Genomic DNA, 1,018,392 nt, shown 5'->3' with positions numbered 1-1,018,392 from the left:
AGTAGTCATATAGGAGGATCAAAGGTTATAAAGAACTCTCCTCAATCAAGTTGCATTCAATCACTGAAATATTTTAGTCACCTGGATGTTCGTATGGCCCATTACACGTGACGTCTCACGTCATGTGGTTGGCTGACATCAAGACGCCAGGTGGGAGGTGCCACACATGCATCATCTGCACACATCACATGGGAAGAAAATCAGAGCGAACAAGCGCTCTATGGTGCTTTCCATATAGGGCATCTCTCATATATATCTCTTTGGCATGTTATGCCACCTCTCATTTATACATAATTATACATATACATGATCTCATAGTATTTCCTATAAATAACAATATACAAAAAATATATAAAATAATGAAACCCACTGATATAGTACAGTACAATGTATGCATCACAATAAGTTATATTTTATAAAGCAATGCATGATCAAATATATACATATTCATTCCCTACATCAGTCAATATTAACATATATACAAACAACATCTCATATAAAATCACACAATCCATGATTATAAAAGAACTTCACAATACATGATTGTACATAATGTGAATAAAAAAAAAGGTGCACAAAAATACATTTCATAGTAAGATATAATACAGCAATTGTTCATGCAAGGAGCATATTTCATTGAAAAAGTATTAAAAAAATATGTGCATATATAATACAGAAGGAGACTGGGAATAATACCCTCCGTAATAGATGAATGAGGGCAATGTAAGTGCGATGAATGTGACGTTGCTCTAATAATGATGTGGTATGTGAGATGAATGAATAAAGTGATGTGTATGAAAATATGTGATAAGAAAGGACAACAAAAGAACTAATGTAATACTAATCGGAACTAACAAAAGTGATGATAATAATAATGAATCAAGAGCTGAGTAACAACTTCTAAAAATGATACTAAATGTGTAGTGAATGGTATCAAGCAAGGAGAAGTGGAGGGGGATAAAAGGGGGGGGGGGGGTGGAGACTGCCATATGTTATAGAGTCCCATTTGTGATCATCAGGTTATTATTTTCAGTGTAGTGTACCACTGGGATGGTGTTTTTTTTTCCTGCTGCTACTTCTTTGTAAAATAATGTCTTTTATGTATGTAATCATGTAATTTAATAAAGTATATACATTTTTTGCATCTGTACCTTTTGGCGTCACTTATTGTAGGTCGTTATGTTCTGTGGTAGCCTGATTGCAGATTCTCTACATTCAATATACGAGAGCCCTGCAAGGTGTGAGACTTGACAATGTATATAAACCTTTCGGAAATGTGCAGGGAGTGCATGGGAACTGTAATTTTGATGTAGAAATGGGAGTTATGTGACGCAAATCCTTTAGGCCGTGTTAGATCATTCCTTTCTCACTAAACTAGTTACTACAGTGGCATGAGTGACATAAAAACACATAAAACAACACTTTTTTTTTATTTTTTTAAACTGATGCTTTCAGAAGAATTTGTGCTTTATGTATTTATCTGCTCCCTATCTAACCTTTCTAATTCGCATCTCCCCCTATCTGACCACAACCTACTCACCTTCTCTTCATTGGTCTCTTCTGCTGCTCCCCCGGTCCACACACTAGCACCCCCTGATGGACAAAATAGGACTCCTTTACCTTAGTGTCCCTGTAAATGATCTCGGTAGTAAGCTTGGATTAAGTCTGTACTGGTACCAGGAGTGTGAAAGAGAATGACAAACATGTGCCTTGTTCAAATTCGCTCTGTTTAATTGCAGGGGAGCAACAGTTGATATAGGAGGGGTTGAACTTTCTTTACATCCAATCATATGTTAGCATTTGTTTAACCTATAGCATGAACACAAATGAGCTCTGCATTAACATAATAGATGACTCATAGTAACAACATTTGACCAATCAGGTATGGACACATAGGCTACCATGCATCAGAGCTATGAAGACCCTCTATGGTGAAACTGTTCAAACTTTAGGAATGTTTGGGTCACTTGAAACCGCTCAGGAAGTTTCTCACAAGATATGTGTCACCGAGGTTCCTGGCTTCGGTGAAGTAGGAGCCGGTAGTGTATATGTCCTCAGCAGTTGCTGATGGACACTTTGATAGCATAGCTGTGAAAAGCTAATCCGGGCCGACTCTTACTGGGAGCAGCCAAAGTGCAGGGGGGGTTGGCTGTTCCCCATGGTCCAATCCGGGTTTTGACTGGCTTACAAAAAGCCAGCAGGGTCAGTGGTGGAGCTCTGTGTAGCTGTGTGTTTTTCTTTAAGTGTCAGCTGAAGTAAGCTAATCACTACCGCCTGTTGAATTGTGGTGTGCCAACAATAAAAGACATTTATTACTTTGATTTCCACCACAAAAAGGCTACTGTGTATTTATCTGAAGGCTACCATTTGGGAAATCCCTACACACCTCGCACACCACAAAATCAGAAAAATCAACAGACAACCCTGACACACCAGCCCTGGCCACTGTTACCCCCCTCACACACACAACAAAACCCGAAAAATCAACAGACAACCCTGGCACACCAACCTGATCAAAAAACTCAAACAAGCTTCGAGGGCTGCTGAGCGGCGATGGAAGAAATCCCATTCTAAAGATCAATTCACCACATACAAGCAATCCCTCCTCATCAGTGATGGCCAGTTCGCATTGTTCGCCCGCGAAGACATGCGGGCTGCCATCTTTTCTCACAAGTCCGGCGAGGCACAGGTAAGCCCTTACCTGTGCCTGTGCTGCAAGCCGATCCGAAACAAATGCTGTCAGCGAGAGCAGGCAGTTCCGAGAACAGCCCGATGAAGGCCCCCGGCGGCTGTTCTCAGGACTGCCTGCTCCCGGTGACCGCATTAGATTTCAGACCGGCTCACGGCACAGGTAAGGGCTTACCTGTGCCTTGCCGGACTTGTGAGAATAGATGGCAGGCCGCATGTGCTAGCGGGCGAACAATGCAAACTGGCCCTCCCTACTCCTAATATTCAAATCCTAACTCGCTGATGCAAAACAGGCCTACTTCTCTTTTCATATATCTTGCCTGGCCCACAGCCCTAAACAACTTTTCAATACTTTTAACTCCCTTCTTCAACCCCCAGCCTGTCGTCTCTGCTGAGGACTATGCCGCATACTTTAAACAATAGATAGTCAATATCAGAGAATGCTTCAGTACACAGTCTCCACAGACCCTCTACACAACTGCTTGGTCCTCTTCTCCCAAAACCCACTTCTCCACCATTACAGAAGAAAAACTCTCCACTCTACTCTCCAGATCACGTCTTACCACGTGTGCACTTGACCCAATCCCATCCTACCTCATCCCTAACCTCACCACAGTCTTTATCTCAGCCCTAACTCATCTCTTCAACCTCTCACTAACCTCTAAAACAATGGTAGAAATGGCTGCAGCTCTCACCTCTGACTTTAATCCGCGACGCACAGAAAAAAGGCCAGAACTGGGCCTAATAGAATATCCAATAGAAAGAGAGAATTCAGCTTCTTGTGGAGTAAAAAATAGTTCTTTATTGGCTCATCGTATAAAATCCACCAAAATCACAGGAAAGAGGTGTACAGTAACATGTTTCAGGCTACAGAATCCAGCCCTTCATCAAGACATGATGAAGGGCTGGATTCTGTAGCCCGAAACATGTTACTGTGCAACTTTTTCCTGTGATTTTGGTGGATTTTATTACGATGAGCCAATAAAGAACTATTTTTTACTTCACAAGAAGCTGGATTCTCTCTTTCTATCACTAACCTCTGGTGTCTTCCCCTCTGCTTCTAAACATGCTACCATTACACCCATCCTCAAAAAGCCTCCATTTGACCCATCATCGTTGTCTAGTTATTGCCCCATATCACTTCTTCTGTATGCCTCAAAGCTACTTGAACAACATGTCTATTCTGAACTGTCCTCTAACCTCTCCTCCTGCTCCCTCTTTGACCGGTGTAAGGGATCGCCTCTTATTTGGGGGTCGTTCTCACAATGATCTTTATAACCACTGGGTTTCAGGTGCAAACAGTGCAATTTATTTTACACTCTTCATACACAACATGGCATAAAACAAAAGTCTGGGCTCTACCTAAACATAATAAATATCGTATCCCTAACTCGGCTATATGATAGTGTTCCCACATGGAACCAGGTGCGGCTTACCCCAGACATACAGTCCACCAGTACTCAGGCTGTAACAAATGCAGTACCTTAGGAGGGGGTTGTGGTCTAGCAGTCCTCCTGACTCTGACCTTTCAATGCTTGTTCCTGGGTGTCGCTGAGTACCCCCAAAGTCCAGGCTACTGCATAGCCTCGTGGCCCCTCAGCCTTGCCTAGCTGAGACCATACTGACAGATCCTCACCAGGCCTCTGTCTGCACACTCTCCAGAGTGAGACACACCAAGGATCCAGTAGCAGTATTAAATAGGATCCCTGGACATGAGCATGCCCTAAGTCCTGAACTGGAACCTGGGGAAACAACACCTCAATGTTCACGTTGCCACATATCCCCCCCCCCCCCCTCAGTTCAAACCTGTGGGGGTGAACAAATGTTCCAACTGGATGCTCGTGACAGGGCATCCGCATTTTCTTGCCATCGCCTGGCTCAACCTTCCCCCTGGAAGATGTGGTCAGTGTCAGAGGCTTACCTTTATTTTGCCAGACCCATGCCATCAGTGCTTGGTTTGTTACCCACACTGACATCTTGCCCAAGAGATATTCTCTACAATGTTCCCATGTCCATGTGACAGGCCAACCACGCTTCTTATGACTCGCCTCTTTTTGTCTCTTTATTTTAACAGCAGATCGTATATTTCTTTTTCCTTTACTCTTAGGCTGGGTTCAGACCTGAGCATACTGAACGTACACTCTGTATGCGCGACTGTACGGGCGTTTGCAATCGCGCATGCAGAGACAAGCGAACGGCCATTGTCGCGCGTTCCCGCTGAAGTCTATGTACGGGAACGCGCGACAATACGCCCCAAAGAAGCTCCTGTACTTCTTGGGGCGTTGGGCGTTTTACAGCGAGATCGAACGCGCTGTAAAACGCTCAGGTGAGAACCATTCCCATAGGGAATCATTGGTTAGAATTTCGATCTCTGCTTCTGGAACTCCCTTCAAAATATATTTTTATGCAAACGACAGACTCTCTGTTTGACTTCACTAGCTCTTGCAGACGCTTAGGCCTTATCTTCTTGTCTTTGCGAAGCTCCGTCAGCAGAGCTGGCTTGCCCCAGCTCGCTTCTTTTTCAGCAGTGGTTTTCTCAGATGGTGCCTCAGTTTCAGGGTCTCCTGCCTCTTCATTGGCTCTCCACACTTCGGCTTTACCCTTCCTCTCTGGATCATCCAAGGATTTCTCCCACTTCAAGAGCTCGGCCTTAGCTTCCTTTGCCTCTGTCTCTTTGGCGTCCTCCTTTACTTTATTAGCCTTCTCACCATTCAGGGACATGGCATCATATCCTTGCTTATTTAATTCCTCCTCCCCTTTCGCATCAAAGTTGGAGGCACTGGGGTCTTCAGCATACTCCTTGTCTTCTGACGTTTTCTCCAGAGGCTCACCCAGGACACTGGTCTCCTTTTGGGGAGGAGTCAGGAGAGACAGCCCATCGTAATAGCCCGGATCTGCATACTGGTCGTCCATCTCCTCATATTTCTTCCCCAGCAGACTGCTGGCTACTTGGAAGGCCTTGTAGGCGGAGAGGACATCTTTTGCGACCTGGTCCTGGTTACACACTGTCATAAGACTCTTGGCCTCTGCATCCACATAAGCCCCATCAACTGGTTCAGCCGATACCTTTTCCACCTTCTCTGCCTTGGCCAGCACCCTGGCATCACCATCTCCAGACCCACTCTTACCAGGCTCTGACTTCTTGGCACCTTCTTGGGATCTTCCTCTTCCGGTTTCTCATTTTCTTCCACCTACTGTGCAGCAGCACTCTTAGGCTTCTCCACCTCCATAGATGGCATCTTTTGAGCTCAGGAGAGCTTCCATCTCTGCTCTGAGTTGCTTGCTCAGCCTCTCTAATTCATTTTGCAACTCAAGCACTTCTTCAAGGGCTCTAGCCAAGGAGAGGGCCTTGGATTCTTTCTCCCGAGCATCAGCCTCCACTCGGTCACATTCTTCGGCATATCGAGACGATATGTATTTCTCTTCAACCAAGAGCTGATCAAACTTCTTTTGTTTCTTCTCCAATCTAGATACAGTTCGTCTCTGGTGGTCCAGGTCCACCATCCGAACACATAACTCTTGATCAAGTTGAGCCATCCTGGCTTCCAACTGTCTTTTCTCCTCCAAGAGAGCAGATTTTTCTGAGGCGCTGTTTAGACCCTCATCAGCCAGCTCATCTCTTTCCTGCTCTGCATGAAGTCTGGATCGCTTAGAAGCTGCAAGTTCCTCTTGAAGTTGGAGAATTTCTGCTTCTATTAGTGACTCTAGTGCCTTCAGTTCATTCATCTCTTTCTGTGACTCCTCTGGAGATCCCTGCAGTTGCTCTGCGAGAACCGCTAGCCCCATCTCTAGTGTATCTAGGGACTGTGCAGAGCGAGCAAAAACATCTTCAAGTTTGTAGCTGTACTGTCCTGTCAGGTCATCTACAACTGTCTGGATATTAGCTTCAGACACTAGGCTGTCACCCAACTGAACTCTCGTCTCGTCAGATATAACTGTCACCTGGTCGCTACTAGTAACCACTTTAGTTTTGCTGAGTCTTGACATGGTAGCCTCACTCTCGGAGTTGCTAACTGTCACGGCACATAGGCCACTTATACTGCTTGTGTCATTATTAACCCTGGCCTCTAGGGGCATCCATGAGTCAATCCCCACCTTGGACATTTTATTAATCATAGAAACCTGTGGAGACTGCACATCCACCTCTGGTACGTGTGGTACACCCTCTAGCCCTGCCACATTGTCTACAATGAGGTCTCCTAGCGGTGTTTCTTCAACATTTATCAACACTTTTATATCAGACACATGTTTACCAACAGGGTTAGCTTTTTCCCCAATCACAGCCTGCAAAGGAAAAGGCATGTCATTATTATCACATATTTCACATGACATCACATTTCCATTATGCATTTCGTCAAACATGGTACCATCACTTTGCACCTTATCTGCACCCTTGTTCTCAATGTGCAGCTCCCTTACATTATCATTTAAAGGGACAGGTACAGGTTCTGCAGGAGTTTTGTCACTCTCTGCAGAAATGTCTCCATTACTTAAAACCTCCAAGCATAAGGGGAAATTACGGCCCACCATTTCCTCATGTATGAGCGTATTTGTAACATCAGATTCACAAGTCCCAGTTCTCACTGGAGACTCTCCCTCAGTGAGAACCACCTGAGAATCCGTATTATTCACATAATTGTCCCGAACATGTCACACTCTATCAGTCTCTGGGGCGGCCATCATGTTACCTCTTACCTGGGCTAGCATGGGATCTCTGACTTTCACCACCCCAAATCTAGCTTTGATCACAGGCTCTTTGGGCGACCCAGAAACCTTCTCCCCTGCAGGTTTCCGCGCTCCACCATTTGGCAGCCATTTTGACAGGTCAGTTTCTTTTACTGTGCCCTTTAAATCCCTGCACACCTTGCACCTCAGAAAAAAAAAGTCCAGATTAACCAGCAGTTTTCCAGCAGCACCTGCTCCAGCTCCAGCAAACAAGCAGGCTTCCGGCCCTTTAAACCACTGCACAGCAACACGGCAATTCCTTGGCAACATTCAGCAGCACCTGCTCTTTTCCGTCAGGTCGTTGCCCCTAGCAACCTGCTGTTGTCATTGCCCGCATGCTCCACCAATTGTAAGGGATCGCCTCTTATTCGGGGGTCATTCTCACAATGATCTTCATAACCACTGGGTTTCAGGTCCAAACAGTGCAATTTATTTTACACTCTTCATACACAACGTGGCATAAAACAAAAGCCTGCCCCTCTGGGCTCTACCTAAACATAATAAACATTGTATCCCTAACTCTGCTATACGATAGCGTTCCCACATGGAACCAGGTGCAGCTTACCCCAGACATACAGTCCACCAGCCCTCAGGCTGTAACAAATGCAGTACCTTAGGAGGGGGTTGTGGTCTAGCAGTCCTCCTGACTCTGACCTTTCAATGCTTGTTCCCGGGTGTCGCTGAGTCCCCCAAAGTCCAGGCTATTGCATAGCCTTGTGGCCCCTCAGCCTTTCCTAGCTGAGACCACACTGACAGAGCCTCACCAGGCCTCTGTCTGCACACTCTCCAGAGTGAGACACACCCAAGATCCAGTAGAAGTATTAAATAGGATCCCTGGTCATGAGCATGCCCTAAGTCCCGGACTGGAACCTGGGGAAACAACACTTCAATGTTAACCTTGCCACACCGGCTACAATCTGGCTTCTGACCCCACCACTCAACTGAGACTGCCCTTACCAAAGTCACCAATGACCTACTAACAGCCAAAACCAAAAAACATTACTCTGTCCTCCTTCTCCTTGACCTGTCCTCTGCCTTTGACACTGACCACAACCTTCTGTTGCAAACTCTCTCATCTCTTGGCTTCACTGACCTGGCCCTCTTCTGGATCACATCATACCTCACAGACCGGACGTTTAGCGTCTCCCACTCTCACACCACCTCCTCGTCTCATTCCCTCTCTGTTGGTGACCCGCAAGGCTCTGTCCTATGACCCCTGCTTTTCTGTATTTACACTTTTGGCCTGGGACATCTCATAGAGTCCCATGGCTTTCAGTATCACTCTGACGACACACAAAGCTACCTTTCTGGTCCAGACATATCATCCTTCTCCTCTCGCTTTCTAAAACTTAACATGGATGAAACAGAATTCCTCATCTTTCCCCCATCTTGCTCAACCCCCCCAACAGACCTATCTATCACGATCAATGGCTGCACACTCTCCCCGGTCAACCAAGTATGCTGCCTTGGAGTGACTTTGGATTCTGCCCTCTCCTTCCGACCGCACATCCAAGCCCTTTCCACCACCTGCCGCCTCCAACTCAAAAACATCTCCCGCATCCGCGCTTTCCTTAACTTTGAATTGGCGAAAATGCCTGTACATGCCCTCATCATCTCCCGCCTAGATTTCTGCAAAATTATCCTCTGTGGCCTTCCAGCTAGCACTCTCGCACCCCTCCAATCTATCCTCAATACTGCTGCCCGACTAATCCACCTCTCACCCTGTTACTCCTCTGCCAATCCCTTCACTGGCTCCCCATTGCCCAGCGAATTCAGTTTAAAATACTAACAAATACATATAAGGCCGTCCACAACCTGTCCCCTCCCTACATCTCTGAGCTACGTTCCCAATATACCCCCAGACGCAATCTCCGATCCTCACAAGGCCTCCTTCTCTCATCACCTCTTCCCACAATCGCTTCCAAGATTTCTCAGTTGCATCCCCCACACTCTGGAACTCGCTACCCCAACATAGACTCTCGCCTCCAGTGGAATCCTTCAAAAGAAACCTAGAAACCCACCTCTTCAGACAAGCCTACAACCAGTGACCCTGCTACCTCTATACCGCCATGACCAGCTTAACCCTCACCTACTATGTCCTTCCCCCATACCATGTAGATTGTAAGCCCTCACAGGCATGGCCCTCTCTCCTTCTCTACTAGTTTGTAACTCATCTTATTTATGCTTAGTGCAATTGTCTGTATTATGTATACCCCTTTTCATATGTACAGCGCTATGGAATGAATGGCGCTTTAATAATAAATAATAATAATCATGTGGACACATCCTTACTGACCGAGTGCTGATAGGACTGAAACCTGTCAGTCAAAAGTATTTACAGATTCTCCTCCAATGAATCAGCGCTACAGCTTTGTTCTGTATCTATGCACACAGCTTGGTTCTGTTACTCAATGAATGCACGCATCCTTGTCCACAAAACGGACAATAATAGGACGTTCTATTTTTTTGCATGGTCGAGGAACGGACTTACGAATAATCTTTTGCAACCCCATTGAGATTAATGGGTCTGCATCCGATCTGCAAAAAAATACGGCTCTGATGCAGACCAAAACTCTACGCCCGTTTGCATGAGCCCTTACAGAGCCAGATTTGGATGAATTTGTGTATGAACAACTTTATGCTCCAGTCACATCCTGGGCTTTAAAGGTCATCTTCAGCAGATTTGTACCTATGCAACGGGCTTACCTGTTGCATGTTCAATTGGCAGCTGAAGGCATCTGTTTTATAGGTACAAATCTTTCCTTTAACAATTCTGCTGTAATGTGACATCTTATACTCTAGTCACATACAAAGCTCTAATAAAAAATTAGCGTTGTAAGCAAATCTAGCCTCTCTACCAGATCACTACAGAAGGCAGATCTGGTAGAAAGGATAGATCTGAGTCTGAGAATGAGAAAGCTGTGCCATTTTTCACCTGTGTTATAAATGACTGATTCACATACCTCTTTATGAGTCTTCTCCAATAGTATGTAATGGAGGAATAGTGGGCACTGGACAGCACTGAAGAGGTTAGCGGAGGGTCACAGGTCCTAGTTGGCAGGGGTGCACCTAGCCTTTGTCCTGCCTGATGTGAAAACTGAAATGGCACCCCCCTGGCCCTTTGCCAAATTCTCAATCCAACTTCTGCTCCCCCCCAGTCCTGCTGTTAGATAAATATTTGCAAAACATTACATACAGCACTATATACCTCATGCATCGGTATAAAGGTTGTCTTTCCTAATCTTCTCCATTCGGAACAGACTGCCATGACAATTTCTGTCAGATGCAGAGTGCAGAGTTTAACACCCAGACATCTCAGGTTCATCACTTTTCTATCATATTCCCTCTCCAGGTGCCCCAACATTGTTATCCTGCTGCCACCCCAGTACTGTGCTTGCTATGCTCCCCAATAGTGCCATACAGATAGTCCCCCCATACTAATAGTGCTCTCATAGTGCTCTCAAACTGCAATGATAATGCATCCCAATAGTGCCCCCATTAGTAGGAGTGCCCTCCATATTGTGCCCAATAATAACCTCTAGTAGTAAAAATGCCCCACAGTGCTCCCAGCAGTAATAAAACCCCTCTATAAGGTACCCCTATAAAAACCACAATAGTAATAAGACCCCCTATAGTGTCTCCAGTAGTTATAATGTCACTAGTATTTATAAAGCTCCCCTGCAGTGCCTCCTGTAGGTATGATGACTGCTTGCCCCCGAATGCACCCTGTATTATCATGCCCCACCTGTAGTGCTCCAGCCTGTATTATAATGCCCCAATAGTGTCCCCCATAGTTCTCTGTATTATAATGCCCTTATAGTGCTGTCCTGTATTATAATGCCCTCCCATAGTGCCACCAGTATTATAACGTCTCCTGTAGTGCCCCCTGTATTATATTGCTCCCTTTAGTGCTGTAGTGCTTCCTACTCAAAGCGCACCCAGTAATGCAGACGTATACAAAAATAAAACTCACCTGACTCCTTTTCTATCTGCCCGTGGCCTGAGTTCCATCAACATTTTATCTTATGTTCTTCTGATCCGGCTGAAAAACGGATCAGAATGGCTAAAATAGATGCAAAATAAGCGTGACATCCGCTCCGTGAATGACAGCCAAGACCCGATGCGAACTGCAGAAGCACGGAGCATTAACATCATTGATAATGCTCCGTGCCTCTCTGTGACCTCTTTACTACGAAATCGCAATGACAACTTTATCTCACTGTGATTTCATAGTAAAGAGATCACAGAGAGGCACGGAGCATCATCAATCATGTTAATGCTCCGTGCCTCTGCAGTCTGCATCGGGTCTTGGCTGTCATTCACGGAGCGGATGTCGCGCACGGCATCCGCTCGTGTGAAACAGCCCAAACTGATGTACAGTTTTTTTTTTTTTACAGGATCCTTTTGTTTACGGGATCCATTCTTTTCTGCTTTTCTGCTCAGGCAGCCACCATGACATTACTGCCACTTCCTGGATCAGGTAGTGCAATCACATGATCACAATTGTACGTGCTCCCTGAGACTCAGCACTAGAAGCTCACGGGTCTTTCAGTCTTGACATACACACAGTTTTACACCAGGCAGCCATTTTTCTTCATTGTTATACGCAACTGTTAAGGCCGAACTGGAACGAAAGATGTCTTTTTTCGGCCTTATAAAATATGTTACTATGAGCTGTGGTGCTGTGGAAATCACTGTTAAGGTGGTGGTGTGCCGTGGAGGTCACTGTCAAGGTTGACACCTTTCCCAACAAAAAATACAGTACAAATTATGCCGCACCCCAAAAGTAAGTGTGCATGGCTTAATACGGGGTGTTATTTGAGACTAATGATTTCATCATATTGAGTTTAAAAATAAAAATAAAATTCTCCTGTTTTTTTCACCTTGATTTTGGACTATTATCAGAAGTATCTGGACTCCATATCTGCAGGACTACTTATGTATTACTGTACATAATGGTCCAAAATCAGGGTGACAGATTCCCCTTGAAGGGATTTAATATTGATTACCTATGCTCAGGATAGATCATCAATATCAGATCAGTAGGGGCCCAACTCTCTGCACCCTTGCCAATCAGCTGTATGAAGAGGTATCCGTGTCTGTGTGAGTGCTGCTCCCTCTTCAAAATTTCCTGCGTCTTATTTCCTTTGAAGCGGCAGTGCAGTGTAATTTACAATATATTCACTTGAACATGAAGGAGCCATCCCATAAAATGAATGAGGATAGAGCAGCAGTAATTACACCTGCTCATCGCTGCAGTTCTGATGGTGAGCAGGTAAACTATGAAGAGAAGCTTGCACTTGTACGAGCAATGCAGTCTCTTCAAACAGCTGATCAGCGCGGGTGCTGGAAATCAGCCCCCCACCAATCTGATATTGATGACCTATTCTGAGGATAGGTCTTCAATATAAAAAAAAAGTGGATAACCCCTTTAATGGCAAGAGCACCACCAAGAATAGGGGATAACTTTTGAAATTGTGGGGCTCAATCTGTCAGACCCCCACAAATCAGTTAAACGGGGTCCTGGTCGAGCATTCTCCCTGCCATTCCATCAGAATGGGGAAATGGGACCCTCATTCTGAGCATTGGTGGGGGTTGGACCACTACAGATGAGTTAGTTATCCCCTATCTCTTGAGAAATTTGTGTATGTGTGTATAAATATATATATATATATATATATATATATATATATATATATATATATACAGTGGGATGCGAAAGTTTGGGCAACCTTGTTAATCGTCATGATTTTCCTGTATAAATCGTTGGTTGTTACGATAGAAAATGTCAGTTAAATATATCATATAGGAGACACACACAGTGATATTTGAGAAGTGAAATGAAGTTTATTGGATTTACATAAAGTGTGCTATAATTGTTTAACCAAAATTAGGGCTCTTTCATACTTGCGTTCTTTTCTTCCGGCATAGAGTTCCGTCGTCGGGGCTCTATGCCGGAAGAATCCTGATCAGTTTTATCCCCATGCATTCTGCATGGAGAGAAATCCGTTCAGGATGCATCAGGATGTCTTCAGTTCCGGATCGGAACGTTTTTTGGCCAGAGAAAATACCGCAGCATGCTGCGCTTTTTGCTCCGGCCAAAAATCCTGAATACTTGCTGCAAGGCCGGATCCGGAATTAATGCCCATTGAAAGGCATTTATCCGGATCCGGCCTTAAGCTAAACGTCGTTTTGGCGTATTGCCGGATCCGACGTTTAGCTTTTTCTGAATGGTTACCATGGCTGCCGGGACGCTAAAGTCCTGGCAGTCATGGTAAAGTGTAGTGGGGAGTGGGGGAGCAGTATACTTACCGTCCGTGCGGCTCCTGGGGCGCTTCAGAGTGATGTCAGGGCGCCCCACTCGCATGGATGACGTGATCGCATGGCACGTCATCCATGAACATAGGGCGCTCTGACGTCATTCTGGAGCGCCCTGGGAGCCGCACGGACTGTAAGTATACTGCTCCCCCGCCCCCCCACTACTACTATGGCAACCAGCGTCCTGGCTGCCATAGTCACACTGAACGCATTTTGAAGACGGATCCGCCTTCAAATGCTTTCAGTTCACTTGCGTTTTTCCGGATCCGGCGTGTAATTCCGGCAAGTGGAGTACACGTCGGATCCGGACAACGCAAGTGTGAAAGAGGCCTTAGGCAGGTGCATAAATTTGGGCATCGCAAAAAAGAAATGAAATCAATATTTAGTAGATCCTCCTTTTGCAGAAATTACAGCCTCTAAACGCTTCCTGTAGGTTCCAATGAGAGTCTGGATTCTGCTTGAAGGTATTTTGGACCATTCCTCTTTACAAAACATCTTTAGTTCATTCAGGTTTGATGGCTTCTGAGCATGGACAGCTCTCTTTAAGTCACACCACAGATTTTCAATTATATTCAGGTCTGGGAACTGAGATGGCCATTCCAGAACGTTGTACTTGTTCCTCTGCATTAATGCCTTAGTGGATTTGAGCAGTGTTTAGGGTCGTTGTCTTGTTGAAAGATCCAGCCCTGGCGCAGCTTCAGCTTTGTCACTGATTCCTGGACACTGGTCTCCAGAATCTGCTGATACTGAGTGGAATCCATGCGTCCCTCAACTTTGACAAGATTCCCAGTCCCTGCCCTGGCCACACAGCCCTCACAGCATGATGGAACCACCACCATATTTTACTGTAGGTAGCAGGTGTTTTTCTTGGAATGCTGTGTTCTTTTTCCTCCATGCATAACGCCCCTTGTTATGGCGAAATAACTAAATTTTAGTTTCATCAGTCCACAGCACCTTATTCCAAAATGAAGCTGGCTTGTCCAAATGTGCTTTAGCCCAGCTCAAGCGGCACTTTTTGTGCTGTGGGCAGAGAAAAGGCCTCCACTGCATCACTCTCGCATACAGCATCTCCTTGTGTAAAGTGCGCCGAATGGTTGAACGATGCACAGTGACTCCATCTGCAGCAAGATGATGTTGTAGGTCTTTGGTGCTGGTCTGTGGGTTGACTCTGACTGTTCTCACCATTCGTCGCTTCTGTCCATCCGAGATTTTTCTTGGTCTGCCACTTCGAGCCTTAACTTGAACTGAGCCTGTGGTCTTCCATTTCCTCAATATGTTCCTAACTGTGGAAACAGACAGCTGAAATCTCTGAGACAGCTTTCTGTATCCTTCCCCTAAACCATGATGGTGAACAATCTTTGTCTTCAGGTCATTTAAGAGTTGTTTTGAGACCCCCATGTTACCAAGCCAATTTGAGTTCCAATAATTAGTTCTAAAGGTTTTGGAATAAAAAAAAGACAACAGTGCCCAAATTTATGCACCTGTCTAATTTTGTTTAAACAATTATAGCACACTTTCTGTAAATCCAATAAACTTCATTTCACTTCTCAAATATCACTGTGTGTGTCTCCTATATGATATATTTAACTGACATTTTTTATCGTAACAACCAACGATTTATACAGGAAAATCATGACGATTAACAAGGTTGCCCAAACTTTTGCATCCCACTGTGTATATGTGTGTATATATATATATATATATATATATATATATATATATATTATTTTATTTTTTTGGTCGCGCATAAAGAACAGAATGACAGACGTCGGGACAGACAGAAACTCATTGTGTACCTCCAATATATATATATATATATATATATATAGATCCAGAAAAACGAGCGGCACTCCGTTAAAGAGGACCTTTCATCAGTTTAGCCCTAGTCTAATTATGATCCTATCTTATAGGGCCATGGCACTTTATTTATTTTTTTCCAAAGACCCCCTCGTTCGTCCGCTGTCCGTTGATTTCGGCGCCTTATATTATAATGAGCCGACTCGGTTATACTAGGTGGAAACTCGCAGTTTCGCTGGGGGCGGTTCTCTTCTCCCTGGTTGTGAGCGCATCCAATCACAGTGCACCACTCTTAGTCTGGGAGAATGAGCTCCTCCCCCAAGGGAGAAGAGTACCACCCCCAGCGAAACTTCGAGTCTCCACCTAGTATAACCGAGTCGGCTCATTATAATATAAAGCTCCGAAATCAACGGGGCCAATAGCGAACAAACGGGGGGGTCTTTGGAAACAAAAAAGTGGCATGGCATCAATGGGGGCCGCCCTATAAGGTAAGACCATAATTAGACTAGGGCTAAACTGATGAAAGGTCTTCTTAAACAGAAATAACTGCACAGCTGAGCCGCAAATATATTTTTTCTTTTTACGCTAAAACACCCCACAAAAGCCTTTACTACAGATATCTACACCACTTAGCGGCAAATGTATTTTTTCTTTTTGCGCTAATACACTTCACAAAAGGCTTAACAAGAAATAACTGCACCGCGGAGCGGCAAATGTATTTTTTCTTTTTGCGCTAATACACTTCACAAAAGGCTTATAAGAAATAACTGCGCCGCTGAGCAGCAAATAAATTTTTTCTTTTTACGGAAATACACGTGACAAACAGCTTTAGAAGAAATAACTGCACCTCTGAGCGGCAAATATATTTTTTCTTTTTACGCAAATACAGGTCACAAAAGGCTTTACAAGAAATAACTGCACCGCTGAATGGTAAATGTATTTTTTCTTTTTGTGCTAAAACACCCCTCAAAAGCTTTTAAAACAGATTACTGCACAGCAGAGCGGCAAATATATTTTTTTCTTTTTGCGCTAATACACGCCGCAAAAGGCTTAACAAGAAATAACTGCACTGCTGAGCAGCAAATGTATTTTTTCTTTTTACGCTAATATACCGTACGTCAAAAAGGCTTTAACCCCTTAGGGACTGGGCTCATTTTCACCTTAAGGATCAGGCCATTTTTTTTGCAAATCTGACCAGTGTCACTTTATGTGGTGATAACTTTAAAATGCTTTGACTTATCCCGGCCATTCTGAGAATGTTTTTTCGTCACATATTGTACTTCACGAAACTGGTAAAATGAAGTAAAAAAAATCATTTTTTTTTTATTAAAAAAATACCAAATTTACCAAAAATTTGTAAAAATGAGCAAATTTCCAAATTTTAATTTCTCTACTTTTATTATAGATAGTAATACCTCCATATGTCTACTTCATGTTTGGATCATTTTGAGAATTACATTTTATTTTTTGGGGACGTTACAAGGCTTAGAAGTTTAGAAGCAAATCTTTAAATTTTTCAGACATTTTCAAAAACCCACTTTTTAAGGACCAGTTCAGGTCTGAAGTCACTTTGTGAGGCTTACATAATAGAAACCACACAAAAATGACCCCATTCTAGAAACTACACCCCTCAAGGTATTCAAAACTGAGTTTACAAATGTTGTTAACCCTTTAGGTGTTCCAGAGTTATTGGCAAATGGAGATGAAATTTAAGAATTTAAATTTTTGGGCTAATTTTCCATTTTAATCAATTTTTTCCAGTAACAAAGCAAGGGTTAACAGCCAAACAAAACTTAATATTTATTGCCCCGATTCTTTAGTTTGCAGAAACACCCTGTTGAGGAAAGGTTGAGACGTATGCATATATATCCATGCATGCCTGCAAACACGTGCGGGCATGTATGGTATATATGTGCATACATTAACCACAGCATCATGGGACGATGTGCGCAGATGTGCCCAGCATCTGCGCACGTCTGCCCATGGTGATCCCCAGTTGGTGGCCCCTGTGGGAAATATGGCTGTGGCCCCTTATAACATATTTGTGGTCGTGGCAACCAGGGGAGCGTCCCTGCCCTACCTAACTACCCTGTCCCTCAGCGGTTAGAGTTGTGCCGCAACCGCGCCGTAGTGGGGACGCCTGAAAGAGGGCATCCCTTCTGGGGGTAGTAAACAGGAAGGGAGGGTGGGTGGGGAACGCTGAACAACGTACACGGTGGGAGGGGCGCAAGCCGTTGAAGTAGGCCGGCCAGCCCCTCCCACAAATCCAGGCCAATGAATCGGCCTTTCACTTGTGGTCGTGGCAACCAGGGGAGCGTCCCTGCCCTACCTAACTACCCTGTCCCTCAGCGGTTAGAGTTGTGCCGCAACCGCGCCGTAGTGGGGACGCCTGAAAGAGGGCAAAAAGACACACTGGTTAGCAGGAATAATTTATTACAATAACTCACAAAACCAAACTTTGAAAAGCCATAGACATCTCAGTACTGGGATGAGGTACATATCGGCTAAAACACGCGGAGCGCCAACGCCCTAACTTCTGGATGACATGTGCTGGTACCTGATGCTTAGAGGCCGCGGACGCGGCACCTATACGAAATGAGTGTCCTGAGATTGTGGCTGGATCGCCGCCCAGACTGGCCACTAAGGAGCGGACATGGGACACGAATTGATGCGTAGTGAGTGGCATCACTCCGAACGGCAGTAAAGGACTATCCGGCCCGCGCCCAGATAACGCTGACTGCAACTGACGGAGGACTGCAACGGGGCACCACTGATGAGCCGTGGGGAAGAAAGACACCGGAACTGGGGGACCTGTCTGAGAAGTTTTGGACGTCCTGAGTAGTAGCACGAAACCCTCAGAGCCCTGAACCAGCTGGCTAACCGTGAGAAACCTGTCACTACCAGGAGGACAGGTGAACTCCCCTGGTCTTAAGAAGCCATAGAAGGCTAAATAAATAGCAGACTTGAGCACCAGGCTAGGCAAGGCCCCGAAAGGGCTCCTATCCAGGACGTCGGACAAGTTGCGGAAAAGGAGCCCGGTGACAGCTTGTCTGCGCACTTGGCCTCCAGATCCGCATCTGCCCAGACCCCTCAGTGCAGCTTTGACGGCATGTATGGAGAAAACCGAAGCTCGTTCGGGATGACTGACCGAAAGGAAATGCTGCACCCCCGATAAGTATGTCTTGACTGTGGTATGGGATAGCCTAAGCTCTGCGTGACAGTAGCCAATGAAAGAAAGGATGTATTCCACGAAACTGGACTCCCCCTGAGGACACTCCTGCTGAAACCTACAAAACACCCTCCACCCGGTGTTATAAGCCCTGGTCGTGTTTGCCGACAGGGACTTGGCTATTAAGGCGTGGGCCGTCTCTAGGTGTCTGGTCACATTAGTACTAATGACTCGTGGGGAGGGATGGCAGCACCCACGACATCTGCCTCTGGCATGACCTGAAAGAAAAGGGAGAAATTAGCCCTAGATAAGGCGTCAGCAGCCACGTTTTGTGAGCCTGGTACATGCGTGCTACAGACACGGAAATGATAATGAAGGGAGAGTTGCACTAAACGTCTCAAGAGACACATGACATGCAAGGATTTAGACAACCCACTATTCAAAACGTCAACCAGCGCGGCGTTATCAGTAACAAACAAGACAGAGCGGTTGACCCAGCTACTGCCCCACACATGGGCGGCTACCACAATGGGGTACAGTTCGAACAGCGCTGAGGTATGTAGGAACCCTGGAATCTGTCTGACCTCAGTCGGCCATTCGTCTGCGACCCAGTGGGTGCCAAAAATAGCAGAAAACCCTGAACTAGCAGCCGCATCAGAAAACACTACCGGGGATTGGCTGGTCAACTCAGGGATAAACAAAGACACCCCATTCCATTGGCAGAGAAAGTGGTCCCACATGTGAAGGTCTGCCAAGGCCTGACTGTCCAGACGCACTGGGCTGTCCTGTTCCGGAGCCGTGGCGAGAAGCACCAGTAACCGGGAGATGAAAGACCTGCCCTGCGGAATAATGCGCATGGCAAAATTCAGCATGCCCAGTAGTGACTGTAAGTCCGCCTTGGTGACCACCGTCGTGACTGAGAACCTGTGGATGACTTCCCTAACCCTAGCCAACTTGTCTGACGGCAACCTGGCTAACATGCCCTGCGAGTCAAGCTCAATGCCCAGGAAGGTAATGACTGTGGACGGGCCTTCGACTTTCTTGGGGGAGACTGGTACACCTAGCTGAGAGAAACACCTAAGTAACTTTCCCAAGCCTAGGGGAGCTGCCCCTGGCCTTTCAATCAGCAGGAAGTCATCGAGATAATGAATGACGAACTCGCATCGGACTTTATGTTCTAATATCCAATGAAGGGCCTGAGCCAGCTGATCAAAGAGCCAGGGGCTGCTCTTGGAACCGAAGGTGAGCTTGGTGGAGAAATAATATTGGTCTTTCCACTTAATGCCGTGCCACTGCCAGAGCGCTGGCATAATGGGTAGTAACTTAAAGGCGTCCGAAATATCAGCCTTGGACAACATAGCACCGGGCCCTAACTGCAAGATAATGGCGATGGCCTGATCGATGGAGGAATACCTCATGCCCACTTCCTCGGAAGGGATGAGGGAGTTAAGACTAGGGACGTGGGAACCATGTGGGGCTGATAGGTCAATGATGAGTCTCTCCTTCTTACTGAATTTACCCGTGACTACCCCCACAGGACTGACTCTCCATCGCTGAAAGGGGGGCACCTTGAAAGGACCAATCAAGAAGCCCTTAACCAGCTCGGACTCGATTAATTTGTCAACGGACTCGGGGTACCTGTCGGCAGACTGGAGATTCCTGCACTCATACGTGAACTCAGGTGTGGTGATCAACCCCGTATGAAAGCCCTTGCAGAATCCAGCAACTAGAAACTGCACGAACCCTGGATTATGATGTCCCTGTAAAAGCTCTAATAAACAATCGGTGTTGACCACGCTCATGTAGGCTTTAACTGACTTTAATGAGCACGCAGATCTGGGGTGGGCCCTAAAGCAATTGGTACAGATATGAAGAAGACGGCATTGACCAAAATTACAAGACCCAAAATTAAAATTATTACAAATCTGGGACCTACCCAACTGCACGATGGGCCGGCCTAACTTGTCGACTGAGCTGGGAGGCCTGAACACATCGAGAGGCCCAGCCGACGAGCCGGAAGGGAAAGACTGAGCACTGCTGGCTGATTTGTGGCACCACTCGGTAGAGTGGAAGATGGACTGACAGGCCGAACAGGAGGGAGCTTTAAGACCTGCGAAATGCCGGCAAAATAATTCAGTATCCAGGTTGGACCAATCAGTGACATAACCAAACTGAGTAAAAGCCGCTGCTGCTTTGGCCGAAAAGGAACAATGGTAGTCATAAAACGAAACCCCTCCATACTTATGACCCAACTCCGTCACACGAAAAAGGTAAAGATCAAGCTCCTCCCTCCTATCCGGCCTAGCCGAACATACAACATCTCTGAAAAGGCTAAAAGCCATTACAAATTCGGGAATGGTTAACTTGCGGTTAAGCCTGTGGTCGCGGCCTCGCAGTACCACCGAGACTTCCCCGCAAGCAATAACCTTGTTCTCGGAGATATCCCTGGAAGCTATCAGTAAAGATGCAAGGTTAACATCCCTACCCTCCAGGATGTCTTTCCTGACGTTGGTCGGGACAAAATGAGAGGGCGCCACACTGGGAACAGCCAGGGCAGTACGGGTTTCCCCTAGGGCAGAGGTAGTGGCTACCGGAACCTCAGGGGGGGGAGCAGGAACGACCGAGTCGCGAGACTCCACTGACTCCAACCTCGCTTGTAAGGAAGTTACAGCTGCCGTAAGGCCGTTCAGCATGACGTGTAGCTGCTCAAGCGATGTTTGCACCGTGGACATGGGGAGTACGTCTTGACTGGAGGCCACAGAGTTCTTCCATAACCGATATAATTCCGCCTTCCTGGCGGCAGCCGGGAAGGGGACGCCCTTCTTAGTTAGTTCCGACATGAGTCTAGGGATAGTCCAAGCTCTCAGAGACGGTAAACTGCCCCCTTCAGACACTCCTGCCACATTCTCATCCACGGACGCCTCGACAATGTCCGATGCGTGCGACATCACAGCTGTGGAAAACAGTAGCGTAAGTGACCAGCGACACTGGATGACCGCCAGCACCAGAGACCAGCCCGGCCGTGTATCAAGGAGACCCGCCCCCGTGAGCTCCGCACAATAACACCAGAAGGACCGTGAGGAAGTGGACCGTAACCGACACCCGTAAGTACCGTGCAGAGAAAACATGATATACTTACCGGCTTGGAAACTACAGAAAGACCACCGAGGGGAGTTAGAAAATAATGAAACCTGAACGTGAGACAGAGCATGAGACACAACCCTGCTAGAATGGCCTCTACACCCCCTACCCCCGTCTGTACCCCTACTACCTTACCGACAGGCCACAACCTCAGGACGTAAGTTAGACCGACTAAGACCTAGAAACAAAACGATAAGCATCAACTCTGGATGCGCATGCAAAGCAGAACAACCAAGCGAAAAGTAAGACATGAAGACGTGGTAGTGAACCTAGAGAGCAGCCAGTAGGAGGAGGCCAGCCGACGGCTAACGCCCGTACCCCCTGGCCGACCTTGATGTAATCACGGATCCCTGCCTGTCTAAGCGGCACGGCGGCCCGTGCCAGACTTTAAGGCGAGTGAGGGGCGGGACCACCGTGCCACCCACGCCCCCCCCACGATGACCACGTGGGGAACGCGAAACTCCCAGGCATCGAGGGACGGCGCGGGGGAACACTCTCTGCCCGGTGGCCTCCACCCCACACGAACGCCATTCGTGAGCCACGTGGGGAGCACGCGCTACTCCCTGATAGAGAGCCCGGTGCGGGGGGGGGCCCTTCGATCTCCATGGCCGACCCACCCGCCGGCCGGGCGCATCTATCACGTGGGGAGCAGCGCTGCACCCTGGCATGGACCGGTAAGGGGGGTGGCCCGGCAAACGTGGGCCCCGCCCCCACCGGTCAGTGAAATGTTGTCACGTGGGGGGCCGCACCGCTCCCTGGCAGAGCGCCCAGTGCGGGGGAGCCCCCCAAGCCTGAGGGACTGACCCTCCGCCGGCTGGGCACCCTACCACGTGGGGACATGGTGCAAACCCCCTGACATAGCCGGGCAGGGGGAGGCACCAACATCAAGCCCCGCCCCCCGCCGGGAAATAGCGTGCCACGAGGGGGGCAGCACTGCACCCAGGCAGAGCGCCCAGAGCGGGGGACCCCCATAGCCTAAGGGGCTGGCCCTCCGCCGGCTGGGCGCCCTACCACGTGGGGACCCAGCGCAACCCCCAGACACAAGCCGAGCGGGGGGAGGCCCGAACATTCTGACTCCGCCCCCCGCCGGACGAACTAGCTTGTCACGTGGGAGGCCGCCCTGCTCCCAGCAGAACACACAGTGCGGGGGAGCCCCCCTCCCTCTGCCTGAGGGGCTGACCCGCCGCCGGCTGTGTGCACTGCAGTGAGGGGAGCCGGCGCGGCCTCCTGACATGTAGCCGGAGCGGAGAGCTCCCCGGCGTGCGCCGCCCCCCGCTGCCAGCAAACTGACCGGCACCACGAGGGGGGAAAAGGAGGACCGCTGTACCAACGGCCGTGCACAGTCCGGAGCACGGAGTCCCCACTCACCAAGGGGACGACCGTGCCTACCGGACCCAAACGATGCTTACCGTCGCCTTGCAGGATCGTGCCAGGTACGTGCTCGAACGCTGAACAACGTACACGGTGGGAGGGGCGCAAGCCGTTGAAGTAGGCCGGCCAGCCCCTCCCACAAATCCAGGCCAATGAATCGGCCTTTCACATATATATATATCTATAATGCCCCTTAGAATATATATTATCAGGAGGACATATATATGTATCTGCCCCTTCTTTGATATATATGGGCCCCTTTATATGGCCAATAGGGATATATATTTCCTGTATGGCCGTGTATATATTGGCCCTGTATGGCCAGTGGGGACATTTGTATGTCCCCTGTATGTGCATGTGGCCAGTTATGTCCCCCAGCCATGGAGCCCCCCCCCCCCCGCCTCCTCCTGTATACCTGCGGGTGTTAAAACATGCCCAGCAGGGCTCCCCACCTTCTGTCTAGGGACTGTTTATGACATGGGTGTGTGTGTTTGTGGTGCCATGGTGTCTTTGGCTGTACAGATTGTGAGCCTCAGGGGGCCAGCCAGTTGTCTGCTGCAATCTGAGTGCATGCATTCTGTCACACGCACACGATGATGTAATTTCCCTACACCTTGGATGGGGCAAGGGGGGGGATGAGAGTGACTTATATATCAGTCCAAGACAAAGGAACAGGTCTCTTGCAACCAGACTAGAATCACAGACACATGGGGACTGCTGCCTGAAGGATGAGAGGCCCATATGCCCCTGGAGATGGCTGAGTATACGCTGGCATGGCATTGTACCTCCCTTGCAGTGCCAACCATATTCACCCCCCTTATTTCCCTACCACTATCCCACCAACGATTCTGCCCCTTGTTACCCCTGATTAACCCTACTGTTTAACCTCTTCCCTGCCAGTACCCCAGTTCCCCTGCTGGTCTCATACCCCTGAGTGTTTAACCCCTTCACTGCCAGGACCCTGGTGGCCCTGATTCTGTGCCCCTGATGTCCCTAATCCATTAACCCCTTCCCTGCCAGAACCCCAGCTCTCCTGGTATTAACCTCAGCACTCACTGGCAAATAACCCTTGCAGTGCTGAATCTATAGTGTCTGTGGCCTGCACTCGCCCCTGCAGCGCCACTAGTAACCCCTTGTACCCCGTAGGGACAGTGCAGACGGGTGGGTTATTGTTAATATTACTGGTATGTGTGTATTGTATAGTTAGTTTGTGGGTGGAATTTGGGAACGTGTAGTGTAGTTGAGTACTGTATATTTAGTGCTGTGTATTGTTAGTGTATTGCGTGCTTAGTGTATTTAATAAATACTGTTATATTTGTACCCTTTGTGTAGCGTGTACTTGTTAGCGGTAGCGAGTTAGTAAGGCGCTTGCAGCTAGTGTAGCGATCAGTGTAAAGCATAGCGAAAGTATTGTTATTTATTATATAAAGGCATAAATAGGCGGAGTCATCACTAGACGATTCCTCATATTTAGGAATATTAATTATCGATATTCGCATAAATATTGGTGATTAATATTCCCCCTTTACACACCCCATATGTGGCCGTAAACTACTGTACGGGCACACGGTAGGGCGTAGAGGGAATGGTGCGCCGTGTGGTTTTTGGAAGGCAGATTTTGCTGGACTGGTTTATTTACACCATGTCCCATTTGAAGCCCCCGTGATGCACCCCAAGAGTAGAAACTCCATAAAAGTGACCCCATTTTGGAAACTACGGGATAAGGTGGCAGTTTTTTGGGGACTATTTTTAGGGTCCATATGATTTGTGATTGCTCTATATTATATTTTTGTGAGGCAAGGTTACCAAAAATACAAATTCAGAAATGTAATCTCCATTTGCCATAAACTGTTGAGGAACACCTAAAGGGTTAATAAAGTTTGTAAAATCAGTTTTGTACACCTTGAGGGGTTTAGTTTCTTAGATGGGGTCACTTTTATGGAGTTTCTACTCTAGGGGTGCATCAGGGGTTCTTCAAATGGGACATGGTGCCCAAAAAAAAGGCCATCAAAATCTGCCTTCCAGAAACCATACAGCGCTCCTTTCCTTCTGCGCCCTGCCGTTTAGTCATACAGCAGTTTATGACCACATATGGAGTGTTTCTGTAAACTGCAGAATCAGGGTAATAAATATTGCATTTTGGTTGGCTGTTAACCCTTGCTTTGTTACTGGAAAAAATTGATCAAAATGGAAAATTAGCCAAAATATGTGATGTAAGTTGACCAAAAAATACTTTTTTTGCACTTTTTTTTTTTACCTTGTTCATCTGAGGTCATGGGGTATTTTTATAGACTAGACTAGTTTTTAGCCGATTAAAGGGGCAGGGCGCTGTGGAGGTCACTCTTAAAGAGGTGTTCACTGTTAAGGGGTCAGGGGCCACTATTAAAGGAGAAACTGCTGTGGAGGTCACTGTTAAGGCAGCAGGGTACTGTGAGGTCACTGTTAAGGGAGCGGGTACTGTGGTGGTCACTGTTAAGGGAGTGGGTGTTGTGAAACTCACTGTTAAAGGGCGGGCTGCTGTGAAGGTCAAAGTTAAAGGGATGGGCTGCTGTGGAGGTAACATAGTAACATAGTACATAAGGCCAAAAAAAGACATTTGTCCATCCAGTTCGGCCTGTTATCCTGCAAGTTGATCCAGAGGAAGGCAAAAAAAAAACTGTGAGGTAGAAGCCAATTTTCCCCACTGTAGGGGAATAATTTTAAAGGTCACATTTTAAAGTGGCGGGGCATTGTGGGGGGGGGGTCACTGTTAAGGGGTTGGGTACGGTGGAGTTGACCGTTAAAGGGGTGGGGTGCTGTAGGGGTCACTATTATGGGGGATACTAACGGCACACACACAAACATTAAATGAAATAGATTAAATATACCTGTGCGAAGCCTGGTCCTTTTGCTAGTTAAAGGGAACCTGTCATGTGGATATTTGATTATAATCTAACTAATTATGGACAATCAATAACTACTAAAAAGTACCTTAGAGGTATTCACTTACTGGTGTGACAGATGGTTACCTCATAATATACACGCAAAGATGCCACATGTCGCATGCTAGTGAGCTTATTTGAGTCCAGCGTTTATTTAATTAACAGCTATTGTCACTCCCCTGCCTACCTGCTGCTGATTCATATGGAAAATTACTGTCAATCAGCAGCAGGTAGGCGGGGAGAGTAAGGAGCTCATAAATATTCATGACTCATCATTATCAGCTGGAGCTTTTCAATACAAGATGTTGGCAGATTGACTGGCTCAAATAAAGAAAGTGACCCAGCATTTTGCTAAGAGAATCAGTTGCTTATTTATGTTGCCCTTATATAGGACACCATAAAACTGGTGACAGGTTCCCTTTAAGTAATATTAGGTAAAGAGAGGTTTTGGATATCTATAGCTAGATCACCTATATTTATAAAGTACACAGAAGGTTGGAGTGGTGATCTTAATTAAAACGGAACTTGTAATTGATACAAATAGAAAAAAGTCCCTAAATTTAACACATATTATCAATCTCGTGTACAATGACACATTCAAATATTGGTACACGGCAGCACCTGAAGTGTAACCGGTTGTCCCACCGTAACACAGGTGTCTTCCGGTCTTTGCAGATGTTCAGTAGATGTTGATCTTGTTGAGAATTTTTTTGGGGGCAGGAACCAGATGGGAGTGATGGTGGGCTCTAAGTCCCTGTATCACCCTAGGATAGAGGTGCTAACGTGACCCTGATTTCCTAACAATGGAGCACCCGTCCTGAAAAGAAAGACCCCATCTGGAACCTTGCACTTATGCTACTTGGCCCTGTTGTGCCCTAGTGCAGCTGATTCCTACATGCATGTTTCATGTAACAATCATCAGGGCATAAATCACATAGAGTATTAATCTAGATCAGTCGTGCCCAACCATTTTTCGTCTGAGGGTCGCACTAGACATTGGTATAAATTTTGCGGGCCAGAACCAGGTAGCTTTGCCAGAAAGGGAAGGAATGCAAATTAGCGCTTAACAAGCTTTGCCTCCAATGCCACAAGATTTAAGGCAGCTATTCTATAAGTCAATATTCAGCTCTTAAAATAAGTCTTGAGACATGACTTGGATATTAAATAAGCCAGCACCTCATCTGCAAACAGTTGTTTCGGGGCGATTTCCCCTCATCAGTGCAGAGCAGAGAGTACTGGCTTAACTGGGTAGGAGGCCTGTGTTCCCCCCTTGCTCGGACACAGGCCTCCTACCCAGTTAAGCCAGTACTCTCTGCTCTGCACTGATGAGGGGAAATCGCCCCCGAAACAACTCTCCTTAGGGACAGAGCACCTTAATCAGTGTGAGGCAGTCAATATTAGAGGCATTAGAGGCAAAGCTTGTTAAGAGCTCATTTGCATTTCTTCCCTCCCAGAATTCCAGAGGAGCATGTATGGCCTATAAGTCTTCTCACACTGATTAAGGTGCTGTCTCCCTAAGGAGAGTTAGTTCCCCCCTTGCTTTGCCAGAACGAAATGCAAACACTGTGAGGGGGGCACATGTGCGCATTACTAACCGCCTCCGGACCGCCTAACGCAGACTGGCGCATATACGCTTCAAAGGAAAGGACCGGCACTTCGCTGATGTAGATCACAATGTAGATTTATACATTGTCACATATTCAAATGGCATAGTGACGCGTTTCAGCACAGATGTGCTTTCATCAGACTGCATATACGCGTCATCTCGCGAGACGCGAGATGACGCGCTTAGCCGGGCCCGCGCAATGCGCAATGCGGGCCGGCGTTTCGCCAAGGGGGGGTCACGTCATCAGCTTGCCAGCCAATGATCGCGGCTAGCAAGCTGATGATTTAAAAAAAAAAAACAATCAAGTGCCAGATAACAGATCATATTAGTAAATATGATCTGTTATATGGCTGCCCTGCTCCTCTGCTGGTCCTTTTGGTCGGTTGGATCCAGCAGAGGAGCAGGCTTCACAGTGAGTAGCACCAACACCACACTTTAGCCCCAGATCACCCCCTGCACCCCAATTAACCCTTTGATCACCCCTTTGATTGCCCCTGTCAATCACTAGTGAAAGGAAAAAAGTGATCAGTGTAAACTGTCACTTTTTTTTTTTCACTGGTATTGACTGTTAGCCCACCGCACCGCAGTCACTGATTCGCTGATGTTAAGGAAATTATCCAGCTTTTCTGAAAGTGGATATAAAATTATAAGATGTTTTTCATTTTCTCTGTATATGTGATATAATGTGGTGACATTTAAAAAAAAGAACAAGCATAAGCTAAAACAGTGTTTTCCAACCAGTGTGCCTCCAGCTGTTGCAAAACTACAACTCCCAGCATGCCCGGACAGTCTTTGGTTGTGCGGGCATGCTGGGAGTTGTAGTTTTGCAACAGCTGGAGGCACACTGGTTGGGAAACACTGAGCTAAAAAACCTATAGAAGTGAAATGTGTGTGTTAAGAAAAGATAACATTTGTACTACTACTGGGACATTTTGCCTCTCTTGCTTAAAATTCTAAATCCATTAGTTAACACATTTTTGTAAAAGTGAAACTTGAAAAAAAACTAACCAATCAATAGATGGATTCAAAAGCCATTATTGAAATGTCTGTAAACCAATCATGTTTTACTTTGAGGGGTTACACCCTGTGAACTGTGTATAAATAAAGGGTGCAGGACACTTTCACTTTAGGGTCCTGACAAGGTTTGAACTATACTCAGACTTCTGTCATTTTCCTCCGTCGACGTCATTCACCTGAACACAAGGCAATGATCATCACGTGGCTGACCCTTGGCCTGCCGCAATATTTTCTGGTGGAGAATGCGGGCACCACAACAACGCTCCTAGCTGCAGATCGCGACACGGAGACCAGGACCCAGGAAGACCGCGGTAAGTAACCCATTGTGTTACTACCTATCTCCTGAGCTCTGCTCGCTGTTCTGCAGTGTGGTGTGTGAACGTGGTGCCTGTACCGTGTTCTGGTGAATGTATTATTTCCCCTATTTGTGCTAAACTGTTTTTAGGCGTATGAATGCACGAATGTGTGAGTGGCTGAGATAAGCTGAATCTTGGAGGGGTCTGGCCCTGCTCCTCCTGAGCCAAGCTGAAAGTCTAGAGCTCGCTCACTGGCTTGTCCGGTCCCTGACTCTGGAGGCCTCTGGTTCTGGTGGAGAAAGGGTTGACAGACCTATACTGGAGGAGGCTGTGAGAAGTGGCAGTGTATAAAGCTGTCCAGTAAGTTTGGATAGGGGCCCTGCAGTTCCTTGTTGGTACCTGAAAAGGCACCTGAGGTCAGGGGTTGTTTCAATGTTATGTCATACTGTGTGGTTTCACATGTACTGAGTGCCTGCTGATATTGTGTGAGGAAGAATTACTGCATTGCTGCCAATTCCTGTGCTGTACAGTGTATACATGCGTGGGTATTATGATTCCAGTTTGGATTGGGTGGTTGCAGTTATAATCATTTGGATTGCAGTATTTGTTTGCTTCCTGTGCCATAGAAAGAACGTAGAGGGGTTTAAGGGGTTTCCAGCGAGTAACCCCAGAGAGGACGTGTGAATTACTCTGTGTGAGGGCAAGACTATATTGTAGTATTGCCAGACCAGTGGATCAGTGCTGCCTCGGAAGTGTGCCCACAGCACCACTGGTAGTAGGAAAATTGGTGCCGCCTCGGAAGTGTGTCCACGGCACCACTAGTAGTGCCGCCTCGGAAGTGTGTCCACGGCACTACTGAAAGTGCTGCCTCGGAAGTGTGTCCACAGCACTGTTGTAATTCACCAGGTGTGAGTACCTGGATAGTGAATTACAAGGAGCCACCCACGGGATGGGGGCTACACAGAGTAAGCGTTCCTCTGAGAAGGGAGCAGAGAAATGGGTCTCTGCAATTGATATTATGCAATGCGCTAAGGGCACTAAAGCAACCAAAGACTGTAGACAAATGCTAAAGAAATTAGGAGCAGGTGTGAATGGAACATTGGATGAACCAGTATGGCAGAAATTCCTTACTAATTTTAAGGGGTGGTTGGAAGACCATAACAAATATGACCAGGCCACAATGTGGTATGATGTAGCCCAGGAAATGACTTTGACTGCCCATAAGGCAAAAGACACTGACAAAGGGACTATGTATAAAATATGGGATGAAATTAAATTGCCAACAAAAGAATTAAACATCCCTTCTGAAGTACGGTGTATTATCCCCCATAAACCACAAAAATCTCTCCCTCCCACAGCACCACCTCCATATAAAATCCCGGAGGGGTGGACTTGTCCTAATTGTGGACAACAGAACCCAGACACAAGAGTGAGATGCTCAGCCTGTGGGAGGCCCAAGCCACACTCTCGTGTGGGCTTATACCCATTAGTCAATAAAACCCTCCCCACAGTAAAAGCTGTGCAACTGGAAACACGTGATTATGAGGTTTATAGGCCATGGACTCCTAGTTGCTGGCTATGTGTAACACTTTGCCAGACCCCTGTACTGTCCCCAGTACTTTCATGGCCCTTAAATCCTGGGTAAAAGAGCAACAGGACAATCAGACTGACACTTTTATGATGCAAACACAAGACGCTAAGCAGACTGTAGCTGACTATGCCACAGCTTTAGAACAGCTCTGGCTTGACTATGGGTATGAGACAGGAGACAGTAAGGACATGAGACTACTAAAACATACTAAAACATACATTCATGTCTGGATTAAAAGCACCCATACAGGATGCTGTGAAGAAGGCTCACCCTGATTGGCGGACCTGCCAGTTCCCTGACCTAGTGGCCATAGCAAAGGGAGCTGAGCTAGACTTACAAAATAAAAAAAAGCCAATAATGGCTAACCAACCCTTTTAAACCTAAGGGCAGGTTTCAGGAAAGAATACCAGGTGGGGATCAGTCTCCACGTAACTGGGACCAAGTAACATGCTGGAATTGTGGGAAAAAAGGGCATTACTCAGTCAAATGTCCCCGGAGAGGTCAGGCTACTGCCCGGACCTCTCAATGAAGTGACGGCAATCCTGTGAGTTCCCTCAACGTTAACTACCCCCTTGACGCAATCCCAGGTCCACAACTAATCATCACATCCACATGTGAGGACACGGGGAATTCAATTGACTTTTTGGTAGACACAGGAGCAGCCCATACCCTAATACAAGAAAAATATGTGCCTGAAGAGCTTATCTCCTCAGATTACATCTACTGTCAAGGGGTTGAGGGAACCTCAGATAGTCCATACAATTTGCTGGGGACTGACGTACTCAGTGCCATGAGGGCATCTGTGTCTTTCTCTTCAGGAAAACCCCAAATTCTCAGAATACACCCCCAGATTGGCTGTCTGAAGTGCCATCACATTTGTGGGCAACTTCCAAGACAGATGTGGGCAGACTACCAGTAACTCCGGTGGTTGTGCTGTAACTGTTATAAATACACCACAAGTGCCCAATCCACACACGCTGTTAAACCAAGTGCCCATAGATGCCACATCTTTTTCTGTCATTGATCTTGCAAATGCTTTCTTCTCTGTTCCTTTAGATGAAGAATGCTGGCCCTATTTTGCTTTCACTTTTCGTCACAAGCAGTATGCATGGGTCGTTTTTCCACAAGGGGCTGCCAATTCCCCTGATATTTTCTCCACTGCTTTACACTCTGTGTTGCAGTCCTGGCAGCCGGCCCATCCGGACACTGTTCTTTTACAATATATTGACGATCTGTTGCTTTGTTGCCGCAGCTCTGAACAGTGTAAAGAAGAATCTTTATCTTTGCTTATTTTCCTTGCTGAAAATGGTTGTAAAGCCTCCAAGGAGAAGCTGCAACTTTGTAAATCTACTGTGATTTTCCTAGGTCACTGTATTTCTCCAGGTACCAAACACCTCACAACTGAGAGGGTTACTGCTATACAGCAGCACCCCCTGCCAAGTACTCCAAGGGCTCTGCGTGCCTTTATTGGACTTGTCAGTTACTGTCGCCCCTGGATTAAGGATTGCTCTCAGATGATGCAGCCACTATATGACTGCCTCAAAGGAGAGACCTTTGAACTCACACCAAGAGCTGTGAGTGCATTTCATACATTAAAACTCACTCTCACCACGACACCAGCATTGGGCATCCCCAATTACAAACAAACTTTCACGTTGTATTGTCATGAGCAAGGGGGATTTGCCTCAGGTGTACTGACGCAGAAACATGGGGATCGTATGCGGCCCATAGCATACTATTCTACCAGTTTGGATTGTATTGCCAGAGCACTACCCACATGTTTCAGAGCTGTCGCTGCTGCCTCTGAATTGGTGCTAAAGACGGAAGACTTGGTACTACAACACCCTCTTACCTTACAAGCACCACATTCAGTTGCTGAATTACTACACTCCACCAAACTGAAACATTTGTCTCAAGCCAGGATCACAAAATATGAGATGACACTCCTCAGTCCCCACATTACCTTACAGTGATGTACTGTTCTAAATCCAGCTACTTTGATGCCAGTGGATTTAGAAGAGATGGGGGGAGTGGGAGTAGTAGACATGTCTGATCCAGTTGCAAATCATAACTGTCATGAATTGATGATTGCAGAAACAAAAGGGTTACCAAATGTTACTGAAACACCATTAACTAATCCTGATGCTGAGTATTTTGTAGATGGCTCCAGATGGTGGAATGACAAACAAGGACACTTTGTCACCGGGTATGCGGTAATCCAGGATGGTAAAGTAATCATACAAAAACCACTCCCATCTTGTGCGTCTGCACAGGAGGCGGAGTTGAAGACACTCACTGACGCATGTACAATGGGTAAGGGACTGAAAATAAATTGTTACACTGATTCCAGGTATGCTTTCGGGGTAGCACATGATTTTGGTGTTATCTGGAAAACTAGGGGATTTCTGACTTCATTGGGCAAACCAATTAAGAATTCAGAAGCAGTACAGAGCTTCATAGAGGCCCTAGAGCTGCCCACAGAGGTAGCCATTGTTAAAGTGCCAGCCCATGTGAAGCAAGATGATCCGCTAGCTGTGGGAAATGCTCAAGCAGACCAAGCAGCCAAACAAGCAGCCGGTCTGCCGCTCCTGACATTGTTTTTTCCAACTATGCCAGATTTGTCGCTCTTGCAGGAATTACAGGCCCAGATAACGCCTCAAGACAAAAAGGTATGGATGGAGGCGGGGGCTACGAAGACAGGAGAGCTCTGGCAGGTAAATGGCAGAACATGTTTGCCTCGGAGTTTGTATCCGATGATGGCCAATTTAGCACATGGCCCTACTCATTTGTCGAAAGGAGCTATGAGCGCACTAGTGTTAGAACATTGGTTTGCACCTGGAATTCAGACCCTCTTTGAAAAGTTTTTTCAGGGTTGTCTTACATGTGCCAGACATAACCATGGGAGGTTTGTAAAGACCCCCAAGAAACACACTCCCAAACCCTTGTACCCGTTTCAAAGAGTGCAGGTGGATTACATACAGCTACCCAAGGTGAGCACATATCAGTATGTCCTTGTAGCCATTGATGTATTCTCAGGCTGGCCAGAAGCTTGGCCAGTAACTACGGCTACAGCCAAAAATACTGCTAAGAAAATATTGTCAGAGGTAGTCTGCAGATATGGGATTCCAGAGGTGATGGAGTCAGACAGAGGTACCCACTTCACTGGGGAGATAATGGGACACATACTGAAGACCCTAGGGATCACACAAGCTCTACACTCTCAACAGTATGGCGTCACTATAGTGGTGGTCCAAGATGGAATTACTCATGTTGTACGGTTACTGCTTTATTGCTTTATGTTCTGTATTAAGTAGCTCTAGGACCTAAGTAGAAGTTTGGATGGAGACGCATCTTTTGCAGGAAGGAAGTGTCCATTCCAGGTTTCCCATCACCAAAGTGTCCATAACGTTGACTAGAGGAGGATGGAGGTGGACTTTCAAGTCGGTTCCAGGCCTACTCACCATATTGGTCAAGGGATATGCCATGATTGACAGCACTGTCCAACCAAGGGACAGCAACGCCCAAGATGATGTTCATCTTCCTGATTCTACAACAGAGGACAACAGCTACACAGAAACTTTTAGGCTTACTGCTGATGCTCCTAGCAGGTATAGCTGACCTACCAACTCCTAGAGATTCTAACATAGGAGCAGAAGAAGGTGTATCCAGAACTATGGACAATGATGCATGGAACAACAATGCTGCAACTACATCCACTTAGTGTGTTTGTGTCGTATGTGGTTTTAATAAAATGTATGTAAGGGGCGGAGCTTGCCGATGGCGGAGTGAGCAGCACACTGCCTGAGCTCCCGTGCACCGCCGGCATTTACAGCCTCATATAGCAACCAGAAGCCCGCAGATCTTTCATGGGTCGCAGGAGGGGCACAGCTGGCACCCCTGCACCCGCATCGCGAGAATCGGGGGACATTACAAGGTTCCTCTACCCGGCAAGCCAGCCGGAAACTCTGAGCTCCGGCGCCACTACCTCCAAGATGGCGGAGCAGGCGCGGGAATCGAGCGCCTCCACTCCTCTGACTAGAGGGAAAACCGCGGCCCTCATCGCCAGGAATCAAGGGGATCATGTCTCCGGAGGACCTCCGGTCTCCTATGCAGCAGCAGCGGCAGCGGTGAGTCCCACCTTGGGGTTCGCTCCTCCATCGCCAGCCTCCAGAGATTCAGAGGCCTACTCGGGCCCACAGCTCTCCCACCGCAGCTCCCCTGCTCTGTCGGCTGCCTCTAGCAGATCGCCCGCTACCCTCCCCCATGAGGATGACTGGGACTGGAAGCTTCACTTGAAATCCCTTCCCACTACCGCTGAGGTAGATGCTTTACTCAGCAGGATGGAAGCGTCCCACAAACAAGATATGGCGGCCTTGCACCAGGATATCAGGCATGTGGGGCAGAGGGTGGAGGAGGTGGAGAACACCCAGGAGCAGATCTTTAATACCCTGGATTGCCATCGCGCAGTCATTAATGAGCACGCTGCCCAAATGCAGGACATTCTGACTCATATGGATGATATCGAAAACCGCAATAGGCGAAACAACCTCCGTATAAGGGGGGTCCCTGAATCTGTGGAGGATCTGCCTACCTGGGCGCAAAGCCATTTTGCTGCACTATTAAAAATTGATCCGGACACGATCATTGAGATAGATCGGATACACCGAGCGCTGGGCCCCAAATCAATGGACCTGAAACGTCCCAGGGACATTATCTGCCGCATTCACTTTTACAAGGAGAAGGAGTCCATCCTCAAAGCTGCCAGGGCTGCAGCTGGCCCTGACATGGGCCCGAATACCATCCAGATCCTACCGGACCTAGCACGCCGCACCTTACAACTTAGGAAGGCCCTGAAACCGCTTTTATCCGCACTCAGGGACAACGAGATCCTATATAGATGGGGGTACCCTTTTCAGCTCTCAGCCAGGAGAAATGGGAAATCTGCTACGTTCAAATCTATTGAAGACCTCCCTGGATTTCTGGCTACGCTAGACCTTCCTGTGGTGGAGCTGCCTGACTGGCCCAGACCCCTCATGGTACCGCCCGTCAGTGATCGTGAAGGATGGCAAGAGGCGAATCCGAAACCGCAGAGGGTCCCTAGACGCCATTCCAGACCGCTTGTTTGAACCTGATCAGCTTTCGCGGGACTTCATATATTACTCTGATACGCTAGTTCAGTGTACAGTATTCATGTTATATTGTTTTACGCTATATGTTGTATATTTTTATTATTCTTACTTACATGCCGGGGGTCAGTGGGGCTGCTGCCTTGCCCTTGACCTCTCCTCCCCCCGTTAGGGGTTTCGACACTTGGTGTCGAGCGTGGCTATAGTCACTTGCTAGCCTGCCTTGGAGCCGTAGTTTTTGGCTCTCTCTTTTAGGAGGTTTTTATTTTTTATTTTTTTATTTTCCTTTTTCTTTGTCGTTCTAACTTCGTGTTGCTTGTGAGTCCGTGTCTCCTTCCTTTTGTTTGGTTCCCTGTGTTTCCTCCCCTTCTTAATCCTATCCAGTTCTCTCTCAGAGGTTGGTGAGATGTCCCCTCTCTCTTTTTGTACGTATAATGCCAGGGGCTTGAATAAGCCAGAAAAACGTAGTCAGATTCTATACCGCTTTCATCGGAAGCGGGTCATGGTTATTATGTTTCAGGAGACCCACTTTAAGCTTGCCTCGGTTCCCAGATGTGAACGTGGGTACTACACAACGTGGTTTCATAGTCCTAACCCCGTCAAAAAAGCAGGTGGTGTTTCGATTGCCTTCCACAAATCTTTTCGGCCTACGATCTTGTCTACGGACATTGATAGTAGGGGGCGCTATGTATTCCTCAAGCTGTCTGATGGTCCACGCGTGTACACAGTTGCTAATGTCTATTTTCCCAACCAGGGGCAGATCCCGTATGGCTCTAAGATTCTCAGGAAATTAGCTCGCTTTGTGGATGGCTCCTCTATCATCCTGGGTGGTGATCTGAACATGGTGATGGACCCGGATCTGGATTCTTCGTCTGGTAAGTCTGCTATCTCTCCGGCATCCCTGCGTTCCTTTAGGGACGTCCTGTCCTCCCTCCGTCTTGTAGATCTTTGGAGGGTACTGCATCCGGGAGTCAGGGATTTCAGTTTCCATTCTTTGGCCCATAATAGTTATGCCAGACTAGACCACTTATTTATTTCACAGTCTTTCCTAGAGGCGGATCCACTCAGCTCAATAGACGGCTTCCTTTGGTCTGATCACGCGCCTGTGTATGGTCTGCTAAGGTTTCAGCAGACGCCCTCCCGGCCTTTTACATGGAGGTTGAACGATAATCTTCTTAACGACCTGGTGTGCATGTCAGACGTTCGGAAGGCCATCTCTGAGTTTGTAGTTAACCACCAGACAGATTCCTCCTCCCCGCCGATTAAATGGAAAGCCCTTAAGTGCGTGCTCAGGGGGATCTTCATATCCCATGGCGCTAGACTCAAAAGGGAAAAATCCGCAAAACTCGCCTCCCTACTTTCACAACTCGACAGGAAAGAGACCTCAAATAAATTAACCCCCTCGGATCAGTTGAAAGCGGATATCTCGCTTCTTCGCCAGCAAATAATTCAAATTCTAGACCAAAGATCCTTATGTCTACGTGATAAGGTCAAATTTGGATTTTTTGAGTACGGCGATAAAAGTGGGAAGTGGCTTGCTAGAGCCCTGCATCCTAGATTACCCCAGACCCAGATTCCCTCAATTAACACTTCTAACAAGGGAATTGTCTATGCTCCGTCCGAAATCACATCGGAATTCCGCACCTATTATAGCTCTCTGTATGACCTGAACACAGGGAGGGACCCCACGTCGGTTTCCTTTACACAAGATACTAGAGATTATCTCGACCAATTCGGCCCTGAACGGATCCCTAACGTAGAATCTCTGGCGCTGGAAGATGACTTTTCAGCCCCAGAAATTGCGGGAGTTATAAGAGAACTCAAAAATGGGAAAAGCCCAGGCCCGGATGGCTTTACCCCACGCTTTTATAAGCTTCTTTTGGAGGAGCTTTCTCCCTTATTGCTTGAATCCTTTAATTCCATAGCAGCAGGAATCCCCTTCCCTCCTCAAACTTTGCAGGCCCACATAACGGTTATACCGAAACCTGATAAAGACCCCTCTTATTGCTCCAATTATAGGCCTATTTCCCTTTTGAACGTGGACCTCAAAGTGTACGCTAAGTTGCTAGCCTTGCGGTTACGCCCCCTCATCCCGAAGTGTATCCATCAGGAACAGGTGGGTTTTGTCCCGGGCAGGGAAGCACGCGATAGTACCTTGAAGACCTTGGGCATCATAGCTAGGGCTAAGAATACTAGGTCTCCTCTGTGTTTGCTTTCAGTGGACGCAGAGAAGGCCTTCGACAGGGTCAATTGGGGCTTCTTAGCCTTGACTCTGGAGCGTATAGGACTCGGCGCTAAAATGATCGAGCGCATATTAGCTCTCTATTCTTCTCCCTCGGCCCAGGTAAGGGCCAATGGCCTCTTGTCCGCGCCTTTCGCTATTAAGAATGGTACACGCCAGGGTTGCCCCTTATCCCCCTTCCTATACATCCTGACCATGGAATCCTTAGCTAATGCATTGCGCGGTAATCAAGCTATAAAGGGGGTTAGAGTTGGGACTAGGGAGCATAAACTGTCCCTTTTTGCCGATGACCTGCTTCTCTACCTGTCGGACCCCAGGATAGCCCTTCCTTCGGTCTTGAGGGAATTTGAGAGGTTTGGGAGACTTAGTAACTTTAAAGTTAATATCCAGAAATCAGAAATCTTGAATATCTCGTTGTCACACAGGGAAATTTCCCATGTAAGAGAAGGCTTCTCGTTTAAAGTAGCTTCTGACTCGATTCGTCATTTAGGCATTAACCTCCCTGCAAACCCTAATCTCCTCTTTCAACTAAACTACAAACCTTTATTTAGGAAAGTAGAGGTTTCTCTCCAGAAATGGTCCCCTTTGCAGATTTCTTGGTTTGGTAGAATTAATGCCCTAAAAATGGACATCTTACCCAAATTCCTCTACCTGTTTCAGACTGCCCCGTGTATTATACCAAATAGTTTCTTTGCTCAGCTGCGGTCATTGGCCTCTAGGTTTATTTGGAATGGCACTAAGGCCAGGGTGAGTTACAAAGTCTTGTCCAGGGCTAAGAGTGTGGGGGGAGCTGGCTTACCCGACTTCCAGGCATATTTTAGAGCCTCCATCTCTAACTGTGTTCTGGACCTTGTTTACAACCGATCTCTGAAACTGTGGGTGGACATAGAACACACCCTTGAACCTCATATGGTACCTGGGATATTTTGGCTCCCTACAGCAACACAAAATAGCCTTATACATACTCTTTGCTCTCCCCTACTTCAAACTCTGACTAAGCTATGGAGTAGATTTGCATCCAAAATCAAGTTAATTTCAGCGCGGGCCCTTTGACGCACATTGGAGCTCACCCTGGCCTCCCCTCACAGATCAGGAACCTTCCATCCTTCCGTACGGTCCCCCCTCCCCGGATCCTAATTAGGGACATCTTTAACGGCTCGGGGCTCGTACCTCTTGAAGAGTTATCACACATTTTCCTAAATTCCCCGGGGCGCTGGTTCCACTATTTCCAACTTCGTAGTTTCTTGGGCTCTCTGGCTCCCGGATCGCAGTTATCTGCCCCTCTGACAAATTTTGAAAAGCTTTGTGTTGCCAATTCAGGCCCAGATCACGGTATCTCTTTGATCTATGGCCTGTTGGGTGCCGGAGGAGATGGGGACTCATCACTCGTTGAACAGATGAGAAGTGTTGGGTTTGCTTCTGGTTGGGAGAGTGAATTGACGTTCTCCCTGTCCTCTGAGCAATGGAATCGCTCCCTCTTATTTACGCATAAATCATCCAGGTCTTGTCGCTTGCAGGAGTTGAATTATAAGATCCTCTCTCGTTGGTATAGGACTCCGGTTAAGTTGCATCATTTCTATCCATTGGTTCCCAACACCTGTTGGCGGTGCCATTCAGAGGTTGGTTCCATGCTACACATCTGGTGGGACTGCCCTGGGGTCGCTCCTTTGTGGCAAGACGTTTTTGCTCTGTATAATGCGCTTTACCGGTCTACTATATCTCCTTCCCCTTTGATTGCCTTGCTCTCTGTATTTCCGGGTAGGATCAAACATGTCAAGATGGGAGTACTTAAAACATTTGTCCTTTCTATGAGGCAGATCATACCACGTCAGTGGAGATCTTCAGACAGTCTGCAGAGGATTACATGGATACGGGCCCTAGATGCCTTATTCAGGATGGAGGAAATGGAAGCTGAGACCTTTAATCGAGTCCACACGTTTACACTAACCTGGGAACCCTGGAAACAGTTTAGGAGCTCTTCTCGTTTTCAATCCTGGTTGGACACAGGTGACTGTACCTGGTCTGCTTGATATGCTGTCATGTTCTTCCCCCCCCCCCCCACACTCCACCCCCCCCCCTTTTCTTGTCTTTTGTGTCGTCGTGTTTGTTCTTGTCTGTTCCCCTGTCTCTATTAAGTTAATGATTTAGTCTGTTCCGACTGAGGGTTTCATGTTAGTAGCCCTTTGTTTAGCCTGCCATCAATGAATAGCTCAGGATGTGTCCTTAGTTTATATAGCCTTACTTTCTGACAGTATATGTTACCTGGTATTGTTGGAATCTCTCCTTTGGCATTTATTTGATGGCAATTGTCTTCTCGGGTCCTCATCGCTGTGACCCAGAGAACTATGGGGGTCTCTGATTCCGTCTATGCACCCTATTATATTTTTATTTTCTTTTATTTTATTGTTTTTAGTTTTGTATGGTCTTGGAATTGGAATTGGAGATATATTTCTCATACAAGGTCTTGGTTGCTATGTATGATTGTTGTGTTATTTTTCTATTTAATAAAAATAGATTCAACAATAATAAAATGTATGTATGCTTAATCAAATGACAACTACTAGATAGGCTGGAATCGACGCTTGCATCGCATGGTCTATGCAGCTTATCTGTATACTCTGTGAAGTACGGGCTGTCTAAGGGGTCATTTGTTTGTTCAGGCAGGTTAGTAGTTAGCAAGACATACATGATACAATGAAGCCTTCAGAAGGAAAAACGTCTACCGCGTGAACAGAAAATTGAAAAAAAAGGAGGGAAATGTTAAGGAAATTATCCAGCTTTTCTGAAAGTGGATATAAAATTATAAGATGTTTTTCATTTTCTCTGTATATGTGATATAATGTGGTAACATTTAAAAAAAAGAACAAGCATAAGCTAAAAAACCTATAGAAGTGAACTGTGTGTGTTAAGATAAGATAACATTTGTACTACTACTGGGACATTTTGCCTCTCTTGCTTAAAATTCTAAATCCATTAGTTAACACATTTTTGTAAAAGTGAAACTTGAAAAATAACTAACCAATCAATAGATGGATTCAAAAGCCATTATTGAAATGTCTGTAAACCAATCATGTTTTACTTTGAGGGGTTACACCCTGTAAACTGTGTATAAATAAAGGGTGCAGGACACTTTCACTTTAGGGTCCTGACAAATGACTTCTGTCATTTTCCTCCGTCGACGTCATTCACCTGAACACGAGGCAATGATCATCACGTGGCTGACCCTTGGCCTGCCGCAACACTGATTAGCGTATCGCTAATCAGCATTTGTACTTTTATAGTATCTGGAAGTGATCAAAACTGATCACGGTCAGATCTATAATAGTATTAGTGTCACTTTAGTTCGCCCTCCACCCGAAACGCAGTGTTTGCCCGATCAGGCCTGATCGGTCGCTCACACGTGCGTTCGCCCACACCCGCCCCACCGCAGTGACAAAAAAATATTTTTTTTTGATCACTGCACATTCACTTTACACGCGCTGCGGCGATAAAAAAATTTGTTTTGATATTTTTTATCAACCGCTGCGGCCTCCGGTACTTCGCTAGCCTCCCATTTGTAAGGCAGGCTTGCTTTTTTTTCTTAGGTAGTCTCAGGGAATACCCCTAAATTTAGTTGCCCAAATGTCAAACAGGGGGTATTCTTCTGAAGAGGCCTACAGGCCTGAATGGGTACCCTCATCTGACGAATCTAGCGGGTCAGAATATGAACCTGTAGAAAGCAGTGGATCTCTGACCCAAAGTTCGGACGAGGAGACTGAGGTCCCTGATAGCACCAGGCGTACCCGGCCCCGTGTTGCTAGACCACAGGTTGCGCAGGATCCGCTTCAAGGGCAGCAGACTGGGGCTGGCGCTGTCGGATTACGTGGTGAGGCATACACCAGCAGCGCAGCCCTCCCTGGACCTAGTACCAGCACTGCCGTACAACCTGGTGAAGTGGCGAGCACCAGAAGGGCAGTTGAAGCTGGTACGGTGGCACGAGCAGTAGTTACCCCGTCGCAGCCACCGCAAAGACGGGCCCGTAGACCCCCTAGAATCCCTGAGATGCTGGCGAACCCTGATTGGCAGTCCCCAACTTCAGCCGCACCTGTAGTTCCCCCTTTCACCGCCCAGTCTGGAGTTCGGGTTGAGACAGCTCAGATCAGTTCGGCCCTGGGATTTTTTGAGCTGTTCTTGACTGCGGAGCTCTTAAACATAGTCGTGGCCAAAACAAACAGGTATGCCACACAATTTATAACCGCCAACCTGGGAAGCTATTATGCCCAGCCTTTCCGGCGGATACCAGTCCAAGTTTCCGAAATTAAAATTTTTCTGGGCCTAACTAAAAAGCATGAATTGCGGTCATATTGGTCCACGAACCCAATTCATCACATGCCCATGTTCTCTGCTGCTATGTCCAGGGCACGTTTTGGGGCCATCCTGCGTTTCCTGCACTTTAGCGACAACACCGCCTCCCGTCCCAGAGGCCACCCAGCTTTTGACCGGCTTCACAAAATTCGGCCCCTCATAGACAATTTCAACCAGAAATTTGCAGATTTGTATACCCCAGAGCAAAACATCTGCGTAGACAAGTCCCTAATACATTTTACCGGGCGCCTTGGCTTTAAACAATACATCTCAAGCAAGCGCGCCCGGTATGGGGTCAAATTGTACAAGCGCTGTGAAAGGGCCACAGGCTATACCCACAAATTTCGGATCTATGAGGGAAAAGATCAGACCCTGGAGCCGGTTGGTTGCCCTGACTACCTGGGGAGCAGTGGGAAGACAGTCTGGGATTTGGTGTCACCCTTATTCGGCAAGGGGTACCATCTTTATGTGGACAATTTCTACACAAGTGTGGCCCTCTTTAGGCCTTTGTTTCTAGAACCGTCTTGCAAGGGGGGAGAGGGCTGCATTGTGTAATGAAGAACCGCTTGCGGTGAAATGGAGAGACAAGCGTGACGTTTACATGCTCTCCTCCATTCACGCAGACACGACAATACAAATTGAGCGAGCAACCTGTGTCATTGAAAAGCCCCTCTCAGTCCACGACTATAACCTTCACATGGGAGGGGTGGACTTCAATGACCAGATGTTGTCTCCGTATTTAGTTTCACGCAGAACCAGACGCTGGTATAAGAAGGTGTCTGTATATTTGATTCAATTGGCTCTGTATAATAGTTTTGTTCTCTACAGTAAGGCTGGGAGAACTGGATCCTTCCTCAAATTTCAGGAAGAGATCATTGAGAACCTCCTGTACCCAGGAGGTTCCGTGGCCCCATCCACCAGTGTAGTTAGCCGTCTACACGAGCAACATTTCCCCAATGTCGTTGCCGGTACCTCAACCCAACCTTCACCCCGAAAAAGATGTCGTGTCTGTAGCAGGAGTGGAATAAGGCGTGACACCCGCTATTTCTGTCCTGACTGTCCTGACCACCCTGCCCTATGCTTAGGGGAGTGTTTCTGGAAATACCACACACAGGTACACCTAGCATAGGGATCACATCTCACCAGGACAGGCACACAGGGCTATTAGGGCCCATTCACATACAGTTGCTGCAAACATCTCCTTTCACCTGGGACAAAGTGCATAACGCATTTGCGCTTTGCACATTGACCCATGGGGAAGGAGAGGTTTGTTCTATAAAGGTAAAAAAAAAACAAAAAAAAAAAAAACACCAGTAAGCAAAAAGGTTAATGTTTAGTTAAAAAAGTTCAAGTTTATATGTTCTGTTCCAAAGTTAATAAAATTATTGTGTTGCGGCCTGGTTTTTTCTTTTTTACCTTCCATGTGGACCAACCGATCGACTAGCTGCAGCACTGATGTGCATTCTGACAGAAGCATTGCGCTGCTGTCAGATTACACGCAAGTCGGTGTATGCGGTGCTGCAAGACGAGATTTCTCCTCTGCAGTAAAAGATACGTTTGCCAAGGCATACGAGCTGAGGAGGAGGCGGTGTTCCTATGCTTTGGCAAACACTTTGTATATAGAAAAAAAATAATAAAAAATCCCGGCAATGATTTATTCATCCACATCGATTGATGTGAATGGAGAAATCTGGTTTGCCGGGGCATACGAGCTAAGTGGGTATGGATGTTGGGCGGAGCTCCTATGTCCTGGCAGACGCCTTTCCCCTCTTTTTTTTTTTTTTGCCAGAGATTTTTTCATCCACATTGATCGATGCGAATGAAGAAATCAGTGCCGTTCATTTTTTTCTTTCAGCCCAGAGGCTGAACGGAAAAAAAAAATCTCATTACCTGTATGCTCAATATAAGGAGAATAGCAGAAACTCCTAATGCTGGCCATACATGTAATGATTGCGGAGACCCTCAAATGCCAGGGCAGTACAAACACCCCACAACTGACCCCATTTTGGAAAGAAGACACCCCAAGGTATTCGCTGAGGGGCATATTGAGTCCATGAAAAATTTCAATTTTTGTTCCAAGTTAGCGGAAAGTGATACTTTGGGAGAAAAAACAAAAAAATTATCAATTTCCGCTAACTTATGCCAAAAAAAAAATATTTCTATGAACTCGCCAGGCCCCTCATTGAATACCTTGGGGTGTCTTCTTTCCAAAGTGGGGTCACATGTGGGGTGTTTATACTGCCCTGGCTTTTTAGGGGCCCTAAAGCGTGAGAAGAAGTCTGGGATCCAAATGTCTAAAAATGCCCTCCTAAAAGGAATTTGGGCACCTTTGCGCATCTAGGCTGCAAAAAAGTGTCACACATGTGGTATAGCCGTACTCAGGAGAAGTTGGGGAATGTGTTTTGGGGGTGCCATGCTGGGTGAGATAAATATCTTGGTCAAATGCCAACTTTGTATAAAAAAATGGGAAAAGTTGTCTTTTGCCAAGATATTTCTCTCACCCAGCATGGGTATATGTAAAATGACACCCCAAAACACATTCCCCAACTTCTCCTGAGTACGGCGATACCAGATGTGTGACACTTTATTGCAGCCTAGGTGGGCAAAGGGGCACACATTCCAAAGAGCACCTTTCGGATTTTGCAGGCCATTTTTTACACATTTTGATTGCAAACTACTTCTCACACATATCGGCCCCTAAATTGCCAGGGCAGTATAACTATGCCACAAGTGACCCCATTTTGGAAAGAAGACACCTCAAGGTATTCGGTGAGGGGCATGGCAAGTTCCTAGAATTTTTTATTTTTTGTCGCAAGTTAGTGGAAACATGAGACTTTGTAAGGAAAAAAAAATAAAAAATCATCATTTTCCGCTAACTTGTGACAAAAAATAAAAAATTCTAGGAACTTGCCATGCCCCTCACGGAATACCTTGGGGTGTCTTCTTTCCAAAATGGGGTCACTTGTGTCGTAGTTATACTGCCCTGGCAATTTAGGGGCCCAAATGTGTGAGAAGTACTTTGCAATCAAAATGTGTAAAAAATGGCCTGCGAAATCCGAAAGTCGCACTTTGGAATATGTGCCCCTTTGCCCACCTTGGCTGCAAAAAAGTGTCACACATGTGGTATCGCCGTACTGAGGAGAAGTTGGGGAATGTGTTTTGGGGTGTTGTTTTACATATACCCATGCTGGGTGAGATAAATATCTTGGTCAAATGCCAACTTTGTATAAAAAAATTGGAACAGTTGTCTTTTGCCAAGATATTTCTCTCACCCAGCATGGGTACATAAGTCTTGTCATGTAAAAGGACACCCCAAAACACATTCTCCAACTTCTCCTGAGTACGGCGAAGATGTGTGACACTTTTTTGCAGCCTAGGTGGGCAAAGGGACCCACATTCCAAAGTGCACCTTTCGGATTTCACCGGTAATTTTTTACACATTTTGATTGCAAACTACTTCTCACACATATGGGCCCCTAAATTGCCAGGGCAGTATAACTACGCCACAAGTGACCCCATTTTGGAAAGAAGACACCCCAAGGTATTTTGTGATGGGCATAGTGAGTTCATGGAAGTTTTTATTTTTTGTCACAAGTTAGTGGAATATGAGACTTTGTAAGAAAAAAAATAAAAAGAAAAAAAATCATCATTTTCCGCTAACTTGTGACAAAAAATAAAAAGTTCTAAACTCACTATGCCCATCAGCGAATACCTTAGGGTGTCTACTTTCCGAAATGGGGTCATATGTGGGGGTTTTCTACTGTCTGGGCATTGTAGAACCTCAGGAAACATGACAGGTGCTCAGAAAGTCAGAGATGCTTCAAAAAGCGGAAATTCACATTTTTGTACCATAGTTTGTAAACGCTATAACTTTTACCCAAACATTTTTTATTTTTTGCCCAAACATCAAAGACATGAAGAACAATAAATTTAGCGAAAAATGTATATATGGATGTCGTTTTTTTGCAAATTTTTTTCAAAAAAAACGTTAAATTTTGATTAATAGCAAAAAATGAAAAAATGTCAGCAGCAATGAAATACCACCAAATGAAAGCTCTATTAGTGAGAAGAAAAGGAGGTAAAATTCATTTGGGTGGTAAGTTGCATGACCGCGCAATAAACGGTGAAAGTAGTGTAGTGCAGAAGTGTAAAAAGTGGCCTGGTCATTAAGGGGGTTTCAGCTAGCGGGGTTGAAGTGGCTAAAATAGATAATATGTAGGCCCTCAGATTCTGTTGAAAGACCACACAAAAAGTCTTGTATGCAGCAAACGGAAACGGGACGGATCCCATCATAGTCGGTGGAGCATGTTCAGCTTCTTCCCTGTGGGGTTACAGAAGAAGGGTGGAGCAGGGTCACTAGTGGGGTGACAGGAGTAGGGGGAGCAGAGTCACTAGTGGGGTGACAGGAGGAGGAGGGAGCAGGGTCACTAGTGAGGTGACAGGAGGAGGAGGGAGCAGGGTCACTAGTGAGGTGACAGGAGGAGGGGGGAGCAGGGTCACTAGTGGGGTGACAGGAGGAGGGGGAAGCAGGGTCACTAATGAGGTGACAGGAGGAGGGTGAAGCATCATCACTAGTGGGGTGACAGGAGGAGAGAGAATCATGGTCACTAGTGGGGTGACAGCAGGAGGAGGGAGCAGGGTCACTATTGAGGTGACAGGAGGAGGGGGGAGCAGGGTCACTAGCGGGGTGACAGGAGGAGGGGGGTGTTGCACATATGATGAAAGTATGGTCAATAATTCCAATGTGCGAAGGGAGCGGGCTGGGTGAAGACATGGTGAAGAAGTGATTTTATTAAACATGTCCTGGAATGAACAAACACATAACCTTTAGTATGGAGATACAGGAAATGTAGCAGTAAATCCTGTCCTCCCATATTAATACACATCTCTATATTCAATAATACATTCTCAATAACAGGTATAACTTTCATATAAGAGATATTAAACCCTTTACATGAGAGTTGCTCTCGGATTCTTTAATCTGCGTCACAGTAAACCAATAGTGCAGTATAATATCATAGAGTGACATCAGCTTCTATAGTAATCATTGTCACTACATATTAGTACCATGTGAAACCTCATTGTACTTCACTAGCACTGGTGCATATTTTATATATTCTCACACTGCATCACCAGCATCCTTAGCTGATTATAGGAATGTGATTTACATCATTTTAGCCTATTTATGGCTCTGAATTTGTGTTCCCTTACCTGGAATGAACAAACACATAACCTTTAGTATGGAGATACAGGAAATGTAGCAGTAAATCCTGTCCTCCCATAAACCAAGATCTGCGTTATTCAGTTCCCCTTTGCTGTTTGTAGCTCTGCTATTCAAGCTTTCGCTCTGCTGCCATCTACTGGTGGTTAATAGCAATGTCATGAATTTAATAAAATACAGTCAGACTTGTGGATTGTTGAAGCTAGAAATTATATAGATATTATTTTATTCTTATGGGGTGCCATACACTCTCCCCCACAAAATTTGATGTCGTCCTCGACAAACACAGACTTTAGTATGAGAATCATAATTATTTTGCTCATCTTCCACAATCATGGGGAGCCAAGGTTAAATAGTAATAGATTTACTTGAGGAACTGTCCTCCTTGCGTCATCTACTCCCGGTTATGTCAGTTTCCCACCCGGCCCACAGCGCTATGAAGCCTGGGGGAATATTGTTGCCTTTAGCTAACTAGTACAAACCCCTTTAACACAGATTTGTGCATGTTATTGTGAAGATAAGAATTTATATAAAACTAGGGGACACCTTATTTTTAACATAGAAACATAGAATGTGTCGGCAGATAAGAACCATTTGGCCCATCTAGTCTGCCCAATTTACTGAATACTATGCATAGCCCCTGGCCTTATCTTATACAAAGGATGGCCTTATGCCTATCCAATGCATGCTTAAACTCCTTCACTGTATTTGCAGGTACCACTTCTCCAGGAAGGCTATTCCATGCATTCACTACTCTCTCAGTAAAGTAATACTTCCTGATATTACTTTTAAACCTTTGCCCCTCTAATTGAAAACTATGTCCTCTTGTAGCAGTTTTTCTTCTTTTAAATATTCTCTCCATTTACCTTGTTGATTCCCTTTATGTATTTAAAAGTTTCTATCATATCCCCTCTGTCTCGTCTTTCTTCCAAGCTATACATGTGGATGAGATGATTTTATCTCATCCACTGTGCTTGAGCCATCATCCATTGCTCTTGCACTCTGAAAGTGCTGCAAATGAATTATGGAGAGCCACAGACTGTGGGAGATGCCTTCTATCCACAACTCTCAGTCTACCAGAATATACAGTAACCCATCTTCAATTTCTAGGGGGCCTCTGTGGCAGTGGAATTGCAATGTTCTCAGCCTGAGTTTGTTTAGTGGTTAATTAAAAAATCTCATATTTCAAAAAGGTAATTTCCTGCTGCATTATGGAGAGCTGTCTACAGATCAGACAGTATCCAAACCTCTGAAGAGTGGAACCTGAAATAAAAGCACAACAATTCCTACACAGAACCAGGTCTGTCACTGTAAAAAGGGGAAAGATTTTAAACAAACAAATCTTACTTGTTTAGATTGTATCCACCTCCAGCTTACCTCCTGAGTATCTCCTGAATATCTCCAATGCTCTTGTAGATCAGCTCTTCGTAAAGCAGTCTTGGAAAAGCAGGAAAATGTTGTCCTTTTTCTTTTCTTTTTTTTTTTACTTTACTTTGTTTGAAGGTTATACTACTTGGAGTGTCTGCAGTAAGAGTACAAGAAAGTTCCTTTTGTTAACCACAAAACATAACATTTAACATTTTCAACAAAAGAAGATAATAATAAACCATAGCATTGAAGACATGGATACGGTTACCAATTTTTAGAGTCCTCAGCAAAAAGGTCTGGGCTTAGATACCAGTTAGGGTAAACTTCTGGGGTATAAACACAGTCTATAACCTTTACTGTTACATTCCTGGCAACACTACTGGGTTGACCCAAAGTGTCATAAGTCTGGACTTTTGGCTGTCTCCTGGTTCTGCTGGGTTGTATCTGGCGTAGCGGTAAGGTATCTGAAGCATCCTCAAACTCGCCTTCATCGCTGTCAACTGTCTGTTGGGTTTTCTGGTGAAGCGTTTTCTTCTTCTGTGTCTCCTAATGGACATGTAATGTGTTCAGGCGGAATCACAGGCTCATTCTCTGCAGTTTCCATTGTAGCTTCCTCTGTACTTCTCTCATTTGTTTCCAACTGGCAAGGATGGAACTCTGCTGCTTCAGGATTCAGTTCTATATCTTACCTTGTGTGATCTCTCTGAGTTACAGGGATGAATGATCTCCATTGCTCTTGTTCAAGATCTGATTCCTCTTCTAATATTTCTTCAGATATCTGTGTCGCTGGTTGATAAGTCTTTGAAACTTGGTCTCGTCTTTTAGTGCTTGGTCTGTTAGGTATCTGCTGACCTTGGTCAACGGGTAAGTAATCACAAGGCAATAACAAATTACGGTGCAGGATTCTTGTTCGGCCCTTTGCAGTTTCTGGCTTGACTTCATACACTGGGCTATCTTCAGAATTTTTCCTCAGGACAACATGTGCAGTGTCTTCCCAGAACAATCCTGGTTTTCCTGGTCCTCCTCTTTCAGAAAGGTTTCTTACTAGGACTCTACTGCCAGGTGAAAGTTCTACTCCATGATTTTTTCTGTCATAGTGCTCTTTCCCTCTTTGTGCAGCCTTGGGTAGCTACCTTTGAAGCAACCTGATAGGCTTCAGTCATCCTCTCTGTCCATGTTTTTACATACTCATAGTGAGTCTTATATTTTTCTGTTACTGGGCTGTCAAACATACTGTCTATTGGTAGTCTTGGAGATCTCCCAAACAGTAGGAAAAATGGAGAGTACCCCGTCACTTCACTTTTGGTGCAGTTGTATGCATGTATTACCTGGGCAAGTGAGTTCTTCCAGTCTTTGTTGGAATCTGGTTACAGGATCCGAAGCATAGACAACAGAGTTCGGTTGAATCTTTCGCATTGGCCGTTTCCTTCCGGATGATATGGAGTTGTATGAGAATTCTGAATGTGGCAATGTTTCCCTAATGCCAAGAATAACTGATTTTCAAATTCTTTTCCCATGTCATGGGGAATTCTGGTAGGAAATCCTAATTTCAAGACAAAATCATTGAATATCTTATCGGCAACAGTCTTTGCTGACTTGTTTTTGGTTGCATAGGCCTGAGCAAACCTGGTGAAGTGGTCTATTACTACTAGTATGTACTCATAGCCTCCTTTGCATGTTTCCAGATAGAGGAAATTGATGGAGACCATCTCAAAGGGATAAGTGGTGACAATATTGTTCAATGGGGCTCTGGTAGGCTTATTAGGGCGTTTATCTTTCAGGCAGGTGCACTGATGGTTAATGTATTGCTCAGTGTCTCTCTGCATATTACGGCCAAAAGAACCTTTCTCTGATCAAGTTTACAGTTCTTTCCACTCCTAAGTGACCCATTTCTTCATGCAATTCTCTCAACACCAGTGAATGATACAGCTTGGGTAACACTAGTTGAGAACCTGAGGGTGTTTTCCGTCTCAAAATTCCATCCTCGTCAAGGTACAATTTGGTCCACTGTTTCATTAGTATAAAGAGATCAAGCTGCTCACCTTGTCGATCTTGTTTTGATGGGAACCTGTTTTGGTTTTTGTACTTCCACACTGGACCATTCACTGGGTCTTCCTTTTGTGCTGTCCTTATGGTCTCTTTAGGTATTTGAGCTTCCTTCTTCTGGGTACCATCTATTGTTGACGTTGTACCCGCGATGGTTATTGGACACTGCCAAGGCATTTCTTCTTTCTGTTGCACTTCAAGTGCTTGGGTTATGCAATTGATGACTTTGGGGTCGACTTCTTGTGAACATTGCTGCATGTATTGTTTAAGACTTAGTGGCATACGAGAGAGTACATCTGCATCTGCATTTCTCTTTCCTGGACGATACATGATAGTGAAATTGAAGTCAGCGAGTTCTGCAACCCATCGATGGCCTGTTGCATTAAGTTTGGCATTAGTTAGGACATAGGTTAGTGGATTGTTGTCAGTATACCCTACAAAGGATGGACAGTAGTATAGGTATCCTTGGAACCTTTTAGTTTTCAGACTATAGACTGATGAGAAGGTAGTTGACATTTTAGTTTTGGTGATGGCTTCTTCCTCGTCTCAGATTGTTGAGCTGGCACTGACGTTATGGTGGGTGTTTTATCCGCTGATAGTAAGTCATACAGGGGCTTTGCAATCCTGGAAAAGTTTTGGATGTAAGGACGATAGTAGGAAATTAATCCTAATAACTTCCTGAGTTCTCCAAAAGTCTTTAGCTGGTTGTTCCTCAAGGCCAGCACAGATGCAATGTCTGCTGGATCCATTGAATGGCCATCTTTGGACACGATTCATTGCAGCCTCTGTGGGGAATATGTCCCCTTATGTGTCCCCTTATCTACAATGCCCCCTTTAATAAATGTGTCCCCCTTTTGTCCCCCCCCCCCTTTAATATGCCCAAGCATTCACACTGATGAAATCTGGTTGATTGCATCAGAATGACCGGACAAAGGACTACAAAGAATCAGAGTCCTTTGTTTTAATTATCTCCACCGCTTTCCAACAGAAAGAAGGGAGAAACCTCTCTATCCCGCTGCCTGGAATGCAAATCGCTACAGGCGGGAGATCAAAGGCTTCTCCCGCCTGGCAGCACGTGGCGCTACCCCGCCGAGCGCGCGCAGGGATGCGTGGGCTGGCACGGTGACGTCATATCACCACAGCGCGCCCCCTGCACTCGGAGAGCAGAACCGAGCCGCCGCCCAATGAGAATCATCTCTAGGACGACAAGCATCCTGAGAATCATACCCCTGGAGGGCTGAGTATTTAACCCCACTATCCCATCAACGATTAACCCTTAGTTGCTCATATTCCCCTGCCTCAACCCATTATCCCACCAACTCTATTAACCCCTACCTGCCCATATTACCCACTATCCCACCAACACTATTAACCCCTACCTGCCCATATTCCCCTACCATTATCCCACCAATGCTCAAGTTACCCCTACCTGCCCACATTCATATTATTCCTATCTGCCCATATTACCACCACCCCCAACTATTAAGCCCTGACCTCCCTCCCCATTATCCCTGCATTTATCCAACCATGTACCCCTGCGCCCTGCCCTGCTGTACCCCTGCAGCAGCCTTCAGCCCGGGGTATCTGTGGCCGGCATTAACCCTTCCAAATTCCAGTAAGCCCTGCCAACCCACAGTCCCCTGATTAACCCCTCTATTGCCACTGCAGCAGTACAATAACCCCTTCACTGCTGCAGGTGTGTGTTTCTTATTTTCCCCTATACTAAGGGTGGGCTGCTCTTGTATGTGTGTATGTTAGTTAAAGTTTGTGGGTGGAGTTTGGGATTGTGTAGCGTAGTTAGTACTGTATTTTTAGTGCTATACTGTTAGTGTATTGTATGTGTCACTATTTAGTGTACCTTAGGTAGCAATAAATATTGTGTGTTATTTGTACCTACTGTGTAGTGTGTTTTATTAGTGGTTCAGTAAGGCGCATGCAGCTAGTTTGGCGATTAGTGAAAGGCAACGTAATAGTGATTAGGGTTGAGCAACCCGAACTGTTCGTACCGAACTTTAGGATTTTTTGGGACCCGAACATTTCAGTAAAAGTTCGGGTTCGGTGTTCGGCGCTTTCTTGGCGCTTTTTGAAAGGCTGCAGAGCAGCCAAACAACAAGCGATTAACTGTCTGGCCTTAGAAGCCATCAAAGCCATGCCTACTAATGGCATGGCTGTGATTGGCCAGAGCAGCATGTGACCCAGGCTCTATATAAGCTTGAGTCACGTAGCGCTGCACGTCACTCTGCTGTTACAAGTGTAGAGAGAGGATGCTGCAGGACATGTGATTTCAGGGAGAGAATAGGAGAGAATCTAACTGAGCGATCTACAGAGAAATAGTTGTATGGGTGCAGGGCACAATCGTTTAACCTGCCCTGAGCCCATTGACCTAAAAAAAAAAAACGTTTATAATTCTGTTAGCTAGGTGGGCGGCTGCGGCCATTTTATGCAAGCTCAGTGCACCAGCACTGCATCTGAGCTTTTGGGACATTGCAAATCACAATTTTTTGGGCAAACTACAACATCTGGTTTATTCGGTGTGCAATTTAAGGTAGAAATACACCCATCATTTTCTGGGGTTTTAAAAACACACTTTTTTTGTCAAAAAACACTATTTTCAGGCCTTGCAGCATCAGCACGTGTGAAATTACAGGCTTATATACTGCTGTCAAATTCAGTTGTTAAACAAACACTCGTTTGGCCCAAAAAATTTAGTTGGCAGCCTTTGATGCAGATGTCATTGTGAGATACACCCTTAATACATTTGGGTTAGATTCAGAGATTTGAAATACCGCCATTTGGTGCACCAATATTGAATTCAGGCCTACACTGGTTCAGGCTCTGTGAGATACACCCTCTAAATACAGTGGTTTGATTCAGGCATTTGAAATACAGCCATTTGAAATACAACCATTTTGGGCAAAGAATATTTAATTCAGGCCTACACTGATTCAGGCTGTGTGAGATACACCCTCTACATACAGGGATTTAATTAAGGCATTTGAAATACAGCCATTTGGTGAACCAATATTGAATTCAGGCCTACACTGGATAAGACTGTGTGAGATACACCCTCTACATACAGGGGTTTGATTCAGCCATTTGAAATACAGCCATTTAAAATACTGCCATTTTGGGCAAAGAGCAGTGTAATTCAGGCCTACACTGGTTCAGACCATGTGAGATACACCCTCTACATACAGGGGTTTCATTCAGGCATTTGAAATATAGCCATTTCAAATACAGCCATTTTGTGCAAAGAAATATTTAATTTAGGCCAACACTGATTCAGGTCATGTGAGATACACCCTCTACATACAGGGGTTTGATTCGGGCATTTGAAATATAGCCATTTGAAATACAGCAATTTTGGGGAAATAAATATTTAAATCAGGCCTACACTGGTTCAGGTCCTGTGAGATACACCCTCTACATACAGGGGTTTGATTCAGGCATTTGAAATACAGACATTTGAAATACAGCCATTTTGGGCAAAGAAATATATTTAATTCAGGCCTACACTGATTCAGACTGTGTGAGATACACCCTCTACATACAAGGGTTTGATTCAGGCATTTAAAATACAGCCATTTGGTGCACTAATATTGAATTCAGGCCTACACTGGTTCAGGCCGTGTGAGATACACCCTCTACATACAGGGGTTTGATTCAGGCATTTGAAATACAGCAATTTGAAATACTGCCATTTTGGGCAAAGAAATATTTAATTTAGGCCTACACTGGTTCAGACTGTGTGAGATACACCCTCTACATACAGGGGTTTGATTCAGGCATTTTAAATACAGCCATTTGATTTACAGCCATTTTGGGCAAAGAAATATTTTATTTAAGCCTACACTGTTTCAGGCCCTGTGAGATACACCCTCTACATACAGGGGTTTAATTCAGGCATTTGAAATACAGCCATTTGAAATACAGACATTTTGGGCAAAGAAATATTTTATTTAGGCCTGCACTGGTTCAGACTGTGTGAGATACACCCTCTACATTCAGGGGTTTGATTCAGGCATTTGAAATACAGCCATTTGAAATACAGCCATTTTGGGCAAAGAAATATTTTATTTAGGCCTGCACTGGTTCAGACTGTGTGAGATACACCCTCTACATTCAGGGGTTTGATTCAGGCATTTTTTAATACAGCTATTTGAAATACAGCCATTTTGGCCAAAGACATATTTAATTCAGGCCTACACTGGTTCAGGTCCTGTGAGATACACCCTTTACATACAGGGGTTTGATTCAGGCATTTGAAATACAGCAATTTGAAATACAGCCATTTTGGGCAAAGAAATGAGTATTGTGTGCACGCAGTCTTACCCTTCGGGCCTTGATGCGCTTAGCTGACTAATTCAATAGGGAGGGAAAAAAAGAAGGCATGACACTTTGCAATGGGCCACAAAGGCCTAGAGAATAAGGCACCTATTCCAGAGACCAATTTCCTAGCACTTATCAAATGGAGAGTCAAGAAAAAGGGGAGGAAGGTAGGGGGATCTCAAGGTTCAAAGAGTTCGGACGAGATATAAAGAATGTGAAGAAAACAATTTAATAAACGTGGGGAAAAAGTATCTTTAAGGCCGAATGCACACGGCCGTTTTTCACGGCCGTGAGCAGTCTGTGGAACCGCGGCCTGGATTCCTGCTGAGAGCAGGAGCGCACGGCCTCATTGGTTGCTATGAGTACCTTAGACCTCGCCCACAATGATGACTATCTAGGAAGGCCGATGTGGCCAATTCCAGCAGGTCATCATCAAATCCTGTTTTTAAATCTGGGGGGTGGTAGACAATAAAGATAGAGAAGGCCTCTTCTGGCATTTGATAGCTAGGGTTCAAAAGTTTTAAGAATTGGGCCATTCTTAAGGGCTGACATCATTAGATGCTCACGAAAGACCATTGCAACACCTCCCCCTCTAGTGGCCCTGTCTATGTGGAGAATTTTGTACAAAGGGGGGACCAATTCATCCAACATAGGATCCACCCCCTCCGAAAACCACGTTTCAGTTGGACACAAATAATCTAGATTATTTGATAAAATCAAATCATAAATGTTGGCTGCATTCTTAACCACAGAACGGCAGTTTAGAAGTGCCCCTTTCAGCAAATGCTGGTTCTGAGTTGGAATCGGCCCCGAAGGTGTACTCGTTTTCGGGAAGCCTTTCCTTCTAATTAATTGCCTATGGGTTTTTGGCAAGATGGCGGATTTCCACAAATGATGTGTGGTCAATTTCCTCGTTGTTTTTGCGGGCAATAGTGACAATGTGGGCCCATTCAGAGCAATTAGCTCATTACGTGTGTACATCATCATATCGGTAACCATCCAAAAAAATCAGTTATTGGAGTAAAATTACTGTAAAAGTCATAATAAAAATTAAAACTACAAGACATTAAAATGTCAATTGTGTTACCCAAGTTCTAAAATCAAACCAGGTGAGCGTTTCCCAATAATGGAGGAGTCTTGGTGACGGCCAAGGGCGCACCGGCAATGTCAGTTAATCTAATAATCTGTCCGCGCCCGGACAGGCTTGCCTTTGGCGCGCCGATGGCGCAGTGGGGCCGGGTTAATAAGGGTACCTAACAAGGCCACACCCACAGTGTCTCTGTTGGGGCTCCGCCCAGAGTGGTGTTCTTGGGATTCCTGGGAGATAGGCTCTAGCAGTAGGAAGTCTCTTATCTTTGAGGTAGGTGATGGAAGTTCAATCTAGATAAAGTGCTCGTGCTTCTAAGTTGGTGCAAGGTGCAAACAGATTTGGGATCCGGGATCAACTACCCTCTTACCTGCTTGGGGGAGTCAATTAGCCGCACTAGATCAGGGCCTGTGAGATACACCCTCTACATACAGGAGTTTAATTCAGGCATTTGAAATACAGCCGTTTTGGGCAAAGAAATATTTAAATCTGGCCTACACTGGTTCAGACCGTGTGAGATACACCCTCTACATACAGGGGTTTGATTCAGGCATTTGAAATACAGCCATTTTGGGCAAATAAATATTTAATTCAGGCTTACACTGATTCAGGCCGTGTAAGATACACCCTCTACATACAGGGGTTTGATTCATGCATTTGAAATGCAGCCATTTAAAATACAGTCATTTTGGGCAAGGAAATATTTAATTCAGACCTACACTGGTTCAGGCCCTGTGAAATACACCCTCTACATACAGGGGTTTGATTCAGGCATTTGAAATACAGCCATTTTGGGCAAATAAATATTTAATTTAGGCCTACACTGGTTTAGGCCGTGTGAGATACACCCTCTACATATGGGGGGTTGATACAGGCATTTGAAATACAGCCATTTTAGTCAAATAAATATTTAATTCAGGCCTACACTGGTTCACACCGTTTGAGATACACCCTCTACATACAGGGGTTTGATACAGTCATTTGAAATGCAGCCATTTTAGTCAAGTAAATATTTATTTCAGGCCTACAATGGTTCATTCTGTGTTAGATACACCCTCTACATACAGGGGTTTGATTCAGGCATTTGAAATTCAGCCATTTTGGGCAAAGAAATATTTTATTCAAGCCTACACTGGTTCAGGCCCTGTGAGATACACCATCTACATACAGGGGTTTGATTCAGGCATTTGAAATACAGTCTTGTTGGGGAAAGAAATATTTAATTCAGGCCTACACTGGTTCAGACTGTGTGAGATACACCCTCTACATACAGGCAGTGTAGGCCTGAATAAAATATTTCTTTGCCCAAAATGACTGTATTTCAAATGGCTGTTTTTCAAATGCCTGAATCAAACCCCTGTATGTAGAGGGTGTATCTCACACGGTCTGAACCAGTGTAGGCCTGATTTAAATATTTTTTTGCCCAAAATGGCTGTATTTCAAATGCCTGAATCAAACCCTTGTATGTAGATGGTGTACCTCACAGGTCCTGAACCAGTGTAGGCCCGAATTAAATATTTCTTTGCCCAAAATGGCTGAATTTCAAATAGCTGTATTTCAAATGCCTGAATCAAACCCCTGTATGTAGAGGTTGTATCTCACACGTTCTGAACCAGTGTAGGCCTGAATTAAATATTTCTTTGCCCAACAAGGCTGTATTTCAAATGCCTGAATCAAACTCCTGTATGTAAGAGGGTGTATCTCACATGGTCTGAACCAGTGTATGCCTGAATTAAATATTTCTTTGCTCAAAATGGCTGCATTTCAAATAGCTGTATTTCAAATGCCTGAATAAAACCCCTGTATGTAGAGGTTGTATCTCACACGTTCTGAACCAGTGTAGGCCTGAATTAAATATTTCTTTGCCCAACAAGGCTGTATTTCTAATGGCTGTATTTTGAATGCCTGAATCAACCCCTGTATGTAGAGGGTGTATCTCACACGGCCTGAACCAGTGTAGGCCTGAATTCAATTTTTTGTGCACCAAATGGCTGTATTTCGAATGGCTATATTTTAAATTCCATCTACATACAGGAGTTTGATTCAGGCATTTGAAATACAGCCATTTGAAATACAGCCTTTTTGGACAAATAAATATTTAATTCAGGCCAACACTGATTCAGTCCATGTCAGATATACCCTCTCCATAAAGGGGTTTTATTCAGACATTTGAAATATAGCCAGTTAAAATGCAGCCATTTTGGTCAAATAAATATTTAATTCAGGCCTACACTGGATCAGGCCAGGTGAGATACACCCTCTACATACAGGGGTTTGATTTTAGGCATTTGAAATACAGCCATTTGAAATACAGCCTTGTTGGGCAAAGAAATATTTTATTTAGGCCTACAATGGTTCAGACCGTTTGAGATACACCCTCTACATACAGGGGTTTGATTCAGGCATTTGAAATACAGCCATTCAACATACATCAATTTTGGACAAAGAAATAGTTAATTCAGGCCTACACTGGTTCAGGCCCTGTGAGATACACCCTCTACATATAGGAGTTTGATTCAGGCATTTGAAATACAGCTATTTTTGGCAAATACATATTTAATTCAGGCCTACACTGGTTCAGGTCCTTTGAGATACAACCTCTACATACAGGGGTTTTGTTCAGGCATTTGAAATACAACCATTTTGGGCAAAGAAATATTTAATTCAGGCCTACACTGATTCAGGCCATGTGATATACACCATCTACATACAGGGGTTTGATTCAGGCATTTGAAATATAGACATTGGAAATACTGCCATTTTGGGCAAATACATATTTTGATTCAGGCATTTGAAATACAGCCATTTGAAATGCAGCCCTGTACACTGATTCAGGCCATGTGATATACACAATCTACATACAGGGGTTTGATTCAGGCATTTGAAATATAGGCATTTGAAATACAGCCATTTTGGGCAAATAAATATTTAATTCAGGCCTACACTGATTCAGGCCGTGTGAGATACACCCTCTACATGCAGGTGTTTGATACAGGCATTTGAAATACAGCCATTTGAAATACAGCCATTTTGGTCAAAAAAATATTTAATTCAGGCCTACACTGGTTCAGACCCTGTGAGATACACCCTCTACATAGAGTGGTTTGATTCAGACATTTGAAATATAGCCAGTTAAAATGCAGCCATTTTGGTCAAATAAATATTTAATTCAGGCCTACACTGGATCAGGCCCTGTGAGATACACCCTCTACATACAGGGGTTTGATTTTAGGCATTTGAAATACAGCCATTTGAAATACAGCCTTGTTGGGCAAAGAAATATTTTATTTAGGCCTACAATGGTTCAGACCGTTTGAGATACACCCTCTACATACAGGGGTTTGATTCAGGCATTTGAAATACAGCCATTTAACATACAGCAATTTTGGACAAAGAAATAGTTGATTCAGGCCTACACTGGTTCAGGCCCTGTGAGATACACCCTCTACATATAGGAGTTTGATTCAGGCATTTGAAATACAGCTATTTTTGGCAAATACATATTTAATTCAGGCCTACACTGGTTCAGGTCCTTTGAGATACAACCTCTACATACAGGGTTTTTTTTCAGGCATTTGAAATACAACCATTTTGGGCAAAGAAATATTTAATTCAGGCCTACACTGATTCAGGCCATGTGATATACACCATCTACATACAGGGGTTTGATTCAGGCATTTGAAATATAGACATTGGAAATACTGCCATTTTGGGCAAATACATATTTTGATTCAGGCATTTGAAATGCAGCCATTTGAAATGCAGCCCTGTACACTGATTCAGGCCATGTGATATACACCATCTACATACAGGGGTTTGATTCAGGCATTTGAAATATAGGCATTTGAAATACAGCCTTTTTGGACAAATAAATATTTAATTCAGGCCTACACTGATTCAGGCCGTGTGAGATACACCCTCTACATGCAGGGGTTTGATACAGGCATTTGAAATACAGCCATTTGAAATACAGCCATTTTGGTCAAAAAAATATTTAATTCAGGCCTACACTGGTTCAGACCCTGTGAGATACACCCTCTACATACAGTGGTTTGATTCAGGCATTTGAAATACAGCCATTTTAGGCAAAGAAATATTTAATTCAGGCCTACACTGATTCAGGCCATGTGAGATACACCCGCTACATACAGGGGTTTGATTCAGGCATTTGAAATATAGCCATTTGAAATACTGCCATTTTGGGCAAAGAAATATTTAATTCAGGCCTATACTGATTCAGACCGTGTGAGATACACCCTCTACATGCAGGGGTTTGATACAGGCATTTGAAATACAGCCATTTGAAATACAGCCATTTTGGTCAAAATAATATTTAATTCAGGCCTACACTGGTTCAGACCCTGTGAGATACACCCTCTACATACAGTGGTTTGATTCAGGCATTTGAAATACAGCCATTTTCGGCAAATAAATATTTAATTCAGGCCTACACTGATTCAGGCCATGTGAGTAGAAAGAGGGGATATGTTTCGTCAAAGTGACAGGTACCACGCCCCTTTTTACATGCCCCCTTTTATATCTCTTGATATAAATTTGATATCGCTTGGTATTAGATTTTTATCCTTGGATTTATATAGTTTGATACTGGCTTATATTGGCACTTCTCAGATGTCTGCTAAACTGCTGATTCAGCAGACCTGTCACAGTCTTTATTTGTGTAATCAATACTTTTCTAATGCATGGGTCACGACCGCTTGCAAAGCACATTTTCATGAACACAAATGTTTGTAAAAACAACTTTGCTGAAATCAAGTTTCAGTAGACCTGTCACAGTCTTTATTTGTGTAATCAATACTTTTCTAATGCACAAATCACAGTCTTTATTTGTGTAATCAATACTTTTCTAATGCACGGGTCACGACCGCTTGCAAAGCACATTTTCATGAACAGAAATGTTTGTAAAAACAACATTGCTGAAATCAAGTTTCAGCAGACCTGACACAGTCTTTATTTGTGTAATCAATACTTTTCTAATGCACGGGTCACGACCGCTTGCAAAGCACATTTTCATAAATACAAATTTTTGTAAGACGACATTGCTGAAATCAAGATTGATATAATTTTTATACAACTTATAAGTTACATTTTAAATAAATGCGAAAGACACTGATAAGTCCTTTTTATAGCAACCGATAAGCTATTGATATAAAATTGGAGCGGCTCTACAAGGACAGGACCCCTGTCAGGTGCCTCAAAAACACATTATATCATTTTATACAGCTTATAAGTTACATTTAAATAAATGCAAAAGACACTGATAAGTCCTTTTTATAGCAACCGATAAGTTATTGATATAAAATTAAGATGAATTCATAAAAGGCCTATAATAAAACATATAAATTCTTATAAAACATAATTTAACTAGTATAATTTAATTAGATATTATAAATAATATTTTTGTAATTTTATTACATTGATATAAAGGCTAAACACTTTGATATCTCTTTATATCATTTTATACAACTTGATCATTTTTTTTGTTTTTTTGTGTGCAACTAATCAATATGCTAATCGCTACCACCTGACATGTTTTACAACACGGACCGCCTATATAAACAGGGTCCAGTCTCTGCATGGCTATCACAGAGAGACTCGGGCACATAGACGCAGAGACCAACAAGTCATAATACATTTAAAAGGTAAGAACTATTGGCACTTGTGCTTTTAAAGCTTTCACTATCTTGAATATGCATTATGTTATCTGTCGCTATGTAACGTTGCTTATTTATATTCGTAATGCTTTACTAACTGGCTTTTTTCTTTTATCACATACAAATGAGATTATATTTTAACTAGCAATATCTTTCACTATTTATTGAATATGTCTTATGTTATCTGAATCTATGTAACGTCTATCTATCTATCCATTTTATCTATGTGTACATGCCGCCAAATACCCCAACTATCTAAATTCTAGCAATCTATCGATCTATACATCTATACAGCTATCTATCTATGTATCTATCTCTTCTGGCTAGCAGCCTATCTAGCTATCTATACATCTATCCATCTATCTATGTATCTATCTATTCTGTCCGTCTATCTATGTGTCTATCTATTCTATCTGTCTAGCTATATAGCTATCTATCTAGCTAGCCACCCATCTAATACATATCTGTCTATCTATCTATCTAGCTTTCCAGATATCTGTTAGCTATCTACCTATCTATCTAACGAACCATTTACTTATCTATGTATACATATAGCCAACTACCCCCAACTATCTAAAATCTATCTATCTATCTATCGAACTATCTAGCTTTACATCTCTCTGTTAGCTAGATACCTAGCTATCTATCTATGTATACATACAGCCAAATACCACAACTACAATTTATCTATCGTACGTGTCAGCTATATAGTTATAATTTAACTAACAACATACATTTCGTTTAGATGGAATCGTACCAAGATTTGTGGGGGGATGACAACATGCCTGATGCGCAGCTGCTTATGGCGGTCGATTATTACTATGAGTCGTACATTAGCGGTGGTGGTGCGCAATTGTTTTCAGACGATTCGCCCAGTATGGGGCTAGTTCATACGTATATTTCAAACGAACCCGATTACAATCCGACATCACCTTGCCTACCCGGTAAGTATAATCAGCTTATGCTTTTATTACATATGTAGTTTTAGAGCTCGCTATATTTCATGTACATTTATTACAGACACCCAAATCCGCGACATTTTAGGAATTGCGACCAGAGACGTTGATACTGAAAATACAGTACATTCAAACATTGAAGTTACTAGCAACAACAATTCTGACGAACTAAAGGAGAACAATCCGTCGCGAGTTATCGATCTCACAACCCCAGGGCGCCCTGAAATGAAACAGACGACCAGACTAGCCAGAACACGTAAGGCTCGATCGACTTCTTTGATGTTGGCTGTTTTAAACATTATCTATATTCCTAATACACTTTTTTAAAACACAGCGCTGGAAAGAAAAGTGTATACAATTGATGACATCGCGACACTCTCCCAGGCGGCCCTACAAAAGCCTAGCAAGCGGGGCAAAGAGCGTAAGGATCAAAATGCATTGCGGCTGTAATATATTTGAAACAATCGATATAAGTCTAATACTTTTTTAAATGCAGCGTTGAAAAGAAAAATGGCCACGACCGGCGGCTCCAAAACGGTATCAAAGAAAGCTAACACAAAGGGTAAGGATCCAGCTACAGCGGCGCAAAAAACAATGTCTATAACTTTTAAGCGGTTATAAAACAATGATGTTTAATCAAACCTTGTAATTTAAAGTTTTTCAGCTGCCAGGTAGTAGCGCACGGACCAACAGAACTGTTTCATTCCCCGAACCACCAGAGGCGATCACCAACGCCCGCCTGTTGGGTAGTAGCGCACGTACCAACAGAACTGCTTCATTCCCCAAAATACCAGAGGCGATCACTAACGCCCGCGACAGTTGGCTTGCGGAAAATACCGCAATGTCGGTTATCCGTTGTCCTGATGCCCGTAAGTTAATATTACACGGGGTGCTCTGTTGTAATTAGCGCCGCTTGATGTTCTTAATACATACAGCTGGCTGAGTGTCTTTAAATTTTTAATAAAAGTCATAATGACATATATAGTTATCAATCTATCTATCTATATACCCATTTATCTAGCTATGTAGCTATACATCCAAATAACACAACTATATAAATTCTAGGATTTTTTCGATATTTTTATAATAGCACTTTAATTATAGCGCTTTAAAATTCTTAATACTATATCTTAATGTTTGTCTTTAATTTTCAGCCAAAAGAAAACAAAACAACAAAGCCCGAATCGCTAAATAGAGCCAACGCTCGACCACTAAACAGCATCAGGAGCAGTTTTTGCCGATAGCGGCAGTTCTAACCACGCCGCTGCCGGGTCTACAGAGTGGTGAGCCAACTAGCGTAATAAATGATATTACAGCTTTATGCGACATAACACCAGCACCCAATACACAGGATGTAGTACCTTGTAAAAAGCGCATCACATTTGATACGCCAGACACATGCAGCAACGTACAACAGATAAGCGAACCCCAACAGCGAGACGCACCTCTTGTCCATTCCTGTTATTGTCGGGGTGGAAAGAGGTACGACGCGTTGAGGGATATCGCGAAATGTAATGACAAAATGGCACGCGTGGCGTAGCATTTAAAATGTTGCGTTAAAGACTCTACGTCTCTAGCGTTTAACAGTCCCAACAAAAATACTGAGGGACAAATACACGCTACGCGTGACAAATGCATACGACTGATTACGCATCTTGACGCTCTTGAAAAAGAGCTGCTACGCCGAGACTGACTAGTGATGACTGGTGGAGGTGGACGCCCTTTTAAAAGCACAAAAACAACTGTAAGTGCTTGGGGTAGAAAGTTAAAAAAAGGCTATAAAAATCTGTTTTTCAGTTAAACGTTCTAAAAGAGCTAGAGAAAAAAGGCGTAGCCGGCGTAACAATGGGCCGCCGGCGCGTCCGAACAAAATAGTTAGCAAAAAAAGGCAGGAGTGTCGTAACAAGACTGGTGCGTCGGCTCGTCTGAATGCTGGACAAACACATCAGCAACCGCAGGCCGCGCAAGCGGAGCACAGTTGGCCAAACAGCGCGCCCACTAATAGACCTTCTAACACACAATCAAAGCGCCGTCATTCAGGCGACGGGCCATATAACACGGCTATTACAGACGACGCCCCTGAAACACAAAATGTTAGATCCGTCTATCTAGAACGTGTATATCAGCAACAGCGTGACTTAGCGAATTTTAACAGTACCATGTACACGGAACACTTCAGATTCGCTAACCTCGAAGCCATTCGTTCGTTTGTTGACGCTCTTGATGCAATACACCCTGCTATACAGACATTGCTAGATAGGATTTTACGGGACGCCGAGCCGGGTGATTTCATACAATTGTGTTTAGACGGCGGCGAAACGTTTGATTTTATTTTTTTCTAATAGGTATTCTAGAGATGGATTTAGCGGCGAAACATTTTTGAACAATATCGCTAACGCTTTACAGAGTAACGCGGAGTGCATAGCCGGTAACACACTTAAACTAGTTGTCATCATTGTCAGGTGCCGCCGTGGTGGGGCCCGAAGACGTTTGGGCGGTGTCGCGTATAGTCGTATTATTGATCGTAAAAAACAACATTTATACGATTTCAATAATTACGATAATAACGTCTGTCTGGCCGCTAGTGTTTACGCTATTTTGGAGGGTGCTGCTTTGGGCGATGTCGCTTTGTTAGAGAAAGCTCGACAACTGCATAGAGACTTACAAATACCTGAGGGGTATTTGGTGTCTTTTACTGACGTTGCTGAATTTGAAAAAAAAATTTACATCACAATTAAAATTTTGTACCACAATAGGGGTCAGTGGCGTTATTATCACACAGCCCGCACCGCTAAAGAAAAGACCGTCTATATATTGCACCATGAAAAGCATTATTATGGCATAAAAAATCTAAAAGCCTTTATCGGCTTCGATTATTTTTGCGATGTTTGTTGCACTGTATACAGACATAAATACTGACACGGGTGCATGCAGTTTTGTAAAGCGTGCCAGAGCCCGAATTGTGCGGAGCAGTCTAATAATACACGTTGCCCGATATGTAGGACATACTGCTGTTCAGCTGCATGTTTTGAAACACATAGAAACCTGTCACTTAGTGATAAAGCTCTTTGTAAGAAAAAAACTTTTTGCGGATTTTGTTACAAATATATAGACAACGGCGATGAGCACAAATGTAACGGTTTAAAATGCACCATCTGCGACGGACAGGTTGACAAATTTGACGACCATGTTTGTTACATGCAGCCATACACCCCCAAAAAAATGACTGACAAGTACATCTTTTACGATTTTGAATGCATGCAAGAAACAGGCTTGCATATACCCAATTTCATTTACGCAACCACGCTATACGGACCCGACTCCTGGAGGTTTAGCGGAAAAACCTGTACGTTTGACTTTGTGCGATTTTTTGCCGACGGTAAGTTTTCGGGTTACACAATCATAGCTCACAATGCAGGCCGCTACGACGCTTATTTTGTTTTACAGGCGTTGATTAATGAAAAATTTAAAATTGATATTATAAATCAAGGCGGTCGGTTAATGTGCGTTACCCTGAAGGACTTAGGTTCATAGACTCTCTGAATTTCATGCCTATGAAACTCAGCAAGATGCCCGAGACTATGGGTTTTTCAGGCGCCAAGGGGCACTTCCCGCATTTTTTCAACACGGCCGAAAATCAAAACTACATAGGCGCCCTACCGGCCGCTATGTATTATGGTGTCGAATACATGATGCCCGGTGATAAAAAAGAATTCACAGATTGGTATGAGAAACATAAAAATGATACCTTTTCAAAAAGAGTTAAAAGCTTACTGTAAGCAGGATGTTGAGGTTTTGAGAAGGGCTTGTGAGTGTTACAGGGACACGATTATGGCCATGACGGAACAAAAAGTGTTGCAATTAGGGATGAGCGAACTCGAACTGTATAGTTCGGGTTCGTACCGAATTTTGGGGTGTCCGTGACACGGACCCGAACCCGGACATTTTCGTAAAAGTCCGGGTTCGGGTTCGGTGTTCGTCGCTTTCTTCGCGCTTTTGTGACGCTTTCTTGGCGCTTTTTGAAAGGCTGCAAAGCAGCCAATCAACAAGCGTCATACTACTTGCCCCAAGAGGCCATCACAGCCATGCCTACTATTGGCATGGCTGTGATTGGCCAGAGCACCATGTGACCCAGCCTCTATTTAAGCTGGAGTCACATAGCGCCGCCCGTCACTCTGCTCTGATTAGCGTAGGGAGAGGTTGCGGCTGCGACAGTAGGGCGAGATTAGGCAGATTAACTCCTCCAAAGGACTTGATTAACTGATCGATCTGCAGCTGTGGATCATTGAGCTGCTGATCCTCAATTGCTCACTGTTTTTAGGCTGCACAGACCGTTTGTCAGTCTCATTTTTCTGGGGTGATCGGCGGCCATTTTGTGTCTTGTGGTGCGCCAGCACAAGCTGCGACCAAGTGCATTTAACCCTCAATGGTGTGGTTGTTTTTTGGCTAAAGCCTACATCAGGGTGAAGCTGTCACACCAAGTGCATTTATCCAGCAATAGTCTGTTCATTTTTTGGCCATATACAAAATCAGGGGCAAGCTGCGCCTGTCACCAAGTGCATTTAACCCTCAATGGTGTGGTTGTTTTTTGGCTAAAGCCTACATCAGGGTGAAGCTGTGACACCAAGTGCATTTAACCAGCAATAGTCTGTTCATTTTTTGGCCATATACAAAATCAGGGGCAAGCTGCGCCTGTCACCAAGTGCATTTAACCCTCAATGGTGTGGTTGTTTTTTGGCTAAAGCCTACATCAGGGTGAAGCTGTCACACCAAGTGCATTTAACCAGCAATAGTCTGTTCATTTTTTGGCCATATACAAAATCAGGGGCAAGCTGCGCCTGTCACCAAGTGCATTTAACCCTCAATGGTGTGGTTGTTTTTTGGCTAAAGCCTACATCAGGGTGAAGCTGTCACACCAAGTGCATTTAACCAGCAATAGTCTGTTTATTTTTTGGCCATATCCCAGTCTAATTCTGTCACTAAATCCATACCGGTCACCCAGCGCCTAAATACTAGGCCTCAAATTTATATCCAGCTAAATCTGTCCCTAGTGCTGTAGCTGGGCGAGTTATTTAGTGTCCGTTCAAGCACATTTCTTGTTCTGGGTTGAAATACAATTCCCAATTTAGCAATTTCATAATTTAGTGGTTCCTGCTATATCAGAGCTATTTGAAATCTATCCCAAAAAGGGTATATAATATTGAAGGTGCACATTGGGTCATTCAGAATAACTTCACACACACCCGCTACTGTGTATTTCCAAGTCTAATTCTGTCACTAAACCCATACCTGTCACCCAGCGCCTAAATACTAGGCCTCAAATTTAAATCCCTCTAAATCTCTCGTTACCCACCGCTGTACTGTTGTTGCTGGGCAAGATATTTAGTGTCCGTCAAAGCACATTTTTTGTTCTGGGTTGAAGTACAATTCCCAATTTAGCAATTTCATAATTTAGTGGTTTCTGCTATATCAGAGCTATTTGAAATCTATCCCTAAAAGGGTATATAATATTGAAGGTGCACATAGGGTCATTCAGAATAACTTCACACACACGCTTCTGTGCATTTCCAAGTCTAATTCTGTCACTAAATCCATACCGGTGACCCAGCGCCTAAATACTAGGCCTCAAATTTAAATCCCTCTAAATCTCTCGTTACCCACCGCTGTACTGTTGTTGCTGGGCAAGATATTTAGTGTCCGTCAAAGCACATTTTTTGTTCTGGGTTGAAGTACAATTCCCAATTTAGCAATTTCATAATTTAGTGGTTTCTGCTATATCAGAGCTATTTGAAATCTATCCCTAAAAGGGTATATAATATTGAAGGTGCACATAGGGTCATTCAGAATAACTTCACACACACGCTTCTGTGCATTTCCAAGTCTAATTCTGTCACTAAATCCATACCGGTGACCCAGCGCCTAAATACTAGGCCTCAAATTTAAATCCCTCTAAATCTCTCGTTACCCACCGCTGTACTGTTGTTGCTGGGCAAGATATTTAGTGTCCGTCAAAGCACATTTTTTGTTCTGGGTTGAAGTACAATTCCCAATTTAGCAATTTCATAATTTAGTGGTTTCTGCTATATCAGAGCTATTTGAAATCTATCCCTAAAAGGGTATATAATATTGAAGGTGCACATAGGGTCATTCAGAATAACTTCACACACACGCTTCTGTGCATTTCCAAGTCTAATTCTGTCACTAAATCCATACCGGTGACCCAGCGCCTAAATACTAGGCCTCAAATTTAAATCCCTCTAAATCTCTCGTTACCCACCGCTGTACTGTTGTTGCTGGGCAAGATATTTAGTGTCCGTCAAAGCACATTTTTTGTTCTGGGTTGAAGTACAATTCCCAATTTAGCAATTTCATAATTTAGTGGTTTCTGCTATATCAGAGCTATTTGAAATCTATCCCTAAAAGGGTATATAATATTGAAGGTGCACATAGGGTCATTCAGAATAACTTCACACACACGCTTCTGTGCATTTCCAAGTCTAATTCTGTCACTAAATCCATACCGGTGACCCAGCGCCTAAATACTAGGCCTCAAATTTAAATCCCTCTAAATCTCTCGTTACCCACCGCTGTACTGTTGTTGCTGGGCAAGATATTTAGTGTCCGTCAAAGCACATTTTTTGTTCTGGGTTGAAGTACAATTCCCAATTTAGCAATTTCATAATTTAGTGGTTTCTGCTATATCAGAGCTATTTGAAATCTATCCCTAAAAGGGTATATAATATTGAAGGTGCACATAGGGTCATTCAGAATAACTTCACACACACGCTTCTGTGCATTTCCAAGTCTAATTCTGTCACTAAATCCATACCGGTGACCCAGCGCCTAAATACTAGGCCTCAAATTTAAATCCCTCTAAATCTCTCGTTACCCACCGCTGTACTGTTGTTGCTGGGCAAGATATTTAGTGTCCGTCAAAGCACATTTTTTGTTCTGGGTTGAAGTACAATTCCCAATTTAGCAATTTCATAATTTAGTGGTTTCTGCTATATCAGAGCTATTTGAAATCTATCCCTAAAAGGGTATATAATATTGAAGGTGCACATTGGGTCATTCAGAATAACTTCACACACACCCGCTACTGTGTATTTCCAAGTCTAATTCTGTCACTAAACCCATACCTGTCACCCAGCGCCTAAATACTAGGCCTCAAATTTAAATCCCTCTAAATCTCTCGTTACCCACCGCTGTACTGTTGTTGCTGGGCAAGATATTTAGTGTCCGTCAAAGCACATTTTTTGTTCTGGGTTGAAGTACAATTCCCAATTTAGCAATTTCATAATTTAGTGGTTTCTGCTATATCAGAGCTATTTGAAATCTATCCCTAAAAGGGTATATAATATTGAAGGTGCACATAGGGTCATTCAGAATAACTTCACACACACGCTTCTGTGCATTTCCAAGTCTAATTCTGTCACTAAATCCATACCGGTGACCCAGCGCCTAAATACTAGGCCTCAAATTTAAATCCCTCTAAATCTCTCGTTACCCACCGCTGTACTGTTGTTGCTGGGCAAGATATTTAGTGTCCGTCAAAGCACATTTTTTGTTCTGGGTTGAAGTACAATTCCCAATTTAGCAATTTCATAATTTAGTGGTTTCTGCTATATCAGAGCTATTTGAAATCTATCCCTAAAAGGGTATATAATATTGAAGGTGCACATAGGGTCATTCAGAATAACTTCACACACACGCTTCTGTGCATTTCCAAGTCTAATTCTGTCACTAAATCCATACCGGTGACCCAGCGCCTAAATACTAGGCCTCAAATTTAAATCCCTCTAAATCTCTCGTTACCCACCGCTGTACTGTTGTTGCTGGGCAAGATATTTAGTGTCCGTCAAAGCACATTTTTTGTTCTGGGTTGAAGTACAATTCCCAATTTAGCAATTTCATAATTTAGTGGTTTCTGCTATATCAGAGCTATTTGAAATCTATCCCTAAAAGGGTATATAATATTGAAGGTGCACATTGGGTCATTCAGAATAACTTCACACACACCCGCTACTGTGTATTTCCAAGTCTAATTCTGTCACTAAACCCATACCTGTCACCCAGCGCCTAAATACTAGGCCTCAAATTTAAATCCCTCTAAATCTCTCGTTACCCACCGCTGTACTGTTGTTGCTGGGCAAGATATTTAGTGTCCGTCAAAGCACATTTTTTGTTCTGGGTTGAAGTACAATTCCCAATTTAGCAATTTCATAATTTAGTGGTTTCTGCTATATCAGAGCTATTTGAAATCTATCCCTAAAAGGGTATATAATATTGAAGGTGCACATAGGGTCATTCAGAATAACTTCACACACACGCTTCTGTGCATTTCCAAGTCTAATTCTGTCACTAAATCCATACCGGTCACCCAGCGCCTAAATACTAGGCCTCAAATTTATATCCCGCTGAATTTGAATACAATACATTGGGCCAAATAATATATTTGTTGTTGTGGTGAACCATAACAATGAGAAAAACATCTAGTAAGGGACGCGGACGTGGACATGGTCGTGGTGGTGTTAGTGGACCCTCTGGTGCTGGGAGAGGACGTGGCCGTTCTGCCACATCCACACGTCCTAGTGTACCAACTACCTCAGGTCCCAGTAGCCGCCAGAATTTACAGCGATATATGGTGGGGCCCAATGCCGTTCTAAGGATGGTAAGGCCTGAGCAGGTACAGGCATTAGTCAATTGGGTGGCCGACAGTGGATCCAGCACGTTCACATTATCTCCCACCCAGTCTTCTGCAGAAAGCGCACAGATGGCGCCTGAAAACCAACCCCATCAGTCTGTCACATCACCCCCATGCATACCAGGGAAACTGTCTCAGCCTCAAGTTATGCAGCAGTCTCTTATGCTGTTTGAAGACTCCGCTGGCAGGGTTTCCCAAGGGCATCCACCTAGCCCTTCCCCAGCGGTGAAAGACATAGAATGCACTGACGCACAACCACTTATGTTTCCTGATGATGAGGACATGGGAATACCACCTCAGCATGTCTCTGATGATGACGAAACACAGGTGCCAACTGCTGCGTCTTTCTGCAGTGTGCAGACTGAACAGGAGGTCAGGGATCAAGACTGGGTGGAAGACGATGCAGGGGACGATGAGGTCCTAGACCCCACATGGAATGAAGGTCGTGCCACTGACTTTCACAGTTCGGAGGAAGAGGCAGTGGTGAGACCGAGCCAACAGCGTAGCAAAAGAGGGAGCAGTGGGCAAAAGCAGAACACCCGCCGCCAAGAGACTCCGCCTGCTACTGACCGCCGCCATCTGGGACCGAGCACCCCAAAGGCAGCTTCAAGGAGTTCCCTGGCATGGCACTTCTTCAAACAATGTGCTGACGACAAGACCCGAGTGGTTTGCACGCTGTGCCATCAGAGCCTGAAGCGAGGCATTAACGTTCTGAACCTGAGCACAACCTGCATGACCAGGCACCTGCATGCAAAGCATGAACTGCAGTGGAGTAAACACCTTAAAACCAAGGAAGTCACTCAGGCTCCCCCTGCTACCTCTTCTGCTGCTGCCGCCTCGGCCTATTCTGCTGCTGCCGCCTCGGCCTCTTCCTCCGCCTCTGGAGGAACGTTGGCACCTGCCGCCCAGCAAACAGGGGATGTACCACCAACACCACCACCACCACCTCCGTCACCAAGCGTCTCAACCATGTCACACGCCAGCGTTCAGCTCTCCATCTCACAAACATTTGATAGAAAGCGTAAATTCCCACCTAGCCACCCTCGATCCCTGGCCCTGAATGCCAGCATTTCTAAACTACTGGCCTATGAAATGCTGTCATTTAGGCTGGTGGACACAGACAGCTTCAAACAGCTCATGTCGCTTGCTGTCCCACAGTATGTTGTTCCCAGCCGGCACTACTTCTCCAAGAGAGCCGTGCCTTCCCTGCACAACCAAGTATCCGATAAAATCAAGTGTGCACTGCGCAACGCCATCTGTGGCAAGGTCCACCTAACCACAGATACGTGGACCAGTAAGCACGGCCAGGGACGCTATATCTCCCTAACTGCACACTGGGTAAATGTAGTGGCAGCTGGGCCCCAGGCGGAGAGCTGTTTGGCGCACGTCCTTCCGCCGCCAAGGATCGCAGGGCAACATTCTTTGCCTCCTGTTGCCACCTCCTCCTTCTCGGCTTCCTCCTCCTCTTCTTCCACCTGCTCATCCAGTCAGCCACACACCTTCACCACCAACTTCAGCACAGCCCGGGGTAAACGTCAGCAGGCCATTCTGAAACTCATATGTTTGGGGGACAGGCCCCACACCGCACAGGAGTTGTGGCGGGGTATAGAACAACAGACCGACGAGTGGTTGCTGCCGGTGAGCCTCAAGCCCGGCCTGGTGGTGTGTGATAATGGGCGAAATCTCGTTGCAGCTCTGGGACTAGCCAATTTGACGCACATCCCTTGCTTGGCGCATGTGCTGAATTTGGTGGTGCAGAAGTTCATTCACAACTACCCCGACATGTCAGAGCTGCTGCATAAAGTGCGGGCCGTCTGTTCGCGCTTCCGGCGTTCACATCCTGCCGCTGCTCGCCTGTCTGCGCTACAGCGTAACTTCGGCCTTCCCGCTCACCGCCTCATATGCGACGTGCCCACCAGGTGGAACTCCACCTTGCACATGCTGGACAGACTGTGCGAGCAGCAGCAGGCCATAGTGGAGTTTCAGCTGCAGCACGCACGGGTCAGTCGCACTACAGAACAGCACCACTTCACCACCAATGACTGGGCCTCCATGCGAGACCTGTGTGCCCTGTTGCGCTGTTTCGAGTACTCCACCAACATGGCCAGTGGCGATGACACCGTTATCAGCGTTACAATACCACTTCTATGTCTCCTTGAGAAAACACTTAGGGCGATGATGGAACAGGAGGTGGCCCAGGAGGAGGAGGAGGAGGATGAGGAAGAGGGGTCATTTTTAGCACTTTCAGGCCAGTCTCTTCGAAGTGACTCAGAGGGAGGTTTTTTGCAACAGCAGAGGCCAGGTACAAATGTGGCCAGCCAGGGCCCACTACTGGAGGACGAGGAGGACGAGGATGAGGAGGAGGTGGAGGAGGATGAGGATGAAGCATGGTCACAGCGGGGTGGCACCCAACGCAGCTCGGGTCCATCACTGGTGCGTGGCTGGGGGGAAAGGCAGGACGATGACGATACGCCTCCCACAGAGGACAGCTTGTCCTTACCCCTGGGCAGCCTGGCACACATGAGCGACTACATGCTGCAGTGCCTGCGCAACGACAGCAGAGTTGCCCACATTTTAACCTGTGCGGACTACTGGGTTGCCACCCTGCTGGATCCACGCTACAAAGACAATGTGCCCACCTTACTTCCTGCACTGGAGCGTGATAGGAAGATGCGCGAGTACAAGCGCACGTTGGTAGACGCGCTACTGAGAGCATTCCCAAATGTCACAGGGGAACAAGTGGAAGCCCAAGGCCAAGGCAGAGGAGGAGCAAGAGGTCGCCAAGGCAGCTGTGTCACGGCCAGCTCCTCTGAGGGCAGGGTTAGCATGGCAGAGATGTGGAAAACTTTTGTCAACACGCCACAGCTAACTGCACCACCACCTGATACGCAACGTGTTAGCAGGAGGCAACATTTCACTAACATGGTGGAACAGTACGTGTGCACACCCCTCCACGTACTGACTGATGGTTCGGCCCCATTCAACTTCTGGGTCTCTAAATTGTCCACGTGGCCAGAGCTAGCCTTTTATGCCTTGGAGGTGCTGGCCTGCCCGGCAGCCAGCGTTTTGTCTGAACGTGTATTCAGCACGGCAGGGGGCGTCATTACAGACAAACGCAGCCGCCTGTCTACAGCCAATGTGGACAAGCTGACGTTCATAAAAATGAACCAGGCATGGATCCCACAGGACCTGTCCGTCCCTTGTCCAGATTAGACATTAACTACCTCCCCATAACCATATATTATTGGACTCCAGGGCACTTCCTCATTCAATCCTATTTTTATTTTCATTTTACCATTATATTGCGATGCTACCCAAAGTTGAATGAACCTCTCCTCTGCCTGTGTGCTAGGCCTAAATATATGCCAATGGACTGTTGCAGTGGTGGCTGACATGAAGCCTGATTCTCTGCTATGACATGCAGACTAATTCTCTGCTGACATGAAGCCAGATTGTCTGTTACGGGACCTCTCTCCTCTGCCTGGGTGCTGGGCCTAAATTTATGACAATGGACTGTTGCAGTGGTGGCTGACGTGAAGCCTGATTCTCTGCTATGACATGCAGACTGATTCTCTGCTGACATGAAGCCAGATCCTCTGTTACGGGACCTCTCTCCTCTGCCTGGGTGCTGGGCCTAAATTTATGACAATGGACTGTTGCAGTGGTGGCTGACGTGAAGCCTGATTCTCTGCTATGACATGCAGACTGATTCTCTGCTGACATGAAGCCAGATCCTCTGTTACGGGACCTCTCTCCTCTGCCTGGGTGCTGGGCCTGAATATATGCCAATGGACTGTTGCAGTGGTGGGTGACGTGAAGCCTCATTCTCTGCTATGACATGCAGACTAATTCTCTGCTGACATGAAGCCAGATTGTCTGTTACGGGACCTTTCTCCTCTGCCTGGGTTCTGGGCCTAAATTTATGAAAATTGACTCTTACAGTGGTGGGTGACGTGAAGCCTGATTCTCTGCTATGATATGAAGACTGATTCTCTGCTGACATGAAGCCAGATTGTCTGTTACGGGACCTTTCTCCTCTGCCTGGGTTCTGGGCCTAAATTTATGAAAATTGACTCTTACAGTGGTGGGTGACGTGAAGCCTGATTCTCTGCTATGATATGAAGACTGATTCTCTGCTGACATGAAGCCAGATTGTCTGTTACGGGACCTTTCTCCTCTGCCTGGGTTCTGGGCCTAAATTTATGAAAATTGACTCTTACAGTGGTGGGTGACGTGAAGCCTGATTCTCTGCTATGATATGAAGACTGATTCTCTGCTGACATGAAGCCAGATTGTCTGTTACGGGACCTTTCTCCTCTGCCTGGGTTCTGGGCCTAAATTTATGAAAATTGACTCTTACAGTGGTGGGTGACGTGAAGCCTGATTCTCTGCTATGATATGAAGACTGATTCTCTGCTGACATGAAGCCAGATTGTCTGTTACGGGACCTTTCTCCTCTGCCTGGGTTCTGGGCCTAAATTTATGAAAATTGACTCTTACAGTGGTGGGTGACGTGAAGCCTGATTCTCTGCTATGATATGAAGACTGATTCTCTGCTGACATGAAGCCAGATTGTCTGTTACGGGACCTTTCTCCTCTGCCTGGGTTCTGGGCCTAAATTTATGAAAATTGACTCTTACAGTGGTGGGTGACGTGAAGCCTGATTCTCTGCTATGATATGAAGACTGATTCTCTGCTGACATGAAGCCAGATTGTCTGTTACGGGACCTTTCGCCTCTGCCTGGGTTCTGGGCCTAAATTTATGAAAATTGACTCTTACAGTGGTGGGTGACGTGAAGCCTGATTCTCTGCTATGATATGAAGACTGATTCTCTGCTGACATGAAGCCAGATTGTCTGTTACGGGACCTTTCTCCTCTGCCTGGGTTCTGGGCCTAAATTTATGAAAATTGACTCTTACAGTGGTGGGTGACGTGAAGCCTGATTCTCTGCTATGATATGAAGACTGATTCTCTGCTGACATGAAGCCAGATTGTCTGTTACGGGACCTTTCTCCTCTGCCTGGGTTCTGGGCCTAAATTTATGAAAATTGACTCTTACAGTGGTGGGTGACGTGAAGCCTGATTCTCTGCTATGATATGAAGACTGATTCTCTGCTGACATGAAGACAGATTCTCTGTTACGGGACCTCTCTCCTCTGCCTGTGTGTGTGCTGGGCCTAAATATATGCCAATGGACTGTTGCAGTGGTGGCTGACGTGAAGCCTCATTCTCTGCTATGACATGCAGACTAATTCTCTGCTGACATGAAGACAGATTCTCTGTTACGGGACCTCTCTCCTCTGCCTGTGTGTGTGCTGGGCCTAAATATATGCCAATGGACTGTTGCAGTGGTGGCTGACGTGAAGCCTCATTCTCTGCTATGACATGCAGACTAATTCTCTGCTGACATGAAGCCAGATTGTCTGTTACGGGACCTCTCTCCTCTGCCTGTGTGTGTGCTGGGCCTAAATATATGCCAATGGACTGTTGCAGTGGTGGCTGACGTGAAGCCTCATTCTCTGCTATGACATGCAGACTAATTCTCTGCTGACATGAAGACAGATTCTCTGTTACGGGACCTCCCTCCTCTGCCTGGGTGCTGGGCCTAAATATATGCCAATGGACTGTTGCAGTGGTGGCTGACGTGAAGCCTCATTCTCTGCTATGACATGCAGACTAATTCTCTGCTGACATGAAGACAGATTCTCTGTTACGGGACCTCTCTCCTCTGCCTGGGTGCCGGGGCCTAAATATCTGAGAATGGACTGTTCCAGTGGTGGGTGACGGGAAGCCAGATTCTCTGCTATGGAACCTCTCTCCAATTGATTTTGGTTAATTTTTATTTATTTAATTTTTATTTTAATTCATTTCCCTATCCACATTTGTTTGCAGGGGATTTACCTACATGTTGCTGCCTTTTGCAGCCCTCTAGCTCTTTCCTGGGCTGTTTTACAGCCTTTTTAGTGCCGAAAAGTTCGGGTCCCCATTGACTTCAATGGGGTTCGGGTTCGGGACGAAGTTCGGATCGGGTTCGGATCCCGAACCCGAACATTTCCGGGATGTTCGGCCGAACTTCTCGAACCCGAACATCCAGGTGTTCGCTCAACTCTAGTTGCAATACATTAAAAGTGAAAACAAATACAGAACGGTCAGCTTATCACATTGGCATACAGAACTCCAGCTTATCACATTGGCATCCGTGTGCATGGCCATGTATCGGTTTAAATTTCTACCCAAAAATACCATAGCGATTGTCCCTGTAGATAATTACCACAAGACCCAGAAACGCTTTTCAACACCCGCTATACATTGGCTCATGTACCTTGAACATGCTGAAGGCATTTCTATAGAACACGCGTTAAAGGGCGGTGAAAAAAAGGTTGGTAAATATTTTTTGGACGGGTATGCTTTTGTTAACGGTAAACACACCACTTTTGAATTTCAGGACTGTTTTTATCATGGGTGTCCTGTGTGTTATAACGAGCAGGACAGCAACGAGCTTACTAAATCTACTAAATCGTCCTACGGGCAGCTATACCAATCTTACCTAGTCAGGAAAAGTCGACTACAGCGACAAGGCTTTACGGTCCGCGTCCTGTGGGAACACGAGTGGCGGGAAATGATTGCAAACGATTCGGGGGTCAAAGACTTTCTGATTAAAATGAAATTCCCAGCTCCTTTGGATCCTCGTGACGCGCTTTACGGCGGGCGAACTAACGCCATTAAACTTTACCACAAGATGCAGGCCGATGAAACATTGCATTATTACGATTTCACCAGTCTGTACCCTTTTGTTAATAAAACTAAGACATACCCTGTACGGCACCAAAATGATCATTTTGGATACATCAAAAAATACTTTGGCATTGCGCGAGTTAAAGTGTACCCGCCAAGAGACTTATTTTTTCCGGTCCTCCCTGTAAAGCTAAATAAAAAACTAATGTTTCCGCTATGTTACACATGTGCCTTGAGCTGTCAGAAAGACATTTGCACCCACACAGACGATGAGCGGTCCCTAATCATACATGGTGCACCATAGAGCTAGTTTTAGCTGTTGAAAAAGGTTACAGGATTGCCGAGATCTACGAGATCTGGCATTTTCCGAATACAACAGACAATTTGTTTGCCCCGTACATCAAATTACACCTCAGAGATAAACAGGAGGCTTCCGGTTCTCCCAGTTGGTGTAAAACGGATTCTGAAAAAAACGCTTACATAGCGGCATTTAAAAAAAAAAGAAGATGTCTGCTTGCGCTCTGATAAGATAGCTGTAAACCCCGCAAAAAGACAAATTTCAAAACTGTTCCTAAACTCTTTGTGGGGTAAGTTTGGCCAGCGTTCTAACTTGTCACGTACCAGCATAGTCACGGACCCTGACAAGCTTTTCAAATTAGCTTTTGTGCCGTACTACGACCTCTCCGAGGTTAATTTCATCGATGACGATACGGCCGTAGTCAATTGGCGCTATGTAAAAGAGCGCTACACCCACAACAAAAACACAAACATTTTTATAGCCTGTTTTACAACCGCCTATGCCAGACTCGAATTATACACGCTCCTAGACAGGCTACAGGAACGTTGCCTTTATCATGACACAGACTCCGTAATATTCGTGAGTCAGGGGTCTGAATGGACACCACCCTTGGGTGATTTTCTCGGTGAACTAACTAGTGAAATACCCAACGATGCCCACATTACCGAGTTTGTGTCCGCAGGCCCAAAGACTTACGGCTACAAACTTAACAACGGCAAAACCGTATTGAAGGTTAAGGGTATAACACTCAATGTCGCTAACACACTGCTTGTTAATTTTGACAGTTTAAAAGACCTTGTGTTGGATTACTCACACAACAGCGACCCCGAGACGCAGAAAACAATAGGCATCGAGCAAGACGGCATTTTCAGAAATAGGAAGCGCTTGACCATAGAGACAAGACCGTTACGTAAAACGCAAAAGTGCGTCTACACAAAGAGGCAGCTGACGGTTGACTTTACAACGCTGCCTTTTGGCTATTAAACATGACTGCACAATTTCAACACCCTTTTTCGTGTATTCTAGCAGGACCCTCAAATTCCGGAAAGAGTTTTTTTGTTAAAAATGTATTAACCCCTTAAGGACATAGGACGTACCGGTACGCCCTATTTCCCGAGTCCTTAAGGACCAAGGACGTACCGGTACGTCTTGACTTTAAAATCGGCATTCCGGCGCCGCAGGGGTTAATTTGAACAGGATGCCGGCTGAAATCATTCAGCCGGCATCCTGTTAAAACGCCAGGGGGGGTCATGTGACCCCCCCGTGTCGGCAATCGCAGCAAACCGCAGGTCAATTCAGACCTGCGGTTTGCTGCGCTATTTGCAGTTTCTGATCCCCGCGGTCCCTGACCGCGGGGATCAGAAACTTTAGAGTGTCTAAAATCAATATAGTACACCCCCCCTGCACCCCTGCATGATTTGATGGCAGCGGGTGGTGCAGGGGGGGTGTTGCAGGCGGTGGGGGCGTTGCGGGAGGCGGGCGGTGCGGCAGGCGGGATCGCGATCCACCGCCCGCCTCCCATTGAATAATCGTTGGTGTACAGTGGGTATACCAGGGTGCCAGCACATTGCTGGCACCCTGGTATAAACGGCTGACATCGTTGATGCGATGTCAGCCGTTTAACCCTTTCCATACAGCGGTCCGTACGGACCGCTGTATGGAAAAGGTTAACAGTAAAAGGGAGCTCCCTCCCTCTCCGATCGGGGGATGCTGTGCCTTTGCAGCCCCCCGATGGAGAGGGAGAGAGCCCCCAGACAGCCCCCCCAGAGCCCCGTCCTTACCCTTCCCCGTCTGCGCAGTTCTGACCACAACTGAGCAGACGGGGAAGGTTCCCATGACAACAGGACGCCTGCTCAGGCGTCCTGCTGTCCATGGTGCTGAACAGATCTATGCTGAAAGCATAGATCTGTTCAGTGTAAGTAAAATACAGTACAGATACCTATATAGGTTCTGTACTGTATTTTACAGACATCAGACCCACTGGATCTTCAAGAACCAAGTGGGTCTGGGTCAAAAAAAAAAAAAAAAAAAGTGAAAAAAGTTAAGATAAAAAAAAAACATTTATCACTGAATAAAAATTAAAAAAAATAAAAATAAACTACACATATTAGGTATCGCCGCGTCCGTAACGACCTGATCTATAAAACGGTCATGTTACTTTCCCCGCACAGTGAACGCCATAAAAATAAAAAAAATAAAAACTATGAGAAAATTGAAATTTTGCCCACCTTACTTCCCAAAAAAGGTAATAAAAGTGATCAAAAAAGTCGCATGTACGCCAAAATAGTACCAATCAAACCGTCATCTCATCCCGCAAAAAATTAGACCCTACTCAAGATAATCGCCCAAAAACCGAAAAAACTATGGCTCTTAGACTATGGAAACACTAAAACATCATTTTTTTTGTTTCAAAAATAAAATCATTGTGTAAAACCTACATAAATAAAAATAAAGTATACATATTAGGTATTGCCGCGTCCGTATCGACCGGCTCTATATAAATATCACATGACCTAACCCCTCAGGTGACCACCATAAAAAATTAAAATAATAAATTGTGCAAAAAAAGCAATTTTTTTGCCATCTTACGTCACAAAAAGTGTAATAGCAAGCGATCAAAAAGTCATATGCACCCCAAAATAGTGCCAATCAAACTGTCATCTCATCCCGCAAAAAATGACACCCTACTCAAGATAATCGCCCAAAAACTGAAAAAACTATGGCTCTCAGACTATGGAGACACTAAACAATTTTTTGGTTTTAAAAATGAAGTTATTGTATAAAACTTACATAAATAAAAAAAATTGTATACATATTAGGTATTGCTGCGTCCGTGACAACCTGCTCTATAAAATTACCACGTGATCTAACCTGTCAGATGAATGTTGTAAATAACAAAAAAAAACGTGCCAAAAAAGCTATTTCTTGTTACCTTGCCGCACAAAAAGTGTAATATAGAGCAACCAAAAATCATATCTACCCTGAACTAGTACCAACAATACTGCCACCCTATTCCGTACTTTCTAAAATGGGGTCACTTTTTTGGAGTTTCTACTCTAGGGGTGCATCAGGGGGGCTTCAAATAGGACATGGTGTCAAAAAAACCAGTCCAGCAAACTCTGCCTTCCAAAAACCGTATGGCATTCCTTTCCTTCTGCTCCCTGCCGTGTGCCCGTACAGCGGTCTACAACCACATATGAGGTGTTTCTGTAAACTACAGAATCAGGGCCATAAATAATGAGTTTTGTTTGGCTGTTAACCCTTGCTTTGTAACTGGAAAAAAATATTAAAATGGAAAATCTGCCAAAAAAGTGAAATTTTGAAATTGTATCTCTATTTTCCATTAAATCTTGTGCAACACCTAAAGGGTTAACAAAGTTTGTAAAATCAGTTTGAATACCTTGAGGGGTGTAGTTTCTTAGATGGGGTAACTTTTATGGAGTTTCTACTCTAGGGGTGCATCAGGGGGCTTCAAATGGGACATGGTGTCAAAAAACCAGTCCAGCAAAATCTGCCTTCCAAAAACCGTATGGCATTCCTTTCCTTCTGCGCCCTGCCGTGTGCCCGTACAGCGGTCTACAGCCACATATGAGGTGTTTCTGTAAACTACAGAATCAGGGCCATAAATAATGAGTTTTGTTTGGCTGTTAACCCTTGCTTTGTAACTGGAAAAAAAATATTAAAATTGAAAATCTGCCAAAAAAGTGAAATTTTGAAATTGTATCTCTATTTTCCATTAAATCTTGTGCAACACCTAAAGGGTTAACAAAGTTTGTAAAATCAGTTTTGAATACCTTGAGGGGTGTAGTTTCTTAGATGGGGTAACTTTTATGGAGTTTCTACTCTAGGGGTGCATCAGGGGGCTTCAAATGGGACATGGTGTCAAAAAAACTGTCCAGCAAAATCTGGCTTCCAAAAACCATACAGCATACCTTTCACTCTACGCCCCGCTGTGTGGCCGTACAGTAGTTTACGGCCACATATGGGGTGTTTCTGTAAACGGCAGAGTCAGGGCAATAAAGATACAGTCTTGTTTGGCTGTTAACCCTTGCTTTGTTAGTGGAAAAAATGGGTTAAAATTGAAAATTAGGCAAAAAAATGAAATTCTCAAATTTCATCCCCATTTGCCAATAACTCTTGTGCAACACCTAAAGGGTTAACGAAGTTTGTAAAATCAGTTTTGAATACCTTGAGGGGTGTAGTTTCTTAGATGGGGTCACTTTTATGGAGTTTCTACTCTAGGGGTGCATCAGGGGGCTTCAAATGGGACATGGTGTCAAAAAAACTGTCCAGCAAAATCTGGCTTCCAAAAACCATCCGGCGCACCTTTCACTCTACGCCCCGCTGTGTGGCCGTACAGTAGTTTACGGCCACATATCGGGTGTTTCTGTAAACGGCAGAGTCAGGGCAATAAAGATACAGTCTTGTTTGGCTGTTAACCCTTGCTTTGTTAGTGGAAAAAATGGGTTAAAATTGAAAATTAGGCAAAAAAATGAAATTCTCAAATTTCATCCCCATTTGCCAATAACTCTTGTGCAACACCTAAAGGGTTAACAGAGTTTGTAAAATCAGTTTTGAATACCTTGAGGGGTGAAGTTTATGGAATGGGGTCATTTTTGGGCGGTTTCTATTATGTAAGCCTTGCAAAGTGACTTCAGAGCTGTAGTGGTCCCTAAAAATTGGGTTTTTGTAAATTTCTGAAAAATTTCAAGATTTGCTTCTAAACTTCTAAGCCTTGTAACATCCCCAAAAAATAAAATATCATTCCCAAAATAATTCAAATATGAAGTAGACATATGGGGAATGTTAAGTCATCACAATTTTTGGGGGTATTACTATGTATTACAGAAGTAGAGAAACTGAAACTTTGAAATTTGCTAATTTTTCCAAATTTTTGGTAAATTAGGTATTTTATTATGCCAAAAAATTAATTTTTTTGACTTTATTTTACCAGTGTCATGAAGTACAATATGTGACGAAAAAACAATCTCAGAATGGCCTGTATAAGTAAAAGCGTTTTAAAGTTATCAGCACTTAAAGTGACACTGGTCAGATTTGCAAAAAATGGCCTGGTCCTTAAGGTGAAAATGAGCCTGGTCCTTAAGGGGTTAATGCACAAGGATACGTTAATGTCGCACAAACCTGATAATGTCATTTGGTTTTACGCCTGTTGGCAGAAATTGTATGATGAACTAACCCGTTTGTTTACAAATATCAGGTTTATCGAGGGGGTCCCGCAAAATTTTACAGACGCGGATCTATTTCCAACAGACAAGGTAAATTTGGCGGTTGTTGATGATCTTATGGAGGCGGCTTGTGAAAATCTTGAAATACAAAACGCATTCACCAAATACGTACACCACAGAAATTTGAGCATTATGTATCTCGTTCAAAACGTTTTTTGTCAGGGTAAGAAAAGCCGAACCATAAATTTAAACACTAAATACATGGTCCTTTTTAAGAACCCGCGTGATAAATTACAGGTTATTACGTTGGCTCGGCAGATGTACCCCGGTAAAACACGTTTCTTTTTAGAAGCTTTTGAAGATGCTACACACAAGCCTTACGGCTATTTACTTGTAGATTTAAGATCTGACACGCCTGAGGACCTGCGACTCAGAACCGGTCTGTTCCCTCCAGATCTGCCGGTAGCTTATGTGTGCAAACAGAAGCTCTAAAAGGAGGTAGCTCACATCTTTACGGTTATTTTTGTTAGATGCGCTAGTGCTGTAAGGATGTCGAACAGGATCCGGCGTAATCGGGACCTTTTAAAAGCATTAGTCAAAACAAAACTGAAGGCCCGAAAATCAATATTACGTAACGCCAGTAATGATTTGATATCGGCTATTGGCGAGACAGCTCTCAACATTCTTAAAGGAAAGATCCCCCTTAAAGAGCGCCCCAAAAATTTATTGAAAAAATGGCGTAGGGCTATAAAGAAATTAAGCGATAAAAAGTACTCTATTAAAGGAAAGAAACGCATTGTGAGCCAGAGTGGCGGTTTTATAGGAGCTTTGCTCGGCTTTGCTATACCTTTAATCACTAGCCTGATAGCTAATACCGCCGGTGGTTCATAATGCAGCATGCAGAGAAAATGTTCCTGGTTTCCAAAAATGAAATGGCCAGGCTTAAAAATACCTCCGTAGATGCAACAGATATACGCCAAACAGCCATACGGCGCTTAGATGCTGAGATTAGTGAAATACTACACAGAAATGACCTTTCAGATGATGAAAAAATTAAGAGCTACACAGTCGTGTTACAGAGGTACTTAATGCTCAACAAACAGGCCGGTAAAGAAATCCCTGGTATAACCCTGATTACACAGCTGCAAACCGATCAACAACAATTGTCAAATGCAGCCTCAAGCAGCACAGATACTAACGAGATACTTGACAGTATTAACACATGTTATAGAAAAAATGCTGAACTATTGTTAAGTAAACTGTACCGCTCTGGTAATAAGCCGTGCTGGAACGCTATGGGTGAGTTCATTTACAAAGAACAAACTGTACCCGGATCCAACATTATTGACCTGATTCGAACAGCTACCCAGAGTCACGGCGTGCCTAATATTAAACCTCACGGTTGGGACTATTTTATGGAGACTATCGCACAGCTGAACGCCCCGTCAACGGTTATTGGTAACACAAGAACAAGAGAACTTTTCGATAATTTGAAAAAGCGGTCGCTGAGTGAGCCCTTTGACGTGGCTCGAAGCCCTTTTACACCCCCGGGGTTATTAAGCTCATCTACTGCATCGCCGCGTGGATCATTACTACCTAAAAAGAGGCCACCTCCCTTGTTGCAAGCTGCTTGGTTAACGTTGTAAATTTTCTTACTTTGGCGATTGTATATAAATTTTGTTTGTATTAAACACCTTATAATACTTTTATTTGTTTTACATACATTTTTACTGCTCCTGTATATAAAATGTATTTGTGTGTAATGTCTTATAATGTTTATTTACTATACATAAACTGTTTAAAATAAAAATGTATTCTGTTTTTTCTTTTTACAATAAATATAATAGCTTGATTATTTAAAATTGTATAAACAGTTAGGACGTGTTGTTGAGTAGACGCTGTTTAAAACACAGCTAAAATGCCTGCAAAAAGCAAAATACAGTGGAGGAAATAATTATTTGACCCCTCACTGATTTTGTAAGTTTGTCCAATGACAAAGAAATGAAAAGTCTCAGAACAGTATCATTTCAATGGTAGGTTTATTGTAACAGTGGCAGATAGCACATCAAAAGGAAAATCGAAAAAATAACTTTAAATAAAAGATAGCAACTGATTTGCATTTCATTGAGTGAAATAAGTATTTGAACCCCTACCAACCATTAAGAGTTCTGGCTCCCACAGAGTGGTTAGACACTTCTACTCAATTAGTCACCCTCATTAAGGACACCTGTCTTAACTAGTCACCTGTATAAAAGACACCTGTCCACAGAATCAATCAGACCAAAGAGCTGTCCAAGGATGTCAGAGACAAAATTGTAGACCTGCACAAGGCTGGAATGGGCTACAAAACCATTAGCAAGAAGCTGGGAGAGAAGGTGACAACTGTTGGTGCGATTGTTCGAAAATGGAAGGAGCACAAAATGACCATCAATCGACCTCGCTCTGGGGCTCCACGCAAGATCTCACCTCGTGGGGTGTCAATGGTTCTGAGAAAGGTGAAAAAGCATCCTAGAACTACACGGGAGGAGTTAGTTAATGACCTCAAATTAGCAGGGACCACAGTCACCAAGAAAACCATTGGAAACACATTACACCGCAATGGATTAAAATCCTGCAGGGCTCGCAAGGTCCCCCTGCTCAGGAAGGCACATGTGCAGGCCCGTCTGAAGTTTGCCAATGAACACCTGAATGATTCAGAGAGTGACTGGGAGAAGGTGCTGTGGTCTGATGAGACCAAAATAGAGCTCTTTGGCATTAACTCAACTCGCTGTGTTTGGAGGAAGAAAAATGCTGCCTATGACCCCCAAAACACCGTCCCCACCGTCAAGCATGGGGGTGGAAACATTTTGCTTTGGGGGTGTTTTTCTGCTAAGGGCACAGGACAACTTATTCGCATAAACGGGAAAATGGACGGAGCCATGTATCGTGAAATCCTGAGCGACAACCTCCTTCCCTCTGCCAGGAAACTGAAAATGGGTCGTGGATGGGTGTTCCAGCACGACAATGACCCAAAACATACAGCAAAGGCAACAAAGGAGTGGCTCAAGAAGAAGCACATTAAGGTCATGGAGTGGCCTAGTCAGTCTCCGGACCTTAATCCAATCGAAAACCTATGGAGGGAGCTCAAGCTCAGAGTTGCACAGAGACAGCCTCGAAACCTTAGGGATTTAGAGATGATCTGCAAAGAGGAGTGGACCAACATTCCTCCTAAAATGTGCGCAAACTTGGTCATCAATTACAAGAAACGTTTGACCTCTGTGCTTGCAAACAAGGGTTTTTCCACCAAGTATTAAGTCTTTTTTTGTTAGAGGGTTCAAATACTTATTTCACTCAATGAAATGCAAATCAGTTGCTATCTTTTATTTAAAGTTATTTTTTCGATTTTCCTTTTGATGTGCTATCTGCCACTGTTACAATAAACCTACCATTGAAATGATACTGTTCTGAGACTTTTCATTTCTTTGTCATTGGACAAACTTACAAAATCAGTGAGGGGTCAAATAATTATTTCCTCCACTGTATTGCGAAAACAGTACTACACGCCAAAAGCTCAATGACAGGCAGATCTTGTGTCGATGATGGATTTTTCTAAAGAAAATAATGGTGTAAAATACCTGCTGACGGTCGTTGATATTCTATCTAAATATGCCTGGGTGTCGGGCCTTTCAAATAAGTCCGGGGCGACAGTGGCTACCGCTTTTGAGCAGATATTTAAGTTAAGCTGCCGAACCCCCCAAAAGCTACAGACTGATCGGGGCCGTGAGTTTATAAACAAACCTATGAGGCATCTTTGTGAAACCTATAAAATACATCATTTTTTAACTACAAACGCTGTTAAGGCATCGTTGGTCGAGCGTATTAATAGAACGCTGAAAACTAAAATGTGGCGCTATCTTAGAGAACAAAACACGTACAGGTACATCGACAAGTTGCAAGACTTGGTGTATAGTTATAACCACACATACCACAGAACTATAAGGCGTAGCCCCGTCGATGTGACAAAAGAGAACTCTTTAACCGTTTGGAAAAATATCTACAGGTGTTACGATACTATTAAAAAAAACGGTATTAAAAATAGGTGATCACGTCAGAATTGTTCGTTATAAGGGTGTTTTTACAAAGAGGTATGAACAAACCTATACGGACGAGATATTTAAAATTCACACTGTAAACACTAGGGGCCTCAGACCCCTTTATAAGTTAAATGACCTGTCCGATGAGTTCATTGAAGGCTCATTCTACCCGGAAGAAGTCCAAAAAGTAACTCTCGACAAGCTACGAGTTTACAGGATAGAAAAAATACTGAAAAAGAAGAAAGTTTGGGGCAAAACGTTGTGTTTTGTAAAGTGGATAGGTTACCCTGACAAGTTTAACTCTTGGGAGCCTGAAAAACAGTTGATGCGTCTGTAAACTATGGAGGACGGATCGTTTTTTATCACGCTGCCCTGCAACGCCTCCGCCAAACTTTATCCCGAAAACAGCATCGCCGATTACACCACTAAGTTAGCAAAAGTGGTGCATCTTCGCGGCCCTTACGAAGTGGCTTTAGTGGAGATTCAGTATCCACATACGTGGGAAACCTTTGGCCCCGGAGATGGTGTATTCTACACAGCGCATCGTGACGAGCCGTTCAGCGAGCTTTTTGTTAAATCGGGTTATTACTCCAATATGCACGATCTCATCAAAGCCATTAATAGCAAACTTGAATCTATAAAAATACCTCCCGATCAACTGCGCCTAAGATACGACGATATTGACAGAACTGTTTATGTACTGAACTCACAAGCATACAGGTTCATGCCTTGTGTGAAGTTGGGGAATATTTTGGGGCCGACGGGTTATTCGAAAACTCCGTCGCTCAAGAATGCCGACACCGAGCACATCACTCTCCGCTACAAAGGCCCAGGCTTACCTGTTTTAGAACATCATGCTGGTGGTATAAAGGGGGTTGCGCTAGTTGCATCAAAAGAGAAAAAAATGTATTCCAATATTAAAGCCGGTTTTTATACATTGTTTGTATGTACCGATATCGTCCAACATCAACTTGTTGGTGATAGTTACGTCCAACTTTTAAGAACTGTCGAGTAAGGCGGTAAAAATGGTGATATAGTCACGCAAAAGTATCACCGTCCGGACTATATACCTGTTTGTAAACATCATTTTGACACGGTTACAATATCGATAATGACGGATCAGGCTAAACCTGTTAAATTCAAATACGGTAAGACTATTGTGCGATTACACTTTAGACCGCTGGCGGTGACGACGCACTAAAATGTTGTCCCAGAGAGTGTACGGTGACCCGGATGCCTATACGCATTATTCCATAACGCAAGCCGGTCATGGCTTGGACGGCTTTCACGGTACTGAATTCATGCATGGTTCTGGACTCGCCGGGTTGTTTCGGGGTCTGTTCCGCCGTGTCGTTCCCCTATTTAAGAAAGGTGTGGAGCTTGCAAAACCGCATGTGAAAACAGCCGCCCGTAACATCGCTAAAGACGTTGTCACTACGGCTTCGACCGCCTTTATGGATCGTGTAAATAGGTCGGCGCAGAACCAGGAGGGCTCTGGTGTCGTTCAAATACGTAAAGAAACGCGTAAAAGAAAACGTGAACAAGCTGCCATTGTCTTACCATCTTTTATGAATAAAGTAGCACAACCTAAGAGACGTCGCCGCCAGAAAACAAGAAGTCGCTCACCGAGTGACATCTTCTAGTCAGACGCTATGGCTTTCGTGCATGACGCCTCCGCCGAGTACGCCAAATCAGAGTTGGATATCTTTCAAATACCACCTACCCAAACAAGCATTGAAAAATCGCTTTATGTAGAGGTGCAGCCAATCGCCGCAATCACTGACAATGCCCCTTTGGAATTCTACATCACGGGCAGCGGTGAATATTATTACGACCTTAATAACACATTGTTACACGTCGTTTGCAAAATCGTTAGTCCTGATAACACCCCCATACCGGAAGGATCCCGCGTTGCAATTAACTACCCTATAGCGAGTCTTTTTAATCAACTGGATATAACGCTCGGCGACACGTTGATTTCAAGAAGCGACAACCTTTATACGTATAGAGCATACGCTCTAGAGTCCCTAATAAATTATAATTCACAAACTTTAGCGACCCAATTTACAGCCGGTTTATTCTATAAAGACACAGCGGGACATCATGATGATCGGGTTCTCGACGGGCATAATGACGGCTTCAGCAAGAGAGCAAAGTATTCAGCCCGCTCTAGGAGTGTTGAATTAATGGGCCCCATTTACGCCGATATATTTAATCAACCGAAGTTAATACTGAACGGTTTAGATCTAAAGATAAAATTGACAAGAAACAAAGACACTTTCTGCCTTATGTTGGCCGAGGCGGCACATTTTAAAGTACAGATACAGCACGCTTCCCTGTTTGTCAAAAGAGTACAAGTATCGCCCACTGTAAGAATCGGTCACAGTCGCGCTCTGTTAACCGCTAATGCAAAGTACTCGATCGATCGGGCGTCGCTTAAAGTGTATAGCGTACCCGCCGGTACTCGCATATGTAACCACGAGAATCTTTTCCTCGGCAACCTACCAAAAACAGTAATACTAGCGTTTGTCGATAACGAATCATTTTCCGGGAGTTACCAAAGAAACCCTTTGTGCTTCAACCACTATAATGTGAATTATGCAGCCTTATATTTGGATGGTCAACAGATACCGGCAAAACCTTTTCAACCTAACTTCCAAAACGAGTCAGCTGTTCGTGAATATATGTCACTAGTACATATTTTGGGGAAACACAAGGCCAACAACGTTTTATCCGTCGATCGACACGAGTTTTTGAACGGTTACACTTTGTTCACTTTTGATTTATCGCCGGATCAGGAGCCCGGCGGTCATTTCTCTCTAGTAAAAACTGGCAATCTGCGAGCTGAAATTAGATTTACCGAGCCGATTGCGAACACAATTAATATGATTGTATATTCAGTTCATGAAAATATTATTGAAATAAATAATCGTCGGGAGGTATTATATGATTTTCAATAGACATGAATAATTATGAAATTGCATGTGTTATTAAAGCTGATATTAACGCCAGGCGCATATTTAAAGGTGTATTCCCGTGTGATTTATTACCAGGGGGGTAAGATCATCGACAGGCCCGCGGCCTACATTGTAAATACGGATAATTTGTATCAGCGGGGGAAGCATTGGATTTTAATTATATTATACTCGAATGATATATCAATTTTTTTTGATAGTTATGGTTTATCCCCCGCAAATGAAATATTTCCGGGCGAGTTTATGCAGTTTTTATATAAAAATTCTAAGACTATAAGGTACCAAAACAGACAAATACAAGACGCCGTTAGTACGGTCTGCGGCCATTACTGTATCTATATCTTGCAATGCCTCGCTAAAGGGAGCTCTTTTGAAAATGTGTTAAAAATGTTCACTAACGATTTTAGAAAAAATTACCGTATTGTGCGATCATTTGTAACAAAACGCATGAAACGGTTATGTATACGATGCTGTAATTACAGTCAAACGTGTCTGTCCCTACGGGAATGTTGTAAATAAGGAAAATGAATAAAGCTTTTTAACCAAATTATATTTGTCATCGTTTGATTTTTAATACTATTATATTAAAATATCATGCATTATACATTTTAATATCAAACACTATAAATTTTAATAGTGAGCCCTATAAATTTTAATAGCGAGACCTATAAATTTTAATAGCTAGACCTATAAATTTTAATATTTTAATATCAAACACTGTAAATAATAGCGAGCCCTATAAATTTTAATAGCGAGCCCTATAAATTTTAATAGCGAGACCTATAAATTTTCATAGCTAGAACTATAAATTTTTATATTTTAATATCAAACACTATAAATAATAGCGAGCCCTATAAATTTTAATAGCGAGACCTATAAATTTTAATAGCGAGACCTATAAATTTTAATAGCAAACACTATAAATTTTAATAGCGACACCTATAAATTTTAATAGCGAGCCCTATAAATTTTAATAGCTAGACCTATATTTATATCAAACAATATCAAACTATAAACTTTATATCAAACACTATAAATTTTATATCAAATTTATATCAAGCGCTATAAAAGGGGGCGTGTAAAAAGGGGCGTGGTACCTGTTACTTTGACGAAACATATCCCCTCTTTCTACTCATGTGAGATACACCCTCTACATACAGGGGTTTGATTCAGGCATTTGAAATATAGCCATTTGAAATACTGCCATTTTGGGCAAAGAAATATTTAATTCAGGCCTACACTGATTCAGACCGTGTGAGATACATCCTCTACATACAGGGGTTTGATTCAGAAATTTGAAATACAGCCATTTTGGGCAAAGAAATATTTAATTCAGGCCTACATTGGTTCCCGCCCTGTCAGATACACCCTCTACATACAGGGGTTTGATTCAGGAATTTGAAATACAGCCAGTTGAAATACAGCCATTTTGGGCAAATAAATATTTCATTCAGGCCTAAACTGCTTCAGTCCATGTGAGATACACCATCTACATACAGGAGTTTGATTCAGGCATTTGAAATACAGTCATTTTGGGCAAAGACATATTTAATTCATGCCTACACTGGTTCAGACTGTGTGAGATACACCCTCTACAGACAGGGGTTTGATTCAGGCATTTAAAATACAGCCATTTGAAATACAGCCTTGTTGGGCAAAGAAATATTTAATTCAAGCCTATACTGGTTCAGACTGTGTGAGATACACCCTCTACCTACAGTGGTTTGTTCAGCCATTTGAAATACAGCCATTTTGGTCAAATAAATATTTAATTCAGGCCTACACTGGTTTAGGTCCTGTGAGATACATCCTCTACATGCAGGGGTTTGATTCAGGCATTTGAAATACAGCCATTTACATAGCAACATAGTAACATAGTACATGAGGCCGAAAAAAGACATTTGTCCATCCAGTTCGGCCTGTCATCCTGCAAGTTGATCCAGAGGAAGGCAAAAAATAACTGTGAGGTAGAAGCCAATTTTCCCCACTTTAGGGGAATAAAAATTCCTTCCCGACTCCAATCAGGCAATCAGAATAAATCCCTGGATCAACGATCTCTCTCTAGTAGCTATATCCTGTAATATTATTACACTCCAGAAATACATCCAGGCCCCTCTTCAATTCCTTTATTGTACTCACCATCACCAACTCCTCAGGCAGAAAGTTCCAAAGTCTCACTGCTCTTACCGTAAAGAATCCTCTTCTATGTTTGTGTACAAACCTTCTTTCCTCCAGACGCAGAGGATGTCCCCTCGTCACAGTCACAGTCCTGGGAATGAATAGATGATGGGATAGATCTCTGTACTGTCCACATATTTATACATATTAATTAGATCTCCTCTCAGTTGTCTTTTTTCTAAAGTGAATAACCCTAATTTTGATAATCTTTCAGGGTACTGTAGTTGCCCCATTCCAGTTATTACTTTAGTTGCCCTCCTCTGGACCCTCTCCAGCTCTGCTATGTCTGCTTTGTTCACTGGAGCCCAGAACTGTACACAGTACTCCATGTGTGGTCTGACTAGCGATTTGTAAAGTGGTAGGACTATGTTCTCATCTCGGGCATCTATGCCCCTTTTGATGCAACCCATTATCTTATTGGCCTTGGCAGCAGCTGCCTGACACTGTATTTTGCAGCTTAGTTTGCTGTTTATTAAAAATCCTAGATCCTTTTCGATGTCAGTGTTACCGAGTGTTTTACCATTTAATAAGTACGGGTGACTTGTATTATTCCTTCCCATATGCATAACTTTACATTTGTCAGTGTTAAACCTCATCTGCCACTTATCTGCCCAAGCCTCCAATCTATCCAGAACGCTCTGTAGTAGTATACTGTCCTCTTCAGTGTTAATTACTTTACACAGTTTAGTGTCATCTGCGAAAATTGATATTTTACTATGCAAGCCTTCTACAAGATCATTAATAAATATATTGAAGAGAATAGGGCCCAATACTGACCCCTGAGGTACCTCACTAGTGACAGTGACCCAATCTGAGTATGTACCATTAATAATCACTCTCTGTTTTCTATCATTGAGCCAGTTACTTACCCACTTACAGACGTTTTCTCCCAGTCCGAGCATTCTCATTTTATATACTAACCTTTTATGTGGTACAGTGTCAAATGCTTTGGAGAAGTGATACATCGCCGCTGTCAAGTCTAGAACTTACCTCCTCATAGAAACTGATTAAATTAGTTTGACATGACCGATCCCTCACGAAGCCATGCTGATATGGCGTTATTTGCTTATTTCCGTTAAGATGCTCTAACATAGCATCTCTCAGAAAACCTTCAAACAGTTTACCCACAACAGATGTTAAACTTACCGGCCTATAGTTTCCAGGCTCTGTTTTTGGACCCTTTTTGAATATTGGCACCACATTTGCCCTGCGCCAATCCTGTGGGACTGAATTTGAACCAAAATTGAATTTAGGCCTACACTGGTTCAGGCCGTGTGAGATACACCCTCTATGTAGAGGGTGTCTCTCACACGGCCTGAAGCAGTGTAGGCCTAAATTCAATTTTGGGGTTTGATTCAGGCATTTGAAATACAGCCATTTTGGTCAAATAAATATTTAATTCAGGCCTACACTGGTTCAGGTCCTGTGAGAGATACACCCTCTACATTCAGGGTTTTGATTCAGGCATTTGAAATACAGCTATTTGAAATACTGCCATTTTAGGAAAAGAAATATTTAATTCAGGCCTACACTGAATCAGGCCATGTGAGATACACCCTCTACATACATGGGTTTGATTCAGGCTGTTGAGGGAAGTGTTATATTTAAATACATATGTGTATATACCCTGACATATATGCATATGTATTTGTCCTTTTCTATGGGCCCGTCCAGGTGGTATGTATGTATGTCCCCTTGGCAGCACTTTATTGTGTATAGTATGTGGGTGGGGTTATTAGTCATATATATTTATGGATGTGCCCCAAGCATCCATGAATATATATACAGGTATGACTCCCACCATAAGATCGGTCTATATATAAATGTGTATGGATGCGCCCCAAGCATCTATACACATATAGTATACAGATAAGATGCCCCCTGTCCGGATGCCCCCCCCCCCCCCTCCTGCATCCCTGCAGGAGATGAGAAAGTCACCAGATGGCTGGACAATTATGTTCAGCCTCTGGTGACCTCAAAAGGCACAGGATCAATAGAGATCCAATGCCTTTTGGTGTTAACTATTCCCAGCTGCTGGGGATAGTTAACATAACAGAGAGAGGGAAACAAAAGGCCGTGTGAGATACACCTTCTACATACAGGAGTTTGATTTAGGCATTTGAAATACAGTCTTGTTGGGCAAAGAAATATTTAATTCAGGCCTACACTGGTTCAGACTGTGTGAGATACACCCTCTACATACAGGCAGTGTAGGCCTTAATTAAATATTTATTTGCCCAAAATGGCTGTATTTCAAATGGCTGTATTTCAAATGGCTGAATAAAACCCCTGTATGTACAGAGTGTTTCTCACACGGTGTGAAACAGTGTAGGCCTCAACTAAATATTTATTTGACTGAAATGGCTGTATTTCAAATGCCTGAATCAAACCCCTGTATGTAGAGGGTGTATCTCATACGGTCTGAACCAGTGTAGGCCTCAACTAAATATTTCTTTGCACAAAATGGCTGTATTTCAAATGGCTGCATTTCAAATGCCTGAATCAAACCCCTGTATGTAGAGGGTGTATCTCAGGGCCTGAACCAGTTTAGGCCTGAATGAAATATTTCTTTGCCCAAAATGGCTGTATTTCAAATGCCTGAATACAACCCCTGTATGTAGAGGGTGTATCTCAAAGGACCTGAACCAGTGTAGGCTTGAATTAAATATTTATTTCCCCAAAATAGAAGTATTTCAAATGGCTGTAATTTAAATGCTTGAATGAAACCTCTGTACGTAGAGGGTGTATCTCACACGGGGTGAAATAGTGTAGGCCTGAATTAAATATTTATTTGACTAAAATGGTTGTATTTCAAATGACTGTTTTAAACCCCTGTATGTAGAGGGTGTATCTCACATGGCCCAAAACAGTTTAGGCTTGAATTCAATATATCTTTGCCCAAAATGGCTGTATTTCAAATGCCTGACTCAAACCCCTGTATGTAGAGGGTGTATCTCACACGGTGTGAACCAGTGTAGGCCTGAATTAAATATTTTTTGACTAAAATGGCTGTATCTCAAATGCCTGTATCAATCCCCTGTATGTAAAGGGTGTATCTCACACGGCCTGAACCAGTGTAGGCCTAAATTATATATGTTTTTTGCTTAAAATGGCTGTATTTCAAATGGCTTTATTTCAAATGCCTGAATCAAATCCCTGCATGTAGAGGGTGTATCTCACACGGTGTGAACCAGTGTAGGCCTGAATTAAATATTTATTTGACTGAAATGGCTGTATCTCAAATGCCTGAATCAATCCCCTGTATGTAGAGGTTGTATCCCACACGTTCTGAACCAGTGTAGGCCTGAATTAAACATTTCTTTGCCAAAAATGGCAGTATTTCAAATGGCTGTATTTCAAATGCCTGAATCAAACCACTGTATGTAGAGGGTGTATGTCACATGGCCTGAACCAGTTTAGGCCTAAATTCATTTTTTTGTGCACCAAATGGCTGTATTTCAAATGGCTGTATTTCAAATGCCTAAATCAAACCCCTGTATGTAGAGGGTGTATCTCACACGGTGGGAACCAGTGTAGGCCTAAATTAAATATTTCTGTGCCCAAAATGACTGTATTTCAAATGGCTTTATTTAAAATGCCTGAATCAAACCCCTGCATGTAGAGGGTGTATCTCACATGGTCTGAACCAGTGTAGGCCTGATTTAAATATTTCTTTGTCCAAAATGGCTGTATTTTAAATGCCTGATTCAAACCCCTGTATGTAGAGGTTGTATCTCACACGTTCTGAACCAGTGTAGGCCTGAATTAAATATTTATTTGCCCAACAAGGCTGTATTTCAAATGCCTGAATCAAACCCCTGTATGTAAGAGGGTGTATCTCACACATTCTGAACCAGTGTAGGCCTGAATTAAATATTTCTTTGCTCAAAATGGCTGTATTTCAAATAGCTGTATTTCAAATGCCTGAATAAAACCCCTGTATGTAGAGGTTGTATCTCACACGTTCTGAACCAGTGTAGGCCTGAATTAAATATTTCTTTGCCCAACAAGGCTGTATTTCTAATGGCTGTATTTTGAATGCCTGAATCAAACCCCTTTATGTAGAGGGTGTATCTCACACGGCCTAAACCAGTGTAGGCCTGAATTCAATTTTTGGTGCACCAAATGGCTGTATTTCGAATGGCTATATTTCAAATGCCTGAATCAAACTCCATCTACATAGAGGAGTTTGATTCAGGCATTTGAAATACAGCCTTTTTGGACAAAGAAATATTTAATTCAGGCCAACACTGATTCAGTCCATGTCAGATATACCCTCTCCATAAAGGGGTTTTATTCAGACATTTTAAATACAGCCAGTTGAAATGCAGCCATTTTGGTCAAAGAAATATTTAATTCAGGCCTACACTGGTTCAGGTTGTTTGAAATACACCCTGTACATACAGGGGTTTGATTCAGGCATTTGAAATACAGCCATTTCAAATGCAGCCTTGTAATGCAAATAAATATTTAATTTAGGCCTACACTGGTTCAGGTCGTGTGAAATGCACCCTCTACATACAGGGGTTTGATTCAGGCATTTGAAATGCAGCCATTTGAAATGCAGCCCTGTAAGGCAAAGAAATATTTAAATCAGGCCTACACTGGTTCAGTCTGTGTGAGATACACCCTCTACATACAGGGGTTTGATTCAGGCATTTGAAATACAGCTATTTGAAATACAGCCATTTTGGGCAAATAAATATTTAATTCAGGCCTACACTGATTCAGGCCGTGTGAGACACACCCTCTACATGCAGGGGTTTCAGACAAAGTGTAAGTAAAATACAGTACTGTACAATATATATTGTACTGTACTGTATTATACAGACATCAGACCCACTGGATCTTCAAGAACCAAGTGGGTCTGGGTAAAAAAAAAAGTGAAAAAAAGTAAAAAAAAAAAAAAACACATTTATCACTGAATAAAAAAGAAAAAAAAATAATTCCCTACACATGTTTGGTATCGCCGCGTCCGTAATGACCTGATCTATAAAACGGTCATGTTACTTTCCCCGCACGGTGAACGCCATAAAAAAAAAAAAAAAAACTATTAGGAAATTGAAATTTTGCCCACCTTACTTCCCAAAAAAGGTAATAAAAGTGATCAAAAAAGTCGCATGTACGCCAAAATAGTACCAATCAAACAGTCATCTCATCCCGCAAAAATCATACCCTACCCAAAATAATTGCCAAAAAACTGAAAAAACTATGGCTCTCAGACTATGGAAACACTAAAACATGATTTTTTTTGTTTCAAAAATAAAATCATTGTGTAAAACTTAAATAAATAAAACAAAGTATACATATTAGGTATCGCCGCGTCCGTATCGACCGGCTCTATAAAAATATGACATGACCTCAGGTGACCACCGTAAAAAAATAAAAATAAAAATGGTGTAAAAAAAGCCATTTTGTCATCTTACGTCGCAATAAAGTATAATAGCAAGCAATTAAAAAGTCATGTGCACCCCAAAATAGTGCCAATCAAGCCGTCATCTCATCCCGCAAAAAATGAGACCCTACTTAAAATAATCTCCCAAAAACTGAAAAAACTATGGTTCTTAGACTATGGAGACACTAAAACATTTTTTTTGTTTTAAAAATGAAATCATTGTGTAAAACTTACATAAATAAAAAAAATTGTATACATATTAGGTATCGCCGCGTCCGTGACAACCTGCTCTATAAAATTACCACATGATCTAACTTGTCAGATGAATGTTGTAAATAACAAAAAAAAAACGTGCCAAAAAATCTATTTCTTGTTACCTTGCCACACAAAAAAGTGTAATATAGAGCAACCAAAAATCATATGTACCCTAAACTAGTACCAACAAAACTGCCACCCTATCCCCTAGTTTCTAAAATGGGGTCTCTTTTTTGGAGTTTCTACTCTAGGGGTGCATCAGGGGGGCTTCAAATGGGACTTGGTGTAAAAAAAAATACAGTCCAGCAAAATCTGCCTTCCAAAAACCGTATGGCATTCCTTTCCTTCTGTGCCCTGCCGTGTGCCCGTACAGCAGTTTATGACCACATATGGGGTGTTTCTGTAAACTACAGAATCAGCACCATAAATAATGAGTTTTGTTTGGCTGTTAACCCTTGCTTTGTAATTGGAAAATAAATATTAAAATGGAAAATCTTCCAAAAAAGTGAAATTTTGAAATTGTATCTCTATTTTCCATTAAATCTTGTGCAACACCTAAAGGGTTAACAAAGTTTGTAAAATCAGTTTTGAATACCTTGAGGGGTGTAGTTTCTTAGATGGGGTAACTTTTATGGAGTTTCTACTCTAGGGGTGCATCAGGGGGGCTTCAAATGGGACATGGTGTCAAAAAACCAGTCCAGCAAAATCTGACTTCCAAAAACCATACGGCGCACCTCTCACTCTACGCCCCGCTGTGTGGCCGTACAGCAGTTTACGGCCACATATGGGGTGTTTCTGTAAACTACAGAATCCGGGCCATAAATAATTAGTTTTGTTTGGCTGTTAACCCTTGCTTTGTAACTGGAAAAAAAATATTAAAATTATTAAAATTGAAAATCTGCCAAAAAAGTGAAATTTTGAAATTGTATCTCTATTTTCCATTAAATCTTGTGCAACATCTAAAGGGTTAACAAAGTTTCTAAAATCAGTTTTGAATACCTTGAGGGGTGTACTTTCTTAGATGGGGTCACTTTTATGGAGTTTCTACTCTAGGGGTGCATCAGGGGGCTTCAAATGGGACATGGTGTCAAAAAAACAGTCCAGCAAAATCTGCCTTCCAAAAACCATACGGCGCACCTTTCACTCTACGCCCCGCTGTGTGGCCGTACAGTAGTTTACGGCCACATATGGGGTGTTTCTGTAAACGGCAGAGTCAGGGCAATAAAGATACAGTCTTGTTTGGCTGTTAACCCTTGCTTTGTTAGTGGAAAAAATGGGTTAAAATGGAAAATTAGGCAAAAAATTAAATTCTCAAATTTCATCCCCATTTGCCAATAACTCTTGTGCAACACCTAAAGGGTTAACAAAGTTAGTAAAATCAGTTTTGAATACCTTGAGGGGTGTAGTTTATAGAATGGGGTCATTTTTGGGCGGTTTCTATTATGTAAGCCTCGCAAAGTGACTTCAGAGCTGTAGTGGTCCCTAAAAATTGGGTTTTTGTAAATTTCAGAAAAATTTCAAGATTTGCTTCTAAATTTCTAAGCCTTGTAACATCCCCAAAAAATAAAATATAATTCCCAAAATGCTACAAACATGAAGTAGACATATGGGGAATGTAAAGTCATCACAATTTTTGGGGGTATTACTATGTATTACAGAAGTAGAGAAACTGAAACTTTGAAATTTGCAAATTTTTCTACATTTTTGGTAAATATGGTATTTTTTTATGCAAAAAAATTCACTTTTTTGACCCAATTTTAGCAGTGTCATGAAGTACAATATGTGACGAAAAAACAATCTCAGAACAGCCTGGGTAAGTCAAAGCGTTTTAAAGTTATCAGCACTTAAAGTGACACTGGTCAGATTTGCAAAAAATGGCCAAGTCCTTAATGTGAAATAGGGCTGAGTCCTTAAGGGGTTAACATTGGCGAGCCAGGCCCACTGCTAAGACTTTGTATCTGTGTTTGGTTCTGGGGAGAAAAATCGCTTCCGCTGTGAACTTATCAGGTGGGAGGGACGCGGTCAGTGGATTCTGAGCGTCCATAGCCTGAACTTTCGGACAGGTATAGCGGTTTTCTCAATCAGAACTAGACACAGAGCAATCTCTACAGCAGAGAATGTAAAATCTTTTCTGAATTTTGTGTATTAATATTTTCTGATTCCCTTACGCGTCCACTGAACTGGAGAGAAGTCATCTCCTACACCACTGAAGAGAGAACCATCGTCATTGAAGCCGAACAGAAGTCGTCTGGCTGGTCGGTAGAAGGCTTTCCGAATATTGAAGGACCTCCTCCACGCAGCAACACTACAACCAACAACGACACCAATGAAGATGGCCTCTCGTCAAAAAGTGAGTATGAACTTCGCCACACTGCAACACCTCAGCAAACATAGCACATGCAACCCCATCATCCCCACCACGTACAAATCCACTGAGCTGCTATGGTCCACTTTATTGGACCAGGCATACGCTCATGATAAACTCTGCATTAGGCCTCATGCACACGACAGTTTTTTTTCTCGGGCCGCAAAACGTGGTTCCGTTGTTCCGTGATCCGTGGCCGTTTTTTCCTTCTGTTGTGCTTCCGTGTGTCCGTGTTCCCGTTTTTTTTGCGGCCCGTCAGAAATCTAGGAATGGTTAAAAAAATGTCATTTTAATATCTCCACCCAGGATACTGCTATAAATCAAGGGCACCTGAGTATGGATTTGTGGCCATTTTTTCTGTAGTCTTTCCAGAGTACAGAGGTTATTTTGGCTGCTCTCTTTGCTGTATCACCATGTCTGATTCTGAGGACGAGGTCGTGCTGCATTGGCTGGTTTCTCGGCGTTGGGGACAGCGCACTCCTTTGATGAATGAGGAACCGAGTAGAAGGCGACGATTTTGGGTCCATCCGATTGTTTCACAACGGCACCGGAAAGGACACTTCCATACGCTATACCAAGATCTTCGCCGCCATCCGGAGAAGTTATTTTCCTTCTGTCGGATGTCAGTGGGTACCTTTGACCGATTGCTGTCGTCTCTACGTACTGTCCTTACCTTTATGGACACCAATATGAGGCGCAGCATTACTCCTGAGGAAAGGCTCATCGTCACGTTGAGGTAAGCAGTATAGTACTTGTTAAGTTTCCACAGAAATGTGCAGTGCTTGTGTTAGGAGTAACATGTGCTCCAAAATGGCTGCTGTGAGACATGTGCTACTGTTTGCTGAAGTAGCATTTCTTTGCCCTTTTTTTTTATTTGGGGGGAGTTTAATGGTTTGTTTCTTTACACATTAATCCCTGTCACATGACCTAACATTTTTGAGTATTTTTTACCATTTGGATAAAGTTCAAAACTTGTGTTCAGCTATCGTCCTCCAGACACTCCAAAAATACACTGCACTCGCCAGGCGTTTGCTAAAAATGGTGTTTAATACACTCAGTCCGCCGTGATTCAGCAGCTGTAACCTTCCTTTCTGAGTTATTAATCTGTCAACAATTTTCATCCAATACTGTCGAGTGCCGTGGTTTTTGATAGTGTCTGAATGAAATTGGTCCCTCTGTCAGGATCTCTCTCTGCGTGCACCACCTTGGTCAAAGTCGATGTACCGGTCTGGACCCTATTTGGGATGATTGTGCTGCTGGCAACCCACGAGATTTCCAGCTATCGTCCTCATCATGCATAATGTTCACATAATTGTGCACTTGCACAGCATTTACTGCATTAAAAAGGGTCTAAACATAGTTGTTGTCACTTAGTTGTGGTAGTACTGCCCACACACAGGGCCTTGAGTGCCGACTATGGCACCCGTCCCATAGGTTCCCCACCACTAGACATATGGTGTTTTCAATCGTGTACTGTATACAGCATTATACTAGAATCCTGAATCTGTTCTTACATGCGATTTGTTGCTGACTGTTTTTTTTTTATATCCTTTTTCCTACAGATTCCTTGCCACTGGGAACTCTTTTGCATCCCTGCATTTTGAGTTTCTTTTAGGGACCTCAACAATCTCGAGAATTGTACGACACACTTGCCATGTCATCTGGCAGCAACTCCGAGAGACGGTGATGCCACAGCCCAAGGTGGACGATTGGCTTCGGATCGCTGAGGGCTTCCAAAATTCGGCGCAGTTACCAAACTGCATCGGGGCAATGGATGGCAAGCACATCCGTGTGAAGAAGCCGCCACACTCAGGGAGCCGTTTCTTCAATTATAAACAGTTTTTCTCGGTAGTGCTGATGGCTGTTGCTGACAGTCATTACCGGTTTATAATGGTAGATATCGGGTCCTATGGAAGCACCGCGGATGCTCGCATCTTTAGTGCTTCTAGAATGGGTGAGCGGCTTCGTGCCAACCAGCTTGCCCTGCCCGAGTCCAGAAGACTGCCCGGATATGCAGGTCCGCCGGCTCCGTTTGTCATCGTGGCGGATGAAGGGTTTGCATTGACTCCACATGTTATGCGGCCCTTCCCAAAGCGTGGTTTGGATGTCAGGAGGCGTATCTTTAACTACCGGTTGACTCGTGCCCGTCGGTATGTGGAGTGCGCTTTCGGGATACTCTCTAGCAAGTGGAGGGTGTTTCTGTCATCCATACAGATGGATCCGGAGAATGCTACCCTGGTGATTCAAGCTTGTGTTGTTCTACACAACTTCACCAGGATTCACGAGGCTTCCTCTTCTCTTGACATGGAAGATCTTCCTACGTCATCAGATTTGGGTTTGGAAAGGACCCTGCATAGACGACCTGGGACTGCAGGCATTGCAGTTCGGGAACTCTTTGCAGACTACTTTATCAGCCCAGAGGGGTCTTTGCCGTGGCAGAGGGACGCTATTCGTGGCAGGTTTTGAAATCTTCTGGGCTCTTTAGTTTTTTTTATTTTCTAGCTAAATTACTAAAAATGATTGTGTTAGTTGAGTGTAGGGACTCGCAAGATAATGAGGACCCTTGACGTGGGCTTGCGGGCTGAGATTTTTTGGACATCACATATTTAAACATACATCTAACTAAATATTAATGATGTTTCTGTCTAAATGGAAATTTTCACAAACATCTTGATATTTTGCTTGTATGGTCCAAAAAGTTTTCTAATACCTCATCTGCACAGGAACCCTAAATAAAGATCTTGATCGTCCAAATAAAGTGTGGCTTTCTGAGATACAGTGTGTGTAGCTTTTGTTTTAGAATGCATTTTTAAATGTACATGTTGTGTGTAGTGTGCAAATAAAACAATAGTCAATTTTTTGGGACCCAAACCCTACTTTAGTCAAAATAAGGGGTCACCCAAAACACTGGCAATGAAAATAATCTAACAACACACAAATAACATAAAAATAAAGTGCTTAATATGAATCAACCCTCCCAAATTATAAATCAAGAAGGTCCCGCGTGAATGAGCCCGGTGCAAATGTGGACCGTGGCCTAACCTGGGCCTGTGTTGGGGCACCAGTTGGTAAACGGGGCTGGTAAAGGGGCTGGCCCCCAGGATGAATAGGCCCCTGAGGTGGAAGGTACTGGGGGGGGGGCATAAGAAGGGCCTTGGGTGGGTTGGGGAGGGAATGAATATGGCGCAGGATTTGGCTGCTGGCCTGCATTTTCAATGTTGAGTTTCAACGCATTTAATGGCCCAATGAGGTCTCCATGGTTGGGGCAAATGAACATTTTATCACCATGTTCAAGCAAGCCATGCAGTCTGGCTGCTCATTCGCAGGGACCTGCTGCAGTAGCGGCCCGAGTCCCCTCAACATTTTCTCCTCCTTGCCATCACTCCTCCTCTGGGCCAGAAAATCAATGACTCGGGCATCAATTGCTTCCCTGACTCTCTGGCCCAGAGGAAGAGGGAGGGACTTGGCGGCGCCGTCTTGGCTGGGGCTGGACATGACGAGGTGGACTAGCCAGTGGGAGGGGGTCCTGGCCCTGTGCCGAGTCCTCAGGGTCCTCAATTGGCGTCGCAGCGGGACTTGTGGCGGGGGAGAAGACCGCAGGGGTTTCACTCCCGGCTGTGTCGGATTCCTCCGAGGCTTCCAGACTGTCCACAGTACTGTAATTGAAAGAAACAGAAATACAAATATTAACATTTGCTTACATCTTTAAAAAAGTACATCATTTAACTTTGGCGGAAACAGCCATGTGTATCCAAAATATATATACGGAGTGTCAGCAAACATCTGATATTTGATATTACACAATGCATAACATCTTTGATGTGAATAGAGAGAACCATATTTATAATACATTTTAAATGTTACAAAGTGTGGAAAAGCGATCATGAAACTGAGATGGGAAAACATTGTGGGCCGTTTGGAGCTGTCCAGCCTCAGAAGAGGATTAGTCATTCAAGGACCAACCCCACTGCTGAGAATCAGGCCATCTCGTCTGTATGTGCCCCAATACCACCATCCAAACATACAAGATGTAATGTTAACCCAGTCCAACATCATTTAAATAGTCAAAACATGTACCAGGCAACACTTGAGCATGGTGGGAGTATTACTTAAAATGCGGCTGGTGAAGCGTAGTTGCAACATCCTTCGAAACCATTAACATAGGATTTGTTTTTTCAATCTTAGATGTTCAAAGTAAAGAATCCATGTCATGGTTTGTGCCAATCAAAGTTACCAATATCAATGACCAGTCAAATTCCTTTTGTTTGGCTAACAATTTACCAAACATTTAATTATTTGGTTTGGGGTAGAGCACACATTTCCCGCAGCCAATTGGATTTTACTAAAAATACCAGTATTCAGGGCTCCCGAAAAATAGGGAGGGATTAGTCATCTTTCTCAATAATCATACCTATCCATAGGATATGTATAAAAGAATATATTGGTGTGTGACCAACAAACGACAAACACAATTATCAACTGTATGAGGGGATAATGCGTGCAGTGCGCCCATGTCATCTCCCTTCTCTATTCCTGGTCACATTGCAAACATATTTGTTCCTGGACCATAAATAAATTGCTTCAACAGGTACAAACCAGAGAGGAGAGGCGCAATCTGCGCACTGCACGTGTCGTCTAATCATACAGATCTGCAGCGGTGGTGCCTGGTGTGACTCACCCACAGAAATGATGGAGACCACCAACACTAGGCTTGTACAAACTGATGCCCGCCAGCTGATGCACAACTACAACTCCAAGCAGGACTGGTTAGCTTACATCCATTCTTGCATGCTGGGAGTTTTAATTTGAAAAGAGCGTGATGGAGTCAGTTATGACATGGCTGACCAACTGAAAGGATAGGTCTTCTACAGTACAACCCAACTCAACCCATTACTTTCTTGGAAGCTTTTGCTTACCCAGATGCAATTGTACATTTACAACAATATTTAATTTTTTAAGTATCATTAAAATAACTTACGGCCTCAAATCCATAACTGGCCTTAAAAATTAAAGCTGTGGGGTATATATGTAAGGCCGTTTGCGCGATGGGCCCTCACCGCTCCGGCCTTTGCTGGTGACCTCCCTCCGGAACTGGTCCCGGCAGCTTGCCCATCTGGTCTTAGTTTGTTTTACTATTAAGAAATGACATATAAGTCACACTTTTAGAAACAACAATAATAAATAGTATAATACATTCAAATTGTTCAAGGAGGCAAAAAACACCTCAAAGACAAAGGAAAAAGCACCAACATCACCAAATTGAACAGATTCACCAACACATGGTACAGTCATGCTGGGGTGTGGATACTAATGAAGAGGTTAATGATGGAGGAGACGAGTCGTGCAAGCCATTTGAACTAAAATTCATAACAATATGTGAAGGTGACAACTGTAAGATGCTCAATTACAAGGACACGTCTCACCCATAAAAAAGTACACAGACATGTGATTACACATGAGTACTGTATGCTGTAGCAAAGGGAGGGACAGCCATATAAAGTTAGAAAAGGCATGGTCTGGGATTTATTAGACGTCTCATTTACAAACCATGTACAGGCCTTTATGCCAAATGATGGTGTTCCAAAAAAATAACATTATTGTGACCTCAGGGAGTTTAAAACTACATCATTTTGCCACACAGTAGACAAGGACAGCAGAACTACATTGCTATCACTTACCTAAATCTGCTCGGCCTCGGCTATCTGCTTTGGCCCATTCTGTACTCCTCATGCTGCGGGCCACTTGCTCCCATGCAGCATCTTTCCGCCCTCGGTCCAAATAGGAATTGGCTCTGGTATCCCAGAGCTCGGGCCTCTCCTGGACCAGGGTTATGAGTTTCTCCACATTCCACCGTGGCATGGTTGTTCTATGGAATCTAAAATGTCTGCCTCACCACACAGAAGCTGTTAGGCACAGGTGGCTAGAAATTAGCATAACCAGTGACCTAATACTTCCTGTATCTTTTTTTTTACAATTTATTGGCTCTAGATTTGGCAGACAGTTTTGGCCATGGCAAAATTATTAAATAAAACGGGCGCGGATGACAATCGGGTGTGCAACCGCATATTTTCACGGTCCCATTGACTTGAATGGGGCCGCGATCCGTTAGCCGTGAAAAAAATAGGACAGGTTATATTTTTTTCACGGCCTCGAAACACGGGTCACGGGCGCGGTGTAAAAACGGTGCACAAGCCGAGTTTTCAACGGCCCCATTGAAAGTCAATGGAGCCGCGGAAAAAAAATGTCTAACGGCACAACGGCCACGGGTGCACACAACGGTCGTGTGCATGAGGCCTTAATCGTAGTGTGTTCAAAAACACAAAAAACGGCTCCAAATGTTAGCTAAATTGGTTCACACCTTTGAGGATATCATTTGGAAGCCAGAACATCTTGAAACACTTAACAGCACAACAAAGGCAGAGGAAGTTTCCAACACGGCAAACTTTCACTGCAATTGTTGTGTTGAGAACATTAAACAGTTACACACATTAGGTATGAGGTAACTGGGATGACGCAACCCATGAATGGACAGTTTTATGACAAGGAGGAACGTCTCTCCATACTCATGAGACTGGCAACGGGCCATTGGGACGTCACTCCAGATATCCTGTCCAAGTTTAAACCCACTATACATGACGAACCTCTGTCTATGTGTAGACGGCTTGAAGCAATGTACAGAAGGGTTACAAAGGATCACGGTATCGGAATTCCACAGGCTATGATACGTATGTTTGTGGAAAAATTCCCATACCTGGACACTGCAATCCGGTTGAGTGCAGCTAGGGAGCCATCCCTCATGGATGCTGCTATGATTATTGAACAGTGCAGACAGGATACACTGCTCAATAAGAAATCTGTCAAAGTGACGGAGCGTGTGCCTGTACACGATACATCTCAAGATGAACAGGTACAGCACACAAAGGTTAATTCAGCTGTTCGCCCCACTGCCCCGCCATTGGAAAGGACAGGAGGCATTCGATGCTTCCTGTGTTTACAATACGGGCACATAGAGAGGAATTGTCCGCAATGGCCACGTAATAACTGGACAAATCCTGAGAGAACGGGCAATAATAACGGTTTCAAGATGAAACCTAATTATGCCAAATCAGTGGGGGAATATGTTGCTAAAAATCTGGGACATTCACAGGTCCAGACACCAAAATGTGTGGCTGTTGTGAATGTTCCAGCGTGGTTGGTAAGGGGTGTGGAATCCCCAGAATCAAGAACCCACAAATGACAGTATGTACCTCACAGGTACCTACTGGGAGTCTGGTGGAAATTGATTGAAGATCAGGGATCCCTAAAGATCTGGCGCCAGTATGTCCCATCATACTGGATTCTTCAGGGAGACCCCACATAAAGCCCAAAATAAAAAATCAGGACTCTGAAATCATGCTTGACACTGGTGCAGAAATTTCCATTACCAATGTCAAACATGATTTACATCCCAACAGCCCTCAGTGTGTGGTGATCGGATTTGAAGGCCCACAGAATAGAAGAAGTAATTGTCCAGATTACCAGTTACATGACCCTTAGGATCCCCATGTGGTATTACCCCGGTTCTGACAACATTATTGGAACCGACGTAATGACACAAAATGGGTGGATCCTAGATCTGGCAAATAGTATTGTATGGAAGGGTCCCAGACAATCCAAGGTGTTTGTCATCCAACGCCAGTTTCTGGGACCACCATTGCCAACAGTAGATAACTCTACTGAAATACTCGAACACAAATGGCCTGAGATCTCGCATAATCCAGACCTTGAGCCTATTGTGTATGAGTACCCCGATCTGTGGGCCCAGGGAAAAAACAATTGTGGCAGACTGATTGGAGTTCAGGTGGACATACAAGGCCCCGACCCTCCACCTCAACAACAATACCGCTTTCCGCCAGAAGCCACCCATTCAATTTTGGACACCGTCCAGGGATTGAAAACTAGGGGGGTGGTCATAGCGTGCAATTCTAAATGCAACAATGCCCTCTGGCCAGTAAAGAAAAAGGGCACCAGTGCATGGAGGCTCACCATAGACCTCCGGGTCCTTAACAAATACACTCCAATGTCCGCTCCAGTGGTGGCACAGACTCCCAACATCATGGCCAGAATAAGCGGCAAAAGTCGCATATTCTCGACCATAGATGTTGCCAATGGGTTCTTTTCAATTGAACTCACTGTAAAATACGGTACAAATTTGCCTTTACAGTAGGGGACAAACAGTACATGTTCGGTGTACTCCCCCAGGGGTTCCACAGTAGTCCCACGTATTTTCACCAGGCATTGGCGGCCGTTCTAAGTGTATTTTCACGGCCAGGATGCCTTCTGCAATACGTACACACAGAAACCATAGAAGAACACTTGGTTCTGTTAAAAGAGCTATTGGGACTCCTGACCAAAGGAATCGTGGCAGCCAGAGTGGAAACCATGGTAAAGTTACCTAGGCCAGGCACTCTACAGGATTTGAGAAAATTCCTGGGAGTTGCTAATTTCATGAGGGAGTTCATAGAGGATTTTGCTGCCAAAGCGAAACCCCTCTATGAACTCCTCAGAGGAGAAGACCCATCAATCAAAGGTTGGTCTGATGCACAGGAAGTTGGTCTGATGCACACTTTTCTACTCTATTGGCCACTCCCCATCCTAAAGGGGAAATAGCCATACAGGCGCATGCAGGGACGGAGTCTATCTCAGCGGTCCTCCTACAGCAGATAGGGTATGACACTATACCTCTCCAGGTTACTTTCGCCCGTTGAACGAGGGTTCGATGAGTGTGCCAAACAACTGGCAGCCATACACTATGCTGTCAAAACCACCGAGCATATTGAAGGCATTAGGCCCCTCACTTTGCAGACTTCACACTCTCCATTGGCCCTCCTGCTCCGTGATACACTCCCTGGAGTCTCCCAACAGAGATTCGGGAGGTGGATTATGGATCTCAGTGTCCGTAGTCTGCAGGTGAACCACAAAGCCAAGTATGTTCTGTTCCAGTTAATGAACCTAACTGGAACCGAACATGACTGTGGCCAACCAGCGCATATCAACGTGCCACAAATTTTCAGGACCGATAAACATCCAGAAGACAGAATCATCTTTGTTGATGGCTCTCGATTTTACATGGATGGGACCTATGTCACAGGTTTTGCTGTGCTGGATGAGACCACAGGTACCCAGAGTCTTGTCAAGTTACCAGGTCACATGTCGGCACAGCGGGCAGAACTGGAGGCGGTCAAGGAAGCCTTGATTCTTCAACCCCCAGGGAAACAAACTATATATAGCAACAGTTCATATGTAGTTCGTTCCCTCACCCTGCACCTGGACATGTGGAAAAGACAAGGATTTGTGGACAGCCAAAACAAACCTCTGGCTCATTTGTCGGTCCTGAAAGAACTTTGGGAATGGGGCATGGCACACACAGCAGAAGCAGCCATCATAAAAATCCCTGCGCATCAGAAAGGGGACAAGCCTTTGATGCTAGGTAACAACAAGGCGGATGAATTGGCCAAACTAGTGGCAGTGTCTGGGATCCTTCGGGAAACAGGCACTGAGCCGTTACCAGCCTAGCAGATTGCAGTTCGTACCAACCTGAATAAACGCCCGGTGTCATTTGAGGAGGAACAAGCCAAAGATCCTCTTCTAATGACACCCCTCACATCTCCACAGCATCCCTGGTCAATACATCAAGGGATCCTGTGTTATGATACCGGTACACAGCAACTTCCTCTTCCTGTGGTTCCACAGCATCTGCAAGAAGAGCTAACCAGATTGAACCACCAACTGTTTGGACACCTTGGCCGGGATAAACTCTTGTCTCACTGGTCGGGAATGTCCAACACAGTAGAGGAAGCTTGTGGCACTGGTGGTAAGCATGATTATGGCAGGCTAAACCTCTTCGGGGGAGGGCCTGGGAGTTAATAATGATATGGCTAACATTGATAAACCCGGAATTTTAATGGTGGAAAGTTTGGAGGGCAAAATCCTGAAACCATATGAGAACTTTTCCTTTACACCAGGACAGTGGTATCTATATGGTTTCCAGAGTGAGAGTTTTGCCCAAGGTGTAATTCAACATTATACCGCTGTGGAGAATGTGTCTGCCATACAACATGATTTACATGCCCTCTACCTCAAGGAATTCAGACTTTTTCGGGACTCTGACCCTACTCCTATGAAATCTTTAAGATGGGTGTCTAGGGACCCTCACTTGCATCTTTTTTTTTTTTTCATATCTCTTTATTTCCATCATCTCAACAGAATAGAAAAAATGTCAACATCAACAAGAAAAAGTTACATTTTTAGTCTATCAAAAACATACTCATTTTTTCTATACATAAACAAATATCTTCAATCCCCATTTACCCACCCACCTACCACCCTTATGGGGAGGGAGAGGCGGATGTGTGATAAACCCAAAAAAAAAAAAAAAAAAATCCTCAATCTATTCAGCCCTAAAGTAACTACTTCTTCCATATTTCATCGACACTTTTTACTTTTCTACTATGGCCCTCCATCACTCGTTCTTCTTTAATCAGGTTATCCACTGCTTTTCTCCACTGTCCCACTGTTGGAGGGTCCGCCCCTACCCATTTCTTAAGTATATGGAGTCTAGCTTGAAATAGCACTTTACTCAAGACCATTCGTGTATCTCTATTTAGCCTCAAATGTTCGGTTGCCCCCAAAATACAAGTCACGGGATCTTCTGATATTTGAACCTTCAAAATTAGGTATACAGTATCTGTTATTTCTGTCCAATATCTGAACAGTCTTGGACATCTCCAAAAACAATGTATTAAATCAGCATTCTCTCCCCCACATTTTGTACAATTATCCGAAACTCTAAGACCCATTCTTTTCAATATCCGTGGGGATCGATGCAGCCTATGAACTACGAAAAATTGTGAGATCTTATGTGAGCCCCTATTAGAAACTCCAGAATAGTTTTTTAACGCATCGTTCCATTTTTCTTCCGTAAAGAATTGGAGTTCATTTTCCCATTTTTTTCTGGCAAGTATTGTAACCCGTTTCTTTTTTCCCTCCATCAATATCCTATATCTTTTAGCCGTTGTTCCTCCTCTTTCACCCACGTTGGTAAAATTGTGCAATGTATCAGATCTTTCCATCTTATATTTATCCTCTTGCATAACTGTCCGCAATGCATTCCTAAGCTGGAAATATTTATATATATCCTTTTGCAGTATACCAAACTCTCTAACCATTGTATTGAAGTCTTTCAGTTTACCCTGTTCAAATATCTGGTTTAAGTATTTCATCCCATTTTTTTCCCAGTCTATATACTTCTTGCAGTTCCTTAAGATTAATATTTTTCCAAATAGGTGTATAGTGCAAAAACCCTTTAATCTCTAATTTTTTTTAATTTCCACCCATATGTATTCCAGTAAGTTTAAGACTCTATTTCCGATATTATTTCTCCCCAGTGTACCTGATTCCAGCACCATTCCAGTAATTCCATTCTTCTTTCCACCCCAGTCTATTTACTACCTGCCTACCCACTAAACCTTTTAAACTACCTTTTATATGACCATATTGTGTAAGTAAATAATAAAAAAACAGTTCGGAACCACTAATACACCTTCTCTCACTGGGAGCTGGAGTATCTCTCTCTTTATTCTGGGAATCGTACCTTTCCAAAGAAAATCTCCCATTAAGCTATCGAATAGTATAAAAGTACCCTGCGGCAGCCTGACTGGGGCATTTTAAAGGACATAAAGTATTTTAGGGAGGAAAACCATTTTTATTAAATTTACACGACCCTGTATTGACATTTGTAGTCTTTGCCAAATATGTATTTTGGCCCTAAGTTCTTGTAAAAGGGGGAGTACATTTAATTTGTCATATTCTTCTATATTTCCAGAAATTTGTATCCCTAAATATTAAAAATGTTGTCTTGTTTTCCAAGCACCTGCACCTTTAAACCCCCCTGTGGTTGTGCATCTCCCAACATCAACATATGTGATTTCCCCCAATTGATATTTAGTCCAGAAAAAGTCCAGAAAAAAAAAAAAAACTTATCTATTATGTCTATAACTCTGTTGAACTGATCCCCAATATTGTGCATAAATAACAAAATGTCATCCGCATACATTAGCAATTTTTCCTCCCCACCCTCATAGTGAAAACCTTTAATCTCCCATCATTTCTTATTATGCATGCCAAAGGTTCAATCGCAAAAGCGAATAATAGTGGAGAGAGAGGGCATCCCTGCCTAGTGCCCCAGTATAGGGCAAGGGGCAGGCACAAGCTCCCGTCCACCATCACTCTAGCCCTAGGATTATGATATATTAACTGTATCCACCTTATAAATCCCTCCCCTATACCGACCCTTTTTAGTGCTATCCATAAATATTCCCATTCAATACAGTCAAATCTCTTTTGGGCGTCCAATGAAAGTACCGCTTTCTCCCCCACTTCTGATCTATTGGCTTCAATATTTAGAAACAGCCTTCTTATATTTGAATATATCGTTCTACCAGGTATAAAGCCTGTTTGATCTTCATTTATTACACCTTTAACCACCTTTGATAAGGTGCAAAACTTTTGCCAAAATTTTAACATCCGTGTTTAAAAGAGATATTGGCCTGTATGATCCAGGGTGTAAAGGGGGACTATTAATCACCAATATTATGCGAATATCGGGTTATCAGCACAGCAGGGGTTACTTAGGGGTATGAAAGGGGTAAGGGGGTAAGGGGTTAAGGCGTTTGTGGGATAGTGGGGGGGGGGGTGTTACGGGGGTGATACTTATGGATTTCTCGTTCGTCCAGGGATCCGCTCGTTCGTCCAGGGGGGTCTGGTCCGGTAGGGCTTCTATTCCAGAGCGCAGGACGCGCTCTCCTGGGTCCGGTCGGGGGTCCTTCAGGAGGGGGCGGCAAGGCACTTCTGTTGAGCGCCGATCCCGCTCTCCTCCTAAGGTGGGGGCCCTGACCCTTCCTACTGAGTGCCGGGGCCGCCGGATATTTAACCCCGGCGGCCCGCACTCCCGAGCCGCACCGCCCCCTTCATCCACGTGGGCCGGTGCAGTGATATGACGTCACTGCGCCGGCCAGCACATCGGGGACGCGCTGCAGGCAGGAGACTCCTTTTGATCTCCCGCCTGCAGCACCTAGCATTCCGGACAGTGCAATAGTAATCGCACTGTCGGAACCCTTGTCCGGTCATTCTGATGCAATTAGCCAGATTGCATTGGTGTGAATGCTTGGGACACATTCACACCGATAGGAGGGGGGGGGGAATATATATGATATACATGCATGGAGCATGCTTGGGGCACATCCATACACATGTATACATTAATATTACATAGACATATATCTAAAGGGGGCACAAGCCCCTACATTATAAGGGGCACAGGCACGGCCCCTACATTATAAGGGGCACAGGCACGGCCCCTACATTATAAGGGGGCACGGCTTCCAGGGGGCACACATTTCCCACAGGGGCCACCATGAGCACCTGTGCACATCATCCCATGGTGCGTTGGTTAAAGTATGCATATATACCATACATGCCCACACGTGTTTGCAGGCATGCATGGATATATATGCATACATCTCAACCCTTCCTCAACACAGGGTCTAATTGTTCTTTACCCTTTTTTGGGATTAGTGTAATAATTACCTCTTTCATAGAATCTGGTAGATCCCCTATTTTTTTAGCCTCATCCAATGTTATTTTTAATTCGGGTACTAACACCTGGGAGAACGTTTTATATATTTAAAAAGGAAGCCCATCGCATCCTGGTGCTTTTTCAGATTTTACCTATTTCCGCCATCGATATTTCTTTTTCTAAAACTTCTTTTTGGGCCTGGGATATCTCTCTGAGGGGAATCTGGTCTAGGTATAGATCTAATTCTTGTTTTGAGTAGTGTACCTTGGACTTATAAAACTCCTGGAAATATTCCAGGAACACTTCTTTAATTCCTTCAGGTGTATTGATTATTTTGCCTGTTTTATCTTTAATCACCCCTATCCAAGATTTCCCTCTTTGATTTCTTACTATACTTGCCAAGATTTTACCAACTTTTTCCTGTTCTTCCTCCCATATTTTCTTATTATGTTCAGTAGGGTGTCTTATGCATGTTATTCCTGCTTCTTGAACTTTTTTTTTGAGTACAGTGCCCCTTTTCCTTGTGGTTTTTTCCAGTAATTCACTTTTTTAAAAAGCAATCCTCTTAAGTATGCTTTAGCAGTGTCCCAAATGATTAACCTACTCGCGGAATGATTATTCTCCTTAAAAAAAAACCCCAGCGGCAGCAGTGTTCGTATTTACCCCTTGTTGTTCCCCGTAGGGATAGTATATTGACAGGATTGGGTGGGCGGCTGGTAAAGTGTATGTATGTGTATTATTGTAATTGAAGTTAGATTTTGGGGAGGAATTGGGACCGTGTTAGCGTAGTTAGTATCGTATTAGTGTGTTTATAAAAGTGTGTGTACTTATATTACTGTGTGCTGCTATAAATATATATATCTATTCCCTTGATATAGATATATATAGTTATAATAAAATGTATTATACTGTGACGTATAGTGTGTGAATAAATACCTTTTATTTAAGCACCGTGAGTAGTCTTTTGTAGTAGTAAGGCGCCGCAGGTAGTACAGTGTAGAGTAAGGAAATCAGTAGTGATTTGTTGCTAATTTAGGCATAAATAGGCGAAGTCATCACTAGTCGATTCCCGCCTATTTATGAATATTATTGCATAAATACCAATAATTAATAGCCCCTTTAACACAGCCATTTGAAATACTGCCATTTTGGCCAAAGAAATATTTAATTCAGTCCTACACTGGTTCAGACCCTGTGAGATACACCCTCTACATACAGGGGTTTGATTCAGGAATTTGAAATACACCCATTTGAAATAGTGCCATTTTGGGCAAAGAAATTCTTAATTCAGGCCTACACTGACTCAGGCCATGTGAGATGCAACCTCTGCATACAAGAGTTTGATTCAGGCATTTGAAATATAGCCATTTGAAATATAGCAATTTTGGTCAAAGAAATATTTAATTCAGGCCTACACTGGTTCAGGTCCTTTGAGATACACCCTCTACATACAGCAGTTTGATTCAGGCATTTAAATTACAGCCATTTTGGGCAAATAAATATTTAATTCAGGCCGACACTGGTTCAGACCGTGTGAGATACACCCTCTACATACAGGGGTTTGATTCAGGCATTTGAAATACAGCCATTTTGGTCAAATAAATATTTAATTCAGGCCTACACTGGTGAGATACACCCTCTACATACAGGGGTTTAATTCAGTGTGGGGATGTGCTCGTGGTAGGCTACGGTAGCGGCGGCAGTATTGAGGCAATCATAGACAGTCTTTGTGATACACTGTGACTTTATTCACACCAACGGCATAACAGGCAATGTGCAGACCACACAGGTGCATATCCACATAGTGCATAGAACAAAAGTCCTTCCATAGAAAATAAACAGCAGGTTTGAGTCACCTTGTTTTGGACAGACCACAGCAGTTCTGCAGGCTTCTAGGCTATCTGCCTTTGTCTCCCTCAGGCCAGAGCCCCTTCGGCTTGTAGCACCACAGGTCCCAGGGCTATCCTTCAATGTGTGCTGCGCCCAGACTCTCCTTTATCAGCACTCACTCGGTCTGTGGAAATCTCCAGCTCAGCAAGACACACCCCACCCCCATCATCAGCAGGCTGGGTTCTTAAAGGCCCAGCTCCACCAAAAACCTGGGCTGGCCGTGGGGAACAGGCACCCCCCCCACTCTTTACCTGTTCCCAGTAAGAACCGGCCCAGACACGCTGCGCCAGCAGCATTCGCCGCTGTAACCGCAATGATCCGGTTCTTACTCCACCGAGGCCAGGACCTCTGGTGGCACGTATCGTCCGTCCATTATTATTCCGGGGACTCTCCTACATCAGGCATTTGAAATACAGCCATTTCAAATGCAGCCTTGTAGGGAAAATAAATATTTAATTCAGGCCTACACTGGTTCAGACAGTTATTTAATTCAGGCCTACACTGATTCAGGCCATGTGAGACACACCCTCTACATGCAGGGGTTTGATACAGGCATTTGAAATACAGCCATTTGAAATACAGCCATTTTGGGCAAATAAATATTTAATTCAGGCCTACACTGGTTCAGACCCTGTGAGATACAACCTCTACATACAGGGGTTTGATTCAGGCATTTGAAATATAGCCATTTGAAATGCAGCCATTTTGGACAAAGAAATATTAAATTTAGGCCTACACTGGTTCAGGTCGTGTGAAATACACCCTCTACATACAGGGGTTTTATTCAGGCATTTGAAATACAGCCATTTGAAATGCAGCCTTGTAAGGCAAAGAAATATTTAATTCAGGCCTACACTGGTTCAGACCCTGTGAGATACACCCTCTACATACAGTGGTTTGATTCAGGCATTTGAAATACAGCCATTTTAGGCAAATAAATATTTAATTCAGGCCTACACTGATTCAGGCCATGTGAGATACACCCTCTACATACATGGGTTTGATTCAGGCATTTGAAATATAGCCATTTGAAATGCTGCCATTTTGGGCAAATATTTAATTCAGGCCTACACTGATTCAGGCCGTGTGAGATACACCCTCTACATGCAGGAGTTTGATTCAGGTATTTGAAATACAGCCATTTTGGTCAAAGAAATATTTAATTCAGGCCTACACTGGTTCAGACCCTACATACAGGGGTTTAATTCAGGCATTTGAAATACAGCCATTTTGGGCAAATAAATATTTAATTCAGGCCTAAACTGGTTCAGGCCATGTGAGTTACACCCTCTACATGCAGGGGTTTTATTCAGGCATTTGAAATACAGGCATTTTGGTCAAATAAATATTTAATTCAGGCCTACAATGGTTCAGACCCTGTGAGATACACCCTCTACATACAGGGGTTTGATTCATGCATTTGAAATACAGCCATTTGGTGCACCAAAATTGAATACAGGCCTACACTGGTTCAGGTCGTGTGAGATACACCCTTTACATACAGGGGTTTGAGCCATTTATGAGTTGCGCTGGTGACACTATGCGCTTGCAGGGCCTGAAACACACATGCGTGCAGGCATCTGACTGCTATTATTTCACTGTCAAAATAGTTGTTTTTTTTTAAATGTAATCTACTGTGATGACACCAGATATGAGTTGCGCTGGTAACTGAAGGGTTCTATTACAATCCAAAATCTATTTCTTATATAAGCTTATATTCCATCACTATATATACATTAGTACATCACGCACACAGGAACACATAGGGGACAAAGAGTTCTTGGAAAACTAATAGTAAGTGGTTTTACTCACATATAGCCTTGGACTCTAATAAAAGATAAGATAACTGAAATGTGTAGCTGGCTAAGACATGTGTTACTGGTTAACTTAAACATCATGTCATTAGATTAGGACTATATATGTCTTACAAGATCAATAAAAATGCAGAGTGACTTTGAACACCAGAAGTCACAGTGGTTTGATTCAGGCTCTCTCTGGTGCTAGATAAGAATCAAATCAAGCTGAATACTGAAGTCTTGTACCAGGGGTACAATTAAGAGGGAAAGAAAAGAATGTTCCTTACAACTTGGGGGCTCGTCCGGGATCGAGAAGGTCATCCTTGGGTCTGGTGAGAAGAGACACCGATTTTTGTCCTCTGGCCAATCCGAGGGTACTGACCACGTCTCGATTCAAGTAAGTACATAAGGGACCCTTAGATAGACTTCGGGTGAAGTACTGTGTCAGGGATACAGTAAGCAAAACTCAGGGAGTTTTGCCTTAGGACTCAGGAAAGTCCAGTAACATGGAAAGCGCACTTCAGAGGGCTCAGGGAGCCCCGTAAAAATCAGTTTTGGGAACAGAAAGGACTCAGGGAGGTCCAGTAACAAGGAAAGTGCACTTCAGAGGGCTCAGGGAGTCCCGTAAAAAATCTGTTCAGGGAACAGAAGGTTTTACAGCTTGATTTGATCCTTAAGAAGATAATTGTAGAAGTTTTTTTATGATAAGTTGTTTTGTCTAACACAGTTATATAAGGGGAAGTGACAGGCTGGGTCGTAAGTGTACAGCTCTTGTCCCAAGATTAACATTCTGTTTTGTTTTTGCTATTACTGTTTTGAATTCTTTTTGTAAGAAAATAAGTTTTGATAATGGGTAGTGAAAAATCTAAGACAGAATACCCTAAACCAGAACCAGGAGAAACATGTAAACAATATGTTGCCCGAGTCAGTCCTACAAAGTTTTACTCATTAACCCATGGGTAGATAATTTGGCAGGGTGGACAGAGGCAATAGAAGCGGTAGACCCCTTTCCCAGGGAAGGAGACAATAGCATATATCACATGGACATGGTCAAGGGTCTATGCTTAGGCGACACTGCCGCCTGGCCGTATTTTGAACCTGACCCTTCATGGGATATGGAATTATGCAGAATAAGTGATGTTATAGGTGTAACAATCCAGCTTTTAACAACAATTATTATATATGTGCAAACACTAACTAAGACCACTTGGCATATAAGATGATTTGGGTTTAACAAAATTACTGTATGATTATAACATGTATATTGTCTTCTTATAAGAGTTGATTAATCACAGACTGAAGACCAGAAGACATTGGAAAAAGCAGCACAAACAGTGACAGACAATTAACAATTCTGGGTGTGGTGTGGTTATCTGTTTCCAGGAAAGCTGTGTTTGTCTGTGCTGAAAGTTTTGAAATGAAACAAAGAAATTGTGTGAATAGGTTGGAATAGATGATTCAGTGGAATGTGAATGGGTATGGATTTGAGTTGTAGAGGAGTTGAAAATGTATGAAGACTAAGATGTTTTTAGCAGAGCTGTGTATGTAATTCCGTTTTTATGTATAAGGGCGAGGGTGTGAGCTGTTTGTGAAAATGAGTACATGAAAATGTGAATGTGTATGGAGTACGATATTTGTTTTCATATAAAATGCGCATTGAGAATTTTATTTTATTTTTCTTGGAAGTTTTGGGTTTTTATTGGTGCCAACAGCATTGATCAAGCTGTACATTTTTTTTTTATTGAAGTCAATGAAAAGTTTTTATGGGTCCTTTGTGTGTTCATGTCTGTATTGTCCGATCTGTTTGTTTCAATGTTTGGAGTTATGTGTTACATGTTAAGTGTTGTGCTTAACATCAGTGCTCTGTTCTCATGGGCAGCTGGGACACTAATGACAGACAGAAGGAGGACCACAGCATCCGACTAAAAGGGGTGGGCATGAGATGACTAAGAGTGGGAGGAAAGAGAATCTGAGCCTTCTATGTGGATTAATGGGGTTTTGACAAAACCTTTCAAAACTGACTCACTACCACTCGAGACCATGGACAGGGAATACGTCACAGATTATGTATTTAGAATTATACTAGATTGCCCAGTCAGCCTGTTAGGGAGAGATTTGTTCATTAAGCTTGATTGCAGGTATCAGCAAAGAATCAGGGCATAAGAGTACACTCAGGTCTCATTACAATATCTACACCGGGGCCACTGACTCTTGCAAACATACAGGACAACCCAGAACTTAATAACATTAACCCTGCATTATGGTCTTCAAATGAATATGACACAGGGTTCATAGATTGCACACTTTACACAGCTACTGTGAAACCAGGCGTCATCTCAGTATATCAGAAACAATACCCGCTGTCAAAAGAGAAACTTGATGGACTTAGGCAATGATAGAAGAATTCCTACAAAAGGGAATCCTGGAAGAGGTGATTTCACCCTACCGCACGCCCGTGAATCCAGTGACAAAGGCAGATGGTACTACCCGCTTTGTACAGGATTTAAGGGCCATCAACAACATCATTGTGCCTTATAGCCCCTGTTGTACCTGGTGTCACTCAATTATTATCTGCCATTCCAGCAGACGCTGTTTGGTTCAGTGTGATAGATCTGAAAAATTCATTATTTTCTATCCCAGTTGATAAGGCAACCAGACTACTTTTTGCTTTTTCCTTTGACAGACGTCAACTGACCTGGTGCAGAATGCCCCAGGAATATGCTGATTCACCTGTAGTGTACAGCATAGTCCTCCAAGCCACGTTAAAACCATGGTACACCCCCCCCCCCCAGGTTCTGTGCTGTTGCAATATGTCTATGTTTTGTTACCGTGTAGCATGTCAGCGGAGGCCAGCATTCAGGATGGTTTATCACTGTTATAATGATTGTCAGGATGTGGTCACAAAGTGACACTTAAGAAAATAAAATGGTGTAAAATGCAGGTTGAATACTTGGGCTTTGTCCTCACAAAAGGTGAAAGGAGAATCACCAAGAAAGAAATGTTGTCTTTCCTTGGTATGATAAACTACTGTAGACAATGGATTCCTGTTTGCTCCTTTTATGACAATGTTTTGAGGCAAGCCACTCTGGATAAAAATCCAGATTTGATTAAATGGTCTTTTGAAATGTACAATGCATTTGATTATCTGAAATGTTTACTCATGTCGAGTCCAGGGCTGGACCTCCCTGACTATAATATGCCCTTCCACATGTTTGCACGCCAAAATTGTAAAACCATGGCGGGTGTACTGACACAAGAAAACTGAGGCAAGTCGCGTTTTTGTGTATTTTTCTCAAAGGTAATGCCCACCCCTGTTCAAGGGATGCCTGTGTTCTCTTGCAGCCTGTGCTATGATGGTAGAATTGGCTACTCTTTTCACAATGTGACATTACACCATTTTGCACACCACTCGTAATGTTGTGGGCCTACTCAAGGACATCCACACTCAACACAGCAGGCAGCTGAGCTCATTGCACTCACTAGGGCATGTATTCTATATACTGATAGACCTGTCACCATTTATACTGAGAGTAGGTACACACATGGGGTAGTGTGGGACCATAGTATAATTTGGCAGAGGAGAGGATTCACGGCAGCAGATGGTAAGGATCATGTCTCACAGGGCAATGCGCTGGCAGATAGGGTGGCGAAATGAGTGACCAAATGCAACCCCACAGGTTTGTGTAACCATTGGGAGATGCCATGTCTGGCACCTCCAACCCCTGAGATGTTGCAAATGCTTACTGATCTTCAGTGGTATGCCACTGAACAGGAACAGTAAGACTGGTGTTATCCAGTATAGATTAGTCTGCGAAGAGGGGAAACTATGCATTCCCCAACACAGTGCTTCCATTTTAATAGCACATTTCTACGGAGTAGGACATAAACAGCTTTGAGATACTCATGGGGAGGCCTTTCTCCACCCCCTGGGCCCAATGATAGTGCAGGGAGGAGACCTTGATTTAATAAAGGAAGACTCTGTCACCAAATTGATACAGGTACTTAACAAAACTGAGGAAAAAGTTGCTTGTAAGTCTTCTCTCTTCCACAGGAACCCACCCACCCATACAGGGTGGGGGATGAGGTGGTGGTCGAAACACTAAAGAAAGGAAGAGCTCAAGGTGATTTCGTATATGGCCCACCTACTACCGTGGTTGCAGTAACCATAACAGCTGTGCTGACTGAACAATCTCCAATTTGGATCCACGCCACCCTAGTGAAGCTTGTGAGAGAAAGAGAGGAGGCAGAAAACGGAGGCAGACAGCCTTGGCCATGAAGAAGGACAAGAAGTACTAACGGAAGCAGACAGCCCTGACCTCCAACGAGGTCTAGAGGTACTAACGGAGGTAGACAGCCTTGACGTCGAAGAAGATACAGAAGGGGTACTAACGGAGGCAGACAACCTTGACCCCCAACGAGATGACGCAGTTGGGAAATTCCTTGAGATGGCTGAGAAGCAGTGCCTTAATAATTGCAATTTTGTGTCTCCTGCTTACTGTCCCACGGCTGTGGAACAGACAGACATACCTGAAAGGAGAATGCAGAGGGGAAGACAATCTGTGGAAGACAAAGGAGAACTTATGGCTGTACTTGGCCAAAACTCTGAACTTAACTGATTTCTGTCTCCAAACCACTTTATCTGCATCTAACATTTTGGAGACATGTTTGGTAGCAGTCCCCACCACAGTAGATGTATGGACAGGGCTCCTACGTTCCTAATGGAATGACACAGATTTGCAGGATCATGATGTTAAATATGGATATGTAAATCCTTATCATGCTTGTTATGACTGTCCTACATATGAGACTCTGCAAAGTAATATGATAGAAATAATCACAGGTCTTGTTACAGCAGCAGAAATATGTTATAATTTCACCTGTGATGAGACACTATTGCCTCCCTGCATACAAGCAAAAAAAAAATGCAGAACAAGTCTAAGCCAAATATTTGCAACAGAAATATAAGTAGCTGTGAAAAGATAGTATCAGGAAAGAATATGCAATGTAACATTACAAAAACAGTACCATCCCTAGACAAACATGTACCTCTACCAACAGGATGGGTATTGGCCTGTGGAAATACTAGTTACACATACATACCGGCCAATATTACAGAGGGACCCTGTACAATAGCTAGGTTGACATTAGCAATGATGCCACTAGTCCCAGCAATGTAGACGCGACACACGAGAGACACTTCCCTACAGCTACCAGAAAATTGTGACTATAATGTGAATCTCCTCTCTAGATCAGAATACATGGGTTTAGGGATGTCTTTGATAGGGGTACCAGGGTTGGCCATATATAACCACAGGACAATATCAAAACTTGCCTGTTTTATGGTAAAACAGATTAATGTCACTAGTGCAATTCTGCAAGATATGCTGCTGGATATACAATCATAAAAAAAGCTATCTTGCAGAATAGGGCAACTATTGACTATTTATTGCTTCATCATGGTATAGGATGCTCAGCGTTCGCAGGGATGTGTTGTTTCAATTTATCAGATCACTCCCGTGGAATAAAAGATAAAATAGGCCAACTAGAAGAGATGATCAAACATATAAAACAAGATGTTGACCAAGGATGGTGGGACTGGCTTTTTAGCTCGATACCTGACTTTGGTCAAATAAAGTATGTTTTAGGAGTGGCACTCCCCGTGGTCGCTGCAATAGTGTGTCTCTGCTGTTGTTTACAGTGTGTGCCCTCCCTTCTTGCCGTATGTCAAAATGTGGCCGAAAGAGGGATACACTCAACATTTCTCTATACTCCGGTAGAGGTAGAAGAGGCAAACACAACCTCAACAAAGCCTGAGGATTATACTCCTGAAGGGTATATGGAATACCTAAAGGCTTACAAGCAAACAAGAAAGGAACAAAAAAAAAAAAAAAAAAACATTATATAGAAATATGTAGATGGTTTTTAAGAGAGGATTGAAGGGTTCTATCAGCTTATATTCCATCATTATCTATACATTAGTACATCACACACACAGGAACACATAGGGGGCAAAGAGTTCTTGGAAAACTATTACTAAGTGGTTTTGCTCACATATAGCCTTGGACTCTAATAAAAGATAAGATAACTGAAATGTGTAGCTGGCTAAGGGCTCTTTCACACTTGCGTTCTTTTCTTCCGGCATAGAGTTCCGTCGTCGGTGCTCTATGCCGGAAGAATCCTGGTCAGTTTTATCCTAATGCATTATGAATGGAGTGAAATCCATTCAGGATACATCAGGATGTCTTCAGTTCCGGAACGGAACGTTTTTTGGCTGGAGAAAATACCGCAGCATGCTGCGCTTTTTGCTCCGGCCAAAAATCCTGAAGACTTGCCACAAGGCCGGATCCAGAATTAATGCCCATTGAAAGGCATTGATCCGGATCCGGCCTTAAGCTAAACGTCGTTTCGGCGCATTGCCGGATCCGACGTTTAGCTTTTTCTGAATGGTTACCATGGCTGCCGGGACGCTAAAGTCCTGGCAGCCATGGTAAAGTGTAGTGGGGAGCATTATACTTACCGTCCGTGCGGCTCCCGGGGCGCTCCAGAGTGACGTCAGGGCGCCCCAAGCGCATGGATCACGTGATCGCATGGCACGTCATCCATGCGCATGGGGCACTCTGACGTCATTCTGGAGCGCCCCGGGAGCCGCACGGACTGTAAGTATACCGCTCCCCGCTCCTACTATGGCAACCAGGACTTTAATAGCGTCCTGGCTGCCATAGTAACACTGAACGCATTTTGAAGACGGATCCGTCTTCAAATGCTTTCAGTACACTTGGGTTTTTCCGGATCCGGCGTGCAATTCCGGCAAGTGGAGTACACGCCGGATCCGGACAACGCAAGTGTGAAAGAGGCCTAAGACGTGTGTTACTGGTTAACTTAAACATCATGTCATTAGATTAGGACTATATATGTCTCACAAGATCAATAAAAACGCAGAGTGACTTTGAACACCAGAAGTGTGTCTTGTACCAGTGGTACAATTAAGAGGGAAAGAAAAGAATATTCCTTACAGTGACACTATGTGCTTGCAGGGCCTGAAACACACATGCGTGCAGGCAACTGACTGCTATTATTTCACAGTCAAAATATTTTTTTTATTCTATGTAATCTACTGTGACGACACCAGATATGAGTTGCACTGGTGACACTATGCGCTTGCAGGGCCTGAAACACACACGCGTGCAGGCAACTGACTGCTATTATTTCACAGTCAAAATTGTTTTCTTTTTTTCTTAATGTAATCTACTGTGATGACTCCAGATATGATTTGCGCTGGTGACACTATGCGCTTGCAGGGCCTGAAACACACACGCGTGCATGCAACTGACTGCTATTATTTCACAGTCAAATTTTTTATTTATTTTTATGTAATCTACTGTGATGACACCAGATATGAGTTGCGCTGGTGACACTATGCGCTTGCAGGGCCTTAAACACACACGCGTGTAGGCAACTGACTGCTATTATATTACAGTCAAAAAAGTTGTGTTTTTAAAATGCAAGCTACTGTGACACCAGATATGAGTGGTGGCACTGGGCAAGTGGGCACAGTATACGCTTGTGAGCCTGACACACGCTGGCAATTTTTTCCTGCAATTAGATTACACAGGAAAAAAAAAAAAAGCAGACTGATGTTCTAGCCCTAAAAAGGGCTTTTTGGGGTGCTGCCCTTACAGCAGAGATCAGATGTGTCTTTCAGGACTGTAGTGGACACTGAATACACTAGCCTAGCTATCGATTTCCCTATTAAATCAGCAGCAGCTACACCGTCCCTCCTCTCACCAAGAATGCAGCTTCCGAATGAATCTAAAATGCATGCTGTCCAGGAGGTGGGAGGGTCTGGGAGGAAGGATCTGCTGCTGATTGGCTGGAATGTGTCTGCTGACTGTGAGGTACAGGGTCAAAGTTTATTCAATGATGATGGATAGGGGACGGACCGAGTCAATTAGATGTCACAAAACTCTTGATATACCGTATTTTTCGCCCTATAAGACGCACCGGCCCATTAGACGCAACTAGGTTTTTGGGGAGGAAAATAAGAAAAAAAATATTTTTAACTAAAAGGTGTGCTGTGTGTTTGGTGGGTTTGGAACTAATGGTGGTCTGTGGATGGCACTATTACTGGGGATCTGTGGATGACTGACACTGTTATGGGGGGGGATCTGTGGATGACGGACACTGTTATGGGGGCATCTGTGGCTGGCACTGTTACAGTGGGAGATCTGTGGCTGGCACTGTTACAGGGGGGATCTGTGGCTGGCACTGTTACAGGGGGGGATCTGTGGCTGGCACTGTTACAGGGGGGATCTGTGGCTGGCACTGTTACGGGGGGATCTGTGGATGGCACTGTTACAGGGGGGATCTGTGGATGGCACTGTTACAGGGGGGATCTGTGGATTGCACTGTTACAGGGGGGATCTGTGGATGGCACTGTTATGGGCTGGAGGGATCTGTGGGTGGCACTGTTATATATGTGCCACCCACAGACCCCCCAGCCCATAACAGTGCCATCCACAGACCCCCCCAGCCCATAACAGTGCCATCCACAGACCCCCCAGCCCATAACTGTGCCATCCACAGATCGCCCCCCCCCCGCGCCGCCGCCAGTATACAAATATAAGATGTTATATTCAATTAATGGTTATTAAACATGCCCTCTCAGTCCTATTACTACCTTACATCCTAATCGCTTCTGTAGAATTCAGGCACGCCGGCCAGGCGCGTCTCTCACTGACGTCATTTGCCTGCGCCGCCTGCTTCATTCATAAAGTAGGCGGCGCAGGCACGTGACAAGGGTTACGCTGCCGTCCGTCTGGCCTGCCTGAATTCTACAGAAACGATTAGGATGTAAGGTAGTAATAGGACTGAGGGGGCATGTTTAATAACCATTAATTGAATATGAAATCTTATTTTAGTATACCGGAGCGGCGGGGCGGGGCTATACTACACTGACTGCACCGCCCCGCCGCTATTGCCAGCCCCCAGATCCTCCTCCCAGTCCCTCCCCGAGTCCCCACTCGCTCCTACATCGCAGCTTGCGATGTAAAACTGCAAGCATTCGCCCCATAAGACGCAAGGGCATTTCTCCCCATTTTGGGGGAAGAAAAAGTGCGTCTTATGGGGCAAAAAATACGGTAACTATTGGTATAGCTATACATCAAAGGTTTTGATCACTAGGGGTCTGAGTGCTGATGTCTACAATAGGAATACCCCTTGAAATATTCCTAAGAATGTAGAGTTCAATAAATAAAATGTTGGGTAATGACTGGAGAACCCTAAATTTATAAGTGATCAATGTTGATAAAAAACCAAATTATTAAGTAAGGCACGTGGAATATATATATATAGAGCTGCTACACTCCTCTTTTTCTATATATATATATATATATATATATATATATATATGTGTGTGTGAAACTCGAAAAATTTCAATATTGTGCAAAAGTCCATTTATTTCAGTAATGCAAATTAAAAGGAATTGCATTAATGCAGCTTAAAATTTGAATTTTGTGAAAAGGTTAAAAATTCTAGGCTTAAAGTGTCACACTCTAGTCAGCTAATTAATCCATACCCCCCTGAAAATTGAGACTTTGGGGTTTCATAAGCTGTAAGCCATAATCATCCAAATTATAACAAATAAAGGCTTGAAATATCTTGCTTTGCATGTAATGAGTCTATCTCATATGTTAGTTTCATCTTTCAAGTTGCATTACTGAAATAAATGAACTTGACTATGACTATATAAGTGCATATCTTATTTATATCACATAATAAAACCATCGTACAGCATCATTTAGCATCATTGATCCACACTGAATATTTATGCTAAATGATGCTGTACGATGGTTTTATTATGTGATATAAATAAAGGCACTTATATGCACTTATATAGTCATGTGACAGTATAATGTTGGATGGTCACGTGACTTAATTGTCTACACTGGATTTCACTAATTGCACTGATTTTGTAATGAGTTGTGGGTATATAGAACCTACATTTTAGCATTGTTGTAGCTTGACAAAGGCCTCAGTGAGAAGGCCGAAACATTGCTGGGAATAAAGTTTGGGGTCGTCACCCTATCACCCATAACTGGAAGTGCTGCCTCTTCATTTGGTGAATATATATATATATATATATATATATATATATGGTGAATTTCTGCTAACTAGGTTAAAAGTAATTAACTTTTTTAAACTTATTTAACCTTTTAACTTTTGCATGTAGTATCCAAATTTAAAACAAAAGTTAAATTTTATAAAAGCACAGAAACCTAGTTGCACATTTATGAAGTATATAAGAATTTTAAAAATATTCATTTTGGACTGAGCTCACATAATAAATGTTTTAATTTTTAAAGACTAAAAAAATGCTTCTTTGCTGTAACTCATACACATGTAAAACGTCAAGATAAAACACACATATTGACTTGTGTATATTATGATCAGGTTGTCTAGCAGAGATTGAGCAGGTCACTAACATTTAAACAAAACTTTGAAACTATGTATGAGTTTAGGGGGATCAGTAGGTTTCCTGGTCAGTCCACAATCTCTACTTGTATCTCTAATTCTTTTATTTTACGCACTCATATGACATATTCTGCAGAGCTTTACAGACATTAGCATAAAGCTGTCCCCAATGTGGCTCACAATCAAAGTCCAATATCAGTATGCCTTGGAGTGTGGGAGGAAACCAGAGTACCCGGAGGAAACCCACACAAACACGGGGAGAACATACAAACTCCATGCAGATGTTGTCCTTGGTCGGATTTAAACCTAGGACCTCAGTGCTGCAAGGCACCAATGTTAACCACTGAACCACCATGCTGGCCCTGTCTGAAACACAGTTAATTTTCTGATCACCTGATTATTCTCTCTTCCACTAATTCCAATACTGTTGGTTGATCACCGTAAAAGAGAGATAATAAACATATCTAAGACTGCCAGGAAAATTATAAAAGCTGGGCATTTAATTTACTAGTCACAAGAAGACTTAAAAAAGGATTTTTATAAAAACCATGCCTGACTGCAAAGCCCGATCCAAGGTTTTATCCTCCTCACCGACCCTTTGGCTTCTGTAGCATACTCCGCACATGTCCATTATAGAGGCAAAATTCTCCCCCCAAAAAACACAAAAAAAAAAATTCATTTTGAACCATTCAGGGGTTGCATTGTACATATATGGTGCAAGCCGGAGTTAAAGATGGTACTCCCCTCAGGAGCTGAGTGGGTATCATAGACGACATGTGCCTGCTGTTTTAGACAGCAGACACCCTGATGCAGAGTCCATGCTGTGGTCAATTGTGACCACGGCTTCTGCACTGCTGGGGATGGAACTGCTCCCTTGTGCCAAGTCAAAGGAAGCTGTTTGGCTACTATAGTGTCCTTGGCCCTTCTGAAGACTCTGAGGCCTGCCATAGTGAAGGTCTTATGGACCTCTACGTTTGGCAGGGCTCGATAGGAACATTGTGAAACTTCCATAGGGGGGAGAATTTTGCCTCTATAATGGACATGTGCGGAGTATGCTACAGAAGCCAAAGGGTCGGTGAGGAGGATAAAACCTTGGATCGGGCTTTGCAGTCAGATGTTAAATATTAGCATCACTGCATCCCAAAACACCAAAACTATTACAGTATACAAATATTTATCCCATATGCTGATACCAATAAAAACAACAGATTGTCCAAAGGCTCCATTCTATAATATATATAAATAAATGTAAAAATGGGCAGCCCTCCATAAGGTAAAAATGCAAAAAAATACTTTATTTACCCAAAAAGGACATGCAATGTTTCGGCTCTATACAGGAGCCTTCCTCAAGCAGCTTGAGGAAGGCTCCTGTATAGAGCCGAAACATCGCATGTCCTTTTTGGGTAAATAAAGTATTTTTTTGTATTTTTACCTTCTGGAGTGCTGCCCATTTTTACATTTAGATATATATATATATATTATAGAATGGAGCCTTTGGACAATTTGTTGATTTTTTTGGTATCAGCATATGGGATAAATATTTGTATACTGTAATAGTTCTGGTGTTTTGGGATGCAGTGATGCTAATATTTAACATTGCAGCCTATGGAAATTTCACAATGTTCCTATCGAACCCTACCAAACGTAGAGGTCCATAAGACCTTCACTATGGCAGGCCTCAGAGTCTTCAGAAGGGCCAAGGACACTAGTGCTGCCCATTTTTACATTTTTTTTAATCTATTTGGATTGGCTTATATCCATATTGGGCCAGCTGCACCCTTTTGTCTACATCAGGGACGGTGCTGCCACTTTGTTTTTGTTTGTATATATATATATATATATATATATATATATATATATATATACATACATATACCTAATAGCTTGAAAAGCTATTAAGACCCTGTTTCTGACCAATTTACTAAAACATAACTTTTATTAGATATCAAAGATTAAATAAAAATCACAATGCCTTTTAGTGGTTTTATTTCATTAGTTGCAGTAGTAATAAAAGGGTCTAGATGGCATCACTGCTAGTTAAAGCTACTTTCACACCTGCGCTAGGTGTGGATCCGTCTAGTATCTGCACAGACGGATCCGACTGCCCCCCCCCCTCCCTCCCCGGTATCAAAAGCATTGGTGGCCAGTGCGGCCAGACGAATCTGGTAAGTGACAGGTCTGTTCGAAGAGACGCACAGACCTGCCACTTACCAGTAGGAGCGCCTGCCGGCCACAGACAGCGCATGTAAGTATGAGCTAAGTAACCATGGCAGCCAGGACTGCAGTAGCGTCCTGGCTGCCATGGTAACCAATCGGAGCCCCAGCAATTAAACTGGGAAATGCCGCTCCGCTGCCACCAATGATGGGGGGGAGGGGGGTTGTTAGCCTGTGGCCACTGCCACCAATGCTTTTAATACTGGGGAGGGGGGGCCGCACTGGCCCCAATCAGAGGGCTGAGATCCGCACAATTAACACCTCAGGTGCAGCACCTGAGGGGTTATTTGTGCGGATCACAGTCCCGTTTAAGAGAACGGGTGCTGCCAGGCAGCAGGGGGCAGTTATGTACACAGTTCTTAGTATATTCTAACTTGAAGCATCCCCATCACTATGGGAACGCCTCTGTGTTAGAATATACTGTTGGATCTGAGTTTTCGCGATCTAAGTCAAATCCGATGGTATATTTTATAAAGGCGTTCCCATGGTGATGGGACGCTTCAAGTTAAAATATACCATCGGATTGGAGAAAACTCTGATCCGATGGTATATTAATACAGACATCCCAACCTGTAAAAACTCATTTCAGGGAGGTGCACTTCTCATTTTAGGGAGGTTTACTTTTTTTTCTTTCACAAACTTTTTATTACATTTTCCAAACATGACATTATATAATGTTTGACCAAAAAGAAACAATATCAGTAACATCTCAAGGTGTAGATTACACCGCACCAGGTCTGGTCATGTGTTATAACAATCTACAAAATCCAGTTACGAAACAGGAAAAAACAGCTTTTCTAATGTTTTTTGCAAACTTTCATTGTACTGTGTAGTAGCTTGTTTGGCAGATTTCAGCATTTTGCTGGAAGTCTCAACTGCGTAGCAGTCTGTGTCAATAAATTTGCTAATTTTGCAAGACATCAGATTTACAAGAGTTTTGTGAGACAGCTGACTTCTGAATTCCGTCTTAATGTGACACACAATGCTGAATGCCCTTTCCACATCACAATTACAATTTGGCAGCAGCAAAAGCAACTTCATCAGCTGGCAGAGCTCTTTAAACCTCAACTGCCCTGTGCTCACAGAATTTACTTTGGACAGCTTCGCCCAGAATTCATCTACTGGCAGTGGTAAACTTTTGTAGTTTGGCACCAGTCCCTCAAGATTTGTTGAGATATAAACCAAGACTTCCAAGTGGAGCTGTGTCTGGCATCTGCCTTGATCACATTTGGAAATCTCTGCCAAAATCAAAATTTGCTCTGGTTTCACCTCATCTTGGTTTTCCATATTAACCACTGACAGATTATTCAAGACTTGGGGCCAGATTTATCATGACTCTGACTGCTGACAGCTCACTCCACTTTCACATATGGCTAAAGTCAGTTTTAGCCAAGTCAGATTTATGATCGGCCACCACAATAAATGTGGTTTGACGGTAGCAGTTTATCCATCAGTAAGCAGCTTTACATAAGTCGCACATCTTTACGAAAAAGTTGCAAGTTTTTATAAAAAAGTTGCATGTTCTATTAAAAAGTCTCATAAGATAAGCATGGTCCTCACTGGAGTGAAATTGCAACTTTTTTTGCGACTTAAATCTTTCTAGAGATTCATTTACATAAGAAAACACACCCACTTTCAGAAAACTGGCGAGCATAGTGCAGAGTCGCAAATTTGTGCGCAGTTTTAGTGTTTGGGACTTTTTCACTCCATTATTCTGACCTGAGCTAATGATAAATCTGGCCCTTGGTCTCCCATTGGGAACTTCTCCAAGATTTTTTTTAATGGTCCTGACATAAAATGCTCTGACATCTTTAAAGAACTGCTTTGTCTTGTAAGGGGGCATCTCTTGTCCTTCCTCACTTAGAAACTGCATCCTGGCCAGGTACCCAACAAATAGCTCTTCATCTGGAAGGTAAATTTCAGTGTTGCTTACATCTATTTCCCGAATGTTGTTTTCTCTCAATACCTTCTACTTAATAAATCTGCTTGCCATGTCATGCAGGAGCTCTTGTACGCTCTGATTCAACTTGAAGAGGATAGGTGCCTTATTTTGAAATATCAAAATGAATTTGTCAAAGCACGGTGTGACATTATGTAAAAAGCATGCATATAGTTTAATTTGGGGATCTTTCAGCCTTTTCAGAATATTAGATGACTTCAGAGCCTCACTTTTTTATTCAAAATATGATAGAAAAGCTGGCCATTGGTGGAGCAGATGGTCCAAACCTTTTCCTAAAGAAAGCCAGCGTGTACTCTCTGAAAACTGTTTTAGGTCTTCTCTTCTCTTAGAACTTTTCTCAAAGTAGTAATAGATGTCAATGAGCAGTTCTTCAGGTGACATTGAAAGCTCCTTACCGCAGTTTTGGCACAAATGTTGATCAGGTGACTTGGACAGCCAACACTGTAAATATGAGGGGCCTGTGCTTTCACTCTTGACAATACAAAGTTGTTTTTGCCAATCATAACATTGCAGTTATCACTGCTAAATCCTACACAATTAGACCATTCAAGGCCTTTGTCATGCATGGTGATGCAATGGAGTTGAATATATTTGCAGCTGTGGCATCATTGCATGTCTACAAATCCAACTGTTACCTTATCCTGTGTTTCATTGTAGTACATGAAACACACATGTAGTACATGTAGTAAAATGGCACATTCCTTCTCACACATGATATCATTGCTTTCGTCAACCAAGATACTATATGGTCTTTTTTCTATCCTAATGAACTTGTACAGTTCCTCTGAACATTCAGGTTCCAGTGCCATGTTCACGATAGCTGCTGTCTTTGTTGATGAACAGGTATAGTTTTTTGCTATTTCTGAAACAGGAAACATTTTCCTGAATAGCTTGCCTGTGTGCTTACACACCTGCAATGGCAGGTTATGCTCAACAACGAAAGATGTAAAGTATACCTCAGCTCTAGTGACCTTCTCTGTCAGACTTTGGTTTTCTGCTGAAAAGAACTGTGAAATACTTGAGCAGCCTTCCCTGTGCTTAGCCTTCCCAATATGCTAAAGTCCCTAAAATAAATAAAAGCATAAGGTGTACCCTTTTTATATTGTGTTATGTAATGGACTTTTTGGGGGTATTGAATTTTGTTGCAGTTTCACGGACGCACACAATTTTTAACCTGTGCATGTTGGGTATCTATTTACTCATTATAACCTCATCTTTTATATCTTGTAAAAACAATTGGTATTTTATTGTGCGTTGGGCACTACATTTTTCAAAATTGTTTTGGGTTTGATAATACGTTGCGCTAATATCGTGCAACATACAAATTTGCAACTGCCACTATGTTATTCTAAAGGGTCTTGGCTTTCAGAAAATATACAATGTTTTGGGGTTTGAACTAATTTTCAGGCCTTAAATGGATTATAACATGGGTGCAAAAAAGGAAAAAAAGTCTGACCAAGGACTCTTTTTCCCTTTTTGCCTAAAGGGTTAACTGTAAAGTGTCACACATAATTAAAGTACTTACCTCAACATGTCTCTTACAGTCATTTAACCCACCATGGGAAATTGAAAAATCACTGCTGCAAACAGTGCAGAGAGCTACACTTTCATTATTTTTTACCCCTATTAGATAAGGGTACACTTTAGTGTAGTCAGGGGTGAAGTGCGTTTTGTACTTATTTTTTTTACTTGCAGATTCTGCCATGGTGCTGAGCTGAGCTCTCTCACTGCTGTGATCGTCACTGTGTCACTCTGACTCACGACACACTCTCTTTTGGCAAACAGACAGTGACTGAGTCTTAAGTGCCGCCTCCCTCCCCCTCCTCCCTCCCCCTCTTCCCTCTTTGAGATCATCCCGCGTGTGCGCACAGGCTCAGATGCGCCGTTGCGGACTGCATCGGCTTCTTCTTGCACCGCACAGTGCGCACGTGCCGAGACTCTGCTATGGGTGCCGGAAAGGTTTACTGCGAGTAAATCTTTCCGGGACCTATTGTCTCACTTGCGGGCGTCAGGGAGCCGCTATCTAATAGCGGGAGACTCCCTGAACGTCCGGGAGACTTGAGATCCCTGTTAATAGGGACTCCTGACTCTACAGGCGGACACCAGAGCGGAATGGAGGCGGAACGGAGCCAAACTGATGCACTCTGAATGGATCCGCATCCATTCAGAATGCATTGGGGCTAAACTGATCTGTATGGGGCCGCTTGTGATCCTTGAAACGGATCTCACAGGCGGACCCTGAAACGCCAGTGTGAAAGTAGCCTAACTGGTGTAACCCATGATCAGTATTCATGCTAGGTGTATTAATTTATACACCATTATTGATATTGATGGTGGAATTTTACCTTCCCAAGTCAGAGAGTAATGTCTTTGCCTATAGTTGTTTCTCACAGTGTCATATTAGAGGACAAAGAATCATATACATTGTATTAAGGTAACCCAACATAATAGAGCTGTAATCAGTTACGTCACAGAAAGTTTGGTAAATACTGGCTATTTTCTATGATGAGCCAGGTCATCAGGTAACACTGTGCAGATATATTAATGTGCTCATTCTACTCAGCTGGACTGTAGAAGATTATTGTAGTACATAAATTGTAAGTCTTTCCAACTTTGTGATCCAGTGAGAGCATTAGTCTTCTTTTATACAAAAGCTAAAGTCAAAGGCAGTTTTTACGATCCATTATTGTAGTTAGTGCCATACATAAGACCCTATATTTATAGCATATTGTGCTTATTTTTATTTTACCCTGCCTTGGCTGTTAGAAGCGATGTGCATGCAGTGCACAACCACCAGCCATCTTTACAACTGATTGGATTGATAATTAAAAGATCTCCCACAACACGTTTCGCCGTAAACAGGCATCATCAGGGGTAAGGAGCCTAGCAAGCAGATTTCCTTGTTTTTTTATTTTATATACCTGTTCGGGATTTACCTAAATACACCTTATCCAATCAAAAAGGCCGCTTGTTAATGTTTGAGAGCTACTTACGGGACACCAGCACAGGCACCAGGACATGGCTTGCATGAGAGTGTAACTGAATAAAAACAACCAATGTATAAGGCTATATGCACACGACCGTATGTGCTTTACGATCCGCAAATAAAACAGATGAAGTTATGTATGGCATCCTTTTTTTGGCAGATCCGTTTTTTTGCGGATCCATTGTAATAATGCCTATCCTTGTCCGCAAACTAGAAAAAATAGGACATGCACAATTTTTTGGGCGGAGCAACGGAACAAACATACTGATGCGGACAGCACATGGTGTGCGTTTTTTTGCGGACCCATTGAAATGAATGGGTCTGCATCCTATCCGCAAAAGAAAATGATCATACACGGAAGCAAAATACGGTCGTGTGCATGAGGCCTAATATGAATGAAATAAAATAAACGTATTATATATTGTGGTAATGTTTATTTTTTATTTTATCTATTGATTTATGTCATGATAAATGTATATGATATGAAGTTATAAATAATTATGATCAGTTGTGGTAACATTTATTATTTTATTATTTATAAAAAAATATACGGTAAATAAATTTTACATGACATGGGTATTGCTTATTAGTAGAATGAAACCAAGCAATACTGAGCAGTAGAGGACAGTCTCTGCTATCAGTCTTTTGGACAAGATAACAATGTTTGTCATTCTTAATTCATAATGAATATCATTCATAATTATATTAATTCTTCTTACTCGACTTAGTTGTATTTGTATATTGGAATACCAGCAGATAATGGATATTTTATTTCATTTTACTTTAATTAATTTGCTCTTTGGCCTATCTATACTGTAGGTAAGTGCTTATTTATATCTAGGGCTAATGATGACTACAAAATTTACAGTAAGATATTTAATGATAAATGCTGAAAACAAGACATCCTTGTTAAGGCCTGTTGGGCTAATTGTAATAACCTTCTGTCCAAATTTCCCCCTCTTGGTACATTTATCTATGCCACAAAAACATAAAATGTTACTGTCATATTTATAGACATATTTAAGGCTACTTTCACACTAGTGTTTTTTGCAGATCAGTCATGGATCTGCAAAAACGCTTCCGTTACAATAATACAACCGCATGCATCCGTCATGAACGGATCCGATTGTATTATGTCTTATATAGCCAAGACGGATACGTCATGAACTCCATTGAAAGTCAATGGGGGGTGGATCCGTTTTCTATTGTGTCAGAGAAAACGGATCCGTCCCCATTGACTTACATTGTGTGCTAGGACGGATCCGTCTCACTCCACATCCCAGGACCGACAGAAAAACCCTGCAGGCAGTGTTTTGGTGTCCGCCTCCAGAGCGCAATGGAGATCGAACAAAGACAAACTGATGCATTCTGAGGGGATCCTTTTCCATTCAGAATGCATTAGGGCAAAACTGATCCGTTTTGGACAGCTTGTGAGAGCCCATGACGGATCTCACAAACCAAAAGCCAAAATGCAAGTGGGAAAATAGCCTAACCTGTCTCACCAGGAAGGTTTCTTTATGTGTCTGTATGGCACTCATATGTCCCAAGATCCATCACCGGAACTCCTGTATCGTCTTCCCAACATACAGTTTGGGACATGGACAAGATGCTATATATACAATATCCTGGGTGCTCCAGACTCCTAACAGACCAACTCAAGAGAGATTTGTGCTTTCCTCATCCTGAGGCAATGTAGGGGCTCAATTGACATCAGTGTCGGGGACCCCAATAGACAACAGCACTGCAATTGCCCCCCTTTATTAGGGAAAGCAGTGATACAACTGAGGAGGAAATCTGGACAGAAGGCGGAGGCCTTCTGTATTTATGCTGTATTTATCGACCTAATACAATGAGCCCAACAGGCCTGCCTTAATGAGGTTTTCAACATTTATCTAACCAGCAAGTATCCTCCTTAAAGGGAAGCTGTCATGATGATATGTCATTTTTAGTTCTGCTCATTACCTTATGACTAAAATCTAGACCCCAATGAAACCTTCTTTTTTTTTCTGTGTCTTGGTTTTTGTGTTATTAGGGTTCTGCAACTGTGACTTTGAGGAAGCAATATGAAAATTAGCATATGCCGAGAACCAGATATAAATCTGGTTCTCGGCATATGCTAATTTTCATATTGCTTCCTCAAAGTTACAGTTGCCGAACCCTAATCTAGCCTCCTGAGCCATGATTGTTGCTTCCTACGAGTGGCCACATCATCCTCCTGCGTCTCCACACTTCAGGCAATATGTGAGAGAGATGTGGTGATGCAGAAGGATAGCGCGTGCTCAGCAGGGATGCTTCGTGCACCAGCGTCCCAGTCTTATAGGATACCATGTTTGCTCTTTCACCTTCCATACCTTATGCTGACAGGCAATTCACTCTCAAACATTATGAAGCGGCCTTTTTGTTTGGATAAGGTGTGTGTAGGTAAACACCCTACAGTTATAAAAAGCCTGAAAACAAGGCAATCTGCTTGCTAGGCTCCTTACCTCTGATGACACTGGTTTCATGGTGAAACATGTTAGGGGAGGTCTTTTGTTAGTGTTTTTTTTTGTTGTTGTTGTAAAGATGGCTGGAAATTGTGCATTGCAGACACAGTGCTTCTAAACAGCCAGGACAGGGTAAGACCTTATGCACATCACATCACACAGCTATTTTTAGCACAAATGAAAGTCTATGGGGCTATCCACATGGTTGTTCTTTTAGCGGCCAATGAATAGTGTCTATCCAAAAATAGGACATGTCCTAATTCTGGCCATTTTCATGGCCAGGTGGGCACCATTAAAATCAGTGAGACCGTTTTTAATGGCAGTTTAGACAGGAGTGCATCTGTCTAACTCCCAGTATAACGGGTTTAACAATATGGCCATTTAGGGGTTAAAAAAACCCTCACCTCATCCACTTACTTGCGCTGCAGCAGTCTCTTCTCTCGTCATTGACCTGCCGAAGGATCTACGATGTGCGTAATGATGTAACCACATGGGAACACGCGGTGCCGTCATCACACACATCGCAGGTCCTTCGGCAGATCCTGTTCAATGAAGAGAGAAGAGACTGTTGTAGCTCGATCAACTGGATGAGGTGAGATCTTGGGGGGGGGGTTGTCAAAAAATAGCTGGGGGCCACTATGGGGACATTATTTACACCATGGGGGAAATTATTTAAGCTGGGGGCCTATATTAGGGGCATTATTAAAGCTTAGGGCAGTAAAAAAAAGAAATAGCTACACTATAGGGGACCTTATTTTAGCTGGCGGCATTATTAACCACCTCCGGACCGCCTAACGCAGATGTGCGGTCCGGAGGTGGCAGCCCTGCGCAGAGTCACGCATATACGCGTCATCTCGCGAGGGTCGGGATTTCCTGTGAACGCGCGCACACAGGCGCGCGCGCTCACAGGAACGGAAGGTAAGCGAGTGGATCTCCAGCCTGCCAGCGGCGATCGCTCGCTGGCAGGCTGGAGATCCGAATTTTTTAACCCCTAACAGGTATATTAGACGCTGTTTTCATAACAGCGTCTAATATACCTCCTACCTGGTCCTCTGGTGGTCCCTTTTGTTAGGATCGACCACCAGAGGACTCAGGTAGGTCAGTACAGTCCCACCAAACACCACACTACACTACACTACACCCCCCCCCGTCACTTATTAACCCCTTATAAACCCCTGATCACCCCATATAAACTCCCTGATCACCCCCCTGTCATTGATCACCGCCCTGTCATTGATCACCCCCCTGTCAGGCTCCGTTCAGACGTCCGCATGATTTTTACGGATCCGATCCATGTATCCATGGATCATTAAAAATCATGCGGACGTCTGAATGGAGCCTTACAGGGGGGTGATCAATGACAGGCGGGTGATCACCCATATACACTCCCTGATCACACCCCTGTCATTGATCACCGCCCTGTCAGGCTCCATTCAGACGTCCGCATGATTTTTACGGATCCGATCCATGTATTCATGGATCCGTAAAAATCAGGCGGACGTCTGAATGGAGCCTTACAGGGGGGTGATCAATGACAGGCGGGTGATCACCCATATACACTCCCTGATCACCCCCTGTCATTGATCACCCCCCTGTCATTGATCACCCCCCTGTCAGGCTCCATTCAGACGTCCGCATGATTTTTACGGATCCGATCCATGTATCCATAGATCCGTAAAAATCATGCAGACGTCTGAATGGAGCCTTACAGGGGGGGTGATCAGTGACAGGGGGGTGATCACCCTGATTACCCTGATCACCCCCTGTCATTGATAACCCCCCTGTAAGGCTCCATTCAGACGTCCGCATGCGTTCTGTGGATCCGATCCATTTATCCATGGATCCGTAAAAAATCATGCGGATGTCTGAATGGAGCCTTACAGGGGGGGTGATCAGTGACAGGGGGGTGATCACCCTAATTACCCTGATCACCCCCTGTCATTGATAACCCCCCTGTAAGGCTCCATTCAGACGTCCGCATGCGTTCTGTGGATCCGATCCATGTATCCATGGATCCGTAAAAAATCATGCGGATGTCTGAATGGAGCCTTACAGGGGGGGTGATCAGTGACAGGGGGGTGATCACCCTGATTACCCTGATCACCCCCTGTCATTGATAACCCCCCTGTAAGGCTCCATTCAGACGTCCGCATGCGTTCTGTGGATCCGATCCATGTATCCATGGATCCGTAAAAAATCATGCGGATGTCTGAATGGAGCCTTACAGGGGGGGTGATCAGTGACAGGGGGGTGATCACCCTGATTACCCTGATCACCCCCTGTCATTGATAACCCCCCTGTAAGGCTCCATTCAGACGTCCGCATGCGTTCTGTGGATCCGATCCATGTATCCATGGATCCGTAAAAAATCATGCGGATGTCTGAATGGAGCCTTACAGGGGGGGTGATCAGTGACAGGGGGGTGATCACCCTGATTACCCTGATCACCCCCTGTCATTGATAACCCCCCTGTAAGGCTCCATTCAGACGTCCGCATGCGTTCTGTGGATCCGATCCATGTATCCATGGATCCGTAAAAAATCATGCGGATGTCTGAATGGAGCCTTACAGGGGGGGTGATCAGTGACAGGGGGGTGATCACCCTGATTACCCTGATCACCCCCTGTCATTGATAACCCCCCTGTAAGGCTCCATTCAGACGTCCGCATGCGTTCTGTGGATCCGATCCATGTATCCATGGATCCGTAAAAAATCATGCGGATGTCTGAATGGAGCCTTACAGGGGGGGTGATCAGTGACAGGGGGGTGATCACCCTGATTACCCTGATCACCCCCTGTCATTGATAACCCCCCTGTAAGGCTCCATTCAGACGTCCGCATGCGTTCTGTGGATCCGATCCATGTATCCATGGATCCGTAAAAAATCATGCGGACGTCTGAATGGAGCCTTACAGGGGGGGTGATCAGTGACAGGGGGGTGATCACCCTGATTACCCTGATCACCCCCTGTCATTGATAACCCCCCTGTAAGGCTCCATTCAGACGTACGCATGCGTTCTGTGGATCCGATCCATGTATCCATGGATCCGTAAAAATCATGCGGACGTCTGAATGGAGCCTTACAGGGGGGGTGATCAATGACAGGGGGGTGATCAGGGAGTCTATATGGGTGATCACCCCCCTGTCATTGATCACTCCCCTGTCATTGATCACCCCCCTGTCATTGATCACTCCCCCCCTGGTAAGGCTCCATTCAGCCATTTTTTTTGGCACAAGTTAGCGGACATTTTTTGTTTGTTTTTGTTTTTTCTTACAAAGTCTCATATTCCACTAACTTGTGTCAAAAAATAAAATCTCACATGGACGCACCATACCCCTCACGGAATCCAAATGCGTAAAATTTTTTAGACATTTATATTCCAGACTTCTTCTCACGCTTTAGGGCCCCTAAAAAGCCAGGGCAGTATAAATACCCCACATGTGACCCCATTTCGGAAAGAAGACACCCCAAGGTATTCCGTGAGGGGCATATTGAGTCCATGAAAGATTGAAATTTTTGTCCTAAGTTAGCGGAAAGTAAGACTTTGTGAGAAAAAAAAAAAAATAAATCAATATCCGCTAACTTATGCAAAAAAATAAAAAATTTTAGGAACTCGCCATGCCCCTCATTGAATACCTCGGGGTGTCTTCTTTCCAAAGTGGGGTCACATGTGGGGTATTTATACTGCCCTGGCTTTTTAGGGGCCCGAAAGTGTGAGAAGAAGTCTGGGATCCAAATGTCTAAAAATGCCCTCCTAAAAGGAATTTGGGGCCCTTTGCGCATCTAGGCTGCAAAAAAGTGTCACACATGTGGTATCGCCGTACTCAGGAGAAGTTGGGGAATGTGTTTTGGGGTGTCTTTCTACATATACCCATGCTGGGTGAGAGAAATATCTTGGTCAAATGCCAACTTTGTATAAAAAAATGGGAAAAGTTGTCTTTTGCCAAGATATTTCTCTCACCCAGCATGGGTATAAAATGACCCCCCAAAACACATTGCCCAACTTCTCCTGAGTACGGCGATACCAGATGTGTGACACTTTTTTGCAGCCAAGGTGGGCAAAGGGGCACCTTTCGGATTTCGCAGGCCATTTTTTACACATTTTGATTTCAAGGTACTTCTTACACATTTGGGCCCCTAAATTGCCAGGGCAGTATAACTACGCCACAAGTGACCCCATTTTGGAAAGAAGACACCCCAAGGTATTCCGTGGGGGGCACGGCGAGTTCCTAGAATTTTTTATTTTTTGTCACAATTTAGCGGAAAATGATGATTTTTCTTTTTTTTTCTTTTTTCCTTACAAAGTCTCATATTCCACTAACTTGCGACAAAAAATAAAAAATTCTAGGAACTCGCCATGCCCCTCACGGAATACCTTGGGGTGTCTTCTTTCCAAAATGGGGTCACTTGTGGCGTAGTTATACTGCCCTGGCAATTTAGGGGCCCAAATGTGTGAGAAGAACTTTGCAATCAAAATGTGTAAAAAATGCCCTGCAAAATCCGAAAGGTGCACTTTGGAATATGTGCCCCTTTGCCCACCTTGGCAGCAAAAAAGTGTGACACATCTGGTATCGCCGTACTCAGGAGAAGTTGGGCAATGTGTTTTGGGGTGTCATTTTACATATACCCATGCTGGGTGAGAAAAATATCTTGGTCAAATGCCAACTTTGTATAAAAAAATTGGAAAAGTTGTCTTTTGCCAAGATATTTCTCTCACCCAGCATGGGTATATGTAAAATGACAGCCCAAAACACATTCCCCAACTTCTCCTGAGTACGGCGATACCAGATGTGTCACACTTTTTTGATGCCAAGGTGGGCAAAGGGGCACATATTCCAAAGTGCACCTTTCGGATTTCACCGGTCATTTTTTACAGATTTTGATTGCAAAGTACTTCTCACACATTTGGGCCCCTAAATTGCCAGGGCAGTATAACTACGCCACAAGTGACCCCATTTTGGAAAGAAGACACCCCAAGGTATTCCGTGAGGGGCATGGCGAGTTCCTAGAATTTTTTATTTTTTGTCGCAAGTTAGTGGAATATGAGACTTTGTAAGGAAAAAAGAGAAAGAAAAAAAATCATCATTTTCCGCTAACTTGTGACAAAAAATAAAAAATTCTAGGAACTCGCAGTGCCCCTCACGGAATACCTTAGGGTGTCTTCTTTCCAAAATGGGGTCACTTGTGGCGTAGTTATACTGCCCTGGCAATTTAGGGGCCCAAATGTGTGAGAAGAACTTTGCAATCAAAATGTGTAAAAAATGCCCTGCAAAATCCGAAAGGTGCACTTTGGAATATGTGCCCCTTTGCCCACCTTGGCAGCAAAAAAGTGTGACACATCTGGTATCGCCGTACTCAGGAAAAGTTGGGGAATGTGTTTTGGGGTGTCATTTTACATATACCCATGCTGGGTGAGAAAAATATCTTGGTCAAATGCCAACTTTGTATAAAAAAAATGGAAAAAGTTATCTTTTGCCAAGATATTTCTCTCACCCAGCATAGGGTATATGTAAAATGACACCCCAAAACACATTCCCCAACTTCTCCTGAGTACGGCGATACCAGATGTGTGACACTTTTTTGCTGCCAAGGTGGGCAAAGGGGCACATATTCCAAAGTGCACCTTTCGTATTTCACCGGTCATTTCTTACACATTTTGATTGCAAAGTTCTTCTCACACATTTGGGCCCCTAAATTGCCAGGGCAGTATAACTACGCCACAAGTGACCCCATTTTGGAAAGAAGACACCCCAAGGTATTCTGTGAGGGGCATGGTGAGTTCCTAGAATTTTTTATTTTTTGTCGCAAGTTAGTGGAATATGAGACTTTGTAAGAAAAAAAAAAAAAAGAAAAAAACATCATCATTTTCCGCTAACTTGTGACAAAAAATAAAAAGTTCTATGAACTCACTATGCCCATCAGCGAATACCTTAGGGTGTCTACTTTCCGAAATGGGGTCATTTGTGGGGGTTTTCTACTGTTTGGGCATTGTAGAACCTCAGGAAACATGACAGGTGCTCAGAAAATCAGAGCCGTTTCAAAAAGCGGAAATTCACATTTTTGTACCATAGTTTGTAAATGCTATAACTTTTACCCAAACCATTTTTTTTTTTGCCCAAACATTTTTTTTTTATCAAAGACATGTAGAACTATAAATTTAGCGAAAAATTTATATATGGATGTCGTTTTTTTTGCAAAATTTCACAGCTGAAAGTGAAAAATGTCATTTTTTTGCAAAAAAATTGTTACATTTTGATTAATAACAAAAAAAATTAAAATGTCAGCAGCAAAAAATTACCACCAAATGAAAGCTCTATTAGTGAGAAGAAAAGGAGGTAAAATTCATTTGGGTGGTAAGTTGCATGACCGAGCGATAAACGGTGAAAGGAGTGTAGTGCCGAAGTGTAAAAAGTGGCCTGGTCATGAAGGGGGTTTCACCTAGCGGGGCTGAAGTGGTTAAAGCTGGGGGCTGTAAAAAGAAAGTAGCTACACTATGAGGGACATTATTTTAGCTGGAGGCCTAAGTGGGGCCTAAGCATTGTTAAAGCTGGGGGCAATATATAAAGATTAGCTACACCGTGGGGGACATTATGGGCAACATGGGGGTCATGCAAAATGGCCACACGAGCAGAAAATGGATGCACACAGTGATGCAAAATAGTAATGTAGCCTAAAATTGAGATAAGCCAAATATGCTATCAATATAGGGTTTTATGTACTGCACTGAGACAATGGATTGCAGGAATTTATGACAATATTAGTGATGAGCGGATGTTCAGGTTCGACGGGTTCGGCTGAACTTTGTTTCAAAGTTCGGTTTGGGTCCCGAACTTGACCGCAAACAGTGGCATCGCCAGGGGGGGGCCAGAGGGGGCCACGGCCCCCCCAACATCATGCTGGGCCCCCCCATGTGCCCCCCCAACTAAAATGCGCTCCCCCCCCACCCCCGTCCCTGCTGCCAGCAGCATTCACTTGACTGATCCGAGTTCAGCTCAGCTCAGTCACAGTCTCTCTCTCACCTCACGCTGCTGGCAGCAGGGACGCAGGGAGCCGAAGCCTGAGGGAGGGACGGGGAGGAGCGTAATATGATCTCAGAGTGGAGGCTGCTTCTGCCAGCCCCACCCCTCCCCGCCCACCAACCAATCACCGACCAGAGCTGAGGGGGCAAGGCAAGCACAGCACACCAGTAGCTCTCTGAATCGAGTCGTCTGAGTCACACAAGTAAGTGCAGGGAGTCTAAGAATAGAAAGGAATCGAATGAGTCACAAGTTAAAAGAATCTAAAGATCCGACTTAGTTTGTGACTCATTCGATTCATTGAGTTAGGCCTCTTTCACACTTGCGTTGTCCGGATCCGGCGTGTACTCCACTTGCCGGAATTACACGCCGGATCCGGAAAAACGCAAGTGAACTGAAAGCATTTGAAGACGGATCCGTCTTCAAAATGCTTTCAGTGTTACTATGGCACCCAGGACGCTATTAAAGTCCTGGGTGCCATAGTAGTAGTGGGGAGCGGGGGAGCAGCATACTTACCATCCTCGCGGCTCCCGGGGCGCTCCAGAATGACGTCAGAGCGCCCCATGCGCATGGATCATGTGATCCATGCGATCACGTCATCCATGCGCCTGGGGCACCCTGACGTCACTCTGGAGCGCCCCGGGAGCCGCACGGATGGTAAGTATGCTGCTCCCCGCTCCCCCACTACAGTTTACCATGGCTGCCAGGACTTTAGCGTCCCGGCAGCCATGGTAACCATTGAGAAAAAGCTAAACGTCGCATCCGGCAATGCGCCGAAACGACGTTTAGCTTAAGGCCGGATCCGGATCAATGCCTTTCAATGGGCATTCATTCCGGATCCGGCCTTGCGGCAAGTGTTCCGGATTTTTGGCCGGAGCAAAAAGCGCAGCATGCTGCGCTATTTGCTGCGGCCAAAAAACGTTCCGTTCCGGAACTGAAGACATCCTGATGCATCCTGAAGGACGGACTGTCCATTCAGAATGCATTAGGAAAATCCTGATCAGTATTCTTCCGGCATAGAGCCCCGACGACGGAACTCTATGCCGGAAGACTATAACGCAGGTGTGAAAGGGCCCTTAGGCTACTTTCACACTAGCGTTCGTCGGTCCGCTCGTGAGCTCCGTTAGAAGGGGCTCACGAGCGGACCCGAACGCAGCCGTCCAGCCCTGATGCAGTCTGAATGGAGCGGATCCGCTCAGACTGCATCAGTCTGGCGGCGTTCAGCCTCCGCTCCGCTCGCCTCCGAACGGACAGGCGGACAGCTGAACGCTGCTTGCAGCGTTCGGGTGTCCGCCTGGCCGTGCGGAGGCGTGCGGATCCGTTCAGACTTACAATGTAAGTCAATGGGAACGGATCCGCTTGAAGAGGTCACCATATTGCTCAATCTTCAAGCGGATCCGTCCCCCATTGACTTTACATTGAAAGTCTGAACGGATCCGCGCAGGCTACTTGCGCACTTGCGAATTTTTTTAAAGTTATTAATGCAGACGGATCCGTACTGAACGGAGCCTCCGTCTGCATTAATATGAGCGGATCCGTTCAGAACGGATCCGCCCGAACACTAGTGTGAAAGTAGCCTAAAGGCTACTTTCACACTTGCGCTTGATCGGATCCGTTCTGAACGGATCCGATCATATTAATGCAGACGGAGGCTCCGTTCAGTACGGATCCGTCTGCATTAATAACTTAGAAAAAATTCGCAAGTGCGCAAGTAGCCTGCGCGGATCCGTTCAGACTTTCAATGTAAAGTCAATGGGGGACGGATCCGCTTGAAGATTGAGCCATATGGTGACCTCTTCAAGCGGATCCGTTCCCATTGACTTACATTGTAAGTCTGAACGGATCCGCACGGCCAGGCGGACAGCTGAGCGCTGCAAGCAGCGTTCAGCTGTCCGCCTGTCCGTGCGGAGGCGAGCGGAGCGGAGGCTGAACGCCGCCAGACTGATGCAGTCTGAGCGGATCCGCTCCATTCAGACTGCATCAGGGCTGGACGGTGGCGTTTGGGTCCGCTCGTGAGCCCCTTCTAACGGAACTCACGAGCGGACCGACGAACGCTAGTGTGAAAGTAGCCTTACACTGAGGCTGAGGCTGCTTTTGTTGCAGCAGTGATAAGATTAAGGGACAGGAGAAGTGACAGATGACACAAGAGTTTAGATTACAGGTTGAATTAAATTAACCGTTTAGAATCAAATTGGCTTCTCAGGAGATATATATGTTAAAGGCATCTCATTCAGTAGCTATATAACTAAGGGCCCTTTCACACTTGCGTTGTCCGGATCCGGCGTGTACTCCACTTGCCGGAGGTACACGCCGGATCCGGAAAAACGCAAGTGTACTGAAAGCATTTGAAGACGGATCCGTCTTCAAAATGCTTTCAGTGTTACTATGGCAGCCAGGACGCTATTAAAGTCCCGGTTGCCATAGTAGTAGTGAGGAGCGGGGGAGCTGCATGCTGCGGTATTTTCTCCAGCCAAAAAACGTTCCGTTCCGGAACGGAAGACATCCTGATGCATCCTGAACGGATTTCACTCCATTCAGAATGCATTAGGATAAAACTGATCAGGATTCTTCCGGCATAGAGCCCCGACGACGGAACTCTATGCCGGATCCGGACAACGCAAGTGTGAAAGGGGCCTAAGGGTGGGTTCACATCACCTTTATGGATTGTACTGTCAGTGTCAGACTGTTGTCACTGTGGGTAACAATGCACAACAGACAACAATTCACATTGCACACCACAGTGACAGCTTCTGACTCCTGTCTGACTCCTGACTCCTCCTGTCCGGCGTCAGCCTCAGCTTCCCTTTACTATAATAAATCACTCAATACTATTAATCAGAGTTCAGAGAGAGCTGAAGAAGACGAGCCGACTGCACTGAGTCAGCAGCGCAGCAAGTAGTGAGTGAATCGAATGTATCAAGCATCTGCGCATGCGCACCGGCACCTAGAGTCTTCGGTTCACTTGCGAGTCAGCTCAGCAGTCAGTGACTCACCAAGTGAACCGAAGATCCGATTCATGAATCGGTTCATTTGAATGAGCTGATTCAAATGAACCGATTCACCTAAAAGATCCGAACTTCCCATCACTAAGCGGTGGTGCAGGGGAGGGAGAGGCGTGTCCCTTCCCCTTGCTCTGATAGGCTGCAGGCACTAGACCGGCAGCCTATCAGAGGCCGGCGCAGGCGCGCGATGACGTCATCGCGCCGCCTGAGCCATACAGCGTGGGACACAGGCCAGAAGAGGCCTGCATCGCATCGCTGACACTGAGGTAAGTATAATTTTTTTTTTTTTTTTTTACAATAGTGATACTTGGGGGGGGGGGGACTTACCTAATAATGGCACATGATGGGGGGGCTTACTTAATGATGGCACATTGGGGGGGACTTACTTAATGATGGCACATTGGGGGGGACTTACTTAATAATGGCACATGAAGGGGGGGTACTTACTTAATACTGGCACATGATGGGGGGGCTTAATACTGGCACATGATGGGGGGGACCTAATACTGGCACATGATGGGGGGACCTAATACTGGCACATGATGGGGGGACCTAATACTGGCACATGATGGGGGGCTTATTACTGGCACATGATGGGGGGCTTATTACTGGCACGTAATGTGGGTCTTATTACTGGTACGTGGAGTCATCTACGGGGGCACTAAGAAGGGGTAATTTATACTTGCAAAATTATGGGGGACATTGAGGGCATCTACTGGGGCATTTTATACTGGTACATTATGGGGGCACTAGGAGGAAGGGGGAGAGGAGCACTATGGGGCATTTACTGGGGGCACTATATAGGGGTATTTTATACTGGCACATTATGGGGGACATTAGCTCAACTAGGGGCATAAGGGGGTATTTTTTGCATTGTCACATTATAAGGAGAATTATTACTACCGGGGGGCATTATGGTGGGCTTTATTACTCCCACATGGTATGACCCCTAGTAGCAGCAGCAGCCTCTCCCTGCTCTGCTATTCCTCTGCCTCTTCTCCAAATCCTTATTATGAAATCTTTCTCATTAGGATAAAACACATCAGCTCCGCCGAGCCCCCGGCCAAAGTGTGGAAGTGGCGTCCGAGACCCCCAAGGGCCAAGCCAAGTAACTGTAAGTCTTCATGTCAAATATGTTTGTTATACACATATAGCCTACACTGTGCCCCACAATATACAGTATACCGCCACGCTGTGCCCCACAATATATAGTATACCGGTACACTGTGCAGTCTGTTCTATAAGCACCCTTGTTCTGTGGCGGTGGACAGAAAATAATCTGGAAGTGCCCCTCCCGAGACCAGGCTCTGATCCGCCACTGGTCTGGACCGCTCACAGGAGTGTACATTTCTTCTAAACTGTAATCCGTATCCTCTGACCTGCAGAAATCAGCACTCGCTCGATAAGAACTAACAGGCAGTACCTGTAGGCTGTAGCCTGGCCCTGTTTCCGAAGCTAGCCGAGTGGTGTAAGGTTAAGGTACTAGTAGAGATGAGCGGCCGCTTAATCCTGATTTAAAGTTAAAGTTACTGCAGGATATGGATTACGGTTTAGAAATGTCAAATGTGCACTCCTGTGAGTGGCGGGGAGGGGGATCTGTGGATGACACTGTTATAGGGAGGGGGATCTGTGGATGACACTGTCATGGGGTGGATCTGTGGATGACACATATAGCATAAGATGCTATACATTACACGGTATGTGGCATCCACAGATCCCCCCCATAGCAGTGTCATCCACAGACAGCTGGACTTTTCTTCCCTGTTGCGGTTTTAGGTATTGGGTAAAGTATCGCAGCATTTCTAAGTGTACTTGTGTAAATGTATTGTTGTTATAGCTGCCCCCCCTACTTTTGTCCTGGCCCCCAGTGTGCCCCCCCAAAATTTGAAAGCTAGAGACGCCACTGACCGCAAACACCAAACCCCATTTAAGTCAATGGGGACCCAAACTTTGGGGCTGTGAAATGTCTGTAAAAAAAGTCAGAGAAAGAGCTAGAGGACTACAAAAGGAACCAGCATGATGGCAAGAGCAGTACAATTGCACTGCAAACAAATGTGGATAGGGAAATAACTTAAAATAACATAAGAGACATGAAAATAAAAAAATTATAATCTTGAACCAGGAGGTAGAGGTCAAATTGGAGTAGGACGTTGAGAAGGCTGTGGACGTGGCAGTGTAGGTGGAAGAGGTAGAGAAGGAAGCCAACACTGTTTGAGTATTTTTATTATTTGTTAATTATGTGTGTGACCTATAGCCATTTTTTGGGGTGCGGCCGGTAAACTTCTCTACTTCGCCAATATGACAAATAATAATCTTGAGCTAGGAGGTGGTGTAGTTTGAAGAGGCGGAGGAGGAAGCCAATAATGTTTCTATTTTTTATTATGTGTCTGTCAATTCTGTCCAAGTGGAGTAGGAAGTTGAGGAGGCTGTGGACATGATTTAAGAAGCAGAGGAGGCAGCCAGCACTGTTTTTGTGTATTTGTTTTTTATTTGTCTGTTAATTCTGTGTGTGACCTATAGCCATTTATTGGGGTGCGTCCAGTATACTTCTCTTCCAAAATAACAGATAATAATCTTGAGCCAGTAGGTGGAGGTCCGAGTGGAGGAGAAGGTGAACATGGCAGTGTAGGTGGAAGAAGTGTATTGAGGTAGCCAACATTTTTTTTTTTTATTATTATTATTTTTTGCATATTGTTTTGGGGGTTTATTTCCATAAACCCCCAAAACAATATGCAAAAAATAGTAATAATAAAAAAAAATTGAGAAATAGCAAAGAGACATTGAGAAATAGCAAAGAGAACACACAAAATGCACTGGAGTATAACAATGGCTGAGTGAGGCCAGTATACTTCTATACTCTGCCAATATAAGACATAATAAACTTGAGCCAGATGGTGGAGGTCCGAATGGAGGAGGAGGCGGATGTGATGGCGGACATGTATAACCCTCCCTTCTCAGGTGCTGGCAGTGCCCCAGCTGCATTGGCAACTTCCTCCTCCTCATGCTTGCACTGAGGCCCTGCTGTCAGATGGGTAGCACGTCTACCAGCACGTCTACACCTCCCACCAAGGACACCTTCCGATCGCGCTCCAGTGACGAAAATATGGATGGCACGTTATAGCAGGGTGGCGACACAGTAATCAGCACTGGTAACAATTAGGGCAACTCAGCGGTCGTCGCTTATGTGTGCCAGGGTGCCCTAAAGAAAGGACAAGCCGTCCTTGGTGGGAGGTGTATTGTCTGTGTCCTCTGTATCCCCCGGCCACACTCTAGTGATGCCTGTGAGCTGATTTGGGTGCCACCCTGCTGTGAACCCAGATCCTCATCATCATAATCATCCTCCTGGCTGGACAGTTGTGTACCTGGCCACTGTTGGTGCAGGAACCCACCTTCTGAGCCACCTGTTGACGACTGGCCTGATAACCGTGGGAATGATCTCTGTTGCTCCTCTTGTTACGTTGTTTTGAGTACTCCACCAACATGGCCAGCGCCGATGACGCTGTCCTCAATGTTACTATCCAACTTCTATGCCTCCTTGAAAATACTCTTTGGACAATTATAAATCAGTATGTGGCACAGGTACAGTGTTCATTTTAGGACATGGTCAGATATCATAGTCAAGTATCAAAATAATGCCAATGTGACACCTGACCCTGACACCTGACCCCGACACCTGACTCTGATACCTGACCCTGACACCTGACTCTGACACCTGACACCTGACTCTGATATCTGAGTTTGACTTATGCTCTTCATAGGTCAGGGTCAAAGTGAGAAAGAGTTATAGATAAACTATGTATTTGTATGCTAAATCACACAACCAAAGTATGTCTATTGCTGAGCTGATAACTCTTTGCCAGGCAAGCTGGTAGCTCAGTGGTACTGCTGTTGCCCCATGTCCAGGCTTTCTGAGTTCAAAGCCCCTTTCAGCCTCCCAAAATTGTTTACATTTTATTATGCGCTAGATAAGAGGCAAATTTAAATGATGTGTGACGCTGATATCTGACGTCCTTCGCTTGTCAGTATCACAAAACATTTTAGCTTTACTGTGGTTTTGTATTCTACATAACATAGATGAACAAAAGTCACAAGTTCATATAAGGTAAGCTGGTAGCTCAGTGGTAATGCTGTTGCCCCATGTCCACGCTTTCTGAGTTCAAAACCCCTCTCAGTGGTAAGACACTTGCTTTGCATGTAGTGTTCATGGGTTAAAAACTTTAAATAAAATTTATATTTTATATTTTATTGAGCTCTAGATCAGAGACAAATTCAAGTGCTGTGTGATGTAAGTAGTCCTTTTTTATTTTTATTAAGAGTACATGGGCAGCACTATAGTAAAGGGGGCCCTGTATACAGAGCTGTCTCCTGGATTTTACATATCTACTGTATATATGTGTATTATACATACTGTGTGCTACAGCTTCACCACACTGAGATTTGCTCAGAAAGCTGATATACATATTACTGCTTTATCCACGGACACAATATATGGTCATACAGATGGCAGTACTATGTGATAGCTTCTACCGTAAGTATAGAAAAACCATGTGGTAATGTCATAGCTTGGAGGTTACATTAATGGCTTTCCTTGTTGAAGTCCCCAGAAGGACATATGTTTTTTTTCTTTAATAGCATATACTATAATAAATAATATGTCATTAACCCATAGGATACCAGCGCTGTACATGTATGTTGCTGGAAACACGGTCACAAATCCCAGCGCCATACAGGTACAGCGCTCTGATCGGGCGGCCACAGGAGCTACTCCCTCCCGATTAGCTGCAGGGGTCCGGCAGGCACTAATAGTTGGACCCCTGCTGTATGCACCGACATCGGTGAAAACCCTGATGCCGGCTCATTAGCCCTTGCACTGCAACGGTCAGCGTTGACGGCTGCATGTGCGGTATCCTCGTGGTGCTGTGGTCAGCCTGCTGTCTAGCTCTGTCAGTCAATGGGGGGGGGGGGGGAGGTGTGTGTGTGCAGAGCACAGGGTGTTATAGAGCAGTGTTTCCCAACCAGCGTGCCTCCAACTGTTGCAAAACTACAACTCCCAGCATGCCCGGACAGCCTTTGGCTGTGCAGGCATGCTGGGAGTTGTAGTTTTGCAACAGTTGGAGGCACGCTGGTTGCAGTATTTCCAGGTTATTCAAGTCTCCGGTGACCCGGAATAGGAGGGTGATCAGTGGTGTAATATACACCACCAATTACCCTCCGTAGATCCTGTGAGGTGGCGGTGACGGAGGATGAGGGTGAGGATCACCTGTGATTGGTTGGAGGGACTGACCTGGAGATAAAATCCTGGAGCTCCACTCTCCCCACCCACAGACTTCTTTGTGAGTAAGGAGAGAGGAGCCCTGTGTAGGTCTATCTGCATCCCACACGATCCTCCGCCATCCGTAGCCCCTGAGACCCCATAAAGTGCCATCTGGCATATAAACATTTAGGGAGAGCTTTTGGTTAGGTAGGGGTAGTGAAAAAAAAATAGTTAATTTTTGTGTGCAGCACCCGGATCTGACGGTGTCTGGGGTCCACAGCAACTTGTGTGACCCCCGTCCCCCCAGGGGTGCTGCAGCTTGCCCCCCCACCCACATATTTTGGGGCGCAAGTGCATTTTTTTCTTTTTGTAGGTGCGCTGACTGTGGCCGGCACTCTTAGCTGTAAAAGAGCGTCTGGCCACTGTCAGCGCATCGCCCACCCCACCAATGATCAGCTTGGTACCGCTGATCAGCGAGTTTTTGGGTTGTGAGCAATTTTTCGGGGATTCTGTTAGGTTAGGGTGGGTTAGGGTAGGGTATACATAAAAACACACCGCCCCCCCCCCACACTAAATAAAGTTTTACACACACGCACTACCCTTTAGCGTTCTAAGATAGCCCGCCGGATGTTCTCGGCCGAGAAGGCGTACGCCCAGCTGCTCTCCGACTCTGAGAGCCCCAGTGAGGACGAGGATGACCCCACTTTCCTGTTGTCATCCTCGTTCTCCTCATCATCTAGTGATGATGATGAGCCCCAAGGCGGCGGAGACACCGCCAGGCGGAGCCAGGGACCCCCCGTGCCAGGAACCCTGTGGGCCACACTAGTATGAGCAGCCCTGGGGCTCGTACTAGTTTACCGGCCCACCAGGCAAGTTCACCTGAGCCCTCTACCGGTGAACTTGGCTGGAGTACCCCAGAGGATTTTGAGCCCTTGATTCCTGACTTTGTTGGCCAACCAGGAATCCAGATTCGCACAGTGGGCTTCACTAAATATGACATTTTTAGGTTTTTTTCAGTGAACAATTTGTGAATCTGATGGTGGAGCAAACAAACTTGTCCTTACTCCTGAGAAATTGGGCTACAAATTTTGGGGCGCTTTTTCTCTTATTACCCCTTGTAAAAATGAAATAAAAGTGTTAGTGTAAAAAAAGGAGATTTAGAATTTTCTCCTCCACTTTGCAGCTATTTCTGTGAAGACTGTGGAGAAATAAATTAAAATGGGGGAAGGGGATTATAAATTTAGTACTCCATGGAAGTGTGTTACTCCCTGAAGCAACCGTCAATACAGAGGCCTGGATGATCGGGACACGTGTCACACTGAGTGGTGGTGTCCTTTCTTTACCCCCTCCTGTTACACCCGCTGCACTTTTTTTTATTTTGGGACCAACCCTTCTTTCCAGTATGGGGGAACCATACCTGGAAAGTGTTGGCCGGGACGATCCGGGCGCCTCCAGTTCCTGAGGTACTCCGGCCTGCTCTTTCCCGGTCAGAAAAGATCAGGGCCTTGAGGACTGCCTCATAGAACTGCAGGAATTTCCCTGTGTTGCCAGCGCTCCAGGACAGTGAAAAAGAGTTGTAGAAGGCAACCTGCACCAAGTAGACCGCAACTTCTTTGTACCATGCTAGGGGTTTTGTGCATGGCGTTTAGGGTTTCCACCTTTTCTCCAAGCCAAACCCGAACAGAAGGGAGGCCCCACCCATGTCCTGCCTACAGCCACGCCCATGTCCCTCCTCCACCCCTGGTCGCTGTCGCATCACGATCGTTACGCCCCTGATCCCGTCACTACAGAAATACAGCGCCCCATACCTCTTACATCCAGTGACGTCTCCTTTGATGTAGATGTTCTCTTTCCTCATCTTCTCCTTTCAGACCTTCAGACCAGACTAACCTTTTTTCGACATTTTTCGTCTCTGCAGTTTGACAACAACAACAAAAAGATCTTAGTTTACTACTTTTCCATCATCCTCCCATCTTCTGGACAAATAATCCTACTACCCCAATACTGTGCTGCTGTGCTCCCCAATACTATACTGCATAAACAGACAGATAAACCCCCTGATAATACTAGTACCACACATAGCCCCCCATATAAAATACTTCTTAGTGGCCTCAGTAGAAGCCCCCAAATAATGTGCCAGTAAGAAGTGCCCCCCATAGATGCCCCCTCATGTGACAGTAAGAAGTGCATCTTTTCTCCCCCAATATGTGCCAGTATAAGGTGCCTCTTCCCCCCCCTTCCCTTATATGTGCCAGTATCAAGTGCCTAATTTCTCCCCCCCAATATGTGCCAGTATAAGGTGCCTCTTTCCCCCCCTTCCCCCCATATATTGCAGTTTCAAGTGCCTCATTCCCCCCTCAATATGTGCCAGTATAAGGTGCCTCTTTCCACCCCTTCCCCTATATGTGCCAATTTCAAGTGCCTCATTTCTCCTCCTCCCCAATATGTGCTTGTATAAGGTGCCTCTTTCCACCCCTTCCCCCATATGTGCCAATTTCGGGTGCCTCTCTTCTCTAAAAAAATAACAAAAAACCTTTTACTTACCTCCAACGATGCGATGCAGGCCTCTTCCCGGCCTGTGTACAGTGCTGTACGGCTCAGGTGGCGTGATGATGTCATCGCGATGCCTGGACCGGCCCGCAGCCTATTAGAGGAACAGGAGAGGGAGACGCCTCTCCCTCCCCTGCCGCAGCACAGCCGTCTGTATCGTTGTCCTATGGCGATGAGTGCCACAATGGAAGCGCTCATCTCCCTGTGCCCAGCCACCGCCGTCATCATTCACAGCTGATCCTGTGCCCGGGTCTGAGAAAGGCTTGTACCCGGGCACAGGATTGCAAACCCGGACTGTCCGGGTCATTCCTGTACGGGTGGCAACCCTATTCTCTAATGCTCTATAACACCCCGTGCTCTGCACATACACCCCATTGACTGACAGGGCTAGACAGCAGGCTGACATCACAGCACCACACATGTAGCCGTCAGCGCTGACCGCGGCAGTGCAAGGGTTAATGAGCCGGCATCAGGGTTTTCACCGATGCCGGTGCATACAGCAGGGGTCCAACTATTAGTGTCTGCCGGACCCCTGCAGCTGATCAGGAGGGAGTAACTCTTGTGGCCGCCCGTTCAGAGCGCTGTACCTGTATGGCGCTGGGATTTGTGACCGTGTTTCCAGCGACATACATGTACAGCGCTGGTATCCTATGGGTTAATGACATATTATTTATTATAGTATGTGTTATTAAAGAAAAAAACATATGTCTTTCTGGGGACTTCAACAAGCAAAGCCATTAATGTAACCTCCAAGCTATGACATTACCACATGGTTTTTATATACTTACGGTAGAAGCTATCACATAGTACTGCCATCTGTATGACCATATATTGTGTCCGTGGATAAAGCAGTAATATGTATATCAGCTTTCTGAGCAAGTCTCAGTGTGGTGAAGCTGTAGCACACTGGGTGTATAATACACATATATACAGTAGATATGTAAAATCCAGGAGACAGCTCTGTATACAGGGCCCCCTATACTATAGTGCTGCCCATGCACTCTTAATAAAATAAAAAAGGACTACTTACATCACACAGCACTTGAATTTGTCTCTGATCTAGAGCTCAATAAAATATAAAATATTAATTTTATTAAAAGCCTGAAACAGGTTTTGAACCCATGAACACTACATGCCAAGCAACTGTCTTACCGCTGAGCTATAGCTCTAGACAGCAAAGATGGGGATTTTTTTGATCTATGAGATGTAGTATAGCAAAAAATACAGTAAACCTAAAATGTTTTGTGGTACTGACAACTGAAGGAAATGAGACACCTTCACAAAAATGTTTATATTTTATTATGCCCTAGATAAGAGGCAAATTTAAATGATGTGTGAGTCACACATCATTTACATTTGCCTCTTATCTAGGGCATAATAAAATATAAACATTTTTTAGAGGCTGAGAGGGCTTTTGAACTCAGAAAGCCTGGACATGGGGCAAGAGCATTACTACTGAGCTATCAGCTTGCCTTGTATGAACTTGTGATTTTTGTTCATCTATGTGATGTAGAATACAAAACCACAGTAAAGCTAAAATGTTTTGTGATACTGACAAGTGAAGGACGTCAGATATCAGCGTCACACATCATTTAAATTTGCCTCTTATCTAGTGCATAATAAAATGTAAACATGTTTGGGAGGCTGAAAGGGGCTTTGAACTCAGAAAACCTGGACATTACCACTGAGCTACCAGCTTGCCTGGCACAGAGCTATAAGCTCAGCAATAGACATACTTTGGTTATGTGATTTAGCATACAAATACATAGTTTATCTATAACTCCTTCTCACTTTGACCCTGACCTATGAAGAGCATAAGTCAAACTCAGATATCAGAGTCAGGTGTCAGGTGTCAGAGTCAGGTGTCAGGGTCAGGTATCAGAGTCAGGTGTCAGGGTCAGGTGTCAGAGTCAGGTGTCACATTGGCATTATTTTGATACTTGACTATGATATCTGACCATGTCCTAAAATGAACACTGTACACAGGAGTGCCACATACTGATTTATAATCGTCCAAAGAGTATTTTCAAGGAGGCATAGAAGTTGGATAGTAACATTGAGGACAGCGTCATCGGCGCTGGCCATGTTGGTGGAGTACTCAAAACAACGTAACACGGCACACACATCCCCCATGGAGGCCCACTCACTGGTGGTGAAGTGGTGCTTTTCCGCAGCTGGGGCTGCAGCTGAAACGACACTATCGCCTGCTGCTGCTCGCACAGTCTCTCCAGCATGTACAAAATAGAATTCCACCTTGTCGGTGCGTCGAATATGAGACAGTGAGAGGGAAGGCCTCTGTGTATACAGAGATAGCTGTCAATCTCTGCAAAGGATCTCCTCCTTGACTTCAATGAACAGGATTTAAATGAAAAAATTACTATAGTTATACTGAATCTTTTTACTACTCAGTTTTTCCTGCTTTATAACATGCTACCTGTAGCTTACATTGCATTGTCATGCTGGCAGGTTCCCTTTAAGTATTAAAGCACAAGCACAGACCGGTGAGTGGCAGCAGGGTGAGAACATCGAAAACGCGCAAAGATAGCCAGATCGCACAGATTCCTCCGAACTGCACACACTACTAGGATGACCTGGATGCCATTCAACTTGAATGGGTCCATGATCCATCTGCACCGCAAAAAAAAATAGAAAAAAGTTCTATTTTTTACAGTGCGGAGGCTTGGAGGGGAACCCCACATATGGCGGACCCGCTGTTTGCAGGCCGCAATACCGGCCACGGCCGGCAACGGCCGAGTGTTTGTGGCCAAAATAAAGGGAGACTAATGCTCTGACTGGATCACAAAGGTCCTCTAATATGACACTGTGAGAAACAACTATTGGTGATTAGAAGGTAAAATACCACCATCAATATCATTAATGTATACATTAATACACCTAGCATGAATAGGTTACACCAGTTAAATAGCAGTGGCGCCATCTAAACTCTTATATCACTGCTGCAACTAATGAAAGAGGGATTGTGATTTCTAATCATCTGTTTGTGGGGCTTTTCATTTCATATTTGATACTTAATAAAAGTTATGTTTTAGTAACATTTTTTATAGCTTTTTCAAGCTATTAGTGTTTTACATTGTATATACCTTGAACCACATTTAAGGTCAGAATCTTTTCAGACATTTCAGCAAATTTTCAAATTCAATTTTTTTTTTTACTTTTTTTTACGGGAACCTTGCATGTAATAGCGCAGTAGAAGCTGATCAGATTCGTATGTAGTTTTATAGGAAACGATTTGTTTTACATTTTATATATTTTAATTTTATTCATTTAAATTCCTGCCTATTCTGGTAGCCCTCTCAGTGATTGACCACTTTCTCTGTGTATACAGAGATAGCTGTCAATCTCTGCAAAGGATCGCCTCCTTGACTTCAATGAACAGGATTTAAATGAAAAAATTACTACAGTTATACTGAATCTTTTTACTACTCAGTTTTTCCTGCTTTATAACATGCTACCTGTAGCTTACATTGTCATGCTGGCAGGTTCCCTTTAAGTATTAAAGCACAAGAAAAACTATAAAAATAATCATATTTTTATAGTTTTTCTTGTGCTTGCAGAATAAAGCTAACAGTTCCTTTTAGCTGCATAGGGAACTCCATTAAAAAGAAGCCCATAAAATTATGGCAGAACTGCTTTTTTTTTCAGATTCCACCCCATTTGAAATTTTTAGCTTTTCACTACATCATATGCAATATTATATGATCCCATTAGAAATACAACTGGCCCGGTAAATAATAAGCTCTCATATGGTTATGCGAACGGAAAAATAAAGTCACAGGAAGGCTGGGAGAAAAAAACAAAAACTGAAAATCGCTGGGTCGATAAAAGGGTTATCCGGGTTCAGAGCTGCCATATTTTCATCCAGGCAGCCCCCTCTGACTTGAGCATCGGAGCAGCTCATGCTCTCCCTTGCCCTGTGCAAGATTGCGCAGGGCAAGGGCTCTTTTATTTACTATAACACACTGCCGGGCAGAAGCTTCGACCCAACAGTGTGTTCAGATATTTAGAAAAATTAGATCTGCACACTAGTGGTAGTGGTGAGTGCTCATAGAGGACAAGAGTCAATGTGTTGTAGAAAGGAAGATCTATGGCACACCAAAGGATTATTTTTGTTTGTTTGTTACATATTTGTGCAATTACACAATTTTGTGTTTAATTTCCATCAAGAGTATGCAACAATATATGGGGCCATCAAAGAGAATCCCAACGTTTTGGTCTAAAATGACCTTTGTCAAGGGATCTGGCCCATGTGAGGAGCGAACTCGTCTGGATGCGGCGCAGGGTAAAGGAGAGCATTGGAGCATGAACTGGTCCTATGCTCTTGTCAGGGGGGCTGCCTGGGTGAAATTCTGGGTATGTCCGGGTTCAGCTCTGAACACGGACAACCGCTTTAAGGGGTTAAAACATAACATCAGTTAACATGTAAACAATATCTCAAAAACAGCTTATAAAACTACACTACTTCCCCATTAGTTGTTTTACATATGTTCAGCCCCGTTAGATGATATTACATATATCGGAGATATGCCACATTTTCTTAATTTGCTATTGTGCTCCATTGTAATAAATATACTCAGAATAAGTTCCCAAAAATAGCCCAATAAACACAAGTGCTTAAGAGAACATATAAAACTTGATCACATGACCTCACCCAACTAATACGATAAGGCCAACTAATACAATAAGACTTTGATATGGTAATTAGAGATGTTGCGAACATAAAATTTTCCGTTCGTGAACGGCGAACCCAAGATTCTACAAATGTTTGCGAACGAGCGAACCGGGCGAACCGCCATTGACTTCTATAGGCAGGCAAATTTTAAAACCCACAGGGACTCTTTCTGGCCACAATAGTGATGGAAAAGTTTATTCAAGGGGACAAACACCTGGACTGTGGCATGCCGGAGGGGGATCCATGGCAAAACTCCCATGGAAAATTACATAGTTGACGCAGAATTGGATTTTAATCCATAAAGGGCATAAATCACCTAACAATCCAATTTTTTTTGGGAACAACATGGTTTAAAACATCCAGTGTGTGTATACGATCAGGTATGATGTTGTATCGATCAGGTAGTGTAAGGGTTACGCCCGCTTCACAGACATTGACAGTCCAAACTCCCCTTTTAATGCACCGCAAACAACCGCAAACAGTCTATTTGCCCAACCGCAAACTTCCCATTTGCACAAGGTTGGATACCAAACTAGCCATGTCCCGTTGATGTCATTGAAGGTTTCTTCCTCCACCCAGCCACTTACAACACCAAGGGTCCCGGAAAGGTGAATTGAATAGATTTTTCGAACGGGGAGATGGTTAAAAAAAACGCTGGCTCCCTCCCCTTTGTTTGAATCCACGGTCACTGCGTCTGTGCCGTGCAATTTACTGTACCACCTGATATGAGTGCTATTTTGTATAGTTCTCTCTTCTCATCAGTTTAATCCCTGCAACGTCCCCAATCTGGGGTCCATTTATTAAATGGATTTTTCAAACGAGGAGATGGTTAAAAAATTGCTGGCTCCCGCCCCTTTGTTTGAATCCATGCCACGGTCACTGCGTCTGCGCCGTGCAATTTACTGTCACACCCGATATGAGTGGTATTTTCTATAGTACTATTCTCATCAGTTTAATCCCTGTTACATCCCATATCAGGGTGGGATTGCCTTTTGTGAAAAAAAATTTAGGCCGGGTACCTTCGACTGCCTTCACAGTGACAGACCAAACTCTGATACACCAAACTGAATTGATTTTAGGAACTGGGAGATGGAAAAAGCAGCTTGGTCGGTCCTCTTACTCCCAAGTTGGGGGCGTGCATGGAGAAATGTGCTGTGACACCCTATATGAGTGGTGTCTTAACTAGTACTATTCCTATCTGTTTAATCCCTGTTCCGTCCCCTATCCGGGGACGTGTGTCGAATTGATTAACCATTGTCGAATTAAGGAAACATTACGACATCCTGGAATAATTTAGTTCTGAGCTTTGTACTTGCTTTGTATTGGAATTGATGGGGATTTTTTAAATTGTCTGCATTATTTCTAATAAACTTTATTATGTTTTTTTTATTTTATGTATTAAAAACCCACCCATACAACTTAAAAAAAAAAATTCTATGAAAAAACATCCAGCTGATTGCTTTTGGTCTGATCATAATGAAGCAACGGCCTTATCATCTGGGGCGTGGCAACATTGCCAACACACTCATAGAGGTGATGATCGCTTCATTGTGATACTCAAGCCCCTTCACCACAACAAGGTAACGATCACGAAAGGGGAATTGACACTTGTATGTGCCTTTTTGTTTTGTTTTGTTTTTGCAGCCACAGTGCAGCACCAGAGGCCAGAAAAATTAGGCATGTACACATGCATGAAAAACAATGTTATTGTTGCAGCCGCTGTTGTAGCAGCGGCCGGAAAAATGGATGTTTTCAAGGCTGAAAGGTGACTAAAACATTGCGGGTTGAACCCTAGTTGGTGGCGGAGAATTCACAAAAGTCATCCGGTATGCAGACATTAAATACAGCAGCGTGGGGCCCATTTTGAGGCCAAGGCATGTCATCAGGCCTTTTGTTAGTTAAACGTATTCCCCTACTGTCAGTCCCTTCGGGATCCATGCCTCATTCATCTTAATGAAGGGTGAGGTAATCAACACTTTTTTGACCGAGGCGACTTCTTTTGTCAGTGACAATGTCTCCTGCTGCACTGAAGGTCCTTTGTGACAGGACACTTGAAGCAGGGCAGGCCAGAAGTTCTATCGCATACTGGGATAGTTCAGGCCACAGGTCAAGCCTGCACACCCAGTAGTCAAAGGGTTCATCGCTCCTCAGAGTGTCGATATCTGCAGTTAAGGCAAGGTAGTCTGCTACCTCGAGTCGTTCTCTAAGGCTGGATCCCAAAGGGCTGTGGCGATGTGTTGGAATGAAAAAGCTCTGCATGTCCTCCATCAACAACACATCTGTAAAGCGTCCTGTCCTTGCCGCCGTGGTCGTGGTAGGAGGAGGATTACTTTCACCTCTTCCCCTGTTAGAATCCCGTTGTGCTGTGACATCCCCCTTATAAGCTGTGTAAAGCATGATTTTTAGTTTGGTTTTGAACTACTGCATCCTTTCTGACTTCCGGTAATTCTGCTTATACTTATTCTGACTTTCCGCCACTTTCTGCTTATACCGGGGGTCTAGTAGCGTGGCCACCCAGTACAGGTCGTTCTCCTTCATCCTTTTTATACGAGGGTCCCTCAACAGACATGACAGCATGAAAGACCCCATTTGCACAAGGTTGGATGCCGAGCTACTCATTTCCCGTTCCTCCTCCTCACTGATGTCATTGACGGTCTGTTCTTCCCCCCAGCCACGTACAACACCACGGGTCCCAGATAGGTGACAACAACGAGCACCCTGGGATTCCTGCTGTGGTTGGTCTCCCTCCTCCTCAAAGCCACATTCCTCCTCTGACTCCTCTTCCTCATACTCCTCTTGCAGCGTTGCCGCAGGTCCGGCAAGCGATGATAACAAGGCTGTTTCTGGTGGTGATGGTGACCACAACTCTTCCTCTTCACGCTCATCTACAGCCTGATCCAGCACTCTTCGCAGGGCACGCTCCAGGAAGAAAACAAATGGGATGAGGTCGCTGATAGTGCCTTCGGTGCGACTAACTAGGTTTGTCACCTCCTCAAAAGGACGCATGAGCCTACAGGCATTGCGCATGAGCGTCCAGTAACGTGGCAAAAAAATTCCCAGCTCCGCAGAGGCTGTCCTAGCACCCGGTCATACAAATACTCGTTGACAGATTTTTCTTGTTGGAGCAGGCGGTCAAACAATAGGAGTGTTGAATTCCAACGTGTTGGGCTGTTGCAAATCAAGCGCCTCACTGGCATGTTGTTTCGGCGCTGAATGTCTGAAAAGTGCGCCATGGCCGCGTAGGAACGCCTGAAATGGCCACACACCTTTGTGGCCTGCTTGAAGACGTCCTGTAAGCCTGGGTACTTAGACACAAAGCATTGTATGATAAGATTCAACACATGTGCCATGCACGGCACATGTGACAACTTACCCAAATTCAATGCCGCCAACAAATTGCTTCCATTGTCACACACCACTTTGCCAATCTCCAGTTGGTGCGGGGTCAGCCACTGATCCACCTGTGCTGCGTTCAGGGCAGACAGGAGTACTGGTCCAGTGTGGCTCTCTGCTTTCAGGCAAGTCAACCCCAAGACAGCGTGACACTGTTGTATCCGGGATGTGGAATAGCCCCTGGGGAGCTGGGGGGATTCAGTTGATGTGCAGCCAGACGCCGCAGCAGAAGAGGACTCAGCCGAGGAGGTTATGGAAGAGGATAGAGTATGAGGAGTAGAGGAGGTGGCAGTAGGCCTGCCTGCAAGTCGTGGCGGTGTCACCAATTCCGCTGCAGAGCCACGCATTCCATGCTTGGCAGCCATCAGCAGGTTGACCCAATGCGCAGTGTAGGTGATATACCTGCCCTGATTGTGCTTTGAAGACCAGGTATCAGTGGTCAGATGGACCCTTGCCCCAACACTGTATGCCAGAGATGCCATAACTTCCTTTTCAATCACTCAGTAGAGGCTTGGGATTGCCTTATTAGAAAAAAAAAAATGTCCGGGTACCATCCACTGTGGTGTCCCAATAGCGACAAATTTTTTGAAGGCCTCAGACTCCTCCAGCTGGTATGGTAAAAGCTGGCGGGCTAAGAGTTCCGTCAAGCCAGTTGTCAGACGCCGTGCAAGGGGGTGACTCTGTGACATTGGCTCAAACATTCGTTTTACAGACACCTGACTGTGGGCAGATGAGATGGAACTGCTGAAGGTGAGAGGCGGAGTGGCGGGTGGTTGAGAGGGGGCAAGAAGGACAGCAGTGGTTGACGTGGCTGAAGATGCTGGACCAGGAGGAGGATGGTGGCTTTGAGCCTGTGTGCTGCTTCTACTCGTCATCATGTGTTGATCCCATAGGCGTTTGTGATGTGCGATCATGTGCCTTCGCAAAGCAGTTGTACCTAGGTGGGTGTTGGATTTCCCACGACTCAGTTTCATTTGGCACAGGTTGCAAATGGCATCGCTGTTGTCAGAGGCAGACACACAAAAAAAATGCCACACTGCTTGAGTGAATGACACCCTTTAACAGTATGAGTGCAGGCCTAACCACTAGCCAGTGGCCACAATACAGTATGTGTGGGCCTGACACACACGGGCTTGCAAATGTGATTATATCACAGAAAAATGCTAAATAGATTTTTTTTATCTGCAAGGTATTTTCTGTCACACCCTGTATGAATGGTGTGCAGTGCACACAGTGCTGTCTGTGACTGAGCCTGCAGCCTCTCACACGGGCAGCCAGGCAACTATATATATATATATATATATATATACATACATATAAGCAAAAAACGGAACAGCACCTCCTGAGACTAATCGCAGGTGCAAGCTACCCGGCAATAATACAGCAAACAAATAAAGTAGCAGCACACCACTAAATGCACTAAGACTGAGTATACAGGTGAATATGTGAACAGGGTCAAATACATGACGCCAATATTATTATTATTATTAATATTTACAGCAAATGCAGTAAAGAAGCTATTAGCGCATATTATTGATCAAAAATATGTCGGGCCCACCTACCTGGCGACAAGGTTGCTTCTTATCAGGTGGGACCTATTCTAACATGGAGGGTCCAGCTCCATTTTCACTCTGATTTAAAAACACCAAGGGCTGGGGGATGGGCGAGGAGTGCCAAGCTTCTTTACTGCATTTGCAGTAAATAATAATAATAATAATAATATTGGCGTCATGTATTTGACCCTGTTCACATATTCACCTGTATACTCAGTCTTAGTGCATTTAGTGGTGTGCTGCTACTTTATTTGTTTGCTGTATTATTGCCGGGTAGCTTGCACCTGTGATTAGTCTCAGGAGGTGCTGTTCTGTTTTTTGCTTATATGTATATTATAGAGGACTAGGCATCCTCTTTGGAACTTAGCACTCCTCGCCCATACCCCAGCCCTTGGTGTTTTTAAATCAGAGTGAAAATGGAGCTGGACCCTCCATGTTAGAGTAGGTCCCACCTGATAAGAAGCAACCTTGTCGCCAGGTAGGTGGGCCCGACATATTTTTGATCAATAATATGCGCTAATAGCTTCTTTACTGCATTTGCAGTAAATAATAATAATAATAATATTGGCGTCATGTATTTGACCCTGTTCACATATTCACCTGTATACTCAGTCTTAGTGCATTTAGTGGTGTGCTGCTACTTTATTTGTTTGCTGTATTATTGCCGGGTAGCTTGCACCTGCGATTAGTCTCAGGAGGTGCTGTTCCGTTTTTTGCTTATATGTATATTATAGAGGACTAGGCATCCTCTTTGGAACTTAGCACTCCTCGCCCATTCCCCAGCCCTTGGTGTTTTTAAATCAGAGTGAAAATGGAGCTGGACCCTCCATGTTAGAGTAGGTCCCACCTGATAAGAAGCAACCTTGTCGCCAGGTAGGTGGGCCCGACATATTTTTGATCAATAATATGCGCTAATAGCTTCTTTACTGCATTTGCAGTAAATAATAATAATAATAATAATAATATTGGCGTCATGTATTTGACCCTGTTCACATATTCACCTGTATACTCAGTCTTAGTGCATTTAGTGGTGTGCTGCTACTTTATTTGTTTGCTATATATATATATATATATATAAAATAAAATAAAAGCACACTGATGTACCAGCCCTGAAGAGGGCTTTTTGGGGTGCTGTCAGGACGCTGTCCTTACAGCAGATGAGTCTGTGGACACAGAACAATGCCCTAGCTAACGCTTTCCCTATTGAATCAGCAGCAGCAACACTCTCCCTCCTCTCACTGTGAATGCAGCTTCCGAATGAATCTAAAATGGATGCTGTCCAGGAGGTGGGAGGGTCTGGGAGGGAGGGTCTTCTGCTGATTGGCTGGAATGTGTCTGCTGACTGTGAGGTACAGGGTCAAAGTTTACTCAATGATGATGTATAGGGGGCGGACCGAACATCGCATATGTTCGCAGCAGCGGCGAACGCGTACAAGGTATGTTCGCCGGGAACTATTCGCCGGCGAATAGTTCGGGACATCACTAATGGTAATGCCCTAAAAACGTGTCAACAGGGAATGTTGGGAATTTTCTGACATGAAATGCCATCTGAAATAATCAAACTTTTATTGTTTGAGTGAGGTAACATGATCAAGATGCCCAGGTTTCATGAGTTGTATATGTTGTCCTGAGCACTTGCTTTTATTGGGCTATACTTGGGAATTTATTATGAGTAGAGATGAGCGAATCAACTTTAGATGAAACATCCGAAGTAGATTTGCATAAAACTTTGTTATAATACTTTATGAAGCAGGAGCTCTGTTCAGTATTAGAATGTATTGGATCCGATGAGCCGAAGTTACTGCTTTGCGAAGTCTTGCGAGACTTCGTGCAATAACTTCATAAATTAATTTGTACTGTAAAAAAACATTTCCCAAACTCAGGTTCGGTTCCAAGGGACCAAGCAATAACTTCGGGTCATTGGAGCCAATACATTCTAATACTGTATGGAGCTCCTGCTTCATCCAAAGTCGATTTGCACATCCCTAATTATGAGTATATTTATTACATGGAACACAATGGCAAATTAACAACAGGTAATATATCTCAGATATTTATTACCATCTAAGGGTACTTTCACACTAGCGTTTACGTTTTCCGATATTGAGTTACATCATAGGGGATTAATACCGGAAAAAAAACGCTTCAATTTTGTCCCCTTTCATTGTCAATGGGGACAAAACTGAACTAAACAGAACGGAATGCTCCAAAATGCATTCCGGTCCATTTAGTGGTGTTCCCATAACGGAGAGCAAACGCAACATGTTGTATTTTGCTTTCCGTCCTGGGAAACTGATCAAGTCAATGGGGACGGATCCGTTTTCTCTGCCACAATCTGCCACAATAGAAAACGGATCCATCCCCCATTGACTTTCAATGGAGTTAACGACGGATCCATCTTGGCAATGTTAAAGATATGTTAAAGATAATACAACCGGATTTGTTCATAACGGATGCAGATGGTTGTATTATCAGTAACAGAAGCGTTTTTGTTGGACCCTGCCAGATCCAGTAAAAACGCTAGTGTGAAAGTACCCTAAGGAAGCTGATGTAAAATAGCTGATGGGGAAGAAGTGCAGATTCATAAACAGTTTTTTATATTTTTTTTACTGATATATTTTATTCAAATTTCTGAACCGTTCCCAATTTTCTGTATTTCTGAATAAATTTGACATAAAACTATAATGGATAATCACACAAGTCCTAAAAGTACTTTAGGATAACCAAATCTAACAAGTGAGTTAAAAATATTAGACCTAGTCATTTCTTGAAGAAAATGGTCCAATAGTACATGTCTGTGAGTGGCAAAAGTATGTGAACCTTTGCTTTCAGCATCTGGTGTTTCTGGTAATTGATTAGTCCTGGAAATTGGCGGAAAGGAGGAATTTTACCCATTGTTCCATACAAAACAGCTTTAACTCTGTTGTACTGGTGAATTTCCTCCCATGATCTTCTAGCCTAATTATTTCTATTGGATTAAAGAAGTTGGTCACTTTCTGGTTACTGTTGACCAATGTGTTTGTAAGATGATTATATTTCATGATATAGTCTTTGTTGAAATTCTGTGACATTTTCTATGTTTAATAAGGCATTCCACCTTGATTGTCAAGTCTTTTATGCTATCTATACAGAGGTCTTGTCCATAAAATTGTCTTCAATACATGAATGACCAAATCTAATATTTTGACTCATTTCTTTGATTTGGTTATCTTTATCTACTTTTAGGACTTATGTGAAAACCTGACTGTTAACTGATGTCATCTATTAAAATTAGTGTTGTTTTTGAATAATTCTATATAAGGCTTGTTTCATTAAGCATTTGAAATCTCTTGACAGGCTGTTCCGACAGAGAGCAGCCTGCCAGAAATGTCTGAATCAGGCACTGCTGGATGCTACCTGACACTAGCTGGCGCACAGCAGTTTTCGACCAACCAATTCTCAGCATACTTGTCAGGTTGCGGCCAGATCTTCTCAGGTCCTCGGGAGGTGATGCGGTAGCTTACAGCAATGCCAGAATGCCAGATCTGGCAGGCCGTTCACTGCTGGATCCAAAAGCGCTAGTGTGATACTAGTAAAATAAGGATACAGACATGCTGATTATGACCGAGAAGAAGCCAAAAGTGGACAAAAGCTTGGGTTGGGCTTAGTAGTCCGTGTTTGGCATTGATTTTTATTAAAGCTCTTTTTTAAATAAATGCAATGGAATAAATGCTCCAGAATTGTCATTTTATGTAGAATACAATTACTTACTAAAACAGACATGCCAAGAATGGAAAAAATAAACAAAGACTGTTCAATAAGAAAACAGCATAACTGTGATGACATTTTACAAACGTAAATAAATGTATAAATGATCGGTTAACTATGGAGAAAAGCTAAGTATATGTGGATCTTCACTTTAAAGGGGTTCCATGAGAGTAAAAATATATAAAACCGGCAGCTGCAAATTTTACAAAATAAAAAAAGAACAGTCCTTGTTAATTGATGCATGTAAATGTGGTGGTCCCCTTCACTGACAAGCAGGCGCTTGCAGGAAGGAATGCTTCCTTACCGACAATTGCTTGCTAAATTGTCCCGTGTAAAGGGACCTTACTTAACAGTAAGCACAGAGGTTTTTTTGTAACATTTGTTGCTGCCAGTTTTTTAAACCTTTTGACATCCTCTTTAAAACGTAATCTAGTAATACACATTTTTTACACTATAAATTTTTTTATTATTTTTTATGATAGCATATTACACACTGCAGAATGCACAGAGAAAAGTAAACAGGATATATATATATATGTACATAAATAATACAGATTGCATATTATTTTGTTACAGTTGGAATTAAGCGTTGGTGATATTTGAACCTCAGATGTGATAAGAGCTGATAATGGCACCTGGGATGCCAGAGTCGGGCTGTCAGAATTTATAAGTGAATTTATCTTCTCTGCTTCTTTATTACATGCATCAATCTAGACAAAACAGAAGTATATGTTCAGAACTTTGTTTAATCGAATATACATATATAGATTAAACTAACATGAACTATGCTTTACATGCATTTTTCTCAACAAATCCAGCATTACTTATCTACATTGACCTTTTAGAAAGAATCAGAAAAATATATCCTCTTAGATAGCATCACTTGTATTATCGATACAGTAATTTTGCCATAGTTCCATCTGCAATGATTTAAATCATACAGCTGTCTTCCCCATGACTGAATTTTTATCACTTTAGTTTCAGCTATTTGACCTTTTTACTGCTGCTGTTGGTAGTATTCGTATGGAAAAGAATGCAGGTAATAGAGTTGTTACACATGGACAAATGATGCACACACAGCCAAATGCAACAGTTACTACTTTCTACTCATTCTTCTGGATCTCTCTGCAACATTTTCACACTGTAGACCACATACCCTACTCAACATTGGTCATAAAAGAAATATTTGTATTTTCTGATTGCAATTTTATTTATTCTATTTCCTAAACATGATTATAGGGGCTTCAATCTTGCCTTAGTTGTTCTTAGCAGAACTGGAGGGGATCTCAAACTTCTATGGGAGAGTTTTTCAGGCATGCTCTATGACTTGTGCAGAGGATATTGTACAAGAAAAGACGAATAAGCTTTGACCATCACCTATTGTGAATGGTGGATTCTGTGTTATCTATACATCTGTCTGTCACGATAAGCAGATTATTTTACTACAGTTATCTCTACAGACTAACAAGTGACACCTATTATTAAGCCAGTGTGAAAACTTCAGGATTTTAAGATTTTTGTTTAAATACAGATGTTGACATGCAATATTAAAAATAGCATCAAAAATTAAAATATGTTAAACGTTTAAAAGAGATTTAAACAACTGGTCACTTTCTGATGACAAATTCCCTTTAAGTACACTGCTCTCCTTTGTTTTTCTTCTTATCTCTCTCTGCTCTTTCATTGTGTCATTAGCTGCTTCTACTTCTCTTCCTGTTGGAGTTCTGTAAGGTTCAGTCCTACACTGCCTGTCCAAAAAAAAAGTTGCCACCTGGATTTATCTAAGCAAATAGTTATGAGGCTCCTATTGGATAATTACTGCATGGGCGATTATCTTTCAGCTGGCAATAAGTTATTTAATCCCAACTGGTGCAATGAGTTGCTTATCATTTCTTAAATAACCATGTCGAAAGACACATCTCGTGGTCCTGGAAAAGATGTTAGCCTGTTTCAGAAGGGTCAAATCATTGGCATGCATCAAGCAGGGAAAACATCTAAGGAGATTGCAGAAACTACTAAAATTGGGTTAAGAACTGTCCAACGCATTATTAAAAACTGGAAGGATAGTAGGGACTCATCGTATTCGAGGAAGAAATGTGGCAGGAAAAAAATCCTGAATGATCATGATTGGCGATACTTTAAACGTTTGGTGAAATCAAATCAAAGAAAAACAACAGTAGAACTCAGGGCTATGTGAGAGAAATAGCATTTACACACGCACAACGCGAAGGGAACTCAAGGGATTGGGACTGAACAGCTGTGTAGCCGCAAGAAAACCACTAATCAGTGAGGCAAACCAGAAAAAAAGGCTTCAATTTGCTAGGGAGCCTAAAGATTGGACTCTGGAGCAATGGAATAAGGTTATGTGGTCTGATGAGTTAAGATTTACCCTGTTCCAGAGTGATAGGTGCATCATGGTAAGAAGAGAGGCAGATGAAGTGATGCACCCATCATGCCTAGTGCCTTCTGTACAAGCCTGTGCTATGATCGGAGGTTGCTGCAGTTGGTCAGGTATAGGTTCAGCAACAGTATGTACTCCAAGAATGAGGTCAGCTGAACATACTGAATGACCAGGTTATTCTATCAATGGATGTTTTTCTTCCCTGATGGCACAGGCATATTCCAAGATGACAATGCCCGGATTAATCAGGCTCAAATTGTGAAAGAGTTGTTCAGGGAGCACAAGATATAATTTTCACACATGGATTGGCCACCACAGAGTCCCGACTTTAACTCCATTGAGAATCTTTGGGATGTGCTGGAGAAAGCTTTTCGCAGCAGTCAGACTCTACCATCATCAATGCAAGATCTTGGTGAAAAAGTAATGCAACACTGGATGGAAATAAATCTTGTGACATTGCAGAAGCTTATTGAAACAATGCCACAGCAAATGTGTGCCATAATCAAAGCTAAAGGCAGTCCAGCGAAATATTAGAGTGTGTGCCCTTTTTTTTTTTTTTTTTGGGACAGGCAGTGTAGATCCTCTCCTCTTTTCTCTATACACAGCCCCTATTGTACAGACTATTGGCAGATCTGGTTTTAAGTACCATCTATATGCTGATGACTCCAACACTTCACCCCATGACATCACCCCTGCAGTACTACAGAATACCAGTGACTGCCTGTCCGCTGTCTTTAACATAATGTCCTCTTTCTATTTGAAACAAAATTTCAAAAACTAAACTATTTGTGTTCTCTCCATCTGCTAAATTACCTAAACCTGATATTTCTCTCAGGGTGTGACACTACAAAAATGCCTAGGCAATATGCCCACTGTCTCGTGTTGTGTTCGAAACGGATCTTTCCTTCACCTCCTATATAATTAATTACTCATGCAACCTATACCTCAAAAGCATATGTAGAATTTTCAAATTTCTTACTGTGGAAACAACAAAAACCTGGGTGCATTATTGCCTTGATTACTATAACTTACTGCTAATTGGTCTTCGTCTTACTAAATTCTCCCATCTCCAATCCACTCTTAATGCAGTAGCCACAGGGTTAGCTATCTGTCTAACGATCACTCTGATGCCTCCACCCTATGGCAATCATTGCACTGGTTGTCCATACAGTATAGGATTCAATTTAAAATGATCAGTCTCACCGAAAAAGCTTTCCACAGTCCTGCACCTCCCTATATGTCCAAACACATCTGTGTCTACCCTACCCATTCTCTACATTCTAAGACTAGAGGCTGTATTACACCAACAGATTATCTGACCAATTTCTGTCCAATCAAACCAAATAATTGGTGTGTATAACAAACGTGTAAATGGCCATCTGATCAATGATTGGTCCGAAAATCTGCCAGAAAATCTGTTGGCATAATACAGCCCTAATATCTACCATAAGCCATATTTCAAACCTCTCACTTCCAGCTTCAAGAGTTCTATCCAGCTGCCCCAGTTCTCTCGAACACTCTATCCAAATAAATGAAATTACTTTTCAACATCCACAGTTTTAGGCACTCCCTAAAAACATCTTTGTAGGGTGAACTATCATAGGGTGGAATCATCCTTCAGAGCCTGATCCATCATGCAACTGTTACTACACGCCTCTACCTCGCTACTATCTTCTAAGAGCTTTTACACTGTCATCTGATGTGATTTTGCTTATGTCCTCCTGTGAGTCCACAGACCTAGGAGAAGCCATTCCTCCTCAGCTAGTCTGTCCCCATACAGCAGAAGTTACAGAAAAGTACAGAAGATTAGTTCCTGACACAATTACAGAGCTACTAAGCAGACATCTTTTTCTGCAAGCTCCAAATTTAAAGCAGAAGAATTAATTTCCTGCCAACCATTGCTAAGACCTGCTGGGACTAAGAGAGTAAAGCTGTATACTGCTTGGATACAAGTTATCTTCAGTTAAGAAATGTTTAAACTGCATCTAAAGGTCTGGACATCATTTCTGCTGCAAAATTCCTCTATTACTACTATCACTACACTCAAATTTATTGCAAGTGAGCCAGGAGCCAGGAGTCCAGCCGTACCCAGGTAGGAGACACTGTTGACATAATTACCACTAATTGTGGTAACATTATAGTGGTGACATTATAGGCCATTACACCACTCTGGCATTCCTAATCTGGAACGTGCATTATAACACCTTAGAAGGGCCTTGGGGTAGTACCCTGTGCACGCTGCAATACCCGTATCCTGGCCCACTGCATAAGTGGCGTCAGCGTACCCGTTCCTGGCCATTGCATTAAACGGAGTCACGAACAGGATCGGATTGTGTGCCTATCCCTGCCTAACAGGATCTGATTGTGTGCCTATCCCTGCCTAACAGGATCTGATTGTGTGCCTATCCCTGCTACAAGGCCTACAGACTGTGTTTATAGCCTGGAAATGGACTTTTATTGCCTTTATTGCTGTGCCAAATAGCGTTGAACCTTGCACACCAGCACTCCAGGGGTTAATTCGTCACATTTTATAATAGTGCCACAGTGCCCCATAACAGTGATGTAAACAGTGTTCCAATAAAATGACATCCACAGTGTCCTCATAACACTGACATACAGAAGGTCCCCCTATCAGTGACATCCACAGTGCCCCTAAAACAGCAACATCCACCATGCTCCCAATAACAGTGACATGCACAGTGTCTCTATAACAGTGTAGTAAAACCGCTGGGTTGTTATGGAAACCTGGATTTAAAGGTGCACAGATAACTATTTGGCAAATAAATAACTAATAAATAAAATAGAAAAGACACTGGCTCACAAAAAAAAAAAATCCCTTTTAATTCATTCTAATAAGATCATATACAAATATCTACAAATAAAATAAAATAAATTATGGTCCAAAAGATTGTTTTCCGTTCGGCCCTTGTGATTAATCAAAGTTTAAAATATATACAGTAGCATGCAAAAGTTTGGTCACAGCAGGTTAATGGCAGAGACCACACAGGACGAGGCTTTTATAGGGCTGTGACATCACAGCAGATGGCTACCTGCACATTGGCTGGCTGCATGGCATTATTGGTGAGCTTGCGTTCTTAGGCTTCTTACTTTTACTTTGTAACACGTGCAGACGCCATTTTAGGAAAACCTGATTCGTTACCACGAAGCGCAAGGAAATCTGGCTTTTCCTAAACTTCGGACCGAACTCCACTTTCAAATGCTTTGCTTCGCTTAACACTACTGACAATGCTAAACCGTGTAAAGTAATTAACACAAAATTGGTCAGTATACTGCTACAGATGGTCCAGGATTAGAGATGGGCAAATCAATTCTAAACTAATTAGATTCATCACAAATTTCACCCAAAATTTTCTGCCAATTAAATCTGAAGTTTTGGTGACTTGCTTCACACGAATCATGAAAAACTGCAATTCACTTATGTACTTTTAAATAGAAACAGGGCAGGGCGGATGGAGAGCACCCAACAGGGTAAGGAGGGTGATGAGGGACTGTTGGTCCCCTCTTCCCCTCTCCTTATGTTTCCCTTGGTAGGGGTGGAGAATAGGCCTGGGTAGTGGTTATGAGGGAGGATAGGAAGGGGTTAATAGAAGTGGTAGGTGGAGTGAGGATGAAGTGGGAGAGACGGTGGGAAGAGGAATAGGGGTAGGCTTTTATAGGGGAGTTCAGGGAAGAGGACTTCCTCTTGACAGGGTAAGCCGAGTTGCCCGCCCTTTAGATTTCAGATTTATTTTATAGCAGGTTTATTTTTATACATTTATAATAAATAAATAAATAAATAAATGGTTGTTGAACGGTTTGGTTCACTGTTTCTCTCTTTTGAGGTTCGGTGGAAAGTGGAAGTCACAGCTGGCGGCGGCATTTGAAAAGCAAGTCGTGGTGAAGAGTGATTGGCGTATGTACACCCTGGGGACCCAGGGTGGTATACCGCATCAGAGGAATGGTCTGTGGAGGAGGTAGTGTTTTGTTACCGTTTTGTTAAAGGAAAAATTTTGCTGTGGCCGATCATCACCCAGTAAAGGATTGGTTATAGAGCTAAGTTGTCTGAGTTTTTATTTGGTTTAAGTGTAAGGGGGTCCGGTGAGGTCTTCTTCTCCTCCCCCCCCCCTCCCATTCATCTCCCTGCCCTATCCCTAGGTTAGTACCAGCAGTCTGAGGATGGAGGTTCACATGACCCTGGGAGGGATCTCAGTCTCCAGGCTTGCCCACAATGCTTTCCACGCAGCCTCTCAGCCAATTAGGGGGCAGGATATGCTCTGGTCTATTAAAGGGGTTGTCCGGGATTGGGGACATTTGTCTATTAGTAATCTAATAACATAAACCTTACAAACATGTATGTGGTACCTTTTGAATATATTGCTGAAGCCCTGTTTTCCTCATTTCAATTCATGGCCGGAAGTGAGTGTTTTCTTATCTTCAGTGACGTACTGGGTCCCTGGCAGGCGAGCAAAGCCTCCTCTTCCTCTGCTCAGGGAGCCTGGTGACGTCACTGGCAGTCTAGATAATTATGCTGAGAAGTTGGAGAGGTGGTAACTTGTCCAGCCACCTTTGCACTAAGCCCCGCCCCCAGCCTGTGACATCAGCATTACAATGAATGGAGGAGGATTACTATGCTTGTTAGCATCAGAATTACTTGCTAATGAGGCAGAAGGCTTTAGAAAGGAGGAATTCCTTTCACCAGAGCACCACAGGATTACATGGCCATGTGGTGCATTTAGACAATGGCATGTTGATTGTGTAAACAAAAAATATAATAAAACAATGGCTCAGTTGAAAGAAAAGGTAATAATAGTGTAATCAGTCTGCTTTTTTTTGTTGATTTAAAATAAACGGATAATCCTATTTATGTAATGAGGCTGCTTTTGTCTAGTTTCAAATATTTTTTTTAGCCACTTACTTGTGTTTTGGATGAATCTTTTTTGCACATTCTACTTTTGGAGTTGTAGTGTGTGCATTTCACTTTCCTGTGGTTATACGTCGGTTTCAACTGATTGCCAGGTCAGTATATAAGGTTTACCTTGAAATAAATATATATAGATGGGAGCGTGCCCCTTACAGTGTGACTGTGTCCAGTATGTTTATGGATGCATGTGGGAGCGTGCCCCTTACAGTGTGACTGTGTCCGGTATGTTTATGTATGCATGTGGGAGTGTGCCCCTTACAGTGTGACAGTGTCCCCCATGTTTTTGGATGCATGTGGGAGCGTGCCCCTTACAGTGTGACTGTGTCTGGTATGTTTATGGATGCATGTGGGAGCGTGCCCCTTACAGTGTGACGGTGTCTGGTATGTTTATGTATGCATGTGGGAGCGTGCCCCTTAAATTTTTACAGTGTCCTGTATATTTATGGATGCATGTGGGAGCGTTCCCCTTACAGTGTGACGGTGTCCGATATGTTTATGGATGCATGTGGGAGCGTGCTCCTTACAGTGTGACTGTGCCCGGTATGTTTATGGATGCATGTGGGAAGGTGTCCCTTACAGTGTGTGTGATGGTGTCCGGTATGTTTATGGATGCATGTGGGAGCGTGCCCCTTATAGTGTGACGGTGTCCGATTGTCTCTCTGCTCTGCAAACACTGAGCACATGACAGATGCCAGAGATAGAGCAAGGAGAAGTTTATGGGCGTACATATGGGGGAGGAATATGAGGCAGGAGGATGAATATGTATGAGGGGGGCGGGTGCAGGGACACAATGTTAGACAGGAGAAGCACTGGGACCCACAGTGCAGTGAGGCAGGAAGTGAAAGAACAGATAAACAGATATGTTAACAAGCTGTTCAGGCAGGGATGTAGGAGCCATGCTCCAGTGTAAAAGATACCTCAAACCACCTTGGGAACATAGACTTGGCTACTAAAAGTGAGTAAGATGTTTAAAAAAAAAATAAGTTTGATCCCCGACAACCCCTTTAACCGCCTCCCAACCGCCTAACGCAGGGATGCGTCCTGCGGGAGGCCGGGTTGTTCCTCGTTGACACATCGGTGCGTGATGATGCGCAAAGCCGTCCCGCACATGCGCAGTGCGGGCCGGGAAAAGTCGCAGGATAATTTTGTCACCAGCCTGCCAGCCAATGATCTGTGCTGGCAGGTTGGTGACTTTAAAAAACATCAAATCACAAGCCATTTAACACATTATATTTATAAATATATTGTGTTAAATGGCTTCTGTGCTCCTCTGCTGGTTCCTTTTAGTCGGTTGGTTCCAGCAGAGAGCACAGATCACTGTGAGTACACCAAGCACAACACATTTAGCCCCAGATCACCTCCCCATCACCCCAATTAACCGCCTGATCACCCCTGTCAATCACTAGTGAAAGGGAAAAAAGTGATCAGTGTAAGACGGTTTTAGGTTAGTTTAAGCCCCTTTGGTAGGTAATTAGCATCAGTTAGCGCCCAGCCCACCGCACCGCTGTCACTGAGTCGCTGATTAGCATATTGCTAATCAGCATTGGTTCTTTTATAGTATCTGTAAGTGATCAGAACTGATTACAGTCAGATCTATAAATAGTATTAGTGTCACCTTAGTTCACCCTCCACCCAAAAGGCAGTGTTTGCCAGATCAGGCCTGATCTGTCGCCCACACGTGCGTTCACCCACGCCCGCCCTGCCGCAGTGACAAAAATATATATATATTTTTTTTATCACTGCACAATCACTACACAAGCACTGCGGCAATAAAAAAAAAGATCTGTTTAGATTTTTTTTTTTTATCAATCGCAGCGGCTTCCTGTACTTTGCTAGCCTTCCAAATACCCCCTAAATTTAGTTGACCAAATGGCAAGTAAGGGGTATTCTTCTGAAGAGGCCTACAGGCTTCTGACCCAGTCAGATGAGGAATGGGAACCCTCATCTGATGAATCCAGCGGGTCAGAATACGAACCTGTAGAAAGCAGTGGCAGTCTGACCCAAAGTTCGGACGATGAGGTTGAGGTCCCTGATACCACCAGGCGTACCCGGCCCTGTGTTGCTAGACCACAGGTTGCGCAGGATCCACTTCAAGGGCAGCAGAGTGGGGCTGGCGCTGTTGGATTACGTGGTGAGGCATACACCAGCAGCGCAGCCCATCCTGGACCTAGTACCAGCACTGCCGTAGAACATGGTGAAGTGGCGAGCACCAGAAGGGCAGTTAAAGCTGGTACGGTGGCACGTGCAGTAGTTACCCCGTCGCAGCCACCGCACAGACAGGCCCGCAGAGCCCCTAGAGTCCCTGAGGTGCTGGCAAACCCTGATTGGCAGCCCCCATCTTCAGCCGCACCAGTAGTTCCCCCTTTCACCGCCCAGTCTGGAGTTTGGGTTGAGACAGCTCAGATTGGATCGGCACTGTTCTTTACTGCGGAGCTCATTGACTTAGTCGTGGCAGAAACAAACCGGTATGCCACTCAATTTATAGCCGCCAACCCGGGAAGCTTTTATGCCCAGTCTTTCCGGTGGAAACCCGTCCAAGTTTCCGAATTTAAAACTTTTCTGGGCCTTCTCCTCAACATGGGCCTGACAAAAAAGCATGAATTGCGGTCATATTGGTCCACAAACCCAATTCATCACATGCCCATGTTCTTTGCTGCCATGTCCAGGACACGATTTGAGACCATCCTGCGTTTCCTGCACTTTAGTGACAACAGCACAGAGGCAACCCAGCTTTTGACCGGCTCCACAAAATTCGGCCCCTCATAGACCACTTTAACACCAAATTTGCAGATTTGTATACCCCTGAGCAAAACATCTGCAGGTACATCCTTCAAACAATACATCCCAAGCAAGCGCGCCCGGTATGGGGTCAAATTGTACAAGCTCTGTGAAAGGGCCATACGCACAAATTTCGTGTCTATGAGGGTAAAGATCAGACCTTGGAACCGGTCGGTTGCCCTGACTACCTGGGGAGCAGTGGGAAGACAGTCTGGGATTTGGTGTCACCCTTATTTGGCAAGGGGTACCATCTTTATGTGGACAATTTCTACACATAAAGGCATTTGTTTCTAGAACAGATTGGCTGCTGTGGCACCGCGCGACCTAGTCGCCGGGGCTTCCCCCAACGGCTCGTTACCACCCGTCTTGCAAGGGGGGAGAGGGCTGCCTTGTGTAACGAAGAACTGCTTGCGGTGAAATGGAGAGACAAGCGTGATGTTTACATGCTCTCCTCCATTCACGCAGACACGACAATCCAAATTGAAAAAGCAACTGGAGTCATTGAAAAGCCCCTCTGTGTCCACAACTATAATTTGCTCATGGGAGGGGTGGACTTCAATGACCAGATGTTGGCTCCTTATTTACTCTCCCGCAGGACCAGACACTGGTATAAGAAGGCGTCTGTATACCTAATTCAATTGGCTATGTACAATAGTTTTGTTCTCTACAGTAAGACTGGGAGAACAGGATCCTTCTTGAAATTTTAGGAAGAGATCATCGAGAACCTCCTGTATCCAGGAGGTTCCGTGGCCCCAACCACCAGTGTAGTGAGCCGTTCCCCAATGTCGTTGCTGGTACCTCAAATTTCACCCCAAAAAAGATGTCGTGTCTGTAGCAGGAGTGGAATAAGGCGTGACACCCGCTATTTCTGTCCTGACCGCCCTGACCACCCTGCCCTATGCTTAGAGGAGTGTTTCCAGGAAGTACCACACACAGGTACACTTAGCATAGGGATTGCGTGACACAGGACAGGCACACAGGGGTCTTAGGGCCCTTTCACACAGAGCTGCAGCTCACAGGTAAGTTAACCACCTCCGGACCGCCTAACGCAGATCTGCGGTCCGGAGGTGGCAGCCCTGCGCTCAGCGACGCATATATGCGTCATCTCGCGAGAGGCAAGATTTCCTGTGAACGCGCGCACACAGGCGTGCGCGCTCACAGGAACGGAAGGTAAGAGAGTGGATCTCCAGCCTGCCAGCGGCGATCGTTTGCTGACAGGCTGGAGATGTGATTTTTTTAACCCCTAACAGGTATATTAGACGCTGTTTTGATAACAGCGTCTAATATACCCGCTACCTGGACCTCTGGTGGTCCCTTTTGTTTGGATCGACCACCAGAGGACACAGGTAGATGTGTAAAGTAGCACCAAACACCACTACACTACACTACACCCCCCCTGTCACTTATTAACCCCTTATGAACCCCTGATCACTTCATATACACTCCCTAATCACCCCCCCCCCGTCATTGATCACCCCCCGTCATTGATCACCCCCCTGTCATTGATCACCCCCCTATGAGGCTCCATTCAGATGTCCGTATGATTTTTACGGATCCACGCATCCATGGATCGGATCCGCAAAACACATACGGACGTCTGAATGGAGCCTTACAGGGGGGTGATCAATGACAAGGGGGTGATCACGCATATAGACTTCCTGATCACTTCCCTGTCATTGATCACCCCCTGTCATTGATCACCCCCCTGTAAGGCTCCATTCAGACGTCCGTATGATTTTTACGGATCCACAGATACATGGATCGGATCCGCAAAACACATACGGACGTCTGAATGGAGCCTTACAGGGGGGTGATCAATGACAAGGGGGTGATCACGCATATAGACTTCCTGATCACTTCCCTGTCATTGATCACCCCCCTGTCATTGATCACCCCCCTGTAAGGCTCCATTCAGACGTCCGTATGATTTTTACGGATCCATGGATACATGGATCGGATCCACAAAGCACGTACGGACGTCTGAATAGAGCCTTACAAGGGGGTGATCAAAGACAAGGGGGTGATCACCCATATAGACTTCCTGATCACCCCCCTGTCATTGATCACCCCCCTGTAAGGCTCCATTCAGACGTCCATATGATTTTTATGGATCCACGGATACATGGATTGGATCCGCAAAACGCATACGGACGTCTGAATGGAGCCTTACAGGGGGGTGATCACCCATATAGACACCCTGTTCACCCCCCTGTCATTGATCACCCCCCTGTAAGGCTCCATTCAGACGTCCGTATGATTTTTACGGATCCACGGATACATGGATCGGATCCGAAAAACACATACGGACGTCTGAATGGAACCTTACAGGGGGGTGATCAATGACATAGGGGTGATCACCCATATAGACTCCCTGATCACCCCAGTCATTGATCACCCCCCTGTAAGGCTCCATTCAGACGTCCGTATGATTTTAACAGATCCACGGATACATGGATCGGATCCGCAAAACGCATACGGACGTCTGAATGGAGCCTTACAGGGGGGTGATCACCCATATAGACACCCTGATCACCCCCCTGTCATTGATCACCCCCCTGTCATTGATCACCCCCCTGTAAGGCTCCATTCAGACGTCTGTATGATTTTTACAGATCCACGGATACATGGATCGGATCCGCAAAACACATACGGACGTCTGAATGGAGCCTTACAGGGGGGTGATCAATGACAGAGGGGTGATCACCCATATAGACTCCCTGATCACCCCAGTCATTGATCACCCCCCTGTAAGGCTCCATTCAGACGTCCGTATGATTTTTACGGATCCACGGATACATGGATCGGATCCGCAAAACGCATACGGACGTCTGAATGGAGCTTTACAGGGGGTGATCAATGACAGGGGGGGTGATCAATGACAGGGGGGTGATCAGGGAGTCTATATGGGTGATCACCCCCCTGTCATTGATCACCCCCCCTGTAAGGCTCCATTTAGACATTTTTTTGGCCCAAGTTAGCGGAAATTTTTTATTTTTATTTTTTCTTACAAAGTCTCATATTCCACTAACTTGTGTAAAAAAAAAAAAATCTCCCATGAACTCACCATACCCCTCACGGAATCCAAATGCGTAAAATATTTTAGACATTTATATTCCAGACTTCTCACGCTTTAGGGCCCCTAAAATGCCAGGGCAGTACAAACACCCCACAAATGACCCCATTTTGGAAAGAAGACACCCCAAGGTATTTGCTGAGGGGCATATTGAGTCCATGAAAGATTTAAATTTTTGTCCCAAGTTAGCGGAAAAGGAGACTTTGTGAGAAAAAAAGAATAATAATCAATTTCCGCTAACTTATGCCCAAAAAAATTATTCTATGAACTCGCCAGGCCCCTCATTGAATACCTTTGGGTGTCTTCTTTCCAAAGTGGGGTCACATGTGGGGTATTTATACTGCCCTGGCTTTTTAGGGGCCCTAAAGCGTGAGAAGAAGTCTGGGATCCAAATGTCTAAAAATGCCCTCCTAAAAGGAATTTGGGTACCTTTGCGCATCTAGGCTGCAAAAAAGTGTCACACATCTGGTATCGCCGTACTCAGGAGAAGTTGGGGAATGTGTTTTGGGGTGTCATTTTACATATACCCATGCTGGGAGAGATAAATATCTTGGTCAAATGCCAACTTTGTATAAAACAAAAAGGGAAAAGTTGTCATTTGCCAAGATATTTCTCTCACCCAGCATGGGTATACTTAAAATGACACCCCAAAACACATTCCCCAACTTCTCCTGAGTACGGCGATACAAGATGTGTGACACTTTTTTGCAGCCTAGATTATACTGCCCTGGCAATTTAGGGGCCCAAATGTGTGAAAAGTACTTTGCAATCAAAATCTGTAAAAAATGACCGGTGAAATCCGAAAGGTGCACTTTGGAATATGTGCCCCTTTGCCCACCTAGGCTGCAAAAAAGTGTCACACATCTGGTATTGCCGTACTCAGGAGAAGTTGGGGAATGTGTTTGAGGGTGTCATTTTACATATAACCATGCTGGGTAAGAGAAATATCTTGGCAAAAGACAACTTTTCCAATTTTTTTATACAAAGTTGGCATTTGACCAAAATATTTCTCTCACCCAGCATGGGTATATGTAAAATGACACCCCAAAACACATTCCCCAACTTCTCCTGAGTACGGCGATACCAGATGTGTGACACTTTTTTGCAGCCAAGGTGGGCAAAAGGGCACATATTCCAAAGTGCACCTTTCGGATTTTGCAGGCCATTTTTTGCACATTTTGATTGCAAAGTACTTCTCACACATTTGGGCCCCTAAATTGCCAGGGCAGTATAACTACGCCACAAGTGACTCCATTTTGGAAAGAAGACACCCCAAGGTATTCCGTGAGAGGCATGGCGAGTTCCTAGAATTTTATTTTTTTTGTCGCAAGTTAGTGGAATATGAGACTTTGTAAGAAAAAAAAAAAAATCATCATTTTCCGCTAACTTGTGACAAAAAATAAAAAGTTCTATGAACTCACTATGCCCATCAGCGAATACCTTAGGGTGTCTACTTTCCGAAATATATGGATGTCGTTTTTTTTGCAAAATTTTACAGCTGAAAGTGAAAAATGTCATTTTTTTGCAAAAAAATAGTTACATTTTGATTAATAACAAAAAAAGTAAAAATGTCAGCAGCAATGAAATACCACCAAATGAAAACTCTATTAGTGAGAAGAAAAGGAGGTAAAATTAATTTGGGTGGTAAGTTGCATGACCGAGCGATAAACGGTGAAAGTAGTGTAGTGCAGAAGTGTAAAAAGTGGCCTGGTCATTAAGGGGGTTTTAGCTAGCGGGGTTGAAGTGGTTAATGTTCCAAAAGTGCAATAAAGTTTATAAAAGTTAATGTTCTGTTTCAAATGTTATATAAAGTTAATGTTAATAAATTTATTGCGTTGCGGCCTGTTTTTTTTTTTTTTTTTTACCTTCTAGGTGGACCTACCGATCAACCAGCTGCAGCACTGATGTGCATTTAGACAGAAGCATTGCGCTGCTGTCAGATTACACAAAAGTCGGTGTATGCGGCGCTGTAAGACGATATTTCTCCTCTGCAGTAAAAAAGATACGTTTGCCGAGGCTTATGAGCTGAGGGGCGGTGTTCATATGCTTTGGCAAACACTTTGTATATAAAAAATAAATAAAAAATTCCGGCAATGATTTATTCATCCACATCGATTGATGTGAATGCAGAAATCGGGTTTGCCAGGGCATACGGGCTGAGTGGGTTTGGATGTTGGGGGCGGAGCTCCTATGTACTGGCAGACGCCTTTCCCCTCCTTTTTTTTTTGCAAATTTTTGGGCAGAGATTTTTTCATCTACATTGATCGATGCAAATGAAGAAATCTGTGCCGTTCATTTTTTCTTTCAGCCCAGAGGCTGAACGTAAAAAAAAAATCTCATTACCCGTATGCTCAATATAAGGAGAATAGCAGAAACTCCTAATGCTGGCCATACATGTAATGATTGTGGAGACCCTCAAATGCCAGGGCAGTACAAACACCCCACAAATGACCCCATTTTGGAAAGAAGACACCCCAAGGTATTCGCTGTGGGGCATATTGAGTCCGTGAAAGATTGAACTTTTTGTCCCAAGTTAGCGGAAATTTCTATGAACTCGCCATGCCCCTCACGGAAGAATCTGAGTACGGCGATACCACATGTGTGACACTTTTTTGCAGCCTAGGGCAGCCTAGGTGCGCAAAGGGGCCCAAATTCCAATGAGTACCTTTACAATTTCACAGGGCATTTTTTACGCATTTGGATTCCAAACTACTTCTCACGCTTTAGGCCCCCTAAAATTCCTGGGCAGTATAAATACCCCACAAGTGACCCCATTTTGGAAAGAAGACACCCCAAGGTATTTCGTGAGGGGCATGGCGAGTTCATGTAAAATTTTATTTGTTGTCACAAGTTAGTGGAATATGAGACTTTGTAAGGAAAAAAAAAAAAAAAAAAATAATCATTTTCCGCTAACTTGTGCAAAAAAAAAAAATAATTCTAGGAACTCGCCATGCCCCTCACGGAATACCTTGTGGTGTCTTCTTTCCAAATTGGGGTCACTTGTGGGGTATTTATACTGCCCTGGCATTTTAGTGACTTTAGTGTCCTGTTAGGTTCAGATAGAGTTAGGTGATCTGATGTACCACTGTCTCGTTGGTATCAGTAGTAGTAGTAGTGGCAATTATAGTCAGAGTGGTGGCAGTAGAGGCAGTGGCAGCAATGGCTACTGTGGCCCTTGGAGCAAATACAGATAGTAGCAGAAGATCATCTGCATAAAGGAGAAATTTCTCCTCAGTGTCATGGAGGGTGAGACCAGGTGCTGTGGAGGACTCCAGAGCTGCCGCCAGTTCATTGATGTAGATGTTAAACAGGGTTGGACTGAGGCTGCAGCCCTGTCTGACTCCTCAGTTCTGCTGGAAATAAGCCGTTCTCCTCCCATTTACCTTCACGCTGCATCTGTTCTCAGTGTAGGAGCTTCTGATGACATGATATGTTTTTCCTCCTATTCCGCTTTCAAAAAGTTTCAGGAATAGGCCCGGATGCCACACTGAGTCAAAGGCCTTCTTAAAGTCCACAAAGCAGGCATAGATCTTTCCCTGCTTTGTATTGTGGACATGGCTTTTGATGAGGCTCTGCAGGGTGTAGATGTGGTCCGTGGTTTGGTATGAAGCCTGCTTGGCTTCTGCTGAGGATGTTGTGCTGGGTGAGGAAGCTGATGATCCTCTTATTCAGGATACTGCTGAGGAGTTTTCCCAGGTTGGCTGAGTCATACCTGTCTCCGCCCTTGTGTATGGGGGTGATGATGCCCTGGTTCCAGCTCTGGGGGAAGTAGCCGGCACTCAGCACAACATTGTAGAGTTTTACTAATGCAGCCTGGATACCTGGCGGGCTGTATTTGATCATTTCTGGAAGAATCCCATCTGGGCTGCTGGCTTTTTTACTCTTTATAATTGAGATCCTCTCTGTTATCTCCTGCAGCGTGATCGGTGTGTCTAGAGGGTTTTGGAAATCTTAGATTTTTTCCTCCATATCCTTCAGCTTTTTCGTGATTTCTTTTTGTTCTGGACTTTGATCTTCCCTCGAAATGGCTTTGTACAGGTCCTTGAAGTACTGGAGCCAGATGTTGCCGTTTTGGATGTGGAGGTTGGTGTTCTTGCTGGTTTTGTCCATCTGTTTCCATAGTTCCCAGAAGCAGTTGTCCTGGAGAGCGTCTTGGAGTTGGAGGAGCTTGGTTGAGATGTTGTCTTGCTTTTTCTTTCTGAGGGTATTTTTGTATTGCCTTTGTATGTTGTTGTAGGCTTCCCTCAGACTGGGGTTGTTCGGATCTTGGTGTTTCCTATTTGAGGCCATTCTTAGCGCCTTCCTTATATCTTTACACTCCCGGTCAAACCAGCTGTTGGTTTGTTGCTTTTTTGGCCTTCTGTTGCATCTTTTGAGGTCAAACATTTCCGCCATGGTGCAAAATATATTATTAAAGTCCCTTACCGCGATATTTACTCCTTCTGTATTCAGCTCATACACTTTCCTATGGAAGTTATGGAGCATCTCCTGGATCTCTGTGCTGTTTATGGTCTCCATATACTTTGGGGTTGACATCTTGGACCATTTAAAAGATGGAGGTAGGCTGAAGAGGCCGGTCTGCTGAGATGTTTGTGCTGGTAGTTTACTTGTGGATTTTATGTATAGGAGCAGTTGGTTGTGGTCTGACAGGTGTGTCTGTGGGGTGACTATGAAGCTACTAACATTTTTGGGGTCCATATCTGTCATGGCATAGTCTACCACACTGTTGCCTACATGGGAGTTTAGGGTATATTTACCAAGAGAGTCTCCCTTGGTGCGGCCATTGAGAATGTGAAGTCCCAGGCTTCGACATAAGTTCAGCAATGTTCTGCCACTTTTGTTTACTGTGCTGTCATAGCTGTTCCTCTCGGTGTGTACTGAGCTGTCACAGTCAGTGTCAGCTCCGAATATATAGACATTTTTCGTCAGTTGTCAGGTAGTCTCTCTCCCTCCCTGTTCTTGCATTGAGATCTCCAGAGATCAGAACATTGCCCAGGGCCTGGAAATGGGCGGCTTCCCTCTGTAGGATCTCAAAGCTGTCGGGATTGAAGTATGGAGACTCTGGTGGAGCTATGTATGCTGCACAGAGGTAGACGTCAGCCGGAGAGGTGAGGATGGAGCGGGCTATCCTTACCCATATGTGGCTGTCTCCTCTCTTTACTGGTCATGAGGTTTTCTCTGAACAGAAGTAATAAATATAACACATGTTCCTACTTTGATATCCTAACCTAATAATAGCTTGGTTATAATGTGACAAGTTATTTCCACTCATATGTATTGTTAAGCTTGTAATGCTTTATATTAACGCTATATATATTCATTTGCATGTATCATTGTGTTTATTTACTTATCTATGTTTATAACCTTGTAACCAATAAATCTGCATATTTTTATCATACCTCTGTATTATTGTATAATGTAGAACTACATGTTTATCATTAACGTCATCTCACGTCAAAAATAACTTATTTATCTGAGGAAATAGTCGGACTCAGATGTGAATTGTATCAATTAGGTTGTCTACAATTCACCAGGTCATGATTTTAAGAATTTATGACAAATTTTATAAATTTAATTTTTTACGGTTAATTATTTTTATGACCATAATTAATAATTCTTAATTGAATTATTAACACCCGACAGATATGACGTCACCACGCACAGGATTTCGGCCGAGATCTTCAAGCAAACACGTTGAGAGTTAGGTAAGTATGATTTTTATTTTTAAACTATTTCAGGTTCAATTTGCCACCATGAAGCACGAGGAAATTGGGCTTTGTGGCAAATCGAATTTATCCTTAAATTCAGATTGAATTCCACTTTGTTGGATTCGATTCACTCAACTCTAATTGTGAGGTACACAGGACATGGTAGCCAGATCGGTGTGCTAAGGAGCAGATGACATAAGATGTGGCTGTTATGACCAGCGGGTGAGAACCCTCTGCCCCACGTGACCAACTCCCTCTGAAGACAATGTCTGAGCATACCCCTCGTTCTTTACACGATACCTCTGATGGTGAGGAGAGATTTTCCAGAGGGGAGTACCAGGTGCTACCTCAGAGGGGAATTGGAACACGAGGGAATTGGGACCAGAGTGTGAACTCACTGGACTGACTTCCAGGTAACACAATACACCCAGTGGATGCTGGCAGGCCAGAGGCTGTTCAGGCAGAAGTGTAGTCAGGATATGAAGGCAGAAGTCATGGCAGGCTGCAATCAGGCAAAGAATATAAAAAGCTAGGAACCTAAGTTGCTCAGATGCCTACCTGTAGAGGAAGGAACCTCTAAATACCACCAGCAGGCCAGCCATAGGCTGAGGAAGATGGGAGGCGTGCGCATGTGCCTCACATAAGAAAGAAGGACACACCCGCACACACCCTAAATACACATAAGAAACTCTGAGCCAGAGTGCAAGCTCTGCTCAGAGCCAGTAGGGGAATGCTGGAGGCAGTAGTGCAGACCACAGCTAAGAACCCCGCTGCCCGTGCAGCAGCGGGGAGGAGTGAGGGAGCCCAACGCCTGTACCTGCATGTGGGGACAGAATCGCAGGCATGAGAAGCCGGGTTAAAAGTGGCTTTGGTAGCATCAAAGAATGTGGTAAAAAAAAATGCGAGGGAAAGATCTGCTTCGATTTTGGTCCGCTCAGGAACTAGAGATGCTACTGATACTATTGACACAGACTAAAAATTTGCCAAACCTAGGCCAAGCTCAGCTGCTGTTATCTATGTGCAGGTATCACCGGTTTGGCAGTTTTTCTCCACAAGGTCAGCATACAAAACCACTGCAGTGTGCAAGATCTGTGGGATGAAAATAAGCCATGGGTGTTCAAACTGAAACATAAGTACCAGGACTCTATTTTAGCAAATGAGGTGGCATCACCTGATCCAGTGAGAAAATAGAACTTGACAGCATTCAGCGCAAGACTGACTTTCTTCTCCCGGTCTTCTTTGTGGCTTCTTTGTGGCCATAACCCCATGCAGTGCAGTGTCCTTATCATCATAAGCCATTTCTTATCCTACTTAGACTTCTCCTCCTTGTCCTCCGCTCCATCGTGAGACATCAATAATGGAATGTGCAGCCATGAGAAAACTATTTTTGACTAGACATTAGCTTATGTGCAAGTTGAACTACCTGGCTAAGTTGCTGGCGGTGCAGTTGCTGCCGTACCACCTGTGGCAATTTAACAGTTCTGCGCCTTCATCCAAATGTAATTCTGCTCTACGGCATTAGTACATCTGACCAGTTGTCCATTTAAACCTGTGTTGTGCAATTCCATGCCTTTACTTTGATGTAATTAAGCTCTATGATATTAGTATGCTTTGCCAGTTGGTCATTAAAATGGTTTCATTCTCAGAAACTTATGTTACATGGCTCTATGGTATTAGTACAGTACTTCTGACCAATTGTCCATTAAAATTGTGTCGTCTTCAAGTGTTTTTCATTTCCATGCATTAACCAAACTGAAATTCTGCTCTATGGCATTAGTACTTCTAAATGAGAGAGAAAGAAAAAAGAAAAGGTTATTGTACAAGGTACTTATCCCAGGTGGTCAACCCACATTATAAATAAGTACCTCAAGTTATAAGGCGCCAAGAGGGTGAAGTGAATATAAGAAGAAAAAGGGGAGTGAGAATAAGCAATTAAATGCTGATGAATAGATTTAAGGTTCCTATGATGGAATAGGCAAATTAGTGCCGGTGAATAGAGGTTAATTAGGATTCCTACGATGGGAAGGCAGCATCATTTTTCATTTTTAATATTATTATCATGATTATATTATACTTTGAAGTTATGTATTCTGTGCTTTTTATATGCATTGTTTAAAACCTTTAAAACATCTATAACTTGATGTCAGAAGGATTCATATTATTTTTACTTTTTATTATTATTTTTTATTCTGTGATTATTTGTATGTATAAACCTATTTGCATCAGGACGGAACACAAACCAGGCTGGTGTAGTGAGCTTGATTTATATTTATATAAGCAGATATATAATGCAAGTTTGACTGCAACGTGTGGTTGATTAAGTGTGTGGTTCTGTAAGCGTGTGACTTAAGATTAAGTGACTTTAGATTCAGGGACTTCAGTGAAGGACTGCGATTAGCCAGTTTCTTATTACTATATTATATTGTATTTTTTGCTTTTGTGGTGTAATCCCCATTTAGTATGTGTTGCACAATTGACAACGCAGTCTAGTGCAGATCTTGCATGATGTATGCAGTCCTGGAACAGCCGTTCGAGGGTGTATATCTTTACTCAAGATGTTAACAAATTACCCATTTGGAATCGCAAATTGAGTCTCTAAACGGGCAAGTTGCAACACTGAGAGGCATTGACAATTTGCAAAAGAGTTTACTTCTCACCAAGCAAGCACTCTTTGGGGTAGATGAGGGGGAGGGTGACAGAGAGGAGGCTGAGGAAAGTGAGGGAGGTAGCTGGGTAACAGTAAGAAAGCGGGGTAGAGGGAAGAGTGTAGCCCTGATCTGACACACCCCAACAAGCTTGCACGTTTGGCAGATAAGGGGGATGTCAGTGCAGGGACGGCACTGCTGCAGCCGGACACTTCCTCTGCCAGTCAAGGGAATGTCAGCTCCAGTAAACAGGGAACCAGGAGAGCAGGGCAGGCCAGACAGGTGCTGGTAGTGGGAGACTCCATTATTAGGGGAACAGATAGGGCAATCTGTCACAAAGACCGTGATCGCTGAACAGTGTGCTGTCTTCCTGGCGCTAGAGTTCGATACATCGCGGATCGGGTTGACAGGTTACTGGGAGGGGCTGGAGAAGATCCAGCTGTCATGGTCCATATTGGAACCAATGACAAAGTTAGAGGTAGGTGGAGAGTCCTTAAAAATTATTTCAGGGATTTAGGTCAAAAGCTTAGGACAAGGACCTCAAAGGTAGTATTTTCCAAAATACTACCTGTATTACGGGCCATACAAGAAAGGCAGTGGGAGATTAGGGAGATTAACAAGTGGCTCAAGAACTGGTGTAGGAAGGAGGTGTTTGGGTTCCTGGAGAACTGGGCCAACTTCTCTATCGGCTACAGGATCTATTGTAGGGACGGACTGCACCTCAATGGGGAAGAGGCAGCTGTGTTGGGGAGAAAGATGGCTAGAAGGTTGGAGGAGTGTTTAAACTAGGGACTGGGGGGGGAGAGAAATTACATTATAGGAGGGGAAGATAGTGCAGATAGAGACCGGGGGCAAGGTAGTGGGACTGGGGGAGGAATGGAAGGAGGGACTAGAACAGTTCAGAAGGAAAGGTGTAGGGTAAAAAATATACATAAACCTCTCAAATGTATATATACTAATGCCAGAAGCTTGACTAATAAAATTGGGGAACTGGAATTAGTGCTGTGTGAGGAGGACTATGACATAGTGGGAATAATGGAAACATGGCTGGATGATAGCTATGACTGGGCAGTTATTGTACAAGGTTTAGAAAGAATCATCAAAACCAGAGGGGGAGGGGGGGTTGCCTTTATGAAAAGTCCTGTCTAAAGCCCACACTCCGTGAATATATAAGTGAGGGACATTAACATGTGGAGTCACTGTGGGTAGAGATACATGGAGCTAAAAACAATAATAAATTACTAATAGGAGTTTACTATAAAACATCTAATATACACAGAAAATCTAGACAAGACGGCAAATCATAATGAGGTGGTTATTATATGGGAATTCAACTACCCAGATATAGACTGGGAAAATGAAACTTGTATAGATTATAAAGGAAACAGGTTATTGGCAATAACCAAAGACAATTACCTCTCCCAATTGGTTCAGGACCTGACTAGAGGGACGGTCATACTGGACTTAATATTAACCAATAGGTCTGACAGACCAACAGATGTGCAGGTTGGGGGACACCTGGGAAATAGTGACCATAAAGTAATAACCTTCCAATTATCATTGAAAAGAGCGTGGCTACAGGAAGGAAAAAAAAATACCAAACTTCAAAAAAGCAAAATCTAGCCAACTAAGAGAGGCCATAGGCCCAACTAACTGGGACAAAGTCCTCAAAAATAAAAATACAGCCACAAAATGGGATATCTTTAAAACCATCCTAAAATCTCATTGTGAGAGGTATATACCGTATGGGAATAAAAGGATAATAAACAAAAAGAAACCAATGTGGATAAATAGAACTGTAAAGAAAGCAATAAATGACAAAAAGAAAGCATATAAATCCCTAAAACAGGAGGGTAGCACAAAAGCACTGAAAAACTATAAGGAAAAAAATTGAACATGTAATAAAACTAATAAAAGCGGCCAAACTAGAGACCGAGAGATTAATTGCCAAAGAGAATAAAACTAACCCTAAAATGTTCTTCAATTATATAAATGTTAAAAAGTATAAATCTGAAGGTGTCGGCCCGTTAAAGAGTAATGAGGGGGGAGTTACAGAGAGCGACGAGGAGAAAGCAAAGCTATTAAATATTTTTTTCTCCAATGTATTCACTGAGGAAAATAAACTGTCAGATGAAATGCTGAATGTGAAAATAAATTCCCCATTAAAAGTGTCCTGTCTGACCCAGGAAGAAGTACAACAGCGACTTAAAAAGATTAAAATAGACAAATCGCCAGGACCGGATGGCATACACCCCCGTATCCTAAAGGAATTAAGTAATGTCATAGCCAGACCCTTATTTCTGATATTTGCAGATTCTATATTGACAGGGAATGTCCCACAGGATTGGCGCATGGCAAATATGGTGCCAACATTCAAAAAGGGTCCAAAAACAGAGCTTGGAAACTATAGGCCGGTAAGTTTAACATCAAGTTAGAGCATCTTAACGGAAATAAGCAAATAACGCCATATCAGCAAGGCTTCGTGAGGGATCGGTCATGTCAAACAAATTTAATCAGTTTCTATGAGGAGGTAAGTTCTAGACTTGACAGCGGCGAATCAATGGATGTCGTGTATCTGGACTTCTCCAAAGCATTTGACACTGTACCACATAAAAGGTTAGTATATAAAATTAGAATGCTCGGACTGGAAGAAAATGTCTGTATGTGGGTCTGTATGTGAGTGATAAAAAACTGAGGGTGGTACACACTCAGATTGGGTCACTGTCACTAGTGGGGTACCTCAGGGGTCAGTATTGGGCCCTATTCTCTTCTATATATATTTTTTAATCATCTTGTAGAAGGCTTGCATAGTAAAATATCAATTTTCGCAGATGACACTAAACTGGGTAAAGTAATTAACACTGAAGAGGGCAGTATACTACTACCGAGGGATCTGGATAGATTGGAGGATTCGGCAGATAAGTGGCAGATGAGGTTTAACACTTTCAAATCTAAAGTTATGCAGATGGGAAGAAATAATGCAAGTCACCCGTACATACTAAATGGTAAAACACTCGGTAACACTGACATGGAAAAGGATCTAGGAATTTTAATAAACAGCAAACTAAGCTGCAAAAAGCAGTGACAGGCAGCTGCTGCCAAGGCCAATAAAATAATGGGTTTCATCAAAAGGGGCATAGATGCCCGTGATAAGAACATAGTCCTACCACTTTACAAATCGCTAGTCAGACCACACATGGAGTACTTTGCACAGTCGTGGCCAAAAGTTTTGAGAACTACACAAATATTCGTTTTCACAAAGTTTGCTGCTAAACTGCTTTTAGATCTTTGTTTCAGTTGTTTCTGTGATGTAGTGAAATATAATTACACGCACTTCATACGTTTCATAGGTTTTTATCGACAATTGCATGAAATTTATGCAAAGAGTCAGTATTTGCAGTGTTGGCCCTTCTTTTTCAGGACCTCTGCAATTCGACTGGGCATGCTCTCAATCAACTTCTGGGCCAATTCCTGACTGATAGCAACCCATTCTTTCATAATCACTTCGTGGGTTTTTATTTGTCCACACGCTTCTTGAGGATTGACCACAAGTTCTCAATGGGATTAAGATCTGGGGAGTTTCTAGGCCATGGACCCAAAATGTCAACGTTTTGGTCCCCGAGCCACTTAGTTATCACTTTTGCCTTATGGCACGGGGCTCCATCGTGCTGGAATTGGCGCCTGATTGTGTGTTTCCTTTTTTTACGGACCATGGGTGGGATTTTCTCATTGGATCCCACCTGTGCCCCCCCCCCCCATTATTTATCTGTTAGTACTTCTGGACAGCTCTCCATTAAAATTGTCTTGTTTTATAAAGCACTGTGTACTTTCTCTGGCACATACCTCATTCCCTGACCCCATTGACTTTTGGGTAGGCAGATTTAAACAGTGGCTGGAACTGACCCAGTTTGCTATTGATGTACTAAAGCATACTGAAGGCAAAAGGTGTCATCACACGCAAGAGGACAAAACTGTCCTGTGCAAGTATCCAAAACATTACCTTTGTCAAAATGAATCAGGCACATTGATCCATAAATCTGGCTGATGACAATGCTGATCATATTTATCGCCAGCCCAATGATTCAACTGCCGCTGTCTGCCTGTTCACCGTATTCAATACTGTACTGTAGCTGGGGCGTGGTGGCTAGTATAAAGCAATTGATTCAGTTTTGATCAGTGGGTTTGGAGTATAATATGGTGTTAAAACATCCTTCCTGTTTCTTCTTTAGTGATTTCTACATCTAGAAATTGTATTGTAGTGGGATGGTAATGTAGTTAAAATGTAATTGTTTCATGACATGAATTAAGATATTCAATAAATGTCAATAGGGATTGTTCAGTATCTCTCCATAGAAGGAAAATATCGTCCACATAACGTAACCATGTGGTTGTGGCAGATAGTTTTCCTGTACTGAAAATGTAGTTTTCGTCAAACATCGCCATGAAAATATTAGCCAAACTTGTTTCTGTGGAGGACCCCATCGAAGTCCCCCGCAGCTGCAAGTAAAAGGAATCGTCAAATCAAAAGTAGTTTTTAGTGAGTACGAAATCTAGGAGGTTCATAAGAAAAGCTATGTTCCTATTATACATTGTTGCATCCTGCATAAATAAGGATCTCCCTGATGCACTGCAGACCCTCCTGTTGATGGATGTTGGTATATAAACTTTGTACACCAAGGGTACATAAATATGTTACCCCCTCGCTGGTTTCTGTATTTAATCTTTCTAGAAAGTCAGTAGTATCTAACAGGCATTTATTTTTATTTTTTTAACCTTATCTTGTAGAAAGGAATCAATGTAGATAGATATAGGTTGTAAGAGGGATCCTATGCAGGAAACAATGGGTTGTCCTGCTTTTTTTCCCCGATCCTTATGAATCTTGGGGAACAAATACAGAATGGGTACTTTAGGTTGTTCACATAGCAATCCTTTTGCGGTTTTTTCGTTTATGATGCCTGCATTGGTATATTCTGCTGGTAATATTTTGAATTCTCTAGTAAATATAGCTGTGGGATCGCCTTTGAGTTTTTTATAGGTGTTTTCATCATTTAATTATGTGCCTCTGCTATATATGCTTCTCGATTCATAATGACGATTGACCCCCCTTTATCGGCTCTTTTCACTACTATAGAGGTATTTTTTTGTAGTGTTTCTAATGCCATTCTTTTTTATTTTGCACAATTATTTTTCTTTTTTTGGACATCGGACCATTTATATATAACCTCATTAGTAACAGCTTTAAGACTGTTGGTTACACCTGATCTTCACGCGTGAGTAAGGGGGCGTGACCTCCGAAACGTCGCGCTTGAATGTGGTTTACAACTCGGCAAACTCTGAACAAGTGGGCCTGAGAGCCATGCAACACTTTTTAATTGTGAAAAATAAAGTAAAGAGAGGACCAAGAGATCTTCTGAAGCATTTTTTCTGAAACTACAGTGTGTGCATAAAAACTGGAAACATCTCACAGACAGCAGAGGGCCGCCAAACCACACATGCAAATATAAATATATATGTGCAAATAAAAAACATCTTGTATATATGGGTCAATATGTTTACAGTATGTATAATATGTTTTTTCATACTAGGTCACGCCTCTAACTCTGCCCACAGCATAACTGTAAACAAATCCCCTTAATGCCCCCACATAGTAAATATTCCCCCTTTGTACCTGCACAGTAGTAATGCCCACACTGTGCCCCCTTCACAGTAGCTATGCCCAGATGTGTGCCCCCTTCACAGCACTCATTTCCGGATATGCACCCTTTCATAGCACTTATGCCCAGATATGCCCACTTATGCCCTTCACAGTAGTTATGGCCAAATATGTGCCACATGCACAGTAGCTATGCCATATATGTGCTCCCTTCACAATAGTTATGTCCAGCTATGTGCCCCTTCACAGTAGTTATGCCCAGATATGTGCCCCCTTCACAGTAGCTATGTCCAGATAGGTTCACCCTTCACTGTAGTTATGCCAAGATATGTGCCCCTCACAGTAGTTATGTCCAAATATATGCCCCTTCACAGTAGTTATGTCAAAATATGTGCCCGCATTGCTGATAAAAATGATGTTTTATCATATGAAAACGGTGGCATTACGATTACTCCTAGAGGCTCAGCTATCTCTGTAACTGCCACATCCTCTGCACTTTGACATGGCCAGTTGTGATGACATTTTTACTGCCAGGCCCTGTCAAAGTAGACAGGGAGCGGCAGTTGGAAAGAAACCGGAGCCTCTAGGTGTAATGGCAATGCCCTCGTTGCTCCTTTCATAGGTTCAAAACTGCTGACAGATGCCCTTTAAAGCAGTTCTCCGGGTTCAGAGCTGTACCCGGACATATCCACTTCTCCCCCCTCTCAGCCCCTCTGACATTTCATACTCCAATGCTCTCCTTTGGCCTGCACTGTAAAGCGTAGGGCAAGGGCTGTTTTGTTTACAGCCCTAGCAGTGTTCCCGGTGATGTCACTGGCACTGATCGGCGGCTTTACAGGCTAAGGTAGCGCTAACGCCAGTGGCGTACCTTGAATAGAGGCAGACCATGCAACTGCTATGGGGCCCGTAGGGGAAGGGGGCCTGGATGTGGTGGAAAGGCCCCGCCCCTTATTAAAATTAGCACAACAACTCTGTCCAGAGTCCTTGCCAGGGCCTCTGGCTCAGCCTTTCAGCTCTCCTCACTGTTTCTCCTGTGCACGATGTGCCCCAGCAAGGGCCAGATTCTACCATGAGGAGATGGCATCAGTCAGAAGCCTGCACATGCCCTCAGGGGCTGCATTGCTGAGGAGAGGTTGTTTTTCAGAAGCTACAGCAAGATGTGCTGCTGCCATCAGAAGCCTCCCCCAGTGCTCCCCTCCTCCACTCTGCTCCTCCTCCCTGTCCTGGCACACTGCAGAGTCCTCCTCTGCTGGTATGTAATCCATGTATAGCAGTCAGGACATAGGAAGTGGGGAAGAGAGCCTGCTGCACTGCTCTGCTGAGGAGAAGATGTCCTCTTATCAGTCCTGACTGTTTACCCTGGAGACCTGCTCAGAAGGTAAGTGTGTGCAAGTGTAATATGTGTGTGTTTACATACCTGCACTTATGCCTGTGTAGTGTACTGTATTCTGTACATATGTATGTGATGTGTGTGTAATTGTCTAATGTACCTGTATATATGTGAATGACTGAGTAAAAGTATATATGTGTGTGTGTACTATATGTACAGTATAGATGATGTGTCTGTGCGTGTATACATATATATATATATATATATAGATATACACACACACACAGATGTAGCAGAGATAACACACACTTGATGAGTTTTCACATTTAGTTAATGCGTTATGAGTAGTGTTGAGCGAACTTGTGTTTCAAGTTCAGCGTATAAGGTTTGGGTTTTCTAAGAATCCCGTTATGGATTCCAGCACCACGGACCACAACGTAATTCTAGGACGGCATCCACCACTGAAGTCTATAAGAGGCTTTCTGTATTGCATTCAGTCATAATAGAAGTCTATACTGACCATGCTATGCCGTCATAGGATTCTATTATGGTCCGTGGTAGCAGAATCCATAATGGAATTCTTAGATAACCCAAATCTTGTACGCCAAACTTGAAAATAGTCCACTCAATACTAGTTAAGGCTGTGACTGTTAGGCTCCTTTCACACCTGCGTTCGGTGCGGATCCATCTTGTATCTGCACAGACAGATCCGCACCGATAATGCAAACGCTTGTATCCGTTCATAACAGATCCGTTTGCATTATTCATTAAAAAAAATGTCTGTCAAAATGGATCCATCTTGACTTACATTGAAAGTCAATGGGGGACGAATCTGTTTTCAATTGCACCATATTGTGTCAGTGAAAAACGGATCCATCCCCGTTGACTTACATTGCAAGTCAGAACGGATCCGTTTGGCTCCGCATAGTCAGACGGTCACCAAAACGCTGCAAGCTGCATTTTAGTGACCGTCTAAAAAACGCAACGGAGACCAAACCAAATTGATGCATTCTGAATGGATCCTTATTTATTCAGAATGCATTGGGGCTGAACTGATCCGTTTTGGGCAGGCACTTGGGGCAAATGCGACGGAGGGTCCGGTGACCCCCCCATGTATGCATCGCAGAAAAACGCAGGTCAATTCAGACCTGCGGTTTTCTGCGTTTCCGGGTTATTCGGGTCTCTGAAGACCCGATAACCTGGAACAGGATGGTGATGGTGGGGTGATTTCACCCCACCAATCACCATCCAGCGATCCTGAGTGGTGATGGTGACATCACCACTCAGGATCGCTTCTGATTGGTCTGTGGGCGGTCCGGCGGGATACTTTTGCGTTCCAGAGCCGAGGAGAGAGGAGCTGCCTGCACGTGTGTCCACCATTGCTGCCAGCACCCCGATCTGTGCCCCCAGGACCCGATCTGTGCCACCAGCACGCCCCATCAGGTACATAGGGACAGCATAGGGAAAGTTTGGGTTAGGTAGGGAAAAAAAAGGGAACGTTAGTTTTTGCAGTTTATTGCATTACCCTAAGTTAGGGTGTCTGGGGTCCACAGCACAGCTGTGTGACCCTAGATCTCCCACACTTTTTTGGGGTGCAGTTTTTTTTGGGTACGCTGACTGTGGCCGGCACTCTTAGTGGCCGGCCACTGTTAGCGCATCGCACACCCCACCGCTGATCAACTTCGGACGGTTGATCAGCGGTTTTGAATTTTTTTTCCACATTTTTTGCCCTTTTTTTTTTAGTTTTTTTTTTTTCTGTTAGTTTTAGGGTTAAGTCCGTGAACACCCGTGCCCCCACACACACACACACCAAATAAAGATTTCCACACACGCACATATACACGCAGACATACACTCCCCTATGGCCTGCCGGAAGTTCTCGGCCGAGGAGGCATACGCTCAGCTTGCCTCCGACTCCCAGAGTCCCAGTGAGGACGAGGATGACCCCACATTCCTGTTGTCATCCACGTCCTCCTCATCATCTAGCGATGATGATGAGCCCCCAAGGCGGCGGAGACGCCGCCAGGCGGAGCAAGGGGATCGCCATGTTAGGGACCCTGTGGCCCACATTAGTATGAGCAGCTCTGGGGCTTGTACTGGGTTCCCGGCCCACCAGTTAAATCCACCGGAGCACCCTGCCGGTGAACTTGTCTGGTGTAGCCCAGAGCGATACGATCCCGTGATTCCTGATTTTGTAGGCCAATCAGGAATCCAGATTTCCACAGTGGGCTACACTGAATATGACTTTTTTTTGTCATTTTTTCAGTGACCCACTGGTAAATCTGATGATGGAGCAGACGAATCTGTACGCCCAACAGTTCGTCGCTCAACAACCGGGCTCCTTTTTGGCCAGGCCCGGTGGCTAGACGCCGGTCAGTGCAGCCGAAATGAGGACATTTTGGGGCCTCGTGCTGCATATGGGCCTGGTCAAGAAACCCAGTGTCCGGCTGTACTGGAGTGGGGACGTCCTATACCAGACAAGACATTACAGTACGGCCATGAAACGATCCCGGTTTGAGGCCATCCGGAAATGTCTGCATTATTTTGATAATGCAGCATGTCCCCCCCGAGGTGATCCTGCCCATGACCGTCTATAAGATATGGCCGGTCATCGATCACTTTGGGGCCAAATTCATGGAGGCCTATGTACCTGGAAGGGAGGTCGTGGTTGATGAGTCTCTCATTGTGTTCAAGGGGAGACTCATTTTCCGCCAGTATGTGCCCTCCACGCGGGAGAGGTATGGCGTGAAGCTATACAAAATTTGTGAGAGTACCTCAGCGTACACTTACAAATTTCGTGTATACGAGGGGCGAGATTCCCGGGTTCAACCCCCAGAATGTCCCCCCACTCTTGGTGTTACCGGGAAACTTGTGTGGGACCTTATGTACCCACTGCTGGATAAGGGTTACCACCTGTACGTGGATAACTTTTATACCAGTATCCCCTTGATCCAGTCCCTTGCCGCCAGATCCACGTCCGCTTGTGGGACTGTGCGGAAAAATCAATGCGGCCTCCCTGCCCACCCCCTCCAGGTACCTATCCCCAGGGGTGAGAACCGTGCCCTTACCACTGGAAACCTGTTGCTAGTCAGGTATAAGGACAAGAGGGATGTCCTTATGCTGTCCACAATTCATGGTAACGGCATCACCCCTGTCCCTGTGTGAGGTACCGCGGCAACGGTCCTCAAGCCCGATTGTATTGTCGACTACAATCGGTATATGGGAGGAGTTGATCTCTCGGATCAAGTCCTCAAGCCATATAACGCCATGCGCAAAACCCAGGCATGTACAAAAAAGTTGCGGTCTACTTGGTACAGGTTGCCATGTACAACTCTTTTGTACTATCCCGAAGCGCTGGCAGCACAGGGACATTCCTCCAGTTCTATGAGGCAGTCCTCAAGGCCCTGATCTTTTCAGACCGGGAAAGAGCAGGCTGGAGTACCTCGGGAACTGTAGGCGCCCGGATCGTCCCTGCCCAACACTTTTCTGGTCTGGTCTGGTCCCCCATACTGGAAAGAAGGGACGAGCCCAAAAAAAAGTGCAGAGTGTGTCGCAGGAGGGGGATACGGAAGGACACCACTACTCAGTGTGACATGTGCCCCGATCATCCTGCATTGACGGTAGCTTCAGGGAGTATCACACTTCCATGGAGTACTAAATTTGTATCCCAATTTAGCACTGACATCGGATTAAAAAAAAAACAACTGGTTCTCAGACGCGGCGACATATTAGGTATCGCCGCTTTGGTAATAATCTCCTCTATAAAACTACCCCATGACCTAACCCCCCAGATTAACACGGTCCAGAAAAAAAAAATATAAAAGTTTTTTTTTGTCACCTTACATAATGAAAAGTTTAATAGCAAGCAATCGAAAAGTCATAGCCTCCAAAATAGTGCCAATAAAACCGTCATCTCATCCCGCAAAAAATTAGCCCCCACATAAGATAATCGGATTTTTAAAAAAAGACACAGACTTTAGAGACACATAATTTTATTTTTGTAACAAAAAGGATAATATAGTCAAAAACCTAAATAATTGTAAAAAAAAATAGACTTATTAGGTATCGCCGCGTCTGTAAGAATCTGCTCTATAAAAATATCCCATGACCTAACCCCCCAAATTAACACAGTTAAAAAAAACAAGGGTTAACAACCAAACAAAAGTTAAAATTTATTACCCTGATACTGCAGTTTACAGAAATGCCACATTTGTGGTCGTAAACAGCTGTATCAGTAAAAGGCAGGCCGCAAAAGGAAAGGACCAACATGGTTTCTGGAAGGCCGATTTTGATGGCCTTTTTTATTGACACTATTTCCCTTTTGAAGCCCCCCTGAAGCCCCCCTAGAGTAAAACCTCCCTAAAAGTGACCCCCATCTAAGAAACTACACCCCTCAAGGTATTCAAAACTGATTATACAAACTTTATTAACCCTTTAGGTCAGGGCTGGCCAACCTGAGGCTCTCCAGCTGTTGCAAAACTACAACTCCCAGCATGCCCAGACTGCCTACAAGTATCAGCCTACAGCAAAGCATGGTGGGAGTTGTAGTTTTACAACAGCTGGAGAGCCACAGGTTGGCCAGCCCTGCTTTAGGTGTTCCTCAACAGTTTATGGCAAATGGAGATGTAATTTCAGAATTTAAATTTTTGGTAACCTTGCCTCATAAAAATGTAATATGGAGCAACCAAAAATCATATTTACCCTAAAAATAGTCCCCCAAAAAATGCCACCTTATCCTGTAGTTTCTAAAATGGGGTCACTTTTAGGGAGTTTCTACTCCAGGGGTGCATCAGGGGGGTTGAAACAGGACACGGTGTAAATAAACCGGTCCATAAAAATCAGCCCTCCAAAAACCAAAAGGCGCACCTTTCACTCTACGCCCCGCTGTGTGGCCGTACAGTAGTTTACAGCCACATATTGGGTGTTTCTGTAAACGGCAGAGTCAGGGGAATAAAGATACAGTCTTGTTTGACTGTTAACCCTTGCTTTATTAGTGGAAAAAATTGGTTAAAATGAAAAATTAGGCAAAAAAAGGAAATTCGCAAATTACATCCCCATTTGCCAATAACTCTTGTGCAACACCTAAAGAGTTAACAACGTATGTAAAATCTGTTTTGAATACCTTGAGGCGTGTAGTTTCTTAGATGGGGTAATTTGTGTGGTTTCTATTATGTAAGCCTCGCAAAGTGACTTCAGATCTGAACTGGTCCCTAAAAATTGAGGTTTTTGAAAATTTATGAAAAATTTCAAGATTCGCTTCTAAACCTCTAAGCCCTGTAACATCCCCAAAAAATAAAATATAATTCCCAAAATAATTCAAACGTGAAGTAGACATATGGGGAATGTAAAGTCATCACAATTTTTTGGGGTATTACTATGTATTACAGAAGTAGAGAAACTGAAACTTTGAAATTTTCTAATTTTTCCCAATTTTTGGTAAATTAGGTAATTTTTGTGCAAAAAATAAATACATTTTTGACTTCATTTTACCAGTGTCATGAAGTACAATATGTGACGAAAAAACGATCTCAGAATGGCCTGGATAAGTCAAAGCGTTTTAAAGTTATCAGCACTTAAAGTGACACTGGTCAGATTTTAAAAAAATGGCCTGGTCCTTAAGGTGAAATAAGGCTGTGTCCCTAAGGGGTTAAAGGGTTTGAATGGGGGAAGAAGGGGTTATGTCCGGGGTTCAGCTCTGAACCCGGACAAAATAAAGCCATCTGATTGCTGCTCTTTGTTCACATTTCTGGTGATCAGCATCTGGTAGAGCAGGGGTCGGCAATCTTCGGCACTCCAGGTGTGGTGAAACTGCAACTCCCAGCATGCACACTTGCTTGGCTGTTCTCAGAACTCTCATAGAAGTGAGTGAAGCATGCTGGGAGTTGTAGTTTCACAATAGCTGGAGTACTGATCCCTGTGGTAGAGAACATCCTGTCCACCACTGCTGGTTTCTGTCCTTCACCAGTAGAACAGTTTTTGTCAGGCCGAAACCCTGCTGGTAGTCTGCCATACTCTATGGCAGGAAAGCTCAACCTGCAGCCCTCCAGCATGCCCTAAAAGCTGTAGGTTGTCCAGGCATGCTGGGAGTTGTAATTTTGCAACAGCTGAAGGGTGCTGGTTGGGCATCAATGGTGAACAGCAGAATCTAGCAATGCTGGATATACAGTGGGATGCGAAAGTTTGGGCAACCTTGTTAATTGTCATGATTTTCCTGTATAAATCGTTGGTTGTTACGATAAAAAAAATGTCAGTTAAATATATCATATAGGAGAAACACACAGTGATATTTGAGAAGTGAAATGAAGTTTATTGGATTTACAGAAAGTGTGCTATAATTGTTTAAACAAAATTAGGCAGGTGCATAAATTTGGGCACTGTTGTCATTTTATTGATTCCAAAACCTTTAAAACTAATTATTGGAACTCAAATTGGCTTGGTAAGCTCAGTGACCCCTGACCTACATACACAGGTGAATCCAATTATGAGAAAGAGTATTTAAGGGGGTCAATTGTAAGTTTCCCTCCTCTTTTAATTTTCTCTGAAGAGTAGCAACATGGGGGTCTCAAAACAACTCTCAAATGACCTGAAGACAAAGATTGTTCACCATCATGGTTTAGGGGAAGGATACAGAAACCTGTCTCAGAGATTTCAGCTGTCTGTTTCCACAGTTAGGAACATATTGAGGACATGGAAGACCACAGGCTCAGTTCAAGTTAAGGCTCGAAGTAGCAGACCAAGAAAAATTTCAGATAGACAGAAGCGAAAGAATGGTGAGAACAGTCAGAGTCAACCCACAGACCAGCACCAAAGACCTACAACATCATCTTGCTGCAGATGGAGTCACTGTGCATTGTTCCACCATTCAGCGCACTTTATACAAGGAGATGCTGTATGTGAGAGTGATGCAGAGGAAGCCTTTTCTCCGTCCACAGCACAAAAAGTGCCGCTTGAGATGGCCTAAAGCAGTGTTTCCCAACCAGTGTGCCTCCAGCTGTTGCAAAACTACAACTCCCAGCATGCCCGCACAGCCAAAGGCTGTCCAGGCATGCTGGGAGTTGTAGTTTTGCAACAGCTGGAGGCACACTGGTTGGGAAACACTGGCCTAAAGCACATTTAGACAAGCCAGCTTCATTTTGGAATAAGGTGCTGTGGACTGATGAAACTAAAATTTAGTTATTTGGCCAGGGGCATTATGCATGGAGGAAAAAGAACACAGCATCCCAAGAAAAACACCTGCTACCTACAGTAATATATGGTGGTGGTTCCATCATGCTGTGGGGCTGTGTGGCCAGTGCAGGGACTGGGAATCTTGTCAAAGTTGAGGGACGCATGGATTCCACTCAGTATCAGCAGATTCTGGAGACCAATGTCCAGGAATCAGTGACAAAGCTGAAGATGTGCCGGGGCTGGATCTTTCAATAAGACAACGACCCTAAACACTGCTCAAAATCCACTAAGGCATTTATGCAGAGGAACAAGTACAACGTTTTGGAATGGCCATCTAAGTCTCCAGACCTGAATATAATTGAAAATCTGTGGTGTGACTTAAAGAGAGCTGTCCATGCTCGGAAGCCATCAAACCTGAATGAACTAAAGATGTTTTGTAAAGAGGAATGGTCCAAAATACCTTCAACCAGAATCCAGACTCTCATTGGAACTTACAGGAAGTGTTTAGAGGCTGTAATTTCTGCAAAAGGAGGATCTACTAAATATTGATTTCATTTCTTTTTTGTGGTGCCCAAATTTATGCACCTGTCTAATTTCGTTTAAACAATTATAACACACTTTCTGTAAATCCAATAAACTTCATTCACTTCTCAAATATCACTGTGTGTGTCTCCTATATGATATATTTAACTGACATTTTTTATCGTAACAACCACCGATTTATACAGGAAAATCATGACGATTAACAAGGTTAACTTTCGCATCCCACTGTAGTCACCTGAGATATGAATGAAGCCTTAGGCCGAATTCACATTACCGTTCCGTTTTCCGTTCTTCTGATCCGTCAGAAGAAAAGATAAATAAACAAAACACTGATCCTGCATCCGTTATGCTCAGTTAAGCACATTTTGCATCCTCTTTAGCCATTTCCATATGATATCAGTTTTTTATGTAAAAAAAAGTTCTACACAAAGTATTTTTTTTTCTTACCGTCTAAAATAACGTATCTCAGATGGAAATGGCTAAAATGGATGCAAAATGTGCATAAATGAGCATAAAATACAGAATCAAGTATTTTTTTTCTTCTTCTGACTGATCAGAAGAACGGAATAATAACAGTAATGTGAAAGAGGGCTTGGACGGTAGTGCTATATAGTACATTATACCTACTGATCTCACCCCTTGTGTACATGTTGTTTCATAAGCACCCCCACCCAGGTTATCAAAAACAGTAGTAATGTGTAAATTAGCACCAACGTACCTACAGTTCATGGGTGAGGGAGGGGAGCACCTGGAGTAGAAGGTTGGGAAGGTTGGAGGGACCAGAGATAGGTAGTCAGCGGGGCTTGGAAAGGACCATGGGGGCCCAATTCAGATTCCTGCTATAGGGCCCAATGAATTCTATGTACGCCCCTGGCCAAAGCCCATCAATGGTGATGGTGATGTCACCGGGCTCACTGCTAGACGGAAGCCCCCCACCCCATAGTACCCCTACAGTGCCCTCAGTACTAATAAGGCACCCTTAATAGAAATTAGGCCAATCTATAAAACAAGTAGTAATGCCCGCCACCACTGCCCACAGTACTTATAATGTTCCCTGCAGTTCCCCCTGTAATTATAATACATCCTGTTGTACCCCCTGGAGTTATAATCTTCTCTGTAGTGTCCCCATAAATTATAATGCCTGTCCTCTCCTACCATCTTCTATACAATACAGTCCCATGTATATAACATCACTACTCTCCCTCCAGTCTTCTATACCATGAAGTCCCATGTAAATAACACCAGACCTCTCCCACCAGTCTTCTCTATGATACAGTCTTATGTAAATAACCTCTCTTCCTTACAGTCTTCTATAACATATAGTCCCATGTAAATAACTTAAATCCCCTCCAACACATAGTCCCATGTAAATAACATCACTCCTTACCCTCCAGTCCTCCAGATTGTGGAAAAGCTCTGTAGGGGCACTGCTGCGTCATCTGCCAAAGTATGACAGTAGAAACATGACATTGCAGGACTGGACTGAAAGGGTGCGAAGTGCGGTTAAAATGTGTAACCTGACCCCCGAACTGCGGGCCGAGGTTGCGTTTGAAGCCCTAGAGGATGACGTCAGGCAGACAGTGATGGTAATGCCTAACTCCGAGAGAGATACCCTAGAGAAGATATTCTCCCTGCTAGAGAGAGCCCAAAGTGGTACAGTTACGGCGTCACTTCTTTAACCGACCCCAGCAAGAGAGCAAGACCCTAATGCAATATTCCAATGCTCTACAGGAGACGCTGAATGAGCGCCATTCGGGAGGTGGACCGGCTTCTACGAGATCAGTTCATAGTGGGGCTCTCCAATAAATTCTTACAAGATAAATTACAAGAGATGACCCGAACAATGGCTGATATAACATTCTACAGTGTCTACTTAGCCACCGTAGAGAGAGAGCAGAACCGTCCTGGCCCCCGGAAATGGTCCCCGCAACTCATGTCACTCCACCCAGAACAACCCAGGTGAGGGGGCCGGTCAGAAGTATACCCCTCTGTTGGGCTTGCCGAAAGTACAGCCATATGGCCAGAGAGTGCCCAGAACAGGTAGCTTCTGAGCTGATGTTAAACTTCCGATGGCTGCAGTAGCTGGGCGTCCTGCGGCGGTGCACCGGAAGTTAAGCCCTCTGCATGAAGAACATGATCTATATGCCAGCAGCCCCATATTAGAAGCAGAGTTGGAAGGCCGAAAGGTATGCTGCCTAGTTGATACAGGCTCAGAGTGCACCCTAATGCCTCTGGAGTTCTTTGAGAGGCACTTCGGGCATATGATGGAGCCCGATGACGGGAGTGTCATCAGTCTGATGGCTACCCGATAATAGAGAGATGGATGTTCGAGGGATAGTCTGGATGCGGGTCCGACTGTTTGGGCAAGACATGGGCAAAAAAGGGGTCATGCTGGTGGACCATTCATCCCGGAAAGGAATGGACGTGACCCAGGGCATGAATATACCGAGAGACCTAGATCATCAACTTTATGCCAAGGATGCCGAAGTACTGGCAACGGGCCACCGCACAATGGCCTACCCAGAAGGTCTTACAACAGATGGTGAGGAGCTGTAGCCTGCAAAACCTGTCTGGTCGGGCCATTGGAGACGTGAGGGTGCTCCGGAGGACCCCGCTGAAGTTCCTACCTCGACAAGAGCAAATATTGATGCGGCCTTGACTAAATGGACTGGAGGTCCTAATTGAGCCCGCTTATCAAGAAGAAATGTAGATTCGCCCACTGGTAGCCCGGGCCCTCGCCAGTGTGAAGGACGTATGTGTGCCTATACACTGCTGTAATGTTGAGGACTGCGAGATAACTGTCCCCGCAAACACCCTGCTGGCCAAAGTTTATGTGTCCGAAGGGATTATCGCTCAACGAAGGGGCTTCACGCTGCAGCCGGATAGGAGATCAGCCTGGGCCTATGCTGTGGAGATCCATTCAAGGGAAACCCCAACAGCGGAGTGGAACGGTCAAGTGATCATTGCCCATATAGGGCAGAACCGTGACCCATAGGGACCAAAAGCTGCTGGAGGACACCCTTTCGGAAATTTCAGGAGGCCTTCTCAAGACATGATGAGGACTTTGGGTGTGCTACTGCCATCAAACATGAAATCCCAACTGGCGATGCTGCGCCAATCAGGGAATGTTACTTGCAGATCCCACCTAAGATGTATCAGGAGGTGAAAGACATGGTGGCCAGCATGTTGGAGAACCGGGTGATCCAGGAGAGTCAAAGTCCGTGGGCTGCTCCCGTAGTCTTGGTGCGGAATAAAGACGGAAGTCTCCGGTTCTGCATGGATTATCGAAAGCTGGATGCTCAGACCGTCCGGGATGCCTAACCCCTTCCACTGATTCATTATCAGCCCTAAGCCAAGAAAAGTTCTTCTCAACTCTTGAACTGGCTAGTGGCTACTGGCAGGTGCCGATGGCCAAGAAGGACAAAGCAAAGACGACCTTCATTCTACCTATGGGACTCTACGAGTTCAACCGGATGCCCTTCGGCCTCTCCAATGCTCCGGGGACATTCCAGCGATTGATGGAACACTGTCTGGGGGACCTCAACTTCGAATCAGTATTGATATACCTGGATGACATAGTAGTGTTCGGGGCTTCCTTTGAAGATCACATCCAGAAGCTGCGACAAGTCTTGGGACTGCTACGAGACCATGGACTCAAGATCAAGCCAAAAAAATGCCAGCTGTTCCGACAGCAGATAGAGTACTTAGGACATGTGGTCACCCAGGAGGGGATAAAACCGGCCCCCAGCAAGGTGGAGGCCGTTCAGAAGTGGCCCCGGCCAAATATGCGACGGGAGGTACGGGCGTTCGTGGGACTGGCCGGCTACTACAGGAGGTTTATACCCAAATTCGCTCATCTGGTGGGCCCGTTAAAAGAGTTGCTAAGAAGCATGGCTGGGGGCCCCGGAATCAAGAGGCCTTTGAAGCGGTGAAAGAGGCGCTGACCAATGCGCCGATCCTGGCTTAAGCACATTTTGATACCCCATTCCTGCTATATACTGATGGAAGCCTACATGGTCTGGGGGCTGTATTGTCCCAAGTCCAGGATGGACGGGAGAGAGTCATTGCCTATGGGAGCCGGTCCCTAAGAGAGTCAGAACGCAACCCTGATAACTATAACTCCTTTAACCCCTTTAGGACACAGCCTTATTTCACCTTAAGGACCAGGCAATTTTTTGCAAATCTGACCAGTGTCACTTTAAATGGTGATAACTTTTAAATGCTTTGACTTATCCAGGCGATTCTGAGATTGTTTTTTGTCACATATTGTACTTCATGACACTGGTAAAATGAAGTAAAAAAAAAAATTTTGATTTATAAAAAAATAGCAAATTTACCCAAAATTGGTAAAAAAAATTGCAAATTTCCAAGTTTCAATTTCTCTACTTATATAATACATAGTAATACCTCCAAAAATAGTTATTACTTTACATTTCTCATATGTCTACTTCATGTTTGGACCATTTTGGGAATTATATTTTATTTTTGGGGGATGTTACAAGGCTTAAAAGTTTAGAAGCAAATCTTGAAATTTTTCTGAAATTTTCAAAAACCCAATTTTTAAGGACCAGTTCAGGTCTGCAGTCACTTTGCGAGGCTTACATAATAGAAACTACCTAAAAATGACCCCATTCTAGAAACTACACTCCTTAAGGTATTCAAAACTGATTTTTAAAAACTTTGTTAACCCTTTAGGTGTTCCACAAGAATTAATGGAAAATAGAGATACCATTTTTTGGCAGATTTTCCATTTTAATATTTTTTTTCCAGTTACAAAGCAAAAACCAAACTCAATTCTGATTCTGTAGTTTACAGAAACATCCCATAAACATCCCATATGTGGTCGTAAACTACTGTACGGGCACACGGCAGGGCGCAGAAGGAAAGGAATGCCATACAGTTTTTGGAAGGCAGATTTTGCTGGACAGTTTTTTTTACACCATGTCCCATTTGAAGCCCCCCTGATGCACCCCTAGAGTAGAAACTCCATAAAAGTGACCCCATTTTAGAAACTACGGGATAGGGTGGAAGTTTTGTTGGTACTAGTTTAGGGTACATATGATTTTTGGTTGCTCTAGATTACACTTTTTGTGAGGCAAGGTAACTGCTGTTATTTACAACAATTATCTGACAGGTTAGATCATGTGGTGTTTTTATAGACCAGAATGTCATGGATGCGGCGATACCTAATATGTATACTTTTTTTTATTTATGTAAGTTTTACACAATGATTTATTTTTTTAAACAAAGAAACATGTCTTAGTGTTTGCATAGTCTGAATGCCATAATTTTTTATGTTTTTGGGCGATTACCTTGGGTAGGGTATGATTTTTGCGGGATGAGATGATGGTTAGATTGGTACTATTTTTGTGAGCAAATGCCTTTTTGATTGCTTGCTATTACACTTTTTGTGATGTAAGGTGACAAAAAAATGGTTTATTTAGCACAGTTTTTATTTTTTACGGTGTTCACCTGAGGGTTAGGTCATGTGATATTTTTATAGAGCCGGTCGATATGGATGCGGCGATACCTAATATGTATACTTTTTTTTATTTATGTAAGTTTTACACAATTATATCATTTTTGAAACAAAAAAAACAACATGTTTTAGTGTCTCCATATTCTGAGAGCCATATTTTTTCAGTTTTTGGGCGATTATCTTAGGTAGGGTCTCATTTTTTGCAGGATGAGATGACGGTTTGATTGGCCCTATTTTGGGGTGCATATGACTTTTTGATCGCTTGCTATTAGAGTTGAGCGAACACCTGGATGTTCGGGTTCGAGAAGTTCGGCCGAACATCCCGGAAATGTTCGGGTTCGGGATCCGAACCCGATCCGAACTTCGTCCCGAACCCGAACCCCATTGAAGTCAATGGGGACCCGAACTTTTCGGCACTAAAAAGGCTGTAAAACAGCCCAGGAAAGAGCTAGAGGGCTGCAAAAGGCAGCAACATGTAGGTAAATCCCCTGCAAACAAATGTGGATAGGGAAATGAATTAAAATAAAAATTAAATAAATAAAAATTAACCAAAATCAATTGGAGAGAGGTTCCATAGCAGAGAATCTGGCTTCCCGTCACCCACCACTGGAACAGTCCATTCTCAGATATTTAGGCCCCGGCACCCAGGCAGAGGAGAGAGGTCCCGTAACAGAGAATCTGTCTTCATGTCAGCAGAGAATTAGTCTGCATGTCATAGCAGAGAATGAGGCTTCACGTCAGCCACCACTGCAACAGTCCATTGGCATATATTTAGGCCCAGCACACACACAGGCAGAGGAGAGAGGTCCCGTAACAGAGAATCTGGCTTCATGTCAGCAGAGAATCAGTCTGCATGTCATAGCAGAGAATCAGGCTTCACGTCAGCCACCACTGCAACAGTCCATTGTCATAAATTTAGGCCCAGCACCCAGGCAGAGGAGAGAGGTCCCGTAACAGAGAATCTGGCTTCATGTCAGCAGAGAATCAGTCTTCATATCATAGCAGAGAATCAGGCTTCACGTCACCCACCACTGTAAGAGTCAATTTTCATAAATTTAGGCCCAGAACCCAGGCAGAGGAGAAAGGTCCCGTAACAGACAATCTGGCTTCATGTCAGCAGAGAATCAGTCTTCATATCATAGCAGAGAATCAGGCTTCACGTCACCCACCACTGTAAGAGTCAATTTTCATAAATTTAGGCCCAGAACCCAGGCAGAGGAGAAAGGTCCCGTAACAGACAATCTGGCTTCATGTCAGCAGAGAATCAGTCTTCATATCATAGCAGAGAATCAGGCTTCACGTCACCCACCACTGTAAGAGTCAATTTTCATAAATTTAGGCCCAGAACCCAGGCAGAGGAGAAAGGTCCCGTAACAGACAATCTGGCTTCATGTCAGCAGAGAATCAGTCTTCATATCATAGCAGAGAATCAGGCTTCACGTCACCCACCACTGTAAGAGTCAATTTTCATAAATTTAGGCCCAGAACCCAGGTAGAGGAGAAAGGTCCCGTAACAGACAATCTGGCTTCATGACAGCAGAGAATCAGTCTGCATGTCATAGCAGAGAATCAGGCTTCACGTCAGCCACCACTGCAACAGTCCATTGTCATAAATTTAGGCCCAGCACCCAGGCAGAGGAGAGAGGTCCCGTAACAGAGGATCTGGCTTCATGTCAGCAGAGAATCAGTCTGCATGTCATAGCAGAGAATGAGGCTTCACGTCAGCCACCACTGCAACAGTCCATTGGCATATATTTAGGCCCAGCACACACACAGGCAGAGGAGAGAGGTCCCGTAACAGACAATCTGGCTTCATGTCAGCAGAGAATTAGTCTGCATGTCATAGCAGAGAATGAGGCTTCACGTCACCCACCACTGCAACAGTCCATTGGCATATATTCAGGCCCAGCACCCAGGCAGAGGAGAGAGGTCCCGTAACAGAGGATCTGGCTTCATGTCAGCAGAGAATCAGTCTGCATGTCATAGCAGAGAATCAGGCTTCACGTCAGCCACCACTGCAACAGTCCATTGTCATAAATTTAGGCCCAGCACCCAGGCAGAGGAGAGAGGTCCCGTAACAGAGGATCTGGCTTCATGTCAGCAGAGAATCAGTCTGCATGTCATAGCAGAGAATCAGGCTTCACGTCAGCCACCACTGCAACAGTCCATTGTCATAAATTTAGGCCCAGCACCCAGGCAGAGGAGAGAGGTCCCGTAACAGACAATCTGGCTTCATGTCAGCAGAGAATTAGTCTGCATGTCATAGCAGAGAATCAGGCTTCATGTCAGCCACCACTGCAACAGTCCATTGGCATATATTTAGGCCTAGCACACAGGCAGAGGAGAGGTTCATTCAACTTTGGGTAGCATCGCAATATAATGGTAAAATGAAAATAAAAATAGGATTGAATGAGGAAGTGCCCTGGAGTCCAATAATATATGGTTATGGGGAGGTAGTTAATGTCTAATCTGGACAAGGGACGGACAGGTCCTGTGGGATCCATGCCTGGTTCATTTTTATGAACGTCAGCTTGTCCACATTGGCTGTAGACAGGCGGCTGCGTTTGTCTGTAATGACGCCCCCTGCCGTGCTGAATACACGTTCAGACAAAACGCTGGCTGCCGGGCAGGCCAGCACCTCCAAGGCATAAAAGGCTAGCTCTGGCCACGTGGACAATTTAGAGACCCAGAAGTTGAATGGGGCCGAACCATCAGTCAGTACGTGGAGGGGTGTGCACACGTACTGTTCCACCATGTTAGTGAAATGTTGCCTCCTGCTAACACGTTGCGTATCAGGTGGTGGTGCAGTTAGCTGTGGCGTGTTGACAAAAGTTTTCCACATCTCTGCCATGCTAACCCTGCCCTCAGAGGAGCTGGCCGTGACACAGCTGCCTTGGCGACCTCTTGCTCCTCCTCTGCCTTGGCCTTGGGCTTCCACTTGTTCCCCTGTGACATTTGGGAATGCTCTCAGTAGCGCGTCTACCAACGTGCGCTTGTACTCGCGCATCTTCCTATCACGCTCCAGTGCAGGAAGTAAGGTGGGCACATTGTCTTTGTAGCGTGGATCCAGCAGGGTGGCAACCCAGTAGTCCGCACAGGTTAAAATGTGGGCAACTCTGCTGTCGTTGCGCAGGCACTGCAGCATGTAGTCGCTCATGTGTGCCAGGCTGCCCAGGGGTAAGGACAAGCTGTCCTCTGTGGGAGGCGTATCGTCATCGTCCTGCCTTTCCCCCCAGCCACGCACCAGTGATGGACCCGAGCTGCGTTGGGTGCCACCCCGCTGTGACCATGCTTCATCCTCATCCTCCTCCACCTCCTCCTCATCCTCGTCCTCCTCGTCCTCCAGTAGTGGGCCCTGGCTGGCCACATTTGTACCTGGCCTCTGCTGTTGCAAAAAACCTCCCTCTGAGTCACTTCGAAGAGACTGGCCTGAAAGTGCTAAAAATGACCCCTCTTCCTCATCCTCCTCCTCCTCCTCCTGGGCCACCTCCTGTTCCATCATCGCCCTAAGTGTTTTCTCAAGGAGACATAGAAGTGGTATTGTAACGCTGATAACGGTGTCATCGCCACTGGCCATGTTGGTGGAGTACTCGAAACAGCGCAACAGGGCACACAGGTCTCGCATGGAGGCCCAGTCATTGGTGGTGAAGTGGTGCTGTTCTGTAGTGCGACTGACCCGTGCGTGCTGCAGCTGAAACTCCACTATGGCCTGCTGCTGCTCGCACAGTCTGTCCAGCATGTGCAAGGTGGAGTTCCACCTGGTGGGCACGTCGCATATGAGGCGGTGAGCGGGAAGGCCGAAGTTACGCTGTAGCGCAGACAGGCGAGCAGCGGCAGGATGTGAACGCCGGAAGCGCGAACAGACGGCCCGCACTTTATGCAGCAGCTCTGACATGTCGGGGTAGTTGTGAATGAACTTCTGCACCACCAAATTCAGCACATGCGCCAAGCAAGGGATGTGCGTCAAATTGGCTAGTCCCAGAGCTGCAACGAGATTTCGCCCATTATCACACACCACCAGGCCGGGCTTGAGGCTCACCGGCAGCAACCACTCGTCGGTCTGTTGTTCAATACCCCGCCACAACTCCTGTGCGGTGTGGGGCCTGTCCCCCAAACATATGAGTTTCAGAATGGCCTGCTGACGTTTACCCCGGGCTGTGCTGAAGTTGGTGGTGAAGGTGTGTGGCTGACTGGATGAGCAGGTGGAAGAAGAGGAGGAGGAAGCCGAGAAGGAGGAGGTGGCAACAGGAGGCAAAGAATGTTGCCCTGCGATCCTTGGCGGCGGCAGGACGTGCGCCAAACAGCTCTCCGCCTGGGGCCCAGCTGCCACTACATTTACCCAGTGTGCAGTTAGGGAGATATAGCGTCCCTGGCCGTGCTTACTGGTCCACGTATCTGTGGTTAGGTGGACCTTGCTACAGATGGCGTTGCGCAGTGCACACTTGATTTTATCGGATACTTGGTTGTGCAGGGAAGGCACGGCTCTCTTGGAGAAGTAGTGCCGGCTGGGAACAACATACTGTGGGACAGCAAGCGACATGAGCTGTTTGAAGCTGTCTGTGTCCACCAGCCTAAATGACAGCATTTCATAGGCCAGTAGTTTAGAAATGCTGGCATTCAGGGCCAGGGATCGAGGGTGGCTAGGTGGGAATTTACGCTTTCTATCAAATGTTTGTGAGATGGAGAGCTGAACGCTGGCGTGTGACATGGTTGAGACGCTTGGTGACGGAGGTGGTGGTGGTGGTGTTGGTGGTACATCCCCTGTTTGCTGGGCGGCAGGTGCCAACGTTCCTCCAGAGGCGGAGGAAGAGGCCGAGGCGGCAGCAGCAGAATAGGCCGAGGCGGCAGCAGCAGAAGAGGTAGCAGGGGGAGCCTGAGTGACTTCCTTGGTTTTAAGGTGTTTACTCCACTGCAGTTCATGCTTTGCATGCAGGTGCCTGGTCATGCAGGTTGTGCTCAGGTTCAGAACGTTAATGCCTCGCTTCAGGCTCTGATGGCACAGCGTGCAAACCACTCGGGTCTTGTCGTCAGCACATTGTTTGAAGAAGTGCCATGCCAGGGAACTCCTTGAAGCTGCCTTTGGGGTGCTCGGTCCCAGATGGCGGCGGTCAGTAGCAGGCGGAGTCTCTTGGCGGCGGGTGTTCTGCTTTTGCCCACTGCTCCCTCTTTTGCTACGCTGTTGGCTCGGTCTCACCACTGCCTCTTCCTCCGAACTGTGAAAGTCAGTGGCACGACCTTCATTCCATGTGGGGTCTAGGACCTCATCGTCCCCTGCATCGTCTTCCACCCAGTCTTGATCCCTGACCTCCTGTTCAGTCTGCACACTGCAGAAAGACGCAGCAGTTGGCACCTGTGTTTCGTCATCATCAGAGACATGCTGAGGTGGTATTCCCATGTCCTCATCATCAGGAAACATAAGTGGTTGTGCGTCAGTGCATTCTATGTCTTTCACCGCTGGGGAAGGGCTAGGTGGATGCCCTTGGGAAACCCTGCCAGCGGAGTCTTCAAACAGCATAAGAGACTGCTGCATAACTTGAGGCTGAGACAGTTTCCCTGGTATGCATGGGGGTGATGTGACAGACTGATGGGGTTGGTTTTCAGGCGCCATCTGTGCGCTTTCTGCAGAAGACTGGGTGGGAGATAATGTGAACGTGCTGGATCCACTGTCGGCCACCCAATTGACTAATGCCTGTACCTGCTCAGGCCTTACCATCCTTAGAACGGCATTGGGCCCCACCATATATCGCTGTAAATTCTGGCGGCTACTGGGACCTGAGGTAGTTGGTACACTAGGACGTGTGGATGTGGCAGAACGGCCACGTCCTCTCCCAGCACCAGAGGGTCCACTAACACCACCACGACCATGTCCACGTCCGCGTCCCTTACTAGATGTTTTTCTCATTGTTATGGTTCACCACAACAACAAATATATTATTTGGCCCAATGTATTGTATTCAAATTCAGCGGGATATAAATTTGAGGCCTAGTATTTAGGCGCTGGGTGACCGGTATGGATTTAGTGACAGAATTAGACTTGGAAATGCACAGAAGCGTGTGTGTGAAGTTATTCTGAATGACCCAATGTGCACCTTGAATATTATATACCCTTTTTGGGATAGATTTCAAATAGCTCTGATATAGCAGGAACCACTAAATTATGAAATTGCTAAATTGGGAATTGTACTTCAACCCAGAACAAAAAATGTGCTTTGACGGGCACTAAATAACTTTCCCAGCTACAACAGGACAGCGGTAACGAGAGATTTAGAGGGATTTAAATTTGAGGCCTAGTATTTAGGCGCTGGGTGACAGGTATGGGTTTAGTGACAGAATTAGACTTGGAAATACACAGTAGCGGGTGTGTGTGAAGTTATTCTGAATGACCCAATGTGCACCTTCAATATTATATACCCTTTTTGGGATAGATTTCAAATAGCTCTGATATAGCAGGAACCACTAAATTATGAAATTGCTAAATTGGGAATTGTACTTCAACCCAGAACAAAAAATGTGCTTTGACGGACACTAAATAACTTTCCCAGCTACAACAGGACAGCGGTAACGAGAGATTTAGAGGGATTTAAATTTGAGGCCTAGTATTTAGGCGCTGGGTGACAGGTATGGGTTTAGTGACAGAATTAGACTTGGAAATGCACAGAAGCGTGTGTGTGAAGTTATTCTGAATGACCCTATGTGCACCTTCAATATTATATACCCTTTTAGGGATAGATTTCAAATAGCTCTGATATAGCAGAAACCACTAAATTATGAAATTGCTAAATTGGGAATTGTACTTCAACCCAGAACAAAAAATGTGCTTTGACGGACACTAAATATCTTGCCCAGCAACAACAGTACAGCGGTGGGTAACGAGAGATTTAGAGGGATTTAAATTTGAGGCCTAGTATTTAGGCGCTGGGTCACCGGTATGGATTTAGTGACAGAATTAGACTTGGAAATGCACAGAAGCGTGTGTGTGAAGTTATTCTGAATGACCCTATGTGCACCTTCAATATTATATACCCTTTTAGGGATAGATTTCAAATAGCTCTGATATAGCAGAAACCACTAAATTATGAAATTGCTAAATTGGGAATTGTACTTCAACCCAGAACAAAAAATGTGCTTTGACGGACACTAAATATCTTGCCCAGCAACAACAGTACAGCGGTGGGTAACGAGAGATTTAGAGGGATTTAAATTTGAGGCCTAGTATTTAGGCGCTGGGTCACCGGTATGGATTTAGTGACAGAATTAGACTTGGAAATGCACAGAAGCGTGTGTGTGAAGTTATTCTGAATGACCCTATGTGCACCTTCAATATTATATACCCTTTTAGGGATAGATTTCAAATAGCTCTGATATAGCAGAAACCACTAAATTATGAAATTGCTAAATTGGGAATTGTACTTCAACCCAGAACAAAAAATGTGCTTTGACGGACACTAAATATCTTGCCCAGCAACAACAGTACAGCGGTGGGTAACGAGAGATTTAGAGGGATTTAAATTTGAGGCCTAGTATTTAGGCGCTGGGTCACCGGTATGGATTTAGTGACAGAATTAGACTTGGAAATGCACAGAAGCGTGTGTGTGAAGTTATTCTGAATGACCCTATGTGCACCTTCAATATTATATACCCTTTTAGGGATAGATTTCAAATAGCTCTGATATAGCAGAAACCACTAAATTATGAAATTGCTAAATTGGGAATTGTACTTCAACCCAGAACAAAAAATGTGCTTTGACGGACACTAAATATCTTGCCCAGCAACAACAGTACAGCGGTGGGTAACGAGAGATTTAGAGGGATTTAAATTTGAGGCCTAGTATTTAGGCGCTGGGTCACCGGTATGGATTTAGTGACAGAATTAGACTTGGAAATGCACAGAAGCGTGTGTGTGAAGTTATTCTGAATGACCCTATGTGCACCTTCAATATTATATACCCTTTTAGGGATAGATTTCAAATAGCTCTGATATAGCAGAAACCACTAAATTATGAAATTGCTAAATTGGGAATTGTACTTCAACCCAGAACAAAAAATGTGCTTTGACGGACACTAAATATCTTGCCCAGCAACAACAGTACAGCGGTGGGTAACGAGAGATTTAGAGGGATTTAAATTTGAGGCCTAGTATTTAGGCGCTGGGTCACCGGTATGGATTTAGTGACAGAATTAGACTTGGAAATGCACAGAAGCGTGTGTGTGAAGTTATTCTGAATGACCCTATGTGCACCTTCAATATTATATACCCTTTTAGGGATAGATTTCAAATAGCTCTGATATAGCAGAAACCACTAAATTATGAAATTGCTAAATTGGGAATTGTACTTCAACCCAGAACAAAAAATGTGCTTTGACGGACACTAAATATCTTGCCCAGCAACAACAGTACAGCGGTGGGTAACGAGAGATTTAGAGGGATTTAAATTTGAGGCCTAGTATTTAGGCGCTGGGTCACCGGTATGGATTTAGTGACAGAATTAGACTTGGAAATGCACAGAAGCGTGTGTGTGAAGTTATTCTGAATGACCCTATGTGCACCTTCAATATTATATACCCTTTTAGGGATAGATTTCAAATAGCTCTGATATAGCAGAAACCACTAAATTATGAAATTGCTAAATTGGGAATTGTACTTCAACCCAGAACAAAAAATGTGCTTTGACGGACACTAAATATCTTGCCCAGCAACAACAGTACAGCGGTGGGTAACGAGAGATTTAGAGGGATTTAAATTTGAGGCCTAGTATTTAGGCGCTGGGTCACCGGTATGGATTTAGTGACAGAATTAGACTTGGAAATGCACAGAAGCGTGTGTGTGAAGTTATTCTGAATGACCCTATGTGCACCTTCAATATTATATACCCTTTTAGGGATAGATTTCAAATAGCTCTGATATAGCAGAAACCACTAAATTATGAAATTGCTAAATTGGGAATTGTACTTCAACCCAGAACAAAAAATGTGCTTTGACGGACACTAAATATCTTGCCCAGCAACAACAGTACAGCGGTGGTAACGAGAGATTTAGAGGGATTTAAATTTGAGGCCTAGTATTTAGGCGCTGGGTCACAGGTATGGATTTAGTGACAGAATTAGACTTGGAAATGCACAGTAGCGGTGTGTGTGAAGTTATTCTGAATGACCCTATGTGCACCTTCAATATTATATACCCTTTTAGGGATAGATTTCAAATAGCTCTGATATAGCAGAAACCACTAAATTATGAAATTGCTAAATTGGGAATTGTACTTCAACCCAGAACAAAAAATGTGCTTTGACGGACACTAAATATCTTGCCCAGCAACAACAGTACAGCGGTAACGAGAGATTTAGAGGGATTTAAATTTGAGGCCTAGTATTTAGGCGCTGGGTGACAGGTATGGGTTTAGTGACAGAATTAGACTTGGAAATACACAGTAGCGGGTGTGTGTGAAGTTATTCTGAATGACCCAATGTGCACCTTCAATATTATATACCCTTTTAGGGATAGATTCCAAATAGCTCTGATATAGCAGGAACCACTAAATTATGAAATTGCTAAATTGGGAATTGTACTTCAACCCAGAACAAAAAATGTGCTTTGACGGACACTAAATATCTTGCCCAGCAACAACAGTACAGCGGTAACGAGAGATTTAGAGGGATTTAAATTTGAGGCCTAGTATTTAGGCGCTGGGTGACAGGTATGGGTTTAGTGACAGAATTAGACTTGGAAATACACAGTAGCGGGTGTGTGTGAAGTTATTCTGAATGACCCAATGTGCACCTTCAATATTATATACCCTTTTAGGGATAGATTCCAAATAGCTCTGATATAGCAGGAACCACTAAATTATGAAATTGCTAAATTGGGAATTGTACTTCAACCCAGAACAAAAAATGTGCTTTGACGGACACTAAATATCTTGCCCAGCAACAACAGTACAGCGGTAACGAGAGATTTAGAGGGATTTAAATTTGAGGCCTAGTATTTAGGCGCTGGGTGACAGGTATGGGTTTAGTGACAGAATTAGACTTGGAAATACACAGTAGCGGGTGTGTGTGAAGTTATTCTGAATGACCCAATGTGCACCTTCAATATTATATACCCTTTTTGGGATAGATTTCAAATAGCTCTGATATAGCAGGAACCACTAAATTATGAAATTGCTAAATTGGGAATTGTATTTCAACCCAGAACAAGAAATGTGCTTGAACGGACACTAAATAACTCGCCCAGCTACAGCACTAGGGACAGATTTAGCTGGATATAAATTTGAGGCCTAGTATTTAGGCGCTGGGTGACCGGTATGGATTTAGTGACAGAATTAGACTGGGATATGGCCAAAAAATAAACAGACTATTGCTGGTTAAATGCACTTGGTGTGACAGCTTCACCCTGATGTAGGCTTTAGCCAAAAAACAACCACACCATTGAGGGTTAAATGCACTTGGTGACAGGCGCAGCTTGCCCCTGATTTTGTATATGGCCAAAAAATGAACAGACTATTGCTGGTTAAATGCACTTGGTGTGACAGCTTCACCCTGATGTAGGCTTTAGCCAAAAAACAACCACACCATTGAGGGTTAAATGCACTTGGTGACAGGCGCAGCTTGCCCCTGATTTTGTATATGGCCAAAAAATGAACAGACTATTGCTGGTTAAATGCACTTGGTGTGACAGCTTCACCCTGATGTAGGCTTTAGCCAAAAAACAACCACACCATTGAGGGTTAAATGCACTTGGTGACAGGCGCAGCTTGCCCCTGATTTTGTATATGGCCAAAAAATGAACAGACTATTGCTGGTTAAATGCACTTGGTGTGACAGCTTCACCCTGATGTAGGCTTTAGCCAAAAAACAACCACACCATTGAGGGTTAAATGCACTTGGTCGCAGCTTGTGCTGGCGCACCACAAGACACAAAATGGCCGCCGATCACCCCAGAAAAATGAGACTGACAAACGGTCTGTGCAGCCTAAAAACAGTGAGCAATTGAGGATCAGCAGCTCAATGATCCACAGCTGCAGATCGATCAGTTAATCAAGTCCTTTGGAGGAGTTAATCTGCCTAATCTCGCCCTACTGTCGCAGCCGCAACCTCTCCCTACGCTAATCAGAGCAGAGTGACGGGCGGCGCTATGTGACTCCAGCTTAAATAGAGGCTGGGTCACATGGTGCTCTGGCCAATCACAGCCATGCCAATAGTAGGCATGGCTGTGATGGCCTCTTGGGGCAAGTAGTATGACGCTTGTTGATTGGCTGCTTTGCAGCCTTTCAAAAAGCGCCAAGAAAGCGTCACAAAAGCGCCAAGAAAGCGACGAACACCGAACCCGAACCCGGACTTTTACGAAAATGTCCGGGTTCGGGTCCGTGTCACGGACACCCCAAAATTCGGTACGAACCCGAACTATACAGTTCGAGTTCGCTCATCCCTACTTGCTATTACACTTTTTGTGATGTAAGGTGACAAAAAATGGTTTATTTAGCAGTTTTTATTTTTTATTTTTTATGGTGTTCATCTGAGGGGTTAGGTCATATGATATTTTTATAGAGCCGGTTGATACGGACACGGCGATACCGAATGTGTATACTTTTTTTATTTATGTTAGTTTTACACAATAACAGCTTTTTTAAAACAAAAAAATTATGTTTTAGTGTCTCCGTATTCTGAGAGCCATATTTTTTTGGGCGATTGTCTCAGGTAGGGGCTCATTTTTTGCGGGATGAGGTGACGCTTAGATTGGTACTATTTTGGTGGGCAGACTCCTTTTTGATCGCTTGCTGATGTACTTTTTGTGATGTAAGTTGACAAAAAAATTGTTTATTTAGCCCAATTTTTATTTTTATTTTTTACGGTGTTCATTTGAGGGGTTAGGTCATGTGATATGCTTATAGAGCCGGTCGATACGGACGCGGCAATACCTAATATGTATACTTTTTTTTCCCCTATTTTTTACCATTTTTTTAACTTTATTTGGGGAAAATTACGTTTTTGTTTATTTTCACTTAAAACGTAAAATATTTTGGGGGGAAACTATTTCTTTCAACTTTTTTTCACTTTATTTTTTGTCCCAATTTGGGGGTCTAACTTTTGGGGGTCTAATCCCTTTACAATGCATTCCAATACTTCTGTATTGGAATGCATTGGCTGCATGAGTAATACAGTGAGTATTACTAATACAGCTTCCAGCCTGTGAGATCCAGGGGGCTGGGCTGGATCTCACAGGCTCGTCAACGGAAGGCAGCGCAATGCCTTGCTTAGGCATCACGCTGTCTTCCATGCCATCGGGTCCCCCCTACAGCCACATGGGGACCCGATGGCACCGCCGATCGCCGCCGCAAACCGCAGGTAAAAGCCGCAAACCGCAGGTCTGAATTGACCTGCGGTTTGTGGGGATCGCCGAAACAGGGGGGTCGTGGGACCCCCCCGCGCATTTAGCCAAGGTGCCTGCTCAATGATTTGAGCAGGCATTGGGTTCCGATCACTGCCCGCCGGGCTGCGGTGATCGGAAATACACATGACGTACCGGTACATCATGTGTCCTTAAATACCAGGACAACATGCCGTACCGGTACGTCATGTGTCCTGAAGAGGTTAAACTGTTACTACTGGCACTGATGTGGGCCATGACTGAAAGGTTTGCAGAATACCTGACTGGTGCAGAAGTGACCGTGATGACGGACAACAACCCATTGGCACACCTGGAGAATGCCAAGCTCGGTGCACTCAAGCAAAGATGGTTGGCTCGACTTTCTAAGTACCAATACATCATCAAGTTCCGGTCCAGTAGGGAGAATGGCAACGCTGATGCACTCTCTGGAGTTCCAGTAGGTGGGTCCCGTGACCCCTCCGTGTCAGCGATCGCCGCAAACCGTAGGTCAATTCAGACCTGCGGTTTGCAGCTTTACCTGCGGTTTGCTGCGGTGATCGGCAGTGCCATCGGGTCCCCATGCGGCTGTAGGGGGGACCCGATGGCATGGAAGGCAGCGCGATGCCTAAGGAAGGAATCAAGCTGCTCGTGTCACGTGACTCATGACGCACGTGACTAGCAAGCCTGGCGTCCCTCTCCGCTTTAAAGGGCGCGCTTTCCATTGCACTGCCGTGCATTCAGCGCCACGCACTACAGGGACACAGATACAGGTAAATACTGATGGGACCTTAACCCCTTGCTAACTTCCCAGCATTTGTGAATGCAATACTACTTATATGAATACCTAATAATATTGCCTCTATTGTATGCCTGCCTCCTTGTTGCTACTCCTGCTAGTGCTGTCTAGTCCAATATACTTCTACTGGCCACATAGATATACACAGACGTATATACTATTTATACAAATATACTGTCCTAACTAGGCCATAAGTTAATAAGGTCCTGCGACCCACTATGAGAACAACAGACCACATTTATGTATATTACCATGTCATCATTGCAACTTCCATACCATATTTGGTAATACAATTCTGTTCACTCTCAGACTTTAACAAATTGTCTCTTGTTTTTAGTTCCTCCATATATCTTTTCACTATGCTTTGATTTCGTGTTCTACATATTAAAAACCCTTTTCCACAAATTTTTATCATTTGTTGATCTGTATGCATGTACGTATTGTTCCGTTTTAGATTAAGACCGCTGAAGAAGAAAGGTCCGATCGCCATACTAATTTGCACATACCTGCTCTATATACTCTGTAATTTCACTGGATCATGATGATCATATGATGATACAAGATTAAAATTTAACAAGCAAAGAGAAATACAGGGAGTGCAGAATTATTAGGCAAATGAGTATTTTGACCACATCATCCTCTTTATGCATGTTGTCTTACTCCAAGCTGTATAGGCTCGAAAGCCTACTACCAATTAAGCATATTAGGTGATGTGCATCTCTGTAATGAGAAGGGGTGTGGTCTAATGACATCAACACCCTATATCAGGTGTGCATAATTATTAGGCAACTTCCTTTCCTTTGGCAAAATGGGTCAAAAGAAGGACTTGACAGGCTCAGAAAAGTCAAAAATAGTGAGATATCTTGCAGAGGGATGCAGCACTCTTAAAATTGCAAAGCTTCTGAAGCGTGATCATCGAACAATCAAGCGTTTCATTCAAAATAGTCAACAGGGTCGCAAGAAGCGTGTTGAAAAACCAAGGCACAAAATAACTGCCCATGAACTGAGAAAAGTCAAGCGTGCAGCTGCCAAGATGCCACTTGCCACCAGTTTGGCCATATTTCAGAGCTGCAACATCACTGGAGTGCCCAAAAGCACAAGGTGTGCAATACTCAGAGACATGGCCAAGGTAAGAAAGGCTGAAAGACGACCACCACTGAACAAGACACACAAGCTGAAACATCAAGACTGGGCCAAGAAATATCTCAAGACTGATTTTTCTAAGGTTTTATGGACTGATGAAATGAGAGTGAGTCTTGATGGGCCAGATGGATGGGCCCGTGGCTGGATTGGTAAAGGGCAGAGAGCTCCAGTCTGACTCAGACGCCAGCAAGGTGGAGGTGGAGTACTGGTTTGGGCTGGTATCATCAAAGATGAGCTTGTGGGGCCTTTTTGGGTTGAGGATGGAGTCAAGCTCAACTCCCAGTCCTACTGCCAGTTTCTGGAAGACACCTTCTTCAAGCAGTGGTACAGGAAGAAGTCTGCATCCTTCAAGAAAAACATGATTTTCATGCAGGACAATGCTCCATCACACGCGTCCAAGTACTCCACAGCGTGGCTGGCAAGAAAGGGTATAAAAGAAGAAAATCTAATGACATGGCCTCCTTGTTCACCTGATCTGAACCCCATTGAGAACCTGTGGTCCATCATCAAATTTGAGATTTACAAGGAGGGAAAACAGTACACCTCTCTGAACAGTGTCTGGGAGGCTGTAGTTGCTGCTGCACACAATGTTGATGGTGAACAGATCAAAACACTGACAGAATCCATGGATGGCAGGCTTTTGAGTGTCCTTGCAAAGAAAGGTGGCTATATTGGTCACTGATTTGTTTTTGTTTTGTTTTTGAATGTCAGAAATGTATATTTGTGAATGTTGAGATCTTATATTGGTTTCACTGGTAAAAATAATCAGATATCCCCCTAAAATAGCTAAAACTAAAAAAAAAACTACTTCCAAAAATATTCAGCTTTGATATTAATGAGTTTTTGAGGTTCATTGAGAACATGGTTGTTGTTCAATAATAAAATGAATCCTCAAAAATACAACTTGCCTAATAATTCTGCACTCCCTGTACTGTGTGCTGCAATTTTCTACTACTTGATCACGACTAAACAAGTCCTTGCTGGCACCAGCAATCACGGTGTGCGGTATTCCAAATTTAACACACAGTAAAAATAAACAAAAACTTAATTTTCCCCCAAATAAAGTTAAAAAAAATTGGTAAAAATAGGAAGAAAATAAAAATTATACATATTAGGTATCGCCGCGTCCATATCGACTGGCTCCATAAACATATCACATGACCTAACCCCTCAGATGAACACCGTAAAAAATTAAAACTGTGCTACATCAACCATTTTTTTGTCACCTTACATCACAAAAAGTACAACAGCAAGCAATCAAAAAGGCGTTTGCCCACCAAAATATCTGCCCTATCTGAGACAATTGCCCAAAAAAAAAAAAAAAAACTATGGCTCAGAATATGGAGACACTAAAACATCATTTTTTTTTTGTTTTAAAAAAGCTGTTATTGTGTAAAACGTACATAAATAAAAAAAAGTATACATATTAGGTATTGCCGCATTTGTATCGACCGGCTCTATAAAAATATCACATAACACCTCAGATGAACACCGTAAAAAATAAAAAATAAAAACTGTGCTCATTAACCATTTTTTGTCACCTTACATCACAAAAAGTGTAATAGCCGGTGATCAAAAAGTCATATGCACCCCAAAATATTGCCAATAAAACAGTAATCTCATCCCGCAAAAATCATACCCTACCCAAGGTAATCGCCCAAAATCTTAAAAAACGATGGCTCTCAGAATATGGAAACACAAAAACATGATTTTTTTTGCTTCAAAAATGAAATCATTGTGTTGAACTTACATAAATAAATAAAAAGTATACATATTATGTATTGCAGCGTCTGTGATAACTTGCTCTATACAAATATCACATGACCTAACCCCTCAGGTGAATACCGTTAAAAAATTTAAATAAAAAACGAACCCCAAAAATGTGCCAATAAAACCGCCATCTCACCCCGCAAAAATCATACCCTACCCAAGGTAATCGCCCAAAAACTGAAAAAATTATGGCTCTCAGACTATGGAAACACTAAAACACAATTTTTTTTTGTTTCAAAAAAGAAATCATTGTGTAAAACTTACATAAATAAAAAAATGTATACATATTAGGTATCGCCACATCCATGAAAACCTGGTCTATAAAAATAACATAATATCTAACCTGTCAGATGAATGTTGTAAATAACAAAAAATTAAAAGGGTGCCAAAACAGCTATTTCTTGTTACCTTGCCTCACAAAAAGTGTAATATAGAGCAACCAAAAATCATATGTACCCTAAACTAGTTCCAACAAAACTTCCACCCTATCCTGTATTTTCTAAAATGGGGTCACTTTTTGGGAGTTTCTACTCTAGGGGTGCATCAGGGGGGCTTCAAATGGGACATGCTGTCAAAAAAAACAGTCCAGCAAAATCTGCCTTCCAAAAACCATATGGCATTCCTTTCCTTCTGCTCCCTGCCGTGTGCCCGTACAGCAGTTTACGACCACATATGGGGTGTTTCTGTAAACTACAGAACCAGGGCCATAAATATTGAGTATAGTTTGGCTGTTAAACCTTGCTTTGTTACTGGAAAAATTTATTAGAATGGAAAATTTGCCCAAAAATGGAAATTCTGAAATTTCATCTCCATTTTGCCCATAACTCTTGTGGAACACCTAAAGGGTTAACAACGTTTGTAAAATCAGTTTTGAATACCTTGAGGGGTGTCGTTTCTAAAATGGGGTCACTTTTTTGGAGTTTCTACTCTAGGGGTGCATCAGGGGGGCTTTAAATGGGACATGCTGTAAAAAAAAAAACACTGTCCAGCAAAATCTGCCTTCCAAAAACCATATGGGATTCCTTTCCTTCTGCTCCCTGCCGTGTGCCCGTACAGCAGTTTACGACCACATATGGGGTGTTTCTGTAAACTACAGAATCAGGGCCATAAATATTGAGTTTGGTTTGGCTGTTAACCCTTGCTTTGTAACTGGAAAAAAATTATTAAAATGGAAAATCTGCCAAAAAAGTAAAACTTTGAAATTGCATCTCTATTTCACATTAATTCTTGTGGAACACCTAAAGGGTTAACAAAGTTTGTAAAATCAGTTTTGAATACCTTGAGGGGTGTAGTTTATAGAATGGGGTCATTTTTGGGTGGTTTCTATTATGTAAGCCTCGCAAAGTGACTTCAGACCTGAACTGGTCCTTAAAAATTGGGTTTTTGAAAATTTATTAATAATTTCAAGATTTGCTTCTAAACTTCTAAGCCTTGTAACAGCCCCAAAAATGGCCTGGATAAGTCTAAGCGTTTTAAAGTTATCAGCACTTAAAGTGACACTGGTCAGATTTGCAAAAAATGGCCTGGTCCTTAAGGTTAAATAAGGCTGTGTCCTGAAGGGGTTAAGCATTGAATCAAAGGAGGTGGCGCGCACCAATTAAAGAAGCATTTCAGAAATTTTATTTCCTGTCACCTATGCAGAGCAGGGGTTTATTCACGTCCAAAATTGTATAATGTCAACCCAAGAATGTAACAGAAAAATTACAGAAATTAATTAACCTGTCTACTTGGTAGAGCAGGGGTCTATGACAGAAAACAATTGTTTATTGTCACCCGAAAATGTAAAATAAAATTTATTGAAATTTATTAAGCTGTCAACTAGGTAGAGGAGGGGTATATTACACCCAAAAATTGGTGAATTTGACCATAAAATGTAACTGACAAATGTTATTTTATTTTTTTACCAGTGTAACAGGTATAGCAGTGGTACATCACACCAAAAAATTGTAAAATTTCACCAGAAAATGTAACTGACAATTATTATTTTTTTAAACGGCCTACTAGGTATAGCAGTGGTACATCACACCCAAAAATTGGGGAATTTCACCATAAAATGTAACAGACATTTTTTTTTATTGTTTAACCTGTCTACTAGGTATAGCAGTGGTACTTTACACCCAAAAATTGTTGAATTTCAACAGAAAATGTAACTGACAATTTTTTTTTTATAACCGGCCTACTAGGTATAGTTGGTTAATTTCACCAGAAAATGTTAATGACAATTTTTTTATTTTTTAACCGGCCTACTAGGTATAGCAGTGGTACTATACACCCAAAAATTTGTTCATTTCAACCGAAAATGTTAATGACAAAGTAATGAAATGATATAAAATAAAACAAGTACAAATAAAAATTTATGAGTTCGAGTTCCATATGGAGTAGGAGTTTGAGGAGGCGGTGGACGTAGCGGAGTAGGTGGAAGCGGCGGTAGAGGAGGGCGAGATAGCCAACACAGGTTTTTGGTTTAATTACATTTTTTTTAATTAAGGTACACTCCAAAAGAGTACACTCCAAACTAAGCAATTCCGCTGCAGTATAACAATGGCTGGTTAGTGCCGATATACATGTTTATTCTGGAAAAGGTACGGACAAGTCCTGAAGGATCCATGCCTGGTTCATTTTAATGAACGTGAGCTTGTCCACCTTGACTGTGGACAGTCGGCTGCGCTTGTCTGTGACGACGCCCCCTGCTGTGCTAAACACACGTTCAGATAATACATTGGTTGTTGTGGCGTGCTGACAAAGCTTTTCCACATTTCGGCCATGCTAACCCTGCCTTCTGAGGTGCTGGCGGTGCCCCAGCTGCGTTGGCGACCTTTTCCTCATCTTCTGCATTCGCCTTGTGCTTTTACTGTGCCCCCGCTGTCAGGTGTAATGCTGGAATGCCACCAGCAGCACGTCTACCAGTGTGCGCTTGTACTCGCGCATCTTACGATCATGCTCCAGTGACGGAATTAAGGGCAGTATGTTGCCCTTGTAACGTGGATCCAGCATCGTGGCCACCCAGTAATCAGCACAAGTTAGAATGTGGGCAACTCGGCGGTCGTTGTGGAGTCACTGCAGCATGTAATCGCTCATGTGTGCCAGGCTGCCCAGAGGCAAAAGCTGTCCTTAGTGGGAGGTGTATCGCCTGTGTCCTCTGTATCCCCCCATCCACGCACTAGTGATGGCCATGAGCTGGTCTGGGTGCCACCCTGCTGTGAACATGGTTCCTCCTCCTAATCCATCACCTTGTCATCCTCCAGAACTGTGCCCTGGCTGGACAATTGTGTACCTTGGGTTTGTGGGCGCAAGAACCCACCATCGGAGTCACTTGGGAATAACTGGCGGGAAACTCTACGAAATGATCCCTCTTCCTCCTCCTGTGCCACATGCTCTTCCATCATCGCCAGGAGCGTTTTTTCAAGGAGGCATAGAAGTGGGATAGTAACGCTGAGAACAGTGTTATCGGCACTGGCCATGTTGGTGGAGTACTCGAAACAGCGCAACAAGGAACACAGGTCTCGCATGGAGGCTCAGTTATTAGTGGTGAAGTGGTGCTGTTCCGCTGAGCAACTCACCTGTGCGTGCTGCTGCTGCTTCCACAGTCTGGCCAGCATGTGCAAGGTGGAGTTCAACCTTGTAGGCACGTCGCATATGAGGCGGTGAGCAGGAAGGCCAAAGTTACGGTGCAGCACTGACAGACGAGCAGCAGCAGGATGAGAACGCTGAAAGCACGCACAGACCCCCAGCACCTCTGACATATCGGGGTAATTTTTAAGGAATCTCTGCACCACTAAATTCAGCACATGCTTCAGGCAAGGGATGTGCGTCAAACCGGCTAGTCCCAGAGCTGCTTCGAGATTTCGCCCATTAACACACACCACCAGGCCGGGCTTGAGGCCCACTGGCACAAATCACTCATCGGTCTGTTGTTCAAGGCCCGTCCACAGTTCCTGCTCGGTGTGGGGTTTGTCCCCCAAACAGATACGTTTTAAAACTGCCTGCTGTTGTTTGTGCTGAAGTTGGTGGTGAAGGTGTTACACTGACCGAATGAGGAGCTGGAAGAGGATGAGGAAGCAGAGTAGGAGTAGGAAGCAACGGGAGGAAAACTGAAGCGCCCTGCAATCCTCGGTGGTGGAAGGACATGCGCCAAACTGCTATCCGCTTTAGGCCCAGCCGCCACTGCATTTACCCAGTGTGCTGTTATGGAGATATAACGGCCCTGACCGTGCTTACTGGTCCACGTATCGGTAGTCAGGTGCGCAGTGCACACCTGATTATGTCCCCTACTTGGTTGTACAGGGAAGGGATGGCTCGCCTGGAAAAGTAGTGGCCGCTGGGCACGACATACTGTGGGACAGCCACCGCCATAAGGCCTTCAAAACTATACATCTCGACCAGACGGAATGACAGCATTTCAAAGGCCAGTAATTTAGAAATACTGGCATTCAGGGCTAGGAATCGTGGGTGGGTAGGGGGGTACTTCCTCTTCCTCTCCAGCGTTTGGGAGATGGAGAGCTGAACGCTTTTATGGGACATTGTGGAGATGCTTGTTGACCCAGGTGTTGCTGGCAGATCCTCTGTTTGCGGGGTGGCAGGTGGCACTGTCACTCCAGTGGTGGATGAAGAGGCTGCGACTGCAGCAGAAGAGAAAGCAGGAGGAGCCAGAGACCTTTCTTGGTTTTTGAGGTGTCTACTCCACTGCATCTCGTGCTTTGCACTTAAATGCCTGGTCATGCAGGTTGTGCTCAGGTTGAGAGTGTTATGCCTCGCTTCAGGCTCTAATTGCACAGCGTGCAAACCACTTGTGTCTTGTTGTCAGCACATTGTCTGAAGAACTGCCACACCAGGAAACTCCTTGGAGCTGGCTTTTGTGTGCTCGGTCCCTTGCTGCGGTGGGCAGTAGCAGGCGTACTGTCTAGAGGACGGCCGCTCCGCTTTTGCACCCTGCTCCCTCTTCCTCCGAACTACATAGGTCACTCGCATGACCTTGATTCCATGTGGGGTTGAGGACCTCATCGTCCTCCACATCATCTTCCACCTAGTCTTCACCCCTGCCTTCCTTGTCGGTCTGCACACTTTCGAAAGCCCCAGCAGTTGGCACCTGTGTTTCGTAATCATCCAAGACGTGCTGCGATGGTCCTCTCATGTACTCATCTTGAAAGAAAAGTGGTTGGGCATCGGTGCACTTAATCTCTTCCACTTCTGGGGCAGGGCTAGGTGGATGGCCCTGGAAAACCCTGCTAACAGAGTCATCAAAAAGCATAAGAGACTGCTCCATGACTTGGGGCTCAGACTGCTTGGCTGATTTGCAAGAGGGTGAGGTGAAAGACTAATGGACATCTGCTGCAGGTGCCAACTGTGGTCTTTCAGCAGGAGACTGGGTGGGAGACAATGTGAAGGAACTGGATCCACTGTCAGCAACCCAATCTACTATCGCCTTTACTTGTTCTGGCCTCACCATTCGTAGAGCAGCATTAGGCCTGACCAAATACCGCTGCAGGTTTTGTCGCCTACTCGCACTTGAGGAAGGGATTTCACTTGTGCATGTAGCTGGCACAGATCAACCACGTCCTCTCCCTGCAACAGAAGCTCCACCAGCAGCACCACAACTTGGCCACGTCCCTTATTTGACGCTCTCCTCATATTTTTCTTGCCCTAAATGTGTGTTTCATTATTAGTAGAACAGAACAACAGTATGTAAAGGGTGTATCTCACACGGCCTAAACCAGACTAGGCCTAAATTAAATATTTCTTTGCCCAAAATGGCTGTATTTCAAATGGCTGTATTTCAAATTCCTTAATCAAACCCCTCTATGTAGAGGATGTATCTCACATGGTCTGAACCAGTGTAGGCCTGGATTAAATATTTCTTTACCCAAAATGGCTGTATTTCAAATCCTTGAATCAAACGCCTGTATGTAGAGGGGGTATCTCACAGGGCCTGAACCAGTTTAGGCCTAAATTAAATATTTCTTTGCCCAAAATGGATGCATTTCAAATGGCTGTATTTCAAATCCCTGAATCAAACCCCTGTATGTAGAGGGGGTATCTCATCATCCGAGACGTGCTGCGATGGTCCTCCCATGTACTCATCTTGAAAGAAAAGTGGTTGGGCATCGGTGCACTCAAACTCTTCCAGTGTATGTAGAGGGGGCCTGAACCAGTGTAGTCCTAAATTAAATATTTCTTTGCACAAAATAGATGTATTTCAAATGGCTGTATTTCAAATGCCTGAATCAAACCCCTGTATGTAGAGGGGGTATCTCACAGGGCCTGAACCAGTGTAGGCCTAAATTGAATATTTCTTTGCCCAAAATGGCTGTACTTGAAATCCCTGAATTAGACCCCTGTATGTAGAGGGTGTATCTCACACGGTCTGAACCAGTGTAGGCCTGAATTAAATATTTATTTGCCCATAATGGCTGTATTTCAAATGGCTGTATTTCAAATGCCTGAATCAAACCCCTGTATGTAGAGGGTGTATCTCATAGGGCCTGAACCAGTGTAGGGCTGAATTCAATATTGGTGCACACAATGGCGGTATTTCAAATCTAACCCAAATTAATTAAGGGTGTTGCTCACAATGACATCTGCATTAAAGGCTGGCAACTAATTTTTTTTAGTCCAAATGAGTGTTTACTTAACAACTGAATTTGACAGCAGTATATAGGCCTGTAATTTCACACCTGCTGATGCTGCAAGGCCTGAAAATACTGTTTTTTTGACAAAAAGTGTGTTTTTAAAACCCCAGAAAATGATGGGTGTATTTCTAGCTTAAATTGCACACTGATGAATCCAGATGTTGCAGATTGCAACAGAATATGAAAGCTGTATATATTAAACTTGAATTTAACACTTGCAGATCATGAAAATGCTGTTTTATGCAATGTCCCAAAAGCTCAGATGCAGTGCTGGTGGACTGAGCTTGCCTAAAATGGCTGTCGCCGGCCACCTAACTAACAGAATTATAAAAGTACATTTTTTTGGGTCAATGAGCTCAGGGCAGGGTAAAACGATTGTGCCCTGCACCCACACAACTATTTCTCTGTAGATCGCTGAGTTAGATTCTGTCCTATTCTCTCCCTGAAATCACACGTCCAGAAGCATCCTCTCCCTACACTTGTAACAGCAGAGTGACATGCAGCGCTATGTGACTCAAGCTTATATAGAGTCTGGGTCACATGCTGCTCTGGCCAATCACAGCCATGCCATTAGTAGGCATGGCTGTGATGGCTTCTAAGGTCAGACAGCTAACCGCTTGTTGACTGGCTGCTCTGCAGCCTTTTAAAAAGCGCCAAGAAAGCGCCAAACCCGATCTTTTACTGAAATGTTCGGGTCCGGGGTCCAAAAATCCTACAGTTCGGTACAAACCCGAACTTTATAGTTCGGGTTCGCTCAACCCTAGTCAGAAGTTGTTGAGGCAGTCGGATAGGCTGACAATTACCCAGGGCCTCCTATGCTGGATCATATACTTACAGTCAGAGTTGCAGTACCGGCAACAGACTGTCATTCCCATGTCGTTGGGACCGGAGGCCACCAGGGAAGCTCATGAAAAGGGAGCTCATTTTGGGAGTGACAAAACGTTCAAGTGGCTCCAACGGCTGGTATACTGTCCAGATCTAGACGACATGGTGGCCGTGGCATGTCTTAAGTGTCGATCTTCTGGGTTGAATAAGATTACTGAACAGCGGGCTCCTGTGCAGGCCATAAGCACCTCAGCGCCCCTAGAGCTTCTGATGATCGATTATTTACAGATTGGATACTCTACCTCGGGACACTCGTACTGTCTAGTCATGACAGATCATTTTAGCAAGTATGTGGTGGCTGTGCCCACCAGAGACCAAACCGCAGAGTCGGCCGCCAAAGCCGTCTGTAAACACTTTATACAGGTGTTCGGGTGTCCACCGAGCATACATTCTGACCAGGGAGCATGCTTTCAGGGTACTCTAATGAATGAACTGTACCAACTGTATGGGATTGAACGCTCCCGCATCACTCCGTATCACCCACAAGGAAACGGGGCATGTGAACGCTTCAATCGCACCTTGCTTCTGATGCTGCGGACTCTGGAAGACAGTCAAAAAGCCGAGTGGCCTGCGTACCTACCTGAGTTGATGTGGGCCTTTAACAACAGAGTACACAGTGCCACCGGATACTCTCCACATATGCTCATGTTTGGACGAGCTGGACGGGAGATTGAAGATCTCCACATGCCCAACCTGATGGAGCCCCCACTGAGAAGTACCACAGCATCAGTGCAGGAGCACCACCGCCGGCTGAGAGTAGTCCACAAGGTTGTGGGGGAGTGCCTGGGACAGGTGGTACACCCTAACCCAAGACCAAAGCAGAAAGATGGGTATGTTCCGGGTGATCGGGTGATGGTCAAAGCCAAACGGCCGTCTGGGAAGTTGGATGGACAGTTGGAGGCAATTCCATACATGTTGAAGAGAAGGGTAGACCCCACTATTCCGGTCTATGAGGTAGAGCCAGTAGGGACAGGGGGACCCTCACGGAACTTACACCGCAATATGTTGAGACATTGCAATTTTGATGAGCCGGAGTGCATGGAGGAAAGTCCGTCAGATGAGGAAGAGGAGGAATGGTGGGTTGTCCCTGCCGAGGTGTCCACAGAGGTTTCGGCTGTGACAGGTTTGCCACCCAGGTGCAGTGCTGAACAGTCAACAGCTCCTCTCTAGTAAAATATGCCTGATGTCCCCAGTACTTCTGAAACCCTCAATCTGAGAAGGTCAGTGAGGCCCAATGCTGGTGTGCCTCCACAGCGCTATGACCAGGATGAGTTTGTATGGGGAAAGGTGCAGAGGACGACAACTTCAAGTGGGGTGGCATGTGAGATTGTGGAAAAGCGCTGCCTGCATAATGTTTATGCCTAGATTGTATTGAAGCTGTCATTTGGCATTCCGGGCACTAGAGGCCACTGTTTTGCAGCTACAGTCAGCACACTCTGGGATCTGCATATGCAAAGCAGATGATGACTTATGCAAGCTGCTTCTGAAAAACAGGAAGTCTGAGCTAAGGTCGAAAGATTGTGCTGTGAGGGCCGGAATCCGATGTCTGGCAGTGAATGGACACTCAAAGGAAGGAGAGTAGCTGTTGTTCCCTTACTGGATCCAGCCCTTTTAAAGAGAGGTTGTCCCAGGAAGACCAGTTACAGTGTGTGGACAGAAAGCCTTATCATCAAGCAAGGCCGCACGGTTGCTGAGAGCTTGGTGGCCATCCCGGGTAAGCAGCATCCTAGGGCCCAGAATGGACGCAGGTCAGTACACCTGTTTACTCCTTGATTTATACTAGTGGCGCCTGAAGCAACAGAGAATAAGCCTAGGCCTGAAACTAGATAGATAGCTAGGGTTGTGTGTTTGCCAGGTTGTACAGAACTGCTCTGCGGCGCAGTATTGACTTTGCAGGCTCTGCTGTGTCCTCCATTGGCTAGGTTTGTCCTGTTCTGTGGCACAGTATTGACTTTGCAGGCTCTGCTGTGTCCGCCATCGGCTAGGCTTGTCCAGTGGGCAGGGACAGTGACTGTGGGTCCAGGGTATAGCATTTTCTGTGCATGTTTGTATTGTTGCGATTATACTTGTGTTATTACTTTTGCTAAAGTAAAGTTTCTGTTCTTGCATATTAAGCTGGTGTCAGTGTTGCTTTCCTTGACTGTGACTGTGTATCCTGGGGAGCCCACCCGGTATACGGCTTACACCTCTATAGTATCCAGTCCCATGTAAATAACACCAATCATCTCCCCCACAATCTTCTGTAACATACAGTCCCATATAACTAACACCCACCCCCTCCATTCAGCCCTTCTAACATACAGTCCCAGTTAAATAACATATTTCCCTCCCACTAAGCAGGGAGGAGGTTTAATAGGGGAGAACCACATCTCTAAGCATTTCTCTGGCACTTTCATTAATTTTATGGCATCACAGGTCTCCACTGCTGAGCGCTGCCTTTTTCTGAACTGGTCACATGATGATGACCTTATCACAGGTCCTACCACCACTTCCAAAGGTCACATGACTATGATGTGATCGCAGGTCCTTCAACTATGGAGTATAGGCAGAACGGGCAGCAGATTCACAGTAAGTAGTAATCAGGACCCCCTCCCCAAGCACACCCTCCACCCCAAGGTGACCAGGTTACCCTGACAGAGGAAGGGAGGGAAAAAGTAATAAAATAAAAAACTCAGCTGGCATTTGGAAGGACCCCCCTGACTCTCTGGGCCCCTGTGCAGCTGAATCAGCTACACAGGCGATATGTCTGCCCCTGATCTCCCCCCAGTAATGGAAATTCTATGGAATGGTTTGTTAAAACTGTTAAACATAGATCATACTGTAACTATATATGCCAGTGTCATTCTGACATTTTTTACAATTGCCGTCATTACCTTAAAAAACTTAAGATGGGGGGAGCAAGACAAAAACTACAATTAAAATAAAAAAATTAAATATAAAAGAGAAAAAATATTAGTCGTGCGAGACCTCAGAGTGACATATACCAATTTTCAGGCCATTTGGAGCACTATTGATTCAGGTATAATCAGTTCCGACCCGAATAGAATTTTTGCACTGATTCGTTAGAATGGATGCAAAACAAATTTCAGTAATTTTGCTCATATCTATTCTCGATGGATTGGAGGCTTAAGCAAAGAAGTGGCAAACGTGGCGTAATACTGATAAATGAAAGTTTATGCATATAGGAATTGAAAATACAAGACACTAAGGCTTCCGGCACAAAACTGTATCCGTTTTGCAGTGCACAGATTTAGGATCTACAAATTACGGATGTGGTCTGTATGTATCCTGCAATTTTTAAAGGACGCAATGTAAACAAAAAATCCTATTCTAAAACAGACAAGAATAGGATAGGCTCTTTAATTGTGGCCCTACCACATGGATGTGACATCCGTGTGCGGTCCATTTTTTTGAAGACCCATAGAAAATAATAGGTCAGTGTATAATCCGCCAAAAAAAATATGCTGATTGTATATGGACAAAAATACGATATTGTGCATACATATTGAATAGTAAAACACTGGGTAAAATTGAATTTTAGTTGATAGTAAACTTAACTATAGTAACCAGTATCAGACAGGCTACAAAGAGGCAAATAAAATTATGGTTTGCATCAAAAGGGGCATAGATGCACTTGACGAGAACATACAATTTTGGACAACTGTGCAGAAGAAAGACAGGCAGGCAAGTAAAGTAATAAATAAAATTGGTGAACTGCAGTACACAGAAAGATTATTAAAATTAGGGTTATTTAGTTTAAAAGAAGGCTGGGGGGGAGATCTAATAACGATGTAAGTATATCAAAGGTCAATACAGAGATCTCTCCTGTGATCTGTTTATACTCAGGACTGTGACAAGAGGACATTCTTTACTTTTAGAGGAAAGAAGGTTTGTACATCAACATAGAAGAGGATTCTTTACTGTAAGAGGGAACTCACTAACAGAATTCAAGAGGGCCCTGGATTTATTGATACACTACTCACAAAAAGTTTGTACCGAACTTTAGGATTTTTGGACCCCAAACCCGAACTATTCAGTAAAAGTTCGGGTTCAGTGTTCGGTGAGTTAATGGCGCTTTTTGAAAGGCTGCAGAGAAGCCAATAAACAAGTGTTTTACTCGTGTGTCCTTAGAAGCCATCACAGCCATGCCTACTAATGGCATGTCTGTGATTGACCAGTGCAGCATGTGACCCAGCCTCTATATAAGCCTGCTCTGCTCTGAGCCCAGTGACGCAGAAAAATAACTTTTATCCATCTGTTAGTTAGGTTGGCATCGGCGGCCACTTTATGCAAGTTCAGTGCACCAGCAAAGCATATTTGCATTTGTGACAGTGAAATACAAGCTTGAAATAGGGGAGAACCTAGGGTTTTTTTTAAACACGCCTTTTTGCAACACCCTACATCTGGGGCCATTGCTGCATTTGTCACAGTGAAATACAAGCTTGAAATACAGCAATTATATTCTGGGTTTTAAAAAAACACCATTTTTTTGCAATACACTACATCTAGGGCCTTTGCTACATTTGTCACAGTGAAATAAAAGCTTGAAATACTGCAATTATATTCTGGGTTTTAAAAAAACACAAATTTTTTGCAAGACTCTACATCTCGGGCTTTTGCTGCATTTGTCACAGTGAAATACAAGCTTCAAATACTGCAATTACATTCTGGGTTTAAAAAAAAACACACATTTTTTGCAATACCCTACATCTGGGGCCTTTGCTGCATTTGTCACAGTGAAATACTAGCGTTAGATACTGCTGTTATATTCTGGTTTTAAAAAAACACCCATTTTAGGCAAGATAATAATTTATGGCCTTTGTTGCATTTGTCACAGTGAAATACCACAATTATATTCTGGTTTTAAAAAAACACCAATTTTTTGCAATACCCTACATCTGGGGCCTTTGCCTCATTTGTCACAGTGAAATACAAGTGTTAGATAGCGCTGTTATATTCTGGTATAAAAAAAACACCCATTTGGGCAAGATAATATATTTGTGGCCTTTGTTGCATTTGTGACAGTGAAATACAAGCTTGAAATACTGCAATTATATTCTGTGCCAGTTACACGCACAAGTGAAACACATTCCTCAGGTGCGAGTAGGCAACAGAACCTTCAGCATTATTTGGTAGGGCCAAATGCGGCTCTACGAATGATGAGGCCAGAACAAGTATAGGCGATAGTAGATTAGGTGGCTGACAATGCCTCCAGTTCTTTTACATTGTCTCTCACCCAGTCTCCTGCTGAAAGATCAGACTTGGCACCTGCAGCCCATATCCATCAGTCCTTCACCTCACCCCCTTGCAAATCAGCTAAGCAGTCTGAGCCCCAAGTCATGGAGCAGTCTCTTCTGATTTTTGATGACTCTGCTAGCATGGTTTCCCAGGGCCATTTACATAGCCCTGCCCCAGAAGTGGAAGAGATTGAATGCACCGATGCCCAACTACTTATGTTTCAGGATGAGTACATGGGAAGACCATCGCAGCACATCTTGGAAGATGGCAAAAACACAGGTGCTGTGGCTTTCTGCAGTGTGCAGACCAACAAGGAGGGCAGGGGTGAAGACTGGGTGGAATATAATGTGGAGGACGATGAGGTCCTTGACCCCACATGGAATCAAGGTCATGTGAGTGACCTGTGTAGTTCGGAGGAAGAGGCGGTGGTCGCACAGAGCCACAAGCACAAAAGCAGAGAGGCCGTCCCCTAGACAGTATGCCTGCTACTGCCTACCGCAGCAAGGGACTGAGCACACCAATGCCAACTCCAAGGAGTTCCCTGGCATGGCAGTTCTTCAGACAATGTGCTGACGAAGAGAGTGGTTTGCACGCTGTGCAATCAGAGTCTGAAGCGAGGCATAAACGTTCTATTCCTGAGCACAACCTGCATGACCAGGCATCTAAGTGCAAAGCACGAGCTGCAGTGGAGTAGACACCTAAAAAAACAAAGAAAGGTCTTTGGCTCCTCCTGCTTCCTCTTCTGCTGCAGTCTCGGCCTCTTCATCAACCATTGGAGTGACAGTGGCACCTGCCACCCCGCAAACAGAGGATCTGCCAGCAACGCCACCATCTGGGTCACCAAGCATCTCCACAATGTCCCATGGAAGCGTTCAGCTCTCTATCTCCCAAACACTGGAACAAAAGAGGAAGTACCCCCCCGGCCCTGAATGCCAGCATTTCAAAATTACTGGCCTTTGAAATGCTGTCATTCTGTCTGGTGGAGACGGAGAGTTTTAAAAGCCTTATGGCGGTGGCTGTCCCCCAGTACGCCGTGCCCAGCTGCCACTACTTTTCCAGACGAGCCATCCCTTCCCTGCACAACCAAGTAGGGGACAAAATCAGGTGTGCACTGCGCAACGCCATCTGTGGCAAGCTCCACCTAACTACGGATACGTGGACCAGTAAGCACGGTCTTGGACATTATATCTCCCTAACAGAACACTGGGTAAATGCAGTGTCAGCTGGGCCTGAGGCGGATAGCAGTTTGGCACTTCAGTTTGCAGGGTGCTTCAGTTTGCCTCCTGTTGCTTCCTCCTCCTACTCAGCTTTCTCCTCCTCTACTGCCTCCTTATCCGGTCAGTGTAACACCTTCACCACCAACTTCAGCACAGCCAGGGGTAAACGACAGCAGGCAGTTTTAAAAAGTATCTGTTTGGGGGACAAACCCCACACCGTGCAGGAGCTGTGGACAGGCATGGAACAACAGACTGCCGATGCTAGTGAGCCTCAAGCCCGGCCTGGTGGTGTGCGATAATGGGGGAAATCTGGTAGCAGCTCTGGGACTAGCTGGTTTGACTTACATCCCTTGCCTGGCGCATGGGCTGAATTTGGTGGTGCAGAGGTTAAAAATTAACCCGATATGTCAGAGCTGCTGCAAAAAGTGCGTGCCCTCTGTGCTCGCTTTCAGTGTTCTCACCCTGCTGCTGCTCGCCTGTCAGCGCTGCAGCGTAACTTCGGCCTTCCCGCTCACCGCTTCGTGCCCACAAGGTTGAACTCCACCTTGCACATGCTGGCCAGACTGTGCAAGCAGCAGCAGGCGATAGTGGAGTTTCAGCTGCAGCATGCACGGGTGAGTAGCTCTGAGGAACAGCACCACTTCACCACCTGGGCCTCCTGTGTGCCTTGTTGCACTGTTTTGAGTACGACACCAACATGCTCTCAGCGTTACTATGCCACTTCTATGCCTCCTTGAAAAAACGCTTCGGGTGATGATGGAAGAGGATGTGGCACAGGAGTAGGAAGAGGAGGAGGAGGAAGAGGGATCATTTCATAGGGTTTCAGGCCAGTCATTCACAAGTGGCTCCGAGGGTGGGTTCCTGTACCCACAAAAGCCAGATACACAATTGTCCAGCCAGGGCACAGTTCTGGAGGATGATGAGGTGGAGGATGAGGAGGAGGAGATGGAGGAGGAGGAACCATGTTCACAGCAGGGTGGCACCCAAACCAGCTTATGGCCATCACTGGTGCGTGGTTGGGGGGATATAGAGGAGACAGACGATACACCTCCCACAGAGGACAGCTTTTCGTTGCCTCTGGGCAGCCTGGCACACATGAGCGATTACATGCTGCAGTGTCTCTGCAACGACCGCCGAGTTGCCCACATTCTAACTTGTGCTGACTACTGGGTGGCCACACTGCTGGACGTACCGTCCTTAATTCCGTCACTGTAGCATAATCGTAAGATGCGCAAGTACAAGCGCACGCTGGTAGATGTGCTGCTGGTGACATTCTCACCTGACAGCGGGACCCTAGTGGAAGCACAAGGCGAAGGCAGAGGAGGAGGAAGAGGTTGCCAACACAGCTGGGGCACTGCCAGCACCTCAGAAGGAAGGGTTAGCATGGGCGAAATGTGGAAAAGCTTTGTCAGCACACCACAACAATCAGCAGCCAGCACCACCAGCTGATATGGAACGTCTTAGCAGGAGGCAGCATTTCAGCCACATGGTGGAGCAGTATGTGTGCACACGCCTACATGTACTGAATGATAGGTCTGCCTCCTTCAAATTCTGGGTCTCCAAATTGGGCACATGACCTGAGCTTGCCCTTTACGCCTTGAGATGCTGGCCTGCCCTGCAGCCAGTGTCTTGTCTGAATGTGTGTTTAGCACTGCAGGGGGTGTTATCACAGACAAATGCAGCCGCCTGTCCACAGCTAATATGGACAAGCTCACGTTCATTAAAATTAACAAGGCATGGATCCCTCAGGACTTGTCCGTACCTTGTACAGAATAGACATGTATACCGGCAGTAACCAGCCATTGTTATACTGCAGCGCAATTGCTCATTCTTGTATTTTGGATATTTCACACTCTTTTAGAGTGTACCCTAATTTAAAAAAAATCTTAAAACCAAAAACCTGTGTTGGTTATCTCCTCCTCCACCGCCGCTTCCACCTACACCGCTACGTCCACCGCCTTCTCAAACTCCTACTCCATATGGAACTCGAACTCATAAATCAATTTTTTTATTTTATTTGTACGTATTTTATTTTTATATCATTTCATGTCAGTTGCATTTTCTGGTGAAATTCAGCAATTTTTGGGTGTATAGTACCACTGCTATACCAAGTAGACAGGTTTAAAAAAAGAAATAAATTGTCATTTACATTTTCAGGTGAAATTCACCAAGTTTTGGGTGTATAGTACCACTGCCATACCTAGTAGGCCGGTTAAAAATAAAATATAAATTGTCATTTACCTTTTCGGGTGAAATTCACCAATTTTGGTGTGTATAGTACCTCTGCTATACCTAGTAGGCCAGTTAAAAAATAAATAAAATTGTAATTTACATTTTTGGGTGAAATTCATACATTTTTGGGTGTATAATACCACTGCTATACATAGTAGGCCAGTTAAAAAAATAATAATTGCCATTTACATTTTCGGGTGAAATTCATACATTTTTGGGTGTATAATACCACTGCTATACATAGTAGGCCAGTTAAAAAAATAATAATTGCCATTTACATTTTCGGGTGAAATGAACCACTTTTTGAGTGTATAGTACCACTGCTATACCTAGAAGACCGTTAAAAAATAAATAAAAAAATTGTCAGTTATATATGCTAGTGAAATTCACCAATTTTTGGGTGCAATATACCCCTCCTCTACCTAGTTGACAGCTTAATACATTTCAATAATTTTTCTGTTACATTCTTGGGATGACATTATACAATTTTAGACGTGAATAAACACCTGCTATGCATAGGTGACAGGGAATACAATTTAATACATTATTCAGTAATTAATGCGCGCCACATCTTTTCATTCAATGTTTAAATTTTTAAAAGTTGTCACACTTTTATGCTTTAATAATTTCTCCCACATTTCAACTCTATAATTTTAAATTTGAAAAAATGAATCCTCCCTTGGATGTGGTCTCTCTTTCTCACGCTCCCTCTCTGGCCTGGAACCCTGATTCCACGCCACCAGTGATCACCATGGTAGGCGCATAAAAGAACATCGAAAGTTTATAGAGCAGATATCAAATTGGATCGTGAACATCACGGGGACGTGCGACATGGTGCGGCAGTAAGTGCGCACACGTCTACACGAACTGACTGACAGGGGTCAGCCCATGCAACTTCTGGGTCTCCAAATTGGGCACATGGCCTGAGCTTGCCCTTTACCCCTTGGAGGTGCTGGCCTGCCCTGCAGCCAGTGTATTGTCTGAACGTGTGTTTAGCATGACTGGAGGGGGTTATGACAGGTTATATTTCCCAATGTTTTGGGGTGTACCCCAATTTTAAAAATAAAATTTAAAACAAAAAAGTAGTGTAGGCTACCTCCACCTCCGCTTCCACCTACACTGCCACATCCACCGCCTCCTCAACCTCCTACTCCATATGGACCTTGTCCTCCTAGATCAAGATTATTATTTTATATTTTTACCTATTTTATGTTATTTAAAGTCACTTCCTTATCCACATTTGTTTGCAGAGCACTTGCCATGCTCTTAACCACATTTTGATGCCATTTGCAGCCCTCTAGCCCTTTCCATGACATTTTTACAGCCATTTTAGTGCTTAAATGTTCGGGTCCCCATTGACGTCGAACCCAATTATCCAGGTATCTGCTCAACTCTATTGGTGGGCACTATAGGGGCATCCATTGTCATGTATTAAATGAGGCATGGACTCGTGGGGGAGGGGGGATGTAATACTACCACTTTACAAAGCGTTGGTGCGGCCTCATCTGGAATATGCACTTCAGTTCTGGGCACCAGTCCATAGAAAGAACGCACTATAGCTGGAAAAAGTACAGAGGAGAGCGACTAAAATGATAAGAGGCATGGAGTGTCTTAGGTATAAAGAAAGATTAAAATAATTTAATTTATTTAGTCTTGAGAAGAGACGTCTAAGGGGGAACATGATTAACCTATACAAATATATAAATAGGCCATACAAAAAATACGGTGAAAAACTGCTCCATGTAAAATGCACTCAAAAGGGGGCAGTGTCTCCGATTGCAGAGGAAAAAGTTCAGTCTCCGGAAACATCAAAGCTTCTTTACTGTAAGAACCGTGAAGCTGTGGAATAGACTTCCTCAGGACGTGGTCACAGCAGAAACAGTGGACAGTTTTAAAAAGGGTTTAGATGAATTCTTAAAAGTAAAAAACATGAATGCTCATGAAAACGCGTAGAAATCTGAATCTCAATGGGATTCGCATCCCAACCTATCCCTTGGTTGAACTTGATGGACTTATGTCTTTTTTTCAACCGTATTAACTATGTAACATGCTACTTAGGCCTAAATTTACATGCACATATCTTCATAAAATGAACAGAACTAGAAAGACCATTAATCTGGTTTAAGCCACAAGTGTATGCATCAACAAGAGCTTGTGCTCTTAACAACACTGAAACAGAGGCCATGTAGCATATGATCATAAAATCCTTGTGTGTTAGTAATATATACTGTATACGGCAAACCACTTCTAAGCTACCCAAATCTACATTTTATGAGAGCACAAATCATTACGTTCATAACTGTCACCGCCAGGTGTGTGAGAAGGTCTGTTAGATGTTCTTCTCTACCTCTTGCATGACGTTGTTTTGGTTTCACTTTGTCATCTCCTTTCCTTCTCCCATCTGTCACCTATTTACACTAACTGTCTCCCTTTATATTCCCTCCCATACTGCCTCACTTTGCGGTTTATACTTCTTCCTGGATGAGTTGTTCACTGCTGGAGCCTGCTTCAGCTGATTCATCAGATAAGTCTGTTTCCTTTATTTGTGTTTCCTTGCTGGCTTGATTCTAGGTGACCCTGACTCCGTCCGTATTAAGTGCAGGGAGCCGATGGTCGTGCCCCCTCACTATTATAGGGTTTTCAGGTGTCACATAGTATTAGGTATCTGGACATGCAATAGTCTACCATAAAGACCTTTGCATGGGCATAGCAGTCAGGGAGAGCTCTAGGGGTTTTATAGGGCTCACCTATATGCTCCTTAGTTTGGGATCAAGCCAGTCGGATGTTATTTATAAGTTCCAGCTTTCTGCAACACCATCCGTGACAATAACCTAATAATTAAGACACAAAACCACCTTCATGCCATTTTGCAGCAAACATTGATTATTAGAAAAACTTGGACATAAATCCTAATTTGTGGCTAAAATGCGTATTCTAGCAGAGTCCCTATACAAATAACATATTGTCTGCAAAAATTTTAAGATTTGAAAAGTTCATACATGCCACATGTGCCTATAAACAATGCTGTATGTGTTACTAAAATTAAATATTACAGGAATGCACCAATAAACTTTTGCATGCAAGTGTTGGGAATTATTGGGAAGTGTTGGCAAGTGCGTAAAATAAATTATGTAGTATATAACTTCCAACCCCTACACAAACTGTATTCCTAATTAACAATGATAAATTTCTGAACTTTATATAATGCATTAATGGACCCAGTATTATGGACCGAACACCTGAACCTCCTGCACTTCAGGAGGTCCAGCTGTTCCATCCACAAAAAACGCTCTGTATTACACCTGTCTGAAAAGCTGCTGTATAAAGTTGTTTAAAAATGATTTTTTTTAAATCTATGTTTATGGTAACATTGTTCGAGCCTACAAGGCAACACCTCTTTCTTTGTTTCTCACCCCCAAGTACTTGCTGCTTATCAACCATGTGAAACCATCAGTGAAGACAATCAAAGTGTGGCCATCGGGGGTAGATTCTGTACTCCAGGACAGGTTTAAAGACATGAACTGGAGCATGTTTGCCTTTCAAGCCACTAATATTGGCTCTAACACGTATTCAGTACTGGAATACATTACCACCACAATTGACAATGTTACCACAGAAAAGCAGATAACAATGTATTCACGTCAGAAACCATGGATGAACAAGGAAGTGCGGCTTCTACTAAAGGCAAGTAACATTGCCTTCAGATCAGGTGACGCTCAGGCCTACAGTGCGTCCAGGGCAGATCTGAAGAGGAGCATCAAGACCAAGCACAGCTACAAGCTGAAGGTGGAGGAACACTTTATCAACTCTGACCCATGACGCATGTGGCTGGGCATTCAGGCCATCTCTGACTATAAGCTCAGCAATTTCACACAGACAGCCATGACTGCGTCCTCCCTCAATGAGCTAAATTACTTCTACGCTTGTTTTGATAAGGACAATAAGGAAAAGTACCCTCTGTGGACTGCCATACATTTACTCTCACCATCATAGATGTCCATAACGCACTGAGTAGTATCAACGCTCGCAAGGCTGCTGCCCCTGACGGCATTCCTCGACGTGTGCTTCGAGCATGTGCTGAGCAGCTTGCAGGGGTCTTTACTGATTTATTAAACCTGTTGCTTGCCCAGCCAGTAGTACCAGCTTGCTTTAAAACCAATTCTATTGTGCCAGTGACAAAACACTCATCACCAATGTGCCTGAACGACTATTGCCCTGTAGCACTCACGCCTATAGGTATGAAGTGCTTTGAACGACTGGTACTGGCACACCTATAGTTATGCTTGCCCCCCCCACATTGGATCCTTACCAATTTGCCTATCGAAGTAATAGGACGGAGTACAGAGGATGCTGTTTCTACAGCGCTTCACTGTGTACTCTCACACCTGGATAACAAGAATACTTATGCAAGAATGCTGTTCGTACCAAACTTTAGGATTTTTGGATCCCGGACCTGAACCCGAACATTTCTTGGTGCTTTTTGAAAGGCTGCAGAGCAGCCAATCAACAAGCGTTTAACTGTGTGATCTTAGAAGCAATCACAGCCATGCCTACTAATGGCATGTCTGTGATTGGCCAGTGCAGTATGTGACCCAGCCTCTATATAAGCTGGAGTCATGTAACTCTGCACATCACTCTGTGCTTAGTGTAGGGAGAGGATGCTGCTGGTGCTTTGAGGAAGAGAATAGGACACAATCTGTGATAAGAACTCCAATTGAACTCAGCGATCTACATAGATTTAGTTGTGTGGGTGCAGTGCACAATCTTTTTACCCTGCCCTGAGCCCAGTGACAGAAAAAAATAACTTTTATCCATCTGTTAGTTAGGTGGGCGGCGGCCATTTTATGCAAGCTCAGTGCACCAGCAGCGCATCTGAGCTTTTGTGACATTCAGATCCAAGCTTGAACTACTGCACTAATAATCTGATTTTAACAAAAAAATTAACTTTTTTGGCAATATATACCATCTGGTGCATTTGCAGAATTAGTCAGTGTGCAATTTAAGCTAGAAATACAGCCATAATTTTCTGGGTTTTTACAAACACCCTTTTTTTGGCAAAGTACACAATTTTACAGCCTTTGCTGCATCAGCACGTGTGAAATTCAAACATTATATACAGCTTTCATATTCTGTTAGTAAAAAAAAATACTTTTTTGGCAATATCCAACATATGGTTCCTTTGCAGTGTGCAATTTAAGCTAGAAGTACAGCCATCATTTTTGGGGGTTTTAAAAACACCCTTTTTTTTGCAAAATGCACAATTTTACAGCCTTTGCTGCATCAGCACGTGTGAAATTCAAACATTATATACAGCTTTCATATTCTGTTAGTAAAAAAACAAACTTTTTTGGCACTATACAACATCTGGTGCCTTTGCAGGATTAGTCAGTGTGCATCTTAAGCTAGAAATACAGCCATAATTTTCTGGGTTTTTAAAAACATCCTTTTTGTGCAAAATACACTATTTTACAGCCCTAGCTGCATCAGCATGTGTGAAATTAAATTCAAGGGTTATATACCGCTGTCATATTCCGTTATTAAACAGACACCCGTTTTAGGCAAAAAAAAACACTTTAATTGCGGCCTAGTCTGAATTTGTACGTGTGAGATACACACTTTAGATACTGTGGTTCTATTCAGACATTTGAAAAACAACCATTTTGGGCAAAAAACTTAAATTGCAGCCTAGTCTGGATCTGTACGTGTGAGATACACACTTTAGATACTGTGGTTATATTCTTCTATTAATAAAACAACCTTCTTGGGCAAAATACACAATTTTACAGCCCTTGCTGAATCAGCACGTGTGAAATTCAAGAGTTATATACTGCTGTCATATTCTGTTATTAAACAAACACACATATTGGGCCAAAAACGTAATTTTGCAGCCTTTGCTGCATATGTCATTGTGAGATACACACTGTAGATACTGTGGTTCTATTCAGATATTTAATACATTTCACAAATTTTTCAGTTACATTCTTGGGTTGACATTTTACAATTGTGGTCATGAATAAACCCCTGCTCTGCATAGGTGACAGGGAATAAAATTTCAGAAATTCTTCTTTAATTCATGCGCGCCACCTCCTTTCATTCAATGCTTAAACTTTAACAAGTTGTCCCACATTTGCGCTTCAATAATTTGTCACACATTTGCGCTTTAATGATTTGTCCCACATTTATGCTTCAATCACTTTTCCCATATTTCCGCTCAATCAAAAAAAATTGAATCCATTTATCTCCCTTGGATGTGGTCTCTCTTTCTCACGCTCCCTCTCTAGCGTGGAACCCTGATTCGCCGATAATCGTGATCAACATGATAGGCTCAGAAAAGAACATCGAAAGTTGATAGAGAAGATATCCAAATGGATGGTGTACGTCACTGGGGCACCTCTGCATAAGTGACAGGAACATACATTTAAAAAAAAATCGTCTGTTACATTGTAAGGTGACATTTTTCAAATTTTGCCGGATAGAAACCCCTGCTCTGTATAGGTGACAGGGAATAAAATTTCAGAAATTCTTTAATTCATGCGCGGCACCTCCCTTCATTCAATGCTTAAACCTTTAACAAGTTGTCACATTTGCACTTCAATACTTTGTCCCATATTTCCACTCTATCATATTTAATTTGAAACAATTAAACTCCCTTGGACGTGGTCTCTCTTTCTCACGCTCCCTCTCTGGCGTGGAACCCTGATTCGCCAATAACCGTGATCAACATGGTAGGCTCAGAAAAGAACATTGAAAGTTGATTGAGAAGATATCCAAATGGATGGTGCACGTCACAGGGAGGTGCGATCAGGCAGAAGTTATCTAGGGTCAACAAAGCGTCAGCAGGGCCTCTCCTGGCTAACGTTTCCAAATCCAAAATATATATTTATTTTTTTATAAATCGTCTTTATTGATTTTCCAAAACATACCATACACAATGTAACTTAACTTCCATTTTACAGATATTTTATTTTCCCATCCTGACTCAGCATCCCCTCACCAAGAAAAGAGGGAAAGGGAAAATAAATAAATAAATATATATTTTTTTTATTCCCCTAAAGTGAGGAAAATTGGCTTCTACCTCACAGTTTTTTTTGCCTTACTCTGGATCAACTTGCAGGATGACAGGCCGAACTGGATGGACAAATGTCTTTTTTCGGCCGTATGTTACTATGTTACTTCTCCTCTGTTCCCCTCCTCCCCCCGTCACCGGTTAATCCAACCAATTCCTCCATTGCCTTACAAATATTTTTCCAACAAGAACCAATACTGTATTGTTCACACTTAACTACACATTTTACTTGATTCTCCCATTCTTTTATTGAGGGGACCTTTTATTTACCTATTGTTTAATTATAGAGTGCCTGGCCTGAAATAGTAATTTAGACACAATCTCCTGAGTACTGCTATCTCCCTGCCTTCCTATCTCTCCCAAAATACATGATTCTATGTTTCTGGGGATTTTAACCGGGTATTCTTCTTCTATCCGGGAGATCACCTTATCCCAAAATACCTGTATTCAGGGGCAGTCCCAAAGTATATGTACATCGTCTACTCCCATTTCCCCACATTTTGGCATTTAAATTCTTTGTTTTTATAAAACCGCATGAGCTTTTTTTGGGACTAGTATAGACGATGCATCACGAAAAACGGGCCGTTCTATGGGATGGGTTTCTTGAAATTCTCCTTTTATTCCCTATAATCTGTCCCCATATCTCTTCAGTCATTTGAACCGCTATTCCCTCCCAATTTCGCTTTACATTTAGTATCCCTATTTCTTTCGATCTTTGGGCGATTAATATGTTGTAAACTGTTGAGATCTGCTTTCTCTCTGTTGTTAAATTTATTATACTTATTAGTGTTTTGGGGAGCTTTTTTATTTTTCGCTTTCCTATTGACTTTTTCAAAGCATGTCTCAGCTGGAGATAGTAGATAGTTTCCCAGTCCAGAAATCCGTACCTTTCCTTAATTTCTTGAAATCCTATCATATCCCCATTTTTCCATACCTGACCTAAACTAAGAACACCACGTTTCATCCAGATTTCTTTATCTATTGTTTCTAATTCTCCCAATCTTGAATTATACCATATCAGAGAGTCTTCGTGTATCTCAATCTCTTGCCATAGGGATTTTATCTCTTGTCAGCATTTTTCCATTAATTTTATTGTCAAAACTTCTGAAAACTGTTGATTTAATAGTACTCCTGTCTTCAATATAAAACACAGTTTAAATTCTATTTGTTTATTATTTATCCTCATCATGTTTGATCTATAAATCTGAAGAGCACTCAAAATCTGAGTCTTCTTTATTTGTGCTGCCAAATAATACAATCTTAAATCTGGGACTGACATTCCCCCTTTTTCTTCCGGACATTGCAATATTTGTTTCTTAATTCTAGGCTTCCGTCCCCTTCAAATTAATTCACTCAACAAATTCTCTATAATCTTAAAGACTCTTCTTGGGATTTCTATTGGGGAGTTCCAAACAACATAATTCCAAACAACATAACATTAATCGGTAACAAACACATTTTAATCTGTGAGATCCTCCCAGCCACAGAGAGAGAAATCCCTTGCCATACCTTAATCTTGCTTTTAACTCTAGTTATAAGGAGGATAACATTTAGTAGAATATAGTCCTGTATATTTGCAGACATATTATACCTAGGTATTTTATACACCCTCCTTCTTCCTTTATCTCTAATGGTCCAGGTAAGAAACTACCCAGAGGGTCCAATGGGATACATGCGGATTTCCCCCAGTTGATGTTCAGACCAGCCAGCTTGCCGTATTTTTCAAACTGAGCAAATATATGAGTCAGCGAATCATGTGATCTCACAAACAGCATTATATCATCTGCATACATTGAAGTTTTTTCCTCTTGGTTCCCGTATCCGAATCCTTTAATAATGTCATGCTGCCTTATTATGGCTGCGAGGGTGTCACAGCGGGCATGCACTCAGACTAACAGATAACCGACCAAACAAGCTCTGGGCGAGAGACAGGGGAAGGGTCACCTCCTAGCTAATCCCTGACCTCTTTCCCTGCACTGCTCAGCCCACATGTAGACCTTAAAGGTAGGTATGATGTGTCCCCATGCCTGGGCTGACAAAACCCTAAATTCCCTGAGATGGAGAAGAGGGGAAATTGGAGCAGCCTGCTCGCACAGAACCTGGATGGGAGGGATGACACAAAACAACCAAACTAGAATTCACACTTATCTTTCTGAGCTGGAACAGACAGACAACCTTCCTTCCTAGCTTCCAAGACCACAATGATTTGTATAATCCGCTCAGAGCACTGGGCTGGTGTGCTATTTAAACTAATGACCCCACCCAGAGCACCTGATGAGAGGCGGATCCAGCACGGCTCCAAAACAAACACTAAACTCGTGCTGCTATCCTGGCCGACCTCCGCACATCGTCAGAGTGGGGCATGACAGAGGGGCTCCAGTGCTAATAGTGGGGAGAGGGGGTAGCCCTGCCTGACCCCTCTGCCTATCTGGAACGAATCAGTCAGATCGTCATTTATTATTCTGGCACTAATTTTGGTGTACAGGAGTTGGATCCAGGAGATAAAATAATCTCTGAACCCCATTCTTCTCAATGTAGCTAACAAAAAAGGCCATTCAACAGTGTTGAACGCTTTTGAAGCATCAATTGATCCTTCCTAGCTTCCAAGACCACAATGATTTGAACAATCCGCTCAGAGCACTGGGCTGGTGTGCTATTTAAACTAATGACCCCACCCAGAGCACTTGATGAGAGGTGGATCCAGCACGGCTCCAAAACAAACATTCTCTAAACTCTAAACTCATGCTGCTATCCTGGCCGACCTCCGCATATTGTCAGAGTGGGGCATGACAGTACCCCCACTTCTACGGGTGACCTCCGGACACCCCGGACCAACCTTATCCGCATGGGACCTATGAAAAGCCCTCACCAGTCGGCTGGCGTTGACATCCAACGCCGGAACCTACATCCTCTCCTCAGAACCGTATCCCTTCCAGTGCACCAGGTACTGAAGGGAACCCCGAAGAACTCTCGAGTCGAGAATCCTGGAGATCTCAAACTCCAAGTTTCCCTCGACTAGAACAGGAGGAGGAGGCAATGGCGATGGTTCCACCGGTCTCACAATTTTTTTTAGTAAAGACCTGTGGAACACATCATGGATCCTCCAAGTCTGCGGAAGATCCAGCTGAAACACCACAGGATTGATCACCGCAGAAATTTTATACGGACCAATAAATCTTGGACCCAGTTTCCAAGATGGCACCTTCAATTTGATATTCTTAGTGGACAACCACACTAGATCACCCACACACAGGTCCGGACCAGTCACACGTCTCTTGTCAGCCATTCGTTTATACCTCCCACCCATCCTCTCCAAATTCCCTTGAATCCTCCGCCAGATGGAGGATAAGGCAGAAGATAATCTCTCCTCCTCTGGCATCCCAGAGGAACCAGACCCAGAGGAGGTACCAAACTGAGGATGGAAACCGTATGCGCCAAAAAATGGTGACTTACCCGTGGACTCCTGCCTACGGTTATTCAACGCAAATTCTGCTAAGGACAAGAATGCCACAAAGCGCCTCAAGTAGGTCTCCAGGTTTTGATTAGTACGCTCCGGCTGACCATTCGACTGCGGATGAAAAGCCAAAGAGAATGAAAGTTGAATGCCAAGCCGAGAGCAGAACGCCCTCCAAAACCTGGAGACAAACTGCGTGCCCCTATCAGAGACTACATTCAAAGGAATACCATGCAATTTCACAATATTATCCACAAACTCTGTGCAAGAGTCTTAGCGTTAGGCAGACTCATTAGTGGTATAAAGTGACCCATTTTACTGAAACTGTCAACTACCACCAAAATCACAGTTCTCCATAGACAAATGCGTCCAAGGACGAGACGGAATAGACAATGGAAGAAGTGAACCAACCTTTGACCGAGCGCAGGTTTCAGAAGCTGTCACGTAATTCTCAATGCTCTTATGTAACCCTGGCCACCAGAACCTCCCGGATACTAGATCACAGGTGGACTTACCACCAGGATATCCAGCGAGAACAGTATCGTGATGTTTCTTGAACACCTTGTATCGTAGGCCCTCAGGAAAAAACAACCTCCCTGGGGGACAAGACCCAGGAGCCCCCTCCTGGGCTCCCAACACCTCCATCTCCAATTTAGGGTACAGAGCAGAGACCACCACCCCATCCGCCAAAATCGGCGCAGGATCTTCTGAATCACCTCCCCCAGGAAAGCTGCGAGACAAGGCATCTGCCTTTACGTTCTTGACCCCTGGGCGAAAGGTAACCACAAAATTGAACCTGGTAAAAAACAGTGACCATCTGGCCTGCCTAGGGTTCAGACGCTTGGGAGATTGCAGGTAAGCCAAATTCTTATGGTCAGTATACACCGTAATGGGGTGAGACCAACCTTCTAACCAGTGACGCCATTCCTCAAAGGTCAACTTGATAGCCAACAACTCTCTATCTCCAACATCATAATTCCTCTTGGCGACTGAGAGCTTCTTGGAGAAGAAGGCACACGGGACCCACTTGCCAGGAGATTAACCCTGTGACAGCACCGCCCCAACCCCCACCTCTGATGCATCAACCTCCACTACGAATGGCTGAGACACATCCGGCTGCACCAGAATGGGAGCAGACGCAAAACGCTCCTTAATAGCCGAAAAGGCCTGCAATGCCTCATCCGACCAGACAGAGACATCAGCGCCCTTCTTGGTCATATCAGTAAGAGGTTTTGCTATGGTAGAATAATTTGAAATACATTTTCTATACTAATTCGTAAACCCCAAGAACCGCATCAAAGCTTTCTGATTCTCTGGTCGGTCCTACTCCAGAACTGTCCAGACCTTTTCGGGGTCCATACGAAAACCGGAATCAGAAACATGTATCCCAAGAACGGAAGCTCTTGCACCGCAAACAAACATTTCTCCAACTTGGCATATAACTTATTCTCCCGAAGGATCGTCAAAACCTGTCTCACATGATCCTGATGGGTCTTCAGATCAGGAGAATAAATTAAAATGTCATCCAGGTAAACTACTACGAACCTCCCCACCAAGTGATGAAAAATGTCATTGACGAATCGCTGAAATACTGCTGGCGCGTTCGTCAACCCAAAAGGCATCACCAGGTTCTCATAATGACCCTCGTGTGTATTGAAGGCCGTTTTCCACTCATCCCCCTCCTTGATTCTGATCAGATTGTAGGCCCCTCTCAAATCCAACTTGGAGAACACATTGGCTCCAACAATCTGATCAAAAAGATCAGAGATCAAAGGCAGGGGATATGGATCCCGGACTGTAATACGGTTCAATTCCCGGAAATCCAAACACGGTCTCAGTGATCCATCCTTTTTCTTCACAAAGAACAAACCTACTGCCACTGGAGAATTAGATGGTCTAATATGACCCTTTGCCAAACCCTCGGCGACATACTTTCGCATGACCTCTCTTTCGGGTTGAGAGAGGTTGTAAAGCCGAGACTTTGGCAACTTAGCCCCTGGGATGAGATTAACTGGACAATCATAGTCACGATGAGGGGGCAATTCCTGAGCCCCACCCTCCGAAAAGACATCCGCAAAATCCGAGATATACTGAGGTAAAGCCGTAATGGACACACCAGAGATAGATGTGCCAAGACAATTATCCGAACAAAACTCACTCCAACCAATGATTTGTCTCGCTTGCCAGTCTATAATTGGGTTATGTCTAGTCAACCATGGCAACCCCAAAACTATAGAAGCTGGCAAATTCTTCATGACAAAACAAGAAATAATTTCAGCATGTGACTCACCCACCCGGAAGTGAATACCATGAACAATGTGAGTAAGGCTCCTTTGAGAAAGAGGGGAAGAATCAATTGCAAAAACACAAATCTCGTTCTCTAAAGTGCAAGTACTTAGTCCTAGGTTTTGAAGGAAAAGAAAGTCAATTAGGTTTACCCCAGCACCACAAGCAAGGAATACATCAACAAACACATTTTTTTACTCTAGCGCCACCATAGCTGGAAGGAGAAAACGGGAACTGCGGGGAGCTTGCATACCTGTCTGCTCCACCACACCATTCATACTACCAAGTGTGAGGGAATTTTTTTTTTCTTTTTCTCTTCCACCTGTGGTTTAACATAAGGACAAGAAAAAATAAAATGACCCCTCTTTCCACAATAGTACCATAGATTGTGCACCTTCCTAAAGTCTCTACTATCAGAATAGCAAGACATCTGACCTAACTGCATGGGTTCCTCCCCTACCTTGGGAGCAGGTGAGACAAAACCACAGGCAGTAGGGATCCCTTGCACGGAGGGACCCTTACACCTCTCTCTGATACGTCTATCCAACCGTATAGCCAAAGACATTGCATTCTCTAGAGTACCCAGGTACTCATGAAAAGCCAGGGCATCTTTCAACCTTTCAGATAACCCCTGACAAAACTGACTATGTAACGCGGGGTAGTTCCACCCCAACTCAATAGCCCATCTCCTAAACTCTATACAGTAACCTGCAGTATGTTTATCCTGTAGTAAGTTACGCAATTTTGATTCTGCCATCGAGATCCAATCTGGGTCATCGTAAATCAATCCCAGGGCTTTGAAAAATTCCTCCACCGACCGGAGGGCCAGAGAACCGGGCGGCAGAGAAAAAGCCCAGGATTGCGCATCCCCTTTAAGCAGAGATGTGATGATACCAACCCTCTGATTTTCATCACCTGACGAAAATGGACGCAGTCGAAAATACAATTTGCATGACTCTTTAAAGCAGAAAAAATCATCCGTACCCCCTGTAAATTTCTCGGGAAGAGCGACTTTAGGCTCCCCACCCATTTGACCTGTACCTGATGCCAGAACCCTCTGACACTGTGTGACCGAACTACGCAGATCCGCAACCTCTAGGGATAAACCCTGCATGCGGTCAACCAGTGCATCAATTGACGCCATCACAAAACCGCTCAGTAATGGCAGTCACAGTATGGCGGATTATAATGTCACGGCGGGCATGCACTCAGACTAACAGATAACCCACCAACCAGGCTCTGGGCGAGAGACAGGGGAAGGGTCACCTCCTAGCTAATCCCTGACCTCTTTCCCTGCACTGCTCAGCCCACATGCAGACCTTAAAGGTAGGTATGATGTGTCCCTATGCCTGGGCTGACAAAACCCTAAATTCCCTGAGATGGAGAAGAGGGGAAATTGGAGCAGCCTGCTCGCACAGAACCTGGATGGGAGGGATGACAAAACAACCAAACTAGAAATCACACTTATCTTTCTGAGCTGGAACAGACAGACAACCTTCCTTCCTAGCTTCCAAGACCACAATGATTTGTATAATCCACTCAGAGCACTGGGCTGGTGTGCTATTTAAACTAATGACCCCACCCAGAGCACCTGATGAGAGGCAGATCCAGCACGGCTCCAAAACAAACACTAAACTCGTGCTGCTATCCTGGCCGACCTCCACACATCGTCAGAGTGGGGCATGACAGAGGGGCTCCAGTGCTAATAGTGGGGAGAGGGGGTAGCCCTGTCTGACCCCTCTGCCTATCTGGAACGAATCAGTCAGATCGTCATTTATTATTCTGGCACTAATTTTGGTGTACAGGAGTTGGATCCAAAAGATAAAATAATCTCTGAACCCCATTCTCCTCAATGTAGCTAACAAAAAAGGGCACTCAACAGTGTTGAACGCTTTTGAAGTATCAATTGAAACTATTATCTGTTCCCCTCTATTATTAGGTACTATCTGCATGTTCACAAAACATCTCAGGATGTTTTCGGATGTAGTCTTACCTGGCATAAATCCAGTTTGGTCTTCATGTATTATTTTGTTGATTATCCTTTTTAGTCTAGCTGCTAAAACTTTTGCAAGTATTTTGTTGTCGGAGTTTATCAAGGAGATTGGATGGTATGAGTCCATCAGCGTTGGGTCATTTCCAGGTTTTAAAATAAGGGTAATCATGGCCTCCCGTAGGCAGTCAGGTAATATTTTACTTGTCCTTGCGGCATTCCACATATCTAGGAGTTTAGGGGTGTATATCTCTTTATATTCTTGATATACCTCAAAGGGAATTCCGTCCAATCCGGGGGATTTGTTTTTCCCTACATTTTGCAATATCTTATTTATCGCCCTGGTATTTATCTCTTTTTCAAGGGTTCCTTTATTTTCTACCGTCAGGACGTTCAATTCTATATTATCCAAAAACTCCTCTATTTCCATTACATCGGCCTCTAATCTGCTCTTATACATATCTTTCAAATATTCTCGTATTATCTCCTTTTTCACTGATTGTTCTACTACATGCCCTGATCTGTTTACCAGTCTTTGGATATCGTTACATTTACGTTGTGCTGTTACAATAGCAGCTTGCCTCTTCCCTGGTGTATGCCCCTGGGTATAATAATCTTGTATATAGTTCACTCTTTCTTGCTCTGCTAATAAGAACATTGCATCTGAGTATTCAGCTTGTTTATCTCTCCATGTCTGGAAGTTTTCCTCTATTGGGTTAGCGATATATTCCCTTTGTGTTATATCCAACTCCTGTTCTAATTTTTGTATCTTTTGCCTTTTTTCTTTTTTACAAGTAGCTATATGTTTCATGAATATCATATAGGCTTTACCTGCCTCCCATACGATCTTGGTGTCTGTCGTGCCTACATTTTGGTCAAAATATTCTCTAAGTTCATTTTTAATTTTTTCATGATTCACATTTATATCTATCCAACCTAAATTAATTATAATCCTAACTTCTTTCTTCTCACCTAAGTCCCTTATATTTACCACCATTGGACTGTGTTCTGAAATACCACGCTGTGTATACTTAACCTTAGTGATTTTGTTTATTGTACTATAGTTTCTAAATGCCATATCTATCCGTGACAAACTATTATGTGTTTTAGAAAAACATGAGAATCTTTTCCCCAAAGGGTTGTGCAACCTCCAAATATCTACCAGATTCATTTCTTCTGTGATAGCTTTAAGACTAGTTTTTGAGCTACTTCCCATTTTTTTCCCTGATCTACACCTATCCATTGTTTCATCCATTACCATATTAAAATCACCCACTATTAATAATGCCCTATCAGCTCGGTTCAATGAGAATTCATATATCTTTAATAGCACGACCATTTTAAAAGGGGGAGGTATATAAACATTTGCTATAATCCAAGGCTTATTTGCTATTATACAATCCAGTATCACATAACACCCTTCGGGGTCTACCATCTCCTCCTTAACCTGCATTCTAATATCCTTATGCAACATTATACTCACACCTCTAGAGTATGAAGAGAATATGGAGTGTTATGCCTTATGTTTCCATGTTTTCTTTATATACCCACAGTTTTCTTTTGTTAATTGGGTCTCTTGTAGACATACTATAGCAGGTAAGAATTTGTTGATCATGTCAAACACTGCTATTCTCTTGGATCCTTTTCCCAGTCCTCTAACATTCCATGAGACTACACACATATATTCTCCTGATTTTTAAATAATGTTCTATTCCCCGAGTATGCGGGGAGCGAAGGGCGGTGAGGGAAGAGACGCACAGGGAAGGAGGGAGAACGGAAGGGAGAGGAGAGGGAGAAAAATAAATAAATAATACTTCTTATTCTCTTCCACCTTTTCTTCTCCCAGAGGTGATTTCCCACCCACCTACCACCCCATTGTATCCCTTACCAGCTTGACCCAGGAGACCGATATGACCCCTGACTCCCTAACTCGCTTACCCTCCCTCTCAACCTCCTCCCCAGGCGCATTCCTATACCTTATTATTTATCCCTAATCCATTCTTTAACTTCTTCCAGATTGTTAAAGAATTGTACTCTCTCATTCCATTCAATCCGTAATTTTGCGGGAAACATCATGGAATACTTAATTCCTTTTGTGCAAAGTTCCTTTTTAATTCCTATAAAATGGCTCCTATCCTGTACTGTTTCCCTAGCATAATCTGGAAAGATTGATACCGTGGCCCCAGCATACGATAAGCTGCCCTTTTTTCTGGCCCTACGAAGAATCTCATCCCTGACTTTGACATTCATTATTTGTACCATAATAGGGCGCGGTCTCATACCTGGGGGAGGTTTTTTTGGGGGGATTCTGTGTGCCTCTCTACCAGGTCTGGGAGTTTTGTTATATCCTGCCCAAATTGTTCCATCAACCAGTTTTGAAGAAAGAGGGTAGCATCCTGACCCTCCACTCCCTCTGGGAACATCTCAGATTAGTCCTCCTAGATCTATTTTCCATATCCAATAAGTTTTCTTTAATTTCTTTGTTATCCTGTATTATTTTTGCCTGTGCCCCAGTAATTATCGGTAGCTGATCTTCCACATCGGACATCCTTTTTTCAGCTTCCTCCAATATGTTTTTATATTTCTGCATATCAACCCGGAGGAGACCCAATGATTATTTTACATTTCCCACCTGGAGAGAGAGAGATCTGTTATTGCTAAATTCCATTTTTTTCTTTCAAGAAATATATCTTGCAGACTGGGGTGTTGCCCCTCCTCTGCTTCTTTTACTTCTTTTGTCATTAGATGTGTTTGTTTTTGCTCTCCCTCTCCAGGCGGGAGATCCTCCCGCAAATCTACAGCCTCCACCCAGTACGTCCCCCCCTCCCCTTGAGAAATCTGTTCCCCCTTATCTTGTTGTATTCTGTCCTGTTTGTTTTTATTTTACTATTTTGTGGGGACATAGACTGTCTAGTCATAGTTGTTATTAATTGTTGCCTACACAGATCGACCTTACGATTCCCAGGAGAGGTGGATGTATCAAGGGCAGTATGTACCTTCCCCCGTTTTCCCACCATATATTTGGCCATTATCCCCTATATTTTTTTCTTCAATTTCTAAGATATAGACAGGGAGCTTCCAAATTACATATACATGCAATACCTTTGGGGCTTCCAGAACCACATAGGCAATAAACCCCAAAAAGTACACAGTAGTATCCGTCTTTGTTTCTTAGTCCTGAGCGACTTTAGAACATGCTTTATACCTTCTTATTTAAGGTTTAATCGAACTCTGTTCACTTCTGGGCCTGGTTAGTAGCTGTAAATTACTCATTATTAATACTGTTAGTTCCCCATCCAAGCAGAGTCGGTGGCGCCTGACAATATAAACCAGTTTGTATCGTACACTGCTTAAAACGCTACAGGTTTACACAGCTAGTTCAATTGCGTACCACCCACTTTGTTCATATTATTCCCTGCTTCAGCAATCTCTTGTGCTACAGCCGGCGCAAAAGAGAGGGGCGTAACCCGAGCACTGTGTTTCTGATCAATCCATATGCTCACTGCAATCAGTGCTTTGCGTTTCATACATTTTATAACATTCCTTTCTTTAACGCATGATGCAAAATATTCCTATTTCACAGTGTAGGAGTTACTGCCCCCTCTAAACTCGTTTGTTAGTAAACCCGAAATAAATCAGCACATATTCATCAATCACTTTATGCACCTGGATTCAACGCCCCAAAGTTACTGTCGGCAGGTTACAATATTGGACTCCACTTGCATTAGGGCCATAGCTCTCCAATTTGGCCACTCGCCATCTAATATTACTGCTATCATTCACAGCCATCGAAGTCAATAGAACGAGTTAGTTGGTTAATGCAGGGGTTAAAACAAGCTCTCATAACCGTGTGAAGTATCTTCTTCCTCCCTTCGGTCATAAGCCACAAGTATCAGTCTGGAAGGTTAGTTGGTTATTATAGGAAATAAAGCAATCTCTCATATATAACCATACTCAGTCACTTTTCCCTCCATTCAATCCTCAGCCACATATTTCAATCTGGCAAGTGTTTGGCTGCCCCGAGATAGAGCTAGTACTCTCCCCTGTAACCACTCATAGCCAGGTCCTTTTTCTGATTTGTTGCCAGACTTAGAAAGGTCTACTGTTTCAGATAGCAGGTAAGCTCTTAAAAATATCTCATGTGACTCTTTCATGGCTGACCCCGGTGACTCGGTTCCGTTGTTGAGAACATCACGGTGCTGCTTGGCTCTCTTTTTTCCGCGGTGGGGGTGTTTGCACCGTTCCTTTTCACCCATTCCTTTTTGCCCGGTATCCTGGCTGATGCACGGCTCTGTTTCTGGCACACGTCTTCTGTCTCCCGACACAACGCAGACGAGCCCTCCTCAATATTGTCACCGCGCCTTGCGAGGGTTTTACCGCTCCACTCAGCCATGTACCAGGGTCCTCATTGTAGAGGTCCGGAGCTTGCTCACCAGATCCCTGCACGCCGACCTAGCGCTACTTCCGCATACTTCCTGCCGGAGGAGGCTCTTAGCCTGGGAGGGAGGCGGTGCACGTCGCATCAGACATCCTCGCTCATACCGTCGCCCTATAATTTTTTATTAATCATTCCAATAACAGGGCATCTTAAGAGTCCTGTATTGTTATTTATCGTCACTACCTCTTCGAGTCGGGAGTGGGTAATTGCCGCGCGCCTCCTCCTTAACTTGGAAGCTTATGCGTCAATACTTTGTCCCACATTTCCGCTTGATTACATTTAATTTCCTCCATTGACCTCCCTTGGATGTGGTATCCCTTTCGCAGGCTCCCTCTCTGGCCTGGAACCCTGAATCCCCACCACCCATGATCACTATGGTAAGCGTGCGTCATGGTGGGGAAGTATGTGTGCACACGCCTACACGTACTGAATGATGGGTATGCCCCCTTCAACTTCTGGGTCTCCAAATTAGGCACATGGCCTGAGCTTGCCCTTTACGCCTTGGAGGTGCTGACCTGCCCTGCAGCCAGTCAGTGTATTCTCTGAAAGGTGGGTTTAGCACGACTGAAGTGGGTTATCACAAGTTATATTTACCAATGTTTTGGGGTGTACCCCAAGTTAAAAATAAAAATTAAAATTTAAAGCCAAAAAACTGTGTGGGCTACCTCCTCCACCTCCGCTTCCACCTACACTGCCACATCCACCGCCTCCTCAACCTCCTACTCCATATGGACCTTGTCCTCCTAGATCAAGTTTATTATTTATTATTTTTATATATTTTAATATTTTATGTTATTTAAAGTCATTTCCCTATCCACTTTTGTTTGCAGAGCACTTGCCATGCTCTTAACCACATTTTGCTGACATTTGCAGCCCTCTAGCCCTTTCCATGACATTTTTACAGCCATTTTGGTGCTGAAAAGTTCGGGTCCCCATTGACTTCAATGGGGTTTGGGTTCGAGGTCAAGTTCGGGTTCAGAACTCAAACTTTTTTGTGAAGTTCGGCCAAACCCGTCAAACCCGAACATCCAGGTGTCCGCTCAACTCTAAGCTGTATGGTGCGCTGACAATAAACTGCTCCTGAATACCAGAAAAAACAAAAGAGTTTATTGGGGACTTCAGGAAGGAGAAGAGAGACAACCATGACCCCATTCACATAAATGGCATGGCTGTTGAATGGGTTTCCAGCTTTACTTTTCTGGGGACCTACATCTCTGAGAATCTGTCCTGGTCAAGCAACATCTCTAGCCTGGTCAAGAAGGCATATCAGCGCCTCCTTCTTTTGAGGACACTGAAGAAAAACCATCTGTCTGCTGACATACTGGGTAACTTCTATGGCTGTGCAACAGAAAGCATCCTGACCAACTGTGTTACAGTCTGGTATGGGAATTGCTCTGTTGCTGACCGCAAGGCACTGCAGTGGGTGGTGAAAACCGCCCAATGCATCACAGGGACTTCACTTCCTGCTACTGAGGCTGTTCACAAGACGAGATGTCTACGTCGGGCACACATCATTCTTAGGGACTCCTCTCGTCCTGCCAATAAACTCTCCCAGCTCCTTCCTTCCAGAAGGCGCTACAGGACCCTTCAGACTAAAACCAGCAGGTTTAGGAACAGTTTTTTCCCCACAGCTGTCACCCTACTGAACTCCACCCCCTACTGAACTATACATCTGTAAATTTGTATATATGTAGCACATCTCTATACTTGTTCATAGTACATGTGTATATTTGCCGTTTGTATAGCAATATAGAACAATCCATCTGTGTATCTATATATGTATACATCAGCACATCTGCTTATCTGTATATATGTATACATCAGTACATCTGTATATTTGTCCATAGTACATCAGTATATTTGCTTTCTATATAGCAGTATAAACACCTTTATACTTAAAGGGAGTCTTTCACCTAATCTGAGCGTGAATTTCACCAGCTGAAGGCGGAGGAGGTAATAGGACAGAAGTGCGGGCCAGAAGGCTGAAAGAGGTGTGTTTTTCTGAGCACATCGCCCAGTAACGCCACCCCTGGGCACCTTCAGAAGCTCATTTGTATACGTTAAAAAGGTGGGGTTTTTTTATGATCTAGACGAGGGACACAGAAAGAAAGGTACCATTGTAATGAGGGTCAAAGAGTCTATAACCTGATCTGAGCAGTCTAAAACGTTCAGATTAGGTAAAAGACTCCCTTTAACTTAGTTGTACATACATTTCTATTGCACTTGCTGCTCTTTGAACTTCTGATTAGATGCAAACTGTATTTCATTAACCTGTATTTATACTGTACATGTGTAATGACAATAAAGTTGAATCAAATCAAACCAATCAGATATGGACAGGATAGGGACAATGTCAAATGAAAATTGTATTGATGTTTGTGTTGTGTTTGGTGAAACTCATTTGGTGTCATGATCGTGGGTAAATGTCTGGGTCATAGCATCAATAGATGGCCTAATTATTAGATGAGCTAATCTGCTCACTACTTTTTTTGAAAAAAAGATCCCCATGTGTCACAATCAGAGAACAAGTATGTTCTCTTATTGTTGGTAAAGGCTGTGTGTGTGTGTCTCTCTCTCTCTCCTGGTCAGAACTCCCCTAATAGCTCTCCAATTCCCTCCATGCTGACAAATCATCTAGCTGAAGGGAGGAGGCTGATTTCTGCTTCATATCTTAAGCAGTGTAACAGCTAGAGATTCATCCAGATCTTGTTTTGTGATAAGTTGCATCTAGAGCCTCGATCTTGGTCTTGTTTTAAAGCAGAGATTGTCAGCTTGAATATCTAGCTGATACACAGCCTGAGATCCAGCCATCAGTATCAAGTATCAAAGGTGATGCTGAAGGCATGTCCGGAGAGTTCTCCGGCCTGCTCTCTTACCTCCTGTCCTCTGCAGTTTATTTGTAGTCTCCAGACCACTACTTGCTAGGTGCAGAATCTGTCCAATGATGGTCATGTGACCACGATGAAACTGCAGTTGATTCACCCTTTCTACCCATAGAAACTGCACTGAAAATGAATTTGATTTTCACATCTCAACCTCAAATGAGCATAAAAACTATACCAATATATAGCGAGTATTCAGTGGATCATTCCACAAATTTTAACACTTTGGTCTTATCAGTTCTGACAGAATGACCTAAAACAATATGTCATTTTTACCTGTATTGATTTTGTTTGATTGTCAACTGGAACGACAAGGACAATTATTTCTGATTCCACACTGAGGTACCCAAATACATCACACTGGGGTACAGATATGTGAAGTCTTATTTTCTGAAGTATGTCGAAGATACTTATAGGCCATTCCTTTGTTGCCTGTTAAAAAATATATGTTTTATTACACAAAGTATTAAAATCTTGACTTTAAGACTTGCATATAATCTCCTTCAAGAGCTACATAGTGAGCCTGCCTCTTCCAGATGGACTGTTTTTCTTGGAACTGGTAAGGGAATTCTTCCTTTAACAAAATCAGCTCTGAAGCAGGCATTATTACTCTTTTAAGAAAATCACAGCTATTTCTGTGATTATTGCTCTTTTAGCACAATTAAACTGTAAGAGGCAAATCCTTGCTGATAGCTCTTGTTGCTACGTCTGGAGGGTTCTCGATCAGAGTATTCAGTGTCTGAAGAAGACATCTCTGCTTCACTTATTGTGAGGTTCTGATTTTTATCAAAATTATATGTCCAATGTTCCCTAAATTCTCTACATCTGAAATTAACTGACTGTTTTCAAGTGTTTTTTGAGCTGTGCTTGATAACTTCTGACTAAGCTCTGGAGATTAGATTCTTTAAAAAAAAGACTCAGTCTGATTTATATTTAAGGTCTTTACGCTTTAGAGGTGTTCTCAAACATCAGCTGTTGGAGAGGTATAGTATCAGTGAGTTCCTGTTCCCACTTCTCTAAGAACTGTGGTTATATGCATACAGAGAGAGAGGGGAGGGGGTGCTTGCAAGTTTTATCAACGTTTCAGAGTTGTCTATATCTCTGCATAAACTACATCTTTTGACACAAGTCCTAAAAGTGAATACAGATAACCAAATGAGTCTAAAATATTAGACTCAATCATTTATTTATTGAGGAAAATTGTCTAACATCACACATCTGGGAGTTAACGGTGAGCGAATCAATTCTACCAGGCAAAAATGTGTCTAGAATTTCCCAAAAAGTTCTAACGAGCCCTATTTTTTTGTGGTTCATTTCAAGAGAGAGAGAGAAGAGGGAGAAAGAGACAGACTAGTATGCTACTCTAGGTTTCCTAGCAATATATATGCATTGTCTGGGGGGGTATTCTTTCTTATTATGGAGAGCACCTATTATGCATAGTACGTGTGTGGAGTATTGTAGGGCAGGCAATGCCTTCTCAGTTTCTGGGAAAGATATTCAAATCGGCTTTCCAAAGCCTATCTAATGCCAGCAGATGTCCAATGCATTCATTTTCATATATTTTTTCCAGAAACCCAGGAACGTTGACTTGCTTATGATACTCTTCAAGCACACTCTGTGTCCTCCATAAGAAGAAATAGTACCCCCACCAAGGCCTCTCAGGCAGTGTCTTTGCTCAGATCTGTTAAAGATTAATTAGAGTTTAACCAGAAAGAGATGGATTCCTGGTAGGAGATATAGAGTTATACTTTCTGTTTAGAAAGAAGACTAGCTTGCATTTCTCTTTCCCAAAAAAGCATTGTGTATAGATGCAAGCATAGCAGTAGACAAAAGACTAGTTGAACAGTTTGAGGCTACCACCAAAAATTTTGTGGATAAAAAATAAGGGAAATTTGATCTATGAAGCACAAGAAGATATGTATAAATATACACATTAGTGATGAACAAATCTAAAGGAGGTGGGAAAGGAGGTGGGATCATCTCCATCTCGCTATAATGTACCTAAATCATCTAGGTACATTATAGCGACCATCTGTTGCACTCCAAGCAGAAAAGGTATCTGATTTCTCAGCAGCCAGCCATCTTTCCCAAATCTTCTCAAACTTATCAGGTCTGTGTACCGTAAGCCATCTTTTTCGTTCAAAATCATACACTTTAAACAATTCAGTGAACCAGTCGTTCAAAGTCGGAGGGTCCTTCTGAAGCCATCTCCTTGGAATAAGTATCTTGGCAATATTTAGGAAGTAATTGCAGAGATCGGATTTAACGACTTGTTGATGTGTGTTATACAAGTTAAACAAAACCAAGTTAACTGACAAGGTAATATCCGTGCCAAAAATCTTGTTGATCACACTGCATACATCCTTCCAGAAGGTGGTCAGAGAAGGGCAGGAGAACCAAATATGATCATAATTTCCAATGCCCTGTCCGCATCTCCAGCACACATCAGAAACTTCTGAGTTATATCCACTTAGTAACAGAGGAGTTCTATACCATCTAGTGGTGATCTTATACTGGAGTTCCTGATAATTGTATGCTGGAGAATTGGAGAGCTGGGGATGGATCTGTTTCCTATTGTGTCAGAGATAACTGATCCGTCCCCATTGACTTGCATTGTGGGTCATGAAGAATCCGTCTTGCTCCGCATCCGAGGACAGAAAGCAAACATTTATTTTGTCCCCATTGACAATGAATGGGGACAAAACACAAGCGTTTTTTCTGGTATTGAGACCCTATGACGGATCTCAATACCAGAAAATATTAACTCTAGTGTGAAAGTAGCATAAGCCAGGCTTGCATCAGAAACTAGCTCTTTCAGGAGAAAGGGCCTTTATCAAAGCAGACAAAATCATCTTTTCTAATTGAAAAGCCTTGGAGGTACTCTGGGTAAGTACTATTTCTATTATGGAGACCACTTATTAGATGACTATTGTTGGCTTGCCAATGTTCCTCTTGGTTTCTGGGAAATATATATATATATATATATATATATATATATATATATATGTGCAAATTAGCATGCTTAACATCAGTTGGCATCAGAAAGAATAACCCTTTTTTTGTCAGAAAATCAAATTTGAATTTCTCCCCGCAAAAAAACCAAAGCTATGCAAATAAGCTTTCCTGACCAAAAAAAAAGATAAACTATTTTTTTTTCTGACACAAGCTATAAGAATGATCTCTCTGACTGTGAAATGGTTGAGTCCAAACTCTTTAGAGATACTTTTGTAACCTTTTCAAGCCTGAGGAGCATCATCAACTCTTCTTCTGAGGTCCTCAAAAATCTTTCATCATGCCATGATACTCTTTCGTAAACATATATTTCGAAGATCAGATATACAGAAAAAAATCTGAGGTAGCACCTGTACCCCTGTGGGCCAGTCCGAGCCTGGTTCTAATACATCAACAGTCCAGCTACATCTTTATCTACTACAACTGTGCTCCTACCCTGCTATACCAGAGACACCTGTCTCTGCTGCTCAAGACACCATCCTCCAAAACACATTGTCTGCATAATAATAAAGAATCCAAAAGGTTTTATATTATCTTGGCAATCTCCTGCTTCTGTCCAGTGCTGCTCGAGGAGACCTTCTCCTTCTTCTACATATCGCTGCTGAAGATCAGACTTTTAAAGATCCCTATTTAAATAAAACAGGTTGCCCACTCACATTTGATCATCGTCCCATTCATTGAAAACCCCTGACTCTAATTTTACCTGCAAACTATTTGCTAATCCTAAAAGTTCACATATTTCTGCCACTCATATGTGATATTAGATCACTTTCCTTAAATAAATGACCAAGCTTAATATTTTTTAACACATTTGTTTGATATGGTTATCTTTATTTACTTTCAAGACTTTTAGTATGAAAATCTGATGTAGTTTAAGTCCAAATTTATGCAGAAATATAGAAAATTCTGAGGGATTCACAAACTTTCAAGCACAACTGTATTTATGTATAGGCATACAATACTATTACTCCATCGCCCCTTTCTCTTCTTATTGGTCAGCTACCACCTTGCAGGAGATCCTCCTAGTTTTATATCACTGTAGGCATCTTTTTTGTGTTTTGCATCAATATACCCAAATAAGGAGAAACCGGTCAATTAAACTAGGCAAGAAGAAGCCACTGTGGAGCTGCCTGTATGTCTCTTTTACTCACACCAAAGAAGGGAAAAAATCCATAAACATATTCATGTGTGTAAGGACTTTTATTTGTCTGATTCATACATTGTCTGAGCAATGAGCTACAAATTTTATACATGTGCACCTTAGTTAAGTGCCGTGTATGTCTTTTCTGTTAGAGAAGTATGCCTCAGTTAATTATACATACTGTTGCACGCTGCACTTGACAGCTGTCAGCATTTCCCTGAGGTCATTTTGTTCAGTATATGGCAGCCTAAGGTCTTGTTCACATTTCCATACCCGTTTGAAGTCTGATAAAATCATTATGTGTTTCATTCGTGAAGACTTCCGTGAAGTAGACCAAAGCAGTGCATATCTTTGTGGGCAGTGAAAAAAATCATGTACACATGCAAAATAGACCAAACATACCCATTAAAGTCTATGGGTCGATGAAAAATCACTGACACAACACGGATGGCTACTGGTAGGAGATTCTCAGGTAATTAATTTTCAGCGGTTTCCATAACACACAGTGGGCACATGGATCCTTTGTGGATATCGTCATGGCTAAAACACAGACTGATTTTTCCACGGACATGAATTGGACACGGAAATGTGAACGAGGCTGTATAGAAATGAATATATCAATTCATTAGCTCTTGTGTTCTCCCTCTTGGTGATGTTGCCCCATCGTTTGTGTGATTATCCTTTTATATAATTATTATACAACAACCTTCAATAAAGAATGAGATGTGAAATACATTTTTAGAGATAAACTTTTATTATGTATGTAATGTTATGTACTGCTACCCAAGTCAAGGACTATTTGTACATGCCTAAATTAGACTGATTTTTCATAGGATTTTTCTGCTCACAAATCAGTGGTCTCCCTTTAAAACATTAGAAGATATATGTTTATTGTGTGGAAATTATACTATACCTCAGCAAATTTGTCTATCTTTTCTTTATCATATAAGATCCTTAGAACTCCAGCACATAAAGGACAACATGCACCTGTATAGGGGGAAAAAAAAAATTAATTTATAGATAATACAAAGCAAAGCATAAAGGAAATCTGTCACTGGTTACCTCCCTATACAGCTGTTTGAATAGACACACAGCCGTGGTTCACCTGATTATAACACTGTTTTTCTTTAGATGATTCCTGAATTCTAATACTTTATAATATGCAAATTAGGCCTTAGGTGCAATTAGACTCATCCCTGAGGACCCTTCCCCAGATTTTCGCAATTTCATAGGTAATATAAAAATATAAAAAAATATATAAAAAGAATATGTATGATAAGGCTCCTTTCACACTAGCGTTCGGGTGTCCGCTCGTGAGCTCCGTTTGAAGGAGCTCACGAGCGGACCCGAACGCAGCCGTCCAGCCCTGATGCAGTCTGAATGGAGCGGATCCGCTCAGACTGCATCAGTCTGGCGGCGTTCAGCCTCCGCTCCGCTCGCCTCCGCACGGACAGGCGGACAGCTGAACGCTGCTTGCAGCGTTCGGGTGTCCGCCTGGCCGTGCGGAGGCGTGCGGATCCGTGCGGATCCGTCCAGACTTACAATGTAAGTCAATGGGGACGGATCCGTTTGAAGATGCCACAATGTGGCTCAATCTTCAAGCGGATCCGTCCCCCATTGACTTTACATTGAAAGTCTGGACGGATCCGTACGAGGCTATTTTCACACTTAGCTGTTATATGCTAAAAATAATGCAGACGGATCCGTTCTGAACGGAGCCTCCGTCTGCATTATTATGAGCGGATCCGTTCAGAACGGATCCGCCCGAACGCTTGTGTGAAAGTAGCATAATACATGTGCTCACCTAAAGCCATATGCATACATACATACATACATACACCTTCAAATATATATATTTGAAGGTGTATGTGTATATATGTATGCATATGGCTTTATGTGAGCACATGTATTATTATACATATTCTTTATATATTTTTTTAATATTTTTATATTACCTATGAAATTGCGAAAATCTGGATCCATCTCCTTACTAAATCATTTATTTATACATATACGCACTAAACTAATGAGATTCTTCATCCACTATGGTCCTTCATGTTGACCTTCCAGTGCCCTCTTCCAACATTGCACAGTAGATATGCATTTGCTAATAGATCAGCCATTTTTTCCACTACTGTTGACCAGGTTTTGACATTCAATGTCAATTTTATGATGATTATTAATAGTGGTATGTATTATCATACTTGTGGTATTGTTTGTATTATGTCCATCGATACTAGTATGTAATAAATATTACCATACCTACGGCATTTTAGCTTATTTTATATTACCAACAGGGGTTCTAATTCTATATGTGATTTTACATGTGGCCACTTAAAGGTTTGCATACGTTTTACGTACACATTTATTTCCAATTCATTTTATATTTATTTTTATTTTTAATGACTATGTGTATACATTCTATTTTACTTCTGTACCCGGAAAAAAAACCCTCTAAATTTGTGATTTCTTAGACTTGAAAAAGTAGTGTACCAACTCCGAAACGCGTTGTCACCCACCAATAAAGACCCTTTATTTATCTACTGAGGTCGTGTCTTTGCAGAAGGTATCAATTGGTGTACTGTATTAGTGCACAAATTTTCTTTTTCCTATTGTTTGTACGGCTGGTGACATATACCCATTTTTGATGTGAGATACACGTGCACTGCATATGTTAGAGGGAAATTAATATAGTTAATCTGTCTGTTAGTTCGGTGGGTGACATATACCCATTTTTGGTCTGAGGTACACCTGCACTGCATATCTGACATGGAAATTAATATAGTTAATCCGTCTATTAGTTCGGTGGGTGACATATTTCTATTTATGCTGTGAGATTGAGTGCACTGATGCCCAACCACTGATGTTTCGGGATGTGGACATGGGAGGACCACCGCAGCATGACTCGGATGATGATGACAAAACACAGGTGCCAACTGCTGCGGCTTTCTGATGCATGCAGACCGGCAGGGAGGGCAGGGGTGAAGAGTGAGTGGAAGATTATGTAGAGAATGATGAGATCCTAGACCCCACATGGAATCAAGGTCATGTGAGTGACGTGTGCAGTTCAGACGAAGGGGTGGTGGTCGCACAAAGCGCCAGCCGCACAGCAAAAGAGGGAGCAGGGTGCAAAAGAAGAGTGGCCGCCCCCTAGCCAGTATGCCTGCTACTGCTCACTGCACCCAGAGAATGAGCACACCAAAGCCAGCTCCAAGGAGTTCTCTGGCATGGCAGTTCTTCAGAAAACGTGCTGACGTCAAGACGAGAGTGGTTTGCACGCTATGCAATCAGAGCCTGAAGCGAGGCATAAATGTTCTAAACCTGAGCACCACCTGCATGACCAGGCATCCAAAGCAAGAGCTGCAGAGGAGTACACACCTGAAAAACCACAAAAGATCTCAGGCTCCTCTTACTCCCTCTTTTGCTGTGGTCTCAGCCTCTTTCTCCCCCTCTGGAGTGACAGTGGCATATGCCACCCCACAAACAGAGGATGTGGCAGTAACACCACCACCTACACCACCACAATCACCCAGCATGTCCACACTGTCCCATGAAAGTGTTCAGCTGTCCACCCCCCAAACACTGGAGAGAAAGAGGAAGTACCCCCCTACCCACCCGTGATCCCTGGCCATGAATGCCAGAATGCCCTCACAGTGTCAGACAAAATCAGGTGTGCAATGTGCAACGCCATCTGTGGCAAGGTCCACATAACTACCGATAAGTGGACTAGTAAGCACGGGCAGGGATATTATATCTCCCTAACTGCACACTGGGTAAATGTAGTGGTGGCTGGGCCTGAGGGGATAGCAGTTTGGTGCATGTCCTACCGCCACTGAGGATTGCAGGACATTTTTCTCGTTGCCTTCTCCTCCTACTCCGCTTCCTCCTATACCGCCTCCTCATCCGGTCGGCTTAACACCTTCACCACCAACTCCAGCACAGCCAGGGGGAAACAACAGCAGGATGTTTTAAAACTTCTCTGTTTGATGGAAAAATGCCTCACCGTGCAAGAGCTGTGGATGAGCATGGAACAACAGACCGATGAGTGGTTGGTGACACTGAGCCTCAAGCCTGGCCTGGTGGTGTACGATAATTGGCAACATTTCGTAGCAGCTCTGGGGCTGGCCTGTTTGATGCACATCCCTTGCCTGGTGCATGTGCTGAATTTGGTGGTGCAGAGGTTCATAAAAAAATTACCCTGATATGTAAGAGCTGCTGCAGGAAGTGCGCACAGATGGCCCCACTTTTGGCATTCTCACCTTTCTGCGTTGCAGCGTAACATCGGCCTTCCTGCTCACCGCCTCATATGTGACGAACCCACAAGGTGGAACTGCACCTTGCACATGCTGGAGAGACTGTGCGAGCAGCAGCAGGCGATAGTGGAGTTTCAGATGCAGCATGCACGGGTGAGTCGCTCTGCGGAACAGCACCACCAATGAGTGGGCCTCCATGCGGGACATGTGTGTCGTGTTGCTCTGTTTCTAGTACTCCACCAACATGGCCAGTGCCAATGACGCAGTCCTCAGCATCATCCCACTTCTATGTCTCCTTGAAAAACACTTCGGGCGATGATGGAAGAGGATGTGGAACAGGAGGAAGAGGAGGAGAAAGAGGGATAATTTTTATGGCTATCAGGCCAGTCATTCACAAGTGGCTCAGAAGGTGGGTTCCTACACCAACAGACGCCAGATACACAACTGTCCAGCCAGGGCACAGTTGTGCAGGATGATGTTGAGGAAGATGGGAACAGTGTTTACAGCAGGGTGGCACCCAAGGCAGCTTATGGGCATCAATGGAGCGTGGCTGGGGGAATCCAGAGGACACAGACGATACACCTCCCACAGAGGAAAGCCTGTCGTTGCCTCTGGGCAGCCTGGCACACATGCTGCAGTGCCTGCGCAACGACCGCCGAGTTGCCCACATTCTAACAAGTGCGGATTACTGGGTGGCCAACCTGCTGGATCCCTGCTACAAAGACAACGTGCTGTCCTTAATTCCATCACTGGAGCGTGATTGGAAGATGTATCAGTACAAGCACACGCTGGTAGACTCGCTGCTGATGGCATTTGCACCTGACAGCTGGGGCTCAGTGGAAGCACAAGGCGAAGGCAGAGGAGGAAGAAGTGGCCAACCCAGCTGGGGCACCTCCAGCACCTCAGAAAGGAGGGATAGCATGGCCGAAATGTGGAATAGCTTTGTCAACACGCCACAATAACAAGCACCACCAGCTGATACGTCTTAGCAGGAGGCAGCATTTCAGCAACATGGTGGAACAGTACGTGTGCCCATGCCTACACGTACTGACTGATGGGTCTGCCCCATTCAACTTCTGGGTCTCCAAATTGGGACTCATAATGGGACTCATAAAGTCTATGCACTAAGTGAAAGGGCTGCAAAAAATTACAAGGATCTGGCACTCCAATACACCCTTTGTTACACATAAAGGAGGGCATCATACACACCCTTGAAAAAGTATGATTGATGGCTTGCTGGTGACCCTCAAAAACATTTGGAGCAAGGGCCTGCTGATCTGACCATCTAAAACATTATGGGCGAGGGCCTGCTGCCGCTTTGGTGACTCTAGATAACATGGGGCCGATCACACGTCCCTGTGACAGCGACGATCCATTCGGATGTCTGCCCTATCAACTTTCAATGAAATTTTCAGCGCAAACCATGGTGACCATGGGTAACGGAGGAATCATGATTCGATTCCGGAGAGGGAGTCTGAGAAACAGCTACGACTACCATCTCCAAGCAAGGCAGCATGTGCAAATTTCCCATTAGGTATAATTAGGTGAGGGCCTACAGGCTAGCTGACCCTGTAAAAGATTTAAGGTGCAAGCCTGCTGGTGAGCTGACCCTGTCAAAGATTGTAGGTGAGGGCCTACTGGTAAGCTGACCCTGTAAAACATTATATGTGAGGGCCTGCTGGTAAGTTGACCCTGTAAAAATTATATGCGAGGGCCTGCTGGTGAGCTGACCCTGTAAAAGATTTTAGGTGCAAGCCTGCTGGTGAGGTGACCCTCTAAAGGTTTGTAGGTGAGGGCCTGCAGGTGAGCTGACCCTCTAAAACATATGCAAGGGCCTTCAGGTGAGCTGACTGTGTAAAAGATTTTAGGTGATGGCATGCTGGTGAGCTGACCCTGTAAAACATTATATGCGAGGGCCTGCTGGTGAGTTGACCCTCTAAAAAATTATATGTGAGGGCCTGCTTGTGGGCTGACCCTGTACAACATTATATGTGAGGGCCTGCTGGTGAGCTGACCCTCCAAAAAAATTATATGTGAGGGCCTGCTGGTGCGCTGACCCTGTAAAACATTGTAGATGAAGGACTGTTGGTTAGCTTACCTTGTAAAACATTATATGCGAAGGGCATATATGTGAGGGCATTATCTGTGCCGAATAAGCATGTGTTGATGTGATGGAAGAGGAGAAGGAGGATGAGAAAAGAAAGATTCAACCATATACCCTTGTTTGTGGTGGAAGGGGTGCATGGGAATACAGTGCATTCAATACATTATAAACAACACATTTAAAGTGCCTTTATGTTTATCAGCTTTCCTCTGGTGGAGTCGAGAAGTCATGGTCAATCCAGGCCTTGTTAATTTTTATAACAGTCAACCTGTCAGCATTTTCAGTTGACAGGTGGATACGCTAAGGGTACTTTCACACTTGCGGCATTGGATTCCGGCAAGCAGTTCCGGACACAAACTGATGGCATTTGTCAGACGGATCTGGATTCTGACGAATGCATTGAATTACCGGATCCTGTATTATTATTTTCTGCATTTTTAAAAGTCTCCGCATGCGCAGACCGGAAAGCCAGATCCATTTTGCCGGAACACCTAATGCCGGATACAGCACTAATGCACTTCAATGTAAATTAATGCCGGCATTCCGGCAAGTGTTCAGCATTTTTGGCCGGAGAGAAAACTGCAGCATTCTGCTGTATTTTCTCCGGCCGAAAAAATAAGAGGGACTAAACTGATGCATCCTCTCCATTCAGAATGCATTAGGATAAAACTGATCCGGTTTTTTTCCGGTATTGAGCTCCTGTGACGGAACTCAATAACGTAAATCTGTTATAATGCGGGAGGTCACTGTGAAAGTCACTGTTAAAGGGACGGTCACTGTTAAAGGAGCGGTCACTGTGAAAGTCACTGTTAAAGGGGCGGTAACTGTGAATGTCACTATTAAAGGGGCGGTCACCGTGAAAGTCACTGTTAAAGGGGCGGTCACTGTTAAAGGGGCAGTAACAGTGAAAGTCGCTGTTAATGGGGCGGTCACTGTGAAAGTCACTGTTAAAGGGGCGGAGACTGTGAAAGTCACTTTTAAAGAGGCAGCCACTGTAAAAGCCACTGTTAAAGGGGCGGTCACTGTAAAAGTCAATTTTAAAGAGGCGGCCACTGTGAAAGTCACTTTTAAAGGGGCGATAACTGTGAACGTCACTGTAAAAGGGGCGGTCACTGTGAAAGTCACTGTTAAAGGAGCGGTCACTGTAAAAGTCACTGTTAAAGGGGTGGTCACTGTCAAAGTCATGTTAAAGGGGCGGTCAATGTTAAAGGGACGGCCACTGTGGAGGCCACTTTTAAAGGGCGGCCACTGTGAAGTCACTGTTAAAGGGGTGGGCATTGTGGAGGTCACTGTTAAAGGGGCAGACACCGTGGAGGTCACCATTATTGGGGCAGGCACTGTGGAGGTCACTGTTAAAGGGGCAGGCAATGTTAAGGTCTCTTTAAAAGGGGCGGGCACTGTAAAAGTCACTGTTAAAGGGGCAGGCACTGTGAAGGTCACTATAAAAGGGGCGGAAACTATGAAGGTCACTGTTAAAGAGGTGGTAAATGTTAAAGGGGCAGGCACTGTGGAGGTCATTATTAAAGGGGAGGGCACTCCGGAGGGTACTGTTAAAGGGGCGGTAACCGTTAAAGGGGCAGTCACTGTTAAAGGGGTGGGTACTGTAGAGGTCACTGTTATGGGGGAAACTGTTGATATATTTTTACAACACACAAACATAAAATGAAATAGATGAAATATACCCGTGTGAATCCGGGTCCTTCTGATAGTCTCTTATATATATATAAATGAGTTTCTGTCTGTCTGTCTGTCTAGACATCTGTCTGGACGTTCTTTATGCGGGACCAAACGACTGGACCGATCTTCACCAAATTTGGCACACAGGTATCGCAGCATGTTCTATATTCAGCGTTTTTCACGCAGCCCTGGCTCCATAGAAGTGAATGGGGCTGCGTGGAAAACGCATTGCATCCGCAAGCAAGTGCGGATGTGATGCATTTTTCACTGATGGTTGCTAAGAGATTTTGTTTGTAAACCTTCAGTTTTTTATCACGCCCATGAAAAACGCATCAAAACGCATTGCACCCGCGCTGAAAAAACTGAACAACTGAACGCAATCGAAGACAAAACTGACTGAACTTGCTTGCAAAATAGTGCGAGTTTCACTGAACGCACCCTGAACGCATCCGGACCTAATCCGTCACGCTCGTGTGAAAGAGGCCTTACCGTTTCTGAGATATAAAAAAAAAAAAATCACCTGCATTAGCCAATAGAAGCCAGCAAGTCTATCACTTAAATCCGAACTGCCATACACACGGTCACATGTCCTGTATTAGCCAATAGAAGCTTGCAGGTCCTACTCCAGGTTGCGATAACAACTGATCACAGGTTTTAGCAGTTCGCACGTCCTAAAATATTCAGTCATATGACGAATGATGGCACAACTACACTGCTATATGCATGGGGGGCAAAGGCCACTTTTAAACAGACGGGCACTGTGAAGTTCACAGTTAAAGGGGCAGGCACTGTGGAGGTCACAGTTGAAGTGGTAGTCAATGTTAACGGGACAGGTACTGTGGAGGTCACTGTTGTTAACCTCTTCAGGACACAGGGCGTACAGACACGCCCTGATGTCCTGGTACCTGTATGCCCTGTGTATTTCTGATCACCGCCGCGTGGCAGGCGGTGATCAGAAGCCAGTGCCTGCTCAAATAATTGAACAAGCACCTTGGCTAAATGCGCGGGGGGTCCCGAAAATTCAGATCTGTGGTTTGCGGTTTTTACCTATTGCGGTGGCGGCAGGCGGCGGTGCCATCGGGTCCCCCTGCGGCTGTAGGGGGGACCCAATGACATGGAAGGCAGCAAAATGCCTAAGGAAGGCATTGCACTGCCTTCCGGTGACGAGCCCCCTGGATCTCACAGGCCGGAAGCTGTATAAGTAATACACACAGTATTACCCATACAGCCAATGCATTCCAATACAGAAGTATTGGAATGCATTGGAAAGGATCAGACCCCCAAAAGTTGAAGTCCCAAAGTGGGAAAAAAAATTAAGCGAAAAAAAGTTTTAAAAAATAAAGTTTTCCCCCCCAAAAAATTAAAAGTTTCAAGTAAAAATAAACAAAAATGTCATTTTCCCCAAATAAAGTTAAACAAAATTGGTAAAAAATAGGGGAAAAACAAACAGACATATTAGGTATCTACACGTGTGTATCGACCTTCTCTATAAACATATCACATGACCTAACCCCTCAGATGAACATCGTAAAAAATAAAAAATAAAAACTGTGCTAAATAAACCATTTTTTTTGTCACCTTACATCACAAAAAGTACAACAGCAAGCGATCAAAAAGGCATACGCCCACCAAAATAGTACCAATCTAACTGTCACCTCATCCTGCAAAAAATGAGACACTACCTGAGACAATTGCCCAAAAAATAAAAAAACTATGGCTCAGAATATGGAGACACTAAAACGTAATTTTTTTGTTTTAAAAAAGCTGTTATTGTGTAAAACTAAAAAAGCTGTTATTGTATAAATAAAAAAGTATACATATTAGGTATCGCCGCGTCCGTATCGACCAGCTCTATAAAAATATCACATGACCTAACCCCTCAGATGAACACCGTAAAAAATAAAAACTATTTTTTGTCACCTTACATCACAAAAAGTGTAATAGCAAGCGATCAAAAAGTCATATGCACCCCAAAATATTGCCAATAAAACCGTCATCTCATCCCGCAAAAATCATACCCTACCCATGGTAATCGCCCAAAATCTGAAAAAACTATGGCTCTCAGACTATGGAGACACTAAAACATGATATATTTTTTATTTTTATTTTTTATTTTATGAAATCATTGTGTAAAACTTTTATAAAACTAAAAAAAATGGTATACATATTTGGTATCGCCGCGTCTGTGAAAACCTGCCCTATAAAAATACCACATGATCTAACCTGTCAGATGAATGTTGTAAATAACAAAAAAAACGGTGCCACAAAAAGTGTAATATAAAGCATCCAAAAATCATATGTACCCTAATCTAGTTCCAACAAAACTTCCACCCTATCCCGTATTTTCTAAAATGGGGTCACTTTTTGAAGTTTCTACTCTAGGGGTGCATCAGGGGGGCTTCAAATGGGACATGGTATCAAAAAACCAGTCCAGCAAAATCTGCCTTCCAAAAACCGTATGGCATTCCTTTCCTTCTGCACCCTGCCGTGTGCCCGTACAGCAGTTTACGACCACATATGGGGTGTTTCTGTAAACTACAGAATCAGGGCCATAAATATTGAGTTTTGTTTGACTGTTAGCCCTTGCTTTGTAACTGGCAAAAAAAAATGTTAAAATGGAAAATCTGCCAAAAAAGTGAAATTTTGAAATTGTATCTCTATTTTCCATTAATTCTTGTGGAACACCTAAAGGGTTAACAATGTTTGTAAAATCTGTTTTGAATACCTTGAGGGGTGTGGTTTCTATTATGTAAGCCTCACAAAGTAACTTCAGACCTGAACTGGTCCTTAAAAAGTTGTTTTTTGAAAATTTCTGAGAAATTTCAAGATTTACTTCTAAACTTCTAAGCCTTGTAACGTCCCCCAAAAATAAAATGTCATTCCCAAAATTATCCTAACATGAAGTAGACATATGGGGAATGTAAAGTAATACAAACCGGATTCCCAAAAAGTTGGGACACTATACAAATTGTGAATAAAAACTGAATGCAATGATGTGGAGGTGCCAACTTCTAATATTTTATTCAGAATAGAACATAAATCACGGAACAAAAGTTTAAACTGAGAAAATGTACCATTTTAAGGGAAAAATATGTTGAATCAGAATTTCATGGTGTCAACAAATCCCCCAAAAGTTGGGACAAGTAGCAATAAGAGGCTGGAAAAAGTAAATTTGAGCATAACGAAGAGCTGGAAGACCAATTAACACTAATTAGGTCAATTGGCAACATGATTGGGTATAAAAAGAGCTTCTCAGAGTGGCAGTGTCTCTCAGAAGCCAAGATGGGTAGAGGATCACCAATTCCCACAATGTTGCGCAGAAAGATAGTGGAGCAATATCAGAAAGGTGTTACCCAGCGAAAAATTGCAAAGACTTTGCATCTATCATCATCAACTGTGCATAACATCATCCGAAGATTCAGAGAATCTGGAACAATCTCTGTGCGTAAGGGTCAAGGCCGTAACACCATACTGGATGCCCGTGATCTCCAGGCCCTTAAACAACACTGCACCACAAACAGGAATGCTACTGTAAAGGAAATCACAGAATGGGCTCAGGAATACTTCCAGAAATCATTGTCAGTGAACACAATCCACCGTGCCATCCGCTGTTGCCAGCTGAAACTCTACAGTGCAAAGAAGAAGCCATTTCTAAGCAAGATCCACAAACTCAGGCGTTTTCACTGGGCCAGGGATCATTTAAAATGGAGTGTGGCTAAATGGAAGACTGTTCTGTGGTCAGACGAGTCACGATTCGAAGTTCTTTTTGGAAATCTGGGACGCCATATCATCCGGTCCAAAGAGGACAAGGACAACCCAAGTTGTTATCAACGCTCAGTTCAGAAGCTTGCATCTCTGATGGTATGGGGTTGCATGAGTGCGTGTGACATGGGCAGCTTGCATGTTTGGAAAGGCACCATCAATGCAGAAAAATATATTCAGGTTCTAGAACAACATATGCTCCCATCCAGACGTCATCTCTTTCAGGGAAGATCCTGCATTTTTCAACAACATAATGCCAGACCACATTCTGCATCAATCACAACATCATGGCTGCGTAGGAGAAGGATCCGGGTACTAAAATGGCCAGTCTGCAGTCCAGATCTTTCACCTATAGAGAACATTTGGCGCATCATAAAGAGGAAGGTGCAACAAAGAAGGCCCAAAACGATTGAACAGTTAGAGGCCTGTATTAGACAAGAATAGAATTCCTATTTCTAAACTTGAGAAACTGGTCTCCTCAGTCCCCAGACGTCTGTTGAGTGTTGTAAGAAGAAGGGGAGATGCCACACAGTGGTGAAAATGGCCTTGTCCCAACTTTTGGGGGATTTGTTGACACCATGAAATTCTGATTCAACATATTTTTCCCTTAAAATTGTACATTTTCTCAGTTTAAACTTTTGTTCCGTGATTTATGTTCTATTCTGAATAAAATATTAGAAGTTGGCACCTCCACATCATTGCATTCAGTTTTTATTCACGATTTGTATAGTGTCCCAACTTTTTTGGAATCCGGTTTGTAACTATTTTTGTAGGTATTACTATGTATTATAGAAGTAGAGAGATTGAAACTTGGAAATTTGCTAATTTTTCAAAATTTTGGGCACATTTTGTATTTTCTTTATAAATAAAAATGATTTCTTTTAACTCCATTTTACCAGTGTCATGAAGTACAATATGTGATGAAAAAACAATCTCAGAATGGCCTGGATAAGTCAAAGAGTTTTAGGCTACATTCACACGTCAGTATTTTCCTATATCCCGATTTTCGGTCCGTTTTTTGCGGATCCGTTGTTCCTGAAAATGTTTCCGTATGTCATCCGTTTTTTGCGGATCCCCAAAAAACGGAAACATGTATAAATTTCAATAATCAAATAAAGTTGTTTGGAATTCATTGAAAAAAAAATTGAAAAAAAAATAAATAAAAAATTTGTTATGTGTTTCCAGGAACGGAATCCGCAAAAAACGGATGACATACGGAATGACATCCGAATATCTTCCTTTTTTTGCGGATCCATTGACTTTGCATTGTACCAGGATCCGATTTTTGCGGAACATAATAGGACATGTTTTATATTTAAACGGACATGCGGAACGGAACAACGGAAACGCACAGCACACATTGTGCTGTCCGATTTTTTCCAGGACACATTGAAAATGAATGGGTCCAGATCTGGTCCTGATCTGTTCCGCAAAAAACGGAACAGATCAGGAAAGAAAAAACGGACGTGTGAATGGACCCTTAAAGTTATCACCACTTAAAGTGACACTGGTCAGATTAGCAAAAAATGGCCTGGTCCTTAAGGTAAAAATGAGGCTGTGTCTTAAAAGAGTTAAAGAGGTGGGCACTGTTAAAGGGGCAGGCACTGTTCAGGTCACTGTTAAAGGGGCAGTTACTGTGTAGGTCACTGTTAAATAGGCGGGGCACTGCGGAGGTCACTGTTAAAGGAGCGGGCACTATCAAAGGGACTGGCAATGTAGAGGTCACTGTTAAAGGGGCGGACACTGTGGAGGTCACTATTAAAGGGCGGGCACTGTGGAGGTCTCTGTTAAAGCGGCAGGCAATGTAGAAGTCACTGTTAAAGGGGCGGGCACTCCAAAGGTCACTTTTAAAGGGGCTGTCACTATGAAGGTCACTTTTAAAGGTGTGGTCAAAGTAAAAGGGGCAGGCACTGTGGAAGTCACTGTTAAAGGGGCGGGAACTTTGGAAGTCACTGTTAAATGGGGGGCATTGTGAAGGTAACTGTTAAAGGGGCAACCAATATGAAGGTCACTGTTAAATGGGTGGTTAATGTTAAAGGGGCGGGCACTGTGGAGGTCACTGTTAAAGGGGCGCGTACCGTAGAGGTCACTGTTATGGGGAATACTGTTGATGATATCTTTTTACGACAAACGGAAACATAATTCCTGTGCGAAGTCGGGTCCTTCTGTATATATATAGTATATATATAAAAGCCCCCTGACGAAGGCACGCCGAAACGCGCGTTGGGGTAGCGCCATCCTGGTTTTCTGTTCACAACTGGTCCCATATCGGTGAGTGTTTGATCACAGGTTTCCAGCCATGGCTATGTGCTGCCAATGCTGAGCTATTTTCGCCTGGTTTATTATTGTTGATCTTTTGGTACATTGTCTATACTTTGCATGATTCATGTCTTTTGTACCATTCCTTATGCACTATAGCCATGGCCGTTTGACCATTTTTCTGATCTCCACTCACCGTTTACAATTTACTATTTCTTAGGTCTGTATCTATGGGTTGGTCATTGTACCACACATTATTATTTGTCTTTTCCCATATTTACAGTAACCTTATAGATTATTATATCTTGTGACCAGTGTGTCCATCCAGGATGGCGCTCGTTTTCTTTTCCTCTGCTCCCTTACCTTGTCCTTGGCATTCATCATATGTGTGTTTTTTATCATGTATTTAATAAAAACGTATATATTTTTCCTAATTAATGGTACTCTAAGCTCTTTTCTTCTGTTTTCTGCCTATATATATAAAAGGCCTCATGCACTTGGCCGTTGCCGGCCATGGCTCATATTGTGGCCCGCAAACAGCATCACGGAAGTGGACCCATTCACTTGAATTGGTCCTGCAATCCGGAGCTACGGTGCGGAAAGGGGGCACGAAACAGTATTTTTGTCCATGCCTCTGCAATGCAATAAAATGGAACTTTGGAAAATAATTTACGGTGCGGGCGGATTACGGACCCATTCAAGCTGAATGGGTCTCGATCCTTCCCAGCTTTGTGCATGAGGCCTTACTCTTTTTGTTAGGCAAGGTAACCAAAAAATGTCTGTTCTGGCAGTTTTTATTCTTTGTTTTTTACACCTACAGGTTAGATCATGTGCTATTTCTATAGAGCTGCTCGTAACAACGACGCAATACCTAATATGGCAATTTTTTTATTTTTTTTATTTACACAATAAAATAAAATAAAACTTTTTTGTGTTTCCATTTTCTGAAAGCCATATCTTTTTGTTTTTTGGCCTTATTTTTCTGGGATGAGATGACGGTTTGATTGGTACCATTTTGGGGCACATATGAGTTTTTTGATCGCTTGGTATTACAATTTTTGTGATATAAGGTGATTAAAAAAAATGGCTTCTTAGGCACATTTTATATTTTTATTTTTATTTTTTTACGGCATTCACTAGATGGGTTGGATCACATGCTATTTTTAGAAAGCAGGTTGTTACTTATGTGCATTTTTAAAATTTTATTTTACACAATAAAAGTATTTTTGAAAAAAAAATCATGTTTATGTATTTCCATTTTCTGAAAGCCATATTTTTTTATTTTTAGCGTGATTCGTCTTTGGTAGGGTCTAATTTTTTGTGGGATGAGATGATGGTTTGATTGGTTCCATTTTGGGGCACATATGACTTTTTGATCGCTTGGTATTACACTTTTTGTGATGTAAGGTAAAAAAAATGGCTTTTTTGGCCCGTTTATTTTTATTTTTTACGGTGTATACCAGACGGGTTGGATCACATGATATTTGCATAGAGTAGGTTGTTATGTACAGGGAAACACCTAATATGTAAATTTTTTTATTTTATTTTACACAATAAAAGCATTTTTGAAAAAAAAATCCTGTTATTTTTTTTTTTTAAGCCATATTTTTATTTTTTGTCTGATTGTCTTATGTAGGGGCAATTTTTTTGCGGGATGAGGTGGTACTAATTTTGGGTACATATGACTCTTTTGATCAGTTTTTATACCATTTTTGGGAAGTGAGGTAGGTAAAATTGCAATTCCATCATAGTTTAAAAAAAAAATATTATGGCGTTCACCATGCGGTAAAAGTAACGTGATCTTTTTATAGATCAGGTCATTACGGATGCGGCGATACCAAACATGTTTAATGTTTTTCATTTTTTAAATTTTTAACCAATTATAAGTTATAATTATATATATATATATATATATATATATATATATATACATATATATACAGTACAGACCAAAAGTTTGGACACACTGAAGGCATCAAAACTATGAATTAACACATGAGGAATTTTATACATAACAAACAAGTGTGAAACAACTGAAAATATGTCATATTCTAGGTTCTTCAAAGTAGCCACCTTTTGCTTTGATTCCTGCTTTGCACACTCTTGGCATTTTCTTGATGATCTTCAAGAGGTAGTCACCTGAAATGGTTTTCACTTCACAGGTGTGCCCTGTCAGGTTTAATAAGTGGGATTTCTTGCCTTATAAATGGGGTTGGGACCATCAGTTGCGTTGTGGAGAAGTCAGGTGGATACACAGCTGATAGTCCTACTGAATAGACTGTTCGAATTTGTATTATGGCAAGAAAAAAGCAGCTAAGTAAAAAAAAACTAGTGGCCATCATTACTTTAAGAAATGAAGGTCAGTCAGTATGAAAAATTGGGAAAACTTTTAAAGTGTCCCCAAGTGCAGTCACAAAAACCATCAAGCGCTACAAAGAAACTGGCTCACATGCGGACCGCCCCAGGAAAGGAAGACCGAGAGTCACCAGCCTCAGAAATCGCAGGTTAACAGCAACTCAGATTAGAGACCAGGTCAATGCCACACAGAGTTCTAGCAGCAGATACATCTCTAGAACAACTGTTAAGAAGAGACTGTGTGAATCAGGCCTTCATGGTAGAATATCTGCTAGGAAACCACTGCTAAGGACAGGCAACAAGCAGAAGAGACTTGTTTGGGCTAAAGACCACAAGGAATGGACATTAGACCAGTGGAAATCTGTGCTTTGGTCTGATGAGTCCAAATTTGAGATCTTTGGTTCCAACCACTGTGTCTTTGTGCGACTCAGAAAAGGTGAACGGATGGACTCTACATGCCTGGTTCCCACCGTGAAGCATGGAGGAGGTGTGATGGTGTGGGGGTGCTTTTCTGGTGACACTGTTGGGGATTTATTCAAAATTGAAGGCATACTTAACCAGCATGGCTACCACAGCATCCTGCAGCGGCATGCTATTCCATCCGGTTTGCGTTTAGTTGGACCATCATTTATTTTTCAACAGGACAATGACCCCAAACACACCTCCAGGGCTATTTGACCATGAAGGAGAGTGATGGGGTGCGGCGCCAGATGACCTGGCCTCCACAGTCACCGGACCTGAACCCAATCGAGATGGTTTGGGGTGAGCTGGACCGCAGAGTGAAGGCAAAAGGGCCAACAAGTGCTAAGCATCTCTGGGAACTCCTTCAAGACTGTTGGAAGACCATTTCAGGTGACTACCTCTTGAAGCTCATCAAGAGAATGCCAAGAGTGTGCAAAGCAGTAATCAAAGCAAAAGGTGGCTACTTTGAAGAACCTAGAATATTACATATTTTCAGTTGTTTCACACTTTTTGTTATGTATATAATTCCACATGTGTTAATTCATAGTTTTGATGCCTTCAGTGTGAATCTACAATTTTCATAGTCATGAAAATAAAGAAAACTCTTTGAATGAGAAGGTGTGTCCAAACTTTTGGTCTGTACTGTATATATATATATATATATATATATATATTATAGTTAGAAGTATGTTTTTTTTTTTCCACACTTTTTTGTCCCAGACCCACTTGGTTCTTGAAGATCCAGTGGGTCTGATGCATCCGCAATACACTGCAGTACACTGTATGTAGTGTAGTGCATTGTATTTGCATGTACAGAAGCCCGATCAGGTTCAGATATACTATGGCAAGCCGGAAGCTTGCCATGGTACAGTATATCTGAGACTTCACAAAGCAATAACTTCGGCTGAATCTCTATAAGAATGGAGCTCATGAGGAGACATGAAGTACAGAGAGGATGGTGAGGCTTATGAGCAGCAGCACTTGTATGCAGTCTCCATTACCACAGTCTATCCTGTCCGTCCTCTCATGTCTCCTCATGATCTTCATTCCTACAGAGATTCAGCTGAAGATCTTATCTGTATTCAAGATCATAATCCCTGACAAGCAGAAATGAGTCAGCTCTTTAGCTGTTGTGAAGTAACTTGTCCTGCTGTGTGATTAGGACAGATTTTGTGTGCATTAATAGTGCAGCAGCCATTTTATTTCCTGTAATAATTGCTCCCCAGAGAAAACGAGCCATTAGAACTAATGAAAGGTATTTGGTAATATATTTATAATAAAGTAATATTTAAGTATTTTCATTTTCTTAATTCCCGGAGAACCCTTTGAACCCTTTTAAGTAAGGACAGAATAGGGCTAGATCCCCTGTCTTTTTAGACTGCGTGGAATGGTATAAACTATACCTACCCGTGATCCCCAGTGTATACATTTTTTTTAGGTTTTGGGTTTTAGGGGAGGTTATAATGTTACTGTGATTTTTGTTTGATTAAACGAGATAGAGGAGGCAGCAGATCATAATGAGGTCGTTATTATGGGGGACTTCAACTACCCAGATATGGACTGGGAAACTGAAACCTGTATATCTCATAAAGGAAACAGGTTTTTGGCAATAACCAAAGACAATTACCTTTCCCAACTGGTTCAGGACCCGACTAGAGGGACAGCCATACTGGACTTACGCTGCGTTCACACCTGAGCGTACGGAATGCAGCGCTATGTATGCGCGTTTGTATGCTCCGGAACAAGCGAACGCCCATTGTCACGCGTTCCCGGAAGTCTATGTACGGGAACGCGTGACAAGACGCCCCAAAGAAGCTCCTGTACTTCTTGGGGCATCAGGCGTTTTACAGCGTGATCGTACGCGCTGTAAAACGCTCAGGTGAGAACTATTCCCATAGGGAATCATTGGTTCTTGCCTGTTGAGCGTTTTACAGCACGTAGGAATGCGCTGTAAATCGCTCAGGTGTGAACCCAGCCTTAGGGTACTTTCACACTAGCGTTTTTCTTTTCCGGCACTGAGTTCCATCATAGGGGCGCAATACCAGAAAAGAGCTAATCAGTTTTGTCCCAATGCATTCTGAATCGAGAAAAAATCCATTCAGGATGCATCAGAATGTCATCAGTTCAGTCACTGAACGGCGTTTTGGACATGCTACGGTATTATCTCCGTCCAAAATTCCAGATCACTTGCCGGATCCGACATTAATTTACATTGAAATGTATTAGTGCCGGATCCGTCCTTGCGGTAAAAATGTGAAAAAAAATAGAAACGGATCAGTTTGTCCGTATGACAAACTGAGAGACGGATCCGTTCTTGCAATGCATTTGTGAGAGGGATCCGCATCCGGATCCGTCTACAAATGCTGTCCGTTTGCATGCAGATTGCCTGATCCGGCAGGCAGTTTCGTCGGCGGATCACTCTGCCGCATGTGTTAAAGTAGCCTTAGTATTAACCAATAGTGACCATAAAGTAATAACCTTCCAATTGTAATTCAAAAGAGTGTTTCTTCAGGGAGGAACAAAAATACCAAAATTTAGCCAACTAAGGCTACTTTCACACTACCGTTCGGGGCTCCGCTTGTGAGTTCCGTTTGAAGGCTCTCACAAGCGGCCCTGAACGGATCCGTACTGCCCTAATGCATTCTGAGTGGATGCGGATCCGCTCAGAATGCATCAGTCTGGCACCATTTGGCCTCCGCTCCGCTCAGCAGGCGGACACCTGAAAGCTGCTTGCAGCGTTCGGGTGTCCGCCTGGCCGTGCGGAGGCAAACGGATCCGTCCAGACTTACAATGTAAGTCAATGGGGACGGATCCGTTTGAAGTTGACACAGTATGGCTCAATTTTCAAACGGATCCGTCCCCCATTGACCTTCAATGTAAAGTCAAAACGGATCCGTTTGCACTATCATGAACAAAAAAAAATATTTTATTTTATTTTTTGTTCATGGTAATGAAAACGGATCCATTCTGAGCGGATCTAAGCGTTTTCATTATAGGTGCGGATCCGTCTGTGCAGACACCAGACGGATCCGCTCCGAACGCAAGTGTGAAAGTAGCCTAAGAGAGGCTATAAGGCTTAACTAACTCGGACAAGTAAAAAGTATAAATCTGGTGTCGGCCCTCTACAGAGTAATGAGGGGGGAGTTGCAAAAAGCGATGAGGAAAAAGCAAAGCTATTAAATATTTTTTCTCCTCTGTATTTACTGAGGAAAATAAACTGTCAGATGAAATGCAGAATGTAAAAGTAAATTCCCCATTAAAAGTGCCCTGTCTGACCCAGGAAGAAGTAGTGGCGTCTTAATAAGCTTTAAATAGACAAATCGCCAGGACCAGATGGCATACACCCTTGCATCCTAAGAGAATAAAGTAATGTCATAGCTAGACCCTTATTCTAATATTTAAGGACTCTATACTGACAGGGAGTGTTCCACAGGATTGGCGCATAGCAAATGTGGTGCCAATATTCAAAAAGGGTCCAAAAACAGAGCCCGGAAACTATAGTCCCGTAAGTTTAACATCTGTCATGGGTACACTGTTTGAAGGTTTTATAAGAGATGCTATCTTGGAGTACGTCAATGAAAGTAAGCAAATAGCGTCATATCAGCATGGCTTATGAGGGATCGGTCATGTCAAACAATTTTAATCAGTTTCTGTGAGAAGGTAAGTTCTAGACTCGACAGCAGGGAATCAATGGATGTCGTATATCTGAACTTCTCCAAAGCATTTTACACTGTACCGCATGAAAGGTTAATATATAAAATGAGAATGCTTAGACTGGGAGAAAATGTCTGTATGTGGGTAAGTAACTGGCTCAGAAATAGAAAACAGAGGGTGGTTATTAATGATACATACTCAGATTGGGTCATTGTCACTAGAGGAGTCAGTATTGGGCCCTATTCTCTTCAATATATTTATTAATGATCTAGTAGAAGGCAGATGACACTAATCTGTGTAAAGTAATTAACACGGAAGAGGACAGTATACTGCTACAAAGGGATCTGGATAGATTGGAGGCTTGGGCATATAAGTTGCAGATGAGGTTTAACACTGGCAAATGTAAGGTTATGCACATGGGAAGGAATAATGCAAGTCACCCGTACATACTAAATGGTAAAACACTGTGTAAGGCCTCATGCACACGACCGTTGTGTGCATCCTTGGCCGTTGTGCCGTCTTCCATTTTTTTTCGCGGACCCATTGACTTTCAATGGGTCCGTGGAAAAATCGGAAAATACACCGTTTTGCAGCCGAGACCGTGATCCGTGTATCCTGTCCGTCAAAAAAGTATGACCTGCCCTATTTTTTTGACGGACAACGGTTCACACCGGTTCAAGTCAATGGGTCCGTGAAAGAACACTGATGCACACAAGATTGGCATCCGTGTCCGTGATCCGTGGCCGTAGGTTACTTTCATACAGACGGATCCGAAGATCCGTCTGCATAAAAGCTTTTTCAGAGCTGAGTTCTGAACTCAGATCCGACAGTATATTCTAACACAGAGGCGTTCCCATGGTGATGGGGACGCTTCAGGTTAGAATATACTAAAAGAACTGTGTACATGACTGCCCCCTGCTGCCTGGCAGCACCCAATCTCATACAGGGGGCTGTGATCCATACAATTAACCCCTCAGGTGCTGCACCTGAAGGGGTTAATTGTGCGTATCATAGCCCCCTGTAAGAGATCCGGGGCTGCCAGGCCCCTCCCTCCCCAGTTTAAATTTCATTGGTGGCCAGTGCGGCCGCCCTCCCTCCCTCTATTGTAATAATAGCATTGGTGGCACAGTGTGCGGCCCCCCTCCCTCCCTCTATTGCATTAACATTGGTGGCAGTGTGGGCCCCCCTGTCCCCCCTTCCTCCCTCTATTGTTTTAATACATTGGTGGCAGTGTGCGCCCCCCCGCCCCCCCTTCCTCCCTCTATTGTTTTAATACATTGGCGGGCGGCAGTGTGCGCCCCCCCGACCCCCCATCCTCCCTCTATTGTTTTAATACATTGGTGGCAGTGTGCGGCCCCCCCTCTCCCCCCTCCCTGATCATTGGTGGAAGCGGAGTTCCGATAGTAGAAGCATTATACTTACCTGCTGGCTGCTGCGATGTCTGTGTCCGGCCAGGAGCTCCTCCTACTGGTAAGTGACAGGTCTGTGCGGCGCATTGCTGTCACTTACCAGTAGGAGGAGCTCCCGGCCGGACACAGACATCGCAGCAGCCAGCAGGTAAGTATGATGCTTCTACTATTGATAAGTAACCATGGCAATCAGGACTGCAGTAGGACTGCCACCAATGTATTAAAACAATAGAGGGAGGAAGGGGGGGCGGGGAGGGGGCGCACACTGCCACCAATTTATTCAAACAATAGAGGGAGGAAGGGGGGGGTGGGGGGGGCACACACTGCCACCAATGTATTAAAACAATAGAGAGAGGAAGGGGGGGCCGGGGGGGGGGGGGGGCTCACACTGCCACCAATGTTAATGCAATAGAGGGAGGGGGTGCTGCACACTGTGCCACCAATGCTATTATTACAATAGAGGGAGGGAGGGGGGGCGGGGGGGGGCCGCACTGGCCACCAATGATATTCAAACTGGGGAGGGGGGGTCTGCCCCCTGCTGCCTGGCAGCCCTGATCTCTTACAGGGGGCTGAGATCCGCACAATTAACCCCTTCAGGAGCGGCAACTGAGGGGTTAATTGTGCTGATCACGGCCCCCTGTAAGAGATCGGGTGCTGCCAGGCAGCAGGGGGCAGTCATGTACACAGTTTGTAGTATATTCTAACTAGAAGCGTCCCCATCACCATGGGAATGCCTCTGTGTTAGAATATACTGTCGGATATGAGTATTCACAATGTAACTCATATCCGACAGTATATTCTAACATAGAGGCGTTCCCATGGTGATGGGGACGCTTCAGGTTAAAATATACCATCGGATTGGAGAAAACTCCAATCCGATGGTATAAAAGGGACTCCAGACTTTACATTGAAAGTCAATGGGGACGAATCCGTTTGCAATTGCACCATATTGTGTCAACGTCAAACGGATCCGTCCCCATTGACTTGCATTGTAATTCAGGACGGATCCATTTGGCTCCGCACGGCCAGGCGGACACCAAAACGACTTTATTTTCATGTCCGTGGATCCTCCAAAAATCAAGGAAGACCCACGGATGAAAAAACTGTCACGGATCGCGGACCAACGGAACCCCGTTTTGCGGACAGTGAAAAAATACTGTCATGTGCATGAGGCCTAACACTGACATGGAAAAGGACCTAGGAATTTTAGTGAACAGCAAACTAAGCTGTAGAAACCAGTGTCAGGCAGCTGCTGCGAAGGCCAATAAGATAATGGGTTGCATTAAAAGGGACATGGATGCCCTTGATGAGAACATAGTCCTTCCACTTTACAAATCACTAGTCAAACCACACATGGTGTACTGTGTATAGTTCTGGGCTCCTGTGAACAAGGCAGACATAGCAGGCCTGGAGAGGCTTCAGAGGTAAACTAAAGTAATAACTGGAATAGGTGGGCTACAGTACCCTGAAAGATTATCAAAATTAGGGTTATTTACTTTAGAAAAAAGAGGACTGAGGGGAGATCTAATAACTAATGTATGTATAAATATCTCAGGGGTCAGTACAGAGATCTCTCCCATCATCTATTTATCCCCAGGACTGTGACGAGGGGACATCCTCTGCGTCTGGAGGAAAGAAGGTTTGTACACAAACATAGAAGAGGATTATTTACTGTAAGAGCAGGGAGACTATGGAAGTCTCTCTCTGAGGCACCCTGCACACGAACGTGCTGTGGCCCGCAAAATGGGTCAACGATCCGGCTGTTCTGCAAAAAGATAGGACATGTTCTATCTTTTTGCGGAACGGAAGTATGGGGTGAAACCCCACGGAAGCACTCCGTAGTGCTTCCGTAGGGTTCCATTCCGTGCTTCCGTTCTACAACATTCGACATCTCCGGATTTGCAGACCCATTCAAGTGAATGGGTCCACATCCGTGATGCGGAAATCCAACGGAATGGCACCCGTGTATTACAGATCCGCATATGCGGTCCGCAATACGGAAATGAGAAGCACACGTTCGTGTGCAGGGGGCCTGAGGAGGTGGTGATAGTGAGTTCACTAAAAGAGTTCAAGATGGGCCTGGATGTAGTGTAATAATATTACAGGCTATAGCTACTAGAGATAGGTCGCTGATCCAGGGAGTTATTCTGATTGACTGATTGGAGTCGGGAAGGAATTTTTTATCCCCCTAAAGTGAATTGAAAGTCAATGGAGGATGGATCCGTTTTCTATTGTGCCAGATTGTGTCATAGAAAATGGATCCATCCCCATCGACTTACATTGTGTGTCAGAACGGATCCGTTTGATTCAGTTTCGTCAGACGGACACCAAAACGCTGCAAGCAGCATTTTGGTGTCCGCCTCCAAAGCGGAATGGAGACGGAACGGAGGCAAACTGAGTCAAACTGATGCATTCTGAGCGGATTCTTTTCCATTTAGAATGCATTAGGGCAAAACGTATCAGTTTTGGACCGCTTGTGAAAGCCCTGAACGGCTCTCACAGGAGAGCCAAAAAGCCAGCGTGAAAGTAGCCTAAGGGTCCATTCACACGTCCGTAGTGTATTACGGATCTGCAAATTGCGGATCTGCAAACACCCGGCCGGCACCCCCCATAGAACTGCCTATTTTTGTCCGCAATTGCAGACAAAAATAGGACATGTTCTATTTTTTTCCAGAGCTGCGGCCCGGAAGTGCAGATGTGGAGAGCACATAGTGTGCTGTCCACATCCCGTTCTGCCCCATCGAGAATGAATGGGTCCGCGCCCGTTCCCGGTATTGCGGAATAGATGCGGACACATTTGCGGACGTGTGAATGGAGCCTAACATTGACACTGACTCCTGGCTATCGGAAGCTGAGGAGGACACTGACTCTTGGCTATCGGAGACCGAGGAGGTGTTCTCTGAGTGTGAAGCCATACCGGGGAACTAGGCAGTAGTATATATGAATCTTATTTGTAAAGTTTCCTGTTTTGTTATATTGTGTCACCTTTGAATGGATCCGCCCCCATTGATTTCCATTGTAACTCTGGATGGATCCGTTTGCCTCCGCATGGCTAGGCGGACACCCGAACGCTGCAAGCAGCGTTCGGGTGTCCGCCTGCTGAGCGGAGCGGAAGCCAAGCGGAGCCATACTGATGCATTCTGAGCGGATCTGCATCAGTCAGATCTCCATTTGTAGATCCGGCAGGTTCTTCCAGCACAGTGCTGTCTGCCAGATCGTCTACTTCACCACCGGATCCACATTGACTGCAGTGAGGTCTGGTGGTGATCAGGCAGAAACCTGGCATTTATGCTGGAAATCAGACCGATAACTGACAGACTCCATTGCAGTCACTGGGGATGGGGAAGTAGAGGATCCAGCAAGCTGCTCTGTTCTGAAATAACCTGCTGGGTCTACAAACGGAGATGTAAAAGAGGCCTTACACTTTTAGAACATATACTTACCAGGAGGTATGAATGCTTTACAGCCCACTTTAGGCTTGTTAGGGCACTTAATGGAGGCACAATGTGAATGAAAACTGTGTTCTGAGAATATCCCAACATCTTGACATCTGCCATAATAATCCACACCAACACGGTCGGAAAAAGCACTGCATACATTAGTATATGTTTCCCCATTGTGTCCACAGACTGGATCCATAGGCTTGCAGAAGGGCTAAAAATTTCAAAAACATTCCATAATTAGATAATATTTTACATACATCTAGTAATAACTGAGGCATCTGTATTATGAAATCAAAAGAAAAATATAAACAGTGGGCAGATTTATTAATACTTTCATTTAGAACTAGAGAAAGGCAGATGAGAAAGGCAGAAATTGAGAAAAATATATCACAATTGTGTCCACTGCATGATAAAGCTATTTTCACTCTCGTGTTTTGGCTTTCCGTTTGTGGGATCCGTCAAGGGGCTCTCACAAGCGGTCAAAAAAGGACCAGTTTTGCCCTAATGCATTTTGAATGGAAAAGGATCTGCTCTGATCAGTGTCCATTCCGTTCTGGAGGTGAACACCAAAACGCTACCTGCAGTGTTTTGCTGTCCGCTTGACAAAACGATCTGTCCTGGCACACAAAGTCAATGAGGACGGATCGGTTTTCTCTGACACAGTCTGGCACAATAGAAAACTGATCCGTCTCCAATTGAAGTTCATGACGTCTTGGCTACGTTACAGATAATACAAACCTATCCATTCATGACGGATGCATGCGGTTGTATTATTGTAACGGATCCGTTTTTGCAGATCCATGACGGATTCGCCCAAAACGCGAGCGTGAAAGTAGCCTTAATCTGGCACATGTTGCTAAACATGTTAGCCACCCTTAACTTTCTTACACCAGATCTTGGCTTAAGGTACTTAAGTATACCAGTATTCTGTAACAAATAAATGGTGCATACTGTTAATAAACCTGGCTCTTTTTAAGACTCCTTTTACCCACAAAACCTGCCTGTAAGCATTTAAATACTGTCCAATGAAGAACAAAACAATTAGGGATGAGTGGACCGCAGGATGTCCGGGTTCGAGAGGTTAAGCCGAACTTTGGAGCACTAAAATGGCTCTAAAAAAGTCATAGAAAGAGCTAGAGGGCTGCAAAAGACTTCAAAGTGGGCATAAGAGCAGTACAATTGCCCTGCAAACAAATGTGGATAGAGAAAAAACATCAAATACACAAAAAAAAAGCCCCCGTCCTCTTCCTCCGAACTGCACACTTAATTGGCATAACCTGGATGCTGTGTGAGATCTAGGACCTCATCATACTCCCATCATCTCCCACCCACTCTTCACACTTGCCCTCCTGGCTGGTCTGCATACAGCAGAAAGCCCCAGCAGTTAACAGCTGCTGCACGACTTGGGGCTTTGACTGCTTGGGCGATGTGAAAGGGGTTAAGGTGGAATACAGATGCCCATGGGCCGCTGGTGCCAACTCTGCGCTTTCAGCAGTGGACCAGTTGGAAGACAATGTGAAAGAACTCGAGGCACTCTCAGCCATCCAATCTACTTCCGCCTCTACTTGTTCTGGCCTCACCATTCTTAGAGCTATATTGGGGCCTACAAAATGTCGAAGAATGTCCTGACACCTGCGTGGACCAGAGGAAGGTGTTTCATTTGGGTGCCTAGCTGACACAGATCAACGACGTCCTCTCCCTGCAGAAGGAGCTCCACCACCAGCAACACCATGACCATGGCTATGTCCCCAGGTGATGCTCTCCTCATTTTGTTACAGTCACCCACAAAATTTGCTGAAAGACGAACAATTGTATATCCATTTCATGGATGCAAAAGAGGTGTTTAGCACAAATAAAAATAGGTGGGTCACAACAAATCAATTAACCGGCTGAATGACTATTATATATCCCTGTGACAGTGGCAAGTACAGTGTTTTTTCCACCAATAAAATAGGTAGGTCACACCGACCCAATTAACCGCTGAATAACTAATATATTTTCCTGTGACAGTGGCAAGTAAAAGTTTAAGCAAAAAAAAAAATTAAATATAGGTATGTCTCGCCAACACAATTAACCGACTTTTTAAAAATAATTAAAGCCTAAGACTCTACCTGCCTGCTGCAGCGTCCTGTCCATACACTAATTATAGCAGAATGGCGGCGCACCATGTGATCCAGCATTTATGCATGCCTGGTCACATGGTGCTCTGGCCAATCACAGCCATGCCAATACTAGTCATGATTGTGATGGCTTTCAAGTGTTCACAGCTTAAACACTCGTTGATTGGCTGTGCTGCAGCCTTTCAACAAGCGTTATTTAAAGTACGAACCTGGACACAGACTTTGGAGCCAAAATCTGAGTTTGGTTCACGGACACCAAAATGTCTGGTATGGTCCCAAACGTGGCGGTCCAGTTTCGCTCATCACTAAACATAATAAATTAGATCCATGCCATCTACTCTGCTTTTTAGTTACAAGTTAAGCATACTATAATATATACTAAAATCTAGAAGGAGATTTATCAAAACTGTTTTTTCCTATACTAGTTTTGATCTCATACATGCTGGAGTGACAGGCAGACTATTAATAAATTAGGCACATCTTTGGTACTACAAGCTATGAGCTGGCATAGACTTCCACCATCATTTATTCCAGTTTTTGTAATAAATTATAGTACATTTTCTGGACTGCAGGAGTCAACACACCCTTCTGCTAAGCCCTTCCCACACCCCTACCACTTTTTGGGAAAGCTCCAGAGGGGCAGTAAATGGCCAAAAGTTTTAAATTTTTGAGCAACTGATGTGTGCGCCAAAATCAGCGATCAGGCAATGATAAATCTCACCCAACAGAATTTTAGTTTGCCAAAGTTTAGTACCAATTTTAGGGTTAGTGTGGTTTGTATTTAAAAATGCAGCTTCCTCTGCGTACAGTATGTTGCTTAATCAAGACTTTCTCCATATGCTTTACAATAAAACTCAAACATTAAAAAAGCAAAGTGCAGGTTAAAAATGACACCACAAAATTATAACATGTCAGAATATTTTACACTGCAGAAGCTGACCAGCCCTTCTTACCGTGCTTTCCCAGCAATTTCCTATAGGAACCACCAGAACCAGAATACTTGAATGCCCATGTTATACTTAATAATGCTCACTTTACAGAAGACCAGAATGGCTTGATAGAAAGTTACATACAGTAAATAGACAATTTTTTAGCACTAGGGACACGATAGGGTGAGTCAGTCTATACTTCTGAGATACAGGGCTGGAACTGTTTACATATATACGGCATCTGCTGCATTGCACATAAGTATTTATTGGAGGTAAAATACAGAGTGGGCTCAGAATTTATGTGGAAACTGCCTTCCCCAAATTTATTGGGGAAAGAGGAAGCATTTAGCATAGGTTTCTGTCTAAAAGAGATCACCTTGCCATGGTGGACAGGCACAAATGATTTTGTCAAAAATTGATTTGCCAAGAATCTCACATTTATATAGTGCTAGTATATTTTCTATAGTGAGTATGACACCATTTTATATATTTTGTTATATATTTATATAGTTTGTTTCAGATTTTCAGTAACTAAAGTTTTTTCCTTTGGAAACATATACATATATCACGGTTTCTGATGAATTAGCACAATTGTCTGCTAAATTATCAGAATCCAAAAACAGAGATATTCAGAATAGTGAGATGATCAGGACTTTGAAAAGAGATTTGAATCAAGTCTCTAGAGAATTGTCAGGATGTCAACAATTAAAATCAGAATTATAAAAAGAATGCGAGAAGTTGTGTAATGACAATAAAAAGTTACAGAACAACAAGTCTGCCAGTAAAGTGAAAGTTAGACATTCAATATGGAGGTCAGAGGCAGAAAGTGAATATGGTGGCCCCTCTGAATAAGAACTAATGTCCCTGAGAGAACGTTCTATTCCGAAGTTAAAACCCATATCACCCACTAGGTCTTCTAAAAGTTTGTCACAGAAAGCCTATCAGCCTATGATTGATACCACCAAAGTGATTACGTTTCTAAAAGAAACTGTGGGTCAATTCACTAAAAAGGCATCCCCCCTCCATAATCAATCATGTAGAAACTTATGAAGAGGCAATGAAAACATTACATTTAGAACTTTACAAGCAGAATTTATTGCCTGGGTATTCGAGCCAAAGTACCAGTATTTTTTTCATTCCCTCAGAGATGTGGGTAAAGATACCTGGTCAGAGGTAGTGTTAGAGATTAAGGCTACATGCATATGATCATATGTGTTTTGCGGTCCGCAAAAAATAAAAAACAGATGACATCCATATGCCATCCGTTTTTTTTGCGGATCCATTGTAACAATGCTTAAAATGGACAAGAAAGGGACATATTCTATTTTATTTGCGGGGCTACGGAACGGACACTCTGCATTTTTTGCGGACCCATTGAAATACACACAAACGTTATTTGTTTCTGTGTCTGTTCAAATTTGAGAGCCCCAAAAGGAGTTCTGCTGACGTGGCTAAAAGCTCTAGGCCTTCCCATCCAAATAAAATTCAGCCTAAGCCAGAGGATAATAAGGGAGAGGGTGATTGAGCGGCACTCCTGGTTGTGGAAGGCGGTGCTCAGTGGTAAAGGTGCATATAATTAATATTGAAAAACCACGGCACTCTATAGCTGTATTTTGATTGCTTCTTTTATTTCATTTCATTGTATATTTTTAAATATTGTAAATATTTTTATATATCCATCCAAAAATAGTACGCCACTATATGGATAATAAGGGGCCTAGTGTTAGAGAAAGCCCATATAAAAAGAATCAGTTTAGAAATTAGCGGTTCCCTCCTGTCCAAAGACACCAGAGAAATTATTACACGAGATTCCAACGTGGGCTCATCAGATGGTTCTGGTAAATCTCAATCATTTCAATTTCAAATACCACATACAAAAGGTTATGGGAAAAAGAGAGTTAATTTATGTGATTGAATGGATCAAATCCAGAACCAGTTTGGAGTGATGATGCAACGAATGGAAGAATTGTCCAAGGCATTTTTTGTTAAGTCCTAAAATCCTTTTTTAGGAGCAGTTACTCCTGTAAAGTGTCCTCCCCAATTATAGATGGGGGGAAGAAGGTAAGTATGTCCAATGTTGCAAATGCTGAAGATTTAAGTGTATGTAATAATGGTGAAACTAAGATAAATGTTTTTCTCCATGAAAATAATTTAAACCATCTAAAGCCACATGGCAAGGGGGAGGGGCGACCTGTTTGTTCTATCTTACAGCCTACAAAGTCTTCAGCTGTGCTAAGAATCACATGCGATCCTGCTGTTTCTGTCTACCAGGAGATCCATCCATGCCTGCGACCCAAGTCTGGAATAACCATATGCACCACGGACACCACAAACACCCCACAGTTCAACAATACAAGGACTGCATCATTACATGATGCAGTAATACACCATCTACAATTACAGTGGGTAAGACCCCATTTTCTTGGTTCTTTAAAATACTGTGTTTAATGGTATCCTTAACTGGGTCTATATTGGCCCATGGTATTGGGGGAATACAGTTTATAGTAATTAGTTGCCCAAAGCAACCATATCACACCTTTCAAAGATTCTTTGCAAAATGAAACTATCAATCACATTGGTTGCTACAGGCAACTAAGCCAGTGTTTCTTTGCACCAGTTTTGATAAATTTCCCCCATTATTTATCCTCTGTTCTCATTTTAGCTGCAATATCATTGTACTGGCTCAGCAAATTGCCCCTCCTTGCATGAATGAATGTAGAGGGTGGAAATTACCCAGTTGGGAAATATGTTTCTATGATGAATTCATATAAATATGATCACTTGATGTTCCTGGCTCTCTTCTTCTTCTTTTGCCTCACCCCCTAAGTCACTTTTACCATCAGACCTTTCACTCTGAGTCAAAATATGAAACATGTATAGCTACGTGGCTGATCCTTTGACATTCCTATAATAGTTACCTATAGAATTGCACTTTAATTGTCAAATAATATTTGCCACATTTTGCAACTTTGCATCATGTATGTACCCACTGTTTTGTGTTCTTTATGTATATATATTTTTTCATTATGTGCATGTTATATACTGAAATAAAGAGTACATTAAAGAAAAAGGAAACAAAATGGTGCTAAACTGCAAGCAGGTCCATAGAATTCAAAGTGCTGGCAGAAACTGTGCTACAACCACGTCAAAAACTGTGCTACAACCAGACTACGTATATGTGGATCCAGAGCTTCTACATTTAGTGATCCAATTCTTGGCTAGATGTTCTACAGGCTAGCAGTTCATGGGGAGTGCCATCCTGGTACAGCTTCCTGTAACTGTCACAGCTTTTCATAATAGATATGGCTGGTGGCAGTTTAAGGATGGAACTGAGCATGTGCAATTGCCTCAGCAGGTGGATGTATACAGATGAACACCAGGTGGTGCCATTAAAATGAAGTATAAAAATATCTCAAAACTGGAACATTTTTATAACAAAAAGTTAAGTAACTTGTTTTTCATGCTGAAATATATTAAAACAACATTTAATGGTGGCACAGCCCCTTTAATTAATATGCCACCAGTGACAAGAAACAGTTGTTAGGGCCAGGAATAGTACATATCTTTCACAGCCCAATGGGTCCATGTTTTGTTTGGCAGCATTGATGCTGCACAACAGCAAGGAGGCCGGTTCCTATTGACACCTCAATGGTTGTTCTAGACTGGTTCCCATACCAAATGCTTACCCATCTAGTCCACATCCTCCTCATCTATCTTCCTCCCTCCCCATGCCCAAAATAAACATAGCGGAACATTGCTTCCATTCCACCCCCCTTTCGTTTGTGTAAAGTAAAGCATTCCACTTGCTGAGCCTCAGAGAGAAGCCAAACAATAAATCAGTTGCAAATGTATCAACCAGCAACTTTCCTGCTGAATGTTTTCCCACCAGTATTAACTGGGCAATGTGGTCAGCGAAAATGGCAGGTACTTCATGGATGTGCCACATTTGGGGGATATAAGACCAGCTCAATTCACAGCACATGTGATACATTATTATTATTTTTTTTTATAAAGCATTGCACCACAAATGTATGGCTTGCAGATAGGGCCATGTCCAAGAGAGCCTCTGCACATTTCAGTCATTCTTATGTGGCTAAAAAGGCCCTCTGGGACTTGCAGCGACAGAATGGTCTTTTATTATAATGTATGATCTGAGAGATTCCAACTCAATGCAATTCCACTTCCATATGCTGGAACATCTGTAAGAGCAGTGTAAAGTGGTCAATGATTACATTACTCACTAGACCACCACAGCAGGGAGCATGTGTTATTTTAAGCTGAAGTCAGGCACTGGCAGCTCATCAGGGACAAATGTTGCATACTCAGGCCCTTCAAAAAGGCCACCATATTTGTCAGTTGAAACAACAGCAGCATCAAATATGTCATCCCTCTGATAATTATAATAGAGCAAATGCTGATGCAACAAGGGATGGTGAAAGAACAGGCTCCGCATTTTGCTCATTGCCCTGTGGATGAAGTCTCATGGAGGATGAAGTGGAGGAGGATGAGGAGCTACAACTGGAGTAGAAGTTGGTGGTGCAGGGGTACAAGGAGTTTTCCAGACACAGCTAGGGGAAGAGGCTGATACTTGTTATGACAATCTGCTACTAATGATAACCCTGGCTGTGACCATCACATTTTTGGGGAGAAACCTGAAACAAATGGGTCTTTGGACATAGGAGACATAATTGTTGTTTTACAAAGATACACTCTTCACCCAGCTTGCCACAGCTTTTGCCAAGCAGACACAGCTGACTTTCCTCCCCTCATGTTGCTCCTGTTTTGAATAAAAAATTGAAATAGAAATGTTAAATCCTTCAGAAGTGACATGAAGATTTAGGTTATTTATCCATCATGGCAGGAGCACATTAAAACTTGCTGACATGTTTTGATATAAAGTGATCTAAGTCTTGGCATCTGAACAGTGAAAATGGTGTAATTGACAATTGTGGCCGCGGCCACGGTCAGTAAGGTGACAAGAAGGGGCCCTAACAGTGGCTGGTGTGTGCCTGGAGCCACGGGACGTGGGCCTGCCTAAAAGAGGGCCAAAAGACACCGGGTAGGGGAAGTGCTGTTGTTTAATGCATGTTAGAACATGTTTACAAAACCAAGGAATGGAATACCTGGTGGGTTTCAGTCAGCGGATCCGGAATGTACAGGGAAAAACAGGCAGATCTCCACCTACCCATGTGACGAATGACGTCACATGGGTAGGTGGAAGCTGCTGAGGCAGCTCCGATGCGGAATGAATGTCCCGATATAGTTTTGGGGTCCTCCCCCAACCCTGCGACCAGGGATCTGATGTGTGAGACGAACTGTGGCGTGGATAGGGGTTTCCCTTGGAATGGAAGCAAAGGAGACTCTGGATCTGGAGATGGCGTGGAATCCAGGAGACGTCGGAGTACCACCACCGGACACCAGGCGTTTTCGGACTCAAAGAAGCGGATCTGTATGGGAGGACCGGTTTGGGACATCTTGGTGGAAGGAAGGCTTAACACCAGATGATCCTGGCTCCAGGATAGCTGCTTCTTTTTCAGAAAGATCATCTTTTGGGAAGAAACTGAGAATTCTCCTGGATGTAGGAAGCCGTAGAAGCTTAGATACATTGCGGCCTTGATGACCAGACTAACGGAAGGGCCAAAAGGGTTGCCATCTAGGGTTGCTGACAGCTGCCTGAATAGTTCGCCGGAGACCGGCCGACGGGAAGGATTTGAGTCCTTACTGCTTTTCTCAATGCCCTTGAGTGTGGCCTTGACGGCTTGGGATGTGAAAGCCGAGCGAACCTCTGGATTCTGTAGGACTAAGAAATGTTGTGCCCCGGCTAGGTACAAACGGATGGTGTTGGGTGCCAGCTTGAGGTTGACATGGCAATGGGCCATGAAAGCCATGATGTAAGAAACGAAGGCTGTATCCTGTTGAGGATGGTCCCTGGAAAATTTTAGAAAGAGGTTCCAACCTGTGCTGTAATTGCGGGCCGTGTTGACAGAGAGGGATCGGTGCATGAGGTCCTTGGCGGTTGCCAGCAGAGACCTCAATCCAACATCAGGTTGCTGAAGCCGGGAATCCGGGCCCTGGTCTGGTCTGCTTCTGGACATACCTGAAAGAAGGTTTGAAAATTGAATCTGGATAAGGCATCGGCCGCCGTGTTGCTGACACCTGGAATATGGGAACATGAGAAATGGAAGTTATTGATCATGGCCAGCCAGACTAGTTTGCGCAAAAGGGACATGACCTTGGCAGACTTGGCACGGCCTTTGGAGATGATGTCCACCAGGTCCTGACTGTCAGAAATGAACATGACACTGGAATTAGCCCAGAGGTGACCCCAGACAGACGCGGCTGCCACGATGGGATAACATTCCAGAAACAGAGACGAACTGAGGGACTGAGGGTCAGAACTGACCTGAGGTGGCCATGGATCAGCTAACCACTGGGACCCGAAGATGGCAGCGAACCCCCGGGACGCCGCGGCATCGGAAAACACCCTGGCGGATGACTGGGTCCATGAGGGGACGAACAGGCTGACCCCGTTCCAGGCTGAAAGAAAGCTGTCCCACATGCGCAAGTCTGCCATGGCAGCCCTGTCCAAGTGGACAATGCTGCTGGGTTCGGAGGCTGCAGGAAGGAGCGAGAGCAGGCGGGAAATGAAGGCCCTGCCCTGGGGCATCACCCTCAAGGCAAAGTTCAGCCGACCCAGGATGGACAGTAGCTCGACCTTGGTCACCTGGGAAGAGGTGATGGCCCCTGCAACGACTTCCCGGATTTGGGACAGCTTTGCCTCTGGAAGCCTGGCCTCCATCCTGTCGGAGTCCAGGACAATACCCAGAAAGGTGATGGAAGTGACCGGCCCCGAGGTCTTCCCCTGCGATATTGGGATACGAAGGGCGGCAAAGAGCTCCAGGAGGGAGTGCAGCCCGGATGGCTGACATAGCGGAGGTTCTATGAGGAGAAAGTCGTCCAGGTAGTGGATGACCACTGGGGTGCTGCTGTGATGGATCAGGATCCAGTGTAGAGCCTGCGCCAGTTGGTCGAATAACCACGGGCTGCTTTTAGAGCCGAACGTCAACCGGTTGGCAAAATAGAACCTGCCCTCCCACTGAATACCATAGAACTGCCATAGGTGTGGGGCGATAGGCAGCAGTTTGAAGGCGTCCGCTATGTCAGTTTTAGACAACCAGGTGCCTTTCCCAGCGCTAAGGATGAGAGCAATGGCTGCGTCGATGGACGCATATGTCATGGCAAATTCTTCGGAAGGAATTAGTGAATTGATGCTGGGGATGACGGAATCATGGGGGGCTGAGAGATCGTAGATTAAACGTTTTTTATTTGAATCTTTTTTGGACACTACTCCTATGGGGCTGATCCGCCAGCGAGAAAAAGGAATCTAGTTGAAAGGGCCCAGGAGGAACCCTTTCTCAACCTCCGAGTTCAGGAGTTCCTGAACAGCGGCAGGATCTGACCTGGCTGACTGCAGATTGTCGCACTCCCAGTTGGAATAGGTGAGTGCCACCAACCCTGTGTCGAAGCCGAAGCAGAGGCCCGTGATCAGGAAGTCCATGAATCCCGGAACCGGATGTTCCCGTAACAGGATTGTAAATGTTACAATTACAGTCATAGGCGCTTGGACGCCTTTTTGGGACACGTGGACCTGGGGTGAGCCCTGAAGCAGATGGAGCAGATGTGCAGGGCCCTGCAACCGCTGAAGAGACAAGAACCGAAGTTGAAGTTGTTACATACTTGGCTGTTGCCAAGGTAAACAATGGGTCTGCCTAACTTATCAGTGGAGGAGGGGCTGCGGGAGACCCCGGAGGGGCCTGGGATGACCCTGTCTGGTTGGGCCATGGCAGTTTGAGGACACCACTCTGTGGAATGAAAAATCGACTGACAAGTCGAATAGGCGGGGGCCCGGAGACTGGCAAAATGCCGGCAGAACAACTCCATGTCCAGAGTAGCCCAGTTGACGGAGAACTGAAACTGGGTCAGCGCGGCGGCGGCCTTGGCTGAAAAGGAGCGGTGGTAATCATAAAAGGCCGTGCCGCCGTACTTGTGCCCAAGATCAGTAACCCTGTATAAATACGTGTCCAGCTCCTCCCGGCAGGCTGGGTAGGCGGAGTAGATCACATCTCTATACAGGCTAAAGGCCAAAACGAACTCAGGTACCGAGAGCTTGCGGTTGAGACGGGCATCCTTGGCCCGAAGGACCACCGAGATTTCCCCGCAGTCGAAGGTCTTATTGTCGGCGGCATCATGGGACGCAATCAGGATGGAAGCGAGATTCACGTCCTTGCCTGCCAAGATGTCCTTCCTGATGTTGTCCGGCACGAAATGTGCAGGAGCCACCACGGGAGCAGCCGGGGTCGTACCTGGAGCCGGTAGATGATACAGAGGGGGATCGGTGAGAGGGACCACCGCCTGGGATGACGCCGGTGTTCTAGATTCCAAGTCCACCACCCTGGTCCTGATGTCGGCAACAGATGAGACGAGCGAATCCATGGAGGCCTGTAACTGCACCAAGGACTGCTGGATGGATGGGGGTGGATCTTCTCTTTCAGGAGGACCGGGTTCGGTCATCAAAAGCCTGTATAACTCAGCCTTTCTGGCTGACGCTGGGTGCCTGATGCCCCTTCTGCTTAACTCTGCAACGAGCCTTGGTACGGTCCATCTTCGGAGGGATTCAGGGCCGCCTTGGCCAGAGACCGAAGTACCCGGGAGGGACAACGTGTCGTTGAAATCCGAGGCCTGAGACATGGCTCCGAAGATAGTAGAGACCTTACGCGAGACCTGGAATTACAGACAAAAATATGGCAGCTGGAGAGATCATGGGGACCGTGTACCGAGACTACTAAGGCCGTGAGCGAACGTATTCGAGAACGTACCTGAGAGCGTGGATTCAATACCCTTGCCTTACCGTCTGAGGATCGACGGGAGCGACCCGGCTGGCCCTGAGGACTGGAAAAGTTAGGAGCGACGTGAGAGAATTGCGGAGCGGGACCTGAAAACCAATGATGATGCGGACGGACACACCGCTGTGTCAGCTAACAATGGAAACAGAGAGACGTGGATGAAATGAAACCAAGAACAGAGGGGTATCTGGAGAGCCAGGAGGCGGAGTCGAAGACTGCGGCGAGAAGGAGGCCTGGACATTCCAGGATGAGTGGCGAGGAGCGACCTGAACGTTTCAGGTTGGGGACGTGAGCAGGGTTGCCTGGGTGCCGCAGGTTACGTAGGACCGGGAAGACACCTGACGTACCGGCTAACGACAGTAATGGTGGCTGCATGCAGTGGGCTAAAGAAACCAGGAACGAGACCCTGACGTTACAGGCAACAGTGGACGGGGGCGACACCTGAACGCTTCAGAGTACCTGGACAGAAAAGACACCTGAACGTCTCAGGCTAAGATGGACAGAGAAGACACCTGAACGCTTCAGGGCACCTGAACAGAGAAGACACCTGAACGTCTCAGGCTGAGATGGACAGAGAAGACACCTGAACGCTTCAGGGTACCTGGACAGAGAAGACACCTGAACGCCTCAGGCTAAGATGGACAGAGAAGACACCTGAACGCTTCAGGGCACCTGAACAGAGAAGACACCTGAACGTCTCACGCTGAGATGGACAGAGAAGACACCTGAACGCTTCAGGGTACCTGGACAGAGAAGACACCTGAACGTCTCAGGCTAAGATGGACAGAGAAGACACCTGAACGCCTCAGGGTACCTGGACAGAGAAGACACCTGAACGCTTCAGGGTACCTAGACAGAGAAGACACCTGAACTTCTCAGGCTAAGATGGACAGAGAAGACACCTGAACGCTTCAGGGTACCTGGACAGAGAAGACACCTGAATGCCTCAGGTTAAGCAGGATAGAAACATCCCCTGAATGCTTCCAGGGAGGCAACACGGGATGCTGGCAAGAGGAACTGCGGGGTGCAGCCCAGAATTACCTACCTGAAAACCCTCAAGCTTGAGAATTCCCACAAGTGGCCGGCAGGGACCTTCTGCAGAGCCTGTTGGAAAAAAAAATATTTTTTTTCTCTTTTTTTTTCTTTTTGGTAAGAACATAAAACCCCGCCCAATACCTAAACCTGACGTCAGGAAGTCGAGACAAGACACGACGGGGACCACGAACGCTACTGGCACCTGGGAAAGGAACACAAATGTGAGAATTTTGACTGAGTGAGGGGCATGCTGGGTCCAGGAAAAGTAGGGCCATGTATCCAGGTGTGAGCCCCGGAGGATGGGAGCAGCAAGGGCCGGAACCCCCGCGAGGCCAGGCTGGAAGGCCGCAGGACTGCAGGATGGTGCATGGCTGGCAGGAGCGTGAGAGGGCCTGGAGGGCCATGGGTCCGAACCTGGGTGAGTGTAGAGGCGGGGGAGCCTGCGCCACGGACCGACCTGGCAGGTGCGGGTGGCAAGGTGGTGGGACACAGGAGCCGGGTTCGAGGGAACTGGATGGAGCTGGGTGAGACATAATGGAATGAGGACTGGCATCCCACGGATGTTTGGGGACCTGGTATCTGGGGGCACAGACAGCTCTGCGGACAGTGATGCCAGCACAATGCAGGGGTCATGCATGTTCAAGAAGGATTGTGTGAAGAGCTGGGCCCGGTGGGTGGGAGCCACATGTGACCCCGTTTCACCCAGACTGGTGAAAACGTGGCAGGGACATGGCTCCTGCCACCAGCAGCACTGATCGGGAGCCCAGCTGTGCAGGGAGCGGGGGAGGCATGGGCGGCCGTGATGTGTGGCTCTGCTGTGGGTGAGGGACGGAGATGGCAAGCGGTACTCCTCCTCTGCCCCCCCCCCCCTCCCAGCGGCCAGCGCGCAGTGCTGCAGACGGCAGCTGGGACCGGGAGCCGGCTGCGCATGCGCGCGACCTCTCGCGAGAGGACGGACGCGTCTGACTGGAGGAGAGGCCCGGTCGGCGGTGGAGGGAGCTCGCGGGTGCAGGGAATCAGGAGGTGGTGAGGGGGAGCAGACCAGCGGGCGGACGGACCGGAGAGACGAGGTGCACGCCGGGAGGCGTGAGGCAATGCTTACCCGGGGGGCGTGCTTACCGGAAGTGACGGGAGTCACCGGAAGTACCAGTAGGCGGGCGCGGTGAGGTGAACTGGTCGAGGGGGTTTAAGAAGGGGACCTCCCACAATTACAGGCTGCACGCAGCCTTAACTATTAATCAGTAATAAATTGATTGTACTGTGTGACAGACTACTAAGACTCTAGACATAAGCAAATCTTTTCAGATTAGGTTTGGTTCTGGCTCGCCGAATGCTTAAAGTTTGGTTTGGACCCAAATTGATTCTATCTGAACCAAAGTGGCTCCAATTGACCTGGAAATAGGTATATTACACCCCATAGTCTCTAGTCTTTTTAAGAAAAGATGTTATATCTTTTCATTATTTTTTTATATACATTTTTCCTTTTTCTCTCCCCCCACTGCAAGCTCTTGAATGCAATGACAGTGACAGTAAATCATGTCAGAGTGACACTGACTTACATAACTATAGGTAAATGTTTGACAGCGCTAGCGAACAGAATGTTTAAAAAATAAAATAAAAACACACCGCTCTGTCACAAGTGCTATTTTTCATATTCCAGGTAGTAGTGGTAGTAGTAGTGGCAGATGCATAGCATAAATAGTGGTGGCAGTAGGGGACTAGCAGCGAAGAGTAGCAACTGTGGTCCACAGCAGCAGCCATATTGTACATGTTTCCAGGCAGGCACATAGCAACAGTGGCAAGACATGCCACCATCAGCAAGGCCAGATCTATTCATCAGTTTTAGCCGGAGGAGTGTGAATATATTCCTGAATCCAGTCTTGGTTTGTTTTGGCAAAGGTGATGTTTTGGACACTGGTAGAAGACAACTTGGTCCCATGTGCTCAAAACCCTGTTTGAGATTACACTGGAGGCTGGGACAGAGCATACTGGGCTAGTTTGGGCCACTGTTCCAGTCTTCCTACCCAGAAATACATGCAACACGCCCATCTACCTGGGGCTTCTGAGAAGAGTACGTTTGTAGCTAGTTCCTACACTGCCCTGAATATTGGAGGCTTAAGTAAGTCCAAAGTGAGGCAGTATATTTAGTGATAGGGACCCATCTGCGAAAGCCACCTTGACGCCTGGTAGATGGGCCCGACACGTATGTGCGCTAAGAGCTTACATTACTCATTTATAATCGGTATTGTACCACTTTTATCTAGAATGACCCCAATTTCTTAGCTCTATTGTTTGTATATATAACGGTGTGCAGCCATTTTTTATTTTTCAAAAAATCCATGGTGTCAGAAAACAGGTATGTGCTGGATAAAGTCCGGAGTCCTGGTAGAACTGAATCTGGGTGTTGAAGCGGGTATCTAATCCTGTCATGTATGATACTGTCTGTTGGACCATATATGTAAGACCTTCACACATGATATTGTCCACTGAACTGTGTATGTAAGCAACTCATGCAGGGTACTGTTTGCTGGGCTGTGTATCTAAGCCTATCATGTGTAATACTGTCCTCTGAGCTATGTATCTAAACCAATACAGGGTACTGTTTGCTGGGCTGTGTATCTAAACCTCTCATGCAGGATACTGTTCACTGGGCTATATATCTAAAGCTCTCATGTGTGATACTTTTCGCTGAGCTATGTATTTAAGCCTCTCATGCGTAATACTGTCTGCCAAGCTGTGTATCTAAGCCTTTCATCTGTGAAACTGACTACTAAGATGTGTATCTAATTCTCTCATTTGTGATACTGTCCCCGAGAACTAATGCATACTCTGTGAATATAAGGCTGATTTCACTTACTGTAACTGTGGAAGTGCTCAGTGATTCTCAGTGCAGTGGTAGTATACTGCAGTGTTTCCCAACCAGTGTGCCTCCAGCTGTTGCAAAACTACAACTCCCAGCATGCCTGGACAGCCTTTGGCTGTGCGGGCATGCTGGGAGTTGTAGTTTTGCAACAGCTGTAGGCACACTGGTTGGGAAACACTGGTATACTGTATATATACCAGACCATTCTCCTGCAGTCCACAGTATGTACACCACACTCTACTGCAACAGAATTGACCATTGTATATAATGTACACAGCTAGAGAATTTAGCAGTGTATATATTGTATACTGCTAGAGAATGGCCCAGTGTATATACAGTATATACAGCTAAAGGATGGACCGGTGTATATACTGAACACTGCTAAAGAATGGGCTGTTGTATATACTGAATGCAGCTAGAGAATGGCCCGGTGTATATACTGTATACGGTTAGAGAATGTACTGGTGTATACACTGTATTCTGCTAAAGAATAGACCGGTGTGTATGTAGTGTATACTGCTAGAGGATGGACCAGTGTATACTGCTAGATGATAGACCAGTGTATACAGCTAGAGAATGTACTGGTGTATATATTGTATACTGCTAGAGAATGGACTGATGTATATACTGAACAATGCTAAAGGATGGACCAGTGTATATACTGAGTACTGCTAGAGCATGGATACATTATATATTCACCGGTCCATCCTCTTGCAGTATACAGTATACTGGTACAGAATGGACTGATGTATACATTGTATACTGCTAGAGAATGGACTGGTGTATATGATGTATACTGCTAGAGAATGTACCAGTGTATATACAGTGAGAATTGACCGGCGTGTATATATATATATATATATATATATATATATTGTATACTGCTACAGAATGGACCGGTGTAGATATAGGGGGGACATTTATGAAGACTGGCGATTTAGACACCAGTATTCATCTCTCCTGCGCTGGTGCTGGACCGCCTAAGTTATGTAGGGGCTCCCCTTGCTGGGATAGATTTAGACCAGGCATGCTCAACCTGCGGCCCTCCAGCTGTTGTAAAACTACAACTCCCACAATGCCCTGCTGTAGTCTGATAGCTGTAGGCTGTTCAGGTATGCTGGGAGTTGTAGTTTTGCAACAGCTGGAGGGCCGCAGGTTGAGCATGCCTGATTTAGACCATTTTCTACATCTGAAACAGGTGTAGAAAGTGATAAATGAGACAGGCCAGCCCAGCCCTTTTCCCCGCCCATCCCACCCCCTCTTTTTATATCTAATATATAAAGCTGAGTGTATGGGTGTATGTATGTCTGCTAAAGGAATCCGCACCGTCACATTTACAATCACAAAATTTAGCACACAGGTACATCAGGTGTCCGGGAAGGTTTTAGACCAGGTCTTAGCTCACTAGGACGTGCCGTTCCTAAGATATTCCCCAAAAATGCATTAGCCAATAGAAGCTAAGTTATATGACCCTTATCAGCCAATAGAATCTCCAGGTTTCCATAACAACCCAACCATTTTAATTCACTGCTGTAGGTGAGCTTTAAAGGAAATCTGTCACCAGGATAATCGCTATGGAAGTAAAGCCGTGGCTTAATAGCTGTGGATGACACTGCTAAGGGAGCGGAGTGCTGTGGAGGTCCCAGTTCAGGGGGCAGGTAGGGTGGCCATTTAGGCCACCCTTGAAACACGGACTTGAAACCCCACCCCCAGGCCCCATTATGCAATGCCTCCTATCCGGTTAGGCCACACCCCTCCCACTCCTCAGCCACCAAGGATTGAAAAAATGAAGAAATCAACTTCTGTCAGCTGCAGAGGTGGGAGGGATGGTGACTTTCTCCCTGCAGCTCACACTCAGACAGCACAGTGCTGGTGTCTTAGAGTGAGCTGTTCAAAAGGACACACCTCTGATCCGGCTTTGGCCACACCCCTTGACTCCTCAGCTGACAGGGATTGAAAAAAATGAAGTTAAAAATCAACTTCTAGGTCCCGCTAAGCCCCCCCCCCCCCCCCCCCCCCGATCTGGTTAGCTCATGCCCCCTTCCGCTGCTCAGTGAACAGGGATTGAAAAAATGAAGTTAAGAATCAACTTCTGTCAGCTGCAGGGGTGGAAGTGAGGGTGACTTTCTCCCTGCAGCTCACGCTCAGACAGCACAGTGCTGCTTTCTGAGAGTGAGCTGTTTAAAAGGACATCCCTGTGTCCGCTCAGGCCCTGCACCAGACAGAGGACAGGTAGTCTGAAAGCCAGACTGTCCGGCCTAAAACTGGACCTCTGGCCACCCCAGGGTCAGGCTGCGGTGGAGGTCACAGTTAAGGGGATGGTCTGCTATGGAGGTCAGTGTTAAAGGGCAGATTGCTGTAAAGGCCACTGTTAAGGGGACGGGCCTCTATGGAGGTCACTGTCAATGGGGTGGTGAACTGTGAAACTCAATGTTAAAGGGGAAGGCTGCTGTGAAGGTCAAAGTGAAGGGGGTGGGCTGCTGTAGAGGTCCCATTTTAAGGAGACTGGACACTGTGGGGGGGAATCAGTGTTAAGGGTTGGAGGTCTGTGGAGGTCACTGTTAAGGCGGTGGAGTACTGTAGATGTTACTGTTATGGGGGATACTGTCGATTTCTTTTAACAACACACACAAACATTATATGAAATAGATGAAATATACCCGAACTAAGCCAGGTTCTTTAGCTAGTATTGTATATTGCTGGAGAATGGACTGGTGTATATACTGTATACTGCTAGATAATGAACTGGTGTATATACGCTCACCTAAAGAATTATTAGGAACACCTGTTCTATTTCTCATTAATGTGATTATCTAGTCAACCAATCACATGGCAGTTGCTTCAATGCATTTAGGGTTTGGTCCTGGTCAAGACAATCTCCTGAACTCCAAACTGAATGTCAAAATGGGAAAGAAAGGTGATTTAAGCAATTTTGAGCATGGCATGGTTGTTGGTGCCAGACGGGCCGGTCTGAGTATTTCACAATCTTCTCAGTTACTGGGATTTTCACGCACAACCATTTCTAGGGTTTACAAAGAATGGTGTGAAAAGGGAAAACATCCAGTATGCGGCAGTCCTGTGGGCGAAAATGCCTTGTTGATGCTAGAGGTCAGAGGAGAATGGGCCGACTAATTCAAGCTGGTAGAAGAGCAACGTTGACTGAAATAATCACTCGTTACAACCGAGGTATGCAGCAAAGCATTTGTGAAGCCACAACACGCACAACCTTGAGGTGGATGGGCTACAACAGCAAAAGACCCCACTGGGTACCACTCATCTCCACTACAAATAGGAAAAAGAGGCTACAATTTGCACAAGCTCACCAAAATTGGACTGTTGAAGACTGGAAAAATAATGCCTGGTCTGATGAGTCTTGATTTCTGTTGAGACATTCAAATGGTAGAGTCCGAATTTGGCGTAAACAGTATGAGAACATGTATCCATCATGCCTTGTTACCACTGTGCAGGCTGATGGTGTAATGGTGTGGGGAATGTTTTCTGGGGACACTTTAGGCCCCTTAGTGCCAATTGGCCATCGTTTAAATGCCACAGGCTACCTGAGCATTGTTTCTGACCATGTTCATCCCTTCATGACCACCATGTACCCATCCTCTGATGGCTACTCCCAGCAGGATAATGCACCATGTCACAAAGCTCGAATCATTTCAAATTGATTTCATGAACATGAAAATGAGTTCACTGTACTAAAATGGCCCCCACAGTCACCAGATCTCAACCCAATAGAGCATCGTTGGGATGTGGTGGAACGGGAGCTTCGTGCCCTGGATGTGCATCCCTCAAATCTCCATCAACTGCAAGATGCCATTCTATCAATACGGGCCAACATTTCTAAAGAATGCTATCAGCACCTTGTTGAATCAATGCCACATAGAATTAAGGCAGTTCTGAAGGCAAAAAGGTGTCCAACACCGTATTAGTATGGTGTTCCTAATAATTCTTTAGGTGAGTGTATATGGTGTATACCAATAGAGAATGGATTGCTGTATATACCGCATACTGCTAGAGAATGGATGGGTGTATATATATATATATACTGTAAACTGCTAGAGAACGGACCAGTATATATACTATTTACTGCTAGAGAATGGACAGAGGCATACATAGTGTATACTGCTAGAGAATAGACCGGTGTATATATGCTGTATACTGTATATGCCAAATATATCTAACTTGTGAGCATGAGGTACTATAAATGGGTTTCACAGAGTGTGTTGCACTATTTAAAGGCTCGCCAAGCATGGGGCACTATATACTGATGGCACAGAGTGTATGGCACTACCATTATTGGCACTGTGTGAGGGATTTTATTTTAAATGGACATAGTATGTGCTGCTTTTATATTTATAGCCATAAGTGTGGCACCAAGAGGAGTTTACATTAGCATACAGGGTGTCGATGTGTTGGAAAAGTGAGAAGCTGAAGGGATCTTGAAGGCTAAATCTGCAGAGAGGATTCTGGGCTAGGAGATATCATCATGGTGGCCTGAAGGACCAGAGGAAACGTCACCTGCAAGTCACTAAATGCAAATGTTTATTTTGCCACTGACTGTGTATAACAAGTTCTATAGTAACCTGTATGATCTACAGCTGATTGTGGGTAGCATTATGCTATTTTGTGAAGCAACAACTCCCAGCATACATGTACACCTTTTTCAGGCCATACTGGGAGCTGTAGTTTCACACTGTACAAGCTTTTATGACAAGGACTATCCTGACTACTCAAATAGTATCTGTAGTTAGCTTCTTATTTTTTTTTTTAATCTGGTGATGTACAGTATATGTGTAATACAATTGGTTCTGGTGCTATATTTATGTACAGATGACAATTCTGGCACTGTATTAATGGTACGGGATTGGTTCTGGTGCTGTATTTATGTAGTGAACTTGTCTATACACATCTGCTTTGGAGACTTCATCTGAGCCTCTGTAACAGATTCTGTCAAAAAAGTCCTGTATGCAGGTCGTTTTTGCTGGCAAAGAAGCATCATCCTGAGCAGACCCCATGAAAATCAATGGAGTCTGTTCAGCTACGTTTTTAGTTTTGTGCTGAAGCTTGCAACTGTTATTTTCATCTTTCTGCTCCCGTTACAGAGCAGAACAACAAAATATGATAATGCCCCTGAGAACACGGTTTAACAGTAAAACCTGTATTTAGAGGGTGTAAGAATAGAACTGTGTGCACTCTACATCTTTCCCCATCTCTCATTACATAGTGAATGGGCTGTCTATGCATATGGTCTATAAATAAGTTATGCATGATCTGACAAAAAAGTTCTGTATGGAGGTCTTTTTTGCTGGTAAAGAAGCATCCTAAGCAGAACCCATGACAATCAATAGAGTCTGTTCAGCTACGTTCATTTTAGTTTTTAGTGAATGGGCTGTCTATGCATATGGTCTATAAATAAGTTATGCTTGTAGGGAGAGTTTATGAGTACTATAGGTATTGTGGGGATTCGCTCTGGTAGTTGGGATAAGCAGGTGCAGCACAGAGGCAAAGTACAAGTTCTTAATTCAAATGTCCGTGTTTATTCACACATAAGGTCAAACAAAAACACTCTTTGCAAGGTTGTTGTTTGTTCACACCAAGTAGAAAGTTTGTGCATAACAAAAAACGTCACCTTGTCGGCAGTTCTGCCTCCAGCAGTCAAAATGCAGGCTTTAGGTTGCCTGCTCTCCCGAGTCCCAACACACAGGTCTCAGCTTTTCAGCCCAGCAGAGGGCTCAGTTCCCACACCAGAGAGAGGTACTCACTCACAGCTGACACCTGAAAATACCGGCTCTTACTTCACTGAGGCCAGAATCCTCGGTGACACATATCTTCCATCAACGACAGACCCTTGCGCCTTCCTACAGTATGTATGTACAAAGTAGAAGTTCTTTATATTTATTAGTACTAAAAAATGGGATATCTCTCGAACTTCTAGAGGAGTTGATAAATCCCCTGCACCCGGCATAGCGGACACATCATGAAAGGGGTGGGGTCATACACTGAAGGGGGTGGTGTCTTCTACAGGCCGACATGTTAACATTGGCAAGTATGGTAAAGTATATACTACTAACAAATATTTAGAAAGGCTCTGCCAGCGGACTACTGGAGCTCAGCCCTTCAGTTACCAGCTGAAAAATAGGAATAAATAAATCGAAATATGGGCTGGCTCACAGTATTTTTGCATAAAATTTTATTAATAACTATATAAACAATCTTTGTGTCATCACATCAGCATATGTAAACATATAAATTACACAAGTATGTGCGGAGCTCACGCACAAACTTAAATAGCTGGAGTACTCCTAAGTATAGGACCAAAGTGACTACAGTGGGGCTGCAAGAAATGATTACTTATGCCGCTTGAATGTCCTGGACGTGAGTCTCGATTGCCAGGTAATTGAGACAAAATTATAACTCAGTCGCTACAGCGGTTCCAATGTATCCTTGCTGTAATTAATACAAAAAAGGTTTCTCTGTTCGGGTACCCTGTATTATAACAGGACCGCTTTTTTGTGTAAGCGATGTTACACTTACTGTTAGCTGTTAACTTGCAGCACAAGACCTCAGACCCGTTGTTTCGCTCAGCGTCCCACGTGTCCAGCCAAGCAGTTGATCGCTGGAAGATGACGTAGGTGCCCGTGGCCGTCAAGCACACGGAAGATGGATAAGCTGAGCTGAGCTGGTGGTTAGCTGGGCCTGTCTGGCCGGCAGTCGTAGATACAGCAAGGTTGTGATAGTATTGGATATAGCAGCATAAGTTTTAGTCCATTTAGTAGATGGTTATAAATACCAAAAGGCTTTTCAGGTGGTTTGTAGCGTCTTCAAATCCTTGTAGTTGTTTCAAAGGTTGAAGATTAAAGAAAGTCCTTTTCTTGCATATTAAGTAAAAAACCGCACCTGTAGTCTTGGTCACTATACACACTAATATAGTGACCAAGACTACACACTGTATAGTGACCAAGACTACAGGTGCGGTTTTTTACTTAATATGCAAGAAAAGGACTTTCTTTAATCTTCAACCTTTGAAACAACTACAAGGATTTGAAGACGCTACAAACCACCTGAAAAGCCTTTTGGTATTTATAACCATCTACTAAATGGACTAAAACTTATGCTGCTATATCCAATACTATCACAACCTTGCTGTATCTACGACTGCCGGCCAGACAGGCCCAGCTAACCACCAGCTCAGCTCAGCTTATCCATCTTCCGTGTGCTTGACGGCCACGGGCACCTACGTCATCTTCCAGCGATCAACTGCTTGGCTGGACACGTGGGACGCTGAGTGAAACAACGGGTCTGAGGTCTTGTGCTGCAAGTTAACAGCTAACAGTAAGTGTAACATCGCTTACACAAAAAAGCGGTCCTGTTATAATACAGGATACCCGAACAGAGAAACCTTTTTTGTATTAATTACAGCAAGGATACATTGGAACCGCTGTAGCGACTGAGTTATAATTTTGTCTCAATTACCTGGCAATCGAGACTCACGTCCCGGACATTCAAGTGGCATAAGTAATCATTTTTTTGCAGCCCCACTGTAGTCACTTTGGTCCTATACTTAGGAGTACTCCAGCTATTTAAGTTTGTGCGTGAGCTCCGCACATACTTGTGTAATTTATATGTTTACATATGCTGATGTGATGACACAAAGATTGTTTATATAGTTATTAATAAAATTTTATGCAAAAATACTGTGAGCCAGCCCATATTTCGATTTAAGTATGGTAAAGTGCAGTGCACACTGCACTGAAAATTCTTCTTGCTTTACGCCAAGGAAGTTTACGAGTCTTACTAAATGTTCTCCAGTATGTGGTGGAGGAGGGCTTCTTATTACTTAGGAAGCCCCCAATGAATGAAGTGCTTCATACTCCTGGAACCCTTAATGTGGCCCTGCCAATACTACGACCCCTACATAGCCACACATCTCCTATCCATTAGGTTCCATAGTAAACTGCTGCTGCAGTGGCTACTATTGCTACCTCTACACAGATGTATGTCATTGTCACTCTGATACTACTAATGATGTCTTTGTGTTAAAGTGCTTGAAGGAGGGGAGAAAGAGAGATTTATAAAATAAAATTTTAAAAGAGAGGAAAACAGGGAAAAACATGGAGACCTCAGATTGTCATACACAAATTTCAAGCCCACTGGAGTACTTTTGATTCATACCCATTTGTACCTGAATCAAATCTTCTCACCATTTCTTTAGAATGGGAACTGAAATTTCAAAAAAAATTCCCTCATCTCTACTGCTTATTGCAAGTCACTACAACCAAATTATCTGTGTTTATCTGACCGAGGGAAATTTAGTGAAAGTAATAGTTTTCCCTTTCACCACAGTCAGTGGCATATGTGCAATGTAGACAAACCATGCGACCGCTACAAGGCCCAGAGGAAAAGGGAGCTCAGCACTGAACTTCTTCTCCTGTGTGAAAACAATGCATGATCAAGCAGCTATCACTAGGGTGAGCTCAATGTAAAGAAGTGTGTATAGCTTTTCATTGTAATTGTATACATTCCTATGCACTGGGCTCCCCCTAGTGGTGGCTGCAAGCAGGCGGCTTTGTAATAGAAGGGAAGCAGGAGATTTCTCAGTGTATTTTTACCAGTTGTATGGTACAATACAGAAATATGGCTCAGAATGAATGTGTGGAATTGGGGGAGACAATAGAATAGTTCATAAGGAAATGTGTAGAGTAGAAAATATCCAAAAACCTCTCAATTATATGTATACTAATGTCAGAAGCCTGACTAATAAAATTGTTAAGCTGGAATCTGTAAAGTCTAGGCAGGACTATGACATAGTGGGAACATAACTATAACTGGGTGGAAAAGTTACAGGATTACAGTCTGTTTAGAAAGGATTGTAAAAACTGGAAAAGGGGAGGAGTTTTCTTTTATGTAAAGTCCTGTCTAAAGCCCACAATATATAAGTAGGGGTAATGAATATGTGGAGTCACTTTGGGTAGATATCCGTAATGGGAAATCCAATAATAAAACACTGACAGGGGTTTGTTATAAGCCACCTAAATAATACAAAGTCCACAGAAAATCTATTACTAAGGAAAATAAATGAGGTGGCAAATCATAATAGGGTTGTTATTATGGGGGTCTTTAACTACTGTAATGCTGTGGGCTCCTATGGCCAGTTCAAAGAAAGGCAGGAACACAGCAAAGTATTTTTAATATGGTTTATTTCTTGTTCCAGCAAACTTACAGTTCAGTTACAGCCGGATCGCAGCAGAATCAGTCCACAGGCCAGTGTTTGCTCCACACGTGCCTTGCAGGCTGTAATCTGCTGCCTTTCACTCAACAGACACACCCTGCTTCCTGCTACTCACTTTTAAAACACAATCTTGGACACGAGCCACGTATAAAACCCCAGAGTAGATACTTGGAAGTAAGCACCCACCCAGCTCTTTGCTTACTCCCAGTAAATACCAGGCCCGGATTAGCTGATACCAGCTATACTAGGTAGCAACAGTGTACACTATCTTTCTTAGTGGACACTCTAGCTAGTGGCTTCCACTCCACCAAGGCCGGGTACCTTGGTGGCACATCTCAGGTGCATTCCCTCTAATATACTTCCTGCACCACTTTCGGAGACACATACTGTCCTTCATATATGAGGCCTGTCACTGCCTCACACTACACAAATATAGACTGGGAAACTGAAACCTGTGGATCTCATTTAGAGAGGTCATCAGCCTCACTAATAGCCACAAACGTGTTATTACACTTACTGGGAATAGGTTTATCTTCTGAACTAACAACCACATTTTCCTGTTCCACTGTCGCAGTACCAGATGTTGTAGAGAGTGAAATTGCACCCAGGAAACTGACAGGATGTCATGTGACCTAAGAATTTAATAGCCTGTCTGATTGTCACATTCTTTTTTGTTATTAAATTTTGTAATTTATCCTCAGGAAGGAATGTCTTTTGAAGATGAGAATCAATTATCATGCCTAAAAACTTTAGCTTTATTGAAGGGATTAAGTTTGATTTCTTCCAGTTAACAATTCAGCCTAATGTCTGGAAGGTCTGAAGCACCACCTGAATCTGCTCCTGAAAAGGGATAAGGTGAGATTCTATGAGCAAGAGATCATCTAGGTATGGAACCAACATTACCTTTTTCAACCTTAGGCGTGATGTAACCTCAGCCATTAGTTTCATGAACAGTTTGGGAGCTGAAGAAATTCCAAATGGAAGGCAAACAAACTGATGTGACATATTTCCTCCCTTGTCCTTACTGCAAACCTTAGGTATTTCTAAATAATATGTGATAATACACATCTTTCAATTCTATTGTGATCATGTTTGAATCCTTTCCTATGAGGGGGAATGGCTGTTTTTATGGAATCCATCCTGAATTTCCTGTAGGTTATGAAGTTGTTCAGATGTTTCAAATGTATACCCGTTTGATATGTCCTTTTAGTGTTGTTCATAAGAAAAAGACTGACCTCTGAATTGTTCTAAAGGAGGTACTTGCTGAATGGCCCCTAACTGAAGGATTTCCTGAATCCCTGTCAAGAGATTCCTGTTTAGTTGGGGAGATGGAGGACTTGTCAGCCTAAATTTTTTTTCTGGAGGAGGAGATGAGAATTATATTTGATGTGTGTGCACAACAGGACCACCAGATAACTGAGCATCGGAAGATTGGCGGCACATTTAGATGGGTAGATTATCACAGAAACGTTTATTCCCGATAATCTGCCCGACAATAGGGACATGTAAATTCACCAATACTGCCCATGGAATGGGAATGGAACATTTCTTATTCTTAGAAGCTATTTCACCGTCCCATGATCTAAGCCATAATACTCTTCTGACTTAGTTAGCTAGCTCTGATGTTCTGGCTGCCAATCCTTACAGAATCAGTAGATTCGTCCACAAAAAAAACTGCAACTATTTTTAAGAGAGGAAGGGAGGCAAGTATTTGATCCCGGGTGTCTTATTTTACAGATAAAACTCTAATTGATTAAACCATAAACACAGGTATCTAACAACACAAATGGAGGACACCCCTCGTTTAAGCATAGCAGCTGCTGTTTCCCAGGTGTTTTTAATTATACCCTCTGCCTTCTTGTCCATCTGGTCTTTTGAGTGGAGTTTTCAAAGGGAATGGATGTGATTCTGATTAATTTGTCCACTGACACATCTATCATGGCCACAACTGTTAAACGGGTACCTTCCCTTAAGACCTCTAGGAAGAAAAATTCTCTTTTCTGGAGTACTCCATTTCCTCTGGATTAATTTATGTATCTTTTCATGGACTGTGAAAATCCTCTTTTGCTTCTCCCCCAATTCATGAAACATCGTATCCTGACCGTTTTAGCTTTTTTCCTCTCTACTATATTCATAGTACTACAAACTACTTTAAGCAACTGTTCTATATCCTCAGAAGCAAAACAATAATAATATTTCTCTAATCTACTGCTGAGGAAGAATCCTGTTCCTACTCTTCCTTCTCTTCCCAGTAGTCTAAATCTGAAGTTACCTGAACCCGAGACCATGAGTTTTAGGAATCAAAGATGCAGAAACTTCACATAGCTGAATTAATGTAGCCTTTTACAAGAGACTTAACATCATTCATAAAGGTTTTTTTTTATACGAGGGCTCTTGCTTCTTGCCCCATATAGCACACTTATTGCTAGAGGCAGGCTCATAAACCACAAAATCCAAATACACCTGGTATAGCAAGGTCAGTGACCAAACTTACAGCTCCTGATGTCACCACTGCCACCTGCCCTGTGCTGTTATCCATCCATGTTTGTTCAAATATCCAGAAGGACACGGATAATAGTTCAGGTATCCAAGATGTCGCTTTACATGAGTGTGCACCGAAACTACGTCATCCTCAGTGACATCATCACATTCCATGTCACTGGAAGTGACACAATCAGAATCAAATGCAATATCTGAGTCTAACAAGTCAACAGAAGTGATGCAACTGGTGGAAATGGATTGACTGCTCCTTTGCAACTACCTGGCCGTTCTCTGGCATGTTGGCTACCTACCTATATTACATTGTGTGTGATGCAAAGCACCAGTGTATCCTACAGTCCATCTGGGGAAGGGAAGGCTTACATTTCCAAGAGTCTCGCCAACCGTTAACAGGTAATTCAGTAGACACCGGCAGTGAGCTGACGCTTATTACTGCCTCCTTATCTGAACACAGATAATTTGGTTGTAGTGACTTGCAATAAGCAGTAGAGATGAGGGAATTTTTTTTGAAGACAACAAATACACCTCCTCTCTGAATATCTGTCCTGCACAGGGACAGGAAAAACACTGAAGGTGGAATAAAGGTAGGGTATTCTGAACCTCTATGCATTTGCCCCCTGGATCTCACAGGCAGGAAACTGTAAGTGTATTACAGTGTGTAATACACTTACAGCCAATGCATTACAATACAGAAGTATTGTAATGCATTGTAAAGGGTATCAGACCCCCAAAAGTTTTTTTTTGTCACCTTAAATCACTACAGGTGCAACACCAAGCAATCAAAAAGGCATATGACCCCCAAAATAGTACCAATCTAACCGTCACCTCATCCTGCAAAAAATGAGCCCCCTACCTAAGACAATGTCCCAAAAAAATAAAATAAACTATGGCTCTCACTATGGAGACACTAAAACACGATTTTTTTTGTTTCAAAAATGCTTTTATTGTGTTAAATGTCAAAAAAATATAAAAAAGTTGACATATTAGATATTGCCGCATATGTAACAACCTGCTCTATAAAAATGTCATGTGAACCCCTCAGGTGAACACTGTGGAAAAAAAAAGGCATAAAAAAGCAATTTTTTGTCACCTTACATCACAAAAAGTGTAATACCAAGCTATCAAAAAGTCATATGCACCCCAAAATCATACCAATCAAACAGTCATCTCATCCTGGAAAAAATGAGACCCTACCTAAGACAGTCGCATACAAAATAAAAAAAACTATGGCTCTCAGACTATGAAGACACTGGAACATAGTAACATAGTAACATAGTACATAAGGCCAAAATAAGACATCTGTCCATCCAGTTCGGCCTGTTATCCTGCAAGTTGATCCAGAGGAAGGAAAAAAACAAACAAAAAGAAGAACCCTGTGAGGTAGAAGCCAATTTTCCCCACTTTAGGGGGATAAAAAATTCCTTCCCGATTCCAATCAGGCAATCAGAATAACTCCCTGGATCAACGACCCCTCTCTAGTAGCTATAGCCTGTAATATTATTACGCTCCAGAAATACATCCAGGCCCCTATTGAATTCAGTTATTGTACTCACCATCACCACCTCCTCAGGCAGAGAGTTTCATAGTCTCACTGCTCTTACCGTAAAGAATCCTTTTCTATGTTTGTGTACAAACCTTCTTTCCTCCAGACGCAGAGGATGTCCCCTCGTCACAGTCACAGTCCTGGGGATGAATAGCTGATGGGATAGATCTCTGTACTGACCCCTGATATATTTATACATATTAATTAGATCTCCCCTCAGTCGTCTTTTTTCTAAAGTAAATAGCCCTAATTTTGATAATCTTTCAGGGTACTGTAGTTGCCCCATTCCAGTTATTACTTTAGATGCCCTCCTCTGGACCTTCTCCAGCTCTGCTATGTCTGCTTTGTTTACAGGAGCCCAGAACTGTACACCGTACTCCATGTGTGGTCTGACTAGCGATTTGTAAAGTGGTAGGACTATGTTCTTATCACAGGAATCTATGCCCCTTCTGATGCAACCCATTATCTTGTTGGCCTTGGCAGCAGCTGCCTGAAACTGGTTTTTGCAGCTTAGTTTGCTGTTTATTAAAATTCCTAGATCCTTTTCCATGTCAGTGTTACCGAGTGTTTTACCATTTAGTATGTACGGGTGACTTGCATTTTTCCTTCCCATGTGCATAATTTTACATTTATCAGTGTTAAACCTCATCTGCCACTTATCTGCCCAAGCCTCCAATCTGTCCAGATCCCTCTGTAGTAGTATACTGTCCTCATCAGTGTAAATTACTTTACACAGTTTAGTGTCATCTGCGAAAATTGATACTTTACTATGCAAGCCTTCTACAAGATCATTAATAAATATATTGAAGAGAATAGGGCCCAATACTGACCCCTGAGGTACTCCACTAGTGACAGTGACCCAATCTGAGTGTGTACCGTTAATAACCACCCTCTGTTTTCTATCACTTAGCCAGTTACTTACCCACATACAGACATTTTCTCCCAGTCCGAGCATTCTCATTTTATATACTAACCTTTTATGTGGTACAGTGTCAAATGCTTTGGAGAAGTCCAGATATACGACATCCATTGATTCACCGCTGTCAAGTCTAGAACTTACCTCCTCATAGAAACTGATTAAACTAGTTTGACATGACCGATCCCTCACGAAGCCATGCTTATATGGCGTTATTTGCTTATTTCCGTTGAGATGCTCTAATATAGCATCCCTCAGAAAACCTTCAAACAGTTTACCCACACCAGATGTTAAACTTACCAGCCTATAGTTTCCAGGCTCTGTTTTTGGACCCTTTTTGAATATTGGCACCACATTTGCCATGCGCCAATCCTGTGGGACATTCCCTGTCAGTATAGAGTTTGCAACTATCAGAAATAAGGGTCTGGCTATGACATTACTTAATTCGTTTAGGATACGGGGGTGCATGCCATCCGGTCCTGGCGATTTGTCTATTTTAATCTTTTTAAGTTGCTTATTTACGTCTTCCTGGGTCAGACAGGACACTTTTAATGGGGAATTGATTTTTGCATTCTGCATGTCATCTGACAGTTTATTTTCCTCAGTGAATACATTGGAGAAAAAAATATTTAACAGCTTTGCTTTCTCCTCATCGCTCTCTGCGACTTCCCCCTCATTACTCTTTAAAGGGCCGACACCTTCAGATTTATACTTTTTAACATTTATATAATTGAAGGACATTTTAGGTTTAGTTTTACTCTCTTTGGCAATTAATTTCTTGGTCTCTAGTTTGGCCGCTTTTATTTGTTTTTTACATGTTCTATTTTTTTCTTTATAGTTTTTCAGTGCTTCCGTGCTACCCTCCTGTTTTAGTGTTTTATATGCTTTCTTTTTGTCATTTATTGCTTTCTTTACAGTTCTGTTTATCCACATTGGTTTCTTTTAGTTCCTTAACCTTTTATTCCCATACGGTATGTACCTCTCACAATGAGATTTTAGGATGTTTTTAAAGATATCCCATTTTGTGGCTGTATTTTTATTTTTGAGGACTTTGTCCCAGTTAGTTCGGCCTAAGGCCTCTCTTAGTTGGCTAAATTTAGCTTTTTTGAAGTTTGGTATTTTTGTTCCTCCCTGTAGAAACGCTCTTTTGAATGATAATTGGAAGGTTATTACATTATGGTCACTATTTCCCAGGTGTCCCCCAACCTGCACGTCTGTTGTTCTGTCAGGCCTATTGGTTAATACTAAGTCCAGTATGGCCGTCCCTCTAGTCGGGTCCTGAACCAGTTGGGAGAGGTAATTATCTTTGGTTATTGCCAAGAACCTGTTTCCCTTATGAGATATACAAGTTTCAGTTTCCCAGTCTATATCTGGGTAGTTGAAGTCCCCCATGATAACCACCTCATTATGATTTGCCGTCTCGTCTATCTCGTTTAGTAGTAGATTTTCTGTGGACTCTGGTATATTAGGTGGTTTATAGTAAACTCCTATTAGTAATTTATTGTTGTTTTTAGCTCAATGTATCTCTACCCACAGTGACTCCACATGTTCATGTCCCTCACTTATATCTTCGCGGAGTGTGGTTTAGACGTTTAGACAAGACTTTACATAAAGGCAAACCCCCCCTCCCCCCCTCTGGTTTTGACGATCCTTTCTAAACAGACTGTAACCTTGTACTTTAACTGCCCAGTCATAGCTTTCATCCAGCCATGTCTCAGTTATTCCCACTATGTCATAGTTCTCCTCACACATCAGTAATTCCAGCTCCCCAGTTTTATTAGTCATGCTTCTGGCATTAGTATACATACATTTGAGAGGTTTATGTATATTTTTTACCCTACACCTTTCGTTCTGAACTGTTCTAGTCCCTCCTTCCATTCCTCCCCCAGTCCCACTACCTTGCCCCCGGTCTCTATCTTCCCCTCCTATAATGTAACCCCCCCCAGTCCCATTTTTTCTTTCAAAAATGATATTATTGTGTAAAACTTAAATTAAAAAAAGATACAAATTAAGTATCGCCGCTTCCTTAATAACCTTTTTATAAAAATATCACATGACCTAACCCCTCAGGTGAACGCCGTAAAAAATAAAAATAAAAAGTGTGTCAAAAAAGCAATATTTTGTCACCTTACTTCACAAAAAGTGTAATACCAAGCAATCAAAAAGTCATATGCACCCTAAAATAGTACCAATAAAACCGTCATCTCATACAAAAAAACATGAGCCCCTACATAAGACAGTCGCCCAAAAAAGAAAATAAATATGGCTTTCAGAATATGGAGACGCTAAAAAAAAAATCTTTATTATGTAAAACTGAAACCGACAACCAAAAAAGTTGTCATATTTAGTATTGTCGTGTCCGTAACAACCTGCTCTATAAAATGCCACATAATATAACCTGTCAGATGAATATTGTAAATAACAAAAAATAAAAAGGTGTTTTTTGTTACCTTGCCTCACAAAAAGTGTAATGTACAGCAACCCAAAATCCTATGTACCCTAAAATAGTACCAACTGGCACCTTATACCGTAGTATCCAAAATAGGGTCTTTTTTTGGAGTTTGTACTTTAGGGGTGCGTCAGGGGGTCTTTAAATGTGACATGGCAACTTAAAATTATCCCAATGAAATCTTCCCTCCAAAAACCTTATGGCGTTCCTTTCCCTCTGCACTCTGCCATGTGCCCGTGCAGCAGTTTACGACCACATATGGTGTGTTTCTGTAAACTACAGAATCAGGGCAATAAATATTGAGTTTTGTTTGGCTGTTAACCCTTGCTTTGTTACTAGAAAAAATTGAATAAAATGGAAAATCTGCCAAAAAAGTTAAATTCAGAAATTTCTTCTACATTTTCCTTTAACTCTTGTGGAACAAGAAAGTTTGTAAAATCAGTTTGTTTGTTTTTTTAAATATTTTTATTGTGAATCAAACAATATTTTCCATACAAATACTGTATTTTTCGCCCTATAAGACGCACCTAGGAAAGCCCTGATGAGACAAGTGGCCTTAATGTCCGTCACTGGGACCCACATCCTCTCCTCAGGACCATAACCCTCCCAATGAACGAGGTACTGGAGAGAACCGCGGACAACACGAGAATCCACAATCCTAGAGACCTGAAATTCAAGATTACCATCAACCATAATCGGAGGAGGAGGCAAAGGCGAGGGTACAATGGGTTAAACATAAGGTTTTAATAAGGACTTATGAAAAACATTATGGATCTTCCAAGTCTGAGGAAGATCAAGACAGTAGGCAACAGGATTTATGACAGACAGGATTTTGTAAGGCCCAATAAACTTAGGACCCAACTTCCAGGAGGGAACCTTCAATTTGATATTCTTGGTAGACAACCACACCAGATCACCAACATTCAGGTCCGGACCAGGCACACGTCTCTTATCTGCCACACGCTTATATATACACTCATGCTCTTTAAATTATCCTGAATATTTTGCCAAATCGATGACAAAGATGAGGAGAATCTGTCCTTATCAGGTAAACCAGAAGACCCCTCTCCCGAGAATGTCCCAAACTGCGGATGAAACCCATATGCACCAAAAAATGGTGACTAATCAGAGGACTCCTGACGACGGTTATTTAAAGCAAACTCGGCAAGGGACAAAAAAGAACACCAATCCTCCTGATTCTCCACCACAAAACAGAACAGATATGTCTCCAGATTCTGATTGACGCGTTCTGTCTGGCCATTCGACTGCGGGTGGAAAGCAGAAGAGAATAACAACCGAACCCCCAAGCGAGAACAGAAAGCCTTCCAGAATCTGGAAACAAACTGCGTGCCCCTATCAGAGACTATGTCTGAAGGAATACCATGCAATTTGACAATGTGATCAATAAATGCCTGCGCCAGCTCTCTTAGCATTGGGCAAACCAGGAAAAGGGATAAAATGCACCATTTTGCTAAAACAGTCCACCACTACCAGAATCACAGTCTTCCCCGAGGAACGAGGCAGGTCCGTAATGAAGTCCATGGACAGATGTGTCCAAGGACGGGAAGGAATGGGTAAGGGAAGGAGAGGACCTGATGGCCGTGAATGAGGGACTTTGGCACGAGCGCACGTCTCGCAGGCTGCCACAAAACCCTCAACTGACTTACGAAGCGCAGGCCACCAGAATCTCCGAGCGATGAGATCCACTGTGGCTCTTGCCCCCGGGTGCCCAGCAAGGACCGTATCGTGGTGTTCCTTAAAAATCTTGTGTCTTAAAGCGAAAGGCACAAACAACCTCCCAGGAGGACAAAGATCAGGAGCCTCTGACTGGGCTGCCTGCACCTCTGCCTCCAATTCAGGAAAAAGAGACTACCACACCTTTAGCCAAAATGGGACCCGGGTCTTCAAAATTCCCACCTCCAGGAAAACAACGTGAAAGGGCATCTGCCTTCACATTCTTAACCCCATGGCGGAACGTGACAACAAAATTAAACCTTGAAAAGAACAAAGACCATCTGGCCTGTCTCGGGTTCAGACGCTTGGCTGACTCCAAGTAGGCCAGATTTTTATGGTCAGTAAATACGGTAATAGGGTGTCTGGCTCCCTCTAGCCAATGGCGCCATTCCTCAAAAGCCAACTTGATGGCCAACAATTCCCTATCTCCCACATCGTAATTTCTCTCTGCGGAGGAGAGTTTCTTCGAGAAAAAGGCACACGGTCGCCATTTGGCAGGAGAGGAACCCTGAGACAAGACCGCACCCACACCCACCTCAGAAGCATCAACCTCAACTATGAAGGGTAGGGAAATATCAGGTTGTACCAAGATGGGAGCGGAAGCAAAACTCTCCTTGATATTAGAAAAGGCCTTACGCGCCTCTACCGACCAGGAAGAAAAATCTACCCCCTTTCTGGTCATATCAGTGAGTGGTTTAACAATAGAGGAATAATTCAAAATAAACTTCCTGTAATAATTGGCAAAGCCCAAAAAACGCATCAGCGCCTTCTGATTCTCAGGAAGCTCCCACTCAAGCACAGCGCGGACCTTCTCAGGGTCCATGCGAAAACCAGAGGCGGAGAGAAGAAACCCCAGAAATTGAATTTCTGGAACCGCAAACACACATTTTTCCAGTTTCGCGTATAATTTATTCTCCCGCAGGATGAGCAAGACCTGACGTAAGTGATCCTTATGAGTTTTGAAATCAGGAAAAAAAATCAAAATGTCATCCAAATACACTAATACAAATGTTCCCATTAAATGATAAAAAAAATGCTGTTCACGAAATGCTGAAAAACGGCTGGGGCATTCATCAAACCAAAAGGCATAACCAAATTCTCAAAATGGCCCTCAGGGGTATTCCATTCATCTCCTTCTCTGACCCTGACCAGGTTGTATGCCCCTCTTAGATCTAATTTGGAAAAGACTTTAGCCCCAACAATCTGGTTAAACATGTCCGGGATCAGAGGAAGCGGATAAGGGTCACGAATGGTGATACAGTTCAGCTCCCTGAAATCCAGACAAGGTCTTAAAGAACCATCTTTTTTCTTAACAAAGAAAAAAACAGCGGCAACAGGTGACTTCGAGGGTCGTATGTGTCCTTTTCTCAGACTCTCAGAGATATAAGCACGCATAGCGACCCTTTCAGGTTGGGAAAGATTGTATAAACGAGATTTAGGCAGCTTGGCGCCTGGGATGAGATTAATAGGGCAATCATACTCCCTGTGCGTGGGCAAATCCTGAACTCCACTCTCAGAGAAGACATCCGAAAATTCAAAGAGAAAAGGTGGTACAGTCTTAGTAGAAACCTCAGAAACAAATGTCGTGAGGCAATTCTTTCTGCAAAAGTCACTCCAACCACTTGCTTGCCAATCAATGGTGGGGTTATGTTTAGTGAGCCAGGGTAGCCCCAAGACGAGAGTAGGTAATCCGCTAAGGATGAAACCTGACACATCCTCAACATGAGCATCACTCACAATTAAACGAATATTGTGAACTATGCCCTTTAATGATTTCTGAGAAAGTGGAGCGGAATCAATAGCAAAAACAGGAATATCCTTTCCCAAAGTACATACCTGGAAACCATGAGTTATCGCAAAATGATTATCAATGAGATTGACAGCTGCTCCACTATCTACAAAAATCTCACAAAAAATGTTCTTGCTCTCTAGCGCCACCCTGGCAGGCAGGACAAAATGGGAACTACAAGCAAACGGAAAACCTTCAATTTCCACCTGAACCCTGCCAATAGTAACAGATGGAACATTTTTAAAAGATTTTTTTCCTTTTTGTTTCTTTATTATTCCCAGAAAACTGCCTTAATCTCCTAGAGGGACAAACATTTGCCAACTGATTTATACCTCCACAACAAAAACAAACCTTCCCATGCGGGCTGAATCTTCTATTGTCAGAGGCAATCAACCCCAGCTGCATGGGTTCCTGCTCAGAAGGGGCTGACAGCGACTGAGACCCCTGCACACAGAATGAGACCGCTGCACTGTCCTGGGACTGAGTATGACAGGAAGGAGAGATCTCTCATCTCTCTCTAAGACGCCTGTCAATACGAACGGCCTGAGACATAGCAGCGTCCAAGGAGATAGGCCTCTCATGAAAGGCAAATGCATCTTTCAAGCCCTCTGAAAGACCATGGCAAAATTGACTTCGGAGTGCAGCATCATTCCAACCAGTATCAGCTGCCCATCTCCGAAATTCTGAGCAGTATATCTCTGCGGATTGTTTACCCTGGCATAACAGACGTAGTCTAGACTCAGCCAAAGCAACACGATCCGGATCATCATATATCTGACCCAGGGCTAAAAAGAATTCATCCACTGAACGGAGGGGCCGTGCCCCCTCCGACAGCGAAAAGGCGCATGACTGAGCGTTACCCCTGAGCAGCGATATAATGATCCCCACCCTCCGTTCCTCATCACCAGAGGAATGGGGAAGAAGGCGAAAATGGAGTTTGCAAGCCTCTCTGAAACGCACAAAATTCTCACTACCCCCGGAGAATGTATCCGGGAGCGAGATCTTAGGCTCAGAGCAAACTCCATGAGCGTAAACTGAAACGGTCACTAGAAACTGAGAAAGAGTCTTACGGAGATCAGCTACCTCCAATGAAAGACCCTGGAAGCGTTCAGTCAAAAGTGAAACCGGATCCATGCTTGAGACAGTTTTGGCGGTTTATAATGTCACGGAAGGTGTACAGGTAACAAGACAATGCAAAAAATGAATATATGACTCACTGGATCCAAAACTAAGGAACAAAAGGGAGACCCCTGCATAAGACCTGGCACTCTTCCTGACTCTGCTCAGCCTATGCAAACACCCCAATGGTGGATGATCGCATATCCACGAACATCGACTATATAACACCTGAACACCCTACAATAGTGAGGGGGCATGACCACTGGCTCCCTACACGACCACTGGCTGGATCCAGCAAACATAAAATCACAAATAAATGTACAACACTTATCTTGTAGCAGACTGGGGAATGGATCAGCATGCACACACACTCCAGGAAGTTGTATAAACCGCACACTAATGCATTATGGGGAGGAATTTAAAGGGATACAATCAGTCCAACTACAAGACAGCTGAGAGAGGCTAACGAGATGAGGAACTGAAAACCAAAACAAAGAAGCTCAAGGAGGAGGTTCTGAAAAGCATCTGTCAGAGCTTCTCAGATGTCTGGTTGTGACAATAAGGATGATTACAGTTTAGATATGAAGACTGCTGTGAGCGGCGGGGCCCAGTGTGAGAGTACAGTGACTGCACCGGGCCCCACCGCAATTCCAACAGCATTTGCTGTTTCCCTGCTGATACATCGCTGTGCTGTGTAGCATCGCAGCCGGTGATGTATCAGTGTTGATAGCATAGTAAAAATGGCAGCTTTTGCCCCATATGACGTGCGTCTTATGAGGCAGAAAATACAGTACATATGCAAATCATTACCACTTTAGTACTTTTTACCCCAACCTCAGATACGCTCCCTACCCACCAGTGCGTCTCTCTAAGAAAAAGGGAAAACCAAGAGGATAAAGTTAAAAATTTCCATTCCTCCCATATTCTGATCCATTTTCCCTCTATATTTCTTTGTTTATAAAGAAGCTTTTCATATCTTTTTATCTTATTAACCAAGTTAAACCATATAGTCACATTTGGAATATCCTGTGACAACCAAACCCGTGTAATCAAAAGTCTTGCCAAAAACATTACCTTTTATGTTACCGTTTTATATTTATGGCAGTTAACCATGGAGAGATCACCCAGTATCCAGCACTCCACCTTAAAAGGAATCACAACATTCATTTTTTGGGTAATAAAATCATCTATCACTGTCCAGTAATCTTTTAGTTCTGTACAATGCTAGAACAAATGAATAAAATCAGCTCCTGGTAGATCGCAACGTGGGCAATTAGAAGTATTCCTTAATCCACATCTATTAAACCATACTGGCGTAACAAACTCCATGTAAAATATTAAATTGAACTAAAACGTGATTAAAATTATGAGAAATTAGTCTTAAGTTGGAGAATATAGGCTGCCAATTATATACTTGTATAGTTGAGCATTCAACTCCCCGGCCATTTGTCCAGGAAAGGATATGTTATAAAATAGTGTTTTAACAAATAATTTATAAAGTTGAGCAATTTTAACCTTGTGACCTACATTCCCTATTCATTGATTTAAAGGTGTGGAAATATCTACCTCTAGCAAAAAAAAATCTTTATCACTGTGCAATGCCGAACGTAACTGAAGATACCTAAATTACTTATATTCTCTCTTTGTGCTAACTCAGAAAATTAAATTATTTCCCCATTGCTCACTACCAGTGCCACATAATTTTATTTTATTTTTTTGCAAATAGTGATCCCGTACCAATTCTTCTACTACATGTAAATAATAATTGTGTTATAAAGGAGTACAACCCCAAAAAAACTTTATTCTCAACCAGCCTCTAATAATACACCAGGACTTACTAAACATTTTCCCAGCCTCTCTGTGGTCTTGTTGCATATTGGATAGCTGTCCAGATTCCAATAGAGTAAACATGTTATCATAAGAAGATCTATTCACCAGGGTCCTACATAATGTGCTTTTCTTCCATTCACAATATAGCCATAGCTGTACAGATTAAAATATGGAAGGTTCAACCCTCCCATTTCTATTGACTTGTAAAGGTTATCTACTTTAAGGCCCCTTTCACACGGGCGAGATTTCCGCACGGTGCAATGCGTGAGGTGAATGCATTGCACCCGCACTAAATCCGGACCCATTAATTTCTATGGGGTTGTGCACTTGAACGGTCACGTCACGTAACGCAGGCCCCATAGAAATGAATAGGGTTGCGTGAAAATCGCAAGCATCCGCAAGCAAGTGTGGATACGGTGCGATTTTCACGCACAGTTGCTAGGTGACGATCGAGATGGGGACCCGATCATTATTATTTTCCATTATAACATGGTTATAAGGGAAAATAATAGCATTCTAAATACAGAATGCATAGTACAATAGGGCTAGAGGAGTTAAAAAAAAAAGAAAAATAATTTAACTCACCTTAATCCACTTGTTCGCACAGCCGGCATCTCTTCTGTCTTCTTTTGTGAGGAATAGGACCTTTCATGACGTCACTACGCTCATCACATGGTCCGTCACATGATCCATCACCATGGTTAAAGATCATGTGACGAACCATGTGATGAACATAGCGACGTCATCAAAGGTCCTAGTCCTCACACAACAAGACAGAAGAGATGCCGGCTGCGCGAACAAGTGAATTAAGGTGAGTTAAATTATTATTATTATTATTATTTTTTAACCCCTCCAGCCCTATTGTACTATGCATTCTGTATTCAGAATGCTATTATTTTACATTATAACCATGTTATAAGGGAAAATAATACAATCTACACAACCTTGAACCCAAACCTGAACTTCAGTGAAGAAGTTCGGGTCTGGGTACCACAGTCATTTTGTTATCACCTGCGTGCAAAATGCATTGCACCCGCACGATAAAAACTGAACAACGGAAAGCAATCGCAGTCAAAACTGACTGCAATTGTGTACCTACTCGCGCGGGTTTGCCGCAATGAACCGGGATGCATCCGGACCTAATCCGGACACGCTTGTCTGCAAGGGGACTAAGTCTTACACGCTTTCTTCCCCAAATGAAATCATTAATAGAGTTGAGCGGACACCTGGATGTTCGAGTTCGACGGGTTCGGCCGAACTTCGGAAAAAAGTTCGGGACCCGAACTTGACCCCGAACCCCATTGAAGTCAATGGGGACCCGAAATTTTGAGCACTAAAATTGCTGTAAAAATGTCATGGAAAGGGCTAGAGGGCTGCAAATGGTAGGCAAAATGTGGTTAAGAGCATGGCAAGTGCTCTGCAAACAAATGTGGATAGGGAAATGACTTTAAATAACATAAAAAATGTAAAAATAAAAATGATAATTTTTATCTAGGAGGACCAGGTGGCGGTGGAGGAGGAGGTAGCCTACACTGCTTTTTGTTTTAAAATGTATTTTTTTAAATTAGGGTACACCCCAAAACATTGGGAAATATAACCCTCCAGTTGTGCTAAACACACGTTCAGACAATACACCGGATGCAGGGCAGGCCAGCACCTCCAAGGCGTAAAGGGCAAGCTCAGGCCATGTGCCCAATTTGGAGACCCAGAAGTTGAAGGGGCAGAAACCGTCATTCAGTACATGTAGGCGTGTGCACACATACTGCTCCACCATGTTGGTGAAATGCTGCCTCCTGCTAAGATGTTCCATATTAGCTGGTAGTGCTGGTTGCTGTGGCGTGCTGACAAAGATTTTCCACATTTCGGCCATGCTAACCCTGCCTTCTGAGGTGCTGGCAGTGCCCCAGCTGCATTGGCGACATCTTCCTCGTCCTCTGCCTTCGCCTTCTGCTTCTATTGTGCCCCCGCTGTCAGGTGGGAATGCCACCAGCAGTGCGTCTACCAGCGTGCGCTTGTACTCGCACATCTTACGATCATGCTCCAGTGATGGAATTAAGGACAGTACTTTGTCCTTGTAACCGGGATCCAGCAACGTGGCCACCCAGTAATCAGCACAAGTTAGAATGTGCGCAACTCGGCGGTCGTTGCGGAGACACTGCAGCATGTAAACGCTCATGTGTGCCAGGCTGCCCACAGGCAGCGAAAAGCTGTCCTCTATGGGAGGTGTATTGTCTGTGTCCCCCCCATCCATGCACCAGTGATGGCCATGAGCTGATCTGGGTGCCACCCTGCTGTGAACACAGTTCCTCCTCCTCCTCATCTTCCACCTCCTCATCCTTAAGAACTGTGCCCTGGCTGGACAATTGTGTACCCTTGGTTTGTGGGTGCAGGAACCCACCCTCGGAGCCACTTACGAATGACTGTCCGGAAACCTTATCAAATGATCCCTCTTCCTCCTCCTGTGCCACATCCTCTTCCATCATCGCCAAGAGCATTTTTTTAAGGAGGCATAGAAGTGGGATATTAACGCTGAGAATGGCGTTATCGGCACTGGCCATGTTGGTGGAGTACTCAAAACAGCACAACAAGGAACACAGGTCTCGCATGGAGGCCCATTCATTGGTGGTGAAGTGGTGCTGTTCCGCTGAGCGTGCCGCAGCTGAAAATCTACTATCGCCTGCTGCTGCTCGCACAGTCTGGCCAGCATGTACAAGGTGGAGTTCCACCTTGTGGGCACACCACATATGAGAAGGTGAGCGGGAAGACCGAAGTTACGCTGCAGCGCTGACAGGCGAGCACTTTATGCAGCAGCTCTGACATATCAGGGTCATTTTTAAGGAAGCTCTGCACCAACAAATTAAGCACATGCGCCAGGCAAGGAATGTGCGTCAAATCGGATAGTCCTAGAGCTGCTATGAGATTTCGCCTATTATCGCACACCACCAGGCCGGGCTTGAGGTTGACTGGCACAAACCAGTCATCGGTCTGTTGTTCAAGGCCCGTCCACAGCTCCTGCGCAGTCTGGGGTTTGTCCCCCAAACAGATACGTTTTAAAACTGCCTGCTGTCGTTTACCCCTGGCTGTGCAGAAGTTGGTGGTGAAGGTGTTACGCTGACCGGATGATGAGCTGGTAGAGGATGAGGAAGCAGAGTAGGAGGAGGAAGCAACAGGAGGCAAACTGAAACACCCTGCAATCCTCGGTGGTGGAAGGACATGCGCCAAACTGCTATTTGCCTTAGGCCCAGTCGCCACTGCATTTACCCAGTGTGCTGTTATGGAGATATAACGGCCCTGACCGTGCTTACTGGTCCACATATCCGTAGTACATTGTCTGAGGAACTGCCACGCCAGGTAACTCCTTGGAGCTGGCTTTGGTGTGCTCGGTCCCTTGCTACGGTGAGCAGTAGGAGGCGTACTGTCTAGAGGATGGCCGCTCCACTTTTGCACCCTGCTCAGTCTTCTGCTGTGCTGGTGGCTCTGTGCGACCACCGCCTCTTCCTCCGAACTACATAGGTCACTCGCATGACCTTGATTCCATGTGGGGTCGAGGACCTAATCGTCCTCAACATCATCTTCCACCCAGTCTTCACCCCTGCCTTCCTTGTCGGTCTGCACACTTTCGAAAGCCCCAGCAGTTAGCACCTGTGTTTCGTCATCATCCGAGACATGCTGCGATAGTCCTACCATGTACTCATCTTGAAAAATAAGTGGTTGGGCATCGGTGCACTCAATCTCTTCCACTTCTGGGGCAGGGCTAGGTGGATGGCCCTGGGAAACCCTGCTAACAGAGTCATCAAAAAGGAGAAGAGACTGTTGCATGACTTGGGGCTCAGACTGCTTGGCTGATTTGCAAGGGGGTAAGGTGAAAGACTGGTGGACATCGACTGCAGGTGCAACTGTGGTCTTTCAGTAGGAGACTGGGTGAAGGAACTGGATCCACTGTCAGCAACCCAATCTACTATCGCCTGTACTTGTTCAGGCCTCACCATTCGTAAATACCGTTGCAGGTTCTGTCACCTACTCGCACCTGAGGAAGGTGTTTCACTTGTGCGTGTAGCTGGCACAGATCGACCACGTCCTCTCCCTGCAACAGGAGCTCCACCAGCAGCACCATGACCTAGGCCACATCCCTTATTTGACGCTCTCCTCATATTTTTTCGAATTTAGGATCTTGCCCTAAATGGTTGTTTAATTAATAGTAGAATAGAACGACAGTATGTAAAGGGTGTATATCACACGGCCTGAACCAGGCTAAGCCTCAATTAAAGATTTCTTTGCCCAAAATGGCTGTATTTCAAATGCCTGAATTAAACCCCTGTATGTAAAGGGTGTATCTCACACGTCCTGAACCAGTGTAGGCCTAAATTTAATATTTCTTTGCACAAATTGGATGTATTTCAAATGGCTGTATTTCAAATGCCTGAATCAAACCCCTGTATGTAGAGGGTGTATCTCACACGGTCTGAACCAGCGTAGGCCTGAATTAAATATTTCTTTGCCCAACAAGACTGTATTTCAAATGGCTGTATTTCAAATGCCTGAATCAAACCCCTATATGTAGAGGGTGTATCTCACTGGATGTGAACCTGTGTAGGCCTGAATTAAATATTTATTTGCACAAAATGGCTGCATTCCAAATGGCTGTATTTCAAATGCCTGAATCAAACCCCTTTATGTAGAGGGTGCATCTCAAATGGTCTGAACCAGTGTAGGCCTGAATTAAATATTTCTCTGCACAAAATGGCTGTATTTCAAATGGCTGTATTTCAAATGCCTGAATCAAACCCCTGTATGTAGAGGGTGTATCTCACACAGCCTGAACCAGTGTAGGCCTGAATTCAATATTGGTGCACCAAATGGCGGTATTTAAAATCTCTGAATATAACCAAAATGTAATAAGGGTGTATCTCACAATGACCTCTGCATCAAAGGCTGGCAACAAAATGTTTTGTGCCCAAACGAGTGTTTGTTTAACAACTGAATTTGACAGAAGTATATAAGCCTGTAATTTCACACAAGCTGATGCTGCAAGGCCTGAAAATAGTGTTTTTTGTGTTTTTCAAACCCCTGAAAATGATGGGTGTATTTCTAACTTAAATTGCACACGGACTAATCCAGTGTTTCCCAACCAGTGTGCCTCCAGCTGTTGCAAAACTACAACTCCCAGCATGCCTGAACAGCCTTTGGCTGTGCGGGCATGCTGGGAGTTGTAGTTTTACAACAGCAGGAGGCATACTGGTTGGGAAACACTGGACTAATCCAGCTGTTGTAGATTGCCCCAATTTTTTTTGGGGGGGGGGGGGGGGGGGGGGTAACAGAATATGAAAGCTGTATATATTAAACTTGGAGTTAACACTTGCAGATCAGGAAAATACATTTTTTTTTTTTTACAAAAAAGTGTATTTTTAAAACCCAAGAAAATTATGGGTGTATTTCTACCTTATATTGCACACTGACTAATCCAGATGTTGTAGTTTGACAAAAATAATGGTGATTTGCAATGTCCCAAAAGCGCAGATGCAGTGCTGGTGCACTGAGCTTGCATAAAATGCCCGCCGCCCACCTAACTAACAGTATTATAAAAGTTTTATTTTTTGGGGCTCAATGGCCTCAGGGCAGGGTAAAATGATTGTGCCCTGCACCGACACAACAATTTCTCTGTAGATCGCTGTATTAGATTCTCTCCTATTCTCTCCCTGAAATCACAAGTCCAGCAGCATCCTCTTACACTTGTAACAGCAGAGTTACGTGCAGCGCTATGTGACTCAAGCTTATATAGAGTCTGGGTCACATGCTGCTTTGGCCAATTGCAGCCATGCCATTAGTAGGCATGGCTGTGATGGCTTCTAAGGTCAGACAGTTAACCGTGTGTTGACTGGCTGCTCTGCAGCCTTTCAAAAAGCAGCAAGAAAGCGCCGAACACTGAACCCGAAGCCGAACTTTTACGGAAATGTTCAGGTTCGGGATCCAATAATCCTAAAGTTTGGTACGAACCCGAACTTTACTGCAAAAAAAAGGGGGTCAGTTAGCACATCCCAATGCGCAGGGGCACATTGCCATGGCTGAGAACAACACTGTAAACAAAACATGCAATGCAACAGCTCTCTGCAAACCAAATAAAGTACAAAAATGCATAATAATTGCTAGTGCTATACTTATAAATTAGAGATGCTTGGCAAATCATTTTGTACAAAATTATTTGAGCCCGTCTGCCGCACATCAAGGCGATCTCTGCAAGACTGGTTCCTAACACTAAATTCTACTTGTTATGTGCCATGATGGCTACCATACAATTCAGGGAGTGTAGGTTCCTCATGCATGCTGGGCCTGCTTTAATTTCTGTCATTTTTGGTGCCAAAATGGCCTCCATTATATCCAAGGAATGCAGGTACCAACATGCATGCCGGGCCCACTTCACACCACTCCTGGTGCCAAATGGCCACCAAAGAATGAAATGAGAGTCCACAACTATATCTCTCCTAGTGTCAAATGGCTTCCAGTGAGTGAGGGGGAACAGGCCAAGCTATATACTCACACTAATTAAAATCAGCCTATAGGGCAGACGAGCTGGTTAGGAGTGCACGACTGAGGTGTCAGCCACACCTCCAGTACAAACTGCAAAGAAGAAAGGGGGGCAGTCAGCACATCACAATGCGCAGGGGCACGTTACTATGGCTGAGAACAACACTGTAAAACAAAACATGCAATGTAACAGCTCTCTGCAAATAAAGTACAAAAATGCATAATAATTGCTAGTGCTTTATAGTTTGGGTTCACTCAACCCTAATCACTAATGATTCTCTCCATCAATTTGAAAAACTTATCCTCAATCCATATTGGGGAGTTCCTCAAAATGTATAGAAACTGAGGTAAACCATCACCATCTTAATTAGGGATATTCTATCGGCTCTTGATAGGGGGAGTCTCAGCCATGTCGTAATTTTAGATCTAATTTTATTTATCAGTGGAATCAAATTAAGATGCAAGAAATCTTCAATCTTAGAGGATATCATCAGACCCAAATATTCTAAGAATTCTGAAATCTTCAAGATGTTCAGAGGCCCCTCATTGGAGAGCTTAAATCTGTCTACAGGCATAAGAGTGGTTTTTGACCAATTCACCAAACAAATTCACCAAACCCAAAAGTTCACCAAACAAATTAACTATCTGAATAATTCTTGGTAGTGTAATATTAGTATTCTGTATAAAAAAAAATACATCATCTGCATATAAAGAAATATGATCATCCCTTCCCAGTGTCCCAAGCCCTTCACCCAGAGATTATTGCCTTACCCTAGCTGCCAAAGGCTCAATATATATATATATATATATATATATATATCTTAATAATGGGGAAAGAGGACATCCTTGACGGGTACCTCTATTCAATAAAAAACTATTTGTCAAACTACCATAATAACAATAATAGCATTGGGGGACTTATACAAAATCTTATCCATGTTTATAAACCTAACTCCAAATACAGTCTTTCCCAGAACCTTCCAGAGGAATCCCCACTCCACCCTATCGAAGGCCTTAGAGGCTTCAAGCGACAGGATGTTGCAAGACATCCCCCCAGAAGATTGCATATTGGCATAAAGGAGATGCAGGTTATAATGCGTGCCCTTATTAGGAATGAAGCCATTCTGGTCAGAATGTATAATTGATGTAATAACCTTTGCAAGTCTTGTAGCAAGAACCCTTGAGAGAAGCTTTACATCAGTGTTCAATAAGGAAATCGGCCTATATGCCTCTATATCTAACGGGTCCTTGCCTTTTTTTTATATTAATATTATAACAGCCTCTGTCATTGATTCCGGAGGGTACCATCCTCCAGAGATTCAGTGAATACCTCCAATAAACAAGGGAGAATATCCTCCCTATATTTACGGTAGAATTCATATGGAAATCCATCTGAACCAGGGGAGGAATTTCCTGAACAAGCCTTTATTGCAGCCTGTAACTTTTACGAAGAGATTTCATAATCAATGAATTCTCTTTGAGTATCCGTTAGGATTGGCAGAGAGATGGAGTCCAAATATGTATCCAGCCCGATTCAGCAAAGTATTTTTGTCCCTTAAAGAAAAGCCTCTACTGAGCCTTATCCAGAAGAAAATCGGAATACGCTAGACTTGCGTTCTCCATAGTTTCCCTATTTTCATCTGTTTCATTCCTGGAAAATTCTTTGGTGGCACCTACCACTAGTTCTTTTAATTCGTGTTCTTTCATACCGTACCCCTTTCTTAGATTAGAGATGTTACTAACAAATGAGCCCCTCATAAAAGCCTTAAAGGCATCCCATACTGATTGGGTTTTTGGTGATTTGCAATTGGTAGCCCAAAAACTGACAATTTCCTGTTCAATCATCTCAAGATTGTCCATTATAGAGATCTAGTGGGGATTTAATCCGATATTTGTTAACCATCATAGATACTTCAAGAGTAAATAGTACATTGGGCCCTGGCTTCATATTTCATCCAAGTTATACATCTAAGATAGTTTTTATTTATCAGAGCCAGGTCTATCCTGGACATAGAATTTCCAGCTTTGCTTACACATGAGTATGCTCTTTTCCCCTTTCCTAAGTACCCCCATACATCAACAAAGCCTGATTCCATTAAGAATCATGCCAAGGGGGACCCTTGTGTATGGGTATAGATATCTCCCCCCATTGAGATTCTATCAGTTCTTGGGTTAATAACACAATTAAAGTTCCCATTGACTATTGAGGAACATTGATTCATTAAGGTTAACAAACAAATAAGTACATGAAAAGAAAAGGGTGGAGGGTTATAAATAAAAGTCAAGATACATATTGTTCTAGCAAGCTTTCCATAAAGAAACACAAATCTACCCTGCTTATCAACAAAGAATGCCCGACAGACAAAATCAATCCGCTTATAAACTAACACTGTCACTCCTCTAGAATAACTAGAGAAAGTAGAGCGATAAGTCTGTTTGGCCGATCCCCTGCCGATCTGCCTGATTGTCTCTTCAGTGTGATGAGTCTCCACTAGGCAGACAATCTCGTGTAGGTGTCTCTGTACCATGTCAAAACCTGCCTGTATTTTTAACTTATCCCTCAAACCCTGAACATTCCACATTAGAATTGTGGTTGACATAAACCCCAATCAATAGATTCCCAAACCCCCCAACTCAAAAAAAAAAACACCCTCCCAGCCCTTCCTCCAAAGTCCAAAGAGACACACCGTAATCTATCCCATAACCCTCCCACACACCTCTTGATCTTCCACATTACTGCACCAGATCAATTAACCAAGACCACACCTCCCCCTCTTCTCCACCCACACCACTGCCAGCAAAACAAAAAAACAAAAAAAAAAACACATTTAGAAAGCAAATGCCTATATATAGTTTCGGTCAAGCCAATCTGTCACAAGACTAGTGGTATACAAAATAAATATGAGTTTCCCCATTAAAAATTATCCAGAATTTAGCTGGATAAACAAATTAATACTTAATGTCCTTACCTTGGAGCTGTTTTTTCAGTGAAACAAAGCTACATCTCTTTACTTGGATCTCTTTAGAAAAGTCAGGAAAAAAGGACACTTTATTTCCATTGTATAAGATAGGAGGACATTCCCTGGCCCTTCTCAAAATAATGTCTCGGGAAACCAATATTTTCGTCAGAAGTACCAGTGGTTGCCTTCCAGGGATAGGTTTTCCCCCTGGACCCGATGTGCTCTTTCCACCAGGAATAATGACCAAAAATATTCATTTCTAAATTTCTCACCCCTTACTTTCCTTCCTTTTCTTCTTTCCTCTATTCCTTCACTCTTCTTTTCCAACAAATGTCCAACCAAAGACAATAATTAACTGGGTTTCTGTTAGGTTGTTCAACTACCTCATATTTATCCATAGACAGAGCAACACACAAGAAAAAAGGAAAAAACAGAAAAACAGAAAACAAAGCCACTATGGGCAGATCTCACCACTCTTATAATAAACAGATATAGACCAGCAGTTCATCCAAGGAAACAGCAGGGGGACTTCAACAGCAGAGCAGGAACACCACAGCAGAAAAAACTATGGCATCAGAAGAGCAGCCGGAGGATAACCATCAACAGACGAACTGAACTGGAGGCGGGTGTAACACATGGGGAGGTAGTAAATTACAGCTGGAGACAAGAAGACACCAGAACAGTTCAGGCCTCCTTATTCAAAAGCCAGCAAGTAGCGGCAGCAGAAAAGGACGGAGAGGGCCAGAAGAAAAAAAAAAACAGGCAAATTTTTCAGCCAGAAGCACCAAGCGCTATACTTCAGGGCACTTCACCCCCTGCAGGCACCCATTGGCTCGAGCCGGCGTGGAGAATTTCAGCGCTTCGGCCGGCAAACAAACCAAGCGCAGTGTGGCAAGGTGGGAGGGGAGGAGGAGGAGCGCAACGCAGCCGTGTGCTTCTAAACTTCTAAGCCTTCTAATGTCTCAAAAAAAGAAAATGTTAATTACAAAATGATCCAAACATGAAGTAAAGATATAGGAAATGTAAAGTAATAACTATTTTAGGAGGTATCACTATCTGTTTTAAAAGCAGAGAAATTGAAATTTTGAAAATTGAAAATTTTTCCAAGAATTTGGTAAATTTGATTTTCTTTTACAAATAAAAATGAAATATTTTGACTCAAATTTACGACTGACATGAAGTACAATATGTGACGAGAAAACAATCTCAGAATGGCTTGCATAAGTAAAAGCATTTTAAAGTTATCACCACATAAAGTGACATGTCAGATTTGCAATAAATAGCCTGGTCTTTAAGGTGAAAAATAGCAGGGTCCTGAAGGGGTTAAAGGCATTCTTAAACTGTGATAAGAGATACAGGAAGAAGTACAACAGCGACTTAAAAAGATTAAAATAGACAAATTGCCAGGACCGGATGGCATACACCCCCGTATCCTAAGCGAATTAAGTAATGTCATAGCCAGACCCTTATTTCTGATATTTGCAGATTCTATACTGACAGGGAATGTCCCACAGGATTGGCGCATAGCAAATGTGGTGCCAATATTCAAAAAGGGTCCAAAAACAGAGCATGGAAACTATAGGCCGGTAAGTTTAACATCTGTTGTGGGTAAACTGTTTGAAGGTTTTCTGAGGGATGCTATGTTAGAGCATCTTAATGGAAATAAGCAAATAACGCCATATAAGCATGGCTTCGTGAGGGATCGATCATGTCAAACTAATTTAATCAGTTTCTATGAGGAGGTAAGTTCTAGACTTGACAGCGGTGAATCAATGGATGTCGTGTATCTGGACTTCTCCAAAGCATTTGACACTGTACCATATAAAAGGTTAGTATATAAAATGAGAATGCTCGGACTGGGAGAAAACGTCTGTAAGTGCGTAAGTAACTGGCTCAATGATAGAAAACAGAGGGTGGTTATTAACGGTACATACTCAGATTGGGTCACTGTCACTAGTGGAGTACCTCAGGGGTCAGTATTGGGCCCTATTCTCTTCAATATATTAATGATCTTGTAGAAGGCTTGCATAGTAAAATATAAATTTTCACAGATGACACTAAACTGTGTAAAGTAATTAACACTGAAGAGGACAATATACTACTACAGAGGGATCTGGATAGATTGGAGGCTTGGGCAGATAAGTGGCAGATGAGGTTTAACACTGATAAATGTAAAGTTATGCACATGGGAAGGAATAATTCAAGTCACCCATACATACTAAATTGTAAAACACTCGGTAACACTGACATGGAAAAGGATCTAGGAATTTTAATAAACAGCAAACTAAGCTGCAAAGACCAGTGTCAGTTAGCTGCTGCCAAGGCCAATAAGATAATGGGTTGCATCAAAAGGGGCATAGATGCCCGTGATGAGAACATAGTCCTACCACTTTACAAATCATTAGTCAGACCACACATGGAGTACTGTGTACAGTTCTGGGCTCCAGTGAACAAGGCAGACATAGCAGAGCTGGAGAGGGTCCAGAGGAGGGCAACTAAAGTAATAACTGGAATGGAGCAACTACAGTACCCTGAAAGATTATCAAAATTAGGGTTATTCACTTTAGAAAAAAGACGACTGAGGGGAGATCTAATTACTATGTATGAATATATCAGGGGTCAGTACAGAGATCTCTCCCATCATCTATTTATCCCCAGGACTGTGACTGTGACTGTGAAGAAGGGACATCCTCTGCGTCTAGAGGAAAGAAGGTTTGTACACAAACATAGAAGAGGATTCTTTACGGTAAGAGCAGTGAGACTATAGAACTCTCTGCCTGAGGAGGTGGTGATGGTGAGTACAATAAAGGAATACAAGAGGGGCCTGGATGTATTTCTGGAGTGTAATAATATTACAGGCTATAGCTACTCGAGAGGGGTCGTTGATCCAGGGAGTTATTCTGATTGCCTGATTGGAGTCGGGAAGGAATTTTCTATTCCCCTAAAGTGAGGAAAATTGGCTTCTACCTCACAGTTTTTTTTTTTGCCTTCCTCTGGATCAACTTGCAGGATGACAGGCCGAACTGGATGGACAAGTGTCTTTTTTCGGCCTTATGTACTATGTTACTATGTTACATACCTTATAGGAATAAAAGGATCGGGAATAGTGTTGGTTTGTAAAATGTGTCCTGCTTTGGATGAATCTGAATCTTTTTGCTGCCTACAGTAAACATTAGGGATTTTTGATTTCAGTAGGTTTCTTAGACTGTATGGTCTCTGCTGTGGCCAAATGAACAAGGCCTCCAGTAGCCTGAGACTATATGAATCTTGCATATGTGGAATTACTGTAATCAGCTGTGCACACTGAACTGTATTACAGAATAAATCCATCATCCAGGTTCGGATTTGTTCTGTAATACAGTTTGGCATGCATTGCTAATTACAGTAGACTCACATTGTCTCTTGTTGATGGTGGCCATATTCATTGGAGACCCACATTGTCTCTTGTTATTGGTGGTATCAGGAACCTACATCGATTGGACACTCCTAATGTTTACTGTAAGCAGCATAAAAATTCAGGTTCGTCCAAAGCAGGACAAATCTGGATAAACCAACACTAATCAAGAACAAAAAATTATAATTATGTGGATAAACAGAAATGTAAAGGGGGAAATTAATGACAAAGAAAGCATTGAAATTACTAAAACAGGAATGTAGCGAAAAAACTACAAGGAGAAAAAAAATTATATGTAAAAGACGGATAAAGACAGCCAAGCTGGAGATAAAAAGGCTCATTGCCAAAGACAGTAAAATCAACCCTAAAGGGTTCTTCAATTATATAAATAGTAAAAAGTTTAAACCTGAACGTGTTGGAACTTTAAGAAGTTATGAGGGTGGGGTTGTAGAGAGTGATGATGAGAAAGCAAACTTATGACTTTTTTCTCCACTGTAATCACTGAGAAAAATGAAATTTCAGATGAAATGCAGAGTGTGAAAGTAAACTCTCCATTATATGTGGCTTCAAAAAAGATCAAAAAAGACAAATCACTGGGTCCAGATGACATACACCCCCGTGTTCTAAAATAATCAAGTAATGTAATAGACAGAGCCTTATTTCTAGGATTTAAGGATTCTACAACAACAGGGTCTGCTCCTCAGGATTTGTGGTGCCAATATTCAAAAAGATGCAAAAAACTGAGCCCAGAAACTATAAGCCGGTAAGTCCAACATCTGTGATGTGTAATCTATTTGTAAGAGATGCTATCTTGGCTTATCTCAATGTTTCAGCATGGGTTTATGAGGGATTGGTACTGTCAAAAGAATCTAGTCAGTTTCTATGAGGAAGTACATTCTAGACTGGATTGAGGTGACTGAATGGACTTCTCCAAAGCATTTGATACTGTGCCACATAAAAAAGTTAGTACATAAAATAATAATGCTTGAACTAGGGGAAAATATGTGTATGTGGGTAACTAGCTCAGTGATAGAAAACAAAGGGTGGTTATTAATGGTACATACTCTGATTGGGTCACATTCACTAGTGCGGTACCTCAGGAGTCAGTATTGGTCCCAGTTCTCTTCAGTATATTTATTATTGATCTTGTACAGGGGCAGCACAGTAAAATATACATTTTTGCAGACTACACTAAACTGTGTAAATTAATTAACACAAAAGAGGACAGTTTACTGCAACAGATGGATCTGGACAGATTGGAGGTGTCTGGGGCTGGGTATTGATACCAAGCACATCAGCTGTGCTTGGTAAGCATGAAGAAGCCTGCGGAATACACAAAAGCGCACAGTGCATTCCCTGGTATAAATTATTGTTACTGTGAACAGTTAAGCAAGTTGAGAATGAAAATATCTCCAGATGGTATACAGTTAAAGATAACATATTTCCTTATATTTTGCACAAACATTTTTTAAAAATCTTTTACTATTTCAAAATAACAAAAAAGGAACAGGGCTTAAAGCAAAAGTCTGAGCCACCTGCATGGTTAATACCTAGTAGCTCCCCCTTTGGCAAACATCACAGCTTGTAAATACTTTTTGTACCCAGCCAATAGTTGTTCAATTCTTGTTTGATGGATTTTAATCCATTCTGCCTAGCAAAAGTGTTTCAGTTCTGTCAGATTCCTGGGCCATCTTGCATGCACTGCTCTTTTGAGGCCTATTCACAGATTGTCAATGATGTTCAGATCAGGGGGCTGTGAGGGCCATTGTAAAACCTTCAGCTTGCATCTTTTGAGGTAGTCTATTGTGGATTTTGGTGTGTGTAGGATCATATCATTATTCAAGAGGTAGTCACCTGAAATGGTTTTCACTTCACAGGTGTGCCCTGTCAGTTTAATAAGTGGGATTTCTTGCCTTATAAATGGGGTTGGGATTATCAGTTGTGTTGTGGAGAAGTCAGGTGGATACACAGCTGATAGTCCTACTGAATAGACTGTTAGCTGCTTTTTTCTTGCCATAATACAAATTCTAAATAAATAAAAACGAGTGGCCATCATTACTTTAGGAAATGAAGGTCAGTCAGTCTGAAAAATTGGGAAAACTTTGAAAGTGTCCCCAACAGAGGATGTGAATGGGAGGTTTGTTTTGACATCCTTGGCCTTAGGGTACCCACTGCTTATCTACCCACAGGATCATGGCACATGACCGCATAGTACTCAAGTACTCAACGCGCTCCTGACACCTACTGTATATTTTCTCCCCTCTCACCGTTTTCACATCCAGAATGACGCTATATATATCCTGGCATTGTTCATGAAACTGCTTAATGATCCCCCTTATCACCATTAGAGATGGCCTTGCCGTTCGCACGGCAGTCGTTTCGCGGCAAAATTTGCTTGTTCACGATTCGCCAAACATGCGAACATATGGTGATATTCGCACGCAACATTTTTTCTTGCATAGCGCCGAACTTTGACCCATGACACATCCATCAGGTGGGACAGAACTGCCAATTGAGATGTTTCAGCACATGGACACACCCCCTACCCTATAAATAAACACGATCTGGCCACCATTTTACATTCAGTATTTTGCCAGTGTAGGGAGAGGTTGCTGTGAGGAGCAGGGAAAGACTGTTAGGGACACCAAACGCTAGCTAGTAGGGCCACAAAAGTCCTTTTAAGGAATGCTATAGGTGTGCTATTGATAGGTGTGACATACTGAGGGGTGTGATATTCTTATAATATACTTTCTAACATAGAAAGTATATTATAGTGCATTCGTATTGCCCAGCAGATGTAGCAGGGGTGTGATATATCTTGAATATACTTTCCATATAGTGCATTTGTATTGTAAAGCATTTGTGTATGGTTCTACTCTACTGAGATACTGCAGCTATAAAGAGGGACAAACGCTATTGGAACAAATAATTTCAACTGGTGTGATATACCAGTTGCCCCCCCCCCCCCCCCAAAAAAAAAAAAAATGGATTGAGGCAGGGGTGTGATATACCTAGAATATATTTTCCGTATAGAGCATTTGTAATTTGCAGGAGTTGTGTGCGGTTCTTCTTAAATACCCCTGCTATACAGAGTGACAAACGCTATTTGAACAAATCATTTCAACTGGTGTGATATACCAGTTGCCCCCCAAAAAAACTGAAAGTGGGAAGTTGGAGAAGGTGCGTGTGATTATGTCAAAGGACGCACCAGAGTTGGAAGAGTGGCTCACTCAGCCTTCCGCTTCTGCACCCTCCTCATCCTCTGTATCTGCACCCCCTCACTCTCTGCTGTGTGCACCCCAAAGACTCTACCACCACCACCATAGCCCCTCCACTCGAGTCAGAAGAATTATTTTCCCATCGATTCCCAGATCTTACCGATGTGCAGCCATTCTTGGCATCGGATGAGGAATAGGAGGTAGCAACAGCTGCCACCCAGCGGTCTGACGACAGTACCCAGATCATCCCAAGGAGAGTGGTCCCCGCTGTCGCTGTCTACTCCGAGATCTATAAAGTCAGTGGTGGTGAATGTGACGATGATGACATGTCAATGGACGTCACGTGGGTGCCCACAAGAGAGGAAGAGGAGGGGAGTTCAGAGGGAGAGACGGAGCAGCAGACAGGGAGGAGAAAAAGGCAGAACTTACAGTGCACAGGAGGCAAAAAGCAGACTGCAAATGTATCTGGAGCGAGCCATCCACCATGCCCGGTCACATCTTGTGCTCCCAGGACGCAAGCATATGGCTTTAAAGTGTGGCCTTTTTTTTTTAATTCTCAGATGCTGATAATAGTGTTGCCATCGGCAGCCTGTGCTGTCAACGCATAAGTCATGGTAAGCCCAACACTCACCTAGGGACGACTGCCTTAAGAAGGCACCTGTCCTCATCACCGAGCCCAGTGGGAGCAACGCCGTTAGAACCCACAAAGCCACACTCCTGGTGCTCCACGTTCTGCCTCTTCTCCTTTTCCTCTCTGCCGTCCTCGTGTTCATCTGGCACAAGGCAGGCTTTCGTGGCCCAAATGTTCGAGCGTAATAAAAATGATGATGCCGGACAATCTTCTTACCCAACGGCTGACCGCTGGCTCGTCAAAACTGCTAGCCTGCCAACTAATGCCATATAAATTGGTGAACTTGGAGGCCTTTAAAACATTTGTGGCCATTGGCACACCGCAATGGAAGGTCCACGGAAATATTTCTCCCAGAAGGGCATCCCAAAGCTATATGGCCATGTTCAGCGGCAAGTGAATGTATCTCTGGCACACAGTGTTGGTGCCAAGATACATCTGACCACAGACACGTGGTCTAGCAAACACGGGCAGGGAAGGTACATAACTTTTACTGCCCACTGGGTGTACCTTCTGATGGCTGTCAAGCATGTAACCCGTGGAATCTGTGTGGATTTAGTGTTACCGCCACGGATTGCATGCAGGTCTGCCTCTTCTTCTCCTTCTCCTCCTCCTACTCTATCCTCTGTCTCCTCCTCAGCTGACTCCTCCTTTTCCACTGCTACCGCCTCGTTTGCTGCACTCCCCAGCTCCCCAGAACCTATTCAACGTGCCAGTTGAGACATTGCCATGCTGTGCTGTGGCTGTTGTGCCTGGAAGCAAAGATCCACACCGGTCCTGCACTGCTTTCAGCTCTGCGGTTATAAGCCGATCAGTGGCTAACCCTGCTTATTTTGACAGTTGGTAAAGTGGTGTGCGACAACGGTGCCGTGCATGGCACATGTCCTGAACTTAGTTGTGCAGCGATTCGTTGGCAAATACCCCAGGGTCCAGGACGTCTTGCGGCAGGCCAGGAAAATTTCTTCCTGTACCACTGCTTGAAGAAGGTGTCTTCCAGAAACTGGCAGTAGGACTGGGAGTTGAGCTTGACTCCATCCTCAACCCAAAAAGGCCCCACAAGCTCATCTTTGATGATACCAGCCCAAACCAGTACTCCACCTCCACCTTGCTGGCGTCTGAGTCGGACTGGAGCTCTCTGCCCTTTACCAATCCAGCCACGGGCCCATCCATCTGGCCCATCAAGACTCACTCTCATTTCATCAGTCCATAAAACCTTAGAAAAATCAGTCTTGAGATATTTCTTGGCCCAGTCTTGACGTTTCAGCTTGTGTGTCTTGTTCAGTGGTGGTCGTCTTTCAGACTTTCTTACCTTGGCCATGTCTCTGAGTATTGAACACCTTGTGCTTTTGGGCACTCCAGTGATGTTGCAGCTCTGAAATATGGCCAAACTGGTGGCAAGTGGCATCTTGGCAGCTGCACGCTTGACTTTTCTCAGTTCATGGGCAGTTATTTTGCGCCTTGGTTTTTCCACACGCTTCTTGCGACCCTGTTGACTATTTTGAATGAAACGCTTGATTGTTCGATGATCATGCTTCAGAAGCTTTGCAATTTTAAGAGTGCTGCATCCCTCTGCAAGATATCTCACTATTTTTGACTTTTCTGAGCCTGTCAAGTCCTTCTTTTGACCCATTTTGCCAAAGGAAAGGAAGTTGCCTAATAATTATGCACACCTGATATAGGGTGTTGATGTCATTAGACCACACCCCTTCTCATTACAGAGATGCACATCACCTAATATGCTTAATTGGTAGTAGGCTTTTGAGCCTATACAGCTTGGAGTAAGACAACATGCATAAAGAGGATGATGTGGCCAAAATACTCATTTGCCTAATAATTCTGCACTCCCTGTAATAACAATACATCGCTACAGAGTGTTTAGGGATAATGATATTGCCTAGGCAGCATTTTGTTGATTCTTATAACTTATCAGCACGCTGCTAGGCAATTCTATACTCTACATTAGGGGACTTTCTCTGATAAATCTCAGACCTGTGATTTTTCTGGGATATCAATAGTCTGCTAATATCCATATAGCGCAATAACCTGCAGACCACTGTGTCAGAGTACCATTAAAGGGAACCTGTCACCGGTTTTTAACCATAAGAATTATCGGCATCCTGAGATAATTCTCCCCCACACTAATCATCTTAGTTTTTTTTGTTTTTGTTTTTTTAAACACCTCCAAGTACTTTTACAGTCCACTTTCACTTTTTTCAAGTTATGTAAATTAAATACTTACCTCATCACTTCCCATTCCTATAGGGTGGCCAGATGTCCGGCTTTAGGCCGGACAGTCCAGGACGGACGGCCAGAAGTCCTCCTTTTTTATTGTTAGATGGTGGGTCTGCTCACTTGGTCACGTTAACGATGCAAGGCCTGGCGGCAGAATGTTTGGAACTGTGCGCTTAGATGATGTCAACGTCATATCAGTGCGCACGCTGCAGCTACACCGGCCAATTGTGCAGGCGGGAATTGTTGGGAACAGAGGAGCGCCGCAGATGGGAGAGCAGCAGAGGTGGGCACATAGCTCCTTCAGGAGCCAATATCTGGGGATGGAGAAGCAGGGACTGAGACGTTTTCATGGGCAGATGTTTTGGAGTGAGGTCGGAAGTCTCTACAGTGGGAAAATTATCTAAGCGTGTAGTGTCTACACTTACTGATAGGGGGTCATCCAGTGGAAAGCAGTGACCAGGAGCCCAATTGGAAGCATGGGATTGAATATATAAAATAGACAAACTGAAGACTCACAGGCACAAGATGGAGTGATCCAAGTAGAATGGGGAATATCGGAGAGATAGAAGAGCTGGATTGGCCAGGCTCACACAGAACATTTGTCTAGTGGAGTATTTTACATGTAAAAGAACCGAAAATTCCATATTTACATGGGGCGGGGGTATACTATAATTTTTTTGCCCCTACCTGCGATGGGGGCGTGGCTTCACGTGGCGTGGCTTATAGATTTGGGCGCGTGGCCGGTGAGGTATGACTTTCTGGGATGAAGCCAATGGCCACCCTACATTCCTAACCCCACCTCCCATTACATGAGTGACAGAATCTATAGATCCTACCCTCCTCCCAAACTCACGTCCCAAATCCTGCGCATGTGCAGAACCAGTCACCTCACTCACTGATAAAAAAAATCTAGATCTTCGCAAATTCTCGAAGTGCCGATATTCGCGATAAAAATTAGCGATTAGACTATTCGTGATCAACACTACTACTGATCATATAATGTATACTGCGCAGCTGCGAGACTTAGAAGAGAAGGGGTGGGGATGACCAATCGTAGAGGATGGGTCTTATTCATTTGTGGGTATGGCTGCACTCAAAGAGTCTGAAGCATGGAGGAGACAGGACTCGTCTAAGGTACATTTACATTTATTTTAGGTTTTTCTCTGAACTGATCATTCGTTCAGAATTGATTTTAATATTATTATTATTATTATTATTAATAATGTATTAAAAAGTATTTATAGAAAAGTGAGTGGATAAATAGGCTTAGAAAGTGATGACAGGTTTCCTTTAACCATTAAGTGTGAACCACACTACTCATACTGACTACTACCGTTTTATATATTATGAATCATGTTGCCAGAATTATGTTGTAAAATTCGCCCAAAAAATGTTTTGATTTGCACCAAATATATAAACTTTTTTCTACAGATTTTTTACCATAAAGTATGCCAGAAATTAGTTATAAATGTCAAAGTGGGTGGGGCTATCAAAGTGGCTTATATTACGCATCATGTATCATCCTCTTATTGGCAGAAATGGCTAAAATTGTTGTGGACAATTAAGCCAGCTTATATGGTGATGTTTTGTGTAAAAAAATTCAATTTATGACATAAAGATGCGACTCGGGGGTGGAATTATGTGATGATTGCCTGTCACTTTTGTCTAAAGGTCTTAATTATTGTATACTAGAGATATTCAATGAGGCTGTCTTCATATACGAGCCACAGCCTCACTCACAGGCGTTTGTTCTCAGGTGCACAGGCCGCATGTTACCTTGTCCATCCAGGTTCAGCCACAGCTGATACTATATGTTATTGTCTTGTTACCTGGATCGCTCAGGCTCAGTTAAATGTTGTATGTCATCTGGATCGCCCAGGTTCAGCCACTGCAGATACCGGCTATGTCATTTATTTTGTTACCTGGATCGCCCAGGCCGAGATACATGTTGTATGCCTCCTGGATCGCCCAGGCCAAGTTAAATGTTGTATGTCACCTGGATCGTCCAGGTTCAGCCACTGCAGATACCGGCTATGTCATTGTCTTGTTACCTGGATCACCCAGGCCGAGTTACATGTTATGTGTTACCTGGATCGCCCAGGCAGAGTTAAACATTGTATGTCACCTGGATCGCCCAGGCCACGTTAAATGTTGTATTTCACCTGGATCGTCCAGGCCGAGTTAAATGTTGTATGTCACCTGGATCGTCCAGGCCGCGTTAAATGTTGTATGTCACCTGGATCATCCAGGCCGCGTTAAATGTTGTATGTCACCTGGTTCGTCCAGGCCACGTTAAATGTTGTATGTCACCTGGATCGTCCAGGCCACGTTAAATGTTGTATGTCACTTGGATCGTCCAGGCCACGTTAAATGTTGTATGTCACTTGGATCGTCCAGGCCATGTTAAATGTTGTATGTCACCTGGATCGTCAAGGCCACGTTAAATGTTGTATGTCACCTGGATCGTCCAGGCCACGTTAAATGTTGTATGTCACCTGGATCGACCAGGCCACGTTAAATGTTGGGTGACAATTGGACCGTCAGGTTCAGCCGCTGCTTATACTACGCTATGTCATGTTTTGTTGTTAGAATAAGTCTCTGCCATACCCCACTCTATCGGTATCGGGTTTACTCTACTCACACCCAGAGCTGCGTTCACACGTCCTATACTACTACAGGTTCTTTCCAGGCCCATTTCAAGAACTGCATTCATGTCGCTGTTACATCTATGTTATGCTCCGTTCACAACCAGAGCTGCTGTTATACCAAATTTCATGCTCTGCTTATACCCAGAGTTGTGTTCACACTTATACTGCTAGACCAGGTCGTATACCCCACTCACCAAAGCCGCTTTCCATGTCTGCTGTCACATCAAGTTAATATTCCGTTCACATCCAAAGCTGCGTCCGCATGTCTGCTTTTACATCTTGTCCTATACTGCACTCACTGCTAGAGCTGCGTTCACGTGTCTGCTTTCGCATCACGTCAATACTCTGCTCACTTTCAAATTGCATTCATACGTCTGCTTATACCATGCTTTTCATACTCGGAGCTGCGCCCATTCCATGTTTTTTAGGTACCACTAATATCCAACGCTCCATTCACCCATTTGTTGTTACATCATGTTGTACTCTGCTTCCACTCAAAGCTGCATTCTCCTGTTCATTGCTACGTCATGGTTTTACTCAATAGTCTCACCGGGGCAGTCTGCACCCACCGCTCTGGTTCTTTAATCCTGGTTCATATTCACTCAGACTGGTCTCCTGTTACTTCTGGTTTGTATTCACTTAGATTGGTCTCCTGCCCCAGTTCACCAAACAACTCCTCAGCGGAGGTCAGTCGGCCAATAGGAGTAAGTTTCCTGCTATGTTTGCACAAGCTGTTCATTTGTTTGTCACAATAAGAGACTTCTCTTAGCGAACGTGCAATGCCTCAGGCTCTTGTTTTTCTCCCATCTCTGTTTCAATTTCATGTTTACGTTTTATGGTTTGCGGTGGTTAGTGTTTTATGTATGCACGTGCTTCGGATATCTAATATCTATATTTTCAACGCCTGTTGGCAGTTATGTTCCTTAGGCCACCTTCTAGCCAATCCAATCATTCAAGTCTCTGAATATCCTATCAGGTCTGGCTTACGTTTTAATTACTTATCGTCATCGCAACGTCATCCATCTGGCTTCAGGGGCCTTATGATTGATCCGGCCTCATGGCTCCGGGGGCCCCTTGACTGTTTTTCATGTTTTGTTTTGTTTGTTAGGGGTATGACATGGTTGTAGGCTGGTTAGTGTCCCAGGTTTGCTGTTGGAGGGGGTCATGGTTATGCGAGTCCCCAAGGCATTCTGGTACTGCATAAGTGGTTTAAAACAAAACATAAGAGGCTCACCCGAGTGGCTGTTCGCTTATAGGACCTCACGATTGGCACAGACACTTGTAGATCGCATGGCCACCTGATGCTTTTTTCCGCCATATGAGTCTTACACGAATGGCTTCCGCCATATGAGACTCGCACACATGGCTTCCTCCATATGAGTCTCACACGCATGGCTCCCACCATAAGGGACTCGCACGCATGGCTCCCGCCATAAGGGACTCGCACGCATGGCTCCCGCCATAAGGGACTCGCACGCATGGCTCCCGCCATAAGGGACTCGCACGCATGGCTCCCGCCATAAGGGACTCGCACGCATGGTTTGGGACTCGCTGGAGTGGCTCTTGGCTTAGAGGATTTCACAATTGTCATAGACATTGGTAGGTCATACGGCCATCTGATACTATTTTTCGTGGCACACCTTTCAGAAGTTTTCTTTTGTTCATTTATATTTTACAGATTAGTACTTGCGGTTTATTTCAGCCTCATTTCATTAAGAAGCTTTACCCATTGTCATTGTCTTCCTAGGTTATCGAGTCCCGGTTGATTACTAAACCCGTCGGGTTAAGCCCCAATCTTTTCCCCAGCCGTCCTCAATTCTAAGGTTTGCACCCTGGCAGCTTCCCGACCCCATGGGCCCCTGGTGGTTGCTTCGGCCCCATGGCTTCAGGGGTCCGACCAATGGTTGTCTGTGCCTTTTTACCATGACCAGGAATTCATTTTTGCCGGTGGCTTCATTGCAATTGCATTCCCTCACTCATGGGAGGGCATAGACAGAATCTTGTATATTATGGCTAGAGTTGAGCGAACACCTGGATGTTCGGGTTCGAGAAGTTCGGCCGAACTTCCCGAAAATGTTCGGGTTCGGGATCCGAACCCGATCCGAACTTCGTCCCGAACCCGAACTTTTTGGCACTAAAACGGCTGTAAAACAGCCCAGGAAAGGGCTAGAGGGCTGCAAAAGGCAGCAACATGTAGGTAAATCCCCTGCAAACAAATGTGGATAGGGAAATGAATTAAAATAAAAATTAAATAAAAATTAACCAAAATCAATTGGAGAGAGGTCCCATAGCAGAGAATCTGGCTTCCCGTCACCCACCACTGGAACAGTCCATTCTCAGATATTTAGGCCCCGGCACCCAGGCAGAGGAGAGAGGTCCCGTAACAGACAATCTGGCTGCAGAGAATCAGTCTTCATGTCATAGCAGAGGATCAAATCTAATTCTTCCGTCTACTAGTAGCATAATTTATATGTAGGGTCTCATATAACCCCAAATATCATAGATACAACCCCCCCTTCATTTCATGTAATCAAACAGCAGACCGATCCTAATACAGCATTCCTTGTTCAAAGGTATAGACACTGCGGTGTCTTAGATTCTAATGCGCATGCGCATACTGGGTTCTGCGATCGCACGGCTCACATGACGCCTCTGGCGATCATGTGACCCGCCGAACGCAGGCAGAGGCAAAGCGCTCATAGGCTAAGCGCTCCTAGTACTTCCGGTCTCACGGCTTAAATTGCGGACATGCAGACGCCAGCATAGCGCCTGCATTACGCCGATGATAACCCAGCCATGGTAAGCTCATGCACTAAATACTTATCATATACCCGTATCTTACTCTGCTGATTGATTTATCTTGATTGCTCTTCATCTCTATACTTTTCTTATTACTCCAGTTCAGCCTGACATGATTAACTCTTGGTTGAATTTTATGATTAACTGACGAAATTATAGAAATAGTTTATGCTTTAATGCTGTTTAGATTACCATGCCTCCTTAATATCATAAACGGTACCTGTTCAACCAGTCTCATATCCCCCTTACTTTACCTACCTTTTACTCTTCCTATACTATAGTTCATTACCTGAGACTTTTATATGTGATTTTTTTTTTTTCCCTTTTTTTTCCCTTGTGTTTTCTTTCTTAACATGTGTCAACAATACACTATGATCGCCGCATACATAGATTAATGATATAAAAATTATATATTTATAACTTTTCCACAGATCCCCTGATAAAGGTCTTGAGGACCGAAACGTCGGGACATACTATGGCTTATGAATAATGTTTATACTATGATTTTGGCGCTAACAGTCATATATTGACATTTTTGAAAAAAAATTTTTGTACCTATAATAAATTTGCAAAAGAAAAAGAAAAATTGGAGTGCCGTGGATTATCTCTATTTATTTCACGACTGAAGTCCTCTACGAGCACCCTCCACCATTAAAGGTGTGCGGACTCCGCAATCTCTCTTAATTGAAGTTCTCCCTGTGGATCCAGCACCCAGACTATATGTCTCAGAACACTTTTTCATATGACCTGGAAGCCACTAATAATATCATCGCCCAGGTACAACTGGGAAATGATTTTTTACAAATTCCGTCACAGGAATGGAAAACCCGAGATTATACACGTGACCAACGGAGACTGATTTCACTGCAGTTACACTGCAGTACACTTACCGAATATCATAAAAGTGGCCGCATACCAAGGGGACTACGGTCCCACTTGCGTCCTACACTTTTTCGTGACGACCCCGATTTTTGCAATCGTTTTGAAAGCATATTAAACAAGTGCTCGTTTGATCTAATGCTTTTGACTATAGACAAAGCTCATCAAACAGTTGGCGAACTAACGAAACAGATTGAATCCACAGAGAATCAACTTTCAACAGTATTGCCATCAGAGGAGTGGACAAGTCTAAAGGAGAAAACAACCAAACAGATCACTGAATTCCAGAAACAGACAGAGAACAGGAAAAGAACAAAATTTATCAGAGACGCGGAAGACTACCGTTCCAACCGAGTCTACAGGTGGAGGGATCCCAATTTTCGTCCACCACGAGATAACCGTCAACAACACTTCTCCGCAAGTTCTTCTGGATCCGAAAGTGACCGACCCTACAATCAATATAATTCCCAACCTTTTTTAGGACGAGGACGGATACGACAACGCTACAACAGAAACGAACGAGGAGGGGCAAAAGGCACAGACACCGACAGCAGAATCCAGACCCGCTCTCAGGTAAAGTTGAGAACTTAGTAGTCAATATCTCCTCCTTGAACTTATCTCCAGCACATATCGCTGTCCTACAGAAAGGGTTAACTTTCTGTCCTACCACTCCTCTAAACACATTCCATTTAGAATTAGAGTTACAGCGATTTTTTCGCAATATAAGATTGAAGACCCATTTTAATCAGACAGATTCCTTTTCTATTACACCGCAAATCAATACATCAGACCCTCTATTACTTAAGAATTTAGATCTGAGATTAAAAAGTACATTCATGCCTCCTAGAACCTATCATCCAGCAGAAACTTACATCTCCTTTACATATCAATCTATACAACAGATCATTAAAGCTCAACAGACCGGCAAATTCAAACACACCAATAATCTCCCCATAGAGGAGCAAAGGGCTATTACAGAATTACAAACCAATCAGGACATTATTATTAAACCCGCTGATAAAGGGGGTGCAATTGTGGTCATGAACAAATCTATGTACATTAACGAAGTAGAAAAACAATTGAGCGATCTTACCACCTATGTGCCTTTACCATCCAACCCAACATTAATGTTAGCTAAAAAAATTCAGTCCACCTTATTGCACTATCAAGAACTGGGTATAATTGATACCAAAACTGTAACTTATCTAACCAAACAACATCCAATAACCCCAGTCTTCTATATTCTACCCAAGATACACAAAAATTTAGAGAACCCCCCTGGAAGACCAATTGTGGCCTCCACAGAATCTATCCTATCTCCTCTTTCCATCTATTTAGACCGGATACTCACCCCCCTGATTAAGACATCACGATCATTTTTATTAGATACCAATGATTTCATTTCCAAAATTAAACAAGTACAACCAGAATCAGATACCATCCTGTTAACCATGGATGTCAATAGTTTATATACGTCAATTGAACACGATAAAGGTATTCAAGCCACAGCTCATTTACTTTCCACTTCTTCTACTCTAACTCCTTTACAACAGGAATTCTGCTTATCTCTTCTTACGTTAGTACTAAAAGAAAACTTCTTCCTCTTTGGTGATCAGTACTATGTTCAAAAACGGGGTACCGCAATGGGGGCTAATGTAGCTCCGCCCTATGCAAACGCCTTTATGATCCACTTTGAGGAACAGTTTGTCTATACCCATCACCTCTTTCAACAACACGCCAAAATATGGCTCCGTTTTATCGACGACATTTTCTGTTTGTGGAGAGGCCCTACATCAAGCGCTCTACAATTCCATCACTATCTCAATAATGTTTATCCAGAACTTGGCTTTACAGTTATCACTAATACAGAAAGAATCAGCTTTTTAGATACCGCAGTACTCAAAAATCCATCAGGACATATTCAATTTGATCTTTACAATAAACCTACAGATAGGAACAGTTTATTACATTACACCAGCAATCACTCAAGAGCAACTAAAGCGTCACTTCCTAAATCCCAACTAACAAGACTTGAAAGGATAGTGTCAGATCCATCAACACTACAGCAGAGACAATTAGATATGAAATCAAAATTCATACAAAGAGGCTACCCTGACCGACTGATTACCAATAAATCAACAATACCCAAGAAGACTACTTCACAAACTATCATTCCCACACCCCGTATGCCATGTATCCTTACATATCACCCTCTCGCTCCAAAAATTCAACAAACAATTAGGAAACAATGGTCTATACTGTCACAAGCATACCCAGAGATTCCAGAATTTCAGTCTCCCCCTCTTACATGTTATAAAAGATCAAAAAACATTAGGGACCACCTCATCCGTGCAGATATTGGACCTATTAACAAAATACCTAAACAACGATTTCTACAGAATCCTAAATATGGCACCTTCCCGTGCCTACATTGTGCTCAATGTTCGAGTGTGATCAAGGGTTCCTTCATCACACATCCACATACTGGCAAAAGGTTCCCAATCAAAGGATATTACACTTGTGACTCGACATTTGTCATATACCTTATTAAATGCCCGTGTGGACTTTGCTATGTAGGCGAAACCACACAACAAGTAAGGAATCGCATTTCTAAACATAAATCCACCATTAGGACTGAACAATTGTTGTTACCAATCCCAGCACATTTTAAGGAACATAACCACCAGATCTCGTCCCTTCGCTATCAAGTCTTGGAACAAGTGAATACCCCACGGAGAGGCGGCAACAAGATTAAAATATTGAAACAAAGAGAAAGTTTTTGGATACATCGACTGGACACTTTATCCCCTAGAGGCCTTAACCGTGAATGTGACTTTTATTGTGATCTCTAAATATTTATCTATATTTTTCAGTATCTTGGACTGATATGGTGTCATAATGTTAATTCAATGATATTGATTTGCATATACTTTTTCCTCTATTTCAGGCTCCCTAGTTGGATTATTATAGTCAATACACGAGTTGGTGAGACAATTTTACCCCACCCAACCCCCTGCTGCCTCCCCTTCCCCCTCCTTCCCTTTTTCCCCCCTTTCCCTTCTTCCCTTTCCCCCCCCCCTTCCCCCCCCCCCTTTTTCCCTTCCCTTTTCCCTTCCTTTCCCTCTCATCATTGATTAGAACACAGTATAAGAATAGAGGATATTCAAGTACTTAAGTGTGTATGTATGTATGTATGTATGTATGTATGTATGTATATGTATATATGTATATGTATATATGTATGTATATATATATGCATATATATTGATCTATATATTTAGAACCATTCAAAGTTTCGTTTTTTTCGCAAATTGTTCCATATCCCAACATAATGTAAACATATAGGGTTGTCAATTTTTCCATATGTATGCATACATACGCATACATAAGTATATGGGTATGTATGCACAAATGTTTATATAAGTACACCTTATATATGTATATATATGTGGCTACTGCTCATTATATTGTACTTTATATAGAATTTTCTTACTATCTAATTCTTCCGTCTACTAGTAGCATAATTTATATGTAGGGTCTCATATAACCCCAAATATCATAGATACAACCCCCCCTTCATTTCATGTAATCAAACAGCAGACCGATCCTAATACAGCATTCCTTGTTCAAAGGTATAGACACTGCGGTGTCTTAGATTCTAATGCGCATGCGCATACTGGGCTCTGCGATCGCACGGCTCACATGACGCCTCTGGCGATCATGTGACCCGCCGAACGCAGGCAGAGGCAAAGCGCTCATAGGCTAAGCGCTCCTAGTACTTCCGGTCTCACGGCTTAAATTGCGGACATGCAGACGCCAGCATAGCGCCTGCATTACGCCGATGATAACCCAGCCATGGTAAGCTCATGCACTAAATACTTATCATATACCCGTATCTTACTCTGCTGATTGATTTATCTTGATTGCTCTTCATCTCTATACTTTTCTTATTACTCCAGTTCAGCCTGACATGATTAACTCTTGGTTGAATTTTATGATTAACTGACGAAATTATAGAAATAGTTTATGCTTTAATGCTGTTTAGATTACCATGCCTCCTTAATATCATAAACGGTACCTGTTCAACCAGTCTCATATCCCCCTTACTTTACCTACCTTTTACTCTTCCTATACTATAGTTCATTACCTGAGACTTTTATATGTGATTTTTTTTTTTTTTTTTTTTTTCCCCTTTTTTTTCCCTTGTGTTTTCTTTCTTAACATGTGTCAACAATACACTATGATCGCCGCATACATAGATTAATGATATAAAAATTATATATTTATAACTTTTCCACAGATCCCCTGATAAAGGTCTTGAGGACCGAAACGTCGGGACATACTATGGCTTATGAATAATGTTTATACTATGATTTTGGCGCTAACAGTCATATATTGACATTTTTGAAAAAAAATTTTTGTACCTATAATAAATTTGCAAAAGAAAAAGAAAAATTGGAGTGCCGTGGATTATCTCTATTTATTTCACGACTGAAGTCCTCTACGAGCACCCTCCACCATTAAAGGTGTGCGGACTCCGCAATCTCTCTTAATTGAAGTTCTCCCTGTGGATCCAGCACCCAGACTATATGTCTCAGAACACTTTTTCATATGACCTGGAAGCCACTAATAATATCATCGCCCAGGTACAACTGGGAAATGATTTTTTACAAATTCCGTCACAGGAATGGAAAACCCGAGATTATACACGTGACCAACGGAGACTGATTTCACTGCAGTTACACTGCAGTACACTTACCGAATATCATAAAAGTGGCCGCATACCAAGGGGACTACGGTCCCACTTGCGTCCTACACTTTTTCGTGACGACCCCGATTTTTGCAATCGTTTTGAAAGCATATTAAACAAGTGCTCGTTTGATCTAATGCTTTTGACTATAGACAAAGCTCATCAAACAGTTGGCGAACTAACGAAACAGATTGAATCCACAGAGAATCAACTTTCAACAGTATTGCCATCAGAGGAGTGGACAAGTCTAAAGGAGAAAACAACCAAACAGATCACTGAATTCCAGAAACAGACAGAGAACAGGAAAAGAACAAAATTTATCAGAGACGCGGAAGACTACCGTTCCAACCGAGTCTACAGGTGGAGGGATCCCAATTTTCGTCCACCACGAGATAACCGTCAACAACACTTCTCCGCAAGTTCTTCTGGATCCGAAAGTGACCGACCCTACAATCAATATAATTCCCAACCTTTTTTAGGACGAGGACGGATACGACAACGCTACAACAGAAACGAACGAGGAGGGGCAAAAGGCACAGACACCGACAGCAGAATCCAGACCCGCTCTCAGGTAAAGTTGAGAACTTAGTAGTCAATATCTCCTCCTTGAACTTATCTCCAGCACATATCGCTGTCCTACAGAAAGGGTTAACTTTCTGTCCTACCACTCCTCTAAACACATTCCATTTAGAATTAGAGTTACAGCGATTTTTTCGCAATATAAGATTGAAGACCCATTTTAATCAGACAGATTCCTTTTCTATTACACCGCAAATCAATACATCAGACCCTCTATTACTTAAGAATTTAGATCTGAGATTAAAAAGTACATTCATGCCTCCTAGAACCTATCATCCAGCAGAAACTTACATCTCCTTTACATATCAATCTATACAACAGATCATTAAAGCTCAACAGACCGGCAAATTCAAACACACCAATAATCTCCCCATAGAGGAGCAAAGGGCTATTACAGAATTACAAACCAATCAGGACATTATTATTAAACCCGCTGATAAAGGGGGTGCAATTGTGGTCATGAACAAATCTATGTACATTAACGAAGTAGAAAAACAATTGAGCGATCTTACCACCTATGTGCCTTTACCATCCAACCCAACATTAATGTTAGCTAAAAAAATTCAGTCCACCTTATTGCACTATCAAGAACTGGGTATAATTGATACCAAAACTGTAACTTATCTAACCAAACAACATCCAATAACCCCAGTCTTCTATATTCTACCCAAGATACACAAAAATTTAGAGAACCCCCCTGGAAGACCAATTGTGGCCTCCACAGAATCTATCCTATCTCCTCTTTCCATCTATTTAGACCGGATACTCACCCCCCTGATTAAGACATCACGATCATTTTTATTAGATACCAATGATTTCATTTCCAAAATTAAACAAGTACAACCAGAATCAGATACCATCCTGTTAACCATGGATGTCAATAGTTTATATACGTCAATTGAACACGATAAAGGTATTCAAGCCACAGCTCATTTACTTTCCACTTCTTCTACTCTAACTCCTTTACAACAGGAATTCTGCTTATCTCTTCTTACGTTAGTACTAAAAGAAAACTTCTTCCTCTTTGGTGATCAGTACTATGTTCAAAAACGGGGTACCGCAATGGGGGCTAATGTAGCTCCGCCCTATGCAAACGCCTTTATGATCCACTTTGAGGAACAGTTTGTCTATACCCATCACCTCTTTCAACAACACGCCAAAATATGGCTCCGTTTTATCGACGACATTTTCTGTTTGTGGAGAGGCCCTACATCAAGCGCTCTACAATTCCATCACTATCTCAATAATGTTTATCCAGAACTTGGCTTTACAGTTATCACTAATACAGAAAGAATCAGCTTTTTAGATACCGCAGTACTCAAAAATCCATCAGGACATATTCAATTTGATCTTTACAATAAACCTACAGATAGGAACAGTTTATTACATTACACCAGCAATCACTCAAGAGCAACTAAAGCGTCACTTCCTAAATCCCAACTAACAAGACTTGAAAGGATAGTGTCAGATCCATCAACACTACAGCAGAGACAATTAGATATGAAATCAAAATTCATACAAAGAGGCTACCCTGACCGACTGATTACCAATAAATCAACAATACCCAAGAAGACTACTTCACAAACTATCATTCCCACACCCCGTATGCCATGTATCCTTACATATCACCCTCTCGCTCCAAAAATTCAACAAACAATTAGGAAACAATGGTCTATACTGTCACAAGCATACCCAGAGATTCCAGAATTTCAGTCTCCCCCTCTTACATGTTATAAAAGATCAAAAAACATTAGGGACCACCTCATCCGTGCAGATATTGGACCTATTAACAAAATACCTAAACAACGATTTCTACAGAATCCTAAATATGGCACCTTCCCGTGCCTACATTGTGCTCAATGTTCGAGTGTGATCAAGGGTTCCTTCATCACACATCCACATACTGGCAAAAGGTTCCCAATCAAAGGATATTACACTTGTGACTCGACATTTGTCATATACCTTATTAAATGCCCGTGTGGACTTTGCTATGTAGGCGAAACCACACAACAAGTAAGGAATCGCATTTCTAAACATAAATCCACCATTAGGACTGAACAATTGTTGTTACCAATCCCAGCACATTTTAAGGAACATAACCACCAGATCTCGTCCCTTCGCTATCAAGTCTTGGAACAAGTGAATACCCCACGGAGAGGCGGCAACAAGATTAAAATATTGAAACAAAGAGAAAGTTTTTGGATACATCGACTGGACACTTTATCCCCTAGAGGCCTTAACCGTGAATGTGACTTTTATTGTGATCTCTAAATATTTATCTATATTTTTCAGTATCTTGGACTGATATGGTGTCATAATGTTAATTCAATGATATTGATTTGCATATACTTTTTCCTCTATTTCAGGCTCCCTAGTTGGATTATTATAGTCAATACACGAGTTGGTGAGACAATTTTACCCCACCCAACCCCCTGCTGCCTCCCCTTCCCCCTCCTTCCCTTTTTCCCCCCTTTCCCTTCTTCCCTTTTCCCCCCCCCCTTCCCCCCCCCCCTTTTTCCCTTCCCTTTTCCCTTCCTTTCCCTCTCATCATTGATTAGAACACAGTATAAGAATAGAGGATATTCAAGTACTTAAGTGTGTATGTATGTATGTATGTATGTATGTATGTATATGTATATATGTATATGTATATATGTATGTATATATATGCATATATATTGATCTATATATTTAGAACCATTCAAAGTTTCGTTTTTTCGCAAATTGTTCCATATCCCAACATAATGTAAACATATAGGGTTGTCAATTTTTCCATATGTATGCATACATACGCATACATAAGTATATGGGTATGTATGCACAAATGTTTATATAAGTACACCTTATATATGTATATATATGTGGCTACTGCTCATTATATTGTACTTTATATAGAATTTTCTTACTATCTAATTCTTCCGTCTACTAGTAGCATAATTTATATGTAGGGTCTCATATAACCCCAAATATCATAGATACAACCCCCCCTTCATTTCATGTAATCAAACAGCAGACCGATCCTAATACAGCATTCCTTGTTCAAAGGTATAGACACTGCGGTGTCTTAGATTCTAATGCGCATGCGCATACTGGGTTCTGCGATCGCACGGCTCACATGACGCCTCTGGCGATCATGTGACCCGCCGAACGCAGGCAGAGGCAAAGCGCTCATAGGCTAAGCGCTCCTAGTACTTCCGGTCTCACGGCTTAAATTGCGGACATGCAGACGCCAGCATAGCGCCTGCATTACGCCGATGATAACCCAGCCATGGTAAGCTCATGCACTAAATACTTATCATATACCCGTATCTTACTCTGCTGATTGATTTATCTTGATTGCTCTTCATCTCTATACTTTTCTTATTACTCCAGTTCAGCCTGACATGATTAACTCTTGGTTGAATTTTATGATTAACTGACGAAATTATAGAAATAGTTTATGCTTTAATGCTGTTTAGATTACCATGCCTCCTTAATATCATAAACGGTACCTGTTCAACCAGTCTCATATCCCCCTTACTTTACCTACCTTTTACTCTTCCTATACTATAGTTCATTACCTGAGACTTTTATATGTGATTTTTTTTTTTTCCCTTTTTTTTTCCCTTGTGTTTTCTTTCTTAACATGTGTCAACAATACACTATGATCGCCGCATACATAGATTAATGATATAAAAATTATATATTTATAACTTTTCCACAGATCCCCTGATAAAGGTCTTGAGGACCGAAACGTCGGGACATACTATGGCTTATGAATAATGTTTATACTATGATTTTGGCGCTAACAGTCATATATTGACATTTTTGAAAAAAAATTTTTGTACCTATAATAAATTTGCAAAAGAAAAAGAAAAATTGGAGTGGCGTGGATTATCTCTATTTATTTCACGACTGAAGTCCTCTACGAGCACCCTCCACCATTAAAGGTGTGCGGACTCCGCAATCTCTCTTAATAGCAGAGGATCAGGCTTCATGTCACCCACCACTGCAACAGTCCATTTTCATAAATTTAGGCCCAGCACCCAGGAAGAGGAGAGAGGTCCCGTAACAGACAATCTGGCTTCATGTCAGCAGAGAATCAGTCTTCATGTCATAGCAGAGAATCAGGCTTCACGTCACCCACCACTGCAACAGTTTATTTCATAAATTTAGGCCCAGCACCCAGGCAGAGGAGAGAGGTCCCGTAACAGACAATCTGGCTTCATATCAGCAGAGAATCAGTCTGCATGTCATAGCAGAGAATGAGGCTTCACATCAGCCACCACTGCAACAGTGCATTCAGGGCTGTGGAGTCGGAGTCGAGGAGTCGGAGTCAGAGTCAATTTTGGGTACCTGGAGTCGGAGTCGGCAAAAAATGAAGTTTAAATGTCCGAATTCATAAACAGTTATAATTAATGACTTCTCTACTGTAAGAATAAAGGCCAATGCATGCCTCACGTAACCGCAAAACAAACGCGTTCAGTGATGTGAAGAAGCATGCTTTTCATATGCTTCACTATATGGCACGCAATGCACAATTTGGAGTGGCAATACATATACTTTCCATTGTGTTGTGTTCTGATGTTACAGGGAACACAATGCCCATGGTTTACCTAGCCTCTCACTGATAAGGGATTAAGTAAATATGTGTTTTGCAGGACTAGAGACACTTGTATAAGTGAAGGGAATGGAAGGTCAATAGTTCAAGACTGAAGCTGTAAACCATTGGAAAAACTGCTGTCATTCAGCTAAGGCCCCATGCACACGGCCGTGTTTCACGGCCGTGTGCGGGCCGTGGAACCGCGGCCTGGATCCCTCCTGAGAGCAGGAGCGCACGGCGTCACTGGTTGCTATGACGCCGTGCGCTCCCTGCTGCCGGCACAGTACAGTAATACACTGGTATGATCTATACCAGTGTATTACTGTACTGTGCCGGCAGCAGGGAGCGCACGGCGTCATAGCAACCAGTGACGCCGTGCGCTCCTGCTCTCAGGAGGGATCCAGGCCGCGGTTCCACGGCCCGCACACAGCCGTGTGCATGGGGCCTAAGGCTATAAAACGTGTAAACTCAGAATGTTATCTTAAACTTTAAACATGACTATGGGATTCTTCTAGGGAAATCATGTTTTAAAATAAATGTCCCTTCCTGGATCCTCCCACTGCCCTATCTTCAGCAGAAGATCAGCACACAAAGGAGAAGGTAGCAGCTTCTGCCCAACTACCTCTCTGTGCTAGAAGAGCTTAGAAGAACTTCTTTCTTTCCTTCAAGGAATGTATAAAATACATTTGCATATTAAATACAGAGGAGTCGGAGTCGGGGAGTCGGAGTCGGAAGTACAAAAAACTGAGGAGTCGGAGTCGGAGCATTTATCTACCGACTCCACATCCCTGAGTGCATTGGCATATATTTAGGCCCAGCACACAGGCAGAGGAGAGAGGTCCCGTAACAGAGGATCTGGCTTCATGTCAGCAGAGAATCAGTCTTCATGTCATAGCAGAGAATCAGGCTTCACGTCACCCACCACTGTAAGAGTCCATTTTCATAAATTTAGGCCCAGCACCCAGGCAGAGGAGAGAGGTCCCGTAACAGACAATCTGGCTTCATGTCAGCAGAGAATTAGTCTGCATGTCATAGCAGAGAATGAGGCTTCACGTCAGCCACCAATGCAACAGTCCATTGTCAGATATTTAGGCCCAGCACCCAGGCAGAGGAGAGAGGTCCCGTAACAGAGGATCTGGCTTCATGTCAGCAGAGAATCAGTCTTCATGTCATGGCAGAGAATCAGGCTTCACGTCACCCACCACTGTAAGAGTCCATTTTCATAAATTTAGGCCCAGCACCCAGGCAGAGGAGAGAGGTCCCGTAACAGACAATCTGGCTTCATGTCAGCAGAGAATCAGTCTTCATGTCATAGCAGAGAATCAGGCTTCACGTCACCCACCACTGCAACAGTCCATTGGCATATATTTAGGCCCAGCACACAGGCAGAGGAGAGAGGTCCCGTAACAGACAATCTGGCTTCATGTCAGCATAGAATTAGTCTGCATGTCATAGCAGAGAATGAGGCTTCACGTCAGCCACCAATGCAACAGTCCATTGTCAGATATTTAGGCCCGGCACCCAGGCAGAGGAGAGAGGTCCCGTAACAGAGGATCTGGCTTCATGTCAGCAGAGAATCAGTCTTCATATCATAGCAGAGAATCAGGCTTCACGTCACCCACCACTGCAACAGTCCATTTTCATAAATTTAGGCCCAACACCCAGGCAGAGGAGAGAGGTCCCGTAACAGACAATCTGGCTTCATGTCAGCAGAGAATTAGTCTGCATGTCATAGCAGAGAATGAGGCTTCACGTCAGCCACCACTGCAACAGTCCATTGGCATATATTTAGGCCCAGCACACAGGCAGAGGAGAGAGGTCCCGTAACAGACAATCTGGCTTCATGTCAGCAGAGAATTAGTCTGCATGTCATAGCAGAGAATGAGGCTTCACGTCAGCCACCAATGCAACAGTCCATTGTCAGATATTTAGGCCCAGCACCCAGGCAGAGGAGAGAGGTCCCGTAACAGAGGATCTGGCTTCATGTCAGCAGAGAATCAGTCTTCATATCATAGCAGAGAATCAGGCTTCACGTCACCCACCACTGCAACAGTCCATTTTCAAAAAATTTAGGCCTAACACCCAGGCAGAGGAGAGAGGTCCCGTAACAGACAATCTGGCTTCATGTCAGCAGAGAATTAGTCTGCATTTCATAGCAGAGAATGAGGCTTCACGTCAGCCACCACTGCAACAGTCCATTGGCATATATTTAGGCCCATCACACAGGCAGAGGAGAGAGATCCCGTAACAGAGGATCTGGCTTCATGTCAGCAGAGAATCAGTCTTCATGTCATAGCAGAGAATCAGGCTTCACGTCACCCACCACTGTAAGAATCCATTTTCATTAATTTAGGCCCAGCACCCAGACAGAGGAGAGAGGTCCCGTAACAGACAATCTGGCTTCATGTCAGCAGAGAATTAGTCTGCATGTCATAGCAGAGAATGAGGCTTCATGTCAGCCACCACTGCAACAGTCCATTGGCATATATTTAGGCCCAGCACACAGGCAGAGGAGAGAGGTCCCGTAACAGAGGATCTGGCTTCATGTCAGCAGAGAATTAGTCTGCATGTCATAGCAGAGAATGAGGCTTCACGTCAGCCACCAATGCAACAGTCCATTGTCAGATATTTAGGCCCAGCACCCAGGCAGAGGAGAGAGGTCCCGTAACAGAGGATCTGGCTTCATGTCAGCAGAGAATCAGTCTTCATATCATAGCAGAGAATCAGGCTTCACGTCACCCACCACTGCAACAGTCCATTTTCATAAATTTAGGCCCAGCACCCAGGCAGAGGAGAGAGGTCCCGTAACAGACAATCTGGCTTCATGTCAGCAGAGAATTAGTCTGCATGTCATAGCAGAGAATGAGGCTTCACGTCAGCCACCACTGCAACAGTCCATTGGCATATATTTAGGCCCAGCACACAGGCAGAGGAGAGAGGTCCCGTAACAGAGGATCTGGCTTCATGTCAGCAGAGAATCAGTCTTCATGTCATAGCAGAGAATCAGGCCTCACGTCACCCACCACTGTAAGAGTCCATTTTCATAAATTTAGGCCCAGCACCCAGGCAGAGGAGAGAGGTCCCGTAACAGACAATCTGGCTTCATGTCAGCAGAGAATTAGTCTGCATGTCATAGCAGAGAATGAGGCTTCACGTCAGCCACCACTGCAACAGTCCATTGGCATATATTTAGGCCCAGCACACAGGCAGAGGAGAGAGGTCCCGTAACAGAGGATCTGGCTTCATGTCAGCAGAGAATTAGTCTGCATGTCATAGCAGAGAATCAGGCTTCACGTCACCCAACATTGGAACAGTCCATTGCCATATATTTAGGCCCCGGCACCCAGACAGAGGAGAGGTTCATTCAACTTTGGGTAGCCTCGCAATATAATAGTAAAATGAAAATAAAAATAGGATTGAATGAGGAAGTGCCCTGGAGTACAATAATATATGGTTAAGGAGAGGTAGTTAATGTCTAATCTGGACAAGGGACGGACAGGTCCTGTGGGATCCATGCCTGGTTCATTTTTATGAACGTCAGCTTGTCCATATTGGCTGTAGACAGGCGGCTGCGTTTGTCTGTAATGACGCCCCCTGCCGTGCTGAATACACGTTCAGACAAAACGCTGGCCGCCGGGCAGGCCAGCACCTCCAAGGCATAAAAGGCTAGCTCTGGCCACGTGGACAATTTAGAGACCCAGAAGTTGAATGGGGCCGAACCATCAGTCAGTACGTGGAGGGGTGTGCACACGTACTGTTCCACCATGTTAGTGAAATGTTGCCTCCTGCTAACACGTTGCGTATCAGGTGGTGGTGCAGTTAGCTGTGGCGTGTTGACAAAAGTTTTCCACATCTCTGCCATGCTAACCCTGCCCTCAGAGGAGCTGGCCGTGACACAGCTGCCTTGGCGACCTCTTGCTCCTCCTCTGTCTTGGCCTTGGGCTTCCACTTGTTCCCCTGTGACATTTGGGAATGCTCTAAGTAGCGCGTCTACCAACGTGCGCTTGTACTCGCGCATCTTCCTATCACGCTCCAGTGCAGGAAGTAAGGTGGGCACATTGTCTTTGTAGCGTGGATCCAGCAGGGTGGCAACCCAGTAGTCCGCACATGTTAAAATGTGGGCAACTCAGCTGTCGTTGCAGCATGTAGTCGCTCATGTGTGCCAGGCTGCCCAGGGGTAAGGACAAGCTGTCCTCTGTGGGAGGCGTATCGTCATTGTCCTGCCTTTCCCCCCAGCCACGCACCAGTGATGGACCCGAGCTGCGTTGGGTGCCACCCCGCTGTGACCATGCTTCATCCTCATCCTCCTCCACCTCCTCCTCATCCTCGTCCTCCTCGTCCTCCAGTAGTGGGCCCTGTCTGGCCACATTTGTACCTGGCCTCTGCTGTTGCAAAAAACCTCCCTCTGAGTCACTTCGAAGAGACTGGCCTGAAAGTGCTAAAAATGACCCCTCTTCCTCCTCCTCCTCCTCCTCCTGGGCCACCTCCTCTTCCATCATCGCCCTAAGTGTTTTCTCAAGGAGACATAGAAGTGGTATTGTAACGCTGATAACGGCGTCATCGCCACTGGCCATGTTGGTGGAGTACTCGAAACAGCGCAACAGGGCACACAGGTCTCGCATGGAGGCCCAGTCATTGGTGGTGAAGTGGTGCTGTTCTGTAGTGCGACTGAGCCGTGCGTGCTGCAGCTGAAACTCCACTATGGCCTGCTGCTGCTCGCACAGTCTGTCCAGCATGTGCAAGGTGGAGTTCCACCTGGTGGGCACGTTGCATATGAGGTGGTGAGCGGGAAGGCCGAAGTTATGCTGTAGCGCAGACAGGCGAGCAGCAGCAGGATGTGAACGCCGGAAGCGCGAACAGACGGCCCGCACTTTATGCAGCAGCTCTGACATGTCGGGGTAGTTGTGAATGAACTTCTGCACCACCAAATTCAGCACATGCGCCAAGCAAGGGATGTGCGTCAAATTGGCTAGTCCCAGAGCTGCAACGAGATTTCGCCCATTATCACACACCACCAGGCCGGGCTTGAGGCTCACCGGCAGCAACCACTCGTCGGTCTGTTGTTCTATACCCCGCCACAACTCCTGTGCGGTGTGGGGCCTGTCCCCCAAACATATGAGTTTCAGAATGGCCTGCTGACGTTTACCCCGGGCTGTGCTGAAGTTGTTGGTGAAGGTGTGTGGCTGACTGGATGAGCAGGTGGAAGAAGAGGAGGAGGAAGCCGAGAAGGTGGAGGTGGCAACAGGAGGCAAAGAATGTTGCCCTGCGATCCTTGGCGGCGGAAGGACGTGCGCTAAACAGCTCTCCGCCTGGGGCCCAGCTGCAACTACATTTACCCAGTGTGCAGTTAGGGAGATATAGCGTCCCTGGACCTTGCTACAGATGGCGTTGCGCAGTGCACACATTTTATCGGATACTTGGTTGTGCAGGGAAGGCACGGCTCTCTTGGAGAAGTAGTGGCGGCTGGGAACAACATACTGTGGGACAGCAAGCGACATGAGCTGTTTGAAGCTGTCTGTGTCCACCAGCCTAAATGACAGCATTTCATAGGCCAGTAGTTTAGAAATGCTGGCATTCAGGGCCAGGGATTGAGGGTGGCTAGGTGGGAATTTACGCTTTCTCTCAAATGTTTGTGAGATGGAGAGCTGAACGCTGCCGTGTGACATGGTTGAGACACTTGGTGACGGAGGTGGTGTTGGTGGTACATCCCCTGTTTGCTGGGCGGCAGGTGCCAACGTTCCTCCAGAGGCAGAGGAAGAGGCCGAGGCGGCAGCAGCAGAAGAGGTAGCAGGGGGAGCCTGAGTGACTTCCTTGGTTTTAAAGTGTTTACTCCACTGCAGTTCATGCTTTGCATGCAGGTGCCTGGTCATGCAGGTTGTGCTCAGGTTCAGAACGTTAATGCCTCGCTTCAGGCTCTGATGGCACAGCGTGCAAACCACTCGGGTCTTGTCGTCAGCACATTGTTTGAAGAAGTGCCATGCCAGGGAACTCCTTGAAGCTGCCTTTGGGGTGCTCGGTCCCAGATGGCGGCGGTCAGTAGCAGGCGGAGTCTCTTGGCGGCGGGTGTTCTGCTTTTGCCCACTGCTCCCTCTTTTGCTACACTGTTGGCTCGGTCTCACCACTGCCTCTTCCTCCGAACTGTGAAAGTCAGTGGCACGACCTTCATTCCATGTGGGGTCTAGGACCTCATCGTCCCCTGCATCGTCTTCCACCCAGTCTTGATCCCTGACCTCCTGTTCAGTCTGCACACTGCAAAAAGACGCAGCAGTTGGCACCTGTGTTTCATCATCATCAGAGACATGCTGAGATGGTATTCCCATGTCCTCATCATCAGGAAACATAAGTGGTTGTGCGTCAGTGCAGTCTATGTCTTCCACCGCTGGGGAAGGGCTAGGTGGATGCCCTTGGGAAACCCTGCCAGCGGAGTCTTCAAACAGCATAAGAGACTGCTGCATAACTTGAGGCTGAGACAGTTTCCCTGGTATGCATGGGGGTGATGTGACAGACTGATGGGGTTGGTTTTCAGGCGCCATCTGTGCGCTTTCTGCAGAAGACTGGGTGGGAGATAATGTGAACGTGCTGGATCCACTGTCGGCCACCCAATTGACTAATGCCTGTACCTGCTCAGGCCTTACCATCCTTAGAACGGCATTGGGCCCCACCATATATCGCTGTAAATTCTGGCGGCTACTGGGACCTGAGGTAGTTGGTACACTAGGACGTGTGGATGTGGCAGAACGGCCACGTCCTCTCCCAGCACCAGAGGGTCCACTAACACCACCACGACCATGTCCACGTCCGCGTCCCTTACTAGATGTTTTCCTCATTGTTATGGTTCACCACAACAACAAAAATATTATTTGGCCCAATGTATTGTATTCAAATTCAGCGGGATATAAATTTGAGGCCTAGTATTTAGGCGCTGGGTGACCGGTATGGATTTAGTGACAGAATTAGACTTGGAAATGCATAGTAGCATGTGTGTGAAGTTATTCTGAATGACCCTATGTGCACCTTGAATATTATATACCCTTTTAGGGATAGATTTCAAATAGCTCTGATATAGCAGAAACCACTAAATTATGAAATTGCTAAATTGGGAATTGTATTTCAACCCTGAACAAAAAATGTGCTTTAACGGACACTAAATAACTTGCCCATCCACAACAGGACAGCGGTAACGACAGATTTAGCGGGATATAAATTTGAGGCCTAGTATTTAGGCGCTGGGTGACCGGTATGGATTTACTGACAGAATTAGACTTGGAAATGCACAGTAGCGTGTGTGTGAAGTTATTCTGAATGACCCTATGTGCACCTTGAATATTATATACCCTTTTAGGGATAGATTTCAAATAGCTCTGATATAGCAGAAACCACTAAATTATGAAATTGCTAAATTGGGAATTGTATTTCAACCCTGAACAAAAAATGTGCTTTAACGGACACTAAATAACTTGCCCAGCCACAACAGTACAGCGGTAACGACAGATTTAGCGGGATATAAATTTGAGGCCTAGTATTTAGGCGCTGGGTGACCGGTATGGATTTACTGACAGAATTAGACTTGGAAATGCACAGTAGCGTGTGTGTGAAGTTATTCTGAATGACCCTATGTGCACCTTGAATATTATATACCCTTTTAGGGATAGATTTCAAATAGCTCTGATATAGCAGAAACCACTAAATTATGAAATTGCTAAATTGGGAATTGTATTTCAACCCTGAACAAAAAATGTGCTTTAACGGACACTAAATAACTTGCCCAGCCACAACAGTACAGCGGTAACGACAGATTTAGCGGGATATAAATTTGAGGCCTAGTATTTAGGCGCTGGATGACCGGTATGGATTTACTAACAGAATTAGACGTGGAAATGCACAGTAGCGTGTGTGTGAAGTTATTCTGAATGACCCTATGTGCACCTTGAATATTATATACCCTTTTAGGGATAGATTTCAAATAGCTCTGATATAGCAGAAACCACTAAATTATGAAATTGCTAAATTGGGAATTGTATTTCAACCCAGAACAAAAAATGTGCTTTGGCGGACACTAAATAACTTGCCCATCCACAACAGGACAGCTGTAACGACAGATTTAGCGGGATATAAATTTGAGGCCTAGTATTTAGGCGCTGGGTGACCGGTATGGATTTAGTGACAGAATTAGACTTGGAAATGCACAGTAGCGTGTGTGTGAAGTTATTCTGAATGACCCTATGTGCACCTTGAATATTATATACCCTTTTAGGGATAGATTTCAAATAGCTCTGATATAGCAGAAACCACTAAATTTTGAAATTGCTAAATTGGGAATTGTATTTTAACCCTGAACAAAAAATGTGCTTTAACAGACACTAAATAACTTGCCCAGCCACAACAGTACAGCGGTAACGACAGATTTAGCGGGATATAAATTTGAGGCCTAGTATTTAGGCGCTGGGTGACCGGTATGGATTTACTAACAGAATTAGACTTGGAAATGCACAGTAGCGTGTGTGTGAAGTTATTCTGAATGACCCTATGTGCACCTTGAATATTATATACCCTTTTAGGGATAGATTTCAAATAGCTCTGATATAGCAGAAACCACTAAATTATGAAATTGCTAAATTGGGAATTGTATTTCAACCCAGAACAAAAAATGTGCTTTGACGGACACTAAATAACTTGCCCATCCACAACAGGACAGCGGTAACGACAGATTTAGCGGGATATAAACTTGAGGCCTAGTATTTAGGCGCTGGGTGACCAGTATGGATTTAGTGACAGAATTAGACTGGGATATGGCCAAAAAATAACCACACTATTGCTGGTTAAATGCACTTGGTGTGACAGCTTGACCAACCACACTACTGAGGGTTAAATGCACTTGGTGACGGGCGCAGCTTGCCCCTGATGTAGTATATGGCCAAAAAATGAACAGACTATTGCTGGTTAAATGCACTTGGTGTGACAGCTTGACCAACCACACTACTGAGGGTTAAATGCACTTGGTGACGGGCGCAGCTTGCCCCTGATGTAGTATATGGCCAAAAAATGAACAGACTATTGCTGGTTAAATGCACTTGGTGACGGGCGCAGCTTGCCCCTGATTTAGTATATGGCCAAAAAATTAACAGACTATTGCTGGTTAAATGCACTTGGTGTGACAGCTTCACCCTGATGTAGGCTTTAGCCAAAAAACAACCACACCATTGAGGGTTAAATGCACTTGGTGACAGGCGCAGCTTGCCCCTGATGTAGTATATGGCCAAAAAATAAACAGACTATTGCTGGTTAAATGCACTTGGTGTGACAGCTTCACCCTGATATAGGCTTTAGCCAAAAAACAACCACACCATTGAGGGTTAAATGCACTTAGTGACAGGCGCAGCTTGCCCCTGATGTAGTATATGGCCAAAAAATAAACAGACTATTGCTGGTTAAATGCACTTGGTGTGACAGCTTCACCCTGATGTAGGCTTTAGCCAAAAAGCAACCACACCATTGAGGGTTAAATGCACTTGGTCGCAGCTTGTGCTGGCGCACCACAAGACACAAAATGGCCGCCGATCACCCCAGAAAAAAGTGACTGACAAACGGTCTGGGCAGCCTAAAAACAGTGAGCAATTGAATTTCAGCAGCTCTATGATGCACAGCTGCAGATCGATCGATTAATCAAGTCCTTTGGAGAAGTTAATCTGCCTACTCTCGCCCTACTGTCGCAGCCGCAACCTCTCCCTACGCTAATCAGAGCAGAGTGACGGGCGGCGCTATGTGACTCCAGCTTAAATAGAGGCTGGGTCACATGGTGCTCTGGCCAATCACAGCCATGCCAATAGTAGGCATGGCTGTGACGGCCTCTTGGGGCAAGTAGTATGACGCTTGTTGATTGGCTGCTTTGCAGCCTTTCAAAAAGCGCCAAGAAAGCGTCACAAACGCGCCAAGAAAGCGACGAACACCGAACCCGGACTTTTACGAAAATGTCCGGGTTCGGGTCCGTGTCACGGACACCCCAAAATTCAGTACGAACCCGAACTATACAGTTCGAGTTCGCTCATCCCTAATTATGGCCTCATAGATTTTTGTCGCACTAACCTCAGACTCCCTACAACCACGTTAAATCGGGTTTTGGACAAGGTTCAGCATTTCCTCACGGTAGAAGATTCGGATAGTAGGTCGGTCTTCACGTCTCAAGCGTTAAAACAATTCTCAGGGGCACACAGTAGAACAACGCGCGGACCACGGCTAGCAGATAGATAGCTGTTGTCTGGGGAACTATTCAAGGATTCTCTTCCTATCCACATAGTTCTTTCGGCCCTCATCCCTGCATAGTCTAGGCAGTTAGGTTTCGGTCCCACGATCTCCTGAGGCTGGGGCATTGCCAGTACTCGCATTAGAACCAAAACTTTACAAGGTTCAGTTGGTTTTCATGATCCATTTCACAATGTATTCCCGGTCCTCCATTCCACTTTGGGCCAGTATCCGCAATATTGAGCATCATGTCTCTGGCCTTGTCATCCACAAGATGGGTTGTAGGTCTCCTTTTGGCCTTGCCTCATACACCCCAAATTTTTTGCTCTAGATCCCTGACACCTTGCAGTTGGCTTGGGGATTAGTTTGCACATGCCTTTAGAGTTCTTTTTCTACCCTACTTGGCTTGGTTTTGCCCACTTACAGGCCTACCCACAATCATGGCTTAGAGCACACAACAAGCCATTTTGTCAGGTCAGCTAAGACACGCCTAGCTGGGTTAGGTTGTTCCCGTTGTTTCTCTCCTTAGGGTTCTTCAGATATCTCTTGGCCGTAGCCATGACCACAAAGTAAATATGTTCATAAGCTCAATCTGTATAAGGAGATGAAAGATAAAAAACAAGATGACATAGAAGGCCAGAAAAGGTAGAGTCAAACCCCAGCTGAGATTCGACCCCTGGGATCCAATTTCAGCTGGGGAGATCACAGGCTGAAATAATATGATCTACTGAATGAGAAGGAAACTGAGGACCCTATCATGGCTTTTGAACCATTTAGGGGTGGTGTGCAATACTCATATTTCCCACCCTTGTCCCCGGTAGTTCTCTTTTTAATTTTTATAATGCAGTTAAAAGATATATTCGGGCCCTGATTTATCCCTCTAGTAGGGATTATCTGAGTTCGGAAGAACAAACTGCCCTGTAATGGTTAAAAGGATCAAGAAAGTATTCCTTCTTATGGTACTTTCACACTTGCAGCAGGAGATTCCAGCAGGCAGTTCTGTCGCCGGAACTGCCTGCCGGATCCGGCAATCCAGACGCAAACGGTGGCATTTGTCAGATGAATCCGGATGCAGATCGATCTGACAAATGCATTGAAATACCGGATCCGTCTCTCCGGTGTCATCCAGAAAACTGAACCAGTATATTTTTTTTTCACAGACGTAAAGGTCTGCGCAATCGCAGACCGGAAGAACGGATCCGTGAATGCGGCACTAATACATTTAAATGGAAATTAATGCCGGATAATGCTGGCATTCTGGCAAGTGTTCAGGATTTTTTGCCAGAGAGAAAAATGCAGCATGCTGCGGTATTTTCTGCAGCCAAAAAGACATAAGAGGGACTGAAGTGATGCATACTGAACGGAATACTCTCCATTCAGAATGAATGCATTAGGATAAACTGATCAGTTTTTTTTTCCAGTATTGAGCCCCTGTGATGGAACTCAATACCGGAAAAGAAAAATTAAAGTGTGAAAGTACCCTTATTTGAAGGATACTAAAGCACTTCTGCAAAACCTTGATGGTTTGCAATGGGATGAAGAATGCAGACTGGCCAATATTGATGTGGTCACTCTGTATACACACATTTGACATCAGTATGGTTAACAAGCGGTTGAGACTTTTGTGGAGAGAGCAATAGGTGTAAACAATTTATTTGTGAAGCACTTGCTTTAGTGCTCAAACACAATATATTCAGGTTTGGTGGCCACTGATATGCCCAGCGCACTGGTACGGCGATGGGAACGGCACTAACCTTTGCTCTTCTGTTTTTGGCCCTATGGGAAGAGAGGTAAATTTACAATGTTAATAACCTGTTTTTTGGACACGATTTATTGATGACGTTCTGATAGTATGAACAGGGACTGAGGGGGACTTTAATGAGTTTATTATCAAATATATCAATAAAAATAATATGAATATGATGTTTATGGCCCATTTCAGTTATAGCAAAATTGACTTTCTAGATGTGAAAATAGTCATTGATAATAACCAGATTACAACATGTGTATACTGCAAGGAGACCACAACAAATTTCCAATTACATTTTAAAAACTATCACCCTGAACAATGCTCCCTCCCTTATGGCTAATTCATACGCTTGCGTCGCTTGAATAGTGACAATGAGAAATTTCTACAAGCTTAAGACATGACTGAGAGATTACATGTTAGGGGGTGCAGTGAGAAGGTCATTACTCAAGCTTTTGCTAGAGCTATGAATCAGGATCGTAAACAATTATTGACCAAGAGAACTTATAGAAAAGAACAGGACAGGATCATCTTCGCCTTCAAATATAGCCCTATGCCTGAAAGTATAAATGTGCTAGCCATAAAAATTGGCACTTGTTAGAAGGTGATAGGGATTTAGCAGAACGTGTAAAAAACCTGCCCATTATAGCATTTCGTAAGAGCAAAAGTTTGAGGGTTGTATTAGTACAGGGATACTTTGAACTAAGGATGCAAATATGATGGTTGGCTGGATAAATGTATACTGATTGGCAATTATACATGTGGCACTAGTAATTACTGCCGTTATATGAAGACAGGGAGGAAAATCTGTGTTGTTCAGATATTACGTTATAAAAGATTATATTTCTTGCTGTACATATTTCCTTGTCTATGTCATTTTCTGCCTTTGTGAATTTTTCTATATAGGTAAAACAATTTGCCCCTTTATATAAACACATATATGAATATTGTCATTCTCTCAAAACAGGTAAAGGTTGCACTGGCCTCATTGATCATGTACATGATGTGCACAAGGGTGATCGCAGGTCTTCAGAAAATTCACTCTCATGTCAATGGCTCTGATCGATATAGAATGTTATTGCAGACAGAAACCAGATGGATAATGATAGCAAGAGCACTAGGACCCTGTGGATTGAATGACCATAACGATCTATCCTCCTTTCTATGAATATATTCATTTTTAAAATATATATTTTGCTTTGTGGAGTAGCAATTGCCTTTGAAACTAGAGTTTTTTATATAATATGATTTGTTAGTATTTATATTTATGTGATTGGGTGATACATGTAAAAAAATGTTTAACCTGTGATTCAGGTAACTTGGGGTATAAAAAGACGTGCTGATGTCTATGCCATTGAGGCCTTGAGAAAGCGTAGCACAACGCGAAACGGACGGTTATCTGTGCTACATTCTTACTCCCTGTATCATGCACTTTAACAAGCAATAAATGGACAATTTGCAATGGGGTGAGTGCCTTTTCTTTATATTAGAATAAAAATGTGACTTTTTGTCAAAAAGTCACATTTATGAAAAGAAAACCAACTCGTCATGGGAACAAGTGATAGCTAAGTATTAAAACAAGATGCATTTATTTTTATTGAATATAAATCAGCTAAACAACAAAAGTCGCAATTTACAAGTGAAAATGTCACAAATACGCTTCAAAAGTCGCAAGTGTGGTCTGGCAGGGTTGGCTGAAATGGTTCATTTCTCTTTTAAATTTCCTTCAAGGACCCTTTGGACCCGGGATAATAAATAATAAGGTTCAAATAACCTTAGGCTAATAGATTCCTGTTTCTGATCATTTAAAACATAACATTTATTTCCTTTTATTAAGCCTAATATAAATCGGGAAGAGAAAAGAAAAGACTTTTAAAATTATAGGTGCTGGAGACCTCAGGCGGATGGGAATATAGGTTGCTTCACCTATATATTCTGCCTTAAAGAGGACCTTTCACAGATTTTTTTAACTGTGAACTAAGTATACAGACATGTAGAGCGGCACCCGGGGATCTCACTGCACTTACTATTATCCCTGGGCGCCGCTCCATTCTCCTGCTAAGTTATAGTAGGCAGAGATTTCAGTCACTAAGTTATGGTTGGCGGAGTCTGCCCTTGTTCTGCTCTAGCGCTGGCCAATCGCAGCGCAGAGCTCACAGCCTGGGAGGTTATTTTCTCCCAGGCTGTGAGCTCTGCAATGCGATTGGCCAGCGCTACAGAAGAAAAAGGGCAGACTCCGCCTACTATAACTTAGTGAGCGGAGATACCGGAGGGCATAGCGAGAGAACGGAGCGGCGCCCGGGTAAAATAGTAAGTGCAGTGAGATCTGCGGGCGCTGCTCTACATGTCTGTATTCTTAGTCCACAGTGTAAGAATCGGTGAAAGGTCCTCTTTGATCAGATGCGTCTATCCTTCTCATAGTTGCTGTTACAACAGATTTTTTGTTGCCACTTTCCAGCTCTTGGTAGCTGGATTCTTACATTAGTATCTGTATAGATCGCATTCATAAAGGTTGTGTATCTAGTCGCTTTCTCAGTCCCTCACTTTCATTTTATTATGTTTCATTTGTTGCAACTCCCTACTGCTTATGTGTCTCAGACGAGGTGCGTCTGCAGTCACACCACGCTCGGACACATAGTTACAACTGCACCTTAACTAAAAACCGGATTGCAGCTCCCCAACATCTTTCGCCACAGATGTGGCTTCTTCAGGGGAAATGGAGCTACTGTCAACACGAGCGCCAGGTAAGTCAGGGTTTTTAACTGCTGTGGGTGGGTCCTTCCTTATCATGAGTCCAATCAGTATGAGGCGCTCGTGTGACAGAGAGGCAAACCAACCACTCACCACCGTCAATATTAGTTCGTAATACTTTCACGTCGCCACTACGTTTTAGGCCAATATGCATGCGCAGGAACTTTAGTTTAGTTTCCAATCATAGATTCATTTCGCGCATGTCCCAGGCATGTCCCACCCATGCGCCCAGACTTTGATTTTACATTTTCTTCTAAGTCCCTGCGCATGCGCAGGATCTTTTTATTTTTGATCATGTTCAAATCTGCGCATGTCTTGTAAATCGAGATTAAATACGTCTAAGTCCACATGCCTGCACAGGGACTTAATTCGAATTGTCAGGTTCTTTCTGCGAAAGTATTACGAATTGTGTACATTTACCACTAGACCTCCACATCTACATGTATATGCATGCGTTGGATCTCAATAAGCCTACTTCTCCAGGTTTGCCTCTGTATATAGGTCTAAATAATGTCCATCTCATTATTTTCATTTTTTCTTTTTTTTATATAAATATGTGTAATTGCATGCTCATGTTTTACAGCATTATCATCATGCAATAATATCCATGTATTTATTAGCATAGTTCATGCTCAATCTTTTTATTTATTTTGATCATGCAGTTCATATACAGTGATCTATGGTATCCAATCAGTACCCACAGTTACACACTCGTACCAGTCATATAGATTACTGTCATACTGGGTATTTACATTCAATTGCTGGTATAGCTTTAAACCTTGTTGGTCTTCAATGGCTTTATCGGATACTATCTGCAGATGCATATTTCATCTATCATCTGTTTCTTGGAGGCTACATATTTCATCTGTCATCTGTTTTTTGAAAGACTATATGTGGTTGTGGTTGTGAATTACTCTTCATTTTCCTTCTGCAACATAATTTCTATATTATTTCAACATTATAATATTGTATTCTAGGGTTCCTCCAGAGTTAGAGTGTCTAATTGGATAAATGCCGTGAAGGAAAATCCTTAATTCAGTCCCTGTGGACTCATAGTGCCCAGTCTGTATATCCAGCGAGCCTCACTTTGTAAGAGTTTTCTGTCCAGATTGCCCCCTCTTGGTCCCAGGGATATTTTTTCAATAACCCAGAAACATAGGACGGAGCTCTTATTTCCATGAAAATATTTTATATGCCTAGCTATAAGGGTATCTTTTTCAGTTTCAATAGTGCTCAGATGACCTGAAATACGGCGTCGTAGTTCTTGTATGGTTTTGCCTACGTATAATTTAGGGCATGGACAGGAGGCTAAATATATTACTCCCTGTGTTTTGCAAGTTATAAGTTGTCTTATTTTGTATTCTTTTTTTATCCCCGGGATTGGTGAACTTCTTTATACGGGGGATATACTTGCAGAAGGAGCAATCTCCGCATGGTGATGAGCCTCAATATCTCTCCCTTATTTTTCCAGTGTTGGCTCTCTTTTCTACTAGATAACTATGGACTAGTTGATCTTTTAGACTTGGGCCTCTTCTATATGTCACAGATGGATTTGGAGTGAGTATCATACTTAGATCTCTATCAGATATTATTATGTGCCAATATTTTCTGAGAATGCCATAAATCTCTCTATTATATCCATCGTGTGTCCCTATGCATCTAATAATGTCACTCTTTTTGGGTGGCATTACCTTAAGTAAATTCTCTTTATCCACCCTATTGGCTCTGTTGTATGCATTTTTTAGGGATCTATTCGGATATCCTCTCTTCCTGAACCTTTGGAGAAGTTGTTGTCACGGAAGGTGTGCAGGAAACTAGAAAACACAAAAGGAATATACGACTGACTGGATCCAAAACTAAGGAACAAAAAGTGAGAGCCCTGCATCAAACCTGGCTCTCTCCCTGACTGCTCAGCCTATGCGAAAATCCCAATGGTAGATGATCGCATATCCTCGTACCTCAGCTGTATAAACACCTGAACACCCTATAATAGTGAGGGGACACGACCACCGGCTCCCTACACTAGATACGGAGGGAGTCATGGTCACCTGGGATCCAGCAAACAGAAAAACACAAATGAATGAACAAAACTTATCTTGTAGAAGACTCAGAAGTAGGAACAGCATGCACACACTCCAGGAAGTTGTATAAACCGCAAAGTGATGCACTATGGGAAAAGGATTTAAAGGGATGCAATCAGTGCAACTACATGACAGCTGAGAGAGACTAACGAGATGAGAAAATGAAAGCAAAACAAAGGAACCTCAAGGAGGAGGTTATAGACGTCTGTCAGAGCTTCTCAGATGTCTGGTGGTGACAGTACCCCTCCTTCTACGAGTGGACTCCGGACACTCAGAGCCCACCTTCTCAGGATGGGACCTATGGAAATCCCTGATGAGACGAGTGGCCTTAATGTCCGTCACTGGGACCCACATCCTCTCCTCAGGACCATAACCCTCCCAATGAACAAGGTACTGAAGAGAACCGTGGACAAGACGAGAATCCACAATCCTAGAGACCTGAAATTCAAGATTCCCATCAACCATAATCGGAGGAGGAGGCAAAGGCGAGGGTACAATGGGTTGAACATAAGGTTTCAATAAGGACTTATGAAAAAGATTATGGATCTTCCAAGTCTGAGGAAGATCAAGACGGTAGGCAACAGGATTGATGACAGACAGGATTTTGTAAGGCCCAATAAACCTATGACCCAACTTCCAGGAGGGAACCTTCAATTTGATATTCTTGGTAGACAACCACACCAGATCACCAACATTCAGGTCCGGACCAAGCACACGTCTCTTATCTGCAACACGCTTATATCTCTCACTCATGCTCTTTAGATTATCCTGAATCTTTTGCCAAATAGATGACAAAGACGAGGAGAATCTGTTCTCATCAGGTAAACCAGAAGACCCCTCTCCCGAGAAAGTCCCAAACTGCGGATGAAACCCATATGTACCAAAAAATTGTGACTTATCAGAGGACTCCTGACGACGGTTATTTAAAGCAAACTCAGCAAGGGACAAAAAAGAACACCAATCCTCTTGATTCTCCGCCACAAAACAGCGCAGATATGTCTCCAGATTCTGATTGACGCGCTCTGTCTGGCCATTCGACTGCGGGTGGAAAGCAGGATGACAACCGAACCCCCAAGCGAGAACAGAAAGCCTTCCAGAATCTGGAAACAAACTGCGTGCCCCTATCAGAGACTATGTCTGAAGGAATACCGTGCAATTTGACAATGTGATCAATAAATGACTGCGCCAGCGTCTTAGCATTGGGCAAACCAGGAAAAGGGATGAAATGCACCATTTTGCTAAAACGGTCCACCACCACCAGAATCACAGTCTTCCCCGAGGAACGAGGCAGGTCCGTTATGAAGTCCATGGACAGATGTGTCCAAGGACGGGAAGGAATGGGTAAGGGAAGGAGAGGACCTGATGGCTGTGAATGAGGGACTTTGGCACGAGCGCACGTCTCGCAGGCTGCCACAAAACCCTCAACCGACTTACGAAGCGCAGGCCACCAGAATCTCTGAGCGATGAGATCCAGTGTGGCTCTTGCCTCCGGGTGCCCAGCAAGGACCGTATTGTGGTGTTCCTTAAAAATCCTGTGTCTTAAAGCGAGAGGCACAAACAACCTCCCAGGAGGACAAAGATCAGGAGCCTCTGACTGGGCTGCCTGCACCTCTGCCTCCAATTCAGAAAAAAGAGCAGAGACCACCACACCTTCAGCCAAAATGGGACCCGGGTCTTCAAAATTCCCACCTGAACACCCTATAATAGTGAGGGGACACGACCACCGGCTCCCTACACTAGATACGGAGGGAGTCAGGGTCACCTGGGATCCAGCAAACACAAATAAAAAAGATACGAGATGTGCAGCACCTGAAACAGCGGATACTGGAAGCCTGTCCTAGCATTTCTCCTGCGGTGTTACTATCAGTGTGTGAAGAGTGGGAGAAGAGGGTTGCATTGACAATTCAACACAAAGGGCAGCACATTGAACACATTTTATAAGTGGTCAGAAACTTGTAAATAACTCATTAAAGAATAAAGTTATGTTAAAACCAAGCACACCATTGTTTTTCTTGTGAAATTCCCAATAAGTTTGATGTGTCACATGACCCTCTTCCTATTGAAAAAACAAAAGTTGGATTCAAAATGGCCAACTTCAAAATTGCCGCCATGGTCACCACCCATCTTGAAAAGTTTCCCCCTCACATATACTAATGTGTCACAAACAGGGAGTCAATATCACCAACCATTCCCATTTTATTAAGGTGTATCCATATAAATGGCCCACCTTGTATTTTCTTGAAGTGCCTTATGTAGCAAATTTTTGAGTTCATTCAGATATTCCTTTGTGGGATCATTAGGTAGGGCCCTGTATGTTTTATTATCTCTCAATAGCCTTAACACCATGTCAACATAGTCTTCTTTGTCTTGAATGACTATGTTGCCCCCTTTATCACTAGGTTTTATTATGATATTATCATTATTTCTTAGGTTCTCCAGAGCCTCCTGTTCTTGGATACTCAGATTAGATTCTATGTGGTCCTTCCTCATTTTTAGTGATTTAATATCCTGTGTGACCAGGTGGACAAAAGTCTCTGTTTCTTGAAACCGTGTGAATTGTAGGGTAATCCTAGATTTTGGCTTTAATGTTGAGAAAGGAGAGTCAGGAATAATCTGATAACCTTCACTTTCTATCTGTAGTTCTTCCAACATCTCTACACATCTTCTTTCATTTTCATATAATCTTCGTGCATCATGTTCTTCTTGTTTGTGTATTTTGTGCAGGGCCAGTTTTCGTGCAAAGAGGTTAATTTCTTTGATCCACAGGAATTTGTCACACTGCAGAATCGGTGAGAAGGTAAGACCTTTACTTAGAAAGATTTTCTGTGATGGTGTTATTACATATGTCGACAAATTTATCATTTGTTTATCATCTAGATCTTCATTGGATGTTGTCACAGCTATTTGCTGTAGCCCCATCTTTCTTGGTCCCTCAGTTGAATCAATGCTTCTCCTAAAAATATACACTTGACTTCTAGCACACGCGCAGATGAAACCTGTGAACATCAACAAAAAGATCTCATGCACGCGCAGGGACTTAGAAGAAAATGTACCCGATGTTTGGACTGGCGTAGAACGAATCTACGATTACAGACAAAATCAAAGTAAGGGCACATGCGTGGGACATCCCTGGGACATGCGCGGAATGAATCTATGATTGGAAACTAAACTAAAGTTCCTGTGCATGCGTATTGGCCTAAAACGTAGTGGCGATGCGAAAGTATTACAAACTAATATTGATGGTGGTGAGTGGTTGGTTTGCCTCTCTGTCACACGAGCGCCCTATACTGATTGGACGCATGATAAGGAAGGACCCACAGTGGTTAAAAACCCTGACTTACCTGGCGCTCGTGTTGACAGTAGCTCCATTTCCCCTGAAGACGCCACATCTGTGGCGAAACATGTTGGGGGAGCTGCAATCTGGTTTTTAGTTTAGATGCAGTTGTAACTATGTGTCCAAGTGTGGTGTGACTGCAGACATACCTCGTCTGAGACACATAAGCGGTAGGGAGTCGCAACAAATGAAACATAAAATGAAAGTGAGGGACTGAGAATTAAAGCGACTAGATACACAACCTTTATGAATGCGATCTATATAGATACTAATGTAAGAATCCAGCTAACATAATAAATAGCTGGAAAGTGGCAACAAAAAATCTGTTGTAACAGCAACTATGAGAAGGATAGACGCATCTGATTAAGGCAGAATATATAGGTGAAGCAACATATATTCCCAGCCGCCTGAGGTCTCCGGCACCTATAATTTTAAAAGTCTTTTCTTTTCTCTTCCTGATTTATATTAGTCTTAATAAAAGGAAATAAATGTTATGTTTTAAATGACCAGAAACGGAATCTATTAGCCTAAGGCTATTTGAACCTTATTATTTTATCTTTTAAAAAGTCGCATTTTAGTGCTATTGGTGTTAAAATTGCAACAATTACTGCCCCCTAGCACATGTCAAGGCACCTCTGACTTTTAATTATTTACAAATGATCCATAAGACCAACAATCAACAAATTATATATGATATATGATATACGGACAGTAAATGAGTGAACCTTCATAAGCGCGCTGTGAGGATTCACCACTTATCCCTGAGTTACTAATTTATGTTGTGAAGGAAACAGCTTATTGATACACCAAGACAAAAAAAAAAACTAAGTGAGACACCTGACATTTTTAATCCTTTATTATTTAGTCAGTAGATATTTATAATATGGATTCAATAAAGGTCACATTTTATAAATAGAAAGTAGCACATGGAATTATAAGATTGTTGGTCTTACGGACCTATTGGTGTTAAAATGTCACAAATCAAGAGAAATAGGCGAATAATCAAGTTCATATTTTAAAAAGTCCCATTTTAAAAGTGGAGTGCACATTTTAATATATGAGGTGAAACAAATCACCACTTTTGATTTGTAGTGTTAGTATATTTATGGCACAAATTACACCATTATTGAAAAATGTCCCTCTATGTGTTTGTAAACCCCATACAGAAATATATACCCATCTCACATGTGACTCACATTATGAAAATTAACACTACACAGTTGTTTTGTACATAAATGAATCAATAAACATATGCATGATTAAAGGGTTTTCAATATTGATGACCTATCCTCAGGATCAGCTGTTTGAAGAGAAGGTCGTGCTCCATGTGAGTGCAGTCTTCCCTTCTATGTTTACCTGCTCGCCGTAGACATCGCAGCGGCAAGCAGGTGTAATTCCAAGCCATCCCATTCACTTCAATGGTATGGCTCCTTCCTATACACTTACCTATGCACTTGAATAGGAAGGATCCGTCCCTTGGAAATGAATGGGACGGGTTGTAATTACACCTGCTTGCCAAGGCGATGTAGACGGCGAGCAGGTAAGCAATCAAGGAAAGGTAGAACTCGCATTGAGTGCGGCCTTCTCTTCAAACCGCTGAACGTCACAGTGTCGGGTGTCGGACCCCCGCCAATCTGATATTGATGACCTATCCGGAGGATAGGTCATCAGTATTAAAAACCCGGAAAACCCCTTTAACATGTATAATCCCTTATCAGTAATGAACAAAAAGAATAATGTAGCTACACTTATTTAAGTGATCATGGAGGACTGGGGAGAAGGGTTGCATCCCACATGTAAGCATAGATGTATGACGTCCCAGAAGTAAAACTGCAGATGCAGTTACTCATAATTAGCGTGTCACATGACCTGTGATGTAAGCTTCTTTCCCTGCTCTGATGAAGTTGCATGCTGTCACGGGTGAAGTTTGCAGATAGCTGGAACTTATAAATAAACAAGCTACTGGCTTGATCCCAAACTAAGGAGCTTATAGGTGAGCCCTATAAAACCCTAAGAGCTCTCCCTGACTGCTATGCACATGCAAGGGTCTCGATGGTAGACGATTGCATACCCACATACCCAAGTCTGTGTAATAGTTAGGGGACACGACCACCGGCTCCCTGTACTTAATACGGACGGAGTCAGGGTCACCTAGAATCAAGTATCTAGTATAAACCGCAAAGTGAGGCAGTATGGGAGGGAATATAAAGGAAGACGATTAGTCTAAATAAGTGACACCTGGCAGAAGGAAAGGAGATGAGAAAGTGAAACCAAAACAAAGAACATCATACAAGAGGTAGAGAAGAATGTCTGCCAGACCTTCTCACAGAACCCTCCCAATAAACGAGGAACTGAAGAGAACCACAGATAATGCGAGAATCCACAATCCTAGAGACCTGAAATTCAAGATTACCATCAACAATAATCGGAGGAGGAGGCGGCAAAGAGGAGGGTACAGTGGGTTAGACATAAGGTTCTAATAGGGACTTGTGAAAAACATTATGGATCTTCCAAGTCTGAGGAAGATCAAGACGGAAGGCAACGGGATTGACGACGGACAAAATCTTGTAAGGCCCAATAAACTTAGGACCCAACTTTCAGGAGGGAACCTTCAGTTTGATATTCTTTGTAGACAACCACACCAGATCACCCACATTCAGGTCCGGACCAGGCACACGTCTCTTATCCGCCACACACTTATATCTCTCATTCATCCTCTTCAGATTACCCTGAATCTTTTGCCAAATAAATGACAAAGACGAGGAAAATCTCTCCTCATCAGGTAAACCAGAAGACCCCTCTCCAGAGAATGTCCCAAACTGCGGATAAAACCCATATGCACCAAAAAATTGTGACTTATCAGATGTCACGGAAGGTGTACAGAAAATTAGAAGACACAAAATGAAGATCCGACTGACTGGATCCAAAACTAAGGAACTAAAGGGAGAGCCCTGCAACAGACCTGGCTCACTCCCTAACTGCTCATCCTATGCAAAAATCTCAATGGTAGATGATCGCATATCCTCGTTCCTCGACTGTATAACACCTCGACACCCTATAATAGTGAGGGGACACGACCACCAGCTCCCTACACTTGATACGGAGGGAGTCAGGGTCACCTGAGATCCAGCAAACAGGAAAACACAAATGAATGAACAAAACTTATCTGTATAAGACTCAGTAGTAGCATCCAGCATGCACACACTCCAGGAAGTTGTATAAACCGCAAAGTGATGCAGTATGGGAAGGGATTTAAAGGGATGCAATCAGTGCAACTACATGACAGCTGAGAGAGGCTAACGAGATGAGAAAACTAAAGCAAAACAAAAGGAACCTCAAGGAGGAAGTTCTGAAGAATGTCCGTCAGAGCTTCTCAGATGTCTGGTGGTGACATCAGAGGACTCCAGGCGACGGTTATTTAAAGCAAACTCAGCGAGGGACAAAAAAGAACACCAATCCCCCTGATTCTCCGACACAAAACAGCGCAGATATGTCTCCAGATTCTGTTTGACGCGTTCGGTCTGACCATTTGACTGCGGGCTAAAAGCAGAAGAGAATGACAACCGAACCCCCAAGCGAGAACAGAAGGCCTTCCAGAATGTGGAAACAAATTGCGTGCCCCTATCAGAAACTATGTCTGAAGGAATGCCATGCAATTTAACAATGTGATCAACAAACGCTTGCGCCAGCGTCTTAGCATTGGGTAACCCAGGAAAGGGAATGAAATGCACAATTTTTCTAAAACGGTCCACTACCACCAGAATCACAGTCTTCCCCGAGGAGCGAGGCAAGTCCGTAATGAAGTCCATGGACAGATTCGTCCAAGGACGGGAAGGAACGGGTTACGGGAGGAGAGAACCCGATGGCCGTGAATGAGGGACCTTGGCACGAGCGCAGGTCTCGCAGGCTGACACAAAACCCTCAACCATCTAACGAAGAGCCGGCCACCAGAATCTCCAAGCAATGAGATCCACTGTGGCTCTACTCCTCGGGTGCCCAGCAAGGACAGTATCATGGTGCTCCTTAGAAACCTTGTGTCGTAAAGCGAGCGGCACAAACAACCTCCTAGGAGGACAAAGATCAGGAGCCTCTGCCTGGGCTGCCTGAACCTCTGCCTCCAAATTAGGATGAAAAGCAGAGACGAACCACCCCATCAGCCAAAATGGGACCCGGGTCTTCAAAGTTCCCGCCTCCCGGAAAACAACGTGACAGGGCATCCACCTTCACATTTTTAACCCCAGGACGGAACATAACAACAAAATTAAAACTAGAAAAGAACAAAGACCATCTGGCCTGTCTCGGGTTCAGACGCTTGACCGATTCCAAGTAGGCCAGATTCTTATGGTCGGTAAACACGGTAATAGGGTGTCTGTCTCCCTCTAACCAATTCCTCAAAAGCTAATTTGATGCCCAACAACTCCCTATTTCTCACATTGTAATTTCTCTCTGCAGAGGAGAGTTTCCTTGAGAAAAAGGCACACGGTCGCCATTTGGCAGGAGAGGGACCCTGATATAAGACCGTACCCACACCCACCTCAGAAGCATCCACCCCAACAATAAACGGTAGAGAGACATCAGGCTGTACCAAAATGGGAGCGAAAGCAAAACACTCTTTAATACTAGAAAAGGCTTTAAGCGCCTCTACCGACCACGAGGAAAAATCCACCCCCTTTTCAGTCATATCAGTGAGTGGCTTAACAACAGAGGAATAATTCAAAATGAACTTTCTGTAATAATTGGCAAAAACCCAAAACTGCATCAGCACCTTCTGATTCTCAGGAAGCTCCCAATCGTGCACAGCGTGGACCTACTCAGGGTCCATCCGAAAACCAGAAGCGGAGAGAAGAAAACCAAGAAATTGAATCTCCGCAACCACAAACACAAATTTCTCCAGTTTAGCATACAATTTCTTCTCCTGCTGAATCAGCAAGACCTGACATAGGTGGTCCCGATGAGTCTTGAAATCAGGAGAAAAAATCAAAATGTCATCTAGATACACCAGTACAAATTTCCCCATTAAATGATAAAAAGTGCTGTTCACAAAATGTTGGAAGACAGCCGGAGCATTCATCAAACCAAAGGGCATAACCAAATTCTCGAAATGACCATCAGGGGTATTGAAAGACGCTTTCCATTCGTTCCCTTCCCTGACCCTGACTAGGTTGTATGCCCCTCTTAAATCCAACTTAGAAAAAACTTTAGCCCCAACAATCTGGTTAAACAGGTCCGGGATCAGAGGAAGCGGATATGGGTCACGAATCGTGATACGGTTAAGCTCCCTGAAATCCAGATAAGGTCTTAAAGAAGCATCTTTTTTCTTAACAAAAAAAAAACAAAAAACTACGGCAACAGGTGACTTTGGGGGTCGGATGTTTTGCTTTCTCAGGCTCTCAGAGATATAAGTACGCATGGCGACTCTTTCAGGTTGGGAGAGATTGTACAATCGTGATTTTGGCAGCTCGGCCCCTGGGATGAGATTAATAGGGCAGTCGTACTCCCGGTGAGGGGGCAACTCCTGGACACCACTCTCGGAAAACACATCTGAAAATTCAGAGAGAAAATATGCCACAGTCTTGGGAGAAACCTCTGAAAGAGATGCCGTAAGGCAATTCTCTCTGCAAAACTCACTCCAACCATTTATTTGCCTTGCTTGCCAATCAATGGTGGGGTTATGTTTAGTGAACCAGGGTAGCCCCAACACTAGAGGAGTAGGTAATCATCTTAAGATGAAACATGACATATCCTCAACATGAGCATCACCCACAGTCAAACGGATATTGTGAACTATGCCCTTTAACGATCTTTGACAAAGTGGAGCGGAATAGCAAAAACAGGTATATCCTTTTCCAAAGTGCACACTTGGAAACCATGTGTTGTTGCAAATTGATTATCAATGAGATTGACAGCTGCTCCACTATCTACAAAAATCTCACAAACAATGTCCTTGCTGTCTAGCGCCACCCTGGCAGGTAGGAGAAAATGGGAACTACAAGCAAACGGCAAACCTTCAATTTCCGCATCAACCTTGCCAATAGTAGCAAATGAAAAGTTTTTAAAGGGTTTATTTTTTATTTTTTATTGCCCTCAGAAAACCGCATGAATCTCCTAGAGGGGAAAACATTAGCCAAATGATTTATACCCCTACAACAGAAACAAACCCTCCTCTGAGAGCTGAATCATCTACTATCAGAGGCAAGCAAACACAGCTGCATGGCCTCCTCCTCAGAGGGGATTGAGACAGCCTGAGACCCCTGCACACTGAATGAGACAGCCCCACTGTCCTTGGGCTGAATATGACAGGAAAGAGTAGTCTCCTCTCTCTCTCTAAGACGCCTGTCAATACGAACAGCTAGAGACATGGCAGACTAACAACGATGGTCTCTCATAAAAAGCAAATGCATCTTTCAATCTTTCCGAAAGACCATGGCAAAATTGACTTCGGAGTGCAGCATCATTCCAACCAGTATCAGCTGCCCATCTCCGAAATTCTGAACAATATGCAGTACAGACCAAAAGTTTGGACACACCTTCTCATTCAAAGAGTTTTCTTTATTTTCATGACTATGAAAATTGTAGATTCACACTGAAGGTATCGAAACTATGAATTAACACATGTGGAATTATATACATAACAAACAAGTGTGAAACAACTGAACATATGTCATATTCTAGGTTCTTCAAAGTAGCAACCTTTTGGTTTGATTACTGCTTTGCACACTCTTGGCATTCTCTTGATGAGCTTCAAGAGGTAGTCACCTGAAATAGTCTTCCAACAGTCTTGAAGGAGTTCCCAGAGATGCTTAGCACTTGTTGGCCCTTTTGCCTTCACTCTGCGGTCCAGCTCACCCCAAACCATCTCGATTGGGTTCACATCCGGTGACTGTGGAGGCCAGGTCATCTGGCGCAGCACCCCATCACTCTCCTTCATGGTCAAATAGCCCTTACACAGCCTGGAGGTGCGTTTGGGGTCATTTTCCTGTTGAAAAATAAATGATAGTCCAACTAAACGCAAACCAGATGGAATAGTATGCTGCTGCAAGATGCTGTGGTAGCCATGCTGGTTCAGTATGCCTTCAATTTTAAATAAATCCCCAACATTGTCACCAGCAAAGCACCCCCACACCATCACACCTCCTCCTCCATGCTTCACAGTGGGAACCAGGCATGTAGAGTCCATCTGTTCACCTTTTCTGCGTCGCACAAAGACACGGTGGTTGGAACCAAAGATCTTAAATTTGGACTCATCAGACCAAAGCACAGATTTCCACTGGTCTAATGTCCATTCCTTGTGTTCTTTAGCCCAAACAAGTCTCTTCTGATTGTTGCCTGTCCTTAGCAGTGGTTTCCTAGCAGATATTCTACCATGAAGGCCTGATTCACACAGTCTCCTCTTAACAGTTGTTCTAGAGATGTGTCTGCTGCTAGAACTCTGTGTGGCATTGACCTGGTCTCTAATCTGAGCTGCTGTTAACCTGCGATTTCTGAGGCTGGTGACTCGGATGAACTTATCCTCCGCAGCAGAGGTAACTTTTGGTCTTCCTTTCCTGGGGCGGTCCGCATGTGAGCCAGTTTCTTTGTAGCGCTTGATGGCTTTTGTGACTGCACTTGGGGACACTTTCAAAGTTTTCCCAATTTTTCGGACTGACTGACCTTCATTTCTTAAAGTAATGATGGCCACTCGTTTTTCTTTACTTAGCTGCTTTTTTCTTGCCATAATACAAATTCTAACAGTCTATTCAGTAGGACTATCAGCTTTGTATCCTCCTGACTTCTCCATAACGCAACTGATGGTCCCAACCCCATTTATAAGGCAAGAAATCCCACTTATTAAACCTGACAGGGCACACCTGTGAAGTTAAAACCATTTCAGGTGACTACCTCTTGAAGCTCATCAAGAGAATGGCAAGAGTGTGCAAAGCAGTAATCAAAACAAAAGGTGGCTACACTGAAGAACCTAGAATATGACATATTTTCAGTTGTTTCACACTTTTTTGTTATGTATATAATTCCACATGTGTTAATTCATAGTTTTGATGCCTTCAGTGTGAATCTACAATTTTTATAGTCATGAAAATAAAGAAAACTCTTTGAATGAGATGGTGTGTCCAAACTTTTGGTCTGTACTGTATCTCTGCCAGAGAAATACATTCCGGGTCATCATATATCTGCTCCAGGGCTATAAAAAATTCATCCACCGATCGGAGGGGCAGTGCCCCCACCGGCAGCGAAAAGGCCCAAGACTGAGCGTTATCCCTGAGCAGCGAGATGATGATCCCCACCCTCTGCTCCTCATCACCAGAGGAATGGGGAAGTAGGTGAAAATGGAGTTTGCAAGTGTCTCGAAAGCAAACAAAATTCTCACTACCCCCGGAAAACGTATCTGGGAGCTAGATCTTAGGCTCGGAACAAACTCCATGAACGCCAGCAGAACCGGTCACCTGAAACTGAGACACAGTTTTACGGAGATCTGCTACTTCCAGCGAAAGACCTTGCATGCGGTCAATCAAGGCTGAAACCGGATCCATGTTTGGCGGTTTATAATGTCACGGGTGAAGTTGCAGATAGCTGGAACTTATAAATAAACGACCGACTGGCTTGATCCCAAACTAGGGAGCATATAGGTGAGCCCTTTAAAACACTAAGGCCTCTTTCACACGTGCGTCATGTTTTTTGCCCGGATAAGATGCGGGTGCATTGTGGGAAAATGCACGATTTTTCCGTGTGAGTGCAAAACATTGTAATGCGTTTTGCACGCGCGTGAGAAAAATCGGCATGTTTGTTACCAAACCCGAACTTCTTCACAGAAGTTCAGGTTTGAGTTAGGTGTTCTGTAGATTGTATTATTTTCCCTTATAACATGGTTATAAGGGAAAATAATAGCATTCTTAATACAGAATACATAGTACAATAGGGCTGGAGGGGTTAAAAAATAATAATTTTACTCACCTTACTCCACTTGTTCGCATAGCCTGGCTTCTCTTCAGTTTTTTTTTCTTCAGGACCTGGGTAAAGGACCTGATGTCACTGCGCTCATCACATGGTCCATCACATGATCTTTTACTATGGTGATGGATCATGTGACGGGCCATGTGATGAACGCAGTGACGTCATCACAGGTCCTTTACCCAGGTCCTGAAGAATGAAGACCAAGTGAATTATATATGAAGACCAAGTGAATATATTTTTTTTAACCCCTCCAGCCCTATTGTACTATGCATACTGTATTCAGAATGCTATTATTTTCCCTTATAACCATTTTATAAAGGAAAATAATAAAGATCGGGTCCCTATCCTGATCATCTCCTAGCAACCGTGCGTGAAAATCGCACCGTATCCGCACTTGCTTGTGGATGCTTTCAATTTTCACGCAGTCCCATTCACTTCTATGGGGCCTACTTTGTGTGAAAAACGCACAAAATAGAGCATGCTGTGATTTTCACGCAATGCACAAGTGATGCGTTGCGTGAACAGCCCCATAGAAATGAATGGGTCCGGATTCAGTGCGGAATCACCCGTGTGAAAGGGGCCTAAGAGCTCTCCCTGACTGCTACGCACATGCAAGGGTCTCAATGGTAGACTATTGCATGCCCACGTACCTAAGACTGTGTGACATCTGAAAACCCTATAATAGTGAGGGGACACGACCACCGGCTCCCTGCACTGAATACGGACGGAGTCAGGGTCAACTAGAATCAAGCCAGCAAGGAAACACAATAAAGAGAGACTTATCTGAGCAAACAGCAGCAGCCTCCAGCAGTGAACACTTCATCCAGGAAGTAGTATAAACCGCAAAGTGAGGCAGTATGGGTGGGAATATAAACATAGAAACATAGAAACATAGAATGTGTCGGCAGATAAGAACCATTTGGCCCATCTAGTCTGCCCAATATATCTGAATCCTATGAATAGCCCCGGCCCTATCTTATATGAAGGATGGCCTTATGCCTATCCCATGCATGCTTAAACTCCTTCACTGTATTTGCAGCTACCACTTCTGCAGGAAGGCTATTCCATGCATCCACTACCCTCTCAGTAAAGTAATACTTCCTTATATTACTTTTAAACCTTTGCCCCTCTAATTTAAAACTGTGTCCTCTTGTGGTAGTTTTTCTTCTTTTAAATATGCTCTCCTCCTTTACCGAGTTGATTCCCTTTATGTATTTAAAAGTTTCTATCATATCCCCTCGGTCTCTTCTTTCTTCCAAGCTATACATATTAAGGTCTTTTAACCTTTCCTGGTAAGTTTTATCCTGCAATCCATGTACTAGTTTAGTAGCTCTTCTCTGAACTCTCTCTAGAGTATCTATATCCTTCTGGAGATATGGCCTCCAGTACTGCACACAATACTCCAAGTGAGGTCTCACCAGTGTTCTGTACAGCGGCATAAGCACTTCACTCTTTCTACTGCTTATACCTCTCCCTATACATCCAAGCATTCTGCTTGCATTTCGTGCTGCTTTATTACATTGTCTTCCCACCTTTAAGTCTTCTGAAATAATTACTCCTAAATCCCTTTCCTCAGATACTGAGGTCAGGACTGTGTCGAATATTCTATATTCTGCCCTTGGATTTTTACGCCCCAGGTGCATTATCTTGCACTTATCCACATTAAATTTCAGTTGCCAGAGTTCTGACCATTCTTCTAGTTTTCCTAAGTCCTTTTCCATTTGGCGTTTCCCTCCAGGAACATCAACCCTGTTACATATCTTTGTGTCATCAGCAAAAAGACAAACCTTACCATCGAGGCCTTTTGCAATATCACTTATGAAGATATTAAACAAAATTGGTCCCAGTACAGATCCCTGTGGAATCCCACTGGTAACATGACCTTGTTTTGAATGTTCTCCATTGACTACAACCCTCTGTTGTCTGTCCCTCAGCCACTGCCTAATCCACTCAACAATATTGGAGTTCATGCTCAATGACTGCAGTTTATTGATAAGTCTTCTATGTGGGACAGTGTCAAAAGCCTTACTAAAAAAAAGGAAGGCGATTAGTCTAAACAAGTGACACCTGGCAGAAGGAAAGTTGCTGACAAAGTGAAACCAAAACAAAGAACGTCATACAAAAGGTAGAGAAGAATGTCTGTCAGACGTTCTCACAGAACTGGCAGTGACCTACCCCTTGTGAAATTGAAAAATGCGGATGTAAAGCAACTTTTTATGGAAAAAACTTTAATTTTTAATTTTCATAGCCAAGCGTTTCCTAATTCTGTTAAACAGTGCTCACTACACACCTTGAAATATTCCTTGAGGGGTGTAGTTTCCAGAATCGGGTGTCTTTTTGGGGGTTTCCACTGTAGGGCCATCTCAGAGTGTTTTCACATGCGACATAGCTTCCAATTACCATTCCAGCTAAATCCACTCTCCAAAAGCTCCTTCCACTATGAAGCCTGCTGTGCGCACATACATCAGTTTTTGAGCACACATGGGATGTTTCTGTAAACCCCAGATTCAGGGTAATAGATTTTGAGTTTTGTTTGGCTTTTAACCCTTGCTTTGCTACTGGAACAAATGGATTAAAATAAAAAATCTGCCAAAAAAGTCATCTCCATTTTAAATACCTTGAGGGGTGAAGTTTCTAAAATGGGGTGATCTATGGGTGGTTTCTAAAATGTAAGCCCCAGAAAGTGACTTCATAACTGAACTGATACTGAAAATTTGGGTTTTGGAAATATTCTTAAAAATGTTAAGATTTGCTTCTAAGCCTTCTAACGTCCAAAAAATATAAAATGTCATTTTCAAAATGATCCAAACATGAAGTAGACATAGGGAATATAAAGTAATTACTATTTTTGAGGTATTACTATCTATTATAAAAGTAAAGAAATTGAAATTTGGAAATTTGCTAATTTTTCCCAATTTTGGAGAAATTTTGTATTTTGTTATAAAAAATAAAAAATATCTTTTTTTTGACTCCATTTCACCAGTGTCATGAAGTACGATATGTGACGAGAAAAAAATCTCAGAATGGTCTGTATAAGTAAAAGCGTTTTAAAGGTATTACCACATAAAGTCACACATGCCAGATTTACAAAAAATGGCCTGGGCAGGGAGGTGAAAACAGGCCTGGGGTTGAAGGGGTTAATCATAAAAAAATTCTTAATTGCCGTTCAATGGTTAAGTAACATTGTACTACAGCCTTTATTGGGGGGTATTATTTAGATTTAACTATTTTATTACACAGTATGTCAGACAAGCCCTTCAAAGGGAAAGGGCAGTGGGCAAAATGTTTCTGTCGTAGGCAGCAGAAGAAGGGGAGTGGCAGCAGGTGTCTTAACCAGCAACCCAGCGGTGCTTGAATGGTTGACTCGGTCTTCAACTTTGTCGCAAGTGACATCAGACACCCCAAGCCAAGAGTCAGTGGTTCCTCTGCCATGACGCTTAGTTGGCATGGCCCTGTGCCACCACCTGTCCTGAACCTTCCTCTGTCATTTTCAGTTCCCTCAGCGCGAAAAGTATTATATGCCGTAGGCTCAGCTCCACTTTTCAGCGAGGGCGAGCTACTAGAGGACAGTCAGCAGCTACTGCCCAGCCAAGATCTGGAAGAGACATCCGCCGCTTCCTCTGGTAGGCGGGAAAGTAGTGATGATGAGAGTCGTGTAGGAGCAGGTGTCGCAAGCGGTCAGGCTCCTGGCCCTGAGACCGTTGATGGGGACATCAGTGACATGCAGACAGTAGCGGATGATCATGATGATGTAGCTGATCGCACCTGGGAGCCGGGTGGAGAAGAGGCTTCATCATCATCAGGAGAAGAGGGTGGCAACTTGCGCGTGAGGCAGCGGTTGACCTGGCAGGGTGGCAGTGATTCAACAGGGTGGCAGCAGTGGGAGGTCCGGAGCCAAACATGCCCAGGGTAGACCACCTGCTTCACAGGAGCGTAACGGCCTGGACAGTAGCGCTGCAGGGGTTCACGGAGACAGCAGTAGCAGGCAGTCAGCACGTGTGTTGTGGGGAAAATGTCATACCCAGCGGTGTGGCAATTTTTTGTTAGGCCACCGTAGGAGGTGAACCTGGTGATTTACCGAATTTGTGGGCAGAAGGTGAAGCGTGGCCAGGTGGCACCACGGCCCTGTGTCAACACATGCAGCATCACCATAAAGTGGCCTGGGAGAACCGTGCTCCAATGTGGTGGTCCAGTCTGCCACAGCAACCACTGCGTCACCCAGTGGCACACACCCAATTTCATGCAGTCAAGTCTCCTCCACGTCAGCTGAAGGGAGCTGTCTGTCCTTCCCATCATCTGCTGGTCCCAATTCTCCTGCTCCTCCTACTCCTCGTAAGTCATTCCATTAGCAATTGATCACTGAAGTGATTGCCAAGAGACAACAGTATGTGTGCACTCATCCAACAGCGTAGAAGCTAACCATGCTCTTGGCGAAGTTGCTGGTGCTGCAGTCCCTTCCTTTCCAAGTGGTGGACTCTGCACCTTTCAGAGAACTGATGGCTTATGCCGAGTCGAGGTAGAGAGTCCCAAGCCGTAATTTATTTGTGAAAAAGGCAGTACCTGCCCTGCACACATATGTAGAACCTCCACGTTCTCATGCTGTTGGTCCTGCGACAATGTCTGCCTCTGCCTCCTCATCCTCCACTGTGTCCTCAGCCTCCACTGCAAGGACAATTCACAGTGCCGCTCCAGCATACCACAGTGGTGTCACGCTGTTCTGCACCTCGTTTGCCTGGAGTCACACAGGGGAGGAATTGCTCTGAGACCTTCATCAAGAAATTAAATCCTGGCTTTCTCCTCGACAACTCAAAATTGGAACCATGGTGACCATCAATGGGAAGAACATGGTGTCGGTGCTGTGTCAAGGAGGGCTGAGCCATGCGCCCTGCATGGAGCACATGTTCAATCTGGTTTTAAAGCACTTCCTGAAGTCTTCACCCCCACCTGCAAGACATCCTGAAAATGGCCATGAAACTTTGCATGCACTTCAGCCACTCGTGCACCGCAATCACACCTTTGTTGAGCTGCAGCAACACAGGCTTATATGCAACATTTCCACCCATTGGAATGCCACCCTCCATATGTTGGACCAATTATATGAACAGAGAAAGGCCATAAATGATTTCTTGATGATACAGGTGAACAGAGGTACTCCCCTGTGTAACTTCGATGTTAGCCAGTGGCAGCTCATGCGTGACACCTGCCATTTGCTCAATCCCTTTGAGGAGGCCACTTTATTTGTCAGTTGCCAGGACTACGGGATGAACAATATTATTCCACTGATGTCCTGGAACAGATGCTGCTAAATCTGGCTAGCCAGGGGACAGGAGACATGGCGACTACATCTCATGGCCACATGAGCCCTGTGGGGGCTGAACTAGAGGAGGACATTCAAGCACAAGCAATGTGTAGAGAAATGGGTGGTTTTTCTACACAGGTGACAGGAAAGGAGGAGCAGGAGCAGCCAGAGGAGCTACGGGGAGATGAGGAAGACAAGGCAGAGGACCCAGACACACTGTGGCAGTATGCAATGAAGATGGAGGCATGGAGTCCCTCCGAGTCACTTGCGCAAATGGCCCGATGCATGCTCAGTTGTTGCGTAGTGACAACCGAATTGTCACCATTCGGCAGAGAGATGACTACTGGCTCTCCACCATATTAGACTCTCGCTACCAGTCCAAAATGGGGGCCTTTTTTACAGCCACTGAGAGGGAGGACAAACGGAACTACTATCGAGACATCCTATGTAGTCAGTTTGCCGCTGCCTATGTGCGCCATCGGCCATCCTCACGCAGGTCTGACAGGGGGCAGGAGCAGTACCAGCTTCATCAGCAGTAACTTAAGCCTAGAGTCGATGATAAGCATTTTTCTTCACCGGCCTACTAAAGAAACTATTTACCAGCAGCAGTAGGTAGACATAGAGCAGAACCTGAACCAGCAGGTTGTGGCATACTTGGGAGTGCACCCTGCCATCCCACATGAAAGATCCCCTGGACTACTGGGCAACCAAACTCGATTTGTGGCCACAACTGGCCGAGTTTGCCCTCGACAAGCTTTCCTTCCCGGCCAGCAGTGTGGCATCAAAGCAGGTGTTTAGTGCGGTGGGGACCATAGTTAACCCAAAGAGAACTCGCCTGTCTACCCAAAATGTGGAGAAACTGACCTTTGTGAAGATAAATCAGGTGTGGAACAGCCAGGATTTTCAAACACCAGTGCCTGATGCATCAGACTAGATCATCCATAATGCCACACCAACACTTTGACAAAAGAGCCCCGTTTCTTCTGGCTACCTGTTTCAGCTATTATTCTGATGCTGCCACCCGCCTGATGCCAGGTGCTCCTACTGCCAACCACCATCTTCAGCTGGTACTGGTATTGCCCCCCACCTCTCCACTCTGTCACTGGGCCACGCTGTGGTCTCCTCATGCTGCTGCCACATCACTACTCTGTAGTCTCCTTTTATGCTGTTGCTAGCACAACACTATGTTACTGGGCCACTCTGAGAGACGCAAAACTGATCCTATCTATGCAGCAGCTGTAAAGCCTGTATGACATGGTCCCTATTTTGCATCAGAATTGGCTTATGATTTGGTAGCCAAAAGCAGGAGTGGGTACAAAACACAAAAGACATACAAAGATTCCATTCAGCTAGCATCTCTGTTTTGGATCCAGTCCTGTTTTTTTTTTTTGCTTTAGCAATACTGATGGATTACTGCCCAAATTCTGACTGAGTGAAGGCAGATTATCAACAGACAGGATCAATTTTTGGGGGTTATTGTTCTGATGGATCAGAGGAAGGGCAAAATAATCTGTGATGTCAACACAAACTTACTGCTGACACCTCTCCATTCTGTCGAAGGGCACTACTTGTATAAGCGTTTAATAGAACAAGTTCCGTATACATCTATGTGAAATCAGCTGATGATGGTGTAAAAGGAGTGCGTTTCTTCTTAACGCTAACATCGACCTGTAAGGCTGAGTTCACACTAGTTATTTGGTCAGTTTTTGTCCCTTAACTGCCCAAATAAGTGAAGTGTGCAGTGATTCTAAGAGCGACGCCTTTCATCTGCGTGTTATACTGACTCACAGTATTGTTTCAATATCACAGACTCCCTATGAGTGTTACTGTAAGGCACAGTGTTCTACACCACTATATAATCTCTCTGCAGCCAGGGAATAGCGATTCGCAGCAAATCGACCGAATCTAATTTTTGGGAAATTCGCTCATCTTTAATCATATTGAAAACTGACCTTTTCAGACTCCACTTTCCTTCTCTTAACTTCTCCCTGCTTAGAAAGTCTGCTAGGTGATTTTCTTTTCCCTTCAGATGGACTGCTGACAGGGATTTTTGATTTCTTTCTCCCAGGCAAAGACCCTGTGAGATACTGCAGCCAGAGAATGACTTCTGTGACTCCCTGTTTGTTGATATATGTATACTGTAGTAGTATTGTCTAAAAGGATCTTTAAGTGCGTGTTTTGAATGAAGGTGGAAAATGCTTTTAGGGCTTGCCAAACCGCGGAAAGCTCCCTTAGGTTTGAGGATGCCTGGGAGAGATGCTCTTGCTAGGCTCCCTGGGCTACCAGATCTCCTAGATGGGCTCCCCATCCTTGTCTGCTTGCATCTGTGGATTTGACTACTTTTTCTGATTGACGCCATTCTACTCCCTGCGATAGATTTCTTTGGGAACACCACCAACTTAAAGACTGCATCACCTTTGATTGGAGTCCAAGAGTATCCCCAGGAACACATTCTTTTGAGTTGGGCAGAGATCAGATTTCTGCGTATTGACTATCCACCTCAATCTAAATAGGGTCTTTTGTACTTCCTATAATTGCTGAACCAAGATACTTTCTGTTAGTGCTGCTATCAGGAAGTCGTCCGGATATGGAGTGAATAGAATCTTTGATAGGTGAAGATAGCCAGAGAACTCTGCCATCACCTTCGTGAACACTCGCGGGGCTGAACAAAGGCCGAAGGAGAGTACCTGAAATTTTAAGTGTTGCAGAATTCCCTGAAACCTGACCGCCATCCTCAAATATTTTTGGAATTGTTTGTGTTTGAAATATGATAATAGGCGTCTGTTACGGTAAGTCTATGGTTGCCATAAAACAATCTTTTGTCAGTAGGCTGATTGTTGATTTCACGGTTTCCATTTTGAATCATTTGTATATTATGTATTTGTTGAGGGCCTTGAGGTTTGTAGTCACCCTAAAAGTATTTTTTTTTTTTACCAAGAAAATTAACTAATAAAATCCCCTTTTTTCTTTCTTGTACAGGAACTGGAATTATTGCCTTTTTCTCGATTAAGAGAGCTATCTGAATCTCCAATGCCCCCTGATTGTATATAGATAATCTGTCCAGAGGAATACTTTGGAATTCTAACTGGAGATCTGATCTGATTACTGATAATACCCAGGGAGAGGCCTGAATGTCCTCCCAGGCTTTTGCATAATTCCTCAGTCTTCCTCCTACTGGACATCTTGTATCATTGCGTGGAAGGTCTAGCGGTCTAGCAAGGTTTAAAGAGGAATCCTCTGCCCATCCCCTTAGAAGCCCGCCACAAAGAGTTTGTGTCTTTTTTCTTGTTACGAAACTTAGTATGTCCCTGGGAGAGAAAGGATTTTCTCTGATGAAAAAACTTAGATTGAGAAGGAAAGCCTTTCTTCCTGTCTGAAGCTTTCTCCAGAATGTCATTAAGTGTAGTTCCAAATAGCCTATCGCCTTCACAGGGAATTGAGCAAAGACGATTTTTGGAAGCCGCATCACCCGAACACGATCTTAGCCAAATTGCCCTTCTAGAGGCGTTTGATAAGGCTGCTGTTCTTGAGGATAGTTTCACAATATCCGCTGAAGCACCCGACAGCACTGATGTGGTCGCATAGCATTATATTGATTTATGATGCTATGTAACCCTTACATAATGCTGTCAATGTTACGGTATACAATACATTCCAGAACTGTACGGCTCACACTTCAGTTAGTTGATCAGTTATTGTAAGCCAAAACCAGTAGAGAAGCCTACACAAGAGATAAGGTATAATGGAAAGATCTGCACCTGTTCTGTATTTTTGACCCGCACCTCGGGTCAAAAATTTGAGGCTTGTTTTAACACAGGAATAGAGGATCCTCCCTAGGGGTACCAGACTCCAAGTGTTCCTCAAGTTGGGACAGCCACAATGATAGAGTTCTAGCTGTGTAAGTAGCCGCAATCCCAGGACAAAGGGTGGCAGTAGAGACTTACCAAGTTTTTTTTTTAAGTAGGGACTTGCATTTTTTGTCCATAGGATCTTTAAGTAGACCTAAATCCTCAAATGGCAAAGAGGATTTCTTTGAAATCCTTGCCACAGGAGAATCTACCATAGGGGCCTTATCCCAACTAGAACAATCCTCTTACGTAAACAGATATTTTTTTTTATTATTCTGGACGATGACTGCCTCTCTTCAGGATCCTTCCACTCATTCTGGATTAGTTTCTTAATTGTACCATGGACAGGGAATACTATTTTTTTCCTATCTGCCAACCCCAGAAACATTTGATCCTGAACTGACAGTGGTTGTTTTGATTCTTCCAAATTAATTTTGGCTCTAATATTTTTCAAAAGAGCCTCAGTTTCTTCTACAGTGCAAAGAGGTCGACTTGATGTATCTTCAGAAACAGATATTGATGACAGCTCACCTTCATCCATATCTGAATCCCGATCTTCCACCAGAGGAGCTACAGCCCTGGATGTAGAAGATTTTAGCGAAATTATCTCCATTTTAGCTTCTATGGCCGCCCCAACTTATTTTATTGAAGATCTAAGATTCTCCACCAGGGACGGAGACTCTTCAGAGACTACTTTTTCCGTGCATTTAGTACATAATGCTTTTTTTTTTAGAAGACATTGAGAGAGTCCTTTACAAAATGGACATCTCCTTTTCTGTGACGGCTCCCCCGCAGTCTTTGAATCCTCTTTACCCTAAAAAAAGGGAAAAGAGGGACTTACAATTAGAGGGAGTAAGAAGATGAGAGACGTCACCAAAAGGTAGCCTGCACCAGGACACCAAGTGCTTTTAAGGATCACCCCCAAAAAATCCCCCAAGGGGATGAAAAAACATCTTCAGGGAGGAGGCTTACCAGGCTAGAGAGCGTGTAAGGGTCAGTGGTTTTGCGGGCAGACTCGGTTTCACTTTGCAGCCGCTTCTCCTGCATCCTCACTTCCTGGTTATTGAGGGACTGACGTTAGACGTCACGCCGCACCGCATGCAGGATGATGATGTCATTACGCCTCCGTCCCCCGACTTCCGCCCACATTACGGAGTACTCCCTGGCCCTGGCTACGCCCCTTCCAACCACCGCCTGTATGATTCTCTTATGCAGACTAATTCCCAGAAGAGGGAAGAGCCCAGAAAGCTGCTCCACGAACCCTCCTCCTGCAACTGCCCTCCCAAAAAAAGCAGGGTAACAAACCATAAAGGCAGTGCGTCGTTCCATGTGCTGGATATCCTGCTTTCCAAAGGGACAAGGCTTCTATATCGAGTCCTAGGTTATTAACTGTTGTTCCCTGTCCCTGAGGAGGCGGGATATCCCTCCAGGTGTGCTGTTGTGGAGGTGTGGGGAAGAAAAGTTATTTCTAGATCTGTATATATATATATATATATATATGTATATATATTATTGCAGTCAAAGCAGCACTATGTGGTAATGGACGGAGTGACAGCAGTTTAGATAGGATCAACCATCTGCCAGTTAAACCTCATTCACATGTTTATACCCGTGCTCAAATACGTGAAAATGTGGTCAGTGATGCATCCGTGAAGATGTCAATGAAGGATCCGTGTTAGGGCTGTGTGTCAGTTTTTTGCTGTCCGTGGGTCATCCGCGTTTCACTGACACTGCACAGCTGAAAAATAATTTTCAAAGCATCTCATGCGTGGAACACTGACGAGTGAGTGAGGCTTTAGAGAACAAAAAGAAGCCGCACTATATCCAATTTCAGTGAAGAGAGCAGTGTCCTTTATTCACCCATATAGCTGGTGAATAAAGGACACTACTTTCTTTACTGAAGTTGGATGTACTGCGGCTTCTTTATCTTATATAATATACAATAGATATCGTGTTAGTGATACTGTTAAGGGCTCATGCACATGACTGTATGAATTTTACAGTCGGCAAAACAAGGATCCGCCAAAAAATTTATGACAACTGCAAGACACCTCTGTTGCATCCGTTTTTGTGTGGATCCATTGCAACAATGTCTGTTCTTGTCCGCAAAACAGACAAGAACGGGACATTTTTTTTTTCTTTTTGCAAAACAGACATGTGGACATACAGATACGGAATGCACACAGTAATTTCATTTTTTTTTTTTTGCTGCCCCATTGTAGTGTATGGTTCCGCATAGGGGCCACCAAAAAAATGGAACAGACACAGAGAAAAAATATGTTTGTGTGCATGAGTCCTAAGGCCCTTTTTAAACAAGCGAGCTCCTAGCATTGAACTCTCAGTGTGTGTCAGTGAGAGCACCCGTCCAGGCCTCCCAGCACTGATGTGGTCGCATAGCATTATATTGATTTATGATGCTATGTAACCCTTACATAATGCTGTCAATGTTACGGTATATAATACATTCCAGAACTGCAAGGCTCACACTTCAGTTAGTTGATCAGGTATTTCTATCAGTTATTGTAAGCCAAAACCAGTAGAGAAGCCTACAGAGAAGAGATAAGGTATAATGGAAAGATCTGCACCTGTTCTGTATTTTTGACCCGCACCTCGGTTTGGTTCAAAATAACTGATGTAAATCACTAACCAAATAATGAAAGTGTGAGTCTGGGGTAAAAAAATAAAAAAAAGTTTAAAAGTCACATAGTTCTATTTAGCGCTACCGATATGAAATTATCTTTAAATTCTTCCATTTCAATTATAACAGTCAATGGTCCCCAAATTCTTTCCCGGATTACTACCAGTTATATAAAATTAGCCAACTTATAATTAATCTGTCTGAAAATGTATCAGTTGATGAGTCACTTTCAAGCAATTCCTTCCATCAAAGCGGGCCAGATATGGCATAAAACTTTACAAATTTTGAGGTTACAGGTTACACTTCTGCATTTCGCATGTACCAAGGGAGGGACATTGAATTAAACCCCCAAGGATGCCCAGCTGGTTTAGGAACAAATGCAAAGTCCCCACCCTACCACTGGAAGCAGAAGAAATAAGGAGATTAGTTGAAAGGCACTTTATTGCAGCTATACCCCCAACACAAAACCAAAGACATCCACAAATGAGGTGTAGTGTCTGCACAAAACGAGGCATGAGACGAGACACAAGATACTTTTGCCCTGACTGCCCTTCTCTGCCACCACTGTGTATTGGAAACTGCTTTAAAGTGTATCATACACAGGCACACTTTTACATTTTCTTGCAAAAGAAAAATATGTATAATATTGCTGTTCCCTTTTAGTTTTTTTGTACACATAGGGCTATAGTAGGATTTTTTAGTAGTTTGAGCTAAATCAGCAGCATAGTTTTTGATGTTTTGTTCCATCTTTCAGGGCTGTTTCACACGAGCGGATGCCGTGCGTGGCATCCGCTCCGTGAAAGAGTGCCAAGACCCGATGCAGACTGCAGAGGCACGGAGCATTAACATGATTGATAATGCTCCGTGCCTCTATGTGATATCTTTACTATGAAATCACAGTGAGATAAAGTTGTCACTGTGATTTCGGAGTAAAGAGATCACAGAGAGGCATGGAGCATTATCAATCATGTTAATGCTCCGTGCCTCTGCAGTCTGCATCGGGTCTTGGCACTCTTTGATGGAGCTGATGCCACGCACGGCATCCGCTCGTGTGAAACAGCCCTAAACAAAAGGTGAAAAAAAATTAGAAAAATTTTAATATTTTGGAATATGTTGCATTGTCTATTTTATTCAGTAGTGCCCGATTTAGGTGATTTTTAACATTTCTGCTGCATAGGGCCAAAGACAGCATGCTGGTATCTAAGCTGAAAGGTATGCTTTTAATTCTGGGCACCATAAAATGCGTGATGTACACAATAGTTTTTTTTTTTTTTTTTTTTGCAGGAGTGTTTCCCGCGTTGATATTGGGGTGCTTAGCTTGCGCGTTAGCTTGCAGCATATTTGCAGTAATTTGGGCTAAATTAGCAGCAAAGTAAAATAATTTTTTTTTGGTCCATCTTCCAACAAAAAGTGGAAAAGAATGGAAAATGCCAATTTTACAATATACAGCTCATTGAATACTTTGGAATATGTATTTTTACTCAGTAGTGTCCTTTTTAGGTGATTTTTAATGTTTTCACTGCATAGGGCCACTGCAAAGACAACATGCTGCTATATAATGGCTTATGACTGAAAAAAAGTCGAAAAAGCCCTACTTAAAACCTGGAGTGAAGGTATGATAAATTATGGCCAAAGAATGGCAATAAGAAAGCAGCGTTGGACCCCTAGACACAATCAAACAATATAAATTGACTGAATAACTACTATCCTTTATCCCTATGGGATGCGAAAGTAAATAAAATGTATTTGAGGAAATTTTTCTGAGGCCAAACAAGTTCTTACGGAGTACTGACTGTCAAGCAGCAACTGTAGAAACTGCTATACAATAAGAATGAAAACTATGATATAAACATCACTCATGATGCCACAGCTTGATTAAGGGATTTAGTAACAAACATTATTTTAGTTTCCTAACCCACATAGATAATTATTAATATAAGGCCTCATGCACACGACCGTTGTTTCGTTCCACATCCGAGCTGCCATTTTAGCGGCTCGGATGCGGACCCATTCACTTCAATGGGGCCGCACTCCGTGTGCTGTCCGTATCCATGGCTCCATTCCACGACCCCGTTGAAAAAAATATAACATGTCCTATTCTTGTCCGTGCTTTGCGGGCAAGCATAGGCATTTATATTGCCGACGCCCGTTCCATTCCGCAAATTGCAGAAGGCAACACGGGCGGCTTCTGTTTTTTGCGGATCTGCGGTTTTCCGACCACAAAAAACGGAAGGGTCGTGTGCATGAGGCCTAAATGACATATATACACTATAATTAGTATTGTGTTAACGTTACTATAAGTTACAACTGCCTTTGTCGTGGTGACTGCTGGCCTCTAACATTTTGATATTGTAACACACGAACATAATGAAAAATAGACTGACATTTTTGGATTTTATATGCAATGAACGTCAGATTACTACAGTTAAATGTAGGATTCTTTCTTCCCAGTCTAACAATGAAAAATAATATACAGAATTCAGCCAGTACAAACGATACTTAAAGAAGGATAGTTTATATTGCTTTTCAGACATGGGGGTGTTCTGCACATGCAATCTGAAGTTGACTGCATTAAAAGCTTTTACATATGTAAAAAGACATGGAACTAGGATCTCGTAAGGTCATTAAAATATATCTGTATGTGAGATTATGAGACAATGCAAACATATAACTGGATGAAGACATGATGGAAGTTGTTTTATGGTAACAAAAGTTCCTTACTTAAGAACTTAAGCATTCGTATCAGTGTCTGTTTCAGTGATATCCATTGCAGTCTTGGGAGAGAAGAAGTAATATGTAGTCAGAATCAATTAACACAAAAGCCTTTCATGAAAAATGAATAGTACAGCTACTGTAATTATTATCTTACTTGACATGAGCCTTTATAGGACAGTTGTTTTCCCCTCTGATATAGAGTGCAAATATTAGGGTGTTCTGCATTGTCTTTGTCGCACACAGGTTCTCTCGTATGCTCACATTTTAACTGTCTTTGGATGCATTCATACTGGGGGCACTGGAACTTTTCAAAGCTGGTGAGGCAAACTTGTCTTTTTGGAATACATCTATATGAAAAAAAATATTTGTGATTACCTACTTAATAGTCAAAGTAATCAATGAAAGAACTATGTGTTCAGAAGAAAAGTGAAAAACAACTGTCAGTTTTCCTAGAAAAAAAGTATACACCAATTTTATTGATTCCCTTCAATGCCTGGACATACTGTACATATTTATATTTCTTAATATTTATGTGGCAAATACACTACTTATGATCAATGCAAGAATCTGACAAAGCAAGTGCGTCTTACAGCTTGGGATACATTTGTGCTAGTAGTGCAGAACTTCCAACATGATGCAGGACTACTGCTGGTTTTTGCAACGGGAAAATATGACCATTCACAAACACAAAAGCAGATGCCTGAAGCACTTTTAACAGTACTGAGCCTTGCTCAAGTAAGACTTTTAAACTGAAAAACAAGATTTTTTGAAATTTTGTTATTCCATTACATTTTCATACACTGCTTACTGCGCAAACTTTGATGCAGATCAGGTAATTGTTGGAGTAAAACTCGTTCTGTTCAAAATTATTCAATGCTTTCCAAGTGCTTAATTCATTTAGGCATACTTAAATTTCGTGATGTGTTACAACAATTCTGACTTCGGATTTGTAATCCACACACTCGATTTAGTATAGGACAAATGGTTTTTGCCCAGTAGCAGATGAAAAATGTTTTTACATGGTGTAATCAAAGTTAACGAAGTGGAATTCAATCTGAATTTAAGGAAAAATTCAATTGGACCTGAAGTTAAATTTCCTTGCACTTTTGTGGTAATGAATTGTATCTTTTCTAAAATGGCTGCTGCACGTTAGAAAGAATAAGTAAAAAGCACGGGAACGAGGAATCAACCATAATGCTGTGCAGACAGCCAATCAGCAGCCAGCCCCTGTGATGTCACAGCCCTATAAAAACTCTCCCCCTGCCTGGTCTCTGCCATTTTACAGTGAACTTAGTGCAGAGAGAGACATGACAGGCACTAGGGACAGTGATTAGGAAACAATTTATTCACAAAATATTACTATTGAGCAGTTCAGAGGCAGCTAAATAATAGTGTAGGAATATAATAGGGAGACTTTATCCACACTATAGGGAAAGAGCAGGGGCAAATAGAATAGTGTAAAGCTGATCTAGTAACAGCTATTTTATTACACCTTGCTGCAATAATTGGGGTTAAAAGTCTTCCTACTGATTTTAGATATTTTATACATAAGTCATTTCATTAATCCTTTATTCTGTTATTGGGGTGAATCTGCGGCCTGATACTGATTTTGGGTGTTCATGTTCTTTTATACAGATTTTAGGCTGCTTATGTTTATATACAGTACAGACCAAAAGTTTGGACACACCTTCTCATTCAAAGAGTTTTCTTTATTTTCATGACTATGAAGGCATCAAAACTATGAATTAACATATGTGGAATTATATACATAACAAACAAGTGTGAAACAACGGAAAATATGTCATATTCTAGGTTCTTCAAAGTAGCCACCTTTTGCTTTGATTACTGCTTTGCACACTCTTGGCATTCTCTTGATGAGCTTCAAGAGGTAGTCACCTGAAATGGTCTTCCAACAGTCTTGAAGGAGTTCCCAGAGATGCTTAGCACTTGTTGGCCCTTTTGCCTTCACTCTGCGGTCCAGCTCACCCCAAACCATCTCGATTGGGTTCAGGTCCGGTGACTGTGGAGGCCAGGTCATCTGGCGCAGCACCCCATCACTCTCCTTCATGGTCAAATAGCCCTTACTTTCAAAGTTTTCCCAATTTTTCGTCTGACTGACTGACCTTCATTTCTTAAAGTAATGATGGCCACTCGTTTTTCTTTACTTAGCTGCTTTTTTCTTGCCATAATACAAATTCTAACAGTCTATTCAGTAGGACTATCAGCTGTGTATCCACCTGACTTCTCCTCAACGCAACTGATGGTCCCAACCCTATTTATAAGGCAAGAAATCCCACTTATTAAACCTGACATGGCACACCTGTGAAGTGAAAACCATTTCAGGTGACTACCTCTTGAAGCTCATCAAGAGAATGCCAAGAGTGTGCAAAGCAGTAATCAAAGCAAAAGGTGACTACTTTGAAGAACCTAGAATATGACATATTTTCAGTTGTTTCACACTTGTTTTTTATGTATATGATTCCACATGTGTTAATTCGTAGTTTTGATGCCTTCAGTGTGAATCTACAATTTTCATAGTCATGAAAATAAAGAAAACTCTTTGAATGAGAAGGTGTGTCCAAACTTTTGGTCCTTGTTTCGGGGGTGAAATTGTGGCCCAATGCAACAAATTTTAGGGTGTTTACATTCTTTTTCACATAATTTAATTCTTTCATCCACAATTGTGTAATTGGGGTGAAATTGCAACCTGATACAAAAACTTTTGAGTGTTTATGTTCTTTTATGCATACGTATATTCATTAATCCCTAAATATGTAATTGTGGTGAAATTGTGGCCTAACTCTACTGTGATTTTACACTTACAGTTACTGTTACAGTACAGTATTCCGACAGACAGGTGCTAGACCCTTCTAAGGGAACGGGCAGTGGCCAAAATGTTTCTGGAGCTGGCAGAAGTAGCACCAGAAGAAGGGGGGGGCGGTGGCAGCAGCAGTCGCAGCGACAGGCCAGAGCTGCCAGTGTCATCCAGCAGTCGTGTTTTGAACAGCAACCCAGCTGTTCTTGAAAGGTTGACTCTGTCTACATCATAATCTCAACTGGCATCCTACACCCCCAGCCAGGAGTTCCTCTGACAACCAGCTTAGTTGGCATGGCCCAGGAACAAGCTCTGCACCCCCATCTGTCCTGAACCTGCCTCTTTGATTTTCTGTTCCTTCTGCTCGGGAAGTATGGTATGCCATCAGCTCGGCTCCACTTTTCAGCAAGGACGAGCTTATTGTTGACAGTCATCAGCTACTGCTCAGCTAAGAAGTGGAGGAGAGATTCCCTGCTTCCTCCGGTAGGCGAGCAAGTAGCGACTAAGATTTGCATGGGAGCAGGCGTTGAGAGCGGTCAGGCACGCAGCCCTGAGACTGGTGAGGTGACGTCAATGACGTGCAGACAGTAGTGGATAATGATGTGGCCAATCGCATGTGGGAGCAGGGAGAAAAGTGGGCTTCATCATCACCAGGTAATGGGGGTGGCAGCTTGAGTGCGAGGCAGTGGCTGAGCCAGCAGGGTGGTAGCGTGGATGTGAGTCAGCAGAGTGGCAGCAGTGAGAGGTCAGAAGTCAAATGTGTCAGGGGTAGACAGTCTGCTTCTAAGGACCCTACCTGTCTGGAAATAAATAGCGGTGCATGGGTTCACGGAGGCAGGCAGTCAGCACGGAGTGGTGGTGAGGAAAATGCCATGCTCACAGTTGTGGGAATTTTTCATCAAGCTGACAGAGGAAGTCAGAGTGGCCATTTGTAGAATCTGTGAGCAGAAGGTAAAGCATAGCCATGGTGCAAATGTTGGCACCACTGCCCTGCATCAACACATGCAGCATCACCATAAAGTAGCCAGGGAAAACCTGCTGCATCACACAGTGGCTGGCACCATTTCTCCAGCAGTCAAGGCTCCACCTACCTCAGCAGAAGGGAGCTGTGTTTCCTTCCCATCATCTACTGGTCCTCATGCTCCTCCTCGTCATTCGTTTTATCAGCAATCGATCACCCAAGTCATTGCAAAAAAAATCAGTATGCACGCACTCATCCAACGACGCAGAAGCTAAAGTGCTCCTGGCCAATTTGCTGATACTACAGTCCCTCTCTTTCCATGTGGTGGACTCCGCACCTTTTAGAGAACTGATGGCTTGTGCTGAGCCACGGTGGAGAGTCCCAAGCCATCATACTTCTCTAAAAAGGCAGTACCAGCCCTGCACAAGTATGTTTAACAGAAGGTGGGCCAGTCTCCTTGAGCTGACGTGTGGAGCCGTAACTACGGTCAAGGACAATATATGTCCTTTACAGCCCACTGGTTAAACGTGATTCCTGCCCAGCCATCCCAGCAACTTGGCCAGGCGACGACACTGACGCCTCCGCGTTCTCAAGTTGTGAGTCCTGCACTAATGTCCTCCTCATCCTCAACCTCCACAGCAGGCAGAAATCGGAGTGCTTCTCCAGCATACCACCTATGCAGAGCGCAGCAGTGTCACATTGTTCTGCACCTGGTTTGCCTGGGCTAATTGAGTCACACTGGGGAGAAACTGCTCCATTTCAAGAGGAAATTGAATCCTAGCTTACTCCTCGCCAACTGAAAATCAAAACCATGGTCACCGACAAAAGCATCATGTCGGCGTGCTGTCAAGAAGGGCTGACCCATGTGTCCTGCATGGAGCACGTCTGTAATCTAGTGGTAAAGCAGTTCCTGAAGTCTTCCACCCAACTAAAAGTGATCCTGAAAATGGCCAGGAAACTCTGCTTGCACTTCAACCACTCTTACACTGCAAAACACACCCTCCTTGAGCTGCAAAGGCAGAATAGCATTCCACAACATCACCTGATATGCTTTTCCACCCACTGGAACTTCACCCTCCACATTTTAGACCGACTATATGTGCAGAGGAAGGCCGTAAACTATTTCTTGATGATGCAGGTGGACAGGAGCACTCCCCTGTGTAACTTTGACTTTAGCCAGTGGCAGCTCATGTGTGACATGTGCAGTTTGCTCAGTCCCTTAGAGGAGGCCACTTAATTTGTCAGTTGCCAGGACTACGCGATGAACAACGGCATTCCACTCCTTCACGTCGGAGCAGATGCTGATAAATCTGGCTTGCCAGAGGACAGGAGATGTGGCACCTACATCTCATGGCCACCTGAGCGATGTGGGGGCTGAAATGATGGTGGAGGAGGACATTCATGCATAAGCAATGTATACAGAAATGGGTGTTTTTTTTGCACAAGTAAAAGGAGAGGAGCATGAGGAGCTCGACACACTGTGACAATATACAGTGGAAATGGAGGCAGGGAGTCCCTTGCACAAATGGCCAGATGCATGCCGAGTTGCTTGTGTAGTGACAGCCATATTATCACAATTCGGCAGAGGGATGACTACTGGTTCTCCACCATGTTAAGCTCCAAAATGGGGGGCTTTTTCTACTCGCTGAGAGGGAGGATAAACTCAACTACTATCGATACATCCTATGTCTGGAGTCTCTAACGAGCACTTATCTTCAATTGCCTACTGAAGAAACCACCCGCCAGCAGCCAAACATGGAGAAGAACCTAAACCAGCAGGTGGTGGACTTACTTAGACTGCATCCTGCCACCCCTCGTCCAAGATCCCCTGGACTACTGGGCAGCCAAACTAGATTTGGGGCTGCAACTGGCCGAGTTGCCCTGGACAAGCTTTCCTGCCCAGCCAGTAGTGTGGAATCAGAATGGGTGTTTAATGCGACAGTGGGCATAGTTAACCCAAAAGAATTTGCCTTTCCAGCAAAATGTTGAGAGACTGATCTTTGTGAAGAAGAATCAGGCATGGATCAGCCAGGATTTCCACACGCCAGTGCCTGACACTGTTATGGGGGATCTGTGGGTGACACTGTTATGGGGATCTGTGGGTGACACTGTTATGGGGGATCTGTGGGAGACACTGTTATGGGGGATCTGCGGGAGACACTGTTATGGGGATCTGCGGGAGACACTGTTATGGGGGATCTGTGGGTGACACTGTTATGGGGGATCTGTGGGTGACACTGTTATGGGGATCTGTGGGTGACACTGTTATGGGGGATCTGTGGGTGACACTGTTATGGGGGATCTTTGGATGGCACGGTTATGGGGATCTGTGGATGACACTGTTATGGGGGGATCTGTGGATGACACATATATAGCATCTTATGCTATGTGTCATCCACAGATCCCCTCAATAACAGTGTCCCTGTAGTGTGAATGAACCCCAACACAGGGGGTGGGGGTCGCATCTGGTTTTATAATGACAGCGTGGCCCGTGCAGTGACTGTATTCTACTACACGGGCCCCGCTCACTGTATATAATCGTATCTGTTATTGTAGGCAATGTGAATGTATACAAATTCGGAGTAATCAGCGCCTGTATTACGGTAAATACAAGCGCCCGGTAGCAGAGAGGAGGGAGGAGGCAGGCCGGGAGGACGGGAGCTGGCAGCTTGAGTCACTATGTCATGCGCCCACGCCGCCTGCTTCATTCATAAAGTGGGCGGCGCAGGCATGTGACGTAGTGACTCACGCTGACAGCGCCCGTCCTCCCGGCCTGCCTCCTCCCATCTCTCTGCTACCGAGCGCTTGTAAGTACCGTAATACAGGCGAATTTGCAAACAGATTACCCAGAATTTGTATATATTAATAATGCCTACAATTACAGATACGATTATATACAGTGAGCGGGGTCCATGTACTAGAATACAGTCACTGCATGGGACCTGCTGTCATTATAAAAGCAGATGCCAGCCTCCAGCCCCTCCTCCGTCTCAGCTGATACACCCACCACGCGGCATCGCGGCATATGATTGAAAATTTGGCAAAATGCAGCATTCGCCCCATAAGACGCACTGCTATTTTCCCCCCACTTTGCGTTTTATAGGGCGAAAAATATGGTATGTTGACTCCTGCGATTGCCACCCTCACCACTCTGTGACTGGGCCACTATGTTGACTCCTCATGCGGTAGCCACCCTCACCACTCTGTGACTGAGCCTCTATGTTGACTCCTCATGCGGTTGCCACCTCACCACTCTGTGACTGGGTCACTATTAGGGCTGCAACGATTAATCGATGTAATCGATTATATTCGATAACTGGATTCGTTGTCGACGAATCCAGTTATCGAATAATCGCCGATTCGTTGCTATTCGGGCGGGCGGGCGGTCGCTGCATATTTATTTTACCTTTTTACAATGATGCTCCCGCTCCTGTAACAGCCAGGCAGAGCGGACGGCGGCGTAACGTCACTCACTCACGTGACACGCCTGCTCCGCCTCCTTCATTCATGAAGTGGGCGGAGCAGGCGCGTCACGTGATTGAGTGACGTTACGCCGCCGTCCGCTCTGCCTGGCTGTTACAGGAGCGGGAGCGTCATTGTAAAAAGGTAAAATAAAGATGCAAGCATCGGGGCCGGGGCTGTTAGGGGGAAGGGGGAGGGGGGATCTGTCTATGGCACTGCTATGGGAAGGGGGGGTCTGTGTATAGCACTGCTATGGGGAGGGGGGAGGATCTGTCTATGGCACTGCTATGGGGAGGGGGGTCTGTGCACTGTTATGAGGAAAGGGATCTGTGCACTGTTATGCCCATAACAGTGCACATATCCCCCTCTCCATAACTACGCCGTCCACAGATCCCCCTCTCCATAACTACGCCATCCACAGATCCCCCTCTCCATAACTACGCCGTCCACAGATCCCCCATAAGTGTCGTCCACAGATCCCCCATAAGTGTCGTCCACAGATCCCCCATAATAGTGTCGTCCGCAGATCCCCCATAATAGTGTCGTCCGCAGATCCCCCATAATAGTGTCGTCCGCAGATCCCCCATAATAGTGTCGTCCGCAGATCCCCCATAATAGTGTCGTCCGCAGATCCCCCATAATAGTGTCGTCCGCAGATCCCCCATAATAGTGTCGTCCGCAGATCCCCCATAATAGTGTAGTCCGCAGATCCCCCATAATAGTGTCGTCCGCAGATCCCCCATAATAGTGTCGTCCGCAGATCCCCCATAATAGTGTCGTCCGCAGATCCCCCATAATAGTGTCGTCCACAATTTGTTTTAATATGGCCTTTGAACATAATTTTTCAAGTAAGATCATATAAACCTCTCTTTTTTGTAATTTTGTCGTTTTTTCCGATTAATCGATTAATCGTAGTAATTAATCGGCAACTAATCGATTATTCAAATAATCGTTAGCTGCAGCCCTAGTCACTATGATAACTCCTTATGCGGTTGGCCTTGTTGGCATCACCATTTATTTAACCCTTCTTTTGATCTGTTAGAAGGATGGAAAATTGTAAAACACAACATTTCCTGTCTTTGGAGCATCCGTAATGCCTCTATAATAGCCTCCCTATTTTGCATCAGGAAATGTTCATGATTTAGAAGCAAAAAGCAGGAGTGGGTACAAAACGCAGAACACATAAAAAAATTCAAGTCACGTGTCATCTTTGTTTTGGATCCACTCTTGTTTATTTTTACCTTAGAAATACTGATGGATCACTGCCCAAATGCTGACCGTGTGAAGGCAGAGGTTCAAAAGACGAGATCTGTTTTTGGGGGTTGTTCATTTTACAGATCAGAAGAAGGGAAAAATGAACAGTGATGTCAACACAACTGCTGACACCCTCTCCACTCCACTGTCATGGGGCCACTACTTGCATCCGCGTGTAACAGATGTGTAAAAGGAGTGCCCTTTTTCATTCTATAGTCAAATCTTGGGCTACTGCATGGTTCTTTATACCTGATGCTAACATTTACCTGTAAGGCTGAGTTCACACTTGAGTTATTTGGTCAGTTTTGGCCCTGTAACTGACCAAGTGATGTGTGAAGTGATTCTCAGAGTGACGCCTGTCAACTGCCTGTCATCCTGACGCACAGTAACTGTTTTACTACCACAGCAGACGAGCTATTCATGTTTCTTCAATGCACAGTGTTGTACACCGATATACATGCTCTCTGCAGCTGGGAAATAGCTTATTTTTAACTTTGTCACAAATAAATTCGTATAGAATTTTTTTTGAAAATTCATCGCAGCGTGGAATCAAATTTTTGAAAACTTGGCTCATCTATACTGATATTCTTATACATTTATGTATTCTTCTCCCATTTTCTGCAATTAATAAAGCCCAAACCACTTAACGTACAGAGTCCATTCATACTCCCCAACCACAGTATTATGCAGAGATTACTATAGTATATACTTTGAACTGTGCCATTACATATTATACTGTATATTCAGAGACATTTGGTGTAAGTATACAGGGAGTGCAGATCTATTAGGCAAGTTGTATTTTTGAGGATTAATTTTATTATTGAACAACAACCATGTTCTCAATGAACCCAAAAAAACTCATTAATATCAAAGCTGAATATTTTTGGAAGTAGTTTTTAGTTTGTTTTTAGTTTTAGCTATTTTAGGGGGATATCTGTGTGTGCAGGTGACTATTACTGTACATAATTATTAGGCAACTTAACAAAAAACAAATATATACCCATTTCAATTATTTATTTTTACCAGTGAAACCAATATAACATCTCAACATTCACAAATATACATTTCTGACATTCAAAAACAAAACAAAAACAAATCAGTGACCAATATAGCCACCTTTCTTTGCAAGGACACTCAAAAGCCTGCCATCCATGGATTCTGTCAGTGTTTTGATCTGTTCACCATCAACATTGTGTGTAGCAGCAACCACAGCCTCTCAGACACTGTTCAGAGAGGTGTACTGTTTTCCCTCCTTGTAAATCTCACATTTGATGATGGACCACAGGTTCTCAATGGGGTTCAGATCAGGTGAACAAGGAGGCCATGTCATTAGATTTTCTTCTTTTATACCCTTTCTTGCCAGCCACGCTGTGGAGTACTTGGACGCGTGTGATGGAGCATTGTCCTGCATGAAAATCATGTTTTTCTTGAAGGATGCAGACTTCTTCCTGTACCACTGCTTGAAGAAGGTGTCTTCCAGAAACTGGCAGTAGGACGGGGAGTTGAAATTGACTCCATCCTCAACCCAAAAAGGCCCCACAAGCTCATCTTTGATGATACCAGCCCAAACCAGTACTCCACCTCCAACTTGCTGGCGTCTGAGTCGGACTGGAGCTCTCTGCCCTTTACCAATCCAGCCATCTGGCCCATCAAGACTCACTCTCATTTCATCACTCCATAAAACCTTAGAAAATCAGTCTTGAGATATTTCTTGGCCCAGTCTTGACGTTTCAGCTTGTGTGTCTTGTTCAGTGGTGGTCGTCTTTCAGCCTTTCTTACCTTGGCCATGTCTCTGAGTATTGCACACCTTGTGCTTTTGGGCACTCCAGTGATGTTGCAGCTCTGAAATATGGCCAAACTGGTGGCAAGTGGCATCTTGGCAGCTGCACGTTTGACTTTTCTCAGTTCATGGGCAGTTATTTTGCGCCTTGGTTTTTCCACACGCTTCTTGCGACCCTGTTGACTATTTTGAATGAAACGCTTGATTGTTCGATGATCACGCTTCAGAAGCTTTGCAATTTTAAGAGTGCTGCATCCCTCTGCAAGATATCTCACTATTTTTGACTTTTCTGAGCCTGTCAAGTCCTTCTTTTGACCCATTTTGCCAAAGGAAAGGAAGTTGCCTAATAATTATGCACACCTGATATAGGGTGTTGATGTTATTAGACCACACCCCTTCTCATTACAGAGATGCACATCACCTAATATGCTTAATTGGTAGTAGGCATTCGAGCCTATACAGCTTGGAGTAAGACAACATGCATAAAGAGGATGATGTGGCCAAAATACTCATTTGCCTAATAATTCTGCACGTAGTGTATACTGCACTTTTTGCATAACATTTAAAATAATGCAAATTGCTTATTTTTGGACTGTGCAATGATTACCGTCTGCTTTCAACTGTGCCATTATTCACTGCAGTTCTATATTATGTAGGTTTTGATTTAGATACACCTGATGTCAGTATGACTTGCATCTCTTGTATTATATTGATTACATTTAGAGATGAGCGAATCAAAGTTGACAAAGTGGAATTCGATACGTATTTCAGGAAAAAATTTGATTCACACCAAATCCGAATTTCCTCACGCTTTGTGGTAACAAAGCATCCCTAAAATGGATACTGCATGTGTGAGGACATTGAGTAATGAACCCATAATGCCATGCATGCAGCCAATCAGCAGCCAGCTAGCCATGTGATGTCACAGCCCTATAAAAAGCCTCAGCTATCTTGGATTCTGCCATTTTCCAGTGTATTTAGTGCAGGGAGAGACCTCAGCAGGCGCTAGGGACAGTGCTAGAAAAAACTTCATTGTGCTAAAAAAAAAAATTAACAGTGCAGGGAAAGATTATTCAAGGTGTAGGGAAAGGAATGGGAGGAATCATTCCACATAATTTATAATGAACAGGGTTCAGTAGGGGAGGTTACAGCCTGGGAAATATGAACAATCCTATTACATCTTGCTGCACTGACTGGGGACCCAAATTGCCATTATACAGCTCTGTAATTCCAGCAAACCGTTCTTGTTATTGGAGTGTTACAGCCATTTAACAGTGTTTATTGCAAGGAAATATTAATAAGCCTTATTTGCCCTTATGCGGTGCAGTTATATGTTCTAAAGAATTTTTTGGCTTGTATTAGTGGAGAAAAAAGGGCTTATTAGTCATTGTGTAGTTAAGTGCTAAAATTGCAGCACGTTTTGTCATGTATTAGTAGCAAAAGAAAAATATATTTGCCATTTAGCTGTGCAGTTATATTGTCACGGTCCATCCCGGTCTCTCTGTTTTCTCCATGAAGTGTTATTGTTTGGTAATGACCACAGGTGCAGCTTGTGGTCACTACTGAGGTTCTATTTAGTTCTGACTCACATTGCTTACCATGCGGTTGATATTTACTGCTGGAGTTGGTTGAGCTGGTGTGTTGTTCCATTGGATCTCCTGCTCCTCCATTCTTTATTAGGCTAAGTGCATTTTGTTTTGCATTTTGTTGTTCGCTTGTGTGTGTTGTTGTCCAGGCCTTAGGCAGATGCTGGTTCCTTCATCTTGGGGGGAACCATTAGTGTCATTCCCTGCCACCACTCCTAGGGCCCTCCAGGGTTTCCAGGGCTAAGGTTCCGGTGTATGAGTATTCCCACCTTCAGGGTCTACTCATACTGGCAGCAGTAAGGGAGAGGTCTAGTGATTCCTAGGAAGTCACCATCCCTCTCCCTTAGCTTTAAAGTCTGGACTTCAGTCTAATCCTTCTGTGTTCTGGTGTTATCCACTCCCTATTACCCATGACATATATGTTCTAAAGCTTTTTGTCATGTGATAGCGGCAAAATAAAAAAATATTTGCCGTTTAGCGGTGCAGTTATATTTTCTAAAGACTTTTGTGGCATGTATAAGTGGAAAAATGTTAAAAAATTGCTGATTAGCGGTGCAGTTATATTTTCTAGAGCATTTTGTGGTGTGTATAAGTGGAAAAATCTAAATATATTTGCCGTTCAGATGTGCAGTTATATGTTCTAAAGCCTTTTGTAGCGTGTATAAGTGTCAAAAGAAAAATATATTTGCCGTTTAGCGGTGCAGCAGTTATATGTTCTAAAGCGCTTTTGTGTGTGTATTAGTGGCAAAAGAAAAATATATTTGCTTTTCAGCGGTGCAGTTATATGTTCTAAAGCCTTTTGTGGTGTGTATTAGTGGCAAAAGAAAAATATATTTGCCGTTTAGCGATGCAGTTATATGTTAGAAAGCCCTTTTTTTGTCATGTAATAGGAGCAAAAATATATATATTTTCAGTTCAGTTGAGCAGTTTTAAGTTTTAAAGCCTTTTGTGTAGTGTATAAATGGAAAAATAAAAATATATTTACCGTTCAGCAGTGCAGTTATATGTTCTATAGACTTTTGTAGTTTGTATAAGTGGCAAAATATAAATAAATTTGTCATTTAGCGGTGCAATTATATGTTCTAAAGCGCTTTTGTGTGTGTATTAGTGGAAAAAGAAAAATATATTTGCCATTCAGCAGTGCAGTTATATGTTCTACAGCCTTTTGTAGCTTGTATTAGTGGCAAAAGAAAAATATATTTGCAGTTTAGCAGTGCACTTATCTGTTATAAAGCCATTTCTATAGTGTAATAGTGGCTAAATTAAAATATATTTGCCATTCAGCTGTGCTGTTATACATGCCACAAAATGTTTTAAAACATATAACAGCACAGCTGAATGGCAAATATATTTTAATTTAGCCACTATTACGCAACATAAAGGGCTTTATAACAGATACCGTATTTTTTGCCCTATAAGAGGCACCAGCCCATAAGACGCACCTAGGTTTTTTGGGGGAAAATAAGAAAAAAAATATTTTTAACCAAAGGGCGTGCTGTGTGTTTGGTGGGTTTGGAACTAATGGTGGTCTGTGGATGGCACTATTACTGGGGATCTGTGGATGACTGACACTGTTATGGGGGGATCTGTGGATGACGGACACTGTTATGGGGGATCTGTGGATGACAGACACTGTTATGGGGGGATCTGTGGATGACGGACACTGTTATGGGGGGATCTGTGGATGATGGACACTGTTATGGGGGATCTGTGGATGACGGACACTCTTATGGGGGGATCTGTGGATGACGGACACTGTTATGGGGGGGGTCTGTGGATGACGGACACTGTTATGGGGGGCATCTGTGGCTTGCACTGTTACAGGGGCATCTGTGGCTGGCACTGTTACAGGGGGGGATCTGTGGATGGCACTGTTATGGGCTGGGGGGATCTGTGGGTGGCACTGTTAGAGGGGGGATCTGTGGGTGGCACTGTTGGGCGGCCGGCGCGTCTCTCACTGACGTCACTTGCCTGCGCCGCCTGCTTCATTCATAAAGTAGGCGGTGCAGGCACGTGACAAGAGTTACGCTGCCGCCCGCCCGGCCTGCCAGAATTCTACAGATGCGATTAGGATGTAAGGTAGTAGTAGGACTGAGGGGGCATGTTTAATAACCATTACAAAAAGATGACATCTTATTTTAGTATACCGGAGCGGCGGGGCGGGGTTATACTACACTGACTGCACCGCCCCGCCGCTATTGCCAGCCCCCAAATCCTCCTCCCAGTCCCTCCCCGAGTCCCCACTCGCTCCTACATCATAGCTTGCGATGTAAAACGGCAAGCGTTCGCCCCATAAGACGCAGGGGCATTTCTCCCCCGTTTTGGGGGAAGAAAAAGTGCGTCTTATGGGGCGAAAAATACGGTAAGTGCACCGCTGAAGGACAAATTTATTTTTCTTTTGCCACTAATACATACTACAAAAGGCTTTAGAACATATAACTTCACTGGACGGCAAATACATTTTTCTTTTTCCACTTATACATGCCACAAAATGTTTTAAAACATATAAGTGGAAAAAGAAAAATGTATTTGCCATTCAGTGGTGAAGTTATATGTTCTAAAGCCTTTTGTAGTGTGTATTAGTGCAAAAGAAAAATAAATTTGTCCTTCAGCGGTGCACTTATCTGTTATAAAGCCCTTTATGTAGCGTAATAGTGGCTAAATTAAAATATATTTGCCGTTCAGCTGTACAGTTACATGTTCTAAAGCCTTTTGTGGTGTGTATAAGTGGAAAAATATAAATATATTTGCTTTTCAGCAGTGCAGTTATATGTTCTAAAGCCTTTTGTAGCTTGTATTAGTGGCAAAATAAAAATATATTTGCCGTTTAGCGGTGCAGCAGTTATATCTTCTAAAGCGCTTTTGTGTGTGTATTAGTGGAAAAAGAAAAATATATTTGCCGTTCAGCAGTGCAGTTATATGTTCTAAAGCCTTTTGTAGCTTGTATTAGTGGCAAAAGAAAAATATATTTGCTTTTCAGCGGTGCAGTTATATGTTCTAAAGCCTTTTGTGGTGTGTATTAGTGGCAAAAGAAAAATATATTTGCCGTTTAGCGGTGCAGTTATATGTTATAAAGCCCTTTTTTTGTCATGTAATAGTGGCAAAAAATATATATATTTTCAGTTGAGCAGTTTTAAGGTTTAAAGCCTTTTGTGGTGTGTATAAATGGAAAAATAAAAATATATTTACCATTCAGCAGTGCAGTTATATGTTCTAAAGACTTTTGTAGTTTGTATTAGTGGCAAAATAAAAATACATTTGTCATTTAGCGGTGCAATTATATGTTCTAAAGCGCTTTTGTGTGTGTATTAGTGGAAAAAGAAAAATATATTTGCCATTCAGCAGTGCAGTTATATGTTCTACATCCTTTTGTAGCTTGTATTAGTGGCAAAAGAAAAATATATTTGCAATTTAGCAGTGCACTTATCTGTTATAAAGCCATTTCTGTAGTGTAATAGTGGCTAAATTAAAATATATTTGCCATTGAGCTGTGCTGTTATACATGCCACAAAATGTTTTAAAACATATAACAGCACAGCTGAATGGCAAATATATTTTAATTTAGCCACTATTACGCAACATAAAGGGCTTTATAACAGATACCGTATTTTTCGCCCTATAAGACGCACCGGCCCATAAGACGCACCTAGGTTTTTGGGGAGGAAAATAAGATAAAAAATTTTTTAACCAAAAGGTGTGCTGCGTGTTTGGTGGGTTTAGAACTAATGGTGGTCTGTGGATGGCACTATTACTGGGGATCTGTGGATGACTGACACTGTTATGGGGGGATCTGTGGATGACTGACACTGTTATGGGGGGATCTGTGGATGACTGACACTGTTATGGGGGATCTGTGGATGACGGACACTGTTATGGGGGGATCTGTGGATGACGGACACTGTTATGGGGGGATCTGTGGATGACGGACACTGTTATGGGGGATCTGTGGATGCCGGACACTGTTATGGGGGGATCTGTGGATGACGGACACTGTTATGGCGGGATCTGTGGATGACGGACACTGTTATGGGGGGCATCTGTGGCTGGCACTGTTACAGGGGGATCTGTGGCTGGCACTGTTACAGGGGGAGGATCTGTGGATGGCAATGTTATGGGCTGGGAGGATCTGTGGGTGGCACTGTTAGAGGGGGGATCTGTGGGTGGCACTGTTATATATGTGCCATCCACAGACCCCCCAGCCCATAACAGTGCCATCCACAGACCCCCCCAGCCCATAACTGTGCCATCCACAGATCGCCCCCTACATACCCCCCGCCCCCGCCGCCACCAGTATACAAATATAAGATGTTATATTAAATTAGTGGTTATTAAACATGCCCCCTCAGTCCTATTACTACCTTACATCCTAATCGCTTCTGTAGAATTCGGGCAGGCCGGCCGGCGCGTCTCTCACTGACGTCACTTGCCTGCGCCGCCTGCTTCATTCATAAAGTAGGCGGCGCAGGCACGTGACAAGAGTTACGCTGCCGCCGCCCGGCCTGCCAGAATTCTACAGATGCGACTAGGATGTAAGGTAGTAATAGGACTGAGGGGGCATGTTTAATAACCATTACATGAATATGACATCTTATTTTAGTATACCGGAGCGGAAAAAGAAAATTATATTAGCCGTTCAGCAGTGCAGTTATATGTTCTAAAGCCTTTTGTGGTGTGTATAAGTGGAGAAAAATATACATATTTGCCGTACAGCAGTGCAGTTATCTGTTCCAAACCCATTTGTGGCATATAAGTGGAAAAATAAAAATATATTTGCTGTTCAGTAGTGCAGTTATAGGATATAAAACCTTTTGTGGTGTGTATTAGTGGCAAAATTTAAATATAGTTGCAGTTCAGCGGTTATAACTTCTGAAGCCCTTTTTGTGTGTATTAGTGGCAAAAGAAAAATATATTTGCCGTTCAGCCGTGCAGTTATACGTTCTAGAGCCTTTTGTGGAGTGTAGTAGTGGCAAAAGAAAAATGTAATTGCCGATAAGCGGTGCAGTTATCTGTTATAAAGCCCTTTTTGTAGTGTAATAGTGCCTAAATTAAAATAAATTTGTCGTTCAGTGGTGCAGTTACATGTTCTAAAGCCCTTTTTGAAATGCAATAGTGGAAACATAAAAATATATTTGCCGTTCATCTGTGCAGTTATATGTTCTAAAGCCCTTTTTGTGTGTATTAGTGGCAAAAGAAAAATATATTTGCCGTTCAGCAGTTCAGTTATTTGTTCTAAAGCCTTTTTTGTGTGTATTCGTAGAAAAAAATATATATATTTGCCGTTCAGCCGTGCAGTTATATGTTCTAAAGCATTTTGTGGCATATAGTAGTGGCAAAAGAAAAATGTGATTGTCGTTCAGCAGTGCAGTTATCTGTTACAAAGCCCTTTTTGCAGTGTAATAGTGCCTAAATTAAAATATATTTGTTGTTCAGCAGTGCAGTTTTATGTTCTAAAGCTTTTTGCGGCATGTATAAGTGGAAAAATAAAAATATTTGCCGTTCAGCAATGCTGTTTTATGTTATAAAACCATTTTTGTCGTGCAATAGTGGCAAAAGAAAAATATATTTGCCATTCAGCAGTGCAGTTATATGTTTAAAAGCCTTTTTTGTCATGCAATAGTGACAAAATAAGAATATATTTGCTGTTCAGTTGAGCAGTTATATGTTCTAATGCCTTTTGTGGCAGGTATAAGTGGAAAAAGAAAAATATATTTGCCGTTCAGCAGTGCAGTTATATTTTCTAAAGCCTTTTGTGGCATGTATTTGTGGCAAAAGAAAAATATATTTGCCGTTCAACACTGCAGTTATATGTTATAACGCACTTTTTATTATGCCCTTTTGTTGTGCAATTGTGGCAAAATAAAAATATTTTCCATTTAGCAGTACAGTTATATGTTCTAAAGCCCTTTTGTCGTGCAATTGTGGCAAAATAAAAATATATTTGTCGTTCAGCAGTGCAGTTATATGTAATAAAGACCTTTTTGTCATGTATAAGTGGAAAAAAAATATATATTTGCCGTTCAGCAGTGCTTTTATATGTTATAAAGCCCTTTTTGTTGTGTAATAGTGGCAAAAGAAAAATATATTTGCTGGTCAGCAGTGCAGTTATATGTTCTAAAGCCTTTTGTGGCGTGTATTAGTGGAAAAAGATAAATATATTTGCCGTTCAGCAGTGCGGGTATATGTTCTAAAGCCTTTTGTGGCATGTATTAGTGGCAAAAGAAAAATATATTTGCCGTTCAACAGTGCAGTTATATGTTATAAAGCCCTTTTTGTTATGCAATAGTGGCAAAATTAAAATATATTTGCTGTTCGGTGGGCAGTTATATGTTCTAAAGCCTTTTGTGGCGTCTATAAGTGTAAAAATAAAAATACATTTGCCTTTCAGCAGTGCAGTTATATTCTCTAAAGCCTTTTGTGGCATGTATTAGTGGCAAAAGAAAAATATATTTGCCGTTCAGCGGTGCAGTTATATGTTCTAAAGCCCTTTTTTGAGTATATTAGTGGGGGGGGGGGGGGGGAAAGCCGTTGTGTGGTGAAGTTAGAAAATTACAGACTTTTTGGGGTTGCTTTTATTTCCTTTTTACCTGTGCAGTTTGCATTGGAGATGGTGGCAGGGATTCCCTCTGAGTCATTTGCACAAATGGCCCGCTGCATGCTCACTTGATTGCATAGAGACAGCTGAATTTTCAGCTTTCAGCAGAGGGATGACTTCTGGCTTTCCACTTTGTTGGAACCTCGCTACCTGTCCAAAATGGGGGCCTTTTTTACACCCGCTGAGCGGGAGGACAAACTGAACTACTATAGAGACATCTTATGTAGTCAGTTGGCTGATGCCTATCTGGGACATCGTCCATCCTCTCGCAGGTCTGACTGGGCGGCCCTCTGTGCTCACGTTCCACTGCCATGGCTGTTGGGGAGGGGTGGGATGGCAGGAGCAGTACCAGCTCCATCAGCAGAAGTGTGGGTCTACAGTTGCTGATGAACAGTGGCAGAGTTTGCCCTGGAAAAGCTGTCCTGCTCGGCCAGTAATGTGGTATCAGAGCGGGTGTTTAGTGCGGAGGGAGCCATAGTTACCCCAAGAAGAATTCGCCTGTCCACCCAATGTGGAGAGACTGACCTTTGTCAAGATGAATCAGGCGTGGATCAGCTAGGATTTCCACCCACCAATGGCTGATGCATCAGACTAGATCATCCATGGTGCAACACCACACTCTGACAAAAGAGACCGGTTTCTTATGGCTACCTGCCTCAGCTACTATTCTTATGCTGCCACATGCCTGATGCCACACATCTGATGCCAAGTGCTCCTTCTTACACCCACCATAGTCAGCAGGTACTGTTATTGCCACCCACCTCCCTACTCTGTCACCGGGTCACTCTTTGGTCTCCTGATGCTGCTGCCACCTCTGCACTATAGGGTAGTTTCGTGAAAACAAATAGAAAAAACAAGGAGGTTATCCAAAGGCTTCACAGGACTGTGCTTTGTCCTTGAAGAAATAGGATACAAAAAGGGGCGCCACTGGGATTGTGAGGTAGAGGGAATGGTAAAGATGAAGTTGATGTGGTGGAGAAGGCTGATCTAGTGTAGGACAAAGCTAAACACCAAAGAAAAGCGGTAATCAGTAAAATCAGTAACGGTGGGAAACGAGGGGAGGGGACCCACCGACCCACCCCGGGTTTCATACCAGTTACTGTAAAAACGTAGGAAATTGAGCGCCAATCTCACACATGACAAAGTAAAAGGTAAAAATAAAAAAGGTGGAGTTGCAAAGTGGCACCATCCACAAGCGCTTGAGACTAGTGGGTGGGAGACGGTGGTGGGTAGATAAAAAAAAAAAGATACCAAATGATACAACAATAAAATAAAGATGTATATAAAATAGAATATATTAAAAGAGCTTGAATATGTTAAAATGATAATGTTGATAATCACAACAATATTATTGATAATCCACTCACTTCACTGGGGGGGTCACCACCAGGATAAACTCAGGACACCTGGGGCAAGTGACCCCCTGGCCTGGATCACGTGTAGATTGTTAGAGGTCGATGTCTACGCCCTGGATGTGCAGCCTGGTTGGTCAATCAGCAGACTAGTCCAGAAGTGCATAATCAATCCTCTTTAACCGCCTCCGGACCGCCTAACGCTGGATCGCGGTCCGGAGGCGGCTGTCTGAGGCAGAGTCACGCATATATGCGTCATCTCGAAAGACGCGGGATGACGCTCACAGCCGGCCCGCACAAGCGCATCGCGGGCCGGCAAAAGTTAGAGCAGGGTTACATCATCAGCCTGCCAGCCAATGATCATCGCTGGCAGGCTGATGATTTAAAAAAAAAACGAATCACAAGCAATTTAACACCTTATATTTATAAATATAAGGTGTTAAATGGCTTCTCTGCTCCTCTGCTAGTTCTTTTGGTCGGATGGTCTCAGCAGAGGAGCAGACATCACAGTGAGTACACCAAACACCACACTTAAACCCCAGATGACCCCCCCCATCACTCCAATTAACCCCTTGATCGCCCCTGTCAATCACCTAGTGAAAGGGAAAAAAGTGATCAGTGTAAACTGTAATTTTTTTTTTTCCACTGGTATTGACTGATAGGTTTTAGGATAGTTTAGGCCCCTTGGTTAGGTAGTTAGCAATCGTTTAGCGCCCAGCCCACCACAGTCACTGATTCGCTGATTAGCGTATCGCTAATCAGCATTTGTACTTTTATAGTATCTGTAAGTGATCAAAACTGATCACAGTCAGATCTATAATAGTATTAGTGTCACCTTAGTTCGCCCTCCACCCAAAACACAGTGTTTGCCCAATCAGGCCTGATCGGTCGCCCACACATGTTGCTACACCACAGGTTGCGCAGGATCCACTTCAAGGGCAGCAGAGTGGGGCTGGCGCTGTCAGATTACGTGGTGAGGCATACACCAGCAGCGCAGCCCACCCTGGACCTAGTACCAGCACTGCCGTACAACATGGTGAAGTGGCGAGCACCAGAAGGGCAGTTGAAGCTGGTATGGTGGCACGTGCAATAGTTACCCCGTCGCAGCCACCGCACAGACAGGCCCGTAGAGCACCTAGAGTCCCTGAGGTGCTGGCAAACCCTGATTGGCAGTCCCCAACTTCAGCCGCACTAGTAGTTCCCCCTTTCACCGCCCAGTCTGGAGTTCGGGTTGAGACAGCTCAGATCAGTTCGGCACTGGGATTTTTTTAGCTGTTCTTGACTGCGGAGCTCTTAGATTTAGTTGTGGCAGAAACAAATCGGTATGCCACACAATTTATAACCGCCAACCCGGGAAGCTTTTATGCCCAGCCTTTCCGGTGGAAACCAGTCCAAGTTTCCGAAATTAACATTTTTCGGTGCCTTCTCCTCAACATGGGTCTAACTAAAAAGCATGAATTGCGGTCATATTGGTCCACTAACCCAATTCATCACATGCCCATGTTCTCTGCTGCTATGTCCAGGACACGATTTGAGACCATCCTGCGTTTCCTGGACTTTAGCGACAACACCACCTCCCGTCCCAGAGGCCACCCACCTTTTGACCGTCTCCACCAAATTCGGCCCCTCATAGACCATTTCAACCAGAAATTTGCAGATTTGTATACCCCAGAGCAAAACATCTGCGCAGACGAGGCCCTAATTAATTTTACCGGGCGCCTTGGCTTCAAACAATACATCCCAAGCAAGCGCGCCCGGTATGGGGTCAAATTGTATAAGCTCTGTGAAAGGGCCACAGGCAATACCCACAAATTTTGTGTCTATGAGGGAAAAGATCAGACCCTGGAGCCGGTCGGTTGCCCTGACTACCTGGGGAGCAGTGGGAAGACAGTCTGGGACTTGGTGTCACCCTTATTCGGCAAGGGGTACCATCTTTATGTGGACAATTTCTACACAAGTGTGGCCCTCTTCAGGCATTTGTTTCTAGAACAGATTGGCTGCTGTGGCACCGCGCGAACTAGTCGCGCGGGCTTCCCCCAACGGCTCGTTACCACCCGTCTTGCAAGGGGGGAGAGGGCTGCCTTGTGTAACGAAGAACTGCTCGCGGTGAAATGGAGAGACAAGCGTGACGTTTACATGCTCTCCTCCATTCACGCAGACACGACAATCCAAATTAGGCGAGCAACCCGTGTCATTGAAAAGCCCCTCTCAGTCCTCGACTATAACCTTCACATGGGAGGGGTGGACTTCAATGACCAGATGTTGTCTCCGTATTTAGTGTCCCGCAGAACCAGACGCTGGTATAAGAAGGTGTCTGTATACCTAATTCAATTGGCTCTGTATAATAGTTTTGTTCTCTACAGTAAGGCTGGGAGAACACGATCCTTCCTCAAATTTCAGGAAGAGATCATCGAGAACCTCCTGTACCCAGGAGGTTCCGTGGCCCCACCCACCAGTGTAGTTAGCCGTCTACACGAGCGACATTTCCCCAATGTCGTTGCCGGTACCTCAACCCAACCGACAGCCCGAAAAAGATGTCGTGTCTGTAGCAGGAGTGGAATATGGCGTGACACCAGCTATTTCTGTCCTGACTGCCCTGACCACCCTGCCCTATGCTTAGGGGAGTGTTTCCGGAAGTACCACACACAGGTACACCTAGCATAGGGATCACATCTCACCAAGACAGGCACACAGGGCCATTAGGGCCCATTCACACAGAGCTGCTGCAAACCTCTCCTTTCACCTGGGACAAAGTGCATAACGCACTTCGCCACATCTTTGGGCGCTTTGCACATTGTCCCATGGGGAAGGAGAGGTTTGTCCTATAAAGGTAAAAAATAAAATAAAATCACCAGTAAGAAAAAAGGTTAATGTTGAGTTCAAAAAGTTAAAGTTCATATGTTCTGTTCAAAAGTTAATAAAATTATTGCGTTGCGGCCTGGTTTTTTCTTTATATTTTTTTTTTACCTTCCAGGTGGACCAACCGATCGACTAGCTGCAGCACTGATGTGCATTCTGACAGAAGCATTGCGCTGCTGTCAGATTACACACAAGTTGGTGTATGCGGCGCTGCAAGACGAGATTTTTCCTCTGCAGTAAAAGATACGTTTGCCGAGGCATATGAGCTGAGGAGGAGGCGGTGTTCCTATGCTTTGGCAAATACTTTGTATATAAAAAATAAATTAAAAAAATCCCGGCAATGATTTATTCATCCACATCGATTGATGTGAATGGAGAAATCTGGTTTGCCAGGGCATACGAGCTAAGTGGGTATGGATGTTGGGCGGAGCTCCTATGTCCTGGCAGACGCCTTTCCCCTCCTTTTTTTTTTTTTGGCAGAGATTTTTTCATCCACATTGATCGATGCGAATGAAGAAATCTGTGCTATTCATTTTTTTCTTTCAGCCCAGAGGCTGAACGGAAAAAAAAATCTCATTACCTGTATGCTCAATATAAGGAGAATAGCAGAAACTCCTAATGCTGGCCATACATGTAATGATTGCGGAGACCCTCAAATGCCAGGGCAGTACAAACACCCCAAAATGACGGAAAGAAGACACCCCAAGGTATTCGCTGAGGGGCATATTGAGTCCATGAAAGATTGAAATTTTTGTCCCAAGTTAGCGGAAAGTGAGAAAAAAAAATCATCAATTTCCGATAACTTATGCCAAAAATAAAATAAAAATTCTATGAACTCGCCAGGCCCTCATTGAATACCTTGGGGTGTCTTCTTTCCAAAGTGGGGTCACATGTGGGGTATTTATACTGCCCTGGCTTTTTAGGGGCCCATATGCGTGAGAAGTAATCTGGGATCCAAATGTCTAAAAATGCCCTCCTAAAAGGAATTTGGGCACCTTTCCGCATCTAGGCTGCAAAAAAGTGTCACACATGTGGTATCACCGTACTCAGGAGAAGTTGTGGAATGTGTTTTGGGGTGTCATTTTACATATACCCATGCTGGGTGAGATAAATATCTTGGTCAAATGCCAACTTTGTATAAAAAAATGGTAAAAGTTGTCTTTAGCCAAGATATTTCTCTCACCCAGCATGGGTATATGTAAAATGACACCCCAAAACACATTCCCCAACTTCTCCTGAGTACGGCGATACCAGATGTGTGACACTTTATTGCAGCCTAGGTGGGCAAAGGGGCACACATTCCAAAGAGCACCTTTCGGATTTCACCGGTAATTTTTTTTACAGATTTTGATTGCAAACTACTTCTCACGCATATGGGCCCCTAAAATAACAGGGCAGTATAACTACCCCACAAGTGACCCCATTTTGGAAAGAAGACACCCCCAAGGTATTCTGTGACGGGCTTGGCGAGTTCCTAGAATTTTTTTTTTTTTGTCGCAAGTTAGTGGAATATGAGACTTTGTTAGGAAAAATAAAATTTTAAAAAATCATCATTTTCCGCTAACTTGTGACAAAAAATAAAAAATTCTAGGAACTCGCCATGCCCCTCACGTAATACCTTGGGGTGTCTTCTTTCCAAAATGGGGTCACTTGTGGCGTAGTTATACTGCTCTGGCATTTTAGGGGCCCATATGTGTGAGAAGTAGTTTGCAATCAAAATGTGTAAAAAATGGCCTGTGAAATCCGAAAGGTGCTCTTTGGAATGTGTGCCCCTTTGCCCACCTTGGCTGCAAAAAAGTGTCACACATCTGGTATCGCCGTACTCAGGAGAAGTTGTGGAATGTGTTTTGGGGTGTCATTTTACATATACCCATGCTGGGTGAGATAAATATCTTGGTCAAATGCCAACTTTGTATAAAAAAATGGTAAAAGTTGTCTTTAGCCAAGATATTTCTCTCACCCAGCATGGGTATATGTAAAATGACACCCCAAAACACATTCCCCAACTTCTCCTGAGTACGGCGATACCAGATGTGTGACACTTTATTGCAGCCTAGGTGGGCAAAGGGGCACACATTCCAAAGAGCACCTTTCGGATTTCACCGGTCATTTTTTTACAGATTTTGATTGCAAACTACTTCTCACGCATATGGGCCCCTAAAATAACAGGGCAGTATAACTACCCCACAAGTGACCCCATTTTGGAAAGAAGACACCCCCAAGGTATTCTGTGACGGGCTTGGCGAGTTCCTAGAATTTTTTTTTTTTTGTCGCAAGTTAGTGGAATATGAGACTTTGTTAGGAAAAATAAAATTTTAAAAAATCATCATTTTCCGCTAACTTGTGACAAAAAATAAAAAATTCTAGGAACTCGCCATGCCCCTCACGTAATACCTTGGGGTGTCTTCTTTCCAAAATGGGGTCACTTGTGGCGTAGTTATACTGCTCTGGCATTTTAGGGGCCCATATGTGTGAGAAGTAGTTTGCAATCAAAATGTGTAAAAAATGGCCTGTGAAATCCGAAAGGTGCTCTTTGGAATGTGTGCCCCTTGGCTGCAAAAAAGTGTCACACATCTGGTATCGCCGTACTCAGGAGAAGTTGGGGAATGTGTTTTGGGGTGTCATTTTACATATACCCATGCTGGGTGAGATGAATATCTTGGTCAAATGCCAACTGTGTATAAAAAAATGGGAAAAGTTGTCTTTTGCCAAGATATTTCTCCCACCCAGCATGGGTATATGTAAAATAACACCCCAAAACACATTCCCCAACTTCTCCTGAGTACAGCAATACCAGATGTGTGACACTTTTTTGCAGCCTAGGTGGGCAAAGGGGCACACATTCCAAAGTGCACCTTTCGGATTTCACCGGTCATTTTTTACAGATTTTGATTGCAAACTACTTCTCACACATATGGGCCCCTAAAATGCCAGGGCAGTATAACTACCCCACAAGTGACCCCATTTTGGAAAGAAGACACCCCAAGGTATTTTATGATGGGCATAGTGAGTTCATGGAACTTTTTTTTTTGTCACAAGTTAGTGGAATATGAGACTTTGTAAGAAAAAAATAAAAAATAAATAAATCATCATTTTCCGCTAACTTGTGACAAAAAATAAAAAGTTCTATGAACTCACTATGCCCATCAGCGAATACTTTAGGGTGTCTACTTTCCGAAATGGGGTCATTTGTGGGTTTTTTCTAATGTCTGGGCATTGTAGAACCTCAGGAAACATGACAGGTGCTCAGAAAGTCAGAGCTGCTTCAAAAAGCGGAAAAAGTTAAAATGTCAGCAGCAATGAAATACCACCAAATGAAAGCTCTATTAGTGAGAAGAAAAGAAGGTAAAATTCATTTGGGTGGTAAGTTGCATCACCGAGCAATAAACGGTGAAAGCGCAGAAGTGTAAAAAGTGGCCTGGTCATTAAGGGTGTTTTAGCTAGGGGGGTTGAAGTGGTTAATAGAACAGGTTCTGTAGACATCTATGTGAAATCAGCTGACAACTGTGTAAAAGGAGTGTGCTTCTTCTTGGCACTAACATTGACCTGTAAGGCTGAGTTCATACTAAAGTTATTTGGTCAGTTTTAGCCCCGTGACTGCCCAAATAAGTGAAGTGTGCAGTGATTCTAAGAGCAATGCCTGTCATCTGCATGTCATACTAACTCACAGTATTATTTCACTACCACAGCAGACTCCTTATGCATGTTACTGCAAGGCAGTGTTCTACACCACTATAAAGGCTCTCGACAGTCAGAAAATAGCCATTTTTAACCAGATTTGCCATTAATAAATTCGGATCAAACCGAATTGAGCCAGCCGAATCTAATTTTGGAAAAATTCGCTAATCTCTAATTATATTCAACACACAGAAACCACAGTATTATGCATAGATTACTATACAAATTATGCTGTGCCATTACATGTTGAACTTTCACATACACACACACACAACAAACCTTCAGCTATTTTCAAGCACTATGTATTTCTTTAATTAAATGCACATCTAGTTTCTTCTTATAAGGTCAATTGTCTTCTGTTTTTAGTGTAAGAGAAAACCAGGGTACCCAGATTCACATAGACAGAGAAGAACATACAAAGTCCTTGCATTTGTTACCCTTAGTGAATTTGGAACACAAATTTATAAAACTGCACGATAACAGTGCTAACCATTTTAACCGATTAGCGTAGGGTAGTAGTCTAAATTATTCTGCCCAGCAAGATGGAATAAAGCTAATTAGTAGAAAAAAATTCCACTGAAATCAGCAATCTTTAATAAAAATATTAACCAAAGCTACTTACTTTTGATTTCTGTGACACGGGTCTCGATTACATGGGTCTTTTGAAAAGCACTCCCCAAACTCAAACTGGTGGTCCAACAATCCAACACATCGTGCTATACATGCACTCGGATATGTGCGTCCATTGTTTCCACACACCGGAACATATTTATCTGCACAATTGCAGGGCAATCCTAAAATACAAGATTTACAACACTGTTGGTTGGGTACACTAATAAATTAAGCAGAATGGTTTTTATGAAATTAGAAAAAATATACAAAATATCTTATTGTTTGTCAGTTTTATATTAATTTATTCAAGTTCAGGCTATATTGGATATTCTGAACACAATTTAACACAAACTGCAACACCAAGAAAGACAAGAATGAACTTTTTTCTTCTGCTGAGCACCACCTTGTTTTTACCCTCACTAATCTGGACTACGATGGTGTTCTGTATGGTGCTAACAATCTTTCTTTTTCTTTAGCATGGTGGAATAATATATAGCCAGACCCCTCTAGTCGTCATTTCAGTTAAACTAACAGCTCAGCGTTACATTGATATGGTCAGTCACTGCAACAAAACAGAGTGCCCGGGAGCTTCCTAGTGAAGCACTGTTAATAACACTGATGGCTGACAATGTAATTGTGCTTATGAGAACTGGTTGTGCTACTTCAGGCACAACTTTGAGAAGTGCGTAAAGTTAAATGGAATGAACACTGACCCCAACCAAGCAGGATATCTTTGGTTGAACCTAATAAATAGGAATTAAAAAAAAAAAAAAAAAAGTGGCCTTTTGGACACTGGACATAAACTGTAATTTGTTGCACATAAATAATTAAAAAAATTAAAACAATAAAAATGGACAAGCAGAGGGTCACATGTTTTGGAGGAAGTCTGCCTTCTTCCTCAGTGGTTTGGCCATTTTTCCAAAGTGTCCCAGGAGCCAATTTTCAATAGGACAATGCCAGGCCGCATGATGTTCATGCTACTTTGAGCAGCCTGCATGGCCTAAATGTGCTACGATGCCCTGCAACATCTCCAGACTTGTCTCTGATTGAGCAAATTTGGGATGGCATTGATCAGGAACAGCAAAGAAATCTGATAGCAGCAGATCTTGATGATTTGCATGCCCAAGTGCCATCAGCATGTCAGAACATACCTTAGACAACCATTAGTAACTTCACTGATAGCATGACAAAGCATGTAAGTGTGTGTATTTCTAATTGTGGCTCTCATACTCAATACTAAATCATTCAAGATGTTTGTAATATGCCGTACTGTTTTATTTGCATATCATCAACATGTGTATCAATCCTGTTATTTCCAAAATATCATGGCTTTTTCAACTTGGTTTTGCAATTTCAATGTTGTGGAGTATAGTTTAGCTGTTCTTAGTGTATGGTAGTTAAGGAACAAAAGTTTTGGTCAATTATCAATTCAAAGAAAATTCTACATTTCAAGTCGACCCATTCAAACAGCTGATAGGCAGGTGTTCCTGATTGAACTCCTGGTTATCTGATTTTGATGGTCTATCCTGATAGGTCATCAATATCTGTAGCCTGGACAAAGTCTTCAAGAAGTCGGATGCGGGGATTTAGTGAAACATGAAGGAGTCATTGTACCTCTATTACGGCATTGTCAGTGAGGACATTGATTTTGGCAAGTATGTTAAAAGGTGCTTTATTAGGTTTACGCTTTTCAAGGGCGCAAAACCCTCTTCCTCCGGACAATTCAAAGATGAATTGATTGTCCTGAGGAAGAGGGCTTTGGGCCCTCGAAACGCATAGACCTAATAAAGCACCTTTTAACATATGTACCAAGATCGATGTCCTCACTGGCAGCTCCGCAGTAGAGGTTCAACAACTCCTTCATGTTTCACTGAATCCCCGCATTTGAATTGACGTTGCAGGGCAAGGACCCAGGCTGCAGCACAGTGACCCCGGATGCTGGTCAGGATAAAAAACAATTAAGTGCGTATAGGTGTTGTGACTATCTCACAACATTTTCTGGTAAGTGCATTACTGTGTGTATATATATATATATATATATATATATACAGGGAGTGCTGAATTATTAGGCAAGTTGTATTTTTGAGGGTTAATTTTATTATTGAACAACAACCATGTTCTCAATGAACCCAAAAAACTCATTAATATCAAAGCTGAATATTTTTGGAAGTAGTTTTTAGTTTGTTTTTAGTTTTAGCTATTTTAGGGGGATATCTGTGTGTGCAGGTGACTATTACTGTACATAATTATTAGGCAACTTAACAAAAAACAAATATATACCTATTTCAATTATTTATTTTTAACAATGAAACCAATATAACATCTCAACATTCACAAATATACATTTCTGACATTCAAAAACAAAACAAAAACAAATCAGTGACCAATATAGCCACCTTTCTTTGCAGGGACACTCAAAAGCCTGCCATCCATGGATTCTGTCAGTGTTTTGATCTGTTCACCATCAACATTGCGTGCAGCAGCAAACACAGCCTCCCAGACACTGTTCAGAGAGGTGTACTGTTTTCCCTCCTTGTAAATCTCACATTTGATGATGGACCACAGGTTCTCAATGGGGTTCAGATCAGGTGAACAAGGAAGCCATGTCATTAGATTTTCTTCTTTTATACCCTTTCTTGCCAGCCACGCTGTGGAGTACTTGGACGCGTGTGATGGAGCATTGTCCTGCATGAAAATCATGTTTTTCTTACCTTGCAGACTTCTGCCTGTACCACTGCTTGAAGAAGGTGTCTTCCAGAAACTGGCAGTAGGACTGGGAGTTGAGCTTGACTCCATCCTCAACCCAAAAAGGCCCCACAAGCTCATCTTTGATGATACCAGCCCAAACCAGTACTCCACCTCCACCTTGCTGGCGTCTGAGTCGGACTGGAGCTCTCTGCCCTTTACCAATCCAGCCATCTGGCCCATCAAGACTCACTCTCATTTCATCAGTCCATAAAACCTTAGAAAAATCAGTCTTGAGATATTTCTTGGCCAAGTCTTGACATTTCAGCTTGTGTGTCTTGTTCAGTGGTGGTCGTCTTTTCAGCCTTTCTTACCTTGGCCATGTCTCTGAGTATTGCACACCTTGTGCTTTTGGGCACTCCAGTGATGTTGCAGCTCTGAAATATGGCCAAACTGGTGGCAAGTGGCATCTTGGCAGCTGCACGCTTGACTTTTCTCAGTTCATGGGCAGTTATTTTGCGCCTTGGTTTTTCCACACGCTTCTTGCGACCCTGTTGACTATTTTGAATGAAACGCTTGATTGTTCGATGATCGCGCTTCAGAAGCTTTGCAATTTTAAGAGTGCTGCATCCCTCTGCAAGATATCTCACTATTTTTGACTTTTCTGAGCCTGTCAAGTCCTTCTTTTGACCCATTTTGCCAAAGGAAAGGAAGTTGCCTAATAATTATGCACACCTGATATAGGGTGTTGATGTCATTAGACCACACCCCTTCTCATTACAGAGATGCACATCACCTAATATGCTTAATTGGTAGTAGACTTTCGAGCCTATACAGCTTGGAGTAAGACAACATGCATAAAGAGGATGATGTGGTCAAAATACTCATTTGCCTAATAATTCTGCACGTAGTGTATATATATATATATATATATATATATATATATATACACATATATATACATATATATATATATAGAAAAAAGAGTTCAGTGGCAGCACCGTCAATGAGAGGTGTGGGTGCAACTGGCCTAATGTGGATAAAAGCCAATCCAAATAGATAAAATAACGAAAAAAGGGCAGCACTCCATCAAGTAAAAAATGAAAAAAAATCTTTAATTACCCATATGGGACAAGCGACGTTTCGGCTCAATGTGTGAGCCTTTCTCAAGCAATGTGTACAGACAAAGTGCCAAACATATATACCAGTGTAGGTCAATACAATCAATGTGCATTGCAGGCGTACTCAATTCATGACAAATGAATTAATCAACTGCAGAGTACAGTATAGCTATCAAATTTACAAAATATTTCATAATGAGAGTTAGTGCACAATAATATGATAAATAATCAATTGAAAAAAATACAGACATTGTTCACCAAAATGTACAGTTACAGGCAAATGTTTCATAATTATCCATCATCAAATAATTGGTGCCAACTGTGTATGTTGATAAGGTGCTAAGTGCTAACTGCGTAGGTCAGGCAGACGGGGGGTGAAGGAGGACATAGGACATGGACGGCTGTCTCGACTCATGCGGTTCGGCGTGCTGGCGACGTAACTGCGCATGTCACAATGACGTATGTAGCGTACTTCCTGGTTACGATGTTGATGCGATGCCGTAACTGCGCATTGGCCTTCTGATGTCTCTTACGCCATCTTGAATAAGGGCACTGTGCCTGTATTGCCAGGTACCTCAGTTGGTGACAGCCGATGCAAAACAGAAACAGGTAAGGGCACATGTTAGTGCTCCTATGGCCTATAATGGTGGCAGGGTGAGGCCAGATACGGGACGCGACAACGTCAAAGCCGCAGCCCACATCCATGATCCCAGTACAACTGCTTACCCACACGTTCATGTGGGATCGCACTGTATCTGCGATCGATGCCCGCCCATAGCCACCCTATAGGGAGGGATCTCCTCATATCTACCTGCTGTATAAACACGGACCGTCACCACAGAGGCACCAATTGCATCTAAAGGCAAGAAATATACTGATGAACAGAAACCGTCCTTGTGTAGATGTGCCGTCCATTATAACCGTCTCATATCTCCTCACTCCATTCTCCGTGGCCCACCTACCGCAGAAGAAGAAAGAAGAAGAACAGAAAAAATAAATATATTGTATATAACAATAAAATAAGCATGAAAAATATATTTTTTGTCTTGTACAGAAAATCTCACAATACACGCCAGTGCGGTCAACAGCATATCACACGAGCAGGAGGCAAGCCACAAACCTAGCCCACCCCAATTTTGTAGTCCACATTTAGACCACAAGGTTTGAGGGAATTAAGGGTGTGTATCCACCTCAGCTCCCGTCTGTTAAGAAGACTAGCCCTGTTGCCACCTCTTCTGGGCATAGGTATAAAGTCAATAATGCAACACCTAAGGTCTCTTTCAGTGTGTTTGAAGTCCATAAAATGTTTAGATACTGGCAAGTCAAGCCGTTTTTTTCTTATACTTAGACGATGATTATTAAGTTGTGATTTGAAATCAGTGGTGGTTTCACCTACGTAAATTAAATTACATGGACATATGAGTACATAAATAATGTAGCTGGAATCACAAGTTAAGTAATGTCGTATCGGGTATACCACCCCGGTTTGTGGATGAACAAAATTTCTACCTTTCACAATATATTTGCAATTTACACAAGATAAGCATGGAAAACATCCTGTGCTGGTTGCTGTCAATGTTGTCTGTCTTGATTTTTTTGTGGTCCCTACATCAGCCCCAACCAACTGATCTTTGATGCTTTTGGACCTGCGGTAGGACATCAGGGGGGGAGAATGAAATTCCTTTATAGCACTATGGCATCCACCCAGTATACTCCAGTGACGTCGGATGATGTTCCCTATCGCTGTACTTTGTTCCGAGTGCATGGAAATGAAGGGAATTCTAGCTGGCTTTGTCTGACGTACCTTACTTTTGAGTGTATCGTTCCTATCTAGTTTCTTGACCAGTTCTTTTTTGTCATGGAGTAATTTAAGGGGGTATCCTCGTTTCTCAAATTTGTTGGTCAACACATCAAGTGTGTTGTCCAACATCTCCTGGTCTGAGACTATACGCCTTGCTCTTAAGAATTGAGAATAGGGCAAGGATCTGATCATCTTTTTAGGATGGTTACTACTGTATGTCAAAAGTGTGTTCCTGTCGGTCGGTTTTGTAAAAAGTGTGGTGTGCAACTTACCGTCCGACACGAACACACGTGTGTCAAGAAACTGCATATCAGTATGGGAGTGCACTAAGGTGAATTGCAGTGCTTTGTCAATCCCATTGAGAAAATTGTGGAAATCAAAAAGTTGTTCAATGGTGCCAGTCCAGATGAGGAAGATGTCGTCTATGTACCGCCACCACGCCATAGCGTGCTTGAAGTGGTGGCTTCCATAGACGACATCTTCCTCAAACCGTCGCATAAATATGTTGGCATTAGTTGGGGCCACGTTGGACCCCATTGCCACGCCCTGCTCCTGCACATAGTAAGAATCTTGAAAGAGAAAATAATTGGATCTCAGGACAATTTCAAGGAGGGATAGTATGAAGTGTTGAGCTTGACTAGTTAAGGAAGATCCATCTAACATGTGAGCAACTGCTAATAAACCCTTACAGTGATCAATTGAGGTGTAAAGAGAGGTGACATCAAAAGATGCTAATGTCACCCCCTGTACATCTGTCAAATCGATCATCTGTAGCTTTAGTAAAAAGTCGGTAGTATCTTGTACATAGGAGCTTCCTCCACATGCAAAACTATGTAGTATCTTGTCCAGAAAGATGGCAACATGGATCTTCCTTAACTAGTCAAGCTCAACACTTCATACTATCCCTCCTTGAAATTGTCCTGAGATCCAATTATTTTCTCTTTCAAGATTCTTACTATGTGCAGGAGCAGGGCGTGGCAATGGGGTCCAACGTGGCCCCAACTTATGCCAACATATTTATGCGACGGTTTGAGGAAGATGTCGTCTATGGAAGCCACCACTTCAAGCACGCTATGGCGTGGTGGCGGTACATAGACGACATTTTCCTCATCTGGACTGGCACCATTGAACAACTTTTTGATTTCCACAATTTTCTCAATGGGATTGACAAAGCACTGCAATTCACCTTAGTGCACTCCCATACTGATATGCAGTTTCTTGACACACGTGTGTTCGTGTCGGACGGTAAGTTGCACACCACACTTTTTACAAAACCGACCGACAGGAACACACTTTTGACATACAGTAGTAACCATCCTAAAAAGATGATCAGATCCTTGCCCTATTCTCAATTCTTAAGAGCAAGGCGTATAGTCTCAGACCAGGAGATGTTGGACAACACACTTGATGTGTTGACCAACAAATTTGAGAAACGAGGATACCCCCTTAAATTACTCCATGACAAAAAAGAACTGGTCAAGAAACTAGATAGGAACGATACACTCAAAAGTAAGGTACGTCAGACAAAGCCAGCTAGAATTCCCTTCATTTCCATGCACTCGGAACAAAGTACAGCGATAGGGAACATCATCCGACGTCACTGGAGTATACTGGGTGGATGCCATAGTGCTATAAAGGAATTTCATTCTCCCCCCCTGATGTCCTACCGCAGGTCCAAAAGCATCAAAGATCAGTTGGTTGGGGCTGATGTAGGGACCACAAAAAAATCAAGACAGACAACATTGACAGCAACCAGCACAGGATGTTTTCCATGCTTATCTTGTGTAAATTGCAAATATATTGTGAAAGGTAGAAATTTTGTTCATCCACAAACCGGGGTGGTATACCCGATACGACATTACTTAACTTGTGATTCCAGCTACATTATTTATGTACTCATATGTCCATGTAATTTAATTTACGTAGGTGAAACCACCACTGATTTCAAATCACAACTTAATAATCATCGTCTAAGTATAAGAAAAAAACGGCTTGACTTGCCAGTATCTAAACATTTTATGGACTTCAAACACACTGAAAGAGACCTTAGGTGTTGCATTATTGACTTTATACCTATGCCCAGAAGAGGTGGCAACAGGGCTAGTCTTCTTAACAGACGGGAGCTGAGGTGGATACACACCCTTAATTCCCTCAAACCTTGTGGTCTAAATGTGGACTACAAAATTGGGGTGGGCTAGGTTTGTGGCTTGCCTCCTGCTCGTGTGATATGCTGTTGACCGCACTGGCGTGTATTGTGAGATTTTCTGTACAAGACAAAAAATATATTTTTCATGCTTATTACGTCGCCAGCACGCCGAACCGCATGAGTCGAGACAGCCGTCCATGTCCTATGTCCTCCTTCACCCCCCGTCTGCCTGACCTACGCAGTAAGCACTTAGCACCTTATCAACATACACAGTTGGCACCAATTATTTGATGATGGATAATTATGAAACATTTGCCTGTAACTGTACATTTTGGTGAACAATGTCTGTATTTTTTTCAATTGATTATTTATCATATTATTGTGCACTAACTCTCATTATGAAATATTTTGTAAATTTGATAGCTATACTGTACTCTGCAGTTGATTAATTCATTTGTCATGAATTGAGTACACCTGCAATGCACATTGATTGTATTGACCTACACTGGTATATATGTTTGGCACTTTGTCTGTACACATTGCTTGAGAAAGGCTCACACATTGAGCCGAAACATCGCTTGTCCCATATGGGTAATTAAAGATTTTTTTTGATTTTTTACTTGATGGAGTGCTGCCCTTTTTTCGTTATTTTATATATATATATATATATATATATATATATATATATATACATATACACACATATATATATATATATATATATATATACAGTACAGACCAAAAGTTTGGACACACTTCTCATTCAAAGAGTTTTCTTTAATTTTTGACTATGAAAATTGTAGATTCACACTGAAGGCATCAAAACTATGAATTAACACATGTGGAATTATATACATAAGTTTGAAACAACTGAAAATATGTCATATTTTAGGTTCTTCAAAGTAGCCACCTTTTGCTTTGATTACTGCCTTGCACACTCTTGGCATTCTCTTGATGAGCTTCAAGAGGTAGTCACCTGAAATGGTCTTCCAACAGTCTTGAAGGAGTTCCCAGAGATGCTTAGCACTTGTTGGCCCTTTTGACTTCACTCTGCGGTCCAGCTCACCCCAAACCATCTCAATTGGGTTCAGGTCCGGTGACTGTGGAGGCCAGTCTATCTGGTGCAGCACCCCATCACTCTCCTTCATGGTCAAATAGCCCTAACACAGCCTGGAGGTGTGTTTGGGGTCATTGTCCTGTTGAAAAATAAATATGGTCCAACTAAATGCAAACCGGATGGAATAGCATGCTGCTGCAAGATGCTGTGGTAGCCATGCTGGTTCAGTATGCCTTCAATTTTGAATAAATCCCCAACAGTGTCACCGACAAAGTAGCCCCACACCATCACACCTCCTCCTCCATGCTTCATGGTGGGAACCAGGCATGTAGAGTCCATCCGTTCACCTTTTCTGCGTCGCACAAAGACACGATGGTTGGAACCAAAGATCTCAAATTTGGACTCATCAGACCAAAGCACAGATTTCCACTGGTCTAATGTCCATTCCTTGTGTTCTTTAGCCCAAACAAGTATCTTCTGCTTGTTGCCTGTCCTTAGCAGTGGTTTCCTAGCAGATATTATACCATGAAGGCCTGATACACAAAGTCTCCTCTTAACAGTTGTTCTAGAGATGTGTCTGCTGCTAGAACTCTGTGTGGCATTGACCTGGTCTTTAATCTGAGCTGCTGTTAACCTGCGATTTCTGAGGCTGGTGACTCGGATGAACTTATCCTCCGCAGCAGAGGTGACTCTTGGTCTTCCTTTCCTGGGGCGGAATGTGGCGCATGTGAGCCAGTTTCTTTGTAGCGCTTGATGGTTTTTGTGACTGCACTTGGGGACAATTTCAAAGTTTTCACAATTTTTCCGACTGACTGACCTTTATTTCTTAAAGTAATGATGGCCACTCGTTTTTCTTTACTTAGCTGCTTTTTTCTTGCCATAATACAAATTCTAACAGTCTATTCAGTAGGACTATCAGCTGTGTATCCACCTGACTTCTCCACAACGCAACTGATGGTCCCAACACCAGTTATAAGGCAAGAAATCCCACTTATTAAACCTGACAGGGCACACCTGTGAAGTGAAAACCATTTCAGGTGACTACCTCTTGATGCTCATCAAGTGAATGCCATGAGTGTGCAAAGCAGTAAATCAAAGCAAAAGGTGGCTACTTTGAAGAACCTAGAATATGACATATTTTCAGTTGTTTCACACTTTTTTGTTATGTATATAATCCCACATGTGTTAATTTATAGTTTTGATGCCTTCAGTGTGAATCTACCATTTTCATAGTCATGAAAATAAAGAAAACTCTTTGAATGAGAAGGTGTGTCCAAACTTTTGGCCTGTACTGTATATATATTTATCCATAGATTGCCAACAGTGATGGCCAGTTCGCCGTGTTCGCCCCAGGTGCAGGCAATTCCGAGAACAGCCGCCGGGGACCTTCACCGGGCTGTTCTCGGAACTGCCTGCTCCCGGTGACCGCATTTGTTTCAGACCGGCTCCCGGCACAGGCACAGGTAAGGACTTACCTGTGCATCACCGGACTTGTGAGTTAAGATAGCAGCCCGCATGTGTTCATGGGCGAACTGGCCATCACTGCTGTTCTACATATGTTGTTCTACATTTACAGCCTGCAGAGAAGAATATTCAGGCTAATTCCTTCTCTTGCCCAGGTGAATAAATCTAAACTGGTTTAACATTCGGTTTCCTGCAAGATGCAAAGCCTCATTTCGGATACTTTTGTTGGCCTTCTTTTTCCCAAGACTTTGGTGCCTCCTGTGTGGCTTGTGCCCCAAATAAGTCTCTTAGTCAGAGGCCTATGTTTCTGCTCCTTCATTTGTCTGGCCCTATATTGGGATGAACTTTATCACTGGCCACTCACCATCCTTGGGATGCATAGTGATATGAGTAATAGTGGATCACTTTTTAAACAAGCTCTGTCAGCATGATCAACCCTATTAAACCAGGCACACTGCCTGGTAGGGCTCATTATGCTGATTAAAATGATTTACATTCTTTCGTCTGTATGTTAAACAGCTTCAGAGATCTCTGTCTTGTATTCATATGCAAATGAGCAAGTTTGAGCACCAAGTGGCAGGGCTGAATCCCTAGAGCACTGCTTATGTAATGCATCTCTGCTCTGTGCACATCTTGATTGACATGGCTAGATATCAGCATTGTGTCCAAGCATGTACATATACACTACTTACTATAGGAAAATGGCCAGTCTTGCATGTAGAGATCCTAAGTTCAGTTCCCAGGAGAGACTTCTAGATTTTTTTTTCTCTCTCTCTCAGTTAACCCATAATAAATGGCTATAGACTTATTATATTGAGAATAGAGGTTTTTATGGTTAGAGAAATACAACATACAGTTTCATAGAGTATAATCATGTTAACAACGCCTGTTTAAAATGGTACATTTTGTTCCTTTATCCAGTCTTCTCTCTCCTCTTTAACACACACATCTTTTGGCTACACTCACTATTGAGCTATAGCCATTAGGTTTTTTCTTACTGTGGCTTGTTCTGTATTGCACTCTTATGGAGTTTATTTGCTTTCCATTTCTTATATATATATTTTTTTATAATGTACAATTTTAATTACTACCAGTAATCTACTTTTCTTGAGTCCTCCACGACAGCATTACCATGGAAGAGACCTTACTCCAATCAAGTGGATACAGGAAGGGGAGTCTAATAACACACACATCCATCATCTATGTGCTCCCCCTAGAAACACTATTTATTTTTAATTTAATTATTTAGTCGATTTTTATTTTTTATTTTTTTTGTTTAGCTTAGTGTGCCGTCATGCAGGACTCAAGAATAATGAAATTACCAGTAATTTTTGCTTTTCATCCTCCATGACGGCATTACCATCAGACATACCAGATAAAAGAACTAGGGCAGGACAATTGGTTGCAGAACTTTCCTGAAAAACAGTAATTCCTCTTTGCAACTAATGTCTACTCTATAATGCTTCACAATAGTATGTGGATTTGACCAAGTAGCAGCCCTACAAATTTGATCCATTGAAGCTTTCTCTTTTTCTACTTAAGAAGCTGAAATTGCTGAAATAGCTCTAGTCGAGTGAGCCTTCTACTTCTCTAAAGGCTCCTTTCCCATAGCTTTGTAAGCCACGCAGATCACTATTTTTAATTCTGCGAGCCAGAGAATTCTGATGCTCTAAGCCCTTTATTTGCTCTTAAAAATTGGAGTCACATTTTTTCCAACTCATAGTCGTTTCTAGATATGACAAAAGACAACGACTGACATCTAGCTTGTGAGATGTAGCTTCTTTCTCAGACTTTGAGTTTTCACAAAATAAGGGGAGAGCAATCACTTCATACCTATGGAATTCAGAAACTACATTAGAAAGAAAGGACTGATCAATTCACAGGACTGAAAGAAACCTGAAAGAACTATGTTTAAAGAGGACCTTTCACCGATTATGACACTGTGAACTAAGTATACAGACATGGAGAGTGGCGCCCGGGATCTCACTGCACTTACTATTATCCCTGGCCGCCGCTCTTTTCTCCCGCTATGCCCTCCGGTATCTCTGGCCACTAAGTTATAGTAGGCGGAGATTTCAGTCACTAAGTTATGGTAGGCGGAGTCTGCCCTTGTTCTGCTCTAGCGCTGGCCAATCGCAGCGCAGAGCTCCCAGCCTGGGAGGTTATTTTCTCCCATGGAAAAACTTAGTCCAGCTCACCTTCCTGGTGGAATATGTGATCCCGGCTCCAGAGGCCCTAGGGGAGTGTCCCCGTGGCAGGCTGCAAGTAACTCTGGAAAGAAAGGTCTCGGAGGCAATGAAGATCCTCTAAAAGCTCTTCTTTATTGTTCATATATCAATAGCGGACACAGCCACTTCGTACACAGCATAAACTTTGACGCGTTTCGGGTTGGTACCCTTAGTCGTAACACTTTGCAATGTGTGACCCCACTATTTAAAGGATTTGGAATGCTCCTCCCTCCGTAATCCTAAGGGGGGGGGGGGAGACTTCCAACACCATAGGCTATCACACAGTGCATCACACCTTTCTTTTGGTGCACTAATCACTTGTATAATTAGTAACACACTGTGCTGCATCTCTCTGGTCATATTAACCCCTGGAGTACCATAATCTCCACTAACTGAGAAACGCCGCACAGTGTGAACATTACCATTCTTTCACCAAATTAAAAACATATAATACAAACACCAAAAATGACCCTGTACCCTACATTAAGCTAGGATTGAATATAGCATACATGATTTCATAGTAATTTGTTACAAAATTCCAGACAGATGCAAACCGTTACTACCTCTGTGACAGATTGCAGAACTATTAACTGTTTGCAGATACTACTTAGTTAGGTGTGCATACTACTTAGTTAGATGTACCTGTCACCCTCATTATGCATGCTTTGCCCAAGATCCATAAGGGCGTCCACCCCCCCCCCCTCCGCCCTATAGTCTCTGGAATGGGATCCCTTACAGAGCGCCTAGGTAGCTGGCTGGACAATATCCTCCAGCCCCTAGTTAGGCGCACACCGGGGTTCCTAAAGAATACGGCGGATGTATTGCGGGCCATGTATAGTTTTGTATGGGAAACGAATTATAGGTGGATCACGGCAGACGTGGTTGCTCTTTATCCTTCCATCCCTCACGGGGTCGCCCTGTTGGCCATGGAGTATCATCTTCACAGATATACTGGATATAGTTCTGGCTATATAGATTTTGTCTGTGAAGTTACGGCATATTTGTTGACTCATAATTACTTCATGTTTGACGGTGTGCACTACCTACAGACCCGTGGAGTGTCAATGGGGGCCAAGTTCTCGCCGTCACTGGCAAACTTGACCATGTCGTATTGGGAGGAAAAGTACATCTATAATTTGGACAATCCATTTGGGCCTGGTATGGTCTGGTACGGCAGATACATTGATGACGTGCTCATGGTATGGGCGGGCGATGTATCTGCCGTCCCAGACCTCCAGGCGTATTTAAACAATAACAACTATAATTTACAATTCACATGTTCAACAGATGAATCTCACATAAATTTCCTCGATTTGACACTCCACGGTAGTCCAGGTGAGGTAGTGCACACCCACACGTATAGGAAAGAGGTGGGTGGCAATTCTATCCTGAATGCCAGGAGTCACCACCCTTTGCATACCATCAGGGCGATTCCCGTGGGGGAATTTGTACGCACTTGTCAAGGAACCATGAACCAGACGTACAACAAGAGGTAAGTGGAAATAAGAAGGCTTTATTGAAAATAAAGCTGTAAGGCAAAAGTCCAAACGGATGGCTAAACCGAAGCAGGGTCTTGCGAAGCCAGAGGTCAGGAACCAGAAGGGTAGTCAGACGAAGCCTGGATCAGGAACCAGCAGGGTAGTCAGACGAAGCCTGGATCGGGAACCAGCAGGGTAGTCAGACGAAGCCAGGATCAGGAACCAGAAGCAGCAGCAGTCTTAGAAGCATGTGAACACAGGAGGACCAAGCAAGGAACTGAAGCCACAGACCTCCTATATATATGAGCTAGGCATCCAGCTCCTTCCAGTGGGAAGGAGAAGTTGCAGGGTGGGAGGCTACAAGAAACCCAGAAACCAAGATGGCCGCCAGCACATGTCAAACGAAGGAGAACAGCAAGAAGGTAAGACCATGACAGTACCTCCCCCTCAAGGGCCCCTCCTCCGCGGAGTAAAGAACGGTTTCTGAGGGAAGCGTGCGTGGAAGGCTCGGAGCAAGGCAGGAGCATGGACATCTGCGGAGGGAACCCAGGAACGCTCCTCTGGACCATAACCACGCCAATGGACCAAAAACTGCACCCGACCGCGGACCAGGCGTGAGTCCAGGATATTGCTCACCTCATACTCCTCACGATTGCCCACTTGGACTGGACGAGGCCGAGGAACCGAGGAAGTGAAACGATTACACACCAGTGGCTTCAACAGGGAGACATGAAACACGTTGGAGATCCGCATGCCAGGAGGAAGCGCAAGGGCATAGGCTACCGGGTTTACCCTGCGAAGCACTCGGAAGGGACCAACAAAGCGAGGCGCCAGCTTGGGAGTGGGCACCCGAAGGTTGAGGTTGCGGGTGGACAACCATACGCGGTCTCCGACCTGGTAGGAAGGAGCGGGCGCTCGTCTGCGATCAGCCTGAAGTCTCTGGCGCTGCGCAGAGACCTCAAGGGACCTCTGGATCTGTACCCAAGAAGCACGTAGGACGGAAAGGTGATCCTCCACAGCCGGAATATCCTGGGGAGAGAATACCTCCGGTAACACGGCAGGTTGGAACCCATAATTGGCCATGAAGGGAGACGTCCCAGAGGAAGAGTTCACCGCCGTGTTCCTGGCAAACTCAGCCCAAGGCAGGAGGTCAACCCAATTGTCTTGGTGATCGGAGACATAGCAACGAAGGAATTGCTCCAAGGCCTGATTGGATCGTTCTGCGGCCCCATTGGACTGAGGGTGGTAGGCCGAGGAGAAAGAGAGATGAATCCCCAACTGGGAGCAAAAGGCGCGCCAGAACCTGGACACAAACTGACTCCCCCGATCCGACACAATCTCCTTGGGCAAACCGTGCAACCGGAAGACCTCCCTGGCAAAAATCGTGGCCAACTCTTGTGCAGAGGGTAACTTCTTGAGAGGAACGCAGTGGCACATTTTGGAAAACCGATCCACAATCATGAGAATGACCGTATGGCCTCGGGATGCAGGGAGGTCCACAATAAAATCCATCTCCAGGTGTGACCATGGACGCTCCCCGGTGGCTATGGGTTGCAAAAGGCCCAACGGAAGGTGCCGAGGGGACTTACTCTGGGCACAAACGGAGCATGCCGCTACATATGCGGCGATGTCGGAACGTAGAGAAGGCCACTAGAACAGACGTGAAACAGCCCAGGACAGCTGATTCTTTCCAGGATGCCCCGCGGCCTTGGAGTTATGGTAGGTTCGCAACAACCGAGTGCGCAACTCCTCAGGAACAAAACATCTGCCGTTGGGTCTCCCAGAGGGAGCACCAGATTGAGCCGCCAAAATCTGCTCACCCAGGGGAGAGGTCAGGCTGGTGCGAATGGCGGCCAGGATCTGATTCGGAGGTATGACCGAAGTCGGAATCGACTCCTCCCCGGACAGCTCGGAGTACTGCCGTGATAAGGCATCCGCTCTGATGTTCTTGGAACCGGGTAGGTAGGAGACCATGTAATTAAAACGTGACAAGAACAGAGCCCATCTGGCCTGACGTGGTGTCAATCTCTTGGCCTCAGAGAGGTAGGTCAGATTCTTGTGGTCCGTCAGGATGAGAACCGGAACCACCGAGCCCTCGAGCAAGTGCCTCCATTCTTTAAGGGCCTGCACGATGGCCAATAACTCCCTGTCACCAATCTGATAGTTGCACTCCGCGGAAGACAGTTTCCGGGAGTAAAACCCACAAGGAAGCAGAGGACCCTCTGGTGTTCTACGCTGAGACAGAAGGGCGCCTACTCCTGTCTCAGACGCGTCCACCTCGAGGACAAAAGGCAACCCAGGGTTGGGATGCGACAGAATCGGAGCCGACACAAAGGCGGACTTTAGAGCCTCAAAAGCTCGGATGGCCTCGAGCGGCCAGACCTGGGGATTACTGCCCTTCCTGGTCAGATCCGTGAGAGGCTTGGCTAGCATGGAAAAGTCCCTGATGAACTTCCGATAATAATTGGCGAAGCCCAAAAAGCGCTGCAGGGCACGAAGACCACTGGGCTGGGGCCACTGTAAGACAGCTGAAACCTTCTCAGGATCCATGGAGAACCCCTCAGCGGAAATGATGTAACCTAAGAAGGTTACCTGGGATCGGTGAAATTCGCATTTCTCAAGCTTACCGAACAGCTTGTTCTCTCGTAACCGTTGCAACACTCGTCTGACATCCAGAATGTGGGCCTCCATGGATTCAGAATATACCAAGATGTCATCCAAATAGACCACCACACACTGCTGCAACAGGTCACGGAAAACATCGTTGATGAATTCCTGGAAGACTGCGGGCGCATTGCACAACCCAAAGGGCATAACCAAGGATTCATAATGACCGGTCCTGGTGTTAAACGCTGTCTTCCACTCATCGCCCGCCTTGATCCTTACCAGGTTATATGCCGCCCTCAGGTCGAGTTTGGTAAAGACCGTGGCCCCTTTAAGGGGATCGAACAGCTCGGAAATCAAGGGTATCGGGTAAGCGTTCTTGATCGTGATGCGATTGAGACCCCTGTAATCGATGCAAGGCCTCAACTCACCGCCCTTCTTTTTCACAAAGAAAAATCCAGCCCCTGCCGGGGACGAGGATTTGCGAATGTGTCCGCGTGAAAGCGCCTCCCTCACGTACTCCTCCATGGCCTCATTCTCCGCTACCGACAGTGGATAGACTTTGCCACGAGGAGGAACGGCACCAGATTGTAACTCTATGGCACAATCGTATGGGCGGTGCGGAGGTAGGGCAACCGCACGCACCTTATCGAATACATCCCGGTACTCCTCGTATTCAGGAGGCAACAGAGAGTCCGAGGAAGTACACAGCAACTTGACAGACCCATGGATGCAACTAGCCCCACACTGTGGTGACCACGAGAGGATCTCGGCCGATCTCCAATCGCAAGTCGGATTATGCTTCTGGAGCCAGGGGTACCCCAAGACCACCGAGTAGTGTGGAGACGAAATAACCTGGAGACAGACCGACTCTCTGTGAACGGCACCAATGGCCATCCCCACTGGAAGGGTCTCATGAGTCACGTGTGGCGGCAGAAGGGGTCTGCCGTCTATCGCCTCAAGAGCCAGTGGGGAACCTCGAGGCTGCAGAGGAATGGAATTGGCGGCAGCGAACACACTATCAATGAACAAACCACCAGCACCAGAGTCCACCAACGCCTGGGTCGTCACCGAGCCCCCGACCCAGGAGAGGACAACAGTAATCAGTGGTTTGTCAACACGGGAAACCGGGGACGAGGAGACTCCACCCAAGATCTGCCCCCGACAGGATCTCAGGTGCGAGCGTTTCCCGGACGGTTCGGGCATGCCAACCGAAAATGCCCACCGAGACCACAGTACATGCATCGGCCCTCGCGTCTCCGGAGTACCCTCTCCCCCTCGGACAGGCGAGCAAACCCCAGCTGCATGGGTTCACCCCCAGACAAGTCATCCCCAGGAGGCGTGGGAGGAGAGGGAGGCACGGGTGGGACAGCAAACGTAGGCGCCAATCTGTTAGAAGACCTCCGCAGGCTCTCCTTAAAGGAAGGTCTCTCCCTGAGTCTGGTGTCAATCAAAATCAGGAAAGAAATAAGAGACTCGAGCTCCACTGGTAGGTCCTTAGCTGCAACCTCATCCTTCAAGGCATCCGAGAGACCATGAGAGAAAGCAGCGACCAGAGCCTCATTATTCCAGCCCACCTCTGCTGCCAGGGTACGAAACTCAATGGCGTATTCAGCTACGGATCGTGAACCCTGTCTGATGGACATAAGGAGCTTCGCAGCAGAGGCAGCACGAGCCGGCACATCGAATACCTTCCGAAGAGAAGCAACAAAACCGGAAAACTCGGCAACCACCGGATTGTTGTTCTCCCATAAAGGGCTGGCCCAGGCCAAGGCCTTGTCCGAGAGCAGCGAGATCAAGAAGCCCACCTTTGATCTCTCAGTAGGAAAGGCATGTGGCAGCAACTCAAAATAAATGCCCACCTGGTGAAGGAAACCTCGGCACTGAGTTGGCTCTCCCCCAAAGCGCTGTGGAAGGGGGGCAGAACCGGTCATACCCCGAAACACCGCAGGTGCAGCAACAGGCGTCGGGGTAGACTCTGGCGCAACAACCGGAGCGGCAGTAGGAGCGGGCCCAGGAGCGACAACCGACCCATCGGCAACGGAAGCTAAATGAGCCGTGCGTTCAAGCAGGGTTTGCAACGCCACAGCGAACCGACCCAACAGGTGATCCTGCTGATAAAGTCTGGCAACCAGCGTAGGTAGCGAGGATGGCCCTGTACCGTCAGAATTCATGGCTTGGTCCTAATGTCAAGGAACCATGAACCAGACGTACAACAAGAGGTAAGTGGAAATAAGAAGGCTTTATTGAAAATAAAGCTGTAAGGCAAAAGTCCAAACGGATGGCTAAACCGAAGCAGGGTCTTGCGAAGCCAGAGGTCAGGAACCGGAAGGGTAGTCAGACGAAGCCTGGATCAGGAACCAGCAGGGTAGTCAGACGAAGCCTGGATCAGGAACCAGCAGGGTAGTCAGACGAAGCCAGGATCAGGAACCAGAAGCAGTCTTAGAAGCATGTGAACACAGGAGGACCAAGCAAGGAACTGAAGCCACAGACCTCCTATATATGTGAGCTAGGCATCCAGCTCCTCCCAGTGGGAAGGAGAAGCCGCAGGGTGGGAGGCTACAAGAAACCCAGAAACCAAGATGGCCGCCAGCACATGTCAAACGAAGGAGAACAGCAAGAAGGTAAGACCATGACAGCACTGCCAGGAATTGTAGCCAACCAGAGCAACTTGAGGAGGAATTTGACAAGACTGAGGGCCAGAAGTTATCCAAAATGGATGATACAAAGAGGGAGAGACATTGCACTACGGAAGGATAGAAAATAAATGCTCTTTGGGAAGCCGAGATGTAGCAAACAGCCCAAGGTTTCTGCTGGTGGTGGGAGGGTACATGGAGACAGTGACCAGGACAATATTCCTACTCTATCTCTAACATACAGTAGAGAATTTAACATAATCAGTTCTACAATAAAGCAATGTTTACCCATCTTATTTGATGATGAGATTTTATACAAAGCTCTAAAATCAGGTTGTAGAATTGTTCCCAGAAGAGCCACTACATTGTCCTGCTTGCTGTCTCCGTCTCTCTACACCTCCAGCAGAATGGGTACCAACTTTAGACCAAGTTGGCTTAATTACAAGGGATTCACAAGATGTGGAGGCCATCCGTGTAAAACTTGTAATTATGTGACCCCCATACAGTCATTTGACAAGTCAGACCATTCATGTAGCTTTCCCATCCGTAGCTACATTAATTGTAATACGGAGGGTGTCATCTATGTCATCCGGTGCACTAATTGCGATCAGATGTACATAGGTAGCACAATCCGTAAATTCAAGAGCCGAATTCTAGAGCACCTAAATTATATCAATAATCCGAATGCTCTGAATATTTAGAACGTAGCGAGGCATTTTATACAGAAACATGCCCGCCAGGTGTCATTTTTTAAATCTTATGCTATAGAGAGAGTTTTGGCACCCAAGAGGGGCGGGGATCATCGCAAAAAAATCCTTCTCCGGGAGGCATACTGGATTTTTAGACTTAACACCAGAATTCCAGCTGGTTTGAACCTAAAAAAAGAACTGATGTATATTTACCAGTAGTTATATTAAATAGTAAAATGGTTCCAAACCAATGCCACGATGTGGGCTTAACATGAATGTCAAAGACATGTTTATGAATCCTTTGCATCTGTAGCAGATTGGACATTTAGATCAGTCTGGGCTTCATGTATGCTTTTATCTGCTTGGGCAGAGGGTGCTGTTCACATTGTGCGGTATTCTCCCACCTGTCCAGTTATAGGACAATATAATCGTGGGTATTAAAGAGGAATTGGAAGCTACTTTCCCATGTTATGCACACCTAACTAAGTAGTATCTGCAAACAGTTAATAGTTCTGCAATCTGTCACAGAGGTAGTATCTGTCTGGAATTTTGTAACAAATTACTATGAAATCATGTATGCTATATTCAATCCTAGCTTAATGTAGGGTACAGGGTCATTTTTGGTGTTTGTATTATATGTTTTTAATTTGGTGAAAGAATGGTAATGTTCACACTGTGCAGCGTTTCTCAGTTAGTGGAGATTATGGTACTCCAGGGGTTAATATGACCAGAGAGATGCAGCACAGTGTGTTACTAATTATACAAGTGATTAGTGCACCAAAAGAAAGGTGTGATGCACTGTGTGATAGCCTATGGTGTTGGAAGTCTACCCCCTCCCCTTAGGATTACGGAGGGAGGAGCATTCCAAATCCTTTAAATAGTGGGGTCACACATTGCAAAGTGTTACGACTAAGGGTACCAACCCGAAACGCGTCAACGTTTATGCTGTGTACGAAGTGGCTGTGTCCGCTATTGATATATGAACAATAAAGAAGAGCTTTTAGAGGATCTTCATTGCCTCTGAGACCTTTCTTTCCAGAGTTATTTTCTCCCAGGCTGTGAGCTCTGCAATGCGATTGGCCAGCGCTACAGAAGAACAAGGGCAGACTCTGCCTACCATAACTTTGTGACCAGAGGTACCAGAGGACATAGCAGGAGAACGGAGTGGCGCCCAGGCATAATAGTAAGTGCAGTGAGATCCCCGGGCGCCGCTCTCCATGTCTGTATTCTTAGTTCACAGTGTCATAATTGGCAAAAGGTCCTCTTTAAGTGCCAGGGGGGGAAACCTGACCTCAGGGGCGGACTGACCGGTCGGGCACTTTGGACATGGTCTGAGGGCCCGGCCGGGATGGGGGCCCACCGCAGAATAACATAACGTGAGTGTTAATGTTATGCCCAGCACCCTGATTCCGAATGTTATACTGGCCTGGTAATGGCAGCAGGGCCCAGTGCAGCAGGGCCCGGTGCGGGTCCCGCTCACTGTAATACTAATATTCATATGTGAACAACTTGAAATCCTCTGCGATCTTCTCCCTCTGAGCACTCTGTACTCACAAACTCAGTAGCAGGCCAGGCGGCAGCGCAACTCACTGACGTCACGCGCCTGCTCCTCCCACATTATGAATGAAGTAGGAGGAGAGGGCGTGTGACATCAGTGAGTTGCGCTGCCGCCCGGCCTGCCTGCTACTGAGTTTGTGAGTACAGAGTGCTCAGAGGGAGAGGATCGCAGAGGATTTCAAGTTGTTCACATATGAAAATTAGTATTACAGTGTGCGGGGCCCGATGTAATAGAATACAGTGACTGCACCGGGCCCCGCTGCCATAACAACACCAGATGCCGGCCCCCAGACCCTGTATTGGGGATCATTCACTCACAGGGACACTGTTATGGGGGGATCTGTGGATGACACATATATAGCATAAGGTGCTATATATGTGTCACCCACAGATCCCCCGCCACAACAGTGTTATCCTCAGATCCCCACAACAGTGCCATCCACAGATCCCCCATAACAATGCCATTCACAGATCCCCCATAACAGTGCCATCCACAGATTCCCCATAACAGTGCCATCCACAGATTCCCCATAACAGTGCCATCTACAGATCCCCCATAACAGTGCCATCCACAGATCCCCCCCACAGCACCATCCACAGATCCCCCCACAGCAGTGTAATCCACAGATCCCCCCACAACAGTGTCATCCACAGATCCCCACAACAGTGCCATCCACAGATCCCCCATAACAGTGCCATCCACAGATCCCCACAACAGTGCCATCCACAGATCCCCCATAACAGTGCCATCCACAGATCCCCCATAACAGTGCCATCCACAGAGCCCCACAACAGTGCCATCCACAGAGCCCCCATAACAGTGCCATCCACAGAGCCCCCATAACAGTGCCATCCACAGAGCCCCCATAACACCTTTTGGTTCAAAATATTTTTTAATTTGGCTATTCCCCACCCCTCTTGTAATTGTTCCGCTACTTGTGGGCTGCGCGGGAATGAGTTCAGTCACTTCGGTAGGCAATCCCGTCCTGCAGCGCGTGATCCCGCAAGGCCCGCCGCTGTAGGTCAAGGGTCTCGCGGGATCACGTGCCGCAGGATGGGATTGCGGACTGAAGTGACTGAACTCATGCCCATGTAGCCCGCAAGTAGCGGATCAGTGGAACAACTACAAGGTGGGTGGGGGGATGATCTGTGGGGTTGGCCAGACAGCTAGGCCCTTCACAGTAGTTATTAACCCCTTTCAGCAGTCCCCCATTCACTGAAGGGGGGACTACTGAAAGGCATTAATAACTACTGTGAAGGGCCTCCCTCCCCTTCACAGTAGTTATGCCCAGATATGTGCCCCCTTCACAGTAGTTATGCCCAGATATGTGCTCCCTTCACAGTAGTTATGCCCAGATATGTGCCCCCTTCACAGTAGTTATGCCCAGATATGTGCCCCCTTCACAGTAGTTATGCCCACACTGCTTCTAACAGAGGCTCACTAATGGACGCTGAGATTAGATCACCCCATACGAAAGCATTGAATCAATGCTTTCCTATGGGGAAAGATTTGACCCTGGAGGTCATCATGCAGGGTGTAAGGACGTCCAGCGTCAGATACCAGACCAAAGGTCTGTTTTAATCCAGGAAGCCCTCAGGTGGCTGCCAGCCACTGGAGGCTGACTTATTGCTGGAGCGTGAACAATGCAGTTTCTCTATAACATTGCAGCTCGATGTGCAAAAGGGACACTGTACCTAGACCACTTCAATGAGCTGAAGTGGTCTGGGTGCCTTTTGTGTCACTTTAACTTTGAAATCTTATTAAAGATTGTGTAGGGTGTAGCTGGAGGCTGGGCATGGAGGCAGGACAAGGGTGGGGCTTGCAGCAGAACATGGGTGGGGCCTGTAAGGGGGCCCTTGATTTATTTTGCCCGGAGGCAAAGGGCCACACTTAGTAGGGATATATGAATCCTTAAATAAAGGGCATAGCCTTTTATTGAATTCTGCTTGAAGGAACTCTAGAATAGTTGGAATAGAGAACTTTTTAGGTAATAGGTGGCTCTCACTACACTAGGATCAAAATTTGTTTTAAATTTTGGAGGATACTGATTTCCTACCAGCAGACATGGTATCTATGACCAATTGTCACCGCCGGCCCTGGGAGAGATCTTAGAAGCTCAAATAGATGGAGGACTTAAGAGTCTATTTGACAGATCTCTTGTTTTCATTGTTGCTGACAGGTTTCCACCCCTTCGCCGATGCTGCTCATTATCAGTCAGGTGGCTCTTTATATGTTGGGCCTCTCCCTTGTTTCATTGCGGCCAAGAGCTCTTCTGTGGAGTGCTTTGCTTGTGTGGTGGTTCTCCTGTTCCAGTTCATCTCAAGCTAAGTGCTTTCCCTTTTCTTGGTGTGTCTGTCCTGACTAGGCCTCAGGGAGACACTAGCTCCATTAGTTTGGAAGAAGCCGGTTGCCTCTTTTCCTGTTCCCTAAGCTGAGGGTTTGGTGCAGTGTTTCAGTAGTCTCAGGTTCCGGTGCATGTGCATTTCTACCAGTGAGACTTGCACATGTTGTTAGCAGCTTAGGGAGCATATCAGGGAATGCTAGGAGGTGATCTCTTTATTTCCTAGGTTTTGGGCCTAGTCTGTTTAGTTGTGGTTCCCTTTGGTTGTCTTTCCTTCCCTGTTCTTCCCGTGACATTATCAGCTGCCAAATACTGTTACTGTTTCCCCTGCTCTGTGTTGTCATGGATCCTGTCTCTGCACTGGTGGATTACATGCAGGGGTTGTCGCTGGAGGTAGCAGACCTCCATGAAACTGTTGCAAGGTGTCAGGCATCTGTCTCCACCAGTGGGGTCCAGACCTGCTCTGAACCTAAGATTGCCCTCCCGGACCGATTTGCCCGAGGAAGTCACAACTTCATTCGGTTCCGGGAATCTTGCAAACTTTATTTTCGCTTACGGCCTCACTCCTCTGGTTAAGATAGTCAAAAGGGGATCAATATTTCTTTATTCTGATTGCCTGATTGGAGTCGGGAACAAATTTTTTATTCCCCTAAAGTCTGACTTCCTCTGGATCAACTTGCAGGATGACAGGCCGAACTGGATGGACAAATGTCTTTTTTCGGCCTTATGCACTATGTTACTATGAAAGGTGACGCTCAATCCTGGGCCTTTTCTTTGCCGACCAGATCCCAATCCCTCCGGTCGGTGGATGATTTTTGGGACTTATTTATGACGACCCAGATCAAGTTTCTATAGCTGAATCTATGTTGCGCTGCTTGCAGCAGGGACATTGGTCTGCTGAGTCCTATTGCTCTGAATTCAGGAGGTGGGCAACTGATTCTGAGTGGAATAACCCTGCTCTCCAGAGTCAGTTCTGTCAGGGGCTATCTGAGAGACTAAAAGATGCCCTTGCGCTCCATGAAAATCCCTTTTCATTAGAAGCTGCCGTGTCTCTTGCGGTACGAATTGATAGACGTCTGAGGGAAAGGTGCAAAACTCTGTTCTTTCGGGATGTATTACCTGAAGGGAGGTCGGCCCATTCTGACACTCGGGGTACTGAGACACCTGAGCCCATGTTTGGAGATGAACCTATGCAATTGAGACGGGTCTCTTCCGACCCTGGTGATAAGAACTAGGGCTAAAAAGAGACTCTTTTTTTGTGGCAAAGAGGGTAATTTTGTTAATGTTTGTCCCTATGTAAAATATCAAGACGAGAATAAATTTAAAAAAAGGAGTTACCAATAAGTTTTGTTCTCTAACTCTTGACAGAGTAGTTGGGGAATCTGAGAACATGATCTTGTCTTTTACTGGTAATATCTATTTTCTCCTGCCTGCCAGGGTGGCGCTTGATTCCAAAAATATTGGACAGCGGGGCATGGGTTAACCTTGTGGATTACCAGTTTGTCCTGATGCTTGGTTTTAAATCGAATGCACTGGAAAAAGAGATCTCAGTGTTCGCTATTGATTCTGCTCCCCTTTCTCCAAAAAACTTTGACTTACATGGTGTAGGATATTAATTTAAGGGTGAGTGATTCTTATGTTGAGGGTATTTCTTGCTTTATAATGAAGGGTCCGCTGGCTCCTCTGGTGCTAGGGTTGCCATGGTTGACCAAACATAACCCTGCCATTGATTGGCAAGCGAGACAGATCAAAGGCAGGCTAGAGTGATTACTGTATGGACAACTGTCTCGTTACATCTCTTGCTGGGATATCCACTAAGATGTTACCCCCGTTTCTCTAAGACTTTTCTGATGTGCCCTGTCAATCTGATTCCCGAAGCCAAGTTGCCAAAGTCTCGGTTGTAAAACCTTTCTGAACCCGAAAGAGTTGCTATGCAAAAGTATATTACTGAGAGAAGGGACACATCAGACAATCTAAGTCACCTATGGCGGCAGGGTTCTTTTGTGTAAAGAAAAAAGATGGGACATTGAGACAGTGTCTAGATTTCCGAGAGTTGAATCTCATCACTATTTGTGATCCTTATCCCCTTCTCCTGATCCCAGATTTTTTTCAACCAGGTTGTTGGAGCTAAGGTGTTTTCTAAATTAGACCCAAGAGGGGCATATATTCTGGTAAGAATCAGAGAGGGGGATGAATGGAAGACAGCTTTTAATACTCCTGTGGGTCATTTTGAGAACTTGGTCATGCCTTTTGGTTTGACCAATGCATCGGCAGTATTTCAACATTTCATCAATTTAATTTTTTATCATTTGGTGGGAAGGTTTGTTGTTTTATACCTGGATGACATATTGATTTACTCGCCCGACATGGATAGTCATCAGGATCATTTGAGACAAGTCTTGCTGATCCTCTGGGAGAATAAGTTATATGCCAAGTTATAAAAATGTGTGTTTGCTTGGAGTTTACCAATTACTACAGAAAATGTAGCTTGAATTATTCCACTGTTGTCAAACCTCTGACTGACATTATTAAGAAAGGGGTGGATTTTTCTGTCTGGTCGGAAGAGGCGTTACATGCTTTTTCCACTATAAAGAAATGTTTTTCTTCTGCTCCCATTTTGGTGCAGCCTGATGTTTCTCAGCCATTTATTGTTGAGGTGGATGCATCAGAAGTGGGAGTTGGTACAAGTTCTGCCACAGGGTCCTTCTACTGGCAAATGGCTCCCTTGTGGTTTTTTTTTTTAACTCTCTTTTGCCGAGAAAAATTCTGTTTGGCAATAGAGAGTTGGCCTTTGAGGAATGGCGTCATTGGTTAGAAGGAGCAGATTCCTCCCATTACTGTATTTACCGATCATTAAAATCTGGCCTACTTGGAGTCAGCTAAACATTTGAACCCAAAGCAGGCCAGGTGGTCTTTGTTTTTTACCAGATTAAATTTTATTGTCACTTTTTGCCATGGGGTCAAGAATGGCAAGGTGGATGCCTTGTTGCGTAGCTTCCCTGAGAGGATGGGGGTGATACTGAGGATTCTGGTCTGATTTTGGAAGATGGCGTGGTTGTATCCGCCCTCTATCCTGAACTGGAGGTGGAGGTGTTGGAAGTTCAGGGAGAGGCACCTGATTCCTGTCCCCCGGGGAGGTTGTTTGTTCCTTCTGAGCTTCGTCACAAGGTGTTTAAGGAACATCATGATACTGTCCTTGCTGGACACCCTTGGAGCAGATCCACTGTTGATCTTATTTCTCTGAGATTCTGGTGGCCGGGTTTACTTAAGAGTGTTGAGGGCTATGTGTCAGCTTGTGAGACCTGTGCACGTGCCAAGGTGACTCATACTCGGCCCTCAGGATTTTTTCTTTCTTTGTCCATTCCGTCCCATCCCTGGACGCACTTGTCCATGGACTTTATCACCGATTTGCCCAGTTCTTCGGGGATGACGGTGATTTTGGTGTTGGCCGACTGCTTCAGTAAGATGGCACACTTCATTCCATTTTATGGTTTACCCAATGCCAAAACTCTGACTTGGACATTTGTTGATAACCTTGTGAAATTACACGGCATTCCTTCTGATGTGATGTCTGATAGAGGGACTCAATTTGTGTCCAGATTCTGGAATGCTTTCTGTACTCGCATGGGGATTCGTTTGTCCTTCTCTTCGGCTTTTAACCTCCGTTGAATGGACAAACTGAGCGCATTAACAAGAATCTGGCGACATATTTGAGGTGTTTTGTTGCTGAGAATCAGCATGTTTTTGACTGAATTTGCTTTGAATAACGGTCGTCAGGAGTCAATTGATAAGTCACCATTTTTTGGTGCATATGGGTTTCACCCTCAGTTTGGTACGTTCTCTGGGAGTAGTTCCTCTGGTATACCTGATGAGGAGAGATTTGCTTCTTCCTTATCTATCTGGCGGAAAATTCTAATCCATTTAAAAAAGATGGGCGATCGGTATAAACATATGGCTGACAAAAAACATGTGTCTAATCCGGACTGAATGTGGGTGATTCGGTGTGGTTGTCCACTAAGAACATTAGGTTGAAGGTACCATCCTGGAAGTTAGGTCCAAGATTTATTGGTCCATACAAGTTCTCTGCCATTATTAATCCGGTTTATTTTCACCTTGAACTTCCGCAAGCTTGGAAGATCCATAATGTCTTCCATAAATTTTTGTTAAAGAGTTATGTGGAACCTTCTGTATCATCTTCCTTGCCACCTCCACTTGTCTTTGTTGACAGGAATCTGGAGTTTCAAATTTCCAGAGTTGTTGACTCTCATGTCCTTCGGGGTACCCTTCAATACCTCGTTCATTGGAAGGGCAGCGGTCCAGAGAAGGGAATGTGGATCCCGGTGACTGATGTGAATGCCAGTCGGCTTCTGAAGGTCTTTCACAGAGCCCACCCGGAGGTCACCCGTAGAAGGGGGGGTACTGTCACCACCGACCCTGGGAGAGATCTTAGAAGTTCAAATAGACGGAGGACTTAGGAGTCTATTTGACAGATCTCTTGCTTTCATTGTTGCTGACAGGTTTCCACCCCTTCGCCGATGCTGCTCATTATCAGTCAGGTGGCTCTTCATATGTTTCGCCTCTCCTTTGTTTCATTGCGGCCGATAGCTCTTCTATGGAGTGCTCTGTTTGTGTGGTGGTTCGCCTGTTCCAGTTCATCTCAAGCTAAGTCCTTTCCCTTTTCTTGGTGTGTCTGTCCTGACTAGGTCTAAGAGAGACACTAGCTCCTTCAGTTTGGAAGGAGCTGGTTGCCTCTTTCCCTGTTCCCTAAGCTGAGGGTTTGGTGCATGTGCATTTCTACCATTGAGACTTGCACATGTTGTTAGCAGCTTAGGGAAAGTATCAGGGAATGCTAGGAGGTGATCTCTTTATTCCCTAGGTTTGGGGCCTAGTCTGTTGTTGTTTAGTTGTGGTTCCCTTTTGTTGTCTTTCCTTCCCCGTACTTCCCGTGACACCAGTTCTGAGAGACTTTGGCCCTAAGAGTTAGCCTTTCAGAAACCAGGCTGCTAAATGAAGAGCCTCCACCTGAGGATGTAGGATTGGATCTTGTCAGAAAAGATCCTTTGCCCAAGGAAGAATACATGGCACCTGTGTCAATATTAACTTCAGTAGAGGGAACCAGGACATTTTGAGCCATAAGAGCACAACCAAGATTGTTAGGACTAAATGCTGCAGAATTTGAGAATGGAATTGTACCCATTTGACTTTAGCAATTGCTTAGGGTACCCAGGAGTGAAATGGCCTCCCTGATTGAACTGCTCCTCAGATGAATTGCAATCCTGAGGATTTTTTTTGATCATTCTGACACACTGGAACATGGTAGTAAGTATCCCCAGGAACCAAGGAAGTCATGAAATCTCCTTCCTTCAGGAGGATTATTGTAGAATTTATTGATTCCATTTTACTTTTCGTACCTTATATATTAGATTTTAAATGCATTATTACATGATGCAACCCATTTGGCTTTTTCACTAGGAATACAGTTGAATTATAGCCTGTTAATGATCAAATGATCCTGAGCAACTGGCACTAAAGCTTTTAGCACAATTATTTTTATAAATATCCTTTTCTAATGCTTGCAGTATTGGAGAACTCTGAACCGAGGTGACTTTGAAGACTGGAAGAGGGGGAGGAAGATGAAAGGAGATGCTGTAACTAGAGATGAGCGAATTTCTCAAAAATTTGATTAGCTTTGATCCGAATTTATCCGTGGCGAATCGCGTTACAAAATGGCTATTTCCAGGCTGCAGAGAGCCTTTATAGGGGTGTAGAACACTGTGCCTTGCAGTAACACGCATAGGGAGTGTGCTGTGGTAGTGAAATAATACTGTGAGTCAGCATGACATGTGGATGACAGGCGTAGCTCTGAGAATCACTGCACACTTCACTTATTCGGGCAGTCAAGGGGCAAAAAACAATAAAATAACTCAAGTGTGAACTCAGCCTTACAGGTCAATGTTAGCGTCAAGAAGAGGAGCACCATCGCCACCTGATTCTATTCTATTAAATGCTTATACAAGTAGAGCCCCCCCCCCCCCCCCCGACAGAATGGAGAGGGTGTCAGCAGTAAGTTTGTATTGACATCACTGATTAATTTGCCCTTCCTCTGATCTGCTAGAACAATAACCCACAACAAAACTGATCTTGTCTGTGGAGCACCATCAGTCAGCATTTGCTCAGAAATCCATCAGTATTACTAATGCCCCCCAAAAAACAGGACTGGATCTAAAACAGAGCTGACACGTGAATGGAATATTTGCATGTATTCTGTGTTTTGTACCCACTCCTGCTTTTGGCTACCAAATCATAAGCAAATTCTTATGGGACCATACAGGCCTTACAGCTGCTACACAAACAGGCTCATTTTTCCTTCCTTCTGACAGATCAGAAGAAGGGTCAAACAAATGATGTCAGCCAGGCCGAATAGTGGCCCAGTGATAAAGCGTGGAGGGTGGGAACAGCTTGAGGAGACCACAGAGTGGACCAATGACAGGGTCTGGAGGTTGTGGCAGCATCAGGAGGCCACATAGTGGCACAATGACAGAGTCTGGAGGTAATGGCACAATGAGGAGACCACAGAGTGTCACAATGACAGTGTGGAGGTGTCAGCAGTATGAGGAGGCCACCGAGTGGCACAATGACAGAGTGTGGAGGTAGCAGCAGTATGAGAAAGCCATCAAGTGCCACAATGTCAGAGTCTGGAGGTGGCAGCAGTAGCAGCTGCAGGAGAAGGCCACTGAGTGGCACAATGACAGAGTGTGGAGGTAGCAGCAGTATGAGGAAGCCATCGAGTGGCACAATGACAGAGTCTGGAGATGGCGGCAGTAGCAACTGCAGGAGAAGGCCACCGAGTGGCACAATGACAGTGTGGAGGTGGCGGCAGCATCAGGAGACCACAGAGTGGCAAGGTGACATAGTGTGGAGGTGGCGGCAGCATCAGTAGGCCACAGAGTAGCAAGGTGACATAGTGTAGAGGAGGCCACAGAGTGGCACGACGACGAGATCTTGTGGAGGTTGCAGCAGCATGAGGAGGCCACAGAATGTTCATTTATAGGGAATATGGGACAGAACAGAAGGTTAAAATTTCTCAACTTTATAAAGTGTCACTTAAAACATGATTTAATAATAAACGTTCTCAGGCACAAAAGGCTTGGGAAATTGATTGTCCGTGAATTTCCCTCAAAGATTGGGATAATATATTGCCGAATTTAAGTTTACTTTCTAATAATTTTAATCAAGTTTTGGTTCAATGTAATATTTAATATTCAATAAATTTAATAATCCAAATTCTGTGTTGCCTAAGACAGGAGAGAATCCGCCAGTCTTCAGTTTATTCGACGACGTGGTTACGATGGAGAAAGCATTCCAAAAAACAATTTTTTCTCCACCTGGAGACAAATCCTGTCAAGATTGATGCAAATGCAGTATAGCCTGCTCATTGACCCAGATACCTCTGGGGGAACCTGCCTGCATGAACTGGCCTCTACTAGCTACAGACAATGAGAAGACAAAGCATCAAGATAGCTTTGAGCCCGGAAGAGTCGTGAAGTTCATCAAGATACGTCAATAAAGATACGTCATATAACCGCAGCGCTGAGAGCTGAATAAAAATAGTTTTTCAACCGAAATACGTCAATAAAGATTTTATCACATATAACTGCAGCGCTGAACTCTGAATAAAATGTGTTTTTTTTTACCGAAATATATCAATGAAGAATTTACCACATATAACTGCAGCGCTGAACGCTGAATAAAATTTGTTTTTCGACCGAAATACGTCAATAAAGATTTTAACACATATAACTGCAGCACCGAACGCTGAATAAATGTATTTTTGCTACCGAAATACATCACTAAAGGTTTGGGACTCTCCACCTTGGCTCGCCACCAGCCATTAGTTCTCTGAAAGAGTCCACCACTTGGAAAGGGAGGGACTGCAGCACCATCAACTTGGACAGCTGTACGTTCAGCTTATGCGCAGTTGGATGCATGCACGCATATTGTTGTCTCTTGGCAATTGCTTCGGTGATCGATTGCTGATGGAATTACTGACGAGGAGTAGAAGGAACAGGAGCATCAGGACCAGCAGACAATGGGAACAACAGACAGCTCCCTTCACCTGAGGTGGTGGACCCTTGACTGCCTAAAATCAGGTGTGGCGTGCCACTGTGTGATGCAGCGTTTGCTGCAGCAGGCAGGACCACCACATCGGAGCCACGGTTCTCCCAGGCCACTTTATGGTGATGCTGCATATGTTGACGCAGGGCCATGGTGCCAACATTGGCACACTGGCCACGTTTCACTTTCTGCCCACAGATTCTTCATATAGCCATGTTAACCTCCTTCGGAGGCTGTACAAATAACTGTCACACCGCAAAGTTGGTGATTTTACTGACAACACTGCGCACTGACTGACTGCTACCGCCGCTGCTTCCATAAACCCGTGGACGCCTCCTTAATAAAGATACATTTTTATAAGAATCCATTTTTCGTTTTCTACTGAAATAAGCAACTAAAGGCTTTACCATGTATAACTGTGGCGCTGAAAGCGGAATAAAAGTATCGTTTTCTACCAAAATACATCACTACAGGTTTTAGCACAAATATTACTGTAGCGCTGAACGCTGAATATATCTTGTTTTTCGACTGAAATACGTCACTAAAGGTTTTGCCACATATAACTGCAACAGTGAACGCTGAATATACAGTCCTGATCAAAAGATTAAGACCACTTGAAAAATGGCACAAAATATCATATTTTACATTGTTGGATCTTATTTAACAAGGTTCCGAGTAGAGCTTCAAGATGCAACAAGAAGAAATGAGAGTGAGACAAAACATTTTTTGAGCATTCAATTACATGAAAATAACGATTAAACTGAAACAGGCTGTTTTTCAGCTGATCGAAATTTTAGGACCACATGCCTTTAACCTCTTAAGGACGTACCTGTACGCCATGTTTGTCGAGTCCTTAAGGACCCAGGGCGTACTGGTACTAAAACTAGATTGCGGTGCTGCGGGGGTTAATAGGAACAGGATGTCCGCTGAAATCATTCAGCTGCATCCTGTCACAACGCCGGGGGGAGGTACCGTGACCCCCCGTGTCGGCAATTCAGACCTGCGGTTTGCGGCTTTTACCTTATGCAGCGGCGGTGATCGGAGGTGCCATCGGGTCCCCATACGGTTGTAGGGGGGACCCGTTGGCATGGAAGGCAGCACGATGCCTTCCTTAGGCATCTGCGCTGCCTTCCGGTGACGAGCCTGTGAGATCCAGCACCCTGGATCTCACAGGCCGGAAGCTGTATGAGTAATACACATAGTATTACTCATACAGCCAATGCATTCCAATACAGACGTATTGGAATGCATTGTAAAAGGGATTAGACCCCCAAAAGTTGAAGTCCCAAAGTCGGACAAAAAAGAAAGTAAAAAAAAGTTGGGAAAATAGAGTTTCACCCCCAAAAAATTAAAAGTTTCAAGTAAAAATAAACAAAACGTCATTTTCCCCAAATAGAAAGTAGACATCTTAGGTATTGCTGCGTCCGTATCGACCGGCTCTATAAACATATCACATGACCTAACACCGTAAAAAATAAAAAATAAACTGTGCTAAATAAACCATTTTTTTGTCACATTACATCACAAAAAGTACAACAGCAAGCAATCAAAAAGGCGTTTGCCCACATAAATAGTACCAATCTAACCGTCATCTCATCCCGCAAAAAATCATACCCTACCCAAGGTAATTGCCCAAAAACTGAAAAAATTATGGCTCTTAGACTATGGAAACACTAAAACTTGATTTTTTGGGTTTAAAAAAGAAATCATTGTGTAAAACTTACATAAATAAATAAAAAGTATACATATTGTGTATCGCCGCATCCGTGACAACCTGGTGTATAAAAATTTCACATGATCCAACCTGTCAGATGAATTTTGTAAATAACAAAAAATAAAAACGGTGCCAAAACAGCTATTTCTTGTTACCTTGCCTCACAAAAAGTGTAATATAGAGCAATCAAAAATCATATGCATCCTAAACTAGTACCAACAAAACTGCCACCCTATCCCGTAGTTTCTAAAACGGGGTAAATTTTTTGGAGGTTCTACTCTAGGGGTGCATCAGGGGGGCTTCAATTGGGACATGGTGTAAAAAAAAATCTGCCTTCCAAAAAACGTATGGCATTCCTTTCCTTCTGCGCCCTGCCGTGTGCCCGTACAGCAGTTTACAACCACATATGGGGTGTTTCTGTAAACTACAGAATCAGGGCCATAAATATTGAGTTTGGTTTGGCTGTTAACCCTTGCTTTGTTACTGGAAAAAATGGATTAAAATGGAAAATTTGCCAAAAAATTAAAATTTTGAAATTTCATCTCCATTTGCTAATAACTCTTGTGGAACACCTAAAGGTTTAACAATGTTTGTAAAATCAGTTTTGAATACCTTGAGGGGTCTAGTTTCTTAGATGGGGTCATTTTGGGTGGTTTCTATTATGTAAGCCGTGCAAAGTGACTTCAGACCTGAAAAATTTCAAGATTTGCTTCTAAACTTCTAAGCCTTGTAACATCCCCAAAAAATAAAATATACAGTTGGATGCGAAAGTTTGGGCAACCTTGTTAATCGTCATGATGTTCTTGTATAAATCGTTGGTTGTTACAATAAAAAATGTAATTTAAATATATCATATAGGAAACACACACAGTGATATTTGAGACGTGAAATGAAGTTTATTGGATTTACAGAAAGTGTGCTATAATTGTTTAAATAAAATTAGGCAGGTGCATAAATTTGGGCACTGTTGTCATTTTATTGATTCCAAAACCTTTAGAACTAATTATTGGAACTCAAATTGGCTTGGTAAGCTCAGTGACCCCTGACCTACATACACAGGTGAATCCAATTATGAGAAAGAGTATTTAAGGTTGTCAATTGTAAGTTTCCCTCCTCTTTTAATTTTCTCTGAAGAGTAGCAACATGGGGGTCTCAAAATGACCTGAAGACAAAGATTGTTCACCATCATGGTTTAGGGGAAGGATACAGAAAGCTGTCCCAGAGATTTCAGCTGTCTGTTTCCGCAGTTAGGAACATATTGAGGAAATGGAAGACCACAGGCTCAGTTCAAGTTAAGGCTCGAAGTGGCAGACCAAGAGAAATCTCGGAAAGACAGAAGTGACGAATGGTGAGAACAGTCAGAGTCAACCCACAGACCAGCACCAAAGACCTACATCATCAGAGACCAGTGACGGTTACACAAGAATATACCCACACAGTTTTAAAAAAGAAATCTAAGAAGTATCCTATACAGGAATTAAGTCAGGAAATCATTGCTTTCCGTCAATCAGTTGAATATGATCTAAGAAAGATCAAAAATAATAATAGGGGATGTAACATTTCGAATCAGGAAATAAAAGCCATAAAGGAACTACAAATGAAAGAAAAAATAGTGATTAGATCAGCAGATAAGGGAGGGGCCATTGTTATTTGGGGTGAGGAAGATTACAACAAGGAATGTCTTAAACAATTGGAGGATGAGAGTACATATATGAGAGTAAAAGTCGATCCGACTAAAGTCTATCAAGAGGAGTTGAAACAACTGTGTGAAAGAGGATTCTCCCAAAATGTAATAAATAGACAAGAATATGAATTTATATGTGATACACAGGCAAGAATGCCAATTTTTTACTGTCTGCCGAAGTTACACAACCACCCGGCCGACCCATAATTTCCGGGATTGGTTCAATTACAAGTAATTTGTCAAAATATATTGACACCCACCTCCAGCCGACAGTAAAAAAAAATATAAAAAAAATTATAAAAAAAAAAAAATATGAAAAATTACATCCGAGATACGACACAAGTTATAGACATTCTAGAAAAGTTAAAATTTGACCCCAAGTGGACAATGTGCACATTAGATGTACGGTCATTATACACAATTATTGAGCACCAACAAGGGACGATAGCTATGAAGGATCAATTATTAATGGAAGGTAGACTCAAAAAAGAACAGATAAGCTTCCTAGAAGAAAGTGTTAACTTCATTCTGTCTCACAATTATTTTTGTTTTGGCTCAAATTTTTATGTGCAAAAGTGCGGTACCGCCATGGGCACCAGGTTCGCCCCCAGTTATGCGAACCTCTTCATGGCAGACTGGGAGGAGAGGTCTGTTTTACCACGACTGGGGACGGACCTGGTGCTATGGTATAGGTATATTGACGACATTATTCTAGTATGGAATGGGGACACTAGTTCGCTAGCCTCCTTCATAGATGGATTAAACAGGAATGACAGAAATATACACCTTTCATCCAAGATATATGATGGAAACATCGAATTCTTGGACTTAAATATCCAAATTGAAGGTGAGAAAGTAATCTGTAATACCTTTCTGAAGGAGGTTGCGAAAAATAGTATGATCCCCTATACCAGCGGACATCTACCTAGATGGGTGCTAAATATACCATATGGACAGTTCCGACGCATAAAACGTAATTGCACTAAAGAGGAGCAATTTGAAGAGGAAGCATGCAAAATGAAGGAACAATTTGTAACTAGAGAATACCCAGAAATTTTAGTAGACTCATCTCTAAGTAAGGTGAGAGAATTAGACAGAAAATCCTTCTTCAATCCAACTAAAGTGAAAAAGAAAAATAAAGATGAGGGGACTATGAGAATGGTCTTACCCTTTAATGCCCAATACCGAAAAATACAACATATAATTAAAAAACATTGGCATTTTCTTAAAGAAGATAGATTGATAGGCTCAATGATCCCGATCACACCACACATCGTGTACAGTAAGGCCCCCAATTTAGGATTAAAAGTAGCCCCTACAATAAAAAAGAAGAAAACCAACAAACCCACGATACAGACAATGTTGGATATCAAAGGTTTTTATAGATGTGGCACTTGTATTAACTGCCGATCGACTAAGTTCCCACGAAAGACACAGGAAATAATATCCCGACTAACCAACTCAGACATAAAATAAAAGAATACCTCACTTGTAATACTACTAGTGTTATTTATACAATAAGTTGCCCATGCAACAAAATCTATGTGGGAAGGACATAAAGAACATTAAAGAAAAGAATTGCAGAACATCTCAATAATATCAGGAAAGGCCACATGGACCACCCACTGTCAAAACATTTCAAAGAACATCACGGTCAACAAACAGATCTATGTTTTGCAGCGATAGAGAAAGTGGAAGTAGATTGGAGAGGAGGTAACCATGTGGAGAAAATGTCCAGAATAGAATCAAGATGGATTTTTGAACTGGACACCCTTATACCACATGGATTAAATGCAGAGTTAGAAATCTTTGGCTTCTTGTAGCAGATTAAAACCTGGGGTGGTTGCCTTCCACCGACACATGGTCAGATGGTATATTAATTACGTACATCGGACCGTGTCTTGGTGGACGGCACCCACCGCCTATTCAGCCACAATCTCGTGTTCATCCAATCTGACAACAGTCCTCCATGTTGGACTGAGTCAGTTTGATTCATCTACTTTTAGATGTAAAAAATATGCGAAGGTGCATTTATTTATTATATTTTTTATTAATTAAATATTTTTATATTTATTTATACATTTTAATTCATGTTATTGTGAATAATGAGAGTAAGGAAGCAAATAACATTAAATCCCTTATGTAAATGATTAAGGATGTAATTTCAGCAGCTTTTCTGAAAAAAACGCATCGACCTTAAAAAAAACGCATGGAAACCGCATCATTACCGCATATGCGTTTTTTTCAAAAATAGCAAGATTTCGATGTATTATACTTATGGAAGAAATGTGGGAGCTATATCTCTGATTGAATTTACTTTATCATTAAAATATTCAATTTTATCATTGAGTATAGTACATTGTAATAATCCAGACCAGATTTTGTCACTATGGTACCTGGATTGTGATCCAGGACTGATCTTTGGGACATCTTGAACCAATTAACAAAGATGGTATAAAAAAGGTGGTTTAGGGGGAGCCAGGTCACCACTGAGGAAGAAGTCAGCACCCCTTGGGACTTCGAAACGCGTCTGGGAGGAACCTGGACCCCACATTACCACCATTTTTGGCGAACGCAAGGAGATCTACAGCTACACCTCCCTTACCAATAACCTCCTAAGTGATCAACTCGTCCTACATCAAGTTCGTAAACTCCTCAGAGTGATACACTCTGATTTACAAGCAAGGAGAAATCGAATATTTGGGACGCTGAGGAAACGGTGACTGAACAAACAGTATTGAGAAGTGGAGGTAAGGGATTTAAATAGCTTGAAAAAAGGTGGGACGCCACCTAGAGCTAACAACTGCTGAACTTTAATCCGATAAGTTCCATGAACTGTGATATATACATATTCTGAATAACTTCTACTATTAAATCCGAAAATCCTGCGACTACACTACAATAATGATAATCGGTGATTATTTTATACCGAATCAATGGTGACATTCGATTAATTGCTCATTGAAAACTATTGAGCAATAATACATTCAGTGCTCTAGTGTTGAGAATTTAACTTTCTGGATCCATTCAATCAGATTACAGACAAGTACCCATTTGCTGTCTGATGTGTGTTTATATATACACTATAAGTGATTTTTTATATTGTCAATTGTGACTTTTTATCATTATGTTATTTAATTTCTGTACAAATTACGTACTTTGTATGACATTTTAACTATTTTATTGCATCAATAAAGCGACTTGTTTTGAGCAAATTTCCCAGATATTGAGTGCCATATCTCCACTATTATTTAAAATTCTTTACTTTCTGGTGTTTGGAGTTTACACCTAGATATTGAGCACCTCTCCATCCTACGGAGTAGTAGAGCCACTCCATTTTTGTTAAATTTTCTACATCATCATCTTGCTGCAGATGGAGTCACTGTGCATCGTTCAACCATTCGGCGCACTTTACACAAGGAGATGCTGTATGCGAGAGTGATGCAGAGAAAGCCTTTTCTTCGCCCACAGCACAAAAAGTGCCGCTTGAGGTGGGCTAAAGCACATTTGGACAAGCCAGCTTCATTTTGGAATAAGGTGCTGTGGACTGATGAAACTAAAATTTAGTTATTTGGCCATAACAAGGGGCGTTATGCATGGAGGAAAAATAACACAGCATTCCAAGAAAAACACCTGCTACCTACAGTAAAATATGGTGGTGGTTCCATCATGCTGTGGGGCTGTGTGGCCAGTGCAGGGACTGGGAATCTTGTCAAAGTTGAGGGACGTATGGATTCCACTCAGTATCAGCAGATTCTGGAGACCAATGTCCAAAGCTGAAGCTGCGCCAGGGCTGGATCTTTCAACAAGACAACGCCCCTAAATACTGCTCAAAATCCACTAAGGCATTTATGCAGAGGAACAAGTACAAAGTTCTGGAATGGCCATCTCAGTCCCCAGACCTGAATATAATTGAAGATCTTAAATAGGATACAGCGGCTCACTGCTACTTCGTATGTATAGGTGCTCACCCTCAGGTCCTACCCTCAGGACCAAAAAGATTGAAGTAACGTAAATATATAAATGAGGGGGCACACGCAAAAGGAAAACACTATTGGATGATGCAAACTAAATTTAATGTTATAAAAGCAAACCCCTAAAATACACATAAAACATACATCAAAAAATCTGAATATGCAATATGCAGAAAAAAAATGCAATAAATAGCAACAAACAGCACCAGTGTCCCACTTGTGGTTGTGAGTATAAGGATCACTGTCGTATAATTAGGTGTCTGACACACAATGTACAATGTTCCAATTGGGAAGTATAATGGAGACGTCTAAATTGATGTGTTGTGTACGTGTGTTTCTTTGCCTCTTGTCGTGTTGGGGTGGGAGTCCGTATCTTTCTTATTCGTGCATTGTGGTGTGGGGGTGTAAAGTCTAAAAAATGTGGTGTTGCTAGTGTTTCATACCTATTTGTGGTTTTTACATTCTCTATTTGTACCTGTGTGTTGGTGTATTCACCTTCCCTATGTCTGTGAGTTTCTGTGGTCCCTTTCTTTTCTATATGGTGTAGTTTTTTAGATTTTCTGCTTATTATGTCCCTTTCTAGTGTGTCCAAATTTTTACAGATTCTCTCGTGCCATTTTTGAGCTGCAGCACGGTGCGGGCTCTCTAACATCACCCTAAGGGGTTGCAGTGCTGTATTTACAGTGAGAGATATCGATTACCATCAATTTAGACGTCTCCATTATACTTCCCAATTGGAACATTGTACATTGTGTGTCAGACACCTAATTATACGACAGTGATCCTTATACTCACAACCACAAGTGGGACACTGGTGCTGTTTGTTGCTATTTATTGCATTTTATTGCTGCATATTGCATATTCAGATTTTTTGATGTATGTTTTATGTGTATTTTAGGGGTTTGCTTTTATAACATTAAATTTAGTTTGCATCATCCAATAGTGTTTTCCTTTTGCGTGTGCCCCCTCATTTATATATTTACGTTACTTCAATCTTTTTGGTCCTGAGGGTAGGACCTGAGGGTGAGCACCTATCCATACGAAGTAGCAGTGAGCCGCTGTATCCTATTTACTGTATTCATTTTAATACCCTCAACAGCTGAGCTCCTCCTATTTTTAGGTGGACATTTGGGAACACTTAGATAACAAGTACAAAAAAATTGAGGCTTTTACCTTCAATATGGAGGGCGAAGCATCAATACAAACAACGAGATCAATGGATGATATTTTTAAAGCTCTGGAGAGGATTCTGCAACGCCAATTGCGTAATAAGTGGGAGATTAGATCACTGACGCAGTATTTGGACAGGGGCTTCATCCCTAGGGGCTTAACACTCACTATGACACCCGCATCTGATTCGATGAATGATGAATTCAGAAAGGAATGGGATGGGTTCCTGAAAATACAGTCGGAAGCCCTCGTCCATATGGTTATTAAAAGAAGGACAAAAATGACAGAAGAAATGACAGGACAAATAGACACCCTAAAAAAGGAAATGGAAATGCTTCCAGATACTGAGGAAGCTCAAAAATGGCACGAGAGAATCTGTAAAAATTTGGACACACTAGAAAGGGACATAATAAGCAGAAAATCTAAAAAACTACACCATGTAGAAAAGAAAGGGACCACAGAAACTCACAGACATAGGGAAGGTGAATACACCAACACACAGGTACAAATAGAGAATGTAAAAACCACAAATAGGTATGAAACACTAGCAACACCACATTTTTTAGACTTTACACCCCCACACCACAATGCACGAATAAGAAAGATACGGACTCCCACCCCAACACGACAAGAGGCAAAGAAACACACGTACACAACACAGAGTTATGTTCACGACTACAACTTGAGGGAGCGTCCGAGGGAACATGCACAAAACAGAGGACACTATCAAACACACAGACAGGAGTACAGACATCACCAGGACACAACACATCAACACACACCAACACTGAACAGGTCACAAAAACACAATCACAACGAAGAATACGGAGGGGACGACATGCACAAAAGACGCAAATACAAGAGGTAAAAACACCAATCACCAATATAATAAACATTAGTGACACTACACTTACGGAAACTCAAGTGCAACTCCTCAACAAAGGTCTAAAATTTGCTCCTACTAACCCTATGGATAAATTTGCTACATACATAGGAGTAGAGAAATTCATTAGACGCCTATGTCTTAAAAAATATTTCCTCAAAAACCCAATCAATAGAGAAACAGATATGGGTAGCAATATAAAGAAATATCCACATACAGATCTTAAGGTTAGATCAAAGAAATACCCTAGGCAGGAAATCAGCAACGAAATGGCCACATTTAAGAATAATGTGGAACGTGACATAAGAAGAATTAAAAGTCGCAGAATAAACTCAAATTTAAATAAAGAAAAAATTAAAGCTATCAAATCCCTATAGGAAGCAAATGATATTGTCATTAGGCCCGCAGACAAAGGCGGGGCTGTAGTAATATTGAACAAAGTAGACTACATAGAAGAATGCTATAGACAGTTAAGATCTAGTAATACCTACCAAAAACTAAAAGGAGACCCAACACAAGAATACTATAATATCCTCAAAAATTATTGTGTAAGGGGGGTAGAAGCTGATTTTCTTTCTGACCAGGAATCCAAGTTTATTCTGGACACTGAGAGGAGGGTTCCAATGTTCTATTGTGTCCCCAAGATCCACAAGAGCCTGGAAGCACCGCCAGGTCGCCTGATTGTGTCGGGCATCCAATCTATATCATGTAATCTATCCAAATATATAGATCAATGGCTTCAACCTTATGTCAAACAAGTGCCATCATACATCCGTGACACCACAGACATCATCAAAACCTTGGAAGAAGTCACGTGGATGGATGGGTGGATCTTGGGGACACTGGATGTTGGATCTCTCTATACAGTTATTGAACATACTAGGGGGATTCAGGCACTACATGAGCAGTTATCAGGAAGAGAACTCTCTGAGGAACAATTGGGGTTCCTACTGGATGGAGTAAGATACATCCTTACTCATAATTATTTTGCTTTTGAGCAGGAGTTTTATCTACAGTGTACCGGCACCGCCATGTGCACCAGATTCGCCCCCAGCTATGCCAACCTCTTTTTGGCCCAATGGGAGAAGGAAATCATTTTGCCCAGGCTGGGGATGGATCTGGTGCTGTGGCGGAGGTACATTGATGATATCCTGTTCATTTGGTGCAATTACCTGAATCCCTCAATTTATTTCTCAGTGATATAAACAAAAATGATAACAATCTGATATTCAGTCCAACTATCAGTAAAGAAAAGGTTGAATTCCTGGATTTGGAAATATGGATCAAAGGCAATCAGCTACAATGTAATACCTTTTTCAAGCCAGTGGCCAAAAATAGCTTAATCAGATTTGCTAGTTGCCATCTTCCTCGATGGCTGATCAACATACCAACCAGCCAGTTTCGCAGACTGAAGCGAAATTGTACGGTTGATAGCAAGTTTGATGAAGAGGCCGCTGGTTTGAAACAACAATTTGTAGAAAGAGACTATCCAATCCAGATTATAGAGAAATCACTAGAGAAAGTAAAAAAGATGGAAAGGAAAAGTTTCTTTGAGGTGGGCTTACCACAACTACAGGATGAAAAAATAAGAATCATTCTTCCATTTAGTTCCCAACATAGAATGATAGAAAGAAGCATCCGTAAACATTGGGTACACCTGCTAAATGATAAACTGATTGGCCCATTGTTAAGCGATGTACCAAAAATAACATATACAAGGGCGAATAATTTAGCAGGTAAAGTAGCCCCAACTGTAAAAATCAAAATGGATAATCAACAACAACAAAAACAGAAAAAGAATTGGCTGATAACCAATGGATTTTTCAAATGTGGAAGATGCACTAATTGCAAAATCACCAGCTTCCCCAAAAAAACAACTAGGGTAACATCTACAGTAAATTTGTTCAGTGTAAAAATACAAGAATGCTTGACCTGTGATTCCACGGACGTGATATACCTGCTGGAATGTGGATGTAGGAAACAATACATAGGGAGAACAAAAAGGACACTCAAAAAGAGGGTAGCTGAACATGTGGCAAATATAAAGAAAGGTTTAGAAACACATTCCCTGTCGAAACATTTTAAGACCCAACACAATTGTGATCCAACCAGCCTCAAATTTACAGCTATAGAAAAGGTCAAAAAAATGTGGAGAGGAGGAAACCACATTGCACACATGTCGAGACAGGAATCCCGCAGAATGTTTCAGTATGATACCATCATCCCAAGGGGGCTTAATGCGGAGATGGAAGTATTCAGATTCCTGTAAATGTGTGGGGGGGGGGCTGTTTAGTGGGGATGAGACACCACAGTTTGGTCAGTTATGGACACTGTGGTTTCCCATCCCTACTGGACAGCTTCCCCTAGACACTACCCATAAGAATTGAGTGCCCAGATGAAATAAGAATAATGAAGCATAAAGATGCACTGAATAACAATATAGATTGATGCGGTTTTGGGTCCATTGACCTTAAAAGGGACTACTTGATCCTGCTGGATATAAAAATATAAAAACCGCATGTGAGACACAATTCATATTGATGCGGTTTCAATGCGGTTTTCTTGAAAATTAAGTCCTGACCATGCAGATTACCCATAGAATGGTTTTATAATGTTTTATGATATATGGTAATAATATTTATATTTTTATTAGTTATTTATAATTGTATCATTATTGTGAATGCCATTTAATTGTGCTATTTTATAACAATGGAAGAAAAACAGCAACCAAATCCACCCCATGCATTAGAACAAGCACAGGAGAGCTAATTGATGGGTGGAACAATACGATACTTAAGGAGTGAGAATCCACTCACTCGGTGGCCACTGAGGAAGGGGTGTAAGACCCTGAAACGCGTCTGGCATATCAGAGTGAGCGTGGATTCCAAATAACGAATAAAGAAGTTGGACATCAGCAAGATCTAAAAACTCCAGCGATTTACCTCCATTATCAAGTTACAGCCGCATAGTAGTGACGTCACATACAAGCGTCTACCCGGAACCTCAGAGACCAGGTCACGTGGGACGCCACAGCCGGCCGTGTACGGCTACCTGGGAGACCAGCGCTGCAGTTCCGCAGCAAGAAGGGGTAAGACTAAGAAGCTACAGCGGCAAGAACTAGTAAGTAACTTGGAGGGTGCATACGCATCTCTGTATAATTCCAATACCGGACTTTGACATCTGATCTGAGTCACCATTAGCACCCCAAGTGGTTGCAGTGCTATACGCACCTAAGGACACAGGACATTAACACTCAGAGATTGAGATGCCTATACCTCATTTTCCAGTTGGAATATTGTCTATAGCCGCAACACCGTAGCTGCAGCACGGTGCGGGCTCTCTAACATCACCCTAAGGGGTTGCAGTGCTGTATTTACAGTGAGAGATATTGATTACCATCAATTTAGACGTCTCCATTATACTTCCCAATTGGAACATTGTACATTGTGTGTCAGACACCTAATTATACGACAGTGATCCTTATACTCACAACCACAAGTGGGACACTGGTGCTGTTTGTTGCTATTTATTGCATTTTATTGCTGCATATTGCATATTCAGATTTTTTGATGTATGTTTTATGTGTATTTTAGGGGTTTGCTTTTATAACATTAAATTTAGTTTGCATCATCCAATAGTGTTTTCCTTTTGCGTGTGCCCCCTCATTTATATATTTACGTTACTTCAATAATTGAAGATCTGTGGTGTGACTTAAAGAGAGCTGTCCATGCTCGGAAGCCATCAAACCTGAATGAACTAAAGATGTTTTGTAAAGAGGAATGGTCCAAAATACCTTCAACCAGAATCCAGACTCTCATTGGAACCTACAGGAAGCATTTAGAGGCTGTAATTTCTGCAAAAGGAGAATCTACTAAATATTGATTTAATTTCTTTTTTGTGGTGCCCAAATTTATGCACCTGCCTAATTTTGTTTAAACAATTATAGCACACTTTCTGTAAATCCAATAAACTTCATTTCACTTCTCAAATATCACTGTGTGTGTCTCCTATATGATATATTTAACTGACATTTTTTATCGTAACAACCAACGATTTGTACAGGAAAATCATGACGATTAACAAGGTCGCCCAAATTTTCGCATCCCACTGTAATTTCCAAAATGATCCAAACATGAAGTAGACATATGGGGAATGTAAAGTAATAACTATTTTTGGAGGTATTACTATGTATTATAGAAGTAGAGAAATTGAAACTTGGAAATTTGCAATTTTTTTTACAAAGTTTGGGTAAATTAGGTATTTTTTCGAAAAAAAAAAAAATTTTAACTTCATTTTACCAGTGTCATGAAGTACAATATGTGACAAAAACAATCTCAGAATGGCCTGGATAAGTCAAAGCATTTTAAAGTTATCAGCACTTACAGTGACACTGGTCAGATTGGCAAAAAAAAATTGCCAAGTCCTTAAGGTGAAATAGGGCTTAAGGGGTTAAAAGGCCAAATCTGTGCAAAGATGTGGAGTCATTGTCATTTTCTGTCAGGTAGTCAAACGTTGTGATGGCAAAGGCAAAAAAACTCTCCCTTTTTGAATGTGGTCGGGTTGTTGAACTGCATAAGCAGGGTGTCCTGTTCTCACAACATGTACCCCCGGTGTCTGTATGCAGTTCAACAGGCAGATATCACCATTCTACTAGTTAATAAGTTGATACTTCTTTCTGTAATCTGTGGCTTTATTAACCGGCAGTAGATAAGGTAAACTAGGAAAATGAACATACAATAACTGAGTATACAGCACAATGTACACAAAACCAATATAAAAATATAAATAAATCCCTTACCGACGATGCTTTAGTAAGAGACACACAATGTGCAGCTGCTCCTTCCATGAGGTGAGGAGAAAAGGAAGCAGGAGCTTGTCTCTTTCCCAGAAAGCACTGTGAGCAGGAAGTCAGGTGACCTAATGAATATGCATAACTTAAAAAGGCAGAAGATGCACTTACAGCTAAGGTCACTAGATGGTGATGAAATGAAGGCACACACATGAGCACTCACATTAACAAACTATGCAGAGAAGACAGTACATTCCCCGCTTGACATCAGCCGATGTCACTATTAGAGTCCTCAACAGATAACAGTAGGATTAGTTCGGAAGTAGGTCTGATAAACAGTTTGGTCTCATTTTGTTTGAAAATCTTGACCTCAACTTTACGGACATGTCCGTTTTCACTTGGGAACACTTTAGTAAGGAGGCCCAAAGGCCACTGATTTCTTTGAGCCTGAGAGTCTTAACAAGAACAATGTCATCAGGTTTTAGGTTGGGCTTAACTGTGTGCTATTTGGTTCTTGTCTGTAAGGTGGGAAGATATTGCTTCTTCCACCTATTCCAGAAGGTATCGGCAAGGCCTTGCTCTTGTCTCCATTGGCGTTTGTAGAGATCTTTGGTGCCAAACTCTCCAGAAGGAGCACTCGCTATACCAGTCTTTTGGGTAAGTAGAGAGGCAGGCGTAAGCAGTATTGGATCTCCTGGGTCATTTGATATCAGAGCCAAGGGTCTTGCATTGATAATGGCTGAGACTTCGGCCATAAAGGTTGTAAGGCATTCATGAGAGAGTCTAGCATGACCCACTTGTAGGAAAATAGAGTTCAAGATTCTGCGGGCTATGCCAATCATTCTTTCCCAGGCTCCTCCCATGTGAGAAGAATGAGGGGAATTGAAAATCCAAGTGCATCCTTGCTCACTAAGGAATCTTTTTACACTGTTATTATCCAAGTTGGAGAGAATCTTTAGCTCATTAGCAGCTCCAGCGAAGTTTGTGCCTCTGTCAGAGTGGATTTGTTTTACAGGACCTCTGATTGCAATAAAGCGCCTGAGGGCATTTATGAAGCTAGAAGTGTCCATAGACTCAATAACTTCAATGTGGACGGCTCGAATTGACATACAACTGAAAATGACTGCCCATCGCTTGGAGATAGCGTGGCTACTTCTAGTTTGACGTGTGATAACGGACCAGGGACCAAGCACATCAAGGCCCACATTAGTAAATGGAGGGTCCATGTTAACCCTGTCGGATGGGAGATTGGCCATTTTTTGCGTTTGTAAACCCCCACGTAGCTTGCGGCAAGTGATACATTTGAATATACATTTGTTAATACACCTTTTTACACCAACGACCCACAGCCCAGCAGCACGTAACGCCCCTTCGGTGAATAGTTGGCCATGGTGTTTTATCTTACTGTGGTAGTGCTCTACAAGCAAGGAAGCTAAATGATGATGACCAGGTATTATGATAGGATATTTCTCATTGAACCCTAATTTGGCCTCTTTAAGCCGCCCTCCCACTCTTAGCAGACCATTCTCATCAAGGACTGGATCGAGCTTCACTAACACACTGTCTTTTAACACAGGTTTTTAGTTGTTGATGCAGTAGAGTTCCTTAGCGATTGTTCTAGCTCACTTACTGAGTATCCATTCTTACAATGGTGCCAACCTTTGCAGTTACATTCCAGAACAAATGGGGCATGCTTGAAGGAACAGGCTATGTGTGCTAAGCAGGTGATAGCTCGCACAAGTGACTTCCAGGTGGAAAACCTGATGAAACGGTGACTACCGAGCTGATTGTACGAATTTACAGTGAGTAGTACAGATACCTGGGGGCGGATTTCTTTGTCAGAATCTGCATCTAACAGCTCATATGAGTCACAGGCAGAAGAATGTTATGAGTTGTATAGAAAGGCAGGGCCCGTGAACCAGACTGTGTCCTTAAGGTGACTGGCAGCAACTGACCTGGTTGCTAAGTCTGCTGGGTTATGGTCAGTAGGTACAAAGTGCCATTGCTTTGGGATAGTGGACCTCCTGATTCTTAACACTCGGTTGTTAACATAAACGTAAAAACGCCTAGTTTGGTTGTAAATGTAGCCCAGGACCACTTTACTGTCTGTATAAAACTCGGTGTCTCGAATCTCTAGGTTTATCTCTGATGTAATTAATTCCGCTAGTTCAACAGCTAGTACAGCGGCACAGAGCTCTAGCCTGGGTATTGTATGTTTGAGAAGTGGTGCGAGTTTTGCTTTGCCCATGACAAACCCTGTGTGGCACTGACCTTTGTTGTCTATAGTTTTAAGATACGCTACAGCGGCAATTGCTTTGACGGACGCATCAGAGAATACATAGAGTTTTTGTGTTTTTACTTCTGTGGATGGCACAGGAGTGTAGGAACGTGGAACAGACTAGATAAAGTCTTTAGGGAGTTTCTCCACTCTATCCATAGGTTTCTTTTTTCAGGGGATAGCGGGTGATCCCAATCCAATGTTTCCTGAGTTAAGTCTCTAAGTAGTGATTTGCCCTGGATTGTAACAGGGGCAGTGAATCCTAAGGGATCATAAAGACTGTTTATGGCAGACAGGACACCTCTACGGGTAAAGGGCTTCTCTTCCTGGCTGACTTTGAAGGTAAACGTATCTGATTTTAGATCCCAGAGGACACCAAGGCTACGTTGTATAGGAAGGGAGTCAGTCCCTAAGTCTAAGCTCTGTAGGTCATTTGAGTGGTATTGAGAGGGAAATGCTTCTATCAGCTGCTTACTATTGGAGGCTATTTTGTGGAGTCTCAGGTTTGAGCATGCAAGCATTTCTTGAGCTCTCTTAAGGAGACTTATTGCACCCTCAACAGTGGGTAGTGATTTTAGACAGTCATCTACATAAAAGTCTCTTTCTACGAATTGTCTGACATCTGACCCATATTCTAGTTCGCCTTCCTGAGCAGAGTGTCTGAGACCATAAGTTGCAACTGCAGGCAGGGGAGGGGCTGTTACCAAAGATATGTACCCGCATGCGGTATTCCGCAATATCTTTTGTGGGGTCATTGTTAACAAACCAAAGAAATCTTAAAAAGTTTCTGTGTTCCTCTTTAACGAGAAAGCAATGAAACATCTGCTGAATGTCCGCCATAAAGGCAACAGACTCTTTGCGAAAACGAAGCAGTACTCCTAGGAGCTTGTTGTTAAGATCAGGACCTGAGAGCAGGACGTCGTTTAAGGAGACGCCTTCATATTTTGCACTAGAGTCAAACACTACTCTAATTTGACCTGGTTTCTTTGGGTGGTAAACCCCGAATATGGGTAAATACCAACATTCTTCTGAGTTTTTAAGGGTGGGAGCTACCTCAGCATGACCATTCTCAAATATTTTCCTCATGAAAGTAAAGAAGTGATCTTTCATTTCTGGCTTCTTATGGAAGCTATGCCTTAGAGAGACAAAACGTCTGTAGACTTGCTCTCTGTTGTTAGGAAGTTGGTTTGTGTATGCTTCCTAAGCAGACATCTCCTACTATGACCCATCCTAGGTCATGTCTTTGGGCATAAGGAGCATGATGAGGGCCATTAATCTGCTCTCTAGTTTTATGAACTTGTAAGATATCTCTCCCCAGGAGTAGGATTATCTGAGCGTTAGGATCAAATTTTGGTAAGAGATGGGCTATACGCTGTAAATGGGGGTGATGTATGGCTACCTCTGGTGTAGGGATCTCGTGTCTATTATCAGGGATTTGGTTACATTCAGTAATAGTTGGTAAGGAAAGACACGTTTTACCATCTATGGACTCAATTAGGTAACCACTAGCTCTCCTCCCCGCTGTTTCTACAGTACCTGCACAGGTCTTTAGAGAGTAAGGAGTGTTGGGCCCTTTGATGCTGAAAATGTCCAAGAAAGTAGATTTGGCTAGGGACGCATTACTTTGGTCATCTAGGATGGCGTAAACATTGATGGCTTTGTCTCTGCAGCCCTTTGGGTATACTTTTGCTAGGCAGATTTTTGAGCAGGACCTGCCGCCTATGAGTACTTTACAGACTTCAGTGCATTGTGAAGTAACTGCTGGTGGGTTAGCTTCAGAGGTACTTTCCTCCCCGCCATGCTCTCTGGCACTGTTACTTTGTGATGAGGTCCATGGGGAAGGCCCAGGATGTAGGGCCGTGTTGTGATCTGAGTTGTTGCATTCTGTGCATTTTACACTAACCTGACAGTCTTTGGCAATATGTGATGTAGATGAGCAGCACTTGTAGCAAATGCGGTTCTCTTTGAGGAAGGCTTTGCGATCTCCTATGGACATTTCTCTAACGGCTCTACACTTCAGAAGAGGGTGTGGCTTCTTGTGTAGAGGGCACTGCTTACCAGGATCTTTGACTGTTTTGCAGCTGGCGGAGCTATAATGCCTGAAAGAATCTGCAGGTGAAATGTTAGTTTTGTGCACTGCCACTGATCCTTTGTGTGGTCTGTGGGCATAGGGAGTGGCACAAGACTGTGATAGATCAAAGCTAGGGTCATTACGAATATTAGCTTCTAGCCTTACAAAGTCAACAAACACACTGAAGTGAGGGAATGGCACATTGTAGGTATGTTTGTACCTTGACCCGTGGGAGACCCATTTCTCCTGTAGGTTGTGGGGAAGCTTTAATACAATAGGCTTGACACCTCTGGCAGTGTCGAGGAAAGCAAGCCCTGGTAAATCCCCTTCGGCTTTGGCAACCTGTAATTCCATCAGTAGATCACTTAAATCCTTAAGTTTCTGGAACCCTTTGCTAGATATTTTAGGGAATTCATCAATTCTTTTAAACAACGCATCCTCTATGACCTCTGCAGAACCATAACATTCATCAAGTCTATCCCAGATAATTTTTAGGCCAATCTCTGGGTAGTTTATATTAATATCCCTGATTCTCTTGGCATGTTCTACAGAGTCTTTTCCAAGCCGATCTACAAGGAAGTCTATCTCCTCACTGTATGACAGACCCAGGTATTTTGTAATGTTATAAAAGGAGGCCCGCCATGCTCTATAGTTTTCAGGGCGATCACTGAACTTCGCCAGTCCCTTTGTAACTAGCTCTTGTTAAGTAAAGAACCTGGCAACGTCTATTGTGCTATGGTTACTACTAAGGTTAGTTGGAGGTGGAAAGTCATGGTGACAGTGCGGTGGGTGATCATACCTGTATGGAGTCTCTGACTTAGGCCAGCCCATGTCATACCGTCTTGTGGGATACGGTGGCTCTGCAGGCTGGACTGGAAGCTGGCTTCCTTGGTGTGCAGGGAAGTTAGCTGGAGTTTTGTCACGTGGCTCTGGGCTCTCTTGTTTGTAGGACTGGGTTCCAAGTGTGACTCTTTCTTTTGGACGGTATGATTATTCTGTGGCATAGGTGACATCTTCGGTTCCTTGGAATAGATTAGCATTGCTGTTTGGTCTAGAGTGTTGACGGACGAACTCTGAAGTGCGTTGTACAGGATCTTGCTGGCTGAGTTCTGGGCTAAGCACACTGCGGTGACTTCCGGTTTTCGGGTATTCCATTGCCTCCAAGAACTCTGCTTCAGCTATGGCGGCTGCCATTTTCTTTCTCTACGGCGAGTTTCTCTAGCTTTGCATCTAAGAGGACCTTTTGCATGTCTATTGAAGCCTGTTGCTTTGCTTTCTCAGCCTCTAGCTGTGCCTTTTCCTCATTCATCTTCATTTCCAGCTGTGCCTTTTCTTCTTTCATCTTCACTTCTTGTTCGGCCACGGCTGCTTTGACCTTCGCGGCTTCTGCCTTTGCGCGGGCAATGGCAGCCGCATTGCTAACGGAAGACGACTTAGTGGAACCATCCTTCCCTGATCTTGTCTTGTAGCTTGATACTGTGCTACGCGACATGGTGTTGGTGAAGATACTTAGCTGCATGGAAACTACTGTGCTGTGGAATGCCGGTCGCTGTGCCTACATTGCTTGAAGCAGCTATCCCCTTGCAGCACTGGACTGTATAGAAGTCTCTGTGGTGTCCGTTTGCAGATATTGCGTGGACCGTAACAGACTTCTGTGTAGTCAGGTGTGCTTCTCTCGCTAGAAGTCGTCGTTTACTGTCCTGTTGTCACAACATGTACCCACGGGGTTTATATGCAGTTCAACAGGCAGATATCACCATTCTACTAGTTAATAAGATGAGACTTCTTTCTGTAATCTGTGGCTTTATTAACCGGCAGTAGATAAGGTAAACTAGAAAAATGAACATACAATAACTGACCGCCGTGACGCGAATCTTTATTCTGCAGGGCCTGCGGGCGGGCAGCGGACTTGCACAGAGCGCACGATCCCCCTGCATGCACAGTACACTCAGTGGCAGCATCAATACCAGCAGAGGGCGGCGCGGTTATCAGCCGAGCAGAGACGCCCTGATTGACTGAAGAGCGCGGCGCTGACAGGGTTAACCCGCTCCCTATTCCTTCCCGCAGAGGAGCCGGAGCCTCCGCCCGCTGTGAGCAGAGATCGAGGGCAGATAGGCGGAGTGGAGCTTGACTGAGGAGGAGGAGGTGGGAAGGGACTGACCGCACGCATTATGTAGGCTTATTACCTGTCACCCATCACCTGGGACTGGCGGATTATTTTCGGATAGGATGAGGCTGGGCTCCGCCTCTTGTGAACGATGATTGGTAACGGAAGTTTTGGCGGGCACATAATTGTACGAATAAACCAATAGGGTTGTAGGGGTGTGGTTTACATGAGCCAATGAGGACGAGGCCAGGAGTATAAATGATCTGCACAGTCCATTCCTCACCTCATTCACTTGCTGTGCTCAGCCCGTCACCTTTTATACCCGGATGGCACAGGGGGAACTCCTCTGTGATTGGCTGAATCCAAATCCGGTTTTCAGCGCCAAATCCTGCAGCCAATAAGGAAGCAGATGACCTGAAAAGGCTTGTGAGGACACGCCCCCTTTTTGCCACCAATTGCCAGCCGCCCCCATAGCACCGTGTCCCGGTGTATCCCCAAGTGCCCGGCTCTGTGGATCCCTGATATCTCTGTCCCCCCCAGTCACCATGGCATTGGCACATTTCTCCCTGCCCCCTCCAGATGGGAAGCAACATCAGCACATCTCTGTCCCCCCCAGTCACCACGGCATTGGCACATTTCTCCCTGTCCCCTCCAGATGGGCTGCATCAGCACATCTCTGTCCCATCCCCCGCAGTCACCATGGCATTGGTAACCAATGCCATGGTGACTGGGGGGGGGGCAGAGATGTGTTGATGCCCATCTGGAGGGGACAGGGAGAAATGTACCAATGCCGTGGTGACTGGGGGGGGGTGCTGGAGTGGGAAAAGTGTGCAATGGGTGAGGGGGGGTCTCAGAGAGGACTCAGGGGGGGGGCTCATAGAGGACAGGGGGACAGTGTGCTTTCTTGCTACTACATCAACGCCCATCAACGCCCCCCCCCCCCCCCTAGGGATTTTGGGGGCCATTAAGGGTTGGACTTTAACTCCTTTCTGCTGATGTTGAGTGTGCACATAGCCACCAATCATATTCCTCTCCCCCAGCACGTCAGTTACCTTTAGGAGGGGGGGGGGGATATGATTGGTGGCTATGTGCACAATCCGCATCATCCAACCCCTAATGCCCCCCAAAATGCCCGGTGTGGGGGGGGTATGACAGGCTGGAGGAGTAATGTGTATGCGGGCCCTTGCCCTGCACTCGCTCAGCTGTGCTTGCATACATATTGTGCCCTGTGTCCACTGTCCTGTGCCCACTCTGCTAAAGCCTGGCATAGCTCAGCTATGCCCAGCTTTACCAAAGCAGACAGACAGGAACTGTGATGTGATAATATTTATCATATGTATGTGTGTGTGTGTGTCCGTCCCGGTTTGTGTGTGTGTGTCTCTTCCTGTCTGTCACCATCACCATGCCCACTGTTCCTATGTCTTGACGCAGCTGCATCAGGACGTTCTGTGCAGAGGAAGAAGAAGGAAGAGGAGGCAGCGCCGCCAGCAGGGAGTCCGTGCGATAGACACAGGAAGGCACACTAAGGACTAAGGTAACACTACCACATGATCTACACTAGTGTTATCTGTGGTTTTACATAGGACTGCAGGTAACAATACCACATTATCAGCACTAGTGTTATCTGTGGTTTTACATAGGACTGCAGGTAACACTGCCACATGATGTACACTAGTGTTATCTGTGGTTTTACATAGGATTGCAGGTAGCACTGCTACATTTTCAGAAATCAGAGAGCCACCACTGTCTGTGTTATCTGTATTCAGAGAGCTAAGTGTTATTTGTGGTGTTACATAGGACTGCAGGTGACATGCACTACATTATCTGTAGACTGTACTCAGAGAGTTATCACTGTGTTATCTGTAGTATATGTGTTACAAAGATTTTTTTCCTCTTTGTGTGTGTTTATGTGACCAGGTGTAAGGGGGGGGGGGGGGGCACAAGGTTAGCTCGCACAGGGCGCCTGAACACCTAAGGCCGGCCCTGGATGTTGCAGAGAGCATTGCTCATGACTGAGGGCCCACGTCTGTGTGGTAATGACTGGGTTTTTCAACAGGACAAGGCTACACTACACAATGCCCGCAGGACAAGGGACTTCCTTCAGGAAAATAACATCACTCTTTTGGCCCATCCTGCGTGTTCCCCTGATCTAAATCCAATTGAGAACTTTTGGGGATTGATGGCAAGGGAAGTTTACAAAAATGGACAACAGTTCCAGACAGTAGATGGCCTTCGTGCGGCCGTCCTCACCACTTGGAGAAATGTTCCCACTCACCTCACGGAAACGTTGGCATCAAGCATGCCGAAACGAATTTTTGAAGTGATAATAACGGCGGAGCTACTCATTACTGAGTTCATTCGTTGTTTTCATTAAATTGAAAGCTCAAAAAATGTTTTGTCTCACTCCCATTTCTTCTTGTTGAAGCTCTACTTCGAACCTTGTTAAGATCCAGCCATGCTAAATATGATTTTTTGCCATTTTTTAAGTGGTCTTAAACTTTTGATTAGGACTGTATTTTGTTTTTGTACTGAAATAATAACTGTAGAAGTGAAATGTATATATATTTTTCGTTTTGTTCTGAAATAGGCCACTAAAGTCTCACCACAAATAAATGCAACAGTGAACGCTTTCACCACTTTCACCTACTGTAACTGCAGAAGTGAAATGCGTATATATTTTTCCTTCTTGTACTGAAATAGGCCACTAAACTCTTTCAACACAAATAACTGCAGAAGTGAAATGCGTATATATTTTTTTCTTTTTCCACAGATATAAGCCGCTAAAGGCTTTTCAACATAGCCCTTGCACCCCAATAACCAGAACAAATTGCTGGAATGTCAAAGCTGTATAATGGCTATTTGGATCCCCAAATAATGTTTCCCTGCACTTGTAAATCGCTTTTTTTTTCACAATTAGGTTTTTCTAGCACTGTCCCTAGCCACTTCAGACATCTCTCCCGGCACTAAGATGGTGTGAAATGATTCCTCCGGATCCTTTCCCTGCACTTGTAAATCGTTTTTCTGGCACTGTCCCTAGCGCCTTCTGACATCTTTCTCTGCACTAAGATTCTTTGAAGTAATTCCACCCTATCCTTTCCCTGCACTTATAAACCATTTTTTTCAGGTTTTTTCCTTCCAGTGTTGAATAAATTGCAACCTTACCTCTACTTGAAACCTGACATGATGAGTGAATAAGTTTGAAACGAACCAGGTTCTATACAAACTCACCAAAATTCTGTCTGGCATATGAACCTGAAGCTTTTCAGGTTCTCTTTGGACAAATCCAGCAAAACAGCACTCAGTTGGCAGGAAAAAGCATGAGGACGGAAGAAGAAAGATGCTCACATGACCCTGAGAGGAAGTGAGGGGAACGTCTAGCCCTTCCTGGCTGACTTGCCGACCGACAGACAAGATTTTATCTATTATTTATTTTATGCACTTTACTTTTCTGCAGCGCTTTACATACATTAGCATCAAGCTTTACCCAATAGGGCTCACAATCTAAGTTCCCTGTCAGTATGTCTTTGGGGTGTGGGAGGAAACCAGAGAACCTGGTCGAAATCCACACAAACACTGGGAGAACATACAAACTCCATGCAGTACTCCAGCACTGGAAGGCAACAGTGATTCCCACTTTGGATAAACCCTTGCAGAAAGAGCAAAACGTCATTCTGTTTTGGGCTGTGAATAAGAGTGCAAAGGTGTAGCAGTATCTGACAGAAAATTATATTAGGGATAATGTACATAGTCACAATCAAGCTTTTATTCTTGTGTAAGGGACAGTCAAGGGAAAGGTCAGATAAAAGAACTGTAAAGAATAGGGAAGGCAGGTAAAGATTTGAGCCCAGGAGTGAGAAGTGAGGAGCTGAGGCTGGGTATGGCTGGCAGTGACCTCTAGCTGCAATTACTGCTTTATAACACAGCTGCAGCTGCTGCAGAATCGCAAATGCAGCTATCTGCAAGAACATTTCATTTTTTTTCTCATTTTGACATAATTATGTTTCATTTTTGTGGGGGTTGTAGGGATTCGCTCTGGTAGGTAGGGTGAGCAAACGCAGTACAGAGGCACAACAACAGTTCTTAACCAGAACTCAGTGTTTTATTAACACTTGGCAGGTTTAACAGAAGATAAGCAACTTCACCTTAGCTTTAAGTACTGGTGTTCAAGTTCACACTGTGCTGCAGATACCAGTATAGAGGTCAAGTCCAGGTGTGTCTTCACACCTTGCAACAGATAAACATAAAAAGTTCAAGACCTGGATTTAGTCAACCTGTTCTCCCAGACAGGTCGCAAACAGGCATCCAGCCACAAGCACCTCAACACACACACCCTTTCGCCAACATTCTAGCTACTTTTAATGAGAGTTGGGCATCTGCAAAGCCCGGACCTGCATGTGAAATCCGGTCCGGTGCTTGACCTCACCCTGCTGCCATCAGTCTCTGCAGCACATGCTGGGAAGAAAATACCTCCTATCCATCAGCAGGCCCTTTACTGTGTCACAGGGTAATATGCTCAAAACTGTACAACCCATGTTTTACCATCCAGAGGATAGATAGCATTTGATATCTCAAATAAAACATCTGAAATACTAGTCTGAAATATATGTGTCAGGGATTCTCCAGCTTTTTTTTAGTTTGCTTTTTTTGTTTGGGAAAACAGCATATACTGTACATGTGTCTCACAATGCAGAGGGTAGCGTTTTAACCGCCTCCGGACCGCCTAACGCAGATCTGCGGTCCGGAGGCGGCAGCTCTGCGCAGAGTGACGCATATACGCGTCATCTCGCGAGAGCCGAGACTTCCTGTGAAAGCGCGCACACAGGCGCGCACGTTCACAGGAACTGAAGGTAAGAGACAGGATCTCCAGCCTGTTCGCTGGCAGGCTGGAGATGTGATTTTTTTAACCCCCAACAGGTATATTAGACTCTGTTTTGATAACAGCGTCTAATATACATGCTACCTGGTCCTCTGGTGGTCCCTTTTGTTTGGATCGACCACCAGAGGACACAGGTAGCTGTGTAAAGTACCACAAAACACTACACTACACCCCCCCTGTCACTTATTAACCCCTTATGAACCCCTGATCACTAGTGATGAGCGGGAGGTGCCATATTCGATTTCGCGATATTTCGCGAATATTCGAATGAATATTCGTGTTATATTCGTCGAAATCGAATATTCGTAATTATTCCAATTATCGCGAATAATATACGAATTTTTTTTTGCGTATTGCGATTATTTATCTTGATAGTATAAGGCAACGTTCCTATGCTAATTGACTATGGCTAGGCTAATATGTGTATTTTACGAAATTTCGTGATTTGCTCTAACTTCGTCTCTTAGAATATTACGAATATTCTAAAAGACGAAGTTAGAGCAATATTACGAAATTTCGTAAAATACACATATAGATTGTAATTTAGCTAATATACTGCTATAATCCCTTTTTTTGCCTCTAATTTTTTTTTTGCCTCTTCTGAACTTAAGTTTTGTAAAATATGTACACTATTAAAAAATAATACTATAGCAGTATATTAGCTTAAATACAATCTATGTGTATTTTACGAAATTTCGTAATATTGCTCTAACTTCGTCTTTTAGAATATTCGTAATATTCTAAAAGACGAAGTTAGAGCAATATTAAGAACATTTGCAAAAGCCGAAATTGCGATGCGAGTAATATAATACGAAATAATCGCATGAAGATTTCAACTTAGCACTGCTATATTCCATATTCTAGCCTAATATGGAATATAGCTGTGCTAAGTTAGCACTGCTATATTCCATACTAGGCTAGAATATGGAATATAGCAGTGCTAAGTTGAAATCTTCAGGCGATTATTTCGTATTATATTACTCGCATCGCAATTTCGGCTTTTGCAAATGTTCTTAATATTGCTCTAACTTCGTCTTTTAGAATATTACGAATATTCTAAAAGACGAAGTTAGAGCAATATTACGAAATTTCTAAAAGACGAAGTTAGAGCAATATTACGAAATTTCGTAAAATACACATAGATTGTATTTAAGCTAATATACTGCTATAGTAATATTTTTTAACAGTGTACATATTTTACAAAACTTAAGTTCAGAAGAGGCAAAAAAAATTAGAGGAAAAAAAAGGGATTATAGCACTATATAAGCTAAATTACAATCTATATGTGTATTTTACGAAATTTCGTAATATTGCTCTAACTTCGTCTTTTAGAATATTCGTAATATTCTAAAAGACGAAGTTAGAGCAATATTAAGAACATTTGCAAATTTCGCAAGTTGCGATGCGAGTAATATAACACGAAATAATCGCATGAAGATTTCAACTTAGCACTGCTATATTCCATATTCTAGCCTAGTATGGAATACAGCAGTGCTAACTTAGCACAGCTATATTCCATATTAGGCTAGAATATGGAATATAGCAGTGCTAAATTGAAATCTTCATGCGATTATTTCGTGTTATATTACTCGCATCGCAACTTGCGAAATTTCGTAAAATACACATATAGATTAGATTGTAATTTAGCTAATATGGAATATAGCAGTAAGTTGAAAACGCCACTGACTGGAGCAGCCAGGAAGCCAGGAATCCAAAGGACAGGTAAGAACAACTTTAGAGAAGTGGGAAAGAAAAAAAATATTATAATAAAAAAAAAATAAGAATATTCGAATTCGCGAATATATAGAACGATATTCTAAATATTCGCGAAATCTCGAAATTGCGATATTCGAGAAAAAAATTCGTAATTCGAATATTCGCGCTCAACACTACTGATCACCCCATATAGACTCCCTGATCACCCCCCTGTCATTGATCACCCCCCTGTCAGGCTCCGTTCAGACGTCCATATGCTTTTTACGGATCCACGGATACATGGATCGGATCCGCAAAACACATACGGACGTCTGAATGGAGCCTTACAGGGGGGTGATCAATGACAGGCGGGTGATCACCCATATAGATTCCCTGATCACCCCCCGTCATTGATCACCCCCCTGTCGTTGATCACCCCCCCCCCCCCCCCGTAAGGCTCCATTCAGATGTCCGTATGATTTTTACGGATCCACGGATACATGGATCGGATCCGCAAAACACATACGGACGTCTGAATGGAGCCTTACAGGGGGGTGATCAATGACAGGCGGGTGATCACCCATATAGATTCCCTGATCACCCCCCTGTCATTGATCACCCCCCTGTAAGGCTCCATTCAGATGTCCGTATGATTTTTACAGATCCACGGATACATGGATCGGATCCGCAAAACACATACGGACGTCTGAATGAAGCCTTACAGGGGGGTGATCAATGACAGGCGGGTGATCACCCATATAGATTCCCTGATCACCCCCTGTCATTGATCACCCCCCTGTCATTGGTCACCCCCCTGTAAGGCTCCATTCAGATGTCCGTATGATTTTTACAGATCCACGGATACATGATCGGATCCGCAAAACACATACGGACGTCTGAATGGAGCCTTACAGGGGGGTGATCACCTCATATACACTCCCTGATCACCCCCTGTCATTGATCACCCCCATTCAGACGTCCGTATGCGTTTTGCGGATCCGATCCATGTATCCGTGGATCCGTAAAAATCATACAGACGTCTGAATGGAGCCTTACAGGGGGGTGATCAATGACAGGGGGGTGATCAATGACAGGGGGGTGATCACCCCATATAGACACCCTGATCACCCCCCTGTCATTGATCACCCCCTGTAAGGCTCCATTCAGACATTTTTTTTGGCCCAAGTTAGCGGAAATTGTTTTTTTTTTTGTTTTTGTTTTTTCTTACTAAGTCTCATATTCCACTAACTTGTGTCAAAAAATAAAATCTCACATGAACTCACCATACCCCTCACGGAATCCAAATGCGTAAAATTTTTAAGACATTTATATTCCAGACTTCTTCTAACACTTTAGGGCCCCTAAAATGCCAGGGCATAAATATTCCACATGTGACCCCATTTCGGAAAGAAGACGCCCCAAGGTATTCCGTGAGGGGCATATTGAGTCCATGAAAGATTGAAATTTTTGTCCCAAGTTAGCGGAAAGGGAGTCTTTGTGAGAAAATATAAAAAAAAAATCAATTTCCACTAACTTGTGCCAAAAAAAAAGAATTCTATGAGCTCGCCATGCCCCTCATTGAATACCTTGGGGTGTCTTCTTTCCAAAATGGGGTCACATGTGGGGTATTTATACTGCCCTGGCTTTTTAGGGGCCCGAAAGCGTGAGAAGAAGTCTGGGATCCAAATGTCTAAAAATGCCCTCCTAAAAGGAATTTGGGCCGCTTTGTGCATCTAGGCTGCAAAAAAGTGTCACACATCTGGTATTGCCGTACTCAGGAGAAGTTGGGCAATGTGTTTTGGGGTGTCATTTTACATATACCCATGCTGGGTGAGATAAATATCTTGGTCAAATGCCAACTTTGTATAAAAAAAATTGGAAAAGTTGTCTTTTGCCAAGATATTTCTCTCACCCAGCATGGGTATATGTAAAATGACACCCCAAAACACATTCCCCAACTTCTCCTGAGTATGGCGTCACCAGATGTGTCACACTTTTTTGCAGCCTAGGTGGGCAAAGGGACCCACATTCCAAAGTGCACCTTTCGGATTTCACCGGTCATTTTTTACAGATTTTGATTGCAAATTACTTCTCACACATATGGGCCCCTAAATTGCCAGGGCAGTATAACTATCCCACAAGTGACCCCATTTTGGAAGGAAGACACCCCAAGGTATTTTGTGGGGGGCATGGCGAGTTCATGGAAGTTTTTATTTTTTGTCACAAGTTAGTGGAATATGAGACTTTGTAAAAAAAAAACTAAAAAAAAAATCATCATTTTCCGCTAACTTGTGACAAAAAATAATAAGTTCTATGAACTCACTATGCCCATCAGCGAATACCTTAGGGTGTCTACTTTCCGAAATGGGGTCATTTGTGGGGGGTTTCTACTGTCTGGGCATTGTAGAACCTTAGGAAACATGACAGGTGCTCAGAAAATCAGAGCTGCTTCTCTAGTTTGTAAACACTATAACTTTTACCCAAACCATTTTTTTTTTGCCCAAACATTTTTTTAATCATAGACATGTAGAACAATAAATTTAGCGAAAAATTTATATATGTAAATTTTTTTGCTAAATTTTATAGCTGAACGTGAAAAATGTCATTTTTTTGCCCAAAAAAATCATTACATTTTGATTAATAACAAAAAAAGTAAAAATGTCAGCAGCAATGAAATACCACCAAATGAAAGCTCTATTAGTGAGAAGAAAAAGGAGGTAAAATTCATTTGGGTCGTAAGTTGCATGACCGAGCAATAAACGGTGAAAGTAGTGTAGTGCAGAAGTGTAAAAAGTGGCCTGGTTATTAAGGGGGTTTCAGCTAGAGGGGTTGAAGTGGTTAAACCACTGAATGCCAACGTGAAATATTAGGCCAAAATTAATTTCTGTGCATCTCCAGACAATTTATATAGCAATACAGAATAAAATTGTACAATGTTTGTCTTATAATACAGAGGGTGGCATTTGAAATCTGAGTGGAAATATGAAACACATGGCCTTGTCACTGATGAAAGTTTTTTTCTAAATCTCCATATCTGAATGCATAAAAGACATTAGACCCAAATCTTTTGGTGGTGCCAATACTGTATTATTTCCAACGTAAATTTTCAGTAGCTGTGTCTTCAGTGTATTTGTGGAAAGGAAAGAAAAGAAGGGGGATAAGACAGCACTACTCACCGAGACCTCTCAGAAGGACCATTTGGTGGCGGTGCCTACATTGTTGAGCCTCGGCCTGCTGTACTCCCAATACCAAGAAGATTAGAAGAAACCGCGTTTCTGTGTTTATTTTTCCCAAACAAGCAACGTTTCGACTCTGAGTCTTTTTCAAGCTGAGCTTGAGACCATCCACAACACCCAAAATTTCAGTGGAGGGCAGAGTTGTAAAGAACTGGCTCCTCTGGCATGCTGCCTGGAATGGCGAGCTGTATGCTCAATTACTTGCTACAATGACAGGTGTATCATTGACATCAAGCAGTCTGATGATTACTGGATAGCCATGCTTTTAGACTCTCGCTATCAAAATGGGGGAATGTTTTCCTCTCTCTGAAAGGGAGGCCAAATTACTTTAATACCGGGAAACACTGTGTACGCAGCTTGCTGAAGCTTTCGGTGAGTTGCCACCAGCGGTTTTGAAAGGGAAGCCCCCCTCCACCCCCTCCCACCACCACAAGCACCAGAAGCCAAAGCAGCAGACAATTCAGTCTCCTAAACATGATGAAGCAGTTTTCTCATGTGCTGTGTCAGGCTGAGGCCAATGAGCAAGCAGTGACCTTCCACCTCAAAGCCAAGGTTCAGGCCTACCTATAATACCTGTTGCTGGTGCATATCGTGTTCCCTGACTCCATGCATTTTTGGGCAGGCTGACTGGCCTCAACTAGCACAGTATGCTCTCTTTATTCTTTCTTGCCTAGCCTCTATTGTCTTCCCTGAGAGTGCAGGGGCCTTTATGACACCCAAAAGGACCAAGTTGGCCTCTGCCATTGTCCAAAACATCACTTTTGCTAAAATGAACCAAGCCTGGATTCGGGAGGATTTTCATACTCCTCCAGCTGAGGTTGATGAATAGATCTGGACTTAGTTACAATGCCCCATCATGCCACTTTTCTCGTCTGCCTGACTACCATCTTGTTCCATATGGCTGCTGCCTTCATCATGCCACTGCTGCTGCCTGCCTACCAACGTTTCATTTTTTCTGCTGCTGCCACCTCTATCATGCCACTGCTTCCTGCCTACCATCATGTTTCACATGGCTGCTGTTGCCTCCATCATGCTGCAATCTGCCTGCCAACATGTACCATATGGCTGCTGCTGCCACAACCACCTCAGCTGCTACTCTTTGCTGCTAATCCCTTACTGCCACTATTATTAACACTATGCATCTGCCACTACACCCATTTCTACTATTTCCTCTACTACTTTTACTACTACCACGGAGACACCCAATCTACTGCTTTGTATTGTATGCTGCTTCTGCTGCGGATTGTAATGGCGGATTGTAATGTTCAGTTTGGCAGCCCCAGATCCAGTATTGCTGGGGGGGTCCAACGACGACCAGAACACCCACATGCTGCAGTGGGGCATGGGATTGCATAGTTCTCTGCCCCGCCACCGATCACCACCATGGGCTTCAGGCCTAGTAGGCCTGAAGCCTATGTGGTAGTGAAATGATGGCGTAGGTGGGCGTGATGACGTAATTGCGTGCCTGCGCCGGGACACAGCACAGTGATGTGTGCATGCCTGCCTCATACTAGCCCGTACCATCTGCGAGCAAGCGCCTGAACATAGGTGAGTATTTAGCTTTTAGCTTTTTTTTTTTTTTTTTTTTTGTGGGGGAAACTACTGTGTGGGGGCAGTGTGGTGGAAATTACTATGTGGCGCAGTGTGGGGGAAACTACTGTGTGGGGTAAATTACTGTGTGGGGCAGTGTGGGGAAAATTACTATGTGGGGCAAATTACTATATAGGGCAGTGTGGGGAAGATTACTATATGGGTAGTGTGGGGGAAATTACTATATGGGGCAGTGTGGGGGAAATTACTATATGGGGCAGTGTGGAGGAAATTACTATATGGGGCAGTGTGGGGGAAATTACTATATGGGGCAGTGTGGGGGAAATTACTATATGGGGCAGTGTGGGGGAATCTACTATGTGGGGCAATGTGGGGGAAGTTACTATGTGGGGGCAGTGTGGGGGAAATTACTATGTGGGGGAAATGATTGTGTGGGGGAAAATACTGTGTGGGGGAAATTACTGTCTGTGGGAAGTTACTGTGTGGGGGGGATTACTATGTGGGGGCAGTGTGGGAGAAATTACTATATGGGGCAGCATGGGGGGAGGGGTGTTGCTATTTGGGAGGCACTGTAGAGAAAATTCTATTATTTTTGGGGACACTATACAAGGATTATTACCTGGAGCACAATATAGGGTGTTAATATTTCTGGGCGCACTCTAGGGGACATTATAACTTCTGTAGACATTATAGGGACATTTGGGGTAATTTATCAAACTGGTGTATAGTGGAACTGGCTTAGTTGCCCATAGCAGCCATTCAGATTTCACCTTTCATTTTTGACAGCTCTTTTGGAAATCCAGTTCTACTTTACACCAGTTTGATAAATGACCACAAGTATGTCTATTAGGGTCACAATTTTTTCAGCAATCTAGTACTTGGGGCATTAGGGAGCACAACGGGCACAGTATTGGGAGTGGCAGCAGGATGACAATGTTGGGACACCAGGATGGGGAGGTTGATGGAAAAATTTAGAAATCTAACGTGTATGTGGTGCTGTATTCTTCTCCAAATCTTTTTTTATAATATTTATATTTATTTTAATTTTGAAGACCAAATTTTTTACTTTAGGAGCCAATTTGGGGTATTTTAGTCTGGAGATGTCATATGGCCTAGGAAGAGACTGTGGCACTCACGAAGCACCACAGCCTCTGTATACAAAAAATAAAATAAACTAAAATGGAGGGAGGGGCCCAAGTTGGGTAGACATCCCCAGGCCTATCATGCACTTAATCCGACCCTGCTTGTGCCTTATACTCTACCCTTTCCAAATCCACACTGTACTGCTGCTGCTCCCAATTAAAAGGTAGGCTCATTCACAAAAAGGTTCTTTTTCTTCTGACAATACTTGTGCATCTTGTATTGGCCGGCATTCTGACCCTGTCGAGGCATGATTGGTCCCCCAACAAGCCACTGCCCATAACACAGTGTCTGCCTCTTATTAGGAAGCTTTGGAATATGAAAAAGCATAACACATGCCAGGCCGTGTATTTTTTAAACATTCTGTTCATTAACACTGTTATAACAATTATAACATTTTAGGCTCTATACACCACCACAATGGATTTGAAATGAAACTAACAAGATGTGCTTTAACTGCAGACCATCAGCTTTAATTTGAGAGCATTTACATCCAAATCAGTTGAACAGTGTAGGAATTACAACAGTTTGCATATGTGCCTCCCACTTGTTAAGGAACCAAAAGTAATGGGACAGAATAATAATATTAAATCAAACGTTTTAATACTTGGTTGCAAATCCTTTGCAGTCAATTACAGCCTGAAGTCTCTTATTTGACTTATTGTTTTATTGGAAAGGGATACTTTTCCTGGAATCAATGGGAAAAGATCTTTTAAAATCAGCAGCTTTCTATAAAATATTCGCCAAATTGGCGCTGTTACAAAAAGTGCCAAAGTTCTTGCCGGAGATTCTGCCATTGATAGAAAATATACTGCTTTAAGAAATAGTGAAAGAGTTTTTTTTTTTTTTTTGTGTGTGTTCTAGGGAGTATTTGTCTTTTAATAAGGACTCCAGCTGGACCAGCCAGATTTTAAGGCCAGACACACACGCAATTTTTTAATTCTCTTCATTAATACGTAGTCGTTTAATGCTTTAATGGTTCTAGAAATGTTTCTTATCAGGAATGTTAAAACTAAGAAGGTTTTGGTGAACTGGAAAAATCTTCCTTCTCTTTTGTTCTAGGTCACTGAACACCTCATCTTGTACTATTCTCTGAACCCTCTCATCAGTTAAATTTGTGGTAGCTCCAACCAATTCCTTAGTATAGTCAGATGAAAATACATATTTTTTTAAACTCTGTGTCCAAATCTAATGATACATCTGAATCCAAATCTCTGTAAAACCCTTCAGAGTCTGAATCTGAAACAGCAGAGGAAGACTCAGAACTAAGGGGGTCATTTATCAAACATAAATAAGCCTAAATTAGGCTCAGAAATGGATACTTTAGATAATGCTAGACACATTTTCTTTCTAATGACATCTTTTAGTTAATCTATTAATACATTTTTGACATAATTTAGTACTACACGACAAGAAAATCACACACTTTCAAGTTTGAGGAGCTGATTTAGCCTTATGAGAGCTATCTTTTTCACTCTATAACAATATTTAACCAGAGGAAAATACAATACCAAGAATCAGGTTACAGAATAAGGGGGAGATTTATCAAACTGGTGTAAAGTAGAGCTGACTTAGTTGCCCATAGCAACCGATCAGATTGCACCTTTTATTTTTCACAGCTCCTTTGGAAAATGAAGGGTGGAATCTGACGAAACCCACGCAAGCACAGGGAGAACATACAAACTCCATGCAGATGTTGTTTTTGGTCAGATTTCAACCTAGGACCCCAGAGCAGCAAGGCACCAGTGCTAACCACTGAGCCACTGTGCTTCCCCACATGCCATCATGGTGGAAGAAAAGGAGAAACAAGTAACTTAATTTCTTACCAGTAAACATACTTCGATCACCGTCAGAGCCAAGTTCATTTATACACTGACGTTTAGTGCATTGTACTTTACCAGCAACACATAAACAGCTATTGCAGGCAACTTTGAAAGATGTTCCATGATCTATAAAATAAAACATTTAGACATCTTATATTTTACTTCATGTCCGCATATTGACTATACAAGGTACAAAAGAAAGTAGAATAGTTTTTCTGATTAATTTTTATAGGGATAACATTACACTTTCGTTTTAAAGTGTAACTGCCATTTCATTTTTTATACCCTAATGGTATAGTACACCCTGCTGTATAAGTGCTTTTGTTTTTTAAAATGTAATCATTTTTAGTTTTACTTGATAACTCTCACAAATGTGTGCTACTTTCCTATTCTGCAGCCCCCTTATCACAGTGTTGTCATGTGCAGGCCATCTCCTCTGTATTATAAACAAGAGATGGGAAAGCACTAGGAGAAGGATCACAGCCCTGAGTGCCTGGGCTCTGGCAGAAAGTTAAGGGGGGAGGGCTGCTTTAGATGCTGCTATCTCCAGAATGGTAGCAGCTAGAAACATGCAACTGGTCTTGTTTAAAAGCTGACCAGGCTTTCATACAATACCAGAATGACAGAATGGCTAAAGTCCAAGCAACAGAGGAGTCGGGAATAATCGCGGGTAAAATCTGCTTTTACTTTTACTTTCACTTTCAGCTGCTTTGTATCAGTGATATCGTCCCATGTCCTGAACATGTTGCTTTCAGACAATACAAAATGCATATCTCTAGCTGGTACCAAACCAGAGATATGAGCAGCTAAAGCAGGCCACCCCCTCCCCCCCCCCCCCCCCCCCCCCATCACTGTGGAGGAGAATGACGGAGCAGCTGCAGAGCTGTCAGGCTGCAGAAGTTGACAAAAAACCTTTTAATGTCACTGCCTTTATGTAAAGTCATGTCTATAGCCCACACTCAGGGAAAATATAAGTGAGGGACATGAATATGTGGAGTAGAAATACATAGAGGCAGAAACAATAATAAAATACTAATAGGAGTTTAATATAAACCACCTAATATACCAGAGTCCACAGAAAATCTACTTCTAAACTAAATATGTTCGAAGTGTCGATGATCAATGTGTCCTGAAATTCACACTAATTCTGGCAGCTAGCTTCGTGCTTCATCGACGCCTGAGCCGAGTGATCCTAAACTAAATAGACAATGCGGCAAATCATAATGAGGTCATTATTATGGGGGACTTCAACTAACCAAATATATACTGGGAAATTGAAATCTGTACATCTCAAAGTAAACAGGTTGTTGGCAATAACCAAAGACAATTACCTTTTCCAACTGGTTCAGGACCCGACTAGAGGGACAGCCATACTGGACTTCGTATTAACCAATAGACCTAACAGAACAACAGATATGCAGGTTGGGGGACACTTGGGAAATACCATATTTTTTGCCCTAAAAGATGCACTTTTCCCCCCCAAAAGTGGGAGGAAAATGGCAGCGCGTCTTATAGGGCGAATGCTGCCGTTTTTACACTGATACACCGCCGACCGCTAGCTGCACAGCATGGCCGCCGTGTTTATCAGCGAGGGGGGAGGATGGGCTGGGGGCCAGCCTTTAGTTTTCTAATGGCAGCGGGGCCCGGTGCAGTCATTGTATTCTATTGCACCGGGCCCCGCTCACTGTACTAATGGTATCTATTGTAACTTCAGGCAGGCAATGTTTAACTATATGTTCAATCCAGCAGCCTTTATGATCATAGCAGGCTGGAGGCAGGAGGCAGGAGGCTGGGCGGGTACAGGCAGTGTAACTTCCTACCTCACGTGCCTGCTCCGCCCGCTTTATGAATGAAGCAGGCAGCGGAGGCATGTGATGTTACGCTGCCAGTGCCAGCCCACCCAGCCTCCTGCTTCCAGCCCGCTATGAGTAAAGGCTGCTGGATCGAACATATAGTTAAACATTGCCTGCCTGCAATTACAATAGATACCATTAGTATACGCCCTAATAACAGTGTCAGCGACAGACACCCATAACAGTGTCAGACACAGACCCCCATAACAGTGCCAGCCACAGACCCCCATAACAGGGGCAGCCACAGACCCCCATAACAGGGGCAGCCACAGACCCCCATAACAGTGCCAGCCACAGACCCCCATAACAGTGCCATCCACAGACCCCCATAACAGTGCCATCCACAGACCCTCATAATAGTGTTATTCATAGGCTACCATTAGTTCAAAGGCCACCAAAACTACACCTTTTGGTTAAAAATATGTTTTTTCTTATTTTCCTCCTCAAAAACCTAGGTGCGTCTTATAGGGCGAAAAATACGGTAGTGACCTTCCAATTGTCATTCAAAAGAGTGCTTCATCAGGAAGAAACAAAAATACCAGACTTCAAAAAAGCTAATTTTTGCCAACTAAGAGAAGCCATAGGCCTAACTAACTGGGACAAAGTCCTCAAAAATGAAAATACAGTCACAAAATGAGATATTTTTAAAAGCATCCTAAAATCTAATTGTGGGAGGTACATAACTTATGGGGGAAAATGGTAATGAACTAATAAAAAAAAAATGCGGACAAATAGAAATATAAAGAAAGCAATAAGTCACAAAAAGAATGCATTTAAATCACTAAAACAGGAGGGTGGCGTGGAAGCATTGAAAAACTTTAAGGAAAAAAATGGAATATGTAAAAGACAAACAAAAGCAGCCAAACTAGAGACCGAGAGATTAATTACCAAAGAGTAAAACTAACCCTACAATGTTCTTTAATTATATAAATGAGAAAAAGTGTAAATCTGAAGGTGTTGGCTCTTTACAGAGTAATGAGAGTTGCAGAGATCAACGAGGAGAAAGCAAAGCAATTAAAAAAATGTTTTCTCCACTGTATTCACTAAGGAAAATAAACTGGACAAATCACTGGAACCAGATGGCATACACCCCCGTATCTTAAGAGAATTAAGTAATGTCATAGACGGGGAACACGTCAGGGATGCCCCCTCTCTCCACTTCTCTTTTCAATCTTTATGGAACCCCTTGCCTGCAGGATACGGGCTGAACCTGGTATAGCGGGTTTCGGGGGGAGAGGGACGGATGATAAGATTTGTTTATATGCAGATGACGTTTTACTCTACCTGAATGATGGATGGAGAAGCGTCTCCGATGTTATGCGGATAACAGAGGAATTCGGCAGAATTGCCGGATATGAGATAAACTGGGTAAAGTCTGTACTCTTCCCCCTGAACCGGATGCCCCCCCCGAACGACCTCAGGATCAGAATTATTGCCCCAACAGACCACTTAGATTATCTTGGGATAAAAATTAGCAATAACATTAGGGAGTATAATCAGCTAAACATTACCCCTTTAGTTGGGAAAATAAAAGACAAAATAAGAGTTTGGCAGAAACTTCCGCTTTCGCAGATTAATAGGATTGCGCTGATTAAAATGGTTTTGCTGCCTTGGATATTGTACACGGTCAGCTCCTGCCCTGCTTGGATTGAGGATAGTGTCTTCAATTTGATTGATCGCTTGATAAATGATTTGATATGGGGCAGAAAAAGGGTCCGCATCAAATTACAATATTTGCGAATGGCCGTAAGTAATGGGGGCCTAGGCCTGCCCCATTTTCAAATCTACTATCTGTGTGCACAACTACAATGGTGTGTTAACACCGGGGATGGAGTATTACTATCCCATATCCTAGGTCAACGCCAACAGCACGTAAATAACATTTTTAGTATATTGGAATCCGGGCTGCTTCAGCGTGCAGATTACTCTTGCCCCATCGGGGCCGCGCTACAGAAAGCCTGGAATAAAATCAAGGTACTGATTCGTGCTCCTCAAATCTTGGACTTCTCCCCGTTATGGGATAATCCCGCGCTAACAGAATTCCTGACACTTAACGAAAACGAATACTGGACTCGAAAAGGTATCACATTAGTTTCACATATATACACGAAAGGGAAAATCAAACCAATAAGGGAACTGATACAACAGGCACCAATAACTGCATTAGAGCACTATAGATATTGTCAATTACAACACGCATTAGCATACACGCTCAAAAAAACACCTCTGACAAGAGTTACCCAGGGGTTTTTACTATTTTGTTATAATATAGTAGGGAATAAAGTTAAGATTTCACTAATATATAGGAGATTCATTGAGGAATTAAGCACTATCACTAAATTTAAAAGTGTAGATAAATGGAAGACGGACATTGGGGAATGTAACCCCTCACAATGGCGGGAAATATACCAAAATATCAAGAAGGCCTCCCTCTCACGACAACACCGATTGATACAATTTAAAATAATACATCGTCTATATGTTACCCCGAGTCTATTATCCAAAATGTACATCAATAAGGGTCAAGAATTTAGTTGTCTGAAATGCTCTCTCGTAGCCGCAGGGCTTGTACACATGATGTGGGACTGCCCTGCTATTAGGACCTTTTGGGGCTGCATATTTCAGACAATGGCGGTAAACAGTAGGAATAGCCCCCCCTTGACTATCCAAGTAGTTGTGCTTGGACTTTTCCCCCCCGAGTACAAAAATAAAACCACCAAAAATGAACAGGCGTACTGGCTGAAGGGATTTCTATTGGCTAAGGTGATAATCTTGAGACAGTGGGTGAAAGATAGATCTCCAACAATAAATGAATGGCAAAGTTTAATGACGAGAATAACACATTTTGAGGGCATGAAACGACGCGGGTTGAACAATGCCATAGGAATGGGCGTATAGAGAGGGGAAACAACTAGCAGCAATATCCTGATTAGAACTGACGACCATTTATCGGTGGAGACTACGGCATAATTACAACCTAACAAATCATTATACATCCTTAAAAGATAAATTCTATCAACACAGCCCACATTAAGCAGGTTTGATATTGTAAAGGATTGAAGAAAATATCTATGAGGGGGGCAAGAGCACTCCGCCGCCCCTCGTGGCGGCCGCACCAAGCCAGGTGGGATGGGTGGGGGGGTGATGAGGGGGGGGGGGGATGGGCTTTGTTTGGGTTTTGATATCTATGCCAGAGAATCGATATCAAAGCTGGGCTACCCTGACTATAGATATCTTGCTATATATGTTTGCTCTATGGTATGGAAGCGATACATTGTTTTACATGTAATTGTTATATGTGTTCATTTCCTGTGATCAGATGTCTGTTTTTATACTGTTTATATTTGGAAAAAATAATAAAGATACTTAAATTGAAAGTAATGTCATAGACAGACCCTTATTTCTGATATTTAAGGACTGTAAACTGCCAGGGAGTGTTCCACAGGATTGACACATAGCAAATGTGGTGCCAATATTCAAAAAGGACCCAAAAACAGAGGCTGGATACTATAGGCCGGTAAGTTTAACATCTGTCAAACGGTTATGTCAAACTAATCTAATCAGTTTCTAGGAGGAGGTAAGTTGTAGACTTAACCACTGTGAATCAATGGATGTCGTATATCTGGACTTCTCCAAAGCATTTGACACTGTACCACATAAAAGGTTAGTATATAAAATGAGAATGCTTGGACTGGGGGAAAATGTATGTGGGTAAGTAACTGGCTCAGTGATAGAAAACAGAGGGTGGTTATTAATAATACACAGATTGGGTCACTGTCACTAGTGGAGTACCTCAGGTGTCAGTATTGGGCCCTATTCTCTTCAATATATTTATTAATGCTCTTGTAGAAGGCTTGCACAGTGAAATATCAATTTTTGCAGATGACACTAAACTGTGTAAAATAATTAACATGGAAGAGGACAGTATACTGCTACAGATGGATCTGGATAGATTGGGGGCTTGGGCAGATAAGAGGCAGATGAGGTTTAACACTGACAAATGCCAGGTTATGCACATGGGAAGGAATAATGCAAGTCACCACTACATACTAAATGGTAAAACACTCGGTAACACTGACATGGAAAAGGACCTAGGAATTTTAGTGAACAGCAAACTGAGCTGTAGAAACCAGTGTTAGGCAGCTGCTGCCAAGGCCAATAAGATAATGGGTTGCATCAAAAGGGGCATGGATGCCATTGATGAGAACATAGTCCTGCCACTTTACAAATCACTAGTCAGACCACACATGGAGTACTGTGTACAGTTCTGGGCTCCTGTGAACAAGACAGACATAGCAGAGCTGGACTGGCTTCAGAGGAGGGCAACTAAAGTAATAACTGGAATGGGGGACTACAGTTCCCTGAAAGATTATCAAAATTAGGGTTATTCACTTTACAAAAAAGACGACTGAGGGGAGATCTAATAACTACTGTATGTATAAATATATAAGGGATCAGTACAGAGATCTCTCCCATCAATTTATCCCCAGGACTGTGATGAGGTGACATCCTCTGCGTCTGGAGGAAAGAAGGTTTGTACACAAACATAGAGGAGGATTCTTTACGGTAAGAGCATGGAGACTATGGAACTCTCTGCCTGAGGAGGTGGCGATAGTGAGTTCACGAAAAGAGTTCAAGATGGGCCTGGATGTATTTCTGGAGTGTAATAATATTACAGGCTATAGCTACTAGAGATGGGTCGTTGATCCAGGGAGTTATTCTGATTTCCTGATTGGAGTCAGGAAGGATTTTCCCCCCTAAAGTAGGGAAAATTGGCTTCTACCTTCCTCCGGATTAACTTGTAGGATAACAGTGTGAACTAGATGGACAGATGTCTTTATTCAGCCTTATAAACTATGTATTAAGAGGCTAAAACAGATGCTTACTGATTTCATGTAATTAATTGCAGGGCTTGTCTCTGGTTAGCTGTATGTGAGAGGATACACACTGCTCTGGGGTAGTGGAGGAGGTTATCTACATTCTAATTGGTCCTGCTAGTACATGTAAGGAAAGCAAGGGGTTATGGGACGTGAGGGAAATACAAGATGGCCTCAAGGACAATGGCAGACATAATTACAGGAAGTGCAGCAGAGGCAATCTTAGGAAGATGCTGAAATAGAGGCACAGAGAAATAGTAAGAAAGAGTAAGGGCTGAATACAGACATCGGAAAGGTAAAATTAAATGAAAAATAAAGCTTCATGAATATCTTCCCTTCAGCATCACATACAGACGTGGACAAAATTGTTGGTACCCTTTGGTCAATGAAAGAAAAAGTCACAATGGTCACAGAAATAACTTTAATCTGACAAAAGTAATAATAAATTAAAATTCTATAAATGTTAACCAATGAAAGTCAGACATTGTTTTTCAACCATGCTTCAACAGAATTATGTAAAAAAATAAACTCATGAAACAGGCATGGACAAAAATGATGGTACCCCTAGAAAACACAGAACATAATGTGACCAAAGGGACATGTTAATTCAAGGTGTGTCCACTAATTAGCATCACAGGTGTCTACAACCTTGTAATCAGCCATTGGGCCTATATATATGGCTCCAGGTAATCACTGTGTTGTTTGGTGATATGGTGTGTACCACACTCGACATGGACCAGAGGAAGCAAAGGAAAGAGCTGTCTCAAGAGATCAGAAAGAAAATTATAGACAAGCATGTTAAAGGTAAAGGCTATAAGACCATCTCCAAGCAACTAGATGTTCCTGTGAGTACAGTTGCACATATTATTCATAAGTTTAAGATCCATGGGACTGTAGCCAACCTCCCTGGACGTGGCCGCAGGAGGAAAATTGATGACAAATCTAAGAGACGGATAATCCGAATGGTAACAAAAGAGCCTAGAAAGACTTCTAAAGAGATTCAAGGTGAACTTCATGCTCAAGGAACATCAGTGTCAGATCGCACCATCCGTCGTTGTTTGAGCCAAAGTGGACTACATGGGAGACGACCAAGGAGGACACCATTGTTGAAAACGAATCATAAAAAAGCAAGACTGGAATATGCCAAACTACATGTTGACAAGCCACAAAGCTTCTGGGAGAATGTCCTGTGGACAGATGAGACAAAAATCGAAGTTTTTGCCAAGGCACATCAGCTGTATGTTCACAGATGAAAAAATGAAGCATATCAAGAAAAGAACACTGTCCCTACTGTGAAACATGGAGGAGGCTCTGTTATGTTCTGGGGCTGCTTTGCTGCGTCTGGCACAGGGTGTCTTGAATCTGTGCAGGGTACAATGAAATCTCAAGACTATCAAGGAATTCTAGAGAGAAATGTACTAGCCAGTGTCAGAAAGCTTGGTCTCAGTCGCAGGTCATGGGTCTTGCAACAGGACAATGACCCAAAACACACCGCTAAAAACACCCAAGAATGGCTAAGAGGAAAAAATTGGACTATTCTAAAGTGGCCTTCTATGAGCCCTGACCTCAATCCTATTGAGCATCTTTGGAAGGAGCTGAAACATGCAGTCTGGAAAAGGCACCCTTCAAACCGGACACAACTGGAGCAGTTTGCTCATGAGGAGTGGGCCAAAATACCTGCTGAGAGGTGCAGATGTCTCATTGACAGTTACAGGAAGCGTTTGATTGCAGTGATTGCCTCAAAAGGTTGCGCAACAAAATATTAAGTTAGGGGTACCATCATTTTTGTCCATGCCTGTTTCATGAGTTTATTTTTTTACATAATTCTGTTGAAGCATGGTTGAAAAACAATGTCTGACTTTCATTGGTTAACATTTATAGAATTTTAATTTATTATTACTTTTGTCAGATTAAAGTTATTTCTGTGACCATTGTGACTTTTTCTTTCATTGACCAAAGGGTACCAACAATTTTGTCCACGTCTGTATATTAGGAATTTCATTTTTGGTAGTGAAAGGGCAGTTAGACTTTAAAGTGAGTCGGTCACCAGGAATTTTACTGTTAAACCAGTCATAATTGTGATGCTTCGCGATCTCAGCAATACGAAGAAATCGCGAATGCATCATGTTCTAAAATCACAGAATCACCGGAGCCCTCTCCTGCACACAAAGAGTTCAAACTTTCCGTTACAGCTCACAGAGCAGAGGTTAAATTAGCAAACCCTGGCCAAAGATTCCTATGGACCCCTTGTCAGGTTACACATTCATCAATCTGATATCATCATGACAAAACCTCATAAACGGGCCTTCTCTCTAGTCTGAGTGGTCCCAACACAGCATGAGTTTTCACACTCCTTAAGCCTGGCCAGACCTTCAAAAGAGAAGGACAGATCCTTATCACACAGCTGGTTGGTACAAGAAGGAAGATGACCTTAAGGTCACCTCCAATCCATAGACGTCATATTTTTCCCATATTTCCTTCATATTTCCTGGGTTAGGAAAATACTAAATGAACAATCTTTTAAGAAAATGTTTTGGTTCTTCTAACACACCTTCCAGGAAATCCACAAGTCAATTGGAAATTCCCGCTCTGAGATATAATGGTTCTCAGGCACCCTGTATTATCTTCCAGTCATATTTGGTATGAGATGATGTGTAAAATTGTCCGGATTATAAATATGAACTTTAATTCTTAATTTGACCTATGGGTACTGAGCCCAGATTCTGACAGATTTTCTCCCTCTCAGGGCAAGAACTGCCCCTCTTCCAATTACACAGGGCTGGGCTTGTACGTGTCACAGGCACTCCCAGCTACAGAGCGAGCAAAACACAGTGACCGACTCAGGTCCTTGTCCTTCACCTACCATCTGAAGTCGATTAACATGACGACCGCTCGCTGGACACAGGCACACTGCCATCTTGGATTATTCCTGGCAAAGACTTTATCTTTTACTGGACCCTACCACAGTAATTTTGAACTTACAGACATTCTACTCCTTTCCATCTCTTACCTATTTCTATCCAACCAATCTGTTCGACTGGCAGGTATATTTACCGGTCAGTTTTAATGTATATTTTTGTGTGTAGTTTTTATAATAAAACTAACGATTTAATTGTTCCAGTTTTGCCCTTGTTACCTGATTATCTAGTCTACGCTAAGAACTCTAGCCTCAGAGGAGACATACTACTGCATTTGTCTTATTTTTATACATTGTTAATTGGTTAGCTAGGTTGCGAATAATGTTTCGTCCCTTTAGGATTAGCTAGCCAGGGTCTTTTCGCCCCGATTCAATATGAAGAGTGGTAGCAGCAAATCAATTTGATTTCCAGTGCAAAATCAATAATTTTATCGATTGTACATACAATTGAGATTGTATCATGTATGGGCACACCAACAAAACCTAAACGACTACTGTGTTCACAGTGTATTCGCCTCCAGAAGTCTCTAGTGGACGAGACCTGTATGGCAACTGTGGCGTAGTACGACAGGATTGGCAGGTGGTTGTCACAATAATGACTTGTGAGATCTAGCTCAGCTGAATGTAATGATACCGTTTACTTAGCAATCTACTGTTTTATCTTGAAGAAAAGGTACTTTTAATACATATGCAAATTATCAATTAGGTGCATCAGTTAGGCTACAGAGCAAGACTAGTTCCGGGCTTGGGACCTGGCTCTGCAAAATGCCAGACATGACCAAGTTATTTAGCAAGCCAAGGAGATATACAAAGAGTCAATGGACTATTTTGGAACAGAGGCCACACTGGTTGATGAACACTGGGTCTGGGACTCTGCCCTGGCACTAGCAGAGCAAGAGGTTCTCCATGTACTAAATGTACTGCCACCTCAGATACAGAATCCAGAGATGGACTGAAGACAGAAGATTCAGTTGTATATTACATATAAAGCAGTTGCAGTCTACGAGGAGATAAGGTATTGTCTTGGACCTGAGGCTACAGAGCAAGACTAGCTCCAGGCTTGGGACCTGGCTCTGCAAAACACCAGACATGAGCAAGTTATTGAGCAGGCCAAGGAGATATACAAATTGTCAATTGACTATTTTGGAACAGAGACCACAGTGGTTGATGAACACTGGGTTTGGTCCTGGTACTAGCAAAGCAACAGGTGCTCCATGTACTAAATTTACTGCCACTTCAGTCTTGTAAGAAGTTTGCTGTTGCTACAGCTCCTGCTACCTACGAATCTCCAGGAACAGCTCCACAGAGACCCAAGTTCTATAGTGTTTACTGAGAAACCTGTTGTAAAATGCTGGAGAAGCAAACCTCAGAAGGAGGACCAGACATGGGTCCCAAGAACAGCAGTGAGCTTCATGGTGATGAAACACAGGATATACTGATTGCATCTCTGTCCTACTTCTTCTGCATCTAAAGACTTCGGACTTCCCTAAAACTTCATCAGTAAGGAGCACGTTTGTCTGGGTGGCAGGATGAATAGTAGACCTAAAGTACAGGGCGTATTCTGCCGGTGGAGGAGAGGGGTTGAATGGACCCTGCTGTGCCCAAGAGGACTTGAAAATGTAATAAAGGATCCCATAAAACCTCCTGACCCTAAAGAGACTCCATATCATAGGCTGGACTGTCCTGGAAGCCACCTGACTGGGCATGGTGAACCAAGCTGCTCACAGAGGAACTGCTGGGAGTCTGTCTGGAAGCCATAGAGAGATTCCTGGTGCCTCATGATGATGTTTACAGACAGTGATCTGGGCCAGAAAATGACTGAGCCATGGACTATACAGATAATGGGTGGTTATAAAAATTTACTAAAGGAAGTGGATCCTTATGGACTATAAGTGAGGTGGCCAGCAGCGTGTTGTTGTTTTCAGCAGGTGCAAACCCAACACAACTCCCTCAGAGGGTGTACACCCCTCATTCTCCACAATACTTCTGATGGTGAGGATAGACTTTCCCGGAGTGTGTAGACCAGGTGTTACCTCTGAGGGGAGTTAGGACACAAGGGAATCAGGAACTGGGTGTACACCCACTGGACTGACCTCCAGGTGGTACGGGACACCCATAGGGTGCTGGGAGGCCAGAGACTGATCAGGAGGAGGTGAAGTCATGGTACGAAGGCCAAGGTAAAAGTAGGCAGCAATGAAGCAAAGTCCGTGAACGTAGTTCTAGGTTAGGGGCAGGCAGCAAATAGGCAAAGTCCGTATAAATAATATAAAGAAGCAGGGTCCTGTACAGAGTAAAGCAGAATCATACTAAACACCTTCACACAATAGGGCTTGACAAGCTAGTGACCAAGCCTCTAAGGCGTTTTCCTTTAGAGGGAGGTGCCTTTATATACATCATGCAGACCAGCCACAGGCTGGGGAAGATAAAGGGCATGTGCGTGCTGCCTCACATAAGGAGAAAAGACACACCCGCACACACCCTATATGCACACAAACTCTCTGAGCCGGAGCGCAGGAGGGGATGCTGACAGCAGGAGCACAGACCACAACTAAGAACCTCACTGCCCGTGCCTGTCAGCACGGCATGCAGCAGTGTGGAGGATTGAGGGAGCCCAGGTTAACACCTGCCAGGCCACATGGCCAGCTCAGTTAATGGATGGGGGAGAGGTTGTAACAATGTCCAGCTTATTTCATCTCATAATGTATTTGTGACAATGCATAACCTCCCTCTTTCTCTTATCAGCCATGGACCTACAGACCTATCTACTGGAGCCATGTATCCTGCAAACATTCAAGTGCGAAGGAACTGTAAATCTTTGTGTGTTGCTGGGAGACAGGTCCTCTTAGAATGTGGTGGTGAGGCAGGACAGCATGGACTTCTGATCATGGACCCTTCAGGAGATGGTGGATGGTTGGGGGTTGGTAGTTGTTCCTACCCCTTACCTACCAATGGGTTGAGGGAATGATGAGAAAAGAAAGGGAATTAGTTGGGTGTGGTAGTGTAGTTGGTAGTTGCTTTGTGTACTCGAAGGGTCAGGATCTGAGTTGAGGGCTGATCCTGGGACCATATATGAGGATTTCCTGATCTGGATGACGTGTTGAGGCCATCCCCTGAGATATTCCTGTTACATTGGATTACAAATAAAAGAGTTGACCTCTACCTGGATTGGCTGCTGTATGAAGAACCCTTGAAGCGACATCCTGTGACAGTCTGGTATGACAATGACTCTCCTGGTGACAGATTCCCTCTAAAAGTGTTGTCTCATGACAATTCCTTTGTCATAAGCAGGAGAAGTCAATGATCATCTGTTAAAACCAGGGTTTTCTAAAGCCAATCCACTCTTAATCTAAAAATAGGTTATAGGTTTAGCAATGATCTAGCCTGAGCTGGCTGAAGTGGGAGCTTCACACAAACACAAAAACAACTAGAATTAATAAATTTACATAAAGGTTCCATCTAATCCATACCCATTCTTTAGAGTAAATCTGCTGACTGCTCTTTTAGGGATGAGCGAACTCGAACTGTATAGTTCGGGTTCATACCGAATTTTGGGGTGTCCGTGACACGGACCCGAACCCGGACATTTTTCGTAAAAGTCCGGGTTCGGGTTCGGTGTTCGTCGCTTTCTTGGCGCGTTTGTGACGCTTTCTTGGCGCTTTTTGAAAGGCTGCAAAGCAGCCAATCAACAAGCGTCATACTACTTGCCCCAAGAGGCCGTCACAGCCATGCCTACTATTGGCATGGCTGCGATTGGCCAGAGCACCATGTGACCCAGCCTCTATTTAAGCTATAGTCACATAGCGCCGCCTGTCACTCTGCTCTGATTAGCGTAGGGAGAGGTTGCGGCTGCGACAGTAGGGCGAGAGTAGGCAGATTAACTTCTCCAAAGGACTTGATTAATCGATCGATCTGCAGCTGTGCATCATAGAGCTGCTGAAATTCAATTGCTCACTGTTTTTAGGCTGCCCAGACCGTTTGTCAGTCACTTTTTTCTGGGGTGATCGGCGGCCATTTTGTGTCTTGTGGTGCGCCAGCACAAGCTGCGACCAAGTGCATTTAACCCTCAATGGTGTGGTTGCTTTTTGGCTAAAGCCTACATCAGGGTGAAGCTGTCACACCAAGTGCATTTAACCAGCAATAGTCTGTTTATTTTTTGGCCATATACTACATCAGGGGCAAGCTGCGCCTGTCACCAAGTGCATTTAACCCTCAATGGTGTGGTTGTTTTTTGGCTAAAGCCTACATCAGGGTGAAGCTGTCACACCAAGTGCATTTAACCAGCAATAGTCTGTTTATTTTTTGGCCATATACTACATCAGGGGCAAGCTGCGCCTGTCACCAAGTGCATTTAACCCTCAATGGTGTGGTTGTTTTTTGGCTAAAGCCTATATCAGGGTGAAGCTGTCACACCAAGTGCATTTACCAGCAATAGTCTGTTTATTTTTGGCCATATACTACATCAGGGGCAAGCTGCGCCTGTCACCAAGTGCATTTAACCCTCAATGGTGTGGTTGTTTTTTGGCTAAAGACTACATCAGGGTGAAGCTGTCACACCAAGTGCATTTAACCAGCAATAGTCTGTTTATTTTTTGGCCATATACTACATCAGGGGCAAGCTGCGCCTGTCACCAAGTGCATTTAACCCTCAATGGTGTGGTTGTTTTTTGGCTACAGCCTACATCAGGGTGAAGCTGTCACACCAAGTGCATTTAACCAGCAATAGTCTGTTAATTTTTTGGCCATATACTAAATCAGGGGCAAGCTGCGCCCGTCACCAAGTGCATTTAACCAGCAATAGTCTGTTCATTTTTTGGCCATATACTACATCAGGGGCAAGCTGCGCCCGTCACCAAGTGCATTTTACCCTCAGTAGTGTGGTTGGTCAAGCTGTCACACCAAGTGCATTTAACCAGCAATAGTCTGTTCATTTTTTGGCCATATACTACATCAGGGGCAAGCTGCGCCCGTCACCAAGTGCATTTAACCCTCAGTAGTGTGGTTGGTCAAGCTGTCACACCAAGTGCATTTAACCAGCGATAGTGTGGTTATTTTTTGGCCATATCCCAGTCTAATTCTGTCACTAAATCCATACCCAGCGCCTAAATACTAGGCCTCAAATTCTGTCACTAAATCCATACCGGTCACCCAGCGCCTAAATACTAGGCCTCAAATTTATATCCCGCTAAATCTGTCGTTACCGCTGTCCTGTTGTGGATGGGCAAGTTATTTAGTGTCCGTCAAAGCACATTTTTTGTTCAGGGTTGAAATACAATTCCCAATTTAGCAATTTCATAATTTAGTGGTTTCTGCTATATCAGAGCTATTTGAAATCTATCCCTAAAAGGGTATATAATATTCAAGGTGCACATAGGGTCATTCAGAATAACTTCACACACACGCTACTGTGCATTTCCAAGTCTAATTCTGTCACTAAATCCATACCGGTCACCCAGCGCCTAAATACTAGGCCTCAAATTTATATCCCGCTAAATCTGTTGTTACCGCTGTACTGTTGTGGCTGGGCAAGTTATTTAGTGTCTGTTAAAGCACATTTTTTGTTCAGGGTTGAAATACAATTCCCAATTTAGCAATTTTCATAATTTAGTGGTTTCTGCTATATCAGAGCTATTTGAAATCTATCCCTAAAAGGGTATATAATATTCAAGGTGCACATAGGGTCATTCAGAATAACTTTACACACACGCTACTGTGCATTTCCAAGTCTAATTCTGTCACTAAATCCATACCGGTCACCCAGCGCCTAAATACTAGGCCTCAAATTTATATCCCGCTAAATCTGTCATTACCGCTGTCCTGTTGTGGATGGGCAAGTTATTTAGTGTCCGCCAAAGCACATTTTTTGTTCTGGGTTGAAATACAATTCCCAATTTAGCAATTTCATAATTTAGTGGTTTCTGCTATATCAGAGCTATTTGAAATCGATCCCTAAAAGGGTATATAATATTCAAGGTGCACATAGGGTCATTCAGAATAACTTCACACACACGCTACTGTGCATTTCCAAGTCTAATTCTGTCACTAAATCCATACCGGTCACCCAGCGCCTAAATACTAAGCCTCAAATTTATATCCCGCTAAATCTGTCGTTACCGCTGTCCTGTTGTGGATGGGCAAGTTATTTAGTGTCCGTCAAAGCACATTTTTTGTTCTGGGATGAAATACAATTCCCAATTTAGCAATTTCATAATTTAGTGGTTTCTGCTATATCAGAGCTATTTGAAATCTATCCCTAAAAGGGTATAAAATATTCAAGGTGCACATAGGGTCATTAAGAATAACTTCACACACACGATACTGTGCATTTCCAAGTCTAATTCTGTTAGTAAATCCATACCGGTCACCCAGCGCCTTAATACTAGGCCTCAAATTTATATCCCGCTAAATCTGTCGTTACCGCTGTACTGTTGTGGCTGGGCAAGTTATTTAGTGTCCGTTAAAGCACATTTTTTGTTCAGGGTTGAAATACAATTCCCAATTTAGCAATTTCATAATTTAGTGGTTTCTGCTATATCAGAGCTATTTGAAATCTATCCCTAAAAGGGTATATAATATTCAAGGTGCACATAGGGTCATTCAGAATAACTTCACACACACGCTACTGTGCATTTCCAAGTCTAATTCTGTCACTAAATCCATACAGGTCACCCAGCGCCTAAATACTAGGCCTCAAATTTATATCCCGCTAAATCTGTCGTTACCGCTGTACTGTTGTGGCTGGGCAAGTTATTTAGTGTGCGTTAAAGCACATTTTTTGTTCAGGGTTGAAATACAATTCCCAATTTAGCAATTTCATAATTTAGTGGTTTCTGCTATATCAGAGCTATTTGAAATCTATCCCTAAAAGGGTATATAATATTCAAGGTGCACATAGGGTCATTCAGAATAACTTCACACACACGCTACTGTGCATTTCCAAGTCTAATTCTATCACTAAATCCATACCGGTCACCCAGCGTTTAAATACTAGGCCTCAAATTTATATCCCGCTAAATCTGTCGTTACCGCTGTACTGTTGTGGCTGGGCAAGTTATTTAGTGTCCGTTAAAGCACATTTTTTGTTCAGGGTTGAAATACAATTCCCAATTTAGCAATTTCACAATTTAATGGTTTCTGCTATATCAGAGCTATTTGAAATCTATCCCTAAAAGGGTATATAATATTCAAGGTGCACATAGGGTCATTCAGAATAACTTCACACACACGCTACTGTGCATTTCCAAGTCTAATTCTGTCACTAAATCCATACCGGTCACCCAGCGCCTAAATACTAGGCCTCAAATTTATATCCCGCTAAATCTGTCGTTACCGCTGTCCTGTTGTGGATGGGCAAGTTATTTAGTGTCCGTCCAAAGCACATTTTTTGTTCTGGTTTAAATACAAATCCCAATTTAGCAATTTCATAATATAGTGGTTTCTGCTATATCAGAGCTATTTGAAATCTATCCCTAAAAGGGTATATAATATTCAAGGTGCACATAGGGTCATTCAGAATAACTTCACACACACGCTACTGTGCATTTCCAAGTCTAATTCTGTTAGTAAATCCATACCGGTCACCCAGCGCCTAAATACTAGGCCTCAAATTTATATCTCGCTAAATCTGTCGTTACCGCTGTCCTGTTGTGGATGGGCAAGTTATTTAGTGTCCGTTAAAGCACATTTTTTGTTCAGGGTTGAAATACAATTCCCAATTTAGCAATTTCATAATTTAGTGGTTTCTGCTATATCAGAGCTATTTGAAATCTATCCCTAAAAGGGTATATAATATTCAAGGTGCACATAGGGTCATTCAGAATAACTTCACACACACGCTACTGTGCATTTCCAAGTCTAATTCTGTCACTAAATCCATACCGGTCACCCAGCGCTTAAATACTAGGCCTCAAATTTATATCCCGCTAAATCTGTCGTTACCGCTGTCCTTTTGTGGATGGGCAAGTTATTTAGTGTCCGCCAAAGCACATTTTTTGTTCAGGGTTGAAATACAATTCCCAATTTAGCAATTTCATAATTTAGTGGTTTCTGCTATATCAGAGCTATTTGAAATCTATCCCTAAAAGGGTATATAATATTCAAGGTGCACATAGGGTCATTCAGAATAACTTCACACACACGCTACTGTGCATTTCCAAGTCTAATTCTGTTAGTAAATCCATACCGGTCACCCAGCGCCTAAATACTAGGCCTCAAATTTATATCCCGCTAAATCTGTCGTTACCGCTGTACTGTTGTGGCTGGGCAAGTTATTAAGTGTCCGTTAAAGCACATTTTTTGTTCAGGGTTGAAATACAATTCCCAATTTAGCAATTTCATAATTTAGTGGTTTCTGCTATATCAGAGCTATTTGAAATCTATCCCTAAAAGGGTATATAATATTCAAGGTGCACATAGGGTCATTCAGAATAACTTCACACTCACGCTACTGTGCATTTCCAAGTCTAATTCTGTCACTAAATCCATACCGGTCACCCAGTGCCTAAATACTAGGCCTCAAATTTATATCCTGCTAAATCTGTCGTTACCGCTGTCCTGTTGTGGATGGGCAAGTTATTTAGTGTCCGCCAAAGCACATTTTTTGTTCTGGGTTGAAATACAATTCCCAATTTAGCAATTTCATAATTTAGTGGTTTCTGCTATATCAGAGCTATTTGAAATCTATCCCTAAAAGGGTATATAATATTCAAGGTGCACATAGGGTCATTCAGAATAACTTCACACACACGCTACTGTGCATTTCCAAGTCTAATTCTGTTAGTAAATCCATACCGGTCACCCAGCGCCTAAATACTAGGCCTCAAATTTATATCCCGCTAAATCTGTCGTTACCGCTGTCCTGTTGTGGATGGGCAAGTTATTTAGTGTCCGTTAAAGCACATTTTTTGTTCAGGGTTGAAATACAATTCCCAATTTAGCAATTTCATAATTTAGTGGTTTCTGCTATATCAGAGCTATTTGAAATCTATCCCTAAAAGGGTATATAATATTCAAGGTGAACATAGGGTCATTCAGAATAACTTCACACACACGCTACTGTGCATTTCCAAGTCTAATTCTGTCACTAAATCCATACCGGTCACCCAGCGCTTAAATACTAGGCCTCAAATTTATATCCCGCTAAATCTGTCGTTACCGCTGTTTTGTTGTGGATGGGCAAGTGATTTAGTGTCCGTTAAAGCACATTTTTTGTTCTGGGTTGAAATACAATTCCCAATTTAGCAATTTCATAATTTAGTGGTTTCTGCTATATCAGAGCTATTTGAAATCTATCCCTAAAAGGGTATATAATATTCAAGGTGCACATAGGGTCATTCAGAATAACTTCACACACACGCTACTGTGCATTTCCAAGTCTAATTCTGTCACTAAATCCATACCGGTCACCCAGTGCCTAAATACTAGGCCTCAAATTTATATCCTGCTAAATCTGTCGTTACCGCTGTCCTGTTGTGGATGGGCAAGTTATTTAGTGTCCGCCAAAGCACATTTTTTGTTCTGGGTTGAAATACAATTCCCAATTTAGCAATTTCATAATTTAGTGGTTTCTGCTATATCAGAGCTATTTGAAATCTATCCCTAAAAGGGTATATAATATTCAAGGTGCACATAGGGTCATTCAGAATAACTTCACACACACGCTACTGTGCATTTCCAAGTCTAATTCTGTCACTAAATCCATACCGGTAACCCAGCGCTTAAATACTAGGCCTCAAATTTATATCCCGCTAAATCTGTCGTTACCGCTGTCCTGTTGTGGATGGGCAAGTTATTTAGTGTCCGTTAAAGCACATTTTTTGTTCTGGGTTGAAATACAATTCCCAATTTAGCAATTTCATAATTTAGTGGTTTCTGCTATATCAGAGCTATTTGAAATCCATCCCTAAAGGGTATATAATATTCAAGGTGCACATAGGGTCATTCAGAATAACTTCACACACACGCCGTTGTGCATTTCCAAGTCTAATTCTGTTAGTAAATCCATACCGGTCACCCAGCGCCTAAATACTAGGCCTCAAATTTATATCCCGCTAAATCTGTCGTTACCGCTGTCCTGTTGTGGATGGGCAAGTTATTTAGTGTCCGTCAAAGCACATTTTTTGTTCAGGGTTGAAATACAATTCCCAATTTAGCAATTTCATAATTTAGTGGTTTCTGCTATATCAGAGCTATTTGAAATCTATCCCTAAAAGGGTATATAATATTCAAGGTGCACATAGGGTCATTCAGAATAACTTCACACTCACGCTACTGTGCATTTCCAAGTCTAATTCTGTTAGTAAATCCATACCGGTCACCCAGCGCCTAAATACTAGGCCTCAAATTTATATCCCGCTAAATCTGTCGTTACCGCTGTCCTGTTGTGGATGGGCAAGTTATTTAGTGTCCGCCAAAGCACATCTTTTGTTCAGGGTTGAAATACAATTCCCAATTTAGCAATTTCATAATTTAGTGGTTTCTGCTATATCAGAGCTATTTGAAATCTATCCCTAAAAGGGTATATAATATTCAAGGTGCACATAGGGTCATTCAGAATAACTTCACACACACGCTACTGTGCATTTCCAAGTCTAATTTTGTCACTAAATCCATACCGGTCACCCAGCGCCTAAATACTAGGCCTCAAATTTATATCCCGCTAAATCTGTCGTTACCGCTGTCCTGTTGTGGATGGGCAAGTTATTTAGTGTCCGTTAAAGCACATTTTTTGTTCAGGGTTGAAATACAATTCCCAATTTAGCAATTTCATAATTTAGTGGTTTCTGCTGTATCAGAGCTATTTGAAATCTATCCCTAAAAGGGTATATAATATTCAAGGTGCACATAGGGTCATTCAGAATAACTTCACACACACGCTACTGTGCATTTCCAAGTCTAATTCTGTCACTAAATCCATACCGGTCACCCAGCGCCTAAATACTAGGCCTCAAATTTATATTCAGCTGAATTTGAATACAATACATTGGGCCAAATAATATTTTTGTTGTTGTGGTGAACCATAACAATGAGGAAAACATCTAGTAAGGGACGCGGACGTGGACATGGTCGTGGTGGTGTTAGTGGACCCTCTGGTGCTGGGAGAGGACTTGGCCGTTCTGCCACATCCACACGTCCTAGTGTACCAACTACCTCAGGTCCCAGTAGCCGCCAGAATTTACAGCGATATATGGTGGGGCCCAATGCCGTTCTAAGGATGGTAAGGCCTGAGCAGGTACAGGCATTAGTCAATTGGGTGGCCGACAGTGGATCCAGCACGTTCACATTATCTCCCACCCAGTCTTCTGCAGAAAGCGCACAGATGGCGCCTGAAAACCAACCCCATCAGTCTGTCACATCACCCCCATGCATACCAGGGAAACTGTCTGAGCCTCAAGTTATGCAGCAGTCTCTTATGCTGTTTGATGACTCCGCTGGCAGGGTTTCCCAAGGGCATCCACCTAGCTCTTCCCCAGCGGTGGAAGACATAGACTGCACTGACGCACAACCACTTATGTTTCCTGATGATGAGGACATGGGAATACCACCTCAGCATGTCTCTGATGATGACGAAACACAGGTGCCAACTGCTGCGTCTTTCTGCAGTGTGCAGACTGAACAGGAGGTCAGGGATCAAGACTGGGTGGAAGACGATGCAGGGGACGATGAGGTCCTAGATCCCACATGGAATGAAGGTCGTGCCACTGACTTTCACAGTTCGGAGGAAGAGGCAGTGGTGAGACCGAGCCAACAGCGTAGCAAAAGAGGGAGCAGTGGGCAAAAGCAGAACACCCGCCGCCAAGAGACTCCGCCTGCTACTGACCGCCGCCATCTGGGACCGAGCACCCCAAAGGCAGCTTCAAGGAGTTCCCTGGCATGGCACTTCTTCAAACAATGTGCTGACGACAAGACCCGAGTGGTTTGCACGCTGTGCCATCAGAGCCTGAAGCGAGGCATTAACGTTCTGAACCTGAGCACAACCTGCATGACCAGGCACCTGCATGCAAAGCATGAACTGCAGTGGAGTAAACACCTTAAAACCAAGGAAGTCACTCAGGCTCCCCCTGCTACCTCTTCTGCTGCTGCCGCCTCGGCCTCTTCCTCTGCCTCTGGAGGAACGTTGGCACCTGCCGCCCAGCAAACAGGGTATGTACCACCAACACCTCCGTCACCAAGCGTCTCAACCATGTCACACGGCAGCGTTCAGCTCTCCATCTCACAAACATTTGAGAGAAAGCGTAAATTCCCACCTAGCCACCCTCGATCCCTGGCCCTGAATGCCAGCATTTCTAAACTACTGGCCTATGAAATGCTGTCATTTAGGCTGGTGGACACAGACAGCTTCAAACAGCTCATGTCGCTTGCTGTCCCACAGTATGTTGTTCCCAGCCGCCACTACTTCTCCAAGAGAGCCGTGCCTTCCCTGCACAACCAAGTATCCGATAAAATCAAGTGTGCACTGCGCAACGCCATCTGTAGCAAGGTCCACCTAACCACAGATACGTGGACCAGTAAGCACGGCCAGGGACGCTATATCTCCCTAACTGCACACTGGGTAAATGTAGTGGCAGCTGGGCCCCAGGCGGAGAGCTGTTTAGCGCACGTCCTTCCGCCGCCAAGGATCGCAGGGCAACATTCTTTGCCTCCTGTTGCCACCTCCACCTTCTCGGCTTCCTCCTCCTCTTCTTCCACCTGCTCATCCAGTCAGCCACACACCTTCACCAACAACTTCAGCACAGCCCGGGGTAAACGTCAGCAGGCCATTCTGAAACTCATATGTTTGGGGGACAGGCCCCACACCGCACAGGAGTTGTGGCGGGGTATAGAACAACAGACCGACTAGTGGTTGCTGCCGGTGAGCCTCAAGCCCGGCCTGGTGGTGTGTGATAATGGGCGAAATCTCGTTGCAGCTCTGGGACTAGCCAATTTGACGCACATCCCTTGCTTGGCGCATGTGCTGAATTTGGTGGTGCAGAAGTTCATTCACAACTACCTCGACATGTCAGAGCTGCTGCATAAAGTGCGGGCCGTCTGTTTGCGCTTCCGGCGTTCACATCCTGCTGCTGCTCGCCTGTCTGCGCTACAGCGTAACTTCGGCCTTCCCGCTCACCGCCTCATATGCGACGTGCTCACCAGGTGGAACTCCACCTTGCACATGCTGGACAGACTGTGCGAGCAGCAGCAGGCCATAGTGGAGTTTCAGCTGCAGCACGCACAGGTCAGTCGCACTACAGAACAGCACCACTTCACCACCAATGACTGGGCCTCCATGCGAGACCTGTGTGCCCTGTTGCGCTGTTTCGAGTACTCCACCAACATGGCCAGTGGCGATTACGCCGTTATCAGCGTTACAATACCACTTCTATGTCTCCTTGAGAAAACACTTAGGGCGATGATGGAAGAGGAGGTGGCCCAGGAGGAGGAGGAGGAGGAGGAGGAGGAGGAAGAGGGGTCATTTTTAGCACTTTCAGGCCAGTCTCTTCGAAGTGACTCAGAGGGAGGTTTTTTGCAACAGCAGAGGCCAGGTACAAATGTGGCCAGACAGGGCCCACTACTGGAGGACGAGGATGAGGAGGAGGTGGAGGAGGATGAGGATGAAGCATGGTCACAGCGGGGTGGCACCCAACGCAGCTCGGGTCCATCACTGGTGCGTGGCTGGGGGGAAAGGCAGGACAATGACGATACGCCTCCCACAGAGGACAGCTTGTCCTTACCCCTGGGCAGCCTGGCACACATGAGCGACTACATGCTGCAGTGCCTGCGCAACGACAGCAGAGTTGCCCACATTTTAACGTGTGCGGACTACTGGGTTGCCACCCTGCTGGATCCACGCTACAAAGACAATGTGCCCACCTTACTTCCTGCACTGGAGCGTGATAGGAAGATGCGCGAGTACAAGCGCACGTTGGTAGACGCGCTACTTAGAGCATTCCCAAATGTCACAGGGGAACAAGTGGAAGCCCAAGGCCAAGGCAGAGGAGGAGCAATAGGTCGCCAAGGCAGCTGTGTCACGGCCAGTTCCTCTGAGGGCAGGGTTAGCATGGCAGAGATGTGGAAAACTTTTGTCAACACGCCACAGCTAACTGCACCACCACCTGATACGCAACGTGTTAGCAGGAGGCAACATTTCACTAACATGGTGGAACAGTACGTGTGCACACCCCTCCACGTACTGACTGATGGTTCGGCCCCATTCAACTTCTGGGTCTCTAAATTGTCCACGTGGCCAGAGCTAGCCTTTTATGCCTTGGAGGTGCTGGCCTGCCCGCCGGCCAGCGTTTTGTCTGAACGTGTATTTAGCACGGCAGGGGGCGTCATTACAGACAAACGCAGCCGCCTGTCTACAGCCAATGTGGACAAGCTGACGTTCATAAAAATGAACCAGGCATGGATCCCACAGGACCTGTCCGTCCCTTGTCCAGATTAGACATTAACTACCTCCCCTTAACCATATATTATTGTACTCCAGGGCACTTCCTCATTCAATCCTATTTTTATTTTCATTTTACATTATATTGCGAGGCTACCCAAAGTTGAATGAACCTCTCCTCTGTCTGGGTGCCGGGGCCTAAATATATGGCAATGGACTGTTCCAATGTTGGGTGACGTGAAGCCTCATTCTCTGCTATGACATGCAGACTAATTCTCTGCTGACATGAAGCCAGATTGTCTGTTACGGGACCTCTCTCCTCTGCCTGGGTGCTGGGCCTAAATTTATGAAAATGGACTCTTACAGTGGTGGGTGACGTGAAGCCTGATTCTCTGCTATGACATGAAGACTGATTCTCTGCTGACATGAAGCCAGATCCTCTGTTACGGGACCTCTCTCCTCTGCCTGGGTGCTGGGCCTAAATATCTGACAATGGACTGTTGCATTGGTGGCTGACGTGAAGCCTCATTCTCTGCTATGACATGCAGACTAATTCTCTGCTGACATGAAGCCAGATTGTCTGTTACGGGACCTCTCTCCTCTGCCTGGGTGCTGGGCCTAAATTTATGAAAATTGACTCTTACAGTGGTGGGTGACGTGAAGCCTGATTCTCTGCTATGACATGAAGACTGATTCTCTGCTGACATGAAGCCAGATCCTCTGTTACGGGACCTCTCTCCTCTGCCTGTGTGCTGGGCCTAAATATATGCCAATGGACTGTTGCAGTGGTGGCTGATGTGAAGCCTCATTCTCTGCTATGACATGCAGACTAATTCTCTGCTGACATGAAGCCAGATTGTCTGTTACGGGACCTCTCTCCTCTGCCTGGGTGCTGGGCCTAAATTTATGAAAATGGACTGTTGCAGTGGTGGGTGACGTGAAGCCTGATTCTCTGCTATGACATGAAGACTGATTCTCTGCTTGTCATGGTCTTACCTTCTTGCTGCTCTCCTTCGTTTGACATGTGCTGGTGGCCATCTTGGTTTCTGGGTTTCTTGTAGCCTCCCACCCTGCGGCTTCTCCTTCCCACTGGGAGGAGCTGGATGCCTAGCTCACATATATAGGAGGTCTGTGGCTTCAGTTCCTTGCTTGGTCCTCCTGTGTTCACATGCTTCTAAGACTGCTGCTGCTTCTGGTTCCTGATCCTGGCTTCGTCTGACTACCCTGCTGGTTCCTGATCCAGGCTTCGTCTGACTACCCTTCTGGTTCCTGACCTCTGGTTTTGCAAGACCCTGCTTCGGTTTAGCCATCCGTTTGGACTTCTGCCTTACAGCTTGATTTTCAATAAAGCCTTCTTATTTCCACTTATCTCTTGTTGTACGTCTGGTTCATGGTTCCTTGACATTAGGACCAAGCCATGAATTCTGACGGTACAGGGCCATCCTCGCTACCTACGCTGGTTGCCAGACTTGATCAGCAGGATCACCTGTTGGGTCGGTTCGCTGTGGCGTTGCAAACCCTGCTTGAACGCACGGCTCATTTAGCTTCCGTTGCTGATGGGTCGGTTGTCGCTCCTGGGCCCGCTCCTACTGCCGCTCCGGTTGTTGCGCCAGAGTCTACCCCGACACCTGTTGCTGCGCCTGCGGTGTTTCGGGGTATGACCGGTTCTGCCCCCCTTCCACAGCGCTTTGGGGGAGAGCCAACTCAGTGCCGAGGTTTCCTTAACCAGGTGGGCATTTATTTCGAGTTGCTGCCACATGCCTTTCCTACTGAGAGATCAAAGGTGGGCTTCTTGATCTCGCTGCTCTCGGACAAGGCCTTGGCCTGGCCAGCCCTTTATGGGAGAACAACAATCCGGTGGTTGCCGAGTTTTCCGGTTTTGTTGCTTCTCTTCGGAAGGTATTCGATGTGCCGGCTCGTGCTGCCTCTGCTGCGAAGCTCCTTATGTCCATCAGACAGGGTTCACGATCCGTAGCTGAATACGCCATTGAGTTTCATACCCTGGCAGCAGAGGTGGGCTGGAATAATGAGGCTCTGGTCGCTGCTTTCTCTCATGGTCTCTCGGATGCCTTGAAGGATGAGGTTGCAGCTAAGGACCTGCCAGTGGAGCTCGAGTCTCTTATTTCTTTCCTGATTTTGATTGACACCAGACTCAGGGAGAGACCTTCCTTTAAGGAGAGCCTGCGGAGGTCTCCTAACAGATTGGCGCCTACGTTTGCTGTCCCACCCGTGCCTCCCTCTCCTCCCACGCCTCCTGGGGATGAATTGTCTGGGGGTGAACCCATGCAGCTGGGGTTTGCTCGCCTGTCCGAGGGGGAGAGGGTACTCCGGAGACGCGAGGGCCGATGCATGTACTGTGGTCTCGGTGGGCATTTTCGGTTGGCATGCCCGAACCGTCCGGGAAACGCTCGCACCTGAGATCCTGTCGGGGGCAGATCTTGGGTGGAGTCTCCTCGTCCCCGGTTTCCCGTGTTGACAAACCACTGATTACTGTTGTCCTCTCCTGGGTCGGGGGCTCGGTGACGACCCAGGCGTTGGTGGACTCTGGTGCTGGTGGTTTGTTCATTGATAGTGTGTTCGCTGCCGCCAATTCCATTCCTCTGCAGCCTCGAGGTTCCCCACTGGCTCTTGAGGCGATAGACGGCAGACCCCTTCTGCCGCCACACGTGACTCATGAGACCCTTCCAGTGGGGATGGCCATTGGTGCCGTTCACAGAGAGTCGGTCTGTCTCCAGGTTATTTCGTCTCCACACTACTCGGTGGTCTTGGGGTACCCCTGGCTCCAGAAGCATAATCCGACTTTCGATTGGAGATCGGCCGAGATCCTCTCGTGGTCACCGCAGTGTGGGGCTAGTTGCATCCATGGGTCTGTCAAGTTGCTGTGTACTTCCTCGGACTCTCTGTTGCCTCCTGAATACGAGGAGTACCGGGATGTATTCGATAAGGTGCGTGCGGTTGCCCTACCTCCGCACCGCCCATACGATTGTGCCATAGAGTTACAATCTGGTGCCGTTCCTCCTCGTGGCAAAGTCTATCCACTGTCGGTAGCGGAGAATGAGGCCATGGAGGAGTACGTGAGGGAGGCGCTTTCACACGGACACATTCGCAAATCCTCGTCCCCGGCAGGGGCTGGATTTTTCTTTGTGAAAAAGAAGGGCGGTGAGTTGAGGCCTTGCATCGATTACAGGGGTCTCAATCGCATCACGATCAAGAACGCTTACCCGATACCCTTGATTTCCGAGCTGTTCGATCTCCTCAAAGGGGCCACGGTCTTTACCAAACTCGACCTGAGGGCGGCATATAACCTGGTAAGGATCAAGGCGGGCGATGAGTGGAAGACCGCGTTTAACACCAGGACCGGTCATTATGAATCCTTGGTTATGCCCTTTGGGTTGTGCAATGCGCCCGCAGTCTTCCAGGAATTCATCAACGATGTTTTCCGTGACCTGTTGCAGCAGTGTGTGGTGGTCTATTTGGATGACATCTTGGTATATTCTGAATCCATGGAGGCCCACATTCTGGATGTCAGACGAGTGTTGCAACGGTTACGAGAGAACAAGCTGTTCGGTAAGCTTGAGAAATGCGAATTTCACCGATCCCAGGTAACCTTCTTAGGTTACATCATTTCCGCTGAGGGGTTCTCCATGGATCCTGAGAAGGTTTCGGCTGTCTTACAGTGGCCCCAGCCCAGTGGTCTTCGTGCCCTGCAGCGCTTTTTGGGCTTCGCCAATTATTATCGGAAGTTCATCAGGGACTTTTCCATGCTAGCCAAGCCTCTCACGGATCTGACCAGGAAGGGCAGTAATCCCCAGGTCTGGCCGCTCGAGGCCATCCGAGCTTTTGAGGCTCTAAAGTCCGCCTTTGTGTCGGCTCCGATTCTGTCGCATCCCAACCCTGGGTTGCCTTTTGTCCTCGAGGTGGACGCGTCTGAGACAGGAGTAGGCGCCCTTCTGTCTCAGCGTAGAACACCAGAGGGTCCTCTGCTTCCTTGTGGGTTTTACTCCCGGAAACTGTCTTCCGCGGAGTGCAACTATCAGATTGGTGACAGGGAGTTATTGGCCATCGTGCAGGCCCTTAAAGAATGGAGGCACTTGCTCGAGGGCTCGGTGGTTCCGGTTCTCATCCTGACGGACCACAAGAATCTGACCTACCTCTCTGAGGCCAAGAGATTGACACCACGTCAGGCCAGATGGGCTCTGTTCTTGTCACGTTTTAATTACGTGGTCTCCTACCTACCCGGTTCCAAGAACATCAGAGCGGATGCCTTATCACGGCAGTACTCCGAGCTGTCCGGGGAGGAGTCGATTCCGACTTCGGTCATACCTCCGAATCCGATCCTGGTCGCCATTCGCACCAGCCTGACCTCTCCCCTGGGTGAGCAGATTTTGGCGGCTCAATCTGGTGCTCCCTCTTGGAGACCCAACGGCAGATGTTTTGTGCCTGAGGAGTTGCGCACTCGGTTGTTGCGAACCTACCATAACTCCAAGGCCGCGGGGCATCCTGGAAAGAATCAGCTGTCCTGGGCTGTTTCACGTCTGTTCTGGTGGCCTTCTCTACGTTCCGACATCGCCGCATATGTAGCGGCATGCTCCGTTTGTGCCCAGAGTAAGTCCCCTCGGCACCGTCCGTTGGGCCTTTTGCAACCCATAGCCATGGGGTGCGTCCAGGTCACACCTGGGGATGGATTTCATTGTGGACCTCCCTGCATCCCGAGGTCATACGGTCATTCTCATGATTGTGGATCGGTTTTCCAAAATGTGCCACTGTGTTCCTCTCAAGAAGTTACCCTCTGCACAAGAGTTGGCCACGATTTTTGCCAGGGAGGTCTTCCGGTTGCACGGTTTGCCCAAGGAGATTGTGTCGGATCGGGGGAGTCAGTTTGTGTCCAGGTTCTGGCGCTCCTTTTGCTCCCAGTTGGGGATTCATCTCTCTTTCTCCTCGGCCTACCACCCTCAGTCCAATGGGGCCGCAGAACGATCCAATCAGGCCTTGGAGCAAATCCTTCGTTGCTATGTCTCCGATCACCAAGACAATTGGGTTGACCTCCTGCCTTGAGTTTGCCAGGAACACGGCGGTGAACTCTTCCTCTGGGACGTCTCCCTTCATGGCCAATTATGGGTTCCAACCTGCCGTGTTACCGGAGGTATACTCTCCCCAGGATATTCCGGCTGTGGAGGATCACCTTTCCATCCTACGTGCTTCTTGGGTACAGATCCAGAGGTCCCTTGAGGTCTCTGCGCAGCGCCAGAGACTCCAGGCTAATCGCAGACGAGCGCCGCTCCTTCCTACCAGGTCGGAGACCGCGTATGGTTGTCCACCCGCAACCTCAACCTTCGAGTGCCCACTCCCAAGCTGGCGCCTCGCTTTGTTGGTCCCTTCCGAGTGCTTCGCAGGGTAAACCCGGTAGCCTATGCCCTTGCGCTTCCTCCTGGCATGCGGATCTCCAACGTGTTTCATGTCTCCCTGTTGAAGCCACTGGTGTGTAATCGTTTCACTTCCTCGGTTCCTCGGCCTCGTCCGGTCCAAGTGGGCAATCGTGAGGAGTATGAGGTGAGCAATATCCTGGACTCACGCCTGGTCCGCGGTCGGGTGCAGTTTTTGGTCCATTGGCGTGATTATGGTCCAGAGGAGCGTTCCTGGGTTCCCTCCGCAGATGTCCATGCTCCTGCCTTGCTCCGAGCCTACCATGCACGCTTCCCTCAGAAACCGTTCTTTACTCCGCGGAGGAGGGGCCCTTGAGGGGGAGGTACTGTTATGGTCTTACCTTCTTGCTGTTCTCCTTCGTTTGACATGTGCTGGCGGCCATCTTGGTTTCTGGGTTTCTTGTAGCCTCCCACCCTGCGGCTTCTCCTTCCCACTGGGAGGAGCTGGATGCCTAGCTCATATATATATAGGAGGTCTGTGGCTTCAGTTCCTTGCTTGGTCCTCCTGTGTTCACATGCTTCTAAGACTGCTGCTGCTTCTGGTTCCTGATCCTGGCCTCGTCTGACTACCCTGCTGGTTCCTGATCCAGGCTTCGTCTGACTACCCTTCTGGTTCCTGACCTCTGGCTTCGCAAGACCCTGCTTCGGTTTAGCCATCCATTTGGACTTTTGCCTTACAGCTTGATTTTCAATAAAGCCTTCTTATTTCTACTTATCTCTTGTTGTACGTCTGGTTCATGGTTCCATGACAAATTTTTAAGGAATCTCTGCACCACCAAATTCAGCTCCAGAGCTGCTACAAGATTTCGCCCATTATCGCACACCACCAGGCCGGGCTTGAGGCTGACTGGCACAAACCACTCATCGATCTGTTGTTCAAGGCCAGTCCACAGCTTTTGCATGGTGTGGGGTTTGTCCCCCAAACAGATACGTTTTAAAACTGCCTGCTGTCGTTTACCCCTGGCTGTGTTTAAGTTGGTGGTGAAGGTGTTACACTGACCGGAGGAGCAACAGGAGGCAAACTGAAGCGCCCTGCAAACTTCGGTGGTGGAAGGACAAGCGCCAAACTGCTATCCGCCTCAGGCCCAGCCGCCACTGCATTTACCCAGTGTACTGTTTTGGAGATATAACGCCCTGACCGTGCTTACTGGTCCACGTAACTGTAGTCAGGTGCACCTTGCCACAGTTGGCGTTGCGCAGTGCACACCTGATTTTGTCCCCTATTTGGTTGTGAAGGGAACGGATGGCTCGCCTTGAAAAGTAGTGGCGGCTGGGCACGAAGTACTGTGGGACAGCCACCGCCATAAGGCCTTTAAAACTATCCATCTCCACCAGATGGAATGACAGCATTTCAAAGGCCAGTAATTTAGAAATGCTGGCATTCAGGGCTAGGGATCGCGGGTGGGTAGGTGGGTACTTCCTCTTCCTCTCCAACGTTTGTGATATGGAGAGCTGAACGCTTGTGTGGGACATTCTGGAGATGCTTGGAGACCCAGGTGTTGGTGTTGCTGGCAGATCCTCTGTTTGTGGGGTGGCAGGTGGCACTGTTACTCAAGAGGTGGATGAAGAGGCTGTGACTGCAGCAGAAGAGGAAGCAGGAGTCTACTCCGCTGCAGCTCGTGCTTTGCACTTAAATGCCTGGTCATGCAGGTTGTGCTCAGGTTGAGAACGTTTATGCCTCGCTTCAGGCTCTGATTGCACAGCGTGCAAACCACTCGTATCTTGTCATCAGCACATTGTATGAAGAACTGCCACGCCAGGGAACTCCTTGGAGCTGGCTTTGGTGTGCTCGGTCCTTTGCTGAGGTGGGCAGTAGCAGGCGTACTGTCTAGAGGACGGTCGCTCCGCTTTTGCACCCTGCTTCCTCTTCTGCTGTGCTGGCTGCTCTGTGCGACCACCGCCTCTTCCTCCGAACTACATAGGTCACTCGCATGACCTTGATTCCATGTGGGGCCGAGGACCTCATCGTCCTCCACATCATCTTCCACCCAGTCTTCACCCCTGCCTTCCTTTTGAAAGCCCCAGCAGTTGGCACCAGTGTTTCGTCATCATCCGGGACGTGCTGCGATGGTCCTCCCATGTACTCATCTTGAAAGATAAGTGGTTGGGCATCTCTTCTATTTCTGGGGCAGGGAGAGGTGGATGGCCCTGGGAAACCCTGCTAACAGAGTCATCAAAAAGCAGAAGAGACTGCTGCATGACTTGGGGCTCAGACTGCTTGGCTGATTTGCAAGGGAGTGAGGTGAGTAAATAATGGATATCGGCTGCAGGTGCCAACTGTAGTCTTTCAGCCGGAGACAGGGTGGGAGACAATGTGAAGGAACTGGATCCAATGTCAGCAACCCAATCTATTATCGGGTTGTACTTGTTCAGGCCTCGCCATTCGTAGAACAGCATTAGGCCTGACCAAATACCGCTGCAGGTTTTGTCGCCTACTCGCTCCTGAGGAAGGGGTTTCACTTGTGCGTATAGCTGACACAGATCGACCACGTCCTTTCCCTGCAACAGAAGTTCCACCAGCAGCACCACGACCTGGGCCATGTCCCTTATTTGCCCTAAATGGGTGTTTAAGTAATAGTAGAATAGAACGACAGTATGCAAAGGGTGTATCTCACACGGTCTGAACCAGTGTAGGCATGAATTAAATATTTCTTTGCCCAAAATGGCTGTATTTCAAATCCCTGATTCATACCCCCGTATGTAGAGGGTGTGTCTCACAGGGCCTGAACCAGTGTAGGGCTAAATTAAATATTTATTTGCCCAAAATGGCTGTATATTTAAATCCCTGAATCAAACCCCTGTATGTAGAGGGAGTATCTCACATGGTCTGAACGAGTGTAGGCCTGAATTCAATATTTATTTGCCCAAAATGGCTGCATTTCAAATCCCTGAATCAAACCCCTGTATGTAGAGAAAGTATCTCACAGGGCCTGAACCAGTGTAGGCCTGAAGAAAATATTTATTTGCACAAAATGGCTGTATTTCAAATGCCTGAATCAAAACCCTGTATGTAGAGGGAGTATCTCACAGGGCCTGAACCAGTGTAGGCCTGAAGTAAATATTTCTTTCCCCAAAATGGCTGTATTTTAAATGGCTGTATTGCAAGTGCCTGAATCAAACTCCTGTATGTAGAGGGAGTATCTCACAGGGTCTGAACCAGTGTAGGCCTAAATTAAATATTTATTTGCCCAAAATGGCTGTATTTCAAATCCCTGAATCAAACCCCTGTATGTGGAGAGGGTATCTCACACGGTCTAAACCAGTGTAGGCCTGAAGTAAATATTTCTTTGCACAGAATGGCTGTATTTGAAATCCCTAAATCAAACCCCTTTATGTAGAGGGTGCATATCACACGGTCTGAAACAGTGTAGGCCTGAAGTAAATATTTATTTTCCAAAAATGACTGTATTTCAAATCCCTGAATCAAACCCCTGTATGCAGAGTGAGTATCTCACACGGTCTAAACCACTGTAGACCTGAATTCAATATTTCTTTGCCCAAAATGGCTGTATTTCAAATGCCTAAATCAAACCCCTGTATGTAGAGGGGGTATCTCACACGGTCTGAAACAGTGTAGGCCTGAAGTAAATATTTATTTTCCAAAAATGACTGTATTTCAAATCGCTGTATTTTAAATCCCTGAATCAAACCCCTGTATGTAGAGGGGGTATCTCACACGGTCTGAACCAGTGTAGGCGTAAATTAAATATTTCTTTGTCCGAAAAGGCTGTATTTTAAATGGCTGCATTTAAAATGCCTGATTCAAACCCCTGTATGTAGACGTAGTATCTAACATGGTCTGAACTAGTGTAGGCCTGAAGTAAATATTTATTTGCACAAAATGGCTGTATTTCAAATGGCTGTATTATAAATGCCTGATTCAAACCCCTGTATGTAGAGGGAGTATATCACAGGGCCTGAACCAGTGTAGGCGTAAATTAAATATTTATTTGTCCAAAAAGGCTGTATTTCAAATGGCTGTATTTCAAATGCCTGATTTAAACCCCTGTATGTAGAGGGAGTATCTCACAGTGCCTGAACCAGTGTAGGCCTGAAGTAAATATTTATTTGCACAAAATGGCTGTATTTCAAATGCCTGAATCAAAACCCTGTATGTAGAGGGAGTATCTCACACTGTCTCAACCAATGTAGGCCTGAAATCAATATTTCTGTGCACAAAATGGCTGTATTTCAAATGGGTGTATTTCAAGTGCCTGAATCAAACCCCTCTATGTAGAGGGAGTATCTCACACTGTCTGAACCAGTGTAGGCCTAAATTAAATATTTATTTGACCAAAATGGCTGTATTTCAAATGTCTGATTGAAACCCCTGTATGTAGAGGGAGTATCTCACACGAACTGAACCAGTGTAGGCCTGAAGTAAATATTTATTTGCACAAAATGGCTGCATTTCAAATGCCTGATTTAAACCCATGTAGATGGTGTATCTTACAGGGCCTGAACCAGTGTAGGCCTGAAGTAAATATTTCTTTGCCCAAAATGGCTGTATTTCAAATGGCTGTATTTCAAAAGGCTGTATTTTAAATCCCCGAATCAAACCCCTGTATGTAGAGCATGTATCTCACAGGACCTGAACCAGTGTAGGCCTGAATTCAATATTGGTGCACCAAATGGCAGTATTTAAAATCTCTGAATGTAACCCAAATATATTAAGGGTGTATCTCACAATAACATCTGCATCAAAGGCTGCCAACTATTTCTTTTGGGCCCAAACAAGTGTTTGTTTAACAACTGAATTTGACAACAGTATATAAGCCTGTCATTTCACATGTGCTGATGCTGCAAGGCCTGAAAATAGTGTTTTTCAAACCCCAGAAAATGATGGGTGCATTTCTAGCTTAAAATGCACACTGGCTAATCACGATGTTGTAGATTGCCAAAAAAGTGTTTTTTGGGTAACAGAATATGAAATCTGCATATATTAAACTTGAATTTAACACTTGCAGATATGGAAAATACAGTTTTTTGATAATAAAATAAAGTGTGTTTTTCAAACCCCAGAAAATGATGGGTGTATTTCTAGCTTAAATTGCACACTGACTAATCCAGAAGTTGTAGATTGCAAAAAAAGTCTTTTTTTGGTAACAGAATATGAAAGCTGTATATATTAACCACCTCAGCTCCCCTAGCTTAAACCTCCTTAATGACCAGACCACTTTTTACAATTCTGCACTGCACTAATTTCACGGTTTATTGCTCGGTCATACAACTTACCACCTAAATGAATTTTACCTCCTTTTCTTCTCACTAATAGAGCTTTCATTTGGTGGTATTTTATTGCTGCGGACATTTTTACATTTTTTGTTATTAATCAAAATTGACCGAAATATTTGCAAAAAAATGACATTTTTCACTTTCAGTTGTAAAATTTTTCAAATATAACTACATTTCTATATACATTTTTCTCTAAATGTATTGTTCTACATGTCTTTGATAAAAAAAAAATGCAATAAGTATATATTTATTGGTTTGGGTAAAAGTTATAGCGTTTACAAACTATGGTACAAAAATGTGAATTTCCGCATTTTGAAGCAGCTCTGACTTGCTGAGCACCTGTCATGTTTCCTGAGATTCTACAATGCCCAGACAGTAGAAACACCCCACAAATGACCCCACTTCAGAAAGTAGACACCCTAAGGTATTCGCTGATGGGCATAGTGAGTTCATGGAAGTTTTTATTTTTTGTCACAAGTTAGCGGAAAATGATGATTATTATTTTTTTTTCTTACAAAGTCTCATATTCCACTAACTTGTGACAAAAAATAAAATTTTACATGAACTCACGATACCCCTCACGGAATACGTTGGGGTGTCTTCTTTCCAAAATGGGGTCACATGTGGGGTATTTATACTGCCCTTGCATTTTAGGGGCCCTAAAGCGTGAGAAGTAGTTTTTAATCCAAATGCGTAAAAATGCCCTGTGAAATCCTGAAAGTACTCATTGGAATTTGGGCCCCTTTGCGCATCTTGGCTGCAAAAAAGTGTCACACGTGGTATCGCTGTACTCAGCAGAAGTAGGTCAATGTGTTTTGGGGTGTCTTTTTACATATACCTCTGCTGGGTGAGAGAAATATCTCTCTAAAAGACAACTTTTCCCATTTTTTTTATACAAAGTTGTCATTTGACAGAGATATTTCTCTCACCCAGCATGGGTATATGTAAAAATACACCCCAAAACACATTGCCCTACTTCTCCTGAGTACGGCGATACCACATGTGTGACACTTTTTTGCTGCCAAGATGCGCAAAGGGGCCCAAATTCCAATAAGTACTTTCAGGATTTCACAGGGCATTTTTACGCATTTGGATTCCAAACTACTTCTCACGCTTAAGGGTCCCTAAAATGCCAGGGCAGTATAAATACCCCACAAGTAACCCCATTTTGGAAAGAAGACACCTCAAGGTATTCCGTGAGGGGTATGGCGAGTTCCTAGAATATATATTTTTTGGCACAAGTTAGCGGAAAATGATATATATATATTTTTTTTTCTTACAAAGTCTCATATTCCACTAACTTGTGACAAAAAATAAAATTTTACATGAACTCACCATACCCCTCACGGAATACCCTGGGGTGTCTTGTTTCCAAAATTGGGTCACTTGTGGGGTATTTATACTGCCCTGGCATTTTAGGGGACCTAAAGCGTAAGAAGTAGTTTGGAATCCAAATGCGTAAATAATGCCCTGTGATACTAGATATACTCATTGGAATTTGGGCCCCTTTGTGCATCTAAGCTGCAAAAAAGTGTCACACATGTGGTATCGCCGTACTCAGGAGAAGTAGGGCAATGTGTTTTTGGGTGTATTTTTACATATACCCATGCTGGGTGAGATAAATATTTCTGTCAAATGACAACTTTGTATACAAAAATGGGAAAAGTTGTCTTTTAGAGAGATATTTCTCTCACCCAGCATGGGTATATGTAAAAAGACACCCCAAAACACATTGCCCTACTTTTCCTGAGTACGGCGATACCACATGTGACATTTTTTTGCAGCCTAGGTGCGCAAAGGGGCCCAAATTCCAATGAATACCTTTTAGGAGGGCATTTTTAGACATTTGGATTCTAGACTTCTTCTTCTCATGCTTTAGGGCCCCTAAAATGCCATGGCAGTATAAATACCCCACATGTGACCCCATTTTGGAAAGAAGACACCCCAAGGTATTTTGTGAGGGGAATGGCGAGTTCATAGAAGATTTTTTTTTTTGTCACAAGTTATCGGAATTTTTTTTTTTGTTTTTTTCTCACAAAGTCTCCCTTTTCTGCTAACTTGGGACAAAAAGTTAAATCTTTCATGGACTAAATATGCCCCTCAGCGAATACCTTGGGGTGTCTTCTTTCCAAAATGGGGTCATTTGTGGAGTGTTTGTACTGCCCTGGCATTTGAGGGTCTCCGCAGGGTGGTCAGGGCAGTCAAGACAGAAATAGCGGGTGTCACGCCTTATTGCACTCCTGCTACAGACACAACATCTTTTTCGGGGTGACGCTTGTATTGAGGTACCAGCAATGACATTGGGGAAATGTCACTCGTGTAGACGGCTCAATACACTGGTGGTTGGGGTCACGGAACCTCCTGGATACAGGAGGTTCTCGATGATCTCTTACTGAAATTTGAGGAAGGATCGTGTTCTCCCAGCCTTACTGTAGAGAACAAAACTATTGCACATCGCCAATTAAATTAGATATACAGACACCTTCTTATACCAGCGTCTGGTCCTGCGGGAAAGTAAATAAGGAGCAAACATCTGGTCATTAAAGTCCACCCCTCCCATGAGCAAATTATAGTTGTGGACACAGAGGGGCTTTTCAATGACACTGGTTGCTCGTTCAATTTGTATTGTCGTGTCTGTGTGAATGGAGGAGAGCATGTAAACGTCACGCTTGTCTCTCCATTTCACCGCAAGCAGTTCTTTGTTACACAAGGCAGCCCTCTCCCCCCTTGCAAGACGGGTGGTAACGAGCCGTTGGGGTAAGCCCCGGTGACTAGGTAGCGCAGTGCCACAGCAGCCAATCTGTTCTAGAAACAAATGCTTAAAGAGGGGCACACTTGCTTAAAAATTGTCCACATAAAGATGGTACCCCTTGCCAAATAAGGGTGACACAAAGTCCCAGACTGTCTTCCCACTGCTCCCCAGGCAGTCAGGGCAACCGACCGGCTCCAGGGTCTGATCTTTACCCTCATAGACTCGACCCTCATAGACTGTGCGTATAGCCTGTGGCCCTTTTACAGAGCTTATACAATTTGACCCCATACCGGGCGCGCTTGCTTGGGATGTATTGTTTGAAGCCAAGGCACCCGGTAAAATGTATCAGGGACTCGTCTATGTAGATGTTTTGCTCAGGGGTATACAAATCTGCAAATTTGGTGTTAAAGTGGTCTATGAGGGGATGAATTTTGTGGAGCCGGTCAAAAGCTGGGTGGCCTCTGGGACGAGAGGTGCTGTTGTCACTAAAGCGCAGGAAACGCAGGATGCGTCCTGGACATGGCAGCAGAGAACATGGGCTTGTGATGAATTGGGTTTGTGGACCAATATGCCCGCAATTCATGCTTTTTTGTCAGGCCCATGTTGAGGAGAAGGCCCAGAAAAGTTTTAAATTCGGAAACTTGGATGAGTTTCCACCGGAAAGTCTGGGCATAAAAGCTTCCCGGGTTGGCGGCTATAAATTGAGTGGCATACCGGTTTGTTTCTGCCACAACTAAGTCCAAGAGCTCTGCAGTCAAAAACAGCTAAAAAAAATCCAGTGCCGATCCGATCTGAGCTGTCTCAACCCGAACTCCAGACTGGGCGGTGAAAGGGGGAACTACTGGTGCGGCTGAAGTTGGGGGCTGCCAATCAGGGTTTGCCAGCACCTCAGGGACTCTAGGGGCTCTACGGGCCTGTCTGTGCGGTGGCTGCGACGGGAGAACTAATGCACGTGCCACCGTACCAGCTTCAACTGCCCTTCTGGTGCTTGCCACTTCACCATGTTCTACGGCAGTGCTGGTACTAGGTCCAGGATGGGCTGCGCTGCTGGTGTATGCCTCATCACGTAATCCGACAGTGCCAGCCCCACTCTGCTGCCTTTGAAGCGGATCCTGCGCAACTTGTGGTCTATCAACACGGAGCCGGGTACTCCTGGTGGTATCAGGGTCCTCAACCTCATCGTGAGAACTTTGGGTCAGACTGCCACTGCTTTCTACAGGTTCGTATTCTGACCCGCTGGATTCGTCAGATGAGGGTTCCCATTCCTCATCCGACTGGGTCAGAAGCCTGTAGGCCTCTTCAGAAGAATACCCCTTACTTGCCATTTGGTCAACTAAATTTAGGGGGTATTCATTCCCTGATACTACCCAAGAAAAAAAAGCAAGCCTGTCTTACAAATGGGAGGCTAGCAAAGTACAGAAAGCCCATGATTGATAAAAAATATCAAAACTGATTTTTTTATCGCCGCAGAGCTTGTGTAGTGATTGCGCAGTGATTTGTGCACTTACAGTTTATCTGTGCTCTCTGCTGGGACCAACCGACGAAAAGGACCCAACAGAGAGCACAGAAGCCATTTAACAAACTATATTTATAAATATAGTGTGTTAAATGGCTTTTGATTCGTTTTTTCAAAAGTCACCAGCCTGCCAGCGATGGTCATTGGCTGGCAGGCTGGTGACGAACTTCTCCTGCGACGTTTCCCGGCCCGCACTGCGCATGTGCGGGCCAGCTTGGTGCGTCCAAGAGGAATAACCTGACCGCCCGCAGGACGCAATCATGTGTTAGGCGGTCGGGTAGTGGTTAAACTTGAATTTAACACTTGCAGATCTGGAAAATACAGTTTTTTTTGAAGAAAAAAAAAAGTCTGCTTTTAAAACCCCAGAAAATGATGGGTGTATTTCTGTATTTCTAGCTTACATTGCACACTGACTAATCCAGATGTTGTAGATTGCCCAAAAAGTATTTTTTTGGGTAACAGAATATGAAAGCTGTATATATTAAACTTGAATTTAACATTTGCAGATCTGGAAAATACATTTTTTTTTGTTAAAAAAAGTGTGATTTTATAACCCCAGAAAATGCTTAAATTGCAGATGTTGTAGCTTGCCAAAAAAATGGTGATTTTCAATTTCCCAAAAGCCCAGATGCAGTGCTGCTGCACTGAGCTTGCATAAAATGGCCGCCGCCACCCACCTAACTAACAGAATTATAAAAGTTATATTTTTTTTGGTCAATCGCCTCAGGGCAGGGTAAAACAATTGTGTCCTGCACCAACACAACTATTTCTCTGTAGATGTTGTAGCTTGCCAAAAAAATTGTGATTTTCAATTTCCCAAAAGCCCAGATGCAACACAACTATTTCTCTGCAGATGTTGTAGCTTGCCAAAATAATGGTGATTTTCAATTTCCCAAAAGCCCAGATGCAGTGCTGCTGCACTGAGCTTGCATAAAATGGCCGCCGCCACCCACCTAACTAACAGAATTATAAAAGTTATATTTTTTTTGGTCAATCGCCTCAGGGCAGGGTAAAACGATTGTGTCCTGCACCAACACAACTATTTCTCTGTAGATGTTGTAGCTTGCCAAAAAAATGGTGATTTTCAATTTCCCAAAAGCCCAGATGCAACACAACTATTTCTCTGCAGATGTTGTAGCTTGCCCAAAAAATGGTGATTTTCAATTTCCCAAAAGCCCAGATGCAGTGCTGCTGCACTGAGCTTGCATAAAATGGCTGCCGCCACCCACCTAACTAACAGAATTTTAAAAGTTATATTTTTTTGGGTGAATCGCCTCAGGGCAGGGTAAAACGATTGTGTCCTGCACCAACACAACTATTTCTCTGTAGATGTTGTAGCTTGCCAAAAAAAATGGTGATTTTCAATTTCCCAAAAGCCCTGATGCAACACAACTATTTCTCTGCAGATGTTGTAGCTTGCCAAAAAAATGGTGATTTTCAATTTCCCAAAAGCCCAGATGCAGTGCTGCTGCACTGAGCTTGCATAAAATGGCCGCCGCCACCCACCTAACTAACAGAATTATAAAAGTTTTATTTTTTTGGGTCAATCGCCTCAGGGCAGGGTAAAACGATTGTGTCCTGCACCAACACAACTATTTCTCTGTAGATCGCTGAGTTAGATTCTCTCCTATTCTCTCGCTGAAATCACAAGTCCAGCAGCATCCTCTCCCTACACTTGTAACAGCAGAGTGACGTGCAGCGCTACGTGACTCAAGCTTATATAGAGCCTGGGCTACATGCTGCTCTGGCCAATCACAGCCATGCCATTAGTAGGCATGGCTGTGATGGCTTCTAAGGTCAGACAGTTAACCTCTTGTTGATTGGCTTTCAAAAAGTGGCAAGAAAGCGTTGAACACCGAACTCTTACAAAAAAGTTCAGGTTCGGGTACGGGGTCCAAAAATCCTAAAGTTCGGTATGAACCCGAACTTTACAGTTCAGTTTCGCTCAACCCTAGTCATTATTATAGGCCAGCTTCGAGAACTAAATTGTGTTTTGGCCAGTTGCGAGTACACTTTGGTGTAGGTCTTGAGAGGTAGTTTAGCCAGATTCCTGAAGAAACCCTTTGTAAGGTCCCCCGGGAATACTCATAAGTTATTAGTGATGGAGTCATTCCTTTCCGGGGGAAGGGGGGGGGGGGGGGGGAGGAATGACTCCATCACTAATAACTTATGAGTGCCATCCCAGAGAGAAGAGGCATCAAAAATGGTCGGTGAGGAGCTGGTGGGGCAGCGGCTCAAAATGTAAAGTGCGCTGATTAATGAACCCTTAGCATTGCTTAGTAGCACTGTCATAACATGGAGGAGGTGACAGGTGAGGACCAGAGCTTCCCATAGGTGTGGCTTCAGGCAGTGGGCAAGAAGCAATGACTACTGCTGGTAACTACGGTACCACTGCAGTTGTTGTTAAGGTATTATGGCAGCATTGTACAAGTATGACAATATTTTTTATTTTTCTATTTTTCCTTTATTGATGAAAAAGTTCTGGCAGACCCATACAGGATGGGTTAGCACAGTCCATGGCCTAAGCTAACTGTTACAGACAGTGGGTGTGGACCCACTGTGCCAACTAACTAGTCTGGTTAGGGCTAAAACTAAAGAGCATTATCCTGGTATTCACCCTTTAATCTCCATACAAGGATCTGGACTTCACTGCAGATTACCAACCAGGCCACTACCTCCTGGAATAGTCCCAGTGTAGTTGGCAGCTGACCCTAGGGGACCAGAAACACATGTGTCAAGCAACAGGGGATCAGGTAATATACGTATTCCAAGGCAGGCCAAGGTCAGGGTAGGCTAAGTTTGTGTGTATTCATATAACTGGTCCGTGGTCAATCTAGGCAGCAAGGTTCAATATGGTAAACAAGCTATGGTCGAGGAAGGCAGTGGATAATCAGAATCAGTTGAACAGGCAGAGTTACTGTACACTGGTAGACAAATAGAAATCACATCTTCAAACGAACACCTAAAGCTCAGAGACCCTCCTCCTGGGGAAAGTGCCTAAAATACCCAAGGAAAGCCAGCCATTGGCTGGGAAAGCATTTGGATGTGCACAAGCTGGCCTGGGACCGTGTCACTAATTAACTGCTTGAGTAAAGTACAGCGGATTTGTTGCAGGAACCCTAGCTTTATCATTGACTGGGAAAACCCTGTTTTGCTCCTCATAGCAATTACTAACACCAAGGACACCACTAAACACCATCAGACAGGAGAACCCTGACATCAGGGAGTGCCAAAGAGAATAACAGGTGTGCCCTTACTACACATGAAATTGTGCATACCAGTTTATTTAAACAAAAAACAATAAAATATGATAAAATAAATTATTGCAATTCTAAAAAATAAAAGTAAAATAAAAACTAAAGCAAATGCTCAGTGTAATTTTGACAAGTGTTGGAAAATATATAGATATGTGAATGCAATATGATTACCACTTACTTTTATATTGCCCACCAACATTGCATGATATTGGATCAACACAATTCATTTCCATGCAGGATTCCAATGTACCACTTTGTCTACAAGAACAGATCTTATAGCAGCCAGATTTCCCTGATGGTACTTGAATAAGATCTCCTTGCCGTACAAGAAAGTCAGATGCTTCTCCCAACTTGCAACCTATGTGAAAGAAATATACATTAAAAAACCACAGCAAAGAGAAGTATAGTTGACTACAGACCCTTTAGAAAAAATTAACTGCACAGAAATAAGAAATGGCTAGTTTTGAGCTAGGGATCAAGAAGAGAACTGGGACTTATTAATGAAACTGGAGGTGAACAGAAGGAAGAAATGAGACTAGTCAAAGGGGTTGTGCGATGCCATGATCTTGCTGACCTATCCACAAGATAGGTCATCGATATCAGATAGGCAGTGGCATGACTCCCAGAGCCCAAAACTAATCAGCTGTTTGCAGAGACCATGGATCTGTGTCCTGTTCAATGTCTACCTGTATGCCGTCTAGATTGTAGAGACAGTGCAGTGTAATTACAGCTTCCTGTCCCATTGAAGTGAATGAAAAGAACAGCTGTAATTACACTGCACTACAATCTAGGGGATGTGCAGGTAGATACTGATGAGGATGAGGATACGCTGCTTGCACTAGCATCGCTGCCTCTTCAAACAGTTGATCAACAGGGGTGCCAGGAGGCACACCTTCCGTCCTTCCTGATCTGATATTGAGGACCTAATCTTGAGTTTACAATTAAAGGGGTATACCATGCTGGACATTTATGGTATATCCACATTTATACCATAAATGTCTGGTAGGGTCCCAGAGTAGAACCCCATCCTACATTATTGTGAATAGAGAGCTGGCCACGCATTTGTGTCTCTTTCCATTAAATTCTATGTTAATTGTGAAAGTAACTGACTATGCGTGCTTGACTATTTTCAGAACTATAGAAGTGAAAGTAGAGGGCCATGCATTTGCAGCCAATTACACCATTTACAGTGTAGCAAGATACGGCCCTGTTCTTGAGACAGGTGCTAGTCCCTGAGGTGAAACCTGCACCTATCAAACATTTTGGGACCCATCATAATTATGTTATGCCACAGGTACTCATATTCAAAGGTTTGAATTATAAAATTATTCAGTAATATAGTGCTATTTTTCGGTAGTAGAACTTTTCATATCCATTATTAAAACTCACCTTGGTGGCACAATTATATTCTGTGGCTATCTGTAGTGTGATTTTTGCCACTTTTTGTATGTTTTGGGCATTAGGCTTTAAGAAAGATGATGGTGGTGGTCCCGTGTGGCTTACTGAGCATGCTCAGAAATTATGACCACACTTGGTTGTCTTGAGTGTACTTAGTACTGTTTTCTTATATTAGATAAACCTATTAGATCACACAACAGACTGGCACAATGAGGATGTGGGGATACTGGGAGACTGCAAGTGGTAAGATCTATGCTATTTATATAATATTAGATTTGAGTGTAGACACGTTTGTTATATAGTGAATTTCAGCACTTTTGTCACACTTTATTACATCTGTTGATGGACCTATCTTGCACTATATGCATCACTGTATATTATGTTACAAAAAAAAAAAAAAAGCATAGATCTCACATCCACATGCTATTCATTGATCTAATGCTTCTCAGTATAATTTATTACAGTGCATGAGGTACTTTGCATACTTTTTGATCAAAATGCACAAGCCCACTCACCATGTCACAGTAACCTCCTCTTGTGTGTGTTCCTAATCTACAATGGTGCAGTGCCACATGGCGACCACTCCGTCCACAACACAGCACCTGCAGGCAGCGAAACCCAGCAGCCCAACAACACCCATGCTGTTGGCTAGGCCTCCAATGACACTGGGCCACACCAACCCACAGGTACAGCGACCACTGCCTCCACAACCGCAACTCTGCACCTGCAGGCAACAGCAGCAGCCATGCAGCACTGCCCCATTTGAACAGATCTCAAAAACTCGCCTCTCAATGTGGTCTGAGAGGCTAACTAAAACCAAGTAGGGAATAACCCATGTGCAGTCTCCTGCTAATTAAAAACACTTGAACTGGTAGGAGACAAAAAGAAAAAAAACATGGAACGCATTTCCCCATGCTATGCATTGATCTAATGATTCTCAGCATAATGTATAAATAGTATATGAGGTACTTTGATTACTTTTTAGATAAAATTGCATAAGCCCACTCAACAAGTCAAGGTAAACTCTTAAATGTGTGTCTATAAACTACAATGGTGCAGCCCCACATGGCGACTACCGCAACACAGCACCTGAAAGCACCCATGCTGTTAAGAGTTTAAACTTCTTGTGACTCTCAATGTGGTCACTAAAACCAAGTAAGAATTTACTCTACAGGTAGATTCACACCTGCATTAAACTGATCTGACAGGCTGTTCCTGTATCTGTTCAAATGGGGTAGTGTTGCATGGTTGCTCCTGTTGCCATGGTACTGTGGCTATAGTTTGGTGTAGCCCAGTGCCAGGGAGGCTTAACAGACACAGCATGGGTGCTGTTAGCTTGCACTGCCTGAAGGTGCTGTGTTGCGGTGGCAGTGTCTGCTGTGTGGCGCTGTGTCATTGTAGATTAGGTTAGGGACCCAATCAAAAGTGGTTACCTTGGCATGGTGAGTAGGATAATGTATATTGATCAAAAAGTATACAAAGTTCCTCATGTACTATTTATACATTATGCTGAGAAGCATTAGATCAATGCATAGCATATGGATGTGCAATCCATGTGCCGTACCCAGACCTGGGGGTATCTTCAATTGCTTTGCCATGTTATGTATTGTTAATATTATGTTTTTGCCCTGTTATGCCCAATACACCAGCATCAGAGGTATGGTTGGCAGGGAGGGGGTTAATAACCCTGTTCCTCCCCTCTTGGTAGGAGTCGGCTACTTCCTGTCAGGAGGAGAAGTGTTAGTCCAGACAGTGGAGGAAAGAAACACATGCTAGATCTCCTTCTACAAGGGACCTTATCCAGTTCTCCTGTGATACTATTTTTCCAGAGAGATTCACAGAACCAAGACTACTTCCATCTTAGAAGCTACAGTGTGTTTAGTCAGAGTAACCCACAAACCAAAGCTTTACAGATCCTTCTGGAGGTGAGGAAAATACAGTTTGGACACCCATCACTAAAACTTAAAATATCCAGGCCAGAGCTTTGTATGAAATACTGCTGGCCTCAGACTTTTAAACTTTTACTTCTGGCCTGATTCTTCAAACCATGTTTGTACTGCATAAATCCCATGGGAGCAACAGCCTGAGAGAATACACTGCGATTAACATCTCATCAGGACCACTACCAATCCTGTCAGCTGCGCCGACTCATCAGGGTCTCACTGTATGAAATTGGCATCACAGACATGATTGTGCATCTGTGCCTATCATTCGCCTAATTGCAGTGTGGACCCTAAAAGAGGCTTTATTGCCTTGCTGGCGAGAATTCAGTGGAAGCTACTGCCGCATTGTGTTAACAAGACTCCTTATGGGTGTTTCACACTTGCCACCGCTGCTACCAAGGCCCAGAAATGCTCCATTCATTGCCCACCAACACAGAAGTGCTTACTCACCCATGTTGGGTCTGCATCACATGCGCCGAAGCACTGTTTCTCCAGAGAAGCAAATCATAGAAAACGCCCAGCAAAATAGCTGCCCCATACTCCGCTAGATGTGAGAGCTTTAGCTAAATTCTCATTTATTTTGCTAAGGCAAAGGCTTTCAGGCCAAGAAGAAAGTCTTTCTGGAATGGAAGAGTTTGCCTGACTCCAGAAGCCGCCGTCTTGCTGTGGTTCGGAGGCCAATCCACGTACTGAAAGATGTCAAAAAGACTACTCAGTGCAGTGAGCTCACCTTTGCTACAGTCTCCAGTAAGGGAGGTACAATAAAAAACTGAGAACGGATCGGGCAGGTCCCCGACAGGCCATACTACCATCTCACCTACGCAACAACCCTTTTTGCAATGTTTGAAGACCATTACCCAAGAAATAGACTCAAACCAGCCTGAGCCTCTTTGTGCCCCTCATTTGTGTTACTAGGACTCTATGCTGGCAAACCTGCAATTGGGAGATTTATTGTTTCCTGATAAACAACAATCAACCCTGGACCTGCCACAAGGACTCCAAAAAATCTGAGCAGCGGAAGGCCTGGGGTCTGTTATGCAGGGTCTCTTAATCAGAGTTGCAGACCCAGGATTGATGCTCCCAGGCTACAGCTAATTGGATCAACTAGTGCAGTACAGCCAGGGCACTAGTCAGTCCACTCCCTTATTTCCACCAAAGACTGTTCTTTGGGGAGTTATTTTACCCTGTGGTAGTTATAGTTAGCCTAGTCATTGTGAAAGTATGTAAGAACTTGTTTCTTTTCTTTAACCCTTTTCTCTCAAGAGAATTGGGAGGGAGGGACCGACCCAGCTTGATCTGCGTCTTTGGGCATCTGTTGCAAGGAAGGCTTATCTGTTGCAGGATATACAGACACCGGTTTAATCCCTTGGCTTTTTAAAAAATAGGCGCCAGGTTTCTGCTGTTTCAACCCACGGAAAATGGCTGATCGAATATATTTAACCCCTCAGATGCCATGGTCAAATGTGACCATGGCATCTGAGCGGTCCAGAAATGGCAGCTGCGCGCTACAATCAGCTTAGATTGGGGAACCTGTTATGGTATAGTAATAGCCGGAAGACTCAAGCTGTCTCCGATAGCTATTACTAGAATATACTAATAAAGGCCTGCAAGTGGCAGCACTGAATTGGTATATTGTAAATGATGGCAAAAAAAAAAGAGTAAACAAAGTTTTTAGAATATTAAATATAAAAAAATATAAAAAATATATATAAAAGTTCAAATCACCCCCTTCCCCGAAAATCCATAACCAAACAAAAAAATACACATTGCCATGTGCGAAAACGCCCTTACCTTTAGAATACACAAATTATTATCCCACAAGGCAACTGGCCGAAAAAAAAAAAAAGTCCAATTCGCCATTTTTTTTTGTCATTTCACGCTGAGCGTCTGTGATGACGTCACCACATGATCATGCTGGGAGCGCGCGGTGACATCATCACGCTGAGCGCAGGTCCTTTCGGTAGGTCTTTTCCACTCAGTAGACAGCCTCTGCACTAGCAAATGGATTAGGTGAGTGTTTTTTTTAATTTCATATTGCACTAGAGTATTGGTGTTTTTAACAGTTGTTAGATGGGTGCACTAATGTGTAAGCAGCCACTGAAAAAGATCCCATTGATTGATACACTGAATAGGGCTTTAACATAGCGATTTGTGACAAATTAATTCATAACTAATCGAATTTCTTGTCAAAATTCGGCTAAGGCTACTTTCACATTGGCGTTTTGAATTCCGTTTGTGAGATCCGTTTCAGGATCCTTATCCATTCAGAATGCATTGGGGCTGAACTGATCCGTTTTGAACCGTTTGTGAGATCCCTGAAACGGATCTCACAAACGGAATTCAAAACGCCAATGTGAAAGTAGCCTTAGCCGAATTTTGACAAGAATGCATCAGTTTGGCTCTGTTCCACCTCCATTCCGCTCTGGATGCGGAGCCAAACGGATCCATCCTGACTTACAATGTAAGTCAATGGGGGCAGATCCGTTTTCACTGATACAACATGGTGCAATTGAAAACTAATCCGTCCCTCATTGACTTTCAATGTACAGTACAGACCAAAAGTTTGGACACACCTTTGGACACAAGCAGAAGAGACTTGTTTGGGTTAAAGAACATAAGGAATGGACATTAGACCAGTGGAAATCTATGCTTTGGTCTAATGAGTCCTAATTTGAGATCTTTGGTTCCAACCACCGTGTCTTTGTGCGATGCAGAAAAGGTGAACGGATGGATTCTACATGCCTGGTTCCCACCGTGAAGCATGGAGGAGGAGGTGTGATGGTGTGGGGGTGCTTTGCTGGTGACACTGTTGGGGATTTATTAAAAATTGACGGCATACTGAACTAGCATGGCTACCACAGCATCTTGCAGCGGCATGCTATTCCATACGATTTGCGTTTAGTTGGACCATCATTTATTTTTCAACAGGACAATGACCCTAAACACACCTCCAGGCTGTGTAAGGGCTTTTTGACCATGTAGGAGAGTGATGGGGTGCTGCGCCAGATGACCTGGCCTCCACAGTCACCGGACCTGAACCCAATCGAGATGGTTTGGGGTGAGTTGGACCGCAGAGTGAAGGCAAAATGGCCAACAAGTGCTAAGCATCTCTGGGAACTCCTTCAAGACTGTTAGAAGACCATTTCAGGTGACTACCTTTTGAAGCTCATCAAGAGAATGCCAAGAGTGTGCAAAGCAGTAATCAAAGCAAAAGGTGGCTACTTTGAAGAACCTAGAATATTACATATTTTCAGTTGTTTCACACTTTTTTGTTATGTATATAATTCCACATGTGTTAATTCATAGTTTTGATGCCTTCAGTGTGAATCTGCAATTTTTATAGTCATGAAAATAAAGAAAACTCTTTGAATTAGAAGGTGTGTCCAAACTTTTGGTCTGTACTGTAAGTCAGGACGGATCCGTTTTGACTTTGTTCTTCATAATGCAAACGGATCCATTCTGAACGGATACAATCGTTTGCATGATAGGTGCGGATCCATCTGTGCAGATACCAGACGGATCCGCACCTAACGCAGTTGTGAAAGTAGCCTAAGCTGCTGAATTTTGTTGAATATTTCAAAACTTTACTCATCTCTAGTTGTAATCGTACTGACCTGGACAATGAAGGTAACAGGTCAATTTTATCGTATAGGGAATGCTGTAAAAAATCTATAAATTAAACATAAACTGTGTCAGAATTGCATTTTTTTCCAATTCCACACCATTTGGAATTTTTTTCGAGCTCCCCACTACATAATATGCAAAATTAAATAGTGCCTTTGGAAAGTACAATTTGTCCCACGAAAAATAAGCCCTCATAAGGTTATGTGGAAAAATTAAAAAAGTTATGGCCTGGGAATGCGGGGAGTGAAAAACAAAACTGCAAAAATGGAAAAATCACAAGGTCCCTTTAAAGGATACATTTCTGAATATTTAGAATTGTTGGAAGCCCTATTCATTTGGAAGAAATCAAAGATATCATCAAGAAAATGGCCTTGGGCAAACCCCCTGGTTTGGTTGGGACCCATATAGAGGTTTATGTACAGCGAATTTCCACTTATGAAATTTGTTTGCGATTTGTTTACTGCTAAAAGCAGAATTGCATTATAGATTCCATTACCACGGACCATAACTCAATTCTATGACGGAATGCCTTTAGAGGCATTCCGTTATTCATTCCGTCATAATAGAAGTCTATGGGCTCCCCTGCATAACGGAAATGGGATGGATCCGTTTTGCATCCCATAGACTTATATTGTGACGGAATGAATAACGGAATGCCTCTAAAGGCATTCCATCACAGAATCGACTTGTATACCTGTAAATACTTTGAATCAGTATATTCCTGAACAGATATCTAGGGCTAAAGATCAGCAATAAAATCATGGATTATATAGACCTGAATATTGCATGTGGAAAAAAATACTGCTGGGAGAATAGCATTAATTAAAATGTCTTTGCTACCACAAATATTATATGTATAAGGCAATTCACCTGTGAGATTATCAGACACAGTCTTTTGCAAATTTGAGATTATTAGCAACCCTGTATGGAACTTGAATATCTATTTTTCCCGGTTAAAAAAATGGAGGCTTGTCCTTTCTGGATCTCAGAGATTATTTTCTAGCTCATCAACTGAAGTTTAAAGAGGTTTTGTGACTTCAGCAAATAGCATTTATCATTTAGAGAAAGTTAATATAAGCCACTTGCTAATGTATTGTTATTACCCATATTGATTCCGTTGCTGGTTGAATTTATTTTTCCATCACGCTCGTTTCCATGGTTACGACCACCCTGCAATCCATCAGTGGTGCTCATGCTTGCAGACTATAAAAGACAAGCACCAGAGAAGCTGGAGCTTTTTCCTATAGTGTGCAAGCAAGAGCCCCACTTATGGATTACAGGGTGGTCATAACCATGGCTACGAGCAATAATAATTAGGGATTAGCGAATCGACTTCAGATGAAACATCCAAAGTCGATTAGCATAAAACTTTGTTCTAATGCTGTATGGAGCAGGAGCTTCATACAGCATTAGAATGTATTGGGTTTGGTTCCAAGTGGTAATTTGGAACCGAACCCGAATTTGGTAAATGTTTTTTTACAGTACAAATTAATTTATGAAGTTATTGCGCAAAGTCTCACGAGACTTCGCTGAGCAATAATTTGGCTCATCAGAGCCAATGCATTCTAATACTGTACGGAGCTCCTGCTCCATACAGCATTAGAACTAAGTTTTATGCTAATCAACTTTGGATGTTTCATCCGAAGTCGATTTGCTCATACCTAATAACAATATATTAGTAAGTGGCTTGTATTAACTTTCTCTACATAATAAATGCCACTTACTGAAGTGACAAAACCCCTTTAAGCTGGATGGGACAAGCTTCTGAGTAATAGATTTAAGATCTAATTATTAGTGGAGATGACAGGGGAAAATATGTATATAATATTTATCAACAGCTGGAAATGAGTTTATTTCAGCAAGAACCACAAAAAAAGTGCCCAGCTCTCTTCTTGATGATGGAAATATGGAGAGTAAAATATACTTAATCTAGGGGTCTTTTGGGTTTACACCATTGTGGAATAATAAATATCTGCTGAAACTAAATGGTACAGAAGATGCTGGATATTAGTTGATTAAGAGATTATTATATCTAGATCAAATTTTGAAGGAGGGAAAGCAATGAATTGGGACATCCTGAATAGAAACTAAAATCTGGGATCTGGAGGTTGGTTGTGAAGCTAAATATAACCAGGAAACCGTAAGGCCCAAATCAGTGTAGGAAAATCTTCAGAGATTCTGCAATTTGTGATGAATACTAAAATTATAGGGGGTCATTTATTAAGACCGGCGTTTTAGATGCTGTTCTTAATAACCTTTTAGCCTGGGGGTGGATGCGCTGAATTTATGTAGAGGCACCGGCCTCTACATAACTTTGGCGTATCCAGCGCCTGTCTAAATCTATGCTAGCCCTCTTGCTGGCATAGATTTAGATAATTATCTATGCCTAAAACAGGTGTAGAAAACTATAAATGAGATGAGTAGGCAAGCCTGCCCTTTTTCCCCTACCCACGCCACGCTCCCTTTTTTAGACCTGGTGTAAGAGGTATAAAAGGGGAAAAGTCGCAGATTGCAGCACAAATCACCTTTGAGCTGCAATCTGTGACATCTGTTTGCAAATGACCCCATAGTCTCTAAGTAATACAAAGTATTATTAATAAGAAAGTTGGAAAAATGTATTCAACCCTTTAAAAAAATATTTGGAGAAGTGTTTATGAATGATCTCTATAGAGAGATGGTCTTTGATACATAGTGGGATTCCTAAAATTTCTTATAGTCAGGCATTCAGTATGTCTAAATTCTACATAATATACAATTTGCATTAATCACCAAAAAAAAACTAGCAAGATAGAGGAAAAACACTGTAGTCCTGCTGCTTGCCCAAAAAATTTGTGAAGATGTTGATAATATGCACATGAACCTGCCCTGAAATGCAGGAATTTTGGGTGAATGTGTTTAAATAAACAGAAATATTTATGGACACCGTGGCCCCGCTAAAAAAATATAACATGTCCTATTCTTGTCCGCACTTTGCCAGGAGGGAGAGTGCTAATCCAAACAGAGTGGAAGAAGATGTTCTTCCTTCTCGAAGGGACCTTATCCAGTTATCCTGTTAGACCACTGCTCCAGGGAGATTCACAGAACCAAGAATACTTCCATCTTAGAAGCTACAGTGTATTAAGCCAGCAGAGTGACCAGCAAACCACAGAATACCTCAACAGGGCCACTACCACTCGCATCGTCTGCTATTCTATTACTATAATGTGAATGGCACTGTGTATGTTCACATTCACTGCATATATGTCAAAAATACACTTAAATCATTCCTGTCATTTAACTCCAAAGATCCCAGGGCTCTTGTTTTTATGATTATCTCTGCCTCCTTCTGGTTCTCTTTATTGCCGTCTGCATGTGCATGTTGCAGAACAACAGACCAAAAAAACATCTTGCGTCTCCATCATGCTGTATGCACATATGGTCTATTAATTTAATGGAACACATTTTTGTTATCAGGGAAAAAATATGTTCCCCAAACCGAATTTGCATTGATCATTTAATAGCATACACCACAAAATTGATATTGCAAGTAATAAACTCCTTTTTCTCTGAAATTTACAATTGCCCAGCCATGCATACAATCCTCGTTGTAGATGATAACAAAAGTGACATTAGCCACAACAGTGGCTGGCTGACCTCTGGCAACATTCCCCATAGCCAATCATGTGTTTTTTCCTCTTCATTTTCATATTGCCCTTTTACCAGAAGGTCATGTACATTTTTACTACATCTAAAAGAAATGATTGGTTGTTGATTGGCAACCTTTTCTAGCAGGGGTTCATTCTCCACTATATGCCATTTTTTTTTTCTAATTGAAGCTCTAATGGCATTACACATGGGAATGTATTTAAAGGAAAAGGTGACGCATCTATTTTGTTTTTCCTTGTATTTTTTTTTTTTTTTACAGTTTTTAGCAAGGCTTTTTGGTCTTTGACCCAGGTTGTATTGAGGGATTGTTGTATTATTTTTTGAGGATACCCCCACATTTTTCTATGTGTAATCAGCATTTCTGCCTGCCCCTCAGATTGCTCATCCATATTAGTGTTGAGCGAAGTGAGCTTCGGATGCTATATCCTAAGTCGCTTTTCGGATCAATGCTGTACAGAGATCCGTCTCTGTACAGCATAAAAATGTACGGGCTCCAATGAGCCGAAGTCAGTTATTCGCGAAGTCACACAAGACTTTGTTGAATAACTTCAGTAGTTGATTTTTAAAGTGGTAAAACAACTTTAAAACTTGGCACCAAACTTGGCTTCGGATCCAAGGTACTAGTCAGAACTGAAGCAGTCCACTGAGGAAGGGGTCATCTAAGTAACCCCGAAACGCGTATGGTCTATACCTTGTATAGGCATGTTGGGACAGTAGCTCCCCTGGAGTTTGGAACCAAACGGCTGTGATTAAGACCGACGAACACCGGAGGAATCCCTGCGTACGCAGCTCCAACAACAGAGCCTCGTGAGCAGATATCCAGGTGACATCGTGTCCACAGCAAATCTTTAAGGTCCGGATAAGGATAAGAATACACCGGCCAGGTAAAACTGACACAGTTGCATGAATAGGTGGGACGCCACCTTGATACATTATTGCACTGTGTCCTTGTGATTATTTACAAAGGACTGGCAACACTTACCCATGCCCCGCTGATATAGAGTGGCACATAAGACTTATTATTCCATCGGAGGCATATGCGATTTCACGATTATATTCACTTCAAACGGGAATTGCGTTTTTTTCATATTTACACAGTATAATTGTGGTTCATACTGTTTACATCTCGGTTGAGACATTGCTGCTATCAATACGCTGTTGAATTTATGTGATTTTATTGTAATATATTTTATTATTATATTGTATCGATATATTTTATTGTTATATTTACTGCTATCGTGGGAGTTAATCCCTTATTAAATAGTCCTCTCACTTACTCCATATTTGAGTGCCTGGTTTTACAGTTTTTTTTCGCAATTATCTGTACTTGTGGCCTATATTACAAACCGGATTCCAAAAGAGTTGGGACACTAAACAAATTGTGAATAAAAACTGAATGCAATGATGTGGAGATGGCAAATGTCAGTATTTTATTTGTAATAGAACTTAGATGACAGATCAAAAGTTTAATCCGAGTAAATGTATCATTTTAAAGGAAAAATACGTTGATTCAAATTTTCACGGTGTCAACAAATCCCCAAAAAGTTGGGACAAGTAACAATAAGAGGCTGGAAAAAGTAAATTTGAGCATAACGAAGAGCTGGAAGACCAATTAACACTAATTAGGTCAATTGGCAACATGATTGGGTATAAAAAGAGCTTCTCAGAGTGGCAGTGTCTCTCAGAAGCCAAGATGGGTAGAGGATCATCAATTCCCACAATGTTGCGCAGAAAGATAGTGGAGCAATATCAGAAAGGTGTTACCCAGCGAAAAATTGCAAAGACTTTGCATCTATCATCATCAACTGTGTATAACATCATCCGAAGATTCAGAGAATCTGGAACAATCTCTGTGCGTAAGGGTCAAGGCAGTAAAACTATACTGGATGCCCGTGATCTCCGGGCCCTTAAACGACACTGCACCACAAACAGGAATGCTAATGTAAAGGAAATCACAGAATGGGCTCAGGAATACTTCCAGAAACCATTGTCAGTGAACACAATCCACCGTGCCATCCGCCGTTGCCAGCTGAAACTCTACAGTGCAAAGAAGAAGCCATTTCTAAGAAAGATCCACAAGCTCAGGCGTTTTCACTGGGCCAGGGATCATTTAAAATGGAGTGTGGCAAAATGGAAGACTGTTCTGTGGTCAGACAAGTCACGATTCAAAGTTCTTTTTAGAAATCTGGGACGCCATGTCATCCGGACCAAAGAGGACAAGGACAACCCAAGTTGTTATCAACGCTCAGTTCAGAAGCCTGCATCTCTGATGGTATGGGGTTGCATGAGTGCGTGTGGCATGGGCAGCTTGCATGTCTGGAAAGGCACCATCAATGCAGAAAAATATATTCAGGTTTTAGAACAACATATGCTCCCATCCAGATGTCATCTCTTTCAGGGAAGACCCTGCATTTTTCAACAACATAATGCCAGACCACATTCTGCATCAATCACAGCATCATGGCTGCGTAGGAGAAGGATCCGGGTACTGAAATGCCCAGTCTGCAGTCCAGATCTTTCACCTATAGAGAACATTTGGCGCATCATAAAGAGGAAGGTGCAACAAAGAAGGCCCCAGACGATTGAACAGTTAGAGGCCTGTGTTAGACAAGAATGGGAGAGCATTCCTATTTCTGAACTTGAGAAACTGGTCTCCTCGGTCCCCAGACGTCTGTTGAGTGTTGTAAGAAGAAAGGGAGATGCCACACAGTGATTAAAATGGCCTTGTCCCAACTTTTTGAGGATTTGTTGACACCATGAAATTCTGATTCAACATATTTTTCCCTTAAAATGGTACATTTTCTCAGTTTAAACTTTTGTTCCGTGATTTATGTTATATTCTGAATAAAATATTAGAAGTTGGCACCTCCACATCATTGCATTCAGTTTTTATTCACGATTTGTATAGTGTCCCAACTTTTTTGGAATCCGGTTTGTATATAGGAAAAAAGATCAGAGCAATGCAAATTCAGTCTGCGGAAAATTTTCGTTCCCTGAGAACAAAATTGGGCTCCACTAAATTAATAGAGCATATGTGCATACAGCATGATGGAGATGCAAGGCAGATGCATTTTTGTGCGCTGATGCATCTGAAACATGCACCATAAGGAGATAATAAGAAAAGGATACTCCTGCAGTCATAAAAAAGAGTCCTGAGACCTTTGGGATAAAATAACAGGAATGATTTAAGTGCATTTTTATAAAAAAAATATACGTAATTAGTGGTAAATTGTGATGCATATGGAGATCGTTGTCTTTTTGTAAAAAAAAGTTGCACATTTTTACCCTTACTTGAAGCACTGGTGGGATAAGCTGTATTCTCATCTGATTTATAATTTTGTCTTAATAAAATGCTAATAAGGGATGTGACACAAAAGTGTGTGTAGGCTAGAATGTGTAATGCGAACTTTGTCTGTTTCACACTTGCATTGTCGCTTTCTCGTTTTGAAATGCGGCAGAGAATCTCATTACCGCAATTAAATGCATATGGATGCATCCGTTTCGGCCGGATCCGGTTGTATTAAATCTAAACTGGACAAACTGGATCCGGTATGAAAATCATTGAAGTCAACGTGCGAAAGATCCACTTTTTTGTTTCGCGACCGTACACAAAACCACAGTTTTCAGCGGTTTTGCGTCCGGTCCAAAAAATATAACAAAATGAAACTGCATGCATCGTGATCAGTTTTGTCCCCATTGATGATGAATGGCGAAAAAACCTTAACCCTTTTTTATCATCCTCTGCCAGATCTCAAAACCGGAAAGCCACAACACAAATGTGAAACAGGCCTTATACATACTAAAATGTTTTATGGGGGAATTAAGATTTCTCACATCAAATGCACAGTTTAGTAAATTTCTTTGTAACATAAAGCACAGAGCAAATGCTGTCATTTTGACTGCTGAGAGTATGTACCTCTGGTGGCGCATTTATGTTTTACCTTTAGTACAGACATATGGAAGACACGGTTCTCCAAGAAGACATCCTTTTCTGTTAACTTCACACAAATGATTAGCAGGACACGGATTTGGGTTGCATGGATGAGTAACATCCTCAGTAACATTGTCCAGTGAACTTGATCCTACATGAATTTAAACACAAACACCTTGGATGACACAGACATTTATATTATTACAAGGATCTAATATAACCTAATCTAATATACTGGAATCGATTATTGACAAACAAATGACTTGTATAGTGACAAGATACCAAAGATGATGATAAAAGGGTGATCTGGGATTTTCATAAGGATGTCCAAATCCTGGGACCCCTTCTGATTAGCTGTTAAAGGAAGCTGGAGCACTCATTGAAGCTATGTAGAGAGCCATGGCCTCCTCACAGCTCACCAAGCACAGCGCTGTACATACTGTAGTATAGAGTCTGTGCTTGATAGTGCAGCTTAGCCCTATGCACTTGAATGGGGATGACCTGCACCTAGGCCACATGACATCACTGGCCTAGGAAGAGGCCTGGGTGCTCATGGAGGGCTGCAACCTTTTCATACAGCTGGGGATATGATTATAAATATGTACAGCGCCTTGCAAAAGTATTCACCCCCTTGACTTTTTTCATGTTTTGTTATATTACATCCTTAAGTTCAATGTTTTGTTAATCTGAATTTTATGCGATGGATCAGAACACAATAGTCTAAGTTGGTGAAGTGAAATTAGAAAAATATATAAATAAAACTATTGTTTAGAAATAGAAAACAGAAAATTGGCACGTGTGTATGTATTCACCCCCTTTGTTATAAAGCCCATAAAAAGCTCTAGTGCAACCAATTGCCTTCAGAAGTCACATAATTAGTGAAATGATGTCCACCTGTGTGCAATCTAAGTGTCACATGATCTGTCAATACATAAGCAAGAGGATAACCAAAACACTGCCATGAAGACCAAGGAACTCTCCAAACAAGTTAAGGACAATGTTGTTGAGAAGTAAAAGTCAGGCTTAAGTTATAAAAAAAATAGCCAAATCTTCCCAGAAGCAACATCAAATCTATCATAACCAAATGGAAAGAACATGGCACAACAGCAAACCTGCCAAGAGATGGCCGCCCACCAAAACTCATGGACCGGGCAAGGAGGGCATTAATCAGAGAGCAAGCACAGAGACCTAAGGTAACCCTGGAGGAGCTGCAGAGTTCCACAGCAGAGACTGAAGTATCTGTACATAGGACGACAATAAGTCGTACGCTCCATAGAGTTGGGCTTTATGGCAGAATGGCAAGAAGAAAGCCATTACTTTCAGCTAATAACAAAAAGTCACATTGTGAGATTGCGAAAAGGCATATGGGAGACTTCCAAAATGTTTGGCAGAAGGTGCTCTGGTCTGATGAGACTAAAATTAACTTTTCAGCCATCAAAGAAAACACTATGTTTGGCGCAAACCCAACACATCACATCACCCAAAGAACACCATCCCCAGAGTGAAACATGGTGGTGGTGGCAGCATCATGCTGTGGGGATGTTTTTCAGCAGCCGGGACTGGGAAACTGGTCAGAGTTTGATGGATGGTGCTAAATACAGGGATATTCGGGAGCAAAAACTGTACCACTCTGTGCATGATTTAAAGCTAGGATGGAGGTTCAACTTCAGCTTAAGCAACACTTGAGTGGTTTGAAAACATGCAAATGTGTTAGAATGGCCTAGTCAAAGCCCAGATCTCAATCCAATAGAAAATCTGTGGTCAGACTTAAAGATTGCTGTTCACAGGCTCAAACCATCCAACTTGAAGGAGCTGGAACAGTTTTGCAAGGAGATATGGGCAAAAATCTCAGTGGTAAGATGTGACACGCTCATAGAGACTTATTGACTTTAGGGGGGTAAATAGTTATGCACATTGACTTTTTCTGTTATTTTGTCCTATTTATTGTTTGCGTCACAATAAAAATAAAAATAAAAATAAATCTTCAGGTTGTCGGCATGTTCTGTAAATTAAATGATGCAAATCCTCAAATAATCCATGTTAATTCCAGGTTGTGAGGCACCAAAAAACAAAAAAAGTCAAGGGGGGGAGCGGTGAATACTTGGATATAACATACAACTCCCTTAAGTGTAACTGTCATTCCTGTTTTTAATATGCAGGGACAGTGATGCTAACCATTTTTGTAACATACTTTATATTACTGAAATAGTACATTTCTATTAGAAAAATAGTTCTAAGGCTACTTTCACACTGCCGTTTCTGGGTCCGCCTGTGAGATCCATTTCAAGGCTCTCACAAGCATCCCCAAACGGATCAGTTTAGCCCCAATGCATTCTGAATGGATGCAGATCCATTCAGAATGCATCAGTTTGGCTCCGTTCTGCCTCCATTCCGCTCTGGAGGCGGACAGGAGCCAAACAGATCCGTCCTGACTTACAATGTAAGTCAATGGGGACGGATCCGTTTACATTGACACAATATTGGTGCAATTGTAATCTAACGGATCTATAACGGATGCAATGTAACGGATCTGTTTGACTTACACTTAGACTTAGACTTTTTTTTGACTAAGTGTATGCAGACGGATCCGTACTGAATGGATACCATCGTTTGCATTTATAGGTGCAGATCCGTCTGTGCAGATACCAGACGGACCCGCACCGAACCATGGTGATGGATCATGTGATGGACCATGTGATGAACCATGTGATGAACGCAGTGACGTCATCAAAGGTCCTTTTTTCTCACAGATGAAGACAGAAGAGATGCCGGCTGCGCGAACAAGTGGATTAAGGGGAGTTAATTTTTTTTTATTTTTTTTTAACCCCTCCAGCCCTATTGTAACTGTATTCAGAATGCAATTTTTTTCCCTTATAACCATGTTATAAGGGGAAATAATACAATCTACAGAACCTTGAACCCAAACCTGAACTTCTGTGAAGAAGTTCAGGTCTGGGTACCACATTCATTTTTTTATCACACTCGTGCAAAACGCATTGCACCCGCCCTATAAAAACTGAACAACGGAACACTATCAGTCAAAACTGACTGCAATTGCATACCTACTCGCGCGGGTTTGCCGCAACACATCCGGACCTTATCCGGACACGCTCGTGTGAAAGAGGCCTTACTGTGTTCCCTGTGAGGGAAAACCAACCAATTACCTTAATTCTCTGAATCAGTACAATTGCAACCATACCACAGTTATATAATTTGTCTTGTGTTATAATGCTGAAGAAAAAACTCTAGAGAGCTGTGTGAGGGTTTACTATTTGAGAAGTGCTACAGTTTTTTCTAATATTATTTTACAGTGTGTACGACTTTTTGATCACCATATGGGATAAATATGTTTATATTTTAGTAGTTCAGGCTACAGATGAGCAAACCAGTTCATATTGAACCGGGTTCATTACGAATTTTACAGTTTCGCACAACTTCACTAAAAAGTACAGCACCTTTTTACTATACATGTTGGCAGGAAAAGGCACTAAGGACGAATAAGAAGGATGCTCACATGACCCTTAGAGGAAGTGGAAGAAGAGCTTCCATTGACTGGCTGAAAGGCCGACAGGCAGCCTGTATGAGCCAATTAATGCTGCAGCAGGCAAGGAGGTGCCCCAGAAGAACATCATTCCCTACTGGGAATGTGAATGAGCGTGGTTGGGTCTTACAGTGTCTGTCAGGGAGAGTGAGAAAATAATAAGGGACATTCAGAAATCAATCAAGTTTGTATTCTACTGCCAGGGAGAATAAAGGGAAAGGCTATAATTTCAAAGAACAATTGTGTACAATAGGGAAAGGTAGGTAAAGATGTCAGCAAGTGAGTGAATAGTGAGATGCTGACAATGAGTGTGCCTGGCAGTACATTTTAGCTGCCTTATAAGGGTGCCTTCCCATGTGGCATATTTTGTGGCAGAAAATTCTGTGACTGAAAATAAGTCCAATTCACCTTAATGGAGCTTGCAGAAATCCATATGCTCGATGCCCCATTCAAATGAATGGAACAGATTTTCAGTCGCAGAATTTTGCGCTACAAAATCTGTCGCGTGTGAAGGCACCCTAACACAGCACATCACAGAACATCAAAAGCAGCTACCTGCAAAGACATTTTTATTTTTTTTGGTCATTTTAACAGAAATACATTCTTATTTGTTTAAGTTTAGGAAAATACCATATTAGTGTGTTTTACAATCCAGAGGGTAGCGGACAATTATATCTCTTAGGTAGTGGAATGGTGGTTTATACCATTTTGAGTGATAATGTGAAATCCTACTCCGAAATACGAGTTGGTGCATCTCCACGCACTGCAAATTATTATTTTTTGTTTAAGTTTGGGATAATAGCATATTGGTGCATCTTACAATACAAATAGTAAAGGACTAGTGGTTTATACCAGTCTGAGTGATAATGTGAAATACTAGTCCGAAATCCGTGTTGGTGCATCGACAGGCATTTCAAGTATTGGTGTGGTGGAGGAAAATAATCACACAGTAGGTTGACAACTTGTGTTTTACACTACTTATTTTTTTCAGAATCTGCATAATTTAAGGCACAAATGACATTAGGTCCAAATTTGTTAGTTGCACCGATACTGCATTTTTTCAAAAGTCAACTGTCAGTAGCAGTGTCTTCAGTGGGTTTGTGGAAAGGAAATGATATCTTATTGTGACTTCCTGACTTTAACATCCAGAAACCAGATTTGTTAAAAGTTCCTTACTTTGTTTGACTGTGTACATTTAGGTCCCAAAATTTTAGGAATCCAGAAGGGTTCCAAACAAAAGACTCAGGTCAAGAATGTGGGTAGTGGCAGGACCAGGATCTGGCTAGAAGTATTAGTAGTAGGCCGCAGTTGTCCATGCTGGCTTCAAAAAGGCACAACATTATCTTTGAGGAGAAAGAGGATAGGATTGTGGATTGGATGGCTTACTCCTCTCTGTTGCAGCAGGATGGCACTGTGCTGTGGAGCCGGCGGTCACAGCGTTCCTCCTCCTTGCAGCCTCAGAGAAGGCTTTCTGTGGAGTTCAATGGCAAGAAAACCCCACCATGCCCTACGGCTGACAGTCAAGAGAGTCTCCATGTTGAAGATTTGTGTGATAGCAGTTACCATGTGAGGAGGAGGCTGGGGACCTCATACATAGCTGTGTTGGTGGTGGTAATAGTTGCACCTGTAGCCGCAGCATTGGTGTTGGGGGCAGATGCAGAGCAGCGGAGTGATGGCCAAGGAGCCCACCATGATTTCTCCCAGTCTGATAAAAGTGGAAGGGAAGTTGAGGACTCCAATGACGATTATGTGTTTGACAGGACTTGGGAGCTGGATAGGGGTGCTGATGAGGAGGTAACATCAGAGGAGGAGGGTGATGGTGGCAACAGCAATAAACCGCAGAGGCAACGTATCTTCCAAAGAACAGCCAGGGCCATGTCTGCTTTGACATCTGGTGATTCCGCTGACACTCTGGCATTTTTTCTCAACAAGGCGGGTAGACAAAAGCACAGCCATGTACAAGATGTGCAGGGTTAAAATAAGCTGTGGGTGTTCAAACACAATCATATATACCAGAACTCTATTGCAGCACATGAGGCAGCATCATCAAATCTTTTGGGAAAATACAAGTGGCCAGTATGCTCAATCAAAACAAGTCGGTCCTCCTTCTCCTGGTCTTCTTTGTGGGAGCCAATCCACATCCCCAAGCAACACAGTGTAATTGTTATTATCATCTTCTTTTCCTGCTAAGACTCCTCCTTGTCATCCGCTTCATCGTGAGACATCTATAATGGAATGTTTGGCTGTGAAAAAAACTTTCTACACCAGCAATTAGCTTGTCTACAAGCTGAACTCCCACCTGGCCAAATAGCTGACTGTGCAGTCACTGCCGTTTAGTAGTGCCTTGTACTCTCATGTGGGGGACACTACTTTCGATTCTAACTGTGTGGCAAGCTGCACTCCATGATGGACACCTGGAGCAGTTGGTACGGGCAGGGACAGTACATATCTTTAAACGCTCATTATGTCAATCTTGATTATGATAGCGGAGAGGAAACACACCAGCAACTGTCCCTTGTCTCAACCATTCTCAAGCGGTGAGGAACGCTCTCTTGGACTTTCAGTGACAAAACGGTCTGCAGCTACATCACTTAACCCCTTAAGGACTCAGCCCTATTTCACCTTAAGGACTTGGCCATTTTTTGCAAATCTGACCAGTGTCACTTTAAGTGCTGATAACTTTAAAAGACTTTGACTTATCCAGGCCATTCTGAGATTGTTTTTTCGTCACATATTGTACTCCATGACACTGGTAAAATGAAGTAAAAAAAAAAAAAGTTTTGCATAATAAAATACCTAATTTACCAAAAATGTGGAAAAATTAGCAAATTTCTAAGTATCAGTTTCTCTACTTCTGTAATACATAGTAATACCCACAAAAATTGTGATGACTTAACATTCCCCATATGTCAAATTCATGTTTGAATTATTTTGGGAATGATATTTTATTTTTTGGGGATGTTACAAGGCTTAGAAGTTTAGAAGCAAATCTTGAAATTTTTCAGAAATTTACAAAAACCCAATTTTTAGGGACCACTACAGCTCTGAAGTCACTTTGCGAGGCTGACATAATCGAAACCACACAAAAATGACCCTATTCTATAAACTACACCCCTCAAGGTATTCAAAACTGATTTTACAAACTTCGTTAACCCTTTAGGTGTTGCACAAGAGTTTTTGGCAAATGGGGATGAAATTTGAGAATTTAATTATTATGCCTAATTTTCCATTTTAACCCATTTTTTCCACTAACAAAGCAAGGGTTAACAGCCAAACAAGACTGTATCTTTATTGCCCTGACTCTGCCGTTTACAGAAACACCCCATATGTGGCCGTAAACTACTGTACGGGCACACAGTAGAGAGTAGAGGGAAAGGTGTGCCGTATGGTTTTTGGAAGGCAGATTTTGCTGGACAGTTTTTTTTTACACCATGTCCCATTTGAAGCCCCCCTGATGCACCCCTAGAGTAGAAACTCCATAAAAGTGACCCCATCTAAGAAACTACACCCTCAAGGTATTCAAAACTGATTTTACAAACCTTGTTAACCGTTTAGGTGTTGCACAAGATTTAATGGAAAATAGAGATACAATTTCAAAACTACACTTTTTGGCAGATTTTCAATTTTAATTTTTTTTTTTCCAGTTACAAAGCAAGGGTTAACAGCCAAACAAAACTTATTATTTATGGCCCTGATTCTGTAGTTTACAGAAACACCCCATATGTGGTCGTAAACTGCTGTACGGGCACACAGCAGGGCGCAGAAGGAAAGGAATGCCATACGGTTTTTGGAAGGCAGATTTTGTGGCTTGTCAATATGCATATTAGAAGTTTCAGTTTTGTTTTTTTAATGATTTGTTTTCAACACTGGTTTCCTCCTCAGTCATCTTCCATTACGTCCACTTGGGCTAACATAGTGATGGATGGAACAATCTGAAACTGATGTACCTTGACCTTGGAGTTGACCTCTAATCTCTTTGGCAGTTGTTCTGGGTTTTTTGGTTACCATTTGTATTATCCGTCTGTTCAATTTGGCATCAGTTTTCCTCTTGAAGCCACCTCCAGTGTGGTTGGCTACAGTCCCATAGACCTTACAATTTAGTGCAACTGTTGTAACTGAAACATCAAGTTATTTGGAGATGGTCTTATCGCCTTTACCTTTAACATGTTTGTCTATAAACTTAGTGATGCCCTGATTGCACAAAAGGGTTAATTTGCATACTATGAAAAATTTCAAAACTCAGGGACATAGCCACAGATCAACAGAGGAAAAACAGCAATGACAATAACAGCTATGCGTCTACATAAACAGTTGAATAAGGCTGCAATATAAAATATACTCTGCAAAAAGGAGTACATACTACACATCTACATTCACTGCTGCATGTAAAGAAATGCAAAATACACAGGAACGCACCAATCAACTTTTGCAAGCAGTGTCGGACTGGAGTGCCAATGGCAAACTAGTAGAAATGACTCTAGGGGCCCATACTAAAGTTTCATGCAAATATTGACACAAAGGGGTTTTCTGGTTTGCATCAACATCCTTTAAAATAATTATTTATATAAGTCGCTGTAGTGCGCTGATCGCAGCACTAGCGATGTCCTCATGGGAATCGGAGCTGCCATCCGGTGCCCGCGCTTCTGTGACGGGGACCCGATGGCATGGAAGGCAGCGCAATGGGGCTGCCTTCCAGTGGAGAGCCTATGAGATCCGGCCCCCTGGATCTCACAAGCAGGAAGCTGTATTAGACATATACACTGTATTACACATACAGCCAATGCATTCCAATACAGAAGTTTTGGAATGCATTGTAAAGGGGAACAGACCCCCAAAAGTTGAAGTCCCAAAGTGGGACAAAAAAGAAAGTGAAAAAAAAGTTTCAAGTAAAAAAAAGTTTTCAAGTAAAAAAAAAAAAAAATGCAATTTTCCCCAAATAAAGTTAAAAAAAATTGTAAAAAATAGGGATAAAAAGAAAAGTAGAAATATTAGGTATTGCCGGGTCCGTATAGTTCGGCTCTATAAACATATCACATGACCTAACCCTTCAGATGAACACCATCAAAAAAATAAAATAAAAAATGTGCTAAATAATCCATATTTTGTCACCTTACATCACTAAAAGTACAGCACCAAGCGATTAAAAAGGCGTATGCCCGCCACAATAGTACCAATCTAACCGTCACCTCATCCCCCAAAAAATGAGCCCCTACACAGACAGTCGTCCAAAAAATAAATAAAACTATGGCTTTCAGAATGTGGAGACACTAAAAAATATATATTTTTCATATTTGGTATTGTGGCGTCCATAACAACCTGCTCTATAAAAATACCACATGATCTAACCTATCAGATGAATGTTGGAAATAACAAAAAAAAAAAAAAATGGTGCCAAAACAGCTATTTCTTGTTACCTTGCCTCACAAAAAGTGTAATATAGAGCAACCAAAAATCATATGTACCCAAATATAGTACCAACAAAACTGCCACCTTATCCCGTAGTTTCCAAAATAGGGTACATCAGGGGGCTTCAAATGGGACATGGTGTAAAAAAAACACCTTGCTTTGTAACTGGAAAAAAATTGATTATAATGAAAAATCTGCCAAAAAAGTGAAATTTAGAAATGTTATCTCTATTTTCCATTAATTCTTGTGGAACACCTAAAGTCTTAACAGAGTTTGTAAAATCAGTTTTGAATACCTTTAGGGGTATAGTTGGGGTCATTTTTGGGTGGTTTCTGTGACTAGGGTACCCAAGTAGAGTCCCTTTTTTTAAATACACATATACTCACAGGCCTAGAGGTCCCCTTTATTCTGCTTTAAAAGAGAAATATTCCCTTGCTTGGAGCGGTGTCCTAATAATTGAAAATGACACTTCCCCGTCATAAAGATAAGGATGGGATCTTCAAAAGCACCCCTGCCGAGACTCATCGGAAAATACTGGATCCTGGAATTACATTAGCCAGACATTCGGACTACAGTCCCAGCAGGGGACCAGAGAGAGATGGGAAAGTGACCTATTGAACCTTTGATGGACTCAAACATAGTCATTTTTCATATCTCTGGACACAGGCATATTCTGCACTGGCTAAGGCCGGATTCAACCTCCGTGGACCAGTGCGATCACGGATATATCAAACAGTATGTTCTTGTGCCCTTGGAAGACTGAAAGGCCAGCTTTAAGCCGTCCTGGAAAACCATAAGCCCCAGCAGAGTCAAGTTTGGTCTCGTTAGACTCGCAAAATCATAAGGGTCGTTAATACCTGAATGTCATAGCTGTATTTAGCGGTTCCACAAAACTGTGGGCTCAGCCAGAATAAGGACATTCTGGGCTGACCTTAGCTGGGTCATAAACCTTGCTGACACCTCCTCAACCCTGCCCACATGTTCATACCATTGGTGGGCAGAATTGCTGGCACCTCCTGTTTTAGAATTGTTATAAGCTGCTGTCAGGGTATTGTATGGCAACCCTGCCTTGCCTTAACACCTGGATTTGTATCGCATTCTGAATGTCAGTGCTCAGGGTCCACTGATATTATACCAATCAGATTGCAGGACGGCTTCAAGGACTGAAACATAGGAACTTAAGTATACTTTTCATCCCTTATCCCTTTTTATTTTAACTGTCATGAATTACTATTACCTTGAATTATTATCTAGGATAGTCATTTTTCTGTAAATGTATGTATGCACTGTTTGTCCTTTCACCTTTTATTAAAAGATTGAAAAATCTTATTTGCTAAGTCTTCCGTGTTCTAAGCAAAGAATTAACAAATCCTGTCTCTGAAGAGAGTAATGTTACCATTTTGTGTGAGAAAGGTCATTTTGATTGTTGCTTGGCTGAACGATTGCAATCGGTCAGCAAGCGGTAGCTGGTTCATTCCCTGCTCTGCGTGAGGGTGAGTGACCGGTAGTCGGTTTGTGTGCCGTAAAAACACTTGGTGGCAGTATACTGGAAGTTAACCACCCCTTGTCATGTGTGGTATCTGTCTGCGTACAGGTACGTTTGTGACAGTTTCTATTATGTAAGCCTCACAAAGTGACTTCAGACCTGAACTGGTCCTTAAAAAGTGGGTTTTGGAAATTTTCTGAAAAATTTCAAGATTTGCTTCTAAACTTCTAAGCCTTCTAACGTCCCCCCCCCCCCCCCCCCCCCAAAAAAAATGGCAATCACAAAATGATCCAATCATTTAGTAGACATATCGGGAATGTAAAAATGTTGATGCTTTATTACTAACAGTATTTGTATTTCTGTGTATATACAGGGTATATAATGATATTTGTGCATTTATATAAATATCTTTATCTTAATATAAAATATATTCACACACATGCAGTATACAGTCGTGGCCAAAAGTTTTGAAAATTACATAAATATTGGAAATTTGAAAAGTTGCTGCTTAAGTTTTTATAATAGCAATTTGCATATACTCCAGAATGTTATGAAGAGTGATCAGATAAATTGCATAGTCCTTCTTTGCCATGAAAATTAACTTAATCCCAAAAAAAACTTTCCACTGCATTTCATTGCTGTCATTAAAGGACCTGCTGAGATCATTTTAGTAATCGTCTTTGTTAACTCAGGTGAGAATGTTGACGAGCACAAGGCTGGAGATCATTATGTCAGGCTGATTGGGTTAAAATGGCAGACGACCTGTTAAAAGGAGGGCGATGCTTGAAATCATTGTTCTTCCATTGTAAACCATGGTGACCTACAAAGAAACGCGTGCAGCCATCATTGCATTGCATAAAAATGGCTTCACAGGCAAGGATATTGTGGCTACTAAGATTGCACCTCAATCAACAATTTATAGGATCATCAAGAACTTCAAGGAAAGAGGTTCAATTCTTGTTAAGAAGGCTTCAGGGCGTCCAAGAAAGTCCAGCAAGCGCCAGGATCGTCTCCTAAAGAGGATTCAGCTGCGGGATCGGAGTGCCACCAGTGCAGAGCTTGCTCAGGAATGGCAGCAGGCAGGTGTGAGCACATCTGCGCGCACAGTGAGGCGAATACTGTTGGAAGATGGCCTGGTGTCAAGAAGGGCAGCAAAGAAGCCACTTCTCTAAAAAAAAAAAAAAAAAAAAACATCAGGGACAGATTGATCTTCTGCAGAAAATATGGTGAATGGACTGCTGAGGACTGGGACAAAGTCATATTCTCTGATGAAGCCTCTTTCCGATTGTTTGGGGCATCAGGAAAAAGGCTTGTCCGGAGAAGAAAAGGTGAGTGTTACCATCAGTCCTGTGTCATGCCAACAGTAAAGCATCCTGAGACCATTCATGTGTGGGGTTGCTTCTCATCCAAAGGAGTGGGCTCACTCACAATTTTGCCCAAAAACACAGCCATGAATAAAGAATGGTACCAAAACACCCTCCAACAGCAACTTCTTCCAACAATCCAACAACAGTTTGGTGAAGAACGATGCATTTTCCAGCACGATGGAGCACAGTGTCATAAGGCAAAAGTGATAACTAAGTGGCTCGGGGACCAAAACGTTGACATTTTGGGTCCATGGGCTGGAAACTCCCCAGATCTTAATCCCATTGAGAACTTGTGGTCAATCCTCAAGAGGCGGGTGGACAAACAAAAACCCACTAATTCAGACAAACTCCAAGAAATGATTATGAAAGAATAAGTTTCTATCAGTCAGGAATTGGCCCAGAAGTTGACTGAGAGCATGCCCAGTCGAATTGCAGAGGCCCTGAAAAAGAAGGGCCAACACTGCAAATACTGACTCTTTGCATAAATGTCATGCAATTGTCGATAAAAGCCTTTGAAACGTATGAAGTGCATCACAGAAACAACTGAAACAAAGATCTAAAAGCAGTTTAGCAGCAAACTTTGTGAAAAATAATATTTGTGTAATTCTCAAAACTTTTGGCCAAGACTGTATATGATGCACATACATACAGTACATATAGACACACACACTGAGAGGGCAGGTAGGTCAGTACAAATACTCAGCAGATCATTGCCCCTTCTCTCTTCCTGATGAGCTCCAGACCCAGGCCATAACTCTGTACAGCATGACCTCAGCAGTATACAGCACCACTCTCAATCCCCTAGCTGATGGCGGGCACCACAAAATACATACGGTCGTGTGCATGAGACCTTAAAGTAGGATTTATCAATGATGTTCAGCTGCTGGCCTGCTCGCTTCCACTATAGGGCAGGCAGCTGAACAACACAGGAAGGTTTTCCCTGTAATATTCCTGCATACTCTGCTATCTGCGCTCTCATGTTGGAGGGAAACACCCTGTAGGCAAGCCCATGTGCCTTTATTTAGATATGGCTTAGTGTGCAATTTCTTCCACAGGATTTCAGCGATTTTGCCGGTCTTTTCTTATCACTAGGTGGTGCTGCCTAAGAAGATGTCCTCACATTGCCTAATGACAGATTCGCCAGTGTCTTTTACATGCATACTTCTACATATGCCGATGTCCTTTTACATATTTATACACATGCCGGCACTCTTTCAGGCCTCCTGCACACGATCATATCCTTTTTGTAATCAACAAAATATGGATGCAGTCCATCTTATATTCACCTGACATTAAATAAATTCTGATAATGTGGCTTGAGGTACATTATGCGGTCAATGGATAAATATTTTACTGTAGGCCACTGGACTACAGTCCCCAAACATTAGGCATTCACCGGACTACAGTCCCCAAACATTAGGCATTCACCAGACAAAAAAGATCAAGTGATTATGTGGCCAGAGGTATATTACACGGTTAATGGATATCAATTTTACTGTAGGCCAGTACAAATACAGGTCAAATACATATGTTTAAAAGAACTAAAAAAATTAAATTGGATTAAAAACATGGCTAATGAAATCCCCCCCTCCTGAAAAAAAAACCTAATGATAATAGTTGAAACACGTGGTTGTCACAGGTGTTGAATTCCTCCGAGGCCCCAACAATTTTTCATTCACTGTACAGAAAAGAACAAGTAAGTATGTGGCTGAAGGTAGATTACACGGTCATTGGATATCAATTTTAAAGCAGGCCAGTGGACTACAGGCCCCAAAAAATCATGCATTCAGCGTACAGAAAAGAACAAGTAAGTATGTGGCTGGAGGTAAATTACACAGTCATTGGATATCAATTTTACAGCAGGCCAGTGGACTGCAGGCCCCAAAAATTATGCATGCAGCGGACAGAAAAGAACAAGTATGTGGCTGGCTGGAGGTAAATTACACAGTCATTGGATATCAATTTTACAGCAGGCCAGTGGACTACAGGCCCCAAAAATTATGCATTCAGCGGACAGAAACGAAAAAGTAAGTATGTGGCTGGAGGTCTATTAGACGGTCAATGGATATCAATTTTACTGCAGGCCAGTACAAATACAGGTCAAATACATATGTTTAAAATAATTAAAAATATAAAATTGGATTAAAAACACGGCTAACAAAATCCCCCCTCTTGAAAAAATCCTAATGATAATAGTTGAAACACATGGTCGTCACAGGTGTTGAATTCCTCTGAGGCCCAAAACAGAAAACGAGTTTTATGCCGCTGTATTTATCGAAGACAGGGACCATTATTTGTTCTGGGTGGTGGCGGAGATTTGTGGGCTATGAGGAAATTCAATTAAACGTTGTCGACTCGTTAAATGTGTTGAATTCCTCCAAGATACATGGCTCATTCATTTTTTGAAATGTGAGGTAGTCCACACTGACGTGAGCTAGGCGAGTGCGCTTATCGGTCACGATCCACCCTGATGTGCTGAACGTCCTTTTCGGACAGGACACTGAACGAGGGGCAAGCCAAGAGTTCCATGGTGGGGGCGTGGCCTGTGAGCGCATGGAGTGAGTCACACCGTTCACTGCTCCTGCTAGTATCCTGCTCTAAACTATCAGTAACACTCTTCGTTTATTTACAAAAAACTTACCTGGTGAGAGGAAAGTATCCGGTGGCTGCTGTGTCGCAATCGGGTGCCTGAAGATGCAGAGAAAATTGAGTAAAGTCACTAAACAAGACCGGCTGGATGTGGGCCAATATGGCGCCAATGGCGGAGAGGTGATGGTGCTGCAGGAGATGGTGAGCCAGAGCGCGGCAGCTAAACTGAGCAAGTTTGCTTGGCTGGATAGCGGAATGGGCGATTGGGCTAATGACAAGGGGAAAGACATACTTACCTACTCTGATCAGGAGGACGGTTCCATGGATGTCGACGGCCTGGATACGGCTGATCAGCCTACTCCTGCAGGCCCTGCAAAAACTATAGAGGGCCTTCGGGCCGGATCTACAAAGGAGCCCACTCTGAAGGATATAATGGCTGCTGTAGCAAGTTGTAATAGCACCCTTAAAGTGCTCACAGTACAAGTTGGCAGTTTGCGGTCTGATGTGTCTATAATTAGGCATGATTTACACAAGATATCTGAATTGGAAAAGAGGGTGTCATCATTGGAAGATGTAGTCCAGCCTTTGCAAATGGCATCTAAAACGTCTATGAAGGACATTGCTGCCCTGTATGCTAAAACGGATGACCTAGAGAACAGGTCGCAGAGGAACAATTTGCAAATTGTAGGAATGCCAGAGAAGACAGAGGGGGCCAATGCCACAGAATTTTTGGAGAAATGGTTGTATCAGTTATTTCATGAGAAAGGCCTATCTTCCTTGTACGTGGTAGAGAGGGCGCACAGAGTGCCCAATGCGGCCGCTTCCACCAGGCAGGCCTCCTCACCCTATTCTTGCAAAGATATTGCATTTTAAAGATCGGGACACAATTCTACGTCAGTCCAGGGATAATGAAGAGATGGTCCTGAATGGGGTCAAGGTGTCTATCTTCCCGGATTATTTGAATGAAGTACAGCGGAGGAGGAGCCATTTTATGGATATCAATAAAAGGTTTAGAGGGTTGCAAGTTCCATATGGCATGCTGTTCCCTGCTAAATTGTGTGTAGTAGCATTGGGATCCACCAGATTTTTTTGAGGATCCGGATGAAGCGGCACAGTGGCTGGACGTCCACGAGCGGCAACTGAGAAATGGAGCCCTGGTCACTTGAAGGAGGCAGGTATGATTTTTGGGTTTAATTTACATATGTGTTTGCACTTTAATGTCACCTTAATGTTGCACCAGTTAAGAAGTATATTATGCGATGCTACCGCATGGTAGATCCTGAGGTGGGAGTAGGAGGTTAGGAGATTGTAATGTATTTCCCAGTTGTGGAGAGGATTTCCCGCCTGAGGGAAAGTATTATTGGAATCAGTACTGATTATTGTTCATTAGTGGGCAAGTTGCTCATGGATTGCCCTGTTTTTGGGTTTGAAGTTGGAGAGGGGGGGACTATTGTTCTCATTTATAGCAGCCTGTTTATTGGGGAGGGAGATGGGGGGGTGGTGGTAGGGAGATAGTTTGGAGTGAGGCTGAGGGCGTGAATTCTAAATGGATGAGGATTGAGTGGGGTGTGAGACGCAGGTATGTCACATCATTTTGTCATGACAGAGGTGATTAAAGTTTTGAGCTGGAATGTGAGGGGTATGACTGATGCACGGAAACGACAGTGTAGTCTTCACTACTGGAGGCGTTTTCAGCCTGTCATATGTTGCCTGCAGGAAACGCATTTGACTAGTGATACTGTACAGTGGCTGAATAAAAACTGGGTGGGGCACGTTGTACACACAATCCATTCCTCACATTCCAGGGGAGTATGTGTGTTAGTGCATAAGAGTATTAGATATGAACATGTGCAGCAATGTGTGGATGTTGAGGGCAGGTTTGTATGTATCGTATGTAAGGTTGATGGGATCCAGGTGGTGTTGGTGTCAGTGTATGTGCCTCCACCGTTTGCTTCTCCTCTGATGCGGGCTATTATGACCTTTGTGGCAGACTTCCCTGGGTCACCATGGCTACTAGTAGGGGACTTCAACTGCACGCCGGTCAACTCTTTGGATAGATGTCGGGTGGAAGGGTCCGGTGGATCACCGGGGAGTGTTGCTCTGAAGAATATTATGAATGAAACTGGTGTGTTTGATGTTTGGAGATTACGCAACCCTGATAGGTGCAAATATTCGTGCAGATCTGCTACACATCATTCACTATTGCGCATAGATCTCGCTCTGGTTAATGATGTTATGTTGCCACTGGTCAGGGATGTCACTTATCACCCTCGGTCGTTGTCTGACCATTCTTGGTGCAGATTGACTTGTGCCTGGGGGCTCTCAGACAGGGACCGAGGTTGTTGAAAAGTAACCCGCACTGGCTGAACGTATTGGATGACCTATCTGAGGTTTCTATGGCGGTCAGGGAGTACTTTGCTATAAACGGAGGGACGGCTTCAATACACTGAGTCTGGGATGCTATGAAAGCGTTCTTGAGGGGAGTACTGATAAAAGAAATTAGTAAGCATAAATCTAAGTCCAGAGAGGCTGATGTTAAAGCGCATGTGCAAGTGGCGGAAGCCGAACGGGTATTTGGTAGGCTCCCTTCCCTGGCTAATAGTGAGGCGCTGGCGGTAGCTCAGGAACAGTTGAGGTGTCATTTAATACAGGCCGCAGAGCGGAAGCATAGTTTTTACCGCCTTTTGAGGAGGGGGAGAGGGTGGGTCATCTACTGTCTGTTGCCTCTCAGGCTCAACTGGGTTCTTCTTGCATACAGGAACTGAGGGATGGAACTGGGAATAGTAGCCAGGACACAAAAGGAATATTAGACATTCTAAAAGGTTTTTTATGTGTCTCTTTACGCTTCCACTGTCTTTAGCTCTGAGGAGGCATTGTTCGCCTTTTTGGCAGAGGCACAGTTATCAGTGTTGTCAGATGAGGATAGGGAGAGATTAGGAGAGCCGATCTCGCTTGAGGAGCTGGAAGCCGCACTTGGGGATATGGCGAATGGTAAGGCAGATGGCCTACCAGTGGAGGTATATAAGAAGTTGCAGGGGGTACTCCTTCCCGAACTGCTTAAGGTGCTTGAACATTCACTGGAGACGGGTTCGCTACCACACTCTTTGCAGGAGGCTATTATTGTAGTTATCCCTAAGCCTGGGAAGGATCCCAAATTACCAGATTCCTATAGACCAATTTCGCTTTTAACAGCAGATATTAAGCTCCTGGCGAAGGTGTTGGCGAACAGGTTGTCCAGGGTGATTCTGACTATTGTACACCCAGATCAGACGGGATTTATGCCAGGGAAGTCGACTGCTATAAATATCCGCAGATTGTATGCCAGTTTGAATATTCCGGCGGATAATTGTGGGGATAGGGCCTTGCTTACTCTTGATGCCGCCAAGGCGTTTGATAGTGTAGAGTGGAATTATTTGTGGGGGATCTTGAGAGTAATGGGCTTTGGTGGGCGGTTTATTCAGTGGGTCCAGGTGTTATACTCGAGTCCCAGAGCGAGAATTAGAGCTAATGGGGGGTTATCGGATACCTTTGCTTTGGCTAGAGGCACCAGACAGGAATGCCCACTGTCGCCTTTGTTGTTTGCTCTAGCAATTGAGCCATTAGCAGCCCTAATTAGCCTGTCACCTCATATTGTGCGGTTCAGATATGGTGCAGTACAAAGTGGCTATGTACGCTGACGACACCTTGTTATTCCTGGGCGATACTGGGACATCTCTGGATGCGGCCATGGCTCTAATAGATAGATTCGGGAGCTTCTCTGGACTTCGAATAAATTGGCAGAAATCTGCTTTGATGCTGGTAGATGGATAGACCCTGCCAGTCGGGCGAGTCAATAGTAAGATGCTTTGGGTAGATAAGTTCAAATATTTAGGGTTGTACGTAACACCTAGACTGTTGGATTTTGAATAATTGAATCTGACCCTGTTGCTTGCTACTTTTAGGTTAAAGGTAAGGACTTGGTGTAGGCTATTTTTGTAGGTAGTGGGCAGAGTAAACCTTTTAAAGATGGTAATGATGCCCCAGCTGCTTTATGTATTAAATAATGCCCCTGTGTGGATTCCTTGGGATAGGTTTAGGAAGATACATTCTATGTTCAGGGATCTTATTTGGAAATATGGTCAAGCAAGGATCCAGCTGGAGACGTTGCAATACCCTAAGACAGAAGGGGCAGTTCCGAATTCCTGGATTTATTTCTTGGCCTCCCAGTGTCAACACTTTAAGGGCTGGATTGACTTCCAGTTGCCGGATATGACAAAGGATAATGCAGCACTGATAAGAATGTGGCCAGTAGATAAGTATTTATGACCTGTTAGTTTAAAGAAAAGGTTTATTAGATGACCAGCACAAAGTGAAAGTAAAAAGTACAATTCACACAGCTAGAAAAACAATTAACCCTTTGAGACAGAACAGCTCAATATTTTTAATGAAGACTAATTGAAAAAAAGATTTTTAGCCCAAAATGAGTAAAATACAATCATAATAAAATTGCCTCAGAAGGTTTCCAAGTCTTTAACCCGCAGGATACAGAATTTTTTTTTCGTTTTTTCATTTTCATTTTTCTTTCCTATCTTCCTTGAGCCATAACTGTTTTATATCCCCGTTCACATAGCTGTATGAGCCCTTATTTTTTGCGGGACAAGTTGTACTTTCTAATGCCACCATTAATTATGGCATGCAATGTAATGGGAAGCAGTAAAGAAAATTGCAAATGGGGTGGAATTAGAAAAAAAACTAAATTCCTTCACTGTTTTACTAGTTGTTTTTTCCCCACGGCGTTCTGTTTGCAGCAAAACTGACCCATGCCTATCATTTCCTGGGTCAGTATGATGACAGTGTAAAAAGGAACCTAAAGTTGTGAACAAAAAATTTGTTTACATCACCATATTCTGACCCCATAACTTTTTCTTATAGGTATATCTACTAAGCTGTGTGGGGGCTCATTTTATGTGGGACAATCTGTAGTTTTTATTGATGCCATTTTGGAGTGTGTGTGACATTTTCACATATTTGAAAACCTTTTGTTGGGTAAGAGAACCAATGAAAAAAGGCAAATTAGCCATTTTGTCCCTTTTTTCTGTTACACCATTCGCCGTATTGGAAAACTGTTTTTATATTTTAATACTTGGTCACATTGATACCCATGATGTTTATATTTTTGTTATTTATGCATTAATTTTTTTTATTGTACGGAAAGGGGAATGATTTAAACTTTTTTATATTTAAAAAATAATAATTATATATTTTTAATTTTTTTTTAACTTTTTTGTAATGATTTTGTAGCTCGTATATGAGGGTACAAAATGCATTTTTTATTTTGAACAATCATGGATTTTTTAAATGCATTTATTACTGAATATTGCTCATTTCTTATGTTGGCCTGTCACCTGGTGGCCAAAATAAGAATTGCAGCTTCAATGCTCTCAGCCTCTTCAGCGGCCACAGAGGATGATGGTAAGATGCTCGGAATACCTATTATTGAACGCATCTTCACATCGCAATGTTTAAAAAGGAAAATTAGAGATGCATTTGATTCTTATAGCTGCTGATGATGAGCGGTCAGATTGAGATAGCCTTTGACACAAGTATGAATGTAACTAGGGATGAGCGAATCTATTTTGGATGTTTCAATTCGCATAATACTTTGTTTGAATACTGTACAGATCGAGCGCTCCGTACAGCATTAGAATGTATTTGCTCCTGTGAGCAAAAGCTATTACTTTGCAAAGTCTTGCGAGACTTCGCATAATAACTTCATAAATCAATTTCTACTGTAACAAAAACATTTCCCGAACTCGGGTTCAATTTCATGGGCCAAAACTGACTAAATAACTCAAGTGTGAACTCATCCTTACAGGTCAATGTTAGCACCAGGTCTAAAGAACCGTGCAGAGGCCCAAGATCCCACTATAGTATGAAAGAGCGCACTCCTTTTACACTGTCGTCAGCTGATTCCGCATAGATGTCTACAGAACCTGTTCTATTAAACGCTTATACAAGTAGAGCCCCCCTGACAGAGTGGAGAGGGTGTCAGCAGTAAGTTTGTGTTGATGTCACTGATTATTTTGTTCTTCCTCTGATCTGTCAGAACAATAACCCCCAAAAAAGCATCCTGTCTGTTGAGCATCCGCCTTCACTCGGTCAGCATTTGGTCAGTAATCCATCATTATTGCCAAAGCCCACAAATAAAAACAGGAGTGCCTTCAAAACAGAGATGACACGTTAATGTATTCTGTGTTTTGTACCCACTCCTGCTTTTGGCTACCAAATCATAAGCCAATTCTGATGCAAAATAGGGACCATGTCATACAGGCCTTACTGCTGCTACATGACAGATCAGAAGAAGGGTCAAATGAATGACGATGTCAACGAGGCCAAAAAAGCAAAATAGTGGAACAGTCACAGAGTGGGGAGGGTGGGAACAGCATTAGAAGTCCAATGACAGAGTTTAGGTGGCAGCAGAATGAGGAGACAACAGAGTGGCACAGTGACATAGTGGTGAGGAGGCAGCAGCATGAGGAGACCACAGAGTGGCCCAGTGACATAGTGGTGAAGTGGAAGCAGCATGAGGAGACCACAGAGTGGTGATATGGCAGCAGCATGAGGAGACTACAGAGTGGCCCAGTGACATAGTGTTGAGGTAGCAGCAGCATAGGGAGACCACAGAGTGGTGATGTGGCAGCAGCATGAGGAGAACACAGAGTGGCCCAGTGACATGGTGGTGAGGTGGAAGCAGTATTAGGAGAACAGAGTGGCCCAGTGAAATAGTTGAGGTAGCAGCAGCATGAAGAGACCACAGAGTGGTGATGTGGCAACAGCATGAGGAGACCACAGAGTGGTCAGGTGGCCCAGTGACAGAGTGGGGAGGTGGGGGCAATATCAGTACCAGCTAAAGATGGTGGGTGGCAGTAGGCAGCAGGTGTGGCATCAGGCAGGATCAGAATAGTAGCTGAAACAGGTAGCCAGAAGAAACAGGTCTCTTGTCAAAGTGTTGGTGTTGCACCATGGATGATCTAGTCTGATGCATGAAGCACTGGTGTTTGAAAATCCTCGCAGATCCACGCCTGATTCATCTTCACAAAAAGTCAGTTTTTCCACATTGAGTGGACAGGAGATTTCTCTTTGGGGTAACTATGGCCCGCCGCACTAATCACCCGCTCTGATGCCACACTGCTGGCCGGGCAGGAAAGCCTGTCTAGGGCAAACTTGGCCAGTTGCAGCAACAAATAGAGTTTGGTGGCCCAGTTGTCAGGGGATCTTTGATGTGGGGTGGCAGGGTGCACTCCATGTACAGTATGCCACAACCTGCTGGTTCAGGTTCTGCTCTATGTCTAGCTGCTACTGCTGGGGAGTAGATTTGTCAGTAGGTGTGTGAAGAAAACTGCTCATCGGTTACTCTAGACTTCAGTTACTGCTGATGGAGCTGGTACTGCTCCTCCCCCCCCCCCCAGCAGCCATGGCAGTGGAACATGAGGACGGGCGATGGTGCCCATAGGCAGCGGCCAACTGACTAAATAGGATGTCTCGATAGTAGTTTAGTTTGTCCTCCTTTTCAGCGGGTGTTGGTAGCGAGGGTCTAACATGATGGAGAGCCAGTAGTCATCCCTCTGAAAAATTGTGACAATTCTGATGTCACTACGCAAGCAAGTGAGCATGCATCGGGCCATTTGCGCAAGTGACTCGGAGGGACTCCCTGCCTCCATCTCCACTGCATATTGCCATGGTGTGTCTGGGTCCTCTGCTTCATCTTCCTCATCACTCTGTAGCTCCTCTGGCTGCTCCTGCTCCTCCTCTACTGTCACCTATGTAGAAAGAGCTCCCATTTCTCTACACATTGCTTGTGCTCGAATGTCCTCATCCTCCTCTTTTAGTTCAGCCCCCACAGGGCTCATGTGGCCGTGAGATGTAGTCGACACGTCTCCTGTCCCCTGGCCAGCCAGATTTAGCAGCATGTGCTCCAGGACGAAATCAGAGGAATGACAATGTTCATCCCGTAGTCCTGGAAAACAGCAGGTGTTATGCATGAGCTGCCACTGGCTAACATCGAAGGTACACAGGGGAGTACATCTGTTCACCTGTATCATCAAGAAATCGTTTATGGCCTTTCTCTGTTCATATAATCGGTCCAACATATGGAGGGTGGAATTCCAACGGGTGGAAACGTCGCATATCAGCGCTGCAGCTCAAGGAGAGTGTGCTTTGCGGTGTACAAGTGGCTAAAGTGCATGCAAAGTTTCCTGGCCATTTTCAGGATGTCTTGCTGATGGGGTGATAACTTCAAGAACCATTTTACAACCACCTGGATGCAGCGCCATGTTCTTCCCGTTGTGGGTCACCATGGTTCCGATTTTGAATTGATTGAATTGAAATATAACAATCATTATTCACCGCAGAATGGCTAATGGGACGTATGTATCTTTCCTATTAATACACCCCGTAAATGGCTGTAGTACAATGTAACTTCACCGCTAAATGGCAATTATGACATGTTTTCCTTTTTTGCCTATTAATACACCACCCCAAAAAGTAAAACAATGTAAAATCACATCAGAACGGCTAATGGGACGTACGTATCTTTCCTATTAATACACCCAATAAATGGCTGTATCAAACAGAACTTGCACCCCAATCACAAGCAAGGTTTGCTGGAATTACTGATGTATCATATAGTGCAAACAACCTAAAAACTGCAATTTGGATCCCCAATTAGTGTAGCAAGGTTTAATAGTAATCGCTCCTATTACCCAGGCTGTACACTCTTCTATTGCACCCTGTTCTTCTTTTATAGTGTAGATGATGCCTTCCTATCCTTTACCCACACGTTGAATAATCTTTCCCTGAACTTGTAAATCATTTTTTTTCAGCAATGAAGTCTTTCCTAGTACTGTCCCTAGCGTCTGCTGACATCTCTCCCTGCACTAAGCACACTGGAAAAATGGCAGAATCCAAGATGGCTGAGGCTATTTATAGGGCTGTCTGGTGATTGGCTGCATGCATGGCATTGTGGATGATCCCTTGTTCACAGAGTTCTTTGCTCCATGTCCTAACACATGCAGCAGCTATTTTAGGACAAAATGCGATTCGTAACCACAAAGTATGAGGAAATTCGACTTCGGTGCAAATTGAATTTTTTCCTGAAATTCGGATCGAATTCCACTTTGTTACCTTCAATTCACTGATCTCTAGTAATAACCCCTGGATATGAGCAGTGTATGATGTGATGAAAAATTAATCCAGCCAGCAAAGGAAACAATATGGACAATTAATATACATTATATTACTAAGTGCCTTGTATTAACTTTGTCTACATGATAAGTGAGACAGCAAATTATTTTGAGTTTCCACAGCAACCACACTGATATAGAGAAATTTTTTCCGAAGATAAAACTTATTTAAGATCGGGAGTAGATAAATATTGTCTATTTTAGTTTTTATGTACATGCTTTATTTTTCTTTTATGTACATGCAGTATTTTCTTTCCATGTCCGTTCCGGGTTTTTTTCGGATCGTATGCCGAACCATTCATTTCAATGGGTCCGCAAAAAAAAATTAATCCGTGTGCATTCCGTTTCTGTATGTCAGTATTTCCTCTCCGCCCAAAAATAGAACATGTCCTATTATTGTCCGCATTTTTGCGGATCCTTTTTTTGCAGATTGCATATGGTCGTGTGCATGAACTCTAACTCTCTGATTTCTGCTGCAGATGTGCTTCTAAGTGTGCAGCAGCTCCACAAGAGGATTACTCCCATTTTCATTCAATGGGGCTAATGTTTAGCTATGTACATATAAAGGAAAATGGAATTAGTGATCACTGCTTCTTATACTGTGGATGAGATGGTTGCATGTAAATTTGTCTCCTCCACTAACAAGCACGAGATCAACAGGAAGGAATGCTTCTGTATGAGGACAAGCGATGGCATTAGTTTCACTGCTCCCTATACTGTGGAGATCGCTGCATGTAAATGTGTCTCCTCCCCTGACGAGCAGGAGATTGTTAGGAAGGAATGCTTCTGTAAGGGGACAAGTAAGGCATTAGTAATCACTGCTCCTATACTGTGGAGTAGATCGCTACATGTAAATGTGTCTCCATCACTCACAAGCATCTGCTAAATTGTGCCGTGTAAAGGGGCCTTACTGCAGATTTGAAAAGCCGACTGCCTGGATATTTTCTACTGAATGTGAATGGGGTAGTGAACACCCATTTAGGGTATTAGAAGAATCTGGCAGGCAGTTTCGTTGCCAGAACTGCCTGCCGGATCCGTAAATCCGTATACAAACGGCTATCTTTTTTTCTTCTGGATCCAGATCTGTTAGACTTTTGCATTATAATACCAGATCCGCCTTTCCGGTATCATCTGGAATAACGGATCCGGTATATATATATTTTTTCACATCTAGAAATCACTGCGCATGCACAAACCGTATCCGGCGAAGCGGTAATTTCCGGAACACTTGGTATCGGATCCGGCATTAATACACTTCAATGGAAAGTGCGGTAGTGTTCTGGGATTTTGTCAGAAAAAAACGCAGCATGCTGTGGTATTTTCTCCGGTCAAATACAGTAAAAAGGGACGGAACGGAAGACATCCTTGATGCATACTAAACGAATTGCTTTCTATACAGAATGCATTAGGACAAACCAGATGCATTCTTTTGCGGTATTGAGACCCTTCACTGGATTTCAATACCGGAAAAGAATAACGCTAGTGTGAAAGCACGCTTACATGTATGAGAATGTAGAATGTTAAGGTGCCCATAGACCTTCAGCAAGTAGCTGGCAAAATATTTGTCCAGCCAACATATTTCTCTCTGTGGCCCCTTCATTCTCAAGTTTGGTGGGTAAACTGTACAACTCAATTGAAAAACAAACTGAAATCTTTTAGGTAGAGGGAAGAAAAAATATAAAAATTAAATAATATGGTTGCATTAGTGTACACACCCTTAAATTAATACTTTGTTGAAGCACCTTTTGATTTTATTACAGCACTCAGCCTTTTTGGGTATGAGTCTATCAGCATGGCACATTTTGACTTGGCAAGATTTGCCCACTCTTCTTTGCAAAAACACTCCAAATCTGTCAGATTGCGAGGGCATCTCCTCTGCACAGCCCTCTTCAGATCACCCCACAGATTTTCATCCGGTTTAAGGTCTGGGCTCTGGCTGGGCCATTCCAAAACTTAAATATTCTTCTGGTGAAGCCATTCCTTTGTTGATTTGGATGTATGATTTGGGTCGTTGTCATGCTGAAAGATGAAGTTCCTCTTCATGTTCAGCTTTCTAGCAGAAGCCTGAAGGTTTTGTGCCAATATTGACTGGTATTTGGAACTGTTCATAATTCCCTCTAGCTTAACTAAGGCCCCATTTCAAGCTGAAGAAAAGCAGCCCCAAAGCATGATGCTGCCGCCATCATGCTTCACTGTTGGTATGGCGTTCTTTTGGTGATGTGCAGTGTTGTTTTTGCACCAAACATATCTTTTGGAATTATGGCCAAAAAGTTCAATCTTGGTTTCATCAGACCATAACACCTTTTCCCACATGCTTTTCGGAGACTTCAGATGTGTTTTTGCAAAATGTAGCCTGGCTTGGATGTTTTTCTTCGTAAGAAAAGGCTTTTGTCTTGCCACTACCCCATAGCCGAGACATATGAAGAATACAGGAGATTGTTGTCACATGTACCACACAGCCAGTACTTGCCTGATATTCCTGCAGCTTCTTTAATGTTGCTGTTGGCCTCTTGGTAGGCTGCCAGGCCAGTCTTCTTTTTGTCTTTTTAGCAATTTTGGAGGGACGTCCAGTTCTTGATAATGTCACTGAACTGCCATATTTTCTCCACTTGATGATGACTGTCTTCACTGTGTTCTATGGTATATCTAATGCCTTGGAAATTCTTTTGTACCCTTCTCCTCACTGATACCTTTTAACAATGAGATCCCTCTGATGCTTTGGAAGCTCTCTGTGGACCATGGCTTTTGCTGTGTGATGCGACTAAGAACATTTCAGGAAAGACCAACTAGAGCAGCTGAACTTTATTTGGGGTAAATTAGAGGCACTTTAAATGATGGCAGGTGTATGCTGACTCCTATTTAACATGATTTTGAATGTGATTGCTTAATTCTGAACACAGAACACAGTTATGCAACCACATTATTATTATTTTTTGTTTTCTTCCCTCCACCTAAAAGATTTCAGTTTGTTTTTCAATTGAGTTGTACAGTTTATAGGTCACATTAAAGATGGAAAAAGTTCTGAAATGATTTATCTTTGTCTTATTATTTTACAGCACAGAAACCTGACATTTTAACAGGGGTATGTAGACTTTTTTATATCCACTGTATATGCACAGGGTGGGAATAAAGTCGGTGCAGTCATGGGCTCATGGAAAACAGATTACCAGTAAAAGTAATAATGTATTTTCATTAAGCCCCATGACACACCTGTGAGAGAATAAACTAGATAACTTCAGGGTGGGATTACTGCCTGCAAGACTTTTCTCCCAAAGGCCAAGTCCTGAGCAGAAGATAGATCTAATCCATAATGTCTATAAAACGTGCTTGGAGAGCTCCATGTAGGTGCTCTACAAATTTGGTCAATTGTGGCACAGCCTTTTTCTGCCCAGGAAGCCGCTATAGCCCTTGTAGAGTGGGCCGAGAACCCTAAAGGTACCTGAAGATCTGCATTATCCAACTGGCAATCGTACAACTAGTAACTTTTAGACCCTTGTTTGGGCCCTGGAATTGAACAAATAATTGAGGGGCATTTTGTGGCATCTAAGCATCTACACACGCATCTCCTTACATCTAGCGAATGGAATTTTTCTCCCCTTCATTTTTGGGACTCTGGCAGAAGGAGGGCAAATTGATTTCTTGGGACCTGTGGAAATCAAACTACTTTAGGGAGAAAGGCCGGGTCCAGTCTCAACACAATTTTGTCCTCCAAAATCATGGGATAAGGAGGGGAGGCAGATAAGGCAGAAATCTCCTCTACTCGCCTAGCTGATGTAATAGCTATAAGAAAGGCTGTCTTGTAAGACAGCATCTTCAGGGAGATTGAGTCGAACCATTGAGTCCAATGGTTCGAAAGGACTTTGCGTGAGCACGGAAAGGACAATATTTAAATCCCAGGGAGATGATCTGGGTGTAGGAAATGGATTTAATCTAATTGATGCCTTTATGAATCTTTTGATTCAAGGATGAGATGCCAAAGTACAGTCAAATAATACACTAAGGGCAGAGACCTGAACTTTAAGTGTACTAGGCCTTAATTTCTTATTTAGATCTTCCTGCAAGAAATTTAAAATCGGAGGGATCTCTGGTGGGGCTGATCAATCCGAACCTGTGCCCGCAAACCTAATAAAGGTTTTCCAAATAAATGTCAGTGGTAAATTTTTTCCAACTGGCTAGTAGAGTCTCTACTACCTGATCTAATAATCCCCTGGCTCTAAGGAATTTACTTTCAATATCCATGCTGTTAAGCGTAGATTTCCTATCTCGGGAGGATGAAGGGGACCCTGAAACAACAAATCCTCCCTCTGTGGAAGTATCCAGGGATCCGCAAGAGATAGCTTCCTAAACCAAGTAAACCATAATCTCTTCAGCCAATAGGAGGCTATTACGATTACTGTTGCCTCCTCCCTCCTTATTTTCTGGATTACTCTGGGTAAAAGTGTGAGAGGTGGGAATGCGTACACTAGATCCTTGCCCCAAGGTTGTGACAATGCATCGATCCCTTGGGCCTGATCCCTTGGGTTGAGGGGAAAAAACTTTTTGCATTTCTTGTTTGTCTGGGAAGCTAATAGGTCTATTGATGGGGACCCCCAGAGATGCACTATCTAATTGAACACCTCCTGGCACAAGGTCAGTCAGTGTGAGTGGTGCACTTACACTGACTGACCTTGTGCCTGCTCAAGAAGTCTGCCTGGGAGTTTTCTGACCCTTTTAGATGAACTGCTAAAAGAGAACAGACTGCCCCTTCTAGCGACTGGAAGATCTTGGATGACAATTTTAGAAGTTGAGGAGAACTCGTCCCCCCCGCCTGTTGATGTAGGCTACCGCTGTCGCACTGTCTGATAGAATCCTGACATATCTGTTTTTTTAGGGAGGGAAACCATTCCATCAGGGCACAGTATATTGCCATTAGCTCTCTGTAGTTTTGGGATTTTTGGTTTTGGAACACTGACCACTGCCCCTGGGAAAACCCAAAAACTACTGAGTGAGCCCCCCACCCTTGGGGGCTGGCATCGTTTGTGATGATTAGAGGATTGTCCTTTATCCATTCCAACCCTTGACTTAGGTTCTCTGACATTGTCCACCATATCAGGGAATCTCTTACCGACAAGAGTAGCTGAACTTTGAGATCTATTGAAACTAGGTCCTTGTCCCAGAGAGAAAGGATGTGCATCTGAAGAATTCTGGATCTGAAATCTGCACATTTTACTGCCAGTATACAAGATGTCATTGATCCTAGGATTGATATGGCCTACCTTAGAGTGGTCATTCTGGATTTGCTGAATCCCTCTATCCTTGACAGAAGCTTCCCCATTGGGAAGTATGACTTTTGAGCTGAAAGGGATTCTGGAGATTGCCCCACCACTAGCAGGTCCTTTAAATGAGGAATAATTATAATGTCTGACCTCCTTATTTGTGCTATCACTTTCCTCATTCATTTTGTAAAAATTCGGGGTGCTTGTGATATTCCAAAGGGGAGGGCTCTGAAATAAAGGTGGACAACTGATTATTTCACCTGTACTGCCACCCTGAGATATTTCTGAGACGAGGGGTGAATGGGTACATCGTAATAGGCGTCCTTCTTATCGATTGACGCCATGACACAGTTGGGAAACAAATGTAGAAATTGTTGATGATATCGATTCCATGCTAAATTTTTGGTATGTTAGATATAAATTCAGTTCCTTTAGGTTTATTATAGTTCGATAGGACCCATTCGGTTTGCGGACTAAAAAGAGCATTGAATAAAAGCACTCTCCAATTTCTTTTGTTGGAACTGGGACTAGAACTGATTTGTCCATGAGGCTTCTTATTTCACCTAATAATGCCATTTCTTTTGGAGAGTGTTGATTTAAGGCTGTAATTTTTAACCTTTCTGGTGGGAGTTTTTTTTAATTCCAGCCGGTAGCCTTCTTTTATAATATCCTTTACCCATGTACTTGATGTTATACTTTGCCAGGCTTGAATATACGGTAAGAAGATAGACAACCTTCCACCTTAGCCCTGGTGTCACTGTTGAGGAGCATTGGAGGACTGGGTGTCACGATCAGTATGGGGGAAAAAACCCACACTGAACACATGAGGGAAGGGGAACAGTAACTGGGCCTGGAAACTAGGGAAGAAACAGGTCACCTCCTAAACAACCCTAATCCGGGCCTAACTACCTATAAATATGAATAGACCTTGAAGGTAAGAATATTCATATGCTGGATACCTAGGCCCTTATATCCCTATAATGCCCTGGAATGAGGTTAGGACCAGACACAACACATTCCTCCCCAGATGGACGAATGGAAGTCTATCAGGCCCAGATACAAACAGGGAATATAACAAACACAAAACAATAAGAACAGACAAGACTTATCTGAAAGTAGAAAACTGGCAACTCCAGAAGCACAACAGAGTACAACCGACCAGCTAGTTAGAAGGCAGATCTTTGGCTTTCTTTTGAAACCTATCTTCATTCTTTTTGTCTCTGAAACAAAATGGTTTTCTCTGTTTCTGAAAACGAGCTACCAGAAATCCCTTTTCCTGGTGCTTTGTCTAATATCTCATCCAGTACTGGGCCAAATAAAAAATGGCTATGGCAAGGAATGGCACACAACATTGACTTGGAAGCATCATCTTCTTTTCAACCCTTGAGCCAAAGAGATCTTCTGGCCGAGTTTGACAATGTGGCTGCTCAGGCAGATAGCCTTAGAGCATCTGCCGTCGCATCCAAAATTAAATCTACTGCTTTTATCATTGTCAGAATTGCTTCTAGTAGTTGCTCCCTCGGGTTCTGTTAGCAATGTGTGCTAACTCCCCTAACCAGATTTTAAGTGACCTAGCGACTGAAGTTGCAGCAATATTTGGTTTAAAAGGAAGATGTAGATGCTTCCCAATTTTTTCTAAGATAAGTGTCTGCCCTTTTATCCATTGGATCCTTAAGGGAGCCCAGATCTTCAAATGGGAGCACTGACTTCTTATTAGCTTTCGCCACTGGAGCGACAGACGCCTTTCAGAACCTCCTCCTTGAGTTTTCTTTGTTGTGGTGTTCAGTTCCTCATCTCGTTAGCCTCTCTCAGCTGTCATGTAGTTGGACTGATTGCTTCCCTTTAAATTCCTCCCCATAATGCATTACTGGGCGGCTTATACTTCTTCCTGGAGTGTGTGTGCATGCTGATCCTATTTCCCAGTATGCTACTAAGTTAAGCGCTGTACATTTATCTGTTTTCTGTTTGCTGGACCCCAGGTGACCCTGACTCCCTCCGTGTCTGGTGTAGGGAGCCGGTGGTCGTGTCCCCTCACTATTGTAGGGTGTTCAGGTGTTATATAGTCGAGGTACGTGGAAATGCAACCATCCATCTTTGGGATTTTTGCATAGGCTGAGCAGCCAGGGAAAGTGCCAGGTCTTGTGCAGGGGTCTCCCTTTTGGTTCTTTAGCTTTGGATCCAGTGAGTCATATATGCATGTTGCATATATGTTGCAAAACCGTCTCAAGCATGGATCCGGTTTCACTTTTGGCTGAACGCTTCCAGGGTCTTTCATTGGAGGTAGCTGATCTCCGTAAGACTTTTTCTCAGCTTCAAGTGACCGGTTCAGCTTGCGTTCATGGAGTTTGTTCTGAGCCTAAGATCTCGCTCCCGGATACGTTCTCACTACGTAGTGAGAATTTTGTGCGTTTTAGAGAGGCTTGCAAACTCCATTTTCACCTTCTTCCTCATTCTTCTGGTGATGAGGAACGGAGGGTGGGGATCATTATATTGCTGCTCAGGGGTAACGCTCAGTCTTGGGCCTTTTCGCTGCCGGAGGGGGCGCGGCCTCTCCGTTCAGTGGATGAATTCTTTTTAGCCCTGGGTCAGATATATGATGATCCGGATCGTATTGCTCTGGCTGAGTCTAGACTACGTCTATTATGCCAGGGTAAACAATCCGCAGAGATATACTGCTCAGAATTTCGGAGATGGGCAGCTGATACTGGTTGGAATGATGCTGCACTCCGAAGTCAATTTTGCCATCGTCTTTCAGAGGGATTGAAAGATGCATTTGCCTTTCATGAGAGGCCTATTTCCTTGGACTCTGCTATGTCTCAGGCCGTTCGTATTGACAGGCGTCTTAGAGAGAGAGGAAAGATATCTCCTTCCTGTCATACTCAGTCCCAGGACAGTGCAGCGATCTCATTCTGTGTGCAGGGGTCTCGGTCGCTGTCAGCCCCTTCTGAGCAGGAGCCCATGCAGCTGGGGTTGATTGCTTATGACAATAGAAGATTCAGCTTGCACAGGAGGGTTTGTTTTTGTTGTGGAGGTATAAATCATTTGGCAAATGTTTGTCCCTCTAGGAGATTCAGGCAGTTTTCTGGGAGTAATAAAGAAACAAATAGGAAAAAATCTTTTAAAAATGTTCTGTCTGTTATTATTGGCAGGGTTGAGGCGGAAATTGAAGGTTTTCCATTTGCTTGTAGTTCCAGTTTTGTCCTGCCTGCTAGGGTGGCGCTAGAGAGCAAGAGCATTTTTTGTGAGATTTTTGTGGATAGTGGAGCAGCTGTCAATCTCTTTGATAATCAATTTGCAATAACTCATGGTTTCCAGGTGCGCACTTTGGGAAAGGATATTCCTGTTTTTGCTATTGATTCCGCTCCACTTTCTCAGAAATCAATAAAGGGCATAGTTCACAATATCCGTTTAATTGTGAGTGATGCTCATGTTGAGGATGTGTCATGTTTCGTCCTTAGCGGTTTGCCTACTCCTCTAGAGTTGGGGCTACCCTGGCTCACTAAACATAACCCCACCATTGATTGGCAAGCGAGGCAAATAAATGGTTGGAGTGACTTTTGCAGAGAGACTTGACTCACGACATCTGTTTCTGAGGTTGCTACTAAGACTGTACCATCTTTTCTCTCTGAATTTTTGGATGTCTTCTCTGAGAGTGGAGTTCAGGATTTGCCCCCGCACATGGAATACGATTGCCCTATTAATCTCATCCCAGGCGCCAAGCTGCCTAAATCTCGTTTATACAATCTCTCCCGACCTGAAAGGGTCGCTATGCGTGCTTATATCTCTGAGAGTCTGAGAAAAGGACACATAAGACCCTCGAAGTCACCTGTTGCCGCTGGTTTTTTCTTTGTTAAGAAAAAAGATGGTTCTTTAAGACCTTGTCTGGATTTCAGGGAGCTGAACAGTATCACTATTCATGACCCTTATCAGCTTCCTCTGATCCCGGACCTGTTTAACCAGGTTGTTGGGGCTAAAGTCTTTTCCAAATTCGATCTAAGAGGGGCATACAACCTGATCAGGGTCAGAGAAGGAGACGAATGGAAGACGGCCTTCAATACCCCTGAGGGCCATTTTGAGAATTTGGTTATGCCTTTTGGTTTGATAAATGCCCCAGCCGTTTTTCAGCATTTCGTGAACAGCATTTTTTATCATTTGATGGGAAAATTTGTATTAGTGTATTTGGATGACATTTTGATTTTTTCTCCTGATTTCAAGACTCATAAGGAACATTTACGTCAGATCTTGCTCATCCTGCGGGTGAATAAATTATATGCAAAACTGGAAAAATGTGTGTTTGCGGTTCCAGAAATTAAATTTCTGGGGTTTCTTCTCTCCGCTTCTGGTTTTCGCATTGGACCCCGAGAAGGTCCGCGCTGTGATTGAGTGGGAGCTTGCTGAGAATCAGAAGGCGCTGATGCGTTTTTTGGGCTTTGCCAATTATTACAGGAAGTTTATTTTTAATTATTCCTCTATTGTTAAACCACTCACTGATATGACCAGAAAGGGGCTAGATTTTTCTTCTTGGTCAGTAGAGGCGCGTAAGGCTTTTTCTAATATCAAGGAGAGTTTTGCTTCCGCTCCCATCTTGGTGCAACTTGATATTTCTTTACCCTTCATAGTTGAGGTTGATGCTTCTGAGGTGGGTGTGGGGGCGGTCTTGTCTCAGGGTTCCTCTCTTACCAAATGGCGACCGTGTGCCTTTTTCTCGAAAAAACTCTCCTCCGCAGAGAGAAATTACGATGTAGGAGATAGGGAATTGTTGGCCATCAAGTTGGCTTTTGAGGAATGGCGCCATTGGCTAGAGGGAGCCAGACACCCTATTATTGTATTTACTAACCATAAAAATCTGGCCTACTTGAAGTCAGCCAAGCGTCTGAACCCGAGACAGGCCAGATGGTCTTTGTTCTTTTCTAGGTTTAATTTAGTTGTCACGTTCCGCCCTTGAGTTATGAATGTGAGGGCAGATGCCCTGTCACGTTGTTTTCCGGGAGGTGGGAATTTTGAAGACCCGGGTCCCATTTTGGCTGAAGGTGTGGTGGTCTCTGCTCTCTTTTCTGAATTGGAGGCAGAGGTGCAGGTAGCCCAGTCAGAGGCTCCTGATCTTTGTCCTCCTGGGAGGTTGTTTGTGCCTCTCGCTTTAAGACACAAGATTTTTAAGGAACACCACGATACAGTCCTTGCTGGGCACCCGGGGGCAAGAGCCACACTGGATCTCATCGCTCGGAGATTCTGGTGGCCTGCGCTTCGTAAGTCGGTTGAGGGTTTTGTGGCAGCCTGCGAGACTTGCGCTCGTGCCAAAGTCCCTCATTCACGGCCATCAGGTCCTCTCCTTCCCTTACCCATTCCTTCCCGTCCTTGGACACATCTGTCCATGGACTTCATAACGGATCTGCCTCGTTCCTTGGGGAAGACTGTGATTCTGGTGGTGGTGGACCGTTTTAGCAAGATGGTGCATTTCATCCCTTTTCCTGGTTTGCCCAATGCTAAGACGCTGGCACAGGCATTTATTGATCACATTGTCAAATTGCACGGTATTCCTTCAGACATAGTCTCTGATAGGGGCACGCAGTTTGTTTCCAGATTCTGGAAGGCTTTCTGTTCTCGCTTGGGGGTTCGGTTGTCATTCTCTTCTGCTTTCCACCCGCAGTCGAATGGCCAGACAGAGCACGTCAATTAGAATCTGGAGACATATCTGCGCTGTTTTGTGGCGGAGAATCAAGAGGATTGGTGTTTTTTTTTGTCCCTTGCTGAGTTTGCTTTAAATAACCATTGTCAGGAGCCCTCTGATAAGTCACAGTTTGGGACTTTCTCGGGAGAGGGGTCTTCTGGTTTACCTGATGAGGACAGATTCTCCTCGTCTTTGTCATCTATTTGGCAAAAGATTCAGGATAATCTAAAGAGCATGAGTGAGAGATATAAGCGTGTGGCAGATAAGAGACGTGTGCTTGGTCCGGACCTGAATGTTGGTGATCTGGTGTGGTTGTCTACCAAGAATATCAAATTGAAGGTTCCCTCCTGGAAGTTGGGTCCTAGGTTTATTGGGCCTTACAAAATCCTGTCTGTCATCAATCCTGTTGCCTACCGTCTTGATCTTCCTCAGACTTGGAAGATCCATAATGTTTTTCATAAGTCCTTATTGAAACCTTATGTTCAACCCATTGTACCCTCGCCTTTGCCTCCTCCTCCGATTATGGTTGATGGGAATCTTGAATTTCAGGTCTCTAGGATTGTGGATTCTCGTCTTGTCCGCGGTTATCTTCAGTACCTTGTTCATTGGGAGGGTTATGGTCCTGAGGAGAGGATGTGGGTCCCAGTGACATACATTAAGGCCTCTTGTCTCATCAGGGCTTTCCATAGGTCCCATCCTGAGAAGGTGGGCTCTGAGTGTCCGGAGTCCACTCGTAGAGGGAGGGGTACTGTCACAACCAGACAGCTGAGAAGCTCTGACAGAAGCCTTTCAGAACCTCCTCCTTGAGTTTTCTTTGTTGTGGTGTTCAGTTCCTCATCTCCTTAGCCTCTCTCAGCTGTCATGTAGTTGGACTGATTGCTTCCCTTTAAATTCCTTCCCATAATGCATTACTGGGCGGCTTATACTTCTTCCTGGAGTGTGTGTGCATGCTGATCCTATTTCCCAGTCTGCTACTAAGTTAAGTGCTGTACATTTATCTGTTATTTTCTGTTTGCTGGATCCCAGGTGACCCTGACTCCCTCCGTGTCTGGTGTAGGGAGCCAGTGGTCGTGTCCCCTCACTATTGTAGGGTGTTCAGGTGTTATATAGTCGAGGTACGTGGATATGCAACCATCCACCTTTGGGATTTTTGCATAGGCTGAATAGCCAGGGAAAGTGCAGGGGTCTCCCTTTTGGTTCCTTAGCTTTGGATCCAGTGAGTCATATATGCATGTTGCATTGTCTTGTTTCCTGTACACCGTCCGTGACATTATATGCATGTTGCATTGTCTTGTTTCCTGTACACCGTCTGTGACACAGGGGCCTTCCCGTAAGGTCCTCAGAAGAGGAATCTGAGCTTTCTACCACTCCCCCTTCCTCTGAGCCTGACTCTGAGAAGTCTAATTGTGTTTCTTGAGCGTTCCTCTGCATAGAAGAACCAGGGAGGGATTTTTTTAAATTGTTCCACAGAGGAACGGACTTCCATCCTGATCAGACTCTGTATATTTTGGAACACAGATGGGGATTCTTCCACTAACAATTTGTCCAGGCAGGGTTGACAACAGGCTTTTGGATAAGATGGGCTCAACTTATTTTTACATATCCCACATTCTCTCCCTTTTGAATTGTGGGTAGCCTTCCTGGGGGCCTCTTTAACTTGTATCAACAAGTTACTGTAGAATATTATAAAGAAATCATCTCCCCAAAAGGAGACTGTGGGGTACAACCCCTCTTACACCTCCCAGGAGTACCATGCCGGTTTCTGTGTGCTGCTTTTGTTTCTCCATGTGCTGCTGCTGAGCTTCCCCTTCCTCCTGTATGTTGTTGATACACTGGAGGGGAATTGGAAGGAAAGTCTGGCTGACCGCTGAACTCGCCCAGGCTGTATCCACCTTGCCTTCCAACTTGGCTGGCTGGCGTCCTTTTTTTTATGGGCCACGCACCGCCCGCCATGTCCCATGACCTCTAATAGGTATGGGATATAAATCCTAGAAATCCTGCAACCCCCTAAACAATCCGGGAAAGATCCATCCCCCTGTCCTAAGGACAGGAAACAGGACGAAAGTAAGGATGGACTGTGGAGAACCATATTTAAAGATCTGGGAAGTTCCTGTTTCCTGTCCAGAAGGGGGAGGATCTCTCACAGGTGCTGTCATGGGGCGTAATGGAAAATGTTTTTTTTAGGCATAGTTTAACAGCGTTCAACTGAGGGGGTAGATCATGTGATAGAGCAGGTTTATTACAGACGTGACAATACCTAATAAGTCATTTTTTTTACGTATTTCAGCAAGCCAGTCTTATGTAGGGGCTCATTATTTGCAGGAAGAGATAATGGTTTGATTGGTACAATTTTGGGCTGCATATGACTTTTGATTGCTTGGTATTACACTTTTTGTCATGAAAGGTGACAAAAAAAATTGCATAGTTGCACAGTTTTTATTTTTTCATGGTGTTCACCTTAGACACAAGTCATACAATGTTTTTATAAAACAGGTCAGTACGGACATGGAGATACCTAATATGTCAACTTTTAAATTTTTTTATTTCTGTTTTGTACTATAAAAGCATTTTTAAAGAAAAAAAATCATGTTTTATTGTCTCCATTCTCTGAAAGCCAATTTTTTTTTATAGTTTTGGCAATTGTCCTATGTAGGGGCTCATTTTTTACGGAAAGAGATGACGTTTTGATTGGTACTATGTTGGGGTACATATGTCTTTTTGATCCCTTGGAATTACACTTTTTAGGATTGCATTTTTGGCAGTTTTTATTTTTATTTTTTTACAGTGTTCATCTGAGGGGTTAGGTCATGTGATATTTTTATAGATCTGGTTCTTATTTTTGAAGGAAAAAAAAATGTTTTGTTGTCTCCATTTTCTGAAAGCCATTTTTTTTTACCTTTTGGGGGCAATTGTCTTATGTAGGGGCTCTTTTTTCGGGTGTGTATGACTATTTGATCACTTGGAATTTCACTTTTTGTAATGAAGTTAACAAAAAAATAGCATTTTTGGCACAGTTTATTTTTTTACGCCGTTTAATTGAGGGGCTAGATCATGTGATATTTTTATACAGCAGATCATTATTGATGTAGTGATACCTAATATGTCTATTTATTTCAGTTTTACACTATAAAAGCAAGTGTCTCCATTTTCTGAAAGCCATTTTTTTTATCTTTTGGGGTGACTGACTTATGTAGGGGCTCATTTTGAAGAGATGGTTTGATTGGTACTATTTTGGGGTACATATGTCATTTTGATTGCTTGGAATTAAAACTATGACAAAAAAAGGTGACCAAAAAAATAGCATTTTTTGGTCTTTTTTTTTTTTTTTTTTTGGCGTACACCTGAGGGAATTCACTTTTTCAGGGATTTCACTGTGGGACTTCACCTTTTTAGGGTTTGATCCCTGTTTTAATTCAGTACAATACATTCTGTTATTATGTATTATACTGAATTGAACTGTCAGCATCAGTAAGATGCTGACAGTTGCCTAGGAGACCCAGCCTGGCCTGTGCTGCTGGGTCTCCTAGGATGTGGCAAGTGATAATGCGTTAAGGGGTTAAAGGAAGCATGCATAAGATATGAAGTCATTCAACCTCTTAGGTTTCACAGTCTACAGTGCAAATGTCTACTGTGCCTCAATATTCACTGCCTCTTGCTGACCGTCTAATGTGTTCAATTCCTTGAAAAGAAATGGCCGAGATATGAGGTATCCTGTTTTTTATTGATGTCACACAAATGTTCCCAAATTCTCCATCTAAAGCATCTGTTTGTTTTGCCCACATACTGTTTCATACAAATATATGGGGTGACACATATATCACTCCAGTTGTTCTGCAGTTAATTAATGATCGTATTTCATAGCTGCACCCTGTGGTCAAGCTCATAACCTTAATACTGACCAGATGTATCTGTGAACACTGCACTATTATACCTTGTACTTGTCACATCAGTACACATATACAGTATATACACATCTATTATACAATATAATAGATGCAGTGGACACGGGTATGTAATATACCCAGCAGTCTACTGATAGGGTGGTCATTTATTAAAAATGCTGTCTTTTATAACCACTATATGTTGTTATAATAACATAATAATAATAACCCCTGTATGAAGTTATGAAGATGTGCAGGTCTTAACTAACCGCTTAGCCGCAATCAGCGCCTGAAATATGCCTAATATAGGTGTATTTCAGTATAATAAATGACCCCCAAAGTATATACAGCAGTGTACTGATTTGTGAGGCACAAGCTGTAATTTATACCTCATATCTCACACTGCTGTATATACTGTCCAGGAACATGTAGTGGGAGGGGCTATGAATAGGACATGGGGGCCCAATTTAGATTCTTGCTATGAGGCCTAGTGATTTCTATGTATGTCCTTGATCATTGGTACTTACTCACACATACCCAGTACAGACTACAGAATTGTAAAACTGGGACAAGGAAATATACATGTTTACTAATATCCTGATACCCAGTGGCTCTCTGCATTGCCTGAATTGAATATATGTGGGCAAGATATCAATTGCTTAGTTAACCCTAGGTCAGGATATTGCGTCCATAATATAGGCACAAAACTGCCCATCTGTAAAGTAATTGAAAATGATCATTTAACATTCACTATGCAAAAATGTGTTTAATGACTGATAAAGATTTCAGGAGTGAGAGCTACGGATATATGCAGATCTCACAAAGACTTATTGGAGATGGTTAAATAAAGTTTTGAATATTAATATAGTTTATTTAATTTTGGTGAGGTTCTCTTTATTTATTTTTTCCCTTATTTTACTTATCCACAAAAAATGGTGCAAAAAAAAAATGCAGGTGCGAAAACGACCGCTAAATACAAAGGTGACAGAAAATACCACCAAAAACCTACTTGTGGAGCCAGCCTAAACCTGGACAGGATGGTCAAAGTACTCTTATAATAATCAGAAGGTGGCCTAGGCTGGAGGCATAGAAAATGCACTTCACACTACACTGTCATACTGACGAACAATGTCACTTATAAATTCGGGGCAAATCCCTCAAACCAGACAGTAACATCCACTTCTGGGCAGGATTTACACAATCCTTGCCCATTTGGCCCATAACAACCCGAAATGGCCAAGACTGATTAGGGACTATGAACTATATACACAGATGCATGATTCCTGTACTTCCTTGGCTGGTTTACTTCTCACCACTCCATGGAGACTGTAATAACCTATGACAGGCATGCTCAACCTGCGGCCCTCCAGCTGTTGCAAAACTACAACTTCCAACATTCCCAGTCTATAACTATCAGCCTGCAGCAGGGCATGGTGGGAGTTGTAGTCTTACAAGGGATGGAGGGCCACAGGTTGAGCATCCCTGACCTATGACATATCTTAGTCAATTGCTCCTATTTAACCCAGCTGACATACAGCACATACACCTTGCTGCTCTGTGTAAAATATATAGTTTTCACATTTAAAAATTCAAGCACATTATTTATTTTCTATATAAATCTAATTCAACTAAATTAAAATAAATGAGAGCTTTCATTTCATTAACACAAAGGATACTTGAGCAACTTACGGAGATAAGTATCCAGTGGAATACAGTCGTCAATGTCATGAGTGGAAGACAGCCGTTCACATATGCTTTCTGCAGTATCACTTTCTGGGAATTTACTGTGGTCACCGCACTTTCTCAGTATCTCAACACAATCTGTTCTTCAAGAAAAAAAATTAAAAGAGTGCAACATTAATTTCCCTTTTTACCTATATACTGTATTTTCCATTGCTTTCACTAGGAGTGTATAATATGTTTACAGTGAGCTGTGGACAACAAAATTGGTATCCTCTCTTTTGCTATGTGAAAGTTCTATGCTGGAACTGTTTAGCAGTGCCAGCTCAGATTTATTTGAGCCCTTTGGAAATAGAGAATCTTTTCCTACCCAGCATACTTTACACCAGCAATGCCATCAATTGGACTAAGCGTATATTTAGATGTTGTGTCCTGTTATGTTTTAATAATATAAATATTTTTTCTTGTCATATATACAATAAAAGGCAAAAAAATTTAATAAAATGTTGCATGTGATTGGATGTGAACATAACTTATGAGGAAGATAAGTGGCAGCATCCCATAAAGTACATTGTATAATTCAACGTATTCACTGCTAGATACTGTCTGGTGTATGTGTTCAAGTGCCAGAATAATAGCTTTTTTTGCCTTCCATAATACAATAATTCTATAATAATGATATAATTATATAAAAAGAGGAAAAATAGCATTGGAAAGGAATTAATTTTAAACCATTAAAAAGTTCCTAAATGGACATGGGAGAGACTGGTGTAATGGAAGACTGGCTTAGTTGCCCATAGCAACCAATCTGATTTCATCTTTCATTTTCCAAAGAGCTCTGTAAAATTAAAGGTGGAATATGATTAGTTGTCAGTTTTGATAAATTTCCCCCATAATGTCATAATAAGGGACACATCTCTCACATATGGTATGTCCACACCTTAGACCAGGGGTGGCCAACCTGTGGCTCTTGAGCCACATGCGGCTCTTGGCTTCTTCAAGTGTGGCTCTAGCTGTGGAGCCGGGAAGCATTCAGGCGGCTCACTCTCCACCCCATGCTCAGATCTCTTTTCCTGATTAGGCACTATTACTACTTTGCAGCTCCAGCTCACTCTCCACTACGTCCTGATGCACACAGTGTGAGAACGTAGTACATGGAGACTCGCACTATGACCTGACATTGTGCTCATCAGGTCACAGTGGAGAGCGTGTCAGACCTGCAGAGTAGCAGGTGCCTGAGCAAGAGCCCAGTGCCTGATCAGGAGAGGGAAGAGATTTTTTTTAAATGATAGAACTGTGCATGGGGGTCTGATTTAAGCATGGGAGGTTCTGATCTGAGCATGGGGGGTGGGGGTCCTGATCTGGGCAATGGGGGTCTGATCTGAGCATGGGGGGGGTCCTGATCTGAGCAATGGGGGTCTGATCTCTGCATGAGGGGGGAAGACCTGAGCATGATGGTTCAAATTTGAGAATGGGGGGTCAGATCTGAGAAGGAGAGAGATCTGAGCATGGGGGGAGGGGGGGGGGGGAGTCTGATTTGTGTTGTCTGTTCCGAGCATTGGGGGTCTGATTTGGAGGTCTGATGAGGTTTGGGGATCTTATTGCAGGTCAGATGAGGATTGGGGATCTGATTTAGGAGTCTGATGAAAAATATATTTTTTCTTTTTTTTCTCTGCTAATGAAAAATAAGAAAAACATTTTTAGCAGACCTCAGATCAGATGATACATTTTTTTTTCTCTTATTTTTCTTTGATAAAACCTAGGTGCATCTTGTAAGGCCAAAAATATGGTTACTCGTGTCTAAATGTATAGCTTGTGGCTCCTCATACGTGTTTTCTTTTTGGGGGCTCTTCGTGTCTGTAAGGTTGGCCACCCCTGCCTTAGACTATTAGTCCCAAAGTGAAATTGGATATTCTTCTTCCTATTATTGTTTCTGTGCTTGGGTCCACCAGAAGATCCTTTGATACTCTGGTGGGGTAATTCAACACCGTACAGTGGTGCTCGAAAGTTTGTGAACCCTTCAGAGTTCTCTATATTTCTGAATAAATTTGACCTAAAACTAGATTTGATTTTCATGAAATCCTCAAAGTAGATGAAGATAACAAAATCAAACAAATGAGTCAAAAATATTACACTTTAGAAAATGATCCAATATCATACACTATCTGTGAATGGTATAAGTATTTGAATGTTTAGGATTAGGAGATAATTTGAAGGTGAATCGGGTGTTTTCAGTCAATGGAATAATAAATAGGTGGGAGTGGGTGACCTGTTTTATTTAAGAACATTTTAAACATTACTATTAAAGGTCCCCCCCCCCTCTCCCGAGACTTTTATACTGCAGTAGCACCACAACCTTCTAGAAGTTTTGCCTAGCTTATTTTATGTCGCATTCATCAGTTACATGGCACAGTTCGCCCCATGGAGGTGAATGGGGTTGAGCTGTGATACCATGCACAACCACTGTACAATATAAAGCACTGTGCTTGGTCAGCTGAGAGAAAGCAGTGGAGCTACTGCAAGCCACTCAGTACCCACCGATCAGGTACTGATGACATATTCAGAGGATAGGTCACCAGTAGGGATGAGCGAACTCGAACTGTATAGTTCGGGTTCGTACCGAATTTTGGGGTGTCCGTGACACGGACCCGAACCCGGACATTTTCGTAAAAGTCTGGGTTCGGGTTCGGTGTTCGTCGCTTTCTTGGCGCTTTTTGACGCTTTCTTGGCGCTTTTTGAAAGGCTGCAAAGCAGCCAATCAACAAGCGTCATACTACTTGCCCCAAGAGGCCGTCACAGCCATGCCTACTATTGGCATGGCTGTGATTGGCCAGAGCACCATGTGACCCAGCCTCTATTTAAGCTGGAGTCACATAGCGCCGCCCGTCACTCTGCTCTGATCAGCATAGGGAGAGGTTGCGGCTGCGACAGTAGGGCGAGATTAGGCAGATTAACTCCTCCAAAGGACTTGATTAATTGATCGATCTGCAGCTGTGGATCATTGAGCTGCTGATACTCAATTGCTCACTGTTTTTAGGCTGCCCAGACCGTTTGTCAGTCACTTTTTTCTGGGGTGATCGGCGGCCATTTTGTGTCTTGTGGTGCGCCAGCACAAGCTGCGACCAAGTGCATTTAACCCTCAATGGTGTGGTTGTTTTTTAGCTAAAGCCTACATCAGGGTGAAACTCTCACACCAAGTGCATTTAACCAGCAATAGTCTGTTTATTTTTTGGCCATATACTACATCAGGGGCAAGCTGCGCTTGTCACCAAGTGCATTTAACTCTCAATGCTGTGGTTGTTTTTTGGCTAAAGCCTACATCAGGGTGAAGCTGTCACACCAAGTGCATTTAACCAGCAATAGTCTGTTTATTTTTTGGCCATATACTACATCAGGGGCAAGCTGCGCCCGTCACCAAGCGCATTTAACCCTCAGTAGTGTGGTTGGCCAAGCTGTCACACCAAGTGCATTTAACCAGCAATAGTATGTTCATTTTTTGGCCATATACTACATCAGGGGCAAGCTGCGCCTGTCACCAAGTGCATTTAACCCTCAGTAGTGTGGTTGGTCAAGCTGTCACACCAAGTGCATTTAACCAGCAATAGTGTGGTTATTTTTTGGCCATATCCCAGTCTAATTCTGTCAGTAAATCCATACCGGTCACCCAGCGCCTAAATACTAGGCCTCAAATTTATATCCCGCTAAATCTGTCGTTACCGCTGTACTGTTCTGGCTGGGCAGGTTATTTAGTGTCCGTCAAAGCACATTTTTTGTTCTGGGTTGAAATACAATTCCCAATTTAGCAATTTCATAATTTAGTGGTTTCTGCTGTATCAGAGCTATTTGAAATCTATCCCTAAAAGGGTATATAATATTCAAGGTGCACATAGGGTCAATCAGAATAACTTCACACACACGCTACTGTGCATTTCCAAGTCTAATTCTGTCAGCAAATCCATACCGGTCACCCAGCGCCTAAATACTAGGCCTCAAATTTATATTCAGCTGAATTTGAATACAATACATTGGGCCAAATAATATTTTTGTTGTTGTGGTGAACGATAACAATGAGGAAAACATCTAGTAAGGGACGCGGACGTGGACATGGTCGTGGTGGTGTTAGTGGACCCTCTGGTGCTGGGAGAGGACGTGGCCGTTCTGCCACATCCACACGTCCTAGTGTACCAACTACCTCAGGTCCCAGTAGCCGCCAGAATTTACAACGATATATGGTGGGGCCCAATGCCGTTCTAAGGATGGTAAGGCCTGAGCAGGTACAGGCATTAGTCAATTGGGTGGCCGACAGTGGATCCAGCACGTTCACATTATCTCCCACCCAGTCTTCTGCAGAAAGCGCACAGATGGCGCATGAAAACCAACCCCATCAGTCTGTCACATCACCCCCATGCATAATAGGGAAACTGTCTGAGCCTCAAGTTATGCAGCAGTCTCTTATGCTGTTTGAAGACTCCGATGGCAGGGTTTCCCAAGGGCATCCACCTAGCCCTTCCCCAGCGGTGAAAGACATAGAATGCACTGACGCACAACCACTTATGTTTCCTGATGATGAGGACATGGGAATACCACCTCAGCATGTCTCTGATGATGACGAAACACAGGTGCCAACTGCTGCGTCTTTCTGCAGTGAGCAGACTGAACAGGAGGTCAGGGATCAAGACTGGGTAGAAGACGATGCAGGGGATGATGAGGTCCTAGACCCCACATGGAATGAAGGTCGTGCCACTGACTTTCACAGTTCGGAGGAAGAGGCAGTGGTGAGACCGAGCCAACAGCGTAGCAAAAGAGGGAGCAGTGGGCAAAAGCAGAACACCCGCTGCCAAGAGACTCCGCCTGCTACTGACCGCCGCCATCTGGGACCGAGCACCCCAAAGGCAGCTTCAAGGAGTTCCCTGGCATGGCACTTCTTCAAACAATGTGCTGACGACAAGACCCGAGTGGTTTGCACGCTGTGCCATCAGAGCCTGAAGCGAGGCATTAACGTTCTGAACCTGAGCACAACCTGCATGACCAGGCACCTGCATGCAAAGCATAAACTGCAGTGGAGTAAACACCTTAAAACCAAGGAAGTCACTCAGGCTCCCCCTGCTACCTCTTCTGCTGCTGCCGCCTCGGCCTCTTCTGCTGCTGCCGCCTCGGCCTCTTCCTCCGCCTCTGGAGGAACGTTGGCACCTGCCGCCTAGCAAACAGGGGATGTACCACCAACACCACCACCACCTCCGTCACCAAGCATCTCAACCATGTCACACGGCAGCGTTCAGCTCTCCATCTCACAAACATTTGAGAGAAAGCGTAAATTCCCACCTAGCCACCCTCGATCCCTGGCCCTGAATGCCAGCATTTCTAAACTACTGGCCTATGAAATGCTGTCATTTAGGCTGGTGGACACAGACAGCTTCAAACAGCTCATGTCGCTTGCTGTCCCACAGTATGTTGTTCCCAGCCGGCACTACTTCTCCAAGAGAGCCGTGCCTTCCCTGCACAACCAAGTATCCGATAAAATCAAGTGCGCACTGCGCAATTCCATCTGTGGCAAGGTCCACCTAACCACAGATACGTGGATCAGTAAGCACAGCCAGGGACGCTATATCTCCCTAACTGCACACTGGGTAAATGTAGTGGCAGCTGGGCCCCAGGCGGAGAGCTGTTTGGCGCACGTCCTTCCGCCGCCAAGGATCACAGGGCAACATTCTTTGCCTCCTGTTGCCACCTCCTCCTACTCGACTTCCTCCTCCTCTTCTTCCACCTGCTCATCTAGTCAGCCACACACCTTCACCACCAACTTCAGCACAGCCCGGGGTAAACGTCAGCAGGCCATTCTGAAACTCATATGTTTGGGGGACAGGCCCCACACTGCACAGGAGTTGTGGCAGGGTATAGAACAACAGACCGACGAGTGGTTGCTGCCGGTGAGCCTCAAGCCCGGCCTGGTGGTGTGTGATAATGGGCGAAATCTCGTTGCAGCTCTGGGACTAGCCAGTTTGACGCACATCCCTTGCTTGGCGCATGTGCTGAATTTGGTGGTGCAGAAGTTCATTCACAACTACCCCGACATGTCAGAGCTGCTGCATAAAGTGCGTGCCGTCTGTTCGCGCTTCCGGCGTTCACATCCTGCTGCTGCTCGCCTGTCTGCGCTACAGCATAACTTCGGCCTTCCCGCTCACCGCCTCATATGCGACGTGCCCACCAGGCACCAGGTGGAACTCCACCTTGCACATGCTGGACAGACTGTGCGAGCAGCAGCAGGCCATAGTGGAGTTTCAGCTGCAGCACGCACGGGTCAGTCGCACTACAGAACAGCACCACTTCACCACCAATGACTGGGCCTCCATGCGAGACCTGTGTGCCCTGTTGCGCTGTTTCGAGTACTCCACCAACATGGCCAGTGGCGATGACGCCGTTATCAGCGTTACAATACCACTATTATGTCTCCTTGAGAAAACACTTAGGGCGATGATGGAAGAGGAGGTGGCCCAGGAGGAGGAGCAGGAGGAAGAGGGGTAATTTTTAGCACTTTCAGGCCAGTCTCTTCGAAGTGACTCAGAGGGAGGTTTTTGGCAACAGCAGAGGCCAGGTACAAATGTGGCCAGCCAGGGCCCACTACTGGAGGACGAGGAGGACGAGGATGAGGAGGAGGTGGAGGAGGATGAGGATGAAGCATGGTCACAGCGGGGTGGCACCCAACGCAGCTCGGGTCCATCACTGGTGCGTGGCTGGGGGGAAAGGCAGGACGATGACGATACGCCTCCCACAGAGGACAGCTTGTCCTTACCCCTGGGCAGCCTGGCACACATGAGCGACTACATGCTGCAGTGCCTGCGCAACGACAGCAGAGTTGCCCACATTTTAACCTGTGCGGACTACTGGGTTGCCACCCTGCTGGATCCACGCTACAAAGACAATGTGCCCACCTTACTTCCTGCACTGGAGCGTGATAGGAAGATGCGCGAGTACAAGCGGTAGACGCGCTACTGAGAGAATTCCCAAATGTCACAGGGGAACAAGTGGAAGCCCAAGGCCAAGGCAGAGGAGGAGCAAGAGGTCGCCAAGGCAGCTGTGTCACGGCCAGCTCCTCTGAGGGCAGGGTTAGCATGGCAGAGATGTGGAAAAGTTTTGTCAACACGCCACAGCTAACTGCACCACCACCTGATACGCAACGTGTTAGCAGGAGGCAACATTTCACTAACATGGTGGAACAGTACGTGTGCACACCCCTCCACGTACTGACTGATGGTTCGGCCCCATTCAACTACTGGGTCTCTAAATTGTCCACGTGGCCAGAGCTAGCCTTTTATGCCTTGGAGGTGCTGGCCTGCCCGGCGGCCAGCGTTTTATCTGAACGTGTATTCAGCACGGCAGGGGGTGTCATTACAGACAAACGCAGCCGCCTGTCTACAGCCAATGTGGACAAGCTGACGTTCATAAAAATGAACCAGGCATGGATCCCACAGGACCTGTCCATCCCTTGTCCAGATTAGACATTAACTACCTCCCCTTAACCATATATTATTGTACTCCAGGGCACTTCCTCATTCAATCCTATTTTTATTTTCATTTTACCATTATATTGCGAGGCTACCCAAATTTGAATGAACCTCTCCTCTGTCTGGGTGCCGGGGCTTAAATATATGCCAATGGACTGTTCCAATGTTGGGTGACGTGAAGCCTGATTCTCTGCTATGATATGAAGACTAATTCTCTGCTGACATGAAGCCAGATTGTCTGTTACGGGACCTCTCTCCTCTGCCTGGGTGCTGGGCCTAAATATCTGACAATGGACTGTTGCATTGGTGGCTGACATGAAGCCTGATTCTCTGCTATGATATGAAGACTGATTCTCTGCTGACATGAAGCCAGATTGTCTGTTACAGGACCTCTCTCCTCTGCCTGGGTGCTGGGCCTAAATATCTGACAATGGACTGTTGCATTGGTGGCTGACGTGAAGCCTGATTCTCTGCTATGATATGAAGACTGATTCTCTGCTGACATGAAGCCAGATTGTCTGTTACGGGACCTCTCTCCTCTGCCTGGGTGCTGGGCCTAAATATCTGACAATGGACTGTTGCATTGGTGGCTGACGTGAAGCCTGATTCTCTGCTATGATATGAAGACTGATTCTCTGCTGACATGAAGCCAGATTGTCTGTTACGGGACCTCTCTCCTCTGCCTGGGTGCTTGGCCTAAATTTATGACAATGGACTGTTGCAGTGGTGGCTGACGTGAAGCCTGATTGTCTGCTATGACATGCAGACTGATTCTCTGCTGACATGAAGACAGATTCTCTGTTACGGGACCTCTCTCCTCTGCCTGGGTGCCGGGGCCTAAATATCTGAGAATGAACTGTTCCAGTGGTGGGTGACGTGAAGCCAGATTCTCTGCTATGGGACCTCTCTCCAATTGATTTTGGTTAATTTTTATTTATTTAATTTTTATTTTAATTCATTTCCCTATCCACATTTGTTTGCAGGGGATTTACCTACATGTTGCTGCCTTTTGCAGCCCTCTAGCCCTTTCCTGGGCTGTTTTACAGCCTTTTTAGTACCGAAAAGTTTGGGTCCCCATTGACTTCAATGGGGTTCGGGACGAAGTTCGGATCGGGTTCGGATCCCGAACCCGAACATTTCCGGGAAGTTCGGCCGAACTTCTCGAACCCGAACATCCAGGTGTTCGCTCAACTCTAGTCACCAGTATAAAAGTCTCAGAAAATCCTTACAACATCTGTGGAAATACAGTAAAACAAATTAGAATACAAGAACCGCCACCAAAAATATATAACCAGATACCGAGTAACAATATCTTTATTAATTACATATCAAAGTAATAATATATTAAAATGTAGCCACAACAACAGCAAATACATATATGAAAAGGAGGTAACAGTGGTCAGGTGTTATCACATGGCATATACTGAGAGGGCTAACCAGGTACAATGTAGCACACAAATCTATGGTCCGACAAAGTGACTTCAACACAATATAAACATAAAGTGCATAGTGCAAACACCATATACTAAAATATAAATCTAAGGACTAAAGATAATGTAGATATAAAGGATAATAGCACATAAGAAATGAATCGTAAAGTGTAAGGAAAACCAAATATAACCCTATGTAGCATTCAGATACCAACCAGTTTGCCTCCAACGTACGCTTCACTTTTCAGCTCCCTCAGGGGATAACATGGTATTGGTTCCTGTGTTCATTTATACCTTGTTGATTGCTATTTTATTAAAAGCAGATGGGAGAAGAGGACTATAATTGGCTGAGGGAAAAGTATCCGCATGCGTACCACTGTGAAACGCATGACAGTGCTTCCTCCCAGACATCCAAAGTGATATACATTATTTATTACTCAGAAAAATAAATCAAAACAAGAAGGCCCCTTCAAGGAGCGATGATACCCATAAAATAATGTAGGGAAAGAAAATATATCAATAAGGGGAAGTAATTGCACTGCTGAGCCAGGCTCGGCTGTGGTACGCATAACCAAATTTCCGGTATGCGCTACACAGCCGGGTCCCTAAAGTAACGTGAGACTTCACTGACATCAGCAGAGCAGAGCATCTGCAACCATAGCAACAGTGCCGAGCCATATCAGACAGGATCAGGCGTCCGTACGCAGGATACACATGATCATATACTTAGCGATGCTTGTGGTAGTATATAGATTAAATGCATAATGTATAAAATAATAACATGGAAAAATAAGTGAAATGATTGTGACACAAGTGCAAGCGGTAACAGTGAAAGTGATAAGTGAAGGAAAAAGTGGGCATGCTAAGGGACATGCTGTGAAACTAAAAAAAGAAAAGTTATGAAATTATGTATAAAAAATATATATAAAATTGTGTTATAGACCTATATAGTGAATACATGATTGCAATATGTAAAAATGTGTGAATACTAAGCAAAACCTAATCTATATCAAAAGGCATGATTGTGAAATGTATGTAAAATACATGATTAATAAAAAATAATAAAACAATAAAAAATACCACAATCCTTAACATGTGTAAACATGATAGTAACAAAAAATATGTGATCTTCACTGTATAAAAAAAGGCTGCATTATTCCGCACAAAAATAGGAGTCAGGAGAGGAGCCAAGCCAATACGGTCCAGAAAACTTGAGGTAAGTTGTAAAATACCCAAACATCGGATTGTCCATTCACCCTAAATAAATGCATAAAAACTATTTAAAAAAATGATAATAAAACCAATAATACTGTGGAAAAAGACATGTACAGTATATATTTCTCTGTATGTAAGAACATGACACGGTATCAAACTGCAGGCATGTGGTAATGGAATAGATATGTATAATATTTTATAATATCGCGAAGGACAAGAGAATACGCACAATTGGGAGAAAAAAGGAGAGGGAAAAGAGGGGTCCGACAGAAGGCCATATATCTACAAGAAAGGGGCATAATCTGAGGTGTAACAGTTTTTAGTTTTTTTTGTGCCAGGAGGCCTTTTCCATCCCCTCTTACTTACAAGGACCCTGTCAACCCCATTTACTTTCAGTAGTGAACCATTGCATTCTTAAAGGACTTTGAAGTGGTGAGGAATCGTTTTCAATTTTGTCAGATCCACTTCCTCTTTGGCCAATTCAATGCCTAGCACATGTTCTCTTGTTCGTCTCTTTAGTTCATGTGAGGTTAGACCTACATAAAAGAGGTTACATGGACATCTGGCCAGATATATGACCCCAATAGTATTGCAGGTAACTGCATGTTTGAGCTGATAATTCTTTCTGTCGGATGAATTTGTAAAAGTGTTTGTGCGTTCAATGTTGGGACACACTACACAGATGCTACAGGGGCGGCAACCCCATATTGGTTCCTTCGATTCAAATGCTTTAGTTGAAGTCATACCTTCATAGTGGCTCAGAAACAGAGTGTTACGCAAGTTCCTTTCTCGCCTGTATGTTACTGCAGGGTGACCAGGTAAGTACAGATTCAATGTGTCATCAGATGGAAGTTGTTGTTCTGTTCTGTAATAAAATCTCCCTTTTAGTGTTCTTAGCCCTCAGATGACTCTTCCTTATTATGATGTCATTATAACCTCTCGTTTTGAATCGATGTTCCAGTTCACTCGCTCATTTTTCAAAGGTGACGCTACTTGAACAGATTCTTCGTAACCTCAGAAATTGACCTGTTGGGATCATTTCAATCAACTTTCTGGGATGTGCAGACCTCGCATGAAGAAGGCTATTGGTTGCAGTAGGTTTTTGGTAAATATCAGTATGTATATAGCCTTTTATCGTCCATCTGTAATAAAACATCCAGAAAATCCATATTGTTAGTAAACATTTTGTACATCAGTTTAATGTATTTGTCATTGGAGTTTAAGGACTCTATAAATAGATGTAAATCCTCCCGTGTGCCTTGCCAGATCATCAAAATATCATCAATGTATCAGCTCTATAAATGCACTTTCTCCATATGCCTGATGGGTTCAGTTAAAAAGATCTCCCTTTCCCACAGCCCCAGGAACAGATTAGCATAGGCCGCCTCATAGGCGGCAGCCATGGCTGTCTCCTGGAGCTGTAGGTAATGGGAGCTCTTACACATAAAGAGATTGTGGCGAAGTGTAAGTGTAAAATTTAATAACGAGAGAATGAAGTCACAATAATCACCGTCAATATGAGATGAATTCAAGAAATTAGTAACCTACTTTATCCCGTCCTCATGACGAATTGACTTGTAGAGAGATTCGACGTCACAGGTAACCAATAACATGTCCATCAGTTGCTTTTTGTAAAATTTTTAATAAGTCCTCCTGGTAGCCTGTTAATAGATTGTATGTTAGTTAGTTTTTTGTAACAGGTTGCATCACGTAATTGGTGAAAGGCTTCTCTCTTATATGAATTTGTAGGCCAAATCACCACATTGCCTCCTTTATCAGAGGGTTTAATCACCACCCCTTGTATTTGAGTAAGCTCTCTTACAGCCATCCGCTGTTGTTTGGTAATATTGCTCCTTGATATAGTGTTGTAGGAGGAAACTTTTGTGACTTAGGTACCAAAGATTTGGGTATCCTACTCACAGTATCCATTTGTTCTTGTTAATCCAAAAGATCACATAAAACATTAACAGCGGCCTTTTCTTCTGCTGTTTGTGTAGCCCAGATAGGGTCTTCTTTATGATAAAATTTCTTAAAAATGAGTTTCCTCGCAAACATGCTCACATCCTTGACTGCTGTAAATAGATCTAATTTATTGTAAGGCACAAAATTGAGCCCGTAACTCAACTCAGGTCTTCCATTCTTTGATCTGCTTTTCCCAGACCATATATGACTCCTCAGTCTTATTGTTAAAATTCTCCATCACTTGTGCATTGAGTTGTTGATTCAGCTGTGTCTCCACAACTTTACATGAGAAAGAAGCCTTTCGCCAATTACGTGATGCAACCTGTTACAAAAAACTAACATACAATCCATTAACAGGCTAGCAGGAGGACTTATTGAAATTTTTACAAAAATAATCTGATGAAAGAGTGATTTCCCTGAAGGAACAGAAATGCCTATGGAAAGAGAACCTGACTGTCTACATTCTTTGTGTTGCTGAAAATTCATAAAAATGATATAAATCCTCCGGGACGACACATAGTCTCAGGTAACAACAACTTGAGTGAACCGATGTGTAAACTGATTATGTTCTTAGACCCTAGTGGAAAATCTTCCTTCATACCTTAAAGGGCTTCTGTCACCCCCCAAAAGTCATTTCTTTTTTTTTAGGCTAATTAAAATCCTTATACTGCGATTTTTCAATATATAGGGCTCTTACCCGTTTCTGTTGGCTAGTTTCTTTAAAAACGGCACTTTTATAATATGTAAATTACCTCTCTACCAGCAAGTAGGGCGTCTACTTGCTGGTAGCCGCCACATCCTCCTTTAAAAAAAATGCCCCCTCCTCCTCCTGATTGACAGGGCCAGCAAGTGCTCTCCTCCTCCGGCTGGCCCTGTCTGCAATTCAAATCCTGCGCCTGCACCTCATTTGGCGCAAGCGCTCTGAGAGAAGGACGCTCGCTTCCTCAGCACTTCCTCAGTGCGCATGACGTCTTTTCTTTCATGTTTAGAGGTGACGTCATCGGCGCAGGCGCACTTAGGGAGTGCTGAGGAAGCGAGCGTCCTTCTCTCAGAGTACCTTTATAAAAGTGCAGTTTTTAAAGAAACTAGCCAACAGAAAAGGGTAAGAGCCCTATATATTGAAAAATCGCAGTATAAGGATTTTAATTAGCCTAATTTTTAAAAAATGACTTTTGGGGGGTGACAGAAGCCCTTTAAAGATACTGGCGACCTTTTGAGAAGAGTTGATGGAAAAGGACATGTTATTGGTAACCTGTGACGTCGAATCTCTCTACAAGTCAATTCGTCATGAGGACGGGATAAAGTAGGTTGCTAATTTCTTGAATTTATTTGATATTGACGGTGATTATTGTGACTTCATTCTCTCTTTATTAAATTTTGCACTTCGCCAACAATCTCTTTATGTGTAAGAGCTCCCATTACCTACAGCTCAAGGGGACAGCCATGGGCGTGGCCTATGCTAATCTGTTTCTGGGGCTGTGGGAAAGGGAGATCTTTTTAACTGAACCCATCAGGCATGTGGAGAAAGTGCACTTATGGAGCCGATACATTGATGATATTTTGATGATCTGGCAAGGCACACGGGAGGATTTGCATCTATTTATGGAGTCCTTAAACTCCAGTGACAAAAACATTAAACTGACGTACAAAGTGGGCACTAATAATATGGATTTTCTGGATGTTTTATTACAGATGGACGAAAAAGGCTATATACATACTGATATTTACCGAAAACCTACTGCAACCAATAGCCTTCTCCATGCTAGGTCTTCACATCCCAGAAAGCTGACTTAAAGTATCCCAACAGGTAATTTTCCGAGGTTACGAAAAATCTGTTCAAGTAACGTCACCTTTGAAAAACGAGCGAGTGGACTGGAACATTAATTCAAAACGAGAGGCTATAATGACATCATAATAAAGATGAGTCGTCTGTGGGCTATGAACTCTAAAAAGGAGATTTTATTACGGAACATAACAACAACTTCCAAAAAAATGCAGGCGGATAAAATCAGGTTCATTACTTACAACTCGGGTCACACTGATGTTATGAACATCCTGTGAAAATATTGATATATTTAACTATCTGATGACACATTGAAGCTGTACTTACCTGCGGTAACATACAGGCATGACACGCTGTTACTGAGCCACTATGAAGGTATGACTCCATCTAAAGCATTTGGATCGAAGGAACCAATATGGGGTTGCCGCCCCTGTGGCATCTGTGTAGCGTGTCCCAACATTCAATGCACAAACACTTTTACAGAGGAATCTGGCAGAAAGAATTATCAGCTCACGCATGCAATTACCTGCAATTACCTGCAATACTATTGGGGTCATATATCTGGCCAGATGTCCATGTAACCTCTTTTTTATCTCTTTAGTTCACGAGAGGTTAGACCTACATGTTCTCTCATAATAATGATATAATTATATAAAAGGAGGAAAAATAGCATTGGAAAGGAATTAATTTTAAGAGAACATGTCCTAGGCATTTAATCGGCCAAAGAGGAAGAGGATCTGATGAAATTCAAGATGATTCCTCGCCACTTCAAAGTCCATCATGGATGCAATGGTTCACTATTGAAAGTAAAAGGGATTGACAGGGTCCTTGTAAATAAGAGGGGAGGGGATTGGAAATGCCTCCTGGGACAAAGAAACCAGGTGGATTTTCCAATTGAATACTGTTACACCTCATGGTTTAAACGAAAATCTTAGTTATGCCCCTTTCTTGTAGATATATGGCTTGCCCTTTTTTCTCCAATTTCGGGCATTTTCATGACCTTTGCGATAATATTATAAAATATTTTAAATATCTGTTCCATTGCCACATACCTGTAGTTTGATACCAAGTCATGTTCTTACATACAGAGAGATTTATACATTTATTTTTCCACATAGTGTTATTGGTATTATTTTTTTTAAATTGTTTTTATGCATTTATTTAGGGTGAATGGACAATCTGATGTCTGGGTATTTTACAACTTACCTCAAGTTTTCTGGACCGTATTGGCTTGGCTCCTCTACTGACTCCTATTTTTGGGCGGAATAATGCATCCTTTTTGTATACAGTGAAGATCGCATATTTTTTGTTACTATCATGTTTACACATGTTAATTATTGTGTTTTTTTATTATTTATATTTTTTTATTAATCATCTATTTTACATATATTTCACAATCATGCCTTTTGATATAGATTAGGTTTTGCTTAGTATTCACATATTTCAATCATGTATTCACTATATAGGTCTATAACATAATTTTATATATTTTTTTAAACATGATTTCATAATTTTTTTTTTTATAGTTTCACAGCATGTTGCACTTATCCCTTCCGATGTGCACTTTTTCCTTCACTTATCACTTTCACTGTCACCGCTTGCACTTGTGTCACAATCATTTCACTTATTATTCGTCCATGTTATCATTTTATACATTATGCATTTAATCTATATACTACCACAAGGATCGCTAAGTATAGGGTTCATGTGTATTTTGCATACAGGCGCCTGATCCTGTCTGATATGGCTCCGCACTGTTGCTATGGTTGCAGATGCTCTGCACTGCTCATGTCCACGAGGTCTCAGAATACTTCGGGGACCAGGTTATGAATCGCATACCAGAAGTTCGGGTATTAGTTCCACAGCCGAACGCGGCTCTGCACTGCAATTACTTGCCCTTATGGATTTATTTTCTTTCCCTACATTATTTTATATGGGTATAATCAGAGTGGAGGCACACTGGTCGGTATCTGAATGCTACATAGGGTTATATTTGGTTTTCCTTACACTTTATAATTAATTTCTAATGTGCTTTTATACTTTATACCTACATTATCTATAGTCCTTAGATTTATATTTTGGCATACGATGTTTGCACTATGCACTTTATATTTATATTGTGTTGAAGTCACTTTGTCAGACCATAGATTTGTATGCTACATTGTAACTGGTTAGCCCTCTTAGTATATGCCATGTGATAACACCTGACCACTGTTACCCCCTTTTCATATATGTATTTGCCGATGTTGTGGCTGCTTTTAATACATTTTTACTTTGATATGTAATTAATAAAGATATTGTTACTCGGTATCTGGTTATATATATTTTTTGTGGTGGTTTTTGTATTCCAATTTGGTGTAACTGCTGTTTGGCCCCCACATCACTCCACCAATGGTTATTAATTGGTGGTTTTTAACTTTTTGGGGGGGGGGGGGGGGGGCATCTGAGGAAATGTATCATGACATGAACAAAGGACATTTTGAAGACCCTCAGAAGAGTCTGCAGTCAGACAGATTATGAACAAATGGAGGAAATTTAAGACCATGTGTACCCTCTTCAGCAGTGGTCGACCAACAAGGATCACACCAAGAGCAAGAGGTCACACCAGACACTGAAAGCAAAGGTTTTCATATGTTTGCTACTCACATACAGGTGATATTGGATTATTTTCCTCAATAAATAAATGTCTAATATTTTTGACTTCTTTGTTTGGTCATCTTTATCTACTTTTCAGACTTTTGAAAATTGATGTAGTTTTAGGTCAAATTTATGCATACATATGGACAATTCTGAAGGGTTCAGAAGCTTTCAAGCCCCACTGGATATTAACTTTCTTTATAGAGAAATGCATAAAAAAAAAAAAATTAAGACTTTTTTTCTTTTACATTTTACTTCTTATACCTATTATGTTCTATAAAGGTTATTATGGCTTAAGAGATACCAGTATGGGTTTTGTGATGGAAGTGGCCTGTGGTAAACTGTAGCATTAAGGCCGGACAGGTTCTATTTTTTCAGTCTTTCATATGATGTTGCTAAAGAATGCTAACCTTGAGATAAGATGTGTCACAAGCTTTTTAACTACTAAGATGCTGTTAGTATGGTCAGGAAGTATTGCCTTATATGAATAACTAATCAAATTACTTGTTTCAATTTCCACCCCCTTGGCGGTGTACCTCATTTGTCTTTGTTACCTATAAAACTGTCTTTTTTTATAGTAAAGTTGTGAATTTGCTTGGGAACGCAGCAAGTCTGTGTCCTGTGTGTTTAATTCTCCCAAACTCTTCTCTAATTCTTTTCTCTAATCAGGAACTGTGCTGGGAAAGCAGAATAGTGCCAATTGCACTGTTATTTTTATTGGGCAGCATTTTAATTATCATAGTTACATAGTTGAGGAAAAGACATGACCATTAAGTTCAACTTTTCTCAGCTGAATTATACAAGTATGCTTAAATAAAGAATCAGCCCAATTTGTGCTGTGCCCAGGTACCAAAGAGCAGCATATCCTATGCTGGCCCTGCAATCTGTGATGGTAAAGAAAGTGGGATGGTTGAGCAGGAGCTGTGGGCAGCACATTGACAGAAAGGAAGTATTACACAAAGCATCACATGATTTCTCTCAAGCTGCTGTCTGCTCCCCTTCAAGGTATAAAAAATTCTTGAATCAAACAGCTGTGTATCACATTGGTGTATAACAAAATGCAGATAAGGTATATCACAAAACGTAGGTGGCTTGGTGTTTGTTCACACACAAGGAAAGTCTATAAACAATAAAAGTCACATAAGTCCATAAGCGGCCTGTTTGCCTTTAGAGGGGGTCTGAGTCCTCCAACCCGCGTCAAAACTCAAATCTCAGCACAGCCCTCTGTTCACAACACATAGACTCCTAAGCTCCACTGTCAGAGGGAGTTAAATCCACCACACCTGGCACTGCTGGCTAGTTTTTATGCCTGGCAAAACCCGGCCTGGAATATGGGGGAGTAGTCACGCACCCAACACTTTGACTACTCCTGGATCAGCTATGACAGCCATGCTAAATCTCACGGTTTCGATTAACAATAGCTGCTGCTGACACAAAATAACAGCTCTTACTTCACCGAGGCCAGGAACCTCGGTGACACATACCTTCCATCCACGATGATTCCAGGTACCTTCTTACATACCCCCCTTTGTTCAACCATGAGGGGGTGAACACCTTCCAAACAGTATACCTAGGACAGGACATCCGCATTTCCCTGCAACTTAAAGTTCTCTAAGGACAGGAACCACCTGGCGACTCGGGCATTTCTCTCTTTAGCCTGGATCATCCACTTGAGAGGGGAGTGGTCAGTCACCAGGTGGACCTTTCTCCCCAACAAATAGTAGTGGAGAGACTCAAGTGCCCACTTCATAGCCAGGCACTCTCTCTGAACTATACTATACCTGGTTTCAGCTGGGGTGAGCTTGCAGCTTAAAAAGACAACAGGATGCTCCTCCCCATTGACTTCCTGAGAGAGTACAGCATTGCGGCCTACTTTGGAGGCATCTGTTTGTAACACGAACTCCCTATTAGAGTCGGGCATCACCAAAAAAGGTGACCCGCACAGGGCCGACTTCAAAGTGGAAAAAGCCTCTTCCACCTGCTCATCCAAGAGAACCGTCACTGATTTTCGTCCCTTCAAGAGCACTGTCAAGGGCGCGGCTATAGTGGCAAAGTGGGGAACAAATATCATGTAATAGCCTATCATCCCCAGGAACGACTTTACTTACTTGTTTAGTGGTGACAGGTCAGGGCCAATTTCTTATTGACTCTATTTTGTTTACTTGGGGTTTGATCACTCTGCACCCAATGACATAACCCAGGTATTTTGTCTCCTCTAACCCTATCGCACATTTTTTTGGGTTAGCGGTTAGTCCTGCTTTTCGAAGGTAGTCTACTACAGCCTGCACTTTGGGCAGGTGATTTTCCCAGTCGGTACTGTGGATGAAAATATCGTCCAGGTAAGCCGAAGCGTACCGACGATGTGGTCGCAGCACAATGTCCATTAGCCTTTGGAAAGTGGCTGCGGTGCCATGCAGACCAAAGGGTAACACCTTATACTGGTACAGGCCATTTTCTCTTTGGTAGCCTCCATTAAGGCTACCTACCAGTATCTTTTGGTGAGGTCCAAAACAGAAAAATACCGGGCTTATCCTAACCTCTCAATCAGCTCGTCTACCCAGGGCATGGGATACGCATCAAACTTAGATACCATGTTTAATTTTCAAAAATCGTTACAAAACCGCAACGTCCTGTCCGGTTTGGGTATCAGTACTATAGGGCTGGCCCACTCACTTCTAGACTCCTCAATGACGTCTAGTTGCAGCATTAGTTGTACTTCCTCAGAGATGGCCTGTCGCCGAGCCTCGGGTACCCGGTATGGTTTCAACCAGATTTTGGCCTGAGGCTCAGTGACAATGTCATGCTGGATTATGTAAATTCATCCAGCGAGGTCTGAGAACACAACCGTGTTCCTGCTGACGAATTCCCTGGCCTCCTGAGTCTGTTTAGAGGCGGTCGGCAATCTGCACTGCGGCAACTGCTTCCCTTACATCAGACTTAGGGGACGGAACCTCTCTCATATTTGACCACAGGCTATCGTCAGCACTGGTCTCCATATCCTTCCAGGCTTTGAGTAAATTCACATGGTACACCTGCTCCGGCTTCCGCCGCACTGGCTGGTGTACGTTGTACTTTACTTCTCCAACCTTTTCGAGTATCTTGTAGGATCCTTGCCACCTAGCCAACAACTTACTGTCCACTGTCGGTACCAGAACCAAAACCTGATCTCCCGGGTTAAAGATCCGGACCCGAGCCTGCCAATTATACACCCGACTTTGAGCTCGCTGAGCTGACTCCATATGTTCCTTTAACAGCGGCAACACGGTTTCCATATGTTCCTGCATCTGGGTGACGTATTCAACAACACTTTTATATGATCTGGGTTGTTGCTCCCACACATCTTTGGCTATGTCCAACAGTCCACGTGGATGTCTGCCATATTGTAGTTCAAAGGGCGAGAACTAGTGATGATCCAGCATGCTTGGCCGAACACCTGTTTGGTTTGAGCATCTTGATGCTCAGCACATGGCGGTACTCGGCAGAGTACCGCATGTTCTCAAGCGCACGTTTCTTGGCTGCTACAGTGTCAATAAATGTGCAGGGAAGTACTGCCCTCACTGTAATGCCAGTAATATATATAGCACCCGATGACACATTTGTTCGGCTCATTTGTAGTTAGGGAGAGCTGAGCATAGGATAGGACAGAGTGTAGGGAGTGTAATTGAATATTTTTTTGCTACCAAAACGTTTCAGAGACCCAAAAGTCCTTGTAAGGACTATTGTGTGTGACAGCAGCAATATATGTTTGTAGCGCAACCTGAGCTAAATTGCTCAGTTATAGGGATTGCTATGCATAGGAAGGGACAGACAGTGTAGGTAGTGTAATAGGAAGATTTTTATACAAAAAAAATCTTTACAGAGACCCGAAAGTCCTTTTAAGAACTATTGTGTGTAACAGCAGCAAAATATATTTTTAGTGCATCCTGTGCAAAATACCATGTGATAGGACGCTGTGGACAGTTAAATTATTTGCACCACATCTCCTGTGTAAAGTGTGCGCATCCCTAAAATATCTGTGACATCCAGTGCACTTTTCCGTAGACACTGCAAACAGTGACATTACCTGTGGTACCTGTCCTGTATAATGTTTCATAATAACAAATACCTTTGTAAACTTTTTTGTGCATACACTTCCAAATCCTATGTTACTGTAAGTGTGACATACTTTCAAGCATATATCAAATTTAAAATGAAGAAGGTGAGCAGTAAGGGACGGGGAAGTGGCTGTGGCCCAGGGCACAGAGAAACTGTGCCTGCTGCCAGAGCACAAGAAAAATAATCATATACAATACCTAGCTTCATGTCTCAGTTTGCAGGGTGGCGCAGGACACCACTCTTGAAGTCAGACCAGTGCGACCAGGTGGTCAGTTGGATTGCAGACCAAGTCCAGTCGCAGTAGTCAGGAGTCTGGTCAACACAACCCTCACCCTGATCCTCCTTCCTCCCAACATGTACAGTCTGGCCAAACAAGTGATCCCACACGCAGATATTCCGAGAACCTCTTTTCCTCGCCATTACTTGATTTGGCCTCTCGCCAAGCACACTTGAAGAGGGACATGAGATGTTGTGCCCTGATTCCCAACCTCTTGAACATCCATAGACACAAGAACATGATGGTGGGGAACAGCAATTAGTGTTTAATGAGGTGGATGATGATGAGACACAGTTGCCAATGAGTCAACTGCAATTACTGTCTAAAGATGTTGATGAAGAGGATGAGACACAGTTGTCAATCACTGAGGTTGTGGTTAGGTCAACAAATCAGGAGGATGAACAGAGTGAGGAAGTGTAAGAGGAGGTGGTGAACGATGAAGTCACTAACCCAACCTGGGAAGGTGGAAAGAAAAGTGAGGACAGCAGTACAGAGGGGGAGGCATCTGCAGCACCGCAACAGCCTGGAAGAGGCAGTGGATTGGCAAAAGGGAGAAGGTGGGCCACACCAAACAGGTCCGCAACTGTTTCACAGAGCACCCCCTTGTGGAAATCTCCCTTGCCAAGGAGTAGATGTTCCGTAGTATGACGCTTTTTTGAGGAAAGTGCGGACGATAAAATAATAGCAGTGCAACCTGTTCCATACGAAAATGAGCCGGGGCATGAACACTAGCAACCTCGCTACCACCAGCATGATCTGCCACATGGAATCCAAGCACGGTAATAAGTGGTACGAACGCCTGGGTCCACAATATGTGTCTGCGGGTCACACCACTGCCTACTCTTCCCTATGTTGCGTGCTGGCCAATCCCCTGGATGCCTCCCGCCCTGCACCTGGACCTTCGCAAGCACCATCAGCAACCACATCCACTTCCATGTCCCAGTGCAGCAACCAAATGTCCTTACCCCAGGCCTTTGAATGCAAATAAAAATACCCAGCCACCCAACCACAGACCATAGCACTTAATGTGCAGCTTTCCAAATTACTGGCCCTGAAAATGTTGCCATTTAGGGTTGTGGACACTGAGGCCTTCCGCATCCTGATTTTGATAGCTGTCCCGCGTTATGCAGTCCCCAGCCGCCACTATTTTTCAAGGTGTGCCATGCTTGCCTTACACCAACATGCGAGCCGTAACATCACACGTGCCCTGACCAATGCAGTTACTGGGAAGGTCCACTTAACCACAGACACATGGACAAGTGCATTCGGGCAGGGATGCTACATTTCCCTGACAGCACACTGAGTGAATGTTTTGGAGGCCGGGAGCGAGTCATACCTTGGGATGGCACAGGGTCTACCAACACCAAGGATTGCGGGCCATACGTCGATCAGGGTTTCTGCCAGCACCTATGTTAGTGGCTTCAAACCCCACTTCTTCTCCTTCTTTACTTCCACCTCCGATTTATCCGTGTGTAGCACCAGTCAGTCATCAGTTGGTAGCTGGAAGCAATGTAGCACTGCAGTAAGGAAGCGGCAACAGGCCGTGGTGAAGCTGATATGCTTAGGGGACAAACAGCACACCGCCGCAGAGCTGTGGCAGGGGATAAGAGACCAGACTGAGCTTAAAATTGCCAGATTGTGCGATGTGAGCACGCGCTGGAACTCCACGTTCCACATGTTGGCCAGGCTTTGTGAGCAGCAGAAGGCAGTAGTGGAATACCAGTTGCAACATGGTCGTCGCCTTTCCAGTCAGCTTCTGCTATTCACAAGCGAGGAGTGGGCATGGATGTCTGACCTCTTTGAGGTTTTAAGAAACTTTGAGGAATCAACACAGATGGTGAGCGGCGATAATGGTATTATCAGCTTAACCATCCAACTTTGTCTACACAAACGCTCGCTGCTCACAATTAAGGACGACGCTTTGCATGTGGAAGAGGTGGAAATGGGGGAAGACATTACACAGGGTGATAGCCAGACCACCCTTAGTTCGTCTTCTCAGTGCGAATTGGACAATGAAGAGGAGGAAGAGGAGGAGCAGGAGACGGTTGCCTCCACTACAGAGGGTAGTACCCATAGAAGTTTAACTCCATCTGTTCTGCGTGGGTGGGCAGAAGAGGAGGAAGAGGATGAGGAGATGGACAGTCATCCTCCTGATGACGACAGCAAAGTCTTGCCTGTTGGTACTCTGGCACACATGACTGACTTCATGTTAAGCTGCCTTTCCCGCGACCCACGCGTTTTACGCATTTTAGACAACACGGATTACTGGTTGTTCACCCTTCTCGACCCCCGCTACAAAGAGAACTTCTCATCTCTCATTCCTCAGGTGGAGAGGACAAGCAAAACGGCGCAATACCAGAAGATCCTTGTTGAAAAATTGCTCCAAAAATTTACATCTGACAACGCTGGCGGCATAGTTCGTAGTTCCTTGGCCAACCGAGGAGGGGAGACAAGGGGGAACACACAGCAGTTCCAACATAGGCAGGGCAACACTCTCTAAAGCCTGGGACAGTTTCATGACACCCCGCCAGCACCCTCACCCTGAGGTGCGGTCTAGTGTCATAAGGAGGGCAAAATTTTGGAAGATGGTGAAGGAGTACATAGCAGACCGTGTCAGCGTTCTCAATGATCCCTCAGTGCCTTACAACTACTGCGTTTCCAAGCTGGACAAATGGCACAAACTGGTGCTCTACGTCTTGGAGGTGCTGGCCTGTCCTGCCACCAGCGTTTTGTCTGAGCGGGTATTTAATACTGCTGGTGGCATTATAACAGATAAGCGTATCCGCCTGTGAACTGAAAATGCTGACAGGTTGACATCCTCCTTCTCCTTCTCCTATTCCATCATATAAATAGTGATGGACGAACATCTGATGGGACGGTTTGCGAACACGATCGCTTGAACTCGATCAAATGTTCGCGAACCTGTGGTTCGCAGCGGGTCCCATTCATTTTAATGGCATGTGAACATGAAAAACCTCCAGGTCATATTTGCAGCCACAAAATACTTTACAGCTCCAAGTCGCTTTGGATAAGTCTCTATGAGCAGTTGTGTCACGGATGGTGTAACAGAAAACAAGAAGACACAAATAAGGATCTGACTGGCTTGATCCAAAACTAAGGAACAAAAGGGTGACCCCTACTAAAGCCCTGAAGCTCTCCCTGTCTTCTCAGCCCATACAAAGATCTCAGTGATAGAAAGTTGCATGTCCACATACCTAGACTGAATGACACCTGCAAACCCTATAATAGTGAGGGGACACGACCACCAGCTCCCTGCACTTAATACGGAGGGAGTCAGGGTCAAGCCAAACAGGAAAACAGAAATAAAGGAACAGACTTATCTTGTGGATGCAGCAGTAGCAGCTTCTAGCATCAGCACAATCCAGGAAGTTGTATAAACCGCAAAGTGAGGTAGTATGGAAGGAGATATATAAGGAGGCAATCACTGCTAATAGATGACAGCTGGGAGAGGGAGGAGGGATGTCAAAGCGAAAGCAAAACAAAAGAAGATCATGCAGGAGGTACTGAAGAACGTCTATCAGAACTTCTCAGATATCTGGTGGTGACAAGTTTCCACATCTTACCACAGGTGTTTTTGCCCATTCTTCCTTGCAATACTGATTCTGTTCCTTCCAATTTGATGGTTTGCGCTTGTGAACAGTAATCTTTAAGTCTGACCACAGATTTTCTATTGGATTAAGATCTGGGCTTTGACTAGGCCATTCCAATACATTTACATGTTTCCCCTTAAACCACTCAAGTGTTGCTGTAGCAGTGTGTTTGGGGTCATTGTCCTGCTGGAAGGTGAACCTCCGTCCTAGCCTCAGATCACACACAGTGGTACAGGTTTTGCTCAAGAATATCCCTGTCCATCTTTCCCTCAGCTCTGACCAGTTTACCAGTCCTGGCTGCTGAAAAACATGGTCTTCTTTGGGTGATGTGATGTGTTGGCTTTGTGCCACACAAGTGACGGACTGAACCATCACTGTGTCTACAGTAGAAGCCTGAGGAGTAGCCTCCTTTCTAGGGGCTATGGACCCAGGACTATGGGGACCTCCACTCTGACCTATTTGGTTTAGAGGGAACTATAAACCATGAATTTTTGGTTGAGTTTATAGCCCACATCTTTCGTATTCCCCATTAAAGTAGCATGGTGTGAATCCATAAATGCAATAAGGGTTAACTCTGCTCTGAGACTCCCAATAAATGTGATGGTTTATTTTTCCCTTTGTTCTATTGTGTTAAAGATGAAATTAAGAAGTAGAGACTGGTGCAGAGAAGTAGATCATCCTATGATACACTGAGGAGATAATCCCATTACATGGGTCTCCTCTCGCCCTATTGTTCCATCAAGACACTGTGAAAGGGATGTCTTTTTCCATACTGTTAATTTTTTACGGAGTTATGCGTCATAAAGCTGGCAGCCACTGCAATTATATGTAGATAAAAGCATATGCCCCTCAAAATAGCAATAATTGGTCAGTTCATTCTGCAAAAAATGAGACCCTACCATTAGACAATAGTCAAATAAAAACAATATGGCTCTCAAAATATGGAGACAGTAAAACATGAATTGCTTTTGGTTCAACAATGCTTTTATTGTCTAAAATATAAATAACAAAAAAATAAGGAAAAACATTCGGTCTGGCCGCATTGGTAACAACCAGCTGTGTAAAAATATCATACCAAATAACCCCTCAGATGGATACCTTTTTAAACTAAAATTTTAAAGTCTCCAAAAAGTCAATTTTTTGGACAACTTTTATCACAAAAAGGTATAATAGCAAGCGATCAAAGTCAGATGCACCACAAAAAAAAAAGGTTTAAAGGTTTAATAAGAGTTGCAAATAATGTTCATATTTTTTTTTTTTCAAACAGGAATGAAGACATTGAAGGCCAAATTGGCAAAAATGCAAAAGGAGCAGCAATGATATGCGGGCCATTCAAGAGCGCTTGAAGGCCATGGAGGAGAGGCAACACCAGGCCATGAAGGGGGTGCAGGTGATGATCATCCTTTTGGAAAAGTTGCCATAATTTTAATTTTTTTTCTAATAAGTTATATAAATCATTTATACAGTTATAACATGTATTTAGTTTTTTTTTTTATATTGCTCGGTTTTAGTGTAATAGATCAGCCTAAATCAGCCAGAACTGACAGCAGTCGGTAAATACATGTAAAATACATACAGGGTCCATTCACACATCTGTAAAATATGTCAGCATCCGTTACACAATTGAGGAACGTTTACAGACCCATTGATTTTCAATTTCAATCTGAAAATTAGGCATTCAATGGACAGAAAAGGCCTTTTATGCCGCTGTATTTACCGAAGACAGGGACCATAAATTGTTATTGGTGGTGGCGTTTGGCGGATATGGGCTGTCATGAGGAATTTTAATCAAACATGGTCTACTGGTCACATGTGTTGAATACCTCTGAGATCAATGCCTCATTCATTTTTAGAAATGTGAGGTAGTCAACACTGTCATGAGCTAGGCGAGTGTGCTTATCAGTAACGATCCTCCCTGCAGCGCTGAATGTCCTTTTGGACAGGACACTTGACGAGGGGCAAGCCAACAGTTCCATTGCAAATTGTGCAAGCTCTGGCCAGAGGTCAAGCCTGCCCACCCAGTAGTCTAGGGGTTCATCACTTCTCAGAGCGTCCAAACTGTCCGTTAACCCGATGTAGTCGGACACCTGCCGGTCTAGACGTTCCCTGAGGCTGGATCCGGGGGACAGCTGTTGATGGGTCGGCTGAAAAAATGTTCTCATATCAGAAGTGACCAACACATCTTCAAACCGCCCTCTTCTTGCAGGCACAGTTGGATTGGTAGCCGCAACTGTTTCTCTGTGTGTGGAAATTCCTCTGCCAGCGCCCAAAAAAGCAGAATGCAGCATTTCTCTAAGCAAGGCCTGGAAGTGCTGCATTCAGACAGCCCTCTGTGATCGTGGTAACATTTCCGCCATTTTTTGTTTGTACTTTGGGTCTAAGTACGTTGCCACCCAGTACTGGTCCTTGCCTAAAGGGTTAATTCAACCTGTAATGTAAACTGTGTGTCCTGTCACTTCTCTTGTCTCACTGCTGACTGTCCCTTAACCTCATCACTGCTGCAGCCTTGTCATCAGCCTCAGAGTTAGCTGTTCGAGTGACTCACGGTTCTTTTAACTCAAAGAATCGAATGAGTGTACAGACTCATTCGATTCTTAGACTCCCTCCTGTACAGTGTGTGACTCAGAGCTGCTTGCCTGAGCTCTGATTGGTTGCAGGCCGGGGTGGGCGGGGAGGGAAGGGGCTGGCTTCCACTCTAGGATCAGATTAGGCTCCTCCCTGCTGCAGCGTCTCTCTGCTCTGCTATCTGACTGCCAGGTTTATCAGCTGGAACACTGTTTGCAATATCTTGTCCATATTTATGCAAATGAGCTTACTTGACAAAACATTATAGAAAGGTTATTTGAATTTACTGTATTCAGGCAATTAGAAAACAGAACATTTTTATGCAGCCCTCTTAAGCAGTGAAAGAGGAGTTAGCTAGCGTAAAAAAAAAAAAAAATTGTGAAAAATTACTATTGTTTTCACCCTAATGGTAACGACTGGTGCACAGAACCCCTAGAAATCCGAAATAAAGTAATATTGAGACTTACTAGCTTTCTCCTTTTGGATAGAGAGCTAGTGTAATATGTCTCAGGCTGTCATTGTGAGGTATGCTGATGGTACCTGTCTCACAGATAGAACATTGGCTTACACCTTGCTTATGGCATATAGCCTTCAGTTAATAAAGAACTGTTTTATGTTGTCTTTTGTCATTTTGATAATAAGAATTTATAAATGGTAGGCAGGGAACTATATAATAAGTGGTTGTTAATATTAGGTAAAGACAAAAAAAACGATTTGTTTGTGTTTTTTTGTCTGTTATTTATACACAATTATGGGAATGTCTGTGTCAGTATTGTATCCAACAGAAATGTATCTCACTCCGGTTGTGACTATCACTAACCCCCAACATTGTCTATCTATTGTTCTCAAGCTGTGATGGAAGAAAGGAGAAGCACTACGCCCTTTGTTATCTTTATTTTATTTTCCTTTGAGAACAATACAGTAGATGGAGAATGTTTAGTGCTGGTGACTCTGGCAATTCTGTTTTATGATTTTTTTTTATTGTGTGTTGATACATCGCGATACCAAATTTATATACTTTAATGTTTTACTACTCTTTCATCATAAAACATCATAAAATCCATTTTGTGCTGAATAAATTTGTATTTTGAATCAGGCATATCCCAATGTATTCTGAATGGAAAGAAATCTGTCCAGTTTGCATCAGGATGTCATCTATTTAGTCTATAGCGATTCAAAATACAAATTTATTCAGCAAAAAAACTGATTTTATGATGAAAGAGTAGTAAAACATTAAAAGTATATCAATTAAGTATTTTTTTTTTTACTCTAGCTAACTCCTCTTTCACTGCTTAAGAGGGCTGCATAAAAATGTTCTGTTTTCTAATTGTCCGAATACACCAAATTTAAATAACCTATCATGTTTTGTCAAGTAAGCTAATTTGCATAAATATGGACAAGACATTGCAAACAGTGTTCCAGCTGATAAACCTGACAGTCAGATAGCAGAGCAGAGAGACGCCGCAGCAGGGAGGAGTGTAATCTGATCCTAGAGTGGAAGCCAGCCCCTCCCCTCCCCGCCCACCCCGGCCTGCAACCAATCAGAGCTCAGGCAAGCTGTACAGGAGGGAGTCTAAGAATCAAATGAGTCTACAGAATCTAAAGATCCGACTTAGGCCCCATGCACACGGCCGTGTTTCACAGCCGTGTGCGGGCCGTGGAACCGCGGCCTGGATCCCTCCTGAGAGCAGGAGCGCACGGCATCACTGGTTGCTATGACTCCGTGCGCTCCCTGCTGCCGCCGCAATACAGTAATACACTGGTATGAACTATACCAGTGTATTACTGTACTGTGCCGGCAGCAGGGAGCGCACAGCGTCATAGCAACCAGTGACGCCGTGCGCTCCTGCTCTCAGGAGGGATCCAGGCCGCGGTTCCACGGCCCGCACACGGCTGTGAAACACGGCCGTGTGCATGGGGCCTTAGAGACTCATTCGATTCTTTGAACAGTTCACTCGAACAGTTTACACTTCACTAAATTCACCCCTCCTGAATGCTTGTTTTTCTTCCCCTACAGTGGGGTAGATAATTACACATTTAAGGTCCATTCACACGTCCGCAAAAGGGTCCGCACCCGTTCCGCAATTTTGGCTTGGTGTTTGTTCACACACAAGGAAAGTCCATAAACAATAAAAGTCACCCTTTCTCCTGGTGGGTGTTAATTCACACCCTGTTAGCAGTTCAGCCTCATCAAGTCCATAGGCGGCCCGTTCGCTGAGTCCTCCAACCTGGCTCAAACCTCAAATCCCAGCACAGCCCTCAGTTCACAGCACACAGACTTCTGAGCAGTGTCAGACTGGGGTACCTAGGGCCCACCAGTAAAATTTATTTTTGGGGCCCATCATACGGATACATTCCAATATAAATAATTTTTTTATATGAACATCTGCTGGTTGTGATGCCCTGCATTGAATATATGTATTTAGTGCATTAAGTCTACTGTGTTATGTGCCACTTGTGCAGGGGGTGGGAGACTAGGGGCCCACCTTGCTCAGGGGCCCACCGGAGGATTCCCCTGTACCCCTGGGGGCCAGTCCGAGCCTGCTCCTGAGCTCCACTGTCAGAGGGAGGTAAATCCACCACACCTGGCAGTGCTGGCTGGTTTTTATGCCTGGCAAAACCCGGCCTGGAACATGGGGAGTAGTCACCCACCCAGCACTTTGACTACTTCCACTGTGAACTTCCAATTGACACTGTGACAACCATGCTAAATCTCACAGTGTCAATTAGCAATAGCTGCTGCTGACACATAAAATACTGTCTCTTACTTCACCGAGGCCAGGAACCTCGGTGACACATACCTTCCATCCACAATGATTCCAGATATCCTTCTTACATAGGTCACAAAAAAAACACAAAGTGAACCTGAAGCTTTCCAGGTTTACATCAGACTAATCCAGTAACACAGCGATCATTACCATTTGTTGCACATGAGGGAGGAAAAACAGGAGACTCACATCCCACTGAGAGTAAGTGTGTGTGTGTGTGTGGGGGGGGGGGGGGGATGGGGATTGTCCAGATTGGCTCAAGTGGAGCAGCAAGCAAGGAACATCATTCTGTGTTAGGCTGGGAATAAAGGTGGATGAGTGTAGCAGTTCTGGCATAAAACTATTTTAGGGACAATGCAGCTGCCGCAGAACCTCAAAAGCAGCCACGTACAAGAATTTTTTCAATTGAACAGAAAGACAGATATGTTTTGTGTGTTTTTTCCCATCCCCAAACCTGACGTTTCTAAATCGGACGATTGTCAGTTTATTGCAAATACAGCATCCTCACATTTTGCTGCAGTGCAACTATTCTACATTTTTTTCAGTTCATCATATCTGTTCTTGTTAAACACTTTGCATTATAGCAAATTCATTTTACAGCAATAGCAACATCTGCTGCTCAGCAATAGTTTTTTTTCCCCAGTACATCATATCTGTGTTGTATTTAAATGAGTTGCATTGTAGCAAAAGTATTAACACAATTTTTCTACCAGCAAAATTAAACAGAAATTATACCGTATACAGAAATCAAACTGCCTTCCCTGCAGTACTATATTGTTGGTGTGGGAGAGGAGAGAATAATGCTACTTTCACACTAGCGTTTTTTTTTCGGATCCAGCAGGGTTCAGCAAAAACGCTTCCGTTACTGATAATACAACCATCTGCATCCGTTATGAATGGATAGGGTTGTATTATCTTTAACATACCCAAGAAGTATCCGTCATGAACTCCACTGAAAGTCAATGGGGGGTGGATCCATTTTCTATTGTGTCAGATTGTGTCAGAGAAAACGGATCCGTTCCCATTGACATGCATTGTGGGTCTTGCTCCGCATCCCAGGACGGAAAGCAAACCGTGGCATGCTGCGGTTTGCTCTCTGGTAGGAGAACTGAACGTAATACATTTTGGATTATTCCGTTCTGTACAGTTACGTTTTGTCCCCATTGACAATGAATAAGGACAAAACGGAAGCATTTTTTTTCCGGTATTTGAGACCTTATGACGGCTCTCAATACCGGAAAATATTAACGCTAGTGTGAAAGTAGCCTTATCTCAATACTAGTATGCAACACATGTTTTACAATACAGAGAGTACTGTTTTAAATCTCTGTATGAACACTCATTAAACAGTAGGCCCATATCTGTTACAGGACATCTTCAGACAGCTAAAGTGTTGGGGCAGGCGGGGGAATAATCGCAATTCAAGTGAGCAATGCACGCTTTACAATCCAGAGAGTACGGTTTTAAATCTCTATGTGAACACACATCAAAGACCCAAATCTGTTACAGGGGATCTCTAGACAATTTAATTATTCGTTTGGGAGGAATAATCTCATAGTAGGTTGCCAACGTGTGTTTTATATTAGAGAAAGCTTTTCCTGAATAACAATATAATAATAATAACATTTATTTATATAGTGCCACCATATTCCGCAGCGCTTTACAAATTCAAAGGGTTCATGTACAAAACAAAAGTAACTGGCTAATATGCAACTGAAATACTAGGAGTCAGGGCCCTGCTCGCAAGAGCTTACAATCTATGAGGAATTATGGGTGACACATAAGGTAGTTAATTGTGATAAGTATTAAGGCTGGTTACAGCCTGCATTTGTGGGAGGGGCTGCTGACTATATGTTCCCCACGCGTCCTCACCTGGAGGACGTCTGCTTCATGCAGCTTCCTCGATCCGTCCCGTCACTTCCGGTCGCAGCGCGTCACTTCCGGGGCTCCTCCGAGCGGCGGTCACGTCCTCCTTGCGCTCTGGACCCAAGCGCTTCGTCTCCCCCACGCATCGGCGGGATGGGTAGGGTCCGGCCTGCGGGCTACCCCCTCCTCCGGGTCTCCCATCCTCTGGCTTGGGCGCCGTCCCAGGCCGGCGTGCGCTCCGGCGGGGGGCGCGCGCCGGAGCTTCCCGGCCGGGCCTGGGCTTCCGGTCACGTGATCGGCGTGCGTTCCAGCTTGGAGCGCACGCCGGAATCCGGCCGGGCCCGGGCCCTCGTTGTGAACTGGGCCTAACCTACCATTGCCCCTTGATTCATTCATTTGTTGTGGATCTTGTTTGATTATCCCAGAGGATTGAGTATGTTATTTCTGTGCGGAGCTCATTTGTAGGATAACAAAGCATGAAATTGCTCTTTTGCTTTTGGACGTGGACGCCATCAGTTGGTGACTAGGAGACGGCGCTGCCGCGTTTTGCAGCTGATGTACTTCGCATTGGTTTAACACAAACAGTCCTTATTCTTACAAAGCTCCATTTTTCCCATAGTGCGGGTTTATCTATTGAGCCATTGACTCCTTTATTTGTAAATAGATGTGATGCTTTGTGTACAGGATAACTGGTTCCTATCCTACTTCGTGCGCCATTGTGCAGACCTGGCTTTTCTCTAGAGTCTGGTAAGCCCCCGTGTCCAGTAAGCAAGCGGAGGGCTAAAGTGGTTCCATTTCATGCTGTGTTTCTTCTAAGCAGTAACTGGTGACGTCACAGGCCATGAGGCCTCTTTTCTCTGTGCTCCAGTCATATCGGAGACCTTCTGTCACAGCAACATCATGGATTACTTAAACTAAGTATAATAACTGTGCCTCAGGAACGAAGCTTTCTGCGTTTTGGTTTCCCAATAGGAGTGAAAGTTAAAAAGGGGGGAAACGCAAGCACCTTACCTAAACTCTAAGGAGAATTAATAAAGAAGTCCTCAGTCGGATGCAGCAGATGGGCCGTGACTGCAGATTTCATTTTCTGTTGCTGTCTCCACCGACTTTAATCACTGTGCTGTTTGCATAGAGATTCCCAGCTCCCAGTGTCACATTTAATTCTAAGCCTTTGGTATATTATGAATTTGGCATTTATTTGTTTTAGTTTATTTTTATTTTTATTCTAGGTGAGCATTGACTTGTCGGCTGGACGTTTACCACCTGAACAGCACCGATCACATGTGATGTTGCTTCTAGCAGCCGATTGCCGGTCCTTTACAGACAATTCTAGCGGAGCCTGCAATGCCACGTATCCTCTCCTGTGATCACAGCTAGGGCAGCGTGCGAGTCCTGTGCGTATCTAGTGCCGTGTCTGCCGCCCTCCTGGGCGCATGCGTCGGGCACCATTGTAGTGCCGTCCTCGCATGCTCAGGTTTGGCACGGCTGTCCCGTGCGGCCCTCCTGGGCGCATGCGTGTGGCTCCGCCGTGTTACACCTAGGTGCTGATTATTGCTTGTTGTCTATCCCTGGGTCTGTTTTCCTTGCTTCTTATCTCGCTCGCACACATCATCCGTAGTCTTCCTGGTTCGCCCTGGCTCGTTTCGCCCCTGTCATCCTGGATCGCCCAGGCCCGTTCCTGCCTCTGTCATCCTGGTTCGCCCGGGCTCGTTCCTGTCTTTGTCATCCTGGTTCGCCCGGGCTCGTTCCTGTCTTTGTCATCCTGGATCGCCCAGGCTCGTTCCTGTCCCTGTCATCCTGGATCACCCAGGCCCACACTGCCTCTGCCATCCTTCCTTGCTCCCCATCCGGTTCTCCGGTCCCGCATCCTCTCTCTCTTCCCTGCTCTCCAAAGCGATGTCTAAGAATAATGATAATATCAAAGCCAACTGGTACAAGTTCGTCTTTAGTACAACGGACCTGGGGGTATCTACAAATGTAATCAGGTATAATTGCATGTATTGTTTCTATTTTTTCATTTATTTTGCAGTACATCCCAGCCGAGAAGCCGTGGTTAGCAGGCACGGGGCTGGCCGGCCTGTTTCTCCATTTCGATAAAAAAAAAAAAAAAAAAAAAAAAAAAAAGAGAAAAGAAGCTTCAGGAACGCAGCGGAGAGACCAGACGCCGGTGTGATCATTAAGGTGCTGCCTTGCGGACGCTGCTGCAGGGCTCTGGAACTGCGATTCTGGTTCCCATCGTCTAGGCTACCGCTGGCCCAGGTTAAGTAAGTTCGAACCTCCAGTGGACCCCTATTCCCACAACTGCCCCTTAATCGCTGCACAATCGCTCTCTGCCTCCTCGACTGGAACCAGAAACTGCACCTTCCACTGCGGCTACCAGATGTAACACAGGTTATCCCCTCCGGGGTAGCTAACTCCATGGACGTCGTTTTAGTCGTGGGGTTTCTGTTACTGTGCCATTTTTCCGGTTTCCTAATGTACCATTTTGGGCAATCTTTTCTATAACAAACAGGGCTGCGGTGCTGTCGTTTATTCAGCCCTCCCGATCAGAAGTAGCGGCTCATCAGCTTCCCGAATTCTTCAGGTATCAGGTATACGCCTTTTGTCTGTCTTCTCTGTCGTCCTGGATCACCCAGGCTCTCTCTGCTCCTGTCATCCTGGATCGCCCAGGCTCGCTCTGCTCCTGTCGTCCTGGATCGCCCAGGCTCGCTCTGCTCCTGTCGTCCTGGATCGCCCAGGCTCGCTCTGCTCCTGTCGTCCTGGATCGCCCAGGCTCGCTCTGCTCCCGTCGTCCTGGATCGCCCAGGCTCGCTCTGCTCCCGTCGTCCTGGATCGCCCAGGCTCGCTCTGCTCCCGTCGTCCTGGATCGCCCAGGCTCGCTCTGCTCCTGTCGTCCTGGATCGCCCAGGCTTGCTCTGCTCCTGTCCTCCTGGATCGCCCAGGCTTGCTCTGCTCCTGTCGTCCTGGATCGCCCAGGCTCGCTCCGCTCCTGTCATCCTGGATCGCCCAGGCTCGCTCCGCTCCTGTCATCCTGGATCGCCCAGGCTCGCTCCGCTCCTGTCATCCTGGATCGCCCAGGCTCGCTCCGCTCCTGTCGTCCTGGATCGCCCAGGCTCGCTCTGCTCCTGTCGTCCTGGGTCGCCCAGGCTCGCTCTGCTCCTGTCGTCCTGGATCGCCCAGGCTCGCTCTGCTCCTGTCATCCTGGATCGCCCAGGCTCGCTCCGCTCCTGTCATCCTGGATCGCCCAGGCTCGCTCCGCTCCTGTCATCCTGGATCGCCCAGGCTCGCTCCGCTCCTGTCGTCCTGGATCGCCCAGGCTCGCTCTGCTCCCCCAGGCTCGCCCTACCTCGGTCATGCTGGATCGCCCAGGCTCGCTCTGTCTCTGTCATTCTGGATCACCCAGGCCCGCTCTACCTCGGTCTTCCTGGGTCGCCCAGGCCCATGTTGCCTCTCACATCCTGGATCGCCCAGCTTACTCTTCTGCCGTCACCTGGACCGTCACGTCACTAACTACCCACTGCCTTCCCGGTTCGCTCAGGTCATTTAACAACCCAGCTCCGGCCTGAATCACTCGTGCCCTTGTTACCTCCCATGGCGGTCGGTTCAATTAACTATTTCCCTCCTACAGCGGGGGTAGTCTTCTTGCCCACTTATCCAGGCCTACCCCGCACTGGCTCCAGGCACAGTTCAGCCAGATAGTTCTTGGAGGGTGATAGGCATCCCTCCTGACTCCACGCCAATGTACACCTCAGCCCCTACCACAAGTATTAAGGCTGGTTACAGCCTGCATTTGTGGGAGGGGCTGCTGACTATATGTTCCCCACGCGTCCTCACCTGGAGGACGTCTGCTTCATGCCCCACCCTCCCGACCCTTCTTTCTTTCATTCCACTCTCTTGGGTGGCCCACTTATCCAGGCCTACCCCGCACTGGCTCCAGGCACAGTTCAGCCAGATAGTTCTTGGAGGGTGATAGGCATCCCTCCTGACTCCACGCCAATGTACACCTCAGCCCCTACCACAAGTAGGATTTAAGTCATTATTGAACTGACAGGAGTGGTGCCGGACGATCTGCTTTAGGTTTGGGGCTACTAGAGGATCGAGTTTAGGCCAGAGGGGTTGGTGGGGAAAAGGTTTAGTCTGGGAAAAGTCATTTTAGGTAGCTTGATAAGCCTGCCTGAAAAAATGTGTTTTTAAGGCACGTTTGAAGGTGGAGAAGTTTTGAATTGACCTAGAATCCTGGGGCAGAGTATTCCAGAGAGTAGGTGCAGCTCGAGAAAAGTCTTGAAGACAGGAGTGAGAGGTATGAATTATGGAGGTTATTAATCTTAGGTCGCTAACAGAACAGAGAGCATGAGTAGAGTGGTAGATGGAGATGAGGGAGGAAATATATGGAGGTGCAGCACTGTGGAGAGCTTTGCAGGTGCAGGTGAGAAGTTTGAACTGTATTTCTGTGGTGAATGGGCAACCAGTGAAGTGACTGGCACAGACTAGTGGCATCAGTGTAGCGGTTGGATTTATAGATGAGCCTGGCTGCAGCAGTGTGTAAGTGATTTAATATGGGGAACAAAGGAAAGATCAGAGTTAAATGTGTCCCCAAGACAGCGGGCATGTTGCACAGGAATTATGATAATGCTGCAGATCGTAATTGAAATATCAAGTTTATGTGAGTTAGTAGATGGGGAAAGACAAGAAGTTTAGTTTTTGAGAGGTTCAGTTTTAGATACAGAGAGGACATGATGTTAGAGACAGCTGCCAGACAATTATTGGTGTTTTGGAATAAAGCAGGGGTGATGTCAGGGGATGAAGTGTATAGTTGGGTGTCGTCAGCATAGAGATGGTATCAAAAGCCAAATCTACTGATAGTCTGTCCAATAGGGGCTGTATAGAGGGAGAAGAGTCGAGGACCTAGTAATGAGCCCAGAGGAACGCTGACATCAAGAGGAAGAGGAGAAGAAGAAGAACCAGCTAATGATACACTAAAGGAGCAGCCAGAAACATAGGAAGAGAACCAAGACCGAGCAGTTCCTTATAGCCAATTAATTGAGTGGAGCATGGTGCGGAGGAGTTTATGGTCTACGGTATCAAATGCTGCACAGAGATCCAGCAGAATCAGTAGAGAATAATCACCATTTCTTTTTTCTGTTAGGAGATCATTAGACACTTTAGTAGTGGCAGTTTCTGTAGAGTGAAGAGGGAAAAAGGCAGATTGTAAGGGGTCAAGAAGAGAGTTTGCAGAGAGATAGCTTATTAAGCTAGAGTAGACAAGACGTTCAAGGAGTTTAGAGATGAAGGGGAGGTTAGAAACAGGTCGGTAGTTAGCACTACAGGTCATGTCAAGAGATGGTTTCTTTAGCAGTGAGGTTATAATAGAGTTTTTGAAAGAGGAGGGAAAGATACCAGAAGAGAGAGGGAGGCTAAAAATTGTAGTTAGGTGAGTGATGACAGCCAGGGAGAGGGACTGGAGGAGGTGTGATGGAATAGGATCACTGCTTCAGGTTGTGGGTTGAGAAGAAGAGAGAAGCCCGGAGACTTCTTCCTCTATTATAGGGTCAGCGAGAGCATGTGGAGGAATTGGAGGTAGGAGGATTGAAATTATTTGGGGACTGGGAGATTATTTCCTGCTGAATACTGCCAATCTTGTCTCTGAAGTAAGTGGCCATGCCATCTGCGCAGAGGTCAGTGACAGGTTCTGGAACTTTAAGGCTTAAAAGGGAATGAAAAGTGTCAAAGAGTTGTTTTGGGTTATTTGAGAGTAAGGAGATGAGAGAGGTGAAGTACTTTTGTTTGTCAATGTTGAGAGCCGAATTGTAGGTTTTGAGCATAAATTTATAATTGAGGAAGTCTGCTGATATTTACGATTTTCTCCATAAGCGTTCTGCACACCTGGAGCAGCGCTGTAGAAAACGTGTTTCAGGGTTGCCGTGTTCTGTGTCGAGAGGGTCAGATTGATTTTGGAGCAACTTCATCTAGGGTGGTTTTGAGGGTCTGGTTGTAATGATTGGCAGCCAAGTCTGGACAGGGGAGGGAAGTGATTGGAGTAAGAGCTAGTTCTAGGGTGTTAATAAGTTACTGGTTAATGGTGTGTAGGTTTCTGTAAATGTGAAAAGTAGGATTGCTATGAGAAAAGTGAGAAGTCTTTATGGTAAATGAAAGAAGATTGTCGTCAGAAAGTGGGAAGGATAAGTTACTAAAGTTTGAGACTGAGCAATGAAAGAAGAGGACTAGATCAAGTATATTGCCCTGTTCAAGCTTGGCAGACAAAGTAAGTTGTGAAAGGCCAAGAGAGGAGGTTAAAGAAAGAAAGAAAGTGAGAGGCTGATGGGGAGGTAGGGTCATTAATGGGGATATTAAAATCAACTATAATAAGAGTTGGTGATTCAGAAGGTAGGAAGTGAGGAAGCCAAGCTGCAAAGTAATCCAGAAATTGGTGGGGAGAGCCTAGGGGACGATAGACAACTGCAACTCTCAGGGGGAATGGATGGAAGAGTAATGGTGTGAACCTCAAAAGAGGGGAATGTGAGAGAGGGTACAGGGGGACTGACCTGAAATGTGCACTGTGGAGAAAGTAGTATGCCTACTACTCCACCGTGCCTGTGGCCAGGTCTGGGGGTATGGGAGAAGTGAAGTCCACCATAGGATAGGGCAGCAGGGGAAGCAGTGTCAGAGGGTTGAAGCCAGGTTTCTGTAAGGGCCAGCAAGTTCAGAGAGCGTGAGAGGAAGAAATTGTGGGTAGTTTGTTACAAATCGACTATGAGTTCCAGAGTGCACAGTTAAGAGAGACTGGAGAGGATGTGCAGTGAACAATAATAAGATTTTTGTAGTTTCTGTGTGTGGCAAAGGAGAAGTTAGCAACTCAGCGAAGGCCAGGATTTGGTGAAATATCCCCTGCAGCTAGTAGCAGGAGAACCGAAAGAGAAAGCAAGTGGTTGAAATATTCATATAGATTTTTTTTATGCTGCGCCATGGAGGAAGATGGGTCAGTGTAATGTATGAGGGTATAAAGTGTATGGGAACTGAACAAGGGTGAGGGAAGGAGGAAGTGATGTGGGGGTGAGGGAAGTAGGGAGGGAACTGATGTGGAGAGAAGGGACAAAAGGTGGACAGTCCGGTTGAATTTGAAAGTAGACAGCCATAGTTATGAGAAGAGCAGCCAGAGCCTGAGTGAAACAATATCGTAGCATAACTTTGAGTAGTACACACAGCATCTCAGTCTCCTGCCATGATTAACTGCCAAGCGCTTAGGCAATATGAGATGGTGCTTTTGGCTCATGCTGACACCTGGGTCTATATTTATAGGATGCGTGATCACAGAACTAGGGGTAATTTAGCTCATCAATCAATTAATCACTGAAGTACGGCACAAGAGAAGAGATGCTATATGTAGGTAAATAAACAAAGCTAAGGATCTGGATGGACCATAAAATCACTACAGATCACAAGCATTACAACAGTGCATATATGAACGCAGGAGTTAGACATTAGGCCCAAATCTGCTACTGTTGTTGTACTACATTATTCCCAAAGTAAATTGTTAATAGCAGTGTGTGAGAGATAGAATTCCATGTTGTATATTCTATATCTATCTGAAACAGAGTTCAATTAGAGCTTATTAAAATTTTAGACAAGTGTCAGCTCTTTGCAGGCACGCGGGGGGGGGGGGGGGGGGTATTCATCAGCTGACAACCTCCCCCTTTCCTGTTCTTTTTTTAGAAATGCTAGTAGTCTCTGCTGTTCTAAGTTTAAGATCCTCTGTCTGATAAAGGTTTCATTTCTTCTGTCTTTTTGTGGTTTTATGTGACACATGGCTGTTGGGCGTCTACCAATAATTATGGTATAAGATTGTCTGCTAATGTTACAATAAAGTAGATTACTGATTACAACCATTGCGTGTATCAGCCTTCTCTGTGCACATTACCCTATTTGAATTCGGAACCCATAATCATAGACACATGAGTAATTGCCCTCACAAAACTTGACCCACATGAGCTGGACTAATCAGCTCTCCTTCGACACCCTGATAACCATGGTCAGACGGTCAGAGGACGTACAGATCCACTTAAAGCAGCGCTGCAAGGTAAGAGACTTTATCTTGCTAAAATCTGTGCCTAGTCGCCTTTCTGTTAAAATCGGCGTGGAGTTGGAGTCTAAAAAGCTGATTTACAGTCCAGCCTGTTTTTGGTAAAGAACTCTAAAGAGATGATATTCCTATGATTATTGGGTAAGACTTGACTATGACGTTTGAGACAGTAAACTGGGATTGCTGACATAAATATCTGTTGTCCAGTATGTTTTGCGGAAAAAAAAGAGTAACACCACCAAAAAGGGAAATCAGGAGCCCTGGAACCCCCTGGTTGAATAAGCTGAGGCTCAGTGCAGAATTCACTAGGTATATAGTGGGAAAGTTCTGTAGAAAACTGAGTTGGGTTACCTGAAAAAATGATTTTAGTCTTCTAGAGTACACTGGTATAAGTGAGGAAACTCTAGGTAAGGACTAGGAGAAACTGACATCAGGCAATTATATTCTTTGGTGTTGAATGACAAAACTTGTGGACAACTGACAGATATGGCTAATAATCTTAGTGTCCCAGAGGGTTACAAGACAGCAAAGACTCTAGTTGAAGTGTAGGAAAAGTTCAAACAAACTTATGGTGGTTGGATTAGGGATAATGGGTGCAAAGGAGTTGTTCACATATGTATAAAAGTAGTTTGTGAGGTTGAAACTGGGTGTTTGAGAGAGAATGAAGCATCGGTAGCCGACATAAATGACCTCCGGGGCGTTACAAAAGGCACTCAAGGAGAGGACCGCGGCCCCATGAGAAGGTAAGCAATCTTGTCTGCTTCTAGTACCTTTGTTTAGTTACATCGCGGCTGTCTGTCTGCTGGACGATGATCATACTGTGAGTAGTAACTGGTGTTGACATTTTGGGTCTTTAGAACCAGACTGAGAAAGAAAATTTTACTCTATTGTGGATATTCTTCTCTGTGTTTTCTGTGATTTGTGTTGTGTATCAGGCGCCTCGCAGGTAACAATTAACCAGGGCAAGAGAATTCCCCTGGCAGCAAGTTGCGCATTATTGAGCACAGGGACGGGACTGACTGAGACCACAAGAGATTTCTGCCTATCAGAATCCGGAGGAATTGCCAGACGAGGGGGCAGAGGGGGTAGTCTGACCGGCAGGCCAACCATGGAAGCCTGGGAAAAATCCTGTCTGCCAGTGAGGTGATCCCTGCTTGTTGTTAAAGAGGAGGCGCCATTTGTTTTAGAATTGTTATTGGTCAAGTGCGTAAACAAGAAGTTAAAAAGTGTACCTTTATTGTGTATACTTACTGATTGTGTCTCCCCTCCGAAGAGAAAAAAATAAACAAAAAAAACAAACAGTGCAATGTAGCAGAGGAAATTCCCATACTGATTCTTTGAAGTTGCGACTCATCAAGTCCGGTTGTTACTGCCATCCCTTTCAGGGAGTGAGGGGTGTTTGGGTTAAATGTACACGCAAGAATTACTGCTGCAGAACCTGTTTTCTGAGATAGAGAACATATGGAGACGGAGAGATGGGTACTGGTAAGAGACACCCTGTGTTAAGGTTATTATAGATCTGGTGGGTCCCCAAGGTGGTCTGTGCTTAAGTCCTGACTAGATGTACCAGAAGGATTATGATCCAAGGGAGGAGAACCTAGGGGAAGCCCGACCACCAAATAGTGTAATTTGGGATTTGGGGTGTTAAAGTGCCTTGTGAGCTAGACCCAAATCCTGGGATTGGACTGAGACAGACTATGGGAACACCATACAAAATGAGTCCAGGGAGCAGAAGAGGAAAACTTCCAGACAAATAGAGAGAGAGAGTAGGAAAGAGTTTCTTGCAGCCTTATCAGTAAACCCCTTGTTATGTATTGGCTGTGGGATTTATGGGAGAAACACTTTTTGTCTGTGAATCTGAGCCAGTTAAACTAAAGATAAGACAGTACGGTTGTTACCCAATTGTTACTAAAGAAGAAACCCAGTTAAGGAGCCACGTGTCAGTTACAGGATGGTTCATGTTCTTAGAGAAGTTAACAAGGTGACAATTTTGAAAACCTCAGATAGAAGGGAGGCTGTTGAAAGGATTCAAGTGCCCAAAGGAGCACAAAGCCTAAAGGGACTGGTGTCGTACTGTCGCCCCTGGACTAGACATGCCTCCATGTTAATGCAGACTCTGTGTGATTGTTTGTTATCTGACCCATATCACCTGACAGAAGAGGCAGTGAATAATTTTCATACAATGAAGCTGTGTATAACCTCAGCCCCAGCCCTGAGTATTCCAAAATATGATGAGGAATTTAACTTGTTCTGTTCTTAAACTCAGGGTCAGTCAGCCAGGTTAGAACCTGTTGCCCGCGGTGCCCCCTCCTGTGTCAGGGCAGTCGCAGCAGTGCAGGCAATGAAATTAATGAGCAGCTGTGAAGACATGGCAGTTTCTGTGTATAGATAGCACCCACCCTTCCCCACAATTTCCTCTTTAGCAATCAGTTTGAGTTTCAGGAAGTGCAGGGAGGGGATGGAAACACAATTGTGCAAACACAGAGGACATACTCACAAAAGTGCAACCAAAACATATTTCTATGGCAAGACAACTCAAGACTCCAATGTGCACTCCTCATTTATTTCAAAAGATGTACTACTCTGAATCCTGCTACTTTGTTACCAATTACAGATTCAGAAATGGGGGAGGGTAGCACAGGTAGCCTTTTGTCTGATTTAGCTGAAAATGCTCCTCATGATTGTATACAGTTGATGCAACAAGAAACTTCTGGATTTCATGAAAAACCTCTTGATAACCCTGATTTTAAGTGTTTTGTAAATGGAAGCAGTAATATGGGAGAGGATGGCTGGTTCCACACTGGATATGCACAGGAGGCAGAGCTGAAGGCACTCACTGAGGCATGTAAATTGGCTGAGGGGAAGAAGGTTAACATCTATACAGATTCAAGGTATGGTTTTGGTATTGCATATGAATTTGGACCCATATGGCAGGCTAGAGACTTCCTTACCTCTGCAGGTCAGCCCATTAAAAACAAAGTGTTTGAACTAATGAACTCACTACTGCTTCCAGAGGAAGTAGCCAGTGTCAAGGTTAAGGCACATACCAGACAACAGACCCATGAGGCTAGGGGCAACCACAGGGCAGATGGGTCTGCAAAAGAGGCAGCAGTGAATCTTTGGAAACCCGAGGTAATCTCTGTCGGCATCCTGGAGCCTCACCACATGTCTGAAGACGTGTTGATTAAACTGTCTGCACAGGCAGATGAAGGAGAAAAGAGCTCCTGGACTCAGAGAGGAGCAGTGCCAAATGGGCAGGGAAACTCTGGGAAGTTTCAGGAAAAATATGCCTACCTAGAGCCCTCTATCCTATGATGGCTCAGGAAGCCCATGGGCCCACTCACCTATCGAAAGGTGCCATGGTAACTGTGGTTAATACAGGGTGGATTGCTCCAGGGTTCTCTGTGCACTGAATAACCCCAGTCAAGTAGTGAAGACTCCAAGCATGCACACCCCCAGGCCACTTTAACCCTTTCAGAGACTGCAGATAGACTATCTACAACTACCAAAGGTAGGAGTGTATGAATTCGTTCTCGTGTGTGTCGATCTCTTTTCAGGTTAGCCGGAAGCCTTCCCAATAGCCAAAGCAAATGGCAAGAATACGGCAAATAAACTGGTCAGTGAACTAATATGCAGGTATGGTGTTCCTGAAATTATTGAGTCAGATCGAGGTTCTCATTTCGCAGTTAAAGTGATGAGGGAAGTTATGCAAGCATTAGGGGTGATCCAAGCTTTCCGAGTTGAGCGTTTGAATGGATAAAAGGCTATGCGGGAGATCCAGAGGCCCTGGACAGAGTGCTTGCCTCTGGCTCTATATTCAGTAAGGACTACCCCAAACAAGAGGACAGGGTTGTCCCCATTTGAGATCCTGTTTGGAAGTGCCCCAGGTTAGGGTTGTACTTTCCCCAACAGCTGCAGATGAATAATGACAGTCTGACCAGTTACATACGGCAGTGTTTCCCAACCAGCCCGCTCATCCAAAGGCTGTCCAGGCATGCTGGGAGTTGTAGTTTTGCAACAGCTAGAGGCACACTGGTTGGGAAACACTGACATACGGGCACTCACAAGAAGGCTAGAATACACGCATAAACAGGTGATTCATTTGCAGATCCTGACTCAGTAGAAGGAACTCGCAACTTGCAGCCCGGAGACTGGGTGGTGATAAAAAGGCATGTGAGAAAAGGACTAGTTCCAAGATTTGATGGTCCATTTCAAGTACTGTTGACCACCCACACCACTGTAAAGGTTGAAGGAAAACCCAACTGGATACACGCTTCTCACTGCAAGAAAGTCTTGGAACCACAGGATGAAGGTTCTTCTGCTGACAGTGGCTTTGACCCTGAGCGTGTCAGCAGTGTTTCGTCCACTGAATGATGAATGGGACAATGCTTTGATATGGCACTATCAGGTGCTGTTTGAAGGAATTAATGAAAAGTGATAGACTGTTGGATCTGTACTCACAGTCCTGTGAGTTCAGCCAGTATGCCCTATTTTGCCCTTCCCCTCAATTTTTTTCTGAATTGACTAAACTGGCCAACTCTATCTTATTCATAGGCATGAAGCAGGTTTAAGTCCAAACTAAAAACAGGGAGGTACCCTTACACGTTGCAGGATGGGCTGAGCCCCCTGGCTCATGGTAAACAGATCAGAGCCACCAGTTGATAATAGCTCTACCCCCTGGAACTGGAACATGTGGTGCACTGTGTCATGCTTTCCAAGTTGGACACACTGTTATTGTTTGCAAATACGGTCGAAAGGTATGTCTTTTAGTCCTCATGACAAATTCAATGCAATGACTCTAATTCAAACAGCCTTGTGCAATGTGTTGGTATAGATCCTGTAAAGGGTAAGAATCTGGCCTGCAACAACCGTACCTTAGTTTATTTAATTGATGGAATGACCTCTAACTCTTTAGAGGGTCAGGAAAAGGGACCAAAACTGGCAGAAGGTGTCCGACTGGCCAAATTGATAACTCAGTTGTTTAATACAGTCCTCATCAAAAGTTTAAGACCACTTGAAAAATGGCAAAAAAATCATATTTAGCATGCCTGGATCTTAACAAGGTTCCAAGTAGAGCTTCAACATGCAACAAGAAGAAATGGGAGTGAGACAAAACATTTTTTGAGCATTTAAGCATTTGAGCATTTTATTTGTGTTAGTTTTAGGGATAAAGTACGCGAACACCCGTGCCCCCACACACACACGCACACCAAATAAAGATTTACACACAGGCACATGCAGACACACACTCCCCTATGGCCCGCCGGACATTCTTGGCCGAGGAGGCATACGCCCAGCTTGCCTCCGACTCCGAGAGTCCCAGTGAGGACGAGGATGACCCCACTTTCCTGTTGTTATCCGCGTCCTGTTCATCATCTAGCGATGATGATGAGCCCCCAAGGCAGCGGAGACGCTGCCAGGCTACACTGAATATGACTTTTTTTATCATTTTTTCAGTGACCCACTGGTACGCCTAACAGTTCGTTGCTCAACACCCGGGCTCCTTTTTGGCTAGGCCCGGTGGCTGGACGCCGGTCAGTGCAGCCAAGATATGGGCCTAGTCAAGAAACCCAGTGTCAGGCATTACTGGAGTGGGGACGTCCTCTACCAGGCCCCACTTTACAGTACGGCCATGACACGCTCCCGGTTTGAGGCCATCCAGAAATGTCTGCATTATTCAGATAATGCAGCATGTCCCCCCAAAGGTGATCCTGCCTATGACAGTCTGCATAAGATACAGCTGGTCATCGATCATTTTGGGGCTAAATTTGTACAGGCCTATGTACCTGGAAGGGAGGTCGCGGTTGATGAGTCGATCATTGCGTTCAAGGGGAGACTCATTTTCCACCAGTATGTTCCCTCAAAGTGGGCGAGGTATGGCGTGAAGCTGTACAAACTTTGTATAAGTACCTCAGGGTACACACACAAGTTTCTTGTGTACGAGGGGCGAGATTCCCGTATTCAACCCCCAGAATGTCCCCCCACTCTGGGTGTTAGCGGGAAACTTGTGTGGGACCTTATGTACCCACTTCTAGATAAGGGTTACCACCTTTACGTGGATAACTTTTATACTAGTATCCCCTTGTTCCAGTCCCTCGCCGCCAGATCCAAGTCCGCTTGTGGGACTGTGCGGAAAAATCAACGCGGCCTCCCTGCCCAGGTACCTATCCCCAGAGGTGCGACCCGTGCCCTTACCAGTGAAAACCTGTTGCTGGTCAGATATAAGGACAAGAGGGATGTCCTTGTACTGTCCACAATTCATGTTAACGGCATCACCCCTGTCCCTGTGCAACGGTCCTCAAGCCCGATTGTATCGTCGACTACAATCAGTATATGGGAGTTGATCAAGTCCTCAAGCCATATAACGCCATGCGCAAAAAACAGGCATGGTACTAAAAAGTTGCAGTCTACTTGGTACAGGTTGCCTTGTACAACTCTTTTGTGCTGTCCCGGAGCGCTGGCAACACAGGGACATTTCTTCAGTTCTATGAGGCAGTCCTCAAGGCCCTGATCTTTTCGGACCGGGAAAGAGCAGGTCGGAGTACCTTGGGAACTGTAGGTGTCCAAATCGTCCCCCATACTGAAAAGAAGGGAAGAACCCAAAAAAGGTGCAGAGTGTGTCACAGGAGGGGGATACGGAAGGACACCACAACTCAATGTGACACGTGCCCGATCATCCAGGCCTCTGCATTATTGGTTGCTTCAGGGAGTATCACACTTCCATGGAGTACAAAATTTATATCCCAATTTAGCACTGACATTGGATAAAGAAAACTGATTCTCAGACTTGAGACACCCCAAAAAACTAAAATAATGTATTAAAAGTAGACATATTAGGTATTGCCGCGTCGGTAATAATCTCCTCTATAAAAATACCCCATGACCTAACCCCCCAGATTAACACAGTACAAAAAAAAAAAAAACTTTTTTTGTCACCTTACATAACAAATATTTTAATAGCAAGCAATCAAAAAGTCATATAGCACCCAAAATAGTGCCAATAAAACAGTCCTCTCATCCCGCAAAAACTGAGCCCCTACATAATATTATCGGCAAAAAAATAAAATAAATAAATAAAATGACTCTTTAGAGATACAAAAACATTTTTTGTATCAAAAAGGATAATATAGTCTAAAACCTAAATAATTGTAAAAAAGTAGACTTATTAGGTATCACCTAACCCCCCAGATAAACACGGTCAAAAAACTAAAACGGTGCCAAAACAGCTATTTTTGGCACTTTTCCATTTCAATCATTTTTTTCCGGTAACAAACCAAGGGTTAGCAACCAAACAAAACTTAATATTTATTACCCTGATAATGCAGTTTACAGAAACACCACATTTGTGGTCGTAAACTGCTGTATCACTAAAAGGCAGGGCGCAAAAGGAAAGAACCGACATGGTTTCTGGAAGGCCAAGTTTGATGACCTTTCTTATTGACACCATGTCCCTTTTGAAGCCCCCCTGATGGCCCCCTAGAGTAAAAAACTTCCTAAAAGTCACCCCATCTAAGAAACTACACCCCACAAGGTATTCAAAACTGATTTTACAAACTTTATTAACCCTTTAGGTGTTCCTCAACAGTTAATGGCAAATGGAGATGAAATTTCAGAATTTCAATTTTTGGTAACCTTACCTCACAAAAATGTAATATAGAGCAACCAAAAATCATATGTACCCTAAAAATAATCCCAACAAAACTGCCACCTTATCCCGTAGTTTCCAAAATGGGGTCACTTTTAGGGAGTTTCTACTCCAGGGGTGCTTTAGGGGGGTTAAAACAGGACACGGTGTAAATAAACCGGTCCATAAAAATCAGCCCTCAAAAAAAACTAACGGTGCACCTTTCCCTCTACGCCCTACCGTGTGCCCGTACAGTAGTTTACGGCCACATATGGGGTGTTTCTGTAAACGGCAGAGTCAGGGCAATAAAGATACAGTCTTGTTTGGCTGTTAACCCTTGCTTTGTTGGTGGAAAAAATGGGTTCAAATGGAAAATCTGGCAAAAAAAAGAAATTTTCAAATTGCATCCCCATTTGCCAATAATTCTTGTGCAACACCTAAAGGGTTGACAAAGTTTGTAAAATCAGTTTTGAATACCTTGAGGGGTGTAGTTTCTAGAATTGGGTCATTTTGGGGTGGTTTCTATTATATAAGCCTCACAAAGTGACTTCAGACCTGAACTGGTCCCTAAAAATTGGGTTTTTGAAAATTTCTAAGCCTTGTAACATCCCCAAAATATAAAATATAATTCCCAAAATGATCCAAACATGAAGTAGACATATGGGGAATGTAAAGTAATAATAAGTAACTATTTTTGTAGGTATTACTATGTATTATAGAAGTAAAGAAATTGAAACTAGCAATTTTTTTCAATTTTTTTGTAAATTTGGTATTTTTTATAAATAGAAATGATTTTTTTTTACTTCATTTTGCCAGTGCAAGTACAAAATGTGATGAAAAAACGATCTCAGAATGACCTGGATAAGTCAAAGCGTTTTAAAGTTATCACCACTTAAAGTGACACTGGTCAGATTGCAAAAAATGGCCTGGTCCTTAAGGTGAAATAAGGCTGTGTCCTTAAGGAGTTAAAAGGCCAAAAGATGTGGATTCATTCATTTTCTGTCAGGTAGTCACATGTTGTGATGGCAAAGGCAAAAAAACTCTCCCTTTTTGAATGTGGTTGGGTTGTTGAACTGCATAAGCAGGGTCTCTCACAGCGTGCCATCGCTGCTGGGGTGGGACGCAGTAAGACAGACATTTGAAATTTCTTAAATTCTTAAATGATCCTGAGGGTTATGGAACAAAAAAGTCAAGTGGAAGACCTAAAAATTTCATCAGCACTGAGCCGGAGGATCCAATTGGCTGTCCATCAAGACACTGGACGATCCTCAACCCAAATTAAGGCCCTTACTGATGCTGACTGCAGCCCCATAACCATCAGGTGGCATCTGAGACTGAAGGGTTTCAAAAACTAAAAACGTCTTCAAAGACCTCGTCTCCTTGAACGCCACAGAACTGCTCGTTTGGACTTTGCAAGAGAGCACCAAACATGGGACATTCAAAGGTGGAAGAAAGTTTTATTCTCTGATGAGAAAAAATGTAACCTTGATGGTCCTGATGGTTTCCAACGTTACTGGCATGACAAGCAGATCCCACCTGAGATGTTTTCTACCCGCCACAGTGGAGGGGGCACCATAATGGTCTGGGGTGCTTTTTCCTTCAGTGGAACAATGGAGCTTCAGGAAGTGCAGGTGCGTCAAATGGCCGCTGGCTATGTCCAGATGTTGCAGAGAGCATTCCTCATGACTGAAGGCCCTCGTCTGTGTGGTAACGACTGGGTTTTTCAACAGGACAACGTTACAGTACACAATGCCGGCAGGACAAGGGACTTCTTCCAGGAGAATAACATCACTCTTTTGGCCCCAGTGCGTGTTTCCCTGATCTAGATCCAATTGAAAGCCTTTGGGGATGGATGGCAAGGGAAGTTTAAAAAAATGGACAACAGTTCCAGACAGTAGATGGCCTTCGTGCAGCCGTTTTCACCACTTGGAGAAATGTTCCCACTCACCTCATGGAAACGCTTGCATCAAGCATGCCAAAACGAATTTTTGAAGTGATAAACAATAACGGCGGAGCTACTCATTACCGAGTTCATGTTTGGAAGTTGGATTTCTGTTTTGAGGGGGTTTAGGTTTTTTTGGGAGGTGTGGTCCTAAACTTTTTATCCGCTGAAAAACAGCCTGTTTCAGTTTATTCATTGTTTTTTATTAAATTGAATGCTCAAAAAATATTTTGTCTCACTCCCATTTCTTCTTGTTGCATGTTGAAGCTCTACTTGGAACCTTGTTAAGATCCAGCCATGCTAAATATGATTTTTTTGCCATTTTTCAAATGGTCTTAAACTTTTAATCAGGACTGTAGTATGGTGGTTGCAGTCCTAGAAGATATATTGCTGGTCTGTGGGCATAAGGCATATAAGTGGTTGCTCAGAAATGTCACTGGTTTATGTACAATCGCCCGGCTTACTCCTGCAACCTTCATAATACCCCATTCCAACATAGATACAGTCATGTGAAAAAATTAGGACACCCTTTGAAAGCATGTGGTTTTTTGTAACATTTTTAATAAAAGGTTATTTCATCTCCGTTTCAACAATACAGAGAGATTAAAGTAATCCGACTAAACAAAGAAAACTGAAGAAAAGTCTTTTCAAGATCTTCTGTAAATGTCATTCTACAAAAATGCCTATTCTAACTGAGGAAAAAGATAGGACACCCTTGCCCCTAATAGCGAGTGTTACCTCCTTTGGCTGAAATAACTGCAGTGAGACGGTTCTTGTAGCCATCTACCAGTCTTCGACATCGGTCTGAGGAATTTTTACTCCACTCCTCAATGCAGAACTTTTTCAGCTGTGAGATGTTTGAGGGGTTTCTTGCACGTACAGCCCTTTTCAAGTCACCCCACAGCATCTCAATGGCATTCAAATCTGGACTTTGACTTGGCCATTCCAGGACTCTCCATTTCTTCTTTTTCAGCCAATCTTTGGTTGATTTACTAGTATGTTTTGGGTCATTGTCATGTTGCATGGTCCAGTTCCGCTTCAGCTTTAATTTTCTAACTGATGGTCTCACATGTTCTTCAAGCACCTTCTGATACACAGTAGAATTCATCGTGGATTCTATGATGGTGAGCTGACCAGGTCCTGCTGCAGCAAAGCAGCCCCAAACCATGACACTTCCACCTCCATGCTTCACAGTTGGTATGAGGTTCTTTTCTTGGAATGCTGTGTTTGGTTTACGCCAAACATGTCCTCTGCTGTTGTGTCCAAATAATTCAATTTTGGACTCATCTGTCCAAAGAACATTATTCCAGAAGTCCTGGTCTTTGTCAACTTTATCTCTGGCAAATGTCAGTCTGGCCTCGATGTTTCTCTTGGAAAGCAAAGGTTTCCTCCTTGCACACCTCCCATGCAAGTTAAACTTGTACAGTCTCTTTCTGATTGTAGAGGCATGTACTTCTACATCAACAGTAGCCAGAGCCTGCTGTAGTTCTCGAGATGACACTTTAGGGTTTTTGGAGACCTCTTTTAGCATCTTGCGGTCTGCTCTTGGGGTGAACTTGCTGGGGCGACCAGTCCTGGGCATGTTGGCAGTTGTTTTGAAAGCCCTCCACTTGTAGACTATCTTCCGGACAGTGGAATGGCTGATTTCAAAATCTTTTGAGATCTTTTTAAATCCCTTCCCAGACTCATAGGCTGCTACAATCTTTTTTCTGAAGTCCTCTGACAGCTCTTTTGCTCTCACCATGGTGCTCTCTCTCACTTCAACAGTCAGGAGCACACCAAACTAAATGTCTGAGGTTTAAATAGGGCAAGCCTCATTCAACATGCAGAGTAACGATCTACTAATTATGTGCACCTGGTGTGATATACCTGTGTGAGATCTGAGCCAATTTAAGAGGGAATACATGTGAGGGTGTCCTATCTTTTTCCTCAGTTAGAATAGGCATTTTTGTAGAATGACATTTACAGAAGATCTTGAAAAGACTTTTCTTCAGTTTTCTTTGTTTAGTTGGATTACTTTAATCTCTCTGTATTGTTGAAACGGAGATGAAATAACCTTTTATTAAAAATGTTACAAAAAACCACATGCTTTCAAAGGGTGTCCTAATTTTTTCACATGACTGTATGTTTATTAATAAAGTTTGTAAGAAGGGAAACAAGATTGAGATTATTGAGAGTACCTGTGGTACTGTTCCCCCTGAAGGGAATCCTTATGGCAGAATAGGATTAGCTTGTTCTGAAGTACTTTTGGGCGGTTATACAAATTTTCGACAGGTGTCAGCACTTTGCAGGCATGCAGGGGGGGGGGGGATTCAGCTGACAACCTCCCCCTTCCTGTTCTTTTTTTATAAATGCTAGTTTCTGCTGTTCTAAGTTTAAGATCCTCTTTCTGATAAAGGTTTCATTTCTTCTGTCTTTTTGTGGTTTTATGTCTTTGGTTGGGCGTCTACCAATAAATATGGTCTGCTAATGTTACAATAAAGTAGATTACTGATTACACCCATTGCGTGTATCAGCCTTCTCTGTGCACATTACCCTATTTGAATTCGGAACCCATAATCATAGATGCCGGGGAAATTGCCCTCACACAGTGTCTTCAGTGTGTTTGTAGAAAAGGAAGGACATTTAATTGCCTCTCTCTGACTTTAAAAGGTTTCTACCATCAGATTTACTGTTATGTAGCTGACTGATATTAGCGATGTGCTAATGTCAGCAGTACATAACAGTGTTCTTTTTACATTTGTCCCTGTGGCCGTAAAAAGAAAAACTTTTACAATATGCTAATGAGCCTCTAGGTGCTATGTGGGCGTTCATTCAGCACCCACCATTTATCCCGCCCCGCTCCTCTTGATTGATGTCAGAGTTTGCAGCATCGATGACGAAATCCCGTGCCTGCGCCTCCACTTCTGTATTCGGCGCAGGCGCAGTGAGTGAATGACACGCTCCTGGTGCCAGCTTCCTCACTGTGATGTAGTCGGCGCAGGCGCAGTGAGAAATCTGGCATCAGAAGCGCATCATTTACTCACTGCGCCCACACCGAATACAGAAGTGGACGGCGCAGGCGCAGGATTTCGTCAGCAATGCTACGAACTTTGACATCAATCAAGAGGAAACGGGCGGGCTAGATGGAGGAGCAGGGCGGCATAAATGGTTAGTAGACGGAGCCTCTAGGTGCTGAATCAACACCCACATAGCACCTAGAGGCTCATTAGCATATTGTAAAAGTGTTTTTTTATATGAGAACGGCCACAGGGACATATGTAAAAAGAACACTGTTATGTAGTGCTGACATTAGCACATCGCTAATATCAGTCAGCTACATAACATTAAATCTGATGGTAGAAACCCTTTAAGTTCCAGAAAACACACTTGCAAATAGTTTCATATTTTGTTAACTGAGTACATTAAACCAAATCTCTAGAATACAAAAGGGTTACAAATAAAAGACCCAGGGCAAGGACTTGTCCTCCTACAGCCAGAAAGTGGGTAGTAGCAGCACTAGCCATCCATCCAGAAGTAGTAGTAGCAGCAGCTTCAGAAAGGTGAAACATCATTGAGGAGAAAGAGGCAGTCACAGCAGGATGACATAGAGATGACATCTGAGTCTGGCATCATGCCTTAGAGACAGGCATGATGCCAGACTCAGAGAAGCCTGTCAGTGGCATCCTCTCTGTCTTCACTGCCCCCTTCTTTTTTCCTAAGAAGAGGAAAAGGACCCCACCATGCACTCTGGCATGAGAAGCTCCCTGTTGATGACTGGTGTGAGAGCAATCAGCATTTGGATTGTCATGAGGAGGAGGTTTAGGAGACCCCATGTATAGCTGTGCTGGTGGTAGTAGTAGTGACACTTGTAGCCTTGGTGGTGGAAGTAGGAGCAGTGGTATCTACAGTGGCAGTCGGGGCAAAAACAAAGCAGGGAATTGGGAGGACGGACAAGGAGACATGTGATAAATTTATAGAGCCATTCATTATGGATGCGGCGATACTTAATATGTGTGGGGGTTTTTTCTTCAGTTTTTTATTATAAAATAAGGGGAAAGGGGCGTTAAGTTATTTTTTTACTTAAAAACTTTATGAATTTTATTTTATTTTTTTACATTTAACTTTTTTTTCTTTACTTTATTTCTGACGTTCACTTTTGTACACTAACAGGTTGCCTAGGAGACCCAGCATGAGGTGGATCTCTTGGGCACGATAGAAGGCAGGTCCCGATGCCGTGCAAGGCATTGGGCAGCCTCTGCACGGCATCGGGATGCCTTCTGACACATTGAATCCTCGCCACAGCAGCGTGGGGAGTTGATGCGCTCCCTCGACACAAACCCCTTCTATGTCGCGGTCGCTGTGGACTGCAGCATAGAAGGGGTTTATCCGCCGGCATCGGCTTGTACAGCGATGACGGTGGATACAGCAGGAGCTTGGCTATCAGAGACTGCAAGACCCCTACAGTGCCCGCCCAATCACCAAGACGTACTATTACGTCAAATTGCGGGAATGCAGTGGCTTCCGTGACGCAATACTACGTCATGTGTCGGGAAGGGGTTAAATGTGAAAAAAAAAATATTAGGTTAAATGATTTAAAAAAGGACATATTAGGTATTGCCATGTCTGTAACAACCAGGTCTATTAAATTTCACATGTCCTAACCTCAAAGGTGAACACATAATAAAATAAAAATTAAGCTATTTTTTGTCACCTTAAATCACAAAAAGTGTAATACCAAGCGATCAAAAAGTCATATGCACCCTAAAATAGTACCAAGCAGTCATCTCATACCGAAAAAAATCATCTAAGTCACAACAATAGACAATCACAGTCTGCTTAAACTAATAACACACAAATAATTAAATGTTACCATGTTTTTATTGAACACACCATGTAAACATTCACAGAGCAGGTGGAAAAAGTAGGTGAACCCTTGGATTTAATAACTGGTTGAACCTCCTCTGGCAGCAATAAGTTCAACCAAACGTTTCCTGTAGTTGCAGATCAGACGTGCACAACGGTCAGGAGTAATTCTTGATCATTCCTCTTTACAAAACTGTTTCAGTTCAGCAATATTCTTGGGATGTCTGGTGTGAATCGCTTTCTTGAGGTCATGCCACAGCATCTCAATCAGTTTGAGGTCAAGACTCTGACTGGGCCACTTCAGAAGGCATATTTTCTTCTGTTTAAGCCATTCTGTTGTTGATTTACTTCTATGCTTTGGGTCGTTGTCCTGTTGCAACACCCATCTTCTGTTGAGCTTCAGCTGGTGGACAGATGACCTTAAGTTCTCCTGCAAAATGTCTTGATAAACTTGGGAATAGGGGGCGGAGCTAGCCGCGAGCCGGGATGGACGTCTGATCCCAGAGCTCCTCACAGACACTGCTGCAGCTTCGGTATAGCGGGTGTTATATCCCCTTAAAATGGTGAAGACAAACAAAGAAAGGAGCGACACAGCGCAGAGTACCCAAAAAGCGGTTCACACGCAGTCAGAGATGGATCGCTTCTTGAAAAAACGAAGTTTCTCTCCAGCTCACAGAGCCAAGATGGCGCCGGAGGGTGCCAGAGCAGCCGCGCTGCCGGATGACTCAGATGGGGAAAGTTCCTGCGCAATGTCGGAGGGACCCGAACCTGCGGACCTGCCTTTATCCAGAGCCTTCTTCAAGAAGACACTTTACAAGGCGCTGCAGCCCTTACATAAGGACATTTCGGATATAAAGACGGAGGTAAAGCAGATTGGGGGCCGCGTTATGGCGCTGGAGGAGACGCAGGCAGCTATCGCTAGTCACGGGGAGGCTGTACGGAAGGTCTTACAAGATCACAGCTCTCATCTCACCTCGGCGCTTCTCCACCTGGAAGACCAGGAAAATAGGAGCAGGCGGAAGAATGTCCGCATAAGAGGGGTGCCAGAGGACGTCCCGCCGGGAGAAATTATACCCGCGGTAACCGCCATTTTCTCATCACTGATAGGGGAAGAGAAGGCCACACAGATTGTGATTGAGAGGGCCCATAGGGCTCTAAGGCCTAAGCCACTTGAAAACGGCCCCCCTAGAGATATAATATGCGGTTTACTGAACTTTTTGGACACTGCCGCCATTTTAAAAGCTGCTAGAGACGCCAAAGATATCTCCTATAATGGAGCACGCATACAATTTTTCCAGGATCTGGCGTCCAGCACTCTGGCAAAACGCAGAGCTCTGAAGCCAGTCACAGATGCCTTGAGATCCCATAAGCTGCCAGTGAGATGGCTCTTTCCATTTGGCCTTGCAACATCTAAGGCTGGTCAGCAGATCATCATTAGAACGCCGCAGGACTTAGCAGCTGCATGGGACAAGCTGGGTATTACTCCTGTGGAGGTGCAGTCGTGGATGCCAGTCCCAGAGGATTTAGACTTACCGGACCTGCCTGAGATTCCAACATGGCAGGTAGTCAAGAAACCGAAATCGCCCAAGAACAGGAAGATCACCTGAATTAAGGAAGGACTCTCCTGTTAAAGTCACACTTTTATCTCTCCAGTTCTACACATAGTTTTACGCATATATCCTTGGTGCGTCACCAAGGTGGGCACATGTATGTGGGCTGGAAATCCTCTGATGATACACATAGAGGTCTTTTCTGGTTATATGTTCAATTTATTATTTTTGATACCAATTAACCACTTCATAGTAGAGAAGTATCTACTACATGTATGTTCAAAAGTACTTGTCACCTTAGCTTGAAGGTGCCTAGAGCAGTTAGATTGTTTTTCTCACCGTTATAGGTTCATACTATGCAGTATTACATTGCATTCATTATTTGTAGTCACCCGCCGTACAATAAGGTGTTAAATTAGCTGTTATGTCATAGCAGCTTGTCTTGATGTTACAGGCTTTCCTCTCTCCCATGCAGAGGTGGGGTGTTGTACCGGGCTGGTGCCATCCTCTCTGCCCATTGGGCGGGGTGGGTGGGGCTGGCTCTGGTGGAACGCTTCCACCCACATTATGGATAATGTTGGTAAATGCCTGCCACCCATTGTCCATTGTTGCAGTTCATTGTAAAAATGTTTTCCCCTGGTTCCATACCTTTGCTGGGCTCTTAATGGTTCAAAAACCCTTCCTTCCACATGTAGGCTATGGCTAATCTAAACATACTGTCACATAATGTGAATGGTCTCAATATCCCACAAAAAAGAAGACAAATTTTCAACCTATTGCTGAAACAAAAAGCAGACATTGTCCTTTGGCAGGAGACTCACTTCCGCCATGATCATACCCCCTCATTACCTACAGCAAAATATGCGCAGTGGTTTCATGCGACTTATTCCTCTGCCTCTAGAGGTGTCTCCATTGCTATTAGCTCATCAATCCCATTCAAATTGACCAAATCCTTTGTTGATCCAGAGGGACGATTACTTATCCTTCAGGGCACTATTTTTAGTGAAAGAATTACTATAGCCAATATGTACGCCCCGAACTCCGGTCAGATTCCCCGGCTAATAAAGGCGCTTAGGAAAATTAAAGAATATTCAGAAGGTATGCTAGTGGTAGGAGGAGACCTGAATGTTTCACTGGACATTGTCACACCAAGAGCTAATAACATCAATAGGAAACAAATGGGGAGATTGATGATGGCTTTAGCGGAGGTACGTTTGATTGATGTTTGGAGGACCGTTCATCCAACAGAATCAGACTCTACGTATTATTCACATGTCCACAACTCATATAGTCGGATAGATTACCTTTTCATGACTGACGCATACATTATTAATGTGAGGGAGGTGGAGATAGGGAATATAGTGATCTCAGATCATGCCCCTGTTAAAATGTCTTTGTCCCTTCAAGAACTCCCTCATAGAGCTTGGTCGTGGAGGTTAAACACTACACTTCTGGAGTCGCAACCACACATAGACTCACTGTCAGCCAAATTAGAAAATTATTTTACAATAAATGCTACTCCAGATATCTCTACCCCAATACTTTGGGAAGCCCATAAGGCTTACATAAGAGGGGAATTGATAGCATTGGGATCCCACGTCAAGAAAAAATCCACGAAGGAACTGATGTCCCTGCTTTCCCAGATTCAAACACAAGAAAAATTGCACAAACTGACACATTCTGAGATCCATAAAAATGCCCTGGTCATACTTAGACGCAAAGTGAGAGACCTTCTCAACATCAAAGGGACAAGTACCTTATTGCTCTTGAAGAGTAAAATATATGAACATGGGGACAAAGGCAACAGAATGATGTCCTATCTAATTAAGAAGAGAAGGGAAAAAACCTTTGTCTCATCGATTAAAACTGGTCCCACTTTGAGAGTAACATCGACCCCACTCATAGCTAAAGCATTCCAATCTTTCTACTCACAACTTTACAACCTTCCAACTCCGAGTATAGATTCTGTATCGGGTGAAAAAACGATAACCTCATTAATAGAGAAGTTCTTGACATCAATTAAAGCTCCGTCACTTTCAGTAGAGGAAGGCGAGCATCTTCTTAGACCCTTCTCTGTGACGGAAGTTGAGAAGGCACTTAATTCCATCCCCATAGGAAAAAGCCCAGGACCTGATGGGTTGCCCATTATCTATTTTAAAAAGTTTAAGAAGGTTCTGTTACCTCGTTTTATGGATCTTTGCAACTCACTGTTGGGGGGGATGTCGCTAGCTCCCCAGGCCTTGAGGGCGCATATCACCATCCTGCATAAAGAAGGAAAAGACCCAGAGGAATGTGGGAGCTACAGACCTATATCCCTTCTCAACTGTGACTTGAAGTGGTGGTCTAAATTGTTAGCCTATAGGATTTCTCCGTTACTGACTAGACTTATCGACCCTGAACAGGTTGGGTTTGTCCCTGGTAGAGAAGGGAAACACAACATTTGGAGAATAATTCACCTAATTCATAATGCTCGGGTCACAAACTCCCCCTTGTTATTACTGGGTACTGATGCGGAGAAGGCATTCGACAGGGTAAATTGGGACTTTATCAGTGCTACTTTGTTGAAATTTGGTTTCCCTCCGGCATTTGTCTCAGCCATATTCTCACTGTACTCGTGCCCAATGGCTCAGGTATTGGTTAATGGTGCCCTGTCGGATGCCTTCCCCATCAGAAATGGGACTAGACAGGGATGTCCCCTCTCACCCACACTATTTATTTTATGTTTGGAAATGTTCCTCCTAAGAATTAGACAAGCTGAAGATATTCAAGGTGTTTCTATAGGCCAATATCATCACAGAACTGCTGCATTCGCAGACGACCTGCTAATCATAATTTCTAATCCTGAAAAAGCTCTCCCCGCCATAATGTCCCTATTCGATCAATACAATATAGTCTCTAATTTCAAAATAAACTTCTCCAAATCAGAAGCCCTACAAATTAATGTCCCGAATAAGATCTTGAACTCACTTAAACATTCCTCCCCGTTTAAATGGTCAACAACTGCTATTAAATTTCTAGGGGTCAATGTCCCAGCAGATTTGAATTTACTGTTTAGATTAAATTATACGCCATTACTTACTAAGATCAAATCCTTTATATCCTCCTTAAAAGTACCTTTTATGTCCTGGTTTGGTAGGAAAAACCTATTAGCTACGTTTGTTTTGCCCCAACTATTGTACATATTCCAAGCCTTGCCGATCCATGTCCCCACTTCCTACCTAACACAAATCAGAAGAACATTTTCCTCCTTTCTGTGGAAATCCAAACGGCCCAGAATTGCCTATCAGCTTCTCTCCCAGAAGAAATTCAGAGGTGGTATATCGTTACCTGATATGGCCTTATATAATAGAGCTATTCACTTAACTAGATGGGCGCTACTGACAAATGAAAAAATTCAAGCTCCATATCTTGACATAGAGAGGACTCTTTTAGGCATACACAGACGTGCCCTGCTGTGGCTCCCACACTCTCCACTAACGCTTTGTCAGAAAATGTGCACGCTGACAAAGAGCATGCTGGTTTGCTATCGCAACTCGTCAGTGTCTTCACTGAGGGTAAATAAGATATCTAAGATATTCCCTTTAAATGTTCTGCCCTACTTATTTGATAGAATGGACGGGAGGGATAAAAGTTGGTGGCATATGTGGGGGGATGTTAGAGTAGGTGAAGTACTAGACAATGACAAATTTTTGTCGTTAACAGAAGCACATACCAAATTGGGCTGGAAACCCCCCTCTCTGGTGCAATGTTGGGATTTTAAAAACTTATGTAAGAAATATGAAAAAACTTCAGACCACACGTTTTTGGAACCCACTTGGTTAGAAAACCTCACCACCCTTCCCTCTGCTCTGAAAAAGTCACTCTCAATCACATATAATAACCTGCTTTCTGAGCTTGCCATTCAAAAACCATACTTTATACGTCAGTGGGAGAAAGATCTAGGGAGGGTACTCTCTGAGGTGGAGTCTGCGTATGTCCTCTCCCATGCACAAGGTTTCTCCTCTTGTGTTCGATATCAGGAAAATTCCTATAAAACTATTACTAGATGGTACAAAACCCCTGAGTACTTGAGTTCTATAGGAGTTTCTCCCTCTGATCGATGTTGGAGATGTCAACTAGAGGTGGGATCTATGGTCCATATTTGGTGGTCCTGTCCCTTAATTAAACAGTTTTGGAAGGATGTGGAAGGTACCATTAATGATGTTTGCTCATTGAATCTGACTCTTTCTCCTGAACTGGTTTTGTTGTGGATCCCTACTACTAACTTCAAACCTTCTAAGGCAAATCTTCCCACTCATATGATTGCGACAGCTAAACTACTGATACCGACAAAATGGAGGGATACCTCTCCACCAGATTTAAAAATGTGGTTCAGCAAAATGCATCAGCTACATAGGCTGGAGGAGATGGTGGGTTGGATCCATGGTAGCAGATTAAAATATTTGGAGACTTGGCTTCCCTGGAAAAAGTCTCAAGCTGTAAGGGATTCTGAAGCCCTTGACTCTGCGGTTGTCTGATATGATCTAGGAGCAGTTCCGAAGGGAGAGTCTCTTTCATTTCCTTTCATTTCCTTCTATATACATATAAGTTTGTAACTGATGTGATGGGAGAGGGATTGAAACACCATAATGTCCTTCATAAAGGTCTTCTAAAATGCTTTACGCGAATATATCTTTTCTGTTGATTCGACTGAAATCGGTAATTGAGCCATACCACGTGGTTTCTGTCATGCCTGCATTTTCTATAAAACTATTGCACTCAACTTTTAGAAGTTATTTAAATTGTGGGTCATTGAGAAGCCTCACTGTTGTTATTTTTCCCCTTTATTATTATTTTTTCCACTCCTTCTTCTTCTTTTGGGTTGTACCCCCTTTTTTCCCCCTTCCTTACTTTCCTTTGCTAGTTGTTGCTAACTATTTGTGAAAAAATGCATATTTGGAAAAAAATGCTTATAAGTAACCATATATGTGGATTGTGTTATTTCCAACAATGTACAAAATTGTAACTGCTTGTGTATAAAAAATGACGAAATTTTTTGTACTTGTGCTTATAAGCTATGAAACAATAAAAAGAGATTTACAAAAAAAAAAAACTTGGGAATTTACCTTTCCTTCGATGATAGTAATCCGTCCAGGCCCTGACGCAGCAAAGCAGCCCAAAACCATGATGCCCCCACCACCAAACTTCACAGCTGGGATGAGGTTTTGATGTTGTTGTGCTGTGCCTCTTTTTCTCCACACATATAGTATTGTGTGTTTTTTTTTACAGCAGTGGCTTCCTTTGTGGTATCCTCCCATGAAATACATTCATGTTTAGTGTTTTACGTATCGTAGATTCGCTAACAGGGATGTTAGCATATGCCAGAGACTTTTGTAAGTCTTTAGCTGACACTCTAGGACTCTTCTTCACCTCATTGAGCAGTCTGTGCTGTGCTCTTGCAGTCATATTTACAGGATGGACACTCCCAGGGAGAGTAGCAGCAGTGCTGAACGTTCTCCATTTATAGACAATTTGTCTTACCATGGACTGATGAACAGCAAGGCTTTTGGAGATCCTTTTATAACTCTTTCCAACTTTATGCAAGTCAACAATTCTTAATTGTAGGTCTTCTGAGAGCTCTTTTGTGCGAGGCATCATTCACATCAGGCAATGCTTCTTGTGAAAAACAAACCCAGAACTGGTGTGTGTTTTTTTATAGGTCAGGGCAGCTGTAACCAACATTTCCAATCTCATCTCATTGATTGGACTCCAGTTGGCTGACACCTCACTCCAATTAGCTCTTGGAGATGTCATTAGTCTAGGGGTTCACAAACTTTTTCCACCTACACTGTGAATGTTTACATGGTGCGTTCAATAAAAACATGGTAACATTTAATTATTTGTGTGTTATTAGTTTAAGCAGACTGTGATTGTGTATTGTTGTGACTTAGATGAAGATCAGGTCACATTTTATGACCAATTTGTGCAGAAATCCATATCATTCCAAAGGGTTCACATACTTTTTCTTGCAACTGTAAAACTGAAACAAACAACTAAAAAAATAAATTTGTGTGATTGATGGACCTTATGGACCTGATTTTATGATCATTTAAGGCGTGTTATTCACGATTTTTTTGTGAGTATAATAAAAGTTTCTTTAACAGATTGTTCATTTTAATCAATTTTTTTCTTTAACACATAGAGGGTTAACAGCTAAACAAAACTCAACATTTATTACCCTGATTCTGAGGTTTACAGAAACAACCCACATGTGGGCAGGGTGGACGGCAGGGCGCAGAAGGAAAGGACTGGTTTTTGGAAGGCAGATTTTGCTTGACTGGTTTTTAGACACCATGTCCCATTTGAAGCCTCCCAATGCACCCCTACAGTAGAAACTCCCCAAATTTACCCTATTTTGGAAACTAGGGGATAAGGTGACAGTTTTATTGCTACTATTTTTGGGTACATATGATTTTTAATTGCTCTATATTAAATTTTTTGCGAGGCAAGGTAATTAAGAAATGGTTGTTTTGGCACTGTTTTTATTATTTATTTTTTTACAATATTCACCTGACAGGTTAGATCATGCGCTATTTTTATAGAGCAGGTTATTACGGATGCGGTGATATCAAATATGTCTACTTTCTTAGTTTTTTTCAGTTTTACATAATAAAGCATTTTTGAAAAAATATATATGTTTTTGTGTCTCATTTTCTGAACGCCATTTTTTATTTTTCTGCCAATCGTCTTGTGCAGGGGCTAATTTTTTGCAGGAAGAGTTGACATTTTTATTGGTACATATGATTTTTTGATCATTCATTATTACACTTTATGAGGCAAGGTGAAAGAAATTGGTTGTTTTGGCACAGTTGTATTTACTTTTAGAGTTCACCCGAGGGGTTAGGTCACGTGATATTTTTATAGAGAAGGTAGTTACAGTAGTGGCAATACCTAATACGTATACTTTTTCTTATTTATTTAATTGTTACACAATATTAGCATTTTTGAAACAAAAAAATGATGTTTTAGTGTCTCCATAGTCTTATAGTCTTTTTCGATGATTGTTCTATTTTGGGGGGGCATATGCCTTTTTGATCGCTTGGTGTTGCACTTTAAATGATGTTACGTGACAAAAAAATGCTTTTTTGGCACTGTTTTTACTTTACTTTTTTTACGGTGTTCACCTGAGGAGTTAGGTCATGTGATTTTTTCATAGAGCAGGTTGTTACAAACACAGCGATATCTAACATATCAAAAAATTTTTTTTCACTTTAACACAATAATAGCATTTTTGAAGCAAAAAAAATAATCATATTTTAGTGTCTCCTTTGTCTGAGAGTCATAGTTTTTTTAATTTTTTTGGGCAATTGTCTTAGGTAGGGTCTCTTTTGCGGGATGAGGTGACGGGTTTGATTGGTACTATTTTGGGGGGCATACGCCTTTTTGATCGCTTGGTGTTGCAATTTTTGTGACGTAAGGTGAAAAAAAAATGGCCTTTTACTGTGTTCACCTGAGGGGTTAGGTCATGTGATATTTTTATAGAGCTGGTTGTTACGGACACGGCGATATCTAACATATCGACTTTTTTTTATTTCACTTTAACACAATAATAGCATTTTTGAAGCAAAACAAATAAATCATATTTTAGTGTCTCCGTTGTCTGAGAGTTATAGTTTTTTTAATTTTTTGGTAGATTGTCTTAGATAGGATCTCATTTTTTGCGGGATGAGGTGACGGTTTGATTTGTACTATTTTGGGGGGCATACGCCTTTTTGATTGCTTGGTGTCGCAATTTTTGTGATGTAAGGTGACCAAAAAATTGCTTTTTTTGGCACAGTTTTTTTTTCTTTTTTACTGTGTTCACCTGAGGGGTTAAGTCTTATGACATTTTTATAGAGCTGGTTGTTAAAGATGCGGCAATACCTAATATGTATACTTTATTTTTTTTATTTCACTTTAACACAATAATTGCATTATTGAAACCAAAAAAATGATGTTTTAATGTCTCCATGTTCTGAGAGCTATAGTTTTTTTTTTTTTGGGGGGGGGGGGGCAATTGTCTCATGTAGGGGCTCGTTTTTGCGGAATAAGGTGACTGCTTTATTGGTACCATTTAGGGGGGCATACAGCTTTTGATTGCTTGGTGTTGCACTTTTTGTGATGTAAGGTGACAAAAATTGCTTTTTTTAATCTTTTTTTTTTTTTTTACGATATATTTATAGAGCCGGTTGTTACGGACGCGGTGAAACCCAATATGTGTTTTCTTTTTTTTTAAATATTAAATCAGGGGATAGGGGCGTTTTTTTTCTTTTTTTACTAGAAACATTATTTTTCTTTTAATTAAAGACTAATTTTTTTACATTTGTTCCTTAAAGTTTATTTCTGTCCCACTCTGGGACTTTATTTTGGGGGTCTGATCCCCTCTGCAATGCATTACAATACATCTGCATTGCCTGTTAGGCCTCTTTCACACAGGCGTGTCCGGATAAGGTCCGGATGCGTTGCGGCAAACCCGCGCGAGTAGGTACGCAATTGCAGTCAGTTTTGACTGCGATCGCATTCCGTTACACAGTTTTTATCGCGCGGGTGCAATTGGTTTTGCACGCGCGTGATAAAAACTAACTGTGGTACCCAGACCCGAACTTCTTCACAGAAGTTCAGGTTAGGGTTCAAGTTTCTGTAGATTGTATTATTTCCCCTTATAACATGGATATAAGGGAAAATGAAAGCATTTTAAATACAGAATGCTAAGTAACATAGGGCTGGAGGGGTTAAAAATAAATAAATAATTTAACTCACCTTAATCCACTTGTTCGCGCAGCCGGCATCTCTTCTGTCTTCATCTGTGAGGAATAGGACCTTTGATGATGTCACTGCGTTCATCACATGGTCCATCACATGATCCATCACCATGGCGATGGATCATGTGATGGACCATGTGATAAGCATAGTGACGTCATCAAAGGTCCTATTCCTCATAGATCAAGACAGAAGAGATGCTGGCTGCGCGAACAAGTGGATTAAGGCGAGTTAAATTTTTATTTTTTATTTTTTAACCCCTCCAACCCTATTTTACTTAGCATTCTGTATTCAAAATGCTATTATTTTCCCACATTTTGACGTAATAACGTCATGTCAGGAAAGGGTTAAGATACTCGCAATCAAAGCAAAACATGGGAATGTTTTCCTCCTGCCAAAAGGAAGGCCAAGTTACTTTATTTCCAGGAAACACTGTGCTCACCAAAAGCTACGATAAGCTGCGTTTAGATGTCTGCTGCTCTCATGTCTGAAAGGGAGGCTTCCCTCCGCCCTCCACAGAGTCACTAACCGCCCTCTTCATTGCCACAAGCAGCAGATGCCGCAGCAGCCAATGGAGTCTCCTCAACCTTGGATGAACAGTTATTTTTTCATGTGCCGAGCCAGGCTGAGGCAAAACAGCAAATTAAGACTTCCCATCTCAAAGCCCAGGTTCAGTCCCAGCTGGAATCTCCTCTGTCTCCGGCACATACCCTGTTCCCTGACCCCATGACCCCATGGACTTCTGGGCAGGCAGACTAGAGCAGTGAAAAGAACTGGCCCAGTATGCTGTCTTATTCCATTGCCATGCAATGTTGCTATTGTTGCCACCACATGCCATGATTACCTTAACCTTTCCAGACAGCTGCTCTCAATTAAAAGGGAGAATTTTCCTCATTCAGAAAGAGCCATTTTTTCACGATTAACATTTGTGCGTGCATTCTGCCCATGTTAAGGCATAATATTCGCTGTCGGGCCCAGTCAGTTCTAGTTACACCCCTGCATCTGTCCCTGATAAGCGGTAATTTTGGGAAGCTTGAAATCTGAAAATGAGTTTACTCATACAGTAGCTATATGTAGATTATTTTCTATTGCTGTGATTGTATTCAAGAGATTACGGAAATATAGATGGAAAATGCTAAAATTTATAAGAAAATTAAAAAAAAGGGGATAACATTTTAAAAAAAATCTGAATCCTAGGAGACTACAACTTATTATATACCAATTTCAGGGCAACTGGAGCAACTTTGGTTGGGAAGAGTCGTTTCAGGACCAAGCTGAGATATTATAACTGGAACAAACTAAAAGCATTTTCCTCTGATGGGTAAGAATAATGGAAAAAACAATGGTAGTGTGAACGTCCCTTTACATGCTATAATTTAGCAGACGATTGTTGGGAAGGAACTGTTCCTTCCCGGCATGCACCTGCTCATCAGTGAAGGAGACCGCAGTATTTACATGCAACAATTTCCTCCACATTATGGTTGAGAAGCAATCACTAATGCCATTCCATGTCCCCATACATAATCATTGATTACTGGCACCGCTTACAACACCTATTATCTTGGAACTTATTTACACCCCTATTCATCTATTGCTAGGTGGCTACTCACTTGGTTTCAAGAGATCGCTCCATGACCTAGTAGTGAGAATGGATTCGGTCCAGGTTTTTCTGCTTAGGTTTTGCGATCCTTTTTGGCCCATTTAGGAATCTGTAGCTTTTCCTTTCAGCTGTTCTCTGTTAGCCACTCCCAGCTACTATATATTCTCCCTTTCTGCTTTCCTTGTTGCCAGATATAGACCTTCTGTCCAGATCTTCTATTCTGACCTCTGGTGGAGTTGCTGTGGAGCTGTTGGAACTGGTGCTGTCAGATCTCCAGTTCTCTCCTGTTTGTTGTCTCCCTTCTGGGATCGTTTGTGGTGTTTGTGTTGTTTATCCTTTCCCTGTTGTTACCCTAGGTGTCAGTGGTATGGGCTAGTGCTCCCACCACCCTACTCACTACCTAGGGCTTATTTCAGTGTAAGCCAGTGACAAGGTACGTGATCAGCATACGGGTTAGCAGCCCATCTAGGGACCTCAGGGCAGCCAGGTGCCAGTGCTAGGCGAGTTAGGGGTCACCACACCTCCTTCTCCCTAGTGAAAGGGTTCTCCCCTTCCCTCCCCTCTACGCCGCACGTCTATTACCTGCCATATCAGACGTGATAACAGTGTACATTTATTGTTGGCACTACAGTAAAGCAAATAAAATAGGTTTTAGCTCTAGGATAACCCCTTTAACAAAGTTTCTAAACTCAGTTTTGAATAATTTGAATAATCTAAAATGGGGTCATTTATGGGTGGTAATTTATGTAAGCCCCTTAATGTCAATTGAGAACTGAATTGGCGCTTAAAAAAGTAGGTATTGAAATTTTAAAAATTTCTTCTAAACTTCTAACATTCAAAACATTTTTATTACATTTACAAAGTGATGAAATCATAAAGTAGACATATGGTGAATGTTAAAGGGATCCTCTTAAGTTAAACATACATGTTATCTGAGCTGAAGACGATTTCTTTCTGCCATCTCTTGTCTGTTTGTCAAACTCTGCAGAGACATCTTTATTTCCTCCTTTTCTATGATTCTCCCATCTTCTGAACACCCCATTCTGCCTCCCCCAATATTGTGCTCCCCAAAACTATACTGCAGAAACATTTCCCCTGAAAATACTAGTACCACTCAGTTAGTGCCCCCTTCAATAATTATTGTCCCGCAGTGCCCTAAAAAAAAAAACTGCATCCAGCAAATAGCATCCCTGACACTAATAGTAAGGCTGTTAACAGCCTGCATTTGTGGGAGGGGCGTCTGGCTATTTATCCCCTTACCTGCCGCTCAGCCAGGCGCCCGAGCCTCACGCTTCCTGAGGCATTACGCTCTGTTCCTCTCTGACCCGAGACCTCCCTTCCGGTTCTGCACCCACGAACCGCCGGCGTCTGAAACCTTCGCTCTCTCCTCCGGTCTTCAGGTAATGGAGGCGCAGCTGGCGCCGTCCCAGCTGTGCCTCACGTCTGGGCTCATGCCCCCTGGTGGTTCAATTTAAGTGCCGCTCTCCCCAGTGCCGCTCAGTGCCGATCGCAGTGGGTCTGGCAGGCATTGTGGTAACATCCAGAGATCTCCAGCAGGCTGATCGCTGCTGGAACACCAGTGTAAAACTCGCCTAGGTCATTGTTTCATGCGGCAATTGGTCAGGGGTGGTAGGCACACAATATACATTTAATACTCAATACTGCGTTCAAATATCTGGAGCCGTTACGCACAGTAGTCTCCAGTATTATTCTTCTAGTATCAATGTAACATAAAATTTTACTTTGTTTTTAAGATCAGTGCCACACCTGTCCACAGGTTGTTTGTGGTACTAAAGCTCAGTTATATTGAAGTAAGCAGTACTACAAATATGGGACTGTTTTTGAAAGAAATGAGCTATGTTTGTCCGAAAAAAACAAACAAAACACTCCGCCTTCATCTCTGCATCAGCATCACATTGCCAGAATTGGCGCCGTGAAGTTGGTGATACATTACTGTTCAATTCAGCGGTTTTATCTCACGCTGCTTCCGTCTCCATCACTTGTCTCTGGATCGCCTGGGTCGTCAGCGTCCCTGGATCGCCCGGGTCGTCAGCGTCCCTGGATCGCCCGGGTCGTCAGCGTCCCTGGATCGCCCGGGTCGTCAGGGTCCCTGGATCGCCCGGGTCGTCAGCGTCCCTGGATCGCCCGGGTCGTCACCGTCCCTGGATCGCCCAGGTGGTCCGCGTCCCTGGATCGCCCAGGTGGTCAGCATCCCTGGATCGCCCAGGTGGTCAGCGTCCCTGGATCGCCCAGGTGGTCAGCGTCCCTGGATCGCCCAGGTGGTCAGCGTCCCTGGATCGCCCAGGTGGTCAGCGTCCCTGGATCGCCCAGGTGGTCAGCGTCCCTGGATCGCCCAGGTGGTCAGCGTCCCTGGATCGCCCAGGTGGTCAGCGTCCCTGGATCGCCCAGGTTCTGTCTTCGTTTTCTAAAGCCACCCTTCGGGGTATTCAAAAGGAGGGGAAGGGATCCGTGAGCCATAGGCAACCTGTGTCCGGTAAATTGTTCAGGGATCTTTCTTCGTCATTGGATGGTAATCCTTTTGGGCCCTTCACTAGCCTGATTTTGAAAGCGGCCATGTATCTCACCTTTTATAGATTCCTCCGGCCTGGTGAGGTTCTGGCGGGTCCAAATCGCCATAACCATCCTCTGAAGCAGCATCAGTTATGGGGCCAGGGCCATTACACTCCCCTGCTACCTTCCACCAAAACCATTCAGACGGGACCCCCTTCCGAGGTTAAATTCTATCCCACGTTGAACGATTGGTGCCCAGTTCAGGTGCTGCATCAACTGCTAGCCCTCATCCAAGGTTCATCACCAGATAGCCCGCACCTGCCACACGCAGGCAATCCTCAGCACCCTCAGTTCATATCTTTCATCCGTGCCCTCGTCCAGGATCTAGGCTATGACCCCAAGGTAATTTCGGGCCACTCATGTCGCTAGGGGCAGCCTCCGCTGCTTCTCGGCATCAGGTGCCAGCTCATGTCATCCGGTCCATGGGGCGGTGGCGGTCCTTCTGCTTTACTAGGGATATACCCAATCCTCAAGTAGATATCTCGTGCCTTTCGATCACTGGCTTTGTAGTTTGCAATAAAGTGTTGTACCTAACTGATGTTTTTTGCCCCCTTTTTTCACTGGTGTACCCGCGCCCGTGGCTCCCGGCACAATTCAGCCACCATGTTCAGGGCAGGCTTCTCTGCGTGCGCCGGCGCTGCCCTAGCCCTGACCATAAATAGTAAGGCTGTTAACAGCCTGCATTTGTGGGAGGGGCGTCTGGCTATTTATCCCCTTACCTGCGGCTCAGCCAGACGCCCGAGCCTCACGCCCCTCCCTCCCGCCCTTTTTCTCAAAGCTCCCTTCAGGTATGCCCCCTTTTTTCACTGGTGTACCCGCGCCCGTGGCTCCCGACACAATTCAGCCACCATGTTCAGGGCAGGCTTCTCTGCGTGCGCCGGCGCTGCCCTAGCCCTGACCATAAATAGTGTAAACATAATGTCGCCCACAAATAATTGTGCTAAGCTGATAGTGCCAGGATGCCCCCCAGAATAATAGTGCTTGCACCAATAGAAATAATTATCTGCCAGAGTGCACAGTGTTAACAGTGCTCCAATAGTAATCATGTCTCCATTGTGCCCACATCAGTAATCATGTTGCCCCAGTAGTAGTAATTCTCCTTATAATGCCCCCTAATAGATGGGTTTCTGGGGCAAATCTTTTGGAAGGGAAAGTTGGTTTAGAATGACCTTATGTCAGAAACACAAATCAAAAGGTGGGTTATGAATTCCAAACTTTAGGAACTATGCAGCTCAATTGAAGTATCTTTTGAGAAGATTTTTTTTTTTGCAAAAAATATATAAAAAAAGTATGGATAAAAACTGGGTAGGTACTCTGTATTTATACTCTTAGAAGCAGGTCAGTTTAATATGCATCCTTTTAACTCTATTGACTTCTCTGTAATGGTACGAAAACATGGCTATGGTTTAGAAAATACTTAGGAGTTTTTGGCACTTTAAACTTTACACTGTTATGGGACAATTATTTTATTTTATTCAGTTTTGGGATTCTTTAAAAAAAAATAATGAATAATTTGACATTAATATTACATACCTACAATGAGGAGGGACACTATCACTTTTGAGGGAGTTAGAAAATGTTGGTCTGTCTGAGGCTTTATTATATATTTATTTATCAAGTTTGGCTTTAGGGGGAGGAAAAATTAATCTCTTGGACAGTAGACATAACAATTCCCTCAAATTGACAAGCTGATTATGTATTAAAGGGGTTGTCTCACTTCAGTAAGTGGCATTTATCACGTAGAGAAAGTTCATACAAGCCACTTACTAATGTATTGTTATTATCCATATTGCTTCCTTTCCTGTCTAGACTCATTTTTCCATCACATTATACACTGCTCATTTCCATGGTTACAGATCACCCTGCAATCCATCAGTGGTGGTCATGCTCGCACACTATAGGAAAAAGTCACTGTGGGAATGGAGATGATGAGGAGACATGAGAGGAGGGTGAGGTGTGGCTAATGAGCAGCAGCACGTGTTTATAGTCTCCATTACCACAGCAACACATTACCACAGCCTGTCCTGTCCGTCCTCTCTGTACTTCATGTCTCCTCATGAACTAAATTCCCCAGAGATTCAGCTAAAGTTCTTATTATCTGTATTTAGCAACATAATCCCTGAGAAGTAGAGAGGAGGATGAGGCAGCGCTTCACCTCAGTGTTGTAAAGTAATTTGGCCTCGTGTGTGATCAGGACAGGTTTTGTGTGAACTAATGGGACAGCGGCCATTTTGTTTCCCCTGATGTTTGCTCCCAGACAAAACAAGCCATTATAAATAATGAAAGGTATTTGAGAATATATTTATAATAAAGTAATATTTAGGTATTTTCATTTTCTTAATTCCTGGAGACCCCCTTTAAGGTGAGAGAGAAATGATAAGCAGATGGAGTGGTAATGAAAGAAAAGGGATGGTCTAGAGCAGGCATCCTCAAACTGTGGCCCTCCAGCTGTTGCAAAACTACAACTCCCAGCATGCCCGAATAGCCTATAGGTATCAGCCCACAGCAAGGCATTGTGGGAGTTGTAGTTTTACAGCAGCTGGAGGGCCGCAGTTTGAGGATGCCTGGTCTAGAGTAATTCTGGCATATTCCAGATTTCTGCTCTGTAACAACCATAGAGAAATCCTGTTTCAGATCTTGCACAAAACCTATTATTCTGCTAGATCTTGAAACAGTGGGGATTGCCCAAATGTAGGGAGTCACAAGAAGACTAATCCATTTAAACTGACACTGTCCTAAATTGGTTAGATACTGGGGCACTGTTCTGGAATATATATATGAGAAAAAGACTATTTTGTATGTAGGAGTCTGTCTGCTGGAGGATTTATAAAGATTGGCTCTATGTTCATCTCAGTAAGTGTATATATAAATATATATATATATATATATATATATATACAGTGGGATGCAAAAGTTTGGGCAACCTTGTTAATTGTCATGATTTTCCTGTATAAATCGTTGTTTGTTACGATAAAAAATGTCAGTTAAATATATCATATAGGAGACACACAGTGATATTTGAGAAGTGAAATGAAGAAGTTTATTGGATTTACAGAAAGCGTGCTATAATTGTTTAAACAAAATTAGGCAGGTGCATACATTTTGGCACCACAAAAAAGAAATTAAATCAATATTTAGTAGATCCTCCTTTTGCAGAAAGTACAGCCTCTAAACGCTTCCTGTAGGTTCAAATGAGAGTCTGGATTCTGGTTGAAGGTATTTTGGACCATTCCTCTTTAGAAATTTCATTCAGGTTTGATGGTTTCCGAACATGGACAGCTCTCTTTAAGTCACACCACAGATTTTCAATTATATTCAGGTCTGGGGACTGAGATGGCCATTCCAGAACGTTGCACTTGTTCCTCTGCATAAGTGCCTTAGTAGATTTTAAGCAATGTTTAGGGTCGTTTCAGCTTCAGCTTTGTCACTGATTCCTGGACATTGGTCTCCAGAATCTGCTGATACTGAGTGGAATCCATGCGTCCCTCAACTTTGACAAGATTCCCAGTCCCTGCACTGGCCACACAGCCCCTCAGCATGATGGAACCACCACCATATTTTACTGTAGGTAGCAGGTGTTTTTCTTGGAATACTGTGTTCTTTTTCCTCCATGCATAACGCCCCTTGTTATGGCCAAAGAACTCAATTTTTGTTTCATCAGTCCACAGCACCTTATTCCAAAATGAAGCTGGCTTGTCCAAATGTGCTTTAGCCCACCTCAAGCGGCACTTTTTGTGCTGTGGGCGGAGAAAAGGCTTCCTCTGCATCACTCTTGCATACAGCATCTCCTTGTATAAAGTGCGCCGAATGGTTGAACGATGCACAGTGACTCCATCTGCAGCAAGATGATGTTGTAGGTCTTTGGTGCTGGTCTGTGGGTTGACTTTGACTGTTCTCAACATTCGTCGCTTCTGTCTATCCGAGATTTTTCTTGATCTACCACTTCGAGCCTTAACTTGAACTGAGCCTGAGGTCTTCCATTTCCTCAATATGTTCCTAACTGTGGAAACAGACAGCTGAAATCTCTGAGACAGCTTTCTGTATCTTTCCCTTAAACCATGATGGTGAATAATCTTGTCTTTAGGTCATTTGAGAGTTGTTTTTGAGACCCCCATGTTGCTTACAACTTACAATTGACCCCCTTAAAAACTCTTTCTCATAATTGGATTCACCTGTGTATGTAGGTCAGGGGTCACTGAGTTTACCAAGCCAATTTGAGTTCCAATAATTAGTTCTAAAGGTTTTGGAATCAATAAAATGACCAAATTTATGCACCTGCCTAATTTTGTTTAAACAATTATAGTACACTTTCTGTAAATCCAATAAACTTAATTTCACTTCTCAAATATCACTGTGTGTGTCTCCTATATGATCTATTTAACTGACATTTTTTATCGTAACAAACAACGATTTACATAGTAACATAGTACATAAGGCCGAAAAAATACATTTGTCCATCCAGTTCGGCCTGTCATCCTGCAAGTTGATCCAGAGGAAGGCAAAAATAAAACTGTGAGGTAGAAGCCAAATTTTCCTCACTTTAGGGGAATAAAAATTCCTTCCCGACTCCAATCAGAATAAATTCCTGGATCAACGATCTCTCTCTAGTAGCTATAGCCTGTAATATTATTACGCTCCAGAAATACATCCAGGCCCCTCTTGAATTCCTTTATTGTACTCACCATCACCACCTCCTCAGGCAGAGAGTTCCATAGTCTCACTGCTCTTACCGTAAAGAATCCTCTTCTATGTTTGTGTACAAACCTTCTTTCCTCCAGACGCAGAGGATGTCCCCTCGTCACAGTCACCGTCCTGGGAATGAATAGATGATGGGATAGATCTCTGTACTGTCCCCTGATATTCTTATACATATTAATTAGATCTCCTCTCAGTCGTCTTTTTTCTAAAGTGAATAACCCTAATTTTGATAATCTTTCAGGGTACTGTAGTTGCCCCATTCCAGTTATTACTTTAGTTGCCCTCCTCTGGACCCTCTTCAGCTCTGCTATGTCTGCTTTGTTCACTAGAGCCCAGAACTGTACACAGTACTCCATGTGTGGTCTGACTAATGATTTGTAAAGTGGTAGGACTATGTTCTCATCACGGGCATCTATGCCCCTTTTGATGCAACCCATTATCTTATTGGCCTTGGCAGCAGCTGCCTGACACTGGTTTTTGCAGCTTAGTTTGCTGTTTATTAAAATTCCTAGATCTTTTTCCATGTCAGTGTTACCGAGTGTTTTACCATTTAATAAGTACGGGTGACTTGCATTATTCCTTCCCATGTGCATAACTTTACATTTGTCAGTGTTAAACCTCATCTGCCACTTATCTGCCCAAGCCTGCAATCTATCCAGATCCCTCTGTAGTAGTATACTGTCCTCTTCAGTGTTAATTACTTTACACAGTTTAGTGTCATCTGCGAAGATTGATATTTTATTATGCAAGCCTTCTACAAGATCATTAATAAATATATTGAAGAGAATAGGGCCCAATACTGACCCCTGAGGTTCTCCACTAGTGACGGTGACCCAATCTGAGTATTTACCATTAATAACCACCCTCTGTTTTCTATCATTGAGCCAGTTACTTACCCACTTACAGACGTTTTCTCCCAGTCCGAGCATTCTCATTTTATATACTAACCTTTTATGTGGTACAGTGTCAAATGCTTTGGAGAAGTCCAGATAAACTACATCCATTGATTCGCCGCTGTCAAGTCTAGAACTTACCTCCTCATAGAAACTGATTAAATTTGTTTGACATGATCGATCCCTCACAAAGCCATGCTGATATGGCGTTATTTGCTTATTTCCGTTAAGATGCTCTAACATAGCATCTCTCAGAAAACCTTCAAACAGTTTACCCACAACAGATGTTAAACTTACCGGCTTATAGTTTCCAGGCTCTGTTTTTGGACCCTTTTTGAATATTGGCACCACATTTGCCATGCGCAAACCTGTGGGACATTCCCTGTCAATATAGAATCTGCAAATATCAGAAATAAGGGTCTGGCTATGACATTACTTAATTCCCTTAGGATAAGGGGGTTTGTATGCCATCCGGTCCATTTATAATGGAAAATCATGACAATTAACAAGGTTGCCCAAACTTTCGCATCCCACTGTGTGTATATATATATATATATATATATATATATATATATATATATATACACACATATATATTACTCTTTATGGCTCGGGCTACGTGGAAAAAATACATGCTTCATTATATAAATCTGGAGTGGAGTGCAATCGAGGCTGGGGGTATGCAGGGAGTATGGTTTGACACCTGGAATAGTTGGCCTAGTGCCCTGGACTTAAAAAACTGAAATATGATAACCTTGGGTTTCTATAATACCTCTTAAGTAGTAGAAGAGGGCAAAGGGCATAGATGGAGAAAGAATGAGACTTTTTTTTTCTTTTCTCACTCTCTTTTGCCTTAAGCTTCAAGTGGCCATGGGTAAAGTGGGAGAGGGAGGAGGGAAGGAGATATTTAATAACTTATTTATGAATTTGCTGATATGAATTTATCGACTTACTAATGTTTTTTTATATAATGTTTGTAATGACGAAGATAAATAAATAAATAAGAAATAATGCTCCCTAATGTGAGCCAGTACAAAATATCCCATTATGTCTGCCAATGCAAAAAAAAATACCCCCTTATAATGTCTGCCAGTAAAAAAAATACCTCAATGCTCTCCAAAAGAGAAACAATAAAAAATATTGTAATTTGATACTATGAACTCTCTGCCTAATGAGGTAGTGATTATGAATTCACTAAAATAGTTTAATTCGAGTGTAATAATATTACAGGTTATAGTTACTAGATTTCTGGAGAAGGATCATTGATCCAGTGAGTTATTCTGGTTGTCTGAGTGAGCCAGGAAGGAATGTTTTTTCCCATTAAAAATGTGGCTTTTACCTCACATTTTTGCTTTCCTCTGAATCAACTTGGAGGATAACAGGCTGAACTGGATGGACAGCCTATGTTACTATGTAAATCAGAACCCTATATCAAACCTCAGATGAGACCCTCATCAGACCTCCATGTTAGATTTCAGACCTTAGATCAGACCCACTTTAGACCTCCATGTCAGACTCCAATATCAGACCTCAGATCATACCCCTTTTTTTGTAACTCCATGTCAGACCTCCTTTAGACCTCCATGTTAGACCCCATCAGACCTCAGATCAGACCCAAAATAAATAAATTCACTTACCTCTTCTGCTCCACTGCTGCTCTGCAGGTCCGGCTGTCTCTCCTGCAGTCGCTCTCCCTGATCTTCTCCAGGCCGGTGCTGCACTGTGACCTGACTGCGTCAGGTCATATTGTGCACACTACACCCTGATGGTGTATGCAGTCAGGACAGTGCAGCACCCAGAGAGGTTGAGGGAGGGGTGAGTACAATGCTAGCAGTGCTTCACTTCCCCACCTGCTGCATACTAGTGAGCTGGCGCACATTCCATAATAGAATCACTCACTAGTATTCGCTTAATAGGATGCTCTGCATCTCATAAAGTTAAAAATACAGTAACTGGCAGTGTACCCTATAGACCCCCCTGGCCAGGGACGTAATTACCATAGCGGCAGACTATACGACTGCTATTTGGACCAAGGCAAGTTGGGATCATCCCCTCTTCTACTGGAAGTGAAAACTAAGTCAGGACTCTACCCTATAAAGGAACAACTTTTTGCAAATGCAGAAGAAAATGGCCCAAGGGTCACTGAAAAGGGTTTAGGGGGGCCTGGTTTGATCTTTGATATAGGGCCCTTACTTCTCTATGTACGCCACTGCCCCTGGCTTAGGGTCCTGGTGCCAATTGTGACCACTGCGACCCCTATAGCTATGCCACTAAACACAACTTGAGGTGAAACCAGCAAAAAGAAAGAAATTGCAAATGTGCAGTGGAATGCTTAACTGATTGTGTTGTGTAAAGCCACCCTACAAGCAAGGGGGGTTGGGTATTGGACTTGCTGCTGTATTCTGTGGATCGACTTCAACCAAAGGACTAAGCCTGGATGTTTTAAATACAGTGGAGAAGAAGAGAAATATCCTGGTGCCAGGGCTTTTCAAATAAAACTGCTTTCATTGGTAATTCAGCCATAAGTCCAATTAAGCATTTCAGAGACTAGCACCTTCTTCATGTAAGTAATGCCCTTATCAGAAGAAACAGCTAATCCCTGAAATGTGCACTTTAAATGTTTTAATGCTCAATCACCAATAAAAGTGGGTTTATTTGGAAAGCACTAGCAACCGGATCTTTTTTTTTTCTTCTCCCACGATGAATTGAGTTAGGCTGCTTTCACACTAGCGTTCGGGTGTCCGCTCGTGAGCTCCGTTTGAAGGGGCTCACGAGCGGACCCGAACGCAGCCGTCCAGCCCTGATGCAGTCTGAATGGATGCGGATCCGCTCAGACTGCATCAGTCTGGCGGCGTTCAGCCTCCGCTCCGCTCGCCTCCGCACGGACAGGCGGACAGCTGACCGCTGCTTGCAGCGTTCGGGTGTCCGCCTGGCCGTGCGGAGGCGTGCGGATCCGTCCAGACTTACAATGTAAGTCAATGGGGACGGATCCGTTTGAAGATGCCACAATATGGCTCAATCTTCAAGCGGATCCGTCCCCTATTGACTTTACATTGAAAGTCTGGACGGATCCGTCCGAGGCTATTTTCACACTTAGCTTTTTTTTGCCATTTTAATGCAGGCGGATCTGTTCTGAACGGAGCCTCCGTCTGCATTAATATGATCGGATCCGTTCAGAACGGATCCGATCGAACGCTAGTGTGAAAGTAGCCTTAGACAGCTACCCATATACCCATGTTTACACTATCATTCTCACGATTGTAGACATGATGCAGAGGGGAGAGCCTGAGTTGCCATACCTCTCATGACTGGAGGAACACTTAGTTCTGTTAGGGAGAGGATGCAAAAGGGAAACAAACTCCAGCCTAGAAAGTATTGCCATTGTTATAAGGAGGTCAAAGATGATAGCACAGTAAAACCCCACAGAGAGAAAGTAAAACCCAACTCCAGATTTTATGTGATGTACAGGTGGAGGCTCGGGAATCACCCAAGAAGAGATTTTATGTGGTTACACAATCAGCTGTTACTGCTGCAACATTTTATTTTTGGGGGGATGCCATTTAACTTTTCGTCAGCCGAAAAGCTACATGCATCCCTGGTAATACTAATGAACACTCCTTACTTGCAGATGATGCTTCCTCTAGATTTACTATGACACGGCTTAATCTGAAGTGAGCAAGCAATTGCCTTCCACATTTCTGGATTACATTTCCTAATATCTAGAACAGGAATATTCATGAAAGGCATCTTAATGCTTCCTTTCTCCCATAGCTTCATATCATTCATTGCTCCTTGGTCTGATTGAGCATTACAACTTCGAAATAATTCAGTTGGCCTAAAAATAAAAGCAAACAAAATTAAATATACTTTATTGTCAGCTAGATAATAATAATTGCTCAATTATTTTCTGTGGATACAACTACAGACTGACTTGCTGACTGTAGAAGCCTACGGCTTGTTCCTACAATCTATTATCGATTGGGGTTTAGACTATCCTAGTAGTGCTACCTGACACTGTGTGGTGTGCAGAGTCTCTCCTACTGGAGACCTGTCACATTCACCCATTGTTTCAATCAGGTGCCTATGTATGGATGCTACCTTTACACCCCAGATAAATAGAGGAACACGCCTTATATTATTGACTCCTTATACTTTGGAGCTTTAGTGGTAGGGATGATTATAGGGATCAGCATCATCAGTCTGAGATATCCCCCTTCACCCTACCAAGCCTAATGTGTTGCAGATAATTTTAATAAATAATACAATAAAATAATTTTAACGTACTTTATTTAGGCAGTAAAAAGATACACATTGAGTTAGTACGTAAACGCTACTGTGAATCACCAGTTAGTCCCTCAAAGAAAGTCAAAGCATATTTAATAATGACTTTTACCGGTTGTTAAAATTGGTACAATATGTCAGATTACGGCATCCCAGCTGACAGGGTTCTCGCACATCTGCTAGGCATGTTAACATTTGTGTCTCCATAGGATTGTATTCACATGAAAGATCAAACTCTTGCCAGATCTGTGTGCTTCCCCAGCTTGTGTTGTAAAGTTTTGTACACAAATCCCTAGAATCAGAGAAAATAAGTAAAAATAGCGTTATGCTTCAATCACAAAGTGTTCAGTATGTGAAAAAAAAAAAAAAAAACTGGGACAGTTATGTAATTAGACTATCAAGCATATCTGAGGTGTAAAAACATGTAATAAATGTTATAATAAACAGCTCTCTCGCTATTCAGATATCCCTTGGCCATTCAAATTTATATTATACTTTTTCATGCATGTTATTGATAAAGGTAGTATTGTAGATTTCATGGAACATCTTGAGAAGAGGAGGAGAACCCCCTCTTTATGGAGGTCCCTTTACTTCATGTCACTTGTAGTGTCTCAATTACAGTAAACAGAGATATGGAAATGGTCGATCCCAAGCATGTTGCATACAGGAAAGAGCTAAAGAGTGGCACAAAGATCCAGATAATTTACTAATCTGCATTAACTACAGATGGCTGAGTGACTTAAATGCTCTTCCTTCTTTAAATTATGTGCAAATATAGCCATAGCACCTCAGATAATTAACAATGAGAACTCCTACATACAATAATGACCACAAAGCTCTGAAATATATTGCCAGTCACATGTGCCCCATAGCACATAAAGACCAAAAAATATTACAATATTAAAGGGGTTGTCCGGGTTCAGGCCAATTTACAACCCTTGAGGCAGCAGTGCAGGCAGTACGGTATTTTTCACATTCCTTTACGCTTCTCCCACGCAATCTCCCACTCCTTCTCCACTCCATCATCAGCCATCAATAATGGAATGTGTGGCCAGGAAATAACTCTACATGCTCAACAATCTGATGGCACACAAGCTTAATTCCCACCTAGCCAAGTTGCTGGTGATACAGTTGCTGCTGTACCATTAAATAGAGTCTGCTGCCATTGATTCTTTGTACTCTCACGTAGCAGACAATATGGGATGCTCCCTGTAATTCTCACTGTGCTATGAGGTTCACGCCATGGTGAAAACCTAGAGCAGCTCTTACAGGCAGAGACAGTACATGTCTTTCATGGCTCACTGGGTCAATGTTTTTTCCGGCGGTGGCGATGGAGCAAACTGGCAACAAGGCCAGATCCTTTTGACCCCCTCCCCCACGATTGTGCTTCCCACACCAGACACTTGTCCGCCTTTTCCCCTTCCATGGACACTTTCCCATCCCCAACAGCAGCAGGGCACAGGGTAGCTCACATTACCCCTACTTTCTATTACATGTGTCAAGTCAAGCGTTGCCACGCCATTTTGCAGCTGATCGGCCTGAGAGAGAGTAGCCAAATCTTTGAGCAGTTGCTGAAGTACTTCAAGCAGCAAACATCCCACTGGCTGTTACCCCACCGACTCCAAATGGGCAAGGTGGTCAGCGCACCATCCTGGCTGCCTTGAACCTGGGCAAAATAACACATGCTCCCTGCATGGCACATCTCATCAACATAGTGTTGAAGTGCTTTCTAAATAAATACACTGGCTTGCACAAGGAGCTGGCAAGGAGACAAGCACTTCAGCCACTCTTACATGGTGAGGAACGCTCTCCTGGATCTGCAGCTACAGAATGGCCTGCCGCTACATGACTTAATCCAACTTGCTGAAATTCAACATTGCACATGCTCGAGTGTCTGTACGAACTGTGAAGAGCAGTGGATGATTTTGTCATGCACCAGACTGCCTTAGCAGCAGGGAGCATGTATTGCTTTGAGGTCAGGCAGTGGCAGCTCTTTCAAGATGCCTGTCAGCTGCTGAAGCCTTTCAAAGAGGCCACAAAGTTTGTCCGCAGGGACAACTACGGCATAAACGATCTCACCCCCTCCTATTTATCTTAGAACAGAATCTGACACTCATGCAGCAGGGGACCACAGCGGAAGAAGAGCAGCTGATGTCACATTCTGTAAAGCTGCTGCTGCCTCCATCATGCCACCTCCGCCATTATGCCACTGCTGCACCCTGCTGACCATCATCTTCTGTAAGGCTGCTCCTCGGTGCTAATCTCCTGCTGCCACCACCATTAGTGCCAAAGCTTCTGCCAATACAACCACTATCCTACTACTACCACTACCCATAGACAACCTTGTATGTTTCATGACACTACTATTGCAGCCACATGCCGCCATATCCATACCATACCCTTTCCACATCCACACTGCAACTGTTGCTGCTCCCAATTAAAAAGGATAATTTTTTTAGGTTTGTTCACAACAAGCCACTTTTTCTTCTGACAATGAACACTTGTGCATGTCGTGTTGGAGCTGAATGGGCTGCCTTATCCATGACTGGCAATGGCAGATATCTTTGTATATATTTCTATTAATCACTGATAACAGCTGGATGGACCTTCTTGAGCTCAGAAACAGCATATATTTCAATGTATAATAGATTGCAAGTTTTGCTGAATCTTTTTCCATACAACTATATATCTGCTCAGGTACTTTTGCTCTATAACATGCAGCCTGCAGATTGCATTGCATTGCGTAGTGATAGGCTGTCATTAAATGTTAAATACACAATAGCAAGACCCAAGCACTTACCTACACAATGAGGAGTTTGCTTTTGAGCAGCAGTGAAGTTTTGCACCATCAAGTCCTGTAGAAGGTTGATGAGCAACAGTGACCCCATTTTGGACTGACCTAGAACTCTCTAGGAAACACTGCCAGAGTGGATCTTGAGGAAGAGGAGATTTTTTACACTCTCTAATTAGGTCTTCGACAATATCATGCTCTGATTTGTTTGAAAGGAGAATTAGTTTGCAAGCTTTTTGGCAAACTTTTTCTTCAGCCCTGTCACAGCAGTGTACACCTGAAAAAACAACAACTATGTTTTAAAAATTGGCACCAGCATAATAATTCAGACTGTATTTTGAAAGTCTAGGAAAGATAATAAGAATTTAAACTTGTTGAAAAAAGCATTAACATAATCCACAAGACTTTAAAAGCGTATTCCAGTTAAGTTACATATAGAGATAAACTAAAACATTTCAAAGTATACAAGATCCGAACAAAGGTTTAGGTCCTTCGGTGCTCTAGTTTGCAATTTCAGAATCCAGAAAGCCTCCCTGTTCCAGACCTTATATTCCCATATCCCTCATCTCAAAGGTTTACATACTGTATATTTTCACAGAAATATACTGTCATATGTGTAATGTCTCCTTTATGAACCTGTAAGAAATGTTTTGATGCCACAGAGGAATTGTGTGAACCTGGATTTACCACATCATAAACATGTTCAGAGAATCTCTTTCTCAGCAATCTTACTGTACTGCCCATATATTGAAGGCTACACAAGTGTTTATGACCTCTAAGTAATTTAGAGATAAGGGCTATTAGTGCACAAAGTGAAAGTGAAAGTAGGATGCAGACAGCCAGGCAAACAGTTAATCCTTTGTGACAGAACGGCTCAATATTTTTTAATAAAGACCAATTTAAAAAAAGATTTTTAGACCGAAATAAGTAAAATGCAATAATATTTTTTTTGGCCTCTGAAGGTGTACATAGCTTTTAAGATACGATATTACTGCAAAACAGGCAGTTAATAACAAAAAAACACTTAGAACAGTGGAAAATAATATTCTGCAATAATTCTGGGTTAACCCTGTCTTCAGCCACATGCCTGTGTAAGGGGAGTCTCGCTCTCTCTTACAAGACATCTCTCAGGGTATAGCAATGAACAATGTCACTTAAACAACAAATAGGACACTGGGAGCTGATGAAAACTGGCTCAGTTGCCCATAGCAACCAATCAAGAATCCTTTCATTTTTCAGAGATCCTTTGGGAAATGTCCCCCAGTGTGACTAACAAACTTTTGGGGTGGAATAAGACCTAGTTGCTTTAACACGTTAAGGACCCAGAATGAGAATGCTCATCCTAAAGGGCCGGTACTTAGTGCCCCAGGACGAGCGTTCACGTCCTGTGTGCTGCGCTGACTGCAGCATATGGTAGGTTTGCACTCCCTCACCTCACTGTCCCCACTCTGCTGTCGTGGGCACTTGATGGTTGCCATGGCAGCCCCAAGCCATTCCAAGGCTTGGGGCCCAGCATGTACGGTCTCCTAGGCAACTGTTAGCGTCTTACAGTGTAAGACACTAACAGTTCAATACAGCACAATAGAGTATTGTGCTGTATTGAAAAAGGGATCAGACCCTATAATGTTGAAGTCCCGGAGTGGGACAAATAAAAACAAAGTTTTCCAATTTTCTTTTATGTTTCAAGTAAAAAAAATAAAAAAGTGTCCTTTTCCCAAAATAAAGTAAAAATAATTGTAGACATATTAGCTATAGCTGTGCCCGTATCGACCAGCTCTATAAAAATATCAAATGACCCAAATTTTTCATTTTCACAAGAGGTAACAGGAGAAAAGCACCCCATAATTTGCTACCAATTTTCTCCTTGATATGGCAACACTCCACATGTGGTGGTAAACTGCTGTGGGGGCACATGACATGGAAGGAGCGCCATATAGCTTTTGCAGCACAGATTTTGGTGGATTGGTTTATGGGTGCCCTTGGTATTTTTTTTTTGTGATTGTCTTATGTGGGTTGTTCATTTTTCATTTTTTGCAGGATGAGGTGACTTTTCATTGGTACAATTTTAGGGTATATATGACTGTTTGATCGCTCAATATTATGCATTTTGTAAGGCGAATTGACAAAAAATGATATTGTTATAGAGCAGGTTGTTAATGGATGTGGCAATACCAAATATGTCTATAATTTTTTATTAGTGTTGATCGAGCACCATAGTGATCAGGTGTTTGGAGGCTCGGGCCAAACACATCGGGATGCTCAGGTGCTCTACAGAGCAGCCGAGTATAATGGAAGTCAATGGGAGAACCCGAGCATTAAACCAGGCACCCCCTGCTCTGAAAAGGGGAGGGTGCCTGGTTCATAGGAAAAAGGTCAGAAATTGATGGAAACACCACCGAAATGGTTCGGGAGTAGCATGAGGAGGATGTCTGGATGCATCTTGGACTCCCAGGTTGCTGCTGGGAACGAAGTTGTCTGAGTAGTACGCCACTTTTACAGACTGACAATAATATGCACAAAACCAAAGATGAAATCGATTTTAGATGAAAAATTGTTGGTAAACATTCTTTCCTGTATATTTACTTGTATATAAAGTACAAGTGTTGCCAAAAATTACAAGGAAGAGGAACTCCGATACAACCTGTATACTGTATCACATAAAGGAGGGCTTTTTCACATTGTGGTACAATTGTTCATGTAGTTAGACTCCTACACTCATAAAGCCTATACACTAAGTGAAAGGGCTGCCAGCACTACAATACACCCTTTGTTACACATAAAGGAGGGCATCATACATAGCCTTGAAAAATTATGATTGATGGCCTGCGGGTGACCCTCAAAAACATTTGGAGCAAGGGCCTGCTGATCTGACCATCTAAAACATTATGGCTGAGGGCCTGCTTTCGCTTTGGTGACTCTAGATAACCTGGGGCCCATCGCATGTCCCTGTGATTGTCCATTCGGATGTCTGACCTATCAACTTTCAATGTTATTGTCAGCGCAAAACATGGTGACAACGGTTAACGGGGAATCAGGGTTTGATTCCGGAGAGGGAGCCTGAGAAATAATTACGGCTAACACATCCAAGCAAGGCAGCATGCTTGCAAATTACCTATTAGGTATAATTAGGTGAGGGCCTGCAGGTGATCTGACCCTGTAAAAGATTTTAGGTGCAGCCCTGCAGGTGAGCTGACCCTCTAAAAGATTTTAGATGCGGGTGAGCTGGTGAGCTGACCCACCAAAAGATTGTAGTTGAAGGCCTGCTGGTCAGCTGACCCTGTAAAACAATGTAGGTTAAGGCCTGCTGGTAAGCTGACCCTGTAAAACATTATATGTGAGGGCCTGCTGGTGAACTGACCCTATAAAAAATTATATGTGAAGGCCTGCTGGTGAGCTGACCTTGTAAAACATTATATACGAGGGCCTGCTGGTGAACTGACCCTCTAAAAAAATTATATGTGAGGGTCTGCTGGTGAGCTGACCCTGTAAAACATTATATGCGAAGAGCATATATGAGTGGGCATTATATGCGACGAATAACCATGTGTTAATATGATGAAAGAGGAGAAGGAGGATGAGAAAATGGTAGATTCAACCATATACCCTTGTTTTGGTGAAAGGGGCACATGGGAATACATTGTATTCAGTACATTACAAACAACACATTTAAAGTGCCTTTATGTTCACCAGCTTCCCTCTGGTGGAGTCGAGAAGTCATGGTCAATCCAGGTCTTGTTAATTTTTATAAGAGTCAACCTGTCAGCATTTTCAGTTGACACCAGTAGAACTAAATACACGCTCAGACAAAAGGCTGGCGGCAGGGCAGGCCAGCACCTCAAAGGTGTAGAGCGCCAGTTCATGCGACGTGTACAGCTTGGAAACCCAGGAGTTGTAAGGCACTGATGGATCATTGAGGACACTGACATGGTCTGCGATGTACTCCTTCACCATCTTCCAAAAATGTTCCCTCCCTGTGACAAGAGGGATAAGGGTGCTGGCGGGATGTCATTAAACTGCACCATGTTTTGGTGTTGCCCTGCCTATGTTGGAACTGCTGTGTGTTTCCTTTGTCTCCCCTCCTCGGTTGGCCAAGGAACTACAGACTCTGCCGCCAGCGTTGTCAGATGGAAATTTTTGGATCAATTTTTCAACAAGGATCCTCTGGTATTGCACCTTTTTGCTCGTCCTCTCGACCAGAGGAATGAGGTATGAGAAGTTTTCTTTGTAGCGAGGGTCGAGAAGAGTGAACAACCAGTAATCCGTGTTGTCTAAAATACGTATAACGAGCGGGTCATGGGAAAGGCAGCCTAACATGAAGTCAGCCATGTGTGCCAGAGCACCAACAGGCAAGACTTCACTGTTGTCATCAGGAGGATGACTGTCCATCTCCTCAGCCTCTTCCTCCTTTTCTGCCCACCCACTCAGAACAGATGGAATTAAACTTCCATGGGTACTACACTCTGTAGCGTCTCCCGCTCCTCCTCTTCATTATCCAATTAGCGGTAAGAAGACGAACTGGCTATCACCCTGTGTAATGTCTTCCCCATTTCCACATGCAAAGCGTCATCCTTAATTGTGAGCAGCGAGCGTTTGAGTAGACACAGAAGTGGGATGGTTACGCTGATAATAGCGTTATCGCCAGTCACCATCTGTGTTGATTCCTCAAAGATTCTTAAAACCTCACAGAGGTCAGACATCAATGCCCACAACTCACTTGTGAATAGTGGAAGCTGACTGGAAAGGCGACAACCATGTTGCAGCTGGTATTCCACTACTGCCTTCTGCTGCTCACAAAGCCTGGTCAACATGTGGAACATGGAGTTCCAGCGCGTGCTCACGTCACACAACAGCCGGTGAGCTGGCAATTTCAAGCGCTGCTGCATCGTTGACAGATCGGCTGAAGCTGTCGATGACTTGCAGAAATGTGCACACAAGCGGCGCACCTTCACCAGTAGCTCAGGCAAATTGGGGAAGGTTTTGAGACCCCGTTGAACATGTAGGCCAGGCATGGGATTTTTCTGAGCTTGCCGAGCTCCAAAAACACCACGAAGTTACGGCCATTATCAGACACAACCATGCCTGGTTGTAGGTTGAGTGGCAAAAGCCCCAGCTCAGTCTGGTCTCTTATCCCCTGCCACAGCTCTGCAGCGATGTACTGTTTGTCCCCTAAGCATATCAGCTTCAGCTACCGACTGATGACTGACTGGTGCTGAAAACTGATAAATCGGAGGTGGAAGTGGAGGAGGAGGCAAGGGAGAAGTGGAGTTTGGAGCCACTAATGTAGGTGCTGGCGGAAACCCTGATCAACGTAGGGCCCGCAATCCTTGGTGTTGGTAGCACCTGTGTCATCCCAGGGTATGACTCGTCCCTGGCCTCCACAACATTCACCCAGTGTGCCGTCAGGGAAATGTAGCATCCCTGGCCAAATGCATTTGACCATGTGTCCGTGGTTAAGTGGACCTTCGTAGTATCAGTGTTGGTCAAGGCACGTGTGATGTTACGGGACACATGTTGGTGTAAGGCGGGCATGGCACGCCTTGGAAAATAGTGGCGACTGTGTAATGCGGGATGGCCGCCGACATCAGGCTGCGGAAGGCCTCAGTGTCCACAAGCCTAAATGGCAACATTTCCAGTGCTATGGCGTGTGGGTGGCTGGGTATTTTCGCCTGCGTTCAAAGGCCTGGGGTAAGGACATTTGGACTCTGCGCTGGGACATGGAAGTAGATGTGGTCGCTGATGGTGCTTTCAAAGGTCCAGGGGCAAGGCGGGAGGCATCTGGGCCTGCGCCTTCAACAGGGGATTGGCCAGCACATAAAATAGGGTAAGAGGAGGCAGTGGTGTGACCCGCAGACACAGATTGTGGACCCAGGCATTCATTCCACTTATTACGGTGCTTGGGTGCCATATGGCGGATCATGCTGGTGAGGTTGCTAGTGTTCACGCCCCGGCTCATTTTTTTCCCTTTCTCTTTGCAAAATGGAAACTATTGATGCTTTGGTTGGTCACATGCAGGGATTGTCTTTGGAGGTAGCTGTCCTCCGCAATTAGGTTGCACGGTGTCAGAGTACTTTGGCGTCTGGCACCACCGGGGGAAACCGGGTCTGCCTGGAACCTAAGGTCGCTCTCCCTTATAGGTTTTCCAGTGGAAGTGATAACTTTGTCTGGTTCAGGGAGTCCTGTAAATTGTATTTTCGCCTTCGTCCGATTTCATCTGGAGACGAAAACCAAAGAGTAGGAATTATTATTTCTCTGCTAAAGGCCTCATGCACATAACTGTTGTGTGCATCCGTGGCCGTTTTGCCATTTTCAGTTTTTTTTCACGAACCCATTGACTTCCGAAAAATCGGAAATTGCACCGTTTTGCAGCCGCATCCGTGATCAGTGTTTCCTGTCCGTCAAAAAAATAGGACCTGTCCTATTTTTTTTGACGGACAACGGTTCACGGACCCATTCAAGTCAATGGGTCCGTGAAAAAACACGGATGCACACAAGATTGGCATCTGCGTCTGTGGTCCGTGGCCATAGGCTACTTTTACACAGACGGATCCGCAGATCCGTCTGCATAAAAGCTTTTTCAGAGCTGAGTTTTCACGAAGTGAAAACTCAGATCCGACAGTATATTCTAACACAGAGGCGTTCCCATGGTGATGGGGACGCTTCAGGTTAGAATATACTAAAAGAACTGTGTACATGATTGCCCCCTGTATTTAACACATTGGTGGCCAGTGCGGCCGGCCCACCCTCCCTCCCCTGTAGTTAACACATTGGTGGCCAGTGCGGCCAGACCCCTCTCCCTACCCTGTATTAAACACATTTGTGGCCAGTGCGGCTGGCCTCCCCTCCCTCCCCTGTAGTTAACACATTGGTGGCCAGTGCGGCCGCCCCCCCCCTTCCTCCCCTGTAGTACTGTAGATTCATTGGTGGCCAGTGCGCATGGCCCACCCTCCCTCCCCTGTAGTACTATAGATTCATTGGTGGCCAGTGCGTCCGCCCCCCCCCTCCCTCCCTCCCTCCCTCCCCCCCTCCCCCCTCCCCTGTAGTACTGTAGATTCATTGGTGGCAGCGGAGAGTAAACTGGGACTCAGATCGGTAATCGCTGGGGCTTCGATCGGTAGCCATGGCAACCAGGACGCTACTGCAGTCCCGGTTGTTATGGTTCTTAGCAATTTGTAGAAGCATTATACTTACCAGTAGGAGGAGCGCCCGGCCGGACACAGACATCGCAGCTCGCAGGTAAGTGACAGGTCTGTGCGGCACATTGCTTAATGATCTGCCACTTACCAGTGCCAGGCAGCAGGGGGCAGTCATGTACACAGTTCTTTTAGTATATTCTAACCTGAAGGGTCCCCATCACCATGGGAATGCCTCTGTGTTAGAATATACTGTCAGATCTGAGTTTCACGATCTAACTCAAATCCAATGGTATATTCTATTATAGAGGCGTTCCCATGGTGATGGGGACGCTTCAAGTTAAAATATACCATCGGATTGGAGAAAACTCTGATCCGATGGTATAAAAGGGACTCCTGACTTTACATTGAAAGTCAATGGGGGATCCAATTGCACCATATTGTGTCAACGTCAAATGGATCCGTCCCCATTGACTTGCATTGTAATTCAGGACGGATCCGTTTGGCTCCTCACGGCCAGGCGGACACCAAAACGCCTTTTTTTTATGTCCGTGGATCCTCCAAAAATCAAGGAAGACCCACGGACGAAAAAACCATCACGGATCACGGACCTACGGACCCCGTTTTTGCGGACCTTAAAAAAAAAAACGGTTGTGTGCATGAGGCCAAAAGGTGATGCTCAGTCTTGGGCTTTTTCTCTGCCAACCGGTTCACATTCCCTCCAGTCGGTGGATTAATTTTTCGAAGCCCTGGGCATGATTTATGATGGGTCTCTATGGCTAAATCAAAGTTGTGCCAGGGAGAAGGTACTGCTGAGTCGTATTGTGCTGAATTTAGAAGATGGGAGACTGACTCTGAGTGGAATGATCTTTCAGTCTGTAGTCAGTTCTGTCAGGGGCTATCTGAGAGATTGAGAGATACCCTTGCATTTCATGAAAAACCTGATTCTTTAGAGGCGGCCATGTCTTTGGTCATATGGATTGATAGACATCTGAGGGAGAGGTGCAAGGTTCCGTCGGGCAGGGGGTGCTGTCTGGGGGATAATCAGTCCTTTCTGTCCCTCGGGGTACTAGGACACTTGAATTAGGGGATGGAGAGGAGCCTATGCAATTGGGTCAGGTTACTTCTTGCTCTGGTAATAGGAATTTTTGGAAACTGAATAGACTATGTTACTTCTGCGGCAAAGAATGTAATTTCGTTGATGTGTGGCCTTTTATTAAACCTCAAAGTAATAATGAAAAACAAATAGGAGATTCCTTCAAAGGAAAAAAAAAAACTCCCTTACTCTTGGTAGTGTGAATGGGGAGTCAGAGCAGGCATATTCGTATCCTACCTGCAGTACCCGTTCCTCCTGCCTGCCATGGTGGCACTAGACTCTGGAAATTTTGAGTTAAAGGTATTTGTTGACAGTGGTGCAGGAGTTAATTTTATTGATTTTCAATTACTTCAGAGTCATGGTTTTAAAACTAACGAATTAAGCAAAGAGATACCAGTGTTTGCTATAGATACCCCCCCCCCCCTCCCCTCACAAAGATGTATAACTCATATTGTTCAGGATATTCATTTGAGGGTGGGTGATTCTCATGTTGAGTTAATGTCTTGCTTTGTTATGAAAAGTTTACCTGCTCCAATGGTTCTGGGTTTACCATGGTTGATAAAACATAACCCTACGATTCACTTGCAAACAAGACAAATCAGTATTTGGAGTGAATTTTGTATGTACAACAGTCTTAGTGCCTCTATTTCGGGGGTGTCCACTAAGGTGTTGCCTCAGTTTCTTCGGACATATTCTCGGAGGGTGGAGCTCAGGAGTTGCCCCCTCACCGAGAGTATGATTGTCCGGTCAATCTTATCCCCGGAGCAAAATTGCCCAAATCTCAGTTATATAATCTTTCCGAACCCAAAAGAGTAGCTATGCAGGAGTATATTGCAAAGGGACATATTAGACCATCTAAGTCTCCTATGGCCGCTGGCTTCTTTTTCGTAAAAAAGAAGGACAGATCCCTTAGACCATGCCTAGATTTCTGGGAACTGAATCTTATTACTGTCCGTGATCCTTATCCCCTTCCTTGGATTCCGGATCTATTTGATCAGATTGTTGGTGCCAAGGTATTTTCTAAGTTGGATTTAATAGGAGCTTATAATCTGACCAGAATCAGGGAAGGAGATGAATACACTTGAGGGTCACTTCGAGAACCTAGTCATGCCTTTTGGTTTAACTAATGCTCCAGTAGTCTTTCAGTGCTTTATCAATGACATTTTTCATTATTTGGTGGGGAGGTTCGTTATTTACCTCGATACCAATTTACTCACCCGATATGAAGAGTCATCAGGATCATTTGAGACAAGTGTTATTGATCCTTCGGGAGAATAAATTGCATGCTAAGTTGGAAAAATGTGTGTTTGCGGTTCAGGAGCTGCCATTTTTGGGGTACTTTCTTTCTGCCTCCGGTTTTCGTATGGATCCTGAAAAGGTCTGTGCGATACTGGAATGGGGTTGGCCGGCGAATCAGAAAGCCCTGATGTGGTTTTTAGGATTTACTTATTACTACAGAAAATTCATCCTGAATTATTCCACCATTGTTAAACCTTTGACAGATATGGCTAGGAAGGGCGCTGACTTCTCTGTCTGGTCGGATGAGGCATTACAGGCTTTTTCTGCTATTAAGAAATGTTTTGCTTCTGCTCCCATTCTGATGCAACCTGATGTGTCTCAAGCATTCATTGTGGATTGTTGACGCGTCAGAAGTGGGAGTTGGAGCAGTCTTGTAGCAGGGTCCCTAGCAAATGGTGCAAGTGTGCTTTTTTCTCCAAGAAACTCTCGGCCGCCGAAAGAAATTATGATGTTGGGAATAGAGAGTTGTTGGCCTTCAAATTGGCCTTTGAAGAGTGGCGTCATTGGCTAAAAGGGGCTATGGTATTTACTAAACATAAGAATCTGACTTACCTGCAATCTGCAAAGTGTTTAAATCCTAGGCAGGCTAGATGGTCATTGTTTTTTTACCAGGTTCAATTTTGTGGTCACCTATTGCCCTGGGATTAAAAACATCAAAGTGGATGTGTTGTCACATAGCTTTCCGGGAGGGAGGGGGATTCGGAGGATCCCACTCCGATTTTGGCTGATGGGATGGTAATTTCCGCTCTTTACCCCGAGCTGGAGACAAATGTTGGGGTCTCAAGAGGAGGCATCTGATTCTTGTCCTCCAGGCAAGTTGTTTGCTCCTTCTGAACTGCGATACAAGGTGTTCAAGGAACATTACTACACTGTCCTTGCGGGACATGCTGGAAGTAGATCCACTGTAGATCTTATTTCCCGGAGATTCTGGTGGCCAGGGTTGCGTAAAAGTGTTGAGGGTTATGTAGCAGCTTGTGAGACCTGTGCACGCGCAAAAGTGTCTCTCACTCGGCCATCAGGATCTCTTCTTCCATTGTCCATCCCATCTCGTCCATGGACTTCATTACTGATTTGCTGAGTTCCTCTGGGAAAACTGTGATTTTGGTGGTAGTGGACAGCATCAACAAGATGGCTCACTTTGTACCATTATCAGGTTTGCCCAATGCGAAAACTCACGCTCAGGTTTTTATTGACAACATTGTGAAATTACATGACATTCCCTCTGATGTGGTGTCTGATAGAGGGGCGCAATTTGTTTCCAGGTTTTGGAGTGCGTTTTGTTCTCGTCTGGATATACAGTTGTCTTTCTCTTCGGCTTTTCATCCTCAGTCGAATGGTCAAACTGAGCAAACTAACAAAAACCTGGAGACCTATTTGAGGTGTTTTGCTGCTGACAATCAGGATGAGTGGTCCTCGTTATTGTCTTTAGCCGAGTTTGCCTTGAATAACCATAGGCAGGAGTCAACTGATAAGACACCATTTTTTGCCGCATATGGTTCTGACCCTCAGTTTGGTACTTTTTCTGGGACCGAATCTTCTGGGTGTGGTTGTCCACTAAAACATTAAGCTGAAATTGGGTCCAAGCTCTTGGAAATTGGGTCCAAGATTTATTGGCCCATACAAAATCTTGGCCATTGTCAATCCAGTGGTGTTTCGTCTGGAACTTCCGCAGGCCTGGAAGATCCAAAATGTGGAACCTGCAGAACCATCTCCTTTGCCTCCACCTCCTGTTTTGGTTGATGAAAATCTGGAGTTTCAGATCTCTAGAATTTTCAACTCACATGTTCTTCGGGGTTCCCTTCAGTACCTGGTGTGTTGGAGGGGATACAGTCCCGAGAAAAGAATGTGGGTTCCGGTAACGGTGTTAATGCTAGCCGCCTTGGCTGCTGGCATTACAGTGATTGGCTGGCTGGAACGAGTCATCGGGTGCTATGTAGCACCCGATGACACGTGCTCGGATCAGTCATAGTCAGGGAGAGCAGAGGGTAGGAAGGAAAAGGCAGTGTAGGGAGCAAAATTCTCATTTATTATTCAAAGAAAGCTTTTCGAAGACCCAAAAGTTCTTTTAACTCCTTAAGGACACAGCCTTATTTCACCTTAAGGACCAGGCCATTTTTTGCAAATCTGAACAGTGTCACTTTAAGTGCTGATAACTTTAAAACGCTTTGACTTATCCAGGCCATTCTGAGATAATTTTTTCGTCACATATTGTACTTCATGACACATAAAATGGAGTAAAACAGAATAATTTTTATTTATAAAAAAATACAAAATTTGCAAAAAATTAGGAAAAATTAGCAAATTTCCAAGTTTCAAACTACTTCTATAATACATAGTAATACCTACAAAAATAGTTATTACTTTACATTCCCCATAAGACTACTTCATGTTAGGATCATTTTGGGAATGACATTTCATTTTTGGGGGACGTTACAAGGCTTAGAAGTTTAGAAGTAAATCTTGAAATTTCTCAGAACTTTTTAAGGACCAGTTCAGGTCTGAAGTCACTTTGTGAGGCTTACATAATATAAACCACCAAAAAAGACCCCATTCTAGAAACGACACCCCTCAAGGTATTCAAAACTGATTTTACAAACATTGTTAACCCTTTAGGTGTCCCACAAGAATTATTGGAAAATAGAGATACAATTTCAAAATTTCACTTTTTTGGCAGATTTTCCATTTTAATATTTTTTTTCCAGTTACAAAGCAAGGGTTAACAGCCAAACAAAACTCAATATTTATGGCCCTGATTCTGTAGTTTACAGAAAAACCCCATATGTAGTCGTAAACTGCTGTACGGGCACACGGCAGGGCGCAGAAGGAAAGGAATGCCATATGGTTTTTGGAAGGCGGATTTTGCTTGACTGGTGTTTTGGACACCATGTCCCATTTGAAGCCCCCCTGATGCACCCCTAGAGTAGAAACTCCCAAAAAATTACCCCATTTTAGAAACTACGGGATAGGGTGGAAGTGTTATTGGTACTAGTTTAGGGTACATATGATTTTTTGTTGCTCTATATTTGTGAGGCAAGGTAACAAGAATTAGCTGTTTTGGCCCCGTTTTTTTTTGCTATTTACAACATTCATCTGATAGGTTAGATCATGTGGTATTTTTATAAAGCAGGTTGTCACGGACGCAGCAATACCTAATATGTATACAAATTTTTTTATTTATGCAAGTTTTAGACAATGATTTCATAAAAAAAAAAAACAAAAAAAAAAAAAAACATGTTTTAGTGTCTCCATAGTCTGAGAGCCATAGTTTTTCCAGTTTTTGGGCGGAAAATCCCCACCGTGAAACATGCTGGTGGCAGCATCATATTTTAGGAATGCTTTTCTTTAACAGGGAAGCTGGTCAGTGTTCATGGGAAGATGGATGGAGCTAAATACAGAGCAATCCTGGAGAAAAACCTGGTAGAGGCTACAGAAGACAAGACTGGGGCAGAAGTTCACCTTGCAGTAGGACAGTGACCCCAATCATACAGCCAGATCTACAATGGAATGGTTTAGATAAAAGCAAATTCATGTGTTGGAATAGCCCAGCCAAAATCCAGACCTAAATCCCATTGAGAATCTGTGCAAGACTTGAAAATTGCTGTTCACAGTCACTCTCCATCCAATCTGACTGAGCTTGAGCTATTTTGCTAAGAAGAATGGGCACACATTTTAGCCTCTAGATGTGCAAAACTGGTAGAGACATGCCCCAAAAGACTTGCAACGAGAAGTGGTCCTACAAAGTATTGACTAAGGGTAGCTGAATACAAATACACACCACACTTTACAGATTTGTATTTATAAATTTTTTTGAAAATGATATATAATTTTCTTTTCACTTCACACATACTTGCTACTTTGTGTTGGTCTATCAGATAAAATCTGTAATGGTCACGTACACACACACAGGAGGGAGGATAGTGACCACTGCACTCCACCCTCACCCTGGCCCTGCCTACTTGCCTCACGAGTCCTGATGACAGGGGACAACTGGACGGCAGTCCCTAAATTAGGATACGTGCGGGAAGGACAGACAAGACAAATAACGGATAGTGAACGCACCGAGTCAAAACCAAGAGGACAACGCAGTACAGAGGGATAAGCAAAGAAAGGTCAGGAGAAGCCGGGGTCATAAATACCAGGAGAGTCGAGAAGTACCAAAGGAGTCTGCAAAGAATAGTCAGGTGGAAGCCGAGGTCAATATACCAGGAAGGATGTGCAGTACAGGAGGAGCAGGCAAAGGATCGTCAGGGAACAGAATAAGGTAAGTACACAGGTATCCAACAACTGCCTGGAACCTAAATTAACAGGCAACCTGTGGCCAGCAGGCTGCCTGTATTTATAGTGGGGAGTGAGGGTCATGTGATGTGGCCAGCGTCACATGATCGAAAGACCCACCAGTCGAGCAGCGAGTGATCAGCTCGGCGCTCAAAGCAGACCTAGGAGCAGGGAGCCTCCCAGCTAGCAAAGCTGCCCTGGGAACGAGGTCAAACACAGATCCTCACTCCCGAAGCTAAGCAGCAGGTCTGCGGATGATGGGAGACCGAGTGCGCCTTCGGCACCCCGTTACAAAATCCCAATAAAATGCATTTAGGTTTGTGGTTGTAAAGTGAAAAAATGTGTAAAAGTTCAAGGTACTCTCTCTCTCTATAATATATATATATATATATATATATATATATATATATACTAGAAGAAGACCCGGTTTCGCACGGATATATTTCATTTTATATGTCCGTGTGTCCTAAAAAGATATCAACAGTTTCCCCCTTAACAGTGACCCTCACAGTGCCCGCCCCTTTAACAGTGATCCCCACAGTGCCCTCCCCTTTAACAAGTGCAGGATTTGCTCCCCTGTTTATATATGTACAACTGCATTATGGTTTTGAGCACTTCCTGCCTGTTTAACACCACACCATTTTTTCCATTTGTTTGCATATAGAGCTACTTGGATGTGTATAAACTCCAATTTATATGAGCCTGTTTTCTTCCATCCACAGGGTACATTTAGGTGCACCTGCGAGGCCTGGGCCATATCAGCCAGTCTTGAGTGGGACTGGCAGACTGCTCCCTCCTGTCATTGCTAGCATGGTTTCATGCTGGAGGTAACTGGTAAGTTGTCTATCGGACCTTTACACTCCTGTAATTTGCCCACTGACTCCTGGTATTGCCCATACAGCTCAGGTAGGTAGGACCCGAGCTACTTGTGAAACCTTGGTGCTGTGCTCGGGCTCAGACATTTCCTCCTAGTAGGACATGATGGCTAATCTCTCAATTTTATCATCAGTTTGAGGGCTTGGTAAGTCTGCAGAGTGCACCTGTCTTTGCTATTAATATATTGTTCTGTTGGACATAGCCAGAGGCGTGGGAACAACAACCCTTACCGTATAAAAGTGTAATTGAATATGTCACTTAGATGCAAGAGCGGATGGACACAGTCTTGCCGCTTGTTAGGGAACATATGGAGGCAGCCCAGCGAACCCAGAGTAGGGTCGATAATCGTCAGTCTCGGGTCCGGATCTTTAACCTGGGAGAATGGGATTTGGTTCTGGTACAGACGGTGGATAGCAAGTTTCTGGCTATGTGGCATGGATCCTGTAAAGTACTTGAAAAAGTTGGTGAGGTAAACTACAAGGTACACCAGCCAGGGCAGCGAAAGCTGGAACAGGTGTACCATGTGAATTTACTTAAACCTTGGAAAGATATGGAGAAGGGTTGGTGGGAGAAATAGGGGAAGATTTTCCAGCCCCACGGTCTGATACAAGGGAAGATTGCTGACAGCCTTTCCTCTAAACAGACTCAGGAGGCCAGGGAGTTCGTCAGCAGGAACACGGATGTGGGAAGAAGTGTAGCTAATGCTACAACTAGACATCATTGAGGAGTTGAAAAGTGAATGGGCCAGTCCATTAGTCTTAACACCCAAGCCGGACAGGATGTTACGGTTCTGTAATGATTTCCGCAAACTAAATGAGATTTCAAAATTTTATGTGTATCCCATGCCTCGGGTGGATGAGCTTATTGAGAGGTTAGGCCAAGCCCGGAATTTTTCTGTTCTGGACCTCACCAAAGGGTACTGGTAGGTACCCTTGATGGAGGCTGCCAAAGAGACAACTGCCTTCATCACACCATTGGGATTGTACCAGTACTAAGGCTGGTTACAGCCTGTATTTATGGGCGGGGCTGCTGGCTATATCTCCTCACGTGACCTCACCCTGAGGACGGTCGCTTCATGCTTGCTTCCTCGGTCTGTCCCGTCACTTCCGGTTCGCGGCGCGTCACTTCCGGGTAAGTCTCGGCTCTGTGGGTTTCCTTAGCTGGGGGCAGCGCTCGTCCGGCACCCGGCCGGGCCCGGCCAGTCTTCCTCTCCCCTTCAGCTCTGGAGGGAGCCTCCTCACATCAGGTATGTTCCGATTGTCCGCGGTTAGGGTTCGGCGGGACCGGCTCCACGGCGCTTCAGGGGGTGGTTCTTCCTGCCGGGCTTAGCCTGTGCCGCAAGTGTCTCAGGTCACAGATGACGGCGACATTAACTAGAAATAGAAGCTGATACTCAGTTATGTCAATCGCCCGGATAAAGAAAACCACTGCCTGTAAGTGTATAAATACATTCCGTGGAGGACGATTCATTTAAACAGACATCTGAGCCACCAGGGTACAGTCCTGAAATGTCTGCGCTTTTGGTATTTCCAAATTGTGATTGTACTGCAAAACGAGACTGTAAGTTGTGTAACTGCAAATCTATAATCATGCACAGAACGATTTGATCGTCTCATCAAGCTGACCAGGTGATCAGCAGATCACTGTGGATCCGGCCTTACATTTGACCGATATGGGCTGCCTAGCTCACGTTCACCTCGTTTCATTATGCAGCCCAACTCATTTTGTTTGCTCTCAGCGAGATGGAAATGTAAAAAAAAAAAAATTTGCCTCTGTATGATTTGTGTGCTACCAGCAGGCATGTGCATTACACCACGTTTTATACGGCTTGGCCGTGTTATGCCGCCCCCTTGTGCACATGTCTGTGACACCCGCCCCCTGTGCATTTGTTTATGGCGCAGTGGCGTGGTGCCACCCTCCTGTGCACACATGTCTGGCGGCTGTGTCTGCCGCCCTCCTGGGCGCATGCGCGTGGCACCGCTGTAGTGCCGTCCTCTCATGCTCAGGTTTGGCACAAACTATGCCGCGCCGCCCTCCTGTGCACATGCGTGTGGCACCGCCGTGTTACACCTGGGTGCTGTTTATTGCTTGTTGTCTATACTTGGGTGCTGATAAGTTTTTTCAAACATGAACAGGTGCAAGAAGAAAAAGAAAAAAAACAAAAACATAAAAAAACCCGGCCGGGTGTCTGTTTTCCATGCTTCTTATCTCGCTCTCACACATCATCCGTAGTCTTCCTGAATCGCCCAGGCTCGTTCTGTCTTTGTCATCCTGGATCGCCCAGGCTCGTTATGCCTCTGTCATCCTGGATCGTCCAGGCTCGTTATGCCTCTGTCATCCTGGATCACCCAGGCTCACTCTGTCTCTGTCTTCCTGGATCACCCAGGCTCGTTCCTGTCTCTGTCATCCTGTATCGCCCAGGTTTGTTCTGCCTTTGTCATCCTGGATCGCCCAGGCTCGTTCTGCCTTTGTCATCCTGGATCGCCCAGGCCCTTTCTGCCTCTGTCATCCTGGATCGCCCAGGCCCACGCTGCCTCTGTCATCCTTCCTTGCTCCCTGCCCGGTCCTCCGGTCCCGCATCTTCCTTCTCTTCCCGGCTCTCCTAAAGCGGTGTTTAAGAATAATGATAATAATAAAATCTAATTGGTACAAGTTCTTCTTTAGTACACCGGACCTGGGGGCATCTACAACTGTAATTAGGTATAATTGCATGTATTGTTTTCTATTTTTCATTTATTTTGCAGTACATTCCAGCCGAGAAGCCATGGTTGGCAGGCACGGGGCTGGCCGGCCTGTTTCTCCATTCCGGTGGGAAAAAAAGGGAAAGAAAAAAAGAAGCTTCAGGAACGCAGCGGAGAGACCAGACACCGGGGTGATCAGTAAGGTGCTGCCTTGCCGGACGCTGCTGCGGGGTCTGGGACTGCTGTTCTGGTTCCCATCGTCTATGCTACCGCTGGCCCAGGTTAAGTTTAGGTTGGAACCTCCAATGGACCCCTATACCCACAAGTGCCTATCAATTGCTGCACAATCGCTCTATGCCTCCTCGACTGGAACCAGAAACTGCACCTTCCACTGCTGCTACCAGATGTAACACAAGTTATCCCCTCTAGGGTAGCTAACTCCATGGATGTTGTTTTAGTAGTGGGGTTTTGTTGCCGTGCTATTTTCCGGTTTCCTAATGTACCATTTTGGGCAATCTTTTCTTAAAACAAACAGGGCTGTGGTGCTGTCTGATATTCAGTCCTCCCGATCAGCCAAGTAGCTGCTCATCAGCTTCCCGAATTCTTCAGGTATCATGCTTACGCCTTCTGTCTGTCTTCCCTGCTTCTTGACACACTCCCACGTTATCTGAGGTCTCTGTCACCCAGGCTCGCTCTGCCTCTGCCATCCAGGATCATCCAGGCTCGTCCTGCCTCGGTCATCCTGGATCGCCCAGGCTCGCTCTGCCTCTGTCTTCCTGGATCGCCCAGGCTCTCTCTGTTTCGGTTATCCTGGCTGGCCCAGGCTCGCTCTGTCTCCATCACCCTGGTTCGCCCAGGCTCGCTCTACCCCTGTCATCCAGGATCGCCCTGGCTCGTTCTGTTGTCCTGGATCGCCCAGGCTCGCTCCGCGCCTGTCATCCTGGACCGCCCAGGCTCGCTCTGCTCCTGTCATCCTGGTTCGCCCAGGCTCGCTCTGCTCCTGTCATCCTGGTTCGCCCAGGCTCACTCTGCTCCTGTCACCCTGGATCGCCCAGGCTCGCTCTGCTCCTGTCATCCTGGATCATCCAGGCTCGTTCTGCTCCTGTCATCCTGGATCGTCCAGCCTCGCTCTGCTCCTGTCATCCTGGATCGCCCAGGCTCACTCTGCTCCTGTCATCCTGGATCGCCCAGGTTTGCTCTGCTCCTATCATCCTGGATCACCCAGGCTCGCTCTACTCCTGTCATCCTGGATCGCCCAGGCTCGCTCTGCTCCTGTCATCCTGGATCGCCCAGGCTCGCTCTGGCTCCTGTCATCCTGGATCGCCCAGGCTCGCTCTACTCCTGTCATCCTGGATCGCTCAGGCTCGCCCTGTCTCTGTAATTTAGCATCACCCAGGCTCACTCTGCCTCTGTCATCCTGGTTCGCCCAGGCTCGCTCTGCCTCCGTCATCTAGGATCTCCTAGGCTCGCCCTACCTCGGTCATACTGGATCGCCCAGGCTCGCTCTGCCTCTGTCTTCCTGGATCGCCCAGGCTCGCTCCGTTTTGGTTATTCCAGGTTGTCCAGGCTCGCTCTGTCTCTGTCATTCTGGATCACCCAGGCTCGCTCTGCCTCCGTCATCCTGGATCACCCAGGCTCGCTCTACCTCAGTCATCCTGGGTCGCCCAGGCCCACGTTGCCTCTCTCATCCTGGATCGTTCAGGCCCACGTTGCCTCTCTCATCCTGGATCGCCCAAGCTTGCTCTTCCGCCGTCATCTGGACCGTCACGTCACTAACTACCCAGTGCCTTCCCGAATCGCTCAGGTCATTTAACAGCCCAGCTCCGGCCTGAAACACTCAGGCCCATGTTACCTCCCGTCTCGTTCGGTTCAATTAACTATTTCCCTCCTACAGCGTGGGTAGTCTTCTTGCCCACTTATTCAGGCCTACCCCGTACTGGCTCCAGGCACAGTTCAGCCAGATGGATCTTGGAGGGGGATAGGCATTCCTCCCGACTCCACGCCAATGTACACCTCAGCCCCTACCACAAGTATTAAGGCTGGTTACAGCCTGTATTTGTGGGTGGGGCTGCTGGCTATATCTCCTCACGCGACCTCACCCTGAGGACGGTCGCTTCATGCCCCACCCTCCCGACCCTTCTTTCTTTCATTCCACTCTCTTGGGTGGCCCACTTATTCAGGCCTACCCCGCACTGGCTCCAGGCACAGTTCAGCCAGATAGATCTTGGAGGGGGATAGGCATCCCTCCCGACTCCACGCCAATGTACACCTCAGCCCCTACCACAAATATAAGATGTTACCCTTTGGTCTGCATGGCGCCCCTGCCACTTTTCAATGGCTCATGGACATTGTGCTGCGTCCACATCGTCGATATGCTTTGGCTTACCTGGACGATATTGTCATTCATAGTACCAACTGGGAAAGTCACCGACCAAAAGTACAGGCTGTAGTGGACTCCCTTCGAAAGGCTGGACTAACATCTAACCCAAAAAAATGTGCAATAGGGTTAGAAGAGACTAAATACTCGGGGTATGTCATTGGGTGCAGAGTTATCAAACCCCAAGTGAACAAAATAGAGGTGATACAGAATTGGCCCCGACCTGTCACTATTAGGCAAGTAAAGTCGTTCCTGGGAATAGTGGGGTGTTATATGAGGTTTGTCCCCCACTTTGCTATGGTGGCCGCACCATTGACAGGGCTCTTGAAAGGAAGCAAGTCAATGATGGTCCACTGGGATGATCCGGCGGAAAAGGCTTTCTCCGCTTTGAAGTCGGCCCTGTGTGGGTCCCCGGTTTTGGCGACGCCCAATTTCAAAAGGGAGTTTATAGTACAGACTGATACCTCTGAAGTAGGCCACGGTGCTGTACTGTCTCAGGAAGTCAACGGGGAGCTTCCCGTTGTCTTCCTCAGCCGTAAGCTTACCCCAGCCGAGGCCAGGTACAGTATAGTGGAGAGTGCCTGGCTATCAAGTAGGCACTTGAGTCTCTCCGCTATTATTTGTTGGCGAGAAAGTTCTGTCTGGTGACCGACCACTTCCCTCTCAAATGGATGAGCCAGGCCAAGGACAGAAATGCCCGGGTCCCCCAATGGTTTCTCTCTTTGCAGAACTTTAAAGGGCTTCTGTCACCTCCCATTATGCAATTTCATTAGCCGTTATTAGCTATTTGCTAATGTCTGCTGACTGCAATCATACATGTTCTATCTTTGTCTGTGGCTTATTTCTTGAAAAAATCATACTTTTATCATATGCAAATGTCTTCACTACCAGCAAGTTACATAGTAACATAGTACATAAGGCCGAAAAAAGACATTTGTCCATCCAGTTCGGCCTGTTATCAAAATAGAGGCGATACAGAATTGGCCCCGACCTGTCACTATTAGGCAAGTAAAGTCGTTCCTGGGAATAGTGGGGTGTTATATGAGGTTTGTCCCCCACTTTGCTATGGTGGCCGCACCATTGACAGGGCTCTTGAAAGGAAGCAAGTCAATGATGGTCCACTGGGATGATCCGGCAGAAGAGGCTTTCTCCGCTTTGAAGTCGGCCCTGTGTGGGTCCCCGGTTTTGGCGACGCCCGATTTCAAAAGTTGGGCGTGTACTTGCTGCTAGCCGCCGCATCTGCCGCTTCTAGACACGCTCCATCTCCTCTTGATAGACAGGGCCAGTGAGCACTCTCCTCCTCCCGCTGGCCCTGTCTGCTGCTGAATTCCCGTGCCTGCGCTGTAACGTTCCTCGATCAGCGCAGGTGTACTGAGTGAAGGATGCGCACTTACCAGCTCCTTCCTCAGTGCGCCTGCGCCGATTACATCACACTACACCCGGAAGAGAAGACTGCCGGCATCAGCGATAATCGCTAGTCTTCTCTTCCGTGTGTAGTGTAGTGTAATTGGCGCAGGTGCACTGAGGAAGGACCTGGCAAGTGCGCGTCCTTCACTCAGTACGCCTGCGCCGATCGAGTGAGGTTACGGTGCAGGCGCGGGAATTCAGCAGCAGACAGGGCCAATGGGAGGAGGAGAGCGCTCGCTGGCCCTGTCTATCAAGAGGAGATGGGGCGTGTCTAGAAGCGGCAGATGCGGCGGCTACCAGCAAGTACACACCCAACTTGCTGGTAGTGAAGAAATTTGCATATAATAAAACTATGATTTTTACAAGAAATAAGCCACAGGCAAAGGTAGAACATACATGATTGCACTCAGCTGAGTGGGTGACTACTCCCCACGTGTCAGGCCGGGTCTTGGCAGGCTTAATCTTAAAAAAAAAAACTGCCAACACTGTCAGCTCTGTAGATCTCTGTGCTGAGGTCTGAAGACCGTGTGTCAGGCGAGCAGGCCGCCTTAAAGCCTGCAAGTGGACTTTCTGAGGCTGAGCATTCAGCCGGGTGTGAAGTGACACCCAGGATACCAGGTGAACTTTATTTAGTTTTTCTGTGTGTGAACAAGCACCAAGCCTGAAAAGTGACTGTTGTGTTATGTTATAAGTGTAAATAAACACTGAAGAGTGATTTACAACCTGGTCCTTTGCCTCTATACTGCGTCCGCTAACCTGCCTACCAGAGCGAATCCCCACAATACCTAAACTATCCTGCAACACAATAATATGGAACTCATGTTTAACCCCTTCCTGATCAGAGCCTTATATGTACGGCACTGCGAGACATGACTTAAGCCACAGGGGTGTACAGGTATTGTGCGCTGATCGGGCGGGTGCAGACAAACAGGCTGTAAGTGTATTACACTGTGTAATACAAAAGTTGAAGTGCCACAGTGGGACAAAAAAAAAAAGGACAAAAAAAAAAAGTTTCAAAAGTGTCTTTTCCCCATAATTAAGTTATATAAAATTGTAAAAAATAGTAAAAGAATTGAAATAAAGTAGACATACTATAGGTATCGTAGAGTCTGTATCGACCAGCTCTATAAAAATATCCCATGACCCACCCAGAACGCCGTAAAAAAAAAAAAACAGGCCCAAAACAGCAATTTTTTGGGGGGTCACCTTGCCTCACCAAAAGTGTAATAGCAAGTACCAATCAAACTATCAACTAATCAAAAATTAATCTAATTCGTAATGGACACATTAGGTATTCAGTGTATGTATGTATGTCTGCTAAAGGAATCCGCACTGTCGCCTTTACAATCACGAAATTTTGCACAACCACCTCCTGTGACTCGAGGAACGTCATAGACTCCTGCCTCTTAGTTTGGACCGCGGACTTGACCGTGCAGTGTTGGTGTTTCTGCTCCCTCCTTCTGCCTCCCTTGTTTGGGCTGGGATCGATCGGTGGACGGCTGGTTCCTCCTGCCTCTGCCTTCTTGGTGGGGGGTGTCCAGTTGCGGCGTGGTTGGATGGGTCGGGGATTCTAGCTGGGTCCTCGATATATCTCTGTTCCTCCGTGCCTGCTTCCCGACGTCTCTTGAGTTCCTTCGTGCCTACTGGTGCCTGCCGGTGTCCTGGGGTGATATTCTGCTTCCTCTGGACGGTTCCTGCTGCCGCGTCTTGTGTGATTCACGGTGTCATCGGAGCCTGGGTGGCTGGCTGTTCCTCTCCAGTCCTCTGTCCGATTCTTCGGTTCTCTTGCAGCTTGGCGATCCTCCCGAGTGTCCGGATCCGACGTTAATGCAAGTCAATGGGAAAAAAGCCTGATCAGGCGTTCAGTCAAAGTGTTCAGGATTTTTGGCCGGAGGTAAAAATACTGCATGCTACGTTTTTCTGAAAAGCCTGATCAGTCAAAAAGACTGAACAGAAGACATCCTGATGCATCCTGAGGGACGGACTCTCCATACAGAATGCATTAGGATAAAACTGATCAGTTCTTTTCCGGATTTGAGCCCCTAGGACGGAACTCAGCGCCGGAAAAGAAAAATGCTAGTGTGAAAGTAGCCTTAGGGGTCTGGGAGATAGAAGAAAGAGACAAGCGTTTTTTGATCTGATGCGTTTACACCTCCCAGCTATTGTATGCTGGATAGAAACACATCTTACCGGGGAAACCTCCAGGATGGCCACCAGAAGATGGGCTGCGAACACGTACCACTCTACCTTCTCTAGTCATTCTAGGGGAGTGACTGTCTTTAATTATAGAACGATTGATTTTATGTGCGGGGGGTCCTCTGTTGACCACCAGGGGAGATTTGTCTTCCTATATTGTAAGCTGGCAGGGAAGATATGTATTCTAGCCTTTGTCTATATTCCACCTCCATTTTCTTTCTTAGTACTTAATTCTCTGCTAAAATTTATGGATAAATGGCCAGAATGTCCTACATTGATTATGGGAGACTTTAACTGTGTTATCAACCTCGCGGTAGACAGGGTCTCTATGGGTGTCAAGGGAAACGCCTCTGTTCAGGGGTCCCCCATGGCACATTTCTGCTTGGAGGCCCAGTTCAAGGATGTTTGGGGAAGCCTGGGACAGGGGAGAAGGGTTTTCTCATGCATTAGTAAATTAGGTAGATCTATGTCCAAAATAGACCATGCCCTGATTAATAAAAAATATGTGCAATAGGTAAAACAAATGAAGTATGAGACTAGGTAATTCTCGGACCATCTGCCCCTACTCCTTAAACTCTGCCTGACTCATGATAAACAAATAAGGAGGTCTCTATTTAGGCTTAACCCCTTATGGTTATCAGTAATAAAGAATCACAAAATAAGGCCTCATGCACACGACCGTTGTTGTGTTCGGTTCCGCAAAATGGGGTTCCGTTATTCTGTGATCCATTTCCATTTTTGTTTCTGTGTGTCTTCCTTTATTTTTGGAGTCAAGTTTGCCATGCAAATGATAGGAAAGAAACGGACGCGGATGACAATCTTGTGTGCCTCCGCGTTTTTTCACGGACCCATTGACTTAAATGGGTCCGCGAACCGTTTTCTGTTTAAAAAATAGGACAGGTTATATTTTTTGGGACAGACTGGAACCATGGATCATGGACGCGGATGACAAACGGTCGTGTGCATGAGGCCTAATACAAAAGGAAATTAACCAATTCTGGGATGCTAAATATAGTTCAGCTAAAATACAAGTAGTATGGGACACTTTCAAGGCCTATATGAGGGGAATAATGGTCAATAATATCGCCAACTTGAGAAAGGAGTACGGGTAAAATGAGGAAAACTTAAAAGAACAAGCCTCCTCAGCTACACAATCCTTCTATATAAATAGGACAGAGGAAAACAGAGGGAAACTATGCAGAAGACTACACAACCATACTCCAACTTTTTGCTGGAGAAGGCCCAACAGAGCTTATTCTTTAAGGGTCAAAAATATTTTACTGAATCGGGGCGACCGGGGAAACTTCTATCCAGAGTGATCTCGAGCCAGGAATTCAAGAAAAATATAGATAATATCCGACTGGCTAATGGGAGGATAGTTGGTGGACAAAACTCTATAGAGAAAGTTTTCCTTGATTACTTCTCAGAACTTTATAGAGCCGATTGTAGGATTACGGATGAAATGATGGATTCCTATCTCAATGGTATTGTTTTTCCTACTACAGGGAGTGCAGAATTATTAGGCAAATGAGTATTTTGACCACATCATCCTCTTTATGCATGTTGTCTTACTCCAAGCTGTATAGGCTCGAAAGCCTACTACCAATTAAGCATATTAGGTGATGTGCATCTCTGTAATGAGAAGGGGTGTGGTCTAATGACATGAACACCCTATATCAGGTAACATAGTAACATAGTACATAAGGCCGAAAAAAAGACATTTGTCCATCCAGTTCGGCCTGTTATCCCGCAAGTTGATCCAGAGGAAGGAAAAAAACAATTTTCGCAATTTTCTCCACTTTAGGGGACTATAAACTTCCTTCCCGACTCCAATCAGGCATCAGAATAACTCCCTGGATCAACGACCCCTCTCTAGTAGCTATCGCCTGTAATATTATTAAGCTCCAGAAATACGTCCAGGGCCCTCTTGAATTCCTTTATTGTACTCACCATCACCACCTCCTCAGGCAGAGAGTTCCATATTCTCACTGCTCTTACCGTAAAGAATCCTTTTCTATGTTTGTGTACAAACCTTCTTTCCTCCAGACGCAGAGGATGTCCCCTCGTCACAGTCACAGTCCTGGGGATAAATAGCTGATGGGATAGATCTCTGTACTGACCCCTGATATATTTATACATATTAATTAGATCTCCCCTCAGTTGTCTTTTTTCTAAAGTGAATAACCCTAATTTTGATAATCTTTCAGGGTACTGTAGTTGCCCCATTCCAGCTATTACTTTAGATGCCCTCCTCTGGACCTTCTCCAGCTCTGCTATGTCTGCCTTGTTTACAGGAGCCCAGAACTGTACACAGTACTCCATGTGTGGTCTGACCAGCGATTTGTAAAGTGGTAGGACTATGTTCTTATCACGGGAATCTATGCCCCTTCTGATGCAACCCATTATCTTGTTGGCCTTGGCAGCAGCTGCCTGACACTGGTTTTTAAAATTCCTAGATCCTTTTCCATGTCAGTGTTACCGAGTGTTTTACCATTTAGTATGTACGGGTGACTTGCATTTTTCCTTCTCATGTGCATAACTTTACATTTATCAGTGTTAAACCCCATCTGCCACTTATCTGCCCAAGCCTCCAATCTATCCAGATCCCTCTGTAGTAGTATACTGTCCTCATCAGTGTAAATTACTTTACACAGTTTAGTGTCATCTGCGAAAATTGATACTTTACTGTGCAAGCCTTCTACAAGATCATTAATAAATATATTGAAGAGAATAGGGCCCAATACTGACCCCTGAGGTACCCCACTAGTGACAGTGACCCAATCTGAGTGTGTACAGTTAATAACCACCCTCTGTTTTCTATCACTGAGCCAGTTACTTACTCACATACAGATGTTTTCTCCCAGTCCGAGCATTCTCATTTTATATACTAACCTTTTATGTGGTACAGTGTCAAATGGTTTGGAGAAGTCCAGATATACGACATCCATTGATTCGCCGCTGTCAAGTCTAGAACTTACCTCCTCATAGAAACTGATTAAATTAGTCTGACATGACCGATCCCTCACGAAGCCATGCTGATATGGCGTTATTTGCTTATTTCTGTTGAGATGCTCTAATATAGCATCTCTCAGAAAACTTTCAAACAGTTTACCCACAACAGATGTTAAACTTACCGGCCTATAGTTTCCAGGCTCTGTTTTTGGCCCCTTTTTGAATATTGGCATCACATATGCCATGCGCCAATCCTGTGGGACATTCCCTGTCAGTATAGAGTCTGCAAATATCAGAAATAAGGGTCTGGCTATGACATTACTTAATTCCTTATATTAGGTGGTTTATAGTAAACTCCTATTAGTAATTTATTGTTGTTTTTAGCTCCATGTATCTCTACCCACACTGACTCCACATGTTCATGTCCCTCACTTATATCTTCGCGGAGTGTGGGCTTTAGACCGGACTTTACATAAAGGCAGACCCCTCCCCCTCTCCGGTTTTGACGATCCTTTCTAAACAGACTGTAACCTTGTACATTAACCGCCCAGTCATAGCTATCACCCAGCCATGTCTCAGTTATTCCCACTATGTCATAGTTCTCCTCACACATCAGTAATTCCAGCTCACCAATTTTATTAGTCAGACTTCTGGCATTAGTATACATACATTTGAGCGGTTTATGTATATTTTTTACCCTACACCTTTCCTTCTGAACTGTTCTAGTCCCTCCTTCCATTCCTCCCCCAGTCCCATTACCTTGCCCCCGGTCTCTATCTGCGCTATCTTCCCGTCCTATAACGTAATTACCCTCCCCACCAGTCCCTAGTTTAAACACTCCTCAACCCTTCAAGCCATCTTTCTCCCCAGCACAGCTGCCCCTTCCCCATTGAGGTGCAGCCCATCCCTACGATAGAGCCTGTAGCCGATAGAAAAATCGGCCCAATTCTCCAGGAACCCAAACCCCTCCTTCCTACACCAGTTTATGAGCCACTTGTTAATCTCCCGTCGCCTTTCTTGTGTGGCTCATGGTACAGGCAGTATTTTGGAAAATACTACCTTTGTGGTCCTTGCCCTCAGCTTTTGACCTAAATCCCTGAAATCATTTTTAAGGACTCTCCACCTACCTCTAACTTTGTCATTGGTTCCGATGTGGACCATGACCGCTGGATCTTCTCCAGCCCCTCCCAGTAATCTGTCAACCCGATCCGCGATGTGTCGAACTCTAGCGCCAGGAAGACAGCACCCTGTTCGGCGATCACGGTCTTTGTGACAGATTTCCCTATCTGTTCCCCTAATAATGAAGTCGCCCACTACCAGCACCTGTCTGGCCTGCCCTGCTCTCCTGGTTCCCTGCTTACTGGAGCTGACATTCCCCTGACTGGCAGAGGAAGTGTCCGGCTGCAGCAGTGCCGTCCTCGGACTGACATCCCCCTCATCTGCCAAACGTGCAAACTTGTTGGGGTGTGTCACATCAGGGCTAGCCTCCCTGGCACTCTTCCCTCTACCCCGCTTTCTAACTGTTACCCAGCTAGCTACCTCACTTTCCTCAGCCTCCTCTTTGTCACCCTCCCCCTCATCTACCCCAAAGAGTGCTTGCTCGGTGAGAAGCAAACTCTTTTGCAAATTATCAATGCCTCTCAGTGTTGCAACTTGCCCGTTTAAAGACTCGATTTGCGATTCCAAACGGGTTATTTGCTCACATCTAGAACAAAGATATGCACCCTGGAACTGCAGTTCCAGGACTGCATACATCATGCAAGATGTGCACTGGACTGCATTGTAAATTGTGCAACTCATACTAAATGGGGATTACAACAGTAAAAAAGTAAAACCGTATATATGATTTAGATTTAGACCCTGCCTGCTGTAGTTGAAGGGCTACGTAAAATTAAGCCAACAACACACAAGGAAATTATATCCAACCTTAGTTTCCAAACTCCTTTTCTTAAACTCCTTGTTTTTTTAACTCCACTTAATAAGAAGCCCACTTAGTAGAGCAAGCCCCAGGAAGAGCAGGCTCTAGAGAGTTTTAGTGGGTCAATTTATAGCACCTGGTTGCCCAGGGCACTCCCCTTAATTAAGCAGAGAAAAAAATAAAAAAATAAAAATAAAGTTTAAATGGCAGTACTAGAATACAAACACTTAACTTTCAATGATCTCTGCTGCAATCCACACTCAGCCACCTGCAATCTCTCCCACAAAACCACACACAGCACTAGAACTCCTTGTTTTTTTTAACTCCACTTAATAGGAAGCCCACTTAGTAGAGCAAGCCCCAGGAAGAGCAGCTTGGGTGTGCATAATTATTAGGCAACTTCCTTTCCTTTGGCAAAATGGGTCAAAAGAAGGACTTGACAGGCTCAGAAAAGTCAAAAATAGTGAGATATCTTGCAGAGGGATGCAGCACTCTTAAAATTGCAAAGCTTCTGAAGCGTGATCATCGAACAATCAAGCGTTTCATTCAAAATAGTCAACAGGGTTGCAAGAAGCGTGTGGAAAAACCAAGGCGCAAAATAACTGCCCATGAACTGAGAAAAGTAAAGCGTGCAGCTGCCAAGATGCCACTTGCCACCAGTTTGGCCATATTTCAGAGCTGCAACATCACTGGAGTGCCCAAAAGCACAAGGTGTGCAATACTTAGAGACATGGCCAAGGTAAGAAAGGCTGAAAGACGCCCACCACTGAACAAGACACACAAGCTGAAACGTCAAGACTGGGCCAAGAAATATCTCAAAGGTTTTATGGACTGATGAAATGAGAGTGAGTCTTGATGGGCCAGATGGATGGGCCCGTGGCTGGATTGGTAAAGGGCAGAGAGCTGTAGTCCGACTCAGACGCCAGCAAGGTGGAGGTGGAGTACTGGTTTGGGCTGGTATCATCAAAGATGAGCTTGTGGGGCCTTTTCGGGTTGAGGATGGAGTCAAGCTCAACTCCCAGTCCTACTGCCAGTTTCTGGAAGACACCTTCTTTAAGCAGTGGTACAGGAAGAAGTCTGCATCCTTCAAGAAAAACATGATTTTCATGCAGGACAATGCTCCATCACACGCGTCCAAGTACTCCACAGCGTGGCTGGCAAGAAAGGGTATAAAAGAAGAAAATCTAATGACATGGCCTCCTTGTTCACCTGATCTGAACCCCATTGAGAACCTGTGGTCCATCATCAAATGTGAGATTTACAAGGAGGGAAAACAGTACACCTCTCTGAACAGTGTCTGGGAGGCTGTGGTTGCTGCTGCACGCAATGTTGATGGTGAACAGATCAAAACACTGACAGAATCCATGGATGGCAGGCTTTTGGGTGTCCTTGCAAAGAAAGGTGGCTATATTGGTCACTGATTTGTTTTTGTTTTGTTTTTGAATGTCAGAAATGTATATTTATGAATGTTGAGATGTTATATTGGTTTCACTGGTAAAAATAAATAATTGAAATGGGTATATATTTGTTTTTTGTTAAGTTGCCTAATAATTATGCACAGTAATAGTCACCTGCACACACAGATATCCCCCTAAAATAGCTAAAACTAAAAACAAACTAAAAACTACTTCCAAAAATATTCAGCTTTGATATTAATGAGTTTTTTGGGTTCATTGAGAACATGGTTGTTGTTCAATAATAAAATTAATCCTCAAAAATACAACTTGCCTAATAATTCTGCACTCCCTGTATTACCTCGGCTCAAAAGAAGGTAATTGAGGCTGACCTCTCAATTCAGGAGCTTGAAGGGGCACTCAAACTATGCTCGGGTAACTCTACCCCCGGTTCAGACGGACTCTCATATAAATTTTATAGTAAATATAAGGAGGTTATTTTCCCCAAATTGTTGGGGGTCTTTGCTGAATCGGTGGAGGAGGGGATCCTGCTGGGTTCAATGAGGGAAGCTGTAATACTAATTCCAAAAAAAGGTAAGGACCCCACAGATTTGGGATCCTACAGACCGATCTCCTTGTTGATGTAAAGCTCCTGGCAAGGATTTTGGCCACAAGACTCTCTGGGGTCATCTCCTTCATTGTCCATCCGGACCAGAACGGTTTCATTCCAAACAAGGTTACTCATCATTAACTTCATTGGCTCTTCGCTAACATACAGGCTCCTGGGGGGTCTGCTCGCTCCATCCTGTTATTGGATGCCTCTAAGGCCTTTGACAGGGTAGAGTAGCGATTCCTGTGGAGGGTTCTGGCCAGGATGGGCTTTGGGGAGAGATTCATAAATATTATCAAACTATTGTATAGATCCCCCACGGGTAAGTTGAGTCTCAATGGGAGCCTCACTACCAGTTATGATTTAAATAGAGGTACTCGCCAGGGCTGCCCACTATCACCACTCCCATTTGATATTTATATTGAGCCTTTGGCTCTGGCTATTAGGTGGGACGCTCAAATTAAAGGATTTGGAATACTAGGAGTGGAGGATCGTATTTCCTTATACGCAGACGATGTCCTCTTCTTTATAGACCATACAGAAATAACTGTCCCAAGAATTATTCGCATGGTTCAACTATTTGGTGAGGTATCAGGGCTAGATATAAACTGGTCGAAGACAATTGTGATGCCAATAGATCCGATGTCCCAAAAGTAGTCCTCGATAACCCAGCTATATGTCGTTGACACTTTCCAATACTTGGGTATGATGATATCTCCTAAGATTGAAAACTCTGTACAACTCAATCTGATCCCATTGATAATGAAAACTAGGGCAACAATAGGGATTTGGTTGAGACCCCCTCTATCTAGAGTTGACAGAGTTTCACTGGTCAAGACAGTGATTCTACCCCAATTCCTCTATGTTCTTAGGAATATACCTATCTCGATAGAGGATAAATATTTTAACCTATTGGAAAGAATAATTAACGACCTAGTCTCGGGAAGAAAACATGCGAGACTCAAACTAGAATATCTATATAAACCTCTTGAGCAGGGGGGTTTAAATCTCCCATGCTTCAAAGGCTATTTCATTGCTGCTCAGTTATGGACGTGCTATGAATGGCAAAATAGTACATTTTTAAGTAGTTTAGTGAGAAGTTCCTCACATAATAACATATTTACGCTTCTGGAATCCGGGCTACTGATTAATAGAGATCGGGGATATCCTCTATCCACTGAAAATGTGGGCTACCACTAGAGGATGGTTGGGGGTAAAGGGATCACTTACATTCATGCCTCTTTGGCATAATATTCACTTACGGAAGCTAGAGGGTATAGCAATGGATTAATTCTGGCCAAAAAATGTATTATTTATATCAAACAGGTTGTTCAGAATAGAGAGATTAAGTCGTTTGTGGAATTTTCACATAACATAGAGAACTTTTCCTGGTTTGGGTATTTTCAGCTTCGGTCGGCACTTTTTAGTTTGAATGATAAATCACTGTTAGAAATAGATAATAATTTTCCGTTAAATGAGTAGTTAGGGAAGATATCACTAAGAATGAAGATTTCAAATATATATAAATTATTACTTAAAGGGACTCTGTCACCAGTTTCTAACCCCCCCTTTTAAAACTATTGTTCTCTCCATGGTGCCCTTGTCATTACAAAGCTGTTGTTATAAGATAAATCCGCCGTGTAGTTTTGATAAAAATCGCTTTTATCTAACCTGTCAATCTTCTGGATAAGGTGCCCAGGGCGTTTCTGAAGGTCTGAATCTGCCGCTCTCCGCCGCCGCCGTTGGTGCCCAGCTCCTCCCATGATCCTTTCAGCGCCACCTCGATGTAATGAAATCCGCCTCCGGCTCTCCTCAGTGCCCCCTCCTCCTTTTCAAAGATCCCGCGCGTGCGCACAGGCCTGTGCCTGATGCGCCCGTGCGGACTTTTAGATTCTGCCTCGTTGAGCGAAGCGCGCATCCGCGCATGCGCACTTCGCTCAACGAGGCAGAATCTAAAAGTCCGCACGGGGCGCATCAGGCACAGGCCTGTGCGCACGCGCGGGATCTTTGAAAAGGAGGAGGGGGTACTGAGGAGAGCCAGAGGCGGATTTCATTACATCGAGGTGGCGCTGAAAGGATCATGGGAGGAGCTGGGCACCAACGGCCGCGGCGAAGAGCGGCAGATTCAGACCTTCAGAAACGCCCTGGGCACCTTATCCAGAAGATTGACAGGTTAGATAAAAGCGATTTTTATCAAAACTACACGGCGGCACAATGGAGAGAACAATAGTTTTAAAAGGGGGGGTTAGAAACTGGTGACAGAGTCCCTTTAAGTCACGTTTTGGTGAGACACAATTGCCGGGACAAAGGGCCTGGGAGATAGATTGCCCAAATATACAACTGGTAGGGTGGGGAAGCATTTTTACTAACCCTGATGTACTATCTCACAACTTTAATCATGTTCTAATTCAGTTCAATATTTATCATAGACTATATGTTACCCCCATCTGGTTTAACAAGTGTGGATTAAGAGATATCTCCAAGTGCCCTCGATGTGATACTGTAGGTGTGGATTATCTGCACATGATCTGGGAATGCCCAGAACTTGGAGAATACTGGAATTGTATTAATAATCTCCTTACCCACAAATTAAAAATACGGATTCCTCTTGAGCCACAATTGTTTCTACTGAATGATCTTTCGTCACTAAGCAGCCATAAATATCAAAAGATTTTATTAGGTAGAATATTATTATTGGCCAGAGTTCTGATTAGTCGGAGCTGGTTTGCATGCCATACTCCAGAGGTAAACAATTGGATAAATCTGGTTAATAAGGTTAAAAACTACGAACGGATTCTTTATAAGCAGAGAGATGTACTAGAGAAATGGATTAAGATATCCCTTTCTTCCTTCTCCCCTTCTCTCTCTTCCTTTTATAGGGGGAGTCGGGGGATTTGGAGGGGGTGGACGCATCACGGGGGGAAAGGGGGGGGAATGGGGCTAGGGGGGAAATGGTATTAATTACATTAAGTTTGAATCTCCTTTGTGTATCTGTTTTGTATATCAATAAAGATCTTAAATAAAAAAATAAAAAAGGGTACAGGGGACTGTGGAGGATACTATTAAAGGGGAAGCTGCTGTGGAGGTCACTGTTAAGACCGCAGGATACTGTGAGGTCACTGTTAAGGAAACGGGGTACTGTGGCAGAAACTGTTAAGGGGGCAGAGGCTGTGGAGGTCTCTGTTAAGGGAACAAGGAATTGTGGAGGTAACACTTAAGGGGACTGTCCCCTATGGAGGTAACTGTTAAAGGGTGGGGTGATGTAGAGGTCACTATTAAGGGGACGAGGTCACTGTCAATAAATTGGGGTGCTGTCAATGAATTGGGGGGCTTGAGCCCCGGGTGTTTTTTCCAGTGCCCTCGAATGTTATGCTGGCCTGGTAGCATATTATTATTCTTTTTTGGGCTATTCCAGGGCCCTTTAATATTGATTGGACCTGGGCAACCCACCACAGATCACCCCCCCCCCCCTTGTACTTGTTCCGCTGATCCGCTACTTGCTGCCTGCGTGGGCATGAGTTCTGTCACTTCGGTGCACAATCACGTCCTGCAGCGCGTGATCCCGCGAGACCCGCCGCGGGAGGTCACAGGTCTCGCGGGATCACGCGCCGCAGGATGGGATTACGCACCGAAGTGACTGAACTCATGCCCGTGCAGCTTGCAAGTAGCGGATCAGCGGAACAAGTACAAGGCGGGTGGAGGGATGATTTGTGCAGTAGCCCAGGGTCCACGCCCATCAGTATTAAAGGGTCCAAACATAGATTTCTACAGTGGTGAGGAAATAAAACATAACAGAAATTGGAAAGTTACCGAATGTTGTATTATATAATGACTGCAGTCTGCACTTCATTTGCGAAAACCAGAACACCCCTTTAAGCATGCCTTTATGTGCAATTTCAACACAGTTGGCTTGTGCCTGAACCTACTGTACTTTTACCCAGAATGATATTACCTCAGTTCATTCATCTCAGTTCATGCCTTTCAGTCCATTCTTCTCAGTTTATCCCCATAACCTTCCTTTAGCCTCCCTTGTTATACCTTTTATTTTTTTACATATTAACTAAAATGTGGAGGACATCTAATTGGCTAATACAAAATTTCAAACCTAAACCTAAGTCTATTGGCAGTTTTAAAGTAAATTGATATTCTGATAGGTTGATTGTCTAATCCTGTTTTAGTGGTGGCAGTTGTAAAATTAAAATGTGAAGGGAAAACTCTTGTCTGACCACTTCTGTTTACACCCTAGGTGACAGTAAACAGAAGTTCCTCTAAACGGAAACCGTTATCCATTGTTCTCACAGCCAGAGAGTCGGCACTGGCCTAGAAAATCCTGAAGTCTACATATTTAAACAAAAGTATTCCAATATCATCTCTAGACATCACCTAGGAGTTGTAAACAGCTTCTGACTGCAACTATGATTATCGCCTGATTAAATGTCCTCCAATGTTAGATCCATGTAATGGCCATGTGCTAATATAGAATATAATACATATATAAATGGGGTCACTTTTCATTTCTGGGGACCTCAGGAATATTTTAAATATAACATGGCACCTAAAATCCATGTCTGCTTATTCAGGCCTGCCTGCAAAATCCATATTTTGCAGTTTCTATTCAACACCCTGCTATGTACTAATACTGCAGGAATTGAGCACATATGGAGTATTGCAGTAATCAGGAGGAAATTAGTAACAAAATATGGGGTGCATCTTTTCCAGTTACTTTTGCCAGAAAAAAACACCTTTGGGGGTCAAAGTGCTCACTACATGATCCTCCAGGGGTTTAGTTTCCAGAATGGGGTCACTTTTAGCGATTTTTTTTACTGTAGGGGTTTATCAGACGGTCTTCAATTTTCACATGGTGCCTGAAAATAATTCCTGTGAAATCTGCGCTCCAAAACCCATATGTTGCTCCTTGCACTCTATGCCCTGCCGTGTGCCGATACAGCAGTTCACGACCACAAATGAGGTGTTTCTCTAAACTGCAGAATCACGGTAATAGGGATTGACTTTTGTTTGGCTGTTAACCCTTCTTGTGTTACAGGAAAATATAAATGAAAATGGAAAATCTGCCAGAAAAAAAGCATATTTTTGATTTTTCTTCTCCTTTTTAATTTAAATCTTGTGAAACATACAAAGGGCTAACAAAGTTTGTAAAAATCAGTTTTGAATTACTTGAGTGGTGTAGTTTCTAAAATGTATTGTCAATTTATATGTTTATATTTCCATGTAAACCCCTAAATGTGACTTAATAACTGAATTGGTCCTTTAAAAAAAATCGATTTTGGAAAATATCCAGAAGATCGAAACTTTGCATCTAAATTTCAAAGCCATCTAATATCCTATAAAAATAAAATGACATTTACAAAATTTACATAAAGTAGACATATGGAGAATGTTGATTGATAACTATTTTATTAGGTACAGTATTACTATCTGTCTTAAAATGTAGAAAATTTCAAATTTCAAAAATAAAGAATTTTTCAGAATTTTTATGTTTTTCCCAAATAAAAGTAAAAAACGGACTCAATTGTAATTGGTGTCTGAGAAATGGCACAAAATACTCCACGTGGGAGGCAGAGCTCAGAATGGAATCTGTGTTTTACACAGAGCAAAAGGACCTGCCAAAATCTTCACCCCTGATTGGCTGACAGCCTGTTAGCCAATTAGTGTGGTCATGTGATCCTCACCAATATCGAAAAAGTGTGAGTCTTTATATGTAAGATTTGTCATGGAAAGGGAATGTGCTAAAAACATATACTTTATTATTAATAACTTAAAAAGGAAATGGGGCTAGTTGTGTCAAAAATCCACAAATTATTTTAATCCTTTCATGGCTAGGGGCATCAAGTAAAGAGCACTAAATTAAAGTCACGTCCTTCCCACAATGCACTTAGTCAAGTGTCCCAGCCAAATATATCAAACAGCCCATAGGTGAGAATTAGCGGTCACTACAAAAACAACAAAGACTATGGTCACTAAAAACAAACAAAAATGTGTATGTGGGGGGAATAGTGTATGTAGTCTGGAAAACGCTGGTCATGATATACCCCTAGCTGCAGTGTGACCAGCTTATGTAGGGCTAAACAGACCAGTTTGTTCTGGGTTAGTCAGGCGTATGTAGCTTATGACCACTCAGATATCAAACGCTTTCCACAGACCTAACCCATCCCGCAACTAAGCTATAACTCCCATACAGAGTCTCAAATAATGCTCAACACGTTTCTTCAATCAAGAGTCATCAGGAGCAAGGTAAAGTACATGTGGAGTACAGTAGCAAGGACGCCGTCACATTGGTGGGGTGTGGCAGCATAATGGGCGCTATGACGGCAGTATGGGAGTTATAGCTTAGTTGGGGGAGGGAGCTAGGCCTGTGGAAAGCACTTGATATCTGGGCGGTCATAAGGTACATACGCCTGACTAACCCAGAACAAACTGGTCTGTTTAGCCCTACATAAGCTGGTCACACTGCAGCTAGGGCATACCATGACCAGCATTGTCCAGACTGCATACACCCCTCCCCCCCATTTTTGTTAGTTTTTTTGTGCCTGTGGAAAGCATTTGATATCTGGGTGGTCATAAGGTACATACGCCTGACTAACCCAGAACAAACTGATCTGTTTAGCCTTACATAAGCTGGTCACACTTCAGCTAGGGCATACCTTGACCAGCGTTTTCCAAACTTCACCCCCCACCCCCCATTTCTGTTAGTTTTTTTAGTGACTACATAGTCTCTGTTGTTTTTGTGGTGACAGCTAATTGTCACCTATGGGCTGTGTTGATTTATTTGTGGAAATCTATTACACATTCATTGGCTGGGACACTTGACTAAGTGCATCTTGGAAGGGACGTGACTTTAATTTAGCGCTCTTTTCTTGATGACCCTAGCCCTAAATGAATTAAAATAATTTGTGGATTTTTGACACAACTACCCTCCTTTCTTTTTAAGTGATTAATAATAAAGTATGGTATACAGTTGCAAGAAAAAGTATGTGAACCCTTTGGAATGATATGGATTTCTGCACAAATTGGTCATAAAATGTCATCTGATCTTTATCTAAGTCACAAAAATAGACAATCACAGTCTGCTTAAACTAATAACACACAAATAATTAAATGTTACCATGTTTTTATTGAACACACCATGTAAACATTCACAGTGCTGGTGGAAAAAGTATGTGAACCCTTGGATTTAATAACTGGTTGAACCTCCTTTGGCAGCAATAACTTCAACCAAACGTTTCCTGTAGTTGCAGATCAGACGTGCACAACAGTCAGGAGTAATTCTTGACCATTCCTCTTTACAGAACTGTTTCAGTTCAGCAATATTCTTGGGATGTCGCTTGCTAGAGGTCATGCCACAGCATCTCAATCGGGTTGAGGTCAGGACTCTGACTGGGCCACTCCAGAAGGCGAATTTTCTTCTGTTTAAGCCATTCTGTTGTTGATTTACTTCTATGCTTTGGGTCATTGTCCTGTTGCAACACCCATCTTCCGTTGAGCTTCAGCTGCTGGACAGGTGGCCTTAAGTTCTCCTGCAAAATGTCTTGATAAACTTGGGAATTTATTTTTCCTTCGATGATAGCAATCCGTCCAAGCCCTGACGCAGCAAAGCAGCCCCAAACCATGATGCCCCCATCACCATACTTCACAGTTGGGATGAGGTTTTGATGTTGGTGTGCTGTGCCTCTTTTTCTTCACACACAGTGTTGTGTGTTTCTTCCAAACAACTCAACTTTGGTTTCATCTGTCCACAGAATATTTTGCCAGTACTGCTGTGGAACATCCAGGTGCTCTTGTGCAAACTGTAAACGTGCAGCAATGTTTTTTTTTGGACAGCAGTGGCTTCCTCTCTGGTATCCTCCCATGAAATCCATTCGTGTTAAGTGTTTTACGTATCGTAGATTCGATAACAGGGATGTTAGCATATGCCAGAGACTTTTGTAAGTCTTTAGCTGACACTCTAGGATTGTTCTTCACCTCATTGAGCAGTCTGCGCTGTGCTCTTGCAGTCATCTTTACAGGACAGCCACTCCTAGGAGAGTAGCAGCAGTGCTGAACTTTCTCCATTTATAGACAATTAGTCTTACCATGGACTGATGAACAGCAAGGGTTTTGGAGATACGTTTATAACCCTTTATCGTGGGTCTTCTGAGAGCTCTTTTGTGCAAGGCATCATTAATATCAGGCAATGCTCCTTGTGAAAAGCAAACCCAAAACTGGTGTGTGTTTTTATAGGGCAGGGCAGCTGTAACCAACACCTCCAATCTCATCTCATTGATTGGACTCCAGTTGGCTGACACCTCACTCCAATTAGCTCTTGGAGATGTCATTAGTCTACGGGTTCACATACTTTTTTCACCTGCACTGTGAATGTTTACATGGTGTGTTCAATAAAAATATGGTAACATTTATTTCTATGTGTGTTATTAGTTTAAGCAGACTGTGATTGTCTATTGTTGCGACTTAGATGAAGATCAGATCAAATTTTATGACCAATTTGTGCAGAAATCCAAATCATTCCAAAGGGTTCACATACCTTTTCTTGCAACTGTATGTTTTTAGCTCTTTCCCTTTCTGTGAAAAATGGTCATGTGATCCTCCAGTCATCCACTGTACCCTGTTTTCTTTATATTTTCACACATTAAAATGTGAGGCACTTGGGGGCGGAGCTAGCGCCGGACCGACATGGACGTCTGTGTCTGAGCTCTCCGAGAAAGACACCACTTTACTGCAGCTCACTTAAGCCTCTGGTCTAAATTATGGGCAAGATCGGTCAGCAAAGGACCGGGGATTCGTCCCAGCACCTGAAAACCCCGGCAACTAGCGGTGACATGGATCGCTTCGTCAAGAAAGCTGCCGCTGCATATGTGGCAAAGGAGTCTAAGATGGCGCCGGCTCCCTGCAAAGACCCGGCTGAGTTAGACCCGGACGCACAAGAAGACACAAGCGATACCGACGGTGCCAGGAGCCGCAAACTCCTACCTATCTCTAGAAAGTACCTGGATCTGGCGCTCCAGAAGGCCATGAGCCCCCTGGTAGGTGAAATTTCATCTCTGAGGGAGGACATTAAACACGTGGGCGGGAGAGTGGAAGCGCTTGAAGAGACGCAAGCCGCTATGCTTGATTTCCACGCCGCCTCTGCCTCCAGTCTACAGAAATGCCAGTCACATCTGAACGCGGTCTATAATGCCCTGGAAGACCAGGAAAACCGCGGCAGGAGAAACAACCTCAGGTTCAGAGGTGTCCCGGAATCAGACTCCGCAGGCGAAGCCCTAGAAAGTGTCAGGTCTATTTGTGCGGACCTATTGGGCCCGGATTGCCCAGACCCTCTAATCATTGAAAGGGCCCACCGTGCCCTGCGTCCAAAACCGGACGCTAACAACCCTCCTAGGGACATCATTTGCCGCTTTTTACAATTTCCAGACAAGGAAGCAGTCTTAAGCAAGGCCCGTAGGCCTGAAGGGGTTAAGTTTAAGGATGCAACCGTTTCAGTCTTTCAAGACCTTGCGCCTGTCACCCTTCAGAAAAGAAAAGCATTGAAACCATTAACGGAATGGCTGAGACAGCGCAAGATTCTGTATAGATGGAATTTCCCGTTCAGTCTCTCCTTTGCGGTCAATGGCAGAAGGATTACTATCAGGACCCATGCGGACTTAGAACCGATTTATGATCTCCTGGACATTTCTCCATTGGATATTGATGACTGGGACCTGGTTCGGGACTTAACCCTTTTGCCGGAGCTACGCAGGTACCTCCCCTTTGAACCCAAAGACACTCCTAAATCGCGTCGCCAAAAGAAAAGGAATCAATCTCTTACCCCCAGACGCATCGCCTCAGAAGATCGTTGAACTCTATTTGTAACATCTGGATTCCCTATCAACGTCTGCTCTCAGCAGAATTGTTTTTACGCTCACGTGAAGCACCCGCGAACACACCAATCATCCTCTGGATCACTCTCACCTACACCTCGTTTCTACTCCTGCTCCCGGGACTTCATTCCAGAGACTTGCGCAACTTCTCCTCAATAACTGCATATGCAGTTCAAATTTGCCTCCTTTGTTTTCAATGTGACGGTTCTAATGCTTTGTTATTACCCCTCCTTTGCTCCTGATTTCGATATTATTCTAGAAGGAATCTACTCATAGATTGACTATCCCCTACCCTCCCCGTCTTTCCCAATACCCCCAACCTCTGCTCTCCTCTTTCCTCGCCTACTTCCCCCCCACCTTTCTCCTCTTCCCCCCCCCCATGTGTGCTATATCACCGCCCTTCCTTCTGTTTGTGTGCTCATTGACCCATCTTTTAGGTCCATGACCCTTAATTCTAACATTCCCCTACTATTATTTTCCTTAGATATGGGTCTAAGAATCTTCTACAAGTAAAGTGGTTGTCCATTAGTGGTAATTAACCCATTCCCCCCCACGAGACCTTGTTTGGCAACAAGATGCTGCCTTTTCACTCTTATTGTCATGTTATATCTATTTTTACTGTTTATCTTATGTTCTCTTTTTTGTGGTCATTCAACAGATTATCTGAGATCCTTCTGAGGCAGAAACTCGCTTCCTTACGCGGACGCACTGAAAAAGATAAGTTCCAGCTAATTTTTTCCTTACACACTCTTATCATGCAGAGGTGGATTCAGCCCCCCAGGTCCTTTACTTACCCTGAAGATGGCAATTAAGCTAGCTTCGTTTAATGTAAAGGGATGTAACTCTCCTTCTAAGAGGAGCCACATCTTTGGGATCTTGAAGAGGATACATGTAAACACGGTCTTTCTCCAAGAGATCCACTTTAAACTGGGACATTTCCCTAACCTCTCTTTCTCCATATTCCCCCTGTGGTTTCATTGTGGATCTCCCTCATCCAACTCAAAGGGGGTTAGCATAGGGTTCCACAAAAAAGTCCCTTTCCTTGTAAAGGATCAATTATGTGACCCGGAGGGTAGATATCTTATGGTAAAAGGCACTATAGGTCAGCACCTATTTACTTTTATTAATATATACGTACCCAACTCTAACCAAATTAATTGGCTTACTGATATCTTGAGGAGATCAGAAGAATTCAGGGAAGGTATCACATTTCTAGGGGGGGACTTTAATTTAGTTTTTAATCCGTTTTTGGACTCCTCATCTAATAAATCAGCTCAATCCCGAAAAGCCCTGAGATCTATCCAAAAAATTTTAGCTGGTAACCATCTTGTAGATGTTTGGCGTAATCTTTACCCAGATGTAAGGGACTATACCTTCTTTTCCCAGGTCCATGGTTCATACCAGCGGTTGGACCATCTATTTATTTCCAGAGAACACCTCCAGCACTGTTCTGAGGCAGAAATTGGTTCAATCACCATCTCTGACCACGCCCCTATCTCACTTACCTTTATGTCCCCACCAGACAGACATACCTTTAGCAGCTGGCGCCTTAACGAAAAACTTCTAAGCCTTCCGGACACTAAAATACGCCTGCAGACCCTACTAAAGGATTACTTTGTCACTAATTGCACCCCCGACGTAACACCACATACAATCTGGGATGCCCATAAAGCCTTCATTAGAGGGCATTGCATAAGCATAGGAGCTCACATTAAAAAAAAGTCAGATCGAAACAGATAGACGACTTGCTTGAGAAAATTAGTGCTCTTGAAACCTCCCATAAAAATTCCCTACTTCAGACCCATCTAGTTGAGCTTTCAACCTGTAGAGCATCTCTCAAAAACCTTTTGAACGAATCGTCTGCAAAATATTTTCTGCATTCACAACAAAAGATCTTTGCTCATGGCAATAAAGCTTCTAGGTTTATGATGCAAAGACTTAAGCGTAGGAGACTTAACAACTTTGTTCATAAGATGAAAACCCCAGATGGCCCAGATACTTTTGATCCAGGCAAGATAGCCTCTCTTTTCAGGAATTTTTATGAATCGCTCTATAACCTACACCCCTTGTCCCAGACTAAGGATCTCCCGGAGGCTGTTCCAGAGCATCTGACCTTCCTAAAAAGCCTCGGGCTTCCACAGCTCTTGGCCTCAGATGGACTCCTTCTCTCTGCCCCATTCACCCCAGAGGAACTATTGAAAGTCATCAGAGAAGCCCCTAAAGGGAAATGCCCTGGCCCAGACGGGCTACCCATCCCCTACTACAATGCTTTCCATTATATATTAATCCCTCACTTATTACCTATTTTCAATGCCTCTCTGCAGGGGATTCCTTTAACCGGCGATATGTCCAGAGCAGTTATCACAGTGATCCCTAAAGAGGGTAAAGACCACACTGTTTGTCCCAATTTTAGGCCCATCTCCTTACTCAATATAGACATGAAGCTTTTGGCTAAACTCCTCGCCAACAGGTTTGCTAAACTCCTCCCAAACTTGATCCACAGGGATCAAGTTGGCTTTATCAAATACAGAGAAGGTAAGGACAACACAGCTAGGGTGCTCAACATCCTTCACTATGTCAAGAAACGGGCTCTGCCCCTGGTCCTTCTCAGCACAGACGCTGAGAAGGCCTTTGATAGGGTTAGTTGGCCATTTATGTATTCTGTTCTCCACTCTTTTAACTTCCCTCCTTACTTCATTAAAGCCGTACATGCCATGTACTTTAATGCATCGGCCTCCGTTACCGTTAACGACACCTTGTCAACTCCCTTCCGGATAAGTAATGGCACACGCCAAGGGTGCCCCCTGTCACCCCTTCTATTTGTTTTGACTTTAGAGCCTTTATTGCAATCTATTAGGTTGGATGAAGACATCCGAGGAATAGCCCTTGGAGACCAGCAACATAAGATAGCCGCATTTGCGGATGATATGCTAATTATGATCCATAATCCCTCCAAGGCCCTTCCTAAGGTCTATAAGCACCTAGAATTCTTTGGCTCTTTATCTAACCTAAAGATCAACCACAACAAATCATTTTTTATTTCTGCAGGCATTTCCAGTGCCTTAAAGAAGGAGTTATCCCAATCTTCGCCATTTAACTGGTCCTCCCCTCACTTAACGTTTTTAGGAGTCAAACTTGGTACAGATCCTGGCCAATTTTTTAACCTAAACTATCTTCCCCTGCTCCAGAAAATTAAATCAGAATTGGGAACATTGGATATTCCTATCCTCTCCTGGTTCGGGAGAAAGAATATACTAATGTCTCTAGTCGTACCAAAACTGACTTACCTCCAACAGGCCCTACCGATACCTGTTCCATCTACCTACTACGCGTCCCTCCGTTCTCTTTTTAGGTCCTTCATTTGGTCCGGTAAAAGGGCTAGGATAGCATATAAGGCTTTATCTTACTCTAAAGAGCGAGGGGGTATCGCACTACCGGACCCAGAACTATATGGTAGAGCTGTCCTGTTGGCGAGGATCGTGGATTGGGTGCGATGCCCTCCGCACAAATCGTGGGTTGCAATGGAGCAAGCCCTCCTTGGCCTAAATTTTTCAGCTTATCTGCTGGGCAAAATCTCCCCTCCACCTCTCAGCTCGGGCATATCTCCGGTTATAAAAGCTACTCTTCAGGCCTGGAACGCTTTGCAGAGATCCCCCTATAGTATACCCCTTCCCTCCCCTATCCTGACAGTGGGAGATGTATTTAACTTAGCTCCTCCAGCATTAAGAGACAGTATACCACCCAAGATTAGACTTTCTAATATAAAAATTATTGATTTGTATCACCAAGGTTCCCTAATCTCCACAAATGAGATGCTCAAACTACTAGACGTCTGCCCCTCACGATTTAACTTGATAGGTTATCTTAAATCTTATAGGACTCTTCATGGGAGCTTGCAAAATCTCTTTAGACCTCTTACGTGGTTCGAGAGCTTCATTTCCCAGACAAAACCCCCACTTAAAATTATTTCCCAACTATATAAAAAATTAAGAGACCCCCCTGCCTCACTGGTCCTTGCCTATATCCGATTGTGGGAGAAAGATCTACATAGGTCATTTCAGGAGGACGAAATTCAGAAAATCTATATTTCTCCTCATACTGTCTCCAGGTGCGTGAGGATACAAGAGAATAGTTTTAAAATTATCTCCAGGTGGTACAAAACTCCTGATAAAACGTGTTTGTTCTCTACCTCTGCTTTGGACGTGTGCTGGAGGTGTTCGTCAGAAAGGGGCACATACCTCCATATTTGGTGGCACTGCCCTAAAGTACTCTCTTGGTGGGAATATATCTTCAAGCAGAGCAATCTGATATGCAGAACCAACTACCCTGCCTCACCAGAAATTCCCTTCTGAACCTCTTTCCCAAAGCCCCTCACGCTCCCCGGATAAAGCTCTTTAGATACCTATTATGTGCGGCCAAGCTTCTTATCCCAACTAAGTGGCTATCTCAAGATCTTCCTTCTTGGGAACAATGGCTTCTCAGGATTGACCAGATCTATAGATTCGAGGAAATATCTTCCTGGGAGGACCGTTCCCACCACAAGTTTGAGAAAGTGTGGAAGGACTGGAAACACTTCAGAGGTTATACCCCCTGATACCTCTTATTTATTTATCTCTCTTCCCACACAGGAAATCAGTGTTAGTTCTGCTATGCCGATGCTGGTTCAGCTTATTTTTCCTGCTCCAGGGTTGGATCTCATCCTCAATACTATACAGAATATCCGTATTGATATAGATTGTCCAGTACTTGTCCACTATTTCTGTTCTCTGCCTCATATAGCTGTCATAGCTGTTAAGAAAATGACCATACGTTATTTTGTTCTCCCTCCCCCAACTCCTCTCCTTTATTGATGTAAAGCCTTCTGATAACAGTATTGTACTATATCTGATGATCCTACTTTGAAGGCTACTGGTAGCTGTTGATGTTTTTTATTTGCTGATCGTATGTAACGATAATTTGTACTCAATAAAGAGTTGAACTTTAAAAAAATAAAAATAAATGTGAGGCACTTTTTGTGTGATTCTTTGAAGCAAATCAACCATACTTCAGATTTGTTTGATATAAGAAAGTTTGTTAAATTTGTAATGAATCCAATTAGTTTAGAATGGATTTGCTCATCTCTAGTGCAGATGCAAATGACCACAAACAGTGTTTGTGGCATATAAGGTTAAACTGTTTGTTCTTTATCTTTATTTCTTTTTGAGCATTATATCTGCATTGTGTGTATTTAATGGAGGCTTGTTCCTCATAAAAACCTTGCATTTTCAATATATGCTCAGGGTGTATAAGTGTGATGTGGCAATTGGTGTAATGAGTGGATATCATCTGTTCTTTAGAGCCATCAGTATTTGAAAAATTGGTAATCGCATCAGACATTTCATATTCTGGACGCTTTTCCCTGTCAATATTTTCACGTTTCCATTCTTTCTACAACTATAAACTGTTCTTATGCTATAAGCTGATTTGTCCCCAAAAAACATAGCTTTTTTTTAACATATGTGATGATACTTTCAAGTTTAGTTCAATTCTCTTATCTTTGTGCTTTTCATATCCTTTTGAAACTGTATGGTACTCTGTGTCAAAATTTATTATTCAAACATTATTTTGACAGAATTTCCTTCAACTCAATAACAAAATTGTTCATTAAACCTTTTTATGAACCATGCCATATTTCATCTTAAAGAAATCTGCCAAGTGTCACTTTATGTGGTAATATCTTTGGAACGCTTTAACTTATCCAAGTCACTTTGAAAATGTTTTCTTGTGACATGTTGTACTTCATGATAGTGTTAAATCTGAGCAAATATATTTAATTTTTATTTATAAAAATACCAAATTTGACAAAATTAAATTTCAATTTCTCTACTTTTAAAACTGATAGCAATACCTCATAAAATAGTTATTACTTCACATTTCTCATATGTCTACTTTATGTTTGGATCAGTTTGTAAATGTAATTTTATTTATTAGGATGTTAAAAGGGATGTTATACCATTTTAGAAGTTAATCTTAAAAAAGTGGGTTTTGGAAAATATCTTACAAATTTTAACATTGTTTCCCGGCTGAGATCAGGGGACCTGTTACCTCGATCTAATTGACCGAAACCCCTAGCTGGCTTCAGAGTCAATTAGATGTATATTTCAATACAGGCCACTAGGTGGCAGCATTGTATTGCTATAGTGCAACTGAAGTCTTCAGTGATGACTACTTAGCCATCACTGAATACTATGGGCAATCGACAAAAAACAAAAAAAAAAAGTTTTTACAAATAGAAAAAATAATAAAAAACCTAAAATTTCAAATCACCCCCCTTTACTTAGCATAAATGCCCATACTATTAAAATATAACAATATTAAATGGCATACAGCAAATGGCATAGCGGTAAAAAAAAATAAAAAAAAGCAAATTTGCCATTTTTTGTCACCTCCACTACCCAATTATTCTTTTTATAAAAGGTGATCAAAAAATTGGTATCACTAAAAAGAACAGATCATCCGGCAAAAAATTTGCCCTCACACAGTCGTGTACACATAGCTACAAAAAAGTTATAGGGGTCAGAATATGGTTGTGAAAAAAAAATATTTCCTCAAAAGGTTTTAATTTGTGTTCAGTATTAAAACGGCAAAAAAAATTATTCAAGTGTGGTATCGTTGGAATCGTACTGACCTGGAGAATGAAGATAACAGGTCAATTTTACTGTATAGTGTACAGTGTAAAAAAAAAACCAAAAAAAAAAAACGTTTTACCTCATTTGGAATTTTTTTCCCGCTCCCTACTACATGGTATGCAACCGTAAATGGTGCCATTAGAAAGTACAACCCATCCCGCAAAAAATAAGCCCTTATAAAAATAAGCCCACATAAAAATTGAAAATCCCAGCGTCCTTAAGGGGTTAAAGAAACACCCCATATGTAGCTGTAAACTGCAGCATGGGCACAATGCGCAAAAGGGAAGGAGCAATATATGTTTTTTAGAGGGCAAATTTTACTGGGATAATTGACCCTGAGGTGGTCCCTGAATTTCCGTTCTCGGCCATGGTAGGTGATAATGAGGAGGAGTCTGCCCTTGAGGAGACGGTCCCTGACTTAGAAGTATCTCTTTGGGACCGCCCAACTCCGACATGAGACTTTAAAAGGATCCTTAAATAATGTGTGGGTAGTCAATGGGGCCCCTCAAGAGCCTTGGGCAGACAAAAGGTACCCTCACTTTGCCATGAAAGGAAACTTGTTGTACAGGGTTACGAAAATCAGTGAAGAATTAGTGGAACAGCTCATGGTCCCCAAGCCATACAGATGCATGACAATGGACCTGGCACACGGCCATGTCTTAGGGGGACACTTGGGGGCCGATAAGACCTGTGAAAGGGTTTTATAAAGGTTTTATTGGGTGTGACCGAGAAATTAGGGATTATTGCCAGTCCTGCCCTATGTGTCAAGTAACCTCCCCAGTTGCAAACTTCTGCGGCCCTCTAATATCATTGCCTATCATCAAGGTCCACTTTGAGAGAATAGCGATGGATTTGGCAGGGCCTTTGGTGAAGTCCGCTAAGAGGTACCAATGTATATTAGTTATAATGGATTATGACACCCGGTACCCTGAGGCAGTGTCCTTGAGAAAGGCCTCCTCCAAGGTTATTGCCGGAGAGCTGTTTCAGATTTTTTTCCAGAACAGGGCTGCCCAAGGAGATTCTGACCGACCAAGGAACCCCGTTCATGTCAAGGATAATGTAGGATCTCTGTAAAGTACTGAACGTTACCCAGTTATGCATCTCGGTTTAACACCCACAGACAGATAGCTTGTTAGAACAGTTTAACAAAACCTTGAAGGCCATGTTGAAGAAAGCAGTTGAAAAGGATGGCTGAGATTAGGATTACCTGTTTCCTTACCTACTGAACTTAATCAGAGAGGTGCCTCAAGTGTCAACAGGGTTCTCACCTTTTGAGTTGTTGTATGGCAGGTATCCTCAAGGGCTATTAGATATAGCTAAGGAGACCTGGGAGAGTGGGGTTACGCCTTACAAAAGCGTGACTGAACATGTCACCACACTGCAAGAGCGAATAGCTCAGGTAATGCCCATTGTGAAGAAGCATCTTCTCCAGGCTCAAGAGGCACAAGCTAAAATATATAACAGGTTGGCCCGTCTTAGACAGTTTAGTCCAGGGGAACGGGTTCTAGTCCTAGTGCCCACAGTGGAGAGAAAATTCCTGGCAAAATGGCAAGGGTCCTATGACGGGTACATCAGCCAGGTATGAAAAAGCTCTATCAGATTTACCATATCAACTTGCTTAAGCCATGGAAAGATAGGGATCCTCCTGAGGCCCCTTGTCTGATGACCCAACCAGAAGCCACCATAGAGTATGTGAAGATTGCAGAAGCCCTGTCCCCCTCCCCAAAATACCAATGCAAGCTCCTGTTGCAGCAGAATAGGGGCTTGTTTACAGAAACACCAGGGTTAACAGGTGTCATGCAACATGAGATTATCATGGAGCCTCATGCGCGAGAACATTTTAAACCATATAGGACTCCTGAGGCCCGTAGGGAGGTAGTTTCCAAGGAGGTCCAGAGAATGTTAAAGCTGGGGGTGATTGAAGAATCTAAAAGTGGGTGGTCCAGTCCTATAGTGCTAGTCCCAAAGCCCAATGGAGAGTGGCGATTCTGTAACGACTACCGCAAGTTAAACGAGGTATATAAGGTAGATGCATACCCCATGCCCGGGGTAGATGAGCTTATTGAGAGACTAGAGCCAGCTCGCTATATAACTACCCTAGATCTTGCCATTGGGTATTGGCAAATTCCTTTATTGAAAGAAGCTACAGAAAAGACAGCGTTTTCCACACCAGAAGGGTCCTTCCAGTACATAAGGATGCCATTGGTTTGCAAGGGGGCCCTGCCATATTTCAGAGGGCTATGGACCAGATCTTATGCCCACACAGGGAATATGCGGCAGCTTACTTGGATGACATAGTGATCTTCAGTCGTGATTGGGAGAGTCACCTCAGTAAAATTCAAGCTGTCCCACATGCGCAAAGGCCGGCTTCACTATAAATCCAAGTAAGTGTGCCATGGGGATGGAAGAGGAGGACAGGTACTTGGGATACATTGTGGGAAGAGGGGTGGTGAAATCCCAAGTAAATAAGGTAGAAGCTATCCAAGAACGGTCACGCCTACTTACCAAGAAACAGGTTAAGGCATTTCTTGGTATTGTGGGATATTATAGGAGATTTGTCCACAAGTTTGAGGAAATAGCAGTACCCCTAAACGACCTTACAAAGGGGGGAAAGTCTTCCATGATCAAGTGGTCGCCCAAGGCTAAAGAGGCCTTACAGAAGTTTAAGTCGGCACTCTGTAGACAGCTAGTCTTGGTAGCTCCGGACTTCTCCTAAGAGTTTATCATTCAGACAGATGCATCAGAGATAGGCCTAGGGGCAGTGATGTCTCAGGTTATAAATTGGAAGGTTATAAATTGGGAATGTCTCTGCAGAAAGCTGTCCCCGACATAGCGAAATTATTCTTTAATTGAGAGAGAATGCTTGGCCATTAAGTGGGTGCTTGATTACTTCCGATATTACCTCCTGGGATGGAAATTTAAGCTGGTATCAGATCATGCCCTTCTGAAATTGCTAAGGGAGAAAAGGGTAACAATGCCCGTGTCATCCGCTGATTTCTGGCTCTACAGGATTTTAGGTTTTCTGTGGAGCATAGGCCGGGCAAGCTGCAAGGGAATGCAGATGCCCTGTCTAGAGTATGCAACATGCTTGCTGAAATTGCCCAGATCCCCAGCTTTGGGTGGAGGGGGGCATGTAGGAAGGCACAAGGGAGCATCATTGATGGTAGATATGTTTCACCGAGGTTCCTGGCCTCGGAGAAGTAAGAGCCAGCATTTCATGTGTCAGTGGCAGTAGCTGTTGATACTTTGTTATTTAGTATAGCTGTGAATAGCTGATCCGAGACGGTTCTTACTGGGAGTAGTCATAGTTCTGGGTGGGTGACCACTCCCCACGTTCCAGGCCGGATCTTGACTGGCCTACAAAAAACAGCCAGAAGTATCAGGTGGGGGTGATTACCTTTTTAACTGTGGAGATCTGTGTAGGGCTGTGTGGGATCAGAGTCTGAGCTGGAGTGACAGTGCCTGAAAGACTAAGGACAAAGTAAGGTCCACATAGACCCCGTGGAGTTACCTGTGTTGTGCTATAGATACAGAACTTTACTCAAATGTGACTAGAGCAAGCCTGTCACTGCCATTTACTGCTTACGAAACTGCTAACGAAACATGTAAAAGCGTGTTGGGCCTAGGCAGAACATGATGGTAAGCAGTTCATTATTGAATGCTAGTCACGTTAGAATTTTCACCCTATGTAACAGTCCAGTATTATGGGCCTCCATGGGGAGTTCTTCCTTAAAGTGTTTTAGAGCCTATTACAGTATATTATCCCTTTTGGCTTCTATAATGAAGTATTTTGTGACTCCTTGTATCATTGCTGTCTACTTGCATTGTATTGTTATTTACGAATAACTTGAAATTTGTATTGTGAATCAATGGAATTTGTGATGGAGACTCAACATAACTTTTACATTAAATTAAAGCTGAACAGTGGGCAAATACAATATTCTGTATATTCTGCTCTCTCTCTGCATAGAAAGTATTGAAGAATTTTATTTGCCAATACATTTTCACCGATTACCATCAACAATGCTTGAAGGGGTTTTCCAGGATTTTCATAATGATGGCCTATCCTCGGAAAGTTCATCAATAAGAGATCGATGGGAGTCTGATTCCAAGCACCTCTGCTGATTAGCTGTTTGAAGAAGCCATGGTGCTCACCGGACCTCCAATAACACTGCAGCCTCCTAGCTGTTTACCAAGCATAGTGCAATCGATTTGCTAGAAGTTGTGCTTGGTATAGCAGCTCAGCCCCATTCACTTGAATGGGATTGAGCTGCGCCTGACATGACACGACATCACTCCGTGGAGACTTCCAACAGCTGGAGTGCCAAGAGCCAGGATCTGATATTGATGACCTATCCTAGGCCATCAATATGAAAATCCCAGAAAACACCTTTAAAGTGGGGTCATTTGTTTTATGATAAAAATATTTTTCAATTGGTCTTTATTAAAAATATGGTGCCCTTTTTAAATTAGGGACGGGGGGGGGGGGTAATTACATTATAGGAGGGGAAGATAGTGCAGATAGTACCTGGGACAAGGTGACGGAACTGGGGGAGGAATGGAAGGCGGGACTAGAACAGTTCACAAAGAAAGGTATAGGGCAAAAATATACATAAACCTCTTAATTGTATGTACACTAATGCCAGAAGCCAGGCTAATAAAACTGGTGAACTGGAATTAGTGATGTTTGAGGACTATGACATAGTGGGAATAACTGAGACATGGTTGGATGATCGCTATTATCCAACCATGTCTCATAACTTGTTCACGTTTCGTTTGGTGGCAAAAGCAGAATTGTGTTATGGATTCTGTTACCACGGAACATAATGCAATTCTATGACGAAATGCATAACGGAATGCCTTTAGAGGCATTCCGTTATTCATTCCGTCACAATAGAAATCGTCACAATAGAAATCTGTCCCGTTTCCTTAATGCAGGAGAGCACTCCCCGGCATAACGGAAATGGAACGGATGTGTCTTGCACCTTTATTATTCTGTCATAGAATTGCATTATGGTCTGTGGTAACGGAATCCATAACGGAATTCTGCTTTTACCACCAAACGAAGCGTGAACGAATTTTAAAATATGAAATTCGCTCATCTCTAATAGCTATCACTGGGCAGTTAACATACAGGGTTACAGTCTGTTATGAAACGATTGTCAAAACCAGAGAGGGGGAGGGGTCATAGAAATACATGGAGGCAAAAACAATAATTAATTACTAATAGGAGTTTATTATAAGCCACCTAATATACCAGAGTCCACAGAAAATCTACTACTAAACTAAACAGATGAGGCGGCAAATGATGAGGTCGTTATTATGGGGGAATTCAACTAACCAGATAAAGACTGAAACCTGTAAATCTCATAAAGGAAACAGGTTATTGGCAATAACCAAAGACAATTACTTTTACCAACTGGTTCAGGACCCGACGAGGGATGGCCACTAACCAATAGACCTGACACCACAACAGATGTGCAGGTTGAGGGACACCTGGGAAATAGTGACCATAAAATAATAACCTTCCAATTGTCATTCAAAAGAGTGTTTCTTCAAGGAGGAACAAAAATACCAAACTACAAAAAAGCAAAGTTTAGCCAACTTAGAGAGGCCATTGACCTAAGTAATTGGGACAAAGTCCTCAAAAATAAAAAATACAGCCAAGAAATTGAATATTTTTAAAGGCATCCTAATATCTAAATGTGAAAGGTGCATACCTTATGGGAATAAAAGGGTAAGGAACACAAAGAAAACCAATGTGGATAAATAGAATTGTAAAGAAAGCAACAAATGACAACAATAAAGCGTTTAAATCACTAAAACAGGAGGGTTTTGAGGACGCAATGAAAAACTATAAGGAAAAAAATAGATTATGCAAAAGACAAATAAAATCAGCTAAAGTAGAGACAGAAATATTCATTGCCAAAGAGATTAACCATAAAATGTTCTTCAATTATATAAAAATGGTAAAGTGTAAAAAGTATAAATCTGAAGGTGTCGGCCCTTTACAGAGTGATGAGGGGGGAGTTGCAGAGAGCGATAATGAAAAAGCAAATTTTTTTCTCCACTATATTTACTGAGGAAAATAAACAGTCAGATGAAATGCAGAATGTAAAAGGAAATTCCCCTTTTAAAAGTGCCCTGTCTGACCCAGGAAGAAGTATAGCGGCGTCTTAAAAAGATTAAAAAAGACAAATCGGACCAGATGGCATACCCCCCCGTATCCGGAGAATTAAGTAATGTCATGGCCAGACCCTTATTTCTGATATTTAAGGACTCTATACTGACAGGGAGTGTTCCAGAATATTGGCGCATAGCAAATGTGGTGCCAATATTCAAAAAGGGTCCAAAAACAGAGCACAAAAACTATAGGCCGGTAAGTTTAACATCTCTTGTGGGTAAACTGTATGAAGGTTTTCTAAGAGATGCTATCTTGGAGTACCTCAATGAAAATAAGTAAATAACACCATATCAGCATGGCTTCATGAGGGAATCGGTCAGATCAAACTAATTTAATCAGTTTCTATGAAGGGGTAAGTTCTAGATTTGACCGCGGCAAATCAATGGATGTCTTATATCTTGACTTCTCCAAAGCATTTGACACTGTACCACATACAGTCATGTGAAAAAATTAGGACACCCTTTGAAAGCATGTGGTTTTTTGTAACATTTTTAATAAAAGGTTATTTAATCTCCGTTTCAACAATACAGAGAGATTAAAGTAATCCAACTAAACAAAGAAAACTGAAGAAAAGTCTTTTCAAGATCTTCTCTAAATGTCATTCTACAAAAATGCCTATTCTAACTGAGGAAAAAGATAGGACACCCTCACATGTATTCCCTCTTAAATTGGCTCAGATCTCACACAGGTATATCACACCAGGTGCACATAATTAGTAGATCGTTACTCTGCATGTTGAATGAGGCTTGCCCTATTTAAACCTCAGACATTCTGACTGTTGAAGTGAGAGTGAGCACCATGGTGAGAGCAAAAGAGCTGTCAGAGGACTTCAGAAAAAAGATTGTAGCAGCCTATGAGTCTGGGAAGGGATTTAAAAAGATCTCAAAAGATTTTGAAATCAGCCATTCCACTGTCCGGAAGATAGTCTACAAGTGGAGGGCTTTCAAAACAACTGCCAACATGCCCAGGACTGGTCGCCCCAGCAAGTTGACCCCAAGAGCAGACCGCAAGATGCTAAAAGAGGTCTCCAAAAACCCTAAAGTGTCATCTCGAGAACTACAGCAGGCTCTGGCTACTGTTGATGTAGAAGTACATGCCTCTACAATCAGAAAGAGACTGTACAAGTTTAACTTGCATGGGAGGTGTGCAAGGAGGAAACCTTTGCTTTCCAAGAGAAACATCGAGGCCAGACTGACATTTGCCAGAGATAAAGTTGACAAAGACCAGGACTTCTGGAATAATGTTCTTTGGACAGATGAGTCCAAAATTGAATTATTTGGACACAACAGCAGAGGACATGTTTGGCGTAAACCAAACACAGCATTCCAAGAAAAGAACCTCATACCAACTGTGAAGCATGGAGGTGGAAGTGTCATGGTTTGGGGCTGCTTTGCTGCAGCAGGACCTGGTCAGCTCACCATCATAGAATCCACGATGAATTCTACTGTGTATCAGAAGGTGCTTGAAGAACATGTGAGACCATCAGTTAGAAAATTAAAGCTGAAGCGGAACTGGACCATGCAACATGACAATGACCCAAAACATACTAGTAAATCAACCAAAAATTGGCGGAAAAATAAGAAATGGAGAGTCCTGGAATGGCCAAGTCAAAGTCCAGATTTGAATCCCATTGAGATGCTGTGGGGTGACTTGAAAAGGGCTGTACGTGCAAGAAACCCCTCAAACATCTCACAGCTGAAAAAGTTCTGCATTGAGGAGTGGGGTAAAATTTCCTCAGACCGATGTTGAAGACTGGTAGATGGCTACAAGAACCGTCTCACTGCAGTTATTTCAGCCAAAGGAGGTAACACTCGCTATTAGGGGCAAGGGTGTCCTATCTTTTTCCTCAGTTAGAATAGGCATTTTTGTAGAATGACATTTACAGAAGATCTTGAAAAGACTTTTCTTCAGTTTTCTTTGTTTAGTTGGATTACTTTAATCTCTCTGTATTGTTGAAACGGAGATGAAATAACCTTTTATTAAAAATGTTACAAAAAACCACATGCTTTCAAAGGGTGTCCTAATTTTTTCACATGACTGTAAAAGGTTAATATATAAAATGAGAATTCTTGGACTAACTGTCTCAGAGATAGAAAACAGAGGGTGTTTATTAACGGTACAGACTCAGATTGGTGGGGTACCACAGGGGTCAGTATTGGGCCCTATTCTCTTCAATATATTTATTAATGATCTTGTAAAAAGCTTGCACAATAAAATATATATTTTGAGGACAGTATACTGCTACAGATGGATCTGGATAGATGGCTTGGGCAGAGAAGTGGCAGTTGACGTTTAACATTGACAAATGTAAGGTTATGCAAATGGGAACAAAAATACATGTCACCAGCAAATACTAAATGGCAAAACACTGGGTAACACTGACATAGAAAATGAATTTTAGTGCACAGTAAACTAAACCAATGTCAGGCAGCTGCTGCCAAGGCCAATAAGATAATAGGTTGCATCAAAAGGGGCATAGATGCCTATGATAAGAACATACATAGTCCTGCCACTTTACAAATCACTAGCCAGACCACACATGGAATACTGTGTACAGTTCTGGGGTCCTGTGCACAAGGCAGACATAGCAGACCTGGAGAGGGTTCAGAGAAGGGCAACTAAAGTAACAACTGGAATGGTTGGACTACAGTACCCAGAAATATTATCAAAATTAGGGTGATTCACTTTAGAAAAAAGACTATGAAGAGGAGATATAATAACTATGTATAAATATATCAGTGGTCAGTAGAGAGATCTCTCCCATCATCTGTTTATCCCCAGGACTGTGACTGTGATGAGGGGACATCCTCTGTGTCTAGAGGAAAGAAGGCTTGTACACAAACATAGAAGAGGATTCTTTACGGTAAGAGCAGTGAGACTGTGGAACTCTGACTGAGGAAGTGGTGATGGTGAATTCACTAAAACAGTTCAAGAGGGGCCTGGATGTATTTATGGAGTGTAATAATATTATAGGCTATATTTACTAGAGATGGGTTGTTGATTTATTCTGATTGCCTGATTGGAGCCGGCAAGGATTTTTTTTCCCTTAAAGTGGGGAAAATTGGCTTCTACCTTTTTTTTTTTTTTTTTGCCTTCCTCTGGATCCACTTGCAGGATGTACCTAGCTGAGATGCTCTAGAAGCAGACATTGGATTTTCTCTATTTTTAGTCAGTCAGGGGTGATGGGCTCCTTATGTCTGCTTTCTGACCTTATAAACACTCATTAGACACATTATAAACACTAATGATAGTTCACCTTACTGATAAGAATGTGGATTAAATAAGTGTTTATGACCTCTTTAGAGACAAGGTTTATGAGATCACCAGCAAAAAGTGAAAGTACCAATCACACAGCTAGAAAAACAGTTAGCTCTTTGTGACAGACTGGCTCAATATTTTTAATAAAGACCAATTGAAAAAAAATGAGTAAAATGCAATCATTAAAAAAATTGCATCCGAAAGTGTAAATAGAAAATGTAACTAGCAAATAGTGCAAATATAAAAAAAAGTAAACTTACTGTCACTTGCATTTCTCACTGGATATGACTGTGTATAATTATTTACGCACTCCAGCAACTGAGGACTGATAGATGCACAGTAATTTTCCACAGCTTTTATCTGTGATGGGCCTGGAGGTGAATCAGTTCGAAATATTGCTTGACAGTATTCACGACAGTTGGTGTGCCGCCCAGCATAACTACAGCACACAGAACCCACTGAAAAAGTGCAAAAAGCCAAGTGCTTGTGAAATATGGTGAGAAACATATATACTAATATATATATATATATATATATATATATATAAAACAAAAAATAAATAACTAGCAGCACCACTAAACCAAAAACAAAGTAAAAAACGGGTGCACTGTCCGAGTATGGTAACTGGTGCTTACCCACTAATACGGAATAGAAAAAACGGACTGCACTCCAAAGGATCTTCAGTGAAAAAGGATTTATTCACCCAAAAGGTGGCACAAGCGACGTTTCGGCTCTCACATGAGCATTTCTCATGCTTGAGAAAGGCTCATGTGAGAGCCCAAACGTCGATTGTGACACCTTTTGGGTGAATAAATCCTTTTTCACTGAAGATGCTTTGGAGTGCAGTCTATTTTTTCTATTCTATATATATAATGGATATAAAAAGTCAACACAATTAAATGTTAAAATGTCAGGTTTTTGTGATGTAAAAAAATTAGACAAAGATAAATCATTTCAGAACTTTTTCCACCTTTAATGTGACCTATAAACTGTACAACTTAATTGAAAAACAAACTGAAATCTTTTAGGTAGAGGGAAGAAAAAAAAAATGTATATAAGTGGTTGCATAAGTGTGCACACCCTTAAACTAATACTTTGTTGAAGCACCTTTTGATTTTATTACAGCACCAGTCTTTTTGGGTATGAGTCTATCAGCATGGCACACTTTGACTTGACATGATTTGCCCACTCTTCTTTGCAAAAACACGGCAAATCTGTCAGATTGCTAGGGCATCTCCTGTACACAGCCCTCTTCAGCTCTTCGGATCACCACAGAGATTTTCAATCGGATTCAGGTCTGGGCTCTGGCTGGACCATTCCAAAACTTTAATCTTCTTCTGGTGAAACCATTTATTTGTTGATTTGGATGTAAGCTTTGGGTCGTTGTCATGCTGAAAGATGAAGTTCCTCTTCATGTTTAGCTTTCTAGCATAAGCCTGAAGGTTTTGTGCCAATATTGACTGGAACTGTTCATAATTCCCTCCAGCTTAACTAAGGCCTCAGTTCCAGCTGAAGAAAAACAGCCCCAAAGCATGATGCTGCCACCACCCTGCTTCACTGTTGGTATGGTGTTCTTTTGGTGATGTGCCTTGTTTTTGCGCCAAACATATCTTTTGGACTTATGGCTAAAAAGTTCAACCTTGGTTTCATCAGACCATAACACATTTTCCCACATGCTTTTGGGAGACTTCAAAAGCAAGTGTTTTTGCAAAATGTAGCCTGGCTTGGATATTTTCTTCGTAAGAAAAGGCTTTCGTCTTGCCACTCTACCCCATAGCCCAGACATATGAAGAATACGGGAGATTGTTGTCATGTGTATCACACAGCCAGTACTTGCCTGATATTCCTGCAGCACTTTTAATGTTGCTGTAGGCCTCTTGGTAGCCCCCCAGACCAGTTTTCTTCTCGTCTTTCCATCAATTTTGGAGGGACGTCCAGTTCTTGGTAATGTCACTGTTGTGCCATATTTTCTCTAATTGATGATCACTGTGTTCCATGGTATATCTATTCCCTTGGAAATTCTTTTGTACCCTTCTCCTGACTGATACCTTTTAACAATGAGATCCCTCTGATGCTTTGGAAGCTCTCTGTGGACCATGGCTTTTGCTTTGAGATGCGACTAAGAAAATTTCAGGAAAGACCAACTAGAGCAGCTGAACTTTATTTGGGGTTAATCAGAGGCACTTTAAATGATGGCAGGTGTATGCTGACATGCTTGACATGAATTTGAATGCGAATGCTTAATTCTGAACACAGCTACATCCCCAATTATAATAAGAGGGTGTTCACACTTCAACCACATTATTTAAGTTTTTTTTGTTTTCCTTCCTCTACCTAAATGATTTCAGTTTGTTTTTCAATGGAGTGGTACAGTTTATAGGTCACATTAAAAGGTGGAAAAGGTTCTGAAATTATTTATCTTTGTCTCATTTTTTATAATATATATATATATATATATATATATATATATACACACATACATATACATACAGTGGAGGAAATAATTATTTGACCCCTCACTGATTTTGTAAGTTTGTCCAATGACAAAGAAATGAAAAGTCTCAGAACAGTATCATTTCAATTGTAGGTTTATTGTAACAGTGGCAGATAGCACATCAAAAGGAAAATCGAAAAAATAACTTTAAATAAAAGATAGCAACTGATTTGCATTTCATTGAGTGAAATAAGTATTTGAACCCTCTAACAAAAAAAGACTTAATACTTGGTGGAAAAACCCTTGTTTGCAAGCACAGAGGTCAAACGTTTCTTGTAATTGATGACCAAGTTTGCGCACATTTTAGGAGGAATGTTGGTCCACTCCTCTTTGCAGATCATCTCTAAATCCCTAAGGTTTCGAGGCTGTCTCTGTGCAACTCTGAGCTTGAGCTCCCTCCATAGGTTTTCGATTGGATTAAGGTCCGGAGACTGACTAGGCCACTCCATGACCTTAATGTGCTTCTTCTTGAGCCACTCCTTTGTTGCCTTTGCTGTATGTTTTGGGTCATTGTCGTGCTGGAACACCCATCCACGACCCATTTTCAGTTTCCTGGCAGAGGGAAGGAGGTTGTCGCTCAGGATTTCACGATACATGGCTCCGTCCATTTTCCCGTTTATGCGAATAAGTTGTCCTGTGCCCTTAGCAGAAAAACACCCCCAAAGCAAAATGTTTCCACCCCCATGCTTGACGGTGGGGACGGTGTTTTGGGGGTCATAGGCAGCATTTTTCTTCCTCCAAACACAGCGAGTTGAGTTAATGCCAAAGAGCTCTATTTTGGTCTCATCAGACCACAGCACCTTCTCCCAGTCACTCTCTGAATCATTCAGGTGTTCATTGGCAAACTTCAGACGGGCCTGCACATGTGCCTTCCTGAGCAGGGGGACCTTGCGAGCCCTGCAGGATTTTAATCCATTGCGGTGTAATGTGTTTCCAATGGTTTTCTTGGTGACTGTGGTCCCTGCTAATTTGAGGTCATTAACTAACTCCTCCCGTGTAGTTCTAGGATGCTTTTTCACCTTTCTCAGAACCATTGACACCCCACGAGGTGAGATCTTGCGTGGAGCCCCAGAGCGAGGTCGATTGATGGTCATTTTGTGCTCCTTCCATTTTCGAACAATCGCACCAACAGTTGTCACCTTCTCTCCCAGCTTCTTGCTAATGGTTTTGTAGCCCATTCCAGCCTTGTGCAGGTCTACAATTTTGTCTCTGACATCCTTGGACAGCTCTTTGGTCTTTCCCATGTTGGAGAGTTTGGAGTCTGCTTGATTGATTGATTCTGTGGACAGGTGTCTTTTATACAGGTGACTAGTTAAGACAGGTGTCCTTAATGAGGGTGACTAATTGAGTAGAAGTGTCTAACCACTCTGTGGGAGCCAGAACTCTTAATGGTTGGTAGGGGTTCAAATACTTATTTCACTCAATGAAATGCAAATCAGTTGCTATCTTTTATTTAAAGTTATTTTTTCGATTTTCCTTTTGATGTGCTATCTGCCACTGTTACAATAAACCTACCATTGAAATGATACTGTTCTGAGACTTTTCATTTCTTTGTCATTGGACAAACTTACAAAATCAGTGAGGGGTCAAATAATTATTTCCTCCACTGTATATACTCCTGACATGCTGTAGCAGGCTAAGGTCAGGAAAGACTTTGCATTCTCCATGACTTGTATGTGAAGAATCATTTGATAACTTGTAATACAGTAAAATAAAGATGGAAGGTGGTCTGAACCTACATGGACTATACCTGCAGCTGTTTATTTGATTAATGTCCATAGTGTCCACACATCTTCTCAAGTCAAAGATAAACTCAAAAAGACCTTTTCAGTGCACCAGAAAAAGTGTTTTGGGGAAAGCCACAACTTTTTGCCAGGAGAAATCTGAAGTGTAGTTCTGAGCCTGAAATCACAGAGCTCTTCATGCAAGCGGAAGCCTGGTAGCCGGGAAGCTTTAAGGTACTATTACATGAACACATACCATACAGATCACAATAAACGATCAAAGATGTATCGAATCGTTAGCAACAAAAATTTTGCTTACTATACACATCGATAATTGTTCATACTTCTGGTCTTTACACGTTCATTTTTAAATCATTCATTGTCATTACATGTAAAGATGGTGGACAGATGCTTAGTCAAGAGGGTGATATGTGATTATTAGTGAGTAGATCACTCTATATTATACAAACAGATTAATGAGGAGCGATGGACAGTCGACTCAGCTGCCGAAGAAAGGTACTGTATCAGAAGAGGAATCCTTCATTAGCGACCATACGCGAAAAAGAAAGAGGTCTTATCAGATGACTTATTAGAGTGCTTATTGTGAAAAAAACTCTGCCCAGGGGGCAAAGTCATCATGACTCACCTTGTCCCATTCCTGATGATCAGATCCAGCACTCCTCTGCAGGCACAGATCAAGCTGCAACACTGTGTGGGAGGAGCACAGGCAGATTCTCGCACTAAAGACTTCCCCCACACAGGCTAGCAGCGCAATCTGTGTCTACAGGCTGAATGGTGAAGCAGGGAATAGAAGGCTCCCTGCGTCATCATTCAGCGCACCAGCCTGAAGAAGAGAAGGAGCTGAGTGGTAAGCGAGTGACATGATGTTTTAGCAATAAGCACTCCCATCTGTATTGATGGCAATGCTCATTACTTCTGTCAACCCCCTGACAGCGGGCACCCGGGATGGAATCCCCCCCTTGACCCTCTCCCTTTGGCACCCCACAGAATTTTACTCATATGGATATATATTTTTTTAGATTAATATATAACATACATGTTTAATCTAGTAATGGCAATAATGTATAATGCAGAACAGAATAAGTACATATCATTTCAACACTTACTTTCATTCCTAGTAACACAGCTAATTAGCGCATTCTAAAAAGAAAAAAGAGAAACAGTTCTTTCAGATTTCACGCATTCAGTTTAGGTTCTGTTCACTACTACCGTATACAGTTCCATCAAGTGTTTATAATGGCAAAAATGACGTAGTCTAACACTAATATAAGGGCTCATGCACACGGCCATTGCCTGGCCAGTCCCATTTTGTGGCCCGCAATCTGGATGATACAGTGTGGAACGGACGCACAGATTGGAAGCCCACATAAGCACTTGGGAGTGCTTCCATGGGTTTTCTGTCTGTACTTTTGCACCACAAAAAAGTAGTACATGCACTAATTTTTGGTGGTGCGGACCGTCGGATGCAGATTGCAGACCCCAATCAAGTGATTGTCTGCAGACAGTGGGCACACAGTCGGTGCTCGTGGCTTGCGGACCACAATTTGCGGTCTACAGCATGTGCCCAGCCGTCACACGTTCATGTACATGAGCCCTAAGTCAATGGAATCCTTCAGGATTTGCTGGAATTCATTTAAAACCAAATCCATCAATGAATCACATGAATCAGCCATAAATCACATTTTCATGTTAAATTTTTTTTAATGAATTCTTAGAGATTTAAAGAAATTACATGTCACTATATTAAAGTAAATAAAATCCTGCAGCTTTTACACTGGTCACTAGGCTGAAATCCTGTGTTTTGAGAGCAGCTACATGGGCCACAGGCACAATGGACAGGAGGGGACAGTTTTCTAAGTATGCTCTATGACATGTGCAGAGGTCAGGAGGGAGCTAATATGCTGTTATATCACCTAGTTGAATCCTGTGTTATCTATTCAGAGGTATTATTTGTCATTGTAATTCAACCTCAGGTAAAAATTATAATAGCTACTGAAAAGTTTCATGTACAGAACAGGAAATCATGACTATAAGACCTATTACAAATTAGATCTAGTAGACAGTGTGAAATTTGCAAGATTATATACATTTTTAACAGCGATAATGACATGAAAAATGATTACAACAATCATCAAAAATTCTAAAGAAAATGTATGTTTTCTAAGCCTTTAAATACTCACCTCTTGATAGGTCATCAATATCTGATTGGTGAGGGTCCGACAGCCGCGGCCTTCACTCAGCTTTTCCTATGCCAGTGATGACACATTCAGTCACGTGGCCTAGGCACAGCTCAGCCCCAGACAAGTGAATTGGGCTGAGCTGTGATACCAAGCACAGCCACTATATAATGTATAGCCCTCTGCTTGGCGAGCACTAAGAAGGCTGTGGTGCTCACAGAAGCGCTGGTACCTTCTCAAAGATCTGGCTGAAAATTAGTTCCATTCAACTGAAACCGGTTTCCAGAAACCCATGTGCATCTCTGCAACAAAATCTGCCTTGTGTGAAGGCACCCTAACACAAAAAAGCAATTTAAGCAATAGGTCAAATTCTGATGCCACATTCCCTTTATGAACAGAAGCTATGATAGTACAGTGAACAGATACAACAGAAGAAAGTGCCTTCCCCACTGTAATGTAAGACTAAGGTTGATAAGCTACTTTGCAGCAACTTTTACATTTTTCGCCTGTATTTTTAAATAAAACAATCTATAGAAATGAATGGAAAGTTATCAGAAGTTGCACAAATTGTGCAATTCAAAGCCTTTCCAAAGAATAAGCCCTAGTTTACGTCCAAATGCTTGACGGGGATGATTGTGATAGAGCTATGTCTATATAATAAGAAGGGTGGGGAGTAACTAGTGGACTTGCAGCCCTTGATTAAGCCAAATAGTGAAACTGGCCAGGCCAGTTGGACTGCATGTTTTATACAACGACTTTTAGTGATTTTTATCTTGTGAGTATAAACAATAAAAATAAAAGTAAGTAACATCGAGATTCTACACAAGTTCTCTGCCTGCTGCCTCCTTGTTACTCACTTAGGTTAATTTGTTGAATGACTAAAGATTATCTGTGCAAGGGTGAAAGTGTCCTGAGCAGTGACCTGACATCTTAGCTGCCAAACAAAATGTTACTTCACCTTCAGAAGAGGAACAATTAGTTACCGGTAATTTGATTTTCCTATAGCCTCCACAGCGGCAAGGTACTACCTTGAGTAGAGATGAGCGAATTTCATATTTTGAAATTCATTCACGCTTTGTCTACTGGTAAAAGGGGAATTGCGTTATGGATTACGTTGCCACGGACCATTACATAATTCTATGATGGGATGCATAACGGAATACCTTTAGAGACATTCCGTTATTCATTCCGTCATAATAGAAGTCTATGGGCTGCATAATGGATCTGTCCCGTTTCTGTTATGCAGGGGAGTCCTCTCCTGCATAACGGAAATGGGACGAATCCGTTATGCAGGCCATAGACATATATTGTGACGGAATGAATAACGGAATGCCTCGAAAGGCATTCCGTTATGCATTCAGTCATAGAATTGTGCTATGGTCTGTGGTAATGGAATCCATAACACAATTCACCTTTTACCAGTAAACGAATTACAAACAAATTTCATAACTGAAAATTGTCACCGCCAGATCTCTAAGAAGGTCTGGCAGACGTTCTTCTGTACCTCTTGCATGATGTTCTTTGTTTCGTTTTCACTTTGTCATCTCCTTATCTTCTCCCAGCTGTCACCTATTCACACTAATTGCCTACCTTTATATTCCCTCCCATACTGCCTCACTTTGCGGTTTTTACTACTTCCTGGATTGAAGTGATCACTGCTGGAGACTTCTTTTACTGTTTGCTCAGATAAGCCCTTTCTTGTATTGTGTTTCTTTGCTGGCTTGATTATAGGTGACCCTGACTCCCTCTGTATTAAGTGCAGGGAGCCGGTGGTCATGTCCCCTCACTATTATAGGGTTTTACAGGGGTCACACAGTCTAGGTACGAGGGCATGCAATCATCTACCTCTGAGACCCTTGTATGTGCTTAGCAGTCAGGGTGAGCTCAGGGTTTTACAGGGGTCACCTTTATGCTACTTAGTTTGGGATCAAGCAAGTCGGATGTTTATCCATAACTTCCAGCTATCTGCAATATCATCCGTGACAGAAATTCGCTCATCTCTAACCAGGAGGGTTACCCCACCTCCCTAGGGACAGGAAACAACTTGGAGATCATTAAATAGCCCACTCCCCTATCTGCTTCAGTTAATAACTGAGAAACTCTGAAATGAGTGCAACAAAACTGTTATTTTACACCTTCAAACAACAGAAAAAGAAAACAACATAGGCGCCATTGTGGCTACATAAGTGTGTGTGTGTGGGGGGGGGGGGGGAATTATGTGCCGCAGTGGATGCTAGAGGAAAACCAAATTACTGGTAAGTAATTGTTATCCTTTCCAGTTGCTTCCAAAGCGGCACAGTACTACTAGGAGAAATAACATAGATACAAAGAAACTATTTGGGTGAGAGCACTGCAGATAACACTCTGAAAAAAGGATAAGTCCTGATGCTTGATAACGTCTAATTGGTAATGCCTAAAAAAGGTGGAAGGTGAAAGGCAAAGACCAGGTGGCTGCCTGGGATATCTGTTCCAAAGGGACATGAGCTGCCACTGAACGAGTTGAAAGGACTTTGAGACTCAGGGGGCTTGATGTCATTATAGTTGTAACAAAATACGATCACTGATCTGATCCACCTCCCAATGGATGTTTTACTTGCTGCTCACCCCTTACTGGGTCCTGTAAACTGAACAAAGAGTTGGTTCATCTTTCAAAAAGTTCTGGTTGCTTTAAGGTAGGCCAATACACATCTGCGAACATCTAGTTTATGGAATCGCATTTCCTCCTGCGTGCCTGATGGAGGACGGAACAATGGCAGCGATACATCCTGTAGACAGTGAAATTTTGAAATGCCCTTGGGCAGAAAAGAGGGAGAACTATTCTGTTATCTCTTATGGTTAGGTAGGGAGGTCTACACGAGAACGCCGGTATTTCTCCTACTCTCCTGGCTGTTGTAATTGCTACCAGGAACACTGTTTTAAAGGAGAGTATTTTTAAGGGGATCTCAGATAATAACTCAAAGGAGTGTCCTGTTAAGGCCTCCTGTACACAAACGTATTTTGTTTCCATGTCCGTTCCGTTTTTTTTGCGGATAGGATGCGGACCGATTCATTTCTAATGGGTCCGCAAAAAATGCGGACAGCACACCGTGTGCTGTCCACATCAGTATGTCCATTCCGTAGCCCTGCAAAAAAAAATTAAAATAGAACATGTCCTATTCTTGTCCGTTTTAGGCATTGTTACAATGGATTAGCCAAAAAAAGGATGGCATACGGATGTCATCAGGTTTTTTTTTGAGGATCCGCAGTTTACGGACCGCAAAACACATATGGTCGTGTGCATGCAGCCTAAGGCAGATAATACTAAATTTAGGTCTCAGGGAGTTACTGTAGGCCTAACTATAGGTTGATTTCTCCGTGCCCCCTTAATAAGGCCTCGTTCACACTTCAGTGTTTGGTCAGTGATTTCCATCAGTGATTTGTGAGCCAAAACCAGAAGTGGAGCCTCCACAGACATGAGGCTATAAGGGAAAGATCTGCTCCTGTTCTGTGTTTAGAGTTGCACCTGGTTTTGGCTCACAAATCACTGATGGAAATCACTCACCAAACACTGAAGTGTGAACGAGGCCTAAGTCTTTTAATAAGCTCAAAATCTGCCAACTTAGTATCTAAAAAGGCACTCAAGGAAGCAATATGGACTTTAATGGTACAGGATCCAGTAATCCCCTGCTGACAGGCTAAGTAGCAGAGGGAACCATGATCTTCTTGGCCAAAAAGGAGCAATTAGGATTAGTCTGGCTTTTTCCTCTAATACCTTTGTCAATGTTCTCAGAATCTGTGAGAAGGGGGTAAAGCATACAAGATATCCTCTGGTCGGGGGTGGGAGAACGCGTCTACAAACAGTAAGTGGTCTTTGTAGGACAGGGAACAAAACCTTTCTGTTTGCATGTTCTGCAGAGTTGCAGAAAGGTCTAGTTATGGTACAGACCATCTTTCAGTTATTTGGAGAAAAATCTGACGGTTCAGACTCCATTCTCCCTCTTTTATTATATCTCTGCTCAAAAAATCTGCCACTTTGTTGTCCTTTCCTTTTATATAAACCGCTGAAATAGACGCTTTTTCTGTGCCCAGCAAAAGATTTTTATTTAAATTTTTGCCATGGATATGCTCCTTGGACCTCCTTGTTTGTTTAAATAACTGTAGTGATGTTGTCTGACAAGTTCTTTACATCTTTTAGTTTTATTTCTGAGTGTAGAGCATTCAGAGCTTCCCATAATTCTGATAGTTCTCTTAGATTGGAGAAGGCCTGACTTAATTCCTGACTCCATCTTCCTTGTACTACTGATAGATCTGAATGATCACCCCAACCAGTTTTGCTGGCGTCTGTTGTCAGAATTCTTGACGCCAACATACCCCCTTGGATAGGTTCTTTTTGCAAAGCCACCATATTAGCGAAACCCTCACCTAATAAGGTATTCTCACCTTCCTCTCTAAAGAGAACATGCACCTGTCCAAGCTTTGTAACATGAAGGCTTGTAGGATTCTGGGGTGTGCTTGGGCCCACTTTACTGCTGGGATTGCAGAGGACATGAGGCTCAGGATCCGCCTTAGCAATCAAATAGATGCTTTTCTTGCTTTCCAAAGAAGAGATACAGTGGAGGAAATAATTATTTGACCCCTCACTGATTTTGTAAGTTTGTCCAATGACAAAGAAATGAAAAGTCTCAGAACAGTATCATTTCAATGGTAGGTTTATTGTAACAGTGGCAGATAGCACATCAAAAGGAAAATCGAAAAAATAACTTTAAATAAAAGATAGCAACTGATTTGCATTTCATTGAGTGAAATAAGTATTTGAACCCCTACCAACCATTAAGAGTTCTGGCTCCCACAGAGTGGTTAGACACTTCTACTCAATTAGTCACCCTCATTAAGGACACCTGTCTTAACTAGTCACCTGTATAAAAGACACCTGTCCACAGAATCAATCAATCAAGCAGACTCCAAACTCTCCAACATGGGAAAGACCAAAGAGCTGTCCAAGGATGTCAGAGACAAAATTGTAGACCTGCACAAGGCTGGAATGGGCTACAAAACCATTAGCAAGAAGCTGGGAGAGAAGGTGACAACTGTTGGTGTGATTGTTCGAAAATGGAAGGAGCACAAAATGACCATCAATCGACCTCGCTCTGGGGCTCCACGCAAGATCTCACCTCGTGGGGTGTCAATGGTTCTGAGAAAGGTGAAAAAGCATCCTAGAACTACACGGGAGGAGTTAGTTAATGACCTCAAATTAGCAGGGACCACAGTCACCAAGAAAACCATTGGAAACACATTACACCGCAATGGATTAAAATCCTGCAGGGCTCGCAAGGTCCCCCTGCTCAGGAAGGCACATGTGCAGGCCCGTCTGAAGTTTGCCAATGAACACCTGAATGATTCAGAGAGTGACTGGGAGAAGGTGCTGTGGTCTGATGAGACCAAAATAGAGCTCTTTGGCATTAACTCAACTCGCTGTGTTTGGAGGAAGAAAAATGCTGCCTATGACCCCCAAAACACCGTCCCCACCGTCAAGCATGGGGGTGGAAACATTTTGCTTTGGGGGTGTTTTTCTGCTAAGGGCACAGGACAACTTATTCGCATAAACGGGAAAATGGACGGAGCCATGTATCGTGAAATCCTGAGCGACAACCTCCTTCCCTCTGCCAGGAAACTGAAAATGGGTCGTGGATGGGTGTTCCAGCACGACAATGACCCAAAACATACAGCAAAGGCAACAAAGGAGTGGCTCAAGAAGAAGCACATTAAGGTCATGGAGTGGCCTAGTCAGTCTCCGGACCTTAATCCAATCGAAAACCTATGGAGGGAGCTCAAGCTCAGAGTTGCACAGAGACAGCCTCGAAACCTTAGGGATTTAGAGATGATCTGCAAAGAGGAGTGGACCAACATTCCTCCTAAAATGTGCGCAAACTTGGTCATCAATTACAAGAAACGTTTGACCTCTGTGCTTGCAAACAAGGGTTTTTCCACCAAGTATTAAGTCTTTTTTTGTTAGAGGGTTCAAATACTTATTTAACTCAATGAAATGCAAATCAGTTGCTATCTTTTATTTAAAGTTATTTTTTCGATTTTCCTTTTGATGTGCTATCTGCCACTGTTACAATAAACCTACCATTGAAATGATACTGTTCTGAGACTTTTCATTTCTTTGTCATTGGACAAACTTACAAAATCAGTGAGGGGTCAAATAATTATTTCCTCCACTGTATTTCCTAGATGATTGTTTATTGTTTTTCTTCTAGAAGAAACAATTTCATTGTCTGCAAGTCTAGCAGCAATCCTAGAAACACTTTGCTTTTGTCATGTCTTAAGTAGAGTTGAGCGAACCCGAACTGTAAAGTTCAGGTTTGTACTGAACTTTAGGTTTTTCGGCACCTGTACCCGCACCTGTTCGGCTTCGGTGTTTGGCGCTTTCTTGGCGCTTTTTGAAAGGCTGCACAGCAGCCAATCAACAAGCGTCATACTACTTGCCCCAAAAGGCCATCACAGCCATGCCTACTATTGGTATGGCTGTGATTGGCGAACTGCAGCATGTGACCCAGCCTCTATTTAAGCTGGAGTCACGTAGCGCAGCCCGTCACTCTGCTCGGATTAGTGTAGGGAGAGGCTGCAGCTGCTGTGAGGGAGAGATCAGTGAGCAATCTTACCAAGAACTGGTTTATGTACTCATCGATCTACAGAAAAAGTGTTTTGTGGGTGCAGTGCAGAATTTTTTTAAGCCTGCCCTGAGCCAACAACTGCTAAAAACAAACTTTTTTTTCTTCAGTTAGTCAATATCAATACATGATCGGCAGCCATTTATTGCAACAATAGTGCACCAGCACAGGCTATCTGCAAGTCCAGAAATACAGCTTTGGCATACTGGGGTGAAAAAAGCCTCTGATATACTGCACATCTGGGATTAGACAGGCATAAGTGTCTGTCACATTTAGGACAGAAATACAGCTTTTTGGTTACGGTGAAAAAAACCTCTAATATACTGCATATCTGGGATTACACATGAATAAGTGACTGTCACATTTAGGCCATAAATACGGCTTTGGCATACTGGGGTGAAAAAAACCTCTGATATACTGCACATCTGGGATTACACATGCATAAGTGAGAGTCACATTTAGGCCACAAATACCGCTGTCATATAGAGTTAAAAAAAAGGTTTATATTGGCGGTTAATTATTTTTAACATACTTAACCACTTTTTACTTTGCTTTGTGAATGCTAACTATGAGGCAAACATCTAATAAGGGACGCGGTCATGGTCGTGGTGGTTGTGTTGGTGGAGCCTCTGGTGCAGGGAGAGGACGTGGCCGTTTTGCTACAGCTACACGTCCTACTAAACCTACTACCCCAGGTCCCAGTAGCCGCCAGAATCTACAGCAATACTTGGTCGGGCCTAATGCCGTTCTAAGGATGGTAAGGCCTGAGCAAGTACAGGTGCTAGTCAATTGGGTGGCCGACAGTGGATCCAGCACGTTCACATTATCTCCCACCCAGTCTTCTGCAGAAAGCGCACAGGTGGCGCCTGAAACCCATGCCCATCAGTCTGTCACATCACCCCCGTGCATATCGGGGAACCTGTCTGAGCCTCAAGTCATGCAGCAGTCTCTTATGCTGTTTGAAGACTCTGCTGGCAGGGTTTCCCAAGGGCATCCACCTAGCCCTTCCCCAGGGGTGGAAGACATAGAATGCACTGATGCACAACCACTTATGTTTCCTGATGAGGACATGGGAATACCACCTCAGCACGTCTCGGATGATGACGAAACACAGGTGCCAACTGCTGCGTCTTTCTGCAGTGTGCAGACCGAAAAGGAGGTCAGGGAGGAAGACTGGGTGGAAGACGATGAGGTCCTAAACCCCACATGGGTCCTGACTTTCAGAGTTCAGAGGAAGCGGTGAGACCGAGCCAACAGCTTAGCAAAAGCGGGAGCAGGGTGCAAAAGCAGAAAAGCCGTCACCAAAACAGTTCGCCTGCTACTAGCCACCGTCACCAGGGACCGAGCACACCAAAGGCAGCTTCAAGGAGTTCCCTGGCATGGCACTTCTTCACACAATGTGCTGACGACAATACTCGAGTGGTTTGCACGCTGTGCCATCAAAACCTGAAGAGAAGCATTAATGTTCTGAAGCTTAGCACAACCTGCATGACCAGGCATCTACATGCGAGACACGGGCTGCAGTGGAGTAAGCACCTTCAAAACCAAGAAAGGGCTCAGGCCCCTCCTGCTCCCTCTTCTGCTGCTGCCTCGGCCTCTTCCTCCGCCTCTGGAGGAAAGTTGGCACCTGCCGCCCAGCAAACAGAGGATGTGCCACCAACACCACCACCTCGTCACCAAGCATCTCCACCATGTCACACGGAAGCGTTCAGCTCTCCATCTCACAAACCTTTGAGAGAAAGCGCAAATTCACATCTAGCCACTTTCGATCCCTGGCCCTGAATGCCAGCATTTCTAAACTGCTGGCCTTTGAAATGCTGTCATTCAGGCTGGTGGAGACGGACAGCTTCAAACAGCTCATGTCGCTTGCTGTCCCACAGTACGTCGTTCCCAGCCGCCACTACTTCTCCAGGAGAGCCGTGCCCTCCCTGCACAACCAAATATCAGATAAAATCAAGTGTGCACTGCGCAACGCCATCTGTGGCAAGGTCCACCTAACCACAGATATGTGGACCAGTAAGCAGGCGGAGAGCTGTTGGGCGCACGTCCTTCCGCCGCCAAGGATTGCAGGGCATAATTCTTTGCCTCCTGTTGCCTCCTTTTCCTACTCGGCTTCCTCCTCCTCCTCCTCTTCTACCACCTTCTCATCCGGTCAGCGACAGACCTTTGCCACAAACTTCAGCAAAGCCAGGGGTAAACATCAGCAGGCCGTTCTTAAACTGATGTGTTTGTGGGACTGGCCCCACACAGCGAAGGAGTTGTGGCGGGGTATAGAACAACAGACCAACGAGTGGTTGCTGCCAGTGAGCCTCAAGCCCGGCCTGGTGGTGTGCGATAATGGGCGAAATCTCGTTGCAGCTCTGGGACTAGACACTTTGACACACATCCCTTGCCTGGCACATGTGCTGAATTTGGTGGTGCAGAAATCCATTCACAACTACCTCGACATGTCAGAGCTGCTGCATTAAGTGTGGGCCATCTGTGCGCGCTTCTGGCGTTCTCATCCTGCTGCCGCTCGGCTGTCTGCTCTACAGCATAACTTCGGCCTTCCCGCTCAGGGCCTCATATGCGACGTGCCGACCAGGTGGAACTCCACCTTGCACATGCTGGAGAGACTGTGCGAGCAGCAGCAGGCCATAGTAGAGTTTCAGCAGCAGCACGCACGGGTGGGTCGCACTGCGAAACAGCACTTCACCACCAAAGACTGGGCCTCCATGAGAGACCTGTGTGCCCTGTTGCACTGTTTCGAGTACTCCACCAACATGGCCAGTGGCGATGACGCCGTGATCAGTGTTACAGTACCACTTCTATGTCTCCTTGAGAAAACACTTAGGGTGATGATGGAAGAGGAGGTGGCCGAGGATGAGGAGGAAGAAGAGGGGTCATCTCTAACACTTTTAGTCCAGTCTTTTAGAAGTGGCTCAGAAAGAGGATTTTTGCAGCAGCAGAGGCTAGGTACAAATTTGGACAGCCAGGGCCCACTACTGGAGGACGAGGAGGAGGACGGGGATGAAGCAAGTGCGTGGCTGGGGGGATACGGAGGGCGCAGACGATACGCCTCCCACAGAGGACAGCTTGTCCTTACCTTTGGGCAGCCTGGTACAAATGAGCGACTACATTGCTGCAGTGACTGCGCAACGACTGCAGAGTTGCCCACATTTTAACGTGTGCTGACTACTGGGTGGCCACCCTGCTGGATCCCAGTTACAGAGACAATGTGGTCAGGAACAGGTTAAAACCAGATTTGCACATACTAATTCATTTTAGCTTATGCATTTTATTGTGGTTTGATTGCACAATGAGTTTTAACACCCCCTGTAACAATGTCTGTAGTAAAGTACTGGGGGGGGGGGTATATCTCACTCACAATACTTAGTTGGGTGAGGTAAAATTAAATCCAGAAAGCGGTGTTGTTTCAGCAAAACATAGTTTGCTGGGGCATATTGTAAAAAAAAAAACTTATATGGTGGATTTTAATGGAGTGGCATGTAGGTTGGTAGTGGGACATGCCACTCCCTCCCACAATCCAGTACATCACTTTCCCCAGTCTAAGACAATCCCAGGTGTGCCTGCTGGGATCAAAGTCTCAGTCAAAATATGGTGGCTGTTTAACATTGTGGTTTTGAAAAGCTTGATCCCTAAAAATACTGAAAGCATAGGTCAGACAGAAGTCTCTTTGTAGTTAGTGCCCCAAGAAGGGCAGGTATTTCTTTAATGTTTTGTTATACTTGATGTGCTGTGATGGTGTTTTGGGGGGACTTTTAACCCATTTCCCCAACCCCCCACCACAAGTAAAAGGACCACCAATGATTGGTATAGGTATGCTGAGGGCAAGTTGCTAGGGGCAATGGCATGACAGGAAGCCGAATGTTATTGAAAGGTGTGTCTGCTGTGATCATTACTGGGGAAAAAAATAGACGCCTCAAAGCCTCAGTCAGAGTCACATCATGGTGCCTGTTTGAATGTTTGGCTGTGCAAAGCTTAATCACCACCCCCCACCACCGACACAACGAAATCTTAAGTGACAGGCAGGTGTTTATTTAAGTAAGCGTATAGCACTTATAAATAAATATCTTCCGTTGAATAATCAACTGGATAATGTGATGAGTAAACACTGGCATATTTTGGAGAAGGTATACCCCACTATTGTGGAATTTAAGAACCCACCACTTATATGTAATAGACGCAATCATAATTTGAGGGATCATCTCGTTCACTCAGATATTGGCACTATGAAGAAGGCCCCATTACAGAGTACACTCACTAACTAGAAGGGAGGCACGTTCCCTTGTCTCCACTGTATGCAATGCAGCAATGTACAGAAGGGTCAGTATTTTCAACATCCTCAGACAGGAAAATCTTATAGAATCAAGGGTTATTATACCTGTGAAACAACTAATCTTATATATCTAATAAAGTGCCTTTGCGGCATGTGGTATATAGGGGAGACCGTGCAGAAAGTAAGAGATCTGATCAACAAACACAAATCGACAATCATGAATAAGAATCTACTATTCCCTATACCGTTACACTTCCACAATCATAATCAATCCATATCACAATTGAAATACCAAGTTATTGAGCGCGTATATTTACCACGGAGAGGAGGGGATTTGAAAAAGTTATTAGTCAAAAGGGAGGTGTTCTGGATTCATACCCTTGACACTTTACACCCCAAGGGTCTTAATAGGGATTATGAAGTAATGTGTTTTTAATATGAAATTGTATGTTTCCTTACAGACTACTAAGGCGCGACTATGATGGGAGGAGATTTTTCGTTGTAGTATTCGTAAGGGTACTTTTTCGTTTCAGTATTCTTAAGGGTGTTATTTAAATGCAATTTCGATACTAGTTTTGATATGATGTAATTTCCTGTTTGAATTAATTGGCAGGGTCATGTGAGTAGACCTATAAATACTTTATATTAACAGTTGTTAACATGCAGTTGAGGAAGGCTGGTGTCATGCCCTGCTCTGACTATGTGCGGAGGTCGGCCAGAATAGCAGCACGTGTTTAGTATTTTGTTTTGGAGCCGTGCTGGATCCGCCTCCCATCAGGTGCACTGGGTGGGGTCATTAGTTTAAATAGCACTCTATCCCAGTGCTCTGAGCAGGTGATAGAAATCATTCTGGCCTTGGAAGCAAGGAAGGAAGATTGTCTGTTCCAGCTCTGCAGAGATAAGTGTGGTTTCAGTTTTTTGTTGTTTGCTTTCTTTGTTGTGTTGGTGTCATCTCTCCCATCCAGGTTCTGTGCGAGCAGGCTGCTCCTATTCCCCTTTTCACCATCTCAGGGAATCTAGGGTGTTTTAGCCCAGGCACGAGGACACTTCATTCCTACCATCTAGGTCTGAATGTGGGCTGAGCAGAGCAGGGAGAGAAGTCAGGGATTTGCTAGGAGCTACTCTTTCCCCTGCTTCTCGCCTAGAGCCTGGTTTGCGGGTTTATCTGTATGTCTGTTATGTCTGACATAATCCCCCGCCCTACTTTGACTGTCATTGCTCAGAGGTTTTTTGTGATGGCGTCAATTGATATGTTAGTTAACCGCATGCAGGGGCTATCCCTAGAGGTTGCGGAGCTACGTGGTTCGGTCACACAGTGTCAAAAGGATCTGGCATCAGGAGGAGGTCAAATTTATGTGGAGTCTAAAGTTGCTCTTCCTGATCGATTTGCAGGGGGTACGGATAATTTTATCCATTTTAGAGAGTATTGCTAATTATATTTTCGGCTGCGTCCGTCGTCTTCTGGTGATGGAAGTCAGAGGATAGGTATAGTCATTTCTCTGCTTAAGGGGGACGTGCAATCTTGGGCCTTTTCTCTGCCGCCCGGTTCTCGGGACCTCCGGTCGGTTAAGGAATTTTTTAAGGTCCTGGGATTGATCTACGATGACCCAGACCGGGTCTCGATGGCGGAATCGAGATTACGTAATTTATTTCAGGGTGAACATTCTGCAGAGGCTTACTGTGTTGAGTTTAGGAGATGGGCGACCGAATCAAAGTGGAATGATCTCGCGTTACATAGCCAGTTTTGTCAGGGGTTATCTGAAAGATTGAAAGATGTCCTTGCTTTTCACGAGTACCCAAATTCTTTGGAGAATGCAATGTATTTAGCAGTACGGTTAGATAGACGTATCAGAGAAAGGAGTAGGGCTCCCTCCGCGCAACGGTTCCCTTCTGTGAGTGGTTTTGTCTCGACTGCCTCCCCGGGTGATGTTACAGGTAACTCTGGGGTAGCGGAGGAACCCATGCAGCTAGGTCAGGTTTCTTTCCGTTCTGATAGTAGAAACTTTAGGAGATTGCACAAACTATGTTACTACTGTGGGAAAAGTGGTCATTTTGTTTTGCCTTGTCCTTTTGTTAAACCGCAGGTGGAAGAGAAAAAGAGAAAAAAAACAACTTTCCTGACTCTTGGTGGTGTGAATGGTGTGGTAGAGCAGGCAGGTATGCAAGCTCCCTGCAATCCCTGTTTTCTCCTTCCAGCTAGGGTGGCGCTAGAGTCAAGAGACATTTTTGTTGAAGTATTCTTTGACTGTGGTGCTGGGGTAAACCTAATTGACTTCCTTTTTCTTCAAAATCTGGGTCTAAATACTTGCACTTCAGAAAAAGAGATTCGGGTTTTTGCAATTGATTCTTCCCCTCTTTCTCAAAGGAGTCTCAATCACATTGCTCATGGTATTCAAGGGTGGGTGATTCACATGTTGAGATTATGTCTTGTTTTGTCATGAAAGATTTGCCAGCTCCTATAGTTTTGGGGTTACCATGGTTGACTAAACATAACCCAATTATAGATTGGCAAGCGAGAGAAATCATTGGTTGGAGTGAGTTTTGTTCGGATAATTGTCTGGGCACATCTATCTCTGGTGTGTCCACTATGGCTTTACCTCAGTACCTCTCAGATTTTTTGGATGTCTTTTCAGAGGGTGGGGCTCAGGAATTGCCCCCTCATCGTGACTATGATTGTCCAGTTAATCTCATCCCAGGGGCTAAGTTGCCAAAGTCTCGGCTTTACAACCTTTCTCAACCCGAAAGAGAGGTCATGCGAAAGTATATCGCCGAAAGTTTGGCAAAATGTCATATTAGGCCATCTAAGTGGCAGTAGGTTTGTTCTTTGTAAAAAAAAAAGGATGGATCACTGAGACAATCCCGGGAATTGAACCATATTACGGTCCGGAATCCATATCCCCTGCCTTTGATCTCTGACCTTTTTGATCAGATTGTTGGAGCCAAGGTGTTCTCCAAGTTGGATTTGAGAGGGGCCTACAATCTGATCAGAATCAAGGAGGGGGATAAGTGGAAAACGGCCTTCAATACGCACGAGGGTCATTTTGAGAACCTGGTTATGCCTTTTGGTTTGACGAACGCGCCAGCAGTATTTCAGCGATTCGTCAATTACATTTTTCAACATTTGGTGGGGAGGTTCGTAGTAGTTTACCTGGATGACATTTTAATTTATTCTCCTGATCTGAAGACCCATCAGGATCATGCGAGACAGGTTTTGACGATCCTTCGGGAGAATAAATTATATGACAAATTGGAGAAATGTTTGTTTGCGGTGCAAGAGCTTCCATTCTTGGGATATCTGCTTTCTGATTCTGTTTTTCGCATGTACCCCGAAAAGGTCCGGGCGATTCTGGAATGGGACCGACCAGAGAATCAGAAAGCTTTCATGCGGTTCTTGGGGTTTACGAATTATTCTAAAAAAATGATTTCGAACTATTCTACCATAGTAAAATCTCTCACTGATATGACTAAGAAGGGCACCGACGTCTCGGTCTGGTGGGATGAGACATTGCAGGCTGTTCGGCAATTAAGGAGCGTTTTGTGTCTGCTCCAATTCTGGTGCAGCGGGATGTGTCTCAGCCATTCGTAGTGGAGGTTGATGCATCAGATGTGGGGGTTGGAGCGGTGCTGTCACAGGGTTCATCCCCTGGCAAATGGGTCCCGTGTGCCTTTTTCTCCAAGAAGCTCTTGGTCGCCGAGAGGAATTATGATGTTGGAGATAGAGAGTTGTTGGCTATCAAGTTGGCCTTTGAGGAATGGCGTCACTGGTTGGAGGGGGCGTCTGACCACGTTACGGTATATACAGACCATAAGAATTTGGCTTACCTGCAATCTGCCAAGCGTCTGAACCCTAGACAGGCCAGATGGTCACTGTTTTTTACCAGGTTCAATTTTGTGGCTACCTTTCGCCCAGGGGTTAAGAACATCAAGGCAGATGCCTTGTCTCGCAGCTTTCCTGGGGAAGGTGATTCAGAGGCTCCTGCGCCAATTTTAGTGGATGCGGTGGTGGTCTCCGGCCTGTACCCTGAATTGGAGATGGAGGTGTTGGGAGCCCAGGAGGGGGCTCCTGGTTCTTGTCCCCCAAGGAGGTTGTTTGTTCCTGAGGGCCTGCGATACAAGGTGTTCAGGGAACATCACGATACTGTCCTTGCTGGACATCCTGGTGGTAAGTCCACCTGTGATCTGGTGTCCCGGAGGTTCTGGTGGCCAAGGATACGTAAGAGCATTGAGGATTACGTGACAGCTTGTGAAACCTGTGCTCGGTCAAAGGTTGCTCATACTCGACCGGCTGGTTCACTTCTTCCATTGTCTATTCCGTCTCGTCCTTGGACGCACTTGTCTATGGACTTTATTACGGATCTCCTGAGTTCCTCCGGGAGAACAGTGATTTTGGTGGTAGTTGACCGTTTCAGTAAAATGGCTCACTTTATATAATTAAATAGTCTGCCTAAAGACAAGACTCTTGCGCAGATTTTTGTGGATAATATTGTGAAATTGCATGGTATTCCTTCGGATGTGGTCTCTGATAGGGGCACACAGTTTGTCTCCAGGTTTTGGAGGGCGTTCTGCTCTCGGCTTGGCATTCAACTTTCATTCTCTTCAGCTTTTCATCCGCAGTCGAATGGTCAGACGGAGCGTGCTAATCAAGACCTGGAGACCTACCTGAGGTGCTTTGTGGCTGAGAATCAGGAGGACTGGTCCTCATTCTTGTCCCTAGCAGAGTTTGCGTTGAATAACCGTAGGCAGGAGTCCACGGGTAAGTCACCATTTTTTGGCGCATACGGTTTTCATTCTCAGTTTGGTACCTTTTCTGGGACTGGTTCCTCTGGGATGCCAGAGGAGGAGAGATTTTCTTCTGCCTTATCCTCCATCTGGCGGAGGATCCAAGGGAATTTGGAGAAGATGGGTGAGAGGTATAAATGAATGGCCGACAAGAGACGTGTGACTGGTCCGGACCTGTGTGTGGGTGATCTGGTGTGGTTGTCCACTAAATATATCAAATTGAGAGTGCCATCTTGAAAACTGGGTCTAAGATTTATTGGTCCATACAAAATATATGCGGTGATCATTCCTGTAGCATTTCGGCTGGATCTTCCGCAGACCTGGAGAATCCATGATGTGTTCCACAGGTCTTTACTGAAAAAATATGTGAAACCGGTGGAACCATCGCCATTGCCTCCTCCTCCTGTTCTGGTCGAGGGAAACTTGGACTTCGAGATCTCCAGGATTCTTGACTCTAGAATTCTTCGGGGTTCCCTTCAGTACCTGGTGCACTGGAGGGGATACGGCCCTGAGGAGAGGATGTGGTTCTGGCGCTGGATGTCAACGCCAGCCGACTGGTGAGGGCTTTTCATACATCCCGGATAAGGTCTATTTTGGAGCCGTGCTGGATCCGCCTCCCATCAGGTGGGGTCATTAGTTTAAATAGCACTCTATCCCAGTGATCTGAGCGGGTGATAGAAATCATTCTGGCCTTGGAAGCAAGGAAGGAAGATTGTCTGTTCCAGCTCTGCAGAGATAAGTGTGGTTTCAGTTTTTTGTTGTTTGCTTTCTTTGTTGTGTTGGTGTCATCTCTCCCATCCAGGTTCTGTGCTAGCAGGCTGCTCCTATTCCCCTTTTCATCATCTCAGGGAATCTAGGGTGTTTTAGCCCAGGCACGAGGATACTTCATTCCTACCATCTAGGTCTGAATGTGGGCTGAGCAGAGCAGGGAGAGAAGCCTTTCCCCTGCTTCTCACCTAGAGCCTGGTTTGCGTGTTTTTCTGTATGTCTGTTATCCCGTCCGGCGTGACAGCTGGACGGTCGAAACGCGTCCTGTAATATGGAACAATAAAGCATTGAGAAAATCTATACACCTGCTGGGATTTATTTAACTTTAATATTAAGACTGACTGTTAAAACATGTCTGATATGAAACTGTTAATAATTTACAAGACTGATTACAATTACAATTCCTCATTGGATTTTTTTTTTTAGGAGAAAAAAAGAAAAAAGGGGGAAGTGAGAAAAAATGCCAGCAAAAAAAAAAAAGAGGAATAAGGGGGAAATGTTAGGAGGTCTAGGGCGGAGGGTTTAGAGCCAAGTTCTAAACAAAACGCAATAAATAAAATACATGTCAGCTGCTACTCCCTCACAATCACCTAAACTTAGGCATAATGTGGGAGAAGGGAGATCCCATTCTGAAACCGCTATGAGGGGTGAGGAGGAAGGGAGAGAAAAGGCTGATAGGGCGGAGAGTATTGAGTTAGATGTAAAAACAATTAAACAAATATTGCACACGGTATCCAAGTTAGAAGGAATAATGGGTAATGTAGCTAGCCAAATTGGAACGGTACAATCCGACCTGAGTTTTATAAAAGATGATATGGGGAAAATTAAAGACCGGATCAGTACAATGGAGGAGAGAATATTAGAAGTTGAGGATGTAGTTTACGATTTGAAAAAAGATGTAGCATTACTGAAAACAACAAAATTGGTATTAGAAAACAAAGTAAATGAGCTGGAAGATAGAGCACATAGAGCAAATTTAAGATGTTTGGGGATACCAAAAGGATGAGAAGGACAGGGTTGTACTAAAAATATATTCTACAGTGGTTAGTGGAAAACTGTAAGTAAGGAACGTTGTCAAGCTTTTTTAGCTTGGTAGAAAGAGCCCATAGGGTACCCACACAGAGAAGGCAACCCGGAGAAAATCCAAGAGCTATTTTAGTTAAAGATGAACTTTCATTAGTTTAGCCCTAGTCAAATTATGGTCTTACCTTATAGGGCGGCCCTGACTCATGCCATGGCACTTTTTTTAAAATATTATAATGAACGGGGGGGTCTTTGGAAAGAAAAAGTGCCATTCTATAAGGTAAGACCATAATTAGACTAGGGCTATACTGATGAAAGGTCCACTTTAAGTTATTAATGTCTAAAGATCGTGACAATATTTTGAAAGCTGTAAGGACATCAGATAAATTTCAGACCGAGGGTAAAATAATTATGATATTTCCAGATTATTCTTTGAATACAAGTAAAGCAACACAGAAATATGGAGATATTGAAAGAACGTTAAGGCAGGCTGGCGAGGAATTGTCACAAGGGTGTCACGACCTATCGCTGATCCTGTTGTGCCTGGGGTCAGAAGGTTGCAGCGGGTGGCTACTCACTCGGTTTCAAGAGATTGCTCCATGACCTAGTGGTGGGAATGGATTCCAGTCCAGGTTTTCTGCTTAGGGCCCATTTACATGTCTGTGGTGTATTGGCCCGGATCCACAATACATCGGGCCACACATGTACGGCACTAAATAGAGAAGTCCTATTCTTGTCCGCAGCTGCGGACAAGACTAGGACATGCTCTATTTTCTTGCGGAGCTGCGGACCGAAAGATCGGGGCCACTCTCTGGAAATGCAGAGAGCACATAGTGTGCTCTCCGCATCCATTCCGTCCCCATAGAGAATGAATGTGTCCGCACCGGACCCCACTTGCGTACGTGTGAATGGAGCCCTAGGTTTGCAATCCTTTTTGTCCTATTTAGTCATCTGTAGCTTCTCCTTTCAGCTGTTCTCTGTCAGCCACTCCCAACTACTATACATTTTCCCTTTCTGCTTCCCTTGTTGCCAGATATAGACCTTCTTCCCAAATCTTCTATTCCGACCTCTGGTGGAGTTGCTGTGCAGGGGTTTGAACTGGAGCTGTTGGCTCTCCGATTCACTCCTGTTATTGTCTCCCTTTGGGGATTGTATGTGGTGTTGGTGTTGCTGGTCCTTTTCCTGTTTCCTGTTACCCTAGGTTTCAGTGGTAAGGACTAGTGCTCCCACTGCCCTATTCACTACCTAGGGCTTATTTTGTAAGCCAGGGACGAGGCACGTCATCAACGTATGGGTTAGCAGCCTGTCTAGGGATATCAGTGCAGCAAGGTGCCAGTTCTAGGTGAGTTAGGGGTCACCACTCCTCCGTCTCCCTAGTGAAAGGATACTCTCGTTCCCTCCCCTCTGTGCTACACGACTGTTACCTGCCATATCAGACTTGATAGGAATATAGCTTAACCACTTCCCATAACGCTAACGCCGATAGGCGTCAGGGCGGTGGTGCTCTCAGGTCTCGATGACGCCAATAGGCGTCATCTTGTAAGACCCGAGATTTCCTGTGAACGCGCGCTCGTTCTCGTCAGAGCCATGAGAACAATTTAAACTACAGCCTGCCAGCGCTGATCATTGGCTGGGAGGCTGTAGATTTTTAAAAGATCCAATGAAATTAGTATATCAGACGCTATTTTGTAAATAGTCTCTGATATACCCGCTACCTGGTCCTCTGGTGGTCCCTTTTGCTTGGATCGACCAGAGGACACAGGCAGCTGTGTAAGTAGCACCAATCACCACACATACACTACACCCCTCCGTCACTTATTAACCCCTTATTAACCCCTGATCACCCCATATAGACTACCTGATCACACCCCTGTCATTGAACACCCCCCTGTAAGGGTCCCTCATCACCGCCAGGTGGTTAGCTACTTGTTAGGTAGTTAGCACCCAGCCCACCACACCGCAGTCACTGATTAGTCGCTGATTAGCGGCATCGCTGTCACTAATCAGCACTAGTACTATATAGTATCTGTAAGTGATCAAGACTGATCGCAATCAGATCTATATCAGTACATTAGGGTCACCTTAGGTTCTACAAAAAACGCAGTGTTCGCCCGATCAGGCCTGATATTGTGCGCACACTTGCGTTCAGTCCGCCCCACCACAGCGACAGAATTTTTTTTTTCTGATCACTGCAAAAACACCATAAAATCGCTGGATCTTTATTAGCGATCGCAGCTTTATTTCGCAAGCACTCCTTTTTACTAGGCAGGTTTGCTCTTTTTCCTGGGTAGTCTCAGAGGATTACCCCCTAAATTTTGTTAGTCCAAAATGGCAAAACAGGGGTATTCCACTGAAGAGGCCTACAGGATTCTGGCCCTGATGGATGAAATCGACGGGGACGCCTCACCTGCTGAATCCAGTGGTTCAGAATATGAACCTGTAGACAGCAGTGGCACTCTAACCTCTAGTGAAGATGATGAGGTTGAGGTCCCTGCTACGGTCAGGCGTACCCGACCCCATGTCAGTGTTCTGCCTACCCCGCGTGATGAGCCTCATTTGCAGCAGAGGGGTGCTAGTGCTGATCTTTTTTATGGTGCAGCATACACCAGCAGCGCAGCACATCCTGGACCTTCTACCAGCACTGCCGTATTCACTGGTGAAGTGGTGAGCACCAGAAGGGCAGTTCAAGCTGGTACGGTGGCACGTGCATTAACTCCCCCGTCGCAGCCACCACGTTCACACGCCCGTAGAGCCCTTAGTATCCCAGAGCCCCCTTTCACCGCCCAGTCTGGAGTTTGCATGGAGACAGCTCATTTAGGATCGGCCCTTGAGTTTTTTTAGCTGTTCTTCACCGCGGATCTCTATGACTTAGTTGTGGCAGAAACCAACCGCTACGCCACACACTATATAACCGCCAATCTGGAAAGCTTCTATGCCCAGCCTTTCCGGTGGAAACCAGTCACAGTTTCCGAATTTAAAATATTTTTGGGTCTTATCCTCAGCATGGGTCTAACAAAAAAAAATGTATTGAGGTCCTATTGGTCTAAAGACCCAATACATTACATGCCCATGTTCTCTGCTGCAATGTCCAGGGCACGTTTTGAGATCATCAAGCACTTTATGCATTTCGCTAACAATAAAACCTGTCATCCAAGAGGCCACCCTGCTTATGACCGACTCCACAAAATTCGGTCCCTCATAGACCATTTGTCATCCAGATTTGCAGATGCGTATACCCCCAATCAGAACATCTGCATAGACGAGTCCCTTATACATTTTACCGGGCGCCTTGCCATCAAACAGTACATCCCGAGCAAGCGCGCCCGGTATGGGGTCAAACTGTATAAGATCTGTGAAAGGGCCACAGGTTATACATATCTTCTATGGGCCACAGGCTATACATATCGTCTATGAGGGAAAAAACTCAAAACTGGAGCCGGTCGGATGCCTTGACTACCAGGGGAGCAGTGGCAAGATTGTCTGGTACTTTGTGTCAAAAATCACAGGTAAGCAAAAAAGTTAATGTTCTGTTTCAAATGTTCAATAAAGTTTATTAAAGTTAATGTTCTGTTTCAAATGTTATATAATGTTAATAAATTTATTGCGTTTTTCCGCTAACTTGTGCCCAAAAAAAAAATCTTCTATGAATTTGCCATGCCCCTCACGGAATACCTTGGGGTGTCTTCTTTCCAAAATGGGGTCACTTGTGGGGTATTTATACTGCCCTGGCATTTTAGGGGCCCTAAATCGTGAGAAGTAGTTTGGAATCCAAATGCGTAAAAAATGCCCTGTGAAATCCTAAAGGTACTCATTTGGGCCAATACCTTAGCCACCAGGAGTCCCCTCAACCAACCTCTCTGAACATTTTTAGGTACTTTAGATTTAAACTCCGGGGGGATTATCCAGAGTATGGCAAATTCAATGGTTAGAGGGGGGCAGAATGGATTTGATCTTATTCCATACTTTCTGTAGCATTGAACTTATAGGGCAGGTATTTTCACTGCAGCATATAAGTCCGGTCTCTAGTGTGCAAAATATATTCAATATAGGGCACTTCTGTTGTTTAGTGAGGTAAGATATCAGCATACCGTCCCCCACATTAATACACCATTGTAATTGGGAAGATAGATAATAACCCTGAAAGTATGGAAGACCAAAACTGCCCTCAGTTTCAGCCAAGGACAGGTATCGTAGCTTAATACGGACCCTTTTTTCGGCCCCATATCAGATCGTTAATTAATCTATCAGTCCAGTTAAAAAGACCATCCTCAATCCATATGGGACAGGGGGCGATCACGTATAATATCCAGGGCAGCAGGACCATTTTGATCAACGCAATTCTGTTAATCTAAGAGAGGGGGAGTTTCTGCCAGACCCGAACCCTCTCTTTGACTCTGTTTATCAAAGGGATGATGTTTAGTTTATTATAGTCCATTACTGAGCTACTAATCTTTATCCCTAGGTATTACAAATGATCCAGTGGGGATATTACTTTTACCTTTAGCGCATTTTGTGGGGGAGCGCGGCTCAGAGGAAAAAGGACAGATTTAGACCAATTAATCTCATACCCGGCCACTCGACCGAATTCGTTTATAGTTTGCATGACACGTGGAACCGCTCTCCACCCGTCATTCAAATAAAGCAATACGTCATCCGCATATAGGCTGATCTTATCTCCCACCCTCTTCCTCCGAATCCCACGATTCCCTCATCGGCCCTGATCTTGCAGGCTAGGGGTTCCATAAAGATTGCAAAGAGTAAAGGGGAGAGTGGGCAACCCTGCCGAGTTCCCCGCTGCAGGCAGATCGCGAGAGAGATCCTTCCATTTATATTAATTCTGGCTACTGGGGCATTATATAGCATTCTCACCCATCCAATAAATTTTCCCCCCAGGTTCTTCTTGGCCATGGTCTGCTAGAGGAAGGACCACTGCACCCTGTCAAATTCCTTAGCGGCATCTAAAGACAGGATGGAGCAGTCCTCTCACCCCCCCCCCCCCCATCTGCACGTTCAAAAATGTCCGTCGTATATTTGTCTGAATTTGTCTCCCGGGGATAAACCCTGTCTGGTCTATATGTATTAGCCCCGTTATTACCTTTTTTAATCTATTTGCAAGGACTTTAGAGATTATCTTGTAATCTGAGTTGAGTAGTTATATAGGTCGATAGTCCTCTACTTTATTGCCGTCCTTGCCTTTCTTCAGGATAAGTGTAATGGTTGCCTCCATTAAGGATGGAGCAATTTTCCGATAACTCTGATAGCAGTATCTCCGCATGATTTATATATATATATATATATATATATAACAAAAGCCCATCAGGGCCAGGGGCCGGAGACCCCCGAATTCCCGATATAACCTCCAGCAACTCCCGTAAAAGGATGGGGGAATTCAGGGGAGCCGAGTCCAGTAAAGACAGTGCTGGGATCCCGATTTGATGCAGAAAGTCTTCTATGTGGATCTCTGGGTCGTATAACTCTGAGCGGTATAGATTATTAAAATGTTTTACGAATTCTCCCTCAATTTCCACTGCTTGATCTAATTTACGTCCACCACAAGTTTCAATTTGTCTAATCTTTGAGTGGGCCTTTTGGGTGGATACTATATAAGCTAGGAGTTTGCCTGGGGTTCCTGCTTCACAAAAGTGATCGTAACCTTGAAAAAACTATTTGTTCTGGGCTTTTTTCGTCAAATAATTTATATAATGGTCATTAGCTATTTTAAGATTAGCCCGGGTATTCGCGTCATTGTTTATTTGGATCATAACTTCTAGATGTTTTACATTTTCTTCCAGTCTTTTCTCCTCTTTAAAAACTCAGTTCTTTTGGATTTAATTATAATATAATATAATATTACCCACGTAGATATGCCTTCATCGCGTCCCACACAAAGTGGATGTGCGTTGTTCCACTATTTTCTCTCCAAAATTGGGCTAGTTCTTTATTTATTTTCTCTTGGTCTTTTATGCTGGTTAACCAATGTGCGTTCAATCTAAAAGGTCTGACAATGGCAGTCTGTCCCCCTATCTTAATGGCTAATAATATAGGTGAGTGGTCTGAGATTCCGTGGATTTCGTATTTCATTTTTAGGATTAAAGCAAGCATCTCGCCATTGGCCAAAGCAAGGTCAATTCTGGACATGGCGCTGTATGTCTTACTAAAACATGAGAACACCCGTTTGTCCCTGTACAGATATCCATTAAGCCTATTTCCTCACAGAACCCACGGAATAGTGGTTGTTTTCCCCAATTGTATTTTAGGGCATTAGAGATTCTGTCCAATTCTGGGTCTAGCACACAATTAAAGTCCCCAGATACTAACACCGGACACCGCTCTCTACTATAAACGAACGAGGCCAAATGATTCAAGACTGTCATGGCAAACGGTGGGGGAATATACACAAAAGCTAATATACAAATTCGTCCATTCCATCGACCATAAAGAAAAATGTATCTCCCTTCTACATCTATCCGATGTTCCAGAGGGGCATAATCAACATTTTTGTGACCATATACACTAATCCCACGGGAATATGAGGATAAACTGGAGTGAAACTGATGCCCTGCCTATTTTTTTGTTAAATATGCGGGGATCTCTGGCGCTGCATGTGTTTCCAATAGTGCTACTATTGCGGGAAGATGACGAGAGATCAAGTCAAAAGCTATAACCCGTTTTGTTTTATCCCCAAGCCCACGTACATTCCATGTTAAGACTTTGTCGTACCGGGCTCTCCATGGGGCTGACAGGAACCCCGGTGACGTCACCGGCACTGATGGGCGGTATTTGGCTCTGCCCTAGCCAGTAAAACGGCTAGGGCAGAGCTAAAGCCCGCCCCTCAGAGCCGGTGACGTCACCGAACACACTGCTGGGCGGAAGTTACCGCCCGGCAGTGTGTTATTAAAAACAAAAGAGCCTGTGCCCTGCGCGATCTAGCGCAGGGCACTGGAGCGCATCGGAGCATGAGATGCTCCGATGCTTGGCTCAGGTGGGCTGCCGGGGTGAAAATAAGGGTATGTCCGGGTTCAGCTCTGAACCCGGACAACCCCTTTAACTGGGAGCCTGACCTTCTCCACACCCTGAACTCTAAAACCTTTTGTATTACCATTACGTACAATGGCAAAGTTCATAGTGGCAGAAGAAACATTGCATGTTTGATAGTGAGGTATGTCAGATAAATGTCTCTGTATCTTGGTTTTAGTCTGTTTGGTGATACATCCTATATATTGCATTGAGCATTCAACGCATGTAATTAAATAAACCGCAAACTTATTGTTGCAGTCAATATACTGTTTTATTTAGTGACTTCTGCCATTCACTGTGGACGTGACTGTTTGACTAACAGATATGTGTTCACAACATGTGCATTTTCAATGGCCATTCAAAAGCCACACTGGTTTGGCCTTTGAGCGGTCACAGAAAAGGCTGGGACTAATCCTATGACCTAGGGTAGGGGTCCTGTATACAGCACATCTGATGCCTGCTAAAATCACTTCACTCCACTCGGCATCATAGTTTAGCACTGGTACAAAATGTCAGTGTATTCCTCGCTATAACTTAATGTATGGGCACACCAACCAATCTTAAACGTTTACTGTGCTCACAGTGGATTTGCCTCCAGAAGTCTCTAGTGGATGAGACCTGTATGGTAACTGTGGCATAGTACAACCGGATTGGCAGGTGGTTGTCACACTAATTGCTCCACCAATGAACCTTTTGCTGAAGAGGCTGCTGCTATCAGCTCTAGGTTACCACCCAGGTTATATACTACACAATCTATTAGGAAAGCCAAAAAATGGACTTTAACATTAGATAGAAATAGATTAGTATTTCCTGGAGAACCTATCACCAAAACAAATACCCAAGAAAAATGAAATCAGTTACTTTTACCACAAAAGTAACTGATTTCATTTTTCTTGGGTATTTGTTTTGGTGATAGGTTCTCCAGGAAATACTAATATATTTCTATCTAATGTTAAAGTCCATTTTTTGGCTTTCCTAATAGATTGTGTAGTATATAACCTGGGTGGTAACCTAGAGCTGATAGCAGCAGCCTCTTCAGCAAAAGGTTCATTGGTGGAGCAATTAGTGTGAAAACCACCCGCCAATCCGGTTGTACTATGCCACAGTTACCATACAGGTCTCATCCACTAGAGACTTCTGGAGGCAAATCCACTGTGAGCACAGTAAACGTTTAAGATTGGTTGGCGTGCCCATACATTAAGTTATTCAACTTCAGATGGGCGATGAAGGACCACTGACCTGAGTACCCACTCTGTAGCTGGGAGTGGCTATGACACGCACAAGTCCAGCCTTGGGTAATTGGAACATGGGGCAGTTCTTGCAAGAAAATCTGGCAGAATCCTTGCTTTGCCAGTTTTTCCGTACCCGTAGGTCAAATTAATAAATAGAATTCATATTTATAATCAGTAGAACTTTACAAATCATCAGATACCAAATATGACTGGAAGACAATACTGTGTGCCTGAGAACCTTTATATCTCGAAGCAGGAATCTCTGATTTGCTTGTCGATTTCCTGGAAGGTGTGTTATGATGACCTCAACCATTTCTGAAGAGATTGTTCATTCTGTATTTTCCTAACCAATGAAATATGGAAAAAATATGCAATCTATGGATTGGAGGTGACTGTAAGGTCATCTCTCTTCTTGTACCAACCAGCAGCGTGATAAGGATATGTAATTCTCTTTTGAAGCTTTTATGGGGTTTTGTCAAGATATCAGATTGATGGATACTTAACCTGACAGGGGTTTCTCCTAGGGCCAGGAAGAATCTTTTGGAGCTGGGATGGTGAATTAACTTCTGGGTTGAGAGTTTAACTCTTTGTGTGAATGATAGAGCTCCTGTGATTCTGTAATTTTCAAACAGGAAGCATTCACGATCTTTTGGGTAATCGGTATTGGCAAGATCGCGAAGAGTCACGTTTAGGTCGTGCTCTCACCATTTCTCCTTTTGATATATTTTTCGTTATATGTGTAGGATGAGATAAAGTTCCTAGCAATGTGGTGTTCCCCGCGGTTTCTTTTTTATAAGTAGCAGAATAAACCTTTGTTTCTGTACCATCTACGTACATATAAACGCAGATCTAAAAATGCAATAGAAAGTGGATCGTGGTGTAGAACATATTAATCTAAATTGCCATTAAGATAATCTCCAAAAAGTGGTATGTCTGCTATATTACTTGACCATACAAGGAGCAGGTAATCAATATAACGTCCATACCACCTGTAGGGATTCACTCTGGTAGGCAGGGTAAGCGGACGCAGTACAGAGGCAAAAACAAGGTTGTAAAGCAAAAGTCAGTGTTTATTCACACAACAAAGAACAAAATAACACAAACACTTGTCCTGGTGTTAATTCACACCGCAGGAATTCCTCCGTGGTTTTTCACCCAGCAAAAAGTCCAGCAAACTCAAACAAACATGTCACCTGGATATCCACAGCAGGCTTTTAGGGCGCCTGGCTTCCAGCTGGTGGCTCTCATGCAGCTCCTAGAAACCCAGAGCCTTCACAGCTCCACTCTCACTTGGAGGAACATACCACACCCAGCTGAGCTTCTGGCTGAGCTTTTAAACCCCAGCCCAAAACCTGGCCTGGACGTGGGGAACAGCCACCCACCCTGCTCTTTGGCTGCTCCCAATAAGAACCGGCCCGGATCGGCTTTTCAGCCACACTAAGAATAAACAGTGTCAGCGAGCACTAGTTGCGGCTGACACATAAAATAACCAGTTCTTATCTCACCGAGGCCAGGAACCTCGGTGACACGTACCTTCCGTCAATGACGGACCCTTGCGCCTTCCTACACACCTTATGTTATGAAAAAAAGGATAATTAATATCAAACAGAAATTTGCTCTCTCACCAAGCCATAAAGATGTTTGCTATGGAGGGCGAAAATTTCGCCCTCATAGAAACACCAGAGAACAGGAGAAAATATCTGCAATCATTGTGTTTCTTTAAAAAAAATCTACTGAAATACAGAAGAAATCTTGCAACTCCACAGTATAGTTGATATAACTTCCCAAAAACAATTTGAGGGAAGAAATGAAACCACATCATCTGTAATCCATGTGAAAGAATCACATCATTCAAAATGATGAACAGATTGCAAAACTGAATGAGTATACTTAAAGGGAACCTGTCACCTGGATTTTGGGTAAAGAGCTGAGGACATGGGTTGCTAGATGGCCGCTAGCACATCCACAATACCCAGTCCCCATAGCTCTGTGTGCTTTTACTGTGCAAATAAACCGATTTGATACATATGCAAATTAACGTGAGATGAGTCAGGGACAGGACTCATCTCAGGGTAATTTGCATATGTATCAAATCGGTTTATTTACACAATAAAAGCACACAGAGCTATGGGGACTGGGTATTGCGGATGTGCTAGCGGCCATCTAGCAACCCATGTCCTCAGCTCTGTACACAAAATCCTGGTGACAGGTTCCCTTTAAAGGGGTATTATCATTTTAATGATCACTGTTAAATCTGTTAATGATTTGAGAGTGATCATTTTTCTAAATATATTCATTAACAAATCCCCACCCCTTAGAAAAAAATAAACCTATACATACCTGACTATTGTCTTCCGTCTCCCCTGGTTACGGCCACCGCTCTTCTCAGGAATCGCGGTGGCCGTGCGCACGCAGACGACTTATTTTCTTCTCCCGGACGGCTGTGTGATGTACTGAACGCGCACGCCGAGTTTGCGCATGCGCCCTGGTGACTTCTTCCTGGCAAGTATACTATACTGGCCAGGAAGAAGTCACCAGGGCGCATGCGCGGACTCAGCGTGCGCGTTCAGTATTATGCGTTTTAAATGTGGCAGATCAGACTTCTCGTTCTGATCGCATGTCTTGTAGAAGGGAAATGTGTGCTAACTCCTGAAAATCAAAATGACAAATGCGGCATTTGGGACCTTCATATCATCATCATATGCTGTAATATGCGGGGAGTCCCCCCCACTCAAAAAATGTATTTTTAAAGTAAGCTTGCGAGCTAACCTATTCACATGTATAATTGTGTGATATAAATCAAAATGGCATAAAGGTGAGAAAGATAGTCCCTTCTTCAATAAGTCCATCTGTGCCTGTGAAAGACTAAGAGAAAAGATTGATGACTTGAAGTTCACTCACTGCGGTTTGTTTTTGCGGGATGGATAGCTATGTCCTTTTTTAGTGTTTTCTTCCAGCTCATCCTTTTTTGGTGATGATTTGTTCTTATTGTAGCTTTTGCTAACAGCCGCTTGTGGTATGTTCGAACTAGTGGAAAAAGAACTCTCACCAGCCTCAGGTGCTGATTCAGATGGCACTAATTCCGTGGATCTGAAGGAAACTCTGGATGACTGTCTTCTCTTGGAGCGGGTCATTTTTCTTAATATGGAACAAGGAGTGTTCGCCTGAGCCTCTGTCCAGGAATAGACTTTGTCTGTTTTGTAGTCCAATAAATCCCTACTGAATTAGTTTTGTTTGAATTGTACTAGAGTGCTCGGGGTAGACCATCTGCTTCACATGAGACTACCTGCCCAGGAAGAAGCGGTGCACGGGTTCACGGAGGCAGTCGGTGTAACGGCATACAAGGGAATGCTCCAAACTCCGAACGGAACCTCACGAATAGCTTCTAGCAGACGAATAGGAAACACACCCAAGCGGCTTACACTCCTAGCAATCAGTCCCTAACAGCATACAGTGAATCCCCCCAAGAACGAGACCAAGCTCTGTGTTGAGGGTAAAGCAGTGGACCGCCAGATATTGTTTATTGTTCTTATATAACATTGTTACACATTAGTACCACCCACAGGGTTTTGTAAGACAACCAGTAACCACGTACAATACACTCAGACACTCCCACACAAAATCCTCCCCTCTGCCTGTGATACAATCACATTACACAATGGGTTAATGTAATCATCACAGGCAGGAAAATACACAGTTTTATAGAGTTTTCTGTCCTGGAGATAATTGGGAAGTAATCCAATTTATCTCCAAGGACACAGAGGCAGCAATTCAGGATACACAGACACAATACATCCCAACAATGCATCCTGGTTTCCTCCTCTTATTTATCCTAATTTAATATTCAATTGTGCGTTTATTGGTAAATTTTTATCCTCTAGGTGCGCCCTGTACCTCCTGGTTACGCCACGAGGGTTGTATGCAGTGGACACCTCTGTAACTAATCCTTTCTATCTGTGCTAGATTTCCATTCAGTTACCACGCATTTCCTCACACTCCATCATTCACCTCACCAGGGATAGTTAGGAGCTGGAGGTTAGGCACGTGGACAGGGCGCCCCCACCACCAGGAGACGTCCCTGGGCAGAGGACCAGTTTAGGGAATCAGTGCTAGGGATACTCTTCCCCAGCCTCCCGCTCTATATACCTTTACTGTAGGTATTTACTCATACTCTGGCCTTTGCGTGGATTAACTGCATAGAACTGTTAGTGTCTGTGTATATGTAAATTCTTAAACTTTCTATTAAACTTAGCTATTTAATTTATGAACAGGGTACCCCTGCTGAACTATATATATTCTTATACGCCGATACCCCGTCTCTGTATAAGCGTTGTATTTGTATTGCTGGACTTTCACATTTTTTGTCTTTACTATGGCTACATTCCTAACGGGAACTATCTTTACTGATGATCTGTTGAATGAGGCAAGGGATGTCTTTTCTGATAGGGGCGTTCCCACACTGGATCAGTCAGCATCAAGCAAACAGGTGTTTAGTGATCTATACACCTATTACAAAGATAATATCAAATCCTGGTGGGAGATAAAGTCTCTTGAGAGCTATCTTGAGCAAAAAATTGTACCACGGGGACTCCGTATTCGTATACGGCCCGCCGACAGAATCTCCTCACCAGGATTTTTGATCAGATGGGAAGAGACTCTGACTCATAACTCTCTGTCACTTATGAAGTTATTATTGGATGAGGAGAGAGCATTGTTTGAAAACACATCTAAGAAATTGAAGGAACAAATCGACACGGCCCTTAAACTCAAGGAGGACCCAGACTTTTCCAGAAGGGAAGTATCCTTACAATCAGCTGTCGTCAGGTTCCAAGCACTCATAAAAGAACGTAAGCACAGACAATTTGTGCGGGATTTAGGCGACTTTAGAGAAAATCGGGCATACACTGTCACACAGAGCCAGCCGTCTGAATCTGAACTGTCTTCTTCAGACGTAGATACCTCCGACATCGAATCTCGACCAAAAACACGATACGCACCCTCGAATCGCGGTCGCCCAGACCCCAGACGACAGGGTGGTCGGCGATGGTCAGGACAAGGAAACTATCGAGGCAGGGGCGGAAGCCATCGGGGGTATGGGCATCAACATCCTCCCCCCGAATACCAGCCACCCCCTCCCCCTGGCTCTTCTCAAAATATTTCATCTCAGCAGCCGCCAGCTCTGGTTGCCTCTACCTCTACCTCATCCTCTTCCTCTTTTTTAGAGAAAGGGGTTATCCCGTATTCACTCCGGAATCGTTAAGTAAAGCGCCTGCAGATGATCTCCAAATCATTAATCTCTCCGCCCGCATACTTCGTGCGGAAGAGATGGGGGTCCTCAGGCGAGGACTGTCGTTCGTACCCACCACGGACTTTAGTACCTTTGCCTGGACTAAGGACCTCCATCTCTTCTGCAGAAGGCTTAAATGGCACAAATTCTTCAAGAATTCCAACAGGGACACATGCCGTAGACTGGGTTTGGAGGAGACTGATTATGGGGGTCTGCAGGATCTTGTGGAACTTAATAGGGAGCACAATAGTATCCCGGGCACAGGCCCGTTCACCAAGCTGCGGCCTAAAAGCAGCAGAATGCCACCTCCACTGAGTTCAGAACATATTGACATCTTCCTTCAGCTGGTCACACGAGATCTTGACCAGCTGGGACATGTGAGACCCAGGTCCTTTAATCTATCAATATCGGAGATGGAGGCACTTAGGTCACTTGAGAGGGATAACACGATCGTGATCAAGCCATCAGACAAGGATGGCAATCTTGTCATCCTTGACTCCCTGGTATATAAAAATATGTGCCTTGACCTCCTTAAAGACAGGGAGGGGTATGAGGTGCTGCAGAACAATCCAACTGCTATGTACTTGGGTGAACTCAAAAACATCCTGAATACGGGTTTACAAAATAAGGTTATCAGCACCACGGAATATGCGTTCCTACTACCAGTGAAACCCTTGGTAGCCACTTTCTATGGCCTACCCAAAGTACACAAAGGCACCTCCCCTCTTAAAGGCCGTCCAATTGTGTCAGGCGTCAACTGCCTGACACAGAATAGTGGTATTTATCTGGACCAGATTCTGAGGGAGTTCGTCGTGTCCCTCCCCGCATACACGAGGGACACGATGGACTTCCTCAATAAAATTAACACCTTGAATCTGGATCCAGGATGCATCCTCGGCAGCATAGACGTCGAGGCTCTGTATAGCTCCATACCACATGAGCAGGGTTTAAGGGCTATAGATCACTATCTAAAAACCAGAGGGACCCACTGCTCCTTGCATAATGTCTTTATCCGTGAACTCTTGATGTTCACTCTGAACCATAATTTCTTTCTGTTCAATGCACGGTTTTACCACCAGCTCAGGGGGACGGCGATGGGCAGTCCCTGTGCCCCGTCATATGCCAACCTCTTCCTGGGCTGGTGGGAGGACACTCATGTTTTCCCGGACCACATTGTTTGGTGGGCTGATTACATCCAATTTTGGACCAGATTTATAGACGATGTGTTTATAGTCTGGAAGGGTGACTCCCTCAGCTTTAAACGGTTCGTTGCGGACCTTAACACCAATTCTGTGGGTCTCAAGTTCACCTGTGAATGGGATTATGAATCCATCACCTTACTTGATGTAAGGGTCACCAAGGTAGGTGACAGCTTATCAACTAACATCTATCGTAAGAGCACGGCCACCAACTCCCTTCTCCATTGGAGCAGCTATCACCCTGCCCCTCTTAAAAGAGGTATACCCAAGGGGCAATACTTACGAGTGAGGAGAAACTGTTCCAATGATTCCACCTTTTTTCAGGAGGCCGGTAAGCTCCAGGGCAGATTTCTGGCAAGGGGGTATCCGAAAGGAATACTTCGGGAGGCCTTTCAGAAAGCATCCACTCGACCGCGGACAGAACTCCTAGTACCAAGAAGACGTACCTCTGATGACCCTCAACCGGCACGTATCATCGCCAATTTCGATACCGCCAACCGTGAGACCAGAGAGATCCTACAGAAATATTGGCCGATCTTACAAATGGATGCTGATATTTCAGATATTATAAGCAAATATCCATCGGTCTCTTATAGGCGGGGTAGGAGCCTTAGGGACCGTTTGGTTCACAGCCACTTCTCACCACCTCAGAAGGCTGGCTCCTGGCTTAACCGGAAACCTTTGGGTATATTTAAATGCGGTCGGTGCAAGGCCTGCCAGTATATTCTAACCACCAAGTCAGTCACCTGTTCGGTCACTGGTCAATCGTTCCAGGTCCGTGATTTTGTCAATTGTTTATCCAGTGGACTGGTCTACTTGTGCCAGTGCACATGTCCCATGGATTACGTTGGCAAAACGATACGGGAGTTCAGGAGAAGAATCCTAGAACATGTGAACGACGTTATCAAAAAGGAGCCCACACCCGTGGCCATTCATGTAAATGAATGTCATGGGGGTGATCCCTCTTGCCTCCGGTTTTCTGTCCTCGAATTGGTATCCCCCTCTCCACGAGGTGGTGACTTGGACCGACGCATTTTACAGAAGGAGAGTGAGTGGATCTTTAGATTTCACTCCCAATCACCCCGGGGACTTAACGAGCGCTTGACCTTTTCCTGTTTTTTATAACTGTTCTTGCTCTCTATATGCCCCAAGGCACGATTAACAACATCCACTCTGTCGTAAACTTCCCTTTGTTTTATTGCCCTGGCCTCGTAGTGGGGTCTCCCCTGTCAGTTGACTATCCCCTCTGCATTTCTGGCCTCAGTAAGACTTCTAGTTCCATGGCATATAGCCTGGGTACGTAAAGTACCCGAATGTTACATTTAAGGGGTGTCTATACATAGTGACACACCCCTAATTGGGCTTCCTTGTTATCCTCAAGTGAGCTCCGCCTTTTCATCTCTTCTTATATCTTAGCATTTATATACATGTATATTAATAGTCCTATGTTCATCCTCCCTGGCACGGTATCTCCTTATGCCCCAATCCTTATATGTCCCCTAAACATGCCCATTATTCGTGACTGTATGGTCAGTATTTCATTTGTGACCTGGCCCAACCGGACCTTTAGACCTTTCATTATCTTTATAGAGCACTGCTTGACCATCACTATATGCGCTGCCCACCGCCTCCATCCATCAGGACAGCTTAGTCCCGGCGCATCACCCTTTGGGAGGCAGCAGCTGCGGGGTGCGTGTCAAGCTGACACGCACATACCGCACTTCCGGTTGTTAGCTACTGCATGCACGTCACTTCCGGCGTGCGTTCCACGCTGACACGCATATCGGTGTGCGGCCCAAGCATACACGCAGGCCGGAACACAAACTACGCAGGACGGTCTGTAGTAGTTCCTCCATGCGTCCGCCGGTCAAGATCACCTGTCAGCACGCTCGTTTGAATATGGTCATACCCTAATCATGTAAGTGCCTTCACCTGCGATTGGGCGGAGGGGATTTTAAAGGGAGGGCTAAACCGAGGCTTACCACCTCAGACCCAAACTTCTACACTACTGACCACACCATGTGAGTATTAGACAATATCTTTTTATTATCTATATTTGGCCCTTAGTCCTGAGTTTATGTGTAGGTACTTCTATCTTCTAGGTATCTTCTGGGTGGTTAGCCCGGCATCCTGGGTGATTAACTTGGGCACCTATATCCTTTGTGGTGCACTTCAGCCAGGCAGACATATGCTCCCAGTTAGGAGCTTCCTCAGGTATGATCTATTCGCAATCGTTTATTGCCAACCTCAGGTACCTATTCACATATAATACCCAGCGTTATGGGCATTCACCCTTGGTTATCTCATCTGTACTAACGTGGGTCCTGTATGTCTATTTTTTCAGTGTGTACATAGGCAGACGAGTCTACTAACCGTGCCGTCACTAAACCGTATGTAAACCGCTGTATGGCAATCGTCTAACCACTTTGGGTCTGGTGGGTCATTAAGGATTGTTTATTCCTGCTATGTATGTACGCACGTATCATTGAACTGGGGCGGCCATAACCACTGGCAAGGGTCCCAGGATCTCTACATACCTACTACACGCAACCCCCTGATGAACCCTCTGTTATGGGTGAAACGCGTCGGGGCTTGTAGGTCATTTATCCTAATTTAATATTCAATTGTGCGTTTATTGGTAAATTTTTATCCTCTAGGTGCGCCCTGTACCTCCTGGTTACGCCACGAGGGTTGTATGCAGTGGACACCTCTGTAACTAATCCTTTCTATCTGTGCTAGATTTCCATTCAGTTACCACGCATTTCCTCACACTCCATCATTCACCTCACCAGGGATAGTTAGGAGCTGGAGGTTAGGCACGTGGACAGGGCGCCCCCACCACCAGGAGACGTCCCTGGGCAGAGGACCAGTTTAGGGAATCAGTGCTAGGGATACTCTTCCCCAGCCTCCCGCTCTATATACCTTTACTGTAGGTATTTACTCATACTCTGGCCTTTGCGTGGATTAACTGCATAGAACTGTTAGTGTCTGTGTATATGTAAATTCTTAAACTTTCTATTAAACTTAGCTATTTAATTTATGAACAGGGTACCCCTGCTGGACTATATATATTCTTATACGCCGATACCCCGTCTCTGTATAAGCGTTGTATTTGTATTGTTGGACTTTTCCTCCTCTCTTTCCCCTGGAGAAAACCGAGGAGTAATTCAATTATCTCTCAGGACAAAGTGTCATGGTCTTACCTTCTTGCTGTTCTCCTTCGTTTGACATGTGCTGGCGGCCATCTTGGTTTCTGGGTTTCTTGTAGCCTCCCACCCTGCGGCTTCTCCTTCCCACTGGGAGGAGCTGGATGCCTAGCTCATATATATAGGAGGTCTGTGGCTTCAGTTCCTTGCTTGGTCCTCCTGTGTTCACATGCTTCTAAGACTGCTGCTGCTTCTGGTTCCTGATCCTGGCTTCGTCTGACTACCCTGCTGGTTCCTGATCCAGGCTTCGTCTGACTACCCTGCTGGTTCCTGATCCAGGCTTCGTCTGACTACCCTTCTGGTTCCTGACCTCTGGCTTCGCAAGACCCTGCTTCGGTTTAGCCATCCGTTTGGACTTTTGCCTTACTGCTCGATTTTCAATAAAGCCTTCTTATTTCCACTTATCTCTTGTTGTACGTCTGGTTCATGGTTCCATGACATTAGGACCAAGCCATGAATTCTGACGGTACAGGGCCATCCTCGCTACCTACGCTGGTTGCCAGACTTGATCAGCAGGATCACCTGTTGGGTCGGTTCGCTGTGGCGTTGCAAACCCTGCTTGAACGCACGGCTCATTTAGCTTCCGTTGCCGATGGGTCGGTTGTCGCTCCTGGGCCCGCTCCTACTGCCGCTCCGGTTGTTGCGCCAGAGTCTACCCCGACACCTGTTGCTGCGCCTGCGGTGTTTCGGGGTATGACCGGTTCTGCCCCCCTTCCACAGCGCTTTGGGGGAGAGCCAACTCAGTGCCGAGGTTTCCTTAACCAGGTGGGCATTTATTTCGAGTTGCTGCCACATGCCTTTCCTACTGAGAGATCAAAGGTGGGCTTCTTGATCTCGCTGCTCTCGGACAAGGCCTTGGCCTGGCCCAGCCCTTTATGGGAGAACAACAATCCGGTGGTTGCCGAGTTTTCCGGTTTTGTTGCTTCTCTTCGGAAGGTATTCGATGTGCCGGCTCGTGCTGCCTCTGCTGCGAAGCTCCTTATGTCCATCAGACAGGGTTCACGATCCGTAGCTGAATACGCCATTGAGTTTCGTACCCTGGCAGCAGAGGTGGGCTGGAATAATGAGGCTCTGGTCGCTGCTTTCTCTCATGGTCTCTCGGATGCCTTGAAGGATGAGGTTGCAGCTAAGGACCTGCCAGTGGCGCTCGAGTCTCTTATTTCTTTCCTGATTTTGATTGACACCAGACTCAGGGAGAGACCTTCCTTTAAGGAGAGCCTGCGGAGGCCTTCTAACAGATTGGCGCCTACGTTTGCTGTCCCACCCGGGCCTCCCTCTCCTCCCACGCCTCCTGGGGATGACTTGTCTGGGGGTGAACCCATGCAGCTGGGGTTTGCTCGCCTGTCCGAGGGGGAGAGGGCACTCCGGAGACGCGAGGGCCGGTGCATGTACTGTGGTCTCGGTGGGCATTTTCGGTTGGCATGCCCGAACCGTCCGGGAAACGCTCGCACCTGAGATCCTGTCGGGGGCAGATCTTGGGTGGAGTCTCCTCGTCCCCGGTTTCCCGTGTTGACAAACCACTGATTACTGTTGTCCTCTCCTGGGTCGGGGGCTCGGTGACGACCCAGGCGTTGGTGGACTCTGGTGCTGGTGGTTTGTTCATTGATAGTGTGTTCGCTGCCGCCAATTCCATTCCTCTGCAGCCTCGAGGTTCCCCACTGGCTCTTGAGGCGATAGACGGCAGACCCCTTCTGCCGCCACACGTGACTCATGAGACCCTTCCAGTGGGGATGGCCATTGGTGCCGTTCACAGAGAGTCGGTCTGTCTCCAGGTTATTTCGTCTCCACACTACTCGGTGGTCTTGGGGTACCCCTGGCTCCAGAAGCATAATCCGACTTTCGATTGGAGATCGGCCGAGATCCTCTCGTGGTCACCGCAGTGTGGGGCTAGTTGCATCCATGGGTCTGTCAAGTTGCTGTGTACTTCCTCGGATTCTCTGTTGCCTCCTGAATACGAGGAGTACCGGGATGTATTCGATAAGGTGCGTGCGGTTGCCCTACCACCGCACCGCCCATACGATTGTGCCATAGAGTTACAATCTGGTGCCGTTCCTCCTCGTGGCAAAGTCTATCCACTGTCGGTAGCGGAGAATGAGGCCATGGAGGAGTACGTGAGGGAGGCGCTTTCACGCGGACACATTCGCAAATCCTCGTCCCCGGCAGGGGCTGGATTTTTCTTTGTGAAAAAGAAGGGCGGTGAGTTGAGGCCTTGCATCGATTACAGGGGTCTCAATCGCATCACGATCAAGAACGCTTACCCGATACCCTTGATTTCCGAGCTGTTCGATCGCCTCAAAGGGGCCACGGTCTTTACCAAACTCGACCTGAGGGCGGCATATAACCTGGTAAGGATCAAGGCGGGCGATGAGTGGAAGACCGCGTTTAACACCAGGACCGGTCATTATGAATCCTTGGTTATGCCCTTTGGGTTGTGCAATGCGCCCGCAGTCTTCCAGGAATTCATCAACAATGTTTTCTGTGACCTGTTGCTGCAGTGTGTGGTGGTCTATTTGGATGACATCTTGGTATATTCTGAATCCATGGAGGCCCACATTCTGGATGTCAGACGAGTGTTGCAACGGTTACGAGAGAACAAGCTGTTCGGTAAGCTTGAGAAATGCGAATTTCACCGATCCCAGGTAACCTTCTTAGGTTACATCATTTCCGCTGAGGGGTTCTCCATGGATCCTGAGAAGGTTTCGGCTGTCTTACAGTGGCCCCAGCCCAGTGGTCTTCGTGCCCTGCAGCGCTTTTTGGGCTTCGCCAATTATTATCGGAAGTTCATCAGGGACTTTTCCATGCTAGCCAAGCCTCTCACGGATCTGACCAGGAAGGGCAGTAATCCCCAGGTCTGGTCGCTCAAGGCCATCCGAGCTTTTGAGGCTCTAAAGTCCGCCTTTGTGTCGGCTCCGATTCTGTCGCATCCCAACCCTGGGTTGCCCTTTGTCCTCAAGGTGGACGCGTCTGAGACGGGAGTAGGCGCCCTCCTGTCTCAGCGTAGAACACCAGAGGGTCCTCTGCTTCCTTGTGGGTTTTACTCCCGGAAACTGTCTTCCGCGGAGTGCAACTATCAGATTGGTGACAGGGAGTTATTGGCCATCGTGCAGGCCCTTAAAGAATGGAGGCACTTGCTCGAGGGCTCGGTGGTTCCAGTTCTCATCCTGACGGACCACAAGAATCTGACCTACCTCTCTGAGGCCAAGAGATTGACAACACGTCAGGCCAGATGGGCTCTGTTCTTGTCACGTTTTAATTACGTGGTCTCCTACCTACCCGGTTCCAAGAACATCAGAGCGGATGCCTTATCACGGCAGTACTCCGAGCTGTCCGGGGAGGAGTCGATTCCGACTTCGGTCATACCTCCGAATCAGATCCTGGCCGCCATTCGCACCAGCCTGACCTCTCCCCTGGGTGAGCAGATTTTGGCGGCTCAATCTGGTGCTCCCTCTGGGAGACCCAACGGCAGATGTTTTGTGCCTGAGGAGTTGCGCACTCGGTTGTTGCGAACCTACCATAACTCCAAGGCCGCGGGGCATCCTGGAAAGAATCAGCTGTCCTGGGCTGTTTCACGTCTGTTCTGGTGGCCTTCTCTACGTTCCGCCTTTGCCGCATATGTAGCGGCATGCTCCGTTTGTGCCCAGAGTAAGTCCCCTCGGCACCGTCCGTTGGGCCTTTTGCAACCCATAGCCACCGGGGAGCGTCCATGGTCACACCTGGGGATGGATTTCATTGTGGACCTCCCTGCATCCCGAGGCCATACGGTCATTCTCATGATTGTGGATCGGTTTTCCAAAATGTGCCACTGTGTTCCTCTCAAGAAGTTACCCTCTGCACAAGAGTTGGCCACGATTTTTGCCAGGGAGGTCTTCCGGTTGCACGGTTTGCCCAAGGAGATTGTGTCGGATCGGGGGAGTCAGTTTGTGTCCAGGTTCTGGCGCTCCTTTTGCTCCCAGTTGGGGATTCATCTCTCTTTCTCCTCGGCCTACCACCCTCAGTCCAAAGGGGCCGCAGAACGATCCAATCAGGCCTTGGAGCAATTCCTTCGTTGCTATGTCTCCGATCACCAAGACAATTGGGTTGACCTCCTGCCTTGGGCTGAGTTTGCCAGGAACACGGCGGTGAACTCTTCCTCTGGGACGTCTCCCTTCATGGCCAATTATGGGTTCCAACCTGCCGTGTTACCGGAGGTATTCTCTCCCCAGGATATTCCGGCTGTGGAGGATCACCTTTCCGTCCTACGTGCTTCTTGGGTACAGATCCAGAGGTCCCTTGAGGTCTCTGCGCAGCGCCAGAGACTCCAGGCTGATCGCAGACGAGCGCCCGCTCCTTCCTACCAGGTCGGAGACCGCGTATGGTTGTCCACCCGCAACCTCAACCTTCGAGTGCCCACTCCCAAGCTGGCGCCTCGCTTTGTTGGTCCCTTCCGAGTGCTTCGCAGGGTAAACCCGGTAGCCTATGCCCTTGCGCTTCCTCCTGGCATGCGGATCTCCAACGTGTTTCATGTCTCCCTGTTGAAGCCACTGGTGTGTAATCGTTTCACTTCCTCGGTTCCTCGGCCTCATCCGGTCCAAGTGGGCAATCGTGAGGAGTATGAGGTGAGCAATATCCTGGACTCACGCCTGGTCCGCGGTCGGGTGCAGTTTTTGGTCCATTGGCGTGGTTATGGTCCAGAGGAGCGTTCCTGGGTTCCCTCCGCAGATGTCCATGCTCCTGCCTTGCTCCGAGCCTTCCACGCACGCTTCCCTCAGAAACCGTTCTTTACTCCGTGGAGGAGGGGCCCTTGAGGGGGAGGTACTGTCATGGTCTTACCTTCTTGCTGTTCTCCTTCGTTTGACATGTGCTGGTGGCCATCTTGGTTTCTGGGTTTCTTGTAACCTCCCACCCTGCGGCTTCTCCTTCCCACTGGGAGGAGCTGGATGCCTAGCTCATATATATAGGAGGTCTGTGGCTTCAGTTCCTTGCTTGGTCCTCCTGTGTTCACATGCTTCTAAGACTGCTGCTGCTTCTGGTTCCTGATCCTGGCTTCGTCTGACTACCCTGCTGGTTCCTGATCAAGGCTTCGTCTGACTACCCTGCTGGTTCCTGATCCAGGCTTCGTCTGACTACCCTTCTGGTTCCTGACCTCTGGCTTCGCAAGACCCTGCTTCGGTTTAGCCATCCGTTTGGACTTTTGCCTTACTGCTCGATTTTCAATAAAGCCTTCTCTAGTTGTACGTCTGGTTCATGGTTCCATGACACAAAGGGACATCACCATTGTACATGTGGGGACAACAGGACAGAAATCACTTTTCAAATATACAAAGGAAGCATGGCTTTTCTGCCCAAAACCAGTTTTTACAGTTAGGCTGTCTGAGATAATTGGCTTAACTGGGTGTGGTAAGCCAACTAGGTACAGAAAATACCTCTATTCAAAACAGCAAAACTACACAAAAATACATAACTCCTATCAAACTGAACAGAACCCCCACATTCAACTTATTCCCAGATGGCTTGGATCTGAGGGCTCAATATATCCGCACAGCGCTCAGATGCCACAAACACAGTTAAATCGCCATGGGGCTTAAGTTTAGCATAGGCTGATAAGAGGGCCCATAATCCTGGGGCAAGAGGCTGGCAACCAGGCTTCTCCAGCACCCAGTGGCGAGGTTGGTTTAGCCACAGTCGGTATGGAGTGTTGGGGAGAAAATGCCATACTCGACTGTGTGTAAAAAATTTTTTAGGCCTCTGGAGGAGGAGGTGAACATGGCCATTTGCCGAATTTGTGGGCAGAAGGTAAAGCATGGGCAGGGTGCCAATGTTGGCACCACCGCCATAAGTCAACACAAGCAGCGTCACCATAAAGTGACCTGAGAGAACCGTGGCTCCGATGTGGTGGTCCAGCCTGCTGCAGAAACCAATGCATCACACAGTGGCACGCACCAAATTTCATGCAGTCAAGGCTCCACCACCTCAGCCGAAGGGAGCTGTCTGTCCTTCCCATCAACTGTTGGTCCTGATGCTCCTGCTACTCCTCCTCCTACTCCTCTCATAAGTCATTCCGTCAGCAATCAATCACTGAAGCGAGTGCCAACAGAAAACAATATGCAAGCAATCATCCAATGGCGCAGAAGCAAACTGTGCTCCTGGCCAAGTTGCTGGTGCTGCAGTCCCTCCCTTTCCAAGTGGTGGACTCTGCACCTTTCAGAGAACTGATGGCTTGTGCCGAGCTGAAGTGGAAAGTCCTAAGCTGTCATTTCTTTGCAAAAAATGAAGTACCAGCCCTGTACACATATGTAGAACAGAAGGTGGGCCAGTCCTTGAGCCTGTCGGTGTGTCTGCCAAAGTGCACGCCAGCGCCGACATATGGAGCTGTAACTACGGTCAAGGACAATATATGACCTTTACGGCCCAGTGGGTAAATGTGCTTCCTGTCCAGCCACAGAAGCAACTTGGCCAAGTGAAGCCGCTTCCGCATCCACGTTTTCACGCCATTGGTCCTGCGACAATGTCCGCCTCTGCCTCCTCGCCCCCCACCGTGTTCTTAGCCTCCACTGCAGGGACAATTCAGTGCCCCACCAGCATACCACATGTGCAGAGCACAGCAGCTGTTCTGCCCCTAGTTCTGAACTGAGTCACACAGGGGAGGAACTGCCCCACATCCTTCATCAAGAAATCGAATTCTGGCTTTCTCCTCGACAACTCAAAATCGGAACCATGGTGACCAACAACAGGAAGAACATGGTGTTGGTGCTGCGTCAAGGAGGGCTAATCCATGCGCACTGCATGGCACATGTGTTAAATCTGGTTGTAAAGCGGTTCCTGAAGTCTACCGCCCATCTGCAACACATCCTGAAAATGGCCAGGAAACTTTGCATTCACCTACTAGTACACCGCAAAGCACACCCTCTTTGAGCTGCAGCAGCAGAATGGCAACCCCCAACATAGGCTGATATGTGACTTTTCCACCCATTGGAATTCCACCCTCCATATGTTGGACCGATTATATGAACAGAGGAAGGCCATAAACAATTTCTTGATGATACAGGTGGACAGAGGTACTCCCCAGTGTAACTTCGATGTTAACCGGTGGCAGCTCATGCAAGACACCTGCAGTTTGCCCGTGCACTTTGAGGAGGCCACTTTATTTGTCAGTCGTCGGGACTACGGGGTGAACAACGTTATTCCACTGCAATATGTCCAGGAACAGATGCAGATAAATCTGGCTGGCCAGGGGACTGGAGACATGGCAACTACATCTCACGGACACATGAGCCCTGTGGGGGCTGAACTAAAGGAGGAGGAGGACATTCAAGCACAAGCAATGTGCAGAGAAATGGGTGTTTTGCTACACAGGTGACAGGAGGAGCAGGAGCAAACAGGGCAGCTACAGGGCGATGAGAAAGACGAGGCAGAGGACCCAGACACACTGTGGCAGTATGCAGTGGAGTCACTTGCGCAAATGGCCCGATGCATGCTCACTTGCTTGTGTAGTGACAGCTGAATTGTCACCATTCGCCAGAGGGATGACTACTGGGTCTCCACCATGTTATACCCTTGCTACTAGTCTAAAATTGCCTTTTTTACACCGGCTGAGGGAGGACAAACTGAACTACTATCAAGACATCCTATGTAGTCAGTTGGCCACTTCCCATGTGCGCCATTGCTCATCCTCATGCAGGTCTGCAAGTAGACATAGAGCAGAACCTGAGCCAGCAGGTTGTGGCATACTTGGAGTGCATCCAGGCCACCCCACATCGAAGATTTGTGGCCGCAACTGGCCGAGTTTGCCGTGGACAAGCTTTACTGCCCTGCCTGCAGTGACATCAGAGCGGGTGTTTAGTGTGGCAGGGGCCATAGTTACCCAAGGAGAACTTGCCTGTCCACCCAAAACGTGGATAAACTTACTTTTGTGAAGATGAATAAGGCGTGGAACAGCCAGGATTTTCAAACAACCAGTGCCTGATGCATCAGACTAGATCATCCATAGTGCCACACCTACACTTTGACAAAAGAGGCCTGTTTCTTCTGGCTACCTTCTTCGGCTACTATTCTGGCAGTAGGAGCACCTGATGCCAGGTGCTCCTACTGCCAGCCACCATCTTCAGCTGGTACTGGTATTGCCCCCCCCCCACCTCCCCACTCTGTCACTGTGCCACTCTGTGGTCTCTTCATATTGCTGCTACATCAACACTATGTCTCTGGGCCACTCTGTGGTCTCCTTATGCTGCTGCCACCTCACTACTCTGTGGTCTCCTCATGCTGCTGCCACCTCAACACTATGTCACTGGGCCACTCAGTGGTCTTCTCATGCTACTGCCAATTCACCACTCTGTGGTCTCCTCATGCTGCTGCCACATCACTACTCTGTGGTGTCCTCATGCTGCTGCCACCTCAACGCTATGTCACTGTGCCACTCTGTGGTCTACTCATGATGCTGCCAATTCACCACTATGTGGTCTCCTCGTGCTGCTGTCACATCAACACTATGTCACTGGGCCATTCATGCTACTGCTAATTCAACATAAGGTCACTGGGCCACTCTGTGGTATCCTCATGCTGCTGCCACCTCACCACTATGTCACTGGGCCACTCTGATCTCCTCATGCTGCATCAACATTATCTCACTGGGGCACTCTGTGGTCTCCTCATGCTGCTGCCACCTCCCCACTATGTCACTGAACCACTTTTGGACTTCTCATGCTGTTCCCATCCTCTCCACTTCATGACTGGGCCAATATATTGCTTTTTTTTTACTGGTTGACATCATCATTTATTTGACCCTCTACTAATCTGTCAGAAGGAAGGACAAATGTGATCCTGTCTATGAAGCAGCTGTAAGGCCTGTATGACAAGGTCCCATCAGCATTGGCTTATGAGTTGGTAGCAAAAAGCAGGAGTGGGTACAAAACACAGAATACTTACAAATATTCCATTCACGTGTCATCTCCGTTTTGGATCCACTCCTCTTTTTTTTTTTGGGGGGGGGGGGGGCTTTAACGATACTGATGCATTACTGACCAAATGCTGACTGAGTGAAAATGGATGCTCAACAGACAGGATCAGTTTTTGGGGGTTATTGTTCTGACAGATCAGAGGAAGGGCAAAATAATCAGTGAAGTCAACACAAATTTACTGCTGACACCCTCTCCACTCTATGCTTTATAAGGGCTATGCTATAGCCAAAACGTAGGAACTTTTCTGTATACACGTTTTACAAGTAAGCAGTGCCCAATAAAGGGATTTTAACCGGACATGCTGCCTCTGTTATCGCTTATTGGATTATATACTCAGGAGCCTCTGTGGATCTAGGGCTCCAGGTGGGCTGCTGCATTCCGGCTGACCGCAAGATCTGGCAAGTGCGACTCCCTATTGATGTATAGAACCCTCTCCACTCTGTCATTAGCGCTCCATTTGTATAAGCGTTTAATAGAACAGGTTCTGTAGACATCTATGTGGAATCAGCTGATGATGATGTAAAAGGAGCGCACTTCTTCTTAACGCTAATATCGACCCGTAAGGTTGAGTTCACACATCAGTTAGTTGTTCAGTTTTGGACCCGTAACTGCCCAAATAAGTGAAGTGTGCAGTGATTCTAAAAGTGATGCCTGTCATTTGCGTGTCATACTGATTCACAGTATTGTTTCACTACCACAGCAGACTCCCCATGCATGTTACTGCAAGGCACAGTGTTTAACACCACTATACAGGCTCTCTGTAGCCAGGAAGTAGCTGGTTAACGCGTTTAGCCACGAATAAATTCGTATTGAATCAAATCTTTTCGTAAAATTCGGCGAAACTACCAAATTGAATTTTTGATTAATTCGCTCATCTGTAACGGCGAATGGCGTAACAGAAAAAAAAGTGTCAAAATGTCCGATTTGCCATTTTTTCATTGCTTCTCTTACCCAAAAACATATAATAAAATGTGATCAAAAAGTTACACACTGGGGCGTGGCCTGCAGCCGAGCAAGAAGGACAACTTCTGACTGAGCTCCTTACCTCAGGTCCCCATCGCAAGCCATCTTACATTTTTCCTGGGTCATAACACCCCAGATGGCCCACAGATACCGTCTGCGTCCCTCCCGCTATGAAAAGAGATGCTCCCAGGACTCCCCGGACCTCCTATGCCTGAATTACAGCGGAGGCCTAACGAGATTAGGCAATCCCCGACCTAAATTTTCGGCAAGCACCAGCCGTGCTACAGAACGGTCGAGCAGAGGCCAGCAAGAACAGACACCGGGACCCTCCATACATAGAGGACTTCGATTCCCAAAACCACCTACTAGGTAGGCGTCAACCGACTTAGTTGCATCCATAACTCTTTATTAACCTCCTCCGGACCGCCTAACGCACGGATGCGTCCTGGAGGCGGTCGATTCCTTCCTCCTGGACGCATCCGTGCGTCATCACGCGAGACGCAAGATTTCGGTCTGAGGCCTCTGCTCGACCGTTCTGTAGCACGGCTGGTGCTTGCCAAAAATTTAGGTCGGGGATTGCCTAATCTCGTTAGGCCTCCGGCAAAAGTTGAAGAACCATTTCGTCACCAGCCTGCCAGCCAATGACCATGGCTGGCAGGCTGGCGATTTTCAAAATATCCATTCAGAAGCCATCTAACGCCTTATATTTATAAATATAAGGTGTTAAATGGCTTCCCTGCTCCTCTGCTGGTCCTTTTCGTCGGTTGGTCTCAGTAGAGGAGCAGGCATCACAGTGAATAGCACCAAACACTACACCTTAGCCCCAGATCACCCCCCGGCACCCCAATTAACCCCTTGATTACCCCTTCTTGACCCTGTCAATCACCTAGTGAAAGCGTATCGCTAATCTGCTTTTGTACTTTTATAGTATCTGTAAGTGATCAAAACTGATCACAGTCAGATCTATAATAGTATAAGTGTCACCTTAGCTCGCCCTCCACCCAAAACGCAGTGTTTGCCCGATCAGGCCCGCCCCGCCGCAGTGCCCAAAAATATATATTTTTTGATCACTGCACAATCACTTTACAAGCGCTGCGGCGATAAAAAAAATCAGTTTTGATATTTTTTATCAATCGCAGCGGCCTCCGGTACTTTGCTAGCCTCCTATTTGTAAGACAGGCTTGCTTTTTTTCTTGGGTAGTCTCCGGGAATACCCCCTAAATTTAGTAGTCCAAATGTCAAACAGGGGGTATTCTTCTGAAGAGGCCTACAGGCTTCTGACCCAGTCGGATGAGGAATGGGAACCCTCATCTGATGAATCTAGCAGGTCAGAATATGAACCTGTAGAAAGCAGTGGCAGTCTGACCCAAAGTTCGGACGAGGAGGTTGAGGTCCCTGATAGCACCAGGCGTACCCGGCCCCGTGTCGCTAGACCACAGGTTGCGCAGGATCCGCAGAGTGGGGCTGGCGCTGTCGGATTACGTGGTGAGGCATACACCAGCAGCGCAGCCCATCCTGGACCTAGTACCAGCACTGCCGTACAACATGGTGAAGTGGCGAGCACCAGAAGGGCAGTTGAAGCTGGTACGGTGGCACGTGCAATAGTTACCCCGTCGCAGCCACCACACAGACAGGCCCGTAGAGCCCCTAGAATCCTTGAGGTGCTGGCAAATCCTGATTGGCAGTCCCCAACTTCAGCCACACCTGTAGTTCCCCCTTTTACCGCCCAGTCTGGAGTTTGGGTTGAGACAGCTCAGATCGGTTCGGCCCTGGGACTTTTTGAGCTGTTCTTGACTGCGGAGCTCTTGGACTTAGTTGTGGCAGAAACAAATCGGTATGCCACTCAATTTATATCCACCAACCCGGGAAGCTTTTATGCCCAGCCTTTCCGGTGGAAACCAGTCCAAGTTTCCGAAATTTACATTTTTCTGGGCCTTCTCCTCAACATGGGTCTAACAAAAAAGCATGAATTGCGGTCATATTGGTCCATGAACCCAATTCATCACATGCCCATGTTCTCTGCTGCTATGTCCAGGACACGATTTGAGACCATCCTGCGTTTCCTGCACTTTAGCGACAACACCACCTCCCGTACCAGAGGCCACCCAGCTTTTGACCGGCTCCACAAAATTCAGCCCCTCATAGACCACTTCAACCAGAAATTTGCAGATTTGTATACCCCTGAGCAAAACATCTGCGTAGACGAGTCCCTAATACATTTTACCGGGCGCCTTGGCTTCAAACTAGGGCTGCAACGATTAATCGATATAATCGATAACTGGATTGGTTGCCGACGAATCCAGTTATCGAATAATCATCCAATTCGTTGTCGGCGCCGTTTACCCGCTTTCGCTCAGGGCGTGAAAGGCTCCTCAGCTCAGTCCCACTCCCTCCGGACTGGCTCTCAAGGTAATGTCTGGTGCAACTCTGCATGTATTATGACGGGCTGCACGTGGCCCCAATTATGATTATGTCCACCCTGTCATCCATGCTCCCTGCCTGCCTGCAACTAGCTGGAGGCACCACAAATTTGAAATAGCAGGCAGTGGGGATGAGTCGCAGACAAGTGACTGCCATGCACAGTGCACTAGTGCAGCACCTGCACTCTGCAGTTACTTATGGGGGGAGCAAAAGGACTGCACTCACTGACTGCAGACATGAGGCATGAGCGCAGCAGCCACAATAGGAGACAGTGGGGGCAGCAGGCCAGCACCAACGCAGACGGTCTACTGGTATACTGTATGGGGGGGCCACAAGGAGACATATTATGAGGGCAGCAGTAGCAGTCTGTGTGTGTCTGCTGACCCATAATGTCTCCACTCTCCATGTCTCCTTGTGTCCCCCATATACAGTAATATCTTGTTGTGCCTCGCAGCCCCTCGCTGCCTTCGGTAGGCCAGTTGCCCGCTGTATAATGTGCCCTGCTTAGGGCTCATTATGTCACTGCTGCTTTTTCTGTCCCTATTAGGTGACGGTCTAGTAACTTAGGTCTACTACTTCCAGAGAACAGTGGTGCGGACTGCGGTCTACGGTGCAGTACGAGAATTGCCCTGAGAGAGACACTGCAAGGTGAGGTAGGGCTGTGGTGGGTCAGGTGTGGGGCGCAGTAGTGGATACATTTTTGTTAATATGCTGCTGCTCTTTTTTTCTGTCCCTATTAGGCGACGATCTAGTAAGGTCTACTACTTCCAAGTTCCAGAGTACAGTGGTGCGGTGCAGCAGTACGAGAATTTCCAATCCCCTGAGAGAGACACTGCAAGGTGAGGCAGGGCTGTGGCGGGTCAGGTGTGGGGAGCAGTAGTGGATACATTTTTGTTAATATGCTGCTGCTCTTTTTTCTGTCCCTATTAGGCGACGATCTAGTAAGGTCTACTACTTCCAAGTTCCAGAGAACAGTGGTGCGGTGCAGCAGTACGAGAATTCCCAATCCCCTGAGAGAGACACTGCAAGGTGAGGCAGGGCTGTGGCGGGTCAGGTGTGGGGAGCAGTAGTGGATACATTTTTGTTAATATGCTGCTGCTCTTTTTTCTGTCCCTATTAGGCGACGATCTAGTAAGGTCTACTACTTCCAAGTTCCAGAGAACAGTGGTGCGGTGCAGCAGTACGAGAATTCCCAATCCCCTGAGAGAGACACTGCAAGGTGAGGCAGGGCTGTGGTGGGTCAGGTGTGGGGAGCAGTAGTGGATACATTTTTGTTAATATGCTGCTGCTCTTTTTTCTGTCCCTATTAGGCGACGATCTAGTAAGGTCAGGTCTACTACTTCCAGAGAACAGTGGTGCGGTCGGTGTAGTACGAGAATTCCCCTGAGAGAGACACTTCAAGGTGAGGCAGGGCTGTGGTGGGTCAGGTGTGGGGAGTCAGAAGTGGATACATTTTTGTTAATATGCTGCTGCTCTTTTTTCTGTCCCTATTAGACGACGATCTAGTAAGGTCAGGTCTACTACTTCCAGAGAACAGTGGTGCGGTCGGTGCAGTATGAGAATTCCCCTGAGAGAGACACTTCAAGGTGAGGCAGGGCTGTGGTGGGTCAGGTGTGGGGAGTCAGAAGTTGATACATTTTTGTTAATATGCTGCTGCTCTTTTTTCTGTCCCTATTAGGTGACGATCTAGTAAGGTCTACTACTTCCAATTTCCAGAGAACAGTGGTGCGGTGCAGCAGTACGAAATTCCCAATCCCCTGAGAGAGACACTTCAAGGTGAGGCAGGGCTGTGGTGGGTCAGGTGTGGGGAGCAGTAGTGGATACATTTTTGTTAATATGCTGCTGCTGCTCTTTTTTCTGTCCCTATTAGGTGACGGTCTAGTAAGGTCTACTGTGCCAGAGAACAGTGGTGTGGTGCAGTACGAGAATTCCCCTGAGAGAGACACTTCAAGGTGAGGCAGGGCTGTGGTGGGTCAGGTGTGGGGAGTCAAGTGGATACATTTTTGTTTATATGCTGCTGCTCTTTTTTCTGTCCTTAGGAACTGCATTATGGCTGATGCTGGTGAGACTGTGACCCCTGAGAAAAGCAGGCGGACAAAGTCATGCAAGGCATGGGAGCACTTCACTCAACATCCGTCTAACAAGTTGGTTGTCTGCAAAATCTGCAAAGCAGCGATGGCGTGGCACGGAAGCACAACCACGATGAACGAGCACCTGAGAAGGAAACACGTTGGCGTCACAGAGGAAGGAATAACCCCGTAAGTAATAATATGATCAGTATTAAGTTAGACAGAAATAGATTTTTACTAATATATTTATTTTTCAATCATTTTCAGTAAGAAGCGAATAAGTGAATTTCTGCATGTAAATCCCCCATGTACACCAGCACAACCTTCTGTTCTCACAGATGCTGTATTAAAAATGTTAGTCACTGACATGCGACCACTTGGTTGAAGACAAAGGATTCCAGAGCATGGTCAGTGCACTAAATCCTTCATACAAGCTCCCATCAAGAACCCATTTGACAACACTAATGTGGAGGAAGTACAGGGAGACCTTTCAGCATGTGACAGATACCATTAACCATAATAAGAGCAGAATAGCGTTGACTGCAGACATATGGACCAGCGTAGCAACTGAGGCTTACCTTGGCATAACATGCCACTACATAGGGGATGATTGGAAGATGAATTCCATCTGTCTGACAACCATGACCCTGGAAGAGAGACACACAGCTGCACACATTGCAGGTTGGTTAGAGGAGGTTTTGGAGAGATTTCAAATTCCACCTAAAAAAATTATTGCCCTTGTCCATGACAATGCTGCAAACATGGTGGCTGCTGCGAACATCCTGGAGGAGAATCATGGATGGTCCAGTATCCGGTGCACTGGCCACACTTTGCAGCTTGTTATTAATGGTGCAATGAAAATTTCAGTTATTGATAGAGCTGTCAGTGCTGCCAGAGGACTGGTTGAACACTTTAAAAAATGTGAATTAGCCAGCACCAAGTTGAAAGAGAAGCAGAAGCAGATGGGTACAGCAGATCATAAGCTTGTGCAAGATGTCAACACCAGATTGAACAGCACTTACTATATGGCTGACAGACTCCTTGAAAGGTGGCCAGTTACTGCAACCCTGTCAGACCCATCAGTTACTTTAAAGGCCAAACATTATCATGATCTAAAGCCAGAACAGTGGACTGTTCTTGAGGAGCTTTGTACGGCACTTAAGCCTTTTGAGTGTGCCACTGTGTTCATGAGTGGGCAAGGGTATCCATCTCTATCTTCACTTCCTGCAATTGTCAAGGGGTTGTTGAGGTCCACTGAGCGCGCTTCCTTTGAAACTGCGGCCATGAGGAGCTTCCAAGCTACAGTAAAGGACCAGCTTCACAGCAGATGGCATGATATCCTATCAGAACAGGTTCTAAATCCTGTCATATTTTCCGCTGCACTGGACCCAAGATTTAGGAAGCTGAAGTTTCTGACACCTGAACAAATTATAAATGTGCAGGCAAAAGTGCAGACAGAGCTGCTTGCGCTAAGAAGAACCCAGCTCCTGGAAGAGCAGCAGGAAACGAGCACGTCTACTGCGACAGCTGATGCTGAGCCAGGACCTTCAACATCAAGAACATCAATACTGGAGAGTCTCCTCGAGTCTGGGGGCAGCAGTGAAGAGGACACCGAGGCACAACACATGGAGGAGGATATTAACACAGTCATCTGAAATGAAGTACAGTCCTATTTTGCTGAGAAGCCTCTCCACAATGATGGCAACCCTTTGAGCTGGTGGAAGTCTAACGAAGACAGGTATCCTACATTGGTTAAACTTGCAAGATCATACTTGTGTATCCCAAGTACATCCACACCATCGGAACGCCTCTTCTCAGCAACGGGAAACATAGCGTGTAAGAACAGAGTTAGCCTCAGCCCTGACCATGTGGATATGTTGTCTTTTTTACATTGTAATGCCAAATTTTTATAATTATGTAACTCTTAAAATTGTTTTAATATGGCTTTTATACATATTTTTTCAAGTAAAATGACATAATCCCATTATTTTGAGTTTTTGTCGTTTTTCCGATGAATCGATTAATCGTAGAAATTAATCGGCAACTGATCGATTATTCAAATAATCGTTAGCTGCAGCCCTACTTCAAACAATACATCCCAAGCAAGCGCGCCAGGTATGGGGTCAAATTGTATAAGCTCTGTGAAAGGGCCACAGGCTATACCCAGAAATTTCGGATATATGAGGGTAAAGATCAGACCCTGGAGCCGGTCGGTTGCCCTGACTACCTGGGGAGCAGTGGGAAGACAGTCTGGGACTTGGTGTCACCCTTATTTGGCAAGGGGTACCATCTTTATGTGGACAATTTCTACATAAGTGTGGCCCTCTTCAGGCATTTGTTCCTAGAACAGATTGGCTGCTGTGGCACCGCGCGAACTAGTCGCGTGGGCTTCCCCCAATGGCTCATTACCACCCGTCTTGCAAGGGGGGAGAGGGCTGCCTTGTGTAACCAAGAACTGCATCGCGGTGAAATGGAGAGACAAGCGTGACGTTTACATGCTCTCCTCCATTCACGCAGACACGACAATACAAATAGAACGGGCAACCAGTGTCATTGAAAAGCCCCATTTAGTCCACGACTATAACCTTCAGATGGGAGGGGTGGACTTCAATGACCAGATGTTGGCTCCGTATTTAGTTTCCCGACGCACCAGACGCTGGTATAAGAAGGTGTCTGTATATTTGATTCAATTGGCTGTATATAAAATAGTTTTGTTCTCTACATTAAAGGGGTTGTCCAGGTTCAGAGCTGAACCTGGACAGCCCTCCATTTTCACCCCGGCAGCCCCCCTGACATGAGCATCGGAGCAGTTCATGCTCCGATGCTCTCCTTTGCCCTGCGCTAAATCGCGCAGGGCAAAGGCATTTTTCAGAGTTCCGGTGACATACCGGGCTCTCTATGGGGCTGACAGGCAGCCCGGTGACGTCACCGGCACTGATGGGCGGGATTTGGCTCTGCCCTAGCCAGTAAAACGGCTAGGGCAGAGCTAAAGCCCGCCCCTCAGAGCCGGTGACGTCACCGAACACACTGCTGGGCGGAAGTTACCGCCCGGCAGTGTGTTATTGTAAACACAAGAGCCCGTGCCCTGCGCGATCTAGCGCAGGGCACGGGAGCGCATCGGAGCATGAGATGCTCCGATGCCAGGCTCAGGGGGGCTGCCGGGGTGAAAATAAGGGTATGTCCGGGTTCAGCTCTGAACCCGGACAACCCCTTTAAGGCTGGGAGAACAGGATCCTTCCTCAAATTTCAGGAAGAGATCATCGAGAACCTCCTGTATCCAGGAGGTTCTGTGGCCCCATCCACGAGTGTAGTTAGCAGTCTACACGAGCGACATTTCCCCAATGTCGTTGCTGGTACCTCAACCCAACCGTCACCCCAAAAAAGATGTTGTGTCTGTAGCAGGAGTAGAATAAGGCGTGACACCCGCTATTTCTGTCCTGACTGCCCTGACCACCCTGTCCTATGCTTAGGGGAGTGTTTCCGGAAGTACCACACACAGGTACACTTAGCATAGGGATCACAACTCACAGGACATGTACACAGGGCTATTATGGCCCATCTTTGGGCGATTTGCGCTTTGCACATTGGTTTGTCCTATAAAGGTAAAATAAATAAATAAATAAAAAAATCACCAGTAATCAAAAAAGTTAACGTTCAGGTTCAAAAAGTTAAATAAAGTTTATATGTTCTGTTCAAATGTTATTATAAAGTTAATAAAATGTATTGCGTTGCGGCCTGGTTTTTTCTTTTTTGTTTAGTTTTTTTTTAACCTTCCAGGTGGACCAACCGATCGACTAGCTGCAGCACTGATGTGCATTCTGACAGAAGCATTGCGCTGCTGTCAGATTACACAAAAGTCGGTGTATGCGGCGCTGCAAGACGAGATTTCTCCTCTGCAGTAAAAGATACGTTTGCTGAGCCATATGAGCTGAGGAGGCGGCGGTGTTCATATGCTTTGGCAAACACTTTGTATATAAAATAAATAAATAAAAATCCCGGCAATGATTTATTCATCCACGTCGATTAATGTGAATGGAGAAATTGGGTTTGCTAGGGCATACGAGCTAAGTGGGTAAGGATGTTGGGCAGAGCTCCTATGTACTGGCAGACGCCTTTCCCCTCTTTTTTTTGGGAAGAGATTTTTTCATCCACATTGATCGATGTGAATAAAGAAATCTGTGCCGTTCATTTTTTCTTTCAGCCCAGAGGCTGAACGGAAAATAAATATCTCATTACCTGTATGCTCAATATAAGGAGAATAGCAGAAACTCCTAATGCTGGCCATACATGTAATGATTGCGGAGACCCTCAAATGCCAGGGCAGTACAAACACCCCACAAATTACCCCATTTTGGAACGAAGACACCCCAAGGTATTCGCTGAGGAGCATATTGAGTCCATGAAAGATTGAAATTTTTGTCCCAAGTTAGCAGAAAGTGAGACTTTGTGAGAAAAAAAAAAAAATCTATTTCCGCTAACTTGTGCAAAAAAAAATAATATTATATGAACTCGCCATGCCCCTCATTGAATACCTTGGGGTTTCTTCTTTCCAAAATGGGGTCACATGTGGGGTATTTATACTGCCATGGCTTTTTAGGGGCCCTTAAGCGTGAGAAGAAGTCTGGGATCCAAATGTCTAAAAAAGCCCTCCTAAAAGGAATTTGGGCACCTTTGTGCATCTAGGCTGCAAAAAAGTGTCACACATGTGGTATCTCAGTACTCAGGAGAAGTTGGGGAATGTGTTTTGGGGTGTCATTTTACATATACCCATGCTGGGTGAGATAAATATCTTGGTCAAATGCCAACTTTGTATAAAAAAAAAAAAAAAAGGGAAAAGTTGTCTTTTGCCAAGATATTTCTCTCACCCAGCTTGAGTATATGTAAAATGACACCCCAAAACACATTCCCCAACTTCTCCTGAGTACGGCGATACCACGTGTGTGACACTTTTTTGCAGCCTAGATGCTCAAAGGTTCCCACATTCCAAAGAGCACCTTTTGGATTTCACAGGGCATTTTTTACAGATTTTGATTTCAAACTACTTCTCACGCATATGGGCCCCTAAAATGCCAGGGCAGTATAACTACCCCACAAGTGACCCCATTTTGCAAAGAAGACACCCAAAGGTATTCCATGATGGGCATGGCGAGTTCCTAGAATTTTTTATTTTTTGTCACAAGTTAGCGGAAAATGATGATTTTTTTTTTTTTCTTACAAATTTTCATATTCCACTGACTTCCATGAACTCACTATGCCCATCATGAAATACCTTGGGGTGTCTTCTTTCCAAAATGGGGTCACTTGTGGGGTAGTTATACTGCCCTGGCATTTTAGGGGCCCAAATGCGTGCAAAGTAGTTTGAAATCAAAATCTGTATAAAATGGCCTGTGAAATCCGAAAGGTGCTCTTTGGAATGTGGGCAACTTTGAATAAAAAAATGGGAAAAGTTGGGGGGCGTGGCTTGCCGCTGACCTGCATGGCCGCACGTTAGCGGAGCTCCGATATCACCTCAGGTTTTTATGCTGCATATCACCCTCTTCTTGCCCCTTTCTGCAGACAAAAAATCTGGTGACACACCACATGATGACCAGAGGAAGAAAGTCGGCAAAGGTGCAAGGGAAACTGGATTTCTACTTTGAGAAAGAACGGGAGCCGCCCGATGCGCTCATGGAGGACGGCGCAAACCTACCCGTCTCAAGGCAGAAGCAGCCGTCCCCGGCTCGCAGGATGGAAAACGCTGCTGCCGATACAGTCAGCAATCAACACACCCCGCAGGAGAAACTGCCGTCACCCGCAAACAGCGGGTCCCGATTCTCCCCGCTAACGTGGGATGCTACAGGAGGTGCAGGAAACTCAACGGAGAGAGAGGCGCCATCTTTTTCAGCCAGGGCTCCCGCCACGCATAGTCCCATGGCGGCAGCACCAGAAGACATCAATGAGGTAAACACACTCGTTTCACAACCCTCGGTGCTCTCTGATGCCCTCACAGATACTCTCTCTTCTATAGAGACTTCAGATGAGCCTGCGTCTGGCTCGTTAATTAAAAATCTGCTATTAGCGCTCAATAAATCACTGTACCAAGATATCTCCAAGCTGTACACTCCTTTCCATACACAGCTACAAGAGGTCTCCAGCAGAGTGGATCATATCGAGCACAAGATGGGGGAATATGCTAACTCCCACAACCAGTTTATCGACTCCCACTATGAGCTCACGGAAGAGGTGGAAGCGCTTAGAGCAAAAGTTACTGACCTGGAAGACAGATCACGTAGAAATAATATAAAATTCAGAGGCATTACAGAAGAAATCCCATCTGCTGATCTGTCTGCATTCCTGCAGACTTTATTAAAAAAGCTACTTCCAGGCTGTGACCTAAGTGAGCTGGTAATTGACCGCACACACCGCATAGTTAAACCAAGGCATATTCCAGATTCGGTACCCAGGGATGTGCTGGCGCGGATCCATTTCTTCCACGTCAAAGAAAAGGCCATGGCGGCTGCCAGGTCTCTGAAAGAACTTCCCTCACCGTACCATCACATGAAAATGTTCACAGATCTCTCTGCTGTTACCCTTCGCATGAGAAGGCAGCTACTACCTATTACCTCTGCCCTGAGAGAGAATAATATCGCTTACCGTTGGGGATTTCCAATGAAGCTGCAGATAACCCGTAACGGGAAGATATTCAGCATCTCTTCAGTCAAAGAAGGGACACGCTTGCTGTCTGACTGGGGGATCTCAGTCTCCAACAATCACCATCCAACAGGAATTGAGAAGCAAAAGCACATGTCTGCGGAGTGGAAAACGGCGAACAGACCTCGCTGACAGGCAAACAAGGACATTACTCCTATTCACCTTTACACCTGAGGTGGTCAGCAATCGCCACAAGAGACTTCCTATGACAGGTTGTTACCCCCAAATGGAACGCAACCAACCGTTTCTGTTGATTGCCTTTTCTCTAATATGTTTGCTCCTTTATCTTATAAGGTGCAATTGTTTCTTATTGTTTTTTCCTATCATTTTTGTTCTTCTTACTTCAGTATTTTCTCTTAGGTACATTGTCCACCGCCGGTACTCACCTGAACACATAATGATGACTCTATATTGCACTCCGGTTCAAAGGTATTTTTCCCCAAATCCTCTGTTGATAGGACAGGCAGTTCCCCCTAGCAATTTGTACCAGTACCATGCCGCTTAAACTCGCATCTATGAATGTTAAGGGCCTGAATAGCCCACTCAAACGCTCATTGACGTGGAAGGAGGCCATTTCCCAAAGATCCAATGTTTTTTGTGCGTCAGAGACTCATCTTGTGGCTTCTGATGCTCACAGAATGCACCATCCTAAATTTCCGCACATCTTCCAAGCAAATTACACAAAGAAGCAAAGGGGAGTACTACTGGCTATCAAAGACACAGTCGCCTTTAGTCAAACGGAGATTGCTATGGATCCAGGAGGCAGGTTCATAATACTCGTGGGTACTATTAACAACGTACAATACACGATAGTGGCAATTTATGCACCGCATAGACACCAGGTGTCCTTTTTTAACAAGCTAATTACCAAAGTTGACAAACTTAGGAAGGGGCACCTGGTGATCTGTGGAGATTTCAATACAGTTCATGATTGCCATTGGGATACCACCTCCTCATCTACCTGGAGATCCCACTCCCTAGCGAAATTCCTCTGTAAGCAGGATTTGTATGATATATGGCGCATCCTACATGAATCTGAAATAGATTATACGTTTTTCTCCCCCAGACATAAAATGTACTCCAGAATTGACCTGTTTTTAATTTCCAGATCTCTTCTACCATGCTCCATCTCCGCATCCATTGATACTATCACATGGTCGGACCATGCTACTATCAATTTGACACTTACAGAAAAGTTTGAGCCATCGGTGTCTCCCCAGTGGAGGAACAATGAATATCTCATGACACACAAAAGGTACCAATCCGAATTCTCCAAAGAATTACGGGAATTCTTCACCCTAAATGCGGGTTCTGTAAAGGACTCAGCTGTCCTATGGAATGCCCACAAAGCATTCATTAGGGGTATTTTTATTAAATTAGGGAGCCGCTTTAAAAAAGAAAGGGAAAAAAGATTCACAGATCTCATGTCTGAGATTAGGCGCATTGAATCACTTAACAAAAGAGACATCTCACCTTCCCATATAGATAAACTGAGACAACTGCCTACTCAGCTAAATGAGTGCCTTTTGCTTAACTATGAAAAAAGGATGAGATCTTTGAAGGTCCAATACTATTCGCAAGATAATAAAGCCAGCAAGCTGTTAGCCCGTAGACTAAAAGCAAGAACATAACAAGTCCAAAATCCCTTTCCTGATAAAAGATGCTTCAGGAGCTAAAATAGATGACCCTAAAAGCATAGCCAATAAATTCAGGGATTATTACTCCTCTTTATACAACCTAGCTTCCTCCAATGTCCATGTCCCCTCTGAAGAAGAGGCTAACAGGTTTCTAGACACTGTATCCTTGCCCCGCATGTCTGAAGAACAAGCGAGATCCTTAACTATACCATTCTCCAACGAGGAAATAAAGAAAACTATTAAAGCACTTCCTTCTCACAAAGCCCCAGGTCCAGATGGACTATTAAACCAATATTATAAAATATTTATGCCCAAACTACTACCCCATCTATGCATGACATTGGAAGACATTTGCTCCACAGGCCAACTCCCAAAAGAAATGCTAAACGCTACCATAGTGACCCTTCCTAAACCGGGAAAAGATCCCATTCACCCCCAAAATTTCCGCCCCATATCCCTCTTGAACACAGACACTAAACTTTATACCAAACTTTTAGTAAACAGACTGACCTCGATTATCCCACAATTAGTGAAAATTGACCAAGTTGGCTTTGTTCAGGGTAGATGTGGATCTGACAACACGAGGCGAGTGGTAAATATCCTGGATTTTGTAAATACACATAAACTACCATCAGCACTGGTGGCCCTAGATGCTGAAAAGGCCTTCGACCGTGTAAACTGGTCCTTTGCCTTTTCAGTGCTGGACAAAATGGGTTTTACAACCGACAATATCTCCATGATAAAAGCATTATACACAGAGCCCACGGAACGAGTCCTTGTCAATGGCACTATGTCTGATGAATTTGCCATAACTAACGGAACCAGACAAGGCTGCCCCTTATCCCCCATCATCTTTATTCTCACCATAGAGCATTTAGCACAAGCAATCAGACAAAGTCCACAAATTCATGGAGTGAACATAGGAGGGCTAGACCACTGCATATCCTTATATGCGGATGACATCATATTATCTCTCACTGACCCCCCTAATTCTCTGACCACGGCGCTAAAGATTATAGAAAAATTTGGTACCCTCTCTTATTATAAACTCAACCTAGACAAGTCCCAAGTACTGCCCTTACAAATTCCAGATGAAACCTGGAAGCAAATGAAAACAGCAATTTCCACTAGACTGGCAAGAACAAAAGATTAAATACTTAGGGATATATATTGCCACACAAATTGGGTCCCTTTATACTGCCAACCACCCTCCTTTGATGACGAATCTGGATGCGGAGATGGATCAATTAACCGAATGTGAAGTATCTTGGTTAGGGAGGATGCCTATAAGATGCTTATACTTCCCAAATTATTATACTTGTTCAGGAACCTCCCGATCATTTTGCCACAAGCCTTCTTTCACAAAGCACACCTGGCCCTAAAAAACTTTGTCTGGAACAGAAGGAAACCCCGCATAGCCTATAGCATTCTGGTAAAAGATAAGAAAGCTGGGGGCCTGGGTCTTCCCAACCTCAGACACTACTATCTTGCCACCCAGATCTCACATTTGAGATATTGGTGGACAAATGCCCTAACATACCCCTGGGTGTCAATTGAATCCGCCTTATCCCCCATCGCACAATCTAAAAGCCCTTCTCCTGGCTACTTTACACACATCATTCAAAATACCCAAGGGTATACCCTGTAGCGTCTCAACTTTCCTGATCAACTGGAGAGAGTACCATTCAGAGGGGTCGAATGGGGAAAAATCTATAAGCAAATGGGCTCCCATAGAATTCTTGGAAATATGCCTAGCAGACATAGACTTGTCTTCATGGAGGGAAAAAGGGCTGAACAAACTTTCTGACTTATATATGGGTGACCAACTGTGCAGTTTCGAACACATTAACCGGGTATATAATATCTCCAACTGCGACTTCTATAAGTACCTCCGCATTAGACACCTCCTGGCCTCTAATGCTCTGCTTGTTGTAAAAGCTGACCATCAGATATTCAATACTTGGTCCCTATCAACTCAAGCAAAGAAAGGCATAAAACCCTTGTATGTCGCACTGGGTGACAAGGAGGTATTTGTGAAAACTACCCCCTTTAAATCGTGGGAACTTGACATGCATTTATCGATTGATAAGGCTCAATGGTCGTATGCCCTTCAGTTTGCTGCCAAATGTTTCAGATGCACTCTCCACTATGAGTCATATATGAAAACAGTTTTACGTTGGTACTACACCCCGGACAGACTCAGCATAATCTAACCAGGCTCATCACACCTTTGCTAGAGAGGATGTGCATGTAAAGGTACATTGCTTCACATCTTATGGCAGTGTCCCCTTCTAAACAATCTGTGGAAACAAATTTTCGCGATAATTTCTGATCTGTCCGGAATCTCAACACCACCAACCCCTCAGCTAGCACTGCTCCTGATCGATATGAGCAGATTCCCAACATCTTACCAAGTGAGTATAGCACATCTTCTTATATCAACCAAGATAACCATAGCCAAATATTGGAAGTCGCAGACAGTCCCCACGGTTAAAAAAATAATTGATAAGGTTAATAAGACCCATTCGTATGAGAAAATCCTGGCGCATAATTTTCCACCCTCCTTGAAATTTACTAAAGCTTGGCAATGCTGGGGAGAATACAGAACGAAGCTCCAACTGATTTAACCCAGCACACTACCTCCCAACCGAGTACACCGATTTCTTAATGTCATTATATAATTGTACCCAACACACTGTTATGTATGTACCTAACTCGATCTATTTGATCTATTTGCTTTCATGTATGTTTTTTACATGTTGTTTTTGTTCCCCCCCTCCTTTACCCCCCTCCTTTCCCCCCCGCCCCCCCCCCCATCACTCCCCCCCGCCCCCTCCAAGTTAGTGGAATATGAGACTTTGTAAGGAAAAAAAATAAAAATCATCATTTTCCGCTAACTTGTGACAAAAAATAAAAAGTTCTATGAACTCACTATGCCCATAAGCGAATACCTTAGGGTGTCTACTTTCCGAAATGGGGTGATTTGTGGGGTTTTTCTACTGTCTGTCTGGGCATTGTAGAACCTCAGGAAACATGACAGGTGCTCAGAAAGTCAGAGCTGCTTCAAAAAGTGGAAATTCACATTTTTGTACCATAGTTTGTAAATGCTATAATTTTTACCCAAACCATTTTATTTTTTTGCCCAAACATTTTTTTTTATCAAAGACATGTAGAACAATAAATTTAGCAAAAAATGTATATATGAATGTCGTTTTTTTAAAAAAAATTTACAACTGAAAATAACTAAAATAAAATCGTTAAATTTCGATTAATAAAAAAAAATAAAGTAAAAATCTCAGCAGCAATGAAATACCACCAAATGAAAGCTCTATTAGTGAAAAGAAAAGGAGGTAAACTTAATTTGGGTGGTAAGTTGCATGACCGAGCAATAAACGGTGAAAGTAGTGTAGTGCTGAAGTGTAAAAAGTGGCCTGGTCATTAAGGATGTTTAAGCTAGGGGGGCTGAAGTGGTTAAACACCCGGCAGCCATCTCCTGGCCCTGCCGCCCAGCTGAAACTCACCTCCGTTACACATCCAAGGGCCCTGCACCCCGACTGGAGTACAGGTACTTCTATACCAACTGCAGTGTGGAGGTCCATGAGGGTGGGAAGGTGATTACTGCAGAGCTCTAGCGTGCATTCAATCACAAATAGACTCTGGCACTTCCACCTTCCTCCTCACCCACCCTACCGATCAGAAAAAGAATCCCTACAAGTGGCAAGTGACTGCCACATCATCTGTGACCCGGAGGGGTGATAATACTACTTACCTTTTTTGTAATCTGTCTGGTGAAACCTCTGGGACTTTGAACATAGCTGGAGGCTAGGACATGATCTCCCTTTGGCTACAGTCGCACACTGCCATCTAGTGGCCATCTATATTATTCTACTACTCCAACTTCTACAAGCTGCCAGAATATCCTTTTCTTTTACCAATCTAGGGCTTCAATGCTCTGATATGTCTGGACTCATTATGGTGTGAACACCCATGGGACACTAATCTTGTGCCCAAAACCAACTAGCTATCACTTACCAATACTAATTGACAAAATGCTAAAGTACGGAAAAGATGTGATCAAAGAGGGCGGTCAACCTCAAAGATCCACCCCTGCTAAAGAAGATATCATAAATTTAATGAAAAAAAATCCTGGCTTGGCGGCAACTCCCAATCTCAAAATGCCAAGCTCCCAGAAAACACAACATTCTCACAAAGACTCTGAGGTGGAACACAGCGACACGGATGAAGCCTTCACAACCTCTGCCCTGCTGATTTCTCGTGCCTTTTTGCAAAAAGCCCTAGCCAAAGCCTTGGAACCTGTAGCCAAAGACCTTAGTGACATTAAACAAGATATGAGGCAAATTGGGGCGAGAGTGGACACTTTGGAAAACACTCAAAAGGCTATTTGCGAGCATACAGTGGAAGTCGCTAACCACTTTAAATCTTGCCAGAAATACCTTAATGTTGCATTTGATCACTTAGAAGACCCAGAGAACAGAGGCCGCAGAAACAACTTGAAAGTTCGAGGTCTACCCGAAGCAATTCCATCAGCCTCTATAACGGATACTGTGAAACGCCTCTTCATGTCTCTACTAGGAGATGACTACCCGGAACAAATCATTATAGACAGGGCCCACAGGTCTTTGCACGCAAGACCTAAACCTACTGAACCACCGCGTGACATTATATGTAGGTTACTGGACTTTAGGGTAAGAGAAGCTATTCTCCAATGTGCAAGGGACAGTAGAGCTATCGCTTTTGAAGGCAGCGACATTTCCGTTTTCCAGGATCTCTCTCCCAGTACTCTTAACAAAAGAAGGACTCTCAAGCCTCTGACGGATCTGCTTTGTGAAAGAAGAATTCCATATCGGTGGGTATTCCCGTTCGTGATTACTATGTCCATAGATGGCAAAAGATTCACTATCAGAGACCACGCAGAACTACCACCCCTTCTTGGCGTCTTAGAAGCATCTCACCTCCGCATACCGGACTGGGCCATGTGTCAAGACCTCCTCACAGCTGCTTCGGTTGATCCACCTACCCCATTGGAAGTAGTTGATCATTCTACGAGACCAAAGAAGAAAACTGAGAAATATACTTCAAGACACTTGCCACTGGACAACACTTGAACTCTCCTGAAGAAACATCTTCTTGATTCTGATATCCTTTTTCTTGAAAAGGGACTTTATTAGCCGTAATATATCCTTAATCCATCTACTATGGTTATATGTGCAGTGCAATTCATTCTTCAAGCGTTATCATTATGTTTTATAGAATGTTGGTAACAGATCTTTCTAACATTTTTAGGTTTACTATTTCAAACTGCTAGTTGGTTAGGGTTAACCCTATTTAGTGACCGTAATAATGTTCACTTTAGTTCAGTTTATGTTCTATAAGGTTACATGATATTGGCCCTCGATTGCCTTTGCTGCTGATGTTGACATCAATATTTTGGCGTTACACCTTTTTATTCTGTTTTCCCCCTCTTCCTCATCCTCCATATTGCTCTATCCATACAATTATTTTGCACTGGTTCTCATAGAATATTGGGCGTCTTACTTGGGTTTCCTCCTATGGCTGAATTCAAGGTAATGTCCTTTAATGTTAAGGGACTTAATATACCACAGAAAAGAAGTCAAATCCTCCATTATCTCCGTACTCATAAAGTGTCTATTGCACTGTTACAGGAGACACACTGTAAGACGTCCAAAATACCTGCCCTTCCCCACAAGCACTTTTCTAAATGGTACTATAGCATGTACACTACAGCATCTAGGGGAGTTTCTATTGCTATTAACGGTAATATTCCTTTTCAGCTCCTCACAGAAATTGCAGACCCGGAGTGTAGATACATCTTCATCAGGGGGAAAATAGGTAACTCAGTATATTCTATTGCAAACCTTTATGCTCCAAACACACACCAAGTAACATGGCTTACGCAGACATTGCAAAAATGGGGGAAATTTGCAGAAGGCACGAATATAGTCGGTGGTGACTTTAATCTCCCAATGAGCCCAATCATTGATTCCACTGGTGCCTCACATATCTCCTACCGGCCCCTGAGACGTCGTACCAGAATTCTGCAAGACTTACATTTGGTGGATGTCTGGAGATTGTTATTCCCTACCACAAATGATTACATTTGTCTAAATGGGAAGAAGAATTGAATATGACCCTCTCTGATCCAGAATTGCATTTTATACTCTCCAGATCACATGGCTTTTCGCGATGTGTAAAGCTCCAAGAGAACTACATTAAATTACTAACACACTGGTACAAAACTCCAGTTTTCCTTCATACAATCAATCCAGAAATCCCAAATGCCTTTTGGAGGTGTGGGTCTGATTAGAGGCACCTTATCTCACCTTTGGTGGTACTGTCCCCTTATAAAAGATTATTGGAAAGCAGCATAAATAATGTGTGTTCCAGCAAGATCACATTAACTCCACAACTGGTCCTCCTGTGGTGCCCAACCTCTTCCTTTATGCCCCATAAACACAATACCCACATTATTGCTATCTGCAGCTAAGTTGCTAATCCCCACTCTCTGGCGAAGCCCAAGGCCTCCATACCTACCTGACACCTGACAGGGCAAACAAGGTCAATCAAATACTCCGACTAGAGGAACTAGCACATTGGAAAGCTATGACAAGATCATCCTTCCTCAAAATGTGGGACCCCTGGAGGCAATCCAAATACCTTGGACGCATTCAACTCAACTTCTGCACAACCTTAAATTTTTTAGTTTGTTTTTAGTTTATTTTTTTAATCATTTCCTTATTTTACAAATAACTGAACACACCTTCGGAAGAACCAGTGCAACGAATACCCTCACTTCTTCCCCCCTACCCCCCCTCCCTTACCCTATTTTCCCCTCCCAAAATGTTCCCTCTTTCTCTATCTCTCTTACTTTCTTTACATTACATCTTTTATTGTTGACATGTTTCTCAATTTATTGGTATATATCTCACCAGCACATAGAGGTAGACATACAATGTAGTCAATTGAAGATTAGCCTGTTCACTTTAGAGAAATTTGTCAAGAATAATAATATATCCTCTAAGTAATAGTGCTGTTTGTTGTGAGTAAATGATTCCCTTTGAACTATGTATTGTTTGTTCCGCAATATATGTTTAAATAATAAAAAGAGATTTGACAAATAAAGTTGCACACACTCCAAAATTATATCAATAAAAATTACGGATTGTTCTGCAAAGATTGAGCCCCTAAATAGTTCAGTAGACACATATATATATATATATATATATATATATATATGGTACCGTTGTAATTGTACTGACCCATAGAATGAATACAGCTAAGTAAACCGAAATATAAAAAAGTTATGGCCGAAGGAAGATACTGATGTGAAAATACTTGCAATAGTCTTGGCAAATAGGTTAGGGAAAATAATTAGTGACAACATTAGTGAGGACCAAACTGGGTTTATTCCAGGAAGGAATCTTCAGACCAATATAAAAAAAAAAAATATTTTATTTTTATGTTTCTTTGGGAGGTGTAGAGGGGGAAGGGAAGGGTATATTTTCTTTAGATGTAGTTAAGGCTTTTGACTGTATGGAATGGGAGTATTTATGAGCCGTATTTAAGTCTTTTGTCTTTGGGGAGAACTTTATAACTCGGATAGTTAATATGTATTATATAAGTTAATATATATGTCCCTGCTGTTTTCCCTCACTAGAGGAACTCAGCAGGGATGTCCCCTATCGCCGTTGCTTTTTTTTTGCAATAGAACCATTAGCTATGTTGATAAGAGACTTATATGGAAGACTAATACATTGCAAGGAAAAGTATGTAAACCCTTTGGAATGATATGAATTTCTGCACAAAATGGTCATGAAATGTCATCTGATCTTCATCTAAGTCACAACGATAGACAATCACAGTCTGCTTAAACTAATAACACATAAAGAAAGAATTAAATGTTACCATGTTTTTATTGAACACACCATGTAAACATTCACAGTGCAGGTGGAAAAAGTATGTGAACCCCTAGACTAATGAAACCTCCAAGAGATATTTGGAGTGAGGTGTCAGCCAACTGGAGTCCAATCAATGAGATGAGAATGAACGTGTTTGTTTGTTACAGAATCTTAGAGTGTCAGCTAAAGACTTACAAAAGTCTCTGGCATACGCTAACATCCCTGTTAGTGAATCTACGATATGTAAAATACTAAACACGAATGGATTTCATGGGAGGATACAACAGAGGAAGCCACTGCTGTCCAAAAAAACATTGCTGCATGTTTACAGTTTGCACAAGAGCACCTGGATGTTCCACAGCAGTACTGGCAAAATATTCTGTGGACAGATAAGACCAAAGTGGACTTGTTCGGAAGACACACACAACACTATGTGTGGAGAAAAAGAGGCACAGCACACTAACATCAAAACCTCATCCCAACTGTGAAGTATGGTGGTGGGGGCATCATGGTTTGGGGTTGATTTGCTGCGTCAGGGCCTGGACAGATTGCTATCATCGAAGGAAAAATGAATTCCCAAGTTTATCAAGAAATTTTGCAGGAGAACTTAAGGCCATCTGTCCACCAGCTGAAGCTCAACAGAAGATGGGTGTTGCAACAGGACAACGACCCAAAGCATAGAAGTAAATCAACAACAGAATGGCTTAAACAGAAGAAAATACGCCTTCTGGAGTGGCCCAGTCAGAGTCCTGACCTCAACCCGATTGAGATGCTGTGGCATGACCTCAAGAAAGCGATTCACACCAGACATCCCCAGAATTTTGCTGAACTGAAACAGTTCTGTAAAGAGAAATGGTCAAGAATTACTCCTGACCGTTGTGCACGTCTGATCTGGAACTACAGGAAACGTTTGGTTGAAGTTATTGCTGCCAAAGGAGGTTCAACTAGTTATTATATCCAAGGGTTCACATACTTTTTCCACCTGCATTGTGAATGCTTACATGGTGTGTGTTTAATAAAAACATGGTAACATTTATTTATTTATTTGTGTGTTATTAGTTTAAGCAGACTGTAATTGTCTATAGATCAGTTTAAGCAGACTGTGATTGTCTATAGATCAGATATCATTTTATGACCAATTTGTGCACAAATCCATATCATTCTAAAGGGTTCACATACTTTTTCTTGCAACTGTATATGGTTTAGGTGTAATGGTGCAGAACCCCAAACAACCAGACAGAGTTTAAACAATGGTGGATTTAATAAATGATGGCAGTACAGTCCAAACCAGAAATCATATGCAGGTAATCAATCCAAATAATACCTTGTGCAGGAAAACTCACAAGGGTCAGCCAGACCAGGCCAAAGTTTATATGCACAGAAAGTCTGTGTAACGTAGTACCTAGGGACAAGACATTTCCAGGGTCCTGTCACAGAAGGTGTACAGAAAACTAGAAGACATAAAATGAAGATCCGACTGACTGAATCCAAAACAAAGGAACCAAAAGGGAAAGCCCTACAACAGACCTGGCTCTCTCCCTAACTGCTCAGCCTATGCAAAAATCTCAATGGTAGATGATTGCATATCCTCGTTCCTCGACTATATAACACCTGAACACCCTATAATAGTGAGGGGACACGACCACCGGCTCTCTACACTTGATACGGAAGGAGTCAGGGTCACCTGGGATCCAGCAAACAGGAAAACACAAATGAATGAACAAAACTTATCTGTAGAAGACTCAGTAGTAGCATCCCGCATGCACACACTCCAGGAAGTTGTATAAACCGCAAAGTGATGCAGTATGGGAAGGGATTTAAAAGGGATGCAATCAGTGCAACTACATGACAGCTGAGAGAGGCTAACGAGATGAGAAAACGAAAGCAAAACAAAAAGGAACCTCAAGCAGGAGGTTCTGAAGAACGTCTGACAGAGCTTCTCAGATGTCTGGTGGTGACAGTACCCCTCCTTCTCCGAGTGGACTCCGGACACTCAGAGCCCACCTTCTCAGGATGGGACCTATGGAAAGCCCTGATGAGACGAGTGGCCTTAATGTCCATCACTGGGACCCACATCCGCTCCTCAGGACCATAAGCCACCCAATGAACGAGGTACTGGAGAGAACCGCGGACAACACGAGAATCCACAATCCTAGAGACCTGAAATTCAAGATTACCATCAACCACAATCGGAGGAGGAGGCAAAGACGAGGGTACAATGGGTTGGACATAAGGTTTTAATAAGGACTTATGAAAAACATTATGGATCTTCCAAGTCTGAGGAAGATCAAGACGGTAGGCAACAGGATTGATGACGGACAAGATTTTGTAAGGCCCAATAAACTTAGGACCCAACTTCCAGGAGGGAACCTTCAATTTGATATTCTTAGTAGACAACCACACCAGATCACCAACATTCAGGTTCGGACCAGGCACACGTCTCTTATCCGCCACACGCTTATATCTCTCACTCATGCTCTTTAGATTATCCTGAATCTTTTGCCAAATAGATGACAAAGACGAGGAGAATCTGTCCTCATCAGGTAAACCAGAAGACCCCTCTCCAGAGAATGTCCCAAACTGCGGATGAAACCCATATGCACCAAAAAATGGTGACTTATCAGAGGACTCCTGACGACGGTTATTTAAAGCAAACTCAGCAAGGGAGAGAAAAGAACACCAATCCTCTTGATTCTCCGCCACAAAACAGCGCAGATACAGTCATGTGAAAAAATTAGGACACCCTTTGAAAGCATGTGGTTTTTTGTAACATTTTTAATAAAAGGTTATTTCATCTCCGTTTCAACAATACAGAGAGATTAAAGTAATCCAACTAAACAAAGAAAACTGAAGAAAAGTCTTTTCAAGATCTTCTGTAAATGTCATTCTACAAAAATGCCTATTCTAACTGAGGAAAAAGATAGGACACCCTCACATGTATTCCCTCTTAAATTGGCTCAGATCTCACACAGGTATATCACACCAGGTGCACATAATTAGTAGATCGTTACTCTGCATGTTGAATGAGGCTTGCCCTATTTAAACCTCAGACATTTAGTTTGGTGTGCTCCTGACTGTTGAAGTGAGAGTGAGCACCATGGTGAGAGCAAAAGAGCTGTCAGAGGACTTCAGAAAAAAGATTGTAGCAGCCTATGAGTCTGGGAAGGGATTTAAAAAGATCTCAAAAGATTTTGAAATCAGCCATTCCACTGTCCGGAAGATAGTCTACAAGTGGAGGGCTTTCAAAACAACTGCCAACATGCCCAGGACTGGTCGCCCCAGCAAGTTCACCCCAAGAGCAGACCGCAAGATGCTAAAAGAGGTCTCCAAAAACCCTAAAGTGTCATCTCGAGAACTACAGCAGGCTCTGGCTACTGTTGATGTAGAAGTACATGCCTCTACAATCAGAAAGAGACTGTACAAGTTTAACTTGCATGGGAGGTGTGCAAGGAGGAAACCTTTGCTTTCCAAGAGAAACAACGAGGCCAGACTGACATTTGCCAGAGATAAAGTTGACAAAGACCAGGACTTCTGGAATAATGTTCTTTGGACAGATGAGTCCAAAATTGAATTATTTGGACACAACAGCAAAGGACATGTTTGGCGTAAACCAAACACAGCATTCCAAGAAAAGAACCTCATACCAACTGTGAAGCATGGAGGTGGAAGTGTCATGGTTTGGGGCTGCTTTGCTGCAGCAGGACCTGGTCAGCTCACCATCATAGAATCCACGATGAATTCTACTGTGTATCAGAAGGTCCTTGAAGAACATGTGAGACCATCAGTTAGAAAATTAAAGCTGAAGCGGAACTGGACCATGCAACATGACAATGACCCAAAACATACTAGTAAATCAACCAAAGATTGGCTGAAAATGAAGAAATGGAGAGTCCTGGAATGGCCAAGTCAAAGTCCAGATTTGAATGCCATTGAGATGCTGTGGGGTGACTTGAAAAGGGCTGTACGTGCAAGAAACCCCTCAAACATCTCACAGCTGAAAAAGTTCTGCATTGAGGAGTGGGGTAAAATTTCCTCAGACCGATGTCGAAGACTGGTAGATGGCTACAAGAACCGTCTCACTGCAGTTATTTCAGCCAAAGGAGGTAACACTCGCTATTAGGGGCAAGGGTGTCCTATCTTTTTCCTCAGTTAGAATAGGCATTTTTGTAGAATGACATTTACAGAAGATCTTGAAAAGACTTTTCTTCAGTTTTCTTTGTTTAGTCGGATTACTTTAATCTCTCTGTATTGTTGAAACGGAGATGAAATAACCTTTTATTAAAAATGTTACAAAAAACCACATGCTTTCAAAGGGTGTCCTAATTTTTTCACATGACTGTATGTCTCCAGATTCTGATTGACGCGCTCTGTCTGGCCATTCGACTGCGGGTGGAAAGCAGAAGAGAATGACAACCGAACCCCCAAGCAAGAACAGAAAGCCTTCCAGAATCTGGAAACAAACTGCGTGCCCCTATCAGAGACTATATCTGAAGGAATACCATGCAATTTGACAATGTGATCAATAAATGCCTGCGCCAGCGTCTTAGCATTGGGCAAGCCAGGAAAAGGAATGAAATGCACCATTTTGCTAAAACGGTCCACCACCACCAGAATCACAGTCTTCGCCGAGGAACAAGGCAGGTCCGTAATGAAGTCCATGGACAGATGTGTCCAAGGACGGGAAGGAATGGGTAATGGAAGGAGAGGATCTGATGGCCGTGAATGAGGGACCTTGGCACGAGCGCAGGTCTCGCAGGCTGCCACAAAACCCTCAACCGACTTACGAAGCACCGGCCACCAGAATCTCCGAGCGATGAGATCCACTGTGGCTCTTGCCCCCGGGTGCCCAGCAAGGACAGTATAGTGGTGCTCCTTAAAAATCTTGTGTCTTAAAGCGAGAGGCACAAACAACCTCCCAGGAGGACAAAGATCAGGAGCCTCTGACTGGGCTACCTGAACCTCTGCCTCCAATTCAGGATAAAGAGCAGAGACCTCCACCCCTTCAGCCAAAATGGGACCCGGATCTTCAAAATTCCCACCTCCCGGAAAACAACGTGACAGGGCATCCGCCTTCACATTCTTAACCCCAGGGCGGAACGTAACAACAAAATTAAACCTTGAAAAGAAAAAAGACCAATCTGGCCTATCTCGGGTTCAGACGCTTGGCTGATTTTTATGGTCAGTAAACCCGGTAATAGGGTGTCTGGCTCTCTCTAGCCAATGGCGCCATTCCTCAAAAGCTAACTTGATGGCCAACAACTCCCTATCTCCCACATCGTAATTTCTCTCTGCGGAGGAGAGTTTCTTCGAGAAAAAGGCACACGGTCGCCATTTGGCAGGAGAGGGACCCTGAGACAAGACCGCACCCACACCCACCTCAGAAGCGTCCACCTCAACTATGAAGGGCAGAGAGATATCAGGTTGTACCAAGATGGGAGCCGAAGCAAAACTCTCCTTGATACTAGAAAAGGTCTTACGCGCCTCTACCGACCAGGAGGAAAAATCTACCCCCTTTCTAGTCATATCAGTGAGGGGTTTAACAACAGAGGAATAATTCAAAATAAACTTCCTGTAATAATTGGCAAAAACCAAAAAACACATCAGCGCCTTGTGATTCTCAGGAAGCTCCCACTCAAGCACAGCAAGGACCTTTTCGGGGTCCATGCGAAAACCAGAAGCGGACAGAAGAAACCCCACAAATTGAATTTCTGGAACCGCAAACACATATTTTTTCCAGTTTAGCGTACAATTTATTCTCCCGCAGGATGAGCAAGACCTGACGTAGGTGGTCCTTATGAGTTTTGAAATTAGGAGAAAAAAATCTAAATGTTATCTAGATACACTAATACAAATTTCCCCATTAAATGATAAAAAATGCTGTTCACAAAATGCTGAAAGACGGCTGGAGCATTAATCAAACCAAAAGGCATAACTAAATTCTCAAAATGGCCCTCAGGGGTATTGAAGGCCATCTTCCATTCGGCTCCTTCTCTGACCCTGACCAGGTTGTATGCCCCTCTGAGATCCAACTTTGAAAAAACTTTAGCCCCAACAATCTGGTTTAACAGGTCCGGGATCAGAGGAAGCGGATAAGGGTCACGAATTGTGATACTGTTCAGCTCCCTGAAATCCAGACATGGTCTTAAAGAACCATCTTTTTTCTTAAAGAAAAAAACAGCGGCAACATGTGACTTCGAGGGTTGTATGTGTCCCTTTCTCAGACTCTCAGAGATATAAGCACGCATAGCGACCCTTTCAGGTTGGGAGAGATTGTATAAACGAGATTTAGGCAGCTTGGCGTCTGGGGTGAGATTAATAGGGCAATCGTACTCCCTGTGAGGGGGCAATTCCTGAACACCACTCTCAGAAAACACATCCGAAAATTCAGAGAGAAAAGATGGTACAGTCTTAGTAGAAACCTCAGAAACAGATGTCGTGAGGCAATTCTCTCTGCAAAAGTCACTCCAACCATTTATTTGCCTCGCTTGCCAATCAATGGTGGGGTTATGTTTAGTGAGCCAGGGTAGCCCCAACACTAGAGGAGTAGGCAACCCGCTTAGGACGAAACATGACACATCCTCAACATGAGTATCACTCACAATCAAACGGATATTGTGAACTATGCCCTTTAACGATTTCTGAGAAAGTGGAACAGAATCAATAGCAAAAACAGGTATATCCTTTCCCAAAATGCATACCTGGAAACCATGAGTTATAGCAAATTGATTATCAATGAGATTGACAGCTGCTCCACTATCTACAAAAATCTCACAAAAAATGTTCTTGCTCTCTAGCGCCACCCTGGCAGGTAGGACAAAACGGGAACGACAAGCAAACGGAAAACCTTCAATTTCCGCATCAACCTTGCCAATAGTAACAGATGGAATGTTTTTAGAAGATTTTTTTTTCTTTTTGTTTCTTTATTACTCTCAAAAAACTGTCTGAATCTCCTAGAGGGACAAACATTTGCCAAATGATTTATACCTCCACAACAGAAACAAACCTTCCTATGAGAGCTCAATCTTCTATTGTCAGAGGCAAGCAAACCCAGCTGTATGGGCTCTTGCTCAGAAGGGATTGAGAGCGACTGAGACCGCCGCACTGTCCTTGGACTGAGTATGACAGGAAGGAGTGATCTCTCCTCTCTCTCTAAGACGCCTGTCAATACGAACGGCCTGAGACATAGCAGAGTCCAAGGAAATAGGCCTCTCATGAAAGGCAAATGCATCTTTCAATCCCTCTGAAAGACCATGGCAAAATTGACTTCGGAGTGCAGCATCATTCCAACCAGTATCAGCTGCCCATCTCCGAAATTCTGAACAGTATATCTCTGCGGACTGTTTACCCTAGCATAAAAGACGTAGTCTAGACTCAGCCAGAGCAATATGATCCGGATCATCATATATCTGACCCAGGGCTAAAAAAAATTCATCCACTGAACAGAGGGGCCGTGCCCCCACCGGCAGCGAGAAGGCCCAGGACTGAGCGTTATCCCTAAGCAGCGAGATGATGATCCCCACCCTCCGCTCATCACCAGAGGAATGGGAAAGTAGGCAAAAATGGAGTTTGCAAGCCTATCTAAAACAAACAAAATTCTCACTACCCCCGGAGAACGCATCCGGAAGTGAGATTTTAGGCTCAGAACAAATTCCATGAACGCAAGCAGAAACGGTCACCTCAAACTGAGAGACAGTTTTCCGGAGATCTGCTACCTCCAGTGAAAGACCCTACATGCGGTCAATCAGGGTTGAAACCGGATTTGTGCTTAAGACAGTTTTTTGAGGCGGTTTATAATGTCACGGAAGGTGTACAGAAAACTAGAAGACACAAAATGAAGATCCGACTGACTAGATCCAAAACTGAGGAACCAAAGGGAAAGCCCTGCAACAGACCTGGCTCTCTCCCTAACTGCTCAGCCTATGCAAAAATCTCAATGGTAGATGATTGCATATCCTCGTTCCTCGACTATATAACACCTGAACACCCTATAATAGTGAGGGGACACGACCACCGGCTCCCTACACTTGATATGGAGGGAGTCAGGGTCACCTGGGATCCAGCAAACAGGAAAACACAAATGAATGAACAAAACTTATCTGTAGAAGACTCAGAAGTAGCATCCAGCATGCACACACTCCAGGAAGTTGTATAAACCGCAAAGTGATGCAGTATGGGAAGGGATTTAAAAGGGATGCAATCAGTGCAACTACATGACAGCTGAGAGAGGCTAACGAGATGAGAAAACGAAAGCAAAACAAAAGGAACCTCAAGCAGGAGGTTCTGAAGAACGTCTGACAGAGCTTCTCAGATGTCTGGTGGTGACAGGTCCGATCCGAGGTCCAACACAAGACAAACTGTTCCACATAGAAGTTTATCACAGGCGGTCTCTAGAGATGGATTGAGGAAGTCAGAGGTCCTCCACAGGTAGTCTGGAAGAATGTGAACAGCAACATACGCCCGGGTTGTCAAAGCAACAGTGGGTACTGACCAGCCAGGGAGATCACCTCTTAAACACCTGCTAGCCAATTACAGAGTGCCATGTGTCTATTCCTCATAGGCCATATGATTATCCTAATCCCTGACACCTGTGCGGCCTTGGCTGGTCATTGATCACTTAACCAATGCCTGCCCTCTAATCTACTAGAGTTTATGTACAGGTATATTCCCCGTCAGTAGCCGGCGAACCTCCTCTCAAGCGTGCACGCGGGCGCTCAAGCGGCCCAAGCATGGATACGAAATCGCGTCGGCATGGATGCCAGAACCGCGTCCGCCCACAAAGAAGTGGGAACCGAAGATTCCGTTACTCCAATGAGGTCCCCTGCAGGCCGAGCCCCACAAGAATTCCTGGGGGCCCCAGTGGACCGCGAAACAGGAGAGTGTCTTACAGTAGGATTCCACTATCTATGTTGGGTCGGATACATTTGCTGAAGATGATCTTTCTCCCCCAAATTTTATTTATTGTTCAAAACTTATCAATGCTATATCTAAGGGTATTTTTAAGGTATTTGATGAAATAACTAGAGGGTTTATTGGGGGGGGGGGGGGGGTGTAGGAACGGGAGAATGAGAATAGTCAGTTTAAGTAGCTTGATAAGCCTGCCTGAAAATATGTGTTTTTAAGGCACGTTTGAAGGTGGAGAAGTTGTGAATTGACCTAGTATTCCGGGGCAGAGTATTCCAGAGAGTAGGTGCAGCTTGAGAAGAATCTTGAAGACGGGAGGAGCTGTTTAAATTGGGAGATAAGGTAAAACACGATTCAATATTTGAGGTGTTGGAAACAGGATATTTAAGTAGAAAAAGTGGTGTAAACTCAGTATTGTTTATGATGAGTGAAATATGGGAGGTATTATGGGGATAAAGGGGTTATTTAGCATTCACTCCCTTATGGACTATAGTACACTTACAGGAGATACAAAAAATTAAACAATATGTTAATTGGGAACAAAAAGGTATAAGTAGAATAAGTCAAATATTTGAAGAAGGGATAATAAATGAATTTCGTAATCTGGTAAGGGAATATGAGATTTCACATAAAGACTTTTATAAGTATTTACAATTGAGGAATGCCATAGGTTCGACACGGACTCCAGAAAAATAAAGAATGCAGAGGATCAAGAATTTAAGAACTTGCTAATGATTAAGAAATTAGAAGGGGCATTAGTAAAAATTTATAAGGTGGCATAGAGTGCCAAAAGTAATAATGTAAATGTAAATTCAAGAGGTAAATGGGAAAAAGTAGTTGGTATAATGAGGATAAACTATGGGTAGATGTAATTGGGTCCACTTTGAGAGTCTCGTTTAAGGCTTCCCGTTTAAAATTTTTGCATAGATTGCATAGCTCTTCAGCTCAGCTAAAGAGAATGGGGCTGAGAGGAACAGATGAGTGTCCAAGGTGTAAAGAAGAACATGAAGGGTTGATACATTTGTTTTATGGAGATGCCAAAAACTGTTCAGATACTGGTTTGAAATAATTGCAACAATTAATAAAGTATATGACTATACAATTTAAAGGGATCCAATTGTATGCTTTTTGGGTGCTTTGAGACACTTAAGTATACCAAAGAGAATTAAACAAGCGATTGGGAAGGTATTGTTTCAAGCTAGATTATAGATTTTTTAAGAAATGCAATATAGCAGAACCACCTACATATTTGGAATGGAAAAATGCGGTAGATGAAATAATGAAAAAAGAAAATAAGGGGAAGAAGGAGATATATTTAAAGTATTGGAATTTATGGATTATCCAGAGTTATTTTTTTATTCTCTTTAGCCGTGTCTTCCTTGTCTCGAGGGGTGGGGTTTGGGGAAGTAAGGGAGCGGGAGAGGGGATAGGCAAAGGGAATTTTGTCTTATATGTATATTACCCGTATTTTTTGTCCTATAAGACGCACCAGCCCATACGATGCACCTAGGTTTTAGAGGAGGACCATAAAAAAAAAATTTTTTTTTATTACCTCCTGGTCAGACCCCCAATGTTAATAAGACCCCAATAAGACCTCAGATCAGACCCCAATGTGAATAACCCCAATCAGACCTCAGATAAGAGCCCCATGCCTCTCATCAGCCCCCATATGTCTCATATCAGCCCCCCATATGCCCCTTACCAGCATCTCTTCAGCCCCCAGCAGCATCTTCAGCCCCAAACAGCCTCTCTTCAGCCCCAAGCCATGTTATATTAGCCCCGATCAGCCTCAATATAAAAATAAAAAAAACACTTACCTCTCCAGCACGCCGCTGCTCCTCACATACATCGCTATCCTCTGCCTTCTGCTGTCGGCTGTGATCTGACGCGCACAGCGTGAGGTCACAGAGAGCTCCCCACCGCTGTGCACAGATGACAGCTGAGGACCAGGAAGTGGTGAGTACAGAGTCTTCACCGGTTCCTGGTCCTAATTAGCATTTGCCCCATAAGACGCATTTTCCCCCCACTTTTGGGGGGAGGGAAGCGTCTTATGGGGTGAAAAATACGGTATGTATTTGATGACAAAACTCCCTAATCCAAGTGATGGTTTTTATGTATGAAAATATTAAAATAAATTGAAAAAAAATAATAAAAAGTTCAACACACGTTTATACACACTACATAGGCCTATATTTACATGCACATATCTTCATAAAATCACCAGAACTAGAAAGATAAAAAAATCGTATTTTAAGAAAATACAGGGATTGCACTTCTATATATTTCCTGGAAGCAGACAACCTTAATATTGTAGATGGTCTGTTGACAATCATGTTCACCTTTATGTAAATTTATGACACACATATGCATCTAAAACCTGCTTGCAAGCAGAAGTTTATAGCACAGAGCAGACCATGTATAAAAACATAATGATAGCAATGCAACATAAAAATAGTAATGCAACCATAGTAATGTAATATTGTTGATCAGCTGTTTAAGAAGTAACCAGCACTTGCAGTAGGGCCCACCCGGCAGATATGAAGCTGGTGTATGCATTATCCATTCTTTCTTTCTAAATTCAGAGTTACTGCCGGCCGCACCACAGATCCCCCAATCATTGCCCTCCCGTCGAAGTGAAGTGAGTTTGTTGCGCAATCCCGTCGGCGCGTGCTCCCGCGAGACCCGCCGCGGGAGTTCACAGGTCTCGCGGGATTGCGCAACGAACTCACGCCTGGGCAACCCGCAAGTACGGAGCAGAATAAGTAGTTAGAGGTAGTTTAGTAGGTTTGCTGACATTGATCGCAGCACAGCCGCACTTAACATATAGGGAGGGCCTGCTGCCGCACTTAAAAAAAGCACTTGAGGGGCTGCGGGCCCTCCCCCCACTCAAGAGGCAGCTGCCTTGGGCCCCCCAAGGAGCAACTGGGCCTGTGGCAGCTGCCCCTTTTGCCCCGCGTTAAAAACAGCCCTGACTACACAGTTGGAGTAATTACGTACGGCAACTGCAATTGTGATGTGCTTTCTAACACTATCACACAGCTTGTACCAACGTAATAAAGCTGACACATCTTCTGACTGTCTAGTCTAAGTGTATGCTATATAACCCACATTTTAGACAGGATTAGTAAATCTACCCAATGGGTTTATATGGTGTTACAATAGATGCCCTCGAGAGGCACTCTCTAAAAATATGCCGCCAGTTAGATTTGAAATATGTGCTTATATGCATATATTTATTTAACAAATATGTATATATCAATTTCATCTATATTGCAGTTTTCTGGGAGTAATAAAGAAACAAACAGCAAAAAATCTTTTAAAAATGTTCCGCCTGTTACTATTGGCAGGGTTGAGGCGGAAATTGAAGGTTTTCCATTTGCTTGTAGTTCCCGTTTTGTCCTGCCTGCTAGGGTGGCGCTAGAGAGCAAGAGCATTTTTTGTGAGATTTTTGTGGATAGTGGAGCAGAAGTCAATCTCATTGATAATCAATTTGCAATAACTCATGGTTTCCAGGTGCGCAATTTGGGAAAAGATATTCCTGTTTTTGCTATTGATTCCGCTCCACTTTCTCAGAAATCATTAAAGGGCATAGTTCACAATATCAGTTTAATTGTGAGTGATGCTCATGTTGAGGATGTGTCATGTTTCGTCCTTAGCGGTTTGCCTACTCCTCTAGTGTTGGGGTTACCCTGGCTTACTAAACATAACCCCACCATTGATTGGCAAGCAAGGCAAATAAATGGTTGGAGTGACTTTTGCAGAGAGAATTGCCTCACGACATCTGTTTCTGAGGTTGCTACTAAGACTGTACCATCTTTTCTCTCAGAATTTTCGGATGTCTTCTCTGAGAGTGAAGTTCAGGATTTGCCCCCGCACAGGGAGTACGATTGCCCTATTAATCTCATCCCAGGCGCCAAGCTGCCTAAATCTCGTTTATACAATCTTTCCCAACCTGAGAGGATCGCTATGCGTGCTTATATCTCTGAGAGTCTAAGAAAAGGACACATACGACCCTCGAAGTCACATGTTGCCGCTGTTTTTTTCTTTGTTAAGAAAAAAGATGGTTCTTTAAGACCTTGTCTGGATTTCAGAGAGCTGAACAGTATCACAATTCGTGACCCTTATCTGCTTCCTCTGATCCCGGACCTGTTTAACCAGGTTGTTGGGGCTAAAGTCTTTTCCAAATTAGATCTAAGAAGGGCATACAACCTGGTCAGGGTCAGAGAAGGAGACGAATGGAAGACGGCCTTCAATACCCCTGAGGGCCATTTTGAGAATTTGGTTATGCCTTTTGGTTTGATGAATGGCCCAGCCGTTTTTCAGCATTTCGTGAACAGCATTTTTTTATCATTTGATGGGAAAATTTGTATTAGTGTATTTGGATGACATTTTCAACATTCTTCAACGCCTGACATCTAAGAAGCCTGCATCCTAGCTCAAGTCTCCAAGTGGGTCCTGATTGTAGGCACCACTGTGAGAGTCTTTATCCAGAGACTACAGTTAAGTAGATATTTTATTTCTCAATCCCTTGACGAACAGGTCTCTGCATTAGTGACTGGGGAAACGCCACATCTGGATTTTTTGTCCTTGTATATATTTATCATTATCATATGGTTTTGCCTTTCTGTGGTACACTGGTAGTAAATCATTCAGCAGGTTTCAATAGCCTATTTCCCCCTTTTTTGCCTGTTTTATTTGGTTATATAGGGTAAAGCATGGATTTTTAGGCTAGGCACAAGGACAGGGAACCCCTACTTTTAAGGGGTGTCCCTGGGCTAAGGCTTAGGGAGGGGCATATAGGGAGAATATAGCTATATCTGTTAGTTTCCTGGCCCCCTACCTGTGTTTTGAAGATTCTATCTACCAGAGAATCTCATCTGGAATTCTCAGGAGTCGTACAGCTGCATCAAAAGGCTGAGACTTCAACAAATCGTGAGTAATCTCAGTAAAGCAATCAGTGTTACTGTCCTAAGATAATAAATGTACCATTTGTATGTGTATCTATGACCCTCTGGGTTTGGGCTTGATCTGAGCATATATATATATTTTTAAAGTAATTTAATAAAAGTAACATTTTATACAAGTGGGAAGGTGTTTAAAGTATAGTTTTTTTTCTTACTTAGGTAAGTTAGATTCACAGGATCCCACAACCTCTGCTGTGTAGAGAGGAAGTCCGTTTTTCTATTCATTCCTATGAGGTCAACATTGAGGTTTCTATAGGAATAAACATTGTGTAGACAGGAAGTTGGTTACAATGTTTATTCCTATAAACACTATGGGTTTCGGGGAGTTTCATCAGAGGTTGCATGATATAACTACCAAAAGTAACAGAGGCTGAAATTGATATGTAACTGTTAAACAATTACATATACCAGTTCACTAAGAAACTGAGTGGATTAAAACAATTCTGAAAGTGCCTCTTTTAAATGGACCGGTCATCACAAAAAGCTTTTTTTTTATGGTTCATAGTATGTTCTCTATACTATAAAAGGTAATCTGATCAATCAAACTTGTAGATTACAGTACTATATTTATTGGAGGCACATGATATTTGAAGAGAGGCATATATACGTGGAAAACTTTTGTGGAGCTAATTTGCTGATATCTTATATGAATCTTTGTATGTACGTATGATATTTATTACATACACATTATTAAGGCCTCTTTCCTATGGACGTGTGGGCTCCGTTGCCGTATTGTGGACCGCATTTGCAGATCTGCAAGACATGAGTGCTTCCGTGGGGTTTCGTCCCGTACTTCCATTCCGCAAAAAGATAGAACATGTCCTATCTTGCTGCGGAACGGCCGGATCGCGGACCCAATCAAGTGAATGGGTCCGAGATCCACTGTGGCTGCCCCACAGACTGTGCTCATGCATTGCGTCCTGCAGCATGAACATGGGGCGCACACGCCTGTGGGAAAGAGGTCTAAAGGTCCTACTAAGGGTCGAAGTGTTACTGCTAATAATACACTTTCCAGCTGCATTAATAAATGAATTTACTTAACTTCAATTGTGGTGCGCTGTGTAACACTGTTTTGTATTTCTACTAAAAGCCACTGTGTCTAAAGAGTGCTGTTGCCATTTGGATATACAAGCTGTGTAATATATACAGTACATCTTGCAAAAAGTTAGACATTCAAACACCATTTCTAGCCCCAAAGCCAAATATGGTATACATTTTGTCATACATTTTCACCAGTAGTAATTGCGTTGCAAAGTATGATAAAAGATAGCCATGCTCACTTTCAATTGTGAAAAAGTACTGGTGAGTAGGGAGCAAGATCCAATTCTTTTTGGCACATTCAGTTAATGACTGCCTAAAATAGAACGTAACAAAAAAAGAAAAAAAAACTCTACAGACATCCACAAATCTTATTATACCAAGAACCTTTACTTATACAGCAAATCTCAGAAATGTATTTACCTTACCAGCCACAACACTCCTGACTACCTATTCCAAATTTACATATAACTGATTAGTCAATGCTCCAGACCAGAGACAGTTGGAGGATTCTCAATGCTAAAAGTTTAGAGATGCCACTCTACCTGAGCTCTGATGGTTCCAGTTTTAAGGTCTTACCTCGTATTCTTTCCTGCAGTGTTTTAAAATGTCATTTGTGTAAGATGCCTATATACGTATAACAAAATAAATAATTAGATTGATCGGTATAATAAAATGTACAAATGTAATAAGAAAAAAAAAACATTTGAGAATGTTATTCACATCACGCACAGTAGGACTTCTAACAATCATCAGCATTATTTGTATTTTAGTTACAGTTTCTGTGTATGTTATGAACACAATTGGTTACAAAGGAAAAAAAATCAGTTGGAAAAAAAAGGCTTCAAAATTTTTTGGGTCATCAATGATTAAAAAAGTACAACATTAGCCTTTAATCAGCTTCCATAGATGTATATGCATGTCTAGAATTTTGGCATATACTATGCCACAAAAATGTCACAAGTGCAACCTTAAAGAAGACTTGTCACCACTCCTGATATTTCTGTTGTGGTAACTACTTGCATTCCCCATGTAATAATAATAATTCTGAAATCAATTCTTATTCTTTCCAGCAGTCTGCAGTAAGGGTACAGAAAGGTGTTACCAGTTGGAGTGTGTGTGGGGGGGGGGTCCCTGTATAGTCTTATACTGGCAGAACTGATTGGATAATTTCAGATTATGCATGGACCCCCCCCCCCCCGCCTCCCCCAACAGGTAACAATTATCAGGAACACACCTACAACTGGTAACACCCATCTGTACCCTTAGTGCAGAATGCCTGAAATTAATTTATAAACTTCTAGTAGTAATAATAAAGGAATAGCACAACACAGAGTTATAAAAATAGATGATCCAGAATTGTTATTACATGGGGAATGCAAGTAACTACTAAAATAGACATGTCAGGAGAGGTGATAGCTCAAACTCGAAATTTGGATTCACACAGTTCCTGGCCTTCATCACCGTTTTTGTTGTATTTCATTGAAAAAATAGCGCAGCATGCAGGAGTATTTTTTTTTTTGGTGTGTGTGGCAAAGTGACGTAAACCTGACCTTATAGGTCAACAGAGTCTGTAGGGTGCCACTGGTATATCTCATGTGATGGGTTTGGAAGAGCACTGTGGCAGATGTAAATGTGGCATATTTAACTTAATCCTATAATTTAGGTTATAGTTGTCAGCTTTATGAATTATGGTCACAATTTTACTTGGATGTATTCTCATGTATTTAGTTCATTGAGAATTATGGCAGAAAAAAATCTGAATGCCTCCGTATAAAATACAGTTCTACAAAAGGCTCTACAGACATACAGTTCTACAAAAGGCTCAGTGCAACTATATGGAATAATATATCTAAAGTAATAAATAGACCGCGCTGACTGAACAGTGTCAAGTGGTGGATCTCGTAGTTAGCGCCACATTGGACGAGGTTCCAGCTAAACAGCGGTGTACACGTAGTTGGGAACATCATTTCCTTGATGGTGGCGCTAACTACGAGATCCACCACTTGACACTGTTCAGTCAGCGCGGTCTATTTATTATTTTGGTTTTATTGATTCATTTGTTTAGGGTTTAGGAAATGTATCCCTTTTATAGACCAGCAGCGACACACTCACACGAGTGTTATTCAGTGCCATAGTATTACACTTTTCTTCAACTTTAATGAGGCAGCGCGGGTTTCTATTGATTGTTTGTTGAGTCTTAACTATATGGATTGCCTAATCTTATGCTATTCAAAACAGAGCAGAAGCATTCTACACCAAAACTATTATGTTTCATCCTGATATGAATAAGGAAAAATATAAGGGAGCCATCTGACCTGTTTGCAGGTACGTCGGCACTCTGCGGCAATTCCCAGTTCACAGCATCCAAGGCCAACCCAACCGTCTGACTTCTTAGAAGCACCTTTTAATGGAAATATTGGCAATCAATAAAGGGAATAATACAATTTAAAATATTATTTTAGTTGCTGCATTTCAACTATAGAAAGTGTTATATTGCAATGATTATAACAATTTATAAATAATTAATAAAAAAGTTTCACGTTCCCCAAAAAAAAAAAATTTGATAATTCTATCTGAAGAGTCACTTGCAGTTATATGCAAACTCGCTTAGCAAAGACTTGATCCTTATGGAAAGTGCAGTCACATTCCACCTATAAACTTTTAATGTACATGCTTTATCGAAATGTAAATTAGCAACTGAGCAACCAATATGTGGTCAGAATATCATAACATGCACAAGGTGTGATTCCTAAAAAGAAGCCAATGCATTCACTGATAAGGAATTGACTTATGTTTTGGAGTGGAGAATTTATAGCAAAATTATAGATCAGTACTGTGCAAAAGTTTTAGGCAGAGGTGTAAAAATGCTCCAAAGTAAGAATGTGTTAAAAAATTGTTAATAGTTTATCAATGAACAAAATACAAAATGAACAAACAAAAGAGAAATTAAATCAAATCAATATTTGGTGTGACTAGCTTTTTTCTTCAAAATAGCATCAATTCTTTAGTTTTAAAGGAACTCCACACGGAGATTGTTCTAAGCATCTAGGAAAAGTAACCTAAAATCCTTTTTTCTTTTCTTGTAATCTCAGACAGACTCAATGATGTTGAGATCAGTGCTCTTTGGGGGCCATATCACGCAATTCCATGACTCCTTGTTTTTTTATGCTAGAGATAGTTCCTACCGACATTGACTGTATATTTGGGGTCGCTGTTCTGCTGCAGAATTAATTTGGAGCCAATAAGATGCCTCCCTGATGGTACTGCATTACTGATAAGAATTTGCCAGTATTTCTCAATATTGGGGACACCATTAATCCAGACCAAATCCTCAGCTCCCTTTGATGAAAGAGCAGTAGATTAAAGTCACATCTTGGGAGATTTGTCGAGATGAGCTTTGAGTTGCCGTAGATTTCTGTCTTCATTTGTGCCAGAAAAGTGGCATAAAAGAAGATACATTTGTGTCAGAGGCCCCTTTTGGATAAGTGTAAACAACACTTGTGGCTATTTTTTCAAAACGTAAAAAGTAGCAATTTACCATCTTGGCTGCTGAATATACCCACGGGACAGTCCCGCAGGCTCAAAAGGAACTGTACAAACCGGGAAACATTTGAGGAGGAAGCTATGAATATGAAGGAACAATTTCTGTCTAAAATCTACCCAGATACAGTGGTCGAAAATGCTTTGGAAAAAGTCAGAGAAATTGATAGAAATCGGTTTTTTGAAACTAATCAAAGTAACGTGGAGAAAAAAAACTATGAGAATAAATTCCGCATAATACTGCCCTATAACGCACAATATAAAAAAAATTAGCGAATTATCAAAAATCACTGGCATCTGATCCAGAAGGACAAGACTATAGGCCCTTTAGTCCCGCCAGTACCGGAGATAGTTTACACTAAAACCCCTAATTTGGGCTTGAAAATAGCACCAGCTATTAAATATCAGAAAAGGGATAATGGATCTATCAATAAATGGTTAAAAAGAAGTGGGTTCCATAGATGTGGGTGTTGCCAGAAAAACCACACGAATTAACTCAACACAAAACGCTTTTTCCCTTGATATTAAAAGTCTCCTTACATGCAATAGTTCTAATGTTATCTATATAATTGAATATACATGTGCCAAACAATATATTGGCAGGACTAAAAGGCCTTTGAAAATCAGAATAGCGGAACATATAAAACATAAAAAAGGTTCCGAAAAACATGCACTATCCAAACACATCAAACTGATATACAATCAGGACCCTAAAACCTTGACATTTGCAGCATTTGAACAGATAGAACGCCATTGGAGGGGAGGAAATCATATTTCACGAATGTCTAGGGCTGAATCCAGAAGGATTTTCGAGTTCGGCAGTTTGGCACCAGCAGGGCTAAATGCTGAGCTGGAAATATTCGGGTTTCTATAATGGGGTGGACGCCTTCGGATCACGAAGGGTACTAGTCTGGCTGTCTATCAGCACTATGACCCCCCCCCCCCCCTGGCCTGGAGGCCTCCGCCCCTATTCCACCTACCCCACCTGACCTGCAGATACCACCTACAAATGAGCAGAAATTGACCCCTATGACATTGCAAAATGCCAATAGATCATAACCTTCAGTGAATGACCCCCAATGGAGCTATGGATTTTGTATATATTATACCTTATTTTGCCCTTAATGTATCCTTTATCACATTCCATATTTAGAGAGGGGCAGGAGCAGGTATCTGTGAGTCTGGATGACAGCCTCTTGTTTAAAACTATCTCTGCGCTACTACTATCATCGTGATGGTCGAATACATGGCCATGATGAAAATCTGACTTCACATCTACATATCTATGTTGGATGGCCATGATGAAAATCTGACTTCACATCTACATATCTATGTTGGTCTAACATTTTTCAAAATATTTTTAGAATATTTTTCAGAATAAGTCTTTTGAGAAGTTTTTTAAAAATATTTCCAATATATTTCTAATAGTAAATACTACATATAAGGAATTCATTGGATATGATTGTCCACAATTTTATTAAAGCAAGCAGTTTTATGTAGAACAACCCACAAGCAAATGATAGTTTGGAATAAAAAAAATAAAAAAATAAAAAACTTGCCCCTCTTTAATAATAAAAAAAATTGCTAAGTAAATGCAATAGCGCAGTAACGGGGCATATGGCTATGATGATGTGGATATATTTCATACCCATATATTTAGTTAAATAGTTTAAGATGTTTTATTACTGTTTTATTAATTACCAAACTATTTGATATACAGTATGAGAAAGCAATCAGTTGCAATGACAATATCTTCTAGAAAGTGTTTCTTTTGAACTAAAGACTCTGTGGAATAAAAAATGCATTAATACATAAAAAAATGCAATGCATAGAGGAGCCTATTTAACAACACCAGATCCACTGGATCTATTCCGGATTTACTGGGGAGCCCTTTTGGAAGGTAAAGGAATAAAAGCCAGATCTAACAAAGCCACTGAGGAAGAAGGCATGATAACCTTCGAAACACGCCTGGCATGGATGAATTGGATCTGGCAATAACCGGCAAAATTGCAATAATAACAGCTTCATATCAGTTGCTGTTTAGATAAAGCGCTTTCAAGTAAAAGGAATCGCAGTCCTTCTGGTCACAGTCTGGCAATCTACGGGTAATATCAGGGAGCCCGTGAATCCTAACCACCTATATGAATGCTGTGGGAGGCATGAGTAACGCCCACTACAATTAAAGAATTGAACCGTGAACCTGCGGTAAGACAGATAGAGACAGACTTCTTACTTGCAGACGGACCTGTGTAACATCTAGAACGGACCGCAAAGAATCTACATGCAACAGTAAGGCACCATTGAAATTTGCCCTCAAGAGGTAAGCTTACCCTCTACTCACGCCACTTGGGACACCACGGAGTGAACACAAGACCCATGCGTGAGTACTAAATCAACACTGCTGAACCTTTGATATTTATCGCTATAAAACTTTGTTGCATCTACAGTGTTGAATCTAAACCCGTTGAATCTAAACCCTCTGGATTGCAACACTTGTGTATAAGTTCTATTCCTAGGAAACCTGCAACATTGTAGCAAAAAGTTCCATTTCCAAGAAAACAGCAACCAGCAATCTAGACTTTATATCAATATTGCCGAACCTTTTCAGATCAAGGGCAATACATGATTTATTATTGTGACTGTATACTATATTAATTTGAGCACAGTGACACGTTATATAATTTGCACCATTGGATTTGTTTGCACATTTATTTTAATATTTGAACAGACGGATGGACTTGGATTGATTTATTATTAGCATTTTTTTTTCACTAGCACTGCTTTACTAGCACTTTGGATTTGATTTTCCTTATTCACAGGGACTCACCTATAATCAGTCACTGCCTCTCCAATCTGGGGACTGGACGGACCTGACCTATCTGTAATAATTATTTGGCCGGGTTATCAGGCCCTCAGAAGCTAGTTTATCTAATCCACCACCAGTAGGATTGGAACTGATTGTGTATTCTCAGCCGCTATACTAGTGAACCAACATTTTACTGTACTGTATTTTATTGTGTATTTACAGGCCTGCATTTTTATTTAGGATGTTTTATCTTAATGCATATTAGCATGGATATCCATATAGAATTCTGATCCAGATTTGCATGCTATTTTACCTACCGTGTACTAATATTTTATTATTCACATTAAAGATAGTGTTATTATACCAAATCTGTGGTCCAGTTATAAGTGTGCCCATTCACTTCTTTGATACAACTTAAAATTATCCCAGCAACATGTGGCACTCCTTTCCTTCTGCGTCCTGTTGTGCGCTTATACAGCAGTTTATAACAACATATGTGGTGTTTCTGTAAACTGCAGAATCAGGGTAATAAATATAGATTTTTATTTGGATGCTCCACAGCTGTTGCTGTGTTACAGGAAAAATAGATTAACCCCTTAAGGACACGGCCATATTTCACCTTAACCTTTTCATGACCTAGTGTCCAGGTCAAAATTTACAAATCTGACATGCGTCACTTTATGTGGTAATAGCTTTGGAACGCTTTTACTTATCAAAGCCATTCTGAGATTGTTTTCTCGTGACACATTGTACTTCATGACAGTCATAAATTTGAGTCAATATATCACCTTTATTTATGAAAAAATCCAAAATTTACCCCAAAAAATAAAAAATTAGCAATTTTCTAAATTTCGATTTCTCTGCTTCTAAAACAGAAAGTGATAACTCGTAAAATATTTATTACATAACATTCCCCATATGTCTACTTTATGTTGGCTTCATTTTGGAAATGTTATTTTATTTTTTTAGGTCGTTACAAGGCTTAGAAGTTTAGAAGCAATTCTTAAAATATTTAAGAAAATTTACAAAACCCACTTTTTAAAGGACGAGTTCAGGTCTGAAGTCACTTTGTGGGGCTTACATAGTGGAAACCCCCCATAAATGACCCCATTGTAGAAACTACACCCCTCAAGTTACTTAAAACCAATTTTACAAACGTTATTAAACCTTTAGGTGTTCCACAAGAATTAAAGGAAAAATGGAGATGAAATTTCTAAATTTCACTTTTTGGGAGATTTTCTATTTTATTAAATTTTTTCTTTAACACATTAAGGGTTAACAGCAAAACAAAACTCAATATGAATTACTCAGATTCTGCGGTTTACAGAAACACCCGACATGTGGTCGTAAACTGATGTAAGGGCGCACGGCAGGGCACAGAAGGAAAGGAACGCCGTATGGTTTTTGGAAGGCAGATTTTTCTGGATTGGTTTTCTGAACGCCATATGTTTTTTATTTTTCTACTGATCGTCTTGTGCAGGGGCTCGTTTTATGCAGAAAGAGTTGAGGTCTTTATTGGTACCATTTTTGGGTACATATGATTTTTTGATCATTCATGATTACACTTTATGGGGCAAGGTGGCCCAAAAAATGTTTTGGAACAATTTTTTTTACAGCGTTCATCTGAGGGGTTAGGTCATGTGACAGTTTTATAGAGCAGATCGTTACGGACGTGGCAATACCAAATATGTATACTTTTTCTTATTTATTTTTTACACAATAATAGCATTTCTGAAACCAAAAAAAAAATATGTTTTAGTGTCTCCATAGTCTGAGAGCCATAGCTTTTTTATTTTTTTGGGTGATTGTCTTAAATATGGGCTCATTTTTTGCAGGGTGAGGTAACGGTTTGATTGGTACTATTTTGGGGTATATTCGCCTTTTTGATCGCTTGGTGTTGCACTTTTTGTGATGTAAGGTGACAAAAATGGCCTATTTTTTTACACCGGTGTTTATTGGACGGGGTTGATGATGTGGCATATTTATAGAGATGGACGTTACGGATGCAGTGACACCTAATATGTGTGGTTTTTTTTGTTTTTGTTTGTTTTTTATAGGAAAAGGCAATTTATTTTTTACATTTTTATTTATTTATTTATATTTTTATTATTTTCACTTTTTTTTATCAGTTCCCGCTTGGATCTTGAAGATCCAGTGGGGCTGATGGTTGTACTATACTTTGCAATGCTCTTGCATTGCAAACTATAATACAATCAGATGCCCTGTAGGTGGCAGCACCGCACGCCTATGCCATGGCAACCAGACGCCTTTGCAAAGCGTCCGGTTGCCATGGCAACCATCGGGTGCTGCCATCGGAGCAGCCCTGATGGTTGAGAGAGGGACCCCCCTCCCTCTATTAACCCCATGGATGCCGCTACTGCGGCATCTATGGGGTTACAGCAGTGTCAGCATAGAGCTGACACACACTGCTGATGGCGGTGGCTCAGGAATAGAGCCGCCGCCATCACACAGAGAAGGGGGACCGATCGGGGGCAGGGGGGCAGTGCTGGAAAAGCGGGGAGGCGGCACAAATTACAGATCGGGGCAGGAGGGGGCGGACCGCAACGGGGTCAGGATACATGTATGGGGGGGGCGGAAACCGACGGCAGAGGCAGGGCTCACGATGGTGGTGGGGGCTTGGAGGCACACAAGAAGGGGGCACGGATCGGGGGCTTCAGGACACATTACATGATTTCAGGCTCTGATCTGCTGAGCGCAGATCAGAGCCTAAAACCGGCATTTTAACACTGCCGCGATCCGATTGGTTAGTCTGCACAGACTAACCAATCGGATCGGATGCCGGCAAGGGGCCACTCTAATTGGTCCCTTGCCGGCATTACTAGACTGTATGCTGTCCGTGACAGCAGCAGGACATGGGCAGAAGCTTTAATCCAAGCGCTTTGCAGCGCCGTGCGCTTCTGTATTCGGCGCAGGCGCAGTGAGTGAATACCGCGCTTTTGGTGCCGGCTTTCTCACTGTAACGTAGTTGGCGCAGGCGCAGTGAGGAAGCCGGCGCCGGGAGAATACAGAAGCGCAGTTTCAATCAACAGGATCGGGGCAGGCTGGAGGGACACAATGGGTGGCTGAAATGGTTAGTGGACAGAGCCCTCTGGGTGCTAATGACACCCACATAGCACCTAGGGGCTCATTAGCATATCTATAAAAGTAAATTTTTAAGGTGAACGGCAACAGACAGATGATAAGTAAGAACACTGTTATGGACTGCTGACACTAGCACATCGCTAGTGTCAGTCAGCTAAATAGGACCAAATCTGGTGGTAGAAACCCTTTAAGAAGACCATACCTATATATATCACCCTTCTTTTTTTTCACTTTTTATTATTTATTTTTTGCATGATTTTATATTATCATCTTTATATTTTATCACCTTTTTCACTCATTATATTCACGTGTACAGAATGTACAGTGCTGCCCATAATTATTCATACCCCTAGCAAATTTTTACTTAAAGGGAGTCGGTCACCTCCATATGGCCATATACAGTGCTTACATGGCTCTGTAGCACACCTATACAGGATTGTAACGGACCTTTGTTCTTTTCTTTAGACTTGCACCAGCAGGAAAAATGAAGTTTAATTCATATGCAAATGAGCACTCGCAAGTGCCCAGGGGTGGCGTTCAGTGTGTAAGTGCCCAGGCTGCTCTGCCTTCTTTTCACTTTACTCTCCGGACTTGGAGGGCGGGCAAAGGCAGAGGCTGGGGAGGAGTAAAGTGAAAAGAAGGCAGAGCAACCTGGGCACTTACACACTGAACGTCGCCCCTGGGCACTTGCGAGTGCTCATTTGCATATGAATTAAACTTGGTTTTTCCTGCTGATGCAAGTCTACAGACAAAGGTACCGCTACAATCCTGTATAGATGTGCTACAGAGCCATGTAAGCACTGTATATGGCCATATGGAGGTGACAGACTCCCTTTAAAGTTACTTTTATTCAACCAGCAAGTAATTTAGTGACGGGAAATGACATAGGTGTCTCCCAAAAGATAATAAGACAATGTACAGAGGCATTATTGTGGAAAAAAATAAACATTTCTCAGCTTTTATTTACATTTGAGCAAAAAGTGTCCAGTCCAAAATTATTCATACCTTTCTCAATAATCAATAGAAAAGCCTTTATTGGATATTACAGCAATCAAACGCTTTCTGTAATTGCAGACCAGCTTTTTGCATGTTTCCACAGGTATTTTTACCCATTCATCTCTAGCAATGAGCTCCAAATCTATCAGGTTGGAGGGTCTTCTTGCCATCACCCTGATCTTTAGCTCCCTCCACAGCTTCTCAATTGGATTCAAGTCTGGACTCTGGTTGGGCCACTCCAAAACGTACATGTTGTTGTCTGCTAACCATTTCTTCACCACTTTTGCTGTGTGTTTTGGGTCATTGTCTTGCTGAAATGTCCACTGGTGCCCAAGGCCAAGTTTCTCTGTAGACTGCCTGATGTTGTCGTTGAGAATACTCATGTATTGCTCTTTTTTCATGGTGCCGTTTACTGTGATTAGAATCCCTGGTCCATTGGCTGAAAAACACCCCCAAAGCATTAGGTTCCCACCACCATGTTTGACAGTGGGGATGGTGTTCTATGGGTTGAAGGCTTCTCCTTTTTTTTGTACGCCAAATGGAGGAAACATCATTGCGACCAAACAATAACATTTTTGTTTCATCTGACCATAACACAGAAGACCAGAAGTCTTCTTCTTTGTTTTCTCTGTCCAGATGAGCTTTTGCAAAGGTAACAAAATTACTTGCCAGTTGAATAAAAGTAAGTCAAAATTTGCCTGGGGTATAAATAATTATGGGCAGCACTGTATATATACATATAAGTTTATTGAAATTTGCATTGCATCATCACATGTGGTTTTATTATATATTTATCTCCCTTTATTGGGTTTTGTGAATTTTGGTATTTACGTATTTATTTATTATGGGCATGAATATATATATATATATATATATATATATATATATTATATATCACCTCTCAGGATCGCCTCTCATTGGTCGGCTGCAGGGGAGGGCAGTTAAAATTACTGCAGCGCTCCTCTCCTCCTCCTTTTCAGTCCGGGAGCCGAGGAGAGAGGAACGCTGCATCGGATCTCCAGCCAGCACCCCAATCTGTTCAGAGATCAGGATCCAGAGATCATCATCCAGCACCCCATCTGTGATATTCAGGGAAAGTTAGTAGAAGAAAAAAAAAAAAGTTTCCAATTGCATCACCCTAAATCGGGTGTTTGGGGTCCACTGACTGTGTCTGGCACTCTTAGTGCATCGCACACCCCACCGCTGATCAACTTCAGACTCCAGTTAATCAGCAATTTTTATATATTTTTTCAAATTTTTTGTCTTTTTTTTTGTTAGTTTTTTTTTTTATGTTAGGTTTAGGGTAAGTTCGCAAACACCCATGCACCTACACACACGCACACCAAATAAAGTTTATCACGCACGCACACACACACACACACACACTCCCCTATGGCCCGCCGGATGTTCTCAGCTAAGGAGGCATACGCCCATCTTGCCCCTGACTCCGAGAGTCCCAGTGAGGACGAGGATGACCCCACTTTCCTTTTGTCATCCGCATCCTCCTCATCATCTAGTGATGATGATGAGCCCCCAAGGCGGCAGAGACGCCGCCAGGCGGAGCAAGGGGTCCGCCTTGTTAAGGACCCTGTGACGCATCCTAGGACGCAGCTCTGTCTGGGGCTTATACTAGTTTTCTGGCCCACCAGTTAAGTCCACCAGAGCCCCCTGCCGGTTAACTTGCATGGTATACCCCAGAGCGGTTTGAGCCCGCGATTCCTGATTTTGTAGGCCAACCAGGAATCCAGATTTCCACAGTGGGCTTCACTGAATACGACTACTTTAGTCTTTTTTTCAATGACCACTTTGTAAATCTAATGGTAGAGCAAACAAACCTGTACGCCCAACAGTTTGTTGCTCAACACCCGGGCTCCTTTTTGGCTAGGCCCGGTGGCTGGACTCCGGTCAGTGCAGCCGAGATGAGGACATTTTGGGGCCTCGTGCTGAGTATGGGCCTAGTCAAGAAACCTAGTGTCAGGCATTACTGGAGTGGGGACGTCCTCTACCAGACCCCACTTTACAGTACGGCCATGACACGCTCACGGTTTGAGGCCATCCGGAAATGCCTGCATTATGCAGATAATGCAGCATTTCCCCCCAAGGTGATCCTGCCTATGACCGCCTGTACAAAATCAGGCCGGTCATCGATCACTTTGGGGCCAAATTTGTACAGGCCTATGTACCTGGAAGGGAGGTAGCGGTTGAGGAGTCTCTCATTGCTTTTAAGGGGAGACTCATTTTCCGCCATGAAGTATGAAGCTGTACAAACTTTGTGAGAGCACCTCAGGGTACAATTACAAGTTTTCTGTGTACGAGGGGTGAGATTTCTGTATTCAACCCTCAGAATGTCCCCCCACTCTAGGTGTTAGCGGGAAACTTGTGTGGGACCTTATGCAACCACTGCTAGATAAAGGTTACCATATGTATGGATAACTTTTATACTAGTATCCCCTTGTTCCAGTCCCTCGCCGCCAGATCCACGTCCGCTTGTGGGACCGTGCGGAAAAATCAACGCGGCCTCCCTACCCACCCCCTCCAGGTACCTATCCCCACGGGTGCGACCCGTGCCCTTACCAGTGGAAACCTGTTACTGGTCAGATATAAGGACAAGAGGAATGTCCTTATACTGTCCACAATTCACGGTAACAGCATCACCCCTGTCCCTGTGCGAGGTACCGCGGCAAAGGTCCTCAAGCCCGATTGTATCGTCGACTACAATCGGTATATGGGAGGAGTTGATCTCTCTGATCAAGTCCTCAAGCCATAAAATGCAATGCGCAAAATGCGTACAAAAAAGTTGTAGTCTACTTGGTACAGGTTGCCTTGTACAATTTTTTTGTGCTGTCCCGGAGCGCTGGCAACACAGGGACATTTCTTCAGTACTATGAGGCAGTCCTCATGGCACTGATCTTTTCTGACAGGGAAAGAGCAGGCCGGAGTACCTCGGGAACTGGAGGCGCCCGGATCATCCCTGGCCATGACTTTCCAGGTGTGGTCCCCCCCCCCAAAAAAAGTGCAGAGTGCGTCACAGGAGGGGGATACGGAAGGACACCACTACTCAGTGTGATACGTGCCCCGATCATCCAGGCCTCTGCACGGTTGCTCCAGGGAGTACCACACTTCCATGGAGTACTAAATTTATATGCCAATTTAGCCACTGACAATCGGATAAAAAAAAAAAAATGGTTCTCAGACTTGAAACACTAAAACAAAAAAAATGTTTCAAAAATATTATTTAGTAAAACTAAAATAAATAAAAATGTTGACATATTAGGTATTGCCACGTCTGTAAGAATCTGCTCTATAAAAATACCCAATGACCTAACACCTCAGATGAACACAGTCAAAAAAATAAAATAAAAATGGTGCAAAGAAAGAAAGGTATTTTTTTGTCACCTGACATCACAAAAATTGTAATAGCAAGCGATCAAAAAGTCATATTCTCCCAAAAGAGTGCCAATACAACAATCTTCTCATCCCCCAAAAAATTAGCCCCTACCTAAGATAATCGGCTAAAAAAATAATGAAATAAAACCAGTAACTATCAGTATCAGACTATGGAGATACTAAAATGTTATTTTGTGGTTTATAAAAAGATAATATAGTGTAAAACATAAATAAAATAAAAAAACTAGATCTGTTAGGTATCGCCGCGTCCGTAAGAATCTACTATATAAAAATACCCCATGACCTAACCCCTTAGATGAACACTGTCAAAAAATTTAAATATAAACTGTGCCAAAACAGCAATTTTTGGGCAAATTTTCCATTTTAATCCGTTTTTTTCCAGTAACAAAAAAAGGGTTAACAGCCAAACAAAACTTAATATTTATTTTACCCTGATTCTGCAGTTTACAGAAACACCCCATATGTGGTCGTAAACTGCTGTATGACCAAACGGCAGGGCACAGAAGGAAAGGAATTCCGTATGGATTCTGGAAGGCAGATTTTGATGGCCTTTTTATTTTGGCACCATGTCCCATTTGAAGCCCCCCTGATGCACCCCTAGAGTAGAAACTCCATAAAAGCGACCCCATCTAAGAAACTACACCCCTCAAGTTATTCAAAACTGATTTTACAAACTTTATTAACCCTAGGTGTTCCTCAACAGTTTATGGCAAATAGAGATGAAATTTCTGAATTTCTATTTTTGGTAACCTTGCCTCACAAAAATGTAATATAGATAAACCAAAAATCATATATACCCTAAAAATAGTCCCAACAAAACTGCCACCTGATCCCATAGTTTCCAAAATGGGGTCACTTTTATGGAGTTTCTACTTTAGGGGTGCATCAGGGGAGCTTCAATTGGGACATGGTGTAAATAAACCAGTCCAGCGAAATCTGCCTTCCAAAAACCACACAGCGCACCTTTCCCTCTATGCCAGTGGTTCTCAACCTAGGGGTCGCGACCCCTTTGGGGGTCGATCGGCCCTTTCCGGGCGGTCGCCTGAGGTCACCGGCACAACGGCAGCGGCCCCTTATCCTCGCACACAGGAAGTGATGTCCTATCACTGCCTGTGCTTGAAGGAGCCTGACGTCTGGACGGGTAAGTCGCCGCCTGTCTGCTGAGGTCCGAGTTTTTTCATTAATGACACCGCCGCTGAGCACCACTGCCACCAATGATTTAATTGAGCCTGGCTGAGCCTGGCTAATTTTATTTTAATTATTTGGCTGAGCAAGGCTTAATTTATTTGGGGGGACATGACGCACCGCTGATTTATTTATTTGGGGGACCCTGAGCACTTCTGATTTATTTATTTAAGGCTTAAATAAATAAATCAGAAGTGCTCAGGGTCCCCCCAAATAAATAAATCAGCGGTGCTTCATGTCCCCCCAAATAAATAAATCAGAAGTGCTCAGGGTCCCCCAAATAAATAAATCAGCGGCGCTTCAGGTCTGTTTAAATTTTAAGCAGACCTGAAGCACCGCTGATTTATTTATTTGGGGGACCCTGAGCACCATTGATTTATTTATTTGGGGTGGACTTGAAGCACCGCTGATTTATTTATTTGGGGGACCCTGAACACCATTGATTTATTTATTTGGGGGAAACCTGATGCACCACTGATTTATTTATTTGGGGGTACCCTGAGCACCGTTGATTTATTTATTTGGGGGAGACCTGAAGCCCCGCTGATTTATTTATTTGGGGGACCCTGAGCACTTCTGATTTATTTATTTGGGGGGGGGGACGTGAAGCACCACTGATTTATTTATTTGAGGGGTATCCAACATTTTGTCTTTGTGATTAATTACTCTGCTTTAATTATGTTCAATTTGTAGCAATAAAAATACATCCTGCATATCAGATATTTACATTACAATTTATAACAGTAGCAAAATTAGTTATGACGTAGCAAGGGAAAAAATTTAATGGTTGGGGGTCACCACAACATGAGGAACTGTATTAAGGGGTCACGGCTTTAGAAAGGTGGAGAACCACTGCTCTATGCCCTACCGTGTGCCCGTACAGTAGTTTACGGCCACATATGGGGTGTTTCTGCAAACTAGAGAATCGGGGCAATAAATATAGCATTTTGTTTGGCTGTTAACCCTTGCTTTGTTACTAGAAAAAATTGATTAAAATGGAAAATTTGCGCAAAAATCTAAATTCTGAAATTTTATCTCCATTTGCCATTAACGCTTGTAAAATCAGTTGTAAAATCAACTTTTACATTTGTAAAATCAGTTTTGAATACCTTGAGAGGTGTAGTTTCTAGAATGGGGTCATTTTTAGGTGGTTTCTATTATGTAAGCCTCACAAAGTGACTTCAGACCTGGACTAATCTCTAAAAATTGGATTTAGAAAATTTCTGACAAATTTCAAGATTTGCTTCTAAACTTCTAAGCCTTGTAACGTCCCCAAAAACTAAAATGTCATTCCCAAAATGATCCAAAAATGAAGTAGACATATGGGGAATTTAAAGTTATAACTATTTTTGGAGGTATTACTATGTATTATAGAAGTAGAGAAATTGAAACTTGGAAATTTGCTATTTTTTCCCAAATTTTTGTAAATTTTGTATTTTTTTTATAAATAAAAATGATATTTTTTTTACTTCATTTTAACAGTGTCATGAAGTACAACATGTGACGAAAAAACGATCTCAGAATGGCCTGGATAAGTCAAAGCATTTAAAAGTTATCACCACTTAGGCCCCATGCACACGGCCGTTGTTCACGGCCGTGTGCGGGCCGTGGAACCGCGGCCTGGATCCCTTCCTGTGAGCTGGAGCGCACGGCGTCACTGGTTGCTATGACGCCCTGCGCTCCCTGCTGCCGGCACAGTACAGTAATACACTGGTATAGATCATACCAGTGTAGTACTGTATTGCGGCGGCAGCAGGGAGCGCACGGCGTCATAGCAACCAGTGACGCCGTGCGCTCCAGCTCACAGGAAGGGATCCAGGCCGCGGTTCCACGGCCCGCACACGGCCGTGAACAACGGCCGTGTGCATGGGGCCTTAAAGTGACACTGGTCTGATTTGCAAAAAAATGGCCTGGTCCTTAAGGTGAAATATGGCTGTGTCCTTAAGGAGTTAAGGACCAGTTCAGTTCTGAAGTTACTTTGTGGGGCTTACAAAGTCAACCCCCCCCCCCCCATAAATGACCCCATTGCAGAAACTACACCCCTCAAGTTACTAAAAACTGATTTTACAAACTTTAAACCTTTTAGGTGTTACACAAGAATTAAAGGAAAATGGAGAGGACATTTCAAAATGTCACTTTTTGGGCAGATTTTAGTAAAAAAAAAAACTCTTTAACACATCTAGGGTTTACAGCCAAACAAAACTCAATATTTATTACTCTGATTCTGTGCTTTACAGAAACACCCCACATGTGGTCATAAACTGATGTAAGGGAACACTGTAGGGCGCTGAAAGAAAAGGAGCACCTTTTGTTTTTTGGAAGGCAGATTTTACTGGACTGGTTTTTAGATGCCATGTTCTATTTAAAGCCCCCCTGATGCACCCTTAGGCCCCTTTCACACGGGCGAGTATTCCGCGCGGATGCGATGCGTGCGGTGAACGTATTGCACCCGCACTGAATCCGGACCCATTCATTTCTATAGGGCTGTGCACATGAGTGGTGATTTTCACACATCACTTGTGCGTTGAGTGAAAATCGCAGCATGCTCTATATTGTGCGATTTTCACACGACGCAGGCCAAGCAAGTGCGGATGCGGTGCGATTTTAACGCACGGTTGCTAGGAAACGATCGTGATGGAGACCCAATCATTATTATTTTCCCTTATAACAGGGTTATAAGGGAAAATAATAGCATTCTGAATACAGAATGCATAGTAAAACAGCGCTGGAGGGGTTAAAAAAATAAATAAAAATAATTTGACTCACCTTAGTCCACTTGATCGCGAAGCCCGGCATCTCCTTCTGTATCCTTTGTTGAGCAGGACCTGTGGTAAGCATTAAATACAGGTAAAGGACCTTTGATGACGTCAGATCACATTCTCCATCACCACGGTGATGGACCATGTGATTGGAGCATTTGATCTGAGGTCACCACAGGTCATTTAGCCCACAGCTAGTAAAGAAGAGACCGGGAACTACGCGATCAAGAGGATAAGGTGAGTTAACGTTTTTATATTTTTTAACCCCTCCAGCACTATTATACTATGCATTCTGTATTCAGAATGCTATTATTTTCCCTTATAACCATGTTATAAGGGAAAATAATACAATCTTCAGAACATCAATCCCAAGCCCGAACTTCTGTGAAGAAGTTCGGGTTTGGGTACCAAACATGCACGATTTTTCTCACGCAAGTGCAAAACGCATTACAATGTTTTGCACTCGCGCGGAAAAATCACGCATTTTCCCGCAACGCACCCGCCTCTTATCCGGGCAAAAAAACTGACGCCCGTGTGAAAGAGGTATTTTGTGGTACATATGATTTTTAATTGCAAGGTAACAAAAAAATGGCTGTTTTGGCACAGTCTATTTTTTACAAGATTCATCTGACAGGGTAGATCATGTGCTATTTTTATAGAGCAGGTTGTTACAAACACAATGATATCAAATATGTCTACTTTGTTTCAGTTTTACATAATAAAGCATTTTTGAAAAAAACATTATGTTTTTGTGTCTCCATTTTCTGAAGCCATATTATTTTTTATCTGCCAATCGTCTTGTGCAGTGGCTCGTTTTTTGCAGATAGAATTGACGTTTTTATTGGTACCATTTTTGGGTACATATGATTTTTTGATCATTCATCATTACACTTTATGGGGCAAGGGGACAAAAAAATGGTTGTTTTGTAACAGTTTTTATTTATTTATTTTTATAGCGTTCACCTGAGGGGAAAGGTCATGTGACATTTTTATAGAGCAATCGACATTGCAATACTTAATATGTATACTTTTTCTTATTTATTTAAGTTTTACACAATAATAGCATTTTTGAAACAAAAAAAAAATGATGCTTTAATGTCTCTATAGACTGAGAACGTCATTTTTGTGTGATGAGGTGACAGATTGGTACCATTTTCGGGGGCATACACCTTCTGATTGCTTGGTGATGCAATTTTTGTGTTGTAATGTGACAAAAAATAGCTTTTTCTTCTGGCACCGTTGTTATTTTTTTTCACCTGATGGGTTAGCTCATATGATATTTTTATAGAGCTGGTTGTTACGGACGCAGCGATACCTAATCTGCTTTTTACATTTATTTCACTTTACCACAATAACAGCATATTTTAAATAAAACAATTTACGTTTTAGTGTCTCCACGTTCTAAGAGCTAAAATGTTTATATTTTTTAAGAGATTTTCTTATGTAGGGGCTCATTTTTTGCGGGATGAGGTGACTGTTTAATTGGTACCATTTTGTGGGACATGCACCTTTTTGATCGCTTGGTGTTGCACTTTTTGTGATGTAAGGTGAAGGTGGAGGCAGGAGATATTAGGGCACACAGATGGGGGCACAGATCGGGGAAGAGGACACATCAGGGGGCAGAGATCAGCTAATGCCCGATTTCAGGCTCTGATCTGCAGAGTGCAGATCAGAGCCTGAAACCGGCATTTTAACACTGCCGCGCTCCGATTGGTTAATCTGTGCAAACTAACCAATCGGAGCGATCGCCGACAAGGGACCACTCTGGTCCCTTGCCAGCATTACTGGACTTTATGCTGTCAGTGACATCAGCAGTGCAGGGGCAGAAGCTTTAATCCAAGCATTTTGCAGCGCTTGGATTAAAGAGCTTCCATGATGTTTATACACATGCTACCTGCACGGGGTATGTGCAGATAGCGCGTATATACAGTATAGACCAAAAGTTTGGACACACCTTCTCATTCAAAGAGTTTTCTTTATTTTCATGACTATGAAAATTGTAGATTCACACTGAAGGCATCAAAACTATGAATTAACACACGTGGAATTATATACATAACAAAAAAGTGTGAAACAACTGAAAATATGTCATATTCTAGGTTCTTCAAAGTAGCCACCGTTTGCTTTGATTACTGCTTTGCACACTCTTTGCATTCTCTTGATGAGCTTCAAGAGGTAGTCACCTCAAATGGTTTTCACTTCACAGGTGCGCCCTGTCAGGTCTAATAAGTGGGATTTCTTGCCTTATAAATGGGTTGGGACCATCAGCTGCATTGTGGAGAAGTCAGGTGGATACACAGCTGATATTCCTACTGAATAGACTGTTAGAATTCTTATTATGGCAAGAAAAAAGCAGCCAAGTAAAGAAAAATTAGTGGCCATCATTACTTTAAGAAATGAATGTCAGTCAGTCCGAAAAATTGGGAAAACTTTGAAAGTGTCCCCAAGTGCAGTCACAAAAACCATCAAGCGCTACAAAGAAACTGGCAGACATGCAGACCGCCCCAGGAAAGGAAGACCAAGAGTCACTTCTGCTGCGGAGGATAAGTTCATCCGAGTCAGCAGCCTCAGAAATCGCAGGTTAACAGCAGCTCAGATTAGAGACCAGGTCAATGCGGCACAGAGTTCTAGCACCAGACACATCTCTAGAACAACTGTTAAGAGGAGACTGTGTGAATCAGGCCTTCATGGTAGAATATCTGCTAGGAAAACACTGCTAAGGACAGACAACAAGCAGAAGAGACTTGTTTGGGCTAAAGAACACAAGGAATGGACATTAGACCAGTGGAAATCTGTGTTTTGGTCTGATGAGTTCAAATTTGAGATCTTTGGTTCCAACCACCGTGTCTTTGTGCGACGCAGAAAAGGTGAACGGATGGACTCTACATGCCTGGTTCCCACCGTGAAGCATGGAGGAGGAAGTGTGATGGTGTAGGGGTGCTTTGCTGGTGACACTGTTGGGGGTTTATTCAAAATTGAAGGCATACTGAACCAGCATGGCTACCACAGCATCATGCAGCGGCATGCTATTCCATCTGGTTTGCGTTTAGTTGGACCAACATTTATTTTTCAACAGGACAATGACCCCAAACACACCTCCAAGCTGTGTAAGGGCTATTTGACCACGAAGGAGAGTAATGTGGTGCTGCGCCATATGACCTAGCCTCCACAGTCACCGGACCCGAACCCAATCGAGATGGTTTCGGGTGAGCTGGACCGCAGAGTGAAGGCAAAAGGGCCAACAAGTGCTAAGCATCTCTGGGAACTCCTTCAAGACTGTTGGAAGACCATTTCAGGTGACTACCTCTTGAAGCTCATCAAGAGAATGCCAAGAGTGTGCAAAGCAGTAATCAAAGCAAAAGGTGGCTACTTTGAAGAACCTAGAATATGACATATTTTCAGTTGTTTCACACTTTTTTGTTATATATATATAATTCCACATGTGTTAATTCATAGTTTTGATACCTTCAGTGTGAATCTACAATTTTCATAGTCATGAAAAAAAAGAAAACTCTTTCAATGAGAAGGTGTGTTCAAACTTTTGGTCTGTACTGTACATTAGCTAAGTTGTTAGGAAACAGTCTCTAAATCTGGGTATTATAAAAAAGACCATAGATATTTAAAAAAAAATTAACTACCAAAAATGAAATTCCTAACATATGTGATGCTAAATGGAAGGTATTCATGAAGCTTTATTTTTCAGTTAATTTTACCTTTCTGATGTCTGTATTCAGCCCTTCAGTCTGTATTCAGCAACCATATTTTTCTGTGCCTCTATTTTAGCATCTTCCTGAAATGGCCTCTGCTGTCATGTATTGATCGTTGCCATATCCTTGAGCACATCCTGTATTTCCATCACTTCCCATAACCCCTTGCTCTCCTTACATGAACAAGCAGGACCCCCACTACCCCAGAGCAGTGTGTATCCTCTTACATATAGCTAACCAGAGACAAGCCCTGCAATTACATGAAATCGGTAAGCATTTGTTTTTGCCTCTTAATAGTCACAGTAAAAGTTTTTTTAGGAACCACTACACTGATGATAAGGTCACATTTCTATATATTATTTTTTACTATCTTTCTCTCCTCCTGCTCTGCAGCTGCTCCCTTATTCTCCTCCAGACTGACAATACCAGAGTAACAGCAATATGTTCTGTACAAGGGAAGATATTACTGATAGAAATCAGGATGCTATGAATGAAGCTGAAAGTGAAAGTAAAAGCTGATTTTACCCGCGATTATTCCCGAATCTGATTTCTAACAGTAATATCTCTTCTGTTGCTTGGACTTTCATTCTGGTCTTGTATGAAAGCCTGATGTCAGCTTTCAAACAAGACCAGCTGCATGTTTCTAGCTGCTACCATTCAGGAGAAAGCAGCATGTAAAGCAGCCCTCTCCCCACCACTTTCTGCCCGAGCCCAGGCACTCAGTGCGGTGCTCCTCCTCCCAGTGCTCTCCCCATCTCTTGTTTATATCAGAGAGAAGACAGCCTGCACACGACAACACTGAGAAGAGGCCTGCTCAATGTGAAAGTGACACACATTTCTGGGTGTTATTAGGTGAAACTGAAAAGGATTTAATTATAAAGCACAAAAGCATTTATACAGCAGGGTGTACTATGCCATTAGGGTATAAAAAAATTAAACGGCAATTACACTTAAATTGTAAACAGCAATGACATGCATAAGAAAACTACAAATGGATTATTAAAAATAGATATTTTGTGTTATAGCTACAGTCAACTATATCATGAAAAATTAAAGGGGTTGTCTCACTTCAGTAAATATTATTTATTATGTAAAGGAAGCTAATACAAACTGTGTGATGGAAAAATGAATCAAGCCAGCAAAGCAAGCAATATGGACAATCACAACACATTAGTAAGTGTCCTGTATTAAATTTCTCTACATGATAAATGCCACTTACTGAAGTGAGACAACCCCTTTAAGTCCTATAATAATTGACTGCATATTTTTTACTTTATCAAAATCTTTTAGAGCTGAATGGAAAATAAAAGTGCACCAAGAAAATTTTACTCATACCTGGTAGTGAAGAATTCATACAGTTCCAAAATTCAGTCTAAAAATAAGCCAGACAAGTACAACAGTTATACACAGGTTGAACCACTCATCTGCAAATTAATTGAGAATACTAGTAAATCAACTGCAACTGATACAGGCAAAAATGCTAATAAATTGCAGTATAAACTGATGCCTTAAACTGAAATCAATGGGCATTACATAATGAAAATTCAGAGCAAGAAAACAGCTCTAAATTACAGTGCTAGATCCTTTTGTTCTCCTGGGAGAAAAGCCATCTGAGGTATTTGATAGCCATTCAATATATGCTTAGCCATACCAAATGTGTAAGGTGAATAGACTGTTGTTGGTCGAACAGCTGTTGAGTGTATGGGCACCTTAAAAGGGTTGTCTCACTTCAACAACTAGCATATATCATGTAGATAAAGTTAATACAATGCAGTTCCTCATTTATTGTGATTGTCCATATTGTTTCCTTTGCTGGCTGGATTCATTTTCCCATCAAATTATACACCACTTTTTTGCATGGTTATGACCACACTGAAAGCTATCAGCAGTGGTCGTGCTTGCACACTATAGGAAAAAGCAGTGCCCTCTCTGGTGGACGGGACCGTGGGAGCTTACATAAGCTGGTGCTTTCTTTGGATTGTTGGGTGGTCATAACCATGGAAACGAGCAGTGTATAATGTGATGAAAAAATGAATTAAGCCAGCAATGAGGCAATATGAACAATCACAATACATTACTAATGTATTAACTTTGTCTACATGATAAATACTATTTGCTGAAGTGATACAACCCTTTTAACTCTTTGCAGCACTCCTATAAATGTGTAAAATTAGTGTTTTATTAGCTTATATACATATATAGTCCATAACTCTATCTCTATCATTCTACTAAACAATGTACCCGGCGCTGCCCGAATATGACGTGTTGATCTGTTGATCCTTCCCCCTTGTGATTGAACCGAGCAACAGCTAGGGAGAAGGATACGCCCATTGGGAAACCCTGGAGTCTCCTCCTCCCTGTTCCGATGCTATTAACCACCTCCGGACCGCCTAACGCAGATGTGCGGTCCGGAGGTGGCGGCCCTGCGCAGAGTCACGCATATATGCGTCATCTCGCGAGGGCCGGGATTTCCTGTGAACGCGCGCACACAGGCGCGCGCGCTCACAGGAATGGAAGGTAAGCGAGTGGATCTCCAGCCTGCCAGCGGCGATCGCTCGCTGGCAGGCTGGAGATCCAAATTTTTTAACCCCTAACAGGTATATTAGACGCTGTTTTCATAACAGCGTCTAATATACCTCCTACCCGGTCCTCTGGTGGTCCCTTTTGTTAGGATCGACCACCAGAGGACTCAGGTAGGTCAGTACAGTCGCACCAAACACCACACTACACTACACCCCCCGCCCGTTACTTATTAACCCCTTATAAACCCCTGATCACCCATGATCACCCCATATAAACTCCCTGATCACCCCCCTGTCATTGATTACCCCCCTGTCAGACTCCGTTCAGACGTCCGTATGATTTTTACGGATACATGGATCGGATCCGCAAAACGCATACGGACGTCTAAATGGAGCCTTACAGGGGGGTGATCAATGACAGGCGGGTGATCACCCATATACACTCCCTGATCACCCCCTGTCATTGATCACCCCCCTGTCATTGATCACCCCCCTGTAAGGCTCCATTCAGACGTCCGCATGATTTTTACGGATCCATGGATACATGGATCGGATCCGCAAAACACATGCGGACGTCTGAATGGAGCCTTACAGGGGGTGATCAATGACAGGCGGGTGATCACCCATATACACTCCCTGATCACCCCCCTGTCATTGATCACCCCCCTGTAAGGCTCCATTCAGACGTCCGCATGTGTTTTGTGGATCCGATCCATGTATCCATGGATCCGTAAAAATCATGCGGATGTCTGAATGGAGCCTTACAGGGGGGGGTGATCAGTGACAGGGGGGTGATCACCCTGATCACCAGGATCACCCCCTGTCATTGATAACCCCCCTGTAAGGCTCCATTCAGACGTCCGCATGTGTTTTGTGGATCCGATCCATGTATCCATGGATCCGTAAAAAATCATGCGGATGTCTGAATGGAGCCTTACAGGGGGGTGATCACCCTGATCACCCCCTGTCATTGATAACCCCCCTGTAAGGCTCCATTCAGACGTCCGCATGTGTTTTGTGGATCCGATCCATGTATCCATGGATCCGTAAAAATCATGCGGATGTCTGAATGGAGCCTTACAGGGGGGGTGATCAGTGACAGGGGGGTGATCACCCTGATCACCCCCTGTCATTGATAACCCCCCTGTAAGGCTCCATTCAGACGTCCGCATGTGTTTTGTGGATCCGATCCATGTATCCATGGATCCGTAAAAAATCATGCGGATGTCTGAATGGAGCCTTACAGGGGGGGTAATCAGTGACAGGAAGGTGATCACCCTGATCACCCCCTGTCATTGATAACCCCCCTGTAAGGCTCCATTCAGACGTCCGCATGTGTTTTGTGGATCCGATCGATGTATCCATGGATCCGTAAAAATCATGCGGATGTCTGAATGGAGCCTTACAGGGGGGGTGATCAGTGACAGGGGGGTGATCACCCTGATCACCCCCTGTCATTGATAACCCCCCTGTAAGGCTCCATTCAGACGTCCGCATGTGTTTTGCGGATCCGATCCATGGATCCGTAAAAATTATACGGACGTCTGAATGGAGCCTTACCAGGGGGGTGATCAATGACAGGGGGGTGATCCGGGAGTCTATATGGGTGATTACCCCCCTGTCATTGATCACCCCCCCTGTCATTGATCACCCCCCCTGTAAGGCTCCATTCAGACATTTTTTTTGGCACAAGTTAGCGGAAATTTTTTGTTTGTTTTTGTTTTTGTTTTTTCTTACAAAGTCTCATATTCTACTAACTTGTGTCAAAAAATAAAATCTCCCATGAACTCACCATACCCCTCACGGAATCCAAATGCGTAAACATTTTTAGACATTTATATTCCAGACTTCTTCTCACGCTTTAGGGCCCCTAAAAAGCCAGGGCAGTATAAATACCCCACATGTGACCCCATTTCGGAAAGAAGACACCCCAATGTATTCGCTGAGGGGCATATTGAGTCCATGAAAGATTGAAATTTTTGTCCTAAGTTAGCGGAAAGTGAGACTTTGTGAGAAAAAAAACAAAAAAATCAATTTCCGCTAACTTATGCAAAAAATAAAAAATTTCTAGGAACTCGCCAGGCCCCTCATTGAATACCTTGGGGTGTCTTCTTTCCAAAGTGGGGTCACATGTGGGGTATTTATACTGCCCTGGCTTTTTAGGGGCCCGAAAGTGTGAGAAGAAGTCTGGGATCCAAATGTCTAAAAATGCCCTCCTAAAAGGAATTTGGGCCCCTTTGCGCATCTAGGCTGCAAAAAAGTGTCACACATCTGGTATCGCCGTACTCAGGAGAAGTTGAGGAATGTGTTTTGGGGTGTCATTTTACATATACCCATGCTGGGTGAGAAAAATATCTTGCCAACTTTGTATAAAAAAAATAGGAAAAGTTGTCTTTTGCCAAGATATTTCTCTCATCCAGCATGGTTATATGTAAAATGGCACCCCAAAACACATTCCCCAACTTCTCCTGAGTACGGCAATACCAGATGTGTGACACTTTTTTGCAGCCAAGGTGCGCAAAGGGGCACATATTCCAAAGTGCACCTTTCGGATTTCACAGGCCATTTTTTACAGATTTTGATTGCAAGGTACTTCTTACACATTTAGGCCCCTAAATTGCCAGGGCAGTATAACTACGCCACAAGTGACCCCATTTTGGAAAGAAGACACCCCAAGGTATTCCGTGAGGGGCACGGCGAGTTCCTAGAATTTTTTATTTTTTGTCACAAGTTAGCGGAAAATGATGATTTTTCTTTTTTTTTCTTTTTTCCTTACAAAGTCTCATATTCCACTAACTTGCGACAAAAATAAAAGATTCTAGGAACTCACCATGCCCCTCACGGAATACCTTGGGGTGTCTTCTTTCCAAAATGGGGTCACTTGTGGCGTAGTTATACTGCCCTGGCAATTTAGGGGCCCAAATGTGTGAGAAGAACTTTGCAATCAAAATGTGTAAAAAATGACCGGTGAAATCCAAAAGGTGCACTTTGGAATATGTGCCCCTTTGCCCACCTTGGCAGCAAAAAAGTGTCACACATCTGGTATCGCCGTACTCAGGAGAAGTTGGGGAATGTGTTTTGGGGTGTCATTTTACATATACCCATGCTGGGTGAGAAAAATATCTTGGTCAAATGCCAACTTTGTATAAAAAAATGGGAAAAGTTGTCTTTTGCCAAGATATTTCTCTCATCCAGCATGGGTATATGTAAAATGGCATGCCAAAACACATTCCCCAACTTCTCCTGAGTACGGCGATACCAGATGTGTCACACTTTTTTACTGCCAAGGTGGGCAAAGGGGCACATATTCCAAAGTGCACCTTTCAGATTTTGCAGGCCATTTTTTACACATTTTGATTGCAAGGTACTTCTCACACATTTGGGCCCCTAAATTGCCAGGGCAGTATAACTACGCCACAAGTGACCCCATTTTGGAAAGAAGACACCCCAAGGTATTCCGTGAGGGGCATGGCGAGTTCCTAGAATTTTTTATTTTTTGTCGCAAATTAGTGGAATATGAGACTTTGTAAGGAAAAAAGAGAAAAAATCATCATTTTCCGCTAACTTGTGACAAAAAATAAAAAAATCTAGGAACTCGCCATGCCCCTCACGGAATACCTTGGGGTGTCTTCTTTCCAAAATGGGGTCACTTGTGGCGTAGTTATACTGCCCTGGCAATTTAGGGGCCCAAATGTGTGAGAAGTACCTTGCAATCAAAATGTGTAAAAAATGGCCTGCAAAATGGCCTGCAAAATCTGAAAGGTGCACTTTGGAAAAGTGTAATAGCAAGTGATCAAAAAGTCATATTCACCCCAAAATAGTGCCAATCAAAACGTCATCTCATCCTGCAAAAATCATACCCTACCCAAGAATAATCACCCTAAAACTGAAAAAACTATGGCTCTCAGACTATGGAGATACTAAAACATGATTTATTTTTATTTTTTTCAAAATTGAAATTGTTGTGTAAAACTTCCATAAATAAAAAAATAGTATACATATTAGGTATCGCCGCGTCCGTGACAACCTGCTCTATAAAAATACCACATGATCAGAGGAATGTTGCAAATAACAAAAACGGTGCCAAAACAGCTATTTTTGTTACCTTGCCTCACAAAAAGTGTAATATAGAGCAACCAAAAATCATTTATGGTCAGGGCTAGGACAACGTCGGCGTACGCAGAGACCTGCCCTGAACATAGTGGCTGAATTGTGCCGGAAGCCACGGGAGCAGGTACACCAGTGAGAAAAGGGGGCATACCTGATGGAAGCCTGAAAAAGGGCGGGAGGGAGGGGCGTGAGGCTCGGGTGCCTGGCTGAGTGGAGGAAAGGTGAATAAATAGCCAGACGCCCCTCCCACAAATGCAGGCTGGTAACAGCCTTACAATTTATGGTCAGGGCTAGGACAACGTCGGCGTACGCAGAGAAACCTGCCCTGAACATAGTGGCTGAATTGTGCCGGAAGCCATGGGCGCGGGTACACCAGTGAGAAAAGGGGGCAAAAAACAACAGGTAGGTACAACACTTTATTTACAAATTACAAAGCCAGTGAGCGAAAGGAATGAGATATCTCAGCTTGAGGATTGGGTATATACCTGGTAAAGCAGGAGGACCGCCCCATGGACCGGATGACATGGGCCGGCACCCGATGTCGAGAAGCGGCGGAGGCTGCCCCTATGCAAAATGAGTGGCCTGAAATTACCTTGGGGTCATAGCCTAGTCCCTGGGCGAGGGCGCGGATGTAAGAGATAAACTGAGAGGTGCTGAGAGGCTTGCCCAAGAGTGGGCTATCGGGCAATGAACCTCGGATGCTAACGGGAAAGCGCGTCCGCAGCCCTATTCTGTTCGCCTGAGATGTGTACGCAGCGCATGTGGAAATTGTGATGGAGGGATAACCACACTAACTTGCGCAACAACGCCATGATCCTGGGGGACTGGGCCCTGCCCTTGTTGACAATGTCCACCAAGGTCTGACTATCTGTAATGAACGTCACAGAAGTGTTAGACCAGTGATGACCCCAGACCTGAGCAGCCGCCACTATGGGGTACAGTTCCAAAAGGGGGGAGGATTTTAGGGCTGCAGAGTCTGAGGCTAATTCTGGCGGCCATCCGGCAGCCAGCCAATGAGACCTGAAAATGGCAGCGAACCCGGAGGAACCAGCGGCGTCGGAGAAAACCATGGGGGAAGAGGAATCCCACTGCGGAACGAACAAAGAAATGCCATTCCAGTCAGAGAGAAAACTGCTCCACATGTCGAGATCTGCAATGGCCTGGCTGTCCAAATGGACAACGGAATCTTGCTCCGGGGCAGAGGGCAGGAGACATAGCAACCTGGAAAGGAAGGCCCTGCCTTGAGGCATAATTCTGGAGGCGAAATTAAGCATCCCCAGCAAGGATTGGAGCTCCGCCCTGGTCAGTGAGTGAGACTGAACTGCCCGGGAGATGGCTGAGCGAATCCTGAGCAACTTCTCGCTGGGGAGGCTAGCCTCCATTTTAACGGTATCTAGGATGATGCCCAGGAAGGTGACTGTAGTGGCCGGACTCTCAGTCTTGGCCGTGGCCACGGGAACCTGGAGTCTGGAAAAAATATCCAGAAGTGAATGGGGAATGGAAGGGACCTGACTGGGCCTTTCAATGAGGAGAAAGTCTTCCAAGTAGTGAACGACCATGGATAAGCCACCGTGATGGTTGAGAATCCAGTGCAGGGCTTTAGCAAGTTGTTCAAAAAGCCAAGGGCTGCTCTTGGAGCCAAAGGTAAGCCAGTTGGCAAAGTAAAATGTATCTGCCCACTGGATGCCGTAGTACTTCCAAAGCTGCGGGTGTATTGGAAGCAGCTTGAAAGCATCAGCAATATCTACCTTGGCCAACCAAGCCCCGACACCTGCTTGAAGAATGTACTGGATGGCCTCGTCGACTGAGGAATACTGCATGGAATATTCCTCAGACGGAATGAGTGAATTAAGACTGGGGATGGAGGACATATGAGGTGCGGAGAGATCATAAATGAGACGTTTTTTATTTGATGATAACTTCGTGACAAGGCCGATAGGGTTGATGCGCCACGACTGGAACGGGATCTTAAGGAAGGGACCAATGACGAACCCTTTGTCGACCTCTGCCTGAATGAGGGTGGTCACCGCCTCAGGGTCACTGGAGGCGGATAGCAGATTGGGGCCCATCCAGCAGCCCTGAGGGCGCGTGATAATGCCGGTGTGAAACCCCTCTCTGCACCCATCCAATAAGAAGGTGACAAAGGAACGATCTGGGTGGCCCTGCACGAGTGCAGCCAGCAACTCCAAGTTGAGGTTGGCTAGTCAGGAGTCCCTGGCTGACTTCCTGGGACAGGAAGGACGAGGATGAGCCCGAAAACAAAGGGAGCAGATGTGCAGTGCTCGGCACGCGTTGAAAGCACAGACCTTGGCATTAAAATTATTGCACACCTGGCTACTGCCGAGGTACACAATAGGCCTGCCCAGTTTATCTAATGACGAGGAAGACCTGGAGGATCTGGAAGGACCTGGAGTGGGTGCTGACTGAGGATCTTGCACCGGATTAGGGCACCATTCCGTGGAATGAAAGATGGATTGGCAGATGGCACACAGGGGAGCCTTCAGACCTGCGAAGTGCCGGCAGAATAGCTCCATGTCCAAGTCTGCCCAGTTGGACATGAACTGAAATTGATTCAGGGCCGCGGCGGCTTTGGCAGAAAACGAACGGTGATAGTCGTAAAATGCCGAGCCGCCGTACTTGTGCCCCAAATCCGTAATCCGGTACAAGTAGGTGTCTAATTCTTCCCTGCAATTAGGGTGAGCGGAGCACATTACATCCCTGTAGAGGCTTGAAGGCCAGGACGAACTCGGAAACTGACAACTTCCTGTTTAGCCGAGCATCCTTGGCCTTCAACACCACGGAAACCTCTCCGCAATTAATCACCCGGTTTTCAGAAATATCCTGGGAGGCAATCAAAATGGATGCCAAATTTACGTCCTTGCCTGCCAGGATATCCTTCTTAATATGCTCCGGAACGAAATGGGAAGGAGCAATCTGGGGGGTGGCAGAAGGCCTACCTGCAACGTCCGGAGGAATGGCAGGAATGACTGCCGAACCTGGATATTGCGGTGAGGCTGCTGGCCTGTTTTCTAAAACCGCGACCCTATTCTAAATGTCCGTGACTGAACTAACGAGTCCGGTGATGGACGACTGGATCTGAGCTCAGCTGTTGGACCCGGAGTGGTCATCAGGAGCCGGTATAATTCGGCCTTGCGGGCAGTCGTGGGATGCCGAATCCCCCTGCGATTGAGTTCGGCGATCAACCTTGGCACAGTCCAACTCCTTAATGATGTGTTGCTATAATGCCCCGAGACGGACGATCCTGGCATGGAGAGGTTGTCCTCCATATCGGATATGTGAGACATGATGACCTGGGAAAAAAGGGGGAACTTATGTCTACCGGAAAAACGAAAGAGGCACAGACGGAAGCGGTAATAGCAGCCGAAAGAAAGTGAGAGACTGAAGCGTGTAAAGTGGCCAAAGGAAGAACCTACCTGACGGAATGCGAACGGATTTGGAAAGACGACTTCCAAAAAAAAAAAAAAACTATCGTTTGAGTGGAACTAATAAAAAAGAACGGACTTGAGTATCAAACTGACAGTTAACCCTGCCCCAGTGACCGTCTCTGAGCCGACTTACCTGGAATTGCCTCGAAATTCCTAGATGAAACGAAGGAGAGGAAGGAAAAATAACAACTGCCCAATCTAAAGGAAAGAACAACCGACATCAGAATAGATGTAAAACCCTAAGAAAACGGAGACAATCAGAGAGACGGAGAGGGCGATCCAGGAACCTAGACAACCTGGGCGATCCAGGAACATTGACAACCTGGGCGATCCAGGAACATTGACAACCTGGGCGATCCAGGAACATGGACAACCTGGGCGATCCAGGAACATTTGACAACCTGGGCGATCCAGGGACCCTGGAAAACGGAAAGACCAGGAGACAGAAGCAAATTGAGACAGAAAACAAAATCCGCTGTCTTAAAACAGTAGAGTGAAATCATCCCCTTCACCTAAACCGCAAATTCTGGTATTATGATGCTATGGTAAAAGGTGAAAAGCAAGCGAGTGCTGACGTGAAGCTGCGCCCCCCCTGAGAAACAGGAGTACTACCTGCATCATAAAACCACAATTGCCAACACCTCCTGTGCTGGAGGCCCTAGGAGCATAACTGGTTTCCAGATAAGATTTAGGAATCGGTATAGGCAGTATAACTGAACGAGCATCTTATTCATTCATTGACACTCATTCGGAGCCGGCATGTGACCGGCAGATCAAGAAGCTAGGATGCCGCTCCCCCAATCCAGCAGCCTGTAATTCCGTGGGCGGAACATACTGGGGGAGAGCGGCATCTCAACCCCGCACCCCAGGGGCTAGAGACCAGGTCGGGCGTGAGGCACAGCTGGAACGGAGCCAGCTGAGCCCCGATTACCTGGCAGGCTGGCGTGTGACGGAGCGCGATACCGCAGTGATGCGTGAGGCTCGGGCGTCTGGCTGAGCGGAGGGAAGGTGAATAAATAGCCAGACGCCCCTCCCACAAATGCAGGCTGGTAACAGCCTTACAATATGTACCCTAACCTAGTACCAACAAAACTGCCACCCTATCCCGTAGTTTCTAAAATGGGGTCACTTTTTTGGAGTTTCTACTCTAGGGGTGCATCAGGGGGGCTTCAAATGGAACATGGTGTCAAAAAACCAGTCCAGCAAAATCTGCCTTCCAAAAACCGTATGGCATTCCTTTCCTTCTGTGCCCTCCCGTGTGCCTGTACAGCAGTTTACGACCACATATGGGGTGTTTCTGTAAACTACAGAATCAGGGCCATAAATATTGAGTTTTGTTTGGCTGTTAACCCTTGCTTTGTAACTGGAAAAAAAATATTAAAATCTGCCAAAAAGTGAAATTTTGAAATTGTATCTCTATTTTCCATTATTTCTTTGTGAACACCTAAAGGGTTAACATTGAAACTTGGAAATTTGCATTTTTTTCCAAATTTTGTGCAAATTTGCTATTTTTTTATAAATAAAAAAGATTTTTTTTTTACTCCATTTTACCAGTGTCATGAAGTACAATATGTGACGAAAAAAACAATGGCCTGGATAAGTCAAAGCGTTTTAAAGTGATCACCACATAAAGTGACATTGGTCAGATTTGCAAAAAATGACCTGGTCCTTAAGGTGAAAATGAGCCCGTCCCTAAGGGGTTAATTATCTCTACAGTGCCCCAACCCCTTAACAGCGACCTCCACAGCACACTGCCCCCTTGAAAAATAAAAAAAAATAAAAAAGAATAATTAGCTATTTTTGTGTCACCTTTCCCCCCATTTTTTTTTTAAAAGAGATCAAAAAGTTGTATGTGCCGCAAAAATTGTACCAATAAAAAGTACAGTTCGGTATGCAAAAAACAAGCCGTCATGCAGCTCTGTAAACCGAAATATAAAAAAGTTATGGCTGTCAGAAAATGGCGATGCAAAGAAAAGTTAGATTTTTTTTTAAGGTTTTTATTTTTTTAAAGTAGTAAAAAAAAAATCATATTGAGCTGCAGAATAAGGATGTTATGTCATTTTTAGCGCACAGTAAATACTGTGAATTGTGGGTTTTTTCCAATTTTTCAAATTTTTCCAATTAGGGTGCATTCACTGGCGCTATATAGAGAATGCCTATATAGGCAACCGCAACCAAGAATAGGACATATTTTTTGCAAAGCAAAGAATTTGGGGAGGAAAAAACGAAGATGTAAAACCAAAATTGGGCCTGGTACTTATGGAGTTAATACTGATCTTTACAGCTACCTTCCCCATGAATAGTGACTTCCATAGCACTCCGCTCCCTTAACTGTGACCTCCACAGCACCCTGCCCTTTAACAGTGACCTCTACAGGGCCCCGCCCCCTTCATAATGACCTCTGCATGGTCATGATAGAAAAATGAATCCAGCCAGCAAAGGAAGTAACATAGACAATCACAATACATTAGTAAGTGGCTTGTGTTAACTTTCTCTACATAATGAAAGCCACTTGAGGAAGTGAGACAACCCCTTTAATCATGGGATAACCCCTTTAACAGTGACCTCCACAGCACCCGTCCCCTAACAGTGAAGAAAATTGACTGAATTGTTATGGAAATCTGGCGTCAAACTGTGTGTATGCCAAGACTGAAAAGACCTGTGAACTTCTATTGGCTAATAATGGTCAAGTGGCCGTGTATGGAAGTTAGGACGTGAGTAAAGAACCTATGAGCTCTAATTGGCTAGTATGTTTTTGGGAATATCTCAAGAATTGTATGTCCTAGAGAGTTGAGACCATTATGAAAATCTTCCCAGACACCCAATGTACCTATCTGCCAAATTTGGTTTCCATCAGTTCAGGTGTCTGGATGCCTATATGCGACAGACAAACAAACAGACATTCATTTTTACAATAATAATCTCTGTATGTTATAAAAATCAATGTCTGTCTGTCCTCTATAGGCATCCAAACACCTGAACCTTTGGACATCGTTGGCACATAGGTACATTGAGGACGTACCATTCTTGAGATATTCCCCAAAATTTTTTTAGCCATATCCTAAGATGCACACTGTCACATGACCCTTATTAGCCAATAGAAGCTCACAGGTCCTTTAGTATTGACCTACACTTTTTTTTCACAGTTATAGGTCACTGTTAGATTTTACATTGCTTGCTTTCTCCAATGGAGCTCAAAATCTAAACTCCCTATCTGTAGGTCTTTGGAGTGTGGGAGGAAACTCATGCAAATACGGGGAAAGCATGCAAACTCAATGCAAATGTTTTTCTTGGTTGGATTCAAACCTATAATCCCAGCACTGCATGACCACAGCATCACAGGAAATAACATAAAACTCCAAGCCATCTTTATTCATCCATCTTAATAAGTGTGGCAAATATTCCCATTAAGTTGTTTCAAAGAACAGGAAAATGTCCAAATCATGGAGTTTAGCTGTATTACATCTAATAGAGGCGGAATACAATATCTCCTTTGGATATAAAAAAATAATAATTTAAATCAGTGCACACTCCACAATATTTTTTTTAGCTCAAAAAAGTGCTTTTTGTGCAGTTTTTTACTTTTTTTAACCAATGGTTTTTACTTTAATATAAAGTACAAAACTACATTTTCAGCTTGAGGTTTCTGAGGCAGATCTGGGCAAAAAAAAAAAAAAAACATGCGGAAAATACACAAAAAATAAATAAATGTACAAACTCTCATGGAGCTGTTTTAATCAGCTTCCTATTCATTTCAATGTGAGATTCGCCGATTCTGCCCTAAGATAGGACATGCAGCTTCTTTTTTCATGTGTAAAAAAATAATAAAAAAGCAAGTGCTCTTTCCAATTGAAATGAAAAGAAGGTTGATTTGAGGAGTTTTTGCAGCTAATTTTGTGGAAGAAATGCTCCAAAATCAGCACCAATAAACTAATTGTGAACTGGTCCTAAAGGTTGTCATTTTTTCCCTGATATCAAATTGGCAGCATCATAGAGATAATCAATTAAGGCTAATTTCACACTAGCGTTTTAGTTTTCCGGCATTGAGATCCGTCATAGGGGCTCATTACCAAAAATACACTTTAATTTTGTCCCCATTCATTGTCAATAGGGACAAAACTGAACTGAACAGAACGGAATGCTCCAAAATGCATTCCGTTCCGTTTAGTTGTGTTCCCATACCAGAGAGCAAACCGCAACACGTTGTAGCGTGCTTTCCATCCTAGGATGCGTAAGCAAGACAGATCCGGCTTGACACCCAATGCAAGTCAATGGGATGTATCCATTTTCTCTAACACAACAGATTGTGTTAGAGAATAGAAATATAATATATGACTTGCGTGGAATTTCTACTGCGGATTTGTCACAGATTTTACAGCAGTGTTGCCACATATTTTACCCTATGCATTGCAGGTTGATTTCCACTGTGGATTTTTATGCAGTGTGTGGATGAGTTTAAATCTCATGCACTTAAGTTTGCTCCTGTTGTATAACGCTGTGGAGGACGGATCCGTCCTCAATGGAGGACTGATCCAATAGAAAACTGATCCGTCCTCCATTGACTTTCAATAGAGTTCATGACTGATCCGTCTTGGCAATGTTAAAGGTAATACAACCGGATCTGATCATAACGGAAGCAGGCGGTTGTATTATCAGTAACGGAAGCATTTTTGATGAACCCTGCCGGATCCAGCAAAAAACGCTAAATGTGAAAGTAGCCTAATGTGAATTGTCAGAAAATGATTTTATACCATTTTTAAATTTCTAACAGATTGTGCATTTATTTAATGTCAATAGGTTTATTCATTTACCATTGATGATGGACAATAATCTGGAGCCCTCTGCAATAAATGTTTTTGATGCGATTCACTTTTTGATGACAAAATCTGCAAAAAACAAAGAAGCATAATAAAAATGGATAAATGAGAGCACGTACCAGTCATAAATCAAACATCAACATGTGATTTTTAACAGTAAAACTACATGCTTCATATAATAAAAAGGAAACGTACTCTCCATTTCCAACAGGACAGACAGGGCCCAGTTTAGAGATCAGAAAAAAAATTAAATAAGTTAACACTCTCCAAGTTTTCCCCCTCCCCGCCATTGCTAATCAGCACCTTTCTACCATGACACAGTGTAGGAGAAAGCTGTCAATCATCCACGGAGGATGATTTCTGCTCCTTAATATCGGGAAGCATCAGATAGGTTAACATGTAATACCAGTGGTAACAAAGTAGCATCAGGAGTCATTTATCAAACTGGTGTAAAGTAGAACTGGCTAAGGCTAGGTCTACACGACGACATTCAAGATGGATTTTTCTGAGACTGTTGCGTTGCAGTCGCAGCATGTTGCAGTGCGACACCATAGACTGCCATTATAAAAATTGTTGCGCGACATTAGTGCAACAAAATGTCGCGCAACAAATGTTGCGCCCTGTCGCGCAACTTATTGTCGTCGTGTAGACCTAGCCTTAATTGCCCATAGCAACCAATCAGATTCCTCCTTTCATTTTCCAAAGGAGCTGTCCAAAATGAAAAGCGGAATCTGATTGGTTTCTATGGGCAACTAAGCCAGTTCTAATTTATTGATTGGAAAGAAAAAAATACATCTGTCCATTCAGATCAGCCTGTTATCCTGCAATTTGATCCGATCCAGAGAAAGGAAAAAACAAACAAAAAAAACATATGAAGTAAGAAGCTAAATTTTACTCTCCATAGGGGAAAAAAATTCCGACTCCAATCAGGCAATCAGAATAACTCCCTGGATCAACAACCTATCTCTAGTAACTATAGCCTATAATATTATTACACTCCAGAAATACATTCAGGCCCCTCGAACTCTTTTAGTGAACACACCATCACCACCTCCTCAGGCGGGAAAGTTTCATAGTCTTAATGCTCTTACCGTAAAGAATCCTCTTCTAGGTTAGTGTAAAAATTTTTTTTTGCTAGACGCTGAGGATGTTCTCTTGACACAGTCACAGTCTTGGGTATAAATAGATCAAGGGGTGCACCTAGCCTTTCTGCTGTCTGAGCCGAAAACTGAAACAGCGCCCCCCCTCCATGCCAATTTCCTAACTTAACCCCTTTCATTGCCCATGGCCATTCCGCTGCCCCCCTCTTGCCCAAATCTGGTGCTGCATGAGGTGATAGTCTCACCTGGCCTCATTGGTGGTGCACTCCTGTCTGTACCGACTCTTGATATAGTAATACATAGTTCTCCCCTCAGTTGTCTTTTTTCTAAACTAAATAACCCTAATTTTGAAAATCTTTCTGGGTACTGTAGTCCCCCCATTCAAGTTATTACTATAGTTGCACTTCTCTGAACCCTCTCCAGCTCTGCTATGTCTGCCTTGTTCACAGGAGCCCAGAACTGTACACAGTACTCCATGTGTGGTTTGACTAGTGATTTGTAAAGTGGCAGGACTATGTTCTCATCTTGGGCCATTGTCTTACTGGCCTTGGCAGCAGCTGTCTGACACTGGTTTCTTCAGCTTAGTTTGCTGTTCACTAAAATTCCTAAGTCCTTTTCCATGTCAGGGTTACCCATTGTTTACCATTTAGTTTGTACAGGTAACTTTCATTATTCCTTCCTATGTGCATGACCTTACATTTGTTTGTTTGTTTGTGTGTTAATCACTTCATTACCAGAGTGTTTATCCTCCTTCCTTACTAGGCCAATTTTTCAGTTTTTGCAATGGTCCTATCAAACTGCAAATAACTATTTATTTTTTGAGCCAACCTACATGTATTTGATATTACTTTTCACAGGACACCTTTTTTATGTCATTAGGTGACATACAATTTTTTTTTCTTTTTTAAAGAAAAACAGAAAATTATGAAAAAATTATATTTTAAAATTTTTTAGTAACATGTTTTAACTGTTACAAAAGATTTTAAAAAAAAGTCTAAAACTATTACTGTATGTGTCTACTATGAAAATGAATGCCATTTGTGAAGTTTACCTACTGACTGGGCTCACCACGAGAAATGAGTGGAGCGCATTTTGGAGGTCTATTTTTCTATTGCTGACTTTCTGGCACCATATTGCCAGACAGGGGCGTTGCTAGATTAAAACATTTGGGGCCTGGGTCCCTGATGTTTTGTCCCAGGCCCTGAATGTCCTGCCTGCCAGCTAGATACAACTGAATTGCCATCCTTAGGATGGCAATACAATTGAATCTAATGCACTGGAAGAGCTGAAGGACCTGAGGTGACATCACAGGTCATGTGACCAGTAAAACAGGCATTGGTTGAGAAGGGCCTGAGATGATGTCACCTGGGGAAGAAGCTGTAGTAAGGTCTGCTACATGAGGAGAGGCAAGTGAAGGGAGAGGCAGAGCAATGCTGGAAGTTGTGGTTATTTAACTGGGACTGTATGTTAGGGCTGAAAAGAGGGCTGTTATTTACTTGGAACTATGTGTTGGAGGTGGCTGGGGAGGTGGGTCATTTTATTTACATGGGACTGTATGTTGATGGCAGCTGTGGGAGGGAGTGATGTTATTTACATGGGAATGAATGTTGGAGGGGGCTGGGGAAGCGTGATGTTATTTACATGGGACTGTATGTTGATGGCGGCTGTGGAAGGGGATTATGTTATTCACATTGGGTTCACATCATTGTTTTCCGTTATAACATGGTTATAACAGAAAATAACGGAATCCAAAAGGACGGAAGTCAAATCGAAAGCCTATAATATAGAGGCATTCCATTTTGATCCATTACTTATTTACATGGGACTGTATATTGGAGGGTGCTGGAGGGAAGAGAGTGATGTTATTTACATAGGACTGTATTTTGGAGGGGGCAGGAGAGATGGTGTGATGTTATTTACATGGGACTGTATAGTGAATGGAGGAATATAACTACAGGGGGCATTATTAATACTGGGGGCACTTCAGGGTAAGCATTATAACAGTAGGGGGCAGTATAAATACTGGGGGCACTGTAGAGGACATTATAGGCATTCGTATTACTACTAGGGGCTCTATAGGAGGGACTTATAAATCTGCCTTATTTTTTCTAAGAGCACTATGGGGGGTCTTATTACTACAGAGGGGTCTTTAGATGAATGGGGGAACTCTTGGGGAGCATTATCATTGTTGGGGGCACTAGAAGGGAATTACTATTGGTGGTACTTCAGGATAGTATTTGAGGGTATTGGGGAACACAGCGAGCAGCAGGATAACACTGTGGGGACTCCAGGTTGGGGATGATGATAAAAATATGAGGAAGCTAAGATGTCTGTGCGTCACACTCAGCAGAGACTAGGTGGCTGAGAGAAGTTATATGGACCAAATGGAGAAGATAATGACAGAGAAGATCTACATCGGAGGAGACGTCACCTGGGAGCCCCTGGATGTGAGAGATGTGATGCTGCATAGCAAGTACAGCAAAATGTATTGTGTGTGTGTTGGGGGGGGGGGGGGGATTTAGAGAACTAAGCCAAGTTTATTGGGGCTTGGGCCCTGGATCTTTTGAGACCCTAGTAACGCCCCTGCTGCCAGAACACATGTTGTACAGTACCAAAACCTGAGAAACACCCACAAAGTAACTACTTTCTAATATGTTGACCCCCTAAAATATTCATCTTGGGGAAATTTTGAAAATGTTATGAATTTAGGTGGACATAATGCAATTTTTTTTTTTCATTTTTATTTAAATGGCCTTTCACATTCACCATGTGGCCTTGAAAAAACACACATTATCACAAATTTACTCCTGCCGTTTTGAATGATACCGTATATGTGTTTTTTACAGATATTTTGGGCACATTTTGGATTTTGGAGGTCTACTTTTCTATTGCTGACTTGTTTGCACCATACCACCAGAAGACATGTTGTACAGTACCAAAACCTGAGAAACACCCATGAAGTGAGGTGCTGACCCCCTAAGGTATTCATCTTAGGGAAATGTGGACATTTTGCGCTTTTGGCTTTTTTAGGAAAACTTAATGAGTTTAGGTGGACAAAATGAAAACACTTTTTCCCCAACTGCCAAAATATAAAAAGCAACTTCTATATAATACCCACCCATATTTATTTTTATTGTGTTTATATTTAAATAATAAATATAGAGATATTTATTTTTATTATATTTCTTACAGACGATTGAGCCCCATCTCTTTTTGCTCCATTTCTTCATTTGCATATGAATAAGAACAGCATCTGTTTATCATACAGAAAAAAGGAAAGTATATAGTTTTAGTCAGCATGATGAGCCCTACCAGGCAGTATGTCTCATTTAATAGGGTTGATGCTGGTGACAGAGCCTCTTTAAATGTGCCTGGAGTTGTGTGGGATTAATCATCCGGTTCTGTAGGGCATTGTTCATAATTAAACGGTCATCAGTGTGGGATGTGGCCAAACGGTGTCCACTTCTATGCCTTTTTATGACTCTTCCTGTCTGTGTCTCTGTTGCAACCTGCTGATGACACTCTGTGACATTCTAAGCTCAGTTGCCACTTCCGTCTGAGAACACACTGCTTGAAGCCTCACAATGGCGAGGTACTGTTGATCAATTGTTAGGTGTTGTCTTGGTTTCATGATGTCAAAATGTGAACAGCATGATGAGGATGACTGTTTAAATACCAATTCTAATTGAACCAGGAAATTAATTGGGCGATTCATGGATCAAACACCTGTTGTGAATTTTGCTTTTAAGCTCCATGTTAGAGAACAGCAAATTGTGCAAAAAGTACTGAAACACTGAACACTTGGACATGTGCATTCAAAAGTTTTCACAAGTTCACCTCTAAAGGTGTTGCGCTGATGTGATGAGGAGGCGGTAGAGGAGGAAACAGAGGAAGAGGAGAAGGCAACAGGAGGCACGACGACAAACGTCCATCAATCCTCGGTGGCGGTAGGACATGCGCCAAACTGCTGTCCGCCTCATGCCCAGCTGCCACTACATTTACCCAGAGGGCAGTTAGGGAGATATAATGTCCCTGCCCGTACTTACTGGTCCATGTGTCGGGAGTTATGTGGACCTTGCCACTGATGGAGTTGCGCAGTGCACAGCTTTCTCCACCACTTGTTTGTGCAGTAGTGGCGGCTGCAGTCATTACATTTTTAAAACGCTCCATGCTACCGGACAGAATGCCAGCATTTCAAAGGCCAGCAATTCTGAAAGGTCAAGGCCTGGACTCATGGGGGGGGTACCTATTACTCTACAGTGTTTGGGGGATGGACAGCTGAACGCTTTAATAGGACAGTGTAGAATCTTGGTGACGTAGTGGAGGTGGTGGTATTGCTGCCACATCCTCTGTTTGCGGGGTGGCAGGTACCACTGTCACTCCAGAGGGGGAGGAAGAGCCCGAGACAGCAGCAGAAGAGGGAGTTGCAGGAGCCTCTGATCTTTCATGGTTCTTGAGGTGTCTACTCCACTGCAGCTCATGCTTTGAGGTTAGATTCTGGATCATGCTCGTGGTGCTCAGGTTTAGAATACCTATGCCTCGCTTGAGGCTCTGACTTAGTTCAAACCACCCATGTCCTGTGGTCAGCACACTGCCTGAAGAACTGCAATGCCAGGAAACTCCTTTGTGCTGGCTTTGGTGTGCTATGTCTCTTGGCACGTTGAGCAGTAGCAGGCGAACTGGCTGGGGGATGGCCACTTTGCTTTTGAACCCTGATCCCTCTTTTGCTGTGTGACTGGCCCTGCGCCACCCCCACCTCTTCCTCCGAACTGCACATGATACTGGCATGACCTGGATGCCATGTGAGGTCTAGGACCTCATCATCCTCCTCTAAATATACCACCCGCTCATAACCCCTGCACTTCTGGCCGGTCTGCGCTCTTCAAAAAGCCACAACAGTTAACACCAAAAAGTTAACATCAGTGTTTCATCAGAGACGTGCTGCGATGGTTCTCCCACGTCCTCATCTTCCAACATAAGTGGTTGGGCATCAGTGCACTCAATCTCTGTCACTTGGGGCAGGGCTAGGTGCATGGCCCACGAAAACCCCGCCAGCAGGGTCATCAAAAAGCATAAGTGCTACATGACTTGGGGCTCAGACTGCTTGGCTGATGTGCAAGACGGATGTCTACAGACATGGTGACAGTGCTGAGACCCCAGCTGTTACACACAACCAGGGATCTCAACTAACCAATGAGGGTGGTCCCGTGTCGGTGATCGCTCTGATTGGGTACTCTGTACAGACAATTAGAGGATAGTAATGCCAGTTAAATGTTCTGATCCCCACAGTTCAATACTGTGGGGATCAGAACCTTGAGATTATATAAATATTTTATTATACACACCCTGTAAAAAATAGAGCAGCACTCCATGATATAAGTAAAAAAAGTGAGGTTGTTTTATTCACTCAATGGTGTAGCGACGTTTCGACTCTATCCAAGAGCCTTTCTCAAGCAGTAATAACAGGACAGACAATGTGAGCAATAATAGTGTCACATGATCAACAGGTTCCACAAAATTAACACTTTGTGTATAATACATAACAAAAAAAAAATATAAAAAGTATTAAAAAAAAATCCAGAATGACATGATTATTGTGCCAAATACATAATAGACATGATTGATAAAAATACAATGCATGATTGTGTCTGATAACATATCATTAGAGTTGAGCAGACACCTGGATGTTCGGGTTCGACTGGTTTGGCCGAACTTGACCCCGAACCCCATTGAAGTCAATGGGGACCTGAACTTTTGAACACTAAAATGGCTGTAAAAATGTCATGAAAAGGGCTAGAGGGCTGCAAATGTCATCAAAATGTGGTTAAGAGCATGGTAAGTGCCCTGCAAACAAATGTGGATAGGTAAATTACTTTAAATAACATAAAATACGTAAAAATAAAAAATTATAATCTTGATCTAGGTCCATATGGAGTAGGAGGTTGAGGAGGCAGTGGGTTTGGCGGTGTAGGTGGAAGCGGTGGGGGAGGAGGAGGTAGCCTACACTGGTTTTTGGTTTTAACATTTTATTTTTTAAATTAGGGTACACCCCAAAACATTGGGAAATATAACCCCCCAGTCATGCTAAACACACGTTCAGACAATACACTGGCTGCAGGGCAGACTAGCACCTCCAAGAGGTAAAGGGCAAGCTCAGGCCATGTGCCCAATTTGGAGACCCAGAAGTTGCAGGGGCTGACCCCTGTCAGTCAGTTCATGTAGGCATGTGCATACTTACTGCCCCAACATGTCGCACGTCCCCGTGATGTTCACAATCTAATTTGATATTTGCTCTATCAACTTTCGATGTTCTTTTATGCGCCTACCATGGTGATCTTGGGTGGCAGGGAATCAGGGTTCCAGGGCGGAGAGGGAGTGTGAGAAAAAGAGACCAAATTTAAAGGGACACTGACAGGGCCAATAAGCATATTGAGGTATATATATGGCACTACAGGTCTTATAATGGGTATTACAATCATATAAGTATCCACCCTGTCCACATTATAAAACTTTAAGTTTACTGTATGTATAACCTGCTCCAACGGTCTTCAATCTGCCCAAGGGGCGGCGTTTCACCTCTCTTGCGCCCAGCCAGCCTCCCCCAACTGCCGCTTTAAAGCGGCGCCCAGCTCATGAATATTCAGTTTGCTGGGCGGCTTCTGTGGTCCTCGCTCTGAAGCGCTTCGCTTAACAGTGCCCGACGCATGTGCCGGATCTTGTGAAGTCCGGTACAGTAAGCGCCGCCCAGCTCATCAATATTCACTTCGCTGGGCGGCGCTTACTGTCCCCGACTTCACAAGATCCGGCGCATGTGCAGGGCACTGTTCAGCGCAGCGCTTCAGAGTGGGGACCGCAGAAGCCGCCCAGCAAACTGAATATTCATGAGCTGGGCGGCGCTTCAAAGCGGCAGTTGGGGGAGGATGGCTGGGCGCAAGAGAGGTGAAACGCCTTGGGCAGATTGAAGACCGTTGGAGCAGGTTATAAAACTTAAAGTTTACTGTATGTATAATGTGGACAGGGGGGGATACTTATATGATTGTAATACCCATTATAAGACCTGTAGTGCCATATATATATATCAATATGCTTATTGGCCCTGTCAGTGTCCCTTTAAGGGAGATAAATGTATTTAAAAAAAAATTGGGATCAAGCAGAAATGTGGGAAAAGCTATTGAGGCACAAATGTTGTACAAATTACAGAATCCCAAATATGGGCCAAAAGAGTCAAGCGGAAATGTGGGAAAAGCTATTAAGGCGCAAATGTTGTACAAATTACAGAAGCCCAAATATGGGCCAAAAGAGTCAAGCGGAAATGTGGGAAAAGCTATTGAAGCGCAAATGTTGGCCAAAAGAGTATAGCGGAAATCTGGGACAAATTATAGAAGTGCAAATGTGGTACAACTTGTTTAAGTTTAAGCATTGAATCAAAGGAGGTGGCGCTCATCAATTAAAGAAGCATTTCAGACATTTTATTCCATGTCACCAATGCAGAGCAGGGGTTTATTCACGTCTAAAATTGTTACATTCTTGTCAACCCATTTTCTGTAACATTCTTGTCAACCCAAGAATGTAACAGAAAAATTACAGAAATGTATTAACCTGTCTACTTGGTAGAGCAGGGGTCTATGACAGAAAACAATTGTTTATTGTCACCTGAAAATGTAAAAGAAAAATTATTGAAATTTATTAAGCTGTCAACTAGGTAGAGGAGGGGTATATTACACCCAAAAAATTGGTGAATTTGACACTAAAATGTAACGGACAAATGTTTTTTTTTTTTTACCAGTCTACTAGGTATAGCAGTGGTACTATACACCCAAAAATTGGTGAATTTCACCAGAAAATTTAACTGACAAAAGTAGTGAAATGATATAAAATAAAATACGTACAAATAATTTTTTTGGGGGGGGATTTATGAGGTGGAGTTCCATATGGAGTAGGAGTTTGAGGAGGCGGTGGACATACAGGTGTAGGTGGAAGCGGCGGTGGAGAAGGACGAGGTAGCCAACACAGGTTTTTGGTTTTCATTTTATTTTTTAAAATTAGGGTACACTCTAAAAGAGTGTGAAATATCCAAAATACAAGAATGAGCAATTGCGCTGCAGTATAACAATGGCTGGTTAGTGCTGGTATACATGTCTACTCTGCACAAGGTACAGACAAGTCCTGAGGGATCCATGCCTGATTAATTTTAATGAACGTGAACTTGTCCACATTAGCTGTGGACAGGCGGCTGCGCTTGTCTGTGATGACGCCCCTGCCGTGCTAAACACACGTTCAGATAATACATCGGCTGCAGGGCAGGCCAGCACCTCCAAGGCATAAAGGGCAAGCTCAGGCCATGTGCCCAATTTGGAGACCTTACTGCTTCACCATGTTGGTGAAATGCTGCCTCCTGCTAAGACGTTCCATATCAGCCGGTGGTGCTGGTTGTTGTGGTGTGCTGACAAAGCTTTTCCACATTTTGGCAACGCTAACCCTGCCTTCTGAGGTGCTGGCGGTGCACCAGCTGCATTGGCGACCTCTTCCTCGTCCTCTGCCTTTCGCCTTGTGCTTCCACTGTGCCCCCGCTGTCAGATGGGAATGCCACCACGTCTACCAGCATGCGCTTGCATTCGTGCATGTTACGATCACGCTCCAGTGAGGGAATTAAGGACGGTACGTTGTCCTTGTAACGGGGATCCAGCAGCATGGCCATCCAGTAAACAGCACAAGTTAGAATGTGGGCAACTCGGCGGTCGCTGCGGAGACACTGCAGCATGTAAATCGCTCATGTGTGCCAGGCTGCCCAGAGGCAATGAAAAGCTGTCCTCTGTGGGAGGTGCATCGTCTGTGTCCTCTGTATCCCCCCAGCCACGCACCAGTAATGGCCATGAGCTGGTCTGGGTGCCACTCTTCTGTGAACATGGTTCCTCCTCCTCATCCTCCACCTCCTCATCCTCCAGAACTGTGCCCTGGCTGGACAATTGTGTACCTGGCGTTTGTGGGTGCAGGAACCCACCCTTGGAGCCACATGAGAATGACTGGCCGGAAACCCTACGAAATGATCCCTCTTCCTCCTCCTCCTCCTCCTCCTGTGCCACATCCTCTTCCATCATCGCCAGGAGCGTTTGTTCAAGGAGGCATAGAAGTGGGCTAATAATGCTGAGAACGGCGTTATCAGCACTGGCCATGTTGGTGGAGTACTCGAAACAGCGCAACAAGGAACACAGGTCTCACATGGAGGCCCAGTCATTGGTGGTGAAGTGGTGCTGTTCTGCAGTGCGACTCACCCGTGCGTGCTGCAGCTGAAACTCCACTATAGCCTGCTGCTGCTCGCATACTCTGGCCAGCATATGCAAGTTGGAGTTCCACCTTGTGGGCACGTCGCATATGAGGCGGTGAGCAGGAAGGCCGAAGTTACGCTGCAGCGGTGACAGGAGAGCAGCAGCAGGGTGATAACGCTGAAAGCGCTCACAGACGGCCTGCACTTTATGCATCAGCTCTGACATATCGGGGTAATTTTTAAGGAATCTCTGCAGCACATGCGCCAAGCAAGGGATGTGCTTCAAACTGGCTAGTCCCAGAGCTGCTACGAGATTTCGCCCATTATCGCACATCATCAGGCTGGGCTTGAGGCTGACTGGCACAAACCACTCATCGGTCTGTTGTTCAAGGCCCGTCCACAGCTCCTGCGCGGTGTGGGGTTTGTCCCCCAAATAGATACGTTTTAAAACTGCCTGCTGTTGTTTACCCCTGGCTTTGCTGAAGTTGGTGGTGAAGGTGTTACGCTAACTGGATGAGGAGCTGGTAGAAGATGAGGAAGCAGAGTAGGAGGAAGAAGCAACAGGAGGCAAACTGAAGCGCCCTGCACTCCTCGGGGGTAGAAGGACATGCGCCAAACTGCTATCCGCCTCAGGCCCAGCCGCCACTGCATTTACCCAGTGTGCTGTTATGGAGATATAACCGCCCTGACCAATCCTTCAGGATCCACGCATCCGTAGTCAGGTGCACTTTGCCACAGATTGCGTTGCGCAGTGCACACCCGATTTTGTCCCCTACTTGGTTGTGCAGGGAAGGGATGGCTCTCCTGGAAAAGTAGTGGCGGCTGGGCACAACGCACTATGGGACAGCCACCGCCATAAGGTCTTTAAAACTATCCGTCTCCACCAGACGGAATAACAGCATTTCAAAGGCCAGTCATTTAGAAATGCTGGCATTCAGGGCAAGGGATCGCGGGTGGGCAGGGGGGTACTTCCTCTTCCTCTCAAGAATTTGGGAGATGGAGAGCTGAACACTTCCTTGGGACATTGTGGAGATGCTTGGTGACCCAGGTGTTGGTGTTGCTGGCAGATCCTCCATTTGCGGGGTGGCAGGTGGCATCAAGTGGCCGAGACTGCAGCAGAAGAGGAAGCAGGAGGAGCCAGAGACCTTTCTTGGTTTTTGAGGTGTCTACTCCACTGCAGCTCATGCTTTGCACTTAAATGCCTGGTCATGCAGGTTGTGCTCAGTTTGAGAACGTTTATGCCTCGCTTCAGGCTCTGATTGCACAGCGTACAAACCACTTGTGTCTTGTCGTCAGCACATTGTCTGAAGAACTGCCACACCAGGGAACTCCTTGGAGCTGGCTTTGGTGTGCTCAGTCCCTTGCTGCGGTGGGCAGCAGCAGGTGTACTGTCTAGAGGACTGCCGCTCCGCTTTTGCACCCTACTCCCTCTTCTGCTGTGCTGGTGGCTCTGTGCGACCACCGCCTCTTCCTCCAAACTACATAGGTCATTCGCATGATCTTGATTCCATGTGGGGTCGAGGACCTCATCGCCCTCTACATAATCTTCCAGCCAGTCTTCACCCCTGCCTTCCCTGTCGGTCTGCAGACTTTCAAAAGCCCCAGCAGTTGGCACCTGTGTTTCGTCATCATCCGAGACGTGCTGCGATGGTCCTCCCATGTACTCATCTTGAAAGATAAGTGGTTGGGCATCGGTGCACTCAATCTCTTCCACTTCTTGGGCAGGGCTAGGTGGATGGCCCTGGAAAACCCTGCTAACAGAGTCATCAAAAAGCAGAAGAGACTGCTGGATGACTTGGGGCTCAGACTGCTTGGCTGATTTGCAAGGGGGTGAGGGGAAAGACTGATGGACATCGGCTGGAGGTGCCAACTGTGGTCTTTCAGCAGGAGACTGGGTGGGAGACAATTTGAAGGAACTGAATCCACTGTCAGCAACCCAATCTACTATCGCCTGTACTTGTTCAGGCTTCACCATTCGTAGAGCCGCATTAGGCCCGACCAAATATCGCTGCAGGTTCTGTTGCCTACTCACACCTGAGGAAGGGTTTTCACTTGTGCGTGTAGTTGGCACAAATCGACCACGTCCTCTCTGCAACAGGAGCTCCACCAGCAGCACCACGACCTGGTCCACGTCCCTTATTTGACGCTCTCTTCATAATTCTCGAATTTAGGATCTTGCCCTAAATGGGTGTTTCATTAATAGTAGAATAGAACAACAGTGTGTAAAGGGTGTAGCTAACAAGGCCTAAACCAGACTAGGCCTCAATTAAAGATTTGTTTGCCCAAAATGGCTGTATTTCAAATACCTGAATCAAACCCCTGTATTCACGCCATCCTGTCTGGATCCTGCCTGCGAGTAAGTTGGGAGCAAGCCATAGAAGAGTAAATTTTTTTTTTGGGGTTGTTTGGCAGAAAAATGACATAGTAGCTGTCAGTACATAGTGCATGTTAGGAGTAGTATTCATGTGTACTGCTACTCCAAGCATCCACTATGTACTTATATTACCTGCAATCACTATGCTATGATACATAGGGGTTGCAGTTAATATAAGTACATAATGCATGTTAGGAGAGTAGTCCTGTGTACTGCTACCCCTAGCATCCACTATGTACTTATAGTAACTGAAACCCCTATGTACTATAGCATAGGGATTGCAGGTAATATAAGTACATAATGCATGTTAGGAGTAGTAGTATTTCGTAACCCCTATGTATTATAGCATAGGGATTGCAGGTAATATAAGCACATAATGCATGTTAGGAGAGTAGTCCTGTGTACTGCTACTCCTAGCATCCACTATGTACTTATAGTAACTGAAACCCCTATGTAATATAGCATAGGGATTGCAGGTAATATAAGTACATAATGCATGTTAGGAGTAGTAGTATTTCGTTCAACAATATGACCACCTGTCCAAAAAATAATAATTTAGACAAAAAAATTAATAAATTGCAGCCAGCCAACCAGCAAGCAATCCAGCCAGCCAGCAAGCCATCCAGCCAGCCAACTTTTCATTAAAATTACAATGACAAGTAAGTATTATTTTTGTCGGTCTGTTCTTTTATTTAAAGTCCAAATATACAATTTTTTTTTTTTTATAGGCATCTTAGTCATCCAGTGAGGCCGGGAGCTCTCTTTCTCGATCACAACACCGCCAGGATGTGGTATGTAAAGTCCTTAGCATTTCAAACTGTATATGGTGTTATTATTCTAATAATTAATTTTGTTTTTTTAATCAGTCATCATCTATGGAGAAAAGTTGTCCCAGGCAACCCAGAGGAACAGGGGAGGAGGAAGTCGGGGGTGGAGGATAAACGGTTGGTTAATATTTTTGTTATACTTTTCAAAGTAAAAAGGCATTGAATTTTGCTTAATTTTTTTAAATGTAATTTTTTTTTTTTAGCCATCTCGTCGCCAGTCAGAGAGGTCATCTACCATCTGCCAGAGGACGTTGTGGAGCATGTGGCGGTTGTGGTCGTGTGAGTATTGTAAAGTTATGGTCTTTATTAAATTCTAAATTTATCAAAAGATTAAAGCTAAAAAAAATTCTCTATTTATTTTTATTTTAGGGTTCCCAATTCTCCACCAGAAGGCATGAGGAGGACGTAGAATGATTTTTTTATCGACAATGACCTCCTCATCCATATGGTGGAGGAGCGTCCACCGTTATGGGACCACACCGACCACCACCATGCAGACCATCAGGGAACACGGCTCCTCTGGATATCTGCGGCCCTTCTGCCCAACTGGGACAACCTCATAGAAAGGCAACGGGAGCAGTGCCTTAAGTATAAAGTATTTCATTTGTAGATAGCAGACACGTAATATTTTTATTGATCAAAAGTGGTTTACAGTCTAATTTTTTTTATCACCGCCACTCATATTTTTCAAAATATTTTTTTTTATTCTTCTTGTGGCCGTTTCAAATAAATTGTAAAAAATCTTTGATTAAACCACTGATTTTTATAATATACATCATTTTTTATTTACTACTTTATAGGGCATACGATCATGGTTCAGTGGCGCTCAATCAGGGACCGCTACAAAAAGGCCTTTAATGAGGAACCTCGGCACCCGAGTGGGTCGGGAGGAACCTCGAGGCGGGAATACCGCTATTCTGCCGCCTTGGGGTTCCTACGAAGAACCCTAGAGCTGTGAAGGTAAGATATATGGTTTATATAGATTAAGTGTTCTCAAACTAGGTGTATGGCCCAGGCAGACTTTTCATTTGGCACTCTGTCTTGGACATTCACATTGTATTTAGTGGCGTACAGATGAGCGATGCATGCTTCCGATTTTGCATTAGAAGTTGCTTTCACCAAAAAAGGCTAAACTGTACATAGACACTTCTATGAAATCTAATATAATGCATGGGCTCTATGTACAGTATGTTTATGTATTTTTGGAATGCAACTTCCTATGTAGCTTCTGAAGTCTCTTTGCTCACCTCTATTCCAGAGGTTCTCCCATGAAAAAAAATTGCTAATTTTTTTTCTTCTTTGCTTTACAGAACATCAAGCATCTGGAGCGCGAAGTTCCACAGGAGGCGGTCCCTGAAGAGCAAGCCACCGTGGGTCCCTCTCATACTGCTGGTCAGGAACACCCTGTTTCCCTACCTGTTCCCCTACCTGGGCCCTCTGGCGAAGCAACAATGTCCACTATGGCTCCACTTTTTGAGGCCCTCATGCGTTGCCAGAGGTCAGGTAGGAGCCGCCAGGCCGACTACGAAGACCTCACAAGTAGGGATGAGCGAACTCGAACTGTATAGTTCGGGTTCGTACCGAATTTTGGGGTGTCCGTGACACGGACCCGAACCCGGACATTTTCGTAAAAGTCCGGGTTCGGGTTCGGTGTTCGTCGCTTTCTTCGCGCTTTTGTGACGCTTTCTTGGCGCTTTTTGAAAGGCTGCAAAGCAGCCAATCAACAAGCGTCATACTACTTGCCCCAAGAGGCCATCACAGCCATGCCTACTATTGGCATGGCTGTGATTGGCCAGAGCACCATGTGACCCAGCCTCTATTTAAGCTGGAGTCACATAGCGCCGCCCGTCACTCTGCTCTGATTAGCGTAGGGAGAGGTTGCGGCTGCGACAGTAGGGCGAGATTAGGCAGATTAACTCCTCCAAAGGACTTGATTAACTGATCGATCTGCAGCTGTGGATCATTGAGCTGCTGATCCTCAATTGCTCACTGTTTTTAGGCTGCACAGACCGTTTGTCAGTCACATTTTTCTGGGGTGATCGGCGGCCATTTTGTGTCTTGTGGTGCGCCAGCACAAGCTGCGACCAAGTGCATTTAACCCTCAATGGTGTGGTTGTTTTTTGGCTAAAGCCTACATCAGGGTGAAGCTGTCACACCAAGTGCATTTAACCAGCAATAGTCTGTTCATTTTTTGGCCATATACAAAATCAGGGGCAAGCTGCGCCTGTCACCAAGTGCATTTAACCCTCAATGGTGTGGTTGTTTTTTGGCTAAAGCCTACATCAGGGTGAAGCTGTCACACCAAGTGCATTTAACCAGCAATAGTCTGTTCATTTTTTGGCCATATACTAAATCAGGGGCAAGCTGCGCCTGTCACCAAGTGCATTTAACCCTCAATGGTGTGGTTGTTTTTTGGCTAAAGCCTACATCAGGGTGAAGCTGTCACACCAAGTGCATTTAACCAGCAATAGTCTGTTCATTTTTTGGCCATATACTAAATCAGGGGCAAGCTGCGCCTGTCACCAAGTGCATTTAACCCTCAATGGTGTGGTTGTTTTTTGGCTAAAGCCTACATCAGGGTGAAGCTGTCACACCAAGTGCATTTAACCAGCAATAGTCTGTTCATTTTTTGGCCATATACTAAATCAGGGGCAAGCTGCGCCTGTCACCAAGTGCATTTAACCCTCAATGGTGTGGTTGTTTTTTGGCTAAAGCCTACATCAGGGTGAAGCTGTCACACCAAGTGCATTTAACCAGCAATAGTCTGTTTATTTTTTGGCCATATCCCAGTCTAATTCTGTCACTAAATCCATACCGGTCACCCAGCGCCTAAATACTAGGCCTCAAATTTATATCCAGCTAAATCTGTCCCTAGTGCTGTAGCTGGGCGAGTTATTTAGTGTCCGTTCAAGCACATTTCTTGTTCTGGGTTGAAATACAATTCCCAATTTAGCAATTTCATAATTTAGTGGTTTCTGCTATATCAGAGCTATTTGAAATCTATCCCTAAAAGGGTATATAATATTCAAGGTGCACATTGGGTCATTCAGAATAACTTCACACACACCCGCTACTGTGTATTTCCAAGTCTAATTCTGTCACTAAACCCATACCTGTCACGCAGCGCCTAAATACTAGGCCTCAAATTTATATCCAGCTAAATCTGTCCCTAGTGCTGTAGCTGGGCGAGTTATTTAGTGTCCGTTCAAGCACATTTCTTGTTCTGGGTTGAAATACAATTCCCAATTTAGCAATTTCATAATTTAGTGGTTTCTGCTATATCAGAGCTATTTGAAATCTATCCCTAAAAGGGTATATAATATTCAAGGTGCACATTGGGTCATTCAGAATAACTTCACACACACCCGCTACTGTGTATTTCCAAGTCTAATTCTGGCACTAAACCCATACCTGTCACCCAGCGCCTAAATACTAGGCCTCAAATTTATATCCCGCTAAATCTGTCCTTAGTGCTGTAGCTGGGCGAGTTATTTAGTGTCCGTTCAAGCACATTTCTTGTTCTGGGTTGAAATACAATTCCCAATTTAGCAATTTCATAATTTAGTGGTTTCTGCTATATCAGAGCTATTTGAAATCTATCCCTAAAAGGGTATATAATATTCAAGGTGCACATAGGGTCATTCAGAATAACTTCACACACACGCTTCTGTGCATTTCCAAGTCTAATTCTGTCACTAAATCCATACCGGTCACCCAGCGCCTAAATACTAGGCCTCAAATTTATATCCCGCTGAATTTGAATACAATACATTGGGCCAAATAATATATTTGTTGTTGTGGTGAACCATAACAATGAGAAAAACATCTAGTAAGGGACGCGGACGTGGACATGGTCGTGGTGGTGTTAGTGGACCCTCTGGTGCTGGGAGAGGACGTGGCCGTTCTGCCACATCCACACGTCCTAGTGTACCAACTACCTGAGGTCCCAGTAGCCGCCAGAATTTACAGCGATATATGGTGGGGCCCAATGCCGTTCTAAGGATGGTAAGGCCTGAGCAGGTACAGGCATTAGTCAATTGGGTGGCCGACAGTGGATCCAGCACGTTCACATTATCTCCCACCCAGTCTTCTGCAGAAAGCGCACAGATGGCGCCTAAAAACCAACCCCATCAGTCTGTCACATCACCCCCATGCATACCAGGGAAACTGTCTCAGCCTCAAGTTATGCAGCAGTCTCTTATGCTGTTTGAAGACTCCGCTGGCAGGGTTTCCCAAGGGCATCCACCTAGCCCTTCCCCAGCGGTGAAAGACATAGAATGCACTGACGCACAACCACTTATGTTTCCTGATGATGAGGACATGGGAATACCACCTCAGCATGTCTCTGATGATGACGAAACACAGGTGCCAACTGCTGCGTCTTTCTGCAGTGTGCAGACTGAACAGGAGGTCAGGGATCAAGACTGGGTGGAAGACGATGCAGGGGATGATGAGGTCCTAGACCCCACATGGAATGAAGGTCGTGCCACTGACTTTCACAGTTCGGAGGAAGAGGCAGTGGTGAGACCGAGCCAACAGCGTAGCAAAAGAGGGAGCAGTGGGCAAAAGCAGAACACCCGCCGCCAAGAGACTCCGCCTGCTACTGACCGCCGCCATCTGGGACCGAGCACCCCAAAGGCAGCTTCAAGGAGTTCCCTGGCATGGCACTTCTTCAAACAATGTGCTGACGACAAGACCCGAGTGGTTTGCACGCTGTGCCATCAGAGCCTGAAGCGAGGCATTAACGTTCTGAACCTGAGCACAACCTGCATGACCAGGCACCTGCATGCAAAGCATGAACTGCAGTGGAGTAAACACCTTAAAACCAAGGAAGTCACTCAGGCTCCCCCTGCTACCTCTTCTGCTGCTGCCGCCTCGGCCTATTCTGCTGCTGCCGCCTCAGCCTCTTCCTCCGCCTCTGGAGGAACGTTGGCACCTGCCGCCCAGCAAACAGGGGATGTACCACCACCACCACCACCACCACCTCCGTCACCAAGCGTCTCAACCATGTCACACGCCAGCGTTCAGCTCTCCATCTCACAAACATTTGATAGAAAGCGTAAATTCCCACCTAGCCACCCTCGATCCCTGGCCCTGAATGCCAGCATTTCTAAACTACTGGCCTATGAAATGCTGTCATTTAGGCTGGTGGACACAGACAGCTTCAAACAGCTCATGTCGCTTGCTGTCCCACAGTATGTTGTTCCCAGCCGGCACTACTTCTCCAAGAGAGCCGTGCCTTCCCTGCACAACCAAGTATCCGATAAAATCAAGTGTGCACTGCGCAACGCCATCTGTAGCAAGGTCCACCTAACCACAGATACGTGGACCAGTAAGCACGGCCAGGGACGCTATATCTCCCTAACTGCACACTGGGTAAATGTAGTGGCAGCTGGGCCCCAGGCGGAGAGCTGTTTGGCGCACGTCCTTCCGCCGCCAAGGATCGCAGGGCAACATTCTTTGCCTCCTGTTGCCACCTCCTCCTTCTCGGCTTCCTCCTCCTCTTCTTCCACCTGCTCATCCAGTCAGCCACACACCTTCACCACCAACTTCAGCACAGCCCGGGGTAAACGTCAGCAGGCCATTCTGAAACTCATATGTTTGGGGGACAGGCCCCACACCGCACAGGAGTTGTGGCGGGGTATAGAACAACAGACCGACGAGTGGTTGCTGCCGGTGAGCCTCAAGCCCGGCCTGGTGGTGTGTGATAATGGGCGAAATCTCGTTGCAGCTCTGGGACTAGCCAATTTGACGCACATCCCTTGCTTGGCGCATGTGCTGAATTTGGTGGTGCAGAAGTTCATTCACAACTACCCCGACATGTCAGAGCTGCTGCATAAAGTGCGGGCCGTCTGTTCGCGCTTCCGGCGTTCACATCATGCTGCTGCTCGCCTGTCTGCGCTACAGCGTAACTTCGGCCTTCCCGCTCACCGCCTCATATGCGACGTGCCCACCAGGTGGAACTCCACCTTGCACATGCTGGACAGACTGTGCGAGCAGCAGCAGGCCATAGTGGAGTTTCAGCTGCAGCACGCACGGGTCAGTCGCACTACAGAACAGCACCACTTCACCACCAATGACTTGGCCTCCATGCGAGACCTGTGTGCCCTGTTGCGCTGTTTCGAGTACTCCACCAACATGGCCAGTGGCGATGACACCGTTATCAGCGTTACAATACCACTTCTATGTCTCCTTGAGAAAACACTTAGGGCGATGATGGAAGAGGAGGTGGCCCAGGAGGAGGAGGAGGAGGAGGAGGAAGAGGGGTCATTTTTAGCACTTTCAGGCCAGTCTCTTCGAAGTGACTCAGAGGGAGGTTTTTGGCAACAGCAGAGGCCAGGTACAAATGTGGCCAGCCAGGGCCCACTACTGGAGGACGAGGAGGACGAGGATGAGGAGGAGGTGGAGGAGGATGAGGATGAAGCATGGTCACAGCGGGGTGGCACCCAACGCAGCTCGGGTCCATCACTGGTGCGTGGCTGGGGGGAAAGGCAGGACGATGACGATACGCCTCCCACAGAGGACAGCTTGTCCTTACCCCTGGGCAGCCTGGCACACATGAGCGACTACATGCTGCAGTGCCTGCGCAACGACAGCAGAGTTGCCCACATTTTAACCTGTGCGGACTACTGGGTTGCCACCCTGCTGGATCCACGCTACAAAGACAATGTGCCCACCTTACTTCCTGCACTGGAGCGTGATAGGAAGATGCGCGAGTACAAGCGCACGTTGGTAGACGCGCTACTGAGAGCATTCCCAAATGTCACAGGGGAACAAGTGGAAGCCCAAGGCCAAGGCAGAGGAGGAGCAAGAGGTCGCCAAGGCAGCTGTGTCACGGCCAGCTCCTCTGAGGGCAGGGTTAGCATGGCAGAGATGTGGAAAACTTTTGTCAACACGCCACAGCTAACTGCACCACCACCTGATACGCAACGTGTTAGCAGGAGGCAACATTTCACTAACATGGTGGAACAGTACGTGTGCACACCCCTCCACGTACTGACTGATGGTTCGGCCCCATTCAACTTCTGGGTCTCTAAATTGTCCACGTGGCCAGAGCTAGCCTTTTATGCCTTGGAGGTGCTGGCCTGCCCGGCAGCCAGCGTTTTGTCTGAACGTGTATTCAGCACGGCAGGGGGCGTCATTACAGACAAACGCAGCCGCCTGTCTACAGCCAATGTGGACAAGCTGACGTTCATAAAAATGAACCAGGCATGGATCCCACAGGACCTGTCCGTCCCTTGTCCAGATTAGACATTAACTACCTCCCCATAACCATATATTATTGGACTCCAGGGCACTTCCTCATTCAATCCTATTTTTATTTTCATTTTACCATTATATTGCGATGCTACCCAAAGTTGAATGAACCTCTCCTCTGCCTGTGTGCTAGGCCTAAATATATGCCAATGGACTGTTGCAGTGGTGGCTGACATGAAGCCTGATTCTCTGCTATGACATGCAGACTAATTCTCTGCTGACATGAAGCCAGATTGTCTGTTACGGGACCTCTCTCCTCTGCCTGGGTGCTGGGCCTAAATTTATGCCAATGGACTGTTGCAGTGGTGGCTGACGTGAAGCCTGATTCTCTGCTATGACATGCAGACTGATTCTCTGCTGACATGAAGCCAGATTCTCTGTTACGGGACCTCTCTCCTCTGCCTGTGTGTGTGCTGGGCCTAAATATATGCCAATGGACTGTTGCAGTGGTGGCTGACGTGAAGCCTCATTCTCTGCTATGACATGCAGACTAATTCTCTGCTGACATGAAGACAGATTCTCTGTTACGGGACCTCCCTCCTCTGCCTGGGTGCTGGGCCTAAATATATGCCAATGGACTGTTGCAGTGGTGGGTGACGTGAAGCCTGATTCTCTGCTATGATATGAAGACTGATTCTCTGCTGACATGAAGCCAGATTGTCTGTTACGGGACCTTTCTCCTCTGCCTGGGTTCTGGGCCTAAATTTATGAAAATTGACTCTTACAGTGGTGGGTGACGTGAAGCCTGATTCTCTGCTATGATATGAAGACTGATTCTCTGCTGACATGAAGCCAGATTCTCTGTTACGGGACCTCCCTCCTCTGCCTGGGTGCTGGGCCTGAATATATGCCAATGGACTGTTGCAGTGGTGGGTGACGTGAAGCCTGATTCTCTGCTATGACATGCAGACTAATTCTCTGCTGACATGAAGACAGATTCTCTGTTACGGGACCTCTCTCCTCTGCCTGTGTGTGTGCTGGGCCTAAATATATGCCAATGGACTGTTGCAGTGGTGGCTGACGTGAAGCCTCATTCTCTGCTATGACATGCAGACTAATTCTCTGCTGACATGAAGACAGATTCTCTGTTACGGGACCTCTCTCCTCTGCCTGTGTGTGTGCTGGGCCTAAATATATGCCAATGGACTGTTGCAGTGGTGGCTGACGTGAAGCCTCATTCTCTGCTATGACATGCAGACTAATTCTCTGCTGACATGAAGACAGATTCTCTGTTACGGGACCTCCCTCCTCTGCCTGGGTGCTGGGCCTGAATATATGCCAATGGACTGTTGCAGTGGTGGGTGACGTGAAGCCTGATTCTCTGCTATGACATGCAGACTAATTCTCTGCTGACATGAAGACAGATTCTCTGTTACGGGACCTCCCTCCTCTGCCTGGGTGCTGGGCCTAAATATATGCCAATGGACTGTTGCAGTGGTGGCTGACGTGAAGCCTCATTCTCTGCTATGACATGCAGACTGATTCTCTGCTGACATGAAGCCAGATCGTCTGTTACGGGACCTCTCTGCTCTGCCTGTGTGCTAGGCCTAAATATATGCCAATGGACTGTTGCAGTGGTGGGTGACGTGAAGCCTGATTCTCTGCTATGACATGCAGACTGATTCTCTGCTGACATGAAGCCAGATTCTCTGTTACGGGACCTCTCTCCTCTGCCTGTGTGTGTGCTGGGCCTAAATATATGCCAATGGACTGTTGCAGTGGTGGCTGACGTGAAGCCTCATTCTCTGCTATGACATGCAGACTAATTCTCTGCTGACATGAAGACAGATTCTCTGTTACGGGACCTCCCTCCTCTGCCTGGGTGCTGGGCCTAAATATATGCCAATGGACTGTTGCAGTGGTGGGTGACGTGAAGCCTCATTCTCTGCTATGACATGCAGACTAATTCTCTGCTGACATGAAGCCAGATTGTCTGTTACGGGACCTCTCTCCTCTGCCTGTGCGTGTGCTGGGCCTAAATATATGCCAATGGACTGTTGCAGTGGTGGCTGACTTGAAGCCTCATTCTCTGCTATGACATGCAGACTAATTCTCTGCTGACATGAAGCCAGATTGTCTGTTACGGGACCTCTCTCCTCTGCCTGTGTGTGTGCTGGGCCTAAATATATGCCAATGGACTGTTGCAGTGGTGGCTGACGTGAAGCCTCATTCTCTGCTATGACATGCAGACTAATTCTCTGCTGACATGAAGACAGATTCTCTGTTACGGGACCTCCCTCCTCTGCCTGGGTGCTGGGCCTAAATATATGCCAATGGACTGTTGCAGTGGTGGCTGACGTGAAGCCTCATTCTCTGCTATGACATGCAGACTGATTCTCTGCTGACATGAAGCCAGATCGTCTGTTACGGGACCTCTCTGCTCTGCCTGTGTGCTAGGCCTAAATATATGCCAATGGACTGTTGCAGTGGTGGGTGACGTGAAGCCTCATTCTCTGCTATGACATGCAGACTGATTCTCTGCTGTCATGAAGACAGATTCTCTGTTACGGGACCTCCCTCCTCTGCCTGGGTGCTGGGCCTAAATATATGCCAATGGACTGTTGCAGTGGTGGCTGACGTGAAGCCTCATTCTCTGCTATGACATGCAGACTAATTCTCTGCTGACATGAAGACAGATTCTCTGTTACGGGACCTCTCTCCTCTGCCTGGGTGCCGGGGCCTAAATATCTGAGAATGGACTGTTCCAGTGGTGGGTGACGGGAAGCCAGATTCTCTGCTATGGAACCTCTCTCCAATTGATTTTGGTTAATTTTTATTTATTTAATTTTTATTTTAATTCATTTCCCTATCCACATTTGTTTGCAGGGGATTTACCTACATGTTGCTGCCTTTTGCAGCCCTCTAGCTCTTTCCTGGGCTGTTTTACAGCCTTTTTAGTGCCGAAAAGTTCGGGTCCCCATTGACTTCAATGGGGTTCGGGTTCGGGACGAAGTTCGGATCGGGTTCGGATCCCGAACCCGAACATTTCCGGGATGTTCGGCCGAACTTCTCGAACCCGAACATCCAGGTGTTCGCTCAACTCTACTCACAAGGCTCATGTATGAGTCCTTGGTGGGGATCACAAATAGGGTTGCATCTGTGGAGGATCACTTCTTCAGGAGGGGGCTGTGATGACGACACAAAGGAGTCCGATGCATCACTATATTGTATCGTTGTTACCTGCGCTAGAACGAATATCGCCCGACCAGCAGTATGAGGCCAGAAGACAAATGGACAGTGTCTTGTGGCAACTGGCACGCCGCCCCACATCCATCATTGGAAGATTGTGGACAAGCTAGGTGTATAAGAGGTCAGACATAATCTCCCAGCACTGGCGGAGCGACAACTACTCGCGTCTGTAGCATGAGCAGATTTAACCTCAGTCTCAATAACAGGCCTGATAAAATCTACCAGCGCCAGTGGAGCGACATAAGTATGTGTCGCTTCTCTAGCGTGGGGAGATTGAAAAGGAGTCTCTATAAACATGCCTCACATAATATACAATCGCCAGTGGAGCGACGCAAGAATGTGTTTCTCCTCTATCGTGGGCACATACATATATTTAAAAAGAACATTCAAGTACATTGAAAAACAAGATTTATTGAACCAAAAATCCAATTGAAAACAAATACAACACACTGTAACCACCAACAAACAGGCAAACAAAACAGAAATTTGTAGTTGTGTAACACCACAGCAGACTTTACAACCTCGTCGACCGATTCAACCTTCAGTAAACTGTTTGAAGGTTTTCTGAGAAATGCTATGTTAGAGCATCTTAACGGAAATAAGCCAAAAACGCCAAATCAGCATGGCTTCGTGAGGGATCGGTCATGTCAAACTAATTTAATCAGTTTCTATGAGGAGGTAAGTTCTAGACTTGCCAGCGGCGAATCAATGGATGTCGTGTATCTGGACTTCTCCAAAGCATTTGACACTGAGATATATTATATAGACTAAGGCCATATAAGAATTTTTAAATACCATTGAATCGTTGGTGCGTCCATAGGCCCCTATGTCGACGGCAACAAAATGATATTGTGCATCTGTGATTGCCATTAGGATTATCGAAAAATATTTCTTGTAGTTGTAAAAATCAGATCCAGTTCCTTGGGGCTTGATAATCTAAATAGGTTTCCCGTCTACCGCACCTATGCAGTTGGCAAATTTACAAACATCCCCAAATTTTTCAGCTATTTCTGTCCAATGCTGTCTAGTTGGATTTCTAATAAATTCATCATGCAGTTGTTCCCACAAAAGCATGTCTCCTTCACAATTATGGAGACCGTTGATATGCCAAGGCGAAATTGAAAATGGAGTAAGCTGAAACTTTCTCCACTTGCCAGAAACCTAAAAAATAAAACATTTTTAGGGTATTAAAAAAAAAAAAAAAAAAAAAAAACATAATATACAAGGTATATCAATCGGACCCAATTGTATGGGACCTTATTTCCATATTTTTGTTTGGTCAAGATTTTTTATGTGGCCAATATAATTTTTGGGGAAAAAGCAACGATAAAAGTTTGTTCTCCATGGTGACCAATATTGATTACAGTTCATTCTACATCGTTAATTACCATTATATGGATTACAACTTTAATATACAAGATGTAGAAGTCAAAATAATAATGCTGCACTTTGTACAGTGATGCCAGAATAACAGAGCAAATTTGGGTTTAAAAAGATTTATCGTTTCACACTACGTAAAACAACATCTTTAAAAAATGTATACCGATTTTTCTTTAAACTATATATAATAAATATGTACTTTACCTTATGGTCAGCAATAGGCATTCTGCTGGGGAAACACAGCGGCAGAAAGTGGTGTCTTGTCTTTGAATATGAGGTGACACACGTTGTAACAGATCATCAAAACTTTCTACAGTCATCCGTAAGTAGGGATCGACCGATTATCGGATTTACCGATATTATCGGCCGATATTCAGGATTTTGAACACTATCGGTATCGGCATCTATTTTGCCGATATTCCGATAGTGTATGGGAACACAGATCGCGCTGCTGACAGCGCTCTCCGTGTTCCCTCAGCAGCAGCACAGGGGAGAAGGAGCAGTGTCTCCTCCCCCTGTGCTGCTCCTGCCGCTGCAGCCAATGAAAGTACAGGGGACAGGAGGAGGGGAGGAGCTATGGCCACTGCTCCACCAATGAAGATTAATCTATCATTCATTCATATACAGGAGGCGGGAGCTGCAGAATCACATAGCCGGCTCCCGGCCTCTATGAGCTGTAGCTGCGATCTGCAGTAGTTAACTCCTCAGGTGCCGCGGATCGCAGCTACAGCTCATAGAGGTCGGGAGCCGGCTATGTGATCCTGCAGCTCCCGCCTCCTGTATATTAATAAATTAGAGATTAAGCTTCATTGGTGGCGCAGTGCGCCCCCCCAAGCCCCCCAGTATCAGACATTGGTGGCGCAGTGCGCCCCCCCTCCCCCCCAGTATCAGACATTGGTGGCGCAGTGCGCCCCCTCCCCCCCAGTATTAAGCAGTGGTGCGCCCCCCCCCTCCCCCCCACCCCAGTCGCAGTGCGCCCCCCCACAGGATCCCCTCTCCCCTGCTCCTCCGATCGGAGCCCCAGCAGTGTAATGCTGGGGTTCCGATCGGTTACCATGGCAGCCAGGACGCTATTAAAGCCCTGGCTGCCATGATAAGCTCCATGCTGCTGTGTGCACAGAGCACACAGTAGCAGGGACAGTGTGAGCTCCTATTCACCCTGATAGATCTCTATCAGGGTGAATAGGACAAGGGTTCTAGTCCCTAAGGGGGCTAAAAGTTAGTTAAAAAATAAAAAGTTACAAAAAAAAATAATAAAAACACCAAAATATTAAATATAAAGGAAATAGAAAGATTTACAAAAAAAAATACACATTAACAATAAACATTAATTTTCAGCAGATTTGTGGGAATTTTTTATTTTTTTTTCAAAAATGAAAATTCCCAGAATATCGGTATAAATTATCGGCTATCGGCCTGAAAGTTCACAAATTATCGGTATCGGTATCGGCCCTAAAAAATCAATATCGGTCGATCCCTATCCGTAAGTAATAAAATAATTTTTCAGGATAATCCCTCAATTCAGGAAACAGTTTCAAAAACTCCCCTTCTTATTCTTGCAGAGGTTACTGGATGCACCCAATAGCGACGCTTACGATGCCATCTAGCTCGAAGACGTCTTCAGCATGAAACCAGAATTAGAGCCTGAAATCCAAAACGAATATGGTCCAGCATCATCTTTGCAATCTGCAGAAGGAACTTCTGAGTGGTAAGTGACCTTCGGTTGTCTTTTAAAGCCACTGTAGTATTTTCTTTACAGATTGCATCTTTTTATCTAAAAAATTTGAATGCGGGATCTGTCTTTCCGTTTAAAAACTGAATAGACGGATCCGCTATAACAACGGACCCGGCAGCCGGATCCGTCAAAAACTGTTTACGGTATGAAATGGAACGACGGATCCGGGTTGAATTTCCGTCTACGGAATGACGGATCCGTTGCATGAAAAATGTCAGGCAATGTGTGTTTTGCCAGATCCAGCAGCCAATTCCGGTAACGGAACTGCTTGCCGGATCACTCTGCCGCAAGTGTGAAAGTAGCCTTACTACTCAATTATTGAGATTTCAAACCAAGTCTGAGGAGGGGAAGCGTATAAAATGGAATAGAGACCTCGATGACTACAAGAGGGGATTGATTTATACTTGGCATAAGGACAGTTCCGGTGTCCACAATTCAAGAAACAAGAAAAAAAAAAGAAAGACACAGATAACCTCATCTAATGAGAAATTTGTTTTAGTGGACAGTCTACATGTGCAGCCAAAAGAAATGCCGAACCAGACGCGGGGGCTACAGACACCGACGATCCAGGCAAGTTATGCAACAACAAAGCACGTGTCTCGGTCAACAAGCCACAGACATCGAAGAAGAAGTAACTCTCATCAATTTATCATCCAAAGAACTCACTGCTTCACAAGAAAAGGTGTTTTAAGTAAGGGTTTTTCTTTTTGTCCAAATGCATATATTAACTGGGTTGATATAGAATTACGGTAGATTTATTATACTTTTTCCACACAATTAAATTGAAAGTGTGGTTTAAGGATAAGACACGGATTGATGTACCTTGTTTAAACGAGTTCACATTGGATATGGTAAATCCGTCTACCAAAAGCAGTTTTAAAGAGGACCTTTCATTACAATAAAAAATCTAAACTAAGCATATAGACATGGAGAGCGGCGCCCAGGGATCTCCCTGCACTTACTATTATCCCTGGGCGCCGCTTCATTCTCCCGGTATAGGCTCCGGTATCTTCAGATTTTCGGCTCAACTGGGAGGAGCCTACTGGCGTCTCCTTCTCCCAGGCTGTAGCGCTGGCCAATCGCAGCGCTCAGCTCATAGCCTGAGAGGCAGGCTCCTCCCAGTTGAGCTGAAAATCTGAAGATACCGGAGCCTATAGTATATCGGCATAGTATTAGCACTCCCTCAGTACAGATCAGATTTGCCAATTTGAAGAAATGACAAGTTGGATTAACAGGAGTCACAAAAAAATTCCTGTAGACGTGGCAACCTTGGAGGTCATTGGATGACAGTGGGTGTTAGGAAACGTTGTGACGGTGGCTAGATGGCTTATCTTAATTTGCCTGGCTTCACCCGACTAGCCTCTTGAGTACAGAACCCCAAACTACCTACCCCCCTTTCCTTTTTATTCTCCCACTACCCTTCTCTTCTCTCTTCATTTCTCTCTCTGATATATTTTATGTCCTATGTTTAGATAGACGATGTCACTATTATACATTAGATGTTATTCTATGTTTATCCTGATGACTTGTAAAATTACCTTTATATATTGTCAAACTCTGGCCATCGGGCTCTTGTTGGTCTGTTTAAAAACTTGAAAATAAAGAATAAAAAATAAAAATAAATTTGCACATTTACAAGTTTTAATTTCTCTACTTCTATAATACATAGTAATACCTACAAAAATAGTTATTACTTTACAGTCCCCATATGTCTACTTCATGTTAGGATCATTTGAGAATGACATTTTATTTTTGGGGGACGTTACAAGGCTTAGAATTTTAGAAGTAAATCTTGAAATTTCTCCGAAATTTTCAAAAACAAACTTTTTAAGCACCAGTTCAGGTCTGAAGTCACTTTGTGAGGCTTAGAAACCACCCAAAAATGACCCCATTCTAGAAACTACACCCCTCAAGGTATTCAAAACTGGATTTTACAAACGTCGTTAACCCTTTAGGTGTTCCACAAGAATTAATAGAAAATAGAGATACAATTTTAAAAAATTCACATTTTTGGCAGATTTTCCATTTTAATTTTTTTTCCCAGTTACAAAGCAAGGGTTAACAGCAAAAAAAAAAAAAAAAAAAAAAATCAATATTTATGGCTCTGGTTCTGTAGTTTACAGAAACACCCCATATGTGGTCGTAAACTGTTGTACGGGCACACGGCAGGGCACAGAAAGAAAAGGAACGCCATACGGTTATTGGAAGGCACATTTAGCTGGACTGGTTTTTTGACACCATGTGAAGCCCCCCCCGATGCACCCCTAGAGTAGAAACTCCAAAAAAAGTGACCTCGTTTTAGAAACTACGGGATAGGGTGGAAGTTTTGTTGGTTTTATTTGGGGAAAATGTAGTTTTTGTTCATTTTTACTTGAAACTTTTAATTTTGGGGGGGCTTTATTTTTTCAACTTTTTTTTTTACTTTATTTTTTGTCCCACTTTGGGACAACTTTTGGGGGTCTATTCCCTTTTACAATGCATTCCAAAACTTCTGCATTGGAATGCATTGGCTGTATAAGTAATACAGATCTGGCCTGTGAGATCCAGGGGGCTGGATCTCACAGGTTTGTCACCAGAAGGCAGCGCAGATGCCTAAGGAAAGAAAAATCTTCACACATTTTTCAGTTTATATAGTGAATGTTTAAGTTAATAAAGAAGAATACAAACACTGCTATTATTATTTTTTTGAACAGTCTAAGGCTGCATGCACATGACCGTTCCGTTTTTTGCGGTCCACAGACAGCCGTCTGTGTGCCTTCTGCAATTTGCGGAATGAAACGGGCGGCCCATTGTAGAAATGTCTATTCTTGTCCGCAAAATGGACATGCTATATTTTTTTTGCGGGGCCTTGGAATGGAGCAACGGATGCAGACAGAAAAACGTGTACATGAGGTCTAATATTCACTTTTCTTCAATTTTTTGGGAGGAACAACAGAAATCTGATATATTTTTCTACATGTTTTGATTTGTAACAGAATGTGTAGTGTTCCCAATACATTTGTGTGTATGGAAATAGAAGCTATTAGGATTTTAAGCTTTATTCACTTTTTTTTTAAACACACTGCTATTATTTTGAACACAACTGAATGCCTTGTAAAAACAAAGTTAATTCCTTGGCAATAGCCTTAGGGCTTGACCCATTCAATCACATACTATATTCTTTGCCTTTAGACTTGTCCATGGTTTTGTGGGGGGAGGTAATAGAACACATTTTTATCAATCTTTACAATAGAACACACCTCTCTCACAAGAGAGGCATTGGGGTACAACCCCTCTTATTCCCACGGGAAATACCAAGCCAGGCTCTGAAACAGGATTGTATCGCTCTAGGTGGTGAGAGAGATATCCTTCTTCCATGTTAACACAGGAGAATTCACAGGTTTAGGGTAGATTAACCGCACTTCAGCGGCTATAAGCTCTACCCATGGTACAGCAGTTCTCAGAAACAGTGGTTATACAACTAAATATTAGTGAAGTGATTCAAAGGAAAGCAAAATCTTCAAACATTTTTCAGTTTATATAATGAATGTTTAAGTTTGTAAAGAATACAAACACTGCAATTTTTTTTGAACAGTCTAATATTCACTTTTCTTAATTTTTTTTTTAGAGGAACAACACAGGTTTGATATATTTTCTTTGTGCTTTGATTTGGAATAGAATGTGTAGTGTTCCCAATGCATTTTTGTGTTTGGAAATAAAAGCTATTAGAAGTATTTTGAGCTTTATTCACTTTTTTAAAACACACTGCTAAGCGAAGGAGAGAACCGTTTTTCCTTATCCCTTTTCTTTCCCCCTCCCTTTATTTATATTTCTGTCTTTTACATATTATGTACCTTTCTTCAAAGTCTTAATCACCTACATGCATTGTATGCTAGATTTCCTGCTATAGTAGCTGAAGCAGGATCATTTCTACACATGTTCTATGTCATTAATATCTACTGAAGAGACATTGTAATTGTGACAAATACCCTACCCCGACTGACGTCGGACGTCAACTACGTAGAGCCAGCGAGATACGGTATGGTCACTGGTTATCAAGGCGTGATGTTACGCCCTCCTGGAGAAGCGGGTAAGGTCAGTCTTAGTACAGTTTTAACAGATTCCTCCTGTCCACACGGGCACAGAGAGGCAACAAGCTGAGAGAGACTTTTCACCGCCCCAGTGAAACAGCATGTTCTCAGCCCGGAAAGACTGCCACCAGTTTCTTGTTTGATATAAGCCAAAGAAGAAACCAACCTGTGATAGCGTATTACTAGGCCGAAACACTGACGTGGGGTTCGTGATCGAGATACAAGACAGCACAAGATTAAAGTATATATTTTATCACCTTAAGGGCTCACTAGAAATAACACTATACACACAAATAATATATACAGTGGTCTGAGGTTACAAATACAGGTGGTATGGTACAAACAGGATTAAACAGAGCAAAAGTTAGTTTACCAGATAGAGTCCTTTGGGGTTGTGATGAGTCCTTTGCTGTAGTCACATAGAGGGCACTGATGTCAGCAGGTTGCAGGTCTCTCTAAACACATGGCACGATGTGACCCTCCTTCAGAGAAAAGACACGCCTGCTTGCTGGGACAAGCCTTTTAATCTGTAGCCAGCCCCTCCCCTCCCGGTCTCAGGGAGGGATCCACTCCCCCTCTTCTGGGCTAGCAGCAAATGACCCACAAAACCCTTTAGGGTATATAGCTCCAGACCAGAAGGTCACAAGGAGATGGTTCTGGGACCAACGGACCCGCCTGGGTTCCGGCTACAAGTATAGTCCAAACCTGGTACAGTTATTTGGTTTCTGAGGGGAGATTATATATATTGTAGGAAGGCGCAAGGGTCAGTCATTGACGGAAGGTACGTGTCACCGAGGTTCTTGGCCTTGGTGAGATAAGAACCAGTTATTTTATGTGTCAGCCGCAGCTAGTGCTCACTGACACTGTTTTATTCTTAGTGTGGCTGAAAAGCCGATCCGGGCCGGTTCTTATTGGGAGCAGCCAAAGAGCAGGGTGGGTGGCTGTTCCCCTCGTCCAGGCCAGGTTTTGGGCTGGGGTTTAAAAGCCCAGCCAGAAGCTCAGCTGGGTGTGGTCTGTTCCTCCAAGTGAGAGTGGAGCTGTGAAGGCTCTGGGCTTCTAGGAACTGCATGAGAGCCGCCAGCTGGAAGCCAAGCGCCCTAAAAGCCTGCTGTGGACATCCAGGTGACTTGTTTGTTTGAGTTTGGTGGACTTTGAAAAAACCACGGAGGAATTCCTGCGGTGTGAATTAACACCAGGACTCTGCCAAGTGTTTGTTTTATTTTGTTCCTTGTTGTGTGAATAAACACTGACTTTTGCTTTACAACCTTGTTTTTGCCTCTGTACTGTGTCCGCTTACCCTGCCTACCAGAGCGAATCCCCACAATTGGTGGCTTGGAGCGGGCAAGCGCAGTGAGGCTGGCGTGAACGCCGAAAATATTTTTTTCTCACGGTTGTATGTCATATATCAAACCGGCTAGATTCAAACTGGTGTCAAGAGACGAAATGGAGGCTGTTATGAAGGCCCTCGTGGAAGCTAACCTGCAGCAACGCGAGACTAATAAGCAGCAGCAGGAGACCAACCAGTTGCTGCTACAACATGTAATGGCGTTACAGTCAGCAGGAGCAACCCCAAGCTTACACGATGCCCGGAAAGCAGTACGTGCAGCGATCCCTAAAATGACCCCCGCAGACGATGTCGAGACCTACCTGGCGATGTATGAAAAAGTGGCCACCAGGGAGAAGCTGCCCCAAGACCAGTGGGCTGAGATTGTCGCTCCGTTTCTGACATCAGAGTCCCAGCGGGTGTTTTTCGACTTGCCTGACGCTCAAGCGGCCGACTACCCAAAGGTAAAGGGGGAGATCTTGGCAAGACTGGGGGTGAATGTGCTGGTCCGGGCCCAGCGGGTGCATCAGTGGGGGTTCAATCCGGCGGAGCCCGTGAGGCCCCAGTATTATGACTTGCATAACCTGTTACAAAAGTGGCTACAACCTGACGTGTTGAGCCCCACTGCTATGTTGGACCGGTTATTAGCAGACAGGTTCTGGAGGGCTCTGCCACCCCCTCTCCAGCAATGGATTGGCCAGGTCTCCCCAGGGAATGCGCTGGAGATAGTCGACCTGGTGGAGCGCTATGAGGCTACCCGGAACTTACAGGGGGGTTCTGTTGGGAGGGGGGCAGTCAGATCCCGTAACTCTCCACCCCGGACCCAACAACCGGTGCCCACCAAACCTGCTCGGGATATAACCCCTGTGGACCCCGCTCCAATAATCTGCTGGCAGTGTCGGGAGCCAGGTCATGTTCGAGCGGACTGTCCACGTCAGGGGGAACCCATGGACACGAATAGTGGCTTCCGTCAATCATTATATGCCAGGAAACTGTGTGCAGTGGGTGCTTCGGAGTCTCTGAACCACCTATGCCAGGTTGAGGTGGGAGACACTCCAGCGGAGGCTCTGTTGGACTCAGGAAGTCTGGTGACCCTGGTAAGGGCTTCCCTGGTACGCTCCGCTGAGTACACCGGCCGTAAAGTTGGAGTCATGTGTAGCCATGGGGACTTAAAAGACTATCCTACTGCTATGGTGTCTCTGTCTACGGTTTCCGGCAGGTGGGTCCACGAGGTGGCTGTTGCAACCCACCTCCACTATGAAATTATAGTAGGGAGAGACTTCCCGGGTTTCACGGCACTGTGGCCGGTTCCGAGAGTGACTGATATGCATGATACAGGTGTAACCCTAGCAGAATGGCCTGGCTCAGGGGGGAGACCAGAACCCTGGGAACCTGAGTCTAAAGGTCCCGCAGTAGGGGTGACCGCCACTTTGGTGGAAGAGGAGGAGACAACCCCGTTGAGTGTAATGGTGGGAGACATGGAGGACTTGCCGCCAGGGCCTGAGCTGGCAGACCTCAATGTCTCCGGGGATAATTTTGGTACCGCGCAACACCGGGATCCAACCTTGTCCCGAGCCTGGGAAAATGTGCTAATAATAGATGGTGAACCACAACAACCAGGGGCAGAGTCGGTGTTCCCCCGTTTTGTGGTCCATCAGGATATGTTGTATCGGGTTAATCAGCTGCGAGGTGAATCCATTGAACAGTTGGTGGTGCCTCAGGCTTATCGCAAACTCGTGTTAGAGTTAGCACACCAGCATGTTCTCGGGGGTCATCTGGGAATGCAGAAAACTCAGGACCGGATACTACAACGGTTTTACTGGCCCAGTGTGTTTAAAGAGGTGGACGAGTTCTGTAAGTCTTGCCCGACCTGCCAGGCAACTAGCCCCCAGCACCTTTTTCGCAGTCCCTTGGTACCCCTCCCGATCATTGAGGTACCGTTTGAGCGAATCGCTATGGACCTGGTAGGTCCTGTACCAAAGTCCGCCCGGGGACACCAGCACATCTTGGTTGTCCTTGATTACGCTACTCGGTACCCGGAGGCAGTGCCACTGCGACATACTTCTGCGAAACTTATAGCTAAAGAGCTAATGGAGATGTTCTCCCGAGTGGGGCTACCTAAAGAGGTCCTGACTGACCAGGGGACCCCTTTTATGTCCAAGGTCATGAGGGAACTCTGCAAGTTGCTGCGTATAAAACAGTTACAGACGTCCGTGTACGATCCACAAACGGATGGACTGGTGGAAAGGTTTAATAAAACTCTAAAAACCATGTTAAAAAGGGTGGTGACCAAAGATGGAAAGGATTGGGACCTTCTTCTGCCCCATCTCATGTTCGCAGTGCGAGAGGTGCCCCAGGCCTCTACTGGGTTCTCGCCCTTCGAATTGCTATATGGCAGACATCCTCGTGGCTTGTTGGACGTAGCCAAGGAGGCATGGGAACAACAACCCACTCCACATAAAAGCGTCCTGGAATATGTTACCAAGATGCAACAGCGGATAAAGACCGTTTTGCCTCTTGTCAGGGAACATATGGAGGCCGCTCAGCGAGCCCAGAGTCGGATCTATAATCGGCAGGCTCGGGTCCGGAACTTTAACCCGGGTGATCGGGTTTTGGTTCTGGTGCCGACAGTGGACAGTAAGTTCCTAGCCAGGTGGCAGGGGCCCTACGAGGTACGTGAAAAAATAGGAGAGGTAAATTACAAGGTACACCAGCCGGGGAGGCGGAAGCCGGAGCAGGTTTACCATGTTAATTTGCTAAAACCTTGGAAGGATAGGGAAACCTGTACGGAAGACAGCCCGCGACCGGGCTTTCTTGGACAAGAGGTCTTGGCTCCTAAGTCTGATGCAAGGGAAGCGGTTGCCACAATAAAAATTGCTGACAGCCTCTCCCCTAAACAGGCTCAGGAAACCAGGGAGTTTGTTAGTCGGAACACGGATGTGTTCTCAGACCTCCCTGGACGCACTTCCGTAATCCAACATGATATTGTCACCGAGCCTCAGGCAAAAATCCGGTTAAAAGCATACCGAGTACCCGAGGCTCGGCGAAAAGCCATCTCGGAGGAAGTGCAACTTATGTTGCGGTTGGATGTTATCGAGGAGTCTAAAAGTGAGTGGGCCAGTCCGATAGTATTAATACCCAAGCCAGACGGGACATTGAGGTTCTGTAATGACTTCCGCAAACTTAATGAGGTGTCCAAATTTGACGCGTATCCCATGCCCCGAGTGGATGAGCTTATTGAAAAGTTGGGCCAATCCCGGTATTTTTCTGTGTTGGACCTCACCAAAGGATACTGGCAGGTACCCTTGACAGAGGCTACCAAAGAAAAAACGGCTTTTGTCACGCCAGAGGGGCTGTATCAGTACAAGGTATTACCCTTTGGTCTACATGGTGCTCCCGCCACGTTTCAAAGGCTAATGGATATTGTACTCCGTCCACATCGTTGATACGCTTCGGCGTACCTGGACGATATCGTTGTCCATAGCACCGACTGGGAAAGTCACCTTCCTAAAGTACAGGCTGTAGAGGACTCCCTTCGAAAAGCGGGACTAACAGCTAACCCAAAGAAATGTGCAATAGGGTTAGAGGAGGCTAAATACCTTGGGTATGTCATTGGACGTGGAGTCCTTAAACCCCAAGTGAGCAAAATAGAAGCGATACGGAATTGGCCCCGACCTGCCACCTCTAGACAAGTAAGGTCATTCCTGGGAATAGTGGGCTATTACATGAGGTTCGTTCCCCATTTTGCCACTTTAGCGGCTCCGTTGACAGGGCTTTTAAAGGGACGGAAGTCCGTGATAGTCCGCTGGAATGACCAGGCGGAAGAGGCTTTCTCCGCTTTGAAGTCGGCCCTGTGTGGGTCCCCGGTTTTGGTGACGCCCGACTTCAAGAGGGAATTTGTGGTCCAGACTGATGCCTCCGAAGTAGGACTCGGTGCGGTACTGTCTCAGGAAGTCAACGGGGAGGAGCATCCCGTTGTCTTCCTCAGCCGTAAGCTCACTCCAGCGGAGACCCGGTACAGTATAGTGGAGAGAGAGTGCCTGGCCATCAAGTGGGCACTCGAGTCTCTCCGCTATTATCTGTTGGGGAGGAAATTCTGTCTGGTGACCGATCACTCCCCTCTCAAGTGGATGAGCCAGGCCAAAGAGAGGAATGCTCGGGTCACCAGGTGGTTCTTGTCGCTGCAAAACTTCAAGTTCACAGTAGAACACAGGGCAGGCCGGTTACAGGGAAACGCGGATGCCCTGTCCCGAGTACACTGTCTGGCGTGTGTTCACCCCCTCAGGGTTGAACAAAGGGGGGAGGTATGTAGGAAGGCGCAAGGGTCAGTCATTGACGGAAGGTACGTGTCACCGAGGTTCTTGGCCTCGGTGAGATAAGAACCAGTTATTTTATGTGTCAGCCGCAGCTAGTGCTCACTGACACTGTTTTATTCTTAGTGTGGCTGAAAAGCCGATCCGGGCCGGTTCTTATTGGGAGCAGCCAAAGAGCAGGGTGGGTGGCTGTTCCCCTCGTCCAGGCCAGGTTTTGGGCTGGGGTTTAAAAGCCCAGCCAGAAGCTCAGCTGGGTGTGGTCAGTTCCTCCAAGTGAGAGTGGAGCTGTGAAGGCTCTGGGCTTCTAGGAACTGCATGAGAGCCGCCAGCTGGAAGCCAAGCGCCCTAAAAGCCTGCTGTGGACATCCAGGTGACTTGTTTGTTTGAGTTTGGTGGACTTTGAAAAAACCACGGAGGAATTCCTGCGGTGTGAATTAACACCAGGACTCTGCCAAGTGTTTGTTTTATTTTGTTCCTTGTTGTGTGAATAAACACTGACTTTTTCTTTACAACCTTGTTTTTGCCTCTGTACTGCGTCCGCTTACCCTGCCTACCAGAGCGAATCCCCACAATATATATATATATATATATATATATATATATCTCCTCTCTCTGGCATCCTACCACCAAGCTATGACCACGGGCCTGTTCATTGTGGCCACAGGGACACAAATATGTATCCGGTTTGTGCCTATGATGGCCGGGTGATTCATAATTCCTAATGAACCGCCGGCTTCAATATGTCCGATACCTCTGACTGAACTGGGGACTGGCCTAGACGCCTAGACCCCCTGCAGAGAGGTCTTTCCTGTTCCATTAGCTGGGTTTTCTGGCTGGCTGAATGGATGTGTGAACTTGTAAACAAAGGTGGCCTGCAAGAAGTTATCTGCCAGTTGACTGGGCTTTGAAGCTGTGGAGCTCACTACCTCTGCTACCAAAAAGGTCACTGGCTGGTCTTGAACCCAGGACCTTGTGTATCGGAGGCCAAAATCTTGACAGATGAACCACAGGCTTGACACACACACACACACACACACACACCTAAATTAAGCTTTATCCCCAATGTCCATGTATACACAGATGTATCTGTAGATATTAGTACATTGTACAGGAAAAGAGCTTGTACACGAAAAGAGCTCTCCATAGCTTGGCTATTTTCGGAAGCCCCATTGAAATTAATGGAAAGTGCACTGCAAAAGTACAGCCAACGCTCTATTCACTTCTATGGGGGTTATGGAAATAGCCGAGCCAGCAAGCTCCGTTCAAAGAATAGGTGTGGGTCCCACGGGTGGCACACGCAGCTATTAGACATTGGGGGCATATCACTAGGATATGCCCACAATGAGACAACCCCTTTAACCCCTTCCCGACATGTGACATACTATTTCGTCACATTTCGGGTCTTTAAAGATAGCAACCCGCTGCCTGCTCTTTCCTACTGCCAATGTCCGAGATGGGCGGTAATGCCGATCGCTGTTATGTCATGTCAAACCTGACCATGGCATCTGAGAGTGCTGAAAACCAGAACATGCACTTCCAGTTATGCTCAGACTCCCCCGTGCAGCGCGGAGCCAGAGCTTGTTTGCAGCAGCCTCTGTCACAGTCTTTCCTATGGAGCTCTTGCCTTTAATAAGGCTTCCTAGGAAAGTAGTAAAATAAACATAGATTCCCTATGGGAACTATAAAAAAAAAAAAAAAAAAAGTGTACAAAAATAAAATTAAAATCAAAATCAAAAAGTTCTAATCACCCCCCTTGCCCCAAAAGGAGCATAACATTTTTTTTAAAAAAGTGCCCGCACTATCCAAATATATAAGTATTAATCCCATACAAAAAAAAAAAGGGAGGAACGAAAAAGGACAAATTAAACTTTATCAAAAAGCTGTACTTGTAGATAGTATAAATTAAAACTACACATTGCCCCGCAAAAAGTTAGACCTTATACAGCTCTGCACACATAACTACAAAAAAGTTATAGGGGTCAGAATATTACAGCAAAAACGCAAGGAAAAGTATACATATGTAGTTTGGCTAGATTCATACTGCCCTGGAGAATGAAGAGCACAAGTTAGTTTTACCACATAATGAAAGAAAAAAAAATTTGGCAAAATTTTGTTTTTTCCCCCAATTCCATCACCCTCATAGATCTATGTGAATAGAAAAAAAAAAAAGTTATGTCTCTGCGAAGGCGGGGAGTGAAAAATTAAAACGCCAAGTCAAAAAAACCTTCTCGGTAGAAAGGGTTAAGTCTTTTTATAATATTGTGGTACTCCATGTAGGGATAAATCTTCAACTAATAATAGTAAGTAACCACAGCACTCAAGTAGATCTAAAACAAAAGTGTGCCGATGCAACCAGTTTTTGGGTGTATTTAGTTGATCTATGAGTACCTCCATTCATCCTTGCTTCTGGGATGAAATACTTCTGTGGCCCAATACTATTGCTCTTTTACACTTGCAGTTTCTTTTAATTTACAGTATGTCGGACAGACAGGTGACAGACCGTTCTAAGGGAACGGGCAGCGGCCAAAATGTTTCTGGAGCTGGCAGAAGTAGCAACAGAAGGAGGAAAGGGGGGGGGATAGGTTGCAGCAATAGGCCAGAGCTGCCAGTGTCATCTAGCGGTCGTGTTTTGACCAGCAACCCAGATGTCCTTGAATGGTTGACTCTGTCTTCTACTTCATCACAAGTGACATCAGACACCCCCAGCCAGGAGTTGGTGGGTTCCTCTGACACCATGCTTAGTTGGCATAGCCCAGGAACAAGCTCTGTGCCCCCACCTGTCCTCAACCTGCCTCTGTCATTTTCTATTCCTTAAGCTGGAGAAGTATTGTATGCCGTCAGATAGGCTCCACTTTTCAGCGAGGACAAGCTTCTAGAGGACAGTCAGCAGCTACTACCCAGCCAAGACCTGGGGGTCAGATTCACTGTTTCCTCCAGTAGACGGGCAAGTAGTGACTACGAAAGTCATGCGGGAACTGGTATTGTAAGCAGTCAGGCACGTGGCCCCGAGACTGGAAAGAGTGACATCAGTGACGGGTAGACAGTAGTTGACGATGATGTAGCCGACCGCACGTGGGAGCCAGGTGAAAAGGGGGCTTTATCATTAGAAGAGGGTGGCAGCTTGCGTGTGAGGCAGCAGGGTGGTAGCGTGGCTGTGAGTCAGGAGGTTGGCAGCAGTGTGAGGTCGAGAGCCAAACGTGCCAGGGATAGACCACCCGCTACGCAGGAGTCTACCTGTCCAAAAAGTAGTATCGATGCAAGGGTTCACGGAGGCAGCGGTAGCAGGCAGTCAGCATGGAGTGGTGGCGGAAAATGCTGTATTCGGCTGTGTGGCAATTTTTCATCAAGTCACCGGAGGACGTCAGCATGGCCATTTGCAGAATCTGTTGGCAGAAGGTGAAGTTCAGCCGGGGTACCAATGTTGGCACCACGGCCCTGGGTCAACATATGCAGCATCACTATAAAGTTGCCTGGGAAAACCGTAGCACTAAAGTAGTGGTAGAACCTAACCCAGCAACCGCTGCATTACTATAGTGGCCCGCACCCATTTTCCAGTGTTTAAGGCTCCACCACCTCAGCAGAGGGGAGCTGTGTTTCCTTCCCATAATCTACTAATCGTGATGCTCCTGCTCCCCTCTCTACTCCTCGTCACTCATTTTGTCAGAAATAGATCATAGAGGTGATTGCAAAAAGACAACAGTATTCATGCACTTCTTGAACGGCACAGAAGCTGAGCCTGCTCCTAACCAAGTTGCTGGTACTACATTCCCTCCCTTTCCATGTGGGTGACTCTGCATCTTTTAGAGAACTGATGGCTTGTGCAGAGCCACGGTGGAGAGTCCCAAGCTGTCATTACTTCTCCAAAAAGGCTGTACCTTCACATGTACAGTACAGACCAAAAGTTTGGACACACCTTCTCATTCAAAGAGTTTTCTTTATTTTCAGGACTATGAAAACTGTAGATTCACACTGAAGGCATCAAAACTATGAATTAACACATGTGGAATTATATACATAACAAAAAAGTGTGAAACAACTGAAAATATGTCATATTCTAGGTTCTTCAAAGTAGCCACCTTTTGCTTTGCACACTATTGGCATTCTCTTGATGAGCTTCCAGAGGTAGTCACCTGAAATGGTTTTCACTTCACAGGTGTGCCCTGTCAGGTTTAATAAGTGGGATTTCTTGCCTTATAAATGGGGTTGGGACCATCAGTTGCGTTGTGGAGAAGTCAGGTGGATACACAGCTGATAGTCCCACTGAATAGACTGTTAGAATTTGTATTATGGCAAGAAAAAAGCAGCTAAGTAAAGAAAACCGAGTGGCCATCATTACTTTAAGAAATTAAGGTCAGTCAGTCCGGAGAATTGGGAAAACTTTGAAAGTGTCCCCAAGTGCAGTCACAAAAACCATCAAGCGCTACAAAGAAACTGGCTCACATGCGGACCGCCCCAGGAAAGGAAGACCAAGAGTCACCTCTGCTGCAGAGGATAAGTTCATCCGAGTCACCAACCTCAGAAATCGCAGGTTAACAGCAGCTCAGATTAGAGACCAGGTCAATGCCACACAGAGTTCTAGCAGCAGACACATCTCTAGAACAACTGTTAAGAGGAGACTGTGTTAATCAGGCCTTCATGGTAGAATATCTGCTAGGAAACCACTGCTAAGGACAGGCAACCATCAGAAGAGACTTGTTTGGGGTAAAGAACACAAGGAATGGACATTAGACCAGTGGAAATCTGTGCTTTTGTCTGAAGAGTTCAAATTTGAGATCTTTGGTTCCAACCACCGTGTCTTTGTGTGACGCAGAAAAGGTGAACGGATGGACTCTACATGCCAGGTTCCCACCATGAAGCATGGAGGAGGAAGGAGGTGTGATGGTGTGGGGGTGCTTTTCTGGTGACACTGTTGGGGATTTATTCAAAATTGAAGGCATACTGAACCAGTATGGCTACCACAGCATCTTGCAGCAGCATGCTATTCCATCCGGTTTCAGTTTAGTTGGACCATCATTTATTTTAAAAAACAGGACAATGACCCCAAACACACCTCCAGGCTGTGTAAGGGCTATTTGACCAAAAAGGAGAGTGATGGGGTGCTGCGCCAGATGAACTGGCTTCCACAGTCACCAGACCTGAACCCAATCGAGATGGTTTGGGGTGAGCTGGACCGCAGAGTGAAGGCAAAAGGGCCAACAAGTGCTAAGCATCTCTGGGAACTCCTTCAAGACTGTTGGAAGACCATTTCAGGTGACTACCTCTTGAAGCTCATCAAGAGAATGCCAAGACTGTGCAAAGCAGTAATCAAAGCAAAAGGTGGCTACTTTGAAGAACCTAGAATGACATATTTTCAGTTGTTTCACACTTTTTTGTTATGTATATAATTCCACATGTGTTAATTCATAGTTTTGATGCCTTCAGTGTGAATCTACAATTTTCATAGTTATGAAAATAAAGAAAACTCTTTGAATGAGAAGGTGTGTCCAAACTTTTGGTCTGTACTGTATGTTGAACAGAAGGTGGGCCAGACAGAGTTTGCCAAAGTTCACGGCAGCGCCAACGTGTGGAGCTGCAACTATGGTCAAGGACAATATATGTCCTTTACAGCCCACTGGGTAAATGTGGGTCCTTCCCAGCAACACCAGCAACTTGACAGGTGACCGCACTGCCTCCACATTCTCAAGCTGTGGGTTCTGCACCAATGTCCTCTGCTGCCTCCTCATCCTCCACCCTGTCCTCAGCCTCAACTGCAGGCACAATTCGGAGTGCTCCTCCAGCATACCACATGTGCAGGGCACAGCGGTGTCCCTGTTTTGCCCCTAGTTTGCCTGGGTGAAAAGATTCACCTAGGGGAGGAACTACTCTGCTTCTTCCATCAAGAAATAGAATACTGGTGGTCTCCTTGCCAACTGAAAATCAGATTTATGGTCACCGACAACAGGAAGAACATTGTGTTGGCGTGGAGTCAAGGAGCACGTGTTTAATCTGGTTTTAAAGGTGGTTCCTGAAGTCTTCAAACCATGTGCCTAAAAATGGATAGGAAACTGTGCATGCACTCTTACACTGCAAAGCATACCCTTCTTGAACTGCAAACGCAGAATGGCATTCCCCAACATCGCCTCATATGCAACATTTCCACCCTTTACATGTCGGTCCAACCATATGTGCAGAGGAAGGCCGTAAACGATTTATTGATGATGCAGGTGGCCAGGAGCACTCCACTGTGATACTTGACGTTTGCCAGTGGCAGCTCATGTGTGACACCTGCCGTTTGCTCATGCCCTTCGAGGAGGCCACTTTGTCAGTCGCCAGGACTACATGATGAACAAGGTCATTCTACTGCTTCTTGGGGAACAGATGCTGCTAAATCTGTCTGACCAGGGGACAGAAGATGTGGTTTCTATATCTCATGTATAACCTATTAAACCAACAAGATGTTGGCAAGATGCATGACATCACAAAAAAAAAAAAAGACCCGTAGGGACACATACAAAAAATATGAAACTTTATTAGGTAATAAAGACAAATAATTACAACAACACATTAGAGACAAATATATAAAATGGTAAAGCAGCAATGCACGTAGTGTTGCATGAAGTAGCTCACCTGCTGACTGACAAGGCGTAAGATCCCAATATCTAAGCTTGCTTAGCACAAAGGCAAATTAGCAATACCAGATAGTTTCCAGGAGATCATTGGTATACTATCTCATAATCCCAACTGCCTTATATGCAAAACTCCATAAAAAAAGGTACCAGTAGAAAACCATCAATGGAGGAAAGCTACAGGCAGATAAACAGGGAAAAGGAAAGAAATACCTGGGAAATGGTAAAGTAGAGGGATCCAACCTTCAGTCAGCTGTGAGCACACCCCGTCTCACGTTTCGCTCCGCTTCTTCAAGGGGCGTATCTGATTAAGCACTCAGCCACATTATATACCCAGAAGCTAATTCAATGTGTGGCACACCTGTGGATGGATCAACTCTGCTAATCTCGGGCGGAGTCCCGCGAGACCGGTGTGGTTACACCACCTATCGTCATCAATCCTCCTGACCTAAAGAGGCCCTCCCCCAATGTTCGTGGCTAATCTGGCGAGACTACGCACGGGACAGCCTCCTCCAACCGCGGTCACGTGACTGCGACGTCACCAAGCAGATCACATGATCGCACCCAAACCATCTCTAACCAGAAAAGTGGAATCTCGCCACTGACATGTACCTACATAGGTATAGTATTAAAAGACATTGTATTAGAGAGTGGAGTTAACAAAACCAGCGTGTGATATATCTAAATAGTAAAATACTTTATAAATCGTGCTAAATACAGAGCATACTAGTCGATACATTTTACAAAGGAGACCAAGAATCACAGGACATCAGTATTCATACATAATAGCTTCTTTTGACACATTATGCACTATAAAGTGCTCCAGTGTAATATGTACATATGTAAATAAGTAAATGAGTAAATAAGTAAATATAAATGATGATTATAAATTCATTGTGACACATATAAAAGCTTAAAAGGTAAACAAGTTGTGCTACAGTTGAGTGCAAGTGACCGGCAGTGAACTAAAACCGTGTAAAAAGTGATATATCCAAATAGTAACAATACTGTATATCCCAGGTTGATTATAGCCCAGATTTTGCGATTATAATTACATAAAGTTAGACCTAAAAATGGACATAAAAGGGAGCATATAAGTCCCATCATCACGCAAAAGGCCCACATCTCAAGCAGAGGTACAAAGGATTTTTCTACATCTCATAGCCACGTCTCCTGTCCCCTGGAGGACATTCATGCCCAAGCAATTTATACAAAAATGGGTGTTTTTTCTGCACAAGTGACAGGAGAGGAGGAGCAAGAGGAGCTAGAGAGTGATGAGCAAAACAAGGCAGATGACCCTGACACACTGTGGCAGTATGCAGTGGAGATGGAAACAGGGAGTCCCTTGCACAAATGGACCGATGGGCGCTCAATTGCTTGCGTAGTGACAGCCGAATTGTCACAATTCAGCAGGGGGAGGACTACTGGCTCTCCACCATGTTAGACTCTTGCTACCAGTCCAAAATGGGAACTTTTTTCGACCAGCCGAGAGGGAGGATAAACTGAACTACTATTGAGACATCCTATGTAGTCAGTTGCCAGTGCCTATGTGCGCCATCGCCCATCCTCACAAAGGTCTAACGGGGGTAACTTCCAGCACTGCCGGGGTTGCAGAGCATTATATTGATTTATGATGCTGTGTAACCCTTAGATGTCTGGAATGTATTGGATAACACTGACATAATGATGTCAGTGTTATAGAATACATTCTAGAACTGCAAGGGTTGCATAGCATCATAAAATCAATATAATATCAAGTGGCAATAACTTTGGCTCATCAGAGCCAATACATTATAATACTGTAGGGAGCTCCTGCTCTGTACAGTATTAGAACAAAGTTTCATGCGAATTGACTTTAGGGATGAGTGAATTGACTTTGGATGAAACATCCAGTCTTGACCATTGTACAAAACAAGCACTTATTAACCTTTTGTGCCACCCCTATCTTCTAATAGATTGTAAGCTCTTGCAGGCAGGGCCCTCATTCCTAATTTTACTTGTTGACCGTCATTTGTCGAGGATAGGGCACGCTCTTCACTTAAACTACATATCTTTGGTGCAGTAATAGAGACGGTTAGAAAAAAAAAATTATAATAATTCACATTTGGAAATACCTGCTCACAAGTTTCACGGCACGTAAGTTCATTCGCTTGATAGCAGCATGATGTATCTATAGATAGAGGGAAAAAATATGTTTACGTTTAGAGATACAAATATAAATAAAATTCTGTAATGCAATGCAGAAAGGATAGGTGCAACAGCTTATTATGAAATACCTGTTTTGTAGTAAAGAAAAATAAATCTTGGCATGTCCCATAGCTATGCCATGTTCATTGTGCCTATGATTTAGTCTGGATATATCCTACTAAAATAGCCAACCCCAGTGAATTTACAATGGCAATACAATGCCTTTTATGATAAAATATTAACACACCTTATAGAGCAAACATTGCACACAGGCAAGGTCTAGCTATTTGATAACAATATAGCAAATTATTTGCTGTTGCATTGCAATGTGTGACAAATAGAGGCCTACTTCCGTGTAGGATTTATGTATGTGTTATGTGATTGGTGGCATAGAGTATACACATTCTCAAATATTGTTTGAGCAACTGTGAAAACATAGTAGGAACTTACTCCTATTGGCCAACTGACCGCTAGGGAGCTATTTGGTTAACTGGGGCGGGAGATCAATCTGAGTGAACAGAAAGAGGTAGGCCTAAGGAATGTAACAAACCATCGAGGAAAGAAACGCCTGAAAAGTAAGCAGCTATGTTTATCGGAAGAGCAGTATCAGAGCGGTGTGCCGATAGCCCGAGTAAGAATACTGAGTAACCATTATGTAGAAATGAAAAGAAATGCAGCTTTAAGTGGAAGCAGAGCATAACACATGATGTAAGAACAAGTGGGTGAATGCAGCTCTGGATGTGAGTGGTACCTAAAAACATGGTATGGGCACAGCTCTGAGTATGAGGAGCATGGTATAAAGCAGCCGTATGAATGCAATCTGAAAGTGAGAAGAGTATAAATGTAATGCAACAGCGGACACATGAACGCAGCTCTAGTAGTGAATGGCGTATAGGACAAAATGTACATGCAGACACATGGACGTAGCTTTGAAGGTAACAATCCTAACCATGATCATTTGACCATTGCACCCAACCCCCTTCGCCCCAGAGTGCTACAAGTCACGGACCGTGTAACCAAGTCCGACCCTACCGTGAATGCCAGCACTCGCCTGGAACCTTCTGCCATTGCCCAGGCGCAAACGAACCTCTACATGATGCTGCAGGAGTCTTTTTTTGTTTGACCATTGATCCACATTTACCATCACTTAAACCCAGCATGCGTAGCTTGAGCCAACTGCAGACACGTGCCCCGCATGTAAACCAGGTATCAGAAAACATACAACCATGCCCACTCTAAGCACATGCTACCCCAATAACTGTATGAAATGGCCCCACCAGGCCTCTGAATAGCCGGACAAACAATACAAACAACCATGGTTCAACCATTAGCGCCCAAACTCTGCTTCATATCGCGGACTGCAGCATGGGTCCCATGCAAACAACTCTGATCCTACCATGAATACCAGGGCACTCCTGAGACATTCTGCCGTCGCCCAGCCGTAAGGAGCCTCCACACCATGCTGCTGTATCCTAGAGCTGACTCAGAGGTAGTGAAATCAGCGTCAGCCTGGGTCCACAGGTGCCTATGAATAGCCTAGTAATTAGCCAGCCTGGGCCCACAGGTGCGTGTAATTAGCCTTGTAATCAGCCTCCCCTCCCACAAATGCAGAAATATATTTGCTTAATACATATATACACAGACACGTAATACAGAGGGGGCCATCATATATATTAATAATACAGAGGGGGAAATTATATATTCTAATAATACAGGAGGGGCATTATATATACTATCACTACAGAGGGCATTATACATATAGGGACTATGGGGTGAGGGTGCATTATACTGTATGTAGTGGTACTACAGGGGGAACAGCAGTGGGGCTTTATAAATGCTGGGGACACTATAGGAGGCATTACAACTTCTCGGGGCACTATAGGGTTGCCTTATAAAGGGGTCTTGTTACTGCTTGCAACACTATAGGGGGCCTTATTTCTACTAGGGTCCCTATGGGAGTATTATTAATATTAGGGGTGCTGTAGGTGTATTTTTATTGAGCTAAAGTGGTTGCTATTGGGGATTATCTGTATGGCACCATTGTTTCTTCAGTATAGTATTGGGGAGCACAGAGGGCACAGTATTGGGGGTAGCAGCAGGGTGACAATGTTCGGACAAAAGAAGGGGGGGGGGTGATAGAAAAGTGAGGAAACTAAGATGTCTGCATGTTAAACTATGCAGAAACGAGACATGGCTTGAAGAATTTATCAAGGCTGTCTGATCTCCAAATGGAGATGAGGAAAGAGAACATCCATATCAGAGGACAGATCACTGGATGCAAGAGGCATATAGCACTGTATTATCCTGTATGTTTTGTAGAGATGTATGTAATGTCAATCCAAATATCTCTTTAACAGTAGGGCTAAGAGAGTTGTGGGACTGAGAATTTTCTGCCTATGGGGCAGCAGAAAGGCTAAAATCAGCTAATATCTTTAAGCCACTGAGGGCCTTTGTAGGCCCACACAGACGTAGCCTGGCCCAAGGTCACATTGTGCCTGTTCTGAATTCTAGGGCCTCTCACCACGACAATGCAGACAATTTTCACTGTGCGCATAGCCAAGGTGGGCGCCCCAGAACTCATAACAAGCATTAGCCTTGATGTCCACAATGCGCTTGTCTTAAAATCCTGAGGCTAGCTAGCAGCAGGACTTTGAGGGGGAGGAGGTGTCTCAAAGCTCTTACAGTGTTATCACTAAGTTGTCTGTGGCGTTGCATAGGATTGCAGATTGGAAAAAGGGGCATGTGCACATGTTAGGGGGGGGGGGGGGGTGGTGCAATACTTGGCTTGTCCCAGGCGCTGGCACCCATTCCAATCTTCAACATTCTTCAAAGCCTCCCCCATTACTTGAATACCGGCTACTCCGCCTAAAGAATTACCACTTTTATTTGAGATCTAGAGCAGGAGATGAGAACCCTGCAGACTTTGAGATATCCATCATCTCAAGCAGAGATAGTACCCCCAAATCCTGACTTAGGCCTCTCAAGTTAAGCCAGCCCACTCCTACCAAGAGGGAAAGAACAGGCTAGTTTACCCTATTCCTTCCAACCTTTTTCATTCATTCCTGGCTGATATTTACAGTCAGGAAATAAAACAGCAAAATACATACAACAGTAACCAATTTGTAGTATTCCCAAGTCTGGGGTACTAAAATTGCCTTCAACAGTAAATCTGTAACCTCTACCTGAAACAATACCTGACTGATCATCTGAGGACGATTGTGATTCCTCATTCTGCCCCTACTCTGAATGAGAGACAGAAAAATCTGAATGTTCTACTGTACGGAACTTTAATTTTGTGTGCCCAGACAAAGAACTCTTAAACTCCTCCATTGAAGAGGGAACATCTTATTTACAGTTCTGTCCAAAATAATAGCAGTCAGATATCACTAACCTGATCAATCACTGTTTTTGGTAGAACTGATATTTCTACATGGCAAATAATTTAGTAGCAGGTGTAGTAAAGTAATAGAAATGCTGATTCTCTGTACGTCAATCACTTATTGAAAAGGGAATGTTCAAAATAATACCAGCATGGAGTTCAATTTGTGAGGTAATTTATTCTTTGAAAAACAGGTGGCAATTATTGCCCTTATTTAAGGAAGGAAGCAAATGTTGTACATGCTGGTTGCAGTGCATTTCTCTCAGAAATTCTGAGGAAAATGGGTCGTTCCAGACATTGTACGTTGATTTAAAGGGGTTCTGCACTTTCATTAAACTGATGATCTATCCTCTGACTAGTGAACAGAGCTTAGCCGTGCCCACGCTAGTTGATACTAGTCGTTACGTCAGTGGGCCGGCAGCCCGGCGGTAAACAGTGAGAAGGCTGCGGCGCTGCTCGAGAGCCGCTGCCTTCTCAAACAGCTGATCGGCAGGGGTCCTGGGTGTCGGACCCCCACCGATCAGAAGCTGATGATCTATCCAGAGGATAGATCATCAGTTAAAAGAAAGTGCAGAACCCCTTTAAAGTTGATTGGAGAGTGAAAAACATATAAAGAAGTGCAGAAAATGATAGGCTGCTCAGCTAAAATGATCACAAAAGCCTTAAAATGGCAACCAAAACCTGAAAGATGTGGAAGAAAGCAAAACACTATAGTTCGAATTGATAGAATAGCCAAAATGGCAAGGACTCAGCCAACAATCAGCTCCAAGAAGATCAAAGAAGGTCTAAAGTTACCTGTACTGTTAATTAGAATACGCCTATGTGAAGCCGAGCTATCTGCAAGAAGCCCCCGCAAAGTCCCACTGTTGAAAAAAAAAGACATGTGCGGAAGAGTATCAATTTGCCAAAGAGCACATTGACTGGCCTAAAGAGAAATGGCGCAACATTTTGTGGACTGATGAAAGTAAGAGTCTTCTTTTTGGGTCTAGTGGCCGGAGACAGTTTGTCAGACGACTCCCAAACACTGAATTCAAGCCAAAGTAAACTGTGAAGACAGTGAAGCATGGTGACGCAAGCATCATGATATGGGGATGTTTCTCATACTACAGTGTTGGGCCTATTTATCGCATACCAGGGATCATGGATCAGTTTGAATACATCAGAATACTTGAAGAGGTCATGCTGCCTTATGCTGCAGAGGAAATGCCCTTGAAATCCCTGAATCTTAATCCAATAGAAAACTTGTGGGGTGACATCGAAAATGCAGTTTCTGAGGCAAAACCAAGAAATAAAGAAGAACTGTGGAATGTAGTCCAATCATCCTGGGCTGGAATACCTGTTCACAGGTGCCAGAAGTTGGTTGACTCCATGCAACACAGATGTAGAGCAGTTCTCAGAAACAGTGGTTATACAACTAAATATTAGTTAAGTGATTCAAAGGAAAGCAACATGTTCAAAAATTTCTGTTTATATGGCGGAGCTAGCCGCGTCAGGGAATGGCTGCTTGACTCGTGTGCTCCGGTCCACAGCGCTCTTAACAGCCTTATACAGCGCTCCCTTCACTCCAAACTATGGGGAAACCGTCGAAAGACAAAACCAGAGTGTCGCAGGGAACCCCTAAGCACAATAGGGGACAGTCAGATATGGACAAGTATCTAAAAAAGAAGATTTCCTCTCCGGCCTGTAGACCCAAGATGGCGCCGGACGCCGCTGCAGCACAGAGCTATACAGAAGACTCGGATGACGAAGGCTCCTGTGCTACTGTATGTCAGAAGCTCACTGTAGAAGCGACTCCATGCCGATTACTAGAACCTTTCTCAAGGAGTCCCTGACTTCAGCTTTTGAACTTTCAGCTATTAAAGCTGACATTAACCCCTTAAGGACCAGGCTCATTTTCACCTTAAGGACCAGGCAATTTTTTGCAAATCTGACCAGTGTCACTTTAAGTGCTCATAACTTTAAAACGCTTCGACTTACCCAGACCGTTCTGAGATTGTTTTTTCGTCACATATTGTACTTCATGACACTGCTAAAATTGGGTCAAAAAAGTTAATTTTTTTGCATAAAAAAATACATTTTTTACCAAAAATTTTGAAAAACTAGCAAATTTCAAAGTTTCAGTTTCTCTACTTCTGTAATACATAGTAATACCCCCAAAAATTGTGATGACTTTACATTCCCCATATGTCTACTTCATGTTTGTAGCATTTTGGGAATGATATTTTATTTTTTGGGGATGTTACAAGGCTTAGAAGTTTAGAAGCAAATTTTGAAATTTTTGAGAAATCTTCAAAATCCCACTTTTTATGGACCAGTTCAGGTTTGCAGTCATATTGTGAGGCTTAGATAATAGAAACCTCCCAAAAATGACCCCATTCTAGAAACTACACCCCTCAAGGTATTCAAAACTGTTTTTTCAAACTTTATTAACCCTTTAGGTCTTCCACAAGAGTTGATGGCAGATGGAGAAACAATTTTGAAATTTCTATTTTTTGGAAAATTTTCCAATATAATCAATTTTTTCCAGGAGTAAAACAAGGGTTAACTGCCAAACAACACTCAAAATGGGTTGCCCTGATTCTGTAGTTTGCAGAAACACCCCATATGTGGTCGTAAACTACTGTTTGGCCGAACGGTAGCACATAGAAGGAGGGGAACACCATATGGGTTTTGGAAGGCAGATTTTGCAGGACTGGTTTTGTTTATACCATGTCCCATTTGAAGCCCCCTGTTGCACCCCTAGAATAGAAATTTCAAAAAAGTGACTCCATCTAAGAAAGTACACCCCTCAAGGTATTCAAAACTGGGTTTACAAACTTTGTTAACCCTTTAGGTGTTCCACAAGAGTTAATGGCAGATGGAGAAACAATTTTGAAATTTCTATTTTTTGGAAAATTTTCCAATATAATCAATTTTTTCCAGGAGTAAAACAAGGGTTAACTGCCAAACAACACTCAAAATGGGTTGCCCTGATTCTGTAGTTTGCAAAAACACCCCATATGTGGTCGTAAACTACTGTTTGGCCGAACGGTAGCACATAGAAGGAGGGGAACACCATATGGGTTTTGGAAGGCAGATTTTGCAGGACTGGTTTTGTTTATACCATGTCCCATTTGAAGCCCCCTGTTGCACCCCTAGAATAGAAATTTCAAAAAAGTGACTCCATCTAAGAAAGTACACCCCTCAAGGTATTCAAAACTGGGTTTACAAACTTTGTTAACCCTTTAGGTGTTCCACAAGAGTTAATGGCAGATGGAGAAACAATTTTGAAATTTCTATTTTTTGGAAAATTTTCCAATATAATAAATTTTTTCCAGGAGTAAAACAAGGGTTAACTGCCAAACAACACTCAAAATGGGTTGCCCTGATTCTGTAGTTTGCAAAAACACCCCATATGTGGTCGTAAACTACTGTTTGGCCGAACGGTAGCACATAGAAGGAGGGGAACACCATATGGGTTTTGGAAGGCAGATTTTGCAGGACTGGTTTTGTTTATACCATGTCCCATTTGAAGCCCCCTGTTGCACCCCTAGAATAGAAATTTCAAAAAAGTGACTCCATCTAAGAAAGTACACCCCTCAAGGTATTCAAAACTGGGTTTACAAACTTTGTTAACCCTTTAGGTGTTCCACAAGAGTTAATGGCAGATGGAGAAACAATTTAGAAATTTCTATTTTTTGGAAAATTTTCCAATATAATCAGTTTTTTCCAGGAGTAAAACAAGGGTTAACTGCCAAACAAAACTCAAAATGGGTTGCCCTGATTCTGTAGTTTGCAAAAACACCCCAAATGTGGTCGTAAACTACTGTTTGGCTAAACAGCAGGACATAGAAGAAGGGGAACGCCATACGGTTTTTGGAAGGCAGATTTTGCTGGACTGGTTTATTTACACCATGTACCCTTTCAAGCCCCCTGATGCACCCCTAGACTAGAAACTCCATAAAAGTGACCCCATCTAGGAAACTACGGGATAAGGTGGTTGTTGTTTTGGGACAATTTTTGGGGTAAATTAGATTTTTGGTTGCTCTATATTACTCTTTTTTGAGGCAATGTAACAAAAAAATTTAATTCTAAAATTGTTTCCACATTCGCTATTTAGTTTTGTGGAACACCTAAAGGGTTAACATAGTTTGTAAAGTAATTTTTGAATACCTTGAGGGGTGTAGTTTCTTAGATGGGGTCACTTTTTTGGAGTTTCTAGTCTAGGCTACATCAGGGGGGGCTTCTAATGGGACATGGTGTAAAAAAAAAAAAACTGTCCATCAAAATCTGCCTTCCAGAAACCGTATGGAGTTCCCTTCGTTCTATGCCCTGCCGTGCGGCTATATAGCTATTTACGACCACATATGGGGTGTTTCTGCAAACTACAGAATTGGGGCAATAAATGTTTAGTTTTGTTTGGCTGTTAACCCTTGCTTTATTACCGGCAAAATGGATTTAAATTTAAATTTTGCCCAAAAATAGGTGTTTTGGCACCGTTTTTATTTTATATTTTTAACACCGTTCATCCGAGGCGTTTGGTAAAAAGTTATTTTTATAGCGACGACTTTTACGCACGCGATGATGCCCAATATGTATGGCTCTCAGACTTTGGAGACACTAAGCAGGCATCCTAAAACTGCGGCCCTCCAGATGTTGTAAAACTACAATTCCCACCATGCCCTGATGATGGCTGTAGGTTGTCTGGGCATGCTGGGAGTTATAGTTTTACAACATCTGGAGGGCCGCAGTTTGAGGATGCCTGCACTAAAACTAATATTTTTGGGGGAAAGAAAAATTGTTTTCGTGTCTCCAAAGTCTGAGAGCCATAGTGTTTTATGTTCTCTAGTGAACTGTTGGGGATTATAAAAATTTAGTACTCCATGGAAGTGTGATACTCCCTGAAGCAATCGATAATGCAGAGGCCCGGATGATCGGGGCACGTGTCACATTGAGTTGTGGTGTCCTTCCGTATCCCCCTCTTGTGACACACTCTGCACTTTTTTTGGGTTCGTCCCTTCTTTCCAGTATGGGGGACCACACCTGGAAAGTGTTGGCCAGGGACGATCCGGGCGCCTCCAGTTCCTGAGGTACTCCGGCCTGCTCTTTCCCGGTCCGAAAAGATCAGGTCTTTGAGGACTGCCTCATAGAATTGGAGGAATGTCCCTGTGCTGCCAGCGCTTCGGGATAGTACAAAAGAGTTGTACATGGCAACTTGCACCATGTAGACCGCAACTTTTTTGTACCATGCCCGGGTTTTGCGCATGGCGTTATATGGCGTGAGGACTTGATCAGAGAGATCAACTCCTCCCATATACCGATTGTAGTCGACGATACAATCGGGCTTGAGGACCGTTGCCGCGGTACCTCGCACAGGGACTGGGGTGGTGCTGTTACCGTGGATTGTGGACAGCATAAGGACATCCCTCTTGTCCTTATACCTGACCAGCAACAGGTTTCCACTGGTAAGTGCACGGGTCTCACCCCTGGGGATAGGTACCTGGAGGGGGTAGGCAGGGAGGCCGCGTTGATTTTTCCGCACGGTCCCACAAGCGAACGTGGATCTGGCGGCAAGGGACCTGAACAAGGGAATGCTGGTATAAAAGTTGTCCACGTACAAGTGGTAACCCTTATCCAGCAGTGGGTACATAAGGTCCCACACGAGTTTCCCGCTAACACCCAGAGTGGGGGGACATTCTGGTGGTTGAATACGGGAATCTCGCCCCTCGTACACACGAAATTTGTAAGTGTACCCTGAGGTACTCTCACAAATTTTGTATAGCTTCACGCCATACCTCGCCCGCTTTGTGGGAATGTATTGGCGGAAACTGAGTCTCCCCTTGAACGCAACGAGAGACTCATCAACCGCGACCTCCCTTCCAGGTACGTAGGCCTGCTGAAATGTGGCCCCAAAGTGATCGATGACCGGCCGTATCTTGTACAGCCGGTCATAGGCAGGATCACCTCGGGGTGGACATGCTGCATTATCGGAATAATGCAGACATTTACGTATCATGACCATACTGTACAGTGGGGTCTGGTACAGGACGTCCCCACTCCAGTATTGCCTGACACTGGGTTTTTGGACTAGACCCATATGCAGCACGAGGCCCCAAAATGTCCTCATCTCGGCTGCACTGACCGGCGTCCAGCCACCGGGTCTAGCCAAAACTGAGCCTGGGTTTTGAGCGACGAACTGTTGGGCGTACAGATTCGTCTGCTCCACCATCAAATTCACCAGTGGGTTACTGAAAAAAAAACTAAAAAAGTCTATTGCGGGGGGGGGGGGGCAAGTGGCAGGGGGGGGGGCAAGTGGCAGGGGGGGTCTGGGGTCTGAAAGTTGAAAAAAAAAAGTTTGGAATAAATGTGCTTTTTTTTTTTTTTTTTTTTCTAACTTTTCCCTTCTATCCCTGCCTAAAGGTGCCTGTCCCTCACTGACCCTAACCTACCTGGGTGGCGATGGGTGCAGGAGGGTGATGGATGCCGATTTAGGGGGACACAGGAGCTGGTGCTGGACGATGCTGCACGGTCAGGGTGCTGGACAGGAAGAGGAGGGGAGAGAGGAGCGCAGGAAGTTTGAATCTCGCGCCTCTCTCCCCTGCACCAATCAGCACCCTGGACAGCGGCGTTCAGCACCAGGGCCAGCTCCGCCTCTGCAAATCCTCGGACTGCGATTGGTGGTGTAAAATTACGCCACCGATCGCAGTCTTTTTCCGGTTCATCGGGTCACAGGACACCCGAATGGACCGGAAACGCAGAAAACCGCAGGTCTGAATTGACCTGCGGTTTTCTGCGATCGCCGATACGGGGGGGTCCAATGACCCCCCCCGCGTTGTTACGGGATGCCGGCTGAATGATTTCAGCCGAAATCCCGTTTCGATTAACCCCCGCGGCGCCGGAATTCAGATTTTAAGTCAGGACGTACCGGTACGTCCTCGGTCCTTAAGGACTCGGGAAATAGGGCGTACCGGTACGTCCTCGGTCCTTAAGGGGTTAAACAGACGGGCCAGCGGGTTGCGGCGTTAGAGGAGACACAGGCAGCGATCGCTAAACACAGTGGCGCCCTGCAGACAAATATAGAGGAGATGCAAGACCAACTAAACTCTGCCTTTCTACACCTAGAGGACCAAGAAAACAGAAGCCGGAGGAAGAACATCCGTATACGAGGTGTCCCAGAAGAGATCCCCTCCGAAGCAATACTTACAACGGTCGGTACAATCTTCTCCTCTATCCTCGGCCCAGACAGAGCCGCTTTGGTGATAATAGAGAGAGCTCACAGAACCCTCAGGCCTAAACCCCTTGCAGAGGCCCCGCCACGAGATATCATATGTGGCTTGCTTAACTACCTGGACACTGCCGCCATTCTAGGAGCAGCCAGGGAGAAGGGTGACATACTCCTGGAGAACTCCAAGATACAGATCTTCCAAGATCTGGCTGCTAGCACTTTAGCTAAAAGGCGTGCGCTAAAGCCATTGACTGATTTGTTGAGGGCTAAAAAACATCCGCTGAGATGGCTTTTTCCTTTCGGGTTGTACACTTCTATAAATGGCAAGCAAGTCATCATCCGTCACCCATCGGATCTTAATAAGGTGTGGAACATTTTGAAGATAGAACCGTTGGACATCCCTTCTTGGCTGCCACTTGCTGGGGGAACAAAGATACCACCGTTGCCATCGGAGACTGATTGGCAGATTTCCAGGAAATTTAAATCACCTGCCGCCAAGAAACGACAAGCTGAACTTAAGGACACTTGAAGAAGATGACCTTTTGAGTCTTGTCCACGTCTTATGCCGTAGGAGTTTGGTATGAGCTTCTACCCGAATTTGTTGTTAGAGACACTTTATTCCATATCTGACCGTGTGTGTATGGTTGGTCCGATCATTTTTACGGGCTCAATCTGATACACGAGCAGCCTTGAGGAGGCATGTTCCGAGTGTGTTACCTGCATTTCCTAAAAGTTTACTTGTTAATGTGCGTCCCTGCACTAGCAGCGTTTACACGTGCTGATAGAATCGCATACGCTGCCTCTTCAAGGTTATGGTAGTTTTTTGTTCCCACATGTCCTCAGGTAACCTTGTAAGGTTGCTAACTATGCCCCAATTTATATGTGGATTTTAGCTGGGTGATTTCAGTGAGGGATGTAATAGATACCCACACACACAGAACTACACTACGTGCAGAATTATTAGGCAAATGAGTATTTTGACCACATCATCCTCTTTATGCATGTTGTCTTACTCCAAGCTGTATAGGCTCGAAAGCCTACTACCAATTAAGCATATTAGGTGATGTGCATCTCTGTAATGAGAAGGGGTGTGGTCTAATGACATCAACACCCTATATCAGGTGTGCCTAATTATTAGGCAACTTCCTTTCCTTTGGCAAAATGGGTCAAAAGAAGGACTTGACAGGCTCAGAAAAGGCAAAAATAGTGAGATATCTTGCAGAGGGATGCAACACTCTTAAAATTGCAAAGCTTCTGAAGCGTGATCATCGAACAATCAAGCGTTTCATTCAAAATAGTCAACAGGGTCGCAAGAAGCGTGTGGAAAAACCAAGGCACAAAATAACTGCCCATGAACTGAGAAACTTCAAGCGTGCAGCTGCCAAGATGCCACTTGCCACCAGTTTGGCCATATTTCAGAGCTGCAACATCACTGGAGTGCACAAGGTGTGCAATACTCAGAGACATGGCCAAGGTAAGAAAGGCTGAAAGACGACCACCACTGAACAAGACACACAAGCTGAAACGTCAAGACTGGGCCAAGAAATATCTCAAGACTGATTTTTCTAAGGTTTTATGGACTGATGAAATGAGAGTAAGTCTTGATGGGCCAGATGGCTGGATTGGTAAAGGGCAGAGAGCTCCAGTCCGACTCAGACGCCAGCAAGGTGGAGGTGGAGTACTGGTTTGGGCTGGTATCATCAAAGATGAGCTTGTGGGGCCTTTTTGGGTTGAGGATGGAGTCAAGCTCAACTCCCAGTCCTACTGCCAGTTTCTGGAAGACACCTTCTTCAAGCAGTGGTACAGGAGGAAGTTTGCAAGGTAAGAAAAACATGATTTTCATGCAGGACAATGCTCCATCACACGCGTCCAAGTACTCCACAAAGTGGCTGGCAAGAAAGGGTATAAAATAAGAATATCTAATGACATGGCCTCCTTATTCACCTGATCTGAACCCCATTGAGAACCTGTGGTCCATCATCAAATGTGAGATTTACAAGGAGGGAAAACAGTACACCTCTCTGAACAGTGTCTGGGAGGCTGTGGTTGCTGCTGCATGCAATGTTGATGGTGAACAGATCAAAACACTGACAGAATCCATGGATGGCAGGCTTTTGAGTGTCCTTGCAAAGAAAGGTGGCTATATTGGTCACTGATTTGTTTTTGTTTTGTTTTTGAATGTCAGAAATGTATATTTGTGAATGTTGAGATGTTATATTGGTTTCACTGGTAAAAATAAATAATTGAAATGGGTATATATTTGTTTTTTGTTAAGTTGCCTAATAATTATGTACAGTAATAGTCAACTGCACACACAGATATCCCCCTAAAATAGCTAAAACTAAAAACAAACTAAAAGCTACTTCCAAAAATATTCAGCTTTGATATTAATGAGTTTTTTGGGTTCATTGAGAACATGGTTGTTGTTCAATAATAAAATTAATCCTCCAAAATACAACTTGCCTAATAATTCTGCACTCCCTGTATAAGGTGCTATTACACCTGGAACTGGGTATCTCACAGTGATTAATACCTGAGATGTGTGTCACGTCAATCTCAATGTGTTTTCGGTCCTGAACCTGTGTCCAGTAGCTTATCCCATAGGAGTAATGAGACTTAATACAGGCACGTTCCGCGCTGGGAATTTATGGGGGCGTGCTGGCTGGAGATGACGATATATTTGATTGGTGTGGAAAATGGGAGTTTGATTGTCTTCAGCCGGCACGTCTACATTTTGACTGCGCTGTGTGACCTCACACAGGCGTTGTGTGAGACAGTCTCCCTCCCTTACCCCCCCCCCTTATCTTACCCTCCCTCCTTTCTCTTGTGCTGATCTTTACTAGATATCCTGTACCCTCTCTCTCCTTCCTTACACTCCTTACCTAGATCACGCCCTTGTTCAGGGGTGGTTTAGGCGCTTCTTTCCTAGTGAAGCGACTTACTAAACAATATTGTTGGTCTGATGGACTGTTTGTTAATCTTTTGGTTTAGTTCTCATGTAGTTATCTTTTTTTCTTTGGGTCAGACATATATTTACTCTGGGTCTAATGGATAACAATTGCCTAGAATTGATTTTACTGTCGACAAGATGGGATCTATGAAAGTAGTCTCCTTTAATGTTAAGGGATTAAATGTTCCTCAAAAGAGGAGTCAAATTTTCCAGATACTCAAAAAGGGAAATGCAGATATCCTTTATCTACAAGAAACTCATTTTAGGCATAACCGAGTTCCTAATCTGTTTACTAAGCGATATAAAAAATGGTACCATAGTACACACTCCTCCGCCTCTAGAGGGGCCTCTATAGGTATTGGAGCCAATGTACCATTTATAGAACAAGCTCACTATATAGACCCTAGTGGACGATATGTTTTTCTTAAAGGAATGTTGCAGGGAAATAAAGTCACACTAGTAAATATATATGCGCCTAATGTTAAACAGATTCCATGGCTCATACATATGCTACAATCCTTACAGGACTTCAGGGAAGGTTTGTTGATATTAGGTGGGGATTTAAATGTAGCTCTGGACCACTCCCTGGACTCTACCTCGGCTGTTTCTAAGTTTACAAATAAACAATTGGGCAAGCTAAAGAGGATGTTGTCCTCTCACCAAATATCTGACACCTGGAGAATAGCCCATCCCGATGGGAAGGACTTCACCTTTCACTCTGCGGTGCACAAAACGTATCATCGTCTAGATTACTTATTTCTATCCAATCATATTTTGGAGAGGATTAAGCGAGTGACAATTGGTGATATTTTGATGTCGGACCACGCCCCTATCTCTTTAGAGGTACGACTGAAAGGTATTCCGCCCAGGGAGTGGTCTTGGAGGCTAAACGAAACCCTCTTAGAGAACGAACAGGAAAGGCTTAAATTAGAGACTAAACTCAACGCTTATTTTGAGATTAATGCCACTCCATCTGTGAGTGAAGCTATAGTGTGGGAGGCACACAAAGCCTACATTAGAGGTGAACTCATAGCCCTAGGAGCTTGGGTACACAAACAAAGAACTGCAAAAATTGACTCAATAATTGCCCAAATTTCGACCATTGAAAATATTAACAAGCTTTCCCCCACAGAGGCCAACCGCGTAGATATCGCCAAACTTCGATTCCAACTAAGAGATCTGCTAAATATAAAATCCGCCAAAGCTCTTAGAGTGGCCAAGTTCAAACAATATCTTCATCGCGACAGAGGCTCTAAACTCCTCACTCAGATGGTAAAGGGACAAAGAGAGAAAGCGTTTATATCCAACATTAAAAATGATAGAGGGCTTACCATTTCCAACACCCCTTCTGTAGCCAAAGAATTTGCTAACTTTTATTCAAAACTTTATAACTTAAAACAAGATGAACCTTCCCAAACAGTCCAGAAAATTGATTCATTTCTCCAGTCGGTCCAGGTTACGAAGTTAACTGACATTGACAGAGAAGTTTTGTTTGCACCAATAACGGTGGATGAAGTCGCAGATACATTAGCTAGTATTCCCGCCGGGAAATGCCCTGGCCCAGATGGACTCCCAGCCACGTATTATAGAAAATTCCAGAAATCTCTTGTCCCACACTTTGTAGATTTATGCAACTATCTATTGAAAGGTGGTTCGCTCACCCCACAATCACTTATGGCCCATATTTCAATAATCCCCAAAGAGGGGAAGGATCCTACTAAGTGTAGTAGCTATAGGCCAATATCCCTCCTCAATGTGGATATAAAGCTTTGGGCTAAGCTGCTGAGCCGTCGTGTCGCGGGGCTCCTCCCCAAATTAATAAATGAAGAACAGGTTGGCTTTGTCAAAGGTAGGGAAGGGAGGCATAATGTCAGCAGAGCTCTTCATGCTGTTTATTACGCGAAAAAACATAATATTCCTCTAGTGCTTCTAGGAACGGATGCAGAAAAAGCCTTTGACAGAGTCAACTGGGCTTTTATGGAGGGGGCTCTGCGACACTTTGGCTTCCCACCTGAGCTCATAGACGCCATTTTCTCATTGTACCGTGGCCCATCAGCTAGAGTTCTAGTAAATGGCGTATTATCTCCCCCATTTGATATTTTGAATGGGACAAGACAAGGGTGCCCTCTGTCCCCGACGTTATTTGTACTTACCCTTGAATTGCTTCTGCATAAGATCAGAGCCTCTGGGGTTATTAGAGGTTTACAGGTAAAGGGGAAAACTCATTCCTTAGCAGCCTTTGCTGGCGATTTACTACTTTTTATTACCAACCCCAAAGAAGCTATACCAGAAATCTTAAAGATCTTGTCAGAATATGGAGAAATCTCAAACTTCAAGGTCAACTACGATAAATCAGAGATACTAAATGTCTCTAGTAATGCCAAACATATGGAAGCGATTAAATCCAATACTTCCTTTCAGTGGCCTAAGGAGGCTATTAAACACTTAGGCATCATGATCCCAGCAAACCCCAAAAACCTCTTTAGACTCAATTATGTCCCACTTTTCTCTAAAATTAAGACTTTTCTGAACTCGGTTAAAATCCCTTTTCTGTCATGGATTGGCAGGAAAAACCTACTGGCCTCTTATGTCTTACCTCAAATTTTATATACCTTGAGATGTCTCCCTATCCCGCTTTCAAATAAGTTTCTCTCAGATATTCGAAGCCTATTTACCACATATCTGTGGCAACACAAAAGATCAAGACTGGCTTACCCCCTTATAATTAGGAAAAAAGTAGATGGTGGCTTATCACTTCCGGATATTAAAACTTATCTACATGCTATACAGCTAGAAAGGTGGATGGATCTAGCTAGATTCAACAACACAGCTTTATATGCCGACCTTGAAAGGGCTTTGTTAGGAGAAGAGAACCTACATATCCTATGGGTCAAAACCCCTACATTTAGTAAAAATAGGATATTAAGTGATATCACCCGCTGTATGTTACAATACTGTGGAAAATCAGGCGATTTGAACCTTTCTGCTAACCTATTATCCCCATTGGCCCCTCTATCAGTTTTGCCAGCCTTTCTCTATCCCAAAGTGGATGGAAACCGGAAAGCTTGGAATAGCCTCTCCGGTATTAAAGTCTCTGACCTGAGTAAGGCCTCAGACATATCTGAATTCCTTCAGAATACCTTGAGATGCATCCCCAGACATATTAGGTCAGACCTTGTAGACACAGACATTACCCTTACTTGTAGGAAATTTAAGAAATTACATTCCTCTCTCCCTGATCCAACCTGGATAGAGAATTACACCTTGCTCCCATCTCCCCGGACCAAGATATTGTCCCAACTATACTCTAAGCTAATCTCCAATGCCTCTAGTACGCGACCTTACTTTCTTCGTCTGTGGGAAAAAGAGCTTAAGATATCCTTGTCTGATGAAGATGTTAAATTTGTTCTTAGACACTCACACGGATTTTCCAAGTGTATACGTATACAAGAAAATTTGTATAAGATCATTTCAAGGTGGTATAGAACCCCTAGCTTTCTTCATGGAATAGGCCTTGTTCCCACAGACGAATGCTGGAGATGTATGGCTGAATCTGGAACTATGACCCACATTTGGTGGCTATGTGATAAACTTAAAATGTTTTGGAAAGGTGTTGAAGACACGATTAGGAAAATTTGCAAAAGAACCATCACTCTTACGCCTGAGCTGATTTTGCTTTGGAAACCGCAGAAAGATTTTAGGCCCAAAACTAACTGCTTGATAACACATTTACTTGTGGCTGCAAAATATATTATACAAACCAAATGGAGGGAGGTGGAACCCCCCACCTGGAAGGAATGGATTGACAAGGTCCACCAAATCTGTTTAATGGAGGAATTAGTAGGGTGGGATAGGGGAAGTAGGAAATCCTTTTTATCAACGTGGCAACCATGGCTAGATTTTTATAAGAATGAAATAAATATATAAAATGTACTTAGCTACGATAACGCATAGGCAGGTTACCGCCCTATACACCTGGGGGTCTACACTCTTACTCCCACCCATGTTCTTTGACTCTGCTTTCTTTCTCTTTTACCTTTCTATTTGGAACGGACTAGGTTATGTGAGGATGTCCCTATTTATTGTCTGGCTATGAGTGACCCATGCTTGTATACAGAATTGTTCTAGTTACCCTTCCCATAAAACTTCCTTCCAGGAGAATGTTGAAGTATTGGTAACTCGTAATTCGGAAGGTTTCGATTGCTAAATATTGACCCATTTCTATTTGTATTTCTGTATTATGTTTGTGTTATATTTTTTCAAAAGTCCTATGATATACTTTAAGATATGATGCATGTATCTTCTGGTAACCTCATTAGTGACAACCTTTGCATAGTGAATTTATGCTTTTGAAACACCTGATTTTATGCATTGGTATTATACCTAACTAAGGTCTATGGGTAGACTGCTACTCCAGTTACATTCCTTATGGAAGTAGTCCTTACTTGGAATATTTATCTTAATATGAGATGCTGATGCTGTTTTTATTAGAAACTGTGATATAACAATGACTGAAGATATATGTATCACTATTATGACATGTACCTTTGTTATCTTTACTATGAAAATTCTTAAAAATAAAGAATTTACAAAAAAAAATTCTGTTTATATAATGAATGTTTAAGGTTGTAAAGAAGAATACAAACACTGCTATTTTTTTTTAACAGTCTGATATTCACTTTTCTTCAAATGTTCTACATCTTTTGATTTGAAATAGAATGTGTAGTGTTCACAATGCATTTGTGTGTATGGGAATAGAAGCTATTAGAAGGATTTTGAGCTTTATTCACTTTTTTAAACACATTGCTATTATTTTGAACACAACTGAATGCCTTGTAACAACAAAGTTAATTCCTTGGCAACCTATTCTATCACATACTATATTCTTTGCCTTTAGACTTGTCCATGGTTTTGTGGGGGCCGTAAAAAGAACACATTTTACCAATCTTTACAATAGAACACACCTCTCAAAAGAGAGGCATTGGGGTACAACCCCTCTTATTCCCACGGGAAGTACCAAGCCAGGCTCTGAATCAGGATTGTATCGCTCTAGGCGGTGAGAGATATCCTTCTATGTTAACAACAGAGAATTCACAGGTTTAGGGTAGAGTAACCGCACTTCAGCGGCTATAAGCTCTACCTATGGTTTAACAGCACAGGTCTGTGATTCACTGTGCAAATCTGACATATGTGGCAATAACTTTGTAATTCCTTTTTTACTTCTCCAAGCGATTTTGAGATTGTTTTTCATGACACATTGTACTTTATGTTAGGTCTTAGGCTACTTTCACACTAGCGTTTTAGTTTTCCGGTATTGAGATCCGTCATAGGGGCTCAATACCAGAAAAAAACAGACAAACTGAACGGAATGCTCCAAAATGCATTCCGTTCCGTTTAGTTGTGTTCTCATACCAGAAAGCAAACAGCAACATGTTGTAGTTTGCTTTCCGTCCTGAGATGCACAGCAAGACGGATCCGGAATGACCTCCAATGCAAGTCAATGGGGACAGATCCGTTTTCTCTGCCACAATATAAAATGGATCCGTCCTCCATTGGAGTTCATAACTGATGCATCTTGGCAGTGTTAAAGATAATACAACCAGATCCGTTCATAACGGATGCAGATGGTTGCATTTTCAGTAACAGAAGTGTTTTTGCTGAACCTTGCCAGATCCAGCAAAAAAAACGCTAGTGTGAAAGTAGCCTTAAATTTAGGTTGGTTACCTTAATTTAAAAATTAAAATAAAATAAAATAATAATTCACAGAAAATGTTCGCAATTGTCACAGAAAAGTTGGCAATTTTCTAAATATTAATTTCTTAGCTTTTAAGACAGATAGTGATACCTCACAAAATAGTTATTAATTAACCCCTTCACGCATTATCATGTACATCATAATGCGTGAGGGGATGTACGGAGTGTGTCCACTGTATCATACAGCCGGCACCCGTCCACGTCAACAGGGATTAGCGATTGCACTGTCCCGGTCATTTAACCCCTCAGGTGCCACAATCAACACTGATTGCGGCACCTGTGAGTGAAGGTAGAGGGATGCAGTTCCTTCTGCCTTACGATCGGAGCCCACACAGTGAAATCGCAGGGCTCTGATCGGTTGCCATGGCAGTCTGGACGCTGCTGAAGTGATCCAAGCCTGTCATGGCAATCTCCACACTGAGCTATGCATGACGCATAGCTCAGAATGGAGAGTGTAAAATCCTATTCACCCTAATAGATCTCTAAAATAAAAACCCTCAATATATTAAAAGTTTAAAATCACCCCATTTCACAATTTTACATATAAAAATTATATAAACAATAAAAAATAAAAACATATTAGCTATCACTGCGTTTGAAAATGTCTGAACTATTAAATATAAAAAAATCCTGTTTGTAACCGGAAAAAAAAAAATGAAAAACAAGAGAGATTCTCCATTTTTTGTCATCTTATACCCCAGCAAAAAGAATAACAGTAATCAAAAAGTCATACATACCACAAAAATGGTACCAATAAAAAATACAGTTTATTACGCAAAAAAACACAAGCCCTCATAAAACTCTGTAGAATGAAATATAAAAAAAGTTATGGCTGACAGAACAAAGAAAATTTTGATTTTTCAACGTTTAATTTTTTTAAAGTACCAAAAAACTAAAACAAAAAAATAAAATATACAAGTTTGGTATGGCCGGATTTGTATTGAGCCGCAGAATAAGGATGTCGGGTAATTTTTTGCGCACAGTGAACACTGATGTCAAAACCTCAAAACCCTTCTGTTTATTTTATTTTTATTTCAATTTTGCCACAAAGATATTTTTTTCCGTTTTCCAATACAAGACATGGTAAATTTAATGGTGGCATTAAAAAAATGCATCGTGCCCCACAAAAAAAAAATATCAATCATATAGGTATGTGAACAGAAAAATAAAAAAAACATTAAGGGGTTAACATTCACGATAAGTATATTTTATGTTGGCAGCATTTTATAAATGTCATTTTATTTTTTAGGATGTGAAGTGAAGCGTTTACATAATATAAACCACTCATGACCCCATTTTAGAAATTACTCTCAAGTTATTCAATACGGATTTTAAAGATTGCAATTACTTACCGTTAATTGTTTTTTCCCCTAGCCTCCACAGCGGCACGATTGACAGGAAGATTACCCCGCCTCCCCAGGGGACAGGAAACAATGTGGAGATCTTTAAATAGACCCTCCCCTTACCTGCTCCAGTAAATAACTGAGAAACTCTGAAATTGATGCAACATAGTATTGGTTATCTATTAATCAACAGAACAAACTACCAGAGAAAAAAAAAAGTCTCTTGAAAAAATAACAAATGTAGGGGGAATTTCCCTGTGCCGCTGTGGAGGCTAGAGGAAAAAACAATTACCGGTAAGTAACTGCAATGTTTCCAAACTCCTCCACAGCTGCACAATTGACAGGAGGAATAACAGAGAAATTAATATTTAGGGAGGGACTACAGCAGATATCCTTTTCTCGCAGAGTGTTTAAGTCCTTAACACGTCTAACAGATAATGTCTGAAAAAAGTAGAAGGTGAAGACCAGGTAGCTGCCTGGCAAATCTGTTCCAGAAGGACGTCCGCTGACTCAGCCCAGGAAGTCACAACTGACCGCGTTGAAGGAACTCTAAGTCCTTCTGGAGGAGAGACCTTTCTCAAATTATAACAAAACAATATTGTTGATCTGATCCATCTGCCGATGGTTGTTTTGCTTGCTGCATTTCCTTTGTTTGGCCCTGCAAACTGAACGAACAGTCTATCTGTCTTCCTAAATTCTTCCGTTGCCTTAAGATAAGCCAACACCGACCTCCTAACATCCAGATTATGGAAACGCTTCTGTTCCGGACAGCCTGTTGGGGATCCGAATAATGGTAGAGACACTTCCTGCAAACAGTGGAATTTCGAGACAACCTTGGGCAAAAAAGAGGGAGATTGTTTTAACACTATCCTATCATCTCTAACAGATAGATATGGAGGTCTACATGAAAACGCTTATATCTCCCCAACTCTCCTAGCTAAAACTGTTTTAAATGATAGCAATTTCAAGGAGATTTCAGGTAATGGCTCAAAGGGGGGCTCGATTAGAGTAGATAAAACCAGATTTAAATCCCATGGAGGACTATAGGTTCTTTTCTCCGGGCCCCTCTCACAAATCTTTTAATAAGATCTATTTCTGCCAGTTTAGCATCTAAAAACGTACTCAGGGCGGATATCTGGACTTTAATGGTGCTGACATTCTAACCTTTGTTTAAACAAACCTAAAATATTAGAAACCATAAAGGGGCCAGCTGTGTTATGTTTTGTAAACTTTAAAAAAGCTTCCCAGATTATATTATAAATTTTACCGCCTCGGAAAGTCGCTTTCTTCTTAAGAATGACAATTGCAGTTGCATTGACCTGGGGTGTAAAACTGGGCCCTGATGAAGAAGGTCTGAAATGTTCAGTAGAATCCAGAAATATCCTTCTGCTATCCTGAATAGTAGGGGAAACCATGACCTTCTTGGCCATTAAGGCACTATTAGGATTAACCTGTGTTTTTCTTGTAACACCTTTTGCAGGATCTTCAGAATTAATGCAAATGGGGGAAATGCATACAGGGTCTCGTTTGGCCAAGGCTGGGAGAGTGCATCCACAAAGAATGGGCAATCTCTGTAGGATAGGGAGCGAAATGTTTGTTTGTCTGTTTTGTCGTGTTACAAACAGGTCCAGGTCTGGAAAACCCAATTTTTGTGTTATTTGAAGAAAAATCTGTCGATTTAGACTCCCACTCTCCTTCTTTCAGGACATCTCTGCTTTGAAAGCCTGCGACTCTGTTGTCCCTTCCTTTTATATTTACATCGCAAGGCTTGTCAGGTTTATACTAGTTCTAATTTTTGTGATTCTAGCAATACAAAAATACATTATGCCCTATTATTTGATAATTACAATACAGGAGGGGTAATATACTTATGTAGATGTGTCTGCAATCTCCTCTATATTTGCAAAACCTGTCGTGAATTCAAAAAACGGATTTGAGGGGGATGTAAGAAACAGACGTGATAAATCTCCAGACATGTGGTCTCCAAACATTAAGGCGATCCGAAGGTTTTGTAATTTTCTATGCTGGAGGCAGAGGTCGCGCTACATTTTTTCTGGAAGAGTAAAAATACTCCTCTTACCATTTTTGAGGAGTATTTTCAGCCGATGAGGAGTACCAAAGTTACAGTAATTCAAATAGTTAATACGAAGGCCTACATAACATTAAGGGGTTGCTATTTATGCAGGGAAACCATTACTAGTACTCTAGAACTGTCTACCATGCATAAATAGCAAATTTAGACAATTTTAAATTTAGCCGAGGTCACTGTTGCACTGAGGGGGTCGATACCACTGAGGTCACTGTTGCACTGAGGGGGTCGGTACCACTGAGGTCACTGTTGCACTGAGGGGGTCGGTACCACTGAGGTCACTGTTGCACTGAGGGGGTCGGTACCACTGAGGTCACTGTTGCGCCGAGGGGGTCGGTACCACTGAGGTCACTGTTGCGCCGAGGGGGTCGGTACCACTGAGGTCACTGTTGCGCCGAGGGGGTCGGTACCACTGAGGTCACTGTTGCGCCGAGGGGGTCGGTACCACTGAGGTCACTGTTGCGCCGAGGGGGTCGGTACCACTGAGGTCACTGTTGCGCCGAGGGGGTCGGTACCACTGAGGTCACTGTTGCGCCGAGGGGGTCGGTACCACTGAGGTCACTGTTGCGCCGAGGGAGTCGGTACCACTGAGGTCACTGTTGCGCCGAGGGGGTCGGCACCACTGAGGTCACTGTTGCGCCGAGGGGGTCTGTACCACTGAGGTCACTGTTACAGTGATTTTATGAGGTTTAAAGGGTTTGTCCTGTTCTGGGGGTAATGTGGCTGATGGGGTTATGACTTATGAACAGACTGTGGCTGCTTCCTCTATTACAGAACAGGCTGTATCCGGTTGCTATAGGTAACAGCTGTATTGTACTCCCATCCTCATGACGCACACTGCCTGCACATTAGGAGCTGTACACTACAGATAAGGGCGGGAAACTGAAATATTGTTGGTGACACAACACTCACCATGCTGCCGGCCGTCACTTATGATAGATCAACATTATTGACCACAAGAGTAAAAAAACAAACAAAAAAAAAAAAACGAACAGTTACTACTAGCAGGGCTGGTCCCTGACAGGGCATGTGTTCATAACCGGATTAGGCTCATACAGCAGGTGAGGCTGAACAAGTTAAAACAATGCGCTGCAGCAAGGTCACTTACCCGCAAGTGACGATCGCGTGCACCTCCTTCCTTTCTTAAGAGCGGTGTGCCATTAGCTCCGGAAGCCCGCTCAAACTGACCAATCACTAAGCTCCTTACTGTAAGGAGCTTTGTCAATGGTTGTTTCAGGCAGCAGCCACATCGCTGCGCTGTAGAGATGGGAAGTTCGGATCTTTCACATGAATCGGTTCACTCGCTGAGCTCACAAGAAGCAAGTGAACTGAAGCTTAGGTTGCGCAATGCGCATGCGCTGATGACGGAAGCTTCGATTCACTTGCTGACTCGGCTCTTGGTCTGAGTCAGGAAGTTTAACATTGCGGTAAATTATATAATTAAGGGCTCTTTCACACTTGCGTTCTTTTCTTCCGGCATAGAGTTCCGTCGTCGGGGCTCTATGCCAGAAGAATCTTTATCCTAATGCATTCTGAATTGAGAGAAATCCGTTCAGGATGCATCAGGATGTCTTCAGTTCAGGACCGGAAGGTTTTTTGGCCGGAGAAAATACCGCAGCATGCTGCGCTTTTTTCTCCGGCCCAAAATCCTGAACACTTGCCGCAAGGCCGGATCCGGAATTAATGCCCCATCAAAGGCATTAATCCGGATCCGGCCTTAAGCTAAACGTCGTTTCGGCGCATTGCCGGATCTGACGTTTAGCTTTTTCTGAATGGTTACCATGGCTGCCAGGACACGCATGGGGCGCTCTGACGTCATTCTGGAGCGCCCCGGGAGCAGCACAGACTGTAAGTATACCGCTCTCCCGCTCCCCACTACTACTATGGCAACCAGGACTTTAATAGCGTCCTGGCTGCCATAGTAACACTGAACGCATTTTGAAGACGGATCCGTCTTCAAATGTTTTCAGTTCACTTGCGTTTTTTCCGGATCCGGCGTGTAATTCCGGCAAATGGAGTACACGCCGGAGCCGGACAACGCAAGTGTAAAAGAGGCCTAAAATGGAAGGTTAAATGTGTAAATGTATTTAAAAAAAATACATCTCAGTCAATAGTTATATAGCCACTGAATGAGACAGAAGGGATGCTTTTAACATATACATCTCCTTGAAAAGCCAATTTGACCCTAAAGGGTTAATTCAACATGTAATCTAAACTGTGTCCTGTCACTTCTCTTATCTCTCTGCTGACTGCCTCTGTCCCTTAACCTTATCACTGCTGCAGCCTGGTCATCAGCCTCAGTGTAAACTGTTCAAGTGACTGACGGCTCTTTTAACTCAAAGAATCGAATGAGTCTCTAACTAAGGCCTCATGCACACGACAGTATTTTTTCACGGTCCGCAAAACGGGGTTCCGTTGTTCCGTGATCCGTGTCCGTTTTGGTGTCCGCCTGGCCGTGCGGAGCCAAACGGATCTGTCCTGACTTACAATGCAAGTCAATGGGGACGGATCCGTTTGACGCTGACACAATATGGTGCAATTGCAAACGGATCCGTCCCCCATTGACTTTCAATGTAAAGTCAGGAGTCCCTATCGGAGTTTTCTCCAATCCGATGGTATATTTTAACTTGAAGCGTCCCCATCACCATGGGAACGCCTCTATGTTAGAATATACCATCGGATTTGAGTTACATCATGAAAACTCAGATCCGACAGTATATTCTAACACAGAGGAGTTCCCATGGTGATGGGGACGCTTCAAGTTAGAATATACTAAGAACTGTGGACATGATTGCCCCCTGCTGCCTGGCAGCATCCGATCTCTTACAAGGGGCTGTGATCCGCTCAATTAACCCCTCAGGTGCCGCACCTGAGGGGTTAATTGTGCATATCATAGCCCCCTGTAAGAGATCAGGTGCTGCCAGGCAGCAGACCCCCCTCCCTCCCCAGTTTTAAATTCATTGGAGGCCAGTGCGGCCCCCCCTCCCTCCCTCCCCTGTATTAAATTCATTGGTGGCCAGTGCGGCTGCCATTGTTACTTAGCAATTTTAGAAGCATTATACTTACCTGCACTGTCTGTGACCGGCCGGCCACCCTCCCTCCCCCGTATTAAATTCATTGGTGGCCAGTGCGGCCCCCCCTCCCTCCCTCCCCTGTATTAAATTCATTGGTGGCCAGTGCGGCTGCCATTGTTACTTAGGCAACTTTCACACTTGCGTTCAGAGCGGATCCGTCTGAGACGGATTCGCTCATATAATGCAGACGGTGGCTGCATTATATGGTAAAAAAATGTCTAAGTGTCAAAGTAGCCTCTAAGTCAATGGGGGGCGGATCCGTTTAAAAATTGAGCCATAGTGTGTCATATTCAAACGGATCCGTCCCCATTGACTTACATTGTAAGTCTGGACGGATCCGCTTGCCTCCGCACGGCCAGGCGGAGAGGAGGCTGAATGCTGCCAGACTGATCCGCGTCCACTCAGAATGCATTAGGGCTGGACGGATGCGTTCGGGGCCGCTTGTGAGCCCATTCAAACGGAGCTCACAAGCGGACACCCGAACGCTAGTGTGAAAGTAGCCTTAGCAATTTTAGAAGCATTATACTTACCTGCACTGTCTGTGACCGGCCGGGCGCTCCTCCTACTGGTAAGTAAAAGGTCTGTACAGCGCATTGCTTATAGCACATACCTGTCACTTACCAGTAGGAGGAGCACCCGGCCGGTCACAGACAGTACAGGTAAGTATAATGCTTCTAAAATTGCTAAGTGACCATGGCAGCCAGGACTGTAGTAGCATCCTGGTTGCCATGGTTACCGATCGGAGCCCCAGCGATTAAACTGGGATTCCGATCGGAACTCTCCACTGCCACCAATTATGGGGGGGGGGGGGAGGCACTGGCCACCAATTAATTTAATACAGGGGAGGGAGCCACACTGGCCACCAATGAATTTAATACAGGGGAGGTAGGGAGGGGGCCACACTTGCCAATTAATTTAATACAGGGGAGGGGGGCCGGGGGGGCCACGCTGGCCACCAATGAATTAAAAACTGGGGAGGGAGGGGGGTCTGCCCCCTGCTGCCTGGCAGCACCTGATCTCTTACAGGGGGCTATGATACAAACAATTAACCCCTCAGGTGCGGCACCTGAGGGGTTAATTGTGCGGATCACAGCCCCCTGTAAGAGATCTGATGTAAGAGGGGGCAGTCATGTACACAGTTCTTAGTATATTCTAACTTGAAGCGTCCCCATCACTATGGGAACGCCTCTGTGTTAGAATGTACTGTTGATCCGAGTTTTCACAATGTGAAAACTCAGCTCTGAAAAAGCTGAATGCAGACGGATCTGCGGATCCGTCTGTGCTAAGGTAGCCTACGGACACGGATGGCAATCTTGTGTGCCTCCGTGTTTTTTCACGGAACCATTGACTTGAATGGGTCCGTGAACCGTTGTCCGTCAAAAAAATAGGACAGGTCCTATTTTTTGGACGGACAGGAAACACGGATCACGGACGACAAACGGTGCATTTTCCGAGTTTTCAACTGACCCATTGAAAGTCAATGGGTCTGCAGAAAATCACGGAAAACGGAACTACGGACACACACAACGGTCGTGTGCATGAGGCCTTAGTTGGATCTTTAGATTCTTTTAACCTGTGACTCATTCGATTCTTAGACTCCCTCCTGTACAGTGTGCTTGCGTCAGCTCTGATTGGTTGCAGGCCGGGGTGGGTGGGGAGGGGAGGGGCTGGCTTCCACTCTAGGATCAGATTACATTCCTCCCTGCTGCCAGCATCTCTGCTCTGCTATCTGACTGAGCTGTTTCAAACGGATCAGCTCAGTCAGAGGAATCGACTCCTCCGGTTGATTCGTTCATGAACCAGACATCACTACTGCGCTGCCCATGCCGCTCACAGCGCTCACTGCACTGATGAATGGCAGGGAAAAGTCTAAGGCGTATTGGTACATCTTAGACTTTTTCCAGGGAGTAAAATGACCTGAACAGGCATCTATGGCGCTTGTACAGGCGTTAACCTCCAGCCAGAGGTTGCATTATCTCTACAGGCATTAGAAGAGATTTAGACACTATATTGAAACAAAAAGAAGCTAGATGGATATACAGGCTAAATACTGTTACCCCTCTGGGATTTAACCATCTCAGGACCGCCGAACGCAGGATTGCGTCCTGGCGGCAGCCCTGTTGTTCCTCCTGGACGCGCTGATCCGTCCTCTCGCGAGAGGCGAGATTTCCTGTGAACGCGCGCACACAGGAGCGTGCGTTCACAGGATCCGACGGTAAAAGTGTATCTACAGCCTGCCAGCGCAGATCATTCGCTGGCAGGCTGTAAATGCGTTTTTTTTAACCCTTGAAAGGTATATTAGACGCGGTTTTGTTAACAGCGTCTGATATACCTGCTACCTAGTCCTCTGGTGGTCCCTTTTGCTTGGATCGACCACCAGAGGACACAGGCAGCTCTGTAAAAAGTAGCACCAAGCACCACACTACACTACCCCCCCCCTGTCACTTATTAACCCCCGATCACCCCCCTATAATGCTCCATTCAGATGTCCGTATGTGTTTTGCGGATCCGCGGATCTACAAAACACGGACACCACGGATCTGCAAAACACAGACACCAGCAATGTGCTTTCCGCATTTTGCGGATCCGCACATTGCCAGAACTATATAGAAAATGCCTTTTCTTGTCCTACAGGCTCTACAAAAAACGCAGTGTTTGCCCGATCAGGCCTGATCTTGTGCGCACACTTGCGTTCAGTCCGCCCCACCGCAGTGACACAAATGTTTTTTTTTCTGATCACTGCAAAAAAAAAAGTAAAATCGCTGCAGTGCTATAAAGATCACATTTGAGGGGCATGGCGAGTTCATAGAAGATTTTTTTTTTTGGCACAAGTTAGCGGAAATTTGTTTTTTGTTTTTGATTACAAAGTCTCATATTCCACTAACTTGTGACAAAAAATAAAATCTCACATGGACTCACCATAGCCCTCACGGAATCCAAATGCGTAAACATTTTTAGAAATTTATATTCCAGACTTCTTCTCACGCTTTATGGCCCCTAAAATGCCAGGGCAGTATAAATACCCAATAAGTGACCCCATTTTGGAAAGAAGACACCCCAAGGTATTCCGTGAGGGGCATGACGAGTTCCTAGAATATATTTTTTTTGGCACAAGTTAGCGGAAGTTAGTGTTTTTTTTTCTCTTACAAAATCATTTTCCGCTAACTTGTGCCAAAAAAATAAAAAAAATCATAATTCTAGGAACTCGCCATGCCCCTCACGGAATACCTTGGGGTGTCTTCTTTCCAAAATGGGGTCATATGTGGGGTATTTATACTGCCCTGGTATTTTAGGGGCCCTAAAGCGTGAGAAGAAGTCTGGAATCCAAATGCCTAAAAATGCTCTCCTAAAAAGGTACTCATTGGAATTTGGGCCCCTTTGCGCACCTAGGCTGCAAAAAAGTGTCACACATGTAGTATCGCCATACATGGAGAAGTAGGGCAATATGTTTTGGGGTGTATTTTTACATATACCCATGTTGGGTGAGATAAATATCTCTGTAAAATGACAACTTTGTATAAAAAAAATAATGTAAAAATACACCCTAAAACACATTGCCCTACGGCGATACCACATGTCTGACACTTTTTTGCAGCCTAGGTGAACAAAGGGACCCAAATTCTAATGAGTACCTTTAGGATTTCACAGGGCATTTTTTACGCATTTGGATTCCAAACTACCTCTCACGCTTTAGGTCCCCTAAAATGCCCGGCCAGTATAAATACCCCACAAGTAACCCCATTTTGGAAAGAAGATACCCCAAGGTATTCCGTGAGAGGTATAGGTTAGTTCATGTAAAATTTTATTTTTTGTCACAAGTTAGTGGAATATGAGACTTTGTAAGAAAAAAAAAAAAACATTTTCTGCTAACTTGTGACAAAAAATAAAAAACTTCCATGAACTCATTGTGCCCATCAGTGAATACCTTAGGGTGTCTACTTTCCGAAATGGGGTCATTTGTGGGGTGTTTCTACTGTCTGGGCATTGTAGAACCTCAGGAAACATGACAGGTGCTCAGAAAGTCAAAGGGCCAGATTTATCATTAGCTCAAGTCAGAATAATGAAGTTAAAAAGTCGCAAAAAAATGCGCAAATGCTAAAACTGCACACGCATTTGCGACTTTTTTCTGCTCTGCACTATGCTCACCAGTTTTCTGAAAGTAGGCGTGTTTTTTTATGTAAATGAATTTCTAGACAGATTTACAATTGGGACTATTTAAAAAGTTTAAAAAAAAATAAATAAATAATAAAAAAATAAAAAAAAAAAAAAAATGCGCAATTTCACTTACGAGACTTTTTAATAGAACATGCGACTTTTTCGTAAAAACGTGTGACTTTTTCATAAAGATGTGCGACTTTGTAAAGCTGCTTCCTGACAGATAAACTGCTACAGTCAAACCACATTTATTACAGTCTTAAAGGGCCGATCATAAATCTGACTTGGCTAAAGACATATGTGAAAATGTCAAGAGTCATGATAAATCTGGCCCTATAACTTTTACCCAAACTAATAAATATACACTTATTGCATTTTTTAAAATCAAAGACATGTACAACAATAAATTTAGAGAAAAATTTACATAGAAATGTAGTTTAATTGAAAAATTTTACAACAGAAAGTGAAAAATGTTGTTTTTTTGCAAAAATTTAGGTCAATTTCGATTAATATAAAAAAAAAGTAAAAATGTCAGCAGCAATGAAATACCACCAACTTTAAGCTCTATTAGTGAGAAGAAAATGAGGCAAAATTCATTTGGGTGGTAAGTTGTATGACCGAGCAATAAACTTTGAAAGTAGTGTAGTGCAGAATTGTAAAAAGTGGTCTAGTCATTAAGGGGGTTAAGCTAGCGGGGCTGAATTGGTTAATAAATGTATTGGTTAATAAATGTATTGGTTAATAAATGTATTGTTTTACATGTTTTATTGAATAATGTGACTCTGAGACTATCATATGTTTCGACTTATTGGTGGTGTCGGATGCGAACATTTCTATTTGGCAGAATCCTTGATGTTTAGGAAGTGGTAACCTCTCCCTCCCCCCACATATCCCCATTTCTGATACTTTTCTCATTATCTTATTTTTTAATTTTGATCTTCTCCTAATGAGTATTACTAATAATATAGAAAAATATGTGGCGCACTGGAGTGACAAACACAAGGTAGATGTGCTCACAGTAAAGAGGAATCACCCTTCCTCTACTACACTGGTAAATTATGAATAAAGAAACTGGGCACTCTCAATCTACATGAAACCATACAATTTATTAATTAAGTAAAAACAGTAGTATAAGGCAATGGATAAGTATATAAAGACGTAACTATCCTAAAATCGCATAGTGAAAATCAACGCTTAAAATGACTATATCCCTATGGAACTAATCTAAATGCAGATATAAATATACGTATACTATATAATAGTGGGTATAAAACATAATACACTATATGTTCTGGGATGGTGTAGGATTAAGCCTCCGTACTAAATATCACAGTGACAGTCTTGGAACTAAACACTGTGTTTCTGCTGCTGTCTTATACGGATCCTATGAAACTCAAAGTTTGCGTCTCCTCCAATTGTAGTGGTAATACAAAACTTGTATGATAAGTCTCAGTGATTGTTTAGCGGTGTCCAGCCGTACACACTGTTTAGCGGCGTCCCGCTGAGTGCTTTCGATAGTCAACTTTCAACTGCTGATGTTCTGGTTAATTGTGCTGCTGAAGAAAAACTTAGTAGGCGCTTCTGCCGTATCCCTCAATAGCTCTGGATGTCGCTCCGTTGTAGCTGGGAGCCGGTGTCTTACGAGCTTGCACCCACCTTCTCCCGCGCTAGTGTTTGTTTGCACGTGTTGTATCGCTTGTATAGCCGTGCAGTGATTATTTTTAAATAGAGCGTCAGGTCTTTGGTTTTCAGGGTTGGTTTAGCACCAGGTTCTTTCAGCACATGTTGTTACGATCCATCAGGGAGGTCTTGAACCAAACGCGTTTCGGGGCTTACAGTCACCCCTTCCTCAATGGTAATCAGTCCCCCATGAAATCTCCCTTTATATAGGGATAACAAATTTGTCTTCTGAGATCCGGTGGGGATTTTTTTTCTCTTTTTTTGTTTTCTGCAAAATCTGGTACGGATTTTCGAATATCTAATTCCTTGGGGTAATCCATTTCTACTAACTAAAAATTGTCATATTCTTATGTACCATCCCATAGGCAATTCAATTATTATTGTTGCACCATTTTGTGTTCCACCATGCGTTCCAGGAGTGTTCCACCGGGTCCCGCCCCTTCCAGGGGCAGGACTTCCGGGGAACACAGCACGCAAGCATTTAAAGTGGCACCACACATGTGAGCATGAATAGGCACCTAACTTTCCATCACCTGGCCCACCACTGAACCAACAATGACCCGTCTACTACTGCATGCAAGTATAACATGATACTTGGCAGCTGGTTGCATTAGATTGTCCTTGGACATTGATCGTATGCATTCGTGCCTAATAGTTAATGTGGGACATATAGTACTTTAAATATAGTGGACTCGGTCCTTGGCTTCTCTAGATGCAGCTAAGGCTAGTTTTCACAGTTTCTCGCATTTGGTGTGGATCCCTCTTGTATCTGCACAGACGGATCCCCACCAATATTGCAAACGCTTGTATCTGTTAATAATGGATCCGTTTGCATTGTTCATAAAAAAATTAAATAAAATAAAAAGTCTAAGTCAAAACGGATCCGTCATGACTTACATTGAAAGTCAATGGGGGACGGATCAGTTTTCAATTGCACCATATTGTGCAAGATCTGTTTGGCTCCGCATAGTCAGACGGTGAAACGCAGCCAAATTGATGCATTCTGAATGGATCCTTATCCATTCATAATGCATTGGGGCTGAACTCATCCGTTTTGGGCCGCTTGTGAGAGCCCTGAAACAGATCTCACAAGCGGACCCAGAAACGCTTAAATGTTCCGGGTTTGACCTAACTTATTTCTTGGATCTCCATTCTATATAAAAGCCCCAAGGCATGCATCCTAGTTAAAGGCTCATACTCAGCTCCTTTTACTCTTAACAGAGGCACCAAGCAGGAATGTCCCCTTTCACCCCTGTTTGCAGTAGCCACAGAACCTCTCACACTTAGAATATGCCAGGACACTGTGTTTAAAAGGATATCCTTAGGAGAGCGGGAAGATAGGATTAGCTTATACGCTGATGACTTGATACTGTTTATGGATAGTGTGGAGAACCCTTTACCACGGGTGATAGAGCTAGTTGACCGATTTGGGCACTTCTCGGGACTCCGCATAAACTGGTCCAAATCGACCTTTATGCCGCTATGGACAACCAGCTGGCCATCTTGCTGGTAGTAGATTATTTTAAATGCCTAGGTATAATTATCACTAAAGACTTCTATCCTTCTCTAAGAATATTGCCCCCATTGAAACCTACTTTTACTGACAAATTTAGATCTTGGAAAACTCTTCCCCTATCTATAACAGGCAGACTTAATCGTAATCAAAATGATTTTGCTCCCTAATGCCCCTTTCACACGGGCGTGACGTGAACGAATTGGGTCAGTATTCAGTGCAGCAGGTCTGCATGGGGCTGCGTGAAAATCGCATAGCATCCGCAAGCAAGTGTGGATGCAGTGAGATATTCACACATGGTTGCTAGGAGATAATGTTAGTAAATAGGGATAAGCAACCCCGGACCCCATTAAAGTCAATTCACTGTATTATTTTCCCTTCTAACATGGTTAGAAGGGAAAATAATAGCATTCTTAACACAGAATGCCAACTAAAATGTCCATTGAGGGGTTAAAAAAATAAATAAATTAGCTCATCTCATCCACTTGATCGTGCAGCCGGTATAGTCTTCTTTCTTCCTCCTGCAGGACCTGCAAAAGGGCCTGCGCTGACGTCACCTCGCTCACCACGTCGTGGCGCACATAACCATGTTAGAAGGGAAAATAATAAAAATCAACAGAACACCTAAGGCTACTTTCACACTTGTGGCAGGACGGATCCGACAGGCTGTTCACCATGTCGGATCCGTCCTGCGGCTATTTCGCCGTGCCGCCGCACTGCCGCTCCATCCCCATTGACTATAATGGGGATGGGGGCGGAGCTCCGGCGCAGCACGGCGGTGAACGGCGAAAGGCCGCCGGACTAAAATTACTGCATGTCAGGCTTTTTAGTCCGGTGGCTTTCGCCGTGCACCGCCGTGCTGTGCAGGAGCTCCGCCCCCGTCCCCATTATAGTCAATGGGGACGGAGCGGCGGTCCGGCGAAATAGCCGCAGGACGGATCCGACATGGTGAACAGCCTGTCGGATCCATCCTGCCGCAAGTGTGAAAGTAGCCTAAGTGTACTTTCACACTAGCATTTTTTCTTTTCTGGCGCTGAGTTCCGTCCTAGGGGCTCAAATCCGGAAAAGAACTGATCATGCATTCTGAATGGAGAGCAATCCGTTCAGGATGTCTTTAGTTCAGTCTTTTTGACTGATCAGGCTTTTCAGAAAACCGTAGCATGTTGTATTTTTACCTCTGGCCAAAAACCCGGAACACTTCGACTGAACACCGGATCCAGCCTTTTTCCCATTGACTTGCATTAATGCCGGATCCGGCGCCGTGTGTTCCGTCAAACCGGATCCGGCTTTTGCATGTTAAACCCGAAAAATGTGAAAAAAAATAGTCCATAAATGGCAGATCCGTTTTTTTTTTATGCATTTTTTCATTGTAATCAAAATCCTTATCAGGTTTCAAATGTAATCAGTTTTCACACGTTTTTTCCGGATCCAGCGGGCAGCTCCGGTGACAGAATTGCACGCCGGATTCAAACAACGCTAGTGTGAAAGTAGCCTAACCCAAATCCGAACTTCAGTGAAGAAGTCTGGATTCTGGTCTGGGTACCACATTTAGTTTTTTATCATGCGCGTGCAAAACGCATTGCACTCATGGGGAAAAAAAGGAACGCAATCGCAGACAAAAATGACTGAAATTGCGCGCCTACTCGCGCCGGATTGTTGCAATGCACCCACAACGCATCCGGACAAAATCCCTGACACCCGTGTGAATGAGGCCTAAAGGTCTCTACTTACTGGAACATGCTTGTATGCCCATCCTGCTCAGTTTTTTCGACCGATTGCATTCACTGATGGCAGCCTTTGTATGAGGGACAGTTAGGCGTACACTTGCTTTTAACATCTTACAGAGACCTAAGCAGCATGGGGAAACACTACCAGATTTCTTCCTATACTTCCTGTCTGGCCAGGTGAGATTTCTTACATCTTGGATGGAAGCTACTGCCCAACCTAATGCAGATTATCTACAGCAATATCTGTAGCTATCTACATTATGGCCAGTACTAGAGAGCATTCAATTATTTACTGGCTGTGCCCTCCCCATACATAGGCTGGCACATCAGGTGTGGAACACAGCTAAGCTTCACCAATACAAGGATTTGGCGGATGTCATTCCAATGTTTCCTCACTTACAAAGCCATTTGGGGGGGGGGGGGGGGGGGTAATTTGGAAGGTATATATAATGCTCACTTAAAGAGATTTTTATGAAAGAGGGATCTTATGCTCATTCACTCAAAGGGTAAATCTCGACTTCCGCGCATTCACTTCTATAGATATCTGCAGGTGCACGCTCTTCATGCACAGTTTCAGGATGATAGTCGGAGTATTTCTAAAGCACCCCCTGATAGGAGTACTCACCACACAAGGACCAAAAGGTTATTATATCTATTCTATATACCCATTTATTGAGCAACCACATGGCTTTAAATCTGTTGACGGTTGAATCTAAATGAGGGAAAATGTCCCTCTTATCTTCAGAGGACTGGCAGGAAGCACTAGAGTCTCCATGACATGTCTCCCCCTCAACCAATAACAGACTAATACAATGAAGTATTTTACACAGATGTTACTTGACCCCCACTAGATTGCACAAGATGGGCAAACTATCGCACACTAGGTGCTATAGATGCTCAAAGACAAACGCTGACTACTGGCATACGATCTGGGACTGCAATTACATTTGGCAGGAGGTCACTACTATCATGTTATCTAATGTGATTTCTAGTCCAGTTCCCCATGATCCTAAAGCATGTTTGCTGGTAATTCTGGAGGAATCAAGACTTTAAAACACATGTAAGCATCTGTAATCTCTAACGTATGTAACATTTCTATACCTTACTTGTCTAGCCTTCAATAAAAGGAGTTAAAAAAATAAAATAAAATTGCAGACTCAGTCTATTCAGTATATAATATCAAGCTTGTGTCTTAACTTTGCCTTGAGCATAACAGGTTCATTTATGGTGGCTGTCTTTTATCTACGGATCTTTATTGATTACACTTGCTGGGCATCATACATTTTTGGGCAATCTTCTTATAACATACAAGTGTTGTGTTATTGTCTGTTGGCAATGCTGTAACCATCCTCTGGGCATTAACCCTTACCAGGGCTTTTTTTCTGGCAGAACGCACCGGAACGGCGTTCCGCCACCTTTTGACATCGCAGCCTGCGATGCATCGGCGGGGAGGGACTGGGAGGAGGAGCTGGGGCCGGTGCGTTCACTGTGCTCCGGCCCCCAGCTCCAGACTAGTTATAAAATGTGTACAATTCATAAGGATTCTATTCATGAGGCCCCCTCTGTAGTAGAACATTCAATATAGCCATCCTACTCAAAGGGCTGTTATCTTAATGCAGGGCGGCCCGGCAGACGAGCGGCAGCGTCACTGACTGACGTCACGTGCCTGCGCCGCCTACTTCATTCATAAAGTAGGCGGCGCAGGCACGTGACATCAGTCAGTGACGCTGCCGCTCGTCTGCCCGGCCGTCCTGCATTAAGATAAAAGCCCTGTGAGTAGGATGTGGCTATATTGAATGTTCTACTACAGAGGGGGCCTCATGAATAGAATCCTTATTAATTGTACACATTTTATAACTAGTCTGTACTGGAGCCGCAATGGGGGGGAGGGGGGTCTGTGGATAGCACTGTTATGGGGTGGGGGGGAGGGGTCTGTAGATGGCACTGTTATGGGGTGGGGGGGGGTCTGTAGATGGCACTGTTATGGGGTGGGGGGGGTCTGTAGATGGCACTGTTATGGGGTGGGGGGTCTGTGGATGGCACTGTTAAGGGGGGTCTGTGGATGGCACTGTTAAGGGGTGGGGGGTCTGTGGATGGCACTGTTATGGGGTGGGGGGTCTGTGGATGGCATTGTTATGGGGTGGGGTGGGTCTGTGGATGGCACTGTTATGGGGTGGGGTGGGTCTGTGGATGGCACTGTTATGGGGTGGGGTGGGTCTGTGGATGGCACTGTTATGGGGTGGGGGGGTCTGTGGATGGCACTGTTATGGGGTGGGGGGGTCTGTGGATGGCACTGTTATGGGGTGGGGGGTCTGTGGATGGCACTGTTATGGGGTGGGGGGTCTGTGGATGGCATTGTTATGGGGTGGGGTGGGTCTGTGGATGGCACTGTTATGGGGTGGGGTGGGTCTGTGGATGGCACTGTTATGGGGTGGGGTGGGTCTGTGGATGGCACTGTTATGGGGTGGGGTGGGTCTGTGGATGGCACTGTTATGGGGTGGGGGGTCTGTGGATGGCACTGTTATGGGGTGGGGGGTCTGTGGATGGCACTGTTATGGGGTGGGGGGGTCTGTGGATGGCACTGTTATGGGGTGGGGGGGTCTGTGGATGGCACTGTTATGGGGTGGGGGGGGTCTGTGGATGGCACTGTTATGGGGTGGGGGGGGGTCTGTGGATGGCACTGTTATAGGATGGGGGATCTGTGGATGCCATCCCCAGATCCCCCATTAACAGTGCCATCCCCATCTGGAGGGTTTCTTAGCTGGGCTGGACTTTTATAGCCCCCCCCCCCCCACAAATTTTACTTGCATCCCTGTTCTCTAAAGGGGCAGTTTTAGGGGGCGGTCCTAGGGGTGGGTAGGGGCGTGGCCAGGGGAGGGGGGGTGAGTTCCACCACCTTTTCTTTGAGAAAAAAAGCCCTGACCCTTACATAGTCCCCTGAAGAACTGACATCTGAGACGGTTCAGGGAACGTATGTTATTATTTGGGACATACTGTATGTAAATCACTGAAGAAAGTGCACCAAACGGATATGCCACTGACTATACTAGCTGGTCATACAAGCAGACATTAAAAGCTGAGACTTTTGCCAATATATTCCTGTCAGGAAGATATCGGAGCCCATCATGCACCACATCACGGTTCTCAGCATGGCAAGGGGTCCTACCACTGCGCTAACTATGGTGTGAACACGGTCTGAAGGTGATGAAATCCAGCTCACAGCCAAGCTTCCACACAACCGCATAGCAGGACAACTAATGCAATGTGAACAAAGCAAGACTGTAAGCCACACCCATATCATACCATGTGATGGAGGTTTCCAGGTGCAAAAAAATGTTCAATTGCCAGATGAAGGCACATTCAATACTTATAAAACAAAATCACAGACATATAGTGGCCAATATGGGGGAACTGCCCAAACACCAAACACTGTAGCGTGTTTCTCATTGGGCGAGCAGTCCCACCGCATGTGAACCACCGAAATACCGTGGCAAGTATGGGGGAGCTGCTCAAACCCCAAACACTGTGGCGTGTTTCTCATTGGGGGAGCAGTCCCACCGCATGTGGACCGCAGCAAACGACCATCCCGAGCAATTATGCGTACAAAGGAGGACGCCAGCGCGGTCCACATGCACCACAAAAGCATCCTACACAGACCGGAGCATTGTGCGGATGACAATACAATTATATAAATCACTGAAGAAAGTGCACCAAACGGATATGCCACTGACTATACTAGCTGGTCATACAAGCAGATATTAAAAGCTGAGACTTTTGCCAATATATTCCTGTCAGGAAGATATCGGAGCCCATCATGCACCACGTCACGTCATATCATACCATGTGATGGAGGTTTCCAGGTGCAAAAGTATGTTCAATTGCCAGATGAAGGCACATGCAATACTTATAAAACAAAATCACAGACATATAGTGGCCAATATGGGGGAACTGCCCAAACACCAAACACTGTAGCGTGTTTCTCATTGGGCGAGCAGTCCCACCGCATGTGAACCACCGAAATACCGTGGCAAGTATGTGGGAGCTGCTCCACATGGTATGATATGGGTGTGGCTTACAGTCTTGCTTTGTTCACATTGCATTAGTTGTCCTGCTATGCGGTTGTGTGGAAGCTTGACTGTGAGCTGGATTTCATCACCTTCAGACCGTGTTCACACCATAGTTAGCGCAGTGGTAGGACCCCTTGCCATGCTGAGAACCGTGACGTGGTGCATGATGGGCTCCGATATCTTCCTGACAGGAATATATTGGCAAAAGTCTCAGATTTTAATATCTGCTTGTATGACCAGCTAGTATAGTCAGTGGCATATCCGTTTGGTGCACTTTCTTCAGTGATTTAAATAACTGTATTGTCATCCGCACAATGCTCCGGTCTGCGTAGGATGCTTTTGTGGTGCATGTGGACCGCGCTGGCGTCCTCCTATGTACGCATAATTGCTCGGGATGGTCGTTTGCTGCGGTCCACATGCGGTGGGACTGCTCCCCCAATGAGAAACACGCCACAGTGTTTGGGGTTTGAGCAGCTCCCCCATACTTGCCACGGTATTTCGGTGGTTCACATGCGGTGGGACTGCTCGCCCAGTGAGAAACACGCTACAGTGCTACTTAACCCGGGACCATTCTGAATAGGAATCATTGACCACAACTCTCTGGACACGGTCCTTCAGCCAGTTTTCAATCCAATTACAATCTATACTTTCCAAGCCTATAGACCTTACTTTACCTATTAAACGTCTATGAGGGACAGTATCAAAAGCCTTTGCAAAATCCAGAAACACTACATCCACAGATACCCCTCTGTCCAGGCTTCTACTCCCCTCCTCATAAAAACAAATCAGGTTATTCTGACAACTTCTGTCCTTGGTAGACCCATGTTGGGTATCACTTATAATATTATTTACAGTCACATACTCCTGTATATAGTCTCTTAAGGACTCTTTCACACGAGCGTTCCGAATTTGCTCCGGATGCGTCGCGAGTGCAATGCGGGAAAACCGCGCGAGTAGGCATGCAATTGCAGTCAGTTTTGACTGCAATTGCATTCCGATGTTCATTCGTGTTTTTTCCATGCAAGTGCAATGCGTTTTGTAAACTGTTGCTTGAGGGGTTAAAAAAATAAAAATTAACTCACCCCATCCATTTGTTCGCGCAGCCAGAATCGTTTTCTTTCAGGACCTGCAAAAGGACCTTTGATGACTGAATAAAGATAGAAGTAGATCCTTCTATTTTCATTCAGCAGGACCTATGCTGACGTCACCACTCACCACGTGGTAAGCGCGATTACATCATCAAAAGGTCCTTTTGCAGGTCCTCAAAGAAGAAGAAAGACGACGATGCCGGCTGCGCAAACAAGTGGATGAGGTGAGTTGTTTTTTTTTACCCCCTCAAGCAACATTTTACTAAGCATTCTGTATTAAGAATGCTATTATTTTCCCTTATAACCATGTTATAAGGTAAAATAATACAGTGATTAGACTTTAATGGGGTTGCTCATCCCCATCATCTCCTAGCACCCATGCGTGATAATCGCACCACATCCACAATTGCTTGCGGGTGCTTGCGATTTTCACATAGACCCATTCATTTGTATGGGGCCTGCGTTGCAAAAAGCGTGAAAAAAGCAGAATATAGAACCTGCTGTGATTTTCACGCTACGCAAGTGAACACCGCTCATCTGAACAGCCCCAGTGAAGTGAATGGGTCTGGATTCAGTGCGGGTGCAATGCGTTCACCTCACGCATTGCACCTGCGCGGAATTCTCGCTCGTGTGAAAGGGGCCTATGAGTCCTTCAAACATTTTTCCCACAACAGAAGTTTAACTGGTCTATAATTACCTGTGGAGGACCTAGGTCCTTTTTTGAATATGGGCACCATATTTGCCTTGCACCAATCACTTGGCACTGTACCAGTAGCTAGAGAATCTTTAAAAATTATAAAAAGGGGCACACAAATGAACTGAGCTCTTTAAAAACTCTTGGGTGTAATCTATCTGGACCCGAAGCCTTGTTCACATTTACCTTATTTAACTTAGCTTGGACCATATCTATATTTAGCCAGTTAAGTATATTACTGGATGTACTAACAGCCCCAGCACCACAGATATCAGCTCCTTTCTCTTCTTTTGTATATACAGAGTTAAAACATTCAGTGACTAATTGTCACTACCAGAGCTTTGAGACGTTCTCACAGCTCTGTGTCTCCACCCCTGTGATGATGTCACTTAGAGTTTGGAGGTGTTCTTACTGTTCTGTCTCTCCGCCCCTGTGATGAGGTCTTTACTCCCAGCTGTTCCTCCTGCGTTTGATTTCCCTGCCTTTAAATCACCCCTCCTCCTATTGCAGGGCGTGGATTATATTTCTCTTTTCAGTTGTAGCTCTGCCTTGAGTATCTTCACTTGTTAAGCTATTAGTTCTCTGGACCTGTGTTCTGTTGCTGCAAGCACTCCCGATATTGCCAGCGGCCCTTGGATCCGTCTTCTCTGTGGCTGCAGCTCTATCAGCTAAGTGTGCAGACATTGTTGCGTACCTGGTGTTTTTCTGACTGGATCTGAGGTGGCCACGGTTCCCTCCATATTCTGAGCAGGGCATCGGTGGCCGTGCCCCTTCCACTATTGTAGGGGTTACAGGGCTCATCAGTCTTAGGCACGCGGGCATGCCTCGTTCCACCACATGGATCCGGGCATGTGCTTTAGCAGCATAGGGAGAGTGTTGAGGGTCTGACAGGGGTCACCCTTTCTCTTCCCTAGTTTGGGTCCGGTCAGTAGCTCTTTTTACTGTGTATGCTCTTGTTACCCTTAAACAGCCGTGACACTAATCCCCCTTTACCTGCAGGAGACCTACCTCAGACCTTGGTTTTTTAGCATTTGTATATTTCAAGAATGTTTGGGGATTTGTTTTGCTACCTGCATTTCATTTTGTATTTTTGCAAATTTTATCTCCCTTTTCCAGATTTTATTAAACTCTTTATGAACTTCAAAGGCTACAGCCGACCCCTCAGATTTATATATTTTAGATGGCCTTTTTTTGTCATTTATTGCTCTTTTTACAATAGCTGTAAGCCATTGGGGGTATAATTTTAGCTGCTTATACTTGTTATCTAAAGGAATAAAAAAAAAAAAAAAATTGTGCAATGTGGATTTGAAGCTCTCCCATTTATCCTCAGTATAAGGCCGAATGCACACGGCCGTTTTTCACGGCCGTGAGCGGTCCGTGGAACCGCGGCCTGGATTCCTGCTGAGAGCAGGAGCGCACGGCGTCATTGGTTGCGATGACGCCGTGCGCTCCCTGCTGCCGCCGCAATACAGTAATACACTGGTATGATCTGCTCTCAGCAGGAATCCAGGCCGCAGTTCCACGGACCGCTCACGGCCGTGCGCATTCGGCCTTATTATGTGACCGTAGCTGCTCCCAGTCTATGCCCTGAAATGCTGCCCTCAACCCAGGGAAATTTGCCCTTTTAAAATTCAGTGTTTTCGCTCTGCCTGACAGAGTTCGCTTCTTATAGTTCAGGGGGAAAATAATTATATTGTGGTCACTATTACCTAGTACTATTGTCACGGACGTTCCTGCGACAGGTGGCAGGAGATCGGTGAGACTGGAAACACGTGGTCAGACCCACAATGTTCCCCTCCGGGACTTCTGTTCTTTCGTCATCCATGGCCACTTGTAATCTTCAACAGATCTCCTTCTAAAAGCACAAGAATAAAAGGAGAGCTCACTACTCCTACTCGAAGGGGGATGGGGCTAAGAAACCTGAAGTGGTCTTCCTTGAAGAGGTTCTGCACCACTGGGAATTCCACAAGGCGATCACAGATGGCAAGAATTCAGCAGCTCTATCAGCTTTTTCAAATGTCGTGCCACTCAAGAAAACCTCAAAGTGCGTCACCACGTCCACGCACGCACCTTCCATTGTATCAGTCTGTGTCTCAAGAGTGCGGTCTACACCTTCTGGCTTCCTAATGTAACCTAAATGGCCACACACTTTTGTATCTTCAGCATAGCATTACTCTAGATCCCCTCTCTCTGTGGCGCTGTCGTGGGGGGGAGGGGGGGAATGACATTATCTAAAAAATAAAACGTTACTCTAGTCCCTAATATAACTATCACAATGGGCACCAGGAGAAAAATCACCACACAATTTTACCCAATTTCTTGTATATACCGCAACACCCCAACTGAAATGGATCTTACTATTCTATATACCCGTCTAGTGTTGTGATTTGCTGGTATGTTATATCAGCAAATGACAGCACAAAGAGGGGCAATCGAAAAGGCATGCCTCCTCTGTAACAATCTGAGCCCATCCGCAGCCCCCTCACTGGCTTATACAGTGAGGAGGCTGCAACTAGATGCAGCTCTGACCTGCTAATCACAGTGATTGGGGTTGCAGGGGGGCGGGAGGGGAGTACAACTGCCTTTAGTTAAGATGGAAGGCGTGTCGGGGGCACCCACCATCTTAGACTGGTCACCGTGCAATTACAGTGCAAATGGTTTTTGCTGCTCCATACATGTACGGTGCAATGCAGGAACCTACTTCCTGCTGTGCCATACATGTATGGCACCTTCATGAAGGGGTGAAACCACCATGGAAGATTTAAGGAGTAGAAAATCGTTTCTTCTAATTTCCTATCATCTAAATCTAGGGTGTGTCTAATACAGCAAATAGCATGTGGTTCAGGTAGCATATCAGAGTTGACAGGTTCCCTTAATGATCATATGATCCACTACAAAATGGCACTCGAAGCTACAAGATTCTGCAAGGCTATATTGTTTAAGACTTCAAGCAGATGCTCCAAGTTACTAACACTTAGTATTAAAGGGAACCTGTCGCCTCCCAAAACTATCCCAAGCCTCCAGCAGCGCTTATGCAGAGAGTTCGGCTGCCTTTGCCAAATATCCGGCTGTCAGTAACAGTGAAGGGGCAGGGAAGGGGGCGTGGTTACCGTGACTTGAAGCAAGGAGGCCGATGACTTCAAGCATCTGTGGAGAAGCGCGCTGGGAAGGAGATAAAACAGCGTTTTCAGCAGGGGCGTAACTAGAAGTGACTGGGCCCCATAGCAAATATTTGTAAGGGCCCCTCCAGCGCGCTTCGCACCTCCCTCCTCCTGTGTAAACCCCACTCCTTTGGCACAGTGCAGCGGTATACTGTATATTGTGTGGCACAGTATATGTTATGTGTATAACATAAACATAAAAACTTACTATTACTTGGCTTGGCCCTTGGGGATCTCGGACACCACTTCACCACTTTGGCCGGGGGCTCGGTGGAGCTGATGTTGTGCTTTATCCTAATGAGAAAGATTTCATAATAAGGATTTGGAGAAGGGGCAGAGGGATAGCAGAGCAGGGAGAGGCTGGTGCTGCTACTAGGGGATCATACCATGGGGGAGTAATAAAGCCCAACATAATGCCCCCCCAGTAGTAATAATTCTCCTTATAATGTGACAGTGCAAAAATACCCCCTTGTAATGCCCCCAGTTGAGGTAATGTCCCCATAATGTGCAAGTATAAAATACCCTTATATAGTGCCCCCAGTAAATTCCCCCATAGTGCTCCTCTCCCCCCTTGCTGCTAGTGCCCCCTTTAATGTACAGCTTAAATTGCCCCATATATGCCCCTCAGTGTCCGGCCTCTGATAGGCTGCCGGCCTAGTGTCCCCCATAATGCCCTCCAATAATGTGCCAGTAAGTGTCCCCATAGATGCCCCCATCATGTGCCAGTATCAAGTGCCTCTCTCCTCCCCCCCCACATGTGCCAGTATGAAGTGCCTCTCTCTTCCCGCCCCCATGTCCCAGTATCATAGTGCCATCTCCCCCCCCCCCCCAAAAAAAAAGTGGCAGTGTCAAGTGCCTCTCCCCCCCCATGTGCCAGTATCATAGTGTGAAACCCACCCATGTGCCAGTATCAAGTGCCAAACCCCCCCATATGCCAGTATCAAGTGCCTCTCTCCTCCCCCCATGTCACAGTATCATAGTGCCATCTCCCCTTCCCAAAAAAAAAGTGCCAGTATCAAGTGCTTCCCCCCCCATGTGCCAGTATCAGGTGCCAACCCCCCCTCAAGGTGCCAGTATCAGGTGCCAACCCCCCTCCCCCCATGTGCCAGTATCAAGTGCCTCCAGCTCCCCCCATGGCAGTAACAGTTGGGTATAAAAAAAAAAGAAAAAACACTTATACTTACCTCCATGTCAGCCTCTTCCTGAGTCCCGCCCTGTATGTCCATATATGGAGTCAGTGCTTGTATTTCAGAAAAGTTTCTGCAGGGATTCGAACCCACAACCTTTTGTATCAGAGGCAAAGCACTAACCACAAGGCCATAAGAGCTGCCTTGCAGCTGACTGAAAAAATATGAGACTTCTACTGTTATAGCCGGCTAAGTGTACATCTATACACATGACAGCTGCTCATATATAGAGATATAGCAGAGCTGAGTGTGCTGGGACAGCAAAAATGTAGAGATATAGCAGTGCTGGGTGTGTTGAGGCAGCTGTCACGTGTATAGATGTACACTTAGCCAGCTATAACAGTAGAAGTCTAAATTTTTTCAATCAGTTGCAATGCAGCCTTTTTGGCTGTGTGGGTAAATGCTTTGCCACGGATACATTGGAGGTTGTGGGTTCGAATCCCAGACACATCAGGAGACTTTAGGAGACAGTAAGATTAGATCACATTAGCGATCATATTTAACTAACTTGAAAATAAACTGTCACACACGCTGCCGGGGCGCCGGGCCCCGAAGCAGCCGCTTCCCCGGTAGTTACGCCACTGTTTTTCAGTACTTTTGCTGCATCTGCCCTCAGGAAGAAAGGCATCATCAGAAACACACTGCTGGCTACACGCAGGTACTGCTGGCAGGTTGGAGTGGTTTTGGGAGGTGACAGGTTCCTTTTAAAGGGGTTGTGGAACAGTTTAACCCTTTTAGGACCTTGAGATTTCCCATAGTTGCATTTTCTATATATACTTTACATGTTTACGTCAATTTGGGCCCCTTTGTGCACCTAGGCTGCAAAAAAGTGCCACACATGTGGTATCGCCATACTCAGAAGAAGTAGGGCAATGTGTTTTGAGGTGTATTTTTACATATACCTATACTGTGTGTGAGAAATATCTCTGTAAATGACAACTTAAAAAAAAAAAAAGTATACAAAGTTGTCAATTTACAGAGATATTTCTCTCACCCAGCATGGGTATATGTAAAAATACACCCCCAAAACACATTGCCCTACTTCTTCTGAGTACGGCGATACCACATGTGACACTTTATTGCAGCCTAGGTGCGTAAAGGGGCCGAAAGTCCAACGAGTACCTTTAGGCTTTACACTTTAGCCCCGCCCAAAATGCCAGAATAGTAAACACACCCCACAAATGACCCCATTTCGGAAAGTAGATACCCCAAGGTATTCACTGAGGGGCATAGTGAGTCCGTGGGAGATTTTTATTTTTTTTGCCAGAAGTTAGCAGAAATGGAAACTTTTTTTTTCCGTGTCATTTTCCGCTAACTTGTGAAAAAAAATTAAATCATACATAAACTCACCATGCCCCTCCGCAAATACTTTGGGGTGTCTTCTTTCTAAAATGGGGTCATTTGGGGGATATTTATACTATGCTGGCATTCTAGCACCTCAAGAAAGTCAGAGCTGCTTCAAAATGCGGAAATTCACATTTTTTGTACCATAGTTTGTAAACGCTATAATTTTTGCACAAACCAATAAATATACACTTATTGGATTTTTTTTATCAAAGATATGTAGCACAATAAATTCTGACACAAACTTGTATAGAAATGTAATTATATTTGAACAATTTTACCAGAAAAAGTTAAAAATACACTTTTGAGAAAATTGTGGTCTATTTTGATTAATATCAGAAAAACTAAAAATCTCAGCAGCAATCAAATACCACCAAAAGAAAGCTGTATTTGTGAGAAGAAGAGGAGGTAAAATTTATTTGGGTGCCAAGTTGCATGACCGAGCAATAAACAGTTAAAGTTGTGAAGTGCCGATTTGTAAAAAAGGGCCTGGTCACTAGGGGGTTATAAACCTTAAGTGGTTAAAGGAAATGTGTCACCAAAAATGTCATCTATCAGTTAAAATCAGATATTAGCACATCATCTTTTTTCTGTTTTTTATTTTCTGGTAGTAGATTTTTAACATTCTATTTCCTGAACATTATTAGGAAGCCGTTCTTTACAGCCTTTACAAAGCATTTTAAAAAAAATGCTTTATGGCAGCCTCATGGGCCACAGGCTTAATTTACAGGAGGGGACCCTATTGACTTACATGGGAAAGTTTTCTAGGCATGCTCTGTGACCTGTGCAGAGGTCATTGCAGAAGGAAAGACTAGATAAGATTTAACAATCACCTATTGTGATTGGTGGATCCTGTCTTATGTATACACAGAGACGATTAGATACACTACAGGCAGGACTAGAATGACAGATAATCAGGTAACTGCAGAAAAGATCTGTACAGACCAAGAAGTGGCACCAATTATTAGACAGTGGCCAGTGCCAAAAAAAATAAAAAATTTGCAGGATTTTTGGTTTTAGGTTAAATATAAAACGTGACATGGAAAATTAAAAACAACACCAAAATTTAGCAATATATACCTATATTTTTTTTTTTTTTGGGCGTATTAATTCATACTCAACCCATCCTTCAATCTCGGGGCTCAAGGAAACAGAATTAGGCTACTTTCACACTTGCGCTTGATCGGATCCGTTCTGAACGGATCCGATCATGTTAATGCAGACGGAGGCTCCGTTCAGTACGGATCCGTCTGCATTAATAACTTAGAAAAAATTCTAAGTGTGAAAGCAGCCTGAGCGGATCCGTTCAGACTTTCAATGTAAAGTCAATGGGGGACGGATCCGCTTGAAGATTGAGCCATATGGTGACATCTTCAAGCGGATCCGTTCCCATTGACTTACATTGTAAGTCTGAACGGATCCGCTCGCCTCCGCACGGCCAGGCGGACAGCTGAACGCTGCAAGCACCGTTCAGCTGTCCGCCTGTCCGTGCGGAGGCGAGCGGAGCGGAGGCTGAACGCCGCCAGACTGATGCAGTCTGAGCGGATCCGCTCCATTCAGACTGCATCAGGGCTGGACGGAGGCGTTTGGGTCCGCTCGTGAGCTCCTTCAAACGGAGCTCACGAACGGACCCATGAACGCTAGTGTGAAAGTAGCCTTACTGGTAAGTCTAATTACGTTTTTTCCATTTCGTCCACCATGATCTACTATGAGAACTACCAGATTATTAAATAGGGTGGGCAACTGCTTGCAGAACCTTCTGACCGAAGGTCAAGTCCGCAGAAGCCGAAACATTAATGCGGTAATGTTTGATAAAAGTATTTATACTCGACCAGGTGGCCGCTCTACAAATTATCTAAGGAGACACCCCCTTTCTCTGCCCACGAAGAAGTCATAGCTTCTGTAGAGTGAGCTTTTATATTTGTGGGGCTGTTTAGACCCAACTTCTGATAGCAACAAATAATGGTAGATCTGATCCATCTTCCAATGGTGGCTTTGGATGCCTTTTTCCCCTTGTTTGGACCTGCGTATTGAACAAAAAGATTATCATCCTTCCTAAATTCCTTTGTTGAATCTAGGTACTGTATGATAGTATCCTGGACATCCAGGAGCTGGAACTGATCTTGTGATGGACAATCTTTGGGAAAGGATGGAAGAATAATTTCCTGATCTCTGTGAAAGTCCGACACCACTTTCGGCAGGAAACCCGGATCCAGACGTAAAACTATTCTGTCTGGAAAGATAGTAAGGTATGGTTCCTGGCAGGACAGTGCCTGGATTTCACCCAGTCGTCTGGCTGAAGTTATGGCCACTAGGAAAGCCGCTTTTAATGATAGGTGTTTGAGTGAGATATCCTGAATAGGAGAAAATGATGAACTTGTAAGACTTCTCAGGACCAAGTTTAAAGGGCTTCTGTCAGCCCACTAAACCCTTTTTTTTTTTCCCCCGTTAATATTAATCCCTACACTGCAAGCTCCCTGGACATATGCTAAATATTCATTTTCGTTCAGTAGATATTGTTAAAAATCAAGTTTTATAATATGTAAATTACCTTGCTACCAGCTAGTAGGGAGGCTACTTGCTGGTAGCAGCCGCATCCTCCTCTCATCATGACGCCCCCTCCGCCGTTTGATTGACAGGGCCAGGGAACGGGTTCGTTCTCTGCTGGCCCTGTTCGAATTCAAAATATCGCGCCTGCGCCGTACCTTTCTTTAATCGGTGCAGGCGCCTGCGCCGGGTGTGGATGTGACGTCATCGGCGCAGGCGCACTGAGACGCGGCCGCTCTGTCGGCCGCTCCATCCTCAATGCGCCTGCGCCGATGACGTCAAATCTACACCCGGCGCATTGAGGATGGAGCGGCCGGGAGATAGTACAATATTTGGGGAAGAGTTTACCGGAGGGCTCTGACCCAGCCAACTACAGTATTTCTTCCATATTTTAAGATATATTGCAGAGGTCACTTCTTTCCAGCTAGATTTAAGGGTATTTATAACCTTCTCTGATAGCCCCCTGCTTTTTAGGACCTCGCGTTCAGGATCCTGGCTGATAATTTGAACAGACCTGGATTCTGGTGAAGAATTGGGCCCTGAGAAATAATGTTCTCCTGTGGGGGGATTCTCCAGGGTTCTTCCAAAGCTAGTTCCTTTAGTACTGGGAACCAATTTCTTTTTGTCCAGTATGGGACAACCAGTATTACTGTTACTGGGTCCGACCTTATTTTCTGCAGCACTCTGGGTATTAGCGGCCAAGGGGGAAAGGCATAGGCTAGATCCCAAGTCCACCTGATTGAGAATGCATCCGTTGCCCAAGGGTTGTCCCTTGGGTTTAGGGAGCAGAAAGTATGGACTTTTGCGTTTTTTCTTGACGCAAAACAGGACTATCTGTGGGTCCCCCATCTCCTGGTGATCTGATGGAATACTTCTGAGTTTAGGGCCCATTCTCCCGGATCTATGGTCATCCTGCTGAGGAAGTCCGCTTGTATGTTTTCTGTACCCTTTAAATGGATAGCTATGATACAGAGAACATTCCTTTCGGCCGAGAAGAATATTTTTTCAGCCAGTTCTTTTAAGCTTGCTGATCTTGTGCCCCCTTGATGTTTCAGATATGCGACCGCTGTTACATTGTCCGAAAGGATTTTCAGGTGTTTTCCAGAGATCTTGTCTTGTGACGCCTTCAGCTCCTCCCAGATAGCCCTCAGTTCTCTGTGGTTTGATGATCTTTTTGTCATGGTGCCTGACCAAGTGCCCTGGTAGTTTAGCAAGCCTATTTTGTATCTCTGGATTTTTTACCCAGGGTATCCCTCTTAGCAGGTTTCTGTCTTTCGTCCACCAGTTTAAATCGGTTCTTACGTGATTTGGAATGGGGATTCTTTTTTCTAGAGAGCACTGTCTCTTGTCCCAATTTCTAAGGATCCACGACTGGACAACCCTGGTGTGAGCCTGAGACCAAGATACTGCTGTTATATAGGAAGTAATCGTACCCAGGAGGCTCATGGCACTGCGAATGGAGCACTGCGAATGGAGCACTGCGAATGGAGCACTGAGATTGACTTTGGATTTTTTTTGTTTTGTCCACAAAGGATGTTATTTTCTCCTGAGGGAGGGATGTAACCTGGGAGACTGAGTCCAGGATCACTCCCAGAAATTTAATTTTGGTTGAAGGGATTATACATGACTTTTTTAGGTTTATCACCCAACCTAGGTCTGAAAAGCTGCACATCAGATCTTTGGTAAGGCTGGTTGTTTCCCGCTCTGAGGGTCCTAGGACCAGAAAATCGTCCAAGTGTGGGAATATTTTTATTCCTTCTACTCTCAGGGGAGGGGGATATCATTTCCACTACAAGCTTAGTGAATACCCTTGGGGCAGATGAGATTCCAAAGGGTAACACGGTGAACTGGAAGTGTTTTATTTCTCCCAAACTGTCCACTAGGGCGAATCTGAGGAACTTTTGAGATGACTTGTTTATGGGGACGCGATATCACTCGTCCTTAAGTCTATGGACATCATGAAGTTTCCGGCTTTGATCAAGGGAATGATGGATGTTATGGATTCCATCCTGAACTTTCTGTATGTGACAGCCTGGTTTAGTCCCTTTAAATGTATAATAGTGCGGAAGGTACCATCTGGTTTCTGCACCAGAAATAAACTGGAATAGTAACCCCTTACTCTTTCCATACTTGGGACTTCGGTCACGACCCCTGAGTCTATAAGCTGCAGGACCCCTTGCCAGATTTTCCCTAGAATTTTTGGGCTGTGTGAAGTTATTCTGAACTTTCTTGGAGGGGCTGAGGAGAATTCTATCCGGTAGCCATCCATATGATGTTTAAGGCCCACGGATTTTTGGTGATGGATTCCCCAGAAAATTCCTCAGTCTTCCCCCCACTCTTGGCGTCATTGTTTATCTGACTGCTTATTTTGAGGGGTTAAGAAGGAACCCTCTGCCTTTTCCCCCTTTTTGGTAACTACACCTACCCCCCTTCCCTTTGCCCCTATAGGGTCTAGTCTGGGAATTGAAGGAACAAAAGGGCTTCTTTTTAGTTTCTTCCGGAAACCCCTTCTTTTTATCTGCAGCCTTTTCCAGGATGGAGTCTAATCATGGTCCAAAGACGTATTCCCCAGAAAAAGCTATAGAACATAGCTTGGCTCTATCCCCTCCCCAGTATTTCATCCACAATGCCCTTCTAGCAGAATTGGTGAGGGACGCAATCCTTAGCGGCGAACCTCACCGACTCCGCCGAGGCATCCGCCAAATAGAGTTTAATATTTCCTCTCTAGGGGTTTTGTTTTTGATATGTTCTTCTAACTCGTTAAGCCAGAAACACATAGATCTAGCAACCAACGTCGCAGCTATGTTGGTTTTAACACCAAACATAGATGCCTCCCAGGATTTTTTTAGGAGAGGGTCGGCCTTCCTTTCCATTGGGTCCTATAGCTGTGAAGAGTCCTCAAATGGGAGGGAAGGCTTTTTAACTACTTTGGCTACCTGGATGTCAATTTTTGGGGTTTCATTAAATAGTTTGACGTCCGCTGGATCGAATAACAGCCTATTTCTGAATTCTCTGGATACCCCCAGTCTTCTCTCGGGGTCCGTCCATTCATCCAGTATCATATCTTTTAGGTTCTCATTCATTGGGAAAACATTTAGTTTTTTGGCTCTGAGTCCCCCCAAACATTTCATCCAGGACGGATCTTGTTTTTTTCACCTCCTCAATCCCCATGGTTGCTCTGACAGCGCCCAATAGCTCCTCCATGTCCTTGGAAGAAAAAAAATATTTTCTACCATCTTCCATAATTTCACCCTCTGATAGAGCGTCGAGATCAACATTCTGTCTAGAGGTGGAGGCCTCCTCGTCCATATCCTCTGAAACAGAGGAGGATGGGACCGACAATCTAGTTTTTTTTTGCCGGAGGTGTAGGAGGGATTGATCTGAGAGAGGCCAGAGAAGACTTAATTTCATTTTGAATTAGTGATTTGACCTCTGACAAAATGGATGGTTGCTCCTCTTTTATAAGATCATTTATGCAACCCTAGCAGAGTTTCTTTTTATGATTCTCAGGAAGTCTCTTGCTACAAGTGGCACATCTATGAACTTTAGTTCTTGTTCTGGGCTCTTTAACTCCCTATAAGAGAGGAGCAGCCAGGTGTTACTAGACAAGATAATCAAACAAGTAAAAAAATGGTACATAATTTTTCCTCTCCCCACAGGGGAACTCGCTGTTGGAGTAGCCGAGGGGGCTTCAGATTCCATCTGGACTGCAGGGGCGTCAGGGGCTTTAGGGACAGACATCTGTAGTGTGTCTGCTCCAGGAGGAAGACCGGTTGTATGCCACTGCTTATTCAAAACTGGCGCTTCAAATAGTCAGCGCGGCATCTTACGTCATCGCGGTGCGCCCCGGTCCAAGTTCCGCCCCTTCTGCCTCCTGCCGGCCCAGAGCAGAGTGTAGTGCTGAGGCTTCGTCATGAGTCAGCGTGCAGCATGCTCTGCTTCTGTGCGGTCAGCTTCCTCAATGTAGGGAAGGGGGGGACCGATGCTGTGGGAGAGATACAGGCTCCTGCAACAGGAACGAGATCAACTCCACATGTATCCTCTGCCCAGCATTGGACCGGACCGCAGGAGGGCAGAGGAAGAGGACACAAATCCTCAGGTACTTTTAAATAATAAGACGTTCTTCACCTCCATCAGGAGGGCTCTCTGAGAGTTGCCCCTGTAGGGACAGGAAACACTGAGGGAGAGAGTAGGTGGTGGCCTTTTAAACTCGGTGTGTTCCTGCCCCTACAGAGGTCAAGGGTCAATCTCATAGTAGAGCCGTCATGGGGGACGAAATGGAAAAAAATTGTGATATGACATCTAGGGAACATGGACTATAGTGTGAGTTATCGCTTTTATGAAGTAAAAACTGGGGAAAGGTAGTCTTCAAACAGGTCATTTTATGATTACACATTCTCCTTAAGACAGGATCCACCATTCACAATAGGTGATAGTCAAAGCTTATCTATTCTTACCTTGTACAAGGACTTCTGTACAAGTCACAAAGCATGCCTAGTAAACTCTCCCATAGAAGTCAATGAGGTCCGTATTTTTTTTTTCCAGCTTCCCATTACATTATATGCAATAGAAAATGTTCCCATTAAATGGTTATCCAAAATAGGGGCTGCCATCTTGCCTGAGCTGTTCTTAACAGCATTTGCACAGCATTAAAAAATATATTTACGGTAATCCCATGGGCCATAGACAATTCTCTGGGACAGTAATACTGGAAAAAATAAAAACTTCAGAAAATGTTTTTTCACCATATCATGATGCCTATAACATTATAGTTATGTCTAAAAAGCTGTAGTAGGGCCCATTTTTTGCGGGATGATCTGTAGTGTTTATAGATACCATTTTGGAGTGTATGACTTTTTGATCACTTTTTATTAATTTTTTTTTGGAGCTGAGGTGATTTTCCATTACGTTGTTTACTATTTTTATATTTAAAGCCGGCGCATGCTCAGTGGACAAGTGGAAGCCGGTGCCAGTAGTCCGCACGGGCGCAGACTACAGTGTCCACTGCGCCGGCGCGAGACTACAGCACAGAGGTAACAGGACATCAGATAGTGCAGTGAATATCAAGTAGTAGGCGGTGCTGGGCTCCGGATCGATGGGCGCGGCCGGGCTCCAGGAGATCGTGGGACAACCTCTTGGGCTCCTGACAGAGGTGATTGACATGTGAATAACATCAATTTTTATAAGAATATAAGGCACACAGGTAATAAACAGAGGGATGATTGGAAACACTGTATTAAGACTAATGGGCACAAATAAAAATATCTCCATATCGTTAATCCTGGACAGAATCCCTTTAAATAGTATAAGTATTAGTTATTAGGTCTACAGAACTGCATGAAGGCTTGATTTTTTTATGGAACGAGATGTAATTTTTATTCGTCCCATTGATATGGTATGTACGACTTTTTCATCACTGTTATTCAAACAAAATATTTTGGGGGGGGGGGGGAGAAAAAAAAAGTTCAGACATTTTAGGACATGGCGATACCTATTTTTTTATTATTTCTATTTTTTTATGTAAAATTGGGAACGGGGGCAATTTAAACTTTTAATATTTTAGTGTTTCGTTGTATTTAAATTTTTTAGTTAGTAACTATAGCTCTCTTAAGGGCTAGTACATGGGATCTTTTAATCCCTTGTCCTATTCAACCTAATAGAGATCTGTTCGGGTGAATGGAATTTAGATGTGTTCCCTGCTGAGCCTCGTGCACAGTTCAGCAGGGAGGTTACTATGACAGCCCTGGGAAGCCTCAGCAGGCCCCAGGGTGTCATGGTAAATAATCGGAGCCCCATGATTTCACTGCAGGGACTCCAATCAGAATGCAGAGGGAGCCACATCCCTCTGCCTTACCTCACAGATACCGCGATTGGTGTTGAACGTGGTATTTGAGCGGTTAAATGATGGGGTTCAGCATCATCACTTTTCCTCATCTTTGCGGCTGGGTGCCTGTTGTATTATACAGACCGGCACTCGTAGCTTATGAAGCAGTCACTGCAACAGCCAGCTTCATACAATTGTAGGTGCATAATGCCATACATGTAAGCCATTATGCATTAAGGGGTTAAAGGGGTTGTATTGCAATATATATTGATAAACTATCGTCAAGATAATCAATCCTTCTTTATGCAAGGAGGAACAGTAGGAAAAGTGCCAGAGCCCTGCAAAATGACCTCCAGCAGGCCACTAATATCTATATGTCTGCTAAAACTGTCAGACTCCATGAGGGCCTGACGTCCACAAGTCAGTGTTGTGCTTACAACCCCACACCGTGTAGGGCGATTGGCATTTGCCAGATTCGACATTGGTGCCCTGTGCTCTTCACAGATAAGAACAGGTTCGCACTGAGCACATGTGACACACATGACAAAGTCTGGAGATCCCGTGGAGAACATTCTGTTGCCTGCAACATCATCCAGCATAACTGGTTTGGCAGTGGGTCAGTAATGGTGTGGGGAGGCATTTCTTTGGATGGCCACACGGCCCTCCATATGCTAGCCAGAGGTACCCTGACTGCCATTAGGTACCGGGATGAGATCCTCAGACCCATTGTGAGACCATATACAGGTGCAGTGGGCCCTGGGTTCCTTCTGATGCATGACCTAACTAAGCCTCATGTGGCTGAAGTGTCAGCAGTTAATGCATAATGAAGGCATTAATGCTATGGACTGGACTGCCCGTTCCCCAGACCCGAGTCCAATCGAGCACATCCACCAACGCCACGTTGCACCACAGACTTTTCAGGAGTTGACTGATGCTTTAATCCAGGTATGATAGGAGATCCCTCAGGAGAACATCCACTGCCTTATCAGGAGCATGATGACGTGTATCCACGGCGCATGAGTAAGATTATGGCTCAGCAAACACATTCAGTGGATACACGTCAGCACCTGGAATCGGCCTCACAAGACGCACTGCACATACACCAGTCAGCAATGAGAGTGAATAAATTAGCATTGGGGCGGTAAATGACTGCTACTTGAAGGTTGGAGGGAGAGTAGATGCGAACAGAGTGTACCTCAAATGAGGTGAGCGTAATGGAGGGTGGCAGTGGAGTTGGGCTGTAGGGGCAGGTGTCTGATAGGAGAAGACCAACTCCTCCACCATGTTTGCAGCCTGGGCGGGGGGTGTGAGTGAATTGAAATCCACTATAAGAAAGTGCAGCAGGGTGTCAGCCATGTTTCTGTGAGACCAAGAAAGGAAAGGTTTTGAGAGATGAACAGTTCATGAATGTATGACAGTTTGTTACAGACTGAGCACGCGTTCCATAATGCTCCTGCAAGAGGAACCAAAGGAGCAGGGGTCAGAGGAATGGTAATTAGGTTTAAGGGGTTGCAGAAATTTGTAGATGGAGATTTGTAGTGGGACATGGAGGCGATAGTGGGGATTTGCTGAGGGGGGCCTGGATTTGGAGAGATATCACCAGCAGTAAGGAGAAGCAGAGAAAGTGTTAATAGATGAGAATAAGAGAGGGCATGAGCCTTAACCCTGGGTTCACACCTGAGCGTTTCTGAGACGCGCGTTTTACTCGCGTATTTGTCGCGCATATTTATGCGTGTTTTTTGCAATAGTAGACGCGCGTTTGTGTGATTGACTGCAGTGTTGTCCAATGAGTCTATGGCCAAAACGCGCTGTAAAACGCTCAAGTGTGAACCAGGGCCATAGGGAAGCATTGGTTTTCACGTGTTGAGCGTTTTACAGCACGTTTGAACGCGCTGTAAAACGCTCAGGTGTGAACTTAGGGTAAAAGATATTAGGATTTATAGGCACAGAGGAAGATGAAAAATCTTACCCCTATTAGTCCCTAATCTGTAGGCCGTGACTAAAAACGTAATTGCTGCCCCAATAGGGGCCATCCCGTGTCAGGAGGCTCCTAGTAACCCTGGAACTAACAATTAGATAACAGGTAATATTATGGGATGTATATGCCAATAAAATGGCTAGAGAGATACTTGGGTCATCGGTCTAGATATAAAAGATATAATCCCCCCCCCCCCCCCAACTTAGGCCCCTTTCACACGGACAAGTTTTCCGTGCGGGTGCGATGCGTGCGGTGAACGCATTGCACCCGCACTGAATCCTGACCCATTCATTTCTATGGGACTGTGCACACGAGCGGTGATTTTCATGCATCACTTGTGCGTTGCGTTAAAATCGCAGCATGCTCCTCTTTGTGCGTTTTTCACGTAACGCAGGCCCTATAGAAATGAATGGGGTTGCGTGAAAATCGCATGCATCCGCAAGCAAGTGCGGATGCGGTGCGATTTTCACGCATGGGTTCTAGGTGACAGTCTATTCACTGTATTATTTTCCCTTATAACATGGTTATAAGGGAAAATAATAGCATTCTGAATACAGAATGCTTAGTATAATAGTGCTGGAAGGGTTAAAAATAGGGGTGGGCGATATAGGCGATATCGGCGATATGCGATATGAATTTGGGCCACGATATGGATTTTCGCCATATCGCCTATATCGCCGGACCGCGATATGATCGCGCGCACCATGTTCTGAGCCGGCCGGCCGGCACAGCGGAGGGAGGAGGGAGGAGGAGGGAGGAGGAGGGAGTCCCTCCCTCCCCACTGTGCGCGGCTGCCGCTGAACACCAATGAGGACCGAGGAGGAGGAGGGGAGGGACTGTGGCCACTGCACTACCAATGACTGTGCCGGCCATATCCCTCAGGGTCCCCCTCCTCCCCCCCATCATTGGTGGCAGTTTGCAGTTCCGATCGGAGCCCCAGCAGTGTAATGCTGGGGCTCCGATCGGTTACCATGGGAGCCAGGACGCTGCTTAAGTCCTGGCTGCCATGGTATGTTAGTGAGCAGAGAGCAGCGCATTATACTCACGTGCGCTGTGGCCGGCGGTCGCTCCTTCTTCTGTCTGTGCGGCGGATAGCTAATGCTTACAGCATTAGCAATGCGCCGCACAGACCTATGAGAAGAAGGAGCGACCGGCGGCCACAGCGCACGTGAGTATAATGCGCTGCTCTCTGCTCACTAACATCTGCCTCCCTTCCCCCTGTGGCCACTGCCACCAATGATTAATACTGGCGAAGGAGGGAGGGGGGGTTTGCGTTACCAGAGGGGGCAGATCAGAGGTTGGGGAAGGGAGGCAGATCAGAGGCTGGGGAAGGGGGCAGATCAGAGGCTGGGGAAGGGGGGCAGATCAGAGGCTGGGGAAGGGGGGCAGATCAGAGGCTGGGGAGAAGATCAGAGGCTGGGGAAGGGGGCAGATCAGAGGCTGGGGAAGGGGGGCAGATCAGAGGCTGGGGAAGGGGGGCAGATCAGAGGCTGGGGAAGGGGGGCAGATCAGAGGCTGGGGAAGGGGGGCAGATCAGAGGCTGGGGAAGGGGGGCAGATCAGAGGCTGGGAAGGGGGCAGATCAGAGGCTGGGGAAGGGGGGCAGATCAGAGGCTGGGGAGAAGATCAGAGGCTGGGGAAGGGGGGCAGATCAGAGGCTGGGGAGAAGATCAGAGGCTGGGGAAGGGGGGGCAGATCAGAGGCTGGGGAAGGGGGGCAGATCAGAGGCTGGGGAGAAGATCAGAGGCTGGGGAAGGGGGGGCAGATCAGAGGCTGGGGAAGGGGGGGCAGATCAGAGGCTGGGGAAGGGGGGGGCAGATCAGAGGCTGGGGAAGGGGGGGGCAGATCAGAGGCTGGGGAAGGGGGGGCAGATCAGAGGCTGGGGAAGGGGGGGGCAGATCAGAGGCTGGGGGGGGCAGATCAGAGGCGGGGGGGGCAGATCAAAGGCTGGGGGGGGCAGATCAGAGGCTGCCGCCATGGTCAGCTCCCTGCTGTTGTGTGCACTATGCACAGGGCAGCAGGGAGAGTGTAAAGTCCTATTCACCCTAATAGAGCTCTATTAGGGTGAATATGACAAGGGTTCTAGCCCTTAAGGAGGCCAATAGTTAATAAATAAAAAGTAAAAAATAAATAATAAAATTTAAACACCCCCCCCCCCCAATATAGAAAACAATATATCGCAATATATATCGCATATCCATGTTATAAGGGAAAATAATACAATCTTCAGAACATCAATCCCAAGCCCGAACTTCTGTGAAGAAGTTCGGGTCTGGGTACCAAACATGCGCGATTTTTCTCACGCGAGTGCAAAACGCATGACAATGTTTTGCACTCGCGCGGAAAAATCTTGCATTTTCCCGCAACGCACCCGCCTCTTATCCGGGCAAAAAACATGACGCCCGTGTGAAAGAGGCCTTAGTGATCATGAGTGAATGAACATGTTGCTCAGCAAACACGTCCGTAGTGCATTGCGGATCCGTAAACTGCGGATCCTCAATACATCCAGCCGGCACCCCCATAGAAATGCCTATTCTTGTCAGCAATTGCAATGTTTCCTGCAGTGAGGAGACAGAGTGGGATATGTGAATGCTTCTCTCTCCTTGTTCTAGTGATCAGTGGAGGTTTCAACACTCAAACCCCCAGTGACCACAACCTTTGAGAGGTCTACGAGTTTTATAAAAACTCAGTGACCCTTTAATGTTTCAAGTTATGAAGACATTTTGTGCAATTGTATGCTTTTATCTTTGTGCGAACAGGTTGGGAAAGGCTGTTTTCTGTTAGCATGACAGTGTCTCAAAGCAAGGTCCATAAAGGCATGGATGGGTAAGTTTGGTATGGAAGAACTTGACTGGCCGCACAAAGGCCTGACCTCAGAAATTCTCTTCTGGATGAATGGGCAAAAGTTCTCAGATACACGCCAAAATCTTGTAGAAAGCTTTCCGTGGAAGCTGTTTTGGCTGCAAAGAGGGGACCAACCCCATATTAAAGCCTATGTTGTGTAGAATGGGGTGTCATAAAAGCTCATGTACTTTTAATTACGTGCCCAAATATAGAATATACACACACGCATACCACAGCAGACTGTTCCTCCACAGCATCTGGCACAGTCCCTTATAATTATCACACAGAACTAACTGATCATTGCTTTTGGGGGAGGGTGCAGCATGACTTCCTAAACTATGCAGCTCTACAACTCCCAGCTACAGCCATCTGTGCTGTACAATGAGCTCTTCCTGTATGAACTAAAGCTTGTGCATTAAACACTCCTATTATTCCATCAACTATTCTGTATGCATCCAGACCGGGTGCAGAGTGCCAGTGTTAGGATCTTACCAGCCACCACTTCGCTGACTAACCGCACTTTCAGTGAGCCTTTGTAGATTCCATAATCGTCCCATCAGTGATCCCTTTCTACAAATCTTTCATATTGATGAAGCATCGCCCTGCAGCTGCTAACGGCCTTTGCCACCCACTTCCCAAAGCTAGTCAGGTATAGATTTACTATGTCCGATCTGCCCGTCAGCTAACACCCATAACACGATGAACAAGTGACAATGACACAACAACGCTATAACAAATCGTATCACTTACCCGCGGCCTCAGGGGGCATCACGGCGACAAGGAGTAAAGCAACACAGGGCAATCCTAAAGTGGCAGCTGCCGACATGACCCACACAGAAGCGGAGACCATCACATCACAACAGTACCCCTGCTGCTGCTCCCCCTCCTCCTGTTCTGTGGAGCTATGGTCCCTCTAGCTTGTTTGCTTTCTTGCTTGCTTGCTTTTCGTTTTCGTTTTCGTTTTCCTTTTCCTTTTCCTTCTCCTCCTCCTCTTCCACTTCCCTTCACTCCTCCTTTCAGCCAGGATTTATTTATGTCTACACCTCCCCCCCACCATATATTCTTCGCTACTCCCACCCCTTCTTCTCCTTAAACTATTATCATTTCTAAGAGTTCTGGAATTTATTCAATGTCACTAGCTCCCAATCTCTTTGCATACATCACTTTTCTTTGCATATTTTAAGTTTGAGGGTTTCTTTTTTTTGCCAAGAAAGATAGCCCTATATATTGAAAAATATAACTTTTAATGATATTAATAAAATGCAAAAAACAAACAAAAACAAAGTAATAGTAAAAAACAATCCTGGGTGTTAATAATGCAAAGATGGTAAATGGATTAGCTAGGATACAGTAGATATTAGGTTAGTAGGCATATAGTGAGTATTTACAAAGAGAACAAACTGAGTATGAGGTACTGTACCACGGGCAACTGCTTTAAAAAATAAATAAAACAAAGTATAACATCACTTTTGTAGATATTGGGGGAGATTCATCAAAACTGGTGTAAAGGAAAACAGGCTCTGGAAAATGAAAGGTGAAATCTCATTGGTTGCTATGGGCAACTAAACCAGTTTTCTTACACACCAGTTTCATACATTTCCCCCATAGAGACCAATAAAGCAAATGTTAGAAAAGTGAGGAAGTTAAGATGTCTGTGTCTACTATCTATCATCATCTCCCAAGCTGGAGTCCCCACAGTGTTATCCTGCTGCTCGCTGTGCCCTCCAATACCCCCAAATACTATCCTGAAAAAAATGAATGCCCCCATACTAATACGGCTTCTCCAAGTCCCACCAATAGTAATACTGCCCCAACCGTGATAACGCTCCCCAAGAATGCCTCCATTAGTAATACTGCCCCCTACAAAGCCCCCAACAGTGACATTAGTAGAAGAGCCCTCCAGTATTTATAATACCTTCACAGAGCTCCCAGTAGAAATTGCTCCCCCAGTGGTAATAAAGCTATCTACAGACCCCTCAGTAGTAATAAGGCCACCCATAGTGCTCTTAGTAGAAATAAGGCAGATCTATAAGTCCCTCCTATAGAGCCCCCAGTAGTAATAAGAATGCCTATAGTGTCCCTGGATTTAAAATGCTCTTACAGGGCCTCCAGTATTTGTACTACCCCTTGCAGTGCCCCCTGTAGTTATATTCCTACCTCCACCATACAGTCCCATGTAAATAACATCACACTATCTCTCTTGCCCTCTCGAAAATACAGTCTAATGTAAATAACATCACCTCCTCCCCAGCCTCCTTCAACATTCAGTCCCATGTAAACATCACCCCCTCAACATTCAGTCCCCTGTAAATAACATGACCCCGTCCCCAGTCCCTCCTTCAACCTCCCTTCAGCCCCTCCAATATATAGTCCCATGTAAATAACACTATTTCCCTCCCTCCACCATAGAGTCCCATGTAAATAACATCACACAATCTCTCCAGCCCCGTCCAATATACAGTCCCATTTAAATAACATCACTTCCTCCCCAGCCTCCTTCAACATTCAGTCCCATGTAAATAACATGACCCCATCCCCAGTCACCTCCAACATACAGTCCCATGTAAATAACATCCCTCCCTTCAGCCCTAACATACAGTCCCAGTTAAATACCCACAACTCCCAGCATTGCTTTGCCTCTCCCTTCACTTACCTCTCCTCATGTAGCAGACATCACCACAGATTCTTCCCCCAGGACTTCTCCTCTTCACTTCCCTCCTCTCCTGCACTGGTCACATGATGGTGACATCATTGCAGGTCCTTCTCAACCACTGCCTGTTTTACTGGTCACATGACCTGTGATGTCATCACAGGTCCTTCAGCTTTTCCAGTGCATTAGATTCAATTGTATTGCCATCCTGAGAACAGCAATACAGTTGTATCTAGCAGGCAGGACATTCGGGGCCTGGGACAAAACATCAGGGGCCAGGCCCCGAATGTTTTGACCTAGCAAAACCCCTGCCTGTCAGGACTTTCTTTGTGGGGCTCAGTGTGGGTGCCAACTACCCCATATTGCCATGCTGCTGCTGCTGCCTTCTCTTTTTTCAGGCCGGAAGAGGACTCAGCAGAGCAATAACAACAGGGAGGCAACAGGGAGGCTCCATTTACACGTCCGCAATTGTGGTCCGCATCCGTTCCGCAATTGTGCAAAATGGATGAGGACCCATTCATTCTCTATGGGGACAGAATGGATGCGGACAAGAATAGGCATTTCTACAGGGGTGCCGGCCGGGTGTATTGGGGATCTGCAATGTACTACAGACGTGTGAATGGACCCTTAGAGTGTGACTAAAGTCAGTATGCTGTTTCTTTTTGTATATAGTGATATGGACCATGCTGGTATAACCTGGGCATCTCTTGTATTATACAGGAGATGCCCAGGTTATGGTTGTCCATATCATATATACAAGAAGATGGATAATTTATACCAGCTGTACATATACACTCACCTAAAGAATTATTAGGAACACCATACTAATACGGTGTTGGAACCCCTTTTGCCTTCAGAACTGCCTTAATTCTACGTGGCATTGATTCAACAAGGTGCTGATAGCATTCTTTAGAAATGTTGGCCCATGTTGATAGGATAGCATCTTGCAGTTGATGGAGATTTGAGGGATGCACATCCAGGGCACAAAGCTCCTGTTCCACCACATCCCAAAGATGCACTATTGGGTTGAGATCTGGTGACTGTGGGGGCCATTTTAGTACAGTGAACTCATTGTCATGTTCATTAAAAAAAAAAAAATTGAAATGATTCAAGCTTTGTGACATGGTGCATTATCCTGCTGGAAGTAGCCATCAGAGGAGGTGGTCATGAAGGGATGGACATGGTCAGAAACAATGCTCAGGTAGCCCGTGGCATTTAAACGATGGCCAATTGGCACTAAGGGGCCTAAAGTGTGCCCAGAAAACATCGCCCACACCGTTACACCACCACCACCAGCCTGCACAGTGGTAACAAGGCATGATGGATACATGCTCTCATTCTGTTTACGCCAAAATTAAGACTCTAGCATTTGAATGTCTCAACAGAAATCGAGACTCATCAGACCAGGCAACATTTTTCCAGTCTTCAACAGTCCAATTTTGGTGAGCTTGTGCAAATTGTAGCGTCTTTTTCCTATTTGTAGTAGAGATGAGTGGTACCCGGTGGGGTCTTCTGCTGTTGTAGCCCACCTTTCTTTCCCATTCCGACATTCAGTTTGGAGTTCAGGAGATTGTCTTGACCAGGACCACAACCCTACATGCATTGAAGCATCTGCCATGTGATTGGTTGACTAGATAATAGAGAAATAGAACAGATGTTCCTAATAATTCTTTAGGTGAGTGTATAATTATATACCTGTACATATATAATTATATACATAAAGTATTATATCATGTTTTGTGTTTATTTAAAAATATGTTAACATTGGCCTTATGGTTGCCTTCAACAGGCTAACTATGCCTAACTGGCATAGTTATATTTAAAGTCTCAGAATTACTAACAGCCCTTTGAAGCCATAAGGCTGAGGTGGCCTTCGGCAAGAATGAGTTTGACACCCCTGGTACTGTATATATAATATGCCTTATTTGAACAAATACTATCCATACCTAACTAACTCAATATATCATACCTCTCAACATTCAGAGAAAGGAAAGAAGGACAAAGTAACAATATTTTTAATATAAACCTCCAAAAATTACAAAACCACACAAATTAAAAGATAATGTTAGAGATGAATGAACCTGTAAAGGTTGAGTTCAGGTGTGCAGAATTTTTCAGAAATTTAGGTTTGAACCTGAACCTGACTGTCACAAAGTGGGGGAAGGGAGGAACACCAGAAGGAAAATGGCCAGAAACTTGGCCTCACGGCTAGGGAAAGGGAAGAGGAAACCTCCTAGGAAACGTTAAACCTAGCCCTGACTCCTCCTGTCAGTATGAATAGACCCTGAAGGTGGGAATATTCATACACCGTAAACCTAAGGCCCTAGAAACCCTGGAAACCCTAGGTGTAGTGACTGGGTCTGAGACCACTGGTTCTTTCCAAGATAAACGAACCAGCGTCTCCCTGAGGCCTAGTAAACATCGAGCAAATGGGGACAACAAAATACAAAGGGAAGTACACTTATCTTCAATAGAAAATAGAAGGGCAGGAACACAGATGAGGAACTCAGACCAGATCTTCCAACTCCAGGCAGATAATACCAACCGCATGGTATGAAGTTTGTTAAGGAAATATCAATTATTGATATTTTGGATAATACTTGATATTTTGGATAATACCAATAATGAATATTCATAAATAGGCATGAGTCATCTAGTGATGACTCCGCCCATTTATACCCATTTATACCTAAAATATGAATTACTCTTTCTTTTTTTTAACCAGCCTACTAGGTACAGCAGTGGTACTATACACCCAAAAATTGGTTAATTTCACCAGAAAATGTTAATGACAAAGTAGTGAAATTATATAAAATAAAACGCGTACAAAAAAAAATATGGATTTATGAGGTGGAGTTCCATATGGAGTAGGAGTTTGAGGAGGCGGTGGAAGTAGCGGAGTAGGTGGAAGCTGCGGTGGAGAAGGACGAGATAGCCAACACAGGTTTTTGGTTTTAATTTAATTTTGTAAAATTAAGGTACACTCCAAAAGAGCGGGAAACATCAAAAATACAAACATGAGCAATTGCGCTGCAGTGTAACAATGGCTGCTTAGTGCCGGTATACATGTTTATTCTGCACAAGGTACGGACAAGTCCTGAGCGATCCATGCCTGGTTCATTTTAATGAACGTGATCTTGTCCACATTGGCTGTGGACAGGCGGCTGCGCTTGTCTGTGATGACACCCCGTGCGTGCTAAACACACGTTCAGACAATACACTGGCTGCAGAGCAGGCCAGCACCTCCAAGGCATAAAGGGCAAGCTCAGGCCATGTGCCCAATTTGGAGACCCAGAAGTTGAAGGGGGCAGACCAGTCATTTAGTACGTGTAGGCGTGTGCACACATACTGCTCCACCATGTTGGTGAAATGCTGCCTCCTGCTAAAAAGTGCCATATCAGCTGGTGGTGCTGGTTGTTCTGGCGTGCTGACAAAGCTTTTCAACATTTCGGCCATGCTAACCCTGCCTTCTGCGTTGGCGACCTCATCCTCGTCCTCTGCCTTCGTGTGCCCCAGCTGTCAGGTGGGAATGCCACCAGCAGCGCATCTACCAGCGTGCGCTTGCACTCGCACAGCTTACAATCACGCTCCAGTGACGGAATTAAGGACGGTATGTTGTCCTTGTAACAGGTATCCAGCAGCATGGCCACCCAGTAATCAGCACAAGTTAGAATGTGGGCAACTGTTGCGGAGACACTGCAGCATGTAATCGCTCATGTGTGCCAGGCTGCCCAGAGGAAACTAAAAGCTGTCCTCTGTGGGAGGTGTATCGTCTGTGTCCTCTGTATCGTCTGTGTCCTCATGGCCATGAGCTGGTCTGGGTGCCACCCTCCTCCATCTCCTCTTCCTCATCCTCCAGAACTGTGGCCTGGCTGGACAATTGTGTACGTGGGAACCCACCCTCTGAGAAACTTTGGAATTACTGTCCGGAAACCCTACAAAATTATCCCTCTTCCTCCTCCTTCTCCTGTGCCACAACCTTTTCCATTATCGCCAGGAGAGTTTTTTCAATGAGGCATAGAAGTGGGATAGTAACGCTGAGAACGGCGTTATCGGCACTGGCCATGTTGGTAGAGTACTCGAAACAGCGCAACAAGGAACACAGGTCTCGCATGGAGGCCCAGTCATTGGTGGTGAAATGGTGCTGTTCCGCCGAGCGATTCACTCGTGCGTGCTGCAGCTGAAACTCCACTATCACCTGCTGCTGCTCGCACAGTCTGGCCAGCATGTGCAAGGTGGAGTTCCACCTTGTGGGCATGTTGCATATGAGGTGGTGAGCGGGAAGGCCGAAGTTACGCTGCAGCACTGACAGGCGAGAAGCAGCAGGATGAGAACGCCGAAAGCACGCACAGATGGACCGCACTTTATGCAGCAGCTCTGAAATATCGGGGTAATTTGTAAGGAATCTGTGCACCACCAAATTCAGCACATGCGCCAGGCAAGGGATGTGCGTCAAACCGGCTAGTTCCAGAGCTGCTACGAGATTTCGCCCATTATCGCACACCACCAGGCCGGGCTTGAGGCTGACTGGCACAAACCACTCATCGGTCATTCTATCGGTCTGTTGTTCAAGGCCCGTCCACAGCTCCTGCGCGGTGTGGGGTTTGTCCCCCAAACAGATACGTTTTAAAACTGCCTGCTGTCGTTTACCCTGGCTGTGCTGAAGTTGTGGTGAAGGTGTTAAGCTGACCGGATGAGGAGCTGGTAGAGGATGAGGTAGCAGAGTAGGAGGAGGAAGCAACAGGAGGCAAACTGAAGCGCCCTGCAATCCTCGGTGGTGGAAGGACATACGCCAAACTGCTATCCGCCTCAGTCCCAGCCGCCACTGCATTTAACCAGTGTGCTTTTATGGAGATATAACGGCCCTGACCGTGCTTACTGGTCCACTTATTCGTAGTGAGGTGCACCTTGCCACAGATGACACCTGATTTTGTCCCCTACTTAGTTGTGAAGGAAAGGGATGGCTCGCCTTGAAAAGTAGTGGCGGCTGGGCACGATGTACTGTTGGACAGCCACTGCCATAATGCCTTTAAAACTATCCGTCTCCACCAGACGGAATGACAGCATTTCAAAGGCCAGTAATTTAGAAATGCTGGCATTCAGAGCTAGGAATCGCGGGTGGGTAGGCGGGTACTTCCTCTTCCTCTCCAGTGTTTGGGATATGAAGAGCTGAACGCTTCGGTGGGACATTGTGGAGATGCTTGGTGACCCAGGTGTTGGTGTTGCTGGCAGATCCTCTGTTTGCGGGGTGGCATGTGGCACTGTCACTCCAGAGGTGGATGAAGAGGCCGAGACTGCAGCAGAAGAGGAAGTGCAGTACCCAGGGTCCTGCAGGGTGAGCGAACGTGATGTCACAGGGGACAGTTAACAGACCGAGGGTTGCTATTGGTACGCATAGTTTTTAATATACCCTGGGCAGGCGTGCAGCAGTGATGGAGAGGCTGGCACATAGATTCTCTGGGGCACTCTCTGGGTATAGGAACCAGGCCCTTTCAGGTGTACCCTGGGACAGGTCATCCTGGGATCGAGGACTAGCAGGAACTAGAGCCGGCAACACTAAGTTCAACCAGGGTGTGAGGAACCAATGAAGTGGCTCTTTGTCATGTAACAGGTTCTCAACAGCCTGCATAGGATCAACAGGTTGGGCTGACGACTCTGGCTCAGGAGACTCTGTCTCAATGCCCCCTGCTGTAATTTCTCCTTCTATGCAGGGCTTTAAATCATTCCTGTGTGCAAGGTGGGAGCCTTTACCTTCTCTGGAAATTTGGTAAACGTGGGTCTCAGCATTAGGAATAGCAGTGATGACGTAGGGAGTCCTCTCCCACTTACTGTTCAAGTTTACTGGTTCGGTGGTTATTCCTCAACCACACCATGTCTCCTATAGCATGAGCAGCCAGGTCATAGTCTCTCTGTTGCCGCTCCAGGGCACTTTCCATGCGCTCCTGAACAATCTATTTTGCATTAAGAAGACGTCTTTGATGCTCCACCACCCAATCAGTTTTTGGTAGTGGGTTGATGATGTCGGGTACTTGCACGTCCAGGGAGTGGTCGGCAGGCAGCCTCCCTTGACGGCTGAACATCAAATAGAAAGGCATGTACCCGGTGGAGCAGTAAATTGTATTGTTGTATGTGTACATAAGCTGTGGCAGCAGAGTAGGCCAATCACCCCCTGAGTCCGTTACCTTGCGGATGATAGGCTGTGGTCTGGACTTTCTGGCAATTGTGTAGCAGGCACATCTCCTGGAACAACTGCGATTCAAACGCAGACCCCTGGTCGATGAGGATTCTCTCTGGGCAGCCATAGGGCAGGAGGAAACGCTTCAGCTGCAGTCTTGGCTGTCAGGTCCTTCATGGGCACTGCTACAACAAACTTAGTGAAGTGATCAATAATGGTCATGGCATACATATAACCTGAGCGACTTGGCTCCAACTTCACATGATCAATAGCAACAAGCTCCAGGGGAGTATTACTTACAATAGGATGGAGGGGCGCTCTCTGGTCATGGCGCTCACTTCTCCCGACGGCACAGGCAGTACATTCCCGGCATCATGTCTTCCCTCATCTCAATCCAATAAAACCTTCTGCGAATGGTGGCCTCAGTCTTCTGCACGCCGAAGTGTCTGGACCGGTTATGATACATCTCTAATACAAGACCGGCGTCTTGACGTGGTATGAGGATCTGGTACACCCTATCACAGGACACTGGATCCAGGCTCCTTCTTAGCAACAGGCTTCCGGGGCCATAGGTATCCACTGGTTAAGTCAAGAGTTAAGAAGTAGGCTGATGACTCCAGGGCAGTCAAAGACTCTTCAATGCGTGGCAACGGATAAGCGTCTTTGTGGGTGATTTGATTGATTTTTCTATAGTCCACAGAGAACCTAATGCTGCCATATTTTTTATGAACAAGAACTAGGGGCGCAGCCCAGGGACTATGACTCTCCCACATTATATTAGAGTCCTTCATTTCCTGTATCATCTCTTTTACAGACTGGTAGGTAGTAGGTGGTATAGGACTGTATCTCTCATTGATAGAAGGATGAGAGCCAGTGGGTATGGTGTCTTTGATTACACTGACCTCTCCATAGTCCGTGGTGTGCTTGCTAAAGGCCTGGTGGTGCTCTTTCACCAGATTCAGGACTCCCTCTATTTGTTCCTTCGGGGTGGATTCATTCCCCACATGAAGTTCCTCCCACCAGGATACGGAAGAGGCGCTGGCAGGGGCGCTGCTGCTCTGTTGTCACGAGGGTGTCAAGAGCCACGTCTGACTCTGTTATACCCAGGGTCAGGAAGTCGCAGCGGGTGGCTGCGCACTCTATGTCTAACGATTGCGCTGTTTCTTAATGATAGCTTTCTGTGTTTGCCTTGCTATCCTTTTTGTCTCAATCAGGGATACGTAGCTTCATCTCCTCAGCTGTTTCTTGTCCGTCACTCCCAACCTCTTTATATTCTCCCTCCCACTTTTCTGGTTGCCAGATATAGAGCTTTCTGCCTGGACTTCTATACTGACCCACTGGAGCTGTGTAGCTGTGATTCCTGGTTGTTGTTCCAGAGCGTTACCCTCCGGATCCCTGTTGGGCTTTTGTTGTCCGCTGTTGTCGCCCACCTGGGATTATGTGTTTTGTCTGTATTGTCTGTCCTCTCCTTGGTGTTTTCTTTTGGTGTTAGTGGTGAGGATTAGTGTGCCCACCGCCCTATTCACTACTTAGGGCTAATCTTAGGGAAAGCCAGGGTTTAGGCATGTGATCGGCGTACAGGTGAGAAACCCGTCTAGGGACATCAGGGCAGTCAGGTGCCAGCCTCAAGGTGAGTTAGGGGTCACCACCTTTCCCTCTCCCTTGGACAGGGCCTTCCCTTTTCCCTCCCTTTGCGTCACGTATATGATCGGCACGCCGGTCATGATATCTGTGCAGTTTGAGACGTCTCCGTGGCAGGCAGACGGATAACATCCTGGAAGGAGACCTGGAAAAGCTGGGCAACAGGGCAGTGGTTAGAGAGTTACAGGGTGATCACAGAAATTAATCAAACGGACAGGCACTTTACCTTGATATACAGTCACCAGGCTCTTGGTTGCTCGCACGAAGGGATGATTCTCAATTTGGATAGGCTCTACCAGGGCTTGATAGTCTTGGCCCTGGATCCCTAGTACAGCACGACACCACAGAATGATCTGGGAATTCAGTGGCAGGATTACCGGCCAGTTATCCCGGATCCGGGCAGTACAGATTTCTCCTTTTCCATTCGCAAACTTTTGCTGAGCACACAGCACACTGATAGTTTTTTGAATAACTCTTTTAGAAGCAGGTGAAGCTGAAGGTATGGATCGGTTCAGTGCCTCAAGCACCTCGGAGTAACAATTTTTAAAGACATTAGTCCCTAAGATCACGGGGTGTCCCCCTTTATCTTCAGCTTGCACCACAATCACACCTTGCTGTGGTAAGGTGGCTTCTCCCACCTGAAGGGTAGGTTCCCAGTACCCATGGACTTTCACCGGCTTGCCGTGGCTAGCAATGATATCCAGCCAGGATTCCGGTGGCTGGGTGAGGAGACTTGAATCCCAGAATTTGTCAAAGGTGGGTCGTTGGATGGTGGTGACCTGAGACCCAGTATCCAGCAGGGCTTCAAAAGGTATCCAGCATATGTTAATTTTTGGACAAGATCCTACGTATCTGGGCATCCAACTCGGATCCTTTGGACCTACTGTTCTACCTCCCGAAGGGCGGTCCTCGGCCTCAGGGTGGCCCGTTTAACTGCCAACACGTTGCCTCAGTATGGCTATATTTTTTACAATAAGTGCAGACAGGCTTCTTGCGAGTCTTAGACCTGTAACTCGGTCGTCCATCGGGTTCTTTGGGGTAGACCTCTTTATATGCAAGCTGGAGGAGCCTTTGAGGTAGGGGGTTTTCATCTTCCAATAACAATGGTCTTTCCCATTCCTCTATTTTCCTGCACACCTTTTCCAGGCTCTTAGCAAGGTGGTTAACTTGCTCTATTAACGCTGCCACCACATCTGTTACTGGAGCCTGGGTAGCTTGACTGGCTCCGAACGGTTTCACATCAATAATTTTTGGCTTGCATGCCTGAGGTTCAAGGGAGGCCGTCAGCCCTGTGGGCGGGTTTTGACCCAGGATGCTGATAGCCAGCTCTTTAAAGTCCAAAAACGCACAAGTGGAGTGCTGGGCCAACAGCATCCTCAGTAATCAGCGTTTACACCCGCAATGAACTGCTCTCTGAGTCCGGTCCTGGTCCTCAGCCTCCCGGGGGTCCACCTGGACCACGGCCCTCAAGGTCTCTTGCAGGGACAAAGCAAAATCACGAAGTGACTCGCCGGGCTGTTGCTTCCGGCTGAAAAATCATATCTTAACTTCCGACACCGTCCTGGCTTCAAACGTGGTGCCGAGGCAATCAAAGATCTGTTCCAGGTTACTTTTTTCTGAGCTGGGCCCTGCGGGTGGCCCCTTCTAACTGTGCCAAGAGAATCTCCATCTGTTGCTCAGCGGAGATAGGATAGAGCTGGAATAAGGCCAGGATCTGCTCTTTAAAGTGTTTCAATTTATGAGCTCCCCCGACATATGGCTGGAACCAGGGGGCCCCGAAGTAATATGGCATTGTCAGCGGCATCAGACTGGATGCTGTCGCCGCCGCTGGCGCCCTGTTACCAGCTGCGTGCATTACAGAAGGCTCGTTGGGGGCCACCTGCCCCGTTTCCTCAGATGTGGACATGGCGTGGTCTATGGAGACAAGTTCTGTAGGCAGACTCAAGCTGGACTTTGTTCTCTAGGCCGTTGTTAAGGGTAACCACGGAGAGAGTATGGCCCTTTAAGGAGCGGTAGAGCAGGCCAAAATCCGAATTGGATGTATTTTCCCCCGGATCAAGTCCTGTATTACTAACGAGGGACCTCCCCCCAGTCTCCCAGCAAGGATCGGGACCTTCCCGGTACTTGAATACAAAGGGGCCGGTTAATACCGAAAGTTTATTCACTCCGGTGAAGCGCAGTCCAAGTCTCATGAGGTACGTGATTACATCGTGCGGAGGACGCACGCGCAGCGTCCTATTTCAGGTAGGCGGTACCTTCTTTGCAGGCAGGGCGGTACCTCCTCTTCTTTTTTGCGCCAGACGGACGCAACGATTATCCAGTCAGCTTAGGCGGCCATCTTTAAGCATAATGCTGTCAATTCACTGACAGCAAGCGGTGACTCGGCAATTTTTCACAGTTCTGTGGCCCCAAAATTTCAAATAAACAGGTAGGGCAATTTATCACTTAGTAGGCAATTATGGCACACAGTTCAGATTCCACTATGGCGTAGAAATATTTGCATCCTGTTCATGACGCCAAAATATTCAGTACGCCAGTCCTGCAGGGTGAGTGAACATGAGGTCACAGGGGACAGTTAACAGACCAAGGGTTGCTATTGGTACTCACATTTTTTAATATACCCTGGGCAGGCGTGCAGCAGTGATGGAGAGGCTGGCACCTAGATCCTCTGGGACACTCTCTGGGTATAGAGACCCGGCCTGGTGGTAGATGAGGTGCCCTGGGTGTTGTAGGTTTAGTGTGCCGGTGGCAAGATCCCTTATAGTTTGTGACGCCAGTGCCGGTAACGGTGGCACACCGATTTATTGTAGGAATAATTGAGGTACACACAGTTGTAGTGAACCAGAACTCCTTTTTACTGAACAGTTCAACTATATACAGGTTTTAGTTTGTTTCATATGCAGGGTCTTTGTAACAGGCAGGCTTCACATAAATGGCAGGCAACGTTCTTGCAAGATACACAGAGGGAATAAACACTCACAGATCAGGCTGTACTTTCTTTATATCCTGTCTGGCTTTCTCCAAGGCCCATATGCCCTATTGCTGGCTTTATCCTTGGGTAGGGAAACCTTCCTCTGGTATAAATCCTCTTGCTCTAAATATCCTTCAGCTTTCTACTTGGCTGGATGAATTTGAATCTGCTCTGTACTTTACAAAATGCTAGATATCTTCAGGAGGCAACTTCTTCCCCTGGATTAACTTCTGAGCTTTACTAGCTCAGCACTTGAAGTAGGCTAGACTGAACTCCTTAGCCTCCTGGACTAGACTGGACTGACCCTTTCCTGTCTGGGCCTAACTATATATACTGGGGGGGTTCCCTAACTCCCTCTACTGCCTAGGAGGAGGAACTACACCCCTAACAGGCCTGGTACACAGGAGACAACATGACAACACACACTATAATGCAATACAAAATACCAATCTCCCACAGGAGGTGGGGGCTACATGACACTTAGTGTGCTCAGTCCCTTGCTGCAGTGGGCAGTAGGAGGTGTCTCTGTACGACCACCGCTTCTTCCTCCGAACTACATAGGTCACTCGCATGACCTTGATTCCATGTGGGGTCGAGAACCTCATTGTCTTCCACATCATCTTCCACCCAGTCTTCATCCCTGCCTTACTTGTCGGTCTGCACACTTTCGAAAGCCCCAGCAGTTGGCACCTGTGTTTCGTCATCAACCGAGACGTGCTGCGATGGTCCTCCCATGTACTTATCTTGAAAGATAAGTGGTTGGGCATCGGTGCACTCAATCTCTTAAATTTCTGGGGCAGGGCTAGGTGGATGGCCCTGGGAAACCCTGCTAACAGAGTCATCAAAAAGCAGAAGAGACTGCTGCATGACTTGGGGCTCAGACTGCTTGGCTGATTTGCAAGGGGGTGAGATGAAGGACTGATGGACATCGGCTGCAGGTGCCAACTGTGGTCTTTCAGAAGGATACTGGGTGGGAAACAATGTGAAGAAACTGGATCCACTGTCAGCAACCCAATCTACTATTGCCTTTACTTGTTGAGGCCTCACCATTCGTAGAGCAGCATTAGGCCCGACCATATACCGCTGCAGGTTTTGTCGCTTACTCGCACCCGAGGAAGGGGTTTCACTTTGTGCTTGTAGCTGGCACAGATTGACCACGTCCTCTCCCAGCAACAGGAGCTCCACCAGCAGCACCACGAGTTGGGCCACGTCGCATATTTGACGCTCTCCTCATATTTTACTAATTTAGGATCTTGCCCTAAATGGGTGTTTAATTAATAGTAGAATAGAATAACAGTATGTATATTTTTTTGCCCAAAATGGCTGTATTTCAAATCCCTGAATCAAACCCCTGTATGTAGAGGGTGTATCTCACACGGTCTGAACCAGTGTAGGCCTGAAGTAAATATTTCTTTGCCCAAAATGGTTGTATTTCAAATGGCCGTATTTCAAATGCCTGATTCAAACCCCTGTATGTAGAGGGGATATCTCACAGGGCCAGAACCAGTGTAGGCCTGAAGTAAATATTTCTTTGCCCAAAATGGCTGTATTTCAAATGGCTGTATTTCAAATCCCTGAATCAAACCTCTGTATGAAGAGGGAGTATCTCACAGGGCCTGAACCAGTGTAGGCCTGAAGTAAATATTTATTTGCCCAAAATGGCGATATTTCAAATGGCTGTATTTCAAATCCCTGATTCAAACACCTGTATGTAGAGGTGGTATCTCACACGGTCTGAACCAGTGTAGGCCTGAAGTAAATATTTTTTTTGCCCAAAATGGCTGTATTTCAAATGGTTGCATTTCAAATGCCTGATTAAAACCCCTGTATGTAGAGGGAGTACCTCACAGGGCCTAAACCAGTGTAGGCCTGAAGTAAATATTTATTTGCCCAAAATGGCTGTATTTCAAATGCCTGATTCAAACCCCTGTATGTAGAGTTGGTATCTCACACGGTCTGAACTAGTGTAGGCCTGAAGAAAATATTTATTTGCCCAAAATGGCTGTATTTCAAATCCCTGAATCAAACCCCTGTATTTAGAGGGTGTATCTCACAGGGCCAGAACCAGTGTAGGCCTGAAGTAAATATTTCTTTGCCCAAAATGGCTGTATTTCAAATGCCTGATTTATACCCCTGTATGTAGAGGTGGTATCTCACACGGTCTGAACCAGTGTGGGCCTGAAGTAAATATTTCTTTGCACAAAATGGCTGTATTTTAAATGGCTGTATTTCAAATCCATGAATCAAACCCCGGTATGTAGAGGGAGTATCTCACAGGGACTGAACAAGTGTAGGCCTGAAGTAAATATTTCTTTGCCCAAAGTGGCTGTATTTCAAATCCCTGAATCAAACCCCGGTATGTAGAGGGAGTATCTCACAGGGACTGAACAAGTGTAGGCCTGAAGTAAATATTTCTTTGCCCAAAGTGGCTGTATTTCAAATGCCTGAATCAAACCCCTGTATGTAGAGGGAGTATCTCACACGTTCTGAACCAGTGTAGGCCTGAAGTAAATATATATTTGCACAAAATGGCTGTATTTCAAATGCCTGATTCAAACCCCTATTTAGAGGGGGTATCTCACACGGTCTGAACCAGTGTAGGCCTGAACTAAATATTTCTTTGCCCAAAATGCCTGTATTTCAAATGGCTGTATTTCAAATGCCTGATTCAAACTCCTGTATGTAGAGGGGGTATCTCACACGGTCTGAACCAGTGTAGGCCTGAAGTAAATATTTCTTTGGCCAAAATGGCTGTATTTCAAATCACTGAATTAAACCCCTGTATCTCACACGGTCTGAACCAGTGTAGGCCTGAAGTAAATATTTATTTGCCCAAAATGTCTATATTTCAAATCCCTGAATCAAACCTCTATGTAGAGGGTGTATCTCACAGTGCCAAAACCAGTGTAGGCCTGAAGTAAATATTTCTTTGCCCAAAATGGCTGTATTTCAAATCCCTGAATCGAACCCCTGTATGTAGAGGGTGTATCTCACACGGTCTGAACCAGTGTAGGCCTGAAGTAAATATTTCTGTAACGGTTGCGTACACACACAGGGGGGAGGGAAGTGACCACTGCGCTCCACCCTTACCCCTGGCCCTGACTACTAGGCCTGAGTCCTAATGACAGGGGACAACTGGATGGCAATCCCTAGCTTGGAATAAGTGCAGGGATGACAGACAAACAACCGAACGTGAACGGACCGAGTCAATACCAGGAAAGCTACAAAGTACAAATGGAGCAAGCAGAGAATAGTCAGGAGAAGCCGGGGTAATAAATACCAGGAGAGTCGTGAAGTGCCAAAGGAGTCAGCAGAGGATCGTCAGAAGGAGATCGGGATCAAAATACCAGGAGAGCAGCAAAGGAGCAGGCAGATGATCATCAGGAATTCAGAAGGAGGTAAGTACACCAGAAAAGACACAATCGTAGGTGGAACCTAAATAACATGCAATCTGTGGCCAGCAGATTGCCTGTTTAAATAGGGAGCTAGAGGGGTCATGTGACATGGCCAGCATCACATGACTCCACACTGACTACACAGCCGAGCACCGAGTGATCAACTCGGTGCTCAGCCCTAAAACCATTAGCATGAATGCAGATAGATGCACACATAGTATTATCAGGAGCGCGGGTGACGCTGGATGCACTGATGATGCGCGTGCGCTCCGGACTTGCCCACTAGATGGCACCATGACAGCACCCCCCCTTTTACGCAGGGCCACCAGACCCAAGAACTCAGGTGACGGCTTCTCGGGATAATCCTCATGAAATTTCTTAACCAGTCTAGGGGCTTGAACCTCCCTAGCTGGTACCCAAGATCTCTCCTCAGGTCCATAGCCCTTCCAGTGCACCAGATACTGCAAGGAATTACGCACCCTCCTGACATCCACAATTTTAGATACCACATACTCCACAGAATCCTTAACCAGAACAGGCAGAGGCGCGGCTTGTGACGGTACAAAAGGTTCAATGTATTTTTTTTGTAGGGACTTGTACAATACATTGTGAATGTGGAGTCGGGCAATTCTAACCTAAATGATACAGGGTTAATCACCTCTATGATTTTGTACGGCCCTATAAAGCAAGGAGCAAACTTTCTTGAAGCAACTTTGAGTGAAAGATTTTTAGAGGACAACCACACCTTATCACCCACCTGAAAGTTCACCCCCGTGGAACGTCTCCTATTGGCCGTGACTCTTTGAGTATCTTGAGCCTTTTCCAGGTTCAATCGCACAATAATCCGCCTCGGGATTACACGAGGAGACGGATGACCCAGAAAGAAAATGAGGATGAAAGCCATAGTTACAAAAAAAATGGAGAGACCCCAGCAGAGGAATTAACACGGTTATTCAGAGCAAACTCGGCTAACGGAAGGTATTTCACCCACAACTGTTGATCATCTGCAACATATGCCCTGAGAAATTGTTCCACCGACTGATTGAGGCGCTCAGTCTGTCCATTACTTTCAGGGTGATAAGCAGATAAGAAGGACAGAGAATTCCGGCATCTCAGACAGAAGGCCCTCCAAAACTTGCACACAAACTGCACACCCCTGTCAGATACAATATTTTCTGGAATGCCATGTAAACGTACAATTTGTTCCACAAACAAAGATGCTAGGGTCTTTGCATTCGGGAGTTTGGGCAGGGGAATAAAGTGAGCCATCTTGCTGAATCTATCGACCACTACCCAAACCATAGTCTTACCCTCTGCAGGTGGCAGATCAGTGATAAAATCTATTGAGATATAAGACCAGGGTCTACTGGGAATGGGTAAGGGTCGTAGGTCCCCAGCCGGGCGAGTCCTAGGGGCCTTAGACCTCGCACAAACCTCGCAGGCCAAAACATAAGACTTGACGTCTCTGGTTAAAGTTGGCCACCAGAATGATCTGGAAACCAGCTCTTTAGTGCCCTCAATGCCCAGATGTCCACAAAAAACAGAGTCATGACACTCACCCAGCAGTTGGAGACGAAACTGTACGGGAACAAACAACTTATCTGTAGGAGTGGATGGCGGAGCTAGGTGTTGTTCAGCCTTGATGAGAGTCATGATGTCCTGAGACAAGGCTGCTACGAAGACCTTAGCTGGTAAAATGGTTTCAGGTGAAGTCTCTATAGGCTGGTACGCACAGAAACTCTGAGAGAGTGTGTTGGACTTCACGTTTCTACTTCCAGGTCTGAAAGTTATGGAAAAATTAAAGTGAGTAAAAAGCAATGCCCTTCTAGCCTGACGGGGATTTAACCTTTTAGCCAACTCGAGAAACATTAGGTTCTTATGATCGGTAACAACAGTAACACAATGTTTTGCCCCCTCAAGAAAAAGTCTCCATTCTTCCAATGCCTAATTAATGGCCTGTAACTCCCGATTTCCTATGTCATAATTTCTCTCAGAGGGGGAAAACTTTTTGGAAAAAAAAGCACAAGGTCTCAGGTTAGTGAGAGTAGCAGGAGCTTGCGAGAGGACTGCTCCTGCCCCCGTCCTCAGAAGCATCCACCTCCACGATAAAAGGTTTTTCCTGATCTGGCTGGGTTAGAACGGGAGCGCTACTGAAAGCCTCCTTTAGGGTTTCAAATGAATCTAAGGCCTCAGTAGACCAATTTTCCATATCCTCCTCAGTGGTCTAGCGATTACCGAGAAATTCTTTATGAACTTATGGTAGTAGTTAGCGAATGCAAGGAAATGTTGTAAGGCCTTTAAGGATGATGGTCTTACCCATCTCTTAATCGCTAAAACCTTGCTAGGATCCATCTTTATGGTGTGGTGAGTAAGAACATGTCCGAGAAATATAATCTCCTGCACCCCAAAAACACATTTTTCCTGTTTAGCAGATAATTGGTTCTCTCTCAACACCTCCAACACCTGTCTAACATGGAACACATGACTCTTAAAATCAGGGGAAAATATCAAAATGTCATTGAGATATACAATGACAAATTTTCCCAAGAACTCCCTAAGAATATCGTTCATGAAATTTTGGAACACAGCCGGGGCGTTGCTGAGTCCAAAAGGCATAACGAGATATTCAAAGTGACCAGCCGGGGTATTGAATGCTGTTTTCCATTCGTCCCCTCCTTGATTCGGATTAAATTGTATGCTCCTCTTAAACCAATCTTAGAAAACCAGGCCGCCCCTAATACCTGGTTAAATAAATCCGAAATCAATGGGAGGGAGTAAGTATTCCGGATAGTGATCTCATTTAATTTCCGGTAATCTATACAGGGTCTAAGACCACCTTCCTTCTTCTTAACAAAGAAAAACCCTGCCCCCATAGGAGAAACCGAGGGTCTAATGTGCCCCTTAATGAGACTCTCCTTAATGTAATCTTCCATGGCCTCACGTTCAGGTTTGGAAAGATTGTAAATATACCCCTTAGGAAACCTTACCCCTTTCTCCAGGACTATGACTCAATCATAAGGTCTATGGGGAGGAAGAGCCTCCGTGGACGACGACGAGAACACATCAGCATACTCCTTTATGACTGCGGAACACATCAGCATACTCCTTTATGACCGAACCAGTATTCTAGACAAACACGAGCCGCACTCAGATCCCCAACTCACCAGTTCCCCTCTGTTCCAATCAATCGTAGGATTGTGTAATTGGAGCCATGATATCCGCAATACCACCTTGACTGGTAAGTTCTCAAGGACTAACAGGGAGCATTTCTCTAAGTGGCACACTCCCACAGCTAAGGAAATCTCTGAGGTACATGACCTCACAGTACCCCCAACCAGGGGAGTGGAGTCGATGGTCATGATATGGATGGGCATAGGTAAAACATAAATTGGAATACCCTGTCTAGTAGCATACCCCTGGTCAATAAAGCTGGCCGCTGAGCCCGAATCTATAAAGGCCTGACCCGACCACTTATTAGTACCCAGTGAAATGGTTATAGGAACTAAAAGTTTACTCTTAGTAATAACAGGGAGTATCTCGTCCCTTGGTGGTCTTGTCTCGGAAGCCTTATCAGAAAGGATCATCTTTGGACACTGATCCAATGGTCAGGATCTCCACAGTAGAAACAGATCCCACGTCTGCGGCGCTGATCCCCTCTGGTCATCCCAATTTTCATAGATTCTTCAGAGGAGACCTCAACACCACTCCTAGTACAACCCTCAGACTAGACCAGTACCTGAGAAGTTCCTGTCGTCTTTCTCTCACACGTCGATGGAGTCGGACTTCTAGGGTCATAGTCTCCTCAAGAGTCTCAGGATGCTGATAACTCACTAGTAGGTCTTTTAGATTATCAGATAGGCCTGACCTGAATTGGCACTTTAGAGCTGGCTCGTTCCACCCTGAGGAAACACACCACCTTCTAAATTGGGTGCAATACTCCTCCGCAGAGAGGTTGCCTTGAACCAATGCTTTTAGTGCAGTTTCGGCTACCAGGACTCTGTCTGGTTCATCATACAGGGTACCCAGAGCCTGAAAAAAAACCTCTACCGTGGTTAAACAACTAGCATCAGGGGGTAAAGAAAAGGCCCTCTCCTGGGCATCCCCCTGTAAGCGGGAAATAACAATGCCCACCCATTGGCTTTCCGACCCGGAAGACAAGGGGCGTAAACTAAAATACAATTTACAGCTCTCCTTAAAGGAGTGAAACTTCCTCCAAACTCCAGAGAAGGGCTCTGGAAGCTTGATCGGTGGCTCCATATGAGGGCTCAAGTTCGGACCAGAGGCCTGAGGAGCAGCGGCGTCTTGTCCTATTTCTAGGGAAATAATCTTCTCCCCTAGCTCCTGCAACCTCTGCGTCAGGTTTGACACATGCTCAGTCAGGGTCACTAGAGGATTCATGGTACAGTGATTTCTGTAGGCCTGTTATTCTGTAATGGTCGTGTACACACACACACAGGGGGGAGGGAAGTGACCACTGCGCTCCACCCTTACCCCTGGCCCTGCCTACTTGCCTCGCGAGTCCTAATAACCTGTCATTAGGACTCGCGAGGCAAGTAGGCAGGGCCAGGGGTAAGGGTGGAGCGCAGTGGTCACTTCCCTCCCCCCTGTGTGTGACAACTGGACGGCAATCCCTAGCTTGGAATACGGTAAGTGCAGGGATGACAGAAAAACAACAGAATGTGAACGGACCGAGTCAATACCAGGAAAGCTACAAAGTACAAATGGAGCAAGCAGAGAATAGTCAGGAGAAGCCGGGGTAATAAATAACAGAAGAGTCGTGAAGTACCAAAGGAGTCAGCAGAGGATCGTCAGGAGGAGGCTGTGGTCAGAATACCAGGAGAGCAGCAAAGTACACAAGGAGCAGGCAGAGGATCGTCAGGAATTCAGCAGGAGGTAAGTACACCAGGAAAGACACAATCGCAGGTGGAACCTAAATAACAGGCAATCTGTGGCCAGCAGATTGCCTGTTTAAATAGGGAGCTAGAGGGGTAATGTTACATGGCCAGCGTCACATGACTCCACACAGACTACACAGCCAAGCACCGAGTGATCAACTCGGTGCTCAGCCCTAAAACCATTATCATGAATGCAGATAGATGCACACATAGTATTATCAGGAGCGCGGGTCACGCTGGATGCACTGTTAATGCGCGCGCTCCGGACGTGCCTGCCTACTAGATGGCGCCGTGACAATTTATTTGCCAAAAATGGCTGTATTTCAAATCCCTGAATCAAACCCCTGTATGTAGAGGGAGTATCTCACAGGGCCTGAACCAGTGTAGGCCTGAAGTAAATATTTATTTGCACAAAATGGCTGTATTTCAAATGCCTGATTCAAACCCCTGTATGTAGAGGGGGTATCTCACACGGTCTGAACCAGTGTAGGCCTGAAGTAAATATTTCTTTGCCCAAAATGGCTGTATTTCAAATTCCTGAATCAAACCCCTGTATGACGAGGGAGTATCTCAGAGGGCCAGAACCAGTGTAGGCCTGAAGTAAATATTTCTTTGGCCAAAATGACTGTATTTCAAATGGCTGTATTTCAAATCCCTGAATTAAACCCCTGTATATAGAGGGGGTATCTCACACGGTCTGAACCAGTGTAGGCCGGAAATAAATATTTCTTTGCCCAAAATGGCTGTATTTCAAATGGCTGTATTTCAAATCCCTGAATTAAACCCCTGTATGTAGAGGGTGTATCTCACACGGTCTGAACCAGTGTAGGCCTGAATTCAATATTGGTGCACCAAATGGCGGTATTTAAAATCTCTGAATGTAACACAAATGTATTAAGGGTATATCTCACAATGACATCTGCATCAAAGGCTGCCAACTAAATTTTTTGTGCCCAAACGAGTGTTTGTTTAACAACTGAATTTGACAGCAGTATATAAGCCTGTAATTTCAATCGTGCTGATGCTGCAAGGCTTTAAAATATAGTTTTTTTTTGTCAAAAAAGTGTGTTTTTCAAACCCCAGAAAATGATGGGTGTATTTCTAGTATAAATTGCACACTGACTAATCAAGATGTTGTAGATTGCTAAAGTGTTTTTTTGATAACAGAATATGAAAACTATATATAAAACTTGAAGTTAACAATTGCAGATCTGGAAAATACTGTTTTTTGAAAAAAATATAAATAAAGTGTGTTTTTAAAACCACAGAAAATGATGGGTGTATGTCTAGCTTAAATTGCACACTGATTAATCAAGATTTTTGTAGATTGCCAAAATAGTGGTTTTTTTTGGTAACAGAATATGAAAGCTTTGCAAGAATACAGCGGCTCACCCCCTCACCGTATGGATACGGTGCTCACCCTCAGGTCCCACCCTCAGGACCTCAGAAAACAAGAGGAGGTGTAAGCAATATGAAGGGGCACACTCAGAAGGGAAACACAAGATAGTAACGAATAATGGACTTTATTAGTCTAAAAGCAAACCCCTAAAAAATATATAAAAACATACATGTAGACACACATATACCTATGCAAATGATTTAAAACTACAATAGGGAGGCTGTATACATTAAACTTGAATTTAACACTTGCAGATCTGGAAAATACTGTTTTTTCAAGAAAAAAAAACTGTGTTTTTAAAACCCCAGAAAAGGGTGTATTTCTACCTTAAAGAGGACCTTTCACCGATCCTGACATTGTGAACTAAGTATACAGACATGGAGAGCGGCGCCCGGGGATCTCACTGCACTTAATATTATCCCTGGGCGCCGCTCCGTTCTCCCGCTATGCCCTCCGGTATCTTCGGTCACTAAGTTATAGTAGGCGGATATTTCAGTCACTTAGTTATAGCAGGCGGAGTCTGCCCTTGTTCTGCTGTAGCGCTGGCCAATCGCAGCGCAGAGCTCACAGCCTGGGAGGTTATTTTCTCCCAGGCTGTGAGCTCTGCGATGCGATTGGCTAGCGCTACAGCAGAACAAGGGCAGACTCTGCCTACTATAACTTAGTGCCCGAAGATACCGGAGGGTATAGCGGGAGAACGGAGCGGTGCCCAGGGATAATAGTAAGTGCAGTGAGTTCACAATGTCAGGATCGGTGAAAGGTCCTCTTTAAATTGCACAGATGTTGTAGTTTGACAAAAAAATTGTTATTTGCAATGTCCCAAAAGCTCACATGCAGTGCTGGTGCACTGAGCTTGCATAAAATGGCCACCGCCAGCCACCTAACTAACAGAATTATAAAAGTTATTATTTTTTGGGTCAATGGCCTCAGCACAGGGTAAAAGGATTGTGTCCTGCACCCACACAACTATTTCTCTGTAGATCGCTGAGTTAGATTCTCTCCTATGCTCTCCCTGAAATCACAAGTCCAGCAGTATCCTCTCCCTATACTTGTAACAGTAGAGTGACGTGCAGCGCTACGTGACCCAAGCTTATATAGAGCCTGGGTCACATGCTGCTCTGGCCAATCACAGCCATGCCATTAGTAGGCATGGCTGTGATGGCTTCTAAGGTCAGACAGTTAACCGCTTGTTTGGCTGCTCTGCAGCCTTTCAAAAGGCGCCAAGAAAGCGCCGAACCCGAACCCGAACTTTTACGGAAATGTTCGGGTTTGGGGTCCAAAAATCCTAAAGTTTAGACATACTATATTGTAACACTAAAATAGCAGTAGTGTCAGGGTGCAATTACACCCCCAAAACAAGGATTAATGGATGTACTTATGTATTTAAAAAAAATGTGAACACCACAAACTGTGTAGTATTAGGCCTCAATTTGACCCCAATTACACAATTAAGAATTAAAGGATTGAATTATGTGAAAAAAAACTTGAGCACCCTAAAATCTGTAGTGTCAGAATCAAGGATGAATGGATGTACTTACATATAAAAGAATGTAAACACACACAAATTTGTAGTATCATGCCACAATTTCACCCCAAATACACAATTAAGGATTAATGGATGTACTTATGTATAAAAGTTTGTGAACACCATAAAATCTGTAGTATCAATCCACAATTTCAAATTTACAATTAGGGATTCAAAAATTGAATTATGTGAAAAAGAACGTGAACTTTGTATCAGGCTGCAATTTTACCCCAGAATCAAGGATAAATGGATGTACTTATATATATATAAAAGAACGTGAACACCCCAAAATCTGTAATATCAGGCCACAATTTCATCCCAATGACATAATTAAGAAGGAATAAGTTATGCATAACAGAACATAAACATCCTAAAATCTGTAGTATCAGTCTGCAATTTCACTCCAATAACACAATTAGGGACTAAAGAATTGAATTATGTGAAAAAACGTGAACACCCTAAAAATTGTAGTATCAAGCCGCAATTTCACCCCAACTAGACAATCAAGTATTAATGTATTTACGTATATGTAAAAGACCTGCCCACCTGATTGAAGGGATTCCTGGATCTGCCCACCCAAGGAAACTGATTGAAGGGATTCCTGGATCTGCCCACCCAAGGAAAATGATTGAAGGGATTCCTACGGGGCAATTTCTGCGGCTCAGGCGAATCTGCTCCAATGACGACTTGTTTGAAAAACGTGCGCAGGAGTTGACTAAAGGCTTTCCTCATTGAAGAAAGGCTACTTTAGAGCCCAGCAATCTGGTAGAGACGATCTTCTACAGCAACGGCCCAGGGGGACGAAGCAGTCCCAAAACAGCACGGTACATTTCATCACCACATTCAATTCTGGTCATAATATAGTATTGAAATCGCTAAGAACACATTGGAATATCCTGTACATGGACCCTATTTTGAAACATCATCTTCCACCCAGACCTTCCCTTACCTATTGACGAGACAGTAACATCCGAGATGCTTTGGTCCATAGCCATTACACCTCCTAGACTATTTGAGTCGAAGGGTCCCAAATGGGGTTGTCGTCCATGTGGGGATTGTGTGGCGTGTGTCAACATTCTCACTACAACTTTTTTTACTGACTCCATAGGCCACAAGACCTTTCAAATTACCCATACAATTACCTGCAATACCATTGGTGTTGTATATGTGGCAAGTTGTCCATGTGGACTTCTATATGTGGGGCTTACTTCACGTGAACTGAAGTGTCGAACTAGAGAGCATGTCCTGGGGATACAGTCTGCAGTGAATGAAGAGGACGACACCTGTCTCAAGACGATTCCACGTCATTTTAAGAGGCATCATGCCTGCGATGGTTCCCTTCTTAAGGTAAGAGGAATAGATAGGGTGTTCGTGGGCAGTAGGGGTGGTAATTGGAAGCGGCTATTAGCTCAACGCGAGGCTAAATGGATTTTTCAACTGAACACAGTCACTCCATATGGTCTTAATGATGGCCTTAGTTATGCTCCCTTCTTGTAATATTCTCCACGGTCCTTCCAGTTCGACGGTGGGTGCTGCATTCCTTTTCTATTCATGACCAAATTCTGTGTGTTCCTTTGTGTTTTATCTATACATGTGTGTTCTTTGCAAGCGTTGGCGTGATACCGCCCGGCACACATCTGCGCATGGTTGCTTTTAGGTTTCATTGTCTGTGGAGACAACTTGTTCGGGCTGTTCCCCTCTTTTATATACCAGTTGTTTATTCTTGTTTTTAATTATTTCTTTTCTCTGTCAGCCATTCAGGTGCGGCCACCGTATACTTCATCGGTTTTCCAATTCCCTATCCCTTTTCCCCTTTTCTCCCCCTCCCTGTCCCTTCACCCCCATCCGGAGAAGGCTTCATCGCTGACCTCAGTGCAGGGGTTATGGATTCCTCCTGTCTCTACATATATTTGGAGCTGGCACTTGATCACTTTTTACCATTTCAATATATTATATATTAATATGTTGACTCTGGTTCAATTATATTTTTATATTTGTATATTTTATTTTGTATATACTATACTATTTTTTATATACTATTATATGTTACATCCTATACACTGTTCAAGTACTTCACTAATAATAACTATATTTGGTATATTTTTCTACTTTGACGTTTTTCACCGGTTCCATTCACTTTGACTACAGCCTGGTTACGGCTAGTATTTGTATTTTTAATTTTTTTTATTCCACCTTCTAATATCATCACTACATCATTCGTCTCCTCACATAGGCTTTTGTATGGGTCAATCACTCTTTTTTCGATTACCACTACTTATGGCCACATTCTATTTTGTCTCATATAGAATCTATGCACGTCCGGCTATGTGCGCTCCACGGGTCATGTGATCGCTTTGTGCGTTCCATGCCTGTGGAGCACACTTCCGGTCCGTCTGTGCTTAAGGAAGGGGCAGCTGTGCTGGGGAGAAAGATGGCTAGAAGGTTGGAAGAGTGTTTAAACTAGGGACTGGGGGGGAGGGAAATTACATTATAGGAGGGGAAGATAGAGACTGGGGGAGGAATGGAAGGAGGGACTAGAACAGTTCAGAAGGAAAGGTGTAGGGTAAAAAATATACATAAACCTCTCTAATGTATGTATACTAATGCCAGAAGCCTGACTAATAAAACTGGTGAACTGGAATTAGTGATGTGTGAGGAGGACTATGACATAGTGGGAATCAGTTGAGACGTGGCTAGATGATAGCTATGACTGGGCAGTTAATGTACAGGGTTACAGTCTGTTTAGAAAGGATCGTCAAAACCGGAGAGGGGGAGGGGTCTGCCTTTATGTAAAGTCCTGTCTAAAGCCCACACTCCGTGAAGATATAAGTGAGGGACATGAACATGTGGAGTCACTGTGGGTAGAGATACATGGAACTAAAAACAATAATAAATTACTAATAGGAGTTTACTATAAACCACCTAATATACCAGAGTCCACAGAAAATCTACTACTAAATGAGATTGACAAGGCGGCAAATCATAATGAGGTGGTTATTATGGGGGACTTCAACTACCCAGATATAGACTGGGAAACTGAAACTTGCATATCTCATAAAGGAAACACGTTCTTGGCAATAACCAAAGACAATTACCTCTCCCAACTAGTTCAGGGCCCGACTAGAGGGACGGCCATACTGGACTTAGTATTAACCAATAGACCTGACAGAACAACAGACGTGCAGGTTGGGGGATAGTGACCATTAAGTAATAACCTTCCAATTATCATTCAAAAGAGCGTTTCTACAGGGAGGAACAAAAATACCAAACTTCAAAAAAGCTTAATTTAGCCAACTAAGAGAGACCATAGGCCTAACTAAATGGGATAAAGTCCTCACAAATAAAAATACAGCCACAAAATGGGATATCTTTAAAAGCATCCTAAAATCTCATTGTGAGAGGTACATACCGTATGGGAATAAAAGGTTAAGGAACAAAAAGAAACCAATGTGGATAAACAGAACTGTAAAGAAAGCAATAAATGACAAAGAGACCGAGAGATTAATTGCCAAAGAGACTAAAACTAACCCTAAAATATTCTTCAATTATATAAATGTTAAAAAGTATAAATCTGAAGGTGTTGGACTTTAAAGAGTAATGAGGGGGGATTCGCAGAGAGCGACGAGGAGAAAGCAAAGCTGTCAAATATTTTTTTCTCCAATGTATTCACTGAGGAAAATAAACTGTCAGATGAAATGCTGAATGTTGAAATAAATTCCCCATTAAAAAGTGTCCTGTCTGACCCAGGAAGAAGTACAACAGCGACTTAAAAAGATTAAAATAGACAAATCGCCAGGACCGGATGGCATACACCCCCGTATCCTAAGGGAATTAAGTAATGTCATAGCCAGACCCTTATTTCTGATATTTGCAGATTCTATATTGACAGGGAATGTCCCACAGGATTGGCGCATGGCAAATGTGGTGCCAATATTCAAAAAGGGTTCAAAAACAGAGCCTGGAAGCTATAGGCCGGTAAGTTTAACATCTGTTGTGGGTAAACTGTTTGAAGGTTTTCTGAGAGATGCTATGTTAGAGCATCTTAACGGAAATAAGCAAATAACGCCATATCAGCATGGCTTCGTGAGGGATCAGTCATGTCAAACTAATTTAATCAGTTTCTATGAGGAAGTAAAGTCTGGACTTGACAGCAGCGAATCAATGGATGTTGTGTATCTGGACTTCTCCAAAGAATTTGACACTGTACCACATAAAAGGTTAGTATATAAAATGAGAAAGCTTGGACTTGGAGAAAACGTCTGTAAGTGGGTAAGTAACTGGCTCAGTGATAGAAAACAGAGGGTGGTTATTAATGGTACATACTCAGATTGGGTCACTGTCACTAGTGGAGTACCTCAGGGGTCTGTATTGGGCCCTATTCTCTTCAATATATTTATTAATGATCTTGTAGAAGGCTTGCATAGTAAAATATCAATTTTCGCAGATGACACTAAACTGTGTAAAGTAATTAACACTGAAAAGGACAGTATACTACTACAGAGAGATCTGGATAGATTGCAGGCTTTGGCAGATAAGTGGCAGATGAGGTTTAACACTGACAAATGTAAAGTTATGCACATGGGAAGAAATAATGCAAGTCACACGTACATACTAAATGGTAAAACACTCGGTAACACTGACATGGAAAAGGATCTAGGAATTTTAATAAACAGCAAACTAAGCTGCAAAAACCAGTTTCAGGCAGCTGCTGCCAAGGCCAATAAGATAATGGGTTGCATCAAAAGGGGCATAGATGCCCGTGATGAGAACATAGTCCTACCACTTTACAAATCGCTAGTCAGACCACACATGGAGTTCAGTGTACAGTTCTGGGCTCCAGTGAACAAAGCAGACATAGCAGAGCTGGAGAGGGTTCAGAGGAGGGCAACTAAAGTAATAACTGGAATGGGGCAACTACAGTACCCTGAAAGATTATCAAAATTAGGGTTATTCACTTTAGAAAAAAGACGACTGAGGGGAGATCTAATTACTATGTATAAATATATCAGGGGTCCGTACAGAGATCTATCCCATCATCTGTTTATCCCCAGGGCTGTGACTGTGACGAGGGGACATCCTCTGCAACTAGAGGAAAGAAGGTTTGTACACAAACATAGAAAATGATTCTTTACGGTAAGAGCAGTGAGACTATGGAACTCTCTGCCTGAGGAGGTGGTGATGGTGAGTACAATAAAGGAATTCAAAAGGGGCATGGATGTATTTCTGGAGTGTAATAATGTTACAGGATATAGCTACTAGAGAGGGATCGTTGATCCAGGGAGTTATTCTGATTGGAGTCGGGAAGGAATTTTTTATTCCCCTAAAGTGAGGAAAATTTTGCCCGGTCCTGGCGATTTGTCTATTTTAATGGGGAATTTATTTCAACATTCAGCATTTCATCTGACAGTTTATTTTCCTCAGTGAATACATTGGAGAAAAAAATATTTAACAGCTTTGCTTTCTCCTCGTCGCTCTCTGCGACTCCCCCCTCATTACTCTTTAAAGGGTCGACACCTTCAGATTTATACTTTTTAACATTTATATAATTGAAGAACATTTTAGGGTTAGTTTTACCCTCTTTGGCAATTAATCTCTCGGTCTCTAGTTTGGCCGCTTTTATTAGTTTTTTACATGTTCTAATTTTTCAGTGCTTCCGTGCTACCCTCCTGTTTTAGTGTTTTATATGCTTTCTTTTTGTCATTTACTGCTTTCTTTACAGTTCTGTTTATCCACATTGGTTTCTTTTTGTTCCTTAACCTTTTATTCCCATACGGTATGTACCTCTCACAATGAGATTTTAGGATGCTTTTAAAGATATCCCATTTTGTGGCTGTATTTTTATTTGTGAGGACTTTATCCCATTTAGTTAGGCCTATGGTCTCTCTTAGTTGGCTAAATTAAGCTTTTTTGAAGTTTGGTATTTTTGTTCCTCCCTGTAGAAACGCTCTTTTGAATGATAATTGGAAGGTTATTACTTAATGGTCACTATCCCCCAACCTGCACGTCTGTTGTTCTGTCAGGTCTATTGGTTAATACTAAGTCCAGTATGGCCGTCCCTCTAGTCGGGCCCTGAACTAGTTGGGAGAGGTAATTGTCTTTGGTTATTGCCAAGAACGTTTTTCCTTTATGAGATATGCAAGTTTCAGTTTCCCAGTCTATATCTGGGTAGTTGAAGTCCCCCATAATAACCACCTCATTATGATTTGCCGCCTTGTCAATCTCATTTAGTAGTAGATTTTCTGTGGACTCTGGTATATTAGGTGGTTTATAGTAAACTCCTATTAGTAATTTATTATTGTTTTTAGTTCCATGTATCTCTACCCACAGTGACTCCACATGTTCATGTCCCTCACTTATATCTTCACGGAGTGTGGGCTTTAGACCGGACTTTACATAAAGGCAGACCCCTCCCCCTCTCCAGTTTTGACGATCCTTTCTAAACAGACTGTAACCCTGTACATTAACTGCCCAGTCATAGCTATCATCCAGCCATGTCTCAGTTACTCCCACTATGTCATAGCCCTCCTCACACATCACTAATTCCAGTTCACCAGTTTTATTAGTCAGGCTTCTGCCATTAGTATACATACATTTGAGCGGTTTATGTATATTTTTTACCCTACACCTTTCCTTCTGAACTGTTCTAGTCCCTTCTTCCATTCCTCCCCCAGTCCCATTACCTTGGCCCCGGTCTCTATCTGCACTATCTTACCGTCCTATAACATGATTACCCTCCCCCCCCAGTCCCTATTTTATACACTCCTCCAACCTTCTAGCCATCTTCTTCCCCAACACAGCTGCCCCTTCCCCATTGAGGTGCAGCCCGTCCCTACGATAGAGCCTGTAGCCGATAGAGAAGTCGGCCCAGTTCTCCAGGAACCCAAACCCCTCCTTCCTACACCAGTTCTTGAGCCACTTGCTAATCTCCCGCTGCCTTTCTTGTGTGGCCCGTGGTACAGGTAGTATTTCGGAAAATACTACCTTTGAGGTCCTTGCCCTAAGCTTTTGACCTAAATCCCTGAAATCATTTTAAAGGACTCTCCACCTACCCCTAACTTTGTCATTGGTTCCGATATGGACCATGACTGCTGGATCTTCTCCAGCCCCTCCCAGTAATCTGTCAACCCAATCCACGATGTGTCGAACTCTAGCGCCAGGAAGACAGCACACTGTTCGGCGATCACGGTCTTTGTGACAGATTTCCCTATCTGTTCCCCTAATAATTGAGTCTCCCACTACCAGCACCTGTCTGGCCTGCCCTGCTCTCCTGGTCCCCTGCTTACCAGAGCTGACAATCCCCTGACTGGCAGAGGAAGTGTCTGGCTACGGCAGTGCCATCCCTGGACTGACATCCCCCTCATCTGCCAAACGTGCAAACTTGTTGGGGTGTGCCAGATCAGGGCTAGCCTCCCTGGCACTCTTCCCTCTACCCCTCTTTCTAACTGTTACCCAGCTAGCTATCTCACTTTACTCAGCCTCCTCCTTGTCACCCTCCCCCTCATCTACCCCAAAGAGTGCTTGCTCGGTGAGAAGCAAACTCTTTTGCAAATTGTCAATGCCTCTCAGTGTTGCAACTTGCCCATTTAGAGACTCGATTTGCGATTCCAAACGGGTAATTTGTTCACATCTTGAACAAAGATATGCACCCTTGAACTCCTGTTCCAGGAACCACTTTCTGCTTATACCGGCGGTCTAGTAGCGTGGCCACCCAGTACAGGTCATTCTCCTTCAGCCTTTTTATACAAGGGTCCCTCAACAGGCATGAAAGCATGAAAGACACCATTTGCACAAGGTTGGATGCCGAGCTACTCATGTCCCGTTCCTCGTCCTCACTGATCTCACTGAAGGTCTGTACTTGCTGTGGTTGGTCTTCCTCCTCCTCAAAGCCACATTCCTCCTCTGACTCCTCTTCCTCAGACTCCTCTTCCAGCGTTGTCGCAGGTCCAGCAAGCAAGGCTGATAAGTCTGTTTCTGGTGGTTATGGTGACCACAACTTTTCCTCTTCCTTTTCACGCTCATCTACGGCCTGATCCAGCAGTCTTCGCAGGGCACGCTCCAGGAAGAAAACAAATGGGATGATGTTGCTAATGTTGTGCCTTCGATGCGACTGACTAGGTTTGTCACCTCCTCAAAAGGACGCATGAACCTATAAGCATTGCGCATGAGCGTCCTGTAACGTGGCAAAAAAATACCCAGCTCTGCAGAGGCTGTCCTAGCACCCCGGTCATACAAATACTCGTTGACGGCTTTTTCTTGTTGAAACAGGCGGTCGAACATTAGGAGTGTTGAATTCCAACGTGTCGGGCTGTCGCAAATTAAGCGCCTCACTGGCATGTTGTTTCGCCAGATATCTGAAAAGTGCGCCATGGACATGTAGGAATGCCTGAAATGGCCACACACCTTCCTGGCCTGCTTGAGGACTTATGCACAAAGCGTTGTACGATCAGATTCAACACATGTGCCATGCACGGCACATGTGTCAACTTGCCAAAATTCAATGCCACCAACAAATTGCTTCCGTTCTCACACACCACTTTGCCGATCTCCAGTTGGTGCGGAGTCAGCCACTGATCCACCTGTGCATTCAGGGCGGACAGGAGTGCTTGTCTGGTGTGACTCTCTGCTTTCAGGCAAGTCGACCCCAAAACGTTGTGACACTGTCGTAACCGGGATGCGGAATAGCCCCTGGGGAGCTGGGGGGGTGCAGTTGATGTAGAGCAAGACGCAGCAGCAGAAGAGGACTCAGCCGAGGAGGTTAGCGAAGAGGATGAAGTAGGAGGAGTAGGGGAGGTGGCAGCAGGCCTACCTGCAAGTCGTGGTGGTGTCATCAACTCCTCTGCAGAGCCACGCATTCCATGCTTGGCAGTCATCAACAGGTTTACCCAATGCGCAGTGTACGTGATATACCTGCCCTGACCGTGCTTTGCAAACCAGGTATCAGTGGTCAGATGGACCCTTGCCCCAACACTGTGCGCCAGATATGCCATGACTTCCTTTTCCACAATAGAGTACAGGTTGGGGATTGCCTTTTGTGAAAAAGAAATTCGGCCGGGTACCTTCCACTGCGGTGTCCCAATAGCTACAAATTTTTTGAAGGCCTCAGACTCCACCAGCTTGTATGGTAAAGGCTGGCAGTCTAAGAGTTCTGACAAGCCAGACGTCAGACGCCGGGCAAGGGGGTGACTCTGTGACATTGGCTTCTTAGGCTCAAACATTTCCTTGACAGACACCTAAGCAGGAACTACGGAAGGCGAGAAGCAGAATGACGGGTGGTTGAGAGGGGGCAAGGAGGACAGCAGTGATTGACGTGGCTGAAGATGCTGGACCAGGAGGAGGAAGGTGGCTTTGATATTGTGTGCTGCTTGTACTCGTCATCATGTGTTGATCCCTTAGGCGTTTGTGATGTGAGATCATGTGCTTTCGCAAAGCAGTTGTACCTAGGTGGGTGTTGAACTTCCCACGACTCCGTTTCTTTTGGCACAGGTTGCAAATGGCATCACTGTTATCAGAGCCAGACACACACAAAAAATGCCACACTGCTGAGCTTTGCAATGACGGCATTCTGGTGGTGGCAACAGCATGCGTTGATTGGCGTGCTATCTGGCTGACCCCGGGTGCCGACACATGCTGTCTGACTGTGCCACTAGCTCCTTGCGATGACCTCCCCCTGCTTCCAACTCGTCCCCTCCTCCTCTCTGTCTCCCCATCTGAACTTTCCCCCTGTTCTTCTTCTCTTCGAGCGGGCACCCACATGACATGCACGGACACATCATCATCATCAACCACTTCACTTGTATCTGACAACTCAGCAAAGGAAGCAGCAGCGGGTACAACATCATCATCATCACACCGTACGTCCATGTGTGCAATGCTGCCTGACTGAGACATATCGCTGTTATCTACATCCTCTGGCAATAATGGTTGCGCATCACTCATTTCTTCCAACTGATGTGTAAATAACTCCTCTGACAGATCAAGTGAAGCAGCTGTGGTGCTAGTGTTGGTGGTGGCGGCAGGCGGGCAAGTGGTAACTTGAGAGGTGACTGAAGCTGAGCTGGAGGAGGATGGTGCGTCAAGGTTCCGAGCGGAAGCTGTAGAAGATTGGGTGTCCTGTGTTAGCCAGTCAACTATGTACTCAGAACTTTTCGAGTTCAGGGTACGTAGCCTCTGAACATTATTTTAAGGCCAAAGGAAATCACAGCACCACGACCACGATGGCCCCTGCAGGGTGGCCTGCCTCTGCCTGTCATTTTTTTTTCTATTAGTGGTACTATGCGTGCAAGCTACTGTGACACCAGATATGAGTGGTGGGCACAGTACACGCTGTGGGCCTGACTTACACGCTGGCAGGCAACTGCAATTATATTACAGTGAAAAATTGTTTTACTGTTTTAAATTCAAGCTACTGTGACACCAGATATGAGTGGTGGCACTGGGCACTGGCAGTAGTGGGCACAGTACACGCTGTGGGCCTGACACACACGCTGGCAGAAAACTGCAATTATATTACAGTGAAAAAAGTGTTTTACTGTTTTAAATGCAAGCTACTGTGACACCAGATATGAGTGGTGGAACTGGGCACTGGCAGTAGTGGGCACAGTACACGCTGTGGGCAATTATATTACAGTGAAAAAAGTGTTTTACTGTTTTAAATGCAAGCTACTGTGACACCAGACGGCACTGAGTGGTGGCACTGGCAGTAGTGGGCACAGTACACGCTATGGGCCTGACACACACGCTGGCAGGCAACTGCAATTATATTACAGTGAAAAAAATGTTTTAAGGTTTTAAATGCAAGCTACTGTGACACCAGATATGAGTAGTGGGCACAGTACACGCTGTGGGCGTGACACACGCTGGCAGGCAACTGCAATTATATTACAGTGAAAAAAGTGTTTTACTGTCTTAAATGCAAGCTACTGTGACACCAGATGGCACTGGGTGGTGGTACTGGGCACTGGCAGTAGTGGGCACAGTACACGCTGTGGGCAATTATATTACAGTGAAAAAAGTGTTTTACTGTTTTAAATGCAAGCTACTGTGACACCAGATGGCACTGAGTGGTGGCACTGGGCACTGGCAGTAGTGGGCACAGTACACGCTATGGGCCTGACACACACGCTGGCAGGCAACTGCAATTATATTACAGTGAAAAAAGTATTTTACGGTTTTAAATGCAAGCTACGGCCTGATAATTTCACCTGCCTGCCTAGGCCATTTTTTGCAAATCCTACATGTGTCACCTTATGTGGTAACTTTGGAACACTTTTACTTATCCAGGCCATTCTGAGACTGTTTTCTCATGACACATTGTACTTCACGACAATGCTAAATTTGAGTCAATATATTTTTTCCTTATTTATAAAAAATCACAAATGTACCAAAAATGTAGAAAGATTCACAATTTTCTAAATTATAATTTCTCTATTTTTAAGACAGATAGTAATGCCTCATAAAATAGTTATCAGTCATCATTCTCCATACGTCTGCTTTATGTTGGCATCATTTTGTAATTTGTGTTATTTAATTTTTTAAGACGTTGGAAGGCTTAGAAGTTTAGAAGCCATTTTTCAAATTTACAACAAAATTTCCAAAACCATTTTTTTAAGCAACAATTCAGTTATAAAGTGATTTTGAGGGGCTTAAATAATGTAAAACCACCCATAAATGACCCCATTTTAGATACTACACCCCTCAAATTATTTAAAACTGATGTTACAAACTTTGTTAACCCCTGAGGTGTTCCACAAGAATTAAAGAAAAATGGAGGTGAAATTAAAAAATTTCATTATTTATGCAGATTTTTCATGTTAATCAATTTTTTCTTGCAACACAGCAAGGGTCAACAGTAGAGATAAGTGAATTTTTCAAAAATTCAATTCACCAGTTTGCCAAATTTTTTGGGCAAAATTTGGTTCGATCCGATTAAATTTGCGGCAAATTATGTTAGGCTATTTCATGGCTGCAGAGAGCCTTTACAGTGGTGTAGAACACTGTGCCTTGCAGTAAGATGCATAGGTAGCCTGCTTTGGTAGTGAAATAATACTGTGAGTCCATATGACATGCAGATGACAGGTGTCGCACTTAGAATCACTGCACACTTCACTTATTTGGGCAGTCACGGGACCAAAACTGACCCAAAAACTCAAGTATGAACTCAACCTTACAGGTTGATGTTAGTGCCAAGAAGAAGCGCACTCCTTTTTCACCGTCACCAGCTGATTCCACATAGATGTTATCAGAACCTGTTCTATTAAATGCTTATACAATGCACCTTCACTCGGTCAGCATTTGATCAATAATCCATCGGTATTGCTAATGCCAAAAAAAACCAGGAGTGGCTCTAAAACAGAGATGACACGTGAATGGAATAGTTTCATGTCTTCTGCTTTTGGCTACCGAATCAAAAGCCAATTTTTTAATGAATTTTTTTAACGGGGAGAAAAAAACTGTGTTTATTTAACAAACAGAGCATTAATTTAACACACATAAAATACAACACAGAAGGGGCAAAACCACACGATTTAAAAGAGAAACTGGAAAAAAAAAGTGCTTCATCAACAAGAATGGATTGAAGACCAGTGTCAGGGAGACCACGATGGTAATGCATATGCATCAATAAATGTATGTGGTTATGGCAAATAACTGGAGGACTGTCCAGCAAACAAGCCGACTCCAGCTCATTACGTGACTATCTGAGTTGCTGATAAGTGGTCTAAAGTGTCTGAAGAAATGCAAATAAAGACATTGGAATAAATTGTCCACTTCCTCGATTGTGACATCGTCCTTTGATTTATGAATATCATTCCATAAAGTCTTGAAGTCCTCTGCGTGGATGGCATAAGAAATGTCCATGCGAGGTTCGACGGGCACAGAGAAAACAAGCTCTGTGGCCGACACTGATCCAGACACGTCATACCCGTTCCATATCGCTGTTAGCCAGGTAAGGTCTGGAGAACGGATCACCAGCTTACCCAAACAGTCAAAGTTTCTTTGGAACCACGTCCCTACGATAGCCATGAGCGCCTTGGAGCCATTATACAGGAAGAGCAGGAGGCAAGTAACTGTCTTTGGTAACATCTCCAATAGATTGTCCTCTGTGTACGTCCTGCAGAACCAATTTGTCCACACAATCCGGTCCTCTGTGTTTGCCTTGGTGAGTGGAGGCTTTGATGAAGACTGTATGAGCATAGCCAGTGGATCTTTTTCCTTTCCTTTGAGTCTAGGTAAACAGGAAAATTTGGCTTCTAGGTTCAGCTCTGAGCCCACTTCAATGGCAAGACCCCACTGCTTCTCGGCAGCTATGTAGGCAGTTAGGTGCTTGGAATACTCTTTCAGTCTGGCGTATGAGAAATTATATATTGGTGTCACGCTGTACAGAGTCCATTGTTTTTGAAGGAGCAAAGCAGGCTGTGCCGGTTCAACAGTTTCCTCCAAGGGGGTGCACTGTGGGATTTTTCTTTTAGACAAGCTTCGCAATGCAGACGTGCAGAGGTCAAGCTTCCGGGAGGATACTTCGAGCTGTGAAAATGACTGCTCCTTTGTGCCGATTACCTACTTCTGGGTTGGTTAGTGTTTGCATATCCTTGCGATAAATGATGTTTCCGTTCACTGACTGTAAACAGAGATATTGACAGACAAACGTATCAAACTCTGCTGCCATAGTTCTTGGGACCATGTCTCCGGTCCCCTGACCAGACAGATTTACCAGAATCTGTTCCAGGACATGAAGCAGTGGAATGACAACGTTCATCCCGTAGTCCTCACGATTGACAAATAATGTGGTCTCCTCAAAGAGCCTGAGCAAATGGCAGGTGTCACGCATGAGTTGCCACTGGCTGACATTGAAGTTACACAGGGGACTACTCCTGTCCGCTTGGATCATCAAGAAATCGTTGATGGCCTTTCTCTATTCGTACAGTCGGTCCAACATATGGAGGGTGGAATTCCAATGGTTGGAAACGTTGCATATCAGCCTATGTTGGGGGATGCTGTTCTGCCACTGCAGCTCAAGGAGGGTGTGCTTTGCGGTGTACAAGTAGCTGAAGTGCATGCAAAGTTTCCTGCTCATTTTTAGGATGTCTTGCAGATGGGTGGAAGACTTCAGGAATCGCTTGACAAAACCAGATTGAACAAGTGTGCCATGCAGGGCGCATGCCTCAGCCCTCCTTGACGCAGCGCCGATACCATATTCTTCCTGTTGTCGGTCACCATGGTTCTGATTTTGAGTTGTTGCAGAGAAAGCCAGGATTCGATTTCTTGATGAAGGACATGGAGCAGTTCCTCCCCTGTGTGACTCAGTTAGGAACGCACCGGAAGTGATGTCATATTCGTCCTCTAGAATGTCGGCTATACTACCGATAAATCCTGGAGAGACATCACAGTATTTGGGCATGGTAAGGTCCTGTAGGGCCGATGGGGGGCACATACTGTGGCTGTTCCAGGCTTGTTTTGGGAAGGATCGTGTCCTTTTCTCTATTATGCTCACGGTGGAACGCATCCTGTACTTCCGGTGCGTTCCACCGTGGAGCGCACCCGAAACCGGAAGTGCCTCTCAAGACGGGAGTAACTGTTTTAACAACCGAAGGAAGCAGAGAAAAAGAGGAAAAAGGGGGGGGGGGGAGGTGCCTAGATGTTAGGTTTACACAAATGTGAGATGTGGATGTTATGGAAAGAGATATGTAAATAAGTTTATTACAAAAGTGAAGGGGAAAAAAGATCACATGACCAGCTACCTAATCACATGATCGGGGGTTACATTTCTGTTGATAACAGAATCGGATATATATGTTTCTGTACATTATTCTGTTAGAGTAATGGGAAAGTGTTTTTAATGATGTTGACAAGGTGATAAAAAGAGAATAATGTTGGTAATACTAATATTTGACAGCATTGATCAGAGTACCATATAATATGTATTGATAATAATTAGTAACAGGGAAAATGATAATAATGCATAATAAATAAGGATAATATTAATGATCAGTTAATAGCATCAAGTGAAGTAAAATGTATTACTAAAAAAATATGTAATAAATATACTGTGGTTTAATAAATATATGTAAATAAATAAATATATATATAAAATCTCCATATATATGTATAGTCGAAAAAATAGAGTAAAAATAGAAGTAATAGAAAAAATTAGAAAAAATTGTCCCCTGAAGGGCAGATGCTACGTTGCAAAATATAAAGTATGGCGACGGTACTTCTTTAGTAATTAGAGTATTCTAAGCTTTCATTTAGGCCAAAAGGGGATAGAGTATTTAGTGTAAAAATCCAATACATTTCCTTTCGGCATAGTTGTTGATATGATGAGGTGATAGTTTCTAGAGGAGTAACTGTGAGACCGGTTATGGAACCCTCATGTCGTTCAGAGAAATGCCGTGATACGCTGTGTGTCGGGACTTTTCGTTTAATGTTAGATCTGTGTTCACACATTCTTTCCCTAAGGGTTTGGGTAGTTCTACCGACATATTTTAAACCGCAGGGACATCTGAGGAGATATATGACATAGGTCTAAAAAATAAATCCTCTTTCTATCCCCTACATAGTAGGGGTCCACATCTAGAGAGTTTTCTCAATATAGTTTTGAATGACCTAAAAAAAAAAAAAAAAACCCAAAAGAACCCCGAACCCTCACCATTCCAAATAATCTCAGTACCCAAGAAAAAAGAGCATTGACAGAACTCAAGAAAAACAAGGACATTGTAATTAAAAACGCTGATAAAGGAGGGGGGGGGGTCGTAATCATGGACCTTAACTATTACATACAGGAATCAAAAAGAATTTTGTCTGACCGAACCTACTACAAAGTCCTTGTAGACGACCCAACGGCCATTTTCAAGAAAGCACTGTTTGAACATGTAGATTCTGGTTTTAATCAAAATATTTTAAACAAAAAAGAAAAAATATTCCTCACCCATAATCATCCTACCACTGCTCGCTTTTACTTTTTACCTAAAATACACAAAACCCTTATCAATCCACCAGGCAGACCCATCATCTCTGGTATAAACTCCCTTACATCCAACCTTTCAGCGTATGTCGACACTTTCCTACAAAAATACGCACAAAAACTCCCCTCCTACCTAAAAGATTCCACAGACCTCATAAACACCCTCAATAATATAGTTTGGAAGGACCACTACATTTGGGTCACACTGGACGTAGCCTCCCTCTACAGTAATATCCGACATGACTTAGGAATACGCGCAACGAAACATTTCCTTGAGCTGGATCACGAGATGCCCCCCCCCCTCAGAAAGATTTCATTTTAAATTCAATACAATTTATTTTAGAACATAATTTCTTCACTTTTAATGACACCTTTTATATTCAAACAAGGGGTACCGCTATGGGTACAAAATTTGCACCCTCGTATGCTAATCTGTTCGTAGGCCTCTTCGAGGAGTCTCTAGGTCTCCAATACCATAAGGATATACACCTCTACCGTCGATATATCGATGATATTATCTTCATCTGGGGTGGCAGCGTCGAAGAACTCACGTCTTTTATACTAACGCTAAATCAGAATGACTGGGGCCTCCAATTTACACATGAATTTGACTCCAAGAAATCAACGTTTCTAGATCTACATATTGAAATTATCATGAATAAGATCACCACCAGCACCCATTTTAAAAAAGTGGACTCCAACAGCTACCTAGAATACTCCAGCTGCCACTACACGAAATGGAAAAGAAACATACCGTATGGGCAAATGAAAAGAATCCGGAGAAACTGCTCCAACGAAAAGACCCTCAAAACTCAAATGGGAATTTTAAGGGATCGCTTCTTGGAAAAGGGCTACCCAAAAAGTTTAATTAAAGCATCCACCCAGAGGGTTCTAAAATTAGACCAAAGGGAAGCATTGAAACCACCACCCCCAAAAACTACTGATCCAAAAGGATATCAATATAACCTCATTACCAGGTTTAATAGAGACCACCAGAATATTAGAAAAATAGTGATGAAGCACTGGAACATCTTACTAAAAGACCCCATCCTTAAAAATATTCTACCCCAATTACCGTCCATAACATTTAGAAGGGCACAAACTATCAAAAATATCATCGCCCCGTCCTGTCCCAAACTTCAAGCCCCCACGAAAACCATCTTCCCACAGCCAATAAGAAAAGGGTGTTTTAAATGTGGCACGAAAAAATGCAAATGTTGTGCGATGATCACACATGATACTAGGGCCATTGAAACAGGAGGTCCCCTGGGCCCCTGGGCCCCTGGACAATAAGACAAGACCTGAACTGCGGGACAAGAAATGTCATATATCTCCTCAGATGTCCCTGCGGTTTAAAATATGTTGGTAGAACTACCCAAACCCTTAGGGAAAGAATGTGTGAACACAGATCTAACATTAAACGAAAAGTCCCGACACACAGCGTATCACGGCATTTCTCTGAACGACATGAGGGTTCCATAACCGGTCTCACAGTTACTCCTCTAGAAACTATCACCTCATCATATCAACAACTATGCCGAAAGGAAATGTATTGGATTTTTACACTAAATACTCTATCCCCTTTCGGCCTAAATGAAAGCTTAGAATACTCTAATTACTAAAGAAGTACCGTCGCCATACTTTTTGCAACGTAGCATCTGCCCTTCAGGGGACAATTTTTTCTAATTTTTTCTATTACTTCTATTTTTACTCTATTTTTTCGACTATACATATATATGGAGATTTTATATATATTTATTTATTTACATATATTTATTAAACCACAGTATATTTATTACATATTTTTTAGTAATGCATTTTACTTCACTTGATGCTATTAACTGATCATTAATATTATCCTTATTTATTATGCATTATTATCATTTTCCCTGTTACTAATTATCATCAATACATATTATATGGTACTCTGATCAATGCTGTCAAATATTAGTATTACCAACATTATTCTCTTTTTATCACCTTGTCAACATCATTAAAAACACTTTCCCATTACTCTAACAGAATAATGTACAGAAACATATATATCCGATTCTGTTATCAACAGAAATGTAACCCCCGATCATGTGATTAGGTAGCTGGTCATGTGATCTTTTTTCCCCTTCACTTTTGTAATAAACTTATTTACATATCTCTTTCCATAACATCCACATCTCACATTTGTGTAAACCTAACATCTAGGCACCCCCCCCCCCTTTTCCTCTTTTTCTCTGCTTCCTTCGGTTGTTAAAACAGTTACTCCCGTCTTGAGAGGCACTTCCGGTTTCGGGTGCGCTCCACGGTGGAACGCACCGGAAGTACAGGATGCGTTCCACCGTGAGCATAATAGAGAAAAGGACACGATCCTTCCCAAAACAAGCCTGGAACAGCCAGTATGTGCCCCCCATCGGCCCTACAGGACCTTACCATGCCCAAATACTGTGATGTCTCTCCAGGATTTATCGGTAGTATAGCCGACATTCTAGAGGACGAATATGACATCACTTCCGGTGCGTTCCACCTTGGAGCGCATACAGTACCGGAAGTGACGTAATGGGAAGCCGTTTTTGTCGTTTTTTTTCTGTGTTTTATTTGTTATTTAAACGCCATTACATTGTATTACCATTTTATATGCTCCTGATGAAGGGGACCCACTAAGAGGCCCCGAAACGCGTTGAGCTGCTCACTCCCCCACCCTGGCTTTGGAATAAAAGAATATAAAGAATGAACAAGAACTCCTGAGTGATCATTGTTCATCCGTGAGACTCTACTGGCGATCCAGGCGCAGGAGGTGTGATGTGGGTGTCTTGTGCTTTATCCCACATTACCCTCCTGGGTGAAGTGAGTCACTAAAATTTTGATTTTATATCTTGATTTTATATCTAGATTTTATATTTTTCAAAGGTTTTATATTTGTATTTACCTAATACTACATTTGCTATTTGCACACCATATACGAGTTGACCGTGAGAATCTTAACAAATAAATTGGTGAGTGTGAAAGTACTGTCACCCCACTTATGTGTATCTAACACCTTTTGGGTATATACCATCACAACCCTAGATACTAGGGATCTTGGCGCCTCTTTGTGGTCCTTTCTAGCGTTTCTTTACGCAACCCCACTGTTTTCGTTCTAATCACCCACCTTGAGGGCATCAGGGTGGGTCGAGACCATTGGCAGCCTGCCCTCCTTTGTTCCACTAAATTTTTAATATATACATATACTTGTTCTCCAAAAATTCTGGTACAAACGAACTATACGTACTCTTTGACCTACCTTTGGCGCCCTGCGAAGTTATCCCTGGACCATCATTCTGAAAGGCCCAGTGACTAACCCTCTTTTTTTCTTTTCCCTGTCTCTGACTGACTCAGTTAGCCCAGGCAAACCAGGTGCAGAACAGCATGAGACACTACATGCCTCCAGCATAATTCTTGGATCTCTACATGAAAATAATGTATTTGGTTTAAATCGCAAGAGGGGCATAACTGGAGACATTGACTTCACAAGAGATACAGAGCAGCAGAGTTTGCTTTGAAATTTAAAATGTCAACACTGCATAATTCAGCCCATACAGCAAAATGAGGTTTAGTGTCACCCATCAATTTTCCCCAAAAAAGCCTGTTTTACATAACACATTTCACCACTATGTATATCAACCCATACCACAAAAGGCGGTGTACAATCACCCATAAATTTTCAAAAGAAAAACCTGTGTCACAAAGAATTTCACCACTAAGTAAGTTGTTACATACTGCAAAAGGAGGTTTACATTCACCCATACATTTTGCGGAATGTATGGTTGCATGTACACCACCTTTTGCAGTATGGAACAACTTATTTCATACATTTTGCGGAAAAAATCCAGTGTCACATAAAGAATTTCACCATTAAGTACTTCAGTCCATAGAGCAAAAGAAGGTGTTCATTCACCCATACATTTTCCAGAAAAAAGGCTGTCACATAAAAAATGTCACCGCAAAAAGAGCTTTACCACATAATACTACACCGCTGAAACACAAGTAGGCCCTTAATAGAGAGGGGTCACACATGTCACGTAGTAATGTGGGAAGGAACGCCACACCGACAACAGGAGGGAAGGGAAAATGAACTAGGTCCCAAAGCTAGGGAAAGGGAAACGGACACATCCTATGCAAACCCTAATCCTAGCCCTGACTCCTATCCATACCCTGGAAACCCTTAATAGCCCTGGAGTAGTGTCTGGGCTTGAGACGGCCTGTTCCTTCCAATTTAAAAGAACCAGCGTCTCCCTGATCCCTAGTAACAAAAGACTGAGGGGAGACAACGAAATATAAAAGGGAAGTAACACTTAACTTCTGAAGTAAATGGACGAGCAGGAACTCAGAAGAGGACCATATGTGATGCTTCGAAATCTCAGCAATATGAAGAAATTGAGAATGCGTCCGGTTTTAAAATCACAAAAAATCACAAGAGCCCTCTCCTGCACACAAAGAGTTAAAATCATTTTTTTTTCTCAACCCAGAAGTAATTCACCTTGCTAGCACAGCTCACAGATCATAGTCAATTAGCACCTCCGTGCCAAAAGAATCTTCCTGGACAGGGGAGCACTCTCTGCCAGGTTATACATCGATTACTCTAATATCATCATGACAAAACCTCATAAAAAGTGCCTCTTCCCAGTCTGTGTGGCTCCTGCATCACAGGAGGTGTCACACCTTTAGTCTGGGAGAAAAGGACAGATCCTTATCACATAGCTGGTTGGTAGAAGAAGGAAGATGACCTGAAAGTCATCTCCAATCCATAGATTTCATATTTTTCCCATATTTTCCTCTTAATTGATGGGTTAGGAAAATATGAAAGGAACCATCTCTTCAGAGGTTGTTCAGGGTATTCTAACACACCTCCCTTGAAATCTGCAAACAAATCGGAAATTCCCTCTGAGATATGACGGTTCTCAGGCACACTGTATTGTCTTCCAGTCATATTTGATATCAGATAATGGGCAAAATTGTCCTGATTATAAATATGAACTTTATTTTCTAATTTGACCTATGGGTACGGAGAAACTGGCAAAGCAATGATGCTGCCAGATTTTCTCCCTCTCATGAAAAGGACTGCCTCTCTTCCAATTACACAAGGCTGGACTTTTGCGTGTCACAGCCACTCCCAGATCCAGAGTGGGTTAAACAGAATGGCCCGTGCAGATCCTGGTCCTTTATCTACCATCTAACATCACGACCGCCCGCTGAACATGGGCATTTTTTGTGTATAGTTTTTAGAATAAAACTAACAATTTAATCATTCCAGTTTTGCCCTTGTTACTTGATTATCTGGTCTATGCTAACAGCTCTGTCCTCAGAAGAGACATACTACTGCATTGTCTTATTTTTATAAATTGTTAATTTATTAGCTAGGTTGCAAATAGGCTACTTTCACACTAGCGTTCGGTTGTCCGCTTGAAGGATCCGTTTGAAGGCTCTTCCAAGCGGCCACGAACGGATCCGTACGGCCCCAATGCATTCTGAATGGATGCGGATCCGCTCAGAATGCATCAGTCTGGCAGCGTTCAGCCTCCGCTCCGCTCAGCAGGCGGACACCTGAACGCTGCTTGCAGCGTTCGGGTGTCCGCCTGGCCGTGCGGAGGCGAACGGATCCGTCTGAACTATCAATAGAAGTCAATGGGGACGGATCCGTCTGTTATGGTCTCTCATGGCTCCGTCTGAAGCGGATCCGTTCACTTTAACATTTACTAGTTGAGCATGCTCAGAATGATTTTTAACCTCCCCCTGCATTTCTCCTCCCCTCCATTTCTCCTCCCTTCTTCTGCCTTTCTCCTCCCCCTGCACACCCAGCGGCCATTTTGGACCCCCAAGTTCAATAACAGGTATGTACATGAAACTTCTGTCTCTGTTTTTTCTATATTTCTTCCTTTTTTTCTTTCAATTTTCTAGTAATCTTTCTATCTATCATGGGGGCATATAAAGGCACTATCATGGGCATTTTTTAGCAGATGTCAGCGAAGTTTTGTGGGTGCAATGGTATGTCGGATGGTTTCATATTAAGCATGGGTCTGAAATATGTCAGTATAGGTGTCAGAATGTCACATGGCGAGGTGGATTCTGTTTTGAGGGATTGAATAGGCAAATTGTTTGAGAAAAGTTTGTTTGGTCATTCTATAGGCGCACTATAAATGAACGTGTCATGTAGCATATATAGCAGTGATATTGGGCCTACAAACTACAGCTGCAGACGAGCACATGGCTGTGATAGATTTTCAATATTGTAATGGTTTATGATTATGGTGTGTCGGGTCGGCTAGAGATATATGGGATTTATGTTTGATGGGAAATGTGGGTGTGACCAAAGTACATTGCCTAGGGCAATGATAGGCAAACTGCGGCTCTCCAGCTGTCGCAAAACTACAACTCCCATCATGCTCTGCTGTAGGCTGAAAGATCTAGGCATTTTTTTCATGCTGGAAGTTGTAGTTCTGCAACTGCTGGAGAGCTGCAGTTTGTCTATCACTGGCCTAGGGCATAGCTTGCAGTTATTGCACGTGTGTGGTGTGTCAAATCTAGCAACGGGAAAAATTCAGATAATAGGTGGATGTAGATGGCAATGCAGGCATTGGCGGTGGGCACACATCACAAACAGATTTTAACTATTGAAAGTTTAAAAGTATGTATATAATTTTTAATTTTTTTCTTTTTCTTTTTTTTTTTAGCAACTCCTACATTCCAGAACTAAAATCAAAAGAAATTTCCAAATTTGCTCAAAAAGTAAGTTTAAAAATTGAGACTATATCGGTCAATTATGTTATTTCACATTAAAACAAATATTTAAATTATTTTTCAACAGATGTCTGAAAAAAAAGGCAGGAGAAATCAACCTCGTCCTCCAACCAGGCGACGACGGATTGAAGAAGTAGTAAGTACATGCTATTGTGACATTCTGCAGTATTTTAAAATGTTAAAGTCTAATGTCACTATGTGGACCCCATACCTCACAATCTCACCATGTGGACCCCATACCGCACAATCTCACCATGTGGACCCCATACCGCACTATGTCACCATGTGGGTCCCATACCGCACTATGTCACCATGTGGACCCCATACCGCACTATGTCACCATGTGGACCCCATACCGCACTATGTCACCATGTGGACCCCATACCGCACTATGTCACCATGTGGACCCCATACCGCACTATGTCACCATGTGGGTCCCATACCGCACTATGTCACCATGTGGGTGCCATACCGCACTATGTCACCATGTGGACCCCATACCGCACTATGTCACCATGTGGGTCCCATACCGCACTATGTCACC

General features: G+C 44.0%; 1 protein-coding gene across 1 annotated transcript; it reads right to left on the bottom strand.

Annotated features, from left to right (window-relative positions):
- Positions 1–169,666: 169,666 nt before the first annotated feature.
- Positions 169,667–971,456, bottom strand: RECK (reversion inducing cysteine rich protein with kazal motifs). Its single transcript, XM_044293464.1, has 21 exons — positions 971,222–971,456; positions 910,798–910,853; positions 865,239–865,313; positions 851,685–851,721; positions 831,162–831,247; positions 829,423–829,470; positions 746,777–746,810; positions 741,692–741,889; positions 685,248–685,515; positions 682,560–682,739; positions 681,789–682,001; positions 603,887–604,023; positions 563,794–563,934; positions 549,421–549,600; positions 507,054–507,176; positions 440,147–440,318; positions 413,340–413,532; positions 295,430–295,640; positions 270,965–271,038; positions 266,175–266,330; positions 169,667–170,526 (listed from the first exon to the last, which is right to left on the bottom strand). The coding sequence occupies exons 1-21, from the start codon at positions 971,319–971,321 to the stop codon at positions 170,290–170,292; spliced, it is 2,919 nt and encodes a 972-aa protein (XP_044149399.1). The 5' UTR covers positions 971,322–971,456; the 3' UTR covers positions 169,667–170,289.
- Between the last annotated feature and the right edge of the window lie 46,936 nt (positions 971,457–1,018,392).

This window comes from Bufo gargarizans, chromosome 5, assembly GCF_014858855.1.
Source record: "Bufo gargarizans isolate SCDJY-AF-19 chromosome 5, ASM1485885v1, whole genome shotgun sequence".
Classification (NCBI taxonomy): Eukaryota; Metazoa; Chordata; class Amphibia; order Anura; family Bufonidae; genus Bufo; species Bufo gargarizans.
The sequence above is the reverse complement of the archived record's forward strand: the minus strand, read 5'-3'. Positions and strand labels throughout refer to the sequence as shown.

Excerpts from the sequence above, each read along its gene's own strand:
- RECK (XM_044293464.1), bottom strand. The coding sequence starts at position 971,321 with ATGGTCTCCGCTTCTGTGTGGGTCATGTCGGCAGCTGCCACTTTAGGA. Across the intron at positions 563,935-603,886 it reads TCCACTGGATACTTATCTCC|GATCAAGTTCACTGGACAAT; the intron begins GTAAGTTGCTCA and ends AAATTCATGTAG. Across the intron at positions 295,641-413,339 it reads CCTATAAAGGCTCATGTCAA|CCCTTCTGCAAGCCTATGGA; the intron begins GTAAGATAATAA and ends TGAAATTTTTAG.